Source organism: Rhinatrema bivittatum, chromosome 1 (genome assembly GCF_901001135.1).
Source record: "Rhinatrema bivittatum chromosome 1, aRhiBiv1.1, whole genome shotgun sequence".
NCBI classification, from domain to species: Eukaryota; Metazoa; Chordata; class Amphibia; order Gymnophiona; family Rhinatrematidae; genus Rhinatrema; species Rhinatrema bivittatum.
This window is the reverse complement of record NC_042615.1, coordinates 208,390,223-209,543,655: the sequence shown is the minus strand read 5'-3', so window position 1 is coordinate 209,543,655 and position 1,153,433 is coordinate 208,390,223. Positions and strand designations below refer to the sequence as shown.

Below are 1,153,433 nucleotides of genomic sequence, written 5' to 3'. Positions count from 1 at the left end.
GACGCCATTTTGTGGTATAGTAGCACAAATTAGCTGCTGTACATCAAAATAGCATCTTCTGCTGCCTCCCAAGAAGAAAAAGGAAAGCCCGAAGATCTCCAAGGCCTGGGCGCTGGGACTGGGCCTGACCCTGGGGTCAGGACCTGGCCTCTGGGCCAGGCACCTGCATCATGCCTGAGTTCAGTCTTCAGGCTAGGCCCAACATAGGCCAAGACCCAGGTGTTGGGACCCAGCCTCCGGGCCAGGCCCCGGCATCAGGCCTAGGTCTGGGCCAAAGTCAAGACCTGGTCCTGGTGTCAGGCATGGGCCCAGGCCCTAGCCTAGACCAAGGCCTAGGCATTGGGTCTAGGTCTTGAAGCCTGGGCCTTGCTTAGTGCCTAGGCCAAGGTCTTGGTGACTACTGTGACCTAGGCCTATGCAAGGCTGAGGCTTTTGCCTGAGCCTAGGCATCAGTACCAGGTCGAAGGCTCAATGTTGCATAGGTCTAGGCAATGGTAGGTCACTACTACCTTGGCCTAGACCCTAAGCAAGTCCCAGGCTTTGGCCCGGGCCTAGACCTTGACATCACATCCCCCCCCCCCCCCCCCCAGGCCAGATAAGTAGGGGCCCAGGGAGGATCCTGGCCCTGGTATTTTTTTGGGTGGTAAGGATGGATATGGGCAATGGAAGGCCTTGGGAAGCCCTGTTTCTTTTTTTGTTGTTGTTATTTTGGGGTTTTTTAATGTTTGTTTTGCTTTTTGATCGAAATAAACAAAATAAACATTACACAAAATGAAATTCCTAAAAAACAACCCCCCCAAAATGAAATTAATTTTTTTCTTCTTCCAGCCCCTACAAGTCACCAGCTGTAAGCTTTCTGGTAAAGAGTTCTACAGGAATAGTCCAAACACCAAGAAAGCCCTTATGGAGAAATGCTATAATGATTAGGGCTCTTTAGTTTGTAGAACAGACAACTGAGATTAGATATTATTGAGTTTAATAAAATCATGAGTAGGGTGGAATGGATAAAAATAAAATGGTTATTTACCCTTTCCAGCAATACTAGAACTAGTGGGCGCTGCATGAAACTAGCAACAGGCAGGTTTAAAACAAATTGTAGGAGGTATTTTTTCTCTCAGCACACAAACAAGCTATGGAATCTCTTGCCGAAGGACCTGGACAAGGCAACTACCTTAGGGCTGAAAAGAGAGTTGGACAAGTTCCTGAAAGAAAAGCCCATAAACAGTTATTAGCCAGATAGACTTGGGAAAACCAGTGCTTATCATGGGAGTGAGATCTATCGGATCTGCCGAATACTTGCAACCTGAACCGGCCACTGTCTTGAGACAGGATACTGGGCTTTGAAGGATCTTGGTTTGACCCAGAATAGTATTTCTTATGTTCTTGAGCTTTGTTTTAATCTTGAAACGTCTTACACTGGAAATTAGAAAAAACTGTTACTGGATCAAATGTCTAGTAGGATTGTAGAACTAAATTTGTAATTAATGTAGTTCCTCATATTTCTTTTTCCACTATCAAGCTGCTAAAATCCCTGGTAGTAGACTCTCTCCTTACATGGATATACCCTATCAGCATGAAAGCCCCTGGGATATTCTGGCCCCATCTGGTTGAGCCTCTTCCCCTGAGCCAGCTCTGGCCTCTCTGGCAGTCTCTGCTTCTCTGGTAGCCCCCTGAGAGATTTTCCTCTCTCAAAATAACCCCTTCAGTAGCTTCAACTGACAGCTTTCCTCTCCTGACCTTCAGTTGCTCCTTCCTGATGGGCTTTATTTATTTATTTCATTTAATATGTGCTCACCTAAATAACTCTTCTCTCTCCTTGACTACAATTCTCAACGGCCTATTGCTCTTTTCCCCTTGCTTTACCTATTTTCTCTCCTTTATTTTCTTCTTTCGTGGGTTCTTTGCAGCACCCTCTGCATTTCTGGCTGGCTTCTTCCTCCACATCTCTTCAAACTGGTTTGGGCTGTGTGGAGTCCAACTCTTTCATAGGGGACAAAGTCTGAACCTGGTGGAGTAAGCAGCATTGCTCCTTTCTGGGCCTGCATTCTGCTGCTGCTGCACACTACTCACCTGGCCAGCCTAATTCCAATCTCTAAAGATTAATGGGCAATTTGTTAGATGTTGTGGATCAACTTTGACTACGTAGGCAAACTTGGTATAGCTGCCAACATGAACTCTTATTATAGATGGAAATAACTATATATTTACAAAACTTGTACTTCTTTCAGGGAGATTCTAAATGTGTGGCTTCTGAAAAATCACAGCATGGCAGAGGTCAGTATGTTTTCAATAGAATTGCTTGCTGATTTGGAACATTTCTAATTATATGATCCCATTAAATACAATATCAGCTCTATAATTTTGCTTTCTTATCTCGAGGATATTAGGCACACAAGTCAGAGGCATTCTGGGGGCAGGTGGGAGGCATTTCAGGGCGGGCATCAGTTGGCCTCACAAGTTATGCGGCTAACTCTTGTTGATCCATAGGTCTGTCCTATAATTAGCCAGTTTGATATAACCAGCTCACTTTAAGATAACAGGGGATATTCAGCAGCACGGCCTCACTGCTAAATATCCCTGTTAAGTTAGCCAGATAGCTCTATGCAGCTAACTTGACTAACCGTGAAGCGGCTAAATATCAACCTCATATATAATTATACGCACACCTCTCATCTAGTACATAGTACATACTGTATATAATATGACATTGTAGATTCCCAAGCATTTAGGGAGTTCAGAAGATATAGATATTATTGTTATATAGCATTGGTATATTAACAAGCATGATTTACTTATACACACTACCTAATTTTAACATTACATTATACTACTATGTACAATCACATAAGCTCATGTATGCATGTATCACTCCTACCCCTCCTCTATACCATATTCTAGGGTGCTTGTCTGATTCCTAAATGGAAGTAATACCGTCCTCTCTAATCCACTACTATTTTTCACCTCATTAAAAAAAAAATGTTTGACAGGATTTTCCCTCTATGAAACCATAATATCTGGGAATCCTGTAATCAACCTGTTTCAAAGTGCTGCACTTTTTCCTTAGCATTATTTTCATAGGCGAGGAGTAGCCTAGTGAGAACTAGCAGGCTGTGAACCAGGGAAGCCAGAGTTCAAATCCCACTGTTGCTCTTTATGACCTTGGGCAAGTCCCTTCACCTCTCCATTGCCTCAGGTACAGACTTAGATTGTGAGTCCTTTGGGGACAGGAAAACTACTTACTGTACCTGAATGTAACTCGCCTTGAGCTACCAATGAAAAGGCATGAGCTAACTAAACAATAAATAAATAAATACCATGCACTTAACCCTTCAGGCATACTTTCTGCTCTACACAGCCCTTCAGAACAGATGGCATACATTAAAAATTCATGCAAGAAACATACCAATTATAAATTATTTATTAAACAGGAAAACAAATTAAGCAAAAGTTATTGGTCATTTAATTTCAGATTCTTTTTTAGGGATATGAATTGGGGATGTCTGAACCTCTTCCAGGTCCTATACCTACTGCTACCTGGTGGCCTTCAGGGTCTTTGCTTTCCCTCCTCTTGGAGTTGAAGAATAGCATTTTATGATGGGGATTTTAATATTTGTTTTTTTGTATGTATTATATAGTCTCCTTGACTTTGTTACTGCAATGTATTTCTTTGAATTTGTTTTATGCTTTTGTAAACTGTTGTGATGTAATTACAAACGACGGTATATAAAATATTTTAAATACATAAATAAAAAAATTAATTAATTAATTAAACAAAGAAGTGAGAATATAACCCTTTTCTACCAGTCATCACCTTACCACTTTTGCAGAGAAAGAGAGAAAGTATAAAGGTGAAGGGAATGCTTGGAAACATTAACGGAAAAAGGCACAAGAGAAACATAAACCATAAGACCACATCTTGCAATGTAGTAGGAATAGCATAATATGAAACAGTAGTGTTGATGAAAAATAATTTAAGATGGATAAAGCAGCCATTATTTAACACAAGAATGCACAACTAGCAAGAGGTACATGAAATCTTACTTACAGTCATACACCCATGCATAATCATTTAGCCATTCAGAAAAATCATGAAATTTATATGCCCTATCCTTGGAAAATGACCCTTTACAGGTTACCTTCCAGCCCTACACATCTGGGCCCTCCAAGTACCCTGATACTCATCCCCAATGGTTGTGAGACAACATGACCTGTGTAGGGATGTGAATCGGTCTTCAGACGATTGAAAATATCGTCGATATTTTCAAAATCGTCAGAAATCGGGGGCTCCCCCAAAGCGATAGGAAAACCCCACGATATTGATCGTGGGAGTTCCCTTATCGTTTTGGGGGAGGGCGGGAAAAACAGCACACAAAAATAACCCCTAAACCCACCCCGACCCTTTAAAATTAACCCCTTAGCTTCCCCCACCTTCCCGACGCCCCCAAAAACTTTTTACAGGTACCTGGTGGTCCAGTGGGCGTCTCGGGAGCAAGCTCCCGCTCCCAGGAGTGATCTCCCGCTCCGGGCTGTCCTCCCGCTCCCTGGCCGTTGGCTGCCACTAATCAAAATGGCGCTGATGGCCCTTTGCCCTTACCATGTGACAGGGTATCCGTGCCATTGGCCGGACCCTGTCACATGGTAGGAGCACTGGATGGCCAGCGCCATCTTGTGCTCCTACCATGTGACAGGGGCTGACCAATGGCACCGGTAGCCCCTGTGACATAGTAAGGGCAAAGGCTATCGGCGACATTTTGATTACTGGCAGCCAATGGCCCGAGTGCAGGAGATCACTCCTGGACCCCTGCTGGACTACCAGGGGCTTTTGGCAAGTCTTGGTGGACCCTCCTGACCCCCACAAGACTTGCCAAAAGTCCAGCGGGGGTCCGGGAGGAACCTCCTGCACTTGGACCGTCGGCTGCCAGTATTTAAAATGGCGCCGATAGCCTTTGCCCTTACTATGTCACAGGGGCTACCAGTGCCATTGGTCAGCCCCTGTCACATGGTAGGAGCACAAGATGACTAGGGCCATCTAGTGCTCCTACCATGTGACAGGGTCCGGCCAATGGCACGGATACCCTGTCACATGGTAAGGGCAAAGGGCCATCGGCGCCATTTTGATTAGTGGCAGCCGACGGCCCGGGAGCGGGAGGATGGCCCGGAGCGGGAAATCGCTCCCGGGATCCCCACTGGACCACCAGGTACCTGTAAAGTTTTTTTTTTTTTGGGGGGGGGGGTCAGGAGGGTGGGAGAAGCTAAGGGGTTAGTTTTAAAGGGTCGGGGTGGGTTTTTTGTTTATCGGCTCGGGCGCAGCCGATAAACAAAACCGCGATCTGGCCCGATGCAAAAAAACCCACATGTGAATTGGAACCAGAATCTGAACCGATTCCGGTTCCGATTCACATCTCTAGACCTGTGTACCACATGCAAAAGTAGCAGGATGGATACTCTTTCATTCTCCTGAAACGCACAAACACATTGTTACATTTGGCTGGTCATGGGGCAGACCTGCTACTGGCTGCACTAACCGACAAGACTGTGCACGCCGATACCTGGCCTCCAGACCCACCATACCCTCCTTTGGTGTACACGTGCACTTTAAAGGCCCCATGGCAGGAAAGCCCTCTGCCAGCGCGCACCAATGACATTAGCAGCTCTTCTACTTAAGTGCCTGGCCGGCGCTTCAACAAAGCCTTAGCAATGGGTCTCCTGCCTGGAACAGTGCATTTTGCTCCTGTGTTCCTGATTGTTCCTGCATTTCTGTTTGTTCCTGATTGTTTCTACATTACTGTGTTCCTGCCTTGCCTTGCCCAGCCTGCCTTCCTTTGCTCAGCTGTCTCGTCCAGTGCCTCTTGTGTGTCTTCGTCCATCCTTGGATTGATCTTTTGGTACTGACTGTTTGCTTTGGACTGACCATGATTGCCTGCCTCCTGGACCTGACCTCTTGCCTTACACCAGACTATACTTGCTTGTCGCCTGCCATGATCATTGGCCTGTTTCTGGTATCTCCAGTCTGCTGCCTATCCTGACCTCAGTATGCTCTTGGACTCTTGCTCTCTCCAACACCCTAGAGACCCACCTAAGTCATGTTGGCTGCCAGAACCCAGGGGTTCAACCAGTGGGGGAGGTGGGTATTGTAAGCAATGTTCCAGTCTGTCACATTCCAGGGTGCATTCACCAGCTGTTGGCATAGGCCTCGTAGGTTCACCTACGAGGCTGTGTCAACTATGCCACAGCAACAGGGGCTCACTTTCATGCCACTTATCAGAGTTTGCTGAGGCAATGAACTCAGCAGACTCATCCCAGGCCTCCGCTATTACCGAGTTATCTCATCAGCTACAACAGTAGCAAAAACAACTGAATAAGATGGTCAGTTATTTTCAGGGGATGGCCACACATCCAGTTCCTGTGACCATCTCCTTCAATATGGCCTGCTACCTCCATACTTCATTTGCCTCCTCCTCTGAGGTATGAGGGTGATCCCACTAGGTGTGGAGGCTTTTTGAATCTATGCCAGATGCATTTTAAATTGCAAGCACCTCTCTTTCCGTCTGATTGCATCAAGATTATATATATCTTGTCCTTGTTGGGCAGTTCTACCCTAGCCTGGGCTTTACATCTCTGGGAGAGAGACGAACCAGTCTTAGCAAATATGAACATCTTTCTGCGATAATTCTGCATGATTTTTGATGAGCCTGGCCGCACATCTTCCATGGCCACTGAGCTTCTTCAGGTCAGACAAGGATCTTGGTCTCTTGAATATGTGATTTGTTTTTGTACTCTGGCATCTGAACTCCAATGGAGCAATGAGAACTTAATAGCTATCTTCAGGCAAGGGCTATCAGAGCTTATCAAAGTTGAGCTGACTGGTTGGGATCTGCTTGATTCATTGGAGAGGCTAATTAGTTTGGCCATATGCCTTTACCTCAGATTTCAAAAACAGGCCTGAGAAAGGGGTCTGGTTCAGTGTCCATTTCACCTCACCCCTAGTTTCCAGCACCCAGTGGTTTCCAGGTCACCTCCTCAGTTGGCACCAGTACAAGAGGAATCCATGCAGATACATCACCTCAAGTTTCCACTGAGGAGAAACAGAGGCGCTGGCACTTCAATTTGTGTTTATATTGTGCCACATCTGGGCACTTTGCAAATCACTGCCCAACCAAGCCAGGAAATTCCAGGACCTAGGTCTGGTGGGAAAGACCACCCTAGGTCAATCATGTACCTTTCCAAAATTATAGTACCAGTATGTGACTCATTCAGGGACACCCATGTGGATACACAAGCCTTCCTTGATACCGTTGCTGGAGGTAGCTTCATTCACGAGTCCTTGGTGCATCACTATGGGATCCCAATCATTCCGTTGGATACCATGCTCACAATCTTTTCTTTTCATAGAGATCCCTTATTTGGATGTGCTACTAGGGCCACCATTCCACTCACTATGCAGACAGGCCTCCTGCATGGAGGGCACATCAGCTTATATATGCTGTCCAAAGTGGTCAACAGTCATTTTAGGCCTACCTTGGTTCATGCTGTGCCAACCCTACATCGATTGGGGTACTCTTCAGATCACCAGATGGAGCTCCCACTGCCATGAGCAGTATCTCACCAAGGTCTCGCCTGTCATGCACCTTACCCAGACAGTCATGCTGGAGCTATCTAGACTGCCACCGCAGTATGCAGAAACACAGATATCTTTAGCAAGCAGCAGGAGATCCTGCCACCACATTGCTCCTACGATTGTTCCGTTGACTTGATTCCAGGGAAGGTATCACCCAGGAGGTAGAGCCTACCTGCTATCCACTCCTGAAACAGAGGCCATGTCCACATATATCAAAGAAAATCTGGACAGAGGATTCATTCATCCTTCTTTGTCACCACTGGGACTGGCTTCTTTTTTGTGGCGAAAAAAGATGGTTTGCCATGCCCTTGCATCGAGTACTGTAGGCTCAGTTACCAAGAAGAATTGATACCCTCTCCCACTGATCACAGAAATCTTCGACTGCTTCAGAGGAGCACAGATATTTACCATACTTGACCTGTAGGGGGGATACAACCTGATTAGGATCTGAGAGGGAGACAAATGGAAGACCACTTTTAATAGCAGGGATGGACTTTATGAATACTTGGTGATAATCTTCAGGTTAAACAATGCCCCCATAATCTTTCAGTATATGATCAATGAAATTTTTCAGTATCTTCTCTGCTCCCATGTGGTGGTATATCTGGATGATATCCTAGTCTTTTCAAAACAAATTGTAAGAACATTGTGATCATGCGAAACAAGTTCTCCAGAGACTTTATGAGCACCACCTTTACTCATAATTAGAAACATGAACTTTCGAACAGGAGGAATTCCCACTCCTTTATATCATTTCTTACAAAGGCCTACGCATGAACCCGCAGAAACTGAAAGCCATCCTGGAATGGCCCCAACCCATGGGCCTCAAAGTAGCTGTAAATGAATTACAATTCATTCACAGCTACTCTATGTTGGCTGTAACCCTCACTGCTCTTACCAAAAGGGTTCAAATACCAAGAATTGGACTGATAGCACCATTCAGGCCTTTCAGAGCCACAAGGAAGAATTCACCCATGACCTGTGTCTGCACTATCCAGACCCTTCCAAACCATTTATATTGGAGGTAGATTCCTGTACGCTTGGAATGAGGGCTATCCTCTTACATCATAACAACCATGGAACCCTCATGACCTGCTCCTATTTCTCTAAGAAGTTTACTTCCACAGAGAGAAATTACACCAATGGTGATAACGAGTTGCTAGCAATAATGTAAGCCTTGGAGAAATGGACACATTGGAAGGGGCCACACACCCTGTGACTATCTACATGGACCACAAAAATCTGGAACATTTGGCACAAGCTGAAAGAATGAACCTGCTCACTCTCACGCCATTCATCACTCATACTACAATTACAAACTCATTTACAGAGTATAGCAGATTTGAAATACTTACACAAACAAGAGTGATATGTCCATGGAACCCAACAATGTACACCCCAGGATACTGAAAGAACTCAAGAATGTGCTGAATGCACCTCTTACAATTTTGTTTAACTTGTTCTTAAAGGTGGGAAAGATTCTGAGGGACTGATGAAGAACAGATGAACTCCCACTACTAAAATTAGAAACATAGAATAAGCAGGAACTACAGACCCATTAGTCCAACTTCAGTAGTGGGCAGAACTATGAAAGCAATGCCAAAAAAATGATAGTGCAGGAGCTTGAAAGAAATAGATTTCAGGACACCAGACAACATGATTTCACAAAGGGAAGATCCTATCAGACAACATTGAGTTCTTTAATGAAGTGACAAAAGTAATGGATAAGGGAGGTACCATTGATGTTGCCCATCTAGATTTCAGTAAGTCATTTGAGACTGTGCCTCAAAGAATATTGCTAAACAAGGTAGATGACATGGGGGTAGAACATAAAACTGTAAATTATGTGAGGAACTGGTTGAGCATCAGAACGTTGAGAGTGGTAGTCAATGGAGTCCATTCTAGTAACAAGACCATGGCTAGTAGGGTAACTTAATGCTCAGTACTAAAACCAGAGGAGCTTGAGGGAAATCTATTCTTTCTTGCATATGATGCAAATACATTCAAATTTTTGACATGCTTTAATAAAAAACAGGAAAGTGAAATTTTCCATAGAAAAGGAAATTCAAGAACAACAATATGATATGATGTTGGAAAGAGAAAAGTTCAGAGGAAACATAAGAAAATACTACTTTACTGATAGGATGGTAGCTATCTGGAATAACCTGTCAGCAGTGGTGTGACAGAATTTAAGTATTTTTGGGACAGCTATAGGGAATCATGGTAGGAACAGGGCTGGAATGTACTTACTTCACCCCTTTGAGAACAGATGCAAGAGGAGAGGTGATAAGAAAACAAAAGAAGAATGGCCTAGTGACACTGTAGGTCATTGGGTAGCTTGGTTTGAACCAGGAGGCTATAACTCCCCAGAAATCAATTAGATCATGCCAGCAGGCTGCTGTTTTTAGAGTATTTTCCAGCAAGACAATAAGATGAAAACAAGTGTAACCTTAGCCTGATGTACCTGTCTTGCATGGATGGGGATCATAAAAGAATTGATGGTCTCTTTGGGGCAGAGACCCTGGCTAGCTATAAACACTGTCTCTTCTCTCCCCAAGGCGGGGGGTCCTTTGTTGGATGGGGGAAAGTTGCCTTTCAGGGCCCTGAGTGCTAAGGGTGTTGTTTGTAGGTCTGTTTATCCCAGGGAGAGGAGAACACCATGTAAAAAGTTCACACTGTGGGCTAATGGTGGCAAAATCCACTCCAGATTCTGAAGTGGTGTCCAAAATTAAAATTTACTTTTCAGATAATAAAAGGTATAGTGGCACAATTCACTTTGTCCTCAGCTCCACAGGAGATAATGACTTGATTACATTTCCTTCTCTCAATCTGTGCAAAAGATTTCCTCACGGGGACCCAGGGTAGAAAAAGTGAAGGCTTTGGATAGAGTAAGTACATATTTTTAGGTAGCAGGGATCCCCTCTAAAACTGGATGAAACAGGTAAAACAGTCTTGGTTCAGAGAGTTGCAAATCTACTCTCTCTCTATTACGATGCTGCCCACGGCTAGGCCGCGAGCAGTCCTTCACCTTTGCTGCCAGCCTTCCGACGCCGTTCCTCACGGCCCTAAGGCCACCGACATCTCCTCCGCTGCCGCTGCCATCTGCAATGGGCTGCCACTGACTTCTGGGCCTTCTCTTCGCAGCCTGGGAGCTGCCACCATCTTCACGGCCTGGAGGCCACCGTCGATCGCAGCCCTCATCCCTCTCTGTGGCCAGAAGGCCGCCACCGAAGTTTCCATTCTTCGTGGCCTGGGAGCCGCCACCAACCGGGCCTTCTTCGTGGCCTGGAAGCCGCTGCTGACCCCACTGCTCTCCTGTGGTCTGGGCCCTGCCTTCTTCGTCTCTTCGTGGCCTAGAGGCCGCCACCAAAGCCGCTCCTCTTCTCGGCCTGGAGGCTGCTGATACCATCTCCTCCCCTGTGTGGGGAGTCTCTGCCTTCAAGTCTTCCTTCCTCGCAGTCTGGAGCCATCTTCAGTTCCTTTTCATGGCAGGAGCCGCCCCCGATGCCTCAGGCCTGCTCCTTCCTCTTCTCTGCATGGCTGCTGTCCGAGGTCCTGTCTTCTTCCTTAGGCACAGGGTCGTGCCTCTTCAGCCTATTTAAAGGGCCAGTCCTTCTGGCTCCTCCTTGTGATGTCATTCAGGCATTTCCTCTTCAGCCCTAGAAAAGGGCTCAGCCTTCAGTCAGTCTTCACCTTTGCAAGGAACTGGTCTTGGAGTCGGACCTCTTCTGGATCTTCAGTTCCAGCTCTTCCTTCTGTTGCATCCGTCGGTCTCAGATGGCTGCGACCGCTCTGCCTTACCTCTTTTTCTCCCCTTTCACTCTCCTTGGGCAAGATGACTGCCTCTGGTGCCGAGTGCCGAGGGCCTCGGTGCTTCCAGACCAGCATGGGCGTCCCCATCCACCATGCTCACTCCCGTGGCCTCCTAGGGCGTGAGCGCGCACATCTCCTATGTTCAAATACACATCATGGTGGGAACCTTGGGGGCGGCCCCACCGCATGACATCAGTACCTCCGGGTATATCTAGCCTCCGCCTCCACTAGCACTTTGAGTTAGCAAAGACTTCACTTCGCTACTCTGACTGCTCTAAGCTGCATGCTTAGACACCGCTTTGCTAAGGGCCTCGCTCCAGTAGAAGCTCTAGACACCCGCTCCTCGGAGGTCTCTCGCTTCCAACTTCCCTTCGGGGTTCCTCACTAAATAAGACAACTGCTCCTCGGGGGTCTTTTCTCTCTTTTCTACTTACAGGATATTGGACCATCGGGTACTCACTCTTCGAGGGCCTTTCTACTTTATATCCTGTACCACGGACCTTCGGTCCCACCATTCTACCACCAGGAAGATGCCTTCATTCTGTGAGTACCTCTATGATCCAGCACTCCAACTCCACCCACCAGCAGCAGTATTACCCACACTGCGGGCTCCCACCTATCATGAACATCTGGGTGAGACTATACTTCTGAGTCTGTTGAACGTACTGGCACTTCGTGGATCAGTGCTTTACCTTCCTGCTTTCACCATCTATCTACAGCAGTACAATAAAGACTCTATCCATTCTGTGTCTACTATCTGTGTTAGCCTATTGCAGTGGTTCCCCACGGGGCACCTCCCCGTGGGCGGAGTCATCTCCATTGCGACAAAGGGTCCACAATGCGTCAAACACAACACTTTCCAGGAGTCCACCGTGATCCCCCCTTCACTTCTTAAAGGCACTCTGTTCTTCATTGGTCCTCCTTGTCTTTGTCCATGGTTCCTGAACCTCTGTTGTCTTCTTCTTTCCATGTTCTGGTCTTTGACATATCTTCTTGTCTCCAGATGTCCTGATGTCTTCATGTCTTCAGATGTCCTGATGTCTCTGTGTCTCCATGTCCAGATGTCTCCCTATCTCTGGATGCCCCCTTGTCTTCGGATGTCCAGATGTCTCAGCCTTCTTATGTCTTCGTCCATCATGTTCCAGTCGTCCCTGTGGTCCTCCTCTCTTGAAGTCCCCTGATGTCCAATTGCTTTAGATATCCAGGTGTCCTTTCATATCCGATGTCCTACATTCCAGCCCTGAAATTCCAATACCTAATCCTGAAGTACCGTCAGTCGTCAAGTTCCGGGTTCATCTTGCCCCCCCCCCCTTCCTCATCTTCAGCTGACTTTCCTGGGAGTAAATCTGTTCCTAACCGGTGTCCATTTCCTGGTGGCTGGAGCCCTCTTCTGGTTGGATCTGTCTTCGAGCACTACCCAGATTCCTCCTTCATCCTAAATCTCAGTCCTGTGCTTGTTCTGCTCTCCGCATGGTCCGCGACCAGCGTCTTCAGGTTGTGTAGGGCGCGCCATGGGACAGGGTGGTCCGTGACCAGCCCACGCCGGCTGTGTAGGGCACCCTGAGGGGCAGCGCCTGTCTAAGTCTCCAAGTATCCTGAGTCCTTATCCTTGCCTGAGTCTTCCCAAATTCCTAGTCCTCATCGGAGTATCCGGATCCTTGTCTTCAATCTACGTGAGCGTCTTACATCTGAGTTTCAAGCCACCTCATGTCTTCGTCTCATCTGAGTTCCAAGCTACCTTTGTCCTTGTCTCATCCGAGTTCCAAGTTCTGAGTTCCACGTTCCTCATGTCCTCGTCTAGCCCGAGTTCCAAGTTTCCTCGTGTCCTCGTCTCATCTGAGTCTCCAAGTACCAAGTGTCCTTATCTTGCCTGAGTCTTCAAGTATCCTCATCTTGTCTGTGCTCCAAGTTACCTCTTGTCCTTGTCTCGACTGAGCTTCCAAATACCAAGCGTCTTTGTCTCATCTAAGCCTCCAAGTACCAAGCGTCCTCATCTCATCTGAATCTCCAAGTTTCCTCGTCTTGTTTGAGTCCCAAGCTCCACATGTCTTCGACTCATCTGAGTCTCTGTGCTTCCTCATCTTCTTCAAGTCTTCAGCCCGAGTTCCAAGTTTCCTCATGTCCTCGTCTCGTCTGAGTCTCCAAGTACCAAGCATCCTCATCTTGCCTGAGTCTTCAAGTATCCTCGTCTCATCTGTGTTCCAAGTTACCTCTTGTCCTTGTCTCATCTAAGCTTCCAAGTACCAAGCATCTTTGTCTCGTCTACTATAAATATAGCATCAAGATGAATCTAGGGATATGTTAGCTGGATAAGTAACTCTGCCCTGGAATACCCCCATCTCACCCCTCACTCACCACACCTGTAAGTTCCTCCTAGGTCTACTAAACCACAGTAACTCAGTCTTTTCTGGATTCAACTTAAGCTTCCTCCATTCCAGTCTTGAATATCCTCAGTTAAGGTTAAAGTCATCTGGCTAAAGATAGCCATATAATTTTGAGCTTATGTGGCTATATTCAAAGAATATAGATGTGTAAGAGCCAACAAATAATCTCCCCACCAAAAAAATTCATTTTGATGACCATGGTCCCTCTCCACCCTGAGTGGATTTCAAAATTGGGCTAGTAGGCCCCTGTCTCCTACTCCCTAAGCTCCTCATAATGTTTAAAAACAGCGTTGGGCCAAAAGAATCAAAGAAGGCCAGCACCACCCCATGTCATGATTCAAATGTCCTTAACTGGGTAGCGGCCAGTTAACAATTTCAGTTGTCAGAAACATTGTTTAAAACTGGAAGTTACAAAGAACTGCTGAAGGCAAAGCAAGATCTTGAAGACCAAGAAAAATTTCTGATAGAACTGCCCCAAAACTGGTCAGGTCTGCAAATCCACATATCACTGCAAACGACCTGCTGAAAAGTTTAGCTGACACTGTCATAGTTGTCCACAGTTCTATAGTACAGCATTCTTATTCAACAATAGTCTTTTTCTAGGACTTCATCACAAAAGTTATTATGTGAAATATGCAAAACAAAACCTTGATAAGCTTGAAAATGTGTAACTTTGGGGTTGATATCCTCACTGAGAAGCACAAGGAAACACCAGTTTCAAGGGTTTACTCTGTGCACACCTCCCATACTTTTATTAAGCTCTCTCTTTCCAGGATTCCCTGTCAGAGGGTGGGGGAAATATCTGTCCCAGGCCCTGAGCATTGTTATAATAGTCTTTAAAGCTTATAGTAAAAATCATGCTGGACAATGGATGTGGGTCCAACATTTTACTGATAGCTGATTTTAAACTGAAGTCAATAACAATTTCCAAGACCTTGTTCAATACAGTTGATTAGATAAATCCTCTTCCAATGAATCTGTAACTCTGTACAGCTGATATAATTTAATCTTTTATTCCATATCCCTTCCCAATTTCAGGGGTAGTTTTGGAGCTCCTCCCAAAAATGGTGCAAAGGATACTTGAATGTTTGGATTTCATAATTCAAAGTCTCATTATTCATACCTTGATTTAGATGGTCAAGAATAGGCTTCTTACTTCTTCAACCTACCCACAGAATATTCTGATGATTTGGTTGTTCTTCCTGTCCTTTCCTCCTTCCATGAATAAATAAGAATCATTCCTTACGTGACCTTTGGAAGGTTACTGGATCTCTCTGGGTGGGAAACTCTTCCGGAAAAACTCCTCTTCAGATGATAGCAACCACATTCCTGAGAACCAGCATAATTTAGTTGGCTGGCAAAAAAAAATGAAAACCAGCCTTCAAAATTCAAACAAAAGGGAAGGAAGGGTGAATAAAAACTTCCTTCAAAATTAAGGAATCACTATTCCTTAAAATTGGTAAAAGGACACCTCCTTTTAGTTTTTTCTATATCCAAACTTTAATCCCTAAGGACTAAAGGGTCCTCTCCCAAAAACAAGAAAAAATCAAAACAGGAGCTGGAAGAGTACCAACCTGACAGCTTGTCCTCCTAGAAAAGCTAACTAATCATCCACACCCTCTCTAGATGTTTCTCCTTTGTATAGCAATAAGAAGTAGAGATGTGCTTCGGGTAAAAATGTTGTGTCGGGCTTTGTTTCCAGGCCCCCTGCCCTTGGGAATTTCAGTTTTCCCGTGGTTTGGGAGTTTTTTTCGGGGCCCTGATTTTTAGGTTAATGCGCACTATCGGGAGTTAGCGTGCACTATCGGGAGTTAGCACGCACTATCTCCCGTTAGCGCACACTAACTCAAAAATGAATTTTTTCCGAAATTTCGGAAAAAATTCTATCGTTTTTTGGTTCTCCCGAACCATTCCGAATTAGGCAATTTCGTTGACATTGCCTAATTCAGGAAAAGCGATTGCACATCCTTAATAATAAGCAACCACATAGGAGAGCAGTAATCTGTTTGGATTGTTTTATTTCTACCTTCTTATAAGGGCTACCAAAATGATAAGGGGAATGGAACAGCTCCCCTATGAGGAAAGACTAAAGAGGTTAGGACTTTTCAGCTTGGAGAAGAGACGGCTGAGGGAGGATATGATAGAGGTGTTTAAAATCATGAGAGGTCTAGAACGGGTAGATGTGAATCAGTTATTTACTCTTTCGGATAATAGAAAGACTAGGGGGCACTCCATGAAGTTAGCATGTGGCACATTTAAAACTAATCGGAGAAAGTTCTTTTTTACTCAATGCACAATTAAACTCTGGAATTTGTTGTCAGAGGATGTGGTTAGTGCAGTTAGTATAACTGTGTTTAAAAAAGGATTGGATAAATTCTTGGAGGAGAAGTCCATTACCTGCTATTAATTAAGTTGACTTAGAAAATAGCCCTGCTATTAGCAATGGCAACATGGAATAGACTTAATTTTTGGGTACTTGCCAGGTTCTTATGGCCTGGATTGGCCACTGTTGGAAACAGGATGCTGGGCTTGATGGACACTTGGTCTGACCCAGTATGGTATGTTCTTAACAACTGGTAGAGAACCCCAGAAAGGTTCTCTACAATGTTTAGTAAAAAAAGTGCTGTGGACTGATGAAACAAAAATTGAACCATTTGGCCACAACCACACAAGATACATTTGGAGAAAAAAAAGGTAGAGCATTTGAAGAAAATAATACCTTGTCAACTGTTAAGCACAGGGATGGATCTATTATGCCTTGGGGTTGTGCAGCAACCATTGGCACAAGAAATATTGTGAAGGTGAAATTAGCATTGGATTTAACTAAATATCAATATAACATTTCATAGATGCTAGTGTCTCACAGTCAGGGAAGAAACTGAAGCTGAAAAGAGGTTGATATTTCAGCATGACAATGATCTGAAACATACCTCAAAATAAACCATGAAGTATTGCTATAAAAGAAAGATGGAGGTTTTGGAATAGCCTTCACGTACCCCATAGAAATATTATTGAAAATCTATAGGAAGATCTCAGATATGCAGTGCATGGAAGGAGACCTAAGAATATTTCTGAGCTAGAAGAGTTCTGCAAGGAAGAGTGGGAACAAATTCCAAAAGCAAGAATAGAAAGACTTTTAGCTGGCCACAGTAAACATTTGGAAGCAGTTACAGTATTTCTGTGAAAGGAGGTTGCAAATACTGACTGAAATTGTGCATGAACTTTTATACATGACATATTCACTGTTTTATTATTTTCAATCTGATAATATCAGCAAATAGCAATTTTGCATTGCAAATAGCAAAAAGACGTGTTTAACTTTGTACAGTGTAGACTGTGTCATCTTCTGTTCACGTAGCAATTTATTGAAACAGCTTGACCAAGGGTGCCTAAACTTCTGCACACAACTGTATTTAGCATTACTCATGTATAAGCATTACTCATGTATAAGCAAAGTTCTTCCCTAGTATGTCTTAAAGACATTGCAGCATTTACCTTAGAAATAGTGAGGTGAGCCCAGCCAAAGCCTTGAAACTCTGTCCTACCAGTCACTGCAGGCTCATTTCTTTGGGTTTGTTTTAGAAGATAAAGGAAACTTGAAGGAAACTCCATAAAGTTGTGTTGACTTTTTTTCTGGTTAGTTCTGCAGAATGCTCTTCCTGGCAGAAAAAGTCATCACTTGCATTTGGGTGAATTATTGAGCTGTGCTGTCATTGTGGACTTTCACCCCTCGTCTGAGGTGCCTCACACAGTGCTTCCTGTAGTGAGTAATTATCTATTAGTTCATTTTCTGTGTCACTTTCTATTCTTTGCTATTGCCCTGGCCTTCTATTTGTGTCTTAGGTAATACTGTTTTGTGCCTGGCAACTTTCTCCGCTTCCTGTTTTGTTTTCGATTTCAACTGGAACCTGCCCCAATTAGGGTTATGGTGCCATGAGCCATCATTCACAGCTACCTGGTGGAGGCGGGATGGGGGAGGAGGAAGATTTTCCTTAGTTCTTTCCTAGTCAATTAGAGCAGCAACAATCCTCTAGAGGTGTGCATCCGTTTTCCACGTATTTGTAATCCGCAACTTATTTTTTGCTATCTGTTAAATACGTGGGGAGGCGAAACGCATCGCGACTCCCCACGTATTAAACTAGTGGTTCTCAACCCTGTCCTGGGGACCCCCCCAGCCAGTCGGGTTTTCATGATATCCACAATGAATATGCATGAGAGAAAATTTGCATGTTATGGAGGCAGTATAGGCAAATTTTCTCTCATGCATATTCATTGTGGATATCATGAAAACCCGACTGGCTGGGGGGGGTCCCCAGGACAGGGTTGAGAACCACTGTAAAATTAAACAGATTTCTGTTTTATTCGGCCTAAATAAAAATTTAAACCCCCCACCCTCCTGACCCCCCCAAGACTTACCAAAACTCCCTGGTGGTCCAGCGGTGGGGTCCGGGAACTCACTCACACCCTCGGTGCTAGTTTCATCAACCTAAAAAGGCAGGTTGCTTATGGAAAATAGACATTCAAAGTACAATCTTCTGAAGAAAAATATCACTTACAACAACACATATATTATATTTGCATACACTGCATAAAAAGACACTTTGTACCTTTCTCATAGTAATCAAGGCGGTTTACTGGATCCCATATGGTCATACCTGGGAACTTTTGAATTCCAGCCACCCTGAGATTGTCATGGATTAGCGCGGGGGGGGGGGGGTGTTATACACTGACATTTTCCCTCTCACTCTCACACACATATACTCATTCTCCCATAGACACTCACTCTTATTCTCACACACATGCTAGCTCTCTTTCCCTCTTTCATGCACATGCCCGCTCACTCACATATAACCATTCTCTCTCTGATTCATGCTCACACCTGCTCACAGTCTCTCACACACATGCCCATACATACCATACATACTCTGTCTCTCACTCACTCTCATATGCAAGCTAAATCATCCTCTCTCTCCATCCTGAATCCGCCACGAGCAACAGCTTCTTCCTTCTCCTTTAGGCCTGTGGTGCAGCAGCAACTTCCTCCTTTTTCTGAGGCACCGTGGAGCTGATCTGGGGCTGTCATGGCCCATGTTAGAAGATTCCAGGGTCTTGGGATGTCCTGGCCTTGTTTTGTGGCTGCTGGGGCAGGCAGAGAGGCTGGAGGCCGAAATCGGCTATTCCTAGCAGCTGTGATCACCGCGGTTGAGAAAGAAGGCGGCAGCCAGCTGATCAGGACTGCAGCGAGGGTTCCCTGTCCCTCTGCCCCAAAGGGAAGTGGCCATCAGCCCACGGGCCACGGCAATGAAGAAAGTGACACAAGAGGAGGGGGCAGGACGTGAACCGCGATCATTGTGGCTGAAGTGAAATTACTGCGGTCACTGTCAGTGTTGCAGCAGCAGACTTGGGGCAGCTGCCACTGCTCTCACTGCTACTTCCTCCTTCCTGCCACGTGACTGTCAAATCCTCCTCATTCACATCCACGTGGCCAGGAAAAAGGTCACCTGGGCTGCGCGGGCTGTTTCTTGGTCCACCCGGAGTTTTCTCACATTGGCCCGGAGACCCGGTAATTAATTTAGACTTCCAGAGTCCGGAGAGTTCCCAGCTAAAGCTATGCGTATGGTATTAGACTACATCTACAGTACCATCAAAAGCTTGGCTTCAAGTTGTGAAAGCCACAGCAATAACAGCTGAGATCCTGGCTGCATCCACATCTAAGCCCTTGTCCAATGCTGTGCCCACAGTGTCCAAAACTCTGCCAAGGCTGCGCCCACAGTGTCCAAACCTTTGTTCCAGGCTGTGCACACAGCATCCAAGCTTTTGTTGTGGGCTGCGCCTATGGCATCCAAGCCTCTATTCCAGCCTGCACCCGCAGCATTCAAGCTTTCATTCCAGGCTGTATCCCAAGCATTCAAGCCTTCTATCTAGGCTGTGTCTGCAAGCCTTGTTCTAGTTGAAGTATCCTGTTTCTAAGATTCCTGCAATTGTATTTGTAACCCTTACTTGGGGTGTGTTAAGCCCCAAGGGAATACAATCTAATTTATATCATTGGGGCTGCTCCAGCTAACCATTCCATCCCATGTTGACTCTTAGTCCCTGAGGAAGACTCTTTTTGGAGGTGTGTTGGGGGGTGGGGGTGGGGAAGCTCTCGCTTATGGCCCAGACAATGACAAAAGGTCGCCAGTGTGTATGCTTCTCATGGTGCTACTCATGAGGTGCTTCTCATGAGGTTAGAGGCTGTTAGAATTAGATAAGACCAGGATGAGTGTAAAATAATAGTTTACTGATTCATAAAGTTAAAAAAGTCCATTTGTCCAAAAGGTGAGTGCACATCTGACTTTAGGTACAGGAATTTCTTTTGGGTAGGTAGGTACAGGGTCAGCACATCCTAATAGGAAAACTAGGCAGTCACCTAGGGCGCAAGCCATTAGGTGGTGGCAAAGAGTAGGCATGTGGGGTCACGAGCGGAGCCCATCCCACTCATGGCCGAGAGGTGTAGCGACTCGGCGGGCTGCGAGTGGAGGCTATCTCACTTGCAGCCAAGAGGAGTAGAGACACGATAGGACACGAGTGGCAGGGACCCGGCAGGCTGAAAGCAGCACCCATCGTGCTTGCAGCTGAGAAAAACAAACACTCGCTGGGCCGTGAGCAGCACCTATCCTGCTCGTGGCTGAGAGAAGTAGAGTCTCTGCAAGTCACGAGCAGAGACTCACACTGCTCTGCTCACACGAGCAGAGCAGTGTGTGTGAGTGAGAGAGATTGTGTGCGTACGAGAGAGCAATGGTGTAAGTAAGAGAGAAGGAGGGAGCCTGTGTAAGGGAGCTTGTGTGAATGAGACAAGGAACCTAAGTGAGTGTAAGAGAAGGAGCCTGTCTGAGTGATTGAAGTCAGGGCCGTAGCTGGGGCCTGGACCGTGGAAGGGGGGGAGGAGGAGGGGGGAGGCTCAAAGCAGAAAATTTGCCGAGGGCACCTAAGCCCTTGCACCAGCTCTGGGTAGGTATCCCTTGTTACAGACATCTAGGTAAAGCCCATGGTGATTTTAAATGTGCAAACTCTCCCAGAGGCTGTTCATTGAATCCTAATGAGAGGGTTCCCACTTAACTGCAAAAATCTTACCTTTAGATACTTTCTTCCCTTTGGATACTCAGCCGGTCCTGGTTCCTTGATGTGCAGAGGTCCAGATGGGGTCTCCTTCTCTTGTTCTTTCTTCCTTTGGTTCAGCTGTTCCTTTATCCTTCAATGTTACTTCAGGTGATTTCTAAGAACATAAGAACATAAGAACATGCCATACTGGGTCAGACCAAGGGTCCATCAAGCCCAGCATCCTGTTTCCAACAGTGGCCAATCCAGGCCATAAGAACCTGGCAAGTACCCAAAAACTAAGTCTATCCCATGTAACCATTGCTAATGGCAGTGGCTATTCTCTAAGTGAACTTAATAGCAGGTAATGGACTTCTCCTCCAAGAACTTATCCAATCCTTTTTTAAACACAGTTATACTAACTGCACTAACCACATCCTCTGGCAACAAATTCCAGAGCTTAATTGTGCGTTGAGTAAAAAAGAACTTTCTCCGATTAGTTTTAAATGTGCCACATGCTAACTTCATGGAGTGCCCCCTAGTCTTTTTACTATCCGAAAGAGTAAATAACCAATTCACATCTACCCATTCTAGACCTCTCATAATTTTAAACATCTCTATCATATCCCCCCTCAGCTGTCTCTTCTTCAAGCTGAAAAGTCCTAACCTCTTTAGTCTTTCCTCATAGGGGAGCTGTTCCATTCCCCTTATCATTTTGGTAACCCTTTTCTGTACCTTCTCCATCGCAATTATATCTTTTTTGAGATGCGGCAACCAGAATTGTACACAGTATTCAAGGTGTGGTCTCACCATGGAGCGATACAGAGGCATTATGACATTTTCCGTTTTATTCACCATTCCCTTTCTAATAATTCCCAACATTCTGTTTGCTTTTTTGACCTCTCTTGTGGAAAAATCAAGGGATCATGTTATTTCTCAGCACTGCAGTCCCATTGTTGAAGGGGGATCCAAAAACCCACCCTACTAACTCAAAGTCCAAAAATACTTTAAAGCTTAACTGGATGCATCTTTCTGAACAGGTATTCATGCTGTCAAAGGTGCTTGCCATATTCAGGGTGTGAATGGGCTCACTGATTTTCAGCCCTTGTTCTCTTGAATAGGGCCAGTGAGGATGGCTTTCCCCAAACAAGCAGGGTGAACTCAGTTCCTTCCAAAAATAGGACTCTTCTAGTTTTCACAATCTCTTGCAGCAGGATCCATCGTTGCTGCTTGCCTACCTAGGGTTTAGAGTAGGCTTACAGGTCTTTGGTCTTTGGTAAGAGCCCTTTTGCCCTTAAGATGTTGAGGATAAATCTTCGTTGGGGTCAACAGCCACATGGGTTCAGATTCTACTAACTTTGGAACCCACCTACGACACCCAATTACTAAGAGAATCATTGCTACATCTATTTTGTGTTGTCCCTTGACCTCCATCTGTTTGGCCCAGGAGAGTGTTACAGTATCTTTGCTAGGTGGGGGTCCTGCTGAGGGGTCCTCAATGATGGGTTCCTCCACCATGTCTGGGACATTACCACGTCCAGGAGTAGGCTCCCATCCCGAGTCGGCCTTCGCTGCAGAAGCCGTTTCAGATGCTGATGATGCCACCGGCGAAGGAGGCGTTTCGGATGATGAAGTCTTGGGTTTCACTGTACTACTTCCACTGGTCTTGAACTCTTCTGGAGATACAGGGCCTTCCCGCTGAGGCAATGCTAAACAGCTGAAAGCGCTTGATGCTGATGGACCAATCTGCCATCCGACGGTAATCCATGGGTCTTCTCCGATGTCCTGGAGTATGGACCCCTTACCGTAGTAAAAATGAGTGAATACGTGCTCTGGACATTAGACAGCACTGCAGTCAATGCACTCAATGGCAAGAATGGCCCTGGTGCTGGCAAATAACATGTTGAAGCCTGTACAGTACTGTGTGGGTCTCACAGCATGTGTTAGGCCAAAATACTGGCTGGGCCCACCTATAGGGATCATGGCTTTGCTTACCCATTGCCTACCAACAGTCTGCATTGCATAGGCCTCCACTGGTGGCTACTTAGGAGGGCTACTGTCGCTGGAGTCAGAGTGCTTATGAATCAGCTTGTGTGTCATATTGGTGAACAATGTTAACAACGACAATGCGCACAAAGTGTAAGTAAATCAAAAGTTTTAATTTGTTAAAAGTCAGAACATCTAAATTTCTTTTTTTTGTTTTTTAATTATTGTTTATTGAAATTTCAAAAAAAGCTTACACAAAGAATCCACTGTGTTTCGGAAAAATGATACATGCAATACACAGATAAAATTAAAGAAACATTCCAGTCATAATAATTCACTGTATCTATTAGACCACACCCACTGGGGGAGGTCAGCCAGATAAGGAGAAATAAAAGTAATCCTACAGAGGAAAGACTTAGCTTACTATGGCTCCCAAATTATTTATTAGACGTCACCTAACCTTCATTCTTTTCAAGTGATAACATTTTCTTAGAATCAACAAAGATCTTAAGTTGCTCGGGTAAGAAGAAAACAAAGTTATCTCTATTATATTTGACTAGAGATGTGCGAAGCCCGAACCTTTTGGTTCGGGCTTCGTTTTCGGCCCGCCATGGGAAATTTATGATTTCCCGCGGTTCGGGCCTTTTAAATTCGGGGGGACCTGAATTTCGGATTAGTGCACGCTTATGGGGTTAGTGTGTACTAACAGGGAATTAGTGTGCACTAACCCCATTAATGCGCACTAAACCTGAAAACAAATTTTTCCCGAAATTTCAGGAAAAACTCGTTTGGGTTTCGGGCTCCCTAGATGAATGCACATCCCTATATTTGACTATATACTTACACAGGTATCTTAGAAAGAAGGTAGCCCCTTTGGCTAAAGTATCTTGATGTAATGCCAGAAATCCTTTCCTTCTTACTTGCATGACCTTAGCTGAGTCAGGAAATATCCTTACAGAATGGCTCATAAAAGGCATGGTGAATTTCCTAAAATATTTCTACATTACTGAACTTAAGTCACTATCAGAGAAAAATGATACCAATAGTGTAGCTTATTCTATCACTTCATAACTCGATGATTCAAGATATTCCATCAAATTCGCCATGTCAACAACAGGTGATTGAATTTGAGAGCCTGGGCTAGATGGTAGAAAATAAACTTTATCCAAGGGGGAGCTGTATCAGAAGAGAACTCCAAAACTTCAAGAAAATACCTCTTAAGGGTTAACTGTGGTAACTCTCCCACAATCCTTGGAAAGTTCAACAGTCGAAGATTTAAATGCTTCTGTCTATTCTCTATAAATTCTATTTTATTATTCAATGAGCCGCTGTTTTGTATTCTGTACTCCTTTTATAGTGTGAATTTCTTTTTCTACTTGTAAAAATTTCTGATGGAGCTCTTGTTGTTGAGATATTTTGTTTCTCCACAAAGAATCAACTTGCTGGGATACAGCATTAATCTCAGGAGAACACTCTGAGATAGCTTTGCCCATCATGGAAACAATGTCCCACAACGATTTCAATGTGACCACCGGGGGTTTCTGAATCAAAAACAGAATCCCCTCCAACCTCCTTCTGCTTACCTCCAGTCCCCTCATGGGGATTCTCATCAAGCGAGGGGGGATCCAAGCCACCGGTGCAGATTGTATGACCTCTCAGCACGTGGGGGGGGGGGGGGGGGGGGTTTACATCAAGGCTTTTCCCTCGGTGTCTTGACTTGAGAAACCACTTCGGGGCTCAGTGCGATGAGCTGCTGCGAATCATCCCAAGCTGCCAGTGGTAAATGAACGTCTAAGGGGCTGAAAGATGCTTCCTTTGAGGCCGAGGTGAGTTCTCCTCTATGCACCTCGGCAGCTGGATCCAAAGTCCCTAAAACAGGAGCCGCCGCCAAGCATTGCAGAATTGTTTGCTGCCCGGTAAGAGGAAAGGGGTCCGAGGGAAAAGTTCTAACTTTCCTCTTCCTCTTAGATGGCATTGGTAAGGCATTTTAGCCTGAAAAAGAAACTAAAAAGAAAAGAGCCAAGCAGAGCAATGTCGGCGTTAAGTCACCATCTTGACTCCTTCCAGAACATCTAACTTTCAATAAATAGTTGAAGTTATTGGCATTTGGAATTTGATCGTGCACTTGGCTATCCTGTTTACTAGGAGTCACGGCCTGCACTCGCAATCATATAGCACCACACCTGCTCCACACAATCCCTCGTACTGAGGATAACATTGATGTGCATGCTACTGCTTTTATACTCTTTAATGGGTGTAAATTGCATACACTGAAGTGAAGTCAGACACACACTTCAGAAGTGCCTTCTCTTTGGCACACCCCTCTCCCTAGCAGTTCTCTAAGCTGAGCATGTGAGCAATTGCTCATACATTTCAGACCATCTCTCACAGGTTTTGCATGGTCGCTCACATACATTTTTCTTTGTGCTATATGTAGAAATGCAACACTATTACTGGCACTCAAAAATTGTTGGTTTAAAAAAACTGTTGCTCACATGAAAAAAAATTTGCACATACCTAATCACACCTTGGAGGGAACATTGATAGGCACAGACCAATCTCCTTATTCAGAAAGCCACTGACAGGGCCAAAAGGACAGCGGATGTCCTCAAAAGACCAGTCCTCCAATTTCAGGTTGAGAAGAAACTGTGGCTGAGTACATGGCATCTATGGCTGCAGGTTCCTTCCATGTGCCTGTCCCTGCACTACATTGGATCATTGCCGGTGCTCCAGCAGCTGGGGTCCATCATTTATCAACTAAAGCTGCCAGCTAAACTCAGAATACATGTATCACTACTCAAACCACTACCCATGGCCCTCTAGGGCACCACTTGAACCTCTGGTTGTAACTATCGATGGAGATGCAATATATGTGGGTGAGGAGGTCTTGAACTCATGTCATGGAGTAAAAAGAATTACAGTCATGGAAGAATTACCATCCAGAAAAGAACACCTGGGAACAAACCTCCAACATATTAGACCATAATCTACTGAAGGAGTTCCATTGATGTCACCCCAAGAAATCCTGAACCTCATTAAGGGGTGATTTAAGAGGGGGGTACTTTTGTGTTTGGCAGTCCGCGGGCTCTTCCTGTGAACTGCTGCACTTACCCCCTCAGGCCGTGAGACACTGCTGACAACTCCCTTGGCAGAATGCTGCTGACACTGCTGAGTCCCGCTTCTCCTAGGATGTGCGCCAGATATCATTAATTTAAAGGGTCCATGACGGGAATGTTTAAGAGGCGCCTCTTGATGACATCACTCTTCCTGGCCTATATAAGGCCCCTACAGACACTCCACCAGTGCTTCAGCAATAGGTAACCCTACGTCCTTGTAGTGTAAGTTGCCTCAGTGTTCCTTGCCTTCATTCTCTAGTTCCTCATTCTGTGTCTTCACTTCCAGTGGTCCTCGTCTTCATCTCCAGTTCCTGGGGTCATCCTCATCTCCTTATCTGCCCACTTGTTCTGCTCCTTGCCTCCCTGTCCTGCCTATCTGTCTCGCCTTTCCTTTTGAATGGATACCCGGTATTGACCTCAGTCTGTCTCCTGGATACTCTCTTGAACACTGCCTGCCACTGATCACTGCCTGACTCCTGGATACTCTCTGGAATACCACCTGCCACTGACCTCTTCCTGACTCCTGGATACCTTCTTGTATACCACCTGCCTCAGACCCCAGCTTGCTCCCAGATTCACCTGTGCAATCTTTACTCCAACAGTGGCCTCAACGGATCTCTATTCCATCAGCAGAGGCCCCCACCTAAGACCTGCCATCCCAGCACCCAAACGCTCAATCCAAGGGAATGTGGGCTGGTAAAGGCGAAGCTCTATTTTGGCCTCTGCTTCATCCGAATCTGCCTGCCGACAGTAAGGACCTGCAGGGCTCCTCCCTCTAGGTTGCATCAACTCCACCTTGGCCTAAAGGTCCACGAAATCAACAGTTTTCTCATATGCTTTTTATTAATCACAGAAAAATGACATATTCAATGCATCTCACAATACAGTATGAAAAGCCTCCAACTCCAACAAAGTACTGCAGCAAGAATGTTGATAGGTGCCAAAGCAACTGACCACATAAAACAAATTCTACATCAAGTGCACTGGCTCCCAGCAGAAAGCAGGATAAAATTCAAAACTCTATTTTTTTCTTCAAATGCATGAATAAACAGGCTGCTGAGTACCTCTCCCAACTTCTCTCCTCTTTCACATCCACAAGAGAACTTCAGTCCTCTCAAACGGCTCTTCTTTTCTCTTCTCCTTTGGCTTCTGCCAGATTGTCATGCTTAACTCTTTATGCTTTCAGCTGTTACACACCAAACATTTGGAACAAATTATGCCTTGAGCCCTATGCCTTGAGCCATGTTACCTTACTTTCAGAAAAAAGATATGTCATGGCTTTTCAGCCAGGCTTTCCTTTCAGAGACCCTCAAACTCCCGACCTAACTACCTGAACTTTCGAGTAGGGATTATAAATTATACATTACTGGTTCCCAGTGCCATTCTAATTGAAAATTCTGATTCTAAGTTGTTCAAATTCCTTGATATCAATTTGTTTTAATCTGTCCTGAAACCATCCTTGTAAAAATGTGGAATATCAAATGTCTATAAAAAATAATTTTCTAATGGATTGATGCAACTATGCTGGAAATTTTAATTAATTTGATTAAATTCTGTTTATAAATCTCCCCCTCAAAAAAATAAACAACAAAACCGAATGTAAAACAACTAAACACATATTGGAGGCTGTAAAATATGTAGCCTCATTTGCTGGCGACATTGTTCTTTGTTGCAGTTGCCTCTTTCTCCTGGATATACTGTATGGGTCATTGGATTGCCAGATAAAGACAGGGATGTACCATGCAGACGTGAATGGGGAGGTGGGATTGGTTCCAGCTAGTTTTCTGCAGGGAGCAGGTGGCATTCAATGCATTCCCGCCCCTCAACTGAATTGTACTATCTCTCCTTTAAAATTAATGAGCCCGAAGAGGATCATAGCATTCCATCAAGAGCGTAGGCAGCACCATCTCCGCAATCACCAGATCAATAAATCTCTTTCCTGGTTATTCATTTCCTGTCTCATGTTAGAGCTCACACTGATACTTCACAGTATCCTTTGTCAAAGTGAAGAGAAAATTCTTAGGGCAATTGGCGTGTTCACATGCCTGACGTACAGCATGTATACTCTAATAGGAATCCTTAAAATGGACAAGCTCTGATTTTATTGTATTGTACTATACTATATTGGTAATATCATTAATAACTACATTAAAGAAACAGTCAATCCTCTTCAAAACCAGTGCTATTTTATACAGATATTGGAACTAGATATTCTTTCTCCAAATTAAACCATAAGATCACAATCAAGCACAACATATTCCAAAAAATGCTTGCTATTCCTTATTATTTTATTTAATGATCTAGCTCTTCTTTGTTGAGAGTAAATTCATATAAGTAAAGCAATGTTGCTGAAGTCAGAACTGATCAATAGAGAAGGCAAAGCAATCTGCTACGGCAGAAAAGCTGCCAAAGCCCAGGAGATTTTTCTGACTTTCTGGGCAACTCAGCCACCTTTTTAATCTCTCAATATATGAAACTTGAAACCCCATAAAATGGTGCTTCAGGGAGAAATAGCTGAAGCAATTAACCGAGTGTGAACATGGAACATTAGTTTGCTCAGTCTTTGCAGTGACCTCCACTGCACAATGACATTGGTAATACATTCGAACACTGGGCTCTGACTTAAGTGTGTTTTCTCTCAGGCACAATACAAGAAAAACAAAATATGACCCTAAGTTTACTTTTAGCAAATTTTCTAAACGCCAAAGGGTTATTAGTTACTGAACAATAAAAAGAGTGTAGTGGGAGCCCTTGCTGTTTCTTCTACAGGGCAATCTGCAGCCACAGCTACTCTCTGATACCTGTGGTGATTACTAATATCACCACAGCCATAATGGCAGAGATTGGGTTCCATGGCTGTCCATCTCTTTCTCCAGTCCCTGTTGACAGGATCAGATAGGATTCACATAGAGGTGAATATAATGTACTTTTATGTAATTGAGAGTTACACAACTTCCATGCTTTTCAGTTGCTCTCTGCCACAGAATACATCAACAGTAAGTGTGGTCAGTCTATAGCAGTGGTTCTCAACCCTGTCCTGGGGACCCCCCAGCCAGTCGGGTTTTCAGGCTATCCACAATGAATATGCATGAGAGAAAATTTGCATGTTATAGAGGCAGTGTATGCAAATTTTCTCTTATGCATATTCATTGTGGATAGCCTGAAAACCCGACTGGCTGGTGGGGTCCCCAGGACAGGGTTGAGAACCACTGGTCTATAGGGTCATAAGAACATAAGAACATAAGAAAATGCCATACTGGGTCAGACCAAGGGTTCATCAAGCCCAGCATCCTGTTTCCAACAGTGGCCAATCCAGGCCATAAGAACCTGGCAAGTACCCAAAAACTAAGTCTATTACATGTAACCATTGCTAATGGCAGTGGCTATTCTCTAAGTGAACTTAATAGCAGGTAATGGACTTCTCCTCCAAGAACTTATCCAATCTTTTTTCAAACACAGCTAAACCAACTGCACCAACCACATTCTCTGGCAACAAATTCCAGAGTTTAATTGTGTGTTGAGTAAAAAAGAACTTTCTCTGATTAGTTTTAAATGTGCCTCATGCTAACTTCATGGAGTGCCCCCTAGTCTTTCTACTATCCGAAAGAGTAAATAACCGATTCACATCTACCCGTTCTAGACTTCTCACGATTTTAAACACCTCTATCATATCCCCCCTCAGTCGTCTCTTCTCCAAGCTGAAAAGTCCCAACCTCTTTAGTCTTTCCTCATAGGGGAGTTGTTCCATTCCCCTTATCATTTTGGTAGCCCTTCTCTGTACCTTCTCCATCGCAATTATATCTTTTTTGAGACGCGGCGACCAGAATTGTACACAGTATTCAAGGTGCGGTCTCATCGTGGAGCGATACAGAGGCATTATGACATTTTCCGTTTTACTCACCATTCCTTTTCTAAGGAATGGTGAGTAATGGTGAGTAAGGTCCTAGGTACAATGGATCTTTCCAGTTCTTGTGGGTGTAATTTTTGCAGTATACCAGATCTCCCGGAGAGCAGGTAGCACAATCTGGAGGTAGTGCCCATTCAGTCTGTACCCTTCGTGACCTCAGTTCCGAAAGAACTCTCTGCAAACCAGAAATATAGGTAGACAAAGTATCAGGATATTGGGCTGAAACAGGAGTTTCACAAACCACATAGTGTGACCAGTACAGAGCTGAAATAGAGTCAACCCTGTTTGCTTCATAGGAGAAATGCGGCAGGCAATACTTCCAACCAAGTACCAGGCAAGGTATGGAGAATTTTCCTTATTTGCATTTTCAGCAGACCGTTAAATCTTTCCACCAACCCGTTAGAAGTTGGTTGGTAGAGACAAAATGGCACTTGATGAGGAGGTCCTGAGTTAACAGGGAGAGTAAATCATTGTGGAAATGTGAACCATCATCTGTACAAATGCGGATAGCGAGCCCAAACCGAGGTATTATCTGTGTTAGCAGTGTTTACAAGGGTATGCCTCCACCCAGTGGGAGAATGGGCAAACTAATACTAACAAATATCAATACCCCAATTCAGTGACACATATATCAGTGAAATCCACATACTGTTTCCGTAATATTTACATTAGCTTATATATTTTGCAATATCCAAATATACATATATACTAGATTCATATGTGCATTTTACTTACAATAATGGGCAAATTTTAAATCAGCCACATGCGCAAATATCATCACGCATGTTATAAAATTGGCGCATCCATGTGTTTGAGTCGGGAACCACGCGCACATGTTATAAAGTCTACCCCTATGTGGACTCTCTGAACTTCCCTTCTGACAAGAACATGTCATCCTCTGCATCCCAGCCTTACGGTGGATACCACAAATTTGGGAGTCAGGTGGTTGGGTAACGATAGGATTGATTCTCTTTTACTCCACCGTTGTGGCTTAAAGCTCTGTCTCTCCTGCCAGATGCCTGATGTATATACGTTTTTTAAAAACACAATTCCTATAGTTTCACTTCAATGTGTAATTATTTGTCATGATAGTATGATATTTTAACATAATAATAATAAATATTTTTGTTCTATTTTTTATATTCCTGCCTCCTTAGTTATCATATTCCGCTCACTGGGGTTCAGATAGGAGGCACAATTGGAGCTTTCCCTTCTCTTGCCCATCTTGTTCAAATCACGATGGGGCTGTTCCTGTAGTCTTGCTGGATCCGTGTGACAAGGCAGAGTCCCTCTCAGACAGCAGTCAGCTGTGGGGGATGGAGCAAGAGCCTGAATTTGATGACACGTGCCAAGCTCAGACAGGAAATCAGCTTGCAGGTGCTCCTCCCCGGAGAAGGAGAGCCACAAGCGCTGTTATGAATGACACATGGCTCCCAGGGGGGAAAACAGATGGCTCAGCCTCAGCTACTTCTGCCAAAAGCCATTTGTCAAACTTCTTGTCAGCAAGCAGTAAATGGCACACTCCAATGAGGCCGAAATTAACTGCAGTGGAAACCATGAAAGCTACCAAAACAAAGCCAGGTATGTTTAAAGGCTTGTGCCTTATCATGTGCACAGATTAGCATTTTACTTTTTTTCTTTTTTTTTTAAATACAAAGTCCTCAAATGAATCATAATCTCTCCAGGTCTTTCTGCTCCTAAAGTGCATCTGTATTTTGTATACATGCAGAGTATTTGGGTATAAAGTACAGCATTTCACATTTTATTAAAGAGATGCATATTTTCATGTGTCAGTTTTTCAGATTCTCCATGGGTGAAATTATGTGCGTAATGACACTACATGTGTAATTTTTCCCTCACATATGTTGGGCAACTTTCAAAGATCACATTTCCATAGGTCAAACACTTTTTTTTCTTTGGAAATTGCTTTGAAATCCACCCTCATAATGTATTATTCCTCATATCTCCTTCCAGATCAGACCATAGCTAGCTATGGTTATATCCTAGTTATGTGACTCATTATGCCACATTTCTGTGATGGGAACAATATCCATATCTGCCTCTGCCAATAGGGCCTTGGATTTTATTACACAGGCTATGAAAGATTCATGTACATAATCTTCCATGTATTACTCATTCCCTTTTCATTCTTTTGTAAATCATTATACCTATCAACCTTACTCACTCTGGGGTGAATTTTAAAAGCCCTATGCACGCCAAAGCCGGGAGATACGTGCAGAGGTCGGGCCGTCGTGTGCTGCGAGGATTTTAAAAGGCGCCCGGGTATGCGCGTATCTCCCGGAACGCACTCAAATAAGAAGTTGAAAAAAGGGGCGGTGGACGGGCATGGACTGCATGGGGCATGGGCAGGACACGGGAGTTCCAGAACTTTAACATGAAATGTGCGTATAAGTATTTATGTTGCGTAAGTGCGCACCAGGATCCCCTGCCGCGAAACTTTAGTACTGCTATGGATGGCGTGTAAGTAATAACATTTAAAAAATAGGCTATTTAATGGGGTTTTAAGGGTTGGTGCTAGCATGTTAAGAGGGAGGTTATTTAACTAGGGAGGTTAGGATGGTAACTTTTTAACTTTTTAATGGGTTGGACTTCCTAATCCATCTAAATAGCCTCCTTTTTACCCTGTTAGCATCAACCCTTAAAACCCTGCTGACTGGCCTTTTTTTTTTTTTTCATTTTATTACTTACACGCCATCCATAGCAGTAGTAAAGTTACAGAGCAGGTGACCCCAGCGCACGCTTGTGCACGTGAATACTTACGCAATCATTTCATGGTAAGGTCCCAAAATGCCCATATCCTGCGCATGCCCCACCAGACCATGCCCACACCCCTCCCCTTTTTTTCAGCTTCTCATCTGTGCACTTAACTGGGAAAATATGCACGTATACGGGTGCCTTTTAAAATCCTTGCGACTCGCGCTGGCCTGACTTCTGTGCATATCTCCAGGCTTTGGTGCGCATAAGGCTTTTATAATTCACCTCTTACATGGTAGAGGCAGCATTTGTGTGCACATGTGCATGTCCATATAAAATTGTGTGCACATGTTCGAGCGTTCGGCCTATTTTATACCATGCGCTCATATATACGCGCATATTATTAAATGGCCATGCTCTTTGGCGCGAGCCAGCTTACGAACATACATGTGCACCTGCATAGCTCTTAAAAAGTTACCATCCCTGTTCTTCACAAGTGCCTTTTTGGTGTTCTTATCTCGTGTATTTCTCCACTTTGTTTGTTGGGGAAGGCAGCCTGATTCAACCCCTGTTCTATTTTATACTCTTGTCAAAGTATGATATGAAGTGTTCACCTGTGACCATGGTTCTTCTCTCAGACAAAAGTAGACCCTCACTATTACAACATCTTTTATCCTGCCATTTCTCCCAAACCTTCATTCTCCTTATACCATCTTTTTAGCTATCTTTTCACGTTTCTTATGCAATACAAACTGTCTTTCCCCTTGCCATACATTTACAGCATCTCAGAAAAGGACACTGTTACTGACCAAGTACCTTGGCCTCCTTTCATTTGGATTTAAGTATTCACCTTTCCAAACCTGAGCACAGGGAAGACTTAAAATCTAAAAGCCTAATTTATTTTCTCTTATTCAGCATCTATGGGAACATACAGCTTAGTAAAATGGGGCCTTACTGTGTACCTGATGCAATGGAAGATAGTGTGACCCTCCCCTGATTTTCTAAAATTCTCTTATATTTACAGACCTGGTTGCCCCAGGTATTTTCTTCCTAAGTGGATTATCACAATAATCCCACCTTCTGCTCTTTCTTTACCAGTAATCCTTTGTGTGTATGCTATGGATCCTGGTAGGTATTTAACCTTATTGGCCCTCTAATCATTTCCCAAAACCTATTCCTATGATCATAAAATTCCCAACCAGAAGATATTTCCTCCTCTCCTGGAATCATCTGCTGCTATTCTTGAGTTCTCCTTTACAGCCTCCACCTTCATCACAATCTCTACTACAGATGTCTGTGTGAAACTTGTATTTTATTGCCCTGAAGGAATTGCGATGAGCATTGTTTGAGGGATGTGTCTCTAACTGACTGACAGCCTTTATCCTTTTTCATCCCACCGTAATTCTTCTTCTCCCTATTTTTTGGGATCCTGTATGGGAGTTGTGGCAGACTTGGTGGACTTTGGATATAATTCTGAGTATTCTCCAGAGACTGCTTTCCATGCAGCCAGATGGAAGTTTTTGACAAGTATATATATATATATATATACATTGGTTTCCTCCTGTTATTTGACTTACTCAAATTCAGAGCTTCCCAAACTTGTCCTAGTTATCCCACAGCTAGTGAGATTTTCAGAATCTTCACAATTAATATTCCTGAGACATATTTGAATATATTGGAGACACAGTATATTCAGTTTGGTATCATTCATATTCATTGTGGATATGCTGAAAATCTGACCAGCTGCAGTGTCACCAGGACAGGTTTGGAAAGCTCTGCTTTAGCTAGCACAACAAAAGTTGTATTCTAATCTTCAAGCTTCGGTGCTAAGTCGCCTTAGGAAACAAACGACTATGACAGAATAAATTGTGTATATACACCAGACATTGTACCAGCTGTGACGTTTTGCAATTGGACAGATAATCTGGCACTATATGACCATTCTGGTGAGTGAATAGCAACAGTGAGAGTTTGTGCCATCATAGTAATTTGCAAAAACAGTGGTCAAAGAAAACTAACTGGTGCATTTTAAAAGTTCTGCGTGCACCAAATCTGGGAGACACGCGGATTTTCAGATGCGCTCGTGTACGCGCATATCTCCTGGTATGCGCACAAATCCAAAATTTCAAAAAAGGGGCAGGGCATGGCAGGGATCTAGGTGGGGCATGGGTGGGGGCGTGAGTGTGTCGGGGGAAGGCCAAGAGATGTGCGCAGAAATACTTACGTGCACAAGCGCGCGCTGGAGGCCCCCCAACACGTAACTTTACTTCTGCTATTGCTGGCGTGAAAGTCAAAAAATAGAAAAATCAGGGCTAGTCAGCGGGGTTTTAAGGGTAGGTCGTGCAGGGGAGAAGGGTGCCTTTAAAACTAGGGGGGGTTAGGAAGTCCTATCCCTACGCTGGGCGAACTAAAAATGAATTGAGAAAAGGGTAAGTAGCCTCAGCCCCCACCCCTTATAAAATTCCCCCCTCTTATGTGGTAGATGCAGCATTTGCATGGACATGCGCGCATCTGTATAAAATTGAGCGCACAAATGCGAGCGCATGTTATAAAATCGCCACATCCATGTGCGTGAGCTGATATATGCATGCACATGTGCACACACGTGCGGGTCTTAAAATTCACCTCTAAATCTTCAAGAAGACAAACCAAACAACTCTAAATGTAACTAAATTCCTTTTCTGAAAATATTTGGATGCACTTTCATAAAGACCAGGATTTTTAGACCAGATCATTCTTTTTTCTGGATAGTTATATACAATTCAGCATCCAAAAAGTGCACTTAAACCTGTCATTGCCCAGGATACTTGAAGTTCTTCTATCTACTGCCTATCAGAGTCTGCTATTGAGTGATGAATATTTAACATATTTGCATACTTTTGGTGAATTTGAATGCACTTTTTTAGGATACTGGTGTATACTATGTATAAAATCGTTTTGAAAAAATATTTTGGGCCCATTATTATACTTACAGATTGCAGCAGAACCTGCTGCCTTATCATTGCCTTGTAATCTGTGTTATAGAAGTTATTTTCTTTGTTTACCTTACAGCTGATGAATGAATATATGGATTTAATTATATTATAGAGTGCCCTAGCACTTTATCTCTCAGGTTGGGGAATCTCATAACAAACTGGAAGAGAAAGGAGGGTCTTGTGATAATTTTGTGGTTAGTGCAGTTAGGGGCAGATTTTATAAATCTACGCACACGTGTACTTTTGTTTGCGCACCAGGCACGAACAAGAGCACGCGAGATTTCAATAGATACGTGCGTAGCCGTGTGTATCCATTAAAATCCGGGGTTGGCGCACAACCTGCCTCCGTTCCCTCCAAGGTCGCTCCAAAATCAGAGTGGCCTCGGAGGGAACTTTCCTTCGCCCTCCCCCCATCTTCCCCTCCCTTCCCCTACCTAATCCACCCCCCCTACCTCTATCACGAAAGTTACGCCTGCTCAAAGCAGGCGTAACTTTGTGCGCACTGGGCCGGCTGCCGTGCTCCATGTTCCGGTCCTGGGGCTGGTCCAGAGGCCGCGGCCACGCCCCCGGAACGCCCCAGGCCGAAACCACGCCCGCGGCGCTGCCACCGAATGACGTGCTGAACACGTCACGCCCCCCGATGACGTGCGGATCGCGACACAGCCCCCCTCCCAGGAAAGCCCCGGGACTTACACGCGTCCCGGGGCTTTGCGCGCGCCGGAAGCCTATGCAACATAGGCTCGGCGCGCGCAGCGGGTGTTTGGGCCAGGTTTTCGGGGGAGTACGCGCGTATTTTGAAAATCTGGCCCTTAGTGTAGCTGGGTTCATAAAGGTTTGGATAAATTCTTGGAGAAGTCCATTAACGGCTATTAATCAAGTTTACTTAGGGCATAGCCACTGCTATTAATTGTATCAGTAGCATGGGATCTTCTTGGTGTTTGGGTAATTGCCAGGTTCTTGTGGCCTGGTTTGGCCTCTGTTGGAAACAGGATGCTGGGCTTGATGGACCCTTGGTCTGACCCAGCATGGCAATTTCTTATGTTCTTATGGTATATGTGCATGCAGGACTGAAGCAGCTTGCAGCCACTTTTTATAAGGAAACAGCAAGGCAGGCTGGCATACTAGCCCTGGAAATACACCTCCTGGCCAGGTTAGGTCCAGAGTGCATCTACCACTGTTGTTTTTCAGGTGCTGGATTCAGGGTAGGGCTAAAGTCAGGCTACCATTTTTTTAAGGTAGTACAACCAGGGACTGTTTCAGTCAAGGACTGAAAACATTATATTGGAGCTAAGCTCCTGTCAGCTCCTTTTGAATTTAAGCCTTGGACATGAATATGTTTTTTTTTTTTAGAAAAAGAGATTGATCTTGTCTATAAATATTCAAGTAAATTTTCAAAAGGCTACACGTGTAAAAACCGGGGTTTATGCGCATGGCCGGGCCTTGCGCGTGCAGCGTGCATTTTACAATGGGTCTGGCCATGCGCATAAACCCCGGTATGCACAGAAGCGCCAGCCGAGGGAAAAGGGTCTGCCTGGGAGGTGAGGTATAGGTGGGTGGGGGGGGGGGGGGCAGGTTGGGACAGTGCCATTAGCTGCTGTCCCGGGGAAGCATGCGCCCGCAGCTGGCCAGCACGTGCAGTAAGTAACAAAATAAAGGAGGAGCAGTAAGTAACAAAATAAAAATATTAGGGTTAGATAGGATTAGGTTAGGAGTTGAGAGGAGAGGGGAAGAGGTAAGAAGGGTAGGGTTAGGGATAGAAAAGTTCCCTCCTAGTCCACTCCTTAGTTGGAGTGGACTGGGAGGGAACTGGGGGAGACCTGATTGCCAGGAACCGCACGCACATGGATGCGCGCGTGGACTTTTTAAAATTGACCCCCATTGTGAATAATTTTAATAATTAGATCTGTTTGTGTAGAGGACTAGATTTGCTCTTTTCTGCCCTAAATGATGAATGCATGCATCCCATTACTGATTAGTATAATCTTCTAGCTTTCTTCCTCCCTAACCTACTGAAATAAAATATTAAGTCTGATACAAACATTTTCTTTCAACTTCTAAGGAAGGAAAGAAAGAAGGGGCTGCTGACTAATTGCAGTTCTCTTGTATGGTCCTTTGTTTTTTGCAACTCTCATGAAATTAACCATGCATGCATGTTATAAATTATGCTGCAGGAAAAAGTAATCTCTTATAGCTTGGGATAATTATATTTTGAGACCTGTATCCAGGGTTCTTCAGCAACCTTTTTTATTTCTAAATAGATCACTTCAATTATCCTCATGGGATTTCCCTTCTTGGTGTGTTAATTGAGTTTTGAATCCAGGCTGATGGTATCCACATTTTATGTGAGGCCTCTGCTATAACAAGGTTTTTTCATTTCCAGGTATCCTGAACCCTCTAAAATTGACAAGCAGGACTAACTTTCCATGAGCAAGTTTCCAAACCACTCATTGAATAAAATTTGGTGTAGTATTTATTCTTATTTATCACAAGACTTGATCTGTACTTTTCAGATAAAATACATTCTTCTTTTTCCTGGCATTAGTTTGCACATAAAACTGGAACTTGGTGCATGGTGCAATACTGTTAGAACATATGCTAGCTCTGCAAATTTGGAGGACAAATTTTCTTGGTTTTACTATCCTATAAAAATTAGATTTGCAAAATGTTCCTTTTATTTGTATTTTGGTGCACATTTCCAGTGTCACAAATCTTGCTTCTTGAAATAAGTGTGCCTGAAACTGTAGTCCACTCCAGGACCAAAAAAAAAAAAAAGTTTAAGGGTATTACATGAACAAGAAGTAGGATGGAAGTAGATATTGTCCCACTGACTTAAACTAGTACCCAGAACTAATCCATTACCATATTTTAGGCTGAAAATGCATTTGTCCTGTTACACGCGCCGGCCGCAGCAGACCCGCGGCTCGGCCCCCTCACCTCTCTCAAAGTGATCCAGCACCTGGTCCCTCGTCTCTGGCGGCTGTTGGTGGCTGTTGGCGGCCAGCTCTGTTCTCGGGCCGCCCCTGGGGCCTCCGGCTCTGCTATAGTTCCTGATGCTCCACGTCGGCCCTCTCCTGTGGCCTGCGGAGAGACACCGTCCCGACCAATGCCACGCTCCTCCCTAGGCGCACGAGCATAGCTGAACTTTTAATAGGGCCTGTGGCGGGAACCTGGCCGTGGCTCCGGATGATAACGTCGGCTAAGCTCCGGTATATAAGGCCAGGCTCCGCTCTCTCAAATTGCCTTTGCAATAGGTCCCTTCGCTAGTCGAGTGCTCGTTGCTTCTGTTCCTGGCTCCTGATACTGATTGCCTTCATTCCTGTTTCCTTGTTCCTGAGTTCCTGTTCCTTCGTTTCTCCTTCGGACTGCTAACCTGGTTTGACCTCTGCATTGCCTGATTACTCCATTGCCTCTCTCCAGCCCCGGACCTCTACATTACTTGACTATTCTGTTGCCTCTCTTCAGCCCCGGACCTCTGCATCGCCTGACCACGCCGTTGCTTCTCTCCAGCCCTGGACTTAAGAACATAAGAACATGCCATACTGGGTCAGACCAAGGGTCCATCAAGCACAGCATCCTGTTTCCAACAGTGGCCAATCCAGGCCATAAGAACCTGGCAAGTACCCAAAAACCAGACCCAGATCCTTACCCTCCTCCTGCCACAAAAGTAACTCTGAGTACCTCAGAGAAGGTGGTGATCATTTCGGTTCCCTTTCACTCTTGTACATTATTTATATTATATGTTAGCATTTTGTATTTAACATCCTGGGTCCCAGTTCGATGTAACCCCAGTTCTATGTAATGTTTTTCCAATTAATTTGTTTCGCTGTAAACCGATGTGATATGTATTGTTACATGAATGTCGGTATAAAAAAGTTCAAAATAAATAAATAGCACCTAATATGGAACCTAACATTGTGTAACTATAGCATGGGTTATTTTTCCCTATATGCATCACCTTGCACTTATCCACATTAAATTTCATCTGCCATTTTGATGACCAATTTTCCAGTCTCACAAGGTCTTCCTGCAATTTATCACAATCTGCTTGTGATTTAACTACTCTGAACAATTTTGTATCATCTGCAAATTTGATTATCTCACTTGTCATATTTCTTTCCAGATCATTTATAAATATATTGAAAAGTAAGGGTCCCAAAAGAGATCCCTGAGGCATTCCACTGCCCACTCCCTTCCACTGAGAAAATTGTCCATTTAATCCTACTCTGTTTCCTGTCTTTTAGCCAGTTTGCAATCCACAAAAGGACATCGCCACCTATCCCATGACTTTTTACTTTTCCTAGAAGCCTCTCATGAGGAACTTTGTCAAACGCCTTCTGAAAATCCAAGTATACTACATCTACTGGTTCACCTTTATCCACATGTTTATTAACTCCTTCAAAAAAGTGAAGCAGATTTGTGAGGCAAGACTTGCCTTGGGTAAAGCCAATCTGACTTTGTTCCATTAAACCATGCCTTTCTATATGTTCTGTGATTTTGAGGTTTAGAACACTTTCCACTATTTTTCCTGGCACTGACGTCAGGCTAACCGGTCTGTAGTTTCCTGGATCGCCCCTGGAGCCCTTTTTAAATATTGGGGTTACATTTGCTATCCTCCAGTCTTCAGGTACAATGGATGATTTTAATGATAGGTTACAAATTTTTACTAATAGGTCTGAAATTTCATTTTTTAGTTCCTGCAGAACTCTGGGGTGTATACCATCTGGTCCAGGTGATTTACTACTCTTCAGTTTGTCAATCAGATGTACCACATCTTCTAGGTTCACCGTGATTCAATTCAGTCCATCTGAATCATTACCCATGAAAACCTTCTCCAGTACGGGTACCTCCCCAACATCCTCTTCAGTAAACACTGAAGCAAAGAAATCATTTAATCTTTCTGCGATGGCCTTATCTTCTCTAAGTGCCCCTTTAACCCCTCAATCATCTAACGGTCCAACCGACTCCCTCACAGGCTTTCTGCTTTGGATATACTTAAAAAAAATTTTTACTGTGAGTTTTTGCCTCCATGGCTAACTTCTTTTCAAATTCTCTCTTAGCCTGTCTTATCAATGTCTTACATTTAACTTGCCAACGTTTATGCATTATCCTATTTTCTTCTGTTGGATCCTTCTACCAATTTTCAATGAAGATCTTTTGGCTAAAATAGCTTTTTTCACCTCCCCTTTTAACCATGCCAGTAATCGTTTTGCCTTCTTTCCACCTTTCTTAATGTGTGGAATACATCTGGACTATGCTTCTAGAATGGTATTTTTTAACAATGACCACGCCTCTTGCAAACTTTTACTTTTGTAGCTGCTCCTTTCAGTTTTTTTCTAACAATTTTTCTCATTTTATCAAAGTTTCCCTTTTGAAAGTTTAGCACGAGAGCCGTGGATTTGCATACTGTTCCTCTTCCAGTCATTAATTCAAATTTGATCATATTATGATCACTATTGGCAAGCAGCCCCTCCACCATTACCTTTCTCATCAAATCCTGTGCTCCACTGAAAATTAGATCTAAATTTTATCCCTCTCTCGTCGGTTCCTGAACCAATTGCTTTTAAAGCTATCATTTATTCCATCCGGGAATGTTATCTCTCTAGCGTGTCCCGATGATACATTTACCCAGTCAATATTGCGGTAATTGAAGTCTCCCATTATTACCGCACTACCAATTTGGTTAGCTTCCCTAATTTCTCTTAGCATTTCACTGTCCATCTCACCATCTTGACCAGGTAGACGGTAGTTTACTCCTATCACTATAGTCTTCCCTGATACACAAGGGATTTCTACCCATAAAGATTCAATTTTGCATTTAGTCTCATGCAGGATGTTTATCCTGTTGGACTCTATGCCATCCCGGACGTAAAGCGCCACACCGCCTCCCGGGTGCTCCTCTCTGTCATTGCGATATAATTTGTACTCCGGTATAGCACTGTCCCATTGGTTGTCCTCCTTCCACCATATCTCTGAGATGCCAATTAAGTCTATGTCATCATTCACTGCTATACATTCCAATTCTCCCATCTTTCTTCTTAGACTTCTGGCATTAGCATACAAACATTTCAAAGTTTGTTTTTTGTTTGTATTTTCATTCTGCTTTTTAATTGATAGGGATAAGTTAGAATCTTTTAGCTCAGGTGAGTTTTTAGTTACAGGCACTTGGACTACTTTTCTTATTATTGGAACCTCACTGTCGGGATGCCCTAATTCTAATGCATCATTAGTATCCTTTGAAGATACCTCTCTCCGAACCTTTTACTCTCTCCTCGTCCAGACCTCAGCCTTGCTTGCCACTGCTTCCAGCCTGCCGCCAGCCCTGAACCCAGCTTGCTTAAAGACGACTCTTCAGCCTTTGTCTTGGACGTGGTTCATTCAGGCTTCGACCTGCTCTTGCTCAGGTGCCTTCTGTCAGACTGTTCTTATTGGCACCCGAGTCTCCGGGACTCCGCCTCGTCCAGTACAGACTGTTACCTACACTGGTTGCTCATTCTGCGCTGACCTCAATCCACCCATCAATGACCACTGATGGAGGCTACCTAAGTCCAGCCCCGGCACCCAAAGGCTACCTAAGTCCAGCCCCGACACCCAAAGGCTCCACCCGCGGGGAACGAGGGCTGGTATTGGTGAAGCACCAGCCAGCCTCCTTCCGTCAGCCCTCTCTGCCTGCCGATGGTGGGGACCTGTAGGATCCCTCCTATGGGTAGCATCAACCCCACCTCGGACCAAGGATCCACATCTGGTGCAACAGATTGCAAAGTTCATGGACTCGGAGGAGCTGCGTGCCCTCCAGGCTCTTCCTGGCCCTAAAGGTACAAGAACAGCAACAGTTTCTCGAGGCTCAGGCCTCTTCCCTCGAGTGTCTGCATACACGGCTAGATGCCATGTCCAGCAACTCAGTTTCAGTGACGGCTTCCTCTCTGCCATAGCCGTCTACTTGCTCCTCAGAGCGCTACTGGCCCTGCCAGCCCTGCCTCATTTCAACGGTGACTCCAAGTTGTGTAGAGGGTTCATTAACCAGTGCTATATGCAGTTTGCTCTTCAACCCTCCATCTTTCAAGATGAATTAACCAAGGTCACCTTCATTTTGTCTCGCCTAGAAGGGAAGGTGCTGGCGTGGGCTTCTCCCTTGTGGGAGCAATCAGACTCACTCCCACGAGAACTGTCTCGGTTTGTGAGCATGTTTCGGTGAACCTTTGGTGATCCTGGACGGCATGCCATGGCAAGTACTAGTCTACTACACCTGCAACAAGGCCATAGAAACCTTTGCGACCTCACCATTTAATATCGGACTTTAGCATCTGAACTCGCTTGGCAGGAGGACTGCTAGCGAGCTATCTACCTGGATGGGCTCTCCCCACAACTAAATGACTAGTTGGAAGCTCGAGATCTCTCAAAGATCTTATCGATCTAACAGGCCGAATTGACCACCATCTCCAAGAGCGTCACTGGGAGAAACGGATGCCCAAGGAACCCTCTTGGGTCCGTTCCCACTCGCCACCTGCTACCAACCCTACTCTGGTAGGAATTCTGCTGTGGGTGAGACCAACGAACCCATGCAGTTTGGTCGTGGGTGCCTGTCCCCAGAAGAGTGCCTTCGGCGGAGACAAACAGGCCTGTGTCTGTATTGTGGAGCACCCGGCCATCATCTATAGACTTGCTCACTCCGTCCGGGAAACTTCCCGGCCTAAGTTCAGTTGGGGTCCTGAACTTAGGCGCGATGTCCCCAGCCCCTCAATTATCAGTGCCTGTTACTTTTGTCTGGGACACTCGATCGTTTCCTGTCCTTTCTCTGGTGGACTCTGGAGCAGGTGGTAATTTTATCCTTAGAGATCTGGTTCAACTCTTGGGTATCAAAACCCATCCTCTCGAGACTTCCTTGTGCATTGCTTCAATCTATGGAGAACCATTACTCGGTCGAATCTCCTTAGCCACAGAGCCAGTTCGACTTCTTACTGGCGCTCTCCACTCCAAAGAAATTGAACTATTGGTTCTAGAGAAGTCCATTCACCTGGTAGTTCTGGGACTACCCTGGCTCCAATGTCACTCTCCCCAATTTGATTGGGAGTCTCTTCAGCTGACAGAATGGGGCTCTGCCTGTCATCAGTCTTGTCTTCAGAAAGTGGCGCTCCCACCAGTGGTTTCTCTGGCAACAACTTCCTCTGGCATACCTGCTCCCTACGCAGACTTCGAAGACTTGTTCTCAAAGCAGAAGGCAGACCTCCTTTTCAGAAATTTGACTGTCCCATCGATCTTCTGCCTGGTACCACACCCCCCGAGGGTGTATCTATCTGCTGTCGCTTCCCGAAACCAAGGCCATGACTGAATACATCCGGGAGAATCTTGCAAAGGGGTTCATTCGTCCCTCTACCTCCCGTAATGGCGCAGAGTTTTTTTTCATTATGAAGAAGGATGGATCTTTAAGACCATGTATTGACTACCGCGGTCTGAATGCGATCACTCTCAAGGACAAGTACCCTCTGCCCTTGATATCTGAATTGTTTGATTGGTTACACAGAGCCTCTATCTTCACCAAGTTAGACTTATGCGGAGCCTATAACTTGGTGTGTATCTGCCCTGATGACATCTGGAAGATGGTTTTCAACACCAGAGATGGACATTACAAATATTTAGTGATACCCTTTGGCCTTTGTAACACATCTGCAGTTTTCCAGCGAATGATTAATGAAATCTTCAGGGATCTCTTGTACATCAAAGTTGTGGCCTACCTAGATGACATTCTTATCTTCTCCAAGGACCTGGCCACGTACCATATCGATGTTCGTACTGTACTTCAATGTCTTCGGGAGAACCATCTGTTCACGAAATTGGACAAGTGCCTGTTTGAAAAATCAAGCTTGCCCTTTCTGGGGATACACAATCTCCCAACAAGGATTCTTGATGGATCCTGTGAAACTAAAGGGAATCCAAGACTGGCCACAACCCATGGGCCTGAACGTACTTCAACATTTTCTAGGATTCACGAATTACTACCGCCACTTTATATCGCACTACTCTGTGTTGGCGGCTCCTCTTACAGCTCTAACCTGTAAGGGTCAGGACACTCGAAACTGGACCCCGGAGGCTATTTTTGCCTTTCATCGCCTCAAAGAGGCTTTCCTAACTGGATCCTGTCTCTATCATCCGGACCTGAATCGTCCTTTCCTGGTTGAGGTAGATGCCTCCGTGATTGGGGCGGGGCGGTCCTGAGCCAATGCTCTGCTTCCGGATCCATGGTCCCGTGTTCCTTCTACTTGCATAAATTCTCTGCTGCAGAACAAAATTACAGCATTGAAGACCACAAGTTACTCAACATCAAGCTGGCTTTGGAGGAATAGTGCCCTTGGCTAGAGGGCGCCCAACATAAATTTACAGTGTTCACAGATCATAAAAACCTGGAACACTTGAGCCAAGCCCAACATCTCAATGCCCGTCAAGCCCGATGGGCTCTGTTCTTTTCCAGATTTAATTTCGAGCTTCACTACCGCCCGACAGAGAAAAATCTCCGGGCAGATGCCTTGTCTTGCTCGTTTGAACCTGAAGACAAACCCGATGAACCCGGTCATATTATTGACCCAGCCTGCATTTGTCTTTTGGCTACTTATCCTGTTCCTACGGGGCAAACAGTGGTGCCCCATCGACTCCATGAAAGAGTCCTCCAGTGGGCACTTGACTCTAAGTTTGCTGGTCACCCAGGGTGAGCGCGAACCTTAGCACTGCTTCAGCAGTTCTTCTGGTGGCCCAATATGGTCTTTGATGCTAAAGTGTATGTTGATTCCTGCAGCATCTGCGCTCAACAGAAACCCCCGGTCGGGCGACCTTGGGGTTTATTCCAGCCACTTCCAGCTCCCTAAGAACTGTGGCCACATCTTTCCATGGATTTCATCGTGGACTTATCACCATTTAAAGGCCACACGGTCATATGGGTTACAATTGACAGATTCTCCAAAATGGCCCATTTTGTTCCACTGCCGGGCCTACCATCTGCACCCAAATTGCCACTCCTGTTCTTTCAACACATCTTCCGACTACACGGCTTACCCAAGGACATTGTTTCTGACATAAGCCCACAATTCATCGCCAGATATTGGCGCACCCTTTGTAAAAGGTTTGGCATTAACATCAGTTTAACAACGGCATACAATCCTTAAGCCAATGGACAAGCCGAGTGTACAAACCGCTCCTTGAAGTCCTTCCTCCTCGCATATATATAAAGGATCATCAGGACAATTTGTTGGATCTTCTTCCTTGGGCGGAGTTCTCCCACAACTCCCACATTGCCGCTGGTACATCGGCCTTTTCCATCGTTTATGGGAAACAACCGCGACCACCGCTACCCATACTGTTGTAAGTGCCTTCTCCTGCTGCACAAGCCACTGCTGATGCCCTCAAGGTACTCTGGAACTAGACTAATATGCCAGTCCACTTCCTGGGCCAAGAGATCTGCTGACAGCCATCGATGCTCGGCTCCTTCCTGGCCAGAAAGTCTGGTTAAGCACCCATTATATTCGACTCAAGATACCTTCTCAGAGGTTTGCACCAAGGTATACTGGACCTTTTCCAATCATTCATTGTGTCGGACCAGTAACCTAACAACTCTAGCTGCCGCTACATTGGGAATCCACAATTTCACGTATCACTCCTAAAACGGGTAGTCATATCCTGGCTTCACGGAAGGCTCCTTCACCTCCTCCGCTGGTCGCAGAGACCGACACCACTTACAAGGTCCACTAAGTCCTTGATGTCCGCTGTAGGGGCCGCCAGTGGGAATACCTCCTTTCCTGGGAGGGTTACGGCCCTGAAGAAAATTCGTGGGAGCCAGCCTGTAACACCCTGGATAAGAAACTCCTCCTCCAGTTTCATCGTGCCCATCTGGGCAAACCCAGACCTCCAAGGGGGGGGGGGCATGGGGGGTACTGTTATGCACGCCGGCCACGGCAGACCCACGGCTCGGCCCCCTCACCTCTCTCAAAGTGATCCAGCACCTGGTCCCTCGTCTCTGGCAGCTGTTGGCCTCCGGCTCCATCCTCATCCTCCCCTGGGGCCTCCAGCTCTGCTATAGTTCCTGATGCTCCATGTCTGGCCTCTCCACGGAGAGATGCTGTCCCGACCAGCTCTATGCCCCTCCCTAGGCGCGCATGCGCGATCAGCTGATACTTTAATATGGTCTGCGACAGGAACCTGGCCGCGGCACCGGATGATGGCGTCGGCTAAGCTCCAGTATATAAGGCCGGGCTTTGCTCTCTCAAATTGCCTTTGCAACAGGTCCATTCGCTAGTCGAGTGCTCGTTGCTTCTTCTGTTCCTGATTCCTGATCCTGATTGCCTTCGTCCCTCTTTCCTTGTTCCTGAGTTCCTGTTCCTTCGGACTGCTAACCTGATTTGACCTCTGCATTGCCTGACTACCCCGTTTCCTCTCTCCAACCGCGGACCTCTGCATTGCTTGACTACTCCATTGCCTCTCTCCAACCCCGGACCTGTATTGCCTGACTACTCTGTTGCCTCTTTCCAACACCAAACCTCTGCATCGCCTGACTATTCTGTTGCTTCTCTTCAGCCCTGGATTTCTGCTTCGTCTGACCATCCTTTGACTCTCTCCGTGTCCAGACCTCAGCCTTGCTTGCCACTGCTTCCAGCCTGCCACCAGCCCTGAACCCAGCTTGCTTAAAGACGCCTCTTCAGCCTTTATCCTGGACGTGGTTCATTCAAGCTTCGCCCTGCTCTTGCTCCGGCACCGTCTGTCAGACTGTGTTCGTATTGGCGCCTGGGTCTCTGGGATTCTGCCTCGTCCAGTACAGACTGTTAACTACACTGGTTGCTACCTCTGGGCTGACCTCAATCCACCCATCAATGACCACTGATGGAGGCCACCTAAGTCTAGCCGGCCCCGACACCCAAAGGCTCAACCCCCGGGGAAAGAGGGCTGGTATTGGTGAAGCACCAGCTGGCCTCTGTCCGTCAGCCCTCTCTGCCTGCCGACGGTGGGGACCCGTAGGATCCTACGCGTAGAGTCAACCCCACCTTGGCCCAAGGGTCCACCTCCGGCGCAACATGTCCATAATGTTGATCCATCTAGATACTCAGAGATCCATATTCAAAAGCATTTAACTGGCTAACTCACAAATTTTGGGCACTTCTCTGGCTAAATTCTAGCCAGCTAATCAAATCACCAGCTAAGTTAAGAGCATTCTGGAAGCGTATTGAGAGAGTCAGTTAACATAGCCTGCTAAGTCTCTTCAGGGCAAAGAAATGTCTTAAAGTTAACAGATTAAAGGTAGTTGGCTATATTTAAAGGTGGTTTGCATACATTTTTTTTTTCATTGTCTTTTTGTTTTTGGGTCCAGGTTGGGCCATTTCGGTCCACCGCCCCGGATTGGAAAAATTTTCAACCCAATTTCATGTAAAAAGAAAAATAAATCCACCCCAACCCTTCAAATCTAATTAAATACAACCCCCCACCCTCCTGACCCCCCCAAGACTTGCCGAAAATCCCTGTGGTCCAGCGGGGGTCCCGGGAGCGATCTCCCGCTCTCAGGCCATCGGCTGCCAATAATCAAAATGGCGCCAGTGGCCCTTTGCTCTTATCATGTGACAGGGGCTACCGGTATCATTGGTCGGCCTCTGTCACATGGTAGGAGCAATGGACGGCCCGTGCCATTTTTTAGATGGCAGCTGATGCCACGAGAGCGGGAGATTGCTCCTGGGGCCCCGCTGGACTACCAGGGACTTTCAGCAAGTCTTGGGGGGAGGGGGGGAGGTTTTATTTAATTAAACTTGAAGGGTTGGGGTGGGTTTGGGATTTCTTTTAGTAGATGTGCCCTTCCTCCCCCCAAAAAAACCCAATAGGAAAACCACACAAAATTTCATGGGTTTTCCTTTCAATTTTTTGGCTTCCCGAAATGCAACGAAATAGGAAATATCGTCTTTATTTCCTATTTCGTTGCAAACGACTGCACACCACTAATATTTAATAGTGTGGCTGCACTATTAAATATGCATCTAAAATTTGTCAGATAAGTTTATCCAGCTAACTTTGCTATCTGATTTCTGAATATGAACCTCTCAATGATTCTGCTATACCTATGACCAAGAACATTAAAAGTTAATGATGCATTCAATTTCTTTTTTAAAAGTTTTTTCATAGTTATCTCAGTGAAATTAGATGCATATTATTTTCTCCTTGCTGTAAAATAGCAAATGATAGTATTTAGCCTGTTCACAGATGGAACCAGTTTGCATATAAACAAATGTGGCTTTCTGGGCAGTGATTAACAGTTGAAGATGCCAAAAAAGTCACTTCTAACAATGTTTCAGCAAATATATTTATCCCAACAACTATTGCTTGTGTGAGAGAGAGCTCAATACTGTTTTCACCTAAGCTTAAATGAATATCCAGTTAAGTTTTCAGACAAATCTTTCACAACCCTAATGTGTAGTCAAGAGATGTATAGCACAGCAAGAGCTGTCATAAATAGTGAAGGCTTGCCAAAGAATGTATTTTCATTATTTCACTTACAGGAAACTAAAAAGCTTTTTGCAGAATTGAACTTAACACATTTCTGGCCATGTCCCCCCCCCCCCCCCCCACACACACACACTCATACATATTCATGCATGGGCTAAGACATTAATTCTCTAAAAGCTCATCAAGCAGCATCAAAATCCAACAAGCTTTTGTAGTGCAGAAGAATGCCCATGACCTAAGTGCATTTCTAATCTGCAAAGAAAATATGGCTGCTGAGAGGAATGAGGCATGGGGCAGGGAAATCTAAATGCCTGGTGCTCAGAACCATTATGGGCAGAGGATAGCAGACTATTGTACGAGGAGAAAGACTCATTTCTAATTTGTAGCACCTTCCACCTCAAAAAAGGATCTCAGTGGGCCTCACCATTACAGGAATTCAAAAAACACATAGGGCCTGATTTTAAAAAGCATTTACTCGAGTAAAAACCAGGTTTACTGGAGTAAATTGAAAATTCACTTTACTTGAGTAAGTGGGTTTTTGAAAATTGCTACAATATATGCCATTGACTTGTCTATAGGATTTACTCACATAAGTGCACTTTACTTGAGTAAATGGCTTTTGAAAATTGCTACAATAGTAGCTACATTTACGCATGTAACTCCTTTTGAAAATTACCCCCATAATGCGTTATGCTAATTTCTGGGTCAAATAGGTTATTTCAGGCCTCACATATTGAAAAAAAAGCTTCTGGAGTAAGGACACAGGAGAAATACCTTCACTATTCCTGTTGTGCTACCCAATTACCATTGTGGAAATGGAGACAGATGATAAGATTATGCAGAGGCAGAGCTAGAACCAGAGCCTACCACGTGAGTCCTGATTCTTGGTTCCATACTGGAATCTAACATGAAAGCTATGGGTTATCCAGAATATGTTCAAGCTTAGTTGTAAACAAGTGTGAAAATATTTAATTTAAACATTTATAGCCCGCTTATAGTAATGAAATTATGCTGAGCACATTACATGGCTGACATAAAAGCAATAGGAGAAAAACCATAGATATCATTAAAAAAATAAAATAACGCACATTATAAATTGTTCAAGAATGACAGTATACAAATATACCCAAATTTTAAAAGCCCTGTGAGTGTAAAATTTGAGGCTTATGCGCGTGGCCAGATCCTGCAGGCGTGGTCCCGGCCACGCGCGTAACACCCGATATGCGCAGAAGTACTGGGCATGAAGAAAGGGGTAGGCCGGGGGCGGGGTCTGGGCAGGGGAGGGTGGGGGCCGGGGCTGATTGGGACAGCGACCATTAGGCCTTGTCCTGGGGAAGTGCGCACTGGCAGCCGGCCGGCGCTCGTAACTTACATCAGCTCGGAGGAGCAAGTAAGTTAAAAAACAAAAATTCTAGGGTAGGTAGGAAAGGGTTAGGGGTTGTGGAAGAAAGGGGAAAAGGCAGGAAGGTTAGGTAGAGGTAATTGGAGTGGACTGGGAGGGCACTGGGCAAAGGACCAATCACGTTGCTGTGAATACCTTAAAAAATTCACTCCCCCCTGTGCGGGGAGGTGGCCATCCGCTCACACATGGTGCGTGCACATTAAAATCTGGCACGCATGTGCGTGCTAGGAATCGTATTTTATAAGATGTGTGCGCTGACACATGCATGTTATAAAATAGCCACGTCCGTATACACGCACGGGAACCACGCGCACCTGGATTTGCACACAGGCCTTTTAAAATCTACCCCATAGCACTCTACCTAACTTCCTTCTGCCAAAGGTTCAATTTAGTACAGTAGGAAATGCCTCCTGAAAAAGGGAGGCCTTTCAATAAATAGAAAAAAAGGCAAAATGTGGGCTGTAGGATTTGAGGCAGCATGGTTTTACTAGAGAGAGATTGTGTCAAACAAATCTGACCAACATCTTTGATTAGGTGACTATAGAATTAAATCATGGGTATACTTGGATTTCAGCAAAGCTTTTGATACTGTCCTGCATAGGAGGCTCATAAACAAATTGAACACTCTAGGGGTGGGCCTCAAGGTAATGGATCAGATTATAAAGTGATTGAGTGATATGCAACATAAGGTAGTGGCAGAGGAATTCACTCTGAAGGGAAAAAGTGGAGAGCCTCATGGATTTATCCTGGGGTCTATTCTGTTCAATATCTTTGCAAACAAAACTGAGGAAAGGTGAGGAGGAAATGTTTGCTTTTTTTGTGGATGACACTAAGATCTGCAACACAGTGGACACCCCCGAAGGAGGAGACAGAATGAGAAGCGATCTTAAGAAAGCGTGAGAAGTGCTTGAGAGGCAGTGAAGGATAGGGAGTTAAAATCAGGAATGGAAATCAAAAAAATCTTGGAATAATCTCAGAGGTTCCTTACTGGAAAATAAGTGAAGGAAAAGCCAGAGATCAACAGAGGTCTCTGGTGTTGCACCAGGAATGAAATTAGGCAGAATGCATGGGTCTAATGGTCTTTATCTGATGTCATATTCTGTGTCAGCGGTAGGAACAGCCACATACCTTTTGTGTAATTATTACATAGTTGATGGATTTTTTTTTGCATGATGTCTTCTTCATGTACATTTAAAAGTATATATAAAATAAAAATTAAATAGACATGGGAAGCAGGATTGCTGGGTATAAATTAATGGGTAGATTCTAAAAACATACATGCGTGCCTCCATGTGCGATTTTATAACATGTGTGCGCTGGCGCGCGCATGTTATACAATCCAGGCCAGCGCGCACAGGGGGGTAGATTTGGCCAATTTACACGTGGCGATGTGATCGGGCCTCCCCCAGTTCCCTCCCAGTCCGCTCGCCCTCCCTCTTCCCTCTTTCCCTCTCTTCCCTGACCCCTTTTCACAGCCTACCTTTTTTCTTCTTTATTTCAGAACTTACACCAGCTCCTGAGCTGGCATAAGTTGCGCGCACCGCAGCCTCCCCCGGCACAGCGACAAATGGCCGCTGCACCAACCACCTCCAGCTCCGCCCTTCCCCACCCCATGGACTGCCCCTTTTCTTGTTGTCCGGCACTTCTGCACATAACGGGAGTTACGCGCATGGCCGGGCCCCTTTGAAGATGCACGCGGTGCGCGCAAGGCCCAGCCATGTGCGTAAACCCCATTTTCCCCACGCGCAGGGAATTAAAAATTTAGCCGTAAGTGAGGTATCTTTTCTGCTCATCTGCCTAAGATGATAGTTTACAAATGAGAAAAATGATAAAAATTGTCATGGGTAGGTAAGGAGTATATCTTTAGTAGTGTGGACAGGAATAACTGGGTAGACTAGATGGTTCAGTTTGTCTTTTTCTGCTGTCATCTATTATGTTGCTGTCTTATTTTTATCTATGACTTCTAGAATTGCAATCAGAATGAACCTCACAGAGCACTGCTGATGTTTAATTCATTGATACTTTTCCTTCCTAAGCTGAAAAATTCGGAATTGCCATTTTTTCAGCATCACAGTAACAGTGAAAAATCATGACATCAGAGAGAAGAGATGAAAAATCATATGCTGTGTTTTGCTATATTAAGCTTGTACTTGTTTTTTCCCCAGAACTCCCTGCACCAGTCAATTCTGTCTACATTATTAAATCAGTTGGAAAGAGAAGCTTGATGATTGGTTGGGATAGACCCATTCTGGATGAATTAGGATGTAGCAATGGTGTTTTTATTAAAGGTTATAAGGTAAGTATAATACATTTATATATATTTGTTTAAATGTATTTATTTATTTATTTCCCGCACTCTACAAAATTTGAGGCAGGGTACATAAAAGAACATACATAATAAAATCAAAATGTATGCATGTAAATATGATACTCAGGAAATATTATTTAGACTAGAACAATTCCTTCTAAAAGGGTGTGGTTTTGTCAGCAGAAAGTTTGTTAATTGCAATATCATATAACTTGTAACACAATAAAAAGGCTGACATGAGTATTGTAAGGGAATTTACATGTGTTGCTTAGGAAACAGCCAAGAGAAATATGGAGGTAGATTCTGGTGCAGTTTATATACAGTGAGAAAGTCAAAATCAAACAAATAAGGCAGCTCACGTTACCTTCTGGTAACACACAGTCCTCAAACACGGTAGATCTTTTCGTAGGCTGGGTCTCTGCCTGCTACCTGGGGCCTCCTTAGGCTTCTGGGTCCTGTCTTCTTATACTAGCATGAAGGGATCCTCCCTGGACCCAGAATCCCTTGCTGGGTTGGAACTTAAGAAGGACTGGGCCAGATAATTGTGGCTGGTCCCTTATGGTGGTCTGAAGGAGTTATCCTAGAGACTCCCTCACCTACCTTTCCCCTCAGCTCAACCTTGCCGAGATGAGCAACTGCCTGTGCCAGGAATCCCTGTCTGGATAGGAAATCTACATAGGTATTCTCCCTTCCTGTCCTATGTCAGATCTTATAGTTGAATGGCTGTAAAGCCAGAATCCATCTCATGACATTGGACTCCTAATTTCTGTTTATCCATAAGAATGGTTGATGGTCCATTTGAGCATGAACTGCCATCCCAGCAGGTAGTAGCACGAGGCCTCTAAGGCACACTTGATTGCGAAGGCCTCCTTCTTGACTGTAGAGTCATGCCTCTCCCAAGGCATCAGCTTCCAGCTAATGCATGCCATCCTTCTCTTGGACTAAGACTGCTCCAGAGACTACTTCAGAGGCATTGGTCTGCACCATTAAGGTTTTGGTGAAGTCCAGACTCAATAGGACTAGTTTGGAGCATAATGCCTCTTTCAGAGCATGGAAGGCCTTCTCTTCTTCAGTTGACCATTGGACCTTCTCCAGCACTTTCTTCAACAACAGCCTTGTGAGAAGCTCCATCTTCTCAGAGTAATTGGGGATAAACCTTCTGTAGTATCTTGTAAAGCTTAGGAATGATCTCACTTTCACTTGAGGCACTGGCACCCTGGTAATTGCCTCAGTCTTCTGGGTCTGCAGATGGACCTTACCCTTTCCCAGGGTGTAGTTGAGATACTGGACTTCTTGCCCTTCCAACATGCACTTCTTAGGATTGTCCGTCAGTCCTGCTTTCCTCAGAGAGGTTAGCACCGCCTGGAGTTTACCTTCTAATCTGGGCTATACAGCACAATATCATCCAAGTAGGCGGGTGCATACCCTTGATGTGGGCGGAGCAGGCAGTCACCCAAGTGTTGAAACATTACAGGGGCACCATGGAGTCCAAATGGGAGGACGGTAACCTGGAGAAGTCTCCCTGGTGTCGAGAACGCAGTCTTCTGCTTTATTGTTGATGTGAGAGCAACCTGCCAATAGCATTTTGCAAGGTCCAGGGTAGAGATGAACTGGGATGATCCTAGATGCTCAATCAGTTCATCCACTCTTGGCACTGGGTATGCATCTAGTTTTGAGACCTCATTGAGCTTTTTAAAGTCAATGAAGAACCTTATGTTCCCATTTGGCTTCAGCACCAACACTATGGGTGAGGACAATCATTGTTAGGCTCCTCTAAAACCCCAACCTAGAGCATCTCCTTCACTTTGGTCTCAATGACGTGGCACCTGGCCTCAGGAATCCAATAGTGTCATTGCTGTACCATAACTCCAGGAGGCGTAATGATGTAATGCTCACCAGGTGGATATTACCTGATAGGTTTGAGAAGATCTTGTTTTGCTTGACCAGCTACTTTATGTTAGCTGTCTGTGTGGTGGATAGTAGGGATGTGCAGAGGGATGCCATACATTGTATTCGGGATTCGGATTCGTCGGGGGGCAGATACGTTGCATTCTGTCTTATGGCACCCCGATACGTTAATACGTCGATTTCTATTTGTTCCCCCACTAAAATTAAATTAACTACAACCCCCCACCCTCCTGACCCCCCCCCCAAGACTTACCAAAACTCCCTGGTGGTTCTGCAGGAGGTCCGGGAGCCATCCCCTGCACTCACACCCTCGGTGCTGGTTTCAAAATGGTGCCGATAGCCTTTAACCTACTATGTCCAGGGGCTACTGGCGCCATTGGTCAGCCCCTGTCACATGGCCATCGGCACCATCTTGTGTGTGAAAGGGGCTGACCAATGGCACCGGTAGCCCCTGTGATATAGTATGGGCAAAGGCTCTCGGCGCCATTTTGATTACTGGCAGCCGACAGTCCGAGTGCAGGAGGTCGCTCCCGGACTCCCGCTGGACCACCAGAGACTTTTGGCAAGCCTTGGTGGACCCTCCTGACCCCCACAAGACTTGCCAAAAGTCCAGCAGGGGTCTGGGAGCGACCTCCTGCACTCCAGCCGTCGGATGCCAGTACTCAAAATGGCGCTGATCGCCTTTGCCCTCACTATGTCACGGGGACCATTTTGAATACTGGCATTTTGAATTCTGGCAGCTAATCGCCTTTGCCCTCACTATGTCACAAGGGCCAACAGTCGGCCCCTGTGACATAGTGAGGGCAAAGGCGATCAGTGCCATTTTGAGTACTGGCATCTGACGGCCGGAGTGCAGGAGGTCGCTCCTGGACCCCTGCTGGAATTTTGGAAAGTCTTGTGGGGGTCAGGTGGGTCCCCCAAGACTTGCCAAAAGTCCCTGGTGGTCCAGCAGGGGTTCGGGAGCGACCTCCTGCACTCGGACCATCAGCTGCCAGTAATCAAAATGGCGCCGATAGCCTTTGCCCATACTATATCACAGGAGCTACCGGTGCCATTGGTCAGCCCCTGTTACATGGTAGGAGCACAAGATAGTACCGATGGCCATGTGACAGGGGCTGACCAATGCCCCTGTGACATAGAAGGTTAAAGGCTATCGGCGCCATTTTGATTACTGGCAGCCGACAGTCCGAGTGCAGGAGGTTTCTTCCAGACCCCTGCTGGACCACCAGGGACTTTTGGCAAGTCTTGGGGGACCCTCCTGACCCCCACAAGACTTGCCAAAAGTCTAGCGGGGGTCCGGGAGTGACGTCCTGCACTCCGGCCGTCGGATGCCAGTACTCAAAATGGCGCTGATCGCCTTTGCCTTCACTATGTCACAGGGGCTGACCGTCGGCCCCTGTGACATAGTGAGGGCAAAGGCGATCAGCTGCCAGTATTAAAAATGGCCCCTGTGACATAGTGAGGGCAAAGGTGATCGGTGCCATTTTGAGTACTGGCATCCGACGGCCGGAGTACAGAAGGTCGTTCCGGATCTCCGCTGGACTTTTTGCAAGTCTTGTGGGGGTCAGAAGGGTCCCTCAAGACTTGCCAAAAGTCCCTGGTGGTCCAGCAGGGGTCTTGGAGCGACCTCCTGCACTCGGATCATCGGCTGCCAGTAATCAAAATGGTGCCAATAGCCTTTGCCCATACTATGTCACAGGAGCTACTGGTGCTATTGGTCAGCCCCTGTCACATGGTAGGAGCACAAGATGGCACCGATGGCCATGTGACAGGGGCTGACCAATGGCACTGGTAGCCCCTGTGACAGAAGGTCAAAGGCTATCGGTGCCATTTTGTAACCGGCAGCCGAGAGTGTGAATGCAGGGGATGGCTCCTGGACCCCCTGCTGGACCACCAGGGAGTTTTGGTAAGTCTTGGGGGGCGGGTCAGGAGGGTCGGGGATTTGTTTAAATTGGTTTCTTTAGGCGGCCGAGTAATTCGGCGAAGATTCGTGTATTCGTGGGGAATCGCGATACGTTTCGCTTCCCCACAAATACAACGAATATGGCCACATCTGTTGCAGATTGCCAATACGTAGGGACCAAATGCACACCCCTAGTGGATAGCTACTCTCCAAAAGGATACTGGGTTCAGTCCACTTCATGTCCAATCTCTGGACCAAACTTTCCTTTTTGCCCCACTCTGTATTCCTGTGCAACCCATTTCTTCATAAGGTTTACATGGTAGATTTGAGTTTTCTTTTGTTTACCTGGCTGGGCTATTTTGTAATCCATGGGTCCTGTTTTCTCCAAAATGTTATAGGGTCCTTGCCAACAGGCTAACAACTTGCTTTCTGAAGATGGGAGGAAGACAAGGATGCGGTCCCCAAGCTAAATGCTCTTTGGACCATAGGATGATTATAACCTTGGGCTTGGGTAGCCTGAGCTTTCTTTAGGTATAAGTGAGCCACCTCCCCAGCTTTTTTTAGTGATCCTGCACTCAGAGAATGTAATCAGTGAGGTTCTGCCCAGGGATCCCTTTGTCTTCCCATGTCTCGTGACCTATGTCCAAGATTCTTCTCGGTCTCCTCCCATACAGCAACTCAAAAGGGGAAAACCCCTTCAAGCTCTGTGGCACTTCATGGATATCAAACAGCACATAAGGTAGCTGTTTCATTACCTTGGACACAAATGGGGTTCCCAGATCCATTAAGATCTCCTTCGGCAGCCCAAGTTGTGAAAATACCTCTATTAGAGCGATTGCCACAGTCAGGGTTTTCATATTCCATATCGGTACTGCTTCCAGATATCTTGTGGCATAGTCCAGAATGACAAGGATGTACTTATTTCCTCAAGTAGATCTCTTTATTTATTAACAACTTTTTTATACCGACATTCATGGGTACATCATGTCGGTTTACAAGGAACTAAGAGAAATACAGCGAACAGGGGGGGGGAGGGGAGCAGCAACAACAAGAGGGGGATTAACAAGGCAAAAGGCATAACGTGTAGATGGTTCAATGGATGCAAATAACATGAAATATAAAATTATCTAATGTAGTGTAGAATAATAATAAACATAATAATAACATAATAATAAACATAATAATAATATAATAGTAGTTAACATAATGATAACATAGAATAATTAACATAATAATAATAACTTGGTGGAGTGGCCCCCACAAGGTCCATGCTCACCCTTTAGAAATGGGTTTCAATTATTTGCATTGGTATGAGAGGTGCTGCCTGTACACTGGCAGGCTTTGTGAGTTGACAGGTAGGGCAAGACTGGCAATACAACTGGACCTGTTATGTAGTCCCAGCCAGTAGAACTGTGTCAATAATTTGTCTTGGGTCTTTTCCTCCCTCAGGTAACCACCTAGAAGGTGGCTATGTGCTAGTTGCATGACCTTATGGAGATATGGTTTGGGAACTAGAAGTTGTTCTATCAATTCCCCCTCCACATTTCCCTTTGTGACTCAGTGGTGGGACCAACCCTATGGAATAACTTGCTATTGGAACTCCATACTGTTGCAGATTATAACGTGTTTTGGAAAATGATGACGGCATATTATTTTCAAATAGCCTTTTCTTGATTTTATTTGTTTAGATTTTATTACACTGATATTTTCTACTAATTATGATTTGATTGTATAATTTTTTTATTATACTGTATATACAATGTACATCACTTAACATGGATGTTGTATTATAGACAGTGAAAAAGAAATTTTAATTAATTAAGGAAAACTACTGCAGTAATATTTAACTGTAAAAAGGGAGACTATGATAAAATGAGGAAATGAGAAAAAACTTAAAAGAAACAGTTACAAAATTTAAAAGTTTTCATTCAATGTAGCTGTATGGAAGCCCAGACTAAATGCATTCCATACATTAAACAAGGTAGAAAGAAGACCACATGAATTCCAGTTTGGTTAAATAGTGAGGTGAAGGAGGCTATTAAAGTCAAAATGTCATCTTTCAAAAACTAAAAGGTGGATCCAAATGAAGAAAATATGAAAGAGCATAAGCACTGGCAAGTTAGATGTAAAGCATTAATAAGGCAAGCCAAAAAAGAATTTTAAAAGCTTCTTTTCAAAGAGGCAAAAACTCAAAATAAAACCCTTTTCAAGTGTATCTGAAGCAAGAAGTCTGTCAGGGAGTAAGTTGACCACCAAGGAGTAAAAAGGGTGCTCAGGGAAGTTAAGGCCATAGCAGAAAAACTAAATACATTTTTGCTTCAGTCTTTACCGAGGTGGGTGTTGGGGAGATACAGTACCTATTCCACAAACATTCTTTTAGGATGATGATTCAGAGGAACTGAATTAAATCACAGTGAACTAGGAAGATGTAATAGAGCAATTGAACAAACTAAAGAGTAACAAATCACCAGGAATAGATAGTAAACACCCTAGAGTTCTGAAAGGACTAAAAAATGAAATTAAAGATTACTAGTAATTTTTCATTTCTCATTCAAACTAAAATAATTTACAGTTTGAAGCAAGGTTAACCATCCCCAAAATCATGAGCAAATATGCTGCAGTTTCAAGATGTTTTTAGCGCACCAAGTCAAGCAAAGGCTAGTCCCAGCAAAAAACATTTCAGGAGTGTTTTAAAAGTTTTTGCCCATTCCATCAGGCTCAAGACCTCAGGTATTGTGCTCTAAATAGAAGGTATTTGAATACTGCTATTTATCCTCCTAAGTTACCCAGATAATACCCTGGTTTAATGTAAGACATCCTCATGTCATGGTTATTGTTGGAATGTAAACCGACGTGATTGGTAACTATGTTACTTGAATATCGGTATTAGGGATGTGAATCGTTTTTTGACGATTTTAAAAAATCGTCCGATATTTTTTAAATCGTCAAAAATCAGTACAGTGCGCGATACAATAGAAATTTTCACGATTTATCGTGAAAAATCGTTACTCCTGTTAGTGTCCACTAACGGGAGTTATTTGGGGGGAGGACGGGAAAACCAGCACACCAAAACAACCCCTAAACCCACCCCGACCCTATAAAACTAATCCCTTACCTTCCCCCACCCCCCTGAACCCCCCCAAAACTTTTTACGAGTACCTGGTGGTCCAGTGGGGGCGCGGGGACCAATCTCCCGCTCTTGGGCCATCGGCGCCATTTTGGCGCGGATGGCCAATTTGGTCAATTTTAAAGGGTCGGGCCTCACTAAAAAAAAATTAACGATGTGAATCGGAACCGATTCCGATTCACATCTCCAGCGATCAGATTTTTTTCTCCCTCCAGCCGAACCCGATCGTTAAGACGATTGGGCACACGATTCACATCTCTAATCGTATATAAAAATGCTAAATAAATAATAAATAAATAAATAGCTCCTCCCAGTTACACCCATGGAATACCTATTTTTTATCCAGCTAAATTTTAGTCAGATAATGACTTATCCGGCTAAAGTCTATGAATTTACAAAAAATTATCATTTAGAAGGATATCCATCTAAACGGCTTCTGAATATCTACCTCACAATAAATAAAACTGAATAAAAATAATAAAAAAAAATACAACTTAGTAATAGCTATTGGGATATCTTGTCAGAAAAGGCTAGTCTTTGTGTAGTCCCACCAGAAATGTAACATATCACCTACAGAACCACAGTTCCTCCAGCAACATATTGAAATTTCTGAACATATCTCAAGCAGTCTCTGCAGGGTGAGATACTATCTATATAGCACTTTCTAATCATTCTTCAACACTACAGTAGAGATAGAGTAGAGATAGAGATATATAGTAGAGATAGTTTGATGTAATTTTCTGTTCCTTGTTCTGTGTAAACCGAAGTGGTATGCACTAGTGCATGAACTCCGGTATATAAAAGCCTTTAAATAAATAAATAAATAAATAAATAAATAGAGGACATCCCTATTGGTTTTTGAATGCCATTCCTCTTTTCTTAGTAGAACTGAACCCAAAGCCCTTTTCTCATGCACACATATAGGGGCAGATTTTAAAACCTGCGCGCACATGATATAAAATCCAGGGTCGGCGCGGACAAGGGGGTGCACAATTGTGCAACTTGCGCGCGCCGAGCCGCGCAGCCTGCCTCCATTCCCTCCGAGGCCGCTCCGAAATCGGAGCAGCCTCGGAGGGAACTTTTCTTCCACCCCCCCGCACCTTCCCCTCCCTTCCCCTACCTAACCTGCCCCCAGCCCTACCTAGAACCCCCCCTTACCTTTGTTGAAGAAGTTACGCGCGCTGGCCGACGGCCGGCCCGCGATCACGGGCACAGCGGCAAATGGCCGCTGTGCCTGGAGGCTCAGGCCACACCCCACCCCGCCCCCGCCCTGCCCTGGCCCACCCACTCCACGCCCCTTTTTGCAAGCCCCGGGACATACGCGCGTCCCAGGGCTTGCGCGCGCCGCTGAACCTATGCAAAATAGGCTTGGCGTGCACAGGGGCAGGCAGGGGCAGCTTTTCAGGGGTTACGCGCGTATCTTACGGGCGTAACCCTTTGAAGATCTGCCCCAAAATATGCTTCCTGTATGTCCCTGCTTTCAAAAGATTCAACATTTTTATACTAATCTTTTACAGCTACTGATATTAAAGCTCCATTTTTCTAACACAAACTGGTTTACCTATTATGTTTATCTGTAATTTTCTTTTTTTCTAGATATGTATCAATGGACAATTTCACAAGCGTGTCATGAGTTCTGCATGCACTAAGGTAACATATCAGTTTTAGATATTAATACCAAGGTGTTTCACTTTGCTTTACATATTACACAGCCTTGTAGCAGATCAACATTTGATTAATTTCTGAAATGGGCATTCTGCTAAGCAGAGCAAATTTTTTTGTGGGTTTAGTGAAAGGAATCAATGCTTAATCCTCTCCTTTACTCCCCTCCACCCCTCTACCCCACCCCTAGTACTCCTACCTAGTCAGTATCTTCAGAAACCCCTTTCTCCTGCTGGAATCATCGTATACACCTTCCGTAATCCTGGTGACGTCCAGCATTGGTGGAAATAGGCTGCCAAGCAAACTTGTCACTTTTTTTTTTTTAAAGTCTACCTGGAGGGATTTGGGGGAAGGTTCTCATCGTGGCAGAGCCCAGTCTGGGAACTGGACCACAGTACTATGTGTCCCATTATTTTCTCCCCTTAGTGTGCCACATACCAGGTATATTCTTTTGGACATAGCCAGTTAAATCAACATTTACCTGGCCACACAAGGCTGGATAACTTTAGGACTGCTCTGAGGTAGGCCTAAAGTTATCTAGCTAACTTAGGGCTGGATTTTCTAAACTACCGTGGCTTCCTGAATCCCGGCGCTAAAGGGGGGTGGGGAGGGGGTGAAGCAAGGGGCGGGCCTGCGAAAGCAGGCAGCGATCGCAGCACCGCGGTGTAATCTCTGCCGGCTTTCGCACCCAATAGCGCCATTGTAAAAGGTGGTGCTATTGGGTGCGCTACTGGCAGCGATAAGGGTTCCTACCTTTTCGCCACCAGCAATGTTTCCACCACGTCCGCCCCGGTGCCACCCCGACTCCTCCTCTTCCGGTACCGCCGCCGTCCAGAGTCCGCCCCTATGAAGCTATCAATAGAAAATGACCCCGTTAACTGGATACAGCTTAATATTGGGCAAGTTAACTGGATAACTTAACTCTGCCCAGGAACGCTTCTTTCATAGCCGGTTAATGACTTGCCTGGCTAACATTTAGACAGATTAGTGCCCAACATATTAAAAAGTAGGCATTTAGCCACATAATTCACAAGTTATCTGGCTGAATGCCTATGAATGTGGACCTCTAAAAGTGTTCTCCCATGTTGTGTCTATGGAAATAAAGCTTGGTAAATAGGGCCAAAAGACTTAGTATGCTGAAGAGATGAGGCTACTCCATAGTGACTAACTGCAAGCTGGAAGTTGCAGGCACAGATTGAATCTGGTGGCATGTGAGATTGGGACAGACAGTTCCAACTAGATCTGGCAGATAAAAGCCTTGAGAAGAATCCTGAAGGAAAAAAAATGAAAGGTGACAAAATATAATAAAGATGCATGCTCATACAATTGAAGTGATAGTTTGCAACTTTTTTCAAATCGTGAGTTTTAGAAATGTTTTCATGTGCTCATATCCTAAGGGAATAAAATCTTTATCAGATAAACTTTGTGCATGTGAGTGTGTCTCTATATATAGTATATATACATACATATATTGGATCTAGGCTTTAAATAAAAATATGTGGGTACCTAAATGGTATATCCGTCAGAGATCCCACTAATATTTTAAAAGATTTGAAAGATACTTAATGTAGCAAGCTTTGTTATACAATGGCAAAGAATATCAAAATTGGAACAATAACAAATATACATATATTTATCACCTGTCCTAGTTAATCATTCTTCATACACACCGGGAACATCACAGCATTTGGACTGAACGGGTAGATGTGAATCAGTTATTTACTCTTTCGGATAATAGAAAGACTAGCGGCACTCCATGAAGTTAGCGTGTGGCACATTTAAAACTAATCGGAGAAAGTTCTTTTTTACTCAACACACAATTAAACTCTGGAATTTGTTACCAGAGGATGTGGTTAGTGCAGTGAGTACAGCTGTGTTTAAAAAAGGATTGGATAAGTTCTTGGAGGAGAAGTCCATTACCTGCTATTAATTAAGTTGACTTAGAAAATAGCCACTGCTATTACTAGAAATGGTAACATAGAATAGACAGTTTTTTGGGTACTTGCCAGGTTCTTATGGCCTGGATTGGCCACTGTTGGAAACAGGATGCTGGGCTTGATGGACCCTTGGTCTGACCCAGTATCGAATGTTCTTATGCAAGAAGGCACTGAAGTCTGCTCCAGATACAGCAAAAAGACAAGTAAAGACTTCCAACACACTAACAAGACATTGAAAATCCACAAAGGATTATGCTGCATTTAGCAAACTGTTAATTAACAACAGTTGAAGACTTGAGACACTGAATTGGAAAAATCAACAAATAAAGTAGAATCAACAACAAGAGATCAATTTCTCTTCACTAAATACCGTCCATGGTATCATTGCAAGAATAGTTATGAACCATATTTTCTCCTGAAGAAGTTGTTTCCACGGTGAAACAGAGGCCTTTGAAGCGACAGAAAGAACACAGGATAAAGCAGAAGTATATCAGAGACTACATACAATATAGAATCATCATTGGCACAACAATTCTGTGAATCAATATCAAAATATCCTTTCTTGTAGACTGAGGTTCAGCTATATCCCCTTTTTAAAGAAGGTGTCATCCATGTGGCTCATTTACAATGTACTAACTGCAGCTCTATTGCAAGTGATTTATTGTTTCATTACTAGCACTCTGTTCTCATGTTGATAATGTTTTATGTAGATATCTATATACACTGGGGTAGATTTTAAAAAGGTTACACGGATAAGTTATGCGCGTAACCCTTTAAACCCCCCCCCCCCCCCCCTGTGCTCGCCGAGCTTATTTTGCATAGGCTCGGCAGCGCACGCAAGACCCAGGATACGCGTAAGTCCCGGGGCTTTGCTAGGGGGGCGTGTCAGGGGGCATGCCGGGGGGCGGTGCGACGTTTGGGGCATTCCGGGAGGAGTGGTTCCGACCCGGGGGTGTTTCGGGGGCATGGCCGAGGCCTCTGAAATCGCTCCCGGGCTGGGGAATCGCACGGCGGCAACCGACTGGCGCGCGCAAGTTATGCCTGCCTGGGGCAGGCAAAAATTTTGCGATAAAGGTAGGGGGGGTGTAGATAGGGCTGGGGAGGTGAGTTAAGTAGGGGAAGGGAGGGGAAGGTGGGGGGAGGCCGAAGGAAAGTTCCCTCTGAGGCCGCTTCGAAATCGGAGTGGCCTCAGAGGGGAGGGGAGGGGGATTTAGTTTGGGCTGGGGGGTGAGTTAGATAGGGGAAGGGAGGGAAAGGTGTGGGGGGGACAAAAAAAAAAGTTTCCTCCGAGGCCGCTCCGATTTTGGAGCGGCCTCGGAGGGAATGGAGCCAGGCTGTGTGGCTCGGCGCGTGTAGGCTGCCGATTTTGCGCAGCCTTGTGCGCTCTGACCCTGGATTTTAAAAGATACGCGCGGCTACGCGCGTATCTTTTAAAATCCGGCGTACTTTTGTTCACGCCGGTTGCACGAATAAAAGGACGCGCACGCGTACTTTTTAAAAATCTGCCCCACTATAACACTATAGAGATTTTAGAAGTGGTGTGAATGAGGAATGATTGAGTAGGACAAGTGATAAATATATGTTTATTTGTTATTGTGCCAACTTTATCTTTTGAATAGTTTTGATATTCTTTGCCATTGCATAGCAAAGCTTGCTACATTAAAATATTAGTGGTTTTACTTATCTTTGTTTAGGGTTCTCTGACAGATATATATATATATATATATATATACACACACATCTCTCTCTCTCTTTCTCTTTCTCTCTATCTCTACATATATTTATATATACTAGTAGTAAAAAATTCCATCAAAGTGCAGGGACATACTGTGAAGTGTAGGAAGTGCTTAAGAGAGTGGTAGAAAAGAGTAGGAATTTGTGGGAGACAAAAATTCATTTCATTTTTTAATTTCGTTATTTTGGTGTTTTCCTTTTGTTTAAATTATTATTTCATTTTCTTTGGTTTACAAAAACAAAATAAACATTAAAAAAAAAAAATCACAAAATCAAATTAAAAAAAGAAATGGGCCCTTCCAAGTCCTAATGGCACTTCCACCTATCCGTCCCACATGGCAAAATGTCAGGGCCAGGATCCTCCCCAGTCCTTACATACCCGTTCTGGGGGGGATTTGCTGACAAAGCCTAGGCCCAGATTGAAGCCTCGACCTTGCATAGGCATAGGCCATAATAGGTCACTGCAAACTTAGCCTAAGCTCTATGAAAGGCCAGGCTTAGAGGCCTTGTCCCAATGCCTTAGCTGAACGCTGAGGTCTTGGTCTTGGCCTAGGCCCAGGCCCACCGCCAGGGCCGGGCATGGAAACCAGGTCCGGATGCCTGAACTTTGGCCTAGGGTCCAGCATGGAGGCCAGGTCCTAATGCCTGGGCATCAGTTTAGGCCAAGGACTGGACCCAGGCACAATGCAGTCAACTGCTCTGAAACAGCAGGTTTTATTTTCCAGCCTGTTATGCCATTGACTATCAATCACACTATATAAGCCCAAAAAACTTTACTCCAGAACCTCCAAATTGTGAAACACACATCAAAACACAAAAAGGTAACTGGTATTCATTTTATCATAAATACAGAACCTTATGAGCAATTAATAGCCCATATTTCTTGTGTATATGTAGGACCTCTAAACTAAGTGGGTCTGTCAGGCATACAGACTCATTTTTGAGTGTATAGGTCCAAATTACTTTATTAATCAAAAGGTCAATTTTTTGTTATTTGTTTTTTTTTTTAATTTTTAGACCCAAACCAATAATTGTCAATAAATTGCACAAACTAGTGTCTCCATATATTAAGCAGAACTGAACGAAACCGGAAGTAATGAGCACGAAACACTTTGCAACAATTTTGTAGCTCAAAATACTCATCTGTTGTAAATGTCCCGAAGAAATAATCGTCTGTTGTAAATGTCCCGACACGATCGTGTTTCGGACCGACCTGGTCCTGCTTCAGGGACAACGGCACATCCAGAAAGATGGGCTCTCCAAACCAACATTTTTAAGGTTCCATTTAATTTCAATTCCTTTTGCCGGCGGTCAGCGTTCTCTGCCGCAATTCAATTCAAAACATGGCGAATCCTCCGGTTTAAGTATGCACGCCGGAAGTGAGGCTACGGAAAGTCCAGTCCTCAATTTGGTCGTCAACTGGTATACAGAGGCAGCAAACACAAGTCTACCATCAGGTCGTATATTGAGGCAGGAAAATATAAACCACAGTACTTGTTAGAATATTTATTTATTTAACATTTTTTATATACCGAAGTTCTAGTAACAATGTTACTAATCACTTCGGTTTACATATAACATTGGAGTGACTTAACATGTGTGTCTTACATAGAACAGGAAAATGAACTTGGAGAAAAATTGAATAAATAACAAATAACATTAAAACAACAACAATAATAACAGCAATCTTATAGACAGGCGATTAAAATGAATCAATTATGAATAAGGTGTCTGCAAAATTGACATGTGGGATTGGAAAATTAATTCTAGAGTTGTTGAACTAAGTGGTATGATATGAGATTGACCTGGAGGGGGGAGTTGTGAAGACAACTCAATCGTAGGCTTGAGAGAAAAGCCAGGTTTTAAGTCTTTTTTTAAAAGTGAGGGGGCATTGTTCAAGCCTGAGATCAGATGGTAGAGAGTTCCAGTGGATCGGACCTGCAGTGGAGAAGGCTCTTTTGTTTGACGAAATTTTGAGTGGGGGGGGTTTTTAGAGAGCCTTTTTTTGCGCTGATCTCAGCGGACGGGAGGAAGAATGTAGCTGGAATGGGATCCTGAGGTCTAGGTATGAGGCTTTGTAAATGGATTTATGAATGGATGAGAGGGTTTTGTAGGTGATTCTGTATTTTATAGGGAGCCAATGGAGATTTTTTAAAATTGGAGTTATGTGGTCCCTTTTTTTTTGCTTTGGTTAAAATCCTGGCAGTGGCATTTTGGAGCATTTGTAGAGGTTTTAGGGAGATAGCTGGGAGCCCAAGTAACAGAGAGTTGCAGTAATAAATTTTAGAAAATATGATTGCTTGCAAAACTGATCTGAAATCCTGGGGGTGCAGTAAGGGTCTGAGTCTTTTTAGAACCTGGAGTTTGAAGAAGCATTCTTCATGGTGTTACTGATAAAGCTTTTGAAATTCAGTTGTTATCCATAGTGACTCCTAGGTTTCTGACCCGGGTAGATAGAGGTGGTGGTGCCAAAGGATGTGTGGTGGAGAGTTGGTAGTTGCCTTCTTGGGTGATTAGGATGTATTCAGTTTTGTTGGTATTCAGAACTAGGCAGAGATCAGCAAGGAGATTGGATATGGAGAGGAAAGCATGAATTCCAAAGTGAAGAGTTTTCTTGCAAGGATTTGGTAATAGGAATAAGAATTTGGACATCGTCAGCATAAAGGTAGTGGGTTAGATTTAGCTTAGAAAGTAGGTTTACAGAGAGGGAGCAGGTAAATGTTGAATAAGGTCGGGGATAAAAGAGGATCCTTGAGGGACGCCAAGGTTAGAACTGATCGGTTGAGATTCATAGTTGTTGATCTTAACTTTATAGAACCTGTCTTGTAGGAAGGATTTGAACCAGTTGAGTGCTGTGTTTTTGATACCAATCTCTGCTAGTCGGTCTAAGAGGATCTTGTGGTTTACAGTGTCAAACGCCGCTGAGAGATCAAGGAGGATCAGAAGGCAAGGATGTTTTTTCTCTTGGTTTAAAAGAATATTGTCGGTTAGAGAAATGAGAAGGGATTCAGTGCTTTGGGATTTGCGGAAGCCAAATTGTGTTATGGCGAGAATGTTGTTATCGTCCAGGAATTCGCAGAGTTGATGGTTGACTAATCTTTCTAGGATTTTAGCTACAAACGAGAGATTGGCTATTGGCAGAAAGTTGGCTGGATTTTCCGGAGAGAGATTAGGCTTTTTTAGAAGGGGTTTTAGGATAGCGAGTTTGAGTGGGGTTGGCACTAAGCCCTGTGTAAGGGGAGGCATTAATGATTTGAGCAATGGGCTTTACAATAGCTTTGGCGCTAGCTATGAGCATGTTAGCAGGAATCGAATCAAGCGGGTGGGATGCAGGTTTAAGTTTTTTTAGAATATTTTCAATCTCTATAGAGGATGCTGGCTCGAAGGCTTCAAAGCTTGAAGTCTGAAGTGGAATTGAAGTTGAGAGAGGAGGTTGGGGGGAAGTATTTTTATGATCTAGGAGTGGTTTAAGTAGGTTGGATATTTTCTCCTTGAAGAAGATAGCAAGTTCTTCGGCTTTGCTAGCAGATTTTTCATCTGGAATGATGAATGTGGGTGGTTTAGTGAGGGATGAGACCAGGGAGAAAAGAGCTTTTGGATCATAGATGAAGTGGTGGATTTTTTGAGAGTAGAAATTTTTTTTTTTCTGTAGGATGGAGATCCTGTATTGGTGCATTCTGGTTTTGAAGGCTGAGTTGTTTTCTGAAGTCGGGTTATTTCTCCAGATGAGTTCTTTGTTTCTAAGTTCCCGCCTTTAAATGTCTAAGTTCGGGGGTACCATGGCTTTTTCTTTCTTTATTAGAGTTGATTGGTTGGAGATAAGAGGGCATGTCTGATCTGCAACCTTTTTGGTTATAGAGGACCAGGTAGAGGGGCTGGAGTCAGCGTCCGATATGTTAATGTGTTTTAGTTCTTCCAATAGATGAGGTGATAAGGGGTTTCTTGGTTGCATAGTTTTCTGAATTGAATCGAAGTTTTAGTGAGGTAGTAGTGCTTGGGAGGTGGATGCTAAAGAGGTGTGGATTAACTTGTGATCAGACCATGGGATTGGCAAGCAAACTGTTGGGAGCCGATAGGGAGAAACCTTGATTAATAAAGATAGGTTAGGGTATGACCAGCTTTATGAGTTGGTTGTGTAATTAGTTGATGAAAGCCCATGGAGTTGAGAGTGTTGATGAAAATTTCACAATTGGAGGAACGGGGGTTAGCATCTACGTGAAGATTGAAATCTCCAAGCAATATGGCTGGAGAGTCCGTGTTGATGTGACGAGCTATATACACTATTAAAGGAGAAGGGTCGGAGTCAAGACGGCCTGGAGGAGCGTAGATGAAGCCTAATTGTAGGTGAGAGGATTTGAAGACTGCGAATTCAAGATTAGGAGTGGCAATAGTTGTGAGAAGAGATAATCCAAGAAATTTTTTTGATGCTAATAACAAACCACCTCCTCTTTTCTTAGGTCTAGGGATGGAAAAAATGTCAAATGTTTGGAGAGGAAGTTGATTGATCAGGGCTGCATCCTCTGGTTTTAGCCATGATTCAGTGATGGCAAATAGATCTGGTTTCTCCTCCTCCAGATAGTCACATAGTAGGTGAGGTTTTTTTTAGAGAGATTGAGCGTTCAAAGGGTAACAGAGAAAAGAGTAAGACCTAGGAGTTGGTTTCCTTTTGGAATTGTTGAAATTGGTTCTTTTTAAGAATTTCTTTAAGTTTGATGAAATATTCTACCTTCAAATCCAAGGAGTAGCGATGGGGGCCACTGTAGCTCCTGAAATCGCAAACCTTTACGTGACTAATTTTGAGACCCAAAATTTATATACTTCGAGATGGTACTCCAAGATTTTGCTGTGGAGACGATATATAGATGACGTTCTGTGCATCTGGCAGGCGTCCAAAGAAGATCTGTTGGACTTTTCTACAGTGTTTAAACCAGCGTAATCCCCATTTACAGTTTGTTGCCCAATATCATCGTAACACTGTGTCTTTTTTAGTCATATTGATTCAACGAGATGGGCAGAAGTTGACCACCACACTATTCCGAACAACGATGGATTGTAACCATCTCCTTCAATATTCTAGTTATCATCCTAAGAAATTAAAAGATGGTCTTCCCACTTCTCAATTCTTACGACTGCATAGGATATGTTCAGATAAAGCTGAATTTATAAAACAGGCGGTGAGCTAACAGAACGTTTCATTCAAAAAGGATATCCTAAGGCGATAATCAAAAAATCATTTAAACGCGCTTTGTTTGCGAACCGCAATTTGTTACTCCAATACCAGCAAAGACCTTTCAATCAAGAGTTGACATGCGTTTTACGTTACTCCTCCCGCAGTCAAGAGGTTGTGAGAATTATACAATCCCATTGGCAAGTTCTTGCCCTGCATAGTGTCTTTGACTCTACTCCCAGATTTGCATTTTCCAGAGCATCCAACATTCGTGACCTTGTAGTACATTCTGCATTTCAATCCACACACGCGTCCCCCATCACAGGGGGGCATCAAGTATGTGGACATTGTGATATGTGCGGCTTGGCAATGACCGACACAATGGAGTTTGCCTAATTCTACAATTGTGGTAAGACAGTCCGTTTTGACCAATTGCGACTCAGAGTGTGGGATATATGTGATTCAATGCCCCTGTGATAAAGTATATGTTGGTCGCACAAAAAGGATGATTAGAACGCGACTTATTGAGCACAGGAGCTGCATTAAGACCGGCAAGCTCACCGCACCTTTAGTCCAACACTGTACCCAATTGGGTCACAAATTCACAGATCTGTGATGGTCGATTTTAGAAACAGGCACAGAAGAAGCACACCCATGGGGGTGATATTCAGATTCATCTTAATCGTCGTGATCATTTTTTGATTCACCGTTTAAGTTCTGTTGATCCGTCGGGCCTCAATGATAAAATAAATTGGTACTGGTTTATTTGAGTCCCATTTGGACTGCAGTTTCTTTCTATTTTTTGACATACATTATTTGTGCTATGTGATAAGCACAGATTTGGTGTATTCTAACAAGTACTGTAGTTTATATTTTCCCGCCTCAATATACGACCTGATGGTAGACTTGTGTTTGCTGCCTCTGTATACCAGTTGACGACCGAATTGAGGACTGGACTTGCCGTAGCCTCACTTCCGGCGTGCATATTTAAACCGGAGGATTCTCCATGTTTTGAATTGAATTGCGGCAGAGAACGCTGACCGCCGGCAAAAGGAATTGAAATTAAATGGAACTTTAAAAACGTTGGTTTGGAGACCCCCATCTTTCTGGATGTGCCGTTGCCCCTGAAGCAGGACCAGGTCGGTCCGAAACACGATCGTGTCAGGACATTTCCAACAGACGATTATTTCTTCGGGACATTTACAACAGATGAGTATTTTGAGCTACAAAATTGTTGCAAAGTGTTTCGTGCTCATTACTTCCGGTTTCGTTCAGTTCTGCTTAATATATGGAGACACTAGTTTGTGCAATTTATTGACAATTATTGGTTTGGGTCTAAAAGTTTTTTTAAAAAAAAACAAATAACAAAAAATTCAAAAAATTGACCTTTTGATTAATAAAGTAATTTGGACCTATTACACTCAAAATGAGTCTGATGCCTGACAGACCCACTTAGTTTAGAGGTCCTACATCAATACACAAGAAATATGGGCTATTAATTGCTCATAAGGTTCTGTATTTTATATTGGTGATAAAATGATACCAGTTACCCTTTTTGTGTTTTGATGTGTGTTTCATGCCATTGGCTATCACAGTTAAGTTTCCTATAGGAAAAGCAATGTCTTAAGCATACATTCTGTTGCATTGCAGACCTTCTGTTCACTATAACAAAGTTACAGAGAGATGAATCAAGTTTGCAGTAGGGCTCTCATGCATGTTAAACGCCATCTATATCACATTATATAGCCCTATCGTGGTGATATTGAGTGTTATAGACAATATATTGCATTAGCCCTGTCCAGATTCCCCTTCTCTATCACAATGAGCGCTTTTGCATGGGATTGCTTGCATGAATTTTGCAGATCCATGCAAAGCAGCTCAGAAAGTTTTGAGCTGCGTTAATTTATCAACATCTTCTGAAGAAACATTAATCTAACAAGGGAGACTCAGGACTTGTTTAGTCTATCTGAACTTTACCCTATTTGTACTAATTATAATTCTGGGATTAGGATTGTTTCAGTTCTCCTTTATAGGAGAGAAAAGAGCCAATTTTAGTCAGGCTAAACCTTCTCCCCCCAAATGTCTCCTTTTCTCTCTTACATTTATATATATATATATATATATATATATATATATATATATACATTTTAGGAAGAGAAAGACTTGTATTCAGAATTATTTATTATAATTCTTTATTAGTAACAATATGAAAATGATTACAAGTTAGTTATTAATCATTTCTTTTTTAAGCATATTTTGTATATAATCATAATCTTGTGGCTCAGCTATAAGTATTAGGGATGTACAATTCTTTTTCCTGAATTAGGCAATTTCAAAGAAATTGCCTAATTCGGAATGGTTCGGGAGAACCAAAAAAACGATTGAAATTTTTCCAAAATTTCAGAAAAAATTCATTTTGGGTTAGCGTGCATTATCGGGAGTTAGCGCGCACTAACCCGAAAATTGTGGCCCCCGAAGAAAACCCCCCGAAACGAAGCCCAACATAAAATTTAAACCTGAAACACTTCTCTAATAAGTATTATTAAAAAGCCAAAAGCAATATCCCAATTAGTTCTCTTATTTGTGTAGCCCGGGGAGAACGTAAGGAGTGCCTCGTAATAACGTAGTCACATGCCTCAGCAAATATGCTAGCCTTCTCCAAAATTCTAAGGGTTTTGTCCCTCCTTATATACTTGATTTTTACAATATCTTGTGTGTAATAAATCCTTGCTCAATGACACCAGGATATATATTTTTCCTATGTCTCATTACTCATTAACTCCCACCCTTACATCACTCTTGATTATATTTTTATCATATTTTTTCCAATTTCCTCTTTTTCCCCTTGTGTGGGGATACAAAAGTTCATAGTGAACTATAAATGCCATCAAGCGTTTCGTGAGCAAATATTTTATTTCCCCAATCCCTTACATCAATATGTCAGCATCTGCTTCCCTCCTGTGGTATTCCCACTTCTGTCTTGTCAAAAATAAATCATCTAGTCGGGGTCTGCGCTAAGGTCCTCCACATTTAGCAAAAGTTCCTGCTTTTTGCAATGCCACCCAAAGGAAACAATGAGATTGCTTATAAATATGTATTAGACTAATCATTTTTAAAGGAGTATGTATACTCTTTGTTTCAGACTGTTCTAGAGAACCTTGATCTCTCAATGCCATTTCACATCAGTGTTCAGACCATTGGTGTTGGTGGACCGGATTCAGAGAAGGTGCATGTTCAATTCCATGATCTTTTTCTCAAGAAAGAAGGCTTATTAGAATTGAGTGGTTGCCCTGAAGATCTACAGACCCCAGCTTGTATGAGGGGTAACAGAAACCATACATTTACCACCTTGTGGATTAAGAAATAAAATGGGATTAATTCCAAGTCTATTGGGAAAGCTTTTAGTTCCAGCAGGCACTGGGCACAGGAATAATTCCGAAATGAACGAGACACTTCATGAGTTTATTTGCATACTGATGCCCACATTAAGCTAAGTTTACTTATCTATTTTGTGATTATGTTTGGAGATAACTGAGAAAATTTGTATGCCTGAGATGTAACAAATGATCTTATTGGAATGTGATATATTTGTGCACGTAAAATATAAACACCTGAAATCCGGGGTATAATTAAGAAACCACAGTCACTGTGATCATTACAATTGTAAATTTTGAAATGAAATGTTGAATGAATTTATCTAGAGTGATTAATGACCCGAGAACAGGACATTATGAGGGGTAATTTCAAACTGCAAACATTGCTGCATAGTCTACAAGCAGTGAGGTACTTTTCTCCCATTGTCCTTGCATCAGTTTTCAAAGGAAAAATGCATGCATTCCTTTATTTTGAAAATTGGATAAAAAAAAACACCTGCAAATTTTGCACCTCCTTTTCCTGTGGATTGTTCTTAATGACCAAAACCAACTGCAGAGCTTTAATTCAAAGATTGCACTCCCCCCATCTAACCCCCAGAAATGCCTCTATTTTAAAGCAGGTAAAATTAGGCACCTTATGGAATCATACACATACCTTTACCCACATGTTGCTATCCTGGTCGCCAGGCTAGCGACCGGGCACTTACTACCCTCCGTGCCAAGGGCCCCGGGTTCGCCGCGCTCCGCCGGAGTTTCAGGCCTGGTCAGCCGCATGGCCAGCGGCGTCTCCCTCGTGGAGACGCCGTCGAGGCCGATTCTTGACTCCTCCCCCTGCCCGGGTACGCGCGCGCGCGGCGCGCGAGGGGACGGCTCTTGTAGGTCCAGCACCCGGAAGTGCTGAACCGCCCCTTTTCTGACGTCGGAACCTGGCTGGCTATATAAGCAGCTTCAGTCTCTCTTACCTTGCCTTGCAACGAGGTCACCTCCTGTGAGTACTTAGTTGCTTCCCTGGATCCAGCCTGCTCTCCGTTCCTGCTTGTTCCAGTCCTGTTCCTGTGGTTCATGCCGTGCCCTGTTCCTGCTTGTTCCAAGTCTTTGTTCCTGTGGTTCCTGCCGTGCTCTGTTCCTGCTTGTTTCAGTCTTTGTTCCTGTGGTTCCTGCCGTGCTCTGTTCCTGCTTGTTCCAGTCCTTGTTCCCATGGTTCCTGCCGTGCTCCATTCCTGCTTGCTCCACTCCGTGCTCCTGTGGTTCCGCTCTGCCTTTCCAGATTCTCGTCTTCAGCTAGCCTCGACCCTTGGACTCCTGCTCGACTCTTCTCGTCTTCAGCCAGCCTCGACCCTTGGACTCCTGCTCGACTCTTCTCGTCTTCAGCCAGCCTCGACCCTCGAACTCCAGCTTGACTCTTCTCGTCTTCAGCCAGCCCTGATCACTGGATCTCCTAAGTCCCAGCGACCCGGATCCCTACGGGCTCCTCCTGGGGGAGTCTCGGGTTTCCAGGGCGAACACTTCCCTCTTCACGCCAGATCCGCTCCACCTCCCGGCTCCTTTTTCATCGTCTGGACTCCTCTGTCCAGACAGCCGGGCCAAGGGTTCACTAAACAGACTTTCTCACAACAGTTTGCAAGGCCATGGACCCGGCGGACACTCCCGGCCTGCAGGCCATTCCGGGAATGGCCCAAAGAATCCAGCAACAGCAGCAATGCATTGAAGTGTTGGCTGCCACTGTAGATCGTCTGGCGAGTCAAAGTGGACGTCAGCCACTCGATGCAGTGGTACAGCCTTCCACTCCCGGCCCCGGTGCTTCAGCCCGTCCGTGCAGGACCCAGCTTCCGGCTCCTACGCGTTATTCTGGGGACGCCAAGACTTGTAGGGCCTTCTTGAATCAGTGCTTCATTCGCTTTACCTTGTTGCCGGGACAATTTCCTTCAGATGATGTCAAGGTAGCCTACATTTTGTCCTTGCTTGATGGGAAAGCCATGATATGGGCTTCGCCACTCTGGGAACATCAAGATGCCTTACTACAAGATTTGCAAAGGTTCCGTGGATCATTTCAAACAAACTTTTGATGAACCAGCTCGCCGGTCTATACGCCACTACTGAAATTCTACAATTAAAGCAGGGTCCCCGCACGTTAGCGGACTACGCTATTGAATTTCGCACCCTGGCCATGGAGTTAGGGTGGCAAGACGACTGCTTGCGAGGCATATTCTTGGAAGGTCTCGCAAGTCGTATAAAAGACGAACTGATGGCTCGGGAAATTCCCACTACTTTGAACGAGGTGATAGACTTGGCAGGGAGAATCGATCGACGCCTACAGCAGCGAGCCAAAGAGGGCCGAACGCTTCGGCGACCGGTTTCCCTGGCGCCCACCTTTTCAAGACCTCTCTCCTCGTCTCATAAGTCACAATCCACTCCTACTCACAACTCCTCTGAAGAGCCCATGCAAATTGGGCAAACACCGTTAACCGAGGAGGAGAAGAGGCGACGGCGCACTCTAGGATTGTGTCTGTACTGTGGCGCCAAGGGTCACTTACTGGCTCAGTGCCCCGCGAGGCCGGAAAACGCTTGAACCTAGGGAAGAAGGAGGAGATCTCTCTAGGTTGCCTTAATCCTGCTCCTCAATGTACGGTACCTGTTACCCTGGATTATCCAGGAGGTTCCTTCCAGACTCTAGCGTTTATCAATTCCGGAGCTGGAGGAAATTTTATTTTGAAAGAACTAGTATGTCAACTGGGGCTTCCCACACTACCTCGGAACCCTCCGCTTCGAGTCACCTCTATCCAAGGAACTCCGTTATCGGGAGACATCTCGGAGATCACAGGACCTGTCACTCTTCGGACTGGGACGCTCCATACTGAGACACTCTCGTTTATGCTGTTGGAGAAATCAGTGCATCCTATAGTCTTAGGTCTTCCGTGGCTGCAACAGCATGCTCCGATTATTCACTGGGATTCTCTTCAAATCGCCCAGTGGAGTGCCTATTGCTTTCAGAACTGTTTGCACTTGCCTCTGAAGTCGACTGTTCCACTCTGTCAGGCTGTCTTGGAGCTTCCAGGTCCTTACCAGAGCTTTGCGGATGTATTCTCAAAACAAAAAGCAGAACTTCTCCCTGCACATCGGCCGTTCGATTGTGCCATCGACTTGCTTCCAGACATTACTCCTCCGCGAGGCAGGGTCTACCCCTTGTCTATACCTGAGACTCGGGCAATGTCGGACTATGTCACGGAGAATCTGGCCAAGGGCTTTATTCGGCCATCTCACTCACCAGCTGGGGCAGGCTTCTTTTTCGTGGCCAAGAAGGATGGTACCCTCAGGCCATGTATTGATTATCGAGGATTGAATACTATCACCAAGAAAGATCGGTACCCCCGCTTCCTCTGATACCACTTTGGACAGACTTCAAGGAGCTAAAGTTTTCACGAAACTTGACCTGCGTGGGGCTTATAATCTAGTCCGTATCCGTCCCGGGTGAATGGAAAACTGCTTTCAACACCCGGGACGGCCATTACGAATACCTTGTAATGCCCTTCGGATTATGCAACGCACCAGCTGTCTTCCAAAATCTAATGAATGAGGTACTACAAGAGATTCTCCACTCATTTGTCATCGTATATCTTGACGATGTTTTGATCTACTCTCCAGACCTCGTCTCTCATCGCCGTCACGTCAAACGCGTGTTGCACGCATTAAGAGACAACCATTTATATGCCAAACTAGAGAAGTGTCAGTTCGAGTGTGAAACACTTCCTTTCCTGGGATACATCATTTCTTCTTCTGGCTTCCAAATGGACCCCGAAAAGGTCGCAGCAATCTCTAATTGGCCCCGTCCTGTGGGTTTAAAGGCTCTCCAACAATTTCTTGGTTTTGCCAACTTTTACAGACACTTTATACCACACTACTCCCAAAAGGTGGCTCCACTCACTGCACTCACCCGCAAGGGCGCCGACACTCATGATTGGTCTACGTCGGCTTGTCTCGCCTTTGAAGAATTAAGAAAGCCTTTTTGCAAGATTCCTGCTTGCGCCATCCAGATCCGCAGCGTCCCTTCATTGTTGAGGTAGCCGCTTCCAGTTTAGCGGTCGGGGCCGTCCTCAGTCAGCACGATGCTTCAGGCAAGTTAATGCCTTGCTCTTATTTTTCAAAGAAATTCTCACTGGCCGAGTGCAATTATGGTATCGGAGACAGAGAACTCCTTGCTATCAAGCTCGCCTTCGAGGAATGGAGACAGTGGCTTGAAGGAGCCAATCATCCAGTGACTGTATATACTGATCATAAGAATTTACAGTACTTGGCTCAAGCCCAACGGTTGAACCCTCGTCAAGCAAGGTGGTCGCTGTTCTTCAGCCGCTTCAATTTCATTCTTAAGTATCGCCCCGCGGAAAAGAATGTTCGGGCAGACGCTCTATCTCGTACCACTCAACCCGAAGAGGAGGAGGGTTTGCAGCATATCTTGAACCCCGCAAGTATACAATTAAATCTCACTCCGCTGGACACCACTCCTAAGATTCTTGTGCCTAAGAGACTTCGTAAGAAGGTCTTAACCTGGGGGCATGACTCCTTAACTGGAGGGCATGCAGGAGTACAAAGGACACTAGACCTTATAGGCCGCTTCTATTGGTGGCCTGGACTGCGGAAGGATGTTTCTCTTTACGTTAGTTCCTGTCCTACCTGCGCTCTTCAGAAACCCTTAAGTGGTCCTCAAAGGGGGTTGTTACAGCCATTACCAGTCCCTACGGAACCTTGGACACACATTGCGACCGACTTTATAGTAGAACTTCCACCTTCTCAAGGCAAGAATGTCGTTTGGGTCACAGTGGACCGATTTTCTAAAATGGCCCACTTTGTGCCATTACCTAAACTCCCCTCTGCTACAGAACTGGCTATGTTGTTCGTTCACCATATATTTCGCATTCATGGTTTGCCTCTCGATATAGTCTCCGACCGGGGGCCTCAGTTCACCGCCAGGTACTGGAGAGCGTTATGCAAAAAATTTTAAATACAGTTAAGTTTCTCCACTGCGTTCCATCCACAGAGCAATGGTCAAACAGAACGCATGAACCGCTCATTGAAGTTGTTTTTGAGAGCTTTTATCAACCACAAGCAAGACAATTGGGTAGATCTATTACCTTGGGCGGAATTCGCCTACAACAATCAACTGCACGCCGCAACCGGAAGATCTCCCTTCCAGATTGTATACGGTAAACAGCTTAAGCCACCCTTGCCACTTCCAGGGTCGGTCTCCTCACCTGCCGCCCAGTCAACCGCTAACCAACTGGGTAGACTTTGGGAATCCACGCAGCGCTGACTCCAAAGGGTAGCGCATTCTTCCAAACGATACGCCGACAGACATCGGAAAGCTGCACCACTGTTCCTCCCAGGGGACAGAGTTTGGCTTAGCACTAAAAACCTCCATCTCAGACAACCCTCTAAGAAGTTGGCACCCAAATACTGCGGCCCTTTCCGTGTTGCGGAAAGAGTGGGCATGGTATCTTACAGGTTACGACTACCCACTTCCCTGCGCATCCACGTTTTCCACGTTTCTCTACTAAAGCCAGTCATACTTTCTAAATTTCATCCTAGATCGCCTGACTCTTCCCCAACGCCCGCAGCAGAAGATCCCACTTTTCAAGTCCGTGAAGTTCTGGACACTCGCTTTGTTAACAGACGTTGGGAGTATCTGTTAGCATGGGAGGGTTGTGGAGACGAAGACAATATTGGGAGCCAGCTCGTAACATCTTAGACAAGTCTCTCTTGCGACAGTTCCACCTGGACCACCCTGACCCTGACAAGCCAGGTCCTTTGAAGAGGGGGCGTAAGAGGGGGGGTACTGTTGCTATCCCGGTCACCAGGCTAGCGACCGGGCACTTACCTCCGTGCCAAGGGCCCCGGGTTCGCCGCACTCCGCCGGAGTTTCAGGCCTGGTCAGCCGCATGGCAGCGGCGTCTCCCTCGTGGAGACGCCGTCGAGGCCGATTCTGACTCCTCCCCCTGCCCGGGTACGCGCGCGCGCGAGGGGACGGCTCTTGTAGGTCCAGCACCCGGAAGTGCTGAACCGCCCCTTTTCTGACGTCGGAACCTGGCTATATAAGCCAGCTTCAGTCTCTCTTACCTTGCCTTGCAACGAGGTCGCTCCTGTGAGTACTTAGTTGCTTCCCTGGATCCAGCCTGCTCCGTTCCTGCTTGTTCCAGTCCTTGTTCCTGTGGTTCCTGCCGTGCCCTGTTCCTGCTTGTTCCAGTCTTTGTTCCTGTGGTTCCTGCCGTGCTCTGTTCCTGCTTGTTTCAGTCTTTGTTCCTGTGGTTCCTGCCGTGCTCTGTTCCTGCTTGTTCCAGTCCTGTCCTGGGTTCCTGCCGTGCTCCATTCCTGCTTGCTCCACTCCGTGCTCCTGTGGTTCCGCTCCTGCCTTTCCAGATTCTCGTCTTCAGCTAGCCTCGACCCTTGGACTCCTGCTCGACTCTTCTCATCTTCAGCCAGCCTCGACCCTCGGACTCCAGCTTGACTCTTCTCATCTTCAGCCAGCCCTGATCACCAGATCTCCTAAGTCCCAGCGACCCGGATCCCTACGGGCTCCTCCTGGGGGGGTCTCGGGTTTCCAGGGCGAACACTTCCCTCTTCACGCCAGATCCGCTCCGCCTCCCGGCTCCTTTTTCATCGTCTGGACTCCTCTGTCCAGACAGCCGGACCAAGGGTTCACTAAACAGACTTTCTCACAACACCACATACAAGGTAGGCCATTTTCAGAAAGGCGATTTATGAATGTAAATATCACCCTCTATAATATTCTAACAAGTTGCAGCCTAAATTTAGGTGTATGCTTCAGATCACACAGGCCAGCCTTTCCTGATATTTTCTTCTGATCAGTTGATATTTATAGGAGAGATAGACTTGTATTTGCAACAGAATCAGGCATATATCTTAACAGGCATGTTATTTAATTTAATACTTATGCAGTATAATATGGATGTGTATTCATTTGAAATGAATATGGAATCCAAACTGGAAAAGCCAATTTTCAGTTCAGTTGTTTTAAATGAAACAAATTGCTGGTGCCTCCAAGAAATCCAAATTTTGGGGGTGTTTTATTTTGGCAAATATCATACATTATTTGCCAAAAAATGTAAAACAAAACCTTAAGACCCCACCCCCAAAGCCCCTTATGGTCCACTGCTGCCCCCTTACCCCTTCCATGGCTCTCTGAGGATGGAAAAGGTAGGCATGATCACCAGTTGCTCCTGCCCTGCTGCTTCTGATTTAAAAATTGTGCCATCCTTGAGTCTGCACCATTTTTAACTGCAGCTGATAACGGCATGAATGACTGGAGCGTGCTCCTGCCCCTTTCATCCTCAGAGAGCTGCAGATGGGGGGCAAAGTGGCTGTGAGGAGGGGGGGGGAGCAAGAGGTGGTTTCTTTCTTCTTTTTTTTTTTATTTATATTTGTTTTGGTTCAGCAGGTGAACAAAATTGAAATAAATATTTAACAAACTGAATCCTGACCCTCCTCCACCCAAAATGAAAAAAGAACCAAACTGATCCTTTTTCCTCTGCACATCCATACGGCATAATATAATTTGGTTTGGCACAATGAGTAGAAGCAACAGCAATCAAATCAGAAGGAACATATATTTTAGGAAAGAATATGAAGACAAAGAAATAAGCACAGCTGGATCTGGAGTATTCACTGTTGCTGGTATGGCAGAACATTATTTATTTATTTGTTTGTTTGTCTGTTTATTGATTTATTTACTTCAAAATTTGTTATAAACTGCCTTTCCAGTCCAATTATAGGACTAACCAAAGCAGTATACAGAAATAAAATACAATAAATTTTCCTGGAAAAGAAACAAATATAAAGCATCTTAATATTCCCTTCCTTTCACCATTAAAAACAGAACTAGCAGAAAACAACAAGAATCTCAGTCTGCCACAAATAGCAAATCTCCTGCCAAGAGAAAAATCCCTATGTCCAAGAGCAAGAAGAGGAGTAGCACTAACCCAGATAGTACTCACAATGAAGGACATGCCAAGGTCTTAGAAGCATAGAAACGTGATGGCAGGAAAAGACCATACGGCCTATCTAGTCTGCCCATCCACACCAACTGCTCTTGTTCTCTGGTCCCACAATAGAAAAAGCAAGTATGGAAAGAATTGCAGAGCAATTATTTTCTACAAACACTACAAAAAATATTGTCTAGATTCATAGCTTTATGGGAGAGATTGCTTCAGTTTCAAGCTTTTTTATACTGGTAAGTTAGCTTCTAATTAAAATTTAGTTGCTGTAGGCTGATTGGTTAGGGAAATATGTACACAAACAGATTCGTACACATAGGGGCGGATTTTCAGAGCCCTGCTCGCGTAAATCCGCCCAAAACCGGGCGGATTTACGCGAGCAGGGCCCTGCGCGCCGGGAAGCCTATTTTACATAGGCCTCCCGGCGCGCGCAGAGCCCCGGGACTCGCGTAAGTCCCGGGGTTCTCCGAGGGGGGGCGTGTCGGGGGCGTGTCGGGGGGCGGGCCCGGTCGTCGCGGCGTTCCGGGGGCGTGTCGGCAGCGTTTTGGGGGCGGGTATGGGGGCGTGGCTACGGCCCGGGGGCGTGGCCGCACCCTCCGTACCCGCCCCCAGATCGCGGCCAGGCGCGCAGCAGGCCCGCTGGCGCGCGGGGATTTACGTCTCCCTCCGGGAGGCGTAAATCCCCCGACAAAGGTAAGGGGGGGGTGTAGACAGGGCCGGGTGGGTGGGTTAGGTAGGGGAAGGGAGGGTAAGGTGAGGGGAGGGCAAAGGAAAGTTCCCTCCGAGGCCGCTCCGATTTCGGAGCGGCCTTGGAGGGAACGGGGGGAGGCAGCGCGGCTCGGCGCGCGCAGGCTATACAAAATCGATAGCCTTGCGCGCGCCGATCCAGGATTTTAGTGGATCCGCGCGTATCTACTAAAATCCAGCGTACTTTTGCTTGAGTCTGATGCGCAAGCAAAAGTAGGCTGATCGCGCTTCTTTTAAAATCTACCCCATAATGGGGTAGATTTTCAGACGAGCGCAATTAGCCTACTTTTGTTTGCGCTCCAGGCGCAAACAAAAGTACGCTGGATTTTAGTAGATACGCGCGTAGTCGCGCGTATCGGCTAAAATCCTGGATCGGCGCGCGCAAGGCTATCGATTTCGTATAGCCTGCGCGCACCGAGCCGCGCAGCCTACCCCCGTTCCCTCCTAGGCCGCTCCGAAATCGGAGCGGCCTAGGAGGGAACTTTCCTTTGCCCTCCCCTCACCTTCCCCTCCCTTCCCCTACCTAACCCACCCGCCCGGCCCTGTCTAAACCCCCATCCTACCTTTGTCGGGGGATTTACGCCTCCCGAAGGGAGGCGTAAATCCCCGCGCGCGAGCGGGACTCCTGCGCGCCGGGCCGCGACCTGGGGGCGGGTACGGAGGGCGCGGCCACGCCCCGGGCCGTAGCCACGCCCCCGGGCCGTAGCCACGCCCCCGTACCCACCCCCAAAACGCTGCCGACACGCCCCCGCAACGCCGCGTGCTCCGGCCCCGCCCCCGACACGCCTCCCGACACGCCCACTCCGAAAACCCCGGGACTTACGCGAGTCCCGGGGTTCTGCGCGCGCCGGTGAGCCTATGTAAAATAGGCTCACCGGCGCGCAGGGCCCTGCTCGCGTAAATCCGCCCGGTTTTGGGCGGATTTACGCGAGCAGGGCTCTGAAAATCCGCCCCAATGGGAGAAAGGTGTTTTTTTTTCCATTTTTGGCCAGATTCATAAGTTTTATGCAACATTATTTTATTTTCTAGCTTTTACAGAGATAACCAACCATATCCTGAAAATGTAGTTGCTGTAGGCAGACAGGCAGACAAAGTAAATACATAAGCGATTACAAAATTAAAGTCAAGTGTTAAAAACCAAAGCCCTCAGTAACATAATATAACGAGGGAGAAAATCCTCCTTCTCATATACAATCAGCCTTCTCAAAGGTCTGGTGGGCCATTAATAATATTTCAGTGAGAATAGAGTCACAATTGTTAGATCTTGTTGAAACAAAGCAGCAAGTGAAAGGGAATGTGACAAATCTGGCTCTTCTCCTGCCACTGTGCTTCTTTTTCACATTGAGATGACATTGATGATGATGATGATGCTTTTGCTGCTGGTGGTAATGATGAATTGAATCCAGTTGGCTAGCTAGTAATGAACTGGAAGAGAAAAAGATAAAAGCCCATCAGCTGTAACTCAGCAAAAAAGAAAGAAGGAAACCAGAAAATAGTTCCTGTGTTTGCCACAAGGGTTTTCCATCCTTACCCCAAACATTTTTGGTTAGCAGTATGCTGCTTTGTGTTCAAGTGTTTGCAGCAACAATTCAGGGCAGGAAGCAACAGCCCAACAAAGCTCTTGAATAGGATCCATACTCTGTGGAGGATGGTTTTGACCAAAAAAGAATACTAGAAAATTACACCAAGGTCACTCAATGGACAGATTATTTTGGAAAGCATACTGAGACTCTGCCATTGCTCATATGAACCTGCAGCTGATGTTAACGATGACAATTATTGCAGTAGCACTAGGGTAATGTTGATGAAGATAAAGGTGCTGATGGTGCTGCTATGAGCACTTGGCACCATTGCTGCTGATAAAGAAATGGATGCCTCTTGTCTTGATCCGTATGCCTTATCCACTTCTGCGTCTCTCCTCCTAAGTCATGTAGTTTTTTGCCTGAACATTTGTTCATTACACAGAATGGTACCTGCTTAGCTTAATTTCTTACTCTTCCATTTCTGTTTAGTGACAAATTTATTTGGGTAAGGTGGGGAAGGGACTGATTTCTCTAAGCTTTTACTGGTGATGATGTTTAATAATTTTTAATGCTTGAGAATCCAAATAGATTGCAAGGAATCTGATGGAAGGCAATGCCGGTAAGGCCCATCTGGCCTGTCCAATTTACCTCTGTTTGCATCGCCATAGTCTCCAGTTGATCTCTGATTTTTCTGTCACTTCTTCACAATTGAGGATTCTCTGTGCTTAGGCCATGCCTTCTTGAATTCTGTTACCATTTTTGCTTTCACTGAGAAGCCATTCTATGAATCCACCACCCTTTCTATGAAGAAATTAAATTTTGAGGGTATCTGCATTCTGGTGACTCGGCTAGCTTCTTTAGTGATTTAATCACTATTATCATATATTTTTAGCCTCTGAAGGATGGAACAATCCAATTTCTTTTTACTCCCTCGAAAGGCTTGAGGGAGGGAGAAGCAGCATCGGATTCCGATGCTGCTTCTTCTATTTTTATAGTGCTGTAGCAAGGTTTAACTTATCCCTGAATAAAATTATTTTGTTCTGATAGCAATCAAGCAACAGCAAACCAAGAACAGTATTTTAATCTTGCGCACAATTTTAATTTAAAGGCATTTCTTAACAAGCTTATTAAAAAAAATGACTTACTGGCTACTACTGAAGCATTATTCTCCCTCTAACATGGTTGAACAACAAAACAGGAGACCTTTGGATTCTAAGATAATGGGAGATGTGTACCATCTAGCCAGTCATACACAAAGGGCCTCATTTTCTAAAGTATCGCAGGCCTGCGGTACTTTACAAAAATGCGGTAATGGGGGGGGGGGGGGGCGGTCCTGCGCTATCCGGCAGCGATCGCTCCTCCGCGGTGCGATCACTGCCAGCGTCACGCCCAATAACTACACCATAAAAGGTGTAGTTATTGGGCGCGAAATAGGCAGCAAAAAGACTGTCTGTGCCTTCTTCGGTGACGCCCCAACTCCTCCTCTTCCAGGACCGACTCCGCCGTGATGTCGCTAGCGCACGTTTGCACTAGAGTTAGAAAATGAGGCCCAAAGTAGCTATATATGTCGCTTAACTTGTTCACACCAACCAGTGTCTACCCTGAAAGAATATTTAGCACTACTAGTATTACATTTTAGTAAATATCTATGGTACCAGTTTCCTCAAGATACAGAAAAATTTTGATGCATCTAATCAGTTTGGAAAGCTTATTCTTGCTTCCTTGGCTGAAAGGATTTTGCAGTTGATGTCATGATGCTAGTAATGACGGTGATAATCTTAGGTGTGATACTGCTGCTAGTGCTGTTGCACATATCCTGGCACTACTGCAGCTGAGGATCTATAATGCTCCTGGTTGCTAGCCTATATTTCATTTCATCTGCTGGTGATGATGATATTAATTATCATATCGTGGCAATATGTCTGAGAAGCAGTTCCAAAGGTAAGAGGTACACATATGGAACATTTGGCATGACATGTGCACTTAGCATCTCAAACAATGGGCCTCATTTTCACATTAAGGGGCGTTTCCCATGCAAATGAGGCATTTTTCGTGCAGCGGGGAAACTTTGCGTGCCGTGATGTTTTCGCGATTTGTGCAAATATCTTTGTGGTGCACGATAAACAACCAAAGAATTATTGCACTGCGTGAACAGCCTGTTTCATGTAAGGTTTATCGCGGTTCATGAGAGAGAGAGAGAGAGAGAGAGAGAGAGAGAACCTTGCTATAATGTCTACTCCCTAGACAGGTATTTGTATCCCTATGGGAGGCCCACCTAGTAGGGGTGTGCATTCGGATTGACCGCATTAGTAAAACGCAACTCATATTTTTTTTTTACTTAAAAAATTGATTCGACATAAACGATCGGATTTCCCACATATCGAACATAGATATGTTCGATATGTGGGATATCGCGATTGTTGAGCCAAAATAAAAATATAAACCCCCTCACCCTCCTTAATCCCCCCCCCCCGACTTACCACAACTCCCTGGTGATGGAGCGAGGAGTGAGGACGCCATTTCTGCAATCCTTGGCGAGAAGCATGTGACGTCGGCGGCACGTCGAGTGACGCCGGCGTCACGTGATTCCCGGCTCGTTCGCGCCGGACGGCTCGTTCGGCCCAAAAAGAACTTTTGGCCAGCTTGGGGGGGCCAGCTTGGGGGGGCCCCCCCAAGCTGGCCAAAAGTTCTTTTTGGGCCGAACGAGCCGTCCGGCGCGAACGAGCCGGGAATCACGTGACGCCGCGTCACTCGACGTGCCACCGACGTCACATGCTTCTCGCCAAGGATTGCAGAAATGACGTCCTCACTCCTCGCTCGATCACCAGGGAGTTGTGGTAAGTCTGGGGGGGGATTAAGGAGGGTGAGGGGGTTTAATTTTTTTTTTTTGCACATATGTACATATACCCAACTCATTGGATTTTTTTTATGTCCATATTGGCCGCAAGTGGGACCCCCTTTCGGACATAAAAAATATGAACATAAAATTTTGCTCTGCACATCCCTACCACCTAGTAACTCGAGGTGGGTATTAGGTATGAGTGTAGGGGGATGGGGCCACTTTCAGATTCAACATGAGACGTACGAACAGAACAGTGGTCTCTTGTGAAGATTTGATGGCCTTCGGAGTATGGAAACTGACTCCAAGATGAGATTTGGGCAATGTTCTCTCAAGCTAGCTTATTGTTGCCCAGGTAGAGTGTCCATCAAGCTAGGTTGAGAGAACATTGCCCAAATCTCATCTTGGAGTGAGTTTCCGTACTCCGAAGGCCATCAAATCTTCACAAGAGACCACTGTTCTGTTCGTTCGTCTCTCTCTCTCTCTCCTCTGCAGGATACTGACACAGGCTGTCTGGAAATGTTGTGAACCGTGATAAACCTTTACTGGCCTCTAGTGCACAACATATCGTGAATGAAAGGGTTGTAGCTATTGGCTGCGCTAACACTGCGGCTGTTTCGCCACACACGATAACTTTACATAAACTCCGCCCCTGAATACAAAATTAAAAACTTTGCAATCGCGTTAACGGCTGTTAGCGCGATTTGTGAACTTATCTCCTGCAGTAACTCCTTGGAAAATGACCCCCAATGTGAGCACGTTATGCTGAATGATGTGCACAACTTTAGCAGCCTTGCCATTAACAGTTGAGGTGAACTTACCGACTCTGGCTTGCATGGTGTCTAGCCATGCCCTCGAACACATCCGGTCCCAGACGCTGAATGAGGCGCTCCTCCATGGGATGAGAAGTTCTTGTTGCGGCTGCTGGCCTTCATCTTTAATTGTGCCTTTATGTACTAGTGCCCGTGGGTTACCCACTCAGTACTCTGCTGGACATCGCTCCGCCTGGATATTGCCAGTGCAATGGTGTGCCAGATCTGGCCCTTCAATGCCTTGGAGGTCCTGGATGCACGGTTTCAAAAAGAAAGGAGTAATGCTCGAGGACATCAGCAATAATCATTTCATTGTCCTCGATGCTAAACTTGAAAGCCTTCAGCTGAGGGGATCCTGCTGCCTGGCTGCCAGAATGGGTGCTAATTCCCCTTCTAGAGAAGTGTCCTTCCTTTTCTCCCTCTCCCTCTCAATCCCACTCCTATCTCCCCTCCCTTCCTCCTCCCCTCCTTTCCCTGCCCTGTAAACTCCCTTCCCCTCTGCCCTCTCTCTCTCTATCTCTAGCCTGCTGTCCCAATCCCTCCATTCTTGCCTGCCTAGCCCCTTCTCCCTCCTGCCTTTTCCTATCCCTTCCCTCCTGTTACTTCTACTCCTAGCCCTGTCCCTCCTCCTCCTCCTCCTCCTCCTTCCCATAGCATTCCTGCCTTCGTCCTCCCTCCTCCTCTCCTCCCTCCTCCCCCTCCTCCCCCTCCTCACTTCACGCCTCTCCTCTCTCCCCATCCTTTCACGATCCATCCACTCTACAATTACCACTCCTTCACACTCTTCCACACTCCTCACATGTCCTCACTCCTCCCCACACACCTCCTCTCTCCTCCTCCACATGCCTCCACACTCCTCCACACACCTCCTCACTCTTCCACACAACTCCTCACTCCTCCACATCACCACTCCTCCACAGAAAAAGACGAACGGATAAACTTGGCAAACAAACAAAAACTTTCACACACAGATAGACAAGAGGCAAAGATAAACAGAAGGAAAAACAGTAAACAACAGGACAACACACTCAGAAATCACTATAAGAACTCCTAATCTGCTAAACTGCAACTACCTCCTCTCCTTTAACCCACGCCTCGACACACCATCAAAGAGGCAGCTGCAGGAAGTGAGTATATATATATATATATATATATATATATAAAACAAAGGTAGTTCAGAATGTGCATAAAACAACGTGAGACGCAGCTAATAGCATGCAGCACTCCTGACTCACGATGCGCTGACGCATCGCAGAACACTCTGACATAGCGCGTGATGTGACAATGTTGCTCACGCCGCAAAAAATACCTATGCATGCGGGAGCTGGAAAATTATCCTAACCACGCTCCTTTTTATCGCGGGCACTATTTCTGCTATAAATAAATATAGTTAGATTGTGTCTGCATGCTCCATAAGGCTCTTTGTACCTTTAATGGAATTTGGCGATGAGTTCCATCGTATTTTCTTTTGTTTTTCTGTCCCCAATATTTGCTCTGATAAGCAGCCTTGCAGCAGTTTTTCCGTTGACAAGATTTTCTTGACGTTGTATATTCTGAATTCATATAAACAAAGAAATTTTTAAAAAAGAAATAGAAAATATATTTCCTGATATTACTTGAGTTTATTCCCTTTCAGCCTTATGTGATGACCTCTTGTATTAAAATTTCCTTTCCACTGAAAAATGCTTTCTTCTTGTGTATTGTTAATATCTTTAAGCTGGGCCATCGGAAGGAGCAAGCAAGACAAGCAACCACAAGGAGAGCTGGTCCAAAGAGGAACTAGCACCATCTTGTCATGTCTGTTTTGAAATATGTTATTGGTGTTTGGAAAATGTTTATAAGAGTTTTGAATTTTTGGATATTATTCTATTCATTAGCTGTTTTGAATTATACTTTTTACTGGTGTGGTTTTAATAGTATTGATAAAATGTATATTTCTTGATTTTATTGTTTTAAGAGGAATAGTAATGCTTCTTTTTTACCATTGTTGTACTGCATACGGAATTTGGCTTGTTGCAATTTCCAGGTCAATTTTTGTCTGCATAATTCTATTTCTATTTTATAGTCTCTTAATTCTGTTTTTGAAGATCTATCTATGTTCTGTCTGTGTGACAGAGGTAAGGTATTCAACTAGAATGCAGTTTCTGTGGAGGGAATTATAGCAGCTTAGTTTATTCTGTTTTCCTAATAGAAGATGTATTGTGTTTTAGGGCCTGATGTATTATTTGCAGTGTTGCCTTTTCATAGGTAGGCTTGTTCCTGTTTAAATGCTTGCAGTTAGTGCTATACTGATATAGAAAGTTTATTGTATGATAAGGGGCATGGAACGGCTCTCCTATGAGGTAAAGCTAAAGAGGTTAGGGCTGTTCAGTTTAGAGAAGAGATGGATGAGGTGGGATATGATAAAGGTCTACAAAATCATGAAAGGACTTGACCAGTTAAACGTAAATTGGTTATTTACTCTCCCAGATAATGGAAGGACTAGGGGGCACGTTCTCTGGGAGCTATAAGAGTAATCATACTGACCCCCCCCCCCCCAGCATAGATGTGAATCAAAACACGTCACCATGTCAGGGCCTTCATAGAAATACACAGCGGCCACATGAATAAAGCTAATGGACTATAACTATATGGATTTTACCTATTACACTTTTGGTTTGGACACATGAAAATATAAACACTAAGGACCAAATTTGAAAAGCGCGACTATCTGGGCTGCGCGCGAGTGATGCATACTTTAAAAGCTGGAAATTACATAGGTATATACGAGTGTGGGAGTACAATAAAGGGGAGGACAGAGAGTGGAGTTGAGGCGGGGCATGGGCGTTCCAGGGCAGGGCTAAACAGTTACATGCGCAACTCTGTATTTTAAAACCGGAGGCTGCAGCGCACGGAGGCTTGTTAGCCGCATATCTTCACTGCTGCTCCTAATGAGGAGCAAGTCTGCAGAAATCACGTTTTAGGGCTTACAGCACAGGTCGAGGGGTCCGGGTCAACTGGGAGGCGTGCAGGGTGAAGAACCAGAGGGGTCTGGAAGACCTCGAGATTGACTGGGGAAACTGGTGGACTAATTGGAAAAACTGGGTATGTCCTTCGCATGTTTTAAAATCCGCTTGCAAATGTGCATTAAAGCCAACAATTTCTTAAGGAAGCTATGCAAAGTACATTTGCTTGGGTAACAGCTTAAAATTGGGAGCACACATATGCATGCCAGGCTTATTTCAAATCTTACACGTAATCTTACATGCCTGTGAGCTTGTTTCAAAATTAGGCTGTAATTGAATAGTATAAAACTAAGCGAAAAAAGGGACCTAATACAATCATTAAACAGTCTCAGGTCTTTGTGATCCTGTGGTCTGGCTTTGATGGTCCTACAAACATTTTTTTTATAAACTGTACAGATTGTTCCATGGTGGGATATTGTTTGTGGTAGAAGTAATTTTCCTTAGTTGGATTAAGACACAGGGGCCTTTTTGCAACAAATATTTATTGTAGACATCCTGAAAAAGACAGGTCTATTTGAAGCCCTGGAGAAGTATATTTGAAGCTTCTGCTCTATGTGATCTCAGGAGGAGAACATAACCATTGCAGGACCCCAAGGACCACACCTCAGATAAAATTTAAGTTGATAAAGTCCTCTCCTGCTATTAATACAATCTGAGTGTCCAAGAATTCTGTCAAAGGGAAGATTTTTCTTCTAGATTGTGTGCACTGTTCAAGTCATAACCAAGCATCAAAGTCTATTGTAGGGGTGTGCATTCGTTTCTAACATATTGGTAATCTGCATGGTAGGAGCAATGGATGGCTGGCACCATCTTGTGCTCCTACCATGTGACAGGGTCTGACCAATGGCACCGGTAGCCCCTGTGACATAGTGGGCCATCCATTGCTCCTACCATGTGACAGGGTCTGACCAATGGCACCGGTAGCCCCTGTGACATAGTGGGCCATCCATTGCTCCTACCATGTGACAGGGGCCAACCAATGGCACCGGTAGCCCCTGTGACATAGTAAGGTCAAAGGCTATCGGCGCCATTTTGAATACCGGCAGCCGAGGGCGTGAGTGCAGGAGATGGCTCCCGGACACCCCGCTGGGCCACCAGGGAGTTTTGGTAAGTCAGGGGGGGGGGTCAGGAGGGTGGGTGGTTGTAGTTAATTCAATTTTAGCCGGGAAACGAATAAGAATGAACGTATCAGGGGGGCCCCCCTTGCTGAATGCAATGTATCTGCCCCCCGACGAATACGAATTCCGAATGCAATGTATGGCGTCCCTCTGCACATCCCTAGTCTATTGCAAATAACACTAATAATCATGCTGGAAGCTGATGTGTTTTCCAACACAAATTTTTACTGATTTAAAGATGAAAAAGTTAATGAACAAGACTATTACAGCTCTTGATATTTACAAAGACATTTTTACAGCTTCAGATATCCAATAAATGTGTAACTTTACTTCTTCCAGTCAACTTGTTCTGTGGTTAAAGCCAATTCCAATTATTTCTTTTATTCTTTGTAATTTCCAAACACTGGGATAGTTTTTAATCTTCCTCCCAATTGTTGGAGGATAGGATGGTAGCACAATTTACTTATATCTGTGTAATAGTCCCATTTCTCATAACTTTATTGTAGCTATTCAATATTCTCCTCCCTCTTTTGTTTTATATCTGGGTGGGTACCTTCATGCTTCTTTCTGGATCTCATTGAGATGGTCATGGATATATCTGATGGGTGCCACTGTTCTTCTAATTTCTTCCCCACCTTCTCCCTGGGAATGAATAGTAATTCGTTCCTCCTAAAGGACAATGTCAGTTCTTTGGTTCACTCTCTGTGAGAAACACCACATCCCCAAGATGGTAAAGATGAGTCATTAGGCCCTAGGGTACTCGGGCAACTAACAAAAATAAAGTCTTAAGAAAAGAGAAACCAAACAGTAGAGGATGGAAAAATGGAAAAAAAACTTCTTCTTTTAACAAAAGTTTTCCAAACAGATATGGTAACACAGAGAAAGGTACCTTGTCTTTTTTACTTCACCCAGGTCTCAAGCCTAGAGATCCCAGGGTCCTTCCCTAGAAAAATCAACCATACTGGAGCAACAAATGGTTACACTTCACCTAGGAGGGTCAACTGAAAGATCCACTCTCCAAGATGGTGGCTGGGGTTTATATAAGCTAGGAGTTCCCACACGGGCTCCCAAGTGGGGAAGCTGTTCTCCTATAAAGATAAAATATTACCTTTAGTAGGAATCCACAGGGTTCTCTACATATATTTTCTCTATACTTTTAATGCTTTGTATCGGGTCTAATAGTCTTGAATGCTCTACAAATCCGTCTCCCACCCTGCAACTCCCTGATTAACTCAGCATAGTATGAATGCTGCTGATGAAGCAATAGATAGTTTGTTCCATGTATGCCAAGTTCTGTATCATGAGGAAAGTAATTTTTTCAATAAAAAACTGCTTTGCTTTTCTGAGTGCCTATAATAATGCATTATAGTATTATATAGTTGAAGACAGCTTATCAACCTAGTTAACTTTCTGACAGCTAAACTGAGGCATTCCTTTCAGTTGTGACCCTGTGGGCATTAAATGTCCCATAGCACCTTTTCTCTTAAATAGGATTTTAAATTATATTAGTACTCATACAATTGAGTTTATAAGCTAAGGGGAGAATTTTCTAATGGGATTGCACGTGCGATAGCTAAATCGGGGCGGAGTCGGGGCGGCTTCAGCACCGGGAGGATTCGGGGCGGCACCGGGCGGACGCGGCAGAGACATCGCTGGCGGCGAAAAGGTAAGAACCCTTATCGCCGCCAGTAACACCTTTCACGGTGGTGCTATTGGTTTGCGAAAGCCGGCAGCGATAACACCGCGGTGGTACGATCGCTGCTGGCTTTCGCAGGCCCGCTCCCCGCTTCGCCCCCGGTACCACGCGATTCTCAAAGGCCTGTGATTTTAGAAAATCCAGGCCTAAGTCTATCAAAATTAAACTAATGTGAAATTGGAGAAATCTTTATTTTTGTTACATGAATGTTAAGAGCAGCACATCCCTGAAGATTAGATGCTCAGTAAATCGGTTCCGCTGACATATTTTTCTTTTTCTCCTACAGCTAATGGGAATAACTTAATGGCAACTGTGAATAGCAACCGTTAGTGGAAGATCTGGCAAAAGCCCCTGCAAACAAAACCAACCCATACTGGCTAAATTTGCCCTTGTAATGGGGAGTAAACAATTAAGATGTACGCTGCACACCCATTAAGAATATATGATAGAAGTAGTAAAAGAAAGACAAGAATGTACATGTTAAAAGTACAGAAGGACACTCTAGAAAAGACTTTGTTTTCTTAAATATGCTTACCTGGATGAGGGCTAGAGTGCAATGCCCAAGAATATGACTGAGCTGCAGTTTTAAATTGGATTTTACTCAGCATGCCATTTCAGCTCCAGTGCTAATGCTCACACAGACTTTGAAATCAACAATCAATAAGCCAAGAATGGGAAGTTAGCCACTGGTTCTTCAGACCCATAAGATGTTTTAAGTACATGAATATCTTGAATGATGGCCAATATTAAACATTCTGTTGGCAGATGCTCTTCATTACTTCTTTGGCTAGTGTTGCAAGTAAACCAGAATGAGGACATGTACAGAGCTGCCACATTCCCTCTTTTGAAAATAAGCTAAGTTTATTGGCAAAGACTGGCCCCATTTTTTTCTTTTTTTCCCTTCTAGAGATCCCTACTGAAGTTTGTTTCAATATGACATCAATATGTTTCCTTTTTATTATTACAATATCACCTGCTTAAGAACTTTCAAATGTTGGCTTATATCATACCTTACAAACTGTTTCCATGGTATCGCTACATCAAATTTTTGTTTCTATTAGCAACAGATGGGTAAGTTAATTAGTGACCAAGCCTACCTACTTTTTACGTATATATAGTCCAAGGTCAGATTTTGACCTTCTACCTCTCAATCACTTGAGGAATTTTAGTGTGGGTAAAGAGTTCCCTTCCAGCTCAATTGGAAACAGCATGTGTTGGGGTACTGCATCATGAGCCTTCATTCACAATCATCTGAAATGTTCCTTCTGTTCTATATCCCCCAGCTAAATCACTTAACCCAGTCGTCAAAGTGACAATCCTCATCTGGAGGCCACACACTAGAGCTGTCTCCGGATTCTTGTAGTCATGGACTTTAAGTCCAGCTATTAGGTGATGACAGGAACTCTAAAATTACCTTCTTCCTAATATGTCAGGAGATATATAAAATTATGAACCTCAAACAAGTTGAACTATGAAAGTTTATTCTAAATACAGAACTGTATTAGAAACTAGGGTCTGGTTCTTTCAAATACTTCTCTCATGCCATGCTTCAAAAGTGGCATGAAAGTGCAATAAAGTAGACGCCAAAAAATGTAATTACCTGGAACAGGGAGAAAGCTAAAATGTTTGGGAAAGGGGTGGGAGGTGGGGGCCTGGGCTTCAAATCAGGATTCCTACAATTGGGAAAGTATTTTTTATTGGGAATTCATGGAGGCCTAGCATTAGGACATGCTCATGCAACAATCAGGGGCACTCTCAGACCCAAACTCATTTATTTATTTCAGCAATTTATATTCCACACTTATCTAAAATTCATGGTGCACAAATACAAAGAAATGCATAAAACACACAAAGGCGCACACATAAGACACAAACACATAGACGGTAACTTTGATATCAGCGCGCATGCGCAGATGTACGCACGTAGGCTGGCTCACGCCAAAGGACACAGCCGTTTTATAACATGCTTGCGTACATGTGCATACAATTTTATATGTATGCGCACATGTGCACACAAATGCCACCTCTACCGTGTAAGTGTGGGAATTTTATAAGGAACAAGCACTGCCATTACCAGTTTTCCCAGTTCATTCCCAGTTTGCCCAGTTAAGGGATAGAACTTCCAAACCCCCCTAGGTTAGTAGCCTCCCTTTCCCCCTGTTAGCCCCAACCCTGCTGACTAGCCTAGTTTTTTATTGTTGTTTTACTAATATGCCATCTATAGCAGTAGTAAAGTTATGCAGCAGGGCACAACGGCACGCACTTGTGTGTGTAAATACTTACATACACATTTCATGTTAAAGTCCTGGAACGTCTATGTCCCACCCTTGCCCTGCCCAAACCCCTCCCTTTCCCCGCTCCTTTTTGATCTTTCTCATTTGTGTGTGTACCAGGACCTACACATGTACACAGGTTGTTATGGAGTCTCAATTTAGTGGACCCTTGGGCCGACCTGCAAGAGACTGGGAAAGGTATTCAATGTCTCTGGTGCACCGCAGGCCGGGAGGCAGATGTTCAGGCAGGACGTAGAGGTGCTCTTCACCCTGGAAGCTGGTGCTCCCCCGGGAGGAGCCCGTAGGAGCCCAGCCACTGGGACTTAGGTGAGGCTTCACCCTTGGAAGCCGAAGCCCACCCGGGAGGAGCCCGTAGGAGCCCGGCCGCTGGGACTTAGGCGAGTTGATGATCTTGAGACTGGAGCGGGCAGGCTGATGAGCAGGACTGAGAACTGGAACCAGACTAGAACAGTAGACAGGAACTGTAGCAAGACTCGAATACTGGAACCAGGCAGGAACTGTGGCAAGACTCGGGTACTGGAACCAGGCAGGAACTGTAGCAAGCAAGCAAGCAGGAACCAAGCAAGTACTGTAGCAGGCAAGCAGGAATGAAGAGAGTTCCAAAGGCAGCACACTCCGGGGCATGGAGCAACAGGGAACCGGTTGGTAGCCCGTTGCAAGGCGAAGACTGAGTGTCCGCGGCTGGCTTATCAAGGCCGCAGCGTCTGACGTCAGGAACTGGGCGGAGTCACCACTGGTGGGAAACGGCCTAGAAAAGCGCCCAAGTGGCACGCGCGCGCGTGCCTAGAGGCAGGGCGTCCATGGGAGGCGACGCGGCCCTCGCGGGGACGCCGCCGAACAGGCCACGAACTAGGCCAACAGAAGCGGGAACAGGTCCAGGAACACGGAGGGTAAGGGTCTGGTCGTGGCGCTCGCAGCCAGAACCGTAACACAGGTGGCTTTTAAAATCCTCTTGGTGCATGCCACCAGACAAACTCATGTATCTTCCAGTTTTGGTGCACCGGGCTTTTAAAATTCACCTCATAGTAGGGATGCACATTCGTTTTCCCCGAATTTGGCAATTTCAACAAAATTGCCTAATTCGGTATGGTTTGGGACAACCGAAAAACGAATGACTTTTTTCCGAAATTTCGGGTTAGCACGCACTAACTCTGCCACGTTAGTGCGTACTATTGGGAGTTAGCATGCACTAACGGGAGTTAGTGCATACTAACTCCTGTTAATGCGCACTAACCCGAAAATTGGAGCACCCGAAAAAAAAAACCCCGAACCGCGGGAAAAACAAAATTCCCACGGGAGGGGCTCTGAAATGAAACCCGACACAATAGCAAAACCTGAAGCACATCTCTACCTCATAGCATGCATCCACAAACACACATACACATATACATACACATACACACACACACACACACACACACACAAGAATGCCCAAAGACCAAGTAATTCTGCTAGATATTTGAATATAAAGAGAGAACTCTGGGCCACATATAACAGCTTCTTAAAAATAACATGCACAAATCCCTTGCAGAATTAATCTTTACTGTTATCTATCTGCAGACCTAAATACATTAACTGAGCTTAACCACTCTTCCCAGCTGTCACATATGTGCAAGTCACATAGAGGTTGCTATAGTAACCCAATTTCAGCAGCCTGAGACTAGGAAGAAGTCTTTTTTTTATATGAATGGATAGGAAGTATCTTGCAGCTTTTTTTTTTTTTTTTTTTACTGATTAATGCAAAAGTTGTGCAATTTAACAAGATACATATATAAGGTTCTTGCCTTGTTTCTTGGGAAGCTGAGAAAGTTCCAGACGAAAATGAGTTTTGTGAGGTAAGCCACTGTCGAAGAGGTCATGCATGAAAAAAATGAAATGCTTTTTTGCTTTGCACTTTGATGTCACCTGTAATGACCTTTAGACAACAGTGCCAGTATTCTAATAACTTGCTTTTAGAGAAGGAAATTTTGTCTGCGTGGTGGGCAAACTAAGGAGGGATGGATTTTGTGAGGCTGAGGTAAGTCCAATAATTCCTAGTCTATTAAACAGTGGAATTTGTTAAGTTGGGAGACAGCTAATGATTCAGAAAATTGGATTCACTTATCAGAAGTTTACAATTATTAACTGTTTTCCTACAGCTTCAGAAGAGTTTGACAAAGACATTCCATTGGATTAGCTGAATTGGTAGTCTACTGAAGAAAAACAGTTTATCACTTCTATTTGCTCTACAAACCTTTGGAATAGTTTGCATATTGTAGATAAAATGAGATCTACTGTTCAAATTTAATTATGAATTTTACACATTAAAAACTATTGTACAAGAAAATGATTGTGTTAGCTCACAGAATAAATTCAGACTTTGTCTATTTTCCAAGAAAAAACAAAATTATAACTTAGAATTAAACAGTAACCTTAAAATAGCTCTCAGAATGAATTCAAGCTCTGTCTATTTTACCCAGAAAAAACACAAGTATTGTTGCACACGACATGAGCATGAGCCCCTCCTGCCATGGTGCAATTGGCACCTCATGGGCTGGGCCCTAAGGTTTGCGCTGACAGTGGGTGAGCGAGTCTTGGCACGGGCCCGGCTATGACAGAGTCCAGAAAATTAATATGGAGGCAAGCTGGGAGCAAACTGAGGCTGAGGCTGAAGACTGCAGCAGAACAAGGGTGAGGCTGAAGTCTTGGAATGGACTGAAGCTGAAAACTCGGAACAAACTGAAGCTGAAGACTCTGGAATGGTCTGAAGCTTAAGACTTGGAAAAGCCAGAGGCTGAAGACCTGGTACAATGCTGAAGACTGCAGCAGAGCAAGGATAAAGCCGAAGACTGCAGTGGAGCAAGATTGAGGCTGAACACTGCAGTGGAGCAAGGCTGAGGCTGAAGACTTGGAACAGCCGGAGGCAGAAGACCTGGAACAAGGCAGAAGACTGGAACAAGACTGGAACACCTTTTTGCTGAAGTGTTCAATGAAAATCTGAGGCAAGCTTATATAGGAAGGAACAATTGCATCATCAGAGGGCGCCGTGGGGGACACACGCGTGCACTAAAGAAGTCTGCGCCGTCCCGCTGCATTGGAATTGGTGGCGGCGTTCCGCCACACAGAGAACACCTGCGCCTCCTGGGGGTGAGTGAAGCCGCTTGCGGGGCCGAACTGCAAGCAGTCAGCGTAACAAATATCTTAAAATTGAATGCTAAACTTAAGCTAGCACACAATATAAACAGACTGTAACGGTTTAACTGTCTAATAATAGTATTTTTGTACGATTTAAGCACTCTTTCCCAGAAAATCCAATTTACCATCAGCAGATGAAGGTTTTGCAGTCAGCACTCCTTGATTGGACAAATTTCTATGATAATGGAGGATATAATAAATCAGATTTACAAACTAATGAGTAGCAAATTTCAAGGTCTGGATGGCATCCATCCCAGAGTCCTAAAATAATTCTAACATGAAATTAAAAAACTGTTCTTAGTAATTTGTAACCTAGCATTTAAATCAGCCATAATACCTGAAGACTGGAGTGTGGCCAATGCGACACACATTTTTAAAAAGGGTTCCAGAGTTGATCTGGCAAATTATAAACCAGGGAGCCTGTTGTCGGTGCTGTGGAAAATGGTAAAAACTACAGAATTCTTAAAAACAAAATCACTGTCCATATAGACAGACATGGTTTAATGAAGAAGAGTCAATATGCTTTTAGCAAAGGGAATTTTGCCCTTATCAATCTTTTAGATTTTTTTGAAGATATAAACATATAGATAATATGTATTCAGATTAAATTTAATTATTTATTTTCAGAAGACATTTGACAAGTTTCCCGTCAGACACGCCTCAAAAAATTAAAAAGTCATGGGATAGAAGGCAGTGTCCTTCTGTGAATTGATAACTGGTTAAAAGACAGGAAAGAGAGGGTAGAACTAAATCAGAGGTGGCCTACTCCGGTCCTCAAGAGACACAAACAGTCCTGATTTTCAGGAGATCCATAATGAATATACATGAGGTAGATTTGCATACAATGGAGGCAGTGCATGCCGATCTATCTTATGCATGTTCATTGGGAATATCCTAAAAACCTGGCCTGTTGTGGCTCTTGAGGACCATATCTGACCACCCCTAAACTAAATGGTCAGTTTTCCCAGTGGTGAAAGGACATTAGTGGAGTACCAAAGGGATCAGTGCTGGGACCTGTGCTGTTTAACATAGTCATAAGTGATATGGAAAAGGGAATGACAATTGAGGAGATCAAATCTGCAGGTAATATGAAATTATTCAAAATTGTTAGAACATTAGCTGGTTGCAAGAGATGCAGAATGACCTTGTGAGACTATGAAATGGGACATCTGAATGGAAAATTAAATTTAATGTGGAAAAATGCAAAATGATGCACATAGGGAATAATAATCCAACATTAGGTACAACATGCTGGGTTCTGTATTGGGAGACACCACCCAGGAAAAGGAGTCCATGTGGACAATACATTGAAATCCTCAGTTCAGAGTGTGGTGACAGTTAAAAAAAAGCAAACAGAATATTAGGAATGATCCAAAATAGAATGGAAAATAAAATGGTAAATATCATATTGCCTCTATATAGAGCCAAGGTGCAACTGTACCTTGAGGATTATATACAGTTCTAGTCACCCAATCTCAGTAAAGACATAGTGGAACTAGAAAAGGTGCAGAGGAGGGCGGCAAAAGCAATAAAGGGGATAGAATGGCTTCCCTATGATGAGAGGCTACACCGTTTAGGGCTCTTCAGCTGAGAAGGGACTTAATAGAAGTTTGTAAAATCATGAATGGATGGAACAGATAGGTAAAAGACTGTTATTAACCTTTTAAAAAATATGAAAACAAGGGGACACTCCATGGAACTAACTACTGGCAGATTTAAAACAAATCATAGTACTTTTTTTTACTCGGAACACAATCAACTTGTGGAATCTATTGCCAGAAGGCGTCAAAGCGGCTAGCATAGCGGGATTTAGAAGCGGCCTGGACAAGGTCCTTGAAGGAAAATTCCATAAAACTTTATTAGCCAGGTAAACTGAGGATCACCATTACCACACTCCCTGTCACTCCCGGGGAGTGAGTATCAGGAAGCAGATTTACTTGGTGGGATCTGCCGGGTATGTGTGGGCCAGACTGGTCACTGTCAGGGACAGGATGCTGGGCTCGATGGACCCAGCCATGGCTATTTTCATAGGTTCTTCAGAGTAGCCAGCCTTACTAAAGGCTTAAATAACGTGCACCCTGTTCAGTGAAGCTTTCTGTCTACTCTGTACCACAAAGAGCCTGTTTCAGTTGTTAAGAAATGCTGTGGGTTTCTCTTGTATGTAATAGTGCTGAAAAACAAGAGTGTTCTGTCACCTGCTTTGTTTAGGCTGTCAAACATTTCCCTTTGAAAGAAAGAAAGGGAGAGTCCAGTACTGGAGTGACTTCATTTCACAACCATGCCTATCAGAGATTCAACTTGGATCCTTCTTTCTCCAGGGTACAAAGCTGGCTTTGTTTGTGCTAAGCCCCCTGTAAAGTTGTTGCCTGTGAAACCTGCTCTGTTTCTGCTAGAGGAAATGGGCTGGACACAAGGGTGCAGTCTCTTGAATACTAAGTCCTCCTCCCCCTCCGCCCCCCCATCCCCACACACCTCCACCCACTGTTAACTTGTTCATCCGTAGTATATTCTAAAGCAATTCTTATAAACGTAAAAGCAAGTTCTGATTTTAAAGAAATCCAAACATTGCTGCTCTGATAACATACAGTATTTACATGTAAAGATGCAGCAATTAAAATCTGCAGCTTTAAAAATTCCTGTCCTGGCCCTGTGGCTTAGCAGCTGTGTGCCACACAGGAGACACCTTTTGGGTATCTTCTCCAGGTGGACTAACAGGGTTTGGGCAACAAGGGAGAGAGAAGACTATCCAGTGCTGAAGTTGAAAAAAAAAAAAGATAGTGCATTGGGTTAATGGCTTGTGGGTGCAGCTGGCCAGCCCATGCAAACCAGGTGGCATAGATATAGGACGTGGGCAAGTTCCCATCCTTTAGGTAATTGAGGGAACAAATCCTAGCATTGGCACACAAACTGGGCCAGGCATGGACTGGGAAACACCCAGAAGTTGATAGTTCCACTCAAGTAGACCTAGGCCTGGAGCTTGGAGTCAGCAGATAACAAGAGCTGGAGCAGAACTGGATCCAGAGTTTTGCAGCAGGTCAGGAACTGGAATCAGCAGGCAGGTCACCAGACAAGAACAGGTACTAGAAGCTGGAATTGTAGATCAGAAACTAGTTCAGGAAACAAGTCACAAGCAGTAGAGAGCATGGAAAGTGTGGAACAACAGAAAGGAACTGAAAGTCTAGAGTTGCAAGATTGAGTGACAGACTAGAACCAAAGTCTGGCATAGTAGGTCTGGAGAGTCAGGGTTCAACATGTAATAAACCCAATAGCAAGAAGATGAGTCAGCTTTCAGGTTGCTGCAAACAACTTCCTGGTGCTCTGCAACCCTTTTTGACTAAACCCCAGCCAGACAGCTAGAGGTGTGGCCTTGAAGGCCACTTGAAGCAGTCTTCTCCTCTGTTGCTTCACATCCTCAGCAAGTCTGAGAGTTAGGACTCCTGTCCTGAACCTTGGGATTGACCTTTATTCAAATCAAAAGTAGAAGTAGGAATGTACTGAAAACGCACCAGTTTCTCTATCTCTCCTAAGTCCATTGTCAGGATTAATGGGATTTGAATCTTTGACCCTGGGGGTTGCAGGCTGTGAGGGTGCTGGTTTTCCAGAGAGTCGTAGCATTTTTGCCCTCTATACTAGGGAGAGATAGACACACCTCTACAGCAGTTTGATCACACTAACATATAAGGTACTGGTCCAAATCAACCTTCTTGGCATCTGCCTGTCAAAATCCTCGTCATCTGGCCTCTGATCCTGATCCTGACCCTGCTCCAGTGTTCTTGCTCTACACCAAACTCTCCTCTTCTTGCTCTACACCTCTCTCCATCTCCCCTACACTCCACCATCATGTCTTAGGCCTACATTCTCCAGATATGCACCTCTTGTCTGAGGCAGCCTGTAGGTAAGTTTAAGGGTTCAGGAACCTGTCCGCTGCAGGGCACTCCAGGGTTCATTCCTCTCAGGTGTGGTAGTGCTACTGACAGTTCTCCCTTTTTCCTCCTACCTCACCTCACAATTCTAAGTTCAGGAAAAGACAACATTTTTATCTACATAATTGGACTTTTATTTATCTGATTTTGCCCTCTATACTAGGGATCAGAGGTAACAAACAGCACATGTCCTTAACATCCTTGCTACTGAGCACCAGTTTACTCTAAATACAGCCATGCACTATTAGCAGTTTAAACATGCTATAGACTTTAGCCTGCCTGAAAGAGTAATACTTATGGCAAAGCTACTATCCATGGCCCCAACTTCGGGTGATTTTCCTCTGTTTACCTCTGGAGCAGGCTCTGGCCAGAGGTCTGGAGAACCATCTGAGGAGAAGGCTTGTTTCTTGGTCAGGTACTGGCTGAGCTGCAGGGCTTCTCTCTGCTCCTGGCTGTCTCAGACTTTGCGCCACTGTCAGATCCCAGGCAGGGAGTTTCCTTTCTCCGGTCTCTTGGCCACACCCAGGCTTCTCATTCCTTGATAGCTTCCCCAGTCTTCTTATTTGACCCTTCTTATACTTTCCAGCTAATAAATATGCAATAGTTTGTGCCTAATTAAATAATCATGTAGTGGGTGGAGGGTCTTTGATACATTGCAGGTCTCTTCTCCCCTCCCCTTTTCCTCGGGGGGTCTTGCCACATCTGGAGTAGTGCTGTCTGCCACGACAGCTATTTCTCCATTTCAGAGTGCTCCCCCTTTGTACATGAATTGGGGTACCTCTGCCCTATGGACTTCCCTTGGCCAGACAGTGACTTCTGCTTTTTGAGCTAAAGTTGCTGTATTGTCCCTCTGCCTTGGTTTATTTACACAGGAGCTTACAAACAAGCAGATCTTGATAATGATCCTTCAGTTCTGATTAAAGTTCTCATCTGGGCAAAGTTTCTTGTTTCAGCTGAGACAGTGTCTTTGGCCTGTCAGCATACTGGTCAGTATCCCTCTTTGGCTATTATGATTCATTTTGGGTGCTTTCAGTGGTTAAACATGGGATATCTCCCTATAAGCCCCTGCTAACCAAGCCCTGACAGCTAGGACCAGCCCAAGCCTCAGGTTAGGTTGGAGAAGCCCCTTGTTGGGATTTTTTGGGGAAATTTCCTCTTCCTAATTCCAGGCTGGCAAAGTCTGACACCATATCTATTCTTGACTGTGACTCTCTGGGACCCCAGAGACTTTTTGAGGGTGCCTGGAGCCCACCCATTTTATCAATGTTGACAAGGTTTGAAGGTGTGAACCAGCCTCCACGCTGCAGAGTCTGCTGGCTTTCCAGGTAGCCTAGCATTTTTACTGTCCATACTAGGGAGAGCTAGACATGCATCTACAGCAGTCTGAATGGACCAGCACTGGGTGTGCCCCAAATTGAGATCAACATATAAGGCACTCCCAGAAGGCCCCCAGTGCTGATCCAATCCAACCTTCCCAGCATCTGGCCTTTAGAAGCTCTAATCATCTTCTCACTGTTCCAGCATTCTGCCTTGTTATCTCACTTCTGGTACTCCTGCTAGACCACCATGAATAGTGGGTGAGTCCTAATGGGAAGGGTTGGGGTGGGTTTTGGGTTTGTTTGTAGTTTTTTAATGTGCTTTTTTGGTTCCCTCACCCAAAAAAATGATAGGAAAAACAACATGAGATGTTGCGGTTTTTCCTATCAGTTTTTGGGCATAAAATTGTATTTACGCACATAAATTTGATTTTATATGAATATTTGAACTCATTCATTTGTAAAAAATAAAAATAAAAAATGGCATTTTACATGTGTAAGTAACAAAACAAAAATATATTAAAAATGCAACTAAAAACCTGCTAAAAACAAAATTAATTAAAATGCTTCCCATGCACACCCCTATTTCAAATTACCCTCCTTTTAATTAGAAAATTAGGACTGCGATTCTTAGATTGCCTTTTGGAGCTGCCTAGAATTAGTGTTCATTTGGGGTTGGCAAATATGGAATAAAATTCAAATACTCCAGTTGGAAGAAGAAACTAGATCAATATATGCCATTTATTCCTGTCTAGTGTTCCATATTCTGGTCTATTTTCCATTTGGTATCTACTTGCCAAGTGCAAGGGTTCAGCCCAAATCACTTTTACGGTGATACATTGAGGTTATGAGACTATTGAAATACCATCTCCTATTTTTATTGATAACTGTATGTAATAACAAAGAAGGATGCAGGAGTAGGATATCCTAAGTTTTACTAAAACTAAAATTTAGATTGTAATTCGAGTAAACATTCTTACCCTCAGGAAAAATAATATTTTAAATTATTAGGCAAGATCATTTCTGCTGAAATAAACTAGACTGGTTCACTTTCCGATGACCTTCATATCACAGCGAGCGCATCACAACAGGATTTGTAGTTTGTAAATGATGATCTATAGACTTACCAAAAGCACTAAGAATGTAGATGGTCTGACTCTACAAATTCTATTAACCATGTATATTTTTATCTAAATAAAATTCTGTTTGTGGGAAATGAATGATAAATTAGGAGACTTATTAGGACAGAAAAATGATACCCTGCTTTTCTAATAGGTTCTATTAGTAAACACAACAATACCTTTAATTAAATTAATTTGACTCAATATCTGCTAAAATAATAAAATTAGCTTTTGTACTTTTGTACAGGCAGCGTCGTGTTCAAACCCATAAGGCAATCCATAGATTTACCAGAAGCACCAAGAATGCAGATGATCTGACTCTGCTCTGCTCCCTCGTTTCATACCTTAACCGTTTCTTCTGCAGAATCCTGTGTACTTCTTTCAGTGATCTTGTTTGTATTCCTGTGCTTATCATCTCCTTAATTCTCCCTTTTCAATACTTGACCCTTGATCTCTAGTGATTAATTTCTGGTGCTCATGTGTAACATAAGAAAATCCATAGGAATCTCATGCCCCTTGGCGTGTAGTGTCTGGATTGATTTATTACATTGATTTATTACAATACCAGTGATTGAATACAGGGCTTCTCAGACCTGCCCTGGTGGTTCTGCAGCCTGTCTGGTTTCCACCCTGATGCTGCATGAGAGAAATGTGCATAAATTGTTTCTCCGATGGAAGTGAGGTCACCAGGATAGGCTTGGGAGGCCCGAATTTGAAACATTTACCTTTCACATGCGTTTTCAGATTCTAACATTAGATTTACCCTCTGTTCCTGCTTCTCTTCTTATTCACCTATTTTCCATCCTCGCCCTTGCTGACTGAAGATTGTTGGCTGGGGGCGGGGGGAAGTAGTGAAAGAAGTCACTGGTACTGAGTTGGAGGGGGTTATCAGAGGCTGCTGAGCAACACCAGCACCATCAGCAACGGTAAGAGGGTTTGACAGGGCTGTTGTTGTTGCTTTCTCTTGATTTCACAGGAACCTGCAAATTCAGCAGCCACAGAATCATGGGCAACAGGGCCCTGGCTTTAAGCCTGTCAGACAGAAACCTCTGAATCAGAGGACAACCTTCGTGCCCCACAAAGGGCAACCCTAGCATTCAGACTGATTGTACGTAGATTCATGGCTGCAACGTGGTACAAAAAAGAAAGAGTTTGCCAATAAATCATCAACAACATGGATGTGCCCTAGTGGCAGAGGAGTGTAATTTTCATGCCAGCTATCCACAAACCGATATTCAGTCAGCAAGTCCCTCACATCTGACTGGATGCTAGCCCACTATGTCTGTGGAATATAGTAGCTGTCCTTTAATGGGGTAATTTTATAACTCTGTGTGTGTAGGGGGTAAAATCAGAATGTCACTTTTACGTGTAGACTTTATTTCACCTTGTCAAAGTGAACTTTTGTGCTTAGGTTCACTTTAAGAATTCCCGCTTGGAAAGTGCCCTGCTTCGAACACAAACTTGCCTGCACTGTTAGGCCTGCTCTATCAAAAGCAGAACTTTGTGTGGTTTTTAAAATAAAAAAGTATGAGTGTGTGTGTCCCCGAACTCTGCCCCAACTCCACCCTCTGCAATGCCGTTCCACGCTGCGCATAAAAGTGTCTGTGCATTTCTAGGTACACTGAGCCCTGGGCTATTTTTATAACAGCCACCTACACACACACAGAACTGTGTTTTATGTGTATGAACTGCTTTGAGAATTCACCTCAAAAGGGTAACTTCTCAAGAGACTTCTGTGGGTAAAATAGGGCTTCACTTACAGAAATGGCTCTTTAGAAAATATTGCAGCCGATATGCACATAAAATCACTCGCTTACATGCACACGCGCACTCACACACGTGCGTGTGCACACACGCACACATACATACACACACACACACACACACACACTTACACACTTTAATGTGCACAGGGAGAGAAGTTCCTGGGGCTGAATTCTGGATGGGCTAGCAAAATGCATATACTTTTTCTTTTAAAAATAAGGGCGTAAATTCTCTCAGCAAAACAATGCACATCAAATAGCAGCTAGTAATTGTGTGTACTTCGTTGTGCCAGGATAATTTTCAAAGTGAACTTATGCAAATAGGTTCACTTTGAAAATTGATGTAAATTGGGCATATAACAGCGCACAAATATATATGGACTGTTATAAAATTACTCCCTAAAACCTATTCAATAATATTATATGTTTGGGGCAGGACACCAGTTCCCACGCAATTCCCTTGTTAAAATAGTGTCTGTTTGCCCTAGGGCCGGCTAATGGAGTACCATCATTGACATCTCTCAACTTACTAAAAAGTAATGAGACGGAGATGCTCCAACCTGAGACAACCCCCCTAATCTGTAGTCACAAGTTTCATAGCAGCACCAAGTTCATTATGGTGGATCTCTTTGGATTCTGAAGAGCAAACATCTCTAGATATTCAGGTTTTACTGAATAGCAACTGTTGTTCAAGGGAGATATCCAGGACACTGGCATTTCCAGAGCTGAGGTCAAAGCTGTGAAGACAAAGAGGAGAACTGTGAGGCTATTTGTATCTGTATGGTGTAATAATGAATAACTGTGAAACCTGACCTGGAACAGACTGAACTATGAGTTTGCCTTTTGAATCAGCTTAAGCTGCTGTTGCTGTTCCTGAAGAGTAGGGACCTGTAACTGTTGGAGATGTGCAGCGTTTCTTCTTCATTTCATTTTTAATGCATGCTAATTTTGAGTAAGTGCACACTAATACAAGTTACTGCGCTCAAAACATAAAACAAAACTGGGAAAAAAGAACAAATCAAATGAAAAAAACGACACGAAAATTATTTTGGGCTGCAAACCCCTCAATAATTGCATACATAGTCCTTCAAGTGAAAGCCAGCATATACAGTACTTGCTTTCTGTTAAAGTTAACACTAAAATAAACTGGTTGTGGAATTCTGGATCGGTGTGGCATACTTGCAGGAAGACCCAATAACCTGACATTTTGACATGCATAAAAAAAAAAATGATTCAGGAGCCATAGATATTCCATTCTTGCCTTCCACTCTACCCATAGAGAGGCCAACAAGAGGTTATTCACCACACACATGCCATTTTATTCACCTCATGGAGTCCTCAACTCCAAATATATTTGGGCAGGAGTATCTCTGGAAGGTCCATTTCCACAGCTGCACAGCTCCCATTATAATTTTGTCACTTATTTTATTTTCCTCTTATGGATAGAAAAATCAGCAGTCTGAAACAAGCCATGCTAATATTATACAGTACTCAATCACATTCCATGAGAAGGAAAGGTGACAAAACCACCTGCTCTGAAGAGCTCAGTAGCCATACTTTCTTACGACTTTTTAAGAGACGGTTTTGCTTTTACCTCAGCAGATCATGGAGATCTCAATGTATAGATCCTGCAACCTGCATAATCAGCTTAAAACTTTTATTTATGACATATACCACTCCCTTTTAATATTGGCATTTTCAGTCCCCAAGAATACTTTAACACTACATACATAAAATAATTTTCAAAAAGATTTTATGCGTGTAAATGGGCTTTGACAATTGCCACTTTTACATGCTCAACTCTTTTGAAAAATTATTATGATACATGCCCTTTTTATACATGTAAGCCCTTTAAAAATTCACTCTTCTGTGTGCACAGGCATCTATATCCATCATTCATGCTGACATACAATTCAGATTATAAGAAATGCCACCATATGGTATATTTATAGAAAACAATTACGGTTTTACTGAAAATATAAATCAAATAAAGAAATAAATATAATCAAATGAATAAATAACTATTTAAAAACCCACAATGTAAGATATAAATATGTTTTGCTTCCATCCCATACCCATTTGAAGGGTGTAGCCATTCCGAGGGTGCTAGGAGGTCCCACAAGGTACCTTTTATGGGGCAGGAGCTTCGATAACTCCCCTTGGTGTTGGTATCTTCTCTGGTTGGTTCTGGCACCCTAGGATCAGCATGTCATTGTGTGGTTGAAAGAGAAATAAAGGCAATTAAGCAAGCATCCTCAAGAAATATCTAGAACAAAACAAGGCATTGCACTAATATTGGGAAACAAGAGTGAGGCAAAATATACAGCTCCACCTCCAAAAGGGCCATTTCTTGCATTTGAGGGTATATTCCTATATATGCATGCATCCTTTAGTGGAGAACCTGTATTGGAGGAGTCGGTTCATTAGAGAGGGTATCACATGACCTGACTATACTCACACAAAAGGCATTATAGAGCAAGAGCAAAGAAAGGATAATACACGGCAGAAACGGTTATATATGTAGCATTTCCCCCATTTTGGTGCATTGTCCTAGACTTGGGGTGCTATGAGTCCTAGTTCCGGTCCTGATGGGGAGGAATATTTCTCTTCCAGGCCCCCTGGCGTTGTCTATCACCACTTCTGTGACAACTTCTCAATTAAATTCAGAACTCTCCAGGAGGTGCCCAGGGAGGAACAACAGCAGGGAAGCAAACATCAGAACAATAGGAAGAAACCTGGAGGAACAAGGGGGGTCCCTCCATGCCCTAGTGAGTAAAAAGGGGGTAAACTGGTGGAATACAAACATGGTGAAGTTGGTAATAGGTGTTCAAATGAAACAGTCTTTACTGTAACTTAAAAAAGATGATCCAGGCTACAATACCAAAAATCTCTTCTCTTCTCGCTTCCCTTGCACCATTATCCATGGAGAAAAAGTTCTCATCCTGTAATGGTGAGTAACTGGAATGGGTTTCCAGCATAAAAGCAATCAAATGGTAGAAAAATGTCCCCAGACACAAAAACTGCAGGTAACAGTCCCCAAATACAAAAACATCCAAAACTCTGCTTTGGTCAAACTCTTAAACTTCTCAACTGGGAAAATTCTCAATAGAGGCTAACCCACTGAGTCATTATTTCACAAATATCTTAATTTCTTCTTACCCTTGTGTCTTCAGGTTGCTCATGAAAACAAGATCTGCCCCCCAATTATTTGGGATACCAAGGGTATGCCCTTCCCTTCAGACTGGTGAAGGTCAAAGTCCAAAATAACTTACTCAGAAGTCCATCAATATCCAGATATGAAAAGTGATGCTCAGAAGCCCACCCTACATGTATCAGGCAATCTCCTTTTGAGAGCCCATGTAGAATTTCAACTCCACTATTCTTCCTCAAGATCCTGGGGAGATCCAAATTGCTCAACAGTGACTGAAATCCTGAAGGGATTTCCTTCTCCTAAGCTGAAATCCTGGGGGAATCTCCTACTCCTCCAACAATGTGCTTGATAACCTTTGGAGCCTGCAACTGCTCTCCTCACCAACTCTTCAGCTTCTCCTTCCACTAAAGCACCAAGCATGCTCCAGGGGATTATATACCCTAGATGCCATACTCCCAAAAAGGTGGGAGGAATTCTGAAATGCAAAAACCCCTCCTGATAGAAAAATCACATAGGGATAAATGATATTGAATGACGTAGCCCGGTCACACATATATGACCATATACTGAAACAGGAAAGCTAGTTTCCACAGTAGAGAACTGAAAGACAGGGTAACAAAAGATGGAACAGATGGCAGCCACATAAAGAGCACTCTCTCCCAGCACACAAACAGTAGCATCATCCTGGCTTCGGAATCAACCCAAGTCTGACAGTGTGCAGCACTTCTGAGCTACTGGGCCAGTCCACCAGCAACATTTTTAACTTCTAAAATTGTATTATTTTCCCCAAATTTGGTAGCAGAGTTTTGCATTGCTGAATCTCAATTATGGGTATAACTTAAACAATCAAGTATCAGCTATGAAGAAATGCCTAAGCACAGGAATATGACATATATACTGAGATATTGCTACTTTCCTGCTTTCCTCTATCTAATGTACCATCTTCTTAAAGTTTTAACGGGTGAAAATAGCCATTTGTTCCCAAGGGCCTGATTCATCAAGGTATTTTCCCATTAACACTGACTGGGAGAAAGGTCTTAGTGCATCAGGCAGCAAATTTGTAATCTGGGCATTTTGATTGACTCTCCTCTTTCAGTGCTGCCTCATAAGAAGATTGTCGTTAAAAGTTTGTTTTTCAAACTGCACATGATTCATCAGCTGAAACCTTTTTTTAATCAATGTCTGACCTTAGACTGGTGATCCAAACCCTTGCCATGTCAATACTGGATTATTTTAATACCCTTTACCTGGGCCTACCAGCTTCACAATCTATACAAAATTCTGCTGCTAGGATTATGTTTTGCTCTCTCTACATGGTATTCCTCTTAAATGGAGAGTCAATTTTAAAATTGTAATGTATAAAGTACTGAACAGCCTACCTGAAGTCTTCATCTCAGAATTGCTAGATGTTCCCTCCCCTAAGCAAACTAAACTGGCTGAATATCTCTTTTTTTGTGTTGTGTTGATGGACCAATACTCTGGAACTCACGCCCTGTTGACCTAAAAGTCAAAAGGTAAATTTTCAAAGGCTTATGGGGCAGATTTTAAAAGCCCTGCACGTGTAAATCCAGCTGGATTTACGCGTGCAGGGGACTTGCGCGCCAGCGCATAGGCCGCCGGCACACGCAAAGCCCCAGGACACGCGTAAGTCCCGGGCTTTGCTTGGGGGGCGTGTCAGGGGCGGCGCGGCATTCGTGGGCATTCCGGCGGCGGGGCCGTATGCGTGGTGTCGGCCCGGGGGCGTTCCGGGGGCGTGGCCGAGGCCTCCGAACCAGCCCACGGGGTGGGGGAATGGCACTCCGGCAGCTGGCTGGCACGTGAAAGTTACGCCTGCCTCAGGCAACGGAGGCAGGCTGCATGGCTTGGCGCGCGCAGGTTGCACAATTGTGCACCCCCTGTGTGCGCCGACCCTGGATTTTATAACATGCGCATGGCAGCACGCGCATGTTATAAAATCGGGCGTAGATTTATTCGTGCCGGGTTGCGCGAACAAATCTATGCCCGCGCATAACTTTAAAAATCTACCCCAGAATGAATTATTTTATAGGGATGTGAATCGTTTTTTGACGATTTAAAATATCGTCCGATATATTTTAAATCGTCAAAAATCGTTAGGGCCAAGATACAATACCAATTCCCCCGATTTATCGTTAAAAAATCGTAAATCGGGGGAAGGGGGAGGGCAGGAAAACTGGCACACTAAACCCCCTAAAACCCACCCCCGACCCTTTAAATTAAATCCCCCACCCTCCCGAACCCCCCCCAAATGCTTTAAATTACCTGGGGATCCAGCGGTGGTCCAGAACGGCGGCGGTCCGGAACGGCCCCCTCAATTGAATCCTTTTGTCTTCAGCCGGCGCCATTTTGCAAAATGGCCGCCGCAAAATGGCGGCGGCCATAGACAAAAACGATTCGACGCAGGAGGTCGTTCCGGACCCCCGCTGGACTTTTGGCAAGTCTTGTGGGGGTCAGGAGGCCCCCCCAAGCTGGCCAAAAGTTTCTGGGAGTCCAGCGGGGTTCAGGAAGCGATTTCTTGCCGCGAATCGTTTTCCGTACGGAAAATGGCGCCGGCAGGAGATCGACTGTAGGAGGTCGTTCAGCGGGGGTTCCGGCCTGCCGCTGAACGACCTCCTGCAGTCGATCTCCTGCCGGCGCCATTTTCCGTACGGAAAACGATTCGCGGCAAGAAATCGCTTCCTGAACCCCGCTGGACTCCCAGAAACTTTTGGCCAGCTTGGGGGGGCCTCCTGACCCCCACAAGACTTGCCAAAAGTCCAGTGGGGGTCCGGAACGACCTCCTGCGTCGAATCGTTTTTGTCTATGGCCGCCGCCATTTTGCGGCGGCCATTTTGCAAAATGGCGCCGGCTGAAGACAAAAGGATTCAATTGAGGGGGCCGTTCCGGACCGCCGCCGTTCTGGACCACCGCTGGATCCCCAGGTAATTTAAAGCATTTGGGGGGGTTCGGGAGGGTGGGGGATTTAATTTAAAGGGTCGGGGTGGGTTTTAGGGGGTTGGCTCACGATTTTAACGATTTTTCATGATATTTTTAAAACCCAAACGGCAACAATACGATTCCCTCCCCCTCCAGCCGAAATCGATCGTTAAGACGATCGAGGACACGATTCACATCTCTATTATTTTAAAAGTGACATAGGCAGTTATGCACAAATGTCATCCAATGTACACATGTTCATTTACTGCTTCTCATTCACACACACAAGGACAAACTTTCATTCTCATTTTAATTTTGGGCTTGGCATTTGGTGGGTTTGTTTCTCCAGGTGAGTGGGCACAGGAGTAGGCTGGAGGTGGGAGGGAGTGCACAGGGACAGTCTGTAACCTATTGGGGCCAAGCTGGGACACACCAGTGTCATACAGGGGAGGCGGTGGGAGTGGGGGTATTTGAGATAGACAAGGTCAAACAAGAACATGGGAAGGGGGACTGAATTGCGAGCCCCCGGACTCTATTGGATCCTGAGGGGAGTTGGGGGTACATAGCTGAAGGGGCTTTATGTGTCATTTGTCAGAGAAGGAGGGGATCAGGCCACAGGCCCTTTTACATATTTTTGGGGTTTTTTAGCCAGTGCTAGTTAGTAGGATATCTTTTGAAGACATCTGCGTAAATAACTAGTTGTCTGGCCACATAAGGCCGGATAACTTAAAAACCTAAATACTATATTCAAACATAGCCTGTTAGGTTTTTAAGTTACCCAGCTCAATGTAGCCAGATGACTAAAGCAAGTATATTCAGCGGGACAAGTTATCTGGCTAACCAGCCTACTGTATATGACACCCGCCCCCCCTCCCCAAATGATGCTTTGAGAGCAATCAGTAAGAAGGAAAAACAAAATGCAATGACTAGTCATCGATTTTTTTAGCGCTATCTAGATTTCTAAAAGTAGTTATTGCATGTGCTCTTTTTATTAATAAACATTTGTGGCTTAACCTTGGCTCTAGGGCTATAATTGAAGACTTCTCTTGGGAGTTCAGGACTGGCTGAATCTCATTACATTCTTGTTTCTGTCTGCAAACAGAAGATAATAAACCTGCACATATCTCATAGTTGCAGGTGGTCTCTTAAAGCATACATGTCACAACAACTTACCACTAGTAAATACAGACATTAGTATTTGGTAGCTAAAGGGGCTATTGTATTCTCGGCTGTGCCTCAGTATTTGTGTTCCTCTTCTATACAATATAAAGCATGTTACATTTCTACATATCTGACAATGAATGAGAAAGTGTAATGGTGAATAAGTGTCAGATTTAAAAAAAACAAAAAACTCAGAAAGTAGGTAGATTACAAATGATGCTAAGAAATTGCTTGTTTTCTGCTAATAACACTATGTATTACAGTAACAGTTACAGTAGAAGCAATAGTATGCCTCTGTAGACTTTTTTTTGCTAATTATTTGCCTGCATTAATCTTATAGTTTTCCCCAAAGGGTCCAAAAAATATACCTCTGTTACAGAAAAAGTTGTGTTTGAATTTATATCTCCAGTTAAATAAAAACATCTGATTAGGTTAACGAATGCCATTTTTTAAAAAATCCCACATACAATTTAAATCAATTATATTATATGCTTTTCACCAGTTTTTAAAGGGACAGTACTGAAATCCCACCAAAACTACCCACACAAAATTACCCCTGCAAATCTGAGTGAAGATTGTTTACAGGAATATTTGTTTACATGCTTTTGAAAATGCAAAAATATGCAAGAACAAATCCCTCCCCAAACCTGCCCATGAGAATGCCTCCTGCTCACTGCAGGTAAACTTAGGTACATACAGGATACATGAATATAAGTTTACATGTACAAGTTGTGCTCATAAATTTACATTCCCCTGTCAGAATTTGTATGATGTGTAGAATTTTAAGAAAACATGAGCGATCAGACAAAACACGTCTGTTATTTATAATGTGTTTCAAATTAAACTATTTTATGCATCACAGAATAGCACAATCATTAAATAAACCATAACAATAAAGGAAATAATAAAATGGTCCTGTTCAAAAGTTTGCATACCCTTATTTCTTAATATCATGTATTAGGGATGTGAATCGTTTTTTGATGATTTAAAAAAATCGTCGATATTTTTTAAATCGTCAAAAATCGTTAGAGTGCGCGATACAATACAAATTCCCCCGATTTATCGTCAAAAATCGTTAAATCGGGCATGGGAATTATTTGGGGGGAGGGCGGGAAAACCGGCACACCAAAACAACACCTAAACCCACCTCGACCCTTTAAAACCAATCCCTTTCCCTCCCCCACCCTCCCGAACCCCCCCAAAATGTTAAATTACCTGGTGGTCCAGTGGGGGTGGGTCCCGGCGCGATCTCCCGCTCTCGGGCCATCGGCGCCATTTTGGCTGCCACTAATATAAATGGCGCCGATGGCCTGATAAAAAAAAGAACTCACCTGACCCTTTAAACCGGCCCCCTTAGCCTCCCCCACCCTCCCGACCCCCCCCCCAAAAACCTTTTAAAATTACCTGGTGGTCCGGGGGGGGGGGCACAGGGAGCGATCTCCCGCTCTCAGGCCATCGGCTGCCACTCATAAAGATGGCGCCGATGGCACTTTGCCCTTACCATGTGACAGGGTATCCGTGCCATTGGCCGGTCCCTGTCACATGGTAGGAGCACTGGATGGCCAGCGCCTCTAAGATGGCGCCGGCCATCCAGTGCTCCTGCCATTCAGTGCTTCCAATCCATTCACGATCCTTGCTGACTCAGGGCCTCATTTTCTAAAGTATCGCAGGCCTGCGATACTTTAGAAAATTGCGCTAATAGGAAGCGGGGGTCAAAACGGGGGGCAGTCCTGCGCTAGCCGGCAGCGATTGCACTACCGCGGTGCGATCGCTGCCAGTTTTGCACCCAATAGCGCCACCATAGAAGGTGTAGTTATTGGGCGCGAAATAGGCAGCAAAAAGGCCCTTAACCTTTCGCTGTCGGCGCCGTCTTCGCGGAGTCGACCCCGGTGATGCCCCGACTCCTCCTTTTCTGGGGATGACTCCGCCCCGATTTAGGTAGCGCAGGCGTGCGCTACCTTCTCTAGCTATCGCAGGCTTGCGCTGTTAGCACAAGCCTGCGATAGCCTTAGAAAATAAGGCCTTCAGTTTGTTAGCAAACAAAGGGAAGGCTAAATACCCGGATGGCATGACGTCACTCGGAGGGGACGCCCCCGAGGTTCCCACCATGACATGCACCCTAGGAGGCCCTCAGGAGAAACATGGCGAATACTATCGCCATTGCCGTTCCGGGGATGTGGGGAGAGCGGCATGAAGACGCGGCAGCAGCCATCTTCCCAAGGCATGAGGAGAGAGAAGGAAGAAAGGTGAGGCACAGAGGTCGAAGCCGTTTGAGACCGACGGATGCAACAGTTAAAAGTAGGGGGGGTTTAGGTAGGGCTGGGGGGCGGGTTAGATAGGGGAAGGTGGGGGGGTGGGGGGGTGGGGTGGAAGGAAAGTTCCCTCCGAGGCTGCTCCGATTTCAGAGCGGCCTTGGAGGGAATGGAGGAAGGCTGCGTGCTGACCCTGGATTTTATAACCTGCGCGCGCATTTTATAAAATCAGGAGTAGATTTGTGCGCGCTGGGTTGCGAGCACAAATCTACGGCGCGCACAAATCTACTCCCGCGCCTAAATCTTATAGTCCGGCCCACAGTGTTTATGGTTGTGACCATAAAGTTCAATTTTGGTATCATCACTCCAAATTATTTTGTTACATAACTTTTGAGGCATTTCTAGGTGCCATTTGGCGTATTGTAAACAGCCTGTTTTGTGGCATTGGTGCAGCAATTGCTTTTTTCTGGCAACTACAATGAAGGCCATTTTTGTTCAAGTATCTCATTATTGTTCATGTTGAAACATCCACACCACTTTGTTTTGAAGAAGCCTGTATTTCAGTGGAAGTAGCTTGTGGGATTTTTTTTGCATCTTAACCATTTTCCAGGCAGTTGTGTCTGAAATCTTTCTTGGTCTGGCTTGGTATTAACTGAATCCATAATTTTCCACTTCTTAATCAGAGTTTGAGTAGTACTGATTGGCATTTTCAAATATTTGGATATTTTTGTATATCCTTTTCCTGATTTATAAAGTTGAACTGCTTTTGCTCACGGATCCTTTGACAGTTCTTTTGCTTTCCCCAGTAATCACCAAAGTCAGTGCAGTCCTGGATGAAATGCACAAAAGTTTTTCAAGAGCCAAGAAACTCATTGACTCTTTATGCACATACACTAATTACAATCAAACAAGACACAGGTGTGACTATGTATGCTTCATTGCCATCTCAACCTATAAATGTCAACTTGAGAGCATATTATCAGCCTAAACATTCAAGGGTATATAAACTTTTGAACAGGACCATTTTATTATTTCCTTTATTGTTATGGTTTGTTTAATGATTGTGCCATTCTGTACAATGGAAGTATCAGAGGTTCCTCTTTGCTGTTATGGATTACTTAGTGCCAGGATAACACTGATACTTATAGGAGTAAAGACTGAATACTTTGGACATTGTAATATGTTGCACTGAAACAGCAAGCTTCCTTGAAATTTATCTAAAAGAATTTAGATTACATGAAATAATTGTTTACTTAAAATAACTACCCCCTAGTATTTGCAAACACAAATCATTTGATAGAATGTGTAAGGATGAAATGGCCATGTCTTTTCAGTTTAGTACATGACCTAAGACTGACCTAAGACAACCATTGGTCTCAATCAGACATCTGACGGCCAGCTGTATGATCCGGCATAGTGTAATCTGTGAGCTATGAGACCGAGTTAAAGTGGGGTGAGTTTAGAGCAAGCAGGGAGGATGTTGATGGTTTGATTTTAATTAATTCTGGGGCAGGAAAAAAGGATGAGGGAAAAATTGTGAAAAGTTTTGATTAAATGAGGAGATGGAAGCCCCTGGAATAGAATGCTACTTTACCTAAGTCTGGATTATTTTTCTTTTCAGCCCTAACTCATAAGTGATCTGTCATTTTCATTGAGTTTTTTTTCTTTTTTTTTCCTCTCTTGCTCTCCCTGTATATATATCTGTATGTATGTCCACGCTTTACTGAATGCAAAAGCAGTTGCATTAGGTGCTAATGTTATAGACATTATTTTGCAAAAATACTTAGTATGGTTAAGTTGTGTTTTAGACAGTACAGAATGTTTTATTAACGCTGGCATCCACCACTTACTCCTTGTGCTGGCGTCCTTTTCCTTGTTCCTCGCCCCCCATCCCCTTTTCCCTTTGTCGTTTATCAAGTGATCACACTGACACAGTTATTGGTGTCAACAGGCCGCAGCTTTATTTCCATTAACATATCAATTAACTTCCTTGGGGCCACCCGAGCCGGTATGCTGTCCGTGACTGCCCGCCGTAACCAAGCCAGGCGTCCTTTAACCCTGGGCCCCCGCCGAGTCCCCGCTCCCAGGCGGGGGTCCCACTATTTGGCACATTCGGCGCCCCGCCTTTGCGCCCCCCACTGCGCGGACCGGCTCCCACGCCGTCCGGTGATGCCGCCGGCACCACTTCCAATATATCCTCCGGCCCGGGTAACCGCCATAACACGAGGTAGGGGTACCCTTGCCTCGTGTCCCCCCACTCAACTAATTAGCTGCGGCCTGTACCCTGCTTGCGTATCCTGCTTCTATGGCATCCTGCAATGCATTATTAAATATATCGTATCCAATATCCGACAAATGCACCCCATCCTCCCTGAAAAGTCCAGGGCACCTGTCCTCCGCCCATTTGTGTCTAATCTGTTGTATTCCTCGTTTTTCTGTCCACAGCTCCATTTGTCTGTTAATTTTCTTTCTGCCCCTGCTCCATAATTTGGAGTCTTGCCACTTGGGCCTTGGTATTATTTCCGACCATACCACTGTTGTCTCTGGGTACAGATTTGCTATGATACTTAGATCGTCTTTTATCTTGTTGATCAATCCCTTGCATGTTATCGCACTCAAGTCATTGCCCCCCAGGTGTATGATCATTACATCTGGAGCCGCCCTATAATCTTTCAGGCGCTGTAGTAAATGCAATAACTGACCCCATCGCATGCCGGGCTTTCCTGTCCATACAACACCCCACCCTTGCGTTGCCAGTCCCAGATGTTGTCCGTAAGGTCACCCCATCGCTCGCTTCGCCGCCCAACGAATGTACGAGTGACCCACAATCCATGCTATTCGGTGCACTCGTTGCTGCTCTGTAAAATATAATCGGGAGATTAGTTATCATTTACAGTAGACACTCTGTCCAGCCTCACATATGCATTGACTGCATTGGACCTCCATCTTCCTATTTTCTTTATTGTGTCTTTTCCTAAGCCAGCCTGTGCTGCGCTTGTTGCCGCTCCGATTCTGAAGGAATGTGAGCTGAATTTCGTCGCGTCCCACTTTAACCTGTTTACTGCCGCTCTCAATACTGCTGTGAATTGAAATCTTGTCAAGGGAGAACCGTCGCTATGAATCAGGAAGTGTTTCCCACCCTCTGGTCGTACTGTTAAGTATTCTCTCGCATTTAAAATGGGGCATGTACTACAACCCACCACCTGTTTTAGCCACACCGTGGTGCCCCTTGCCTGCTGATCCGTCTTAGACCTATGTATTTTTATGCTTAAGGCCATCTCTGTGCACTCGACGTTCTTGCGCAGCAATCCGCCCTGCCCGTCATCCTTCTTGTTGGGGGCCACCAGTTCGCTGACTCGTAGGGCTCCGAAGAAAGCCAACGTGAATGCGACTCTGAATAGCTTGGTCTCGTATGCGGATGTGCAAACCTCTGCCAAGGTACCCCATAACATTTTCAGCTTGAGGTGTGTAATCGGGTGTCTTTCGTCTCTGGTCGCGCTGGTCTTCCTTGCCCATCCTGCCAGCATCTTTTTTATAATGAAGTATTTTGTGGGGTCTCCCCACCCGCGTGCCTTAAATAAAAAAGCTGCTCCTGCTAGCCGCTTGATAACAGCCTTTCTGGAAACTCCGTTCTCTATAGCCGTGTCTATGAATTTGATCATCAGCTCCTCTGCGGCTGGACCTTGTTTCCATCCGTTCTTCTGTAGAAAGTTGGTTACCTCCTCGAATCCTTTACAATACGACGCCCAGGTTGACGGTGCTACCGATCTGCTGAGTAGTTCCCTCGTTGTTGTCGACCAATTTCCCATAGTTGTGCCGGCATTGCAGTTGCTGTTGTATCCGCCGTGGGTACCTGCTTATGAAATAGATGCCATTTAGCACGAGACAACGCGTCCGCCGCGCCATTCAGAACCCCTGGGACGTGCCTAGCTCTCAGTGTTATATTGTGGCGCAAAGCCTCTAGCACTATCTCCCTCAGCAAGTTGACTACCATTGGGCATTTTGCCGACTGCGCGTTCAGAACATGAACAACCGCTTGGTTGTCGCACCAGAAAATAATGTGTCTATTTTGAAGTTTCTTGCTCCACAATACTAGCGTCACCCAGATGGGGAACAGCTCTAGGAAGGTTATGTTCTTTGTTATACCCTTCTCTCTCCAGTCCTCTGGCCACTGCTCCGCACACCACGCTCCTTGGCATAGTGCTCCAATCCCCCAACCGCCTGACGCATCCGTTTGTATGTTCAATTCTGTGCTTGACATTGGTGGGTCCTGTATGACTGCCACGCCATTGAAATTCTTTAGGAAGGAATTCCATATCTCGAAGTCTGCTCTTATTTCTTTCGATATTCGAAGATAATGATGTGGTCTCTTTATCCCTACTGTCGCTGTAGCTAACCTTCGCATGAAGGCTCTGCCCATGGGTATCACCCTACAAGCGAAGTTCAGAGTTCCCAAGATTGCTTGCGCGACCTGTAGTGTTATTTTCTTTGCTGCAAGCGTTTGCTGTAAAATGTCACGCAGCTTGCCTAGTTTGTCTTCGGGTAGTCTGGCTATCATCTTTTTGGAATCCAACTCTATTCCCAAAAATGATAAGATCGTTGTTGGACCTTCAGTTTTGTTGCTTGCCAAGGGCACTCCGAATTCCTCTGCCACCCTCTGGAAGTCGGCCAGCATGTCGCCGCATGCGCAAGAATTTCGTGGACCAATGAATAGAAAATCGTCCAAGTAATGGATGATGTTTTTGGATTCCGTCCTTGTCGCTACCACCCAGTGCAGGAATGAGCTGAATAGCTCGAAGTATGCGCATGATACTGAACACCCCATGGGCATGCATTTATCGAAGTAGTACTGATTACGGAACGTAAATCCCAACAACGGGAAGCTATCCGGGTGCACTGGAAGTAACCTGAATGCAGACTCTATGTCAGTTTTTGCCAGCATGGCCCCCCTTCCGCATGTCCGTAACATCGTCACTGCCGTATCAAATGACGCGTACTGCACGGAACACTCCTCCGGGGGGAGGTGATCGTTTACTGACTGGCCCGGTGGGAATGACAAATTCTGTATAAGTCGGAACTTTCCTTTTTCTTTCTTGGGGATTACTGCTAATGGTGATATGAACATGTGCTGGTAAGGTTGCTGCGTGAACGGTCCTGCCATCCTGCCGAGTGATAGTTCCGTCTCCAACTTTTCGTGGACTATGTCCTCGTATCTTGTTGTTGAGGGGGCATTGCCTGCGCTTTTTGTTATCAGGCGTCCTTGAAAAGGGATGATGAAGCCTTCCTTGAATCCTTGTCTAATTTTGTCTGCTTTTTGTTTATCCGGGTACAAGTCCAGCCATGGCTCCATAGCCTCCAGATTAACTGGTGATGGAGCTTTTCCGAACCGCCGATTCTCAGTTTGCTTTAGCCTTACTCCCTTCCGTTGCCCTTCTTGGGGATTTTATCATTGGGTGTGGGGCTGCGCAATTAGTGCAAACGTGTTTGAATTTGCAATCTTGGAATGAGCATACGGCCTTGTTGAACCGCCAACAAGTGTTATCGTGCGTCGTTGCCTGTCTAGTGGTCTGCCTATACGGAGATGTCCTTCTTGCGCTCCTTGCTCTCATTCCTTGGTCGGATGACTTGCGCGTCATGTGCTCGATCCAGAGGCTGACATCCTGCGTTCCCCAAGTCATGTGCTGGTTCTCCTCCATCTTGTCGCGGAACTTCTCGTCATAGTTCAACCATGACCAGCCTTCGTGTTGTTGGTATGTTCTCATGATGTGGACCGCATATGTCAGCATGGGTCCGTATTGCGACGGGTCCTTCCGCCCTACGACGCTAGTCATATATAAGAATGCCTTCGTCCAGTTGATTATGTTCTTGGGTATTCTGATTTCTTTATCTTTTGTTGTGGTTGAGTCTTTCGACTTCTTTCGTTCGCCAGATTTTCTTCTCCCTTGCAGGATGCTGAATATATCAATATACTTTCTCCTGCATATTTTCTTCCTCAGTTGTTTGGGCACTTCCTCCCAGAGTTCCGATAATGTAGTGAGTGCCGGTGGCCCCCTTTTCTCTTTATCTATTGTTTTAATCGCTGCGTGCTGTTCATCATCTGAACTCGATTCTGACGATGATGATCCTGTGGAGCTATCAGAGCTGGTGCTTGCCCTACGCCTGCGCTTCGCCTTGCGCTTTTTTTTGTTGACCTGGTTACCTTCCGTCCCCATGTGCCCTGACCCTGGGGGCGTCGTCTTATGCCCGTTGTCCCCCTCTTTGTGCCCGCACTCACCCGCACTGCCTTGTACAGCCCGTGCTTGCTGTGCCGCTTGACTAGTGGATGGCTGTTCCTCATCACGTCGCTGCTCTTGGGCTCCGCCCGGTACTGCCTGCCTCTCTGTCCGTATCGCATCCGAAGTCTGTATTAGCGTGTCCGCTCTTATTCCGTCGGCACCCGTGTTTCTGCCGGACCACGTCTCCTGCTCGCCTTCTTGATACCGTGATGCCCCAAGAGGTGGCCCCGGCCGGGGTCCCCATGGAGACCGGACTTGTTGTCTGGACCATTCCTCCTGTGGGCACTCCCATGGTCGTCTCGCCGGACCCCATCCGTGGTATTGACCTGTCTCACTCCATCCCGGTCTGTGGCTGTCGTACCATTCTGCACTGTCCAGATTCCGCCACCGGTGATCCATTTGATCGTCATATCCCCACTGCTCCCATGGCCGTGGCCCGCCGCCCTGGTAGTTCGGGTGACTCCTTCTGTATGCGCACCATTCTCCCTCCCAGCCGCTGGCGTGGCGCGGCGAAAGTCCTCGGGCGCCCCCTTGTCCTTCTGCCTGTGGCACGTGCGCACTCCTTCCGTTTTGAGTGTCATCTCCGGTCGTCTCCCCACGCGTTGGCTCCACCGCCTCCACAGCTTCTACTTCCTCGACTTCTGTCGCTTGCTGTTCCTTTCTTCTCTGGTCTGTTAACCTCACGGTGCCCCTTCTTCCTTTGTTGGTCACTCCTCTTGTTTTCTTCGCACCGCGTGAGCTCCCTGGTGCTGTTTTTGGGGTCGCTCCCCTCTTGTCATTGTCTTTCGCATGTGCTGAAGATCTAGTCACCATCCGTTTTCTGCCTGCTGTCTTGGCCGTCTGCGAAACTCTTGCTGTTCTGCGGGGGGACATGCTGCCTATGACTGCCTATGACTGCCGTAAAAAATCAGTGGGTTGTCATTTGCCGTCCGTACCATCAATCTGCTGCCATGCATAACATTTCATATTATTTACTAACATTTACAATCCCAGCGTCTCATCCCGCATTTCAGTTCCCCCCCTCCATATGCATCAATTAACCCCCTCCCTCCTTCTTTTAGCATTCCCCCCTTCCTCCTATCATCTTACATCTGCCTCCCTCTGCATTTATTTATTCATCTATAGACATATATATATGCACACCCCTACATGTCTATTTATTTTATCTATACATACACATACATTTTTTTTTTTTTTTTTAATATATAGCGGCCTCCAATACCATGCCGCATATGCCCCCACTGCCGAGGACCGTGCTGCTCGCACCCTTAACGGCTGACCAGCGCCCCTCTGCGGCCTTCGCAACCCGGGCCCCCGGGGCGCGCGGGCCCTTCCTCAAGTGCCCAGGGTTCAGCCCCCGCTCATTACCCCCCCCCTTCGCCGGCACTGACTGCTCTGGCCGCCGTGCTCATGCCGTGCTTCTACATTCCCCTGTAGCCTCTGTAACCTCCTGCCTCTCTACTTCCCTGTATCTCGTGGGGCGGCCCGCACTGTAATATTATACATATATACATGTATACTTTTTTTTTTTTTTTTTTTTTGCTTATTTTCTTTGCCCCTTTTTCCGCTCCTCTTACCCCTAGGGGATTGGTAGGTCCCCCCCCCCTTTTTTTTTTTTTTTAATTCCCTCACTCATTGGATTCAAGCCCATGACTTCCCCATCCACCTAGGCCGCCTCCTTGCTTGCCTGCTCATAGTCATGGTTGCTATTGTTTAATAACCAGTTTTTTTTTTTTTTAATACTTGCTGTTCCACGTGGCTCCCACTGCTCTCCAGATCGCTCCTGCTCCCTCCATCAGTCGGCCTGCTCCACGTGGCACCCGAGCCTCCTGGTCGCTGCTGGGCCCTCCGGCTGCCGCGCTGCACGCTTGAGTCCCTCCTGTCCTCCCCGGCCGAATCGCTGCCTCCGAATCGCCGCGGCCCGAATCGCTCTCCCCTGCTTTCCGCGACCAAATCGTCGCCGCCGAATCGCCGCGGCCCGAAACGCTGTCTTCTGCCTTCCCCGGCCGAATCGCCGCCGCCGAATCGCCTCGGCCCGAATTGCCGAATCGCCTCCTGCCGCTCGCTACCGCGCCTTCCTGCCGCTTGCCTTCCTGGTCCCGGCCAAGGGTGAAAAGGGCAGGGGCTCTCGCTCGCGGCCCCTTTAAAGGGGGCGCCGCGTCATAGGCCCGCGCCTCTGTCGCCTGCCGATGACGCGGCGCCCCCGTTTGTGGCGCGTCACCAGCGGCGCGCCTGTCGCCGCTGATGACCCGCCCCCTCCTCCCAATGCGTTCCTGTCCCCCCCCCGGCGGCCGCCGCACATCGCGGGTGTCACGCCGTTATGGGGGCGGCTCTGTCAGTCGCCACGAGCCTCCCAATTTTTACTGGAAACTTCTCATTTCCCATACCTGCCTTCTTTGAATCTTCCAAAGCAAATTAGTTTAAAATGCCATACAAATTCAGATAACATTCTGAAAAGTGAATATATTCATGTTATTAAAATCATCTAACTATTTATTTTTTTGCCTGGAAGTTTCCTCCTACACCTATGGGATATGGCACCATAAGCCTTCATTCACAACTAGCTAGGGATCTTCTTCTCTATTTTATAATCGTCTACCTAGCTTAATCACTACAGTGATTCTCCTTGGTCAGAGGTCACAGGCAATGGCTCCCTTTCAGAATGTGGTAACATGATCCCCAAGAATGGACACTAGGTGTCGCTATTGAGCAATGACTGGGACCTTCCAACCCTCTGGTGGTGGAGGCTGCATTTACCAGAGTCCTGGCTTGGGAAACAAACGCAGGATCTCCATTTAACAGCACATAGCACTTGCCAGAATTATTTTAGTACCAGTACCTCAAATTCTCTCCCTTGCCTTGAGACTTTTAATACATCCTCTTATTTGTCTTTATATCCTCTCTCTGCTTTCCTGCTTCTTCTTTGTCCTTCCTTTCTTTTCTCTCTCAGCTTCTTTTCTGTCTTTTTCTGTCTCTTTTTTCAGTGTAATATATATTCATTTTTTTTTCAATATAGATCAAAATGGAAGCTGCAGTGTAAAAAGAATGGGAAGGTACACTATGCCCCACCATGCTGCACTGGTGCCAGCTCCACTAAGGAAGGAGCTGAGATGCTGATTCCTTCATTATTTTGGAAACAGAAGACTACAAGACAACCACGTTCATAGATCCTTTCTGAAACACTAATACTGCAAGCCATTTTCATAAGATATAAAGGATTTTATTTGAGAGCACAAAGGGTATTTTTTATATTTCTTACTGGAACTGTACATGTCTGCAACTATTGGCAGTCAATACATGAACTCATGGGGCCTTTCAATACTGGTTTTCCTAATTTTGTAACAGGGTTGGAATCAATGAACTGAAAGATACTGTAGCTGTCTGATAAGATAGTGGCTGAGCAGCCATTTATAAACTATACACCAGAGTGATATCAAACTTAAAGCCAGGGGGTATTAAATATAAGGCCCACGAGCCATTTCTGGCTCACAAGGGACTTATCTCCATCTACCCTGTTCAACATTTATATCCTACCATTATGCCAACTACTATCAAACCTCGGCATCACCTATTACATGTACGCTGACGACATCCAACTGCTCATCCCAGTAACAAGCACTGTAGAGAATGCCCTTAAACTCTCAGCAACATACCTGAGCAACATAAAAAAATACCCTAAACAAAATGAAACTATGCCTGAATATTGACAAGACTGAATACATTCTACTCGAAAGAAAAAGATCAACAACCCCCCTCCCCCCAATAACACAAGTCCAACTGACCACACAAAAATCAAACTAAGGGAAAATGTGAAAGACCTGGGTACATGGCTCGACTCCAAACTGAGCTTCAAAAACCACATAGCCTTGAAAGCCAGAGGGCTTCTACAAACTTGCAGTACTTAAACGTCTAAAACCACTGCTAACCAACCAGAATTCAGAACAATACTTCAATCCCTTATTTTCACATGCTTTGACTACTGCAACTCACTTCTATTAGGACTCCCCAAAACAACCACACGACCTCTCCAAATATTACAAAACGCCACAGCTAGAATTCTCACTGGCCACAAAAGAGAAGAACACATCACCCCGGTACTAAAAGATCTGCACTGGCTTCCCATCGAAAAACGAATAGAATACAATATTCTCACCATCATTCACAAAACCATACATAACAACCAATCCAACTGCCTAAAGACATTATTCCATAAGCATCTTCCTCAATGAAACACAAGATCAGCCAACAAAGCCCTTCTAACAATTCCACCAATCTCTGATGCAAACCTCGCAACAGTCAGAGAAAGAGCGACCTCAATAGCCAGACCATATCTATGGAACTCGCTACCAGAAAAACTAAGGCTTCAAAATGACACAAAACTCTTCAAAAAGCTACTCAAAACATGGCTATTTCAACAAGCCTACAAAGATGGCATTGGTTAAGCTGCCATCACCATAAATCACTCATCAGGACATAATACACCCTACACTTACACCCTTTTACGCACTCTCCCCGCCACTCAAGATGTAAAATTGAACATTCTATCAACTTAATCAATGTCATCAATGCAATCAATGTTACTTAATACAAAATGTCCCTACTCCATTATACTTGTGTTTATTTGCTGCCAATGCAGATAAATATAATATATAATAATATAAGTATAATAATGTCTCCAACAACCTTGATGAGCATTATAATTACTGTTTGTTATAGTTACTGTTTTACGTTGTTCCCTATGTTCAATATGCCAGTTATAGTTTATGTATTACGTTATTACTGTAAACCGGAGTGAAGGACTTCTCCAAACTTCGGTATATAAAAAACCACAAACAAACAAATAAATAAATAAATACCAAACACATCAGAAGCTGGTGGTGATATCATTTTGCAGGCCTTGTTAAAGGTGAGCAGCCCCCCACCCCCGCTCCCTCTCCAGGCTCGCTCTCAGGGCAGCTTCTGCGTGCATCAAGTGAGCTGAGCAAGGACAGAAGAGGTGGATATGTACTGCAGGCTGTGCTCATCAGGCCCATTTGTGGTTGGCCTCAGGCTCAGCACCTCCCTGCTGCCTCTGCTCAGCTCCCACTCATAGTCCTTTGTCCTTGATCTGTGGATGGATGCAGACTTTGAGCCAGGGACTTTCCAGCATCAGGGCTGGAGGACATTAGCTGAAGGGATGAAGTTCTGAGGAGGGAAGCAGTGAAAGCCCTCTAAGGGTGCAAAGTTTTGCCAGGCAGCCCTACAAAGGTGCATCATCATTGTGCTACCCGCAAGGAAGAGTCTACAGTGAGCAAGGCTGAGCAGCTATCAGGGGCTCAGGGTGCATGCTGGAACACAAGCACAAGGGCTATGATAATGTGTGACTGTGATCTGCACTGGATCTCCATTCCTTAGCTCAGCTTCGGTCGGCCTCAGGACTATACTTAGCAGCTCAGTGCTGCCTCCACTCAAAGCCTGCCTTCTTTGGTCTGCACACTCATCAGGTAGCAGTACCTGGAACATGCCTGGGCTAAGCATGGCCAGGTGAAAAGCCATTTCTGTTCTGGTAGGCCCTGAGCCAGGAGGAGCTATCGCTGGTCTGGGTCCAGTAAGAAAAGCCACTACAGTTGTCACTATCAGCAGTCCAAGAGAAAAGAAGTGGAAGTTAGAGTGGTGAGATTTTAAGGAAGATTAGAAAAATGTTTAAAAAGTTAGAAAAAAATGGAAAAATAATAGGTGGGATAAAGTAGGGAGTTGATTTGGAGTATTTTCCCTGGCTTCTAAAAATTTTGGCTGGCACCCAAAGTCTCTTCCTTGACTCTCCTTCCTCAGCCTGCTTTAAGAGAATTAATATAAAATCTAGCCTGTCATTGAAAGGAGCTTGACACCTCTGCTATATATAGTACTTTGTGCTATAATATATAGGCATCAAATTTGAATATGCACCTGTTTTAGAGTAATGAAATTGTTGAAATAAAATACTGTCTCATAGGATCACTGCCATTCCCACTTAAACAAATGAACTGGCTGAATTTTTTATATAAATCCACTACTTGTTGCAGTTGCGATTTGCTTTATCTATATGATTGATTTTGCAGCTAGACTATTCAGGGTTATCACATACAAGACCAAAAACATTGAAGGGTGCAATCTGTGCCATCAGCTCAGTGGAAATTCTCAACCAAATGAATTCTGTGCGGAAGATCATTTGAAACAACATACTTTGGGGCAGATTTTTAAAAAGTACACGCGGGCGTACTTTTGTTCGCGCAACCGGCGCAAACAAAAGTACGCTGGATTTTAAAAGATATGTGCGTAGCCGCAAGTATCTTTTAAAATCCAGGATCGGCGCATGCAAGGCTGCGCAAAATCGGCAGCCTGCACGCGCTGAGCCGCGCAGCCTGCCTCCGTTCCCTCTGAGGCCGCTCCGAAATCATAGCGGCCTCAGAGGGAACTTTCTTTCCGGCGCTCCCCACCTTCCCTTTCCTTCCCCTAACTAACCCGCCCCCAGCCCTAACTAATTCCCCCCCCACTTTATTTCAAAAGTTACGCCTGCCCAAGGCAGGCGTAACTTGTGCGTGCCGGCGCGCCATGTTCTGGTCCGGGGGCTGATCCGGAGGCCGCATCCATGACCCCGGAACGCCTCTGGGCCGGAACCACACCTGCGGCCCCACCCTGGAATGCCCCCCGATGATGCACCACCATGACACGCCCCCAAAACGCCCCCCCCCCCCAGGAAAGCCCCGGGACATACGTGCGTCCCGGGGCTTACGCACACCGCCGAGTCTATGCAACATAGGCTCGGCGCGCGCAGGGAGTGAAAGGGGCAGCTTTTCGGGGGTTATGCGCCTATCTTAAGCATGTACCCCTTTGAAAATCTGCCCCTTTTCATGTTGATCTGTCTCAGAAAATTTTAGGGTCAATTTTTAAAACTACCAGCATTGGTGCATCCTCTGTGGCCTCATTTACCTGTGGACTTCGCACCAATTCTCAAAGAAAAAGCATGAGCACACATTCCCTTTGAAAACTGCCTGGAGTGCACAAAGCACTGCACCTTACTTGAATTTCAGTAAGGCCTTTGACGCGCTTCCATATAGGTGACTTGGAAATAAACTGAGCAGCCTTGGTATAGGCCCTAAAGGGACTGACAGGGTTATAAACTGCTTGATTAGGAGGCAACAACAGTAAATGGTGTTGTTACTAGCAGTATGCCACAGGAATCGGTCCTTCGACCGATTCTTTGCAGCAGTTTTCCAAATTATATTGCGGAAGGATTGTCAGGAAAGGTTCGTCTTTTTGAGGATAATACCAAAATCTGCAACAGGGTAGATACCCAGGAAGGATTAGAAAACATGAGGAAGGATTTAGTGAAGCTTGAGGAATGGCAGCTAAGATTTAAAGCTATAAAATACAGCGTTATGCTTTTGGGTGCAAAAACCCAAGGGAGCATTACAATCTAGGGGGTGAAATTATTCTATGCACAAAACAAAAGAAGGATCTGGGGGAGATAGTATCTTTGACCCTAAGATGGCCAAACAGGTGGCAAAATCCATGATGATGCTTGGGTGCATAGGGAAAGGAATGGTCAGCAGGAAAACTGAGATGATATTGACCCTGTGAGTCCCTGGTGAGACCTCATTTGGGATGTACACTTCTGGAGACCACAACTTCAAAAGGATATAAACCTGATATGGTGCAGAGTTAAAGATCTAGAGGATAACTTTCAAATAACTCTGTGTGTCTGCACATATGTGAGTATATAACCATGTGGAGATCTACAATAATATTTTATTACCAGAGCGTATCAGATATTGTGCATTATAAAATATACATATATCTACTTGCAACATGCACGTGTATGTATGCTTATGTGCAAATACATCCAATGCTTTGAAAGTGAGTATTTCAATTCATTGAATGCGTGGACATTTCCTACTGATTTAAAAAAATATATGCATGTATATTTTATTTGCAAAAATAAAGTAGAAATTGCTTGTGTAAAACCCAATTTAAGCATGAAGTCAGTATATTTTAAAACATGCGCAGATAATTAAAATCATCAGTTTCCCATTTTCACTACCAGTTCACCCAGTCCTTCTCTGTCACCAAGACCCTCCTGGTTCTTCACCCTCAATTCCCCCCAGTTAACCCAGACTTCCCATCCTGCCAGTAATACCCAATAAACAGGTTTGATATCAATTATGCATGATAATTCGTTGCTGTAAACTTACATGAGTAAGTCTCTTTTAAAATAGCAACTTACTCACATAATTTATGGGCCCACCCTGGAATGCTCCTAGACTGTGAATGTTTTCACGTGTATGTGCACACGAAACCTAAACTATGTGCATACTTTTTATGTTTTAAAAATAGCAATTACACAAGTACTTATGTGCATTTAATGATAATTTTTATATGCTCAATTCTTTGAATATTCACCCCTAAACATGTATACCTTAGAGGAAAAGTGCAATAGGGGAGATATGAGATAGACATTTAAATACATCTACAGTATCACTGCACAGGAAGCAAGCTTCTTTCAATGGAATAGAAGTTCTGGAATGAGGGGTCATGGGATGAGGGTGAAAGTGGATAGACTCAGGAGTAATCTAAGGAAATATTTCTTTACAGAAAGGGGTGGCGGATGCATGCAACAGCCTCGCAGTTGAGGCGGTGGAGACAAGGACAATATCTAAATTCAAGAAAGCATGGGACATGTACAGGCCATTTCTGAGGGAGTTGTAGGGATTATAGAGCTGAGAATTTGGTGCTGATGGGCAGACTAGATATGCCATTTGGTCTTTTTATCCTGTCACATATCTATGTTTCTACTTCAGTAAATAGCCATTTAACCATGTGAATGGTTTTTGAAAATTGCCATCATATTTCCTAGAGAATATATCACTATCCAGTTCTCTTAGGAAATTTTGGAGCAACAAGTTCAGTTCCCATGAGACTTGTATAAATAGGGGTCAATGAAATAGATGAGTTTTGAGATCATTAGACAATTGCAACATCCACTGGATATAGGTATGGTGGAGCAAGAGACCAGATTTTCCAAGGACAGTTGATCAGGTAGATTATTTTGATGCAGGTAAACCTAATTTAGCTCTGCAGGGATTTCATCCTATTGTAAGAGCTTCTCTGAGATCTACTAACAGCTTAGTAAATCAGCATTTTGCTGCTTTAGTGCTTGCCTGAATAATGAGACAGCTAATAATTGTCTAAACTTCCAAGGTTTGAGAACTGACTTCCAAAGAATAAAGTCAACTATAATGTGGGATTTTGCTGTATAATATAGAAAAATTGTATTCTACTTTCATGTGATTATAATAAAAAAGGATTTTGCTGACTAAACAGCTGTGGTGTAAGATTGAATTATTTTGTATTGTGTGAGAGTCTCATAGAAGTAGATATTCAAAGACCCAGCTAGGTTTTCAGTGGATTATTTGTCTAAATCTAGCCGATCAAAATTTGACTGACTAGATTAGTTCCATTAGCAAAACTGTAGATGATTGTTTTGTTTTACTTTTTATTTAATGCATTTTAAATTAAACACAAGTATAAACTTGCAAAATCAATATTGAATACAAAACATAAACAAGCAAAAAGTAAAATTATGCATTAACAGCTTACAGAAGACCAAAATAAATGAGAGGGGCCCAACAGAAATTTAGGGAGAAAGGAGTGAAAAACCCTAAAAAAGCAAAACTGTTCCAGTGCTTCCTTAACCCCTAAAAGAGCTAAACTAACTGCAAACACCCCAACGACATCACGAAGAAGGGGCCCTATCCTTCCGGGCTTCCTTAGAATCTATAAAGCTCAAAGAAAATATATTTCATATTAGATATCAGCAAACATTTACAAGGAAATCACTAAATAAAACTATAGCTTCTTGGCGCAGAGCTAAGGATTAGGAATGTGCATTCGTTTTTCACGAATTAGACAATGTCAACGATATTGTCTAATTCGTCATGGTTCGGTAGTGCCGATATACGAAGCGATTTTTGCCAGCAATCATGCCTCCCTGTTGCAGCATGTAAGAATTATTTTTTTTTTAAAAAAAAGAGCCCTGCATTCCAAACCCCTGCCCTTCCTGCATGTCTCTCTGCAAACAAAAGGAAAAAAGTGCTTGCCTGGGATTCCCTGTCACCTCCTATTGATAGAGGGTTAGCTCGAACATTCCCTTCCCCACCCTCCTGTCTAAAAAAGGATAGAGGGCCCACCCTCCTTCTCCCTCTCCAGGCCTGAATGCATCACATCTAGAATGTTCCCAGGCCCAGACCCAGGTTTTCCATGCTACTGCTTGCAGTACTTGTGTATGTCTTGAGCCATGGGACCAGCCCTGCTAGAACATGAGAACATGAGAAATGCTTACTGAGTCAGACCAATGGTCTACCGAGTCCTACATCCTAGCTCTGACAATGGCCAAGCTAGATCACAAGTACCAAGCAGATCCCAAAGAGTAGATCCATTCCCAAGGAAAAGTGGTGACTTTTCTAAATCTACTTGGCTAGAAATAGTCCATGGAATTTTCCTCCAAGAACTTGTCCAAACTCCTTTTAAACCAGATGCTCTGACCACATCCTCTGGCAACAAATTTCACAGCTTGATTGTGTGTCAAGTGATACCTGTTATTTTCTTTGAGAGTTCCCTAATCTTAGTACTTCTTTATTTATTTTTGATATTCACCTTTACTCCATTCAAAACTCAGTGGATCACACTATAAAAATACAAATTACAAAGACTACAAGTTCTGCAATTGACATAAATACATTGCCCCCACCGTCCCCATAAAACCCCAAATAATCTGCATAAATTAACCCAGATGCTACTCCCCCAATCCATCAGCCATCCATTCCTTCTTGAATTACATTCCAAAACTTACATTCCCACAGCTGGGTGCTTTGATGCCACTGTGTTTCGTTCCTTATTCTATATACCTTGGCATGTTGATAGTCTAGGGATGTGAATCGTGTCCTCGATCGTCTTAACGATCGATTTCGGCTGGGAGGGGGAGGGAATCGTATTGTTGCCGTTTGGGGGGGTAAAATATCGTGAAAAATCGTTAAAAATCGAAAAATCAAAAAACCGGCACATTAAAACCCCCTAAAACCCACCCCCGACCCTTTAAATTAAATCCCCCACCCTCCCGAACCCCCCCCCAAATAACTTAAATAACCTGCGGGTCCAGCGGCGGTCCGGAACGGCAGCGGTCCGGAACGGGCTCCTGCTCTGAATCTTGTCGTCTTCAGCCGGCGCCATTTTCCAAAATGGCGCCGAAAAATGGCGGCGGCCATAGACGAAAAAGATTGGACGGCAGGAGGTCCTTCCGGACCCCCGCTGGACTTTTGGCAAGTCTCGTGGGGGTCAGGAGGCCCCCCACAAGCTGGCCAAAAGTTCCTGGAGGTCCAGCGGGGGTCAGGGAGCGATTTCCCGCCGCGAATCGTTTTCGTACGGAAAATGGCGCCGGCAGGAGATCGACTGCAGGAGGTCGTTCAGCGAGGCGCCGGAACCCTCGCTGAACGACCTCCTGCAGTCGATCTCCTGCCGGCGCCATTTTCCGTACGAAAACGATTCGCGGCGGGAAATCGCTCCCTGACCCCCGCTGGACCTCCAGGAACTTTTGGCCAGCTTGTGGGGGGCCTCCTGACCCCCACGAGACTTGCCAAAAGTCCAGCGGGGGTCCGGAAGGACCTCCTGCCGTCCAATCTTTTTCGTCTATGGCCGCCGCCATTTTTCGGCGCCATTTTGGAAAATGGCGCCGGCTGAAGACGACAAGATTCAGAGCAGGAGCCCGTTCCGGACCGCTGCCGTTCCGGACCGCCGCTGGACCCGCAGGTTATTTAAGTTATTTGGGGGGGGTTCGGGAGGGTGGGGGATTTAATTTAAAGGGTCGGGGGTGGGTTTTAGGGGGTTTTAGTGTGCCGGCTCACGATTCTAACGATTTATAACGATAAATCGTTAGAATCTGTATTGTATTGTGTTCCATAACGGTTTAAGACGATATTAAAATTATCGGACGATAATTTTAATCGTCCTAAAACGATTCACATCCCTAGTTGATACCACTCTTCTTTCTGCCTCAGTCTGCACTCTGTGCTTGGTGGCGTTGATGCTACCCCTCTTGTTCTATTGCATTCTTGTTCCATCTGCAATTTATGGCTTGTGGTGTTGATGCCACTTCTTTAGTTACCTCACACTCCACTCTGTGCCTGGGGGATGCCTCTCCTCTTGATGACTTATCCTTGCTCACTGTATTTGTGAGTTACAATATTTAATTTTAAGAACATAAGAACAAGAAAATGCCATGCTGGGTCAGACCAAGGGTCCATAAAGCCCAGCATCCTGTTTCCAACAGAGGCCAAACCAGGCCACAAGAACCTAGCAAGTACCCAAACACCAAGAAGATCCCATGCTACTGATGCCAGTAATAGCAGAGGCCACTCCCTAAGTCAGCTTGATTAATAGCAGTTAATGGACTTCTCCTCCAAGAACTTATCCAAACCTTTTTTAAACCCAGCTATACTAACTACACTAACCTCATTCTCTGGCAACAAATTCCAGAGCTTAACTGTGTGTTAAGTGAAAAAGAATTTTCTCCAATTAGTCTTATATGTGCTAATTGCTAACTTCATGGAATGCCCCCTAGTCTTTCTATTATCCGAAAGTGTAAAAAACCTATTCTCATCTACTTGTTCATGACCTCTCATGATTTTAAACACCTCTATCATATCCCCCCTCAGCCATCTCTTCTGCAAGCTGAACAGCCCTAACCTCTTCAGCCTTTCCTAACAGGGGAGCTGTTCCATCCCCTTTATCATTTTGGTTGCTCTTCTCTGTATCTTCTCCATCACAACTATTGTAATGTATTACAATCCGCTTGTAATTTAACTACTCTGAATAATTTTGTAACATCCGCAAATCTGATAACCTCACTCGTCGTATTCCTTTCCAGATCATTTATAAATATATTGAATAGCACCGGTCCAAGTACAGATCCCTGAGGCACTCCACTGTTTACCCTTTTCCAAAGAGAAAATTGACCATTTATTCCTACTCGTCCATTAGACGTCACCAGAAAGAGAGCTTTCTCAGTAGCCGGTCCCATCCTTTGGAATTCACTCCCAAACCCACTCCGATCTATATCAAATCCGTCTCATTTCAAAAAATCACTCAAAACACATTTGTTTCAACTCGCATTTCAAACATCCACTCAAGAACAAGTTTAATGCTCATCCATCTATTTCCACATTTACCAGATTCATCTCATTCCTTTCCCTTTACCATTCCCATACTCTCCTCCTACTAGCTACATTCCATTTTTTCATAGCCCCCCTCCCCCCCCTCCTTTCCTTCCTTCCCCTGACATGAAATCCATGGCAACATATTTTTATTACTTTGTTTTTAAGTAATTAATTTGATTTATTTTTTAAGCTAATTTCTTAGCTATTGACTAATTTTTGTATATTTTAACTTATTATTAATTTGACTTTCTTTGATTAATTTTATTTCCATTATGTAAACCGTTTTGACAAAAATCTCTTTTATAAAACGGTATATAAAATTTTTTAAATAAATAAATAAATAAATAAAATACTCTCTGTTTCCTGTCTTTTAACCAGTTTGTAATCCACGAAAGGACATCGCCTCCTATCCCATGACTTTTTAGTTTTCTTTGAAGCCTCTCATGAGGGACTTTGTTAAATGCCTTCTGAAAATCCAAATACACTACATCTACCAGTTCACCTTTATCCACATGTTTGTTAACCCCTTCAAAAAAAGAAGCAGATTTGTTAACCAAGACTTCCTTTAGATAAATCCATGTTAACTGTGTTCCATTAAACCGTGTCTTTCCATTTGCTCTATGATTTTGATCTTGAGAATAGTTTCCACTATTTTTCCCGGCACTGAAGTCAGGCTCACTGGTCTATAGTTTCCTGGATCACCCCTGGAGCTCTTTTTAAATATTGGGGTTACATTGGCCACCCTCCAGTCTTCAGGTACAATGGATGATTTTAATGATATGTTACAAATTTTAACTAATAGATCAGAAATTTCATTTTTGAGTTCTTTCAATAACCTAGGATACATACCATCTGGTCCAGGTGATTTTACTCTTGCTATAATGATCTTCGCATGCCCCTGATGAAACAGTATTGGGAAACACCGGCTATATGGGGCTGTTTTATAGTGAATGGGCTGTTTTATAGTGAATGCTAAAGAGACTGCTGTTTGCATATACTCTGTGGATCCTTCGTGGATACAAGATTATCAAAGAGGGTTTTTTATATAAAAAATAAGAAAAGAACAAACAAAAAATAAACAAACAATCATAATTTTTTCTACAATATTTTTGAATAAATAAAAGTAATTTTTGTGAAGGTGGATGATTAGAAGACTGGTTGGTTTCTTTTGAAACATACAATGTCAGGCTTGCTGACACCATCACTTAGGCTTCTTTAATATTTAATGTGTGGTTCCCATTTTTTTGTTACAGTTTACTAATGTGGGTAACTATTGACTCTCCCTTGATTTGAAGGTAATTGAAATCTCTCATTATTACTGCACTGCCAAATTGGTTAGCTTCCTTGATTTCTCTTAGCATTTCATAATCTGTCTGATCATTTTGTCCAGGTGGATGGTAGTATACTCCTATCACTATACTCTTACCCAACACACATGGAATTTCAACCCATGTAGATTCTACTGAGCATTTAGTCTCTTGTATGATCTTTATCCTGTTGGACTCTATACCCTCCCGGACATAAAGTGTCACACCCCCACCAAGTTGATTCTCCCTATCATTGCAATATAATTTGTAGCCTGATATAGCACTGTCCCATTGGTTATCCTCCTTCCACCAGGTGTCTGTGATGCCAATTATGCCAATCTCATCATTTACTGCTATACACTCTAACTCTTTCATCTTACTTCTTAGAATTCTGGCATTGGCATACATACATTTCAAAGTATGTTTTTTGTTTGTATTAATAACCTGCTTTTCAGTTGATAGGGATAATTTGGAAATCTTTAGCTCAGGTGATTTTTTACATATAGGGACATGGACTACATTTGCTTTTATTGGAACCTCCCTGTTGGGCTGCCCTAACTCTCCTGTTTCATTAATATCCTTCAAGGATACATTCCTCCGAACCATGCACTGCTGAGTCACTGTCGGCTTTCCCCCTTGTTCCAGTTTAAAAGCTGCTCTATCTCCTAGTGATGTGCAGAAGGAAAATATTTGTTTTGTTTCGTATTTTTGTTTCGTGGGGACCCAAATTCATTTCATTAGTTTTGTAGGGAAAAAACCCAATTCGTTTATTAGTTTCATTAATTTCCGTTTGCCATTAAAGTCAATGGGGGAAGTATTTGCAGCCTATTTTGGCTGCAGAATTGGAGTTTTCTTATCAATTCAGATGAAACTTCTGTGGAGCAATCATCAGCATGAGAAAAGAGCTCCAAGGTACTTAGACTGTGACAAAGTGGCACCAAAGTGGCATGAATAGCCTAAGGCACTGTAAAGAGGCAAAGGGGTACCAGGAGTGGCAAGAGTGCTTTAACAGAGGTGCAAAGCAGCAGCGAGAGTGTAAAAAAACATACCACAGCTTCAAAAGAGAGCACCAAAAACAGATGCATGAACCCTCGAAGGCAGCACGAGAGGCAAAGTGGCAAGTCAAGTGGCATCAACATCCTACAGCACAATGAAGGGGGAACATAGCAAGCAGAAAGGTTGTCAGAAAAAAACACAAAGCGCCGATAAAGGGACAAGCAGCAAAGAAAGACTAGCATCAACACACTGAGGAACCATGATAGTGAAAGAACACCACAAGGAGTAGAGTCGCCTGGTGTATGGCAGCAAGGCAAAGTGGCACAAAGTTGATAGGGGCAAGACAGGCTGGCAGAGCTCAGGTAGTCAGGTTGCTGTGGGGTTGGTAGGGGCAATGGAAACCAAAAGAGCTGGGTGATCCCGCAAAAAATATACACTAGAAAAAGGGAAGACCAAATAATTACTTAGAAAAATTTGCTCACCATATATGTTTTGTGTTTTTTATTTTGCTTTTTATCTGTTTTTTTTAAGATATTTATTAGAAAATTTTTAGAGGAAAAAGTGAACCGCATCAGCAAGCCAGTTAGCGTATGTCCTGTAACCTGGAGATCACTCGGTCTTTTCAATCATTTACAGTCACTTATATGTGCGGTCCATATTTCAAAACATAATATACAAAACAAGGCTCATTGTCCAGATGTATATTTTAAATCTCCAACACAGGCTGATATCAGACCACAGTGCAGTATAGATGGCTTAAGCTGAGAGGTGAATAGGCTCCGTAAAAACAAAGATACAACAACAATATTAGTGGCAAGGTTGAATACTTAGCTTGTCTGAAGGAGCAAAGTGTCGAATCCTTACTTGGGACCCGAAGGTCTCCCGCTTGATTTCAAAATGGACAGAAACCATGAAAGGAAAACAAACGCTGTTTAAATCAAGCGGACCTTACTCTCATGTAGCCAATGGGGGACGGATGATGTCATCCTGCAATGATTCCTAAATCAGTCACAGAAACACCTGTAGATCCAAAGTGACATTCATCCCATTAGGTTGTACAGTATTACGCCAATGTATCCAGCGCTGCTCAGATTGAAGTAAGAGATGGTTATGATCACCTCCATGCCAAGACAGGTGAATGAGTTCCAAAATGCAAACTCGTAAATCGTCAAAGAGATCTTGACAGTGATTTACCAGTGGTGCATTGATCCGATTATGAGCCAAACAGGAACGATGCTCAATTAATCTAGTCTTTAAAGACCGCTTCATTTTTCCCACATATATTTTCTCACAGGAGCATTGAACCATGTAAATCACACCCGATGACAGACATGTCGTGGAGGCCCATAAGAAAATCGTGGAATTTATTGATGGAAAATAAAGTGATGACGTGTTCAACATAACATGGCAGACCTAGCAATGGCCACATGCATGATGAGAATCATGTTCACTAGGCAGAGTTCATGAAGTAGAGTCTGTAAAAACAAGTTGACCTTTCAGATTTGCACCGTGGGTGTAGGTGCACAAAGGCATTTGAGAGAATTCTTCATGAGATTGTAAATGTGCCAATTTTGTGCAATGATAGTTTTAACTTTAGAGGCCATTCAGGAAAACGGTATCACAAAAGTTAATACATATTGGTTCTCTGCTGTATCTAACCGGGGTAAAAAAAACCAAACACGGTGTGTGTGGACATGGGTATAAGCCCGTTTCACACAACGACTCGGATAACTACGATTAAGAAATCTCTCTGACAGATCTCAGGAGTGACGTTTGAATTCTTCAACAGTAGTGCATAATCTCCGCACTCTAAAAAATTGGCTAGTCGGTAAATTTTCTTTGAGATGTCTGGGATTTGCACTGGTTAAATGTAATAGAGTATTGCTACTTACAGACTTCCTATGTAAGGCGGTAGTGAAACTGTTAGTCACTTTTGTTATCAAAATATCCAAAAAAATGATCTGCTCTCTTTGAAAATTGGCTGTGAATTTCAAATGAGTGTTAAACGAATTTAACCACCCAAAACAATTATCAAAATCATGTTTGGTCCCCTGCAATAGAATGAATATGTCATCTATATACCGATGCCAGGACTTAATATGTGATGAAAAAGGATTTCTGCATTCGATCCAGGTCGTTTCAAAATGGCCCATATAAAGATTGGCTAAGTCTGGTGCCATGGTGGCACCCATGGCAGTGCCACATACTTGTTGGAAAAAATGTTGTTCAAAAGCAAAGTAATTCTTCTGTAATGCTATCATTAATAAAGAATGCAAGAAAGCCAATGGTATACGATGCGGTCGAGGACGTGATTCAAAATATTCAAAAGAAATGTCAATAACTTCATCTTGAGGAATGCATGTGTAAAGAGACTCCACGTCTAAAGCAATCAAAAAAATGTGGCAGTATCGAGATGAGAGGGATTACATGAAAGGTTTCATGTATCCGTGGATGTGTGAAGAAAAAATTAAAACATACAATCGCAAAGTCACCTTTGATTCTAACAGTGATGACTCTTCGGGTGATGAACTGATTAACAGACTGGCAGCCCCTTCTTCTGGAAGTGATTCTCCTGCGGAGAATCGTTTTTTAGAGACTTGAGGCCGGAGTGGCCGACGTCCGTACAGAACCAGAGCAGGGAACAAATCGTGGCCTGATCGCTCATACCACACGCGACAAACCCGCTCACAGAACAATCAAGATCTTTGATTTTGGATTTGTCCAATTTCTCGTTGACTTGATTTCATCTCCAGATCCTTGAAAAAGGTTTCTCCTTTATTCCAACTCCCAAAGCTAACCTTTTTGATTTAGAGGTAGCTGTATTTAAATTCATTTGAAAATTACATTTGAAACATTTTTTTAAGGATCTCCCTCCTACCATGGATATTTCTATTCTTAAAAATAAATCAACTTGGTTCCCTCCAGGTGCCCCAGATCCAATAATCAGTACTTTTCATCAGGTTGTGTTGCGCCAACTTCAGAACAATTTCACCACAGATCATAATTTTTCAAATATAACTAAGGAGGAACTTAAAGCGATTCAAGAATTACGCAATAATCATGATCTGATTATTAAATCAGTGGATAAGGGCGGTAAAATTGTGGTGATGGACCACTCACAATACATCACCGAAATTGAACAGCAACTACAAGACACTCGGTTTTATCATCCTTTGGCACAAGATCCCACAGCTGACATTTTGAAAGAAACTGAACAAACTGTGATCTTAGGCACCCAAGCCGGTTTTTTGACCAATAAAGAAGCTGCTTTTTTGGTATGACCGCATACCAAAGTAATTCTTTTCTATATTCTGCCCAAAATTCATAAAGACATGGTTAATCCACCGGGCAGACCTATAGTCTCTGGCAGGGATTCAGCCCTGGAACCACTTTCTCAATTTGTCGATATTTTCCTGGCACCTTTTGTACCCAAATTACCTTCCTATGTTAAGGATTCTCAACAAATGATCTCCCTACTTGAAAACAGGATCTAGACTTGATGGATCCACAGTGGAATAAACACTGTGGATCCATTAAGTCTAGAGGATGTGAATAAAGAGGGGGTGGCTCGCATACAGAATGCTGAACAAGCAGCAGCCCTCAAGATAGAAGGGCTCAGAATAGAAGAACAACAGAAAGCCGCTGCTGCCAACACTGCCTCCGAAGTGCGCAGAAAGGCTGAGCTAGAGATCGCCTCAGACCTGTTGCAGTAAAAGGGAGAAGCAGCAGCCCTTGAAGCCCTAATTAAAGGTCTTGTTGTGGGGGGGGGGGGGGAGTTGTCACAGCCACGAAAAGTAGCAGATGCAGGGATCAATAACCGGGGCCCGCAAGGCCAAGGGTGGAAGGAGGCGGCAGAACACTGCACGGAGCAGCAGTAGCCACAGAGGCATTCACGGAGCGGGATGCCAGTGGCCAGTGGTCAGAGTTCCACCTTCACGGAGCGGAAGGATGGAGGGCTGCCATTATATCACTATGCCCATGTTTGCTTATTGTTATTTGCTATATACTGCCATGGGCTGATATTCTTTCAAAAAGTCTGGTAATAAATTGTAATAAATACATTTTGTAATATCATTCCAAAAATGTAATAATTATACTTTTATTGTATGCTATCAATACTTACCATATGAAAAATATTGCACTCACTTATCCTCATCATAGCATGCCTGGGCAACATTAACCATCTGAAAGACCTTCCTTAAGGTTTATCATTTACTCAGTTGGTACAGGAAGTGTGACAGCTACAGAAGATGTAGGGCTCTCAATACCATTTTAATATGAAGACTTTCTTTATATTAAAGACTTTATATAAGACTTTATTAAAGTCTTTATATAAGACTTTTACTTCTATTATCAGTTCCTTAGGACCCTTTTTTAATATAAACTATTTATTTATCTATTTATTTATTTATCTATTTATTTATTTATTTGTTTGTTTGTTTATTTATTTATTTAAAATTCAGACAAAACACAGCAACAAAAATAATTTAAATCAAAAAAATTTCACAGTATCAATACAGTTCACATTACAAGTCTTGGAGACTCCGTGACCAGGTTATACAAAAATTCTCATGTAAGGATGCCTTCAGTTAGATGTTAACGGTGCTTGCTCTTTATTCTCTATGCGAGGTTAGGGGTGCCACCCTGGTCATACTTACTTTGGATATGTATAATTACGTGAATGTCATCTGTTGATGGGAAGCTGTTTCTCGATGATGCCGTGTGCAACATGCATTTTTTGTCTACATGTTGATCGCTGTTTCCATCTGGGGGGGGGGGGGGGAGGTGGGAGGAGTTGGAAAATTGTAAAAGAAGGTGTGTACTTTGTTGTTTCTGTTAATGTTTTTATACTTGATGCTTTGTCTTAGTACCTCCTTCAATAAAAACCTTTATTACAAAAAAAATACAGCATGCATTTCTATGCACATAAACCCTTTTACAAACACAATTATTTATAAAATAATTGAAATATTGTGGTTGCTGTTAAGCAATAAATTACTTGTTGTGTACATGTTAGTCCACTTGCAAATGTAGAAATGTAGTTGTGGATGACACCTTTTTATTAGTCTAAATTAACACATCTGGGACAAGCTTGTTATGAGAGGCAGGCCCTCTTCACCACAGCAATAATGAAACAGCACTATTACACTGGGTTTAATTAGTACAAAGTCAGCTAGGCATGCGTCTGCATGTGCCATTATAGTATCAGTAAAGACATAAAGGTGCAGTGGTGGGAGGGAGGGGATGGAGTTTGATGGAGGTGACTGACCATAAATTTTACATTTCAAAGGACCTCTATCTGACAGTGGGAAGGGCAGGATTTAAAATTAGGCACCCATAGCAGTGGATTCTGAGTGTCAGGGGGTGAGGGAAATTGACTTGGAAATAAGAGAGCAATAGGGGGAGTCCTAGATTTTGGATGCCTTGAAATTTGACACTCTAGGCAAGTGCCTATCCCTAAATCTGGCCCTGTTAGTGGATGGATCTGCAAACGTATAGTAATCCATACGTCTGACAGTGAGTAAGAAAGTCAATGTCTCTATTAAGTCCTTTTGAGTTTTTTTCCTAAGTGTTTGTTCATCTTAATTTTCATTTTTAATAATTGATTTTATCTGAATTTTCCACATTGAAAATCCAGGACAGTAACTTTCAAATGAGCACACGTGTGCTCCCATATTCTGGAATTTTAAATCGCCCGCACTAGTGCGCGTGTATAATATAAAATATACCTAGCACGTGTACATGCGCTCCTAATTTTAAATGGCTATGCGAGGAAACAATCTTTGCGCATTGCTCCTTAAGACTTATCGGCTTCTAGATGTGCAAGGGAGCACATTTTAAAACATGCACGCGTGAAGGAAGTTACCAGTTTGACCACTTAGTCCACCAGCTTGCCCAGTCTGTCTCCAGGACATCAAGACCCATCTGGTTCTTCAGTCTGCACTCCCCCCAGATTACCTGAATACCTCACCCAGTTAGTTCTTGGCTATAATGGGGTTTTTTTTTAAGACTTACACCTGAACAAGAGCAGATGTAAATATGAGCTGTTAGCCTGATGTGCGCTGTGTTTATTGGTTTTAAAATCAGGATTTACACATGGAAATGTTGGTCCTGCCCCAGAACACCCCTGACCCACCTCAAATCCGCCCCTTTTCGGTATGTATTATGTTGCTCACATATGCAGGTAATTTTCTGGTTTTAAAATATATGGGCCTTTTAACATGGGCAACTCTTTAAATTCACCCCATAATCTCCACAGGAAATACAATAAGAAGAAAGAAAAGGCGTTCAGCCTTAATATAAAGAAAAATGTCTAGAAAAAACAAAGGCCTGCTTATTGAAGAAAATCCAGGAAGAGATAATTCAAAAACCTAAAAGCAATTAGATGAAACAGCCTGTGCAGAGTGACAAGGTGAAAAGACAAATCAGAAGAGGAATGAGAAAAAAAAAAAAGGAAAAATCAACTTTCCAGCGAGGGCAAAGAATCCTGTGGTCCTTTCTTCGATACTTGCTGATGGCTCTCCAGAAAAGAATCCTGGAGAGCCTGGAGGGTCAAAGAAAAGATATATATGTTACCAAAATGTTAATTTACAACAACATGGGTAGTTCAGGAAAAATGCAGCTCCCAAAGCTTTTATTTTTGGTTTCAGAATTGAAATCTTTTTAACCATAGCTGTTTTTCTAGTCACATCAGGAAAAATAGAAATATTAAGGTCTATATTCAGACCCAATCCAGATAGTAAAGTTAGCTGGATAATTGTATCCAACTGACTTTGGAGACATATTCAATAGTGCAGCCAGACAAATGAATATAGCTGGCTGACTTTAGAATAGCTCTTTGACTTCACCAGATTGAGCTGGCTAAGTCATCTGGCTAGCTCTGATTCTGAATATCAGAGTTAGGCAGTTAACTTAGCTGCTAACTCAACTCCTCACAGTTACGCCCCTGGTCCTCCCCTAACTTATCCGGCTAAATTCTAGCTGTCCAAATTATTAGCGGCTAAAGGTTGAATATAGCTAGGTGGAGAGAACATTGCACAAATCTCATCTTTGGGTGAGTTTCCTCACTCCGAGGCTCATCAAATCTTCACAAGAAAGCACTGTTCTGTTCATACGTCTCAATTTGAATGTTAAAGTGGCCCCCAACCCCTACATTAATATCTAAACCTCACCTCGAGTGACTAGGTGGGCCTCATATAGAGGTATAAATACCTACATACTATTAGTTAGGTGTGCTTTCTCTTTCTCTCTCTCTCCAGCTTAAAATAGTGAAAATGCTGTTTGTGAAAACATTGCAAAGTGTGATAAAGCCATATAACACAAATGAAAAAGGTGTAGTTAAAACTGTGCAATGTGGCTTCACAAATTGCAAAGCCAGCCCACTTAGCCAGAAATCCCACCCCAATCTCCTCCCCTTTTTCTAAATTGCATCGCACCATGCGTTATGGCGTTTTAGCATGCGTTAAAGGCGTTTTTCGCATGCGAAAATGCCATAAAGCACTTTGATAAATGACCCCCTTAAACGGATAACTATTATGTTATCCGTTTAAATGGCTTTTCAATATGGACCTCATTCTGTCTGAGAAATTTTTTCCCCACATTTAGAAAAGAAAAATCTTAGGAGTGAATTTTCAAAGAAGTTACATATGTAGAGGTAGCATATATCATAACAATTTTCCAAAGTCCATTTACTGGCATAAAACCTTTTGAAAATTATCTCTCTGTAAGACTCTAGTACTATCACAAATAATGTAGCAATATCTATGGATAAAGGTAGTAGAAAGTCAACATAAAAATCTGCAAGCATGGCATCTGCCCCTCCTAACTGAAAATCAAGGGATTGCAGCTGATTATTTCCCAAATATCTCTCTGTTTATGAGGCAGATAATAAGCTTATCTAACATTTGTTGTGATTCTGCTCGCGGAACAGTCCTGCGAGCAGCTCATTCACCTCCTGTGCCGGGTGCTGCCGACCTCTTGGTTTGGCCTTGTGCTGCTGCTCACTGTGACAATGGTGCTGCCATTGCATACTTGTCTGTCGGCACGGCCATAGCACCACTTTAACCAACACTGCCTCTGCCATCTATGAGGTGGAGGAGCACTGCCGAGGCTGCTCTCCCCGATGATGCTTGGGCACGCATGCACCTCTGTGGGTGATTTAAAGGGACCGTGTCAGGAAAAGCGTCGCAACCTCTCTTGATAATACTCATCTATCCTGATGCACAAGTCGTATCCAAGCAGCAAGTCTGAAAGGGCTTTTGAGTGGCTGGAGGGCTACCCCAGAGACCAGCATTGCATGCTGAGTCTCACGTCTTGTGCGTGCAGGTTCAGCGAGGCATTCAAGCTATATTCTAAGTTCAAACTATGTTCTAAGTTCAAGCCATGTTCCCACACAAAAGTATTCCCGTGCAATAAGCCCGTGCCTGGATGCATTTGGCTGCCAGAAGCATGTACCACAGCTAGCCCCTCGAGTTGTGCAGGTCACGCTGCAGCTCTCGAGTGTCCATCCGCACTCACAACAATATCAGACTTTGATATCTTAGGAATATAAGGATTAAGGATTGATCTTATGGATATAAGGATTTAGAACTATTTTCTAGGGATGTGAGTCGGTACTGGACTCGTTTCCAGTATCGGGTTCAGGGAAATACCGCGGGAAATCTTCGTCCCCACGGTTCTTAGCGATTTTATTCGGTTGTCTCGTGCCGAAAAAAAACAAACCCACCCCGACCCTTTAAATTTAATTCGTTTGAATCCCCCACCCTCCCGACCCCCCCAAAATTTTTTTAAGGTACCTGGTGGTCCAGCGGGGGTCCCGGGAGCGATCTCCTGCTCTCGGGCCATCAGTTGCCAGTAAACAAAATGGCACCAATGGCCCTTTGCCCTTACCATGTGACAGGATCTATCTGTGCAATTGGCTGGTCCCTGTCACATGGTAGGAGCAATGGACGGCCGGCGCCATCTTTAAAAATGGCACATACCAGGAGATACATGCGTGGCCAGGGCCTTTTAAAAATACCCGCGGCACACGCGTAGCCCAGCCACACACGTATCTCTGGGTTTTTATGCACGCCGGCGTTTTAAAATTGACCTTAAAGTGTTCACATTCATACTTCTCTCTGAATGTAGTATACAATTTGCTTGTAAAATGATGGATTTAATTTGATTAAACAACTTAAAGGGTATCTTTAACTCTACTCATTTAAGTTTATTACACAGTTTTAGGAGTTAAAAGAGCACCTGCACCTGCAAATCTACTCCTGTGCATTTTCTGAAAATACATGTCCTTCAGATACACTCTCTCATACCCTTACTTTCCATAATCAGTACTCTCTCTGACCTCTTTCAGCACAACCCTAATAGTGGTTCTCTTATTTAAACTCCTCATGGGACAAAGACATTCATTCTTGGATTGTCTATCAAAGGCTAAGTAGAAGAGTATTGAATATCCTTTCTATTGCCAGGGTGCCAGCCACAGTCTCATGTACACAGGCAGTACAAAACAAGATCTCTTTTCATTAAAAGAATAATAAACACTTATGAAGACACTTTTCATTTCACTTAGGGCCTGATTCACTGGTGAATTTGAAAAGCCTGAGGCGCACATCGATTAGGGGATGTGCAAATACATTGGGCTCGCGCTCGCCGAGTGGATTTTAGAAGTTGCCTGAATAAAAGTGTGTATCTCCTGCTGCACGCACAAATGAAAAGTATTAAAAAGAGGTGGGGTATGGGAGTGGTCTGGGCAGGGCATGGGCATTCTGGAAGTTTAACCTGAAATTAGCGCGGCAATATTTACGTGCTCTGGTGCCCTGGGATTCCTTGCAGCACAACTTTACTTCTGAAATGGATGATGTGTAAGCGATAAAACAAAAAATCTAGGCAGATCCGCAGGGTTTTAAAAGTCGAGTCTAACAGGGAGAAAGAAAGACTTTTAAACTAGGGGGGTTTGGGAGACCTTAACTGGGTGAACTGGGAACAAACTGTTTTTAGTGGCAATAGAGGTGGCACGCATCCCTTTTGAAATCCCCCCACTTATGCGGTAGAAGTGAGATTTGCACGCACAGATGCGTGCCCACTTACAATTTTGGGGAAAAAAAAAATCTAGTAAATAATGTTCTTTGTTCTGGGGGAAAATAATTCTCTTCATCCAAGGTCTGATGGTCTTCCTCCTCCTCCTCCATTCCTTCCATCAGGATCTGATCTCACTGCTTTAATATCCCTAGGTCAGGGTTCACAGACAGGAAAGGGAGCTGGGGAAGACTGAGTCCTCCATGCCATGACAGCAGTAGGTCATCTCACAACAGTTGGTGGTGGGAGTCTGTTTAACTCTATCCCCTTCAAAACGTAAAGAAGGGGTTAGTGTTCATAAAAAGATGCAGTCTTTTTGCCTTATCATTCATACGTTGGGCCTCATTTACTACGCATTTTCCCCATAGACACAAAATGGAGGAAAAGGCTTAGTAAATCATGCCATTTGTGTTGTTGTTGATATAGGTATAGTGTATATATATTACTGTATGTAGTGTCTGTGATAAATATTTGATGATGTTGCAAAGTGTTCAATACAGGGCAGGAATAATTCACTACAATGTCTACAGAAATAGTCCAAATATCTATATAGAAGCATGTGGAAATATTATGCCATTTATGTTGTCCAAATTTGGCAGAAAAGAAGCCAATGTCCTTATACTGTTATGACTGGGCAGTGGGCAAGCAAGAGGTGGACCCTTGGGCCGACCTGCAGGTACACACAGAGCAGGCCGGGAGGTGGAGTCAGAGCTTGGCAGGAACACCCGGAGCCTGGAATCCCTCCGGGAGGGGCCCGTAGGGACCCGGGCTCTGGGGACTAGCACAGTTCAAGATAGTCCAGAGGGTTCAGAGAGTTCAGGAATGGCTGCCAGAGAAGAAACAGGGAACTGGGTAGCCGGCGGGTCATTGACGAAGGCGGGGTCTGAGCCGGCCGTGGGTAGGAGGCCAGGCTGCGGGCCTACCCGGGAGCAGGAGAGTAGAGTGACCAGCGCAGGAGTCCGGGGCGAACCGGGACCAAGGCAGTCAGCTGGCTAGCGAGAGGTCCGTGAGGCAACCCGGGATCAAGACAGGCGGCAGGCTGGCGAGAAGTCCGTGAGGCAAACCGGGATCAAGGCAGGTGGCAGGTTGGCGAGAAGTCCGTGAGACAAACCGGGGTCAAGGCAGGCGGCAGGCTGGCGAGAAGTCCGTGAGGCAAACTGGGTTCAAGGCAGGCGGCAGGCTGGCGAGAAGTCCGTGAGGCAAACCGGGGTCAAGGCAGGCGGCAGGCTGGCGAGAAGTCCGTGAGGCAAACCGGGGACAGGAACCAGGAGACAACGAGCGCAGCAAGTAAGAACAGGAACAGGAAGCAACTAGTCAACAGGAAACCTCATTGCAAGGCATCTAGTGAGGGACTGGATGCCGGTTAAATCTGGAGTAGAGCGTGATGTCAGTAAGCGAGGCGGAGGCGGGCTTCCGGGTGCTGTGCGCTTAAGAAGACTCTTCTCGCGCGTGCGCGGGGCCAGGCAGGGATAGGCCTGTAATGGCGTCTTCCTCGTGGGGAGTACTCGGCCGGCGGCCCTATCGAGCCTGGATTCAAGCAGTTTCCTAAAGGAGCTGAAGCGACGGTAAGCGGGCCTGAGCCCGAACATGAGAGGGGCGGTCGGAACCGCAACATATACAATGTACAAAAGATATGGCATCTCACATAAATCAGAATGAGAAACCAATGTACATAGATACTTTGTATACGTTATACAAGGAAATATGTACATACTATGCCAGGCACATGATTAAATATCTTTATTTAAACACATACTCATGGATATATACAAGGAAGATATTATAGCTAAAATATCTTTTGATAATGAATATGTTTTTGATACTATTTGCAGAGTTGAACTGCTGCATTGAAACAGATCTTGAAATGATATCCAAAACTTTATATACAATTAATTGATTCTGAAACAAGCTTTGGAAACAAATATCTGTTAGCCAGCGAAGCTGGAAAATGCTGAAGTTTGTCTCAATTATTGCATACCAATTATGTTAAAATTATAATTAAATTGGCTTGAAAACATTTAACTCATAATCAAATTGTATCTGGTAAATGTCTTATGCAGTCTTGACAAAGGTTGTTTTATGGCTGTCTGTTTTGTAACATGAGATCTGCTGTTGTTCACACTACAGAATTTAGATGCAGAGTTTATGCACTAGGATGGGGGCATAAATGTGTTGAAAATGAGTTTTGACTCTTAAGGAGGCAGAAGAGAGAGCAAACTCCAACTTTAATACTTTAGCAGATTCCCTCAAAGATACTGATCTTTAACAGGATCAATTTATCACTGTTGAGAAAAATTGCCTAGTGCTATAGTGCACTTGCCAGTTATTGTACTGGTTGAAATTTAACATCAGTGCGATCAGTCATTCCACAGTTACTAAGTTTACTGGTTGCTAATTCTCTTCATTATTATGCAGTGTATCTCCCAGCAGGACATAAGGCCCTTTTCTACCTGCTTCTGCAATATCCCACTAATACTCTTGAAGAGGAAGCAGGCTCCATAACATTCACTGTATGTATATTAGAGATGTGCTTTGTTTAAACATTTCGGTTCGGGCTTCGGATCAGGCGCTCCATGGGAAATTTCGGTTTCCCGCGGTTCGTTTTTTTTTTTTTGGGCAATTTTTTACAAAGTGCGTTAGTGCACACTAATGGGCCTTACTGCACACTAGCGACCAGTTAGTACGCATTAATTCCACATTAGTGCGCAGGACATTGAATGAGATAGTGCACGCTAGCTAGATGTTAATGCACATTAAGGCACGTTAGTGCGCAGTAACAGGTTAGTTAGTGAGCCCTAATAGAACTTACAGCTCACTAAGTAGGTAGTAGTGTGCTGTAACTAATGTTAGTGCGCACTAAAAAAAAATGCTACTTAAAAATTAAAAAGTATCAATTCCATGAGGAGTTCATTAGCCAGAGATATGGTTCTGCGTTCCCATTGGTTCTCTCCATCTTGAATACAGCTAATGGGAATATAGAGCCATATCTCTAGCTAACTCCTCATGGAATTGATACTTTTTAATTTTTATGTAGCATTTTTTTAACATTGCTCATTAGCGCGCACTAACCACAGCTTAGTGTGCGGTAACTTCATTTAGTGCACGCTATCCAACCGAGGGTAGCGCGTACTACTCCTTAATATATGCACACTAAGCAAGGTTTAGCGCGCGTTGAATTGAATTAGTGCGCGCTGCCCATCCGGAGGTAGCACGCACTGCTCCTTAATCAATGTGCACTAAGCAAGGTTTAGTGCGCGGTGATTTGAATTAGTGCGCGCTGCCCATCCGGAGGTAGTGCGCACTAATCCTTAGCCCATACGCACTAATAAAGATTTAGTACGCGGTGAATTCAATTAGTGTGCAATGCCCATCCAGAGGTAGTGCAAGCTAATCCTTAGTCAGTGCGCACCAATCAAGGTTTAGTGCACGGTGATTTGAATTAGTGTGCGCTGCCCATCTGGAAGCAGTGCACACTAATCCTTAGTCCGAGCGCACTAATCAAGGTTTAGTGCGCAGTGATTTGAATTAGTGCGCAATGCCCGTCCGGAGGTAGTGCGCACTAATCCTTAGTGCACACCAATCAAGGTTTAGTGCGCAGTGATTTGAATTAGTGCGCAATGCCCATCGGGAGGTAGTGTGCACTGTGTAAGCATTAGTGTGCACTAACGGCATGTTAGTGCGTACTAAACCGCGCATGCTCAACAGTGTCCCCAGGGGCCATTTTGCTTCTTTAATGTGCAGTAACTTTTCCAGACGTGCAGCCAGAGACACCATCAGCACTTCAGCAGGACAGCAGAAGAAAGCAGAGTATGCTCAAATTGTACCACTTGTGTCTGTCAAGTTGTACCACTGTACACCTATGCCCTGCCCAGACCACTCCCATACCCCACCCCTTTTTTCTATAGTTAGTTATATAGTTAATGCACTTTATTTTATGTAAAGTAAACCGAGTTTACTTTACATAATAGAAACAGAAAACTGTGACCACAGTTTAAATTTTTTTTCACTAAATTTATTTAGGGGGTTTTTTTTCGCTAAAGTAGCATAAAATATAAAAATAATATTAAATGAAGTACTTTATTTCATTTTAAGTTAAGTTACGTTAGGGGAAATGAAAAGTTTAACACACAAAGTACTTAATTTTATTTTATGCTACTTTAGTGAAAAAAAAATTTAACACAGAGACTGACAACATAAGAACTTAAGAACTAAAGAAATTTCCATGCTGGGTCAGACCAAGGGTCCTTCAAGCCCAGCATCCTGTTTCCAACAGAGGCCAAACCAGGCCACAAGAACCTGGCAATTATCCAAACATTAATTGGATGCTCCTGATGCAATTAATAGCAGTGGCTATTCCCTAAGTAAACTTGATTAATAGCAGTTAATGGACTTCTCCTCCAAGAACTTATCTTTTTTGAACCCTGCTACACTAACTGCACTGACCACATCCTCTGGCAACAAATTCCAGAGTTCTATTGTGCACTGAGTGAAAAAGAATTTTCTCCGATTAGTCTTAAATGTGCTACATGCTAACTTCCTGGAATGACCCCTAGTCCTTCTATTATCCAAAAGTGTAAATAACTGATTCAAATCTACTCGTTCAAGACCTCTCATGATCTTAAAGACCTCTATCATATCTCCCCTCAGCAGTCTCTTCTCCAAGCTGAACAGCCCTAACCTCTTCAGCCTTTCCTCATAGGGGAGCTGTTCCATCCCCTTTATCATTTTGGTTGCCCTTCTCTGTACCTTCTCCATCGCAACTACAACTTTTTTGAGATGCGGTGACCAGAATTGTACACAGTATTCAAGGTACAGTCTCACCATGGAGCGATACAGAGGCATTATGATATTTTCCATTTTATTAACCATTCCCTTCCTAATAATTCCTAACATTCTGTTTGCTTTTTTGACTGCTGCAGCACACTGAGCCAACGATTTTAAAGTATTATCCACTATGACGCCTAGATCTTTTTCCTGGGTGGTAGCTCCTAATATGGAACCTAACATCTTGTAACTACAGCAATGGTTATTTTTCCCTATATGCAACACCTTGCACTTGTCCACATTAAATTTCACCTGCCATTTGGATGCCCAATCTTCCAGCCTTGCAAGGTCCTCCTGCAATTTATCACAATTCGCTTGTGATTTAACTACTCTGAATAATTTTGCATCATCCGCAAATTTGATAACCTCACTCGTATTCCTTTCCAGATCATTTATATATATATTGAAAAGCACTGGTCCAAATACAGGTCCCTGAGGCACTCCACTTTTTACACTTTTCCACTGAGAAAATTGACCATTTAATCCTACTCTCTGTTTCCTGTCTTTTAACCAGTTTGTAATCCACGAAAGGACATCGCATCCTGTCCCATGACTTTTTAGTTTTCTTAGAAGCTTCTTATGAGGGACTTTGTCAAGCGCCTTCTGAAAATCCAAATACACTAAATCTCCCGGTTCACCTTTATCCACATATTTATTAACTCCTTCAAAAAAATGAAGCAGATTTGTTAGGCAAGACTTCCCTTGGGTAAATCCATGTTGATTGTGTTCCATTAAACCTGGCCACAGTTCTCACCAGTTTTGTCAGCTATCCTTCATAGACGGAGAACTGCCGACAGCTGTCTGTTCAGAAGCTCACACCTTAATGCAGGGAGCTGTCTCACCCATAATAATCCTCTACCCCCCATACCCACACAACTTGCATCTCGGGCCTGGACAGGAGGCAGGAGGCAGGCAGCAGCAGCGCTCACACCTGGCAGGCTGTAGTGCACCCCAACGGGCGGTGTTGGGGACAGAGCAGGAAAGAGCATTCATGTGTTGTGACTCCCGGACTGGCTTCTTTTGGATGCCACAAGAGGCAGCAGTGGCAGTGTGGTGGTAGTGGCACTGCTGGGTGCCCCAGCAGGCAGTGCGGGGAGCACAGCTCCATAGAGGAAAGCCTCTCTTCAGGCCCTTGACCTTGCATCTCGGGCCTGGACAGGAGGCAGGAGGGAGGCAGGAGCAGTGCTCACTCCTGGCAGCATGTAGTGCGCCCCAACGGGTGGTGTTGGGGATGCAGCAGGAAAGAGTATTAATGTGTTGTGACTCCTGGACTGGCTTCTGGGGGCCACAAGAGGCAGCAGCGGCAGTGTGGTACTGGATGCCCCAACGGGCAGTGCGGGATGTACAGCTGCTCAGAGCGAAGCCTCTCTTCCAGCCCCCGAACTTGCATCCTGGGCCTAGACAAGAGGCTCACTCCTCCTCCCAGTCACAGGGAACTTCCGTATACCCAAGCAGCAGAAAGTTCATGTTGATGAAAACCAATTGCTCTACTAAGTCTGGAGACAAACGTGCACGATGTGGACTCAGAATGTTCCCTGTTATTGAAAATACTCTTTCACTTTGCACACTGGTTGGCGGGCAAGAAAGAAAGTTCTGTGCTACTATGGCAAGATCAGACCACATTGAAGCTTTCTGTGCTCAATATCTCAAGGGATCTGTCTATGTTAAGAATTGGCTCAGACAGAAAACTCTTAACATGAATTTCTGAAAGCTTGTCTTGCATGTATTTCTGCTGGTCAGCATCACTCACAATTCTGCCAACAAGTGATGCTCTTGACTGTTACATGATACCCAATTGTTATGGATCTGATGCCGGATGGGCAGAGACATCAGATAGGAGTTAGCAATCTGTCAAGGATCTGCTAGGGAGTTAGCAATCTCTTATGCTACGACTACTGAGAGGGAAGAGTTAGCAATCTTGTTATGTGCGAGCTCCTCTGGAGGGAGGAGCTAGCACTCTGTTATGGTTAAACTCCTATGAAAGGGAGGAGTTAGCAATCTTGTTAGGAAAGCTCTGTGTAAGAGCTAGGAGTAGCAATCTGTTGTGTACTAGCTCCAGAAGGAGGTGGAGTTATCAAGCTGTATGAATCTGTTGCTAAAGACTCCTGGTAGGAAAGGAGTAGCCATCTGTTACCAGCGGAGTGCTTGGAGAGGACACTCAGCTGTAGAGGAATGTAGATAAGTGAATCCTTGGGCCGATGGCAGATGACTGCGCCCCCCCCCCCCCCCCCCCAGGAAGATATCCTGAGAGGGACCACTGGCTAGGCTTGAGTATGGAAACAGACACAGAATTCTTTTATTAGACAGGTAGTAGAACCACCAGAGGTGGCAGTAGTGAGCTGCTACGCCCGGCAGGGCTGAAGTCCCACAGGTACTGGAACCACAATCCCAGGGTAGCTGAGCTGTAGAGAAACTATAGATAGTGAGTAGACAGGTATACTGTGTTCATAGCCAGAACTGGATGACAGATCTCACATAAGGTCTTTAGAAAGCTCAGTAGCTGGAAAGGGTTAGGCCCTCGAGGAGTGAGTACCTGGTTCCAGGGAAAGCTCTGAGAGAGCGATGGCAACTCACAATTGTCTGTATCTGTGATAGCTTCCAGGCAGTAGAGAATCTTCAGAGTGTTCAGGAACATGGTCCCTCGAGGAGCGAGTATTGGTTCCTATCGGCAATCTGAAATAGAGAAAAGAGTGCAAGGCCCCCGAGGAGTGGGTACCCCTGGTAAGTCTGAGGAGGCAGAGTAGCTTAGGTAGTGAAACCCTTTGCTAACTCAATCCATTAGCAATTTCTGAGACCTTTTTAATTGGAAGCGGATGATGTCAGTTCAGGGGGACGCCCCCGAGGTTTGCGCTCTTGCTGATTCATCATTCGGAGCACGCACGTGTGACCTACGTCATCAGGAACATGGCGGATCCACAGCATCGTGCTGCTCCAGGGACGCCGGAGGAAGATGGCAAGAAGATGCCATCCATCAAGCCCGGAGGGAGTCGCCTCAGTGGTAAGGAGGGCAGAGTGAGGGCGTCGAGCAGCGACGGACACAACACCAATTCATGAAATTTGGGATGAGATTGGTCTGTCATGGGAGGGGAGCAGCTGGTGGAAACAGTTGAGCAGGATGGAGTTAGAGACTGAGAAGAAGATGATCCTAATTCCTCATCATCATCCTTAAAACTGACCCTCTTTGATATTATATTTTCAACCATTGCAATCAACTTATTTTTCCAGTGTGTAAGAGCATTGAACTTGAGAGCAAAACTGCCTTTCACACGTGGGTCACTCTTAGCGGCTGCAGATGCACACAATCTGTACTACTACTTTCCTTCTGTGGCTGCCCTGTTGTTTTACTTGAAGCCTGGGCAAGCACAATGGTGGAGCCATCTTCTTCTGCAAGCAACAGTGCTCTATGTTCTTTTTCCAGGTGATATTTCATGTTGCTGTTAGTAAGATGTCCAATAATTCTTCCATGGCTCACCATCTTTTTACAATGGATACATTTGGCAAATCTCTGATAAGCCACAACATGAAAATGATTCCAAATCTTAGACGTCCTTCTACTGTCCCTTTCTCTAGGCTGGACACTTGTTGTCATTTTCATACCAGTAGCACTAGAAATAGTAATAGTAATAGTAGTAGTAGTTTTATTCACGTGCTAATGTTCAAATGGTGTAGGGCAGTGGTCCCCCAACCTTTTTTGCACCAGGGACCGGCTTCAAGCAAGACCATTTTTCCATGGCCCAGCAGGGCGGGGCGGGGCTTTGGTCATATGGGGCGGGGTTATGGAGGGGGTTGGATTTTAGTGCACACATCATTTAATTATGACATTTATAATGTGAATGTGACTCAACTCACCATAGGTTCTCACATGCATGGCACACTGACCCATGATCGTCATGGGGCTAGATGTAAAAGTACAGTTTGTATCCACGGGAACCCCCCTGACCCACAATAATGGATGTAAAGCAGAATTATGACATTCCCCATACAACTCACCCTACAAAAAAGATATTCTGGTTCTGGTGACATCTCAGTAACAGCAACTCAAACTCCTTCTACTTCCAGGCTCAATAGCCCTACTTATGAAAAGACAGCAGTTTACCACCAATGCATGTCCTCTTGAGAAAACACAACAAATAAGACCGATACAAACGCTTACATGCTAGCAAAATATCTCATCTCGGTAACAGACACAGAACCGACCTAACATACTCCCAGGATCTGTAGTAATGCACATAAAATAATTCGCACACAGTTACACCTGTATTATGGAATACACTCAAACAGGAGCAACCCTATCTATGAAAAGGCAACACTACAAATATTAAATCAGGTCCTAAAAACAGAACTAGCAAGCAGCTATAGATCCCCACACAGAAATAATTGTAAAACTATACTAATAAGCAGAATAAATGTTTCAAAACAGCTATGAACAGAATAACATCCAACAATTAAAAAACTCATAAAAACTATTAAACATTCTCCAAACACCAATAAAATATTTCAAAAAAGCAGACATCACACAATTAAAATGGCAGTCAAGAAAAATAAACTTAAAAAGCCACCTTTACTTACCCCCTCCAGCAGCTCTCCTACTCCCCTTCCCTGCAGGCCGTGGCACACACCAGAAGCAGCAGTAGAAGCTAAGCTCTATACTTATGGTCCTCTTCCTTAGTGCCCATGTCTCTCACACACACACCATACCAGTCATGCCCCCATGACCGGTTTCTGTCTCTCACACACCAATCATCTCCCAAACAGTCTTTGGCACACACACACACACCAGTCACCTTCCTGAATAGTTTCTCTCATGCCATACACACACACACAGGCTTCCCACTCCCGTGTTCTACTTACATATATGGGCTTCTCACTCTCATAATCACTTTCTCTGTCTCTCTCTCTCTCACTCACACACACACACACACACACACACACACACACACTCACTCACCAGTCTCTCACTCCCATGCTTGTTCTCTCCACATGCACAGGCTTCTCATTCCCATAATCACATTCTTTCTCTCTCTCTCACACACATACACACTCACCAGTCTCTCACTCCCATGTTCTCTTTCAGATATACAGGCTTCTCCCTCCCATGCTGTGTCTCACACACACACCCAGGTTTCTCACTCCCATGCTCACTCTCTTCACATGCACAGGCTTCTCATTCCCACAATCACTTTCTCTCTGTTACACACACACCAGTCTCTCTCATTTCCATGCTCACTCTCCACATGCACAGGCTTCTCATTCCCTGAATCACATTCTCTCACATTCACACACACCAGTCTTTTTCTCTCACACACACCATCACCTTACCAAGCAGTCTCTCTCTCTCATGCATGCACACTCACCTAGGTTTCTCACTCCCATGCTTTCTTTCACACACATCCCCCCCCCCCCCCCAACACCAGGCTTCTTACTCCCATGCTTTCTCACATACCCAGATTTCTCACTTCCATGCCTTTTCTCTCTCTCACACACACACACCAGTCACCTCCCTGACTAATGTCTCACACTCTCACATACACATCAGTCATCTCCCTGAGCAATCACTTTCATTGTCTCTCACATACACACACACATCAGCTCTCTGACCAGTCAATCACACACAGGCTGGCTGGCTGCTTCTCTCTCTTTCTCTCACTCACTTCCTCTCCCCCCTGGAGCACAAATGGGAGCTGCAGCAGCCCACGCAGGCCAAGAAAGAAAAATCCCATCGGCCGCGGGACGCTCAGCTCAATTACCGGCTGCTTCAACTGCTCGGGGACCGATGCTGCAGCCGCCGCTGCTACTTTTCCACGCGGCTCGGCTCTTTCTCCTTCCCGCGTACCGCGTATCACTTCCTGTTCTGGGTCACGACAGGGCAGGCGCGGGAAGAAGAAAAGGCCAGCCACGGGTGTACAGCTTCTTTTAGCACCGCTGCCGTTCCCACTGGGCTTGATCGTGCTGACAGCCCGGCGGCAACGGCAGCGGGAGAGACCAGGAGCGCGCGACACACCTGCCGGTGGTTGGCGGTGCCGCGGACCGGCAAAAAACTCCCACGGCCCGGTCCTGGTCCGCGGACCGGTGGTTGGGGACCCCTGGTGTAGGGGTATCACTACTGGCACTGGCAGTGGTTGTTTTTGCAATCTGACTGACATTGTCATTGGTGGTGTTCTCCTCCTCCTCCTCCTCAGAATTTGTACTAGTCAAGAAACCCTGATCATCAACATCATCCTCCTCCTCATCATCATAATCATCAATATATGATTCATCTTCATCATGCAAGACTTTCTCTAGCACTGTTTTTTCATTCAGGAATTTGACCTTTTCCTCACATTGTTCAGATTTAGCTCCTTCCTTCCCCTGCAAGTAACCTTGCGCTTCTACATCCTTATTCTCTTTCTTCTCAAAAAAATCAGTTTTTTTTCTAAGGACTGTCAGACTGCTCTTTCTGGTAGCACTAGTACTAGCGCCAGTGCTCTTACCACCAAACATTTGCCAGCCAATACTAGTAGTACTACTAGTACCACATTTTTTTCCAGAGGGGAGTGGCACAATGATTGAACAAGTTATTAAATTAGTTTGGTATTTTTAAAACTTTACCGAGCTAATAGCTAATATCCCCAGACCACAGGACAAAGGATATAGTGAGTGAGTGACAGTGATGATTGATATAGTATATATTGCGGTATTGTGTGTGATCTGATTGATGAATGACTGCCAGCCAGGCACAATCAAAGCTGCAAATGCAAGTCCAGCACCAACAACTAAGCTGGCAGGCGCAGCAGTGAGACACTAGTTTGGTATTTTTAAAACTTTGATTGATATACTAGTGGCTCACTGGCTAGTGACACTAGGCTAGTAGCCTAACTAAGCTATAAATCTAGTAGATTGATATAATAAATCTACTACACTACTGCTGCACTGTTTAGTATTTTTAGATATATAGCCCCAGACCACAGGACATAGGATATATAGGATATAGTGACACTAGTGATCTGATTGATATACTAGTACTGGCTCACTGGCTAGTAGCCACTAGCCAGTGACACTAGGCTAATAGCCTAGCTAGCTATGATAAATCTCGTAGATTGATATAATAATTAATAAATCTAATAAAACACTACTGCGGCACTGCACAGAAAGCACCTACCTTACAAGCACTGCTGCTGGTGCCTAGGCTAGGATAATGCTGCTAAGTGCTAAATGCTAAGTAAGTAGCAGTAGCTCACTGGCTAGTAGCCACTAACTAGTGACACTAGGCTAGCAGCCTAGCTAGTTAGTAGTAGCAGCTAGCTAAGCAAGCTAAGCCAGCTACCTATGAGCTACCCCTTACAAGAAAGACTGTATCAATCAACAGCTGCAGCTAATTACTGATTGATTGATATAATCAATAATAAATCTAGTAGATTGATATAATAAATCAAGTATGTATTTATTTATTTTATTTTGAACTTTTATAAACCAACATTCTTGTAGAGAAATTACATATCATATTGGTTTACAGTGAAACAAAAACATTGCAAAAAGCATTACAATGAACAGGGGTTACAATGAACTGGGAGAACAGGGTAGAACTAAATTTACTATTAGAGGAACTGTCGAATGAATAAAATCTGACTTGAAGCAATAAATGCGAATACATATAAAATAGAGCTTATGACTGATAATACGCTATTAAAAGCAGTCCACTCTAGTCCAGATGGTGAGTACAACCAGAGCGGAGATGAGAGCATTCCTGGTTGGCGGGAGATTCCTCCGGTTAAGGAAACGCCTGACTGAATAGCCAAGTTTTGAGATTTTTTTTTGAACGTTAAATGGCATGGTTCTTGCCTGAGATCTGAGGGAAGAGCATTCCATTGCGAGGGAACAGCGGTGGATAGGACATGTTTTCTAAAGGTGGTCTTTACTGGGGGGGGGGGGGGTTGTAGAGAGTGCCTTTGTAGGCAGATCTGACTGGTCTGGAAGATTCATGGGGATGAAAAGGAAAATTAAGATCAAGCGGAGTTAGGTTGTAAGTGGCTTTATGAATCATCGTAAGGACTTTGTAGAGAATTCTGAATTTGATGGGTAGCCAGTGTAGGCTCTGAAGTATGGGCGTGATGTGCTGTCTTCTGTTAGTATTGGTCAGGATCCTGGCGGCAGAGTTCTGCACCATCTGAAGGGGTCTGATTGTGTTTGCTGGGAGACCTAGAAGGAGCGAATTGCAGTAGTCAATTTTTGAGAAAATTATGGATTGAAGCACCGTGCGGTAGTCCTGAAAGTGGAGGAAGGGTCTCAGCTTTTTCAAGACTTGTAATTTAAAGAAACAGTCTTTTGTGATTGTGTTGACAAATTTTTTAAGGTTGAATTGACTATCAAGCATTATGCCAAGGTCTCTCACATTTGGGAAGATATTTAATTGTGAAGTGATTGGTGTCGGTTAGTCCATTATTGTCGTCTTTGGAGATGATAAGGATCTCAGTCTTGTTGGTGTTCAGGACTAGGTTGATGCTTGTGAGGAGGTGGTTGATAGATTGTAGGCAATTGTTCCAAAAGCTGAGGGTTTTGTCAAGGGAGTCTTTGATAGGGATGAGGACCTGCACATCGTCCGCGTAGATGTAGTGGGTTAGCTTAAGATTTGTGAGAAGCTGGCAAAGCGGAAGGCGGTAAATGTTGAAGAGGGTGGGAGAGAGAGATGAGCCTTGGGGGACTCCCAGTGAGGAACTGACGGGGTGGGATTCTTTGTTGTTAATTTTGACCTTAAAGCATCTATTACTAAGGAAAGACTTGAACCATCTGAGAGCTGTGCCTGTAATACCAATGTCCATGAGACGATCTAATAGTATTGAGTGGTTCACTGTGTCGAAAGCCGTGGATAAGTCTAAAAGCACGAGAAGGTATGGTTGTTTTTTTTCTAGGCTGAGCATGATGGAGTCTGAGAGTGAAATTAACAGAGATTCCGTATTTAGAGCTTTGCGGAAACCGAACTGAGCTGGGGTTAGTATCTTGTGGATGTCCAGATATTCCAAGAGTTGCTTGTTGACGATTTTTTCCAGTAGTTTGGCAATGAATGGTAAGTTAGCTAACAGACGGAAGTTGGCGGGATCATCTGGTGACAGGTTCGGTTTTTTTAGCAGCGGTTTGAGAATCGCGAGCTTGAGGGCGTCTGGTACTAGTCCTTGTGCAAGGGAACAATTTACGATTTCCAAGATGGGCTTAGCAATGGTTTTTGGGATGGAGGTGAGAAGATTTGATGGTATTGGATCTGAAGAATGAGAGGAGGGCTTGAACCTCTTGAGCAAGATTTCTATCTCCAAAGAAAACGTGGGCTTGAAATTATTGAGTCTGGATTTTTGCTGAGTTGTGGGGTTGTAAGGGAGAAGCGATTGGTTTTTGTTGGAAATGAGAGGTCCTACTAAGTTATTGATTTTTTTATCAAAGTTGTAGCTAGTTCTGAGGCTTTGGCTAAGGCTTGGTCGTCGGGAATAGACGGAGGGGGATAGAATAAAGAGCTGATGTTTTCTCCTCAAACCCCACAAAACAAAAGCAACACACAAGCAGAGAATCTATTATATAGCTAGTGAGTAAAAGTAGGAGGGAAAATAAACCTATAATTGGCCAATTCAAAAATACACTTAAAATTATCATGTAACTTGCGCATGCTGGCCAAGTGCTGTGCCATGCCAGAGGCCTCGGTCCCGTCCCCGGACTGGCACCCCGCCCACGCCCCTGCCCCCTTCCCACCCCTTTTTCAAAGCCCTGGGACATACACACGTACCGGGGCTTGCACGCGTCGCTGAGCTCGGCGGGCGAAGGGACAGGTTTTCGGGGTTACGCACGTAAGTTATGCACATAACACTTTGAAAATCTGCCCCACTGTACGTTAAGACCCATTAGTGTGCGGTAATGGCTGAATCAGCATGCACTAAAGGACATTACTGCGCATAATGCACTTATGAAATACTGCGCACTAATCGGTGTTACTGCGCACTAAGAGATATGCAGTGCGCAGTAATTCCGTTAGTGCTCACTAAAATGAAATACAAATTTTGCTGCATATCGGCGCTACCGATCCATGACGAATTAGACAATATCATCGACATTAGGGATGTGCAGAGGGACCCCATAGGTTGCATTCATGATTCGGATTCGTCGGGGAGCAGATACATTGCATTCGGCCGTATGGAGCCCCGATGTGTTAAAACGGCGATTTCTATTCGTGTCCCAGCTAAAATTATAATTAACTACAACCCTCCACCCTCCTGACCCCCCGAAGACTTACCAAAACTCCCTGGTGGTCCAGCGGGGGGTCCAGGAGCCATCCCCTGCACTCACACCCTCAGTGCCAGTTTCATCATGGCGCCGATAGCCTTTGTCACAGGGGCTACCAGTGCCATTGGTCAGCCCCTGTCACATGGCCATCGGCGCCATCTTGTGCTCCTACCATGTGACAGGGGCTGACCAATGGCACCGGTAGCCCCTGTGACATAGTATGGGCAAAGGCTATCGGCGCCATTTTGAGTACTGGCATCGGATGGCCGGAGTGCAGGAGGTTGCTCTGGGACCCCCGTTGGACCCACAGGGACTTTTGGCCAGCTTGGGCGGGCCTCCTGACCCCCACAAGACTTGCCAAAAGTCCAGCGGGGGTCCGAGAGCGATCTCCTGCACGCTGGCCATCCAATGCCAGTACTCAAAATGGCGCCGATCGCCTTTGCCCTCACTATGTCACAGGTACCGACGGTCGGCCCCTGTGACATAGTGAGGGCAAAGGTGATCGGTGCCATTTTGAGTACTGGAAGCAGATCGCCTTTGCCCTCACTATGTCACAGGGGCCGACCGTTGGTACCTGTGACATAGTGAGGGCAAAGGCGATTGGCACCATTTTGAGTACTGGCATCGGCCGGCCGGCGTGCAGGAGGTCACTCCCGGACCCCCACTGGACTTTTGGCAAGTCTTGTGGGGGTCAAGAGGCCCCCCCAAGCTGGCCAAAAGTATCTGGGGGTCCAACGGGGGTCCCGGAGCGATCTCCTGCCTTCCGATGCCAGAACTCTGGCCATCCGATGCCAGTACTCAAAATGGCGCCAATAGCCTTTGCCCATACTATGTCACAGGGGCTACCGGTGCCATTGGTCAGCCCCTGTCACATGGTAGGAGCACAAGATGGCGCCGATGATCATGTGACGGGGCTGACCAATGGCACCGGTAGCCCCTGTGACAAAGGCTATCGGCGCCATGATGAAACTGGCACCGAGGGTGTGAGCGTGCAGGGGACGGCTCCCGGACTCCCCGCTGGACCACCAGGGAGTTTTGGTAAATCTTGGGGGGGGGGGTTGTTTACATTTTTATTTAGGTGGCTGTATAATTCGGCGAAGATTTGTGTATTCATGGGGAATCACGATATGTTTTGCTTCCCCACGAATACTACGAATAGTGCAATATACGTTGCGGATCGCCAATACGGCGAAAACGAATGCACACCCCTAATCGACATTGTCTAATTTGTTAAAAATGAATGCACATCCCTAACATATATATGTCAGCAGGAAATCATGTTAATAGTGCAAAATGTACCACTCACATGATTATTTTAATTAGGAAGTCAATTAATTATCTAACAGGTATACTTTTTGAGTTCATTGATTGTTCCTAGCTTGCCTCAAGGCTAGCATTAGAAATAATTGATAGAAAGAAAACCATTACAATGGCAATATGTATCATTATTTTTAAAATAAATGCAGTTGTACTATTATTTCCATAGATAAAATGTCCCCAGGATGTTGCTGGTATGCATTCTACTTTGCTATAAGTGAAAGCATTGGTTGATATGAACAGGCATGATAGCCAAGCCATCAATATGTAGTGATGCAAAATTACTGTTCTTGTAGCAGTAATCTGTACTATATTGATAACCACTCCACTCCAGCTCTGTTTGTGGAAGAAATCTGCTTCTTAAGGGGTAGATTTTAAAAAGCATTTACTCGAGCAAAACTGGTTTTTGCTCGAGTAAATACACTTTACTCAAGTAAGTGGGCTTTTCAAAATTGCTACAATATATGCCATTGAATTGTCCATAGGATTTACTCAAGTAAGTGCACTTTACTCGAGTAAATAGCTTTTGAAAATTGCTACGATAGTATGTCTCATTTACATGCGTAACTCCTTTGAAAATGACCCCCTAAGCATAAAAGGCGATGGCTTTTGTTCTTTTATAAAGTCTAACTTACAAAAGGCTGTGCTTATTTGAAAACAAGAGCCTGGGTAACATATGTCATTGAAATTGTATCAAATTTATACAAGGATTATACCATTTATAGTGAGATGTTAAAATATTCTAATTTCATGCCAAAGGATTGCTAGTTGAGACAGTGATTAATATAACTGCATGTTCACACATGCATAGTTAGACTCCACAGACTACAAAGTTCCTTTGCAGTCTCAGAGCCCAACTTTCAAATCTAAGAACATAAGAACATAAGAAAATGCCATACTGGGTCAGACCAAGGGTCCATCAAGCCCAGCATCCTGTTTCCAACAGTGGCCAATCCAGGCCATAAGAACCTGGCAGAACTATCTGCAGAACAGCATTTACGTCCATTAAGTGGATGCATAGAGATTAATGTTAGTATTATACAAACTATTAGGCGGGAGCTGCACAATTCAGAAAATACCTCATATTACTGCTCCAAAAATATGTGCATGTTTCAGTATGTGCAAATATTTCTAATGCAAAAAAACACATATTTTCTCTACCTATTTTATAAACATATGTATATTTTAGGTGTGTAAAAAAAAATAAAACAAGTATGCATAATAATCCCAATTTATATGTGGAGGATTATATTTTATAAAGTTTGCACGTATACCGTTTTGAAAATAAGTACGTGCTCACATACTTGGAATCATTGATTTGCCAGTACCTTCACCAATTCATCCAGTCCTGTGGCAATGAAGGAGACAGGAGCTGACAGTCAGATGAGAGGCTTTTCTACATCCCACAGCACTGTGGGAGCAGAGGGTGGAGCTGACAGATCACACTGCTGCTAATATTCCCTTTGTAGTGGAAGAGTGAGGAAAACCTCTGCCACTACCACTGCTCTGCTCCTAGACTTTGGGGAAGGCTGGAGGAAGTTCCTGCTGTTCCTGCTGTTCCTGCTGTTCAAGTGGTGACTGGGACCAGTGGTGGTGCAGCAATGATATCGTGACCCAGAAGTGCATCAGGTTGTAGTGCCACCACAGGAGACAAAAATAAACAAAATAAAAGTAAGGGGCACATATCTCCACAAGTGCTCACTGCATAAGTAAACCCCTGGAGCAAACCCGAAAGTAGGTTGCCAACACTGCCACAGAAGCATTATTTTAAATATAAAAAGGGAAAGTTTAATGATGGGCTTCCCCATTCAAGCCCCCATCACCTATATAAAATATGGTGAGTAGCATTTATTTGGCCACAGAAGCCCTTAATTAAATTGGGGAAACCAAAAAGTGCATCTGATAAAGCAGCCTCACTGGAAAATGTTATAGTAAGCACGGGAGTTCCTCTCCCACATTCAGTTCCCCCAAGCATAATTTAAATATTGCCATGGAAATGGAGGCCGTACTCTCTGCATGAGGGAGAGCCTCATGGCTGCAAAAAAGAAAAAACAACAATTGTTCATGTCCTGCAGTGACACCAGAGGAGCACAGAGACCAGCTTCCCTGGGAAGATTTTACAAATATTTAAATAAATTAGAAATGGCTGCCACTTAGAGAAAGATGCTGAAGAGGGTGAGTGAAAGCTGTGCTTGGAATGTGAGAACTTTTTAAAATACACAATTTTTTTAGTGACAGCACAAGGGCCTGGATTGTCTGCTCAGGATAAATAATTACATTTATTATAATTAGGGGAGATAGTTGGGATCTTTTGAAGGGACAAGATATGATTAAAAAAAATTGGCTATTTTTAGGAAAAGAATACTGTCTACAGCAATTACTAAAGAGTATTATTACACTTTTTTTTAATATATATATATATATATATATATATATATATGTGTGTGTGTGTGTGTTAGAGGGGGTTTTCTAGTGTGAATATGGTGTGACCAAGTTTTCCTAGTCATACCCTATCTTCTTAGAAAGATATTTCTAGTGTGAATATGGTGTGGCTAAGTTATTTTATTTAATCTAGATAAGGAGTAGAGTAGTTAAAGCAGTGGGGAAGCAGAAGACGGAAATTAAAATACTGCTTCCATTAAAAGGCTGTTTTCGAAGTAAGGAAGAGAATATTTAATAAATGTAAAACAAAAGTAATTAAAACAAAAGGCAGCCCTAGTTGGTATAAGCATTGTTTGCATTAAAAGACATTCAGCAGAGTGAGAAAATTCATTTGCTACAGTGATGCCCATCAATCCGCCTGCAGCTAAAAATACTGATGGAAGAAAACTGGTCCCAAGTTGCTTTAATTGTTGGCAGAACAACACAAGAAAACCATACCTTGGAGAAGGGAGGTGACTTTTGTTGAAAAAGTCATTCATAACATTGTCTTCAAGATGGAACGAATGAAACATGCATGGTCAGTCCACAGTAGCCAAGTTTCTGGGCTTTTGGAACAGTGCCAGTGAAGGCAGAGGCACATAAGAAAGGGAAAATGAAACCAGAAGCGGTGTCATATCACAAATAAAAGAAATAATACAAGTAAATAAAACAAAACAGACCTAAGGCTGGCTTAAGTACAGAAGATCCTTCAATAATGGTGTGGATGTGAGAAGAATATACATCATATGGGAAGTGAACATTGAGGACAGACACTGCTTTTAAGTTTATTTTTGCACTTAGCTATTTCGTCACAACTCAACAAGGTATCCAGAATAATTAAAAAGACACTGACAACAGAATTTTCTTGGAAGTTGGTCAGTACAGCTTAGACAGAATTTTCCCTTATTGAGTTGATTAAAAACAGGTTAGTAGGTTTTAGCAAGAAGAAAACCTAGAATCCCACAGCTACAACCAAGGAATCCAGAGGAAGGTACTCTGAGTTTGCACAGGACACCCATGCTAATAAGAACATAAGATATGCCATACTGGGTCAGACCAAGGGTCTATCGAGCCCAGTATCCTGTTTCCAAAAGTGGCCAATCCAAGTCACAAGTACTTGGCAAGAACCTAAACATTAATTAGATCTCAAGCTACTATTGCTTAATTATTAATTATAGCAGTTTATGGATTTTTCCTCTAGGAACTTATCCAAACCTTTTTAAAACCCAGTTACACTAACTGCTAAAACCACATCCTCTGGCAATGAGATATGTGTACGCAGCCTCATCCAACACAGTTCTGGCCAGAATAGAAGAACATAAAATAAGAGACAAAGTAAAAAATACACAGAAGAAGAGACAGAAAGACAACATACATTGCATAGACAAAAACAAAAGTACTACTCACCTAGAGGAACTATAAGAACCCATCTCCATCTATAAAAGGAAAGATAGAGAAAAGAATCAGTTCATAACACTAAATTGAGAATCAAAATAAACAGAGGTCAGAGAAAGAAATAAAAAAGGAATACTGCACACTTATCTGATATAAGTTCCAAGGTTGATTCCAGCTACAAAAGAAGGAACAAAGAAATTAAAGCTTTACAAATGTATTTAGGGAACACTGCTAAAATAGTAGCATTTTATTGACAAAGTTTTGAAAAAAAGGTTTTAAAAACAAAACATCAATGTTTGTCTTTTAACTCCAATGTCAGCTGTTGGTTTTTTAAATAATTGCTGCGTTCATGGACTCCTGGCCCGAGGTGGTGTTGGCACACCCCCACAGGTCCCCACTGTCGGGTGATGAGGCTGGATGGGAAGCAGAGGCCAGCTGGAGCTTCTCCACTACCAGCCCCATTCCCCGCAGGTTGAGCCCTTGGGTACCGGGGCTGGCTGGTCTTAGGTGGGCCTCTGTGTGGATGATCCCAGGGAGTAGGTGAGAGAGCACAGTGGCAGCCAGGAGAGAGAGAGTGGCCGGAGGCCTGATGCCAAAGACGGCGTTGATCCAGTCCAGTAGGCCAGGCTAGGCGGAGAGTCTGGCCAGGCTTGGCCCAGGAGATCAGAGGCAGGCAGCAGTAAGTGAGGTCAGGTCCAGTCCGTAGGTCAGAGGCAGGCAGTGGTAAGTGAGTTCAGGTCTGGTCTAAGGTCAGAAACAGGCAGCAGGAACAAGGAGAACTTGAGCAAGTGAGAGCGAGGAGACCCGTTGCCAAAGCAAGCTCTGAGAGTCAGGGCTTGCCTTATATACCCGGTTCATGCAATGTCATCGCTGGGGGCCACGGCCCCTTTAAATCTAGGTCCACAGCATGCACATGCGCCTAGGGGCAGGGACCGGACGAGGCGGTGTGGCGTCGCTCCCTTGCCGCGGCTGGGAGGCGGCCCACGCAGAGGTTGAGGTAGTAGAATCCCTCCACCACAGAGAAGCTGAGGGGCAGGCCGGAGCCGAGCTAGGGAGCCGGTTCACGGCAGGATCGCGATGGGATCCAGCGGGCGCCGGTGGGGCGAGAAGGGCCGCAGCCCAGACCTGGCGCCGAGAGATGAGAACAGACCTCTGTTAAGCAACCTACCTTGGAAATTATTATTGCAGAGGCTTTTCTTAATTATAATTTGCAAATAGGACATTTCCTATCTTTTATCCCTGCTTTCCCCTCCCTACCCTAGGAGACTGGTGGGTTATATCAGTTTATACCTGATCACACTAAACCCAGCAGGTGTAACTCCTCTGAGGATCTAAGGTCTCTACTTCAGATAGCCTTATTGGCCTGGGAAAAAATAGCAGGAGGGACCTCACTCAGAGCAGGAGATGACAAATGGCAAAGTATAAGTCCTTGTTCAGTGCAGCCTATTACAAATTCCATTCCCAAGAAATCTGTGATTTTGTAAAGTTGAAAACATCTGCTTTTTCCCTCACATATCAATTCCCAATTTCAGGGGCAGTTGGAAGCTTCCTCCCATAATGGTGGATATAATACTAGTAGGACTGAGCTAGATGATACAATTCAGTGTTCCATTTCACATATCTTAATCAAGATGTCTTGAGTAGAATTCTTACTTCTTCTACTATACTCTTAGTTCCCTTGTTGGCACCAGAATACCTTGATGATATTTCAAGTAGTTAACGCGGGATCAATGCCACTGTTCTCCTTCTCTTCTCTCTTCCTCTTCAGGGACATGGTTGGATGTCCCAGACTTCCTGCAATTGACAGTCTGAATACTTCTTGCAAGAGGAATTCAGATGACAAATAAAAACTAAGACCAGTCTCCAAATCTAAAACAAAAAAAAAAAGGAAGGATGAACAAAACTTCCTTCAAAGGAACTGTGAGGATAAAAATATGATTCCCAAACAAGAGGAAAGAATAGCAGCTTTTCCACTCTTTTCCGAGCCCAAACCTTAAGACATAAGGTCCAAGGATCTTCTTTCTTCAAAAAATGAAAGGAAAGAAAACAGGGGCAAAAGCAAAATACTCCTGCCTAGTCAAAAATGATGTTTCTGGTTTTATAGAAACAGAACATTAACACTACAGCAACCCACATGAGGGAGCTGTAAAACAAGGGTCGTGCCTGACCTCTACCTACATTGATGATTTATTCCTTTTATTAGAGACCCGATAGGGCACTATATAAACTGTTTATATGATTTTTTTTACGTTCTGTGAATTGTAACCATAAGCATTTTGAAACTTGTAAATATGTTTCAAGTACAATGTTACATTACATTTTTTTTAATAAAGCATTTGAGACCTTTAGGGAATGGAAATAAATAAATAAAACAGGAACTCTTTGGAAATTGTTTAAACTAGATGGATCTGCAAGAGGAGTCTTTATAGTTGGAAAAGAGGTAGGCCGAAGAAACACACCATTTATGTCACACAGCATGCCATGTGGTCTTTTGCATTACATTTCACCAGTTCATGTCTATTTCTTTACTTTCAGTATAATCATTAAGCACCAAGAGACTGATTTTCAAAAGGTTTAAGCTCCTAACTTGTGGAGTAAGGCTCCTATAAATCACCACATCCCTGGGCATGTGCCAATGTGCGCCCACACACTGCTTTGAAAGTTACCATCTTAGGTTTTGTCACCATCAGTTTAGCAATGGTTAAATGTTGGTTACCTCATAACAAGCTTGCAATAAATGTCAGCAAAACAGAGCTGATAATTCTGAGGAGATTTTTCATATCTGATTTTCCTACACAATTTACATTTGAAGGTTGTAATATTCCTGTCTTGACACAAGTACATAATCTAGGTGTAATTCTCGATACTGAATTATCAATGCAAGCCTATGTTTGAACTATAGTGAGGGCAGCATTTTTTTAAATGTTGGGTACTTTGCCAATCAAAATCACTCTTGCCACCCCATGATTTTTGAAATGTGCTGCAGGCTTTGATTCTTTGTGAGTTAGATTATTATAGCTCTGTTTATATTGGCCTTCCTGCAAACACTGTGCAGAACTTGGTGACTCGTATCTTGACTTGGACTAGTATCCAAGAGCACATTACTCCAGTTCTTCAACCCCATCCACTATTTCCATATCCACTGGAGGGTCAAATTTAAGATTGTTTTACTTAGTCATAAAACAATCAATTATACTTCCATATCATCATGAATTCTATTTTTATTTATTTATTTATTTATCACCCCTCATGTATGCTGTGTTCAACCCATCACAAACTTCTAGAGGTACGCTCATTGTGGTTTGCACATTTATGAGAAACTCACAAGTGTGCCTTTTCAGTTGCAGGTCCTCTCTGGAATTCTCTTCCTGAACAGTTTCATCTTTTAACTTGCACCAGTCAGTTAAAAAAAACTTCAGAAAGCTTTTTTTAATTAAAGCAAGTTTTCGAGCTTAAGAATTAATGTATTTGTCAGCTGAAACCTGCTGATTGGTGAAATCTTTATTTTGGCTGCATTTGTGACTGTTATTTTGAGGACTGGTTACTAGTTTCAGTAGTGCTGCTGATTTCTTGTTGATTGTCTGTTCTGTCTGAGACATGGCTCTAATCCTCATGACTTGATCTGGTAGGTTTTATCCATTTTCCATTTTGTGCATGTTTGACTTGTATCCTGCCATGAATAAAGGATGTGTGCGGGTTATACATTGCTCACCGATGTTTAAGTAATAAGGTCCATTTAACTGCTGTCCAGTTCCAATCCCACTGTGAATGGAGACTAAGGCAAAGTTTACTGAAATAGTGACATGTTGTTTAGACAGTGGTGGTCACATGCCTTTGGGAATTGAAGTCACCTCACTTACAAAATAATAGCCTTGACCTTTAGCCTTAGGCATTATATCACAATCTCGACAACATATGAATCCTCTCAGGAAATAGTTCATTGTTGTCCTCAAAAGCGGTTACAGTTTGTTGATTAGGTGATAAAGCAGTTCCTTTACCAATAAGCTATAATTGATGGTTCAGGATCGGTCGCCTAGGAGAGCCCCTAGCACCATGTTCAATGATAGTTACAAAGGCATTCAGCTAGTGCACTGAAACCAAAGCAGCCTGAGCAGTTAATTGATGTTTCTTTATGATGAAGCCTGACCCAAATATATACGACAATCTGGCAATATCTGAGCAAGGGACCTCAATAATCCCAAAAACTTGTATTTGACATCAATATTTAGCTTAATGAAATCTGCTAGTTTGTTGTTCTTAACAAATTGCAAGCTATCAATTAAATATTAGGTCTTAAAATACTAATTCCGTCATTGATCCGCAAGCAACAAATATATATAGTAATTGCTATGCCCTGTTATTCCCACCTTCTTTTACGATTCCTATCGAGTGCTCCACTCAGTTGAGGGAAGCTGGGCTGTGTCGGGTGCTGAAAGGACAGCTCCCAAGGGTTGCGCTTGCTCCTGCACACTATTGGGGCCACAGGGTGCACTCTCACGCCAGGGCCAAGGCTTATGATGATGCGCGGGTATTTCCAGCGCATCCTCTGTCCTCTTCGGCTTTCTCTTCCCTCCCCATCCCCTCGGTTTGGCAGAAGCCCTCCTCGCTGCCGGCTGCTTCCCCAGTCGCACAAGTTGCTTGCTGTTGGTCACGAGTGCCAATGGAATGAGCAGCCAGGCGCTTTTCACTTCCGTGTCAGCAGCTCGGCGTGTAAAAAAAATCCTTACCTCCTGCAGCCTCTGGACTCTCGCACGCGGCTTCTGTGCCCGGAAGGATCTCTCCCCTCCTTCCAGCCTCGCAGTTTATTCGTTCAGCCCGCTCCATCCTTTGTGTGCGCTGCAGACCCGGGGGAGGGAGGGGGACTCCAGCTGTTCTAACCGCTGGGATACTTTCCGGGGGGGGGAGACGTCTTCTAGGATTCTCCTGTGCACTTTACATTTCGGCTCCCTTGCAATTCACTTGTTTAGCAGGGGGAGGGGAAAAAAAGTTGCACTGCCAGATTTTGTTTCTGGCATTCGGTCTGCGGCAGGACTGAAGAGTGTCCGGACATCCGCAGAAGGACTCTTGCATATCTGCTTGACCCGCTCTAGTGGTTTTATCGTCCGGTCCGGAAAATCCTCCCAGACGCAGACCAGTGCTGCCCAGAGTCTCCCCTGCAGCGAGGCAGACGAAGGAGCTGCAGTATTAGAGAAAGAAGAGAACCGGGACAGATATATTTTTTTTTTTTTTGCGGGAGCAAAGACCCACCAGTGCCTTCCGGGAGTGACTTGTGCATTTTCTCTTTGGGATCGATGTTTTGTACTGGGGAGCTCATGCACCGTATTCCCATCCTAACCATCCAAACCATCGCCTGAATTGTGGCTCCCTTCCTACCTCTCAGTTTTTCCCGATTACTGCCATCTAGTTGATTTTATTGTGCGTTCTTTATTCCACGTTTTCGCAACAGCACGATTTTTATTATTATTATTATTTTTTTATTTGGATTGGGGGGGTTTCACCGAGCGAAAAGGCCACCGCTCTGCTGCATTTATTCAGGTTTTGTTTTTTTTTTGTTTTTAAATTTATTTTTATGGTTAGCAAATCGCGGTAGCGGGTGGAGAATGGCCGAGAGAAAGAGTTGCTGGAATAAAGAAGACGATCTGCCCGTCTACCTAGCCAGACCCGGAACCACAGCCCAGACCCCCCGAGTGAAGTACGGGGGGATGTTCGCCTCGGTGGAGGGGGCCTACGAGAACAAAACCATTGATTTCGACGCCTACAGCGTGGGGAAGAAAGGCTCCCGGACCCCCCGGAGCGGCAGCCGGCCCGACATGGACGGGGACACTTTCAGTGAGACGGCCAGTGATGTGAGTGAGATATCCGGCTCGGTCATCAGCTCCCCCGGGGAGAGGGAGGATAAGACCCCCGGAATCGAGATCAGATACCCGATGGGGAAGGAGCTGCTGCAGGGCCATAACAATGGGAAGGTAAAGAGGGAGGAGAGATGGGTGGAGGGGGAGGGGGGGGAATAAGGAGGAAATCATGCATCACTTTCCAGGGGAGATGCCGTTCGTGTCCCTTGGATGTGGTGCTTAGAGATGTTTTATGCTGAGTGCTAGTCGCCGACTGATTAATTCGTCTACGGCTGATCGCAGTTATACAATCCGGCTCATGACTGGTTTTGAAAGCATTATTCTGGTTTGCAAAAAAAAACAATAAAACGATGTTTCCCTTAGCATAGATTCAGTGGTTACCAGGTACCACCTGTATTAGGCCTTGAACCGATTTTTTTTTTTTTTTTTAAAGAGAGCTGGGAAGATGCTAATCCGGGTAGACGTTGCACGCAGTTGCTGGACTTCCCGGGGAGCATTTTCTAAGGCGCTCTTAATAACGCTCACCACACTGATGGGATAGCGCTGAAATGAAACCGAATGTTACATGTAGATAAATGTTGAGAGAAGCGCAGCATTCTCCTGATCTAACGAGGCAGTTGCTAGCGTTTCCTCCCGTTGCATAGGCAGATCAGGAAAGGTGGTGGTGGCGTTTGGTCTGGGAACTCCCCTGGCCTATGGCCCTCAATGCATTTCCTATGTCTGAAAATCCTGCAGTGGAAAAAATGCATTTCCTTGCTCTTAATCCATTTTATTCGCTTTGCGGTTTGATTGTCCTCACAAGACCCTAGCTAGATCGTGTGCAGATGCAGCACTACGGGAGCTGATGTCTGAGAAAGCTCCTCTGCTGCTTTTTGCACGTCCGCCAGATAATTTGCTGCTGAGCTAAGCGTTTGACAATGAGCTCCTTCTGCGGAATTTGTTCACCCCGCTTTCAATAGAGGCCAGCGATTTGCTGCCTTTTTTGGGGAGTCAGTGGAGCCAGGCAAAGCTAAATCAAGCTAAGTGCGCTTTTTTTTTGCAGGTCTACCTAATAAACTGAATTGGAAACCCAGCTGGGTTCAGTAATCGGCAAGCCCATAAGAAATCAATGGCAGCCGCATGCTGTCTCCCGAGCACGCAACTCAGACATAAATCAACCACTGCATTGCAACACTGTAGGTTTTTGTTCTGTTTTTTTTCCTACAGAATTCAAGCTATTGTAGGGTTTTTGTTCCTTTAGATGAGGCGCTCGCAGGACTTCACGATCTGTCCCTTACTGTATAAATTTACAGGATAAATACATTTACAGAGCCACGAAATATGCAGTGCAGTTTTAATTTTTTTTTAAACATTTCCACGTTTAAAACCGCATGTTTTGCTGCACGTTTAAAAACCGTTCATATGAATTATCGTTGGCATGAACACCACTATCACTTTGGGTTTACAATCAGTAGTTGGCAAAAGGTTTCGCTTTCAATGTAAAACCAGTACATTCTCAGCCTATGTCGTATTCAACATAACATGAGCAGATTAATTTGATCTTGGTATGTTGTATCCTTGCTCCCTTGCCGGCCTGGTGTATTGTGCTTTGCCAGTTATCGTAACTTTATTCCAGCTCTCTTGCGCCTGGAAAGTTACTTCTTAGAGGGACGAACACGAGGAAAGCCCATATTCTTCCCTTTTGCAGATGCTTAGATCTACCTCAAAAGATCATGTTCCTATGCAACAGAAAAAAAAAAGAGAGGTTTTAGTCAAGAAGCAGCAGGATGGAAGGGTGTTCCACTGGGAATAGATTTCAACCGGAGTGGAAACGCGGAAGGACCACGCCGATGCTTTAGTTTTCCATCTCTGTGAATGGTAGGGTGCCAACTAGTGCCAAGCGTCTGTAAAAGAGCATTGTCACAAGGCAGCGAAAGAGAGAAGAGCATCACATCAACCATCATACAGCAGGCAAAAGGGCAGGAATGCAACCTAAAAAACTTTAGTTGGAACTCAACATGCAAACTAACCCTGTACCTTGTGTAGTATTAAACCTAGAACCTAGAACCATTCCCTGATTCCTTTATCTCTGTTTTCCCTAAATAACCAGAATACAAATTTGAGTTTACAAAAGATGTGTGAAAATGATTCAATTGCCCTTGCCTTGCGCAGATAAAACATTGGAATATGTGTCCTCTTTCATGAATTCTCCCAAATTCAAGCCTTGCAGGTACCGTCTGAAGCGGACCTGACCTCTTTTTGTTTTAACCCATGCTCGGGTTGGGTAAGACAAAGCAGTGTGTCTCATAATATGCAGAACATGAACATTTGTAGTTAATAGATAATAATAATAATAATAAACAGATGCCAGGCTGTCAGGGGGTGGATGGGTGAAAGTGTAAAAACAACAAAAAAAAAAAGGACTTGTTCAAAATGATGAGGCGGAGCTGGTTGACAGGAGAGCAGCGCTGCGCTTCGATGACGTGGGCTGCGCCAGTGGAGATTCATTTGGTTTGAACGGGGAGGCCCCAGCCCGGGCTGCTGCCAGGAGCGGGGGAGGAAACGCTTCCTGGGGAAGAAGGCAAGGCAAAGGAGGAAGCTGCGCCCCAGACTGGCAGCAGCGCGCCGCCGCCGCCGCTAGGTGGCGCTCCGGCTAACCCTTCCCCCCCTCTCAGGGGAGGCACGTCCCTTGTTTTATTGCGGGCGATAAGGTGACAGCGTTTGGGGGTTTTTTTTACACCAGGATCCCATTGGAAAGGAAACTTATTCCCCTTCAGCATTTTATCACTTCATTGCCCTCAGCAGAACAGAACTATCCTATGTCAGTAGTGTTTTGTTTTGTTTCTTTTTGACCGTGCACTGCAGCAGCAGCAGCAACAAGAGCATGTCTTACCAGGGCAAGAAGAGCATCCCACACATCACGGTAAGCAAGATGTGTCTGGGCTGAGGGCAGGGAGGGAGGCTGCGTCCCAGCCCCGACTCTTTGTGGCAGTGATGGTGGGAAGGTTGAGCAAGGGAAGATTTACAGTGGACCGCGTCTAGGGGGCAGGAGAAAGCAGCGCCCCCCCCCCCCCCCACCAGCTCTGGTTGAAATGGGGGTGAGCAGGGGACACAGCGCGGTGTAAAAGCACAAATCGAAACCTGATCGATAGGGGCGTAGCTGGCATCCCAAAGCAAAGCTTGCATTCCCCCTTTGCCTGCACTTGAATTCCACATGGAAAACCATTTGCAGGCAGTGCACACTTGAGCGCGGTATAGCGGAATACTCGGAGAGGGTCTGCACGATGTATCACTTAGGCAATCCCCTCTCTCTTTGTATTGGTCCGATTGATGGGCGACGATTTTTCTTTCTTTCTTTTTTTTGTTTTCTAATCGACCTGTATGTTCTGCCGCGAATCTGTTTCTTTATGAAACCTTTTTACGTGTGAAGGATGGGGGACAGAGTTGCGGAAACCAAAAAAGGCTTCTGAAGAGCTTGAGGAGAACAAAAGAGGTGGTAGTATTTTTGTCTATTCCTGGTCGGTATTTTACAGGCAAAAATGATAAAGCCAGGCGATTTCTTCTGGAGGCGCCTGGCTGCAGAGAGAGAGAGAGGGAATGGGGTGCCAGATGGCTTAGAAACACGAATAATTCAACAATGAGACGAATTGTTAAAAAAAAAAAGAATCGGTAAGCGCCATGACAGAGGCAACACCTCTTTCCTACCCCGCCCCTCCCCTCCCCATTTTATAAATAGGGCAGCAGCAAAAATCCTTAATATACCAAATCAGAAGGTTAATGATAAATGAAGAATTCATGGTTGTCTGAATAGGGATCTTTTACAAAAGTAATCTTTCTTTTAACGTCCTGCCTGCCTGCCGTTTAAAACATTGCCTCCTAGGAAGGCATAAGGCACAGGCATACTGAAGGTTTAAAGGAGAAACCATAGATACTAAGGGCCTGATGATTTGTCCTGGTTTTTACACTAAAGCAGGGGAATTAAAAGGTCAATGAACACAAATAGGTATAAGGTGATACCTTTTTATTGACCTAACTGAATTTATTTCTTGACTACATTTTAGGAGTTACCACTTCCTTCCTCGAATCAAAACAAAATGAGCAGGATAAATTAGGCACCAGAGCCCACTAGCATTTTAGAGGTACTAGGCAGTTTTCTCATAGACACACAAAAAAAGGGAAAAATGGTATAGTACATCAGGCTCTTTCTTTAATGTGCTAAGCCTTTGTCATATTTCTTGGAGTCAGGAGGTTGAGAGCTACTCCATCTGCCACTAAAATAAGTCAAAATATTTATCAATGAATGCACAAAGTGGCTTTTCATGTCACATGAATAAGGCTGTGCCATCTGATGTACTGCAGCAGCAAACAGTGTCTAAGATCCGGGTTTGAAGGCGAAAAATCATATTAAATGCTCCTGTTTTTTAGTCTTGACTTTGTTGGTGATTTATAGAAGCTACTTTAATATGAAAGCACTGTCATGAACTAGGAATGGCAAGTTGGTTGTGTTTTGATGAACAACTCTAAACAAGAACAATATGTTGTGTTTTTTATTTACAGGGAAATATATTTTATTTAAAATACGGCATTCCTTGCACCAGCACAGGAACTTCAGAAAGGAGTGTGCTACATTTTATAGGCATCATCAATTTTTCATCCCCACCTGCTAGCTCCATGGAACAGAAAGCAGTTGGAAATATATCTTTTGTTGAACATAGGATGGATATTTATTAGGGGAAATCCATCACAGTTAACAGTACTATGGTGCAGATCACACCATACTTCAGTTCCTTCTTTTCTGAAGCTGGGGTGACTGCCTTGGCAGCATTTCTGACTCCTTAGAAAGTAGGGAGGCCCAAGCATCACTCTACACCAGCACCTACTGGCCAGCCTAAGGTCCTGGAGGGAACTGCCATCCATGTCCCTCTTCCAGTGGAGTGCTGCTGTGATGGCTGGCCAAAACAGGAGGGGAAGTGAAGATATAGAGAGAGGGCAACTTTCTTCTCCCCCATCCCTCTCCCCCCCTCCCCAAGGTGGCTGAAAATGAAGGCACCAGTTGCCTAAGAATTTCATTATTAGTAGAAGTGAGAGGGGTTGGGGTAGGATTCTGATATGGTGGAACCTCAAGGAGAAGGAGAAGTTTACTTGTTCACAGACATATGTTTGACCATCCAGATGGGTAAAGAAAGAAACAAAAAATACTTTTAAGTAATGTAAACAACACTTACAGCAATAGAGCAAGTCATGGAATACATGTTTAAAACTGAGAGGTGGTTTTTTTTTTTTTTTTTTTTTTTAGCATTGCATTGTATCCTGAGAGTTCAGTTGTGATGTGTGCTAACACAGATTATGCAAATATAAACATACTTAGAAAATGTCATCTGCTGAGGTCTTCACAAATGGAAATGCAGTATACTTGGCTTGTGTGAGAAATTAAAAAGGCAGTTTTGCTTCCAGCATGCATATTTGAACAGCCTGCCTAATAATGGCCACTGATACCATAAATTATATTGTTGTTGATCTCCTGCAGCCTTGTCTCCAAATGCCCAGAAGACCAGCACAAACCAGTGTTCAAAAAATATCAGCACATTTTATTGTTGACCCTGTTTCTCTCTTATTTTGTTTTTTATTCTTAAACCTTTATTTTTTTTCCTAATATTCTTTGGTTTGTTAATTTTTTTCTTAGAAAAGAGATTTGTATATTTTATGATCATTTTATTTTCTATTTAAAAATAGCTGTGTTGTGAGGCTGTTTGGCATAAGGCAAGAATTTGAATTTAGTAGGGTACTAAAATATTTGAGATGGAGTGGAGGAGAAGCTGAGATAAGATTAGGGTATTCTGTATATGAGGTGAGGCGGGGCACTAGAAAGAGGGGAAATGGAGTGACTGAGTGGTACAAAAACCCTGCAGGAAGGAATAAAGCTGGAATATATAGGAAGAGTCATAAATTGCCAGGAATTCTGCCACCATGCTCATCATCCCACTATCTTGTGCATTTCCAAAACTTGGCTACCTCTGTTTAGACTTTAGATTGCATAAAGTTAAGTATACAGTCCAGTTAGATGACTGCAACAGTAGAGTGATGGTCTTATTACAATTTATAACTTAACTATGGTGAACCTTCTCTGAAGCTGAGGTCATGAATCTTTCCCTATATACTTCTAATATCCAGAGCTGTGTAACTCTACCATTTCAGCAAAAAGTGAGCATTCCCTGTAACTGTCAGAAGTTCTACCCACACTGATATTCCATTTTATATATCCATTCACCAGAAAGACCTTATCAAGATATGGTTCACAATTATATATTCCACCATGAAATTTTAGAAGAAGTAGAGGCTGCAAAACGTGCTGCTTGTTTATTGGCATCTCTGACTGGGCAGTTGAAAATACATTAATGTTTGTTCAGCTTGAGGTTGAGATTCCACTGGCAATCACTCCCTAATGACTACCCATGATGCAGAAGCATGGAACATGACAGCAAGCAATGACTGTAAGGCCCATCTTGGGGATGTGCATTTGTTTTGAACGTATGCGCAATCCGCAACGGATAGGTCCCTATGCGTTTTGTGGGTTCACAAAACGCATGGCGAACCCCCATGAATGAAACATATCATTACCGAATTTACCCCCACTGTGTTAGGAATCTGCTCCTCCAGGGAGGAGGAGGAGTTAGCAATCTGTTAGGAACTGTGAAAAATCTGCTATGCTGTTGGGTGGAGCAAGCAGATGGTAGTAGCAATCTGTTATGAATTGCTCCTCCAGAGGGGAGGAGTTAGTAATCTGTTGAATATGTCTCCTGTGAAGGAGGAGTTAGCAATCTGATATGGAACTGGATCCTGTGGAAGGAGGAGTAAGCAAACTGTTATGCTACGTGGGCGGAGTAAGCAATCTGGAATGGATCTGCTAGGGAGTAGCCATCTGATATGCTCGGCTCCTGTAGAGGGAGTAAATAACAATCTGTTATCAGTGGCGTGCTTGGAGAGGGCACTCAGCTGTAGTAGAATGTAGAATGGTGGATACTTGGGCCGATGGCAGATGACAGCGCCCCCAGGAGAATATCCTGAGAGGGACCACCGGCTAGGCTTGGGTATGGAGACAGACACAGATAATTCTTTTATTAGACAGGTTAGTAGAACTACCAGAGGTGGCAGTAGTGAGCTGATATGCCCAGCAGGGCTGAAGTCCCTCAGATACTGGAACCACGATCCCAGGGTTGCTGAGCTGTAGAGAAACTATAGATAGTAAGTAGACAGGGTATGCTGTATACATAGCCAGTACTTAGATGATAACTCACATAAGGTCTTGAGGAAGCTCAGTAGCTGGAAAGGGTTAGGCCCTCAAGGAGAGAGAACCTGGTTCCAGGGAAAGTTCTGAGAGAGCGATGGTAACTCACAATTGTCTGTATCTGTGATAGCTTCTAGGCAGTAGAGAATCTTCAGTATATTCAGGAACATGAGCCCTCAAGGAGCGAGTATCGGTTCCTATATGTAATCTGAAATAGTAACTCACAAATGACTGTACCTGTGATATCTTCTAGACAGTAGAGAATCTTCAGAGTGTTTAGGAACATGGGTCTTCGAGGAGCGAGTACCGGTTCCTATCAGTAATCTGAAATAGTAACTCACAATGTCTGTATCTGCGATAGCTTCCAGGCAATAGAGAATCTTCAGAATGTTTAGGAACATGGGCCCTCGAGGAGCGAGTACCGGTTCCTGTCTGCAATCTGAAATAGAGAAAAGAGAGCGAGGCCCCCGAGGAGTGGGTACCCCTGGTAAGTCCAAGGAGGCAGAGCAGCTTAGAGAGAAGCGGGTCCAGATGAATCCCCACAATCAATCCTTGCTAACTCAGATCGTTAGCAAATACTGAGACCTTTTATATTGGAAGCGGATGACGTCATCTCTGGGGACACCCCTGAGGTTCTTGCCCTTGCTGGTACATCAATGGGAGCACGCGTGCACCCTTCGTCATCAGGAACATGGCGGATCCGCAGCATCGTGCCGGTCCGGGGATGCCGGAGGGAGACAGCATGGAGACGCCATGGCAGCAAACGTCCATCAGACCCGGAGGGAGTCGCCACAGAGGTAGAGAGGCAGAGGTGAGGGCGTCGAGCAGCAACGGACGCAACACACTGGCAGCCGATGGCCCAAGTGCAGGAGATCACTCCTGGACCCCTGCTGGACCACCAGGGGCTTTTGGAAAGTCTTGGGGGGGGGGGTCAGGAGGGGGGGGGGGTTGTAGTTAATTAAATTTAAAGGGTTGGGATGGGGGTTTTTTTTGTTTTTCCAACTTTAATGGAAAACAAATACCAAATGTAACTAATGGACGAATCGGGTTTCCCCCTATGAAAACGGATGCAATGGATTTGGGTCCCAGCGCAATGAATACCGAATAGCAACATATATTTTCCCTCTGCACATCCCTAGCCCATCTAGTCTGCCCAAGCTGTCTTCCTATTGCAATGTGGTAGTCCCTGTTTGATATTTGGCTATACCCTCAGCTGCCCACCAAGCTTTCTTAAATTTTCTTACTGGTTTTGCACCCACAGCTCTCATTGGGAGACTGTTTTATGTATCCACCACCCTTCTATGTTTTACCAGTAATCCTGAAACATTGTACCAGTACTGTAGCAATTTTGTTATATTAAGGTTAATATTCAGTTCCACTTATCTAGATAAGTAGCCACCAGTTAGCCAGATAACTACTTATCTGTCTAAGTTGCCTGGTGGGCAGGACAGGGGTGTAACAGGGAAGAGCTACTTAAACAGCTAACTTACAGGGTCATTCATCAAAATGTGTTATGGCATTATCACAAGCATTATGGCCCTAACGCCTGCAATAACGCCATAATGCATGTGATATTTATCGCAATGTGCAGCACGAATGCAAATTTTTTAAATTTATTCAAAGGGGCAGGATTGGGGAGGGGTTTGGGCAGGATCAATGAAAATGAGGAGCATTATTGCACTGTCATAATGCATGCTGTCACACTCTTTTAAAGCTGGAAATAATTACATCTTTTTTCCTGGTGTTAAACTGTGTGATATGCCTGAAGTGGGATTTGTGATAAATATTGCAAATTCTGTTTTGGGCTTTTTCAGGCAGGGAGAGAGGAGAGGGGAAGGGTGAGGGATAGGGTAGAATAGAGTAGAGTGAGAGAGAGAGAGCCTCTGGGGTGGCACACATACTAGTCAACTCTTTATACTACTATAGGAGGGCCAGCTAGTAACTTGAGGTGAGGTTTTGATGGTGGTCTAGTTGAACAGCACAGTACAAATTAGTGAAGATTTGACATGATTTGGAGTGAGGAATATCATTTCTACAATGTTCTATCACCCTAGCTTGATGGACTCTCTACCAGGGTACTATCACGCTAGGGCGAGAAATCATTATAGAAATCTAATTTTGTGTGACTTTCCTCACTTCAAATTTATTTATTTAATTTATTTATTTACTTATTTATTTAATGAGTTTTATATACCGTCATTCGGTAAAGCCATCACAATGGTTTACAAAAGCTCAAAATGCAGGATTTTTAACAATTGAGCAAAAAGGGATAACAGGAAGTATATTAAACAAAGGAGAGATATTCAATTGCAAAGATATTAACTGGCATTTGCACTACAGGTTGCACTAAGAGGTGCACAAAGGGGAGAGCCCCTTTGTCGCGCCCCTTCGGCGCCTGGTGGCAGGGCGCCTTTCAACGGTCGGAGCTGACCCTGGTGATGTCGGGGGGGGGGGGGGAGGGGCTTCCGATCGGGTCTCTCCCTCACATTGCAGTTCATGTCAAATCTTCACTGATGTGTACTGTGCTATCAATACATCTCACTGTGCATGTAAAACTGGCTACAAACCTAGACCACCACCAAAATCTCACCTCGAGTTACTAGCTGACCCTCCTATAGTGGTATAAAGAGTTGACTACTATGATAACCTTATAAAGAGTCTCTCTCTCTCTCTCTCCTTCCTTCCTTCCTTCCTTGTGAAGTACAAATATTGCAGGGTTCAATAACTTTAACACACAGCACAATAAAGTACCTATGCAAACCGCTAATGTGGCACACAGAGCGGTAATTCTTAAATTATCATAGCCATTTCCTTATTGCGGGCATTATTCATGCAAAAATTATAGAATTTAGGCCTTAGCCAGATAAGTGGTGATATTCAAACTTATCCAGTTAAGTTAGTTGGATAAGTTTATCTAGCTAACTTAAATAGCCGGCTAGCCTTTCAATATAATCCCATAAGAAATTCATTAATTGTGCTTCTGTGAATAGCATTCAAATTCATCTTCTGCTGTATAATGTGGAGTGATCCTTGTGGTTTGGTTAGTTTTTGAACAGTGAAGTACACCTAACTGGTGTGGTTGCCAGGGAGTTAACCTCCCCCCCCCCCCCCCCCAATTACAAGGGATCTTAAACTCAACCAAGAGGTCAAGAAAATACTGATCATATCCCTTAGCCAAAATACTTCATTTCATTAGTGGTGGTTGTAAGTTTATTGGGGGCCCTGAACATTTGGGGCCCCTTAGAGACTCAATTTTGACAAATTCAGGTTCAAAATTTTTTAAATATTTTGTTTTATAGCTTTACGTACAGTGGGGTCATAAGAACATAAGAATTGCCAAACATGGTCAGACCAAGGGTCCATCAAGCCCAGAATCTTGTTTCCAACAGTGGCCAATCCAGGTCACAAATACCTGGCAAGATCCCATACAGTAAATAGATCCCATGCTACTATCATTCAGGGATAAGAAGTGGCTATTAACTAAGTCTACTTGGTTAAATTTATTGACTCCTCCTCCAGGAACTTGTCTAAAGCTTTTTAAATCCAGTAATGCTAACTGCCTTAACCACATCCTCTGGCAATGAATTCCAGAGCTTAATTGTGCATTGAGTTAAAAAAAATTGTCTCTGATTTGTTTTGAATGTGCTACTGATTAACTTCATGGAGTGTTCCCTACTCTGGGGTTCCCAAACCTTTGGGGAATGTAGCCTCATTTTCAGCTTCCAGAATTTTGTGGACCCCCCACATTCATCTCTTTCATTTCTACATTCAGTTACATGCCAAATTAATTAACAAAATAACAAATAATAATATGTACTCCAGAATCCTTTGTAATGTATAAAAATGAATAATAAATAAGGACTGGTTTCTGATATAAACTGTGCTCGCCCTCCTGCAGGGGCAACTCAAGACAATCTGATGCCTGAGGTGAGGGATGAGATGGCACCCCCCACCAAGGTAGCCAGGGAATAGGTTCTCCTGAAGTCTGCCCATTTGGTGATTTGAAATTCTGGGATCAGGGGGGAAAGCAGGGGTCAGGATTCCCAGAGGAGTAGCAGATAAAGTGTCAGTGATAATATTTCTAGAGTTAGTGGTAAACCTACCACACTCTCGGGACCCCTACCAACTGCCATTCCCTCAGAAGAGGTGCAAGGATATTAGGTGCACCTTACAACCTTGTGACACCACCCCTCCTCCCAATACACAATTAAAAGTTATGCATGTATTTTAAAGTGACTTATTAACCACTTCCCCACTCCAAAAAGGGAGATTTCATATGAATAAAGGCATTCAGTCTTCTGAGATAAAAATATCATTTATAGAATGTATATAAAATGTACGTGCATTGCTGTGCCAACCAGAAAACTCTTCAAAAAATACAATTAGAATCCATATGGTATTAGGCCTACTGTAAAGCATGTTGGTATGCCCTCAGATAGCCATGAGAAAACTGAGTTATGATTACAATATAGTAAACCTTCCATACCAAAACAGCACTAAATGTCAGCACTGACACTGTAACAATCCTACCTCTGAAAAAGCAACACAGCAAATATTAAACAGGTCCAATAACACCAATACACCTATTAGGAAAACAGAACAAGCCAGGTTGCTATAGATCCCTACACAGAAACTACATGCTAGCAGAATACCTCACCCTGATCACACATTTATTACACAGATAGACTCTCTCCAAATAGAATAGACGATAAATATAAACAGAGTCAGGCAGACAAATACTGAACTGGAAACCACAGCAAGCAGGCTCTGTATGCAGTGCAACAATGGAAAAAAAGAAATATCACTATTCCTTTTTAAATATAAACTACGATCAAGAAATATAAATATCAAACATTAGGGATGTGCATTCGTTTGCGACAAAATAGGAAATAGAGACGATATTTCCTATTTCATCGCGTTTCGGGGGGGCAACGAAACGATGATAAAGCCCATGAAATTTTGTGTGGTTTTCTTATCATACTTTTGGGGGGGGGGGGGGGGAGAAAGGGCACATTAAAAAAAAACAAAAAAACCCCAAACCCTCCCTGATCTGTCAAATTTAATTAATTGTAACCCCCACCCTCCTGATCCCCCAAGACTTGCCCGACCCCCACCCCAAGATTTAAGGAAAGTCCCTAGTGATCCAGTGGGGGCTCGGGAACGATCTCCCCTTCTCGGGCCATCGGCTGCCACTAATCAAAATGGCGCCGATGGCCCTTTGCCCTTACCGTGTGACAGGGGCTATCGGTGCCATTGGTCGGCCCCGTCACATGGTAGGAGCAATGGATGGCCTGTGCCATTTTTTTAAGATGGCGTCGGCCGTCCATTGCTCCTACCATGTGACAGAGGCCGGCCAATGGCACCGATAGCTCCTGTCACACGGTAAGGGAAAGGGCCATCGGCGCCATTTTGATTACTGGCAGCCGATAGCCCGAGAGCAGAAGATTGCTCCCGGTACCCCCGCTGGACCACCAGGGACTTTCAGTAAGACTTGGGGGGTCAGTCGGGCAAGTCTTGGGGAGTCAGAGGGTGGGGGGGGGGGGGTGCGGGTTGCAATTAATTAAATTTGAAGGGTTGGGGTGGGTTTGGTTTTTTTTTTTTTACAGCCCTCCTGTCTGCCACCCCGGGTTTCGGGCTTCATTTCGGAGGGGCAGATGAAATAAAATCAGTCCAAACCGCAGGAAACAAAATTTCCCGTGGCGGGCCAATAACGAAGGCCGAACCAAAAGGTTCGGCCGAATCACAAACATACCAATAAAATAGAACAATATCCAATAACATCCAATTATTTAAAACTAATAGGGATAAAAAAAAAAATCCTTCAAAGTCCATACCTGGGAATTGTTGATTTCCTGCTACCCTGAGATTGTCCTGGATTAGTTGGGAAGGGGGAGGAGGAGGTGGCACATATTTTTTCCTTCCTTTTTTACACACTTTTACACATACATTCTCTCTCACACACACACTCTAATACACATGTTCATTCTCATGCAAACTCCCTCACACACACATGCTCATTCACTGACTCTCTTCCCCTTATACACACACACACAAGCTCTCACACACTCTTCCACACATACACACACTCACACACAGTCACAGGCACTTTCTCACACTCAGTCACTCTCTCTCCCCACACACACATGCACAGTGGCCCTCTCTTTCACATTCACACACATGCAGGCACTCTCTCACACTCAGTGGTCCTCTCTCATATAAACACACACACACACTCACACACAGTCACAAGCACTTTCTCATACTCAGTCACTGTCCCCACACACACATACACAGTGACTGTCTCTCCCACAGTCACACACACAGGCATTATCTCACACTTAGTGGTCCTCTCTCATACAAACACACACACACACACATAGTTGATAGATGAGGACATAGCAGTTCAAACAGACAATGTGAAGCAGCAGGCCGATACCATGGCTGAGGGAGTCACAGCATCAGAGGAACTGAAACAGAGGAGGAGAATCAAAACTGAACAGAAGCCCTGAGGACAGGTAAGGAGGTAGCAGCAAGTAGGCAGCAGCTGTCTAGCAAAGAATCAAGGCCTGACTTGAAAGGGAATGGGAAAAGCAAGCCAGGAGAAAATAAAGGATACTCAAACTTTGAGGCGGTGGCGGGTGAAAAGTGGCTGATGCTCCTTGCAGTCCAGGCTAAATGAACTCGCATCTCTTGCCTCATGCACCTGCACCAAAAAATAGTAGGCACGTGATTGGAGTGCAGCCACTACCACTGATAGGATGCTGTCCTTGCATAAGCAGTTTTATAGGATACTGAACAAGAGTTCGCAAAATCGAGTGGTTGACCAACCTGCAACCAGCCCGCTGATGATTCTTGCTTCTGCCCTCGGGGGGTTGGTACCCTGTAGGCAGCTCATTGAAGCTGCGCCACTGTTGTTGGCCCAAATACAGGGTGAAGTGGCGGCAGCAGGAGTATTTTAGGGACACCTTTTGCTGCCTCAAACCTTTGCCGCATGAGGCTGACGATTCATCCTGCCACATGATAGAGCTGCCCCTGCCCTTCTGCCCTCCCTTTATGGGCCTTTTATGAGGCTACTCCACACCTCCATCATGGCCCATTTCCAATTATCTTCCATTTCTGTTCTGCTTCCCTCCACCTACAGACTCTTCCTGAGTGCTTTCCCTCCTGCTCTTCCCTCCTGGTAGCCCCTTCTCCAGTTCTGTTCCTCCTGCCTTCCTCCTGTGACCCCTCACCAAGTACCCTCCCTCACCCATGGCTCTTTCCTTAATGCCTTCCCTTTTGACCTTCTCCTCCCATGTCCTCTTCCCTGGTCCTCCCCCTCTAGGCTCCTTCCTGAGTACTTTCCCGCCTTCCCTTCCTCCATGGTGCTTTTTTAGGTGCAGCACACTCTCCCTCATGATCCTTTCCCGAGTGCCTTCCCTCTTCCCTCCACTAAAGCCCCTTCCTGAGTGCTTTGCCTCCTGCCCTCTTCACATTGCCGCCCCTTCCCTGGTCCTTTCCCTTCTTCCCTCTCCCTGATGTCCCATCTCAAGTGCTTTTTTATTTATTTATTTGGATTTATTATCCATCTTTTTGAGTAAGAAATTCACCCATGTTGGGTGCAACATATTCAAAAGGTAGCGTATGGTCTGAAGGAGACTTCATTAAGGACTAAATGTGATATCTATCAATGACAGGACTAAACTAGGTAAAATGTAGAACAGGACTGAACTTGAAATAAGTCAGCAACAGGACTTACAGGGTCATTTATCAAATTGCTATAAGGCGTTTTCGCATGTGTTAAGCCCTTTAACCCCTGCGAAATCACCATAACGCATGGTGTGATGCAAAGGGTTCACAATTTTGTGAAGCCGTATCACGTGGCTTTAACTATACCGCTGTGATGTTTTTCAGCTCCTGGAGAGCCAGCCACTTATTGCAAAGAAATTGTGATAAACTGCCTATTACCATAAAACACACCCCTTTTCCTATTGCATGCAATATTTAGTGCATTTGATAAATCTAGGCCTAAGAAAGCAACACATCTCAGTAAAATCAACACAGGACTATTCAGATAAGAATACAAACATCTCAGCCCAATAATCAGTTGTTACAGCATTTTCAAGGCACTCCTATAAATGCAAACATCTCAGGGTCAACAATAGATTGCTGTAGCACATTTAAGGTGCCAAGCAGTTTATAGTATTCCCTCCCTGACCTCCTCCCTCTTAAGACCCTGTCCAAATGCTTTCACTTCTATGGTGTTTGACCTGCCCTCTGCTCCTCCATGTAACCCCTTTTCTGCCCCTCAGTGCAGCATTTTCTGCCCCTCAGTGCAGCATTTCTGCCCCTCAGTGCAGCATTTTCTGCCCCTCAGTGCAGCATTTTCCCCCTCACTGTCAGACCAGCAGGACAGCCAGAGCACATATAGCAGTAGCCACAATTGCTCCTTAGCGTCATCACCCTGCTTGGCTGTTGAAGGTGCTGGTGGCAGCATGCTTCTTCTTCTTCTCTTGTCACAGATTCAGACTCCTTGTGGTGGCAATCAGCCACACTCTTCCCTGCCTCCTCTTCGTGCCGGTTTGGATTTCTTAAGGCTGCAATCTTCCTCTCCTTGTCACAGGATCAAGTAATGGGGGTTAAGCATCAGGAGCCTTAGAGCAGAGCTCCTCAGAGGTGAGGTCAGCATGCTCTGTTCCTCAGTAGTTGGTTGCTTCCATTCTGCTGGATCCTCTGTGATGGTCTCGCAGACCCCAGGTTGAGAACCACTGCCCTAGTCTTTCTATTTTTTGAAAGAGTAAATAACTAATTTGCATTTACCAGTTCTATTAAACTCATGATTGTTTTGACCTCTATCATATCCCCCTCCAGCCGTCTTTTCTTCAAGCTGAACACCCTAACCTCTTTAGCCTTTCCTTATAGGGAAGTTGTTCCATCAACTTTATCATTTTGGTTGTTCTTCTCTATACCTTTTCCAGTTCAGCTATATCTTTTATGAGATGCAGTGACCAGAACTGCACAAAGTACTCTAAGGTTTGCCCTCACCATGGAGCATTTTGCAGGACTATCATACTCTCTGTTTTATTCTCCACTCCTTTCTTAATAATTCCTAACTTTCTGTTTGCCTTCTTGACCGCCGCCGCACACTGAAATGAGGATTTCAGAGTACTGTCCATTATGATGCCCATATCTTTTCCTGGGTGGTAACTCCTAATGTGGAACCTAACTGCATCACTTTGCAGTTGTCCACATTAAATTACATCTACTATTTGAATGCCCAGTCTTCCAGTCTCACAAGGTTGATCTTGAACATCTAGTTAGCTAGCTCAATTAGCTGGATAAACTTATATGGCTAATTTCGTTGGGATATTCAGGGGTGTAACAGCGCTGCTGAAGATACCCAGATAACTTTCAAGTTAGCTCGATAATTATTTCCAGCTAACGATAGATCTGCTCAATAGTAGGTCTAACTTATCTGGCTAGCTTAGCTGATAAATGTGAATATTGCTATTTATCCTGCTAACAGGGTCATTTATCAAATAGCGTTATGGCGTTTTCGCATGCGTTAAGCAACTTTTAACGCATACGAAAACCCCTTAACGCATGTGATAGCACCATAATGTATGGTGCGATATAAATCAGAAAAAGAGGAGGAGTAGGTTCACCATTTTGCAAAGCCCTAACACACAGATTTAACTACACCTTTTTCAGTAGTGTTATGTTGCATTAATGCACACATGTTGCAATGTGTTCTCAAATGCTGGGGAGAGAGAAAGAGAGAGAGGGAGAACCTAGACATAATGCCCTCACACTAGATAGGTATTTATATCTTTATGGGAGGCCCACCTAGTAACTCGAGGTGAGGTTTAGGTATTAGTGTAGGGGTTAGGGGCCACTGTTCTGTTCGTACGTCTCACTTTGACTGTCAAAGTGGCCCCTAACCCCTACACTAATACCTAAACCTCACCTCGAATTACTAGGTGGGCCTCCCATAGCGATATAAATACCAATCTAGTGTGAGGGCATTATGGATAGTCTCTCTCTCTCTCTCCTTATCTCAAAGTGCAAAAAAGATATCACAATTTGCAGTAACTTAACACTTCACATAGGTTTTTCGCACAAATTGCAATAAACTGCCTATTACCATAAAACATGTCCCTTTTTCTATCGCATGCAATATTTAGTGTATTTTGATAAATCCAGGCCTAAGTTAGCTGGATAAGTAGCTCCTCCCCATTATGCCTGTGTCCTGTCCACCACTTAGATGGTTAACTACTTGACCAGATAAGTAGTTATCTGGCTAAGTGGCGGCCACCGAACAGGGCTGGATATTCCCTACTTATCTGGTTACGTGGCACTGCATATCGACCTCAGTAACTTTCACATATAATCTTATATTTACTTTCAAATTCGTATACTTATATATTTTAATAAAGTGGAGACATTTTTATTTCCTTGCTAAAAACTAGCCCCCCCAAAAAATGTGTTGCAATTTTTGGGGCCCCTTAAACCATGCCTTTCACACATGATGGGCTAAGTCCTTTTACTCTTATGCCACACAACACAATGTGAGATATCCTTTACTTTGTTGAAATTCCATGGCATGATGTTTCATAAAGCATTAGGAAGAAAGAAAAAGTCTCATCATTAACATAGTGGGATTGTCAGATTCAAGACAGTAAATTGCAAACAGCATGCCACACAGTAGAAAGCACTGCTGTCTGTAAAGATTTAAGTTAAACTTCTGTTTCTCTTCCATCTAAACTAATAAACTTATGTTTGCGTGCTACCTTTCACCAGCCTCTGACTCCCTCAGCCTCTTCTCACCATGCTAGTCCTTTTAGAATACACATGCAGGGTGTTTTTATGCACTGTTTTATTGCACAGGTTCTTTGATCCTTCACTTTAGAAACCTAATAATACAAGATGGTTATTTCTTCCTCCTCCTTCTTCTCCAGTTTGTTAAGGACTGACTCACAGGCCGATGCAATAAGACCCGCACTGCAAACAGGTGCTGGTATTGAGCACCCATTTCCTAACTCATGTGCAGCTACATCCCTGGTGCACCCCAATGTAATATTTAAATGTGAGGCAGTGTAAAAAAAGGGTGTGCTACGGGAGAATGTGCATGTCTGGTACTCAAAAGAAGTTATTGCATCAAGTGCCCACAACTGCAACGGGCGTTCAGTACGAGTGTCCGTTTTGATTACACTTCTTTTGGTTATTTTGCTGAGGTGCCGATTTCAATGCTGCAGTTTATTATGTCAGGTGCCCATTGCTACAGGCGTCTAAATTGTGCAGTCATAAGAAACGTGTGCTTCTTTTTGAGCAAATCAATATACATTTATTTTTCACCACCTTAAGCAGTAAATTCAAGAGCCCGGATGATACTAAGAAGAACAAATTTATCGCAACACAGAGGACCACATTTTACAATGTTTTTCATGAGCACTTGACTGTGCTCATGTAACTTTACTCTGCCTCCAGAGCCAGAATTAAATTCCCTATGTTGAAAAATGTGCATTGGGTGCCCAGTGCTTTCCTGCATCAAACGCTAATAGTTATTGTCCTCATCTAAATAGAATTTGCATGCATTGGGTGCTAGCATGTTCACATTTATTAGAGCGCACATTTTGGATGCATCGGGCGCTAGTCTTGCGTGCCCAACCACTCGTAAACTCGTGCCCTAGGCTGGGCGCACTTTATTGCATCGGCCCTGATAGGGGAGTTCACATCTAATTATTCCAGCACAATAGACATTTGTCACTTTAAGACTGAAAACCGGCTAAACTAATACTAGCACTTCCTGCACTTAAAATAAGAAGTGAAGGGTGTACTGAAAGCATTTGGATCTTGGAGTTCTACAGTAACGCTTTATACAGCAGAGAATTAAACATGCTGGGGCTTATTAATCTGTGTCCCAGAAGTAAAATGATAGCCTGATATATTAAATGAATTAACCCGCTGAATGATAAAATTATGACCGCACTGTGCATGGCAAAATCCCTCTTAATGAATAAAATATAAGGCAATGAAATTGCTAAATAAAATGTACTTAAATGCAAACTGTAATGGCCTGAGGTTTCCATTGCAGTGGTATCAAAACCCTTTTTGCAAGAGCTATATATCAGGAATGACATGATTTCTGTATGAGGCAGTCATCTCATCATACTGATTCAACTTCTAGTTCAGCTAATATTACAGACTGACACTGGAATAATAAAAATAAACCTCAGGTTAAATTGCTGCTTCATAAAAGAGCTATAATTTAGTATGCAGGAGACTATATAATGCATGATACCAGAAAGTTGGTGGGGTTGGGGAGGGGGTTGTAGTCCATCTGCATACTTCTCCCAGCTTCCTCAGTGGTGGACTCCTAAGTCCACCACAACCCACCTGGTCTTGGGCTGCTAATACCTTGTGCTCCTTCCAGCTGCTTGCTAGAAGGCACATGCCATGCTATCATCTCAGTACAGTCGGCTTTTCTATTTTTGATTCCTATGGTTCCACTACACTTTATCTTCCTGATGCAAATTTGCTGCCCCTCCCTCATTTTATTCCCTAATGCAATCTGCTATGAACATCATGCACTGTTCTCATTCTTTACATTCTTCAACCTGACCAGCCATTTTGCCTTTTGTACTGTTCTCTACTCTTCAGCTAAGATTTTCTTACTCTCATCCATCCATCTCCATTCTCTTATTCTTGTCACCTCCCCTTCTCTTCTCCATTTTCTCGTGCTCCTCTCTCTGTTACGCTTGGGCTCCGGTCAGGAGTCGTGAACACCACTCAGCAGGGTGGCTCCAGGTGGAGAGAGACAGGAAAGGCTATAAACAGTGTCTGGGTCCAGGCTGGGTCAGGGCAGGCGGCAAGTAACAGTGTCTGGGTCCAGGCTGGGTCAGGGCAGGCGGCAAGTAGCAGTGTCTGGGTCCAGGCTGGGTCAGGGCAGGCGGCAAGTAGCAGTGTCTGGGTCCAGGCTGGGTCAGGGCAAGGCAGGTCAGAAGGCCCGTAGGCCACACACACACACAGAAGGCCCGTAGGCCACACACCGTAAGCAAGCCGCGCAGCCTGCCTCCATTCCCTCCGAGGCCACTCCGAAATCGGAGCGGCCTCGGAGGGAACTTTCCTTCCGCGTCCCCCCACCTTCCCCTCCCTTCCCCTATCTACCCCACCCCCCAAGCCCTACCTAAATCCCCCCCCTACCTTTGTTGGGCAAGTTATGCCTGCTTGAAGCAGGCGTAACTTGCGCGCGCCACCCCGGCATCCCCCGGCACAGGCCGCAGCGCCGGGGGACTCGGGACCGCCCTCCTGGCCCACCCCCGAACCGTTGCCACGCCCCCGAACAGTCACCACGCCCCCCGGACCTGCCCCGGACCGCCCCTGCCCACGGACACGCCCCTCAGGCACGCCCCCTCCCACCCCTTTTACGAAGCCCTGGGACTTACGCGCATCCCGGGGCTTTGCGCGCGCCGGCGGCCTATGCAAAATAGGTGCGCCGGCGCGCGAGTGCCCTGCATGCGTAAATCCGGGAGGATTTACGCGCGCAGGGGTTTTAAAATCTACCATAATAAAATCTACCATAATAAAATCTACCCATAATATAATAATGTGAAGAAAGAAAAGGGTGATACAGAAAGTAAGAGATAAGGAAATAAGTTATTCCAATATAATCTTATGAGATTAATATTATTACAATATTATACCACCCTTAAAATAAAGGTATGCATGGGGAGTACTAGCCATATAACATGGAGCGAAAAACAGGACATAAAGAAAAAGGTAAATACTAAGACAGCCTAAACATTAGCCATATGTACTGATCAGATCACATTTGGGTGAGCATCTAAAAAGAATTTTAACTGCAAAGGTTCAAAAAAGATATAGTCGTTTCCATGGTATTTTATGTAATATTTACATGGATATCGAACTGTAAACTTAGAACATATCACTAGGGCCTCAGATCTTAAATTTAAAAATGTCCTTCACCTTTCTTGTGTGGCCTTAGTGATATCGGGATACACCCACATTTTTCGACCATGAAACAATTCTTACTATTTCTAAAGTACATCCTGAATATATTATTCTTCTAGGCAATAAAAGCGAAAGTCAATAGCAATACGCCTCTCTTAGTGATTATTTCTTCTTGGGATAATTCCAGGAGATCAGTCACATTCAGCTGTCTCTGTTCTTCCGAATTTCCTTGGTCTCTTTCAGATTTCCTTTGCGGCAAATAGTAGGCTTTTGTAATTAATGGAACTGCCTCTTTTGGAATTTTTAACTTTTCAGTTAAATAATTTTTGAAAAGTTCCGTAGGTGATATCTGGGGTATGATGGGAAAAGTCACCACTCTTATATTTGTACTCCGCAAAGAATTTTCTATATTATCCAATTTCTTATTTTGAACATTTTCCACTTGAATTATATTTTGATGGTTTTTCTCAATTTGTTTCACTTTCTCTTCCACATCAAATAACTTTTTCTCTTGTTTATTAATTCTTTCTTCATTATTCCGACCATTTTTGTTTATTTCAGAGGCAGATTTAGATAAGCCTATTATTATTGCCTTTTCTGTCAAGGCTCAATCATCCCGTATAGTTTCCATACTTATTTTGACCGGTTTAACCAGGAAAGATGTTAATTCTTTTATCTGCTCACCTCCTCTCGTGGCCTCAGTATCATTGTCCCAAATCGATTCCAGTGCAGGTTCAATGGGGTTGATCGACTCCAGGAGTGGGGGTAAGTAGGCCCCCCTGCAGTGAGCCCAACAGTCCCATCATCGGTCTGCTTCTCCCTTCCCCTTCGCTTGTTTCTCCTTGACTGCTCTCCTTCTGGGCTTCCAGCTCAGCGAAGCTGTCTTGAAGGACTGACATTGCAGCCTCTCCCGCTGCTCTCATCTGGGATGGGGATGGCATCCTTGGCACCCCCAGGACTTAGCGAGATCTCCTTGGCCAATATTGGTGATGCTCGCTCCACGTCTCCAATGCCTGCGGCCCTCGCTCCTAGCTCCGTCGGCGTTGATATGAAGAACTTCTCTATAGTAGGTTGTTTATTTTCCAAACTTTCAGTAACTGCTAGGCTTTCACGGAGCCTAGACTTTCACTTAGTATGAGGCATGGAAATTGTCAAGAAAAGTCCAAAATTCAGGAAATAATGCAGAGCTGAATCTGCGAGAGCTTTTCGAACCTCTTAGTCTGTCGCCATCTTGGCTCCTCCCCTCCTCTGTTCTGTAAGGCGTACCATATGACAGCCTTGGTTAATCTACAGGATTCACTAGGACTGTGCATGGAAAAAAAAAAATGTGTGTTCATTTTCAAGAGGTTTTTACCTCAAAATTTTGGTTTGTTTGATTCATTTCATTTGTGTGAAAAAAAAAAAAAAAAGAATCAAACATGAAAAAAAAACCAGATCAAAAAATGAAAACAGGGCCTCCCACCTACCCGAAGAAATGTCAAGGCCAGGATCTCCCCAGCCCCCACTTTCCCAGTCTGGTTCGCCCCCCCCCCCCCCCCCCCCCCCCCCCCCCAATTGAAACTAAGCCTTATTTGTTGCATTTTGCCATTCTGTTTTAAATGAATGTACATCCCTAGAATTCATACCTTACATTCCTTTGCCTTTTTTGTTGAGTGTCTCTGGTTAAAATCCTGTGCCAATGCTGACTTCATACATTTCAAATTAATGCTAACCTTCCAGTTTACTGTTACACTCACCAAACAAGACTGCTTCTTTTTCTTCCTGCTAGACCAGTCCATTACTCTTAGGATTTTGCCATTCTTCAGCTACCAGAGACAGTGGCCACAGCCCCCTTTATAACTTCACATTTTTATTTAAAAGGGTAATTGGTCAGCAGCCCTTGCCTTACTGTGGACAAGGGTAATTTGTCACTCACTTCCAGAGTCAGGGAGTAGCCCTGGCCTGATGGAGTTTAGTATGAACCTGATACAGCAACCTCATGAGGTTGATTTGCACAGCAGCAGTAATATTGCGGCGTAAAAAAAAATAGCCACTGATATTACTGGCATTAGTAGCATGGGATCTATTTAATGTTTGGGTACTTGGAACCTGGATTGGCTACTGTTGGAAACAGGATTCTGGCCTTGATGGACCCTTGGCCTGACCCAATATGGCAACTTCTTATATTCTTATATTCTTACATGCTAGTGCTGGATTGGCCTTTCTGAGCAGCATTTATACAGAAGAGGTATAGGTTAAACCCTGCTCTAAGCATATAGACAAGCTAATTTAATTTGGCACAGAGTATCTTAAGTAAGGCCTGTAGGCCCCTCCACTCAAGGGCTGGTTGTACCTGGTTTACATAGAAGCCAAGAACTATAAACTTACTCAGGGATCTCAGGTGCAATTCCTGTAGTACCAGAAAGGTCCCCAGTTTGGTGGCTCCTTCTGTCCATCCTGTGATATTGGACTATGTGCGGATCCCAAGAAGGACCAGTAGTATCTTCTCTCATATGAAAGAAGGGCCATGCAAGGAGGGGAGCAGCAACAGCAAATGTTACCCCCGGTGATCTAGGAGAAGAAGAAGCCTTAATCTCGGGGGCAGCTAGCAACAGTAGCCTCTCTGGCAGAAGGAGACACTGAAAGATTCCAGGGGAACAGACAAATAGACCCAGAGTAGAGTCTTGATCCAGACCCTGCTAGAGACCTGGTAGGGGTTCACTCTAGAGGGTTTTCCCCTGATTTTGTTCTTGTATTGCACCAGGCTTGCTGCACTATGCAGAAGAGAGGGTCAATGCCAGGTGCAAAATCTCTAGACAATGGGTCCCTGGCTGTCAGACCTGCAGCCACCAACACCTGCAGGATATGCAGAAGCAGAGGGGTTCTTCTAGAGTGACCGCCACACTAGACTCAAGAGAACCTGTGCGAGTTGACCACTGAGCTCTCAAGAGAAGGGCAATGCTCCTTGGAGGAGGAAGGAGGAACTCACAGCCCTCATCACCAGTAGCCAAGTAACCTTGAAGATTTATTTATCTACTAGTATATTCCCTTATTCAGTATACGGCCAATGCCGAGGCTCCAGGTAGTGAACAATAAAAACATACAAAGCAAAGAAAGCAAAGAAAGCAAACATCAATGTAGAAGACTGACGGAAAGTTACCCCATCTTTAGGGCATTAGGAAATCATACATGAGGCCTTAAGGATGGACTCAAAGATGTCAGGGTGATGGGAAAATTGTACTCCCTCCCCGCGGATGAGAAGTATAAGCTGCTGTAGATCCCAAGGGTGGATGTGCTCATGTCAGCTGTGCCTGTAAAACAACCATTCCAGTAGAGGAAGGTTTATCCATGAAGGACTCTCAGAACAGTAAGATAGAAGTGGTTCTAAAGTAGGCCTTCTCCACAGGGGCCTCGGCAATTCAGACCTCGATTTGCAGGGGCTATGTAGCTCAAACTGCCCTATGCTGAGTGCAACAATTGCCAGAGAGTCTTTTTGGTGGCTACATTGTTTGACCTGGTCAGGTTATCATCAAGGTTGGTAGCCTCTGGGGTGGCAACCAGAAGACTACTGTGATTCTGTAGTTTGGCAGTGGACTCAGCATCTCAGGCATGCCTGTGTAAGCTCCCCTTTAAAGGAGGACTCCTGTTTGGTGAGGAGTTGGAGAAGCTGGTAAAAGACTTGGGTGAAACCAAGCCACAAAGGCTACCAGAGGATAGAGGGGGACTCAGAAGGCAGCAGTTCAAGTACCAGCATAAGGGCAAGAAGGCAGAAGTGGCAGCTTCACATGAACCTAGAGGAATATCCAGACCTTTTGCAGGGTCAAGAGACTGAGGACTGGTTTACCTGCAGTCACAGGTGTTAACTACTCTGCTCAATGATATATTGTGGGCCCCTCTGCTAGTAATGCCAGGCAGCAGTCACCTAGCTAGTCTTCTCTTGAAGAGGGCCCAGATTTCAGTGGATCAATGCATCCCAAATTTAAGTTTAAAGGGGTATGCACACAAGGTACCCTAGCTCTAAAAAGATTTCCACCATTCAGCATTAGTTCCTCAGTGGGATCTTAACGTAGTTCTAAGAGTCTTAGCCAAGCCCCCCCTTTGAACCAGTAAAACAGGCCTCCATAACGGACTTGTCCCTGAAGACCATTTTTTTAGTGGCGATCTGCTTGGCAAGGCACATCTTGAAATTGCAGGCCCTCTCATGTAGAGACTCTTACTTGGTCTTTTCCTCAGACACAATGACTTTTCGATTAGTGCCATTCTTTCTACCAAAGTTAGTCTCTGCCTTTCATATTAACCAAACTGTTTCCCCTCCTAGCCTTTTTCATAGTAGGGCTAGTAGAGAAAAAGATGAATGCCAAATGCCTTTCAAAAAACAGACAAACTGTGTTGTTTGGCAATCCCAAGAAGGGGGGAAACAGCATCTAAAGACACCTTAGACAGGTGGATTATGGAGACGATTGCTTCAGCATATATGCTCATGGACAGAGAGGTCCTGGCAGGTCTGCGGGCCCACACTACCACAGCACAAGCAGCATCATGGGCCAAAGCATCCTCAATATTTCTGGATGAAATCTACAGAGCCATCATGTGGTCTTCTCTGCACTGCTTCACAAAATTCTACAGTTTGGACGTGCAGGCCAATGCAGACTTGGGCTTTCATGCAAGAGTCCTGAGGACAACCCTATCTTCCTCCCGTCCCAGCAAGGGAAAGATTAGGTAACTCCCATATGTAATGACTGGTCTAGTAGGAAAATAAGGAAGGTTAAATTATACTTACCTGATCATTTTCTTGAGTTTGTTAGACCAGTCCAGATCCTGCCCAGTAGGAGAGGAGGAGCATAGGAGCTATTGGCAACCCACGAAATATAGTATCTTCCTCTTTCTGCCTCATTATACCTTTTCCTTGTTTTATCTTTTGTCTTAGAATGGTCTTCAGTTCCTAATAACACAGATTTCAAAAATAGGGCATTGGGGAGGATTTCAGGTGGTCACAGTGCTTTGGCAGTAGACTACTGAGATTGGACCGGGACCACACCTCCCTTTTAAACCCAGAGGTGTCCTCTGTCTCTGGCAGCTGTGGAGGTGGGAAATCCCATGTCATGACTGGTCTAGCAGGACACAAGGAAAGAAAATTATTAGGTAAGCATAATTTCACCTTGCACTGTATTTGGGCATACACAATTTCTAACCTTTGATATCTAGAGCCCTTTTTCAAAGCTATTTCACACACAGTTGGCCAAAAAGTATCCACATTAAGTGTGAGATGAGTGTGAAATAACCATGTCACAAGAGGAGCTAAGCAATTTGGTGTCAACCCCACACAATCCAAGATGGTTTGCACACTTATGAACTAAATGAAAACATCTAAGTTGGAAAATTTTCTGTCACGCTAGCAAAGCTGGGATCTTAGTGGGTTGTGATGCTTTTTACTGGACATGAGTTTTCAAGACCCCACAGATGGCACTGGAAAAATGGACCTGTGTGGTTTCTAAAGCAAATGTTTTCATAACCTACAGAACAAATACAGAACAATACCAGTGCCATGCAGGCAGGCTACTTTTCCATGGGCCACCCTGTACTAAAACTCTGCAAACAAATATGGAAAATGAACAAGTTGCCTATTTTCCATTTTCGGTCAAGAAGAACAATAAAAGTAATAAAAAACCCCCAAAAAAACATGTGGACATAACATCTGGAAAAGTAAAATAAGCTCCCCAAAGGAAGAAATTATTAGTACTATGAAGATTTTAAATGCAATAAAAAGCATTATACTTTAAATTTGTTGTAATTTGTCCTAGTATATTGTCAGGGTATTATGAAAATACATATGTAAGAATATAATGCAAAAATAGTAAAATTTATTGTAGCCCAATATACTCCATTATTAGAAATTCTTTCTGAGGACCAATGCACACTTAGAAAATAGCACAAAAGACCTGGTGGTAGGAGTACAACATGTCTGCTGGGTGAAGCTGGCTACATTTTAACATGATAATTATTACTGTGTATCTTCTACTACCTATCATTTCTACATCACTGCTAGACATATCTATTAATATGCATATTTTTCAAGAGCAAAGAGTACACATCTCCAGCTTTTGAAAATGGGGCCCCTACTAACAGCCTGCCTTGAACCTAAAATAGAACTGAAGAAGCGTTTCAGGTCGCAAAGCTTTCCCGTCTGTTATTTTTTAAGTAGAGGTTGGCCAGGGTACTGGGTGGGCAGTAGTGCAGAAAATACAGAGTCTGGTCCCTATTTGGTGTTAGCAAGGTTTCAGCAGATGGCAAAAGTGATGCATTTTAACCCTCGTGAAGAGGCTGCCCTCTGACTCTAATATAGCACCTGAAGGATTCAGCCGCTGAGCAGCTTCTCTGTCAGTCTTCCGCAAGCACAGGGAGCTGGGCCCGTCATCCTAGACAGATTGTCTAGAGACTTGGGGGGTAGAAATCTTAGGAGCTGTCTTCCTTTCCTTAGAAAATTGATTCTGAGTGCAGGAAAACTGAATAAAACCAGAAATATCTCATAATTCCCTGGGTTCCTTTGGCTGACTGGTACAGCAATATAAATTGTGCACGTATCCAAATAAATTATTAGCTTGCAGACAGCTGAATCTAAATAACTACAATTAAACCTGAAATGATGATCCTTAAAAAGCTCTGATGAGCAGCATACATACTGGAGTGCCAACTCCCACTCACCAACCCGCATTTATTCTTAGAACATGTCATGCCAGCTTACGGAGCCCACAGACTCAACATTACACAGCAGTAGTAAAACAAAATGGATTTACTCTTGAATTCCATTGAAGGAATGCTGAGATGAATTTTTAGCAGCTTAAATAGCTGAAGAAGAAATATTTTTTAAATAATACAAATTCTGAAACTTGTGAACAGTAACAGTGTCTTCAGGGCTGGAACCGAGCAACCCTTCATTCTCCTTCCATAAGGAGACAAGGAAAGCATTGTGACTGAATTTGCCAATAATTAAAATACTTACTATAGGGCCCCATGTACTAAGTGCATGCTAAAATCAGAGGGTCAGAACTCAATGAAGCATTTTTGGTGCACCCGTTATAACTGATTATTGCTCAATTTACCAACTGTGGCACTCAAGCGGTCAGTGGTTACAGCCAGAAGAAAACCACACTGGAACTCTGGCTGTGCTTAAAATGCTCTTTATTTGCAGTGATCTTAAAGACACACAAGTGGCAGCAGATAATAGAACAGATGCCTTGAACTCAGGCAGTCTCTAAGTTTTAAGTACAAACAGTTTACCAACCTTACAGATAAGTCCTCAGTCGATATGCTGGGACTCCATCAACTCCCCGGAGCACGCCTAACTTGTCTAGGCCCTCAGGTTTTATGCTCAGGGGTTGGACTCCTCCCTCCTCCCAGGATACCTTGGGGAGCCCAAGCTTAAGGGGGACCAGGCGGGATATCTGAGCCCGTTCCTTTAAGATAGATTGAGGGAGGCGCCTATACACTCCCTCATGCCAACTTAATTAATATATGCAAAGCATGCATGTAATCAAAGAGCCACATAAGGGAGCACAGTCCTTGGAGGATGCATGCTTTTCACGTATATTTATGTTTTCATGTTCCCCAACATTAATTGACCCAAAGTTAAAGGGTTGGTTAGCCTCCGGGGACCACGCCTCATAGCATGGTTCTCAAGTTCCTCATCTGATGCTCCCAGACTTCAGACTCCATGAAACCTATCCCATCTGGCATTCCAAATCAAGAAAATTCCCCTAGGCACCTGATTCAACCATTTGTTCCCTCCTCCTAGACCATTGATCTCAATCTCTGTCCCCCCTCAAGTCCCCATGTCCTTAGCTCTGTCACAGTTCCCCCCAGCTCCCCTATATTCTCCTTCTGCCAACAAAAGTGTTTCTTCGCTCCTGCTGGCTTCTATCACTGATAGAATGGCGCACGGTCCTGCTTCACTTCACTCTCTGACTTGCACATTGTGCAGTATTACCATTTCCTCAGTGACAGCGAATGAGCAAGAGGAAAGAAGAAGTACTCCTGCTGCTGACGGGAGCTCAGGAAACAGGTGGGTTGGAGATGGGAAGGGATGTTGAGCGGAGGAGGAAGATTAGAGGGCTGCATTGGGATGGGGTGGGGAGATGTATTTACCAGGGAAGCATGCACAATGTATTTCCACCTCCACCTCCCCAAAACCCTTAAATTATAAAGGGCCGGGTCAGAAGGCGGGAGCACAGGTACAGTGTTTTAGCAAGTCCTGGAGGACGTTTAGAACCTTTGGGTCAGTATGCACCTTTTCTGAAGTATTTCCCCTTAAACAAATTATCATTTAGTTTTAGTTATCAATTTGAAACCAGCAAGATGTTCAATCATTATAAAACAATTTCACAGGGTTTTTTTTGTTTGGGTCTTTTATTATTTTTTAAATACTGCAATTTTTCCCATAACCTAACCTCCCCTACGCCTTTTGCTCCCCCATTCCTGACATGCCAGTATATAAACGTAGCTCCCTTGCTGGCTGAGAGCTGGAAGAAAGGTTTCTCTGACAGTTGAATCTTTCAGCACGCTCTTCTGCCAGCAGTGGTCACGCCCTAGAGCATCCTTTCATGGCCACATCATCTGCTTCGCACTCGAATATCCCCTGTCTTAGCAGATGAAAAAAATGAAACTTGGGATGTTCCACACGATGTCACATACAGGAAGTTCTCAGACTTAAGATACATTTGGTTCCCGAAAACTGTGGTTTAAGTCGTAACATTGTTAAGTCGAAACTGATTGTCCCGTAAGAGCAATGTTATAAAATGGGGGATTGGTTATGGCAAGGTAAATAGCACAACAAAGGTCTAATTAACTCCTCTCAAATGTTCATATCAATGTAACATACATGATGAAAGCAGAATTTTACTCATGAATGCAATGTTATTGACAAATAAGTTTTATAGTAAGAATTTAATATAAATAATCCACAAATATAAAAAATAATACATTTCATATACCCAGCACCAGGGCCCAATACTCTATACTTTCACCAAAATAGCCTGCCGTTTAGTTATATGTATGGCTCTGTGAAAAACAGTGACACGTTTTAACGCATTACACTTTGTTTCTCTGGAGAGGAATGTGCCCAGGCATGCCCATAGGACATTGCACTGGTAATGTTCTGAGGAGAGGCAGTCCCTGGTACTCTTCTCACTGCCCTCACCTCGCCAGGCCTCACTGTTATCAGTGCACCAATGTGGGCTTGTTGGGAGACACTTCGGTGTCAGAGTCGAAACAAGTGTTGTAAATTGGATAAAGAGTGCCAATTTAGAAGCAAACTCAACGTGTCTTAAATCGAGGGCTTCCTGTACTGACACAGGCAAACCATTAGTCCATCTCTTAGTTTTCTCTTTAAAAAGTCCCTGGCAATTTGAAAAATGTGAAGAACCCCATAAAACAAACAAAAAATCATTTTCTTTCCATTTTGATCATTACCTAATCATCTTTATCAAGCATGTTACCCAAGGGCTGAGGACAGAGGCTGGGGATAAATTTAGTGCAGCCTCTTAACTATTCAACACTCCTGGTCCTGGGCTCTAATTAAATGCTAGCATTAAACTAATAGAGGGGGAGGCCACCCTCACTTCCAGCATCCTCCAGACCCCATCTCAACATCCTGATTAAAGATACCCCCAATGCCCTAATACAACTAACTCCCCATCTCAACACCCATTCAGACTCCTGTCAAAAGCAAATCCCCCCCCCCCCCCCCGCCCCCAAACCACTGATCTCAATCTTCAAACACTTTTCAGGATCCTCTAGCCCTACCTCTCCAACCCACCCAGGAGCAGGCTTCTGTCTCTTCCAGCCCTCTCTCCCTGTCCTATTCCCCCTCACTCTCTTCTCTCCTCTCTCTCCCCATCCCCTCATTCTCCTTTTCTTCCTCCTCTTCAATCTTTCTCATTTTTCCCTTTCACTCTCACTCATCTCCCCTTCAGCTTTCTCCTTCCCCTCATTATCTCTTTACTTCTCCCTCTCTCTTTTTCTTCTCCCTCTGTCTCACTTTTTCCTCCACTTTTTCCCCACTCACTCTCTCTTCTCTCTCCCCAGCTCCTGCAGCTCTCTCTTGCCTCCTCCCCCTCATGCAGTCTCACCCTGTTCTCTCCCCTCTCCACTTTCTCCTTCTCCTCTCACCCCTTCCCCCATCTATCCAATCTCTTTAGGGCCCTGATCAGGAAGGAAATCCTTCCTCCCCTTAACTATCTTCTCTCTCCTCCATCCTCTCACTCTCCTTCTCTCTCCTTCACTCACTCTCTCATCTCCCATTCACTCTCTCCATCTTTCTCAGTCTTCTCAGGGCAGAAGATTGTTTTTCCCCCTCACTGGGCATCTGATCAAGGTTGAAGATGCTTTTGTTGCCTCCCCTTGTACCCAGAGCCTGTATGGGGCCATGGATGCTTCTGCCGCCTCCCATAGCTGTTGGCTCCAGCATCTGGACCCCAAGCAGGGCCAATGATACTTCTGCCACCTGCACTCCTCCAACTCCCAGACCCACTGTCTTAGTGCATTTTTGAAACTTTATTCTGATTTATAAAGAAAACAAACAAAAAAGTAGAAAGTCTCCTGTAGAGGCAAGAAGGCTTTGCTTCTGAAGTTTAAATATTTTTTAACATATTTTCCAGACTGTGCAGTCAGATTACAATTGGGATGGTACTAATTCATCCACAGCACCATTCATATATTTATAATTAAAAATTCCAAAATTATGGATTACCAAATAGGGATAAATTAATTTTAATTTGTGCCTTACATGACTTGGTATGTCAGTGCTTTTCATTGCATGTATCAGCATATAGTTCTCCAGTTTCATAACAATTCGTACATCATATCACATTTTATAAAACTACTATAAATTAAAAACAATGAGAACGAAAATCAAATAAAATTGACAGTGCATGGTGGAACTGGCAGAAACAAATTGGTTTCTATAAAAAGCTGATGAAGCAGCATGCACTAATCTACAAATGAGCTGCATTTTTAGTAAGCTGGGTGGATGCTATATATCTCTTTCTATTTCCATGTCCCATGGCATCCCTCGCACTCCTGCGGTGCAGCCAGCTCTGTTCCGCTTCCTAGCAATTCTGCACTTTGCTCACTTATAGTACCATTTCTTCCAGGCTCACTCTCTCGCCCATCTGCCGATATTGTCTTCAGGTTTATTTCTCTATTTTATGATGGAAGTATTCCCCTTCCGCACTGTGCTCCTCTTGTACAGAAAGCATTTCTTCTCTGTGCTCTGACATGGTTCATACCCTTGTGCATGGTGATAATTGCAGAAGTATAATTAGTCATGTGCTGAAGTATTGTGCATATAGACAAGTCTCATAGGTAATGCATTATGCTTGTGACAGCATTGTATGACTGGTGTGGAGAGGAAGAGAACATCTGTATTGGCATTGGGAACCAGGAAGTATCTCCTTTTAATTTTATTAAAGAGCCGCTTACGATTAAACAGCTGCAGGTATTTATAAGAATCTGTGGTAGTCCATAGGCAAGTGATGAGATATCAACAGGTAGATCCATGTAAACCAAGGAAGATGGCTACTGCCAATTGCAGGCACTCTCAGACTGACTGTGGTACTCAGTAACATCTTAATAGCTTGCAGTGCCTTAGTGAATTCTCAGCTGCTGGGGAGTGAGGAAGAGAAAGAGAGAGGATGAGTGTAGGTGAGGCTTTATTGTGAACTAGAAATGGAATATCCCTGTGGAGAATTTAAGCTAAAAAGGCGCAGTCCATCCATTGCCCCTCCCATGTGATAAGGGCTGCTCAATAGTACTGGTAGCCCCTATCACATGGTAAGGGTAAAAGGGCAGGTGGTACCATTTTGACTAATGGCGGTCGCTGGCCTGGGAGCGGGAGGTTGTTCCTGGGCTCTGCGCTAGATCACTACAAATTTTGGGTGAGCCCTGGGTGGGTCAGGAGGGTGGGGTTCCATCTTTAAAGAAATGGGAAGGTTTGGGGGGGGGGGGTTGGGGTTATTTTTTTAAATGTGCTTTTCTATCTCTCCCCAAAAAATGACAATGAAATGCAATGAAATAGAAAATATTGTTGGCAATTCCTTTTTTGTTGGAAATGAATTCCCACCCCTACTGGATACCGACACTGCCTGATCTCCGCCTTCCCTGACCACTGTCTGTATACTGACGGTGTTTGCTTTCTGCCTGCCCCCACCTTGGCCTGCCTATTGACTCTGTCTGACTGCTCTAGGGACCATCTTCTAGGTCCAGCTGGCTCTAGAACCTAAGGGCTCAACTTGTGGAGAAAGGGTTTGGTATAGGTGAAACTTTTACCTAGTCCCAGCTTGAGCGTGTCTGCCTGCTGTCGGTGTGGGTCCAGTTGGTTCAGCTGCTGGACTGTGTCCTCCACACCACAGCGTAAGGACTCACATCCCATGACAATAGAGACCTGAGAACCTGAGATACCCTAGTACAACTAGTAATGTCACACTGCAGAGCTCATGAGCTATCACTACATGTAATTAAAGAACAAATGCACATCTTACACTAAAGTTCCAGGTTCCTCTGGCAGTTTAGGGATAGATTCTTCATTCTCCCATTTCGCCTTCCTTTCATCTAATCCACCTGCCTCACATCTACTCTCTTCCTCCTTTCTCCCATTCCCTTTGTTCCATCCCCTCCCTCCCTCCCATTCTCTTCCTCCTCACCCTCCCTTGGTTTCAGATATACTCTAAGAAAGGGTTAGGCAACTCTGGTCCTAGAGTGTCTCAAGCTGGTCAGATTTTCAAGATATTAACACTGAATATTCATGAGATATATTTGCATGCTCCATTGGATACAGTGGACATCCTGAAAACCTGACTGGCTTAGCACTCGAGGACTGGAGGGAATATAATATCTGGAACTGCTGTCTCTCTGAGTGGAAAAACTTTATCTACTGTTCCTAAATGTAATCAGCTTTGAAGTACCTGAAAAACAGAATATAAATCGATAAAATAAAAATAAATAAATACCTTTATTCCATTGTCCTTTTTTAGATTTATTATATAAAACCGCAGTTAGACATAAAAACTTGTATTACATTTTTCCTTTCTTAAGTTTCCTCTTATCTTTTCTTACTATTAAGTGACAAGCCCTATTCACTTCTGAGTCTTGGATCAAGCCTTCCCCAGGCGAAAACCCTAACTCACCTACTGCGTCTTACGCTACAAGGACTTCTCCCCTTTCTGTCTGTGTGGAAAAAGTCTTTCATTGAATAAGGCCCATAGTCTCAAGTTAACACTTGTGTTATAATTGCCACTGGTGCACTAGTACCTTTCCTCCCAAGTAATCTAAGCCCCTTTTGTACAGAGTGAAGGTTTCAGTTCAGTCCCAGAACACTCACTTGGGAACAATGTCCTATCACGGACTAAGTGCAGAGGAAGCCATTGAGTGTCAGAGTACTTGCTTATATCTGTTTGGTGGTGAATGTACCTCCAGATACCTTCAAGTTCCAACAGTCTTTCCTCAGACCAACAAAATGGTGGTATTGCAGTGAGAAATAGTAACATTTTCACATTGTAATTAATTATGGAGCCCCTGCTATCAGGATGGATGCCTCTTTTCTCCTGGGTGAGGAGCCCAGTGTAGACTATCAACTAAAGCAATCAATAGGAAAATATTTTGTAATGTTTGGCTGATCGCAGGATGGCCCTGCAGCTGGCCTCACTCACCCCAACATCCTCCACGCGTGACATGGGTGCCCCTGATGCTTGCTGCTGGATGCCCCCATTGACTCCACTGCCTGGGCCTGCCTTAGATGCATGCACATGCCTCAGGTTTCATCTTAAAGGCCCCACGATGGAAAAACAAGTGCTTCACCTGGAGATTTCATCAGTACTGGTTGGGATTTAAATCTGACTTGTGCTTCCAGCTAGCACCTCAGCAACAGGTTCACTGCCGTGCCTGCTCTGCGTGTTCCTTCTCCTACTCCTCTCCTCACCTGTTCCAGTCTTGCTCCTAGCCTGGTTTTCTCCATCTCTTCTCCTTGCCTCACCTTGTTCCTATTCCAGTCTTTGCCCTTGTCTCTGCCCACCTTTTCCCTCTCAAACTGATTTTGCTCTGACCATTGCCTGGATCTTGACTCTGTCTGATTGCCGCCTGGCCCGACCTTTGCCTATATCTTGTATCTACCTGACTGCCACCTGCCCTGACGTTTGCTTGGATCTTGATGCTGCCTCTCACCGCCTGCCTTAACGTCTGCCATGTCCAATGCTGCCTGACCATTCTCTTGTGGGATTTCTCACCTAAATCCTGCTGGCCTCAGAACCCAAGGGTTCAGCTTGCAGAGGAAGAGGCTGGTATAGGTGAAGCCTAGTCCTAGTCCCAGCCAGAGTGTGTCTGACTGCTGTTGATGTGGACCTAGCAAGTTGGCTTACTTGGTTGGCTGTTCTCTTCAGCCCAGTGGCATAGCCAGAACTGAATTTTTTTGGGGGGGCCCAAGGTTAACATGGGTGGGCAGTAGACATACAGATCTAGGCCCTACTAATTGTACTCTTATCGATAATTAATGTCTTAGCATGCACCCTACAATGGATTTCTGAAAGTTTGCAATAGCCATCATGCATGAGTGACATTTTAAAATACTTTAATTCTCTTACTTCAAGCACTTACCAACATTAAAGATGCCTTATTTATATTAACTTATATTTATTTATTGTTATTTATAAATATACAATATCATGTAAAAAATAAAGAACATTTCAGAAACATCTGATCCAATCCTGTAAGAAAATAACTATCAATATTTTCTTTTATGAATCCTCTTTCTAAAAATGCATAAAACTAAAATAAAACAGCAATAATCATAATGATCATCATAAAAAGATTTGCAACAGGTATAGAATAGAACTAGGACATGGGGAAAAAAATTCAAATTCCGGTGTCACCTCAATGATAGCAAAACACATTCCCTTCAATGCCAAACACTTTGTGAAGTAACACAAACCCCTGCAAAAAACAATACCTAGAACCTTAACATACCATGACAGCAGTAACTCTCAGGACTCAATTAGTAGCAACCTTATCTATGAAAAGGTAACAAGGCAAACTTTACACCAGGCCTTAGCACACTAATATACTACCTAATGGGCAAACGGAACAAACCAGGCTGCTACAAATCCCCACAGAGAAACGAGATGCTAGCCAAAATTTTGCATCTCTGTCAGACATGCACAACTCAGACATACCCTTACCTAATAGGAACATAGGAACATAAGAACATAAGAAGGGCAACGAAAATGATAAAGGGGATGGAACAGCTCCCCTATGAGGAAAGGCTAAAGAGGTTAGGGCTGTTCAGCTTGGAGAAGAGATGGCTGAGGGGGGATATGATAGAGGTCTTTAAGATCATGAGAGGTCTTGAACGAGTAGATGTGAATCGGTTATTTACACTTTCGAATAATAGAAGGACTAGGGGGGCATTCCATGAAGTTAGCAAGTAGCACATTTAAGTCTAATTGGAGAAAATTCTTTTTCACTCAACACACAATTAAGCTCTGGAATTTGTTGCCAGAGGATGTGGTTAGTACAGTTAGTGTAGCTGGGTTCAAAAAAGGTTTGGATAAGTTCTTGGAGGAGAAATCCATTAACTGCTATTAATCAAGTTTACTTAGGGGCAGATTTTCAAATCGGCGCGCACGGGTACGTTTGTGCATGCTACCCGATGCGCACAAATGTACACTCAATTTTATAACATGCGTGCGCTGCCGCGCGCATGTTATAAAATTTGGGGTCAGCGCACGGAAAGGGGTGCACACTTGTGCACCTTGCGCGCGCCGAGCACTAGGGTAGTCCCGATGGCTTTCCCCGTTCCCTCTGAGGCTGCTTCAAAATCAGAGTGGCCTCGGAGGGAACTTTCCTTACACTCCCCCACCACCTTCCCCTCACTTTTCCTATCTAACCCACCCCCCAGCCCTATCTAAATCACCCCCCACCTTGTTTTCTATAGTTATGCCTGCCTCTGGCAGGCGTAACTTGCACGCGCCGGCCAGCTGCTGGTGCGCCATCCCCCGGCATAGCCGCTGTGCCGGAGGCCTCGGTCCCACCCCCAGACCAGTGCCCCACACCCTTCCCGCACCCTTCCCACCCCTTTTTCAAAGCCCCGGGACATACGCGCATCCCGGGGTTTGTGCGCGCTGCCGAGCCTATGCAAAATAGGCTCGGTGCGCATAGGAGGGTTTTTAAAGGGTTATACGCGTATATTACACTCGTAACCCTTTGAAAATCTACCCCTTAGGGAATAGCCACTGCTATTAATTGCAGCAGTAGCATGGGGTCTTCTTAGTGTTTGGGTAATTGCCAGGTTCTTGTGGCCTGGTTTGGCCTCTGTTGGAAACAGGATGCTGGGCTTGATGGACCCTTGGTCTGACCCAGCATTGCAAGTTCATATGTTCTTATGTTCTTAATACTGAATAAGGGTCTACAAATTAGAAACAAACATGCAAATAAAACTGAAATGGAAAGCCTGAGAAACCAGATTTTGTGAGCACTGGAATACTGAAGAAAAAGCAAAAAACAAATATATATATATATATATATATATATATATATATATATAATGCACATTCCCAAAGCTGGCATATTCCAATCGCTGAAAAGCAAAATATTTTTTTTTTTACTTGTTGGTCCCAGTCTCTTTTCTCCCTTGTCTGTCTTTTCCTGTTCCAGGGTCTCTTTTAGTCTGTCTTCTTTCCTTCCTCCTTCATACACACACACAGACTCTTTCTCTCACACACTCAGGTTCCCACTCCTATACACACTTTCTCTCACACACACACTTTCTCTCACACAGGATCCCACTCTTCCATGCTCTTTCTCACATACACACAGGTTCCCACTCCTACACACATACACACACACACACACAGACAGACAGACATAGGCTCTCACTCTGACATGCTCGCTTTCACACAGGCTCCCCCTCCTACAAACACAACACACAGGCTCTCACTCTTACCTGCAAGCTCCTGCTCCTACTTTCACTTTTATATGCAGGCTACCTCTCACTCTTACCTGCAAGCTCCTGCTCCTACTTTCACTTTTATATGCAGGCTACCTCTCTCACACAAACACACAGGCTCCCATTCTCACATGGTTTCTCTCACATGCATGCTCCCACTCCTATATCATAAGTTCTCACTCCTACATGCTCTCTCTCTCTCTCACATACTCCCTCAGGTAGGCTCTCATTCATATCCCACCCCCCCCCCCATGCAGGCTCCCATTCACACACACACACCCGTCAGGTAATCTCTCATTCACATCTCACCCAGGCAGGCTCCCATTCACACTCCCCCAGCTCCCCAGGCAGGCTCCCATTCACACACCCCCACCCCCCTCCACAGACAGGCTACCATCCATATACACACTCGCACCCAGGCAGGCTATTATTCACATTCACATACACCCCTAACCCCACCCTGCCAGGCTCCCATTCACACATCCCCACCCCCACTTCCAGACAGGCTCCCATTCACACACACACACACCCCACCCCCACCCCCAGGCAGGCTCCCATTCACACACCCCCCTCCCCCATTCCCAGGCAGGCTCCCATTCACACATCCCCACCCCCAGGCAGGCTCTCATTCACACACCCCCTCCCCAACTCCCAGGCAGGCTCCCATTCACACATCCTCACCCCCACTTCTAGGCAGGCTCCCATTTACACACCCTCAACCTCACCCCCCTTCCAAGCAGGCCTCCATTCACACACACACCCTCCCCCACTTCCAGGCAGGCTCCCATTTACACACCCTCAACCTCACCCCCCTTCCAAGCAGGCCTCCATTCACACACACACCCCTTCCCCCACTTCCAGGCAGGTTCCCATTCAACCCCCCCCCCACCCCAGGCAGGCTCCCATTCACCCCCCCCCCCTGCACTCCCACCCCAGGAAGGCTCCCATTCACACACACCTCACCCCCAGGCAGACTGCCATTCACACACCCCCTCCCCCACTCCCAGGCAGGCTCCCATTCACACACCCCCTCCCCCACTCCCAGGCAGGCTCTCATTCACACATCCCCACCCCCACTTCTAGGCAGGCTCCCATTTACACACCCTCAACCTCACCCCCCTTCCAAGCAGGCCTTCATTCACACACACCCCCTCCCCCACTCCCAGGCAAGCTCCCATTCCCCCACCCCCGCACTCCCACCCCAGGAAGGCTCCCATTCACATACACATACAAACACAAAACACAGCTAGCAAAAGGGGGAGCCTGTTCTGCTGCTGCTGGTCCTCATGTGTCTGCCCACGATATACTCAAAACTCGCATGGCTAGCATTCCTCTATGCTGATTTCATGATGCATGAGATCACCATAGAGAACTTACTGACCACGCGGATTTTGAATGTGCAGGGCCGACACAAGTGGAAGAGCAGAAGAACGGGCACCTTCTGATGAGGATTTTATTTTCTTTGACTGCCAGCATCATGGGCTTCCTCTTCTCAGCAGCGCCGTAGACTTTTTCCTCCTCTTGCCCAATGTGTCCACTGTGGCCCTGTGACAGGGCCTCTCTTCTTGGGCCACCAGACAATGCTGATTGGATGGGCCTGATCCCAAACCGGCCGATACAGTAAAGCAGTAACGTGCGCCCAAATTATCACTCTGTTAACCAGCTCATTTTTCGCATCTTTAACCTGAATATTTACCACCTACCCTGTCCCTGGCGTTAGTATGGTGTTCAGTCAGCTTCGTACCGGACAGCGGCCATGGACAGGATGTATATACTGGCTCTGGCGATATTTTTCATTCGGTTGAGAAGCAGAATGAGAAATGCTCGATTGAGAAATGCTCGAAATGCTCGGCAAGGTCGCGGCTTGGACGTCCGGCCGGGCGCTCAAGGCAGCGGTGCCTACAGGCAGGAAGGTCCATGAACGGAAGCTGCGACCTCGGACGTCCAAACGGCTTGGACATCCGAGGTTGGGTGCTCAAGGCAGCGGTGCCTACAGCGGCTTGGACGTCCGCTGCCTTGAGCGCCCAGCCGGACGTCCAAGCCGTGTCGTCCGAGGTCGCGGCGTCCGTTCATGGACCTTCCTGCCTGTATCCGGGCGTCTATGATCGGAGGCACCGCTGCCCTGAGCGCCCGGCCGGACGTCTAAGGTTGTGGCTTGGACATCCGGCTGGGCGCTCAAGGCAGCAGGGTCTGTAGAAAAGAACCATCCACGTACCTGGTGGAATGACATTTCAAATGACATTTGTAATGACATTTCAAAGGACAGGTACTAGCGCACCCTGGTTACTATATAGGCGCTGCATACCGCTCTATACAGTAAAATGGATTGCGAGCGCCTACCGCTTCATTGACGCGCTTTGGATGCCGCTTGGATTTGTGTCTAATTTGAATACTGAATCGAGCGGTATGTGAACCAAAATATGAGCGCGGCAAACGAGCGGGCGCCCAGCACTGCTGCACTGTTTCTTACGAGTCCTTACTGTATCGGCCCGAAAGTGAGTGGGCCACGGCCCACCTGTGGCTACACCACTGCTTCAGCCGCTGCCGGCCTGAGCTCCACCGGCAGCCCCAGCCTCTTGCCGTTCTTCTTCAGCCGCCGCTGGATTGAGCTCCAGGGGTGGCCCCCAACCTCTCGCCGTTCTTCCCAGCTGCCACTGACCTGAGCTGAGGCAGCCACGGCAGGGTGAGGCGGACGCCACAGCAGCATTCTGAGAGGGGCATTTTTTGCTGCCTCAAAATTCTGCCGCCTGAAGCGGTCGCCTCACCCTGCCTCATTATAGAATCACCCCTGAGCAAGGTGTAAGTTATCCAATAAAGATGTTACTGTTCCTCATGGCAGAAAAATTTCAGCCACCCAGGCACTTACAATTTCACATCTTCTGCTTTTCACCACCCTAAGCCAGAGAGGAGCTACAGCAAGCTCAGGGCCAACAGAAGCCACTGCTAATGGAGGAGCCAAAATGGCAGTTGTTTGTGCCATTTTGAAACTGTGTTTAAATGAGCTGCTATTTTATCTTTTTTTTTTCTTCTTGTTCACTACTTAGCATGGATAGAAAGCATAAGTGGATTGTTTTGGGTCCTGCTTTCACTGCCCTAAACTTACCTACCATTCAGCAGACCTCTGTCACTTGGTTTCTTCAGCCTGCAACAGGAAGCAGATCCAATGAAGCATGTGAACCAGAGGAGATGGCTTCTAGCTCAGCACTGAATGTTATGCTAAAGCCTGGACCTGTGGAGGAATCCCTATCCACCAGCTGCCATAGATATCTCCTTGGGAATGGGGGCTGAGAGGAAGGCCACATTGCCTGGGAGTGCTGTGGAATCAGTCCATCAGGAGGTCATTGAACACGTTGGACCTGTTCAGTTAGTTGGATGAAGTTCTTGATGTTGCAGGAGCAGCAGAGTAATGGGGACTCTGTTGGAATTGAGCCTGCATTGGGAACAGCTGAACTGAGTGGTGCTGTGAGTTCTACACTGACTGGGATGAGTGATTTGGCCAGAGATATTTTCCCTCCCATGTCTGACACTCCTCTAATGGTCCCTTCCCTGGTTAAGCCACAAGGGGTGACCTTGGACAATATTTGGACAGCTCTAGTCTCCCTCCACTGGGTGGTTGCTATGAATGTTATATCTTCTATACAAGCTCAGGCCTAGTTACAACAAAAGAATGTAAAATGTTACAGCAGGCTCAGGAATTAGAATTTGTTTCTGCTCTTATTTATTTATTCATTTATTTATTTATTTGAAGTCTTTTATATACCGAGGTATAGCAAGCTGCCTTCACTCCGGTTTACATTATAACAACTTATTACAGATAAAGGACAATATAACCGAGTAACTTATTAACTGAGATCCTTATTACATTCTATGAACAAGCGACATAAACAGATTAAACATAGGTCATGCAGTGTGCGGGTAGTGCACAAACTGTACAAATAAGTATTGATACATATGTTACATAATAACATGAGTGATTTGGGATTCTCTTTCTAGGGTAAAGTTGGGAAGGAACGGGAGGATTATATTTCGGGGATCGATCAGAGTCCAACTAGGTTGAACAAAATTATCACTTTTTTCAGGGGTCTGTGGTTAGGTGTGAATTGTCGAGGGAGAGGTTATCGTAGTAAGATTTTAGTGCAATTATAATAGGGAGGGATAATGTTTCTGAGCGGTTGTATTTGCTTAGCCGACATATGGGTCAAATATCTGTGCTTCAGGCCACATTGATTCAGGATAAACTTATTAATTTACCTAATATTTAATCGATTTCACCTAGAGATGTATTTAGGAAATATTTACTGGAAGTTTTTAAAATCCCAGAGGAAGCTGTACCGCCTGTTAATAGAATATATTATTTGCCTGAAGGGGAAAATGGTGTCAAATGAAAAGACTGGTACAGCTGTTGGTAGTCTGTCTCCGGACAGCTTAGGACTGGCAGCAGTTTTGGAGAGGGCTGGAGAAGAAGATCCTCAAAGGGCATCTTGCAGGTGTCCTTTATTTTTGAATAGGACAAAGACTCTATTTTGTGTTGTTTCTTTTGAAATCAAGATATTTTTATTTTTTGGTAATAAAGTCTGGCCCAGCAGGAAGAAGTTGTTGGCTATGTACCAGGAGTATATCACCTTAGCTGCTTGTTTTGTTATCAGATATCCTTGTAAACGTTTTATTAGATGGCGAAATGCTTCCTCTGTTTTTTATGAACCAGTCCAGCTGTGCTCCTTTCTGGATTCACATCACTCTGCGGGTGAGGGTAGTAGTAGGGCTCTTTAGTAAGTTGTCTCCACTCCTTACGTAATAGTTGTCAGGATGGCATATGTTAATTTTCCTGTTCCTTTTTTTTGCTTCTTATAACTATCTCTCTGTGATATAATGGGTTTGGATCCCCCCAGTTGTGGTGGACTAATGTAACCCCCATCCCCAGCGGCGGGACGCAGTTTGATGGGGCCTTAAAAGAAATCATTGTTTGTACACGGCTGGCGCCTCAGGCTAGCTCAAATACAGTCTCTTACTCCCAAGGCCTGGATTATTTGCTGCATGGGGGAATGGCTTTCCTTTCAAAGCCCAGATTGCTAAAGATATCTTCTTAATCTTTTATCCCTGGGAGAGGGGTACTTCACTTTCACAGTGGGTGCTATACACTGCCAAAGAACAAAACTGGAGCTTTTGTATTACTGTCTAAAAAATAAGTTGTCATCGATGATAATTCAGATAGAAAAATGGCACAATAATGTAGTCCTCACACCACTATTAGGTTTTAGTTTGTCTTTTCCCTTAATCTGTGCATGGGTCTCGAATACGAGGGCCAAGGCAATATCCACTCTCCAGGGCTTGGTTAGATGGAGTTCCCAGGTGGGCAGGGTATCCTTTTGTCGGGCAGGAAACACCCCTTCTAAAACTGGTAAAAGGTAAAAATACAGTTTCTGTATAGTCACCAATCTCAATCTGCCTAGGGGTGAAGGCTCTTGATGGGGTCCTCTAAGGTCTCAAAGTTCTTACAGTTAATTGATTTTTCTTAGTCTCTTACAGGCCGATACAGTAAAGTCCGCGGGAGAGTGGGCGAACCCCGGCGCGCGCGATTCAGTATTTAAATTAGGCCCAGCGGTAAAAACAGGCAAAAGGAGCAGTGGCTGTCAGCGGGTTTGACAGCCGACGCTCAATTTTGCTGGCATCGGTTCTCGAGCCCGCTGACAGCCACGGGCTCGGAAACCAGACGCTAGCAAAATTGAGCGTCCGGTTTTCGGCCCGAGAGCCGCCGGCCGACTTCAAATTTTTTTTTTTAACTTTTTTTACTCTTCGGGACCTCCGACTTAATATCGCCATGATATTAAGTTGGAGGGTGCACAGAAAAGCAGTTTTTACTGCTTTTCTGTGCACTTTCCCGGTGCCGGAAGAAATTAGCGCCTTCCTTTGGGTAAGCGCTAATTTCTGAAAGTAAAATGTGTGGCTTGGCTGCACATTTTACTTTCTGAATCGCGCGCGAATACTTAATAGGGCCATCAACATGCATTTGCATGTTGAGGGCGCTATTAGGTTCGGCGGGTTGGACGTGCGTTTTCCGCCCCTTACTGAATAAGGGGTAAGGGAAAACGCGCATCCAACGACAGGCTAACAGTGCGCTCCGACGGAGCGCACTGTACTGTATCGGCCTGTTAATTTCTCAATGAATTCCTTATGGAAGGGATCCATTCTGGAGCAAGCAGCTCCAGATGTCCTTCTGTTGGGTAGGAAGAGGGACAGCCAAATCCTTCCTCCTAGGTCTTTTTAAAACAATTTCTTTTTCCCCTGAGCATGAGGTAAAACACCAGAATGTCCTGGTACCGGGTCACCACCTTTCTTGTTACCTCATAGAAGAGGGCAGGTCTTGCCTAGCCTGGGACTCTCCAATCAGTGTCCAGGGGTCTCACCAGGCTTATAACAAATACAAAGTCTCTTTAAGCCCAAAAATCAACCCAGGATGCAGACCCTACCCACCAGAGAGTGGATAAGCAGGAAAGATCTCCAATCCATCTCACAGACTCCTAGCAGGGTGTGTTGAGTTCCACCATAAGGCCCAAAATTTCAACCCTTGAAAAATCAACTCTCCAACCTCCTCCAATACTCCAGACTAATAGTGCCCCAGAGCTGTCAGGAGAGAGCTGCTTATAAACCCTAAGGAGGGAATGGCCATCCCAGCACCCTCAAAGGAGGGGCTGCATACAAATAACACCACTCCTAATTATTCCTCTCTAACTGCACTATCTCTGTCTGATAAGGAGATCATCCAGGGCACTACTTGTAATGCTCCCGGAGGGGCCACTACACTAATGTGAATACTGAAGTACTGTTTTCCTTTGTTGCTTTTAATTTTTTTTTTTAATATGCATTCTCAGTATTCCTATCCTTTTCAAGTATTGACTTGATTGATATATTTGAAATTTATAAAAATTAAGTTAAAAAAGGAAGCCACTGCTATAGGTGGTCCAGACCTGAGAATTTGCTGTTGCGGGGAGTGGGAAAGTGATAAATGAAATTGAAGAGGAGGGAAAGGGGCAAGAGAGGCTACAGGAAGCTGACTGAGAGGGAAAATGAGATGAAAGAAAGACAAGAAGAGCACAAATCATGCAAACTAAACAGACACCTTCCCTCCCTCCCCCCAATCTCCTCCCCACCGGAGAAACAAGCCAAAAATATTGTAAGGAATTGTTTTCCTCTGGCACCATAACCTTTTCCCTGGTGCCCAAGTTTTCCAAATATTTTCCACCCCTGCCTTTGTTATGCTTTGTTTTTTTATAATTAGATTTCTATTTCTCTTCAAGTCTGCAGGTTTAGGGAAGTTGATTGTGATCCCGATAGGTATAGGTGATTGAATGTGCTGTACTTTCACATTGAATCCCGTATATGATTTTTTTTTACCATATGAAAAGGAAACACTGTGGTGATTGAAGTTTATGCTGCCCGCACTGCAACCGTAGTAAAGTGGGATGGAGTAAGGCCAAAGGGTCAGAGGAATTTCCTTTATGCAGCCATCTTATTCATCCAACTTCTGTCACCACAATCAGTGTCGTCCCCCGTCCCCCCCCCCAGTGATCCTCATCTCGTCATCCTCCCTCCCCGTCTCCCACTATGGACCTCATCTTGTCCCCCTCCCCTCCCAACCCTGTTGCAGATGTCACCGCTTTGAAAACACCAAGCTTGGCAGCAGGGAGTGAAGCCAGTAAATGAGCCGTTGAGTGCTCACAGGCCCCATTCCCTCCAAGACTCTGTAAGCACATGCTGACCTTGTCCCCCATCCTCACTCCTTGCTGCCAACGCCAGACCAGCCCTAACAGCCTCCTCCCGTCTGGGAAGAGAGGAGGTCTGGGGGGATGGGAACCAGGGGAGAGGAGGTGCATGTTTCAATTCAATTTCTTTTCGTAAAATGTAGGGCGGCCTGGCCCTTCCACTTTTAAAGTGTATGAGGAGGATTTGCCCCCTCACACCTTCCCCCTCATTTCCGTGCTTATGGTGCCTTCAGAACATTTATGCTAGGAAATCATTTAAAATAACGGATTTTGTTTTGGGTTTTTTTGTGTTTAAATCTTTTTATTCATAAGAGAACAGGTACAAGTTGATCGGATAATGTACATTTTCCTTACATGAACTATAATACAAAAATTACAAACAACAGTGCCCCTTGAGGTCGATTGCGTAAAGAGAAAAGAAAGAGGAAACAAAGGAGAGCAAGGAGGGGTGGAAAAAAGAAAAGGGGGAGAGAAAGGAATACAGCGAGATAAGGCAAGAGGAGGAGAGGAAGTAAGGGTAGAAACTGGCTAAATAATAAAATCATCAGCAATCACCATCCATTCTACTACAATGAGTTTATGTAGTCATTGAGCGGCTTCCATACCCTACTCCAGGATATTGACTGTTCGTATTTGCTAAAGATACATACTGAATTCCACCAAAGGTGTTCCAAAAGCAGATCACTGTGTTTCCAGTTAGACATGATATTATTGTGTATAGCCACATTCAGTAAAAAATCTAGTAATTTATGAGAAGGAATGGGAAGGTTGATGGAAGCATCTGCACCTTTAAGTATTTCCAATGAATAGGTAATAGGTTGTGAGAGGCCTAGCACCGTTGAAATAGTTTGCCACACTTGCCTCCAAAAGGTGGTAAAATAACAGGTTTTAATTGTTTAGATTACATTTTGTGATAGTGCCTGTGGTAGTGGGCATTATCAATTACTCTTGTCGTCATTATATTTGCTTGCTTTCTGCTCATGATATCTAATTATAAATATGGCCTAATAGTGCCCACTGCCATGGGCATTTATAGCTTACATTATGACAGTATCCAAATGGGATTCTATTACCGTAATACTATCAGAGTTAATCTTCTACAAATAGTTTGAATATAGCATAATATATTTTACAAAGATGTTGTTTACGTCATAACTGTTTCCTTCTTTTTTTTTCCAGAGTGACCGATTACTTATTAAAGGTGGAAGGATTATTAATGATGACCAGTCTTTCTATGCAGATATCTACCTAGAAGATGGACTTATAAAGTAGGTTTTATAACAGTACTTATGCACCATATGCATTCCTCTTAAATGTTATACAGGACTATCCTTGTAATTGTCTACCAACTAATTATTTTGTTGGAGAGTCTTGGTTTACAGCCACGGCCCCTTTAACCATTTGCAGTGCCCTAGGAAAAGGTTTCTGGTTTGACTCCCTTTTATTTTTCCATATTTGCTTCAACCCTTACTCTTCTCTACCCCAGCATTCTCCTTCTTCCCTTATTTACTAAATGTATTTAATGCCTTCCCAGTTTCCCAAGAAATCACCCAAGGTGATTAATTCCCCTTTAATCTCATGCTGCCAGCCCACTCCTGGAGTTTTTCTCCTCTGCTCTGGCTGACAGGAGGGCTTCTGCCTGCCACTTTCTCCTTCTGACCAGTGTTGGCTGATACAAGCATAGTTAGCGTACATCTGTTGTCTTCTGGCCAATGCGGGCTGACTCCAGCACACATCTACCTTCTTGCAGCCCACATGGGCCCATGCAAGTGGAGACGTGTTTCTCCATCTAGCGTATGTGGGCTGGCATGAGCGTGGTGTTAAGCACCTTGTGCTATAGGGCAGGACCAGGGCAAAGGGATTTGGCACCCTTAGATGAACCTTTAGTTTCATGACCTCCCCCAATTCACTTTCAGATCCTCCCCTGAGATTTTTATAATTAGACTCAACATCATCATTATGACCCCACCACCACTCCTCCCAAAGCAACTAAAACAAAACACATAACTTGCCCAGTTTTTTGAAATTTTGGGTGGTTGTCCAGGAAAAGATTTTTGGACTAGTCACGCTCATGATTTTCAGCTGTTCAGTTCTGTTTAATCAGATTTCTCTGCTTTCATACAGTATGTGCAAGGATTAACTATTTTGTTTGTTGTTCCATCCAGAGGTGATTGTTACATTTTCCATGTTTAAGTGCACTTTTATGAACAAATGGTTACATTTTTTCAAATGGAATCTGATGAAGGTTTTGACGTAGACTTGAGCAATTTCCATGGGCCTTAATTCATGATCAACAAGGAATTTCCCCCATTGTGGTTCCACCATTTTCTCTCTGTAAATCATAACAATAGGACTTGATGGGGAGGTGGAGATTGGGAGACAACAAACCAACTGGATCATTTATCAATTTGTGTTAGCACCTGAACGCACGAGATAATACCCTAACGCGTGCAACAATGCCCTAATAGGCGCGATAAATAACGCAACGCAAAATGAGCATGCAAATTCAACATTGAGTATTCCAATGGGAGGTGTATGAGCAGAGTTTATGGAAATGAGGGTCTGCTAGTGTGGAATGTGACAGAGTAACTCACTGCAACGTGGGATTTAACACCAGAAATAACTACATCATTTTTTTGGTGCTATGATGAAAAAAACTTTTAATCGTGTTGCTTTGGCCATTATCACGGATCGCGGGTATTACCGTGACGATTATCATGCACAATAAAAAGCGGTATTCTATCAGACACACCTACCAGGCCCTCCTGGGCCAATAAAAACATCTGTTTTTACCTGGCCTAGTTTCCATAATGTTTGTGGCAAGTTTACTTGTTTGGGGGATACTGGATGCGTCGGGAGGCTCTCCATACACAACAAAAAGAGGAACCACAACAACAACAACCTCAAGAACAGGCAAGGGTAGTTTCAAACCCTCCTAGGGAAGTCCCTGCACCAGAGGCCATGCAGGGTCACGGCCCATGGCAGTGCCTTGCATGCAGGCGGCCATGGCGCAGGAGATACAGGGAGTGCATCTTTCCTCCCTGAGCATCATTGCTGGGCATGCCAGAGGATTATGTGGTTAGCAGATATCGCCTCAGCACTTGGACTATCCTGGAATTATATGAAGAAATCCTAGGGAATCTGAATCCGGTGATGGAAAGGTCCCATGCTGTGCCTGGCCTCACCAAACTATTGGCCACCATGCATTTCATGGCAACCAGCTCCTGCCAAATGACAGTAAGGGTTGTGGGGGTAATGTCCCAAACCACTTTTTCGCCGCTGTTTGGACCAGGTCATAACAGCTGTCTCTGATCGCATTAATCACTACTTAGCATTTTCTTGGGACAGGCAGGACTTGATGGACTTGAAGAGAAGCTTTTATGTCTTCACAAACTTTCCCAATGTTATGGGAGCTATCGGTTGCACTCACATCGCCATCATCCCATCCTGTGACAGGGAGGAGATGTACCGCAACAGAAAGCTCTTCCAGCTCCATCAACAGGCAAGTGGTCTGTGATGCTCAAATGCACCTTCTCGACGTGGTGGCCAGGTACCTGGGAGCCGCACATGATTCCTTTATACTTAGGCATTCGGGCCTGTGCAAAAATGTTGAGGATGGTCTCTATGGTGACGGCTGGCTCATAGGTAAGAGAGGTGCTTCTTTCTGTATTCCATCTCTGGCTCTGTGTTTGTGGCAAATGGCATGAACATGGGGGGGGGGGGGGGGCGGGAGGGGGCTGTGGGGGATGTACAGCATTGCTGACATGATAAGTGGCTTGTACACTTATGTCTGCAGGCTATTGCCCCAGGGTCTATTCCCCATGCTGCAGAGGCCTGCTAATCTTGTGAGGGCAAACAATGCACTTTCAGAAGTGGCCTTTTCCTATCCTTCCATTGGGAGCAGTTGAAATCTCACTGGTTAATCAAAAGCTTGAAGTGTCCACACTGCTGGTACTGCCACATGTGGCCTGTTGGTGATGCATCAGCCAGTTTGTCAGGCACAGTTTGTCTTGACCATCACATAGCTAAACCAGAAGCAGTGACCTGTGACTTTTGAGAGCCAGGCTTATTCCCTGTGTCAGGGCTCACAAATTGGTCTCTCTGGAGGATATGCTGCAGAACAGGCAGGGTCTTGCCCAGTCAATGAGGTAGCATTTTTTCTGCTAGGACAGGTGTGGCAGCTCTTATGTATTGCTTCAAGGTTGGCTGACTGCTGCAAACCAGTAGCCTTATCTTGGTCGTGAGGGCCTGGCACGCATTTGATGAAATCCCCAGACGCGATTTAGTAGTGTGGAAGAGATGAGCTAGATTTGACTACTCTATCCTGGACACATGCTATCCCAGAACAATATGACATGCACTTAGGTTAGGGAAATCAACTTTTAAGGCTCAGGCTAAGCGACAGGCTAGCTTCTACTGTCTTATAGCATGCTGTGGTTTGCCAGCCAGATCTGCAAGTGCCTGTGCTATGATTGATGCCTTAAATCTGTCTTTGCTGCAGGAGATTATGGGCATGGTTGCAGGACCTGGCTTCTCACCCCCATTGCCATTCCCAACACGCTGGTGGAGACGAGGTACCACAAGGCCTTATGTTCTACCCGCTGAGTCATCAAATGCACCTTCAGAGTTCTCAAAAGTAGATTTTGCTGTTTGGACAAAATGGGTGGAGCTTTAATGTATGCCCCATCCAAAGTTGGAGATATAGTGCTGCTCTGCTGTGTCTTCCATAATCTTGCTCTACGCAATGGACTACCAATGGAGATACTTCCGGATCTACCCCTGGTTTCCCCATGTGCACCTGCACAAGCTGAGGACACCGTGCTGAGTGTCAGCCAGCTTTGGCAAAAGCTTATACAGCACTACTTTGCCTGTTAGGCTTCACCTACCCCATCCCTTTCTAGGGAAGGAAGGCCAGTAGAGTGTTTACTACTGCTCTCCTCTCAATCATCTTTCTTTCTCTCACTGCTTCTCTTTCTAGGTCAGTGTGTAACAGAAAACATGTATGCCTACTTAGGATTCCTCTTGACAAAGGAGCAGTAGACTGTACTTGAAAAACAGTAGTGAAAGTAGCGTAACATCAAATACATGTGGCTGGCATTATGTGTTCTGCCTGTTAGTGAAACAAAAAGAGGCATGTGTCACACGAGAGTTTGTGTATGACTGCCAGCACAGTGTACGTAGCTTGGCCCAGCTAGCAGCATTTGGCTTGGCAGTCCTCCCCAGCGGACCCCATCCTAGCCCTCACATGTGTGTGAGATAGTGCCAAGGGTGTGATGGGACCCCAGCTGGGCCTCGAGCATAGAGAGCAACAGCTCTAGAAATGCTGGTAGAGACTTGCTGGCCTGCAAGCAGCAGCCATCCTGCTCATGGCCAAGAGAAGCAGTTGCTCGGCAGGCTGAGAGTACTGCCCATCCCACTCACGGCTGAGAGGATTAGAGACTCAAGCGGTAGAGGCTCGGTGGCCCACAAGCAGCGCTAATCCTGCTCGTGGTCGAGAGAAGCTGAGACTCAGTGGGCCGTGAGTAGCCTCCATCCTGCTTACAGCCAAGAGAAACTTCTGTTTGTGTATGTGTGTGAGTTAGAGGAATTTTATGTGAACGAGATAGCAATGGTGCTAGTGAGAGAAAGGGAGGGAGCCTGTGTGAGTGCATGTGTGAATGAGACAAGGAACCTAGGTGTGTATGAGGTTGGGGCCAGAGCTGGGGCCAGGACTGGTGGTGGTGGTGGGGGGGGGGGGGAGGCAGAGTGGGCACAATGCAGAAAGTTCGCTTAGGGCGCCTATTACCCTTGCACCGGCCCTACTCTTTCCTTCTTATCCTTGCTTGCTAGGGAATGTACAAGTAGGTTTACCCTTTGTGCAAACATTGTGGAAGGTACAATAAATCTATCATCAAACGTCAGCATGGGCAAGCTAGTAGCTCCCTATTGTTATAGATAGAGTGAGGATGATCCAAAATGGTTCAGGATCTGTACCAAACGTTTTACGAGATGAAACTGAAGGACCTAATATGAACAGTTACACTGTAGAGGAGAGGAAGGACAGAGGGGGGGATAGGATAGACTCATTAAAAAACCTCAGAGATATAAATAATTCGCAAGGAGCAAATCTTTTTCATTGGAAAGGAAATTCTATAACCAGAAGTCATAATATGAAAATCAAAAAGGGTAGAGTCTGGAATAACATTACAAAAACATTTCTTCACAGTAAGGGTGGTGAATGTATAGAATAGCCTCTCAGGGAAGTGGTAGAGACAAAAGCTGTGACAGAAATCAAGAATGCATAAGATAAACACAGAGGATTCTTAGTTATAAAGGAGTGGATGGGAAGGCAAAGATCAATTGGGAATAAGGCTATGCAAGAGGAATGAAATTGGGTGGACTAGTTGGGCCTAATGGTACTTATCTGCCATCATATTTTACATTTCAGTGATATTTCTTTAAAATCTCACTTTCAGTGCTAAAAATGCAATAATTGCAGTTTGCTATCCATTAGGATTCATTATTTTACTTTCAGACTTTTATATTTTGGGTCAAACTGATTCCTCAGAGGCAGAGCTGTGCAAGACCTGTGTTTGATTCACAGGTCTGACTCCTGCTGCTCAGATCTAGGAAATGAGAAGCCCAAAGGAGCATAAGGAAGCTCCTGGTACAACCCTTTACCCCTTTGCCCCCAACAACAAAACAATCACATTTTAATAGTTTGCTATTGAGGTTAATTCTGTGCAGATTCCACGTTGCATTTCAGTTTCCTCAAACAGAATACAAAACGATATATTTGCTCTCTTTAGACAAATAGGAGAGAACTTGATTGTTCCTGGTGGAGTAAAGACCATTGAGGCAAACGGACGCATGGTGATCCCTGGAGGAATTGATGTAAACACTTACTTGCAGAAGCCATACTTAGGGATGACAACACTGGATGATTTCTATCAAGGCACAAAGGCTGCTTTGGCAGGAGGTACCACAATGATCAGTAAGTACCAAGTCATCATGCTACCTCAAGTCCGTTTATAGCCATCACATGATTCAGATTCTTACACAAGGTGCCACTAATTCATTAAAATAGACAGAGTAACTTTCTCGTGCAGAAGAGAAACCATGGGGAATATCTTTGGATTTCTGGTGTGGAACTGACAGTTACAGCCTTTGAAGTGCTTTTGCTTCAGTTGATTGATATTTTTTGCTAGTAGAAAAAGTAATATTTTAAACATTTAAAGTTTGAATCATTATTACTCTTGGCTGCCTGTTTAAGAAACCAAATATATTTTAAGGTCTCTGATTATAGTTAAAGTGCAGTATGCAGTATTTAGAACCTAATTCAAGGGTTTACAATGAGAACTACAAACAGGTCTGGTTTTGAAGATATACACAATAGATATTCATCAAGTATATTAGCTGACATGGGGGGGGGGGAGGGGGGTCTAAGTACTTTTCATTTGCATACATTGATTATTCTGAAAACCAGACAGGACCAGAGTTGAAAAACCCTGACCTAATTCTATGTTATCATGAGAATACGGAACTATTGAAGCAGGATAATACATTTTGATAGCACTTAGAAATCCTGGACTAGACTCAGATCTCATTAAGATATAAAGTTAGCTTGATTGTTTAGGGGTACATACGTTGAGCTATCCTTGTTTTGAGGATATTTTTGTAGGATTTCTCCATCTACTGTTTTTCAGCCACTCTTTCTCAGTCATGTCACTAACAGGTAGTCCTACTTTACTCTTTGCTACATAATTATTGAGTTGCATGCATTTATTGGTAAGTCCCAGGAAGCACTGTTTCCAAAGGGTGTGCTTGATGTGATTCCAACTATCAGCTGGGAAGAACAACTATATGGAAACTGAGATTAGATTAATCTATAGTTATTTATAATGATGTAGCGGGACTGACTAGGATAGAGACTCTCCAAAATATAAAAGGAAGATACAAATTTCAGGAGAAAATAAAATGCAGAAAACTTGCTTTTCGGAAAAGGCTAAGACATTTTAACAACTCTTTTTTGTTCTGTTTATAAAAGGTACTGCTTCTTTAAGTAAAATGAAAGGTTACCTGAGATTTTAAGGGCATGACATTTGAGCATTTTTTGCATTTCAGTTGATCATGTGGTTTCTGATCCCGGATCCAATCTATTGACCTCATTTGAAAAGTGGCATGAGGTAGCTGACACCAAATCCTGTTGTGACTATTCTCTCCATGTGGACATCACTAACTGGTATGAAGGGATCCGAGAAGAGCTGGATATACTAGTGCAGGATAAAGGTTGGTAAGAAACATGCCCCCTCCCCCCATAAAGAAACAATAATTTAAAACAAAGCAGGAACAATTTACACCTTTGTGGAGGTATGTATGCTTCATGCAGGAATTTGTGTACTAGAGAGCACAAATTAGTAAGGGCGAGTAGCAATAAAACTTTCAGTTTATTTTGTGTTCTTTATTTTCCCCATTTTTATATTTTATTTCATTAGGTTTTCTTTTGTCTTTAAACTTTGTTTGTTTAATGTGCACTATTTTGATTTAGTGCACACTATTTATGATTTAGTGAGTACTACTTTCAATTTAGCATGTACTATTTGAGTTGTAATAGAGCACATTAAATTAGTCACACTAAATTGAAATAGTGTGCACTGAACAAAACATTTAAAAAAATTAAATATGAATTTTTTTTTACCATTTCAGTTTAAAAACAATGTGAAAAAAAGGCAATATCACTGACATTGCTTATGTAATTAAAACAGAGCAAATACACAACTGACTATCTTAAAGGCAATGCTCTTACAACCATGCCCAATAGAAATAGACAGTTGATGTAATTCTAATTCAACCTTATAGAAAATGATCACTCCATCACCTCATCATCTCTCTCGTCTGTTGAATAAAATAATAATTCTTTGGCCAGTTTAAATACAATAATGGTAAGTCTGTCCTTGATAACCAGGTTTGAGTCAAAAATAGTAAATCAATATTATCATCCAATAAATAAGAAGAAATTGTCACATTTTTTCCTCACTGATTGGGCATTTATGTACTCAACAGATAAAGTAGTAAAGTGCGATCCTAATTGATTATTATAGACAGAACATAGAAGATAAATCAGCGTCCTTGCTTTGGTAACCAATTTAGGTCTAGGATAGTAACCTAAATTATACCTGCCTTGACCTTGACAAATTTGAATCAAATTTGGCATCATATATCCTGCATAAGCAAAGCAGTCAATGGAGTAAATAAAAGCTGCAACTAACAGCAAAAATACCAGTGAAGATGCCAGGAAAGTGGCCAGCAAAGGGTCATGGCCCTTTGCCATTGCTCTTCACCAGCATCCTGCTGCTGGCGGAACCGCCTGCCACCTTCATTTTTATGGTTACTGTGGGCTTGGAATGATGATTTCAGTTGTGTTGGGCAGGGTTTCACCCTTCCTCCTCGGTCCGGTGTGTGGTGGCATCAAGGTGGCTCAGTTCATGGGCCACTCAGCAGGCATGATAGTGGATTCATTTACCAAGACAGCTCATTTAATAGCCACTACCAGTCTTCCCTCTTTTCCTGACACTGCATACCTACTATTCCAAGAAGTAGTGCATCTGCATGCATCTGCATGGTCTGTCATCTTATATTGTCTTGGATGGGGGCTCCCAGTTCATTGCATGCTTCTGGCAGGAGATTACTAACTTTTATATGTACAATTCCATTTATCTTCACCATACCATCCATAATCTGATGGGCAGACAGAATAGCTAAATCAGACTCTAGAATAGTACCTTTATTGTTTCTGTACTTTTCATCAAACAAACTGGGTAAAGTTACTCTCTGTGGTGGAGTTTGCTTATAATAACTCAAAGCATTCAGCAACTAAGGCCTCCCCATTATTCACAAGCTATGGTATCCATCCTTTTTTCCAATTGGGGGGAGGCTTGGCAGTCCAGAAACCCTACAGCAGTGCAGTGGCTAAATGCCTTAACAGAGGTACATGTGCAAGTCCAGCATGCCGTGAATTGGAACGGGTTGAAGAGTTGCAGAAAAGATTTGCTGATAGATGATGCCAGGAAGCCCCAAAATTCACAGTAGGGGACAAAGTCTGGGTCTCCATGGGGAACATAAGAGTTGAAGACCCTCAAATAAACTCGTTGAAGTTTCTGGGACCATTCCTGATTCAAGAACAAATAAATCTTGTGGCATTCAAACTTCAGCTTCCAGCAACTTTGCACATCCATCCTGTATTTTATGGGGCTCTTCTAAGCCCTACAAACCTAATCCCTTTCCAGGAAGTTGGCCTCCTCCTCCAGTACCAGTCATAGTGAAAGTGTTATGAACTGCGCTGCCCGCGGGTCCCCCCGCGAGCAGGCTCACTCACCCTCGTTGTTCTTCACCCGACGCAGCTGGTGCCGCCAGCGTCGGGCCTCCCGATGCGGCTGGAGCCTCGGGCTGAAGTTCCTTCTGTGACCCGGAGGCCGCCCTGCTTCGCCCTCTTCACCACGGCCGGAGCCGCGGACTTTCCTGGTCATCTTCGCGGCCAGGGACCGCCGCCGCCGTCAGCGTCTCCTTCACGGCACTAGGCCGCAAGCCCCGGTCCCATCTGGTGGCTGGAACCGCCCCCGGGGCTTCCTGCAGCGGATGGAGCCACTGCCGACGTCTGGGCCTGCTCCTCAGGCCCAGCCCTGAGTTTACATGATGATGCTGCGCAGGCCGCTGTCCACGGTCCTGCACAGCCCTGCTTCCTGCTTCCTTAGTCGCCGGCGCGTGCCTCTCTGCTAGATTTAAAGGGCCAGGCACAGGAAGTGTGCTGGCCCCACCTAGGGAGTGGACTTCCTGCTTCAGCCCTATAAAGAGCTGCTCCGTCAGTCTGTCTGTGCCTTGCACCGGAGTGACTTCTCTCTGGAGGCTCCTGCCTGCCAGAGCCTTGTAAGGTCTTCTGTTCTTCGTGGAGCTCCTCGTCTCGTCTGCCTTCATACCACATCTTCGTGTCTTGATGTTTTGCCTGAGGTCCCGGTCCATGTCCTGATGTCCCGACATGATCTTCCACGTCCTGATGTGCCTGCCTGTCTGGATGTTCTTCCCTGCGTCTTCGTCTGGTGCTCCTGAGCCTTCCGTTCCTGTAGAGCTGTGCTTCTCGGATGATGTCGTGCCCGAGAATGGAGTGGCCTGCAGGTGGGATTTGTCCCTGTGCTCATGAGCTTCTGTTCCCGCCAGCCATAGGTGGATCTTTGGATTACATCGGCTCCATGGAGTTCCTCCTTGCCTGGGTCTTCCCTGCGCTTGTACCGCTCTCCTCGTGGTCCGTGACCAGCCTCCTAGGGCTGTGTAGGGCGCTCAGTGGGACAGGGTGGTCCACGACTCAGTCCCGTGGGTGGGCTGAGTAGGGCGCCCTGAGAGACAGTGTCAATGTCCTTCCTCCCAGCTGTCACCAAGTTCCTAGTCTCACCTGTGATGCCGTTTCATCAACCCAAGTGTCTTCGTCCGTGATGCCGTTGTATCAACCCAAGTGTCTTCATCTGTGATGCCGTTGCATCAACCAAGTCTTGTCTGTGATGCCGTCACATCATTCATCGTCCTGTCTACGTGTCAAGGCCTCCGTCTGCCCTCAACCTCAGGCCAGGCCTGCTGCTCCATGCCGATCCTAGCGGCAGGTCCGAAAGGGCTCGGAATGGTCGGAGGACCATTCACATTCCAACATCAACATGTTGTTGGCCTTGGGAGCTTGCAGGCCTGGTGGAGGGTCAGTCTGTCAGCCATGCTGGAGCACGCCGTCAACCCTCGGTTCGGTCCTGGACGCGTCTGGGGTCGGGCTGAGAACCAAGGGCACACTAAACACCCCCTTCTCAACAGAAAGGGCACAAAAAGTTCATTTTTTATTAGATTCTGGATGCTGCATTATCTGGTGGACTGAAAAAGGATATGACCCTGATTAGCACAGATAGGAACTAGCCCAAAATGTACATGCAAAGAACTGATGATCAAATTTTACCGAGAATATTATACAAGAGGCAAATAATGAGAGAAATATTAATGACACATTAGAACAAAATTGATCACTCAATAGTTTCAAGCAGTCTAATTTCTTTTTTAAATAAGTAAATATAGACCATCAAAATAATGCTTCAGACAGCATGCATGAACTACCTATACTGTTACGTCTAGTTTATGGCAGATTTCAATCACTTGGTCTTATATATTTTTTAAGAATATTCTACTATTGCACATAAAAACTTAAAAGAATCCTCAGAGAACATTATTATTGAACCTAAAAAATATGTATGATTGCTTAACTTTTATCAAAGCTGACCATCTCCAACAATTGTCCAGCATTTCAAAATAACCTTTCTTCATCAGGGGTAGCATAGATTGTCTAGAATTTCTACTGGTTATTGGCTGTGCTTAAGACATAGTCCAAAAATATCTTCTAGAGGGACAAACTTTCACCTAAATATAAGAGTTCAATGTTCTCTAAAGTTCTTTGAAAAGACATCACAAGTCTTGTTTAGGCATATTGACGTCTGTGAAGCCAGGCTTGATTGCGCTGCTTACTCTCTGTATTGTTGTAATGAGGATTAGCGGGGCATCTCAAACTGATGGAGGAGGCTTAGAAATGCTGACCGCTCCTGACAGCCAGTCAGATGTCCTTTACTGTCCCTGTTTGCTTTGTTTCTCTGGATTGATATCTGGGTGAAGTAAACAAGACATGGTGTCTTTCTCTAGTTTGCCATGCTTGTCTAGAAACTTTTAATTTGTTCCAGCCTTCCTTCCTCTGTTAGTCCTGTGGGAATTCTATGCTACTGCAGAGTGCAGAATTTGTGTTGAATTCCCCTCCTGTGCAGCTGAGTAGAAATTCTGTTTTCTGCACAGAATTTGGCAGGCCCTAGAATGCCATGAATAGAGACCATCTCATTCACAGCGAAGATGGTGCAGGCTCCAGCATGCCTCGAACGGAGCATGTCCCGTTAGCGACGAAGATGAAGTTGGCCTAGATGTGCCAAGAGTGGAGGCTGACCCACTCGCAGTGAAGAGGGAACATGCAGAGGGAAACTACAGGCCGGTTAACCTCACCTCGGTGGTGAGAAAAGTATTGGAGTCACTGCTGAAGGAAAGAATAGTGAACTATCTACAAGCAGCAGAATTGCTGGACCAGAGGCAGCATGGTTTCGCCAAGGGAAGGTCCTGTCAGATGAATCTGACAGACTTTTTTGATTGGGTGACTAAGGAATTGGATTGTGGAAGAGTGCTCGATGTCATCTACTTGAATTTTAGCAAAGCTTTTGATATGGTCCTGCACAGGAGGCTAGTGAATAAAACTAGAAGCTTGGGAGTGAGTGCCAAGGTGGTGGTCTGGATAGAAAACTGGTTGAAGGACAGAAGACAATGTGTGATGATAAATGGAACTTACTCGGAAGAGAGAGTGGTGATGAGCAGAGTACCGTAAGGGTTGGTGTTGGGATCGGTCTTGTTCAATATCTTTGTGAGCGACATCGTGGATGAGATAGAAGGTAATCTTTGTCTGTTTGCAGATGATACTAAGATCTGCAACAGAATGGACACGCCAGAAGGAGAGGAGAGAATGAGACAGGATTTAAGGAAGCTGGAAGACAGGTCAAAGATATGGCAGCTGAGATTCAATGCCAAGAAGTGCAGAGACATGCATATGGGGTGTGGAAATCCGAAAGAAATGTATTCGATGGGGGGTGAAGGGCTGATGTGCATGGAGCAGGAGAGAGACCTTGGGGTGATAGTGTCTAACGATGTGAAGTCGGTGAAACAATGTGACAAGGCGATAGCTAAAGCCAGAAGAATGCTGGGCTGCATAGAGAGAGGAATATTGAGTAAGAAAAGGGTAGTGATTATCCCCTTGTACAGGTCCTTGGTGAGGCCTTACCTGGAGTACTGTGCTCAGTTCTGGAGACCGTATCTCCGAAGGGACAGAGACAGGATGGAGGCGGTCCAGAGAAGGGCGACCAAAAAGGTGTATGGACTTCATCAAATGCCTTATGAGGAGAGACTGAAGAATCTAAATATGTATACCCTGGAGGAAAGGAGGAGCAGGGGTGATATGATACAGACCTTCAGATACTTGAAAGGTTTTAATGATCCAAAGTCAACGACAAATCTTTTCCATTGCAAAAAAATCAGCAGAACCAGGGGTCACAATTTAAAACTCCAGGGAGGAAGACTCAGAACCAATGTCAGGAAGTATTTCTTCACGGAGAGGGTGGTGGATACCTGGAATGCCCTTCCGGAGGATGTGGTGAAGACTAAAACTGAGAAGGATTTCAAAGGGGTGTGGGATAAACACTGTGGATCCATAAAGTCTTGAGGATGTGAATGAAGAGAAGAGGCATGGGGGTGGCTTGTGGGAATGACGGCTACTACCTGGTGATTAATACCCTTATTCAATAAACAAACACACGGCTAATGTGATTCCAACATTGCTCTATGCTTCAATGGCAAGAGGAAATGTAGGACAAAGGATCTGCATTCATTCACAAATAAGCGTGGGAGTAGCTTGCTTGTTGCAGTGGTTACTACCTCAAACCAATTAAGCCTGATACTTCACTTTGAATATATATATATATCGCAGCTTACTGGTTCAATGGCAGGGAGGAATGAAGATAGGAGGATTTACATTCAGACAACTACCAACAAGGATTGAATTGCATAGTCTGGGTAAACAATTAAGCGTGGGAGTAGCTTGCTTGTTGAGGCAGTTACTACACTGAACCAATTAAGCCTGATATTTCACTTTGAATACATATACAGCGCAGCTCACTGCTTCAACGGCAGGGCGAATGAAGAAAATAGGATTTATAATAAGACAGCAACCAACAAGGACTAAATTGCACAGACTTCTGAGACAAATAAGTGTGGGAGTAGCTTGCTTATTGTGGTGGTTACTACCCCTAACCAATTAGGCTTGATACTTCACTTTTATACAGCTCCAGCACTGCTCTCTACATCAATGGCAGGGGTGGAAGGAAATTAGAACCAAAAAGTTACCAATAAGGACCTGACCTCAACGGTCAGAGTAACAGATAAGTATAAGAAAAATAACTGTGAAAGCTTGCTGGGCAGACTGGATGGGCCGTTTGGTCTTCTTCTGCCATCATTTCTATGCCCCGACATGTTACAAGTGTGTGTGTGTGTGTGTGTGTGTGTGTGTGTGTGTGTGTAAGGCTGCGAGCCTGGTGTGAGAGAGAGAGCATGTGTGAGAGTACATGGGTGTGGGTGCCAGAGAGAGGGAGCCTATGTGAGGAGATTGTGAAGGAGTCTGTATCTGTTTGAGAGATTGGGAACTGTGGGGGTAAAAAAGGGACTGTGTGTATGTGAAGATGCTTGTTTGTGAGAGAGGGAGCTATGTGAGGGTATATGTATGGGTAAGAAAAAGAGACTGTGTGAAGGGATGTGTATGTGTAAGAGAGAGAGAGAGCCTATGTGTAGGAATGTGTGTGTGAGAGAGAGGAATCCAGTGTGCAGGTGTGTGTGAGAGAGAGAGAGACATAGGGATCCTGAGTGAGGGTGTATACATGAGAGAGAAAGGGAGCCTAAATGGGTGTGTGCAAGAGAGAGAGGGAGCCTGTATGATGGTGTGTGTGTGTGTGTGAGTTTGTGTGTGAGAGAGAGAGAAGAGAGAGGGAGTTTGTATGAGAGTGTGTGTGTGTGTATGTGTATGTATGCGAGAGAGAGGGAGCCTGTATGAGGGGATGTGTGTGTGTGTGAGAGAGAGAGAGGGAGCCTATATGAGGGGGTATGTATGTGCACTAGAAAGAAGGAGCCTGTGTGTGTGTGAGAGAGAGGAGGAGGAGAGGGAACTTGTGTGTGGGGCAGTACTGAGAGAGGGGTCAAACTCTGGGAGTGGAGATAGAGTGGACAGGATTGAGCCTAGAGGGGGAGGTGAGAGATAGTGGCAGGTGGAGGAGTGGGGGCCTGAGAGGACAAAGTGAAAGGAGACTGGCCAGGGGAATAGGGAGAGAGAGTGGAAGAGACACAGTGAACTTCTAGGGAAATTCTGCTCAAAATATTTAAAACTGCATCTTTAAGTAATAACTTTTTTCTGTATTACATTTTAAATGAATTACTTAAAGAATGTGTTATTTTGACCAATATAAAGTTTGCAGAATTAAATTTTTTGTGTGCAGAATTTTACATTTTTTGTGCATAATTCCCCCAGGAGTACTCTGTGGTTTGGTTTCCCCAAATCATAATGCTTAATTATTAAAGGACTTTGATGCATATTTTGGGGGATCTAATTTCACCATCTAAGAAGTGAGATAAAATCCTTTACATAAGAACATAAGATATGCCATACTGGGTCAGACCAAGGGTCCGTTAAGCCCAGCATCCTGTTTCCAACAATGGCCAATCCAAGTCAGAAGTACCTGGTAGGGATGTGAATCGTTTTTTGACGATTTAAAATATCGTCCGATATATTTTAAATCGTCAAAAATCGTTAGGGCCACGATACAATACCAATTCCCCCGATTTATCGTTAAAAAATCGTAAATCGGGGGAAGGGGGAGGGCAGGAAAACCGGCACACTAAAACCCCCTAAAAACCACCCCTGACCCTTTAAATTAAATCCCCCACCCTCCCGAACCCCCCCAAATGCTTTAAATTACCTGGGGATCCAGCGGTGGTCCAGAACGGCGGCAGTCCGGAACGGCCCCCTCAATTGAATCCTTTTGTCTTCAGCCGGCGCCATTTTGCAAAATGGCCGCCGCAAAATGGCGGCGGCCATAGACAAAAACGATTCGACGCAGGAGGTCGTTCCGGACCCCCGCTGGACTTTTGGCAAGTCTTGTGGGGGTCAGGAGGCCCCCCCAAGCTGGCCAAATGTTTCTGGGAGTCCAGCGTGGTTCCGGAAGCGATTTCTTGCCGCAAATCGTTTTCCGTACGGAAAATGGCGCCGGCAGGAGATCGACTGCAGGAGGTCATTCAGCGGGGGTTCCGGACCGCCGCTGAACGACCTCCTGCAGTCGATCTCCTGCCGGCGCCATTTTCCGTACGGAAAACGATTTGCGGCAAGAAATCGCTTCCTGAACCCCGCTGGACTCCCAGAAACTTTTGGCCAGCTTGGGGGGGGCCTCCTGACCCCCACAAGACTTGCCGAAAGTCCAGCGGGGGTCCGGAACGACCTCCTGTGTCGAATCGTTTTTGTCTATGGCCGCCGCCATTTTGCGGCGGCCATTTTGCAAAATGGCGCCGGCTGAAGACAAAAGGATTCAATTGAGGGGGCCGTTCCGGACCGCCGCCGTTCTGGACCACCAGGTAATTTAAAGCATTTGGGGGGGGTTCGGGAGGGTGGGGGATTTAATTTAAAGGGTCGGGGTGGGTTTTAGGGGGTTGGCTCACGATTTTAACGATTTTTCACGATATTTTTAAAACCCAAACGGCAACAATACGATTCCCTCCCCCTCCCAGCCGAAATCGATCGTTAAGACAATCGAGGACACGATTCACATCTCTAGTACCTGGCAAGTACCCAAACATTAAATAAATCTCAAGCCACTATTGCTTATTAATTAAGGGGCGGATTTTCAGAGCCTTGCTCGCCTAAATCCGCCCAAAACCGGGCGGATTTAGGCGAGCAGGGCCCTGCGCGCCGGGAAGCCTATTTTACATAGGCCTCCCGGCGCGCGCAGAGCCCCGGGACTCGCGTACGTCCCGGGGTTCTCGGAGGGGGGCGTGTTGGGGGGCGTGTCGGGGGCGGGGCCGGAGCGCACGGCGTTGCGGGGGCGTGTCGGCAGCGTTTTGGGGGCGGGTACGGGGGCGTGGCTACGGCCCGGGGCGTGGCCGCGCCCTCCGTACCCGCCCCCAGGTCGCGGCCCGGCGCGCAGGAGTCCTGCTCGTGCGCGGGGATTTACGCCTCCCTCCGGGAGGCGTAAATCCCCCAACAAAGGTAAGGGGGGGGTTTAGACAGGGCCGGGCGGGTGGGTTAGGTAGGGGAAGGGAGGGGAAGGTGAGGGGAGGGCGTTAGAGGATTCCCTCCGAGGCCGCTCCGATTTCGGAGCGGCCTTGGAGGGAACGGGGGTAGGCAGCGCGGCTCGGCGCGCGCCGGCTATACAAAATCGATAGCCTTGCGCGCGCCGATCCAGGATTTTAGTGGATACGCGCGGCTCCGCGCGTATCTACTAAAATCCAGCGTACTTTTGCTTGAGTCTGATGCGCAAGCAAAAGTAGGCTGATCGCGCTTCTTTTAAAATCTACCCCTAATAGCAGGTTATGAATTTTTCCTCTAGGAACTTATCCAAACTTTTTTAAACCTTTTTTTTTTTATTGTACACCATGGATTGTATTTCTTCCCTTTCAGAATGTCTGTAAATGGAACAATTAGGTTGTAGAATAACACTTTTTCCAAAAAGAAAGAGAAAACATATTCTGAATACTGAGAAAAAGTAGAGACCAGCACAGTGACCCTCTTGCCACAGTATAATCAAGGGTGTCCTCTCTGAAGATCCAAAAAGGGTGTTCCCTCCAAAATTGCAGGGTCTCTATTTTCACCTTGATTAAAGAGTGCTTCATCCACCAGGGGATTCACGTGCCTGCTACTCATAATGGGAAATTTGGCCCTGATTGCCATTTAGTTTTAGAGATGGGTAAGGCAAAGTATGATGCCATTGGGATGGGGAAAGCATGATCTTTCTTCTTTAATTGTCAATTTGCACCCTAGCTAAGACAATTTTTAACACCAAACTTTTTATTTGAACTATTCACACAGCTTCTGTAAGAAGTAAGATGAGAGTTTGTGAGAGTTACAATACTGTGTATGTTTAATAGCACTTTATAAATGATAAATACTTGTAGTAGGAGGAGGAGGAGGAAGAGTAATTATAAATAATGCATGCAGTGCCTCTTGTTAAGCCTGTCCTATAAATATACTTTATATATCTCTATGATCATCATTTGAAACTAGTCCTGATAGAGCTGGGACAGCAAACTCTGGTCTCTGAGTGCCTTTCTGCTTTCCAGGATTTCCACAGCGAATATTCATGAAATATGTTCATCTACTTTTGATGCAAGAGCCAGGTTAATTTTCAGAGTTTGGCTATGGAGAGAAGGAGACCTCTCAGCAGCACTCAATAACTGAAAATCTTCTTCTCTGTGATAGAAGGGGCAACTTTCGATCTCCCCGTGGCGTTTCCCTTTAAAAATTCACCAGCCAACACACGCCACAAGGAAACCATCTCCCATGTACTTTGCAGGGACAAAATTCGTGGGGGGGGATGCAAGCGTAGGAATTTGTAAATTAAATCTCCATGCGTATTTCTGCTGGCCTGACTCAGCACTGCTTCATATTGCACCCCTCTTCCTTGCACGAAAGGGGGAGTGGGAATCAGTATTCCTAATAGTGATAGCCTAATGTGGAATAGGGAACAAGGTCAAAGGGTTAACAAAGTCTATGTTCTTCTGAGCAGTTTATCATGAAACTTGTAGTTTATAACAGTTTGTTTTCTCCCAATTTGCATCAGAACTGTCTGAGGTCCAGCTCCTATGTACTGTATACATTCAGGATATCAGTTAAGACTAGGAGACAACAGATGTGAGATGTAAGATTATATTGGCAAGTACATCTGCTGAGAGGTTCTTTCCTATCTCTAGAAAAGAGGCACTAATTTTAACGTAGAAGGTGAAAATCAGTGCTATCTTTCTGGATAAAATATTGCTGGTACTTGCAAGTTGCATGCCAGGTGGACTCATTACCGGCACATGCCCCCTAAAAAAAAAGCCCTGGTGAAAATAAAATATTATAAATCTTCTTTTGTCCAATGGAGAATCTTTTTGAAACTAGTGAATAGCCCTTTCTATTTGGTAGGTGAATAATGTACATACTTATGAGTGCTCTATAATTGTAGACTTCTGTAGGCATGTTTTTCAAGCATAAAACACAAAACTCTTTTGATCACTCCTGTGATGGCATAAAGATGCCACTTCTGTGCCTGTATGGATTCACAGACTATCAGAACAACATGTTTGACAGATCATCTTTTAGCTCAAGTTTTAACTTATTGGAAATTGCAAGGTTACAAATCAAAATGATTTGTCTGGTGTATCAAAAAGGAAGAATCAAGCGCAAGGAGTATTAATAAGTAACAATCAGAATATTAGAAAAGTAGTTTTGTATGTGCTCATAATGAAATTTCTTCTCGGTCATATATTCTCTTTTGATTTGTTTTTACAAATGGAAACTTAAAAGCTCATTAGTGTAATAATAATAATTATTGTTATCTAATATATTAAAAAATTGCATATTGCCCATGTTGATACAATCTAATCCACCATTTGTTCTATCATGCAACAGGTGTCAATTCTTTCCAGGTGTACATGGCATACAAAGATCTCTACCAAATGTCAGATACTGAGGTACAGTATTCTGCCTGCTCTCTTTTGTGAATGCATTTATGCACAAAAATAAAACAAAACAGGTTTTATGCATATAAATCCTTTTGAATATTTAGCCCTTCAATTGGATTCTCAAAATTTGTTATTAAAAGTTTCATTATACTGATCTGGAAAACCATGGGCATGAAATAGTTGGCTGAATTATTCATCCAGAGGAGTAAATGGTCACTTTAGAGATAATTTTCTGAAGGATTTAGAGCTATAAACCACATTCTATATGCGTAAATTGCCTTCTGAATATCAACCGGTGAGTTGTAAGGGAAAAACTATGTGGGAAACAATTGTATTTACTTATTTATTTGAAAGCATTTATTACCCGCCCTTCCTATGTTCAGAGCGGGGTACAATATAAAAAATATCAGACAAAAGAGAAGGAGGGAACGGGTAGTGCAGAATCTTGGGGGGAGAAAACAAAGAAGCATTGAGGGAGTGAGTTCAGTTGTACTAAGGGGTCGGGGGGGGGGGGGGGGGGGGCGGGGGTAGAAGACAAGGTAGCATCCTCTGAAATGGGACAGATTGAGGGTAGTCCGTTGTCATCTAGGTTGGGGAATGCTCTCTTGAAGAGGAACGCTTTTAGGGCTTTTTGGAAGAAAGTTCTCTCTCAGAGACATCTTGTTGCCTTTTGGAAGCTGTTCCATAGGAGTGGTCTGGCAGAGAAGAATGTGCGTTGTCTGGTTTCCTCGAGATGGCTGAGTTTTGCAGGTGGAGAATCCACCCGCAAAACTCCACTTACAGTAGGAGTTCTGGGGAGTGGAGCTAGGAACAAGAAAAGCATTTGCACAATACACGCACACTTTTGCCTTTTAAAAGAATCCATACGCAGAAAGTGAAAGATGCTGGGGAGCAGGTGGAACTTTCTGCATGTGTCCACTTGCATGCCAGCACAAACCAGGAGTTTTCAAAACAGACTTATTTGCAGAAGTCTACTTTGGAATTTCTGATACAATCTGTTGAAAATTAACCTCCCTGTGCCTTGCTCAGATTTGACCAGAATTGAGCCAATATGTGGTGGTGCTGCATTAAAAAGGGCAGGACAAAATGAAACAAATAATGCACATTAATGCTATCTTCATTCACGATCTCTCTCTCTGCTCTCAATTCTTCAGCTTTATGAAGCCTTTACCTTCCTAAAGGGGCTTGGGGCCGTGATCCTGGTCCATGCTGAAAATGGGGATTTGATAGCTCAGGTGAGTGACTGATTTATTTTGACGCCTTTCTCATAGCATTGATAGAGGTGAAATGCAAACCAAAGGGATCCATAGAAATAAAGGTCAGCAAACACGCTTTGGATAATACATTTCTTAATTGGACTAACCTAAAACGTTTGTGACTAATTTTCGAGAACTATGTTGCATTTATCAGGTCAATGTAGAATATGAAGGGAGCATTTGGGTCAACTTTCAAAGGGTTTACATGCTTAATTTTGGGAGTTAGGCACCTAATTAGCCCTTTCGAAAATCGACCAGGACCAAGCGCCTAAATAGAGGTGCCCAGCTGGTTGCAAACCCTGCTGGTAGAAAAGAGACCCACATAGTGGCACAGGAAAGGCCTCAGTTCTGGTGGAGCTCCCAACTTCATCCATGGGGTGGGAGGTTAGGGAAGGAATATGAAAAGAGATGGTAGAGAGGGGAGGAAGGGAAAGAAGGAAAGGGGAGGGGAGGAGGCTGAGATAAGATGGAAGGGAATGGTAGAGAGGGAAAAGAGAGCAGGGGAGTGAAGGGGAAGGGAAGGCTGACTTACACACTCCTATATACTCAAACACACCACACCCAGTTACTCGCTAATGACCAATCACACACACACCCTGCCCACTCAGTCACACTCACCCCAATCCATTCATTCATGCACACACACCACACACACATACACCTCCACACACAGACTACATCTATAAACTTGTTGACACGCACCCACACACAGCCCCCACCTTCAACCTACCTTCCACCCAGGCATCCCACCCACACCCACTCTCAAAATATCTAATTTGGATACTTGAATCTTATATAGATAAATGTGCCTTTGTGTCATGCTTTTAGCATGCATTTTCCAACCTGTTGAAAACTGACCAATAGTTTTCAAAAACCGGTCACAAATTAATTTAGGATAATAAAAATGTCATCTACAACTTGTTTTCTGTTGACATCAATTTCTATGTATCCAAGTAGATTAACACAGCAACCAAACTATTTTAAGCAAAAGGGAAAAATGGAAATATGTGTCTAACTGCTAGATATAGATCTAATGCATACTAATGATTGTGTTTATTCTACTGGACATTTGTCAATGAGAATTCAATGTGGTGATTCAGTCATGATCGAACTTCTCTTCCTGCATCATGTTCAAGTGGCCACAGTTAAGGAGAACTGTCTCTAATGTTCTGTGTTCACTGGAGGGTTAATGAGGTTAGTCTGTTTATACATTTATATACTATTAAACTACTCGGGTTTTCTGCACTTCTCCTGCAGGCATCCACCAGCCACATATGAAATAAGTTTCCTTTCTCTTTTGACTTTTTACTCTCCTTGCCCCATTCCTATGGAAAAGCCATCCTTTTGAAACATGGAATACCCCCACTCTCACTTTAAATGTAAATGTAAAAATAACTTCTTCCACTTGAATTTACCTAATCTATCCACCAACATTTGCTTTGTACCATAACACCTGGCATTTTATCTAACAAGGGTGACATTTAAACAATGAGGGCAATTTTCATATATCTGTGGGTAGTTGCAAAGTCTGTTGATATTTTGCCATGCGAACTCTGCACCAGTTCTCAGTGGGAAAGTACCATTTATGTACTTATTTGTTTATTTCTAGAATTGATGCAATGCCTCTCCTGTTCAGATCTAAGTGACCTAAAATAAAAGAATCATTCACAAATGAAATGCAATTACTATTAAAATCTTAACTAATCCTGATAAATTAATGTCTCCGACACAACAAATTAAATGACAAGGAAAACAGAAGCCATATTCAGAGATCATATTAAAAATTACACCTCTTTAAAAGCATCTGTAAAAAATAGGTTTTACAGTGTTTCCTCAAAAGTAGTCATTGCTGGTCCTTAACTGTTTAGACAAAGAATTCCACACCAGTGGCACAACAAAGATTTCTGTGCATTTTACTTCCTTTAATAGTTGAATATCAAAAGGTGGCATCTTGTGTATTGCAGTTGCTTATTTCTGACAGTTTAAGGCAACAAAGTAAAATCCTGTTCATATGCCAGATCAGTCTAGACAAGTGGGTTTTGCAGCCCTACCAGCAGAAGGAGGCAGAGAATAAAAACTTTTCAGGCACTGCTACTTAACTGAGAGTACCTCCTGCAGTCCCTCAGTATTTCTCTGTCTCCTGCAGATAGTAGATGTACAAACCTGCAGTTTGAACTTTAGTTTAAAAAAAAAAAGGAAGATAGATAGGAAAAGAGAAGATAAGAAAAAGTGAAGACTGGTGCTGCCAGAGATGTTAGGTTACTTTGTGGGCCATCCCTCTGCTTGAGAAGGGCAAGCATGGAGGTTGGTAATCCCTAGCCAAGCTCAACCCTTGATTTCCAGGGGGAGGGAAAGCCAGGGGTCCTGGTTCCTTTGCTTCTCCTGAGGCCTTCTCATCTGCCCTGTCAACTGGACCAGCTGAGAGCACCCAGAAACAGGAAAGTATATCTTCCCTTTTTCTATCTGGGTTGCTCGATGGTGGTTACTTAAAAAAAAAAAAAAAAAAAGTGTTTCTGCAGGCCTTCTTTCGGTGGTTGGTGGTCGGCTCGGTGGTGCGGTTAGCCTCAGGGATGATAATAGACATGCGTGCGACCTGACTGTAGCACCCGGGGCCAGGACAGCGTCGGCAGTAGAGTTGCAGTTTTTTCTCCACGATTGGGGCAATTTGGGTTGCAGGCCAGAATGCAATTCATGACGCCTCCCATGGAGTGTGGGAATGTTTGTTGGGCCTGTGGTGTGAGGTGATCACACTTCAGTAGGGCCTTGCTATGCATTGGTTGGGCCTCTGGAAGTGAAAGGGTCTCAGCAGATGGATGCTGCATATGGTCAGCAGGCCCCATTCAGGAGCCCCTGGGTGGGGGTTTGAAGGAAACGGTAGCCATTTTGCTTCCTTGTGGCAGGAAGCCTGCAATGGATAGGGTGTTCAGAGACTCCCCTCCACCACTCTCTCCAGTACAGCAAGGGTCTGGAGAGGATAGAGAAGAGACAGGGGAACAAGAGAGGACCTGGTGGATAAGGAAGCCAGTGGATCTGATGGATTTTCTGTAGATTTTGTGTTACTGCTACATGAAGCTTATCTCACTAAGAAAGAAGCAGTGGGTAAGCGATCAGCCACCCTGAAGTCCCAGAGCTTGTCTAAGAAGTTGAGCTGAATCACCCCCAAGGTCGGGGGACATTCTTCACCTGCTGGGCCTGGGATGCTCAGCGGGGTTGGAGGATGACTCTTCAGAAGGTTCAGAGCGAGACATTCCTCAGGAGGATTTGTGAGATGATCTGTGTGCTGATCCTGCTACTGCTCCAGTAGGCAGTGACTGATGCGGAGGAGTGGCCTCTCACAGAAGGGGACGACCCTAGGGTGGTGATATTGTTCCGTAAGGAGGAGTTGCAGCCTTTCATTCCTCAGGTGCTTGAAGAGCTGGGGATCAAGGTCATGCAAGAGGATTTGGACAACAAGAGTGTGAACCTGGTATTGGATGTGCTATGTGGGCCACCAAAAGCTTTCCCATTGCTGAAGAAGGTGAAGAAGCTGATTGATTGGGGATTTTCCTGAGGCAGGTCTGAAGGTGGCCAGGACTATGGCCAGGTTGTATCCCTTGCTGAGGGACACTTTGGAGGTTTGGAAGCTAGCAAAGGTACATGCAGGTGGTGTCTGCTGTGACTAAGAAGATGACCATTCCCATGGAAGGTATAGCGGTGCTAAAGGATGTCCAGAACCGGAAACTAGAGATCTTGTTAAAAAGGCTGTTTGAGGTCTTGGCTCTGAGGTCTGTGCTAAGTCTAATGCAGAGAGCTTATTTGTGCTGGGTGCAGAAGGCGCAGGAGAAGGCATCGGGGGGCCTCTGCTGATCCCAACCAGGAAGCTCAGTTGGAGGTGGGGATGACCTATGTGGCGGATACCCTGTATGATATGGTTCGGATGTCAGGCAGGAATATGGCGTACATGGTAGCCACCAGGAGACTCCTATGGTTACGTAATTGAACAGCGGATGTGTGGTCAAAAGTGTAGCTTTGTAATCTGCCCTTCAAAGATAAGCTATTATCCGGGGAGGATCTGGAGAAGATGATGAAGCATTTGGCAGAATCAAAAGGGAACAAATTGCCTGAAGATAAGAAAGTGAGCAGTGAGACCTTTCTGTCGCACCCTCGCTTATGGGAAATGAGGTTTTGCTCCAATGGGAGTTCTCTGGATCCATTCAAAAGCAGGGTTCAAGAAGAAGTCCTTTTGAAGGATATGTAGACTGGCCAGAGATAGCTACAAATAAGGTTCCAGATGTGCTAAGTCCGTCCAATGAAGGTGGACTGGTCCACTCCTCCCTGGAAGCTGTCAGAGGAAGGTTATCTTGCTTTTCTGAGAAGTGGGTTCTGGAAGTGATAAGGAATGACTATGCTTAGAATTTTCACGCCCCATCAAGGAAGCCTATATAATGTCCCGTTTCACTTCTCCCATCAAGCAGTTGGCAGTGCAGGACATGCTACTAAGGCTGCAGTGCTTGGAAGCCATCATTCCAATTTCTCTGGGAGAACAAGGTTGAGGAAGATATTCTGTTTACTTTGTAGTTCTGAAGAAGGAGAGTACCTTTTGGCCCATTCTAGATCTCCAGAAGGTCAATACATTTTTGTGGGTGCTGCGCTTTCATATGGAGACACTGTGGATGGTGATTGCAGCGTTGTGCAAGAGAGAGTTTCTCGCGTCCTTGGATCCAACGGAAGCATAGCTGCACATTCCCATCTGAGCAGACCATCAAATGTTTCTGCACTTCACGGTGCATTTTCAGTTTTGAGTGCTTCCCTTCGGGCCGGTGACCGCACCAAGAATGTTCATGAAAGTGATGGTGGTGGTGGCAGTGGAGGCAGCCCTCAGAAGGGAAAGGATGCTAGTGCATCTGTACCTGGATGAATGGCTCCTTCAGGTGAAGTCAAAGATGGAGTGTCGCTGTTCCATATGATGAGCAATGGAATGCCTAAGGTCCCATGGTTGATTATAACCCTGGTGAAGAGCCACTTGGAGCCATCTCAGTTGTTGGAATATCTGGGGACTCGGTTTGATACAGAGTTAGGCAAGGGTGGTCAAGTTGCAGGTGCAAGTTGTTTGGCTGCTGAATCTGTTGATTCCCAAAGTCTGGGATTATTTAGAAGTGCTAGGTTCCATTGTGCCTACACTGGAGTTGGTGCCATGGGTCTTTGCTTACATGAGACCTCTCCAGAAGGCACTCTTTTCCAGCTGGAATCAATTGTCGGAGGAGTTTCAGCTACCATTGCCACTCCAGGGGAATACAGATCCAGTCTCTTGTGGTGGCTGTCACATCCCAGTTTGGAGAAAGGAGTGGATCTAGAAGTTCTCGACTGGGTGGTTGTGACCAGAGATGCCAGCCTCTGTGGCTGGGGCATAGTATGTCAGGAATCAGAGGCCCAAGGGCAGTAGTCACCAGTGGAGATATCCTGGTTAGTCAACCATCTGGAAACGAGAACGGTTCACAAGACATTACTTGTCTTTCTTCCATGGAATCACGGGCACACGATGCCTGTATTCTCAGACAATGCGATGACGTGGTCTACATCAATCATCAGGGTAGAACAAAGAGTCATTTAGTGGCTCAGGAGGTTCAGGAGCTCTTTGCCTGGGCAGAAAGTCATCTAGCAGTACTAGCAGCTTCACACGTGGTAGGTGTGGACAATGTACAGGGGAATTATCTCAGCAGGCAACAGCTGGACCCAGGGGAATGAGAGCTATCAGCGGAGGCCTTTTCCCTCATTCAGCACAGGTGGGGCAAGCTCCAGTTCAATCTCATAGCAACTTGGGAGAATGCAAAGGCAATCAGATTTTTCAGCTGCAGGAAGTAATTCAGCTCCGAATCAATGCTCTGGTGCATCCAAGGCCAGTGAGACTTCTGCTGTATGCATTTATGCTGTGGCTGCTCGTATGTCAAGTACTACTTTGCATTGAACAGCATCCAGGAAGAGTGATTCTGATGGCACCAGAATGGCCACGCCATCCGTGGTTTATGGATCTGATTCAGCTGGCAGAAGATGATCCCTTCTGTTTAAGCCACCTGCAGGGATTGCTTTGCCAAAGGCCCATCTTTTTGGCATGGGCCATCCAGTGCTCCTACCAAGTGACAGGGCCAGTCAATGGCATGGATACCCTGTCACATGCTAAGGGCAAAGGGCCATTGGCGCCCTTTTGATTAGTGGCAGCCAACAGTCCGAGCATGGGAGATCAGTCCCGGGACCCCCGCTGGACCACCAGGTACTTAAAAAATTTGGGGAGGGGGGGGGTTTGAGAGGGTGGGGGATGCGAAAGGATTAAATTTAAAGGGTCGGGGTATTGAGTTTTTTTTCGACACGACACAGCCAATTAAAACAGCTAAGAATCGCGGGAACAAAGATTTCCCGCAGTTTTTACCCAAAATCAGTACCAGAAACGAGTCCGGTACCGATTCACATCTCTAGTATACAGTGCCTTCCTTTTTACCCAAAGTCATATCATCCTTTAATCTTAGCCAGATGGCAGAATTACCTGGCTTTCTGCATCTGATGTCTGATTCGCTCCATGCAAGGGAGCTTCACCTTTTGCATGTGCGTTGGGTTCTATTGCGGTATCTCAAGGTTACAAATGATTTTTGGAGTTTGGACCATCTCTTTGTTTTATCCAGTGGAGCAAAGAGGGGTTGCAAAGCGGCTAAGAGCATGATTACAAGATGGTTGACAGAAGCAATATTTTGGCCTATAACTGTAAGGGTTGGTTGGTCCCGATGAGGCTGCGGGTGCATTCTACTAGGGTGCAGGCAGCCTCCTGGGTGGAGTGCAGTTGGTTTCTGTGCAGGAGATTTGCCGAGCAGTGACTTAGTCTTCTTTGCACATTTTTACTAAACATTACCATTTGGATGTTTGGGCTCTGGAGGAGGCCACATTTGATGAAAGTGTGTTGCATGCCGGTCTTTCAGGTTCCCACTCAGTAGTATAGAGGGTCTTGGGTACATCCCACTTGTCTGGACTGTTCTGGGGTATGAACAGGAAAGGAAAATTGGTTCTTACCCATCCCCTTATTGTTGCAAAAGACCTTTCCCACTTCTGAATGCTGCTGGTGATACAGAATTTGAATTAGTGATGCAGAATTTGAACAAGATTGTACATAGTTGAAGCAGTTTTGGGATTGGAAGTTTTTTATTACCCTAAGTTGAGGGTTCAGTTTTGTTGGGGGTTACAACTTTAATCCTCAGCTTGCTCTAGAGGGAGAAATCCTTGGAGTTTGGGAAGAAGTCATCTTGGCTTAGATACAGGTCAATATTGAGGGACTGCAGGTGGAAGTTTTGGTTAAGTAGCAGTGCCTGAAAAGTTTGTATCCTCTGCCTCCATCTGCTGGTAGGGATGAAAAACCCACTTATCTGGGCTGATCTGTGATATTCCAGGAATGAAAATTAGCAGGTAGAAACCAATTTTCCTATTCTCTAAATACAAAATCTTGAAACATGAAATAGCCACTTTCAAATGAATGTGGAAAGAGACAGGTAACCAATGAAGGTTATCTACTGTGGAGTGATATGTTCATGTGACTTCAATCCCAATAAAATAAACACAACCATATTCTAAACATATTGTAAATGACCCAGGTATGCCATATATACTGAAAAGCATTACAGTAATCTAAATGGCTTTTAATAATTGCATGCATTATAATCACCAAATTGTCTCTAGATAAATATGGCCAAAAATTTCAGATCAGTCTAAAAAGAGGATGTCATAGCATTATTGATGTGAGAGTCAAGGATTATCCCAAAACCTTTACTTCAGCTTTTGTGGATAAAACATGGCCATGAAAATAAAAAGTTAAAGCAGAAAGATTTCAGTTGGCTTTCCTTATCCACAGAACATCAGATTTTGAAGGGTTAAGGACCAATTTACTCAATGAGATCCAATTTGAAGCCAGCTGCAAACAGTCAGATATCTTTCCCAAAGTTCTGTCCTTATCCTTCCCTAATTCTGCATAAATTTGTATATTGTCTGCAAATAATAAACAATTGAAGCCCATGTTATTAATTAAATGACTCAAAAGCTGCACGTATATATTAAACAAAAGGTGAAACAGAATTGAACCCTGTAGGACTCCAAATTTGAGTATCTGGGTCTCTAAACACTGTGTACCCACTTTTATTTTTTGGAATCAGTTTGTTAAGAAGGAGTTGATCCAGCTCCATATCATGCCACACCAAGAAACTCAAACCTGTCAAGCAAGATCTCATGGTTGATGGTGCTGAAAGTTTCTGAAAAATGCAGAAGGGCCAATACAGAATTCTTTTTTTTTTTTTAATTTAATTTTTATTGAATTTTTCAAATATAAACAAGAAGATTCTTGTTCAGAAAAGTTAGACCATATAACAAGTATAACATTAATTCCCAAATTAAATTATTTCCAAAAATAAGTAAACCATATCTCAATTATTGTTAGGTATACAATGGGGAGACCAAGTTACTTAGAGCGAACATAACAGGAAAATTAAACCCCTAGGGGTAGATTTTATAAATGTACGCACACGTGCACTTTTGTTCGCGCACCAGTATGTAATTGCTCTTGGGTTTGTAAAACTGACTTCACTTCTTTAGATGAAGGAAGATAATATATCCTGGTAATGGCTGGTATTGCTTCATCTGGAAATTTTAAGATCTTCATTAGATAGTTCTTAAATAAGTCTCTTGGTTGCACCAGTCTCAGAATAGGAAAATTCAGAACTCTTAAATTAGGCATTCTCAATGCGTTCTCTATACTCTCCATCTTATTCAGGTACATACTTTCTGATCAAACTAAGTTATTCTGAACAGATTCAACTTGGGAAATCCTTAAATCAAAGTCTTTAATTTGAGAGTCCATAGAAAGAACCTTGGATTTCAAATTCTGAGATCTGATGGTAGTCTCTTTCAGCACATGTGTTAAGGAATTAATAGCTTTTTCTATCGATACTAAAGTAATAATTTATGGTCTAACTAACGGAGGCTGGTGAGTCACACGTACCTCTGGTTCTTTTCCTCCTACTTCCATGGGGTTTCCATTGCTGGCGTGAGAAAGTTGTTTTTCCACCAAGGAGGCCATGGAGCCTTGAACACTAAGACTCACCGAAGGTAATGATGTCTCACCATTCCTTCCCGGGACAAAACATCTTGCTAAATCACTTAGCTCCTCCACTTGATTGGTGCTTTTATCATCCAGAACTTCAACAGTTTTAAATGGCGGCAGTGGGGCTAATGGCGCACCGGGGCTAAGAGATGTTTCTTCGGCCTGGAAGCTCGGCGTTCACTCTTTACTGGCATTTCCTGGGGCCCCTCCCTCCAGTGTAGAATGTAGGGGAGTCGCAAACAATATTTCTATCTGAGGCTGTCTTGAATCAAGCAACGGAGTCGAAGTCAAAGAATCTCTCACCTTTGCTTTTCTTTTTGTATGTGGCATTGCAATATATATACGTATACTAAAGGTGTAGAGATAGCTATAAGGAAATCTTCGGAGAGACAACATTTTAGCGTGTTAATTAGGCAGCGGCCATCTTGTCTCCGGGCCAATACAGAATTCTACCCTTATCCAAACTCAGGTGAAGAGCATCCACTAATATATTCAGGTCTGTTTCGGTGCTATGAAAAAAGCAAAACCCATTTGGCCAGAATTCAGAAAATCCTTTTCCAGCATCAATTCTTCCAAATGCTGGGCTACCATTCACTCTATTAATTTGTCTAAGAATAATAATGGTGAAATCAATCAATAGTTGAAAATTCCAAAATATTTCTATATAAAAAGCACTTAGGAGGAAGTGGTGTCTGATTGTCTGCAGCAGAGGACCTGAAGGCTAATTTGCATAATTCACCAGCAGCTCCAGCTGCTCTAGCAGATCCAGAGGACATCATGAGCTGTCTAGATTTCAGTTTTCACAGACCCACACTGTTTCTAGCTGCAGAAAATGAAGGCTCATTTGCATAATTTTCCCAGCAGCTCCAGCAAAGGACTCCAGAGGACACTGCAAGCCATCTAAGCTTCAGCTTTCACAGCCTCTGATCTCTTTCTAGCACCAGAGAACATGAAGGTTCATTTATACTCTTCCCAACAGAGGACTCCTAGGAGAAGAAGCTTGGTCCTAGGGGGTTAGCTCTGCTGGGGCTGTTGGAGTTCAGGCTGTTCTGAAGCTACCGAGGTGTGGGTGGGTTATGTTGGAGTGAGGCTGCAGAGGTAGGGGCAGCCTGCGATAGGGCTGCTGGTGCTCAAAGCAGGAAGATAGGCTCTGCTGAGCCTTGGAGGAGAAAGCAATTCATAGGGGCCTCCCAGGAATCTCCACGCATGTCAACTAGTCCATATTTTTTCTTCTTTTAAAAGGGGCGGCCAATAGTTTCTTTCAATGTCTGAGGAAAAATTCCAGTACTCAGAGATGCATTAATAATATATGCAAGCATAACAATTAGAACAGGGGTAAGTAACCCCAGTCCTGGAGTGTCACAAATAGGTCTGGTTTTTAGTGTATCTTTAATGAATATGCATGAGATATATTTACAAGCACTACCTCCATTGTATGCAAATATATTTCATGCTTTGCAGTAATTGCAGTTTATGAGTAAGCTTACCTCATAAACCCACCAACAAAACACTGCAATAAAAGCTGAGGTGACTAGAGCTGAGACAACAGATTTTAAAGCATGAGGGTCTAAAAGTGTTGGAGCTGACGCCCATTATTTGAGTTGTACATAGGCCCATTCTGCAACCTACCACACATAAGCCTCCATAGAAAAATTGGAGTCCAAAAGGACTCCTAAGCTTTTGACCTTAGATGAAGTAGAAATAGTATGATTATCCAGCACTGGCTGAACAATGAGTGTTAATAGTCTATCAAAGGAAATCCAACACAGTGAATCTCTGTTTTGTTTTATTCAAAACCCATTTACTGCTCTGAAACCAAACAGGAATTAAAAAAAAAAACAACAGCCTCATCTAAATCATCCTTAATAGGATTCAAGAACTGGATGTCATTGGCATCAATATTCAGTTTCTAAAAAACTCAAGCTAGTGGCCTCAGGAAGCTATTAACCAATAGTGGAGAGAGAGAGAGAGAGAAAATCCCTGTGGGATTCCAGTTCTGACCACTTTTGGTTGAGAACAAGAATTATCTACTTCTATTATGTGGGTTCAGTCCTCCAAAAAGAGGAGATCCAATCATAAACTCATTTTCCAATCTATAACTCTTGTCATCTTTGAATTAAAAGCTGATGATCCACTAAATCAAAGGCACTGAAAAGATCAAATAAAGCCAGCAGTACAGATAGACCTGCATCTAACATGCATAACGTCATTAATCAGAGACAACAAAATGGCCTCCATGTTGACCAGGTCCTATTTTAGAGGCCTCATCACAATATTTATAATAGCAATAATGATTTTGGGAGTCACACATTAATGTTTTATTAATCCCCTGATGAGTTAAACATCTGAGAAGAACTCATAGAATATTACTTTGGCAAATAAACTACTACATAAAAGAAAATCAAGATCCAAATCATATGTTCCCTGCCAGAATGTGGCCTTCTATGTTATTTTATTTATTTATATTTGATTACACACACACACATACATGCACACACACCTCATAGGCTCTGGGAGTGTTGCAAAGTCATAGCTAACCTTCTATGTGAATCATTGTTATTAAATCAACTTACATAATCCATTCCATCATATTTTCGTGAATGTACATGTTGGTAGAAATAAAAGGCAGTAAGTATGCCATTGTGATTTATGGTGACAGTGCAGGACTAATTGATGTCTCCATGAAATATGCTGCACTGTGTTATGTAGCATTCAGCATCACATAAAAGTAATTTGGAGAACAATGATATGGTGCCAGCTTTATCATTATAGTAAAGTAATCAGACTGAGAATACTGGACATTTCACAAGAATATATTCAAGCAATGTAATGAGAAGCAGGTATGGAAGTCCAAATATAATAGCTTCTTGTAAAGGGTTCCCCCCCACTATCGGTAACGTACATAAGATATTGTCTTTTACAGGAACAAAAACGGATACTGGACATGGGTATAACAGGACCAGAAGGGCACGCTTTGAGTAGACCAGAGGAGGTAACATTTCTACTACTTCTACCTAAATCTTTATTAAAGCTGTTAGTAATTTTTCTTTATGTTTCATGCAACCTCTCACTCCAGACCTGTCCAAGCCAAACCAAGTAACAGTACCTTCACAAGCTAGGGGCCCTGGCGGGAAGCATCTTTCAAAACTTATCCACAGGGTTGCTAATTTGATCAGAAGGGGTTGCTGCAGTGCATGCAGATCTATCTCATGCATATCCATTGTGGATATCCTGAAAGCCAGACAGGCTATGTGTGTCCTGAGGGCTGGGTTGAGAATCACTGTCTTAAAATAATTTGTCTTTACTGGAGAAGATCTCACGCCCAGAGCCACTAAACCACAATGTATTTGTGCAAGAGGGTCCCACTTTTGTGGGGGCTGTTCCTGCGATAGAGGGGCCCCTCTCTGAAAAAACAGCAGGGCTCTATAGTGTGCTCTTTTGTCTCGGGGACAGACACCTTGGGACAAAAGAACGTGGCTAGCGGCCCCAGCCTCAAGGGACTGCCATTGTCTTAAAAGGCTACTGCCAAAACCAAAAATGTACATTTTTGGTTTTTTTTCTGGGCCCTTTAAATGTAGTGCGGGAGCCTCAGGAGCCACATTAGTGTCCTGGGGCTCCCGCATCATATTTACTGCTTTCTCAGGAGGTGTTATTTTATCACAGCTGACCACTTTCTTGGATGCCCACAATAAATATTAACATGTAATTGCATGCATTTGCATTTTACATGCATGCAAATCACATTCAAAGCTGATCACTGTAATAGGGGAGGCAACCTGGACGGATCTATGCATAATATCACACAGTACCGCTGCGATAGTGCTATATCACGTGATTTAGGGTATATAATGCATGATGTACACATTTTAACACACATTAGAGTGCTACCATGGTTTGATGCATTACCCAGTCAGATTGGTATTTTGTGGTTCATCCTAAAAGCAAACTCAAGTATTTTCTTGGTGGCCTCTCTATAACAGACAAGCTCAGAAACAACCAATCTGTTACGTTTGGATGTGTTATTGTAGAATTTTCAACAAATGAGATAATATACAAGAATTATTTGAGGACAAGGGGGAGAAGACACAATTTAAGCTTTGAATAGCCTGATTTTTTATTTTTTTTTTAATAAAATGGTCTACTATTTATTTATTTATTTGTCGTTTTTTATATACCGTTGTTTGGTACTAGCCTTCACAACGGTTTACAGGTATAACAATAAAGTATAAGAAATTTACAGTGTGAACAAGCAAACATAATGGTTTATAGGGAAAACAAGACAACAAGGGGATTTTGCAAACTGGAGCGAAACAACAATAACCAATGCTCTAGAATATATTAAAATATCAGATATAAATAAAATATGTTAGGTGAGAAAAAAGTTAACTAAAAAAGAGTAAACTAGAGGATCAGCTATAAGAAAGGGCCACAATATTTATCAAAGAAATGATAAAGTACTACAAAAGTATCAGCCTGTCAGCTTTTTTCATGCCTTTGAACTGCACATTCTCTCTTTGCCAGCACGAGAGTGGCTCATTTTGGTCTGTCAATGTGATGTGATGTTAGTGTAGTTAGACATTTTCATTGTGGTAAACTCATGACCCAACCAGTTATGATTTAGGTATAGTGCAATGGTGCAGATTCAGAGAATGCAACATTCACTTCACTGCTGAAGTGCCTACATAGCCCTTGAATTCTCTTTGGCAGTCTGGTGACAAGCACCCTTTACAAGAATGTACTACTCGGACAAGTGAAATGCACCTGGCACTTTCTCTCATTATTCTCATCTCTGACATATTGAAATTTTCGTTTTTTCTTTTGCAGCTTGAAGCAGAGGCTGTTTTTCGAGTCATTACTATAGCCAGTCGAATCAATTGCCCAGTGTACATTACCAAGGTGATGAGTAAAAGTGCTTCTGATGTAATTGCACAGGCCAGAAAAAAAGGTACAAATGTGTGTCCATTTCCCCAGTTCCCACAAAGTTCTGCAATGGTAAGGTGTGAATTTTAAAAGAGTTGCTCACAGGAAAAGGCCCATATATGTACGTAAGTGTGAGAGCAACCAAACGTGTGGGGAAAAGGGGCAAAGTTAGGGCGTGACAGGGACATTCTGGAGCAAGGCCAACATTTATGCACATTAATATGGATTTTAAATCCGGCCACCACAGCATGTGTCAGGCTGTTAGCCGTGTATATTTATTTCTGCTCTTGATGACATGTATGTCTGAAGAAAACTCATTTCAGGCCAAAAAACACTGTGTGAGGGCTCTGGGTAAATAGCGGGGCATGCAGGCTGAAGAACCAGAGGGGTATGGATGATGTAGAGATAAACTGGGCAAACTAGTGGACAAATTGGTCAAACTGGCTATTTTCTTCATGCACGCATGTTTTAAAATCTGCTTACCTGCGCGCATTAAAGCTCATATATCTCTAAGAAAGATACGTGATTTATGTTTGCTTGTGTTGCCGCTTAAAATTAGGAGCACACATACGCACGCCTGGAGTATTTTAAAAAGTAAGCACGCAATTGTGCAGACAACTTAATATTCCTGTGTATGTGTGCTCACATGCACATATACGCATTTATGGATGACCGCGCACCCATTTTAAAGACACCGTCTCTATGTAACTCAAAACATGGTCCTTTAATTTGGATTCTGACCAGTGACCAGCTGGATGGTTTCTGTTATAGCACAATCCTGAAAGTGTTTCTATTCTTAAAAGTCACTATATTCAGCCAAAGTTTTTTATTATGTACCTTTTTTAATCAAAACCACATGCACATTTCTGTATTTTCTACCTCATAATTGTTGAGTATAAAATATTTAAAGTGAATTTTCAAAAGTTACATGAATAAAAATTAGCAGTTACGCATGTAAAATTGCACGTATGCAATTTTACATGCATGTAAAAAGGGGCAGGTTGAGGCATTTTCGGGATGGGCCAACATTTATGCAAGTTAAGTTGTTATTTTATAAGTAATTTACGCATGTAAATGTATCAGCTTACTCACGTATATTTGCTCCTGCTCAATATCTGGAGTAAGTGATTGTAAATATCTCAGAAGTAAAAAAATGGTTAGGTGGGGGGCCTGAGTGAAATTTGGGGGGGGGACTTCAGGCTGAAGGGCCAGAGGACATGGACTGGGCAAACTGGCAAACTAAATGATAAAACTGGTTATTTCATTGCCGAGTGTATGTTAGAAAATCCCCCGACTTACGCATGTAATTTACAGGGGGTTAATGTGTCTAAATCATACGAGTAAAATCTATTAGGGATGGGTATTCAGGAGAACTAAAATAGGAAATGAGATGAAATTTCCTATTTGATTTTGGATTGTTTCCAAAAAGGAATGAGTTAAATTTCGACAAAATGTATTCAGAATCTTGTTTTGTCTTGAAAACCTAATTAAAAAAAAGTTTCCAGTTGAGCCTAAGCCTATGCCTGAAGCTGGGGCCTCGCCTAGGATGTAGGCCGAAACCCAAAGCAGAGGTCCCAAACTCATCCCAAGTGCGACTCTGGCGCCTCAGCCTAGCCTAGGCCTGAATCCTTGGTCAAAGGCCATAACCCGACGAAGGTGCCGCAGCCTAAACCCCAGCACAACACTGGGGTCTCAGCCTAGGCCCTGGTCCGATGCCGGGCCCTAGGCCAGCAAAGGCCCAGATCTCGGAAATTTCCCAACACCCCCCTCCATATTTGCTAAATCCAACACTGCATCTGACCTCAGCCCGGACTCAGACTCAATGCCAGGGTCCAGCCCGGAGGCCAGGTCCTGATGCCTGGGCCTCTGCTCAAGATCAGGGGCAGGCCTCAGAGTGCCTCTTTGACCTCTTCTTTCTTTAGCTGTTTGCCAACTGATGCCATCTGCTGGGGTTGTTGCACCAGAGTTAATTGTGGCACAGGCTCCCCAGCAGAAGGCACCATTTTGATGTACAGTAGTTGAATTAGCTGAATTGTATATGTCTAGGGCATGGTAGGTTACCACTACCTTGGTCTAGGCCCCACACAAGGCCCCAGCTTGGGCCGGGGCCTAGGCCTAGGCCTCTTCTGTGGAACCCCCGGATTGGATAGTGGGTTCCAGGAGGATCCTGGCCCCAGTATTTTTCCAGGATGGAAGGATGGGAGGGAGGCCTTGTTTCTTTTTTTTTTTCCATTTTTTGGGGGGGTGTCAATGTTTATTTTGTTTTTTCTTTAAACTAAAGAAACAAAATAAACATTACACAAAATAAAATTTGTGGGGAAAAAGCCATCTCAAAAACAAAACTAAAAATGGAAAAAATTCCCTCCCTTCCACCCCTAAAATCTATTCACCTCTTTAAAATTGGAAGTAAAGATATGTGTGTATATTTTTTGTGCATTTATCCACCTAAATTCTGTCTTATTCAACAAAGTAGCACCTTTGCCACTACTTAGACTGACAAAGTCCGACTTATCCAGATAAGTAGCAGCATTGGACAAATTTCAATTTATCTAGCTAATTAGCAGGGATGTCCAGCCAGCAACCATGTATATATTACTTTGAGGATATACAGAACATACTGAATTATTGAGTGTTCATGGGTTATTCAGCCAAGTTAAACATTCAATAAACCAGGGCAATAATTTGCATCCCAAAATCTGGAATACATCCTTCCCTTTCAATAATCTCCTCTCCCTTCCATGCTACAGTCCATCAGAATGTAGATCTTACATCTTCCTCTCCCATAACCTTGTCAATACCCCAACTTGTAACACTTATCTCATCTCCAGAAGGGAATATGTAAAACACCCTTTCCCATTTCTCTTCGCCTGTACATAAACTCCTTTGTGGGACATGAGGCTCTCATCCCTAACTCCTGGGGTCCCGTAATCCATACCCCCACCTTCTCTACTCACCACCCCATGAGCACCAGACACCTCTTCTTCTTAGTTCTGGTTCTTCTAACTTCTTCTGCTTCTTCTGGCCATAGGCCTTCCCCCTTGAGGGGAAGAGCCCCCTGCAGAGCCCACTCCGTACTGGAAGGATTCCTATGCCCAGCACCCCACAGGCTGCCCACTCCAGGCTCCCTACATCCCAGAGGTCCCTCTCTTTCTCCCAACCTTAACCAAGAAAGGCCCTTCTCACCAGATTGACCCAGGTTTTTATTCTCCTAGGCCATTCCCCCACTAATCAGACCCCTTAACCTTCTTAAGGGGAAATCCACTCCAAAATCCTTAATATTCAAGTTAAAACATCTCTGTGGAACACAATACAAACAATGGCTCAGTACCATACCAAATGCCATCCAGTGGTCACTTAGCAATACAATATATATATATATATTTTTTTCATAGCACTCCCAAACAAGGAGAGTCTGGGGTCTTTCCCATCCAAAGCTCCTTGTACCCACAATTGAGAATGGGAACACAACTGGTGGCTCCCACTCTCCCACCCCCCATTGATTCATAAGAGCAGTATGGCCCTCCATGTGACTTTTTATTAGTTCAATAAAGACTTATGGGTGTTAAGTATCCAAGGTAAAGGGATTTGATGAATTTACTTTTTTATATGTACATCGATGATTTGAATGTTTTGAGATTAATCTTTTTAATTGATCAGGAGGCAGTAAGAGGACTGTGTGAAAAAGCAAGCATTTTATATAAAATCCATGAAAATGCTATGCATGTTATATTCTTATTTATTCTCCACTTAGCCAGCAATAATTTTCTTTGAACATCAAATCACTAAAACACCTTAGCATCGTGTCTCTATATATACCATTGTAATTGCAATACTCCCATCCCATCCCACCACTACCCCTTCCCCTCCAATCTAATCAACCAGCCCATAAAATCCCCCATATTACAGGCTCAAACAGCACTGGATCCTGTAGAATTCAGTAAAGATTACAGTCCAAGATTACAACTACCCTTTATACTGCAAGTCTAGTTTGATACTAAACTAAATCTCTAGACATAGATTGTTCTAATAAAACTTAATTATAATCCGAATTTCATGTTATGCATATGTATATGTGAGACTGAAATGTGTTTTGATTAGATTTGCACAGTACAATTTATTTTATATGGCATTGTTAAATTACCAGATAATGTAATCTGTCAATATCAGTGCCGTGTTATTTACCTCTTTACTGTGCTACATGTGGGACTGTTAAATAAAGCATTTAAAAAAAATAAATAAATATATGCAAACATTTAGGGACAGATTGAAGTTCTGGGCAAAATAAAGGTACAAGAAGCCTGCAGGTCACTTTGTCTACTAAGTTTTGAAATAGCAAATGTTTTTGCCCCAGGATTTAATTTCCCACAATTTCAGGAAAGAAATAAAAGCACAGAAAAAGCAGTATATAAAAACATCTGCAGACTACTGCCTGAAAATACTGGGGCCAGTTTTCAAAGGGTTTAGGCTCCTAACTTTTGGAGTTAGGCCCCTAAATTGGTCCTTCTGAAAATTTCCTAGGGCTGAGTGCATTTAGGGTCCTATTTTCACTAGGCATCACAATTTAGGAGCCTATAAGTGGGTGGATACAGGATCTGGAAAACAAAGTTAGGAGGTTAGCACTGATTTTCAGAACTAAGGACTTAATGTAGGAGACTGAATCTAGGCAAATGAAAAAGCAGGCCTAAATTTAGAACCCTAAGTTCATCTGAAAATCGACATCTAACTTAAGGGCCAGGTTCACTAAATTTAAGAATTGAACAATTGCTCCTTTCTGCACAAATTTTTGCTTGCATTCATTTTTTCATTGGATTTTTTTCTCCTTTCAGACAAGTTTCACGAAATGAAATTTTCTGGGGCAAAAGATGTGCTGTTTGAGAGCATTGCAAGCGAATCGATGTGTACATTTTTGTATCTTTTTTTGCCTGAGCCTTACATTAGGGTCCTTGTTAGTAGAATCATATTAGAGTGTTAGAACTCACTCTAATATGTCAGTGGACATTTGCAGTATTTATTAGTCACATAGAAATTTGGAACATGCAGACACTTTGTTTCTATCTGACTGTGGGGATGTAATTTGGTGACCTTTATCAGGATTGCTGTGGAAAGAAAAAGGATCGTTATTTTCAGGTAGTGCATGTTAAATTGGTACATTTTAATGCTTGCTGGTTTTAATTGATTTTGATGTTGCTTGTTAAAAGGTGCCTTGGTGTTTGGCGAGCCAATCACTGCAAGCTTGGGAACAGATGGAACACATTATTGGAGCAAAAACTGGGCAAAGGCAGCAGCTTTTGTGACATCACCACCACTGAGCCCTGATCCCACCACACCTGATCACCTGAACTCCCTCTTGGCATGGTATAGTGCTTAAGTATTGTAAACTTACAAGCTGAAAAACAAAACAGTGTGTTATATAATCTGTGCATTCCCTCAGTACAAGAATTCACAGGAGACAAAATGCTCTTATTATTTAATGCACTTTTAATGTTACCAGCTGACCAATAAATCTTCAAACAATGGGGAAGTCCAGTGAAGCCTTACTTGATCAGGAGTTTAGCGAGACTCATTATCACAGTGTTGACAGGAATTCTGATGAAAAACAATATGCAGGCGTATTATTCCCAGTGAGAGTGAACATGGCTAACCGATCACTTTGTAGTGACCTGAAAAACATACACATAAAAGAGGGCACAGTCTTCGATCTCATATTGAGGCTCTAAATACAGGGAATGGTGATTTGATGCCTTATGTTTAAGAAGGTATTTATTACGTTCTTTGGGGTATTTTATTTTTAACAAATACTTCCACAGAAGGGACACAGGCTCCATCTAGCACTCCCCATGCCCTCATCACTATTAAAAACAACAGTAGGTTTTGAAACCAAGAAGCTGTTAACCCGTTGTGAATAAAACAAGCTCCCCCCCAAAAATATACTATCATGCTTGCATTAACAGACTGCCACATGAATTGGCTGAAAAGAAATGATTTACTTCCTGTTTCCTACTGTTGCTTCACTTTCCTCCAGCTGGAATACAAACTATAAATTTCAATAACTTGTTAGATGAAGGTCAGCTAGGGCATATGCAAATTAGACTAACCAATTTAGTGCTCCACAACAGCTTGGTCTCCGTGCATCTATGGCATGCAAAAGGATACAAAACCACAGCAGACCTATGGAAAATAGATCCAAAACCCACGAGAAATCACTCTGTTTTCTGAAGAACTTGTAATCTCTGCTGGACTTTCACTTAAAATAAACTCAGTTTCCATTATTATATGAATTGGCAAGCCAGAATATTTAGTAGCTGGAACAGAACCAGAACCACGCTGAGGAGTCTGTTTCTAACCGGAGATGGGACAAATTAATTAGCAGAGAACATAACAAGAAGACAGTCCTCACCAAATTAAGTATCAACATTTTTCCCAACCATTTTAAGGACTTGGTTTCTTTTATTCTCTATCTCTGCTTGATTTATCTTTTCTTGGTCTTCTCCATGTCAGATCTATGTTTGTCTCCTCAATCTCTCTCTTTTCAAACTGTTCTCAGTTTGGCATCCCTTCCTCATTTGTCTCCTATTTCTTTTTCCTTCATCTGTCTCTCTCTCTCCACCCCACCACTTTTCTCCTTTTCCTCTTCTGCCTGCTCTTTTCCCCAGCACAAATTGTCTATTTTTTTTTTTTGGAAACCAACTTGCCCTGTGCCCTCACTTTTGCTGTCCCTGATTTACTTCCTCCACCAGTCCGGTTTCCTTCCCTCTCCCCTGATGGCTTGTAGCTCTCCTCTGCAGCTGCCACCTCCAGGCTGCTGTGTAGCTCTACTAAGTATGCAGTGCCAGCGCCCTTACCCATCTCACTTGCTGCTCTTGGAATGCCAACTAACTTCTTCCATTACTGGGAGGAGAGGGGGAGGGGATGCAAGCACTGCAGGACTCAGACTTGCTCATTGGAACTGCACGGCAGAGGGGAGTGAAACAGACAGAGGCAGGGAGCTGCTGTTGGGAGGGGTGGGGGAAGGTTATTTTTGAATGGAGACAGGGTGGCAACCAAGTCTGGGACCTACAGTGAGAGGGAAAGGATGGCAGCAGTCAGACAGATAGACCAGAGGCAGTGTGATCCTAGTTCGTCTGTGAGGGCTTCAAGCCAGGACATTTTGCATGCATGGCTTGAGCTCTCTCAGACTTGCCCCGCCACATCTGTTGTAATCTTATACAACTGGTTTTAGAATGTCTTAAAAGCCTAATTAGTGTGTGATTGTGAGAACAGGAAATATGCATCTTGGCTTTGTCTTTTATTTTGGCCCGGCAGTTTGCTCGTTTTCTTTGGTCTTCCAGCTCAGTCAGAATCAGTGTCTTTTGGGCTTCTCTGCCATGAGCCTTCATTCAGAATTATCCAGGGTTAGGGTTGCCTAATGACTCCAGATTTTCAGAACAGGTGGATCCACTCCTGGTTTTACTCCAGTTCTTACATAGCCTTGTAGTCTTGCTTTCCTTAAGATAATCACTAGGGAAACCAGAACTACAAGTCTGTGGTGGCACTGGGGTAAAACCAGGACTGGATCAGCTTGTCCTGAAAATCTGGAGTCAGTTTGCAACCCTTTTCAGGGTTTTGTCACCTATTTCTATATCGCCCTCCCAAATCAGCCCTGCTATGGGACTGACATTCCAGAGCCAGAGGCAATCTCAGAACTTGGCTAATGTGGACTCTAAGTCTGACCTCTAGGTGTCACTGTGAACACAGTCACTAGGGATCCCCAGCCAGCCTGGGAAGCAGAAACCCGGTCGAGGAATAAAATCCACCATTTTCTTTTGCGTCACTGGGACAGTCTGACTCTATTTCTTCATTTGTAAAGTGAACTTATCAGAAACATTGTACAATTAGTCAATAAGGAATACTTCAATCAGATGGGAGCAGAATGTTTTCTTGCAATTATTTGTTTTTATTGCTCTCCATTTCCCCCCGCCCCCTTTAATCCTCCTTCCCCAGACAGCAATCTGAAGCACCTCTAGTTCCTTCACTGGCTGAGGGATGGAGGAGAAGTCTTCTCTGAGATTAGACCCCCACTGCCACTCTTGTTCCAACAGTGGCTGCCACAGTAGTAATAATAGCTGCCTTCCCTCTTACCCCAGAGCTCAAGGGTACCACCTCCATGATAACACCTGAACCCTTCTGACCCCGTCCCACAGGACACACAAATGTGAGGCTCCTATGTTGCACGGCCAGTGGAATCAGATTCTTTTCATTATGGGATTGCAACAGGCCAGACCGTGCAACAAACATGGGAATTTAGCCATGAGACGTGCGCAGACATCCCTATTTTTGTGGCAAGTGCCTGGGGATCTTTAATGAGCAGGCAGGACAGGGTTCCCTATCTTCAAAAGGGTAGCCTTTTCAGTTGTACTCTTCTAACATCCTGCTAGAGCACACACTGCTTCAGCTCTGTGTCAGAGGCACACGTGCCCCGTCACTGTACCAATAGGGGCACTTCCTGTAGCCCCTGGTGCTCCTTATAAGATCTTCCAGACTAATTCTCCTTGACTTCTAAAACTTCAAAGGATCAGAGTCCAAGCTTATGTAGTTCATTCTCAATCTTTTATATTTTTTTATTGTACAGAAGTGGAAACGTTTTGTTTGCATTTTTATGTATGGGAAAACATTTTGTTGACCATTACTTTATTTTCTGTTTCTTGCAAACCGAAAAAAAAAAAAGAACTCTTTCAACTCGCTCCTTTTGGAAGGCGATGAAATCATTCCTTATGCTTGGAAAAGCCAAAGCTTTCAAGGAATGGTTTCAGATCTAATAGAGTTGTTGAATTACAACTATGTTTTATGGTAGCCTTCAAAAATAGCTAGAATCAATTGTCATCTGAACAAAGCAATCTTTAATGAAATAACTAATGAAGAAATCTGGGAGCAACATTGAAAAAAAAATAGAAAAATTCTCATCGTCTCATTCACGTAAAATTGACATTTTCTAATGCTTATACAGTAATGCCATTGACTTGGTGTCCATTTTTCCTGCAGTACGGTTCCTATCACAATGAAAGAAGTATAGTTACAAAGCCTTTTAAATATTATAAAATAAAATTAACAATAAATTAAGAAATTGAGTACTTTGTAGGCTATTTGCTTAGAATTAGCTAGCAAATGCCAATGGGATTGTACTAATGAAGAAGGAGGCAGCTATGGGCTAAAATGTTCTTGAGTAAGTGAGGGAAAGGCAGAGCTCTGTTATACTGAATCCAGAAAGGAAGAGTCAATTTCTGGCCCTGCTAAATCCTGGAAAAAGGGAGGCAGCTGTATCCACAGTGTAACTGATGAAATAAAGATTTTTACAGCTGAAGTAGTCACTTTGTGATGATACAAATACTTTTAAGTAAATGTGTAAATTCTCACAGTCTTGTTTAAAGCTTATGATGATAAAAGCCAATTGATATAGACTTTAAGTTGATGATTTCTTCCCTCCCATTGGATATAGGACAAGTTACTGTCCTCTGTCCAAATGTAGGTGAATTATTAAAGATGGAATTTATATTACATGGTCATTTTATCTCTTACCTCCTCCTTGTAGTTTCTCCTCAGAATTTCTTAGTTTTCTCAATGTACCTGAATGGCACCAGTCCTTTTCCTTAGTAACAGGATAAAACTCTTGTAGCTTCTTCTTTCTTTCCTTATTTCCAGTAGATGTACCTTGGGTCTTGGATGGGGACCAACTCCTCTCCTCTCTCACCTTTCTCCTTCTTCCTCTCTTTAGGATGGCTGGAAGTCATCCTTTTCTTGGATCTTGATGATCACAGGTCCAACTTGCATGGTGCACCTCTCCTAGTTGATAGTAGAGCAGAAATCAAATTAGCTCAACTGAGTCTCAAGTCACTGGGTACTTCAAATTAAATAAATTAATTCAAGTAGATAGAGTTGATTAGGAGAGTGGAAAGAAACTCCCATCCAAATAAAATGCTCCATGGAGGCAATAAGTTCATTAATAGAGAAATTCAAGAACAGCATAGGACTTGCTGCCTCTGCAAAAGCAAAAAGGGAATCCACAAGGCAAAACAGTAAAACTACTGTTTACTAGCATCTACATGGGGAAGTTGCAACTCACCAAGTTATCACTATGTCTCTCCCCACAACAAATGGTATATTTCTGACTTACCTTAGTGTTGCGCCGGTCGGTCGCAGACAGCTGCGATCTTTGCTGCTCACCTCTCTTTTCCCTGCACCAGCGATTCTCGGAGCCAGGACGGCCTCAGCCTGCAAACGCCACCTTCCTCGGCATCCCCTAGACGGAGTGGGCGATCCCGTCCGCCATCTTGAATCAGGGATCACCTAAGGCATGTGCGCACTCGCACCAGCCCCTCTCTTATTCACGTCATGGCGGGAACCTCAGGGGCATCCCCTCCACATGACGTCACCCGCCAGAAGTATTTAATCCAGCCAGCCTACGCTTCCTATGAGTTAGCAAGGACTTCCTTCCTACTTATTCCTCTCCATTCGGAGGCGCTTTGCTTCACTACTTGAACTGCTTCCTGAACTCCTGGACTTGGAATGCCTTAGATACCCGCTCCTCGGGGGCCTTGTTACATTATGGCTTATCCACTCTTCGGAGGGCCTTCCTGCTATCCTGATTTGGGATCCTACCAGTTCAGCTATCATCGCTTCTACCATCTTGCTGACGGAACTGCCGGTGTACCCCGTGCCTTGGGCCACTACCGTGCACATCCCAGGTACCTTTCTATACTACGGAGTAAGTACCATCATCTGTTTCGCTCAGCTGATCTCCTGCACCTCTCTGAACTACTACTCGCTGATCCTCGGCATACCCCGCGCTGCGGGCCACTACCGGATCTACCCTATGGGGTGTCACCAAGAGAGGAGTTCCCTGGCTTACCCCGCTCTGTGGGCCACTACCAGGGATATCATCATTGAAGCAGCCTTACTACTCTGGACTGTGTTTTCTCTTCACGCTGTGGGGTGCCACCCATGATTCCAGTATAATAAAGTCTCTCACATCTGTGTCCGGCTCTGCTGAGGCCACACCTATCGTGGTGAGTCCCCACATGGCTCCTCCCTGTGGGTGGAGTCAGTTCTCACTACGATCCAGGGTCCACAACCACACCAGATTATAATACTTAGTAGGGAGATGACAGGATCTCTACATGATTGCTTACATCTACACAGTCATTCTGGTAAGATAGTCCTTCTCCGGGCTCTCAATTGCCTCTCTTTCACCTTCCATGTTATCTCTCTGAGTTGCAGATCTTTCTCCCTTTGTCTCACATGCAGCTCTGGCCAAAATATTTTATCTGTGGAGCAGATAAGAGAGACCTTGACATGCCATGTGAGGTCAGGAAGGCTTTTCAGCATCAAGTATCGTGGAAAATGTAATTCAGAAGGGTACATTTTTTAATAGTATAGATGTCCCTGTAATCTACATTTTCCATGGTTCAAATCTCCTGCTAAAGGAACTCCTCACAACATCTATCAAAAGATTAGACAGGTGAAAGTTCACAAATACTGTCCTTTTTTGAAGAAGCAGCCAATAAAAGGATCTTCAGCCTCTTAGGAACTTATTTACTAAGACAGAGAACAGGCATCAGGCACCATGATAGCTTATGTAAAGATTTCAGTTACCACATAAGTAATGTACACAGCTGTGCCATGAAGTGTTTTTCAAGTTGAGTTACTGATCATTTGTTGTAGGAGATAATGTATATGGATCTCAATAAGGGTGAAACTTTTAGAAGAAAGATCTTTGGCATTTATAAGCCTATGTGCGTTTTAAGGCTAACAGTGGCCAATGTGACAAAAATATTAATGAGCTGTGTTACATGCAAATTCATGCAAAGTAGCTCATAATTATTTTAAATGGATTACTGAAAATCACGGTAAGCAATGTGGTTTGCATTAACCTACCTCCTGCATATGTCTAGTGGCACTTTAGAAATGGTAGTAGTAGGTGACAAATAATTTAGCTACTGTGGGGGTTAATGATGAGGGTCACTATGCCTCCCACAAAGACACCAAATTCAAGATCTTCCTTCCTTCCATTGCTCACACTCTGTCTCTCTCCATCTCTCATCTATTGCTGTCTCTGCTGTCGGATTTAAAATGTAGTGGCATGGTAGAACAACTGGAGAGGTAACTGCTTCTTTCATCTCCTGTGGCTTATTGATGTACTCTGCTCAGAAGATGAATGAGCTGCAGGAGAGGCAGCAGTGCTCTGAGAAGTGCTCCTCCCTGCTCCTGTGGCCACTCCATTTGCTTTGCTGGCACTGCACAGGTGCCATTTTTAAAGAGAATGCTGGAGACCGAGACGAGTGCCCCCTTCTACCCTGCCCTCGTTACCATTGCCATGCTGCACCAGAGGATAAAAGGAGGGCACTTAGCTCTTCAGCAGGCACCACCCCACTCTTGCCCTATCCGAGTTGAGATCTGTATATAGGATGGAGCTTTACTTGCCTCAGCAATAAACATTTTCAGACTTGAAAGCGAATGAACTGACACTGAACGTAGAGTACAGTCCATGCCAGTGTTAACATGTTGTCTTTGACCTCTTCTCAGTGGGGACCTGCAGGTTATAGGAAGTGGACATTGTTCTTACAGCACTGCACAAAAAGCCATTGGAAAAGATAACTTTACTCTGATTCCAGAGGGAGTAAATGGGATCGAGGAAAGAATGACCATCGTCTGGGACAAGGCTGTGGTACGTCATTACTCATTTGTCCATACTGAAACATTTTTGTTCCTTTTGGCAGTGAAAAAAAAGATGAACGGATTGAATATTTATTTTCATTTAGTTAGATTAACACTTTGCCCTTTGAAAAGAAAGTTAAAGAAATGTGTACATTGGATGTGCATAGCTCTTGTTGTTAAACTCTCCCCATGCCTTGCAAATGCAAGCTGTCACCTAGTTTATATCTACAATAATAACGTTTGTGCCTATCCCAAGTGGGAAATCATATTGCCCAATTGTGCAAGCTGTCTGGCTAATTTGCTGCTTTTGAATGCATAAATGAAAAAGCATAGCCCTAGATTTCTCATGAATTGGATTGGGAATAATATGTGTCTTGTCTCCCCTAGCAGGGAATATCAACACTGAGTTGGCCCAAAATGCACAGGGGGGTCGGTCTTATGCTGGGACAGAGCATTTGACCTGGGCAGATTGATTTTGGCTGCCTCGGTTTAGGCAAATTTTCAGCTGAATCTGTGACTAGGCAGTCAAAATTGTGCCACCTAGATTTAAGCCGCTGTTGCAGTGTCTTGATTTGGGCACCTAATTAGGCACCTAGCTCCTTTCATCCTCCAACCTAAGCCTTCTCTTGGGGCCAATCACGTTTAGAGCGGCTGAATTTAGTCACTCAGCCCTGCAAAACAATTTTTATAGGGCCAGTATAGCTACTTAATTCTCAAAGTTAGGCGTCTAGGTCATTTGAAAATCAAACAAATGTTTATAAGTTTTGTCAGACTTCGCAATTGTGGCTGCCAGACTAAAGCTATGTCACAGTACTGTTCTGAATATGATAACTATGGCTGGTCATAATTCTGTAAGAAAGTCAGATCACTCAGGAAGAAGTACAAAGAGAGATTCATGCAAGAGCTATTTAAAGAGAGACTTCTCAGAATAGTCTCCTATAGCAGTGAATGGGTTTTAACATTCAGCTGAACTCTTGACATCACAATCTAGTTAATGTTCACCTGGTTTTAGCTAGAGTCAAAGCACAATAACCCAGGGATATTGCGCTCTAAAACTATGAATACCACCATCCTCTCGGTGTCTAGCAGCTATGTGAATGTCACAGCTTTTGTCCTAGATAGGTGTTTTCAATTGAAAAAGTGGATGCCACGCCTGTGTCTGAATTTTGGGAGTAACTGTATCAAATGGCTTCAGGCAACAGGTAAAATGGACGAGAACCAGTTTGTCGCTGTCACCAGTTCCAATGCTGCCAAAATCTTTAACCTGTACCCGAGGAAAGGCCGGATTGCTGTAGGCTCAGATGCTGATGTGATCATTTGGGATCCTGACAAGATGAAAACCATTTCAGCCAAGACCCACAAATCGGTGAGAATGAAGTCAGGACTCTTTTGGCACTTACATTTCTGTTACATTGGGAAATATGTGTATTTTCTTCATGAACCTGGTACCACGCAAAACTGTATGATCCACTTTAATATAGATATTCTGTTAGTGCTGCATTTGTTTTTTATGGATTCTTCTTGCTCTTAAGATTGAGATGGCAATGAATTCTAGTAAAGCATTTTACAACACAGCTTCTACAGCCAGGGTCAAATTGGTTTCTATTGTAGGCTATCAAAGGAGGGCCCATGAAATCTTTCATGAAATATTAGAAGCAAGGCAGTTTTATTCAACTTTAGAGTAAACATGGTCAGGCCTGTCTCCCAGCCTCAATAGAACAAAACAAAACAAAACAAAATCTACCAGTGCCATTGGTCGGCCCCTGTGCACCTACCATGTGACAGGGGCTGACCAATGGCACCAGTAGCCCCTGTGACATAGTGAGGGCAAAGGCTATCGGCGCCATTTTGAATACTGGCAGCCGACGGCGAGAATGCAGGAGATGGCTCCCGGACCCCCCGCTGGACCACCAGGGAGTTTTGGTAAGTCTTGGGGGGGTCAGGAGGGTGGGGGGTTTATTTAAATTTTCTCCTTTAGACGGACGAATAATTTGGTGAAAATGAGTTGTATTCGTGGGGAATGCATTCCATTAAGGACTAGATCTAAAATAGCTATCTCCTCTTGTCAGTTCTATGACCAGCTGCTCCATGAAGCATCTAGAAATTTAATCTCTCTAGCATGTCCTGATGAGACACTGACCTAGTCAATAGTGGGGTAATTGAAACCTCACATTATAATTGTGATGCTAAATGTATTTTTTATTTAAATTTCAAATAGCATTTAGTCTATTTCTTCATCTTTACCAGGTGGCTGGTAGTGTACACTCACTGCTATAATGTTACCCATCACACATGGAATTTCTATCCATAAAGATTCCATAGTGAATTTTGTATCCTGCAGGATTAAACATAGAAACATAGAAATGACGGCAGAAAAAGACCAATTGGCCCATCCAGTCTGCCCAGAAAGCTCCCACACTTATTTTCCCATACTTAACTGTTTAAACGACCACCAAGTTCAGGGCCCTTGTTGGTAACTGTTTGATTCAAATTTCCTGCCACCACCTGCCATTGATGCAGAGAGTAATGTTGGAGTTGCATCAAAGGTGAGCATAAGGCTTAATGGTTACGGGTAGTAACTGCCTCATCAAGTTACCCCGATGCTTGTTTACCCAGTGCACAGATCCATGCCTTGTTGGATGTTGTCTGAATGTGAATCCTCTTTTCCACATTTCTGCCTGCCATTGAAGCAGAGAGCAACACTGTATATGCATTCAAAGTGAAGTATCAGGCTTAATTGGTTTAGGGTAGTAACCGCTGCAATAAGCAAGCTACCCCCACGCTTATTTGTTTACCCAGACTGTTTAGTTCAGTCCTTGTTGGTTGTTGTCTGAATTCAAATCCTCTTTTCCACATTTCCCGTTGCTGTTGAAGAAGAGAGCAATGTTGGAGTTGCATTAATCGTGTGAAGGCTTATTGAGTAAGGGTGGTAATCACCAGGTAGTAGCCTCCATTCCAGCAAGCCACCCCCATAGCTCTTCTCTTCATTCCCATCTTCTAGCCTTTAAGGATCCATAGTGTTTATCCCATGCCCCTTTGAAATCCTTCACAGTTTTAGTCTTCACCACTTCCTCCGGAAGGGCATTCCAGGCATCCACCACCCTCTCCGTGAAGAAATACTTCCTGAAATTGTTTCTGAGTCTTCCTCTCTGGAGTTTCAAATCGTGACCCCTAGTTCTACTAATTTTTTTCTAACAGAAAAGGTTTGCTGTTGACCATGGATCATTAAAACCTTTCAAGTATCTGAAAGTCTGTATCATATCACCCCTGCTCCTCATCTCCTCCAGGGTATACATATTTAGGTTCTTCAATATCTCCTCATAAGTCATTTTATGAAGATCACCCACCTTTTTGGTCACCCTTCTCTGGACCGCCTCCATTCTGTCTCTGTCCCTTTGGAGATAAGGTCTCCAGAACTGAACACAGTATTCTAGGTGAGGCCTCATCAAGGCCCTGTACAAAGGGATCATCACTTCCTTTCTCTTACTAGATCTGTATTGGGACCCTTACTATTCAATATATTTATAAACTATCTGGAAAGAAATACGACCAGTGAGATAATCAAATTTGCAGATGATACAAAATTGTTCAGAGTAGTTACATCACAAGCAGTTTGTGATAAATTGCAGGAAGACCTTGTGAGACTGGAAAATTGGGCATCCAAATGGCAGATGAAATTTAATGTGGATAAGTGCAAGGTAATGCATATAGAGAAAAATAACCCATGCTATAATTACACAATGTTAGGTTCCATATTAGGTGCTACAACCCAAGAAAGAGATCTAGGCATCATAGTGGATAACACATTGAAATCGTCAGTTCAGTGTGCTGCGGCAGTCAAAAAAGCAAACAGAATGTTGGGAATTATTAGAAAGGGAATGGTGAATAAAACGGAAAATGTCATAATGCCTCTGTAACGCTCCATGGTGAGATCGCACCTTGAATACTGTGTACAATTCTAGTCGCCAAATCTCAAAAAAGATATAATTGCGATGGAGAAGGTACAGAGAAGGGCTACCAAAATGATAAGGGGAATGGAACAGCTCCCGTATGAGGAAAGACTAGAGGTTAGGACTTTTCAGCTTGGAGAAGAGACGGCTGAGGGGGGATATGATAGAGATGTTTAAAATCATGAGAGGTCTAGAACGGGTAGATGTGAATCGGTTATTTATAGGGATGTGAATCGTTTTTTGACGATTTAAAACAATCGTCAGATATATTTTAAATCATCAAAAATTGTTAGAGCCGCGATACAATAGCAAGTCCCCCGATTTATCGTCAAAAAATCGTAAATCGGGGGAGGGTGGGAAAACCGGCACAACAAAACAACCCTAAAACCCACCCCAACCCTTTAAAACAAATCCCCCACCCTCCCGAACCCCCCCAAAATGTTTTAAATTACCTGGGGTCCAGTGGGGGGGTCCCGGCGCGATCTCCCGCTCTCTGGCCATGGCTGCGTTAATAGAAATGGCGCCGGTGGCCCTTTGCCCTTATCATATGACATGGCAAAGGTAGCGTCGGCGCCATTTTGCTTCCTGGCACCCGACGTCACGAGTACAGATCGCTCCTGGACCCCCGCTGGACCCCCAGGGACTTTTGGCCAGCTTGCGGGGGTCAGGAGGGTGGGGGGGTTTAAATTTTTATTTAGGAGGCTGAATAAAACAGAAATCTGTTTAATACGTGGGGAGTCGCGATGCGTTTCGCCTCCCCACGTATTTAACAGATAGCAAAAAATAAGTTGCGGATTACAAATCCGTGGAAAACGGATGCACATCCCTATTGAATACATAGCTCTTTCCATATAGCTTTGAAGCCCTCATGAATTGTGGCATCACACCATTACTGCCTCAGTATTACAGGGTGGTTATAGAGGGAGGATACTCAGATGACGCTACATTCATTGTGCACCTGTGTGGATTTTATCTGTGGTTATCTTATGCATCTTCTACATTGTCAGCATTGTAATAAAAAATAATAAAAAGACTACAGTTTTTATGTTGTCCTGTATCCTCATAGCATTTTCATCTTGACTGTGTATGCTGCTTATCCTTAGGCTGTTGAATACAACATCTTTGAAGGAATGGAGTGCCATGGTGCCCCATTAGTGGTTATAAGTCAAGGAAAGATTGTGTTTGAAGATGGAAATCTGCATGTAAATCAAGGCATGGGGCGTTTCATTCCTCGCAAACCATTCCCTGAGTATATTTACCAACGTGTCAAAACAAGGAACAAGGTAAGTACCAGAGCTGCCTGGTATTTAAAGCATCAATACCACCAGATTGCCTGAAAATTACCATTGCAGTGAGTAAGAGGCTGAGGGGAGGCAAGAAACTCATATGGAGAGCAATTTTCAAACCCATTTCCATAGGTAAATGGCCATTTACCCGAGGAAATGGGGTTTTGAGAATTTCACACTAGAGGTGTGCATATTTTATTTATTTATTTATTTAATTTCAGGTTTTTTTTAATTTCTGTTTGTTTAATGTTTATTCCAGTTTGGATTGTTTGCCGAACAGAAATAAACAACTAAAAAAAAAAAAGAAACAAAATAATAAAATGAAGCTTCCTCAAGCCCCTCTGAACCCCCCAACCCCAAATAAAGGTTGCTGGCGGTGGGGAGGATCACCCTGGCCTCCACTTACCCCTTCCAGGGAGCTCCTATTAGAGAAAGAGGCAGGAGGGATGCCCACTGACCTCCTGTCCCTTGGATGCCACTTCAAAATAGCACCAGCCAACCCTGAGACTAGTACCTTAATGACTTCAAAATGGTGCCAACCCTGAGAACAGCGCCATGTTTTAGGTGATTATGGTTGCAGAACCAGCTGGTGATGTTTTTAAAGGGACATCCGTGGGGCAGGAGCTGAGTGGGCATCTCTTCTGCATCTTTCAGTTATAGAGCCCCACATAGAAAGGATAAGTGGGGCCTGGGGCAGTCCCTGACTCCTTTTTCAGGAGGGGAGAGGAAGGGGGATCAGAGGGGCCCAGGGAGGTCCTGGGCTGTGACAGATTTTTTTGAGGAGCCTTGGGGGGAAGCCCTGGAGAGCCTCAGACCAGTGATGGAGGTTTATCTTTCATTCCATTTTGGAAATGTCAATAATAGTTCCTATCTTGTGTTTCAAACAAATGCATATCCCTATTGTCAACCTTATCTGTGGATAAAGTTATGCATATACAAGCTAATTTCCAAAGGAAAATGTACATGTAGATGTGACATACTATTGTAACAATTTTCCAAAGCCCATTTACTGGTGTTAAGAGCACACATTTACATTTTCCTTTTAAAATTACCTCTTTAGGGCCACTATGTGTGTAACTTTACCCACAGTGAGGGAGGCATTCCTGGAGGTCAGGGCTGGTGTTAGCTTTTTTGCTGCCCTGTGAGAACAATTACTGTGCTACACCCCCCCCCCCCCCCCTCTGCTGTTCATTCATTCTCTGTACCGGGCCCACCCAAGAAAAGCCCAGCTCCCTTCAGTGATACAAACTTTAAAAACTGACACCCCCCCCCTCCCCACTCCCAATACTAATGGCTGGTTCAAGGGTATTAGGTGCCCTAGGCGAACCTTATAGCCTTGCACAACGCCCCCGCCCCATTCCACACACACAGTTAAGAGTTATGCATTTATATTTTACATGAAAAATATTAAAGAACAGTATTCTGAGGTAAAAATATAATTTACATTATATTTGCATACACTACTGTGAAGCCAACCAGAAATCCCTACAAAAAAGACACTTGGAACCCATATGCTATTAGGCCTATTGTGATGTGTGTTGGGTGTGAACTTGACTCTTTGAAAGTCTTAAAACACTAATACACTTCCTATTAGGAGAATACCTCACTCAGTCACACTTGCAGAACATAAACCTACCCTCACCAAATACAGAATAGAGCAGCCATAAAGTAGAAATACAAATGTGCTGACAAAAACTGAACTGGAAACCACAAGAAGCCAGACACTCTATGCAGTGCAACAATGAAAAAACAGAACCATCACGTTCCTCAAATATCAAACAATAAAATCAAGAAATAAATTAAATACATAATCATAATACTAAAAACATACTAATAATATTTCCAAAAAATCTGATGAATAAAAGATCAAATAATTAAAAACTCATATACAAGTTTTTTTTAATGTCCCATACACCAATAAAATATTTCAAAACAGCAGACACAGCAAATAACACTTGAAAAATAAAACTAAAAAGGAAATTAAAAATTCATATTCTCTTTACCTGGGAACTTTGATTTCCAGTCACCCCAAGATTGTCATGGATTAGTGGAAGAGGTTTGCACAAACTTTCTCCTCTCTTTCTCTATACATAGACACATACAAGCTCATATGCACATATGCTCCCTCTCAGACAAACTCGCAAGCATCTCAGCTTTTCTTTGGTTGAGATCTACCAGCAGTGACAGACCCTCATCTTCATTTCAGCTGTTGGCAGGTTGGAATCCACCTGCAGCAACCCATTCTCACACACACACACACACACAGCTCCCATTCATACACATTCACACACTAAAGGCAGACCCCCTCTCTTTCTTTTGCCAGCAACCTTGGACCTCTCTCATTCCTCTCCTGCCACTGTCACTGCTGCCGCTTGGGTACTGGGAAGGTGCCGATTGCTGCTACTAGCACTGAAGCCTATTCTGCTACCTTCTCTATGCAGGCCCCATGGTATTAAAAATTTGTGGGGCTTCCTGTTCCTCCATGCTGATCTTGTACATTGCGAGATCAGCACAGAGAAAGTACTACTTTTGCACATTCCCAAAGATAACATATGCCAATCACTAAAAATTAAAAAATTATTTTTTTTTATCTTTGCTGTCTGATCTTAGTTTTCTAATTGGTCGGTCACAGGCTTTTTTTTCCACCTTTCCTTTCTTGGTCTACAAGATGGGAAAAATTCTCTTTTTGTGAAAGGGTCTTTCTTCAAAATGTATTAAGTAGGTTCAACAATGTTGATCATGTAGATGGTGAGAGACAGCAAGGCAAATTATGACTCTACTGACTTGACGAGGAGGACCACATCCTTCTCCTCTCTATGAACTCTGGCCTCAATCCAATTCCATTCTGCTGGCCTAAACAAAGCACAAGTAGAGGTACACAGTTTTCAACTAAAACTCTTAAACTTTATGTCTGGGTTTTCCAGCCACTATGTACAATGTGGTAGCGGATAAAACTGTCAATACTGATAATCAGAATCCATGAGATACAAAAGTCAGGATTAATATCTCCTCCTCAAAAATATAGGGTAGATTTTAAGACATGCGTGCGCTACCCAGCACACACATATGTACGCCTGATTTTATAACAACCGCGCATGTTATAAAATCGGGGGTTGGCGCACGCAAGGGGGTGCACAGTTGTGCACCTTGCACGCGCCGAGCCCGCGCCACTTTCCCCCATTCCCTCCCAGGCCGCTCTGAAATCAGAGCGGCCTCAGAGGGAACTTCCCTACCCCCCCCCACCCTACCTTCCCTTCCCCTACCTCCCCCGCCCTTTCCCCCTACCTTTTTCTGCTGTTTTCTTTTATTTCAAAACTTACTTCAGCTGAAGTAAGTTACGCGATCCCTGGCACAGCAGCCATTCTGGCCCCGCCCCACCCCTGGACTGCCCCACTGCGCCTCCTCCCCACCCCTTTTTGCAAGCCCTGGGACTTACACGCATCCCGAGGCTTTACGTGCGTCGCCAGGCTTTTTGAAAATAGGCCTGGCACGCGTAACCTTTTGAAAATCCGGCCCATACTGTATAGTATTCTTTATGACTTAAGTGTACCAGCCACTCAGCCTTCAAGTGAAATCAAGTAGGTCTCCCAATATCACCATTTTACCAGCAATATTTCCACTTATTTCCCATCACCACAGTAAATACTCTCTCTTCTTCCAAATTCCTACCCTCCTCACACCACACGGGACAGGCACAACATTCCCAGATTCCAAATCAAGTTTAATCCAAGTCTCAGCCCCCTATGAAGGAATGGAGTTCACTCCTTTAAACCTTATTTGAAACTCTTTATGTACTCGGTCTTCTCCCTTGGTCTACCATACCGACATTTACATCCAAAATGGACAAGCAATTTCATTTCCCAGAACTATTCATGACTCTTTGGACTCTGATTTTCCCCTTGGTTTCCACAGTTTGCCATTCTCACTGCATATAAGATTCCCCGGTTTCCTCCATGTAAGGAACCTTTTGGGTTCTCTTCGTGTCTGAATCACCCCTGGCTCCTGTTTCTCCTGACCATTTTCTTCAAAGGGAAACAGGAGCCAGGGGTGATTCATTTTCCTCTTCATCACCCCAGCTTCTGTTTTTTCCTCGGGAGGAAGAAAAACCCTCTTCATTCCATAGCGTGGGCCTCTACCCTTGAGGGGGAGAGCCCCCGCTGAGCCCGCTCCCACTGGCCACTCTAGGCCACTACATCCTGGAGGACCCTTTCTATATCAGCCCCACACAGAGAGAGCAGAATCAAAATGGACAAGCTTCTGCCAAATCCTCACCCTTTTCCACCGATCACACATCCTGGGTTCTTAAGGGGACACCTATCACCCGTTAGGACAAAGTACATTAACACCTGGATGGTCATTTGTTATTTCTACATGCACAGACATTCAAATATTTCCCAAAAGATCAGCCATGATAAATCCTGGGTCTCCCCTACCTAGAACACCTTGTGCAATAGAAACTACTACTGCTACTACTTAGCATTTCTATAACGCTACGCAACATACACAGCACTGTACAAACATACAAAATGACAGTCCCTGCTTAATAGAGCAACCAAAATGAGCATCAAATTTGGGGGTCTCCTCACATCTATGTAATGTTTTTGATGACAATCTGGGCTAGATTTGCCTGTTTGTTTTCTTTTTACTATGTAAAAATTTGCATGCCACTTCTGTATTGCCAATTCCTCTCTTCTGCTCCCCCTTTCCCATCCCTGGCTCATGTTTTCTAGGTAACAGGATTACATGCAGTTTCCAGAGGAATGTATGATGGCCCAGTACATGAAATTCCAGTTACTCCAAAATACTCGACTCCAGCACCTTCAGCCAAATCTTCCCCCGCCAAGAACCAGCCCCCACCGATCAGAAACCTCCACCAGTCCAATTTCAGTTTGTCAGGTAAAAATATACCAAAACAGCATTAATTGTAAAGTTTACTTGTTTTCTTCCATGGGGTATTAATTTAGTTGGTAACAATATGCTTTTGTTCCCCGTGAAGCTTTTTCTCTAGACAGGAATACTAGCAAGATTTAAAGCAAATCATTGCATCTTTCTTCTCCCAACCTGTACTAGTGAGAACTAGGTTTTCTTAATGAGATATCTCTTCTCCAGTAGAAGTACACAATACAGTTCTCCATTAACTTTTCCTCAAATGAGTTTGAAACGCACTTCAAACATATTGACTTCTGTGCGTTTTACATTCCTCTCAGAGAAAGTTAAGTAACAGAAGCACTAGAGTTAAATGTCTAAAATAAGTGCATGTTTCTTATTATAAAGTGCATTGAACTGAATGATACCTTCTAGAAGGAAAAAGTATTAATATAAAAGGAAACCGCACAACTCTGTTCATCCACACTTAAATATCTGGGGGTGGAGGTCCCCAAAATTCCCCACCCCTATTCCCAAACCTAAAATAATGGCTCAGTGGCTTACTCTTGGATAGTACATAATCACAGCTTATTTTTAAAATCATTTAGTCAAACTGTTCCCCGGGGATTTGTTCAAACCCTATGATGTAAATATTCTGCTTGCTGCCATTCCACTCTCGTAGGCACCCTGGAATGAGTCATCATGGTACCTCACCGCCCTTTGATGGTAACAGCAGCATTTTGTAGTTTTTCTCCGGGTATGGATGTCCTGTCTGGCCTTTGGAGCTGAGAATGGTCTGATAACCCATAGTTTTGAACTATCTGTTGCAATTAGACCATGGTACTTAAAATATATGCCCAGTTGAAATCTCTGGTTCTGCCAAGCTGTGATGAAGAGATCTCTTGCCTATCTTTGGTCCCCTAATCCTAGCTCCATGCACCAGCCCCATCCCTACTTTCTTACAACCCCCTACAGCTATGTAACATCACAGTAGGGTTGGTGGGGAATATTGGCAAGCAGGCAGCAAAGAGGTTGAATCCTACTTCCACTTGGCCCTTTATGTTTGCCACTGGCTCCACTTCAGCCACGTACTGCTAGGATGGGATAGGTCACCTCGCTCCCTTCTTCTTCTAACCATAGCTGGTCCATTTCCCCCCCCCCCCCCCCCCCCCCCCCCAAACACACACACCTCTGTCCACAAGCAAAATCTAATGCATCAGGGGAAGAGGTTAGGTCAACATGGCTACTGACTGCATAGTCCAGGGTGCCCATTGGGCACCCTGGACTATGCAGTCAGTAGCCATGTTGTGCCCTTGGCCAGAGGTAGGATGCAGCCTCAAGATCTAATCCCCATCTAGCTGCACTTGCATGGCCAGGTTGGGGGCTTCAAAAATTATCTCCCACCCTCATACAGCAATGCAATATGATAACAATTAACAGGCTTGCTGTTGGGTATTTTTATTACAAGTTAGTCAAACTGTTCCACAGGGGTTCATCTGAACCCTTTGATGTAATTTTCCTGCTCATTGCTGCCTCATAGTGGGAGACACCCAGGAGCAAGGTGTGGCATACCCCCCTTTGATTTATTGATAGCGGTTACGTTTTGCAGTTTCTCTCTGGGTAAGGAGGCCCCATCTGGCTGTTGGAGCTGAGAAAAGCCTAACCTCCTTTGGTCTTAAACTATCACTGGCACACATATATAAGGGGGTGAGCTGATCTGCTCCCACCTTCAGAGCAGGAAGTAACCAGACCCCTCAACCCAGCTAAACATAGCATTAGTCTCGTTCACTTGTGATCATTGCCAATCAGATGAATGATCACAGCATCAGGTGAAGCAAAGCATCTGCTCCTGTGCAGTATAGTAGGAAGAAGTTGGTCTCACAGCATCCCATGCCTTCTGATCCACTGAAGGCATATATATTAGGGATGTGAATCGTTTTTTGATGATTTAAAACAATCGTCAGATATATTTTAAATCGTCAAAAATCGTTAAGTCGCGATACAATAGAAATTCCCCCGATTTATCGTGAAAAATCATAAATTGGGGGAGGGGGGAGGGCAGGGAAAACCGGCACACCAAAAAAACCCCTAAACCCACCCCGACCCTATAAAATGAATCCCTTACCTTCCCCCACCCTCCCGAACCCCCCCAAAACTTTTTACGAGTACCTGGTGGTCCATTGGGGGCGCGGGGACCGATCTCCCGCTCTCGGTCCATCGGCGCCATTTTGGCTGCCACTCAAAAATGGCGCCGATGGCCCGAAAAAAAAAACAAACCACCGACCCTTTAAAAATGACCCCTTAGCTTCCCCCACCCTCCCGATCCCCCCAAAACATACCTGGTGGTCTAGTGCTGGTCCCAGGAACGATCTCCCGTTCTCAGGCCGTCGGCTGCCACGCATAAAGATGGCGCCGATGGCCCTTTGCCCTTACCATATGACAGGGTATCCGTGCCATTGGCCGGCCCCTGTCACATGGTAGGAGCACTGGCTGGCCGGCACCATCTTTAAAGATGGCCGCCACCTTCATAAAGATGGCCGCCGCTGTATTTAATGATGGCCACTGCCATCGTAAAGATGGCCGCCGCCATCTTTAAAGATGGCGCCAGCCATCCAGTGCTCCTACCATATGACAGGAGCCGGCCAATGGCATGGATACGCTGTCATATGGTAAGGGCAAAGGGCCATCAGCGCCATCTTTATGAGTGGCAGCCGACGGCCTGAGAACAGGAGATCGCTCCCGGGACCACCACTAGACCACCAGGTATGTTTTGGGGGCCTCGGGAGGGTGGGGGAAGCTAAGGGGTCGTTTTTAAAGGATCGGGTGGGTTTGTTTTTTTATCGGGCCATCGGCGCCATTTTTGAGTGGCAGCCAAAATAGCGCCAATGGCCCGAGAGCGGGAGATCGGTCCCCGTGCCCCCACTGGACCACCAGGTAATCGTAACATTTTTGGGGGGGTTCGGGAGAGTGGGGGAAGGTAAGGGGTTAATTTTAAAGGGTCGGGCCTCACAACAAAAAAAATAACGATGTGAATCGGAACCAATTCCGATTCACATCACCCACATCACCCACGATCAGATTTTTTCCCCCCTCTAGCTGAACCCAATTGTTAAGATGATTGGGCACACGATTCACATCTCTAATATATATCGAGGTTAGCCAGGCCAAGTTGCTTGCCCAGAGGTGTTGCACAAACCTTTTCGGAAGCCAGCTACTTAAAGGAGTGGCTGAAGATCCACATTGTCTGCATAGATCCTAGTCCTGCAGAGAAGAATAGACAAAAACGTACTGTATATATTCATGTATAAGGCAAGAAATGTAAGTCTCAAAATTCATTTTGAAAAACAGGGTCACCTTATCCATGGGTTAATGATCCGTTCACTCCTTCCCTCCCTCCCCACCCATGGCTAATCCCAGTCTGTTCAACCGCAGACCGAAAATACAGCTGAAGCAGCTAGAAAGAGGTTGATGGTAGTAGGACAGATTCTCCTCCGCACCCCCTCCCGATCACTTAACTCACCTGCTGCTAGCAGGACTGAATGAGTGATCTGGAGCACAGTTACACTGCTTATGGCTGTGTCGAATTACTCCTGCTTTCAGCTTCGCGTCAATGTTTTTAGCTAAAGTGTCTGAAAAGAAGTGTAGTAATTGCCAGAGCATTTCTGAGGTTTCAGTCAGAAGTTGACCAATTTTCCCTCCCGAAGAGGAGTCATCTGTTAGGCCTAGGTCAAATTTGTCTGAGGGAGGTAATTCACTCAGTTTACAACTCTTCATGATTTTGTCTACCCACATCTTTGGTATAGATCTCTTTATTGGTACTCTTAGATATTGTAGCCATGCTTTTGTTATGCTCAGGCTTGTGGACCCTTGGGCCGACGAGAGGATGGTATACCTTTCGGAGGATCCGGAGGTTCTCTCCTCGGGTGGCGAGGCAGAACAGAAGAGGAGAGCAGCTGACCCTTGGCACTGGAGATGGAGGCGACTGCAGGCAGATGAAGAGGCTAGAAAAGGAGATGTGTCTTCACCCCTGGAAGTCTGTGGTCCCCCCAGGAGGAGCCCGTAGGGACCCAGACCGCTGGGACTTAGGTGGACCCAGAGGGGTCACGGTATCGGTGCAAGGGCTTACTGGAGCTTCGCCCTGGAAGTCCGCGGTCCCCCCGGGAGGAGCCGGACCGCTGGGACTTAGGCGGGCCCTTGGAATCCAGGAGGAGTCCAGGAGGGGTCCAAGATCAAGTGCCAGAGAGTTGTTGCTTACCAGTCCAAGGTCACACACCGAGGGATCACCACTTGCCAGTCCGAAGTCACACCAGAGATTCACCGCTTGCCAATCTGAGTTGCACACCAGAGAATCACCGTAAGCCAATCCAAAGTCAGGAACCAGGAAGACCAAGACATAACAGGAACAAGGATCCGAAGCTCAAGGAACTCACCGAAGCAAGCAGACTAGACAGCGCTGGAAGATGAGCAGAGGAAGCTTCCCTTTATACTTCCCCTGCTCAGGCTGATCAAGGACAGGTGAAGCTTGTTAACGGGATCAGGTCCCTTTAAATCTGTGAAGGGGGCTCGGCCTCGTGCCTAAAGATGGCGGTGGCCATCTTGGATTTCCTCCGCGGAGGAACGACTGCAGGGACGGCGCGGGGGCAGAGCAGGGCGGCTCTCCACCCGACGGTCAGGCCGGGCCCCGCGCCGGGGCAACGAGCACCCGGTCAGGGGTTTCCCTTAAAGCTGCCGCAGCAGTTCTCCGCTGTGAACGAGGTAGGGGACCGCGATCGTGGCCTCCCACGGCCGCGGGACACAACAGCTTTAATTCCAGCAAAGGACAAGAAAAGTACAAAAAGTTAGAGTGGATGGTAGGAGCTCCTGCAACATGCTGCTGTCCTAATTGATGCATCACGTGATCCCCTTTATTAGCTGTTTTAACTTAAGGAATTAGAGATTATCTGGTTCAGCATAAGATCCCTTTGAAATAGGACAGATTCTTCCCTGCACCCCCTCCTAATCCTTTAACTCACCCCCTGCTAGCAGGATGATGACGGGAGTTGCAGTTGCTCAGGCATGTCCTACCTCCTCCCTTACTAGGGCCTGATTGGCGCACTTATAACCACGTGGTTCAAAGCACAACTCTGGGCTCCCCGTGGGGGAGGAGGGAGGATACACTCGAGCAATCTCAACTCCCGTTGTTGTCTTGCTAGCATTGGGTAGAGATGTGCATCATTTTTAGCTATCGGGTCGGGCTTCGGGTCAGGAGCTTCTTGGAAAACTTCATTTTCCAACGGTTCTTTTTTATTTTTTTTTGGCGAATCAAACCGGAAAAAAAACAAAAAACACCCCAACCCTTCAAATTTACTAAATGACACCCCCCACCATTTTCTAAGATGGCGCCGGCCGTCCATTGCTCCTACCATGTGACAGGGGCCGACCAATGGCACCGGTAGCCCCTGTCACATGGTAAGGGCAAAGGGCCACCGGCGCCATTTTGATTCCTGGCAGGCCTGATGGCCCGAGAGTGGGAGATCGCTCCCGGGACCCCCGCTGGACCACCAGGGCTGTCAGTAAGTCTTGGGGGGGGGGGATCAGGATGGTGGGGGGGGTTGACATTAAGTAAATTTGAAGGGTTGGGTTGGGTTTGGGGTTTTGTTTTTTTTTAAATAAATGTGTCCCTCCACCCCGTGCTAATCCAAAAAACAATTGTTCCCCCAAATTTTGGGGAAAACCCGATCATTTTTCGGGTCCTCCGATCCATGCTGAAATTTTCCAATTTCTTTCCAATTTCTAATTCCAATTTCCAATTTCTTTCCAATTTCTTTGAAATTTTCCAATTCGACAAAAACGAATGCACATCTCTAGCATTGGGTGAGTTAAGGGATTGGGAGGGGAGCAAGGGAGAAGCTGTCCTACTGCCACCAGCTTTTTTCTAACTGCTCTGGTTATGTCTTCAGCCTGTGGGTGAACAGACCGAGGATAGACATGTAGAGGGGGAGGGAAGGAGTGAATGGACCAGGGATAGCCATGGAGAAGGCAGGAAGGAGTGAATGATCGGGAATAGCCTTAGGGGAGAGAGGGAAGGAGTGAATGGCTAGGCATACCCTCGACTTATCCATGAATCATAGCAAATTTCTTAATTTCTGAGCCAAAAACTGCCCTCAACTTATCCACGAGATCGACTTATACATGAGTATATATGGTATGTACGCACATATGGTTTGAAGTGTGAGGAGCACCATCTACTGAGTGCCATGATTTTGTTTGGAGACAGGCCCATTACTGAGGCTGAGGTGGCAGTTCCTATGCAGAAGGAGTGCATCCAAATTGCTCTAAATCTAGGCCTGACTCTACTAAAGCCAATTTTAGTGCTCAACAAAACTGAAATGTGGTTAGTGAAGACCCATTTTCATGCACCAGAAATTGTTAAAGGAGGTTGGGTCTTAACTTCTGAAACCTAAACAGGTTCCTAATTGAATAGTGGAGCACGCCCTTAGTAGCATTTCGTTTCGTGGCCATTCATTTTCTCAGCTAGTTAGTCTCTGACCTGCACAGAGTAATGTGTGCCACTTCCACATGGAGGCCAGAGGTGGTTGGGGTGTGTTTACTGTTAGGGACTAACTCACTTATCTTGAAGGCCCTGAAAAAGGCAGGGAAGAAAGCACAAGTGAACAATTGACCTTACAGCTGTTAAAATGCACCAAGGATAAAATCCCTAGAATGCTGTCCAGGATGTCATGGATAATTTATTTTACTTATTTAAATGTTTTATATACTGTCATTCCATGTGAGAATCACTAGTTCATAGCGGTTTACAGGTAAAACATTCATAAATAAAATGAGTGTTGCAAGGAGGAAATACATTCATGGAAACGGAAGTAATACAAAGGTAGACTCCTAACATAGAAATAGAGCTGGAATAAAAAGTTAGCTTGGGGAGGATATTGTTAAAGAATAATAAATGTTATCTGAGTCATGGGGAACAGGGTGTGTCAGTCAAGTAGAAGGCATTAGAGATATGCATTCGTTTTTGCCGAATTGGAAAATTTCAAAGAAATTGTCCAATTTGGCATGGGTCAGAGGGCCTGAATCCAGAGACGGATTTTCCCTGAACTTCAGGGAAAATTTGTTGTTTGGGTTAGCGCGGGCAGGGGGAGGGGGCACATTTATTTAAAAAAAAAACCCAAACCCACCCCAACCCTTCAAATTTATTTAATGAGAACTCCCCCACCTTCCCGACCCCCCCAAAACTTGCCTAAAGTCCCTGGTGGTCCAGCGGGGGTTCCGGGACCAATCTCCTGCTCTCGGGCCATCGGCTGCCAGTAAACAAAATGGCGCTGGTGGCCCTTTGCCCTTACCATGTGACAGGGGCTACCGGTGCCATTGGTCGGCTTCTGTCACATGGTAGGAGCAATGGATGGCCGGCGCCATCTTAGAAAATGGCATGGGCCATCCATTGCTCCTTCCATGTGACAGGGGCCGACCAATGGCACCGGTAACCCCTGTCACATGGTAAGGGCAAAGGGCCACCGGCGCCATTTTGTTTACTGGCAGTCGACAGCCCAAGAGGGAGAGAGATCTGACCCGACAGATAAAACGAAGCACACTCTAGAAGGCATTATTGAATAGCCAAGTTTTTAAGTAGATTTGAATTTATTTTTAATCAGTTAGTGTTCAAAGTTCTTCTGGCATGGAATTCCATAGTTTTGGGCCGGCAATTGAGATCACTCTATCTCTAGTTAGTGTTAGATGAGAGCCTCTTAAGTTCGGAATTTCTAGGATGCCTTTGTTCTATGATCTGAGAGTTCATCGGGGGATATGAGGTTTAAATGTTATTCCTAGTAGATCGTTACTGTTCAGGTTAATGTTGTTGTGTATTATAGTTAGAACTTTATAATATATTCTTGACTGAACAGGAAGCCAATGTAGAGCCATCAGTATTGGGGTGAAATGGTCAAATTTTCTTGCTCCAGATAATAGTCTGTCTGTGGCATTTTGCAGAAGTTGCAGGGGTCTTATGTCGGAAGACTTAGAAGTAATGAATTACAGTAGTCGAGGTTTGAGAAAATGAGGAATTGTAAAACTGTTCTAAAATCTTTAGTGCTTAGTAGAGGTTTCAAGCGGCTCAATATCCACAGCTTGTGGAAACCAGATCTAATTAGTTTGCTTATGTGAGCTTTCAATGTAAAATTTTCATCAATTTGGACCCCTAGATCTCTCACTTGGGTTGCAGGGGTTACTTGGCAACATCCGAGATCTAGCCCTGGGGGTATAGTTTTTTGTGGGTTGTGGCTTAACCAAATTATTTCAGTTTTTTGGGGGTTCATTGAGAGTTTCCATTGAGCTAGTTTTTCTTTTCTTTTAATCATATATTCGAACATTTGAGATGTTGTTTTTTCAAATGATTTAGTTAAAGGGATATAGAATTGCAGCTCATCCGCATATAAGAAGAAGTTTAAACCCAGATCAGTTAGTAATTTGCATATGGGCAGAAATGTAAATATTAAATAATGTTGCTGATAGCGCTGATCCATGTGGAATGCCAGTTGTGCTTTGGAAGGTGTCGGACAAGTAATTGACAAGTTTTACTTGGAATGAACTACCTGCAAGGAAGGAGGTGAACCATTTTAGCATATTTCCATCTATCCCGATGTTTTTTACTGTTGGCATAGCAGGTTATGGTCAACAGTGTCAAAGGCAGCTGTTAGATTAAGTAGTACTAGGCAGTATGATCTGTTTGAGTCAAAACCTCATAAAATAGGATCAGTTAAAGATTGAAGAAGAGTAGTTTTTTTCCAGAATCCAAATTGGTTAGGATAAAGTGTCTTATTATCTTCAAGATGATTTTCCAGTTTGGTAAGGCTAGCTTTTTCAAGTATTTTCACAATGAAGGTTAAGTTGGAGATCAGATGGTAGTTATTCCAATCATCAGGTCTTCCAGATTTATTTTTTAAAATTGGTTTTATAACTGCCTGTTTTAGACCTTTGGGCATATAACCTTCCTCAAGGGCAAGACTGACTAGCGTTGTGATTGTGGGGGTTAAGTCTGGTTTACTTGTTTTAGTAGGGTGGCTGGTATCGGGTCAAGGAGATGTGTAGCAGTTTTTAGTTTGGCTATAATTTTGCTTATCTCCAGTTTCGATATTCTGTCAAATGATGACCATTTATCTTGTGCAAAGAGATCTTCTGTTGCAATTGGAGGGTAGGAATAAGTGATTTGTTGATTCAGCATCTTGATTTTTTCTGTTAGTGCTGTTGTATAATCATTACATGAAGTTTTTGAAAAATAGATGTTCATTGTATGAAGAGAAGGGTCTTTAATTAGAAGTTTTGAGTAAAAAATTATTCCATGTAACTGTTTTACGTAATATTATTTTTTTTATTTGTTTGTTAGTGTTCTGTAATGGGATAGATGAGATTTGTATCTTCTAAGTGATTCATCAGTAGAGGTTTTTCACTATCTTTTATATAGTTTTCTTAGTAGTTTTTTTGGAATCTTTCAGTTTTTCGGAATCTTTCAGCTTTTCATTATATCATAGGTTTAATTTTCTCTGATTTTCATTATTTTTGTTTATAGTTTTTGTTTGTATGGGGCTATGTTCATCTGCAATTTCTTTGATTATATTTTCCCATGAATTAAATGCATTGTAGCAGCTGTTTAGTTTTAAATCATTAATTTTTATCTCTATTGCTTTAGTTAGGAACACCTAACTCATGCTCAGAGCAGCCTTTGGACTACAGAGGCATGAGTTAGATCACAACAACCCAGGATCTTGTTGAAAGATAGCCCTATTAATCAAGATGTAAGGGTAGGGAGGAACATCCTGATATGTATCACAGGAGGCCGTATAGCAGTAAAGACCAGTGAAGCAGGGATCTCTGGGCCCTGAGGAAGACCTCCATGTCTGCTATCATCTGGCAGTAAGTCTTGCAAGTTCCTTCAGCAAGGATTTCATGATCAGATCCCTTGCCTCATGGGGGCAAGCCTCTAAGCAGTCTCTAGTGGTGGTGTTTCTTCCTTGTCTACGGCAGGTTTGAGTATCTTGAAAGTACAGCACTTGAATTAGAGGTGAAGTTTGTTGCTTACACCATATGGGATAGACAATCAAAACCATGTCTCAAAAGATCCTCCACCTGGTAGGTTCACCTTAGAGATCATTAATAACGTTTACCATGGCTTTGTTATCTGACCTGCTTATTGGCCAGGTCTGTCCCCATAAGTGCAAAACCACCACTGTGGGGAAAAACATAAGTAAGGTGATATTTCTTGCGACTCCGGTTGAATGCCATTGCTGGGCCCATGTCTTAGCACACTATATGTCCCTGAAATAAGCCATAAAGTCAATCCCTCCAGAAGTATCAGTGAGTGGCTCCAGATCACTGTTAAAGAAAGGGTTATCCTCTCACATAGCCCATTGAAGGACATAGGGATGATGTCCCACATATATGTCAGCTCAGATAGCCTGTGCTGACACTCACTGTGAGTGTGTACACTCACAGTTGCTACAGCAAGAAGACACAGGAAGAATCTTCCCATTGGGATAATCCTGCAAGCAAAATTTAGGTGACTCATCAGGGACTGCACTTACTGAACGGTGGCCTTTTTCAGAGCCAATATTAGTATTATCATAGCTCTGAGCCTGGAAATGTCGTCATCTGGGAGTCTGGACATTCTTTTTCATGCATCATTTTGATAACCCCCAAAAAATATTATTGGGGCAGGACCCTAGGTCTTTCACCCAGCAGGGAGATTCTGAAATCATTTAGGAGGTCCTCACATTTCCAGGGTTCACCCTGATAAACAAAAATTCTAAATAGTATATAATAATAGGGACTCTTCCCCGCTGCTCTGCTACCCAGTGCACAAATGTATTCAAAGTAGGCACAGGACATGGAGCAACCTGTGGGTATGCATTTATCAAAATACTAATTTGTGTCAAGGGCAACACTCAGTAATCAAAAATAGGAGGAACAAACAGAAAGCAGTCAGAACCAAAAACAAGAAGTAGTGTGAAGGCAGATTTTATGTCGGCCTTTGTGATAGTTGCATGTGGGCCAAAATGTTTTGCCATGTTGATAACCTGGTCAAAGAAGACATACTTGACGAAGCACAATTCATGGGGAAAAGAAGTTATGCTTGAGGCCCTCCTCTGGGTATGATAAATTATCGATGAGCCAGATCTCACCAGGCTCTTTTTTAGGTCTGATACCCAGAGGGAAAATGATCATGATGTCAGAGGGCTTCTGCAAAGTTGGAACCCTGACCCAGTCTAGCAAAATTTACTTCAGAATCTTTTGGTAGGCAACCTCCTTGTTTTTGGCTATGGATTTTGCATTGTGGCCCAATAGGGACATTCTAGGACCGTAATAAGGAATGATTAATTCCTTTGTGAAACCAGAATAAACATGTTCGGCATCAGAATGGCTATTAATTTTTCTGCAACTATGAAACATAGAAATGATGACAGAAATGACCAAATGGTCCATCCAGTCTGCCCAGCAGGTTTATGGTAATATCTGTTGCGCCATGTGGGTTACTCGCCATGTGGGTTACTCCCATGCTTATCAATTTCCCAAACCATAAAAGTCAAGGCCCCTCATTGGTTACTGTCTGAATCCAATTCCCTATTACCCCCTGTTGTTGAAGCAGAGATCAATACCTTAATGGGCAAGGGAGCCCAGTCCAGTGGTGGTACAATAGCAACTAGGGTCTTCTATCTGCTGACTGCTTGGTGTAGGATGCCAGGGGGTGTTGGGCATTGCAGTTGGAGCAGGCATGCTGGAAACAGCATTTTGTTCCCTGAGTGCAATTGCTGGCACTGTAGAGCCTTCAGACATGGGGAGTTGCTCTAGAAGCATCACTGTGACCCAGGCTGTCATAAGGTGAACTGTTGTGCCTCATCGGTGTCATCTTCTAGAGCCACAAGGCTATGTCGTTGTGTTTCTATGAAATTGTCCTATTGGGGGCCATATTTTTTTGTAATTTAACATTGTATTGCCTGTGTGCATTGATGTCCATGTCCTCATATTTGATGAGGTATATGGCCTGACCCGGGTAGTGTTCTGTCATTATACTGGCCAAGATTTTAAAGGCCGCTACACCCAGTTAAGTATATTCATATACTTCTGGGGGGTTTTTTAGCTTCATTCTCTTTGTCCTTGTCCTCAGATGTGATCAAAGCCTCATCTTATTCAGTGTCTAGGAGAGTGAAGATGCAGTATCTATGTACTCTGTATGCCAAATTATTTTTTTTTTTTCAGCTTTCTAGGAACATTGACTCCCAGGAAGCTGATGGAACACATGGGGTTATCTAATCATTTCTTAGGTTTTGGCGCCCCTTGTTTGTGAAACCCACCCTTTGATTCAGCCTACCAGTGTGTGTCTATGATCATATGATCCTTTGCACCCCTTTTTATTTGCCTTCTCATTTGTTTCTCTTTTTCCTTTTTGAGAGCAAAGACAGAATGCATTAGTTTTGTAAATGATCCTTTGCCTTTGGTCTCAAATGAGGACAAATTGGACAGGCAGGCAGACCATGCCGGTGATGAACCAGCTTCAGCTTAGTCAGAGGATGGGGAGCTGGTACATGATTAATCTTCTGTTGTCTGGACACTCCGCTGCTTGCCTCCGCTGTGCATGTCACCATTCACAGTTTAGTAGTAGCTGTAGAACCATTCAGTCCCCTTTTCCTCTGCTTGACTAGCAATCCAGGATTAGTACCTCAAGGTCATTAGGTTTGCTCTTCTTTCATGAGCAGTGCTGCCGAGGGCCTTTGTCAAGGGTAGCAGTCTATACATTTGTGTTTTTTTTGGCGGCCTATTGCTTGGACCATGAGGCTGCAACATTCCCGGACTTGGTTGAGGAAGTTGCATCCTGATGCCTGATCCACATTTTTTGTCACCACAGCAGGCTTGCGGGCCACATTAGTGGACATGCTTTGCTAGCAGGTGCACATCATAATTTGTTTTTTTTCAAAATAAGGAGGTCTTGTCCCTTTAAGAGGAGGCAGTCAAGGGTCTCTTTTTCATTTTTTTAGAAGAAGCAAAGGACATCCTGTCTCTTAAAGAAGCAAGCCTCTCTTTCAGCACTTTCTATTTATTTTTATTTTTTTAAGAATTCCCAAACCATTATGACCACCTCTCTTTCTCTTCTCCTTTTTTTGGAACCTCAAGGAAAGGGATGCTTTGCATTGCTGCAAGCTGGAATTTTTTTTCTTTTGCAGGTGGGCGGCTGAAGGAAACTGCAGAATCAGCCTTTATATTTTGGGAGAGAAGGTGTCATTTTAGACCGTGAATTGAGCTTCATGCCCCTTTCTCCCCATCATTACCTTTATTTAAATTATTTTTTATTTTAATTGGGGATGAATGAGCCACATGAGGCATAAAGTCTGGTCAGGGTTCTCACAGCGCTGCAGGGGATGCCAAGCTTTTGTGGGCCTGGACTGTCTTTCTTTTTCTAGGGCTGCTGTTTGGCAACATGAGAGAGCAGAGAAGCAGCTCTTTTGATTGTGGCAATGTCAAAGTGTAGCATGCTCCCTTTACTTTCATTTTATGTTTAAGCCGGGATGTTACTCACTGAGCTGGGGAAGGGAGCAGGGGAACGCAATGCCAGAGAGGCTGCCTGCAGCAGGATCCAGAGAATGTTCCTTCTCAGGTCACAAGGAACATGCATGTCTCTGGAGCTTGGGGAAGGCTTTAGGATACTCTCTTCTGTCAGAGGAAGGATGGCCGATGTCTGACTAATTTATTAATTCAATAACTGGTCTTCACATTTGAATATAAAAAGACCAAGTTCACATCCTACCTGTGGGCGAGAACACAACACAACTGCCAACCACGTTGCCTGAGATGCTCCATAGTCCAGGGCAAGAGGGTGGCTGGTCCTCTTCCCCCCCCCCCCCCTCCCCACACACACATGCACCAAGCTTTGCCTGTGGTCAGCTTAGGTTGAGAGAAGTAGGGAGCAGGGTCCAGTCCTAGAGGGACGGCGGCCTGAAGTGGAGCCAGCAGTGAATGTAAAGGGCCAAGTGGGCACAGGGCTTTACCTCTTTCTCTGCTTCTCACTTGCCAACATTGGTAAGACCATGTCCTATTTAAAAAAAAAAAAAAAAAGCTCCACCCTGCTGTCCAGTGAAGATTTGGCATGATTTGGAGTGAGGAAATTCACACAAAGATGAGATTTCTACAATGTTCTCTCGGCCTAGCTTGATGCTACCCTGGCAGAGAGTCCATCAAGCTAGGGCGAGAAAACATTGTAGAAATCTCATCATTGTGTGACTTTCCTCATTTTAAATCATGTCAAATCTTCACTGATATGTTTTGTGCTGTTTGTTCATCTCACTGTGCATGTAAACCTGGCCCCAAACCATAGACCACCACCAAAACCTCACCTTTAGTTACTAGCTGGCCCTCCTGTAGTGGTATAAAGAGTTGACTACTATGTGTGCTACCCCAGTGGTGTACATGCTCTCCCTCTCTCTTTCTCATGGAATTTGCAAATCCCAATTTCCCTGTATGTACCTGGATCAGTCCAGACCGTGGGTTGAGCCTCCTGTCCGGCAGATGGAGACAGACTAAAACTGAAAAGGGTATCCTATAGGGATGTGCAGAGCAAAATTTTATGTTCATATTTTTTATGTCCGAAAGGGGGTCCCACTTGCGGCCAATATGGACATAAAAAAAATCCAATGAGTTGGGTATATGTACATATGTGCAAAAAAAAATTTAAACCCCCTCACCCTCCTTAATCCCCCCCCAGACTTACCACAACTCCCTGGTGATGGAGCGAGGAGTGAGGACGTCATTTCTGCAATCCTTGGCGAGAAGCATGTGACGTCGGTGGCACGTCGAGTGACGCGGCGTCACGTGATTCCCGGCTCGTTCGCGCCGGACGGCTCGTTCGGCCCAAAAGAACTTTTGGCCAGCTTGGGGGGGCCCTCCTGACCCCCTCAAGCTGGCCAAAAGTTCTTTTTGGGCCGAACGAGCCGTCCGGCGCGAACTTGCCGGGAATCACGTGGCGCCGCGTCACTCAGACGCGGCGTCACGTGATTCCCGGCAAGTTCGCGCCGGACGGCTCGTTCGGCCCAAAAGAACTTTTGGCCAGCTTGGGGGGGCCTCCTGACCCCCTCAAGCTGGCCAAAGTTCTTTTTGGGCCGAACGAGCCGTCCGGCGCGAACGAGCCGGGAATCACGTGACGCCGACGTCACATGATTCCCGGCAAGTTCGCGCCGGACGGCTCGTTCGGCCCAAAAAGAACTTTTGGCCAGCTTGGGGGGGGGCCTCCTGACCCCCTCAAGCTGGCCAAAAGTTCTTTTTGGGCCCGAACGAGCCGTCCGGCGCGAACTTGCCGGGAATCACGTGACGTCGCGTCTGAGTGACGCGGCGCCACGTGATTCCCGGCTCGTTCGCGCCGGACGGCTCGTTCGGCCCAAAAGAACTTTTGGCCAGCTTGGGGGGGCCTCCTGACCCCCCCAAGCTGGCCAAAAGTTCTTTTTGGGCCGAACGAGCCGTCCGGCTGCGAACGAGCCGGGAATCACGTGACGCCGGCGTCACTCGACGTGCCGCCGACGTCACATGCTTCTCGCCAAGGATTGCAGAAATGGCGTCCTCACTCCTCGCTCCATCACCAGGGAGTTGTGGTAAGTCGGGGGGGGGGGGGATTAAGGAGGGTGAGGGGGTTTATATTTTATTTTGGCTCAACAATCGCGATTTCCCACATATCGAACATATCTATGTTCGATATGTGGGAAATCCGATCGTTTATGTCGAATCAATTTTTTAAGTAAAAAAAAAATATGAGTTGCGTTTTACTAATGCGGTCAATCCGAATGCACACCCCTAGTATCCTATATCAGGGCAGAGCCTACCTGCAGCCCTTCAGTATTTGTCTGTTTCCAGAAGATGGATCAGCTAACCCTGTGGTTCCCTGATCTTGGCTAGTTAGACCTTTCCCAGTTTTGGTAGTTTCTCTCAAAGGATCAAGCAAGTACTGTTCTTTTGTTCAGTTAAAAAAAAAAAAAAGAGGCAATTGACTCTGTTTTAGCTTGTCAGGAGACAGTGCTGGCTCCACGCTTTTGCCCGGCTTTGCCCTTTGTGTGGACTTAGCCTAAGCCCCTGTTCCCGGTGATTGGATTGGGGGTGAAACTGGTGGTACAGTCACTCCCCTCTCCCCTGGCTGCCCTTCTCATGGCAGTTCCCTTAGGGAATCTGTATTCCACAGCTTCCACATTTACGAAGTAAATAAATAAATGCATAGACGAACTTCACAAGCCTGTCTATTTTCATTGGGGGCCGGCAGCCAGGGTGGTATTGGAAGAGGAGCGTGTAGGGTTCAGTCGGCAGCAAAGTTCAGTTGTGCTGAAGTTCTTCTTCTTCGCTCACCTCTCTCTTTCTTACCACCTGCTTCCATCCTACACCTCTTTGCTGTGTGGTAGCCATGGACCCCATTACGAGCCATAGACAGCAACATTAGCAGCATTATCCCCTACCTCTCTCTTCCTACATGCAGAGTCTGAGAAACTGTTTATACATCACCAATAGATGGGTGCTTCATTTGAGAGAGAATAGCATGTTGATCTCAAAACTGAAGTGGCTAAATGTATCTAAAGAGTGAAAATCTGGTGAAAAATCTTAAGGATAGATTTCTAAAGGTGTGCACATGCATCCATGTGAGCGTGCTTCTCAGCGCACACATGGACGTGCCAATTTTATAACATGCGCATACCGGCGTGTGCATGTTATAAAATCTGGGGACATGCGCACATGCACGCCAGATTTTATAATCCGCGTGCGCATGTGCAGGCGGTGCACGCAAAGGGGGGGGGAGACTTCCGCAATTTTCACATGGCGACACATCCCGACCTTCCCCAGTTCCCTCCCAATCCACTCCAATTAAGGAGTAGATTGGGAGGGAACTTCCCTACCCCCTACCTAACCTCCCTTCCCCTTCCTCTCTCCTCCAGGCCCCCTATCCCTATCCTATATAACCCCCGTTTTTTTGTTTTACCTTTTGCTTCTCATCAGGTGCAGTAGCAAGTTGCGCATGTCGGCAGAGTGCTGGCGCGTGCTTCTCAGGCACAGCGGCAAATGACCGCTGTACCGGCCACCTCCATTCCTGCTCCTCCCTGCCTGGCACTTATTCACGTACTGGGGTTTACGTGCGCTGGGTTTTTTTAATCCACCCGTTTGAATTCAAGTCTTTTTATGATGGGACTTTGGAGTCTTGAGTTTTGGGTGTGCTATGGTAAGAAAGCAGCATATTGATCCAAGGGGGCTTTAATGTTTAGACCAATAGAAAGAAGATAGACAATTGGCTAATCAATGAAGAGAAATCATCATGATGATGTCATCATACTATGGAATCTTTAAGACGGTTGGTGTTTGGTTCTGTATTGTTCATGTACCAAAAAGAGATGAATGCTATACTTGAGAAAAAAAAATAGCACACTGATGTTATTTAGGCCATTAAATAATGAGAATAAGACTGCTTATGAAATTTGACTCTTGACAAGCCAAGCAGATTATTTGATTCAACAGGTTCTAATTTTATAAAGCTTGGAGTAGTTGCTGGTAAAGATGCCATTGGCCATAACAAAAATGTTTAGCATGTCCTTAAGAATTTCATATACTTACTGAGGACTATTTCTGGAGTGTCTAGATTCTTCAAATGAACTGTTTTTGCATGTTGAAAGACTGAACTTCTTTGATCTCGCTGCCAAATAATGTTCAACCTTTTTCAATGATCCTTGGACAATGTTTTGTGAAGCTAGCTGCTCTTCAACACAGAGTCCCATGAATCACTGGAAGTGAAATAAATTAAAATAAGTAAGCTTCTTTTCATCTTAAGACATTTAGAAACAAGATATATTTAATACTATGAATTTCTGACGTATGTGTCCTAGAATTTACTAAAGAATCATTTGTTTTCTGGTGAATAGCAGTAATATATTTTACTTTTCTTTTTTGATTTTATCATTTCTTAATTTTCCCCTTGACAAAGGCAAGCAGTTGCTGAAACATGGCCGTCATTTTTTTTATTTTTATTTTTTTATATTTATTGTCTGTTTTTTGAATGTTGGCTATTCTTCCTTTTTTGAATAAAGCTTTCCCTCTTTTTTGTCTCCTTTTATGGGGGGGCTGATGATTAAACATTTTGGCATTTTTGGAATCATAGATGCCCCGGATGTTATGAGAACCCTTTCAATGGATTATGGTATGTTTTTAAAATAGTAAAAGGTAGTTTGTACATATTTTCGTTGTTTCCTTTATTACCAGACACTTTTATTTTCTGCCATTGTTCCCTCTGTGGCCTGTGTGCCTCTTTTCACCTGCCAGTCTGTGTCCTGGAGGTTAACCGTTGATTCTCAGAGGCTGTGGCGTACCCACTCCTCCTGCCAGTTTTCCAGCAGGGCTAACTGGGTCTCCCTCCTCCCCCCCCCCCCCCCCGCTGCCTCCTTGTAAGGGGGGGTGAGCGATTAGGACTGATGACTGGAGCTTGTTAGGCCTTCCTCTGCCCCACCTTCTCCTTTAATAACAGGACTGGATCAGGGCCTGGCAACCTCCTACTCTCCTATAACCTTCCTTCCCTCTAGGAGGTGGGGGACCATAAGGGTCTGCCAGCCCCTTTCTCTTTGTCTGGCAGATCCTTAGGGTTTCCTTCTCTTTCAAGTAAGAGGGAGCTAGAAAACTGGCAGGCCCCCCACAATTCCCCCTGCCAGCAAGGAGGATCCAGAGGCTTGGTGGGGCCTCCCCTAGCAAGGAAGGTGAGTGAGGAGAGAACAAGGCTTGTCAGTTCCTACCCCCTCTCTTATAATAGGAGGAAAGGCAGCCCCCAACCACCCTCTTCTTAGAAAAATGAAAGTAAACTGGCTTGCCAAGAGACCATCAGGAGGATTGGGGGGCTGTGGGTCCCTTGATGAGCCTGCCAGGAGACTTAGGAGGATTAGTGGTGCTGCAGGATAAGGAGAGAAGGCAGTGAGGGTATTTACTGCGCCCCTCCTGCCACCTGTCCTTTCCTTAAAAGCAAAGTAAATTGCAATAGAGTTTACCACATTTTCTTTTCTTTTAGGTACGAATTAGCTATGCATAGTGATTTCATAGTAGATAGGGTAAAATCTCTCCAATTGAAGGAGCAATAGTTTAGTGCAACAAGAAATATTTGTGCAGTAAACTTTTGCCCTTGCTTACATCGGCCTCCTGATGTTTAAAGGGAAAAAATGGAAAAAGAAATAGTCAACCAATCTCTCTTGCGAATAAGTAGTAGTGTAAGGATTTATTGACACTGTGATTTAGGGACCTTCATTTTCAGTATTTTTCTTCTACTTGTCCTTGAAATTTCAATGTTATAACAAAAAAAAAAATCAGTGGATAAATGACTTTTCCACTCACTTTTCTCTTGTGCATTATAACAAAGTCATTTTTCTACTGATTATTTTTTTGTTATAGCATTGAAATTCTCAGGCAAATAAAAGAAAAACTGGAAATGAAGGTTCCTAAATATGATACATTATTATAAGACAAAACCACCAATCTATACAGCTGTTTCTCATCAGAGACCTCTTCAAAACTGGAGTACAACTGTAAAGATATGAAATGTTTGGTGAATTTGTTCATTTACAAATCAGAATCAGCAAAATTTGAGATCATACAGCCTGATTCATCATGAACAACTGTCTTTTCAAATTAGTAATAAATTGAGCAAGCTGATCTGGGTGATAGAAAATATAAGTGCTTTGCCTATTACATATTTCAGATACCCGCATACTTATTACAGGAATGCAGGTATCTGAAAATAAATTTAACACAATGTCCATTAAGACCTTCTGAAAGTACAGAAACTTTCTTTACTGTGCCTGAAGGGCTCCGGCCACATCAGGATCAACTGTGATTTTAGCTCTGAGAAATAAAACCCTGCACCTCTGCAGAAACATTCTGGGGTTCCCAGGTTTTATGGGTCTGTAAGACACATGAGACCAATGGCACCGATATCTCTGTTTGAACAAAATTTTTAGTTCCGCCTATGGCTTTAATATTGGTTGTAAGTGGTTCTGAATTCTCTGGCAACCATTCTCTAACCCATTGTTTGTTAGTCTGATCCCATTCTTATCCATATTAACAGCTCTCTATATAGGTGGGGAATTTTCACTTGGTATCTGTAGCACTTTAGTGAAATATATTTTAAGCGGCTCAGGTCTAGAAACATTCTGTGGCCAATATTCAAAACAGCTGAGCTCCTAAATTTAGGCTCCCAAGTTAGGTGACTAAGGGGGTCATTTTCTAAAGGGATTGCACGCGAAAAGGGACTTTTGCATGCGATAGCTAAATCGGGGCAGAGTTGGAGTGGAGTCTGCACCGGAAGGGGAGGAGTCGGGTCGGACTCCGCGATGACTTCGCTGACGGCAAAAAGGTAGGACACCTTATTACTGCCAGTAGCTCGCCCAAAAGCACCACCTTTCATGGTGGCGCTATTGGGTGCAAAAGCCGGCAGCGATAACACCGCGGTGGTGCGATCGCTGCCAGCTTTCGCAGGCCTGCTGCCCGCTTCGCCCCCCCCGCTGAATTCACAGAGCCATGATAGTTTAGAAAAATCTGGCCCTAAGTTGGGTGCCTATTTTCAGCCAAACATAGGGGTCTAATTTTTCAGTTAAAAATTCACATAAAATTATGAGTCTAAAAGTTAGGTCCCTAAATTTACTGTAGGCCTGCTATTCATTTCCCTAAATTTAGGCCCTAAAATAGTTCCCTAGTTCTAAAAATCACTGCTAAGCTCCTAACTTTGTTGCGCTGCCTTAATTCCTCTCCTTTAGCCACACACTTTTTAGGGACCTAAATTTAGGGACCCTTCCCTAGCAAATTTTCTAAAAGGCCAATTTAGGAGCCTAATTCCAAAAGTTAGGAGCCTAAACTCTTTGCATATTGGCCCCTCTATAGTCAAGGCAAGTTGATAAGTCTTAGGTTAGTGGAAAATATGTTTTGGCACATTGATTGAACAAACACAGAGGTATCATTATAATAAATGCCTTTTTACTTGTGTCTGGGATGTTGCATTCTTGGTCTCTCTTTCCCATAGAGTTACTTGCTGTAATTTTCATTTGCTACATCTGAAACCTTCTTTGATTGGATTGTTTTTTTCCAGGTGCTCAGGCAGACGATATCAACCCCCGCCGCACTGGACATCGCATTGTTGCGCCCCCTGGTGGTCGCTCTAACATCACCAGCCTTGGGTAACTGCACTGGACGAATAGAAGAACAAGTTGAAGGATCATGGCAACAATGGAAGTTCCCCTCTCATATCAGTGTTATTGAAACCCTCCCTCCCCCCCACACTCTTTATTTGGTCCTAACGGAAACAAATGAATTGCCAGTTTTGTTTTATTTTCTTTTTTTGGTCAAGGAAAAGGTGATAATAGTATGGTGTAATTTTTGGAACTACTTGCCTCACAACTGTGCTTTCACACCATAGTCACCTTAAAGCATGGTACTTCCATTGCCCTCTTAGTGACTATGGATGTTAGCTTTTCTCTTATTACTAAATGATGGTTCTTTTGCACATTCTAGTTGTGCTAGAGTAGTTCATGCATGGTACGGAGTTGTTTATGCAAGTTGTAGTTTGTAAGTGAGTTTGTTTAGAACAAATTGCCCACCAACCAGATACAAATACCACGATCAGTACCCAAATGTGTCAAATGCCAGCAAAATACTTCAAAAGTAAGAAAAGAAAACATGGACAGTTTTGTTTTACAAATACGCAGTAGAATAGCTGTGGGTAAGCAGCATGGGTTGCTGTATTTAATTTATTTTGAACTGACAAGCACTTCTTGGCTGAGCCAGAGACTCCTAAAACAGGTGAAACATCTACATTTATACTTCAGGAGCATCCAAGTCTGTTAGTCACAATTTTTCAGTTTTAGATAAAGCAAGACACGTTCATACTGTTGTGCCAGTTCAATACTCTGTTTCTTTTCTCTTCTCTTTCTCCCCTGTGTTTGGGTGACAGGGCTGTCAGTTTGCATGGGATTTTGGTACTTGCAAATAATTCTAACTGCTGTATGATTTTAAAGTTTTTGTACAAAGTTTTCCTTTCTAATCACCTACATTTTTACTTATTGTACTGTATTAAGGCAACTAGTTGTGAATCTGAATTCGAAGGCTGTGAAAATAAAGGAAATGACAGGATGAGTGACCACGCTTGTTTTGCTTTCCTGAGGCCCCCTCCTTAGGAGATAATGCATGGCTGCTACTGACTGCGTACAGGTCAGGAGGCGCGTAGCCACAGTGTCCAGGTTTGCCGGGCTGGTTTTGATCCTCCCGACTGTCGGAAAGGGTATCAGCGCACAGCTCCTTGTTTCATGTCATGCTGCTCACACGTGAAGATTTATTCAGAATTCCGTTTTCCAGCCTGGCAGCTTCCTCTCACTCCTTTGAGCTTCCAGCTCAGTTGGCGCCAAGCTCTGCAGTGCTAGCACCCTGAATCTTCGTTTGCAATTACCCAATTTCTTTCGCACCAACTCCCCCCCCCCCCCATAGCCTTACCCTCAGAATGACAATCCACAGCCAGGGGGCGCCATTTGGCCACTAGATATCACTATGAAGTGATGGGTGGGCCACTTCCCCCCTTAGGGGGCTTGTACGTAGAGATGGTATCTTTCATCCTGATGCACGGACGCGCATTACCATGTGTGTAATGGAGTGTGCCCAGGGACATGGCCATTGTATAACTTGCCCAAATAAGGAGAACCTTATATCATATAACATGTATCATTTAAAACACACATTTATTTAAGAAAGACACAACTTAATATAAACCCACATATACAGTCATACATTTAAAACATCACAAACGTGAAAGTCATATAGGCAGAAATTATTCATAAACAAGATGTAATCATAAACAATATAACATTCAAATGTATCATCCCATATATTGTATTAAAGTGCTTCTAAGTGCAAGTTCTCATAGCTTTCAGCTTCACAGCTCTCCTCCGTTAAATTCTCATGGCTTTGAGCTTCACAGTTCTCCTTCATTAATCACTGCCATAATGAAATTCACTCGAGTACCACCCGTCACTACTCCCGATACTACTCCCGACGAAGATCTCCGTTTCACCTGACAAGCAGGCTTCCTCAGGGGAAACGTCTAATATCCCTGCAACAATCAAACAAAACCATTTAACTCATCCCACATAAAACAAATAACACCATATCGCTTTAACTATAAATCCTTACCATGTGAGTCCAACCAAGGGACACACAAAAATTGTATATCCAAGTCACGAATTTTTTCAAAAATCTTTAATTCACTTGAACTTCATCAAAGCTTCATATCCATTCTTCAATTTGGTCACAACACTGCAAACCACAAGCATTATTTTAAATCGTGAAAATTTATCAAAATTTAAAGAAATGAGAGACAGCATACAACCTGAACAAACGCTACCACCACATACCTTCAAAAAGTGGAAGTGACATCATCACTTCCTTTCTGCAAGGATCTCCATTCTACACACCTAGTAATTTGCCTACTCTATATATAGTCCTCTGCCACCTCAACTACCAATTAAAGACCTCTAATTAATTCACTCATCAACCATAATCCGATACTACCAATACTAGAGGGAACCACACAATCAACCCGTCGCAACAAATCCACATCGGAGCCCTCCAAATGGGTCACCAATAAACTGCAAAGAAAACTTCCATCCCTACAATCATTTAATGAAAGCTCCCCACTCAATTGGGCCGTTGAGTCCATGTGGACTCACAGTATCCCAATTGAAAATATAACGTTGTTCAACCCGTCTTAAAATTGCTGATAAATCACCCCCAAACTGGAGTTTAATCTTTTTAATAATAAAGAATTTTAATTCTTCTATTGAGTGACTGTTATCACTCCAGTGTTTGACTAATGGAGCATTCTCAACACCTAACCTAATCCTGCTTCTATGTTCCCCAATACGTAATTTAATAGCTCTGGTAGTTTGCCCAATATAAATGAGCTGACATGGACAGATGATTGCATAAATCACGCCATTGGAAGTGCAAGTAAACCTTTCAGGGATCACATAAGGTTGACTCAAATTCGAATGATAAAACACTTTCAATGGTAACACATGCTCACAAACAGAACAAGATCCACACGCAAATTGACCCCATTCAGAATCTACTCCACTATCCAGACTCCCACCAAGCTTTAAATTGTCCCATAAGTTTTTCCGTTTTTTCAAAGAGAAAATCGGTTCATCAACAAAAATACTCAATGGAGATAATACATGCCAATATTTCTTAACAATGTCTTTAATTTGAGCAGCCTTAGTAGAATAAGGAATAGTACAAACTAATCGAGAAAGAGGCTCCTTCTGCGAATTAATCAACAAATTGTCCCTGTTAGAAAACAAGGCACGTTTGTATGCCCTTTTTAAAACAGAATTTGAATAACCACGGTTCTTATTGAAGAATGGATATGAAGAATGGATATGTATGCCCTTTTTAAAACAGAATTTGAATAACCACGGTTCTTATTGAAGAATGGATATGAAGCTTTGATGAAGTTCAAGTGAATTAAAGATTTTTGAAAAAATTTGTGACTTGGATATACAATTTTTGTGTGTCCCTTGGTTGGACTCACATGGTAAGGATTTATAGTTAAAGCGATATGGTGTTATTTGTTTTATGTGGGATGAGTTAAATGGTTTTGTTTGATTGTTGCAGGGATATTAGACGTTTCCCCTGAGGAAGCCTGCTTGTCAGGTGAAACGGAGATCTTCGTCGGGAGTAGTATCGGGAGTAGTGACGGGTGGTACTCGAGTGAATTTCATTATGGCAGTGATTAATGAAGGAGAACTGTGAAGCTCAAAGCCATGAGAATTTAACGGAGGAGAGCTGTGAAGCTGAAAGCTATGAGAACTTGCACTTAGAAGCACTTTAATACAATATATGGGATGATACATTTGAATGTTATATTGTTTATGATTACATCTTGTTTATGAATAATTTCTGCCTATATGACTTTCACGTTTGTGATGTTTTAAATGTATGACTGTATATGTGGGTTTATATTAAGTTGTGTCTTTCTTAAATAAATGTGTGTTTTAAATGATACATGTTATATGATATAAGGTTCTCCTTATTTGGGTAATTGTGTATATTGGGGAACCAATATTTGATTATTTTCCCTCAGTTATTGTATACATTGTATAACTTGGGCACATATGTAGACGCATGTTATAAAATAGCCCGGCTGCGTGCCCGTGTGCGCCCAATTTTAAGTGGGCGCGCGCCTGTCCGCTTCTACTGTGTAAGTCGGGGAATTTTAAAAGGGGCACGCATCCACACCATTGCCAGTTTCACCAGTATACCCAGTTAACAGCCAAATCTTCCAAACCCCCTTTGGTTTAATTGTCTACTCTCCTCCCCAGTTACCCCAGACCCTTTAAACCCCTGAGAAATGACTCTTTCTTTTTATTATTAAACTTACGCCTCCTCCATAGCAGAAGTAAAACATATGCGGCAGGAGATCTGGGCGTTTGCCCAGACATGTAAGCATTTACACACATATCTCTTGGGCATGCTCTGAGATGCCCAGACCATGCCCCTTTTTGAAACATTTTGAGATGTGCGCACATCTGGGCGGCTTTTAAAATGAGGTGGGTGCACATGAGCCCAACTTGTGTGCACATTCTCTAATTGCTGTGCAAGCCAGGCTTTTAAAATCTAACTCTTACAGGCCGATGCAGTATGGTGCGCTCAACCGAGTGCACCATTAGCCCGTGTTTGCCCGCGCATTTTTGAAACAAATACAGAAAAGATGCTAAATAGATACCATGAAGAAGAGACACTACATTTATTTAGAGAGGACCATAGAATATTTTTTTTCATTCTATGCTGTACATCGTTATTGACATTTCACAAAGAAATTTTAATTACCTTTTCAAAACTGAAAGCGACACCGGGACTAGCAGACACAGGAATGGTTCTCTGTCTTCCCCAGCATTTGTAACATCAAATGTTTCTTTTGCTGCCTTTCCCTTGGAAGGTATGAATGAACATAAGAACAAAAGTGCTATCAGGTCTTGCCAGCTCAAGGAACAGGAGCAGGCTCACATCTGTATCATGGATCTCCTGGTTAGCAACTCACTTCTATATCACTTTGCTGCTAAGTCAATTCTGTTCCTGAACATTTTTTTTTATTTTTTTACTTGCCTGTCATGCTCTCATGGAATTCACTCACCAGATGCTTCAATAACTTGTGCTTCTATTCAGCAGCAGTGGCACAAGCATGATATTCCTCACAAAGACTTTCTTCTGGTATGAATAAATATGCCTAGGGTCTCTGATAAAGAAACTACTTTAAAACATGTTACATACATATCTCTTCTTTCAGAAGTTCCACTTTCAACAGTGCAGCTACTGATATCATGATCTGGACCAGCAGAGGGAGCCCTCTTGGACAAGTAGCTGGGTCAGCTCCTCTACCTCAGGTTTTTTTTTTCTGTCTTCAGCCGAGGGGCTACCTTCTTAGCAGCAGGAACACATCCATTTTATTTTCTTTGTCTGTTTATAGGAAGATCCCTGTCAGAGGAGCAGCAGAAGTGCATCCCAGGGTAAAGGGCAAGCCTGCGTTAAGTACAACTGTTCTTGTCGTTAGCATGTCAGCTCCATAGGGAAGGCCCAGGCAGCGACCATGCTTCCTTTTCAACCATTGCTGAGTTTCTGCCAGGAATCTGATGGAAAGGGCGGAGACAGCAGCTGAGCTGACCGGATTGCCAGCGCTGCGTTTCGAAAAAAAAATAAAAAAATAAAAAAGCTGTCAGAGGCACGGATAATAGATGTCTGGAAAGAAGGAAATCGGCATGTGACAGAGCCAGAGGAAGGCGCGATAATGCTGGCTGTCAGAAAAAGAAAAATCTGTGTGTGAGCAGCAGCAGTATAAATGCACTTACAATGTCTTGCTCAGGGCAATTGGTTACTAGCAAAACAATTCTGCTGTGCAAGGCCTGCATGTCTTGTTTCCTATCCAGTGATGTTTGAGAAAGCGGCACAAGATTTGGACTTTGACAAAAGCAAAAGGTCCAAACTGCTCAGATGCACAAACTTTCGCAGGCAATGCTAAAGTAAAGAGCGCTTGAATCCAGGGCCGGTGCAAGAGTATTAGGCGCTGGAGGCGAACCTTCTGCCTTGTGCCCGCTCCCCTTCCCCCCCCCCCCCCCCCCGGTCCAGGCCCTGGCTCCGGCTCTGACCTCATTCACTCAGATAGGCCCCCTCACTTACACACACTTAGGCTCCTCGTCTCATTCACACACACACACAACCTTACACAGGCTCCTTCCCCCCTCTCTCACTAACACCATTGCTCTCTCTCACACATACACCACACACACAGACAAAGAGAGGTGCCACTCGTGGCCCAGCAAGACTCTGCCATAAGTGGGATGGACTCCACTCGCAGCCCCATATGGCTGCTCTTTGCTGCCCCTTAATGGCTGGCACCCTAGGCGACCGGCTAGTTCGCCTATTGGGATGCGCTGGCCCTGCTTGGAATCTCAGGGCCTGCTCTCCCCCTGCTCCTCAATATCATGATGGAAGGAAGGGAAACCAGTAGGGCTGAAGCATCCCGAGTCGCTCATGCCCTGCGGGTCAGCTCTGCCCCGAGACAAGGTCCCGGTCGGGAAGTAAAGAGATATAGATTATTTAAGAACTTTCATGAAGAAGACATTCTTCATGTCACTATACAGGAATTTCAGTTTTACAAATTAATTTATGAGACGAGAAATCACTGATGTTCTCCTGGAATCAAAGGCTGATGATTTTCTGTTTTAATTCTTTCTTTTTTCAATTTTCAGCTAGATCCATAGGGGTAGATTTAAAAAAAATATGGCTGCGCCCCCATACGAGCACGCTAGTTGGCGCGCGCACATGTATGCACAATTTTATAATATGCACGCGCTGGCGCACATATGTTATAAAATCCGAGCCGCACGGGGGGGGGGGGGGGGAGATTTGCCCAGTTTACACACGGCAACTAGATTGGGCCTCTCCCCAGTTCCCTCGCAGTCTGCTCAAATTAAGGAGCGGACATAAGAACATAAGAAAATGCCATACTGGGTCAGACCAAGGGTCCATCAAGCCCAGCATCCTGTTTCCAACAGTGGCCAATCCAGGCCATAAGAACCTGGCAAGTACCCAAAAACTAAGTCTATTCCATGTTACCATTGCTAATGGCAGTGGCTATTCTCTAAGTGAAGTTAATAGCAGGTAATGGACTTCTCCTCCAAGAACTTATCCAATCCTTTTTTAAACACAGCTACACTAACTGCACTAACCACATCCTCTGGCAACAAATTCCAGAGTTTAATTGTGTGTTGAGTAAAAAAGAACTTTCTCCGATTAGTTTTAAATGTGCCCCATGCTAACTTCATGGGAGGGAACTTTCCTACCGCCCCCCCCCTCCCCCCCACCTACCCTCTCCTCCCTCTTCCCCAACCCCTTTGAAGGCCCTACCTTTTTTTATTTTCTTTATTTCCAAGCTTACGCCAGCTCCTGATCTAGCATACGTTGCATGTGCCGGCAGGCTGCCGGTATGTGATCCCCCCAGGAACAGCGGCCTCCAGCTCCGCCCCCTCCACGCCCCTTCCCCGCCACTTTTTTTGGGCCCAGCACTTCTGCGCATAACAGGAGTTACGCATGTGGCTGGGTCCCTTTGAAGATGCGCGCAGAGTGCACAAGGCCCAGCCACACACATAACCCCCGTTTTCCCCGCGAGCAGGAGATTTAAAATTTAGCTGATAAGTTTTTGGGGAAAACCTTTTTTGGGTTTCTAGCTTTTGTGGTTGCTGTAAGTTTCTTAATTCTGGAGATTACATATACATAGGCAGACAACTAGACAGACAAAGCAAATACTTAAGCAATATGAGGTAGATTTTAAGAGATGCGAGCGTGTGTCCATGTACGTGCACTTCCCGGCGCTCACACATGGATGTGCCAATTTTACAACATGTGCGCGCCAGCATGTGCATGTTATAAAATCGGTGGGCTGCATGTTTGTGCATGCGGCATGCGCAGGGAGGCCTAATTTTAAAAAAATACGCGCGGTGACGAGATCAGCCCTCTCCCAGTTTCCTCCCAGTCCGCACCAATTAAGGAACAGACTGGGAGGAAACTTTCCAACCCAACTACCTAACCTCCCTTCCCCCCTCTTCCCAGCCCCCTATCCCTATCCTATATTATCCCCGATTTGCTATTTTACCTTTTGCTCATCTTCCGGAGCAGTAGTAACTTGCGCTCGCCGGCAGGCTGCCGGCGCTTGCTTCCCCGGCACAGCAGCAAATGGCCGCTGTACTGGCTGCCTCCAGCCCTGCCCCTCCCTGCCCCCCAGACCGCTCCTTTCTCTGGGCCTGGCACTTCGGCACATAACGGGGGATACGCGCGTGGTTGGGTCCATAGAAAATGTGCGCAGCATGCACAAGGCCCAGCCACAAACATAACCCCCATGACATGCCATAAGTAATTTAAGTGCCATAAGTATATCCTTTAAAAAAAAAATAAAAAAAAAAAAGCACTAAAAACAGAAGTGGAGAAAGTTTTTTTTTAAACTAAGGAGCTTCAGCACAGCAGGTTGAACTGCAGGGTTCTCAAAAACTGATTAAAGAAAAAGATGTGACAGATTCAGTCACCATAAGATATAATTGAGTGGAATAAGGAGACATCTCATGATAATGAGCACTTATCAGCAAATAGAACAGGAAAGATTAAGCACCTAGAACAGTGGTTCTTGTCAACCCTACCCAAACGCACATGTAACCACTATTTACAGCTCAATATACAGCTATGGGGCTCTTTCAGAATTAGGTGTGTAAGTTAGTTGTAAAAGTTGACCCCAAGTGGAGACTCGGTGTTAAGGATACATTTCCTCTCTGTGGCTATGAGGGAAAAACCTGTTAGGAGGCTCCAAATAACAGTGGTTGATCCAAGATGTCAGACTTAAGTGTCCATAAACTATTTATTTACACACAGGTTGCATCCCTCAGCTAACAATGGGTTTCCAATTTTCAACTTCTGTGCAAAGCAATTGAACAATATTACAAAATTTAAGTGCAAACTCTTCAGGCACTCTGCAAGCACCCACTCAGCCGAGTCAGCAAGACAGCTTGGTCTCACTCCCCATTTCCTTGTTGGCCCCTACTCCAACAATCTCTCACTCCTTTGCTCTAATCTCTCAGAACATACACAGAAAACGCCTGGGTTCTACCATAAGGAATCTCTGTTCATGCAGTTAATGGGCCATACGAAAGTAAACAGAGGTAACTCACACCTAACGGTTCCGATTTTCTGGATATCCGTCATACATATATGTATGAGATTTATTTGCATACATTGGTGACCCAGGGCATGCAAATTCCATGGAAACTCAATGTAGCTATCCTGAAAACCAGATATGCCACCAGGAGAGAATTGAGAACCACTAATCTAGGAGTGTGAGTCAGAACCAGAATATTATAGTTCAGCTGATTGGTATATTAATCAAGAAGGGTGTAGAAAAATAAATAAATTTTCAGATTCCCAATAAGGGTTTATTAGAGGTAATGAAATCCATTTCCCATCAAGAAAGAAAACAGAAAATATGCCCAGCCTTGTTAGGGATGTTAGATTATTATTTATGCAGGAGCCTGATGAGAAACAAGGGTATGTTAGTCTTTTTGTTTTCAACACTGTAGAAAACATTTGACATTTGCATGAGGAGATTAAAATTATAATTATATGGCTTGGATAGAAGATATTTTTCTTTATGCATTACTTTCCATACTATAAGAAGAAGAAGCAATAAAGTGGCTTCAAGCCCATAAGATGGATACATCAGTAACACATTTATAAAAACAAAAAAAAACAAACCACCAGCAATAGGGAGTGCAATATTAAAAGAATTCTGAAGGCAGGAAAGCAGTATTGTTTGTAAAAGAGTATTTGAAATGACTGGGCCCTCTGAAGATAGCAATTTCAGAAGCATACGAATATAAAGCCCTAGTTAAGTTGGTGTTGATGTTACAAACTGAGACTAGGCAGGACAAAAGTAGACCTATTGCGAATCATTTTCAGCAGTAAGAGCAGCAGAATATGTAGCAGCTGCTAGGGATGTGAATCGTTTTTCAACGATTAAAATTATCGTCCGATAATGTTTATATCGTCTTAAATCGTTATAGAACACGATACAATAGAAATTCTAACGATTTATCGTTAAAAATCGTTAAATCGTGTTAGTGCGCACTAACTCGAGTTAGTGCGCACTAACTCCCCGTTAGTGCGCACTAACTCGATTTAGTGCGCACTAACTGAAAATGATACAAATAAACACTTTCCAGGTCACTGAAGGTCAGTTAGGAATGAATATGTGTTCCTATTGGCTGGCTGCCCTCTTATCTATTGATGTTACCAAGGTTACCACTGAGGTGATGGTTGGGGGGATGGGAAATGGAACTGGAAACTAACGAACACCAACAGAAAATGAAACAAAGTGTTCACACTTCCCAGGTCAGTAAAGGTCACTTAGGAATGAATATGTATGTATGTATTCCTATTGGCTGGCTGTGCTCTTATCTATTGATGTTACCAATATGGTTGGGGGGATGTGAAATGGAAACAGTTGGAAGCTTGACAAAAAAAGTAATGTAATGATCAGCACTCACGTGACTAGAACTTGTTTGTTTATTATTTTTGTTAGCAGGCACCTGAAATGCTAGTGCATGTTGAATTTGCCAATCACTGTGCATTTTAGAAAGGTGGTCCTGGCTGGAACTGTACACAGTTCAAATATATGTAATTGATTGTTGGTAAGTGTATTTTTTAAGTAGCCACACTGGCACCAGTATGTTTACTTTTCCTCCTACTTAACTCACTAGCTCAGCTTTGTAAGAAGGGCTTCTCTGCTTGTGTGTTGTTTTTGTTTGGTGTGAGGAGAGCAGAAACATCAGATCTTTATTCAATCTACTACAGTCATCTCTTACAGTGCCCTATCCCTATTAATACCAGGAGTGTTGTGATCTTCCTGCACACAGTGCCCTAACCCTGATACCAGTCTGAGACAGCTCCCTCCCTGCATTACTAGTGAGAGGCTGGCTTCACAGACAGGGGGGAGCTGCCTGACCCTCACTCCTGACTTCCCCCATGTCCCAGCTAGTGAATGGTGTGTGGGTGAGGGGGGGGGGGGGAGGATGGTGAAGTCTGAGACAGCTCCCTCCCTGCATTACTAGTGAGAGGCTGGCTTCACAGACAGGGGGGAGCTGCCTGACCCTCACTCCTGACTTCCCCCATGTCCCAGCTAGTGAATGGTGTGTGGGTGAGGGGGGGGGGGGGAGGATGGTGAAGTCTGAGACAGCTCCCTCCCTGCATTACTAGTGAGAGGCTGGCTTCACAGACAGGGGGGAGCTGCCTGACCCTCACTCCTGACTTCCCCCATGTCCCAGCTAGTGAATGGTGTGTGGGTGAGGGGGGGGGAGGATGGTGAAGTCTGAGACAGCTCCCTCCCTGCATTACTAGTGAGAAGCTGGCTTCACAGACAGGGGGGGAGCTGCCTGACCCTCACTCCTGACTTCCCCCATGTCCCAGCTAGTGAATGGTGTGTGGGTGAGGGGGGGGGTGGATGGTGAAGTCTGAGACAGCTCCCTCCCTGCATTACTAGTGAGAGGCTGGCTTCACAGACAGGGGGGAGCTGCCTGACCCTCACTCCTGACTTCCCCCATGTCCCAGCTAGTGAATGGTGTGTGGGTAAGGGGGGGGGGGAGGATGGTGAAGTCTGAGACAGCTCCCTCCCTGCATTACTAGTGAGAGGCTGGCTTCACAGACAGGGGGGAGCTGCCTGACCCTCACTCCTGACTTCCCCCATGTCCCAGCTAGTGAATGGTGTGTGGGTAAGGGGGGGGGGGAGGATGGTGAAGTCTGAGACAGCTCCCTCCCTGCATTACTAGTGAGAGGCTGGCTTCACAGACAGGGGGGAGCTGCCTGACCCTCACTCCTCCGGGGTATTGTGATCTTCCTGCACACAGTGCCCTATCCCTGATACCAGGGGTGTTGTGATCTTCCTGCATGCAGTGCCCTATCCCTATTAATACCAGGAGTGTTGTGATCTTCCTGCATGCAGTGCCCTATCCCTATTAATACCAGGAGTGTTGTGATCTTCCTGCATGCAGTGCCCTATCCCTGATACCGGGATGTGTGCAAGAAGATCACAACACCCCCGGTATCAGGAATAGGGCACTGTGTGCAGGAAGATCACAACACCCCCAGTATCAGGAATAGGGCACTGTGTGCAGGAAGATCACAACACCCCTGGTATTAGGGATAGGGCACTGTGTGCAGGAAGATCACAACACTCCTGGTATTAATAGGGATAGGGCACTGTGTGCAGGAAGATCACAATACCCCTGGTATCAGGGTTAGGGCACAAGTTCTAGTCACATTGACTGATCACATTACTTGTTTTGTCAAGCTACCAACTGTTTCCATTTCCCATCCCCCATATACTGTCAGTAGGAAACTTGGTAACATGAATAAATAAGAGGGCAGCCAATAGGAATACATATTCATTCCTAAACTGACCTTAACTGACCTGAAAAGTGTCAAATTGTATCATTTTCAGTTAGTGCGCACTAACGGGAGTTAGTGCGCACTAATCGGAAAAAATGATTTTTAACGATTTTTTAACTAAAAAATCGTGCCTAAGACGATTTTCTTGCCCTGCCACACGATTTCTATCGTTAAGACGATATGGAAAACGATTCACATCCCTAGCAGCTGCACCAAGTGATTTGACTGCTCCAGCAGCAAGAGAGAATGCAGCAGCCACACAGCTTAAGCAGACTGATGCAATACCGTGCGCTGGCCACAGCGCACAGCTCAATGTGTGATTGGACGCACGTTTTGGATACGAGTCCATAACCCCCGATGCAAAACAGGGGTTAGCACGTCCAAAATGTGCATCCAGGCTCGCGTGTGGGTAATAGCGCTCATCACATGTAAATGCATGTTGATGAGGCTATTATCTATTCTCCCCGATGCAAAAAATAAATAAATAAATAAAATGTACATCCGATGTGCACATTTTTAGTTGCCAAAATTAAAGCCTGCCCTAAGCAGGCTTTAATTTTGGAGAAGCCCAAAAAAAGTGTACAGAAAAGCAGAAAATACTGCTTTTCTATACTTCTTCTGATTTGCTATCATCCCAATATTAAATCAGAAGAACTACAAAATTAGAAATGCTCCCCCCCCCCTCAAAAAAAAAAAAAAAAAAAAAGGTGCCAGTGGTCAGGTTAGAAAAAGGGACTCTTGTTAATTGAGTGTCCATTTTCTTAACCGGCTGACAGCCACCTCTCCCGGGCGTCCACTGCCGAGGAGGTGCTAGGGTTGTGCAATTTCCCCTGTGTGTGTATGTGACAGCATGTGTGCATGTGTCTGTCTGAGAGCACCTGTGTGTGCCTATGTGATAGCCTATGTATATGTTTGTGTCTGTGTGACAGCATGTGTGTCTATATGAGCACATATATGTGTGTGTGTGTCAGCCTCTGTGTCTATGTGAGCACAAATGTGTGTGTGAGAGCCTATGTGTGTGTTTATATGAGAGCCTATGTGTCTGTGTGTCTATGTGACAGCCTATGTGTCTGAGTGAGCATATATATGTGTAAGACAGCCTATGTGTGTGCGTGTCCGTGTGAGAGTCTGTGTGTCTATGAGAGCACATATGTGTCTGTGAGAGCCTGGATGTGGCTATTTTATAATATGCATGTCAGCATGTGCATGTTATAAAATATGATTCCTACGTGCACATGTATGTTGAATTTTAAAGTCTGCGCATGCATGTGTGGGAGAGTGGCCTCTCCTGCACACAACGGGGGGGGGGGGGAGGGATTTTAAAAACATATGCGCGGCGACGCAATTAAGGAGCAGACTGAGAGGGAACTTTCCTATCACCCTAACTATCCTTCCTCCCTTTCCCCTCTCTTCCCCAAACCCTAACCCTACCTAGCTAGGCTAATTTTTTATGTTTAATACTTACTGCTCCTTCATACCAGAAGCAACTTCCGCACGACGGCCGGCTGCCAGCACACGCTTCCCCGGGACAGGGCCTAATGGCCACTGTCCTGGTCGGCCCCAGCCACGCTCCCCCCCCCCACCCTCCAGCCTGCCCCTTTTGCATAGCCCGGAAGTTCTGCACATACCAGGAGATGAGCGTGTGGCCGGTCCCTTTTTAAAATGTGCTCGGTGCGTGCAGGGCCCAGTCATGCACATATCCTCTGAATTATATGCGCACTGGGCTTTTAAAATTCGGGCGATAATGCATCTGTGAGGGAGAAGGAGCCTGTGTATGTAAAAGAGAGAATGTATGAGAGAATGAATGTGTTATTGTGCGTGTATGTGAGAGAGAATATAACATTTGTACAGCCCTTTCTCCCCAATCCTCAATGATCTCAGGGTGACTGGTAATAAAAAGATACCAGGTATGGAGAGCAGGAGATTTTTAAATCCTTAATAGTCTTAATTATCGGTGTAATTTGTTTCTGCTCTTTTGAAATATTTAATTTTTGGGGGGAAGAGAACATTTTTTAATTATTGGATTTTTTATTCATCTCATGTTTTGAAATATTTTATTGGTGTTTGTTCTTTTTACGAATATGATTTTACTATTATGATTGATGTTTTATATTTTTTTATTTAATTTAATGTTTGATGAAGAATGTTAATGTTCCTGTTTTTCCATTGTTGCTCTTCATGTAGAGGATGGCTTTTTGTGGGTTCCAGCTCAGTTCTTCTTAGCACATTTCTGTTTAGATCTCTTCATTCTGAATTTTGTGAGGTTCTGTCTATGTTCTGCATATGTGACGGATGTGAGGGGGTGAGGGTTTATCAGTTTTAAAAATTATAGATTGCAGGAGGGAGCTGGGCCGGGACAGAGACTGAATGATTCATTTTGGGAGGGGGGGAGGACAGTATTTGTTCTCACAGAGCAGCAAAAAACCTTGCATCGGCCTTGCCCTCTTGTTCCAGAGTTTCTTTTCTGTTGAAAGAGGCCTACCTTCTGTACATGTATTCCATTGAGGTATTTAAATGCCTGTATCATATCTCTCCTTCCCCTCCTTTCCTCCACAGTAAGCATGTTTAGATCTTTTATTATGAAGACCATCAACTATTTACGTAGCTGCCTTCAGGACTGACTCTATTCGATTTATATCATTTTGTTGGTGACTTTAGAGCACTATACACAGAACTCCAAATAAGATCTCACCAAAGACTTATAAAGAGGCAATATTACCTCCCCTTTCTTACAGGCTATTTCTCTCCCTGTGTACCCAAGCATTCTTCTGCATTTTCTGTCCCCTTATCTACCTGCTTGATCGTCTTATGATCATTAGATGATATCCTGCTCTTCTTTTGTGCTTCTATACTGTACTACTCCCTAGGGCTTTTACAATCAAAATGCATGACTTTGCTTTTTTTTTTTTTTTTAGCATTAAATCTTAGCTGCTAGGCTCTAGGCCATTCCTCAAGTTTTACTAGAACTCTCCTCATGTTTTCCACACCTTCCAAGACATCTATTGCAGATTTTGATATCATCCACAAAAAGGCAAACTTTTCCTGAAGGCCCTTCCATAATATTGCTCATGAAAATTTTAAACAGAATTGTGGACTGATCCTTGTGGTATACCACTTGTAACCCCCCATTCCTCCAAATAAACTCCAATTTGCCACTACCCTTTGTTGCTTCCCACTCAACTAATTTCAAGCACAGTCAAGTCATCTTAGAGCCCACACCTAGGACACTCAGGCCTGGATTTATCAAAATGTACTAAATATCGCATGGGATAGGAAAAGGGGTGTGTTTTATGGTAATAGGCAGTTTATCACAATTTGCGCTAATACCTACCCCAGGTAGAGAGTCCATCAATCTAGGTTGAGAGAACATTGCACAAATCTCATCTTTGGGTCAGTTTCCTCACTCCAAAGGTCATCAAATCTTCACAAGAGAGCACTGTTCTGTTCGTACGTCTCACTTTGAATGTCAAAGTGGCCCCTAACTCCTACACTAATACCTATTAATCTCACCTCGAGTGACTAGGTGGGCCTCCCATAGAGATATAAATACCTATCTAGCATGAGGGCATTATGGCTAGAGAGTCTCTCTCTCTCTTTCTCTCTCTCACTCTCACACATTAAGGTGTATAGCACTTTGATAAATGACCCCCTCAGTTTGTTTATAAGTTGCCTATGCAGAACCTGTGTCACAGGCCTTGTTGAAATTCAAGTACAATGCATCAAATACTCTCAAATGATCCAACTCTAAATTGATTAGATTCATCTGATAAGGTCTACCTCTGGTAAAACCATGCTGCCTTGAATTTCTTGACTAGATTATGAACTCCATGGAGCAGCAAATGTCTCTCATGTGTATCTATACAGCTCTGAGTATGTCTAGTAGTGCTTTAGGAATGATGCAGAGTAGTAGTGGTAGTACTGTGGAAATCTAAAGGGTTCCTACCTAATAATATCAATGTACTGATAAAGTAGGCAGTAGATTCTTAAGCACTACCTCACAGAAAAAATAGACTTTAAGTGGATAAGATTGTTCATGCCTTCTGTTTTTGCAGGAGACCTCCTAATGTAAACAGGAGATCATTTTTACCTGCTCATTCCAAGAAGAACTCCCAATGCTGGTAAGAGGCTACACACCTAAAGCACCTCACAAATGTATGTAGAATGCCACTCCAATTCTTTACTAGAATTATAAAAATGTAATACTGTACAGCACTTAGAAATGCATGAATTCATGCAGAATCTTTAGCTCAGGTCTACAAGACTGCACTTCACTGACAATAGGAACAAAATTGCAAACCTAATTTGATGTTGAACGAGTTGTGTCTGAAAAACAGTAAATAACTAAATATACCTCCAAGCCTTTCTGGAAATGAAATCCTGCTTGGGAGCACAAAGCTGAAAGAGCAAATCCGTGCACAGCCACAAGAGGCCGCTGTTGACTTGGTAGTCAGCATGTGTTCTGAAATGCTGCGTGGTACAAAATCTGAGACAAGCCAATCCACTTGTAAAAGGCGTAAATTAAAATAACACTTCATAGCAGCTGTTTGCTGCAGGTATTTTTAGGACACCATGTATCCTTCCTCACTAATCTTGTTTCCTACTTTTAATAGTAATGGCAGTAGCAGACCTTGATACATTTTCTTTTGCTAAATATAGGATCTTATCCAAATACGTAGGAGCCTGCAGTTGAGAACTCTCTCGATCCTCCCTCACTTGGACTCAGAGGGGAGGAAAGCGTACTTTCCAATATATGTCACAGCTGATTTAATGCACCATGGTGCAGTGCCAGTAGGAGCATGTGGTCAGTGGCTACCAAATCGTCCAGCAAGTACACTATCAGCAGCATGCTGGTGCCTCCATATTAGTGGTACCTGAGGTGATAGTCTCTTGCTTCACTTATCACTGGGACCCCAGTCCCCAGCAATCTCCCTTATATGCCCCCAAGCAATATTCCCTCCTTTTTTTCTACCTCCTCCTCTGGCCCAATACTAACTCTTTTAGGCCCGTGCCTTTTTAGGCTCTTTTAGGCCCGTGCAGGAACTTGATTGCACCATCTCTATCACCCACACAGGCATTGAGTCTGACGTGGCCTCCTCCTCCTGCCTGCTGCCTACTCCTCTTTGGCCTGTCAAGGTCAGCTGATACAGGCAGTGACATCATCACCCCTTTCTTCTCACCCTGGCTGGCCTGCCTGTTCTTTCTCTTTGGTCCGTGTGAGCCGCTGACACTGCCTCCTCCTCTTTGGCTCATGTGGGCCACCAATTCTGCCTCCCTTTGGCCCTCCTGGGCTATAGTCACCACACCAAAATTTCAGGTGGCTATGGGGTTTGTCTAGGTCAGATGGTAGAATGTATTCATTGCACATGGCTGGTTTTTATGGATGCTATACATTATAAAATATAGTGTAATTCACAGGGTATCAAAATCCCTATCATAAATCATTTATTCCCTATGTTTACACACACGGATTTGTATGTGATCACACAGCGGTTTTGAACAGAGGAATAGAACCAAATTATCCTGGCCTCATAGCTGAGAGCTTAAACAGCATCCTACAATCATAGGGGCAGATTTTAAAACCTACGCGCGCGGCCTACATTTATGCGTGCTACCCGGCGCACACAAATGTATGCCCGATTTTATAACATGTGTGCGCATGTTATAAAATTGGGTCGGCACGCGCAAGTGGATACACACTAGTGCAACTTGCGCCCGCCGAGCCCTCGGGGAGACCAGCTGGCTTTCCCCGTTCCCTCCCCTCCACCTTCCCCTCCCTTCCCTTACCTGTCCCGCCCCCCAGCCCAAAAAAAACCCAAACCCTTACCTTTGTTGTGGAAGTTACGCCTGCCTCTGGCAGGCGTAACTTGCACGATCCCCCAGCCCAGCAGCCGTACTGAGGCCTCTGGCCATGCCCCGCCCACGCCCTGCACCTTTTTTCAAGCCCCGGACATACGCGTGTCCCGGGGCTTTACATGCACCGCCGGGCCTTTTGTAAATAGGCCCGGCGCACGTAGGGCTTTGAAAATCTGCTCCATAGTCTTCTTGATCTGAAAACTTGTAAAGACATTTTGTCTTTCTACCAAATCCTTAATTTTTAATGGCATCCGCAGGACTGGAATTTCCTGGAAAAACTCTAGCACTGTCCAGATGCAAATCTATCTATAACTATGTTGTTTTCTGTCAAAATCTATAGCAGAAATTCACAATTTTATATTTTTTCAATTGTAGGTTTTTGTTTTGAAGGTTTTTGCAATATTTTCTTTTTCGGTTGGCGTAGCAGAATTAGAGTACATTAAAAAGCATTTCTGGATATGTACTTTCAGTTAAACCAATGTTAATGTTTGTTGAATGTTTTATGTTCACCTGAGCCTTCAAATGGATAGGCAATTTTATAAACTGACGTTATAAATAAATAAATAGATGTGGCATCAATGAAAAATTCATTCTTATCTCTCCCTTCTCCCCCTTTAAGTAGCATAATAATCTTATCTTCAGGTTTAGCTTACCTGAAGGCTGCTCCTTATTATTTCTGAAATGTGAACAAAACATTACTCAATGATCTCTTCTGATTCACTAATGATCTGTTCTGTGAATAATATTAGCCAATGGATTTCTTCCACATCGATATAAGGTTGGCTTTTATTCTCAACTCTAATTTTTTTTTTTTTTTTAAAGGTCACTTTAAATTAATACCTTGCCAAAAACCTTTCATCATTTTTGTTTTGTTAATATTCCACACATCCCCTTTCTCTCTCTTTCTACTGTCAGCGGCTTTGAGCTTTGGCAGAGGCTGCGTTCCTCTTCCCTTTCTCAGCAGCAAGCTCTCACCTGTGTCTGGCTCCAGTGCAGACATCATTTCTGTGAATGCACGTAATGAACAGCTTACAGCACTGGTCTTCAACCTTTCTTGGGGAACCAGTGGAATAAAACACTTATTATCTTTTGTAGCTCTGAAATGGAGTTTCGTAAAAGCACAGGGATCTCTACATGCAGAAAGTGGAGAGCAGAAAGCACAACCAAGTGGCATGTGTTTAGATGTTTAAATACTTGACTGATTTAACAATGTTTTGGGGCTACCAAGACAAATGGCAAAATGGTTAATATGGTATGATTAGTCCTTGCAGAAATTCAGGCAACCACTTGGCCAGGTTTGTCTGGCAAGCTGAGATGGAAGAATCCATTAGTAGCTGGGTCTGTCTGGTAGTCTGCATGTACTGTAATAACAAGAAGTCCTAACAGAAGCTCAGGCACTCATATAGCCAGCTCTGTCTGGCAGGCTAAACAGGAAATCTAGGAGGCTCCCGAATAATGGTAGCTATTTAGATCAGGCGGTGATAACAGATTAAAACTAGTAGCTGAATCTCTCTGACAGGCTGCAAGTACAGAAAAAGCTAGGTCAAAATTCAGTTAGCTGGTGAGCAACAAATATATCAGGGAAAAGTTATGGGCATAATTTTCCTGAATATTCGATAGGACTTACACACAAGTTTTCTGTTGACTATACTGGGATAAAGCTGTGTGTCTAACTTTATCCGACTAATGTTAAGACTACTATTTTTACAACCAGACTTGTGCATGCAACTTTAGCTGACGAGTGCTCAATATGTGTGCTCTCTGGCTAAACATAAGAACATAAGAACATAAGAAAATGCCATACTGGGTCAGACCAAGGGTCCATCAAGCCCAGCATCCCGTTTCCAACAGTGGCCAATCCAGGCCACAAGAACCTGGCAAGCACCCAAAAAAAGTCCATTCCATGTTACCATTGCTAAAGGCAGTGGCTATTCTCTAAGTGAACTTAATAGCAGGTAATGGACTTCTCCTCCAAGAACTTATCCAATCCATTTTTAAACACAGCTATACTAAGTTTAGCCGTGATCCCAGAAGGTCTCCATGTTTGCTTAAATTCTGTGCACAGAAAAAGTTGTGCACACAAAATTTCTGCAGATGGCAGGGTAAGGGGTGGGGGAGAATATTGAAAGTTTTGTTTTTGTGTATGAGTGACAGGGCAATAAGGATAGGCCCTACATCATCGAAGAATTCCTTAGAAAGGATTCTGGGTGGGGAAGTCCACTTGACCTCTATTCAGGGTTTTGTCAATGGTTTAATAATGGTTTGAGTGTTATGTTTAGGAAATTTAATTCCTTTGAGCAGCCACAAAATGGCATAGAGAATGGTTAAATAGCATTAGGCATGTAACTCATAGCAAAATTATGAAGTATTCACTATAGTCTACTGTGTGCTTTTAAGGAGGTTGAACAAGAATAAGAGAGGAATCTTCTAGAAGAGTACTTTGAAACTATATAACCCTGATTTCACATTACACCAACTCCCCCTCAGCAACCCTTCCCAACAACCAACTTATCAACTCAGTAATCACCCACCAAACCCTCCCACCCCACCCCAAACCATCCCATACAGCATTGCTACAGTCAACCCACTGGAGATTTGACCAAACCTCCAAGTATCACCTATCATGCCATGGCTACCACATATCCATTTCATCCATTGCCATTCCATGAGAGATATAGTCCTCAGAGAAGAACACTATGCTCGAGGACCACACCTCGTACCTGGAGCTAAAAGAAAAAACAATAATAAGAAAAAATATAAAACCAACGCCAGAATGTGATAGGGTATAAACTAGGCCCAAGAAAGTAATAATAACAAAAAATACATAACTGATAAAACTATTGACAATCTTAGGTCCAGGATTTGAACACCAAGCCTTGCATTCTAGAGCCACTGAACAGACAGCTTATCCTCTCCTCTTTCAAAAAAACAACAGCAGAAATTGAATTTGCATCTCAGTGATACCGATTGTGTCAGCAAAATTGCTTTCTGCTCTTTCCAGAGATCCCAGTTTCTTTACTAGGTAATTGCTTAGTCCATATTCTCCTTCTCTATCAACTTCCTCCACACTCTAAACTTGCTGAGAATAAAGTGATTACCCTGCTTCCCAAGTCCAGCAGTCAATACGTGACAGACAAAAAGCCATAAAAAAATAGCAACAAACCCCCCCTAAAAAGTTAACAGCTAAAAACTTGAGGAAAACCCCTTCCTGGGGGTGGAGCAAGATGGTGGCACTGAGCTGGACACGGCTCCCAATGCTGGTATTTCCATTTTCCCCTTTCCATTTTTTCCTTGACTAAGATGGCATCTAAGAGTAAAGGAAAGGTTAGAATATTTCCTATCGTGGCTTCTACACCTTCCGATCAGTGCTTTATTGATGAGTTTGTGTCACCCAAGTCCCAGATCGATGTGGTGCAGAGCCTCATTGGCATAGTGAATAGAGGAGCTCTGCTTTCACCCAAGGAGGTCTCACTCAGCCCGCCGGACGTTCGAATGCTGCTGCCAGGACTGGAGCTGTGTACAGCCAATCAGCCTCGGGCACATGAAGATGATATCATCCAGAGTGCCCGCACGGAGGGGATTGCTGGCGATGGGGGAAGGGCTGATGTGCACGTAGCAGGAGAGAGACCTTGGGGTGATAGTGTCTAATTATCTGAAGTCAGCGAAACAATGTGACAAGGCGATAGCTAAAGCCAGAAGAATGCTGGGCTGCATAGAGAGAGGAATATCGAGTAAGAAAGGGGAAGTGATTATCCCCTTGTACAGGTGCCTTGGTGAGGTCTCACTTGGGGTACTGTGTTCAGTTCTGGATACCGTATTTCTGAAGAGACAGAGACAAGATGGAGGTGGTCCAGAGAAGGGTGACCAAAAAGGTGGAAGGTCTTCATCAAATGACTTATGAGGAGAGATTGAAGAATCTAAATATGTACACCCTGGAGGAAAGGCGGAGCAGAGGTGATATGATACAGACTTTCAGATACTTGAAAGGTTTTAATGATCCAAAGACAACGACAAACCTTTTCCATCGGAAAATCAGCAGAACCAGGGGTTACAATTTGAAGCTCCAGGGAGGAAGTCTCAGAACCAATGTCAGGAAGTATTTCTTCACGGAGAGGGTGGTGGATGCCTAGAATGCCCTTCCGGAGGAAGTGGTGAAGACCAGAAGTGTGAAAGACTTCAAAGGGGCGTGGGATAAACACTGTGGATCCATAAAGTCTAGAGGATGTGAATGAATGTGGAAAAAAAGATTTGCATTCACAAAAAAGCGGAGAGTAGCTTGCTTTTTAGGGCAGTTACTACCCCAAACCAAATAAGCCTCATACTTCACTTTCAATGCATATCCAGCTTAGCTCTCTGCCTCAACGACAGGGGAGAAAGACTGATACTTCACTTTCAATGCATATCCAGCATAACTCTCTGCTTCAACGGCAGGGGGAATGAAGAAAAGTGGATCTATATACAGACAACCAACAAGAACTGAATTACATAGTCTGGGTAAACAAATAAGCATGGGTGTAGCTTGCTTATTGCGGTGGTTACTACCCCTAACTAATTAAGCTAGATATTTCACTTAGATGCAGCTCCAACACTGGTCTCTACATTAATGGTGGGGGTGGAAGGGAAATAGAACCAAAAAGTTACTAAGAGCCAAGAGTAAGTATGAGAAAAAAAAGTGTGAAACTTGCTGGGCAGACTGGATGGGCCGTTTGGTCTTTTTCTGCCGTCATTTCTATGTTTCTAGCAGAGTGAGAATTTCCGCTTTGGGTGCAGAGTCTGGCTTTGTTGATGCACACACATGAAGAGGCCAGTGGAGGTCATTTGGATTTTGTCCTTATTCCACAGCCAGTTTCTTCTGTTGGTTTGGGTGAGTCAATGTTTCCTCCCTATACTTTTTCCCTCACTAAGCCAGCGGTGGTAACCTTCGAAGCCCAATGGGAATTAACAGCTACTTTGGCCCAGTCCCTTACGGCTTTTTCCCTGAACTTTCAGGCTGTATCTCAGAGGGTAGATCTTTTGACTTCAGACCAACAACGTATCTCCCAGGAACATTTACAGAAAATTCAAGAGATGGATGAAGACATTCAAGATTTAAAGGATGTAAATGCTAATGTTATTCAGGAGCAGGCCTTTCTCACCAGGAGAGTTGAAAATATGGAAAATCAGTTTCGTCATTTAAATTTGAGATTTACTAACTTTTCCTAGAGTTATGTGTGAACTCCCTAGATTTACATAATGTAAATATCTGACTGAGACTTTAGAGATTTCTACTGAACAAATACCTTCCTTTAATAAGGTTTATTTTCCACCTTTTAAATCTAATGTCTTTCTGTTGGATATTCCAGAGAATCTTACTGCTTTTTTGGAGTCTTCAGTTTGTGAAATTATTGCAAGATCTACATTGTTAGTTTCCTTTATATATGATCAAGAATTAAGTTTTGTTATGAAAAAAATATTTCCATCATTTTAATGAGAATTTCATAGAGGGGATTATACGAATTTACCCAGATTTAGCTAAGGCAATGCAGGAAAGAAGGAAGGGATTTTGGGGTATGCGCCAGGTGGTTTTGACTTTGGGTACTTCCTTCCTTCTAAGATACCCCTGCAGGTGCATTGTGAAGCTAAATTCAGATTCTTTTGTTTTTTTTCTTCCTAAGCAGCTTAGACTGTTTATTGATAGTAGAAATAGACAAAAGTCTGTACATCTTACAGCTAATTGAGTTATTACATCTGTTATATTAAATTTCAGACTGGGTAAATGCTCAGTGCGAATGCCTTTTCCTTATTGATCTTTTCTCCTCTTATTTTCCTCTCTTTCCCTCTTATTTTCTTTTTGAATGTTATAATGAGTGACAGCTTGTCTATCACAATAATGTTTTTATTTTACTTTATTTCCATATTTTTGTCTTCTGTGCAAAGATTGTTCTTTGTTAGTTATAATGGAAAACTGATAAATAAAATATTTTTTAAAAATCCTTCCTGAAATCATTCTCACTTGTAGCGATCTTCTGGTAATTGTCCTTCTCCCCCTCAACCCATCTCTGGATCCTCTCGTCTCAGCCGCTTGTACATTTCAAATATGGACTGATTAACCTCAGCTGGAGTTCTTTGACTGGCCCTTGTTTAGAAATTCGTCCACTGCTTCAACTGTGTCAAAAACAAGTCTTTTTCACCGCTATTACCCTGAGGAGAGTTGGATAAAGCATAGAGTAAAGGAGCTTCTTCTCTTGTAGCTCATGCTTCATTACCTGCTATTAATTAAGTTGACTTAGAAAATAGCCACTGCTATTACTAGCAATGGTAACATGAAATAGACTTAGGGGCGGATTTTCAGAGCCCTGCTCGCCTAAATCCACCCAAAACCGGGCGGATTTAGGCGAGCAGGGCCCTGCGCGCCGGTGAGCCTATTTTACATAGGCTCACCGGTGTGCGCAGAGCCCCGGGACTCGCGTAAGTCCCGGGGTTCTCCGAGGGGGGGCGTGTCGGGGGCGGGCCCGAACCGCGCGGCGTTTAGGGGGCGTGCCGGGAGCGTTTCGGGGGCGGACCCGGAGGCATGGTTACGGCCCGGGGTGGCCCGGGGGCGTGGCCGCGCCCTCCGGACCCGCCCCCAGGTCGCGTCCCAGCGCGCAGGAGGCCCGCTAACGCGCGGGGATTTATGCCTCCCTCTGGGAGGCGTAAATCCCCCGACAAAGGTAAGGGGGGTGCTTAGACAGGGCCGGGTGGGTGGGTTAGGTAGGGGAAGGGAGGGGAAGGTGAGGGGAGGGCAAAAGGAAGTTCCCTCCGAGGCCGCTCTGATTTCGGAGCGGCCTTGGAGGGAACGGGGGTAGGCTGCGCGGCTCGGCGCGCGCCGGCTATACAGAATTGATAGCCTTGCGCTCGCCGATCCAGGATTTTAGTGGATATGCGCGGCTCCGCGCGTATCTACTAAAATCCAGCGTACTTTTGCTTGCGCCTGATGCGCCAGCAAAAGTAGGCCTATTCGCATAGTTTGAAAATCTACCCCTTAGTTTTTGGGTACTTGCCAGGTCTTGTGGCCTGGATTGGCCACTGTTGGAAACAGGAAGCTGGGCTTGATGGACCCTTGGTCTGACCCAGTATGGCATGTTCTTATGTTCATCTCATGGAACGTTGTATACTACTGCTGCACAGTTTGAAAATAAATCTTGAAAAATGTAAATTCTTTTCTCCTTATATAGAATTATCTTTTGCAGCCTCACCTTGGCCATAATACACGCTTTATCTGCATACCGGTGCAGCTGTATAATAACTGCATGTGGCTGCCCTGCCCCCCCCCCCCCCCCCCCGGAGCAGGCAGGGCCACCAGGGCCCAATGGGCCCACTCAGTTTTTATGAGGCAATTTTCTACTCCAGGCCTAGCACTCCGAGCAGCCATTTTGAAAAGAACTGCACTAGATCCTTACCCTCCACCAACTCCGGTAAGCCGTCTACCCTGATGTTTTTTTCTTCGGCCATGATTTTTCAGGTCATCCAGTTTGTTGGCCAGGGCCACATATTTCCTTTCCAATGTGTCAATCTTTTCTTGTGCTTGTGAAATTGCCATTTCTACCTCCTCTTCTTGCTCCACCATCTCGGTAATGTGCTCAGTGTTTTCCTGTCCTGAAGAAACTAGAATTGCCACTTTCTCCACTACAACCACCAGTTTTGGGCTGGGCTTGATGGACCCTTGGTCTGACCCAGTATGGCATATTCTTATGTTCTTATGTAACCTTTATCTCTAGGGCTTGGCAGTACAGGCCATCCTCCTCTGAGTCAGTCTCTTCCAGCTGACTTTCTTTGTCTGTCCCAGTTTTGTTTTTTGCAGAATTCTCTGTTTGCATTTTTTTTTCAAACAAAGTACTAGTATTGATTTCTTGGACATTATTCACCCATTCAAGTATGTTTAGTATCGCAGGGATCACAACTATATTTTAAAAAATAAAAGAGGCCAAGGGAGCTATACTGCACCATGTCTTCTCGCTAGAAGAGCATCACGTGACCCTTCTTTGATTCATCTTGTTCAACCTAACCACCTATATAACCATACGCTTTGTGCCAACAGGCATTAGTGGGTATCAACTAAATCTATAACTAAATTATTCTGTCTTTACTTTTTATATGAAAGTGTAGAATAAAGAAAGCCACTGCTTATCCCTTGGTGTACGAAACATGGAATGTATCTACTATATGGGATCCTTCCAGGTACTTGTGAGCTGGATTAGCCACTGTTGGAAATAGGATACTGGGTTTGATTGACTCTTGGTCTGACCCAGTATGGCAGTTTTTATATTCTTATGATACACCTCATTTTTTTCAATCAAAACATTCTTTTTTTGTTTTGATGTCCTATGGATTTATAGTCTAGCCAAATACCATAGTTTTCATGCAGAGCCCTTTCAAGCACATTTGAGATTGATGGGCTAAGTAGACATCCATGCACCCTTGGTTCCTTCCTGAGAGGGGAGGTACATTAAAGTGTTTTCTTAAGTTTTAGGATGTTTTCTGAAACCTTCCAATAGGAATAACACCTTGTCATATAGTCTGCTGTTGTCCAAAAAATAAATCCTTTACTGGAGTAATGGAGGCAGATGAATAAAATGAATTAAATGCACAATAGTGGATCCACATGGCAACAGTGATCATATTGTACTAAAATTTGACATAATCATTGAAAGACAAATACTACTGCACTAGCATTTAACTATAAAAAGGGAAATTGTGATTAAATGAGGAAATTTGTTGAGGAAAAAATGGAAAGGTGCAATCAACAACTTACATGAGACATGGATGCTGTTTAAATTTGTATGAACAAAAGCAGAGACCTCTTCTAACAATGTCAAAAGCAATATAATAGAAAAAGAAAAAAATAACTCAAAACAATTTCATTACCCTTATTCTAGCATTAATATGAACACACCATCAGAAAATAATGATGTTTAATTTTGCAATAAGCCATCTCTTGCCTCGCAATGGACTACAGACTGTAACAGACAAAGGCACCTCAAATTCATTCATTTGCCGGTTCAAGAATTTTTTCCTTTGCTCTGGTTTGACCATTGAGATGAGTTTTAACATTAATTTGATATGATACATGTTTTTCATACAATGCCTATTGATATGCACATTAAAAATGTTTATTGAACTGGCAAATGAATGAATTTGAGGTGCCTTTGTCTGACAGTATAGAGAAAAATAATTCCAACTCCAAATTCACAATGCTGGGGTCTGTGTTGGGAGTCACCATCCAGGAAAAGGACCTTGGAGTCCTTGTGAACAATACCTTGATATTTTTGGCTCAGTGTGTGGCTACAGTCAAAAAGGCAAATAAAATTAATTGGAATTATTTGGAAAGGAATAGAGAATAAAACAGAATATCATAATGCCTTTATACAGCTCCATTGTACAACTGCACCTTGAGTACTGTGTGTAGTTTTGCTCATTCCATCCACCAAAAGACATAGTGGACATACAAAGTATAGAAAATGGTGATAAAATTGATAAAGAGCATGGATAAGCCCCCTTATGGAGAAAGGCTAAACAAATTTGGGCTCCTTAGCTTGGAAAAGAGATGACAGAGGATATGATTGAAATGTATAAAATCATAATTGGGGTGGAATGGGTAAATAGGGAATGGTTATTTACTCTTTCAAACACTAGGATTAGGGGCACTCCATTAGGGATGTGCATTCATTTTAAACGAATGTGCAAAATGTGACGATTAAGGACACTTTGTTTCATTCAGAGTCCCCATAATGAATTGAGGGCCCCCTGAATGAAATAAACCTTATTAGTTGTATTCAATTAAAAAGAATGCATTGGGCCTACGCTTGAGGCCGGGACCTTGCCTGGGGCATAGGCCTAGACCCAAAGTAGAGTCTGTGGCCTATGCCTGAGCGCTACACCGAGGTCTTGGCCTAGGCCTGAAGCCAGAGCTGCACCAAGGGCACAGGCAAAGGCCCAAAGTAGGGGCCACGACCTAGGCCTGAGCATGACACCTGAGCCTTGGCCAAGACCCGAGCCCCCTGAGCCTAGGCCTGAAGTCGGGTCCTGACTCCAGGTCCTTGGTTCGAACCCAGGCCCGAGGTCAGGTTCTGAAGCTTGGGCCTCGGCCTAGGCCAGAACCCAGGCCCAAGTCCGTATACCAGGACCTCAGCCTTGGGTCCGGCCCTGGACCGGATCTTAAGGCTTGCAGCTGTGATGACAGTGTCTTCTTCTTTTTTTTTTTCTTCATAAACTGATGCTGTCCACACAGGTCGAACTGGAATTAACTCTGACACATTCACCCCAGAAGATGGCATTATTTTGAAATACGACATTGCCATACAATGCTGTACATCAAAATGGTTCTGTCTGCTGGGGTGAATGTGCTGGAGTTAGTTAACACAGGCGCCACTGCAGCAGATAGCATCAGTTTAAAAATAAAGAAGAGGATGCCATCATTGGAGCTGCGAGGCCTGGGCCTTACCCTAGGCTAAGGTCCTGGGTCCACTACGATGCCCTGGCGTCGGGACCTGACTTCCAAGCTATGCACTGGTGTCAGGCCTGGGGTCAGAGTTGAGGATCTAGTGTCAGGCCTGGGCCCGACAGCAACCTGCCTTGGCCTACGCAAGGCCAAAGCTTTAGTCTGGACCTAGGCCTCGCTGGCGGATCCCCACTGGACCAGGTAAGTGGGGGCCTGGGGGATCCTGGCCCTGGCATTTTCCTGGATGGGAGGGATGGGAAGTCTCGTTTTCTTTTTTTAATGTTTGATACATTTTTTTCATTCGAATGAAATGAATCAAACATTCCAGAAACCGAAATTTATAGGAAAAAACCTCCCAACAATGAACCTAATAACGAAAATGAATTTTTTTATCCCACAAACCCCTACATGAAACTAGCAATCAGCAGATTTAAAACAAATTGTAGAATAAGTATTTTTCACTCAGCGCACAATCAGGGTATGGAATCTGTTGCCGGAAGATGAGATCAAGGCAACTAACATAGTGAGGTTCAAAGGAGGATAGGACAAGTTCCTGAAGGAGTAGTCCATAAACAGTTATTAGCCAGGTAGACTTCTATCAGGCACTTATCCATGAAATATATTGTTATGGTCTTAATGGTAAATAGCGCAATTATATATAGAAAAATTAAAGGCAATACACATTCAAAAATTTGTCATTGCAAATCTTCACAGGGTAGGGTTTTTCTTCCTCTGCTACCTTTCAGCTTCAAGATATTCTTTGGAGATGGGACCTCCCTGGGCTCTCTCCTTTTTGGTATCTGCTTTCTGGTGTGCAGTTCTATGTAGTCCAGTAACCTGAACTGGAACAGATGAGCTTCTGCTGACTCCTTCCAAGCAGCAACTCTGAAAGTAGATCTCCCAATCTGCCAGTCCTTACTCCACTTCTAACCAGAAATCCACTCTGCAAACCTTAAGGCAAATCTTTAGTGAAATGCAAAGAGTATAGGACTAAAACCCAAACAGTAGTCTTCACCTCTCTTGATTATGTCAATCTCTAGATCCTCCTTGGACCCCATGAAGTCTCTCTCCTCCAGGAATACATGAGGGCTCTCATTTTGAGCCTCAGCTACCTTCCCAAGATGAAAAACTCCCAATGGAGAGTGTCAGGGAACATTGTGTACTCCTATTCTCTCTAACAACATACATTCAACATCTATGAAGATTCTGATGTCTTCAGCAAGGGTCATTTTGGTGACACCCTTACACATGTTTTTGAGTTAATCTACTGTTTTATGTAATAACCAAGAAGGGAATTTCTTGGAAAGTTTTTATGATAGAGATTGAGAGCTTTGCAGAGAGTACAACCATTAGCTTGGTGTGCAAGCAAAGTTCCCATAAACCTGAGTCTGAGATGCTCTGGGTGAACAAACATTTGGCCAATTTTATCTTCCTGCAGTATGGTGAAGCAAAAGAAGGAGCTTCTCATCGTGGCTTGATGGAGCTGTTTGTGCTCCAGGCAGTGATGCAAAATTTACTGGTGTTGTCATTGGCAGGGTTGGTCAGTTGTGCAAGTCTCTGCTGGAGTTTAATTTATCTCTGAGCACTGGGGAGCAATTGACCTTTCTGCACCATTGGGTCTGAAGAATACCAACTTGCTTCTGGCATCAGCTTTTTCTAAGATTACATGAGCTACTACAGGTGAAGGAAGAAATGGCGTCAGGTTCATCAGTGGCTGAGGATAATGTTTTGAAGGAAGAGGAGTCCCCTGGAGGAATGAACCATTCTGTGGTGTTGTTGAGAGTGGATGGTGCTGAGCTGAGTATTTTTAAGCTGCTTGTACTAGCTCTGGAAAGGGAAAGCTTTCTTGTGAGGCTCAACTCTCACATTGTGGGTGTACATATTTCTCCCTGTCAGTCAACTCCAAATTAGTTAGAAGAGTCTTTTGGGAAAGTTGAAGGCAATTTGTTGTGAGCGTGGATGGACTCTCAAGAGAGTGAGCCCCTGTGCCACGGTGCAAGCTTCACAACCTGGGGCTGGCCACGGTCCATGCTTCTGGCGGGTGAAGCATCCAGGCGTGGGCTGACAGGAACAGGAATACTCTTGTTTTGGAACTGAAACACTTGTTTTTGGAACCAGGAACACTTGGATGACCAGCACGCACCAGAAACTGAGACCCAGAAATGCAATGCTGGTCTCTGGGGTAGCCCTCCGGCCACTTCTAAAACCCTTTCGGACTTGCTGCATGGGAATGGATTGAGCATCAGGAAAAACGAAAGCGAGGACAGAGATGACTCTGGAAACATGGACATGACAAAGACCCTTAAGACTTGGACAAGATGGCGGCTCTGAAGAGGTCCGGCACCACAACGTGCCCTACACAACCTGAGGACTGGTCATGGACCATGACAATAGTGGCGCAGGCACTGGACTCATATACCGGCATGATGTCTCCGACGAATGCCGGTATAGCAATGCCTTAAATAAATAAATAAGGAAAAGACAGAAGCTGGAACAGTACTCTGAAGACTGGGGACTGGACTCAGGAACTCGGACTCAGATGCAGGCTCAAACTTTAAAACAAGGAAGGACTTTCGAAGACTTGAACCAGCAACAAAGATTCTGGACAGGACACAGACCAGGAACAGGACTCAGAAGATTCAGGATCCAGGATCCAGGAACACGATGAGACCAAGAATGAAGACATGGATTCAGGATTGAAGACATGAACCAGAAACCGACGAGAGACCAGGAACATCTAACGAGGGACAATGAACATCTTGAAGGTGCTAGCAAACCATTGCAAAGGCTCGGAGCAAAGAGGGCTGCAGGAAAGACGTCATCAGAAGGGGCTGCGGGGCTTTTCCTGCCACGGGCCCTTTAAATTACAAGGAGAGGTGCACGCGAGCCTAAGGATGCTGAAGCAGGGAGTACGGTGGCGGCATTCAGATCGTGAGGATGGCAGAGGCGGCATCTCCCCAGCCGCAAAGTGGCAGTGTGGGTCTGTGGCAATGGCAGAGTTCCAAGGCTGCGCAGAGCTGCCATACAAGTCTGTGCCAGGAGGTCAGCGGTGCTCAAGGAGGTGAGAGAGCCGCTCGTGAGCCTGTCCGGCGAGCGAGGATCGCAACACAATCACTTTGGATTCTATATGATCTGCCTTCATATAACTAAGAATTTAGATGATTTTTGTAGTGTTATATTTGATCTTCAGTCTAAAATAAAGTCTCATGGGACTATATTATTGGACCACACTAATAAACTGGAATTATTGGAGAGATCTCTTTCAAAATCACAGGCTTCCAATAATATTGTGATAAAAGAAAATGTTGCTTTATGTTTTAAATGTGAAGAAAATTTTCCTCAATCACCAGTAATTTATCCTGGGAAATGTTTAAAAATGTTTGCTGGGCAACATGAAAATATCTATGAAGGTTATCTCACTGACATCTAAGGTTTATGAACTACCGGTACAGAAATGGAGAAAAGATGGAGAATTCCTCTGGGACTGCTTTCTGTGGATTGCTTAGATATAAGTTAAATGTTGTAAAAATGACAGGAGTCGAGTGGCATCTTATAGACTAACCAATTTATTAAAGCACGAGCTTTCAAGGAAAGAGTCCACTTCGTCAGAAGTGAAATGCTGGGTCAGGAGCTGGTCAAAGTCACTTTCCTTACTTTATATATTTTGGAAGAAGACCAAGACTGGACATTAAGAAAGTAATTTCAAAAAGTTCCCTGGGAGCTGCATGCATAAAGTTATCATATATATGCAGAAGCAGCATGTACGCACATATATGCTATTTTATAAACCTCGTGAGTATGTGCATATTATCGTATATATGCAGAAGTAGCATGTACTCACGTATATGCTATTTTATAAACCTCGTGAGCATGTGCATATTATCGTATATATGCAGAAGTAGCATATGCGCACGTATATGCTATTTTATAAACCTCGTGAGTAGGTGCATATTATCATATAAATGCAGAAGTAGCATGTGCGCACGTATATGCTATTTTATAAACCTCGTGAGTAGGTGCATATTATCATATATATGCAGAAGTAGCATGTACGCACGTATATGCTATTTTATAAACCTCGTGAGTATGTGCATGCATATTATCATATATATGCAGAAGTAGCATGTACTCACGTATATGCTATTTTATAAACCTCGTGAGTAGGTGCATATTTGCAGTGTCATCACAGGATAGCCCCTGCTACTAGTTTTACCCTGGTTTCCCCAGCATCTTAGTATTTGCATTTCAGGGGTCCTTCCCCTGCGTTAATGCCTTTTTTTTTTTTTTGTGGGATGTGTTTCAAGGATATTAATTTTACCCCTGAGCATGCACAAAGGGTCTTTTCCTCTTGGTGTCTACCCTAGAGGACTGATTAAGGTAGATAGACCCAGGAGTTTTGGAAAATTGGAATGTTTTAGAAGAGAGGAATTTTGTGAGGACTTTTGAGAAGTGAAACGTTTTTTGTTATTGCTATTTGATGTGGACCGGTTCCTAATAGGACTGAGCTCTTGGGATTCTTTCTTCTTTGTGCCCAGTTAATAGGAAAGGAGAAGACCTGGGGATCTGTAATTGTGGAAAGAACCTTTTCTTGGAAACAGCTGTACGTAAAACAACAAGTGTTTTTGAGGGTTACCTCCAGTTTTATGATTGTTATCCAGGACAATCATTCCACCCTCTTTGCAGAATGTATGGTTTTAGCCCCCATATACCAGATACAAGACTCAGAGATATTTTAGAAATTTAGTAAAATGTTTATTATGGGAAATGATAGCCAATTACAATAGAAGTGTCTAAGAAGGATAAGTATAGACTGCAACATTGTCAGAAATCTTTAAGCCTATGTCACAATCTTATAAGGCTTATATACATTTTTTCTAGTTACCTTTGCCAAGTATTGATGATTTCTAAATGCATCACTGTGGCCTGGCTTCCTTTCTCCTGTATCCCAACATCTGTTCTTCTTCCTTTCAGGTCCAATTTTCCATTCTATTTTCATCTCCCCACAATACTTTGGAGGAAGACATAGATCATCTCTTATCAGTCTCTGTATTCTCCTTTGTAGTTGGTTCTCATAAAGCCCACACACACATGTCCTGTGAGATGTCCTTCACATCTCGCTGACTTGGGCCCACAGCCTGTAGTTGTAATCATCTGCTTTCCTTACAGCAAACGGCACAGCACGTATTTGACATGTGCTGGCACAAACTTAGTAGGGCCTAGCTCAGCAGTCCAGCAGTCAGAATTATAAGGGAAGGTAGAGTGAAAACTGTTGAGAGGAAGGAGAATGGCTAGAAGATGCAACATGCTTTCTTGTGATGATTTTTATTTTGCTTTTTATGATTTTTGCAAAACTATTCTGGATCATTCTGTTTAAGTTACAGTAAAGTGTTTTCATTTACTGGTCTCCATCCTATAGTATACCATGTCAGGGGTACTGGATCCATCATTGGCTAATTTTATGTTTTATTTTATTGTAAATATGCTTTTATTATATCAAATTGTAATATTTTATCATACATTTTAACATATTTATGTATTCATTATTTTATGAACATTTTATTATCTATTTATCATTTTTTGTACCACTCTTGTTTTCATATTTATTTGTGTGGTTCACCTATCTCTATATCTGTTTTAATCCCAGTTTTAAACAAGATCCATGCCTGCTGCAAACTCAACCTTTGCATCTGCTTCTTTCAGTTTTTTTCTAACCATTTTCCTCATTTTATCATAGTCTCCCTTTGTAAAATTAAATGCTATCGTAATGGATTTCTATAGCGTCCTCCCCCCAGTTATTAATTCACATTTGATCGTGTTGGGATCACTATTGCCAAGAGGCCCTAAAATCATTACCTCTCCCACTAAATCCTGTGTTCCTCTAAAGCTGGGTCTAAAATAGCCCACTCTCTTGTTGATTCTTGCACCCGCTGTTTCATGAAGCGGTTCTTTATTTCATCTAGGAACCTCACCTCCTTAGCATGTCCTCGTGTGACATTTACCCAGTCAATACTGGGGTAATTGAAATCATCCATTAGTACCGTGCTGCAATTTTGTTAGCTTCCCTAATTTCTGTTCGCATTTCATTGTCTGTTCATTCTGACACTTCTAGTGCTATTTTATCCCCCTTCTCACATGGAATTTCTATCCACAAAGATTCTACAGTGCATTTTGTTTTTTGCAGAATTTATATCCCGTTTGACTCTACCCTCTTTAATATGCAGCATAGTGCCATCATCTACCAATTGGATCCATTCTCTGATTGTGATATAACATGTACTCTGGTATCACAGTGTCCCATTGGTTATCCTGCTTCTACCAGGTCTCTGAGATGCCAATTATATCTACCTCTTCATCCAGTGCTATACACTCCATCTGTCTCATCTAACATTTGTATACAGACATTTCAAAGTGGGTTTTCTGTTCGAATTAACAACCTGCTTCTCAGTGGAGAGGGGTAATTTAGAATCTTTCTGCTCTGTCTGCTCCTTACTTAATGGCACCTGGGCTACTTTTACATTTATTGCAACTTTTCTCTTGAGGAGCCCTAAGTTCCCTGTTTTGTTAGGATCCTTCAAAGATACATCATTCTGAACCATGTGCTTCTAAGCGACTGTCGCCTACCCCTCATCACCCAGCTTAAAAGCTCTCTCTCTCTCCTTTATAAAGATTAGTGCCAGCAGCCTGGTTCCATCTTGGCTAAAGTGCAGTCCATCCTTTCAGAAAAGGGCCTCCTTCCCCAAAATGTTGCCCAGTTTCTAACAAATGTCTTATTGAAAGAACATGGGCAGTTGTATTATTGTGTCTATTCCTGCTCGGAGATGTCCTCTTTTTGGGAGAGTATTCTTGCAGGTTAGTGCCACCAGTCACGCTCCCAGACACAATCCGGCTGGAATTCTCTGGTTACACAAGAAATTGAACCATTGTTTAAGCCTCTAGGGGGTGCTTTTCCATGGTCCTGCTGCACAACTCTTTGCAGCTTACCCAACTCCACTCTTGGAGGCTCCCCAGGAAAATTACTTCAGTCTGTATTGCCTATATTTTTACCCCATTCCTTCCATGGTGTCATAGCTACAGGTTCAAATCCTCTCACCCAATTGTTGAGCTTATCTTAAGCACACATAGTCCCAGGATATTCTGGTAGTTTAAAGTCTCTATAGCTTTACTTTATCAAACCACTTCAGTCAAACTCATATGATAAGAAAGCAACTCTTGCCTTAATCCTCCTGCATGCTGCTCAAAGTTGCTTCCTGCATAGCCTAATCTTGGCTATGCTCTATGGGCCTGGTTCTCAGGGGAAAAGACCCTACTGCCACCTCCCACCGAAGTCTGCAGCTGGGGTTTGTGTTTCCCCATTCACTATGGCTGCAATTACATCCACCCCATGACAGTGATACTTAACGCTCCTAACCTGCAGACTCCATGAGCATATCCTCTTCTGGAGGGGACTCCACCACTTGTCTACCAAGCCCATTGGCTCCGGCTCATCTTCAGGGCTGTTCAACACCTCAGCCTCCTCTGTCTCTTAATCTGGTTTTGAAGAGTTCCTTCCTGTTCCCGCCCCTTCCCTCCTTCAGACAAGCTCTTACACTTCTGCCACCATGCCCTGGCTCTCTCGTCCTCTTGATAGGGCAAAGCCTGGGAATTTCCTCCACATCTAGAACCCCTATGCCTTCTGGGAGTTGAAGTCCACCTCCTATTCTGATTTCTTTTACATACTAGATCTCCTTGCTAGGTTTCCCTTACAGCCCACGTTCTTGTATTCACCAGGGGAATATAATGCCCATCACAGTAGATTGTATACATAGGATTATGGGTATATGCATCTATAGAATGCCAAAGTTGTTTGACAGTGATATTGATGACTCCATAGTACACGGTCATGATAAGCTCTTCATATGCAAAGAACTAGGTATATGCCTTTGTTTGAAATGACACAGACAATGTCAAGACTGTCTATATGGTTTCATGTTTTGTTTTTTTAAAGAAATGATAGGAAAACACAATTTCATTTTTTATTTTCTTTCATTTTTAATGCACACTATTTCTGAATAGTTGAAGGCTTTTTTGTTGTTGATTTTTCCCAGCAAATAGTGCTTGCTCTTTAGAAATAGTGTGCAATATTTGCCAAACCCCCCACCTCTACCCCCAAAAATAGCCCTCAATAAAATGGGATTTACATGAGAACATCCCTTCTTGGAAAAAAAAATAAATATTTTTGGCCTGCATACTTCTAGAAAGGACTACTAAAAGTACTAATAGCCAGAAAATGTATAATGTTCATGGATACAATCTCAACCACCAGATTTGATGTTATAAAGGAAGTAGATTCACAGAATGATGATGACGATGTGGTTGACAACGCGAGAAATAGATGTGAGGTAGATGCAATCTCTTTAGATTCTGGCTTCTATACCTTGCTGAGTCAAGGCCAGATTTTACATAGATAATTGACTGAACTCAGTAGAATTTCAAAGAACTCCTATGTGAAATGTTTGTATTCTAACACAGAGATATTTGTTCTGTTACTTTAAGTGGGGTTTAATCTACCAGGTGGAATTCTATAGGAAAGCAAGGGAAGGGGGTAGGAAAAATGGTTGGGATGGGAGGGGGTAGTTGTTTATGACTAATGCTTGATGAGTTTATTTCTTTAGAACAGATTTAAGTTTTTCATGATTTTATCTTTCATTTAAAAACTGAATGGACATTATAACAGTGAGTAATGCTAAGTACTATGTAATTTATTTTAAAAATGTAATAAAATATAAATAAAAGGTAAAACATTATAAATGATTATTACAGAAATATCAAGACATATATATATTGCATGACGCATTACATTTGATATACTTTATTAATGATAAGAAAGATTTGAAAGAAAGTAAGCCTTGTCTTACTTTTTAAGTTGGAGCTTCTCTTCAGGGGATTAATATTATTATATATTATACCACATTATGTCATCTTGCTTCCATAAATAGTTTGTGCTGTCTGGGTACCTGAGCCAGCACTTTCCCCCACTCCCCACATTTTACCTTAGTTAAAACTTGGATCCATATTGAGAGTTAACCAGGGCATTAGCATAGTTGATTTCTCCTCTTATTGTGGGTATTTGATATGACTAGAATATAATGCAGGGTATTTTCCCTTTAGGATCTTTAGTATATGCTATTGTTTTTATTTCAGTTGATTTTTCTGAATTGTAATTAATAATTCTGTTTCAATAAGAAAATGTAAGCCAAACAATGCTACCATTAGCTGAGCATTACAGATTTCAAAATGTGTGTTATAGTGGCTGATTAACTAATGTGTGTTAAACGTTAGCATATGTTATAGTACGTTATTGGTGAAGAGGCCTCATTAGAAATAATGGGAGCCACGGTAAATAAATTGCAGTAACACTGTACTGAATCAACCTGTAAGTGATAAATGTATGTATGTTCATATATGCTATATGTAAAAAGGAAAAATGTGGTATGCACATGGGATAAAATGGAAACTAACACTGTGCCCAATAGGGGGAGTAATTGTGCCATGAGACACTCAATTCATAATTTAAAGGAAACATCTGTCGGAGCTACTGTAATGATGCTGCTACACAATTTTTATACTGAAAATAAATTACTTAAGGATGGTTCTTCTGATTAAAACAAGTGAAAAATTAACTGCAAAAGTATTTACCACTATGGCGTGAAGACATTTTAACTCAAAGCACAAGGAAAAATAAAGAACAGGAATGCAAGTGACACAATCAGCAAAGTAAGCAGTGAAAGAGTACATCACATGATCTTGATTAGCAGAATAATTAACTCAGCTCAGGACTCTATCTAGCTGACTTGAAGCATGTAATTTGATCTATTTGGCAAGAAAGTATGCAAGCTGCATCTGACAACATCAACCCCAAATTATTAAAGATTATGACTCTCTACAAAATACAAACCAAAGTAACACTTACCCATGTTTACTGTAATGAATATGGTAAGTTTCCAGAAATCTATTTGTCTTGCCTGTATGCCTTATCTATGCAAACTGCATGAAGCGTGGCCTGTATAGTACTGTGAATGTCTACTAGTGCTTTAGAAATTTGTAGCAATAGCAGTAGTAATGATTTAGGAAATTGTCAAAAATAGAAGGAAGAAAGCATAATTCTATCAGTAATTATGAATATGCCGTAGTGTACTCAGAAAATATCTATATCATATAGCTAAAATGGTTTATTTTATATAGCAATTCATATATTTGGAATGCTAAAAACAGTTATCTATAAAATGAAGAAAGCTGTGGCTGGAATAAGTCCGATTGGCTAAGGCAGGGGTAGGCAACCTTTATGAAGTGGTGTGCCAAGATTTAAATCTGGGCTCCTCGAATGCCACAAACCGGTCCATCTACCATATTCCTTTCACAAAACTCTTGAATATTAATTTTAATTGAAATTCATTTTCAGTTAAAGTGTTTAAGACATATAAAATATGATTGAAATTGATATGCTTTTCTTCTCGTAAAAACAAAATTATGTGTAGGAAGCTTCTTCTCGTAAAAACAAAATTCTGTGTAGGAAGCTACTATAGCTTCCTACACAGAAACTACACCCTAGCTAGCAGAATATCTCACCTCAATTACACATGCAGAACCTCACCAAATACAGAATAAAGCACCATAATAAAGTATAAATAGAAACAGACAGACAAAAATTGGACTGGAAACTGCAATAATCCATACTCTGTATGCACTATAACAATGGAAAAACAAAAACATTACCATGCCTCATAAAACATCAACCAACAAAATTAAGAAATATAAAACATCAATCATAATAGTAACACCATACCAATAAAAAGAATAAATATTTCAAAATAGTTGCAAATTGAATAATATCCAATAATTAAAAACTCATACCCATTTTATTTAATTTTCCAAAGAACAGACATCAAATAACACCCAATAATTAAAATTTATAAGGATTCAAAAAAAACCCTGTTCTCTATACCTGGGAACTTTTGATTTGCAGTCATGCTGAGATTGTCATAAATTAGTTGGGATGAGAAAGGGTGAACACAAACTTTCTTCTCTCTCTCACATACACACACACAGACATGCTCTCTCTTTCCCTCCTTCCCACATGCAGTTACACACAATCACATCTCTCTCTCCCTCCCACATGCAATTACACGCTCTCTCTCCTCCACATGCAATCACACACACACTTTCTCACTTGGAATCACACGCATTTTCTTCCAGATACAATCACATGCACATGCACACACTCTCACACATTCACACCAGCTCAAAATACACAGACACAAGCTCATATACTCACCGGCTCACACATACACTCTCACTGTATTGGCCTCTTCTTAGCTGCCAGTGGAGAAAGAGACCTACTTGCAGCCACCAGGTTATCTCTTTCACTCTCACTCTCTCTCTCTCTCCCACCACAGGTTTGGCTATGCAGCAGCCTCTCATATCATGGAGTGCACAGCAGCAGGAGTAATGCTTAACCGAGGTCTTGGAGGGAACGGAGGAAGGCTGCGTGGCTCGGCATGCGCAAGTTGCACAATTGTGCACCCCTTGCGCGCGCCAACCCTGGATTTTATAACATGCGCGCGGCAGCACATGCATGTTATAAAATCGGGCGTAGATTTGTTCATGCCGGGTTGCGCGAACAAATCTAAGCCCGCACGCATCTTTTAAAATTTGGCCCTATGTGCGCCCTAAGTCCTATTAGGGCGCACTAACTCTGAAATTAGAAAACTAGGTAGTGCGCACTAAAGGAGATGATGCACACTAACATCTAGTTAGTGCGCACCAAAGTCCAGTTAGTGCACACTAAGGGGTAGATTTTAATAGGTGCGTGCCAGATTTTGTTATCCATGTGCACATGTGTGCGCTGCACGAGCAAGAGGGGGGGTGTAAATTTTTGCTAGTTTCGTGCAGCGACACATCCCGGCCTTCCTCAGTTCCCTCCCAGTCCACTCTAATTAAGGAGTGGACTGGGAGGGAACTTCCCTACCCCCTACCCTAGCCTCCCTTCCCCTTCCCCTCTCCTCCCCAACTCCTAAGTCCTACCTTTTTGGGGTTTTTTTCTTTTTTTTCCCCAACTTACTTCAGGGACTCCCGAAACACAACGAAAGAGACAATTTTGTTGCCATTGTCTATTTCATTGAAAATGAATGCACGTCCCTAGTGTGCACACATTGGTGGAGTAGGTGGCAGCCACTCAGCTAATGTTTAGTGCCACTGTTGCCGTCCCAGTAAAAATGGCCTCATGTGCCATAGGTTGCCGACCCCTGTGCTAAGGTAATATAGTAAACCACATTTTCTCAAATTAAAATCCATGTCCAAAATTACTGAGATAATTGGAAGTGTGAATACCAACTTGTGTCCTATGAATCTCTGCTCAAAAATCAAGTCTTTGCACTCTGATCTTTGTGATTTTATTTCCAAACTAGTCAATATGTCACTATCAGAAGGCTATATTTACCTGGGCCACTTAAAATTGCTTCTATTCGCCCAACATTAAAATACTCTTCACTGAACCCTCAGATTCTCAGTAATTACTGACCAATTTTTTTTTCTCTCTTTATTGATAAAAGTCATTGAGAAAATGGCTTTGAAGCGGATCATTACTTTTATTGAAGATAATAGCTTTCTTGATAACTTTCAGTTTGGCTTAAGGCTTCCCATGTTACTGTGACCATTCATATCTCAAATTTTGAGATATTTTGCCATTGCTTTGATTCTGGAACCAAGTTCTTTTTGGTTCTCTGAGACATTTCCTCTGTGTTCAGTATATTAGAAAATACTATTTTGCTTGAACGCTTTTCTTCTATGGGTAACTTGTCAGTTATTTTCAATTGGTTCTCCTCTTATCTTCATGATCGCTATCATCATTTGAAAAACTGACCATTTAGTGCTACCCTCTATTCCCTGTCTTTGAACCCATTACCAATCCACAATAGAACACTGCATCCTATCCCATGACATTTTCATTTCCTGAGGAGTCTCAAAATGCATTCTGAAAATCAAAATACACTATGGGGTCAATTTTTAAAGCAGTGCACATCCCTCCATGTGCGTGAGGTTCCCGGTACTTCGCACGCACTGATTTTATAACATGTGTATGCCGGCATGAAAGGCAAGTATTTGAATACTGAGACACTTATCCAGCTAGATTTTAACCAGATAGGTCATTATCTGGCTAAAATCTAGCTGGATAAAAAAAGAGGCATTCTGAGGCAGGGTATAGTTATCTGGCTATATGAGTGATTCATCAAGCCGCATTAGGTCTCTATCGTGCATTATATCGCGCAATATACGTGATATTTTATATTGTTCCACCCAGATACCCTCCTCTATTACAATGACCTTCTTTGCATGCAATTAGCATGCATGAATAATGCAAATACATGCAAAGAAGATCATTACCAGTGAAATTTATGTAAATATTTTAATGCAGCTGACCGAGAAGGTGGTCAGCTGCAACAAAATATCTACATTTATTTGAAATGTGTTAGATATGCGGAAGGTCCGTCTCACCCCCCCCCCCCCTCCCGAAGTCAATACATCAACCTCCACTCCCCCAAAGTCAATACTTCCAACCCCACAAAAAAAGGTGCTGAACCCTCACCATTTCCTGCACTCTCCCCCCACCTTTCCCCCCAGAAACTTGAAAGGTATCCCGCAAACAAGCTGGTGCACCCTTGCACCTTGCTCAGTCAGTGCCATTTTCACCACACCTTTAAACCATGCTGGCAGTCATTTCGTCTTCCTTCAATCTTTTTTTTAATGTTTGAAATACATTTTGTATCTAGACTTACAAGATGGTATTTTTAAACAATGTCTACATCTCATGAAAACTTAGGAACTGCTCCTTCTAGTTTTTTCTAACTACGTTTCCTAATTCTATTATAGTCTCCCTTTTTAAAGTTATATGCTATTGCTTTAGTTTTACTTAATATCCTCCCTCCAATAATTATATCAAATTTGATTGCTTTATGATCGCTATTACTAAGTGGCCCCCATCACAGTAATCCCTTGCACCAGGTTTTGTGTTCCATTAAGAATTAGATTTAAAGTAGCTCCCTCTCTCATCAGTTGTAGAACCAGCTGCTCTATAAAGCAGTCATTTATGGCATCTAGAAACTTAACCTCTCTTGCATGTCTGGATGAGACTCTGACACAATCAATGCGAGAGTAATTGAACTCTCCCATTATTTGCCTTTCTAATTTCGGCAGGAATTTTAATCAACAGTACTTTTTTTATGTTGGCCAGATGGACCATAGTATACATCCACTACTGTACTCTTTTACCCGTCACACATAAAATATCTATCCACAAGGATTTCACAGCACATTTTGTTTCTTGCAGAACTTATATCCTGTTTGACGTTATGCCATTCCTTACATATAATGCCAGTGTTCCCCCTCCCCAATTTGATCTGCCCCAAGATACAATTTAAACTTTGGTATGGCAGTGTCCTATTGGTTTTCCTCCTTCCAGCACATCTCTCAGATATCTATAATGTCTATATCTTTGTATAATGCCATACAATCTAATTCTCCAATCTTATTTTTCAGATAACTGGCATTCACATACAGACATTTTAAAGTATGTTTTTATTTCAATTTCTAATTGTTTTATTATTCATAGCCTGCTTATTAGCAGGTGATACAGGCAGTTTTGAGTTATACATACCTGAATGCTCTTTATTTAAATCCATCTGAACTAATTCAGCCTTTACCGTAGCTTCTTTATTGAGATATTCTAACTTCCCTGTTTTCCTAGTGTCCTTGGAAGAGATCATCCTCCAAACCAAATATTTCTGAGCATCAGTTTTCCCCTATAATCTAGTTTAAATACTACTCTGTCTTCTTTTTAAAAGTTAGCCCTAGCAGCTGGGTTCTTCCCTGGTTAAGGAGGAGCCCATCCTCTCTAAATAATAGGGATGTGAATCGTTTTAGGACGATTAAAATTATCGTCCGATAATTTTAATATCGTCTTAAACCGTTATGGAACACAATACAATAGAGATTCTAACGATTTATCGTTATAAATCGTTAGAATCGTGAGCCGGCACACTAAAACCCCCTAAAACCCACCCCCGACCCTTTAAATTAAATCCCCCACCCTCCCGAACCCCCCCCCAAATGACTTAAATAACCTGCGGGTCCAGCGGCGGTCCGGAACGGCAGCGGTCCGGAATGGGCTCCTGCTACTGAATCTTGTTGTCTTCGGCCGGCGCCATTTTCCAAAATGGCGCCGAAAAATGGCGGCGGCCATAGACGAACACGATTGGACGGCAGGAGGTCCTTCCGGACCCCCGCTGGACTTTTGGCAAGTCTTGTGGGGGTCAGGAGGCCCCCCCCAAGCTGGCCAAAAGTTCCTGGAGGTCCAGCGGGGGTCAGGGAGCGATTTCCCGCCGCAAATCGTTTTCGTACGGAAAATGGCGCCGGCAGGAGATCGACTGCAGGAGGTCGTTCAGCGAGGGTTCCGGCGCCTCGCTGAACGACCTCCTGCAGTCGATCTCCTGCCGGCGCCATTTTCCGTACGAAAACGATTCGCGGCGGGAAATCGCTCCCTGACCCCCGCTGGACCTCCAGGAACTTTTGGCCAGCTTGGGGGGGGCCTCCTGACCCCCACAAGACTTGCCAAAAGTCCAGCGGGGGTCCGGAAGGACCTCCTGCTGTCCAATCGTGTTCGTCTATGGCCGCTGCCATTTTTCGGCGCCATTTTGGAAAATGGCGCCGGCCGAAGACAACAAGATTCAGTAGCAGGAGCCCGTTCCGGACCGCCGCTGGACCCGCAGGTTATTTAAGTCATTTGGGGGGGGGTTCGGGAGGGTGGGGGATTTAATTTAAAGGGTCGGGGTGGGTTTTAGGGGGTTTTAATGTGCCAGTTTTGCGATTTTACGTTTTTTCGATTTTTTACGATTTTTCACGATTTTTCACGATATTTTACCCCCCCAAACGGCAACAATACGATTCCCTCCCCCTCCCAGCCGAAATTGATCGTTAAGACGATTGAGGACACGATTCACATCTCTACTAAATAAGCTCCCCCTTCTTCACATGCTTATCCACCAAAGGATAACTTTCAAATATCTCCAAGTGGCCCCATATATGTGCATATATAGGCGCATGGAGATCTACTATAGTATTTTATAATCTGCATATATCTAGTCTGAGCAGATGCTAAAATATCTGCCCCCCAAATATGCATTTACATTTCAATATGCATGAATAATTTGCCTAATGTAGGTGCACAAAACTCTTTATAAAATAGCAACTTGCATGCATACCTTTTGATCCCATCCCAGAACACCCTTTTTGTGCAGGTATTTGAAATGGAGGAATAGCCTAGTGGTTAGAGCAGTGGGAAAAGAAACCAGGGTTGAAGTCCCTCAGAGCAGCGGAATAGCCTAATGGTTAGAGCAGTGGGCTATGAACCAGGGAAGCCAGGCTTGACCCTCCATTGCCTCAGGTACAAGCTTAAGATAGGGAGACCCCTGGGCATGGGGAAATACCTACAGTGCCTGAATATAATCTACTTTGAAGTGGCTGAACGGTGGAATATAAATAAAAAAATATTATAGGTAATGGGGTAGATTTTCAGACCTACGCACGGGCATACATGTGCGTGCACTGCCTGGTGCGCACCCGTTTATGCCTGATTTTATAACATGCACGCGTATATTAAAAAATCGGGGGTCAGTGTGTGCAAGGGGGGTGCACAGTTGTGCACCTTGCGTGCGTCGAGCCCGCGCCATGCCACGTGGCCTTTCCCCGTTTCCTCCCAGGCCGCTCCAAAATCAGAGCGGCCTCAGAGGGAACTTCCCTACCCCCCCACCCCACCTTCCCTTCCCCTACCTCCCTTGCCCTTTTCCCCCTACCGTTTTGCTGAATTTTCTTTTATTTCTAAACTTACTTCAGCCCTGGGGCTGAAGTAAGTTTAGAAATAAAATTTGTGCAGGTAAAACTAAAAATATACTTATATTTTTTATGTTTATAAACTAGCATATACACAAGTACAAGCTACTTACGTGCATATATGAAAATTTTTCTCAGAATTAAATATAAACCTTAAACTACACACAGAATTAATTTTAGTTCTCAAACTACTTACCAGCACACACACTTACATTCAAATGCAAAGCCTTAAACCAGGGGTTGGGAACCCATGGCTCGCGAGCCAGATATGGCTCTTTTGAGGGCTGCATCTGGCTCGCAGACAAGTGTCGCCATACTTCGCGGTTCCCCGCTGACCCAGCTGCTCCCCGGTCCTCCGCCGCCCGGGCTTAAAATGCTGTCAGCCCGGGCGGAACGCGGCAGGACAGCTGGAGTCAGCGGCACCGGCTTGCTCTCTTCTCCTCCCCCCCCCCCCCCGCGGCCCGGAAGAGGAAAGTGGAGAGCATCGGGTTGCCTGCGTGGGAAGAAGAGACCACACTAGTGTGGTCTCTTCTTCCGCGCAGGCACCCGATGCTCACCACTTCCTCTTCCGGGCCGCGGGGGGGAGGAGAAGAGAGCACGCCGACTGGAGTCATCCGGGTGCCTGCGCGGGAGTCATCGTGTGTCAGCTGGGTGCCATCGCTGGAGTCATCGGGTGCCTGCGCGGGTCTTCCCGCGCAGGCACCCGATGCTCTCCACTTCCTCTTCCGGGCCGCGGGAAGAAGAGAGCACGCCGGTGCTCTCTTCTTCCCGCGGCCCGGAAGAGGAAGTGGAGAGCATCGGGTGCCTGCGCGGGAAGACCCGCGCAGGCACGCTAGTGTCCGACGGGAAGAAGACTGCAGCGTGGCTCGGAGGAAAATGAAAATCTTCAACCGCGGCCGATGGGACTCCGCCTTCGCCTCCACGAGGGCTGAAAATGAAGGAGGTTAGCGTTGGGAGGTGGCTGCTGCTGCCGCGAGTTCCCGGGGGGGGGGGGAGGGGGAGAGAGAGTGAATGAGCGAGCAAGCATGTGTGTTTGAGATCCTGTGTGTGTGAGTGAGAGATTGCATGTATGTGAATGATTGAGAGCCTGTATATGTGAAAGAGAGTATGTCTGTGATTGAGATCCTGCCTGTGAGAGAGAGAGCATGAATGTAAGTTTACCATTGGGAACCTGTATGTGTAAGTTTGTAATTGAAAACCTGTTTGTTTGAAAGAGTATGTGTGTATGATTGAGATCCTTTGTGTGTGAGAGAGATCATGTGTATGTATGATTAAGAGCCTGTGTGTATAAGTAAGAGAGAGATCATGTGTGTCTGTGTCTGATTGACAGCTGGTTTAGGTGATGGAGCATGTGAGTATGTGATTGAGAGCCTGTGTTTAAATGAGAGAGAGAGACCATGTGTGTCTGTGTGATTGAGAGCTGATTTAGGTGAGGGAGCATGTGAGTATGTGATTGAGAGCCTGTGTTTAAATGAGAGAGAGAGACCATGTGTGTCTGTGTGTGATTGAGAGCTGATTTAGGTGAGGGAGCATGTGAGTATGTGATTGAGAGCCTGTGTGTAAATGAGAGAAAGAGAGGACATGTTTGTAAGCATGTGAATGAGAGTCTGTGTGTGAGAGAAAAAGACAGCATGTATTTATGTGATTGAAAGCCTGTGTGTGTGTAAGCGTGAAAAGATAGACAGCATGTGTGTAAATGTGTAATTAAGAGCCTATATAAGTGAGAGAGAAAAAACATTTGTATATGTGAGTGACTGAGAGCATGTGTGTATAGGTGTGTCATTGAGAGCCAGTGTGAGAGAGAGCGCTGGTATGTGACTGAGAGAGGAGAAAGTTCCAAGCAAACCACCCCACCTCCTGCTAATTCAGAACAATCTCAGGACACCTGGATATCAAACGTTCCCAGGTATGCAGAGCAAAAAAATTTTTGTATCCTTATTATTTTTCATTACTGGATCTTTGTGTCTGCTATTTTGAAATATTTTGTTGGTATCTGGAAATGTTTTATATGAGTTTTTAATTATTGGATATTCCACTCATCAGCTGTTTCGAAATATGTTCTTTTTGTTAGTACAGTTTTACTGCTGATGATTTTATATTTCTTGATTTGTTTTATAAGGATGTGTGATGTTTCTTTTTTCCTTTGTTACACTGCATACAGAGACTCTGGCTTGTTGCAGTTTCCAATTCAGTTTTTGTCTGCATGCTTCTTGTTATGCGTTTTGGTCTCTTTATTCTATGTTAGGTGAGGGACAGCACGTGATTCAGGTGAGGTTTTCTGCTGGCGTGTAGTTTCTGTGTAGGACTCTATAGCAGCCTGACTTGGTCTGTTTTCCTAATAGGAGATGTATTGGTGTCTTAAGGCCTGGTGTAATATTTTCAGAGACTTATTGTACTTTAAAAGTGTGATCTTACATAAAATGCACACATTTACTTGTATTTAGTTTTAAATAGGGATGTGAATCGTTTTCCATATCGTCTTAACGATAGAAATCGTGTGGCAGGGCAAGAAAATCGTCTTAGGCACGATTTTTTAGTTAAAAAATCGTTAAAAATCGTTTTTTTTCCGATTAGTGCGCACTAACTCGAGTTAGTGCGCACTAACTCGAGTTAGTGCGCACTAACGGGAGTTAGTGCGCACTAACTGGGAGTTAGTGCGCACTAACTGAAAATGATACAATTTGACACTTTTCAGGTCAGTTAAGGTCAGTTTAGGAATGAATATGTATTCCTATTGGCTGCCCTCTTATTTATTCATGTTACCAAGTTTCCTACTGACAGTATATGGGGGATGGGAAATGGAAACAGTTGGTAGCTTGACAAAACAAGTAATGTGATCAGTCAATGTGACTAGAACTTGTGCCCTAACCCTGATACCAGGGGTATTGTGATCTTCCTGCACACAGTGCCCTATCCCTATTAATACCAGGAGTGTTGTGATCTTCCTGCACACAGTGCCCTATCCCTAATACCAGGGGTGTTGTGATCTTCCTGCACACAGTGCCCTATTCCTGATACTGGGGGTGTTGTGATCTTCCTGCACACAGTGCCCTATTCCTGATACCGGGGGTGTTGTGATCTTCTTGCACACATCCCGATATCAGGGATAGGGCACTGCGTGCAGGAAGATCACAACACTCCTGGTATTAATAGGGATAGGGCACTGCATGCAGGAAGATCACAACACTCCTGGTATTAATAGGGATAGGGCACTGCATGCAGGAAGATCACAACACCCCTGGTATCAGGGATAGGGCACTGTGTGCAGGAAGATCACAATACCCCGGAGGAGTGAGGGTCAGGCAGCTCCCCCCTGTCTGTGAAGCCAGCCTCTCACTAGTAATGCAGGGAGGGAGCTGTCTCAGACTTCACCATCCTCCCCCCCCCCTTACCCACACACCATTCACTAGCTGGGACATGGGGGAAGTCAGGAGTGAGGGTCAGGCAGCTCCCCCCTGTCTGTGAAGCCAGCTTCTCACTAGTAATGCAGGGAGGGAGCTGTCTCAGACTTCACCATCCACCCCCCCCCCTCACCCACACACCATTCACTAGCTGGGACATGGGGGAAGTCAGGAGTGAGGGACAGGCAGCCCCCCCTGTCTGTGAAGCCAGCCTCCCACTAGTAATGCAGGGAGGGAGCTGTCTCAGACTTCACCATCCTCCCCCCCCCCCCTCACACACACACCATTCACTAACTGGGACATGGGGGAAGTCAGGAGTGAGGGTCAGGCAGCTCCCCCCTGTCTGTGAAGCCAGCCTCTCACTAGTAATGCAGGGAGGGAGCTGTCTCAAACTTCACCATCCTCCCCCCCCCTCACCCACACACCATTCACTAGCTGGGACATGGGGGAAGCCAGGAGTGAGGGTCAGGCAGCTCCCCCCTGTCTGTGAAGCCAGCCTCTCACTAGTAATGCAGGGAGGGAGCTGTCTCAGACTTCACCATCCTCCCCCCCCCCTCACCCACACACCATTCACTAGCTGGGACATGGGGGAAGTCAGGAGTGAGGGTCAGGCAGCTCCCCCCTGTCTGTGAAGCCAGCCTCTCACTAGTAATGCAGGGAGGGAGCTGTCTCAGACTGGTATCAGGGTTAGGGCACTGTGTGCAGGAAGATCACAACACTCCTGGTATTAATAGGGATAGGGCACTGTAAGAGATGACTGTAGTAGATTGAATAAAGATCTGATGTTTCTGCTCTCCTCACACCAAACAAAAACAACACACAAGCAGAGAAGCCCTTCTTACAAAGCTGAGCTAGTGAGTTAAGTAGGAGGAAAAGTAAACATACTGGTGCCAGTGTGGCTACTTAAAAATACACTTACCAACAATCAATTACATATATTTGAACTGTGTACAGTTCCAGCCAGGACCACCTTTCTAAAATGCACAGTGATTGGCAAATTCAACATGCACTAGCATTTCAGGTGCCTGCTAACAAAAATAATAAACAAACAAGTTCTAGTCACGTGAGTGCTGATCATTACATTACTTTTTTTGTCAAGCTTCCAACTGTTTCCATTTCACATCCCCCCAACCATATTGGTAACATCAATAGATAAGAGCACAGCCAGCCAATAGGAATACATACATACATATTCATTCCTAAGTGACCTTTACTGACCTGGGAAGTGTGAACACTTTGTTTCATTTTCTGTTGGTGTTCGTTAGTTTCCAGTTCCATTTCCCATCCCCCCAACCATCACCTCAGTGGTAACCTTGGTAACATCAATAGATAAGAGGGCAGCCAGCCAATAGGAACACATATTCATTCCTAACTGACCTTCAGTGACCTGGAAAGTGTTTATTTGTATCATTTTCAGTTAGTGCGCACTAAATCGAGTTAGTGCGCACTAACGGGGAGTTAGTGCGCACTAACTCGAGTTAGTGCGCACTAACACGATTTAACGATTTTTAACGATAAATCGTTAGAATTTCTATTGTATCGTGTTCTATAACGATTTAAGACGATATAAACATTATCGGACGATAATTTTAATCGTTGAAAAACGATTCACATCCCTAGTTTTAAACATATTGTATGGCTCTCATGGAATTACATTTTAAAATATGTGGCGTTTATGGCTCTCTCAGCCAAAAAGGTTCCTGACCCCTGCCTTAAACAAATTAATATACTTAAAGGTGAACTTTCAAAGCAACACCATTTTATAAACATGAAGAATACACATTTTCATTTTCACATGTACATTTTACTGGGGAATAAAAGGCAAGATGTAGATGCGTTCTGAATTGGAGTTCAGTAATATGCACTGTAGTTGCAATTCTGTAAGACAGAGTTCTCAACCCAGTCCTCTGGGCATACCTAGCCAAAAAGGTTTTCAGGATATCCACAATGAAAGTGCTTCAGTTAAATATGCATGCACCGCCTGCATTGTATGCAAATCTCTCTCACACGTATTAACTATAGGAAATCCTAAAACCTGACTGGCATGGATCATGTGAATTTTTAGAGGGAGTAGCAGCATTTCATTAAGGTTCCCGCCTTGATCCTGATATATTGCATCCTTTTGCTATTTATTGCTAACTTCACTGCCTTTCTAATATGCCTAAAGAACCTCAGAAGAGGTCTATTCTGAAGATGTGGGCAGACCGTGCACCTAAGACTAAAACTCTTGAACTTACTTTTGAATTGGCTGCTACTGTGGTAGGCCTTACTGATATCCTCGGAAGGGGAAGATTGGAATGAGCTAGAAGGTGCTGGCGTTTTGGCTGAAACTCTTAAGCAAGTTTTAAATCACTTCACTGAAAAGCGTTCAAAGAATATCGATATCAATTTGTGCATTGTGGGGTGAATTTTCAAACCTGCATGTGGGTGTACATGTGCATGCGCTACCCAGCATGTACACATGTATGCCCGATTTTATAACGTGCGCACGCAGGCGTGAGCATGTTATAAAATCAGAGTTCGGCGCACACAAGGAGGTGCACACTGGTGCACCTTGCGCGTGCCGACCCCCACAGGCTTCCCCCGTTCCCTTCCCGCCAACCTAAACTTCCCACACCTTCCCCTAACCTTTCTACCCCCTAGCCCTACTCTAACCACCCCCAAATTCTTATCATACCTTTTGCGCCTGCCTGGAGGCAGGCGCAGGTTGCGCGCACCGGCAGCCTGCCGGCACACGATCCTCCGACACAGCGGCAAATGGCCGCTGTGCCGGAGGCCTCTTGACCCGCCCCCACCCCTTTAGTAAAGCCCCGGGACTTAGACGCATCCCAGTGCTTTACACGCGTCGCTGGGCCTTTATAAAATAGGCCTGGTGCGCGTAAGCTGATTTACGTGCGTAGAGCCTTTAAAGTCCGGTCCTGTAGTTGATAAGGTTGCGCTGCTTACTTTGACAGTCAAAGAACAAGAAGAGTGGATAGAAGGAGTGGAACTAAGAGTCAGTGACCTGGAAGATTCCCTGACGGCTTATGGCAGTAAGATTGATAGGCTGGAGAGGCAATGTAAATTGATAGAACAAAACCAGGAAGATTTAGAGATGTAATAATTTATGCATTATAGGATTACTGGAGAAAACAGAAGGACAGAATATAAATCATTTCTTGGAAAAATGGCTACCAAACATTTTGTAATTGGAAGTGAAAGATAGCCATATTAAAATTGACAGAGTGCAATGTTCTCTGGTTCAAGTACCTGACCCTAATACACGATCTTGGGCGATAGTGCTTCGTTTACATAATTTCTTGGATAAATGGAGGATAATGGAAGCAGCACGGTGTCAAGACAAGTTAACTTTTAATTCACATCACATCTTTATTTTCCAAGATTTTTTCACAGCCCTTCAGAAGCAGTTACAGAACTTTGCTAATGTCAAATGGCAATTGCAAGCAAAAGGCATTCAATACATGTTGTTATATCCGGCTCGCTTGAAGATCCTGCATACCAAAAAACAATAATCCTGCTCAGGCCGGTAAATATGTGGCTGAGATTGTAAAAAGAGCAATATGCAATAACTAGCATGAAGACAATGCAGAGCCCAACCGGAGTGAGCTCTGCACAAAGAGGTTAGATATGCAAGATATTTTTTAGGATCTAGTGCAGTCCCTTACCAACGGATTCAACTTGCTGCTTTTACTTTATGTTTGTTTTTTTATTTGTTCTTATTATTTTTATTTCTGCTTTTGTTTATTGTGTTGGAATTTTTTATATTGCGCATTGATGCATCTGCACCATCTTGACATTTTAGCACTACTGATGAGCAAGCTGTGGTTTCTATCCCACAAATTTAAATTTCAAGGACTGAATCTATGCGCTGTCTTTGATGATGATACGGTGTTATTTTTGCATTTTTGTTTTTTTTTTCTCATTTGCAAGACTTTACATGCAGGTTATATTAGACAATGGAACATTTGTGTGGGACTCTTAAGTTACAAATCATTTTCTTTGTGCAGTCAACCTGGCTTCTTTTTGCACAAATTCACCTTTTTTTTTGTTAAGATCGTTTTTATTTGCTATTATTTTTAATTTTCTGATTGCATATCTCTGGTTTCAAATAGTGTATGTGCACTATGGGGGCATTTTTTCCCTTGTGGTATCACATTGGCTGGGGTAGGGAGGGGCATGGATCTGGTGGAGGAAGTGACTTCAGTGCCAGGAAAAATCATAGAAACTGTTATAAAGAATAAAATCACAAAACTTTTAAAAAGACATGGTTTAATGGGACACAGCCAGCAAGGGAAGAATTGCCTCATAAATCTACATTTTTTTGAAGGGGTGAGTAAATATGTGGACAAAGGTGAACCAGTAGAAGTGTGTATTTGGATTTTCAGAGGGTGTTTGACAGTCCCTCATGAGAGGCTTCTAAGAAAACTAAAAAGTCATGGGATAGGAGGTGATGTCCTTTTGTGGCTTGCAAACTGGTTAAACACAGGAAACAGAGAGTAGAATTAAATGGTCTGTTTTCACAGTGGAAAATGGTAAACAGTGGAGTGTCTCAGGGATCTGTACTTGGACTAGTGCTTTTTAATATATTTATAATATATTTATAAATGACATTGAACAGGGTATGACAAGTGAGGTAATCAAATTTGCAAATGACACAAAATTATGCAGAGTAGTTAAATCTCGATAGTTATAAATTGCAGGTGGACCTTGCAAGACTGGAAGATTGAGCTTCCAAATGGTAGATGAAATTTAATGTGGACAAGGGCAAGGTGATGCATATAGGGAAAAATAACCCTTGCTGTAGTTTCACAATGACCTCGATTCATCATTTTGCTATAAATTTCACATGAATAGTGTCCACAATAAAAAAGGCATGGTATTTTACTGCAACATGCGTTAAACATGCGTTAAATTTATCACACCCATGATATTTTTACATTGCAAGCTAAGAAAAAAAGAGTGAGGTTTTGGTGGTGGCCTAGGTTTTGGGGGTCAGTTTTACATGCATAATCAGAGGTACAAATATCACAGTACACATCAGTGAAGATTTGATGTGATTTGGAGTGAGGAAAGTTACACAAAGATGAAATTTGAACCTTTTACTTTCGACCTAGTTTGATGCGCGTTCTACCTAGCTGCTATCAAGCTAGGTCAAAAGTACATTGTACAAATCTCATCTTTATGTACCTTTTTTCACTCCAAATCACTTCAAATCTTCACTGATGAGTACTGAGCTGTTCTTACCTCTAACTATGCATGTAAAATTGCCCCCTAAGCCCTAGACCACTACCAAAAATCTCACTTCCAGTTACTAGTTGACCCTCCTACAGTGGTATAAAATAGTTGACTAATATGTGTGCCTCCCCAGAGTCTGTCTCCCTCTCTCTTTGGGATTTGTGATATTTATTTCAAATCCCATTTCGGGCATATCACACAGCATAATGCCAGCAAAAAAGGTGTAGCTATATCCAGTGTTAAAACTTGCGTTATGGTGAACACCACTCATTTTCATAAACTCTGCCCAAACTCCTCCCTTTTGACTAAATTTTTAAAATTTGGATATATTATTGCAGGCATTATGGCGTTTTTGCGAGTATTAGGGCCCTAATACCCATAATAATGCCCTAATAGTATTTGATGAATGACCCTGAATGTTAGGTTCTATCTTAGAGGACAGAGATCTAGGCATCATAGTGAAGAATACATTGAAATTGTTGGCTCAATGTGCTGTGGCAATCAAAAAAGGAAACAAAATATTAGGAAATATTAGGAAGGGAATGGCAAATAAAATGGAGAATGTCATAATGCCTCTATAATGCTCCATGGTGAGACTGCACCTTGATTACTGTGTACAATTCTGATCACCACATCTCAAAAAAGATATAGTTGCAGTGGAGAAAGTGCAGAGAAGGAAAACCAAAATGATAAGTGGCATGGAACAGCGCTCCTACAAGGAAAGGCTAAAGAAGTTAGGGCTATTCAGTTTGGAGAAGCGATTACTGAGGAGGGATATGATACAGGTCTACAAAATCATGAAAGGACTTGAACAGGTTAATGCAAATCAGTTATTTACATTCTCAGATAATAGAAGGACTAGGGAGCACTCCATGAAGTTAGCAAATAGCTCATTTAAAACTAATTGAAGAAAATTATTTTTCCCTCAGCACATAGTTAAGCTCGGGAATTCATTGCCAGAGGATGTGGTTATGGCAGTTAGCATAACTGGGTTTAGAAAAAGTTTGGATAAGTTCCTATTGAAAAATCTATAAACTGCTATTAATCAATAAGGGATAGTAGCTTGAGACGTATTTAATGTTTGGGTACTTGCCAGGTTTTTATGGCCTGGATTGGCCTCTGTTGGAAACAGGATGATGGGTTTGATGGACCCTTGATCTAACCCAGTATGGCAAGTCTTATGTTCTTTAGTTGTTAAGACACTGTGTGACAAGCCTAGAGACAGCGATACTTGAAAGTTTGTGAGAGGCTCAGAAAATCACAACTGCTGATTTTTTTCTTTTGCTTTACATACATACAATTCAAAAGTAGGGGAGAAATACATTTTGTTCATTTACCTCCCAAAAATAAGTGCTTTAAGTAGAGACGTTCTCTGTTATCACATCATATTTTAAAGTTAAAGAGCAAACTAACAAGTATGGTGCATTTTTTTCTTTATCTTTATTTTTGTTTTGTGAAATTTCTTAATATCATGCTGATTTCTGTTGCAAGCTATGCTTGAGTAATTTTTGGGAAATGTAATTATATCAAAGTTTTTTAAAAAGGCAAACTAACCAATTATATACTTATGGACAAATTTTAACCCCCCCCCCCCCCAGCTCCCTCCCCGGCGAGTAAAATCCGGGGGTTACGTGCGCAGCCGGGCCTTAGAAGGTGCCCTGAAGTCAATTTGAGGAAAAAAGACAAAAAAGGGGAAAAGGTAGGCATTAGGGTTTGGGGAGGAGAAAGGAAGGGGAAGGGAGATTAGATTAAGGGGTAGGGAAGTTCCCTTCCAGTCCGCTGCTTAATTGGAGCAGACAGGGAGGGAACTGGGAAAGCTGCGATGCGTCACCACACAAATTTTGCTAAACTGTCCCTCCATTTGCGTGCGCCGCTGATTTTATATCATGCGCGCGCATGTTATAAAATCAGCACATCCATGTGCATGCGCCAGGTAGCGTGCGCACATGGACGCGCGTGCAGCTATTAAAATCTACCACTTAGGAGGTAATTTTCAAAGGAGTACATAAATCTAACATACTATTGTAGCAATTTTCAAAAGCCATTTATGCAAGTAAAGTGCACTTATGTGAGTAAATCCTATGGACAATTCAATGGCATATATTGTAGCAATTTTCAAAAGCCTACTTGAGTAAATGCTTTTTAAAATCAGGCCTTTAGTATACATAAGAGAAAAAGCATAGGACTGCTTCTATGGCCAAGTCCATAAGCAAAGCACGTATTGTAGCACAGTCAGAATTTTCAAAAATGCTCATCAGCCAGTAAAAAATGTTGCTTGCTGAAATTTTAATGGGTTATCTTAAGGCTTGGAGATAACTACACAGACCGTCAATTACTACAATAAGACGCTTGCTGGGCAGACTGGATGGACCATTGGTCCTTTTCTGCCATCATTTTTAGGTTTCTATGTTTAGTAGAGTAAGACATATTACTGAAAATATTTTATTTCAAAAGAAGTAAAAAGAATAGTATTTCATATATGTATGGTACATTTTTTTTTTACATAAACTTGCATATTTTTAATAAGTACATTTTAAAATAGATATTGTAAATAATTTCTGATTCATCAGACCTTGCCTTTTTCCTTTACACACATTCAGTTTTAGAAAATACATTTTACAATTTGGAATGGTTTCTAAACACATTGGAGATAACTTTCAAATGGTTTTACATGTGTAAAAGGCTTTAATAATTGCTACTTTTATGCGCATAGCTACTTTGAAATTTTAATGAATTTTCAAAAGGTTTTTATTTGTATAAATGGGCTTTTGGAAATTGCTATGATATATGCAACTTTTATACGTGTAAATCCTTTTGAAAAATTACCTCTTTAGGAGTGAATTTTCAAAGGAATTATGAGTTAAAGGTAACATATATAATAATAATTTTCAAAAGCCAGTTACACATGTAGGGGCGGATTTTAAGAGCCCTGCTCGCCTAAATCCGCCTAAATCTGGGCGGATTTAGGCGAGCAGGGCCCAGCGCCGGTGCGCCTATTTTACATAGGCCTACCGGCGCGCGCAGAGCCCCGGGACTCACGTAAGTCCCGGGGTTTTCAGAGGGGGGCGTGTCGGGGGCGGGCCCGATCCGTGCGGCGTTTTCGGGGCGTGTCGGGAGCGTTTCAGGGGCAGGCCCGGGGGCGTGGTTACGCCCCGGGGCGGTCCGGGGGCGTGGCCGTGCCCTCCAGACTCGCCCCCAGGTCGCGTCCCGGCTCGCTAGCGGCCCGCTGGCGCGCGGGGATTTACGTCTCCCTCCGGGAGGTGTAAATCCCCCGACAAAGGTAAGGGTGGGGTTTAGACAGGGCCGGGTGGGTGGGTTAGGTAGGGGAAGGGAGGGGAAGGTGAGGGGAGGGCAAAAGAAAGTTCCTTCCGAGGCCGCTCCGATTTCGGAGCGGCCTCGGAGGGAACGGAGGTAGGCTGTGCGGCTCGGCGCGTGCCGGCTATACGGAATCGATAGCCTTGCGCGCGCCGATCCCGGATTTTAGCGGCTACGCGCGTATCTACTAAAATCCAGCGTACTTTTGTTTGCACCTGATGCGCCAACAAAAGTACGCGCTATTTGAAAATCTACCCCGTAATGTCCATTTACATGCCCAAAACCTTTTGAAAATACAGCCATACAGAGAGAATTTTCAAAGGAGTTATGTGATTAAGAGTAGTAATTTTCAAAAGTCCATTTATGTACATAAATCCATTTGAAGAATACCTCAATTGCATGAGTATACATTTTATGGTGCCACCAAGACTGAGAAAGTGGAGTTACTTACTTGTAATAGGGGGGTCTTAGAAGACAGCAGGATGTCATCAGATGGAGCCTAGCATGGAACTTTGATATCCAAGCTTCTAGAAGTTTTGAGCATGCCCCACTTGGCATGTGCAGTACTGGCCACTCCCCCCACATCCCAAATAGGGGTAATCCCCCCCAAAAATGGAAAAACCAAAACTCTAAATAGTGCCAATGGGCAAGACTGTTTCTGGTGGTGACAGGCAATCCAAATGTTTTCAGTGGGTTTTTTTTATGGCAGTCTAGAACCAAAATAAAGGGCCTTAGGAAAGACAAGAGTTGGATTCTACACCCAAGCTGGACAAAACTACTGTTGTGTTGGGAGCCCCTATTGAATACAGAAGCAATATATGTACAAGTGGAGAGAGCTCCATGCCGCAGCTTTGCATATTTCTTCCTACAGGCAGATATCAGGTGGGTTACTGATGCTGCCAAGATTCTAGCATCACAGATCTATGTAGTAGTAGCTGCCTTTCAAATCCTGGAGCCTGGATACAATAATCACATCTGCCTCCTTATTAAACAGGAACCACAGAAAGAAGAAACCTCACCTCCTAGATTCAGGATCTCATGGATGGGCACTATCACAATATCCCTGGAGGGAATTGCAGACGTGACCATTTGCAACTCTGATGGAATGGCATGTGTCATTCTCTTCAAAAAGTTACCAATGACAACAGCCTGTACTCTCTTTGGATATGCCAGAGATCCTGGAACTCACTGTGGGGTCAAGGCCCATCGTACCACATTATTAGTGACTTTTTCTTCTCAGCAAGATTGAGATTTAGTTTTCCGATTGTTTTTTCGCTCTACACATATTTCATTCTTGGGGTTTAAATTTTTGGCTATGTGTCAGGAAGTTGTTTTTTATTTTATTTTTTTTTTAATTTCCTTCTAAATGTTTGGTCATTATTTCTCCAGACAAAGGCCTGGATTTTCCATTCTCGCAGAGAATGGTGAATCCTGGCAGTAACAGGGGGTGGGGTGGGCCTGCGAAAGCTGGCAGCGATCGCACCACTGCGGTGTTATTGCTGCCGGCTTTCGCACCCAATAGCGCTATAGGGTGCGCTACTGGCGGCGATAACGAGGCTTACCTTATCACTGCCAGCAAAGATACTGCCGCATCCGCCTCCTTACTGCCCCGACTCCTCCCCTCCCCACCCTGATTTTGCCCCCCCGCTTGCTATCGCACGTGAAAAGGGACTTTTTGTGTGTGATATGGATAGAAAATAACTCCCAAAGTTTGTTTTCCTTGAATCTTCTCAGCTTAAACATTGTATTAATTCTAGGAACTCTATAGAGGACAGACTTTCCAAGTCCTGATGGGAGTATATTGTAGGAAGGGGAGTGGTTTATTCAGGCATATAATGGATGGTAATGTCTTCTTAAAATAATTTTCTTGTACTATCATACTATCTCGTTGGTTTTCCAGCTATTTTTCACGTTATAGTGGTCTCTGTAAGCAATTATACATGCTTGTGTTTCTTGTTAAAATAAAATTCCTTTATTATATTTGCCATATTGATAGTTTGTTTCTTTGCAAGTTTCAGCTTATATGATAAATTTGGAATCTATAAATAAAATGTTATTTTAAAACAAGTTACCAATGAGAAGTTCCCTGGAAAGATTTTCTTCTGCAAAGGAGATGGGTCAAAGAAGGCCTCAATCCATAATCCCACTCCCAGGATTACCCTTTCTGAACCCAGTGAGCATGATGGGGAAGTTCACTCACCAATACACTGGAAAGATGCATTTGTGTGATGGCACCCAATGTCCATTCCCATCGGTGCAGCAGCACCAGAAGGGACTGGGCATCAATCTGCATTGATTCCAATATTGATGCCCATGCATTGATGCTCTTCTGCTTTGCCCCAGGGCCTCCTGGAGTTCCTGTCCAGCTCCTTCTCAAAACTGCCAATTCCAGCTCAGACTGGGAGGCAGGAGGAGAGGCCATGTCTTCCTGGGTGTTACCGTTGCGAATCAGGCTTACCTTTCCTCATCGAAACCCCAAAGCAGCTCAAACCAAAGCGGCGTCACAGCCATGCGACACTGCCTGACCCATGCAGCACTTTGGCTTCACCCCTCTCGGCACGTTGGCTTGCCTCCCGACAGTCCCTGTGGTAGAGCGGGAAACTTTGCCTATATCTACCCGGAGTTCCAGCACAAGCCTTGCCTCGGCTACAGGCTTACTTCTTGTGCTGGTGCTGTTTCTTTGCTGATTCTGCCTTTGTCTTGACCCGGATTGCTTGGATTCTTCTTGTCTGCTGCCTGCCCATAACCTGGACTGGACTTTGGATTTCTCTTGTTTGTCTGTGACCCGAATTGTCTTGGACTCTTCTTGCCTGCTGCCTGCCCTTGACCCGGACTGGATTTGGTTCTGCTACCTCCTGCCTGTCTCTAACTCGGACTGGGATTTGGTGGAGACGGTGGCTCTGACTCCAACTCTGGCTGGATCTGCATCCTTCTGTTCCTCGGTGGCATCCACCCTTGGCTTGGGCTCAGGTAAGGTTGTCTTTCTATCATTGGGTCCACAAAATTTAACATCAGGCACGAGAGTAAATTGGTCACCTGGAACCTTGAGATTGATGCAATTCCTGGAAATGGGATACGGATGAACCATCCTCCCCATGGGAACACTTTGAGGGCATTCATGGCTGCTGCCAGAATGTCCCCTCTTCTGGCATTATTTACCAACCCAATGCTGATACATCTTGATCCTTCCTGGGGCTTGGAGTTGAGGGGGGGGGGGGATTGATGCCATCCTAATATCTATGCACCACTGACAGTTGATGCTGTCTTGGATCCCTTCTATGCCTCCTCTGCTGATGCCCATTGCTTGGGCTACATCTCCTGAAAACCTCTAAGAGTGCCAAGAACAATGTTCTATCAGGGTCATAGTCTCAAATGGAATAGTCCAAGACACCATAATCTAAACCAGGTAAAGTGCCCATATATCAAGGGGCATGGCAGAACTAACCCAGTTGCATAGTGGTCAGAATCTAAGCCATAGCTGAGGCATTGGATGAAAATGAGACAAATAAACAACTAAAAGGCAGGAGAAAAGCTGGATGGAGCCACTCTAGACCACCACAAACTTAAACTGAATGAAACACCTATCTAGAGGAATAGAAGGTGAAAAATGAGTTGCGGGGCCCTATGAGAACAGCTCCTGCAGCTCCATAAACTTTCGCTGAAGCAGCTATAAGAGAGAGAGAGAGAGAGAGAGAGAAATGAACTACGAAATGCAGACTTCACAGAAAATATGATACTGAGTGTATTGCAAGAGATGTGGGAGAGGACAGTGCTGCACATGCCCAGTAGCATGATTGTTTCTCGAAGCTTATATGTCAAAGTTCTATGCTGGGCTCAGGCTGGTGTTATTCATATGAGAGGACCACACCTGCTTGTCCTTTGAGAATAACCTTCTTGCTGGGAACTTTATTATGGGTATATCATAATGCAATAATCCTTTTCATCAGGTGTCACAGTGCAGAATTAGTGCAAGAAAAATCCTTGGCTCCTAAGTATCTTCTTTTAGATCAGTGGCTCTCAATCAGATCTTCAGGGGGCCATCTGCCCTAGGTTGATTTTCAGGGTGCACATAATGAATATGCATGAAATATATTTACACACACTGGAAGCAGTGCACGAGAACCACTGTTATAAATGGTATACAGTATTCATTTAGGTCAGGGATGGATTACATTTCTATAGTGCTCCATTAGATCATCTTGTTGCCAGTATGACTGGATAAGTAGGACATCCAGCCAAGTGAGAACCACTGAATATCTGGCTATGTTCAGCAGTCACCACTTAGCTGGACATGTCACTTATCCAGCTAAGTAGTTAGCTGGATAACTCAGGGACAGGGAAAAGGTGGATCTGAGCATAATACTTATCCGGCTAACTTAGACCTAGATTCATCAAAATGCTATATATTCTGCATGAATAAAATGCCTGCGATAAGGAAAAGGGTTGTGTGGCTATGTTAATTTTAGAGTTACCACTGTATATGAGAGAGAGAGAACCTCTTTATAAGAACTTCATAATATTCAACTATTTATATCACTTTAGGAGGGCCAGCTAATAACTCAAGGTGAGGTTTTGGTGGTGGTTTAGGGTTTTGGGGCCAGTTTGACATGCAGAGTGAGACATACGAACAGCACAATACACCTCGGTGAAGATTTGAAGTCATTTGGGGTGAGGAAAATCTCACAAAGATCAGATTACTACAATGCTCTCGTTAACACCATAATGCATTTTAATGAATGACCCTGACAGCCAGGTAAGTGCCAATATTCAAACATATCTAGTTGTTAACCAGCTAGGTTAGACCTTGTCTATTAGGGATGTGCATGCGTTGTGAACGAATGCGCAATCCACAACGTATAGGTCCCTATTTGTTGCATTCGTGGGTTTGCGAAACGTATGGCTAACCCCCACGAATGCAACAAATCCTGAATGAATAAACCCCCCACCCTCCTGAACCCCACCAAGACTTGCCTAAAGTCCCTGGTGGTCCAGCGGGGGTCCTGGATCATCTCCTGCACTCGCGCCATCGGCTGCCGGCATTCAAATGGTGCCGATAGCCTTTGATCTTACTATGTCACAGGGGCTACCGGTGCCATTGGTCGGCCCCTGTCACATGGTAGGAGCAATGGATGGCCGGTGCCATCTTGTGCTCCTACCATGTGACAGGAGCCGACCAATGACACCAGTAGCCCCTGTGACATAGTAAGGGCAAATGCTATCGGCGCCATTTTGAATACCGGCAGCCGATGGCCCGAGTGCAGGAGACGGCTCCAGGATCTCTGCTGGACCACCAGGGACTTTTGGCAAGTCTTGTTGGGGGTCAGGAGGGTGGGGGGTTGTAGTTAATTAAATTTAAAGGGAACGAATGCCGAATTCATAGAAACATAGAAACATAGAAATGATGGCAGAAGAAGACCAAATGGCCCATCTAGTCTGCCCAGCAAACTTTCACGCTTATTTTTCTCATCTGTTACTCTGACCGCTGAGGTCAGGGCCCTTATTGGTAAATTGTTGGTTCTAATTTCCTTCCACCCCCGCCATTGATGTAGAGAGCAGTGCTGGAGCTGCATCAAAGGGAAATATCAAGCCTAATTGGTTAGGGGTAGTATGCCGCAATAAGCAAGCTACTCCCATGCTTATTTGTTTACCCAGCCTGTGCAATTTAGTCCTTGTTGGTTGTTGTCTCAATATAAATCCTCTTTTCTTCATTCCCCCTGCCTTTGAAGCAGTGAGCTGTGCTGTATATGTATTCAAAGTGAAGTATCAGGCTTAATTGGTTCAGGGTAGTAACCACCGCAACAAGCAAGTTACTCCCATGCTTATTTGCTTACCCAGACTATGCAATTCAGTCCTTGTTTTTAGTTGTCTGACTGTAAATCATCTTATGGATCGGGCTTTCCCCCCCTTGACCGAATGCAACGTATCTGGCCCCCGACGAATACGTATCCCAAATCCAACGAATACTTTCCAGCTGCACATCCCTATTGTCTATAACAGGTCTAAACTTAGCCAGATATAACTTATCTGGCTAATTAGTGGCAAATACTGAGAGATTAAACAGCATAGTCAAGCTGTTGAATGTCCCATGTAAATTAGCCTTATAAATCTAATCTGGCAAATTTACATAAACTAAGTTGTTTGAAAATTGTATTTGGTTGTGTTTTTGTTTTTCTATTAGGGATGTGCATTCGTTGTGAACGAATGCGCAATTGTTTTGGTTTGCACTATATTATTTTTTAGTGTGACTAAAAAATTAGCATACACTACTCAAAACAAAAGAAAATAAATTCTCAACCCTAGTAGTTATTAGGCTTTCTGTTTGAATGGTAAGTCACCAATGTAATTATTAGCAAGGTTATTTGAATACATTGCTTCATTATGTCACCCTTTTGACTCGTGTTGTCTAGTTGTGAAGATGTACATTTATTTTATACTCTTTGAGGTAGAATGTTTAGTTGTACTGTTCAGTGGCCAAGGACTAAACTCGCTCCAATATAACTCTGTCACTGTTACAAATTGGAGAAAGTCAGGCCTGGTCACTGTCTGTTGGCACTGCTTGGCCCATAAAGATATAGGTCAGGCCCTGACAGGTAGTGCGAGACACAACCGCAGACAAGAGCCAAGGAACACGGTGTCTTCATCTGGACCAACTCCATTCTCCACAGGTTGAGCCCTTGAATTCTGTGGGCCAGCAGGACTTGAACGTAAGAAGTGCTAAGAAGTCTATGTCCAAGCGATGGTCAAGGCAGGTGGCAGTTAACAGCGTCAAGGTCCAGGCAATGTTTGGGACAGGCATCAGAGAGCAGAGTTGAGGTCCAGGCATGGTCAGAACAGGTGGCAGAGAGTAGAGTCAATGTCCAGGCAATTTTCAGGAAAGGCGGCAGGGTTGAGGTCAAGGCAATGGTCAGAGCAGGTCCAGGAAACAAGCCCAACAGAGGCGACCAGACAGACAAGGCCAAAGGACACCAGGAGGAGGAAGGGAAGAACAACCATGCAAAAGGGACTTCAACAAGGCAAACAGGAACACTGAAACAAAGCAGGCAGGGCAGGAACACTGTGAGGCAACCAGGGACATGAGAATAAGCAACTCAAACCAATATTAGAACGCCTCAAGTCCTGTTGCTGAGGCGAGGCTCAGGAGTAGCACTGGCACTTAAATATACCCAGGCGCTGACATCATTAAGGGGTGCTGTGAGGTCTTTTTCCACCACGGGGCCTTTAAGTGAGGCAGACACGGATGCACAGGCCTGCTGCATCGAGGGGAATACATGGCCAGGCACTGTGGCAGTGATGAGGTGCCGGCTGTGGCCAGTGGCGGGTTATAGTCACGCAAAAGTTTCAAAATGAATTCCTTTTTTCATTCTAGATTTGCCTTTGGCCCAACTGCCATCCAAGGTACATAATAATAACTTTTATCTTTCAGGTGCTTCAGAATGAATTTGATTCTGCCTTGCTTTGTTCAACACTTTTTCCGACTCCTTTTGTATTCCTCATGTCACTTTCATGAGAATGCTGCTGTTCATTCCTGAGAAAGAAAAACAAAATAAAAAACTCATTACATTTGCTGATTTCCTCCGGAAGACTGTTTCAAAGGGAAACTATTTTTGGTTATCCTATTTATAAGATTGGAATCAAACATGGCAATGCAGCGTGAGGACCAAATGATGCCAACACATCCTCTTTTGCCTTGTTTGAAGCGATTAATCAAGTTTTTTTCAAACTAGAAAAAAAAATGTCTGACTGATACTCTTGATAGAGAAAGCAAAGCTCTCAAAAGCCAGTTGCAAATGTAAATGGCTTAATGAAAAGGTATCACTACAACTTGTTTGTTGACCACTTCTTCTGCAGATCTAAGTGGACTAACTTGGCAATCAACTCTGCATAATACTCTTGAAAGTCTTTAGAAGCAGAGGAATGAAGGGGCACCGTCTTTTCGCTGAGGTGTAAACTGATAATTGGAGAAAGTGAAAGAACTGGAGTCTTGCCTAAAGCTATTTTTTTTTAATGTAATCCACTGCTATAACATAAAATATGTATGTGATACAGTCTTGGATAATTTAACACACTGTCTGAATGCTGTTAAATCTTGAGATTGTGAAGGTTTATAGGCCAGGGCCATAAAAATGGAGCGTTCTTCTTTTCCTTCTGGGCCCACTTGCTCTATTCGAAAGCATGTATGGATTTGGAAATTCTTTTCAAAAGGGTTTAATACTGACAACCCAAAATTGTTTATTATTTGGAGATCGTGGAGGCAAAAACAGTATCTGAATTCAAGAAAACATGAGATAAGTACAGGGGATCTCTGATGAAGTGATGGACAGATGGGCAGACTAGATGGGCCAATATGGTCTTTTTTTGTCATCATGTTTCTATGTTTCTAACCTCCTTTGCCTGCTTCCAATTGCATAGGAGGAATAGACCAATTTTTTAACTCTCATGACTTGATTATAATAATCCATGCCTTTATTATTACAAGGATAGATCAGAGCTCCTAAACTCTCATGATCCTGCAGCCACAGGAGAAACCGCCTAATTATGTTGCCGCATAAATGACAGCCTATCCGCACATTCAACAAACCTCTAAGATCCCCTGCTATGTGACTGAATTCCCTAAACAAAGCCCCATATTGCTTGCTAGGCTGCTTCAAGCCATTCTGTCTCAGCATGCCAGACAGAGCTATATGCTGATTGGCCTTTTCCAAAACCCAATCAGCATAGCCATCAAGCGGTTCACTGTCATTAGGGCATAAGCTATTTAAACAAATGGGTCTCAGTCCAGACCCAACATTCAAATTGATGCTGCCATCTTCTGAGGAAGTTATATAATTGCCTGCTCTCACTGCTATACTTACTACTGTTGCACTTGAATCCAACTGAGAGGTATGTATTATTACACTTTGAAAATTATTTTTGCTGCTTTCTATTTATATAAATAAATGTCATTTTATTTGGAGTATTTTAATCCCATGTCACTTTTATTTTTTTTTATCTCTATATAAATGCATGGCAATGGCAATTTTATTTTTATATACCATTTCTCATTTGCAATTCAAATGGTGTACAATATAAAACATAAGCAGCAATAAAAACAATACAAAATGATGTAGCATGACAAACTCTGCTGATGCTGAGCATAGCTTCATAGCTTCAGCACACATAAGCTTATGTTCAGAAGGAAGATGAGGACTTTCTCAGGAAAATATAAAAGGAATGGTTGCACTATATTTCAATTCAAAACAAAAGTGATAGTGCACAATTAAGTTTGGAGCTTATGTTTACTTTGATGAATAGATGATTTTTATACATATAAGTTTGTATTTGTATATAGATTAAATATTGTTTAAAAATGTAAATGCTTTCAATAAAATCTTGACATTTTTTACATAATCAGAGCTGCAAATCTTTATGCAAAATTCAGCAAATTTGCCACATAATTACTGCAGAAGTTTGAAAAACCTTGCATAGAATTTGCTAATCCTTGTCACTGAATCTTAAAAAGTTTATCATAGCAAACCAGAGGCTAGAGGCTAGACACTTGCAATGTTTTATTTATTGCCTTATTTAACCTAAAACAAAATTGATAAGATGTCTGCAGCTGGTGCAGAATGCTACAGCACGCATTGTAATTGGTTGTAGCTTTAGGATTAGGATGACCGGGTGCTGAAAATGTTACATTCACTCCCAGTCTAGTTTCACTTAGAATTTAAAATTGTCTGCTTAAGTTTTTTAAAGACACTCATTATTTGGGAGCTAAATATCTGCTGGTCTGACTGATTAATTACAACCCTTGATGCTCGTTGCACTCTGCGAGCAGCTCTACTGGTTGAACTGCCACTAAAGGCCATTATATTTAATTGTCAGTACTAGAAAATGTGTTTTCTCCTGCGTAGCTCCATATTTTTGGAATTGCCTACCTTGTGAGACCTGGATTATGACAGATTATTTAGATATTAGAATGTCTGTTAAAATATATTTATCTCAGGCTTTTGATTGCTTTTCTTATGTTAACTCCATAATTCCCTTTGTTCTTATGAATCTGCTATACTTTTTTATTTTATTTATTTATTTTATTTATTTATTTATTTATTTATTTAAAGTTTTTTATATACCGATAACCGTTTGCACATCGTATCGGTGTACATTTAACTCAAAAAATGGTAGGCAGAGCCTTTACATAGAAAAGTAACTATAACAATTAAAAGTTGCAAGGCATAACAAGAGCAAAGGTATTGCGAAAGAGAGAGTAAACAATAATTATAACAGTTGTGAACTAATGTACAGTATATTTACAAGAAAGAATATTTACAAGAGAGACAGGCATCTGGACAAATGGATTTCATACATTATATGGAGGGAGTAGAGGTAGGGTAGGCTTGTTGAAAGAGCAGAGTTTTTAGTTTCTTTTTGAATTTTGGTGTGGATGTTTCAGTGCGGAGATCTGGGGGGAGAGAGTTCCAAAGAGTGGGGGCGGCGAGGGAGAATGCTCTGTTCATTGTATAGATTAGCTTGTATGGTTTGATAGAGGGGGAATGGAGTGTTCTTTGGAGGGCAGGACGTGTGGATCTAGTGGAGGTGCGAGGAAGGAGTGGGGGGCAGAGCCAATTGAAATTTTCATTAGTGATACTTTTGTGAATGAGGGATAGAGTTTTGAAGAGGATACGTGATTGGATAGGTAGCCAGTGGAGATCAAAGAGGGTAGGAGTGATGTGATCTCTTTTTCTAGTGTTGGTGAGGATACATGCAGCAGCATTCTGTAGGAGTTGTAAAGGTTTGGTGTGGCTGGAGGGGAGGCCGAGGAGGAGAGCATTACAGTAATCGATTTTGGAAAGGATGATAGATTGAAGTACCGTGCGAAAGTCAGAGAAGTGCAGGAGGGGTCTGAGTTTTCTGATAGTTTGTAGTTTAAAGTAGCAGTCACTTAAAATAGCTTTGATGTGGGGTTTCAATGAGAGTCGATTATCAAGGAGAACACCAAGGTTACGGATATGTGGGTGGAAGGTAGTGGAGGAGTAGGATAGGGGAGGAGAAGGAAGGGGTAGTTTAGAGGAAATGATAAGGAGTTCAGTCTTTTGAGGGTTGAGAGCAAGATGCATGTCAGTGAGGAGTTTGTTGATGGCAGTCAGGCATGATTCCCAGTTTTGGAGAGCTGAGTTTAGAGAGTCAGAGAAGGGGAAGAGGATTTGCACATCATCTGCGTAGATGAAGTGTTTGATGCCAAGATTAGTGAGGAGGGTGGTGAGAGGAAGCATGTAGAGGTTAAATAAGGTAGAGGAAAGAGAAGAGCCCTGGGGAACGCCCTGATCCAGTTTGATGGCATCAGATTCGTTGTTATCAAGGAGAACTGTGAATTGGCGATTATGTAGATAGGATTTCAGCCAGGAGAGTGCAATTCCAGTGATACCAATACTGTTGAGGATGTTAAGGAGGATGGTGTGGTTGACGGTATCAAAAGCTGCAGAGATGTCTAACATAGCAAGGAGGTAAGAGGAACCAGTGTCAGTTCCCTTGATAATGGTGTCAGTAAGGGAGAGGAGTAAGGTTTTGGTGCTCAGGTGCTTTCGAAAGCCATGTTGCATGGGGGGTAGAATGTTATGCTGTTCAATGTAGTCAGAAAGGCGAGAGTTAACAAGCTTTTCTAGCATTTTAGCGAGGAGGGGAAGGTTGGAGATGGGTCTGAAGTTGGAGAGGGTGGTGGGGTCAAGATTAGGTTTTTTGAGGATAGGTTTAACTACTGCATGCTTATTTGTTTTTTTTACAGCTGTTTTCCCTAATTTTTTGCTTTGCTTAATTCCTTATATTTTCATATTGCTGTTTGTAGTGCATGCTGCTAATATATTTTTATACTCCTGAAAAGAGTTTTATTGATGGTATTCCTTTTTTGGATCCCTTGTTTTATTTGTCTTATTTGCATTGATTTTATTAGCTTAGGGGTAGATTTTCAAAACTTACGCATGCACGTCCATGTGCGCACGATTTTATAACATGTGTGCGCTGGCACGCGCATGTTATAAAATGCCGGGTTGACTCGCACAAGGGGGGGTCAACTTTAGCAAATACGCGCGGCGACCCATCGGGGCCTTCCCCAGTTCCCTCCCATTCCACTCCAATTAAGGAGCGGACTGGGAGGGAACTTCCCAAGCCCCTAAGCCTAACCTCCCTTCCCCTATCTTGCCCTCCCCCTATCCCTATCCTAACTACCTGCCGCTGTGCTGGGTGCCTCTAGCCGCGCCCCCGGACCGCCCCTTTTTTAAGCCCTGGGGCTTACATGCATCCCGGGGTTACACGTGGCCGGGCCGTTTGAAAATTGGGCCGGCACCCGTAATTCCCTGCCACCGCATAAACCCCAGGATTTACGTGCACCAGGGTTTGAAAATCTACCCCTTATTGTTTTTTTTTTTTGTATAATTATTGGTTATATTTTGCTAGGAGTACTTTTTGTATATTAGTGTGTAATAAGTTTTATAAAATGAAAATGAATGAAATTGGACCCATAAAATTAACTACTTTCTTATTTATACCATCCTCTAGTTAACCTGAAACATCCCTGAGTCTGTAATTAAAGTTCCTGTCTTAGGGTTTTCCTCCCCTCATCTCCTCCTCCCCCCGTTTTAAAACTCCAAACTAAATATGTTTTTTTTTCTGCTTGTATTTCTATGTAGCCTGTCTCTCCTTCTGTTGCGTTTGTGCCTATTCTCGCCCTCGCTCCACCCTCTCTACCTTGTGGCGACTCCCTTCAGGTCTGACGGACAGATGCTGCCGCGGCTTCTTCTCGCCATTTTCTTCCTGGAATCCCCGGGCTGGCCTGACGCCACTGATCCACCATGTTCCTGATGACGTGCGCGCTCCAGACTTTGTACCAGCAAGGGTGCGAACCTCAGGGGCACCCCCCCCCCCCCCCGTAGTGACGTCATCCGCTTCCAACATAAAAGGTCTTTGATTGCTACTTCGATTCGAGTTAGCAAGGACGAAGTTAGGAACTCCTTCTTCGCAACTCTCGGGGAATCCTTTCTCCGCTGCTCTGCCTCTACAAACTCACCTAGGGTTACCCGCTCCTCGGGGGCCCCGCTCTCCCTCTTCTTGATTTCAGATAGCTGAACGGGATCCGGTACTCGCTCCTCGAGGGCCTACATTCCCGAAGACTCAGAAGACTCCTATTGCCTGGAGGCGATCGCAGATGTGAACACAGTGAGTCCTATTACAGACAGGAACCGATTCTCGCTCCACAAGGGCCCATGTTCCTAATCTCTAAGACTCCCTTTAGTCTAAGACGTTATCGCAGGTACGGAGATCGTGAGTTACCATTGCAGATTGCAGATAGGAACTGGTACTCGCTCCACGAGGGCCTATGTTCCTAAATCTCTCCTAGCCTCTCTTCTATTCCAGAAGCCATCCCATACACAGTTATTGTGAGTTCTATTTCAGACTGCCTATAGGAATCAGTACTCGCCTGCGGCTCCTGTTCCTGAATACTGAAGACTCTCTGTTGCATAAGAAGACATTACAGATATCTACTATTGTGAGTGATTCATCTACCACTTGTTATGTTCAGCATACCCTGTCTACTCACTACCTATAGTCTCTCCTTACAGTTCAGCAACACAGAGATCGTAGTTCCAGTATCAGAGGGACTTCAGCCCTGCCGGGCACATCAGCTCACTACTGCAACCTCTGGTGATTCTACTTCCAGTCTAATAAAGAACTATCTGTGTTTGTCTCAATACTCCAGCCTAACCGATGGTCCCTCTCAGGATCTCCACTTGAGGGCGCTGTCATCTGCCATCGGCCCAGGGATTCACTATTTCTACTAAGTGTTACTCCTTACACTAATAGAGCGGTATTATCATCTGCCACTCTGTGGGAGCCAACCCACATCAGACCATTACTCCTCTCTTTGCGGAAGCTGATCCACAACAGATAGCTAACTCCCCATGGGGATCATACAGGTTGCTGGCTCATCCTTCTACATGAACAAAGCAAACAGTTGCTACTCCTTCCCTCTGGGGGAGCAGAGCACTAACAGATTGCTTACTCCCTAGCAAGATCTATAACAGATTGCTAAACTCCTCCTCCTGCAGGAGCCAAGCCTATCAGATTGCTATCTCCTCCCCTTGGGAGGAGCTGATCGATACCAGATCACTCACTCCGCCCTCCTGGCGGGGTGAGCGCTAACACCTTCCTTGCAGGAACATCCACTGCTGGATCCTTCCTTGCTAAGCAACTCTCCACGCCTGCTTTTTGAACCCAGGTGGCGTGGTACTTCATGCAGGTGTAACTAGCTCAGTGGTGCAACATGAGAGTTTAAATAAGCTTTGTTTGGTACACCCAGGGTGAAAGAAAAACAGTCAGCATGCTTTGCCAAGTTACAGGAAAATATTTACCCGTCAGGGTGACCACATGACTTCCAAGACAAGGTAGTGTCCCTAGTCTTTACTGGCCATGTTGTTAATCATTTGGAAAATAATCAGCCGCTGGAGCTCTTTAGTTCAGTGAACAGTTCTGTTTTCTCTCTATCCTATATAAATTCTGACAGATTACTACAGAGCATGAAGGAGAAAGTGACAAAGAAAGAAATTCTCATACATTTAAAGTCAGAAAAATAGTTGTATGACCACAGATGCAATACTTAAACAAAAGAAACATAACCAAAGTAGATGCTGGATTACTAAATTACTGGACTGTATATGAAGACATTTCAAAATAAGTTTTTCTATTTGCATTTCACATACATATTTTTTTATAAAAGTCTTTGGGACACAGGTTAATCATTATAACGGGGCTCTACTATGGTTTATGTGTTTAGTGGTGGCCATGTGCAAAACCTCTCTCCATATTACAATATTTATCTTCACAATATATGGGCAACTTAAACAAGTGATAATGATTATTGACAAAGGTCTTATTTTGTGTTGACTACAGACACAAATAGTAATAGAAAGTCATATTTTAGGTTCTACCTTCTGCAAAGAGTCAGATTGTGAGGTTCAGTTCAGGTCACTTGGAGCTTCTGTTTCCCATGGCTCAGAATTCTCCTTTCTTGTTTTCACATTTTGGTCTGCAGACACATGGAAATGATGCTTGAGCTTGTTCCATAGTAGCACAATATGTTCCTGTTATGCTTTCCCGGACTGCTTATGCTAAACTATTACCAAACCTGATAGATGATGGCACAAAGCCCGATTGTGGGCAGAATTAAACAAATCCATTTTACAGAAAGGAAGGAAACAGACTGCAACTATATTCAAATAGTATGTGCATTGCAATGGAAAGCAATTCATTCTATACATACACTGGGTAATTCTATAACTGTGTGAATAGGGCTAAAGTCTCCATGTACACTAATTTGTACACGCAGACTTTGGATAACATTTTCAAAGCAAACTTACACGCATAGGTTCACTCTGAAAATGCTGAAGTCATTGGCCCAGTATGCACACAGATGAACTCACATAAAGTTATGCCTGCTCTTCAGAGGGTGTAACTTCTATGGGTTAATTTATGCACACACTTCTGAAGATCAAAAAAGTCTGCACGTTTTTCCAGCTCTGCTCCAACTCCTGCCCCTTCTAGAATTTCTCTCTGCATTTTGCATAAAACTATGCATGAAACAGAATTTCACAAATATTTTTACACACAGAGGCCCGGGCTATTTCCTAATAGCCATGTATGCACATAAAACATGGGTTAATGTGTGTCAATGGCCTTGAAAATTCAGCATGTAAAGGGGCTTATTTATTTATAGTAAGCCACTGAGCTGACAATATAGTTCCCTGTACCTACCCAGATCAGTCCAGACTCCTGGTTTTGCCTCTCTTCCAGCAGATGGAGACAGAGAAAGTTTTACTGACACTACCATATAACCTAGTGTGCCACCTGCAGTCCCTCAGTATTTCTCTGTCTCCAGCAGATGGTAGAGAAGCAAAACTTATCTTGGCAAAGTTGTTAGTCTGAATTGCGCTGGGAGACGCCAGAAACACCGATTGATTGATTGTTTGATTGTGAAAGAAATCGTAAGTAAAAATATCTCTATAAATCGATAAGAATGAATTATATAACTATAGATTTTACACAACATGCTTTTTGTGCAAGATATACCTTGTCAAGACGCGATACTGCCCTGACACAGCACTTTCTGCGAAACATACGTCGGCGTTTCTGGCGTCTCCCAGCGCAATTCAGACTAACAACTTTGCCAAGATAAGTAAAATCTTGATTTACAAGCAACTTATACAGTGCAATTGAAAATATGCTTAGAATCTTTTCCGTGGAAACTTTTCAAGTGCCAATGAGACCGTGTATTCCTGCATTGTTTTTTCAGCAGCTTTAAGAGCCATGAGACTTTAACTTCAATTGTTTGGCAACTTATTCAGTGCCATTTAAAATGTGGTTTTCAACAGTTTCTTCAGCAGCCTTAGAGCAAGAGACTTTAATCATAATCGCATTAACGTTAATCGGGCAATGTACAAAAGACTGCAATTGTTTTTCATAGATAAAAAAAAAGTATTGGCTTGAATCTTGAATCAGTTTATTTTTTGCCAACAAAACATTTCTGCTCACTAAAAATCCACAACGAGATTACACAATTCTGTGAGCAAGGTTTGGTGCTTACCAACATGTTTAAAAATATAAAAAAAATAAAAAAATGTTTTTTCAATAAAAAGGGAATTATTAGAGGTTTTTTGACCTATGAATGCAATAACTGGTCTATATTCTGATAATTCATTCAGAAAAATACCAGTGCTGAGGTATTTTCCTCTTTTAAAAATATTAAAATTTTATAAAACCTTATACCAAACATTTTTCTCTACTGCGGTCATAGCAAACATTAATATACACCAGCTATTTCTCTTTCATATTACAAATCAGTCCAGAGTCCTGCCCAATTGGGGAAGGGAGATTTGGAGAGTCCGCTCAATCTGTTTTTTGTGATTAATTTGAAGAATGGCACAGGTTTTGTTTAATCCTTCATGTTTTTCAATGGGGACAACATTTATCTGTTCTAAGTTTCCACTTCCCACTGCTTGTTCAGGGGACAGTAATTTGTGGTTGGCATTAGTGCCTTCTACTACCTTCGCTTTGGTTTAGGTCAATGCTGAGGGACTGCAGGTGGCACAGTAGGTTATATGGCAGTGTCAGTAAAACTTTCTCTGTCCTCATCTGCTGAAAGGGAGGCAAAACCAGGAGCCCAATGGATCTAGCTGCCTAATGAAGGCATTAGCTGGCGAGATCTATTTGAAAATCAATTGCAACATGAATACAAAAATGTTGAATTTTCAAACAAATTATGCTACTGTAAAGCATTTTAAATTTTATTCAAAGATGGTAAAAAAACAATCATGATGATTTTAAATCCTGTGTCGTGTCACTGTCAGTATAATTAGGGCATTATTACTATTTTATTTTACCAATTAGTAAATATACACTGGAAGAAATTCTGGTAATACTTTTGGTTTATAGTGCCGATTTTGCAACGTATCCCTACCAAACACACCTATGTTTATGTTTTAAAGATGGCACTGGCCGACCATTGCTCCTACCATGTGACAGGGGCCGGCCAATGGCACCGATAGCCCCTGTCACATGTAAGGGCAAAGGGCCATCGGCGCCATTTTGTTTACTGGCAGCCGATGGCCCGAGAGCGGGAGTCACTCCCGGGACCCCCGCTGGACCACTAGATACTTTAGAAAAGTTTTGGGAGGATGGGGGATTCTAAATAATTTGATTTAAAGGGTCGGGGTGGGTTGGTTTTTTTTTTAGGCTCCGGACAGCCAAAAAAAAAAAGCATTCAGAACCACAAAAGAAGATTTCCCGTGGTTTACTATGAACCCGATACCGGAAATGAGCCCGGTACCGATTCACATCTCTATTATTTATTGTAACCTTATAACTATGTATTATATTATACCCGCTGCATTTTTCCAATCTATTATATCTCCCCCTCTGCAATTAACTGTTACGATTTACATATTATTTTTGCTGCAATTTCTGTTCCGTTGACAACCCCGCTTCAAGTTTCTCTTATCCCTGTTCCATGTAATTTTATTTTATTTTCATTATGTTCCATGTAAACCGATATGATGTATCCATGAATACCGGTATATAAAAGCTGTTAAATAAAATAAATAAAGAAATACATATACAGATATTGGACGCATGATAACAGGCACACAAACGGGCTTAATTAACACAGTTTTGAAAGATATACAGTAGCACCAATCATCAGAGTTTCAACTTTAGCGACCAAAAGATGTGCAAATGGTCAGCGGCTAAGGTTGAAGACTTGATGATTATTATTGCTCACAAGCTTCAAACGTTTGCCAATTCAACCCCTTTGTGTGACTGAGAAAACATGCAAACCTCTCGTTACTTGCCTGTTTGCACAGTCTTGGTCATAGATTGTTTACTTTCTGGGAGACGAACTCTTGCCAATGTAGCCAGCTCAGATATAAAGTTTTGTTCAGCTTCCTAAATTAAAATGGTATAAAAATGCTGGTTATAATTGTATTTAGAATAAAAGTCACACTCATAAGTACATACTGTTCATGATTACATCACAATCTTAGGGGTTTGGGAAGAGAAATGACTAAAATCTCAATTTTATTAATGCATCAATTAAGTGCCATTACTGACAATTTCAAAAGAGCTGGTTCATTCACTCTCCTACAATATGCCTGGAAAATGTAAGTACACTTACTGTTTTTAGAGCTGGAGGGAACTATCTTATAAGATTAACTCTCTGTACAAATGCATTCACCAGCAAGTGGGCTGCCATAGTATCAGCACTCACTTTCCCTTCCACTGCAGAGCTCATATTATGGCCTCCATGGTTGCCTACCTTCCATCAGGCCTGTTAGATAGGAGACAAACTCAAGTTTTCAGAGTTGTGGTGTAGGTTGTTGAAGCTGAGCCCTCAATGCCAGCCCAGAAGTTTGTATGTTTTAAAGCACAACAATGTAGGACACAAAAAGATTGTTTTCTTTCTAGTGAACAACATTGAAGCAAATATTTTGGAACCAATAATATATTTGATAGGGATGTGCAGAGGAGCTGCTTACGTTTCATACGGCATTTGTATTCGTCGTGGCCAGATACGTTGTATCCGTTCAAAGGGGCCCCCCGATCCGTTGATACATACCATTCTTATTCGTTTCCCTTTTAATTTAATTGACTACAACCCCCCACCCTCCTGACCACCCCCCAAGACTTGCCTAAAATCACTGGTGGTCCAGCAGGGGTCCCGGAGCATCTACTGCCCTCCCTCCGTCAGCTGCCAGCGCCATCTTGTGCTCCTACCATGTGACAGGGGCCGACCAATGGCAGCGGTAACCCCTGTGACATAGTAAGGGCAAAGGCTATCGGTGCCATTTTGATTACTGGCAGCCGACGGCCCAAGTGCAGGAGGTCGCTCCCGGACCCCCGCTGGACCACTAGGGACTTTTGGCAAGTCTTGTGGGGGTCAGGAGGGTCCCCCAAAACTTGCCAAACATCCCTGGAGGTCCAGCGGGGGTCCGGGAGCGACCTCCTGCACTCGGGCCGTCGGCTGCCAGTAATCAAAATGGCGCCGATAGTCTTTGCCCTTACTATGTCACAGAGGCTACTGCTGCCATGATCTGCCCCTGTCACATGGTAGGAGCACAAGATGGCGCAGGCAGCCGACAGAGGGAGGGCAGGAGACACTCCAGGACCCCCGCTGGACCACCAGGGAATTTAGGAAAGTCTTGGGGGGGGGGTCAGGAGAGTGGGGGGGGTTGTTTAAAATTGCCATTTCGATGGCCGAATGATTCAGCTGTGATTCGTTGTATTCATGGGAAATCGCAATACGTTTCACGACACAACGAATACAATGAATCCGGCCATATACGTTGCGGATTCGCGATACGTTGCAAACGAATGCACAACCCTAATATTTGACTTCAGATTATTTTCCCCTTTTGGCCAGGTGGTTCCAGTAATCTCTGCGGGGCTGGAAAAGTACATCTGAGATTCATGCTCAGCACCATTTGCTCATCAGCAAGGATCGCCATCACAGTAGCAGCTACTTTACCTCCCTCTCTGTTGCTAGGCGCACTACCCAAGTGATTATTTTACATTTTGAACTCTCTTCATACTGCATGTTATAAATGTTCACTATTCTAGTTGGATGGCCAACATCAATACCACATACAGAGAGCCTTTGATGAAAGTATCAGATCATTCTCTCTATTCAAACAAGGTTATTTTCAGGCTATTTTATGTCAACACTCTGATCAGAAGATCAAAGGTAACTATAAACTTGAAATAAAGAAAAGTTGAAATTAAATTTATGTTGCATCTTATTTATTTTAAAATTCTATAGTGAAACATCCTTTTAAGTGGATCACAATAGTACAACAAATCAACAATTTAAAACTGAATCACACATAAAAAAACATAAATGTAAATACATCAATAAAATCATGACATGAGTACAGGTGGCCACTGGTCGCTGTAAACACATGCACCATCCTGTTATTATCTGGGACACCTGTTTCTGAATCAGCTACAAATAAGAAAAAAAGTTGTCCTACATTAATGTTCATTTTTAACTTTCATTTAAATGGTAATACCTAGATCAACCAACAGTTTGCCTACAACAATATTTGGATATTCACAAGAACAGTAACTTTCAAATCGGCACTCGGGTGCATATATGCATGCACGTGTTGACCCATACCCATGAATGGGGCTATTTTATAACTTGTGCATGTATATGTGTGCACATTATAAAATAGCCTGGCTGCACCCATGTGCGCCAAATTTTAAGTGGATGCGCAAATCCCACTTCTACCGTGTAAATTGGGGGATTTTAAAAGTGATGCACACTGACACAATTCCCAGTTTTACCAGTTTGTCCCAAGTTCACCCAATTAAGAGACAGGTCATCCACCCACACACACCCCCGCCCAGATTTGATAGCCTTCACTCCCCCAGTTAGCCCCAACCCTTAAAACCCTGCAAATCTGCCTTTTTTTTTTTTAACTTACATGTCATCCATAGCAGAAGTAAAGTTACGCAGCAGGGGGCTTCAGCACGCGCTGGATCGTGTAAGTATTTATACATATATCTCAAGTTAATGCCCCGTCCAGACCACACCCACGGCCCACCCCTTTTTTATAACTTTCGAGATGTGCCCCCTCCGAGAGATAAGCACCTATCTCGGGGGCTTTTAAAATCTGCTCGGCATACTCAAGCCTGACATGTACGCACATCCCCTAATTAATGCCCATGTCGGGCTTTTAAAATTCACCTTTAAGGCAAATGACAATGGCAATGGTGGGATAATGTCTCTTTCAAAGGCACTGTTGCTATTAGAAAACAGAATTACTCCTGGATTTTTGAGCCAGATTTATGGCTTGAGATGCAGAGTTGTAAGAAGCCCAGGTCATAAGACACAGAAGTTTCAAGCACATCTCCTGCACAGTTGAGCTGGCTGGGGTCAGGTACACTGCACAGGTGATATACAGGACCCAGGGGTGTGAGGGAGAATGTTTGCTGCTGCTGTAAAGTCACTGTTCAGGTTAGAGGAGTGGCGGCACTTGGTAATCTTTCAGGAGATTTCCCTCCAGCCCTTCTGACCAGCGAAGGCATTTTTATTACCTCCTAAGTATGCCATTTAGGGTGGGAAGTGTACAGAAGTATTTGAAAAAATAGGGATAAAGGGCAATAATAATCTTAAAATGTCCCGATTGTTTTCAAAGATCTTTAAAACACGTCAGTAGTAAGATCCAGCAAGCTTCTCTGGTTAGTTAATGCTTGCTGAATCTCTCTGATTGACTGGTGCTAATATTAACCTTTTTTCATTTTCATTCATCCACATGGCAATACTATAGCTATATCTGCTCACATTCTTACTCTAATTAGGTTGACAGAAGCCTGTAGCTTCTTACGGTACCTTTACATGCACTTAGTCTTAGGATTATACTTTTCAAAGGCTTTTTTTTTTAATAAAGTCCCTTATGAGAGAGTCCTCAGGAAATTAAAATGTGACAGGATAGGAGGCGATGTCTTATTGTGGATTGTTAACTGGTTAAAGGATAGAAAACAGAAGAACCAAGTGGTCAGTTTAAGTGATGTATCAGGACAATTAAGCCTGATACATCACTTTGAATGCATATACAGCGTTGCTCTCTGCTTCAACGGCAGGGGGAAACGTGGAAAACAGGATTTACATTCAGACAACATCCAACAAGGCATTGATCTGTGCAGTCTGGGTAAACAAGCATCAGGGTAACTTGCTAGATGCGGCGGTTACTATCCTTAACCATTAAGCCTTATGCTCACCTTTGATGCAACTCCAACATTACTCTCTGCATCAATGACAGGGGATGGCAGGAAATTTGAATCAAACAGTTATCAACAAGGGCCCTGAACTTGGTGGTTGATGAAACAGATAAGTATGGGAAAATAAGTGTGGAAGCTTGCTGGGCAGACTAGATGAGATGATTGGTCTTTTTCTGCTGTCATTTCTATGTTTCTATGCTTTCCCAATGGAGAGAGGTAGAAATGCAGAGTGCACTAGGGACCTGTACTCTGACATTGTTTAACATATTCATTAATTATCTGGACAAGGTAGCAATGAGTGATATGGGCAGGTTGTAAGATAACATGAAATTATTTAAATCACGAGCAGACTGTGAGGAATTGCAGGAGGACTGGGGAACTGGGCTTCAAAATGAAAGGTGAAATTTAATGTGGATGATTGTAATGAGATGCACATAGGGAAAATAATCCTAACTATAGGTACACAAAGCTGGGTTCCATGTTAGGAGTTTGCCACTCAGGAACAGGACTCTTGAGTCACTGCAATCCTCAGCTCAGTGTGCAGCAGCAGAAAAAAAAAAAAAAAGCAATTAGAATGTTAGGAATTATTCTAAAAGGAACAGAAAACAAAACTGGGAATATAATAATGCCTTTGAATTAATCCATGGTGCAACTACACCAATCTCAAAAAAGATACAGGAGAACTAGAAAATGATAAAGGGGGTGGAACGTTTCCCTATGAACAGAGAATACACATGCTAAGGATCTTCTCCTGAGAGAAGAGATTACAGAGGGGATATGACGGAGGTTTGTAAAATCTGTTGCGCCTGGAGGTGGACCCTTGTTCTGGAGCAGTGCTGAAAGGCTGCCTGGTCGGATCCAGGGAGCACCTGCCACCAGGAGGCGGAACACAGAAGGAGACAGAGGCTAGCTGGAGCTTCACCACTGGAAGCCCGAGGTCCCCCCCGGGTGGAGCCCTTGGGGACCCAAGCCGCTTGGACTTAGGTGGGCCTCGCAGGGTCTCCCAGAAAGGAAGCTTAATGGTGTGCCCACCAGGATCAAGGGTGCGCGATTGACGTCAAGGCAGGAGGTCTGGAGGACCAGAGAAGGCCAGAACAGTGTCTGAGATGACAAGGCTAGGAGCAGGGCCAGAATCAAGGAGGCAAGGTCAGTAATAGCAGAGGTCAAATTCCAAAGGTCAGTCCGAGAGTAGTCAGCCAAAGCAGAGGTCAGGTTCCAGAGGTCAGACGTGGTTGAGTAGATAGGCAGAGGTCAGTATCTGGGCAGCGGTCAGCATAGTCACAAACAGGCAGAGGTCAGTATCCGGGCAGCGATCAGCGTAGTCAAGAACAGGCAGAGGTCAGTACCAGAGAGTCAGTCCAAGAGGTACTACCTGAGGGAACGTAGGAACAGAAGGAAGCTAGAACAGAAGGATGCTGGAACAAGGGGACATTGGAACAGAAGGACGCTGGAACAAGACTGGAATGAGACTGGAACAGGCAATGAAACAGGGAGGCAAATTAGTACACACACGGTGTCAACCCGATTGCAAGGAAGTGTAGGCAGGCACTTCCTTTAGTACTGCATTCAATCAGGGCGCGCCGCGGAGCTAAGACCCGCCCCGGCCCTATAAGGGACTGGGCGGCCTGCGCGCACCTAGGGGCAGGGCCAATGCCACGGAGGACGCCAAGCCCCGCCGTGAGGCCTGGTGCTCTGAGGAAGGCCCAGTGACTGCTGCCGCGGGATGCCAAGGCCTGGAGGAGCTTGTGGCTGCTGCTGGAGAGGCCGACCCGGGACCTGCAGAGGAGTTGGAGAGGTGAGCAGGCCTGTGCGTGGGCCGAGTGTGGACGGGGCGCTCAAAAGAATCATTGCGAGGGGGACATTTCATGAAATTAAATGGTTGCAGATTTACAACAAATTTCGAGAGCATTTTTTTTCAGTCAAATAACAATTAAAGGATAACTTTAAAACATGCTCGTGTGGGCCCATTTACACACAACGTAGCAACAGTATTTTATAACCTATGCGCATATGATATGCACAAATTATAAAATATGAATATATATGCATGCAAATATGCTTCTGCATGTAAAAACTGCATGCCAGATTCATTAAGGCTTTTCTCCCATTTTGTGCCTATGGGAAAAAACCTTAGACGATAACTTTTAAACAGGCATGTGGGCGCACATGTGCACGCATTTGTCAGCCCGAGCCCAGGGACTTAGACATTTTATAACACACACACGTATATGCATACGTGTTATAAAATAGCCTGACTGCATCTACGTTTGTGCAATTTTAAGTGGACACAAGCCTATGCACATAAATGCCACATCTACCGCATCAGTGGGGGGATTTTAAAAGACACGTGCGCCGATGCCAACACCAGTTCATTCCCAGTTTGCCCATGTAAGGAATAGGACTTTCAACTCCCCTAGTTTAACAGCCTCCCCTGTGAGCCCCGACCCTTAAAACCCCCACCAATCAATGAATCTTTATTTTATATCTTGCACATCATTCACAGCAGAAGTAAAGTGGCATGGGACCCCAGCCTGTGCCTGGGCGCATAAGTATTTATGTGCCAATTTCAAGTTAAAATCCAGGAACGCTCATGCCCCACCTAGACCATGCCCATACCCGCTCCTCTTTTTTGAACTTTTCATTTGTGTGCATAGCGGCAAGTACGTGCACATTCAGGTGGCTTTTAAAATCCACTTGGTGTGCACTAGCCCAACTTGTGCGTTTATCTCCCGGTTTTGGCACACGCTGGGCTTTTAAAATTTACATTTTAGTGAATCAAGTTCTTAGCCGGGTAAGTCTGAAAATTGCTACTTAGATTTATCCAGCTAAGTAGCGGCTTTGCTATTACGTAGCTGGATAACTCAGAATTTATCTAAGTACAGCAAAGCAGCTATTTAGCCACATACATCAGAATTTAGCAAGATAAGTGTGCACAACTTGTATACCAGTGTATTTTTATATCTAATCTTAAAGTGAATTGCAAGTAGATTTAACACATGTAAATTAGATGCATTTACACCCCCCCCCCCCCCCGGTAAGGCAGCTTTTACACATGAAAGTCAGGAGATTTTCTAAAATATGTAGAGCAATGAAACTACCACTTTTACGAATTAGTCTACCAGTTGGCCTAGTCCAACTGCAGGTCTTTGAGACCTTCCTGGCTCTTCAGCCTGAAGTTCCCCCCATTTCACTCAGATTCCCCCACCCAGTCACTATTTCACTTTTAAGAGGCTTACGATCTCTTACTGCAGATATTGAGCAGGAGTAAATATTTGTGAGTAAGCTGCTAAATTTACATGTGTACATTGCTTATTAAATAGTAACTTACCAGCGTAAATGTTGAATCCACCCTGGAATACCCCGTCCCATCCTTTTTTTTTTTTTTACACACACAAATTTACTCACAAACCCTGATTTATGCATGCATGCTGGGGTTTCTAAAATAGCAGACACTCACGTATACATTTTATATGCATAACTGCTAATTTTTATGTACACAACATTTCAAAATTCACCTTTTAAGTTGTAGAATTTGTTGCCAGTGAACATGGTCAAGCTTAGTAGTACAGTCAAATTTATAAAAAGGTTTGGCCAAGTTTCTGGGAGACAGGTCCATTAAAAATTATTAAGTAGGTAACTTAGGGTTAGTCACCTCTTACTTCTGGATATGAGCAGCAGGAAATGGATCTCCCCATTTGGATCTACTGAATACTTCCAAGAGACCAGGATTAGTCACTGTCAGAGACAGGATGCTGGGCTTAATAGACCATTAGTCTGACCCAGTATGGCACTGCTGATGTTCTTATGACCCATTGCTTATCATCTTGTGATAAGTCATTTTCACTTGAGTTACTGTGAGAAACAATAAAATGTTAAATCTTGTGAAACTACAAGAAAACTGATTGAATGTCAAAAAAGGGACACAGGCTTTCACTTTCTAGGGGGCCGATGCAATACAGTGCGCTCAGCCGAGCGCACTGTATAACCCGCAGTTGGACGTGGGATAAATATGCGTGAATCCACTTCCTAATGCAATAGGGGGATTAGCGCCTAACGCGCGTCTGACGTGGAGTGAATGAGATAGTGCTCATCACATGCAAATGTATGTGAATGAGCCTATTACTCATTAACTCCGCATGCAAAAAGATAAATGTGCATCTCAGACGCACATTTATCGCTCAGCTATTGCCTGCCTGGAGCAGGCGTTAATAGCTGAGCGCATTGAAAAGAAGTACAGAAAAGCAGAAAAAACTTCATAACAGGCAGGTTATGAAAACCGAGGCCAAGTTTACCGGTGTCGGTCTTTATAACCGGCAGCCGCAGCAGGTCGCATTAGCAAGGAGGCGCTAACGTCTAGGGCTGTGAATCGTGTGCCCGATCGTTTTAACGATCGGGTTCAGCTGGGGGGGGGGGGAAATCTGATCGATAGAGATGTGAATTGGGATCCAAATCACACCAATAATTTGTTTTAGTGAGGCCCGTGCCGATAAAAAAAAAACCCACCCCGACCCTTTTAAATTACCCCCTTAGCCTGCCCCACTCTCCCGACTCCCCCCCCAAAACTTTTTACACATACCTGGTGGTCCAGGGGGGCCGCGGGGAGCGATCTCCCGTTCTCAGGCCATCAGCTGCGCTAAAAAAAAATGGCGCCAATGGCCCTTTGCCCTTACCATGTGACAGGGTATCTGTGCCATTGGCCAGCCCCGTCACATGGTAGGAGCACTGGATGGCCGGCGCCATCTTTATGAGTGGCAGCCGATGGCCCGAGAGCGGGAGATCGCTCCCCGCACCCCCCCCCTCGACCACCAGGTAATTTTAAAAGGTTTTGGGGGGGGGTCGGGAGGGTGGGGGAGGCTAAGGGGGTCAGTTTAAAGGGTCGGGTGGGGTTTTTTTTTTTTTATCGGGCCATCGACTGCCATTTATAGTGGCAGCCAAAATGGCGCCGATGGCCAGAGAGCGGGAGATCGCGCCAGGACCCCCCCCCCCCCACTGGACCACCAGGTAATTTAACATTTTGGGGGGGTTCAGGAGGGTGGGGGAGGGTAAGGGATTGGTTTTAAAGGGTCGGGGTGGGTTTAGGGGTTGTTTTGGTGTACCGGTTTTCCCGCCCTCCCCCCACATAATTCCCGTACCCGATTTAACGATTTTTGACGATAAATCGGGGGAATTTGTATTGTATCGCGCACTCTAACGATTTTTGACGATTTAAAAAACATCGACGATTTTTTTTAAATCGTCAAAAACGATTCACATCCCTACTAACGTCACACAAGCAACCCTAGTGCCTCCTTCCTAGCGCGACCCCCTAATTTACATATTGTATGGCACCCCCCCTTGCGGGCGCCATGCGTACGTTAAGAAAGCGGGCGCTGAAAAGTCAGCGCCCGCTTTCCGCGAACATTATTGCATCGGCCCCTGGGTCAGTTACAGTAATGGTTGACCATAGTGGGCAAGGACCAGGGGCAGAATAAGTAAATGTAAGGTCTGGGACTTCTTTTTTTTTTTTTTACAAATACTGATTAAATTAGAGTCATACAAGTGCATTACAAAGTAACCTGAAAAAAATGATTAGGTTGCTTACAGAATTGTGCTTGTGACTAATATCCATACCAGCTCTTTAAAAACAGCTCATAACGTTGATGTACCACTTAATTTAAGCAGCAAGGTAGAACAAACCAGTTGCAACCAGATTTTTGGTGTGTCTGAGTAAAACATTAACTCAGTCCTATCTTTGAAACTGGTCAGCAAGTGGTGAGACTCTTATTAGAGAACAGAGGACATTAAAACCTCCACACATTACAAACTTGTGGTATGTGGTGAAAAACAAAATTATGCAGGAATGTGTAGCAATACCAGCCTGAGGTCCCTCATGTTATTGGCTACCACTTTCCACAGGCATAAAAGCAAGTAGTTTCATTTAAGACACCAATAGCACACATCTTTCACACTATAAAAACAAAGTTGAAACGATTTCATAAGTTCTATAGGGCAACATTTAAAGGGTAGTTTTCAAAGAGACCTCTCTGGGTGGAATAGTGCTTTACCTGCAGAAATGGCCCATTAGAAAATTGAAATAACTGATATGCATGTAAAATTATGCGCACACCTTGTATGTGCATGCTTTCATGCACACAGTGAAAGATGTCTGAGGGAGTAGAGGCTGGGCGGGGATGGGACTTGTGCATATGTTTTTAAATTTAAAATGTGTGGTGTGAATTTTAAAAAAGTTGCTCATGTTAAAAGTTCAATGTACGCAAATATCCGGGCCGAGCACGAGCAACTTGTATTTTAAAACGGCCCAATTACATGCATATATACGTGCATGAGCAACCAAACACATGGGGAAAATGGGTGGAGTCAGGGAATGTCACAGGCATTCTGGGGTAGGGCCAAGGTTTATGCGCATAAGTCCTTATTTTAAATGTGGCAGCTGTAGTGCGCCTCAAGGGGTTAGCTGCATATATTTTCTTCTGCTCTTGATGAGGTGTAAGTCTGCAGAGATCTCTTTTTAGGCCTAAAATGACTGGGTGAGGCATCTGGTTAACTAGGGGGGAGTGCAGGCTGAAGAACCAGAGGAGTCTAGGTGAACTCAAGATAGATTGGACAAACTGGTGGACTAACTGGTAAAATATGCTTATGAGCATGCATTAAAGCTGACAAAGTCCTAAGCAAGATATTTGAACTATATTTGCTCAAGTAACTGCTTAAAATTAGGAGCACACATACCCACGCTTGGTATATTTTAAATCATATGTGCGTAATTGACCGCATGATTTAAAATTCCTGCGTATGTATGGTTGTGCATGCATAAGCACCTACACAGGCACCCATGTGCTCATGTTAAAATTACTGTCCTTATGCGTACATTCTCTTGGCAAAACTATAATAGGTGGATTTCTGTTCGGGTAGTTTTACCAGGATTACTTTCAAAGCAAACTTTCGTATGTAAGTTCGTTTGGAAAATTGGTGGAACTCATGCACGCAACAGCTCACAAATTCATGTGAACTGTTATAAAATTACTCCCTTAATGTGTACTTAACAACTGTTATAATAACAATAATGATTTAAGAATGCAGGTCAAACCCCTCTCCCCCACTTTTGTGTGGGATGCGCAAAGAAATTCAAGAGTGTTAAAAGCTAATCCATGTTATGGCTAAGCTCTTATATGTATGTATAAATGTGAAATCAAAGCAGCTTCCACTTGATTCAGCCTTGGCCACACTGTTTATGTGCAATATCTTTCCCAACTTACTTGGGTGCCTTTCACCTCTAAACAAATAAACAAATTGTAGAGGTCCAAGGCACCAAGTAAGCTAGGATTCAGAGCTGCAGTCCCTTTAATGGCTCCCCCTGCCCCCAAACACCTGTTGATCTCACTTTGGGAATGGGCTACAGGAATTTGCCAGCTGAACACAGAAACCAGTCTTTCAAGGCACAGAAGGTCGTCCAACGGCATTCTTGTTTTTCCATTTGCAAAAGCTGTTATTGATTGATGAATCTGGCTAATATGCAAGACATTTACATGTGCTTTACCTTTAGCTGGCTCTCAAGCTGTGCTTCCAGATGATGCAACATTAATTTCTTTTCTTTTAGTGAGTCCAAGCGAATCTGCTCATGAACATCAAACTGCTCCAGCAGCCTTTTTTGTTGTAGAAACATCCTAGAGAAGAAAGTGGGCTCAGTTAACACCAGGAAAATGAGCATACGCTACGTTTAAATTATGGAGTCAGAGCAATGCTGTGGCTGTTGGCGTTTGCCATTCATTGAACCAAATTAGCTGGAAGTCGAGTATTAAAGAGCCACATTGCAACGATGCCTTCCTTTTAGCCTTGGTTCTATATGAAGACAGGCTTATTAAACGGTACTAAATGTCTGGGTGTGATTTGGTTTGTGTGTTTCTGTGTGTTGTAGGAATCCATGCAAGTTCGAAAGGGTTAACTACAATTATATATGTTAAAAATAACTGAAATTATAATGCATAAATGTAATCCATGCTAAATTATGCCAATGGGATAATAACCTTCAGCAAATTGTAAACAATGAATCTTACTTGTTGGATGGCAACGAGATGTTTCAGGTTACTATGACATATCCATCTTAGTCTCAGAGAATGTTCTAAGTTCAGGATTGTTTGCTCATGTATGTTTCATAAACATACTTGTTATGGTGGTGAGTTTACATCATATGAAACTCATCATTTTGCAGCAGATGGGTATATTATTCAGACAGAAGATGGAGGAATAAACTGTTATCTTGGCTCAAGGGAAGTTTGGTGAAAGCTAAGCAGTTGCACCGTTTATTAGGCTAGTAGTCATCATCTTAGCAGACCAGACAAGATGGACTTAGATGAGATGATGTGGGAATGGAGGAAGAGGATGCAAGAAGGAATCTCTGATGGTGAGAAGGGCAGTAATGGACACTAAAATGTATGCAATGAGGGGTGAAAGACTAAAGTGCACGGACTGGGACAGGGATCTTGGGGTGATAGTGTCTGAAGATCTGAAGGCGACATAGCAATGTGAGAAGCCAGTGGCTAAATCCAGAAGGATGCTGGGCTGCATAGAGAAAGGAATAACCAGCAAGAAAAAAAAAAGAGATGTTAATGCCCTTGTACAGGTCCTTGGTGAGGCCTCACCTGTTCAATTCTGGAGACCATAACTCAACAAGAAAAGAGGCAGGATGAATGCAGTCCAGAGAAAGGTGACCCTCTGCCGGACCAGTAGAAAAGGAGCCAGTTAGAAGGCATGGACTAGTAGTTTTATGTTTCTTAGGGAAATCAGAATTACAAGTCCATGAATGTAATAGGGTGAAGCCAGGACTGGCTCAGCCTCACTAGCAGAGATGGAGCCCATTGGGAACCCTAACTGGTCTTCTAGAATACTGAAGTCTTTGCAGTCTGATATCTTTGATGGAAAAAGGGATCTGGGTGGTTTTGAAAGCTAATACACATCATTCAGTCCAAGATCTGGAACCCAGTGCCATCAGTAACTGTTCCCTTTTCAACGCCCTTACCTAGTCATGAAGCCCCCACCACTGCACTGCTGAAACAGGGAGTACTATAGACACAGGTGGAATATATGTAGTAGGTGCAGAACCAGCAGCAGTGTTCATAAAGCCCTCATCTTATCAGTGTCATGCACTTCCAGGATCCCTACAAATCATATCAGAGCAAAGTTACCAAGTTGCTGCACCAGTTAGTAGCTCTGCTGCCTGTACAATGCATTAATGGAGCAACACCAAAAAGTAGAGAATGCTGGCATTCCCTATAATCAAGGGTCAGTATAGGGATTCTGGCACTCTCAGAGCCTAAAGAAAGGAGAGATTCTAGCAGGGGACTGGAAACTGTTAGAAGAATGAATGACAAGGAATGAGCGATATAAAGTAACTTAAAACAACTCACTGACTAATGTATGAAGACCATTGAAACAGAAGACAAGTTATGTAGCACAATTTACTATATAAACCCTTGAGTTAATATGCTTTAAATGACTTGTGGAACTATAATATGAATGTCAATTTTGTAAACTGTGGTGATCTTCTTTTGGAATGACAGTATATAAAATGCTTAAATAAATAAATAAATAAATAAATAAATAAATAGATAAATATATAAAAACTGCAGAATACAAGGGCAAGGGGTAAGTGTGTGTGTGTGTGTGGGGGGGGGGGGGGGGGGATTGTGGCATCCCCAGAATACAGGGGAATTAAATGGAAGCCAAGGGGGATTGGGAGGGGAGACATAGCAGCCAAAGGAGGAGGAAAAGAGGAGAGGAGAAAGATTGGGTGTGTGAAAATAGATACTGTACATGAGCATGTGATTGTAGAGGAAGACAGAGGCAGATGTAGCTTATATAAGTGGGTGGCGTTTCTTTGATTGTTTGGTGATAAGAGATTGTGTGGCACAAACATAATGGGACTAAAATGGTGTGTATGAGAAAGTACTGGTGTGCTACTCTGTAAAATGCGTGTGGGCATGAATGACATGGTGTGGATAGGTGTGTGTGTGAGAGAGAGAGAGAGGAGTGGTGTGTGTGTTTGTGGTTGACTGTCTTTCTGTATACAGAACTGACCCCTAGATTCAACTGTAAGAAAGCTGCAAGTCTGACTTATAAAACTATGACATCAAATAGTGACTCTTCTATTCTTAAATTACTTTTAGCGTTTCCCTGCTAATATCACCCCTACCAAGGGGAAAATCTCAAAAAAATATATATTTTTCTTTGTATTACTCTGCACCTTTATTTTTCATGTGCATATATGGTTGCTTAAGATACAATCCATGCGTTATCCTCATGGGTCTTTAATTACACTATGTTTCAGTTTCTTTAGTGAGGAAATGCAGAATGATTGTTTGGGATATAAACAGCTTTTATGTGGACTATATGCTTTAACTGGAAGCACTGTTTAGTGTACGCTCTTTTTTTTTTTCATTGCGCCTGTGGGATTTTGTGCATGCTGTGGAACAGTTGAGTTGAACTTAATTAATTTTTCCATATCTGACTCTTGGCAATCATAAATTTACACAGATTAATCTCTGTAGCTCGATCTTTGTATACAATTGATGCAAGTATAGCTTTCAATATCTCAGCTTTCCAGCCAGAAGATAAAGATTTCTTCCATTCATTAATTTCTTTTTATAAATACTTTATCCACAAAGAGGAGAGCAGGCCTTAGTTTTCACAATGCTTTTCTAAGTCTAAAATCCAGCAGGCAACCTGCTTTGAGCCTCAAACAATAAGAACATATATACATTCAAGTCCATGGGCTTTACACCTTCCAAAAACCATACCTGGTTGTTCTTCTAAGGAATGTTTTGATTTTTTTTTTAACCTAAATGATTATAATCACAGGAGAATTGCTTAGGAATCTGAAAAATGCATCGACTTGTAAATTAACTGTGCGAGTGCAGAAGTGCGAGAATAGTACTAGTATGCGAAGCTTCCTTTGCCAGTGGTCACCGATTTTCTCGTTGCTAAGGAAACTGACCTTTGGAAGCATGGTTTAGACTTTAGAAGAACGCGTGTCCAAACCTGCATTCTGATGTGCGTGTGTCAGACTACAGGAACTGCAGCAGAGTCAGAATCTCCAAGATTCCAAACAAAACACTTTAGGAGCTGAAACTCATATAGAAATATACATTTCCTTGTTTGTTTGTCTTTTAATTTATTTCTCTCTGGCCAACAAATTTTAGCATTTTCAAGTATGTTGCTACCACACTTTAATCTGCATTGTGAATGTTTGGAAACCTCACCAGCACCTTTCAGTGATTTCAGAGCCTACTGCTGCAGTGCCAGTCAGCACTTTTGAATATTCATGCAACTGTGAAGAAATGTCTAAATAATAAATACTGCTCTGTCAGGGGCAGCAGGGATCCAAGCTGTGGTCCTGGGTTTCAAGGCCAGGGGATCCTGCACTGGAGCCTCAGGGACTCTGAATCACAAGGTCCTGCAGAGATTACTAAGTGAAGCAAAATTAGGGTGCCTGCTTCTGTAGGCGCCCATTGAACCAGCATTAGGTGTGCCCAAATAAAGGACTGACACACCTTTCTGGTCCAACAGTCCACACCGAGTTCACCTCATGATATGCTGTTGCCTGGCCATGCTTCTGCATTTCCTGCTTCCTAATCTAGACCTGGTGCTCAGTTACACCCCTGGTTCCTACTCAGATCTTAGTCCTCGGCTACACTCCCACCTCCTGCTCTGGTCCTGGTTCTTGGACCTCCCTAGCTCCTTTTCCGCCTGGTAAGGCTGGGCAGCTACCTGCACCCAGGGACTCAATCTGTGGGGGAATGGCAGATGCTTCAGGAAAAAGAACACCTGCCCCAGGATGTCCAACCTCTCTGAGAGACACCGTTTTATTTCACTGTGGGAACGCAAGCTGGGCACTCTCACATCCAGGCATCACAATATATTTTAGTTTTGTTTATTGAAAAATTCTGTAGTGAAGTCAATCCTACAATTTCCCCTGCCTTACAATAATACAGGAGCAGCAGTCTAGTACACTAAAAGTGCCAGCCCAGCTTAAAATTACCACTGGCCGACTCCTGAAGATTTGGTGGCTGTGTTTCTGTCCAAATTTTCATTTGGTGGATTCTCATCCATGTCCTGCTTTCTTCTGAGTCTGAGTCTGCTTGTTTCTGCCTTTCCTGTGAGAACAGAAAATTTTCTTTAAACCCTTCTAAAAATCAAAATGTAAAAAATGTGCAACTCCTCTTATCAGATCTCCCATTTTACTTTTTGCACCACAAATGGTCACTATGGAAGTAAGTTTAAAAGGAGTTATACGCGTAAATATAATATACTAATGTAGCAATTTTAAAAAGCCATCTACATACATAAAGTATGCTTACCCATGTAAAACCTATGGACAATCCAATGCCATATATTGTAGCAATTTTCAAAAGTTCACTTACATGGGTAAAGTGCATTTACATATGTAAAACCCAATTTTAAGCTTGTAAATTTATTTTTTTTTAAATCAGGCCCAAAGTTTGTAAAATTAGAAAACAGCAGACGTTTGTGTACAGTGTTGGCGTACCATGAAGAGGTGCACATTGAAGAAATGAGATTGGCTTGTCCTGAAGATTCAGTTCCCATTTGGATGAGGCAGAGTCTGTTGCGGCAACATGAGTGTAAATGCAGTCAGCTCATAGGGGATGAGCTGACTGCAATAGGAACTATTTTAATGAAAATGTAAAATTTTGGAAGCCCTGGCATTGCATCCCCTATGAGCTGACTGCATTTACACTCATGTTGCAGCAACAGACTCTGCCTCATCCAAATGGGAGCTGAATCTTCAGGACAAGCCACTTGTGACAGGACAGAGTAATAAAGGGCCTGGAGGCTAGGGATGTGCATTCGTTCCCTACGAATTGGGAATCTGCAACGTATAGGGCCCTATTCGTTGTATTTGTGGGGAAGCGAAACGTATCGCAATTTCCCACGAATACAACAAATCTTCGCCGAATTATTCGGCCGCCTAAAGAAGTCAATTTAAACAAACTCCCCACCCTCCTGACCCCCCAAGACTTACCAAAACTCCCTGGTGGTTCAGCGGGGGGTCTGGGAGCCATCCCCTGCACTCACACCCTTGGCTGCCTGTTTCAAAATGGTACCGATAGCCTTTGACCTACTATGTCACAGGGGCTACCGGTGCCATTGGTCAGCCCCTGTCACATGGCCATCGGTGCCATCTTGTGCTCCTACCATGTGACAGGGGCCAACCAATGGCACTGGTAGCCCCTGTGACATAGTAACAGCAAAGGCTATCGGCGCCATTTTGATTACTGGCAGCCGATGTCCCGAGTGCAGGAGATCGCTCCTGGACCCCCGCTGTACCTCCAGGGACTTTTGACAAGTCTTAGGGGACCCTCCTGACCCCCACAAGACTTGCCAAAAGTCCAGCAAGGGTCCGGGAGTGACTACTGTGTACAATTCTGGTCACCACATCTCAAAAAAGACATAGTTTCACTGGAAAAGTTGAGAGAAGGGTGACTAAAATGATAAAGGAGATGGAATGGCTTCCCTATAAGGAGAGGCTAAAGAGGTTGGGCTGTTCAGCTTGGAGAAAAGATGGCTGAGGGGGATATAATAGAGGTCTATAAAATCCTGAGAGACTGGGTAAATGTGTATCAGTTATTTATTATTTCAGATAATACAAGGACTAAGGGGCATTCCATGAAATTGGCAAGTAGCACATTTAAAACAAATCAGAGAAAATTATTTTTCACTCAACACACAATTAAGCTCTGCAATTCATTGCCAGAAAATATGGTTAAGGAAGTTAATAGAGTTAGGTTTAAAAAAAGTTTGGACTAGTTTCTGGAGGAGATGTCCATAAACTGCTATTAATCAAATTGACTTAGGGAATAACCACTGTTTAGTACTGGCATTAGTAGCATGAGTTTTATTTACTGCTTGAGTATTTGCCAGGAACTGCTGGAAACAGGATACAAGGCTTGATGGACCCTTAGTCTAACCCAGTATGGCAACTTCTTATGTTCTTAAAACATTAAAATGTGTGTGTTTATTTATTTTTTTATTTAAACATATTTATTACCTTCCCCTCCTAATAGTTTGGGGCAGGGTAAAATAAAATAAAATAAACACAATAGTTAAAAATGCAAACTACACAAACAGGTACAGTAATATTTATGTTAATGACAGAAAACATAACTCCTAGCTACATATCTTGGCTATTAGAGGAGCAATATTAGAGAGGTATGCTAAATATCTTAGTTACTAGAGGAGCAATATTGAAGAGGTGCACTTCATAATAGGCATACATAGGAGAACTTAAGAAGGTAAATTATCAGAAAATGCTAGCTGAAAAAGATATGACTTTAATAATTATTTAAACAATTTGGACTCTCTAGTTAGTCATATATTCATCAGAAATGAATTCCAAGGAGTAGGGCCATGGATGGAAAAAGAACTATTTCTTCTTACTGTAAGACATGCAACTTTTGGTGAGGGAGTATCTGAAAGATATTGATTTGCAGAGCACGAAGCATGAATAGGAGTATGAATTCTTAATGTAGATTGTATCCAAGGTGAAGTAACATTATGAAGAATATTGTGAATGATTCCAGCAGTTTCATATTGTATGTGATAATAAATAGTAAGCTAATAAAATGATTTAAGAACTGGTATTATGTGATCCCGGATGTGTGTTCCAGTGAGTAAGCAAGCAGCAGAATTCTTATGATTTGAAGCAGACGTAAGATAGAATACGGTAGTCCTGAAAACAAAGAGTTATAATAATTGAGGCCTGATACTATAAGAGCTTGTAGTACAGTTCGAAAATTAACAGGTTCTAAAAGTGGTTTGAAATGACAAAGTAGTTTGAGATTACAAAAGAAGTTTGAATAACTGACAACATATGAGGTTTCATAGAAAGTTTGGGGTCAAGAAAACACCAAGAATGCATGCTTTTTGGGAGAAATGAAAATCAGATCCAATATGCATGAGTAATGGAAGATTTGAAAAGGAAACAGATTATCCTGTTGTCCTGAGAGAAAGCTTTTTCTGAGACAGTCAATTCTGCATCATAGAAAGACAATGAGAAAAGAACTGATTAGTGTCATGCCAAGTAGAGTTCAACAGAAAGGAGAACTGGATGTCATCAGCATAAAACATAAATGACACACCAAGCTGGTCAAGAATCCATGATAAAGGAGTAAGATAAAGGTTGCAAAGAACAGAAGAAAGAAGAGAACCCTATGGAACTCCAGACTGTATAAGATGCCACGATGAAATGGAAGAGTTAATCTTAATAAGATAAACCTGTTTAGCCAAATAAGAAGAGAACCAACTGAGAACAGAACCACCTATACCAAAATCTTTTGGACTTGATAACAAACTGCAATGATCTAAAGTATTGAACGTGACATTGATATCAAGTAACACAAAAATGTAACCTGTGCCCAAGTCAAAACCACAATGGAAGATGTCTACTAATGAGATGAATAAAGTCTTGGTGGTATGTGTTTTGTGGAAACCAAATTGATGATCTAATAATGAGTGATCCTTTAGGAATCGTGTAAGCTGGCTTAATACAATGGACTCGATTATCTTCACAAGAAAAGGAAGAGAAGAAATTGGCCGATAATTGCCTAATTCTAAAGTATCAAGCAAAGGTTACTTTAAGAGCAGCCTGACTGAAGCTCTTTTTAAACAGTCTGGAAGAATGGCAGAAGATAATGAAAGGTTGACAATATCAGAAATAGATCGACTGATACTTTCTCGACAGCACTTTAACAGCACAACAGAACATGTCAATAAAACAAGCTACACAATTCATGGAATGAATGATTTTAACAATTTCTAACTGTGAAACTTCTTTCAAGTGATCCCAAATAACCGAAGTAGTTTAAGTAGATGGTGTGAGAACATCAGTGTTAGAAAAAGATAAGGACAATTTCAAGATCTTATTGTTGAAATGATTAGCAAAGAATTCATAGAGTTGGAAACTATGGAAATTAGAAAATTATGAGAATGAGAAGAAATCCAAGTTAAAATCTTGACAGTGTTGAACAGTTGTTTTGCATTATTGCCAGATGTCAACATTCTATTTCATTTAGCTGCAGAAACAGCCTGTCTGTACAAGTCAAGAAATTGTAAGAATGAAGATTGTTCACTGTAGAAAATTTATGCTACTTAGCCTCTGCTCTATGAACTTGGCACTTGTAAATACTAACAAGTTGGTATACCAGGAAACAGATGTGGATCTGTGGATTTTATGTATTTGGGGGGGAACAAGATCATCAATCACTGAATTGATAGAGTTGTGTTATCTGTCAACAAGCAGCTCAAAAGAATGCAAAACATATCTACAAAAGATCATTCAATTTTTCCACAAACAAAGAAGGATCAACATGAGAGAGCTTATGTAATGCTGTGGATTTCTCAGAAAAAGTAAGGACATCAAATTGTAATCCAGAGTCACACTAATAAGATAATGATCTGTTCAAGGAACCTTGGAAATGCCTATGTTGGTATCATTTACTGTAAAGAATGTCTAATTGATAAAGATTAAATCTAATGTATGACCAGCCCTATGAATGATCTGGTCCCAACCATAAGTTCCCATAGTTTCTAATAATAATTTACCAGTAGGTGAAAGGGTACGATCAGCCACATGAACAATAAAGTCCCCCAGGATGATAGGCTTATCAGGATTGACATTCTATGATAACAAAAATTCAAACAGAGGAGAATGAAACATTTTGTGAAAGAAGATCTGGAGAGGAATAGACTATACATAAAGAAATTGAAAAATGGGCAACATCTGGAAATCTATGCTCACCAGTGCTCATGGTATGGAAAATAAAGCCCCAGATCTACGGGCAATCATGGAAGAAGATGACTTGGATGTAGTGGCTGTCATGGAGATGTGGTACATGGAAATACATGACTGGGATATAATTATTCCAGGCAACAATCTACTCAGGAAGGACCAGGTAAGAAGAAAGAAAGGAAGAGTAGTACTATATAAAAAAAAGCAACTATAAAGCAACAAAATTGCAGGCCTTCAAGGTATGGAGAAGGTACTGTGGATTAATCTGCAAAGAGGGAATGGAACAGACCTCCCTGTAGAGGTGGGATGGACAAGGACAGTATTTGAATTCAAGAAAGGATGGGATAAACCCAGAGGATCTCTGAGTGAGTGTGTAGGGATTGTAAAGGTGATTAGTTGGTTTGGATGGGTAGATTAGATGGGTCATAATGGTCTTTTTCTGCCATCAAGTTTCTATGTTTCCGAATATAGGTCTGACTGTAGCTTTTCTTAGGCTGTCAGGTTGGTGGCCCTCTGTGAGAGAGGTGTTGATTATTGCTTCAAGGAGGACTTATTAGGTCTGTTTTAGCTAGCTTGACTATTCAAGATAGACAGGGGTCATCACTGCATGTAGCTCTGAGATCAGTGAGGAAGGTATTGATGTTCTCTTCCTGAAGTAGATGGAAAGAAGACAGAAATTATGTGTGTGGGGGGAGAGGAGTATATGTGTCTGCTAGAAGGTTGGCCTTTGGGGCTGCCCCCAGTTCTTCTCTGATCTACATAATCGTATTTGTAAATAATCTGGCTATTTTACTGCATTGGATTTCTGGTGAAGGGAGGTTGGGAGTGGTTACTAGGAGTTTGTTGAGCATTAGGAAAAGTTCCCCCCTGGCTGAATGTTTGGCCTGGTTAATTACTCTGGTATAGTATGCCATCCGTTATGGCTGTGGTTCTGCAATAGGTTGCTTGGAGTTGCCTGCTGTTTAACTTGTTGGCCTGTAGGATTGATTTTTACAACTTTCACTTGAATCTTCTTTCAATTTGTTTTTTGTTTCTCTATTTCTGGTGTGAATCATGTGGTGGACTTTGGGTTTATGATACAGCAGAGTTTCAAGGGGTCAATTTAATCAATTATTACTTTTAGATCTGAACTGCAGTTGTGAACCAGAAATTGAGTGAGGTGGGAGGTCACAGTCTAGCTCCAGGAAGGTATTCAGGAAGGCTTCTGGGTTATGGTCTGACTTGTAATTTAGTTACTTTGTTATTGGGCTTGAGGGTTTCTGCTGGCTGTAGTGTGAGTTGTATTATAAGGTGGTCTGTCCAAGACTGCTGAGTGGTTCATAAGTCTTCAACAGATAAATGTTGCTGTAGTTGGTTTGATGCAAATAACAGGGCAAGTACATGAAACACATTACATGTGGTCTGTTTTACTAGTTGGAAAGGGCCTAGGCTTCTGCTGAGGCCATGAAATCCCAGGCAAGGTCCCGGTCTGGCCTATCTACTTGGATGCTGAAGTCACCAAGAATCAGAGTGCTCATGTGCTCAAGAATTATTTCTGAGATGACTGAAAGGAGGTCTTGGAGGTGTTCGGATTTCACTTGTTTCACAGCCTTATCCTACTTTCTTGACACCTCCTTACCAGCAGATGTCCTCACTAAGTCTCTCTACTAGCCTTTCCAAGCTCCTCCTCAAAGCCGTTGCCATGCCCAAGTCCCAGCGTTATGTAAACCTGTCTTGTCAGAAGATCCCTTCCTTTTCATGGTGTTGCTTCTGGCTCCATGACCTGACCCCTGTTCTGTCTTGCTTTGTCTCATGACCTACGGGCCTTCTGCCTTGCTCTAGCTTGTCTTGTGGCCAATGGGCCTTTTGTCTTGTGCTTTGCTTTGAGGCCTTTGAGCCTACTCTGTCTACAGCCTTGTTGCCTTCGGGCTTGTCTGTTCTTTGTTCAGTGTTTCCCTTGTCTGCCTTGTCTGATTCCTGCCCTTATCTGCCTTGTTGTTTTTGTCATATTTGTACCAGTGTCCTGCCCAGTCTTGTCTGTACAGTATATGTCTTTGCCTTGCTTTAACTGTATCTTGCCTAGTTCCAGGTCCTGTCTGTATCCAGCCTTTGCCTTATCCTGCTTGCCAGTCTGCCTGCTTTGTACCCTGCTTGCCAAGCCAGTCCTGTCTTGTATTTAGCCACAGTCTGTCTGTTTTGTCCTACTTATCTTCAGCCTGCCTCGTCTAAGCCTGTCTCCAGCTTGCCTTATCCTGCTTGTCTCCAGCCTGTCCGTCCAAGCCTTGCCAAGACTTACCCCTATGATGTACAGTCGATGCAGAGACCTACTGGCCCTCAGAACTCAAGGACTCAACCTGTGGGGGGAGGGGGCTAGCTAGGTGGAAGGGCAGCCCTTTTTTAATTCTAAGTTCTGCCTTGCCATCCCGTGCTGCTCCCAGGTGTTATAATTAGTAAGGTTTGGGTGGACCCTTGGACACTGTGGCAGCTGACCATGCCCATGGAGGGAAGTCCCGTGAGGGGCCAGAGGTCAGGCTCAGCTCTGGATACACAATCATAGATATTTCTTTATTTAGACAGTTTGAGAAGCCACCAGAGGTGGCTTCTCAAACTGTCCTCCGGTAGCTGTCCTCCGGTAGCAGTGCTGTAGTAGAGAGAACTGAGAAAATGAGTACAATAGAATATTCACAGAGTACAATAGAATATTTACAGAGCTGGCCCTCGAGGAGCGAGTACCAGATCCCTGGGAGCAGAGCGACTCGTTGGCAAAGTACTCACACAGCGGTTCCATGTAGGAGATGGCACTGGTGCTGGAACGGGGACAGGCCCTCGAGAAGCGAGTACCTGGCTCCAGGGAGACAGCTCTGAGGAGTGGATGATATTAGTACTCACTGATGGTGTCTGTAGCGAATTCTTCCAAGTAGAAGAGGAGATAGATGCAGGCAGCGAGTCAGGGAACATGGGCCCTCGAGGAGCTAGTGCCGGTTACCTGATAGCGATCTGAAAGAAGCAAAAGAGGTCCCCGAGGAGCGGGTACCCCATTAGCAGAAAGAGTCCAATGAAAGTTGGAAAGGCAGAGTATCTGAATACGGAGAGCGAATCCCATCCATAAGAATCCCCTTGTTAACTCAACGGCTAGCAATAAACTGTAGGCTTAAATATCCAGGCAGTGTGACGTCATCACAGGGGGACACCCCTGAGGAACATGCCACTGAGGAAATAAGAATAAGGGCCGCATGGTGCGTGCGCAATAAGGTACCTGTAGAACATGGCGGGAGGCAGTGCCCAAGCAGGTCCGGGGATGCCAGAGAGGATTACAGGCGAACACCGCGGCAGCCAAGCATCTGTGAAGAGCAGGAGGAGCCACAAAAAAGGAAAGGTAGGTGGAGTGAAGCCATCAGGAAGTGACGGTCACACCATGTTGGTGTCCCTGACTCAGGGAACCATTACAGGTGGGCTTAATCTGTGCCTGATGATGGACAATAAATCAGGAAGATTCCTCATTTGGGTTGGGTACTGGCCTACAAAAGCATGAAGTCAGTTTCCATGATCTCTTAGGTGGGGTTGGAGGTCAGGTTTTAGGCTGAAAATTTTGCTAACCCTCCTCCTCACTTGTTTATGTGTTGCTTGTGTTATGTCAGAGGTGGACCCTTGGGCTGAGGTGGGGTTGATGCAACCCGTAGGTGAGGACCTACAGGTCCCCACCATCAGCAGGTGGAGTGGGCTGAAGCTAGAGGCTGCTGGAGCTTCACCTATTCCAGCCTTCATTTCCCTCGGGTTGAGCCTTTGGGTGCCAGGGCAGGTAGAACTTAGATGGGCTTCGAGGTTAGCAAGAGGTGAATAGCTGTTCAGCCCAGAGACAGCAATTGGTAGATAGAACTATGCTATCTTGGACTGGATTCAGTATGAGGGCTCAGGTGCCAAAGGAACAATAGGGAACTAGAGGCACCCGAGCAAAGGAAGGCTTAAGTCTTGAAGGTCCACATCCAGAGGATAGGCAAGGAGAGTCGTCACTGACAGGCTGGATTCTGAGCTGGTGGTGAATGGAGGTTGTGGCAAGCAACGAAGAACTCTGAATGAAGGAGAGTCTTAGCGTAGTCATGCAAAGCGAGGGTCAGGGCATGGAGAAAGCAGGTATAGTCAATCCAGGCAATAGTCACGGTATGGAGCAGGTAGACGTGATCAGGCAAGGCAGTGGTCAGGGCGTGGAGAAGGCAGAGATGTTCAGACGTAGCAGAGGTCTGGGGCTGGAGAGTAGCTGAAGAGTAGTCAGGCGCAGCGAAGGTCTGGGGCTGGAGAGTAGCTGAAGAATAGTCACGCATAGTCAGGGTCTGGGGCTGGAGAGTAGCTGAAGAGTAGACAGGCGTAGCAAAGATCCGGGGCTGGAGAGTTAGTCAGGCGTAGTGGAGATCCAGGGCTGGAGAGTAGCTGAAGAGTAGTCAGGCGTAGCGAAGGTCAAGACAAGAGAGTCAATCCAACACATAGACGAACAGGAACTAGGAGAACAGGAACCGGGAACCACAGGAAGATAGGAACACATGATGAGGCGATTCAAGGAATAGCAACGAGTACTTGGAGTATGAGGAGACCTGTTGAAAAGGCAATGCTATGGAGCGAGGCCTGAGCTTTTATATGCTGATGGTTCTGACGTCAGCATCCGGGTCCGCGGCCAGGTTCCTGCCGCGGGCCCTTTAAAGGAATCACTGATTTGCATGTGCGCACGCACCTAGGAAGGGGCGCGGTGCTGGTCTCTCCGTGGGAGAGGCAGAGAGGCCCGACGAACAGGAACATCCTAGTTGGCAACACTGGGCAGTGCAGCAGGGCCGGAGGCAAAGGAGGGAACCCGAGGTCAGAGCTGGCGGCCCACTGCCACCAGGGAAGAGGAGCCAGCAGCTGGAGTCCATCTGAAAAGGTGAGAGGGCGCTGCCGCGGGTGGCACGCATAACAGTACCCCCCCCCCCCTTTACGCCCCCCTCCTGGAGGTTGGGGTTTGCCCAAATGGGCATGCTGGAAATTCAAGAGGAGGGTCTTATCCAGAATTTTTCGGGCTGGCTCCCACAAATTCTCTTCGGGTCCATATCCCTCCCAAGAAAGGAGGTACTCCTATCAGCGGCCCCTGCGACGGATGTCTAGAACCTCATGGACCTTGTACGTCATATCAGTTTCTGCCACCAGAGGAGGTGGCTCAGGAGCTTTCCGGGCAGGCCAAGATAGAATGACAGGCTTTAAAAGTGATACATGGAATGTATTATATATCCCCAGTGTAAGGGGCAGCCGAAACTGGTATGTAACAGGTCCAATGCATCGGGTAACAGGAAAAGGTCCAATAAACCTGGGAGCAAATCTCTGTGATGGAATTCGAAGTTGGATATATTTGGTACTTAACCAGACTTTCTGGCTAGGAAGGAATTCAGGAGCCGAGCGGTGTCGACTGTCAGTAGTTCTCTTGGCCCAGGAGGCAGCCTGAAGCAGGCAAAGATTTGTCTGTTCCCATAGTGTCTTAAGGGCATCTGAAGTAGCCTGTGCCGCAGTAGATGGCACGGATAGAGGTATGGGTAGTGGTGGTCAAGGTTGTTTCCCATTGATGATTGAGAATGGGGATGTACCAGTAGCTGTAGTGATGTGAGAGTTGTGAGAAAACTCTACCCAGGATAAGAGGTCCGACCAGTTATCTTGTTGGTCATTGATTTAAGCGTGCAGGAAAGCCTTCAAAGAGCAATTCATTTGTTCAGCTTGCCCGATGGCCTGCGGATGATAGGCGGTCATGAGGCTGATGTTAATACCGAATTTTCGGCAGAGTGAGCACCAATACCTGGCGACAAATTGAGGACCTCGATCTGAGACAATATCCATGGGTAATCCATGCAATCTGAAAATATGGTGGAAGAACAGTCGTGCTAGCTCTGGAGTGGATGGCAGGCCCGGTAGAGGTACAAAATGGGCCATTTTAGAAAAGCGGTCCATGGTGGCCCATATTATGGTGTGACCTTTAGAAGGTGGCAGATCCACGATGAAATCCGTAGACAGGTGAGTCCACGGTTCTTCGGGTGCTGGAAGCGGTTGAAGAAGACCCCAAGGTCTCCTGACTGGGGGTTTCTGCTGTGCACAAACATTACAGGATTTGACATATGTTTTTGTGTCAGAGGCCAAGGTAGGCCACCAGAAGAACCGCTGGAGCAGTGCCATGGTTCGTGCTCATCCTGGGTGACTGCCAAATTTGGAATCGTGTGCCCAGCGGAGAACTCTTTCTCAGAGTCATTGGGGCACTACTATTTTTCCAGTAGGAACTGGATGAATGGCAGACAGAGATACAAACTGGGTTAATGATGTGGGTTGGTTCTTCCAGAATGTCTTCAGGCTCGAAAGACCGTGATAAGGCGTCCGCCTGGAGGTTCTTGTCAGCTGGGCGATAGCGGAGTTCAAAATCAAATCTAGAGAAGAATAAAGCCCATCGGGCTTGACGGCATTGAGCCATTGTGCTTGACTCAAATGTTCCAGATTTTTATGATCAGTGAACACTGTAAATTTATGTTGTGCGCCCTCTAGCCTCAGGCGCCACTCTTCGACAGCCAACTTTATGGCGAGCAGTTCGCGGTCCCCGAAGCTGTAACTTTGCTCTGCCGGTGAGAATTTACAGGAGTAAAAGGAACAGGGAACTACAGCACTAGAGGCAGTGCGTTGACTTAGGATGGCCCCAGCCTCAATGGCGGAGGAGTCAACTTTGATTATAAAGGAATGAGTTGGATCTGGGTGATATAAACAGGACCCCTTCTGGAAGGCTTCTTTCAAACGATGGAAGGTGGCAAAGGCTTCAGGTGGTCAATCTCGTGTATTTTGGCCTTTAAGGGTCAAGGCTGTCTGTGGAGCAGCCAGTGTTGAATAGTGTGGGATGAAGTGACAATAATAGTTGAGAAATCCTAAGTAGCGCTGAAGTGCTTTGAGTTCCCCTGGCTGCGGCCAATCCCACTGGCGCCAGCAAAGAGGAGCCAGCAGCTAGAGTCCGTCTGAAGAGGTGAGAAGGCCGCGCTGCGGGGCTGCCACGGGCGGCATGCGTAACAGCTTGCGTGAAGATGTAGCCTTATGGGTAGATTTGAAGATGTTGGGGGGTATCCGTGTCATGAGTACTTGTCTTGGATACACACAAGTTGTCTGTAGATCCTTAGTTTGTACACCACTCAGGAGGTGCAGTTCATTGTGGATGGCTTTGGTGTTTGTGGGGATGGTTTATCCCATTTGTTTTGTCTGCTCTGTGCTGAGAATATCTCAGTATAACTGAATAGTGGGATCTTTTTGGTTATGAGGCCTGGGGGTGTAGTTGGTGAAGTTATCTGCCCTGATCTGTGATTATTTGGATGTCAGATGCAATGTGGGGGAGGGAGAGGGAACTGATTTGGTTTTGTGCGAATGACACAATTATTGAAATTATTCACAAAAGGGATTTCCAATAATGGATCCCATTACTTCATTAATTGCAAATTCTGATTCAATTGTAAACTGATCTACTGCCTCACTTCATTTAAATGTATTGCAATCCACCCTGAGACCAACTTTGGGAAAAGGCAGAATATCCTATCTCCATAAATAAATAAGTAAATGATCTAAGCACAGTAGCAAGCTGATCATTATCAGAACCCCACCCAGGTCGCTCATTGGCACATGGAAATTGGGAATATAGCATGAACAACCAGAAAGTGGATTTGGAGAGAGCAGGAGGCATTGTTATAATAAAATGCATACAAAGTTCTGTACCAAAAAATTGTAAAAACAAAAATACATTTGGATACAAATGAAAGAAAACCTAGAGGCAAAACCAAAAGAAAGGAAGTAATAATGCTAAGTGGCAAGCTGTTTTGAGTAATTTATTTTTTTTTGCTACTGCTGCTTTAAGTAGCATATCTGGATATGAACAATTACCTATGCATATGAGCTGCATTAATTATAAAGCACTGTATCTTTGTGCAGCTATGAAGCTACACAAAACTAACACTGATTCACTCAAGAAAAGAAATAGTGAACAGTCCTGAGCAATTACAGTTTTTGGTACCAATGAATGCAAAAAGGTTTATACAACTTGGTTCTGCAGTTAGAATTGTGGTTATAACAATCACATAGTTTTTGAACACAAATATTGACAATATTTGCAACACATAGGGAAAATCATTTTCTTTTTAATGTAAAAGAGTATTTATGAGGAATTGTCGTCTTACCTTGCAAACCTTTTAATCTTTTCAGCTTTTCTTGCTCATATGACTCCAAGATCTGTTCTAATTTCTGATAATAACTGTGCACCAGTCTGTTGACACTATTGCTGGTCACATACACGCTTTCCAAGGTGGCATCTATCAACCTCTCCTAGAGTACATTATTAATCAACTGTTACAAAACAATGAGACCGAGGTTCATTAGATTTATTAGCTACAGAAAGGAGGCAGAAAAAGAAAATTTCTGCTCAGCACATTGAATATTACATTTCATTCTCTCACCTTAACACCATTAATCTCTGTATTTCAGGAAAAAAACAATGCATGGAGTTATACTTGAAATAAGCAAATTGGGGTAATGCATATTTTTTTGGTTTCACTCTCTTACAGTGGTATCAGCTTTGTGTAACATGTCTATTAGCTGTTCTACATTGAGGGAACAAGATTTGCAATTCATTGATTCCAGTCCTTGTGCGCATGTTCTGTGCTTTGCTTGAATGTGGGACATAACTGAACTTGGTTTAACATACTATATGTGATACAATTTTGAGGCATGCTTGGATGCACTGACCAACAAGTTACAATAGGGCCTATGTCCTAAAGGTTTTCTCCCATTTTATGTCTATGGGAAAATATTCTTAGCTCACAGGACCCATTGCCTGATATGATCTGTGGCATTTTTTATCAGTATATAGTAAGAATGGAATCCATTGCATGGCCATCACAAGTTACACATAGGGGCAGATTTTCAAAGGGTTATGCAAGCCGGTACGCGCAAGTTACGTCTGCCTCGGGGGTGATTTAGTCAGGGCTGGGGGGTGGGTTAGATAGGGGAAGGGAGGGGAAGGTGGGGGGGGGGCAGAGAAAACGTTCCCTTGGGAGCGGCCTTGGAGAGAACAGGGAAAGCCATCGGGACTCCCCTCGGGCTCGGTGCGTGCAAGGTGCACATGTGTGCACCCCCTTGCATGCGCGGGCATAGATTTGCTCGCGCCGGGTTGAGCGAACAAATCTACGCCCATGCATACGTTTACAAATCTGGCCCATAGATTGCAAATTGGTGGCAATGGAAGCATGCAATTGGAATATGAAATCTTCCAGTCCTCTTGTAGATGGAGCTAGGTTCTCTGGATGGCCGGAGGCCATTATAGGAGAGATCATTACATTTTAAAAAAAAAAAAAAAGTACACACAGCATAAAGTTAACACCGTTCATGATGAGTTTTATTTTTTACTATAGGAATTTCTGAAATTGTCTAATTCGTCATGATTTGGGGGCACCGAAAAACGAACTGAAGTTTTCCGAAATTTCGGAAAAAATTTGAATTCGTGTTATTGCGCGCTAACGAAGCCCAAACTGATAAAACAAAACAAAGCACTTATCTACTATTCAGATATGTTGATACTGTGTAACTATAAAATATCCAATTGATGCATCCAGTTATATGTAGCTCTAGATCATGAAAATCCATGATTTTTAATCTGCTTGGAAGTAAATTTAGCTAGGACCAGGATGGCTGCAGTTATGATTATTTTATCTTCTGTAATATAAGATGTAAAAAGGGCTCTCTTTTTGAGAGGCAGCAGCCACTCTCCAAAGCCTAGTACCTTGAAGTCCTTGTTGTCTTGTTCGGTCATGCTTCTTGCTGCTTCCTGCTGTGCGTGCTGCACCAGTGCCTGGCCAATCCCACGCTCCACGTGTTGCTGAAGGAGCTGTAATGCTTCCTGGAGCTCTGCGAGTAGCTGCTGGTGGAATTCTGAGCGTTCCTGCTGTGTTTCCTCCTCCAGCCTTCTTTCTTCTTCTGAAATCCGAGACTCCTTTTATTCAATGAAAAGGAACAGAGAGGGAGTTCATTGCTATATACTGCATGGTAGAAAATAGGTCTGCTAACTAAATATAAGTGATGTGCTCTGGATTGCTCTTCTTGCTAAATTAATTCTAATATGAAGCTATGGTAAATTATATATGATAAAATATATTTTATACTAAACGTATCTATTTCTAACTGTAAGGGATAAGGGGAAAAAAGACATTTTTATTCACTCTGTGCAGTGTATATTCTATTTTCCATTTAATATTTTGAAGCGATTGTAAATATGAAGTCATTTAAGCATGGTTATATGATAAAGCGGGTATCTCTAAGGCATTGTAGATAATGACGGGTAGCTCTCACTTTCAGCCAGCAATAATGGGAACTGCTACTGGAAAATGAAAACAGCAGTAAGAACTTCACTTTCCAGTTAAGATTGCTGGCAAAATGTTTGGGTCTAACATTTAGCTAATAAGGAATGTTCTTAACCAGACAATTAGCCTTTTCTTAATTCAGACAGTATATCTGTTCACTGAACACTGTTAAAGTCAAAGCTTGACAAAATGAATCACAGAGCCAATGTAAATGTCAAAAACAAAAAACTGACAAAGCTGGAGAAAGAGATCAGCATTAATCAGGATGGGCAAGAATAACATATCTTTAAAAGTCTTTTTGGAACATGGCAGGGATGAACACAAATGAGAAGGGATTCCATCAATGAGATGTAATGCAGAGAGCAAAGGACCAGAATCCAGACAAAGAGATTGAAAGGAGAGGGGATGTGTGAGTACATTTATAGAAAAGTCTGAACCTGATATGATGATTTCTATAGCACTGCTAGACGCACATAGGTTCCTACTGAAGTCTTGAAGGGATGACAGGGGAATCAATTGGAGCACAATGGATGAAGCAAGCAGCAGCAAAGTCAAGCTTTAACTGAAGAGTCCAAAGACCAGAGTAAAACAATCCACTTACAACATGACTGTCATACTGTTATCCTCATGGCACAGAGTCGCACAAGTTTCTTCAATCTATATCGCTTGAATAAGCTAAGTAACATTATTACTATGAAAAACAAGGATTAAGAAAAAGTTTATGGATTTTATCAAGATGAATAAGCATATATAAAAAAAATTTAAAAAATGGTGTTGGATGACCTATGATTATATATTGAGTGGTAGTGCGAGATATACTACTTGCTAAGCAGCACACTCATTCAAAAGAAGGCTCCGAAAAAATGCCTATATGAGGTCATAATTAGTGGACAAGTGGAAAAGAATTTTTCTGATTTTTCAGTTGTAAAATTGATGAAGAAATAGAGGTGATTTTGGTCCTTTAATATATGAGATCACTTATTGACTGAACCCTCCAAAAGAAATAATTAGAGAATTTCTGTCATCTGTCATACTAAAGAACATTTTTGCAGAGGCAGCATTGAGAAAAGAATGGATTCCTGATACACTGAACCAAAGATGCAAATGATCTGCTGAGTCCTGTAAACTATGAAGATTTTAAGAGAGAAACAGACAGGAATCTAACAGGTTACAAGTGAAATAACAGACAGAAAACTAGATAGACAAGGAAGAAGTCAAGGGGAAAAAAAAGAGGACAAGAAAATATAAAATATCAGCGTTTTTAGGATTATTCATGCCAAAAACCTGTGATAAGCATAAAAAAATGAATGTGGTAGAATCATTGGTCAGAGTAGGAAAACAAAGCAGAGTTTATTGTCCATGGCTTCTGCTGCTATATTACGAACCCCTAGATTCATCCAAATGAGGTAATATTGCAGGCCTAATGCCTGCGGTAAGAAAAAGTGATATGTTTAGGGTAATTCTAGAGTTACAGCACCATGGATGGTACAGTAAACTTGAGAGAGAGAGAGAGAGAGAGAGAGAGAGAGAGAGAGAGAGAGAGAGAGAGACTATCTCTAAGACCCTTCTAGCAGTCAAGTATTTATATCTCTAGAGGAGGGGCAGCTAATAGCTCAAAGTGAGGTGTTGGTGATGGTTTAGGGTTTAAGGTTTAGGGGCCAGTTTTTCATGCATAGGGAGATGTACGAACAGCACAGTACACCTCTGTGAAGATCTGACGTCATTTGGAGTGAGGAAAGTCTCACAAAGATGAAATTTCTATTATGTTCTATTGCCCTAGCTTGATGGACTCTATAATAGCCATCAAGCTAGGGCGAGATAACATAGTACAAAATTTCATCTTTGTGAGACTTTTCTCACTCCAAATAATGTCAAATCTTCACAGAGGTGTACTGTGCTGTTCGTACATCTCCCTATGCATGAAAAACTGGCCTCTAAACCCTAAACCACCACCAAAACCTCACCTCGAGTTATTAGCTGGCCCTCCTATAGTGATATAAATAGTTGAATACTGTGAAGGTTCTCCCTCTCCCATCTCCCCCCTCCCCCTTCAGCCTAGAAATACCCAAAATGCAATTTGCAATCTTTATCGCAAATTGCATTATGACCATTTTGGGCATTTTGCACAGCTTAATGCCAGAAAAAAAGGTTTAGTTATTTCCAGTGTGCATTAGAGTGCCATACGCTATCGCACAGTGCAAAAATGCCCTTCATTTTCATTAATCCCACCCAAACCCCTCCCTGATCCCACCCCATTAGTATTGCATGCATTATCGTGGGTGTTAACACCATAATGCATTTTGGTGAATGACCCTATCAGTTAGCAATCATTCTTGGAACACATGCTTACAATAAGATTATAATAGCACTATAAATGGGAATCTGTAATTCATTTAGAAGCCCTTGAAGGCTATCTTTATTCTAGCTGTATTCAATCATGCTCAAAATAATAATAGTTTGGTAGATTTTGGTCAAAATGAAAAGCAATATATAATAAATTAGACTTCTAAATTAGGGCTAAGAACAAGCATTCTTCAACCATATGCTCACTCTATTCCTGAATTAATCCTAAAATGGATAGAATTTTTGCACAGTCTCAATTATTATATCTGAGAACAATTTTTTCTCATTCTCAAGAAACACTAAAGGCCAAATTTTAAACCGGCTATGTGCGAAACAATTGGGACTTATGTGCGTGGCCGGGCCCTGCATTTTCAAAAGGGCCCTGCCATGCGCATAAGTCCCGATAGGCACACAAGTGCTGGTCCTTGAAAAAGGGGCAGGCCAGAGGGCATGGTTGGGTAGGTCGGAGGCTGCCCGAGGCAGCGGCCATTAGCTGCTGTCCCGGGGAAGCATGCGCCAGCAGCCGGCCGGCAAGCGCAAACTACGTCTGCTCAGGAAAAGCAGTAAGTGGAAAAATTAAAAAATTTTCACGCAGGTAGGGGTTAGGGATTGAATTGGAGAAGGGAAAGGGAAGGAAGGTTAGGCAGGGGGTTAGGGAAGTTCCCACCCAGTCCACTCCTTAATTGGAGCCAACTGGGAGGGAACGAGGGAAGGCCCGATTCCGTCGCCGTGTGTAATTTACTAAAATTCACCCCCCTGTGCGAGCTGCCCACACATGAGCATGCGGAATTTAAAATCCGGTGTGCATGTGCGCACGGCCAACAGATTTTTTTAACATGCATGTGCCGGCACGCACATGTTATATAATCGGCGCGCACGTGGATGTGCACATGCTCCTTTTAAAATCTACCCCTGAATTTCTTAGAGGTCAATATTTATAATGATTTGTTCGGCTAAGTTTGCCTAGCCCGACAAACCCTGGGTTCTAAATATACTGCCCTGCTAAAAACTCAGCTGGATAAAAAAGAGTTAGGACTGGAGCGTTCTGGGGGCAGAGCCTACATTTACCCAGCTAAGACTGAATATCACTACTAGCTGGTTAACGTTATTCAGCTAACTTTTTTTGGATAAAAAAAGCAGTCCTAAAGTTAGCTGGATAACTGATTTAAAAAAAAATTAGCAAATTGAGTGGGCACCAATTCTCTGTCCCTTCCCGCCACAACCCAATTCCCTACCTTACAAAAAATGTGCTGACCAAATTCTAACTTCACTACTTCCCAAAAGTGGCCTCCTGGGATGACTACTAAGTGCAATAGAATTGATATTTCCTAGCACATTGGTATTCATTTATTCACCATTCCAAGTGTAAAGATCAATGATTGGTTACTTCACGAACAGCTGTTACTGAAGGGACCAATCCCTTTTGAGAACTAGGTAATTTTATCTGTCTGACTTTAGCCAGATAACTTTATATGTCTCAGGTTAGGCAGATAAAGTTACTCAGTTCTGAAAGAGGATTGGTCTTCACACCTGGAGAAACGTGAATAAAATACTACTAATTTGCAGGCAGCTGTCAGCTCTATTGCACTTAGGAGGTAATTTTCAAAAGGTTTTACGCACATAACTCCTTTGAAAATTCACTCCATAAGGCAAAATTTTGAAAGGTTTTAGGCATGTAAATGTGCTTCTGAAAATTGCTGTTATATGTAATATTTACTCATGTAAATCCTTTTCAAAATTAACTCCTTAGTATTCAGCCCAAAGCTAGCTGGTTAACCACTGAAAATTGAGCTCTGAGAGCACAGAGAAAAATCAGGGACACCCCTGCAGCCTGTTGAACTACCTCCCATTGTAAAAATGTTAATTTAATGTAAATATCTCTATCTAATGTTATCCTCTCCCTTTCTTCTCTACTCCCAGTTCTAGTACCTTGTTATTTGTAACTGCTTCCTCCTCACTAATAGGTTACTCATTTGTTCTTTGTACACCCCTGTTCTATGTAAACCAGCATGATGTGATTGTATCATGAATGCCGGTATATAAAAATTTTAAATAAAATAAAATAAATGGCAGAGAAATCAGTGTCAACAAAATATAATGCACATGTCTGAAGTATAGAGTCTAAGTAGTTTTGAAGGAAACATTTTAAAGCTAAAAGTAAAATAATACTTAAAAATAAAATGTTTTGGGGTTTATTATAGAATTTAAGGGGTGTGCGTTCATGTGCGCATGATTCCCAGCAGGCACAAATGGACATGGCTATTTCATAACATGCGCGCACGTTATAAAATATGATTCCCGTGCACGCATGTGTGGGCGAGTGGCCTTTTCTGTGCATAACAGGGGGATTTTACAAAGTAACGCACGGCGACGGGAGTAGGGTTTTCTCATTTCCCTCCCAGTCTGCTCCAATTAGGGAGCGGACTGAGAGGGAACTTCCCTATCCACCTAACCTCCCCTCCTGCCTTTTCCCCTCTCCTCTCCTCCTCGATACCTAAACCCTACCTATTAGATATTTTTTTGTTTTATATCTTACCTGCTCGTTTGGAGCAGAAGCCCATGGGACAGATCCTGGCCGACCCCAGCCCTGCCCAGACCACGTCCCCTGGCATACCCCTTTGAGATAGGCCAGCACTTCTGCCCATACCGGGGGATACGCACGTGGCTGGGCTGTTTTTAAAATGCACTCAGTACATACACTACCCGGCCACGTGCGTATCTCCTGGTTGTAGTGTGCGCAGAGCTTTGAAAATTTGGGTTAAGTGCATCACTTCTAAATCATAAAGGATACCACCTAAACTGAAGGTTAGCTGACCTGGCAGAGTTAAAGGATAAAGAAGGTAATAACCATGGAACACCAAAAAGATGCTACCAATATTTAAACCAAGGAGACTGACGTCTCTTTGATGGAGAGTATTCACATCAAAATAGCAGCAGTACAAAAACTGAAGCTTGGGATAGAAAACATTGTTTTTTTTAAATAAAGGAGGGAAGGAAAACCACCAATTGCTTGCCCCATTTGTTAAGCATGTTTGGAAGTCAAATAATTCCTTTAGATGACATATATTTAAAAAACAGAGTCTAATAGATTAATTGGGATGACTGAGTGGCAAAGAACTTCTTTACCATCTCCTGCTGCAGTTGCCACTGGTGGGTATCCTGACAGTGTGAGGCATTCTTCTCCAGGAGGTACTCTTCCCTCAGTTCCAGCAGGATACTCTTCTTCCTGGACATCTTCATTTGTGTCAGGGTAGCCATAGCAAAATTGCGCTGAGTCAGGGTTCTGAGAACCGAGTGCATCAAAAGCCTGTGTTTCTGCACCACGTACTTTGTTGATCTGTGGAAAATAAACAATTCGTTTCATTTCCACGGCTTCCTTGAATAGCTCAGTTGTTTGCATACTGATGCTCAAGGCTGAACCAGTGACAGGAGCAGATGCATGATTAATGACTTTGAAAGCCTCCAAGTATTGTCCTGGAAGCACAAGCCAAGAAAGCCAGGATTGTCTTAGAAGCACAGTATAGCTAAGATATTTTAAGCAGCATTTAATGCTTGTCAAAGACCTTTTACATTTGCATGAAGGAAGGTTACATAGATATGAAGACTATTGGAATAATACATAATACATTTTCTGGTATAATCAAATATTTATCTTTCACAAACAGTAAAGAAATAAATCAAGGCTTGAGTTTTGAATGTATTTTTAATTTGAGCTAAAAGAACAGCTTCCCCCAAGCTCCCTGAACTTCAGTTCTGTCAGATTGGACCCTATTTTTGTTTTATGTACTCTAGGATTGTGTTCATGCATTCCTATGATCTTACTAAAAATGGTACTAAATTCGTTCTAACTCAAACAAAGCATCTGCTGATGCAGCTATCGATTTCACTAACAAACAACACAATCTTCAGGAATAACAGAGCCAAAGAACATCCCTTCACTTCTGCACTCACTAGATGTTTATTGTAATGATCTTTTGTAATGTTCAAAAATGGGTTAGATATACTACAATAATCCAAATAATAAAATACAGAATACAAAATAAAATCACAACAAATATGGAACATTTAAAAAAAAAACCAAACAAACTGTTGAACTTTACTATTTAACTACCTTGAGAATGTTAACCGAGCCCTTCTTTCTAAAATTCCAATAGTTCACCTCCATTCTTTAGGCGAGCTATTCCACAATATGGGAACTGCCACCAAAAATATTCTATTTCAGAAAAGCATCCTTTGGAAGTCTTTAAAGGTTTGGATACATAATAATGTCTCCTAGCTTCACCTTAGTTGATATCAACAGAGCATCCTCGCCAAATAAGCTGGCATTTCATATCTATTAGCCTGAAAGAGTAGAACCAAGACCTTGAATTTCTAAGGATATGCATTAATTTCCAGCAAATGCCAAAAATAGAAATGAGGCCATTTTTTTGTTTATTCCATTAAACAGCCTCCTATATATATCTGGAAATTTTCATATTCATGACATTAAAAACAAAAAAACTGGTGGCCCTGGCTGGGTTTTCTCAGCCAAAAAACTGCCTGGGCCTGATGCTGAGGCTAGGCCTGAGCTGGGGGGCATGGCCCTCCCCCATGTAATACTGCTGGGGCTGAGGAACTCTCATCCTGCCCCCCCCAGCTACCCCGTTCCCAGATCCTGTTTTTAAAAAGGCAGGAGAAATGCTGAGTCACTCCTGCCCAGGTCCTAATACTTTGAAAATGGCACCATCCTACAGGCGGATGGCATTTTTAACATGCCAGGACCCTTGCAGAAGTGACTGGGCTTAATTCCTGTCCTTTTATAAGCAGGATCTGAGAAGCAAGTAAGTGGTGGTCAGGGTGAGAGTTCTCTAGTCCCAGCAGTTTTACAGAGAGGGAAGGCCCAAGCTTAGGCCTAGGCCTTGGTGCTGGGTCCTGGAAATCATTTGGCAGCCAGCACCAGCAGAAACCAGTTTTTTTCTTTTTATTGACATTTTTTGGTTTGAGTTTTCTTTCTTGTTTAATTTTTTTCTGTTTGGCAAACAAACTCAACCAAAAAAAATTATATATATTAAACAAACTGAATGAACACTACCACCCTCCCTCAAACCAAAATGAAAATTTTGGGGCTGCCCATCCCTAGAGTTTAATGAGTGCTGAAACTGGCAACTAATGCAAGCATTTGTGTTATTCTCCCTCTCTGTGTTTTCCCCAAAATAATTCTGGCTGCTGTATTTTGAAGTAATTTGCAATTTATCTAATAGACATTATGGTAAACCACCAATAATGCATTAAAATAGTCTAAGTGGGATAACACAAAACAGAAGGCCACAGACTGCATGGCCCTGCCATCCAAATACAGATGTAGTCCTCATACTAACTTTTAGTTTATAAAGGCTTTTTTGGCACCTGCCAGCAGTTATGTTTCTGAATCTAAAGCTTCTTCCATTATTACCCCTAGGTATTTTGTTGTTTTTTTTAAGTGTCAGTTCTCACTCCATGTCACCAATCTGTATAGGTGGCAACTTTTGCAGAGATCTCCTTCCCAATTCTCAATAACTCAGTTTTGGAACTATTCAATATTAGCTTACTTGCCAATAACCAAACTGAAATTTCATTTCAGTATTTGTGGGTTCTTTCCAAGGTGCCATCCTCATTAGTCTATAGGGGCACGATTAAATGGGTGTCATCTGCATAATAATCACACCTACTAATCCCATCATCATGACAACAGTGTGAACCTCTTCCTAATGGCAGGTACTAATGACAAGTGATTCCCGAAATTCCATTTCTGAAGTCACTGGTTACTCTGTGTAGCAGTGCTTCCACCCTTTCATCTGTGGTTATACTTTTAGTAACAGGAAGTATTTTCTAAGTTAGCCATACGTACTCCTCACTGAGGCCACTTAATCGGATTAAGACTCCTTGGATAATCTTCTCATATTTCTCGGATAGGTGGTTCTGCAGAACAGCAGACAGGACGTACTCCTTAGCCCAGAGCTATGAACAAGAAACAAAATGTATATGTACACAGCTACGTTTTATTTCTTTGGTTTTTATTCAGTGACTTCTCAGACATGGCATAATTCTCTTAAATATATATATATTTATTTATTACTACAGCTACAACTATCCATCTCTTTAAATCTAATATGCAAACTCCACACTATAACATTTATTTTGTATGCCAATTTATGCATTATTTTCAAGATTATTTGTACCTTCTTTTCCTCAACAACATGTTTCTCATTCTTATCTGGGATTCCAGTTCTCTTTTTCTTATCCCTCAGGGTAAGATGCAGGCCAGTGTTGTGGTGGAATTTGATAAGAGTGAGGATGATCACAACCTGAATGCAGTCATCTAGTCAGAGGGCCTTAAAGAATACTATTATAACCATATAGTACTGGGAAGAGTTGATCCACAATTGGTGGGGTGAGGAATTTCCTCTCTTACACTCTCTCCCCATCCCGAATCCCCACTTAAACACACACCTTGGGCATGGATCCTCCCTCTCTCTCACATTTCCCCTACAGTTCTACTACTACTACTGCTGCTACTACTACTACATAACATTTCTATGGTGCTACACAACATGCACAGTCCTCTGGCTCCAATCCCCTTTCTCTTATACACACATATGCATATACCTCAGAACAGATCCTTTCCCACCCTTTCCTCTGCCTTTGACACAGATCCTGCCCCCTCTGTGATAATTCTCCTCCCATTCCCCTTGGAGCGGATCCCACTCTCTCTCTTTCTCTTATACACACATACACACACACACAATTTTCCAGTGCAGATAACCTCTTAACACAACCTCCATGGGGCAGATCCCCAGTATCTCTCATACACATCCCGCACTCCACCTGGCTTTGACCCATCCCCCTTCTCTCTCTCACAGATACAACAAACCACACACACACACAAACACATACACAAAACCTCTATCTTTCTCTTTGCTGGTGCAGATCCTCTCTTTCAAAATGCACATACAAATCTCCCATTCCAGTGCAGTTCTCCTCTCACCCATTCATCCCTGGAACCCGTTCCCTCTTTCTTTCTCTAACACACATACACACACACACACACACACACACACACTCTCTCTCTCTTCTGGTGCAGATTCATATTCACTCTCTCTCTTGCATACACTGCTACCATAGAGAGAGAGAGCTCCCTCACACATATCCCTTCTTGTCTGGATCCTATCCTTTATCTCACCTGCCTCTTATTGTCAATCCCACTTCTCACTCCCCCCACTCCCGGTACTGATTCTCTTGAACCCTCAAACCTGGTGTTGATCCTCTTCTACTCTTCACTTCTCTTCCTTAGTTGATACCTTTTCTCTAGCCCCCCCCCCCCCCCCCCCCCCCCCCCATCATTTACTTCAGGTCCTGCTGATTGCCCTACCCACCAAGCTGGCCAACAATAGGAGATGAGCAGCAATGCCTCTGCTACCAAGATAGTCATGATTTGAACTGGTTGAGACACTGTAGTGCTGCCCAGATCAAATCGTAAGTCTGGCTCTGGATGGCAGAGGAGGAAAACATGGTCACTCATATCCTCCCTACTGCAAACTGGCTTAGTGGAGCTCAGGAGTGGATGGGAATTGGTCCAGGGGGTTGGAAGAAGAGAAAGGTTCTCTGCTTTCGCTTGGCTCAGTTTGGCTGTTCACTCCTGGCATGCTTTAGATCTTGGTTTCCTACAATTACCAAAAGTCAGGGAAAATGCAAGATCCACTGTTATATGTGATGCTCATTTCACTCTCCTTTTTACTATACGATAACAGATAACGTCTTCAAAGTCCCACTCATTTGCCCTTTCTCCTTTCCTATTGCAATACTACATCTTCAGCTTAGCATTTCCACCATTAAGGATCATCTATGCATATGCCATTCTTTCTTGAAATGTTACAATATCTCCTCTGGAAGGCTGCTCCATGCATCCATCACTCTTTCTAGGTAGTAATGTTTCATGGTTCTGTTGTAATGATACAATGAAGAAATACAAACATTTTTGTGTACTTCAAAAATCAACTGATAGACAAAAATACACTTTCCACAATGATGAACAGTTATTCTACAGGTATGTATAGGGTTTTTTTTAGTGGCAGAATCGCAGAAAGACATTCTGGTTGATAAGTGACATTCTTTAGGGGTGTCTGCAAGCACCAAAAAATGGTAGGAGTGTTTATGGGATAAACACTAAGGATCCTTACTTGCAAAATGTGAAGGGAAAATGGAAGTATAATCTAGGACACCAAAGGCCATGAGAGTAGCCAAAGGGTAATATACAATACATGGTGCAATGGTTATTAGGGATGTGAATCATATTTCTGACGATTGAAAATATCGTACGATATTTTCAAAGTCGTCAGAAATCGGGGGCTCCCCGAAACTGATAGGAAAACCACACAAAATTGTTCGTGGGGTTCTCTTATCGTTTTGGGGGAGGGTGGGAAAAACGGCACACAAAAAACAATCCCTAAACCTACCTCGACACTTTAAAACAGCTCCCTTAGCTTCCTCCACCCTCCCGACCCCCCCCCCAAAATGTTTTAAATCACCTGGTGGTCCCGGGAGCGATCTCCCGCTCTCGAGCCATTGGCTGCCACTAATAAAAATGGCGCCGATGGCCTTTTGCCTTTACCATGTGACAGGGTATCCGTGCCATTGGCTGGCCCCTGTCACATGGTAGGAGTAATGGACGGCCGGTGCCATCTTTAAAAATGGCGTGGGCCATCCAGTGCTCCTACCATGTGACAAGGGCCAGCCAATGGCATGGATACCCTGTCACATGGTAAGGGCAAAGGGCCATCGGCGCCATTTTTATTAGTGGCAGCCGAAAGCCTGAGAGCGGAAGATTGCTCCCGGGACCACCAATGGACCATCAGGTGATTTAAAATGTTTTTTTGGGGGGGGGGTCAGGAGGGTGGGGGAAGCTAAGGGATCTGTTTTGAAGTGTCGGGGTGGGTTTTTTTTTTATCGGCTCGGGCGCAGCCGATAAAAAAAAACTCGATGGGCCGCATGAAAAAAAATGCACGATGTGAATCGGAACCAATTCCGGTTCCGATTCACATCTCTAATGGTTATAACCCTAACAACAGTGATATGATTGCAATGGGTTTTCACGAAGGTATTGGAGTGGCCCTCAGAGAACAGCAGTAATGGCCCTAGCAGCAGTGGTATGGCTGCATTGGACTTCCAAGTAAGTATTGGGGTAACTTGTACGGAGTGACCATAGTTAAAATCCAAACTTCAATACGCATGGAGAGAAAATACGTTTTGGAGATTGGCTTTCCTAGTTTTGGTTGCTATGTGTATTATTAGAAAACTTGCAAATATGAGATTGAAGGGGGCTATGGGTATCTGATTTGTTTCATTTTGTAAGAATCATGGAGACCTACCAGTGGAGATGATGGAGACCAGTACTTTAACAGATTTTGGGTATCCTTGGGATTGACATGAAGGCAGTGGTAAGAAATAGGTTGAAAGTTCAAGTAAAGACATCTAGGGTGGGCAGTTGGTGTCAAATTGTTTATGGAGAACATAAGAACATAAGAACATGCCATACAGGGTCAGACCAAGGGTCCATCAAGCCCAGCATCCTGTTTCCAACAGTGGCGAATCCAGGCCATAAGAACCTGGCAAGTACCCAAAAACTAAGTCTATTCCATGTTACCATTGCTAGTAATAGCGGTGGTTATTATCTAAGCCAACTTAATTAATATCAGGTAATGGACTTCTCCTCCAAGAACTTATCCAATCCTTTTTTAAACACAGCTATACTAACTGTACTAACCACATCTTCTGGCAACAAATTCCAGAGTTTAATTGTGCGTTGAGTGAAAAAGAACTTTCTCCGATTAGTTTTAAATGTGCCATATGCTAACTTCATGGAGTGCCCCCTAGTCTTTCTATTATCCGAAAGAGTAAAAAAATGATTCACATCTACCCGTTCTAGACCTCTCATGATATTAAACACCTCTATCATATCCCCCCTCAGCCGTCTCTTCTCCAAGCTGAAAAGTCCCAACCTCTTTAGTCTTTCCTCATAGGGGAGCTGTTCCATTCCCCTTATCATTTTGGTAGCCCTTCTCTGTACCTTCTCCATCGCAATTATATCTTTTTTGAGATGCAGCGACCAGAATTGTACACAGTATTCAAGGTGCGGTCTCACCATAGAGCGATACAGAGGCATTATGACATTTTCCGTTTTATTCACCATTCCCTTTCTAATAATTCCCAACATTCTGTTTGCTTTTTTGACTGCCGCAGCACACTGAACCGACGATTTCAATGTGTTATTCACTATGACGCCTAGATCTCTTTCTTGGGTAGTAGCACCTAATATGGAACCTAACATTGTGTAACTATAGCATGGGTTATTTTTCCCTATATGCATCATCTTGCACTTATCCACATTAAATTTCATCTGCCATTTTGATGCCCAATTTTCCAGCCTCACAAGGTCTTCCTGCAATTTATCACAATCTGCTTGTGATTTAAATACTCTGAACAGTTTTGTATCATCTGCAAATTTGATTACCTCACTTGTAGTATTTCTTTCCAGATCATTTATAAATATATTGAAAAGTAAGGGTCCCAATACAGATCCCTGAGGCACTCCACTGCCCACTCCCTTCCATGTTTATCTACTGAAAGTGTAAAAATCGCTGAATGGGCCAATTTGGTCTTTTTCTGCCATCATTTACTATATTGCTGTGTTAGCTTTAGCAACTATAATACAAATCATGACAGCGAATGGAAATAGGTAAACTAAAGGAAGGATTACTTGGAGGCACAAAACAAACCCCTCGTCATTTCTAGAGATATGCATTCGTTTTTGCCGAATTGGAAAATTGCAACAAAATTGTCCAATTCGGCATGTTTCAGGGAGCCCGAAAAAAATAAGGATTTTCCTGTTTTTTCGCAAAAATTTGTTTTTCCGATTAGTGCACACTAATGGGAGGGAGTCAGTGTGCGCTATCTCCCCGTTAGTGCGCACTAACAAAAAGTAACAAAAAGTAACAAAATCTAATGGTTTTTGTTAGTACGCACTAACAGGAGTTAGCGCGCACTAAGGGGAAGTTAGCGCGCACTAACTAAAAATCGATTTTTCGTGAAAAAAAAGACCCGAACCGAAAAAAAATGACATTTTCCATGGCGGCCGAAAAACGAAGAACGACATGAACACAAAAAATGATGCACATCTCTAGTCATTTCCCTCCTGATTTCCAAACAGCACCCAAAATTCTTCCACTATAGAAAAAGAAAACGCTTTGGAGGGAAATCATTCAGTTATGAATAAAAAATATATATTTAAAATTTGATAAATAAGGGGAATTATAATCTCACTAAGTGAAAACCATGAACTGAACAACTATAAACTGTTTTAATTCTAACACAGAAACATGGCAGCAGAAATAGACCAAATGGCCCATCTAGTCTGCGCATCCCCCCAATTAATTTAGCATTATAATTCTCATCATTTCCTAAGAGATCCCCTCTATTTATCCACTGGGAGGCCATTCCTAAGATTACTTCTGAGTCTATCCCCTTTCACTCTTAACCCATGACCCCTTGCTCTAGAGCCTCCTTTCTGTTGAAAGAGGCTTGCCTTCTGAGTATGGAAACCTTTGAGATATTTAAATGTCTCTGTCATATCTGCCCTATCTCACCTTTCCTCTAGGGTTTACATGTTTAGATCTTTACATTTATCCCCATATGCTTTAGAACAAAGTCCACTGATCATTTTAGTAGCCACCCTCTATATTGACTCCATCATGTTTATACCCTTTTGAAGGTGTGGTCTCCAAAACTGTATTCCAAGTGAGGTCTCACCAGGGAGCTATACAGGGGCAATATTGCCTCTCTTTTTCTGCAGACTACTCCTCTGCCTATGCAGCAGGGGTGGTTCTATAATGAGGCAGGGAGAGGAGGCTGCTTCAAGCGGCAGAATTTTGAGGTGGCAAAAAATGCTCCCCTCAGAACGCCGCTGTGGCATCTGCCTCACACTGTGGCTAGGGTTTTCAACTGTACGGATTTTCTCCGGACAGTACAGAATTTTAAAGTACTGTCAGGAAAACAGAGGACTATAATGTCCGGAAATCGTCCTGATTTTAACCCTGCAGTCAAGCACAGCAATTATTCATTGCATCGCATCTGATCACCTAACTTGAAGGAGCTGTGATTTAACTCCACAGCCAAAGGTGGCGCTGAACCTCCTGAAAGTTGTCTGCCTATGCTTGACTCCCCTGTCTCTGCTGCAATCTTAGCCGATAGTATCTACCTTTCTGCCCACAGCCCAAATTAAATAATAATTTAAAAAAGGCTCAACGGGGCTGTCGGAACTTTCTCACACCCACAAATCAATAAAAGGCTTTGTGGGGCGGCTGACATATTGAGCCCCGCCCATGCCAAACAAAAGGGAGCCCTATGAGGTCACCAGTGAAGCACCCATGATGAAAAAAGAAAAGGTCCTGGCATCCCATGCCAATGTTTCACCTGCTGCTCGCGGCGAAACAAGAGACAGCCTGGTGAGGTCGCTGGGGCTTCATCTCCTGCCCACGATGAAAAAAAGAAAAAGGTCCCCTGCCAACATCTCACCTCCTGCCCACAGTGAAACAAGAGAAAGCCTGGTGACAATGTCACCTCTTGGCCTGCACCTACCTTCCCACCCATGGTACAAGTTAAAAAATTAAAAAGAAGCTCAATGGGACTGCTGGCACCTCGCCTCATACCTGCGGATCAATAACAAAATGCCCCATGGAGCCGCAGACACCTTCCTTCCTGTAGTGAATAAAGAAAAGGTACTTGGAGGCTACTAATTCTACAACTCTTACCCGCAGCACAACAAAGAAGTGGGGCCACCAATACTTCTTCTTTCTCTTGTAGTGCAACAAGTAAAAGGTAACCGGCACCTCTCCTCCCGCTGAGGCAAAACAAGAGACTCCGGCGGGCCGTGGGTGTGCTGAAGCAGAACTCCAAACCTTTGAGAGCACCTGTGTATGTGTGTGGGAGAGTCAGTGAGTGAGAGGATGAGTATGGGGGTTAAAAAGCCTATGTATGTGTGGAAGAGAGAATGCCAATGACTGAGATTCTGAGAGCCTGTGTGTGTGTGGGGAGAACTTGTGAATGTGAGAGCCTGTTTGTGTGGGAGAAGGAAAGAGCCTCTGAGTGTGAGAGGACTCCTGTATGTGTTTTATGGGGAGCAGAGAGTGCCAGTGAATGTGAGAGAGCAGAAGGGGAGGGGGGGAGAACCCATGAGTATTAGAGAGCTTATATATACATGATGGGGGAGAGAGCCAGAATGTGTTAGAATAGAAAAGCTATGTGTGGGAGCCAGAGAGCACCAGTGAGTATGTATGAGGGAGAGAAAGTCTGTTTGTGTGTGATGAGAGCTTATGGGGGATGGTGGAGGGAGAACTTGAGTATGTGAGCGAGAGAGTGCCAGCGAGTGTGTGAGAGCCTGTATGTGTATGAGCGAGAGAGTCAATGAATGTGTGGGACAGCCTTTTTCTGTGTGTGAGAGAGTGAGCATATAAGAGAGCCTGTATCTTTGTGTATGAATGTGTTTGTGTGAGAGAGAACAAACGTATGCATAAGAGAGAGAGAGGGAGGATAAAGTGTGCAGCCTGCTTCCCTCCCTAAATCCAGGACAATTTAAGGGTGACGGGAAATCAAAGGTTCCCAGGTATGGAGAGCGGGGGATATTTTTTATCTCTGAATTTTTTGACTTTATTTGAAGTGTCTGTTGTTTGAAATATTAGTGTTTGATAAATTTAAAAAAATTTTTATTTGAGTTATTAATCCTTGGATGCTATCCTATTCATCAACTCTTTGAAATGTTTATGAATCATATTAAAATATAGTTTTACTATTAAGATGTTTTAATTGGTTTTACTGTTTGTTTGTTTACATTTTTTATTTATGCAATTTCCAAATTATACAAGACAATCTTCAGAGAAATAGAAATTATGATGGAAAATTAGAAAAAAAGAAAGGCAGAAAACCACCAATCAATACATATACTTATTAACATGCTCAATTTTTAATCCAGTCTTCAATAAGGGGGAGAACACCAATCCACAACCCAAGGAAAAAAAGAAAAAAAAAATAGGCCATATATCAGGGGTCGGGAACCCATGGCTCGCGAGCCAGATATGGCTCTTTTGAGGGCTGCATCTGGCTCGCAGACAAGTGTCGCCACTCTTTCCAGTCCCCCGCTGACCCAGCTGCTCCCCGGTCCTCCTTCGCCTGGGCTTAAAATGCTGTCAGCCCGGGCGGAACGCGGCAGGACAGCTGGAGTCAGCAGCACCGGCGTGCTCTCTTCTTCCCGCCCCCCCCCCCCCCCCCCGCGGCCCGGAAGAGGAAGTGGTGAGCATCGGGTGCGTGCGCGGGAAGAAGAGACCACGCTAGTGTCATTGAGAGCCAGTGTGAGAGAGAGCGCTGGTATATGACTGAGAGAGGAGAAAGTTCCAAGCAAACCACCTCGCCTCCTGCTAATTCAGAACAATCTCAGGACACCTGGATATCAAACGTTCCCAGGTATGCAGAGCAAAAATTTTTGTATCCTTATTATTTTTCATTACTGGGTCTTTGTGTCTGCTATTTTGAAATATTTTGTTGGTATCTGGAAATGTTTTATATGAGTTTTTAAATATTGGATATTCCACTCATCAGCTGTTTCGAAATATGTTCTTTTTGTTAGTACAGTTTTACTGCTGATGATTTTATATTTCTTGATTTGTTTTATAAGGATGGGTGATGTTTCTTTTTTCCTTTGTTACACTGCATACAGAGACTCTGGCTTGTTGCAGTTTCCAATTCAGTTTTTTCTGCATGCTTCTTGTTATGCGTTTTGGTCTCTTTATTCTATGTTAGGTGAGGGGCAGCACGTGATTCAGGTGAGGTTTTCTGCTGGTGTGTAGTTTCTGTGTAGGACTCTATAGCAGCCTGACTTGGTCCGTTTTCCTAATAGGAGATGTATTGGTGTCTTAAGGCCTGGTGTAATATTTTCAGAGACTTATTGTACTTTAAAAGTATGATCTTACATAAAATGCACACATTTACTTGTATTTAGTTTTAAACATATTGTATGGCTCTCATGGAATTACATTTTAAAATATGTGGCGTTTATGGCTCTCTCAGCCAAAAATAGATCTCTCTGCCATAGATCATAGAAGCAGCCATTATGATATAGGGAACTATAGTGAGACTATTAAGACTGGAGGTCAACAGAAGGATCAGTAGAAGGGTCAACTGAGGAGGGTCATAAAAATAAAAGAATTATTCTGGTATTTAACCATACACTTGCGTGGGAATTTAAGGAAAAAAAGACCCCCCACTTGTTGGATCCTAGGACGTAATAAAAGAAATTGCTTTCGCCTCTTTTGGGTCTGCCTGGAGACATCCGGGAAAACTTTAATTTTAAATGGTAAAAAAGGTTCTAGTCATGCCGACAAAAAGAGTCTCAACAACCAGTCTTTATCCGGCTCAAGAACTAATGAAGTGTTGCAGGGACTGCCATCTCAGTATCTGATGTTTCAAGCATTTTAGTAATATCAATGCTAGACCCTTCAGCTGGAACAAAGGTCTCCGTTGTTCTCCTTGCAGATCATTCCCAGACCTCTTAAATTGTGGCAGATAATACATTCTGGAGAAAGATGGAATTGCATCCTCAGGAACTTGGCAAAATTTCTAATTGGTATCTCCTAAACATTTCTCTAGAAGATATTAAAGGTAACTTTGGAAAATTTATAAACCTGAGGTTTTTACTCTTCACAGAATTTTCCAAATTTTCAATCTTTAAAGCCATACTGATATTTTCTTTAATCAGTGCTGTTTGAGATTGCTGAATTGAATTCACTTGAATCTGAAGTGATGAACATTGTTGCTCTAATTCGGTAGATGTATTATATAAACCAATAACTTTACTGTCCAGGTTCTCATATTGCAAAGTCATGGGAGATAGTTGTTGCAAAACAGAACCACGTAATTCAGTTATAGTGACCCAAATAGTTTCCAGTGAGAACACAGAGGGTCTCTGAATTGGAGGTAATGAAGCAGGAGATAAGAAAAGTTCACTCATGGCACCCTTAAGCACCTTGAACAATTCCTGTGTCACCTCCCTGTCATCTATCCCGCAAACTTTCAGCGTCCGGTTGTCCAAGATCGCAAAATGGACGAGCAGCAGAGAAACTAGGTGCCCGGTCACTCCCCACTGAAACAACCGAACCCACCGCAAGGTTTAACAGCATTTCCTGTGATTCTTGAAGGCCTTTCTCCAATGCAGGATTACTAGGTGGCATTCCCTTGGTCAGGCTCAAGGGTGACAAAGAGCCTGGGAGAAAAGGGAGCTCAAATTCTCCTCCCATTCTCTCCAGCGGCTGAGTTCCCGACAAAGATCTGCTTCTTACAGTGTGGGTATCCATTGGGCTCATCAGAGATTGAGATGAAGGGGCCGTGGGGAATGGCCCTGCCCTCGGCTTTCTCTTCCTACCCATTAAGGCAACAGTTAGCAGGCAGAAAATTCAAAAAAGGAAAATAGCCCGAGAGAGATCCACATGCCATGCTCGATCAGTCGGCCATCTTGGATCCGCCCCGGGTTTTATTGTTTGTTTTGTGAGGAATGGCAATGTTTCTGTTTTTCCATTCTTGCATTATATACAGAATTTGGCTTGTAGCAGTTTCCAGTTGCATGATCACTTTTTTTTCTGTATTTGGTGAGCATCTGTCTGTGTTTTACATGCGTGACCAAGGTGAGGGTATTCTGCAAGCTTGTAGTTTCTGTGAAGGAATCTCTAACCGCCTTGCTTGTTCTGTTTTCCTAATAAGTGTATTGGTGTTTTAAGGCCTCGGGTAATATTTGTAGTGTTGCTTTTTCTTAGGTAGGGTTTTTACTGTTTGTGTGCTGGCAGTTAGTATTGTTTTGGTTTGGAGGTTTACTATATTGTAATTGTAATTCAGTTTACTCATGGCTTTCTGGTGCCAAGCCCACATGCAACACAAGTTGCAATAGAGCTGTGATATCAGGTGAAAAAGACAAGATAGTGGTGGGAAGTTGGTGTTGGGTTGCATGTGAGAATATGTGTTCTCTTCTACCCAAAGAAGAGGAATCTCAATTAGGCAGCGTGGATGGAGCAGTTTGAGCTTTAGCTGCCATAATCTGTATCTTTCTATGATACTGGTCACTGGCTCAAGGGATAAGCGAAAGTATTGGGGCAAAATAGATTTAAAGAGTTATTAGAAAGTTTGTGTAATCTGATAAATGACAAGTATTTGATTCTTCCTAATGTGAGGGTGGCAGTTATTGGTATTTTTATATTTGGAATCATTTGGTTGTACTTCACTTCGTGCACAGATTTCTAGTACTAAGGCAAATAATAAAGTTTTTTTAAAAAATAAATAGTCATTTGGAAGGACAAAGGTGAAAATTTTACTTCGCACGTCTCAGTGTTTGGAATTTTCAAAGTTGATAGTTGGCAACCCTCGCAGCGGCTGCCTCACACTCATACCTGGGAACTCTCTGGATTTGGCCTGGATACTCTGGAATTCTGAATGAATTACTGGGTCTCTGGGCCAACACCTGAAAACTCCGAGTGCCCAGTTGCAGAAGGCTGGAAGAGAGAGGGCCTGGAGCAGCGTGCGCTCGAAGGAGGAGGAGCATCAGCACCCGGGCCCCTGGAAGAAAATGTGAATCCCGTTGCTGAGTGGCAAGAAAGATGAGCAGGAGTGTCGCCCTCCTTCACAGGAAACAAGAAACTGAAGATGCAGGAGGAGGAGCAACAGGATCGAGTCGCAAGCCAAAAATAAAACAAGGGCAGAGTGGGCCGATGCTACTGGAGGAGGAGGAGGAGGAGGAGGAAGTGAAGTGCATATCCTGCTGGCCTGGGGCAAGAGGAGGCTCCTATGGCTAATGAGAATCGAGTTGAGAAGAAACAATGAGACCGCATGTGTGAATGGAAGACAGAGAGAAGTGAATGAGTGTATATGTGTGTATGCATGTATAGGTGTGTGTGGAAAAGTGGGGGCGGAGGGCACCATCTCATTCCATGCCTCAGGCAGCAGATTGCCTTGAGCCGCCCCTGCTAGACAGTCAAGCATCTTCCTGGCTTTGGCTTTTACTGTTGCTTTTCCCACCTGTTTGGCTACCTTAAGATCATCAGTTACAAACACCCCCAGATCCCAATCTTCCTTTGTGCTTAGAAGAATTTTGATTCCAATATTGTCTCTCTCCTTTGGGTTTTTGGATCCTAAATGCATTAGTCTGCATTTTTTAGCATTAAACCTTAGTTGCCAGTTTCTAGGCCATTCCTCGAGCTTTGCTAGATCCCTCCTCCTGTTTTCCACACCTTTTTGGCTGTCCACCCTGTTGCAGATTTTGGTATCACTGGCAAAAGACAAACCTTTCCTGACAATCCTTCCACTTTATCGCTTATGAAAATTTTGAAAAGAACCAGTCCCAGACATAATCCTTGAGGCAAACCACTAGTAATCTCTCCTTCTCAGAGTAAACTCCATTTACCATTAGCCTTTGTCGCCTCCCACTCAGAAACTTTCTAACCCAGTTAGTCACTCTAGGTTTCATACAAAGAGTGCTCAATTTATTTTTAAGTCTCCTGTGCAGAACCGTGTCAAAGGCCTTACTGAAATCCAAGTATACTATGCCTAATGCTCTCCCTTGATCCAACTCTCTGGTCACCTAATAAAAGAAATTGATCAGATTCATCTGGTAAGATTTACCTCTGATAAAACCATGCTGCCTCAGATCTTGCAATGCATTGGATTCCAGAATCTGCACAATCCTCTGTTTTAGCAGTGATTCCATTAATTTGCTTACCACAGAAGTCAGACTGACTGACCTATAGTTACCAGCCTCCTCCTTACTTCCACTTGTATCAATAGGAACCACTTCTGCCCCTTTCCAGTCCTCCGGAACTACTCCTGGCTTTAAAGAAGCATTGAAAAGGTCAGCCAGCAGAACTTCTGTAAGTTCCCTCAATACCCTCAGATGTATCCCATCCGGTCCCATCTCCTTCTCTACTTTAACTTCCTTCTATCACTATCATATAAAAAAAAAATCTTGTCCCCTTGTTTTACCATATTTGCTATTTTTTTCATCCATTTGAATTTTTACATTCCTGATTAAAAATTCAAATGGAAGAAAAAATAGCAAATATGGTAAAATGGGTGGGGAACAAGACCTTTTTTTTTTAGATATGTTAGTGATAGAAGGAAGTGCAGAAGTGGCATTGCGAGACTCAGAGGTGAAAGGGAAGATTATGTAGAGACTGATGAGGAAAAAGCAAAATTGCTTAACAAATATTTCTGTTCAGTGTTCATTGTCAAAGGACCTGGAGCAGGACTACATAAACCAAACACACATAAGATTAGAATAGTGCCTGCGATAAAAAAAAAAGGTGTAATTTTTGAGTTGCTGCAATACATGCTATTTTACTGAGAAAGAGAGAGAGACGTTTTATAAGGCTCTCATTAGTCTTCTATTTATTCCACTGTATGAGGGTCAACTAGTAACTCAAGGTGAGGATTTGGTGGTGAGCTAGGATGCTATCAAGCTAGGGTGAGAGTACACTGTAGAAATCTCATCTTTGTGTTGCTTTCCTCATTCCAAATCACATCAAATAGTCATTGATGTGTACTGTGCTGTTTATACCTCTGACTATGCATGTAAAACTGGCCTCCAATCCCTAGACCACCACCAAAATCTCACCTCGAGTTACTAGCTGACCTTCCTACAGTGGTATAAATAGATGTCTAATATGTGTGCCACCCTAGAGGCTCTCTCTCTCTCTACTCCACTGCACTGCACTCCCTCTCCCTCCCCCCTGTCTGAAATGGGATTTGTCATAAATATTGCAAATCCCATTTCGGGCATATTGCACAGCTTAACGCCAGGAAAAAAGGTAGAGTTATTTCTGGCAATAAAATGTGCATTACGCTATCACACACAGCATTAAACACTCCCCATTTTCATAAACCCCACCCAAACTCCTCTCCTTTTACTAGATTTTCAAAATGTGCATATTCATCTCACAATGCAAATAATAATGCATGCATTATGGCATTATCATGGACATTAGGGTCCTAACGCCCACGATAATGCCCTAATGCAATTTGAAAAATGACCCTGTAAATTAAAAGTAGATAAGACGAAGGGGCCAGATGGGATATATCCAAGGGTATTGAGGGAACTTAGGGAAGTCCTGGCAGCTCTGTGTCTGAGATCCTGAAGTCCAGGAAGAAGATAGAATAGCTCGGCTCTCACCTGCCTGAGCACAGCTCTATACACCACCAGAACACTCTGATCTTATAGCCAATGTCTCCTTAATGTTCCCTCCCTTCGGTCAGCACACCTTGCCTCAACACATGAAAGAACTCTCTCAAGAGCTGAACCGATCTCTGGAATTCACTTTCTTTACAAATATGCAGTTTAAAAGAACAGAAAGAGTTTAAAAAGGCAGTTAAAAAGACATCTATTTACTGCAACAATCTCCTCGTCACCTTAAACAGCTTCTTGGCCACCCTCATCAATGAGCAACAATGTCTGCCATCAGCATTTTCTCTGGCTGCTTAACCCACTTTATGACTCCCTTCAATAAACAACAATATCTGTCCACACCTTTGCCGGCACGCTAACCAGCATCATGATTTCCTTCAATAAACAACAATATCTGCCTACACCTTTGCCGGCACGCTAACCAGCATCATGATTTCCTTCAATAAACAACAATATCTGCCCACACCTTTGCCGGCACGCTAACCAGCATCATGATTTCCTTCAATAAACAACAATATCTGCCTACACCTTTGCCGGCACGCTAACCAGCATCATGATTTCCCAAGTTTCCCTTAATGCTTGATAAAACAGAGGTAACATTCCAAGCTGATCAAATGGCTGTTCCATTTGCCGAAATCATTTCTCCTGCATTGCTTGCACATGCGGCCTGATATCAGATGTACCATCCCATGCACGTGACATAAGGGTTGATAAATCTCTTTGTGTAGGGAAGTTTTGCCGTAAAGCTTCCCAGACATTATGACGAAAGTGATTAAAAGGATTACCATCATATTCTGAATTAGCTAAAATAATTTCCCTCATTCTAGCCTGTCTAAACAATGCATCTACATCAATTCCAGGCAGTCTAGCTAATAATGCTTTAATATCTCCTATAGCTAGATTCAATCCACTGGTTAGTTTTTCAAACTCCCGAATCCATGCACCTGAACCTTTCGTTAAAGATGGCAACTGCAGGATTAAATTAGTCAGATCAGTAAATTGCCATGGAGTATAACGAGGGAGAACCTGACCCCTCTCATTAGGTCTCCCTAGCAACAGGGGATACTGTGTAGCTTCAGCCCCTGCTTGTTTTTCATATTTTTCCCATACCATTAAGCCAGCATACCATTAAGCCAGCCAATCAGGATCCCCATAAGGACCTCTAATACACTGGCGGGCTACATTCATATCTCTGGAAGATAAAGAACCCTGTCTTGGATAGGGGGACATATCTCCTCTCATTCCCTCAGTCCATTTGGCTAACCTATCCACCCATAGATCCACATAATAACGACTATCTTCACTCTCAGCCACTGTTTCTTTTGGTGTCTGTTTATGCAAACTCTGGACTAACATAATCAGGTCTCCGTTTCCATCTCTACAAGCTCTTTCTTCATCTATTCCATCATGTATAATAACACATCCCTGAGTTTTGCATTGTCGGGTGGCTGTTTTCTACGACAGTCTTTTCCTAGCTTACTTTGTTTCATCTTTTCCTTTTTCCTTACGCTTTTGTCCTCTTCCTCCTCTGTGCTATCACTTTCTCCTTCCTCCTCTACGCTTTCAGCTACTGGAAGCATAAGAACCTCTCCAAACCTTCTTCTCAGCTCACAATGAGCAGCAATATTTGTCCATAACATTTTTTGTGTGTTTTCTCCAAGCTTGTTTTAATAAAGTGTTTTAATGTTTTTCTAATAGTATGTATGTTTTTATGTACCCTTCCCCAACTTTGGAGGGCATGGGTCATAAGCAATTTTAAATAAATAAGCACCTAAATGTAATTATGCAATCCTTAAATCATAACATTTTCCTCAGAATTTGTCTTGTTTCTTTGAACAGCATGGTTACCATCTACTGATAATTGTTGTGACTTATGATGTGGGATCAAGGCTCTAGTCCTGAGAGAGTGATCAGACTAATATTTCATAGAGTTTGGCACAATCTCTGACTTTTGGGGTCCTCAACTGCATAAGATATATCTGGATTCTTGGGGGGACGGGGACTGCCATGTGGTGTCAACATTGTTCTGCATTATCTGCATGTCTACACTACATCAAATGAAATATCAGGATTTTTATCAAAAGGTAAGATCTGAGTGTTGCTTTGTTTGATGTAATTTTCTTTGCAACTTACTCAGATGGTTGGAAACCTCTCATAAGGAACTCAAGGAGAGCTTCCTGAGCAGGTGTGATAAATACCTCAGTATTGCCAGTCTTATTCTCAAGTGTGTACCTTGGCTCGAGTTCCACCTTGTAGCTATGTCCTGGAAGCTCATGTGGACAGGTAACTGGAATAATATTTGAATATTCAAGCATGCTTTGCTAGAGTCTCTGATGTGACTACAAATTAATTTGTTAATGAAAACAAGGGCTTTAATATTCTTGCCTTTATCAAGAAAACTGTGAACAGATACATTGACCCAGTGAGCAAAACAACGGATATGAACAAAGTTATTTTGCTCAAAGCCTTTATGATGTTTGCCCCATTATCACAAACAACAAATACAGCTGAAAGTCCTTGTGTTGTTAGCTAGTGCTGTACTGGCCACAGCACATGAAGGATACCACAACATGGGTAGTCTGATGGAAATTGTGTATTAGGTTACATTGTCCTAAAAAGATGCCCAAAATGCTATGACAGACATAAAGGGCTCTGATTAATGGTTGGTCCAGATGTGCAACTCCTTTAACAATATGTTTACGTGTTAATGCTCAGCTTTTGACACACAATATTGTACATTTGTGGAATCTTTTGACAGACTGCTGAAATGTACAGCATTATCATAAAGAAGACCACATGCTCTGGTTTCAGGTTAAAAGAAATACACTTTTCCTTCAGGTAAACACAGACTAGTTTGGTCATGAACATCCCAAAAGATTCAATCAGAGACCAAGAAAATGTGGCTGAAAGATATAGAAATAGACCTAGTTGTATTGGGTACAACAAGCATGATTAAAAAGAACTTCTAGGAGCACTTTTATTTATACATTTATACATTGCCTCTGCATATTATATTCTATGAATCCCAGAAGGAATCTCTCTTTGGCACAATGCAAATAAATATTAAGAAAAGCATTAGCAGTAAATTTGAGACACTTGAGAATGTATCCAAATTGTTCTGTTTATGAGTGAGGCTCATTTCTATCATAGTATGCATAAAACTAACTGATTTGGAGGCTCTATCCCTATAGATATTTCACTCCTATCTTTGGGCCAGTAGGCTTTAGTATTCAGTAGTAGGGGTGTGCATTCGTTTTGAACGCATATGTAAAACGCAACGTAATTTTTTTTTAACTTAAAAAAGTGATGAGGCGAAAACGATCGGATTTCCAACTTATTCAACATAGCTATGTTGAATATGTTGGAAATCGCGATTGTTGATCCTAAATAAAAATTTAAACCCCTCACCCTCCTTAATCCCCCCCCAAGACTTACCAAAACTCCCTGGTGGTCGAGCGGGGAGTCAGGACGCCATTTCTGTATTCCTTTGCGAGGAGCACGTGACATCGGCGTCACGTCGGAGTGACGCGGACGTCACATGATTCCCCGTGCGTTCGCTCCGGGACCCTCGTTGGACACAACCGGAACTTTTGGCCAGCTTGGGGGGGTCAGGAGGCCCCCTCAAGCTGGCCTTATGTTGTCTTTGTGTTTAGGTGTAATGGGGTGTATGGAGTGTTAAGACTGTCTTGTCTTTTTTACAGTGTGCTGTATGGCTTTCCATAATAGATAGATAACATTCCTGGGGTTTAGTGAGTGGACATTTATAGTTTACTAGCTGAGAGACTTTTTGAGAAATAGATTATTGGTCATACACTCAAACTAGCATTTTGCATAAAACATAGAATTGAGCTTGTATTAGTGAGCATACATTCTGGACTGTCCTATTGATGTCTGTTGGATACATAATAACTCCATGGCTGCAGATGAGACATGGCTAGGTTTGTCAAAAATCAGGCGAAACTGTTGTACCAAATTGTCAAAGCTCTCCAGAAGGAAGGTCATCTCATTCCCACAATGGAGAAGCCCAGGCTAGGACAGGACCATCCAATAGAAAAATATGCAAAACTGGTTTGATGGGGTGGAAAATATTTTTGTTTTCAATAAATAAAATAAATAAATATGTATGTCACCCAGATGCGATCTGATGGGAAACAAGAAAGCTGAAGTTCAAAGTACATCTTGTATGAATTGAGGAACCTCCCTGCATCCTTTGGGGTCACCACCATACCTAGGTGGTGGTGAAAGATGCAGCGTGGGTGGAGGATCCAATGGAACTGGCACTGGAGTCAGTAGTTGGGCCTGCATGGCATCTAATTGCTCAACCAGACCCTAGAGTAATCCAATCACATGGTTAAACTGCTGCTGCACATGCTAGATTGAAGCTTGGAGAAGACAAGCCAGGCCATTTAACTGGTTTTGTTGTTGCACCTGGAGTGCTAATCCAGCAATGGCCTAAACTGGAGAAAAGTCTGCCAAGCTCATGACCTTCACAGACTGTCACATTTGGTGAACCCTGAGGCTAAGACATAGTTGGCAACATCTAGCAGGTGAACCCATTAGGTCCTCGTCATCAGTAGGTGAACACCTTCAAGGACTAGGCCTGGAGTTCATCTTACCCTTCAGTTTGATCCCTTGGGTTCAGGGGCCTATATCACTTAGACAAGATCTAAAAAGCAAGGAAGTTTGGGGATAAGCCAAAAGTCGGGGCTGGCAGTGAACAGGCAAAGTCAAATTGAAAGCAAGGATCAGAATTAGCAGGCAGGCCACAGAAGAACAAGACTAAGACAGACAGACAAGACACAAGCAGGAACAAGGCAGGCTAGAATAAGGCATGGCAAGAACAAGGCAAGGCAAAGAGCAGGGACAGGATGAGACCAGAAATGGGGTTAGGCAGAGCCCGGACAAGAACAAGCAAGACAAGGACAGACAAGGTACAAACAAAGCAGGCTGGATGAGACTTGCCATGGCAGGCTGTATAAGACTTAGAAGGGCATGCTGGATGGGACGTGATAGGGCAAGCTGGATGAGGCTTGAGAGGGCAGGCTGGATGAAGCTTGACTGAGCAGGCTGGACGAGGCTTACCAGGGCATGCTGGACAAGGCTGGAAAGGGCAGGCTGGACAAGGCTTGGCAGGGCAACCTGGATGAGGCTTGACTGGACAAGGCTTGGCAGGGCAGGCTGGATAAGGCTTAGCTGAGTAGGCTTGATGAGGCTTGGCAGGGCACGCTGGATGAAGGAACAACATGATTGTAGGCAGGCAGGGGACCTGTTGCGAAGGCTCCAACTGGAAGTATGGCCTGGGGTTTAAATCCCCAGTCAGGGTGGATGTCATCATGGGACCTACATCTTTGGTGCATACATTCCTAAAACAGCCAGTGGGGAAGAAGAAATGGTGGCATCCTAGCTGTGAAGGAGGATCAAGGCTCATCTGTGGTGGCTGGGAGTAAGCGCGGGGCCTTCCCATGACCAGCCAAATGTAATAACCATTTGTTCTGGCAGCCTCAACATTCATTACTGAATCAGGTAAGTACCATGCTAGAAACAAACACATTGCTCTGGGTCATGCTTTCTGCTCTCTCTTCACTTTCTGCAACTAAGGATCTCTAACTATGTTACTATTTTAGCCTCAATTACCCATTACAGGAGGGCGTTCTGCACATCTACCACCCTTTTTGTAAAAATAAATATATATATCCTGACGTAGCTCCTCGCTCTACCCCCCTCATGAGCCTCATATCATGATCCTTTGTTCTAGAATTTCCTTTTATTTAAGAAAGGTTTTCTTCTTGTGCATTATTAATACCTTTCAGGTATAAAATATGACTAAAAAAAGAGGGAAGAAAAAAAATCCTCCAACTTGCTAAATGCAGGAACAGTTGCTGAATGTGTATCTATGGGGATCACAGAGGTAACCCTCCATCAGAGCAGAGCTCAAGCATTTGTACCTAATAAAGAATCACTGAGAGCTTCACTTCATGGATTAGAGAACATAGAGGATGTGTATAGAGTGGACACACTACAGTGAATTGGGAATGAAATAATTGTAGTTAATCAGAGCCAGCTCATTACATGGCTGAACTCCTCATAAGAAGCCAGGATTTTTGGCATCAAAAGTCAGTAGCAATTGTAGGGGAAGCAGATGGAGAGCAGAAGCAGGCAGAGCTGTAGCTGATGGGTAATTGCATCACTGTATTGGAAAGAGCTACAGGAAAGCATGCGAAAGCCACAGATGATTGGCAACAACAAAACTGTGCTGGACATCGCAGGGCAACAGCCAGGAAAAATCTTTGGAGTCATCAGTAGAAAAGATGAACCACAGATGTGAGTTTTTCTTGCCTCTGCACCACAACATGCTTACTGGTTGGCTATCAGAGAGTTTCTTGCTACCTAAGCATCAGTACCCTAGAGAAAGAAGGTGAAACAAGGAGTAGACTGCACCAGAGGTAATGGAAGAGAGGGAGAAAACTGCTCCCAGCGTTATTAAAGTTTAGTGACCAGAGCTCATACTGCTATTGACCCCTCTTGGTTTGATAAGTTGTTGCAGGGAGAGATAGCTTTAGCTGGGGGTTAGTAATCCTAAATATGGATTCAATGACAAAGGAGCCCCACCGGAAATGACTGAAAGTTAAGTGACACCAGCAGTTGCTGGACATATACCAGCAAGGACAAGTCAGCCCTAGGACCTGCTGCAACAATTTCCCCTACCCAAAATCATCAGGATTTGTCTGGAACATAGGGAATAACCCTCAGCATTAAGGGGCACACTTTGAATTGCTACCAGGTTTATGGTTGGAGTGTCTTTCCTTAATAAGAGAGAACGATGGGTACAGACTATAGGTGTCCTTCCCTGCCTTTCTCCGTAGTTATTTCTTACTTATTCTGTTACCATTATTCAAAGACAAAATAACTGTTGCGTTATCCTGCAATTTTTATATTATGTTTTATGAGGTTTTGCCTTTATTTTCATTACGTGCCTTTCTAAGGTAAAGTTTATTTTTATTGGGGATTCACATTTGTTTCTGTTAGTGCACAATCAAATTAGTATGCATTAAAACAAAGAGGGGTGAAGTTTCAAAGGAGTTACATGCCTAGAAGTAGCATGTATCAGAGCAATTTTTTAAATCCCATTTATTTGCATAAAACCTTTTCAAAATTCAACCCTATATAGAGTGAATTTTAAAAGGAATAAGGACAGTAACTTTGATACTGGCGCGTGGGCGCACATGTACATATGAATGCCGGCTCGGGCCAAAGGACGCAGCCATATTATAACACGTACCCATTTATGCACGCATGGTATAAAATAGGCTGTACGTGTGTACATTTGCGCACAATTTTATATGGATGCGCGCATGTGTGCACGAATGCCGCTTCTACCGTGTAAGTGGGGGGATTTTAACAGACACTCGCGCTGATGCAATTACTACTTTTTCCAGTTCTCCCAGGTAAGGGATAGGAATTCCCAACCCCCTAGTTAAACAGCCTCCTTTTTACCCTGTTAGACCCAAAGCTTAAAACCCCACCGACTAGCCTAGTATTTCTTATTTTATTACTTACACTCCATCCATAGCAGAAGTAAAGTTACGTGGCAGGAGACCTCAGCATGAGGTTGTGCGTGTACAAGTCCCGGAATGCCCATGTCCCACCCATGCCCCACCCAGACCATGCCAACACCCTGCCCATTTTTTGCAACTTCTTATTTGAGCACTTACCGGGAGATACGCGTGTACTCAGGCGCCTTTTAAAATCTGCGTGGCAAGCGCCAGCTGGACATGCTTGCGTATCTCCCGGTTTGGGCACGCACTGGGCTTTTAAAATTCACCCCTATGTGCGAATAAGTAGCAATTTTAAAAAATTCCAGTTTTACATACACAAATCATTTTGAAAATTCAGCCCTTAGTGTGCACTAGAGATGTGAATCGTGTGATCGATTGTCTTAACGATTGATTTCGGCTGGGAGGGGGAGGGAATTGGATCGTCGCCGTTTGGGTTTTTTAAATATAGTGAAAATCGTGTAAATCGAAAACCGGCACACTAAAACATCCCTAAAACCCACCCCGACCCTTTAAAATAAATCCCCCACCCTCCCGAACCCCCCCCAAAATGCCTTAAATTACCTGGGGTCCAGAGGAAGGGTCCCGGTGTGATCTTTTACTCTCGGACCTCCGATGCTTGTAGAAATGGCGCCGGCGCTACCTTTGCCTTGTCATATGACAGGTCAAAGGTAGCTCCGGCGCCATTTTGTTTTTTGTCCCCCGAGGTCAGGAGCGTAGGAGATCGCTCCCGGACCCCCGCTGGACCCCCAGGGACTTTTGGCCAGCTTGGGGGGGCCTCCTGACCCCCACAAGACTTGCCAAAAGTCCAGCGGGGGTCCGGGAACGACTTCCTGCATGCAAATCGTTTTTCCGTACGGAAAAACGATTCGCGGCAGGAGATAATGTAGGACCTCATTTACTAAGTGTTTTACCTATAGATACAGAATGGGAGAAAAGCTTTTGTAAATCAGGCCCTTAGCCGGCTAAGGGCCTCATTTTCTAAAGTATCGCAGGCCTGCGATACTTTAGAAAATTGCACTACTGGGGGGTGGGGGATCGGGCAGGGGGGCAGTCCTGTGCTAGCCGGCAGCGATCGCACCGCCACGGTGCGATCGCTGCCGGCATCGCGCCCGATAACTACACCATAGAAGGTGTAGTTATTGGGCGTGAAATAGGCAGCGAAAAGGCACTTACCTTTTCGCTGTACGTGCCATCGCAGAGTCGGCCCTGGTGACGCCCCGACTCCTCCTCTTCCGGGGCCGACTCCGCCCCGATTTCAGTAGCGCAGGTCTGCGCTACTTTCGCTAGCTATCATGGGCTTGCGCTAGCAGCGCAAGCCTGCGATAGCTTTGGAAAATGAGGCCCTAAGTCTGATAGGGCCAAAGACCTGCCCTAAAGATAGCCAGCTATATTCAATAATGCGGCTGAACTATTGGATCTATTTCCAAAATTAGCTGGATAAGTTCATTTATTGTGGGGTGCAGTGGGGTTTGTGTGCCAGTCTCCTCCTCTCTTGGCACCAGTTATACTGTATTATCTGAAAGGAGTGCTACGAGGAAGGATTTCCATTTCTCAGTCACAACCACCTCCCCCCGATTGCTTGGTTTATCTAAACACTTCTCTTCCACATCACTTACAATTTAGTCCTCCTCCTACCCCTCCGCCCCCCAGTCAGCTTACATGCCTACTGTTTTTTGCAGCATATGTGTTGCTGTTAAGTGCTTTTGTGATGGATTTTCAAAGGAGAGAACCTTGATGGTGGATAAGAACTGATGAGGTCCTTCCAGTCTGCCCAGTTGACTTCCTGATGCAATGCCACAGACTCTAGTTAATCTTTGGCTTTTTTGTAAGCACAGGTACCCAAAAACACAATGATGCTTATGGGAAATAAGCAACTGAAGAAGCAACTGATTCTCCAGAGTTTGAATTTATCTAAGTATGGGCAAATCATCAGGAAGTGGGGCTGGGATGGATGTAGTGATAAAAATTAAGGACTTTAGTAAACGGCATCTGAGGTACTCACCAAATACTTTAAAATACCTGTTTCTCTTGTAGCAGCAGATCTTGGAAAATTTTCAAACTCTTTATCCTTTGATTGTCCGCTTTTTCTAACTCAAATGCCAAATTATTCTGCATCTCCTGTTTAAGTTCTTCACATTCATCAAAAGACAAACTGGTTATAGCAGGCAGAGTCTGAAGAAATAGCTCTTTAACCAACTTCTCAAAGACCTGTGAGGAGCCAGTATATAATTCCTAGAAAAAAAGAAAAGGATGAAGTAGATCATACTTTAAGATATTCAGTGACCATGTGTGTTTGTCATTAAATCAAGAGCTCTGTTTGTAACAGGACAGATGAATCCCCTTATGAACACAGCAAGACAGTCTTACAAGTAATCAAATCTTGGTAAAATAAAAAAACATTAATATTCTATTTCATCACTGTCGATATGTTACCTACATGGCCCCAGTTGTTCCCAATGCATTAAAGTTACACTAAGTTTTAATTCAAGGCACTGAGGGGGCATGGCCGAGCCCTCTGAAACTGCTCCCAGGCCGGGGAAACGCGCGCCGGCAGCTGGCCAGCGCAGGCGTAACTTTTATAATAAAGGTAGGGGGATTTAGATAGGGCTGGGGGGTGGGAGGATGTGGAAGGAACGGGCAGCGCGCGCAGGGCTCGGCGTGCGCAAGGTGCACAAATGTTCACCCCCTTGCGTGCGCCGACCCTGGATTTTAAAATATATGCACGGCTATGCGCGTATCTATTAAAATCCGGCATACTCTTTTTTGCGCCGGGTGCGCGAACAAAAGTACGCGCTCACGTATTTTTTAAAAATCTGCCCCTCTGTGTACTGTTCTCTTTCCTTCCACCAATAACTTGTAAACCAAAAACAAATTTTCCTTAGAATAAAGATGTCATTATTGGCTATTTTTGGTTCTTCTGTGTATTGATATTGGGGGCAGAGTACACACTAGACCTTCCATGATGCATGACACACTTGTGCAGTGGATAATATGGCCACAACTTTAATAAGTGACATAACAAAGGAATCTAATCTAACTGCTTGATCCATCTATTCCTATCTGCCCTCTTCTCCCATACTCTCCATCCTATTTGCTAACCTTTATTTCTCCCCTTTTCTAGGGGAAGGTGCCCTTGAGGTGTGCACAAAGCACTGAACTGCAGTATCAAAGGTCCACTTTGAAGCAACAAGGCTTTACTCTGCTGGTAGATGTCTTACAGGGCCATACCCCAGGCCATTCGAGCATCATCATCATAGAATATGACCCTAGTTGTAGTCCCTTCTCATATGAGCTATTCAGCCACTTTCCTCACTATACAACCCCCCCCCCACACACACACACACACACACACACACCCTTCTGGGCTTGAGCATCCCATCACAATGGAGTACGTCACAAAAATTAAATTAACACATTCAGGCAGTATACAATGTATTTTAGTTGCAAATCTTTAAACTCACAAATAACATGCAAAAAATGCAACGAAAGTACCTTCTTAGGGGAACATGACACAGGAAAGGTGTAACTCTGTCCCATCTGCCTTCAAAAAGAAACTTAAAACATGGCTATTCAGCCAAGCCTTCCCGGACACGTAATCTTCTTCACTTGCAACTTCTCTCTCTTAAGTATTCTTTCCATGCGCACACCTTGTCTAGCTTACTATCCCCAATGTTTTAGACAGTTTTCATCTCATCCTTTCTGAGTTGATTAGCATTGAATTATCTAATAAGGTTTATGTGATGTTATGACCCGTTTTACTGTTAATAACCACCTCTGTTCTCTGTATCGCCCTGAGCGAACGTTGTCGTTTCATTGTAAACCGTTGTAATATGTATATTTTACAGGAACATCGGTATAGAAAAGCTATAAAATAAATAAATAAAATAAATAAATGGGTTGGAAAAGAAGGCAGAAACCCAGGCAGCATGGGAGTATATGCTAAAGGGGAAGGGGCAGTGGAATCAGCCCCTTACAATGTCTCTTCTTCCTGGTTTCCATGACACATCCACAGCCAGCCATTACCAATAGGCATGAATGTCCCTAGACATTTTCCAGCTGCGGAACAACTGCTGGCAGGGTGTACACCATGCCAAGTCAGCAAAAGAAGCTGCATAGTCATGAGGTCGGCATTATTAGTATGTCAGAAACTGGAGTGACTGGAAAGGAGAGGGCTTTACGTTCTGATAATCACTTCTAGAACCACGGCTCAGAGGATAGGGCTGTCTTGTCTATCTTATCTCCCCACAAAAATGTTTGGCATTCTTGTTCCTTCTTCTCCATGGAAAATAGGTAACCATCTGTGTTTGCACTATATATATACTGCTACACAGTCAGGCAGTTTTTAGATACTTTTTTCAGCTTGAGAAAGGATCAGATTTAAAAGCCAATTTCCCCTAGGATTGTGGAGCTTTATGATAGATGCCAGCTTTACAACACTAACACACATATCCAGGGGATAATCATACTTTTACTGGTGACAGGCTGAGCTGAGTAAGTGCAATCATCAGCTAGAGTAGTATATACAGATTTTTCTTTCATGTGCTCTTCTGATTATTATATACAGCTCACTTTTTCAGCAGCAGCAAGGGGAGTTCCAGAAAGTACTGGGGTCAGCTTTTTCTGTGCCTGGGGCAAATATTCATAATATTGCAACCCCCCTACTTTACCTGTGGCTTCTCCAACATAGCACCCTCTCTTTTAGTGGCAAAAGCACGGCTGCCCCTCTGGTGGGAGCTGCTCCAATACAGCACTTTCCCCATCCCCCTGTCCTTCCCAGCATCCCCCCTTTTTGTCCCTTCACCCCTTGACCAGAATCTCTCCTCTCTTCACGCCATCCCCTACATCTTCCTCCACTTCATATCTAGTAGCATCCCCCCTCTTCCATCCCTTGCTTAGCATCCTGCTCTATCACCCACTCCTTGCCCAACAGCTTCCCACCTCTCTCCTCCTCACCCCATGCCCAGCAGCCCTTCTCTTTCTCCCTCCCTTCTCAGCAAAAGCATCCCCCTCCACTCCTCAACCCCTTGCCCAGTAGCTGTAGTTCCTCTATTCCTCCTCTCCCCAACCCTCTGGCCATCAGCAGTAGCTCTCTTCTCTTTTTTCTCCCCAACCTCCAGCCCAGCAATAGTTCCTTTTTTGGCTTCACCCCATGCCCATAGGCATCCACCTCAAATCACCTCTTTTCTCTCTCTCTTCTCCCTCCTATGGACTGAGATGCTAAAGATCTCTGTGTAGCAGCAATAGCTGCAATAACTTGAAACAAAATCTGCACAGGGATTGTAAACTAACCTATGCACACTGAAACCCCATCCCCTTTTCCCAGTCAGGCATCCTGTTACCTAAGAAACTCATGCAAGGGGCAGAGCTGCTGCAGGGTCTATGAGTGCAAGCCTGCTCATAGGCCTTGCATTAATTTTGTCTCTTGCTGCTATCACTGGTGCGGCAACCAGTAGGGGGACACTGATGGCGAGGGACACTTTACTCACTTAAGGGGCCCTGGACAAATATTTGTGAAGAGCCCCCTTTTATTTTTTGCATATTGAATGTGACCCACTTTATCGCAACCCCCACCATTGTCCTCCTTCCTTCTCTGCTTCTGCCTCTGTTAATCTGATGCTGCTGGCCCACTGCTCCACCTTTCTCCTTTGCACCGACTAATGGGAAGGCAGCCACATGCCACTGGCACAATGCAAGCACATTCTTTGAACTATGTGGGCTGTCTCAAGCATGCCACTACCTTCTCCTGGCCAAAATGTGGATTGAAGCATCTTCTTTCTTCCGGCCTGGGTGGTTTGGCATGAGTATGGTATTATGGACCTTACACTATCGGCAGGGCTGGTGCAAGGATATTAAGCAACCTACGTGATGGTTCCCCAACCTTTTCTGGGGGACCCCCAATTAATCAGTTTTTTAGGATACCCAGAATAAATATGAATGAGAAAAATGTACATGCAGTGGAGTCAGTTTATACAATCTATCTCATGCATATTCATTTTGGATATGCTGAAAACCTGACTGGCTGGGGGTCCCCCAGGACAACTTTGGGAACCACTACCCTAACATGACCCTTCAGTCTACACTCCCGTCTCCAATTAACTTTCAAGCCCATAGGCTCCCATCTAAGATTTTGATAAGCTTATCACCCCTTCCAAAACAAAACATTTGACAAAGTACCTCATGAGAGACTCTTGAGGAAATTAAAGTAAGAGGATAGTAGGCAATGTTCTATTGTGGACTGAGAAAGGATAGAAAACAGATAGAAGGGCTAAATGATTAATTTTCTCAAAGGAGAAAGGATAATTGCTGGGTCCACTGCTTAACATTTTTAAATGACCTAGTGAATGGAAACAACAAATGACGTGATCAAATCTGCAGATGATATAAAATTATTCAAAGTTGTTAAATTACAAGAGAATTGTGAGGAATTGCAGGAGGTCCTTGTGAGATTCGTCATCCAAATGACATGACATTTAATATGGACAAATGCAAAATGATGCACATAGAGAAAAGCACCCCATATTATAGCTACAGAATGCAAGGTTCCATACTGAGAGTCACTACCCAGGAAAGTATCTAAACGTCATCATAAATAAGACATTGAAATCTTCTGCTGAGTGCAATGGCGGCCACAAAAGTAAATAGAATGCTAGGAATTATTAGAAAAGGAATGGAGAATAAACAAGAGAATATCATGCCTCTGTATCACTCCATGATGCGACCGTATCTTGAGCACTATATGCAATTCTGGTCACCGCTTCCCAAAAAAGATATAGTGGAATTAGAAAAAGTACAGAAAAGGGCTACCAAAATAATAAAGGGGATGGAATGATTCCCCTGTGAGGAAAGACTAGAGAGGTTATGGTTCTTCAGCCTGGAGAAGTGATAGCTGAGGGGAGATAAAATAGAGGCCTATAAAAATAATGAGTGGAGTGGAGTAGAGCTGGTAAACGCAAATCTGCATTGTCCACTAGTGGTCAAGCAGTCTCTTCAGAGCCAAGACCCAAGAATAGGTCCAGGAGCACGAAGTCACCCCAATATTTCCATTCAATGAAGGAGAAGGATTCATTCATATTGAGCTCAGCCTCCATGGCACATGGCACCAAGCATCTTGCAGAGACTCTGGAGCAAAAGTACCATTCTCCCCAGTACTTGAGGGTGAGAGTGAAGATTGTGATGGCAAACCTACCTACTCCAAAGCAGCTTCATCAGGAGGTGGGTTCAAATAATAAAGGAAAGCATCATATTAGCGTTTTGGAGAATCCCACTAAATTGCCTTCTAAAGAGATCTTTTCTTTCCCCTTTCTTTTACCAGGACATGCTACTAAAGAAGCTTTTCTCTGTCTTGTAGACCAATGCAGTTGAACCTAATCTATCACAAGAAAGAGGGGAAGGATTGTACTCCAGGTACTTTCAGGTACCCATAAAAACTGGGGCATTACATCCCATCCTTAATCTAAGGGTTTTGAAAAGTTTTGGTCAAAGAAAAGTTTAAGATGATTTTTGCAGGGAACATGATTCCCTTATTGACAAAAGCCAATTGGACCCAGCATGCCTATACTTAAGTAGAGACGTATCCAGGTTACAGGATGTATCTCTGACTTCTTGTAGGAAGATATCATTTCCAGTTTTGACTGCTGCAATTTAGCCTGTTGGCATCCTCTCATGTCTTCATGAAATGTCTAGCAATTGTTGCAGCATATCAAGGGTCTTTGTGTTTCCCTACCTGGATGATTGATTGATCAAGAATATCTCTCAAGCAGGGACAGACAAAACTATGTACAACACCATTTAGGTGTTGGAGTTGCTATAATTCATTATAAATTATTCTAAATCTAATCTAATCATGTCACTTCAACATAGGGGTTCTTCTAAACACAACTCAGGCAAAAGCTTTTCTCTCTGCCCACAGGGTAACATTAAGATCAGAGGTGGTGGAAGTCATTAAGAATCAGCAGATATCAACTTAGGACTAGAGGACTACCTTACAAATTCCTCAGCTTCAAATTGTTCGGATAAAAGATGCCTCATTCTTGACCTGGGGAGCTCATATTCAGGATTCCTATGCTCAAAGGCCTTAGTATGTTCAGGAAAGAGACTACTAAATGAATTTCTATTACTTTGGGCCATTCTGAATGCTGTAAAGGCTTCCTAGATCAGGTATCCAACAAAATTGGCCTAGACCAGGCATTCAAGTAGTCATGTTTTAACTGAACAAGCAGGGACAAACAGGTTCATTCCTTCTATGTTGTGAAGCTGTCAAGGTCTGAAACTAGGCTGTTTATCATGGAATAACTCAAACACCACAAACCTGGCAGGGAAACACAATGTCCTGGTAGACAGACTGAATTGGATCTTAGATCTTCACAAGTCATCCCTGACTCAGAAAATGGCATATAGCATTTTTTCTGCATGGGGAAAGCCTGATGTGAAGTTTACAACTTTTTGAACAGAAAGATTCACAGATTCTGTTCCAGGAGAGGGTCAGAGAACAGATTAGCTTCAAATGCCTTCTCCCTTCACTGGGGGACAGGTCTTCTGTATGCATATCTACCAATACTGCTCATGTGAAAACCTTAATAAAATTCAGAAGGGACCAAGGAACTAATATCCTCACATCATCTTCATGGTCAAGGCAGTTATGATTTCCAATCCATCAGTTATTAACTATCATAAAAACAATCCAGTTGAGGAGGAATTCCCCAACTCTTACTACATAGACTCAAGGCAGACTACTTCACCCCCAACATCCAGACTCTAATTCCACAACTTAGAAGTCAAGTGTGAAATAGTGCATGCCCTTTGTTTCTCTAATAAAGTGTGTCAGGTTCTTCTTGCTTTTAGGAAGAAATCCACCAGGAAATTGTATGAAATGAAGTACAATAGGGTTAACGTGTAGTGTGAGAGCAAGGCCCCAGAACCTCTCTCATGCCTCATACAATAACTGCTTAATCACTTTCCATATCTCTCAGACTCTAGTTTAAAGATCAACCCTGTCAGGGTTTTCCTGAGTACAACTGGCACTTATTATCATTTTGTAGAGGGTAACTCCATCTCTGTACAGCCTTTGGTTGTCGGATTCATAAGGCGCTGGCTTCAATTTATTTTATTTATCAAATTTTCTATACCATCATTAAGACGAGCCATCACAATGGTTTACAAATTGTAAAATACATAGGATAAAACATACAACGTTAATAAACGGTTAAAACTTAAACCAGCAAAAATAATAAGAATAAAACAGTGACTATTGTAAAAAGATAAAAGAGATAAAATAAGTAAAAGGGTTAAAAGAAATTGACAGATAAGATATAGGTGCTATCTCATTTTCCAGCCATATACGCCTTGAAGACTCCCATCAATTCATCTGCTGTATCTTGGGACCTTGGAATGGTGCTTACTCTTCTGATGAAAGCCTCCTATGAGTCTCTGAACTGATGTGGGCTCAATTACCTGACGTGGAAGGTCATATTTTTTGTGGGAGATCACTTCAGTGTGCAGAGTCCTTAAGCTCTAGGCCCTAGTGACAGCCCCTATGGTGAAGTGACACATTTTTTCCACGCGAGAATGCTATTATGCACTAATTCTAAGTTCCTGGCTAAGTGGTATCAGATTAACTGGCCAATAATTCTGCTAACATTTTTTTCCCAGGCCCCATGCTTACAAGGTTCAAAAAGTATTATACAGTATGGATTGCAAGAGAGGCCTTGCCTGCTTTCTGAAATGGACTAAAGCCCTTAGATAGTCCCCCCAACAGCTTTTAGTTTATTTTTACCCAAACAAGCCTGGACTTGCTGTTGCCAAACAAACCCTTTTTAATTGGTTAGAAGATTGCATCTCAGTGTGTTATGCTCGGGTAGGTCTAGCATTAGATGGGCATGTGATGCTCATAATGTTAGAGCCATGACTATGCCGGTTACCCTCTAAGACTGGCTTCCACTGAGGAGATTTGCAAGGCTACAGCGTGAGCTTCTAGCCACAATTTATATCTCATACCTGTATGGACACCAATTCCTGACATGATAATAGGTTTTGTCAGTTTGTCTGTAGGGTCTCTTGGAAGGTTAGCATCCATCTCCATCCTAGTCCCCAAAGGCCCATTTTTGTTGTTTTGTTTTTTTTAAATATAAAGATGTAAAAAAAAGAAAAGAAAAGGGCTTTGCTCCACAACAATATGTACTTCTGACCATTAGCAATTATATTATTTTCCCTTCTTATGTTGAAAGATAACCCTTGGCTGCATGGCTGATCATATTGCTTGTTAGTAGAGAAATCTAAGCAGTCAATATTGAAAGCAGTTTGTCTGACTAAATCCCAAACCTAGCTGGACAAATCTGTAGCATTCAAAACCCTGAGTGTCTGATCACCCAGGACTTAACTTGCTAATTTTTTTATCCAGGTAAATGCTTAGCCAGATAAGTTAGTGGTGTTCTGGGGTACAGCCTACTTATCTGGCTAAGTTAACCAGATAACATCTATTTTCGGTATTAGCCAGATTTATTCAGCTATGTGCCTTCTGATTTTAGTGCTGAATTGAGGCACACTGAGAACCCAAAGGTGAATAAAAACACTCAGATTTCAATCTGAACCCATCCTTGTATTTAGGGAAAATCAGATTTAAAAAAGTTAAACATGAACTACATTTAACTAAATAAGTAGCCTTTGTCCACACCTATAGTTACTTATGTCTTAGTCTCTGTCATGATGATAATTAATACAAGGATTACCTTGCAGAGATCTGTAACAGCTTCTGTGGTTTTGCAGTCCTCTTCATCTTCCCAGTTACCCCACATCTCCCTCTGCTTCTCTAGCAGTTCATGGTATTCCTAACATTGATAGCAAAAAAGCAAAATAGGATGACTTAAGAAATAATGTACAGAGAAAAATAATTAAAGAAAGAAATCTTATCTGTAAAGAATTCATATCTACACAGTGCTATCTGCTGAAAGCTATGGCCGATAATTACTCATCCTGTTGGTTGTACCAGCAATCTAGTACCTACTATTTATTTATTTAACAATCTTATAATTTGTAATTTCAATATACATACATTACAATATACATTCATAAATAATCATAAACATAATAGTAAAAACATAATAAAACAATACATCAACATAAAACAACAATACACTTTATAGATCATCTACATATTACCCCCCCAAAAAAAAAGAATCTGAAAAAGCCCGAGAAAACAAGAGCACTTTAACTTTCTTTCAAAATTTTACATAGTCATATTCACTATGCAACTCTAAAGGTAACCCGTTCCACAGAGTAGGTCATACTATCGAAAAAGCCTTTGATCTAGTCATCTGCAAATGGAAATCACTAATAGGCAGTATCATAAGCAACTGCTGTGAAGCAGACTATAATGGACATGAAGGAACATATCAAGAAACCCTATCAGACAAACAATGATTTCAGAATAAATTGTTTTATGCAATAATGCAAACAGCTTAAATAATGAGCTCTAAAGTATGGGTAACCAATGTAACTACCTCAAACGGTCATGCCCCAATGGAAAGTGAACACAATATGAACCACCACATTTTGGATCAATTATAACACCTGAATCAAATATTTGGGTAAACTCAAATTTAAAGACTAACAATAATACAAATTGCTAATAATTACCAATGCCTGAACAACCAATCAGAAATCCTGTTAGGAAAGAAAATTCCTTAATGGCCGTATTAAACTCAGTTTATAAAATGCTGCTCTTACATTTTTAACACAAGTTTTTAAAGTAAGTTTAGAGTCAGTGGTCATACCTGCATTACGGATCTCTTCCCTTAAACATAGAGATTAGGCACTAGCACCAATTGACAGCTATGTCTAGTGGAAGCTCTTCTAACCCAACCAAAGAATAGAAGTCTTATCATAATTAAGAACTAAATAGTTCTTTAATTATACTGATGCAATGTTCAAATAACTGATTGGTAATTTCCCCATCATTCCTGCAAGATATATAAAACTGCACATCACCCAATGATGCCATAATTTATCCACGAGGCTGCAGATAAATGTTAAAAAGTGTAACAGATAATATGGAACATCAGAAGCATTCAAAAACCAGTCTGAATTGGCACCATCCAGACATACTTGCCACAAATAAGATACAAACCACTTTAACACCACCCTATCCAACATCTATTGCCTATAGCTTAGCTACCAGTGGAGAATGACATAATGTGTCAAAAGCTATCAACACGTCTAGTTTCACAAGTATCCTAGAGTTATTAAAATCCAAGCTAAAATCTATGGGGCAGATTTTAAAGGTACGAGCGGCATACATTTGTGTGCATACCCGGCACGCACAAATGTATGCTGGATTTTAGAACATGTGCGCGCAGCCGTGCACATGTTATAAAATCAGGGGTCGGCACACTCAAGGGGGTGCACATTAGTGCACCTTGCGCGCCGAGCCCTCGGGGAGACCAGTTGGCTTTCCCTGTTTCCTCCGAGGCCAATCTGAAAATCGGAGCGGCCTCGGAGGGAACTTTCCTTTCCCCTCCCAACTTCCCCTCCCTTCCTCTATCTGCCCGCCCCCCAGCCCAACCCCCCCCCCCCCCCCCGTACATTTATCTCACAAGACTTGCGCGCACCGGCCCAGCAGCCTTGCAGAGGCTTATGGCCAAATCCCAGCCCCCAGAACGCCCCGCCCCGCCAATTTTTTCAAGCCCCGGGACTTACACGTGTCCCGGGGCTTTATGCGCGCCGCCAGGCCTTTTGAAAATAGGCCCGGCATGCGTAACTCCTCCTGGACTTACACGTGTAAGCCTTTGAAAATCTGCCTCATATCATTTAAAAGTGATGACCACAAAGTTTTGGACGTCTAATAAAAAACTGTTTGAATATGATGTAATCTTAATATGAATTTCAAAATACCATCATATGGAAACCAAAATTTTTTGCCGTTGCCATTGTAGTCTTACAGTTAATGAGACCTTATATACTGTGGCGGGCTTTCAATGCAATAGCCCCGTAAAGTCACTATGGAAAATGTGGGGTGATTTAATGACTATTACACCGTCTTTATGTTATAATCATTGGTCTCTCGGAAGGTTTTGTTTTTGTAACGACAACTTGTGTCAGTTTACAGTTTAAAGGCAGTGAAAGTTTGCACTTATCGTAGCTGCAGCCTAGTAGCACAACCTGTTGGCAGTACCGGGAATCCATTGGCATAGCGCGGCCCCTGAAGAAGGTTCACAGAAACACGAGCCGTGTCGGGCCAACGCCAGCGTGATATCCCAGCTGCAAACCTCGCTACGATAAGTGCAAACTTTCACTGCCTTTAAACTGTAAACTGACACAAGTTGTCGTTACAAAAACAAAACCTTCCGAGAGACCAATGATTATAACATAAAGACGGTGTAATAGTCATTAAATCACCACACATTTTCCACAGTGGCTTTACGGGGCTATTGCATTGAAAGCCCGCCACAGTATATGAGGTCTCATTAACTGTAAGACTACAATGGCAACGGCAAAAAATTTTGGTTTCCATATGATGGTATTTTGAAATTCACACAAAGTTTTGGAGCCATCATTTTGCTAAAACCAAACTGACCTTATGATCTTTCAGAAACTCATCCAACTGAATCAACATCCACTTCTCCAACAGCTTACTTAATGAGTATAAGTTGGAGACAGAGAAGTAATTAGATAAAAGGTCAGCTGAATTTTTCTGCACTGTTCTAATCATAGCTTGCTCCAGTGAAACTGGCATCACACCTTCATTTATTGAAAAATTAATGATCCGAATAATTTGTTCCACTTTTAATTGTCTAAAAGGGACACAAATCAAGACAATTAGGTCTCTTGTTGCTAACACAGACAGGCAGATGCAGAAAGGTACGTTCAGCTGAATGCACCTTTCTGCCTGCACGTCAATGCGTGTTTTCTGTTTGCAAAACTTACTGCTGATGCATCAAGGAGTTTTGCACTCATAAAATGTGTGTTTCCAGATGTGAATTCGGCTTAGCACGCTCGCATTGAAATCCTATGATGTAGAGAGAATGCATCTGGCCAGCACACCTTTTTTAGTGCTGGAAACTTAACTCTGAGTCAGAGTTGTAGTTTGGTTTCCAGTGCTACTGCACTGACACTTAAACCCTTAAAATAGAGGAAAAAATAGTTTCAAAAAAGTTTAAAAATATCCGTAGATAAGTCCTGACTTATCCATCTATCTAGCAGAGTAACAGCTTATCTGGCTATGTAATGGTCACTCGTGCCAGATAGCGGGATACGTACTGACTTATCCAGCTATCTGGCAGCGTCTACCTGCTGCTAGATAGCCGGATAAATAAGTATTTATCTGGCTAAGTGATGGCAGCTGCCATCATGTATGGCCTGTCAGGGATGCTTCCCCCTTTTTCCAAGTTTAAATAAGCATTGGACTTCTGCCATATGCACATTTTACTCTTATACATGCCTTTTTTTTTTTAACTACCAATACATTTGCATTTCATTAAACCAGCGCACAGTTTCTTAACGCCCAGATTACTGCATCAGCTTGTAAAGGAGGTCCACTTAATAGGCACATCAGTACATGCCATCGTACTGTCACATAACTGCCTAGGAAATGAATTCTATAATAAACACATTTTCTCTTTGAAATATCTGGCAAAATCATCACAACTAGGAATATTTCCACAATATCTCTTGAGATGTTTAAGAAGAACTTTAACTACACGCACTAAATAGTTCTAATGGTTTATTAAGAGAATTAGTAATCATAGAGGAATAGTAGGCTTTTTTTATCTCATATAAAAATGCTCTCTATATAGAGATAAAACTGACATATAAATCTTTAAAAGAGTGAAAGTTAGCCTTATGCCATTTTGTCTTAACTCTACATCAAAGTTTACTCAGAATGATTAAGTTCTTATTAAACCAAAGGCATAATTAATTAGTGCGTGACTTTTCTACACAATTTCCTGTGGCACTACCTCATCATATACACTATGAAGAGTATGAATCCAATTCAACTGCTTGGTCTAGAAACCAAAATTTTTCTTAGCTTCTTCCCAAAAACATCCATATCAACACGCGATGTTTCACATTTCTACACAGATGTTAAATTCTCAACAGCTACTCTGAATTCCAGCTCAAGCAGTAACAAATGGTGATCAGTCCATGGATAAAAACCATCAATAACCTTTTCACAAGCAAGAATAATATTTAGAGTATGACCAAAATGATGAGTTGTACATTTTAATAATTTGAATAAACCCAAAGGCATAAAGTTTCTGGCAACAGCAGACATCATCATCCATATGCATCTAAAATAATCAAGCATTGGTGTTTAAGATACAATGACACAACAGTATCAACGACATAGTTAATAACATAGACTTTTTGAGCAAGAGGCAAATAAACCTGACAAAAGGGCCATAATTGGATTTCTATTAAAATATCATCAAAGGAATCATATTATTAAAAACAAATTTCAAAATGTTTATATCTTACTTAAAAACCACCAAAACACTTCCTCCTCTCATTTCTTAGCGAGACTTGTATAACTAGGAGGACAAAAATAATTTACCAGAACAATATTTGTCTCCGCAAACCAAGATTCAGTGACAAATAAAACATTCAAATCAAATTGTAACATCACCACCATGGTTTCCACATCTTTTTTTTCTTGCAGATCTAGCATTTAAATATGCCATTGACTTTTCACAAATGTTGCGTGTCCCGGTCGCGTGGGTGCCGCGACCGGGCCTGCTCACCTCGCGCTGCCCTCAACTAGCTCCGGTCTCACCGCTGCTGCCAGCTCCCACCATCCCCATCATTCACCACGGCCCTCTCCGGCTTCCTCCACACCGCAGGCTTCGCAGCAGAGTTCCCGTGGGGACTCCACGTCTTCAGCCGCTTTGGCCCCGCCCCTAGGTGCACCTGCACTGCCAACGTCTCGATCTTTAAAAGGCCAAGTGCGGGAAACCCGACTCGGACGCGAATTGATGACATCACATAGAAGCCCTATATAAAGCGAGGTCCTGCCCCCAGGACCTCGCCTTGGCAATCGGGTCGACACCTCAGTGTACTGGTTTGCCTGTTCCTTGTATCTGATCCTTGTTCCAGCATCTCCTTGTTTCAGTGTCTCTGGTGTTCCTGTGTCCTTACTCAGGTAGTACCTTCTCAGACTGATCTCTGGTACTGACCTCGGCCTGCCTGACTACTCTCTTCGTTTGCTTCCTGGAACTGATCACTCCCTGCCTGACCATTCTCTTCATCTGCTGCCTGGAACTGACCACTGTCTGCTGACCACTCTCTTCGTCTGCTGCCTGGAACGGACCACTGCCTGCCTGACCACTCTCTTCACCTGCTGCCTGGAACTGACCCTCGCTTGCCTTGACTACGCTCGGACTGACCTTGGTATTGACCCCTGCTTTGGCTGACCATTTCTGGATGGATACTCTGGCTTTGACACTTGCACTTCACTTGGATACTCTCTTCTGGCCTACTGTGACTACCAGATCAACCTGCTTGGATTCAACCTGTGGCCTTCACCAGACTAGACCCGCAGGCACTGCCTGGAGAACCTTCCTGAACTGTTACCTCCCTGAGGCCTTCACAGCTTCCAGTTCGGGTCTGGCTCATCCTTTCAGCATCAGCCACGCACCCTTGCTCATGGTGGGCACACCCCTCCACTACCTCTCCAGGAGACCATCTGAGGCCCACCTAAGTCCAGGCAGTCTTGGTACCCAAGAGCTCAACCTGTGGAAACCCTGGACTGTTTTTGGAGAAGCTCCAGCTAGCCTCTGTCTCCTCGTGTACTCCGCCTCCTGGTGGCAGGCGCTCTCTGGGTCCGACCAGAGGGCCATACCAATCCTGCACCAGGCCAAGGGTCCACTTCCAGCACAACGACAATGTTGAATGAAGGTTGATGGTGACAGATGCCAACTCAGATTCTGACTGAGCTGGAAGCCCAAAAGGAGCAGGAGGAAACTGCCAGATTCAAAATATAAAAAAGAGAAAATTAATTTGAGACCTGGCGAGGCCACAGAGACAAACAATGCCATGATGAAGATAAAAATAAATAAAAATTATGAATCCAGGAGAAACAGAGTAGGAAGTGGCAAAAAATAAAGTCAAGGAATTTCTAAATCTTACTCAAGAGAGTAATGATTTTTGCAAATAGTATTTCAGAAATATACCGTACAATAGAATTCTTTCCAGTTCTCTGACTGCTAGTGGTTAAGGTTTATTTTGCTTTTCCATGGAAATCTCCCTAGGATTCGGACAAGAGCCTCTTGTGATTTAGTACATCTTAGCCCACCCCTACATGGACTACGATCAGATTTGGAAACAGAATAATTGATTATACATTTTCAGAACACAGCCTACCTTAAGGAAATCATTGGGGTTCAAAGCCTGCTGAGCCTTGCTGAGAAAATGTACTTGCTCATCCTTCTGGGTCTGTCGAAGTCCTTCCATTTGTTTGCCACGCTGTGACAGAAGTTTTAATATTAGATCTTTCGTTTGCTGGAGACACTCTGGAATATAATTGAAAAGTTTATATTCAACATAAAACCTCAAAAGGCAAGGAAACTATATCTGTAGCACAAACTATTTTCAAACACTCCATCATGCTAAGGCAAAATTTCCCTCTATTTATAAGAATATAAGAACATAAGATATGCTATTCTGGGTCAGACCAAGGGTCCATCAAGCCCAGTATCCTGTGTCCAACAATGGCCAACCAAGTCACAAGTACCTGGCAAATAACCAAACATCAAAAACAGAAGCAACCTCCTCTCAATTTTAAAATTCAAGAAAGCACCAAATGAGAGGGAAATAGAATTAAATTCTATTACCACATTATACTAAAATCAAGAGACAATATCATAGGCATATGCTCAAAGAGTATAATTTACTGTCTCTCGCCCGCAATGGGCCTCAGGAAGTCGTCAGCCTTATGAGCAATTCTCTTACATCATGGCATCTCGGTGTCTCATCATCTCTTACATCATCTCTTACATCATGGTGTCTCGGCATTTCAGCTCAGACGCCAAGACACCATGATGCGGTATTGATTTTGAAGTGATGGTAGTTACTGTCCGGGATAAGAGAATATACATCTTATATTCTCTTACATCATGGTGTTATTTCCCCTGAAGAAGACTGTGAAAGTCGAAACATGGTCCATGTCGGGTGAAAATGAAGGAATTTTTTCCAGTCAGATTTTTTTGGCTGATGAGCGTCTGAATTGGCTACGTATTCCTTTTTTAATATAGAGGTATTAGGTTGAAACAGTGGAAGTCTAAATTATTAAATAGATGTGTTAATAAAATATTGTTTGAGCAATAAAAAATGTTTCTTAGTAACGGAAGTACAAGAGACAATGAATGATTGTAAGAGAACTGCTCATAAGGTTGACGACTGCCTGAGGCTCATTGCGGGCGAGAGACAGTAGATTATACTCTTTGAGCATATGCCTATGACATTGTCTCTTGACTTTAAAATAATGTGGTAATAGGATTTAATTCCAAATAACCAAACATTAAATAAATAAATGCCAAGCTACTAATCCTTATCGATTAATAGCAGTTTATGGACTTCTGCTCTAGGAATTTATCCAAACCTTTTTTAAACCAACTACACTAACTGCCATAACCACATCCTCTGGCAATGGATTCCAAAGCTTAATTATGCATTGAGTAAAACAAAACACATTTTTTCTGATTTGTTTTAAATGAGCTTCTTGATAACTTCATGGAGTGTCCCCTAGTTCTTGTAATATCTGAAAGAGTAAATAACCAATTCACATTTACCCGTTCAAGTCCTTTCATGATTTTGTAGACCTCTATCATAATCCCCCCTCAGCCGTCTCTTCTCCAGCCTGAACAGTCCTAACCTCTTTAGCCTTTCCTTATAGGGGAGCCGTTCCATCCCCTTTATCATTTTGGTTGTGCTTCTCTGTATTTTCTCCAGTGCGATTATATCTTTTTTGAGATGCGGTGACCAGAACTGCAAACAGTATTTTAGGTGTGTCTCACCATGGAGCGATGCAGAGGCATTATGACAGCCACCATTTTATTCACCATTCCCTTCCTAAAAATTCCTAACATTTTGTTTGCTTTTTTGACCGCCACAGCACACTGAGCTGACAATTTCAATGTGTTGTTCACTATGACACCTAGATCTCTTTCCTGGGTGGTAACTCCTAATGTGGAACCTAATATTGTGTAACTATAGCAAGGGTTATTTTTCCTCTATATGTATCACCTTTCACTTGTCCACATTAAATTTCATCTACCATTTGGATTCCTAATCTTCCAGTCTCACAAGGTCCTCCTGTAACTTATCACAATCTGCTTGAGATTTAACTACTCTGCATAATTTGTGTCATCTGCAAATTTAAGCACCTCGCTTGTTGTGGCCCTTTCCAGATCATTTATAAATATATTAAAAAGCACCAGTCCTAGTACAGATTCCTGAGGCACTATTTGAAGTACATGCATATCAGTATAGCTTGACTCAACTGAAAGCAATTTGAGTCTTTTTGATAACCTACTGACTTGCCAGTGTTTATCCACCATCCACAAAGCTGATTTAGGTTCATTTAAAGCTACCTGAACAAAAACAAGAGACAAAAGCAAAACTGCTCTGGTAAATGATAGGATTACAAAATTTATAACTGTGCTATAGAAGCAGTTTTCAGATTAAGAGTCACTTATCCAAAACTTTTTTTTTATTGCATTTGAAATTCAAAAACAGTAACATCCAACATAAACAGCCTGATGGAAAGGGGTTCTTCAAACCATCAGAGAAAATAACAGGATAAGAAATAAATATTTAATAAGCCATCAATACCTAGACCCTCCCCCCAATCTGATCCTGAACCATCTCAGCATGACAATAAGAACACTAATGCCAGTTCCACTGGCTAAGTAAAGTTTCATGAAATGGGACAATCATGTAGGTAGGTCATTAATAATGAAACTTTTCGCATAAGGGAACAAAGAATTCAAATATAATTCCCACCGCTTTACAAAATCCTGTTTTTTCCTAAACTTCTCAATTTTTTCAAAATATTTATTCAATATACACATTTGATGTATAACATTTCTCAATTGCATCAAGGTTGGTGAATCAGCAGACAACCATTTCTGCAGGATATATTTCTTAGCCAACAATATTGTCAGTTTGCACCACCATTGGTGGTGCAAACTGACTCTCTACTTGGGTAACATCAAGCTAGGTTGAGAGAACATTGCCCAAATCTCATCTTTGGGGGAGTGTCCGCACTCCGAGGGTCATCAAATGTTCACGAGAGACCACTGTTCTGTTCGTACGTCTGTCAAAGGGGCCCCTAACCCCCTAACCCCCTACACTAATATCTAAACCTCACCTCGAGTTATAGGTGGGCCTCCCATAGGGATACAAATACCTATCTAGGGAGCAGACACTATTGCTAGTCAGTCTCTCTCTCTCCCTCCCTCCCTCTCTCTCTCTCCCTCCCTCCCCCCCTCCCCCCCCTTCTCCTTTAAATCTACTCATACAGGCTTTTCAGAAGATATCACAAAATGCATAAAAACCTTACCGCCCAGTAAAGCAAGCTATCGCATGGCTTAACGCTATTCAAAAAGGTGTAGTTAAAATCGGCATTAGGTCTGTACAATAGCATTTCGCAGACTGGTAAACCCAGCCCGCCCCTAACCCCTCCTCTTTTTCAAATTTGCATCGCACCATCGCATGCGTTAAAGACGTTTTCGCATGCGGTAAGGGCCTATCACATGCATTAAAGGGGCTTTTCGCATGTGATAAGCCCTTAACGTATGCAAAAACACCTTAGCGCAGTTTGATAAATGACCCCTTAGATTGTAAACCCTCTGGGGATAGGGAAATACCTACAGTACCTGAATGTAATCCACTTTGAAGCACTGAAAAAGTGCAAAAAGCGGAATATAAATCTAAATTAATAAATAACAGTTGTAAGTAGGCAAAAAATTACTCTGGATCCAAATTAAAGTCATCTTGGTGGGCTTTAAAGGAGCACAGGTAATTCATTTCATCAACTACCTGGAATACAGTTTGGATACCTTTATCATGCCAGCATCTAACTACTTTATTTTGTATGCCTGGACTAAAATCTTTATTGCCCAAAAAAGCTAAATAATGAGTAACTTGAGGGCACAATCCCAATTTAGTACAAAACCACCACCAAGCCTGGAGAATAGGTTGGATGCGCACACTATTCTGAAGGCACATTGGCAAAACATGTCTTGTTTTATGTAAAACATATCATAATTCTAATGGTTTAACTTTAAGTTTTTCTATAGGCAGTGGCATGTAGTAAGTGGTATCCATAATCCAGTCACCAATATGCCACAAATTATAAGCAACATTGTACATTTTAATGTCAGCTAAACCCAATCCTCCTTGTGTCTCCTAGTTTATTTAGTGCTATACAGAATTTTAAACCTCTCCAGATAGACTGCTGCATGTTGCGCTTCCCGGCCGTGCTGGTGCCATGACTGGGCCTGCTCACCTGTCGCGATATCTACCAGCTCCTCTCTCAATCCTAGCTCTGCTCGACCGCAACGTCTACGAGCATTCCCAGGCCCATCAGGGCCTTCCACCTCACAGCGCTCCTCGTGCTGGAGCTCGGCGTCCTCCTCGATCTCGGCCCTGCCCCCTAGCACGTGCGTGTTGAACTCTAGCAAACTTAAAGGACCAAGTGTGGGAAACCCTTGGGCAGTGCCCGATTCTGACATCACCTGAGCCCTTTATAAATGCAGGGCTCAGACACTAGCTCATTGCCTTGGCAATCGGGTCGTACACTCCGGTGTTCTCTAGTTTGCCTGTTCCAGCATCTCCTGTTCCTTCATATCTCTATCCCTGGTAGTACCCTTCGGACTGATCTCATGGTACTGACTTTTGCTTGCTTTTGACCACGTCTGACCGCTGCCTGGAACCGACCTCTGCCTGTCCACTGACCTCATCTGACCGCTGCCTGGAACTGACCTCTGCCTGTACACTGACCACATCTGACCACTGCCTGGAACTTGACCACTGCCTGACCTGACTACTCCCAGATTGACTACAGGTACTGACCCCTGCTTTGGCTGACCATTCTGGACTGATACCCTGGTCTTGATCCTCGCTATACTCTCGAACACTCTCTTCTGGCCTCCTGCAACCTCTGGACATTCTTGCTTGGACATCGACCACGCACCCTTGTTCATGGTGGGCACTCCCCTGTGCTTCCTCTCTAGGAGACCCTGCGAGGCCCACCTAAGACCAGGCAGCCCGGGTAACCAAGGGCTCAACCTGAGGGAACCCCAGGTTGCTATTGGTGAAGCTCCAGCTAGCCTCTGTCTCCTCCTGTGCCAAGCCTCCTGGTGGCAGGTGCTCTCTGGGTCCGACGAGAGGGCCGTACCAATCCTGCACCAGGCCAAGGGTCTACCTCCAGCGCAACACCGCATTTGCTTGTCAATGCCAACAGTTCCTTCCATGTCCAGGAAATAGGACCAGCTGCATCAAATTACAACCATTGTAAAAGCATCATCATCTGGTATAATGCAATTCTGCCTGTCAAGGAGATCAGAATGCCCATCCATTTTTTTTAACTGATTACAAGTACATTTTCATGTTACATCGTAATTTAAGGCTTGCATCTTCTCAGGAACCCGATGAAGCACTACTCCCAGATATGGTAAAGAATCCTCTACCCTAGGGATAGGAAAGTCTTCTCCCAAACAAACCTGGTTTAATTAACATGAACCTAGATTTCCCTAAATTCAATTTTAATCCTGCTACGTCCCGAAAGATAGTAAATTCCTCTAACAACACTGCCCAAGATTTCTCCAGGTCACTGATATGAACCATTTTATAATCTGCAAAGGTGACCAGTTTAAATTGTGCTATCTCCTCTGGCCTTATTCAGATCCCTTTAGTGTTATCATTACCCCTAATTTTATTTAACAAAAGCTCCAAAGTAATAAGAAATAAAAGTGGAGATAGGGGACATCCCTGTTTCACACCTCTATGGAGCGCAATAGGCTCAGAGGGAATTCCACTAACTAGCACAGATGCCAAAGGATGATGATATAGAATCTCCACTACCTTGCAGAGGTATCCTCCAATACCCATTCCATCCAACGCCGCAAACATAAAAGACCAGTTAATGTGATCTAATACCTTTTTGACATCAAAACTGATCAGCATTGAAGGAATCCCCTGCCATTGGATAGACTCCAATGAGCAAACAGTAAAACAATAGACTTGTCACCTTAGGTTCAGGGATACTTTATTCATTGTAACAACTTCAAATTAGAATATGCCCAACTCTGGCCGAGTTTCTCCCCTGGTGTATAGTGTTGCATAAATCTTGGTACTGCAAGTTAATTGTTGGCTTACAAATTTTAAGAAAACCCTCACACCAGAGTAGCAGCTTTGTGGAAAAACGCTGACAAGAGTTGTGCTGGTAATGGCGTCAAACAATGTGTGTATAATACCGAACGGCATATTGGACAGGTAGCAGTGTATCCCTCTGCTACTCCAGAACTGCACACTATCACTTTTCATTCTTTCTACTCCTTCAGGCATGTCCACTCTGTTGCAGATCTTAGTATCATCTGCAAATATACAAACTTTACCTTCTATCCCTTCCACCAGATCGCTCACAAAGATATTGAACAGAACCAGTCCCAAAACTGTGGCACTCCACTTAACACAGTTCTTTCTTCAAAGTAGGTTCAATTTACCATTACATGCTGTCTTCTGTCAGTCAACCAGTTTGCAACCCACAATACTACCTTGGCACCCCCTCCCAAGATTCTCATTTTGTTCACAAGTCTCCTATGTGGGAACATATCGAAAGCTTTACTAAAATCCAAGTAAATCACATTGAGCGTTCTTCCCTGATCCAATACTCTAGTCATCCAATCAAAAAAAGTCAATCAGATTTGTCTGACAGTACCGTCCCCTAGTGAATCCATGCTGCCTCGGGTCGAGCAACTCACCGGTTTGTAGATAGTTCACTATCCTTTCCTTTAGCAGAATCTCCATTAATTTTTCCACCACCGAGGTAAGGCTAACAAGCCTGTATTTTCCAGCCTCCTCTGTGCAAGTTTTTTCAATGAAATTGACCCTAGTTCATGTTTATGGACTCAATGAAGGTATGATTCCTTTTTTGCAGACATAGAGGTGCGTGGAAGCATTTGAGGATATTCTGTTGCTTCTAAGTGGTGATATGAATGCATCTATTTGTGGATAGATTCAAGTAGAGGCTTGTGCCATATGATTGTAACAGAGATGTAAGGGGGTCTAAAACTTGCTCCTTATTAGAGTGGATTAGTAGCCTCAACAGACCCTACATGTAGAGTGTTATGTCAGAACAGAGTAGAAGTGTTTCGAAGAGGTTTGCAACTCCCTAATAGGGGATGTTATGAGTTTAACAAAACTCCTGTGCCCTCATGTTACAGGGCTCGTCAAAGGTGTTTCTCTCAACAGAGAGATGTTGGTATAGGGTGGTGCCAGTCCTGCTTCTTGTCCTAAGATTTGATGTCATTTGGAGTGAGGAAACTCTCACAAAGATGAAATTTTGAACTATGTTATGTCAACCTAGGTGCCATCAAGCTAGGGTGAGACAACATAGTACAAAATTTCATCTTTGTGAGACTTTCCTCACTCCAAATGATGTCAAATCTTCACCAAGGTTACTGTGCTGTTCATACATTTCACTCTACATAAGAAATTGGTCCCTAAACCCTAAACCACCACCAACACCTCACCTTGACCTATTAGATGGCCCCCCCTATAGAGACATAAATAGTTGCACACTGTGAGGTTCTCCCCCCAGAGGCTCTCTCTCTCTACTCCACTCCACTTCTCCCCTTCTCCCCTCTCAAGCCCAGATATAGCCAAAATGCAATTCTAAAAATTTATTGCAGATTGCATTATGGCCATTTTGGGCATATCACACAGCCTAATGCCAGGAAAAAAGGTGTAGTTATTTCCGGCATAACCATGCAACAGCATACGTTATGCTATTGCACGGTGCAATATTGCCCCTCATTTTCCTAAATCCCGCCCAAACTCCTCCCTGATCCTGCCTCTCCCAAAAATTTGCATTTGCACCATTTGTTACTGTTCTTATCGCATGCATTATGGCGTTAACGCATTTTGATGAATGACCCTGTGAATGCTGACTTTTGAATATTTTGGGCACTTGTCTGGCTAAACTTTATTCAAATATCTCATTATCCAGCTAAAGTTTAGCTGGATAATGTAGGGGCATTCTGGAGGCATTTCTGGGAGGAGTTAGGATAGCCAGACAAGTTATCCAGCTAACTCTAGTCATGCTGTAGAGCAGTCCTTAAGTTAACCAGATAAGCTTATTCAGCTTTGTTTATGATAGCTGGCTATATGCAATAGTGTTGCTGCACCACTCATTATCCCTCTAAAGTTAGCTGGAAAAGTTTATCCATCTAACTTAGTAATCCAACAATGATTGATATGTACCTCACAGTAAATATACTGGAATCATGATTCCTTACATAATGAAGAATCTCATGTTTATATTTAACAGATATCAGGAATTCCCCAATTACTTTCAATAAACAAAAGCAATTATTTTAATGAGCCATATGAACCTTAATTTACAATTTACCAATTTTGGCAAATCCACAAACTGATTTGAGTGTATATTAAACTTCCTAGAATATGTTGTATTAAGTGGTCTTATTTACATAAAACATGGTGACTGAATTAATTCCATATTCCTTAAGGAAGCCAGAAATAATAGGCAAAGTCTTGAGCAGCATTCCAATCATGTCTTCCACAAGTGCTTTTTCTGATGCATTGAATCAATTAAAAGTCAGCACTAGACACATCTCAGGGCTGGATATGAAGGCAGGATGAAGCTAGGACAGGGCAAGACACAGACAAATTCCAGTTATTAATAACTGACCTTTACAATTATCTTTATTGCAATCTTTATTTCCATTTCAATGTTTTAATTGCCTAAGAGGATTGGGAGAGAAGAATTGTGGTTACTATAGGGTCTCTCTAAATATTTCTATTTTGTGTAAATGGGATCAAATTAGTTTGGTTTAAAAATGACAGATTTTTATGAGGTCATTGGGGAATTATGGGTTTTTTTTCTGCTGTGGTCTTCTGGTTATTATATGCTGGGTTAGATATTATTTGAGGAATGTTGTTTTCTCTATACATATTTGTTCATGCTATATTGTACTTTTTATTTCGACTGTGTGCAAGGATGTACATTGATTATTTATTACCTGCCTTTTGCTTAACATGGAAATGTGGGAAATCAAATTTTAATAAATAATAATACAGGTACCAAGTACCATGAAGCGGCATTATGATTGCATTAGCATGCTGATTTTCTCAATGAGTTTGCTACAAGATAAAAACTTTTCAATGGTATCCAACCAGGTATATAAGGATTTTTGCAGCTAGATATGCAGAGCTGAAAACTATCCTGAGTGACTAAATACAGCAGCTATGATCACTCAAAAAATGGGTATCACAGGAGGCAGGATTAGGTCAGGGGAAACAACACTATCCATCCGTACGATATTCAAAATTGTATGATTATGGTTTACACACACATACATTTTCATCATCCTACGAGGCAATACAAATCTGTGTTTGTAGTTTTAGGAGTCTCCCTCCTTTCCAAAGCAACAAACTTCAAAGTTGGAATGCAAACCCCTGAACCTCTCTTGCTCCCCCTGCCTGAACCCCAAAAGAAGCTTGCAAGACCCCCACTTCCCCCAGCTCAAGAGGTCTCTCCCTCCTCTGTCTGCCAGAGCTATCTGCTCCTTGGCCCCAGCTAACCTGCAGTTGAAAATTAGCTTAAATTAGTTGGCTATTACCTAACCGAGTCAGTTGGGGAATGCCCACAGTACTGAAAGTTGTCTTCAATATGTGTTAAATATCCAGAAGTAGAAATGAACACTACATTGGCTCAATAAAACCTACTTGCAAGAAGACTGATTCCTTATTTATATACACTTTTGCCGCAGAAGATGAAAATCTGGTTCCAGTTACTCCTCATCACCCACATTTCCCCTTTCCAAAGTTTGAAATCCAAGAATGTCAGAAGCTACCTTACATTGAATAGCATCTGTTTTATGCCAGAAGCAACTAAACAATCAGTCATGTCGCCTGTCTATCACTCCCCACAGTGGGAAAGGGCATGCTGAAATCATTGTTCTGTTGTTGAAGCATGAAGTGAATGTTCTCATCAGCAGGTTTTCTTTTCAGTGTAAAACCATTTATCATCGTTTGGTCTAAAACATATTGCCTAGTCATAAGGGAGGGTAACTTTCAACCAGTCTGCCTATGGCTAAAGTCTGCAAGTACTTTGAACTCACAGACTCAAGCCTGCGTTGAAAAATGTGGCTAATGTGCATAAGTCTGCTCGTTGATTAAAAATACATAAAATTACACCTGCTCGTGAGGTGGCATTGGCATTTACATGCATACTTTTGAAAATTTGAAGCATGTGTGTAAATGCCTTTTCCATCCCAGCTCTGCCCCCTGAAATGTCTCCTGCACATACTTTTACTGGCACTGGCACCCAGTTGGATTTCAAAAGGCAATTTACCAGTTTTTATATGCGTAAATCCTTTTGAAAATCAACCCCAACGTATTTTGTTATGTCCAATGATAGATAAAATAAACAATATTTACAAGAATTTCATCTTGTAATTTCTGCTGAAGGTTTTGTACCCACTTTGGGCCATTAGTGCAGCGGAAATTGAACCTAATACTTAAACAGACATGCAGTTACTTTTGCCTGCCTGGAACTAGTTGCTTTGTATCTTAAGCACAAAAGTTTGCCATCCATTGCTTCCCTGAAAAAGCAATATGGTTTTGGAAATATATAGTTTAAAAATGTATGATCAGTTTGGTTCTGAAGTTTTTGAAATCTCCCCCATTTCATTTCAGGCGATTGCTACTTATCTACAGGATAAAATGCTGAAAAGTATAGCTGACTTTCCCCATGATTTTTCATATAATTTGCAGTGGAGTTTGTCACATATGAAGAAAATACCTCTGTATGTAGCAATAAAAGGTGTCACTCACAATGTACAAAGATGCCCATATCATTTATGTCAGGGAAGGGGGAGGGGGGCAGAACCATTCAGTTACTTTTTTTTTTTATATAGACTTTTTAGAATAGAATAACACAAAGAAATCTTTGCATAGAAACAAAAAGAATTACAATGAGTACATTCAAAATTACACATTCATTCAGGTATCAAAAAAAAATCCTCGTAATTCTCATAACTTACGTAGGAAAAAAGAGGAGAGAAAGGAAAACTAGGAGAACATTAGAAACAAATTATAAATAAATGACATAGGCAGCCTCATACACCAGTTATCACATTTCTGGATCCCGGCCTAGGTTGTGTGCTATTGTGGCAAGCTACCAAGAAGGCCCGTAGTTGTTCTGGGCTGAAAAATATATAAATGTTTCCAGATTGGAAATCAAAAGATCCCAGTTATGGAGAGCAGGAACTTTTAAAATCCTTATTAGTTTTACTTCTTGGGTGTAATTTGATGCTTCTGCTCTTTTGAGATATTTAATTTTTTGGGGGGAGGAATAGAACATTTTTTTAATTATTGAATTTTATATTCATCAGATGTTTTGAAATATTTTATTGGTGTTTGGGATTTTTGGATACTCTTATTCATTAACTGGTTTGAACTATTTATTCTTTTTACGAATATGATTTTACTATTATGATTGATGTTTTATATTTTTTTTATTTCATTTAATGTTTTATGAAGAATGTTAATATTTCTGGTTTTCCATTGTTGCTCTACATATAGAGAGAGGCTGGCTTTTTGTAGGTTCCAGTTCAGTTCTTCTCAGCACGTTTCTGTTTAGACTTTCTGATCTCTTCATTCTGTATTTGGTGAGGGTCTGTCTGCATTCTGCATATGTGACGGAGCTGAGGGGGTGGGGGCTTATCAGTTTTTTAAAATATAGATTGCAGGAGGGAGCTGGGCTTTATTTGATGGGCCGGGACAGAGACTGAATGAATCAGGTGGGGGGCAGCACAGTACTTGTTCGCACAGGGCATCTAAAAACCCTAGCACAGACTCTGCTTTCTACTGATGTCAAAGATAAGAGAAGGCAACAGGAGAAGCCTCTATATAGGCTTGCAGGTCACACTGAAGCAGAGTAGTAACTTGCCCATCTTGACCAAGTACTCGAGTCCTTCAGTGGTGACAGATCCTAAGTGACTTAGCAATGTTTTGACTATGGCTGCTTAAGTTTTTCATGGAGCATAACTGCTCTTGCACTGGGTAAGGTTTAATCATTTTAGCCATTATTTCTTCCCTTCCTATCATGTGCTCAAATATTTTCTTCTCCTCCCTTCCTTCTGCGTGACCCAGCCCCCTCACCTTCCCTCAAGTGATCATCTGACCAAGACTCCCCCTTCCTCCCCAGTAGAACATCAACAACTCTGAATGTATCAAGCAGCTTAGTTTCTTTGGTTTGATCATTCATGTGTTCAAATTGAAGAAACTAAGCCACATGGGTATAGAGGAGCCTTCATATTCAAGCAGCTCTGTCCTCCTCTTATTGGCTGACCTGGGGATTTGGGCCATAGGGTGAGGAAGAAAAGAGAGGTATAGGACTACGGAGGACAGAGGGATGACTGAGTCACAAAGGATCAGGCTGTCAAAGCCATAATCCATTATTTTTTTTGGCAGAAAAAGACCGTATGGCCCATCTATTCTGGCCATCTGTCCAATAAATTTAGCATTATAATTCTCATCACTTCCTTAGAGATCACCTATATTTATCCCATGCTTTCTTGAATTCAGATACTGCTTTTGTCTCCATCCCTTCCACTGGGAGGCTGTTCCACACATCCACCAGCCTCTCTGTAAACAAATATTTCCTAAGATTACTCCTGAGTCTACCCTCTTTTAACCCTATCACCCCTCATTCTATAGCCTCTTTTCCATTGGAAAAAGGCTCACTTCCTGTGCATGGAAACATTTAAGATATTTGAATGTCTCTATCAAATCTCCCCTATTTTGCCTTTCCTCTAGGCTGTACATATATATTTTATTTGTATTGCATTCTCCATTTTTACCACTTTCATTGGACCCTTCTTCCTCCAGCCCAGATGGCATATCCAGGCCCCACATATCCTAGATGTCTGGGAGACCTGGACAGAAGTATCCTCTGAGACTTACCCTTAGCATGGCCCATTCATATGGCAGGAGTTGTTGTAGCAGGAGAATTATATTCAAATCTTCAGAGTTGTAGTGTACAGGTCTGCAGCCTGTGTCATGAAACCAACCGTGGGGCATTTTTTAAACTTTAATTTGGACAGTGGGCAATATTTTGTGTGTGTTGAAATTTTATAGGCTAGAGACATGCAGCTAAAACTACACCATACAAATATAAACTGCAAAGTCATGAACATCTATTAGATTCTTTATGGCAGTAAAAAAAAATGTCAGACAGAATATATTACTAAAGACTATTCAGGCATAATTTTTTTTTTATTCCCTGTATGGTGTGCTAGTATTAACACATTGGAACAAAAACATCAGTGAAGCACAGCAGTTCTCAAAATTGTCCTTGGGACCACACAGAAAGTCAGATTGTCAGGCTGTCCACAGGAAATATGCTTAATATAAATTTGCATATGTTGGAGAGTGTTTATGTATATTTACCTCATGCATATTCATTGTTAATAGCCTGAAAATTCAACTGGCTGTGGGGTCCCAAGGACAGGTTTGGGAATGGCTGCTGTAGCGTTTACTCCTTTGAATCTTCCTTAAAGAAGCCCTTTGATCTCATCAGCTCAAGCATCAGTCAGGTTGACATGCTTCTGTGATTGCACAGTAATAATCTACAGCAATATAGATTATTCTTGGTAAGAAAAATTAAATTGTTATTCATTAAAAGGTCATTTTAAAAATAATTTGGAACAAGGCATATTCCCTCCCTGATGGTACTGTGTATTGTTACTTTTTGTTTTTATCTTTATGTATGTACTCTCTGTAAACCACTTAGATCTACCAGAATTGTACAGGCGGAATTCAAGATTTTTTTAAATAAATAAATAAAACAAATAAAACCCCTGATCCATATACCCCACCACCGCCCCGAACACTCATAAACATAACAGATTCCCTAGTCATCTAGTAAAACCCCCACCCCATTTCACACCACAGACTACCTGATATCCTAGTGGTCACTCCCCCCCCCCCCCCCCCAATCCCCGATCCCCCTTTACCTACAAGAAGACATCCTAGTGGTCTAGTGGCAGTCCTAAGTGCCCCCTACACTCTGGGCTTGTCAACTTCATATTTCAACATCATGGGGGCAATTGTGAGTAGCCCGCAGTTGGAAAGCACATGGCTGCTTTTACTGGACACATTGTAACTAAATTTGAAAGGGAAATTAATCAGGTAGTTTCCATTTGAAAAACAGCTAAAGTTATACACACTATAAGAACCATGGGCTGTGCTGCTGAGGAGGTATAAAACAGTATACATATTTTGAAAATGCTGAGTACCCAGGCTGTTTTATTCCTCGGACCCCCAAACACACCTAAAACAAGGCCCCTTTCAGTGCATTACAAAGCATGCACGTTGTGAACCTTGCATTTACCTTCCAAGGGTGGAAATTTTCAGGCAGATCAATTCCCCTGGGTAAATGGCTTCAAAAATCATCCTTCTTATTTCTAGAAAAATGACAGAAGCTGCATTTTGAAGGCATCATTGATCCTAAGACACTACAATTAAATCTACAGCAGCAGAAAACAGGCATGACTTCCTAGTGATCGCATTTACATTTTTATTCCTCTTTTTCAGCAAAGAGGGCTTTTGAAGCTTTGACAATGACAGCATGCCAATGGGTCAATTAAAGAAGAAAAGCATTGCCAAGAAGCTAACAGCCTACGCAATTACTATACAAAAAAAAAATCATTTGTGATGTGCAGCTTGAGAAAATCCTAGCTTTTGCATCATTTGTGCTGGGAATTTTTCAGCATTAAAATGTGAATCCCGATTCAAACCTCAAGGTTATTTTATAACATGCATATACACACATATGTTATAAAACGGATGCACTTCTGGGCATGGGTTGACGGATGTGCGCACATGTGCACCCGCGCTCCTGTTTAAAAGTTACTGTCCCTGAGTCCTGGAGATAAGCTTTTCAAAATGAATACATTTGGGGGTAGATTTTATAAATCTACGCGGATGCGTACTTTTGTTTGCACACCAAGCGCGAACAAAAGTACACGGGATTTTATAAGATACGCACGTAGCCGCGCGTATCTTATAAAGTCTGGGGTTGGCGCGCGCAAGGGGCCATTTGTGCACATTTGTGCACTTTGCGCGCCAAACCCTGCGTGCGCTGCCCGTTCCCTCTGAGGCCGCTCCGAAATTGGAGCGGCTTCAGAGGGAACTTTCCATTCATCCCCCCGCACCTTCCCCTCCCTTCCCCTACCTAGCCCACCCCCCCTCCCGGCCCTATCTAAACCCCCTCCCTACCTTTATCTTAAAAGTTAAGAGGCAGGCATGGCACGCGATTCCCCGGCCGGGAGCCGTTTCGGAGGCCTCGGCCATGCCCTCAAAATGCCCCCGGGCCGGAAACACGACCCCCGGACACGTCCCGAAATGCCGCGTCACCCCCGACATGCCGTCCCAGGGCTTGCATGCAGGGGGGTTTTAAAAGGGTTACGCGCGTACCTTATGCGCATAACCCTTTTAAAATCCGGCCCACACTGTGGAAGATGTATATGAAGAGGTTGGAACAACACTAGATATAAGCCAACCGGGGTTAATTTTTTAAATGCCTATTCAGACATGTTTCATAAACACCTATGATTGAGAACTCTCCTTAAAAAGTCTTATTCCCAGATTGATGCACTGTTGGCACAATCTCATTTTTTATCTAAATATTGTTTTCTTATTATTTACAACCCCCCAGATCCATCCCTGGTTTCTGTAACAGAAACTAGAGATGTGAATCGGAACCGGAATCGGTTCGGATTCCGGTTCCGATTCACATGTGTTTTTTTTTTTTCATCGGGCCCTATCGTGGTTTTGTTTATCGGCTGCGCCCGAGCCGATAAACAAAAAACCCACCCCAACCCTTTAAAACTAGTCCCTTAGCTTCCCCCACCCTCCCGACCCCCCAAAAAACATTTTACAGGTACCTGGTCGTCCAGTGGGGGTCCCGGGAGCGATCTCCCGTTCCGGGGCCGTCGGCTGCCACTAATCAAAATGGCGCAGATGGCCTTTGTCCTTACCATGTGACAGGGTATCCGTGCCATTGGCTGGCCCCTGTCACTTGGAGGGAGCACTAGTTTGTTAGATCCTTTTCCTTCTAAGCTACCAAAAAATCCAATTCTTTCTTTGTCAGAGCTTCTCTCTCAAACTGTTAATACATTATTGTTCACAAGTTGTTTTCCCAACCAAATGAAAATAGGAAAAGTTAGCCCGATACTTAAAGTAAGTGTCTTTGGATCCTAACACCATGTCCAATTATAGACCAATTTCCAACTTACCAATGATCTCTAAGATCATTGAGAAAGTAGTTATTAACCAACTTAATGATTTTGTCCATAAGACTGTCATGCATCTCAATCAATCTGGATTTCATACTGGTCATAGTACTGAGTCTGCTTTACTAGCACTAACAGAGTAGTTAAATTTCAAGCAGATTGTGATAAATTGCAGGAGGACCCTGCAAGGTTGGCTTCCAAATGGCAGATTAAATTTAACGTGGACAAGTGCAAAGTGATGCATATAGGAAAAACTAACCCTTGTTGTAGTTATACAATGTTAGGTTCTATCTTAGGAGTTACCACCCAGGAAAGAGATCTAGGCATCATAGTAGAAAATACATTGAAATTGTTGGCTCAGTGTGCTGTGGCAATCAAAATAGCACACAGAATGTTAGGAATTATTAAGAAGGGAATGACAAATAAAATGATGGATGTCATAATGTCTCTGATTTGCTCCATGATGAGACCATATCTTGAATACTGTGTGCAATTCTGGTTACCGCAAATCAACGAAGATATAGGTGCATTAGAGAAAGTGCAAAGATATGGGGCATGGAATGGCTGCTGTTACTTCACGACGAGCTGGGGCGGCTAGGGCGCCAGGTTCCGGATTCCTTTGGCGGTGTTCTCGGGCAGCAGCGCAGGCCGACGCAATTTGGCCACTAGCTCCGCCCCCCACGCCGCGTTGGACTTTAACCCAGAAGTCCCAGCGTTTATGCGGGAACTTCGGGTATTTAAAGCACTGAGCCCAGCACAGCATTGCCTCGGCTACAGGCTTGCTTGTGCTGGTGCTCCTGTGATTCTGTGATTCTGTCTGATTCTGACCTTTGGATTGCCTTTGGACCTGCCTTGTCTGTTGCCTGCCTTGACTACGGACTGCCTCTGGACTTGTCTTGCCTGCCGCCTGCCCTGACTATGGATTGCCCCCGGACCTACCTTGCTTGCTGCCTGCCTTAACTATGGATTGCCTCTGGACCTGCCTTGCCTTCTGCCTACCTTGACTATGGATTGCCCCTGGATCTGCTCGGCCTGCCACCTGCCCTGACTTCGGATTGTCTCTGGACTTACCTGGCGCACCCCGCCCTGAAGCACGGTGTGCAGTCTTCACTGGCTGAGAGTACCCTTGGATCTACCACTCCGGAAGGTAAGATCCTTGACTACCTTGGATTCACATATTTAACTCATAACAGATAGCCGAGACCATGGATCCGGTAGACCTCTCAGCCTTGCAGGCCATCCCAGGACTAGCGACACGAATTCAATAACAACAAGGAGCATCTTTAAAAATGGCACCGGCCATCCAGTGCTCCTACCATGTGACAGGGGCCGGCCAATGGCACGGATACCCTGTCACATGGTAAGGGCAAAGGGCCATCGGTGCTATTTTTATTAGTGGCAGCCGATGGCCCGAGAGCGGGAGATCGCTCCCGGGACCACCACTGGACCACCAGGTAATTTTAAAACGTTTTGGGGGGGGGATCGGGAGGGTGGGGGAAGCTAAGGGGGCGGTTTTAAAGGGTCGGGGTGGGTTTGTTGTTTATCGGCTCGGGAGCAGCCGATAAAAAAAAACCCGATGGGACCGAACGAAGAAAAATCCACGATGTGAATCGGAACCGGAATCAGAACCGATTCCGGTTCCGATTCACATCTCTAATGTTAAAGGGACACTCTTACAGTGAATTTCTAGGGAAATTCTGCTCAAAACAAGAACAGATGTGCCAATAAAAAGGTTCGCCGCCCGGGCATAGAACGGGTACAGTTGCTAGTAAATATATAACTTACTATGGTTCATCAAATTGTTATGGCTCCCAGTGGCGGCAAGCTGCTACCGGGGCCAGCCACTCAGCGGGGAGGCAGACCGCCCCGCTCGCGGTGACCGCTGGCGTCGGCATTGATGTCCCGCGGCGTTCCTGCTGCCCCTCCAACATGGCCGCGGCGTCAGCGGTCTTCCTGCTCGCGTCTGGCTCCTCCTCCTGCTGGTTCTCCTAGAGCCACGTGCGCGCGACAGAAGATTTTCTTAAAGGAGCCACTACAGGAAATTGAGTGGCTCCTTCCTGCAAGCTCCAGCTGGGTAAAAGTATTTAAGGCAAGGTCTGCACCTCAGACCTTGCCTTGGCTTCTTGGCTCCTAGTTGTTCCTGTGTTTGGTTCCTGCTCCTGATCTTCCGTGTTTGACTCCTGGATCAGCTGTGGTGTGTTCTCTGGCTCTCGACCCCTGGACCGGCTGAGGTGTATTCTCTGGCTCCCGACCCCTGGACCAGCTGAGGTGTATCTCTGGCTACCGACTTCTGGACTGGTTGTGGAGTTTCCGAGATTCTGTTCGTTTGGACTGCTCATATCCTTGTCCATCATGACCTGCTAGAGGCGCCAGCTCAGCTCTACTTCCCACATTCCGTTGGAGATGTCTTCTTCTAATCTCACGACCTGCTGGAGGCGCCAGCTCAGCTCTACTTCCCACGTTCCGTTGGAGACATCTTCTTCTAATCTCACGACCTGCTGGAGGCGCCAGCTATCTGGACTACACGACCTGCAGGAGGCACCTGCATCCAGATCTCCTGACTTCTTCTCTTGTATAAGACCTGGACTTGGCCTCGCCTCCCAGCGACTGGACACACATTCATCGCTGGATCAAGGGTTCGCATTCCGAAACAGAACACAAATCTCCTCTATAGTGCAAAAGGCTTTTTTTTTCTTTTTAATCTTAGGTATATTTGCTGTTTACATTCTTTTCTGGGGCCCCATAACTTGAAGACTCTAGTCTATGCTTTTATTACATAAAACATTGATTATTGCAATTCTTTATTACTAGGCACACCAAACCATCAATTGAAAAGATTACAATTGCTTCAGAATGGATCAGCTAGAATGATTTACAGCTTTAAGAAATGTGATCACATCACCCCTATACTGCAACAAATTCATTGGCTTCCAATTGACTACCGTATACGATTCAAAATACTTTGTCTTACTTTTCAAGCTTTACACAGTGGCTTTCCTTTGTACCTTGATAGACTCCTAACCCGTTATACAACTGTTCGTTCACTCTGTTCTTCTCAGAAAGGTTTGTTATCTCTTTCTCCACCATCAGTGAATTAACTGGAGTCAACTAGGATTCGTCCTGTAGTTACCAGCCCTTCCCTGGAATGCTTTACCATTTGACATTCATTCAGAAGTAAATTATGTCAAATTCAAAAAGGCAGTAAAAGCTGTTTTTTTTTTTACTCAGGCATTTGATAGTGCTTTGTAATAACTCCAGTTGCTTTTACTGTTTAAACTTTGTACTTTCATTTAAATTATTTAATAATTTTACTGTTTTATTATTAGCTGTGATTTATTAGCGGATTACGTTTTTTAATGTCAGTTTTGATCTTACTATTACTTTATTGTTTGTTTTTTTTTTATAGTACATCCACTTGGCTAAGATGATTTATAGGCGGTATATAAAATTGTAATAAATAAATACAACTATGTGGGTAAAATGGGTTTTATGAAGGTAAAATGATTGAATCCACCTATGTGGATTTTCAGCTAGGTATAAGAACATGTGCAGTTTTTGCTCACAACCGCATGACCTTCAAAGACTAGCTATGCAGATAGTTTGCATTTGAAGATCAAGTAGGTTTGTGCAGGCTGAAACAATATTTACTGCATAATATAAATCTAATGAAACACATGGCCACTCACTAGAGAGTGTTGCACTCTCTCGTAAAAGTCCTAATAGGAAGAGTAATTTTCAAAAGCATTTCTGAGAGTACAATGGTTCCTTTACCCACAGAAATGGCTTGTTATACAACTGCCTGCCCAATATGTGGATAAACATATATATGTGTGTATGTCCTGTATGCACATAAGTGTACCTAGACTGAGAAGAGACATTTTGAGTAGTGGAGGTGGGAAGGAGTTTGAACTTTCATGTACACTTTTGGATTTTCAAAAATATGTGCATACATTTTCTTGAACATTTCCTGAGTACTGTGATGAGAATATTATGTCCTCATCCCAAGTTTTCCCCATTTTACTCCGAAAGGGGGTTTAAATGCAGAGAGGTCACCTTAAGAGAAATACTAGCTTTGTAAAGAATCCTAGGGAAAGATGTCTGAGTCTTCAAACCGCAATCCCTGAGCATTAGGAAGGGAGAAGTTGATCACCTGACTGGAGGTAGGGGGAGGTTGGGAGCAGGGTGTTTAGAACTCCAGGTGTATCTGATGAGCCCAACGGTTTTACAAATCCACAGAGGAGCTTGCCATGGCAGAAACTGAGCAGAGAGCAGGAAAGGAGGAGGATAATGAAGAAATCTGGACACTGAACTGCCAGAGGTTTCATCCTTATCTGGAAAAGATGGCATGGAGTACATAAAGGGATTGGAATTTCTCAGGTACTAAAGAAGGGAACAGATTTTTGCAATTCAATGCTTTAAAAGGTAACTGTGAGCACCCTTGGGTGGTGATCACATTTATGTTTGTAGCAGCTACTGAGGGAGGCGCTGTTTCTCAGTAGAGTGCCTCATCTAAAACGCAGCTGAGACTGGGACTGGATTTGTATGCCAGTAGTAGTGAGAAACCCTGCATTTGATTCTACAGTTGCGAATGCTGAACAATGACTTTGTTTTCAGATAAGTGCTGCTAGGGAACATAGACAGTAATTTTAAAACAAGGGCACATGTGCCCATATATGTGTGTATTGGCTCGCAAACGAAGATTTTAAATCATGCGTGCATTTGTGCATGTAGATTTTAAAATACATCAACCATGCATAAGTATGCTCCTAATTTTAAGAGGCTACTTGAGCACAGCTAGAGCATGTGTCTTCCATAGACCTTTCTTACCTTTTAAGCACATATGTAAGTTGATTTTAAAACATAGTTGCATGAGAATCATTCCCAGTTTTCCAATTAGTCCACCAATTTGTTCAGGTAATATCAAGGGCTTTCAGACCACTCTAGTTCTTCATCCTGCATGCCGCCCAGTTGACCCAAACTTCTCACCCTGTCTTATAAGCACTAAAACTTGGGATCTACAGACTTGCTCCTCATAAGGAGGAGCAGTAAAGTTATGCGGATATCTAGTGTATGTGCATTGTGGTTTTCAGGTTTTAAAATATGGAGTTACATGCATAGGTATTGGCCCCGCCCTGGAACATACATGACCTGCCCTTTTTCTGTCCACTTAGTCTTCATGTGTGCACTGGTACATACGCACATAACTTGCAGCTTTTTAAAATCTGCTTTGCTCACGCACAGCCCATACACGCGTGCATGTGGACATTTTTGTGTGAACAACTCTTTAAAAATTGACCTCATAGTAAATATGTGAGTTTGGAAGGAAAAAGCCCTACACTTTCTTTTCTTAGATATAATTGAGCAAGAGATGTTAACAATACGATCCTAATAAACCATGCTATGCTAACTTCTAGACTTACTTTCTAGTTCTGTTGTCCATATCACTGATCCAAGAGATGTCAATGTGGCTGATGAACCAAGAGACACCAATGTGACTGGTGAAAAGATTCCTGCTGTATTCCAATTATGTCCATTACTCACTAGTCAGTCTTCATTGCTAGACAATCCCTGTCCCCTGCATGTTCTTTATTTCCTTTTAGTCTCTAACCTATTGAGGAAGGCCAAAGGGCATTGAATCCCAACATATTACCACTGTAGGAGGAGGAAAAACTGAAGCCTCCACAGGTGTCTAGGGAGTCCCTCTTGCTGCATTTCATGAGTCTGTTCAAAGACGAAGGTATAGGCTATAAGAAGGTCCTTTAAGAGAATCCATGCAACTATATGTTTCATCATTTTATGGCTTTTGAGAGGAGAAGTGAGGAATATTTCCAGGCTTACTAGAACCAACAAGCAGAATCATTATTTACTTTATCTGAATGCCCAATACAATTAGCAGTAGGCTGTTGTTGCATCCACATGTCACGTGTGCATGCAAATTTGACTAGTATAAGAGAAATGTGGCAGTAACACAGGACAAGCACAGAACATCATCATGCAACCTTCCTGCAGTGCATCAGCCAAGAATTTGCATACAACCAGAATCATTGGAAGTGCGTATTGACTGTGCTCTCTTGAGAAGAATGATGCCTCAGGGTCAAAAGGAAGAGGCACTAGTTCTGCTTCTCAGATCCTTCATCAGGATCATGCCAGAGGTACACAGATGATGACTGGAAATTAGCTTCTGTCTGCAATTCTCCTGTGGGTCCACATCTGATCTTTTGGTTTCATATTAATGTCCTACTATTTCTTAGCACATGGGGTTCATGCAGATGTTCAAATGTTGTGGCTGAAGGGAGAGAGAGATCCTTTACCCAGAGGTTTGCCACTTCTTGAAATCTTTCATTTGTTCATATTACCTCCTAAGTTCATAGTCCTTCTCTGTCCTTTGCTTTAGTTCTCAGCAGAGGTTTGTACCTCCTGACACTAAGTGGTCCTTCCTTATTAAAAGGTAGTCATGCATTATTGGAAAGGACCCATAAGTGAAATGGAGATATGCAGAGTGTTTGATGCCAAACTGTTTGCATGATGCATTAATTCCAGTGGGTGCTGTGGTTTTTGGCCCTCTTCATTTTAGTTTTCTGTTATGAAATCCGATGGCCGCGTGCATGGATTTTATAATCCAATTAAGGAGCGCACTGGGAAGGAACTTCCCTACCCCCTACCTAAACTCCCTCCCTCTTCCCCTCTCCTTCCCACCCCCTAAACCCTACCTTCCCTTTTTTTTGTTTGTTTTATAACTTACTTCAGGTCCTGAGCCACGCGCGTAAACCCTGGATTTTATGCGCGCAGGCCTTCTAAAATGTGTGCCCATGTGTAACAAGTCTAAAATAATAAGAATTTAGAAAAAAAACTCACCACTATTATACAGTGCTACCTCCTCCCAGAAGGCTTTGAGGAGTTCAGTTAAACGCTGTTCCTTTTGTTGGACAGTGAGTTTTTTCTTGGTTGTTAACTGCTGCAGTGTGTTTGAGACCGCATTCAGTCGACATTCACTTTCTTGCTGTATTTGTGCCTTCAAGGAATCAACAACTTTGGCCATATGCTCCCAAGAAATCAATTTTTCTTGAAAATCCTAAACACCGTCAAAACAGCACACACAAAAAAGCAGATGAATATGGTTTTAATCTCTTAAATACTAGTAACGTGAACAATTCTCCATTAGCTAGCCAGTTTACTATTCCTGGGGGAATTCTGTGCAACTGGCTAATGCAGAATTTGCGCAGAATTCCCTTCCACACAGAAATTTATCTTCGCCTCTCAGTAGTCGGGTTGGAGATAAGGAGCCAACAATCTGCCCATGCAGTAAGGAGGAGAAAGCAACAGTGTTGGCCACACAAACTGAATGACAGAGGAGCCTGCAGCAGCATCGATTCACGCAATCAAGAGGAGGAAGCAGCAGTGTTGGTCATGCAGGCTGAAAGAAAATGGAGGGGGCTGGCGAGCTAGTGGCAGTGCTGACCCGTGATTTAGGTGTCTGCAGTGGCAGCTTTGGATTCCACCCTGGTCCACAATGGAAGAGTCTACAGCAGCAGCCTTGGCCCGTGATAGAGAGAACAAGGTGGGGGAAAGGGAGGAAGAGAGCATGTGAGCTAGGGGGGTGTGCCTGAAAGAAGGGTGGGGAAGTTATTGGAAAGAGATGGAGGTCTTACTAGGAGAGTGAGAGAGAGGGTGGGGTCAGAGAGGGTGGGGTCAGAGAGAAAGAACTGGGGAGCAGAGAGAGGGACAGAATTGAGAGCCTTCCTAGGGCACTGGAAGGAGAGAGTGAGCTGGGGGTCTTGATGGGGGGCTGAGAGAACTGGGGGTTGGGGATAGAGAAAGAGAGTGAGACATGCAGAGAGGGAGCGAGAGTTAGGGGCAGAGACATTTGGCAGGTATGAGAGATCTGGGAGTCTTGCTGGGGGTGGGGAGAGAAAGAACTCGAGAGAGAGAGAGAGAGCTGAGGGGGTTTGCTGGGGGAAGGGGGGAGCCAGAAACTAGGAGGGAGAGAACAATCTTGGGGAAGGGTTCAAGTGCTGGAGAGGATCAAGTCAGAGGAATGAGAGAACTGGGGAAGGCTGAATGGATGGGGAAGAGAGAACAAGCTGGGGAACTGAGCCAGAAGAGGGAGAAAACAGATTGTTTTTTTGGGGGAGCCAGACTTTATTATAGGGGAATTCTGCAGTCAAATGTCTGCATTTTTGAGCAATAACTTATTTTCTCTATTACATTTTAAATTATTACTCTCAGACTGTGATGACATTGTGCTATTTGAATAAAGTATGCATTAATTTTCAGAATTCTAAATCTTTTTGTACATAATTCCCCATGGAGTACTGTACATACTCATTCTTTCATTCATTCTTGAAAGTTAAAACACTTTTACAGTCATTTGAACATTGGAGGAGACTGACAGGTTCAGTGTATTAACATAGGGATACAGAAAGCAATTTTTAAAGGTTTTAAATGCAGGTAAAAATGTATTTGTAAATTACCTCCTCCCCTCCCTCCATCGTGAGTAAAAGTATGTGAGCTGTTTCACAATACACACTCACTTCGACCAATGGTAGAAGGAAAAGGGGTCAGGGTTAGCTCAGAGAAGGGAAAGCACACATGGAGCCACAAGCCAGTCTGATTCATTAGTTTTATCCTAGAAACATGCATGAAATAGATTTGCATACAACTGAGACAGTGTGCATGCAGGTCTCCCTTATGCCTACTCATTAGGGACATCCAGAAAACTCGACCAATTTTCGGCCCACAAGGACCAGAATATCCCCCACTCCTGCTTTAGTGCATATGTGCTGCATGTCCTTCAAAGCAGATGCAAAGTATGTTAGCAAAGACATACCCACCGGCCCGTACTTTCAAAGGGAAACGCTGTGGGGGAATTTCCCTGTGGATCCATAAGCTGCCCAGGGAGACTGAAAATTGCTCCCACAACGTCTTCTCAGCTGGGTCAATGACTCAACAACAGCCTATTAGCATGAGATAGCTACTTCTTCCCTTATATAAAATTAATCAGTAGTTTCCATCAGGCAGTGGATCAATATTCAGTTCAGAGCCACCATCACAAGCAATCCAATTCACTGACATATTTAGCAGAAGGTACAGAGAAGGGCAACCAAAATGATAAAGGGGATGGAACAGCTTCCCTATGAGGATAGGCTGAAGAGATTAGGGCTGTTAAGCTTGGAGAAGAGACGGCTGAGGGGGGATATGATAGAGGTCTTTAAGATCATGAGAGGTCTTGAACGAGTAGATGTGACTCGGTTATTTTCACTTTCGAATAATAGAAGGACTAGGGGGCATTCCATGAAGTTAGCAAGTAGCACATTTAAGACTAATCGGAGAAAATTATTTTTCACTCAACGCACAATAAAGCTCTGGAATTTGTTGCCAGAGGATGTGGTTAGTGCAGTTAGTGTAGCTGGGTTCAAAAAAGGTTTGGATAAGTTCTTGGAGGAGAAGTCCATTAATGGCTATTAATCAATTTTACTTAGGGAATAGCCACTGCTATTAATTGCATCAGTAGCATGGGATCTTCTTAGTGTTTGGGTTATTGCCAGGTTCTTCTGGCCTGGTTTTGGCCTCTGTTGGAAACAGGATGCTGGGCTTGATGGACCCTTGGTCTGACCCAGCATGGCAATTTCTTATGTTCTTATGTTCTTATGAAAAGGGATGGATCCTAAGTCAACATGCAACTCTCATAGGTGGTATCTTTATAAAAGTCTGCATTATATTTTCTATTATTGTCAATAAAAGAAGCAAAATGAACATCTAAGATGGGCATCTCTTAGTTACTGTCTGACTGGTAGTTGAAAGGGAGAGGGGGTGTCAGAGAACCCAAGAGAACTTGACTATCAGATTTGTAAATATCTTATCAGTTCTGAAAATAGGAAATAAGCTGGGCTTTACCCTACAATATGTGAGTACATGCAAACTAATGTCAATCCCTTGTAGCCAAACCAATAGTTCAATCTTATTAAAGTTTCAACAGGTGCCACTACTGAAAAATGATAAATATCAGTGGCATCATGAGATATCCTGGTAACTGCTATGAGCATGGGGTTCTAATCAGTTTTCAAAACAATTTGCAAACACAGACATATAATGCTACCTAATGCAGCATTTACCCACTTTACTGGGGGAAAATTTTTTAGAAAATGATGATGTGGGTGGGAGGCAATGATTAGATTCCATAGTTCTGGAAGGAGGAGTCTCTGTCGGCCCAAAGAGTACAAGTGTGGTTCAGTGGGGAGGTAGACCACTGGTGTGCTGCATTAATGCAGGCTACTGACATGACACATCACTGCCCTTTCTGAGGTGTAGTTAAGTTTCTTGTGTTAAATGGACTGCATTAACACTGTTAGTTACAGTACCAGTGCTGGATGTACTACTCACTGTTAATACCTAGCAAGCCAATTAGCATGACATTTTTCTGCTATGCACCCAATCTGCATGTACGCTATGCTACTGCTTGGTACACACATGCAAAGAATGCACAGACATTGGCATTAAGTAATGCATATGAAACATATGAAACACCAGTTAGTACCTAGACCCCATGGAGTCAAATGTATCCTGCTATTGATAACAGTAGAGTGACCATCTAAGAGGGTGGAAGAATGGAAACAAAAGTCTAGAGATGTGAGAGCACTAGTTGCTGGTAAACTCTCGAAAATCAGGAGACATACCCAAGGCAATGATAGGGAGAGGTAGCATTGCTTATCCTCCTCTAACTCATACCCCTAGAGAAGCTCATCACTGAAAACATGATCAAAAATATATGTATCCAGGGGTTGAAAGGTGGTGTGCAATTACAGCCCGGTACATATAAAACTAGAGTGACCATTTCTACAACTGTATGCAATATCTATTTATTCTCCACCAAGGGGAGCCTATCCAGACAGATACTTCTTCCTAGATGGGACACAAAATTTCACAATGGAATGCTTATGGTGTATTTTTCTCCTGCAGCATACACTTACAAGATCACTACTCCCCGAAGCAAGAATTGCACCAATTGCAGTCTCCTCCACCTTTCACATAGGAGCTCTTACTATCCCCTGGGAGATACACAGGGATCTCTTACTATCCCTTGGGAGATGCACAGTCCTCCAACTTTGCTTTCATTACTTTGGAATTTGCAGATAATTAATTATCAATAAAAGATAACCATATGATTTATCTTTCAGAAAGACAAAATCAATTTGGCAGCTAGCAACACTCCTGTTGATGCTATAGACTATAACACAGAAATTATAACAAGCAGAGGGACTCCAGGCCGCATGATCGGCGCTCTCCCATCAGGGTAAGGCCTACCTCAAACCAGCCACCCAGGGCCGCACGCGCTGCCACTCCACCCCCTAAGCTAACTCCACCTCACGGGAGGCGGAGAGCAGGATAAGGCCTTAAAGCCTCCTGCTAGTCTCAGGCGCCACGTGCCGGGCGTCGCTCGCCGAAGAAGCGCGACTAAAGGGCCTGCCCCTTAGTGCGTCCCTTTGTGCTGCTCCTTGTGCCCCACCCTAGAAGCCCTCCAACCCAGACATACCCCCATCCTACCCCCCTTCACAAACTAACAAGGCACACACTCGCCCACCCCTATCACACGCAATGACCAACCCATGCTACATTCCCAAACTCCCCCACCACAACTACCACCACCCCACTCTCCCAATCAGATGCCTCACCAACATCCCGATCAACCCTAACATCTTCTGGTCCACACTCACCATTCTCACCCTTTTCCTCATCAAAGCCCAATCAATCATCAAGAAAATCCCCATCATACATGACCTGCTCCTTGACTCCCTACCTGACATCTTCTGCATCACAGAATCCTGGCTGAAAAGCACCGATACCGTACTACTGAACCAATTGCCCAGAAACACCTACAACATATTCTCCATACCCAGACCAAAAAGAAAAGGAGGCGGCCTACTATTCTTAGCACACAAAAAACACAAATTCTCATCCCACACATTGAACCTACCCCCCCCCCCCCCTCCCTTTTGAGACCAACCTATTCAAATCCAAAAACCTCCAAATACTCCTCCTCTATGCACCTCCGGACTCCTCCAGCACAACCTTTCCCCCTTTATCGAAACCATAACAACCCACATCAACCTGCAGGAGCCAGCTATTATACTGGGGGATTTCAATCTCCACATAGACTCCAACCCCCCTCTCTCCCACCAGTGAACTCCTCCTTTTACCATGTCCGCCATTGGATTCACCCAAATCATCAACACCCCCACCCAAAAATCTGGTCACACCCTTGACTTAATAATCTTCACCAACAACAAAATATCCACCTTAGGCCTACCCACAGCAACCCCAACCCCGTGGTCCAACCACAACCTCATTCAAGCCAAATTCCAGCTTCAACACCCCCCAATGAAACCAAACAAGCACATCATCGAATTCACCAAACCATGCTCCAGTGACGACCTCGCTGATCTACTTCCTGAAGCCTTAAAGACCCTCAACAAAAACAATGCCAACTCTGCTACGAACTCATGGATCTCCATTAACACTGAAATAGCCAAATCCCTCTGCCCCACAGTAAGAAAAGTAATCAAAACCTCAACAAAGCACAAATCCCCATGGTACACCCCAGAACTAAAAATTCAAAGCAAACCCTAAGACAATCGGAAAAAAAAATGGAGAAGAACCCCAATGCCAGAATTGAAAGACAAATACAGAACACTACTTCACAAATACACAATGGATCTCAACACAGCAAAGTGAAACTTCTATACAACAAAGATACATGAATACCAATTCAACTCCAGGACCCTCTTCTCCTACGTCAAAGACCAACCCAACCCAGAATGACTCAACCCTGGACTTCCCCACCATCTCCAGCGAAAAGCTAGCACACTTCTTCAAAGACAAGGTCAACAACATCATCGCCAAGATTCCCCCAGTCCACCATGACACCACAGAAATTCTCTCGCTCAACTCCACATGGTCACATTTCATCCCCGTTGCATCGACAGAAATAGAATCCATCATCAAAAAAACTAACCCTGCCTCCCACCCATTAGATCCCATCCCCATCAAAACCCTAAAACCCATCAATAAGATCATCACCAAACCCATAACCGACATCATCAACCTATCACTCGAGCAAGGAATATTCCCCGACGCACTCAAAAACGCTGTAGTCTAACCCATCCTCAAAAAACCTCAACTCGACAAATCCGACCCAGGTAACTGCAGACCAGTATCCAACCTCCCGTTCATAGTGAAAATCCTCGAAAAAATGGTCAACAACCAACTCACGAATCACCTAGAAACCCATAACATCCTACAACCGGCCCAGCATGGCTTCAGAAAACTTTTCAGCACAGAAACCCTCCTTCTTACACTCACCGATACCATCCTCAGATGGCTCGACCGAGGCCAAGCATACCTCCTAATACTCCTCGACATATCCGCCGCCTTCGACACCAACAACCACAAAACACTCCTCATCAGACTCAAAGAAATTGGACTACGAGACACTACAATCAAATGGTTTGAATTAAATCTCACAAACAGATCCTACAACTTAAAGATAAATACATCAGAATCATCCCAAATACCACTTACACATGGCGTCCCACAAGGATCTTCCCTATCATCCATCCTATTCAACATCTACCTCCTCCCTCTCTGCAAATTCCTCTCAGAATCAGACTTCACTTATTTTGTATTCGTCGACGACATACAAATATTACTCCCCATTCAGAAAACCATCGATTATACCCTAGACAGATGGAACCAACTCAGCATGAAAATAACCCAACTGCTATCACAATTATTACTCTGTCTCAACCAAAACAAGACTGAAATCCTACATATCTCCAATGATCACTCCTCAGCCCCCCTCAACAACAACACCTCCAAAAACGTGAAGGCACAACTTACACTATCTACAAAGAATCTGGGAGTTACTTGACAATGAACTCAACCTCAAGCACCACATCTCCAACATGATCAAAGATGGATTCTTTAAACTGCAAACACTAAAAAAGCTCAAACTCCTTCTTCACACTCAGGATTTTCGAACAGTCCTACAAACAATAATCTTTTCAAAACTCGAGTACTGTAATACAATACCCCTTGGCCTCCCCGAAACCTCCATCAGACCCCTTCAGGTACTACAAAATGCCGCTGCCAGATCCATCACAAACATAAAAAAATGCAACCATATCACACCCACACTTAAAGAACTTCACTGGCTGCCCATCAGCCAAAGAATACAATATAAAACCCTCACCCTCATCCACAAAAAAATAAACAACAAGGAAATGAACTGGTTAAACACTGCCATACTACCATACTCCCCACAAAGAAACCTCAGGTCCTCAGACTCTGGCCTCCTCACCATTCCCAACTTCAAAACTGCTCACCTCTACCCGAAAATGAGCCATCCCAGTGGCTGGCCCCACACTTTGGAACTCCCTTCCGCCCCGTCTCAGAAATGAACCTTCCACTCAAGTATTCAAAAAACAACTCAAAACCTGGCTCTTCAGAAAAGCCTTCCCACCAGATACATAGCCCCCTCCCTGGGCTCATCTCTGCCTCTAAAATGAAACCTCCCTAACCACCCTTACCTACCTGGTCTAACCCACCCAGCAGCACCCCCCCCCCTGTATTTAATCTTTTAATTGTATATATCACACCCCCCACCCCTAACTCCCTCCCTCCCCCTAGCCACATATTAAATTCCATCTCTCAAAGGCACTACCTCCAGAACCACTTCAAGACTCCATATAGATCATTATCTATAACTTATGTTCCCAAGTTACAATGTTGTAATGTTATAATATAAATGTATCTCTTTTACTTTTATGCAAGTTACCATGTTACAATGTAAAATAAGCAGACCTTGCCTCATTTGTTCAGTTATATGTAAACCGATGTGATATTTCGATCCAATGTCGGTATATAAAAGCAAATAAATAAATAAAATAAAATAAGTGAAAATGCTCAACTAACTGGTATTCTGGATTTTTAGTAGATCTATATAAATAATACATAAAAAAAGTTTGGTTCACTTAATACAAACAAAATTTACTGAGGGTAAGCTTTCTACCTTATTCACCAATAAGGCAATTTTAAATGTCCGGTGCATGCAAATACTGGGAGATATGCACGTGGCCGGAGCTGCATGAGCAATGAGCGCATCTTCAGAGCGGCCTGGCCACGCGCGTATCTCCTGGTATGCGTAGAAGTGCCGGATTTCTGAAAAGGGGCGGGGGCTGACTGGGACAGCGCCATTAGATGCTGTCCCGGTGAAGTGCACGCCTGCCAGCTGCTGGCACGCATAACTTACTTCAGCTCCTGAGAGCAAGTAAGTTTAAAAACAAAAAAAATTAGATTAGTTAGGTGGGGATTAGGAGTCAGGGCGGAGAGGGGAAAAGGGAGGATGAGTAGTTAGGGGGTTAGGGATGTTCCGTCCCAGATCACAACTTTATTGGAGCAGACTGGGAGGGAACTAGGAAAGGCCCAATTGCGTCTCCGCATGCTTTTAAAGAAAATCTCCTCCCCCTTGCGCGCACAAGTGGGAAAAATTGGCGCACATGCGCGTACCGATATAAAATCAAGCATGCATGTGTGCGTGGGTATTGGATTTTATAACATGCACGTGACGACACGAGCATGTTATAAAATCGGCCCATCCATGGGCACGCCAGGAACCATGCGCGCATGGACGACCACACGTACTTTTGAAAATTTACCCCAATTGTTTGGAAGCTTTGGCCAAAATGACCCATTCATTTCTCAATGTTTGAATCAAGATTTGTTTTTGTATGTGTACATTTTTTCTTAGTTTAATATTTGCTCTGTTTATTTACCAGTATTTGCATATCCTGGGACTCATGTAACAGTCCTTCAACTGCAATCATTTTCTCAGCCAAATTCATCATTAGATTTACAGCTTCAGCACTGGTACACGTGGATTGGTCCACAAGATGCTGGTGAGCCTTGTCTATCTGCTTCCAGAAAACTTCCATCTGCAGAAAAAATGATTTTGTGAATATTACTCATGTTACATATGTTCATATGACAGCAACTAATATTTTATTGGAAAAGAAGACATGAATTGTTTCACATCACTTACACTAAGATTTATATATGATTATGTTTTTGCCATGGGACGTATCACACCTTGGTCAGAAGCAGTTGGTAATGACAAATGTGAAGTACCACGTAACTTTAAGTAGTCATATTCCGGCCTTTAAAAAAAGCTATTTTCAGTGGATATTATAAGTTATTAATGTTAAGCATCTAGTTTTATTGCACAACTTATAAAAAAGTCTTCCAACTATTTAACAGCTCATTCATCATACTGTACAAGGCCTCACTCAACCCCAGTTTTAGACCTTGTAGATTATTCATTGATTTGATTGAATAAATATAATCATACATGTTTTAAGAAAAACTTACTCTGAGGCCCTATATATCTTGGTAAAGCCCAATATACTCTTATCACAGGGAACACTTGGCATATGTTCCAAAGACCACCCTCCTGACATGTCATTGCAATTAGTGATCATTTAACAAATTTTTAGATTGGCTGTCCTATTCTTCTAATGTACAATACTAGCGAACCTGGTCTGCCAGGTTTGAAAAAGCAGTATTGGCTTTAGAAAGGACAAGGAGTGCCAGAAAAGAGGGCTGTGTGTGTCTCCATGGTAAATACGGGCATCCAAAGATAAGATTTTGTCAGGGATAGGGGAGAGGGGGAAACACTCCTCTGACCCCCTGGAAACATTGGTCAGCACAACAACATCTGCCTAGGACATGTTGAGAGGTAATTTGGGCTTTTTATCAAAAAAATATCAACCCTTGCCTTATCCTCCACTGCATGAAAATTTAGGCTGAACCCACTCCAAATCATACATTTTCCACCCCATTTCACTATACATGAATCTGAGTATGCCTTTTAGATAGAGCTGTGTGAAAAAGATTAGGCATCCCTAATCAAATTGTATGGTTCAATGAATCTCTGAACAGAAACTGACACAAAATCTACAGGGTACAAAGTTAAGCATGACTGCTTCTGCATCTTTTAACGCAAGATTACTATTTGCTGATTTATCAGGTTGAAAATAAATTGAAAAATAGCATATGCAAAAGTTTGGACACTCTCACAATTGATTCCTTACCTTTTTTTTAAGTTATTAAGGATTTGTTAGACATTCAATTAGTCAGATGAAGGCAATTCCACAACTGAACAAATACTCTGACCCTTCTCACCCCTCAGGTTGTAAGAGTTGTTCTGTCTACTTTCAACAAACATGGGCTCCCAAAAGCAGCTGTCTGACAAGGGTAGAGCAAGATGGCAGAAATGAGCTCGCTGTGCTCTCGGTTTACTTCAGTTTTGCTGATTCCAGCTTCCATTTCAGCGATTGCAAAAGAACGGGCAAGACCCTAACATTTCCAGCTGCCCCATATGTGATTTTGGTGCCTAGGCCGATTGATCATTTCATGTCATGGGGAGCAGCAACTACATCTTTCTCTGTGGTGGAGCCATTGAGTACAAGAGTGCCATAAACCTCACCAGATATGGAAACCTCTCTTAGCCTGGAGATTAGGAGGACACGTAAAGATGCAGCTGCCCGAGGGGTGGTTTGCAAGATGCCAGAACAGCCGCATGGTGATTACATCAGTGGTGCTGGTAGCCTGGAAGGAGGAATGGAACAAATAGCGCTTGCTGGTTTCAGTAGTGCAGAATTCAGTCTCACTGATGTTTCTGGTGCAAGCACTGAATCTGGAGCCTTGTTGGATTAACCTTCATAGCTACCCCACTGAAACAGAATCATGGAGATTCACAATGCCTAAACTAGAGGTATTTTCTCTTGAAACCATAAGAACATAAGGTATACCATACTGGATCACGCCAAGGGTCCATCAAGCCCAGAATCCTGTTTCCACCAAAGGCCAATCCAAGTCACAAGTACCTGGCAAAAACCCAAACATTAAATAAATCTCAAGCTACTATTGCTTATTAATTAAAAGTTTATGGATTTTTTCCTCTAGGAACTTATCCAACCCTTTTTTTAAATCTAGTTACACTATCTGCTGTAACCACATCCTCTGGCAATGAATTCCAGAGCTTAACTATGCGCTGACTGAAAAATAATTTTCTTCAGTTTCTTTTAAATGAGTAACTTGCTAACTTCAAAGAGCGCCCCCTAGTCCTTCTATTATCTGAGAGAATAAACAACTGATTTACATTAACCTGTTCAAGTCCTTTCATGATTTTGTAGAACTCTATCATATCCCCCCTCAGTCGTCTCTTCTCCAAAATGAACAGCCTTAACTTCATTAGCCTTTCCTCGTAGGGCAGCCATTCCATGCCCCTTATGATTTTGATCACTTTTCTCTGTACTTTCTCCAGTTCAACTATTTTTTGAAATGCGACGACCAGAATTGCACACAGTATCAAGATGAGGTCTTAACATGGAGTGATACAGAGGCATTATGACATCCATCATTTATTTGCCATTCCCTTCCTAATAATCCTTACATTCTGTTTGCTTTTTTGATTGCCACAGTACACGGAGCCGATGATTTCAATGTATTATCCACAATGACGTCTAGATCTCTTTCCTGGGTGATAACTCCTAAGATAGACCCTAACATTATGTAACTACAGCAAGGGATATTTTTCCCTATATGCATCACTTTGCATATGCTCATGTTAAATTTCACCTGCCATTTGGAAGCCCAATCTTCCAGTTTCGCAAGGTCCTCCTGCAATTTATCACAATCCGCTTGAGATTTAATTATGCTACATAATTTTATGTCATTTGCAAATTTGATCACTTCATTCATTGTACCCCTTTCCAGATCATTTATAAATATATTAAAAAGCACCGATCCAAGAACAGATCCTTGAGGCACTCCACTGTTTACCTTTTTCCACTTTGAAAACAGGCCATTTAATCCTACTCTCTGTTTCCTGTCTTATAACCAGTTTGCAATCCTCAAAAGAACATTGCCTCCTATCCCATGACTTTCTAATTTTCTTAGAAGCCTCTCATGTGGGACTTTGTTGAATGCCTTCTGAAAGTCCAAATACACCACAGCTACTGGTTCACCTTTGTCCACATGTTTATTCACTCCTTCAAAAAAAGTAGGAGATTTGTAAGACAGCACTTCCCTTAGGTAAATCCATGCTGGCTGTGTCCAATTAAACCATGACTATCTAAATGTTTTGTGATTTTATTTTTTTATAACAGTTTCCATGATTTTTCCCAGCACTGAAGTCAGGAAAACCGGTCTATAATTTCTCAGATCACCTGGAACCCTCAGATCACCTGGAACCCTCTTAAATATTGGGGTTACATTGGCCATCTTTCAATCTTCAGGTAAAATGGATAATTTTAATGATAGGTTACAAATTAATTGAAATAGGTATGAAATTTCATTTTTTAGTTCTTTCAGAACCCTGGGGTGTATACCATCTGGTCCAGGTGTTTTACTACTCTTCAGTTTGTCATTCTTGTGTACTACATCTTCCAAGTTCACTGTGATTTAGTTCAGTTCATCTGAATCATCACCCTTGAAAACCTTCTCTGGAATGGGTACCTCCCCAACATCCTCTTCAGTAAACATCAAGCAAAGAATTTGTTTAATTTTTCCGTGATGGCCTTATCTTCCCTAAGTGCCCCTTTAAACCCTCGATCATCTAACAGTCCAACCGACTCCCTCGCAGGCTTTCTGCTTCAGATATATTTTTAAAAGTTTCATTATGAGTTTTTGTTTTTAAAGCTAGTTTCTTTTCAAATTCTTTCTTAGCCTGTCTTATCAATGTCTTACATTTAACTTGCCAATGCTTATACTTTATCCTATTTTCTTCTGATGGATCCTTTTTCCAATTTTTGAATGAAGATCTTTTAGCTAACATATCCTCTTTCACTTCACTTTTTAACTTTTTAGCCATGCTGGCAATCGTTTGACCTTACTTCCACCTTTCTTAATGCTTGGAATACATCTGGACTGCGCTTCTAAAATGGTGTTTTTTAACAATGTCCAAGCCTATTGAATACTCTTTATCTTTGTAGCTGCACCTTTCAGTTTTGTTTTTTTAAATAATTTTTCTCATTTTATCAAAGCTTCCCTTTTGAAGGTTTAGTGCTAGAGCCAGGGGGTTCCAGTCATTAATTCAAATTTGTGCATATTATTATCACTACTGTCAATCGGTCCCACCACCATTACTTCTCTTACGAAATACTGTGCTCCACTGAGGATTAGATTTAAAATTGCTCTCTCTCTCTGATTGATTCCTGAACCAATTGCTCCATAAAACTGTCATTTATTCCATCCAGAAACTGTATCTCTCTAGCATGTCCTGATGTTTCACTAACCCAGTCAGTATTGGGGTAATTGAAATCTCCCATTATTACTGCACTACCAATTTGGTTAGCTTCCCTAATTTCTCTTAACATTTCACTGTCTGTCTCACCATCTTGGCCAGGTAGCTATTGAATGTCTAGGTAAATCTTTATCTAGGCAGATTACTCAGCTACCCTCTCAGATTTCACTGCTTACTACCAAGGTAGCTACTCTAGAAGAAATGATGTCAGAATGCAGTAACGGGCCGATGCAATACAGTGTGCTCAGATGAACACACTGTTTAACCCATGGTTGGATGTGCATTTTGGACAAATGGTCCACAACCCCTTATTCTATAAAGGGATTAGCATGTCCAAAACATGCATCCAAACCCCCCCCCCCCCCCCCCGCAAAACTAATAGCACTCATTACATCAAATGTATGTTGATGGGGTTATTAGCTGTTCTCCCCAATTTAAAAAAAGAAAGTGCACCCAAGGCACTCATTTTTACTCTCAGAAATTAACGCCTGCTCAAAGCAGGCGTTAATTTCTGACCAGCCCAAAATATATACAGAAAAGCAGAAAATATTGCTTTTCTGTACTTCCTCCGACTTAGTATCGTGGGAAGCACGGAGTGCAGTCTCTTACGTGGAAGATAGGCGTTTGCCCGAGGAACGGGGAAGCATGGGGTGCTGACTCCCAGTCAGTTTAGGAAAAGGGACACGCAATTAACTAGTGGCCATTTTCCTAACCCATGCCTGTGCACGGGTTAGGAAAATGAATGCTTGTAAAGTTGAGCGTCCGTTTTCCTAACTCGCTGACAGCCACCTCTCCTGGGCACCCGCTGCACACATTTGTCCCTAGCGCCTCTTTGGCAGCTCGACCTCTCGTTTAAATATTCAATAGTGTGCCCAGGAGAGGTGGCTGGACGCACATTAGGAAAGCAAGTGCTCAACACTGAGCACTCATTTTCCATGCTGATTTAATGCATCGGCTTTAAGCGATCGATGAGTGTTGAGGCTAGTGTCAGACAGTCTTTTTTGATAAAGGATACTATATTTCTTCACAGCAAACTGGAGATCTTGAAAATTTTCTTAAATGGAAGTACCTATGTTTGATTAATTTTCCTAGAATTGAAAAAAAATCTCGTGAGAAAATGTTTAAAAAGGCTATTTTTATTTATGCATTCTTAGGCGACCAGATTGGAGCTTTGCTGTTTTTTATAATTTCCGTGCAGGTGCTTGGTTAAGTATGAAGATGTATAATATGGGCCAGATTTTAAAAACCTTATGCGCATAAATCCCGGGGATTTGCCGCTGTCCGGGGGATCGCATGCCAGCAGGGTGCCGGTGTGCGCAACCTGCACCTGCCCCAAGGCAGGCACAAAAGGTAAGATAAAAGTTTTTTATTGGGGGGGGGGGGAGGGCTACGTTAGGGCTGTTAGGATTCATAGATTTCATGAACCCTTGGCCCGAGGTGAGAGTTGACACCACCTGTGGGGGGGAGCTCCACAGGTCCTCACTGTCGGGAGGTGAGGCCAACTGTAGCAGGAGGTCAGTGAAAAGTAGCAGAGAGATAGGAAGTCTTACATCACAGCCACATGATCGCAGGAGCTAGAAGAGAGGATACTGTGGGGGTGCCTGAGCAGAAGGGTAGAGACACAGTCTGAAGGGAACCCACAGTAGGTGGAGTCCAGCAGACACTGTCCAAAGGGGCAGGACAGCATAGAGAGCGAGGCTCTGGTGTGATGACTTAGGCTGACCCGAGGAGCAGGGAAGCCTGAGTCGAATCTTCGAATTAGTGACATAAGCCGCCCCGAGGAGCAGGGCTGCACACAGAGGAATCTCTGATAGAGAATCAAGGGCTGCCCCGAGGAGCAGAAAGCCCGAAGTACAGTCTTTATGTAAAATGTAGGCACTGCCCCAAGGAGCAGGGAAGCATGGAGTGCTGACTCCCAGGCAGGAAGGTGGTCCAAGGGGCAACCCTGAGAAGCAGCGAATCCGGCAGGCAGGGTCTCTAGAGGTGCAGAGGCTAACCCGAGGACGGGGAAGCCAGGAGACAGAGTCCCCAAGTAGAGGGCAAGCAGGCCCCCGAGGAGCGGGTACCCAAGCTAGAGTCCAGAGCCAAAGTCAGGTCCGATTCAGGAATCACGATCTGAGGAGACAGGAGCAAGCACTAGGCGAAGGAACTCATTGCCAAGTCAGTTAGCAAGGGGCAAAGGCAGTCCTTAAGAATCCCAACCTTGTGATGTTATCAGTTGGGGATGCCCCCGAGGTTCTCAACATTGGGCCTTTAAAGAGAGGCCTGGTGGCACACATGCCTAGGAAGGCCCGGATTCGGCGTGGGTGAAGGCGGCATCCCGACTGCCACAAGGAATCTTGCAGAGCTGGAGATGTGCAGTGGTGGCATTCCTTGCGGCTTGGAGGCTGCCCTGGAGCTCCTCTTCGTGGCCTGGAGGCCCCACTGGTGTTTCTTCAGCCTGGAGCCGTCCTCAGCTTCCCTTTGCGGCAGGAGCCGCCTCCAACAGCCGCTTCAGGCCTACTTCCTCTCTTCTCAGCAGTGCTGCTGTTTCTGGTCCTGTCTCCTTAGACGTGAGGCCGTGCCTTCTCACTCCTCTTAAAGGGCCAGTAGTGGGCAGTCCTCTTGGGCTCCTCCTGCTGACATCCTCTAGGTGTTTCCTCTTCAGCCCTACAAAAGGGCTCAGCCTTCAGTTCCTCTTTGCCTTCACAAGGAGTTGGTCATGGAGTTGGACTACTCCTGGATCTTCAGTTTTAGCTCTTCGTTCCAGGAGTCCTCCGTGATGCTTCTTTACTTCTTCAAGGCACTCTGTTCCTCATTGGTACTCCTTGTCATCGTCCATGGTTTCTGAACCTCCATCTTCATCTTCGTTCCATGTTCTTGTCTCTCGTTGGATCCCATCCTCTCATCTCCAGATGTCCAGACATCTCATTGACTCCAGATGTCCCCTTGTCTTCGGATGTCCCAACGTCCCCTTGTCTCTGGTTATCCAGATGTCTCTGTCCTCTGATGTCTTCGTCCATCATGTTCTAGATGTCCCTATGGTCCTCTTCTCTAGAAGTCCCTGATGTCCAGATGCCATAGATGTCCAGATGTCTTGATGTCCCAATGTCCCGAGGTACTGGTGTCCTCTTGTATCTGATGCCTTATGTTCAAGTCCTTATGTTCCAAGTCTCCGAGTTCCAAGTCCTGATTCTGATGTCCCGAGTTCCAAGTTCCAAGTCTCGATCCTGATGTCCTTTGCCCAGTTCTGATTCTGAAGTACCATCAGTCCCTAGTTCCAGGTCCAGCTTTGCCTCTCCCCGGACCTCGTCTCCAGCTGACCTTTCCTGGGAGTAAATCCGTATCGATCCGGTGTCCGTGGCTGGTGGCTGGTGCCCTCTTCTGGTTGGATCTATCTTCGAGCACTGCCCGGATTCCTCCTTCATCCTGAGCCTTAGTCCTGCACATGTCCGCTTTCCGCGTGGTCTGCGACCAGCCTCTTCAGGTTGTGTAGGGTGTGCAGTGGGACAGGGTGGTCTGCGACCAGCCCATGTCGGTGGTGTAGGGTGGCCTGAGGGGCAGTGCCTAATAGAGATGTGCTTCGTTTTTTTCTGCCAGGTCGTTTTTTGACTCGGATACTTCGTGGTAAATTTCGGGTTTTCTCGTTGCGTTTTTTTGAAAAACGGAACGAGCCCCCTCCTGACCCCTCCAAGGCTTGCCAATAATCCCTGGGGGTCCAGTGGGGGTCCGAAAGCGATTTCGTTGTCGGCTGCCAGTAATCAAAATGGCGCCGATAGCCTTTGCCCATACTATGTCACAGAGGCTTTCGGCGCCATTGGTCAGCTCCAGTCACATGACAGGAGCACAAGATGGTGCCGATGGCCATGTGACAGGGGCTGACCAATGGCGCCGGTAGCCCCTGTGACATGGTAGTTCAGAGGCTATTCGGCACCATTTTAAAGAGCACGGCTTGCAGTAGCATGGGCACGGAGGGCAAATGGAACCCGGGACCCCGCTGGACCACCAGGGATGTACTTAGTAAGTCTTGGGGAGGGATCGGGATCAGGGGGGGGTATTGTATTATAGTTTATTTAAATGTTTGGGGTGGGTTTTAATTTTTTAAAAAAAAGTGTCCCTCTCCCCATGCAAACCCGAAAAATGAAATTTCCCCGAAATTCGGGGAAAATTCTTTTCAGGTTTCGGGGCCTCCGAAACCACAACGAGTTAGGAAATTTCGTTGAATTTCCTAATTCGGGCGAAAAACGAACCACATCTCTAGTGCCTAAGTCTCCGAGTATCCTGAGTCCTTGTCCTCATCCATTCCAAGTTCCAAGTGGTCATGTCCAAATTCCAAATTCCAAGAATCCATGTCTCATCTCATCAGAGTTCCTAGTTCAAGTCCTCGTCTGAGTCCTTCCAATTTCCAAGTCCCAAGTCCTTGTCTGAGCCCTTCCAAGTTCCAAGTCCTCATCTGAGTAACTGGTATCCTCTCCTCAGTCTACGTCTGATCTCCTTCCACGTCTGAGCATCTTGTATCTGAGTTCCAAGTTCCAAGAATTCTCGTCTCATCTGAGTTCCAAGTTCTAAGTTCCAAGCGTCCTCGTCTCATCTGAGTTCCAAGTTCCAAGTAACCTCACCTTGTTCAAGTCTTCGAGTCTAGTCCAAGTCCAAGGTCCCGTCTTGTTCCTAGTTCCAGTACCATCATCTGTCCTCGACCTCTGTCCATCCTGACGCATCTGCCACTCCCTAGTGGCAGGTCCAAAAGGGCTATCGAGTGGCTAGAGGGCTACCCCAGAGACCAGCATTGTGTTGAGTCTCTACCGGTGTGTGCAGGTTCAGCAGAGGTTAGGGCTCGGTGGCCAGCCTGCTCCTCCCATGCTTGGGCATGTCTTGCCTGCCACGGCGCTTCCATGGAGCTCTTCTTTGCAGTCACATTGTGGTCCAAGGGCACACATCTCCCCAGAATCAGGAGTGCTGCCTAGCACTCCCGTAACATCGGGTGAAGAACTGCTTTCTTGAATTAGGCAGGGAAACAACCTTCTGTTAGTGACAAATTAACCAATTTAGTGAACAACATTAAAAACCTATCTTGCAAAACTGTCGTAACCCAATGTGTACAGTCATCTAATGGACATCGAGACAACTTCAAAGAAGCCAATGCTGGTGATACTTCCATAGAGGCTATCAACTCATACTCTGTCCACTTACTCTGATCTGTCACCTCAAACTCTGGTCTAATAAGGAAACTAAAATCACAGTACAAAGAAACATTGAAATCCATAATTTTAGTATCACAATACTGGGCAAAAGCTTCCGCATGGAACTTCTCAACTCTTATAAGGTCAGCAAAGTCTGTCAATCAAGAGGTCAAGTGGAAGAGAACACAGGGGCAAATTAAGGACGTCTCCAGCTGAGTGGTATACTATTATTATAATTCAGTTTATTCATGGCTTTCTGAAGTTCAAGACAAAATCCAATGTGCATTACACTAGGCTTAATACCACATAGATTGCCAGTGGTTTTCTGGTTGGCACCTCAGCAGTGCATGTATATATAATATACATCAGTGTTTCCCAACCAATGTGCCTTCAGATCTTATCAAGTGTACCACCAAAAAGTTACCACTGTCTGATGCTCAGATCCAGGTTGGGGTCTGTTCTCAGCATCTTGCAGCAACAAGGGAGACACCAGCAGTGGCTTTTAAACTTGTAGGAATTCCTTTCTGAGAACATGTGTAATCATCTATGCCTCTTCTTCCTAGCTGCAGCATGAACCCTGGAATGTGGCAATTAACAGGCATTGGGCAGAATGCAGAACATGGATAGTTGGGACCTGCTTTCTGCAGCATACAGAGTGCTTCCTTGTTCTCCTCATCTTTGAGTTCTTCAAGCCTGTGTCTTATCTCCAGGTTGAGTGAGCCCGGGAGAGCTTGCACTAAACACTGGATTTGATGCACTTTGAGTGTTGTGAGCAGCAGTAGCAGTGAATAAGCTCTGGCAGTAACCGAGTCAGCTGTTTTCAGTGCTTCCCTAACTCTTCTTTTATCCATATAACTCCTTTCTCTGTCTGTACTGCCTGCTCCATGGATGCTAGTGTGCCACACAATATTTTTGTTAATGCAGGTGTGCCTTGGGCTTTAAAAGTTTGGGATACATTGATATATATGTTGTAAGTGATATCTTTACTTTAGAAGACTGTACTTTGAATGATATTTTTAATGTAAAATCTGTAATTATAAATTCATAATTCTTAATTGTGTGTATGGAGAAGGCCATACACACAATTAAGGGGAGGGGGGTGCCAAGGCTATAAGGTTCATCTGCTGCTGATAAAGAGGGAGAGAGACTCTGGATTGGACTGGTCTTTTCTGCTGGCTGGGAGCCAGGAGGAGGGGGAAATGTACTGGGCAGGAAGGCATGGAAATATAGGAGTTCAAGAGCCTGCTGAGCAGGAAGGCATAGGGAGATAGGGAGTCAGGAGTTTGCTAAATAGGAAGGAGTGGGGAAATGAGACTGGGGTTGCTGGGTAGGGAGAGGTGGAGGAGGGAGATATTGGAGGCTGCAGGGCAGGGAAGAGAGATGAAGTGGAGAGAGAGATGAAGTTGTGGGGCTGCTGGGTTGGGGGAAAGGGGAGCGAGGGATGCTGAGCAGGAAGTAGTAAGAAAAAGGTGGTCAGAGGTATTCTGGGTAGGGAAGGGGAAAGAGAAGGGGAGAGAGAAGGGCAGAAAGAGTTAAGCAGGGGAGAGAAAGAGCAGAGGGAAGAGGATGTGGGGTGGGGAGTGTCTGGGATGTTGGAGAGGGATATGAGAATGTGAAGGGATGATTGAGTAGTTGGAAGAAGTGAGGGGTGATGGGGGCATGGAGGGGAGTGACTGGGTACAAGAGCCATACTATGTCAGTTTTGAGAATATGCATTTCTTCTCTTTTTGAACTCTGCTTAGTGGAAGAGGAAATATATTTTTGTTTTTACTTTCCAATTTTGCACTGCATGCAGAAGATGGTCTTGGGGTTTCCAGTCCAGGTTTTGTTTGCACATTTGTAGTTTGTGGTCTTTCTATTCTACATTTGGTGAAGGCAGGGTCTGTCTGTGTTCTGAGTGTATGTGACTGAGATGAGGTACTTTACTAGAGGTTTGTATCAGCCTTATTTGTTGTATTTTCTCAATATTATATTGCACTGGTGGAGAACTACTGCCTTTTCATGGGTAGGGCTATTGCTGTTTCATTTCTTGGAGTTAGTACTGCTGAGATATGGCACATTTGATAGACATGCACAGAGTGGTGTTGCTTGTATTATTTTTACAGTGCCCCTGGTAGTAGAGGAGTTCGTGATGCTGTTATTGAGATGACACCAGAATCAGAATATCTTTTTTGCATGGTGAGTTGTACTGGGAAATGTCTTAGTTCTGCTCTGCACCCATTGTTAGGAAGCAGGGGACTCCTGTGGATGCAGAGCATATGCTTATATTATTTAGTCCCATGATGGTCAGTGTGTCACCCACGTGAGCATCATCTCTCAGGTATGTCCTGTTAGAAAACAAGTTGAGAACCACTGTCCTAGAAGCTAATGCTCCACAGCCAATGAAGAAATTGAAACTGATGAGAGGTTGGATATTTCAGCAAGACAACAATCTGTGGGGAGGATTATTGAAACTATGTGGGGATGTGCATACAAGAAGACCCAAGAATGTGCCTGAGTTAGAAGAGTTCTGAAAGGAAGAGTGGGAAAAAATATCAAGACTCATAGCTGGAAACTCTTACTGCTGTCAAGGCATCTAAGCTTTTGCATATTATTTTCCATATGTTAAAATCAGCAAATATATAGTAATGTTGCATTAAAAACTGTAGAAAGGTGTCATGTTTAAGTGAACAAAAGCTGACACAATCTCTACATGGTACAAAGTTAGAGCTTCACTGAAACAAACAATTTGGCCAGAGTGCCTAAACTTTTGCATATAACTGTATGCAGTATCTCTCTCTCTCCTGAAATCACCAACATCTAGGACTGGCTGGATGATGTTAATTACGAAAACTCATGCCATGTCATCAGCACATGGTATGACAGAGAAGCTAAAACTGCTTGGTCCCCAAATCAATCCTGCTTCTCCCACAGATACTTCTTGAGACTTTGGGAAGACACTTTATCCCCCACTGGCTCAGACTTAAGCTCTTTGGGGCATGACATAGCTGCTAAAAGTGTAGGAGGACGGCAAAAAACATGGTGGTCATGGTATTCCATGTCTTATTTATCTTTAAATCTCTGCAATGGTATTTTGTATAAAGGGTGGCTATCTCTTCGGCTTTTGCTTCACAGTCTAGTTTGCTGTTACAATTGCAACAGTCTGCATATGGCTAGTCTTTCAAGCCTGCATGAAATTACAAGGTAAATACAAGCTATTTCTTGTTCTGCCCTGATCTAATTGCACTAGAGGAGTTGCCATGGTAATTATCCATACTGTAGCCATCATAGGCTAATAATTCATGAAGGTTTCACATTCCCTTGTGGCAACTGTTAAAAACTGTAGACTAGATGTGAACGAAAAAAGTTACAAAGCGTCAATCAGATGAGCTAAAATCTTCTGAGTAGTTATAGCTGATGGTTAGTAAGACTTTATAACTGAATAACCCCCCCTTACATTACGCATTCTTTGTTCAGAAGATTCTTTATCTTTTCTTTCAATGTCTTCTAGAGTTTGGTATTCAGAGTTGTAAACATCTGACACCTCAAGAATAGGCATTCTTGAATGGAATTGTTTTTGCAGTTCTACCAGGTCCTAGAAAACAAAACATTTTTTTTTTATTTTACAGAGGGAATATAATTGAGAAAAATATTTATTATTTATAGTGCATTGATAGGATATGCATTGCTGTATAGTATACAGTAACAACAGGACTGACCCAACCCTGACCTAAACAAGATCCCCCATGCCGCATGCACGGAGGGTGATAGTAACATGGTGGCAGGACGCCCTATTTTCTTCTCTTCCCCTCCTGCTCTATTTTTGTCTCCCGGCCTGGCCATTCTCACAGAAGTGCAACAGTTTCCTCTCCACTGGGGGTAGGGGGTTTGGGCAACCAGCATAAAAGAAACACAAGTAGGTCCTGTATCCTCTCTCTCATCAAGCCTACATAAAGCTTGAAACCATGATAGAGACTGGTGGGAACTGGTCTAGCTGATTATGTGGTGTGCTTGGTGGCATCTGTCAGTTGCCTAGCTAGATTATGAAGGACAGCAGGAAATTAGAGTACGGCTTTGTTCAGGAGAGGGAAGGTTGGAATTGCCTATTTTATTCTTACACCCCACCTTAACAATGTTTAAAAATTGCCCTAACTGGCTTATAACAATACATTTTAGAAAACATTTCATAAAATACAATACAATACAAATATAAAATTCTATAAATACAGGCAAAATAAAATACAGTATTCAATAAAATCAACAATAATAAACAAAATTCTATCACACAGCTGTGACTCATTCCCTTTTCTCACTAGGATAAAAAGCCAGTGATATCAAAGCAAATCATACAAGCATGATTATATATAAGTATTAAAACATCCCCATAAAACCCTCTCAACACCCCATCAATTAATATATCAAAACTTAATACTCCACCCAAATCCCCACCTACACCCAAAAAGAAATTTCAAGTACATAGAAAGCTACAACAACAAAGTTGTGCCTCAAAGGAGAGGACTATAAAAAATACACCCAATCTTTGACTCCCAACAAATGTATCTCTTTCCTCATTCCCTCTTCCCACTGAGAGCAACACCATCATAACTAAGTCAAATCACTCCCAATTCACTTCCTAGGGAACTCCCCAAGGGGAAAAGCCCTTTGGATCACCTTTTTGAAGGCAATCCAACCCACAGCAGGCCACCTTTTGAGGTTGACCAGTGATGATGTTGGCAGGAGGAGGCACAAAAAGAAACTTCCCCAGCATCAGACCAGAAGCAGACAGCTTTTATCAGAGATGGAAGCAAGATGGCAAAGATCCTTTCCCTCAGCACTATAAGTCAGCTTCCACAAAGGGTGTTTGCGTTATACTGGAGACAAGGTGTACAGTAAAGCTTTGGATGATGAATGAGGTGGCAGCAAGTCTTGCAAAGCTCTTACTGCTCCCTTCACTTGAAGGATGAGCACAAGCATCATAGCCAATTACCATGCCTTCATCCTCAAGATCGCCAAATTTATTTTCAAGATCTCTACAAAACCCCTGAGTTGGCTGGATAATCGTCAAGCCATTCCTACAGGAAACACTCATGTTTATCAGGGCCGGTGCAAGGGGATTAGGCGCCCTAGGTGAGCCTTCTCCCTTTTGCCCCCCGTTGCGCCACCACCCCCGGTCTTGGCCCCGATTCCTACCTCATTCTCGATCACAGCCGCTGACTGTGTGGTTTTCTGGGTCGCGAGCAGGTTGGGCACTGCTTGCGGTCACCCTGATATTGTCGAGGATTAGGAGGTTATCCTCTCTCTCTCACACATACTCACATGTCCATTCTTTCTTTCACATACATACACATTCATGCTCTTATACCCATCATAACATCTCGCTCTCACAGACACTGACACACTCTCAGGTGTAAGACACTCTCTCCCCCAACACACACTCCCCCCCACACACTCTTACTCCCCTGTATTTTCTAATACACACTCATGCTCTCTCTCTCACTGGCTCCCTCACATACACACACAGGCAAGCTCCCAGTCATGCTCACACTGACTCCCAGGCAGGCTCCCATTCATTTTCACACCACTCCCTCCCCATTCCCCAGGCATGCACACATTCATTCTCACACACACAGACCCCAAGGCAGGCACCAATTCATTCACACACACACATGCACCACACAGAGGCAGGCACCTATTCTCACACATACAAACCCCAGGAAGACACCCATTCATTCTCATACACAGACACACCCTCAGGCAGGCACCCATGCATTCACACACATACACCCCCAGGCAGACTCCCATTCATACACATGCACACACTAAAGGCAGACCCCCTCTCTTTCTTTTGCCAGCAACCTCAGAGCCTCTCTCATTCCTCTGCTGTCACTGTCACTGCTGCCGCGTGGCTATTGGGGAGGCGCTGATTGCTGCTACTGGCACTGAAGCACACTCTGCTGCCTCCTCTCTGCAGGCACTGTGGGCTTCCACTTCCTCCATGCTGATCTCTACATTGTGAGTTCCGCATAGAGAAAGTGCTACTCTTGCACATTCCCAAAGATTACATGTGCCAATCAGTAAAAAGTAATTTATTTTTTTTACTTTGCTGTCTTATCTTAGTTTTCTAATCGGTTGGTCACAGGATTTTTTTCCCACCTTTCCTTTCTTATTTTTGTTGCCAATTCCTTTTATATTGTCTTTTTTTCTATTTTCTTTTCTCTCCATCTTCTTCCCTCAAACACACAGTCAGGTTCTCATTCTCACATGCTTTCTCTCTCTCTCTCACACACAGGCTCTCAACTCTCACATGCTTTCTCTCTCTCACACACACACACACACAGGCTCTCACTCTCACATGCTCTCTCATAGAATCATTCATACACAGTCTTTCACTGGTACATGCTGTCTGACTCACACACCCATAACTCTCTGTCACGCCCACATGGTATCTTGCTCAAGCACAGGCTCTCACTGTCACATGCTCTCTCTCATATAATCATTCCTACACACAGTCTCTCACTGGCACATGCTGTCTGACTCACACACAGAGGCTCTCACATGCTGTCTCTGCAAACATTCAGGTCTTCACTCCCACATGCAGTCTTTCAACTCATCTCATACACGCACGCATACACACTCTACAGATCCTCAGCCTCTCTCTCACCTCTGGGCCTCCTCTTCATGGGCCGCCGCAGGATGGGTTCTGCAGTGGCTCTGGTCTTCTTGGGCCGCCCGCAATGTGGGATTTGCAGCGGCCCTTAAGCGCTGCTCCTCTTCTGGCATGCAACTGATGCTCCTCCTCCTTCAGGCACATGGCTGATGCTCCTCCTCCTTCCTGCCCGTGCGGCTCCGGCAACATTTTTCTTCCAGGGCCGCGGGGGCAGGAAGGAGGTTTAGTACTTGCAGGCTTAGACGCGACCTTTTTCTTCGGGCCATGGTGACGTGAGGCCACCACGGCCCTGCCGATCTTCGGCGGCCGTATGAGCCTTCTTGACGGCCACCAGCGACTCGGCGCCCCCTAATGCTAGGTGCCCTAGGCGATCACCTAGTTCGCCTAGTGCTTCCATCGGCCCTGATGCTTATTGCTCTTCTTACCTACTGTCCTTCCATTCATGCACCAAAACATATTTGTAATTCTTCTGTGTTACCATCAGCAACTGTAGTTTTCTAACTGGTTAATAAAGCTGTGGCTTATTTAAATATCATTATTCTGGTTTGTGTCTAATTTATGGCTCAGTGGAGGGGAGAGAGTGTGTGTCCCCAACTGCCTTTCCTATTAAAAGTTCATCAGAAATTGGCTGTATTCTGACACTTGGCAAATTTATTTAAAAATTCTGCTGCTGAAAATTTTCTCGTTATGGCAGCTTTACAATTTGTTATACTGTAGTTGTTTTTCAGTTTTAATTATCTGACATAGGGAGGAGGAATAGCCTAGTGGTTAGAGCAGTGGGCTATGAACCAGACCAGGGTTCAAGTCCTGCTGTTGCTCTTTGCGATCTTGGGCAAGTCACTTTACCCTCCATTGCCTCAGGTACAAAACTTAGATTGTAAGCCCTCTGGGGATAGAGAAATACCTACAGTACCTGAATGCAAACCAGTGTGATATCTCAGATCAAATGTTGGTATATAAAAAAAATAAATAATGCTGCTTTATTTGTTTTCTCATACACATAGGTATGGATCCTAATAGAGCACAACAAATACAGAACCTGAAAACCATAAGTCTCAATATTCTAACCAAAACCCTCATAGAAGAAAGTCTTTCCTCTTTCCTTTCAGAACTTCACCTCTTTGACCTGCTTTACAGCAATAGCTTCAGGCCTGGTAGAGCAGGGGTGGACATTTCTGATCTCATGATCCATAAACAAGTCTGGATGTCAGGGTATCCACAAAGAATATGTATAAATACATTTGCATATTTATTATTATTATTTATTTCTTTTGTATACCGACATTCGATCGAGATATCACATCGGTTTCCAGATAACAGGTTGAATAGAGCCGGAACTGCCCTATTTTTACATTGTAACAAGATAACAGTTGATTAAACAATTAATATAAGGAACATTGTAACATATGGATAAAATTAAAATTAAATATTAAATGTGGGTATATAGAAGTGGCATATAGCCTATATACAATATGTACAATACATTGAAGGCAATGGATGCCAGTCTCTCTCATGCATACTCATTGTAGATTTTATTTATTTATTTATCCTGAACACCAGACTTGTGGCTTTAGAGGACTGGATCTGACCATCCCCATAGTAAAGTAACACAAGACTTCTCTCAGTCAATATGGGCTACTACCAGAGTGACCTTACAGAAAACATTTCACATTTTTATGATCTCAAATGTGTTTGCATTTTAACTCTAATGCTGTGCAAAGTTCTATGGAATCTTGTCCTTACAACATGGTCAATAACTTGTCCAGCAGCACGTATTTTCTGACAACCCGACTTTCTTCTGATTGTCTCAACCTTTGGCCCCCCCCCCCCCCCCCCCCCCCCCCCCCCCCCCCCCCCCCCCCCCCCCGGTACTCTGCAAGTAACACCAGAAGCATGTCTGAAAGCTCGGGAGGTCTCAGATGGACTGTTGTATGTCTGTACTGTGAAATCCTGCAAAACTGTATGTGAGTACTGGACTAGAAACTTCCACAATTTTGAGTTGTTGTGTGCCTTCTGTAAATAAAGCAAAACAGTTTTGAAACATCAATTGGCGTGGGAGTTCTGTTTTGGTGAGAGAACCGGCTGCCACATGGAGCGTTACTCCCCAAGTTTCAAGAATAACTGAAGATTAAATGTAATTTGTATACCTGTGAGTGACCCCTTGGATTCAACATCTAAAAGTTATCTGAGACCCAGGTGTTACATGAGCAGGTCAAAGAGGTGAAGTTCTGAAAGAAAAGAGGAAAGACTTTCTTCTTTGTCGGTTCCCCAAGGACTATAAAAGTCTCAACCAGGTGAGGGAGAGAGCGCTGTCGATGGCTGGTCCGGGAATTTGGAATTCACTTCCGGCTCCCCTGAGGCTGGAGTCAAATTTTAAAAACTTCAAACGTGAGCTTAAGACTTGGTTTTTTAGTAAAGCCTATTCGTGTCAGCCCTAAATACATTTCATGTCACTGCAATTATTTGATTCCAGAATCCCTTATAGAAGACTCTTGAGTATTTGTAATTTTTAGAATTTTACGCTAGGTTATCTATTTAATTACATTAGCATTTGTTTTAACTAATTTTAGATATGTTTTATACACTGGAGTAGAATTTGAAGTGTTTTAGGACGTGAGTGGAGTTATGTTTTGGGAAAATTTATATGTAAGGTTAGGAAATTTTTATGTTAATAGACTCATTTTAGGTTTTATAATGTATGCTAGTTTTAGGTTTTATAATGTATGCTAGTTTCTTGCAAATTGTTTTTTAACCTGTTGTGAACCGTTTCGATGGACTCTGAATGACGGTATACAAAAAATATCAAATAAATCAAATAAATAAATAAATATTTGTTAGTCGGTGCTGCTCTTGCCATCTTTCCCTTCCCAGAGAGTGAGCTCTTTCTATGGGGGGAAAGGAAATCCTTTGTGGCCCAGGTGATGGAGTGTCTCCCCTGATGTGTGTGTGTCTCTCTCTGATGATGTGGTTTCTTTGGGGACAAACAGGCTGGACTCAGACTGGGTGTTCAACTTAAGTTTACTGATTATTTCCAAAAGTTCAATCACTAGGGATGTGCAGAGGGATGCCATATGTTGCATTCGTGATTCGGATTCGTCGGGGAGCAGATATATTGCATTCGGCCGTACGGCACCCCGATTCATTAATACGGCGATTTCTATTCGTGTCCCAGCTAAAATTAAAATTAACTACAACCCCCCACTCTCCTGACCCCACAAAGACTTACCAAAACTCCCTGGTGGTCCAGCGGGGAGTCTGGGAGCCATCCCCTGCACTCTCACACTATCGGTGCAGGTTTCATCATGGCGCCGATAGCCTTTGTCACAGGGGCTACCGGTGCCATTGGTCAGCCCCTGTTACATGGTCATCGGCACCATTTTGTGCTCCTACCATGTGACAGGGGCTGACCAATGGCACCGGTAGCCCCTGTGACATAGTATGGGCAAAGGCTATCGGCGCCATTTTGAGTACTGGCATCGGCCGGCCAGAGTGCAGGAGGTCGCTCTGGGACCCCCGTTGGACTCCCAGGGACTTTTGGCCAGCTTGGAGGGGGGCCTCCTGACCCCCACAAGACTTGCCAAAAGTCCAGCGGGTATCCGGGAGCGACCTCCTGCATGCCGGCCGTCCGATGCCAGTACTCAAATGGCGCAGATCGCCTTTGCCCTCACTATGTCACAGGTACCGACGGTCGGCCCCTGTGGCATTGTGAGGGCAAAGACGATCTGCTGCCAGTATTCAAAATGGCGCCAGCTGCAAGTCTATACAGTGTTTAAGGAACAACCCTTAATAGCATTTAAACGGGGTACCAACATAAAGGATCAAGTTGTGCATTTCTTTCTTTAAAGAAAGAACAGAAAGATCTATAGAAGGAGTGGGTCATTTTCCATGTGAATCTTGTGTCATGTGCCCACAAGCACATTCTAACATTAATACCCCTTTAAGTAAATTGAAGAGATATAAGCTGATTGTAAAAACCTCCTGCATGTCAAAAAATGTTGTCTATGTAATATGGTGTCCCTGTGGACTCCTAAATATAGGGAAAACTACAAGGCAATTGAAGACGCGTTGATTGAACATAAGAGTGCACTTAAACGGAATAAGATAGAAGCGCCATTAGTTCAACATTGCATAGAACAAGTTCACTCCTTTGAGAACTTATTTTGCACAGTTTTAGAAGCTTTGAGCAGGATGAATGGGAGGCAATATAAACTTGAGGCTCCTGCAACATGAACAGAGATGGATTTTTAAATTGAATACGGTCTCTCCTGCGGGCTTTAACAAAGAAGTAGACTGGTCCATTTATATGTAGGCTTGTTTGGGTTGGCTGGTTCGATAGCCCTGAGAAATGTATAAGTACATGACTTCCGGTAAAGGCAAGTGATAACATCTAAGCACCATTTTTTTGAACCTGTGTGAGTTGCTGGGTTAAGCTGGGATCAGCTACAACATAAGTCCCTTGTAAGTAGCCAGTTTTAAAACTCAAATTTTCTTTAAGATTAATGAGGTAAGGTAAATAAAGTGCTTTCTATTGTAGGAACAATGATAAGTCCCCTGAAGCAGGCGTGAATTGCACGCCAAAACATTGTCAATGTTGGGCAGGCAACAACAAGAAACAGCAACATAGACGGCGACATCAGAAATAGTTACAAAAAGATAAGTTGTATCAAGAGTAATTCACTTAGGGCATTTTAAAGGGTAACATTTAGAGTAGATTTCACTTATGATATAAAAGTAAAAAAACACAACAAACGGGATGAAGTAAATGACGTTATACAAAGTGCATGTAGATGAGAGGGGTTGTAGCCCTTTGCGGGCAAGAGCCCAGGAGATTGAAGCACTGAATTTTCTGATACCGATTCCCGATATTTTAATAATGTATTAATAATTTAATACTGTATTTTACAGTTTCCCTCAAATGTAAAAAATATTTTTGGTAATTATAATTTGAGGGGTATTGCCATTGAATTTTTGTAGTCTTTTAAATTAATACAGAAAAAAGATATTACTTAAAGATACAGAATTTTAAATATTTTAAGCAGAATTTCCCTAGAAATTCACTGTAAGAGTATCCCTTCCACTCACTCTTCCTACTCCCCTATCCACTTTGTCCTCTCAGGTCCCAACTCCTCCACCTGCCAGTATCTCTCCCCTCCTCCTCAAGGCTCAACCCCTTCCACTCTATTGCCAGTCCCTGAGTTTGACTCCATTCTCAGTACTGCCTCTCACACAGGCTCCCTCTGTCCCTCCCTTTCTCACACACATGCTATGCTCCCTCTCTCCAATACACATACACACACCTCATATAGGCTCCCTTACCCTCTCGCACACACACATATCCCCTCATACAGGGCCCTCTTTCTTGCATACACACCCACACAAGCTCCCTTTCTCTCTCACTCATACATCCTCACACAGGCTACCTATGTCTCTCTCTCATGCACCCGTTCACACAGGCTCTGTCTGACAAATACACAATCCCTTCACACAGGCTAGCACCCTCACATACACACAATCCCTTTTACATACACACGAGCTCCCAATCTCTCACACATACAATCTCCTCATATAAGCTCCCCCTCTCTGAAACCCACACTCAAGCATCCCTCCCTCTTATCTCCTATGCTGTCTCTCACACCCTCCTGCTCTCTCTCACCCTCCCCTCCCCCACACCTCCTCTCCTCATATAGGCTCCCTCTCACTGAAACCTACACTCAAGCATCCCCCCACCGCTCTCTTACCTCCCATGCTCTCTCTCACACCCTCCTGCTCTCTTTCCCCCTCCCCCTCTCCTCTCTCACACACACACACACATTCTCTCTCACTGGGTCACTGGGGCCTTCCATCTTTGCCGCGAGCAGAGCACATTCCGTTTGCGGCACACAGGGGCCTTCCATCTTTGCCATGAACGGCATACCGGGACTTTCGTCTCACAGAAACATAGGAACATAGATATGATGGCAGAAAAGGACCAAATGATCCACCCAGTCTGCCCAGAAAGCTTATGCCAGTATCTGCTGCACTGTGCATGTTGCCCCCATGCTTATCAGTTTCCCAGACCATAAAAGTCAGGGCCCACGGTTGCTGTTTAATCCAATTTCCCTTGACTGTTGCCATGGAAGCAGTGAGCAATGTTGGAGTTGCATCAAAACTATCAGGTTTGGTGAGTAAGGGTAGTAAGCATTGCATCAGCAAGTTACCCCCATGTTTATTTGTTCCCCAAACTGTAGAAGTTTGAGCCCTCGGTTGTTGTCTGAATCCAATTCCCCTTTTCCCACTGCCATTGAAGCAGAGAGCAATGATGGCGTTACATTAACAGAATCAAGGCTTATTTGTTAAGGGTAGCAACTAAAGAGAAGGAGAAAAACAATTGATAATAAAGGACCCACCAAACCTGAAGTAGTTAATTTTAGCATACAAATACATATTAATGTTAAATACAATCCGTCTAATATGATCCTGATATACAAGGTTAAATTACACTTATAGATTATTATAATAAATTGTAACCGTATTGTGATGGCACATGATTAAGCTGTAATCTATACCACTCATTCTTTCATTATCGTGCCCTGCTGTAAACCGTTGTGATGGTTGACTAACTTAATGACGGTATAGAAGAGTTTTAAAATAAATAAATAAAATAAAAACTGCCACACCAGCAAGTTACCTCCAGTTACCCCCATGCAATCTTTTCAACCTTTAGCTCTTAGGTATCCACAGTGTTTATCTCATGACCCTTTGAATTCCTTCACTGTTTTTGTCTTCACCACCTCTCCCAGAAGGGTATTCCAGGCATTCACCACACTCTCTGTGAAGAAATATTTCCTAATGATGGTTCTGAGTCTTCTTCCCTGGAGTTTCATTTCATGACCCCTAGTTCTATTGATTTCTTTCAACGGAAAAGGTTTAATGATTGTATGTCTTTAAAACCTTTCAGGTCTCTGAAGGTCTGTATCATATCTCCCCTGCACCTCCTCTCTTCCAGGGTGTACATATTCAAATCCTTCAGTATCTCCTCATAAGTCTTCCAATACAGACCCACGCCATTTTGGTCACTCTTCTTTGGACTGCCTTAATCCTGTCTTTATCCTTTTTGAAATATGGACACCAGTACTGAATGCAGTACTCCAGGTGAGGCCTAACCAAGGACCTGTAGAAGTGCATTATCACCTCTTTTTTCTTACTGGGTTTTCCTCTCTTTATGTAACCCAGCATTCTTCCGGCTCTAACGCTTTTTCACATTGCTTTACCAGCTTCAGATCATCAGACACTATCACACCAAGGTCCCTCTCCCAGTCCATGCACATTAGTCTTTCACTGCCCATCATATAAAGCTCTTTTGGATTGCTGCACCCCAGATGCATGACTGCACTGCTCGGCATTCAATCCCAGCTGCCAATTTTTTGACCACTTTTCAAGCTTTCTTAAATCACTTTTCATTCTCTCTACATCTTCAGGCAGAGAGAGAAAATGCTTTTCCCACACCTTCTCACCCAGTCTCTTCCTCTTCCCACTTCAAGTGCGGGGATTCCCTAACACACTTTATTACAGTCAGGCTTTCCCCTCCTCCTGTGCGAGCCTGCAGCAGTAGCAGTATTTGAGCGACATCATGTCCTACAGTTGCGGAGTTGACTTCGTGGTAGGAGCTGTGAAATCTTGCTGCTTCTCTTGCAAGACTGACCCTGTAGCAGCAGGATATGATGTCATTCAAATGCTGCTGCTACTGCTCCTGCTGCTGGCTTGCACAGAGGATATGCTTTTTTTCCCTAAATTGAATCAGGCAGTGGTTTGGCATGCCTCCTATGTCTCGGATGGCCCATGGTCTTTTCTTTACTCTGGCTGCCCGCAAGTGGGGCTGGGGGTGGAGTCCTCCGGGTGACCCCTCAGCCTCAGCTCCATTTTGGCTGCTGGTGGCCCCAGGCCACTGCTTCCTCAAAGTCATCACCCTTTGCAAGTATATGGCTTGCACAGCGCATTGCACCAACCCTGAGCAAGGGTTACAAGAATGTTAGGAATTATTAGGAATGGGACGGAGAATAAAATAGTCATAATGCCCCTGTATCGCTCCATATAGAGGCTACTTATAATTACTATGTGCAGTTCTGGTTGCCACATTTCAAAAAAGATATAGTTGTGAAGAAAGGCTAAAGAGGTTAGGGATCTTCAGCTTGGAGTGGAATAGAATGTGTAAATGTAAATCAGTTATTTACTCTTTCAAAAAATACAAAGACTAGGGAACAGACAATGAAGTTAGTAAGTAGGCACATTCAAAAAAACTGAAGAAAGTTATTTTCATTCAAAGCACAATTAAGTTCTGGAATTCATTGCCAGAGGCTGTGGTTAAGGCACTTAGCATAGCTGAGTTTGTAAAGGGTTTGGATACATTCCTGGAGAAGAAGTCCACTACTTATTACACGGTAGCAGCAAGGGATCTATTTACTGTCTGGGATCTTGCCAGGTATTTTTGACCTGGATTGGCCACTGTTGGAAACTGGATACTGGGCAATCCCTATGTTCATATGTACAATTATTATATGCATAAAATAGATGCGCATATTTTTATAAAATGGGTAGATAATGTTCCTGTATTCCAAATGTATGCATGTACTGAAGCACATGCATGAACGTTCGGGGCAGAAATACACAGTATTTTATGAACTGTGTGAATCTCACCACAAAGTTTGTAAAATATTAGGATAAATCTCCGCAAGCCCAGTTATGCACAGAAATAGTAGACAGTGGACGGTACCAAAAGTTGGTCTCTTTATGTATTACTTTGGCAAGATATTGTCATGCCAATTATGTTATCTGAATCGCAAAGTGCCCTATTCCTGTAACATGGTAGCTTGAAATAACTTTTTAAATTCAGATGTGCTTAAACAGAAGATGATAGTGGTCTAACATACTGATCTACAATATACCAATAGTTGATGCTGCATTAAAATATACATACGTATGTCAACCAAACAGAAAAAAATCAAACAAATGAATCCCTTACTGCCTCTTGTGCTGAAAGGATACTGCAGTATGATTCTCCATCAATCTTCTTCTTCAGCAACAGGTCAGTAAGTTGCATTCTGAGAACCTGAACAAACATCTATACAATTATGAAGAAATAAACAGAAAAAGTCATTGTTACGGAATTTCCTTATATTTATAATGTTTTGTACAAATATTATTACTGCAATCAAATGTACCATGTCCAGAAAATGTGTACTGCAAACTGCATCTTTTTAAATGAAAATGATACTGTCATACTTTAGACAAAGCTTATTTGAAAATCTCTGGAAGATAAATCCTTTTATCCTAGCATTATTTGTTGCTTTTGCACTTCTTTTAGCCATTTAGCTGAAAAAAAAAATGTCCAAGTCATAGGATCATGATATCCTACTCCATAATAGCTGAGATGACTTTATGACTGTGATGAAGCAGTAAAACTATTCAAATTGAAGCAATACGGATAAAGCAGCTTAACAGCATGTAACTCAGGAGCATGGTCCCATCCTAACACTGAACTTTGCAGTAAGACAGATAAACAATTTTCAGATTCAAACATGCTTAAATGAAGGTGTATCACACAAAAGGAATGTGTTTCAAACTCATTTGTGGTAATGTTAAATGAGGATTATACTGTAGATGTTATCCAACTACATCCGTTTTCAAATTCCTATTTTATCAGCTCTGAGAGAGTACCCTTTTAAATTAATAATTGTCTGGCACCAACAACAACTTAGCTGGATGAAAAAGGGGTGGGTCCAGGACTGTGCTTATGACTTAGCCTGCTAGCACTGATTTTTAAAAAACAGACCTAAATCTGGCTGGAAATTTTGTATGGCTAGATTTAGGAAAATTTGCACTCGAAAACGTAGCTGATTTTTTTGGCTGAAATACTCCAAGGTGCTATTTTTCAACATGTTTAACCGGCAGACTTCATGAGGCAAGACATAAGGGCCTAAGTGCCTTCAAGCCCAGGATCCTGTCTCCGACATTTGCCACTCTGGGTCACAGGTTCCCAGCAGATACCCAATATTTGATCTATTTCTTGTATCTCACTCCCAGGGATAAGCACTGGCTTTCCCAAGTTTACCTGGCTAATAATTGTTTATGGATTTTTCCTTCAGGAACTTGTGCAAACCTCTTTTGAAGCCCACTATGTCAGTCGACTGGACCATGTCCTCTGGCAACAGATTCCATAGCATGATTTTGCGCTGAGTGAAAAATAATTCCAATAATCTGTTTTAAATCTGTTGGTTGCTAGTTTCAGGGAGTGTCTCCTAGTCCTAGTGTTATCTGTAAGAGTAAATAATCATTCCCTATTTACCCATTCCACCCCACTCATGATTTTATAAATCTCAAACATATCACCTATCAGTCATCACTTTTCCCAAGCTAAACAGCCCTAATCTGTTTAGCCATTCACCATAATGGAGCTTTTCCGTCCCCTTTATCATTTCTGTCACCCTTCTCTGACTTTTTCTATGTCTGCTAATCATTTTTTTGAGATGGGGGCGACCAGAATTGCACACAACACTCAACTGCATTCACACCAAGGATCTATACAAAGGCATTATGATAATCTCATGTTTTGTTCTCCATTCCTTTCCTAATAATTCCTGACATTCTATTTGCCTTTTTGACCGCCGCCACATACTGAACTAAAGATTTCAAAGTGTTGTCCACAAGGTCTCTGAGATCCTTTTCCTAGGTGGTGCTAGGTTCGGAACTATGGACCCCAACATTGTGCACCTGTAGCTGGGATTATTTTCCCCTATGTGCATTTCTTTGCAATCATCCACATTAAATTGCAGCTGCCATGTAGATGCCCAGACACTTAGTCTCACATTGCCCTTCTGCATTTCTTCACAATCCACTGCTGTTTTAACAACTTGAAACAATTTTGTGTCATCTGCAAATTTGGTTACTATCTCCAGATCATTTTTTAATATGCTAATCAGCACAGGTCTCAGTACAGACCCCTGGAGCACTCTAACAATCTTTTTCCATTTAGAAAATCAACCATTTAGTTGTATCCTCTATATTTCCTGTCTTTTAACCAGTTATCAATCCATATTAAGACACTGCTTCTTGTCCCATGACCTCCCAATTTCCTGAGGCGTCTCTCATGAGAGATTTTGCAAAATGCCTTCCGAAAGTCCAGGTACACTATATCAATTGGCTCACCTTTATCCACATGTATATCTGTGTGGTCAGTCATTACATTTTTAAGAATACTTTCTACCATTTTGCCAGGCGCCAACAACTTAGCTGGGCGAAAAAGGGATGGCTCCAGGACTGTGTTTGTGACTTAGCCTGTTAGCACTGACTTTTCAACCCCATCCATAGAAATAACAGACCTAAATCTGGCTGAACAAATTTTCTATGGCTAGATTTAGGGAAATTTTCAGTTCAAAACTTGGCTGGTTTGTTTGGCTAAAAATTCAGATAAAGATGAAAGCTAAAGTTAAAAAGTTTGCTCATCTGCTCAGAGGGGGGGGGGGGGGGTGTCTTAGAAAACTGACCCCACAGTGACAAGGAAATGAGTTATATGTCTGTAAAAATACCAGTCCCAATAACAATACATTAAAACATTAGAGGATAACTTTCAAACAACTCTGAGCAGCTCCATATACGCGTATATATGGCCAACATACGTGCAGATTATAAAATATGCATATGTCTACCCCCAACATATGCATGTATGTATGCTTAGTTACACATGAATACTTTCAATGCATTGAAAGCATGTACTTTTCTACCTATTTTTCAAACATATGCGTGTATATTTTACATGAGAAAAAATATTACTTGCTCATGTAAAACCCCAATTTACATGCATAAGTTAGAATATTTTAAAACATGCACATGTAATTGAATTGCCAGTTTGACGATACCAACACTAGTTCACCAAGTTCTTCTCCAGATCATCGAGGCCCTCCTAGTTCTTTGTCCTGAACTCCCCTCAGTTCACCCAGCCCTCCCACCCAACCAATAGCAGACAACAGATAAGCCTGTTATCAACTGTGCAAGATAATTAACAGTTGTATAATTGCATGAATAAGTTGCCTTATGGACTTGTGTTGTCTCTTAAAATAGCAATTTATATATGTAACTATTGGCCCCATCCTAGAATTCCCCTAGTTCCCTCCTTTTTTGCACATGTAAATGTAGGCACAAAACCAAAAATAAGTACATATTTTTTATGTTTATAAAATAGCACATATATGGTAATTTTATGTGCCTAACTCCTTTGAAAATTGAGCCTTAGGATTCATTAATCAAGGTTCTTCTACTCCACATAGACCTTCTGCATTCCACAATTGTGAAGCATTCTCTTGATCCAGATGCTGAAAGTTAGCTTCCACATGCTGTGCTCACTTTGATTAAATGCACATTATGCATGGTATGTGAAATTAAATCGGAAATGTTAGTCTCACTTTGTAGTCAGTTTTGGGAGATGTGAGCTCCTTATAACTTGTACTATGGAGAATGGACTATAAAAAGCAAAAAGACCCTCATGACTGTCTGTGGGATGAGGTTCTCTCTAAATTTCATGCCCTGCTGTTCAAGAATATTTTAATACATACATAGGTGAGACTGTTTTCAGCTGCTGTTTGCTTCAGCTAGTTAAACAAATAATTTTATCCAGCTAACTAGCAGGGTATGTTCAGTGGTGCGGTCTCACCGCTGAATATACCCAGCTATCTTAAAGACAGCCAGATAAGTTTATCTGGCTATCTTTAGGTCAGGTCAGTGGCCCGACAAAGTTAGCTAGATAATGCCCCCACTTATCTGGCTACATTTTAACCGGATAACTAGTTATACAGCTAGAATTTAGCCTGATAAGTGGCTGAATATGCTGATTTTGCCATTTAGATGGATAACATTTAAGCCTAAATGGCTTTTGAATATTGACCTCAAGACATTTCTGAAGATTCTTCATTATATGTTCACCATACTGTAATTAGATTGGGGGAACAAGCTGCACTAGACATTCAGTACAGTTTGCATTAAACATTTCACATGAATGAGCCATTTCAAAACTTCTACAAGGTCAATATGTGACTTTTCATTGGTTAGTGATTTACTAGAAAATGCTGGATGTTAGCCAGGCAAATGTTATTCTCTTATTTCACAACTAAAGAATTCATCTGATTAATCAAGAAATGTTTTGTCATGCTATGTGTTTGCGAAAAGACCTTGATAAAATCAGCCACATAACATCTTTGTCTGCCCAACAGTCAATCTGTTTTCGAACCATATTATTTTATTTGATTGACCTGTCATAGCAATTATTGAGGTAAATTTGAATGATCCACCTATTTGCAAGGTATGTGCAATGTGCTTGCTTTGCAGCAAATTTTTATCCATCAAATAATTAGCTAACACAAACTACATGTGGACAAAAGACATGGTGCTTTCTACATCCTATGGCTGTAATTTTCAGAATGAATTACGTGCATAAAATTGGTTTTTAGGTGCGTACATGGGCTTTTGAAAATTGATTTTATACATGTAACTCTGTATTAGTGAGTAAAGGGACAGCTTTGTGAAGCATTTCAGTGAGACACAAAGGGCTTATTTAGCTTCTTATGAGAGAAAAATTCAGTTATGATTTACTCATAATTATAGGATGCAACTTTGTGCTTAAGTTCTCAGTAAAACTTACTGTCACAGCCCCCTCCTTTCCCTAGTGCAGGGTTTCCCAAACCTGTCCTGGGGACCCCACAGCCAGTCGGGTTTTCAGGATATCCACAATGAATATGCATGAGATACATTTGCATACCACGGGGACTCAATATATGCAAATTTATCTCAAGCATATTCATTGTGGATATCCTGACAACCCGACTGGCTGTGGGGTCCCCAGGACAGGTTGGGAAGCCCTGTCCTAGTATAATCAGAATTTAGTACTGATAAAATGGTAAAATATGTTGAAAAATGGTGAATAAGGATGTTAGGGAGAAAAGAACAACCTATACTCCATTATTATATTAAAGGTCAGCACATAGCTTGCTGAAAACTACTCAATATTTATGCCAGGAAAGATAATGGACACACAGTAGTGCTCATATGCATGTACAATGCTCAATACAAAAAATAGAGATTCCACAAAAAACAGGAAGTCAGTAGTGAAAACTACAAAATATGAATCCTGAGACATATGAGTGGGTTATAAGACTCAAAGAGACCTCATATTTGAATGCCAAGAGGCTAAGCTAGTGAAAGCTTTTGATAGCATTGAGTTGTTTTTTAATCATTGGTCTCTATGAGCTATTTATAAAGGACGCTTTCCAATAAAAAGCTGCCCGGTATGCACTTTAAAGTCAATGAGTATTTTCAAAACGGATCGCTCAAATGTTGAAAGCTTAAATCCGAAAGATGTACTTATCTAGCAATGTAATGTCCGTGGACAAGCCTTGAGGTGATGTTGTCAAAATGGTAACCTCCGACTTTATCCTGACACTAAGTGTTTCGGAGAGAACCTCCTTCTTCAGGGGGTCGGGTGCCACTGTTATCGGCTGTGTCGTTGTCCGGAGATGCGGCCGCCGATAGATGTCTCACGGCTAAGCGATAGACTCCAGTTCAACAACGTGAAAAGCTACATTGAGATGCCATTGGCGCTGCCGTACAAATAATCACCCCTGCACTACATGTTAAGCACATCTTTCGGATTTAAGCTTTCAACATTTGAGCGATCCGTTTTGAAAATACTCATTGACTTTAAAGTGCATACCGGGCAGCTTTTTATTGGAAAGCGTCCTTTATAAATAGCTCATAGAGACCAATGATTAAAAAACAACTCAATGCTATCAAAAGCTTTCACTAGCTTAGCCTCTTGGCATTCAAATATGAGGTATCTTTGAGCCTTATAACCCACTCCTCATATGTCTCAGGATTCATATTTTGTAGTTTGTACAATGCTCAAAGCATACATAAGAAATTACAGGATTCTGGGCAGTTAGGTAGCATCCCTCCACAGTCCACGGCCCCTTTCCTCTTCCTTCACCTAGTCTAGTAAGATGGAAACTTCAAGATTACACACAGAGAGATACAGAGTGCAAGATGGAGACAAGACTTAATAAAAGGATAAGAACACCACTTAGAGCCAGTTGGTAGTTAGGGGATTAAAAAGATTGTGTTCAGTGAAATGCAGCATTAGCAGATAAGGGCAGCACAGTGAAAGCTGAAAGTTGGAAAATACCTGGCATCTGCCCAGATTTAGTTTATAGACACAGAATAAACTTTTACAGACCTTATGGATACAAGTGAAGTTTCAGCTTTTGCTGTACTCACATGTTGGTATTGGTTTGACAGTAGTGTTTCTATCTGAATTATTATAGGATTGCTTTTATTTATATGACACTGATGCAGATTTTATTATTATGATTCTTGTGTCCAACAGAATGTGTTTTATTTAGAAGTGCAGAGCTAATATTTCCATATATATGAGAGAGAGAATGTCTCTACATTATGGCGATTATAAGTAGTGAGAACAAAAGACAAGAACCCACCATTTCAGAGAAATCCCGAAACATGCAATAGTTTGGCAAGGAGGGCTAGTAGACAAAGAAACCTGTTCAGCACATGTACCATCCAAAATACATACAACTTTAACACACGGTGGGGGGGGGGGGCACACTTCTGCTGAGAACTGAACCAAGAGAGGTTAGGATGAAAAAACTCTGCAATGACTCGGAGTCCCGGTACTGTTTCAGTGCTCCCATGAGATAACGCTTGCAGCCATCCACTAGAGAGATGAAAAAGCACCCATCCAAGAAAGTGGCAACTTTCTTGCTAGGCCTTTGTATATTTAGAGAGCGAGTAAAAAAACTTCAAATAAATAAATAAATAAATAAATAAATAAATAAAATAAATTACGAAATTTAAAAAACTTTTATAAACAATTTTCACATAATATATTAAAAGAAATGTGCTTGTGTACAAAGCTGATCCTAAATCACATCAAGTATGGATATCAATGAGACAGACATCAATTCCTGACTAAGCTACTTAAAGAACTTAAATCAATAAGGACTGGATTACAAATGTATCTTTGTTCTAACAACAGTAAATTAGTTACAAAGTAGTGCTAACTAATAAGCAATGTAGCATAACAGAATGGTAAACATGTTAGCCTCCTTTCACATTCCAATTAAATTTAAATATAAACAGATAATACATGTTATAATTATTGGGCCAGATTTTCAAAAGGCCTGGCGATGTGTGTAAAGCCCCGAGATGCGTGTAAGTCCCAGGACTTTACAAAAGGGGTGATTCAAGGGTGGGGCGGGGCGGGGGTGTGGCCAGAGGCCTCTGCATGACCACTGGGCCGGGGATCGTGCACTGGCAGTCAGCCGGTACGAGCAACTTACTTCAGCACCAGGGCTGAAGTAAGTTTTGAAATAAAAGAAAGAAATCATCAAAGGTAGGGGGGAAAGGGCGGGGGAGGTAGGGGAAGGGAAGGGAAGATGGGGTGGGGAGTAAGGAAGTTCCTTCTGAAATCGGAGCGGCCTGGGAGGGAACAGGGGAAGGCAGCACAGCTCAGAGCAGGCTCAAGGCGCGCAAGGTGCACAATTGTGCACCCCCTTGCACGTGCTGACCCCGGATTTTATAACATAAGTGTGCCTGTGCGCGCATGTTATAAAATTGGGCGTATATGTGCACGCGCTGGGTAGCGAGCGCGCATATTATAAAATCTACCCCATTATGTATTCATGTGACAATGATGTAACTCCGTAAGCTGTACATTAAGCTCAAAGCTCAAGCGAGACTTGTGGTTAGAGAACCTGAAGTTGAACAGACTCCCTAAAACAGTGATCAAATTTCCCGGGTGTAGGTATTGCAATATAGCTACGCCTGTTAGCTCACTGTGCTATAATAAAACCTGTTTGGTTTGTCATTCTAAGATGCTCTTATAAGTGTCTGTTTGTGTATATATTATATGGAAAAATATAGCTTTTTATATTTTCATGGAAGACTTAGTCAGGTGTCATTATTTTCTTTGTGCGTTTGTGTGATCCAGACAACAAGGCAAAAGCTCTATCCTTCCACTCACTGCACCTTTTTGAAAAGTATTTCTGTAACAGTATGAATGCTATGGAATTCAGCAGGTGCTTTTACCTGGGCAAAGGAGTAGAGGAGTAGCCTAGTATTTGAAGCAAGCGAAAGGTCAAATCCTGCCGCTGCTCCTTGTGACCTTGAGCAAGTCACTTCACCCTCCACTGCTTCAAGTACAAACTTAGGGGCTCATTTACTGAAGCTGCTGTATTTTCCACACTAGTAAAATATTGCCAGAAAAAATAGCATGGCTTAGCTGACCTCCAAAACTAATGCCATGCTGCTGGCTTTTCTTAAGGGAAGGACTGATTAGACTTACATAACCCTTTATTATATAAAGTTAACTAAATGATAATGTAAACACTGAGTAAACAGAAAAGTCTGAAACACTTATAACTGGATAAAGGATGCATTAATCCTCAATAGTGAAAGAAAACCATATGCACATATGAATCTACATTTCTTCATTTATGTAACAGACTGTGGGGCAGATTTTAAAACCTGCGCACGGGCACAGATTTGTTCGTGCAACCCGGTGCGAACAAATCTACGCCCGATTTTATAACATGCGCGTGCAAGGGGGTGCACAGTTGTGCAACTTGCGCGCGCTGAGCCATGCAGCCTGCCTCCGTTCCCTCCGCCCCTTCCCCTCCCTGACCCACCCCCCAGCCCTATCTAGAACCCCCCCCCCCCTTACCTTTGTTGAAGAAGTTACGCCTACCGGCCGACGGCCAGCCCGCGATCCCCGGCACAGTGGCAAATGGCCGCTGTGCCTGGAGGCTCAGGCCATGCCCCCGCCCCGGGCCACCCATTCCCCGCCCCTTTTTGCAAGCCCCAGGACATACGCGCATCCCGGGGCTTGTGCGCACCGCCGAGCCTATGCAAGATAGGCTCGGTGCGCGCAGGGGCAGCTTTTCGGGGGTTACGCATGTAATCCTTTGAAAATCTGCCCCGTGATACTACATAGAAGAATTGAAATGTAATGGTGTTTAGCATTTTTTCTTCTGAGAATAAATCCTTTATTAAGATAGTGTCCCTTTATATGATAGAACCCAAGGACACCAGTGAGAGACAACATGTGACAAGCACAACAGAAAAAAAAATATCTGGATATAATTAGCTAAAAGCATGTCCAAGCTGACATCAGAGAAGGAGATACATTTTGGTGTGTGTGTGCGCACGTGTGCATGTACGTGCGCGTGCGTGTGTGTGCGTGCATGTTCCCACATTCATTTAAGGGGGAGGATAAACAGAATAAAAACAAAAGTGCTGCCAAAAATGTTATAATGGCAGCCCAAAATGAATGTTCTGAGGATTTCGCTTATACATATAATTCCCTTTCTGGCTGTAGAATTCCGTATTTCCGACTGATTGAACCATCCTCCAGGTTACATACTGTCTAAGGTACATTACAGGGTCATATGTGAGTGATGTGTGGGTAGTGACACCATACCAGAGAAAGAATAGGAAAAAGGCTTTAAGGGGACAAGTGGAAAATATTTGTACATACCTCATGTTTCTCTTGACTTAGTTCTCTGTCTAGGTGCAACAGACCATTCAAACAGAGGCTATAAAGGCAAAACTTAACATCAAAACTGCAAAACAAAAATGTACATCAATAAAAGGTCTTTAAGATTTGCTATTTTGAGAATTATACTACATTCATTGCAAGTAATATTTCACTTCTAAACTCAACATTTTTCATATGACAACTAAATACACTGTAAGACAATAACAGCAATAACAAAAATAATAATAATAATAATGTAACAGGTTCATTCAAGTCCATAACCCTCCCGAGCTCATACCAAAGATGTCCTAGAGGTCTGAAATAAACCTTTTGACAAGGTCTGAATGCCCTTTATAAGTATGTACAGTTCTGTCAGATGTGTTCCAATTATAACTTTCAATATCTGCTATGTGCAGATTTTCAAGAAAGCTAATGGAAAGCAGCTAAAAGCTCTGCAGGACCCAACTGGCTGTCAGTTATAGGTACATTGCCTCTGTAATGAAGCATCTCACTTCTTCTTCTTCTTTTCCTAACCTGTTGATAGGACAACACCACAGGGAAACAGGGAGTATCCTTAAAGATTTCAGACCTAACAGTTCTGTAATGGCAAACAACAAAATACACAGCCGATATCAGGCTGTCCGACAGTAGTAGCATGCTGGATCATTTTCAATATGATTGGAAAATGGCAATTGATCTAATACTACTGAGCCCTTCTACGGCCTTGAACTCTACCAAGAGTCAACATGCAATCAATTGCCGGTATACTCTATAACCTTCTGGAAAAGCACATAAAAAGAAGCTGTTATACCGTAGATACATTTTCTGTTAAAAAGGCAACACAGGCTCCGATTCCTATTAGAATTTACTAAAGTATAAATAAACATTCAACTTGTGCTTGACATCAGCTTGCAATGAGATTTTCTTAGTTTCAGAGATCAGCTTTGCGAGCAAGGCCAGCCATTCATTTTATTTTGATGTACAATACATAGTAAGACAAGCAAACCAGCCATGTCTTGGTCTGAATTTCAGCTTGGAGAGGTTGATTTTCAGACAGCTGTAACCCCATCCAAAATTAAATATGAATTTTTGCATCTGATTTGGATTTGCTGGGCATGATGTGATTTGAAGTTTTTATATGAATTGGCTCATAGTAAATCTGGTTTGTGAATTCCTTTCAGTGCAAGGTGGCTCAGACTCAACCCGGTTACTAGGTACGAAGTGAACAGAAAGACAGTGTGTGCAGAAGGTCGCTCTCTCACTTTTTAGGATGGGCAGCAATCTTATGCAGGACTGGTCTGGTTTGTTACTGACTTATTCAGTATTCTGTCCCTCTCAATGCAGCCTGTTCGCAAAACACGTATGTGCTAGGGGACTCAGCAGTATCACACTGTCTATAAAGTGCCGCTGAGCTAAGGATATTACAAATAAACCTTTCTTGATTTTTGAAACAGTATCTTCTGCCTTTTCTGCTGGATTCAGCTTTGGTGTTTGGATTGCCTTTGAATTTAACTGCTGTACCTTTCTTACCTCTGCATATATTTATGTGGGGCAGTTGGTTGTTAACTTGTTTGCTTTGGTCTGGTATCATCACATTTAGGCTACTGCAATACACTATGGGCTAGATTTTAAAAGCCCTGCTTTTTTGCATAGGCTGCCGGTGCGCGCAAAGCCCCGGGACGCACATAAGTCCCAGGGCTTCGTAAAAGGGGCGGGAGGGGGCGTGTCTGGGGTGTGTCCGGTATCAGGGGGCGGTCCGGGGTGGGTCTGGGGGCATGGTGACGGTTCGGGGGCGGGATGGGAGGGCGGTCCCAAGTCTCCCGGCACTGCGGCCTGTGCCGGGGGATGCCGAGGCGGCGCAGGCAAGTTATGCCTGCTTCAAGTACTAGATCCCCCCTCACCATGAATTCCAGGTCCAGCCTCATGGACTAACACAAGCCCCAGAAACTTTCCTCCACTTCTGACCAGAAGTTGAATTTCTTGTGTTATGAAAACATGAGATAAGCCTACATACTCCTCTCTGTATTACCTAATGCCTTTATTAATATGGGATTTCCATGCAGGATGGAAAATGTGTGTGCATAATTTTACTCACAATTGTGCATGCAATTTTTGTGTGCTAAACTCAAAATGTGTGCACAGTCATGCACTAATGTGTACATAGTCAAGGGTACCTTACTCCATCAGGCCACAGTTGGGAGTACTATATTAGCTGCATATTTGATTAGTATTTGCATTAATTTCAGTTTTATTGTTTTATGGATATTATGAAGTTTCATTTTGTGTTTGAGTTATATTTTGTATTCATTTTATTATTGCTATAGCTCCACTTTGTGTCCCCAGGATAAGCAGCATAGAAAGGTAATGAATAAAACAAATAACATTTATTTATTTATTTCACGTACAATCCGCTTTTACAGGTCCTTCAAAGCTTAAATGTGCATCAACTAGATTGCATGCATTAACACTGCTTTTAACGCACGTTAACATTTGTGAAAATAGTAGGGGGCATTTGTGAAAATAGTAGGGGGCATTCCATGAAGTTAGCAAGTAGGGGGCATTCCATGAAGTTAGCAAGTAGCACATTTAAGACTAATTGGAGAAAATTCTTTTTCACTCAACACACAATAAAGCTCTGGAATTTGTTGCCAGAGGATGTGGTTAGTGCAGTTAGTGTAGCTGGGTTCAAAAAAGGTTTGGATAAGTTCTTGGAGGAGAAGTCCATTAATGGCTATTAATCAAGTTTACTTAGGGAATAGCCACTGCTATTAATTGCATCAGTCGCTAACCAACCTCTTTCCCTCTTCAACAATTCACCAACTCAAGCTACAAGGGAATCCTTGTGTGGTGGTAATCTTGTACGGAGGTTATCGATGAGGATAACCGATTTTGCAGTTATCCTTTCTTTTACCTCCGTCTATTATTCTTTTATTAAGGTCAAAAGTATTTTTTAAGGGTGCTCTTTTGTGTGATTTTCTTAAATCCCTTCTCCCCTGCTGCTTTTCCGACCCACTGCTAGTCTTATGTCATACTTATCAAGGTCGTCGCCTTTATTGATGTCTCATGGGTACGGAGCTGCTTGTCCGACACGGGCCATGTTTCGGCACGGTGTGCCTGCTTCAGGGACTATGGGAGAGTGTGCTGTGTCCTGTATAGGGTTCACAGCATTCTAAAGTCCTTCAATATATAAAAATATTTAATTCAACATCAAAACTTTATATCACAGTCATTCATAACTCTCTAATTCTCACCCACCTTTTCTTGAAAAACTTACTTGTCAAAAACTTCTGCTGTCTTCTCGTGCGACGCCTTCTGTGTGTGTCTGGGCGTCTACTCTATTCTCACTGCTTTTATAAGCCTGCCTGGGAGGTGCACTGCCCTCTCTGGCCAGAACGAGGCTATCTCAGGTGAATACTATGAGACTCGTTGAGTCTATTCTAACTCACATATACGTTGTTAAACCCTTATTTTAGTCAAACTCGGTAAAAAAACATCTTTGCAACATGTCATATATAGTATCAACTTATAATCGTGTTTAACTAATTGAGACATAAAACTGAAGGTGCACCTTTAACTGACCACTGGCAGCAAATGGGACATCCACCGGAAGAGTTTAAAGTAGCAGTACTGTTTCAACTACAGGAACACCCAAGGGGTGGTGACCTCAATATAAAACTTTTACAGATGGAACAGAAGTTCATATACACATGGGATACAGTCACTCCCAAAGGACTCAATCGAGAAATAGATTGGACAGTATATTGACAACCATCTTCAATGGTGAAGAAAGAGGTGTTCACTATCATTAAGGAGAACATCATCAAGCAACCACCTACATTGTGTAAATGTAGAGGTGACCATAAATTTGACTGTTGTTCAATATCAATTTAGGAATACAATATTAGTGGTCATTAGTTTCCCATTAGGTTAGCAGTAACTCTAAGAGATTGAGGAGTTTATTACATCATCCAAAGCTCAAACGTTATGAAATGCCTATAGTCCCGTATTACATCAATAAAAGTCTCAGAGCACCGCACCAATGAGCAATCCGTAGAAACACAGCACTACTAGTAAATGTGGCGTTTTAGCGCCAGCCACATCCAAAAATGCCAATTTAAAGCTTGAAACTGGGAGAAGCATTTAATAAATATGACTAAGTCACATGTTGACAATAGATCGGACTCATCAGACTTTAAGTCCTTCACTAGGTCAAAAACCTTGAGTAGTGAACATCAGGATCAAAACGGGGCACTTTTGAGAGAGCATGAAACAGATAGCAGACGGGCACATCAATGTGGCCTCAATGATTCGCTTGAGAAATCCAGCACAGTACCCGATCAAAGGTAAAAGAGAAGAAGATTGCGGATAGCTAATCTACAAAGAGGCGCGGCATAAGCGCCCCGCCCGGGAAACGCCCACTGACATTGACACCTAATACGTCAGAAGCAGCATAAGCGGACGTGGTAAGCACAGGTTCACCACCAGGTCCGCCCGAGATAAGGAGAGAAGTGTTGCGGTTCAGATGAAGTTCTCCATCAGGTCCTCTAAACCCGCACATAAGAAACTATGTAAAACCACTGAAACTAATATTAGTTAAACACAATTATAAGTTGATACTATATATGACATGTTGCAAAGATGTTTTTTTACCGAGTTTGACTAAAATAAGGGTTTAACAACGTATATGTGAGTTAGAATAGACTCAACGAGTCTCATAGTATTCACCTGAGACAGCCTCGTTCTGGCCAGAGAGGGCAGTGCACCTCCCAGGCAGGCTTATAAAAGCAGTGAGAATAGAGTAGACGCCCAGACACACACAGAAGGTGTCGCACGAGAAGACAGCAGAAGTTTTTGACAAGTAAGTTTTTCAAGAAAAGGTGGGTGAGAATTAGAGAGTTATGAATGAATGTGATATAAAGTTTTGATGTTGAATTAAATATTTTTATATATTGAAGGACTTTAGAATGCTGTGAACCCTATACAGGACACAGCACACTCTCCCATAGTCCCTGAAGCAGGCACACCGTGCCGAAACATGGCCCGTGTCGGACAAGCAGCTCCGTACCCATGAGACATCAATAAAGGCGACGACCTTGATAAGTATGACATAAGACTAGCAGTGGGTCGGAAAAGCAGCAGGGGAGAAGGGATTTTAAGAAAAATCACACAAAAGAGCACCCTTAAAAAATACTTTTGACCTTAATAAAAGAATAATAGACGGAGGTAAAAGAAAGGATAACTGCAAAATCGGTTATCCTCATCGATAACCTCCGTACAAGATTACCACCACACAAGGATTCCCTTGTAGCTTGAGTTGGTGAATTAATTGCATCAGTAGCATGGGATCTTCTTAGTGTTTGGGTAATTGCCAGGTTCTTGTGGCCTGGTTTTTGCCTCTGTTGGAAACAGGATGCTGGGCTTGATGGACCCTTGGTCTGACCCAGCATGGCACTTTCTTATGTTCTTTAGCACATTAGGCCTCATGGTAGACAGCTGCTCTTAGACATTCAGTTCTACCAGTGATTGGAACCACAGATTTAGTTAACTGACTGTCAGCATAGGTGCTTCATCAGATACTCTAATATTTTCTTCTTTCCGCTTTGTGCTTTGTTATGGACTTAACTTTTCAGACTGTAAAATACTTACTGTGCACTATGGAATAAAGTATTTGTCTCATTTTCCCCCCATTTTGTTAATAATAGTTTATTTGCTGCTACCTCCTTTCTATTTCTGTATCATCTGCTATAACTATACCAATTGCTGCGTATATTACCTTGTTTATTATCATTAAGTAATGTAAGAGTTTGGTTATGATACCTTTGAGTGTTGGAACATTGCTTACATTTAATAGTGGGGAGCAGAAGGGAAAGGGTGGGACAGTGGCAGGAGTTGGAAATTCATTAGCCAGATGCAATAATTTGCTTTGCTGAAATAGAAGCCTTGGAGTGATAGATTTCCTCCCCTGTTTGGTAAAAATCAATTTTTAACATTGTACTCTGGGAAATGTTGTTTTTCTTGTGATCTACCTTCCTTTTAGGATAAAGTACTTGGGGGGGGGGGGGTGTCATTTATCAAAGTGCTATATGATGTTTTCGCATGCGTTGAGGCGTTTTCTCGTGCTTTAAGCACCTTTATAAATAACTACCTAGTATGAGGGAATGATGGCTAGGCTCTCTCTCTCTCTCGTATGAGGGCCCTGATAGCTAGGCTGGCTCTCCAGCAGCTTAAAATATGAAAAATGGTCCCCCCAGTGGTTGTATGTAGGAAATACAACAATTCTGGCACTTATCACAAAGTGCGAAAAGTTATTGCAGTTTGTGCTAATACCTATGCGAAGTACTAAGATAGCGCACTTTGCGATAAACTGCCTATTACCATAAAACACGCCCCTTTTCCTATCACATGCGATATTTAGTGCATTTTGATAAATCCAGGCCTTGGTTAGGGATTACACTTACGAAAGCTAAATATCAAGGCTGTTCTGCAAACTTCCCAAGTAATGTGAACAATCAAATTACATTTTGCATTTGAATGACAACATTTTTCTATACCATGCAAAAAATATTTTTTTTGGCAGCCTGAGTAATATCCTAGGAGTGGGCAACTCTGGTCCTCAAGAGCCACAAACAGGTCTGGTTTTCAGGACATCCACAATGAACAATCACAGTATATTTGTATACAATAAAGGCAGTGCATGCAAATCTATCTCATGCATATTCATGGTGAATACCCTCAAAACCAGATCTGTTTGTGGCACTCAGGGACCAGAGTTGCCTACCTCTGCTCTATCCTTTGGAGATTCACTTGTGCTGTATAGGTGGAAATGGAGAAAAAGCTACTGGGAACGTTTCTGCAGCATTCATACATTCACTCATGCTTCAGGAAGGTATAAATGCACTTAATTGCTGTCTGAAGTCAACTGAACTCCTTTTACAGCTCCTAATTTTTCTCCTCAGCTTTCTTCTTCTCGCCGTACCTTTTCCATCCCTCAGTTTACTTCCACCTATACATCTTCCCGTCCTCCTTTTCTCTGCTTCACTTTTTCTAATTACTCCTTGTCCTGTCTCAATGAGCAGTTGGGACAAAAGTTATGAACCATCTTGTAATTGTATCAAATTCTTTTGAGGCAAGTTAAAACAGTTTCAAATTCAATATGCGTGTCCGATCAGAAAAGGCTGGGGCTTGAATTATTTGGATTGAATGATGATCTGGAAAAGGGTTTTAACGAATCGGAATTTGTTTGCTCTTCAAAGACTGCAAAAACAGGCTCCAGTTAGGTAGGAAATCTGCTAGATAAATGAAGCTTGTCAGACGTGCCGCAAATGCACAGTAGAGAGCAACTCTACCGCGCATGCGTGGGCAGCATGTCGGTCAGAGCTTGCCTGTAACAAAAATGGCGCGGCGAGGAACAGTAGCAGTAGTGGCGGCGGCAGTGGCGAGGAGCAGTAGCGGCGGCGGCACGCGCGAGGGAGGGAGGGACCTCCCCCGGAGATTTTCCGTCTGCGCCATCCGAAGGGGTTGTGAATGAGCTGAGAGAGGGGGAGTGACTGAGGGGAATGGAGGAGGGAGTGACTGAGGGGAGGGGGGAGGGAGGAGAGAGTGAGGGGAGGGGGAGAGAGTGAGGGGGAGGGAGGAGAGAGTGAGGGGAGGTGGAGGAGAGAGTGAGGGGAGGTGGGAGGGAGACTAGAGGGTGAGGGAGAATGAGGGGAAGGGGAGAATGGGAGGGGGAGGGGGAGAATGAGGGGAGGGAGGGAAGAATGAGGGGTAAGAAAATGTACTGAAAAAAAAATGTTAATGTAGCCCATTGTTACGGGCTTAACGGCTAGTACTAATATAAAGTGCAATTGAACTATAGCAACGTATTGTTTACACAGCCCAAATTATTGGGTTTGTTTGCTTACCTATCACATGTCAGCACTTCTGGGAAACAGGTCACCTTGACAAACGTTCTCTCGTAGAATCTGTCATCACTGGTTGTGGAATGCACAGTTGTAGAAGAGCTGCAGTCCTCTTTGTCTGCCTGGCTAAGGGATTCGAGGCTGGAGGTGGATGCTTCCAATACCTGATTTGGTAGAGGAGTCTGTTTATGGTTCTCATTCAACGAAGGATTGGACGCTCCATCTGCCAGTGGCTGTGATCACAGGAAAGTCTTTGTTATGGCATATTAATAGCAGGTCATGAGCTAACTCGCTATTATTCCTAATGGCAAAGGAGTTCAGAAGTAAATTCTAAAAGCTTTTCCAGTGTTGTGCACTTTTGTTATTTTCTATTAAAAAAACCAACAACATTAAGTTTCGTTCTTCAAAAGGTTTTTTTCCCCACTCAGTGTCTACAGGAAAATCCTTTATTAAAATATTTACCAGAGGATGCAAGAAAGATTTTGATTTCTTACCCTAAATTTTTGATTGATTGGATAGATGACTTTGGCCGTCTTGGCAAAAGCTGCAATCCCACTGTTTGAGGAAGGCTCATCTTGCTGGCATAAAGAAGAACAAATACAAAATATTTAACAATACAATTGGATTCACTTTCATAGTACTAAATCTATTGTACATGTGCCTTTGGGGGAATATATTGATAAGCCTTAATTTTATTCATAAACCTGATGAGTTACAGTCTTCAGGTGTATTAGATATAGGCATGGGTAACAGTGTAAATGAAAGGACTGATTTATCTTTATCTGCCGTCATTACTACATTACTATGATTTGAGGCTCTGGAGCTCTGCTTGTCTCTGGGGTCCTGTGTGTGGATCGGGGGGTATTTCACACTGGGAGGTTCTGGATTTCAACTGTCTATCTAAAAGCCTAGATTTTGATTCTAGAACCTCTCTTCCAGCATGGTCTAAAATCCTGTCTAGGTGACACGCGAGGTCTGCCATCTTCACACGAGGTAGACAAGTGCATGCATACTGCCGTTTGCGCATTAGTATATCTGGACTGAATAGAAGCACTCCCACTGGCAGAGCTGGAGAAGGTTTTGGACTTACAGACATACTTTTGCATTTTCAAAAGTATGCACTTTCATTTTCCTGGCATAATTTTCTGCAGGTAAATGTTGGGAGATAATTTTCAAAACAGCTTATGCCTGGCTGCTTTGATAGCTGGTGTATCTTGTACAAGTGTTTACCACCTAATTTACAGGTCTATCCAGTACCGAGCGGTAGGAAGAGCTGCGTTAGTGCCTGGCGCACCCGCGGTTGCCGCACGCACAGTGCAGCTCACCTACCGCTCGATCCTGAACTATAATTTCATGCAAATGTAAACCGCGTCTAAGAAGGGTCCGTGAAGCGTTAGGCCCGCGCAACCCATTTTACTGGATAGAGCGCCTATACAGTATCCTGGGTGCGCGGGCCTAACGCTTCACGCCACGCGAAAAGCAGCCTTGCTCCGGGAGGAGGGAAGAAGGGGCTGGCAGTACGAAGCGACTTACTTTTTGCACCCCCCTCCGGACATCGGACGACCTCTCCTGCCTCCAGCTGCTCGCGAAGATGGACGCCTGCAAAAAGTAAGTCGCTTCGCCGCTTCACACTGTCAGTGTCTCTTCTTCCCTCCTCCCGGAGTAAGGCTGCTTTTTGCGCCCTGCTTCGGGAGGAGGGAAGAAGAGACACTGACAGTGTGAAGCGGCGAAGCGACTTACTTTTTGCAGCTCCCTCCGGACATCGGACCTCTCCTGCCTCCCGCTGCGCGACTTACTTTTTTTTCCAGCCGTCCGGCCATCAGCAGGAACGGATCGTGGCTCCCCTGCCTCCCGGCGAAGATGGACGCCTGCACGGGGGAAAGCGGCCCCTGTGCATGCAATTGGCCGCTCAAGACGTGACGTCACATGCCGTGATGCCAAACGTCGTGATGTCACGTCTTGAGCAGCCAATTGCATGCACAGGGGCCGCTTCCCCCGTGCAGGCGTCCATCTTCGCCGGGAGGCAGGGGAGCCACGATCCGTTCCTGCTGATGGCCGGACGGCTGCAAAAAAAAGTAAGTCGCGCAGCGGGAGGCAGGAGAGGTCCGATGTCCGGAGGGAGCTGCAAAAAGTAAGTTGCTTCGCCGCTTCACACTGTCAGTGTCTCTTCTTCCCTCCTCCCGAAGCAGGGCGCGAAAAGCAGCCTTACTCCGGGAGGAGGGAAGAAGAGACACTGACAGTGTGAAGCGGCGAATCGACCTACTTTTTGCTTTTACGTTTTTTTCGCTTTTTTTTTTTGCTTTGGGAGGAGAGGAGAGGACTGGGGCTGCCCCGGAGACCGGCACCCATGATCGCGGCCGGGGCAGGTGAGAGGGGGCTGGGGGAAAGCTTGCCGCCTACCCTTACCCCTGCCTCTACCGCAGGGGTAAGGGTAGGCGATAAGTTAGCAGGTTAAACGCGTGACAAAATGGCAGGGAAAGATAGCGATAGTCGGGGCGCGGGTTACGGGATGCTAGGGAATAGCTAATTTGCTCGTTTGCATGCAATATACATGCCGCGTGCGGAAGGGGTTGCCCGGGGATTTTAGGACGCGGTAGGAGTAGGTTAAAGGGGATTCGGGATCGCAGAAAGGGCTAACGCGGCCGGAAAGTGAGTAGAATGCGGGTTAGGAGCGGGGTAAACGCGGCCGCACTTTACTGGATAGACCCGTTAGTTGGGCTGTTATAAAGTTATCCCCTGAATGTTCAATAGTCTTCCAGGTGAATGCAGTCACACACTGGAGAGCCTTTACATTTTCCATCTGTACATTAAATATCTGCATTTTCCAGGGTTTGTGCAGATATAGTTTAGAGTTACCCATAAGTAATGGGGACAGTCAAATCCAGGGACCTCTTGCTTTGGGCATCAGGTGAGGCCCCGGCCTTGGGCCTAAACCTAGACTCAATGCATTCAATTAAAACAAAGCATTAGGAATAAGGTTCATTTCATTCGGGCCCCTCGATTTGTTTCGGAGCCCCCCGAAATGAAATGAATTGCTTTTATCCATCACATTTTACACATTCGTTTTAATTGACTGCACATCCTTAATATGAAAGAAGAAAAATTCATTGAAAATAGCCATAGGAGAAACTTAATTTTTGTTAAAGTACGTTGTGGCATATAATTTTCATTTAGATTATTCTATGTGTTCTTTTTATAATGTCTGAGAATTTTGGTTAAATTGAAGATAATGGATCTAAACCTACCAACTCTTGTTGGGTTAGAATTTTGGAATATGTATTATATCCATTTGGGCATAAAGATAAAGTAACTTACTTCCAGAAACATTTGTTCTTTTGATACACAAGTTTTTATTTCTTCATTCCTCATTTCTGAATTGCTGTCACAGAGATGTCTCTTCACTTCAGAATCAAGATTTTCCAGAAGTCTTTTGGAATCATCATCATCCTGAACAACAACAAGCAAATAATAAATTAGAAAAAAAATATTAAGGTACAGGATGTGCACTGGAAGGGGAAAGTGCTGAGAAATATTTTAATCCAGAATCTTTTAAATGGCCTGTATCCTGAATCTAAAGGTCAGTGCCCTGAGTCTCAGCTGTGGCTCTCACTCATTTTTTTTCAGCCCCAATTTATCCTGCCTGCAGGTAGCCACAGCATCCATTGTTCCTCACGGCTCTGCTCTGGATTAGGGATGGTCTGAGAAAATCAAGGCCTTGTGCTCTACTAGGTTCCTCCTCCCTGCAGACCGAAGAAAAAAGGTTTCCATGCCTGCGCAACGGAAGCAAGGCGGCTGCTGAATAGCCTGGACCTACGTGACTGAAAAGAGAAAGCTACTACTAGCCAGGCTATGTGCCTGAAAAGAGAAGAATATTGCTGTAGTTGGGGCCACATGGCTGAAAGAGGCTGTGCTCTTGGTAAGCTGTGAAGCAAGATGGCTGTTGAGTCAGTGGGGCCATGCAGCTAAAGAAGGAAGGCTGATGTAGCCTGCACCATGTATGTTTCATGGGGAGAAACAGAGCTAGTGTGTGTGAGTGAGCAAATAGTAGGTAGAAGAGCATATGTGCGAGTGTGTGTGAAAATAACATATGAGAGCAAGTGTGTACATGTGTGTGTGTGTATGAGAGAGCATATGTATGAGAGCATGTATGTGTGTGTGAGCAAATAGCATATAAGAGACCATGTGTGGAAGAGATGTTGCACAGGCCCAAGGAAGAGGCTGCTGCTGTTGATATATTTCAGGAATAGAGAAAGCATGCGTTTATGTGTGTATGAAGCATATGTGTATGTGAGAGAGAGCATTGTGGGTATGTATGTGTGTGTGTGAGAGAGCATATTGAAAAACAAAAACAACATCACCATTCCACACAAAAAAACAAAGTAGTACATTGTGGTTTAGTACGCCGTCAATAAGGAAAAATAAAGTCCAAAAAGAAATCAAAGATTCAGGCAACAGCAGTGTTGCCCACTCTGGCAGACACATCCTCCCTGGGCACTTCCCTTAGTAATTACTCCATTGGATGCAGATCTGTCTCTCTCTTCCAACAGAAAAAAATCAGAATCAGTTTCTGGCTGATGCGTTCCACAGAACATAACTCCTGGGACCTGTTTCTTGCTAGGCATTACTCTCTCTGACTTCTACAATCCTCTTTCAGCAAACTCTGAAAAAATACCTCTTAGACAGATTAAGGAATATGGAGCTTAACTCCCTGCTTCTTAGAGACCTCTTTCTTTGATTCTCAGAAAATCTCAGGAATCCTTCTAGGACCCCAAAACACGTTTCTAGTCCTGAAAGCCTGGGTGACCCAACCTTGGGCCCCAGCCAACTTCCCATGGAGATACCACCCTCCAACACCTCTCTTTTGAGAGATACCTCTCCAAGACCCCCTCCTTGGAGGGAAAGACCTGAAGAACTAGACAATTACATCTAGGGTGTGAGAAAGGCAACCAAAATGGTGCGGGTTCTTCACCAAAAGAGATATGAGATGAGGCTTGAAGACCTAAAGATGTATATCTTGGAAAAGAAGAGAGACAAAGGGGATATGATACAGACGTTTAACTATTTATTTTATATTCCACTTTTCAGACACTTCAAACCGGATTACATTCAGGTACTCTAGGTATGAAAATGCACAAGAGACAAAGCTTATCCAATGGAAAGGAAGCTGTAGAACTAAAGGTCATGATATGAAACTCCAGGGGGTAGACTCAGGAATGACATAAAAAAATGTTTTTTCATGGAAAGGGGGTAGAAAGCCTTCCTGAAGGAAATGGTGGAAAAAAAAATGTTGATGAAATTCAAAAGGGCATGAGATAAACACAGAGGATCCCTAAAAGGAAGAGGATTGAAATGAAACAGAGAGGTAAACTATGGTTACTTTAATTTATGAGGGTAACCTGCATGGAGCAGCAGTTAAAACCTGAACAAGAAGGAGAGGGGAAAACCTGCATGGAGTGACATCCTTTTGGGCAGAACACCTTGTTGGGTTTATTGGATGGACCATTTTGGTCTTTATCTAATGTAATTTACTATGTAACCTTTCTCTTGAAGTGAAGCTTGAAGAACTACCCTACACCACGAGGGCCCAGGACTTTTGTTAAATTGGGAAGTATAAAACCTTTTCTACCATTCTTCCTCTACTCTTATCTTTTGGGACTCTGATGCCTGCTAGTAAGGGACAGTTTTGGGCCCCCTTTACATCTATTACATGGATTCCCACCCCTAGGCCACTGCTTTCAAGCACTTTGATTTAGGACTAAGAGGCCCTTATAATTTAGAAAACCTGTTTATTTGAAAGCTGAATGCTGGTCTGGTAATTCGTGGTAGTTTTAGTTAGACACACATCAGCTTATATTCCATGAAAGAATAGGGATATGAATTGGGTGCCTGATCATTTGCGCTTCCAGATTCGTGTGGCCGTGGGAAAATCTTGTTTTTCCGCCGATTGGCATTTTTTTTTTTTTTGTGAAAAATCATTTTATATATAACAAAAATAACAAAAAGTAACAAAAAATAACAAAAGTAAATGGTTTTGTTTTTTTTTTTTTAGTGTGCACTAACCCGAAAAACGATTTTCAAGAAAATTTTGGGGAAAAAATGTTCATTTCACTTTTTTTACCGATATATAGGGGTAGATTTTCAAATACCGCGAATAGGCGTACTTTTGTTGGCGCTCCAGGCGCCAACAAAAGTACGCTGGATTTTAGTAGATAAGCGCGTAGCCGCGCGTATCCGCTAAAATCCGGGATCGGCGCGCGCAAGGCTATCGATTCTGTATAGCCGGTGCGCGCCGAGCCGCGCAGCCTACCTCCGTTCCCTCCGAGGCCGCTCCGAAATCGGAGCGGCCTCGAAGGGAACTTTCCTTTGCCCTCCCCTCACCTTCCCCTCCCTTCCCCTACCTAACCCACCCGCCCGGCCCTGTCTAAACCCCTCACTTACCTTTGTCGGGGGATTTACGCCTCCCGGAGGGAGAAGTAAATCCCTGCGCGCCAGCGGGCTGCTAGCGCGCCGGGACGCGACCTGGGGGCGGGTCCGGAGGGCGCGGCCACGCCCCCGGACCGCCCTGGGCCGTAGCCATGCCCCCGAGCCCGCCCCCGGAACGCTCCCGACATGCCCCGAAAACGCCGCTGCGCTCAGTCCCGCCCCCGACACGCCCCCAACACGCCCCCCTCCGAAAATCCTGGGACTTACGCAAGTCCCGGGGCTCTGCGCGCGCTGGTAGGCCTATGTAAAATAGGATCACCGGCGCGCAGGGCCCTGCTCGCCTAAATCCGCCCGGATTTGGGCGGATTTAGGCGAGCAGGGCTCTTAACATCCGCCCCATAATGAATTGAGAAATATCGTACGATATTTCAATTCATTATAAAAATGATTCACATCCCTATGAAAGAATGCTTTAGAAAAACTAACAAAATTAGGAATTTCACAGGAACATGCTTAAATTCATTAGTTGTAATCAAGATTCTCAGCAATTAGGTCCTGTGTAGAGTCCTTTTTTTCAGTTTAAACTGATTTTCACCCTAATTTCAAAAACATAGAGTTAGGCTTGTGGTGTTTTCCAGAATCCCCTACCCTAGAAGACCAACAGTGGGGAATGCACAGGAACTGGGCCTGGACTGTACATGCGGCAAAAAAAAGTGCGGGAGCAACAGGCAAGCTGCAGTCATGAACACATGCCCACGCCACAGAAGGAAGCTGCTGGTGGAGGAAGGAGACTGGATTCATCACCAAAGCTGGCGTCAACAGTGGAGTTGCACCAGAGGAGGGAGGCCAGAGCTGTTGCTGCCTCAGCTGCTAAGGAGCAAAGGCTGAGTAACCACTGGAGCTGCACTGGAAGGAGTCCCAGTGTAGCTGTTGGAAAGGAAGGTCAAAGCTGCCAATGGAGCTGCTGCTGAGTGGGGAAACACAAGAGAACGCTTACTCTTCAGAGAGAAGAGGACACTGGGAGGAGAGAGAGAGAAAAAAAAAGATTCTGGTGGGAGAAGGAAGGAAAAGGGAAGACAGAGGGAAGGAGAGGAGATGCTGAGAGGAGAGGGGGAAATGCTGGAGAGAGAATGGGAAGAAAAGGGCAGGGGAAATGTGGAAAGGAGAGAGTTTGGAAGAGGGAAAAGATGGAAAGTTGAAGTTGGAGAGATATGGGGAGAGAGAAAGGGAGATGATGAGAGGAGAGGTCGTTAACATTTTCATCCAGCTCTATCAAAGATTTTGAAAGTTATGTGGCCCTCGTCATAAAAGGTTTGATAAACTGTGCTCCAGGATCCTAATGTGTTTAATATATTTGTTTTTACTGCCCTGGCTGCTGTCCACCAAAGCAAACTCAGATATTTACCCAGAAAAATAAGTCTTTTTGTCCATTGATTTTCTGTTTTTGTTGTAATAAATGCTGATAAATTCCCTGTAGAAAAAAAAAAACAAAAACGGATAATGAAGGTCCCTGGTCTTGTGTTATGTTTGTGGTGGTGGACAGAAAGTCAGATGCGTTTGTCATTTGTATGCCCTGTCCATTTCAATCTGCCAATTGTGGGATATCAGTATGAATTGTGATCATGGACAACTGTTTACCGGGAGCTGAAATGAAATGATCAGCTACTTCTACAGATGCCACAGAATATCTGTTATATGCTAATAACTTACAGCTCCGATTGAGCGCACTGTTAGCCTGCTCTTGAACGCGCGTTTTCCCTTACCCCTTATTCAGTAAAGGGAGGAAAACGCGTGTCCAACCCTCGGCACATAATAGCGTCCTCAACATGCAAATGCATGTTGATGGCCCTATTAGGTATGCGCACGGGATACAGAAAGTAAAATGTGCAGCCAAGCCGCACATTTTACTTTCAGAAATTAGCGCCAACCCAAAGGTAGGCGCTAATTTCTTCCGGCACCAGGAAAGTGCACAGAAAAGCAGTTTTTATTGCTTTTCTGTACACCCTCCGACTTAATATCTTGGCGATATTAAGTCGGAGGTCCCGAAGAGTAAAAAAGTAAAAAAAAAAAAAAAAATTGAATTCGGCCCGCAGCTGTCGGGCCGAAAACCGGACACTCAATTTTGCCGGCGTCCAGTTTCCGAGCCCGTGGCTGTCAGCAGGCTCGAGAACAGACGCCAGCAAAATTGAGCATCAGCTGTCAAACCTGCTGACAGCCGCCGCTCTGGGCTAAAATGAGGCGCTATGGATGCGCTAGTGTCCCTAGCGCCACCTTTTGCCCGATTCTACTGCACCATCTCATTTGAATAGTATCATGCGCACTGGCAAGTGGCCGGTGTGCACGCCGGGAGAGCGGGCGTTCGTCCGCTCTCCTGCGTTTTTAATGAATCTGCCTGCTAGCTTGCCATTATAAAGCTGAGCAAGATTCACATCCAAAACCTCTACAGCACTATTCTAATTCAGTAATTCAATGTACTGTCCCTTTCTTTATCAAGAAGTCTGCACTATCCTGTCAGAGATAAAAATGCACCAAATGCAAGCATGCATAATGTATATTTCTTATTTAACAGTACATATTATTCTTTTTTTTTGGCCTGACAGGCTTGCCTTTATTTCTGGGCTCCTAGCCCAGTTAGAAACTACCCCAGCCTAAATAATAATATAATAATCATTATTTATATACCTGGAGTTGGGAAAAATGTTGGGCGCCAGGTCACCTAACTGCCTAAAATTCAGTGCCTCATCCAAGATACCGGGCCGGTGCAAGGGGATTTGGCGCCCTAGGCGAGCCTTCTCCCTTGCGCCCCCCCCTCCCCGGTCTCGGCCCCGACTCCTACCTCATTCTCGATCACGCCCGCTGACTGTGTGGTTTTCTGGGTCACGAGCAGGTTGGGCACTGCTCGTGTCCCGCCAAATCTCCACTCCTCCTTGCCACCGCTTGCGGCCCCATATGGCTCACACTCAGTGGTACACCAAGGGTCTCCGGTGCCCGGGGACCAATGCATTTGTGTGCCTCTCCAGCATCCCCCCCGTAATCAGTGGCATCTCTAAACAGAAGAATTGGGGGGTGGAAGCCAAAATGATATTTCTTCATCACATCCACCTCTATAGCATGGATCCTGCTTTAAAATTGGTTATTAAAAAAAGTGTTAATAAAAAAGTCCAAAGGGTCTTCTGCGTAATTTTAAAAAGCTGGTCAGTTTCACACTTCTAGTAAAACTACTATAAAATTATTTGATAGCCTCATTCAACTAATTCTATATAGCTATGAGAGTGAAGTATTTGACAAAGGTAACTTTTTTTCCTGCATCTCCTGTTTTAATGTAAACCGGTATGATTTGTATATTATACAAGAATGTCGGTATATAAAAATAAAAAATAAATAAATAAATAAATAAGTAAGTAAGTAAATAAATAAATAAATATACATGAAGGGACAGAATATCAATATAAATCCTGCACCTCCAGTTCTGTAACTCTGTGCATCCACTGAAATTCCCCCAAACAAAAGAGCTTGGATGTTTCCCTTTCAGCTCATCATACTAAAAGATATTTTCAAATTCTGGTGTCACCTTACAGTAACAGCAGCACAAACACCTTCCACTGCCAGACACATTGTGAACTAACACAAAACCCTGCAAAAAAGACACTCAAAATCTATACTGCAATCCCATCGTAACATAACAGTAATAACACCAAGGACTCAAACAACAATAACCCCACCTGTGAATAAGCAAGGGTAAATATTACACTGGGTCCTAGAATACCAATACATCACCTACTGAGGAAATAAAACAAACCTGATTGCTATAGATCCCTATACAGATACTACATGCTAGCAGAATCTCTCATCATGGTCACACACACACAGAGCAGAGACAGACCCTCATCAAATACAGAATACAAAATAAAGGAGCACAAATTAGAAAAAACTGAAATGGAAACCCCAAGAAGCCAGACTCTGTGTATTAACAATGGAAAAACAGAACCACCATTCCTCATAAAACAATAAAATCAAGAAACAAAGCCTCAGGTATAATAGTAAAACCATACTAATAAAAGAATATTTTAAAACTACTGATAAATAGAATTTCTATTAATTAAAATCATATATGTTTTTTACAATTTCCCAAACAATAAAATATTTCAAAACAGCACATATATCAAATAACACCCAATAATTAAAACTAATAAAGATTTTTAAAAGCCCCTGCTGTCCATACATGGGAGCTCTTGATTTCCAGTCACTCTGATATTGTCAAGATTAGGTTATCCTCTCTCTCTCACACATACTCACATGTCCCTTCTCACTCACACATACACTGTCACATACATACACATTCATGCTCTTATACCCACCATAACCTCTCGCTCTCGCTCTCACAGACACTGACACACTCTCAGGCTGTAAGACACTCTCTCCCCCTCCACACACACACCCACCCACACACACTCTTACTCCCCTGGATTTTCTCATAAACACTCATGCTCTCACTCTCACTGGCTCCCTCACATACACACAAACACACACACCCAGGCAAGCTCCCATTCATTCTCACACAAAAACACACACAGGCACAAATTGCTTTCACACACATACACCCCCAGGCAGACACCCATTAATACACATGCACACACTAAAGGCAGACCCCCTCTCTTTCTTTTGCCAGCAACCTCAGAGCCTCTCTCATTCCTCTGCTACCACTGTCACTTCTGCTGCGTGGCAATTGGGGTGGTGCTGATTGCTGCTACTGGCACTGAAGCCCATTCTGCTGCCTCCTCTATGCAGGCCCCGTGGGCTTCCACTTTCTCCATGCTGATCTCGAACATTGTGAGATCCGCATAGAGAAAGTGCTACTCTTGCACATTCCCAAAGATTACATGTACCAATCAGTAAAAAGTAATTTTTTTTTTTTACATTTGCTGTCTGATCTTAGTTTTCTAATCGGTTGGTCACAGGCTTTTTTGTTCTCCCTTCCCTTTCTTATTTTTTTGCCAATTCCTTTTATATTGTCTTTTTTTCTATTTCTTTTCACTCCATCTATCTTCTTCCCTCAAACACACCGTCAGGTTCTCATTCTTATATGCTTTCTCTCTCTCACACACATACACAGGCTCTCACTCTCAAATGCTCTCTCTCATATAATCATTCATACACACAGTCTCTCTTTTGCACATGCTGTCTGACTCTCACACACCCAGGATCTCTCTCACTCCCACATGCTGTCTTGCACAAGCACAGGCTCTCACTGTCAATGCTCTCTCTCATACAACAATCATTCATACACACAGTCTCTCACTGGTACATGCTGTCTGACTCTCACACACACAGGCTCTCTCTCACTCCCACATGCTGTCTTGCTCAAGCACAGGCTCTCACTGCATTGAGTAATATTGTTCTCACATGCTGTCTCTGCAAACATTCAGGTCCTCACTCCCACACACAGTCTCTCAACTCACTCTCACACACAACCTCTCAATTCATCTCATACACACACACATACACACTATACAGGCCCTCAGCCTTTCTCTCACCTCTGGGCTTCCTCTTCACGGGTCGCCGCAGGATGGGCTCTGCAGCAGCCCTGATCTTCTTGGGCTGCCCGCAATGTGGTATCCGCAGCAGCGGCCCTGCTACCGGGCCTCCTCCTCTTCTCAGGCCACTGCGACTTGGGATTTGCAGCAGCCCGTAAGCGCTGCTCCTCTTCTGCACGTGGCTGATGCGCCTCCTCCTTCCGGCCCGTGCAGCTCCGGCAACATTTTTCTTTCGGGGCCACGTGGGCAGGAAGGAGGAGGAGCACCTGCAGGTTTGTGCGCGACCTTTTTCTTTGGGCTGTGGTGACATGAGCTCCACCACAGCCCTACCGATCTTCTTGCTCTGTGTATCCAGCACACAGCACAGCAGTAGTTCACTGCTCAGCCGCCAGTGGGATGAGGTCCACCAGTGGCCACATGAGCCTTCATGTCGGCCATCAGCGGCTCGGCACCCCCTAATGCTCGGCGCCTTAGACCCAGGCCTAGTTCGCCTAGTGCCCTAGTGCACTGGCCCTGCCAAGATAGGGAAGAGATGCCACCACCACTGGTGGGGCCTGTGGAAAGAAGCAGCTCCTACCCACTGTTCCTTCTAAGCCATGCACATGCGTAGCAGTGCACAAGATTTTTCACAGCCGCATATAGCTTTTAGCCTGCCCCAATCAGGGATCTGATAGAGTAGGGATAAATCAAACCCAATCAGTTTGATTGCACCTCCCTACACCTCCTCCCGGGCAGCAGGAATTGTGTTTATCCTGATGTCATCTCCTGCTGCTGTGGGGGCCAGTCTCACAGCTCTTACTGCAAGATCAGTGGCAGCAAGAGATGATTTTCAGATAAACGTGATTCCTGCTGCTACCCACCCCAGAACTCGGCAGGCCATCGCAGAGACTGACCCACAGTGGCTGAAGAGAGAGCAAGAGAAGACACAGAGGCTGCCAGTGGACCCCATCCCCTAGTGGCTGAACACAAGGCCCAGGCCATTTCTGTATGTGTGTGGGTGGGTGAGAGCCTAGGTGGTGGGGTGGTGGCTGCCTGTGTGTGGGGGTGGCTGCTTGTGTGTGTGTGTGTGTGTATTAGAGATGTGAATCGTGTCCTCGATCGTCATAACGATCGATTTAGGCTGGGAGGGGGAGGGAATCGTATCGTCGCCGTTTGGGTGTTTAGAGTATCGTTACAATCGTTAAAAGGCACACTAAAACCCCCTTGGCAAGTCTTGTGGGGGTCAGGAGGCCCCCCCAAGCTGGCCAAAAGTTCCTGGGGGTCCAGCGGGGGCCCTGGAGCGATCTCCTGCCGCGAATCGTTTCCGTACGGAAAATGGCGCCGGCAGGAGATCGACTGCAGGAGGTCGTTCAGCGAGGGTTCCGCTGAACGACCTCCTGCAGTCGATCTCCTGCCGGTGCCATTTTCCGTACGGAAACGATTCGCGGCAGGAGATCGCTCCAGGGCCCCCGCTGGACCCCCAGGAACTTTTGGCCAGCTTGGGGGGGGCCTCCTGACCCCCACAAGACTTGCCAAAAGTCCAGCGGGGGTCCGGAACAACCTCCTGCGTCGAATCATATTGGTCTATGGCCGCCGCCATTTTGCGGCGGCCATTTTGCAAAATGGCGCCAGCTGAAGACACCACGATTTAGTGTGCCAGATTTCCTGCTCTCCCCCTTCCCCCGATTTAGCTACGGACCCAGGGGTAATTTAAGCTACGGACCGCCGCTACGGACCCCCAGGTAATTTAAGGCATTTGGGGTGGGGGATTTAATTTAAAGGGTCGGGGTGGGTTTTAGGGGGTTTTAGTGTGCCGGAGGTGGGTTTTAGGGGGTTTTAGTGTGCCGCTGGACCCCCCAGGTAATTTAAGGCATTTGGGGGGGGGGGTTCGGGAGGGTGGGGGATTTAATTTAAAGGGTCGGGGGTGGGTTTTAGGGGGTTTTAGTGTGCCGGTTTTCCTGCCCTCCCCCTTCCCCCGATTTACGATTTTTTGACGATAAATCGGGGGAATTGGTATTGTATCGTGGCCCTAACAATTTTTGACGATTTAAAATATATCGGACGATATTTTAAATCGTCAAAAAACGATTCACATCCCTAGTGTGTATGAATACCTAGGTGTGAGAGCCAGGCTGTCTGTGTGTGAAGAGGGTATGTATGTGTGTGGACGACTACCTGACTAGGTACGATGCCGTGGGTGTACGTGTGTGAGAGAGTCTGTATGTAAGTGGGGTTTAAGAACCTGTGTGTGTATGAGGGTGGGTGGGTGAGAGCCTATGGGTGGGGTATATGTGTGATTTCCTGTATGTGGGTGCCTACCTCTGTGTGTGTGGGTGAAGGTAAGAGCCTATGTGTGTGCATTTGTGGGTGGGTGAGAGGCTGTGTGTGTATGGCCAGGTGAGAGCCTGAGTGAGTGAGTGAGTGTGTGTGTGTGTGTATGTGAATGTATATGTGTGTGTGTGTGTGTGTGTGTGTGTGAGAGAGAGACTGCCAGTGTGTGGGTGTGGTTGGAGGGAGGAAAGGAAGAAGACAAATGGAGAAAGAAAAAAAACCAGAAAGAAAAAAAAGAAGAGACCGAGAAAGGGAATGTGGGAAATAAGATCCTGTGCCCAAGTGATCAGAAAAATATGATCAGACATCAAAGGTAAAAAAATATATATATTTTGATTTTTACTGATTGGCATATATTATCTTTGGGAATGTGCATTACATATTTGTATTTCTTTAACATTCCACTGTTCAGAGTCTGGTTTCTCAGGCTATTTTATTTTTGTCTGCATACTTCTGTTTCTAATTTATAGTTTCTTATTCTGTATTAGGTAAGGGTCGGTCTGTGTTCTGCATGTGTAACTGAGATGCCGTATTTTTGTTGGCATGCAATTTTTCTGTGGGGCTTTGCCCTGTTAACCCCACCCAGTATGTGATGTATTAGTGTTCTAGGACATGATATAATATTTGAATTGCTGCCATGTCATAGATAAGGCTGATGCTGTTTGAGTCCTGAGGGGTTTGTGTTACTTCTCAGTGTTTGGCAGTGAAGGATTTGCAGTTATTTATTTATTTATTTATTTATTTAAGAACTTTTTTTTATACCGGCATTAGTGGGTACATCATACCGGTTCACATTCAACAAAAGGATGGAAATTACATGAAACAAGGGCATGGGGAGGGGACAAACTGAAAGAAGATGCTAAAAGAGAAGTACAGAAGAAAGAACATTGAAAGATGCCAATAATAAAAGTAGCTATCAAGGGTTAACCATAGGTGTAACATCAAGCAGTCCTAAAAATAAAATTATATACAAAACAAAAAATTATATACAAGAGATCTATATTATGTACATGGCTGAAGAATTCAGTGGTGACGGGCAAGGGGATTAGTCAGGGTAGGCCTGTTTAAAGAGCCATGTTTTTAGTTTCTTTTTAAATTTGGAGGAGCAAGGTTCCAGGCCGAGATTTGTAGGCAGGGAGTTCCATCGTGAGAGACCTGCAATTGAGAAGGCACGATCCCTTGTAGAGGAAAGGTGTGCTTTTTTGAGGGAAGGTACCTGGAGGGATGCTTTATTGATTGTTCTAGTTGGTCGAATTGTGTTTGTGATCCTGAACGGAAACTCGAGCCAATTGGAATCATGATAGTATAGATGATGGTGAGTGTTTTATATAAGATAAGTGAAGAGATGGGGAGCCAATGTAGGTCTTTGAGGATAGGGGTGATGTGGTCTGATTTATGGGCATTTGTAATAATTTTTGCTACTGCATTTTGAAGCATTTGGAGAGGTTTTACGGTGGAATAGGGGAGCCAAAGGAAGAGTGAATTGCAATAATCCAGTTTCGAGGACAGGGTGGCTTGGATTACAGTGCGGAAGTCTTGGGAGTATAGTAATGGTTTTAGGTTTTTAAGTACATTGAGTTTGAAAAAGCCTTCTTTGAGAATAGAGCTGACATGGAAAATGTTCCGTGAGGTTTCCTCTAGTTGAAGAACCCCTTGTCAAAATCGCAGTCAGTAGGCTTCTGAGATGAGTCCTGTTCTCTCTAAAATGGCAGCCTTTACTTCCTATTATGTGGCCCTCCCTTCCAGATTAGCATTTTGGAAGGCCTCTTGACTACTGCTGGTGAGTAGATTCCACAGAAAGGGCATCCAACTATCTTCTAGCTAGTCTGTCAATCGAGTGGTTCATTCAAAGCTCTTTGGGAAACCAATCGGGTTCTTCACCTGGGGCCATCTTAAATACAAATGGTGTCAAGGAAGGTGGCCTGGTCATAGTGGTCTGTACAGCCTGTGCTACCTGAATAAGTACTGTGTTTTGCTGCACGAGCTGTTCTCGCAGTGCCTGCTGCTGATAAATTTGAGTTTGAAGGGCATTCTGCAAATGCTGCTGCCCTCTAGCAAAGTCCTGGATCATTTGCTCCATTTTCCCTGTTCTCTGAGCTGCCTCCAAATGGGACACTTCTCCAGAGAAAGGAGAGAGGAAAAAACAAAAAAAAAAAACCCTGCTGGCCTGTCCGGCCCTGACTCATTGCTTAAATCCTGACTGCACAGGAGCGCCACCCCCTTGGCCTGTTGTAGCTTCAGCTGGGTGAATGGAACTGGGAGGCCCCGGGAAAAGAGAAAACAACTCTGCAGTTTTGTTTTTTTCTGCTGCTGTGGCTGTGGGCTTCTGCATTTGCTTGCCAAGTAGGCAAGAAATCCCACTTTTAACACAATATGCAGTAACTTGGAAACAGCCAGAAAGAATAAAGAGGCAGATGTTGGCTGTTTACTTTTCTGCAATTTATTTACAGTGAAACAATTAAATGCAAAGCAAAACAAACAAATGATGCAGCTCACCTTAAAGTTCAGGTAGCACAGACACATCACACATAGCAGGTTTTTTCATAGAGTAGCTTCCTGCTTGCTCCCCAGGGCCTGTCTAGCTCTTCTGGGCCCTGCCTTCTTATGTTAGGCTGAAGGGATCCTCCCTGGGTCCAGAATCCCTTGATGGGTTGGAACTTAAGGAAGACTGGGCCAGATAGCTGTGGTCAGTCCCTTAATGTGGTTTGAGGGAGTTTCCTGTAGATTCCCTCACACTTATAAAAATCTCAAATATGTGTGCACTTGCATGCATTTAAGCTATATTTGAACATGCAACCCCCACATAACTTTGAAAATTCACCAGATGGTTTATAAGATACTAGCATAAATGTCTTCATGCCCACTTATGTTTGCAAATGGTGTACCACCAACAGTTTGGAAAAGATCTTGCGAGGCTGCAAGACTGGGCATTAAAATGGCAGCTGAAATTTAATGCACTTGGGGGAAATAAACCCACCTGGGTGGTGACTCTATATTAGGAGTCATCACCCAGGAAAAGGATCTGGGCGTCATCATGGATAATACTTTGAAATTCTCAGCTCAGTGTGTAGCACCTGTCAAAAAAGCAAACAAAATGTTAGGAATTATTAGGAAAGGAATGGAGAATGTCATAATACCTCTGTATCCCTCTATGGCGAGGCTGCAGTTGGAGTACTGTGTGCAGTTCTGTTTGCTGCATCTTAAAGATTGCATTGGAAAAGATACAGAGAAAGGCAACCAAAAATGATAAAGGAGATTAAATACCTCTCCTATAAGGAAAGGCTAAAGAGTTTAGGACTGTTCAGCTTAGAGAAAAGACAGCTGAGTGGATATGTTAGAGGTCTATAAAATCATGAGTGGAATCGAACGAGTAAATGTAAATTGGTTATTTACACTTTCAAAAAATATAAAAGACTAAGGGAGACTCCATGAAATTAGTATGTAGCATATTCAAAACAAACTGGAGAAATTATTTTTCACTCAATGCATAATTAAACTTTGGAATTCATTCCTGGAGGAAGTGGTTAAGGCAGTTAACATAGCTAGGTTTAAAAAAAGTTTGGACAAGTTCCTAGAGGAGAAGTCAATAAACTGTTATTAACCAAGTAGGGTTAGGGAATAGCCACTACTTATCATTGATCGATAGAATCTTGGGAATTATTTACTGTTTGGGAACTTGCCAGCTACTTGTGACCTGGTTTGGCCACTACTGGAAACAGGCCTCTGGACTTGATGGTTTTTTGGCTAATCCAGTATGGCAATCCTTAACGTACTTATGTTGAGCTGCATGTGTCAGGAAGGAGAGAGAACAGGGAAAAAGCTAGAAAAAGGAAATGAAAGGGATAAAACTATGAAAAAATGCAATAAAAATATTTCAAAACCGAATAAGGAAAAGAGAAAGAGAAGAAAATCCAGTGGGGATTGCGCTTGGCTGCATCCTGTAGTGAGAGTGATCCAGTCAAAGTCTCCGAAGAGTGAATACTCATTCTATTCTTTCTAATTGTATCCCAGTGGGGTGCTGCCTGCATTGTAAATATAATAGGCCTGAAAGACAGAGGTGAATTCTAAATTGAAAAGGGATCACATAAACACAGCTGGTTCTGCAGAACGGATGAAGCAGGAATAAGAAAAACAGAAAAATCAAAGTGAAAATCATCCATCAAAACAGATGTGTCAGAAATAAACTAAAATGATGGGTTTCTTTTTTTTTTAATTTTAACAAGGAGATATTGCATAAAATCATCAGCAGAAAAGTAGCCGATATGTGTCTTGCTAGAGTAGGATGCATAAAAGAATTAACAATTTAAAATAGTCTCCTAGTATTGTTTCTATTAGAAGAGATAACAGAATCATAATAGGACCTTTTTACTTGGAAAGTAATATAATGGAAGTTGGATCAGAAGTGACTGAAAGGGAGGTCCTATTGATGCAATTCTTCAATAAAAGTGTTTTGCTGTCCATAAGCACTTGAATTTGTCTATTAAGGCTGGAATAAGCCAGTGTCAAGGACAGAAGGAAATAAGGGGATTGGGTACAAAATGGGAAATATAATCTAGGATGGAGGAGACTATAGTAAACAAAACCTGAATTACTAAAACAAGTAAGGGTATATGGAAAGAAGGGTGGGGTAAAGATGTGAGGAAACACGGTGAAGACGAGTAAATAACATTAAAGAATATTTAATACTGGTTAGAGCACAGTTGCAAGGGAATACCACATTCAGACAATTGCTGTCAAGGTGGTTAAGAGCAGGATGGTAAAATGGTTAAATTAGCACAAGCTAGAAACTTGTTAGCAGTAGCAGCAATCTTGGCGACTGACTACTCGCACAACTTTCATATATATGTCCACAAGTCAATCACCACCTGCATTGGGAATTCCTAAGCCTGGATTGTTACTTCTCCCATCTCGGCTTCAGCCATCTCTTAGCTCTCAGCGCTTCGCCCTCCTGTCATCTCAGAGGCCCTAGGAGCAGACTTTTCCAGGAATTTGATGCTTTCACAACCTTTCACTTGTTCCTCTCCTTTAGTAGTCAATGGTGACTAAGCTTCCTGACCTTCTCTCTTCCTCTTCTTCCCTTAACAATTTAGTTTTTCTTTGTAAAGAGAGTGAGGAAAGCAAAGGGTTTTGGTAAAGTGTAACAATGTTTGCAGTACCATCTGGACAATCTCAGGTTTCAGTAAGTTCAAGCAGAGGAATGTCTCGGTGATAAATGCTACCTTCTTTGACAAAGAGCGGCAGTTCCAGAAAGAGCAATCTATGGAATCGAATCAGGTGAGAAAGTTTTCTGAGTGGGAGAAATGTAGAAAAAGGGACTTTGTGTCTATTGTAAAGATACTTAGTACATACGATCAAAGGTTTCAGGGACTAATGCCTCATCTGGTAGGCTGGTTGTATTTATTTTGTATTATTCATGTGCTAAATGGTCCTAGGGTAATTTTAGAGGGTACCAAATAAAAGAATGGAGAGTTGATATAGCAAAAAGAAGATATATCAGAGAGGAACAGAGCAGAAAGATGAAGGAAAAAAAAAAGATGATTATTTCATGATGTGAAAAGGGGTAGGCACCAAACCTTTTATAAAGGAGAGGGTTTGCATTGAATCAGCAAAACTGAAAGTAAAATGAGCTCAATGGATACATCCTAGGATAATAAAGGAGCTTTGGTTCTGGTAACCGACAGTCTTGTTCAGAAGTTCTTTGGAGACAGGAGTGGTTCCAAAGGACTGGAGCTGGGCAGACATTTCTCTTTATAAAAGTGAAAATGGGGAGGAGCTGGTAACTACAGACCAATCCATTTGACCTCTGTGATAGGTATAATAAAGAAGTCTCTACTAAAGGAAAGCAGAGCAGATTATCTTGAATCCAGCAGATTATAGGGCCCAGGGCTGCATGGTTTTTTATCAAAGGAAGGGCCATGTCAAAGAAATCCGATTTTCTTTGACTGTTAAAGGATTAGATCAGCAGTGAGCACTGGATATAATGGTATAGTTGGATTTTAGTATGGTCCTTGACATGGTTTCACAAGGAGGCTCACACATGAACTGAACAACCTGCAATGGCTCCTAAATTGGTTCAGAAACTGGTTGAGTGATAAGCAATAGAGGACAGTCGTAAATGGAGTTTGTGCCAAAAAAGTGGGGTACCTTAAATATCTGTCTTTATGGAGTTCATTTTTCTTTTATTGCATTCACAAGGGTTATTTTTATACAATTTCCATTTAAGGCAGTATGTACTAAGAATTTTTCCCATAGACACAAAAAAAGGGAAAATCTTCAATACATACATTCTTTCATGAACATAACATTAACTCATCTAGAAGGCTGCTACTACTACCACAGTGTTCATCCTATTTTAGCTACAGGTATCCAGATTTCTTAATATTTCCTACTATATTTTTTGGCTGCCACAGCATCATAGTTGTACGTCTAACATTTTCTATGTTATGCTTCCTCTCCCCCCCCCCCCCCCCCCGACCCCGCTCTCCCCCTGACAAATATACTGCAATTCACACGTTTCTTTGTCATTTGCTTTGTTCCTTCCTAGAAAAAAAGGTGGCATATCAAACGGAATTAAATAAATTAAATGAAGCCAAGGTCAGTAAAGAGAAGTTGCTTTTTTCGTAACAGGTATTATTGGAAGTCTTTGGATCACCAGTCACATGGTGATTTCCAGTAGCACGCAGTATGAGAGCATACCTCACTTCCATCACTACCCTATCAACTAGCTCAGCTCCAGAAGGGAATAAGAGAGAGTATTTATTACTGGCTATTCATTGTCCTCAGGGAACACCTGTTACAGGTAAGCAACTTTGCTTTCTTTGAAGACAAACGAGTCACACATGAGGGACTCCCTAGCAATAGGGTTATATACTCAAAAATAAAAGGGAAGGGGGGGAGGGAGAACCAGAATAAAAAAAACATTCCCAACAACACAGCGGTAACTTGTTTTTGGAGGAAAGACCTTCTTGTCTCTTTCTTAATAAAAATGTGACGGGGAGTTCTATGGCCATCATTAGATAATTCCCTTGCCTGTCTTTTGGAGATTTCTGAATTTTGGGGATCCACCCCCAGTGGTTTCCCTTCCCCTTTTTGGGATGGGCTTTGTGCTTATATCTCTCCTTTCAGAGCATGCTCCAGAGGGAAATCCTTGGTGATCTTCTGGGTGCAGAACTGAGAGGACAGTTGGGTGTTTTGAGGTGGATAGTTTTTGAGAGTTTTTTCATCTTTTTAGTTCAATGTCTGCAGGTGGGCTGTACCCCCTATCTGAAGGGATAAAGTTCCAGTGAATCAATCTGCATTAAATACACGGTATGGGTAGAGATACCTGGATTTTTTAATAAATTTGTGCAGATTTGGGAAACAGATTTGTTGGTTTTTCCCATCTACTACATGGTAGTGCAAGAAGAGAATTTCCTACCCTTCATGGGGAAGGAGTTTTGGACTCTGGTTCAGTGAGAGGAGAAAAGGTCAGAAGAGTATGCACAATGGGTAAAGATACATTGGCTTTGAGCATCAACATTTTTCTTTTGCTCTTCATGATTTTTGCAAATTTAAGCTGGATCATATTTTTTAAGTTAAAGTAAACTTTTGTGGAACACCAGGATTGCCTCTTCATTATTTTTTGTGGCCCACTGTGCCAAGAGAAGCCATCTACAATGAGTATTTTGAACAGAGATTGAGACGTGGATGAAACTGAATGACAGTTTAGATAATACCCACCACTGCAGTAAGGGCCCTGGAGGTATACACCTCCTCCCTGTTGGTGAACCCCAGTATCCCAGGAACTAGAGATGGAAAAAAGAATCTGAGGTTTGAGGCACTGATAGACTCCTGTGATCTGTGTGACAATCATAAAAATGAGCTGTAGGGGGACAGCAGTTGAACTCTAACCCTCAGAAAGGCCCTGGAGAATGGACAATCCAAACCTGCTTTCACATCAGGTACAAACTTAGGGCCTCATTTAATTTTCTCATAGACACAGAATGGGAGAAAAGCCTTAGTAAACTAGGCTCTTAAATTGTAAACACAGAATTAACTTGTCTTCAGCTACCAATGAAAAGTCATGACTTAAATCCAAATAAAGAAGAGAATCTGTGTCTAAACCAAAATAAGTGCAACCTGAATTCCATGTTGTAGCTTTGCAAATTTCTTCTATAGAGGATGACCAGAGACAGGCCACAAATGCAGCCAAGGCCATGACAACATGGAATCTACTCTTCTAATGTCAAATCTGCTTGGGCATAAGTGAAGAATATGCAGTCTGCTATCTAATTGGACAGTCATTTTTGATACTGCAGTCCCAGGCTTGTTGCAGCAAAAAAACCCAAAAAACATATGAATGGATTTTCTGAAATTTTTAGTCCACTCCAGACATATCACATCTTCCCAAACTTTTAGCCCATATGACCCTATGGAAGCACTTGAAAATTCACATAATCCCAGAGGACAGCAAACCAGTCAGGGACATGGTCCCCTCTCCAACAGTCATGCCTTCTCATCCTCCTAGCACTCCAGCTGATCCCCCCTCTCAAGCTCCACTCTCTCCAGTCGATCCTCTCGTTCAACGTCTGACACTCCAGCTTCTTACATCCCCCACCTCCACTCATTTCCACATCCATCCCCTCTCTCTCTGTCACTCCCTCCAGCCTTTTATGCTTTCCCCATCTGATCCTCTCTTGCACCCAAGTCCTTTTTATACACCCCAACTGATCCTGTCATGTCTTTCCCCTCACCCCAGCCTCCCTTCCTCCCTTCCAACTCTTTTCTCACATTTCCCAGCTGATCCCCCCAGCCCTCAGCATCTCTTACCGCCCCCAGTCAATCTACTGTCATTCTCTCCTCTCTCAGCCTCTATAGCCAATCTCTCAAACCCCTCCTGCATTTATTTAATTTTTTTTAAAGTTTTATATGTTGCTTTTCCATGAATGTTCATAGCGATTTACATCATTACATACAGAATTAAAAACAAACATTATAACAACATAAAATGTGATTCAAAGTTTGTACAGTTCTACAATTTGGATGTGTCCTAATACCATACATCAAGAAGTTATCTGGGGGCTGTATCAAGGTTAAAAAACCACAATGCTAAGAGAGATACTACAGGAGTCTGCCTGCTGCAGGAGGGAGAACAAGCAAGATATTAACCATGGAGGGAAGAGACTCTTATCGTCTGAGCTGGTTCTCTCCCATATACCAACTGGAGACATCTGCTCTGTTGCTCTGTGTTCCTACTGTGGTTAATGGCCCTGCCCCTTCCTGCTGTTGTCATTGAAGTCCGAATACAAGAACTGGCCCACTGAGGGGGTGGGTCAACCCCAAGCAGATCATTTCCGAAAGATTGACACTGAAGGGGGGGGGGAGTTGACAGAGAGGAATAAGGGGTATTATGATGAACTGGGGAGGGTAGGAAAATTATGGAGTGGGTGGGGGCAGCTACTGGGAGTCTGAATTGAAGATTATTGATTATTTAAATGTTATTATGTTATATTGTTGTTACCAATGTTTGTGGTTATTTGGAGGAAGTGTATGCTGCTGAAATTGATTATATTGTATTATATCCCTTCCTGTAAATAGCCCCTCTTCCAAACATCCCCTGGCCAAGTCCTAGGCCAAAGGTGGATAACAACTGGTAGGAAGAAAGGGCAGGCTGAGGACAGGGTAACACTTTTCTCTTGGGTATGTTCAGTGGTGGGTTAGAAGAAAAGAACAATTTCCACCAGCCCATACACACTAAGCCCTCCCCTCATCTCATAACTGATCCCAAGCCCGATAGTGATATGCAAGCAGCAGTAGCAGCATTAATAATGAAATCAGCAAGGGGGCCTGTGAACTAGTGCAAGCTCTTAAGTCCTGCAGAAGCTCTGATCCCTCCTCACTTAGGGCTTCCTGTTAACACAGAAACTCATTCAAGGGCAGTGCCACTTCAAGGCCTGAGAGTGCATGCTGGTTCACAGGCTCCATCCTGATCTCCACTACTAATGCTCCAGCTGTTGCTGCCTGAAGAGTGTTGCTGTTTGAGATATTTGTGATCCCCAACTGAAGGTTTTGTAACCCCATTTGGGAGTCCGACCCACAGTTTGGGAAGCCTTTATTGGCATGTGGCCTTGGAAAAAATGTCATAAGGATAATTGACTGATTAACTTGGAAATCTTTCACAGTCTTAAGCAGGAACATAGGATGCATTCATAGCCCCATCCTGTTGTAATAACATTTAATATAAGATGGAGAAGCTACTAGGTACTGGAACTTACTGACTTGGGCTGAAGTGTTCACCAATAAAAGTGTCCAGGTCAGGTACTTTAGATAGAGGAAAAAAGGATAGAGCAATGGTACTCACTTCCATTTCTCAAGGGCCACAAAGGGGTCAGGTTTTCAGGCTATCCCTAATGATTAAGTATAAAATACATTTGTATGTGCACTGCCTCAATGGTATGAAAATCTATCTCATTAGGGATATTCTGAAAACCTGACCTTTGTGGCCCTTGAAGACTGTAAGTGAATACCACAAGCTAGAAACTCAAAGAAAGGAATGGAGAATAGAGCAGAGAATCATAATGACCATGGTGAGGTCATGCTTGGAGTACTGTGTGCAGTTCTGGTTGCTGCATCTCAAAAAACAAAACTAGTTGCATTGGAAAAGGTACAGAGAAGGCCAACCAAAATGATAAAGAAGATGGAATGGACTCCCCTATGAGGAAACGCTAAATAGTTTAGGATCATCATTTTGGAGAAAAGACAGTTAAAGGGGAAGAGATATGATAGACCTCTATAAAATCAGAATTGGACTAGAATAAGTAAATGTAAATCAGTTATTTACTCTTTCAAAAATACAAAGACATGGGGACATTCCACGAAGTTAGTAAGTTATGCATTCGAGACAAATCAGAGAACATTCTTTTTCATTCATAAGAACATAAGAACATAAGAAATTGCCATGCTGGGTCAGACCAAGGGTCCATCAAGCCTAGCAGCCTGTTTACAACAGAGGCCAAACCAGGCCACAAGAACCTGGCAATTACCCAAACACCACAAAGATCCCATGCTACTGATTCAATTAATAGCAGTGGCTATTCCCTAAGTCAACTGGATTAATAGCAGTATATTTACTTCTCCTCCAAGAACTTATCCAAACCTTTTTTGAACCCAGCTACACTAACTGCACTAACCACATCCTCTGGCAACAAATTCCAGAGCTTAATTGGAATTCAATGCAAAACTGAGCTCTGGAAGTCACTGCCAGAGGTTGTGGTTAAGACAGTTAGCATAGCTGAATTTAACAAAAGTTTGGACAATTTCCTGAAGAAGAAGTCCACAAACTGCTATTAACCAAGCAGAGTTAAGGAATAGCCACTGCTTATCACTGTACAATAGCAGCATGGGATCTATTTACTGTTTGGGATCTTGCCAGGTACTTGTGACCTCAACTGGCCATTGTAGGAAACAGGTTACTGGGCTTGGTGGACCCTCATTATGCCATCCCCAGTATGGCAATTCTTATGTTCTTATCAGCTATGTTAAAAAAAAAACACATTTAAGTGTCAAGAAAGTGCAGATTGCTTAAATGGGAAGTTTTTTTTATAAAGCAAGTCCTGCATAAACATTACAACTAAGGGTTGTACTGAAATTGGTCATCCTATACATGATGGTGGTATGCGTCAGTTGCATTAAGATGTATCCTGAGATAGTTCTGAGTCCAGACTTTTAAACACTTGGCTTTTTCAAAAAGACTTTTCCTGGACAACTTTGTCAGGCCTTAAAAACATAGAAGCATGAGAACAAAAAAAGATCATTATGGCCTAGCTAGTCTGCCCATCCAGGTCTTAGTTATGTTTTAGGCCTTATTGTGTAATTCTCTTTGGCAATGACTATTACTTTTTAAGTACCGGGTTATGTCTTTTTGTTTAGTTTTTGCTCCGTTTATTCTTGCCATTTGTTTTTATTGAATTAATAGTTTGCATCTTTTGTGATTTTTTTTTTTTATCATCTGTTACCCACCAAGGGCATCTTTTAGACATGATTGTATGGGCTATAAAGCCAACAAAATAAATAAATATGCAGAAGTTGTATGGGATAGGAAAAGAAATCTGTGAAATTGCCATCACATTAAATGGCAAATTTCATCCACTTACAAACATATGATCATCAAATGAATTCCTTCTTAGAAACCAGAAGCATCTAAGACATTATATCAGAGAGTCCACAGGATAATATTACTTCTCTCTCAACATTCAAGCCATAACAGCAAAAGACGAGTTAAGGATTGTTCCCTGGTTCTGCATTATCAGAATTAGATAGATATTTTTCCAACTGGATTGGTTTCCTAATAGATAAATCCCAAAGGATTGGCTACCAAATCTGATTAGTCCAAGAGGGTTCTATGAGAATTATAGTACCCAGGTCAGAATTTTGCCAAGGCTTTTACCACCAAATGTATTGAAAGATATGTTTATAGGGGTCCTTTTCCCCAACGAAAGAAGGGAATCAGTACTACTCTGATTCCCTTTCTGATTCCTGTTCTGATTCCTGTTTTCTGATTGCCTGCTGGAATAGAATGTTGGCACTTTCCTGTTCTGAACATTTGTGAACAGATCTTGAGGGATCCCCTCCACAAGAACATGCTGTTTGCTACACTAATTCAGGTACTACTTATGAGGGTCTAATTGGTGACTCAGCTTGTCTGCCTTTGTTTTTCATACTTGGCAGGTAAGTGGCTCTCAATGGCGTCCCATTAGAGATAGCGCACTTCAACAATTTGGCAGCTTCCTGACACAAGAGATCCATTTCCTTCCTGCTTGCTGAGTTAGTACATGGTTACCTGAATCAAGGTTGGTCTGCATCAGGCCAATATGATTGGTTACCTGATTCTGAAGAAAGCATTACAGCATAGCCTATTGCACATAACTCCAGAAGGTTAATATATAGTCTTTTTTTCTGGAGAGAGCAGGAGTACAGAGTGTGGAACTCATTTAGGTAAGTGTGCCAGCCCAGTTCAGACACACCCGTGGCTAGGATAACTGAATAAGGCTGAATTTGGAACTGCATGCCTTCAGTCAGGAAAACCACCAAGACAGGGTGTTTCCGAGTTCCTCCAGTACACAGATGCATTCCTGGAGTTCTTGAAGGGCTTGGTTCCACTGGGACTTTAATGAATATTGGGCATTTCATATGGTGATGCACTATAGGTATAACATGTAATGTCCATGACATGAAACCCTACATCCTCAACATAGTCCAGGATGATGTCTGCCTCATTTCTTCCATTTCAGACACTGAGACTGATTTGATAGGGAGAAAACTTATAGGTTAAGTCATGTTTAGCAGAGCCCCTATGAATTTCAGTTGAGGTATTGGATTCAGATTGGGCTTGAGATAAGTTAATGATGAACCTTAAGAGCTCCAGCATCTCACATGGTGTTACTTATGGAGTCATCTGCCTTTGCTATAGAAATGCCATTGGTTAGCCAATCATCCAAGCAGGGAAACATGTGAACCCCCACAGTTTGATAGGAATATTGGGATGACAGCTAGGTATTTCATAAAGACCTGCAGAGCTGATACCTGGCCAAAAGGAAGTATGAGATACTGGACGTGATATTACCCTATGATAAATCTGAGATACTCTCACTGAGATATAATCTGTGATTTACCATCTCCATTGCTTAAAATGGGCATTAAGGTGCTTAAAGTAACCACCCTGAACTTTTCACTTAGAGATATTTGTTGAATACCATCAAGTCTAAGCTGAAACCTATCCATAGTTTTCTTGAGAACTAGAAAGTGCCTAGAGTACATTCCCTTTCCTTTTTCTTTTGGTGAAATAGGATCACCTCATTTGGCCTGCAAGAGAGAAGGGATTTCCAACTTAAGTAAGACAATGTTGAACCAGACAGGTTTAGCAGGAAGCTATGTGGGTCTGTAGCATAGCATTCCAAAAATGTTTCTTTCTGTAATGGTCCAAGGTTTGGCACTCATGCCCAGGATCATTGAAGAATGCATTTTAGACTTCTTTGTCCTTTTCTGCTAGATTTGACCACCACTGACTGATGTGGCAACTGAGACCAATTGAATTTCTTAGCTAACTGTACAGAATACTTGATCTCTGCTTTCTTGTGTACTGGGAGTACTGAGAGTTGGGTTCCTTACATCCATCATATGTCTTGGTAGAAAGAAAATAAAGTAAACACCAACTTTTTCAGGAGTATCCAGGTAATCAAGGAGACTGAATAAGGATGCCATGGGTTTTCCTTTGACATTCAACTCAGTTGCTATGGACTTGATCATAACCTTTGCAAAATCTGAAAAAGGAATGGTCATCAGAAAAAGGGTCCAAGGTGAATTCAGGTAAATATTCTTCTATGTAACCCAACTCCTCTGACTTGGAAGGGGACCACAATAACTACTCAGATTCACTCTCAATGAAAATATTAGTTAACATCCAAGTTTGTGCAAGCCTATGAGTTGATTGCCTATTGGCACTGACAGTCAATTCCTAGGACCAGAGGACCTATCAGCTTCAATGGGCTTGGGTAACATCTCTCTCTGCACCCATTTGACTCTAACTCAGTGCATTAGCTGCTGAACCAGATCCTCAGTGCTGAAAGTCCACTACTGGCACCAAGATGCCAAGTACTAAAGGAGAGGCAATAGGCAGGTTGCTCATGCTCAATGCTTCAAATGTGGTGGAGCTAATTAATGCATACTGTTCTGCACTCTTTATATACTAAGTAACACATCTGCTATTCTGCTCTGCAGTTTCTCCTTGTGAAGATTCAAAAAGTCAATTGATCTCTGAAGGTGGACTGGTTTTATTTATTTATTTTTATTTAATAATTTTTATAAACCGATTTTTCATGTGAGCATATCAAATCGTTTGACAGTAGCTATCAAATATTCATTTTAAAATATTTGCATTTCCAAAAGAAAAATGAAGTAAATACATAGTTTCATAATATAAATAAAATAAAATAGTTAACTAAATAATCCAAAATTTAAACAGTTAGGGGTGGATTTTAAAAGAGTTACGCGCGTAACCCTTAAAATCCCCCCTGCGCACGCTGAGCCTATTTTGCATAGGCTCGGCAGCACGTGCAAGCCCCGAGACGTGCGTATGTCCCGGGGCTTGCAAAAATGGGCGGGCGTGGTGGCGGTCCGGGGGCGTGGCCGAGTGCCCCAACACAGCGGCCTGTGTCGGGGCCTGCTGCGCCGGCAGACAGCCGGCGTGCGTAACTCAACAAAATAAGGTGGGGGGGGGAACAAAGAAAAGTTCCCTCCAAGGCCGCTTCAATTTCGGAGCGGCCTTGGAGGGAACGGGGAAAGCCTTCGGGCCTCCCCTAGGGCTCGGCTCGCGCAAGGTGCACGTGTGCACCCCCTTGCGCGCGCCAACCTTGGATTTTATAATATCGGGTGTACATTTGTGCGCGCCGGGTAGCACGCACAAATGTACCCCCCCACGCGTAATTTTAAAAATCTGCCCCTTAGAGAGGCAGTATAGAAAGAGTAGAGATATTAAAATAAAAAATATACATTATCTTGGTATATAATCAATATTCTGAAATCATATTAGGGGTCTCTCAAGGGGTGCTGAAAGCCCAAAGCTGGATCTCCAGAGACTGATGTGGTGAGCACCCTTCTAGAACAGGTCTCCAGGCACAGCTACTTTGGGGGTCTAATCCTTGTACTTTCAGAGCTGTATGTCAAAGGGAATTGGTGAACAGCAAACAACAAAGTGGAATCGGTAAAATTGGACTTTATTGGAACTTGCCCGACTCTGGCCGAGTTTCGCTCTACGAGCTGCCTCAGGGGCTTAAGAGCCACTAGATTTGCCTCAGATTAGCACAAACTTCACATGCACTGTGATCCCAGAATCATTAGTCGGCAAAATGACATTAGTAGGAACGGCACTCATGTATTCGCCTCGCAACCAAATGCTGTGCATGAGTGCCGTTCCTACTAATGTCATTTTGCCGACTAATGATTCTGGGATCACAGTGCATGTGAAGTTTGTGCTAATCTGAGCCAAATCTAGTGGCTCTTAAGCCCCTGAGGCAGCTCGTAGAGCGAAACTCAGCCAGAGTCGTGCAAGTTCCAATAAAGTCCAATTTTACTGATTCCACCTGACTCTTAACAGCCAAATACTGACATCGCCCGGCCAGTGTTTCGCTGGATCAGCTTCCTCAGGGGCATGTAAGAATTGATTTAACAAGAGTCATTTACCTAGAAAGATTAATAAAATTGTTCATTTAAATAGCAAATAACAAAATAGAGATGAAGCCAGTACTTATCTGAAAATAGCATCACTACCCATTCAGACGGGACCAGACGTCTCAACCATCTTGTCAGGAGATGGTTGAGACATCTGGTTGTTAATTTGGCTGTTAAGAGTCAGAGTTAGAATCATCTTTGCTACTATGGATGGAGGACTATTTTAAAGAATAAGAAAGAAAAAAACTTCAAAAAAATAATTTGATGTATTAAAATATGATGAAGGTGGATAATTGAAAAGACCGGTTAGTGTCTATTTTAAGAGACATATAACGTCAGGCTTGCTGACACCTTCTTAGGCTATAATTTAAAATACATTTTGGGTTCCACATTTTTTTTATTTGATTTGTTGTTGTGGTTGACCACTGACTCTTTTGTGTGAGTAGTGTATCACAGATTTCAATTACCCCAATATTGACTGGGTAAATGTATCATCGGGACATGCTAGAGAGATAAAGTTCCTGGACGGAATAAATGACAGTTTTATGGTGCAATTGGTTCAGGAACCGACAAGAGAGGGAACAATTTTAGATCTAATTCTCAGAGGAGCACAGGATTTGGTGAGAGAGGTAATGGTGGTAGGGCTGCTTGGCAATAGTGATCATAATATGATCAAATTTGAATGACTGGAAGGGGGGACAGTAAGCAAATCCACAGCTCTAGTGCTAAACTTTCAAAAGGGAAACTTTGATAAAATGAGAAAAATAGTTAGAAAAAACTGAAAGGAGCAGCTACAAAGGTAAAAAGTGTGCAAGAGGCATACATTATTAAAAAATATCATCCTAGAAGCACAGTCCAGATGTATTCCACATATTAAGAAAGGTGGAAGGAAGGCAAAACAATTACCGGTTTGGTTAAAAGGTGAGGTGAAAGAGGCTATTTTAGCCAAAAGATCTTCATTCAAAAATTGGATGAAGGATCCAACAGAAGAAAATAGGATAAAGTACGTTGGCAAGTTAAATGTAAGACATTGATAAGACAGGCTAAGAGAGAATTTGAAAAGAAGTTGGCTGTAGAGGCAAAAACTCACAGTAAAAACTTTTAAAAATATATCTGAAGCAGAAATCCTGTGAGGGAGTCAGTTGGACCGTTAGATGATTGAGGGGTTAAAGGGGCACTTAGAGAAGATAAGGCCATCGCAGAAAGATTTCTTTGCTTCGGTGTTTACTGAAGAGGATGTTGGGGAGGTACCCGTAATGGAGAAGGTTTTCATGGGTAATGATTCAGACGGACTGAACCAAATCACGGTGATCCTAGAAGATGTGGTAAGCCTGATTGAAGAGTAGTAAATCACCTGGACCAGATGGTATACATCCCAGGGTTCTGAAGGAACTCAAAAATGAAATTTCAGATCTATTAGTAAAAATGTGTAACCTATCATTAAAATCATCCATTGTATCTGAAGACTGGATAGTGGCTAATGTAACCTCAATATTTAAAAAGGGCTCCAGGGGCAATCCGGAAAACTACAGAATACTTAGCCTGACTTCAGTGCCAGGAAAAATAGTGGAAAGTGTTCTAAAAATCAAAATCAGAACATATGGAAAGACATGGTTTAATGGAATAAAATCAGCATGGCTTTACCCAAGGCAAGTCTTGCCTCATAAATCTGATTCACTTTTTTGAAGGAGTTAAAAAACATGTAGATAAAGGTGAACTAGTAGCTGTAATATATTTGGATTTTCAGAAGGCATTTGACAAAGTTCCTCATGAGAGGCTTCTAGGAAAAGTAAAAGGTTATGGGATAGGTTGCGATGTCCTTTCGTGGATTACAAACTGACTGAAAGACAGGAAACACAGAGTAGGATTAAATGGACAATATTCTCAGTGGAAGGGAGTGGGCAGTGGAGTGCCTCAGGGATCTGTATTGGGACCCGTACTTTTCAATATATTTATAAATGATCTGGAAAGGAATAGACAAGTGAGGTAATCAAATTTGCAGATGACACAAAATTATTCAGAGTAGTTAAATCACAAGTGGATTGTGATAAATTGCAGGAAGACATTGCGAGACTGGAAAATTTGGCATCAAAATGGCAGATGAAATTTAATGTGGATAAGTGCAAGGTGTTGCATATAGGGAACAATAACCCATGCTATAGTTACACAATGTTAGGTTCCATATTAGGATCTACCACCCAAAAAAGAGATCTAGACATCATGGTGGATAAAACATTGAAATCATGGGTTCAGTGTGCTGCGGCAGTCAAAAAAGCAAACAGAATGTTGGAAATTATTAGAAAGCGAATGGTGAATAAAACGGAAAATGTCATAATGCCTCTGTATCTCTCCATGGTGAGACCGCACTTTGAATTCTGTGTACAATTCTGGTCACGACATCTCAAAAAAGATATAGCTGCGATGGAGAAGATACAGAGAAGGGTGACCAAAATGATAAAGGGGATGGAACAGCTCCCTTATGAGGAAAGACTAAAGAGGTTAGGACTTTTCAGCTTGGAGAAGAGACAGCTGAGGGAGGATATGATAGAGGTGTTTAAAATCATGAGAGGTCTAGAATGGGTAAATGTGAATCAGTTATTTACTCTTTCGGATAACAGAAGGACTAGGGGGCACTCCATGAAGTTAGCATGTGGCACATTTAAAACTAATTGGAAAAAATTCTTTTTCACTCAAAACACAATTAAACTCTGGAATTTATTGCCAGGGGATGTGGTTAGTGCAGTTAGTATAGCTGGGTTTAAAAAAGGATTGGATAAGTTCTTGGAGGAGAAGTCCATTACCTGCTATTAATTAAGTTTATTTAGAAAATAGCCACTGCTATTACTAGCAACAGTAGCATGGGATAGACTTAGTTTTTGGGTACTTGCCAGGTTCTTATGGCCTGGATTGGCCACTGTTGGAAATAGATTGCTGGGCTTGATGGACCCTTGGTCTGACCCAGTATCGCAGGTTCTTATGTTATTTGGGTGAGGGTCTGCACATGTGATTTAGATGAGGTATTCTGCTGCATGTAGTTTCAGGATAGGGCTCTATAGCAGCCTGACTTGTTCCATTCTCTTAATAGAAGTACAGGAGTTTAAGGCCTGGTATTATATGTTCAGTGTTGCCTTTTCTTAGGTAAGGTGGTTACTGTTTGAGTACTGGAAGTTGGTGCTGTTCTGGTATGGGACTTTTACTATTTATATAATTTATGTTCAGAGAGAGTACTCTTATTTTTCTCTTGTGTCATTCTTGACAATAAAAGTAATATGGGGCCTTTTTTAAAATTTCTGCTGTAGATTGTAATGAGCAGTATGTCACTCATGCGAGAACCATCTGTCAGGTGTGTCCTGACTGAAAAAAGGTTGAGAACCACTGATCTAGAGCAACTTTTGTGGTTACATTTGCTTTGGAGGATGATAGAGATAAAGAAAGTCTGTTTTGTGGATACAGGGTTCGTGTTTTTCCTGATGGCTCCAGGGAGATGTAAACTAAAAGAACGCTTTTTCTTCAGCTAAAACAACATGTGTTGTCCCTGGGGGCTACCTTTTTTTTTTTAAGTTCCCCTGTACATGCTTTGTTGCATATCAAGGGAATAGATATACATTTGTCGATCCTGCACACTTGCAAACTTTCTTAGCGGATGAATCATTATGATTTCCTGTCTTGGTTGACAATACATTGCTGATGTTTGTAAAGTCTCTCCCTAAATGGGGGAACTTGCTATGAATTCTTGTTATGGGATGAGTTAAGTTGAACATTTTTCTTATTTTTTTTTTTTTGATTTGTATCATGTCAATGGTTTAAAATGTAATAGAGATTTAATTATAAAAAAAGAAGTGGCTGATCAGTCATGAAACGTAGTATATAAATCAAACATTACAATTTACACATCCTCTTCCTTCAACATAGCCAATAAGTCTTAACCTGGCTCTCAAGCTCAAGCATTCTTGTCTTAGTCACTCTTTATTCAAATCCCCATTCATATTTACATCTCGTCACAGAATTCTTCTCGACAGTAACTCTCTGTGAACCTACAGGATCTCCCCCAAGATAGTCGAGGGTCCATAGATCCCCCTAGGTGCCTTTGGGCACAGCCTAAGGCTATATCATCTGTATTCCAACTTTCATGGTGACCAGGGGCCCTGCTGGACAGGGAGAACATACATAGTAACATATATGGTAACATAGTAATGATTGCAGAAAAAGACCAAAATGGTCCATCTAGTCTGCCCACAAGCTTCCCAAGGTAGTAACTGCAGCTCTGTGCAGGTTACCCCCCATGTTTCTCTTAAGGGTAGTAACTGCCACTCTGTGCCGGTTTAGCTTTGTTATTTATTCCCATCCTCTAGCCTTTTAGGGATCCACAGTGTTTATCCCATGCCCCTTTGAAATCCTTCACAGTTTTAGTCTTCACCACTTCCTCCGGAAGGGCATTCCAGGCATCCACCACTCTCTCAGTGAAGAAATATTTCCTGACATTGGTTCTAAGTCTTCCTCCATGGAGTTTCAAATCGTGACCCCCTAGTTCTCCTAAATTGTTTCCAATGGAAAAGGTTTGTTGACAACCATGGATCATTAAAACCTTTCAAGTATCTGAAGGTCTGTATCATATTACCCCTGTCCCTCCTCTCCTCCAGGGTATACATATTCAGGTTCTTCAACCTCTCCTCATAAGTCATTCGATGGAGACCACCCACCATTTTGGTTGCCCTTCTCTGAACTGCCTCCATCCTGTCTCCGTCTCCTTTGAGATGCGGTCTCCAGAACTGAACACAGTAAGGACCTGTACAAGGGGATTATCACTTCCCTTTTCTTACTCGATATTCCTCTCTCTATGCAGCCCAGCATTCTTCTGGCTTTGGTTATCGCCGTGTCACACTGCTTCGTTGTCTTCAGGTCATTAGACACTATCACCCCAAGGTCTCTTTCCTGCTCCGTACACATCAGCCCTTTACCCCCCAACCAGTAGGCCCACAAGGACTCACTTCTGGATCACCAGAATTTCTCAAATCAAAAACTCCCACTCTAAGCACACCCCCCTAAAGATCCTCCATAAAGATTTTGAATTTTCTGTTTTTATAAATAGTTTTTTTTAATTTTTATATATTCTATATTAAAATTGTTGTACTTCACATAGTATGATGATGTCATTATAGACAAATATTTTTTAATAAATAAATAACATTTGTGACTTTTGCTATGGACTAATTTGTTTTATTGCAAACTGCTTTAATAATATTGTATTGAATACACTGAACACCTTATTTGAAGTGATAGCCATGAACCATGCCATACTCTTCTGTAATAGAACTAATCACAAATTAACCTAAAGTAGAGGTTAAGTGACAAAATTGTTAATCACTTTTCCCTCTAAGTCAAGGCTTCCCAAACCTGTCCTGGGGACCCCAAGGCTAGTCAGGTTTTCAGGATATCCACAATGAATATGCATATACTGACTCTCCATGGTATGCAAATGTATCTCATGCATATTCATTGTGGATATCCTGAAAACCCAACTGGCTGAGGGGTTCTCAGGACAGGTTTGGGAAGCCCTGATCTAAGCTGTGCACATGTACACAGGTCGTAAACCCCATGCATATAGCAAAACCTAGTGCACACAAGAAATCTCGATATGATTTGCATTACACTGGCACAATGTGTACAAATTTGAACTTGGTTTATAAAAAGCTATACAAAAAGAATATTTTTGTGCACACAGTCTTTCAAAATGTTGAGGGAGAACTGGTGAAAACGCCTCTGCAAAGCACACTGGCAAGACCTCATCTGGAATATTTTGTGCAATTCTAGAGGTTGTATAGCCAAAATGATACAGACGGAGGTGGTCCAGAGGAGGACTACCAAAGAAGGGCTGAGCCTTGCCAACAAGCTCTAATGAAATGTGACTTAATTAGGAATCTCCTAAATACATATACTCTAGCTCAGGGAAAGGCAACTCCAGTCCTCGAATGCCACAAACAGGCCTGGTTTTCAGGATATCCACAGTGAATAAACATGAAATAGATTTACATATATTTTCTATAAGTTATGCAAATATCTCATGCATATTCATTGTGGATATCCTGAAAACCAGACCAGTTTGTGGCACTCAAGGACCAGAGTTACCCACCCCTGCCCTCCATTAATTGGAGAGTGTGAGAGGGGGACATGGTAGAGACTTTAAAATACCTCAGATGTATAAATAAATACACAGGTAAGCATTTTCCAGTGGAATGAAAATTTTAGAACATGAAACTATGATATGAGGTTTAAATGGGGTAGGCTCAGGAGTTTCCTCACATAAAGGGAAGTGGATGCATGGAACAGCCTCCCAGTGGTACTGGTTACAGTGGAGACCAAAACAGTAATAGAATTCAAGAGGGTTTGGGATAAGCACAGAGGATCCTTAGATGTGAGGAAGTGAGGTTAAGCCTGTGATCAGGAAGGCTCTACATAGGGCCAGTGCAAGGGTGTTAGGCACCCTAGACAAACCTTCTGCCTTACACCCCCCCCCCCCCCCCCCACTTGACCTCATTCACTGAGATGTTGCTCGTGGCCCGCCGAGTGTCTGTGAGCAGGTTGGGTGTCACCTGCGGCCCGCCGAGTATCGAGCGCCCTAGGTGACTGCCTAATAGTCTGGTGGGACACACCGGCCCTGGTTCTACAGTACTGCATCAGGAACAGGCAGGCGCTTATCTGCCCAGAGAAGATGCAACTATTCTTACAAGACAAAGAAAAAATATGAAAGCCCACTTAAACTGGGCAAATACAAGAAAATAAAAGAAAAAAAAGGGAACTGATTCTTACTAATGTCCTGACAAAGGGAGGGACATGAATGATACAAAAATAAAAGAGAACTGCTGTTACGCTTGGGCTCCGGACAGGAGTCGTGCACACCACCCAGCAGGGTGGCTCCAGGTGGAGAGAGACAGGAAGCTCGAACAGAGTCAGGTACCAGGCTGGGTCAGGGCAGGCAGCAAGAATCAGAGTCTGGGTTCAGGCTGGGTCAGGGCAGGCGGCAAGTGGCAGTGTCTAGTACAGGCTGGGTCAGGGCAGGCGGCAGTCAGCAGTGTCTAGTACAGGCTGGGTCAGGGCAGGCGGCAGTCAGCAGTGTCTGGGTCCAGGCTGGGTCAGGGCACAGTAAGCAGGGCAGGGCAGGTCAGAAGGCCCGTAGGCCACACACACACACACACGGAAGGCCCGTAGGCCACACACCAATAGCGGGGCAAGGCAGGTCAGAAGGCCCGTAGGCCACACACACACACACGGAAGGCCCGTAGGCCACACACCAATAGCGGGGCAAGGCAGGTCAGAAGGCCCGTAGGCCACACACACACACACGGAAGGCCCGTAGGCCAGGTATGGAAATCGAGGAAGAAGGCCAAAAGGCCGCACTAGGCAAGGCAAGGAAAGGAAAGGCCCGAAGGCCACGCAAGGCAAGGCAAGGCAAGGATAGGCCCGAAGGCCACGCAAGGCAAGGCAAGGCAAGGATAGGCCCGAAGGCCGCGCAAGGCAAGGCAAGGCAAGGATAGGCCCGAAGGCCACGCAAGGCAAGGCAAGGCAAGGATAGGCCCGAAGGCCACGCAAGGCAAGGCAAGGCAAGGATAGGCCCGAAGGCCACGCAAGGCAAGGCAAGGCAAGGCAAGGATAGGCCCGAAGGCCACGCAAGGCAAGGCAAGGCAAGGATAGGCCCGAAGGCCGCGCAAGGCAAGGCAAGGCAAGGATAGGCCCGAAGGCCACGCAAGGCAAGGCAAGGCAAGGATAGGCCCGAAGGCCGCGCAAGGCAAGGATAGGCCCGAAGGCCACGCAAGGCAGGCTAGAGCAGGGAGCCCAGGTGAGCTCGATGCCGAAGCACCGAGGCAACTGTCAGGCAGGGTTAAGAGGGCACACCCAGAGCATAGAGTGGACATAGGAGATGGACTGGGCCTGTCAGGAAAGCCAGCCCTAGAGGGACCCCTGGTGGTGAGGCGGTAGCACAGCAGCCACCGCCGTAACAACTGCAATGTTAATGATATGCACCTCACACAGAAATTGACCTGTGAGCAGTGAAAAAATAGATTGGCACTAAAAAAAAAAAAAAAGAAAGTTGTGGGCTGGATGGGGACTGCTGTTATTGGAAGAATGATTTCACAGGAGCATTATCCTAGTACAAAGCAGGTTAGGACTTCTGCAATCTAACTGACTCAGTATAAAACCTTACTGTGACACAGCTACCGGAATCATATATCTATATATAATCTGCTCAAGAGTGGGTGGCTTTCATCCACTGAAGATGTAAAGTGAGTTACTGGGATTGGGTAAAGGTGTTCACAGTGCAACTCATACAGTAGTAAAATGTCATGTGAAACACTGGTAAATTAGATGAGCCAATGATAGAAATCTGATGTTGGGGCACCAATTTCTAAGACATGTTGAAAAATATGTGTCGCAGTATACAGTAAATAAATACTTTGTTTCAGATGGAATCACATTGAAGCCATATATTAAACATGCACATGGTTGCAGTTTGGAACTATTTCAGACAAGGTTTAGTGCAATCTAATTATTTCCAGTGGAATGGCAGTTATGGGAAGATCATATAAATTCAAGAAGCACATAAGAATCATTTTCCTGTTTGCGGCACTTGCTGCAACTCCAAGGGTATGGAATTATTATTATAATTATCTTTATTTATTTTTGTGTAATATTCTCTAATATTAGAAAACACAATTTTACGTTTCAGTAATAATATTATAAATAGAAACTGATAGTGCCAGCATGGCTGAAACCATGGAAGTTCTCAAGGTGGTAGGGGTGGGAATCAGTTTGGATATTTGATATGGGGGTGGGATTGACACACACACACATACACACATAACGTTTCTTTCTCTCTGGAAAGTAGGCTAAAAAAAAACCCCCTGTAAAATTAAAAAAAAATAAATTTGGAATTATACTGCCAATACGCAGAAGAAAACAGAAAATTATTATTAAACGTGCAAAAGACAATTGCTCAGAACAAATTTTTATAGGTGATGATGGGATAGATCCAAATTATTTGCACAAATAAACAATTATAGACAGACGAAAAGAGTTCAATCAGCCCTAAGGGAGATGTGGCATTAGTAAAGTTCAAAAAGTTGGCAGCATCATACATACAATTATTAAATCGAAAATTAAGCCAACAGCTAACTTCTCACCTTTTTCATGAGACTTTGCTGCGCCTCGGCAAGTACTGGTCTGCTCTAGGTTCACTACACAAAACATGAGAGCAGCAATTTCTGTTCACGGCATTGAGTCTGAGCGGTTCTGTTTTGTTAAGTTCCCACATTTGGGGAAAACGTTACCTTTTTCCGGAGGCGAGGCAGAAGGAAATAGACCCACAGCAGAACTCCAGAAGCGATTCCCAGTAGCAGCCCCAACGCCACGGCTGTGGCCAGTAAGCCCGCAAGCACTTGTAGAGATTCCACAGCAAAGTCCAAGCTAATGTCGTTTAGACATCGATCCGGAGCTGCAGTACCAGCCATAAGGTCTGACTCCCACTGGAAGCGATGGCTCCTCCTCCCCCCGTCCGCTGCACTCCACAGCTGGCCACAGCTGGCTCTAAGGTTACTTCTGTACAGCCTGGTCACCTGCCGCTGGATGCTCCATTCCTTCACTGGAAAACATTAAGTGAAATACATTTGTCCAAGGAAAACACTTAAGTGACTTTCGCAACTTTTCAGACCAGCGAGGGTCTGCTTCGTCGAGTCGGAAGAGTCGAGGAATCCAGTAGTAAACATGCCGGAAATTTGGCACAGTCAAATTCCACGCACGACTGTACTAAAACAAACCCTCCATCCGAAAAGGGTGGGGATATCATATGCCAGCTCGCAAAATAAAAAATATATATATATATATTCACAAGAAAGTTTCCGGTACTCCCGAAGCGCAGGCACTAAAAACTTAGAGCTGGAGGCGTATGGGTGCGGAATGCAAGACTGAGGCTTTGCCAAAAGTTTCCCTCAGCTCGCGGCTGCTCCTTCCCGTCCTCTTTGTGGGATGGGAAGCTCGCGGTGCCCTTCACTACAAACCCCAGGATGCAGAGAAGGGAGCAGGGAGGAAGGCACGTAAGAGACATCCGCAAGCAGCCAATCCGCTCCTCGGCTGTCATGGGGGCTTTCCTTTGTTTTACTTTTAAGAGTTTGCCTGAAGGTGGCTTTAAAAATTCCGATTTTTTTTTTTTTTTTTAATTTCCAGTGAGACCCGCGACGCAGGAGTTATTGGGACGGGTTTATTATTTTAAGTGGTTTGTGCTGGTTTCCTAAACCTTACGACTGCCAAGTGTGAACGGAATCCGGAGAAAGTTTTGAAATCCCCCCCTCCAGGGATTTCATTACTTCCATTTGCACATCGTTGGCGCGCGAGATCCTTAAAATAATAATAAAAAGAAGATCGGTTGTTAGTTTATCTTATTTTACGATGTCAAATTAAAGCAGCAAGTTCTCCGAAACGGAGCAAAAAAAAAGAGAAGGAACTTGCAGCGCCCAGTTCCGACAGAGCAGGCTGGCGGAGATGCCAGAAAGCTGGGTGAGGCGGGGAGAGGGATGCAGCCCCCGGGGCTCGGCTTTCGTCCTCCTTCCAGTCCGCAGGCGGTGATGCCCTCTGGGATCACGGTTGCTGCTTCTCTCACCCTCCTGAAACCAACCCGCCGGCCGCGTCCCCTGGAGAGGACAGAGAGAGAGCGCTGTTGTCGCTGCCAAAGGCTCTGGCCCGTCCCCAGTTCCGATGGGACGGGCACCGGCGCCTCGTCTGCTCTCACACCTGCTCAGGTGAGGCTCCAGGTTTTTTTTCGGGGGGGGGGGGGGGGGGGGGGGGGGGGGGGGGAGAGAGAGAGTTTGTAACTATTGATGTATATATTTGTGAAATATAAAAATGTAAAAGCTAATCCACTTGACACTGTGCCTTACAAACCAGCTATGGCAAAATAGGAAACAGACAGTAGGATTAAATGGCCAGTTTTCTCAGTGGAAAAGGGTGGACAGTGGAGTGCCTCAGGGATCTGAATTTGGATCCGTGCTTTTCAATATATATTTATAAATGATCTGGAAAGGAATATCACCAGGGAGGTAATCAAATTTGCAGATGATACAAAATTATTCAGAGTAGCTAAATCACTAGCGGATTGTGATACACTGCAGGAGGACCTTGCCAGACTGGAAGATTAGGTATCCAAATAGCAGATGAAATTTAATGTGGACAAGTGCAAGGTGATGCATATAGGGAACAGTAACCCATGCTGTAGTTTCACGATGTTAGGTTCTATCAGGCCGATACAGTAAAAGTCGCGGGAGAGCCGGCGAGCATCCCTAGCGCCTCTTTTTTGACAGGAGCGGCGGCTGTCAGAGAGTTTGACAGCCAAAGGTCAATTTTGCCAGCGTCTGTTCTCAAACCCGCTGACAGCCACGGGTTCGGAAACCAGACGCCGGCAAAATTGAGCGTCTGGTTTTCAACCCGTGAGCCGATTTTCAATTTTTTCAAAATTATTTTTAATTTTTGGGACCTCCGACTTAATATCGCCATGATATTAAGTCGGAGGTTGTACAGAAAACTTTTTACTGCTTTTCTGTGCACTTTCCTGGTGCTGGCAGAAATTAATGCCTACCTTTGGGTAGGCGCTAATTTCTGAAAGTAAAATGCGGCTTGGCTGCACATTTTACTTACTGAATCATGCAGGAAAAACTAATAGGGCCATCAACATGCATTTGCATGCTGCAGGCACTATTAGTTTCCAGGGGGGGGGGGGGGGGGGGGGGGGGGGGGTGGGGGGGGGTTTGGACGCGCATTTTTGACACGCTGTTACCCCTTACTGAATAAGGGGTAAAGCTAGTGTGTCGAAAACGCGCGTTAACAGTGCGTTCCGCCAGAGCTCACTGTACTGTATCGGCCTGTATGTTAGGAGTTACCACCCAGGAAAAGATCTAGGCTTCATAGTGGATAATACATAAAAATTGTTAATTCAATGTGTGCTGCGGCAGTCCATAAAGCAAACAGAATGATAGGGATTATTTATTTATTTATTTATTTGTTTGTTTGTTTACTTATTTAGGCATTTTTATATACCGACTTATTGTATACACTTCACGTTGGTTTACATCATATTTGGGGACAGTCTTTAATACTTTATCCCAAAAAAGAGCATTAAAATAAATAATTAACCCTATAAATAATAAAACTCGTAAAATTCATTGCTTAAACTTACTAAATAATAAAATACATAAAATCATAAAAATATTAACTATCGGGAAAATAGGGGTTAAAATGCTAATAAACCTTAATTAACATATCTAAATTTCCAGGCGAAGTCTCTAAAGTTGTCATTCTGCATCGTAAAAAGCCTGTGCAAACAGCATGTTTTTAGTTGTTTTTTTATGTTTGTATGTTAGCCTCTAAACGTAAATTAAGTGGAAGAGAGTTCCAGAGTTCGGACCGGCAAGGGGAGAGAGCCCTTTTCCTACTGAGTTCAGATGTGCTGATTTGGGAGATGGAACTAGAAGAATATCTAATACTAACTCGTGAGGTGATAAAATAATTAAATACGCACAACTTTTAATTATGTGCTGTGTGTTGATGTTTCGGCTGCCTGCTTTATTTGTTATCTATCCAGTTTCTTTGTTCTCTTTATAAAACGCTTGTTTGAAAAGCCATGTTTTTAAAACTTTTTTTAAAAAAGTTTGAAATTTCTCTGTAATCTGATTTTAAGGGGCATGGTGTTCCATAGTATCGGTCCTATTAACAGGCCTATATATTAAAGTCCGCGGGAGAGCAGGCCCGTGCGCTGGCCTAGCGTGGACGGGATGCGCAACAGTACCCCCCCCCCCCCCCTTTCTAGGCGTCCCCCTTACCGGTCTTGGCTTTTCAGGGTAATCTCAGTGGAAGTCGTGGAGTAGAGTCTTATCGAGGATGTGGTGGAGGGCTCCCAAGAGTTTTCCTCCTGGTCCAAAGAATGTTGCAATAGGTGGAGGAGGCTTTTCGTGAAGGCCAAGATAGAATCAAGGGCTTAAGTAATGACACGTGGAACGTATTGTGGATTCCCATGGAAGGTGGAAGTTGGAGTTGATAGGTGACTGCTCCTATGCGTCGAAGGATTGGGAATGGACCAATAATTTGGAGCTAGCCGTTGGACAAGCACTTGTAGCCGGATGTGCTTAGTACTAAGCCAGACTTTCTGTACAGGCTGGAACAGAGGTGCGGTCCGACGATGGGTGTCTGTGATGCACTTAGCTCAGTCAGCTGCTTGGCAGAGCCTTTCTTTTACCTGGTTCCAGAGCCGGCTTATGGTTTGTGCTGTAGATTGGGTTGCAAGTGGGGGTACATTGAGAGGAACTGGCAGAGGTAGGTATGGTTGGCGGCCAAAGAGTACCGCAAAGGGTGAAACGTCTGTGGCAGAGGCGATATGGGTGTTACAGGATAGCTCTGCCCATGGCAGAAGGTCAGACCAGTTATCTTTCTGGTCTTTGAAATATGATCGGAGAAAGGTCTTGAAAGAGTGATTAGTCCTTTCAGCCTGGCCATTTGCTTGCGGATGATAGGCTGATGTTAAGTTTAGCGTAATATTGAACTTTTTACAGAGAGACCTCCAATATTTAGCAGCAAATTGAAGGCCACGATCAGAGACAATTTCTTGAGGCAGCCCATGTAAACAAAATACGTAGGTTAAGAAGAGTCGCGCTAGCTCTGGAGCCGATGGGAGTACAGGTAAGGGACAAAGTGGGCCATTTTTGAGAAGCGGTCAGTGATGACCCATATTTCCTTTTGAAGGAGGCATATCCATGATGAAATCAGTGGAGAGACATGACCAGGGCTCAGTGGGCACAGGAAGTAGTTGGAGAACCCCCCATGGGTGGCCAGTCGGGAGTTTTTGCTGTGCGCATGCCAGACAGGAGTCCACATAATCACTGGAGTTCTTTATCATACTAGGCCACCAATAATGTCTTCTAAGCATCTCAAGAGTCCAGGCTCGACCAGGGTGACCGGCCAGCTTGGAGTCGTGAGTCCAACGGAGCACACGCTCACGGAGTTGGCGGGAGACCACCGTCTTCCCGGCTGGTACCACAATGGTGACTGTAATGGATATGCAAGCTGGATCAATAATGTGCCTGGGAGTCTCGGGTGTGTCTTCTGGTTCAAAGGAGTGAGGAGAGCGCATCCGCGCGGGAGATTTTTTAAACGCTAGGCGATAGCTGAGCTCGAAGTTGAAGCGCTCAAAGAACAGGGCCCAGTGGGCTTGTCTTGGATTAAGTAACTGGGCCTCCTTTAGGTGTTCCAGATTTTTATGGTCAGTAAATATTGTGAATTTGCGTTGTGCCCCTTCAAGCCAGGGATGCCATTCCTGGAGGGCGAGTTTCACTGCTAGGGTGAAACTCCAGGGTATTTGAGACTGGCCTCAACCAGTGGGTCTCCGAGCTCTACAAAGATTCCTTGGATTCACAAATTACTATCAAAACTTCATCACCAATTACTCCATGCTGGCCGCTCCACTCACCGCCATGACTAGAAAAGGATCTGACCTTCAAGGATTGAGTCCCAAGGCTCAATCAGTCTTTCATGCCTTAAAGGAGGCCTTCTATACCGGCCCGTGTCTATGTCACCCGGATCCCGCATATCCATTGCAGTCACCACTGCAATGGATATGCAAGTGAAACTAGCCCTAGTAGTCCCCTATGGTATAATTTTGTTCTGTGGAGGAGAATTTATGTGAATAGAAGGAACATGGTACTAGTGTTCCCTTGCTGGAGTATTGACTCAAGACTGCTCCTGCTCCAATGGCAGACGCATCGACTTTAAGGATGAAGGGGCGGTTAGGATCCGGGTGACGTAGACACGGGCCAGTATAGAAGGCCTCCTTTAAGGCGTGAAAGACTGAGCCTTGAGACTTCATATTCGAAGGTCAGATCCTTTCCTAGTCATGGCGGTGAGTGGAGCGGCCAGCGTGGAGTAATTGGTGATAAAGTTTCGATAGTAATTTATGAATCCAAGGAATCTTTGTAGAGCTCGGAGACCCACTTGTTGAGGCCAGTCTCAAATACCCTGGAGTTTGTCAGGATCCATGGTGAACTCACATTTGGAGATGATGTAGCCTAAGAATGGGAGACTGGGTTGTTAAAAAATGCAGTTCTCTAATTTAGCATAGAGATGATGGTCTCTGAGACATTGGTGGACTGAACATGGGAGCGATGAGACTTCAGGTCCTTGGAGAAGATTAATATGTTGTCTAGATATACTATGACAAATGAGTACAAAAGGTCCTGGAAAATCTTGTTCATTAGCTGCTGAAAGACTGCAGTGGTGTTGCAAAGTCCGAAGGGCATTACTACGTACTCATAGTGACTGTCTCTTGTGTTGAAGGCGGTTTTCTAGATGTCTTCTGGTTGAATCCATACTAAGTTGTATACTCCCCGGAGATCCAATTTAGTAAAAATTTGTGCGCCCTGTAGGCGGTTGAACAGTTCACTAATAAGTGGTAATGGATACCGGTCCTTTTGGGTTACTAAGTTCAAACTTCTGTAGTTTATGCATGGTCTTAAACTGCCATCCTTTTTCTTTACAAAGAAGAACCTGGCACCTGCCAGGGAATTAGAAGGTCTTATGAAGCCTTGGCCAAATTTTCCTTGATGTATGTTGACATCATTTGGGTTTCTGGGAGTGAAAGGGGATAGGTTCTGCCCTTGGGAGGCATGGTGCCAGGTAGGAGTTCTATGGGGCAGTTAAACTCTCTGAGTGGAGGCAGGATATCAGCATTTTGTTTGGAGAACACATCTTTGAATTCTGAGTATGGGGCAGGTAACCCAGAAAGGGTCGTGGAACTTAGAACTGTCACAGATGGAGACACTTGTTGTAAACAGTGGGATTAACATCGAGGGCCCCCCTGGGTGAGTTGCAGGGATTGCCAATCAAAGTGGGGTGCATGTAACTGGAGCCAAGGAAGTCCAAGGACTACGGGGTGTGTTGATCATTTCAAGATCAGGAGGGAGATCTCCTTGTCATGGAGGGTCCCGATGGTGAGGCGACTGGCCATGGTATGGTGAGTAATACAATTGGGGAGATATTCTCCTTGAATTGAGGCGATACGGAGTGGTATCTCCAGAGGCTGGACTGGTATCTGAAGGAGCTTGATGATCTCTTTCATAATGAAATTTCCATTCACCCCGCGGTGTCCACAAGGGTGGTGGCGGCGAATGAACGTGACTCCCTAAGGAGGGAGATAGGCAGCAACAGTTGAGGGCCAGAAACTGTAGTGCCCAAGCTCGGGACCCACTCCGGGCTCAGGCTTTGGAGTTTCCTGGACGCACAGGGCAAGTCTGCAGAAGGTGTCCGGGACCACCGCAATATAGGCAGAGGCTCGATTTTCTGCATCAGAGGCGTTCCTCTGGGGTCAAGCGTCCATGGTTAATTTGCATAGGCTCCTTGGGAGTTTGAGGAGCTACTGGTAAGGCCTTCAAGCGAGGACTTGTCGAACCGGGTGGTCGCAGGGCAGGAGGTCGAAGGGCCTTTACCTCCTGATGCGATTATCAAAGGTGGTAGTCAATTCTACCGACCAGGGAGATTAGGTCTTCCAGAGATACGGAAATCTCGCGGGCGGCCAGTTCATCCTTAAGGGCAGGAGACAGTCCCTTGAGGTAGAGTGCCTGCAGGCAGTCTTCTTGCCAACCTTTCTCAGTGACTAGAGTTCTAAACTCCATGGTATATTCAGCGAGCAAGTGCGAGCCTTGATGGAGGTGGAGTAGGTGGTGGCCAGCGACCGCCTGTTGGCCTGGGTCCTCAAAGGTGTGTCGGAAACAGAGATGAACTGAGGGAGCTGGCGAAGGATTAAGTCAGAATGCACCCAAAGTGGGGAAGCCCACGCCACTGCCTTTCCCTCAAGATGCGAGAGGATGAATGTGATTTTTGTTGCCTCATCGGGAAAAAGCAAGGGTTGCAATGAGAACTGCATATAACATTGATTTATGAAGCCTCGACAGAGGCGCAGATCCCCATTGAAACGGGGTGGAGCTGGGAGGAGCAGCAGTGCCTGAGAGGGCAAGGTATGGGCAAGAGCCCCTGGGTTGGACATGATGGATTCTTCTAATTGAGAACAAATCTTTCCACGGAAGAAGCCAACGCTTCTATAATCCGTTGTTGTTCTCGGACAGGATTGACCAGACCAGGGATGGCCTGCAAGGCAGGAGACTCCGCCGAGTCCATGGCCTTGGCAACATGTTGCGCTGGAGGTGGACCCTTGGCCTGGTGCAGGATTGGTTCGGCCCCTCTGGTCGGACCCAGAGAGTGCCTGCCACCAGGAGGCAGAGCACTCGAGGAGACAGAGGCTGACTGGAGCTTTGCCAATAACAGTCCGGGGTTTCCACAGGTTGAGCCCTTGGGTACCCGGACCGCCTGGACTTAGGTGGGCCTTGGATGATCTCCCAGAGAGATAGCGGAGGGGTGTGCCTACCACGAGCAAAGGTGCATGTCTGATGCAGAGAGGATGGACTAGACCTGAACTGGAAGCTCCGGATACCTCAGGGAGGTAACAGTTCAGGAAGGTCCTCCGGGTGAGACAGGCAATGTCTGCGGGTCTAGTCAGATGGAAGCCACGGGTGGATCCCACGCAAGTTGGTTTGGTAGTCACAGTAGGCCAGAAGAGAATGTCCGAGTGAAGCGCAAGGGTCGGAGCCAGAGTAACCGTCCAGAAGTGGTCAGCCAAAGCAGGGATCAATACGAAGGTCAGTCTGAGCATAGTCAAGGCAAGCGAGGGTCAGTTCCAGGTGGAAGATGAGAGAATGATCAGGCAGGTAGATGTCATTACCAAAGATCAGTCTGTAAAGGTACTGCCTGAGTAGGGGAGCAGGAACACACAGAGACACAGGAACAAGGAAATGCTGGAACAAGGATTAGGCAAACTCAAAACACCACGGTGTCAACCCGATTGCCAAGGCGATGTCCTAGGGAGCAGGGCCTTGCCTTTATACGGAGACTATGTAATATCATCGGCCTGTGTCATGGAGCTGGTTCCCGCCCTTGGCCCTAGGGGTGGGGCTGGAACTGGAGAGGACGTTGCTCCCCAGTGTGGAGCTAGGCCCGAGGTGGAGGGCCTGGGAGACACCGGCGTGGGTCACAGATGAAAGGCACTGGCAGCGGCAGCGCGAGAGGACGGCCCGGGGCCCATTAGCGCAGGAGCAAGGTGAGCAGGCCCGTGTGCGGGCCTAGCACGGATGGAACGGGCAACAAGGGTGGGAACTCCTATATCAAACGAGAGAGTCTACATCAAAAATATAAATGCGTTACACAAAAGAAAAATATATACTACACAAATGTATTTATTGTAATAATTACATCATAGGTGCTTCAGAAAACATGTACAATAGTCATTATCATTACAAAAATTAGATATTACATATTTATACATAATATCTTATATTAAATAGGTTTAAATTCACTCACATCAACTATCTTGGTACCACCCATCACCCATAAAATGCCCAAAAATCAGTCATACCATTCACAAACCCTACATTCAATCTTATACACACTTACCCTAAAAAAATACTCATTGTATCACAATAGTCTTAATGATATTGGCTTCACAAAAGAAGGCCTCTGGTCTTTCCTATTACAAAAAATGATGCTTTCATACTGAGAGTATTACTATACCTTCTCACGAACAAGACTACTCAACGTCACTAAAATTCACTAAAAAGACTTCACTCAACTTTGCAAATATATTCCAACTGAAGCAGTGCCTTCACACTGGAAGTACTGCTATTCCTTCAGTACTGCTATTCCTTCAGTGCTGCTATTCCTTCTTACTAACAAGACTCCAACAAGGGACCCTCATTTTGCCCTACTGTGCTTCGTCATGGAGAACTATTAACTATACAAAAAAAACAAATTAATGTTATTCCAATATTCTATGCCCCCCATTCAAACATGTTAAAAAATACCACATTACCTTCACATTTACAACTATATATAAGTGAAATCGCAGATAAATCTAAGCTTCCAATAATATATCATGAAAACTTCAAAAATAGATGCTGGGCGACTCAGACTTCAACACGCACCTAGAAAACAAAAATACAATATACCACAATCTACTCAAAAACTGCTAAACCCTACTTATAATAAATATATGGAGTAAACTCACCAGCACATCATCAGATGCTGGCCTGATGCAGGTCTTCTTGCTGGCCACGATGAGACGGCTGCTGCTGGGGTATTTTGGTGGGCTAGTTTATGACACATCCAAAATGTTGCTGCCCGAGGTTTCTGCCTCACCCTGCCTCATTATAGAATCACCCCTGGCATCTGGATGTAGTCTACATTTTGAAAGGATCAAAACATATTAGACCATCGATAAGACTACTAGTTCCATTGTGGGACCTGAACTTAGTCTTGAGGGAGTTAGCAAGGGGCCCCATTCAAACCTCTTAAAAGAATCTCTGTAAAGGATTTAACACTAAAATCAGTACTATTAGTTGCAATCTGTTTGGTCAGGAGGATCCCAGATTTACAGGCACTATTCTACAGAGACCCCCTGCCTCTCTTTTTTGAGAGAGAAGATTAGGATCAGAACTGTTCCATCTTTTTTGCTGAAAGTGGTATTGGAATTTCATGTTAACCAAGCAGTTGCCATGCCAGGCTTTAGAAAGGAGGAATGGAAGGGCCAAAAGAGGGATCTGTAGGAATAATGTTTGACTAGAGGTGATTAACTGATTTAGCAGATAACCTATGATATGAATTCAGTAGTTAAAGGAAACAGAAACATATTCCTTTTGTGAGATAATCAGTTTTATTTTAGCAGCATAAGTATTCAAGATTGAATATGGTAAATATTAGGGATGTGAATCGTTTTTTGACGATTTAAAATATCATCCGATATATTTTAAATCGTCAAAAATCGTTAGGGCCACGATACAATACCAATTCCCCCGATTTATCGTTAAAAAATCGTAAATCGGGGGAAGGGGGAGGGCAGGAAAACCGGCATACTAAAACCCCCTAAAACCCACCCCCGACCCTTTAAATTAAATCCCCCACCCTCCCGAACCCCCCCCCCAAATGCTTTAAATAACCTGGGGATCCAGCGGTGGTCCAGAACGGCGGCGGTCCGGAACGGCCCCCTCAATTGAATCCTGTTGTCTTCAGCCGGTGCCATTTTGCAAAATGGCCGCCGCAAAATGGCGGCGGCCATAGACAAAAACGATTCGACGCAGGAGGTCGTTCCGGACCCCCGCTGGACTTTTGGCAAGTCTTGTGGGGGTCAGGAGGCCCCCCCAAGCTGGCCAAAAGTTCCTGGGAGTCCAGCGGGGTTCAGGAAGCGATTTCTTGCCGCGAATCGTTTTTCGTACGGAAAATGGCGCCGGCAGGAGATCGACTGCAGGAGGTCGTTCAGCGGGGGTTCCGGACCGCCGCTGAACGACCTCCTGCAGTCGATCTCCTGCCGGCAAGAAATCGCTTCCTGAACCCCGCTGGACTCCCAGGAACTTTTGGCCAGCTTGGGGGGGCCTCCTGACCCCCACAAGACTTGCCAAAAGTCCAGCGGGGGTCCGGAACGACCTCCTGCGTCGAATCGTTTTTGTCTATGGCCGCCGCCATTTTGCGGCGGCCATTTTGCAAAATGGCACCGGCTGAAGACAACAGGATTCAATTGAGGGGGCCGTTCTGGACCGCCGCCGTTCTGGACCACCGCTGGATCCCCAGGTTATTTAAAGCATTTGGGGGGGGGGTTCGGGAGGGTGGGGGATTTAATTTAAAGGGTCGGGGGTGGGTTTTAGGGGGTTTTAGTGTGTCGGCTCACGATATTAACGATTTTAACGATAGTTTACACACCCAAATGGCAACAATACGATTCCCTCCCCCTCCCAGCCGAAATCGATCGTTAAGACGATCGAGGACACGATTCACATCTCTAGTAAATATAGTTTAATTTGTTTCAGTTTTTACAGAGCAAAACACTTTTATGAAAATAAACACTTTTATGAGAATAAACACAAATTCATGCATTATCTCAAAGTCAACCTGCACTTGACAGATATACAATGCTAAACTAATTAATCCAGCTGAAAGATTAATTAAGCCAGCTTTATCTCCCCCTTAGCCATTGGCAGACCACAGTCCTGCAGAGATCCAGAACCTGTCTCACAGCACAGCACAGAGGGAATCCAGAGACCTCTGGCAAGTAAATGACAGGGTACACCACAAAATCCGTGAGACAAAACCCAGAGGTTTCATAGATGTCTCTGTGAGGTATGTTGGCAGGAACTGGGCAAAGAAAGACTTGGCTTGCCAAGATTCCAGCAGTGATAAAGTTGGCAAGTATGACAAAGTTAATGGAGCAGGCAATGCTGAGTAAGGAACAGTCTTAAGCTTGCTAACTCACAGGTGTAGTGAACTGCAGCAATAGAAAATTCTGCAAGGTAGCAGTAATACAAGGCAGCTACAAATCTATAAAGTTCTGGGGAAGGATTCCATGGTCTGTGTAGACCTGAGTCTTTTTCTTTGCTCAAGACTTCATTGCATATTCATTCCACAGGATCCAACATTGATCTTTCATTGGATATCCCCACCATCTATAGACAGATATTTGGTGGGTTGATGATTATATCTTCTGAATCCAGATGCACCGTATGTGAATATTCTCACTGTCGGTAATGAGGTTCATCAGTGGACATTTATGAACAATTCCCACTTCATAACTTCATAACAAAGTTTCCACCAAGGTCATGCTTAGCAGTTTGTGTGTCCGGGGTGTTCTAGCAAATATTGAGATGTAGACAGATATCTGATAGAGAAGAACAATTGCAGTTTTTTGTTTTCTATGTGATTCACAGTCTTCTATTAAGTTGCTGAAATCATCACATGGCTGAACACTCCAGGTTTGTGTTGCTCAGTCTGTGTGCAGGACTGCAGACTTGGGTTAAGGTATGCACATCCTTCTAGGGTGACTGGCTTCTTCCCTACAGATCTTACATAACACATGAAGCAGGGCCCTTGTTTGGTCAATTAGAATGTAATCTGTTTGAAGTGTCGAAAAGCAGAATATAGAAATTAAAAATTAATTAATAGACAGGAGGCTACTGGCAGGACCTATGACCACTTTCCCTTTTATGACAGAGAATGAGGTCATCAAGGGAGTATCCCTCTGTCTCCAGCAGCTGAGGAACATGGACATCCCTAAGAATAATGGGCTGGTCTAACAGGACTCTGTTGCACTCGGGGGTGGACCCTTGTCCTGAAGCAGTGGAGTACAGCTCCCTGGAAGGGACCAGGAAGGACCCGCCCCCAGGGGGCGAAGCACTGGAGGAGACAGAGGCTAGGATGAGCTTCACCACTGGAAGCCCACATTCCCCCGGGTGGAGCCCGTAGGGACCCGGGCCGCTTGGACTTAGGTGGGCCTCGGGGAGACCAGCTGGCTTTCCCATTCCCCCCCTACCTTCCTCTCCCTTCCCCTACCTATCCCGCCCCCCAGCCCGAACTCCCCCCCCTACTTTTGTTTTAGAAGCGCACTGGCCGAGTGCTGTGCCGGTGTGCGATCCCCCCACCGCTGTGCCGGAGTCCTCGGCCACGCCTCCCGGACCACCACACCATGCCCCCTGGGCCACCCTGCCACACCCCCGGACCATCTGCCCCGCTCCCGTCCCGCCCATTCAGAAAAGCCCCGGGACATATGTGCGTCCCGGGGCTTTACGTGCGCCAGAGGGCCTTTTGAAAATAGGCCCGGCGCGCGTAACCCCCCTACGCGCGTAAATCCTCCTGGATTTACGCACATAGGGCTTTGAAAATGTGCCCCATTGTTAGCTGACTAAATGCATGCTTGTACGTATTTTTTAGCTACAGTAAAATGGGGTGTTTTGTGGAGGCATAACTTGTGTGGGAGAGAAAACAATGTGTGTATATTTAATTTAAAAAAAAGTACTTTGTGTACTTATTTGAGACAACCTATGATACATACATAATTTTTATTCATCTAGCAACCGGGTCTTCAGACACAATCTATGTGGGTGCAATGGGGGTGATTTTCAAAAGGATTTAAATGGATAAATACACTTTTGAAAATTGCTACAATATGTGCTATTGAATTGTCAAAAGCTTTTATATGCATAAGTCCCATAGACTCATTAATTGAACCTCCCATTGCCACTTATCCAGCAGCTGGAAAAACCTACAAGGTCCCAGAGTTACCACGCAGAAACTAGGTGAGGGTATATGGGGTGTTGGGGTGTCTTGTATGTAGGGGTGTATGGGTGTGTGTATCAGACTTTGGATGTGTGGAAGTGGTGGCTTTGAAAGGCCTTTTGTTTCCATCTGTCATCAGCTGTTCCAGTTATTTTTCTGTCTCTGTTTACATGTGTTTCTTTGTGCCAAAGTGCTGGAAGGGTGAATAGAGCAGTGGTCAGCAATGGGGATACTTTTTTGGAAGCTTGGATTTCTGTATATACTAAATCAATGTTTCTGGTTTTTAAATTTGTTTCAGGTACTCGTGTTCCTCCTGGATGCCAAATCTGTTTAATTTCCATCTCTTTTTTGGAGAGTTGCTTTGCTTGTAGTCACAGATGGTTGGACATTGATCCTTTTACATAATTCTTTCCAACATTCCATATGTTGGAAATCATAACAATTAAAAATTATATAACCAAAATTCTGCTGTGCTGTGGCTCTCAACATAACTACTACTGTCTACTGAATACTTTAAAGATCACCAAAATCTTTGTGTCTGTTTTATGTAAAGTTATTGTCCAGGGGTTAGTGGAAGGCACCTTGCCAACATTTGTGATCTTTGTTTAAATAAAATAAAGAATACTATTTCCGATTCATTAACACATTTTAATGATCATGCTCAATTACTAAAACCTGTTCTTTTTTTCTGAGGATTGGTTCCAATTTTGAAGAACACAAACTTTGTTCAGTAGAACAGGCCAATCTTTTCCTTTATTAACTTATCTTTTTTTCATTTTTTTCTTGAAAATTTAGATTAACTCTAAGCCTTGGATTCATGAACAAAGAAATGATTTCGGCAGAACAAGTAAGAAAATATTCTGATTTTATTAACTCTATTTTTTTTTTCAAAATGCTTTTTTTCCTGGTAGTTTCCTTCTGTTCCTTTGTACTTCCAGTTCATTTAAAACCAGGACTGGGATCTGATGCCATGTGCATTCAATTGCAGCTATCTGGGAATTTTCCATCAGCAAGCAGGGCTGAATTAGCCATGACATGTGGGGTGACATCATCTGACAGCACCGAATGGACCCATCTCTCTAGCTCAGTAAGTTTTTACTACTGAGCATACAAGGGAGATCCCATGCATGCATGTGCGATGAGCCCTTCAGTCTCTTTTTGTCTAAGCTTCCTCATGGGCGTATACCCTCTCACTGCTTTATTTTTTTCTTATCTTCTGCTAATTGCAGTTTTCATCAAACTTACTAATTTTTTGAGTTGCTTTGCTGCCTCAGCAGTACTGTCTCAAGGAGGAGTTGCTTCTTAGTGGGTGATAGAACCAGTCCCTCCCAAAGACCATGGCAAGAGGTTCTATTCCTGCTATTGCCTAATCCCCAAGAAGTCAAGGGGAATTGAGACCCATTCTAGATCTACGAATACTGAACAAGAGCCTGTTATGGTAGAAGTACAAAATGAATGCTCTCCATGCCCTTTATCTAAGCTGTTGCGATTCTGCCTCCTCGGGCAGCCTCTCACTTCTCTCCCGTCTTTCCTTCCACGGCCAGAGCCACGCTGCACTCTCCATGCGGCCCGGAGCCCACAGGTGTTTTCATCACGTGGCAGGAGCCGTGTTACTTTACTCCAAGTAGCCTGGAGGCCGCCGACACATTTATCATATAGTCGGAGCCGCGCTGTTCTCCTCAAGCGGCCCGGAGGCCGCCGACGTGCTTGCTTCGCGGCTGGAGCCGCGTTCCTGAATTCCCCGTGGCCCAGAGGCCACTGAAGCACCTCACACATGGCTGGAGCAGCGTTTTACATCTAAAACAGCACGGAGGCTGCCGACGTGCTTCCTACGAGGCTGTAGCCGCGCTATTGCCCTCCATGTGATCAGGAGGCTGCTGCCAGCATTCCTATGTGACAGGGGCCACCGAAGTACCTGGTGCTCTCCATGTGGAGAGGGCCATCATCCCTGGGCTGTCCTGCAGCATGGAGCCACCTGCAGTCTCTGCTTCAGCGGCCTGGAGGCCACCTCCTACCGTGGGGCCTGTGCTGAGGCCTAGTTTCTGCTTCAGCATCTTTCTTGCAGCAAGTCCGCTGTCCAAGGTCCTGCCCCTTCTCCTAAGGGGCAAAGCCGCGCCTCTTCTCCCTTCTTAAAGGGACAGCGTGGGAGTGGTGCTCTTCTGACATCATCTTGGGAGTCGCCTCTTCAGCAGTATAAAAAGCTTCAGTCTTCATTCCTTCCTTGCCTTCGCAAGGAGCCAGTCCTCCTTAGGACTCTCGTCTTCAGCTTCTCAATGCTTTCCGTTCCATGTGGGATCCTGTGTCTTTGTTCAGATGTTCTTTGTTCCTGGTATCTTGTCTCATCAAGCTTCTGTGTTCCAGATGTCCCTGATGTTCCCACCTTCATCTCCTGATGTCTTCACATCCTGAGCTTCATCGCCAAGATGCCTTCATGTAACTTGATCTTCATGTCCTCGGCAGAGCAACCTCCTGAAGCCCCTTGCTTTTAATCCTTCTTGCACTGAGTCCCGTCTCAGTGTTCCTTCATCGAGTCCCACCTCGGTGATCCTGGCTCTGAGTCCCGTCTCTGAGCTTCCTTCCTTCTCCTATATCCTGCCGGACCTTCAGAGTCTATTGCGCCTGCCTCCGATGTCATCAATGAACTCTGCTCTAAAACCTGTTCCATTGGCGTGGTCCGCACCTGGCCTTGATTGGGTTGGAGGGCGCCCCTCGGAGCAGACCTCGCCGGAGTCTTCATCCCAAATCTTCTAACAGTCTGTATTGGGAACCATCAGTGTGCTCTGTGACCAGTCAGGCTTGGCAGTGTAGGTTGCATGGTGTGGCAGTACCTACACAGTATTGTGGACACTGTGACTCTTTCGGAGTCCTCCTATTTTCAACCAATTCTGAGTCTTCTCAGACCTTCTATTCAGCTTTCTGGAGTCCTCCTTTTAACCATCTGAGTCCCAACTCAGATCACCTTCTCCTTTTTACCATCCGAGTCCCGTCTCAGACCATCTTCTTCAACCAACCTATCTGAGTCCTGTCTCAGATTATCTTCTTCAACCTATCTGAGTCCCACCTCAGACCACCACCTCCAACCAACCTGAGTCTCATCTCACCTCCAACCAACCTGAGTCTCGTCTCACCTCCAACCAACCTGAGCCCTGTCTCAGACCATCTTCTTCCACCAACCTGAGTGGGGAACCACAAGCGTGGTCTGCGACCAGCCTTGACTGGCTGAGTAGGGCGTGCCTACCGGCGTGGTCCATGACCAGCCTGCCTTGGCTGTGGAGGGCGCGAGATGTGGTAGTACCGATTCAGCCTCTTCAATCAACCCCAGTCTTCGTCTTCTTCGTGATGCCCTCACATCTTCAAACTTCAAGTCTTCGTCTCGTTTGATGTCTTCGTCCTTCAACCACTGTCTGTCCTGTCACAGTTGCTGGTCCCATGCGGCAGGTCCGAAAGGGCTATCGAGTGGTCAGAGGACTACTCCAAACACCACATTGTGTTGTGGGTCTCTCTGCTGCGTACAGGTTCGGCAGTGGCCAGGGCGCTATTTTCAATACTACTAGCATTCCAGCCCATGCTTGGACACTCTTCACCTGCCTCGGCACTTGCTGGAGCTCCTCTGTGGCTGCATCATGGCCCAAGGGTACACAAAACCACCAGTGATTGGATCGCTACCCGCGTTCCCACAACACAAGCAGAGACTGGATTTGTGCTCTGGATCTGAAAGACACATATGCTCACATACCTATTCTTTCATTGTATTGGAAATATTTCAGATTGCAGATTCTTCTTGCTACCAATACAAAATTCTATACTTCAGGCTGTCAGCAGCTCAGAGGGTCTTCATGAAATTCCTAGCAGTAACAGCAGCACACCTTCATATGTTAAGTGATTTGTGTTTTTCCTTACCTGGATGACTGACTGGTGATGGTACCTTCTCAGGCAGGGATGTTGTACTCTTTTCAGTAGATGATTTGGCTTCCTTGGTCACTAGGGTTCATAGTCAACTTTGCCAAGTCAAATCTGGTCCCTACTCAGAATCAAGTTCATTGGAGCATGGATAGACTCATTGGAGGATAATGCATTCCTTTCATCAGATCGGGCTGTTTGTCTTCAAGCTCTGATCCAGAACTTGCTAAATCAAGATCAAGTACCAGCCTGAGCAATAGAGATGTGATTCAGCCGAACCTTTTGGTTTGGCCTTCGTTATCAGCCCGCCATGGGAAATTTTGTTTTCCTGCTGTTCGGGCCGATTTTTTTTTTTTGGCTGCTCCGAAATGAAAATTCCAAACCCAACTCAACCCTTCAATTTTAATTAATTACAACATCTCCACCCTCCCGACCCCCCCCCCCAAAACTTGCCGAAAGTCCCTAGTGGTCCAGCGGGGGTCCCGAGAGTGATCTCCCGCTCTCGGACCATTGGCTGCCAGTAATCAAAATGGCGCCGATGACCCTTTGCCCTTACCATGTGACAGGGGCTATCGGTGTCATTGGCTGGCCTCTGTCACATGGTAGGAGCAATGGATGGCTGGCACCATTTTAGAAAATGGATTGGGCCATCCATTGCTCTTACCATGTGACAGGGGCCGACCAATGGCACAGGTAGCTCTTGTGACATGGTAAGGGCAGAGCCACTGGCACCATTTGGATTAGTGGCAGCTGACGGCCCGAGAGGGGGAGATCGCTCCCGGGACCCCCCTGGACCATCAGGGACTTTTGGAAAGTCTTGGGGGGTGGGGGGTGTCAGGCAAATCTTGGGGGGTCGGAAGGGTGGGGGGTTGCAATTAATTAAATTTGAAGGGTTGGCGTGGGTTTGGGTGTTACTATTTGTGATAATTGTGGGTGGATCCTTGGGCCAGTGGCAGATGACCAAGCCCCCGGGGGAAGATCCCGAGAGGGACTACCAGTCAGGCTCAGATTTGGGAGACAGACACACACTAGATTTTTTATTAGACTGTATAGAGAACCACCAGAGGTGGCAGTAGTGAGCTGGAAGAGCCCAGCTAGGCTTTAGTCCCTCAGGCACTGGAACAGCAATCCCAGGATGGCTGAGCTGTAGAGAAACTGAATATTGTGAGTAGGCAGAGTATGCAGAGTTCAGGGACAGAACCTAGATGGTAACACTCACACAATAGTCTCTTGAAGCAGCCCAGAGGCTGGAATGAAGCAGGCCCTCGAAGAGCGAGTACCTGGTTCCAGGGAAAGCTCTGAGAGAGATGGTAACTCACTGGTGTTGTGGGCAGCGGTTACTTCCTGGCAGAAGTAGTATTCGGTAGCAGGTCCAGGAACGTGGGCCCTCGAGGAGTGAGTACCGGTTCCGGACTGTGACCTGAAAAGTAAGAGAGAGAGCGAGGCCCCTGAGGAGCGGGTACCCCTGGCAAAGTCCGAGGAGGCAAAGTAACAAGGTATGCAGAGAGCGAATCCCATCTGCAGCAATACCTGGAGGAAAGCCCTTGCTAACTGGAATAGCTAGCAAAACAAAAGACCTTAAGTATCCGGTGAGGATGACGTCATCTCAGGGGGACATCACTGAGGTTCGTGCCACAGCTGGTACTTGAGTTGGGGCCGCGCCGCGCTCGCGCACCCTTAGGTCTCAGGAGAACATGGCGGAAGGCAACGTCTAGCCGGTCCGGGGACGCCAGAGGAGGTCGGCAAGATGACACCGTGGCAGCCAAACTTCCATCAACCAAAGAGGGAGTCGCCAAATAGGTAAGGAGGGCGGAGTGGAGACGTCGGGCATCAACGGTCGCAACATTGGTTTTTTGGGTTTTTTTTACATGCCCTATCTCCCCACCCAAAAAAACGATAAGAAAACCACACAAAATTTTGTGGGTTTTCTTATCGTATTGTCGACCCCCCCGAAACGCAACGAAATAGGAAATATCATCTCTATTTCCTATTTCGTTGCAAACGAATGCACATCCCTACTGAGCAATCCTGTAAGTGATTCACTACATAACTCTCAGCTTTAGACTCCCCACATGTCATAGCTAATTCAGCCCTGCTTGCCAACAGAGAAAGCAATTATGCTTACATAAATGGGTTTCTCTGCAGACAGTAAAATGAAATAGCCATGCTTAATACCCACCCACCTCCCTGGAGATTTGACTACCTAGGTAAAGCTAAATTCTACAATCAGCTGAGGGACTCATGAAGCAGCACACTCAGGAACATCCATGCATGTTCTGTAGTAAAACCTTACTGAGCTAGAGATATGGGTTGGTTTGGTGCCATTGGATGACATCATCCATGTTTCATGGCTAATTCATCCTGCTGTCTATGGAGAACCACATTTATAGTAAGCAAATTTGCTTTTTTGCCTAGTTTATATATCCCCTTCCCCCTACTCTGATATACCTAGTTTAGTCATCACAATGATGACTACACTAGAGGCCATGCTGCAGGGCTCCTCATCCGGCTGCTAGGAAAGCTCCCTTAAGCAATGATCATGACTCCTTTTCCCTGATAACTGTGAATGATTCCTCTGCAGCATCCCCAGTTGACCCATGGATATTCCACATGGGAGTGTGAAGTACTGCCACTGAATCACCCTTTTTGTAGTAACATGACATTTGAAAGCTAGTCAGAAAAGTATTACTTTCATTGTGTTTACTGACTTTTAATTCTTTCTGTAAAGACACTGTAATCCATATAACCAGCAATTTTCTTTGTTGAATAGAATAGACTATGGTGAGGCATATCTGCATGCTTACATTTGGATGATTTCATTGAAGTTTCTTCAATTGTCAATTCAAGACTTGTATTATCAACATTGTTCTCCAAAGATAAGCAGAATAGTATTGCTCAAATATGAGTGACATCATCAGCTGAAGCTTTTATTTCACCGCTTGTAGAACTTTCAGCATGCTCTACTCTGCATGAATGAGAATTCCTAGGCCTTCGTGGTGCGCTGAGTTCCTCTCAGTTTTGCTCTTTTCACAATTCAAACAGCTAGAGAAGATTTTCTTCATTGCAATTTTTTTGCCTTTTACTGCACTAAATGTATTGCATGGCCTTCCTCTATTTCAGCCTATTTTTTTGTCCTTTCAGTTCCTTTCTTGGCTTAAAAACTTAAATTTTAAGTTTTGTTACATTTTTCTGTGGCCATATTTCAGCACTGGTACCAGGTGCATCGAACAGCATTGGTTAGCTTTTTTTTTTTTCCACTACTGAGTCATTTGATTTAACTTTGGCTGTATTTTTGTTGATGCCTCAGAAGAAGAAGGCCAGTGGTTTCAAAAAGTGCATGCAGTGTAAGTGCATAATGTCAGTCTCTGATACTCATAATGGGCCGGATTTTCAAAGGGTTAAGCACACCGGGCCTAAAGCCCTGGGACGCGTTTAAGTCTCGGGGCTTTATTAAAGGGGCGGGGCATGGGCGTGGGCAGATGGTCCGGAGTGGGGGCAGGGCCGAAGGCCTCCGACATAGCGGCCATTGCCGCCGTGTTGGAGGATTTCATGCTGGCAAGCTGCCGGCGCGCGAAACTTGCGACTGCCCAGAGGCAGGCACAAAAGGTAAGACAAAGGCCAGGGGGGTTTAGAGTAGGGCTGGGGGGGGGAAGGTTAGGGGAAGGGGAGGGAAGGTCAGGCACGCCCTGACCCCCAATTTTATAACTTGCGCGCGCCTGCACACGCATGTTATAAAATCAGGCGTACATGTGCGTGCGCAGGTAGCGCGCACACATATATGCCCATGCGCACCTTTTAAAATCTTGTGTCTGGGCGCTGGCATAACATCTTGGATTGTGGCACCTGTCAGAAGATGTTCTCCAAAGGGTCTTTGGAACTGAAAGGAGCATATGGAGACAATCTTGTTCATCCAGCAAGTCTTATCTACCTGCCTGTACCTCAGAAAATCAGGGGATTCATTGGGAAGACATTGATTGTTTTTCAAATTTGCACCAATAGAGGCCATGGGATGAGGCTCATTTTCTCCTCCCATCTGATGAAATTGAAGGATTCCACCTCATCAGCATTGTGCAGTGCTGAGACCAGGGAGTTACTGGCAGGTGCCATATATCTCTGAAGCATCCTTACAGAGAGGGCTGCTCGCCCTCCAAGGAATCTGGGAGATTGCAAAGGTCTCTGAAGGCCCAGACCACTGTAACCAATACTCCCGAGGTGACCCAAGAGATGTCACTTCTCCTCTTGCCTCCCCTTATATTTTTGACATGATTTAAACAGGAATTAAACAGGAATTAAACAGGAAGATCCAGGAAGCAGTTGATTGTCATCTTGTTAGCATTAGTGCACCAGTATTGACAGCATCAGCAGTGATATAGACAGAAATGCAATCAATGCTGGAGACTCTCATTCATCAGGCAGTATCACATAGACATCTGCACCTCAAGGGACAATATTATCAAAGCAGACTGCACTGTTATCAATCGCCAGTGCATTGGAGGGGAGGGGAAGAGAAAGCTTCCATAATGGATCAAGGTGCATCAAGCTGAGGGCCTCTCTGGGGTCTTGGCTGATGGGCAGATGTACATTTGGGCTACTTCACCAAAGCTGTTTTCTGATTCAGTGTCTGAGGGTTCATGGGATTATATCTATAGATCTGAAGACTCTTCTGACCAAGAGGAGTCAACAGGTGTCTCTTCATACATCTTTTCTCTACAGGAACTAAGGAAGTCTCCACCTGAAGACCTCCATTTTGGATGGAAAAGGAAGCAGAGTCTAGGACAAATTTATTGGACATCCTCCAGTTCTTCTCCCTGCCCGAGGATGTCATGGCAGTGCCCTGATGATGTCCTGAGAGAAATACAAAAGAGAATGTGGGAGGTGCACTCCCTGTGAATAAGAAGGTGGACATTATGTATCATATTCAGAAGGCTTTTAGATTTGAAAAGCAAAAACTGCCTCACCAATCAGATGAAGTGAAATCCACTCAAAAAGACCAAAAGGTTAAGGATACATGTACCTTGAACATTGTTGGGAGAAATATATATCAGAATGCTATGCTCAGTTATCACATAGATTCTTAGCAGCTCTTTATGGTTCAGTATATACATGACAAGTTGGCAGATCTGTTACCTTTTGCAGAATATCTCCCTCAAGAGAAGAGTCATGATCATATTGCATTGGTGGATAAGGGAAAGGAATGCAGAAGCACTTGGTCAGATGGATCTATGATGCTTTTGAGATGGCACTGATAGAGCCTAAAATATAGCAGCATTCAGGGGCATAGCATCCATAGTACACAGTGGTGTACAGGCACCACCAACTTTAAAAAGGGGTGTGCCGTGCACCACCAGCCAGTGGCGTCCTTAGGTCTGGGTGCACGGCCCATGCCCCAAGTCTGATTCACCTCACTGTACCAGTGAAAAGATCCCCGCCTTCTCTTATCTCCTCGGCCATGCCTTTTGTCATTCCTTTTTTGGGGGGAGGGATGTCAGCTTGGCAGACAGTGATAAATGTGCTCCATGATGCCTGTTTTCCAGCTCTATCAGCAGCAGTGTATCGTTGCGGTGTAGGCCGCGGGGACTCTAAGCATGGGCAGTGCTGCTGGTACCCTCAGCCCCTTCTGCTATTCTACACTTCTGCTTTTGAAACAGCAGGAAGGGAGGGAGGGAGGGGCCATGGAAAGAAGCAGCACTGAGCATGCTCAAGGGCCTCATGGCCTGCTCTGCAGTGATTTCCCATGAAATCACTGCAGTGCAGGCCATGGTAGATAGACCTGCAAAGCAAGCACCACTACTACTGTTTGCCGAGCCGACCCTCCCCCAAGTCAGGTATTTGGGGTGGCTAAGCAGAAGGAAAGTAGTATAGAAATATAGACACATAGAAATGAGGCAGAAGAAGACCAATAGGCCCATCTAGTCTGCCCAGCAAGCTTTCACACTTATTTTCTCATACTTACTCCAACCGCTGAGTTCAGGGCCCTTATTGGTAACTTTTTTAATTCTAATTTCCTTTCATCCCCACCACTGATGCAGAGAGCAGTGTTGGAGCTGCATCAAAGTGAAGTATAAGGCTTAATGGTTGAGGGTAGTAACCATTGTATCGAGCAAGTTACCCAATGTTTGTATAATACTGCTCAGATCAATTCCTTGTTAGATGTTGTCTGGATGTAAATCCTATTTCTTCATCCCCCCTGCCATTGAAGCAGTGAGCTGCGCTGGATATGCATTCAAAGTGAAGTATCAGGCTTAATTTGTTAGGGGTAGTAACTGCCGCAATAAGCAAGCTACTCCCACGCTTATTTGTTTACCCTGACTGTGCAATTCAGTCCTTGTTGGTTGTTGTCTGAATATAAATCCTCTTTTCTTCATCCCCCCCCGCTGTTTAAGCAGTGAGCTACGCTGGATATGCTTTCCAAGTGAAGTATCAGGCTTAATTGGTTTGGGGTAGTAACCGCCGTAACAAGCAAGCTACTCCCTCGCTTATTTGTTTACTCAGACTGTGCTACCTTGTTGGTTGTTGCCTGAATGCAAATCCTCTTTTCCATATTTCTTCTTGCCGTTGAAGCATAGAGCAATGTTGGAGTCACATTAATCGTGTGAACGTTTATTGAATAAGGGTATTAATCACCATGTAGTAGCCGTCATTCCCGCAAGCCACCCCCATACCTCTTCTCTTCATTCCCATCCTCCAGGCTTTATGGATCCAAGGTGTTTATCCCACGCTCCTTTGAAATCCTTCACAGTTTGGTCTTCACCACTTCCTCCAGAAGGGCATTCCAGGCATCTACCACCCTCTCTGTGAAGAAATACTTCCTGACATTGGTTCTGAGTCTTCCTCCCTGGCATTTTAAATCATGACCCCTGGTTTTGCTGATTATTTTTTAGTAGAGTGAGAGATACAAAAATGGAGGTGATAAATATGAGAAAGAGGTAGATTTGGAAAGGGAAGAAGAGAAATGAGTAGTAGATGGAAGAGGGAAGAGAAATATGTGAAAGAGTGGGAGGTGAGGTTCATAGGTTATGGTGAATGAACTGATGCTCTATTAGTCACAAGTATCAGAGTGCAGATAGAAGTCAAAGCACCTCAAAAGACAAATCAGGAATGAATGGAAATTGAGAAAATTCATGAGCATGAAAAACCTGCCGCCAGCAGTTCTAGGGCGTAGATATGTGGAGCAAAAACTGAAGGGGGTTGGTTGGGGGGGGTACAATTTTCAGGAATCAAAGGTTATCATAAGTGATGAAAAGTCACAGAATTGTAAGCAGTTGCAATCAAGTACACTGTGCAAGCCTTTAAAATCTTCACCATTATGTTTTTATGCTGCTATCTTTTTGGCTCTGTCAGTGAAAGAAAACAATTATTTTTTTGTGAACAACTTGATGCTCAAGTGTGCACCTGAAAAGATGAATCAGGATGAGCGTAAACTGAGAAAATCATCTGGCGGCACGTTTTCATGCTGGCAGGTTCTAGGGTGTCCGATATGTGGAGCAAAAACTGAAGGGGGGGGGGGGGGTTTAAATTTTCAGGAATCAAAGGTCAGCATAAATGATGAGTAGTGAGAGAATTGCAACCCACTGTGATCATGTGCACAGATCATGTGAAAGCCTTAAAATATCTGTACCAGCAAAAAAAAAACCTGCCGGTGGTATTTCTAGTCTATTTCTCTTACCACACAGGTAACATTCTTTTTTTTTTTTTATTTAATTTTTATTCAGATTTTTAACAAATTTATAACATTTGCAAAAAAATCAAGAAAATAACTTCAGTACTTGAAATACAACAAGAAACACTACAATATATTCTGTATTTCAGAAATAAAGTCCCCAATATTGGGAGGATATACAGGAAAATCATAAACAAATTATATTATAGGAAATTGTATATAAATATACTAACCGAGACTATTACATTCTCTTACCTACAGTTTCTCAATCCTGTTCTTTATCCGCCAAGAATACCTCAAGGTGGGTACGGTAGGTTCTAGAAAGATAAATTTATTTTTTTGAAGAACAATTAGGCACTTACACGGGAATTTCAAATAAAAGGATGCTCCTAACGCTAAAACCCTAGGTTTTAATGACAAAAACTGTTTTCGCCGTAACTGCGTATTTCGTGTGACATCAGGAAAGACTTGGACTTTACATCCACAAAAAAAGAAAGTCTTTATTTCTAAAGAACTTTTGTAATATTAAACTATTATCCTGTTCTCTACACAAAGATACTACCAGTGTGGCTCTACAGGGGATATCGTCTATCGACGCCTCCAGGAATGAAGTTAAATTTGGAGATTCCCGTTGTATAGTGTCTAATTCTTCCACCCCCTCTTGAGGTTGAATTCTTGATTTAGGAATATAATACAACTTAGAAATACTTTTTTCATCAATATATGAAATCGACAAAATTCCAATCAAATATTTCTTCAATAATTCGAATGCAGATAACAATCTAGACATTGGAAAATTCAGAAACCTTAAATTTCTAGCACGATTTTCATTCTCTAACATTTCTAATTATCGATGGATAATCAAACTATCTTTAATGAATGCATTATTAGCTACTTGTAACGCTGTTATCTGGGTATTTATAACCCCAACCTTTTCATCATTCATATTCAATCTAGTTACCTGTTGATCTATCTTATTATTAATTTCTACAATATCTTCCTTAAATTGCATAGTAGAATTAGTTAGGGTTTTCTTTACTTCCATAAGAACCTTCCAAATATCACTCAAGGTAACATTTTGAGGATCTAATAACTCAGTATCAGTATTTCCCTCAGGTATCACTTCTTGAGGTATCGATGCACCCGGTCTATCTTGTACACCTGCATTCTCTATATTTCTAAGATTATCAAAATCTGGTGGCCCTCCAGTCCCTTGTACCATTCTCTGTTGGTTGGAACTCAGGTTTTCCATCGTCCTCAGGGATGACTGTAGTATGGCTGGGCTCTCTGGCGAACCTGATGAAAAAGAAATTTCAGGTATAGAATGTCTCTCAAACTGTCCTATTCGTCTTACCACATGAGAGTCCATCAGGCCTCTAGCTGGTGTAACTCCTGGAGATGAAGTAGCGAACTTTGTCTTTCTTTTCTTACCCATAAATGGGTATTAGGAAAGACTACAAAAACCTTCAGAAGGGGTGCGCCCCTTTGGCGTGTGGCTTCGGCAGCGCGCCGGCGTCTGCGCGCGCTACCCTTCTGGTTTTATCGGGAGTCCCGTCGCCGCTGGATGACGTCAGCGGAATTGGCGAGAGGTATAGTTGTTTTCTCCGCTCCCAAGGCCCCCTGGATTCAAACAGGGTTCCCTTCGCAGTCCTTCATGCCTCCTCTCTCTTGAGAGGCAAGTCTCTCCGAGTCCTCCGGATCAGTGCCGCTACCCTTCCGGTTTTATCGGGAGTCCCGTCGCCGCTGGATGACGTCAGCGGAATCGGCGAGAGGTATAGTTGTTTTCTCCGCTCCCAAGGCCCCCTGGATTCAAACAGGGTTCCCTTCGCAGTCCTTCACGCCTCCTCTCTCTTGAGAGGCAAGTCTCTCCGAGTCCTCCGCACACAGGTAACATTCTGTGCAGTTTCTCTGCTGGCAAAGTAATCCATGCTAGCCAGAAACACAGATGTTTCGTAGCTCAGGTGCAGGGATTTCAGAGTTGATGCCTGTAAGCTGGACAGTGGAGATCAGAATCTCAGCGGGGTTAATGCTGGCTTAAGGTGTTAATGTCTCTTAGTGATGGTGGGGCTCCCAGCTGCTTTGTCTACCTTGGTTTATCTAATAGTCAAATTGGAAGACTTTCTGAGATCTTTTCTTTCAGGCAAGGCCAAACATAAACAGTTTGGTGGCACTGCTAAATGAAGTTTATAACTTAATTTTCCTTTGCAATATCTGCATTTCTCAGTCTTCTCTTTTCTTTGAATATTCATAATGTTTTGCTGTCCTTTCTTCCTCTTATTTCATTTGGAGAGAACAGGCTCTTTCAACTATTGGGCAGAACTGTGGCCTGAATTGTGCCTAGAAGCCTATGTATATAGATCAAGAATTCCCTGGAAAAGTGGATAATTCTGGAGAATTTAAGCAAAGAATATATCTTGGAATGTGGTCATCCATACCAGTCAATCAATAATTCTTTGTTGATAACATGGAGAGAGCCCACATGGGAAAAATATAGACCAAGGTCAAGAAACCAGACTGTTGCTCAGTATTTGGAAATGAGGACAGTCTTCTGTGTTCTTTTGCAACTGCAACAATAGAAATTCTGGAAAAATCTGTCATCAAGTTGTCAGACAACATAAAGGCAGGACATATAGAAAAAACAATCAAAGAGAGGAAGAAGAAGTATGACAACATGGAAATAAGAAATGGTCGTTGTGCAGCGATCTTGATTATTTATTTGATTATTTATTTATTATTTTTATATACAGACATTTGATCTCAATCGAGATATCACATCGGTTTACATTCAGGTACTGTAGGTATTTCTCTATCCCCAGAGGGCTTAGTTTTTGTACCTGATTAACTTGAATACACGACATACAATAGGAAACTAAATCCAGATTGATAGTTGCTTGGGCAGAAAAATAATTTATCTGTAAGAAAGCTATTTTCTTGCAAAAGTTATTTAGTTTGCCAGAAATATATTTTTGCTTGGGGACTAAGTGGGATACACTTGGTCATTCAGTCTAGTGTCACTTAACAGTTACAGTTTTTAACTGGTCCAGCTGAACTTTCTATCTGAGTACTACTAGAAATAAAGACTAAAAGGTCCATTAATGATCACCTATCATTAGGACGGCATCACTCTAGTGACTGATATCTAATGCTCAGAATGGTTCTTCAACTTATGATAATGTGACTTATAAAGCCTGTTAATAAGAACTTTATGAGTCAGCTTTTGATCAGCACTTAAATTTGTCATTATTTTGTCATGTAAGTTTAGACGTGACATGATGAGACATGTTTCAGTAGCGCAGTGTACACTCAACCTTCAACAGCAGCTTTTCAGAGAATACAGGCATTTGTTATTTTTTCCTTTTAGATTATCTTCACAGCTTCTGTTGACTTTGGAATGTGAAAGCACCAGTAGTATAGCAACATGATAAAAAGAGAAGTGGGATATATTACTCCCTTATCAGGTTTTTTTTCATTGTGGTTGAAAAGACTGTAAATTACACCTTGTATGCTTGACTATTAAGACTAGGAGTAAGCTGGAGAATAAGGTAGATACCATTTTTCTTTTACGCCTCCCCTGGTAAAGCAGCAGTACTAGTTAGCCTTCTTAGAAAAACAATTTGCCGATTCCTTGGCTGTAGTGAATTCATTTTTTCATCTTATTCCTAGTTCTTATTTGCTGCTGTATTATAGTTTTACATTTTGTATATTTTATGTTTGTTAAATGAAAGGTTTGTACAGTTTATGGCCATGCCCAATGTACATAAATTTCTTCTTCTCTACTTTCATGTAACTGCTGTTTATTCATGTTTAAATATATTCTTATTATCTTTGCATGGGATTTTGATGATGGTCAGCACAGTAGCAGCCCGCAGTTGTACATCAATATTCTAAAGTGTGTGAACATCAGCTGTTAATGCACATTAATTAGTTTGCGTTAACAGCGCCTGTTAATGACCTGTAAATGAGTTTAGGATTAATTTACTAGCGTTTCAATTTAGTGCTTTAATGTGGGTGTTATCCCAGAAACAGTAATGGGTTTGTGTACACTTTTGCATTGTTTAAATGTGCATTATTTTTCCATGTGCTGATAGGGTAATGAGCTGTTATGCATAGTTTTGTTTCTCATTATCTCCGCCTTAGTTCACAGGTTTGAATGCAGAAACCAACATGCATTAAAAGTGTTGTTCATGTGCATAAAATAGATTGTGTGTACTAACAGTGAGTTTAACTTGCATTAATGCTTGCGAAAGTGTTAGCGCTCTTTAGTATATTGGCCTCCTGGTTCCCACAGAGTGCATGGGTGCTTTTAGGACGCATGCTTTACAGTAGCTAATTTTCACAAGGAAACTACCCACCTAGACAGCTCTTGTGGGTATGTATTGTGAGGTGATGAAATCCAAATCTATATTAGTTTGCTTTAGTTGCTTTCTAAGAAAGATGCATTTTAGGGTGGAACTGAGGCTGCAACATTAATATTCATTTTAAAATAGGTATCCTAAGCTGTTTTCAGTGCAATAATTTGACTATTAATAGGTTACATCTAAGGAAGTATTTTTATTCTTTTTAGAGTGAAAGTGGCACTTTTCAAAGAGCAAATTAGCCGGTCCCTCTGTGAAAATATCATGGCTACCTGTTAATGAGAAAGATCCCACAGATGCTGTGAGAATGGTATTTTTGAAATGCTTCACTACTGAGCCCGGGAGAGAAGCAAAGAATTTCTATTCACATTAGACAGTAGTAAACCATTTTTTAAAAACTTTATTTTAAATGATTTTAACAATATTAGAAAATTTAGCATGACAATGTAATTCAGAGTCTTATGGTGAGAATTACAAATATTGAGGAAATCCACATTAAAATAAAATAAAGAAAAATAACCCGTCAGATTCAAATACAAGGAAATGTGGAGATAACAAGGGATATTAGAGCAAAGAATCAGTGACAAAAATAAAAGGCAATATTTGAGGAGATAACAGAGTGTAAATTACTACTGCCTGAACAAGTTAGCAGTGGTATCAGGTGATAAATGCAAATCAAGGAAAAACCTGAGTTGAGAAGGCTCAAAAAATACATATCTATTGTTTTGAAATCTAACTACACATTTACAAGGGTAACAAATTATGATCTGAGCATCCATTTGATTAACTTCTTGACACATTGCCAAAAATCTCTTTCTATTCTGTTGGGTGGCCTTGGTAATGTCAGGAAATATCCATATATTATCTCGATTATCATGGTCAGAAAGAAAAATAAAGGCAACAAATAAAGTTCCAAGATATTCCACATGATCATCTCCAGAAGATTCCAAAATGGAAGAAATATTGGTAATAGGATTTACTGGGCTTGAATTATCCGGTGGAGTATTAGATTTCCTCTCCTGAGAAGTTAGTTGTATCAGCAGAAAATTGCAGGACTTCTTGCAAATATTTCTTAAACTGATCATGAGGAGTTATTAATTTAACACATGGAAAATTTAACATGCTCAGATTTAATATTCTGAGAACGTTTTCCATGTTGTCCATCTTTTTTGTAGTAATTACATCAGATTATACAAGACCATTCTGAACTGTTTGAAGTTTCTACACTCGTTGATCCAATACAGTTAACTTTGAATTATGAGAGGAAGTTAAAGAATCCAAAGCTTGCACAGATTGCTTTGTTTCAATCATCACCATTGTTAATAAGGAAATAGAACTTTGTAGGGAAACTAGAGCGTGCCAGACAGAGTCCAAGGTAATAATTTCAGGTTTCACCAAATTCAGCTTTGTGATAGCACTATACAAACTATTCCTGTGGGACTTACCCAAGCCTTCATGTAGCCTCAAAGGTTCCTCAGTCCCCTCCGGGATGGAGGCCCAGGGTGAGCCAAGATGTTCTGTTGGAATGGCCACAGTATGTAGCTGAAAAGGCAATTCCAAACTTCCAACTAGGCCTCCAACCCTGGCGTTCATAATTCTGCCTTGAAAATCTGCCTCAGGAGCTGCCAGCACCTCCGACGAATGACGTCTGGCTGGCACACCCAGACCTGGAGTTGGTTCATATGAGAGTGGAAAGGGAGTTGCAGGTGCTCCAGGGCTTAAGATGACTTGCATGCCCAGCGGAGGTGGTAAGCGCTTCTCACAAACGGCTGCAACGGACGCACCTGGAGAAAACCGCTCCGTTGGGGCGAAGAAGCCTTCAATGCGCTGCTGGTCGGCTTCAGGTAAGGGAGGTGCCAAGGGAGCCTCCCTGAGCCATCCCTTCCTCTTAGTATGTGACATTATGAATCACAGGAAAAGAAAAATTCAGCGCAGAAAAATGGAGCTTCAGACACCAGGTCCTTTCCTTAAGATGCCATCTTGGTCTCTCGTAAACCATTTTTAATTGTTCTCTTCCCATGGGGTAAACATATCTGGGAAGATTTTCAAAGCCCTACGCGTGCTGGGCTTATGTTCAAAAGGCCCGGTGGCACGCATAAAGCCCCAGGATGCATGTAAGTCCTGGGGCTTGAAAAAATGGGCGATCCGGGGGCATGGCCAGAGGCCTCCATATAGCCACTGGGCCAGGGAATCGCGCGCTGGCACTAGGACAGTGCGTGCAAGTTACACCTGCCTTTGGCAGGGGTAACTTACACAACAAAGGTAAGGTGGAGTTTTGGGCTGGGGGGTGGCACAAGGAGGGGAAGGTGGGGGGAAAGGAAAGTTCCCTCCGAGGCCGCTCCGATTTTGGAGCGGCCTCGGAGGGAGCGGGAAAAGCCAGCTGGTCTCCCAGAGGGCTCGGTGTGCGCATGTTGCACTAGTGTGCACCCCCTTGCGCGCGCCGACCCTTGATTTTATCACATGCGCGTGGCTGCGCGCATGTGATAAAATTGGGCGTACATTTGTGTGCGCAACTTTTAAAATCTGCCCTATCATGTGCTTTAGGTCCTATACTTTCCTTCAGTTACTTGATAAGATTGATGGACTACAACCCTTGTACCTTTCAATTGTACAGGCAGAAAGCTGAATACATGGAGGAAACACTGAGAAAGAGAGCTGCTTTTTGGGGGGTTGGGGGCCAGCAGTTTCCTCCTGCTCCTTTGGGCTTGCAGATCAATCAGAAGCAGCCTCTCTTGGGCTATGGCACCATGAGACCTCATTCACAACTACCCAGGGCGTTTTATATCCCATCCCCAATGCTGTCTGGTTGTTGCAGTGACAATCCTCAACCAGGGGCCACAAACTGGGCCTTCTTATGGAACTCAGCTAGCTTGAACCTGAAGTCAGGCCTGTTGGTGTTGCTGTAGAGCAATGGCTGAAATGTCCTCCTCACCCTCCACCTTTCAGGTGTCTTCAGCCTCAGCCAGCATGGGGAACAGAAGCCAGCGCTGGCCATATGAGCCACTAGGCCGATCTGGAGAATGACTTTATTAGGAAAGTTTTATGTTTTCCCAGTTGAAAAGTTAGTTTTGTTGTAGTCTTGAAATTTGTGACTAATGGGGAAAATAAACCCTTCATTCTAACTCCTTCAGAAGGCTGATTTCTGGACTATTCTATATCTTACTGAAAAAGAAGGTGTGTGTGTGCTGGAGTTCCTAGCAGCAAGGGAACATATGGGAGAAGGAAAAGCAGAAAGCATGTACAGAAGATCATTTTCCCTGTTTCCTGATATGTATTGCACTGAAGTACAGTTGATAACTTAATGAAATGGCTTATTAATAGATGCTAAAAATAATTAAATACTACTAATGCTAAAATATTGCTAAATAAATGTTAAATATTTACAAATCATATAGCCACAGCTATTTGTAATATATGGGTACAGTTACCGGTATATGGATAATTTTTTTTGTTTTTGTTTTGCTTTTTGAAGTGTGAACTTTCATTTCAGTATTCTGAAGTGTGATTGGCTGGGCATGCAGTTTCCTTCCTATGCTGTTTTGAGCAAGGTGATTGGCTCACACTTTGTGTTATGTCATGTATTTTTATCTTTTTTTACAGTATGAAGGTTTGCCAAGTATTTCAGTGTCCTCTGTGTACGGAATCTCTCTTCAGAAATGTGGCATGGTGAGTTGTTTGATTAATTCTTCATTTTGGGAAGCCATTGGAACATCTGTCATGTGTAATCACATTTTAGATTTGTCAAAATAATAAAAAATTACAATAGAACACAAGAATGAAATAAACTGGACCATTCTAGAAAATAAGATGTGTATTGAAATATAAAAATAAAAACCTTTTCCTGCAGTCTGCTTAGCTTTGTGGCCCTTAAAACAGCTGTACAACAAAAATAGGGTATTTTTAAAAATTGTTGTTTCAGAATATCAACAAATATGTATAGCATGACAGATCATTTAGCTTTCCTGACCCAATATTACAACGTAATGAAAAAAAAAGGTTGTCCCAAAAGTATCTCCTACTAGTGACTTCAATTTCCCTGGAGACACTGAGAAGAGGTCAGAGTAGGAGTCAGTCAGTGGTTAGCAGGCACTCCCCAACAGCGTTGTCTTCCAAGGAATGGGCTGCTGTAAAACCCATGAGCTCACTTTGGCTCATGTTCTTCTCTCCTGTCCTAGGAGTTTGCTGAGGCTCAAAGCAGGAGCCCTCGGGTACCCCGGAACAAGGAGCATCTTAAGGTTCAAGGGGATCTTAAGATTTAGAAGCCCCAAAGGTAAAGATTTGTGAATGAGGAATGAGTTCCACACTCCTTGCTCTCACTGAGCATCTAAAGATTGTATTTGCAAGTTGAACGAGGAAAGACTGGCAGATTTAACAATCTGTTACAGAGCTGCTGCTCAACAGTGTCAGCAGGGGCTCCTCTACATTCGTATTGCAGAAGTTATTCATTTGTAGCCACTATCCCAGTGAAACGATGTATTTTTGGAACTGCACCAGACTGTGTGCAGTGCGTTTTGTTTCTAGTGAAGCAGGTCTGAGACTCTCCCAAAAGCCTAGGGATCCTGAAAGACTTTTACTTTTCCCACTCTCAGGAAAGAACCCCAGGAACAAGGCTCACATCCTGGGCCCTGAATTCCCTCAAGAACATCTCTTCCTGAATCAGATGGTGGGGTAGAACCAAGAGAATAAGAATTGGATAAAAACTGGATTAGCACCTTCTGGAAATTGTACAACTGGTTTTCTTTTCACAAAAAAGGAGATGCTTTATACCAGTGGTCCCCAACCCTGTCATGGGGGCCCACTAGCCAGTCGGGTTTTTCTGGATATCCACAATGAATATGCATGAGAGAAAATTTGCATGCACTGCATCCATAACATGCAAATTTTCCCTCATGCATATTCATTGTGGATATCTTGAAAACCCGACTGGCTGGTGGGCCCCCAGGACAGGGTTGGGGACCACTGCTTTATACTAAGTCAGTGTGGGTGGTTATCCTGTCAGATAGTAACAGCTGCATATCATGTTAAGATTAACCTCCTGCAAGTTTTGTAAAAGTGTTACTTGCAGGACAGAGTTTTAATAAGGATGTCTCAGATCACAGAGGCTTTCAATCCCTTTGTCCTTGGAGCCAATATTTTCTTTGTTTCCAGATTATCATGCATTTTAGCCTCACAGCAACAGGTATGGGCATATTTTTAAAAGCAATTAAGAATGTAATCTAGAGAAACTTTTATATATTTTTATACTTTACCTGTTTATGGGATCTACCGAGATCATAGCGTAGGACTGAGCCTTGTACATTTGATCCTGTGTAAACTTTGACAGCTATAATTATATTTTTCCAGAAAGTGGGAATGTCTCCGCAGCCTCATAGACAGTGCTAAAATATCTTGGAATAGTTTACGCTTAGACGAAAGTAGAGGTTGTATAATGCCTTTTTGATACCTACAAACAGGATAGATATATAAAAAAATATGTATAACTTTAAATTGCATTTCCTTCTGATTAGTGTTTTGAGATATCTTTTAAAGGCAGTGCCTATGGTAGACACGCTCATATCTTGTGAAGCAGTGGCCCGTATCTTCTACTTCTGCTGTTTCCTTAGAATCATTTTACCGTCTGCTGGTCTGACTTCCTCCCTTCCCTCTCCTCCACTTCATCCAAAGTTGGCAAATGCATGATAGGGGCAAGAAAGAGGGCAACAACATCCTCTTGCTCCACTAGTGTCAAAACTCCTGCAGATGTGCAATGCAAAAACTGTCTAAAGTCCATGGCTCCATTTTGGATTTTGGCACCAGCCAGCAAAAAGGCTATTGTCCTTTCTCGTGCTCCTGTCGTGCATCATCAGATTTCAGATCTGCTAGGCCAAAGAGGGAGGGGGATCAGGCCAGCATGACCCATCATCTGAGAAAATCTGTATCCCTGAGGCATCATCCGTGAACCAATCAATATGTTCAGGTTTTGTCTACTTTACCAGTAAGGGTCACTGGGTTGCCTCAGTTTATCAGTGTTAATTGGGTGATCATCAAAAACACAGTTACCCGTCTATAGTATTAAAGCATGGTGAACAACATCTCTTATAAAAGGTAAACTCTTACTATGAAAGAAGCATATAATTAGTTGTGATAATAAGCACTTTCTTTTTCTTCCCTTTCTTTTGTCTAATTACTAAGAATTTAATTAAAATCTTGCATACTTTAAATATTTTTACCAGTGAATAGGGACAACTAAGGCACTGGAGTCCAAGCAGTACAGTAGGTCTGATATGTGTGTGTGTGTGTGTATATATATATATATATATACACACACACACACATATATATAAAATAAATAAATATATATATATATATATATATATATATTGCAAAAAGCACAATAATGGCCGGATTTTAAATCCCCCCTGCGCGTAAAATCTGGCCTTTACGCGCGTGGCCGGACCTTGCGCGTGCCGAGTCTATTTTCAAAAAGGCCCGGCCACGCACGTAAAGGCCGGTACACACACATAGGTGCCAGCCTTCCTGCAAGGGACGGGGCCTGGAGGGCGTGTCCTTAGTTGGAGCGGACTGGGAGGGAACTTGGGAAAACAGCGATGCATCGCCATGCGAAAGTAGCTAAAATGTAAACCCCCTTGCGTGCTTGGATTACAAAATCCGGCGTGCATGTTCGCTCGGCCCGCTGATTTTGTAACGTGTGTTCCAGTGCACGTATGTTATAAAATCGTGAGTCTGTGCACATGGACGCACACGCGTATTTTTTTTAAATCTACCCCTATGTGTGTATTGTGAAATAAGTAAAGAGCTACTGGGCCGGATTCTAAAAGGGTTACGCACATAAGGTACGCGTGTAACCCTTTTAAAACTCCCCTGCGCGCGCCGAGCCTATTTTGCATAGGCTTGGAGGCATGCGCAAGCCCCGGGACGCGCGTATGTCCCGGGGCTTACAAAAAGGGGTGGTCGGGGGCGTGGCCAGGGGGGCGTGGTTTCGGATCGGAGGCGTGTTCGGGGGCGTGTGGGTGGTCCGGGGGCGTGGCCGAGTGCCCCGACACAGCGGCCTGTGTTGGGGCCTGCCGCGCCGGTGCATGTAAGTTACTACTGCCCGGAGGCAGTAGCAACTTTTCAGATAAACAGGTCGATACAGTAAGGCCGCGGTAGAAACAGTGCGGCAGTGTCAGGCGCACCCTTCCTCCCCGCACGCACAGCTCTCTTCACTAACTCCCCGATACTCTCCTCTAATCGCATGCAAATGCATGCCGTGGCTGTGAAGCGATAGGGAAGGGTTATGCCCGCGCAACCCATTTTACTGTATAGGCGCTTAATACAGCACCTATACAGTAACCTGGGTGCACTGGTACCTGTCATTTCAAATGTCATTTCAAATGACATTTGGAATGACAGGCACCGGGAGGAGGGAAGCGGCGAAGCGACTTACTTCTTGCTGTGTCTCTCCTCCTCCCGGAGCAGGGCGCGAAAGCAGCCTTGCTCCGGGAGGAGGTGGGACACAGCGGCGAAGCAAAAAAAAAAAACCAAAGGCGATCGGGCGGGTGGGCGCGTGTTCGATCGGGCGGGTAGGCGGCAGCAGCGGCGGCAGAGAAGAAAAAAAAAACCAAAAGCAATTTTTTTTTTTTTCAAAAAGCGACAATTTTGTTTTTTTCCAAAAGCGACTTACTTTTGGGATCTGTCAAGATCCCAAAAGTAAGTCGCAAAAGTAACTTACTTTTCTGAAGCCATCAGGAACAAGATCGTAGCTCCTCCCGATGAAGACGAAGATGGCCGCCTGCACGGGAAAGCGTGCAATTGGCCGCTGAAGACGTGACGTCACGACGTTTGGCGTCACGGGATGTGACGTCACGTCTTCAGCGGCCAATTGCACGCTTTCCCCCCGTGCAGGCGGCCATCTTCATCTTCGTCAGGGGGAGCTACGATCCTGCTGATGGCTTCAGATCCCGGGGGGCGGGTGGGCGCGTGTCCGGCTCCCGCCTGGATGGGTGGGTGCGTGTCCGGCTGGATGAATGCCCGTGCGATTTTGGCGCTCATGGCTTGAGCGCCAAAATCGCACGGGCATCCATTCCGGCGGGGGCCGTGCACTCATCCAGGCAGAGGGAACCGTGGCCCGTTTTCGCCACCGGTTCCCTCTGCCTGGATGAATGGCCGTGCGATTTTGGCGCTCATGGCATGAGCGCCAAAATCGCACGGGCATCCATTCCGGCGGGGGCCGTGCATTCATCCAGGCAGAGGGAACCGTGGGCCGTTTTCGCCACCGGTTCCCTCTGCCTGGATGAATGGCCGTGCGATTTTGGCGCTCATGGCATGAGTGCCAAAATCGCACGGGCATCAATTCCGCTGCTGCCCCCGGATCCCGGATGCCGCTTTTTTTGCTTCTTTGCTGCCCCCCCCGCTGCCGCTGCTGCCCCCGGATCCCACTGCCCCCCCGCTGCCGCTGCCGCTGCTGCTGCCGCTGCCACTTACCCGCGAAATCGGGAGGAAGGGAGAAGGGACTACCGTAGCAGGCCCGAGCCTTGCTACTTTTTCGGTTTTTTTTTTTTTTTGCTTCGGGAGGAGGGGACCGGACGGGGCTGCAGGAGACCGGACTGGGGCTACACCGGACGGCTGGACCGGGGACCAGGGCAGGTAAGCAATTTTTTACACTACACTACACTACACTAACACCTACTAGGGGGAGGCGGTAAACTAGCACGTTAAGGCCGCGGCAGAACAGTGGGTTACTGAGGAGATAATATCAGCGCCCGTTACAGTATCGGAGGGGAATAGCTAATTCCTTCATTATACAGCTTTTTCGTTCATTTACATGCTGGGTGCGGAAAGTGTTATGTGTTTATTTTAGGAAGCGCTAAGGACGCGTGAAACTGGAGACTGTATTGCTGGACCGCCTTACTCGTCTGTATTGTGCGCTCCCAGCATGTTACAGACGGGGAATCTTTAACTGAACGTTACTGTATCGACCTGAAAGGTAGGGGGGGTCTAGATAGGGCCGGGTGGGTTAGGGAGGGGAAGGTGCGGGGGGTGGTGGTGGAGGGAACGGGCAGCGCGCGCTGGGCTCGGCGAGCGCAAGTTGCACAAATGTGCACCCCCTTGCGCGCGCCGACCCCGGATTTTATAAGATACACGCGGCTATGCGCGTATCTTATAAAATCCAGCGTTCTTTTGTTCGCGCCTGATGCACGAACAAAAGTACGCACGCGCACTCTCTTTTAAAATGTACCCCACTGTGTTGTGATGGACATCTTGATGGTGGAGTTAAACATTGGTATTTGACATGAACAGCAAGACTGTTGGAGAATATCTGAAAAGTAACTGGGTTGATAATCACGCTTCAATTTTTGAACTAACAGCATCATAATATATATACAATTACAGAGCCATAGAAGCTCACTAGATAAAAAAGATTTTACCATGAACAGATGAATGGTTCCCCTGAGGAAGCTCTAAGAGAGTGTGAAACAAGGGCCTTTGTTATGTCTGATTATGAGTTTGAGAACACACATAAAAGACAGATTATAAAAGCAGGTACTTCTGCTAAAGCTTTATATCAATGGAGGGTCTGTGAATAATGCATGTTTCACCTTTTTTGAAATGAAAATGATTGTCAGATGTAATTCCAAAGTTTATTTTAGAGTACGATGTATTTGTTTGGGAAGTATCAAAATGTTCGCAAGACATAGTGGCAGTTAATAATGAGTGTTTTTATGGTGTATGTATGATTGACATTGAGTATGAAAGGGACATGAATGTGGAGTGTCAGCGTTTTTGTATAGATATGTTTGATTATTTGTGTTTCAGTATTTGAAGAGGATGGTTTAATATTAGAGAAGAAATGTTTGAATACATGATATTCCATAAAATAATATATGGTGAGATTCAGTCATTATATATTGGGGATATATATACAGTTGTGATCATATATTTATATATCTCTGGCAGAATTTATAAGATGTGTAACATTTTAAAAACAGCCAACAGAAAATGTGCAGGAAAAGATTCAATGTCCACACAAAATTTTTAGTGGTATAATTTTTTCATTTTAGACGGCAACTCCACAGTGTATAAGTTACAGCATTCAAAGATGCAGAGCGGGTCCCCCGACACGGACCCATGTTTCGCCGCGAGGCTGCGTCGGGAGGGACAAACAGAATTTTAGTTGTTCTGGAAAGTAAAATAAATTATGTGAGGGAAAACGACCTTGAAAACATGGTGGACAACTAACAAGATGGAAACGGCAACATCAAATTAAACAATTTAACAATATCCAACATAACTAAAGGAAGTTCATGGTGTTGCAATATCAGCATATAAAGTGTGACCGAATGGTTTAAAAATATATGAAAATTCAGAAATTAACTAAAGAAGCTATAGACCGAACGTAGCCAGCAAATAGTATTATATTGAAGTAAACATCTATGGAACCAAACGGAGTATAACTCAAAGAAAGTGAAAATAAATAATAAACCAAGCCCTCTTTGCCAATCGCGATTTACTTTTTATACCTCAATCAAGATCTTCGGATGGGGTTATTAATTGCATTTTACCATACTCGGTCCATAGCAAGACAATTGTTTCCGTTATTCGTAGATACTGGCCCTTGTTATCCATACATGATGCTTTTAAATTTCCCATTCGATTCACTTACCATAGAGGCAGAAATCTACGTGATTTTTTGGTTCATTCCGAACTACGTCCTTTGAATTACTCCCCCTCGATTTACAATGGTCACCATCCCTGTGAAGCATGTTCAGTGTGCCGACTTTCATTATCTGCAAATTCTTTTACTTACCCTCAGTCAAAAAAACCTATGTGCTCAAATTTAATTCCAATTGTCTTACATCTGGTGTCATTTACATCATTATCTGCCCATGTCAACTCATTTACGTTGGAAAAACTACAAGACCAATCAAAACCAGAATTATTGAGCACAAATCCAGCATTTTGAATCTTCGTGACAATGCCCCTTTAGTCCTTCATTGGATTGAAAATTCACAAGGTATTTCTGACCTCTATTTCTGTGTGATTGATGTAATCACCCCTCCATTTCGTGGAGGGAACTTTCCTGAGCTTCTCATCCGTAGAGAGCAAAGATGGATTTTCACCCTGCACAGTTTAACACCTTTTGGGTTAAATAAAGAAATCGAATGGCGCTATTTCATATAATCTCTCCCTGAATCGTCTGAAAATATTGACTTATTTTGCTTAATTTATTTGTTGGTCCTTTTTGTTTTGTTTTCTCATACAGTTTGTTCTACCTTACACTATTTTTTGACCATTTTTGTTCATTTTCAATTTACATGTAAGTGATTTTGAACTCCGTACAGCCTTTTCCAGTCATTATTATTTTCATTTTTCTTTCACGTCTGGTTTTCTCCTTTGTAAATACTCTTAGCTCTCTGTCACATCCGGCTCATGATACTTCCCTCTGATTGGCTACTGAACTTTTCGCACCAAAATTACTAAAGTTAAATGGTCACTAATTCCAGGCTCAAGTTGCACTCCCAGTGATGCCACTCTCTAAACTGTACAAAGGTATGTTTGTATAATTTTCATAATCTTTGTTTATAATATTGACCTTTTGATTTTGTATGGGCCAATTTAAGAAAAAATTAATTTACCTGGTTCGGTCTCTCACTGTTTGTTTATCGTATACACTTCGATAAACATGTCATTTCTTTTTGTATTTTACCTCACTTGTATTATTTATTTTCACTTTCTTTGAGTTATACTCCGTTTGGTTCCATTGATGTTTACTTCAATATAATACTATTTGCTGGCTATGTTCGGTCTATAGCTTCTTTAGTTAATTTTTGAATTTTCATATATTTTTGAAACCATTCGGTCACACTTTATATGCTGATATTGCAACACCATGAACTTCCTTTAGTTATGTTGGATATTGTTAAATTGTTTAATTTGATGTTGCCATTTTCATCTTGTTAGTTGTCCACCATGTTTTCAAGGTCGTTTTCCCTCACATAATTTAATTTACTTTCCAGAACAACTAAAATTCTGTTTGTCCCTCCCAATGCAGCCTCACAGCGAAACACGGGTCCGTGTCGGGGGACCCGCTCTGCATCTTTGAATGCTGTAACTTATACACTGTGGATTTGCCATCTAAAATGAAAAAAATTATACCACTAAAAATTTTGTGTGGACATTGAATCTTTTCCTGCACATTTTCTGTTGTCTGCTGAGATTATCTGCATGCAGAAGTGCTCCTGTTTGTTGTTTGGATTAACATTTAAAAAAAAACATGAGCGATTAGACAAAACATGTCATATTTAATGTGTTTCAAATTACATTATTATGCATCACAGAATAGCATAATCATTAAACAAACCATAGCAATAAAGGAAATAATAAAATTGTCCTGTTCAAGTGTTTGCATACCCTTGAATGTTTGGGTTGATGATATACACTCAAGTTGACACAGGTTGAGATTGCAATGACGGGTAGGTATCTACACCTATGCCTTGTTTGATTGTAATTAGTATCTGTGTATAAATAGTCAATTAGTTTCTTAGTTCTTGAGAAACCCTTGTGCATTTCATCCAGGGCTGCACGCACTATCAGGCCGATACAGTAAAACCCGCGGGAGAGCCGGCGCTCCGAGGCAAGCACCCGCTCTCCTGATATGCGCACAGGCCACTCTCCTGTGTGTGCGATTTAGTATGCAAATGAGGGCCTGCGGTAAAAAGAGGCTCTAGGGTCACTAGCATGTCCCTAGCGCCTATTTTTTGACAGGAGCAGCGGCTGTCAGCTGGTTTGACAGCCGACGCTCAATTTTGCCAGCGTCGGTTCTCAAACCCGCTGACAGCCACGGGTTCGGAAAATGGACACCGGCATAATTGAGCGTCCGTCTTCCGGGCTGCGGGCCGATTTAAAATTTTCTTTTTTAAAATTTTTAATTTTTTTTTAAATTTTGTGGCCTCCGACTTAATGTCGCTATGATATTAAGTTGGAGGGTGTACAGAAAAGCAGTTTTTTCTGCTTTTCTGTATACTTCCCCGGTGCTGGCAGAAATTACCGCCAGCCTTTGGGCAGGCGTTCATTTTTTAAATTAAAATGTGCGGCTTTGCAGCACATTTTGCTTTTTTTTTTTTTTCATTCTTTAACAATTTTTTAATTTACAAAGCGAAAAAGTTTACATCAATAAAAAGAAAAAAGAACTAAGACATTTATATTCTAAATTAAATCAGTAAACTTATCTTTCCACTTATACAATTATAAGGAAACAGAAGGATCACAGGATACAAAGAAATGGAACAAAATCTATTAATTTCAATAACAATATTAGGAGAAATATTATAGCCTATATCACTATCAGGCCGACACAGTAAGGAGCGGTAGGAAGAGGTGAGTTAGTGCCGGGCGCACCCGCGTTTGCCTCACGCACAGTTGGGATCACTTACCGCTCGATACTGTATTTAAATAGCATGCAAATGCACGCTGCGGCCAAGAAGCGTCCATGAAGCGTTAGGCCCGCGCAATCCATTTTACTGTATAGAGCGCTATACAGCGCCTATACAGTATCCTGGGTGCGCTGGTACCTGTCATTTGAAATGTCATTTCAAATTAAACAATTTAACAATATCCAACATAACTAAAGGAAGTTCATGGTGTTGCAATATCAGCATATAAAGTGTGACCGAATGGTTTCAAAAATATATGAAAATTCAAAAATTAACTAAAGAAGCTATAGACCGAACGTAGCCAGCAAATAGTATTATATTGAAGTAAACATCAATGGAACCTAACGGAGTATAACTCAAAGAAAGTGAAATGACAGGTACCAGGGGGGATTGTGAGTCCTCTCTCCCCCCCTCCCGAAGCAAGGCGCAGGGCAAAAATTAAAACAAAGGTGAATAAAGTGAATAAAATGTAATAAAAGTAAACTTACTGCATGTGAATTTTCTTTGAACAGTCCTCTCTCTCTCTCCTCCTCCCGAGGCATGCACCGCGGCTCCCCTGCCTCCCGGGGGCAGCCGGCGGCGAAAGCGGCTTCCAGCAGCCCCCGCCGTCGAAGGTGAATGAATGTGCGCCTGTGCGTGCAATTTGGTCGCTCAAGGCGTGACGTCACGACGTTTGGCGTCACGGCGTGTGATGTCGGCGTTCGCTAATGCACTGCCTTGAGCGCCCAAATTGCATTCATTCACCTTCGCCAGCGGGGGCTGCTGGAAGCCGCTTTGGCTCCCCTGCCCCCGCCGGCGAACGTGAATGAATGCACGCCTGTGTATGCCTGTGCGTGCAATTTGGGCGCTCAAGGCAGTGCATTAGCAAACGCCGTGACGTCACGCCTTGAGCGCCCAAATTGCACGCACAGGCGTACACAGGCGTGCATTTATTCACCACTGGCAGGGGCTGCTGGAAGCCGCTTTCGCCACCGGCTCCCTCCGCCTGGATGAATGCACGTCCGCCCGCTCCCTCCGCCTGCCTGGATGAATGCACGCCCGCCGGCTCCTGCCTGGATGAATGCACGCCAGCCGGCACGTACAGGCGTGCATTCATTCACTCACCTTCGCCAGCGGGCGTGCATTCATCCAGGCGTACGGGCGTCCATTCATCCACCTTGCCGGCGGGGGCTGCTGGAAGCCGCTTTCGCCGCCGGCTGCCCCCGGGAGGCAGGGGAGCCGCAGTGCGCGCCTCGGGAGGAGGGAAGAGAGGAATGTTCAAAGAAAATTCACATGCAGTAAGTTTACTTTTATTACACTTTATTTACTTTTGTTTTAATGACATGTCGAGCCGATTTTCGCCCTGCGCCTTGCTTCGGGAGGGGGGGATTTTGACCGGAGCCTGCCTATTGCTGTCACACCACACTAACGCTAGGGTAAGGGTCCCGGGGGGTGAGGGGGTCGTTTGCCCATGAAATTTCGTCTCTCTGACCTGACGCTCCACACTAACGCAGGGGTAAGGGTAGGCGGTAAGTTAGCAGGTTAAACGTGCGGCAAAACTACAGGTTAAAAAGGAGATAATTGGGGCGCACATTACTGTATGGGAGGGAATAGCTAATCGGAGCATTTACATCTCACATACATGCTGCGGGCGGAAAGGGTTACTGGTTGATTTAAAGAAGCGGTAAGGATGAGTTAAAAGGGGTAGTGAATCGTGGGTTGGACTTACGCGGCCAAATTGTGAGTTAGAAGCGGGTTAGAAGCAGGGTAACCGTGGCCGCGCTTTACTGTATGTCACCTGATTGGTTAGGTACTGCTGACTTCTTCTTTACATTTATCCAAATAGCTTTTCATTTGATCAGCATCAAAATAAATATACCTTTTCCCTTTATGTTGCATTAAGCATTTACACTGGTACCTAATATTTACCTAGGCCCCCATCTTTCTGGCTTCCTGACTTAACCCTACAAATGCCTTCCTGCAAATCTGAGCATCCTTCACAATATCTGGATATATTTGGAACTTTTGACCAAGAAACAATTTATTACGATTTTTTAAAAATATCCTTAAAACAAATCCCTATCTGTCGGGTAATTAAATGTTCTTCTGAGGGAGTTTCTAAATAGGCCATGAGATCTATATCCAAATTTACATTAGGAGCACCTATTTTTACCTCACTTCCATTTTTTAACATTGGAGCAAAATATATTTTTGAGATCTTTGGTAAATTATCAGAGGGCAGTAATAAGATATCCTTTTCTGCTGCCCTCCGCCTTTTCTGCTGCCCTCTGCTGCCCTGCTGCCTTTTCTGCTGCCCTCCGCCTTTTCTGCTGCCCTCCGCCTTTTCTGCTGCCCTCTGCTGCCCTGCTGCCTTTTCTGCTGCCCTCCAGCCAGCCTAGTCGGCGCCGCCCCGTCCTGGGACCAAGCCCCGCCGACCTCCGATCGCAGCCCTGGGACCCTAAGCCAGCCTACTCCCCGCTGCCACCAATCAGCAGGCAGAAAACAGAAAGCAGCTCAAAGCAGGAACTGACGGAGAAAAAATAAAAAAAAAAAAGCAAGGTAAGAGCCCTTAAATTGCGGCTCTCCCTTCCGGCGATCCTTTTCTGCTGCGCCTCACCTGCCCTCCAGCCAGCCTAGTCGGCGCCGCCCCGTCCTGGGACCAAGCCCCGCCGACCTCCGATCGCAGCCCTGAGCCCCGAACCAGCCGACCACGTGGGACCCTGCGAAGCAGGGCGAAGTGAACGACGCAGCCTATCAGAAGGCAGCTAGAAGGCCTTTAAATCACTACGTCTCACGTCGGCCGGAAACGCACTCACACGTAGAGAGGAAGTGCCCTCAGACTTAAATAGACACGCCGTCCTCCGGCGTCTCGCGCCGGGCGTCGCGCGTCCGAAGGAGCGCGATCTAAGGGGCCTGCCCCTTAGAGCGCCCCTTGAAGCGGCCCAGAGCCAAGTGAAAATTCACACCAATACCTTCCAGAGCTCTGTCAAAATCCTTCTAGGTCAGGACGCCGCCCCCAGATACAATCGGACTCCCCACAGCCTTGTCATTAGAATGCCAAGTACATCTTTTACAAAGCCCAAGCAATCACCTTTACCCTAATTTTGCACTCTTCACTGCAATCTCCAGCACGCTTCTAATTCACCTTCCAGCAGACACTCTCCTACCGTCACCCAGCAATCCATTCATCCTATCCCCGCCCATCAGCCTCTGATCCTATCGTCATCCAGCAACCTCTCATCCAATCGTCATCCAGCAACCTCCCATCCAATCGTCATCCAGCAACCTCCCATCCAATCGTCATCCAGCAACCTCTCATCCAATCGTCATCCAGCAGCCACTCTTCCATTCTTCATCAAACAGACCAAAATGCACACGGGCCTCCCAATTCCAATCCTCCAACACAGAACCTTTCTCACAGCAAAACACTCCTTGATTTCACGCCCACCCACCTACAAATCTCTTATCCCCATCATGATTTCACCGTTTACCCAAACTTTAGGCCTAGCTCTTTTTTCTTTGATACTATTCAATGCACAATCTCTCTCCAAGAAAACCCTAATTCTCAATGACATTCTCTTGGACAAAAATCCTGACTTCTGCGCCATAACTGAAACGTGGCTTAAACACACGGACACCGCACTACTTAACCAACTTCCAACTCAAAGCTACGATATCTTCTCTATCCCTAGAAAGAAGAAAAGGGGTGGAGGTATCCTTCTAGCAGCCAAAAAAGAGCTAAAAATCACTCAATTCACAATTAACTCCCCGTCAAAAATAGAATCAGGCCTATTCAAATCTGACAGTCTGCAAATCCTTCTAATCTACGCTCCTCCAGGCCTTCTGGAATCCGATGCATCACCCATTCTAGAATTAACAACAACATACTTAAATCTGGAACACCCCGCTATAATATTGGGAGATTTTAACTTACATGTCGACGACCCCATTCTCTCAACCAATTGTGAATCCTTCTTAAGTGCCATGTCGGCCATAGGGTTCAAGCAGATTATAAACAAACCTACCCACAGAGCAGGTCACACCCTGGACCTAATATTTGTAAACTCTAGCATCTCTCACCCAACTCCACCCAAATGCCAACCCGTTCCCTGGTCTGACCATACTTTAATATCTTCCGCCTTTTTGCTGGAACAAATAAGCAAAAAACCTGTCCCACAACCTGAATTCATATACAGGAAATCTTGCACATCCGAGGAATTACACAATCATCTTGGCCCAGAACTCACACTCATAGACATCTCTTCACCCAATTCAGCCCTCCAATCTTGGTCTATGATAACAGAAACAGCAGCCAACAATCTCTGTCCTCTATCAACAAAAAAACTTGAACACAACTCCTCCAAAAGACAACCTTGGTTTAAAGAAGAACTTCAAAAACTGAAACACTCCCTCCGACAGAAGGAAAGCAAATGGCGGAAAACACCAACACAGACATCCCTCTCTGCTTACAAACTCGCACTCCACCAATACAAAAGCGCTACATTAAAAACAAAAAGGGACTTCTTTGCACAGAAGATCCACCATATTATCTTTGACTCCAAAGCCCTCTTTGCCTATGTATCTAATTTAACCCAAACTATGACTCCTGACATCCCTGCCAACCTAGCTCAAGAAAAAGCAGAGGAGTTGGCCCTCTTCTTTAGCAACAAAATCTCCAACCTAATAACTCAGCTGAGAACCAACACTTCAACGCCATCCAACACATACCTCCACTACAACGAAGACATTTCTCTACAATCATTTGAACCCATCACTACTTCTGAGATTCTCTCTTTATTGAAGAAAATGAAACCTTCATCTCACCCTTTAGACCACATCCCATCCAAACTTCTCCTGCTAATACCAGAAACAATCTCCAATGCTCTGACAGTCATTATTAACTGTTCCCTAGCACAAGGAATCTACCCGGACGACCTGAAAATTGCATCCATCAAACCGCTCCTAAAAAACCCCAACTTAAATCCTAATGATCCTAACAATTTCCGTCCTATATCCAATCTCCCTTTCATAGCTAAGGTAATGGAAAAATTAGTTAACTCCAGACTCTCAGACTACCTCGAAGAACACAACATTCTGTTCCCATCTCAATATGGCTTCAGAAAAGCTCTAAGCACTGAATCACTGCTAATTTCCTTGACCGACTACCTCATCATGGGCCTGGATAAAGGTCACACTTATTTACTGATCCTACTGGACCTATCAGCTGCCTTTGATACGGTTAACCACTCCACCCTACTAATTCAATTAGCAAACATCGGAATAACCGGAACAGCACTATCATGGTTCAAATCGTTTCTTAGGGAACAGAAAATACAAAGTCAAAATCCACAACAAAGAATCCCAACACTACTCTTCATCCACGGGAGTTCCACAGGGCTCCTCCCTTTCACCAACGCTATTTAATGTATACCTGCTCCCTCTTTGCCAACTGCTAACTAACTTAAACCTTAAACACTTTCTGTATGCAGACGACGTCCAGATAGTCATACCCGTTAAAGAATCCTACACCAAAACTCTAGAATTCTGGGAAACTTGTCTTCAAAAAATTGATGGTCTCCTCTCAAACCTCAATCTAATACTAAACTCTTCAAAAAGTGAACTCCTCCTAATCTCTTCTGAAAACAGTAACTTTGACACAAATCCTCCACCCAATTTACAAACGCCACAAGTAAGAAACTTAGGAGCCATCGTGGATAACAGGTTAAACCTAAAAGCATTCATAAATCAAACTACTAAGGACTGTTTCTATAAACTCCAAGTCCTAAAAAGAATAAGACCACTCTTCCATTTTCATGACTACAGAACTATTCTACAATCTATAATATTTTCTAAACTAGATTACTGCAACTCTTTGCTTTTAGGTCTTCCAGCATCTCACACTAAACCCCTTCAGATGGTCCAAAACACGGCTGCGAGAATATTAACAAACACATGGAGAAGAGACCACATATCACCAATCCTCAAAGACCTGCACTGGCTGCCAATTCACTACAGAATCATATATAAGTCCATAACCACTATTTTCAAAGCTATACATCAACAATCTCAGCTCAACCTTCAAATTCCTCTCAAAAAATTCACGTCCAAAAGACCAATCAGAGAGTCCTATAGAGAAACCCTACAAATACCACACTCCAAAACCATGAAGCACATAACCGCCAGAGACAGGGCATTCTCCACTGCAGGACCAACTCTGTGGAACTCTATCCCACCAGATTTGCGACAGGAACCATGCCTTCCTACTTTTAGGAAAAGACTTAAAACGTGGCTATTCATGAAAGCTTTTCCTGAACTAAACTGAACTTATTACATTATCAACCAGTCGCCCAGACTTTGCCTTAATCATGGTAATTAACATCCCTACCTCATAAGGGCAATTCATCAATGCTATAAGCACATTGACTGGCATATATATTCTGTTAATTTAAACCCCTGCACTCTTTTCTCAGATCCAAGTTATTTTATTCCCTTGTTTTATTGTAACTGCATTCCTTAGCCTTCTCTTGATCTATGTTTTTTACTACTATTATTATTATTATTATTTATTACTAAATGTTATTTTTTGATTTTGTTCCTATCCACTTGTTAATTGTGAACCGACATGATGCGATATTTATCGCGAATGCCGGTATAGAAAAACTTAAAATAAATAAATAAATAAAATAAATTGTTCCTTAGGGGATATCAATTTAACATTAGGAAAGTTGAGAACTCTCAAATTCAAGTATCACATTTTGTTCTCCATATTTTCTAATCTCCTTCTTAAAGCAGATTCTGACTGAATCAGTGTAGTCTGCACCTCTTGAACAGATGTTATCTTATCTGTAATATTCTTAATTTGTTCCTCATGTTTATTTACCTTTGGGCAGGCGTTAATTTTTGAAAGTAAAATGGGCGGCTTCGCTTTCTGGATTGTGCTTTCTGGATTGTGCGGGAATAACTAATAGGGCCATCAACATGCATTTGCATGTTGTGGGTGCTATTAGTTTTGGGGGGGTTGGCTGCGCGTTTTCGACGCGCTATAACCCCTTACTGTATAAGGGGTAAAGCTAGCATGTCGAAAATGTGCAGCCAAACCCGGGCTAACAGTATGCTCCACCGGAGCTAACAGTGCGCATTTGGCCCGTTTGGTGGTTACTGAAGCAAGGGGAAAGCAAAAGAACTGTCAAAGGATCTATGAGGAAAAGGATATAAAAAGATATCCAAAGATTTGAAAATGCCAATCATTAGTGTTCAAACTCTGATCAAGAAGTGGAGTGTTAATGGGTTCTGTTAATAACAAGCCACAGTCAGGTAGACCAAAAAAGATTTCAGACACAACTGCCAGGAAAATATGTTGGGTTGCAAAGGAAAATCCACAAGCAGCCTCTACTGAAATATAGGTTTCTCTGAAACAAAGTGGTGTGGGTATTTCAGCATGCACAATAAGGAGATGAACTTGACCAAAAATGGGCTACATGATAGCTTTGTCAGAGAAAAAGCCATTGCTGCACATTTGCCACAAAACAGCTCACTTTCAATATGCCAAACAGCACCTAAAGAAGCCTCAAAACTTCTAGAACAAAATGATTTGAAGTGATGAGACCAAAATTGAACTTTATGGTCACAACCATAAATGCTATGTTTGGAAGGAGTCAATAAGACCTATGAAGAGAAGCACACCATCCCTACCATGAAGCCTGGAGGCGGATCTTTGCTGTTTTGGGGTGTGAGCTACAGCGACACAGGGGATCTAGTCAAAATTGATGATAGGATGAATGCAGCATCTTATTAGAAAATATTGGAGGAGAATTTGCATTCATCAGCCAGGAAGTTGCACATGAAGTGCACATGGACTTTCCAACATGTCAATGATCCAAAGCATAAGACCAAGTCAGCAGAAGAAAGTGAAGGTTCTGGAGTGGCCATCACAGTCTCCTGACCTCAACATCATTGAGCCACTTTGGGGAGAACTCAAACATGCAGTTCATGCTAGACAGCCATAGAATTTACAGGATCTGGAGACTTTTTGCCAAGAGGAATGGGCAGCTTTACCACATGAGAAAGTAAAGGGCCTCATTTACAGCTATCACAAAAGACTGCAAGCCATCATTGATGCAAAAGAGGGCAATACAAGATATTAAGAACTAAGGGTATGCAAAATTTTGAACAGAATTGATTTTATTATTTCCCTTATTGCTATAGTTTGTTTAATGATTGTGCTATTCTGTGATGCATAATAGTTCAGTCTGAAACACATTAAAAATAAGATATTTTGCCTAATCAAATCACCCATATTTTCTTCATTTGGTGAAGAAAATTAAAAATAGCATAGCTATATATAAACTTGTGTAACAATAAATATACTGTCTTCAGTCATAAACAGTGGAATGAGGTGGGCCACCGGAGCATACCCTATCAATATACCTGGGAACTTTTGACTTACAGTCACCCTGAGATTACCATGGATTGGGGGGGGGGGGAGGGGGCATCTGCGCAGTGGGACCGGATGCTCACAAATTTGCTCTCATAAACACTCTTACATGTTCACACTTACTTTCACTGCTTATTCTCTCACATTCTCACATGTCCATTTACACCTTTACTTCTGCCATTCTCCCACCAACACACACACACTCACTCACGTCTCTCCCTCTTCCATACACACATGCCCACTCACTTTCACACCCATGCTCACTTGCACTCAGCTCTCTCCTACTCACCTACATACACTCTCAGATCTCTTCTTCCTACACAAATACACATTCACTCTCACAGACATGCTCATGCATTCTCTCTCCCTCCCCTTTCAAAACACACTAGCAACAGCAGACTCTAACTTGGACTCCTGGAGCAGCAGCGGCCTCTTCCTTCTCCTCCTGTGCTGCGGAGGTGGACACTGCATGTTTCTTACTCCTCATTTGATGCACGGCAGGAAATCACAATGTCGATTGGCCAAGGCAAACAGGATGGGGCGGGCAAGTGGCTGGATACAGGAAACAGGCTGTGTAGGAGCAGGTGGTGTCACGAGAAAGCAAAGTTAAGAGTTAAAAAGGTCCGGAGATGGTAGAAATCACTGTCAAGTTCCTCCTTTTTCAGCCGAGCAAGACCAATGATGTTCCTTTCTTCTTTCCAGGTCCAAGCAGATTGGTTTTGCTGCAGCACCCAGAGATTTCCGGTATTGGCCATGAGACCCGGTAATTCTTTTAGAATTCCAGAGTCTCCAGGCCAAATCCGGAGAGTTCCCAGGTATCAACTTTTTGCTCCATCTGGCATTAGCAATGAGGGTACTTAAGGGAGAATGGGGAGACATTGGTTTATTTAGCCCCCACCTCCCAATGAAAAAAGTGTTCTGCTGCCCCTGTCTTCAGTTAATATAGAACTTATTTAGAATTGGTCTGAAATGCATTTGTGGGGAAAGATATTCAGCACCGTCCTCGTTTATACGTGCATCAAATGTGTGTGTGCATAATAGATGTGCCCCTGTTGTGAAAATATAAACAGAACATTGTGTCCTGTACCTCTGTAATACAAGTTGTTAATAATATGTAACTTTTCCACAATATAATCTCATTATAAACAGCAGATCAGAGAATTGATAGGTTCAGACACATCATAAATCATTGAATTGAAATTATCTGCTTTGGAGCACAGCTTGCAAGGCTGCTTTTATGATTTATTTTTTTCATAATGTGGTCTCCAATAGAGTGTTTTTAAACACTTGTGTTTGGAGTTTAGCTATTCATAGCATTCTCAAACTGCTCTCAGAAAATGTTAAAATCGTGCAGCACAGGGATCAAAGTCAATCAGCATTAAACAGTGTGATTATCGTGAAGTGGTCTTGCTGTGCTACAAGTTGTAAATTAATGGAAATCCTGCAAGGATAGCAATTTTCTGTATTGTGCAGTAGGTAAGGAGGTAATAGACATCCAATTAAATTCTGTATACACAGGGGCTTGTAAAATCTGACTTGAGGAAGAAGTTCAGTACCAAGTTACCAATTTGAGACCAGCTGCTGTCCAGTTTTCCCTTAAAGGAAAGTATAGCACTTTTTTGTGTAAATATATTTATGACAGATTTTTAAAACAGCAACGCAGCACCACCAAATGGTATTCCTCAGACAAACCACAGTCTTTTGAATATCTAATGAGAGCAAAGATTTATTTTTGTTTGACATGACAGTTTCTTCCTGCGCCTTTGGGCGTCCAGCTCATTTGGATCAGCTTCCACTGGGCTACAGTGCCAAGAACCTTCATTCACCACTATATAGTTTTTTTTCCCCCTGTTGCTTCCATAATTTTCAAATATTGCACAGGTTTTGATGTACTATTGTACTTTGTACATGTAATTTTTATTGTAGTGTTTTATGCTGTAAATCACTTTGGGTTGAAAGCTGTTCAAGGAAAGTGGTCCATAAATGTAATGTAACAACCATTTTTTGATATTCCCCCTTCCAAATCAGTGATTACCCTCATGTATATAAAAGTCAAAATTAAGAATGCAGAAAACCAACAGCAATATAGCATTCAAAATATCATAACATTTCTTCTAGGCAATTATGGCAATATTCAAATGCACATCATTTTATTGGATGGAAAATGACTATCATAATGCTTAGTTCAGGCTAATGAGGTTTAAGATTTGAGCTGCAAGCTTCCAGCCTTATTTTGCTAGCAACAATAAAATCATAGGTCCACATTTATTTTGGGAAATATCAGTCACTTGCACATTAATTTATCATTTTTCATTTTCCAAATATACATAAAAACAATTGTTATTTTGCTTTTCAAGCACTTTGAAAAAAGGTCTGATCCCAGTTAATAGCCCAATCTGAGCACGTTTTGTGGTCTATCTGTAAACCGGTGCGATATGTATACTATACAGGAACATCGGTATATATAAATGATAAATAAATAAATAAATATATTCACACTACGTCAGGGGCAGAACTTCAGCATGCTATTACCAAACTCTTCATATCGCCTCATACTCAGGTTACCATTGTTTTGAACAAATCACTAAGAAACACAAACGAAGGGAGGTCCCTGCATGGATGTGTTTCCCAGTCTCTCTCTCTCTCTCTTGTTCTAATTTTAGCCTTGTTCTTTTTGTCCTTATACTTTTTGCCTCGGGTTTGCCTTTTTGCATATCTGGTTTTTTTTTTTTGGCTACTTCGGTAGCTACTTGGACCTTTTATGTTCTACAAAAAAAAAGAGAAATCCAAGGCTATAAAGCTTGCAGTCAGCATATTTAAGGCCTGCAGCTGTGGGCATCACATGTCCATCACAGCTACCCAGTCAGTCTGTTATTGCTGCCTGGGCCTGGAACAAGATTCTTCTAATTTTCTCCAGTTGTGTTGGATGTTCCTGTGTGCACAGCAATGCTACACCTGGAAAATGGAAGTCCTACAGAAAGTGCATTCTGGTAAGGCCCTAAAGCCTCAGCGCAAGGGTGAGCAATGCCACTCCACTTCCTGGAGCAAGGCCTCTTGGGACTCTACTCTTCATACTCCCGCAAGTCTGATGGGAAAGCTCCCCCACCTATAATGCTGACTCCCGGATCCTTCACAGGTCAGGGGTAGAGTGAGGCATGGAAGCAGAAGGTGTTGAATGAGATGTTGAGAAGAGCCCCCAAGTGGTGTGAGGGAATCCCTCTGGTTTAATCTACATTGGTGCCAAAGAAGCCAGCACCATTGGCGATGAGTTCTGCTGGGCTGGACCTGCCCTCAATATAGAGTGGAGAGGTTATCCTTTTGACACAGGTCTCCTCATCCTTCTTGGTGCAGAAGATCACCATGATGCCAAGTAAATTTGTTCTATCTACACTGAACTTTCAGTTTAGTGCAGTTGAGGGTGCCTTCTTATGTTCTTATGTTCAGTTTCATCAGTGCAGAATGTGTTGAAACATTACAGGATGTAGTATGTGTCCTTGGTGTTGAGCACCGCAGCACCTTCAGGTTCATCAGAATGGAGCGCTTTGCCGGGGGGGGGGGGGGGGGGGGGGTTCCAAGATGGTGGTGTGATCAGATGCAGTGAAAGTCGCTCTCCAAACGTTCACTTTACCTTTTGGAAATGCCTCCTAAACGGAAGGGTTAAATTTGTGTCTACCCACTGGACACGTCTTTACCTTCGGGACAGCGGGTGATTTCATCCTACATGTCTGGTTCGGCAGATGAGAGGGGTAGACGCTGTGATGGCCGGTGAGGGAGCACCAGAGTTGCCTGGGGAGATCACTCTGAGTCTCCTGGATTGTCGATTGCCACTGGCCCCAGTGCACGCCGTTCCTTCCCTTGGGCTGGCCGTGCAGACTGATGACATCACGTCTGCGATGGCAGGGGTGGCTGGAACGGAGGTTTGATGCCACTTTCTCAGCTTTCCTCCAGCTTTCTGGAGTCAGCATTACCGATGGAGGATGTAGTGCCTGCACTACCTTTGTCACCAGTGGAGTTGCAGGAGGAGCGGGAGAGAATTTCAGCAGTATCTGCAATAGACTTTCTGGAGCGGCTTGTCCTGGTGCCGGGGGTGAGTTTTGTCAACCTCCTCCCAAACCAGCGGTGGTAACACTTGAGACGTTATGGGATCTAGTGGCGAGTTTTGGAAGTTTGGTAAAAGAATGCCAAAAGAGGATTGAGACTTTAACAAAAATTGTGCATTCTCTCAATATTAATTTTGGAGGCCAAATTCAAGATCTTAGAGTGTGTGTGTGGAGTCTTCGGAGCAAACCATATCTCAATCTCAGGCCGGCAATTCTAAATCGGTCAAGAACTTTGGGAATTTTTCTCGCAGATTGGAAATATTAGAAAACTATGTTAGGCATTTAAATTTACGCTTTTTAAATTTTCCTAGAGTGCTGGGAGAGGATATATACAGCACTCTAAAAACATTTTTCCATGAAAATTTAAAATTTGAATTAGATAAGACTCCTTTAATAAATAAAGTGTTTTTTCTTTTAAATGCTAGTAAATATCCTACAGAGAATCATAGTGAAGCCTTAGCTAATTTGACTCGGTTTCTGGAAGATTCAACTGCTGAGATTATTGAAAGATCAACTCTTCTTGTGTCTCTTGTGGTGGAACAAGACCTAAATGAGGTAATGAGGAGATATTTTAAAAATATCTCTCTCATCTTTCATGGTCAGTTAATACGAATATTTCCTGATTTTGCTAGAGCAACTCAAATAAGAAGACAAGATTTCCTTATTATGAGACTTCAGGTTATATCATTGGGATGTACATTTGTTTTGAGATATCCATTTAGATGTGTTATTCATGGTAAAGATGAATGTTTTGTTTTCTTTTTAACGGAACAACTAAAATTGTTTATAAATGCCAGGAGTATAAGTTCATCTCATCCCATGTAATAATAGATCCCTAGATAATCCATTAAATTGTATCTGTAGAGACTGTTAAGCCTGTTTCTAATGATTATATTTCCTTTTCTCTCCCTAAAAATTTCGAGACCTCTCTAAGTTTACCTTTGAGAAAAATGATGTAATTTATATAGATATTTCTCATTGCTTATTATTTCATGTTCAGTTTTTACTTGTGACATCATTTTTATTTTCTGTAGTAAAAAATACATTAAAAAAAAAAAAGAATGGAGCGCTTTGTCACTGTGGAAGAAGCATTAGTCTACCTTGGAAGGTAGAGCCTTGATGCAGAAGATATTCCTGCCAGTGCCAAGAATGCAGTTTGGCACTGGTCAGCAAGATGTATTGATGAAACCAATGTGGAGTGCATCAGAACCCAATGTTTGAGAATGCATCCTCTGTGCCCCCATGTTCATATTTGGCACTAACTATGACTACAGCACCTAGTGAGCATGAACCCATATGGGTATCAGAAGAGGAAGTGTTACCTTCCATTTCAGCACAGACGGTTCCTCAGCCTGTAGGGAGCACAGTTATCAGAATTACTGAAGAAATGATTTGTTTCTTTGAGCCCAGGAAACAGAAGTTGGAGCCTCTCCTATCAGAATGGAGGAACTTTTCCCATATAGCAGGGCTCCAGAGAGACCTTAGGATATCTATACCTCTCCTCAAAGATTACCAGCAGTCAAAAAGAGTCCTGTTCCTAATTTGGCTGATTCTCCTTCTCTGAGGAAGTCTCCCCTGCAGTAGGAGTAGGAAGAGGTTGGATCAGTTTGCTTGGAGTTCCTAATGATTTTTTCTCCTTCAGACAATAGAGATCACCTCTTTGGTCTCTTTCATCTTCACTGGGGTCCTGGTTGAGTGTCACACCATGGTCAGGTGAGGAGAACTCTATATGGATTCTTTCTGACCCCCTACTAGACTTGCCATTGTATATTTCTCCTCTGGAAGATCCCAGTTGTTTGTGCTTTTTTCAAAAGCTGATGAAGACATTGTCTGTTATTCTGAGAAAGGAGAAGGATCTGGGAACAATTATTTTCAGCTTGTTGCAATTTCTACAGCATTCTATGGGATCTGTGTCTATTTTGATGCATGGACTGCAGAAAGAGCTTCAAATGGAGATGTGGCAGATTCCCATGTGATGGGAATTTAATAGCTTGAAATTTAATAGCTTGAAAAGTTGACTTAAAGTAGAGCAGGTGGTTCCAGGTTTTAGTGTAGCTACTGCATCCTTCAGTGGTGCTGGTGGAGTCAGCTTTGAAGTAGGCAATGTGCTCATGAGAGCACTCCAACATACCTTCTTAGAAAAATCCAAAGACATTGGATACCTTTGGAAAGAAGACCTAGGCTTAGTGTTAATGATGCAGTATTTGTATGAGTGCCTCCTGAAACTAAAATTCTGAATATGGAAGAGTTCCGGTCTGCCATGGAGGATGCAAAGGAATGTAGGAAGTGCCTCATATGTTCCATGTACAAGGCATTTGACACTGTGGTCAGAACTTCAGCAGTGTATATTAGAGCCAAGAGACTATCATGACTATGAGCAAGTGAGCTCCATGAAGATATTCAAAACTGCTTGGCAAATGTCCCCTGTATAAGTGAGTATTTATTTAGGGATACAGAGCAAGAAAGCCATTCTTCAGTTGTTGTCTGCATCAGTCAGAGACCAGCCTGGTCCAGCCAGATGTCAGTAATTGTCTTACAAGCACCCCTTTACCAGAGGCAGCCCTTTTGTCCTTTTCAATCACATCCAGACCCTCCCGCACTATTGCAGCAACATCTGGCTAGAGGCTAGCAGGGAGGAAGATGACTAGTATTTGATGTTCTTGAGATCTGCTTTCCCACTTCCTCTGGAAGGAAGACATTCCTGTTTGCCAGAATGGATCCATATCCCTAAGAACAAGTGGATCCTGAGAATTGTGAAATATGGCTACTGATTGCACTTCTTGTGCACTTTACAATTCCAATGGTGATCAGTCTTCAGCTCTGACCCCTCTGTCATGTCTGGTACATCTGCAAGTAGCCTCCCATTTTCAACAGCAGGCTCTGCAGCATGGCAGAAGATTCTACTTCCAATACTTCTTAATCCCCAAGAAGTCCAGGGAACTGTGACCCATCCTAGATTTGTGGAACCTGAACAGATTGCTGGTTCCAGATAAGTTCAAGATGATTCCCTCCAGATGCTTCTCCCCTTTCATTCAGCTAAAGAGTTCTGAATGTGTGCTCTGGATCTGAAAGATGCTTATACATGTATTTTCATTGACCCTGCCTATCCTCAGATTTGTTGTGGGGGGCGGGCACTACCAGTACAAAGTGCTCCTGTTTGGCCTCTGAGCAGCACCCAGAGTGTTCACAAAGTGTCTCACTATTGTGGCTGCAGATATGCAAAGGTAGGGAGTCTGCATGTTTCCATACTAAGGTGATTAGTTAATGACCTGCCTGTCTCAGTGGCAGGCATACTCAAGCCCTCTGCATGACTATCTAACTCTGTCTCTGGGATTCCTGGTCAGCTTTTCAAAACCCAACTTTATCTTGTCCCAAAGAATCCAATTCATAGGAGCCTAGATAGACTCACTTCATGAAAAGGCATTTCTATCTGCCAAAAGAGCTAGAGTTTTATGGGCCTCATGAAATCCATTCTACAACAGAAAAGGATAGCAGGAAGGTTAATCCATGTTCTTTTAGGTCACATGGTTGTGGTGGTTCATAAGATTACTTTTGTTCATCTGCATAAGTGTGGTTTCCAAAGGTCCCTGTCATGCCAATGGGATCAGTTACCATAGCCTTTATACACCAAGAACATGAGAACATGAAAACATGAGAAATTGCCATACTGGGTCAGACCAAGGGTCCATCAAGCCCAGTATCCTGTGTCCAACAGTGGCCAATCACAGCTACAAGTACCTGGCAAGTACCCAAACACTAAGTAGATCCCATGCTACTGATGCCAGTAATAGCAGTGGCTATTCTCTAAGTCAACTTGATTAATAGTAGTTAATGGACTTCAAGAACTTATCCAAACCTTTTTCAAACCTAGCTATACTAACTGCACTAACCATATCCTCTGGCAACAAATTCCAGAGCTTCTGTGTTGAGTGAAAAATAATTTTCTCCAATTAGTTTAAATGTGCTACTTGCTACCTTCAGGGAATGCCCCATTGCCCTTCTATTATCCGAAAGAGTAAATAACTGATTCACATTTACCCATTCTAGACCTCTGTTATATCCCCCCTCAGCTGTCTCTTCTCCAAGCTGAACAGCCCTGACTTCTTTAGTTTTTCGTTATAGGGGAGACATTCCATCCCCTTTATCATTTTGGTTGCCCTTCTCTGTACCTTCTCCATCGCAACTATATATTTTTTGAGATGTGGCGACCAGAATTGAACACAGTATTCAAAGTGCGGTCTCACCATGGAGCGATATAGAAGCATTATGACATCCTCCATTTTATTTGCCATCACCTTCCTAATAATTCCTAACATTCTGGTTGCTTTTTTGACTGCCACTGTTGCGGCTCCGGGTCGACCCCGGCCGCTCCACTTACCGCCGCGGGCTTCCGGGTCTTCCCGGCCCTCCTCGGGCCTCCGGGGGCTCTTGCCGCCACGCTTTTGGCGTCCCCACGCGGCGCCCGGGCCTGCTCCCGCTCCCACCGCGCGGCCCCTGCGCCGCCGGAGCAGCCGGCGTCTCGCTGCGGCTGGCTCTGCCCCCTAGGGGCACGCGCGCGTCTCGGCCCGAGATTTAAAGGGCCAGGCGCGGGAAACCTGTCTTCCTCCTCCAAGTGACGTCAGACGCTGCAGGGCTACTTAAGCCCTGCAGTCCCTCTCCTCAGGGCCTTGCAACGAGGTTCCCAGGCTTGCTCCTGTCTCCAGTTGCTGCGTTCGTGCTGTCTTGTCCTCCACTTGGCTTCTGACTCGGATTGGCATACGTTTCTTCTTGGCTCCTGACCCCGAACTGGTATTTGGTATTCTCTGGCTTCTGACCTCGGACCGGCTCATGTTGACCCCCTGGCTTCTGACCCCGGACCGGCTTACGTTGTTTCTCTGGCTCCTGACCTCGGACTGGCTGACGGCGATCCATTGGTTCCCGACTCTGGACTGGCGAGCAACGACCCTTCGGCACTCAACCTTGGACTTCAGCTGACCAGGCCCCCGTGGGCCCTCCTAAGTCCCAGCGGCCGGGTCCCTACGGGCTCCTCCTGGGGGGACTCCGGCTTCCAGGGTGAATCTCCTAAGTCCCAGCGGCCGAACTCCTACGAGCTCCTCTCGGGGGAGGATCGGCTTCCAGGGCGAAGGTTCTCTCGACGCAGTGCCAGCGCCTTCATCACCTCCTTCCTCGCCAGAGCTCTTGGTCGCATAGGGCTCCCAGAGTTCCACCTTCTGCCAGCCACTAGTCTGTCAGCTCCGCCTCCTGGTCGGGGTCGCTGCCGCAAACACCTACAGCAGCTCCTCTTCTGGCTCCGATCGGCCCAAGGGTCCACGAATCCAACAGCCACAGCACACTGAGCCGATCTCTTTCCTGGGTGGTAGCTCCTAATATGGAACCTAACATCATGTAACTACAGCATGGGTTATTTTTCCCTATATGCATCACTTTACATTTGTCCATATTAAATTTCATCTACCATTTGGCTGCCAAATCTTCCAGTCTCACAAGGTCCTCCTGCAATTTATCACACTCTGCTTGTGATTTAACTACTCTGAATAATTTTGTATCATCTGCAAATTTTGATTGCCTCACTCGTCATATTCCTTTCCAGATCATTTATAAATATATTGAAAAGCACTGATCCAAGTATAGATCCCTGAGGCACTCCACTGTTTACCTTTATCTACTGAGAAAATTGTCCATTTAATCCTACTCTCTGTTTCCTGTCTTTTAACCAGTTTGTAATCCATGAAAGGTCACCACCACCTATTCCATGACTTTTTACTTTTCTTAGAAGCTTCTCTTGAGGGACTTTGTCAAAAATCCAAAATACACTACATCTACCGGTTCACCTTTATCTACATGTTAATTAACCCCCTTAAAAAAATGAAGATTTGAGAGGCAAGACTTGCCTTAGTAAATCCATGCTGACTGTGTTCCATTAAACCATGTCTTTCTATATGCTCTGTGATTCTAATCTTTAGAATTGTTTCCACTATTTTTCCCGGCACTGAAGTCAGGCTCACCAGTCTATATTTTCCTGGATCACCCCTGGAGTCCTTGTTAAATATTGGGAGTATATTGGCCACCCTCCAGTCTTCAGGTATAATGGATAATTTTAATAATAGGTTACAAATTTTAACTAATAGATCTACTAACAAGTAGGGGCTTATGGTACAAGTATGATAAAGAGTGCTAGAGGAAAACATATATACAACTCAAGCAGGCTTCAATTCTCTCTCTCTCACACACAACCCAGGCAGGCTCCCATTCTTACACACACACACACACACACACACACACACACACACACACACACACACACCCCTCAAGCAGGCTTCCATTGCCACCCACATTCAAAACCCAGACAGGCTCCCTCTTTTTGCCAGCAGCCCCACTGGGGCCCGTTTTATTCCTCTGCTGCTGTTTGTGCCTTGTTGGGGAAAATGTAAGAACCCATTCTGCTTCTCCTCATGTGCAGACCCTGCGATATTCAAACCCCACCGGGCTGACACTTCCTCCACGCTGACCTCGCACATTGCGAGGTCAGCATAGAAGAAGTGCCAGCCCTGTGAACCTCGAACACCGCAGGACCAGCAGATGAGAAGAAGCAGAACAGGCTCCCTCCTCTGCTACCGTTCACCAAGTATCAGTAACATCTGAGATGCATCCTTCCAATGGTGGACAATGGTGGACAAATCCAGACATTCTGGTGCTAGGTCTCTCATAGTGTGTCCTAGCACATCATGTAATCCTGTCCACTGATGCATGCACCAGGGGTTGGGGTGCACACACCGATGATGCATGGACCCAAGGAATGAGGCCCTAAGTGGACAGTCTCCTGTAAATCTACATTCAGGAACTGCAAGTCATCCAAAATGCACTATGAGGTGAATTTTAAAAGCTAGGCGTGGGCCCAAATCGGGAGATGTGCATGCATGTAGGGCATGTATGCGTCCACCCAATTTTAAAAGCTACTCATATGCGCAAAATTCCTGGTGTGCGAATATCTCACATTGTACAAAAAATGGGTGGGATGTCGGTGTGATGTAGGTGGGGCATGGGCATTCCAGTGCAGGGCCAAGAGATGTATGCACAAGTACCTATGTGCCTGGGCGCACACCCAGATCTACTGCCAATTGGGCACAATAACATAACATTACTTCTGCTGGAGGAGGTATGTCTTAAAACTATTTCCAGGCATCTTTGAGGGGTTTAAGGGGTCTGGGATAACTGGGGTGTGTGTAGGCTAAAGAAACAGGAGTGTTTGGAGGATCTAGCTCTAGAATGGGCAAAGAGGTAGATGAACTGGTGAAACTGATCATGGCATGGATGGCACCTTTTATAAAAATCCTTCACATGGTTGAGACTTATACTGTTGGGTATTCACAAGCTTAAAATTAGGTGCACATATGCGCATGCCTAAGCTATTTTATAAAATCCTCTAGTTTTTCAAGTGGAAAAGGTTAACTACATGGTGTGGGACTGTATTTCTCCTAGGACAAGCAGGATGATAGTCCTCACATGGGTGACATCATCGGATGGAGCCAAGCATGGAAAACGTATGTCAAAGTTTCTAAAACTGACTAGGAACACTAAGCTTGCCAAGCATGCCCTATACTACGCATCCACATGGGGTCCCTCTTCAGTCTCTTTTTTTCTGTGGAGCTTTCATCTCATGGTTTTTCTGAGCTTGTGGTCTTTTGTTAAAATTGTCTTGGAAAACTTTTTCACCAATTTTTTATCAGTCGTTCTTCATGTCTTTTCTCAGCACGGGTCCCTCTCTGGTTTCCCTTAGTCTTCCAGCCAGGTTTTTCGATGGTTCAGTAAGTTTTATTTTGCTTCCATTCCCCCCATGGCGATGGTGGCTCAGTGCCCACCGGCGTTGGTCACCCACCAGTATCAGTCACTTGCCATCACCGCTCTTCGTTTTTGACCTTCAGTTCACTTCGTCATGGCCTTGTTGGATTTCCGACAATGCCCTCAGTGCTTGAGGACTATGTCCTCTACGGGACCCATACGATGTGTGTATCTTCTGCCTGGGGGCATCACATGACATCTGGGGTGCCACCTGTGCGACCAATTGACCCCAAAGGGGTGTCGCACTCATCTCGACAAGATGGAGAAACATTTTGGGGCAAGAAAGTCTGAGCCATCGATGTCTGCATCTGTGGCATTGACGCCGAAGGACCTAGGAACCACACCGATGGACACTGAGCCATTGACATCAGCAGGACGCCAGTGGATAGGGACACTGGGGACTGCCCCTGTCAGTCTCTTCCCAGTCAAGGACTTTGTGTTTGTCATCATCAAACTCAACTCCGGGGAAAGATCAGGCCAAGAACTGAGGAAAGCCGGGGAAGCATGGGCGCCAGTCACCTTCTATGCATGGTGCTGAGCTTGGGAAGGCACTGGTGCTTGCCATGATATCCTTGAAGTGACCCTGCAGTGAGGAGTGCCCATCCTGATGCTTGGGGTTTGCAATGGCAAACCGTACTGCCTCCCAGTTGTTTTGGCATCGGCAACGTTTGAGGAGGAGTTGGAGTGGAGAGTCCAGCTGGTGGTCGATCAGACCTTGTGGGGCATTGAGTCAGTGGCACTAACATAATCAGTGCCCTTGCTCTCCCTGCTGGAACTGCTGCTAGAATGGCTCAAAGTACTCATCAGTGTTTTACCGACCCAGCTGGCATTGGGTCCTGGGAAGCCATCGATGCCTGGCGGGGCACCGATGCTTCCCCTGACCGATGCGATGCTCATTGCCAGTTCCTCCTCCAAGGAAGTTCCATTGAGGCCAGCGGTGAAACCAAAGCCTGCAGGCCTCTGTCCAGCTTTGCCGGGACCAGCACTGGTGCCACTGGTGTCTAGGTCATTGGACAAAGGATGAGCACTTAGGTCCCCATCCCCTATAGATTACAGTGAGGATAAGGTCCCGTATGACCCTTTCGAGGATGACACTGCAGAATCCTCCTCAGAGGATTCAGAGGTTTCCCCTCAGAATCATCTCCTCCAGATGAACGAAGGAAGTTTCTGCCTGAGAACCTAACCTTCTCAAGTTTTGTATGGGTGATGGTGGAGGCCGTCCCATTTCAGTTGATGATGGAGGTGGACGCCAGGCATAAGATACTGGAAATCCTCCAGTTCATGGAGGCTCCTAAAGAGATCATGGCAGTCCCGGTACAGTAGATCTTTAAGGAGTTGCTGTTGAGGATTTGGGAGTACCCCCTCACAGTACCTCCTGTAAACAGGAAGGCGGACAAGGTTTACCTTCTCAAACAGGCTAATTAATTCGAAAAGTATCAGCTGGCATACTAATCGGTAGTGTCGAATCCGCTCTCAAGAGGGCCAAGCGCCCTCGAACCCATGTGTCAGCAACCTCTGGGAAGGATCACAGAGTGATGGATGCTCTTTGGAGGAAGGTATTTCAGGGTACAATGCACATTGCCTGCATCCCCTCCTACCAGCTCTACATGAGCCAATACTCTCACAACCACTGGAAGCAGGTAGAGGAGGTGGTCAAGCAGCTGCCTTAACAGCAGCAAGACACTTTCTTGTTGCTGGTGCATCAGGGCCTGGTGTGCAGGAAACACAAGGTGTGTTCCACCTATGATGTATTTGAGACGGCAGCGAGAGTCTCTGCAGCTGGAATTGGCGCCCGCAGAACTGCATGGCAGCTGATCTCCGACCAGAGATACAGGAAAGACTCTGTGCACAGGAGATAATCTCTTCAGGGATAAGGTGAGGGACATGGTGGCCAGTTTCAGAATTACCATGAGACCCTCCAGCATCTCTCTCACTGCACTTCGGACCTGCCCTCCTCAGCTAGGAGGTCTGCGAGGCAGGGTCAGAGGAGGTCTTTCTATCGTCAGAGGAAGTACTATCCTCTGGCCCCTCTCTCCCATTCACAGAGGGTGAACTCCTGAGGCCATCATAGGCAGTAGCGACTTCCCAAGCCCCATCCTGCACCCCAGCCAAATCCTGAGACAGGGTTTTGTCTGGATTGTAGGGAGCATAAGCCAGTCACCTGTACCAGAGACACTGGACACCCCAGTCGGGGAAAGGCTACAGTTCTTTGCGAATCGGTGGCCTGGTACTTCCTGATTACAAAGAAAACAGGGGAACTCTGTCCCATCCTAGATCTGAGGGCCTTGAACAAGTTTCTAAAAAAAGCAAAGTTCAAGATGGTTTCCCCGGGCACCCGGATTTCCCTCCTGCAAAATAGGGACTGGCTGTGCTCCCTTGATTTAAAGGACGCATACACTCACATCGAGATCTTTCCAAGTCAGAGGAAGTATCTCAGATTTGTAGTGGGAAAATAACACTTCCAGTACAGAGTGTTGCCGTTCGGGTTAGTGTCGGCACCATGTGTCTTTCAAAAGTGTCTGGCTGTGATGGGGGCGCACTTCAGAGTGCATTTTTCCCTTACTTGGACAATTGGCTGGTCAAGAGCACCTCTCAGGCAGGGGCAGATTGATCCTTGCACTTGACCATCCAGGTGTTGGAGTCACTAGGGTTCGTCATCAACTACCGAAAGACCTATCTCAGCCTGTCACCTCAATTGGACTTCATAGGAGCCCTGCTAGACATGGCTCAGGCAAATGCCTTCCTGCCGCACTCCAGGGCAGTCACCATAGTGGCAAGGATTCAACAGAGCCAGCAGGTGTCTGCTCTGCACATGTTGAGGCTTTTTGGCCACATGGCCGCAACCTTCCATGGTTCTCCCTTGGCACGTTTATGCATGTGCAGAGCCCAGTAGACCTTAAGGTCACAGTAGTGCCAGGATACCCAGGCTGGCATCTGAATCACTCCATCTCTCTGGGAATCCTTGTCCTGGTGGCAGATTCTCTCGAATTTGGAGCAGGGAATATCTTTTCAAACTCCAACTACCCAAATTGTCCTTACCATGGGTGCGTCCACCCTGGGGTGGGTTGCTCATATAGAGGTGCTTTACACACAGGGCCTGTGGTCCACCCAGGAAGCACAGAGTTCAAATCAACTTCCTGGAGCTCCAGGCAATCAGGTACGCTCTATGGGCTTTCAGAGATTGGCTGTCAAACAAAATTGTCCTGATCCAAACAGACAATCAAGTAGCAGTATGGTATGTCAACAAGCAGAGAAGCATAAGGTCATACTTCCTGTGTCAGGAAGCAATCCAAATCTGTTCCTGGGCTCTATCCCATGGGATGGTGCTCTGGGCCATATATCTGGCTGGAACAGAGAACATGATAGCGGACAGACTGAGTTGAGCCTTCAGACTCCATGAGTGGTCACTGGACCAGGGGGTAGAGAATTGCATCTTCTATCTCGGGGGAAACCCTGATGTGAACTTGTTTGCATCCCCCGGCAACAGGAAGGTGACTCAGCTCTCATTCCTGTACAGGTCAGATGGCGAACCAGCCTCAGATGCCTTTGCTCATCAGTGGGGCAAGGATTTTCTGTATGAGTATCCTCCAATTCCTCTGGTAACAAAGATTCTCCTGAATCTTCGAGAGGACTGAGGGACTATAATCGTCATAGCCCGCCATTAGCCGAGACAGGTGTTATATTTCTGTGAACCCAATGATAGAAAGACAGCCTTACCTGAGCCCCAGCCAAGGTCAGATGCTGAAGAGAAGGGTAAAGATGACGATCCAGCCCGGGTCATAGGCAACAGCAAGCAAGAAAAGTCCAAAGTCCAATCCGGGTCAAAGGCAGGCAGCAGGCAAGAGAAATCCAAGGCAATTCAGGTAGTAGGCAGGCAGCAAGCAAGAAAAATTCAAAATCCAATCTGGGTCAAAGGTAGGCAGCAGGCAAGAGGAATCCAAGGCAATCCAAGTTGTAGGCAAAGGTAACGCCAGCAGAGGGACAGCATCAGCACAAACAAGCCTATAGCCGAGGCAAAGTTGGTTTCTGGAAGCCAGGTTTAAATAGCCCGTTTCCCGCACTAGTGCAGGGACTGTCGGGAGGTGTATCGACGTGCCAAGGGGGATGGAGCCAAGGTGCCGCGCGGGTCGGCCAGCGCCGCATGATCGTGACGCTGCTGCTTCGTGCTGCTCCAGTGTTTTGCATGGTAAGCCCGATTCGCCGTGGTAACAGTACCTCCCCCGCAAGGTCTTCTCCCCTGTCTTTTTGGTCTGGATTTAAGAGGAAACGTAAATGAAAGTCACGGATTAGCTGGGGAGGGGCCTGAATAGTGCTGGCTGGTTCCAGGAGTTCTCTTCTGGCCCATAGTTTTTCCATGCAATTAAATATTGCAGCGACCGTCCCTTGCGTCTAGCATCCAGAATCTCCTGAACTTCATTTTGTGTGTCCTCCTCCGCTATCGTGGGTGACAGCTGCTTGGGTTTCCTAGACAGCCAAGACAAGACTGCTGGTTTGAGAAGAGATACGTGGAACACATCATGAATTTGCAGGGTTGGAGGTAATAGTAACTTATAGGTGACCTCCCCAATCTATGTCTTCACTGAGAATGGTCCCACAAACGAGGGGTGAATTTAAGGGAAGGCAAGCATAATCTGAGGTTGCCAGTGCTCAGCCAGACCAATTCTCCTGGGTGCAACTGAGAGGCTGATCTTTGTCTTTTTATCAGCTTGCCTTTTGGCTTTGACTGCTGTTTGTTGCAGTAGGATCCATGTGTCTTTCCATAGCTTCTTTAAGTTTTTAGTAGCCAGATCTACCGCAGGGCAAGATGATGATGCAGCAAGATTCAATGGCATCCGCGGATGCCGTCCAAAGACCAGATAGAAGGGGGACATGCCCATAGCCTGAGTGACATGGTTGTTGTGAGATATTTCTGCCCAAGGAAGTAGCGAGGACTAGTTATCTTGTCGTTGGTTGATGTAACAGCGCAGGAAGGTCTTGAGTGACTGGTTAGTGCGTTCCGTCAGTCCATTGGTCTGTGTGTGGTAAGTGGAAGAAAAGTCAAGCTGTATTCCAAATTTGCTATACAGATTCCTCCAGAAACAAGCAGTGAATTGGACTCCTCTATCCGATACAATATGCTGGGGGAGTCCATGAATCTGAAAGATGTGCTGGAGAAATAGATGAGTTAATTCAGGTGCTGTGGGTAAGCCAGGCAGTAGAATGAAATGGGCCATTTTAGAAAATCGGTCGACCACAACCCAGACAGTGTTATTTCCATCAGATAGGGGTAGTCTGTAATAAAATCAGTTGCAATGTGAGTCCATGGCTTGTCAGGTATGGGCAAGGGTTGTAACAAATGCCAGGGTTGAGTTCGGAGACTTATGTGTGCTGCGCATGTAGGATATTACGAATCTTTTGGATTCTTCTTTCCATTGAGGCCACCAATAGTGATGACTGATGAGTTCTCTGGTACATTGAAGTCCCGGGTGGCCTGCCACATGAGAATCGTGAGCCCAATGTAGAATTCTTCCCCTTAGGCATTTGGGAACGACAGTCTTGCCAATGGGGACAGTAAAGGTGGCAGCAATCATAATCCAGGCTGGATTGATAATATGACATGGTGGTTCTGGGGTGTCATTGGAGAGAAAGCTTCTTGACAGGGCATCCGCTCGTTGATTCTTTTCCGCTGGTCGAAAGAGTAGATTAAAGTTAAATCGACTAAAAGTTAAAGCCCATTGGGCTTGCCAAGGATTTAGGCTCTGAACATGTGAAAGATAAGCTAAATTCTTGTGATCTGTATAAATGGTGATCATATATTTCGCCCCATCTAATAAATGTTGCCACTCCTCGAGGGCTAACTTAATAGCCAAGAGCTCCCGGTCACTGATGGCATAATTCTTCTCTGTGGACAAAAATCTTTTGGAGAAATATGACAAGTGGCAAGGTCCAGTTGTTGTAGAAAGATAGCACCAATCCCAAGGGCAGAAGCATCTACCTCAAAAATAAAGGGTTTTGTTGGGTCTGGCCGTCGTAGACAGGGATCTTTAATACATTATTTTCTAGGTGTTAGAAGGCTTGGATGGCCTCTGGGCCCCAGTTACAAACATTGGCTCCTTTTTTGGTCATGGCACTGAGGGGTGCTACTAAGGTTGAGTAGCCAGAGATAAACTGTTGATGATAATTTGAAAACCCCAAGAATCGCTGTAAGGCCTTGAGACCTATTGGTTGAGGCCAGTCCAGGATTGCTTTGATCTTCTCTGGATCCATTTGTAATCTAGTCTGAGAAATCATGTAGCCCAGAAAGGGAAGTCCTTGCTTATGGAACATAGTTTGCTGAATAATGACTCACTACCATGGGCAAATTCCATGCAGAGTCTATATCAGCAGGACTGAGCTACTGCGATCCTCTCAAAGTAGTTTATTAACTTGCTGAAGTTCAGGAGAAGACTTTTTCAGTTGCATTATGGAACTTTTTGTCCATATCTTTGTGGCTGTCTGTTTGTACCAAATGTTTAAAGTTGTTGCTGAAAACATATTTGAGCTAGCTTTCAGCATTTAATTGTGAATCTATAAGGATTTCAGTGAAGTTTTGGCTGGCTATCCTGGTCAGTATCTTTGATGTGTTGTGCTGTTTCTGTCCATTAAGTTTATTCTTTATTTACATTTCTTATATTCCACAGTTCTCTAAGATTCAATGTAGATTACAATTCACATACATAATCATACATAAAACAAAATAAAATAGTATATATATATTTACATAAATAGTATAAAATACAATACAATGCATATTATTACAAAGCTATAAATAAACAGAATAAGATAAATAAAACATTTTTGTTCTGTAATCCACAGGACATTTATCAAGTCAAAAACTCAATCTATAAAAATGTGAAAATACGATTAAACAGAAAGACTTTGACCTTTTCCTAAACTTGAGGTAATCTAACTCACGCAGACTTCTAAAGGGATAAGGTTCCACAATTGTGGACCTATTATCCAGAAGGTCCACAGATCTAGTTTTCTGTAATCGACCACCTCACATAGCAGGGACCACAAGCAGTAGCTGAGATGATGATCGCAGAATATGTGATGGAATATATCTTTCCTGTTAAACAATTTTCTGTATAAAGAGCTTTATGTGTAAGTGCCAATACCTTCAGCTCAATTTTCTTTCCTATGGGAGGAAAGTGAAGTTGGTTCAACAAAGGCATAGTCCTAACCACTCATGGTAATTTAAAAATCAACCTTGCTAATGCATTGTGAATTAATTGTAACACATGCATAAGATATTTTGGCATTCCTACATATAAGAAATTACAGCAATTATTTATTTATTTAAAAATTGTTTGTATACCGCCTTTACAAAAATAATATTTGATCAAAATGGTTTCCAGCAAAACAAACATAATTATAAAAATAAATAATATATGAAATTTAAAATACAATTAAAATATAGAACCACAAAATAACATTAAGTATCATACACAAACAAGCTTAACATAAGTGCCATAATTCGACTGCAAGTACATAAAACGTATAGTAATGCAGGAGGGAGGAGGGGAAGGAAGAAGGGAGGGAGAAGGGCAGGGAAGAAAACTGTCAGTAATGAAGGAGACTGTAAATCCAATCAGCGCTGAACTTATTCTTTTATTAAGTGTTGAAATGCTTTTTGAAATAAATGGGTTGTTAATGCTTTCTTAAAGTCTCATGTATGTGTTATGAGACGAATAGAATCAGGTAAAGAATTCCAAAAGAAAGGAAGCTCCACAGAAAAGGCTCTTTTACAAGTGAACTCTAGCCTTGCAATTCGAGCAGACGGAAGATCTATAAATATTTTGTAAGGGATCTGATATGTCTTACTGGTTTGTATATCCTTAGTGTTGTGCATAGCCATGTAGATGCTGGATTATGAATTAGAGAATGAGTAATTGAGAGGATTTTATTAGGGATGTGAATCATGTGATCGATCGTCTTAACGATCGATTTTGGCTGGGGGGGGAGGGAAATCTGATCGTCATGGTTTTTTTTTTTTTAAATCATTAAAAATCGTAAATCGGGGGAGGGCGGGAAAACCGGCACACCAAAACAACCCTAAAACCCACCCCGACACTTTAAAACAAATCCCCCACCCTCCCGAACCCCCACAAAATGTTTTAAATTACCTGGGGTCCAGTGGGGGGGTCCCGGTGCGGGAGGAGGGAGGGCGGGAAAACCGGCACACCAAAACAACCCTAAAACCCACCCCGACCCTTTCAAACAAATCCCCCACCCTCCTGAACCCCCACAAAATGTTTTAAATTACCTGGGGTCCAGTGTGGGGGGGGGGGGGGGTCCCGGCGCGATCTCCCGCTCTCGGGAAATGGCTGCGTTAATAGAAATGGCACCGGTGGCCCTTTGCCCTTACCATATGACAGGGCAAAGGTAGCGCCGGTGCCATTTTGGTTCCTGACACCCGACGTCACGAGTGCAGGAGATCGCTCCCGGACCCCCGCTGGACCCCCAGGGACATTTGGCCAGCTTGGGGGGCCTCCTGACCCCCCCACAAGACTTGCCAAAAGTCCAGCGGGAGTCCGGGAGCGACCTCCTGCACACGGGCCGTATTTCCAATATTCAAAATGGTGCCATTTTGACTTTTGCCATTTTGCCATTTTGGTGCCATTTTGACTTTTGCCCTCACTATGTCGACATAGTGAGGGAAAAAGTAGCGCCGGCGCCATTTTGAATATTGGCAATCCGGCCCGCGTGCAGGAGGTCGCTCCCGGACCCCCGCTGGACTTTTGGCAAGTCTTGTGGGGGTCAGGAGGCCCCCCCAAGCTGGCCAAAAGTCCCTGGGGGTCCAGCGGGGGTCCGGGAGCAATCTCCTGCACTCGTGACGTCGGGTGTCAGGAACCAAAATGGCACCGGCACTACCTTTACCCTGTCATATGGTAAGGGCAAAGGGCCACCGGCGCCATTTCTATTAACGCAGCCGTGGCCCGAGAGCGGGAGATCGCGCCGGGACCCCCCCCCCCACTGGACCCCAGGTAATTTAAAACATTTGGGGGGGGGTGAGGGAGGGTGAGGGATTTGTTTGAAAGGGTCGGGGTGGGTTTTAGGGTTGTTTTGGTGTGCCGGTTTTCCCGCCCTTCCCCCCTCCCGCGCCGGAACCCCCCCACTGGACCCCAGGTAATTTAAAACATTTGGGGGGGGGGGTTCGGGAGGGTGGGGAATTTGTTTGAAAGGGTCAGGGTGGGTTTTAGGGTTGTTTTGGTGTGCCGGTTTTCCCACCCTCTCCCCTCCCCCGATTTACGATTTTTTGACGATAAATCGGGGGAATTGCTATTGTATCGCGGCTCCAATGATTTTTGACGATTTAAAATATATCTGACGATTGTTTTAAATCTTCAAAAAAGATTCACATCCCTAGATTTTATAGAGTATTCTAAATTTTACAGGGAGCCAATGAAATGAATAAAGAATATTATTATTACTCCTAGGCTGGATGCCTGGTTTCAAATTGGGATAGAAATACCATTAAAGGTAAAATGAGTAGAAGGGCCGATTGTAGATTCTGAAATTGAGGTAACGCAGACCAATTTGGTTTTGGTTGGATTTAATTTTAGCCTATTGTGCGAGAGCCAAGTACTAATAGTATTCAGATAAAGTGTGATCAATGACAAAGTGGATGACCAGGAATTATTGTAGGGAACCAGGAACTGAATATCATCTGCATAGATTTTGAATTGAATATTTAATGCTGAAAGGATACGGCAAAGAGGAAGTAGATAGATATTAAAAAGAATTGGAGATAATGCTGAGCCTTGTGGTACACCAGATGGAATTATGTATTGATCCGACGAGTGATTATTGATGTTAATTTGTTGCGACCTGTTAGCTAAAAAAGAAGTTTAGGACTCTAGCAGGAACACCAGTGGATTGTAGACCAGAAATCATGATCTGATGATTTATAGTATTGAAGGCTGCTGATATGTCTAAAAAACCCAAAGGGCCAGATTTTAAAAGGGTTACGTACGTAAGTTATGCACGTAATCCTTTTAAAAGCCCCCTGCGTGCGCCGAGCCTATTTTGCAAAGGCTCGGCGGCGCGCGCAAGCCCCGGGATGCGCGTAAGTCCCGGGGCTTCGCAAGGGGGGCGTGTCGGGGGCATGCCAGGTGGGCGTCGTGAATTTCGGAGCAGGGTGGGAGGCGTGTCGGGGGCGTGACGCCGGCCCAGGGGCATGGTCGAGGCCTCCGGACCAGCCCACGGGTCGGGTGATGGCGCGCCAGCAGCCCACTGGTGCGCGCAGAGTTACGCCTGCTTCGGGTGTAGGGGGGGTTTAGATAGGGCCGGGGGGTTTAGATAGGGTCGGGGGGGTGGGTTAGGTAGGGGAAGGGAGGAGAAGGTACGGGGGGGGGGGGGGGGGTGGAGAGAAAGTTCCCTCCGAGGCCGCTCCGATTTTGGAGCGGCCTCGGAGGGAATGGGCAGCGCGCGTAGGGCTCGGCGTGCACAAGGTGCAAGGTGCAAAAGTACACCAGATTTTATAAGATATGCACGGCTACGCGCGTATCTTATAAAATCTGGCGTACTTTTGTTCGCGCGCGCATAAGTTTATAAAATCTACCCCATTATGAAATCAGTATTTGAATCCATTCCACGATAAAGCATATCAAAGGAGGATAACAGTAAGGTTTCGGTGGAGTGACCCTTTCGAAAGCCATGTTGTGATGCATGCAAAATATCGTTATTTGTCAAGAACTCGGTAAGTTGGTACAAGATTACTGATTCAATCAATTTTGATAGAGATGGTACCAAAGGCAATGGTTCTGAGATTATCCAGGTCCATAGTATTTTTTTTACTTGTTTTTAACTATAGGGAGGACCGATGTTCTTTTTAGGCTATCAGGAAAGTGGCCTGATTCAAGGGATTGATTTACAAGGCAACATAAAAAGCTGCTAGTTAATGGAGCTATGGCTTTAAAGATGTGCCTGAACATGGATTTAAAGGTGAGTTGGAGGTTTTCTGTTTCTGAATGATAGAATAGTTGTTTCAGAGACAAAGAAAATTCTGACCAATTAGCACTAATAGAGGTATTGGTAGAAGTATGAAAAGATAAATGTTGGAATTCTTTAGATATGTTGTCTACTTTAGACTTGAAATGGTTTGCTATTTTGTTACAGATGTTATCATCGTAAATACTTATATTACTTGTGTTCAGCGTAATTAAGGATTTTACAATATTAAAAAGAGTATTAGGACTACCATTGGCACACGTAATTTTCTTAGCATAATAGGTTTTTTTGGCAAAGTTAATTTCCTTATTGTATTTCCTTAGAGTACAGTAATAGGCATTTTTAGACTCAGGAGATTTATTACATCTAGATGGGAATGGACTAAAGCTTGAACAACCATGCAAATTTCTTGCAAGGGAAGAAGTTCTCATAAAGACTTAACCATCCTTAATTTTAAAAAAATGCTGTATGAGTTGTTATTTTTTTAACTTGAGCTTGAAAGGAAAGCTCAGAATCCAGTATAATGCCAAAATTCATGGCTTTCATACAAGGGAAGAACAAATCACAAATCTTCACAGTCAGAGCACAACTTCTCCATTGGGAACCCACCTGCATTCTCACTCAGTATATAAAATTGTACATCATCTGCATATAGTTTATAATATAATCCAAGGGAAGACATAAGAGAACCTAACTACTGCATAAAAATATTGAACAACACCACAGATAAGGATGATCCCTATCGAATATCTGAGGAATTCTGGTACCAAGCAGAACTGTTACCCAACATGTAAACTTGCTGCATTCGACGATGCAAAAAAGAAGAAAACCATTGTAAAACTGTATACCCAATATCATTTTTTTGTTTGGCTAGTGCTTTATATATTGATTGCAAATGTTTTATTTTGCAAATCACTCAAGGCTGTGTATAGGCAGTATCTTTGTATCTTTGCATCTAGGCCTTCCGTACTCCACTATCAAACCTCTCCAAATGTTACAGAACGCCACCACTAGAACCATCATGAATGAACGCAAATCCAACCACATAACCCCCCTCCTCAAAGACCTCCACTGGCTCCCTATACCATCTCGCATCCTATTTAAGACCCTCTCCATAATGCACAAATCCATCTACAAAAACAATTCCACATGGCTAAATGAACCTTTCCGACCCACACACTCCTCACACCCAACCAGAGCAAACCTCAAAGGCACCCTTCATATCCCATCCCTCAAGAATGCTCGCCTCACCTCAACAAGGGATCGCGCCCTATCTATTGCTGGCCCCACTCGTTGGAATGCTCTACCTACATACCTCCGCCTCGAGCCCTGCCCCTTTAAATTCAAAAAAATGCTAAAGACCTGGCTTTTCCACCAGGCATATCCTGACTAGATCCATGTACCTCCATACCTCACCTTCCTCACCTTACCATTAACCTCATGCCTCTCTAAGTTAGTACATTTAATATGTTACCTCTCGTTCTCTTTATCAGGCTCACCAGTATAGCTGCCTCCTGCTGCAGCACCTTGCTGCAACATGTTTCGTTATTTTGTCCCCCTCCTCTCCCTGTTCATTGTATTTTCCATCTATTGTTTGATGTAATCCGATATGATGTGCCTACTAATGTTGGTATAGAAAAGCTGTTAAATAAATATATAAAACATTTTAAATAAATAAATACCCAAACTCCTTACACAGGAGGTGACATGCAGCACTGTGTCCTCAACACAGATAGATAATGGGATATTATCAACGATCCTGAGTTGAATAACCAGAACTTCTGTTATGGACAAATTAAACACTAGCTTATTGTGTGTAGGGGTGTTTGCGTGAGTGTGTGTGTGTGTGTGTGTGTGTGTGTACATGGCTGTTGGGAGGGAGAAGGCTGGAGTGTGTGTCTGTATTCCTGTGGTTGAGTGGAGTGCGTATGGCATGTGGTATATGTATGTACCTAAGTATATATGGGAGTCTGGGTGTATGAGGCTGGGGGGAGGGGGTGGATTTATAGGAGTATGGAAGAGCTATGTTTGGTGGGAGGGGCCAAAGCTTTCGGTGTGAATGCATGGAGCAGTATGAAGGTAGTGTGAGTGGCCAGGGAGCTGGTGGAAGGTGTAGATGGGAGAGCTGGGATGGTGAGTCATGCATACATAAGTGACTGGGAATGTGTAAATTGGAGGTAAAGTTAAGTTTTTTATAACATCCATGTAACTGACTTTAAACTGTGAAAATTAATGCAAATCTAATTTGCATGTTACTAATGCAAGCTAAGTAGTGTGCCTTGATGGCCAATGTTAATGCACTTTAGTACGCTGGCCCCTCAGATAGCAGAGACAGTTGAAAAGATGCTCCTTTGAAAAGGGGAGAAACAAGTTGTAGTGAAAGAGATTAGGTAAGAGATAAATGAGAGAAAGAGGATGTTAGTGAAAGGAGAGAATAAAAAATAAAAATAAAAAACCCTGAAAAAGTGAAAAACTGAAATGTAAAAGATTTACGTACAAAACTGGTTGGAGAAATATTTAAAAACAAAAGATTTTAAAGGAAATTTTTTTTTCAATATGCAAATGTATGCAGGCATGCTACAGAATTTCTAACCTCTGCCACAGATTCTACCCTGCAGGAAATCATGGGCTTGGTTATACCAATAAGGCCAACTAAAATGTGGAAATAGGTGTGGACATTATATTTTATAAATGACTTGGTTATGATGTATGACCATTTCAGACCTTATTTACATTGATATAAAGTACAATGCAAATATTACAATCATGAGTCTTTTTTTTTTATCCTCAGTGTTTCCTATGCAGCAGAGGCATATAAATGTTTGAGAAAGTATGCAATATATGGACCTGATTCTCTAAGGGGTCGATTTTAAAAGGCCTGTGCTCACGGTTCCTGGTGCGCGCTCATTGACGTTAGCTATTTTATAACTTGCGCGTACTGGCATGTGCATGTTATAAAATACAATCCCTGCGCGCACACGCGCGCCAGATGTTTGTTTGTACATGTATGTGCGGGCGGGTGGCCTCCTCTGCACGCAGGGGGTGGGATTTTTTCAATTACAGGCAGCGAACAAATCGGGCTTCTTCCCAGTCCCCTCCCAGTCCGCTCCAATTAAGTAGCGGACTGGGAGGGAACTTCCCTACACCCCTATCTAACCTTCCTCCATTTCCCCTCTCCACCCGACCCCTAAATTTATCCAGCTAGCCCTTTTTTTTGGTTTTGTAACTTACCTGCTCTGATGAGCAGTAGTTAGTTACGTGTGCCCGTGCTTCCCAGGGACAGCGTCTAATGGCGCTGTCCTGGCCTGCCCCCCTAACCCTTTCTTCTGGCCCGGCATTTCGGCATGTATCGGGGGTTATGGGCATGGCCGGACCCTTTAGAAAATGCGCGCAGTGCATGCAGGGCCCGACAACATGCGTAACACCCGAATTTTACATATGCGGGCCTTTTAAAATCTGGCCTTTAATTCTTTTCCCGTAGATACAAACTGGAGAAAAGCCTTAATGAATCTGGCCCTCTTTATATAAACTGGAGAAAAGCCTTAATGAATCTGGCCCTCTTTATATATATAAAGAAAAAATATATATATGAATGACATTGGCAATATTTGATTGTCCCTCTTATTATTGCAGTGGATGCTACTGACACTTGGTGGTCACTGCTGGTACTGCAGTCTCACCATAGTCTGATGGAGAGGAGAAAGGGCAGAGTGATGGAGTCACACTGGGGAGAAGGTGTTGGCATCAAACTGGGAAGGGAGGATGGGACTAGAGATTGCTTGGAGGGGGCAATATTGAATGGGATGTGGAAGGGGGGGGGGAATGTGCTGGGGTTGGGCTGAAGAGTAGGGAAAGAGTGGTAGAATGAAGGAGCAGGGGGGGAGAAGGTCGGGGTCATTCAGTGAAAGGAGGAAAAGGTGTGGTAGAGGGAGGATGAAGAAAGAGTGTGATTGATAAAGCTCACCTTCCTTTCTCGCTTACTCGCTCTGTTCACTGGGGTCATTCTAACGGTGTAAACTGGGGGCAAGGGACTAATCCTCATCCCCAAATTTACCCCTTGGTGGGGGGTAAATGCTGCAGAAGTGAGTTTAGGCACTTACCTGCCGTTTTTGCCTCTCATTTGTGAGCGGACTTTTCACTAGTTTTGACATAAGGCAGAGTGGTGATTGTAGTGCTGTCAAGGGTTTCAGCATCGTGCCCGTAATCTGAGTGGATATCAAGCTGCATGTCCTCCACCTTCTGCCAGATATTTCTGATGTCAGGAGATTGACCACATGTCCCAAACAGGATAATGAGACTTGTACCTGTTTCTGAGCAGGGGGGTCGGCCTTAAAATCCATGTAAATGGGATTTATTTAGCTTTTCTTAGATTGCAGGGCCTGTGGAAACCATAATATTTTATTTTTAAATATGGGATTTGGATATTTACCAAGTCCCAACACTGAGTGAATCGACTGATCCCCCCTCTGTTTAAAATATTACGATTATTGCAAAGCGAATCTTATGCCAGAAAGGAAGAGATGCAAGTAATACTGTTTCAGAGTTTGTCATTTGCATCCCCTGCAGTCCTATATCTTATCTTCAGAATTAGTCAGCTCTTCCTCCCTGGCATCCTGTGCACAAATTCAGAAGCCACTAGTGCTTTTACGAAATAATTCTGGTAGACTTGGTTCTTCGTTCAGACCGTGTCTTCATGTATAATGCACAGCAGTGTCACACTACATGGGGAAGGGGGGAGGAGAAGAAAGCCTTGTAGCGATTCGGAGCTGCATTTGCAAGGCGATGCCAGCAGCCATAATTCCGCTCCGTGCTTGGGCGAGATTTCCATGATTCACTTCCAATTTTGTACTGGGATGGCTAGCCAGCAAATTGCAATGTTCAGCCGATTTAAATGAAGGATCACGTTTAAATGATTGATCTGTTTTTCATCAAAGGGGCTAAAAAGGGTGATGGTGAGCCACACAGGGAAAAAGTAAAGGGTTTTCAGTCACAGGAAGAAAATGAACTCGGGATCCGACAGCAGAAGCAGGAGGCTGCTCGTGCGCTTGGCTGCGGGAGTGCTAGAAATATTTTCTTTATTGTCTCATTAGAGGTTGATTCTCTAATGCTCCTTTTCCAGGGTGGACTGTGATTTACATCCCGGGTGCACTGATGCCCTGGATTTCAAACTGCTATCCAGTTGTTGCCAAGCAGCTGCTGTACGTGTGGGAGGTTAAAATCTCTCCGGGAGTGTTAAATCAAGATGAGCATGACATGTTGACAGATCACTTGAAATAATCCTCATAGCCCCCTCCCAGTCAAAACCTTAACTTGCATATATATATATAAACCTCTTGCATATATATAAACCAGGCTTTGTCGTTATCAGCTGAAGGCAGCGCAGCATGGGGGTTAAGAAATATGAAGTGACTAGAGAAATAAAACACGTTCTCCTTTTTAGGTGAATTATCAGCTTCAGCCTCCTGCTGCTACCGTGAGGCTCCTGATTAACAACACCAACACATCACCACCGGCAGCTGTGTTTGATCTCCTCTTGTCAGACAATGTGACAGGGCTCCGTGTTCAGGATAGCAGCGGTGTTAGAACTGGAAATGGAACTCAGACCTTCAGTAGAGCATCTTTGCAAGGTGACCAACTGATGAGAGAGAGGGAGGTGTAAATGTATTTCCTTTGATGTTTTCCCTAACATAACTGCTTATCCAGGCTGAGTTGTTCAATTCACTAGCAATGAAACTTGGAGCTGATGTTCTCTCTACCCTCCCTTTTTTTTTTGTCTATAAGTTAAATGTGATTCTCATCATCCGGTTGTAATTCTTGCTATGAACTGTGCATTGCAAAGTGTGCTTGCTAAGTCTTCCTTCTGATGTTTTGGATTTTCATTTTATAAATATAATTTTATGCTAGTGGAAATGGCACATTTTTAAATAGGTATGTTCAGTCTTTTTATTTCTATAAATTGTTGTTCCCAACACACTGTTTAGCCTTAACTAAAGATAGTTTGTTTTTATTTTTCAAGATTTCTTTATATATTCTTATATTCGCTTGGAATTACTAAACAGCATATCAGTCTCCAGTGTTTATAATCTGTTGAAAGCAAACAAAATAGAGCAAACATTTAGTTCCATTTATCTTGGTGTGCTGTGAAGGGAGGAAAAAGGGCCTGGTTCTAGCTGAATGATTGATGGTAATGAATGAGAGGTTGAGCTGCTGGATCTCAGTACACCGAGCCAACATAACCATTCCTTCATAGAGTTTATACCCAGGGGAGAAGAAAAACCACAGTTTTAATAAATTAATTTGCAATTTAAAGGAGCATTGTGGTAATCTGGGAGCAGCCACGGACTCCAGCCGGTTCCTCACATATCTTTATTGTTCATACAAAAGCACAGAAGAAAAGGCTGCTGGGACAGACATAATAGACAGTTTTAGTATACTATGCCTTCTCCATCCAACCTGGGGCCTCTCTGCTTTCTAGGCCTCGTTTCTTATCCACAGGTTAAGGGCAGCACCCTGGGACCACAATCCCCTGCCATGCTGTTCCTTAAAGTGGACCGGTCTAGATATATTTTATTTATTTATTTATTTATTATTTTTTATATACCGACATTCATCCGGTCCCTTAACGTGTCCTGTGACTTTTCCTTATCCACTGTGTTACAAGCAGTTCTCAAATCTGGCAAAACTTCCGCTGCTACTTATATTTTATCTTCATTTAACGCCAGTGGATATGGCTTTTGGTATGCTTACACCGCTCAACAAAGATGGAGAGGCAGGCAGAGAAAAAGTTCTACATCTTATTTTGACTCCAGCCCCCCAATTATTATTAAGTCCAATTCCATTTAAATGAGAACCTTCAGTGAGCAGCGACCTGTAAATCAATAGGTTAAAAAACTGCATGCTAGCCACACTGCATGCAGAGTGCTCCCAATATGGGGCAGATTTTAAAATCTGTGCGTGTGGGGTACATTTGTACACGCTACCCGGTGCGCAAAAATGTACACCCAATTTTATAACATGCGCATGCGCTGCCATGCGCATGTTATAAAATCCGGGGTCGGCGCGCGCAAGGGGGTGCACACTTATGCACCTTGCGCGCTCCGAGCCCAAGGGAAGCCCCCATGGCTTTCCCCGTTCCCTCCAAGGCCGCTCCGAAAGGCCTTGGAGGGAACTTTTCTTCCACTCCCCCCCTTCCCCTCCCTTCCCCTATCTAACCCACACCCCAACCCTACCTAAATCCCCCCTACCTTGTTTTACTTATTTACGTCTGCCTCTGGCAGGCGTATCTTGCGCGGGCTGGCCAGCTGCCGGCACGCCATCCCCCGGCACAGCCGCTGTGCCGGAGGTCTCGGTCCCGCCCCCAGACCGCTCCCGGATCGGTGCCATGCCCACTATCCTGCTCTCTTCCCGCCCCTTTTTCAAAGCCCCGAGACATACGCGCATCTCGGGGCTTGCGCGCGCCACCAAGCCTATGCAAAATAGGCTTGGTGTGTGCAGGAGCAGGTTTTCGGGGTTACGCGCGTAACCCTTTGAAAATCTACCCATATGGGTGCAAGGGTGATGGACAGACACGGTGAAGCCAACAGGCACATTCACTTTGTTAAGAAATGTGCTCTATAAAACTGGGAATTCCTCCTGCTGTTTAGCGAACCTCTGCAAAATCTGTTTATGCAATGAGGATTCCTGACATGAAATGCCTACAAACCTATTGTGGGAGGGGCAGCTCAAGGAGGAATTCCATCTTTAAGGACTGATCTGTAAAAGTACTGAAGCTGCTATGAGTTATTGCCCCCACCCTCTTACACCAGCCATTTAGCCCAGTATTTTATTAGCTAAATGTTAAGGTGTGAGGCAAATGGTTTTAAAACTGATGCAAACAATGCAGGGAAGAAAAATATTGAGGGCATTTGAAATTTCTGCGGCTTTCACAGCCAATGACTTATTCAGCTAAGTTTTTCTTTTTTTTAAATTTTTTTCTTTATTAATTTTCAAATTTACAAATCAGCAATTACACCAATTCAATAACTTACATTGAAACTGTAACAATAAATTTCAGCTTTTTTTTACTTAAGAAAAAACCCCCCAAAGAACAATAAATACTATTTTACTAATTAAAGTAAATATAGCTGAAATATCTTTCTATCAGTTTGTAAATAAAGCAACTAACCAATAGGACAATAGGACATAAATGAGGCTCCAGACAATGTGGAGATTAAATTAGAATTTTTTTTTACATATACAGGTAATAAGCACATAAACCACTGCTGATTATATTCATGTCTTGTTAATTTTGCGATACTGGAGAAGAGGTTATTGGCTCTCTTGCCTCTATGAATTGACGCAATTGATCTATTTGAGTAAAACTAAACAACTCATTTTCTCTCTTCATAATGCATTGACAGGGATATTTAAGAAGAAAAGAAAATCCCATAGAAATAACTCTCTGCTTCAAAGCAAGAAACTCTCGTCTTTTGATACCAGTAAGGTGCAAGATCTGGAAAAATCTTAACATTTTGACCAAAATAGGATATTGGATATCTCTGAAAGTAATTTTTCATTAACTTACTAATATCTGTAGTTGTTATAAAAGATATTATTAAGGTATCTCTCTCCATAACCTCTAATGTGGAATTTTCTAAAAAACTAGTAAGATTAGCTGGGATTGAAACCGCTACTTGAGAGTCTCTTTTTCTTACAAAGAAACAAGAATTGATAGACAACAAATTATTTTCAGAAAATCCAAGTGCCTCTAATAGAAATCTCTTTACAGTAACATAAGGTAATTCTCCAGCAATTTTTGGAAAATTAAGAATTCTAACATTCAAATGTCTAGCATTATTTTCTAATAAACACAAGGAGTATTACACTTTTGAAAACATTGTGCAAAACTTTATTAATTCTATCTAGACAATAAAATTCTCACTACCACATTCAAACACATTCACACACACCTAAAATCACATTAAAAACATTTCCAGAACATAGTGATTGCAAAAATTGCTTATTAGTTTTAAACAGTCAATGTCTCCAAAATACAACACTTTATGTATCTTTAGATTATAATAGCTGCATCTCCATTATTTCATGGTTGTTATATCGTATTCGCCATGATCGTTGTCACATTCCAACTCAAATTTGTCCAACAAAAGATCTTTGTTTCTCCCCTCATGGGGCTTCCTCAGAGACTTATGTTTTAATACAGCAATCAATTCTTCCAATGCAATTTAACAAGGTTCATATATTCATCAATAGTGTCTATACAACTGATTTTCCGTTGATTTCATCATCACTCGAAATTCCCAAAGCTTCTTTTATACCATGATTTCTATACCGGGTATGTCAACACATACATCCGTAAGACAAAAGATCTTTGTTTCTCCCCTCATGGGGATTCCTCAGGGACTTATGTTTTAACCATGACGGTAATTGTTTTGCCTTTCTTCCACCTTTCTTAATGCGTGGAATATATCTGGACTGCACCTCTAGCATTGTATTTTTAACAATCCTTTCAGTTTTTTTCTATTTTCCTCATTTTATCAAAGTTTCCCTTTTGAAAGTTTAGTGTTAGAGCTGTAGATTTATTTATTGTCCCCCTTCCAGTTATTAGTTTAAATATGATCATGTTATGATCACTATTGCCAAGAGGCCCCACCACCATTACCTCTCTCACCAAATCCTGTGTTCCACTAAGAATTACATCTAAAATAGCTCCCTCTCTTGTTGGTTCCTGAACCAATTGCTCCATGAAGCAGTCATTTATTACATCCAGGAACTCTATGTCTGTAGCAATTCCTGATGGTTCATTTACCCAGTTAATATTGGGATAATTGAAATCTCCCATTATTATTATTGCACTGCCAAATTGGTTAGCTTCCCTGATTTCTCTTAGCATTTCATCATCTGTCTGGCCATTTTGTCCAGGTGGATGGTGGTATACTCCTATCACTATAATCTTACCCAACGCACATGGGATTTCTACCCATATAGATTCTACTGAGCATTTAGTCTCTTGTATGATCTTTATCCTGTTGGACTCTATACCCTCCCAGACATAAAGTGCCACACCCCCACCAAGTTGATCCTCCCTATGATTGCAATATAATTTGACCCTGATATAGCACTGTCCCATTGGCTATACTCCTTCCACCAAATCTCTGTGATGCCAATTATGTCAATCTCATTATTTACTGCTATACACTCTAACTCTCCCATCTTACTTCTTAGACTTCTGGCATTGGCATACAGACATTTCAAAGTGTGTATTTTGTTTGTATTAACAACCTGCATTTCAGTTGTTAGGGATAATTTGGAAATTATTAGCTTTGGTGATTTTTTACAAATAGGCACATGGACTATGTTTGCTTTTATTGGAACCTCTCTGTTGGGATGTCCTAACTCTCCTGTTTCATTAGTATCCTTCAAGGATACATTTTTCTAAACCATGTACTGCTGAGTGACTGTCGGCTTTCCCCCTTGTTCTAGTTTAAAAGCTGCTCTATCTCCTTTTTGAAAGTTAGTGCCAGCAGCTTGGTTACACTCTGGTTAAGGTGGAGCCCATCCTTTCAGAAAAGTCTCCCCCTTCCCCAAAATTTTCCCAGTTCCATATAAAACTGAATCTCTCATCCCTGTACCATTGTCTCATCCACACATTGAAACTCTGGAGCTCTGCCTGCCTCTGGGGACCTGCATGTGGAACAGGAAGCATTTCAGAGAATGCCACCCTGGAGGTTCTGGATTTCAGCTTTCTACCTAAAACCCTAAATTTAGCTTCTAGAACCTCTCTCCCACATTTTCCTATGTCGTTGGTGCCCACATGATGTTTTTTTCATTGATATCATTCAAGATGGCCACCCCAGGGCACCTGACCACCATCTTGAAAATCGTATTTCAATGAGTAAAAGGGGCATGGCATTGGAGATGCTAGGCTGAATGTCAAGAAAGGGGCAGGGCTAAGGTGAAGAAATAGGTGGGACTTGGACTAGGGTGAGCACTTGCTGGGCAGCTTGGACAGTAAGCAGAGTTTAGACCAGAAGTGATTGCTGATTGGCTGAAAGGAGGAAAAAGGGGTGGGAATTAACCCAAAAGTGGGCATGGCCCCCTGTCAAAACCAAGTTTGACAAATGATGTATCCCTTATGCTACTATCAATCTTCCCTATACTCAAATATACAAAAGTAGATTAGTACTCAGAACTCACCCAAAATGTATGCCATAGGTGCTTTCTCAACTCCATTTGAATCAATCTATAGTCCTTCCTACTTTCCTCCCAAATGCATATGCCAGTAAAGCAGAAGAAACACCACACACATTGGACTGTAGGAGAGCTATATAATTTTATTTAGAAATATTGAAGTCTCTCAGGAAGACTTCCCAATTGTTTCTCTCTTTTGATTTGAGCAGACAATGCATTCAGTAGAACAATCTCTTTCTTCTTGGCTGTCTGACTGCATATTATTTTGTTATAAAAATATTGGCGTTAACCTGCCTAGAAAGGTATAAGAGCAACTGCAGCTACAGTAGTTTTTTTAGCAGTTCGCTTCTATACAGGACATTAGCAAGGCAGCGACTTGTTCCGCTATTCACATCTTTATCAAACATTATTGTTTGGAACAACATTCACAGACCAACAGTGCTTTTCATTAAGCACTGTTCTCAAAAACATCCTCAGTTATTACCTTCAACTTTCCTATCTGCCTCTCTCTTCTCAGGTTGCATATTGCTTGGGAGTCCCCACTTGTGTGTCTGTTTTTATCCTGTATGTTCATGGAGAAAGCAAGGTTGCTTATCTTTAACAGGTATTCTCCGTGAACAGCAGGACAAATCAGCCACACAATCCTATCCACCTCCCTGCAGAATTGAAGCTTAGCTAGGAAAATGTCGGAGGAGACTTGTACGGGACTGGAGTGTGGGAACTGCTGTGTATGCTCAGAAAGACTGCTTTCTTATCTTTGAAAGAAAGAACATGTCTGGGCCGGTGCCATCAGATGACATCCACTTATGTGGTTGATTTGTCCTGCTGTTCACGAAGAGCACCTGTTACAGGTAAGTAACTCTGCTTTCCATCAAATAACATGGCTTGTAGAATCTACTGCAAGCTGTGTTGTTTTATTACCATACTAATGAGCTGATTTGAATGCATTTGCATATAAATCAGTTCATTTTAATACTGTATTGTGCTGTTTTTTTCAGGGCATGGATAATGTGTGGAATTCATAATTCCAGGTGTTATTCTTGTGGCAATGTATTTACCACACAATACAGTCTTACTGCAGCTTAGAAAACGAACCCCTAAGTTTGTACCGGAGGCAGTGGAGGATGAAGTGACTTGTCCAAGGTCAGTAGGAGCATCAGTGGGAGAAGCGGGATTTGAACCCTGGGTTCCGTGGTTCTCAATCTGCTGCTCTAACCAGTAGGCGGCTCCTCCACTCCAGTAATAGTAGTAATAGTTATTGTTTTGTATTTCTAAACAGTTATTTCAATTTTAAGACATGGCTTGTCAAAAACACATGTAATTAAAGACAGTAACTTTCAAATGGATGCACACATTTGCGCACATACGATAGCAGATGCCCATGTGGTCATTTTATAACATGCACATGCTTATGCACGCATGTTATAAAATAGCCTGGCTGCATATACGTGTGCCAAATTTTAAGTTAGCGCACATATGTGTGCACAAATTCTGCTTCTACCACATAAATTGGAGATTTTAAAAGGGGCGACACGTTGTCACCATTCCCAGTTTTACCATTTCGTCCCCAGTTTGCACATTTAAGAGAGAGGTCCTCCAACTTTCACTGATTTGATAGCCTTCACTCCCCTCAGTTAGCCATGACTATTAAAACCCTGCAGATCTGCATAATTTTCTTTAAATTTTAACTTATACGGCATCCACAGCAGAAATAAAATTATGCGGCAGGGGACCTTAGCATTCGTCAGATCGCATCAGTATTTACGTGCACGTTTTAGGTTAATGTCCCAAAATGTCCATCCTCTGCCCCTTTTAGAAAATTTTTTAGATGTGCGCGCTGTGGGAGATATGTGCGTATCTTGGCAGCTTTTAAAATCTGCTTGGTACGCGTGAGCCCGACTTCTTCGCAAATCCTTTAAATAGTGCACACGTTGGGCTTTTAAAATTCACCTTTAAGTGGGTACTTGAGGCAGCATTAGTGTTGACATTATCTACACTTCAACTTACCTGGACTATAGATACCATTGTTTGTTTGTTTAAAAATTCTTTCATTGCGCATGCTAAATAATATGAACTGATATATTTTTTAAATTAAGTATGCATAGCTAATATAAAAATGTATGAATGAAATTAAAAGTCAAGTAAGGAGCAATTTCATTGATTCCACATGGAGAGCATGCATGTGCTGGCAAATAAATATATCAAAAGAGGTATCACCAGTATATACTGTCTCATTAATCATGCAAAAAACCAAATATATGTAGGCCCCTTACTAACAGAGTCTGTATTGTGTAACAGATCCTATTTTCGTATAGGGTCACCTTACTTTAATTTAAATCAACGATAGTCCATTTTTTTGAAAATTTTTCATTATAATAAAACCTGAATGTCACACATTCTGAACGAGAGGACACAGATACTCATCTACTCCTTGGTAGTAGTGCACCCGACACAGCTGTGTTTCGGACGGAACCCGTCCTGCTTCAGGGGGTGTCCTTCGAAGTCTGTTTCTTTGAGAGCGTCATAGGGAAGCCTTGTCGATCCTTGGTAACATCTTTTCTTAATGATCCATGGCAGCCCCGTTGGACTGCGTCCAACGGGGCTGCCATGGATCATTAAGAAAAGATGTTACCAAGGATCGACAAGGCTTCCCTATGACGCTCTCAAAGAAACAGACTTCGAAGGACACCCCCTGAAGCAGGACGGGTTCCGTCCGAAACACAGCTGTGTCGGGTGCACTACTACCAAGGAGTAGATGAGTATCTGTGTCCTCTCGTTCAGAATGTGTGACATTCAGGTTTTATTATAATGAAAAATTTTCAAAAAAATGGACTATCGTTGATTTAAATTAAAGTAAGGTGACCCTATACGAAAATAGGATCTGTTACACAATACAGACTCTGTTAGTAAGGGGCCTACATATATTTGGTTTTTTGCATGATTAATGAGACAGTATATACTGGTGATACCTCTTTTGGTTTGGAGTTGTTGAGAAACGATTCGGTACACTGGAGTACAGTAAGTGTGGGTTTGTTGGTTGTAAATAAATATATCAAACAGCTGTAGGTGTTCTATATTGATTATTGACAGATAGTCTTTAATATAGGTTTCACAGTTTGCAGGTAGCATAGGAGATTCTTCTGTCTTAATTATATTAAATGTTTCTCTTATGATAGCTGGAGGTTCTTTCTTGGTAAGCTACACTGCATTTCTTGATGAGGAAGGACCCCAAACTGCCATGATCCTGTCACTACCTGCCTGGCTAACATTTAGGACATCATCACAGGTATTTATTAAAAACTTTTCTCATCGAGCTGTTTATGGTTATGCTTGATACATTACAAAAACAGAAAATTTGATTCTTATTAGGAACAAGCCAAGCAATCTAGTAGTAAGTGCTGGATTCTGATATAAAATCATCACAAATAAGTCCCAGAAAGTGAAAGATTATGGCAGAAAATATGTAGGCCATGCCCTGATGTGAAACTGTAAACTCTGAATTTTGCAGGCAAAACTTTTAGTTAAAAAAAATAATAATAAAGATATTCAACATGAGTGTATCAGTCTTACAGATTTCAAGCAAGTACATGAAGCCAGGACTTCTGACAGATGATTTGGTAAAAAGGTGACGTGCAGCAGGTTTTAGCTATGGCAGAAAACATGAAGGGAAATCATAAAGGTTACAGGCAGACTGCAAGCAATAGAGGGAAATGTCATGTGAAACATTCAAGGGAAGAACAATGAGGTGGCATATGGAAGAAAGGGAGCTTTGTGTTTACATGATTTAATTCAAGAAAGTGACGTGACATCCAGTGCGATAAGGAACAGAAGCATTTGAAAATGTAAAGGGAGATAGCAAGAATGATGACAACAAGTAGGAAAAGCATGCAGAGGCATGGTTTGGAAATGCTTTCCAATATAGATTTGTAGAAGAGGTGTGGAGGTTGGAGGCATTTCCGAGGGGGGGGGAGGATGTCGGGGGCAGTGTTTGGTGGGAATGGAGAGTGTGGGTGTATCTGAGGGGGATGGATATATGTGTGGGTGGGGGGATGTGCTTTGGGTGGGTAAGGGGGAGTAGTTTGTGGAGGGATTGCGTGTTGTTTTGAGGGTATGGCTGTGTGTTTATAGGAATCGGGGTGGCTGTGCATGTGGGGAGATTATGTGTATGTTGGATGTTTGTGAGTGTGGGTATCTTTGGGGGGTATGGGTGGCAGGGATTGATATGTGTTATTGGTAGGGTGTGTTGATGGGGATTCTATGGTGAGAGATAATGTGTAGCATGGTTGTATGTATAAGGAGAGTTGAGTGTTTTTAGGAGTATGGATGTATATGTGTGAGTAGGCGGGGGTGTAGTTGGGGCAGATATGTGTGTGTGTGTGTGTGTGGGGGGGGTGGAGCTGTGTTGTTTTCTCTTGGCTCTTTGGAGGGATATAAGAATGTGTGGGATGTGTATATACTGTACTTTGGAAGTGTGGGGGAGTTAGTTTTGATGGTGCCTTTTGGTTCCATCTTTCACCAGCTGCTTCAGTTATTTGTCCATGTCTCTGTCTGTATTGCTATGTGCCAAAGTGCTGAAAGAGTGGGAGAAGGGGCTTTTAGAATGAAATGCTGATCAGCTTTCTGATAGTTCTAACAGCTTTTAATAGTTTCTCATAGAAAGCAATGGGGATATTTTTTTTTTTAAGGCTCGAGTCTCTGAAAACATTGGTCTGAAGATTCTGGTTTATGAACTCTTCTGATTTAGTTACATTTTCTTCCTGTATACCAAATTTGGTGAATTTCTCTTTTTTTGGAGAGGTATTGTGCTTACGGACAGATAGACAGTAATCCCTATTATTATGCTTTCCAATGTTGCAACATACTGCCAATATTCTGACCCCAGGGACAGGAGCAGGGCTGGACACTAGTGAGTATGGCTGAAGCAGGTCAGGAATCAATTATCTTCTGCCTATTCTGGCCACCTTACGCTTTGGGCTGAGCTCTCAGATGATGGTGACTGGCAGGACTTGGATAGGGAGCAGGCACACACCCCAGGTACTGGAAGGCAACACGGGAAAAGGACAAACCCTCAACAGGAATGGAACAAAGGAACACCCACTGCAACAAAACAGATAAGGCAACAAGACAAAACAGGACAGGACAAGGAAGACATGGTAGAAAGCACATCCCAAAAATGGAACCAACATTAGGCCTCAGAGTAGGGCAAAACACAAATAGAACCAGAGTTTGGGGGTAGAAGGAACAAAAACCGAACAGAGTTGTGACTAGGGCCCAGAGTTCTAGCAAAACAAAACAGACAAAAAAAAAAAAAGAACAAAAAGTAAGATAAATATGAGGTGAAGACTAGAACCAAAAATAAGAGCAATGAGAAGCCAAGACCGGGACCCAAAGAAAGATCAAATCAAAAACCTGGATCTGGGCCCTAGCTGTGGCACTGAGCATGATGTGAAGTTGGCTTATATGTGAAGCAGCACAGAACATGCCCAACAGCAGAACCTCCAAGCCATAGAGCTAGGAGTACTAGACAGCTGTTACGCAAAGCCCACTGAGAACCCCTGCTGGTGGAAGATGAGAACTGCACACAGATCCTCACGTCCAACATAAGTAATGTTTGAAAGAATTATGTAAAAGGATGGGATTGATGTCATCTATCTGATCATCCATCAGGCCATCTGTAGGTAGAATCCCTCTCCACCACTCCAAACAAGGGAAGGAAATTGAAAAACATTTGGCATGCAGAAAGAAAATATGATTATCTCGGAAGAGATTGACAACCAGAAACACTGGGTTAGCATTTTCAGAAAACAGTCTTCAACCCCCCCCCCCCCCCGCCCCCCCCCAATCTTATTGCTTTCTATGGGAAACTATTAGAAGTTGTTAGAGACTGCAGAATGTTGATCGACACTCCACTCCAAAGAGGCCTCCCTAATCCCCATCGTTTATGTGCTTTGGCACAGAGCAACATAGGCAGACAAAGAAAGGGAAAAATAACTGAAGCAGCTGGCAATAGATGGCTCTAAAAAGAGATTTTCAAAGCTACTCCCCCCCCACATCCCTGAAGTCACACAATGCACAACTTGCACAAATACACACACATTCTGACAACCACCTCACCACCCCCTCCAAATCCATAACCTCCACCCCAAATTCCCATATACCACCACTCCCCATATACTGCCACTTACCTGACACCCCACACAACCTCACCCCCATATTTACACTACCATCCAAACTCTCAATATACCCCTACTCACCCGCTATCCCACCACAGCATATACGACCCCCCACACATGCCCTTACACTCATATTCACACCCAAACCCACAATCCATGAACTCCTACACTCACCCGCACTCACACATACTCACACATATGCCCTCATTTATCTCCACTTGCCTGCCAGACACACATACACATACATCCCTTCCCACACATACACCACACACATTCCTATACTCCCACACCCACCAAACATCCCTCATACAAACACACAGTTTATGCTTCTATACAAACCCACCCCACCCCAGACACACATTTCATACATTTTCACCCCTACAATTTGCCTCCCAATTACCACCACACACTCCCTCATCTACACACCTATCCCAGTTCCTCAAACACCCCCACTCACCTGCCATCAACACACATACACTCAATACATATCAAATAACCTCCTACATATCTTCACTCTCCTGTCCCCTACTCCTCACACACCTCACCCCCACACAAATTCACAACCCACATACTTCTACATTCACATACTCCTCCATTCACACTATCCCCACACACAAACCTACCACCTACACACTCCAACATCCAAACACCTACCACACACATAATCATGCATACCCTACCCATCCTTGTACATACACATTTTCAACAAAAATGTTGAGAAACTTTCCTGAAACATGCCCCTGCATGCTTTTCTTACTTGTGTAATTCTTTCCAGCATAAAACGAGATAAAACTACCAGATCATTATAAACAAAAAACTTACAACTGATCATTTTTCCCAGCAAAGACTAATCTAGTGATATCATTTCTTCTGTACTGTCTGCTCAGTGTATTCCATTATTATATTCATTTATGCTTCACTGCTTACCCCACTACAATGTTACACTTCTACCCATGGCCTGGTCAAACAGTACATTCATTCCTATGTGTATATGTGTGTCATATCCTCTGGTAAAAGTCATGCCCTCTTCTACTGCTGTCTACCCTGTCTCACTGCCTTCTAAGAGAATAGGAAACAGTCATCCTTTTTTGTGTCAGTATATACTATATTTTTATTGAATACATAGGAATTTTTTAAATATACAATTTGAACATATCATTAACTCACCTGGAAGGATACTAGTATCACAAGGGGCAATCTTAAAAAAAGAACTGAATTGCTGAAATAGCCAGCTAGATAATGCTGACTAAGTTAAGGTGAATTTTCAACAACAGCTTTGCTGGCTAGGTTATGGCTAAAACGTTTGAATTAATTTAGCTGGTTATATTATAGCCAGCTAATAGTTAAGCTACATAAGGCTAGAAGAAATTTACCCACCTAACTCCTTAAGTTAGATGGGTAGGATAGATCCTTGGAAAAAAGGACCCCCTCCATTCCAGCCTGTTACCTTGACGATGACAGATCTCCCATTCATTTGATCCAGTTGATCCCATTCAGTTCACCAGGCACCCAATGATGACTGAATCACTCTCTTGCCCCCAGCCCATTTTCAGATTTGAGACATAGAAAGGTTTGCCTACCTTGTCCCTGCTCCTGTGCTAATTTCAAACTAACACTGGTTGAATTTTTAAGCATAACATCAAGTATGAGTGAGTAAATAAATAAATACTTACTACTCCATAGCCTACCTATTGTTGGCATTTTGAAATGCATGCTGACAGAGGGAAGAGGCAGGCATTCCTCCTTCTTCCTCGAGATACAGGTTAAGAGATTGGGCTAGGAGAACTGATAGAGACAGTAAAGAGACAGGAGGGAGGAGAGTAGAGATGTGCATTCGTTTTAAATGAATTAGACAATTTCAACAAAATTGTCTAATTCGTCATGGTTTGAGAGAACCGATATTAGAAAGGAATTTTTACGATAATTTGGAAAAATTCATATTTTGTGTTAGTGCGCACTAACTAAACTTAGTGTGCACTATCAAAAAATGTTACCAATAAGTTACAAAATGTGTCAATTGGGGAGTAGTTCTTTAGCTAGAAGTATGATTCTGCATTTCCATTGGCTGTCTCTTTACTGTCTCTTTAGAAGGAAACAGCCAATGGAAATGCAGAATCATACTCTAGCTAATGAACTACCCCCCAATTGACACTTTAGTTAGTGCGCGCTAACAACCAGTTAGTGCTAACAAAGTCCTATTAGGGCACACCAACTCCAAAATAAGAAAACTGGTTAGCACGCACTAATGTGACTTAGTGCACACTAAAATGGAGTTAGGGCGCACTAAACCCTTTTAGTGCACACTAACACCAAAAAGAGAAAAACATGAAAAAAAAAACCCTGAACCACCGGAAAAATGAAATTTCCAACAGGGCCCAAAACGAAGCCTGAACCAATAAAACAAAACAAAGCAAATGCCTAGAGGAGAGAGGATTGTTGCCTGGTGAGGGAGGGGAGATCTGTTATCATTAGTATGATGGGTAGGAAGGAAAGGTGTTCTGCTATCCAAGGAGGGGACAACTGTCATCATCGGGGTGACAGATGTAAGAAGAGATGGGTCTAGAGGGCAGGGGGAAATCTCTAGATCAGCTTTTGAAAAGGGGCTTGTCACCAGACTCTCAGTACACAGGCATAGCCAGATAGATTTAAGCCTGTTATCCCTATGCACAAAGATTACTGCTTAGTGCTTAACTTGGTCAAATAGTGCTGAAACCCCCCATTTGGAACAACATTTTTTGAGTGGCTAAATATAACTACCTAGTGAAACTTAACAGTAGTAGATTTTCAAAGGGGCCAATTTATTCTCCTAATTGCAGAGAAAGAGCTGCAAACCAGTGTGACAGGTTTGCACCATTACATCTTACTTTCATATTTCTCAGTTGCTCTTGCATTGCAGCAACATCTTCCTGTTCTGTGCTGTGACTTTAATTTGTTCAGCAAGAATCTAAATTTTCTTTCCTTCCCACAGTTCAGGTAGGATTTCAAATAATTGAAGGTTATCTCCATACAAATCACCATTTGTCTCGGTGTGTTTTATTGCTGTTGTTATGGAAGGGCACCCTGTGCTCTTGCATTCTCAACGTCCTTCATAAACTACATTTTTATAAACTGAATTTTGAGTAGCTTTGGCAGAATTATTTCCATAAATTTTACTGGTTCAAGACATTCCATCATCTCTATATCACCAAACTTTGCATCTTATTTCATCTTATTTTATATACTTAAATGCAGATGTATTCTACCTTTCCTTATTGTATTTACAGTACTTGATAGGTAGATCCTAACTTGTAACACTTTGAGCCTTTTAGTTGGATAAGTGTGTGCACTACTTTGGGCTGCCTATCTGACTTGGGCCTGGATTCATCATTCCTCGCAGAATGATGAATCCTGCGAAAGCCCATGAAAGGTGGTGCTATTCGGCGCGCTACTGCCGATGATGTTAGTAACATTATCGCCTGCAGCAAAGACACCGCTGACTCCGCCCTGACTCCTCCCCTCCCCCAATTTGCATTCTATCGCAAGCGAAAATGCCCTTTTCTTATGTGATAGAAGCTTATCGCACGCGATATGCCTTTGATAAATGACCCCCTTGGGTATATTCCTTCAGTTACAGGACCCCTTGGGGGTCATTTATCAAATAAATAAAATAAATGAAATAAATAAATGATCTTTGAAGTCCCTTTTGATCTCAGTAATGATTTTGTGGCATAAACAGCTCCCTCTATCATGAAAATAAAATCTTTATTTCATGATGTTGGTTAATCTCCTTTATTGTTATGTTATATATTTGGTTTAGATGCATTTTCAATGTTGCTATGTTCTGAAATGAGTTTGACATGAATAAATTACACATTGTAAAATATCAAATATAAACATTTGTTTTACATTTATAGAACATAACACAACTTTATTCACTGCTGACGACATTCACTGTGAGAACAAAAGAAAAATCAAAGGTAAGTCGCAAACAAATCTAATTTAGTTAACCTACTTAAATGCAAGCTAAAACAATGGAAGGAGCTTAGATTCATATCTGTGAATCCTACCTGAAATGGAATATTGCATTTTTCTCTTTCAAACTCAAAAAAATGGACAAGGATTTGTATACTAATGGATCTAAATAATTAAAATAAGAAAAATACCCTAGTAAAATCTGCAATTTTAAACCAATTCATTGGCTTACAAACTAATCATTGTTTAGCCAAAATCCCACTTGTCTCTTAGGTATTCTATCTTACCCCTAGATTCATCAAAATGCTAGCATTTCCACATGGATAATGCCCATGATATGAGTGAGAGGGTGAGTGAGAGAGACAGAGAGAGACAGAGAGCCTTTTTATAAGGCATTCATAGTAGTCAACAATTTATATCACTATAGGAGGGCCAGCTAGTAACTTGAGGTGAATTTTTGGTGGTGGTCTAGTGTTTTGGGGCCAGTTTTACATGCAGAGTGAGACGTTCGAATAGCACAATACACCTCAGTGAAGATTTGACGTCATTTGGAGTGAGGAAAGAGACTAAGATGTGATTAGCTCAATGTTCTCTCGCTCTAGCTTGATAATACCCTGGTAGAGAGTCCATCAAGCTAGGGCACACATATGTTTGAAAATCTACCCCTAAATTTCTCTCATGTTTAAAAAATAATATAATTGCAATTAAATCTCTTTAGAAATACACTAAACCTACCCTTACAATCTCATAAAAATGAATTAATGACTGTCTCACTCATGCACTTGAATTTCCTACCAGTCAAACATGGACATTCATTTCACTTTTTCATCTCATGAAAATGGTTGTAGTCCAGGACTTCTCAGACTTTTCCTGTGGATTTTACAGCCAGTCATATTTTCAGATATCCACAGTGAATACATATAGCTGAAACTACAGTCACACTATCAGTAAGTCCTGGGTTCTCAGGTATCAGCTAGTTTAGTGCAGGATAGTTGATGGGGGAGGTTCCATTCAAGTTCAGCCCTTTAAGGGGCCTGGAATGGCCATCCCTCTGGTGAATCTACATAGCAGCTCCTTGGCTAGAGCTTAGGAGGCAGTCCCTTTTATTTGCACAAAGTTAAGAGGTAGTTAGGAGCAGTGTGCTTCCACAGGCACTGCTCTCACCAACCAGGTTGTTCTTTTGCATACCAGAAAGGTAGAGATAAGGAGAAAGTTATTTATTGCATAAATTGTGTTTAATGATAGAAGCTCAAAGCATGAATTCTACTTTATAAATATATATTGTCCCCATTCAGTAAGCATGTGTAAAGACTATTGTGCAAATCATGACTGAAGAATAAGACTAGGAGCAATACATCTGTTTGAAAACAAAATGACTGACCAGAATTTTCTGCCATTTCAATGAAAGGGGAGTGCTAATGAAATTAGAAAAATTACATGCATATGTGTAATCATATTATTTATCCCTTAATAAAATGGTTTACTTTTTAAATTGATTAACCTTATTCTTTTTATTTAGTTTTCACTGTTGATATTTCAAATGATACAATTGAATTAGAACAGTCCGGAAAGGATTTGATTATCCCTAGTAAAACAATAAGATGAGCTGTAGAATGCTGGTTAGATTTTCCTTTAGAAAAATATCAGACAGATGTGTTATCAATCGCATCCGTTTCAGCAGATTTTATATGGTTCTTTTGTTAGTGCCTATTCTGGTTAGATTTTCATGTCTTTGCTTTTCAGACAATGGGACTCGCTCATAAAGGACTTCCCTTATTCTGGGGCTGATGCAGTAAAACTCGCGTTAAAACAGGCACTGACGTTGAGCAGCCGTTGCCTAACGTGTGCATAGCCACATCTCCTGGGTGCCCAATGTTTTATTTTAATGAGCTGCTGCATTAAAATGGATGCACTAGGGAAGAATTATGTGAACCTAGTGCTCAAACGTATTGGGTGCCCAGGAGACGTGGCTGTGTGCCCACAATTGCAATGGGCACTCAATACAAGCATCCATTTTATCCCACTTCAAGTCAATTTCTGGACGCAATATATACACAGACAATAGTAGGGGGTGAAATCGGCCCGGAATGTGTCTATTGTGTGCGTATATTATGAGTTCAGAATTTTTTTTTATTTTTGTCAAGCCATTACATTATGGGCCAGATTTTAAGATGTAAGCGCGGGCATAGATCGGTGCGCACAAATCTACGCCCGATTTTATAACATGCGTGCGCAGCCGCGTGCATGTTATAAAATCTGGGGTCGGCGCGTGCAAGGGGGTGGACATTTGTGCACCTTGTGTGCGCCGAGCCCTAGGGGAGCCCCGATGGCTTTCTCCGTTCCCTCCGAGGCCGCTCCGAAAATGGAGCGGCCTCGGAGAGAACTTTCCTTCCGCCCCCCTACCTTCCCCTCCCTTCCCCTACCTAACCCACCCCCAACCCTATCTAAAACCCCCCCCGACCTTTGTTTCATACGTTGCGCCTGCCTCTGGGCGTGCCGGCCGAGTGCCGACGCACAATCCCCCGGTACAGCCGCTCTGCGGAGGCCTTGGTCCCGTCCCCGCCCTTTTTTCAAGCCCCGGGACATATGCGCGTCCCAGGGCTTGAAATCCGCCCCTATATCTTTATTCTTAAACACCACAAGCAGTAGGTGTTTAAGAATAAAGGTAGGAACCATACAGGACACTATTTTTTAAATTTCTCCTGAGCTCTTGACTCGCGAATTGCTTTAACACCAGCTCTGTGGCTGGAGTTAAATTTGCCGAATTAAAATGTGAGCGTTGGGCACCCAGCAATTTTCTGCATCAGAGGTAATAGCCAATAGCCTCATCTACATGGAATTTACATATGATGAACGCTGTTGGCTATGCGTTTGTTTATGTTTTTTGGATGCACTAATCTCCTTATTGCATCGGGTGCTAGACTAGTGCGTCTAAAACCCAAGTCCAACCGCACATAAAACTGTGCGCTAGGCTGAATGTACTGTATTGTATTGGCCAGTCTGTGTTTAATCCCTTTTTGGAGAATTATTGCTCCATATGGCACACAACTAATTTATTTCTTCAGGGGCTGCGCCGGCTAACCATTCACTTCCATGCTGACTCTTAATCCCTGGGGGGGGGGGGGGGAGCTCTTGCTTATGGCCCAGACGATGAGAAAAGGTCACCAGTATGTGTGTGGTCATTTGGTGAGAGGCTGTAATAACTCAGACAGGACCAGTTCTGGGTGTTAAAATAAAGTTTACTGATTGGTAATAATAAATTAAAGTCCATTATCCAGAAGTGCGAGTTTACATCTGACTGATGGTGCATTACTGTTTTTCCACTGTGGGCAGGTGTCCTTAATTTAGACCTCTGGGTAGAGCCCATAGTGATTTTTAAATGTGTCCCCAACTTTACTGAAAACCTCTACCTTTAGACATCGTCTTCTCGGACACCCAGCCTGTCCTGGTCCTTAGGGTGGAAATCCGGATGGGATCTTCTGATCTTGTTCTTCCTTCCTTTAGTTTCATTGTTCTTTCATCCTTTATTCTCTGATCTCTCTGGGGGACTTCTCTTAAGGAAAAGTCAGGGGGACCATGCTATTACTCCTACACTGAAATCCCAGTGGGGAGGAGGGATCAAAAAACCTTCCCACACTGTTTAACTTCAAAACATACTTCTAATGGCAAAACTGGACATCTCTTCTGCCTTCTCTGTCTCTCGCAGCAGGATCCATCACTGGTGCTTGACTCCCTAGGGTTTAGAGTAGGCTCACAGGTCTTTGGTCCCTGGTGAGAGCCTTTTTGCCCCTAAAGTCCTAAAGTTACCCCAACTCCTCTCAACCCTAGTCATTGTTCAGCTCTGAACTATCTCAACTCCCGCCCAGCCTTCATACCTTCTCCTTGACCTCCCTCTTACCATCCCAGTACCCCCCCTGCTCCCTCCCCCACTCCTTTCCCCTGCGCCCCACAGCCTCCCTTCCACCCCGCCCTTCACCCTTTAGCAAACTTTCCTTGAAAGTACCTTGCCATAATGTTTCCTTGTTCCCTCCACCCCCTCCTTTCCCCTCCTCGCTCCCTCCCTCTTCCCCCTGCATATAATTGTACATAAGTGCACATGCCTCCTTTATACTGTAAATAAGTTCATCGACTAAGTTTATAAGTGCACACACACGCTTCCTTAACATTGCTTATGCATATTTATTCTTAACATGGATAAGCAAATTCCATGTCGTTCAACAAAGTTGTATCCCTGCTCTTTGACTCTCTATCCTGTACTTTCATATGTTATCCAGTTTCATATTTTATCCAACTAATTCCCAGTTAGCCCTCCATCCTCGTTCATTGTAATTTCCTTTCTCAGTTACTTGTGAACCGACATGATGTGTCCTACGAATGCCGGTATATAAAAAGTGTTAAATAAATAAATAAAATAAATAAAGTGTATCAGGCTTAAAAGTCGATCTCTCTGTAAATTATAAGAAGGACCCTCAGCAGGGAGTGCACTGGAAGGTGTCACGTCTAAAATAAACTCCTTTGGGTGAAGCTGGGAGGCCCCACCAGAGTGTGGAAAAATATGGGCCAGATTTTAAAAACTACGCGCGGGCGTAGATTTGTGCGTGCAACCCGGCGCACACAAATCTACGCCCGCACGCATGTTATAAAATCCAGGGTCGGTGCGCGCAAGGGGGTGCACTATTTTACAGGCTGCGCGTGCTGAGCCGCGCAGCCTTCCTCCATTCCCTCCGAGGCCGCTCTGAAATCAGAATGGCCTTGGAGGGAACGTTCCTTCCGCTCCCCCCCTTACCTTTAATTTTTAAGTTGCGCCTGCCTCCGGGCAGATGTAGGTTGCACATGCCGACAACGGCTGGCTCGCGATCCCGGCCCCGCCCCCTCCCCGCCCATTTTTTCAAGCCCCAGGACATACGCGCGTCCTGGGGCTTGCGTGCATCGCCGAGCCTATGCAAAATACGCTCGGTGCACACAGGAGGCTTTTAAAAGGGTTACGCGCGTATATTAAAATCCGCCCCTATATCTTTACTCCTTGACTGCTTTCTCAAACTGAACCACATGTCTTAAAATGGCTGGGTTAAATAGTGTTCAGGCATCCAATCCAGAACCTCCAAGTGGGAGGGACTGGGTGGCTGTTTGAAAGTGTGTTCTAAGGACAGGGATAGTGACATCTGCTTCCTTGGAAGTTCACAGTAGGGCAAATCTTCCCTATCCTGTCCCCCCGCCCCAGTTCCCCGTGCCCTCATCCCAAGCAATACCCAGGAGTCTCACAGTCTTCTTACAAATCAGATTTTTCAAAATCCCCCCAAGTATCCAAGAACAACCCAATCAGCCAGTTAGAGGACTCAAAGGGATGCTCCCTCGACCTGGCCCAGGAACTGAAGGCAAATGGTACCTGAGTCCAAAGTTAGGCCCAAAAATCAACAAAGGAAAAATCTCCAGAGCTTCCTCCCAACTCAAGAACTGAACTGCACTGCTCCCAAAGCTCACTGCTATAAGCTGCTTTTGTTAACTCACTGGAGGCCAGCCATCCCAGTACACTCAAAAGGAGGTACCGAATGGTTCCTCACAATTTCTCTAACCTAGCCTAAACTGCTTTCTGAATATTTCTTTATTTTATTTTATGTATTTAGAGATTTTATGTACCACCATTCCATATCAAGATCACAATGGTTTACAAAAATAACATTCATAATTGTAAAAGGAAAATTAACATAAAACAAAAGAAATGAAATAATCCAATACAATTAAACCGCATACTGAAAAAGTAAAATACAAATTATACCACAAACTATAACATGATAGATGATACAGAAAGTAATATAACAACTAATATCTTATACTCAGTACATTGAAAGACATGCTTCATTACATTTGTTCTGCATGTTTCCAGAATACCCCAGACTTAATGGTAACATGACCGTAGTGTCTATTACATACACGGGCATTAAAAAGAGGTTGTCTAGGAGCATTTCATGGCAGGGCTAATGCTATTTTAAAAGATACATGCATGCATTTGCCAACTTACTTACATCATTTTACACCTGCTATTTAAGTGATATTAAATGTGTTTATTGTGTAGTGAGGACTGGGTAGACTGAGGGAAGTTCAAGTTGAAGAACCAGAAAGGTCTTGATGACCTGGGGAAGGACTGGCAAATTGGTGGAGTAATTAGTAAACTGGTTGATTTCCTTGGTGCACATGTTTTAAAATTGGTTGACTTACGTGCGTACATCAGGACTTACTCAAGTCCTAGTTCACTTTCATGCATAAAATATATGCAGGTATATTTTTAAAACAGGTAGGAAAAGTACACATAGTCAGTGCATTGATATATGTATAATTTCAATGTACTGCATGTATTCACATGTTAGCACACCTGGGCATGTATGTTGAGAGGTAAAAATACACGTATTTTATAATATGTGTGTATGTGATATGGCGGGATATAAAATTCTCTGTTAAAACTATTCATGACCATGTGTGCACATATATGCCACTGTACGTAATTGTTTGAAAGTTATCCTCCCTGCATTTACTTTTTCTCCTCTAATCTAAAAAGGCTCCCACAAATACCTGTGTGCGGCTAAAAAAATGTGTGTTGTAGGACAACATGTGGACCTTTATCTGCATTGAAGGAAGACAATTTTTAGGCAGCTGGTTAACATAAATGAAACACATTGAAAATTATCCCCTCTAAGTCTACATTTTGACTGAGGGTACTAGAACTCTTATCTTTAGCACACTTTACAAGCAAAGGTCATTCGTTTCGGGTAAAGGATTACACTAGCCATCAGACACCAGGCTGAAGTACACATTTTATAGAAGGACTGGGTTCATTTGTGGTATTTTCCAAAATTTCACCATGATACATTCAGTCCTTAGAGTAATTGCATTTGTGTAATATAATACTTTCAGTCTTTAATCTTGATTTTTTTTTGTCTAGATATAGTTTCCATAACAACGGTTTGTGATATTGAAAATGGAACTTTTAATATACTCACCTCACACTACAGTAATTCTCTGTGGAGTTTATTTAAGTATCCTTAAGAATTAACTCCGACATCTGGTAACATAGGAATTTGGTTTGCATGTTTTGAATATGCTTTTCAATCAAGTGTACCATATTACCCAGTAATTCCACTCTTTTCTTTAAAAATCAGAAATAATCTACCATCATATGACCTCTGAAAGTTTCCCAGGTGATGAAGTATCTGCAGCAAACAATAGATTTTCTCAATAACTTTACTTTTCATAAATATTGTAATTTTTATTTATTTACTTATTACTATTTTATATACCGTAAATTACAAAATGTATACTAAGAAGTGTACAACATTGTACATAAACAATTGGTTATCATCGTGAAGAACATTATTACTTTGTGTCTCATACTATTTCACATTCTTGTAATGTTTGAAATTTCTAATATTTACATATCTCAGTTACTGGTTATACTTCTTTTTTTTTTAACAATGGAAATAAATCTAAAATTAAAGCAGCTTTCCAAACACAATTATTTAGTCACTAGAAATGGTCCCAAATCTCAAATTAAAACAGCATTTCCAAATTCAGTTATACAAACACTGAAAATATGAATAAAAAGGGTCACAAAGAAGTCCCAAATTTTTCATCAAATACTAGACTTCCTCAGGGAAATATATTATGTCTGGATGTCAGGCGCTTGACCTTTTCTTCTGTTCACTGTAGCACTATGTAATTCGGAAAACTGAATGGCATAAAATAACAATAATGATAAGGATTCTGAAAACTGCTCCTACTATTAACTACTCCTTGAGTTCCATTTAATTATTTATCTATTTGACATATATGTATAATGGTTGATTGCATATATGAAGTTCATTTGTTCCTCAGTTTCCTTTCTTTTTCTCATTGTACACTGATTAACGGTCCTAATATTTTTGCACACATAATAACCCTGAACAATTTTCACTTAATTTATTTGCAAAACAAATGAAATAAAATGCATTTATGGACATGAATGCATAGGGACAGTAACTTTCAAAGGGGCACATGGACGCACATTGACGTGTGTGTATCGGAGAGTGGACACAGGGATGCAGCAAATTTATAACATACATACACATACACGTGCACATTTTAAAATAGCCTAGGGCTACTTTACAACTTGATGCACACAGCCGTGCACCTCTGGGTATAAGCGCGTAAGTGGGGGAATTTGATAACAGTTTTCCCAGTTTAGAGCTAGATCCTCCAAACTGGGTGTTTAGCCTGCACCTCCCCCCAAGTTACCCCAGACCCCTTATACTACTCTGGGATGCCTGATTTTTTTTTTTTAATTTACACCTCCTCCATAGCAGAAGTAAAGTTACACGGCACTGGACCTGGGCAGGGCCAGGCGCATAAGTACTTGCATGCACCTCTCTTGACCCTGTCCTGAAATGCCCATGCCCCACCCACACCCTGCCCCTTTTTTATTCAAAGTGAGATATCCGTGTACTGGGAGATGTGCATGTATGTAGGTGGCATTTAAAATCAGGTGGACATGCGCATGTCCTACAGGCGCGCACATTTCTCAATTTTGGCACGCACCTGGCTTTTAAAATTTGCCTTAATATATTTACATCTAGCTATATATTAATATTATTTTCCATTTTATGAACACTATGCTTCATTATACAAGTTCCTGTAGCTTTTTGGGAAGCAGACTGTGTGAGTAATGAAGTAGTTGATTATATCGTAGAACATGCTCTACAGAGAATGCTTAAGTAATGATTTGCTTATTAGCTTATGGCTCTTACCAGCCTCCGAACATAGTAAGCTGGTGGATAGCATTTATTCATTAACTTCTCCAGGCCTAGATGGTGCTGATGGATATAGATGTTCTATTACCCAGTCAGTGTCATTCAGACTGAATGAAATTCTTCCGGGATGTCAGTTTATTGTGGTTTTGCCGTCATCATTTTTTCATACCATGGACAATTGTGCAGACATCTTAAATCATTGTTTTCCAATCAGTGGGCCTTAAGACCTGATCAGGTGTGAGACGGGAAAGTAACCATTGTCAGATGCTTAGGTCCAGACAAGCACTTGGGCTCTGCCTATATCACACTGACTTCTCCCCTAGAAGATCTCTACCAATAAGGACCGGTCCAACTTGTGTTTTAGGGAGGTAGAGAACAATAGCCTGGGTAGTTGGCTTTCCCATGTGGGAGAGGGTAAATGGCAATCCCCTATGTTATATGAATCATTGCCGCCACTTTACTTTGTGGAAATTGTATGTTACCCCTCCAGGGGCAGCATGCCATGGCTGTCCCTTGTTTTATTTTGTTTGAGGAGTAAAGCCTCTGCAGACTCAGAGACTGGGTCCTGGTTCACATGTGGAGTCAGAGTTTTCCCTCAGAACCATTGTTATGGAATTTTTTTCTTTCACTGAGATGGCCATTTTTTACACCCTTCTTATTTCAGTTGGTCGAAGTTCCCCTTTTTTAGATACAGAATTGAGTTTTGTTGGGTTTCCCTGTTTTCAAGGGGCTCAAACATTTTGGTTTAACAGCCAGATGAGAGGGCTACTTCATTGGGAAGGAACCCAGCATCATCTGTATCCTTAAAGATGGATGACTTACTGCTGTTCATAGGGAGGAGAGAGAATGGGAAAGAAGAAGTATTGTGGATTTCTACAAGGGTTCACTTATATCTACAGAAGACAGCTGGAGGCAAAGGAGTGTAACCAGTATCATTCAGGTACTATAAAAAAAAAAAGGAGAAGATAAGAGAACTAATGCTGGAGAGGAAGGAGACATGTGACTGTTTATTTGGAGTCATTTACTTTGGAGTATGAACTCACATTTCCAGCCATATGGGAGGGAAGCTGCGACTGGCCCTAAACCATGAGGGAAGGGAGGAAGGCTAAATTAAATACTGGGAAAATTGGCAACTGAAATTGCTAAATATGATGACAGATGTCACAAATTTATTAAGAGCTAACGGCCGAATTTTAAATCGGCCACGCATGCAAATACCGGCACTTATGCGCACGGCCAGGGCCCTGCGCGCGCCATGCGCATTTTCAAAAGGGCCTGGCCATACACACATGTGCTGGGTCCTGAAAAAGGAGCGGAGGGTGGTCTGGGTGGGGAGGGGCGGGGCAGGATGGAGGCTTGCCAGGACAGCGGCTATTAGCCGCTGTCCCGGGGAGACGCATGCCGGCAGCTGCTGAGGAGCAGTAAGTAAAAAAATTAAAAAAATTGGAGTAGCTAGGTAGGCATTAGGGGTTAGGGTAGAGAGGGGAAAGGGAAGGAAGGTTAGGTAGGGGGGTAGGGAAGTTCCCTCCCACTCCGCTCCGATTAAGGAGCAGACTGGGAGGGAACTGGGGGAGGTCCAATTGTGTCACCGCGCATATTCATGCAAAATTTGGCCCCAGAGCACGCACCGCCCACACATGCACGCATGGATTTTAGGCCATCAAATTTTATAACATGTGCGTGCCGGCGTGTGCATGTTATAAAATCAGCACATCCACATGCGCATGCAAGCACCTTTTGAAACCTACCCCTAAATGTGTAACATCATACTTGGGAAATACAGCTGTAAAGAACATCTTAATAATTGCACTAACCTTCACTAAAGATTATGCTGGAAATTGTCATAGCTTCCAGCATACTTATTTCTTCAGTTTAAATTTCAGAGACATCATCAGTACTGTTTTCAAAAACTGTGTACTGGGATTTGAGGATAAAGCAATGCACATGATCTAGAAGATCTATCTTCCCCCCTCTCAGCGAATCCTGGATATTAAGATCATTGAACAACACGGGAAGTTATAATATTGAGGATGGTATATGAGGTGTTGGCCCTTGGGACCTTATCTGGGAGTTTCATGTTAAATAAATCTACTGCTTTAGCATTTAACTTACAAAAGGGAAACTTTGAATAAATTAGGAAACAGAAAAAAACTAAAAGTTGCAGTTACAAACTTTAAGGGTTTACATCAGGCACCAACACTGTTTAAAAATAGCATCTTGGAAGCCCAGACCAGATATATTCCATGCATTAAAAAAAAAAAAATGGAAGGAAGGCCAAATGACTCTTGGCATGGTTAAAAGGTGAGGTGAAAGGCTATTTTAGCCAAAAGAACTTCTTTCAAGAATTGGTAAAAAAAAATCCAGCTGAAGAAAAGAAGAAAAAGCATATGCACTGGCAAGTTAGATGTAAAGCACTGATAAGGAGGGCAAAAAGAGAATTTGAAAAGAAGCTCCATAGAGGCAAACATTCACAATAAAAACTTTTTAAATATATCCAAAGTAGGAAGCCTGTGAGGAAGTCGGTAGGATCATTAAATAATTGAGGGGTTAAAGGGGTACTTAGGAAAACCAGGCCATAGTGGAAAGATTCAATGAACTCTTTCTTCGGTGTTTACTGAAGAGGATGTTGTGGAGAGACCCATGCCAGAGATGGCAATTTAATGGTGATAATTTGGAAGAACCGAAAAAATCACAGTGAACCTGGAAGATATAATAGGGTAGATTGACAAATACTTTAAAATTAATATACCATGGGGTAGATTTTCAGACCTACGTGCGGGCATACATGTGCGCACGCTACCCAGCACGCACATGTGTACGCCTGATTTTATAACATGCGCACAAAGGGGTGCGCATGTTATAAAATCGGGGGTCGGCGCGCGCAAGGGGGTGCACATTAGTGTACTTTGCGTGTGCCGACGCCCGCAGGCTTCCTCTGTTCCCTCACAGGCCACTCCGAAATTGGTGCGGCCTGTGAGGGAACTTCCCTTTCCCCTTAACTAACCTTCCCACCCATTCAACTAAACGTCCCCCCCCCCTTAGCCCTACTCTAACCCCCCCTAATTTCTTATTTCACCTTGCGTGGGCGGCAGCCTGCCGGCACGCGATCCTCCAACACAGCAGCAAATGGCCGCTGTGTCGGAGGCCTCTGGCCATGCCCCTGCCCCCAGACCGCCCCGCACCACCCCTTTAGTAAAGCCCCGGGACTTAGATGCATCCCGGGGCTTTACGCACGTCACCGGGCCTTTATAAACTAGGCCCTGTGCACGTAAGGTGATTTATGCCCGTAGAGCTTTTAAAATCCGGCCCTATGTGTGCTGTTTTTATAGGGAAAAGGTACCCATAGAAAAAGCAGGTGCAAATCTCTCTGCTAGCTTTTCCTTGGGCAGCTTTTCAAAGGGAACACATGCTTGCACATTCTCTTTTGAAAACAGGAACAATATTTGTGGGTTAAATTATCCACAAACTTTTGAAAATTGCCCCATAAATAGTGAAAAATTACTTAGAATACTCAAAGTAGGTAGAGTGAATCAACTTTTGAAATAATCTATTAAAAAGCATGCCCTCTCTTAGGAATGATGATTTTATTGACCAAGTATATCAAGCAGCATCTGACAGCGCATTACAAAACCACGTCACTGTTGAAATACTAGTTAACAAGCTTTGGGATTAGTATTGCAGGTTGGAGGCACAGACACTGGCAATCTTTCCAATGTACAGGGTTTGCTAATTAATACAATTTTCGTGTTAAGAAAATTATTCTGTCTTTACAAATCCCTCTTACAAAGGCCATAGTGATTAAAAGTTATTTAATCAATTTTATTGTCCATCCTACCACAAATGCCCAGAACAGATCACAATAAGATATTCATAGTAACACATATATTACAACATACAAAACATGACCATAACCTGGACACAACTTACATCCCCCTCCACCAGGAAACAGATATGTTTTAAGACCCTGCTAAACCGTTTCAATATCCACTCTTGAAGTAGCCTTACAGCTAAAGTATCCCACAACCATGGAACCACACAGCAAAACTCATGGGCCCAAACCCTTGCCTGTTTTATAGCATGCACTAACAGAATTTGCAAATGTAACTGTTTCCCCCCCCCCGCCCCCATTTGGTGCTTTATCTGTCACTAAGGGGTGGTACGGGTCTGGGTTCAGACCAGACGGGGAGGAAGAATAATCTTCCGGGGCCACTGGTGTTTCTATCCACTTTTCACCCTCAATGCTCATATTGGAGGAGGAGGCCCTCCAACAGGGGCCAAACAATCCAGAGAAGGAGCAGTGAAGGCAATAACAGAAAGAGTATATAAATCGATTCACACCAATGTCCAGCCATACAGTTCAACTACTAAAAAGGGTAGGAAAATCAGGAAATAAAACTCTCTGAAGTCATAATGTGAATAAAACAGAAAATGTCATAATGCCTCTGTTTCGCTCCATGGTGAGACCACACCTTGAATACTGTGTACAATTCTGGTCGCCACATCTCAAAAAAGATATAATTGCAATGGAGAAGGTACAGAGAAGGGCTACCAAAATGATAAAGGGGATGGAACAGCTCCCCTATGAGGAAAGACTAAAGAGGTTAGGACTTTTCAGCTTGGAGAAGAGATGGCTGAGGGGGGATATGGTAGAGATGTTTAAAATTATGAGAGGTCTAGAACAGGTAGATGTGAATCGGTTATTTACTCTTTCGGATAGTAGAAAGACTAGGGGGCACTCCATGAAGTTTGCATGGGGCACATTTAAAACTAATCGGAGAAAGTTGATTTTTACTCAACGCACAATTAAACTCTGGAATTTGTTGCCAGAGGATGTGGTTAGTGCAGTTAGTATAGCTGTGTTTAAAAAGGGATTGGATAAGTTCTTGGAGGAGAAGTCCATTACCTGCTATTAAGTTCACTTAGAGAATAGCCACTGCCATTAGCAATGGTAACATGGAATAGACTTAGTTTTTGAGTACTTGCCAGGTTTTTATGGCCTGGATTGGCCACTGTTGGAAACAGGATGCTGGGCTTGATGGACCCTTGGTCTGACCCAGTATGGCATTTTCTTATGTTCTTATGTTCAAATAAAATAGTCTTTAATATATCTTAAAAGGTATAATCCAGGCCACAATACCAAAAATCAAGAATAGCTTAATAAATATAATAGCAATGGAGATTATTGTCAATTTGTCCATCTTAGATGTTACCTCCCTTCTCACTTCTCCTGCACCATTATTCATAGAGAAAAACTGTTCCCCTTGCAATGTAGGAAAAATGGAATGGGGTTCCAGCATGAAGTCAATCACCAAATAGAAGAAAAATCTCTAAGTACAAAAACTGCAGGACCAGGACAACTGACCCCATGTACAACAACATTCAATTCAATTGGTCCAAATTTTAAACTTCTTTAACTGGAAAACACTCTCAATGGGGATTAAGCCTTTGTAACAAAAAATATCAACATCTTCTTATTTTTGCTTCTTCAGGTCGTTCAGCCAACAAGATCATTGCTCCAATTCCCTGGGATACCAGAAGGTACATCCTTCCCTTTGGAGTGGTCAATTCCAAAAAATATCTTTTTTTCCAAAAGATCCTTGAATATAAAAAATACCAAAGTGATGAGCAGAAGGCTCATCCAAAAAGTACTCAACACTCTTCCTTTGAGACCCTGTGGAAAATCTAAACTCCACCCCCCTTCCTTAAGTGCCTGAGGGGATACAAAGCTATTCAAAATAGTTAAAATAAAAATAGTCAAAATAGTGAAAATAAAAAAATCCAACTCCTACTTGCCTGAGATCCTGAGGGGGTCTGAGCCTTCCTCCTACCCATTCTCAGCTCCTCCTTCTCACTGACATTCTGAACGTGTTCCTGGGAAATATATACCTCAGATTCCATACCCCAAAAAAGTGAGGTTATCACACTGAGAGGAATCAAAAATAGAAAAACCCTTCCTACCGCCCATAAGTAGAAAACACAGGGAAATGTTAGTGATGGCGTGTAACCCCATTACACAACAACCCTGCCATGGAGACTGAAGTGCACAAAATGGCTGGTGCAACAAAAGGTTACGTGTCATATAACCCAGGGCCATGCTATTTCAAGCCTTAAAAGCCGTAGTTAAAGCTTTAAATAAATAGTACCCTTTGGTGTGCACAGGCGGCCTATGCAATCTTCTTAAAGTAGGGTAAACATGTTCTTTCCTCCAAACCTTTACCAAAACCTTTCCTGCAGCATTTGGCACTTGCTGCAGTTCATATTCTGCTTGACATCCTTAGGTACAGGGAATTGCAGTATTCAAGATGTGACATGAGCAGTGCATATACCATCTTCACAAAATCCTCAGGCATAAAAAATCCCTGGATTGTTTGCAATTGACACAGAAAATAAAACCCCAATTTGGTCATGGCAACCACCTGGCCTTTCAAAAAGTTAATCTAAAACCGTGTTTCCCAAACTTTGCAAGCTAAAGGCACACCTACATTAACAAAAATGTTGTGTGGCACACCAGTCTCCACAAAGAAGGCAGTAGAGACGTGGAGAAGACTAATTTACCCAAAAGAAGAGCTAGGAAAGCACTGTGAGTAGTTTCTTCCAATTTTAAAACAAAGGAAGAGAGTGGGTGGGTAGACACATGAATCTGTGACAATGGACCAACTTCCTCTATGGAAATGCAGAATAGGTGCTTACACCAGTGCGACAGATTTGTGAAGAAAAGTTGCTGAGGCAAGAGGGAGGGTTTGCCAGCAGTTGGGGGGGAGGGGGTTTTGGAGGGTGTTATAACAATTTATTTGGTGCTGCCAGGAGGGAAGAAGGGTGATAAGCAGGAGTATGGGATGGGGGTGGGGGTTTTACTGGTTATATATTCGGTAAACTATTCAGTGATAATTGAGCCAGCTAAATTAACTTAAGGTGAGTTCTCAGCCCTAACCAGTCAGCTAATTTGTGGCTGAAAATTCCCTAAAGTTAGCTGCTATAATTTAGCCGTCAGTCTAGCCGCTGAGTAACTTAGTGAAAATTTAACTTATACATCTTAAATACACAAGACATAAGGAAGTTATTTTTATAAACATGAGTCATATTTTTTATACAAATGCTGTCTATTCGGTGCCTAACTGCAATCAGTTCTAATCCTGCTTAACATGTATGTATGTATGTATGTATGTATGTATGTATGTATTTATTTATTTATTTATTTAGAGCTTTTCTATACCAGCATTCATGATACAATCACATCATGCTGGTTTACAGTTAACAGGGGGTGTAAAAAGCCTTGAACATTTAATAAGTGAAGAGGAGCAAAAAAAAGTTAAAATAAAACAAGGGTGCTAGAACTAGGGGAAGAAGAAGACAAAGCTAGAGTAACTTAACAGTAGGATGAGCAATTATTTACATTGTGCTGAAAGTCACTCAATAGTTATTGCGGTGCTTCAGTTAGGTTCGGGAAAGGCTTGTTTAAACAGCCAAGTCTTAAGCCTTTTTCTGAATGTTAGTAAGCATGGTTCCTGTCTGAGATCAGGGGGAATGTCTTTGAAATGAAGAGGAAAATGGATGCAAGTTTAAATTACTGTGAGATTGCAGCCTTCAACAAAGTAAATCCCTAATCCAGAAATTATGCTACCATATTAAATTGCATCAGGAATACATTTTAAAACTGCAGTGCTCTTTGTATCCACATGGAGGCAGCATGGTAAAAGACAAAAGCACTTCTATGGTTTATTTTTGTAACCCTACAAGGTTCCAGGGAAAAGTCTAAAAGTTATATTCTGAAAAAAAAAACAGTAATTCTTATAGAACAGATGCAGATGAGAATAGTGATGTTTGAATAGAGGAAGAAAATATATGGGTTATTTAAAATAATTCAAGTAATGAACAAATCTGTTTCCAGTAGAGGAGATGAAAAAAGTAACTTGGAAGAAAAAATTTTTTTGTATGCGTTGCCTTAGAAGATTGAAAGCTGAATAAATTACAGAGCCCTGATGAATTACCATATCTGTTTTCTCTAAAGGCAAGTGAATCTCCCATCACCATGCACTCCTTCACACTGATCCCCTTCGATGCACTGCTCCAAGAGTTGAGGGATTCTGGAGGCTGCTATCTGACCCTCCATAGTGACTGTGCCTGGGGGTCAGCTCAGCCCATCATCACTCAGCACCAATGGACAGTCTCCTGGGCTTTCTAGGAATTGCCTAAAAAGATCTATCTAATCACGCGTGACAGTTCCAAGCTCCTGCTGCGTGCAGCATGTCAGTACTTTTTTTTTTTTTTTTTTTGACCAGAACGGGTGGATGTTAGTTTTGACTTTCCTTGCCATTTATGGTTTTTGTCTGAGATATTTTAGCATTAATTGAAGGGGTTTTGCCTTCTAATCAGTGTGCTTCTGGCCCTTTTTTGTTTTATCTTTGTTATATATTGCTCAGCAATTCAACTTTTATAGATTTTTTTGCCATCCTGTCAGTTGACCCATTTTGAGTTGTGGCCTCTTCAGGCCTCCTTGGCTTGCATATAATTTTCCAACTTCAGGTTGTTATCGTCATCTTGCTTACATTTTTCAGCCTTTGATTTTGCATTATCTGTTTTTCTCGTGGTTAGGGCCCTCCTATTCAGAAGTAGCAGAAAACTTTCTGCAGTGGGAGGTATTGCTTTTTTTTGAGTGGTAATGAGGGTCCATTCCCTAAAGGGTGGGTCAGAGTATAGAGGCTATAAAAGGATCGGTCCTTGAGGAGATGTATTCTAGGGAGGGCAGGAGAGGCAGACAAAGGGCTGTGTTCTTCAGGACTCCAAGGAGGGAAAGGGCAGCCACCTTTCTCGTCCATCGGAAGAGGAGTGCGCTCTCCTGGGTGAGAAGTGCAAATCTAGGAAGGTGCACTGCTGCAAGAGCTGAGGGATTCTGGACTTCTGCTGCTGTCCAACCCCCACAGTGACTGTGCCTAGAGCCCTGCTCAGTCTACCGTGCAGGGCGTTCACTGCAACCGTTTCTGGAGGTTCAACTTTGGACATTCACCACCCCTCGAGAGATACAGAAGAAGGTCAGTTCTCCTGCTGAATCCCATCATCTGCTTCAGTCTGCACTCTTCAAGGAAGAACTGCAAAGGAGAAAAGCAAAGTGATTAGTGATTGCCCAGTGTGCAGAGTTATGGAATAGTGCACGTCGACTTTCTCCACCTCACATGGCAATGAGCGACCCTCCTACTGCCACCTCACCAGTGCACTGAGCGACTGGGCTCTGATATCAAGCTTTTAATGTTAAGAATCTGGTTTGCATTAAGTGCACCAAGTCAGACACAAATAGGCTCAGAGAAGGAAGTTTATCCATCCCCTCAGAGTTGACCAGTCTCAAAGCCCTAAGATTTGGCATTAAGAAGCCGAGGATTTGAAGAAACTGTTGGCCCACTGTATTTTTGGGGACCTGGCAGTTTCCTCCTGCTGTTTTTGGACTTCCAGTTCAATCAGAAACAGGGCTGTAATGACACTATGAGCCTTTGTTTATGTAGCAAGCTACTATAAACCAGGTTCCTGATCCCATGAGCTTATGTGTTCAAGCCTTATAATGAGGTCTTAGCTGAGTCTGGATCTGAGTGATGTGTTTTGGACCTGCCAAAAAGGGTTTTTCAAACATGCAAAAATTGCAAGCCACCACAGCCAAGATAAAGGAATATAAAAATACATCAAAAACCCTGTGTGCTTTCCTTTGAATGACAAATGTTCTGCAAGAACCAGAGTCCAGCACTCACAATATTAACATATTTGGAAAAGGGCTGCACTGTTTAGCTTGCCCAGAGAACAGCACTACCATAGCCAGCAGAGGAAAAAGCCAAAGGAATGCTGGGAGACCATTTAAGGAAGAAAAAGCTCAATTTGGTTGCCTCTATCTGTGTGTGAGGTGTGGGAATGGTCAGGAATTGGAGCCAGGAAGAGAGGAGTGTATCTATCAGCTATGCAATCAGTTCTCCTGAAGAACAAATTATCAAGAGGGAGAGGCAGAAGTCTGCGTTCTGAGGAAATAGAGAGACAGACAACTGTTCTTGCTTCATAGCCGAGCTACATGTAAAATCCCAACAAGGGACAGAGGAGCCAGGTGCTGAGAGACTGAGAGACTTCATTCAAGAGATAGCCAGAGATATTAAGAACATAAGAACATATTGCAGCCTTTTTGTGTATCGGGGCCATTGCTAGGTCTGCTGCACTACCTCAGTCACTTGACTGTGGATGATGCTTTGTTTTTATGTTTTGCTTCTGTACCTCTTTGGTGACATTGGGTTCACTGATTGCAGCAGGTCTGAGTGATTCTATAGCCCCATCACCATCCTGATCGGCAGATAAGTAGCAAGAATACAAGTCAGGATGTGTGAAAGGTAGGTAGTCCCAGTAGTAATCAGCACAGCAAAAGCTCTCATTCCTTCCATTTCCTCTCCAAGAAGACATTGGGGTAGATTTTCCACTTTGCTCGCGTCCATCTGCGCCGATTTTCTACCAGGCATGTGGCGGCACGCGCTTGGTGGAAAATCCATGGGCCGCATGCACATGTGTGCTGGATTTTAGAATCCATGCACGTATGTGTGGGCAGACCATGCAAGGGGGGATTTTTGCAATTTCCATGCGGTGAAGCATTCCAGCCTTCCCCAGTTCCCTCCCAGTCTGCTCCAATTAAGAGGCAGACTGGGAAGGAACTTCCCTACCTCCCTACCAAACCTCCCTTCCCTTTCCCCTTCCCCTTCCCCTCCCCCTCTCCTCTCCTCTCCTCTCCAACCCCTAAACCCTACCTTTTTCTATTTTTTACCTTTGTTTCACAACTTACTTCAACTCCCGAGCTGAAGTAAGTTGTGCATGCTGGCAGCTGGGTCTTCGGGACAGCGAACAATTGGCGCTGTCCTGGCCTGCCCCCAACCCACCCTCCTCTCCCTGCCCAGAGCACACTCCCCCGGCCCGCACCTTTGAAGAAGCCCGGCTCTTGTATGCATACCGGGCTTTCCGCGCGCGGCCGGGCCCCTTCGAAAATTGGCTCAGTGTGCGCAAGGCCCGGATTTGTGGGCAGGGTCGGTTACCCTTATTTATACTCCCTCAGGATAGGGAAGAACTTTATAGTGTACAGACGCAGTGGATGGTGAGCCAGTGACTTTCCCTCCTTTGAAATAAGAGATTGAATTTTCATCTGATTTTTTTATGAGTCTCAGTAAATCCCACAGGCAAAAAATGCAGTGGACTTGTCCTGCAGATCTGATAAGTTAAAAAAAATCTGAGCAATCTAAAATGGGCTGAAATCCACTTGTTTCAAGTTCTGATTTTTGAATGTTAGCATGCATGGGTTGATAGATTAGCAACAGAATATTTCCGTGAGATAATTTTAGAAAAATCTATGTCAGTCACTTTAACATTTAGGAGCACACTGTTTTGTCCTTCAGTATATGGCTGAAATGTGTTGTATATGATCTTTTTATAGAGTTCTCCTCACCATGGCATACACTTTACTGGATTCATCATTGCTTTTGTTGGTTCACTTCTCCTGACATTTATTGGTTTCTATGTGACCCATCAAACCAGAAAAGTGAAAGGGGTCTTCCCTAGCAAGAATATGGTAAGTTCCAATTTGAAGCATCTCCAATTTAGTTTGCTCTATTTTATGGGGGGGGGAGTATTCCTGACTGTTCTAATATTAGGCTAATCATTTAAATTCATTTTTCAAGAATTCTGTTTGCTATGCTTATTCTATGAGATACAGGCAGCATGGAGTTTAGTGTCTTTGAAGGAGTTGGTGCTTGAAGCAAGGGAAATGCACATGTTTACTTTCTATTGTTTCATCACTTGCATGGTCTAAAAAAAAATATAACTTGCTACTGGTGGATTGAATAATAGGTTTCCTTATGGATGTTGACGCATTATAGCAACTTCACCCAGGACAGAACAAGTCCGATGAGCGTTCGGGTGTTGCTGAAAGAAACTCTTCTATTACCTCCTGAGGAATGGAAGAGATTCGTGCATTGCAGGAAGAGCAGTTCACACTTCAGAAGATCTTCGATTTGCTTTTACTTACTCCATTCCTGTGTGCAGAAGCTGTCATAAGTTGGAGCTGCATTAACAGAGCTGCCGTCAAGCTCATCGGTTCTCAAACTGCTGTCTTTTAGATGTCTCTTGAAAGAGTGCCTCATGTCTGACGGAACTTGTTTATCCTGGTGCCCAGGTTAGGCATCTTATAAAAAAAAAAATACCCTGCTACAGAAACAAGTATGAGAGAATACACTACATTCACTGGAATGAGGGAGCAAACCATTTCTGTTTTCCAGTTTATTGAAATTTCATTTCCTGCTGTTTTCTGAGGGCAACAGAGCAGGTTACAATGAAAAAACTTATTAACATATTCACATATAAATGAATATATAAAACTACAAACAAACCATTAATAATACAAGATTACAATAAATATAAGATCTAATTTGTACCCATGAATTTATCAATCTATCATAACCAAATATTTGGACAAATGATGAATGTGGACCAAGGTCAATAGGAAGTCTCTATCCTGAAAGTTGATCTTCTTAAACGAAATCCTTCCATCAAAATGTATCTCATAAAAGCCTTATGTGTCATTTGAGGCATAAAGAGGATTGAATGGATAAAGAAAATTCTTTCTGGGCCTGATTTTCAAAGCCTTTTACATGTATAAAGACGGATTTATGTGAATGAAGGGATGTTATAAAATTTCCTAGGGCTCAGGGCACGTAAAAGTACACATGTAACCTGAGTTTGTTTGTACTTTTCTGTGCACTGCCATTGGAAGTTTCAGAATTGTGAATTATACTCATACGTTTTATATTTTACAAAAAAAAGTTCACCCGCAGAAGTTACGTCATCGACAAAGCAGGTGGAAATTTGTGCAGGTGAGTTTGTAAGTTGGACTAGTTCGCTTACCTGGGAATTTTTGGATCAAATTATGTGCATAAGTTTACTTGGAAAATTCAAGGTAAAGTCTGCATATAACAGGGGTACACAGACTTTCCTCTCCCTACATCTACAGGAAATAGCCTTTCTTTTCAGTGAATAGGAACCTTGGGGTTGGTAATTGAAATACATTCCTTGGCCTTTTTATTTCCTTTAATTGTCAGTTATAGGTTGGTTGTTACATAATCAGACTCTTTCTAATAAACTTTTGTGCTTGCTGCTGGATATGACAGCTTGTTCCTGTGCAATGCATTTGTTTAACTTCAGAGTGTAGAGCTCCAAAAATGTAAGAAGGTTAAGGATAGGAGAGAGTGTTAAGCATAAAGCAGTCCTTTGCTTAATTTACCGTTTTCTAACTTGCAATTCTGCAGTTGATTTTCTACAGTTAATTTTGTTCAAGGGGCTGGTGCATTTTCCCCTTTTTTTGTCATTCTGTCAAACGAACCTTTTCTAAAGTCTACTTTAATGTTTCCTTAGGGAAATAGACATATATCTAATTATGATCAAAAGCTGGAATGCTCACAGGTGAATTCCACGGACACCATTAATGATGATTTCATCATGAATGACAGAATGATTGACTTACTGACCTCTGAAGAAACAGACATGCTTCAAGCTTTGGAAGAGTAAGAACTGAAATTGTCTCTATTATATATACAAATAATTGTTCTCTACATATTTTACAAAGACTATTTGAAAATTAGCACCTTCATTGTTATAGGGATTTGTGTGGCTTTACCTTTGCAAACATATACTATGAATAAGGTCCTTCATTTTCTAATTTTCCCTGGAAATTTCAATGTTATAACAGAAAAAAATCAGTGGAAAAATTAGGTTTTTTAAATAAGAAACAGGAGAAAAATCAGTGGAAATCTAATTTTTACACATAAGTTTTTGGTTATATTTTATATATATTGTGTTATATTTCATATATATTTTGTTAAAAGTTCCAGGAAAAATAAAATAAAAACTGAAAATGGTCTCTAACATGAAAGACCATTGATATCTCATTAGATAAACATTACAATATGTAAATTGCCTTGCTGTTAATGTCATAGATGGTAGTGGAAGTTGAGTGGTTGAGGTGTGCACTTCCAGTGATGTAGTGGGAATATCTCTGATATCTTATGCAGCACATGCTCTATCATTTTGATCCTATAGAGGTCGATATTTGAATACATGCCTACTTTTGAATGTCACAACATTTCTCCAGATAAAATTATCCAGTTAAATGGAAGTCGTTTTGGGGGCATTCTGGGAAGGAATTGAGATAATCGAACAATTTAATTGGCTAACTCTCGCGCTACTTTAATAGTACCCTGGTAGAGAGCCCATCGAGTGCTCTCTCTCTCTCTCTCTCCCTCCCTGAAACAGAATTTGCAATATTTATCGCAAATTGTGTTTCAGGCATATCACACAGCTTAAAAATAGGGAAAAAGGTGTAGTTCTTTCCAGCATTAAAAGCATGCAATAATGCCCCTCATTTTCATTAATCCCATCCCTTTGAATAAATTTGCCAACTTTACATTCATGCTGTGATAACTATCATGTGTATAATGGTGTTATCACGGGCATTAACCCCATAACGCATTTTGTACTTTATCTATCTCTAAATGTGTGAAGGAGCAGCTATATTCTTTGAATTGAGCCAGTTAAGTGGCTTTTAGTTGAATAAAAAAAAGAAGGAAACATCTGAATGATCCTCCGGGCCAATCCCGCATTCCAGTAAAGGCAATGCTGGCCGATTCCTACTGCCCCCTGACTCCTCCAAAAAATGTAGGATAATGTTGCAGCCTAAAGGCTCATGAAGCCTTTCTCTCCACCCTCTCAAAAATCAATAAATAGTCAAATTGCAGGTCCATGTCAGGAGGTCATCTTCCCCTCTCCTCCTTCCCCCTAGCTCCATCATCTTACCCTAACTAACCCTGATCATCCCACCCCGTCCAGAACCTCCTAACTTCATTCTGTCACTTGGATGTCAGACTAATGGTCTGGCTCCTGGTGCATCCAGTATTGTTCCGTGTTTTTTTTAAAACAAAGTGCTGCTTAATCGGCTATATTCTTTGAAAATGTTCCCAGATAACTTTGAACCCTAACCAGTGTTATTCAAAGATAGTCAGTTAGGTTTCAAAGTTTATTGATATTCAGTGAGATGTATTTCTCAGATAATGGATTTATTCATTTTAGTGTTTTTTTGAATCTTGGCTTCAGCATATATAGCACACTAGAGATTACAAAATGTTGAGGCCAGTTTGTAGTTCAGATTATTGTCATTCATGCAGTGGTACAGTAGACTCTGGTTTGCATCTGCTGTCCATCATAAGCAGATGGGATTGGCTGTGCCACAGAAAGGATACATTTTGATTCCAGGGAGGGATGGAAAGCAACTGCTTTTACTGAGGTAGCCCCTGTTGACCATAATGAGTGGTAGAAATGCCTATCCAGTGCTTGGGGCCAGCAAGCTGGGAAGTTTAAAGGGAGAGAGAGGGAAAAATACAAAATGTTAGCATAATAAATGATAAGTACAAGACTATAGTTTATTAGTATTTAATATTGGTGATGTTAACCTGAAAAAGCATTGTAGCCTTCATATCCTAGACTAGTAAATAATATGGCTACCACTACTCTGTGGTTAAAGATGTTGCATTATCTGCTGTGCCTCTGTTCTGCTCCCTGTAGAGCATGCAAGGTTGCTACATATTTACAGGCCGATACAGTACAGTGCGCTCCGATGGAGCGCACTGTTAGCCGGCATTTGGACGGTAATAGCGGTAATAGCGCGTCCAAAATGTGCGTCCAACCCCCCCGAACCTAATAGCACCCATAACATGCAAATGCATGTTGATGGCCCTATTAGGTATTCCCGCTCGATTCAAAAAGCAAAATGTGCAGCCAAGCCGCACAGTTTGCTTTCAGAAATTAGCGCCTACCCAAAGATAGGCGTTAATTTCTCCGAGCATCGGGAAAGTGCACAGAAAAGCAATAAAAACTGCTTTTCTGTGCACCCTCCGACTTAATATGATGGCGATATTAAGTCAGAGGTCCCAAAAGTTACCAAAAGTAAAAAAAAAAAAAAATGTAAAATGGGCCTGCGGCTGGCGGGTCGAAAACCGGATGCTCAATTTTGCCGGCGTCCGGTTTCCAAACCCGTGGCTGTCAGCGGGCTCGAGAACCGACACCGGCAAAATTGAGCATCGGCTGTCAAACCCGCTGACAGCTGCCGCTTCCATCAAAAAAGAGGCGCTATGGACGCAGTAGTGTCCCTAGCGCCTCTTTTTACCGCCGGGCCTAATTTTAATAAATTAAAATAATGAATCGTGCACACATGAGCGTGACCTGTGCTCGCGTTTTTGCTGTATCGGCCCGTATGTGATCAAGTGTGATGACTGCTTAAGTGAGTGACAAACAGGAAGAAGGTAAATGGAGCTGTTACAGCTAATCTGCATTCTGGTGTATGCAGTGTACCAACAAAGGATTGCAGATTCAGTGCTTAATACAGCCTTTCTTCTTAGAGTACATAGAAACTTGGCCTATAAAGGGCTATATGTGCATGCAGGATGTTTTGTGTTTTTATGTTAGGCATTTTCCTGATAGAGGTGTCATTCTTCCTCAGTGTCTGCATTATCGTTCAAGAAATGAAAATGTGGAAATGCAGTGTATCTAAGAAGGGAATTTTGTTTTAGGAAAGGAGAATGAACACCAGGCTAAAGGCTTAGAATATGGCATTCTTCTTTTTTGAAAGGCAGGTCAGTATTATAAGATAGCAGAGTTTACTAACTAAAGGTCATTTGTTCTCCATTGGAATTTGAAGAAAGATTCCCTGCCTGAAAGATTCGATTAGATTTGGTTGATCTTTATCTGATGTGAAACCTCCATGGAGCTAAGGTAGCAGTACTAGTAAATATTGTTAAGATAGTTCAGGTGATAACTGAAACAAGTAGCATCATGAAGATCTCCCATTTGCGATTCAGTTTGTACGTAATTTTCTAGGTGTTTTTGGTATTTTAATCTCCTTAGCCATTGCCACTGTTTTGACTGTTAAGGATGATGTTGTTGGTGCTGTCCTTTTCAAAGACTCAGGCAAGCATTGGACTAATGCATGCAAAGCAAGAAAACAAGATGATTTAGTGAAATTTGGGACTCCTACAAGGGGAATTTAAAAAACAGCATAGGTGATCATAAAAAAGGTGTTTGTTTTCTATTCCAAAAGTAGGATAAAATATGAAGAAAAAAAATGAAAGAGACCCAAGATGAAGACCACAAGCAGAAGCAGTAGAACCAGGAATCAGGCAAAATTGATGGTCTGAAGAATCTAACTAGTACTACTGTGCTTACCTTGCCCTGAAACATTCTATAAACTAGGGATGTGCAGAGGAAAAAAAAATTTGGTTCAGTTTGTTCATTCATTTTGTAGGGTACCTAGATTCATTTTGTTAGTTTCAAACCAAAAAATATTCAATTGTTTGTTTTATTCATTCATTTGTTTGCCTTTATATTTAATGGGGGAAGCAATGCAGCCTATTATGGACTCCCAAATTGGAATTTTCTAATCATTTCTAATGAAATTGATGGGATAGAAATCAGTACAAGGATAAAGGCATGCCAACAAATCAAGACTGTCAACGTGGCACCAAAAGCGGTATGAAGAGCCTAAGGCACCGTAAAAGGGCAAAGGGGAACCACAAGCGGCAAGAGTATTCCAAAGCACCGTCAAAAGAGCAAAGAAGCAGCTGGGATGGAAAGAACTCCCCAAAGCTTCAAAAGAGGGCACCAATAACAGTGGCAGTATGAGAGACAAAGTAACTCGAAGAATGAGATCAACATCCTTAGGCAGCAGGAAGGGAAAACTAAGCAAAAAAGTTGGCAGGAAAAATCCCAAGACACCAATAAAGGTACAAAGCAGCACAAAGAGTGAAATTAACATACCACACTACTTTGAACTGTAAAGCAGCCCACCAGAGTGGCAAGAACACTGCAAGGTATAAAATCTGTGGTGTGACAGCAAGACCCTCAAAGTGCAAAATACTGAATATGGCAGCAATGCTGAATAGAAGAAAGATTCCTAAAATAAAGGAAAAGGGATAGAGCAGCAAGACAGAGTGGCAAGGGAAATGTCTGTCTTCCTGTGGATGAACTTGCCACTTGTCAGATTTAGTATAAAAGAATAATCTGTCATCAATATTATTTTTGTGAGAGAAGTTTTATTTCATTCCCTACTTGAACTTGATCTTGTTTCTGGGTGGAAATTTGGGTTTCTTGTAAAACATTTTTTATGATTGAAACTTTAGTCACAATCTGAGCATGACAATTGTCCTTCCTTATTGTAGGTTACCTGTACTTTTTAAGGTTTGCTTTATTATATTCTGTAGCTGAACACCATCTCTTCCTTTTCTTGATTTTCTGGTGTTGCATTAGTTCTCTCTTCATTCTGAAATGTGTACAGTATACAGAACATGTAAAAGGTCTCTCCTCTGTTTGTTTTCTTTTCTGCTTTTACTTTTTTCTGGCTGAATTTTTTTTGTGGACAAAACACCCCAGTATAAGCAACAAACAGGGTGTAAAAAACAGTTTGTGATTTTAGAAGGGTAGAATAAAATGAAGAATCTGAAAAAAAAGTGGGGATGAAGAATCAGAAAAGAGTATATTATTTTTCTTTTTTCACTTTTTTTTTTTTTTTTGGAGACAAAACAAACTAACACGGAGTATAACCAACAAACTAACATGGAGGCACCAAAACTCCCATGCTGATACATATTAGACATGGCAGGTAGGCATATTAACAGCGTGACCTCCAAGGTGGTATATTAGGGGCAAGGAAAGTAGGCAGAGTGGTATCAGCAAGACCCCTAAGGTAGAATAAGGAAGTATGGCAGGTAGACAGAGCAGTAGCAGTAAGAATCCTAAGGTGATATAAGAGGGCATGGCAGGTAGGAATGTGGCAGCAAGACCCCTAAATTGGTATACAAGGGGCATGGCAGATAGGCAGACCAGTAGCACAAGACTCCTAAGGTGGCATACGATGGCAAGGCAGGTAGGCATGTGGGAGCAAAACCCCTAAGATTTTATATAAGGGGCATGGTAGGTAGATAGAGCAGTAGCGGCAACACCCCTAAGATGGTATAAGGGATCATGGCAGATAGGCAAAGCAGTAACCGTAAGAACCCTAAGATAGCATAAAGGCAATATGGAAGGTAGGCATATGGCAGCAAAATACCTAAGATGGTATATCTGGGGCATGTCAGGTAGGCAGAGCAGCAGCAAGGCCTTCAAGGTGCATCTTGCCACTTGCATGGAAGTTCTGGGAACTCCAGCAAAGGCAGATTTATTTTCAGAAAGACCATCTTTCCATCAACTCTGTCGCAAGCCTTGCGTGACAAAGGTTTACTTTATCCCCTGCTATTGAGAATACATGTTCACTGGGCATACTGTTTGGTGGGCAGAAAAAATATTATTGAGCCTCCATGGCTAGATTTTGGACATGTACCCAATATGTTGGTTATTTATTTATTTATTTATTTATTTATTTAAAGGCTTTTATATACCGATTGCCGTTTGCACATTGTATCGGTTTACAAAGAATACAGTGCATATGTCTCCATTCATCGATGGGCTCTGTGAGATAGCGTGTCTCAGACATTTGTCCTGGGACCTCCTTTGCTGAGGTGGCCAAGGATCTCTATTGCCAACTGCTTTAGCTATGATCTGTGCCAGTAGTGATGACTGTTTGTGGGCAACGCGGTTTTGGCTTATTGATATGGGGGTGGAAGTACTAATTGCCAGGGAGCTGCTCCTTCTTGCAGTACTCTCTGAAGTGGCCACTGTTTCCTAGAGATGTGAATCGGAACCGGAATCGGTTTGGATTCCGGTTCCGATTCACATGTGGGGTTTTTTTCATCGGGCCCGATCACGGTTTTGTTTATCGGCTGCGCCCGAGCCGATAAACAAAAAACTCACCCCGACCCTTTAAAACTAATCCCTTTGCTTCCCCCACCCTCCCAACCCTCCCCAAAACATTTTACAGGTACCTGGTGGTCCAGTGGGGCTCCCGGGAGCGATCTCCCGCTCTCGGGCCGTCGGCTGACACTAATAAAAATGGCGCCGATGGCCTTTGCACTTACCATGTGACAGGGTATCCGTGCTATTGGCCGGCTCCTGTCACATGGAGGGAACACTGGATGGTCGGCACCATCTTTAAAAATGGCGCGGGCCATCCAGTGTTCCTACCATGTGACGGGGCCGGCCAATGGCACGGATACCCTGTCACATGGTAAGGGCAAAGGGCCATCGGCGCCATTTTGATTAATGGCAGCCGACGGCCTGGGAGCGGGAGATCGCTCCCGGGACCCCCACTGGACCACCAGGTACCTGTAAAATGTTTTTTGGGGGGTCGGGAGGGTGGGGGAAGCAAAGGGATTAATTTTAAAGGGTTGGGGTGGGTTTAGAGGTTATTTTTGTGTGCTGTTTTTCCCGCCCTCCCCCAAAATGATAAGAGAACCCCCATGACCAATATCGTGGGGTTTTCCTATCGTTTCGGGGGAGCCCCCGATTTCTGACGATTTTGAAAATATCGACGATATTTTCAATCGTCCGAAGCCCGATTCACATCCCTACTGTTTCCTGTGCCACATCCCCACTGTGCCTCTGTCTCTGGTGCTCCTCTTGACACTCCCTAGCTACCAGTATCTCTGTCATGAATGTGAGATGTTTGGTCTTGAAGGTGAGACCCCTTTTCACCCATGGATCACAAAGTGCTTATGAATCATTTTCTGTGAGAGGTTTCAGTCTCTCTCATACCAGCTGCTGCAAGGAGTCAAACAACAACACCTCTGTTTCCATTCCCTCTTCCTCATGGAAGCCCTCTAACTTTTCCTCCAGAATATTTACTATAGGGGTGACCCTGCCTGGGGTGGTGCTTCTGGGAATCTGGTCCTCCTTGGCATCCGTGAAGGGTTTCAGGATTTATACCAGCTGCCTCATCACTACTCATTCATAATGCTCCAGGGGGGTAATTTTAAAATCGTCCAAAATCGTTAGAGTGCACAATACAATACAAATGCCCCCGATTTATCATCAGCGGCATTTGTATTGTATCGTTAAATAGGGCGCGGGAAAACCGGCACACCAAAAAAACCCTAAAACCCACCCCGAACGTTTAAAAAAATCCCCCACCCTCCCAAACCCCCCCAAAATGTTTTAAATTACCTGGGGTCCAGTGGGGGGGGGGGGGTCCCGACGCAATCGCCCTCTCTCTGGCCACGACTGCGTTGAGAGAAATGGCGCCGATGGCCCTTTGCCCTTATCATGTGACAGGGCAAAGGTAGCGCCGGCGCCATTTTGGTTCCTGGTTCCCGACGTCACGCATCCAGGAGATCGCCCCCGGACCCCCGCTAGACCCCCAGGGACTTTTGGCCAGCTTGGGGGGGGCCTCCTGACCCCCACAAGACTTGCCAAATGTCCAGCAGGGGTCCGGGAGCGACCTCCTGCACACGGGCCGTATTGCCAATCTTCAAAATGGCGCCGACGCTACCTTTGCCCTCACTATGTCATACGGGCAACCGCGTCCAGGAGATCGTCCCCGGACCCCCGCTGGACCCCCAGGGACTTTTGGCCAGCTTGGGGGGGGCTCCTGACCCCCACAAGACTTGCCAAAAGTCCAGCGGGGGTCCGGGAGCGACCTCCTGCACGCGGGCTGTATTGCCAATCTTCAAAATGGCGCCGGCGCTACCTTTGCCCTCACTATATCATACTGGCGAGATCTCCTGGACGCGTGACGTCAAGAACCAGGAACCAAAATGGCGCCGGCGCTACCTTTGCCCTGTCACATGATAAGGGCAAAGGGCCACCGGCGCCATTTCTCTCAACGCAGTCATGGCCAGAGAGAGGGAGATCGCGTCGGGACCCCCCCACTGGACCCCAGGTAATTTAAAACATTTTGGGGGGGTTCGGGAGGGTGGGGGATTTTTTTAAAGGTTCGGGGTGGGTTTTAGGGTTTTTTGGTGTGCCGGTTTTCCCGCCCTCCCCCGATTTACGATTTTTAACGATTTTTTTTAAAAAAAACAACACGATGATAAGATTTCCCTCCCCCCCCCAGCCAAGATCGTTAAGACGATCGATCACACGATTCACACCCCTATTGTTTAGTATCCACTATTTGATCAATTCTTTGAACCACTGGTAAGATATGTGCTACTTTTCCATCACTTTATCATTGCTGTTGGCCTATATTGACTTGTCTTATATAAAGTTATTTTACGTGTTTCAGATATTTTTAGTCTTCCCAATGCAGCTTGTGGTTCTAGCAGTTATACTAAAGACTTGAAGCATTTTTATCACCTTAATCTTTCATTTTGTGAATCTTTATATGGACAGACTGTATTTTCTTCTCCATACCTCAATTTTTTGGACTGTTCTCTTTGGTGTGGGTTTCTCCATCTCTACTACTGTTTTGTTAATTTTAACCCAAACACTCCTGTAATGGCTAGAATTTAAACTCTATAATGAAGGGACTTCTTGTGCATTTCTTTTTAGCACTACATAGATCTACTAGCACTATATAATATTTTAATAATAGTTTTTTTTGTTCTCATGTTAATTGTATAGGAATAATTAATTCTGCTTCTCAAATTGTCCATACTAAATCTGTTACAATATCTTCCTTTACAAAATGTTTTCTATATGCTAATTTATTAGGGATGTGAATCAGTACCAGACTCGTTTCCGGTATCGAGTTCGGGTAAAACTGCGGGAAATCTTCATTCCCGTGATTCTTACCCGTTTTAATCGGCTGTGTCGTGCCGAAAAAAAAACCCACCCCGACCCTTTAAATTTAATTCTTTCACATCCCCCACCCTTCTGGACCCCACCTCCCCCAAATTTTTTTAAAGTACCTGGTGGTCCAGTTGGGGTCCCGGGAGCGATCTCCTGCTCTCGGGCCGTCAGCTCCACTAATCAAAATGGCGCCAATGGCCCTTTGCCCTTAGCATGTGACAGGGTATCCGTGCCATTGGCCGGCCCCTGTCACATGGTAGGAGCACTGGATGGCCCACTGGTAAGAAGGTAAGCTATGTGAATAAAGATATCCAGATATTCAGCTAAACTTACCTGGATAAGTTTTCTACTAAATAGCATAAAGTTAACCAGGTAGAGTTTCCTGGATAACTTTAGACCTATTGGTGTGGACCAACTTATATGCACAAATTTATCAGGATAGCATCCAATATGGCACTAACCAGCTGAACAGCTTAGCCTGCCCTCGCCACACCTCTAGCTCTGACCCCTTTTTCTCTGGGTAACTGTGTCCACACAAATCTTTTGTGCAGTCCATGTTACCAATACAAAAGAGGATATTTTTAAATGGGAATAATTATGAAGGGTAAAAGCCTATTTTACCCACATACATTTTTTAAATATCATACTGAAAAATTTAAAATCTTGATCCAGAGACATTGTTCTATTACAGTTTCTGTCAATTTAAAAAAATGCAGTAAACTGGTAAAATCATGCACACAGATTCTAAGCAAACAGAAACTTTTCCTCTCATCAGTTTGTTAATAAATCAGCTATGTATACAGGTATTAAATCATACCGTGTGCCTCTGCTCCATTACCATATATAAAAAATGGAAAAAGTTTGCGAAGAAAACGCAGGATGAAAGTTAACCAACAAATGTTGTTGACCATACTCATTAACATTCAGCACAAACCTATCCGTGCCAGAATGCATTTCCCCAAAGATGCACATTAATCTTCAAACTGAGATCTGAAGGATTTTAAATTTGGAATCTTGGGCAATGAGGACTTTTTTTTTCAAGCAAGACAAACTAGCAAGTAAAAGCAAGCACAACAGATATTTGCTTGGTTTTGAAAATCATTGAATGAGTTTTGAAGCTGCAAAAAAAACAAAAAAACCACATCAACATGCTCTTTGTGCTTCAGGTGTTCATATCATATCCAAAGAAAATAATGGTTGGCATTATCTCATGTTAAACCTGTGAGTAGTATCACTATCGTCACAAGTGTAACATACTACTCTAGTAGAGATAATATCAGGTAAAGATCCAGCCTACACCACTGAGGTTATAACCCAGCTACAACAACTTGACTGCTTGTAGCATTTTGCTCCTGATCCATATCATTTGTTGTCATCTTCATCTTTGATATTCTATCATCCTGGGCAGATGGCACCTACAAGATCTTAAATCAACTCCCATACGCTCTCACCTCCCCGTGTCTACCAATATGCTTTGTAATAATGGAAACAGCCATCAAAAAAACTAGCTCTGTTAAACATCCAACCACCTATGTCCCCTGTGGCCTTGCTGTACAATACCTATCCACTAGGGATGTGCAGACCAAAAGTTTAAGTTCATAAGTCCATAAGTCGAAAGGGGGTCCCATTTGCAGTCAATATGGACATATGGAGAATTCCATAAGTTGAGTCTATGTCCATATGTGCAAATAAAAATTTAAACCCCTCACCCGCCTTAATCCCGCCCCCCCCCCCCAAGACTTACCAAAACTCCCTGGTGGTCCAGAGGGGTCAGGACGCCATTCCTGAACTCCTTTGCAAGGAGCACGTGACGTCGGCGTCACGTGATTCCCCTCGGGTTCGCTCCCGGACCCCTCGTTGGGCCCAAAAGGAACTTTTGGCCAGCTTGGAGGGGCCTCCTGACGCGTCCAGGAGATCTCGCCAGTATGATATAGTGAGGGCAAAGGTAGCGCCGGCGCCATTTTGAAGATTGGCAATACAGCCCGCGTGCAGGAGGTCGCTCCCGGACCCCCGCTGGACTTTTGGCAAGTCTTGTGGGGGTCAGGAGCCCCCCCCCAAGCTGGCCAAAAGTCCCTGGGGGTCCAGCAGGGGTCCGGGGACGATCTCCTGGACGCGGTTGCCCGTATGACATAGTGAGGGCAAAGGTAGCGTCGGCGCCATTTTGAAGATTGGCAATACGGCCCATGTGCAGGAGGTCGCTCCCGGACCCCTGCTGGACTTTTGGCAAGTCTTGTGGGGGTCAGGAGGCCCCCCCCAAGCTGGCCAAAAGTCCCTGGGGGTCCAGCGGGGGTCTGGGGGCGATCTCCTGGATGCGTGACGTCGGGAACCAGGAACCAAAATGGCGCCGGCGCTACCTTTGCCCTGTCACATGATAAGGGCAAAGGGCCATCGGCGCCATTTCTCTCAACGCAGTCGTGGCCAGAGAGAGGGCGATCGCGTCAGGACTCCCCCCCCCCACTGGACCCCAGGTAATTTAAAACATTTTGGGGGGGTTTGGGAGGGTGGGGGATTTTTTTAAACGTTCGGGGTGGGTTTTAGGGTTTTTTTGGTGTGCCGGTTTTCCCGCGCCCTATTTAACGATACAATACAAATGCCGCTGATGATAAATCGGGGGCATTTGTATTGTATCGTGCACTCTAACGATTTTGGACGATTTTAAAATTATCTGACGATAATTTTAATCATTCAAAAACGATTCACATCCCTACTAAACAATAAGCATCCCAATGACAAAGTTCAAATGCTTCAGATAGTCATCATAACACTGGTCTACATTTGAAAAAATGTTTTTTGCTGACCTAATTATTTTTGCTGATTTTACCCAAATGAAAGGTGCTATTCCAAATATGAAGTAAAAAAATATACAATACGTCAAATTTTTTCACAAATGAGAAATGTTTGATTAAAGATTATGAAGTCGAATATCAAGGGTAATAAGTTCTGAAGAAGTGATAGCATGTAATATATTTGTTTCAAGCAAAAAATGAGTCAATCGTCTAACCAAGAGAGCAATAGTTGTGTACATTTTAACTGTTAGGGAGAATTGTTAGAGTCTTCAAAATGGTTTTGGGGCTCTCGCCACACCATTGGAACTCTGAAGCTGAGACTTTTTCTCTGACCTTTAGTCCATTGTCTCAGGATTTCAACACATGTCCTGCACATTTTATGTGGTGCCCAAGGTTTGTCCTGGTCACCCAGTTTAACCCTGAAATATGCATGATAAGCTTTTCGTACAAAGTCAAATATATTTGTCCTTTGTTTGGGTGTTGTAAAATAACCACAAATGTAACAGAACATATCAGGATCATTCTGGCACCGTCCACGAACTATTCGAGTGTTGGATGACATATTCAACAAAAACATATTTAACAGAGTTAAATGTGCTGCGACTTCTAAGCCTCTTGAATGAATGCTGCCGTCGGTTTTCACTCTACTTATATAGCCATAAAATGCCGACGTCAGCAGTTTTAAACTGTTTAATAAGCAGTCTTCCTGTTGGTTATTCCGATTGCGTATTCAGCATGTCTTTCTGCACATTATTTATCTTTTTGCATATTCAGCATATCTAAATAATAATGTTACATTATTGCTATAAGAGTTTATGAGTAGACCATTTTGCGGAAAAAATGGATGTGACTGGAGGAAACAGATATGATTTTTGGATTCAGCACACTAAAATACATAAAGATCATATGTTATCTTGTAGTCAGCAAAATTGATGTAGACCAGTGAATAGGCGCTTCCAGCTAATTATCTACCTTCATTGCCTTATGTATAATCCATCTGCCAGAAATACACATATTTTTTTAAATTTTAAATTGTCTTATGCATATAAAACTTAACTCAATCCAAGTGAAATGCAAGCTCCCCGACACAGGTCCATGTTTCATAGAACTGCTTCAGGGGGATCTTTTCGTGACTTGATTGCTGCCACCAACTTGCAGACAGTCAAGTATCAAACTATTGCCTTCTCCACCATGGCGTTTCTCTTCAACGGAGACCAAACAAGCCGAAAGTCACCCTTGTTGTTTTGCTCAATACAACTAGCAGCATTATACCATAAAACACTTAGTCTGTAAGTAAAAAGGCATCTAAATACAGTGTTAAATAATCACGTGTTGAAATAAACCAAATTAAATATCAATAGAAAAACTCATAATGTAAATAAGTAGTAGCATACAATGCTTAACAGTAACAAAAAGTACACAAATATTTGAAACGTGAATACAGCATACATGTAGCAAACTAAGGCCTAGATTCATCAAGCTGCTGTCTTTTTCAGAGTGGGGTGCCACTGAAATAGTGGGGTCCATCCCCTGAAAACACATCATGGCTCGATGGTGTGTTCTTTTGTGTCGTGGCCAAACACTGTGACACAAAAGAAGGTGGTGAGTGGCCCTTTAATGCAATGATGGACCCCCCAGCAGTTCAAGACCACCTCCTCTTGCCCCTCTGGTCCCCCAAGGGAAGACCCCTCTTCTCCTGCCCACAGCCCCCCGAATCATCAAGAAACTTTGCCCCCGAACCCCATCAACAGTTCAATAACACCTTTCTTTGCTGGGGCAAGGTCTGCTCAGCACATTTTGGAAAATGGCGCCAACCGGGATGGGTGGGAGGATACAGCCATCCCTGATGCAGGATCTAGAATAAGGTAAGGGAGCTCTGGAAGGTGCTGGGAGTGGGGGATGGGGGTCTTGAGACATTGAGGGGGCTGGGGATGGTGAGTGGAGTCTTGAGTTGTTGGGTATCCAAAGGGGTGGTGGGAAGGGGAGGGGTCTTGATGCTTCAGGTGTTCAAGGAGGCAAGGAGAGGAGTTATTGCGCTGTCAGAAGGGCCAGGTTGTGGAGTGTTGAGATGTCGAGGGTTGAGAGAGGCAGGGGAGGGTCTTGATGCTTTGGGGGGCCAGGGGAGGGGCTCTTGAGTTGTCAGGGGGTTTGGGGGAGGTAGGTTTGGTCATCGGGGGACTGGGGGGAAGGAGGACATCAGGGGGGCTGTTGCTGCACATTATTAAAACAGTTTTTTTTTATTTTGAGGGAGTCGGGCCCACCTTGACTGGCAGCCCTCAGGTTGAAATGGGGACAGCATTGATCCCCGCTCAACCTCCCTGTTTGGTCACATTTATTCTTTCTTGGCCACTTTAAATGTGCGGTGGGAGTCCTGGGACCCTTTTTAGGGTCCCAGGCCTTCCGCCAAATATCTAATGCTTACTAAGGAGGTGTGGATTACCACCTTCTCATTTGGCCATGATAAAATATTTGCATCAAATTGTCTAGTAATGAACTTCTTTGCCTGCATTTCCATTAGTCATGCATGAAAATCACATGTAAAAATGATCATTGTAATAGGGGAGGGTATCTGGGTATGGACATGAAAAATATTGCATATATCATGCAATATAATGTGTATTAGAGCCAGTAAGCTCAGTAAAATAAATTCTCAAATAGTGCACAAGAATCACAAGGTCTAGAGGAATCGATCAAAATACGTACACGCAAAACCACTCACAGCAAAATAAATCAACAGTGATATATAATTAAAAATGAAAATAATGTCAAATAATGAAAATATATATACATATATATATATATAAAATAGATGGACCAGTCAATGTCCTTTTTAGGCCATGAATGGGGAGAGCCAGGGTTCAAGACCCAAACAATCGGTATGTAGGCAGTATATAATTCAAAATTTCTTCTGACATCTATCTAAGAAAAGCAGGAATTGGGGTTTTTGGTATGAGGTAGAACTGTTGTAGAAAATATTAAGCCAGCATTTAATAGCAATAAATAAAAGAAAATGTTAAAAGAAGGTGAATTTTAGCTTTAAATCACTGGCATCCCTAAATTGTGTTCCTGGAGAGATAGAGGTAATAACCATAGTTGTTTTCTTCTGGTTTAGGACACTTACCCCTATATTCATGAAATTGCTAAAAATATAGCGGAAATAGCGCCCACGATAAAAAAGAAAATGGGCATGGTTAGGCAAATTGTAGAGTTACTGCATCACATAGATAAATATTGCAACATAGATACGTTTTCACATTGCACATTATGGGCCAGATTTTCAAAGGGGTACGCGCGTAAGATACGTGCGTACCCCCCGAAAACCTGGCCGAAGTACCCCCTGCGTGCGCCGAGCCTATGTTGAGAAGGCTCGGTGGCGTGCGCAAGCCCCGGGACGCGCGTAAGTCCCCGGGGCTTTCGTGGAGGGGGGGGGGGTGTCGGGGGCGTGTCGTGGCAGCGCGTCATTTGGGGGCAGGGCTGCGGGTGTGGTTCCTGCCCGGAGTGTTTCGGGGGCATTGCCGAGGCCTCCGAAACTGCTCCCGGGCCTGGGAATCACGCGCCGGCGGCTGGCCTGACGCGCGCAAGTTACACCTGCTTTGGGCAGGTGTAACTTGTGCAACAAGAGGTAGGGGGGTTTAGATAGAGCTGGGAGGGTGGGTTAGATAGGGGAAGGGAGGGGAAGATGGGGGGAGGTGGAAGGAAAGATCCCTCAGAGGCCGCTTTGATTTCGGAGCAGCCTCGGAGGGAACGGAGGCAGGCTGCGCGGCTCGGCGAGCTCAGGCTGCCGACCGTGGATTTTAATGGATACGCGCAGCTACACGCCTGCTAAAATCCCACGTACTCTTGTTTGCATCTGGTGCTCGAACAAAAGTACGTGCGGGCTCAGATTTATAAAATCTACCCCTATTTGTTTTAAACGCACACAGTATATTATCGCAGGTCAATAACGCGCAACTGCAGCTGTTATTGAGAGAAAGCGAGAGAGACTGCTTTGCACAAATTAGCAGTTTATTCCTATGACTGTGTATGTAAAATCACCGAGTTGAAAGTGTCCCCTCTTATAGTGTGTGTGTGTATGTGTATATATGTATACATATATACAGCATGTCATATTGACTCTATACAGAGTCTGTCTCTCTCATATACTTTGTCAGTTGCAGGAGTTTGTAAGATATCATAGTACTGAGGCACTGTTATTAATGGCTATTTTGAATGATTTATGGAAATATTTAGATAAGGGGTGGGTTCTTTTTGTTTTGTTTTGTTTTAGATTTAAGCACTGTGCTTCATACAATTGATCATGACATTCTTTTGGAATGTTTGACATCAACGATGGCGGAAGATGTGTTGTATGGTTTGATTCTTTTTTAGCAGATACATCTCAATATGTGAGTTGGGAGACAGAAGTGTCAAAACCTTATTTATTACAACTAGGATCCCTTAGGAGGCTTTGCTCTACCTTCTGTTATTTAATATTTATTTGGAGCTACTTACTGTCATGATGTAAACGTTTGATGTTTCTCTATAGATATTTCTTGATGATATACAGTTGTTTATTCATTGGGAGCCAAATGGGATGAGCAGCCAAGTAAACTTGGAAGTGTTTGCAGGGAATGGATGGTTTTAAATAAAATGAATTTGAATACTCAGAAGATAAGAGATTTTGTGGTGGGTTGAGGGAGTAGATTGTGGGCTGTCTCGACTGTGACATGGGTAAGGAAATATTTTGGTTAGTGACCTTGTGAGAAGCTTGGGGGTTGCATTGGATTAGGGGTTGACATTTGATCGGTGTATTGCCTGTGTGTTTAATGTAGGCTTTTTGTTAATTGAAAAATTCACTGTTGCTTACTTAGGCAGATTTTGTGAGGTTGTTTAATGCTATTATTATGCCACATTTAGATTATTCTAATTCCTTAAAGTTGGAATTACCCATACAATATACAAATGGATTACAGTATGTTCAAATTGTAGTGGCAAGATTGTTAGTTGAGACAAAGTTTAGCATTCATACCTCACCTATTCTCCAAACTCTGCAATGGTTGTCTATGGCCAGTGGGTTTATTTTAAAGTTTTGACTTCAGCCTTTAAAGTCCAACATGGTATACATCCAGCCTATCTGGCTAGAAGATTGCCATTATCCTATCCAATCCATCCCTTATGTATCTATTTGGCTAGTTGTTTAGTCATTACATTTTTGTAATTGGTAAAACATTAGTAGTTAAAGCAGTGGGCTATTAACTAGGGAAGCTAGGGTTCAAATCCCACAACCGCTTCTTGTGACCACAGGCAAATCACTTCATCCTATTTTGCCTCAGGTACAAAACTTAGATTGTGAGTCATCTAGGGACAGAGAAATACTCTACAGTACCTGAATGTAATCCACTTTGAAGTGGCTGAAAGGCGGAATATATATCTAAATAAATAAAATCCTGCTTTATCCATTACTCAAAGCAGGGAGCAAGATAATCATATAGAGAGGGTGGTTGTATTCTGGGGTGGAGAGACGTCAGCAGTTGGGGTACAGTCATTGTTTTTATTTTGTATGTGTTTATTGTAAATGTTAATTTGTTGTGAGTCATCTAGGGACAGAGAAATACTCTACAGTACCTGAATGTAATCCACTTTGAAGTGGCTGAAAGGCGGAATATATATCTAAATAAATAAAATCCTGCTTTATCCATTACTCAAAGCAGGGAGCAAGATAATCATATAGAGAGGGTGGTTGTATTCTGGGGTGGAGAGACGTCAGCAGTTGGGGTACAGTCATTTTTTTTATTTTGTATGTGTTTATTGTAAATGTTAATTTGTAACCCACCCTGGGCTTGTTTTCAGTAGACAAACAAACAAGGAAAAAGAAAAAACAAATATCACTAAGCTGTGCTCTAAAGGTTATATTCAAAAAAGATTTTGTTCAAAGAAAAAAAATTTTTTAAATTTTTTGAAATAAGACTGACCGTATCGGCAAGCCTGGCGACAAGTCCCTGGAATTTTTCAACAGGGGTTGTCCGGACTTCTCATCATTTACAGTCAACCTTAAATATATTATATAACCTTTAGAGCACAGCTTAGTGATATTTGTTTTTTCTTTTTCCTTGTTTGTTTGGTGATTGAATTGAATGGAAAATAATTCAGCTCTTTTTGGAATACCTTGTTTTCAGTAGGACAGGTAAAAATATGGAATAAATAAATAATATGCAGAGAGATAGAAACATAGAAATGACAGCAGAAGAAGACCAAATGGCCCATCCAGTCTGCCCAGCAAGCTTTCACACGTATTTTTCTCATACTTATCTGTTACTCTGACTGCTGAGGTCAGGGCCCTTATTGGTAACTTTTTGGTTCTAATTTCCTTCCACCCCCGCCATTAATGTAGTGAGCAGTGCTGGAGCTACATCAAACTCTCTCTGTCCTCACATGCTTTGCTCTGTCGCTTTATTCAAATCTTCTCAGAATGTTATTTCACCCATTTTTGCCAAAATTCATCAGTCTTTCATTATCTGAAGGCCTTGTTTTACCTTCACTCAAGCATGCAGTTGTACGGCCTCTTCTAAAAAAAAATTCTCTTGATCCATCTGATCCCAATAATTATCTCCCAATTTCATCTCTCCCATTTTTCACCAAAATTTTAGAATCTGTGGTCCTCACACAATTGAATGATTTTGCTGAAAGAGCAGAACTCCTCGATCCGCATCAATTCGGTTTTCGCCATACGCTAAGTACAGAACTCCTTCTTCTCTCTCTTTTGGACATGCTTAGATGTGGCTTAGATTCTGAACAGCAGTTTCTTCTAGTTTCCCTCGATATATCTGCCATCTTCGATACGATCGATCATGGCATACTACTATCTAGACACCAGGAATTTGGCCTATCAAGTTTGGTGATAAAATGGTTTTGTTCTTACCTTTCCGATTGTACTCAAATCGTTAAGCTAAAAAACACCACCTCTTCAGTTTCTCATGTTACCACTGGTGTCCCACAGGGATCATCTCTTTCTTCTACTCTCAATCTCTATCTTGCTCCCATTTGTAAATTGTTTCCTGCATTGACTGATTCAATGTTATGCAGATGACATGCAATTTGTCTTATGCATTATTTCTTCTTGGGCTGATACTCTTGAGCACCTTAACATCTGATTTTCTGCCATTAACGAGTGGTTGAAACATAACAAACTGTCCTTAAACATGATGAAATCTGAGTTTCTCACTATGCACAGCCTCTATTTATCTATCAATTTCAATTCCAAATCTCTCTTTGGCCACAACAGGCCAAAAAAATCTTGGAGTCATTCTAGATCACACTCTATCTTTCCGGTTCCACATTACACACGTCATTGCTCAAGGGTTCTATCGTCTTCGTGTTTTATCGGATCTTAAAAAACTTCTCCATGCATGGGATTTTCGTAAAGTACTACAAGCCTCACTCTTCCCTATAGTCGACTATTGCAACTTGCTTTATTTTGGATTACCCAATATTGCCATTAAGCCTTCACAGCTATTACTCAATGCTACTGCCCACCTTCTCTCTGGCTTAAGACATTCTGATTATATCACCTCCACTCTGATCGAATTACACTGGCTTTTCATCACTGAGAGGATAAAGTACAAGGTTACAATGACAATTTTTGAATTGCTGAATGATGAGTTAACTGTTTGGGCTAATACCATGCTTCACTTTTGATGTGCGCAGGTCCACTTCACTTTTGATGTGCGCAGGTCCCTGCGCACATCACAATGTGGTCTTCTTGATGTACCATCCACAAGGCTTGCCAGACTCCATGTCACATGTGAATGCGCTTTCTCTATAGCAGGCCCTACTCTCTGGAATTCTTTTCCCTTTGAAATCAGGCAATCAGACTCCATCAAGAATTTCAGAAAGTTAATTAAAACCTATGGGGCAGATTTTCAGAGGATTTACGCATGTAGGGGTGTTACGCGCGCCGGTCCTATTTTCAAAAGGCCCGGCAGTGTGCGTGTAAGTCCCAGAGCTTGAAAAAATGGGCAGTCCGGGGGTGGGGTGGGGGCATGGTGTGGTGGTCCAGGGCAGGGTGTGGGCATGCCCAGAGGCCTCTGCAAGGCCGCTGTACTGGGGGATCTCGCACTGGCAGAGGCAGGTCTAACTTGTGAAATAAAGGTATGGGGGGTTTTGGGGCGGGACAGGGAGGGGAAAGTCGGGGGGGGGGGGGGAAAGGAAAGTTCCCTCTGAGGCCGCTCCAATTTTGGAGCAGCCTTGGAAGGAACGGGGAAAGCCAGCTGGTCTCCCCGAGGGCTTGGCGCGCGCAAGGTGCACTAGTGTGCACCCCTTGTGCGCTCCGACCCTTGATTTTATAACATGCGCACGGCTGTGTGCGCATGTTATAAAATCAGGCATACATTTGTGCGGGCCGGGTTGCATGCCCAAATGTACGCCATGCGTGTACCTTTTAAAATCTGCCCTATCTTTTTAAATTTCGGCTGGGCATTTGTTTCTAAAAATAAAATGGAAAACTTGGAAAATAATATACGACGTTGCAATCTTAGGATTTTAAATTTTCCAATGAAAAGGTTTACCACACCGGTTGAGATGTTATGGAGATATTTTGTGGAAGTTTTATCTGTTAAAGAAAATCTGCTTCCACCCATTTCAAAAGCCTACTATCTGCCAAATGTGAAAGCTTCCCATTCGAATAATACTCCTGCAGATGTTGCTCCTACTGATTTATCTCATCTATCCTCCTTCCTTGAGAATTCAATGGAAGACGTTATTACATCTTCTACTCTAATTGTCACCTTCGCTTTAGACTCGGACTGGGATTTTATATTGAAAATGTTCTTCCATAAGAGAGATATATTGTTCCTAGGATTAAAGATTTGTATGTTTCCAGACATACCCAAAGTAGCACAGTCTAAAAGGAAACATTTTTTGCTAATGCGCCCTGCTGCTGTTTGTTTGGGTGCTTCCTTTTGGTTGTATTTCCCTTGTAAATATGCTATTAAATATCGTGGGGTTAAGTATGTGTTTTTTGACCCCCTCCCAGCTTAATATTTTTCTTAATGATAAAATTAGGCAAGATACTGCTACCCTTATATCCAGCTCATAATTATTGTGGCTCAACTTAAATTTTCTAAACTCTAGACTCTAGTGTAGTTGGGCCTTTTTTTCTATGTATAATATATAATATTGTCAGGATGAAATAAAGAATAGATGCCTGTAGTCTAAAATCAATCCTTTATTGAAGTGGAGACACAAGGGTAGCCCGACTCTGGCCGAGTTTCGCCGTTTCAAACGGCTGCCTCAGGGGCTAAAAACACAAATAAAAACTTTAAGAATAAGAATGAAAATACTAAAAGTGACATCATCAATAAATATATAGTTAATTAAAATAAATCAACTACATTGGTGAATCAACAATTTGAAAACCAGATAAAAAAAGGGGGATAATAAACTCATGGTGACATAAAGAGGGTATGTACACTAAAAAAACTTATAACAAACCAAGTAAATTTATAATAAGCCTCACGGTTGAATGGACTACATAAAAACTAAATTCAAAATATTGGTAAAAATGTCAACATTACCTTACAACAATCTTCTTGAATTCATTAGTTATATATGAACTAAGAATGTAGGGTGATCATATAGAGAGCTGTGTGATCTCTTATACTGCTCCGTCTGTAATGATGCAGAAATAGATGGCAACATAACATGATGTAATATACACTATAATTAAAAATGGATCTAAATAATCAGAACAATAACTGTACATAGCAATATATCTCTATTAATATTTTTCAATATAACACTTTCTATTGTATGTCTTATGTGATTGATCTGTGTTATATTAAAAGAAATATAAAATGTAAAATATGTATATTACAGATGTTTATATGTAAAGTATGAAACGTTAAGACGTTAAAAAATAAATAAATAATAAAGGTGAATGAATAAGTAAAAATGTAAAAAGCAATGAAAAATTAAAATTAAAAAACTAAAAATGAAAAACTGTGTGTGTGTTGTTAGAATCTATATACTATATGGGAATATGTGATGTATGTATGTGTGAAACAATCCAACTTGAGAAAAAACTCCTCATAAACATGTGAATACAACAAAGTGCACCATGTGCACAAGATGTACCTATTGAAAAACCTGCTAAAAAATGCTACTTCACTATGACATAGAAACTAATAAAGTGTGAGTGCTACAATGATGAAATCCGATCAAAAAATAAATAAATGAAACCATTACATCCCTCTGTTGAAATACCTCCAAAGAACAAAAATTGTGATCCTGGCGAGCAATACTAAAACATATCAAATACAAAGACTAAAAAATTAACACCCAAGTCTTTAAAATTTTTAAGAATAATTAAATATGGGCATGTCAATCTAAAATGCTGACCAGTATACATGTGAAAGGATATATACGTCCAATATAATGAATTGATGTTGTAATATTTAAATGATCGTACCAAAAAATAAAAAATATATATCTATATAATGACTTATATAAATCTATGAAGTTGGAAATAAGTGCTCTATTAAGTGTGCAAAATCATCTTTTATCTATTTTTAAAGGTAACAGAAACCCAGTGAAGGTTTATCTGGTTTAATGCATGTTGTGACTAATTCAATACATAGCCTTCAAACCACCGCAGTGCTAAAGAAATGTTGACACTATAAAAAACCTCATAGCAAACATCTCTGATTCGATACATATTGTAACAAATATACTATGTAACCTTCAAAACAACCACACTGCAAGCATCTCTGGTTCGATACAAATTGTAACAAATATACTATGTAGCCTTCAAAAAAAAATCGCGGCACTGAGAATGTGTTTAAAGCCATGTTTAAAGCAAGCTGTCAAAATCAAGCTAAACCACTATAATTGATAAAGATGTATATCTTTACAAATATTTGTCAAAACGACTCTCCAATGAAAAGTATGTATGTATACACAAAGGTGAATTAATTAATAAAAAATAGGGCTAATTCTTTAAGACAGTCTAAAAAACAGTCAATATCATGTTGTGCTGAAAACAAACAGCAGGAGGGCTTCTGATGTGGCGATCAGAGCCCAAATGCTACGAATCTGAAAGGCTCACAAGAGAGTGTTTCATAAAGTGATTGAATTAAACATTGCTATTAAACATACTACAACAGGTTAAGTAAAACTAAGAAGATCTCACAGATATCAGTTTACCTTGAAGCGTTCGCAAAAACGGATCTCCACTTGTAAAGACAAACATAGAAGGCAGTGCTGTGTGGGGAGTGTTTGTAGTCAATTTTGGCGCCAAAATTCAGCTGTCAATCATTAACACCGATGTTTTTAAGTTTCCCAAAACAGAAAAGTATTTATATGACAATTTATATGACAATCTAAATCATAGTGTTATATTAAAAAACTATGTGTATAAATTGAACAACCAACAGGGGAAAGCTGTCAATCATGTAAGGGGGCGTGTCTAAAGAGGAAACCACTGTGAAAAACAGTTAATATGATAGATTTATTAAAGTGATAGATTTATTAAAGTGAAATGGTGTGTGTAATATGAAAAATATATAATATAAATAAGATACAATAAAAAATTTCAAGAATATGTAAGAAGTGTATATTAGTGCTACTCACAAAAACTGCTAATTGACTGAATAGACGTGTCTTTAAGCCAATGGTATCAATGCACGGTAATGCCTTAGTCAACTTTGAAAAGTGTATCTGATTGTGACAATAACCATAAAATTATTAATACATAAAGAGTGAGTTTCAACATGAAATCATATTGCTTATGTACAGAAATCTTGCCTAACACATCAAAAAAATAAATAAAAAAAGAGATTTTTTTAAAAAAATCTTTTACAAAAATTGTTTACAGAAAGTGTTATGTATGCAATGCCATCATGTTTCTGCAATCACCAGGAAGTACAATCTATAATTTGATAAAATTGATCAGCAACCTAAAAATAATAAAATGTCAATATATCGCTGGTATGAAAATTATATCTATTGAAAGATAAACTAAAACCAATAAAAACTATCAAACAATAAAATAACTGTATAAAATGTTACAGTAATAAATAAATATATTAGATAAATACATAAAAACCGTGAGGTGAAATATATCTGTCATGAAAGAATATGACCATGTAGTGAGACTGATATTGAGGTATCTTATAAATACACAGAATAATCTATTTCAGCATTAAGACCATTCGGAGAAAGAGTATCAAGTTCATATATAAATTTCTGTTCCTGTCGCAGTAATAACTGGTCTAAATTACCTCCTCTCCAATTAAGAACTGGTTTTTGAAGAACACAAAACTTGTAATCAGTGAATTTGTGTTTGTATTCAATAGAATGTGCCACTAAGGGTTTGGACAGAACATTACGTGTGATAGCACTTTTATGCTCTATAATCCTTTTGTTCAGTTCTCTAATAGTCTTCCCTATATAAAACTTATTACACGGACAAATGACTATATATACTACTCCTTTACTCTTACAATTGGTAAAGGACGTGAGCTTAATGGTTCTCTGTTGTTTGGGTATCAATAAATGGTCTGTTTTGAGATTCACTATGCAGACTGAACACGAGCCACATGGACGATGCCCCAGTGGTCTTTTATCTTGAAAGGGAGTGAATGGTAGGGCTGAAGGAGCCAACATATCTTTTAAGTTTTTATCTCGTTTATTGGCTATTAGTAACCCTTTGTCTTTAAACGTGGCTAATACCTGAACAATTGGCCAGAATTTCTTCAAAATGGAAATGATACTGTGTGAAAAATGTGTATAGGTGAGTGGACACACCATGCGGTCTATTGGAGCTCTATTCTTTTTGGTCAATAAATCTTTTCTTTTTTGTTTTGTAGCTTTAATGTAACCGTCTTCAATGTATCTGATAGGATATTCTTTTTCTAAAAATCTTGCTTTCATCTCTATTGATCTTTGATGGAAAATGGAGTCGTCTGCACATAATCTCTTTAAACGCAAAAATTGCGAATACGGTAGGTTCCTAAGTAATGACTTATTGTGGCAACTCTTGTAATGCAATATATAATATTTCCTCTCATATTTACCATTGGAATTCCCCTTGTGGTCTGACAGGATATTACTGAGATCTTATATTTCTTATATGTTATTTTCCTATATTATTTGGTCTCTATATATCATTTCTTGTCAAGTTGTTTGAAACTTGTTAACTGATTTAAAATGATAAATAAAGAGTTAAAAAAACCTATATTTTTAATTATGCTTATTTTTAATCCTGATTTTATTTCTTATTGTTTATATTGTTTTTTTGAAGTCATGTTTTTAGTATTGTTTTATTTAGTTTTTGGCCAACCTTATAATATTTTATGATTTTTTTGTTGTTGTTTTTATTCATTTAAGTTTTATTCAGTGTTTACATTTTATTATGTATGTTCCTTTGTACATTTACTAGTCCTCTTTGGGGTTAGGCGATTCATAAATTAATAAAATCTAAATCAAAATCCTGTTAATTGCTAACCTCAAAAAATCAGATGATACTGCTGCCCTCTGATACCATAAACTAGTAACTAGTACCTGCAACATTGAGACAAAAGTGTACTTCTGAAAGCAAACTTAATACTGTTTACATTTAAAGAACATAAGAAATTGCCATGCTGGGTCAGACCAAGGGTCCATCAAGCCCAGCATCCAGTTTCCAACAGAGGCCAAACCAGGTCACAAGAACCTGGCAAGTACCCAAACACCAAGAATATCCCTTGCTACTGGTGCAATTAATAGCAGTGGCTATTTCCTAAGTCAATTTGATTAATAGCAGTTAATGGACTTCTCTTCCAAGAACTTATCCAAACTGTTTTTTAACCCAGCTACACTAACTGCACTAACCACATCCTCTGGTAACAAATTCCAGAGCTTAATTGTGCATTGAGTGAAAAAGAATTTTCTCCGATTAGTCTTAAATGTGCTTGCTAACTTCATGGAGGACCCCCTCCATGACCAATTCACATCTACTAGTTCAAGATCTCTCATGATTTTAAAGACCTCTATCTTATCCCCCTCAGCTGTTTCTTCTCCAAGCTGAACAGCCCTAACCTCTTCAGCCTTTCCTCATAGGGAGCTTTTCCATTCCCTTTATCATTTTGATTTCCCTTCTCTGTACCTTCTCCATTGCAACTATATCTTTTTTTGAGATGTGGCGACCAGAATTGTACACAGTATTCAAGGTACGGTCTCACCACGGAGCAATACAGAGGCATTATGTCAATTATGCCATTTTATTAACCATTCCCTTCCTAATAATTCCTAACATTCTGTTTGCTTTTTTGACTGCTGCAGCACACTGAGCTGATGATTTCAAAGTATTATCCACTATGATGCCTAGATCTTTTTCCTGGGTGTAGCTCCTAATATGGAACCTAACATCGTGTAACTACAGCAAGGGTTATTTTTCCCTATATGCAACACTTTGCACTTGTCCCCATTAAATTTCATCTGCCATTTGGATGCCCAATCTTCCAGTCTTGCAAGGTCCTCCTGTAATGTATCACAATCTGCTTGTGATTTAACTACTCTGAATAATTTTGTATCATCCACAAATTTGATAACCTCACTCGTCATATTCCTTTCCAGATCATTTATAAATATAGAGGTAGATCTTTAAAAAGTACGCTGGATGTTATAAGATACGCGTAGCCACGCGTATCTTATAAAATCCGGGGTCGGTGCGCGCAAGGCTACGCAAAATCTGCAGCGTGCGCGCACCGAGCCGCGCAGCCTGCCTCCATTCCCTCCGCATCCCCCCACCTTCCCCTCCCTTCCCCTGCCTAACCCACCCTCCAGCCCTACCTAAATCCCCCCCCCCCACCTTTGTTGGGCAAGTTACGCCTGCTTGAAGCAGGCGTAACTTGCGCGCGCCACCTCGCATCCCCCGGCACAGGCCGCAGTGCCGGGGGACTCGGGACCGCCCTCCCGACCCACCCCCGAACCGTCACCACGCCCCCGGACCCGCCCCATACCTCCCCCTGACCCCGGACACGCCCCAGACATGCCCCCTCCCACCCTTTTACGAAGCCCTGGGACTTACGAACATCCCGGGGCTTTGCGCACGCCGGTGGCCTATGCAAAATAGGCGCGCCAGTGCGTGAGTGCCTTCCGTCTGGGAGGATTTACGCACGCATTGCTTTTAAAATCTAGCCCATATTGAAAAGCACCGGTCCAGGTACAGATCCACTGAAAAATTGACCATTTAATCCTATTCTCTGTTTCCTATCTTTTAACCAGTTTGTAATCCACGAAAGGACATCACCTTCTATCCCATGACATTGGAAGGCCCACTATGTAGGACTGACCATTTTACTGCAATAGGCTAAATATAAAAAATGTAAATTTATCTACTCAGTGGACTTTGAATTGACTTGGCAAAAGACAAAATATTTTTAAGGGCTCTTTCAATAACTGTATGATGCAAATGTGAAATTTGATCCAAGTGAATCACTTTTTCAGTTTGGGCCATCCAAAGCGATTGGGCATAGTGCCCCCAAAAATCTGAATTCTTTTAGGTTCATCTGGTTTGTTACAATTAAATTTCATGGTGAAAGCTAAGCGAGACTGAGTGGAGCTCATTGATGAGACAAAGAAGGAGAAGGAGCAATCTTATTTCAGTGTTTTTTCAACCAACCTCTCCCAAATGGCAGCTGAATAGATAGATGCCATTGTTTATTTTTTTGTAGGTGGAAGTGAAAACAAGAGCACTTTGAGTAGGCAGTGGCTATTATGTTCTTGATCATTCCACTGGTGGATCTCAGAAATAAAAGACAGACAGTTTGAAGCTCCTTGGTTCAAAGTTCCAGAGTTTAAGAAAAGATTTGGAAAAAAGCTTTAGTGCAGAATAGAAAGCAAAGTGCTCTTGAAGTCAGTATCGCTGTGACCTAGCTGTGCTTTGGCAATATGATAAAATAAAATCTCTCTGTCAGAGGGTAACAATGTAACTGTATATCAGCAGGATAAGACTGCCCTTCTTTTGTTCTTTAGGCAAGTAGCATGTATTAGTGTCTGTAAGAAATATTTATTTAGTGAGAGTGATTTTTTTTCTTGCAGCATGTGCAGAGTGGGCAGTGGACAGCTTGCCTTCTCTGTGTAAAAATGTTATGACATTGTGAGACTATAGTAATAGTTCTATGTGTGACCGACTCTTGCACTCAGTTCTTACAGGTCAATTTTAAAAGCATTGCTCACACAATAATGGCCACATACGCATGTATTCGGGCCTCACGGAAGCCATGCACATTTTAAGAAGACATGAAGTACACTTGTACACACTCGCATGTTCGTCAAGAAGAAGGGGTGGAACGGGGTGGGGCATGTGCATTCCAGGGTGGGGCCAAGACTTAGGCGTGTAAGTCCGCATTTTAAAAATAAACTTACCATGGTGTGTGTCGGCTTGTTACCCGCTTAACTTTACTTCTGGTCTTGATAAGGAGCAAGTTTGGAGATCTTGACTTTTAGTGTGTTTAGCAAAGTGTGAGGGTTCGTGATCAAGTGGGGGCTTGGGGGATTGAAGAACCAGAGGGGTCTTGAAGATCTCAATATGAACTGGGAAAACTGGTGGACAGCTTAGAAAAACTGCTTTTTTCCTCCCCTGAGCATGTTTTAAAATCCACCTGCATGCACACGTAAAAGTCGCTAAAGCTCTAGCCAAAATACTTGCGGGAAGGGTACTTTAAATGATAATTGCGTACGTGCGAGCACAATTTAAAATTGCAGCATCTCTCTGCTCACAGGCTGGTATGCACATTTATGGGTGCACATGCGTTCCTTTTAAAATTACTCTGTTAGTGTAAATAGCAAGAATCGGCACTTCACTGTGCTGTGTAACAAAAATGAGTATCTGTGTGCCCATACTAGGGTGTACATTGATTGTAACACTGAAAGCCCCTACCCTTGCTCTATGGTTTGAAGTCTTTGTTTCATTGTTTGAGCCATTCTGCCTCTCTTTTTGTTCTCATGGTGGCTTGGGATGTTCATGCCAATGTTTTTATTACCACATATATTATGCACAAACAGATATGCTAAACGGGTTCCATATAATACATATATAATAAAAGCAAATCAAAGCAACTAAAGAACTTGAAATCATACTATAAACACAGAAACTTTACCCATAATAGACACAATAAATCAGCCAATTAACTAATGGTCTCAAGAGATAAAATTGCCTTCAATTGACTTTGTTTCTCTGACTCCTCCAACTTACCCTTGGCTTTCAAACCAATATGAGAACAGAACCTTATGGGAAGGACTAGTAGCATGGGCTTGAGAGCCAAAAAATAGCTGCAGGTGTTAGCAGAGAATAATTCTTTTCAGTAGTTGAACAAATGGGTCTTCTGATATTGGACCTTGAAAACAGAAGCCTTGAAGTAAGTGTGGGGATGTAAGAAATTCTCATTTGCTTTCCGTCTTGCTTAAATCCGAGATGAGAGACAGACAGATAATTATCAGTTTATACTATTAGCTGGGGCAGAGAAGAGAGAGATTTTGCTGTAGGAAGGAGCGAAAAAGAAAAATGAAAGGAAAGCAAAAAGTGACAGTAGTGTGGGCAGGAGGTAGAGGGGCTGAGAACAAGACAGAGAGGGAAGAATGAAGAAAGAGAAAAAAAGAAAATGAGGGTGAAATATGAGGGAGTGAGATTCAGAAGGAATTTAGAATAGGTCTCAAAACATATTAAGGAAACATTTAAACTTGCAAAGCTTATGGAGACTGAAAGCCTCACACTTGCAGCACATGTTGTATCCAACCGATTCATGAATCTGCCTTTAGACTGTACATTTTTCTCAGCTATCACTGAGTGGCACCTGATCCACTTCTCCTTTTGACCAGGCTGAGATTTCAAACCTTGATTGTTCTGTGCATCCCCATGTAAGCCTTCTAGTTCTAGCATCATAGATCTTTCTTGGTTCCTTAACTTTTAACAAGTAAATTTACTAGAAAGAGAGAGAGACAGACGGACAGATAATCTGACACTCTATATATCTCCCATAGTAAGAGGGGCACTTTCAACTCAGGGTTGGTTTTTTTTGTGGGGGAGCAGTGTTACAAGGGTCTACAGACCCTTGTAACACTGCTCCCCCACAAAAAAAACCCATCCTGAGTTGAAAGTGCCCCTCTTACAGTGGGAGATATACAGTGTTTCAGATTGTCTGCCTGTCTGTCTCCTGTCTCTCTCTCTGTCTGTCTCTCTCTTCAGGATCCCTTTAGCCCAAAATCTCCAGACTTGCACCTCATCAGGCCCATAGTAAAGTTACGCAGGTAACATGGCGTGTGTTGCCATATTCAACCTTGCAAAATTCATGGGATATGCGCGTAAGTCTTGGCCCCACCCCAGAACGCCCATGCCCTGCCCCTATTTTTGACTCGCGTACGGTATGTACATGTGTACTTCCTGGCTTCTTAAAATTGGCGCTGCTCGCACATGGCCCATATACGCGTGTATGGGATCATTTTTGCGTGAGCAACACTTTTAAAATCTACCTCTCCAGCTTTCCTAATGTCATTACACTCCTGCCCAGGACACTCTTCTCTTTGCTGCCTTTGCTTCCCTTCTTATGAGTTGAGATTGAGTGGAACTCTGCACCAGGAACACCCCCTTTCTTTATCTTTTCTATTTTTCCCCTTGATTGCCACCCTTTTGGACTTCCCTGGGACATAGCTTCTCCCATTTCTTTCCCTTCCCTGGTATTCTGGCTGGTACTCCTCTCTGGGTACATAGGATATGTGTTTATTATCATGTCATTAGCCTAATCTCCTTTACAGGACAAAATCTATGTCTGTATGTTCCTTTCCTGGCTGATGGAGTACAGGGGCATTGTTAGCTCTGGGCACATGGGGGTCTGTGCTCCAAGTCTGCTCAATAGTACCCTGAGTCTCAGCTGTTCCTGTTTGTATTTTACCTACCTTAGGCTTTTAAGGGGTAAAAAAAAAGCCAAATCTGGCCTTTAACCAGAGTCTGCTTTGTTGAAAGATCTGTGCTCAGCCCTTGAGCCAAAGGATGAGTCTGTGATTTGCGGCCAAATAAGTTGAGAAGAGTTACCTACCTGTTTCCAGCCAGATAGACCTGTAACTATTACGCATGCTGCCCACAGCAGACCCGCGGCGCGGCCCTCTCACCTTCTTGCATGGACTCCAGCTCCTGGTTCCTGTTCACTGGTGGCAGTGGGCCGCCAGCTGCAACCTCAGGTCACCTCTGGTGCCTCCGGCTCTGCCATGGTCCCCAGTGTTGCCAGCCAAGATGTCCCTGGAACCTAACATCGTGTAACTACAGCAAGGGTTATTTTTCCCTATGTGCAACACCTTGCACTTGTCCATATTAAATTTCATCTGCCATTTGGATGCCCAATCTTCCAGTCTTGCAAGGTCCTCCTGTAATGTGTCAAAGTCTGCTTGTGATTTAACTACTCTGAATAATTTTGAATCATAAGTGATTACTGGGCATATCCTAGCTTTCTGGCAGCTTGAAGGCTGTAAGCTGTTCTGTGGACCCTGGGATGAAGAAGATAAGTAACCCTGAGCATCTGTTGGAAGTATTTATAATATATGTGAAAACTACTGGAATATTCTGACCCAGACTGGACAGACTGTAAGAATTGTAAACCTGCTGTTATATGGTACAAGTTAATGAAGGTAAAGAGAAGTTGTTACCTGTAGTGTTTCAAATAAACCCTACACTGAATGAGGAGATACCTGTGTTTCATACCCAATGAAGAGCTTTGAAAGTGAGGCAGCAGATTTTAAACCTCATGCAACTTGTTACGGGAAGCAAATGGAGTTCTTTATTTATAGGTATTTATATACCATCCTTTCAGAAAAGATTAGGGCATAGAGTGATCTGATCATACATGTGTTTTCCAGAAATTAACTTAGCTGCAGTGTTTTCAATAACCTGAAAACCTGACGTTTATGGATTAAGGATGATGAAAGACCATGAAAGAGAGAAGTGCAATAATCAGTATAATTTAAGATTAGGGAATAAGTGGGAGTTTGAAAATCTTTCCAATCTAAAAAAGGCCGTATCCTCTGATTCATTCTTAGAAAAAATACGATTTCTGAATCAAACACAAAATATGGGAAGAAAAACTAAAGGTGGGACCTAGAGTAATACCTAGGGTTAGTAATGGTATCTTTCAGTGGAATTGTTTTCCCTGCCATCTCAGGAGTTAAAGAAATATGATCATTGGGGTATCTGCAGAACCAAAGTGCTTCCGACTTTTCTGGGTTCACTTTGAGAGGAAATCCAGTTTGCAACTTTATCTAAATAGTTGTGGAATGCTGCTAACAGGGACGGCATATTGGGATCAATACTAGCTACAATTTGTAGACCTACATAGAAATAGGGAATAAAACCTAAACTCTGAATTAAGGTGGCCAATGGAGAGAGATACAAATTAAAAAGAGTAGGAAATAAAATGGAAACTGTGGGATTCCTCAAGAAAGTAAGTGAGATTTTGAGAAATTTGAAATTTTTGTTTTAGTTCTATATTTATTATTTTTTGTATTGTTACATACAATTGTGTTTGGGATTCACACAGACGTAGATTTTAAAAGTTTTGCGTGCGCAAAAATAGCCACCTATGCACGTGTGAGAGAGCGAGAGAGAGAGAGAACCTTTCTATGGAGTCAGTGTGATACTAATATATGGACCATTGAAAGGGTGCACTTTGATTTGGGGTGAGTTTTTGGCAGATGGGTTGGGGGGGTGGTGGTGTTACAGACACATTAAGAGGTATTCACTGTAAAAATGTCATAGCCCTTATAAGTGATGAAAAGGAGTTGATTTGTACAATGTAGATAGCAGGGTCTACAGTGTACAAATCACTCCTCTTGTTAGAATTTTCATCACTTGTAAAGTCTAAAATTCTTTACTGATGTCAATTTTACAATGAATACCTCTTAATGTGTCTAACGCCAACCTCTAACTCTAACCCACCTCCCGAAAACTCATCCCGAATCAAAGTGCCCCTTACAATGGTCCATACAGTGAGTGTCAGGCTGAGCCTTATAAAGAGTCTCTCTCTCTCGTAAAGCTGCAGACATACTTGTGTGAAGGTTATTTTATAATCTACACATATACTTTATAAAATAGTACGTATCTTTGCACACAGCGAGATGGGCGCATGCACGTCCCTTTTAAAATCTACCCATTAGAACAATTTTTGGGGGGGATTTTATGGAATATAAGAATGAAAAAAAAATATTCAAAATGTAGAGTTTAGATTCTGAGTTGTGTATTTTTCAATTGAACATGTGACACCAGCATTCTATACATGATTAGGAAGCCAGCAAAAAATGATAAAAGTGTTGTGCTGGATAAGACATTCATTCTTGTTGCACTAATGAAGATTTTCCTCAAAACTAATAGAGATTGGGTGATTTGAATTTCTAGCAATGGGTATTATTTGACAGAAGTGATTAAAATTACTCCCTACCATAGCTTGACTTTCTGCTAGATTTGTAGAAATAATTGAATTAAGGGACGCTTTTAATTGGTGATGGCAGTGACTTACATGGAATAAAATGATTACATCCATTGAAATAGTGTGTGTGTGGGTGGGGGGCAGAGCATTAAGATATTTTTAAAATTGAGGCATTTTTTGCATCTGTTGTGACCTGATGCTTAAGATTCATAAGTTACATTTGATTAAGATCCTTGCTCAAGTCTGGAACTGCCAGGCCATCCCTGCCTCTGAGGGCATGCAACAGTTTATTTGAGTCTTTATCTGCTTTAGTGTTCCAATGTGGAATCAATGGGAGATGTTAATTTGTTCTCTGTAAGTGCTTCTTCTTTAGACAAACAAGCTGATCTTGTATTTTACAAACTTTCATCTCAGTCACTGTCCTTGTTGTTACCTTTTCCTGCACTACCCATGCTCTGACCAATTTTAGAAATAGATGAAATCATATGACTATCTCTTGGGAATTTCTGTGACATTGATAAATATGTGTTCAAATCCACACAAGCTGGGAATGAAACTGTATTCTCCATTGAACACCAGTCAAAAGGTCTAGCGTTAAAATGCTGAAAATAAGTGCCATAACCAGCAAGCAGAGAGCACTATTATAATCTTTGTACTAAGTAGAAATAGCATGAGGCAAGGAGACAGTTTTCAAAGGAATCTGGGCAATTACTCACAGAGTTAAATATCTAGATCCCTGGGTTTTATATTTGCCCTGGACTAAGCTGCTAAATAGAACTGTTATTTTTTTTTCTCACAAAGTGACTATCCTGGGAATGCTCCGAAATGGGCATTCCCAGGAGCATAGTGTGGTCAGGGGATAAAGCTACACACCTACATTTGATTTTCAAAATGTATGCATATGGTTTACATGTATAGATCTGCACTATCCTTCTAGGAAACCCAGATCTATGCATGTCCTCTTTTAAGAGCCTGCCGGTTATTCTCCTATCCCCAAATCCCTGAGCAGGAAGTAAGACTGAACCCCCTTCATACCCCAAACTCCCAGGAAGAAAATGATACTTGACACCTGGCACCCAAGTAGGAAATGACACTGGTCTATCCCCCTCTCAAATCCATCTCTTACCCATCCTTTTCCCTTTTTTTTGTTGAAGTAGCGAACCTGACCACAGAGATGGAGAATGAATATCCCTGATGTAGATAAAAATCCAGACATAGGGCAGTGTTGGGAAATAAGTATTGGCTATTTATTAATTTAAGCTGACTTATGTGCAAAAATAAAATATTAAAAAGTTGAATTATTTGGGAACAATGTTTATAGATCGGGAAAAAGGCAGTGTGAGATATTTATCCCTTATATTATCATTATTTATTTCATATGCTTCCATCAAGAGAGCTCAAAGTATCCTACAGAACAGAAATATATAACACAATATGGAATGTTAGCATAAATATGGTTTCTACCAAGTAAGGCTTATAAACTAGAAATGTACACAGATATATGGATACAATTGTAATGCAATTAGGGCAGGTGTATATAGTGCAGTTATGGCAGGCATCACTCGGGGCATGTTATTGAAAATTGGCGATATATATCTAGTGAGGCATAGGTGTTAGCAGCATAAATCTATAAGAAACATTGTTCTATACCCACATTACAGGCATATTTGAGGATTCAGAGAGTAGCATTTGTCAGAGACATATTTTAAGTTGCATCTTTGAGCTGGAATTGCAGTTTCAAAAAGACACATTTTTAGTAGCTTTCTGAAGACTAGCAGATTCATTGCTACTCTGATTGTGATAGGCAGGGAATTTCACAGTTTTGGAACTGAATTTAAGAAGGTTCTACCCCTGGTACTGATGATGTGCTGATCCTTTGTTGTAATCGGCAGTCCACGGGCCGCTTCTGTAGACTTCCACTCTTACCTCCAGTTACAACCTGCACTTGGGTTCCTCTGATGCTGTGGCAGGCTCCCCAGTAAGCTATGCGGCTGCCCACCGCGTTCTTCCAGGCCCCTGCACACCATCTGAAGTCGCTGACTATTTGCGGCAGATGCTGCCGCTCCTGCATATTCTCCCTGGGCTCCTCTAGGCGCGTGCAGCATGCTATGTTTTAAAGGGCCCATCATGGGAAAGGCCCCGCAGCCACCAAGAATGATGTCAGAGTCCGGGCCTATAAAAGGCCCTTGCCTGCCTTCAGCCCTTGCCTCGGCAACAGGTCATCCTGATTCCTGTGATGTGAGTTGCCAGCATCTTTGTTCCTGAGTCCCCTGTTCCAGCATTTTTTGATTCCATTTCTGTGCTTATGTTCCAGAATTCTTTGTCTTCTATTCCAGCCCTGCAACCCTCATCTTTGTCTTCAGCCCTGTGGTTCTTGTCATCTTGTCTGTCTTCTTGGTTGCCTTTTCAGTTCTTTGTCAGGTCTTCATCTTGGTCAGTCTTTAGTTCCTTGGTGTCTTTTGTGTCTCTGGCCCATCTTGCTATTCTCGGCCTCCCTGCCTGCCTTCCTGGCCTGTCTCTCCTCGGACAAATCCCTGGCCTTGACCCTGGCTTGATTGTCTCGACTTCGCCTGTAATCCACCTGCCTCTGACCTCAGCTTGTCCTATGACCTCGCCTGAATGCCGCCTGTTCCTGACTACTGGCTGTTTCAGTCTACTTCTGTTCTCAGTCTGCCCCAGACCCTGGCCTGTGACTTGTCCTTCTCTATGGTTCTTCTCCTCAGCAGAGACCCATGCCTAAGTTCTGCCGACCCTGGCATTCGAGGATGCAACTTAAGGGAACAAGGGCTGCTACAGGTAAAGCTCTCATTGGGCTTTTGCTTCATCCAGCTCTGCCTGCCGATGGTGGGGACTTGCAAGGTTCCTCCCTGCAGGTAGTGCCAATCCCAGCGCTGCCCAAGGGGCAACATTCATAGCACCTTCAATTGTCTCCTGAGGCCATGAGAGGATTCGGTCTTTTTTCCCCCAACCACAATAATTCTGTCTTTTATGGGTTGTGTTACAATTTATTGTGGCATAGGCAGACATTGATTTGAGATTCCTATTGCTTCAGTGGAATCTGACATAAGAGGTACTAGAAGCCAAATATCATAAGTAGTAAATGTGTAACTCACCAGAAGCAAGTTTTTGGACTGGTGAGATAAAAATATGCATTCAATGAAATGAAAAATCTGATCTAAATGAGATTGCATAAGGGGGAGTGGGATATGCTACATAGTGTGGATAAAATAAAGCCCTGTGGTTCTCCAAAGTAAAGAGAGTGAGGATGAGATAAACAGCTCCCACTGTGATAGTCTGAGAGCAATTGTGGAGGCTGCCTGACCAACCAACTAGTAGACTTACTAGTACTGTCTTGGTACCAAAATGAGGTTTTAAACTTGCCTGGAATGAGTCAAGGGCATTTGTGATTGAGAGGAAGTTGTAAAACCATGTTGGCACTGCTTTTTAAAACAACTTTCCTGGACCTTTCCTGACAAGTTTGAGACTGGGTAATAGTAGCTCAGATTGGGTCATAATTGGGTTTTTGTAAGTTTGTTCTATCTTTTGCTTTTTGTAGTCTGGAAGTTGGGTCTTGGACAGCAAGGCATTTACTTCTCTTATTAGTTTGAAATGTATCTCCTAGTAACTTCATTGTGTGTTCCTTAGTCTTTGTACTCTTTGAAAGAGTAAACAACCATTAATGTTTACTCGCTCCACTCCACTCATTATTTTATAGACCTCTGTCATATGTCCCCTCAGCCATCTCTTCTCCAGGCTAAAGAGTCCTAGCCTTTTTTTTCTTTCCTTATAGGGGAATCGTTCCATCCCCTTTATCATTTTGGTTGCCCTTCTCTGTACTTATCTAATTCTGCAATATCTTTTTTGAGTTGTGGTAACCAGAAATGCACACAATACTAAAGACGAGGTTGCACCATGGAGTGATACAATGGCATTATGATATTCTCTGTTTGATTTACCATTCCTTTCCTAATAATTCTTAGCATTCTGTTTGCTTTCTTGGCTTCTGCTGTACACTGAGCAGAAAATTTCAATGTATTTTCAATGATGATGCCTACATCCTAGTCCTGAATGGTGATTCCTAATGTGGAACCGTGCACTGTGTAGCTATAATTTGAGTTTATCAACATGTTGGGCAAAAAGAAACCTATCGTGAGTGGATTCTAGAACTTCATGTGTGTTAATGTCTCTCATGGATGGGCACAATCTTTGCTATTATTGTCTTAGCCCATATCACGATCAGGTAAATTGCTATGCCTGTGGATGAATGTCTCCACATTCTCAATGTTCCAGAGCAGCCAAAATTGAAGAACTGTATAAATCTTTTCAGAGTCAGTAGATGCTCTTCCTACAGTGCAGTGTTGTCTGCTTTGCCAGGACAAGAGCAGGAGCTCTCAAAGACTCTCCCATTGGTCCAAGCTGAAGCTGTGGGGTCAAATAGTACCAGCCGCACTGCATCAAGGAAGAAATGGCATCATTCACTGGTGCCAGCAGACCCCGTGTTAAAGAAGCATAAATCATGGAAGAAAGATGTATTGGCACTGTTGTCACATAGTGCATGTGCCTTTGGCACAAGTTACCTCAAAAAGCTTGACACACAAAGCCTCAACACACTCAGCACACAACACATTGCCTCATTTGATGCACAGAGCACCGGTGTAGTCAACACTCCTCCATTCCAGTGAGATGCAGAATCCAGATCTTCTTAGATGCATGGCACCAGATTACTAAGGATCTCTGGGTCTTCAATATTGTAGTCTGGGTACCATTTGCATTTCTTCCAGCTGCCATCCCTTCCACATTGTTTGACTCTCAGTCCAGATGTGGCTCATTTGATGCAGCTTTGCCTAAACATGAAATCTCTCCTTCAGCCATGAGCAATAGAGCTGGTACCCCAATCCCAGCATGGACATGGATTCTACTCCCAGTATTCATCATCCCCCAAAAAATAAGGAGGTTTGAGGACCATTCTGGATTTGAGATTCCTGAACATACATCTTTTTGGAGAGAAAGTCAAAATGAATTCCATCAGCACGATTCTACCTTACATCCTGAAAGAAGAATGGATGTGCACTCCCGACCTTATATACACATTTATCCTTCCTATTCATGCTGCCTTTTGTTTCAAGGTGGATTATGCGCATTATTAATACAAAGTATTCCCATTTGGCCTGTCGGCTGCTGCGAGAGTCATTACCAAATTCCTTGCAGTGATAGTGGCACACAGTACAGGAAAACCTGAATCCTCTGTCGATGCAGGTGTGCCACTGTCATTGCAAGGTATTTGGTAATGACTCTCAGAGTTGTCCAGACAGATATGGTTTGCTTATCTTGTACAATTTTCTAGCAGTTCTCCCAAACATCCAGGGATTGATGCCATGTTGCCTACTCAAGACGAAGGAATACTGTTCCATCTGAACCTTTCATCCCTTAAGCTAATGACCTGGAGATTGAACACTTAGTGATCACTAATCTATCCTTACTCAGAGAAATTGGAAGATGACATGCTTTCAGCTTGGAAGCCTTAAACTAGAGGAAACCATGCCTTTAAATGGAAGCGATATTCCACATGATGCCAATGAATTGCGTTTGACGTGTTCTCTTGTGAACCAAACATATATATCAATAGAAGAAGGTTCTACTTGATTTATATAGTACACCTCTTGTGAACCAAAACATTTGTTAATGCATCTATTCTCTCTTATCAACTCTGGCCTCACCACATCATCTATAAGTATACAACTCAGTGCCATAGTGGCTTATCATATTACAGTAAACAATAAACCCATCTCTATTTTATTTATTTATTTAGGCCTTTTATATACCGCCATTCCAATAAAAGTTCACAATGGTTTACAAAATCAACATTCATATTCTAGGTCAACACATTTAAAATATGTTAATTAGGGGCTAAGATAGTAATTTGTGATACATACGTTCCATTTCAATAACCTTCATGTACTAGTCAATAAGTTTCTTACCTACTCTACTTACCTTCTGTGTTCAGTTTCATGAAAAGATTATAGCATGTGAAACCTCTGGTATAAAAATCTCTAGTTCCATGGAGTCTGAATGCTGTCTTCTCCCAATTGATGAAACCACCCAGTGAACCCTTAGAGTCAGCTTCCCTTAAAAGAGTCAGCGATCTCCAGATGCTCATTCATTATCCTGCAGGCATGCAATTCTTTCACAATAGGGTGATGCTCTGCACTCACCCGATGTTTCTTCCAAAAATGGTATCTGCTTTCCACATTAATGAATCTTATTACCTACCTTCTTCCTGAGACTGCATGTTATCGCTCTTTGTATAAATCCTCCGTAAATACTGTAATCCAAGCTCACGTTAATCACTTTAAGCTAAGTTTCTGTGTTCGTATTTATTCTTTTGCAAGTTACATGTTTATATGACTAGTTCCCTGTAAAGCGCTACTATGCCAAGTTCAACCGATGTGATACTCAGAGTGTATGTCGTTATATAAAAATCTTTAAATAAAATAAATAAATGTGCACAAAAATGAGAAGACCCTTCATATGTTGGACTGCAAATCAGCTCTGATTTACTAAGAACACAGCATTGCCAAGCTTTGCAACTCTTCATTACATATGATCTTTACAGACTTGGCACAGCAATCACCAAATGTACACTGTCCAACTGGATAGTGGCCTGCATTCAGAGCTGCTACATTTCAGCAGGCTTAGAAATCACAGACTTGGTCAAAGTTCATCAGCTGAGAGCTATGGCCTTTTCCATGGTGCTTCTAAGAGGGCTAGTTCTCAAAGAAATCTACAAAGTTGCAACTTGGTAGTCAGTTCACACTTTTATGTCCCATTACTGTCTGGACAATCTCTCAAGGTCTGACAGTAAATTTGGACAGGCAGATTTGTGGAACCTGTTTTCTCAGTAATCTATTCTCCATGGTGGGGTCCGGGTTGCTTATTTATTAAACACTCAGCTGCAATCCTCAGCTTCAAACGCTCCACATCATGACTAATTCAGCCCTCTTGTCAATGTAAAAAGCAAATTTGCTTATCATAAATATTTTTTTTGTAGATAGCATGAATTAGCCATGCATAATAACCACCTTCCTCCCTGGAAAGTTAGCTACCTAGCTAGAATGAGTTCTGATATCGACTGAGGAGGCTCACAAGGCAATGCCATGCGGGAACTCCCACACAAACTCAGTAGAGCTCAATGCTCTACTAGGTAGGAAAAACAAGTCCATTTGATGCTGCTGGATGATGCCACCCACATGTTATGGCTAATTCAGCCTGCTGTTTACAGAAAACACCATTTATGGTAAGCAAACTTGCTTTCTCCGGTGGTAAAAGCTGGACTTCTGGTGGTAGGTAGTCCAAACAATGTTCAAAATCCAAAGAGGTAGATCTTCAAAACATACACGCGTGTGTACTTTTGTTCGCGCCACTGGCGCGAACAAAAGTACACCACATTTTATATCTTATAAAATCCGGGGTCGGCGCGTGCAAGGCTGTGCAAAATAGGCAGCCTGTGCGCGCCGAGCCGCGCAGCCTGCCTCCGTTCCCTCCGAGGCCGCTCTGAAATCGGAGCGGCCTCGGAGGGAACTTTCCTTCCGCGTCCCCCCACCTTCCCCTCCCTTCCCCTATCTACCCCACCCCCCAGCCCTACCTAAATCCCCCCCCTACCTTTGTTGGGCAAGTTACGCCTGCTTGAAGCAGGCGTAACTTGCGCGCGCTGCCCCGGCTTCCCCCGGCACAGGCTGCAGTACCGGGGGACTCTGGACCGCCCTCCTGGCCCGCCCCCGAACTGTCACCACGCCCCCAGACCTGCCCCGGACTGCCCCCGGACACGCCCCGGACATGCCCCTCCCGCCCCTTTTACGAAGTCCCGGGACTTATGCGCGTCTCGGGGCTTTGCGTGCGCCGGCAGCCTATGCAAAATAGGTGCGCCGGCGTGCGAGTGCCCTGCGCGCGTAAATCCGGGAGGATTTATGCGTGCAGGGGTTTTAAAATCTACCCCAAAGCGCGCTCTCCTCCTCTGTGGGTAGCAACTGGTGGGAAAATTTCATCCCAAAATAACAAGAACAAAACTCTGCAAAAATACTACTTTCTTCTTCTCTAGTGTTCACTATCAGGTCACTGCCATCCTTTCTTAGCTGGGCATAGGGAGTCACAGCACCTTCCTGACCTCCCAAGGCAGGGGGTGACAATCCATCTTACTATGGAACAGGATTCGAAAAAGCAAAAATCTCACAAATATTGTAACCATTCTTTTCAAAACTTCTTTCAAACTCTTTTTCACTCCTCCAAGAAAATCCCTTCCAGACTGTGGGATGCTGGCAGTGGACAGAGCCGCTTCCCTTGGATCAGGCTGTGAAGCCTAAAATAAGGATCAGCCATCACACTACTACTCTAACTTAACATTCGAAAACTCCAAAAACAAAATCCATGTCTTCTGAATCAGGCTGGGGGCCAAACAGTGGGGATCACTAAGAAAAGTCTCCAGCTTCCTTGAACTCCAACTAAAAATGCCACACTGCTCCTCATATGCAGCCTACTTTTACAATGCACTGTTGACTAATCCAGACTTTGTGGAGGTGCCTGCAAGATTGGTCAACTACAAAATCGCAAACTACAAAATTCCTAGCCCAGGGATCTAATTAGGGACCAAATGGATAAGAAGACCTAAGAGTCTCTACACTCATTTGCAACTTTAGAGTCCAGATCTCATTGTGAATTAGCAATGGGAATAAGCCCTATACCCTGTTCCTAATAAACTGAAAACACCTATTCTTCTCTTTAATGTGACTTTAGTCATTGGCATAGATTTTGAGTGATTAACATTATGCCATTAATATAACCAGCTGACTGGACAAAAACAGTTATAAGCAAGTAATTATTTTCAACCTGATTTTCAAGAGCTTTCCTGCTCTTAAAACCCAGCTTTATGCACATAAATGGGCTTTTGTTAATTGTCTTAAAGTACACATGTCACTCACTTATTTTTACATGCCCAAGAAAAAGGCATTCTGGGGAGTGGAGCTGAGGTGGGAAAACCAACTGCACATGTACTTTTGAGTTTTGGAAGTACATGCATATATGTACACACACACATTAACACCTGTTCTGGAGGAGATATAAATATGTGCGAGTAAATCTGGCAGGGTTTCCGAGCACAGCCCTAAATTTCAAAGCAGACTTATACACATAATTCAGGCTCTAGTCTAGACTACGAGCACTTTCTATTTGCAGACTTTAGCCCTATGTGCCCTATTTAAAATTGGACTCTCTATGTATAGATAGATATGGCTTTTTGTTGTGTTTTCTTTTGACTCAGAATGCCACCAGAAGCCTAATTTCTGTGAGGATCTATTGTGAATTTTCCATTGAATAGCCACCAGTCTGAACATATCAGTCACATTCACAGCACACTCTGTGAGTTTCCAATGAATGATGACATGGAATCTTGTGAGGGATTTTATGAAGGCTTTCTGATAACTCTTGAGAAATATAATAACTCATGCTAAGCAAAGCTCAACCAGAGGTTGAAGAATTATGAAGCACAACAAAAAAATACCCCTTGTAGATGCTTTTTTTTTCTATGCCAGTTTCATATTGCTCAATAAATGTCTTGGAGCACAACTCAACTCTAGAATGCTTGCTTTTCATTATCAAATTACTTGTTCATTTAGGGGTAGATTTAAAAAAAAAAACGTTCATGCAACCACATTACAATTTTATTATGTGCGCGCGCTGGCGCATACATGTTATAAAATCCAAGGCCGGCGCGCACAAGAGGGGGTAGAATTAAGCAAATACACGTGGCGATGAGATCAGGACTCCCCCAGTTCCCTCCCAGTCCATTCCAATTTAGGAGTGGACTGGGAGGGAATTTTCCTACCTCCTATCCTAACCTCCCTTCCCCTCCCTTCCCCATCCTTTTTGTGAACGCTGATGTCAATAGCTGGAATCTTTCCTGTTATTTGGTGAGCTTGGACCCCTGATGAAGGATTTAATCCGAAACCTGGCCATGTTGGGGTAAAGGAATTGCTATCGAATCACCTTAAAAGCATTTCATGAATCTTCAGGACACATTCTTTGATGTGCAGCTAAGTACAAACAATTTTACTCCGTGCGAGTTAAGTATTCATTTGAACTTGGTTTTCATGGTTTCAATCTGCAGTTTACACATACAATTTTTTTGAGTTTCACTCATATATAAAAAAAATGGGGGATGGTGGTTAGTTAATGATTATAACATTGGTAGGTAACTGGGATGGTACCTGAATATATGATATGAAACTACCACTTCCTCTACAAAAATATTTTTGTTGAGATGTTTTGTCTGTTTGGAAATAGTAAAAAAAACACATGAATAATTATTTTTTCTAATTTAAATATCTATGTGAGTTCATTTTGTGCAATCAGGAAACCTTATTGTGCAGACATTGTTTTTGCAGAGAAGAGATGGACTGGATCTATGGCTGTTTCTCTATGGCCTAGAGCAGCGCATCTCAGCCGGTCTGTCGCGACACACCAGTGTGTCGCCAAGCACCGGCAGGTGTGTCGCGTGCTCCTAGTCTCTCCCGTTGCTCTTCCTTCCCTGCTGCCATTGCCGCCAGGCTATCAGCACATTCAAGCCCAATGGGAATGGCAGTGGTGCTAAAAGAAGCTGTGGCACCCGCGGCTGGCCTTTTCTTCTTCCCGCCCCCCCCCCCCCCCCCCGTTACCCAGAACAGAAAGTGATAAGCGATGTGCGGGAAGGAGAAAGAGCTGTGCTGCGTATAAAAGTAGCAGCGGCGGCAGCAGTATCGGCCCCCGAGCAATCGAAGCAGCCGGTAATCGGGAAAGGAGACAGCAGCTTGAGCCTCCCATGGCCGATGGGATTCTTCTTTCTTGGCCTGTGGGGACTGGAGGAGGAGGCTGCTGCAGCTACCATTTGTGCTCGGGGTGGGGTGGGGGGGGGAAGTGAGTGAGAGAAAGAGAGAGAGCCAGCCAGCCAGCCTGTGTAAGTGAATGTATTTGATTGAGAGCATGTGTGTGATTGAGAGAAACTGGTCAGAGAGCTGATGTGTGTGTATATGTGAGAGACAATGAAAGTGACTGCTCCAGGGAGATGACTGATATGTATGTGAGAGAGTGAGACATTAGTCAGGGAGGTGAATGATGTGTGTGTGAGAGAGAAAAAGCATGGAAGTGAGAAACCTGGGTATGGGAGAAAGCCTGGGAGTAAGAATCCTGGTGTTGTGGGGGTATGTGTGAAAGAAAGCATGGGAGTAAGAAGCCTGATTATGTGAGAGAGAGCATGGGAGTGGGAAGCCTGTGTGTGTGTGCATGCATGAGAGAGAGACTGGTTGGTAAGGTTACGGTGTGTGTGAGAGAAAGAGACTGGTGTGTGTGAATGTGAGAGAAAGAATGTGATTCAGGGAATGAGAAGCCTGTGCACGTGGAGAGCAAGCATGGAAATAGGGAGAGATTGTGTGTGTGTGTGTGTATGTGTGTGTGTGTGTGTGTGTGTGTGTAAAACAGAGAGAAAGTGATTATGGGAATGAGAAGCCTGTGCATGTGAAGAGAATGAGCATGGGAGTGAGAAACCTGGGTGTGTGTGAGACACAGCATGGGAAGGAGAAGCCTGTATATGTAAGACAGAACATGGAAGTGGGAAGCCTGTGAGTGTGTGTGTGTGTGCGTGTGTGTGTATGCATGAGAGAGATCAGGTGACTGGTGTGTGTTTGTGTGTATGTGTTTGTGCGTGGGAGAGAGAGAAAAAGAAAGTGATTATGGGAATGAGAAGCCTGTGCATGTGAAGAGTGAGCATGGGAGTGAGAAACCTGGGTGTGTGAGACAGCATGGGAGTGAGAAGTCTGTATATCTGAAAGAAAACATGGGAGTGGGAAGCCTGTATGTGTGTGTGTATGCATGAGAGAGATCAGGTGACTGGTGTGTGTATGTGTGTGAGAGAGAGAAAGAAAGTGATTATGGGAATGAGAAGCTTGTGCATGTGAAAAGTGAGCATGGGAGTGAGAAACCTGGGTGTGTGTGAGACACAGCATGGGAGTGAGAAGCCTGTAGGGATGTGAATCGTTTTTCAACGATTAAAATTATCGTCCGATAATGTTTATATCGTCTTAAATCGTTATAGAACACGATACAATAGAAATTCTAACGATTTATCGTTAAAAATCGTTAAATCGTGTTAGTGCGCACTAACTCGAGTTAGTGCGCACTAACGGGGAGTTAGTGCGCACTAACTCGAGTTAGTGCGCACTAACTGAAAATGATACAAATAAACACTTTCCAGGTCACTGAAGGTCAGTTAGGAATGAATATGTGTTCCTATTGGCTGGCTGCCCTCTTATCTATTGATGTTACCAAGGTTACCACTGAGGTGATGGTTGGGGGGATGGGAAATGGAACTGGAAACTAACGAACACCAACAGAAAATGAAACAAAGTGTTCACACTTCCCAGGTCAGTAAAGGTCACTTAGGAATGAATATGTATGTATGTATTCCTATTGGCTGGCTGTGCTCTTATCTATTGATGTTACCAATATGGTTGGGGGGATGTGAAATGGAAACAGTTGGAAGCTTGACAAAAAAAGTAATGTAATGATCAGCACTCACGTGACTAGAACTTGTTTGTTTATTATTTTTGTTAGCAGGCACCTGAAATGCTAGTGCATGTTGAATTTGCCAATCACTGTGCATTTTAGAAAGGTGGTCCTGGCTGGAACTGTACACAGTTCAAATATATGTAATTGATTGTTGGTAAGTGTATTTTTTAAGTAGCCACACTGGCACCAGTATGTTTACTTTTCCTCCTACTTAACTCACTAGCTCAGCTTTGTAAGAAGGGCTTCTCTGCTTGTGTGTTGTTTTTGTTTGGTGTGAGGAGAGCAGAAACATCAGATCTTTATTCAATCTACTACAGTCATCTCTTACAGTGCCCTATCCCTATTAATACCAGGAGTGTTGTGATCTTCCTGCACACAGTGCCCTAACCCTGATACCAGTCTGAGACAGCTCCCTCCCTGCATTACTAGTGAGAGGCTGGCTTCACAGACAGGGGGGAGCTGCCTGACCCTCACTCCTGACTTCCCCCATGTCCCAGCTAGTGAATGGTGTGTGGGTGAGGGGGGGGGGGAGGATGGTGAAGTCTGAGACAGCTCCCTCCCTGCATTACTAGTGAGAGGCTGGCTTCACAGACAGGGGGGAGCTGCCTGACCCTCACTCCTGACTTCCCCCATGTCCCAGCTAGTGAATGGTGTGTGGGTGAGGGGGGGGGGGGGAGGATGGTGAAGTCTGAGACAGCTCCCTCCCTGCATTACTAGTGAGAGGCTGGCTTCACAGACAGGGGGGAGCTGCCTGACCCTCACTCCTGACTTCCCCCATGTCCCAGCTAGTGAATGGTGTGTGGGTGAGGGGGGGGGGGAGGATGGTGAAGTCTGAGACAGCTCCCTCCCTGCATTACTAGTGAGAGGCTGGCTTCACAGACAGGGGGGTGCTGCCTGACCCTCACTCCTGACTTCCCCCATGTCCCAGCTAGTGAACGGTGTGTGGGTGAGGGGGGGGGGGGAGGATGGTGAAGTCTGAGACAGCTCCCTCCCTGCATTACTAGTGAGAGGCTATCTTCACAGACAGGGGGGAGCTGCCTGACCCTCACTCCTGACTTCCCCCATGTCCCAGCTAGTGAATGGTGTGTGGGTGAGGGGGGGGGGGGAGGATGGTGAAGTCTGAGACAGCTCCCTCCCTGCATTACTAGTGAGAGGCTGGCTTCGCAGACAGGGGGGAGCTGCCTGACCCTCACTCCTGACTTCCCCCATGTCCCAGCTAGTGAATGGTGTGTGGGTGGGGGGGGGGGGGGGGAGGATGGTGAAGTCTGAGACAGCTCCCTCCCTGCATTACTAGTAAGAGGCTGGCTTCACAGACAGGGGGGAGCTGCCTGACCCTCACTCCTGACTTCCCCCATGTCCCAGCTAGTGAATGGTGTGTGGGTGAGGGGGGGGGGGGGATGATGGTGAAGTCTGAGACAGCTCCCTCCCTGCATTACTAGTGAGAGGCTGGCTTCACAGACAGGGGGGAGCTGCCTGTCCCTCACTCCTCCGGGGTATTGTGATCTTCCTGCACACAGTGCCCTATCCCTGATACCAGGGGTGTTGTGATCTTCCTGCATGCAGTGCCCTATCCCTATTAATACCAGGAGTGTTGTGATCTTCCTGCATGCAGTGCCCTATCCCTATTAATACCAGGAGTGTTGTGATCTTCCTGCATGCAGTGCCCTATCCCTGATATCGGGATGTGTGCAAGAAGATCACAACACCGCCGGTATCAGGAATAGGGCACTGTGTGCAGGAAGATCACAACACCCCCAGTATCAGGAATAGGGCACTGTGTGCAGGAAGATCACAACACCCCTGGTATTAGGGATAGGGCACTGTGTGCAGGAAGATCACAACACTCCTGGTATTAATAGGGATAGGGCACTGTGTGCAGGAAGATCACAATACCCCTGGTATCAGGGTTAGGGCACAAGTTCTAGTCACATTGACTGATCACATTACTTGTTTTGTCAAGCTACCAACTGTTTCCATTTCCCATCCCCCATATACTGTCAGTAGGAAACTTGGTAACATGAATAAATAAGAGGGCAGCCAATAGGAATACATATTCATTCCTAAACTGACCTTAACTGACCAGAAAAGTGTCAAATTGTATCATTTTCAGTTAGTGCGCACTAACTCCCGTTAGTGCGCACTAATCGGAAAAAACGATTTTTAACGATTTTTTAACTAAAAAATCGTGCCTAAGACGATTTTCTTGCCCTGCCACACGATTTCTATCGTTAAGACGATATGGAAAACGATTCACATCCCTAGAAGCCTGTATATCTGAAAGAGAACATGGGAGTGGGAAGCCTGTGTGTGTGTGTGTGTGTATGCATGAGAGAGATCAGGTGACTGGTGTGTGTTTGTGTGTGTGAGAGAAAGAAAGTGATTATGGGAATGAGAAGCCTGTGCATGTGGAGAGAACAAGCATGGGAGCGAGAGAGTGGTGAGTGTGTGTGAGACATAGAAAGTGATTATGAGAGTGAGAAGCCCATATATGTAAGTAGAACACGGGAGTGGGAAGCCTGTGTGTGTGTATGGCATGAGAGAAACTGTTCAGGAAGGTGACTGATGTGTGTGTCAAAGACTGTTAGGGAGATGATTGGTGTGTGAGAGACAGAAACTGGTTATGGGGGCATGACTGGTATGGTATGTGTGTGAGAGACATGGGCCCTAAGGAAGAGGACCATGAGTATAGCGCTTAGCCTCTACTGCTGTTTCTGCTGTGTGCTTTGGCCTGCATGGAAGAGGAGTAGGAGAACTGCTGGAGGGGGTAAGTAAAGGTGGCTTTTTAATTACTGCCATTTTAATTATTTAATATTATGTGATGTGTCTGCTTTTTTGAAATATTTTATTGGTGTTTGGAGAATTTTTAATAGTTTTTATGAGTTTTTAATTGTTGGATGTTATTCTGTTCATAGCTGTTTTGAAACATTTATTCTGCTTATTAGTATAGTTTTACAACTATAAAAAGGGGCGGGGCGGGATGTGGGCAGGCGCAGGGTGCGCGCGCCAGCGCGCACCCTGTGCCTGCCCACATCCCGCCCCGCCCCTTTTTTTAAGCATAGGTGTTTTAAAATCTACCCCTTAGTTAGTGAGACCCTAGGTGTATTGAAAGGAAATTAGTCCCCCTGAGCCTTCCTTATCCCTTTTATCTGAGCATAACATACTCCCACCACTAGTTATTTTTTGCCAAAATTATGTATCCAGATATGTATGATGCAACTTTGAGGATAAAATTTTGTTGCCCATAAGTCTACCTTGCAATGAAACATTGCCATGAAATGTAAATTGGACACATCTTCCAACTCAGGAAGTATGGGAAAAATTACTGTTGTAAAATAATGACACAAATCGCTGTATAAAGACTAATTTAAGATATAAGTTATGGAAGGATTTTATTGGTCTATTACCATTTTCATAAGAAAAAGTAGGGGCGAGCAGCAGTTTATACTTCAAAAGCCTAGTGCCAGTTTCCAGTTTTCCATATGTGAAGAGTCAAATAACGGGGCATAGTTATTATTTTCTGAAATTAGACAAAATGTATTTAGGAATGTATTGCAGTATTTTTTTTCCACTTAATCAAAGTGGATAGAAACACCCTGACCTCTTTGAAATATGCATTTATCCTATCCCGACTAGACTATTGCAACACACTGTACGTAGGGCTCCCTGAAACACTGCTAAATATTTAGTTATTGCAGAACACTGCAGCAGGGTTATCGGATTACAAATGTCAAAATTCCACCTCCCTACCAGCAGAGGTCCTCAGCGAGCCGCACTCATAGCTGCCCTAGCCACCTCCTCGCTGATCACCTAACACATCAGCTCCAGCCCTGTTTAACCCAGCTTGTCTATTCCCTTGGTGCCTCTTCATCGAGTCACCTCCCTTGTCTTGCTATCCTGCCTTGTGGCCTCTTGACCTTCTGCTTTCCTTCTGGCCTACCACATTGTCTTGTGGCCTACCTTGGCCTCCTGCCTTGCTCTGGGCCCTTCCAGGCCTTCTGCCCTTGCTCTGCAGCCTTTCATTCCCACCTGCCATGTTCAGTGCCATCTTGAGCCTTCTTGGCCTATCTTTTGGTCTTCAAGCCTTCTGGGTTTGCCTAGCCAGCCTTGTGCCCTGTTTGAGCTTTCTTGTTTCCTGTTGCCTATCCTAGTCCTGTCTTTGGCCAGCCCTGCCCAGTATAGCCCCTTCTGTGCTATCCCAGACCTTGCCCATGATTCCAGCCTTGTCTCCTGCCTTGCCTATATCCAGTCTGTGCATTATTCCAGCTCCTAGCCTGTATTGTGTTCCAGCTCCCAACCTGTGACATGTTCCAGCACCAGCCATAGTTCCTGATAAGTCCTGCCGTCCACCAGAACCAAAGAGCTCTGCAGTGGAGGTGGCTGGTGTAGGCAGAAGATCCAGTCTGTCCCTGCCACCCCTATCCCCTCGTGTCTGGTCCTTCTCCTGCTGGGGGAAATCCCAGCACGGCCTGGCTGCCCTATGATAGAAACTACAGGAAAACAGGAAACACTGCCTAGTCCACTGGGACCTTCACTGGCTATCAATCCCCTACCAGGCCCAATTTAAAACCCTTTGCATTACCATCAAGTCACTAAACAACCAGAGCCTAACCTGCCTGAAGGATTGCTGGCCTTCCTACAAAACCTTCTTGCAGTTTCTGATCCAAAAAAGAGGCACTACTACAACTCCCTGCTCCCAAGGACTTTGGTCTGTCCTGAACCCATAAGCCTGCTTTCTCCTTTTTCATCCCTAGAATCTAGAACTCTCCCCCAACAAAAGCCAGACTGGCCACTGACATTCTACCATGAGGTAAACAACTGTCTCTTCTGCAGAGCCCATACTTTTTAGCCAGCAACACTGGATGCCTCATCTTTATGCCTACCTATCAGTCAATCCACATAGCCATCCTAGTATATCCCAGTCACCCTATTCTCTAATACAGTAGTTTTTAACTTTTTTTCCATTGTGACACACTACTCATTACAATTCATAGCGGAAATAAAAAATAAAGGCCCACTATTATTTTTATTGTTAGGAATGACACAAGGGAAAGATAAGTACTCTGTCTGAACAGAAATTACCAAAACAGCACCAATTTCCAGCGCTCAAACAGTAACCACCTTACCTAAGAAAAGGCGACATTGAAAATATTACACAAGGCCTTAAGACACCAATACACCTCCTATTAGGAAAATAGACTAAGCCAGACTGCTATAGAGCCCTACACAGAAACTACACGCCAGCAGAATACCTCACCTGTTTATATGTGCAGACCCTCACCTAACAAAGAATAAAGAGACCATAAAGCATAACTAGAAACATGCAGACAAAAGCTGAACTGGAAACCGCAGCAAGCCAGAGAGACTGTGTGCACTGTCACAAAGGAAAAAGAGAAACTTCACCAGTCCTCAAAACAAATTAAGAAATATAAAATCAATAGCAGTAAAACCATACAAACTAAAGAACATATTTCAAAATAGGTGATGAGTGGAATATCCAATAATTAAAAACTCATAACAAAAAATTCTAGATACCAATAAAATATTTCAAAATAGCAGACCCAAAGACCCAATAATGAAAAATAATAAAGATAAAAAAATGCTTTGCTCTGCATGCCTGGGAATGTTTGATATCCAGGTGCCCTGAAATTGTTTTGAATTTGCAGGAGGAGGGATGGTTTGCTTGCAACTTTCTCCTCTCTCTGTCACACCCATGTGCGCTCTCTCACACTGGCTGTCAGTCACACACATCTACACATGTTCTCTCTCTCACACATAGGCTCTCAATCATGCACATATACACATGCTTTTTCTCTCACACATATAGGCTCTTAATCACACATTTACACACATGTCTGTCTTTTCACACTTTCACTCACACACAGGCTTTCAATCACACACTTACATACATGCTGTCTCTTTCTCTCACTTACACACAGGCTCTCAATCACACACTCACATGCTCTCTCATTTACATCAGCCCTCTCTCTCTTACTTATCCACACAGGCTCTTAGTCTTAATCATACATGCACATGATCTCTCTCACTTACACATACAGGTTCTCAATCATACACTTACATTCATGCTATCTCTCACACACACAAAGGATTTCAATCACACACACACACACAAACTCTCTTTCACACAAACAGGTTTTCAATTACACGCTTACATATACAGTCTCTCAAACACTCACTTACATACATGCTGTCACACACACAGACAGGATCTCAAACACATATGCTTCCTCACTCACTCACTCTCTCCCCACCGAACTAGTGGCAGCAGCAGCCTCCTCCAATTCTAACCCTTGCAGCCTAGAGAAAGGACTCCCATCCTCTGCGGGGGCTGACGCTGCTCCTCTTTTGCTCCGCGCCACACTGCTCTTCTTTGGGCTGATGCTGCATCGACTAGCGGGAGTGCATGGCTGCTGCACTCCACTTCCTCTTCTGGGCTGCGGGGAGTGGGGGCGGGAAGAAGAGACCATGCTGGTGTTGCTACCTCCAGCTTTCCTGCTGCGTTCCGCCTGGGGTTATCAGCATTTTAAGCCTGGCGGAGGAAGAGTTCCTATTTCGCGGGAGCAGCTGGGTCAGTGGGGGACCAGGAAGTGTGGCAACACACTGGTGTGTTGCGACACATCGGTTGAGAACCGCTGCTCTAATATACTGGCAATCATAGTGAGTGTTTATGCTTGTTAAAAAAAATTATTTGTGCAAGGGAATCTCTGGATTTCTCTTTCAGTTGTGTCTTGCTGTGCTCATCCAGTCCAATATAATTCAATAATAACAGCATGTTCTGAATGAGGTTCAGATAGACTATTGTTGCAATGAAGCAATTATGAAAATTATATCCAGATACGGAGCAATTGGCTGATATTCAACATAGACAATTCTTCTGAACTAATCAGCATGAGTTTACATAATTATGTCTGATTTCCTTAGAATTTGATCTTACTGTGCAGTAATTCATAAAGTCTCATTTTCCATATCAGCCATTATAAATTCCATAATAATTCTGATTTTTAGAGCTGGTCCTCCCAATTTAGCAAACATCTACAAGTTTCAACAGAGTGGGCCAGATTTTAAAAGGGTTACGTGCATAAGGTACGCGTGTAACCCTTTTAAAACCCCTTGCGTGCGCCGAGCCTATTTTGCATAGGCTCAGCGGCACGTGCAAGCCCCGGGACACGCGTGTTGGGGGGCGTGTCAGGAGTGACGCGGCATTTTCAGGGCGTGTCCAGGGGCGTGTTTCCAGCTCGGGGGCGTTTCGGGGGCGTGGCCGAGTGCCCCGACACAGCGGCCTGTGTCGGGGCCTGCCGCACCGGGGCGCGTAAGTTACTACTGCCCAGAGGCAGTAGTAACTTTTAAGATAAAGGTAGGAAGGGGGTTTAGATAGGGCCGGGGGGGGGGGGTGGGTTAGGTAGGGGAAGGGAGGGGAAGGTGTGGGGGGGGGGGTGAATGGAAAGTTCCCTCCAAGGTCGCTCCGATTTCAGAGCGGCTTCGGAGGGAACGGACAACACGCGCAGGGCTCGGCGCGCGCAAGGTGCACAAATGTGCGTATTTTATAAAACCTCGTGTACTTTTGTTCGCGCCTGGTGCACAAATGTACGCGCGCGTAGATTTGTAAAATCTACCCCAATATTCCTAAGAAACTGGTGGAAGTGGAAGAATTAACAGCATCTTGATATGCGAACAAAATATCTGCAAAAATTGTTGGAGCTTGGCAAAACTTATACAGCTAGATCCCAATTTCTCTTCCACTGCTTTCACATCTTCTGCTAGCAGCTCACACATACCACCTAGTGACTCAACATAGGAACATCCTCTAATTACTCAGGTTCTATCAAATAGAAACCTGAGAGCAGAATGACCGCTCTCAGTAATCCCTAAATACTACCTTATTCCTCCTGACCTCCATTACCCTGGCACTTTGGCTCCAAACTCACAGTTTTTCTACTTTCTGTTTATGATAGCTATATATTTATGCGGTGTTTTGATATTAGTTATATTTGTTATTTTGTATTATATGTGTTTGCATTTACACTATGCTTCAGTAATATGTATGAATTTATCTGTTTTGTATTCTGTTTGCAATCCTATACCTTTCTCTTAAGACTGATAACTTGTGAGTTATCTGTCTAAATGGCATCTTTAACCACTTATGTGCCTAATTGCAGACAGATAAGTCATCATACGGCTATAATTTAGTCAGATAAAAAGAATTGCTCTGGAGAGGGATTTAGTTATCTGGCAAACTTAGCCGAATATAAGATATATCCAGCTAAGTTAGCCAGATAATTTTAGACCTGCTTCAGAGCAGGCTTAAATTTATCGGGCCTTGTGTGGTTGGATAACTAGCTGCATAACCAGATATCTTCAAAGATATATGAGTAAGTAGCACTCCTTTAAAAAAACAAATAACTGTGGCTCCGATTTCGGGGAAAGCCATCGGGCCTCCCCTAGGGCTCGGCGTGCGCAAGGTGCACAAGTGTGCACCCCCTTGCATGCGCCGACCCTGGATTTTATAACATGCCCGCGGCAGCGCGCATGTTATAAAATCGAATGTACATTTGTGCGCGCCGGGTGGCGCACACAAATGTACCCCATGCACGTAACTTTTAAAATCGGCCCCTAAGTCTGTTCTCCCATTCTGTGTCTATGTGTATGTGCTGGCGGTGGGGGGGGGGGAGAACTTAGTGAATCAGACCCATTGGGGTATAAACCCACACTGAGATGAGTTTTTAAATTAAGCAATTTCTCTAAAATCAATGTGCTTTCTTCTTAGTGTTACCTCATTCTGTTTCCTATTCCTTTGTTCTTCATTTAACTATTCTATACACCTACGTTCATATGTTTACAATACACTACTCATTACAGTGTTTTGACTTTGAGTAATTGAGTACTTTCTTACAGTAACAACCAGCATTAGCTGTTAAGTTAGAATAATCAACATATTCTCCAAGATAATTTGTTATAATTATTGTTCTTTTCTTTTCCAGTGTCTTATTGAACGTACACTTCTGTTTATTCTTATTTTATTTACTACCCTTTAAAACCTTTTTCTTTTCTGTGAATTCTGTAAAGTATGCCTGGCATTTTCACAAGATCATTGACTTTCACAGTCTAACATTCTTCAAATTACTTCACTAATTGAAATTCTGCATCTAACAGCTATTGGAATTCTGCTCTGGTTTCAGGCACTTGCTTTAGATTTTTCATGTGTTTTTTTTTGCAATAGCTGGTTCAGTCTCAAGTGAAGTGTTTATTCTATAAGAAGGAATAGAAGTAATTGACTGTGGCTGGACATATCTTTCAGAAGCATGTTCAATCTCCTGGCCACTTCTAACATAAGAAACAAGAAATTGCCATACTGGGTCAGACCAAGAGTCCATCAAGCCCAGGATCCTGTTTCGAACAGTGGCCAATCCAGGCTACAAGTACCTGGCAATTACCCAAACACTAAGAAGATCCCATGCTACTGATGCAATTAATAGCAGTGGCTATTCCCTAAGTAAACTTGATTAATAGCCGTTAATGGACTTCTCCAAGAACTTCTCCAAACCTTTTTTGAACCCAGCTACACTAACTGCACTAACCACATCCTCTGGCAACAAATTCCAGAGCTTTATTGTGCATTGAGTGAAAAAGAATTTTTTCTGATTAGTCTTAAATGTGCTACTTGCTAACTTCATGGAATGCTCCCTAGTCCTTATATTATTCGAAAATGTAAATAACCGAGTCACATCTACTCGTTCAAGACCTCTCATGATCTTAAAGACTTCTATCATATCCCCTAGACTTTGCACTATTTATTGAAGATTGAGATGGGAATGGGAGCTGATGAGTACATGACAGAGGGTAGATGGGAGTTGGTAGGGTGCTGGGGAAAGTAGTTTGAAAAGAGGTTAATTGGGGAGAAGGACTTGGAGACTGGGTGAAGGTGGGAGGCATGCATAGAAGTGCTGAAGAAAAGGTAGAAAGAGGAGGGTGAATCGGAAAGCTGGGGGATCATGGAGAAATCAGAGGAGTGGGCCTTTTGATGCATGAATGTCTGAATATATGTGTCAAAAGCTCTGAGTACATTGGCAGTTATGTGAGTAATGTCACACAATAATATGATGGTAGATGATGGAAGAAAAGAATAAGTGGTCCATCCAGTCTTCCCAGTTATGTCTGTCCACACAGCCAAAGATATTTACCAGCTGCCAGTCATAGAGCATGACTATATGTAGGATGTTATTGCTTTATTCACAATAGTTTTTGTTGTCTTCCTCCATTGTACTTCACCATTGGCAAATATTGCTCATCATCCCCACTTTTGAGAGCTAATCATTTTGTGTCCATCATACCAATTTTTATTAATGATGACCACTGTGAGCAAAGGCCCTCAAATATTTGGTAATAGTACTTAAAATTGTCAGCTATGTGCAGCTCCTCTAACAAATAATACTTGGACAGGTGAAGTATTTTTGCTGCAAATGCTGTTTGGGTTCTGGGTCTGGTCAAGATATAACCATTTCTGGAGGTTTGATCTGCCCAGTTTAAGTATTACCAGATTGCACATAGTTCTTTTGACCTTGGTGGAACATGCTGCTGCTTATACTCTCATCTTAACAGCTGCTCATGTTTCTTGCAGGTGTGCTTTCATATTTAGAGCTGCATGCTCTCTGATGAACTGAAGGATTCTATACTCATAGCAGGCATATGCTGATAAAGTAAATGCTTTGATCCGTAGTCTAGCTCAGTGTTTTTCAAGTCAGTCCTGGAATGAGTACCTCAACCAGTCTGGTTTTCAGGATAGCAACAGTGTATATGCATAAGCTAGATTAGCATACAATTGAAATAGTACATGCAAATCTATCTCATGTATATTCATTGTGGATATAAAGAAAACCAGTCTGGGTAGGAGATATTCCAGGACCAGTTTGAGAAATACTGGTCTAGCACAATCTTTCTGCATGGCAGGCAACTATACAACTGATGTCTGGGAGTGCAGTAGGAATAAGCTCACGTTAAACTTTTTCATTTCATTTTTAATGCATTTTGTGCCCAAATGTTTTTGGGGGTTCACCCTTTGTTTTTTGGGGGGTTATTCATTTTTGGCAATTTGCATGCACAAATTGCAATTTTTGTGTGTAAATTGCTGGAAATAAATAATCCAAAAAAATGCTCAGAATTTTCTGACTGAGTCATTTTATTTTGTTTTGATTGTTACAAACCAAAAATTGACTCATTCATTGCATTTTTGCTTAAGTATTTAAAAGGAATGCATATCGCTAGAGTTCAGTACCAGTCAGGATGTAGAGACTGTCTTGATTTAAAAGAGCAAGTAATTCTTTTGCTGCATTTATTTAACACAGGGTTGATGTATTTTTGTATATATGGTCCTCCCCCAGATAGGGCTCACACTTATCGCTGTTGAGTAACAGAGAGCCTATGTAGTCGATCTAAATATGGATGTATTTGTTCCCTATTTAGTGTTGGTCAGTTTCTTGATAATGTTACTTGAGCTCAGTTGTACCTGATTATGCCAATATTTGTTTTATAGAGATCTGTTAGAGATCTGTTTTATAGAGATCTGTTAGAGATCTGTTGAGTGTTATATCAAAGTAAACTGGATTTGTGCATTGGACCAATTTTAATCTATTCCAAGTGACAAGTTGTCAGTTTTATCCCTGTTCCTTTATATGGAAAGCACAGACACAGGTCCTGGTTGAGATGGCACATAGTTGATTTTACTTCTAGTAGGTACTTCAATACATTTGTTAAGGTTGCCATCAAGGTCATTTTCATACAATGGAAGTCCTTGCCTTGGGTTGTCATACCTAGTAATACAGTAGATAATAAATGATCAAGTATGGAGGTGTATGTTAAGGGACATGAAACAAAATATTGTTTGGATACCACTCAATACCTTTCATGATTTCAGCATCAGACAAATTATATATGATGGCAGAAAAAGACCAATTGGTCTATCCAGTCTGCCCGTTTAATGCAGACTACACTGCTAAGAATATATCCTAGTTGCCAGCAATAGAAACTTGACCTCATGTGGCTGCCAGAGATCCATTACTGTTGTAGGATATTACTTCTTATCTAGGACAGTTTTTTTGTTGTCTTCTTACTTGGTTTTCTACCATCTTGGGTAGATAAGTACACAAGATTTTATATTTACTCCAACATTCAGCCCTACTCCACCACCGCTTATCACCAAGCTTTATAATTATCTAAACAGCTACCAAAACTTGTGTGGATGTTGCCTGAATATCCATCTGCCTAGGTCTGGTGGCATTGCTGTAGAGTACCCAGCCACTACCAGCTTGTCAGCTGGTGAAATCTCTCTTGTTCTGGTATCAGCCTCTTATCAACATATAGTGCAATTAAGTTCAGTATGAGCCTTTTGAACAGGGCTATATATATATAGAGATCCTATCAGAACTGTACCAGAAGCCATACAGAATATTCCAGTTATGTGGGAAGGAAACATAGTTATCAGTCTGGGTAGGTAGTTGCTCACATAAAGGAGTATACATGATGTGTTCCTCTGATATAAATACTCAGACCACCATCTTAGAGTGTGGTTTTTCTGTTTCCCTTCCAAGGACAGCATTCCAGGGCTGGCCCCTGATTTTCCTATTGTTTAAGTTAATGTCTCCATGGAGCTTCTTATTTTGGATAAGGGAGTTTCTTTCCACCCTCTATATCCTATTTATATTTTTTATGCTAATTTATCTGAGTTCTAAGTATCCATTAACTAGGGATACAGTTATTTTCTTTGCTGCTCTAACATCAATTGGAGATATTGCTTCATTGAGAAGGAACCTGAGCATCGTCAGTAACTAGAGGAAGGATGAATTACAGCCATCCGGAGGAGAAGGGGAAAGGCGAGAAAGGAGATGGAATGGACCCTTAACAGAGACCATGAACATCTACTGGAAATTTTGGAGAAGAGGAATAACAAGAATATTGGTCTGATACTAAAAGGGAAAACAGGTGAATAACTGGTGCCTTTCAAGTACTGTGAGGAGTCTAAAGAGCATGAGAAAACAGCATGGAGAGGTAGGAAATAAATGACTGTGTAAAAATGGATTTCATCTTTAACATTGCACCTACATTGGGAGAGAAGAACTAAACTTGCCTATGCCAATATTGGATCCCTGCTTCCCTCAGTGGCTGTTGAAGGATTTGGGTTGTTTTGGAATGAGACCACTGACCATTTTAGTAGTCACCTTCTGGACTGATTCCATCCTGTTTGTCTTTTTGAAGGTTTGGTCTCCAGAACTTTATGAATATTCCAAATGAAGTCTCACCAGGGACCTATACAGGGGCAATATCACCTCTCTTTTTCTTCTGACCATTCCTCTTCCTATGCAGCCAAACATCTTTTTGGCTTTTACCATCACTTTATCCACCTGTTTGGCCACATTAAGATGATCAGATGCAATTACCCCTGGATTCCACTCTTGCTATATGCTTAGAAGAATATCACCTCCAGTATTTTCCCTTGGGGTTTTGATTCCTAAATGCATTACCCCACCTTTTTTAACATTATATCTTAGCTACCAGTTCTGTTCAGTATCTTTGGACCAGTTCTGCAGTATCTTTGTGAGTGACATTGTGGAAGGGATACAAGGTAAAGTTTGTCTATTTGTGGATGATACTAAGATCTGCAACAGAGTGGACATGCCTGAGGGAGCAGAGAGAATGAAAAGCGATTTAAGAAAGCTTGAAGAGTAGTCGAAGATTTATTTATTTTATTTATTTAAGATTTTTATATACCGGCATTCATGATACAATCACATCATGCTGGTTTACATTTAAACAGGGGTGCACAATAAACAGCAAACTAACCTGGTAGTGTAGAAGGAGGCAGTTACAAATAACAAGGATGATAGAACTAGGAGAAGAGAAATAAAGGAGAGGATAACATTAGATAGAGTTATTTACAATGGGAAGAGGCTGACCTGGCTGGGTAACGTATGTTGATGGTGTGAGGGATTAATTGGTGTCCGGGAATGCTTGTTTAAACAGCCAGGTCTTAAGTCTTTTCCTGAATGTTGGGAGGCTGGGTTCCTGTCTGAGATCGGGGGGGATGGAGTTCCATAAAGGAGGGCCGGCTGTAGAAAAGGCCCGATCCCTTAAGGTAATATGTCTGGTGGTTTTGGCAGGAGGTACCTGGAGAGATCCTCTAAGTACGTCTCTTGTTGGTCTTGAAGAGTTATATAAATGAAAAGGGACTTGTAGGTCAAGTGGGGTATGTTGATGGATGCAGCTGGGATTCAATGCCAAGAAGTGCAGAGTCATGCATATGGGCATGCTAATCCAAAAGAGCTATATGTGATGAGGGGTTAAAGACTGATGTATACTTATATTGGAGTAATAGTGTCTAGCAATTTGAAGATGGCGAAGCAATCTGACAAGGTGATAGCTTAAACCAGAAGAATGCTGAGCTGCATAGAGGAATAGCCAGCAACAAAAAGGAGGTGATAATGCCCTTATAAAGGTCCTTGGTGAAGCCTCACCTGGAGTATCTCAAAAAGGATAGAGACAGGATGGAGGCAGTCCAGAGTAGGGTGACCAAAATGGTGTGGGGTCAATATCGGAAGACTTATGAGAAGAAGCTGAAGGATCTAAATATGTATACCCTAGCAGAGAGGAGCTGCAGGGGAGATATGATACAGACCTTCAGAGACCCAAAAGATTCTAATGATGCACAAACTTTGAACCTGTTCTGTTGGAAAGGAAACAGTAGAACTAGGGGTCATAAAATGAATCTCCAGGGGGAATCACTCAGAACCAACATCAAGAAATATTTATTCATGGAGAGGATGGTGGATTCTTGGAATCTCCTTATGGAGGAGGTGGTGAAGAAGAAAACAGTCAACAAATTCAAAGGGGCATGGGATAAACACTGTGGATCCTAAAGACTAGAAATGAAAAAGATGGTACATGGGGATAATCTGAATGGTGCTGCAGTTACTAGCCTTAACAGAAAGCATGGGGATTATTACCCTCAACCAATAGCCTTGATGTTTTTGATGCAACTGCAACATTACTCCCTGCTTTGGTGGGGGGTGGGGGGCAATACAAATGGGAATTGGATATAGACAACAACCAACATAGGCCCTGATTTTTATAGTCAGGGGTACTGACACACAGACATAAAGGAAGAAGCATAGGATGGCTTCTACAGCCAAGTCCCAAAGCAAAGAACATCAAGCAGCATTGTCTGAATTATCAAGAAGCTTCCTCACTTAGTTAAAATGTTGCTAGCAATAATTTGTTATGGGTTTGACAGTTGCTTGGTTTTGATTGTAAATATTGCTACCCTTATCATAAGGCTTGGGGATAAATGTACGGAGGGCAGGTACTACCCTTAAGGGAAATATGGGGGGGGGGGGGGGGGGGGCAGGCGGAATTAAGATGGCCATGTGAGAGGACACTACTCTGCACTGCTCTGCTGCTCCTTCAAGATTTATTTTCATTAATTTCTTTCCTCTTTTCTCATGCTGCATAAGAGGAAGGGGAAAGTTAGAGTTTTTCCATCTGAACCCAACTTTCCTGTGGACCAGCGATTCATTCATGAGTATGCAGTCCCCACCTTGGAATTGAGGGCTTCTAGCCCTGCTGGTGAGGCACAGAGAGGAGCTCTGATCTCACCTGAAGAGATATCACTGAGCCCTCCTGATTCTTGGCCGCTGCCTGTTGGCTTCTCCCTCAAACATCACTGAAAGTGCTGGGGTGCCAGGAAGTGAGTCTTTGGAGATGCCTCAGTTGGATGGAGTTGTCCGTGGTTTGTCTGATCAGGTGCCGACTTCCTCTCCTGCCCAGCAGTTTGGAGTCTCCACGTTGGGAGGTGCGGTTGGCAAAGCTGCCTCCCCGGTATTATTGGAGGGGAGTGTCTGTCCTGCAGGAATTGGAGAGAGTGCTGTTCGGCTTCCCTTGGAGATTTTGAAACCAGCAGTGGTCACTTTACAGTCCCTTTGGGACCTAATAGCAGGTATGTCCTCTACCTTCAATGAACAAACACTGTGCAATTAGATCCAAAAATTAGGGAGCGTATGTCTTCCCTGAGAAGGCTGGAATTTATAGAAAACTTTCTGCAACATTTGAACTTACGTTTATTAAATTTCCGTAAGATTCTTGGTGAATTACCTTTGATTATCTTTAAAAGATATATGGCTAAAATCCTAAAGATTTCCTCTGATTTAATTCCTGCTGTAAAGAAGATTGTGTCTCTTCCACAGAGACAAAGCCCATCTCAGTCTAATAATGTGGGAAATCTATCTAATTTGACTGAATACCTAGAAACTCCAATGCCGAAATATCTGATAGAATTACTTTGCTAGTGTCCTTTTTCTCTGAGCAAGATTTAAGTATGGTTATGAGATGTTACTTCAATAATTTAAATGTTTCCTTTATGGGTGGAATAGTTTGGGCATATCCTGACCTTGCCAGGGTTACTCAGCAATGCCAAAAAGCTTTTTTGAATATGCATCCAGAAGTTTTTTCATTAGGCGCAAGTTTTCTCTTGCTCGATCTTTGTAAATGTATAATTAAGTTGCGGGATAATACTTATATTTTTTTCAGTCCAGAGCAGCTGCGGGAGTTTTTGAATCTAAGACCATTCCTTGAATTTCACTAGATCCCTCCTCATGTTTTCCACACCTTCCTGGCTGTCTACTCTGTTATAGATTTTGGTATCATTGGGAAAAAGTCAAACCTTCTGACAATCCTTCTGTTATGTTGCTTACAAAAATGTTGAAAAGTACCAGTCCAAGGACCGATCCCTGAGGCACATCCCCCTCCTCAGAGAAAACTCCATTTACCACTCAGCCAGTTTCTAACCCAGTCAGCCATTCTAGGTTGCATACCAAGGGTGCTCATTTTATTTATAAGACTTCTGTGCAAAATCCTGTGAAAGGCCTTGCTGAAATTCAAGTACACTACGTCTAGTGATCTCTCTTGATCTAACTCTCTTGTCACCCAATCAAAGAAATTGATTCATCTGACAAGATTTACCTCTGGTAAAACCATGCAATCCATTGTATTCCAAACATTTCATTATCCTCTGTTTTAGCAGTGATTGCATTAGTTTGCTCACCATAGAGGTCAGAGTAACCTGTCTGTAGTTCCCAGCCTCCTCCTTACTTATACTTTTATGAACAGGAACCACATCCACCCTTTTCCAATCCACTGGTGCTGTTCCAGATTCTAAAGAAGCATTGAAAAGGTCAACCAGTGGATCTGCCAGGAAATCTCTAAGTTCCCTTGAAGCCCTTGGATGTATCCCATCTGGCCCCATCACCTTGTCTATTTTAAGTTTAGTTAGCTCCTCATGAACATACTTTTCTGAAAATCGATTGAGGTTTACCTCACTGTCAATCTTATTTGTGTTTGTTTAATGTGGCCCTTTTCCAGACTCTTCCACATTGAACATTGAAAAGAAATATCTGTTAAGTAATTTTGCTTTTTTCTCATCAGCCTCTACACTTTCCTCCATTTCACCTTTGAGTCTCACAATACTACTTTTGTACTTCCTTCTAACACTAACATATCTTAAAAGTCTTTTCTCCCCATTTTACCATATTTGCTATTTTACTTCTATTTGAATTTGACTACTTTTCTAACTTCTCTTAATTTTTCCAGATATTTTATTTATTTTTATTTATTTTTAATTTTTATATACCGAAGTTCTTGTGAGAACCACAAATCACTCCGGTTTACATAAAACGATGAACTGCCCAGAAGAGAAAGGGGCTTTACATGGAACCATAGAACAGATGGAACAATATAACCGAATGTCAATTTAACATAGTAATAAATAAATATATGAGTATAATATATACAATTTAACTATTTAACGTAGAAATAATAACATGTTAAAGCTACAGTATAAATACAATAAAAATATGATGAACTTTTGTACTCAAAGATTGATTGAACAGTTGCAGAGTCCTGATAGTAGGACTTGGTGAAGTGTCCATAATTTGGGGATACCTAATATTTAGGAAGTCCTCCCGTCTAAGTAGCATTAAGAGTCTGGGAAGGCTTGTTGGAAAAGCCAGGTCTTTAGTCTTTTTTTAAACTCTTGGTGACTGGGTTCTAGTCTTAGATCTGGGGGGAGCATGTTCCACTGGAGGGGGCCTGCTGAAGATAGTGCTCGTTTGCTCAATGCTGATTTTACTTGTGGGACATGCAGTGTTCCTTTGTATGCGCTTCTAATTGGTCTGGAAGATGTATGCGGTTGAAGTTGAGAGCTAAGCATGATAGGAGCCAGTTTGTATGTTGCTTTGTGGACGATTGTGAGTGTCTTATAGAGTATCCTGTGTTTGATAGGAAGCCAATGTAAGTTACGCAGGATTGGGGTGATATGATCTTTTTTGTTAGAACTTGTGCGGATTCTAGCAGCGGAATTCTGTACCATCTGTAATGGTTTGATGGTGTTGATAGGTAGACCTAGCAGAAGGGAGTTGCAATAGTCGAGCTTAGATAATATATTGTCACCTGTGTTCCTCTGTCTGCGATCTCTTGTAGTTTATGAATGCTAACTTCTTCTCCATTACCTTTTCAGCTACTTCTTTAGAAAACTATAACTACCTATTTTTCCTCTTCCCTTTATTTACATTCCTAACAAAAAGATTAGTTGCCCTTATATCTCCATTTAGTTTTGCCCACTTCCCTTCTGCTTCCTTGAGATTTTACTATCCAGCTAATGAATCCCCACATTTTAAGAAATTCAGTTTTCCTGGAGTCTAGGACTCTTGCCTTTAGAATGAACCTTCAAATCTTGTATCCTAATATTGGCATTCAGTGAACACTGGATGGTGTACATCAGAAGTACTGTCCCCGTTGATGAGCACCAGGTCCAGTATTGCCCCTTCTGTTCAGGTTCTGTTACCAGCTGATAGAAAAGTTCTCCTTTGCAGAAAATCCAGGATCTCTTTGTTTCTAGAAAATACTGCAGCTGGTATGTTCCAATTAATATCTAGCAGACTGAAATCTCCTAGCAGTAGGGCATTTCAGTCTCACACTGCCAGCTCCACAGAAATCGGTATGTCACACAACATTTTGGTTAATGTAGATATGCTTTGGGCTTGAAAAGGTTGGAAAACACTGCAATAGACTGAGTTGCTTGTCTATCAGGGCTCCCACTAATTTGTCATCCATGTTGGTCTTATTGTATCCTCATAGTAAACTATGGCAGTTGAAGTTGTCATAGGAGATTTTAAGGGATCATAAAAGTGAAACATAGATTTTAAGAATAACTAACTGTAATTCTTCCTAAATCCACTGACAGAATCTTAACATTGTTATTTTTAGTGAGTGATGGTGTGTTAATGATCATACCAGACTTAACAAATAGGATGCTTCTATTCTAGTATGAGGGAATAATTGCTGTTAGGTCTGCTGGGGTAGATTTTATAATTTAGCGCGAACGCGTACTTTTGTTCATGCACCAGGCGCGAACAAGAGTACACGGGATTTCAATAGATACGCGCGTAGCCATTAAAATCCGGGATTGGCGCGTGCAAGGCTGCCGATTTTGGGCAGCCTGCGTGCGCCGAGCCGCGCAGCCTGCCTCCGTTCCCTCCGAGGCCGCTCCGAAATTGGAGCGGCCTCGGAGGGAACTTTCTTTCACCCTCCCCTCACCTTCCCCTCCCTTCCCCTACCTAACCCACCCCCCCGGCCCTATCTAAACCCCCCCCTACCTTTATCGCCGGATTTACGCCTGCCGGAGGCAGATGCAAATCTGCGCGCGCCAGCAGGCTGCTGGCGCGCCATCACCCAACCCGGAGGCTGTTCTGGAAGGTGTGGCCACGCCCCCAGAACGCCCCGGGCCGAAACCACGCCCGCGGTGCTGCCCCCGAAATGTCACAGCACCCGCGCCACGCCCCCGAAATGCCGCGTCACGACCGCCACGCCCCCGCCACACCCCCGGCACACCTCTCCATGCAAGCCCCAGGACTTACGCGCGTCCTGGGGCTTGCGTGCGCCGCTGAGCCTATGCAAAATAGGCTCGGCGCGCGCAGGGGGGTTTTGGGGTAGGTTTTCGGGGGGTACGCGCGTATCCTACGTGTGTACCCCTTTGAAAATCTACTCCTCAGTGTGTTTCCTTTAGACTTAGATCTTGTCATATTCCATGCAGAGTTTGGGAATGAGGTCCTACTCCTTCTTTGATGATCCTTCAATGCTGGTCCTCAAGAGGGCCCTTGTTTATAACATCAAACTTTTTAGTTTCCAATCATGTTTGTAGCAATGGTCTTGGAGGATTTTCAAATTATGAGTAATTTGGCAAAGACTCACAGTGAACACACTTCTTCCATTGGCCCCAGTCATAAGCATTGATATTAGATAGCCTGTTAACATAGGTCTTGCAATGCTATGCAATTTTTGGCTTTCTATTTTATTTTTTTTACTATCACTACTGTACACTGCGCATTATTTTTAGAGAAAGGTTAATCTTTTGAATTAATTTACACTTTTTTAAAAAAATGTTATCAGCATTTTGATAAACAGGAAATTTGACTGCTAAGTCTCAATATACTGTGTTTGCTAGTTCAACCATAATCTACCTAAAAGTGCATTACTCTGAAAACTGCTGTAATGTACATAAGAGAATTCAACTTAGATACATTTATAAAAAGTGCAAAGACCTGTTGTTTATTATTCAGACCTTTGTTATACAGCACATTTACAAGAAAAGATTTTTTGGCACATACTTACTACCTATTACAGTGATGTGTGTTAGAATTCTGCAGAAATACATGGATTTCATGTAAGAAAATAAACACAAAGTTTCTCACCAGCAGCTATAAATTCACTCTCTAAATGATAAATGTGTTTGTGGGTGTGTTAGAGTTTGTACGATAAGACTGCCAAATTTAATAAGCTCTCTGGAGAAATATTATTTGAATGATCTGATTCTTTTCTTATCACTTTGAGCTCAGCATTTTCATTTTGCCATTTTTTGCTTTCATTTTTTTACTTCAGTTTGATGCTCAAGATTATTGAAAACATCAAAAGTTCAGCAACTCTCCTTACCTAGAACTCTTGGGATTCATTTCTTCTTTAATGTTTTTCTGGTAGCATTCGGCATCGTCTCTGCCTGTTCATGTGACGTGAATTACAAACTCTCCAAACTTGTTATTTTTGCCTGCCTTCAGGCTGCGTTTTGTCTTTCATTCTTTTGGTTTTTCCCAAGTGCCATCTTTAGGCCTTGCCTGTGCCTTGCCAAGTTCAATCTTTAATCTTTTCTCTGCCAATATTAGACTTTTGTGCATCAGTTGACATAGTGTTAAAGATGATGAATAGATCTGGTCTACCAGATGTGGCTGAAACTGGTTCAGCTTATCACATAAACAGATGGTAATAAAGCGAGTGATAAGTTTTGTTGCGGGAGCTGAGATGCACGAAGTGTCAGTCCAAACTGATCGGTAAAATAGAATTGTTGCATATGTAGGGACTCCATTGGGTTCCATACTAACATTAATGTCCTAGTCCAGGGACTGTAATGGTTTCTTCCAGATCAAGAGCCATCCCTTTATTTAAGCCTGGAAATGGAGTGTTCCCAGTGGGGATATGGAGACCTCAAGTGAGTTCCTAGAGAGTTTAGGAGAAGAGAGCCTGAAAAGAGGATGTGAATGCTAGAGTTCTCCTCCCTGAGAGATATACATTATTAGTTCCAAGGGAGGAACAAAGAGAGAACTCTTCATTAGTTTTTGGTGGGTCCTAAGATTTTAGCCTTAGGCGAAAAGTTAGAGTGGGAGATTTGGCAAAAGAGATGTCAAGCACTGGGGTTCCCAAACCTGTCTTGGTGATCCCACCCATAGCCAGTCAAGGTTTCAGGAAATCCACTGTGAATATGTGTGCAATAAATTTCCCTATATTGAAGGTTTAGTATATTCAAATTTTTCTTATGCATATGTAAGGATTGATTGTATCCTTATCAGTGCAATGTGTCCCAGTGGACAGAACATATTGGGCAGTATAAGCTAGAATGGTTCACACCTACAAATAATATACTGACATCTAGAGAGTTTTCCAAAAGGGAGAGAATCAGAAGTAGTGAGAGCCTGATCAAGAGAAGTCGTGTTTTTCCCTCTAATCTGAAAAAGTTTAGGCAGGGATGATTTTCCTCCATTTTGGATCTGTGGAATGTTCTTTCAGGGACTGACTACTAGCCCAAAGGAAGGGACTAGGAATCTAATTTTCTTAGTTTTGTTTTTCTAGCCTACCAGTTTAGGAAGGAAAACTGTCAACTTTTCTATTCTTGAAATTGGAGTCACAGTCTAAGAATGAGGACCTATTTATTTATTTAAAAGGCTTATACTCTGCTTATTGCCAGAAACATTCAATGCGGAGAACAGGAGATACATGCAAAATAAAAAGCAAACAGACAAGATTCCATATAAAAATTAGAAAGTACAGTAACAACAAACATATAAAGACAGGAGGAAAATTGCACTTCAGAGGATGGATAGGGAGCCATTCAACAAATCTGCTCAAATGCCTATAGGAAAAATAAAGTTTTCACAGCTTTATTGTTTAAAGAAACTATACTATCCAGAGATCTTATATTATCTGGAAGTGAATTCCACAAGGAAGGGCCAGCTATGAGCAAAACTCATGCCTGGACCTCCTCACGGTGCACTATGTGAAAGAAGGAACTTTAAGCAGGCATGCATGTGCAGAATGTAGTGCATAACTGGGAAGTAAATGTGCAAAATAGAGTGAATCCAGGGAATACAGTTATCAGAAAGAAGCTGTAGAATAGTGACCTTGTATTTAGTATGCCACTCAATGAGCAGCCAGTGAAGTGATTTAAGAACTGGTTGGATGTGCTCTCGAATAGACATGCTGAAAAGAATCCTGGTGGCAGAGTTCTGAGCTATCTGCAATACTCTAAGATGGTAACTTTAAAATATGCATAATTGTATCCATGAGCACTCGTACATAAGCGTGCACATGCAAACGAGGACATTTTGTAATGAGTTCTCAAATGCACAAACAAATTGTAAAATGCACATATGCAGATGTGGCCAGTTGTGCATGCACAGGCGTATAAACGCCCACACATGCACACTTCTGTGAAGGTGAAATTTCCTGCCCTTCCAAAGTGTGCCAACAGGAACATGCCTCTAACAGCGCTGCAGCCAAATTTTACCACCATGGATGTCGCCTGTTTGGAATCCCTGGTGGTAGGTAATGAGAAAAGGCTCTTTCCCCATGCTGGTGTGAGGTGAAATCTCAATCCCAGCAGGCAGGGCTGGGAGGACATACAGAAATCATTTAATAGAGGAGTATCCCATTGACATGGAGTATGTAATGCATGGGGAGGCACTAGGGGCTGGGTGTAGGTAAGTAGTGCATGAAGGACACTAGGTGCTGGGGTGGATTATAGTACATTGGGGAGCATCTGGGGATGGGGTGGGAAAGTAATGCATGGGTGGTACTAGGGTCTGGGGGGTGGATATGTAGTGCATGGGGGAGGGGTAGTAGGGTGGCAGATTTGGCCAAAATATAGTACCATAATAAATGTTTGCCTGTAAAATGTCATATATATATGCCTGTAAAATGTTTATATATATATATATATATATATATATATATATATATATATATATATATATATATATATATATATATCTTTGCTTTTTAATAGTTATAACATTATACAGACAAACAAATTTACTCTGGTGCTATATTTGGGCCAGTTCTGGCCTTAATATTTATATATAATCATATGCATCTCATACATTGTTAGGGCTTGTTGCATGGTTCTTTTAAACCACAAAGTTGCCCGCTCTATGCTGCCTGCATTGCACAGCTACCTTAATAGTGACCTTCATGCAGGCTGCTTGTGCAGGTATACTTTTGGTGCAGGTGCCATCGCATCACTTCTATGTACAGTAATGGAGTGGAAAGAATCATGCTACCCACTTCAGACATCAGTAGGATACAACAAGACATACCGTAATGGAAGTCCCTGTTATAGTTATAGTTTATACTTTTCATCCTATTCCTTCCTATAGATTGAGGACGTAAAGAAGAAGGCCCGGTAGTTGCACCTGCAAAAGAGGTGGCTGGACCTGCTGCAGGCTCGGTAGGCTGGGACTGGAGATAAGTTCTTTCTCTAGTCTTCAAAGCCATATTCACAAGGCCTGTATAGGTCCTGTTTCTATCAGCACACACACATGAGCCTACTGCTCTGAATGACTCTGCCTCTGCTTTCAGCTTACAAAAATTCTCATTCACACATACTTACAGCGAGAATGCTCTCAGGGTTAAAGGCAGTGCTGTCATGAGGTGTTCTTTGAAAGGTACCCCTCTGGTCTAGCTGGGAAATGTTCATGTTCTTCACAACCACTCTAACTTTTCTCTGAATGCAAATTATATGGACCCTATCCAACACAACTGGTAGGTACAGCCTCATGGCCCTAGACCACTATCCATCACTTCAAACCCTGTCACAGAATCAAAAACACAGCCCATTGCATATGCAAGGCAGCATCAAATAACAGCCAGCTGAAATAGGTATTCTGAAAGTCAAATAATGTTTCTATCGGTTAAGCACCACCTATAGGATGCCATAGCCTCATACCTATGTCCTACACCTTCCCAACTAGAGCAATACCCTCTAACAGAATGGAAGATCAAGACACACTATTGCTGTTCTCTTCACAAATGTCTACTCATTGCCGGAAGAGGAATAGGAGCAGGAGGAGGCCAGAGATGACCCTTGCCAATGCTGCTGCTACCGCTGGGGAAGAGCAGGATGCTCCTCCCCCAACCCTGCCACCATCAGGAGGAGAAGAAGCAGTGATGGCAGTCTGAGTCCTCTCGCTTCCAAGAGGGGCACCTCAGGCCTCAGCACCCTCTCCCCATCCCAGTAGGGCCTCCTTCCCTTTTGGACCGGGGTAGTAGGGATACAGAGAAGCAGACTGGTCAGCCTTTGCTGAGTGAGGGAGGCCCATATCATCCTCAGCCTCTTCTACCATCTTCTGCAGGCCTGACTGGAGAACCAGGCTTATCATCTGGAGCAATCGCTCCAGGCAATGAGCCCATTTCTTTCAGAGATAGTTTGCCCAGGCCATGTAGATTATGGTGGAACATAAGATATGGGATAAACCCACAATGAAGTGTGGAAAGATAGGCAAACACACTAATATGAACACAATCCAAAAGGTGTGTAGCAAAATCAATTGCAAAGGTCCATGTAAAACAAATCAGAAAAAACAATTTAAACAGGAAAAGTTCAATAATTCCAAAATGCCAAATCTTTATTGAAATGTCAGTCCCCCGACATGGACAGCGTTTCACAAGGGCTGCATCGGGAGGGACCAATTACATGTGGTAAAATAAAGCAGCATTACATTCTTGAGAAATGTGTCTGTGAAAACAAAATCGATTGAACAAGTGTTAGGACCAAAGAAAGAGTGTCATGGTTACAGAGGCAACTGTAAAAACACAAGGAAATACATACCCCATTAGATACATCAAGGGGAATTTCCAGAGGATAATTTGGGGGGGTTGAACCAGTTACCTGAAATAACACATCGTTCAAGTTATAACAAATTTCAAAGGACCAATTACAGGTAAACGAAGGCTCAAATGGAAACCAGAAGAGAACTTACAATTGGAAGAGCACCGTTCTAATGTGTGTGAAGAAGGATGTAAAATTGTAGATTATGGCAGTAAGAAGCAGGTTGATCAAAACCACTGCATCTCCTATAAAGACAGGATCAAGGGGACATAGAGTAAAGAAAAGTGAGCATCAAGAAATACTTAAAACCCAGAAGTATTAATACAGGAATAAGAGGAGAAAAGGGGGGGGAGGGGGGAGAGGAGGGGAAAGGGGAAAAGCAAAAATAGGAGTCTACATACATGTATGTGAATGAAATGCCTTTAAATGTGCACTGGTGAGGTGTCAACATATGAAAAGTCTCTTGGGATTATTTAATCTAGGACATTCAGTCAAGATTCAGGAATGGGGAGAGGACAGGGAAAGAAAGAGGAAGTGGTAGTAGGCCAGCTGTGACCTGTGTAAGGGGAAGGGGCCAGGGCTGGGAATGAACAGTCTCCTAAATGCCCACACTCATACACACATAGATACAAAAACATTCTTCTGCTTACTTGTTCCAGTGATTCTTCACCTCCAGTGCTCAACCCTCAGCCATGCAAATTCAACCAGAGCTCAATAAGCACTGGAGGGCAAAGGCTAACTGCGATTTGTTGGAGGCTGTGGATGTAGGGTCACTGAGGTAAGAAGGAAGGTAGACAGAAGGGGGCTCCCTCTCTCTAGCCTCCCTCCTCCTTTTTGCTATGGTGATCTTTGTTCTCTATGTCAAGGCCCCCCAACCAGTGTTCCTGAAATCTCCTGGGATCCTTATCTTTTCCTAGTAGTGCTAGGGTCCAAACATTTCATCCTTTTCGGTCATTGAGTTCCCCTACCCCGAAGGACAATTTTTCCCCATGTCCATCTACTCTACTCCTCATGTTCCTTGGCCACTAAGTTTGCCACACAGCTCTCCTCTTCTGGCCCAAATCTGCATTCCATCCTTTTCCTTGGGGGTGGGGGTCAGACTGGTATGCACCACCAGCTGTGCATAGACAGCTATTCCAAAGTACAGCTAGGGGTGAATAAGTCAGGAAACAGCACTAAATGTTCTCCTGGATCACTCTTTCCTTCCTCCCCACCACACACCCTCCTTTTTTTTTTCATCGCTTTATTCACTCTCCCCCCCCCACCCACATTCTCTTGGTTTTCTCTTCACCTTAACTCTTCTTGCCTCTTAATCCCTTCATTCACTTTCCCCCTGGTCCAGATGTGGCCATAGGCAACTCAGGCAAATATCTGAAGGCACCTCTAAAATTTATTTATTTATTTATTTGTAGAGTTTTATATACCATTATTCGGTAGAGCCATCATAACGGTTTACAAAAAATGCAATTATCATACAAAATATGCAATGGGACAGGCCCACTGCTTTTTCATCTCCAGGAGTACAAATCCTCACCCCCCCCCCCCAGTATTCTACCTATGTCCACCAATTTCTTTAATTTAGCTCTGCTTCCCCTGACCATCCCCTCATTTATTCTTTTGTACCTTCCCCCTACCCTAGTATGGTCACCAGAAGTGGTGGTGGTGGTGGTTGGGGGGGGGGGTGGGGTGCGGAAAGCCAGTGTGCTAAGCAGCAACTTAGCCAGGAAGCTGACACATCTAGTAGTGCCAGAAGTAGTGGGACAAACAGGCAATCACTGTATGTGTCTTCAGTCTGGCCCATTAGAATTCATAATACACATTATATCCAAATCTGGGTCATGCAGAGATAAACCACTCACTCTTTGCTGATATACAGTGCTGGCTCCCTCAACCTCTTCCATGTGTTGAACATGGAATGTATTAGAATAGTGGCGTGATTGAAGGGAGGTTCAGGCGATGTGGGATTTTTCCCCAGCTAGTTCACATCAATACTGATTTGCCAACACTAAGGGATGGGAGGGAAGAAGAAAAGACATAGTTGAAATATAAAATCTGGCATGGATACTTTTAGAGATACAGGACACAGAAATAAGTAGGAGATACAGACTTCTTTTATTAATGCCCATGAGCAGATGGAGAGAATAGACAAGTTCCCTAGGCTTAATCTTCCAAACCTCTTATGTTATTGTACTGTATCCTCAGTTCCCTGAACTGGCCTAGGACAGTACCTTGTCCTAGGCCAGTAGCAGCTGCATGAACAAGTCCACTGCAGGTATTGCCCACATAGCAAGCCTTAGGGAGAACACTGGATCTGGATTGCAAAGTCACAGAGGATATCATCCCAAGCATGCACCTGTGATAATCAACCCACTCCACTCTTCAAGGCAGTGAGGTGTTCATGTTATCCACAATGATTATGCATAAGATGGAAGAGCCTCCCCCTTGATTGCTTATTGATCTTCAAGCATATCACTGTGGCCCTAGATGTGTCCTGACCTATTTTTCGTGGCCTCTATAAATGTAGGATTTCCATATAGGCTACAGACACTAAAGCAGTCTAGTCATATCCCTCATGCATTTTTATCTATGAGACACTAAATGCTTCTTACAACTAAAGGAGAGGAAGACATTTTTCTCTTTTCTGTCCCCTAATGGGGACACTGGAAATTAACATGGGGGTGTGAAAATAGGGGAGGGGAGGTCCTTGAAAAAGTAAAAGGCTGCAGGTTATCCTGCAGTCCGTTTGAGGTGTTCAGTTATTTTCCTGCCAATGGTAGCTTCATCCCATTGGCTTCTCAGCTAGGCACATACTCCAAGTGCCTGAACCTGCAGTTTCTCTCCCCATTTCCAGCCACTTAGATGTGTCCTGATGAGTGGGTGGAGAATCCCACATCGAAACCATCTGCCTAATTGATGTGTACATTTAAGTATTTTAAATATTATGCACACAAATCAATGAGCAAGCACATGTTGCTAATGGAATTTAATTAGATACGTGCACAACGCTTGTTCGCTATCAACACCATCTGTGCGTGTAATGTGCGTGAGTACTCTCGCAAATTAACCAGCCTACAAAAGGATAGTTTGCCCATTTCTTGTCCTACTTGCATCATGTCTCAGGAACATTGAACACTGAGCCAGAAGCCCAACTTCCTACCTGGTGAGGTGGATATGCTGGTAGAGCATATCATACCGGGTCAAGTATCTGCTGTACAATCCCCATTCCAAGAGACTGGGGGCCTACAGGAAGGAGCAGGTTTGGAAGAGGATCTGGCTTTTAATTAAAAGCATGTATCACCCCAACCACAGCTTTGGTGAGCTAATGCATAAGTAGCAGGCCCTAGAGCAGCTGGTGAAAAGGAAGCAGACTAGGATGGTTGCTGAGGGACTAGGAAGCCATATTACCTTGATCCCATCTGAGCGGCTGATGCTGAGCAATCTTTCCTAAACACAAATGCTGGTTTTAGAAAGTAGTGTTTCCGTGCGCCCAGCACACATGCGTGAGTATCCAACCATTTTTGCGCATGCAGGCCACTTAAAATTCACCTTTAAGAGTGCTAGCTGGTAATCTAAGGAAAAGGGATTTGCAGTAGTACAGCCCTGACAATACTAGCACTTGGAATACAATATGAACATTTTTTGCTGGGAGCAAGGGTTTCAGTCTTTCAAACATTTTTAGTTTGAAGAAGGATGTCCTGACCAAAGCTTTGACCTGAGGCTTCATAGACAAATTGGAATCAAGAATGATAGCAAGATTATGAACAGAAGAGGAAGCAGGGATGGTATGGTAACCAACTATGAAGTAGGATGGAGCATCATCTACAAGGAGCCTACTAAGAATAATGGCTTTAGTGTTTGCCAGATTAAGTGCATGAGTTAACCATGATTGAATGATTGAAAAACAGATTCCTAAGAACATTTTGGTAACAGACCAAATGTAACATTTTGGGATGGAAAAACTGGATATCATCTATATAGATTTTATAATGTACTCCTAGAGTGGATGGAAACCAAAAACGAGGAGTTAGGTAGATGTTGAAGAGTACAGTAGACAGTGAGAAACCCTGTAGTACACCTGTTGTGACACCTAGGCAATTAGAAGAAAAGAGAGCTGCTGTACATGATCAAAGAGATATGAAGTGAACCAATGCAAGTCAGTGCTAGAAATCACACTTTACCATAGACAGCATAGCAGAACAGAATGATTTCAGCCACAGACTTGTCAAGCAGGACCATTACATGAATAGTGCCCTGATCGAAAGCATGGTAGATGGTATCAAGGCTGGAAAGGAGTTTCTTTCTAAACATTTTCTGGAATCCAAATTGATATTGGATCCAGAATGCAATGTTCCAATAATACAGTATTTCCACAATTTGTGCAAGAAAAGATAGGGCTGAGATTGGGTGGTGGCTAGAAAGAACAGTAGGATCTAAAGGGTTTCTTCAAAAGAGGTCAGACTATTTTTATTTATTATATACTGACATTCAATCTGAGATATCACATTGGTTTATATTCAGGTACTTCCCTATCCCTAGCGGGCTTACAATCTAAGGGGGTCATTTATCAAAATGTGGTAAGGCATTTTCGCATGCGTTAAGGGCTTATTGCATGTGAAAAAGCCCCGTTTTCGCATGCGATAGGCCTTTAACGCATGCGAAACCATGTTTACCGCATGTGATTGCACCATATTGTATGGTGCGATGCAAATACTGGGCTGGGTTAGCCTGCCTGCGAAGAGGTATTGCAGAGCCATAATGCCAATGTTAACAACACCTCTTTCAGATGCGTTAGGCTGTGCGATAGCAGCTGGGACGTACCTTTGCCATTTGCGATGCGTTCCGTAAGGCTTATGTCAGACAATTGGAAGGCTCCAAAGCAGAGGCAGAGAGAGAGAGAGAGAGAGAGAGAGAGAGAGAGAGAGAGAGAGAGAGAGAGAGAGAGAGAGACTGACTGGCCATAATAGCATGTTCTGTAGATAGGTATTTGTATCCCTAGGATAGGCCCACCTAGTAACTCGAGGTGGGGATTAGATAAGAGTGTAGGGGGTTAGGGGCCGCTTTCACATTGTACATGAGACGTACGAACAGAACAGTGGTCTCTTGTGAAGATTAGCTGGCCTTCGGAGTGAGGAAACTCACTCCAAGATGAGATTTGGGCAAGGGTCTCTCAACCTAGCTTGATGTTACCCAGGTAGAGAGTCCATCAAGCTAGGTTGAGAGACCCTGAAGTCATGCTTCCCCCACCTCTTTGGAACAATCCTACAGGGATGTAGTGAGTGTCAGGTTTCAGCAAAACTCCAGTTAGGACACGGGAGAGAGGCTACAGATATTCACTGTAGATATCCTGAAAACCTGATACTGTGTGGGGTCACCAGGACGTCTGGGAACTGCTTATGTAGCTTTCTTGAAGAATGCATCCAAAATACATGTTTGACTGACAAAGCTGCAATTCGTATACATCTCTTTAGAAAAATATTTCTGAGAATCTCCAATTCTCAACTGCTGAATATGGCACATTACAGGAAACAGGTTCCTATGATACTTTTCATCAATATTGTTTGCTCATTGAAATGGACAGCACCAGCATACATTGTTTATCAGATGACGTTGATATTTGGCAAGTTGGCAGTTCTATGTGTTCAGAGTTTTATTTGTTGTTGTTTTTTTGGGGGAAAACAAAACATTGGAGAATAATAGATTTTGTTTTCAAGCTGTCATCAGTGCTGCCAAAAATAACCATTTTCAGAACTGGTCTGAGCACAGTGGCTATTAGTGAGAGCAGTGCTCTGTACTGCACAGCTCAGAGCACTAGGATTAATATGCTGTACTATGTATCTAGGACTCTTGAATTTATGGGGAGATGGACAGCATAAGCAAATGGTTAGAGAACTGGTAGACATGGTTGAATATAGACAAATATAGGGTAATGAATTCAGGGCACAAAAATAGGTGAGTGCAGTATACTGTGAAGAGATCAGTAATTTCTGCCATGCAGCAAGAACAATTTTGGCTTGGGCTAAATCATTTCGTAATGACTAATATCTAACAATTGGACGAAGGCTAGGCTGATTCTCCATTTATAATCATTAGAATTGCCTTGGCTTGCTTTTAAAAGACCTGATATAAATAACCTAATATGCTTTGGGCCTGAGTGCATTTTTTATTTTAGCAGGAGGAGCGATTTGTGCTCTGTAAGACACATAGTTAAGAACTTAATGGTGCGACGTTTGATAGAATATTTATCCTAGGTCTAACCGGCTCTCTTCAGGTGTCAGCCAGCTAGACCCAAACTTCTGAAAAATTTCCCTTCCCCCAGCGAAGCAGCTAAAAGTTACTTTTTAGTATTTCTCAAAAAGTAGGTGTTCCCCATGGATGGGGAATAAATAAACACATTTGTTGGAGGTTAGAGAGAAGGGGTAAATACACGCATATATTCAGTTTTCAAATATGCATACAGATCTTCTAGTGTGTGACTCTGGCTACAGAAATGGTGCAGAATATGTCAGTGGTACCTCCACAAGTGTTACCAGATTTTCAAAGAGAAACTATCCGGGTAAAATCTGCATATCCTGCCAGTAGGTGATAACGAAAGTTTCACTGAAAACTTCCCTTAAAAAAATAGGGGTAGATTTTTAAAAACTGCGCTGGATTTTATAAGATACGCGCATAGCCGCGCGTATCCTCTAAAATCCTGGATCGGCGCGCGCAAGGCTGCTGATTTTGGGCAGCCGGCGCGCATCTAGCCCCTGGCCCTATCTAACCCCCCCTACCTTTATCCATGGATTTATGCCTCCCGGAGGGAGACGTAAATCCACGCGCGCCAGCGGCCTGCTGGCGCGCCGAGACCCGACCCGGGGGCGGTTCTGGAGGGCACGGCCACGCCCCCGGAACGCCCCGGCCCGAAACCACGCCCCTGGGCCCGCCCCTGAAACACCGCGTCCCGCCCCCAAAATGCCGCGTTGTTCGGCCCCGCCCCCGACGCGCCCCCGTCCAAAAACCCCGGGACCTACACGTGTCCTGGGGTTCTGCGCGCGCCAGCGGCCTATGGAAAATAGGCGCACAAGGCCCTGCTCGCATAAATCCGGGTGGATTTACGCGAGCAGGGCTTTTAAAATCCGCCCGATAGTGTATATAGTCTTTTCTCTGGAGGTGGTTATTTGAAGTGTAGAAAAGTGTTTTTTTGGTCTTTTTTTTCTAGATTACTCTAAATAAAAACTCTAGGAGGCTAGACCAAGTTGAATTATTTTTTTAAACTACAGCAACAGATTTTCTCTCTATTGTTGTATTGCTTCATTGGTGTCTATCATTATTAATATTTGTTTTCTGTATATGTGGTGGTGTTTTATTATTTCTATTTCTAGTATTGCTTCTTATTTGTTTGTTTTATTTTTATTGAATCATAGTGAGTTGACTTTTGAAATCGGAAGTGTATTTGCTGCTTATTTCTTGTGAATATTTAATGGTTGTTCAGTCCAGCTAGAGCATGAGATGAGGTTTATGTTGAACTTGATAAAGTAAAATAAATTCTGTTGAGAGCCTCTATAGCAGAAGTAGCCAACTCTAATCCTCTAGAGCCCCTAAAGAGGCCAGGCTTTCAGGATATCCACAACAAATATGCATGAGAGAGATTTGCATATAGTGGAGGCAGTGCTTGGAAATCTCTCATGCATATTCATTGTGGATATCCTGTAAACCTGGCCTCTTTTGTGACTCTTGAGGATTGCAGTTGGCCACCCCGCTCTATAGTGTAGATCAGTGGTTCTCAATCTTTTTCCCATCATGACTCACCTGACAGACCATACTCACGTATGTGACACACTGCTCATTACAATTCACGGAGGAAATAAAAAAATAAAGGTCCAGTATTATTTTTAGTGTGAAGAATGACACAAGGGAAAGATAAGTACTCTGTCTGAACAAAAATTGCATAAATAGTAAACATCCCATAGCAAAACAGCTCCAATTTCCAGCACTCAAACAGTAACCACCTTACCTAAGAAAAGGCAACACTAAAAATATTACACCAGGTCTTAAGACACCAATACACCTCCTATTAGGAAAACAGACCAAGCCAGACTGCTATAGAGCCCTACACAGAAACTACACCCCAGCAGAATACCTCACCTATTTATATGTGCAGACCCTCACCTAACAAAGAATAAAGAGACCATAAAGCATAACTAGAAACATGCAGACAAAAGCTGAACTGGAAACCTCAGCAAGCCAGAGAGACAGTATGCAGTGTAACAAAGGAAAAAGAGAAACATCACCAGTCATCATAAAACAATCAAAAAATATAAAATCAATAGCAGTACACCCAAATTAACAAAAAGAACAGATTATTTCAAAACAGCTGATGAATGGAATATCCAATTAAAAACTCATATCAAAAATTTCCAGATACCAATAAAATATTTCAAAATAGCAGACACAAAGGTCCAATAATGAAAAATAAGGATAAAAAAATTCTTTGCTCTGCATTCCTGGGAATATTTGATATCCAGGTGCCCTGAGATTGTTTTGAATATGCAGGAGGAGGGATGGTGTGCTTGCAACTTTCTCCTCTCTCTGTCACACACAAGCGCTCTCTCTCACACTGGTTCTCAATCACATACATATACATGTGCTCTGTCTCGCACTTACACCTAGAGGTTCTCAATCATGCACATATACAAATGCTTTTTCTCTCTCACTTATATAGGCTCTTAATCACACATTTATACACATGCTGTCTGTCTTTTCTCACACATAGGCTCTCAATCACATACTCACATGCTCTCTCACCTACACCTGCTCTCAATCACACACAGACACACATGCTCTTTCTCTCTTACTTATACACACAGGCTCTTAATCATGCATACACATGATTTCTCTCACTTACAAATACTGGTTCTCAATTGTAAACTTACATACATGCTATCTCAATCACACACACATACTCTCTTTCACACAAAGATGTTTCCAATCACACACTTACACATACAGGCTCTTAATCACTCACTTACATATATGCTGTCTCATACACACACACACACCCACACACACAGGATCTCAAACAGGATGCTGGGCTTGATGGACCCTTGGCCTGACCCAGCATGGCAATTTCTTATGTTCAAACACATATGCTTGCTCACTCACAGTCTCTCTCTTCCTCCACTGAACTAGTGACAGCAGCAGCCTCTTCTACTTCCAGCCTGAGTGGCAGCAGCAGTCTCCTCCACTTCCAAATCTAGTGGCAGCCTCCTCCCAGCCCTCGTGACCTCGAGAAAGGACTCTCATCCACCGCGGGGGCTGACGTTGCTCCTCTTTTGCTCCGCTCCACGCTGCTCTTCTTCAGGCCGTGCCTCTCTTCTTTGGGCCGATGCTGCCCGCATTAACATGGACTCTTCTTCCCACGCACATGGCTGCTGCACACCACTTCCTCTTCTGGGCCGCAGGGGCGGGGGGAGGGAAGGAGAGACCATGCTGGTGCCGTTGACTCCAGCACTCCTGCTGCATTCCACCCGGGCTATCAGCATTTTAAGCCTGAGCGGAGGATGAATTTCTATTTCACTGGGACAGGAGGGTCTGGGAAGTGTGGCGACACACCTGCATGTGCTGGACGACACACTGGTGTGTCACGACACACCGGCTGAGAAGTGCTGAGATAAGAGATGCCATAGCAGACTGAAGCCTATTTACTAAATTGTGTTAATGTGTGTTAGCATATCTGTTACCTTTTTTTTTTCAAAATTTTCCATTAAAATGTCAAAGAACAGAATAGAATGCAAAATTATGCCAATTAGCTCATTTACATGTTGCGAGTTGTGTGCTAACACAAACATCCATATTAATGTAACTACTAATGCAAAACATTAGCGACTCATCTAGGTATAGTTATTGCAGTACTTTAACTTACTATTCACTAAAAAACCTAAAGCCTATAGGGAGGTAATTTTCAAAAACATATACATGCTTAAAACAGTTTTACATGCACAAATTGACCTGGGGTTGTTTTTGTTGAAGTATGCAGAGAAGCAAATTTGTGCCCTGAGAGAGGCATTCCCAGGGCGGAGTTGTGTACACATTTATACTTGTTCTTTAGGGGGTGTAAATGCCCATGCTACATTAAGGTACGCACATCCTTACTAATTTTCAAAGCAGACTTATGTTTGTAAGTCCGCTTTGAAAATTAGGGCTGAAGTTTGCATGCACTTTGTAATCGCCCACTTTGGCTTGCGTGAGCTGTCATAAAATTGCCCTCCCTGTGAATAGTGCATTTAAAGTGATACAGTAGCACACATTAGAGATGTGAATCGTGTCCTCGATCGTCTTAACGATCGATTTTGGCTGGGAGGGGGAGGGAATCGTATTGTTGCCGTTTGGGTGTGTAAAGTATCGTGAAAATCGTTAAAATCGTGAGCCGGCACACTAAAACCCCCTAAAACCCACCCCGACCCTTTAAATTAAATCCCGCACCCTCCCGAACCCCCCCCCCAAATGCCTTAAATTACCTGGGGGTCGAGCGGCACACTAAAACACGGCAACTAAAACCCCCTAAAACCCACCCCGACCCTTTAAATTAAATCCCCCACCCTCCCGAACCCCCCCCAAATGCCTTAAATTACCTGGGGGTCGAGCGGCACACTAAAACACGGCAACTAAAAACCCCTAAAACCCACCCCGACCCTTTAAATTAAATCCCCCCCCCAAATGCCTTAAATTACCTGGGGGTCCGTAGCGGCGGTCCATAGCTTAAATTACCTCCGTAGCGGCGGTCCGTAGCTAAATCGTGGGAAGGGGGAGAGCAGGAAAACCGGCACACTAAATCGTGTAGTCTTCAGCCGGCGCCATTTTGCAAAATGGCCGCCGCAAAATGGCGGCGGCCATAGACCAAAACGATTCGACGCAGGAGGTCATTCCGGACCCCCGCTGGACTTTTGGCAAGTCTTGTGGGGGTCAGGAGGCCCCCCCAAGCTGGCCAAAAGTTCCTGGGGGTCCAGCGGGGGTCAAGGAGCGATTTCCTGCCGCGAATCATTTTCCGTACGGAAAATGGCGCCGGTAGGAGATCGACTGCAGGAGGTCGTTCAGCGAGGGTTCCCCCTACTGATATTTGGTTAAGTATTTGAATCATTCTCTATGAAAATTATAGTCCTTTATTATCAGAAATTTGTCAAATGACTAATATTTTCAATAATGATCTGAAGTGAAGAGTATTTTCGGAGAGTAAATATTTTGGACAATTCATTTGCAAAATGAATGTGTGTTGAGACTCTGATGTGTGTTTGTGATCATTTCACTTTCCAAGTTTACCACAAATTTGATCTTGTTATCTGTTAATGTTGTTGTAGTTGGTAGCCACTGGGCAAAGCTGTCAGCACTATGTGGTACCCATGCAAGGGATTTTAGAACTTTTGATTCTGTTATGTTTGAAAGGCACCTTAGAGGTAATACATCTAGTAATAATCACAACCTTTAGTAAATGAGCCCCTAAAGCTGGTGTTAATGAGCATTGCCCTAGAGGGCTATTCATCTTTAATGGATAAGGTAATGAAACAATGGGTCATTCTGATCTGACTAGTCAAGGTAATGTTAAAAAAAAAAAAAACTCTTTAGAAAGATGGTGTTGACTGGTCTGGAGCTAGAGGGCACTCCAGGCTGCCACTGGACCACTAACCGCGTTATTTTACTTGTATAGGATTACCTATGCATTAGTTGCTTTGTATACATTTGCAAAATGGATGCATTGAAATCGCTTGCAAAGCAGCTCGTTGTAATAGGTGCATGTGTTTTGGCCCAAAGTAACAAGCTATATTGCTCTGATATGGCTATATCACACAATAAATAGGGGCAGATTTTATAAATCTGCGCACACGCGTATTTTTGTTCGCCCACCAGGCGCGAACAAGAGTACGTGGGATTTCAATAGATACACGCGTATCCATTAAGATCCGGGGTCGGCGCGCGCAAGGCTGCCCAAAATCGGCAGCCTGCGCGCGCCGAGCCACGCAGACTGCCTCCGTTCCCTCCTCGGAGGGAACTTTCCTTCGCCCTCCCCTCACCTTCCCCTCCCTTCCCCTCCCTTCCCCTACCTAACTCACCCCCCCGGCCCTGTCTAAACCTCCCCCCTACCTCTATCACGAAAGTTACGCCTGCTCGAAGCAGGCGTAACTTTGCGCGCGCCAGGCCGGTTGCCGTGCTCCATGTTCCGATCCGGGGGCTGGTCTTGGGGCTGCTGTCACGCCCCTGGAACGCCCCCGGGCCGGAACCACACCCCCGAAACACCGCATCACTCCTGGCACGCCCCCCCGACACGCCCCTCCATGCAAGCCCCGGGACTTACTCGCGTCCCAGGGCTTGCGCGCGCCCACCGAGCCTATGCAAAATAGGCTCGGCACACGCAGGGGGGGTTTGGGGTAGGTTTTCGGGGGGTACGCACGTATCTTACACGCGTACCCCTTTGAAAATCTACCCCATGGTGTTTATCACACAAGAAATGCTGTTATACCCATTTCATAGTTTAGTAAATGACCCCCTAAGTTAGATGCCTAATGCTGAAAATCAGTGTTATGTGCTTAAGTTTTTCTTTTTCTACCCTAAATATGACCCCGTACCTACCCACTTTTTAGGTCCCTCAATTTGGGATCCTAGTGAAACTAAGAGGCTAAATTTAAGAACTCAGAACTAGTAAATTTTCAAAAGGGCCTATTTAGGAGCCTAATGCTCAAAGTTAGGTGCCTAAACCCTTTGAAAATTGTCCTCTTTATTGCTGGAGGGAGAGGGACATGGTCTACAAGTACTGTACTTCTTGGAGAAACCTCTATGAATTGTTACAATAGTTGCTTTCTAACAGGCCGATACAGTACAGTGCGCTCCAACGGAGGGCACTGTTAGCCTGCTCTTGGACACGCATTTTCCCTTACCCCTTATTCAGTAAGGGGAGGAAAACGCACGTCCAACCCGTGGCACCTAATAGGGCCCTCAACATGCAAATGCATGTTGAGGCCCCTATTAAGTATGCGCGCGGGATACAGAAAGTAAAATGTACAGCCAAGCCACACATTTTACTTTCAGAAATTAGCGCTGACTCAAAGGTAGGCGCTAATTTCTTCCGGCACCAGGAAAGTGCACAGAAAAGCAGTAAAAACTGCTTTTCTGTACACCCTCTGACTTAATATCATGGCGATATTAAGTCGGAGGTCCTGAAGAGTAAAAAAAGTTTAAAAAAAAAAAATTTAATTTGGCCCGCGGCTGTTGGGCCAAAAACCGAACGCTCAATTTTGCCGGCGTCCGGTTTCCGAGCCCATGGCTGTCAGTGGGCTCGAGAACCGATGCCGGCAAAATTGAGCATCGGCTGTCAAACCCTCTGACAGCCGCCGCTCCGAGCTAAAAGGAGGCACTAGGGACGCGCTAGTATTTTATTTTGTATTTTCTGACCACAAAATGCTATATCCTTATTTCTAAAGAAAACTTTAAAAATTTTATCTTTGTCAGATTCAAGCACAAAGGATACAAAATGTCTGGATCTATTATGAATGATGTCAGTTGATTCCTCCAGAAATGTGGATACACCCAAACTGGAGGAATCAGCCATAACCTCATCTTGAGTCTTAGCCTTTCTCCCCATCCTACTAGGAAAATAGAAACTTTTTGATATCTCAGGTATATCAACATCCTTATATGATAATATTTCCCTTAATTATTTTTTAAACATTTCTAATGGTGATAGTAAACGTGTCTTGGGGAAATTAGTCAATCGTAGATTTTTAGACCAAATCGAGTTTTCTATATTTTCCATCTCATTATGTATAGCCAAGCTGTCCTTAATATGAATACTTTCTGTATTTTGTAATAATTGAACTTTGGCTGATAATACTCCCAAACTATTTTCTAAGCAAAACATTTTTTTCACCTGATCATCAATTAAAGATCTATTCAAGTTAACAATAGAAGTTAAGGATGCATTTACTTGAGAGACATCTGAGTCCAATTTGGATATCATCCTCCACAAGTCAATAAAGGTCATACTACTGGGTATGTTCACAGGCTGTTGATCTAGCCTGTACATTTTCCCATGTGTGCCATCATTATCTATAACAGATATCTGATTTGATGTTAATTGACCAGCTAAAGGATAACTGTTGGACTTTTCTAGAACAACAGTCTCACCATGCTTTATGTCCTGTACCTTATTGGCATCCTGTGGAGAAGTTATCGATCGTTGAGGAGGTAGAGACGGACTCACGCCAGGACTCAGGGAGACTGATAGTATAGCTCCCTCGCTGTCCTCACTTGGCGATTCAATCAGTCTCAAGACATGATTGTCCATTGGGCCTTTAACTGTAATTGGAGAAGATGAAACAACTTTGCTTTCCTTTTTTTCCCATTTAAAAGAAGGAAGAAAAGAGAAGGAAGGATCTTCAAGTACACAAAATCCAGCACAAACCAACAGTTTTATCCAGGAAAGAAAAAGCAGCAAAATTGGGCAAAGCCGCGCGTGGCTTGGGCAGCGTGCCGGCGCCACACTGCCACAGGTTTTAAAACGGCAGTCGCATGTCAATGACGTTACACGGCACACCCCTCGATAATATCCAACCAGCTCCAGCTGATTCAAGGCAATGAGAGAAGTCCTGCATAACCATACTCCCCATGTGGGGCAGATGGTATGGGTGCTGGGTAGCCGGACTCTCCTCACCTCCAGAGTCCCCAAAACTCCGCCACACTGCCGCGGGTTTTAAAGCGGCAGTCGCGCGCCGATGACGTCACGTGCCGCACCCCTTGATAATATCCAACCAGCTCCAGCTGATTCAAGGTAACGAGAGAGGTCCTGCGTATTAATACTCCCCACGTGGGGTAGATGGTATGGGTGCTGGGTGGCCCAGATTCTCCTCACCTCCAGAGTCCCTCAGCTTTTAGTTATTTGACAAATTTTTATTACCAGAAACTGTTCTAGGCTGCTGGTACCTCTTGCTAGTTATTTCCATAGGGGGAGTGGAGTACACTCTAATAAATATCTATGCACCAAATTCTAATCAAGGTTTATTCTTTGAAAAATTATCACAACTCATAAAAAATAACACAGAAGGCCACCTCTTCTAGGGGGTGATTTCAACCTTACTATTAATCCTTATCTACTAGGCAACTCCTCTGGCCATGCCCAGCCATCTGGAAGGGATCGTAAACTTCTCAAAACCTGCCTTTCTAGATTTGGTTTGCTTGATACTTGGAGAATCATATATCCAAAGTCCAAAAGCTACACTTTTTTCTTGAGAGCTCAACAGTCTCACTCACGATTAGCTTTCTTCCTTGTAGATAAGAGATGCATTAACTTAATATCGCACCCAACTATCGAACCTATCATGTGGTCTGACCATGCCCCTATTAGAATGATTCTTAATATATTTCATTATGATAAAGGTCAGCAGTACTGGAGGCTAACAATAGCTTGCTTGAAGTCTCAGATTTCTGTACACAACTTAGGAAAGATATGCAGGAATACTTACAATTTAATGATATGGATGCCATTTCTCCAATGGTATTATGGGATTGCTTGAAAGCAGTCATTCTGGGAAATTTAATAGCTAGAGGGGCCTATCTAAAAAAACAGAGGAATAGAGGTAAGCTAAACATATTAGCTCAGTTACGACGTTTAGGGGATATTCATCAAAAGACTGGATCTCGTAAGATCTTAGCCCAAATTGATCAATGCAAGATAAAACTAGGGGAGTTGGGCACAGCCCAAATAGCCCACAAACTGGAGCTTAGCAAGCAAGTCCATTACGAAGGAGGGAATAAGGCTGGAAAACAATTGGCATGCAAATTAAGAACTCAACAGGCCCAAAATAACATAGTTAAACTTAAGTATGAGTCTGGCCAGTTGTTAACATCCAACTCAGATATTCAACAACGGTTTTTAAGGTTTTATATGGAGCTTTATCAAGCTGAGTCCAACATCAACAGGGAAAAAAATAGATTTATATATTAAGGATATCCCATTACCTCATAATACAAACATTACATAGAGAAGCCCTAGATAAAGAAATAACGGGAGCAGAAGTGGTATGGGCCATCAAAAGTTTGAAATTAGGAAAGTCTCCTGGACTAGATGGATACACGGCAGCGTTCTATAAAACATTCACGGGCATTCTTACTCCTATTTTGGTTAAATTATTTAACTCACTGCAGGGACCGTTACCTCTATCTTCCACTGCTAATCTAGTGGGCATTACCCTAATAGCAAAGCCAGGGAGAGACCCCACAAGTTGCGGCTCCTACCGGCCGATATCCCTCATTAACATTGATTTCAAATTATTAGCGAAAATCCTGGCAAATAGGCTCAACACTATTTTACCCGATTTAATATACCAGATCAATCCGGAGTTATTCCTGGGAGAATGGCCTCAGATAATGTGCAGAAAACCATGGACTCCATCTGGTGGGCTCGGACGCAGAACATTCCTATTTTGCTCCTAGCAGTTGACGCTGAAAAGGATTTTGATTATCTACATTGCCCTTTTTTGTTCCAAACAATGTGGGCTTTCCAATTTGGTGAGGCTTTTATTGGCTGGATTCAAAAGCTGTATGAAGTCCCATTGGCTTGTTTGAAGGTAAATGGGGGATATTCTCAACCATTTTCAGTGGGAAGAGGCACTCATCAAGGGTGCCCTCTATCTCCCTTATTTTTCGCCTTATTCCTAGAACCCTTCACTCATAGGATCCACAATAATATTACCATCACAGGGGTTTGGGTAGGAGATTTTTCTTCCAAATTATCATTGTTTGCGGATGACATATTGTTTACTATAACTAATCCCAGCCAATCCCTACCAGTGATCAGTGATGAGATTTCAGAATTCAGTAAAGTCTCAGGTTTTAAAATAAACTGGGAAAAGTCTAAGTTACTCAACATTTCCATGCCTAGAGACCTTGCTGAGAATATAGGGCAGTCCCACCCCTTCAAATGGGCCCCAACCAAAATTAAATATTTAGGAATTCATATGGGAAATACATTAAACCTGTATCAACTTAACTATCCACCACTATTGGCTAAGATCCACAAAGATTTGGAGGAGTGGGATCGCTATCACATCTCCTGGTTAGGCCGTCTAACAGTAATAAAAATGAATATTCTTCCTCATATACTATATCTTTTGCAAACCTTACCAATTGAAGTTCCATTTAAAATTCTTGAAAAATGGCAGAAGAGATAATTCAAATTTCTCTGGAAAGGAAAAAGATCCCGGGTTGCTAAAAAGATACTCTGTTTACCTAAATCTCAGGGGGGAATGGGGATGCCTAATTTGCATTACTATCAGGCAGCGGCCCAATTGAAGGCCGTCATTGGTTGGCATAAACTTAAAGGGAAGAAGCCCTGGGTGCTATTGGAACAGGCTCTTCTGGGCACAATGCCATTAAGTGCTATATTATGGCAACCTCGGGCCTCATGGAAACAACCACTCCACACTGCCGATACAGTACAGCTCTCTTTGGAAGCGTTGGAAACCAATATTAGTCGGAGAGAGGGCTCACTACCGAAGCACACACTTATTCCATAATGTCTCCTTCAGACCATCCGAAAACATTCTGGCATTCCGGAGCTGGATAGCCAAGAGTATTACGCAGCTAGATCATATTTGGGAACCAGGAGGAATGATTCCATTCAGATCTTTATGTGACAGATACTACTTACAGGATATGGATGTGTTTATCTACTTATAGTTACAACATTACATAGCACAGAACGGAGTATCAGCAGACTTGGCTCTTGGGATCTCTGATTTTGAAAGCCTGTGTAGACACGCTGACAAATCATGCAAACTTATTTCTTCTAAATGATGCAATTAATAGCAGTGGCTATTCCCTAAGGGGTAGATTTTAAAAAAGAGCGCGATCGCGTACTTTTGTTCGCACAGCAGGCGCAAACAAAAGTACGCTGGATTTTATAAGATACGCGCATAGCCGCGTGTATCTTATAAAATTCTGGATCGGCGCACGCAAGGCTGCCGATTTTGGGCAGCCTGCGCGCGCCGAACCGCGCAGCCTGCCTCCGTTCCCTCCGAGGCCACTCTGAAATCGGAGCGGCCTCGGAGGGAACTTTGTTTCGCCCTCCCCTCACCTTCCCCTCCCTTCCCCTACCTAACCCACCCCCCGGCCCTATCTAAACCCCCCCCCCCCCCTTACCTTTGTCCCTCGATTTACGCCTGCTAGAAGCAGACGTAAATCTACGCGCGCCAGCGGACTGCTGGCGCACCGTCATCCGACCCGGGGGCTGGTCCGGAGGCCTCGACCACGCCCCCGGTCCCGCCCCTGAAATGCCGTGTCATTCAGCCCCGCCCCGACACGCCCCCTTAAAAAACCCCGGGACTTACGCGCGCCGGCGGCCTATGCAAATAGGCGCGCCGGCACGCGAGGGCCCTGCTTGTGTAAATCCGGGCGGATTTACGCGAGCATGGCATTTAAAATCCGCCCGTAAGTAAACTTGATTAATAACTGTTAATGGACTTCTCCTCCAAGAACTTATCCAAACCTTTTTTGAACCAAGCTACACTAACTGCACTAACCACATCCTCTGGCAACAAATTCCAGAGCTTTATTGTGCATTGAGTGAAAAAGAATTTTCTCCGATTAGTCTTAAATGTGCTACTTGCTAAATTCATGGAATGCCCCCTAGTCCTTCTATTATTCGAAAGTGTAAATAACCGATTCACATCTACTCATTTAAGACCTCTCATGATCCTAAAGACCTCTATCATATCCCCCCTCAGCCGTCTCTTCTCCAAGCTGAACAGCCCTAACCTCTTCAGCCTTTCCTCATAGGGGAGCTGTTCCATCCCCTTTATTGTTTTGGTTGCCCTTCTCTGTACCTTCTCCATCGCAACCTTATCTTTTTTGAGATGCGGTGACACAGTATTCAAGGTGCGGTCTCACCATGGAGCGATATAGAGGCATTATGACATTTTCCGTTTTATTAACCATTCCCTTCCTAATAATTCCTAACATTCTGTTTGCTTTTTTGAACCGACAATTTTAAAGTATTATCCACTATGATGCCTAGATCTTTTTCCTGGGTGGTAGCTCCTAATACGGAACCTAACATCGTGTAACTACAGCAAGGGTTATTTTTCCCTATATGCAACACCTTGCACTTGTCCACATTAAATTTCATCTGCCATTTGGATGCCCAATCTTCCAGTCTTGCAAGGTCCTCCTGTAATGTATCACAATCTGCTTGTGTTTTAACTACTCTGAATAATTTTGTATCATCCGCAAATCTGATAACCTTGCTCGTCGTATTCTTTTCCAGATCATTTATATATATATTGAAAAGCACCAGTCCAAGTACAGATCCCTGAGGCACTCCACTGTTTACCCTTTTCCACTGAGAAAATTGTCCATTTAATCCTACTCTCTGTTTCCGGTCATGTAACCAGTTTGTAATCCAGGAAAGGACATCACCTCCTATCCCATGACTTTTTAGTTTTCTTAGAAGCCTCTCATGAGGGAGAATAGTAATGAAACTCAGGGCAGTTTTCCCCAAAACAGCAATGGTATGAATGCCTTATGCTTCCAAGGCATTGGTGGCAACTTAAGTGGAACAGCAGTTACAATCCTAAACAGTGGTTGCTTTGGGTATCTAACTAAACACTTGTGTAACCTGCACAGCTGTGGTACAACAGCATTGGGCTTGCAAGAAGGCTGGGGTGGAGGGATAATGGCTGACACTAAAACTTCAATGAACATGAGAAGGTTGAATTTTTTTTCAACAGCGTCAATAACCTTGGTGACTGTGGGGAATGTTACAAAAGTTGGTAAAAAGACATAGGAGCGAGCCAGAGTGTTGGTGTATTAGTTTTGTAAGAAGCAAGATGGCAAGGCCTGAAATGGCTTTCTAGCACAGGTGGTGAAGGCCATCACTCTGGCAGGTTTTGGGCATACTGGGGTCAGATATAGAAAAAGAGAACATGACAGTAGATAAAGACCATGCAACCCATCCAGACTGCCCATAAACACTTCTTGCTTAGCTTTAAATCCCTTCTTCTTCCTTAGAGATCTTCTGTGCTTGTTCCATGCTTTCTTAAACTCCAGTTGTCCCTGTCTCCACTGGAAGGCCATTCCATAAATAAATATTTCCTTAGATTACACCTGATTTTCCTCTTTTCACTATCATCCCATAACCCTTCTTCTAGAACCACCTCCTTTCTATTGAAGAGACCTGCCTCTCTGCATTTAATTATTGTAGGTATTTAACTGTCTCTATCGTAAGTCCCTTTTTCCTCATTTCATTCACAGTATACATGTTTAGATCTTATTATGAGAACCAATGACTATCTTAGTAGCTACCCTCTGGACTGACTCCATCCAGTTTATATCTTTTGCAAAGTGTCGTCTCCACTCTCCAGAACTGAACACAGTATTCCAAATGTGGTCTTACCAGGGACTGATATAGAAGCAATATCATCTCTTTTATCCTGCTGGTTATTCCTCTCCCACTTGCAGCCAAGCATCATCTGGCTTTTGCTGTCACCTTATTTACCTGTGTATCCACTTTATGATCGTGATATCATCACCCCCTAGACCCTGCACTTGTTTTATGTACATCCCTTACTATATTTCTCCCTTGGGATTTTACTACCAAATGCATTACCCAGAATTTTTTTAGTATTAAATCTTAACTGCCAAATGTGGACTATTTCTCAAACTTCACTAGATCACTTCTCATGTTTTCAACCCTTTCAGGGAACCATCTGCAAAAGATCAATATTTTTACCTGTAGCACAGAGTAAATTCCTTTAACCACTATCCTTTATCATTTTCCACTCAACCATTTTCTAAATCAGTCAGTAATTTTAGGGTCCATACGTACAGTGCATAGTTTATTTATAAGTTACCTATGTAGAACCAAGTCAAAGGTCTTGTTGGACTAGAAGGAAAAGGGTTGAGAGATTAGGTAAGACACAGGGGAGGGAGAGTTGTTGAATTGCATATGGGAATTTGTATGAGCCATCTACCCAAAGTAGATGAATCTCAACTGAGTAGTCTGAATGGACCAGTTTGATCTTTATCTGCTGTCATTTACTGTGTTACTATGGCCTTAGACTGACAGATGATGACCTTATGTCTAAAAGGTCATTTCCTCTGCCAATTTTTGCACCAATTAACTGTCATTCAGATTTCTGCCAGAGAAAATAGGGCACCAATCCCCCTACTACTTAGAAATCTTTCTTCTTATTTCCTATTTGGAAACAGGCTATTTCAGCCCATTTGAAGTTGCAGGGAGATTGAAACATATTGGGGTAGATTTTCAAAGGGGTATGTGCGTAAGATACGCGTGTACCCCCAAAAACCTACCCCAAACCCCCCCTGCGTGCGCCGAGCCTAAGCCCCGGGATGTGCGTAAGTCCCGGGGCTTGCATGGAGGGGCGTGTTGGGGGGCGTGCCGGGAGTGACGTGGCGTTTCGGGGGCGTGTTGGGAGTAATGCGGCGTTTCAGGGGCGTGTCCGGGGTGTGGTTCTGGCCCAGGGGCCTGACAGCGGCCCCTGGACCAGCCTTCAGACCGGAACATGGAGCGCGGCAGCCGGCCTGGCACGCGCAAATTTATGCCTGCTTTGAGCAGGCGTAACTTTCGTGATAGAGGTAGGGGGGAGGTTTAGGTAGGGCCGGGGGGGTGGGTTAGGTAGGGGAAGGGAGGGGAAGGCGAAGGAAAGTTCCCTCTGAGGCCGCTCCGATTTCGGAGCGGCCTCGGAGGGAACGGAGGCAAGCTGCGCGGCTCTGCGCGCAGGCTGCCGATTTTGGGCAGACTTGCACGCGCCGACCCCGGATTTTAATGGATACGCACAGCTATGCACATATCTATTGAAATCCCGTGTACTCTTGTTCGTGCCTGGTGCGCAAACAAAAGTACGCATGTGCGCAGATTTATAAAATCTGCCCCATTGTGATGTCATTGATTATTTTGAAAGCTGCCCTACCATTGATTAATGGTCATAGCCATGTACAAATTTCTGTACCAAAGGAAACTAAGTCATGAAATGTTTATGTCTCCTTGTTTTTTTTGCTTGAACTTTGAATATGTTGTCACCCTTTATGTGCTGCTGTCCCTTGCACTTTTGTAGAATCTAATTATGCCAGTAGACTTGTTTGTTGCAGAAAAGCCATGGACTCTGTAGTTCTAAACCTTCCTAATTTTGTTTTTCAGCATGGAGACAGTAGATATGACTCAGGCCGATTCTTATCTAGAAGCATGCCGAATGTACATTTGCAAAGATGCAATTGCCATCCTGTTAAGAAGCCTGACTTTCTGTGACAATCTCCCAGTACCTAAGAAAGAGCTGAATGACACTATTAAGAAGCAATTTCATGATACAGTGAGCAGACTACAAGAAGAGCATGAGAGGAAGATGGTAGCTATTACAGCTGAATGTAATCTGGAGACTAGGAAAACCATGGATGACCAGTACCAAAGAGAGATGGCAGCAAAAGAGGAGGTCACAGAACTGATGAAGCACGCCAGTGAGATGGTAAATCCATGAACTATTAGATGAACATACCTTGTAATGTGGTTATGGTATCTTTGGTTTTATGGACGTGTGTGACTACTGTATTTCCACTGTTTTAGAGACTTCCAGGATCAGCTGCAAATTTTAGCAGGTTCTTTGAAAAGTTCTTAAAATCATGAAGACAGGTGAAATGAAAAAGTGTAGAAATCCGTGTTTGTAAAATTAAAACACATCACACTAGGAGGCCAATTTACAAAGCAACATTAACGAGTGTTAAATGCTGAATAGCACTTGTTAATGCATTGTAACATGCATTTCTGTGGTACTGCTAATGTGGCAAAAATAAAGTGCAACATGTGCCAGACATTAATAAGCTGCATTGGTCACATACTTCTCATATGCGGTGCAAAGGGAAGCATTAGATTAATTGGTGCCCTCTGAATTACAGTGCCAGAAAGGCAGGAGTGACTAGTAGGGATGTGCAGAGCAAAATTTTATGTTCATATTTCTTATGTCCGAAAGTGGGTCCCACTTGCGGCCAATATGGACATAAAAAAAATCTAATGAGTTGGGTATATGTACATATGTCGCCCATTAAAGTCAATGGGGGAAGGATTTCCAGCCTATTTTTGGCTGCAGAATTGTGGTTTTCTTATCAATTGGCCCAGGAGAGAGTTCCCTTTCCTTTGTGCAGGGAAGTACTCCCTGGAAAGGGTCCACCCCTAGAGTTGTGTGTACCCGGTGTTTACATTGGCGTCCAGTGAATATCGTTGGCGTCTAGTGAATTCCGTTGGCGTCTAGTGAATTCAGACGGTACTTACGCACTTCAGCAGATGACAAAGGAATTGGAGGATCTCTCAGAAATAAGAATACGTGTGGGAATACAAGGTCTGGATGAACAGGCAGGCACAGCAATGGAGTTAAAACAGCAGTAGGAACACAAGGCCTGGATGAACAGGCACTTCATTCGAGGACAGAGGTCAATCCCAGCTAGGGACACAAGGCCTGCATGAACAGGCACAGGAACTAGGTTAAAACACTGGTAGCTCGCCAGCATCTTTCTGATGCATGCTAGAATATTGGCAGCGGTATGGGCATGGTCCGTCAGGTGGGTGTGCAGTAAAGCCCACCTCCACCCTCATGCTTGTTCAGGGAAGGACTCCCTGGAACGGGTCCACCCCTAGAGTTGTGTGTACCCGGTGTTTACATTGGCGTCCAGTGAATATCGTTGGCGTCTAGTGAATTCCGTTGGCGTCTAGTGAATTCAGACTGTACTTACGCACTTCAGCTGATGACAAAGGAATTGGAGCCTAGGATCTCTCACAAATAAGAATACGTGTGGGAACACAAGGCCTGGATGAACAGGTACATCATTCGAGGACAGAGGTCAATTCCAGCTAGGGACACAAGGCCTGCATGAACAGGCACAGCAACCAGGTTAAAACACTTGTGGGAACACAAGGCCTGGATGAACAGGCACAGCCACTGAGTTAAAACACCTGTGGGAACACAAGGCCTGGATGAACAGGCACCGCCACTGAGTTAAAACACCTGTGGGAACACAAGGCCCGGAAGAATGGGTACAGCAACTGAGTTAAAAACACCTGTGGGAACACAAGGCCGGGATGAAGAGGCGCAGCAGTCGAGCACAGAGGTCGATCCCAGCTAGGGACACAAGGCCTGGATGAAGAGGCACATCATTCGAGGACAGAGTTCAATCACAGCTAGGGACACAAGCCGCGGAGGAAAAGACACTAACCAGGATCCTCCAAGCCCTCATTTTCTCCAAATTAGACTACTGCAACTCTACATTTCTTGGACTCCCTTCCTCATACACAAAACCACTCCAAATGGTTCAAAACGCAGCAGCCCGTCTACTAACAAACACTAGGAAAAGAGACCACATTTCCCCAGTCCTAAAAGACCTCCACTGGTTACCAATTCAGTTCAGAGTCATTTACAAATCCATCACCTTGATATACAAAATCTTTCACCAACACACCATAATCGACCTACAAATTCCTCTCCGTTTATACAAATGCACAAGACCGACCAGGGAAGCCTACAGAGGATGCCTCCTTGTTCCACCCTCCAAAACCACTTATCACAGCACCTTTAGAGATTGAGCCCTTTCCACAGCAGGTCCACCGTTATGGAACTCCATCCCCCCAGATCTCAGAAATGAACCTTGCCTCCTAACCTTTCGGAAAAGACTCAAGACATGGCTTTTCAGGCAAGCCTTCCCGAACTGCACCTAACACACACCATCAATAAATTCTCAGCTCAGAAGCTGTATATATTGGACGCCATATTTGTAATGTACTCTTGTATATTTTTATATTCTACACATGTATATAATTAACCTCCTCTATCCCTCTTTATTTCTTACACTCCCAGTTCATAGCCCCAGTTAATTGTAACTGCATCTCTTCACCACGTGTATTTATGTTATAGGTTGTTTTCTTTGCACCCCTGTTTTCTGTAAAGCGACATCATGTGAACGATTTCATGAATGCCGGTATAAAAAAACCTTAAATAAATAAAATAAATAAGTAAGTACCGCAAGGGAAAGTTGAAAACAACTTTGAAGAGGGAGTTCAAGAGGGCGTGAAATTGTAAAGAGGTAAATGGGTGGGGTCCGTGCAGTCCGCCCGCAGGATTCAACCCGGCGGGTTCGGTCGGACCGGGGTTTCGGCGGATCCCCCACCCCCACCCCTTTCGCGGGGGGTGGGGGAGGGGCGGGGAACGCCTCCCGGACGGCCCCGGCCCCCGCAGGGCGCATTTCCTCTGCGGCGGTGCGCCGCGACCGGCTACGGTTCGGCTGGGAAGGCCCAGGGGGGGCAGGTGGCCTGCTGCTCCAGCGGCGCGTGTTATAGCCCCCCCTCCCGGCGTTTCCTCCTTCCCCTTTGGCAACTGTTAACTTGTCTTAACCTCATTCACTACATCTATGCAGACGATGTTCAGATTCTTATTCCCATAACAGAATCTATTAACAAACTTGGCTATTCTTACAAGCCTTCCCTGATCCTTCAAACTTTCACTAGATAAGTAAAGCTACTCAGCTTTCAATATGGAACTTCGCCCCTCCAATATTCTCCTCATTTAGCTACCCTACTTATGCACTTCAGAAAATGACAAAGGAATTGGAAGATCTCTCAGAAATAATAATACGTGTGGGAACACAAGGTCTGGATGAACAGGCAGGCACAGCAATGGACTTAAAACACCAGTAGGAACACTAGGCCTGGATGAAGAGGCACATCATTCTAGGACAGAGGTCAATCCCACCTATGGACACAAGCCGCGGAGGAAAAGAAACTAACCAGGATTCCCTCCGTAACGGCGAGTGAAGAGGGAAGAGCCCAGCGCCGAATCCCCGCTCGTCCGGCGGGCGCGGGAAATGTGGCGTACGGAAGATCGCCTCTCTGGCGCCGCTCGGGGCCCCAAGTCCTTCTCATCAAGCCTCAGCCCGCGGACGGTGTTAGGCCGGTAGCGGCCCCCGGCGCTCCGGGACCGGGGTTTTCTAGTAGTCTGTTTGTTTGGGAATGCAGGCCAAAGTGGGTGGTAAACTCCATCTAAGGTTAAATACCATTTCCGGCGCGTGTTATTGCCCCCCCCCCCCCCCCCCGGCAGCAGCTTCGCCGTTTCCCCCGCCGTTTCCTCCTTCCCCTTTGCCAACTGTTAAGTAGTCAACCTCATTCACTACATCTATGCAGACGATGTTCAGATTCTTATTCCCATAACAGAATCTATTAACAAAGCCATCGCACTTTGGAACAACAGCTTACAAGCCATCACTAATCTCCTCAACAGTCAAAGCATGAGATCTTATTAAGAAACTGACATTATCCTCAACAAATTCTTACTCCTAGCAAAACCTATACCAAGTAAGTACACAGGGGTCTGTATTTTCATACCCCATTGCTTGCTGTTTGAATACCGCTCTTGCCGTACCGACCCGCAGGGTCCACCTAGGGACACAAGCTGTGGAGGAAAAGAAACTAACCAGGATTCCCTCAGTAACGGCGAGTGAAGAGGGAAGAGCCCAGCGCCGAATCCCCGCCTGTCCGGCGGGCGCGGGAAATGTGGCATACGGAAGACCGGCTCCCCAGCGCCGCTCGGGGGCCCAAGTCCTTCTGATGGAGGATCAGCCGGCGGACGGTGTTAGGCCGGTAGTGGCCCCCCAATAAAACCACCAAAGACTGCTTCTATAAACTGCAAGTTTAAAAAAGGATAAGACCACTCTTCCACGCCAAACACTTCAGAACCATCCTCCAAGCCCTCATTTTCTACTACTGCAACTCTACATTACTTGGACTCCCTTCCTCATACACGAAACCACTCCAAATGGTTGAAAACGCAGCAGCCCGTCTACTAACAAACACTAGGAAAGGAGGCCACATTTCCCCAGTCCTAAAAGACCTCCACTGGTTACCAATTCAGTTCAGAGTCATTTACAAATCCATCACCTTGATATAAAAAATCATTCACCAACACACCATTATCGACCTACAAATTCCTCTCCGTTTATTCAAATGCACAAGACCGACCAGGGAAGCCTACAGCGGATGCAATGCCGGTATAAATAAATAAAATAAATAAATAAAATCAATAAGTACGTAAGGGAAAGTTGAAAATAACTTTCAAGAGCGAGTTCAAAAGGGCGGGAAACCGTTAAGAGTTAAACGGGTGGGGTGCGTGCAGTCCGCCTGGAGGATTGAACCCGGCGGGTTCGGTGGGACCGGGGGTGGTTTAGGCGCATCCCCCACCCCTTTCGCGGGGGGGCGGGGAACGCCTCCCGGACGGCCCCGGCCCCGTCCAGGAATAAAAAAAATAAAGTAAAGCAGTAAAATCAATAAGTACGTAAGGGAAAGTTGAAAACAACTTTCAAGAGCGAGTTCAAAAGGGCGGGAAACCGTTAAGAGTTAAACAGGTGAGGTGCGTGCAGTCCGCGGCCCCGGCCCCGTCCAGGAATAAAAAAATAAAGTAAATATATAAAATCAATAAGTACGTAAGGGAAAGTTGAAAACAACTTTCAAGAGCGAGTTCAAAAGGGCGGGAAACCGTTAAGAGTTAAACAGGTGAGGTGCGTGCAGTCCGCGGCCCCGGCCCCGTCCAGGAATAAAAAAATAAAGTAAATATATAAAATCAATAAGTACGTAAGGGAAAGTTGAAAACAACTTTCAAGACCGAGTTCAAAAGGGCGGGAAACCGTTAAGAGTTAAACGGGTGGGGTGCGTGCAGTCCGCCTGGAGGATTGAACCCGGCGGCGGCTTCGGTGGGACCGGGGGTGGTTTCGGCGCATCCCCCACCCCTTTCGCGGGGGGGCGGGGAACGCCTCCCGGACGGCCCCGGCCCCGTCCAGGAATAAAAAAAATAAAGTAAATATATAAAATCAATAAGTACGTAAGGGAAAGTTGAAAACAACTTTCAAGACCGAGTTCAAAAGGGCGGGAAACCGTTAAGAGTTAAACGGGTGGGGTGCGTGCAGTCCGCCTGGAGGATTGAACCCGGCGGCGGCTTCGGTGGGACCGGGGGTGGTTTAGGCGCATCCCCCACCCCTTTCGCGGGGGGGCGGGGAACGCCTCCCGGACGGCCCCGGCCCCGTCCAGGAATAAAAAAAATAAAGTAAAGCAGTAAAATCAATAAGTACGTAAGGGAAAGTTGAAAACAACTTTCAAGAGCGAGTTCAAAAGGGCGGGAAACCGTTAAGAGTTAAACGGGTGAGGTGCGTGCAGTCCACCTGGAGGATTGAACCCGGCGGGTTCGGTGGGACTGGGGGTGGTTTAGGCGCATCCCCCACCCCTTTCGCGGGGGGGCGGGGAACGCCTCCCGGACGGCCCCGGCCCCGTCCAGGAATAAAAAAATAAAGTAAAGCAGTAAAATCAATAAGTACGTAAGGGAAAGTTGAAAACAACTTTCAAGAGCGAGTTCAAAAGGGCGGGAAACCGTTAAGAGTTAAACGGGTGAGGTGCGTGCAGTCCACCTGGAGGATTGAACCCGGCGGGTTCGGTGGGACTGGGGGTGGTTTAGGCGCATCCCCCACCCCTTTCGCGGGGGGGCGGGGAACGCCTCCCGGACGGCCCCGGCCCCGTCCAGGAATAAAAAAAATAAAGTAAATATATAAAATCAATAAGTACGTAAGGGAAAGTTGAAAACAACTTTCAAGAGCGAGTTCAAAAGGGCGGGAAACCGTTAAGAGTTAAACGGGTGAGGTGCGTGCAGTCCACCTGGAGGATTGAACCCGGCGGGTTCGGTGGGACTGGGGGTGGTTTAGGCGCATCCCCCACCCCTTTCGCGGGGGGGGCGGGGAACGCCTCCCGGACGGCCCCGGCCCCGTCCAGGAATAAAAAAAATAAAGTAAATATATAAAATCAATAAGTACGTAAGGGAAAGTTGAAAACAACTTTCAAGAGCGAGTTCAAAAGGGCGGGAAACCGTTAAGAGTTTAAACGGGTGAGGTGCATGCAGTCCGCCTGGAGGATTGAACCCGGCGGGTTCGGTGGGACCGGGGGTGGTTTAGGCGCATCCCCCACCCCTTTCGCGGGGGGGCGGGGAACGCCTCCCGGACGGCCCCGGCCCCGTCCAGGAATAAAAAAAATAAAGTAAATATATAAAATCAATAAGTACGTAAGGGAAAGTTGAAAACAACTTTCAAGAGCGAGTTCAAAAGGGCGGGAAACCGTTAAGAGGTAAACGGGTGGGGTGCGTGCAGTCCGCGGCCCCGGCCCCGTCCAGGAATAAAAAAATAAAGTAAATATATAAAATCAATAAGTACGTAAGGGAAAGTTGAAAACAACTTTCAAGAGCGAGTTCAAAAGGGCGGGAAACCGTTAAGAGTTAAACGGGTGGGGTGCGTGCAGTCCGCCTGGAGGATTGAACCCGGCGGCGGGTTCGGTGGGACCGGGGGGGCTTTCGGCGCATCCCCCACCCCTTTCGCGGGGGGGCGGGGAACGCCTCCCGGACGGCCGCAGGGCGCATTTCCTCCGCGGCGGAGCGCCGCAAACCGGCTCCGTGTCGGCTGGGAAGGCCCAGGGGGGGCAGGTGGCCCGCCGCTCCGGCGGCGCATGTTATAGCCCCCCCTGGCAGCAGCTTTGCCGTTACCCCCGCCGTTTCCTCCTTCCCCTTTGCCAACTGTTAAGTAGTCTTAACCTCATTCACTACATCTATGCAGACGATGTTCAGATTCTTATTCCCATAACAGAATCTATTAAGAAAGCCATCGCACTTTGGAACAACAGCTTACAAGCCGAAGCCACCACTAATCTCCTCAACAGTCTAAACCTGGTCCTCAATGCCTCTAAAACTAAACTCCTCTTCATTTCCTACAAGCAAGAAAACCTCCCATCTCAGATCCATCACAAACACCTTCTCACCCACAACCATGTGAGAGACCTGGGAGTAATTATAGACAACCGTCTTGACCTAAAGAATATGATCCAAACCACAACTGTAAGATATAATATTATATCTTAATGGGCCTCGACAAAGGAAACTCTTTCCTATTGATCTTGTTAGACCTTTCCGCAGCGTTCGACACGGTCAACCACGCCATCCTCCTAAACCAGCTTTCGTCCATAGGAATCAGCGGCACCGTCCGATCCTGGTTCAAAACGTTTTCTCGATAACAGAGGTTACAAAGTTAAACTCCAAAACAAGGAATCCTCAAGATTTGACTCTGTCATAGGAGTCCCTCAAGGTTCTTGATTATCTCCGACCCTATTTAATATCTATCTTCTTCCTCTCTGCCAACTTCTTACCGACCTCAATCTAAAGTACTTCCTTTACGCAGATGATATTGAAATCATCATCCATATCAAAGACACATACTCTAAAACTCTTGACTACTGGGAAACATGCCTCCAGAAAATCAAACAAGTAGTAAACAACCTACACCTCATCTTAAACTCATCCAAGACAGAAATCCTACTCATCTCTCCTGAAAACAATATCTCCAACACTACTCTTCCCACCAACCTACCTACCACACAAGTTACAGACTTAGGAGTGATAATAGACAACCGGCTAAACTTCAAGGCACATATCAACAAAACAACCAAAGACTGCTTCTATAAACTCCAGGTTCGGAAGAGGATAAGACCTCTTTTCCATGCTCAAGACTTCAGAACGATCATCCAAGCAGTCATTTTTGCGAAATTAGACTACTGCAGTTCCCTATTGCTAGGTCTGCCCTCATCCTATTCCAAACCACTACAGATGGTTCAAAATTCAGCAGCCCGATTACTAACAGGCGCAAGAAAGAGAGACCACATATCTCCCATTCTGAAAGAGTTACATTGGCTACCCGTCCACTTCCGTATCATCTATAAAGCCATATGTGTCATCTTCAAAACTATTCATCAACGCATCTTATGCACTTTAGCTGATGACAAAGGAATCGGAAAATCTCTCAGAAATAAGAATACGCGTGGGAACACAAGGTCTGGATGAACAGGCACATCATTTGAGGACAGATGTCAATCCCAGCTAGGGACACAAGCAGCGTAGGAAAAGAAACTAACCAGGATTCCCTCAGTAACGGCGAGTGAAGGAGGGAAGAGCCCAGCGCCGAATCTCCGCCACTCCGGGTTCGGGGATCTGAACCCGACTCCCTTTCGATCGGCCGAGGACGACGGAGGCCATCGCCCGTCCCTTCCGAACGGCGCTCGCCTATCTGTTAGGACCGGCTGACCCATGTTGAACTGCTGTTCACATGGAACCCTTCTCCACTTCGGCCTTGAAGAAGAATGCTCAGTCTGTTTAAAAGAACAAAATTAACGGACCCACTCAAGGAATATGCTCAGTCTGTTTAAAATAAGAAAATTAACGGACCCACTCTGAAGGTCAATGCTCAGTCTGTTTAAAAGAACAAAATTAACGGACCCACTCAAGGACTATGCTCAGTCTGTTTAAAAGAACACAATTAACGGACCCACTCTGAAGGTCAATGCTCAGTCTGTTTAAAATAGCAATATCAACAGACCCACTCTGAAGGACAATGCTCAGTCTGTTTAAAAGAACAAAATGGAACTGCCCAGCTAGGGACACAAGGCCTGGAGGAACAGGCACATCATTGGTGGACAGAGGTCAATCCCGGCTAGGGACACAAGGCCTGGAGGGACAGGCAGGCACAGCAATGGAGTTAAAACACCAGTAGAAACACAATGGCTGGAGGTACAGGCAGGAACAGCAACGGAGTTAAAACACTTGTGGGAACACAAGGCCTGGAGGAACAGGCACATCATTGGAGGACAGAGGTCAATCCCAGCTAGGGACACAAGTCGCATAGGAAAAGAAACTGACCAGGATTCCCTCAGTAACGGCGAGTGAAGAGGGAAGAGCCCAGCGCCGATTCTCCACCACTCCGGGTTCGTGGATCTGAACCCGACTCCCTTTCGATCGGCCGAGGATGACGGAGGCCATCGCCCGTCCCTTCCGAACGGCGCTCGCCTATCTGTTAGGACCGGCTGACCCATGTTGAACTGCTGTTCACATGGAACCCTTCTCCACTTCGGCCTTGAAGAAGAAAGCTCAGTCTGTTTAAAATAAGAAAATTAACGGACCCACTCTGAAGGTCAATGCTCAGTCTGTTTAAAATAGCAATATCAACAGACCCACTCTGAAGGACAATGCTCAGTCTGTTTAAAATAACAAAATGGAACTGCCCAGCTAGGGACACAAGGCCTGGAGGTACAGGCAGGAACAGCAACGGAGTTAAAACACTTGTGGGAACACTAGGGCTGCACAGTAGATGCCGGTCAGACACAGCGATTCATGTCAAGAACATGTGCTGCAGTGCTTACTGCTTACATTATCTTGAGCATAGGAGGCAATTGGAACTGCTGCAAGGCTCCTTTCAATAGCTTTTATTCATCTTGCCATTCACAAGGAAAATCGGGAAAGCCAAGCACTGGCAGGTTTACTTTCAAAAACACTAGCATTTCCATCAAGACCGGTGAAAGCCTTGAGCGGTGAGGGCTCATGATATCCCCTGTCATTGAAAAAGCACGTTCACTGGGCACACTTGTTGGTGGACATGACAGATATCCTTCAGCCACTTTGGCTAGGTGTGGCCAGACAGTGGACTTGTGTGCCCAATATGCCAGCGGATCTGTCTGCGTATTCTCTATCGGCTCTGAGAGATACCGTTTCACTGACAGCTCTGCTGCTGTCTCCTCCTGTGCTTGGGAGGGCTGAGAGTCACTCAATCCAGTTACTTTCTCTCTCGCCTGTTGCACTACTGATGTATCTTTATGGCCAACATGCCTTGGGCGTTCTGACGTTGAGGTGGAGGCACTAGTAATAGTATCTGTCACTGACACAGTCCTTCTCCTGCCAGGGATAGCAGCAGCACAACTCTGTGACGTGCCTGCTGTTTCCACCTGTGCTTCAAGCCTAATCTGTCTCCGCCTATGGTGCTCCTGTTCACGGACCTGTGCTAACAACAGCTCCTTCACAAATGACAGACAATTGGTCTGTAGGGCGATTTTACCTTTCACACGGGGATCACAGACAGAGGCGAGCATGTATGTGCTGTCCTCTGTTAAAGGCCTTAATCTGTCTTTCACCTGCTGCTGCAAAACGTCCACACACTGCAGCACCTCAGCAGTCATTCCCTCTTGCCGTTTAATGCCTTCCAAATGGTCATCCAGGAATTTCACTATAGGGATGATGTCAGCCAAGGTGGAACTTCTGGAACTCAGCTCCTCCGTGACGTCCTTGAAGGGCTGCAGGATTTTTACCAGCTGACTCATGACTAACCAATCGTGATGCCCTAGGGGATTCTGTACACCTATGTCTATTGTACCAGAAAGTTCATGAAGGGGTGTCTGCAGCTCCAATAACCTCTCCAGCATCATAAAGGTGGAATTCCACCGGGTGGGAACGTCTTGAATGAGACGCTTCTCGGGCATATCCAAAGCAGTCTGATTTTCTCGGAGAACCTGCCCCGCCCTGACACTTCTGTGGAAGTGTGCTGCTATGTTCCTGCACTTCTGTATTAACCTACGCAGGTATTCAGTCTCCTTGTCCTTGGACTCCAAGCCCAAACCTGACTTCACTACCAGATGCAGAGTGTGTGCAAAACATCGGATGTTCTTAAACCGCCCATCGCTTATTGCCTTAACCATGTTTGCACCGTTGTCTGTGACAAAAAAGCCTGCCCGCGTTTTACTGTCTCGCTGGTGTACTTTCCAGCTCGCCAGCATCTTTCTGATGCATGCTAGAATATTGGCAGCGGTATGGGCATGGTCCGTCAGGTGGGTGTTCAGTAAAGCCCACCTCCACCCTGATGCTTGTTCAGTAATAGAGCTGCTGGCTGCCCCTGCCTCTGCCATGTCCCACCAGTGTGCTGTCAGAGAGAGGTAAGAGTGTGCAGCATTCATGGCGGTCCAGATATCGCAGGTGAAATGCACTCTTCCGTCTGCCTTACCTAGCAGTGCTTGCACGCGACTGACACAGTGCTTGTACAGGCTGGGGATGACCTTTCTACTAAATGTGGTTCTGGAGGGGACTTTGTAATTTGGAAGTACGACCTTCAAGAAACGTTTGAAACCCACATTCTCAACTAACTGCAGGGGCTGGTCATCAAGGGCAATCATTTCCCCAATGCTCCTGGTTACTACTTTTGCGGCTGCCTGCCTCCTACCCCGGGATAGCGTTACCGCACTCCACCCCATTTCCTCCATGGTGCATTGTCGCTTCTCCCACATGTCAGTGGGTTTCTGGCCTGCCGCCTGACTGCTAGAAGGGTATGAGGGCGTGGGCTGACTCTGCTGCTTTCCTACCACTGCACCCTGGTTGGAAGGGGAAGGGGTCCCCTGACGGAAAATGCTACCATCCCCAGATGGCAGTAATCTTGTTGGGTGTTGCCTCTTAACATGATACTCCATGCCAAAATTTGACAGATGTCCCAGTTGCTTGCCTCTGCTAATATCCCTGGCACAGTAATTACACCGAGCATAACGCGGGTCTTCTGTCACTTTAAAATGTGCCCAGATCGCAGATTTCTTTTGTGATCCTCCTCTCTTTCCCGCCCTGGGGGTGGATGGTGGCACTGGAGTTGAGGTACTACTGGGTGTGGGTGGTGCACCCACTGCACCCGGCGAAGCAATGCCAGCGGGGGCAACAGTCACCCTCTGTCTCCCTTCTGACAGCTCTTCCTCCTCCTCGATATCAGTGGAATGTCTCCCCTGCCGCAGATTTCTGGAGGTGGAGGCTAAAACAGGACTAACTGACAATTCTACCGAAGATTGCTCAGGTATAACATCTTCCGTTTCTGATGAGAATCCCATCCAAGAAGATTCTTCTTCTGAATCAGAAGCTAACAGTGCCAGCGCTACCTTGTCACCGCAAAGTTTTGCAGGACACTTCTGTCCCCTGGCTGCTCTTGGGTGTGTAACTTTTGTCTGGCTAGACTCTGCCTCCTCTTCACTCTCCTCCAAAACTACAGTGCCAGAAACAGGTGCTGGCGATTGCAAAGTTTCATGGTCTGATTTCTTTTTTTTTGCCATGGAACTGCCATCCCCTACAAAGACGTTTGATTGCGACAGTTGCCTTTTTACCTGTACTGGTGGTGTTGCGCTGGTGTCTTTTGCGGTGCCTCCGCTGCCATTCCCACTAAGTCGCTTGCATCTCCCTTTCCCTGACATTATGGATTTAATGTCAATGAGTACTAGTGGTAACACTGCCCACTGTCCCACAATAATAATGTTCGGTCAGTTTAAAATAACTAAATTAACAGACCCACTCAAGAAGAATGCTCAGTCTGTTTAAAATAACAAAATGAACGGACCAAGTCAAGGACAATGCGGTTAAGTCTGTTTAAAAATAGCAGATTGAACAGACTCGCTGAAGGCCAATCTTCACTCTGTTTATGCCCACTGCCTGCCTGGCAATGCACGGAATGTGTCTGTCTGTGTGTGTGCAGTGAGTGCACAGAGAACAAGCTTCCTTTTCAGTAGATATGAGGCAGGGTACTCCCAGCCCTGGAACTGCTGCCCACCCAGCACTGAACCACTCAAGGACAATGCGGTTAAGTCTGTTTAAAAATAGCAAATGTAACAGACTCGCTGAAGGGCAATGTTCACTCTGTTTACAATGCCCACTGCCTCACTGCCTGCCTGGCAATGCACGGAATGTGTCTGTCTGTGTGCACTGCAGTGCACATAGAACTAAAGTAGATATGAGGCAGGGTACTCCCAGCACTGGAACTGCTGCCCACCCAGCACTGAACCACTGAAGGAGAATGTGTTCACTCTGTTTACAATGCCCACTGCCTCACTGCCTGCCTGGCAATGCACGGAATGTGTCTGTGTGTGTGCAGTGAGTGCACAGAGAACAAGCTTCCTTTTCAGTAGATATGAGGCAGGGTACTCCCAGCCCTGGAACTGCTGCCAGTGCCCACCCAGCACTGAACCACTCAAGGAGAATGCTTTTAAGTCTGTTTAAAAATAGCAAATGTAACAGACTCGCTGAAGGGCAATGTTCACTCTGTTTACAATGCCCACTGCCTCACTGTCTGCCTGGCAATGCACGGAATGTGTCTGTCTGTGTGCACTGCAGTGCACATAGAACTAAAGTAGATATGAGGCAGGGTACTCCCAGCCCTGGAACTGCTGCCCAGTGCCCACCCAGCACTGAACCACTCAAGGAGAATGCTTTTAAGTCTGTTTAAAAATAGCAAATGTAACAGACTCGCTGAAGGGCAATGTTCACTCTGTTTACAATGCCCACTGCCTCACTGCCTGCCTGGCAATGCACGGAATGTGTCTGTGTGTGTGCAGTGAGTGCACAGAGAACAAGCTTCCTTTTCAGTAGATATGAGGCAGGGTACTCCCAGCCCTGGAACTGCTGCCCACCCAGCACTGAACCACTCAAGGACAATGCGGTTAAGTCTGTTTAAAAATAGCAAATGTAACAGACTCGCTGAAGGGCAATGTTCACTCTGTTTACAATGCCCACTGCCTCACTGCCTGCCTGGCAATGCACGGAATGTGTCTGTCTGTGTGCACTGCAGTGCACATAGAACTAAAGTAGATATGAGGCAGGGTACTCCCAGCACTGGAACTGCTGCCCACCCAGCACTGAACCACTGAAGGAGAATGTGTTCACTCTGTTTACAATGCCCACTGCCTCACTGCCTGCCTGGCAATGCACGGAATGTGTCTGTGTGTGTGCAGTGAGTGCACAGAGAACAAGCTTCCTTTTCAGTAGATATGAGGCAGGGTACTCCCAGCCCTGGAACTGCTGCCCAGTGCCCACCCAGCACTGAACCACTCAAGGAGAATGCTTTTAAGTCTGTTTAAAAATAGCAAATGTAACAGACTCGCTGAAGGGCAATGTTCACTCTGTTTACAATGCCCACTGCCTCACTGTCTGCCTGGCAATGCACGGAATGTGTCTGTCTGTGTGCACTGCAGTGCACATAGAACTAAAGTAGATATGAGGCAGGGTACTCCCAGCCCTGGAACTGCTGCCCAGTGCCCACCCAGCACTGAACCACTCAAGGAGAATGCTTTTAAGTCTGTTTAAAAATAGCAAATGTAACATACTCGCTGAAGGGCAATGTTCACTCTGTTTACAATGCCCACTGCCTCACTGTCTGCCTGGCAATGCACGGAATGTGTCTGTCTGTGTGCACTGCAGTGCACATAGAACTAAAGTATATATGAGGCAGGGTATTCCCAGCCCTGGAACTGCTGCCCAGTGCCCACCCAGCACTGAACCACTCAAGGAGAATGCTTTTAAGTCTGTTTAAAAATAGCAAATGTAACAGACTCGCTGAAGGGCAATGTTCACTCTGTTTACAATGCCCACTGCCTCACTGTCTGCCTGGCAATGCACGGAATGTGTCTGTCTGTGTGCACTGCAGTGCACATAGAACTAAAGTAGATATGAGGCAGAGTACTCCCAGCCCTGGAAATGCTGCCCAGTGCCCACCCAGCACTGAACCACTCAAGGAGAATGCTTTTAAGTCTGTTTAAAAATAGCAAATGTAACAGACTCGCTGAAGGGCAATGTTCACTCTGTTTACAATGCCCACTGCCTCACTGTCTGCCTGGCAATGCACGGAATGTGTCTGTCTGTGTGCACTGCAGTGCACATAGAACTAAAGTAGATATGAGGCAGAGTACTCCCAGCCCTGGAACTGCTGCCCAGCCAGCACTGAACCACTCAAGGAGAATGCTTTTAAGTCTGTTTAAAAATAGCAAATATGAGGCAGAGTACTGCCAGCCCTGCCTGGCACTGCCCAGGATAAAATGTACAGACTCACTCAATAAGAATGTTCTTTTTTTTTTTTCCCTAACAAAGAATCTGTTCTGTGTTGTCTATCAAATCTGGTTCTGTTCTGTGTTGTCTATCAAATCGGGTTCTGCTATCTTCTCTGCCTCAGCCTGCCTAAGCCCACCCAGCACGATCCCAATCCCACCTCCCCACTGAATCGCTGAAAATGTCCGTCAGTCCTCGTGCTGCTGCTGCTTTTATAGTGCTGCTGGCTCGTCAGGAAATCCTCAGAGAAGCACGGAATGACAGCGCGATTCGCTGCATTCAGTGCTTCTCTGAAAAGGTGAACGCAGATTCGCTGCGTTCCGGTATCCATGCCGACCTGTCCCACCCTTTCCTGTGAGTCACTGAGACTCACAGGACAGGGTCAGACAGGTTGGCATGGTTACCGCAGGGGCGCCGCCATTTTCAGGTAATCCGGGGCTCCGAGCTCGAGTCGCAGGTAATGGCGGCGAGAAAGCGCGCGCATGGCGATTCGCCGTATCCGACATATCTATGTTCATTTATGTCGGAAATCTGCTCGTATACGCCCCATCTTTTTTTTAAGTTAAAAAAAAAATTTGAGTTGCGTTTTCCATATGCGGTCAATCCGAATGCACATCCCTAGTGACTAGGGATTTCTTGTACTCCATTATGAACCCAGATTCACAAACTAGAGTAAATAGGGAGTAGCAGGGGATTTGGCAGTTTTGGGAGGGGGCAAGGTTGAGAGCAAGGGGTGGGACCACCTATACAAGATAGGTTGGGGGAGGTATGGAATTGTATCCTACAGGGGCATCTTGTTCAGGAGGGGATTTGGTGTGAGGTAGGAGTTGTTTGAATGCCAGGGTAGGACCTGAGAGTTTTCAGCTCATTTAAGGATCATGGGGGGAGGGGGCCATGCAATGCACATTACCGTTGGCAGCACTCAGACATTACCACTGCTGCTAAAGTCTGAATGTTCCCAGGTAGCAACCCACTGCAGTATTCATTAAATTGAGATACTTGCCTCAGTTTAAAGAATACTGTAGTAATTAAAGTATGTTGAAATCATGCATTGAAGCTCACTTTAACCCCTTTTAGTAAACATAGTTGGTGAGGCCTGAGGGAAAAGAATTCAAAACAACTGAGTTATCATGGAGTAAACTGGTCTCTCAAACCACAGTTGGTTTTGTGAAGAACAATGAGTGTCTTAGTTTTTTTGTATTTAGGGTGATCTTTAAAAAATAACTGTAAGCGCCTATACAGTAAATATAATAAATAGCAATTGCTTTCCGATGCTATTTGTGAAAACTAATATTAATCTTTCATAATGAATCTGTCAAAACCTGTATGTTCAACATAATATTGTTCATGAACAACTTTGTTTGTTTAAATAATTTATAGACCATCTAGCACGATTTCTAGGTGGTTTACATTTTCACATTAATAAAAATATGAAACAAAACAATAAGACAAATTAAAACAAATCACATAAACAAAATTTAGAGCACTGATTCCCTAATCTAGTCCATGAAAAACCCAACAGGGCTAAATTTCTGTGTATCTCAAATGTACAAATTAGTGTGATTCCCAGAGCAAATGTGTGCGGATATAACTCATGAAAATTTATGGTGGATATGATGGGGTTTCAAGGGACATGGTCCAAGGTCAGGCTAAGGTCATAGGCAGGTGGCAGTCAGGCATTTTGAGTGTCCAGGCAAGGGTCAGAGGCAGGCAGTGATCAGGCGTATTGAGAGTCCAGGCAAGGGTCAGAATCATATAGCTGTCCAAGGGAGAGGAAGAGGATCGGATAGGGTTGGAGCAGGCTGGGCAGACAAAGGCAGGAACAAGGTGGGCAGAAAATGACTGGAGCAGGCTGAAAGCTACATCCTCTACAGAACATAGGAGTACCTGTTGCTGAGGCAGAGTGCATTGGGGGAGCTGCCCTTTTATAGGGTGAAGAGGATGGTGTCATCAGTAAGGGACATGGGCACTTTCCCGCCGAGCTTCCTTTAAGAAGCCCACCTAAGTGGCACAGGAAGAGACAGAAGTCTGTCTGCTTTGAGAGGGGGTGGTGGTGGCCGGCCAGTGCATGCCGACCTCAAAGGTAAGGGTGACAGCTCATGGGCTGTCCTAGCGAGCCATCAAACGCAACAGGTATCACTTTAGATTTCTTTTGTTTGATGATCTTTATTTCCATCAATTCAAGTGGAGTTAACACAGCTACCATAGTAATGGAATATTGACAGTATTTTTGTGGACTGCTAATTTAAATACATAACGTCTAATCTGTTTGATTATTTTTTCACCATATAGTCTGTTACAGAATATAGAGTTCTCCTGGATAAACTTCATGAATGTGAGCAAAATCAGATGAAGAGGTTGCTCCTGGTTAGAGAAGAGGAGGAATTTGCAAAGACTTATAGAGAGTTGGCTATTTCTCAAAGAGCCGAGCTCCACAACAGTTTCTTTAAGCAGATAAAAGAAGTTGTATTTACAGGAAGCATAAGCTTAGAAGCAGCCAGAGTTTTAATGCAAGACTACTCAAAAATTCAGGTAATGACATACAATAATTAATCCTTGCTAATGTAAAGAGTCCTTAACACTGTTTCTATGTAGCTAAATCTGTAAGAAATCCAGTGATACCTTATTTTAGTTAGTATCAGAACAGTTCTGTAAATCTGTTATTTTCACTTTAGAAATTTTGGTGTGTTTCTCAACTTTTTTAAACCACAAATTTAAAATTAAGTTTGTAATAAAATTAGAAATGGGAGTTATCTCACTGGTGGTGCTGTTCCCTTTTATGAGGAAGACCTGGGTTCAGTTCCTAGGCCAGGACAGTACTCACTGGGCTGGCTGCTGATCCTACAGAGGCTGGAAGTGCCAGCCATCGCTCAATGGTGATACCAGCAGCCAGACTCAGGGTCTCTGTTACTATAATCCAGAGGGAGCCTCACTCTTTGGCTCCTAGCCAAGGACTTTTGGTACAATGGCTGGGCTAAATACATTGGAAGGAGCAATAAAATAAGAGGGAAAAGTATTTGTGGCTATCTTTAAAAATATATATATATAAGAGTAAGCTCCTATGCAGTAAATATAATAAATAGCAATTGCTTTCCGATGCTATTTGTGAAAACTAATGCTAATCTTTCATAACGAATATGTCAAAACCTGAAGGTTCATGGCACAGTAGCCCAATAGAGGCTGTTCTCATTGAACTGGAAGTCCAAAGCAGCAGAAGGAAACTGCTGGACACCCCCCCCCCCCTTCCCTAAAATAAAAAAGAATGAGGATCAGAGAACAAAATGGGACGGATTTTAAGAGTTTTTTAAATTTTAACTTAATGGTTGTAATACGTTATTCTCTTGGGGCAATGTTTTTATTTATTTTATTGTATAATTAGGGGGTTTATTTTGTTTTTTGTGCTATCTCTATTTTTCATTTTGTTGTACATCGCTTTGGAAGATTTTACTGTAAAACCAGAAAGTGATCCATAAATTTTATAAGTAAATAAATAAATTGCACTGACAAAGATTCAGTAAAAACTTTCCAAAATACAGCAGGTTGCCCAGATCACTTGCCTGCTAAATCCAAGTTGTTACACAATTCCCAGGGTTTTCTCTTCCTTCCTGGATCACTCACTCTCTTAGACTTAGCCCTTGAGATGCTGGATTCATCTAGTGGAAAGCTGTTTCTTTGTTCTAAGGGCATCCATTTTGTCCCTGACAACAGTCTTCTTGGCTTGTCTTCCATTCAGCTTGAGTTTCCCTTCCTGATGCTGACCTGGACAAAATGGGTTTTCCTAATGTAATTCAAAAGTATTAAATAAAGAACTGGAAATGTAAAAACCCAGCCAGTTTTCGATTTAGACATGGTTTGGATAATAGAGTAAGTCTTGCACCTTTTATAAAAAGATCAAGGCAATTTATTTACGATAATTGCTGTTTGTAGGTCATCTCTGCATCCTCCTCTTTAATTAGTGAAAAAATAAAAGTGATTGTTTCTGAAGTTATCTGAAGATTTACATTGCATAAGTGGTCCAGACTTCTAATTGTTGTGCTTATTTTATTTGCTTTAGGAGGAAATTGAAGAACTAATGGATTCCTTGCAGGCCAATAAGAAATATCATCTAAGTAAAAGATTTGCCTACCGAAAATATTTGGTATATGGTGTACAGCTATGGGAAAACCATGCCCGTTGTCTCCTGAACACAGTGGCCACCCAGATAGTAAACCTCCTCAATATTGTGGAAAGGTAAAATAATTACAAAACAAAAACCACTGTTGTATATAAAATTCCCAAGAGACTGATTTCTTAGACATAAATTTACTTGGTGCACATCTGTTACTAAAATAAATTAACATAAACATTTTTAGTTTGTTTACACTATTCCTGTACAAGAAATCTGGTTCTGCAGTACAGGATGTACTTAAGGAATAGCAGTTTTAAAGCCCAAGGCTTGCGCTGAGCCATTTTCAGTTGGGAGCAGAAATTGTCTGTGTATAAACAGTGCTTCGGCAAGAGGTAGCAAAATGCCTTTTTAGTTGGAGTGGGGGCAAGTCAGCCAAATTTCACCCCCCAGCCCTTCCCTCTTGCCCCCCACTGGTCTCATTTCCAAGCCCTCCCTCCCCTCCATTCCCCTGTTCTCTCCTTCTCTCTCTCTCTCTCCTCTCCGTCCCTCCCCGCCAACTTCTTGTTTCTTTCCCTGTCCCACTCCCCCTCACTCTTTTCCTTTTTCTCCCTTCTCCATGATTTTCTTTCTTCCATTTTACGCTGATCGGTGGCAAGAGGAGCAGAGTTGATAAGTGCCGGTGCACTGGGCCGCCACCATCTCCTCCTCTGCTGCCCAGCTGGACTGCTGCTTTGAACTGTATGGCTATAGAGTACGCCCCTGCGACTCAAAGCAGCAAGACGGTACTAGAGATGAATTGCTGGAGGACACGGTCAACAGTCCGCTGCTTTCTCCTTCCTCCTGCCGCTGAACAGTTGCTGCCCACCCCGATATGGCCCTGGATCTCCCACAGTGATTCTGCGGGAAGGGCAGATTTTGGTTGGGCCATGACCCCTGAGGCCCACTGCATTCTGACGCAGATGGCTTCAATTCTGGCCTCTCAGATTTGTGAAAGGGACTTGCTCAATGTGTGCATGGGCTGCTGTGTGGTGGTGAAAAACTGGTATGCTCAGCTTATTAGACAGTTTCTTGCATTAACCCAAATACAATAATTATGGGCAGATTTTAAATGCCCGGCAAGCGTAAATTCCGGCCTTTACACACATGGCCAGGCCTTGCGCGCACCGGGCAAATCTTCCAAGAGGCTCGGCTACCCGCGTAAAGGCCACTACACGCTCAAGTGCTTGGGCCTCTTGGAAGGGGCGGGCCGGGGGGGCATGTTCGCTGTCCCGGAGCCTCGCACACCAGCTGGCACGCACAACTTACTTCAGCTCGGGAACTGAAGTAAGTTGCTCAAAGGTAACAAAAAAAAAATGGGTTTAGGGGTTGGGGAGGAAAGGGGAAGGGGAAGGGAGGTTAGGGTAGGGGGCAGGGGGTAGGGAAGTTCCCTCCGAGTCCGCTCCTTAATTGGTTGCGGACTGGGAGGGAACTAGGGAAGGCTGGGTTGCATCACAATGGGAAGTTAGCATTAGTGTTTCCCCCCCCCCCCTTGCGCGTGCGGATTACAAAATCCGGCATGCATGCACGCACCTTTCAAAATCTATCCCTTAGAATAGAATAATTTATAAGTCCATGGCATACCCTGCACTAACAGCATAATTTCCTTTCTGTCAATGCTTTGCTGCAATTTATCAAAGAAGGAAAGCATTTCAGTCCTGAAATCTTTCTTGACCCCATATTATTCTGAATCAAGTACTACTTGTTCCTCCAAAAAGGCATTTGGTTGAGTTAAGATATATTTCTCTCACTTTAGGGAGCATGGACAAATTTGATATAGGTCTATATTTTTTCTCAGTAGACTGAAGAGAATGTACCTTTTTGTAGGTCATATTACAGCCATTTTTAAGTGACTAGGTAACAATCCTCTTGCAATGAGGCATTCCCTGTAGACACTAATAATTTATACATGCCCTCCTTTAGTTTTTGAATAATCCCAAATGGACATGATTCTAGAAAACAAGGGTTAGACCCTAACTGTGAAATTAGATTTTTTAATTTTGTCAGTGTAAGCAATGAGAACTAGACCATTTTTCAGGCACCTTTAACACCTTTCTGTTGTCTTCTTGAGATATTTCTTTTTTAAATAACATGTGTAAGTCATCAACCTTAATAAAATAACTGAGGTAAAGTTTCACTTTTAGACATTTCATAGACTAATCTACAGGGCTTTTTAAAATTGTTTTCACTATGTTAAATAATTATTTGGAATTATTCAATGAAACCCCTATTTGCCTTGAATAATAAGCTTTCCTTGCTTCATATACATGCCATTTATAATTTGCCAATCAGCTTTGATACAGATCTTTCATATCCCCTTTCTATTTTTCCTCTACTTTCTCTCAAGAGCTCTCCTCCCTTGCTGTCTTAATTTAACTACATACATTCTAAACCATGGGAACTTTTTCTTTATCACAATAACTTCAATTTCCTTCAGAGGTACCACCTCATCATATATTGTATTTAAGGTATTATTCCAAAATTCAGTCAAATCCTATAATATTCATTTTGCTTTTTTTTAACCAACTAACCAACCAACATAAAACTGTCTAGATCAACTGCAGCCCTTATTGTTTTCTTTTGCTTATAGCAAATATCCTTCACTTTTGAATGTAATATAGAAAAATTTACCACAAAAAGGTCTGACTATAATACTTTAAGGTGAATTTTCAAAAGTTACATCTAAAAATGAGTAGTTACCTGAGTGAAATGGCATATATGTGAGTAGATGTTATTTTTGAAACCTCAAAGTAAAGAAGGAATGGTAAACAATTAAGTGTGAGAATTCCAGCAGGATAGAAGTAAAATGTTATTCAATCTCTAGAATGTTACCAAAATAGAAAAGTAATTAATAATATACACAGTAATTAATAATAAACACAGAGAAGAAAATTAAAGAAAATAGAAAACAAATTATAATCAGTAATAAATTAGAATGCAATTATAGAAAGACAGACCAATCAATAGTTGAACTGAGTCCGTGAAGAGAAACTGTGTTCACAGTATGAATTCGCCTCTGTTCATGCTGAAGAATGACCCACGCAAAATCACCACCATGAAAGGATGGAGAGCAGACCTCAATAACACAAAAACAGAGGTCTTTAAAGAATGTTGTGTATCCTGCCTGTTTCATTAGGGGAGCATTTTCACATTCAAGACAGATACACGAGCAATGTTCATAAATGTGGGCACTACTACAATTAGAGGTTTTACAAACATATAGGTGAGTGCATGGAGATCGGATGACATAGACCACCCCTTTAGTGGAACAAAAACTATTTCCTACTATTTGTTGTACTAGAATTAGACCTTTGTTACCTTTTTAAAAATGTAGCATTAGAATGTACGTGCTATGAAAAATTGCTAACCATGTTAACAAAATATTGAAATTGTAAACTGTTGTGATGGCAATACCGAACAACAGTATATAAAACTCTACAATAATAATAATAATAATAATAATAACAATTGGAGGAAAAATGTAGTGGAAAGGTTTCCCAATGTGAGATGAGTAAAAACTGAAAGTGTCAGGCATAATGCACACGCCTGGCATAAACAGCACGGTATATGGCCCAAATGGGTAGGAGAGGGTACAGCAGCTGTGTGAAAATCTGAAAAGACCAAAAGATCTCATAAACTGAGGCCACAACAAAAAGTGAAAAGCAGACATTTCTGAAAGATAAAGGGCTGGATTTTCAAAAGGTTACTTGTGTAAATGGCCTTGTGTGCGCCGGGCCTGTTTTAAAAGGGCCCGATGATATGCATAAAGCCCCGGGACATGTGTAAGTCCCAGGGCTTACAAAAAAGGGTGGGAAGGGGGCTGTTCGTGGATGGGGCGGGGTCAGGCTCCCGGCACAGCGGCTATATTTGCTGCTGTGCCAGGTATCGTGCGCCGGCAGTTGGCCGGCGCGCACAACTTACTTCAGCCCCAGGGCTGAAGTAAGTTTGGAGACAAAAAAAAGAAAAGGTAGGGAGAAAGGGCGGGGGAGGTAGGAAAGTTCCCTCCGAAGCCGCTCCGATTTCAGAGTGCACCCCCTTGCGTGCACTGACCCTGGTGTGCATGTGTGTGCTCCGGGTAGCGCGCGCACATGTACACCCGCACACAACCTTTTAAAATCTACCCCAAAGTGTGGGCCTAAGCAGGACCAGTGACGGTGAATTATTTAGCAAATATAATGACTGGCTGCAGAATAGGGTAAGACACAGGTGATTATATCATTATCATCTCCCGGTGAAGTTCTACAGAACAACAAATTGCGGTTTACATATAGAGGAGTAGATTTTAAAAGTTTGCGCATGGGCGTACATGTGCCCGCGCTACCCGGCACGTGCACATGTGCACCCAATTTTATAACTTGCGCGCAAGTTATAAAATCCAGGGTCAGCGCATGCAAGGGGGTGCACAATTTTTTACACCTTGCACGTGCCGAGCCGCACAGCCTTCCCCCATTCCCTACCCCCTCACCCCACCTTCCCATCCCCTACTTCCCCCGCCCTTTCCCCCTACCTTTTTTCTTTTTTTTATCTCCAAACTTACTTCAGCCCTGGGGTTGAAGTAAGTTGCGCACGCCGGCCGACTGCAGGAGCGCGATCCCCGGCACCATGGCAAATATGGCCGCGTTGCCGGGAGTCTGACCACGCCTTGCCCCACCCCCAGACTTCCCGGCCATTTTTGTAAGCCCCAGGACTTACACGTGTCCCGGGGCTTTACGCGCATCACCGGGCCCTTTTAAAATAGGCCTGGCGTACGTAACCTTTTGAAAATCCGGCCCAGAGTGCATTTGAAAGCCCTTTTGATGATCCTGATGGATTGAAGAAAGTTATTGAACATACCATGAGCTTGAATCAAAAATTCATTCCGAGAAGAGCAGAGTCAGCGCAAGTGAAAAAACTGGCCAACAAGTATGTTGTTGCCAAGAGGATGAGGGTGACAGCTCTTATATGACAAAAGTATGTTCTTATCTGTGGGCTTTCTAAAGATTGTGGTGGGGAAAATGCTATCTTTCAGAGATACCAGAATATCCAAAAAGGATATTTAACACGGATGAATGACTGCAGAAAAACGATGTCTATTACACAAGTTAAGGCAGTCTAGGAACATAAAAAAATGGATGACAGTGCCATTCCATACAAGAAATATATCATCAGTGTACCATAACCAAGTGGTGACAAAAGATGCAGAGTGAACTGAGCCTTTGTGTTCTGGGGTCGGCAGGTCTTGGGTGGCAGTGTCTGGGGCCTAGGCAGAAGAGTAGATCTGGGGTCAGTCGGAGGAGGGTGGCAGGCAAGGATATCAAGAGTCTGGGCTAAGGTCTGTGATAGGTGGTAGGCAGGGATATCAAGAGTCCGGGCAGGGTTCAGTGGCAAGCAGCAGGCAAGGATATCGAGAGTCCAGGCTAAGGTCAAATACCAGTAATCTCTCTGAGAGTAGAAATGTGTTTGCTAGGATGATGCTGGAGAGACAGAGGCAGGCTGGTAAGGCTGAAGAGATGAAGGCAGACTAGGCGGCTGAAGAGATGAAGGCAGACTGGATAGGCTGGCTGGGAAGGCTGAAGAGATGAAGGCAGACTAGGCGGCTGAAGAGATGAAGGCAGACTAGACGGCTGAAGAGATGAAGGCAGACTAGGCGGCTGAAGAGATGAAGGCAGACTAGGTGGCTGAAGAGATGAAGGCAGACTGGATAGGCTGAAGATAGAAAGGAAGGCTGGGAAGGCTGAAGAGATGAAGGTAGGCTGGAAAAGGCTGAAGAGATGAAAGCAGGCTGGGCAAGGTTGGAGAAATGAAGACAAGGCTAGAGAGAAGAAATCAAGGCTGGAGAGGCAAAGTACGCAACAGCTCACACTATCCGGTAGGTAGTCAACCCATTGTTGAGGCAAAGCAGTGGTGCTTGGCCATGATTTAAATAACCAGCCATGTAATGTCATCAATAGGTACCTGGGAACACTGTTCCCGCTGCGGGACCTTCATATGCTGGCACGCGCGTAGAGCAAGACCAAGACAGTGATGGTGGCAGTGCTTTGAATACATGGAAGAACTATGTTGGCAGGGAGGTGGCGCTGGGTGAGTGAGCTGGCTCATGGGGGCAGGCCCTGAGCTGGCAAATATAGCAAGTAGTGGCAGGGGCAGATTGTGGGAAAATAGTGGCTCGGGGGATTTTTCTCCATACTGGCCCATGGGTACCCAATTACATATACAATATAATTTACATATATTTTACATATATATGTACACACCCCTATATTTCGGCATGGTCCTCCCGTATGAACAGAGTACTATTTGCCAAAACTCAAAGAATAACAACCCCACCTATGAAAAAGTATACCGCAAATATTACACCAGAATCTAAAATATCAATACAACTCCTATTAGGAAAACAGAACAGGCCAAGCTACTACAGATCCCTACAGAGAAACCACATGCTAAAAGAATGCTTCATCTCAGTCTTTGCATGCAGAACACAAACTCTCACCAAATACAGAATAAAGCCACATAAAGTATAAATAGAAATGTGCAGACAAAAACTAAACTGTAAAACGTATCACGCCAGACTCTATACAGTGAAACAATGGAAAAACAAAAATGTCACCATTCCTCATGAAACAATCAATAAAATCAAGATATATAAATCATGAATCATAATTATAAAATCATACTAATAAAATTATTTCAAAACAGCTGATGAATAGAATATCCAATAATTAAAGACTCAAGTAAATTTTGAAACCTTTACCAAACACCAATAAAATGTTTCAAACAGCAGACACATCACATACTACCCAATAATTAAAATGGTAGTCAATCAAGAAAAATGAACTTAAAAAGCCACCTTTACTTTACCCTCTCCAGCAGTTCTCCTACTCCTTTCCCTTGCAGGCCACACTAGAAGCAGCAGTAGCTGCTGAAGATGTCCTCACAGTCCTCTTCCTTAGGGACCACAACCAGTCTCTTCTCTCTCTCTCTCTCTCTCTCTCTCTCTCTCTCTCTCTCTCTCTCTCTCTCTCTCACACACACACCAGTCATCCCCTCAAGACCAGTTTCTGTCTCTCACATACCAATCATCTCCCCAACCTGTCTATCTCTCTCTCACACACACACATACCAGTCATCTCCCTGATCAGTCTCACACATACACATGTCACCTCTCTGGCCAGTCTCTCTCAATCACACAATGCTCTCGCTCCCTCTTACACACAGGATTTCAATCACATACATGCTCTCTCTATTTCACTTACACACTAGCTCTCAATCACACATGTTCTATCTCACTTGCAAACAGGCTCAATCACACACATGCCCTCTCTCACAGCCACAAGCCAGCCAAAAACATGCTCCATCTCTCTTGCACACACACAAGCACCCTCCCTGACTCACATATACACCACACACATACAGAAGCACCCTCCCTTTCTCACATACACATTACACTCTCACAGAAGCACCTTGCTTTCAGACTTGCAGCATTTTTCACTTTTACTAAAAGTGAAAGTGATGATCCCAACCGTTAAATAAGAAAACCACATTCCTATCAGAAGGCGAAATGACACCCTTCCTTCAGGTTCTGTCCTCCCAAGGGACAGCCACCCACACCGTACAGCTTCTCTTGTTTTACACTTTCAGGCAATAAAGCAAGTGTCTTTCTTCAAACTATCAGTCATATGATTATTCATGTGGGAGATATGGAACCGAAAGACATCCTTAGTCACCTTCCCTTTTAAATGGGAAGATTCCAGTCTCAGTCATTTAAAAATATACATTTTCTAAAGGCTTAAAAAAAAATAGCAAAACCGTTTCAGATTGGAACTATTCTAGTCTTCATGCTTAAATTATGCTTCAAAAAAAAAAAAAACCCCACCTGGCATCAGTATCTTAAATTTGTGATTTTGCTGAGATGAACATTTTAAATATTTTAATTTTGTTTTGCTTTAGTATTTGTCTCTAGCCACTTTGCTAAATTGTATTTTCGAGAAGAGGGATGCTTAAAATTCAGTAATTTCATCTTTCATCCAACTTTTCAAAAGTTGCGCTACCAGCACAAAAGTTGAGGTATATGTATTATCACATTTCATTTTTTTTTTAAACTGGCAGATTCCTTTCTCACATACATAACACACACACACACACCATTCCTTTCTCACACATCACACATCCACACACAACACACACACACAGAAGCACCCTTCCAATCTAAGGCCCCCAGCTGAATAGCTGGTCTCTGGCGGCGGTTAGCAGCACCGGTGTTCACTTCTTCGGCCCCCACCGGCCTCGATTTTAAATTCTTCGACCCCCGCCGGCCTTTGGGGCCGGCTGTCTCTGGCGGGGGCCGAAAAAATTAAAATCAAGGCCGGCGGCGGCCGAAGAAAAGAAGATGGGCGCCTCCCAGCCAGCCCCCACTTGAGGCTGGCTGGGAGGCGCCCATCTTCTTTTCTTCGGCCTCCGCCGCCGCCGGCCTCGATTTTAATTCTCCGGCGGGGACTGGCTGGGAGCTTCCCATCTTCATTTCTTCGGCCCGCGCTGGCTGGTCTTCTTTTCTTTGGCCTCCGCCAGCCTCGATTTGTATTTCTTCGGCCCCTGCCGGCTTGGTCTCCAGCAGGGGCTGGCTGGGCAGCGCTGAGGCTGGGCTGAGGAAGAGCCACGCAGTCGAGACCATGTGACCAGCTAGACCGGCCCACCGGGGGAAGCCCGATCCCCCGATAGGCCAATCTGCCCCTAGTAGTGGCATTTTTACACTTATTTGGTTAAGTTCCGAGATATCCGGCTAAGTTCTGATTTATCCAGCTCAGTAGCAGCAAAGTCACTACTGAGCTAAGGAAGTCTTAAAACATTACTTATTCAGCTAAGTTAGATAGCCGGATAAGTCTAGAGTGCTACTTGTCCAACTATCCAACTTAGGCCTAGATTCATCAAATTGCTAGATTTATTGTGGGAATATGGCATATTAGTGGCCGTGCTAAATAAAAGGGGCATAGTTATGCAAATTTTTGACATTCTGTATGGTTTAGTAAAAAATAGTAACCCGCAATAATTTTTGCATTGCAGGTCGCAGTATCACGGTATCACGGTGTACAATGCATTAACATGTCACTTGTCCAAACCAGGAGATACATGCACAAATTGGGCTGGTATGCATAGAACTGGTTTTCAAAGCCGCCTGAGTATGCATGTATCTTGTGCTATGCACACAGGCATGTGGAGGGGATGCCAATAGATATGCGAGTATGTATTTAAGTGCACAGTCACACTCCAGGATCCCCTGAATTCTAACTTTACTACTGCTATGGATGGCGTGTAAGTCATAAAAGAAAACATCTAGGCTAGTCAGTGGACTATTTCAGGTTGGGGCTAACAGGGGGAAGAGAAGACAAATTAGTGGGATTTGGAAGTCCTATCCATAGCCTGGGCAAACTGGAAAGAAAGAATCAGGTGAAAATGGCAATAGCATCAGCATGTATCCCTTTTAATACACGAGCCTTCAAAGTGTAGTATCTCTTATGTACTCCAAAGACAAATCAGAACAATAAAAAATGTGCTTATTTTACCTTCTCCTTTCCTCTCAACCTTCCCGTGCATCCCAGAACAAATCCACATGAACCCCATGCCATCTTTAAGATTCCCCTTTTATGTGATGGATTTGCATGTCCTTGTGCGTGTATATGCCACATAGGGAATATTTGTAGGTGATTTCAGTCTATTTGTTACCATGTGCGCATATTCATGTATATGTAATACAATATCAGTAGCCATTATAGCATAGACACATATATGTGTGCATGGTATCAAATAGGCTGAAAGCGCCTACACATGCACGCTATAAGAACATAAGAACATAAGAAATTGCCATGCTGGGTCAGACCAAGGGTCCATCAAGCCCAGCATCCTATTTCCAACAGCCCAGCATCCTGTTTCCAACAGAGGCCAAACCAGGCCACAAGAACCTGGCAAGTACCCAAATACCAAGAAGGTCCCATGCTACTGATGCTATTAATAGCAGGGCTATTACCTAAGTAAACTTGATTAATAGCAGTTAATGGACTTCTCCAAGAACTTATCCAAACCTTTTTTGAACCCAGCTACACTAACTGCACTAACCACATCCTCTGGCAACAAATGCCAGAGCTTAATTGTGCATTGAGTGAAAAATAATTTTCTCCGACTAGTCTTAAATGTGATACTTGCTAACTTCATGGAATGTCCCCTGATCCTACTATTATCCGAAAGTGTAAATAGCTGATTCACATCTACTCATTCAAGACCTCTCATGATCTTAAAGACCTCTATCATATCCTACCTCAGCCGTCTCTTCTCCAAGCTGAAAAGCCCTAACCTCTTCAGCCTTTCCTCATAGAAGAGCTGATCCATTCCCTTTATCATTTTGGTTACCCTACTCTGTACCTTCTTCATCGGAACTATATTTTTTGAGATGCGGTGACCAGGATTGTACACAGTATTCACAGTGCGGTCTCACCATGGAGCGATACAGAGGCATTATGACATTTTCCATTTTATTAACCATTCCCTTCCTAATAATTCCCTTCCTTTTGTGCTCTTATTTCATTCCATGGCTTTCAGTACCATTTTTAATGCTGATGACTCTCAGACCTACCTCTCTATTTCAGAAATTTCATCAAAATTCCAGTTCCAAATATCAGCTTGCTTATCTGACTTCACTGCCTGGATGTTCTGCTGCTGCCTTCAACTTAACATGGTTAAGATAAAACTGCAGAACAGATAGTGGCTACAGGCAATTACCAGACTTAACTGATATTCTGATGATACAAATTCATTAGTTTTAAGGGAGGTTGCGCGCAGGCATACATGTGTGTGCACTACCCGGCTCACACACATGTACGCCTGGTTTTATAACATTGTGTGCAGATGTGCGCATGTTATAAAATCCGGGGTCAGCGCGCGCAAGGAGGTGCACAGTTGTGCACCTTGCCCGCGCCGAGATGCGATGCCTTCCTCCGTTCCCTTCCTCCTAACCTAACCTTCCTACCCTTCCCCTAACCTTTCCCCCCAGTCCTACTCTAACCTACCCAAAATGTTTATCCTACATTTTTCACCTGCCGGCAGCCTGCCAACCCACAATCCTTCAACACAGCGGCAATGGCCGCTTTGTCAAAGGCCTCTGGCCCCACCCCTTCCCCACCCCTGGACTACCCCTTTTGTAAAGCCCCGGGACTTACTCGTGTCCTGGGGCTTTACGTGTGTCGCCGGGCCTTTTTAAAATAGGTCCAGCGCGCGCAACCCTTTGAAAATTTGGCCCTTTGTTTTTAAGTTTCTAGGTTTTGAAATATGAGCATAAACTCATGCGCTATCTCAAAGTGAACTTGCACTTGACAAATAGACAATGCCAAACTAATTAACCCAGCTTAAAGTTAATTAAACCAGTTTTATCTCATCCTTAGCCACTGGCCGGTCACATTCCTGCAGAGAAGCGCAGTGGGGAATCCAGCGACGCCTGCAGGCAAATAACAGAAATATAGAACCCAGAAGTATGCCGGCAGGAACAGGGTAAAGAAAGACTTGGCTTTCCAAAGTTCTGTCAGGGAATAAAGCTGGCAAATATGACAAGGCAGCTACTCCAAGATTAATGGAGCAGATATGCTGAGCATGGAACTGTCTTGGGCTGCTAGTTCACAGGTAAATTGAACTGCAACAGTCAGAGTTCTGGGGAATAAAATCCCTTAGGACATGGTCCTTGGGAAATATCCACAGTCTGTATAGTTCAGAGTCCTTTTCTCTGCTCAAAACTTCATGAAATATTCAGTTCCAAAGGATCCAATGTTGATCTTGATTGAATGTCACCACCATCTATAGACTCAGGATTGGTGGGATGCTGATGATGTCTTCTGAGTCCAGATACATATGAATATTCTCACTGCTGATAATGAGGTTAATCAGCAGACTTTTGCTGATCAGTGCCTACTTCATAACTAGTTTCATGGCTAGATACAAAGTTTTCACCAAGGGCATGCTCATAGTTCATGTGTCCAAGGTATTCTAGTATATTGTGAGGTGCAGACAGATATCTGATAGGGAAGAACAATTACAGTTTCTTCTCCTCTGTGTGATTCACAGGCTCATACGATGTTGCTAAGATCATCACGTGGCTGAAGACTCCATCTTTGTATTGCTTAGGTCTGTACTTTGGTTCAGTCTGTGTGCATGATTGCAGGCTAGGGTTCAATTATGCAAATTTCTTGTTTAGGTCACTGGCTTTTACCCTATATCCCCTCTTGCATACCTCCCCTCTTTCCTCTTATTCTGTTTCTTTGGATGGCTCTCTTCATCCTCCTGTTTTCCTCAGCGTATAACCTTGGGATCATCTTTGATGCCTCTAGCTCCTCAACACACATCCAAAACATTGCGAAAGTGTGCCATTTCTTCCTGAACAACATTGCGAAAATCCACCCCTTCTCTTCTGGGCATGCTTTCAAAATGTTCATCCACACTCTAATCACTTCCCACTTAAACAACTGCAGCTAGACAATTCCCACAGAACCATTTTCTTTACTGCAGCCTATTCAAAATTTGGCTGCCTGACTTATCTTCTTTTAACATTGCTATGGCCATGTAACCCTCTCTTGTCAAGTCACTATATTGACTCCCCAGCTGCTTCCACATAGATTTATAGTTTTTCTTACTCCTGTACATATGCATTCATTCTGCAGTTTCTATCTTCTCTTCTCTCTCCCTATACCCTTCCTTGTGAACTCTGTTCATTAGGCAAGTTGCTCTTATCTGTGTCTTTTTCCTCTGCTGACAAATCTTGACTCCAAGCTTTCCAGTTTGCTATGCTGTATGCTTGGAATAGACTCCCTGAGTTGGAGCATCATGCTCTTTCTGGCCATATTCAAGACCATCTTTTTGAGGCTGTTTTAATTCTTAACCACTTCTCTGTAATAAATGCATTCCTGTAGAGTTTGTTTGTGTGTTTGTCTTATCTAGATGTAAGCTCCATGGAGAAGGGACTGACTCTTATAGATCTGTCTCTCCAGGCTGAAAACCAGTCAAGCCAGGGTTCAAATCTTGCTGAGAGAGACAGACAGACAAACAGACAGACACTCTCTTTATAAGGATCTCAGATTAGTCATTGATTTATACCATTATAAGAGGGTCATGTAGTAACTCGAGGTGAGGTTTTGGTGGTGGTCTAGGGTTTGGGGACCAGTTTTGCATGCACAGTCAGAGGTATGAACAGTAGAGATGTGAATCGTGTCCTCGATCGTCTTAACGATCGATTTCGGCTGGGAGGGGGAGGGAATCATATTGTTGCCGTTTGGGTGTTTAAAGTATCGTGAGTATCGTGAAAATCGTGAGCCGGCACACTAAAACCCCCTAAAACCCACCCCCGACCCTTTAAATTAAATCCCCCACCCTCCCGAACCCCCCCCCCCAAATGCCTTAAATTACCTGGAGGTCCGGCAGCGGTCCGGAACGGCCTCCTGCAATTGAATCGTGTTGTCTTCAGCCGGCGCCATTTTTCAAAATGGCGGCGCAAAATGGCGGCGGCCATAGACCAACACGATTCGACTGCAGGAGGTCGTTCCGGACCCCCGCTGGACTTTTGGCAAGTCTTGTGGGGGTCAGGAGGCCCCCCCAAGCTGGCCAAAAGTCCCTGGGGGTCAAGCGGGGGTCCGGAAAACGATCTCCTGCCGCGAATCGTTTTCCGTACGGAAAATGGCGCCGGCAGGAGATCGACTGCAGGAGGTCGTTCGCTGAACGACCTCCTGCAGTCGATCTCCTGCCGGCGCCATTTTCCGTACGGAAAACGATTCGCGGCAGGAGATCGTTTTCCGGACCCCCGCTGGACCCCCAGGGACTTTTGGCCAGCTTGGGGGGGCCTCCTGACCCCCACAAGACTTGCCAAAAGTCCAGCGGGGGTCCGGAACGACCTCCTGCAGTCGAATCGTGTTGGTCTATGGCCGCCGCCATTTTGCGCCGCCATTTTGAAAAATGGCGCCGGCTGAAGACAACACGATTCAATTGCAGGAGGCCGTTCCGGACCGCTGCCGTTCCGGACCGCTGCCGTTCCGGACCGCCGCTGGACCCCCAGGTAATTTAAGGCATTTGGGGGGGGTTCGGGAGGGTGGGGGATTTAATTTAAAGGGTCGGTGGTGGGTTTTAGGGGGTTTTAGTGTGCCGGTTTTCCTGCCCTCCCCCTTCCCCCGATTTACGATTTTTTGACGATAAATCGGGGGAATTGGTATTGTATCGTGGCCCTAACGATTTTTGACGATTTAAAATATATCGGACGATATTTTAAATCGTCAAAAAACGATTCACATCCCTAATGAACAGCACAGTACATATCAATGAACATTTGATGTGATTTGAAATGAGGAAAGGTACACAAAGATGAGATTTCTACAATGTACTCTTGCCCTATCTAGATGCACTCTCTACCTGGGTGCTAATGCCCTTGATAATGCCATAACGCATTTTGATGTATGACCCTGTTAGGTTGGGGACAGAAAAATATCTACTGTACCTGAATATAATCTGCTTTGAAGTTGCTGACTAGTTATGAATGGTGAAATATATATTAAAAAATATGAAAAAATGCATATTTGTATAGCACTGCATGTGTTTAATAGCACTTTAGCAATAAGTTATACTGGATTGTTGTATGATGGATCAACAAAATCATAAGAACATAAGATATCCTTAGTTTTGAGAGAAGTACTCCTTTATATTTATTTGTTCATTTTTCTCTCCAGTGAATTCTTCTCACATTTGAAATAAATATATTAAATTCATATACCCTGTGATCATAATGCTATAGAAGGGAATATTGTTAGTTTTAATATAAGTAGGTTATAAATGAAATATGATTATTGGCATGACTATAATAAATTGAGCTCTCACTCTGCATTATAAAGTCATGAATAACAAAAATCAAAGCTCAGAATCTAATCACAAAATGCAAAGCTGCTAACAAGTCATGAAATGTCACCCTCCCCCCCAGCTTCAATATGATTACGTTAAATTCCTTCCTCTACCATATCAGCTCTTCAGACTATGTAAATAATGCAACATGAGAATTTCTGAAAATAGATTAAGGAGTTAAATAAATAGAATTGACAATAATCATAGACATTTACATACTCTTTCAGGAAATGTAAAACAGAAAACATTTTTCACATAGAATATACATACTAGCAAAATGTTTGGTTTTATATGTGATAATTCTGTTAACAGCTAAAGAAAATTATTAAGATCTCACTTTTTTCTTTTTCACCTTGTGATTAAAATTTGTAAGAAGAATTGTTAGTTGTTTATTTTAAGTTTTAATAGTCCAACCTAGTGGCTAGGATGGTGATTTAACAAAGCCCATAATGATTTAAATCTTCAATAGAGTTATAGGTTATAAATTCATGATTGCCCTTCCCCAACATCTTTAAATACTGCTTGTGTAAAAGAACAGATGTAGGCATTAATTTAAGTCTCTCTATATTAAAAGCTGAATTATATCTATTAGAGTTTAGCTCAATGAGGTAATCATGATTAGCATGAGACATTTGAATTTAAACAAAACAAACACACAAGAAATCCTTTACAATTATTAATCCCTTTTTGTTTACACACATTCTGTAACCTTCCTTTCAGAGGATTTCTTATCTATGAAGTATTTAAAATAGCTTAATTCAGCCTGTTGGACCTGTGTGTAATGCCCTGAAGTACAATTTGACTTTTGTATGGAGCATCATAGTTTAAGCTAAGTTTTACATTTTAACAACTCTTAAAAAGTCACCCAGCTATTTACATTCTTAATAATCGAATAACCAACTACAATGGCTGACAAAACCCTTCCCTCCTGGACAATAACCATGGGTAACACATCCTTGGTGTGAGAGGACAGTGCATCAGCTGGAGAGCAGGTTCTTGCTAGAGGATCACTTCTTGCTTCACCAAGTTGATGCTCTCTGACCAGGAGATCTTCCTCCTCCAAGGCAGCATCAGGGCTACGATGTTGGAGTTGGGACTTGGCCACTATGTCCCTGAAGGTCTCATCTATATACCTCTCTGTCTGCCTCAGCTCCTCTAGGTCTGCCACTCTAGTCTCCAGAGATTTGACTCATTCTCTGAGAGCCAGCAGCTCTTTGCACATACAACCTCTCACTGGTCTGTAAAAAAATCATACATGTGGCATTCGATGCAAAAGACTGGATGCCCCCTCCCCCCCTTGCTGCTGCACTACTACCTTCCTCTTAATTTTGTTGAGCTCCTAATTAAGTTTAGGGTGCTACTCCAGTAAGAATATGTACAATTAGAGTCCTGTATATGTATTGGTTTATTCACTGTTAATCTGGTAGTGACATGCAATGGGATAATTAAACACCTGATAAGGGCTGAGACAATCCTGTGTTTTAGATAAAAGGCTGATTGATTTTTAATTTGAAAGTGTCTCTTGCCTAAAAGATGAGCTGGGGTGGGTGCTAGGGAAAGACAAACACACACAAACTCTTAGCTGTTTCCTAACTTTTGGCTTGCTTTTTATAACACACACACACTAAAGAATATATCCTGATAGTTTACCTCTCCCCAAAACATTTTTGCCAATACCTCTGCCAGTTAACCTACTCTGTCTCCAGTTCATCTGTACCCTCTAGTACCCTGAATTGCCCCAGTTCAGCCAGATATCCCATCCAAAAATTGCAGACAAATCACACTTCACTTGCACTAGTCAAATTGTATGAATATTCAATAATTTACCGTATTTTCTATTTACAAAATAGTAACTTCCACATGGACCTCTTGACCCTGCCCCATAATGACCCTGTTTTTTTATCAGTATATATTTGTGCAAAATTAAAAATAAATGCATGCTTTCGATGCATGCTTTGATAAAATAGCATGTACATGATTATATTCTTACATGCATCTATGCTGTTTTTCCATATGTAACCCCTTTGAAAATATACTTATGAGAGTGAAGGCTGTTAGGGTGAGTAGTTAGTTCTGTGGGGGAGTTTGAGCAGGTTGGGGTTGTTATTGTAATTTATACCCTGCTAATATTATAAGTATTAACTGGATAAATGTATGTATTAATTGATTTTAGTTGGTAGACTTTGTATTTTTTTGCTTGCTTAGATATATGTAGAGAGAGAGAGAAAGAGAGAGATTTATTCGTGTCTTATTTGCCACGCTCAAAGGACCTATGGCAAAACTTACAAACATACAATGCGAAAAAAATTATAAATGTAATTATTTATATAGATTTGATTACATACCATGACAGCACTAACCATCAAGGCAAGGAAAAGAATTTCATAAAACAAATCAAATTAAAATACATATAAATATCAGGGCCTTGAAGGGAGAGAGAAGGGAGCTCAGTTGGAGTCCTCCAAGCACTGGTGGTAAGCCCTGATTGAAATGCAGCTAGGGCTCCCGCAGAGAGACTATCAGCTGGACTGGGGCTTTAAAACCCCGTGTATGGCTTAGACTGGCTTTGACTGTCTTCGAATTGCCTTCTGATTGCTGTATTTTCTTTTGCAATTGTTTTGGGATATATGGGGCGCAAGAGGAAGGCCAAGATCATCACCTCCTCTCCAGCTACTTTAAGACTCGGTCCGATGGATGCTCATCTAAGTAGGCTCAACTTGCCAAGAGAGGACAGTGTTAGAGACATATTAGATGTCTCTTTAATTCCTGGCACTGGACCAACTCCTGTACAGCCCCCAGGATTTACAGAGGAGGGCAATTCCATTGAAAATGAAGCAGCAAGTGTGAGTTATATGTAGATTCAGTAGCTTCACAACCCTTGAATATTCATCAACAGGGAGTAAATGGAAGCCCCTCTGTAAACATTGGTGGCATACAGGCGACTGCTGTAGATGCCACCAGTGTTACTCTGGGTGACTTGTGGAGAATGCTGCAGAAACTAGATACTAATGTAACACAAATGAATTTATCCTTTTCAGCTATGGTAGGTGGAAATAGATCAATGATTAAAGATCAAGGGAAAAAATTAATTGAATTGAAATCTAAGGTATATAGTTTATCATTGAAAATTCAGAACGCTCAAAGTGTTGAATCTAACTGTATTTCAGATAATATAGTGTTATATAATGAGATAGGGAGAATTGTTTAAAAGTTAAAAACTTGCGGTTTGTAAATTTTCCTTATACAAGACTTTTGTCTCCTTATGAGATGTTTGTAAAATATCTTAAGGAAAATTTAGCATATAAAGATAATGAGATTCCAATCATTTCTAAGATCTATTATTTTCCTCTCCAATTAAGAGACACTCCTGGGAATCAGGGAGACCTACAATCCCCAGGAGTGTCTACTTTTTTGGAAGAATCTATTGACATCATAAATAAGAGAGCTACTCTTCTTGTATCTTTTTCCCTAGAAAAGGATAAAGAGTTTATTTTTGAAAAATCTCTAAAAAATAGGGAACTATTATTTTGTGGTCAAAAAATGTATGTTTTTCCAGACGTTTCAAGGGCCAGTCAGGTGCACAGGAAACAGTTTTTGGTTTTTAAAAGTAAGACTATTGAATTGGGTGCAACTTGGCCATGGTGGGATCGGACCTCCTTCACCTTTGTCAGGGCAGTCGGCACTTAATGGACTATGACATTTGGTTCTGGACCATGGCCTCCGAGCTGAATTAGGGAGATGACAGCCTCTGCAGCATTTTTAAGGAAGGACTCTTGTCCTGGGTTAAGGATGAACTAGCCACTCATAAGCTTCCTGAATCACTAGACGGCCTTATAGATTTGGCCAGGAGAATTGACTGCCACCTTCACCCACAACACAGATGGTTTGCGCTGGCTCCTTCATTTTCATGCTTTCTCTCTCCCACTTTGATGGCAGTCCCAGCCCAGGCACAACCAAAAGAAATATTGCACCTCAGACAGGGACACCTTACTCCTGAAGAAAGGCTCCGCTGACACCAGTTGAGGCTCTGCTTTTACTGTGCTGGGACCAGGCACCAGCTTGCATGCTGCCCACTGAATTCGTGAAACTACCAAGCCTAGGATCTAGTGGGAAGGTGACCCTAGGCTTCACGACTCCAGCTCTTAATTGACACTCCCAGTGACTATTTGTTTGAATAACCAAGAATTTTCCACCCAGGTGTTGGTTGATTCTGGTGCCAGGGGGAACCTCATAATGAAAGTCCTCATTGACCACTTAAAATTTTCCTTGGTTGCTAGAAACTCACCCCTTGTCATCTCCTCTGTCCACGGAAACCCTCTCCCCAGTCAGATCACCTTGGCTAAGGCACCCTTGCACCTACTCACCAACTTGCTACACGTGGAGAGAATAGTCTTCCATATCATTCACAAGGCCATGCCATACATCCTGTTGTGCTAGGCTTACCCTGGTTGCAACTCCACTCTGTACATTTTGACTGAGGTTCGCTACAGCTGACGAGCTGGGGTTCCTACTGTCTGTTCATGCCTGTAATGTGTTGATCCACCACATCACTTTCCCTTGGCGACAACCCTGATAGGGCTGTCTTCATAGTACACAGATTATACCGACGTGTTTTCCAACAAGGAGGCTGAGACTCTGCCTTCCCATAGGGTATATGACTGAGCCATTGATCTGCTTCCTAACACTGTGAACCACCTCATGGGAGAATATATCCCTTATCTTCCCTGGATACAAACACAATGTCAGAGTACATCAAAGAAAACCTTGACCGGGGTTCCTCCATGTCTTCCGCCAGGGCAGACATTTTTTCTTTATCTCCAAGAAGGATGGCTCATTATATCCATGTATTGATTATAGGGGGCTGAATGCTATAACGAGAGAGGACAAGTACCCTTTACTACTCATCTCCAAGTTATTTGTCCGTCTCCAGGGATCCAGAATACTTACAAAGCTGGACCTCCACGGGGGCCTACAATCTAACTAGGATCAAACATGGAGATGAATGGAAGATGGCTTTCAGTACGCAAGACTGGCACTACAAGTATCTAGTAATGCCCCCACCATATTTCAGAAAATGATGACCAAAATCTTCAGACACTTCCTCTTTGTCTGTGTTATCATATACCTTGATGATATTTTCATCTTCTCTAAGGATCTCAACCTCCACTGCCAGGATGTTCACCTTGTCCTCTAGAGGCTACAAGATAACCTATGCCCAAAGTTGGAGAAATGTTTTTTCGAGAATTTTCCTTTCCTAGAATACATTGTATCTATCAAGGGCTTCCATATGGATCCAGATAAGGTCAAGTACATCCAAGACTGGCTACAACCCTCCGGTCTTCATGCCCTGCAAAGATTTCTAGGCTTTACCAACTATTACTGGCATTTCATTCCCAACTACTTCCGGATTGTGGCCCCTCTCAAAAAGGAGCCAACATCAAAGCCTGACCTTCAGAAGTGGTTACTGCTTTCCAAGAATTAAAGGATGCATTCCTTCAAGAGCCATGCCTCCATCACCCCAAAACCACTAGTCCCTTCATCCTTGGAGTCGATGCTTCCTTGCTTGGGGTAAGAGCAGTACTGAGTCAACTCTCCAACTCAGGAGTCCTTTGCCCCTGTTCCTTCTTCTCATGAAAATTCTCTCCCATAGAATGCAACCATGGGATTGGGGACAGAGAACTGTTGACAGTCAAGCTTGCACTTGAAGAATGGCACCATTGGCATGAAGTGCTCAAAATTGCACTACTGTTTACACCAATCATAAAAACTTGGAACATCTTCATCACGCTTAACGGATAAATGCTCGCCAAGCCCATTGGTTGCTTGGCACCAGGCACATTATTAATCCAGCTCATATCCTTCTGGCCTCCACCATGACCATTCCACTACAGAAGATAGTTGTTTTATGCAAACTCCGAGAAAAAGTGTTAAAGTAGTCCCACAACTCCTGTGTCACAGGTCACCCTGTGCAGGCCCGAACTCTCGCACTGCACCAGCAGTACTGCTGATGGCCCCAGATGCAAAGAGATGTCCGGGCCTATGTGGACTTCTATCCCATTTGCATATAGCATAAACCTTTGGTGGGATGACTTTGGGGGTTATTACAGCCATTGCCAGCCCCCAGGGAACCCTGTAGTGTCCACAGACTTTGTGGTGCATCTCCCTCTCTCAAATGACTGCACAATTATTTGGATTGTAGTTGACCACTTCTCAAAGATGGCTCACTTTATCCCATTTTCTGGCCTTCCTATAGCCCCAGAGCTGGCCTGACTATTTACACACCATATCTTCTGGCTACACAGCCTACCCAAACATATTGTTTCAGACCGTGGGGCTCAGTTTACAGCCAAGTATTGGCACTCCCTCTGTGAAAAGTTTAACATCTCCTTGGATTATACGACAGCATACCACCCCCAAACTAATGGCCAGTCAGAGTGGACCAATCAGACACTGAAAAGCTTCCTCAGAGCCTACACGAATGATTACCAAGAGAACTGGATTGTTCTCCTTCTATGGATGGCGTTTTCCCACAACTCCCATATCAGCACTGCCATGGGGGTGACCCCTTTCAAATTGTTTAAGAAAGGCAGCCAACACCTTCATTGCCTATGCTCTTGACTGTCCCCTCATCAGTGGCTCAGTTGACAACTCAGGAGTTCCAAGAACTTTGGATCTGCACAAGGGAGATGCTTCAGAAAGTGGCAGAGAAGGCCAGGAAAGCTATAGTTGCATATCTTAGACCTGTGCCACAATTTAAGCCTGGGGACAAAGACTGGATCAGTACCCACCATATTCGGCTCCAGGTGCCCTCCATGCACTTGATCCCCAATACATCAGGCCATTCTCAATCCTTCGCCAAATAGGCCCAATAACCTACCAGTTACGCTTACAAACCTCTCTAGGAATTCACAATACCTTCCACATCTCACTCCTCAAACCATTTGTTCTCTCATGGCCCTCCAGGAGACCACTGGCTGATCAAGAAATCTCCTCAGAAGACATTACCTATTGGGTAAAAGAGGTCTTGGGTGTAAAACGATGGGGCAAGAAATGGGAGTATCTTATCTCCTGGGAGGGATACAATCCAGAAGAGAATATGTGGGAGTCCGCCTCTAACATTTTGGACAAGAATCTGATAAGAGAATTCCATGCCAAATACCCTAGCAAACCTAAACCCTCAGGAAGGGGGTTTAGGGAAGGGATTACTGTTGCAATCAGTGGTCTGTGGGATACTCTTACCTTTAGCCTGGACCCAGACATATTGCTCCCCGTCGTCATGGCCAGCCTACTCGGTGAGGACGCAGTCATCCCACGAAACGCGGCTAGACCAACGCCGCCACTGCAGATCACTGGAGGGAGCCCTTAGGTGCGTGTGTGCCCAACTTGCTGGCATTTAAAGGGCCCACAGTGGGCAAATCCCTGCGGCACCCTTTGATGACATCAGACTTATTCCTGTATTTAAGGTAACCTCTTCCTGCAGCCTTTGCCTTGGCAATAGGTCGACTCCTCCTGGAGATATGCTTTGCCTCCGTGTTCTTGGTTCTTGCTTCTTGTCATCCCCATGCCATCCACTATGTCATCCCCATGCTCCTGTGTCCTGTTCCTGGTTCCTTGGCAGTCAGATTGTTCTCCAAAGCTCTTGTCTTCATGGTCAATCTTCCCTTCATCTTTCTTCAGTGTTTCATCTTGCTCCTGTGGTCCCTCATCTTACTGTCTCCTCTTTGTGTCTTATCTCTTCGGACTGGACTTCTAGCTTTGACTTCAGACTGGACTTCTGGCATCGACTTGGATTGGACCTTGACACTGCTTGACCTCTGCCTGCCCCTGACCACTGCCTACTTCCGCTTCTGACTGAACTTTGCCTGCCCAGTCTTCTACCTGAACCATGACCCTGCGAGTACACTGCCTGCCTCCATCCACAGCCTGAATCTGACCCTGTTGACTGCTGCCAGTCCTGACTGCTGCTTGTCCTGCCTCTGCTTCCTGCTCTGTGCTGGCCTGTAATGACTTCATCACAACAGATCTTCACCTCTACAGAGGCTCACACCTAAGACAATTCGGCCCCGGCACCCAAGGGCTCAATCTAAGGGGAACTTGGACTGGTATTGGTGAGGCTCCAGTTGGGCCTCTGCTACTGCCAGCTCCTTCTACTGATGGTGGGGACCTAGGGGGCCCCTCCCTGTGGGTTGCACCAACTCAATCTCTGGGTCCACATCCGCAACATGTATCTTCTGCATATTCATTACAGGTAGCCTGACTAGCTAGAGAGGGGCTGAGGACTAGTTTGGCATAAACCACCTTTACACAAGTTTTTATCCCAGCCCCCACTCAGAATATTAAATATTTTAGAAACGTTATTACACTGTGTATGACCTTTGCTATCATTTTCCAAATATAATTTATAAATCATTGCTACTACCCTTAACTAATAAGTCTTGATACTTTTGATGGAACTCTAAAATTGCTCTCTGCTTCAACAGCAATGGGAAAAAGGGAATTTGTATTCAGACATCAATCAACAAGGGCCCTGTCTTTTACATTCTGGGGAACTGATGTGCACACATAAGGGAAAATATACAGGATTGCTGCTACGGCCAAGTCCATAAGCTATGCATGTTATGTAGCACTGTCTGAATTTTCAAAAGGCTCATCACCCAGTAAAAATGTTGCTAGCAGTAAATTTTTATGGGTTATCATAAGGCTTGGGGATAACTGCATAAAGCAGCAATTGTTTCTCTTAAGAGAAACATGGGGTAACCTGCATAGTACAGCAAATACTACCATAAGAAGCTTGCTGAGCAGATTGGATGGGTCATTTTGGTCCTTTTTTGCCATCATTTCTATGTTACTATGGGGGTCATTTTCGTAGGGTATCGCACGCGAAAAGGGAAAAGTCCCTTTTCGCGTGCGATAGCCAGGTCGGGGAAGAGTTGGGGCAGAGTCGGGACGCATGTGGCGGAAATGTCACTGGCGGCGAAAAGGTAAGAACCTTTTTCGCTGTCAGTAGTGCGCCCAATAGCACCACCTTTTACGATGGTGCTATTGGGTGCGAAAGCCGGCAGCGATCGCACCGCGGAGATCGCTTCCGGCTTTCGCAGGCCCACCCCCCCCGCTTCGCCCCCCCCCCCGCCCCCATTACCGCCAGCTTCTCTAAGGTCTGTGACCCTAGAAAATCCAGGTCTATATTACTAGAGGAAACATGTTCTGCCTTGATTTAATACTTTTTTTTTTCTGTTAAATAACTACTTAAGCATGTATTTTTATAATTATAACTTTTATAAATCTCTGAAATGTCCACTCTTGGAGGTAATATTTTTGGAATGCATCTTCTAGGCTTATCTAAAGGGATCCAAATTCTCTGAAAGTGCTCACAAATCCAGATTTATACATTCAGTTCCATGGACTAGATGACTGAAATGCAGTTTGACGCTAGAAAAATATCATTTCCCCCATTTTCTTGTAGAAGTAGATTGAATTTTCCTGAGGAAAGTTTTTAATAGACTTGTTATTTTGCATTTTTAAATGTTTGTTAAAGTTATTAATGCATCATCTCTTTGCAACTATTGATACTTTGGTTTTCATTTAATCTTTATAGGGTATATTTTATTTATAAAATATTTAAAAAATCCTTATAGCTTGCAATATCCAATAAATATTGTTCTGGGTGAATAACAAAGTCAACGCAAACTGGTAGTTTATTCTTTCAAAAAGTACAAAGGCTAGGGGACATTCAATGAAGTTACTAGGTGACACATTTAGAAGAAAATATTTTTTTACTCAATGCATCCATACTCAATGAAATTCATTGCCAGAGGATGTGATGAAAGATGTTAGTATAGCTGGGATTAAAAAAGGTTTAAACACGATCCTGGAAGAAAAGTCCATTAACCATTATTAAGGTAGACTTGGGGAAATTCGTTGCTTATCCCTGGAATCTATCTTCCTTTTGGGATCCTGCCAGATACTTTTGACATGGATTGGCTACTGTTGGAAATTAGATACTGGGCTTGATGGACCTTTGGTGTGACCCAGTATGGGAAATCTTATGTTCGTATGTTTTCTTACTTCTACAATAGCTCAGACACCACATATTTGTGGAAAAAAGTGGGCTTTTTATTTATTTAAAAGTATTTATATTCCACCTTTAGAAAAATGTATTCAATAGCAGCAAGGATTACCAAAATGAGCTAATACAAGAAACAATGCAATCCCAAGACTAGGCTGCTTTTTGCCTTCCAGCAGTTTTCTACTACTCTCTTCAGTTTTCAGTTCAATTAAAATCAGGTTCTACTGGGCTCTGTCTCTATTAGCCTTTATTTGCAAGTACCTGGGTACGGTACATCTTTTTATAATCCCTCTTCTTTCTAGTCTAGCCATCACTAGGGGCAATAGAATACAACTCCTTATGGAACCTTAGTCCAAGCTCTATGCAACACTGTTGTGTAACAATTGGGACTCCCTCCCTTACCAGGAACTGTGACAGTATTCCTAGCCTTGGATAGGCCAAATAGCAGAATCCAGGTCTCCAACATGTCAAATGCACAACACAGCACTGAGCTTCTAAGTTGGACCTGACCAGGCTATTTAAAGATTTTGTATAGCAGCTTCCTGTTAAGTATATTTATTCTGTGTAACTAAAAAAAAATATGAATGTCACTGTCCCATGAAACGAGAACTGTCATCATAAACTGATGTTTCTTGTCAACAAATTTCAGTCTTAAAAGTTATAGCTGTAACCTAGCCTGTATGTTTGAATTCAACATTGGTGTAGGACCGAAATGCATAGGACAAGTTGGATTAGAATGGTTCCATAAATGAATCATGCCCCAGAGAAAGTACTGGAATTCAGAGAAAAATAGTTTGTCATCTTTTACTGGTAGGGAGAAAAACTTTCAAACAACTATGCATGATGGCATATACACGTGCATATGGGTGCGCGCAGTTTTACTGTAGTGTTTTCTAATCCACATGTATCACATATGTGCATGTTATAAAATATGCATAGTTTTACCCTGCAGCATATGGCATATGTATGCTTATATGTGAATACATGCAATGCATTGAATGTGCTTACTTAACATACCTATTTTTTAAATATACACGTGTACATTTTACACACAAAAGAAAAGCAGAATTTACTTGCCTAAGTCCCTATATACGCACATAAGGTGGACAATTTTAAAATATTCACATATCAAGGAAATTAACCAGTTTAACGATTAGTTCACCAGTTCACACAGTCCTCCTACAGGTCATCTAAATCTTCCTAGTTCTCCAGTCTCAGCTCCCATCAGTTCACCCACTTCTCCCACCCAGTCAGCAGTACACAATAATCATATTTAATATCAAGCCAGATAATTAGCAGGTGTAAATTTATTGGAGTAGGTTGGCAAATGTATGGGTGTAAGTCTTATAAAATGCAACGTACATGCGTGTTGGCCTCACCATGAAATGCACCTATATTGCCCCCTTTCTTTTTTGCACATGGGGGTAGATTTTCAAAGGGTTATGTGCGTAACCCCGAAAACCTGCCCCTGCGTGCGCCGAGCCTATTTTGCATAGGCTCGGCGGCGCGCGCAAGCCCCGGGACGCACGTATGTCCCGGGGCTTTGAAAAAGGATCGGGAAGGGGGCGGGGTCATGGGCGTGGCACCGATCCGGAGGTGGTCCCGAGTCCTCTGGCACAGCAGCTGTGCCAGAGGTTCACTCGCCGGCAGCTGGCTGGCGCGCGCACGATATACCTGCAAGAGGCAGGCGTAAAAAATAAAAGAAGGTAGGTGGGGATTTATGTAGGGCTGGGGGGTGGGTTAGATAGGGGAAGGGAGGGGAAGGTAGGGGGGAGTGAAAGAAAAGTTCAGAGTGGTCTTGGAGGGAACGGGGAAAGCCATTGGAGCACCCCTAGGGCTCAGCACATCCCCGCGCGCCCGCCAACCCTGGATTTTATAACATGTGCGCCGGGTAGCACGCACAAATGTACCCCGCACACATAGGATTAAAAATCTGCCCCATAATGAGCAGTTTTGAAAGTTAGAAGTTTTCTCGTATGCTTCACATAAGCACATAAGCCTTTCGCATGCATTAATTAGAGAGATTTGCAAATAAGTTGGGCTTCCGCGTACTGAGGGCCGGATTTTAAAAGCCCTGCGCGCATAAATCTGGCCGGATTTACGCGCGCAGGGCACTCGCGCGCCGGCACGCCTATTTTGCATAGGCCGCCGGCGCGCACATAGCCCCGGGATGCACGTAAGTCCCAGGGCTTCGTAAAAGGGGCGGGAGGGGCGTGTCCGGGGCGTGTCCGGGGGTCAGGGGTCGGTTTGGGGCAGGACCGGGGGCATGGTGCTGGCCCGGGGGTGTGGTCGAGGCCTCCGGACCAGCCCCCGGGTCGGGTGATGGCGCGCCAGCAGCCCACTGGCACGCGCAGATTTACGCCTGCTTTTGGCAGGCGTAAATCTGCCAACAAAGGTAGGGGGGGGGGGGTTAGGTAGGGGAAGGGAGGGGAAGGTGAGGGGAGGCGGAAGGAAAGTTCCCTCCGAGTCCGCTCCAATTTCAGAGCGGCCTTGAAGGGAACAGGCAGCGCGCGCCGGTCTCGGCGCGCACAGGTTGCACAAATGTGCACCCCCTTGCGCGCACCGACCCCGGATTTTATAAGATACGCGCGGCTACGTGCGTATCTTATAAAATCCAGCGTACTTTTGTTCGTGCGCGCGTAAATTTATAAAATCTACCCCTGAGCGAATTTTGAAAGTCACTCAGATAAAGGAGTATCTCACTCAGCTCACACATCTCCAAAGATTTCAAAAAAGGGGCGGGGCATGGGTATTGTCTGGGCAGGGAATGGGCATTTCAGGACATGAACCAGAAATATGCACGTAAACTTTTACGCGCTTTGGTAGACACCGAGGTCCCCTGCCGTGTATCTTTACTTCTGCTATAGGTGACATATAAGTTAAAAATTATAGAAAACTAGGCAGATCTACGGGGTTTTAAGGGTCGGGGCTAACTGGGGGTAGTGAAGGCTATTAAATTAGAGGGTTTGGAGGACCTATCTCTTAACTGGGTGAACCAGGGACAAACTGATACAGCTGGGAATGGCATCAGTCTGCGCCCCTTTTAAAATCTCCTGATTTACGTGGCACAAGTGGGTTTTGTGCGCACATGCGCGTGCCACTTAAAATTCGGTGCGCATGTGCACGGGTCAAGACTGTTATATAATATGTGAACGAATGTTATAGAATGGGCGTGTCCCTGGGCACAGGCCAACGTATGCGTGCAAATTGTGTGCCTAGGCGCCGGTTTGAAAGCCACTGTCCCTGTTTTGAAATGTCATCCCTAAGTATAGTATAAAACCATTGTTGATGTTGAACCCCAGTGGATTTTCTGCTGTAGCTTCCAACATTGAAATTAAACTTTGTTTTTCTATTTCTTTGCTCTTTATGGCTTTTTTCCTCTCTGGCCTGTCTACTTCCTTTGTCCCCAATCACATTAGCACTTTAGCTTCTCTATATGATTTGGATTTATAGTGTTATTTATCCAGGCAGGATTCTCTCATACTACATTTTTGAGAAGCACACGCATATATCCATCTGCCTCCTTTGTGGATGTCCTGTCTGCGCACTTGTACTGTGCTCCCTACATGAACATTTCCAGTGGGGAGAAAGAAGAAGAAGAACAATGTCATTGCTATTACTCAAGTAAATTAAATGAACCAGAGCCCAGGGAGATCATGAGTTATCATCCAATATGCTGCTCAGCTATAGAACAGACCACTTTGTGTCATTTGCAATCATTTGGCTAATGACTTGCGCCCATTTATGCATAAGATCCTAACATTCTACCTAAAAAAAACAAAACAAAACACTGTGAGCTTTTTATTTAAAAGTGTTTGTATTCCGCATTTCCAAAAATGTGTTCAAAATGAAGAATATCAGCAAGGATTACCAAAATTAGTTAATATAAGAAACAAAATATATTCCTACAAAGGAACTGGTAGATGAAATCCAGAAGAAATTCCCATAAAAGAAGGTCGCACATAGGATTCCTAATGACATTCAATTATTCAGATAATTACAACTGGAAAAAAAATATATTTAAAATAAAAGTTTTAATAAGGGGTTTGAATTGAACTGTGTGCTCGATAAGGAATCCATTGATTAAATACTGTCTTATAAAAACAGTAGTCTTCCACTATAATAATAATAAATTGAAATTATATAGTGCCTCCAACTCATACAGGATTCCAGCTATTCCAGAGAGCCATTGAGGCCTCCCCTTTAAAATCATTGCTTTCGTTTGCAGCTACAGTCATTAAGAACCATTTCCCGAGTCTGGGTTTCAGGATATTCATAATAACTATTGATGAAATACATATGTATACATTTGGTTTGTGAATTAGGTTAATTTGCATCTTTTGGTTAAACTATTGATTTATGAGGATTGATTAGGTGATCACTGATAGACCCCTGCTACTTATGTGGCTTTTAAAAGAAAAATTAAAATAATTGCTTCAGATATGGTATGTATGCTGTTAGGCAATTTTGATAAGAATAAGGAAATGGGTCAATTTTCACAACTTTTTTCCAGTTATATTATGATAAGCACTTTAGGATGGATATAAACTTTAAAATTCCTGACATTTATAAAAAAAAAAAAGACACAAGAAGCAAACCTTTTCAAATGGAAAGGGAGCTGTAGAATTAGGGGTTATGATATGAAATTCCAGAGGGCAGACTCAGGAACCACATTAGGGTATTTTTTTCATGGAAAGGATGATGGATGCCTGGGATGCCCTCTCAGAGGAAGTGGTGAAGACAAGAACAGTGACAGAATTCCGAAGAGCCTGGGATAATTGCAGAGAATCCCTAACAGCATGAGAATGAAAATGAAGCAGGGGGTAATGTGGTAAACCCTCTGTATGGGGATAAACTGCATGAAACAGCAGTTACAACCCTGAACAAGAAGGCAAAGGGATAACTTGCATGGAGCATCTGGCTGAGAAGACTGGAAGGACCATTTTGGTCTTTATCTGCTATCATTTACTATTTAACTATGACTAACTTTTAAAGCGGTGCACGGGTGCAGATGTACATGTGTTTGTCAGCCCACGGCCAAGGACTCGGCTGTTGTATAACATACACGCCTATGTGCACACTTGTTATAAAATAGGCTGGCCGCATGCACATGTGCACTCAATTTTAAGTTGGGTGCGCCTGTTCGTGCAAATCCCACTTCTACCGCGTAAGTAGGATTTTAAAAGGGATGCACGCCGATGCCATTTCCACTGAAATCATTTCGTTCCTAGTTCTCCCTGTTAAGGAACAAGTCTTCCAAACCCCCCTAGTTTAATAGCCTTGCTTCCCCTATTAGCCTGACCTTTAAAATCCCACTGATCTACCTAAATATTTTTGTTTTATTTCTTACACATCATCCATAGCAGAAGTAAAGTTACATGGCAGGGACACCGGCATGCGCCAGTGCGTGTAAGTATTTAGGTGCAAATTTAGGGTTAAAATCCTGGAATGCCCATGCCCCACTCCATTTTGAAATGTTTTCATTTGTTCTCGCAGTGGGAAATACATGCGTATCTGGGTGGCTTTTAAAATCACCTGTATATGTTTTATCTGCTACTTATGATTCTATAATAGTTTATGACTTTTTCCTAGGATTTTATATGTTAATATTGTCATTTTTATTTGTAATAAAATTATTTTTCATTTGTATTGATTTTATTACTGTTTTTGCTTCATTTTGATATGTGACTGATTATTTTGATATATCTCACTTAGAGCATTTTTTTTGGTGAATGGGTGAGTAGCAAATTTAAAAAAAGCTTTAGCCATATTTTCAGCCAAACCTAACTAGCTAGGTTCACAGGAGAAAATTTGCTTAAATCTAACTGGTCAAATTTTTTTTTGGCCTGTGGCTTGTGTGACTGGAGTTGTATTGGTAAATATAACTGGTTCGGTTAGCACTCAAAATCTGTACTGATTGGGACACTTCTAATCTTGTCCCTTTGCTAAGTGACTAAATTTGTGTATCTTACAATATTATACAAAAAATTTAGCTGGTCAGAGGTAGGTAGGTGGTGAATTTTAACTGGTTAGATTTATCTAGCTAATTTCTGAAGTTAGCTAGATAAACATTTTGAAAATCCACCCCTTAACATCAAGACTATACAGCAAAATTTTAAACATAAATGCTTTTATTATAGAACTGGTCTTGTGACTGAAGATCATGTGGGAGCTTTGTTAGAGCGAGCACAAACAGACGTTCTCTCAGTAAAACAGAAGTTGGATAGTACACTAAGACAGGAAAAGAAAAAACTCCATCAAAAACTCATTACCAAGCGAAAACGACAAATGTCACAAAAGGTAATTTTATTTAACCTTTTTGAATAAGAGTTATTTGGGAGGAGTTGCAGTTTTAACAAGAGTGAAAAGTTGCACAAATGTTGTAATCTGGCAGTGTATAGGAAGGACTGAAATTGGGGATAATGTGATCCACTGTGCAAGTTCTGCACTTGCCGAAGGTGGCCATGGTGACCTGGCACAGCTGAGCTGGCCGGTGAAGTCAGCAGTAGAGCTGAACCCAGCTTTAACCCAGCTTATTCTATGCTTTACCCCTTTCCCCAAGCCAGCAGCTGGAGTAGGCGGTGCTTATCAACTTCCAGTGCAGTGGGCCACTTGTTGAATTGTCTTTGTTCTTGTTGCTGATGCTTCCACTGTTGGGTCTGGACCAGGCAAAAAGGTAAAAAGAGGCTGGAGAAGGAGGGGAAGCTGAGAAGAGGCCATTGAGTTGAGAGGAGAGAAATGCTGGAAAGCCACATGGTGAAAGAGAGCACCCTAGAAGGCAGGAGAAGAGCCATGGGGGGAATTGGAGGAAGAGGAGTAGGGGAAAGACCATGGGAGAAGGAATAGAAGGGAGAGGCACAATGATGGGGAGGAGGGATTGAATAAGAGAGAGCAGGGCCATAATGGGGGAAGAGGGAAGGAATGACTGAGGGGGAAAAGGAATAAGAGGAAGAGAGACTGGGGAGAGGAAGAATAAGAAAGGGGCGGGGCTATGATGGGGGGAGAAATAAAGAAAGAGGGGACCCAACATTGGAGGGAAGTGATGCAGAAAGAGAGGGAGAGAGGACTGGGCGCCAAACTTGCCTCTAGGGGCCTTGAAACTGAGGATAAGAATTTTACATTTTATTTGTTACATAATAGGGCAGGGTTGACCAACTCCGGTCCTCAAGAGCCACAAAGTGCCTCTTCAGCATATCCATAATGAATATGTATGAGGTATATTTACATGCTTTGTCTCCATTGTATGCAAATTTATCTTATGCATATTCATTGTGGATATCCTGAAAATTGGACTTGTTTGTGACTCTTGAGGTCCAGGGTTGGCCATCCTTGTAATAGGGAGCCAATGAAGATCCAGCATCATTGGAATAATGCAGGTTTTGAAAGAACATCCTGAAATTATATATGCAACATTATTTTGTATTACTAAAGTTTCCTTAAGGACTTACATAGCATAGAAAAGGTACAACCAAAGAAACTGATTGGAGCTTTAAAATTGTATTCCTAGTAACAGATGGTATATGGGTCTCTATGTTGTTTATGTTGTACTCCACCTTGAATAATATTAATAAGTAAACAGCACTATTTTGACTGTAGAGGGCAGAGCAACTAAAAATACCTACCAACCTAATTGTATCAAACACCCAATACCTAGGCAGACTGTTAGTCCCTGGGAGTGACTTTCAAAACTAAAATAAACTTTTAAAAAATATAGCTCACATTTAGAAGGCAACAAATCACTGTGCAAGGCACATCAGGTGAGACAAATATGATTCTATAAGGAGAAATAGCAAAAGCCAAAAGACTTGTGTAGCTCTTGCAGGTGCTAAATAGTTTAGCTTGAGCACCTCTGCCGTGGAAGATGTATGATTGTACAGTGATTAGTTTGCTAAGCAACCAAAATTGGTAGAGAGCTTGTCAGTTGAGAGATGAGATTCGTCTTGCAGGAAAATGTTTTAAACAAAAGATCTGTGTACTTGAAGTGTAGAAATAGTCACCCAAGGCATTCTCTGATCTACAAGATACCGCCAGAAAACCTCTTTTATTAAACTTGATATAGTGTATCTGGATTTCCAGAAAAAATATGACACAGTTCCTCATGAGAGACTATGTCGAGGGCAAAAGTAGCGCCGGCGCCATTTTGAATATTGGCAATACGGCCCGCGTGCAGGAGGTCGCTCCCGGACCCCCGCTGGACTTTTGGCAAGTCTTGTGGGGGTCAGGAGGCCCCCCAAGCTGGCCAAAAGTCCCTGGGGGTCCAGCGGGGGTCCGGGAGCGATCTCCACTCGTGACGTCGGGTGACAGGAACCAAAATGGCGCCGGCACTACCTTTGCCCTGTCATATGGTAAGGGCAAAGGGCCACCGGCGCCATTTCTATTAACGCAGCCGGGGCCTGAGAGCGGGACCCCCCCACCCGGGACCCCCCCACTGGATCCCAGGTAATTTAAAACATTTTGGGGGGGGGTTCGGGAGGGGGGTATTTGTTTGAAAGGGTCGGGGTGGGTTTTAGGGTTGTTTTAGTGTGCCGGTTTTCCCGCCCTCCCCCGATTTACGATTTTTAACGATTTAAAAAAAACCAAAAACAAACCATGACGATCAGATTTTTCTCCCCCCCCAGCCAAAATCGATCGTTAAGACGATCGATCACACGATTCACATCCCTAGAACATATCACCGATACCTTAATTGAACTACATTTGTTACCCATTGAGCAAAGAATACAATACAAGACTCTATGTACAATACATAAATTAATACATGACGAAAAAGCAGAATGGCTGAACACAGCCCTCCACGTACACATCCCCCACAGAAACCTGAGATCAGCAAACAAAGCACTGCTAACTATTCCCTCAGTTAAAATGGTTAGACTAACTCAAGTAAGGGATAGAGCCCTATCCCTCGCAGGACCTTTAATATGGAGCAATATGCCTTTAGAAATCAGATTGCAAAGAAACATCAAAACTTTCAGAAAAAGTTTAAAAACATGGCTATTTAAGCAAGCATACCACAAAGAGAATGGAGAGTAGAACCCAGGAAAATGTAGGATGCGGTCAGTAGAACTCCCCCACACCCACCTTTTTCCTTAATTTGTGCGTTTCTCATTTTTATTTTTTTCTTTCTTCCTTTTTTCTTTCAATAACAAAGGACTAGAGTAGTAGTATTTTATCTTATAACTGATACAGATAGAACTGGACACAACTTATAACACCCACCAATTAATATTTATTATGAAACTATGTTACAGTATTTTGATGGCACCTGTTTAGTTGATATAATTTAAGACATTTTATGCAACATGAATTTGTGCCCTATTGTGAACCGTTGTGACGGCATCTAGCTAACGACGGTATAGAAAAGATTTTAAATAAATAAATAAATAATTTAAATAAAATTGTCACTAAAAACAATAATCAAACAAAAATCTTAAATGCATCCTTTTTCTTAAGCAGACAAAACAAATAAAAAGACACCTCTGTAATGAAATATTGGTATGAATTAATGGGAAAAAGTTGTGATAATAATTATAATTGAGTGTATTGAATGATTATTTTGAAGAGGAAATACTAAAAGCTTTTTGGAACAAATATGTTTTTAAGGATTTCTTAAATTGTTGCAATGATGGTATAAGTCGCAAGGAGTCCAGTAGAGAGTTCCAAAGATAGGGGCCTGCAACAGGGAAAGATTTGCAGAAATTCACTGCTTATTCTTGGGATAAGCAGCTTAGAATCTATTTACCCCTTGGGATCCTGCCAGGTACTTGTGACCTGGCTTGGCCACTGTTGGAAACAAGTTATTGGGATTGATGGACCCTTGGTCTGACCCAGTATGGCAAGCCTTATGTTCTTATCTTCTAAGAGACATGAAGAGGAACTTAACTTTTGAGATGGAATAACAGCTTTAATTCCTTTTATCTCCAAGTTGTGATGCTTAAATATTGATAAATATATCTAGTTGAGAAGAATGTGGTCTCCTGTCCTGTTTCTCCTCCGATAAAACAAGTCAGGCAGTCACTGTCATCTTCAGAAATCCAACGTCTTCTTAATGGGGCAATCTTGAAAACAATGAGTTTTGATGCAATGTCCATGGGTATTTTTAGTGACATGGGTTGGCTACTGCCAAAGACAAATACTGGACTTGTTGTACCTTTGGTCTGACACAACATTGAACATCTTACATATGTAGTAAATGTGAATTGAAAATTAAAAGGTTAAAACTGTAGTTTTCCTGTTTGGATTCTCCTCAGAGAAAGGAACCTAGAAAGACATCAAATCTTTCAGAAAGATTAAAGTTTTCATAAATATCTCCTTAAAGATAAAAATTGAAGAGTATTGTAAGAAATAAGACAAATCACTTTTTCTTTTTTTTAATAAGATTTACAATAACATATAAGAATTCAGAAGTTAATCATTGTGAAGGCAATAAATATAATTCATCAATGACAGAAGAGAAAAAAATTAAAGGAGAAAAGAAAATTAAGGGGTAGATTTTATAATTTTGCGCGAGCGCGTACTTTTGTTCGCGCACCAGGTGCGAACAAAAGTACACTGGATTTTATAAGATACGCACGTAGCCGCACATATCTTATAAAATCCGGGGTCGGCGCGCGCAAGGGGGTGCACATTTGTGCAACCTGCGCGCGCCGAGCCCAGCGTGCGCTGCCTGTTCCCTCCGAGGCTGCTCCGATTTCGGGAGCGGCCTCGGAGGGAACTTTCCTTCACCCTCCCCCCCACCTTCCCCTCCCTTACCCTACCTAACCCACCCCCCCGGCACTATCTAACCCCCCCCTTACCTTTATTGGCAGATTTACGCCTGCTGAAAGCAGACGTAAATCTGCGCGCGCCAGTGGGCTGCTGGCGTGCCATCACCCGACCCGGGGGCTGGTCCGGAAGCCTCGACCATGCCCCCGGACCGGTGCCACGCCTCCGGGCCCGCCCCTGAAACGCCGTGTCACGCCCCTGAAATGCCGCGTCATTTATGGAACGCCCCAGACACGCCCCTTTTACGAAGCCCCGGGACTTACGCGTGCCCCGGGGCTCTGCGCGCGCCGGTGGCCTATGCAAAATAGGCGCACCGGCGCGCGAGGGCCCTGTGCACGTACATCCAGCCGGGCAAAGGCCCATGAACCCACCCAAACACCTGGCCTCTAAGGCCGAATACTAAGACTTGTAGGACAAGCCTGGCCAGGCCTCAGTACAGAGTTGCTTTGCCAGCTAGATAGAAGAAGCCTGCTGGGCCTGTTCTGACTTCAGAGTTCCTGTGCCAGCTAGATGATGGCGGTGGTCTAATGCATGCCACTGTAGTACTGCAGTCTACTTCTAATGCCCTCCTCAGTGCTCTGCCCATACTCCAGCCTCCTTGAGGCCATTTCCAGTCACAATTCCGCCGCTGCTGCTGCTGCTGCTGCCTTATCATGTCTCATATGCTGCTCCTGATGCTGTTGTTTCATCTCATCTCAGTCTGCCACTACCTTATCATGTCTCATGTGCTACTTCTGATGCGGGTGTCTCATCTCATCCTGCTGCCACCTCCATGCTGCTGTGTCTTTTCTTGGGTCTCATGCTTCCTTGCTGCTGTGTCTTCTTCTGGGGCTCCTGCCTCCAATTTCTGTGTCATCTCCTGGGGCTTCTGCCTCCATGGTGCTGTGCTGTGTCTTCTCCTGGGGCTCTTGACTCCATGCTGTGCTCTGCTGCCTTGGCCTTTAGGCTGTTCCCTTGAATGCACTCTTTCAACATGGACTATATGGGACTTTTGGGTTAACAACACATAGTTGTGCTGTTATTAGCTCTAACATTAGAGCTTTACTGTAGCTATTGGGGTTCTACTTCCGCTTTCTATTTTCTTTGCTGTAATCATGATTGTGCAAAAAGGATAAGATGAAAAGCTTGTATATGTAATGTATGTACAGATCTACATGCAATGTGCTGTTCAGTTAATTTACAATGTCGTTTGCTATTTACTATCTTATCCTTGCAGAATGTGATTACCAAAGACGTTGACTTGCTTTGAATCTGTTGACTAGATTTACTCAGTAATAAACTGATCACAGGTTAGAAATATACATTTTCTGGTTGTGTCTTGTAGTTGTGTGATTTTGTCTTAAAGGTTCAGGCAGTCAAAGGGGTGACCTCCACATGACATTGCATGCTAGAGTGCCCTTGCACATTACAAGTAGGCACTTATCTGGCAGGCACTATCATATGGCTTACACCTTACAACTCAAAGCTCAGTGTATGCTCCCAAGGAAGAGAGCAAGATCTAAACCTGAAGCACCTTACTGTGAAACTTCATCCTTGGCTCCTTTTGTCTTCTTCATTCTGCATACTGTTAGCTAAGCATGGGGTACATGAGCCTGTATGTGTGATGGCCGCTAGGTAGCTAGTGATCAGCTCTGTATGCTGTCGGGTACAATTGGTGCCAAAATGTTTGGCTACAGGTGCAGAAGCTATGTCTTCACTCTGTGGGGGCCCAATCGGTGGTGGAGCTATGCACCCATCATAGTGCAGGTACAGCAAATAATTGCCCTCTTCCATTGTCAAGATATATCAAGTATGACCTAGCAATGGGCCTTCTCTCTGGCTTTGGGCCCGAATGCTGTCATGACATCACTCTTTTTTCAGAGGCCTACTTGAACAGTTACTAAAGTCTGAGGTTTGGTTTTTCAATAGTGAGCTGAAAGGTGCAGGGGCCAGGGCCAGAGAGTACATTCTGAACATATCAAGCTTGAGTGTTGTAACTTTATCTTGGGCCTCCTTCCTTGTGTCCTTAGTACAGTAAAAATGCTATGTGTACCCAACCCTTTTTATGGGTCACACTACACCAAATAGGTCATCAACTTGCAGGCTGCAGGGACATTGTACCATCTCCCATGTGACAACTGTGAGGGAGTTGTGTCGTGTACAGAATGGGCACAGGTGACAAGCAGATGGTCTAGAGGGCTAGAGCTGCTGCTGTTTGGGACTAGGCAGACTGGCTCCACCCCTGTACTGACCTCACCTGTGGATCGGTCTAAGGCCTGTTAGCTAAGGATGAGATAACCAGGATTAGAAACTGCGGACTACTGTCAGTCCTATAGAGGAATGAATCTGCATTCATTCCTGGGGAGAAGGAGACTATGAAAAATATCTATGGCACCCATTATTATTATTATTATTTAACATTTTTATATACTGGGATTAATGTAAAAATTACATATCATCTCGGTTTACATTGTAACTCAGAAAACAGGCATGTAAGAATGCAATTACATAGAACAGGGCATAAAACTTGGATCACAATAAAAGGGGAAAACACATATTATATTATAGGGCGCATAAATTATATTATAAGGGTCATGAAAAGAGACATGAAAGAGTAACCATGTTTAGTCTTGCTGAAGGATCTATGTACATACTGGAATTAAGAAAAACTTTGAAGTGAGCTGCTGTAGCGAAGGGTTTGCTAAATTGTACAGGTGGCATGAATGGAACAGGCTGTAATTTGGCCTGTTGGATAGTGTGGTGTTGTCGAGGTATGTCATTGTCATAATTGGAAAGCTTGCTCAAATAGCCAGGTTTTTAGTCTCTTTTTAAAGTTGATTGGGCATTGTTCTGACCTGAGTTCTGGTGGTAGAGAGTTCCATTGTGCAGGGCCTGCTGCGGACATGGCTCATTTGCTTTGAGAGGTTTTGATGTATGGTATTAGGAGCGTGTTTTTGTACGCTGTTCTTGTCAGTCTGGTTGGTAGATGTGGTTGAAGTGGAATGTTGAGGTCCAGTGGAATGAGCTTGTGGATGGTTTTGTGTATGATCGTGAGTGTTTTGTATAAGATTCTGTACTTGATTGGGAGCCAATGTAGGTTCCTTAAGATGGGGGTAATATGGTCTCTCTTGTTGGTCATAGTCAGAATCCTGGCTGAGGCGTTTTGCAGCATTTGAAGGGGTTTAAAGGTGTTAGCTGGAAGGCCGATTAACAGAGAATTGCAATAATCGATTTTAGAGAAAATGATTGCTTGGAGTACTGATCGGTAATCTTGGAAGTGTAAGAGTGGTCTGAGTCGTTTAAGGACTTGCAATTTAAAGAAACCCTTCTTGGCAGTGTTATTTATGAATCTCTTTAGGTTTAATTGATCATCCATGATGACTCCGAGGTTTCTCACTTGGGAAGAAAAGGATGTTTGATTTATAGGGTTTGAGTTTGGTATGGCGTAGTTACCATCTTGAGAGATGAGGAGTAATTCAGTTTTATTGGAATTGAGGATTAGGTTAAGGCTTGAGAGCAAGTTGTTGATGGATATAAGGCAGTTGTTCCAGAATTCTAGTGTTTTTTGTAGGGATTCTTTAATCACCCATCCAGTATAAACCACATACACATCACCAGTGATGATATACCATCCAGGTATCAACTGTGGGAGTACAGAGGAGACAGAATACATTTTGAGACATCTGAACTAAAGGTATGAGACTTGGGACTGTAAACTAGAACCTCTAAATTTAGTTACTATCCTATCCCCCAAATTCTGTGAGGAAGCTCAAACAGTACTCCACTGATTGGATTGGATAACAGATAAGTAAACAACTTGACCAGTAATAGAATATATTAACTGAAAGTTTAAAGTCACAAATTTATTAGAAGCTCTAATGCTGGAAAATGAATTGTAAATAGCTAGAAATTGTAACAATATTTTCATCAATTTTCCATCATTAATCAGTAAAAGTTAAGTTAGAAACCATAAGTTGCTTCCAGCATGATTATTACTTCTGTATACAAGAGATCTTAATGTGAATTAAGCATTGAATAATGTTCAGGGCCTAGAACAGGGGTGGCCAACTCTGCTCCTCGAGAGCCACAAACAGGTCTTGTTTTCAGGATATCCACAATGAATATGCATGAGATAGATTTGTAACAATGGAGGTAGTGTATGCAGATCTATCTCATGCATATTCATTGTGGACATCCTGAAAATGAGGCCTATTTGTGGCTTTCGATGACTGGAGTTGGCCACCCCTGGCCTAGAAGATAATCTCATACATACATAAATATCCTCGACAGGGAATATTGGACAGGGAATATTGGAGAGGTTTAACATCAAACAAGGAAACTTAACCGCTTAAACCCATAATTGAGATGTGGTCTTAGGAGTCCTGTGATAGAAAGCTAGCCCAGGGGTTACATTGTCATGGATATCTACAGAGAACCTGATAGTTCTGCAGAGTAAACATTTCCTCTTTATGCTTAATCTTTTTACTGGCTAATTTTAAACAGAAAAGAAAAAATCTCCAGGTAAGATAACATCCAGGATATCAGTTCTATTATAGCAGCATTATCTTGGATTCCTCAGACCTCTGTTTTTTTTTAATAGTGGTACTGCATTTAACAATATATATTAATCTAGCTTGCAGAAAAAACATATATGAGACCACAGAAGGAATACAAGAAAAATAGCCAATAAAGAAATTAATCAAGCTCATATTACATTAGTCCAAAAGAGTTGGGTGAGACCAAAAGAATAAATTGGAGCTTAAAAAGAAGAAACAAACTGATGAGGCAAATAAATCTAACATGCAGTACTTAACCCTCCCAAAAAAATAACATTCTAGAAGCATTTCCCAGAGTGTTAATCCTGACTTCTCATGGCCTCGCCATCTCAGGAGGCTGGTTTACAATTGATAAAAGCCTTCAAATCTTTGGGGTCAAAGAATATATATCTGTTACCTTGAAATTTAATTAAACACTTACAAGGATATCCAAGAAACATTTGAGTGCCAAGGGCCATAGCCCCTTAGCGCAAAGCAATAAACTCTTTACGCCATTGCTGTTAAGCCCTAGACACATCAGGAAAAATATACATTCTAGCACTGTGAACAAGTTTTTGCTTATGGTGGTAAAATAAGCATAAAATGCAATTCTTATTTTGTAAAAAGACAAAAATCACAAAAATTATATCTGGTTTCATGGTCTGTAATTTCTCCAAGAGGCCTGTTAGATCCAATACGTCCATGGAAACCTGCAAGAACCTGATCCCCCTTCTACACCTGGAGGGATTCTTTTTCCCTGGGGAAGATACTATTATTATTCATTGGTGGTACCTTCCCAACAGGGATACCTAAAGTCTCACCTAAATATGTAAACATTTCCTCTGCAGGTAGTAATGGTGGGAGAGGAAAATTCAAATTGAAACCCCTGACCCGATTTTCAAATATGTCTAACCATATATTGCATTCATTTCAAATGAATTTAAAAAATGTGACTAATAAGGGCAATTTGTTTCATTCAGACTGCCCCAAAATGAATCAGGGTTCCCCCAAATGAAACAAACCTTATTTGTTGTATTCATTATATAAACTGCATCAGACCTAAGCCTAGGCTCGAAGCTGAGGTCGTGCCTAAGGAATAGGCCGAGGCCCAAAGCAGGGGCCATGACCTATGCCCTAGCGTGACACCAGTGCCTCCGTCTAAGCCTAGGCCCAAAGCTGGGGCTTCACCTAGGGCATAGGCCAAGGCCCAAAATAGGGACTATGGCCAAGGCCAGAGCATGATGCTGGGGTCTCAGCCTAGGCCCAGCCCAACACTGGGGCCTCAGCCAAGACCCAAAAAAGGTCTTACCTGATCCATTGGGTATCCAGTGTCAAGGCCGGGCTTCAGCTAGGACCCAGGCCTGGAGGCGGGGCCCTGACACATGAACCTCAGCCTAGGTCGGAGCCCAGACCCAGACCTGATGCCATGACCCAGCCCAGTGCCAGGTCCCAACAATGGGGCCTTGGCCTAGGCTGGAGCCCGAACCTAGTCCTGATGCTGTGACCTGGCCCGGAAGCTGGGACCCAATGCTAAGGCCTAGGCAGGAGCCTGGACCTAGGTCGGGTCCCAATGCCAGGTCCTCTGTCTGGTCCCAGGCCCAATGCCAGGGCCTGGCCTGGAGGCTGGATACCACCACCTGGACATGGAGCCCAGGCCTCGCAGCTGCTCCTGCATCATATTCTTCTTGTCTTTTGATGCTGTCCATTGCAGTTGCACCAGTTACCTCCAGTGCATTCACCCCAGCACACAGCGCCATTTTGATGTACGGCAGTGGGCCTGGATCTGGGCCGAGGCCCCGGTGTTGGGACCCGGCCTCTAAGCCAGCTTATGGCATCTGCTCTGTTTCCGAGTCGAGTCCCAGGCATCAGAACAGCCTCTGGGTTGTGTTGTGGCATTGGACCGGGCCGAGGCCCTGGCATCAGGACCTTGCCTCTGGGTTGAATCGTTGCATCGGGCCTGGGTCTGGGCTGAGGCCTAGCTCAAGGCCCAGGTATCAGGGCTTGATCTGGCCAAGGTGTCAGCCTTTTGGCTGAGATCACGGCAATTTACATCTCTCTGCCTACGCAAGGTCGAGGCTTCAGCCTGGGCTTAGGCCTCTCTGGCGGATACCCACCAGACCATGCAGGAGGCCAGGAGTCATTTTGCTGGGTGGGTGGGTGGGCAGAAGGCCTCGAGAGGCCTCATTTTTATTTTTTGGCCATTTTTCAATGGTTTGTTTTATTTTTGTTTGATTTATTTTTTTTCACTAATGTAACAAATTAAACAATCCACAAACTGTAATTCATGGGGAAAAAACCTCCCAAAAATGAACCGAAAATGAAAACGGATCTTTTTCCCCTGTTCATCCCTATTAACCACCTCCTTGTCATGTATCAGTGCAAAACTGACCTGTTGTAAAGCCTCCACCTTACACTCTGTACTGGATAAATGCTTTATATGAGCAACCATCTTCTCCTCCTGCTGCTCCAGTTTCTTTTGCAAATTGCTCATAAGGGCGGCAATATCCTGAGATAGATTAAATAAGGACTTTTCTAAAATAGTTAAAGCCATTGAAAGAAAGCCATGCGTGATCACAGATGGCTTTACTGGAGCACTCTTCCACCTGCTTCAGGGCTGTAACAAGGACTTTAATTCCTGGGATGCTGCCCGGACTCCTTTATGGGCATACTAGTTACTTCTGCAAGCCTAGCCACATTCCTGTTTTCTCCACTTAGACCATTGCCCAGAGAGAACACCACCACTGACTTCATAGCGGGAAACATGGATACAGATACATTATCTCTGGTGCACATTGATGTCTGGAAGATCTTGTGTGCCTGCGAGAAATCTAGTGTGTGTGCTGGCATTTCTCTCCCTGGAAACGGGGAAGCTTCTCTCCCATCAGGAATTAAAGTTGTATGAATATCCCATGTCTACATCAGCTGCAGATCCCTCCAATGGAACTTCAGAAGTTTGCTGGGACATGAAGTGATTGAGAGTTGCCTGCTGAGAAGACACAGTATTTACCTGGGGAGTATGTTGGAATCTTTCCTTTTGTTTTCTTACCCATGGAAGCAATTTAAAAAAAGGAAAATGTAGAAAAGGGAAAAAGGCCACCATTGTTGCACCTCTTCCCAGCCCTTTTCTATAATATATGAACCTGTAATATATTGAAGATTAAGAAAATACTGCAACCTCTGTGAAAAGAAAAGGTAAAGGTAAAAAATAAAAATTATATTATTTGAACCCACATGAAGAAGTAAACATCTTTATTTTAGATAAATAGTAAGTCTGTGTAGTTAGTATTTTATTTCAGCTTGACCAATCACAGTTTCATCTCTGAATTTTATTCAAGCAACATATGTCTTAGGTCCTGATTAATCAACAGGTCAGCATGGCCTAGGTTATAATTATAATTATTAGCACAGCACATTTTGTTACTGATAAGAAAGGATCATATGTCATTATATCTATTTTCTATCAAATATAATTATCCTTTATCTTGTTTATGGAGCCAAACATCTGACAGTATAGCCTTGAGCAAGTTTGTTCCATATCTTTTATTCTCATTATAATCTAAAATATTAGCTTCTACTGGTGAAATCAAATTCCTTTGAAAGTACAGGCAGTTTTCTTGTTCCTTGTAAACCGGTTTGATTTGTATTTAATGCAAGAAGATCGGTATATAAAAACCAAAAATAAATAAATAAATAAATACTCTGATCTCTAAACTTCATAAGCTAAATTGTACTATTTGGGACAGAGAGATACAATACAACTTTTAATTTCCTCAAGCCCAACTGGAGGAGAAAATTGGCTCAGTCAGTAAAAGTAGGTGATGACGCTTTCTTATTATAAAAGAGAGAGAGAAAAAAAATCAGAGGCAAAAAAGCCTAAAGGAGAAGAATCAGGATGAGCTTAAGGCAGAATTCTTAAACAAATTATTTTTCTCAGTATATACAGAAGGAAGAAGGTAGTATACCTAAAGCAGGATATAGGGAGAAAAATGTCTGTAAAAATGATCATTGTTAGATTCACCAGCCGCGGATGTCTATGGCTGGCTCCTCCTACCTCCTCTCCATGCTCCTGGACCACCATCAGCATCCCCGGCACAAGCCTCTGGCCTTCTCCTCCTTCTCCACCGGCAGCCGGTGTCGCAAAGAGGAGGACAGAGGGACAACCTCTGTCCTCCTCTTCATGGCACAAGGCCACAAACCAACACCTCCGACAGCCCTTGCCGGGGCCAGGCCCTCCCTAGGTGTGCGGCCGCGCCTCCTGCTCAAATTTAAAAGGCCAGCACCAATTAGAGCAGGCCAACCCCTGGGATGATGTCAGGAGCCTGGAACTATATATTGGAGCCTCCTCTTCATGTTCCTTGAAAATGGCCCATTTTGTGGCATTACCGGGATTACCTTCTGCACCTCAATTAGCCCAGCTATTCATCCATCACGTCTTCTGGCTGCATGGTCTACCCAAAGTCATCCTATCAGACCGTGGACCCCAGTTCACCACCAAATTTTGGAAATCCCTTTGTCAAAAATTTGATGTCACCCTGGAATTTACGTCACTTATCTTCCGCAAACCAACAGCCAAGCAGAAAGCACAAACCGGACTCTCAAACAATTTCTATGAGCATACGTTAATAAGAAACAGAATGATTGGGCGGACTTGGGCCGAATTTGCCCTCAATTCCTGCCCTTCAGCCACCACCAGCTTCTCGCCCTTCCAAGTGATATATGGTAAGCAACCTGTTCCACCTCTGCCCGTTCCCGTGACCGTCCCTTCACCGACTGCTCAGCTATCCGCTGAGGAGTTGCATCGCCTTTGGATGTTCACCCAGCAAACCTTGCTCAAGGCTAGCCAGGCAGCCAAAAAATTCTCAGACCTCCATCGAAGACCAAGCCCACTTTTTAGACCTGGCCAGAAAGTATGGAAATTAGTTGGGAGCCTCTCTCCAATGTCTTGAACAGGGAACTCCTCACCCAGTTCCATGTGAACCACCCTTCCAAAACAAAACCCCCAGGGAGGCGCCCTAAAAAGGGGGGTACTGTTATATTTTGCAGCCGTGGGTGGCTGCAGCCAGCTCCTCCTACCTCCTCTCCAGGCTCCCGGACCGCCGTCAGCATCAGCGCGGTGGTAGGGAGGCATCCCCGGTGCAAGCTTCTGGCCTTCTCCTCTGCGACACCAGCTGCTGACTCTGTGCCACACTCCGTGGCAGGAGGGATGACTTCCGTCCTCCTCTTTGTGGCACAAGGCCTCAAACCAACGCCTCCGACAGCCTTTGCCGGGCCAGGCCCTCCCTAGGTGCGCAGCCGCGCCACCTGCACAGATTTAAAGGGCCAGCACCAATTAGAGCAGGCTAGTCCCTGGGATGACATCAGGAGCCTGGAACTATATATTTGAGCCTCCTTTTCATGTTCCTCGACTTGACAATGAGTCTGCTTTGCTTTGGTGAGGTCTTCTGTGCTTCATTGGTACCATGGTTCCTATTCCTGCCTTCCGAGTCCTGTTCCTGCCTTCTAAGTCCTGTTCCTGCTCCTGTTCCCATCTTCTAGTTCCTTCGGATGGATCTTCTGGCTTCGGTGACTCTTCTGGCTTCTGACCACATTCCTTGGCTATCGGTGACTCTCTGGCTTCGGACTCTGGACTGGGTATCGGCAGCTCTCTGGCTTCTGACCCCGAACTGGCTATTGGTGACTCTCTGGCTTCCGACCTTGGGCTGACTATCATCATTACTTCCAGCTGCGATTCCACCGTCTTCACAGGGGTCCACCTAAGACCAGCCAGCCCCATGCACTCAAGGGCTCAACCCGCGGGGAACGGGGTTGGTATTGGCGAAGCTCCAGCCAGCCCCTGAATCAGTTCAGCCTCTCCTCCTGACAGTAGGGACCTGTGGGTGTTTACCCTCACAGGTAGCACCAACTTCTCCTCAGGCAAGGGGTCCACATTCTCCTCCATGAACACAACAATCATCAATCCATTTACAGAGAAAGAAAGCTTAATGTACTAGCAGAATTGATGGTATCTGAAACAATACATAAGAACATAAGAAATGCCATACTGGGTCAGACCAAGGGTCCATCAAGCCCAGTATCCGGTTTCCAACAGTGGCCAATCAAGTCACAAGTGCCTGGCAAGTACCCAAACATTAGATAAATCACAAGCTTCTATTGCTTATTAATTACATAATGCAGTTTATGGATTTAACCTCTAGGAACTTATCCAAACTTTTTTAAACCCAGTAACACTAACTGCTGAAACCACATCCCTTGGCAATGAATTCCAGAGTTTAACTATGCGTTGAATGAAAAATAATTTTCTTTGATTTGTTTTAAATGAGCTACTTGCTAACTTCATGGAGTTCCCCTGGTCCTTCTATTATCTGAGAGAGTAAATAACTGATTTACATTAACTTGTTCAAGTCCTTTCATAATTTTGTAGACTTCTATCATATCCCCCCTCAGTCGCCTCTTCTCCAAACTGAACAGCCCTATCTTCTTTAGCCTTTCCTCATAGGTTAGCCATTCCATGCCCATATCATTTTGGTCGCCTTCTCTGCACTTTCTCCAATGCAGCTATATCCTTTTTGAGATGTGGTGACCAGAATTGCACAATTTTCAAGGTGCGTTCTCACCATGGAGTGATACAGAGGCATTATGACATCCTCCGTTTTATTTTCCATTCCCTTCCTAATAATTCCTAACATTCTGTTTGCTTTTTTGATCGCCACAGCACACTGGGCTGAGAATTTCATTGTATTATCCACTATGACACCTAGATCTCTTTCTTGAGTGGTAACTCCTAAGATAGAACCTAACATTGTGTAACTACAGCAAGGGTTATTTTTCCCTATATGCATCACTTTGCACTAGTCCACATTAAACTTCATCTGCCATTTGAAAGCCCAATCTTCCAGTCTCACAATGTCCTCCTGCAATTCATCACAATCCGCTTGAGTTTTAACTACTCTGCATAATTTTGTGTCATTCGCAAATTTGATCATCTCACTCGCCATACCCCTTTCCAGATAATTTATAAATATATTAAAATGCACTGGTCCAAGTACAGATCCCTAAGGCACTCCACTGTTTACCTTTTTCCACTGTGAAAACTAACCATTTATTCCTCCTCTCTGTTTCCTGTCTTTTAACCAACTTGCAATCCACAAAAGGACATCACCTCCTATCCCATTACTTTTCAGTTTTCTTAGAAGCCTTTCATGTAGGACTTTGTTGAATGCCTTCTGGAAATCCAAATACACTACATCTACCTGTTCACCTTTGTCCACATGTTTATTCACCCCTTCAAAAAAATGGAGATTTTTGAGGCTAGGCTTCCCTTGGGTAAATCTTTGTTGGCTGTGTCCAATCAAACCATGTCTCTCTAAATGTTTTGTGATTTTAATTTTTATAACAGTTTCCATGATTTTTCATGGCACTGAAGTCAGGCTCTCCTGTCTTTAGTTTCTCAAAGCACCCCTGGATCTCTTTTTAAATATAGGGGTTACAGTAGAGCCGGATGGATAGCATAATTACAGCTCACCTTTAAAAAATAAATACTGGTAGAACCCACAGAGCTTACCTTAAATACCATGGCAGAAAGTTACTGATCAGAATGGAGAAGATTTTTTGTGGTGAGATTAAAAAGCATAGCAGAAACCAATACAGAAAAGCTGAAACTGGAAGAGAGAGCATCAACAAGCAAATTGCCAGACAGGCAGACAAAGCAGTAGAGACTTGGAATCTAGTAAGGGGAGATCAAAGAGAGAATCCATAGGATATATTCTAGACCTGAGAGGAAGGGAGCATGGCAAACTTTTCAAAACTGAAACTCTATATGCAAGTAACACAGGGATTTAAGGACAAATGTTAGGGATAGGCTTCAGAAAAGTGACTTTCCCTGCAGCCAAGTATGCTCATTGAAAACTTATTTATTATTTCATTGTTTGAAAGCCTGATATTCCATGATGTTGCATTTTGGAAAAATGAACCCTTCTTCTGCAGTCCCATGAATGATTATTTGGAGACAGCCACCCCAACTAAGGGGCGGATTTTAAATGCCCTGCCTGCGTAAATCCGGCCACCGCAAGCACATTCAATAATATCGGCACATGAATTTCAGTGCATTTGTGAGTGAATGAGAGGCAGGGGCACCACTGCCCGTACATGTTTTCTAAAGTCTGTTTAATAATCAGCTGTTGTAGAGTCTTATTTAAGACCTGGATATTTATTAATCAAAACACGACACAAGTTGAGCCCCTGATGTAGCCCCATTGAAAGAGGGCAAAACTCGGCCAGAGTCGGGCTTGTTTACATATTCGTGTTACTGCTCAATAAAGAAATCCAGTTTGGACATCTGGCTGCTAATCCTGTTCTGCTGCCCTAACCCAGAGAGGTACCACAACAATATGGAAAAAGCAAAATTTGCCTCTTTTCAGATAATACATAAAAATCGGTAAGGCACCTAGACTTTTGAATTTTAACATTTTATTGGGCTTAATGCCTAAGTTTAGGTACCTTAAATTACAAGACACCAAAATTTAGATACCTTTTAAGGGGACATGGTCAGGGTATTTGTTCAAATTTGGATGCTCAGTACTGATTTCTAGTGCTTGGTGCCTAAATAAGCAGGTGGATTTTAAATGCCCTGCCCGCGTAAATCCGGCCGGATTTACGCGAGCAGGGCCCTCGCGCGCCGGCGCGCCTAAGTCCCGGGGCTTTTAAAAAGGGGCATGTCGGGGGCATGTCGGGGGCGTCGCCAAATGACGTGGCGTTTCGGAAGCGTGATGCGGCATTTGGGGGGCGGGCCCGGGGGTGTGGTGCCGGCCCGGGGGTGTGGCCGTGCCCTCCGGAACAGCCCCCGGGTCGGATCTTGGCACGCCAGAAGCCCGCTGACGTGCGCGGATTTACGTCTGCCTCCGGTAGGCGTAAATCCATGGATAAAGGTAGGGGGGGGGTTTAGATAGGGCCGGGGGGGGTGGGTTAGGTAGGGGAAGGGAGAGGAAGGTGATGGGAGGGCGAAAGAAAGTTCCCTCCGAGGCTGCTCCGATTTTGGAGCGGCCTCGGAGGGAATGGAGGCAGGCTGTGCGGCTCGGCGCGCACAGGCTGCCCAAAATCGGCAGCCTTGCGCGCGCCGATCCTGGATTTTATAAGATACGCGCGGCTACGTGCGTATCTTATAAAATCCAGCGTACTTTTGTTTGCGCCTGGTGCGCGAACAAAAGTATGCGATCGCACTATTTTTTAAAATCTACTCCAAGATGTCTGATTGTAGGGAAGTCAATACCTTTCCTAAGTTTAGAAGCCTCTGTTTTAGGCACCTTAAGTCCGTTTAGGTGTCTGTATTCAGCTGTTTAATTAGAAGCCATATTTAGGCTTCCATATTCAGCTGTCTGAGGTGCCTTAAATCAGGCCTTTTGTGTCAGTGTAAAAAGTACTAAATTGCGTATATGAAGTACAAAAAATTAGGTTTGCCTCGTCAATTAGAATGCTAAGAACTTGCAATTACCAAACAGGAAAGGGATAGAAAAGTAATCTGTTTAATCTAAGAGTGGCTTCATAATAATAAGTCCTGTAGTGAATCTAGTCAGCTAAAGCTATACTTGTCTCATCTTTGATTTAGTAACTTTACTACTCAAGAATAAAACGATTGGGTGAAAATTTGGCACATCCTATAGCTGGCTTAAGTAGCCATGTAGTCATTGCATTAATAGGTATGTAGCATGCATTCACTGTAGTACTGTGGGCCCTATGTATTAAGTTTTTTTTCATAGACACAGCAGTGAATTTTCAAAGGAGTTACATGCATAAAAGTAGCTTATATTGTAGTAATTTTCAAAAACCCATTTACGCATATAAATCCTTTTGAAAATTCAGCCCTATGACCTGAATTTTCAAGGGAGTTATGCGCGTAAAAGTAGCAATGTTCAAAAACCCATTTATGCAATAAATCCTAGTTTTGTCCCCGTAAATCTTTTTTAAAATTAACTTCATGTAGTTGGAGCAAAGCTTTAGAGAATCAGGTCCTATGTGTCACTATAATCAACTGTGATCGGTATATTCTACTGCTGATTTAACGTTCTGGAAGATCAGCTAGCCTTCTATGCAGTTTCACCCGTTATATGCAGTTTCACCCGTTATAAATTGTGCTACAGTAAAGAACAAATCAGACTTTGATTTTAGAAATAATTTGTAATGCCATCTAAATTTAAACTTGAAACAGTATTTCAGAGATGCTCCCATTAAAATGCAGTATGGCTTGAACATTTATGGCCATGTTTATAATTCTGTTAAAGTATAGTGTTGAATTGAAATGAATTTTATTGTACTAATTGTCATTTTATTCTTATCTCACTCAAATTAATCAGCAAAAAGAACAGAGAAAGGAATTAATGTCAGTAGAAGACATTTTCAAGACCACTAAAGAAGTTGGCCATTACCTGAAGCACTGGAAAACACTGCTCACCAATCAAAGCCTAGAATTTGAAGAGCTTGTTGAAAAGCTTGATAATGATGCTGCTGAGGAACTAAAAGTGCTCAAGTTTGGTTTGATGAGGAAGGCTACTGAAGAGCTTAAGCGTATTCAGAATGCGACAATTATGCAGGAGCTTTTGAGACTCAATGCCCCAAGGCTGCACCTTCAACAGATTTTGGAAGAGCAGAACAAAGAGTTAGCACTTCAAGCTCAACAGCTTGAAAATGAAGAGAGCGTAAAACATGCAGAGGCGAAGGGCTCATTAGAAAGCACAGCGCGAAAAATAAATGAGGAACGTGAACGTAATTTGAAAGACCAAAAAAATTTAAGAAATTGGGAGCAATTGTTATTCGCGTAAGTATTTGTCTTCATTTTGGGCTGCTTTTGACATGAAAGAGTTAGCACTGTTTTTATTTTCTTAATCGTATTAATTTGCTTTTTTGTAAAGGTCTATTCACCCATTTTGAGGCCAGGAAGGAGGCTGTGGCAAATAAGCTATTCGGGAGGCTTGGGTAAATATTTTAAACATGATTCACTGTTTGGAAAAAAGATCCCTAGAGAACTTGAAAATAGTAAAAACCTCATTATCAGGCATTCAACCAACCGGAAAGCTCAACAAGCTGGCATCTAGCAGTGGGGTTTTTTTCACTGCTGCTGCCAAGAAGATTTAAACAGAATGCTAATATTAGGGAACACAGTAGCTTTTCCGTTTTTCCACTCCTGCATCAGCCCCTCCACCAGGGGCGGAATGGCCTATCGGGGGATCGGGCATCCCCCGGTGGGCCGGTCGCTCTGGTCATGTGGTCTGCTGAGCGCAGCCATGAGAGCCACGCTCGGCAGACCACAGGGTATCTCCTGGGCTGGCCTGGGTGGAAAATCCCCAGGCCAATCTTTACCTGGAATCCGCCCCTGCCCTCCACTCTCATTCCCTGAAAGGGGCAGGGAAATGACAGGAAGGAATGATTTAGAGTAGGAAACAGAGTAACTTTTCTGTGCTTTGTTCTGTGCTCTGACCACTCTACTATTACCCACTCCCCTCATTTCCCCTGCAGGTTGCTGTCTGAAGCAGGGAACTCTCAGATAACTAACAAATTTGATTAATAGGCATGGACAGTTCTCTATGCATGCTGGATAAAGGGGCTTACAGAAAATGCCAGAGCACAAGATCCAGCTGATGTCAAAGGGCAAGAAGTGAAATATGCTTGTTTACACTTCAAAGCCCACAACACTTATTCAACCCTGTGACTTGGGAAATGATGTGGAAAAAGCCGTCTTGTTTAAAAAATGCCTTATTAATATCTCAAAACACAACTGCCTTAGGAACTGTGGTGTTGGTTTTGTAAACATAGAAATGACAGCAGAAAAAGACCAAACGGCCCATCTAGTCTGCCCAGCAAGTGCTCACACTTATTTTCCCATACTTATCTGTTTCACTGACCTCCAAGTTCAGGGCCCTTGTTGGTAACTGATTCGAGTTTCCTGCCACCCCCTGCCGTTGATGCAGAGAGTAATGTTGGAGTTGCATCCAAGATGAAGCATAAGGCTTAATGGTTAAGGGTAGTAACCACCGCATCAAGCAAGGTACCCCGATGCTTGTTTACCCAGACTGCACAAATTAATGCCTTGTTGGATGTTGTCTGAATGTAAATCCTCTTTTCCACATTTCCCCCTGCCGTTGAAGCAGAGAGCAACACTGTTTGTGCATTCAAAGTGAAGTATCAGGCTTAATTGGTTTAAGCACCACAATAAGCAAGTTATCCCCACACTTATTTGTTTACCCAGACTGTATAGTTCAGTCCTTGTTCGTTGTTGTCTGAATGCATATCCTCTTGTCCACATTTCCCCTTGCCATTGAAGCAGAGAGCAATGTTGGAGTTGCATTAACCAGAGGCAGGCGTAACTTGTGCACGCTGGCCGACTGCCGGCGGGCGATCCCCGGCACAGCGGCCGTGTGGAGGCCTCTGGCCCCGCCCCTGGATCGCCCTGCCCCACCCACACCCCACCCCTTTTTTCAAGCCCCGGGACTTACACGCGTCCCAGGGCTTTACGCACGTCGCCGGGCCTGGATTTACGCATGTAGGGCTTTTAAAATCTGCCCCAATGTGTACAACTCCATGAAATAAAACTATTTCCATGTCTGCATTCTATCTTTGACTTAGTTGATCATCAACTTTTTTTGCTACTAAAAATGAATCACTAATTCTTCAAGTAGCAAAGTGCACTTTTCTCTTACTGTGAGGAAGCTGCACTTCATTTTCTCAATGTGGAGATGGTCTGATAGCTCAGAGAGGTGTAAACCAGGTCAAAGCAGCATTGACAATGTAGGAGTAGTGTGGAAAGGTATTCCATCTGCCCATACCTGCCATGGGACCCTTTTAACAGAACCTGTAAAAGAGTGTGTGTTGGGTTAGGACGTGGATAAAGTAACATGGGGATGCTATTGTCTAATATTCTCATCTTGACACTGCTTGCATACCAAGCATCTTTGCCACTATCAAATAGTTCTCAAGTGAAGGTTTGATACACTACACAAATTCTTTGTGATCCTGCTCTGGGGACAGATGCTTCACCATTCTCATCTTCCTCATCCCTCTCTTTCGGTTATACTGCTACTTTCTCCAACCAGGGAAGATGGTGCTTTATGCATACACTGTGCATCATGCAGCAAATATATACCTGGCTGACTTTGACTGCAGCAAGGGGTAGGAAGATTTCTTTGTGATCCAGTGAATGAAACTTGCCTTTCAGAAGCTCATAACTTTGCTCAGAAAGATCGCTGAAAGAGCGATAGGCACAGTTGACAGTTATACTATTCTTCTGATTCAGAGAATGGATAGAGAAACAGTTAACAACCAGGCCGATGTGGGTGATTCTCATCGACTTGCATGAACATAAACAAAATGGTACACCATGAGGTGCTACAGCTTATGAAGAATTTGGTAGCATAACAGAAGGGACAATTTTTAAATTGTCCACATTGGGACAAAGTCTGCCAGTTCTTCTTACAACAGACATTGCAAAGAGAAAGTACATGTGTTCAAACTTGCTGCAGGTACAACATATCTGCAAACATTTGCTTCTGTTTTTGTGTGGGTGTATTTTATTTAAAAAATAATGCACGTAGTTTTGAAAATACAATCTCTGCAGGTTTTATTCAGTCCCACTCAAAACATGCTCCTGAGAACCATCCCATAAACACAGCTAAGAGTAGACACATTGGGCCAGATCTTAAAATCTATGCCCGATTTTATAACATGCACGCGCAAGGGGGTACACACATGTGCACCTTGCACGCGCTGAGCCCAAGGGGAGCCCCGATGGCTTTCCCCGTTCCCTCCAAGGCCACTCCAAAATCAGAATGGCCTTGGAGGGAACTTGTTTTCCAGCCCCCCCCCCCCCCACCTTCCCCTCCCTTCCCCTATCTAACCCACCCCCCATCCCTAACTAAATCTCCCCCCTACCTTTGCTCCAAAAGTTACGCCTGCCCGAGGACTTTACTGGAGCACTCGACCACACCCCGGACCGCCACCACGCCCCCGGCCACGCCCTGGGCCTCCCCTTTTGCAAGCCCCGGGACATACGCGCGTCCCGGGCCTTGCGTGCACCGCCGAGCCTATGCAAAATAGGCTGGGCGCGCGCAGGGGCAGATTTTCTCGGGTTACGCGCATAGCCTTTGAAAATCTGCCCCATTGTGTAACACTGTTCATACATTTAGCCATATTGAAAGAGAGCAATTTTAGACAGTTAACGTGCATAACTCACTATTTAGCCACATACATGACTTTAAAAATTGTCCTCCCCATAAAATAGAAATAGCAGAAAAAGACCACTGGTTCCTCTATTCTGTCCAGATATTCTGTTCACGGTATTAAGGATACATTCCAACTAGCAGCTACAGTGTCTGACTGCCTGCAGGGTACCTCTTCTTATCCAGATAGTCTTTATTTTTCCTTCGTACTCCATCATCTTGACTAGAAAAGGATACATGATCCCCATTTAGTTCCCTCTGGCATCCATCTTTTACATATCTAATGAACATGGTAGCACCACTGAAGATTTCATTGGTTACAAAGCTTACCCAGCAGAGCTCCATTTCCAGGATTGCAAGCATTCATAGAGGGGAATCTGCTTTAATATATGAGCATGAAAGTGGAACCAGGAACCATGGCTACCATATATGTTATCAGCACACCTGAATATTCAGACTGAGAAAAATCTAGAAGAAATCAAGTCCACATGAATACTGTTGATATTATACTAGGGAGAAAAAGCTAAAGCTCTCTTTTAGAAGTTTATTTGCATTTCCTTCTGTAGGGATCAGCCAGACACCCTAAAAGGAGTGTTCAACCGAACCAAATTTTGCAGGCCTGAACAACACAAGATGGAAGTCAACCACTTGATGGTCCCTGAAATTTTTATGTGAATGCCTTTGATAACTACACTGAGGATTGGCCTATCAGGGCTTCGGGCATGCTCCAGTGGGCCGGTCTGCCCAATCATGTGGTTGGTGTTGATTGAAGTGGCCCCATGCCTGTGGAGCCACTTCGACCAATACCAGGTCCTTAGCACATCTCGCACACTAAGAAACACTCACTTACCATATATTTATATTTAGACTATCAAAACGGTCTTTCACCATCTTACAGAATGGGCACGACGTCTTGCTGAAACTCATCACGTAGTTTGTAATCATAGCCTGTTGTGCTACGTTGCCATTGACTGGACTTCCCGCCTCTGAGGAAGCGATGAGAGAAAGCCTGTCGGCCCTTGTTCCCTCACTTGCACATGCTGTTGATGCCTCACCTCTACCTCAGAAGGTGAAAGGAAGCAATTGGCCTAAGAGCTGCAGGTAGCCGGTGAGAAACCTGATGGCCAGGACGCATGGCCGCACAGCTAGGAAGGGCCCTGCCCAAAACAGGCTGCCAGCGGTGCCTGCGTGCGGCCTCAGGCTGCGAAGAAAGGATCAGAATTCATCCCTCCTGCCACAGAGTGCGGCATTGGGTTCGGTGGCAGGAGCTGTGAGAGTGGAGAGGCCAGGTGCATGTGGCGGGAGCATCTCCCCACCGCCGCGTGGATCCTGACGGTGGTCCCAGTGCCCAAGGAGGAGATGAGGGGGCTGGCTGCAGCCGCCCACAGCCGGAGCATCTAACATTACCCCCCCCCCCCCCCTTTTAGGGCTTCTCCCCAGATGGCTTGGTTTGGAAGGATAAGTCACATAGAACTGAGCGAGAAGGTCCTTGTCTAAAATATTGGATGCTGGCTCCCAGGAATTCTCTTCGGGCCCAAAACCCTCCCAGGAGAGTAGATATTCCCAGCATCACCCACGTCTCCTGACATCCAGGACCTCATGGACCTGATACATGAGGTCCTCGTCGGAAGTGAGGGGTTGAGGTTCTGGTGGTTTGCTAGCAGGCCAGGACAATACCAAGGGTTTGAGGAGGGAAACGTGGAGGGAGTTATGAATTTTGAGGGCTGGAGGCAAGCGGAGCTGATAGGAGACCAAGCCCAGGTGGTGTAGCACTACAAAGGGCCCAATGTAGTGGGGGCTAAGCGCATGGAAGGGAGCTTTCGTCTGGTTTGAATTGTGGGCTAGGCCTATGATGGGCATCTGAGAATTTCTTGGCAGTCTTCCCAGCCTTATCCAATAATTGTCGAGTGAGGGTCCAGAGTTGGTGAAGTTCCTTTGCTGTTAGCTGAGCCGCAGGTGAGGGAACCGCTATGGGCAATGGTAGAGGCGGGAGTGGCTGTTTGCCGTAGACCAACTGGAACGGGGACAATCCGGTAGCGGATGCCGGGTGGGAGTTGAGGGCGAACTCCGCCCAAGGAAGTAGTTCCGCCCAGTCATCTTGTTTGAGGTTGACTTATGATCTCAGGAATTGTTCTTTCAGCCAAGCCGTTGGCTGGGGGTGATAGGCAGTTGTGAATTTGAGGGTAATGTTGAACTTCCTGCATAGAGATCTCCAATACTTGGAAGTAAATTTCAATCCTCGATCTGAAAGGATGTATTTGAGGAGGCCATGTAGCCAGAAGTCATGGTGAGCGAACACAAACAGCCTGGCTAGCTGAGGGGCAGATGGAAGAGCAGGCAAGGCGACAAAATGTGCCATTGTAGAAAAGCGATCCACTATCACCCAGATCATGGTGTTACCATTAGATGGAGAGAAATCGATGATATAGTCCATTGAGACATGAGTCCAGGGTTCCCTGGGGACCAGCAGCGGGTGACCAGTTGGGTTCTTCTGTCGGGCGCAAGTGTGGCAGGATTCCACGTAAGTTCGGACGTCCTTTTTCATTGTGGACCACCAATAATATCTCTGGAGGAGTGCCAGGGTCCATGATTGACCAGGATGCCCAGTGATCCGTGAGTCGTGGGCATAGTGGAGGATTTTGTTCTGGAGTCTAAGAGGAACCAAAGTCTTCCCAGGTGGGACTGGTATTGTGGCAGCCAGGAGAATCCTAGTGGGTTTGATGATATGTCGATGGAGTTCAGGTTTATCTTCGATGTCGAACGAGCGTGAGAGGGCACCTGCTCGCAGGTTTTTACATGCCGGTCGATAGCGGAGCATGAAATCCAACCGCGTGAAAAAGAGGGCCCAATGTGCTTGCTGCGGATTAAGGCGTTGAGCTCGATGTAAATATTCCAGATTTTTATGGTCCGTGTAGATAGAAATTTGGTGTTGATCCCCCTCCAAGCATGGGCGCCACTCCTCGAAGGCCATTTTGATGGCTAACAATTCCTTATCGCCGATTGTGTAGTTCCGTTGTGCCGGGGAGAACTATCGAGAGAAGAAGGAGCAGGGATGAAGTGCATTGGTAGTGAAGTATTGACTTACGATGGCTCCTACCCCTTCAGAGGAGGCGTCAACTTTGACAATGAAGGGCTGCCTGGGGTCGGGATGGCAGAGGCATGGTTCGAGGAGGAAGGCAGCTTTTAGGTTGATAAAGGCCATAACCGCTTCAGGCGACCACTGTTTGGGGTTGGCCCCTTTGCGGGTAAGGGCGGTAAGCGGAGACACCAAGGTGGAGTAGTTCAGGATAAAGGACCTATAATAATTATTGAACCCTAAGAACCTTTGTAGTGGGCGAGGCCTGTGGGCTGCGGCCAATCGTGGATCACCTTGAGTTTTTCAGGGTTCATGCGGAACCCCCGACTGGACACTACATATCCCAGGAAGGGCACTGTTTTCTTTTCGAACAAGCATTTCTTGAGCTTAGTGTAGAATCGGTTCTAAAGCAGCCGCTGCAAGACCCAAATGACATCCTTGCGGTGTGTTTGCAGGTCCTTGGAGAAGAGCAGTATGTCATCTAAATATACTACAACACAGTCATAGAGCATGTCCCGAAATACCTCGTTCACCATATTTTGGAAGACGGCGGGGGCATTACAGAGTCTGAAGGGCATCACAAGATACTCGTAATGTTCGTCCCGGGTATTAAACACCGTCTTCCATTCAACATCCTCTTTAATACGAATTAGGTTGCATGCGCCCCTGAGGTCAAGTTTCAAGAATATCTTGACTCCCTGGAGCCAGTCAAAGAGCTCAGAAATTAGCGGTAGAGGATAGTGGTCCTTGAGGGTTATAGAGTTTAGGCCTCGGTAGTCGATGCATGGCCAGAGGCTACTGTCCTTCTTTCCGACAAAAAAGAATCCTGCCGCTGCTGACGATGTAGAGTGACGTATGAAGCCCTTGTTGAGTTTTCACGGATGGACTCCGACATGGCTCTCGTCTCAGCAGGGGCCAAGGGTCGCCGATAGCCAGTCTGAAGTCAGAAGCCAGAGATTCGCCGATAGCCAGTCCAGAGTCAGAAGCCAAAGAGTCGCCAATAGCCAGTCCAGAGTCAGAAGCCAGAGAGTCACCGATATCTAGTCCAGAATCAGAAGCCAGAGGATCACCAAAAGCCAGTCTGAGGTTGAAACCAGGAAATCCGTCCGAAGGAGACCAAGGATTGGAGCTGGAGCAGGAAGAGGGCGTGGAATGCAGGAACAGGACTCTTGAGGAAGGAAGGGACTCAGGAATCAGGAACAGGAACAGGACTCAGGATACAGGACACCACCGAAGCAGAAGGACTTCATCAAAGCAAAGCAGACTCATTGCCAAGTCAAGGAACTGGAAGAGGAGGCTCCCTGAAGTAGTCCCCAGCTCCTGACGTCATCCAGGGGGCTGAACAGATCTGATCAGTGCTGGCCCTTTAAAAGTACCCAGGAGGCGTGGCCGCACACTTAGGAAGGTCCCTGCCCGAAACAGGCTGCCAGTGGCGCCGGCCTGCAGCCCGAGGCTGTGAAGAGAACATAAGAACATAAGAAATTGCCATGCTGGGTCAGACCAAGGGTCCATCAAGCCCAGCATCCTGTTTCCAACAGAGGCCAAAAACCAGGCCACAAGAACCTGGCAATTACCCAAACACTAAGAAGATCCCATGCTACTGATGCAATTAATAGCAGTGGCTATTCCCTAAGTAAACTTGATTAATAGCCGTTAATGGACTTCTCCTCCAAGAACTTATCCAAACCTTTTTTGAACCCAGCTACACTAACTGCACTAACCACCTCCTCTGGCAACAAATTCCAGAGCTTTATTGTGCGTTGAGTGGACCGGAATTCGTCCCTCCTGCCACAGAGTGCGGCATGGGTTTGGTGGCAGGAGCCGCGAGAGTGAAGGAGGCCAGGTAAAGCATCTCCCGCTGCCATGCGGATCCTGATGGCGGTCCCAGCACTCAAGGAGGAGGTCAGGGGGCCGGCCACAGCCGAAGCATCTAACATATGGTCATGTCAGCTTTGCTCAGTCTCCATCTGCTGGTAGAGGTGCATAACCCTCTGGTTCTGGTTTTCTCTGTCTGTCTAAAGAAAAGGAAATGATCAGGTAAGTAGTACTTTCTCATTGCAACAGGAAGAAATGGGGCCAGTGCCACCACTACTATTGTTGCAACCCTCTTACAGTATATGCTGTGAAGAAAAAAGCATGAGATAAAGTGCTGAAATAGTCCTGCTTCATGAAGCCTGGACCTGGCAATATTTGTAAAATTTCTGGCCATTAGAGGTAATGCAGACTTCTCAGTTTCATTTTATGATTTTTAAAGACTGATTGGTGTCTTTCATTGATCTCAGTCCCTCAGGTGACTGCTTCATGTATTATTTTGAAGAGCTTAAGAAATAGCTTAACCTTACTAATGACAAGTTTTATGCATTTCTGGAAGTAAGGCATTACCTTGAATCTCTGTGAATGGCTAATATAAGTGTGGTAGGCTGGTACATTCTGGAAACATTGTTTTTTGGGACTTTAGAAGAAGGATTATCAATCTTTGATGCATGCAAATTTCTTAATGAACAGTAGTCATTGGACCCCTGCACAACTTTAATTGCAAGATGGTGCCAAGAAGTGCTATTGAATGGGCTATTTTCAACATATCTGGCAGCCTTTTTTGTTGCCATTGCTCACTATAGTTAGACCTATGTTTTACTATCAGATCTGGTATTCTTTTATTTTGGAATGTCCCTTAGTGAGGAAGTATCACCTCCAAGACTGATTTTGAAAACATAAGAAAAGAGTTGCCATTCTAGGTCAGACCAAGGTCCATCAAACCTAGCATCCTGTCTCCAGCATTGGTGAATCCAGGTCACAATTACCTGGCAGATCCCATAAAGTAGATCTAATTCCTGTTACTCCCAGGGTTAGCAATAACTTTCTTTAGTCTACCTGGCTAATATGTTATGGACTTTTGCTCCAGGAGCTTCTCCAAACCTTTTTTAAACCTCTCTATGATAGTCACCTCAATCACATCCTCTGGCAACAGATTTAACAGCTTGATAGTGTGCACTGAGTGGAAAAGCACTTTATTTATTTATTTATTTAAAAACTTTTCTATACCGTCGCTAAGTTATATACCATCGCAACGGTTTACAAATAGGCACATAGACTAAGGTAAGTAAATGTAGGATATCGTACATTCTAACAGCTGCCAATAAAGTTCGGTTACAATTTCATAAATAAAATCATTATTTGAGTAATGTTGGTCAAGTCCAGGTGTATTATTGAGTTACTATTGCTTTGAAATATTACTTCTTAATTATAGGATTGAGTAAATTCATTCTCATCTGCATTACCCTGTACTTTCATTTTCTACCCTCCACACTCTTTAGTGAAGGCTTTTTTAAAGAGCCATGTTTTTAGATTTTTCTTAAAAGTTTTGAGATTATTCTGTAATCTGAGTTCGGGGTGCGTTGTGTTCTATAGTATGGGCCCAGCCAATGATAAAGCCCTTTCTCTCACTTGGGTTAATTTTGCTGAATTTACTGAAGGGATTGTTAGTAGTGCTTTGTTTGCTGAGCGGAGGTTTCTTTGTGGAACGTGTACTCGTAAGGCTGTGTTTAGCCAGTCTCCTTCTTTATCATATATTAGTTTTTGTATGGTGCATAAGGCTTTGTATTTTATCCTGTATTCGATGGGTAACCAATGTAAGTCTGCTAGAGTTTCGGTTATATGGTCCCTCCTCTTTTTTCCCGTTAGTATTCTGGCTGCAGTATTTTGAAGTATCTGGAGTGGTCTTATCGATGTGCTTGGGAGTCCTAGTAAGAGTGTGATGCAGTAGTCAGTGCTAGAAAAGATAAGTGTTTGCAATACTGTTCTGAAGTGGGCAGGTGTGAGTAATGGTTTCAATCTTCTGAGGACCATAAGTTTTGCGTAGCCTTCTCTTACTTTCTATGATTTGTTTTGCATCTTCTGGTTGTTAGTTTCATGGAGTGTCCATTTGTTTCAGTATTATTTGAAAAGGTAAATAACTGTCTTTTATTCACCCATTCAAGTTCACTCATGATTTTATAAACTTCTATCATGTCCCTGAAAGCTGCCTCTTTTCCATGCTGAAGAGCCCTAGCCTGTGTAGCCTCTCATCGTAGGAGAGATGTTCCATCCCCTTGTTTCATTTTTGCCACCTTCCACCACACCTTTTCTAGTGAATTAAATGAATGGAAGCTAAACTGATGGGTTATAAACCCTGGGAGCATGCTCCAGTTGTCTCAAACAAGAAGCAGTGGGAGAAGTGAAATTTGAGGACCGAAGCTGGAGATCCCCTCAGGATCTCAAAACCAGTGATATTTGGAGTTTTTGGACTCTGAGAAGATTTTGATGTTTTTATTTATTTATTTTATTTTAATGCAATTTCATATTATAAACAAGAAGAATCTTGCATCAGAAAATGAGGTTTACATATTATCAAATAAGAACATAGCCAAGATCTAACAGATCATCTTGAAAAACAACCTTTCAACCCCATATAATACTAGGAAAAGTAGGAGGGGACAAAGAAAAAATTGAGCGGAACATTAGTAATAATATAAAGAAACACTGAGAAACCCCAGTTACAATTTTTGTACACTGGAGTTAAGATGGAGCATCCAAAAGTGCCTTCAGTTGGTCTAGTTCAAAAAAAACATAATAAGCATTGTTGTATCTAACCAGGCATTTACAGGAATATTGCAACATAAAATACTCCCCCCTTATATTGTACCTCTTGACGCAGTGCAAGACATTTTTTCCAATGGATCTGTGTAATCTTGGTAAGATCTGGGTAGACCCAGAATTTTTGCCCATAGAACAATAAGGAGCAAGATTGAAAAAAGAATTTCAGCACATTATCTCTATCCAATGAAAAAGCAAAAGTTACTAAGAGCATCCCTCTTTGTGTGATTTCCATCTCTTGGGAATTTTGAAGAAATTCAGACAAATTCAATGTTGTTCCCAAAGGGAGATTTTCATCATTTGGTTCTTCAGACTGAACTTGAGCTTTCACTTGGGGTAAAAAGTATGCCTTGGTGATCACTGGCATACAAGCCTCTGGACTTTTTAAGATCTGTAAAACATAATTCTTGAAAAGTTCAGTTGGAGCCAGCTGTTTAATTATGGGGAAATTAAGTACTCTTAAATTCAAAACACGTAATGAATATTCAGTGTTCTCATATTTTTTTGAATATACCCCCTCTGTCTGAATTAAATGCTGCTGAGTTTTTTCCACCAATTTTAATCGAGAATCTAAGCTTGATATTTTTCCCTCTTGATTAGCCAAAACTTGAGTGTTCATTTTGAGAGCATTGTTAGTCTCCACTGCTACTTTAGTTAATGTAGATATTGATGTCTCCAAACTAACTCGAGCATTCCACAACGCGTCTAAGGTAATAATAGCTGGTTTAGTAATCTTGATTTTACCAACTTGGGCCTTAAGGTTGTCTCCAAAACCACAAAAGCTAGCCATACCAGATCCAGGGAGGAGTGGTGTATTCAAGTCCACAGGAGTAGAGGAGAGTATTCTGGGGTCCCTTTAGACAGGCGCCTTCACCATTGCCTGTAATCCAGGCAATGTTACCTGTGAAGTTTCTAACTTCCCCTCCACCACTCGCTGCTCTCTCCACTCTGGCAGGCCCTCTCGGGATTCATCCGGGTTTACCCCTGGCTCTAACAGGCCAGTCCCCGAAGGAGAAGGTGTCACCGGCGCTCCCAGACTCAGGGAGATCTCTTCAACCTGTAGAGAGAGGCCCCGCTCTAGGTCCCTCTCTGCTGCTGTCATCTCAATGGGAACTATAGCCTAGGATGTTCCAAAGCACTCTTCTATGCTGTGCTGCGATGATGCAGGTAATGAAATTTGAGAAATAACTCCCTTCAGTTTTGCCTTACGTTTGGTGTGAGGCATAGCAACTGGCGTGACAGTAAATCTGAGAAAGAGGAAAAAACGTTTGTTCTGAGGAAATTGAGGAGCGAGGCTTTTTGGATGCTTCTCAGTGGGTGGCCATCTTGTCCTCTCCCCAGATTTTGATGTTTTAGAGTCTTGGGACCAGGTCTCAGAGATTTGAAGAATATTTTTGGAAAAGGTTGATCAGTCCAGAAGGAAGGGCAACCCCCTGTATCCAAAAGGTCTGGATCAGAAGTTTATTTTTGCCCAAGCAACCAGGAAAGCTGGAGTGAAGGGAAGTATGAACTTTTGGACGTTTTGCCGAGGCTGAAAGTAAAAGGCTGGGATGAAGATAAGCTAAAAGAAGCGAAGAGAAGGGTAAAAAGTTTTTAGATTACAAGTTGAGAGTTGACCCATGGTTTGGGATTTTTGCTAAGGATAAAAGTGCAAGGAACATGGACAAAGAAACCATTTTTCCATTGTATTCATTGTTTTGATGCTGAACTTTATTTTGTGATACTGGACTGGATGCTGTTTTTATAAGTTGCAGTAAAGATTTTACTTTTGAACACCACTTTTGGCATCTTTGCTCTTCTTTTGGTGACTGAGCCAGGGGCCCTGGAGATTAACTTCTCCCCCCATATGGACTCAAACCCAGACCTGTACCATCCAAAAATGAAGGATAAAGCACCCAACTTGGGGACCAGTTACAGTTGTATTGCTTTTTCTTTATGGATTTAGTATCTTTTTTTTTTTTTTTTTACATTGTTGTAATCCGCCTAGAACAGGTTCTGGCAATAGGCGGAATATAAATTACTGTAAGTAAATAAATAAATAAATAGCAGTGAGCAACACACTCAAGGACTTTATGATAACTGGAAATCATGAGATAGGGTGAAGTTTTAAGAGAACATAAGAGTAGTCAAGCAAGCTGTCCCTTCATGGGAGTGAAGGATAAAAACTACAAAATGTGTATATGGCTTTGTATGCCAGCAGTCCTGTATGCATTTCAGCTTCTTCAACCACTAGGGTGTTTTTTTTCTCATTGTATTAAGCATTTTTTTTTTATGTGTCTTTGAGGGCTGAGATATTCCCCATAGACTCCTATGGAACAGGGGCAAAGTGTTTAAGAGAGAATGCAGATGAGGTAGGTTTGTGACAGGAAGTGCAGACAGCTGTTTTTAGCTTCTTACCCGTAGTTTATGTTAACTTCATGGCCCATACATGTTCAGTACAGTTTTTCTTTTTCTGTAAGGGACCAATATCTATGCAAGGGATAATGAGAGCCATGGATATTGTTGGATTGAGAATGATAATGCCTTTCACTGCTGGAAAGCCTTGCTATATGTTCACTATTGCCTAAATACATAATTTGCTGCTGTTCAACCTCTTCTACATTCTCTGCTCAACTGGTGCATAGCATTTTGTTTCATTTGCCTGGCCTCCCCAAATATAACTGTTTGCCTCAACCTCATTTCCAGCCTCATTTTGGGTGAATTTCCCTATCATTACTACCAGTGGTTTATTTCAAAGTATGTCGGTGCACACAGTGGGGACACTTGTAAATTTTCAAAGTGCACTATTTGAAAATTATGCTCTTCAAGTCTTAATACTATTTTCTGCCCAAAAGATCCCCTGTTGTCTTTGGAGGCATGGTACTTCTTTAAACAAGCAATATAACTGGAATCTGTAGGCTTTAAAAGGGCAATACGAAAGATGTAGAATGTGAGCTCTTGAAATCTCACAGGTCTCTCCATATCCGAAGGCCCATGAGGGCCTTGAAAGGTCATGTACTACAACTTGTTTTTTTTGGTCCTATAAAAAGTATCACAGCATAGAAAGATTTCAGTTTTCTCCAGGATCAAAATTTCTACTAAACAACATAAACATGAAAATGGAATTATTGCAAACATTATGGCATTAAGAGGCTATAATATAGATTGCAGTTGATAAATGTACACTGGTTGTGACTTAATATAGCTAGATTTCATTTGTGATTTTGGATTCTAGAAAGATGTAACAATATAGTAATGGTACTGAAGAGTTAGCTGAATCTATCAGAAAAGAAGCAAATAAATTAAATGACACTCATTAAATGGAATGCATTCAGTTTCCATGTGAGATGGGATGGAATGCATTCGGTTTCTTTATCAGGAGTATGCCCATAAGGTTCAAACTGCTCCTTCAAATATATTAGTCATATTTCTTAATTGACTTTTAAATCTTTCATGGGTTCTATCAGTGAATCTAAGTTCAGGACATATTATCATATTCAGAGACAAGCAGACATCTTCTACTAAGGCTACTTGGGTATTAAAGAGATTAAATTAAAAGAAAATACAAACCTAGATAATTGTAGATTTCTGGATGTACTGAGGTTAAATACTCAGAGACATTTGGCTGGATAACTCACAAATTATCTGGCTAACTGCCAACTTTTTAATATTTTGGCACTTATCCAGCTAAATTATAGACAGATAACTCATTAGCCGTATAAAATTTAGATGAATAATATAGGGGCATTCTGGGGTGGAGTTAAGTTAGTCGGATAGGATACCCAGCTAATTCCAATATTCAGAGGTAGCTGAATAACTTTTATAGCTAACTCTGATCATGCAAAAGAGCATTCCTGAAGTTACAATAGTACAGCTACTCCAGTGAATGTCCCTCCAACCTTTATCCAGCTAACATTCAGTGACTGAATATTACCTTCATTGTGTCTAGAGTGTATATCCCATACACCTCCCATTCATTGTATTCTGTGTCCCAGTCTTCATCTCTTCTCTTTGATAAGTGTTCAATGCCCAGAAGCATTGTGGAGGAAAGAGGGTGTTTTCATTCCAAAACTGAACAATATTTTATAAGTGAAGAGAGCTATGAAATGTATAGTAAGTGTTAAAACCAAATACTGCATCTAAATGATGTTATAGATCTCCTCTCTGTCCCAATTGTCTTTATAATTCAGTGACATAAGCAACAATTTACAAGTATACCAGTGCTATATAATCATTAGAAGGACTTTGGATCATGCTATATAACATCATAGACAGAACAGACCACTTTGGTGATCCCGTATGTTTCCTATACATTTCCTCCAACATGCTGAGTGATCTTTCAGCCCTGATTATACAATTATATCCAGCTGCAGTCCAACGCATGCTTTTTGTTGCAGATTTAAGAAAACATTTAGTAATGAAATAGCATTATCTTTGTTTTATCAGTTTTCTGACATGTTTTATCATTCTTTCAAAAACAAAATAAATATTTTCCCAGTCTTTGTTGTATCTAACTTTTCTTTCATTTCTCTTTTTCCCACCCTTGTCTGTTTTGGGTTTTTCTCACTGCACCTTTCATTGCTTTTGCCTTCCTTTCTCCGTGTATTCTTTCTCCCTTCATCTCTATATTGTATTCTTCAAAAGGCTTGCATTTTGCTGAAATCTGACAAATTGAGCATTGTTAGCACTCCTTTTTCTGACTCCTGTCTCTCTCTTTCTTCATATATTTTGGGCAGCCCTGAGATTTAAGGCACACAACCTGAAGCCATGTAACATATATTTATCTTAGTTTTTTTTTTTAAAAACTGTGCTAAAGAGTACTTGTTAATGTAATGATCTCACTAAAATATACATGTCCCAAAAATATACCTTCATGTATACTTTCAAATTTCACGTGAATTTATACACTTATTTAGTGCAACACCTTTTAGATCAGCTGAGAATAGAAAGTGATTGAAACTGAAAATCACTGTAAGATTTTAGAAAGAGAAGACACCTCCACGGTCATGGTAACTCATGCGCTGCAGCACCCTTTTTGTTGATCCTATATATATATATATATATATATATATATATATATATATATATATATATATATATATATATATATATATATAAAGGAATTGTAACCTGCAAAGGTGCCACTTTTCTCCAGAATCAATATTGATTACTAGAACTCTGAACTAAAGAATAGGAAAGGCCATGTAGAAACTGTAAATTATTTTTATTTACTTATTTGTAACTTACATTTATTGTCCATCCATCTAAAAAAAAAGCTCAGAGTGGATTACAAAACTAAAAGACAAATCTGCAAATATAGAAAAGCAACAACCAAAACTACAGGTACACAAAACAAAAAGAAAACCATATACAAATACTAAAACAAACCCAAACAAATAAATGCATCAAACCATCAAAAGATATAGCAGGCAAGATACCCTCTGTGTACTATGCAGTATTTTAAAGTAAATATGACAATATCAATATTAATAATGCATCAATTGAAAATATCTTCATTTTTGAAAAACTGTGCTTTACTTCCCTAACTCACTTGAAGCAAAAGCGCTCAGAAGGTGATGACATATTACATCTGACCAATTCATGCACTTTGTGATGGCATTACCAAATATGGCTGCTGCCATTTCAATTTGTATGTACAGGATAATGGTTGTGACATTGCCAAGGCCAGGGAAAGAGGGATAGTAATTGGAGGAAGATTCCTATGTAAGCCCTTTAAGGAACATAGGGGTAGATTTTCAAATGTACGCCTATGTACGCGCATGTTATAAAACCTGGCATCGACGCACGCAAGGGGGTGCACACTAGTGCACGTTGCGCGCACCGATGCCCGCGGGCTTCCCCATTCCCTCCCCCCCAAACTAACTTTCCCACCCCTTCGCCTAACCTTCCCCCACAGCCCTGCTCTAACCCCCCCCCCCCAAATTTGTATTATACCTTTTGCGCCTGCCTGGAGGCAGCCTGCCGGCATGCTATCAACACAGCAGCAAATGGCCACTGAGCTGGAGGCCTCTGGCCCCGCCTCCAGACCACCCCGCCCTGCCCCCACCCCAGCCCCAGACCGCCCCCTTTAGGAAAGCCCCGGGAGTTAGACGCGTCCCGGGGCTTTACGCGCGTCGCCGGGCCTTTATAAAATAGGCCCGGCGACGCGCGTAACTCCCCTACATGCGGATGTCTTCTGAAAATCCGGCCCATAGAGCCTAAATTTATAACATAACGCTTAGGACTGAAGTCCACAATTACATAGTACACACGAATCCTTGTGTAGCATGCACACACATGCCTGCAAGGGAGCCGGGGTAAAAGTTAATGTGTACATATATGCACGTACTTTTGATTTTAGAAAGAATGAGTGTAAATGGTTTCCCTGCTTTAACTTTGCCCCAGGGAATGCCTCTTTCAGGTGCACACTAAAAGTATGTGTGAAATTGCTTCCGTGCATACTTTTATGCATACAACACCCGGAGTAAATTTCAAAAGACCTATATACAGGTATAAAATGGCATTTTGTGCACATATATGGTTTTGAAAATTCACCCCACAGGACATATGAAATCCACAGCTTCCTGATGCTCCTACTTACAATACATGCTGCAAAATATTCCTAGAGCACGACTTTGCTGCTTCTGGATTTTGGCATGTTTGTGCAATTTTTAGTTGCATATGTAAATTGTCTACCAAGTAGGTTTTCTCATAACATAAAACTTTTGTTTTAAACAGTAGGCTTCTGTGTTTGCCTCTTTCCTTGTCCGATGAAGAATTACTTCAAATAAAGCAGGAGTTTCAGTGCACCTTTTCTCAGATGGATAGCAACTTGGCTTTACCCAAGATACAGGGAAGACTGATGCTGCAGACCTATCGGTCAGAGTGGACAAAGGCAGAGCTGCTAAAAGTGGATCAGAATTTGTCAGCGGATGATGCGCTGGTATGAAAATGGATAATGAAACGCTGTCATTCTTTTTTTGTTCAGGCGTGTATTTCATTAAATTTATATATCAGATGAGTTCAGATCATCCAGCAAAGGTTATCTGACATTACCTTTTCAGATGCAAAGGCACCTTTTATTCATGGGACAAATTTACCAGCAGCAAATGCTAGATTATCTGTTTAGTGCGTTTCACTACCTTGAAGACTGTCAGTCTTCTGTACTTTTTGGATTTAATTGTTACTATACATAGGGGCAGATGTTACTATACATAGGGGCACGTAGGGGGGTTATGTGCGCTGGGCCTATTTTCAAAAGGCCCAGCGGCGCATGTAAAGCCCCGGGACGCGTGTAAGTCCTAGGGCTTGAAAAGATGGGTGGTCCGGGGTGGGGGCATGGCCAGAGGCCTCTGCACGGCCGGCGTGCGCAAGTTACGTCTGCCTCTGGCAGGCGTAACCTGTGAGATAAAGGTACGGGGTTTGTTTGTTTTTTGGGCTGGGGGCAGGGGAAGGGAGGAGAAGGTGGGGGGGGGGAAGGAAAGTTCCCTCAGAGGCCGCTCCAATTTCGGAGCGGCCTCGGAGGGAACGGGGAAAGACAGCTGGTCTCCCCGAGGGCTCGGCACGCGCAATGTGCACTAGTGTGCACCCCCTTGCACACGCCGACCCCGGATTTTATAACATGCGCGCGGCTGTGCGCGCATGTTATAAAATCTCCTACATTTCTGCACGCCAAGCACGTACCTTTTAAAATCTGCCCCATAATTTTTAAGGACTGTACAAAAAAATGGCACGTTGTCTGGAATTTAGATGAAGGTTAGTGATATAAGTGGACAAATACCTTTTTTTTTTTACCCACTTTTCATAAAGAAGTTAGAACAGGGATTTCACTGTTTCCAAGTGAACATAGACTTGCTGAGTCCCTTAAATTCTGAGGTCATGAATCACTGGAACTGAGTGATTCCAAGTGCAATCTACAATCTTCTCTAACTTGATCTGAGATAGGATTTCTCCTCTGAGCTTGCTTGTAGCATAGAAAAGTATTGGGCACTGGGCAATGATGCTCTTCCTAGTAGTGTTTATTGTTATGGGTGTCTTAAATTGCAGACACACCTGGCCTCATTACTTCATCATTATATCCCAATGTTAAAGCATGATAAATAATAATAAACAAATAATCTTTTAAGAGTTCTTATTTGGGAAGGAATATTACATTAAGAAGGTAAATTTTATAAGAGCTCGCATAAGAAAGTCAACAAATGCACACTTAAGTTACACCAATTTTCAAAGCGAATTTATGAGCGTATGTTTGCTTTGCAAATTATGTAAAACAATAATCCAAGAGAAGCCAGCAGTGAGAATACTCCAAAGGGAAAGTATAAACAAAACCTCAGAGCAACATTCTGTACTCAAGGAGAGAGTTTTGTTACTTGCTTTTACTGTGAACACGGTGAAGAAGGAGGCTTTTCTGACCAATGATTTCATTTAAGCTGTTTGGCAGTATTTAAGATTTTTTTCCTCTGTGAAACCAGTAACAGAACTCTCTCCTTGAGTACAGATGTTGCTATGAGATTTTGTTTATACTTTCTGCTAATTTATGCACAGGAATTTTTTAGGACCTTTACACACATGAGGTAATTTTCAAAAGGTTTTACGCTATAAAGGGCCATTTGAAAATTGCTACTTTTATGCATGGAACTCCTTTGAAATTTCACTGAATTTTCAAAAGTCTTTACGCGTGTAAATGGGCTTTTGAAAATTGCTATATTTGCTACTTTTACAAGTGTAACTCTTTTGAAAATTCACCGCTCAATTTTGAAAATGCAAAAGTGTGCACGTAAATGCAAATCCTTCCCCAACCACACCCCCGAGAAGGCCTCCACTCAGACCAGGTAAACTTACATGCATACAGGACATGGGTGCATAAGTTTACCTACATATTGGGCAGTTTAGCTATTTCCATGTGTAAAGCCGTAGACATAACTTTGAAAATTACACTCTCTGGCCTTAATAGATTATCAGATGCTGCCCTTATTTTCCTTGCACATCAGCCTGCTTAATTTATATTCTTATGAAGGAATGCAAAGATTAAGAGCAATTTGATTACATGGCAGTGTGCACCATAATGTGAGCATTTTAATTTGTGATTCATACACTTATATGTGTCAACATTGCCATTATAAACAGACGGCATATGTCGTGTCACTTTAGCTAATGACATTTAAATGTAGCTAGCATTTTGATGAGGGACCTTTTGTGCTAAAAGTCATCTCTGTATAGCATCCACAAAATATGAGGAGAAACAAAATCAATTTATAAAGAGAGCAGAATAAGATCTCGTTGAATTCTTCACTAAGCATTTTATACGGAAACTGCTTGAAGTTAAGTCTCAGGAGAACATATTTGCCAAGATTCTTGTATGGAATATTAATAGTAAAGCGGGTTACGGCATCATTTGTATTTGTTCTCTGAATGGTACAAACATTTTTCCAGAAACAGTCAAAGATGAAAACTCAGTGTCCCAAGGATAAAAAGATGGATGCTCAGAAAAAATCAATAGAAGATAAAATTCACATCTATGAGGAAAGTGTCACAGATGATGAAATTAAGAAGGTAAAAAAATGTCTTAGAAGTTCAAGCATTCTAAATATATCAGAAACACATTAATGGGTTGAACTGGCAGAAGTTTGAAAGCATAAGAAACATAAATATCAATAGAGGAGCAGGTCTGAGGTGGATTTGACTATCCAGGGAGTTGAGGATAGGGGGAGGAGAAGAAAGGGGGCTCAGAGAGAAGCACATATTTTATTTTTTTTTACCGTAGCTGAGATGTAGTATTCGGCATTTCCCACGGTAACTCCTTGAGAGTTTTAGCCTGCATGCTGCAGGCTAAAACATTTCCTATACAGGTCTGAGGTACATGAATTGGAGAGAAACTTTCTATTTTAGAAACATTTTTAAAAGATGATTAAATTATGAATGTATGTGGAAGATGTGTGAATGGGCAGTAACCAGGGTTAAAGTCTTGATGATTGGCACTACTGCTCATAAATTTCAAATCTATGCTAATTCAATCCCTTAGCGTGTTTTTTTTATCATGTGTTTAATATATGTTCTACTCATGTATTTTCCTAAATATATAAGGTAAGGGCGTTTCTAAAGTATTCAAATACAGAACATGTATTAAAGTGCATTCATTTTGCGCTTCTTTCATTAAGAAGGGGTTGCAAAAGTCATTGTTTACATCTTGATTGTCGTCTTTGTAAACCTCCATATGTTTCTAGAAGGTGCAAAGTCCTTGAAGAAGTTGTATTATTTCAGGCAGTAGGCATTTTTCATTTCTAATAGAGGATTTGAGCACCAAAATTATTATTTAAAAAAAAAAAGTCAAACTCATATAAGCAATCTAACGAGTAACTATAAAAGATTTTCATATGTTCCCATGGTAAAAATCAGTGGTTTCGTCAGTCACAGTGACATAAGAATTTAAGATTTGCCATACTGGATCAGACCAAGGGTCCAATCCAGGTCACAAGTACCTGGCAGGATCCCAGAAGGTCAATAGATTGTAAGCTGCTTATCCTTGGAATAACCGTGGAGTTTCCAAGTCCACCTTAATAATGGTTTATGGACTTTTCTTCTAGGAACTTGTCAAAATGTTTTTTAAACCCTGCTATACAAATAACTTTTACTACATCGTCTGGCAATGAATTAATTAAGCACTCAGTAAAAATATATTTTCTCCTATTTGTCTTAAATGTACTACCTAATAACTTCAGGAAGTGTGCTCTAGTTTTTTGTACTTTTTGAAAAAATAAGCAGCAATTTGCATTTACGTTTTCCAAGCCACTCATTATTTTATAGAACTCTATAGACCTCTATCATATCTCTCTTTAGCTGTCTGTTCTCCAAGCAGAAGAACTCTATCTCTTTAGCCTTTCCTCATAGGGGAATCATCCCCTTTATCATTTTGATCACCCTTCTCAGTGGCTTTTTGAATTCTGCTTCTATTTACTTTCTAGGCCACTGCCATGTACTGAACAAAGGATTTCAATATATTATCCACGATGGTGCCTAGATCCTGTTCCGGGATGATGACTCCCAATGTGGAGCTTTGCATTGTGCAGCTACAATTTGGGTGGCTCTTCCCTACGTGTATCACTTTGCATTTGTCCACATTAAATGTCATCTGCCATTTAGATGCCCGGTCTCCCATTCTCACAAGGTCCTTTTGTCATTTCTCACATTGAATACATTGAAATTACTGGCTCATTGTGCTGTGGCGATCAAAAAAGCAAACAGAATGTTAGGAATTCTTAAGAAGGGAATGGAAAATAAAATGATGGATGTCATAATGCCTCTGTATTGCTCCATGGTGAGACCACATCTTGAATACCGTGTGCACTTCTGGTCACTGCATCTCAAAAAAGATATAGTTGCACTGGAAAAAGCACAGATAAGGGTGACCAAATGATAAGTGGCATGGAATGGCTGCCCTATGAGGAAAGGCTAAGGAAGTTTGGGCTGTTCAGTTTGGAGAAGAGACGACTGAGGGGGATATGATAGAGGTCTACAAAATTATGAAAGGACTTGAACAAGTTAATGTAAATCAGTTATTTCCTCTCTCAGACAATAGAAGGACTAGGAGTACTCCATGAAGTTAGCAAGTAGCTCATTTAAACTTCTTTATCACTCAGAGCATAGTTAAGGTCTGGAATTCATTGTCAGCGCATGTGGTTACAGCAGTTAGTGTAACTGAGTTTATAAAAGGATTGGATACATTCCTAGAGGAAAAATCCATAAACTGCTATTAATTAATAAGCAATAGTGGCTTGAGATTTATTTAATGTTTGGGTACTTGCCAGATACCTGTGACTTGGATTGACCACTGTTGGAAACAGGATACAGGGCTTGATGGACCCTTGGTCTTACCCAGTATGGCATCTCTTATGTTCTTGTAATTTAACAACTTTGAATAATTTTGTATCAGTAAATTTGATCACCTCATTTCTTCCAATGTCTAGGTCATTTGTAATTATGTTAAAAAGTAGCAGTCACAGTGCAGATCACTAGGGCACTCAACTATCCACCTTTCTCCACTGAGAAAATTGACTATTTAGCCCAACTCCGTGTTTTCTATCTTTTAACCAGTTTTCAGTCCAAAATAGAACATTGCCACCTATCCCATGACTGTTTAATTTCCTCAAGAATCTCTCATGAGGTACTTTGTCAAACGCTTTCTGAAAATCCAGATACAACATACCCACTGGCTCACTTTTATCTACAGAAGCCCAAACTTGACCCTTCTGATCCAGCTAATTATCGCCCCATATCCAATCTTCCATTCATCTCTAAACTACTTGAAAAAACTGTCAACAAGCAACTCACAGAATACCTAGAAGAAAATCATATCCTGGCCTCTACACAATACGGTTTTCGAAAATCTCATAGCACTGAAACTCTTTTACTTTCCCTGACAGACCACATTATCAAAGGATTTGAGAAAGGGCAATCATACATTCTTGCCTTCCTTGACATCTCCTCCGCATTCGACACCGTTAGCCATCCCATTCTCCTACAGCGGCTAACTGAAATCGGTATTACAGGTGTTGCCCACAATTGGTTCAACTCCTACCTTAGTAATAGAGATTACAAAATCCAGCTAGGAAATCACGTATCCAAGGCCATCCCCCTCAACCGAGGTGTCCCTCAGGGATCCTCCCTATCCTCAACCCTATTCAATATTTACATTCTGCCCCTCTGTTACTTCCTCTCCAGTCTAAACCTCCCTCATTACATATATGCTGATGATGTTCAGCTGCTTATACCCATCACTGACTCCCTATCAAAAACCATGGACTTCTGGAATGAAACCCTCCATTCCATTAACAATCTCCTTTCCTCCATCCACCTTGCTCTTAATACCAATAAAACTGAAATTATGCTCATCTCACCCCAAAGCCAACCGTTCCTCCCCCCTCTTCCTCAGTTCCAATTTGCTCAACAAGTCCGTGATTTGGGTATCATTCTTGATGGTCACGTCACACTAAAGAAATTCATAAATAACATTCTAAAAGACGGCTTCTTTAAACTCCACACACTAAAAAAACTCAAACCCTTATTACATCCCCCCGATTTCCGTACAGTTCTGCAAACCACAATCTTCGCCAAAACCGACTACTGCAATTCCCTACTCCTCGGCCTACCTAACAATGCCATCCATCCCATTCAAATCTTACAAAACACCACAGCCCGGATCTTGACCAATTTACGTAGACATGACCATATTACACCTGTTCTAAAAGACCTACATTGGCTTCCAATAGCCTCCCGCATACAATATAAGGCTCTCTCTCTCATCCACAAAGCCCTATACAATCCCGAAATGAACTGGTTCAATGAATCCTTCCGTTTTCACCAGTCTAATAAGCCCACCAGACTAGCACATCTCGCAACCATGCCTATCCCCTCTCCTAAACTCTATAAACTCACTTCCACAAGAGCCCGTGCACTATCGATAGCCGGGCCGACCCTCTGGAACAAAATGCCTGTTGAACTACGGCAAGAAGAATGCCTCAAATCCTTCAAGCGGAAGCTCAAGACCTGGCTCTTTGCAAAAGCATACACTTAATTTTTCACTATACCTCACCTCTGTCCCCTCTCTTCCCATTCCTCCCCTGTTTCCCATTCTACCGCCCCTCTCTCCCCTCCCCTTTTCTCCGCCACCTTCTTTTCTTTCTCTCTGCCCCCCCTCTTTCCTCGCTCTCCTCCCTTCTCTTCCCCATCTTATCTCCTAGCCTGATTAAAATTAACCTCATAGTTTTCTTTCTTTTGTACATATGTATATAATTGCAAACTTTGTTTATAATTTTATTGCAAAACTTCCCATGTTATTGTTCCCCCTCTCGTTAATGCCTTGTTATCATGTTTTTACTGTTCAATGTAAAGCGCCATGCCGTGCGTTTGTTTTTGCGTTACAATGTGAACCGATATGATATCCTTGATGAATGTCGGTATATAAAAATTTTAAATAAATAAATAAATAAATAAATAAATAAATGTGTATTCATGCCTTAAAAAAATACAACAGATTGGTAAAGGCAAGACTTTTCTTGTCTAAATCTATTTGGCTTTGTTCCATTAAACTATAACTACATATACATTCAATAATTTTGTTCATTTTTCCTGGCACTATCAGGTTCACCAGTCTGTAATTTTCTGGATCACCCCTGGAACTTTTTATTGAAAACTGTCATCATGTTAGCCACCCTCCAGTCTTCAGATACTGTACCTGATTTTTTTGGTAGGCTGAATTAGCGATTTTGGGGTGGATTTTAAGAGCCCTGCTCATCTAAATCCGCCCAAATCCGGGCGGATTTAGGCGAACAGGGCGCTGCGCGCCGGTAAGCCTATTGGGGCGGATTTTCAGAGCCCTGCTCGCCTAAATCCGCCCAAATCCGGGCGGATTTAGGCGAGCAGGGCCCTGCGCGCCGGTAAGCCTATTTTACATAGGCCTACCGGCGCGCGCAGAGCCCCGGGACTCGCGTAAGTCCCGGGGTTTTTGGAGGGGGCGTGTCGGGGGGCGGGCCCGAACCGCGCAGCGTTTTCGGGTCGTGTCGGGAGCGTTCCGGGGGCGGTCCCGGGGGCGTGGCTACGGCCCGGGGCGGCCCGGGGGCGTGGCCATGCCCTCCGGACCCGCCCCCAGATCGCGTCCCGGCGCGCTAGCGGCCCGCTGGCGCGCGGGGATTTACGTCTCCTTCCGGGAGGCGTAAATCCCCCAACAAAGGTAAGGGGGGGGTTTAGACAAGGCCGGGCGGGTGGGTTAGGTAGGGGAAGGGAGGGGAAGGTGAGGGGAGGGCAAAAGAAAGTTCCCTCCAAGGCCGCTCCGATTTCGGAGCTGCCTCGGAGGGAACGGGGGTAGGCTGCGCGGCTCGGCGCGCGCCGGCTATACGAAATCGATAGCCTTGCACGCGCCGATCCCGGATTTCAGCGGATACGCGCGGCTACGCGCTTATCTACTGAAATCCAGCGTACTTTTGTTTGCGCCTGGAGCGCCAACAAAAGTACGCCTATTCGCGGTTTTTGAAAATCTACCCCATTTTACATAGGCCTACCGGCGCGCGCAGAGCCCCGGGACTCGCGTAAGTCCCGGGGTTTTCGGAGGGGGCATGTCGGGGGGCGGGCCCGAACCGTGCAGCGTTTTCGGGGCGTGTCAGGAGCGTTCCGGGGGCGGGCCCGGGGGCGTGGCTACGGCCCGGGGCGGCCCGGGGGCGTGGCCGCGCCCTCCAGACCCACCCCCAGATTGCGTCCCGGCGCGCTAGCGGCCCGCTGGCACGCGGGGATTTACTTCTCCCTCCGGGAGGCGTAAATCCCCCAACAAAGGTAAGGGGGGGTTTAGACAGGGCCGGGCGGGTGGGTTAAGTAGGGGAAGGGAGGGGAAGGTGAGGGGAGGGAACGGGGGTAGGCTGCACGGCTCGGCGCGCACCGGCTATACGAAATCGATAGCCTTGCGCGCGCCGATCCCGGATTTCAGCGGATATGCGCGGCTACGCACGTATCTACTGAAATCCAGCGTACTTTTGTTTGCGCCTGGAGCGCCAACAAAAGTACGCCTATTCGCGGTTTTTGAAAATCTACCCCTATATGTGGGTGACATCATCCAGTGGTACCAAATTGACTTGACTCTCCAAGTTAGTAGAGCTTTAAGCTCTACTGAGTATGTATGGGAGTTCCTGTGCAAGTATTGCCTCATGAACCTCCTCAGTCACTTTCTGTCCAAGCACAACACAGGTGTGAACTCAGTCTCTCCTGATTTTTTTTTATCTGAAAATCCTTAAAACTACTTAGATTTGATATTTTTTCTTCAGTTTCTTCTTATTTAGTTATCTCACTACCTTGGAAGCCCCTCAAGAACACTTTTCAGTGCTATACAAAAATAAAATCAAAACCTGGCCCTACCTTCTATCATGTCTGGCCAGAAGAAGAGGTGAACAATGGTGAGCTATTTCAAAAGTTGTATTTATGGCAAAATTATGTCACTCACAAATGCCTAATCTGGCACAATCACTATGGGACACTGCTAGATCCCCTCAATAATATACACTCCAACACATTTAGGGAATCCCAAGAAATATAACCATGAATTTTCAGTATCTGTCTCAATTCAAAAATCTTAATATCCTTTATTATACATCTCACATAAACATGTTATTAAATTACATTTTATAACAATTAATTACATGTTTTACATTGTAATACACACATTTCTAATGATAACACCATATTCAACAGTACATTTATATCAAACACTGTATTTTATTTATTTATTTATTTAAAGAATTTATATACCGGGGTTCCTGTATAGTATACATATCACCCCGGTTTACAAGGAACCATAACTATCGCTAAGGAAACGATCATTTAGCGGTTTACATTGAACATTTAGCGGTTTACATTGAACATAGTTAATTTGAGAAAACATAATGAAACATAAATAAACATAAATGAACATAAATAGTTAATTTGAGAGAAGTATATAAAATGGTTAACCAGTTAATAACTAATAACTAAAGTTCCCTCCAAGTATGTATGTTCCCTCCAAGTATGTATGTGTGGTATTCCTCACCACACATACATGGTATTAAATAAGACCGGTCCGGACCAGATCAATTATGCAACTCCAACCCTAACCCCCTAATATCACACATTCACATGCATACACCATTCATTCATCTTAAAACCATATACCCCATAAAAATATCCTAATACCCTTAATATCTACATCCATATTTACTCCTTGTTAAATGTAACTTTGCCGTATTCTCCTCCATTGGTTTTTACTTTATTTATTGCACTTGTTATTCCCTTGTTCTATGTAAACCGATCCGATATGGTTATTACTATGAAGGTCGGTATAAAAAAAGTGTTAAATAAATACATAAATAAATAAATCCAATGATATACTGTAATACTTCAAAATCACAATTGAACATTTAGTTAGTCAGTCTCTTGCCAAGATATATCAATCACCCTGGTTCTTTTCAATCATTATTTTAACATCAAACACCTCCACCTTAAGTTCTTTTCAATAATTATTTTAGCGCCAGTCACCCTAACAAGGCACCTCGTTTCACCCCTATTTGGGCTTCCTCAGGGGATTCTTGCTGTCTTTCATAATTTCACTCGTACATCGTTCTTAATGACATAGATATCTAAAAAAATATATACACTTTTAATGTAATCACGATCCTCTTAAGATTACTCCAACATTATTATGTGCTATTCACAACCCTTACCATATCCACCCTTTTTCTAATGTTGGGCACCCCTCGTCCGGACCAAAATAAATGCTGATACATCTACAAATGCAAAAAAACCATTCCTTAATATATCAAAAACTTGAACTAGACTCTGATTCAACCCTCACCATACCCATGGACACAGACATAAGCCTTATGTATATACATACCCAAACATTTCCGGTGCGTTAATGTGGCCATCCACTGTGTGTTCCAATAGCCAACCGAACCACCGACAAAAGTCTGAAACATTTTTGCAAATATATATACAATCTTTAAGGAAATCACGCTCAATACACTCATCTCTCTTAGCACATTGGCACTTTTGACCCAGCCATCAGCATTCCCGATACATGGAGTTAAAACATGCTCAACTCACAGAGTTTCAACATGCTTGACTCATGGAGTTGTGATACATTTGATGTATACACTCAATATACATTGCTCCGATGCAGATGATACGCCGATGCTACTGAAGAGAATGGCCTCAATGCACACCGACACCTCCACTCTTCAGTCCCATGGTGCACAGCACCCCTTGATGTGAAGTGAAAGGACACATGGCACAGGTTCAACACAACTGATGCAATATTGTAGACCCACACTAGATTCCTTAATGTGCGTCTCCATAGACCTGTTGAAACATGTCAAGATATTCCATATATCTAACCATTTAGCCCATCAATGTTGCGACACATCCACCTCATGCTTTGATCTATCAAGCTGCTTTGTCAACATAGCTTTATACAACCCATCCTAGAGATGCAGAAGGAGGAGTTGGGTTGCCCCTGCCCCTTCCAGTAACCAGGACATTTACCCTACTTAGTAGCGGAAGGACCGCCTGGAGACAGAAGAACCTGTATCTTCTATATTACCACTTACCTCTAACAGACTGCCTATTCTCATGCAGTTTCACTACCTACACCAGGCCAGAGGACACATTAGCCACTCAACCAAATTGCAGATTTGGTAAAGAGTTTCTTTACTTCTTTGACCAAGGAGACAGAATGTAATTTCCAGCCTCTCCTTTTAGCTATAGCTATGGCAATACCACAGATCAGAGTCACAGTCTTGCCTATAGGGGTGAACTCATCGGAACCCTTGACTGGGGCTCTTCATTGTCTATTACAGAAGATTCCAATAGGTCAGAAGTGATAGACCAGGCTGCTCTTCCTCGGAATGAACCAGAAATCCCTCCTGATTTGACCTCTTCATCATTGGATCCTGAATAAGTGAGCCAGTACCTTTAGGCTCAGAAGAAGATTCTAGAGGCATACCCACTGACCCACTTCTGAATTCTCCAGACCACACTTCACCACCAGCGGATCTCACATATTTAGTGAAAAAGATGGGTACAACTCTGGGCAACTCTATCCACAAGGACAAAGACCCCTACTCCTCAGCCTTAAAATACTGGATACCCCAGTTGAACCAGTGGCCCTTCCAGTTCACATCATCCTCAACATTCTATAGATGAGAATGTGGGAAATCCCCTTCTCGGGCACTCCTACAGCTAGAAAGCTAGACCTCAAATACAGAGTCTAGAAATCACCAGATTTTGATGTTGACCAACTGCCTCACCAACCTGCAGTGGTAAAGTCTGCTATGACAAAGGAAAGAAGACACTGATTCACTAGAATTCTTCCCTAGGAAACGACCACATACTTTTAGATACATTTGGAAAGAAAGTTTTTCACAATATAATACTATCTGCTCACATATTTATCCACCAATTCTATATGATGCAGTATATTCATGACCGCATTCAAAACCTAAAGCCTTTACTACCTGCTACTGAGCAAGGCAACAGCTATCCTCAACCACTCCAACATGCAGGAGAGAACATCCACCAGTTACATCAATCTGGCTACAAATCTTTTGATTCTATTTCATGTACCTTCTCAAGCCTCCATTGGAGATAAATGTTTAGCATGGCCTTGAGCAAGCCAGTTTCTTGTGGATATCCAAGATGATATCCACAAGAAACTGGGAGATAGTCTGCTTGGGGGACAATTTTTTTAATGAAAAGCTCCAGGAGAAAGTTGTACAAACAAAGGACCAGAATGTGGCAGTATAATCACTTTTGATGGCTGTTACCATGTTGAGATATCACTTCTACCCATACAAATGACCATACTTCCACAGACAGACCTACTGGTCTGTTTTTTTAGACATACTGTTTACTGCTTCTTCCAACTCAGTGTCAATAACTTCTGAACAGGCCTCGATAAAGAGAGCATCATCAATTGAAAACCACTTAACAGGCCCAGCACAAACCAGAGCCTAGTTTTTGATCCCTGTTCTCCCAGTAGAAGCAAGAATTCAACATTTTGTGGAGGAATGGCATTGGATCACCAAGGACCCCTGGGTTTTCCAAATCATGCAGTCTGGGTACCGGCTGCATTTATCCCAGCCACCAACCATTCCATATTGTTTGACACTCCATGGGAATCCATCTCATCTGCCACAGTTTCGTCTGAAAGTCCAATCGCTTCTACCACAACAAGTGATAAAGCCAATCCTACTGAATCAAAATTCACAAGGTTTCTATTCCAATATTTTCTTATCCTCAAAAAAAGGGGGGTGGGGGGATTATATCCTATTCTAGACTTGCGATGTCTAAAGAAATACATGCTCCAAGAGAAATTAAGAATGAACTCTCTCAGCACGATCCTTCCTTATATATAGAAGGGCAAATAGATGTGTAGTCCATGTAGATGGTAAACTTGTGCTGAGCTCCACTCCTGGAGAGCCAGCTTTAGGGCTAGGAGTTCGCAGTCCCCAATAGTATAGTTGCATTCTGTGGGTGAGAAATTGTGGGAGTAAAAACAGCACAGGACTAGGGCTCCCTTCGTGGAGTACTGGCTGAGGACCACCCTCGCGCCAATGCCGGACTCCTCAACCTCTATGATGAAGGGGCGGTTTGGGTCCGGAATGCAGAGACAGGGACCAGTACGAAAGGCCTCCTTAAGGGCCTGGAATGCAGACTGTGCTTTGGGACTCCGCTCCCGGAGGTTACATCCTTTCCTAGTCATGGCGGTGAGTGGAGAAGCTAGCATGGAGTTGTCTGCGATAAAATGATGGTAATAATTAATGAATCCCAAGAACCTTTGCAAGGCCCATAGACCAACAGGCTGGGGCCAGTCGCGAATACCTTGGAGTTTGTCTGGGTCCATGGTGAATCCCTGGCTGAAGATGATGTAGCCTGGGAATGGGAGACTGGACTGTTCAAAAAGGCATTTCTCAAGTTTGGCATGGGGATGGTGCCACTAGAGGATGGTCATGAGAGCAATGGAATTCCAAGTCTTTAGAAAAGAGCAAGATGTCATCCAAATAGACTACGACAAAGGAGTATAGGAGGTCTCGGAAGATCTCATTCATCATTCTCTGGAAGATGGCAGGAGCGTTGCATAGCCCAAAGGGCATCACTACGTACTCATATTGTCCATCTCGCATATTGAACACCATGTTCCAGATATCTTCGGGTTGAATTTGGATCAAATTATAGGCCCCCATGCAGGTCCAACTTGGTAAAAATAGGCCCCCTGGAGCCAATCGAATAGCTCACTGATGAGCGGAAGTGGATACCGGTCTTTGTGGGTGATGGCATTCAGGCCGTTGTAGTCAATACATGGCCTTAAGGTACCATCCTTCTTTTTGACAAAAAAGAATTCTGCGCCCTCAGGGGATGTAGAAGGCCTGATGAATCTTTTGGCCAGGTTCTATTTGACGTAAGCTGACATGGCCTGGGTCTCAGGAAGCGAGAGTGGGTATGTTCTCCCTTTGGGAGTTGAGGTACCGGGTAACAGCTCGATTGGGCAGTTATATTTCCGGAGAGGTAGTAAGATGTCGGCTTCTTGCTTTGAAAAGACATCTTGGTAGTCAGTGTAAGTGTAGGTAGCCCTGGAATAGTCGTGGACGTTAACACCCGCCATAAGCAATGTGTCTGGCACTGAGAACCCCACTCGATGAGCTGGAGCGACTCCGAGTCGAAGTGTGGGAATTGTAGTTGTAGCCAGGATAGGCCGAGGACGATGGTGTGTACTGACCATTTCAGGACCAAGAGAGGAATCTCTTCATGGTGGAGAGTCCCTGCGGTCAGCCGGATGGCTAGGATGCAATGGGTGATGCGGTTGGGTAGGGGTTCTCCATAGATGGAGGCTATTCGCAGCGGAACCTCAAGGGGTTGAGTAGGAATCTGGAGTAATGTGACTAACTCTTCAAGAATAAAATTCCCACCAGCTCCAGTATCCACGAGGGCGGTGATGGAAAATGAATGTGCATCCCTGAAGAGGGAGATGGGAAGCAGTAGTTGAGGGCCTGTAACTGTTGTGCCCAAGCTCGGGACCCCCACCGGGCTTAGGCTTTGGAGTTTCCCGGATGCACCAGACAGGTCTGGATATGGTGACCTGGACCCCCACAGTAGAGGCAGAGACCAGACTTCCACCTTCGGAGGTGTTCTTCGGGAGTAAGATGACCACGGTTGATCTGCATCGGTTATTTCTTTGACAGGGATACCACTGGTGGTGCCCTTGATCTGGGGCTAGCGGACCGAGGTTGTTCCAGATCCACTCGTCATATGGCCCTTAACTCCCGATGCCATTCCTGGAGGCGGTGGTCAATCTGCCCAACCAAGGACATGAGGTCCTCCAATGATACAGGAATCTCTCGGGCTGCCAGTTCGTCATTTAGAGCAGCAGACAGTTCTTCAAGATAGAGTGCCCGCAGGCAGTCCTCCTGCCATCCCAATTCCATTGCCAGGAATTTCATGGTGTATTCTGTGAGGGAATGGGTCCCCTGGCGAAGGTGGAGGAGATGGTGTCCAGCGACAGCCTGTCAGCCTGGGTCGTCAAAGGTGCGTCGGAACGTAGAAATGAAGTGAGGGAGCTGCTGTAGTAAAGAGTCAGAATGCTCCCAAAGCAGGGAGGCCCATGTCAGGGCCTTCCCCTCCAAATGCGAAAGGATAAAAGTGATCTTTGTCACTTCATCCAGAAACAGAGAAGGTTGTAGCACAAACTGTATGTAACACTGGTTAATGAAGCCTCGGCAGAGATGAGGGTCCCCATTGAATCAGGGAGGAGCTGGGAGGGCGATGAACCAGAGGAAGCTCTATGAGCAAGAGTCCCAGGGTTGGCCATGGTGGACTCTTTGAGTTGTGACCGTAGTTTCTCCACTGAGGTGGCCAATGCCTCAAGGTATTGCTGCTGTTCCTGGACACGTGTAGCTAGGCCCAGAATAGCCTGCAAGGTGGAGGACACCGCCGAGTCCATGGCCTTGGCAACCTGTTGCACTGGAGGTGGACCCTTGGCCTGGCACAGAAATGGAACAGCCCTCTAAGGGATCCCAGAGGTGCCTGCTGCCAGGAGGCAGAGCACACAAGGAGACAGAGGCAAGCTAGAGCTTCACCAATAACAGCCCGGGGGCTCCGCAGGTTGAGCCCTTGGATTTCCGGCCTGCCTGGGCTTTGGTGGGTTTCTGGGGGTCTCCCGGAGAGATGGTGGAGAGGAGTGCCCAAAAGGAGTAGAGGTGCACAGCTGATGGTGAATAGATGAGCTAGACTGGAACAGAGATTATCGGAGACCACGGGTACAAGGCAGCAACTGAAGATCCTCCAGGCAGGGTAGGCAGCGTCTAATGGTCTAGCTTGAGGAAGGCTGCAGACCGCGTCAAGGCAGGTGGGCCTGGTGGTCTCAAAGAAGCAAAGAGAGTGTCCGAATGGAGCACAAGGGTCAAAGCCAGGGTGTCCGTCCGAGGATGGTCAGCCAAAGCAAGGGTCAGTTCCAGGTATCAGTCTGAGCCTGGTCAGAGGCAAGCAGAGGTCAGTTCTAGGTATCGGTCCAAGCGTGGTCAGAGGCAAGCCGAGGTCAGTACTGAGTATCAGTCCGAGAAAGTACAACCTGGGTTGCAGAACGTGGAACAAACTCAGGAACGAAGGAACACAGGAACAGGCACTGCAACACAGGAAGAACCAGGGGAACACAGGAACAGATGCGGGAACACTGGAACGAGAACAGGAACACAGGAACAGGTGCGGGAACACTGGAACAAGCATAGGAATTCAGGAACTCTGGAACAAGCATAGGAACGCAGGAACGAGGACGGCAACTAGCTCACACATTGTGACGACCGGTTTGCCAAGGCGAGGAATGGAGGGCTGAGCCCTGCCTTATATGCAGGGCTCAGGTGACGTCATCGCTGGGCGCCACGGAGCGGTTTTCCGCCTCGGCGCCTTTAAAGGTCAGCCCTGTGCACGCGCGCGCCTAGGGGCCGACTGCAGGAAGGCGTGGCACTGGCCTTTCCGCGCCGCGAGGGACGCGGAGCACCAGAGCAGGAGGGAACCGGGTCCGGAGTTGAGGCTGAGGAGCTAGAAGCCCGAGGGCGCAGATGGCTAGCTACGACCACAGGAGAGACCGGGGGAGCAGTGTAGGCTGGGTCTGGAAGGTGAGCAGGGCGGGTCGCAGCCCTAGCGTGGCCCGGGCACGCAACACCTTTCATCTTTTCAGATCAAGTAAGTGACCTTTGCAAACTCACAATTCTAATACTTACAGACAAATACTAACTTATACAAGCTACAAATATAAACCAAAGCCTATTATCTCTATACTCATTCAATTCTTAATACTTGCAGACAAATGCTAACATCCATATCCTTGACATTCATATTCTCCTGGCCCTTTTTAAATAGTCTCCAGAAATTTACAGTGGTTTTGTAGGGGTGGGAGAACAAAGTTTTCTCCTGTTCCAATGGGCTTCTATCACCATAACCTTCATTCACAGCCACTCAGGGATTTACTGTGTTTCTCAGCTTTACATCTTCTTTTGCAGTGCTGTGGCTGGGGATCATATACCAGGGTGGCTTACAGAATACTGTATTCATTGACCCTAAATCTAGTCAGTAGGTGTCATTGCTGTGTAATGACTGAGGCTTTTCCATTCCCCGCTGGCTGAGAACACTGCCTCTGTAGCACCTCCAGCCAGTCTGAATACCTGATTTGGGAATCGAAGCAGGGCCCTCCTCATGACAGTGTACAGTACTGCCACTGAGCCACAGGCTGGCCTCTTTTAATGCCTGAAAACACAGTGTTTGATTTCATTAATCTCAGTCGAATCATATATTTTTGAACTTGATCTTGTATTCAGCTGTGTGCTTTTTTTGTGCTGTTGTCATTTATAATACAATAAACAGTAAGGCATTTTAGCTGCTATCGGGATTAGCTACTTTAGTTGTGGTTGGAATTAGATGTTAGTAAATTGAGAACTTCCCCCAGATGATGAAAAATAGCAGGCCGTATGGGAGTACTTTACAGTATATTTCTAGCCTATCATTATTTGTCTGTTATTTCTAAAGCAAACACCACTAGTATACAAAATTCTGCTGCTGAAAACCCATTGTGAATAGACAGCTACAGCATGGTATTAAAACAAATATTTATAGAGCACTGTCAGCACTCAAATACTGCACAAAATAAATCAATATAACTGAAAGGTCACCACCTCATGGATCATATGTTCTGTTTGAGCACTGGAAAAGTATGTGACCTGGCAAGGTCACACAGCGAATAGAAGAGGTTGGAGTCAGCCTGGGTCTCCAAGTTTTATGCTTTGGCTTATTGGACTACACTCCTAGTCCCAAACTTTTCATCCTGTTCTCCTGAGTCTATCATGTTTGACTGCTCCCCCACCCCCCAAAAAAAAAATTGAACTACATTACCAAAATACAGCAATATCCACTAAAAAGTATATACAACTTACATGAGAATTTCAATGCAGAGGACTTTATAATTATCACTGGGTTCCATATGAAATGCACAGTCCCTTCATCCTAAATACTTCTTCAGGTGACACTTTTTTGTATGCTGTTAATGATGGGACAGTAGAAGCCATACTTTTGTAACTGATCACAGTAGTAGAAGTATTTTATTATATTGTATATGGCATAGAGCCCTGTACAAGACTGGCATACTTATCACAAATCATGTAGGTACAACAAGTGAGCGAACCCTTCTCCTCAGTATACATAAGAAGAAATTGAGATATACAAAAGATGAAGAGGTCAATATTCGTCTCCACCTAGCCTGGATAAGTACGGACTTATCCAGCTAACTCTTGGCAACAGAATATCTGGCTGCATTTGCCATTTAGTGGTTGCCATTTATCAGGATAATTACTTATCTGGCTAAATGGTGGGCGGGATGGGAGCGTAATGGGGAGGAGATGCTTATCTGGCTTACACAACCAGATAAATAGAGATATTCAAATTATCTGGCTATGTTAAATAGATAAATAAGTCCTGCCTGAGAGCAGATCTAAAGTTGGATAAAACGTATCTGGCTAACTAGGAATTTATCAGGGTATATTCAGCAGCATTTTGATTTTGATAGTGGCAAAATGAATATCTGATAGATCACAGTAGAAGTATTGGGTTCAAGGAGACTAATGCAGTGTCCCTCAAGATGACAGACTGCATCTAGGGCAAAATAATGTATAAAGAAAGTCAGAACAAGTAGCGGAGCTTTCATAGTTTCTAAAAGGGAGTAAACCCAGGTGAAGCAAAGACCAGTCTGGGCCTTCACCTTTACCAGCCCACGTACCCCTCAGGTTGAGCCTTTGAATGCCAAGGCCAGCAGGACTTAGGCAAGAGTCTATGCTGATGACAAGGGACGTGGTCCAAGGCCCGGCTAAGATCGTAGGCAGGTGGTGGTCAAATGTTTCGAGTGTCCAAGCAAGGGTCGGAGGCAGGCAGCAATCAGGCTTATTGAGAGTCTAGGCAAGGGTCAGAACCATATATTCATCTGAGGGAGAGGAAGAAGAATGGATAGAGCTGGAGCAGGCTGGGTAGATGAAGACTGGAACAGGCTGGGCAGACCAAGTCACGAACAGACTGGAAGCAACATGCATTATAGAACGTAGTAGGACCTATTGCCGAGAAAGAGTGCATCAGGGGAGCTGCCCTTTTATAGGGTGAAGAGGATGTTGTCATCAGTAGGTGCCATGGGGACTTTCCCACCCCAGTTCCTTTAAGAAGCCAGAAGTTGGGTACGCACGTGCCTAAGGGGTGAAGGAAGAGACATGAGCCGGCGCCTTTTGGCAACCTCCTGCCACAAGAGGGGGTCGGTGGTGTCCAGCTGCACACTGGCGGCTGGCTGGAGCATGCCGGCGACAAAGGTGAGGATGACAGCTCATGGGCTGTATCTGTGAACCCTCAAATGCAACACATAGAAACAAAGAGAAGATGTGAGCAAGAGTTTGAGATTCCCATGCGGGAGAGCGGGAACCGCAAAAGCTGGAGTGCCCCATCAAATGTGGGAGACTTGGCAGGTCTGAGGTTTGGGCAGCCAAGCTAAGTGATTATGGAGAAAAATGAAAAGTTGGATCTTTGAGTTTATGATGTTCTCCACATGAATGTAAGCAAAGTGAACTTTGAATCACATATTTAGAGGTGTTGCTTTGATCTGTCACTGTCAGCTCACTTTCATTCCGCCTGTAATCTAAAAGGGATCAGTCTCCCCCCACCCTACTTCCTGATTTTCTTGATAGATTCTTTTCAGAGAAATGGACAGGATCTTTCTTTCACCAGCAAGCAAGTCTGGCACTTATCATACACTATGGGGTAGATTTTAAAAGGGTTGCGCGCGTCAGATACGCATGCAACCCATGAAAACCTACCCCTGCCTCCCCCTGCGCACGCTGAGCCTATCTTGCATAGGCTCGGCGGCGTGCACAAGTCCCGGGACGCGCGTAAGTCCCGGGGCTTGAAAAAATGGGCGTTCTGGGGGCGGGACCGAGGCCTCCAGAACAGCCACCGGGCCAGAAGATGGAGAGCCGGTGTGCGCAAGTTATGCCTGCCCGGAGGCAGGCGTAACTTCTTCAATAAAGGTCGGGGGGGGGGTTAGTTAGGGCTGGGGGGCGGGATAGATAGGGGAAGGCAGGGGAAGGTGCTGGGGGGCGGAAGGAAAGTTTCCTCCAAGGCCGCTCCGATTTCGAAGCGGCCTTGGAGGGAATGGAGGCAGGCTGCTCGGCTCGGCGCGCGCAAGTTGCACAATTGTGAACCCCCTGCGCGCGCCGACCCTGGATTTTATAACATAAAATCGGGCGTAGATTTGTTCGTGCCGGGTTGCGTGAACAAATCTACGCCCGCGTGCATGATATAAAATCTGGCCCTATATCCTAGTGATTAGAAGGGGCATGTAGCAAGAAGAGTTTGGAAAAGAGATTCATTATTCTGAAACAGAAATAAAAGTGGTGGATATGGTGGTGTGCATTAATTGTGAGACAGCAGTTTTTAAAGAAACCTTCTAGAGGCTGTGGTGGTGCCCTGTCTATGACCAGTTCTCTAGAAAAAACAAATACTGAAAAATTGTTCACTGTTTACTAAAAAAAATGGATTGAAAAAAGGGCCACAGATACTTATTAAGTGTACATATTAGGGATGTGAATCGTTTTAGGACGATTAAAATTATCGTCCGATAATTTTAATATCGTCTTAAACCGTTATGGAACACAATACAATACAGATTCTAACGATTTATCGTTATAAATCGTTAGAATCGTGAGCCGGCACACTAAAACCCCCTAAAACCCACCCCCGACCCTTTAAATTAAATCCCCCACCCTCCCGAACCCCCCCCAAATAACTTAAATAACCTGCGGGTCCAGCGGCGGTCCGGAACGGCAGCGGTCCGGAACGGGCTCCTGCTCTGAATCTTGTCGTCTTCAGCCGGCGCCATTTTCCAAAATGGCGCCGAAAAATGGCGGCGGCCATAGACGAAAAAGATTGGACGGCAGGAGGTCCTTCCGGACCCCCGCTGGACTTTTGGCAAGTCTCGTGGGGGTCAGGAGGCCCCCCACAAGCTGGCCAAAAGTTCCTGGAGGTCCAGCGGGGGTCAGGGAGCGATTTCCCGCCGCGAATCGTTTTCGACTGCAGGAGGTCGTTCAGCGAGGGTTCCGGCGCCTCGCTGAACGACCTCCTGCAGTCGATCTCCTGCCGGCGCCATTTTCCGTACGAAAACGATTCGCGGCGGGAAATCGCTCCCTGACCCCCGCTGGACCTCCAGGAACTTTTGGCCAGCTTGTGGGGGGCCTCCTGACCCCCACGAGACTTGCCAAAAGTCCAGCGGGGGTCCGGAAGGACCTCCTGCCGTCCAATCTTTTTCGTCTATGGCCGCCGCCATTTTTCGGCGCCATTTTGGAAAATGGCGCCGGCTGAAGACGACAAGATTCAGAGCAGGAGCCCGTTCCGGACCGCTGCCGTTCCGGACCGCCGCTGGACCCGCAGGTTATTTAAGTTATTTGGGGGGGGGGTTCGGGAGGGTGGGGGATTTAATTTAAAGGGTCGGGGGTGGGTTTTAGGGGGTTTTAATGTGCCGGTTTTTCGATTTTTCGATTTTTCGATTTTTCACGATTTTTAACGATTTTTCACGATATTTTACCCCCCCAAACGGCAACAATACGATTCCCTCCCCCTCCCAGCCGAAATCGATCGTTAAGACGATCGAGGACACGATTCACATCCCTAGTACATATAGTAGATACCACTTCATTTGCATGAAACTAACAAAACTAAAAAAAGACAAGGCAATGGGATTAGGTGAGATGCATCCTGTTATATCAAAGGAGCTAGAGAGATTCTGGATGTTCCACTGTTCTAGTCAACAGTTCTCTGGAGACCAGAGTTGTTCAGTAGGTAGGCAGATGATGTCCATTGTCATTGGCCGGTACATTTAATAGTCACTATTAAAAAGAAGGATAGTGACCAACCGGAAGCATGATTTTACAGATCTTGTCAAACCAATATTGATTTCTTTTACTTGATCAGCAAAGAATTAGATCAGGGCAAGTGCTGGGTGTGGTATACTTGGACCTCAGGAAGATTTGTATCACTGTCCACTTATAAAGCTCATAAATAAGCCCAGGGATGGGTCCTGAGAAGGTAAACTAAGTAAGAAATTGAGCAATAAGCAATAGAATGTATCATTTAATGGAGTTCACTCCAAGGAAAGAGTATCCCAAGGGTGAATCCTATTTCTTGTTCTGTCCAATAGGGATGTGAATCGTTTTTTGACGATTTAAAATATCATCTGATATTTTTTAAATTGTCAAAAATCGTTAAAGAGTGCGATACAATAGAAATTCCCCTGATTTATCGTGAAAAATCGTTAATCGGGTTTGTGTCCACTAACGGGAGTTATTTGGGGGGGAGGGCGGGAAAACCGTCACACCAAAACAACCCCTAAACCCACCCTGACCCTCTAAAACTAATCCCTCACCTTCCCTCACCCTCCCAAATTCCCCCAAAACGTTTTAAAATCACCTGGTGGTCCAGTGGAAGCCCCGGGACCAATCGCCCGCTCTCGGGCCATCGGCTGCCACTAATAAAAATGGCGCCGATGGTCCTATAAAAAAAACAACCCACCCTGACCCTTTAAAACTGACCCCTTAGCCTCCCCATCCTCCCGCCCCCCCCAAAAACGTTTTAAAATTACCTGGTGGTCCAGTGGGGGTGTGGGGAGCAATCTCCCACTCTCGGGCCATCGGCTGCGCTAATAAAAATGGCACCAATGGCCCTTTGCCCTTACCATGTGACAGGGTATCCGTGCCATTGGCCGGCCCCTGTCACATGGTAGGAGCACTGGATGGCCGGCGCCATCTTTAAATGGCGCCGGCCATCTTTAAAGATGGCCAGCGCCATTTAAAGATGGACGAATAGGGCGGGAGGCTGCCCACGGTCCAGTCAAAACATTACCTGCAAAGGCTGCATCCTCCCAGGCCTGCACAACCAGATGATAATACCAGGAAAAAGTGTGTAAGGAAGACCACATTGCAGCTCAGCAAATATGAACATGAGACAACAATCTAACTTCCGCCCATGATACTGCCTGAGCCCTAGTGGAATGAGCCCTAACTGGACTAGGTAAAGGCTTTTCAGCATCCGTATATGCGGCCGTGACTATCTCCTTAATCCAGCAAACTATTGTAGCCTGCGAAGCCTGTTCGCCCTGTCTACTTTCACCATGGAGGAAAAAAGGGCAATCCGTCTTCTGGAAAGGTTTACAAACCTTGAGATGCCTCACAATATGTCTCTTGATATCCAAGGATCGCAATAGGCAATATTCTTCCGTATCCCTTAACCTATCCAGAGATGGCAGAGAAATGGATTGATTCAAGTGAAAATCCGAGACCATTTTTGGCAAAAAGGAAGGAACAGTACGCAGCTGTATCACCCCCGGAGTCACCTGAAGGAATGGCTCCCGGCAAGACAAGGCCTGCAGCTTGGATATTCTATACGCAGAACAAATCACCACAAGTAACACTGTTTTTAATGTCAGCAACCTCAAGGAAAAGTTACGCATTGGTTGAAACTTAGGGCCTGCTAAGAAATCCAAAACCAGATTAAGACTGAACAAGGGTACTGGTAACTGCAAGGGAGGAAGAAGATGTTTCACTCCTTTCAAGAAACGGGCCATATCTAGATGAGCTGACAAGGGACTAGCATTCATCAACCCCTAAAACAGGCAAGAGCCGCTACCTGTACCTTTAAGAAATTAAGGGCCAAGTCTTTATTCAATCCATCCTGCAAAAATTCCAAAATGACCAGGTTCTTAATTGAATGAGGAAGCACCCCTCAATCTTCACACCAAGCTTCAAACACTCACCAAACCCGCACATAGGCTAAGAAGTGGAGAATTTTCTTGCTCATAGCAAGATGGCAATCACCACAGCAGAATATCCATGCTTCAGCAAGTGAGCCCTCTGAAGGGCTCCCCATAAGACAAAACTGAGTTGGAAGCTCGTGAAGAACAGGCCCCTGCCGCAACAGATCCCTGTGTGCTAGAAACCAGAGGGGAGAGTCTACCAGGAGCCTCCGCAGATCTGCACACTATGGACTCCTGTGCCAATCTGGTGCCACCAAAAGCACCATCCCTCTGTGACTCTGTACCCTCCGAACCATTCTGTCCAACATGGGTCACTGAGAAAGGCACACAGCAAATTGTCCTCCGGCTATTCCTGCATGAGAGCATCGATGCCCAATGACTGTAGATCTCTCCTGCGACTGAAGAATCAAGGAAACTTCACATTGCGAGAACTCGCCATTAGGTCCAGAAATGAAAGGCCCATGATCTACTATCAGCTAAAATGCCTTAAGAACATAAGAACATAAGAAATTGCCATGCTGGGTCAGACCAAGGGTCCATCAAGCCCAGCATCCTGTTTCCAACAGAGGCCAAACCAGGCCACAAGAACCTGGCAATTACCCAAACACTAAGAAGATCCCATGCTACTGATGCAATTAATAGCAGTGGCTATTCCCTAAGTAAACTTGATTAATAGCAGTTAATGGACTTCTCCTGGGTCCAGACTGCCCACTGAGAAAGTCTGCCCTTACATTGTTTTTTCCTGCAATGTGCGAGGCTAAGATCTGAAGATGTACTTCCAACCATTCCATTTCCTGCGACACTTGTTGAATCTTGGTTCCTCCTACCAATTGATGTAAGCCACTGTCGTTGCATTGTCCGACACTATCCAGAACACTTCACCCTGCAACCCATCGCCGAACTGCAAGCATGCCAATTGGACCACCCGGGCTTTCAGCCGATTGATGTTCCAGAGAAACTCTTCTGTACTCCAGCTCCTTTGCGCTGTCAGTTCCTGATTGTGATATCCCCAACTCTGGAGGCTCGCATCTGTCGTGGGTACTAGCCAGTCCAGTGATTTTAGGGAAACTCTCTTTCTTTGATGATTCGCTTGTAACTACCACTGCAGTTGAGAGCAGAACTCCATTGACGGGTGGAGCTGAATCAAATAGTCCTGAGACTGAGGGCTCCATCAAGACAGCAGGGAGCGCTGAAGAGGACGCATATGCGCCCTTGCCCATAGCACCATTTACAGGATCACCGCCATCAATCCAAGCACCTGTAGATAGGACCATACTGTCGGGTGTATTGTGTTCATCAGCAGATGCACCTGTGCCAACAACTTCTGAATAAGACCCTTCAGAAGGAAAACCCTGTTCTGCTTCATGTTGAACCAAACACCAAGATACTATAGTGACTGAGATGGTTGAAGATTGCTCTTGGCCAGGTTCACCACCCAACCGAGCTTCTGCAATAAGGAGATCAACTTGTGTGTTCCCCGGGAGCTCTCTTCCACAAACTTGGCCTGAATCAGCCAGTCATCCAAATACGGGTATACGAGGATCCCATCCTTTCTTAACTCTGCTGCCGCCACCATCACTATAACCTTAGAAAAAGTTCTGGGTGTGGTAGCCAGACCAAAAGGCAATGCTCAAAACTGATAATGTTGTCCCAAAATCATGAATAGCAGAAAACATTGGTGCTCTAGTCAGATGAGAATATGCAGGTACACCTCGGTCAGATCCAAGGAGATCAGAAATTCCCCCGACTGCACGGCCATTATCATTGAGCGCAATGATTCCTTGTGAAAATGAGTCTCCCACAAATGATGGTTGACTCCTTTGAGGTCCAGGATAGGATGAAAAGAGCCCTCCTTCTTGGGCACAATAAAATAAATAGAATATCAGCCCATATTTTCTTGAGATGTGGGCACTGGAACCATATCCCTTAGAATCCTTGACAATGTACACTCCACTGCCTGCCTCTTCTGCAGGGAGTGACAAGGAGACACCATGAATGCGTCCCAAGGAACACTGAGAAACTGAGGCATATCCATCTCATAACACCTCCAAGATCAACCGGTCTGACGTGATTTTGATCCACCTCTGATAAAAGAGAGAGGTGACCCCGGGGGGGTGGATTGGCACACCTTCATTGGGAGGTTCGGGAGATTCCACTACCTGAGCCTGCACCATGTCTGGGCAGTCTGGGACAAAAGGACTGACACCTAACAAAAGGTTGAGTCTTCTGAAAGGTCACTCCTCTGTAGGGTCGAAAACCCTTGAATGCCCTAGCACAACCTCTCATGCCAAATGAGTATGGCTTCTGCTTCTTATCCTTAACCAGAGACTCGCCCACATATTGGCCAATTTATTCAACTAGCTACCAAACAAGAACGAGCCTTTAAAGGGCAATTTCATAAGGTTAGCCTTGGAGGTTGCATCGGCTGACCAATTTCTCAGCCATAACTGACACTTGGCCTCTATTACCAAAGTCACCCCTCTGGCTGAGGTGCAGACCAAAATTGTAGCCCACATCTGCCAAAAAGGTGGCTGCTGGCTCCATAACTGCCCTGGAATTCACTCCAGATTCATCTACCTCAAAAGAGAGAAATAAACAGGAGCAAGCCACCAGGGAACCACAAAAAGCTATCTGCAAGGTCATTGCCACTGCTTCAAAAGCTTGCTTAAGGATGGCTTCAATCTTTCTATCATGCACATTCTTCTAGGCTGCTCCTCCCTCCATGGGGATGGTCACCCACTTGGATATGGCACACACATGCATGTCCAATTTCGGAAAATGCAACCACTCTCTTGCCACTGAATCCAGGGGGTACAAGCCTTTCAAGACTCGACCCCCTTTGAAATTAGCTTCTGGGGTGCCCCTCTCAAGCTCAGCCAATTCTTGAATGGCCTCCATAACAGGGAAAAAACAAGAGGCTTTTCGCAAAAAAAAACCCAAAATGTGATTTTTCTTTGGCTCAGGCATGGAATCAGCCCCAGCTACTCCCAGCATCTTTAATATCTGTGGAAATCAGCTGGTAACTCATCTTTATGAAAGAACCATAACATAATCCTATATGGTTCCAGTCCCAGAGGAATTTCCCCATCCTCCAGAGAGTAAGGATCAGCCTTATCATCTCTGCCATCTGGATCCTTATCGGGAAGACTGGCTGCCAATCTCAGTGTACTTCGGCACTTAACAGCAGTATTGGGCATGTGGCAGATTGGTCAGAGCTGAGGACTGCGCCTGAAGAAAGATTGCAATCCTTGAAAAAATTCCACCCAAGAAAAGGCAGAAGGATCCATGCCAAAAACCCCCATGTGCTGGGCCTATTGAGCTACCTTCCCCCACTTACGAGCCAGTTAAGTGAATTCCAAGGTCGGGCGCCCCTTCCGACATGTATTTACCCAGGCCCTAGTCAGACTGGGAAGGACTGAGCTTAGTAAAATCAGACGAAGGTAATTCTCCCTGATCCTCTCAGCAGCGCTGGCACAAGTTAGAGGGAAGGCCAGGCTGAGATGCCCAAATATGAAAGGCAGCACAGAGGGAAAGGTTTCTTAGCTATAGGCACCATTAGTCTTTCAGTATGCTTAACAGGCCACTGAAAGGTGTGCGTCAAGTTGAATTTGCACTGTAAAATATATGCGTCCAAAATTTAAGCATCCAAAACTTACGTGTCCAAAATTTAGGCATCCCCAACTTAGGCGTCCAAAATTTAAGCGCACAACCCTGTGCTTGATGAGCACCCAAAAAACTGAGCGCCCTCAATGCAGCCCAAATTGTGCATACAGGAAGTCCGTGCCTAACACATGCTATTACCAACTGGATGCTCAAACAGACGCCCAACTAAGCGTCCAAAAAGTGAACGCACAATCTGAATACACTGCTGGCTGCATTCGCACGAACCAATGGTCCTGAAGAGGGCAGCCTAATGCGCAAAAATGCCACAGAAACCTACCACACGGTGCACAGAGAAAAGCCTAAGAGCGAGGCCTAGCTCAAAAGGGCTGATCATCCCACCAGGATGCGCACAATCCTTAACCTTCCTCGGAGGTGGGAACGAACATCGGATCAGTGCACTGAGCACGGAGACCGCAGGAAGGAGGAAGCCCTCAAAAATCCCTCCTTCTCTGTTCTCTGTTTTTTGGTTGTTTTTTTTAAGCTTTACCTGAGCTCTGACCATCCCAGCTGAGTACAGAGAAGGTCTCTGGCTGCGGGGGGAGAGGGCATATATTGTCACTGCTGCACTCAGCTTCCTGCACCCGCTGCCTTTCAGCTGTTGAAACAGTTAAAACTATGCCAGCTGAAAAAAAAACAGGAACCGGAGCCAGGCACTCATCTGGGGGACCAAGGAAATCACCTCAGGAATTCTGAGCTGGGGTAGGACCATTTGGTATCACTGGAGGAGAGCGGGGCACATTAAATTACCTTCTTTCTTTCTGCTTCTCAATCTTGATGCAATCCCCAGTAGGGAGATGCACGTCTACCAGTCTGCTGAAGACAGAGAGTACTGGCAGGCTGATGTCCCTGCAGGAGTATTTATACTGTGATGTCAGCTTGCTCCGTCTCCATCTGCTGGTAGAGGTGCATAACCCACTGGCTCTGAATTCATCTGTCTGGACTCTAAGAAAGCAAGCATTTTTCAGTGAAAAGGAAATTCTAGAAATAGGGGTAATGATGTGCATCTCAGAGGAATTAGATTCAGGAGTAACACAAAGAAATAGTTCTCAACTGAAAGAGTAGTAAATATATGGAACAGTCTCTCAGTGGAGGTGGAAGTCAAAACAGTAACAGAATTCAAGAAGGCATAGGATGGAACATGAAGGATCCATAAATATAAGGATGTGAGGATAAAACACGAGATCAGGTAACCTCTGCAGTACTGCATCAAGCATGGCTAGGTTTTTGGGCATGCCCTGTTCTGACCCATGGAATGCATTGGTAGCTTCATTTCCCTCTAAATAAACCTCACTATACTTTTCCACACATGCAACCCAACCTCAAAATGACCCTATATATAGGTCAGAGTATAGAGTAATGCCCTCAGGTGCCATTTTGAGGTAAGTTGCTTATGGGTAAGGCAGGAAAGGCTCATGTTCCCAGAAAGAGGTGATTTGGTGGGGTTGAGGGGGATTAAATTGTTGAGAGTTCCCTGAGAAGGGTTGTTTTTGCATTACCAGGTGGGAGGGGGGGAATGTATCAGGAAAGGAGGTGAATTGTTTTTAAATTGAGGGATATGGAGGCTCTGGAGAGGGAGTTAGACAAGGGAAGGAAGGGAAAGGTACATATATGATGGGTTTGTATGTCTGCTTAGTGGCAGCTTTTCTCCCTCTATTCCTGGACTGAGGTCTTTTCTCATAGGCACAGAACGGGAGAAAAAGCTTTAATGAATCAAAACCAGGGATGGTAACTTTTAGACAGCTGCGTGAACGTGCATGTACATGTGTCTGCTGGCTCGCACCAGTGAATGCGGCCATTTTATACCATGCACTCGTATGTGTGCATATGTTATAAAATCAGCAGTATGCTCAATTTTATATGGACGCTCGCAAATGCTGCCTCTAACGCATAAGTGGGGGGATACTGCTAGTCACGAGCACTGACACAAATATCCATTTCCCAAGTTCATTCCAGTTCACCCTGGTAGATGGATTGGACTTCCTAACTCCCCTAGCTAGAAAGCCTCCCTTGTACCCTAATAGCCCCGTCGCTTCAAATCCCGCTGACTAGCCCTGATTTTTTTAAATTTAAAACTTACACGCTATCCGTAGCAGAAGTAAAGTTACGCGGTAGGGGATTCCAGCGCGCACGTGCATGTCAATAATTACATGCAGACTTCATGTTAAAGACCCGGGCCACCCATACCCTGCCCACTCCCTTCCCCTTTTCACCTTTGCACATACCGGGAGATACGTGCGTACTCAGGCGCTTCTTAAAATCCGTGCGGCATGCACAGTCCCGAGACACACGCGTATCGTCCTACTTTGGCTCGCACAGGGCTTTTAAAATCAATCTTTAAGTTTGTGCTTGAGACACTGAGGGGGAAAGTGATTTGCTCACTGTCACAAGGGGGATCCGAACTTTGGTTTCCCTGGTTTATTATTTATTTATTTATTTTTGGTTTTTATATACCGGAAGTTCCTGTATAAAATACATATCACTCCGGTTCACAGGTAACTGAAATAACTACCGCCGTGTGGCGGTTTACATGGAACATATCAAACGATTTACATAGAACATATCAAACGATTGCTATATAATAAGTAAAAATAAGTATTACCTGCTGCTCTAACCACTAGGCTATTTCTCTGCTCCACTCTCTTTAAGGAAGATGTAATTAAAATCAACAACAGAGAGACCCTACTATTAAGCAGATACGTTTCTTTTAAAGACAGTTGTACTACTACAGTACCTGTGGCATATACCTTACAACAGCAATTTACCTCCCTGCTTTCCCATCTCCTCTCCATCCTCAGACGATTCCATTACTTGGTTTTGTTTTGTTCACAGACACAGCATCTCATGTATTTTACCTATTTTATTTTTTTACGAAAAGGGGGGTCACACTTTTACAAAAGGATAGGTCCTAAAATTCGTTCAAGACCACTCTTTAGCTGTTCAATACATACTATGTTACATAAAGGGATGATGTTAATGCTGGTTTATAATGATTCACATAAAGCGAACCTTAATTTGCATGAACACAAATGAACAGCCAAGTAGGATCAGATTTCATTTATTTCTTTTCAGAAATGAAATGAAAATCAGAAATCAAGAGCGCTGCCTAAATAATCTTTTCTTCTGAATAATTAAATGATCTGCTAGTCTTGTCATTTTCATTTATATTACTTTCCTATGAATAATACAATATCGATATAATTACTTAAATCTATAAATTCATCTTAATAAGGAAAGTATCCTTTTTTTTTTTAATTTCATGTCTCAATTTCACAATGTACCTTTCCTATTATTATATAAAATACATCTCTCTCACTCAGATATGAGGGGTTTTTTTTTCACATTGGGCTTATTTATTGTTTGTGAAACGTTTTACATAAGAACATAAGAAATGCCATACTGGGTCAGACCAAAAGACCATCAAGCCAAGCATCATGTCTCTGTCAGTGACCAATCCAAGTCACAAGTACCCAGCAGAATCCCAAAGAATAGATCCAATCCTTCTTATTCATAACCTGGGGTAAGCAGTGGCTTTCCCAAATTTTCATAGTTAATGGTTGACATTTTCTTCATGAACTTGTCCAAACCCTTCTTTTGCCCAGCTATCTTGCTTTCAAATTTCATACTTTGTGCACTGAGTGAAAAAATACTTTCTATGATTTGTTTTAAATGTGCTACCTATTAGCTTCATAGAGCATCCTCCCTAGTCCTTGAACTATTTGAAAGGATAAATAACCATTCCCTGTTTACCCATTCCACCCAATTCATGTGCTAATAGGGGATTGCTTTTGCCTCCCCCAGAACACTCCTGTCATTATGTGGTAAGCTTTTGGGGGCAATGTGATTTTTAGGGTCAAGGAAGTGGGGAAGGAAGGCAGCAGATTTTCATGTGGAGGTATAACCTTTATACCTCCACATAAAAATCTCCACATACCTCCTTTATATTTTCAGCTTGCAAAGGGTCCTGGTCAGGGGCCCACCAGAGGCTTTCAGTGACACCTGGGGAAGGACAGGGGACAGGATCTCATATGAGTCACATGGCACCTTTAAATCCTTATTGCTGTTGTGGACCAGGTTCACAAGTTTGAAGCCATAGCAATGCTCAAAAATAATCTTTTGTAATTTTACTACAAATGCTAATTAACTTTGCATTCACCAGCATCTGTAGCAAAATTGCATGCAAAATAGCCACCAAAAAGTGGTGAATACTGTGGGTTATTATTTTAATCTCTTTCTATTTACATCTAGTGAACAAGAATCTAAGACCAAAAACCACAAACAATATTATGCAGAAGTCTCCATCCTTGCTGTACCTGCTTTTAACAATTCAACAATGGAGACAAAGCACAGGGCACTAAATATGACACTTTGTACTGTAGTTCCTAGTGCAGTACATTGTAGACATGCTACCTTGTTTATTTATTTATTTATTTAATTTATTTATTTATAGAGTTTTATATACCGTCGTTCGGTATTGCCATCACAGCAGTTTACAATTTTATCATTTGGCTAACATGATTAGCGATTTTTCATAGGCAGAGTGTTCAATTAGGTCTAAAATAGCTCCCCTCTTGTTAGTTCTTGTACCAGTTGCTCACGAAGCAGTCATTTATTTCATCTAGAAACTTTACCTCCTTAGTATGTCTTCTTGTGAAGAAGTTGGAACTTCTTGGCGAGGAACTGTAGCGTGAAGAATACTTGAGCAAAAGACAGGGCAGAAGTGGTCAAGGTCCATACAAGACGTACACAGAATGCTGAATATGCAGGTCACGCAGGATACGGGATTGTAGAACCACGAGATGGCAACTCGGTTCTAGAATTGAGGTGGCAGAGGCTAAGGCTCCCTCCAAACTTGGCTTTGAATGGAGGTCTTTAATACTTCTTTAAAGCTGAAACTGAAGCTGTAGTGGAAGGATGAAGTAGCAAGGCGTAGAATGAAGCTGAATTGAAGGTTCCCGAGAACTAGCACTCCAGTGATTCAAAGTAGACAGGATTGAAAACATGGAGTCTAGGTAATAGTTTAGGGTGCATTGAGCAGTAGTCTTGGTATCACTAGAAGATGGAAGACATCCTAAAGTTAGTTCAAGTTGGGCTTGCAGTATGGTGGAACACTCAGGGGCGGATTTTCAGAGCCCTGCTCGCGTAAATCCGCCCAAAACCGGGCGGATTTACGCGAGCAGGGCCCTGCGCGCCGGGAAGCCTATTTTACATAGGCCTCCCGGCGCGCGCAGAGCCCCGGGACTCGCGTATGTCCCGGGGTTCTCGGAGGGGGGCGTGTCGGGGGGCGGGGCCGGAGCGCGCGGCGTTGCGGGGGCGTGTCGGCAGCGTTTTGGGGGCGGGTACGGGGCGTGGCTACGGCCCGGGGGCATGGCCGCGCCCTCCGTACCCGCCCCCAGGTCGCAGCCCGGCGCGCAGCAGGCCCGCTGGCGCGCGGGGATTTACGTCTCCCTCCGGGAGGCGTAAATCCCCCGACAAAGGTAAGGGGGGGGTGTAGACAGGGCCGGGGGGGTGGGTTAGGTAGGGGAAGGGAGGGTAAGGTGAGGGGAGGGCAAAGGAAAGTTCCCTCCGAGGCCGCTCCGATTTCGGAGCGGCCTTGGAGGGAACGGGGGGAGGCAGCACGGCTCGGCGCGCGCAGGCTATACAAAATCGATAGCCTTGCGCGCGCCGATCCAGGATTTTAGTGGATACGCGCGGCTCCGCGCGTATCTACTAAAATCCAGCGTACTTTTGCTTGAGTCTGATGCGCAAGCAAAAGTAGGCTGATCGCGCTTCTTTTAAAATCTACCCCATAGTGTTGGACACAAACCAATAGTTCAAGGATTAGAGCTTAGGGATTCTGGTGACCTGGTGATTTGGCAGTCTCTAGAGGATAGGAAGTAGAGGCAAGCATGACTTCCTAGTATGCATTAGTTAAGGATGGCAGGTAGAATGCTTAGTCACTGCTGTCGGTCAACGGACTGGAATTATACTTGGCAAGGAATGTAGGGTGAAGCACTCAGAATTGAACACCAAGTGGTGACTAAATGACTAGGCAGTCTTTTAAAGCAAACGAGAGTTCATAGGGTGGAATTTACTTGCAAGGACTGTAGAAGGAAGCCCTCTTGTAGATAATTGATCTCAATATGGCAGAAGTGTAGATGTTGTTCAAGCTTAGTTGAACTGGCAGTGGAAGTGAATGGTGTTGAGAAGTATTGCAGGCACAGAAGTTCTGTAATTCCTATTTTAAGAGTGGGCCCTTAGGCAGCGTAGAATCTTAGCGATGCTTGATGAGTTGACACTCGAGCTAGAGCAGTCCTTGACTGATGATAGAAGATGGACATCCTCTGGACTACTTGAGAGCAAGCTGGAAGTTGATGTACTTTGAAAAGGCACACTTGGACAGGCACCTTACTTGGATGGTGAAGCTCACAGCGGATTGCAGAGAAGAGGTTGCTGGTCTTGAGCTCGGGGTGGTGAGTGAGGCAAACATGTGGTAACTGGGAGTACTGAAGAAACTGAGCAGGAAGAGCAATGAAATTTGCTGGTTCAACTTGAAGAAGAGATGACCGATGCTCCAGGCCCCATCAGATGGATGACAACAGATGGGGGGTGCAGGTGCCTCCTGAAGGTCGTCTGGAGAGAAGTGCCACAGGCTGGCGAGTCGAAGACATCGCTTGTAGAATGGTGATGAGCAAGATGCAAAGGATTTCCAGTGATCCACAGCTTCCAAAAATTTTTCTGAATGAAAAACATCAAAGATATAAAATCATATCAATTTTTAAAAAAAGATTAAATGCTTTCAAACTCACCATAGTTGCAATGTTCAAAACATTAGTATACACTCATCTGTGGTGTTCACCTAATAACTTAATATAACAAAAATGGCTGGCAGTTGCTTTTAAACCAAAAAAATCCAATCAGATTTCAACTCATTTATGTCCGATTGGTTAACTTCTTTGTCAGCATTTCTACCTCTTCCCAGATTGTGTGTTTTTAATGTTTCATCAAAATCTCTCCATTGGTTCTATACCATGTCACTTCTTTCCATCAATGGATTAAGATCCTCATGACACAACATCTACAATTTCTCTATTGGTTCAATGATATTTCTTTTAAAAAATAAACCAACGAGAATTCAATATTTGTTTTCTTTAATGCCCTTAAATGCCAACTTAGTTATCATTTCCTCAACCAACGATTTGTGTTTATTATTATAAAATATAAAAATGTGAATGTGTGAAAAACCATGTAGAATCCAATTGAGTAGTCCCCATTCAATATTCATATTTAAACCCAATGGTTCTGTACTAGCTAGCTCAAAGATCCAGCATTGCTCTTATTGAATAAGACGCTTGTTCTAACTCCCCCGTCGATGAATATCTATCTTTTGAATCGCATAGAATCTTAATTCATGACATTTATGATTCTCATTGATACAATGATTGAACATAGGTGCCTCCATCCTTTTTCTCTTAAGACAACTTCTATGTTCAGAAATTCTCGTTCTCAAACTTCTTGTTGTTTTGCCTACATAGATCTTCTTACAGTACAGGGACACAACACATAAATCACATAAGATGAGGCACAAGTCGTGAACTGTTTTAATATGTAGCTTTTATTAGGCATTGGATGACAAAATTGTGTGATATTTATAGTTTAACTGAACACACTTGACAGTGACCACATTTGCAATGTCCTTTTGCACCATCATATTTCTTTTGAAATTCTGGCTAATAATAACCTGGACAAATAATTTCTTTCATATTCTTGCCTTTAGTATAAGCAAATCTGATTTCCTTATCAGCAAATTGTTTATGTAAATTCAACAGATTCCAATGTTTCTTTATTATTCTTCATATCACTTCTGATCCTGAATTATATCTCAAAACAAGTCATTATACTTTCTTGTTGCGTACTTTTTTTCTTTGCCAATTCATCTGATAAACATTCCCTTGGATAATATAATACTCATTTTCCTAGCGTGTAGCAGATGGACTCAGGACCAGTGGGTATAGTGTACTCCTGATAGCAGTTGGAGACGGATCAGATTTCAATCTGACGTCAACCCTAGTACATATACCCCTGCAGGAAGTGCAGCTCTTCAGTATTTTCCGTCTCCATAGCAGTTAGGGACTCTATGCACGCTCACACAGCGTTAGAGTAATTTTACCAAAGAAATCCAAATTAAGAAGAAATCTTACCTCTACAGACGAGGCCCGCTCTCCTGCAGTAACACTCATTGGGTCCCTCCCCCAGTTAAGAATTCCCAAGGTGATTTCTGCGATCCCTCGGAGGTAAGCCTCGGTCCGGCGGCCAACTCTCGGCAGGGACCTAGCCCCCGACATCGGATGAGGCTGAGAGGCAGCGGGTGTAACCACGAGCGCGGCGGTAAAGGTATTTTCCCTCTCCCCCCGCAGCCGGAGACTGCCTGGAACGAGACTGGGAAGTGCCGAGACAAGGTAAGGTAGAAATCTATTTAAAAGTCTACGGTCTCCGAAGCTTGAGGAGATGCACAGGTCACCAGCCGGGACCAGTGCCACCGGGTTGATCTGCCCTAGCAGGGCTAGACCCCGGTCAGATCCAAGGGTCCTCCCACGTGGAGACCCTCCGAGGTGGTTGCCATATTATCCATGTGGTTGCCGTCAACATCTTGTTCTGTTTGCCGCCCTGCCCACCGTTCCAATACGTGTGCACAGACGAGCCATGCGCACAAGTACCGGGCGCACAAGCGACGCGCATAGCCACCCGCTTACGGTGTAGGGCGCATAACTTCGTCTTGTGTGCACAACAGCGCGCACATCTACTTGAGCACGCACCCAACACATGTGCACAGCTTCGACGCACACCAGAGCACACAACTGTATTTTACGCACACCACCCATGGCACCACCGGAAAAGAAACTCAAGACTCAGGGCCTTTGCCCAGCATGCCACATTAGAGCTGCACAGCATGAGGAGGCCACTGCCCTGTGCATACAGTGCGAAAAGGCCCTAGGGGATCCAACGCATGGCCCTCCCCAGCCGGTACTTGGCTCCAGCCTCTCGAGCAGTACGCCGGACCTAGCAGTGCACAGCGAGACCCCCTCTCAAACGGGGCTTCCCAGGGACACGGCGCCCCTTAGTCTAGACCCAGCATCTATCTCCTGGGTGGAATTCTTCAAAGGTCTGCATACCTTCGTCCACATGCAACTGGGGCCTCCTATTATATGGCCACAGGCTCCATCAGAGGACCTCAACATACCGGGACCCTCTATGCCCAGGGAAGTGATCCCACCATCCAGAAGCCCCACCTTTGGAGACACGAACAACTCAGATGAGGATTCAGAACCCCTGGAAGAAGGGGAACTTCCTTCGGGGACAGAGCCCCACCGAACCATGAGATGCTTCTTCACCAAGGACGAGCTTCCATACCTGGTCACATGCAGCTTAACAGAGCTTGCTATCCGGGGCACAAGTACCTCGGGGGAACCTAAGACGAATCCACTATTGGAGGGACTCCATCAGACCTCCCACCATTTCCCACTATTAGAAGCCATCCAGCAACTAATTGACCTGGAATGGGATGCCCCAGAAACTACATTGAAAGGGGGCCGGGCTCTGACAGCCATGTACCCTCTGGACCCAGCTGCCAAAGATCTCCTGGCATGTTCGAAAGTGGATGCCATGGTCTGCGCGGTCTCAAAGTGCACCAATATCCCGGTGGAGGGAGGAGCAGCACTCAAGGATGCTCAAGACAGATGTCTGGAATCTATCCTCAAACAGTCCTTTGAAGTCTCCGCTATGTCTTTACAGATTGCGGCCTGCTGCGCCGTGGTGACACGCGCCTGCTTAGCACAGACCAGGAACAACACTCCTGGGGAGGCATTGGAACCAGCTGTATCATTCCTCACGGATTCTGCTTCTGATCTGGTATGCACAGCAGCTAGAGGAGTGTCATCCGCTGTAGCAGCCAGAAGACAAATCTGGCTCCAAAACTGGTCGGCCGATGCATCCTCCAAAACGAGACTCACAAGGATGCCCTTCAAGGGAACACTCCTGTTTGGAAGCGAACTAGAGAAACTGGCCAACAAATGGGGCAAATCCCCACTGCCGCAGCTACCGGAGGACAGGAATAAGAGAAACCAGAGATCACTCCCTTGAACCTCCAGGGGCAGATGATCACAGCACTTCAACCCCTATAGAAGCACATATCAAGCGGCCCGCCCTGCAGGCCGGAGCCAGTCCTTTCGGAACAAGCACAACAAAAGGGGAGCCAAAGCAGGCTCAGGTCCCAGCCGCACCCCACAATGAAAATCAGCCAATCCATCCAAAGGAAGAAACCATAGGGGGCAGACTTGCCCTATTCTACCAAAGATGGGTCGAGATAACTTCGGACAAGTGGGTCCTATCCATCATTTGCGAGGGATTTTACCTGGATTTTCACCACTTCCCTCCGGACAAGTTTGTGGAATCTCCCTGCCACGACCCTTCCAAGAAGATGGCAGTGGAAGCTACACTGACCAGATTGCTAGCCTTAGAGGCTATAACACCGGTGCCTCCACAACAAATAAATACTGGACATTATTCCATCTATTTTATCATCCCCAAGAAAGAAGGAACGTTCAGCCTGGACCTCAAGGCGGTCAACCGTCACCTGAAGATTCCTCGCTTCCACATGGAAACTCTATGCTCAGTAATAAGGGCGATACAACCGGGAGAGTTCCTTACATCCCTGGATCTGTCGGAAGCCTACCTATACATTCCGATCCATCAAGAGCATCAGCGTTTTCTACGCTTCTCAATCCTGGACCATCACTTCCAGTTCCGGGCACTACCATTCAGGTTAGCCACTGCACCCCGGACGTTCACCAAGATCATAGTGGTGGTGGTAGCAACACTGAGGAAGGAAGGAATCCGCGTACACCCTTATCTAGACAATTGGCTGATCAGGGTGAAATCCCCAGAGGAAAGCCACCAGGCAACCAACAGTCAAAACTCTACTGTAGATCCTCGGGTGGGTGGTCAACACAAACAAGAGCTGTCTGCAGCCCTCCCAATCTAGAATACTTGGGAGTCCGGTTCGACATCAAACAAGACAAGGTCATCCTGGCACCGACAAGGAGATCAAACTGATGACCCAGTTATGAGCCCTGCTGACCAAACTTCGCCCCACAGCATGGGACTACCTACAAGTCCTCGGCCTCATGGCATCCACACTGGAAGTAGTGCCATGGGCAAGAGCTCACATGAGACCCCTACAACGCTCACTACTATCACGATGGAATTCACTGTCCCAGAACTACACCATACGTCTTCAGCTCCCGGACAGAGTTTGGGCCCATCTACAATGGTGGCTACAAGAAGCCCATCTGAGCCAGGGAACGAGACTATCCTTACCAACCTGGATCCTACTCACCACGGATGCCAGCCTACGAGGATGGGGAGCACACTGCCAGGAGCTAACCGCCCAAGGGCAATGGAACAAAGAAGAGTCGGGATGGAACATCAATCGCCTAGAAGTCTGGGCAGTCAGACTAGCCTGCCTAAGGTTCGTTCACAGACTCCGAGACAAAGCAGTCAGAGTAATGTCGGACAATGCCACAACAGTGGCCTACATCAACCATCATGGAGGAACCAGAAGCCAACAGGTGTCTCTGGAAATAGACCTCCTAATGTCATGGGCGGAAATGAATCTTCAAGAGATCTCGGCCGTCCTCATCGCTGGGAAAGACAATATCACTGTGGACTACCTCAACAGAGAAAGTCTAGATCCAGGAGAATGGAGGCTGTCGACCACAGCATTCCAATTGATAATAAACCATTGGGGAACACCAACCATGGATCTCCTGGCAAACCGGTCCAATGCCCAAGTACCCAGTTTCTTCAGCCGCAGGCGGGAACCCCAGTCCCAGGGAATCGATACCCTGGTACAGACCTGGCCACAGGAGACTCTGTTATACGCCTTCCCGCCGTGGCCCTTATTGGGCGCAATCATCCACAAGAGAGAACACCACAGGGGACCAGTTCTTCTAGTGGCCCCGGACTGGCCAAGAAGACCATGGTACGCAGACATGCGAAGAATGCTTACAGGGAGCCACCTGCCGCCACCTCCACACAAAGACCTGCTCCAACAGGGGCCGATCATCCACGAGTATCCAACTCTATTCTCTCTTATAACCTGGCCATTGAGAGGACTCGCCTAAAGAAGAGCGGATGCTCGGAGGCAGTAAATGACACCCTACTCCAAGCATGCAAGTTCTCCACATCCCTAACATTTATAAGGATTTGGAGAGTATTCGAAGCCTGGAGCAAGGACCACGCTCAGTCAAAATTCCTGTGATTTTGGAATTCCTGCAGAACGGCCTACAGAAGGGATTGGCTCTCAACTCCATCAAGGAACAGGTGGCCACATTGTCATGCTACGGAACCAAGAGCGAGAGCGGCAGCATAGCCTCTCACCCGGATGTCTCCCACTTTCTGAAAGGAGTCAAGCAGATCCAACCACCCCTGAAGTGGCCGGTGCCTCTTTGGAACCTCAACCTGGTCCTAGATTTCCTAGCAGGAACCTCCTTCAGACCTCTCCGTGGCCTGTCTCTCCGACTATTAACACTGAAGACAGCCTTCCTGCTGGCAGTCTGTTCGGCCCATCGTATATCCGAGCTACAAGCACTGTCCTGCCGAGAGCCGTTCTTCAGACTCACCCTGGGAACCATCCAGTTACTCACAGTTCCGTCGTTCCTCCCCAAAGTGGTGTCTCACTTCCATCTCAACCAAACCATCTCACTGCCATCGCCAGAGGAGCATAAGAATTCAGAAGAGGCTCAAAGTCTACGCCATCTCAATGTCGGCAGGCTCCTAGTCCGATACCTGGAAAGGTCGGAATCCGTACGAAAGACGGACCATCTATTCGTCCTTCACAGCAGGAAGAAGCAATTGGAAGCGGCCTCGCGAGCAACCATAGCCCGCTGGATCATAGAAGTCATCAAGGTGGCCTACATAGAGGCAGGCAAGCCGCCGCCTTTACAATTCAAGGCCCATTCTACTAGAGCCCAGGCAGTGTCCTAGGCGGAAACCAAGATGCTGTCACCCATCGAGATCTGCAGGGTGGCGACATGGTCCTCCATCCACACCTTCTCCAGGTTTTACCACTTGGATGTTCAGGCTTGGGAGGACACAGTATTTGCAAGGGCAGTACTAAGTGGGTCACGGGCAGCCTCCCACCCAGTTAAGGAGTAGCTTTTATACATCCCATTGGTCTTGAGTCCATCTGCTACATGCTAGGAAATGGAGAAATTACTTACCTGATAATTTCGTTTTCCTTAGTGTAGACAGATGGACTCAGCATCCCACCCACGGCTGCCGTTACTCATGGACTTCTCGGAGGATTCACGGGTAAGCCATGCTTTCCTTCAACTAGGACACCCATCCTACCGGGTGTCAACGTTTCTCGGTTGAGGGCACTTGCATCTCCAACTATAACCAACTCGACCGGTTCAAATTTATTAAGTTAACCAAGTTATAAAGTTAATCACGTTATCCAAGTTATAAAGTTAATCAAGTTATTCAAGTTATTCAGTCATACATATATCCACAATGCTTTTCGAGGAGAATACTGAAGGGCTGCACTTCCTGCAGGGGTATATGTACTAGGGCTGACGTCAGATTGAAATCTGATCCATCTCCAACTGCTATCTGGAGTACATTATACCCATTGGTCCTGAGTCCATCTGTCTACACTAAGGAAAACAAAATTATCAGGTAAGTAATTTCTCCATTATATGCTCGGTGTATAATGTTTGATGGATATCCTCATTTAAAAAAATCAATGCTCATAGATTTTGACTGTTTTTTAAAATCCTTTATGGTTATGCAAATGTGCTTTACCTGAAGAAATTGTGGAAAAGGCAAGTTATCTCTTAAAGCTCTCGGTGGAAAACTCTGGTATGGTAAATATGTATTATGATCAGTTGTCTTTTAAAACAAGTATCATGGTACATGGTACATTGAATATTATCATTACAACCATTAAGCCATTTACTAAAACTTAATAATTCTGTAACTGTTCCTCACCAAATCATAAATACATCATCAATGTACCTCATCTATAAATGGATATTTTAAAAAAAAAGGTGATGCATTAATCCAAGTTTTTTCAAAGACAGACATATATAAATTTGCAGTGGAAGGGGCCATGGAGCAGCCCATTGCAGTGCCTTTCTTCTGTAAATATATAGGGCTGGATTTTAAGAGGTACACGCGGGCGTACATTTGTGCGCACAACCCGGCACGCACAAATATATGCCCGATTTTATAACATGCGCATGTAGCCATGCACATGTTATAAAATCCGGGGTCGGCACACACAAGGGGGTGCACACTTGTGCACCTTGCGTGTGCCGAGCCCTAGGGTAGCCCTGATGGCTTTCCCCGTTCCCTCCAAGGCCGCTCCGAGGGAGGGAACGGGGAAAGCCTTCCGAGGCAGGGAACTTTCCTTCCGCCCCTCCCGACCTTTCCCTCCCTTCCCCTACCTAATCCGCCCCCCAGCCCTACCTAAACCCCTCCTCACCTTTGTTTTACAAGTTGCGCCCGTCTCCAGGCAAGCGTAGTTTGTGCACGCCGGCCAAGGGCTGGCGCAATCCCCCAGCCTAGCGGCCCTACAAAGGCCTGTGGCCATGCCCCCGCCCCGGACCTCCCATGCCCCACCCCTTTTTCCAAGCCCCGGAACATACGCGCAACCCGGGGCTTGCACGCATCACCGAACCTATGCAAAATAGGCTTGGCGCGCGTAACCCCCCTGCATGTGTAAATCCAGCTGGATTTACATGCATAGGGCTTTTAAAATTTGCCCCATATGTTTCTGAAAAATGAAGACATTCTCTTTCAAAGCAATACTGGCTAATTTCAAAATAAATGAAGTTGGTACTGTGTGTGGTCTGTGTGTGGTCTGCAACGGTCTCACAAAACAGAACATATTACTGTCAATGCCTCGTCTTGTGGAATGCTTGTATATACTGTGTTGACATCTAATGTAACCAAAATAATGTCACTGAAATCAATCTTGATGGTACTCAAAAAATTCAAAAATTGTACAGTATCCTTAATATAAGTAGACATTTGTCTTACAAAAGTTTTTTTAAAAAGTATCCACGTATACAGAAATAGTACAGGTCAGGTCACAGTACATTCCACTAAGGGCATTTCTCAAACTAACCAGTTATTGCTACCCTGTGTTTCTTATCGTTTAACCAGTTAGAAGCCACAATAATTTCCCAAGGAGTCTCTAATGGGAAACTTGTTAAAAGCTTTCTGAAAATCAAAATACAAAAGCTTAGCTGGTTGATGTAGTATAATTTTTGTTTTTCTAATGTTTAGATGGGTATTCACCTGAGCTCTCGTAATCAGCAGACTGTGTGATTTAATATGACAGCAAAGGCAGAGATGGCACATATCAAGGTCAAGGTCTTGGACGTCAAGAGTGCCAACTTTAAGATGGAGGAGTATTTTAAGGAGGCACTAGCAGGTTAGGATAATCTATGAGAAGTAGAATAGTGGGCTAAAGTAAAGGGAGCTTTAGTAAGAACATCTTTTCTTAGGAAAGTAAATAAAAATAAAAGGACAAAGAAACCAGATTTCAAAATAGAAGGCTGGAAAGTTAAGGGCAAAAAGATAAGTATTTAAAATCTACAAGTCTCAGAAAGAGGGGTAGGAACAGGAAAGAATATCTGGAAAAGCTGAGGGAAGCAAGGATGATAGAACAGTAAAGACGCTAGCAGAATTAAAATATCTATAGTAGAAATGCATTGTGGGAAGATTTTCAGACATCTACCTCCTCCCTCCCTCTCTTCCCTCGTTCTACTGGTTACTTGTTACATGTAAAGCCTGTTGCTTGTTGCGTTCTCTGTAAACCGACGAGATGTTCCCAATGTGCGTCGGTATATAAATGCCTTTAAATAAATACATAAAAATAAAATGTTAGTGAAAGGAGGAAGAGCAGAGGTGAAAAAGTGGAATCTGTGGAGGATGTCATGGAGAAAGCAGTAACACTGAATAAAAGCTTTTGTTTAGTGTTCAGAAGGGATTGGAGATGGACCACTTATAATTGATAAGAATATTTATGGAAGTGGAGTAGATGTTACTCCATTTACAGAAGAGAAGATCTGTATAGAACTAGCAAAACTGACTTCTAGTTATAGAAGCTGCTTGAGCAGACATGGGAGGGGTGTGTGCCGAAGATTTGAATACCACCTATATGCCTTATCTGTGTCTTCAATGCACTCCAATGTATTACTATCATAAGGTAGAGAATCTATTGGACTCTTTTGTTATAAGACAGCAACAAGATATGAGCGGGAAACCTGCTTCAAATCCATGGGAAAAGGGCCAGTAACCTAAAACCAAAATAGCAACGAGCTTCCCCTGAGCTGAAACTGAGAAAGTTGTTGCGGTGGTGTCTGAAGACATAGAAACATATATAGAAACATAGAAATGATGGCAGAAAAGGACAAATAGTCCATCCAGTCTGCCCAGCAAGCTTATGGTAGTCTTTGCTGCACCATACAAGTCACCCCCATAGTTTTCAGTTTCCCAAACCGTCAAAGTCAGGGTCCTTGTTTGCTGTTTGAGTCCAATTCCCATTTACTTCCTGCTGTTGAAGCAGAGAGCAATTTTGGAGTTGCATCAAGAGTTTCAGGTTTTTTGGTTAAGAGTAGTAACAGCCACATCAGCAAGTTATCCCTATGCTTAATTGTTTTCCCAGACCATAAAATTCACTGTCCTTGTTGTTTGCAGTCTGAATCTAATTCCCCTTTTCATCTTTTCCCCTGCCGTTGAAGCAGAGAGCAATGATGGAGTTGTATCAACAGCATGAAGCCTTATTGGTTAAGGGTAGTAACCTCCACCCAGCAAGTTACCCCCATGCACTCATTTCTTCACTTCCATCTATAGCTTTTAGGGATCCACAGTGTTTATCCCTTACCCCTTTGAAATCTTTCACCATTTTTGTTTTCACCACCTCCTCCAAAAGGGCATTCCAGGCATCCACCACCCTCTCCATTAAGAAATATTTCCTGATGTTTGTTCTGATTCATCCTTCCTGGAGTTTCATTACGTGGCCCCTAGTCTATGCTTCTAAAATGTACTCACAGGACTTGTTTTCATTGTTGTTAACTATTCTATTGACCTATTCTGAATATTCTTTAAACCTTAGAGGCAATTTCAACTCTGTTGCAGATAGTGTGGAGGATTTTCGAACAGCGAGAGTATCTACACCACAGGAAAGTTGGCGTGGAATTACTCTGCTAAATCATGAGTTAGGTTTATGGATATATGGAGAGTATTGCATCCTGGGGAGAAAGATTTCACATTTTTTCTAACCTCCATCAGTTACTCTAGGATAGACTATATTCTAATTTCAGAAGGATTATTTCCCGAGGTGCTCAGTGCCTCTATTGGGCTTATTATGGTATTTGATCTTGTTGTTGAGTTTTTAACTTTAAAACTGGGAAGGAGAACTCAAGTTAGGCTCATAAGAGTAATTGCCAGGTTCTTGTGGCCTGATTTGGCCTCTGTTAGAAACAGAATGCTGGGCTTGATGGACCCTTGGTCTGACCCAACATGGCAATTTCTTATGTTCTTATGTTCTTAAGGAGATTGGAAAGGACTTTTGCATGGTGAATGAGTCTGGGGCTGTTTAAGGATCCAGAATTCTGCAGGTTTTTGAGTAATAAATGGAGTGAGTATCGTTATTTTAATGAGATTACTGAGATCTTCCCTACGATATTGTAGGAGGCTGGGAAAGCTGTGATGCGAGGGGAGATAATGGCATTTTTTGTTAGAAAAAAGAAACAATGGGATGCATAAATCTTGCAACGTTCTAATTTGGTGTTTAAAAGAACTCATGTAGAATGTTTATCTGCGGGACATATAAAAATCCATGGATGAAACTAAGGCCTCACTGAATCACCTTCTCCACCTCAAAGCTATTTGTTCCATAAACCATTTTAAATTCCAGTTCTATAAATATGGAAATAAAGCTGGGAAGCTTATGGTACATTTCATTAAGGGGACTAGGCATAAAACATACATCACTGGTATACAAGAGGGTGGGGACCATCGTTAACTGACACTAAAAGGTCTGAATATCAGAGTTAGCCAGTTAACTTAATCGGCTAACTCAACTCCCTATTAAGTTATCCGTCTAAATGGGTTTTGAATATGGACCTTAAATCAAAGGCCAAAAGGCATAAATGCAATAACAACTCAAAACAGAAGAATAATACCCCATAGTAACAATCAGCACACCTCCAGCTATTGGCGGCAGGTTTTTCCCCACATCGCCTGGTGTGGGTGCTACATTTATTAGGGATGTGAATCATTTTTCTGACGATTGAAAATATCGTACGCTATTTTCAAAGTTGTCAGAAATCGGGGGTTCCCCGAAACTGATAGGAAACCCCACAAAATTGTTTGTGGGGTTCTCTTATTGTTTTGGGGGAGGTCGGGAAAAATGGCACACAAAAACAACCCCTAAACCCACCCCGACCCTTTAAAACAGCTCCCTTATCTTCCCCCACCCTCCCGACCCCCCCCAAAATGTTTTAAAATTACCTGGTGGTCTAGTGGTGGTCCCGGGAGCGATCTCCCGTTCTCGGGCCATCGGCTGCCACTCATAAAGATGGCACCGATGGCCTTTTGCCCTTAACATATGACAGGGTATCCGTGCCATTGGCCGGCCCCTGTTACATGGTAAGAGCACTGGCTGGCCGCCGCCATCATAAAGATGGCCGCTGCCGTATTTAAAGATCGCCGCCGCCGTATTTAAAGATGGCTGCCGCCGTCGTAAAGATGGCCGCCGCCATCTTTAAAGATGGCTTCGGCCATCCAGTGCTCCTACCATGTGACAGGAGCCGGCCAATGGCACGGATACCCTGTCACATGGTAAGGGCAAAGGGCCATCGGCACCATCTTTATGAGTGGCAGCCGACGGCCCGAGAACGGGAGATCGCTCCCGGGACCACCACTAGACCACCAGGTAATTTTAAAATGTTTTGGGGGGCTCGGGAGGGTGGGGGAAGCTAAGGAGTCGTTTTTAAAGGGTCGGGTGGGTTGTTTTTTTTATCGGGCCATCGGCGCCATTTTTGAGTGGCAGCCAAAATAGCGCTGATGGCCCGAGAGCGGGAGATCGGTCCCCGCGCCCCCATTGGACCACCAGGTAATCGTAAAATGTTTTGGGGGGGTTCGGGAGGGTGGGGGAAGGTAAGGGGTTAATTTTAAAGGGTCGGGCCTCACTACCAAAAAAATAACGATGTGAATCGGAACCAATTCCGATTCTCATCACCCACATCACCCACGATCAGATTTTTCCCCCCTCTAGCCGAACCCGATCGTTAAGACGATTGGGCACATGATTCACATCTCTAGATGTCATACAGATGTGCAGTTAGGAGCTCTTTTCAACAGAATCTGTCTGCATCAAGCTCTTATCACCCATCTCTGTATCCCAAAAGCTGATAATGTCATTGAAACTAAGAGGGAACAAATTCAGTCTTTCCCCATGGTGAATACAACTAATCTGGAGTTCAACAGGTGGTTGATGGAAATAGAGATCCTTTCCTTACCTTTTCTCTGCACACATTGGCACTCCTTCTAGATAGAAGCTGGCTATCCACCACAAAAGTCTCAGCAGCTTGCTAGAAATGCCCTCGTCGCTGTGCAAACTTCTGCGGGAGTGCCACATGCCAATGGAAATCAGCCTGTTAGTACAGCGGTTTCCCCAGGGCTCCTGTCTCCTTCATAACATAGTCAAAAGAAGTATTTGAAGGCTTTCTCTTAAAATCTCCCAGTTGTGAGCTATCAGGGATTCATTGATGATGCCATTATCTTGTCCCCTCATCTACTTACAACATCTATAATGGAGCAGACCCACACAAAATAAGCCTTCAGAGTATAAGGGAAATCATTTGAAGCAAGGTCTGAACTGTCAGTTCCTTCAACTGCATGCCATTAAGACATAAACTCAAAATGGAGTATGTAAGTTACATAGAGCAAAGGAGACCCTCTGGAAACAAACAACCAGAAGTTTTCTAATATACAGGGGCCATGCTGCAGTACAAATAAGTGTAGAGTTTTGAATGGAGGACCTCCAATATTTCAGATAAAATACCAACTATAGAGGTGAAGAGTCATTATCTGAAGCTTTTCCTATAATTTAATGACTCTAAGTTCATTATCCTCACTTGCCTTGGATTCCTTACACCTAATAATTAGTATGTATATCAACTCTCCATACACATATAAAAATATAATATGTCTTTGCTACTTAAAAAGAGGCACTGTATGCACATATATAATATAAATATTAGAGATGTGAATCGTGTGCCAGATCGTCTTAACGATCAGATTCGGCTGGGGGAGGGGAAAAATCTGATTGTTAAGATATGTGAATTGGAATCGTTTCCGATTCCAATCCACAACGCTATTCGCAATTCGGCGCCATTTTTTTTAGAACAGCTGATGCCTGGGAACGGGAAATCTTTCCCCGAGGCCCCCCTGGATCTCTCCTCTCCCCGAAGCCCCCCTGGATCTCTCCCCGAGGCCCCCCAAGGCCCCCCTGGACCACCAGGTAATTTTAAAAGGTTTTGGGGGGGTTGGGAGGGGGTGGTCGATTTAAAGGGTCGTGTGGGGTTTTTTTTTTTAGCGGCGTGGGCCTCCCTAAAAAAAAAGGGTCGGGAGGGTGGGGGAGGCTAAGGGGGGGTCGATTTAAAGGGTCGGGTGGGTTATTTTTTTATCGGGCCATCGGCGCCATTTTAATTAGTGGCAGCCAAAATGGCGCCGATGGCCCGAGAGCAGGAGATCGCGCCGGGACCCCCCCCCCCCCACTGGACCACCAGGTAACTTAACATTTTGGGGGGGTTCGGGAGGGTGGGGGAGGGTAAGGAATTGGTTTTAAGGGGTCGTGGTGGGTTTAGGGATTGTTTTGGTGTGCCGGTTTTCCCGCCCTCCCCCAAATAATTCCCGTGCCCTATTTAACGATACAATACAAATGCCCCTGACGATAAATCGGGGGCATTTGTTTTGTATCGTGCACTCTAACGATTTAGAACGATTTTAAAATTATCTGAAGATAATTTTAATCATTCAAAAACGATTCACATCCCTAATAAATATGTAGCCAGTACTTTTGAATGAGTGTATTTAAGAGCAGATTTCATAGCCTATCTTCCTAACTGCACTGTGTCTGCAGGAAAGGGGCCCCTGCTTAGGGAGCCTAACTTCCTGCCTTGGGAAGTGGATCTTCTTGTCAGGAAGGTTATGAAGGTCCAGAACATCCTGTATGGGAAAGAGTCCAGGAAAGTGGGATCATACAGAAAGAAGCAGACCTGGGAGAAAATCTGCCATAAACTTAATGCAGCCATCCACAATAAGAAAAATGCGTAAGACATTACATGCAAGGTCATGGAAAAACAGGCAAGAATGAGGGCAGAGGGGCCTGACAGCCAGATAATCTTCATCCAAGCAGAATGGAAGGTCCTGAGCACCATATCAGAGGCTGCAGTATGAGAGGTTGGTGAGCAGGACACCTCATGCTCAAGTTCCTCTGGATTGTCTTGCAGCACCTTTAGACACCACTGAGGCATTCCTAGACCAAGGGGCCCAGCCTCTCAGTCATGGTGTGTCTCAACACCTGCAAAATTTTAAAGTGCACAAACTTCTCAACTGACTCCTATCTGACATTCTCTCTAGGAAGTTCATGGTCCAAAAGGCATATAGTACCTGTAGACGTGGGCAGCACTTTACTACTAGCCCTTTTTCTGTTCATACCAATTGATTTTGTAAAAAATTGCATAATGGATACATAGACACCCTAGGGTGTGCTAGACTGGTCAGTGTGGCCTCTTATGCAGTTCTTCATGCCTGTAAGGGAGGTACAGTAGGTGAGAGGAGAGAAAGCCAGTGTAGTCTATTCGGGCCTGCTGTAGCCACAGGAATAGTTCAGGAATATAATAAGACTGGACCAACTTAGTTATGGTACAGATATTTATTTACAGTGCTTCAAAGATACAAGAATCAAGATAGTAGCTCTCCTTTCATCAGACTCAGATAATAGGTAAACGTCCACTGTCTGGGTATGTATTGTGAAGTTTTACCAGCTCCTTGGGACCTTCCCAAGCCTTTCCAGGCCTGGGTTCTTATAGTAAGGTGAAGGGAACCTCCTTCACTCAGAATCTATTGCGGCATTCTGCCTTAAGGAAGACTGGGTTTAAACTTGAACCTAGCTCCTTAAGGTAGATGTTGCATCCGTCAGTCTCATATGGCTTCGCCCGACATGCCTCACCTCTATTTCAGCGTTCTCCACCAGCCTCAGGAGAATGGCATCCATAGCGTCTCCTTGCCACACCCTCCGGCTTCCCCGGAGCGGCTTTGGTGCGGCGTCTCGCCATGTTGACCTGAGGCCACCTAGGGCGTGCACACGCCTCACGTCTTGTAGCAGTGTTGGTGTGAACCTTGGGGGTGTCCTCCTCGAGTGACGTCACTGCTTCCATATTCAAAAGGTTGCCCATTTGTTGACTCTCGCTGAGTTAGCAACAGATTGGATTTGCTCTGGTCTGAAGCTGCTCTGCCGCTTCTACTCTGCTGGAAGCCACCTTCACCCTCCGGGGTTCTACTAACCTGGGTACCTGCTCCTCGGGGGCCTTTTGCTTATTTCCAGGTGCCTATCCTATATACAGGTACTTACTCCTTGAGGGCCTGTGTGTCTATCCTGGTGCCTGCTACCAATTCTTCAACCTGCTGGAACACTACCTATCAGCTACAGAGAGTGAGTACAACTTCTCCCAGTCTGTCCATTCACAGCTCCTCGCTGCTCATCTACATCGGACCCTACACCACCATTGTGGAATGGGTCTCCTCTGCCAAGGATTACAGACTGTTAATACTTATCCTCTCTCTACTGCTCATTGGGAACTCTATCTACTCAGCTACCAGGGAGTGTGTTATAACATCTGCCAGTCTGTCTCTCCTACAGTGCCTTCCTGGACATCTGCATCGGGACCTTACACCACCATTGTGGGACGGGTCTCCAACGCCAAGGATCTACTCTCTACTGCCACATCTGGTGGACCACATTAGCTGTATAATAAAAGATATATTCTCTGTGTTTGTGTATCTGAGTCTTGCCTGGTGCTTCAGTTCCCTACGGGGCTCCTCCCTGTAGGAGATACCATCACTGTTGCCCCTGAGAATCCACCAAACACCTCGATATCATAACAGTAGAATGAGGAAGTTGTTGATACACTCCATTACATACCCTCCCCCTGAGTTCGACCAATTACAGTCCAGCATCCAGATGTGCCTGGGGCACACCTCGGCTCTTTCTCAAGTGCCTCCTCCCTACAGCTGTATTGTCCCCAACACCCATGAGTTGTCTCCATAAGGTTGCAAAATGGGGATAATCTCTACCCAGGACTACTGGATATGGAAGCTCAGAGAGAATAGTCGCTTCTAACATGGCTTATCCTGTGGCGGTCGTCAAGAGGACTTAAGCAGTCAAACATTTTTTTTTGTCTCCATGTATAATGTAACTGTCTCTATTTTCTTATTATTAATATGCCCTTGAAATAGTAAGTCCTGGCAAACAGTCCTACCCAGGCATTGGTAGGGAGCCTCTACCAATGCCTGGGTAGAGGCTCCCTCCAATTCCACCTGGATTATAAAGTCCTTAAATCATGCATGTGGGACACTGACAAAATTGCAGATTTAGAGCTTTGACAAATAAGACTAAAGGACCTAGCTGATCCTACAGGAGAAATTGGGGGGGGGGGGGGGCATGTAAGACATTCACTGGGTAGTTTTGTGACAGTATGATGGAATAGTCAACCAGAAGTACAACTCCAAAGCCAGAAGTGGCCTGTGCCAGACAAGGCAATACTGGCGGGTTCTAATTGGAACAGAGACAGGCATCTTCTGCCGGCTTTGGCCACCTTCTTCTTCATTTGAGCCCTCGTGTGCTAGCAGCCAGCAGAATTTGGACAGGAAAACAGGAAATACAAGGCACACATTAAGGCAATATAGAATGCAAACCTGGAGACATTGAGTTGCCCACAGATGCAGGGAAGGACTACTGCAGGAAAACCTGGAGACACAAAGGCACACACAGAAGCAGTGTAAGACCACTGCAGGAGGACTGGATACTTAAAGCAAGCTAGAACCAAACAGGAATTCTGACAAAGTACAGAGTGTTAGCTTAGAATATAACTGAGCCCAAACAGGAACAAGAAGGCAACCAGCAAGAAGTGGTCCCATAGAGCTGGAAGAACTGAACAGATAGTCCCACTGAGGCCTCTTGTTAGGTGGAAGGCAAGAGCTGCTCACTAGAGCCTTACAGACAAAATCTGTGGATACTTTTTTTTACCCATGGAATTTGCACCAGTTCTCAAAGCAAAAAAGTACACAAGCACTTTCCCTTTAAAACTTGCCAAGAGTAGAAAGTACTCAGACGTTTGCACCTGCTTTTTTCACTGAAAACAAATTAGGTTTGAAATGTAATCTGTGTACATTATGTTCTTCTATGATCTAAATGTCCCCAGGAGCACGTCCTCTAATGCATGTACTTTGAGCCGCATTCAGAGAAAGCAATTTTTACACAGGCGATTTACGCAGAAAAACACATTTTACCCATGTAGATGCTTTTAAAAATTGTCTTCCCTAATATCTGAAAGGTATAAATAATGCAAAGGAGAATGCATTTTTTTCAGCAAGCTAGAGGTTATGGTATAAGGCTTTGCTTTCCATGACTCCCCTACGACTGAAGATATGCCACACCCCATTTACAGAGCCGGCTGGATCTGTGGGGTTCCTCGCCAGCAGGAGGGAGCCAGCTGCAGTGCCAAATTTAAAATGGTGTGTTTTTTTTGTGTTGGGATCAGAGGATCCATGGCGCTATTTTGGATTTGGCAACATAACCAATGCTAGGGTAACCTAAATGTAGGTTAGGTTAAAATAAGCAGAATCATCAGCAATTGTTTTTGAAAGTACAGTACATATTTGATTCTTTTTTTTAATGTAATGATGAACACATTAGCTCTGATTAAACTAAATAATTTTCTAGATTCAGCAGATATTCTGGAATGTGACTAAATATATTAGAAAACATTAATGTGTTTTTGTACATTTTTCAGGTCCGTGGGGAGTTGCTTCTTGAAAGAGTGCATCAGTTGAAGGCTCGAGAGAATAAACTTGGGGAATATATTGCTTCTTTGCAATTTCACAAGACTGTAAAAAAATCAGATGCACTTGAGATTCACATGGCTGTCATAAATCTACAGGCATTGCTTTTAGAAGAACTATGCACATCAGGTGCAAAGTCGGAGTATGAACAACTGGCAGAGGCACACAGTCGGGTGAGAACTAAAATATTGATGAGTAAAGATTCCCATATTTACTTTTTAAAAGCAATAAATATTAAATGCAGCAGTTTATTGAAGCAAAGTGTTCACACAAACACATTAATTGGAAATATATTTTTGAAAGTTAACTAAATTGAAAATTTTTGCCAGTAATGTATGTATAGGAACGAATGACAAAAATGGGGACCAGCTAGTGTCCAATGTATTCTCACAGAAATAGCTAGCTGTGAACAGTGCCACAAATCATGTTGGATAAAGAAACTGTTAAAAAGCCAACCTTTATTAAACAATTGTTTATAAAATTCAATTTTTTTATTTTTTAAATTTTTGTTTTTAAGAGACAGAGACCTCAGAACTGGTAAAACAGGTTAGTTAACCAAGTTTTTTTTGGGAACCAGTAAGTACAATCATAAGTCTCTATTTGTCTCTCTTTTCTGAATTTTTATTAAAAATGTTCTCCCTGCTGCAGCCATACTTCTGGGCTTCCTAGTTTCGGCCTGCTATTATTAGTCACCTAGTGAATCTAAGAGGCTAAAATTTACCCATTTAAACCTAGTCACTTTTCAAAGGTTATGATTTAGCTGGTAAGAAGCCCGCACGTTTTGAATCACAGACAGTTCCAACTCGCCCTGAGGAAGCGTTAAGGAAACGTTAACGTTGGCGGAGACTTGCAGCACAGACTTGTTTCAGGCAGAAAAAGAAAACGGCCACAAGTCTTAAGATAAGTGCAATCGCTTTCGGGACAAAGATTTAATGGAATGGTCTTGTCCTCCATTTGATAAAACTTACTAGTGAAGGGCTTCGAACCAACAAATTATTTTTGGATAAAATCTTCATAAACAGTGTGATGGCCAGCGGCTAAAAATGTATTGCCGCCGAAGCAAACTATATGATGGCCAGCGGCTAAAAAATTCATTGCCGTCGAAGTAGTTGAAATCATATGAAAAGTTTATTTGCCATTGAAGCAATTTATTGCGGAAGCAATTCACGGCACACTGTATGAGGAATTGAATAAGATTCAATTATCTATCAAATTACTCTTTTTAAGAGTGAAAACATTTTTAATAAAAATTCAGAAAAGAGAGACAAATAGAGACTTATGATTGAACTTACTGGTTCCCAAAAAAAACTTGGTTAACTAACCTGTTTTACCAGTTCTGAGGTCTCTGTCTCTTAAAAACAAAAATTTAAAAAATTAAAAAATTGAATTTTATAAACAATTGTATAATAAAGGTTGGCTTTTTAACAGTTTCTTTATCCAACATGATTTGTGGCACTGTTCACAGCTAGCTATTTCTGTGAGAATGTATAGGAACGAATTACTTGCATTACTAATCAGGCTCATTTCTTAAAGGAAAATTAATATTGAGGGTCAATTTTCAAAAGTGAACCAAGTGCCCGGGTTTGACTGAAAATCATCCTAAATCAGGTCAGCTAAAACATAGGTAATAGCCAGCTAGATTCAGGACACTTACATTTGATTCTAGTTTGCTAAGTACAATGAGGTGGCAAAAGATAGCCAGTTAAGTAAAGATAAACTTAATCAACTAGATTTTAGGACTTACATTAGCATTATCAGAATTAGCCAGATATTCTTAACTAAGAGTAAAAATTAACACTAGTTGGATAACTTTTCTCCCTGCTGCAGCCATACTTCTGGGCTTCCTAGTTTCGGCCTGCTATTATTAGTCACCTAGTGAATCTAAGAGGCTAAAATTTACCCATTTAAACCTAGTCACTTTTCAAAGGTTATGATTTAGCTGGCTAGATCGCTTTTGAAAATTAACCCCTAGTGTGTAGTTTTTTCCCCACAGGGCATATAAATATAACAGTCTCGTGAAACTAGCTGCAGAAAAAGTGGGCAAACCATGGGGGTCAGCTACAGTATAGCAGATTGGATTTAGGGGAATTCTTAGCTTCAGTCCAGCCATCTAGGTTGTGACTAGAAATTTGCTTAAACTTACCTATGATACACCCAGTTAAGTCGCAGCTGAGCAGTTTACTGAAAGTCAGCCCCTAAATGACGAATACAATAATTATGCATTGATACATTGATCATATACTGATGTGCATAGAACAAAGTAACAACAATGTGTAAATAAAAGTTTTGCATCACTGTTTTTGCATATATGTGTAGCGGGTCCCTCGTTTTGGTGCTTTATCCTCAACTAAAGGTGCTATGGGTGCAGGCTCATGTCCAGATGGGGAGGAAGATTTCTCTTCCAGGGCCCCTTGCACTGCCAATCACAATCTCCGTGACCATTTCACACTCTAGATCAAATATTTCCAGAAGGTGCCAGATAGTGAAGAACAAGAGTAGGGAAGCCAAAATCAACACAACAGGGAGAAACCAGGAATCACAAAAGGGTTCATCCAACCCTGTAGAAGTCCACTCTAGGGTTCATTCAAAGAATACACTGGAGTCCACTGTTGGTATTCAAAGAAAATAAAGTCTTTACTGTAACTTAAAGAAGAAGATCCAGGTCAAGATCCAGGTCAAGATCCACCTCAAACTCTAAGTTCCTACTAAGTTAGCCATGTTATTTATACCCAATTGTTGGATGTAATTGTATATTTGTTTAATTGTTCAATCTGTTTGATGTAATTTTCTGTTCCTTGTTCTGTGTAAACCGAAGTGGTATGCACAAGTGCATGAACTCCGGTATATAAAAGCCTTTAAATAAATAAATAAATAAATAAATAAATAAATAAATAAGATGGCAAAAATAAGAATCAACATACATCCAGTGATCAATAAAAAGCAAATAGTTTCTCTGTCCATCCTTCTTCTGTTCACTTCCCTTCCTGCTCTTGCACCTTCATCCTGATTAAAAATGTCCTCACCAGTGAGTAGGATAACTAGAGGGTAGTTCCAGTTCTGGCATGAACTGGGCTTAAAGAAGAAAAATATCCCCAAGCAAAAATATTAAACTGTGTTCCAAAAAGTAAAACACTTCTACTGTAATCCAAACTCTCAAAAAATACAAGTCTTTTGAGTTATTGGCTCAAAAGGCAACATCCTTCTCTTTACCCCATCTGTTAAGTGATTGAATGGGCAAAGAAACCACTGATTCCAGTCCTTTAGGATTCTCGGGGGTACACCTTTTCCTCAGGCACTGATCAGTCAAAATCAAAAATCTTCACACAAACTTCTTCCTCAAAACCTCTTTGCCAAATGCTTGAATTGCCTTCTGTGAGATCCCAAGAGAATCTCCAGCTCTCCAACCACCTTGCTATGAAATCTTGTGGAAATCTCTACCTCTCCAATCCACTCTCTATTGTACCCAGGGAGGGTTTCAGCTCCTTACTCTTCCTCTTATCTCCTTTCTACTCTCCAGCTCACTGAAGTTCTGGGCATACTCCATTGATCTTTATACCTCAAAAAGCCTGTCCCCCAAAAAGGTGAGGTTACAGGAGTGGTAGGAATCAAAAATATCAAAACTCCTCCTACTTCCCCTAGATTGAAAATTATAAATGCATGTTAGGGGCTGGTATAATCCCATCACATAATGTTTTCATAACGTTGAACAGCTGCTTAAGACAACCCAAGATGGGTTCTGACCATGGCATGAGCTTACTACCATAGGACATTGATCAGATCTGGTTGACACAATTTCTTTGGGTGAATAGAGATCTAGGGGTATGCACTAGATATGGTGTACTTGGATTTCAGCAAAGAATGCTCATAAATTGAGCAGAAAGGGTGATCCAGTGGTGATCTGGATTTGAAAAAGTTTGAGTGATGGACAACAGAGGGTTGTAGAAAATGGAGTTCACACTGAGAAAAGAAGGCTGATTAGTGGAGTACCTTGGGAATCTGTCCTGTGGCTTGTTTCATTCAATATTATTGAGCAATATGTAGTGAAATTAGTTCGAAAAGTGTTTTCTTTTGGGTTTTTTTTTTTGTAAATGATACTAGGATCTGCAGCAGAGTAGATGACCCTGAGGGAGTAGACAGAATGAGGAGCAACCTAAGAAGTGGGCTAGTGATTGCCAGCTAAGTTTCAATTCAAAAAAATGTGGCATCTTGCAATTGTGGTGCAAAAATATAAGGTAGCAGTACATGATGGAAGGTGAGATTCTAATGTGTACCAATTAGGAGAGACACCTTGCAGTAATTGTATCTGATGACTATGACACCTCCCCCACCAGCAGAGGTCTCCTCGGAGCTCCATTCCATGCTATCCTCATCAGGAATTCACAGCTCATCAAACTCAGCCTGTGATGCAGCCTATTAGCCACCAGGGTTCCTCAGTGAATCATGTCTCCATCCTTACCAAGCACCTCCTCCTTGGCTGCACAACACCCAAGCCTCAGCCCAAAATAATCCAGCCTTGCCAAACCCTCCTAGCTTTCAGATTGAATCACCCTTGGCTCCTTGCCCTAGCTCAGTGGTTCTCAACCCTGTCCTGGGGACCCCACCAGCCAGTCGGGTTTTCAAGATATCCACAATGAATATGCATGAGAGAACATTTGCATGCACTGCCTCCATAACATGCAAATTTTCTCTCATGCATATTCATTGTGGGTATCCTGAAAACCCGACTGGCTGGTGGGGTCCCCAGGACAGGGTTGAGAACCACTGCCCTAGCTACTGTTACCTTGCAGCCTACCAGGCTATCCTTGTCTTGCCTTGTGGCATAAGGGCCTTCTTGCTTCTTGCCTTGCCTTGTGGTATAAGGGCATTCTAGCTCCTTGCTTTGCCTTATGGCATATGGGCCTTCTTGCTTCTTTTCATGCCTTGATGCCTATCTAGGCCTTCCTCTAACCACTGGCCTATCTAGGACTCTCAATGCCTTGCTTCTAGGGGGCCTTATCTTGTCTAGCCCCTACAGGTTTCCTGAATCACTGCCTTTGGGCCTTTATGTTCCATGCCCCATGCGTCTTTGTCTTGCCCTGCCTGTCATGTCTTTGTCTAGTCTTTGCCTGCACTCAAGATCCAGTTCCAGTCCTTGCCTACACTCAAACCTTAGTTCCAGTCCTTGCCTGTACTCTGTTCCTGTCTAAGCCTTGCTCCAGCTCACCAAGATGTACTGCCACCGCAGGGACTTGCTGGCCCTCAGAACCCAAGGGCTCAACTTGAGGGAAAGGAGAGCTGGTTAGGCAGCCCTAGCTTTACCCTGCAGTCCTGCGCCACTCCAAGGGTAGTGTTGTCTACCATATTTGGGAACTCTCAGGATTTCACCCTGAGACTCAGGGAATTTGCATCAGTTGCAGGGTCTCAGGGCCTCTCTATATACAGCTCAGTCACTCCCCATCCTCAGTAATCCTGCAGAGAACAGGAGAAGTAGGGTGAGTCTGGAGCAGATATTGCAAGAAGCATGTGGGGAGAAACTGGAGAAGGGCTGCAACACCCACAAAACTCAGTCTTCAGCTGTGATTCCAGGACTTGGGACTCACTCAGTGAAGGGTAGAGTGAGGATGCATAAGTCACGGAGATGTGAATTATAGGGGGTGGGAGCAAAGAGAATGTTAGTGTCAGGGAGAGAGGAAGGGACGTATGCTGGGTTCATCTCTGGAGATGGGACAGGTGATGGTGGTGGGTGGAAGAAAAAGAGAGAAACTGTGAGGGTGGGGGGTGGAAGAGAGAAAGCTGTGGTGAGGGGAGTGGAAGAGATAAAGCCGATACATATTATTACATTCCTTCCCCCTACCGCCATCTGCTAATCAACAGCAATCTCAGGCTGATCACACTCAAAAATTCTGAGATATGTTCCCTAAACCCAGCCAGGACCCAAGCCATAACACTGCTTTCCAGCTCTTCCCTCCCCAAGCCACTCATTGGAGAAGGAAACTTCTATCAAACTGTAGCACTTCTCTTTGAATAATCTTCTTTTACTTTTTTGCTTTGAGTCCCTAAATGCACTCACATGCTCCTTCTTCTGAAAGAACTTGTCAATACTGCTGCCCAGTTAGGATGCAACCTGGGAATAATCTTATCCTGCTGGTATAGGACCTGGGCAACACAGTAAGGAAACTGGGAGAGGTATATCTAATAGACAAATGGTATGTAGATCCTTTTGTGATCTCTGCAATGTATTTACAAAGAGTTGCAGTATTTTTGGGACTTCATTGTCACCTTATTCTAACTAGATTATGTGACATTAATTATTAGCTACTTTTACTTCCCCTTAACCTAGTTCCATACCTACATGCAAGCATTTTTGTTATCTATCTTCCATAGTTAGAAAACTACCCTGTCATGGAGGTATCAAATCAAATGCTGTATGAAAATCCAAATATAGGCTGGAAGAGACTCCCCAGTTGGATTTCCAAATCTTGACTTCCATACCCCTGGTTGGCTGGGGATCCTGCAGAGGAAGCATTCATTACCCCTTTGGGGGTGGGAATCATGGTCATCATTAATGGTGACACTTGGTGGCCAGACGTAGCACCCTTAATATGAGTTCTGGAAGGGGTCCTGGTGTTTGGCTCCCGGCCTCATGACCATTCCTGTATGACTAGGCTGGTAACAGTGGGAGGATCTTATAAAATAGGGAGAAAATCCCAGGATCATTACAAATGATGGCCCCAGAATCCCAGCAATGGTTCATATTGAACTGGAAGAAAAAGGGAGAGGTACCAGGCCAAAAAAAATTCCAATATACTTCATTAACCATATTTCCAGTAATAAGCTTGCTACTGATATTCTGGAAGAGCTTAATAAGGTTCATCTTTCAAGGCGTATTATACTTAAACTTCATGTTAGTTCTGATTACTCATTTACATCCCTTCTATGACATCCAGTAGTTTATCTGGAATGAATGTTGGTCTAGCTGGTCTGTGAGTGTTTGATTCTGATTTTTGAACATGAAAACTACTCTGTCTTTTGTTACTCCTGAGAAATCTGCCCCAATCTAACTGATTCATGAAATAGTCATGCACCAAGAAACAGTGAAGTCAAAATAATCACACAGCATAATCAGTTAAGGAGAAATGTGTGATAAATATGTCAAGCTGCTCAGTAAATGTCCAGAAAAATGTGTCCATACATTAAAGAAAAATGCTGTTGCATTGTATGAACAATCAGTTCCTAAGATTGATGTGTGAAACTGTACCTCTCGAAGGCGAAAACCTTCTTTAAAAAATTAATACAAATTCCTTGCTGGTTCCTCGCATGTTAAAAACCTCTTTAATATTGATGTAAGAACTCTTTGTTGGTTCCTCCCGATGCAGCCCCTTGGCAAAACACGGCCATGTCGAGGGTCTGTACAGTTTACTGCAACTATTTTTGAAAAGCTATGGGATAGATTTTAAAAGGAGCGCGTGCATGTCGATGTGCATGCGGTTCCCAGCGCGGGCACATAGATGCGCCGATTTTATAACATGCGCGCCCCAGTGCGACAGGGGGTGAATTTTAGTAAATTACTCATGGCGACGCAAACAGACGTTCCCAAATTCCCTCCCAGTCCGCTCCAATTAAGGAGCGGACTGGGAGGGAACTTTCCTATCCCTAACCCTACTCTTCCTACCTCTTCCCCTTGACACCTTGACCCCTGTTTTTTTACTTACTGCTCCGTTGTAGCAGAAGTGTCTTCCGTGCGCCAGCCAGCTGCCGGCGCATGCTTCCCTGGAACAGAGGCTAATGGCCGCTTTCCCGGTCGGCCCCCGGCCTGCCCCTTTTTCAGGGCCCGGCACTTGTGCACGTATCAGGACTTACGTGCGTGGCCGGGCCCTTTTGAAAATGTGCGCGGTGTGCACAGGGCCCAGCCATACGCATAAGTCCCAATTTCTAGGCACGCAGCCCTTTAAAAGTTTGCCTGTACATGAATAAATGGCTATTTTGAATGGACAAATTTCTTTAGACATTTAAAGCTAGATTTTAAAAAGTCCACGCATGCATCCATGCACGTGTGGCTCCCGGTGCGCGCTCATGGACGTGATTATTTTATAAGATGCTCCCGTCGGCGCGCACATGTTAGAAAATACTGTTCCCGCTCACATGTGTGCCGGATTTTAAAATTCACGTGTGTATGTGCAAGCAGATCGGCACTCATGCGTGCAGGGGGTGGAAATTTTCTAAACCAAAGTGCGTCGACGCGAGTAGGCCTTCCCCAGTTCCCTCCCGGTCCACTCCAATTAAGGAGTGGGTCGGAAGGGAACTTCCCTCCACCCCTACCTAACCTTCCTACCTTTTCCCCTCTCCTCCCCAACCCCTAATCCCCCTCTAGCTATTAGGTATTTTTTGTTTTAATACTTACTTCAGCTTCTGAGTTGAAGTAACCTCCTTGTGCTGGCTGGCTGCCGGCGATCATTGTCCCGGCCCGCCCCCTGCCTCATCCCACCCCTTCCCACCCAGACCACATCCCCAACCCGCCCCTTTTGAGGGGCCCGGCATTTCAGTGGGTAATGGGGGTAATACGCGTGCATTTTCAGAAGGGCCCGGCCACGTGCGTAACCCCCCGTTTTTATGCATGTGGCCCTTTTAAAATCGAGCCTTTATTGAGCAGCTTGATATATCTATCGGACTTCACCATGTCATCATTTCCAATAGGACGAACTTGATCAATGTCATATAATCCTGATGCATAATGTTTTTTATTACAAAGCATTCAGATTTTGTAGTATTATTTTGTGTTGGTGAACTACCCGGTTTACTAGTTTGTTTCCCAACCCTATGCTGGAGGTGCATCTAACCAGTCATATTCTGGGTAATCAAAATGAATGTGCATGAGCTGGATGTATATATATACTACTGGTTGGCAGTCTGGTAGGTGTGCTTCCAGGACAGGGTTTACAAATGCTGCACCAGCTAAAAGACTAAACTAGATGGATTTATGTTTGCCTTCAGTCCAGACATTACTTTTTATTTTATGCTTTTATTAAATGTTGCCTAGTTTCTTTATATGTTAGCTGTAGTTGGGCTACAAAAATGAGTAAAACCGTAAATAAAGGCTGACCCCATAGTCAAGGCTGCAGGACTGTGCCCTGTGGTGCAGGTGATCCAGGTTTGGATACTCTGTAGGGATGTGAATCGTTTTTTGACGATTTAAAATATCGTCCGATATATTTTAAATCGTCAAAAATCATTAGGGCCACGATACAATACCAATTCCCCCGATTTATCGTCAAAAAATCGTAAATTGGGGGAAGGGGGAGGGCAGGAAAACCGGCACACTAAAACCCACCCCCGACCCCTTAAATTAAATCCCCCACCCTCCCGAACCCCCCCCAAATGCCTTAAATTACCCTGGGGTCCAGCGGCGGTCCATAGCTAAATCGGGGGAAGGGGGAGGGCAGGAAAACCGGCACACTAAATCCCCCTAAAACCCACCCCCGACCCTTTAAATTAAACCCCCCCCCAAATGCCTTAAAGTACCCTAGGGTCCAGCGGCGGTCCGAAACGGGCCGAAAACCGGCACACTAAATCCCCCTAAAACCCACCCCTGACCCTTTAAATTAAATCCCCCCCCTCCCGAACCCCCCCAAATGCCTTAAAGTACCCTGGGGTCCAGCGGCGGTCCGAAACGGGCTCCTGCTGTTGATGCGTGTTGTCTTCAGCCAGCGCCATTTTGCAAAATGGTCGCCGCAAAATGGCGGCGGCCATAGACCAACACGATTCGACCGCAGGAGGTCGCTTCCGGACCCCCGCTGGACTTTTGGCAAGTCTTGTGGGGGTCAGGAGGCCCCCCCAAGCTGGCCAAAAGTCTCTGGGGGTCCAGCGGGCGTCCGGGAGTGATCTCCTGCCGTGAATCGTTTTCTGTACGGATAATGGCGCCGGCCATACGTGTATGGCCGGCGCCATTTTCCGTACGGAAAATGGCGCCGGCAGGAGATCGACTGCAGGAGGTCGTTCAGCGGAGGTCCGGAACCCTCGCTGAACGACCTCCGTACGGAAAATGGCGCCGGCAGGAGATCGACTGCAGGAGGTCGTTCAGCGGAGGTCCGGAACCCTCGCTGAACGACCTCCTGCAGTCGATCTCCTGCCGGCGCCATTTTCCGTACGGAAAACGATTCGCGGCAGGAGATCGCTCCCGGACGCCCGCTGGACCCCCAGAGACTTTTGGCCAGCTTGGGGGGGCCTCCTGACCCCCACAAGACTTGCCAAAAGTCCAGCGGGGGTCCGGAAGCGACCTCCTGTGGTCGAATCGTGTTGGTCTATGGCCACCGCCATTTTGCGGCGGCCATTTTGCAAAATGGCGCCGGCTGAAGACAACACGCTTCAACAGCAGGAGCCCGTTTCGGACCGCCGCTGGACCCCAGAGTACTTTAAGGCATTTGGGGGGGGATTTAATTTAAAGGGTCGGGGGTGGGTTTTAGGGGGATTTAGTGTGCCGGTTTTCCTGCCCTCCCCCTTCCCCCGATTTAGCTATGGACTGCCGCTGGATCCCAGGGTAATTTAAGGCATTTGGGGGTGGGGGATTTAATTTAAAGGGTCGGGGGTGGGTTTTTGGGGGTTTTAGTGTGCCGGTTCACGATTTTAACGATTTTCACGATATTCTAAACACCCAAACAGCAACGATACGATTCCCTCCCCCTCCCAGCCGAAATCGATCGTTAAGACGATCGAGGACACGATTCACATCTCTAATACTCTGTCCATTGGGGCCGCCTAGACCAGGGTGGTCCATGGCAGTGGTACTCTCAGACTTAGGAAGGGAGAGAAGACAGCTGCCACTGCAATGGCAACTGGTGCACGTCCAGCTTTCTGGCCAGTGAGGGTCCTGCAGCCAACCCAAGCATACTGTCTAGGGAGGGGGGACCAAAGGTGGAGGGCTATAAAGGAGAAAAGACCAAAATAAAGCCCTTCCAGATTAGAGAATATATTTTATCTTGTTTATATCACTCATTTACAGTAGCATGCATCATTTATAGTTATGCTTACAGTTTTTACTTGAGTGCATAGGGCACTATTTATATGCATCCAAATTGGACTCCAGGAAAGCAGTGGAGCAGAACAAATATAATGGATTAAATAATGAACCTCTTTGCTGGAAGGTATAGTTAGAGTATGCGTTAGATAAATATCACGCTAATGAAAACCATGGTTAAATTTTAATGGTCCAGAGACTTGGGTACTTTCCAAACCTAATAAACACTTACTGCAGTAAAATATTTAGAAGATACTGAAACTCTATGTAACTATTTGAGATGGAAAACAAATTGTGGAAATTGTACTCATTGCATAAGCTGGACTTGGACTCATAATAAAAATGCATTTAAACTGAAAACTATTAATAAATGATTGAAACAATGGAAGTATTGTGTTTTGTCAGGCCACATTCTCTGACCAGGCAATAAAATCCTTTGATACTCAGTTCATACAAGATGAGGTCTGGGATAGCAGCCTGAATAATATGCAGTGACATTGCAATGAACTTTAGTCATATTTAGATTTTAACTGAGCTGGTTGTACTATTTTAGAGGATAATTTTTAATAGTTTGTGTTGTAAGTCAGCAGATGCACACAGAAGAGGGCATGGGGCAATTAATGCCTGTATTATATAATCTGTGCAAGGACCACACAGTTTATAAAATGCTGCTTATCTCTGCCCAAATGTACCTGCATATGTTTCAATAAGCACACCATTTTTTTTAATACAGGGAGCCACATACCTGTTTGCTACTTACACACAAAGATTAGATTTGTACAATGTTCTCTCATCCTAGCTTAATGGACTCTCCACCTGGGTGCTATCAAACTAGGGCGAGAGAACATTGTAGAAATCTCATCTTTGTGTGACTTTCCTCACTGAAATTCATATCAAATCTTCACTGATGTGTCCTGTGCTGTTCGTACGTCTCACTGTGCATGTAAAACTGGCCCCAAAACCCTAGACCACAACCAAAACTTCACCTCGAGTTACTAACTTGCCCTCCTATAGTGGTATAAATAGTTGACTATTGTGCAAGCCTTATAAAGATTTGCTCTCTCTCTCTCACAAGTAAACATATTGCAGGGTGCATTAAATGTAAACACATTGCAATAAAATACCTATGCAAAATGCTAAATAGCACATAGTAACTAAAATCATCATAGCCATGCCCCTTTTCCTTATCACAGACATTATTCATGCAAACCTTATAGCATTTTGATGAATCTAGGCCATAATTTCCTATTTTTAAAGCAAAACAACCTTTATTCCCTATTCTTTTCAGACTATGGGTGTTCCTCCAGGATTAAATATGAAATAATTCCCCATTTATTGACAAACATGGTTCTAGCATTAACTACAAAACTCCATTCAGAAATGTTTGGCCTAATTTACAGAGACAGTAACTTTGAAATGAGCGTGCGCACATCCATATATGCTGGAATTTTAAATTGTCTGCACAAGTGCATGTGTATGATTTAAAATACACCTAACACGTGTATGAGTTCTCCTAATTTTAAGCAGTTAGGAAAGGAAATATTTTTTGCATATGTTTCATTAGGTCATGTCGGCCTTTACACATGCTAGTGAGCAAATTTTAAAACATGCACATGTGAAGGAAATAGCCAGTTTGACCACTTAGTCCACCAGTTTGACCAGTCTATCTCTAGGTCATCCAGACTCTTCTGGTTCTTCAGCCTGCACTCTCCCAGTTTACTCAGACTCTTCACCCAGTCAGTTTTTGGCTACAATGAGTTTTTTACAGACTTACACATGAACAAGAGCAGAAGTAAATGCGCACAGGTAACAGCCCAATACACTGTGCATTAGGGATGTGCATTATTTTTTTGATGGATGAAAATATCGTACGATATTTTCAAATCTGTCATGTATCGGGGGGTCCCAAAAATGATAGGAAAACCCCATGACATTTTCGTGTGGTTTTCTTATTGGGGGGGGGGGGGAAGGGCAGACAGAGAAAAAAAAAACCAAACCCACCCCGACCCTTTAGATCTAATTATTTACAATTCCCCACCCTTCCGACCCCCCAAAAAACTTTCCTAAAGTACCTGGTGGTCCAGTGGGGGTCCCGGGAGCGATCTCCCACTCTCAGGCCGTCGGCTGCCACTAATCAAAATGGTGCCGAAGGCCCTTTGCCCTTACCATGTGACAAGGGCTATCAGAGCCATTGGCCGGCCCCTATCACATGGTAGGAGCAATGGATGGCCCGTGCCATTTTTTAAGATGGCACATGGCGTCCATTGCTCCTACCATGTGACAGGGACTGGCCAAAGGCACCAATAGCCCCTGTCACATGGTAAGGGCAAAGGGCCATCAGCGCCATTTTGTTTACTGGCAGCTGACGGCCCGAGAGCGGGAGATCGCTCCCGGGACCCCCACTGGACCACCAGGTACTTTAGGAAAGTTTTTTGGGGGTCGGGAGGGTGGGGGATTGTAAATAATTAGATTTAAAGGGTCGGGGTGCGTTGGTTTTTTTTTCGGCTCGGGACAACTGAAAAACAAAATCGTCTAGACAGCGGGAAACAGAATTTCCCGTGGGTCCATGATACTGAAACCGGAACTGATTCCGGCACCCGATTCACATCCCTTCTGTGCATTCACTGGTTTTAAAATTGGGATTTATGCCCCAAAATGCCCCTGACCCGCACCTAATCTGCCCCTTTTTTATTGCACATTCTGTTGCATGTGCATATAGGACATAATTTTCCAGTTTTAAAATATGAGTTGCTCATTCTCAGCCAATAGATTTGTATATATGAGCATTTTAACATGAGCAACTCTTTTGAAATTTACCCCTAAAGCACTATTTTCATTGTGTGTCTATAGAAGAAAGTTTAGTAAATCAGACCCTTATTCCAGTACTCGAATAACCAATCTAGGAGTGAAACTAATTATGGAGAAGAATTAGCTAAAGTGATATTAATGTGTATTTGCTCAATATTCATTTTTTGGCAAGTAAATGCAAGCAGGGAGCAAGTCCAGCCCAAAGCTATATTCTCACATAATTTACTGCTTGGTGAGCCTGGTGTCGGTGCTGGACAAAAGTGGCCAAAATGATAGAAGCTATTCTTAAGCACAGAATCTGTGGCCATATATTTATACATGTCTTAATGGGGAAATGTCAACCTGGTTTTAGCAAATGAAAGTCTTACCTTACCAATCTATTTGGGACATGTAGATAAAGGTGAACCGGTTGATATTGTATATTTGCATTTTCAGAAGGCATTTGGCAAAGTCCCCCATGAGAGGCTTCTCAGGAAATTAAAAAGTCACGGGATTTTGTGAATTGGTAACATGTTAAAAGACAGGAAACAGAAGGTAGGACTAAATGGTTAGCTTTCAAAATGAAGAAAGATCATTAATAGAGTGCCACAGGAATCTGTATTGAGACCTGTTTTGTTTAACATATTCATAAATGATCTGAAAAAGGGATCAGATTTGTAGAGGACACAAAATTATTCAAAGCTGTTAAAACAGCAGCAGATTGTGAGGAACTGCAGAAGGACCTTGTGAGACTAGGAGACTGGGCATCTGAATGGCAGATGGAATTTAATATGGAAAAGTGCAAATTGATTTACATAGGGAAAATAATCCTAACTACAGGTATACAGTGCTGGGTTCTATACTGGGAGTCACCATCCAGACAAAGGACCTCGAAGTTCTTATAGACAATACATTAAATTCTCAGCTCAGTATGCAGCGACAGTCAAAATATCAAATAGAATCCCAAAAGCAATGGAGAATAAAATGGCAATATATTGCCTTTGTATTGATTCATGGTGCAACTGCATTTTGAGTATTGTATACAGTTCTTGTCGCCCCATCTCAAAGAAGACCTAGCAGAATTAGAAATGATGCAGAGGAAATGGAACAGCTCCCTTTTGATGAGAGGCTACGCAGGGTGTGGCTCTTCAGTTTGGAAAAGAGATGGCTGAGAGGAGACATGGTACAAGTTTATAAAATCATGAATGAGGTGGGACAGGTAAATAAATAATACTAAAACCAGGGGGTATGCCATGAAATTAACAACCAGCAGATTTTAAACAAATCATAGAAAGTATTTTTTTACAAGTTGTGAAATCTGTTGCCAGAGGACATGGTCAAGGCAACTTACATAGTGTGGCTTATAAGATGTTGGGACAAGTTCCTGGAGGAAAAGTTCATATAACAATAAAAGTCAGGAAGGCTAAAGATAGCTATTTCTATCCTTGGGAGTGAGTAACAGTGGGAGCACTGACAGGAGAGGATCATCTTGCTGATGGTTGAAAGCAATCAGTAAGTTTTGCTTGGGAAATGTTTTAAAAGTATTAGGGAGAAGTAAACTATTGGGGTATATTATTTAGTGTGTTTGTGCTTTTAATAGTCAGTAAGGCAGCTAATAAGCAGAAATTAGTACGTTAGTATTTCCCAACCCTCCCACCCCTCTCTCAACCACCCCTAGCTCATCCTTTAATTTATAGGCAGGTGCCACTTTCACACTAAAAAAAAAAAAAATCAGCCTTTTAACTTTACTTCGCGAATTCCCCACACCTAACCAGGGTGGAACCAGGCTGCTGGCGCAAACCTTTGAAAAGGAGATAGAGCAGATTTTAAACTAGCACAAAGGGGAAAGCTGACAGTCGCTTAGCGGCCCATGGTTCAGAGAGAGATATCTTCAAAGGATACTAATGACACATTAGAATTAGGGCATCCCAACAGTGAGGATCCAATAATAAGAAAAGTAGTCCAAGTGCCTGTAATTAAAAACTCACCTGAGCTAAAAGATTCCAATTTATCCCTATCAATTAAAAAGCAGAATTAAAATTCAAACAAAAAACATACTTTGAAATGTTTGTATGCTAATGCAAGAAGTCTAAGAAGTAAGATGGGAGAATTAGAATGTTTAGCAGTGAATGATGACATAGACTTAATTGGCATCTCAGAGACATGGTGGAAGGAGGATAACCAATGGGACAGTGCTATACCAGGTACAAATTGTATCGCAGTAACAGAGATGAACATCTGGGAGGTGGGGTGACGCTTTATGTCTGGGATGGCATAGAGTCCAACAGGATAAAGATCCTGCATGAGACTAAATGCACAATTGATTATGGGTAGAAATCCCTTGTGTGTTGGGGAGAGTATAGTGATAGGAGTATACTACCATCCAACTGCCCAAGATGGTGAGACAGACAGTGAAATGCTAAGAGAAATTAGGAAAGCTTACCAAATTGGTAGTGCAGTAATAATGGGAGATTTCAATTTCCCCAATATTGACTGGGTAAATGTTATATCGGGAAATGCTAGAGAGATAACGTTCTTGGATGGAATAAATGATAGCTTTATGGAGCAATTGGTTCAGGAACCAAAGAGAGAGGAAGCAATTTTAGATCTAAGTTTCAGTGGAGCACAGAATTTGGTGAGAGAGGTAACAGTGGTGAGGCCACTTGGCAATAGTGATCATAATATGATCACATTTGAATTAATGACTGGAAGAGAGACAGTAATCAAATCCATGGCTCTACTACTAAACTTTCAAAAGGGAAACTTTGATAAAATGAGAAAAATAGTTAGAAAAAACTGAAAGGAACAGCTACAAAGGTAAAAAGTGTGCAAGAGACGTGGACATTGTTAAAAAATACCATCCTAGAAACTCAGTCCAGATGTATTTCACACATTAAGAAAGGTGGAAGGAAGGCAAACAGATTACTGGCATGGTTAAAAGGTGAGGTGAAAAAGGCTATTTTAGCCAAAATATCTTCATTCAAAAATTGGAAGAAGGATCCAACAGAAGAAAATAGGATAAAGCATAAGCGTTGACCAGTTAAATGTAAGCATTGATAAGACAGCTAAGAGAGATTTTGAAAAGAAGATGGCCATAGAGGCAAAAACTCACAGTAAAAATGTTTAAAAATATATCCAAAGCAGAAAGCCTGCGAGGGAATCAGTTGGACCATTAGATGATCGAGGGGTTAAAGGGGCACTTAAAGAAGATAAGGCCATTGCGGAAAGATTAAATGGTTTTTTTTGCTTCAGTGTTTACTGAAGAGGATGTTGGGGAGATACCCGTAATGGAGAAGGTTTTCATGGGTAATGATTCACATGGACTGAACCAAATCATGGTAAACCTAGAAGATGTGGGAGGCCTGATTAACAAACTGAAGAGAAGGTAATCACCTGGACCATATGGTATATACCCCAGGGTTCTGAAGGAACTAAAAAATGAAATTTCAGATCTATTAGTATAAATTTGTAACCTATCATTAAAATCATCCATTGTACCTGAAGACTGGAGAGTGGCTAATGTAACCCCAATATTTTAAAAGGGCTCCAGGGGCGATCCGGGAAACTACAGACCAGTTAGCCTGACATCAGTCCCAGGAAAAATAGTGGAAAGTGTTCTAAAGATCAAAATCACAGAACATATAGAAAGATATGGTTTAATGGAACAAAGTCAGCGTGGCTTTACCCAAGGCAAGTCTTGCCTCACAAATCTGCTTTCCTTTTTTGAAGGGGTTAATAAACATGTGGATAAAGGTGAACCGGTAGATGTAGTGTATTTGGATTTTCAGAAGGCATTTGACAAAGTTCCTCATGAGAGGCTTCTAGGAAACGTAAAAAGTCATGGGATAGGTGGCGATGTCCTTTCATGGATTACAAACTGGTTAAAAGACAGGAAACAGAGAGTAGGATTAAATGGACAATTTTCTCAGTGGATGGAATGGGGAGTGGAGTGCCTCAGGGATCTGTACTGAGATCTAATCTTTTCAATATATTTATACATGATCTGGAAAGGAATATGACGAGTGAGGTAATCAAATTCAGAGTAGTTAAATCACAAGCGGATTGTGATAAATTGCAGGAGGACCTTGTGAGACTGGAAAATAGGGCATCCAAATGGCAGATGAAATTTAACATGGATAAGTGCAAGGTGATGCATTTAGGGAAAAAAAACCCATGCTATAGTTACATGGTTAGGTTCCATATTAGAGTTACTAGCCAGGAAAGAGAACTAGGCATCATAGTGGATAATACATTGAAATTGTTAGCTCAGTGTGCTGCAGCAGTCAAAAAAGCAAACGGAATGTTAGGACTTATTAGGAAGGGAATGATGAATAAAACGGAAAATATCATAATGCCTCTATATCGCTCTATGGTGAGACCGCACCTTGAATACTGTGTACAGTTCTGGTCGCCACATCTCAGAAAAGATATAGTTGCAATGGAGAAGGTGCAGTGAAGGGGAACCAAAATCATAAAGGGGATGGAACAGCTCCCCTATGAGGAAAAACTAAAGAAGTTAGGACCGTTCAGTTTGGAGAAGAGATGGCTGAGGGGGATATGATAGAGGTGTTTAAAATCATGAGTGGTCTAGACTGGGTAAATGTGAATTGGTTGTTTACTCTTTCGGATAATAGAAGGACTGGGGGCACTCCTTGAAGTTAGCATGTAGCACATTTAAAATTGATCAGAGAAAGTTCTTTTTCACACATTGCACAATTCAACTCTGGAATTTATTGCCAGGGGATGTGGTTAGTGCAGTTAGTGTAGCTGGGTTTAAAAAAGGTTTGGAAATGTTCTTGGAGGAGAAGCCCATTACCCACTATTAATCAAGTTGACTTAGAAAATAGCCACTGCTATTACTAGAAACAGTAGCCTGAGATAGATTTAGTTTTTTGGTACTTGCCAGGTACTTGTAGCCTGGATTGGCCACTGTTGGTTGCAGGATGCTGGGCTTGATGTAACCTTGGTCTGACCCAGTATGGCACCTTCTTATGTTCTTATGCATACAAATAGAATAGCTACAACAATACACTTATTGTGAGTGGTCTAACAGGGACGTGACAGGTACATGTTTCTCTGACTGAGTTCTGTCTGAAATACGATACTGGGCTTGATGGACCTTGATCTAGCCCAGCATAGCATTTCCTATGTTCTTATGCATACAAATAGAATAGCTACAACAATACACTTATTGTGAGTGGTGTCAGAACTTGACTCTTTGCCTCTTTCCTCAGCATTCATAATGAAGAACTTTCAGGGTTTTTTTCATCAAAATTACTGCGGATAGTAATAGAATTCATTGCATGTTTTCTGATTTTCATGATAATGCCAGGTATCGATATGAAGGTGCCAATACACATTTTATAGAAGTAAATGCCAGCAACAAGGAAATAGAAAGGGAACAGGAAGAGACTTTACTGTTGGCATTAACTTGCAGGAATGGTTCTCTGGTGCATGCATTTCCTGTACTCTTCTGTGCACTGGGAAATATTGCGTAATCCCATTTTTTTCCCTTCCTCTTTTTCTCCTTTTCTGTCATTCTTTTTCCCCTTCTGTTATGGGACTGGGCCGTGCCCCAGTCCCTCCTCCTACCTCCGGGCCGGCTCGGCCCGCACGGATGCCTCCTAGGCCACGCAGGCCTGATTCGCGGCGTGCCGCGGCTCTCCCTGTGCAAGGGAGATGCCGCCGGCCCGATGGCGCTTGGACCCGTGCACCCAGGGGCTGGATTCTTAAAGGGGCCAGCGCGGGAAAACCAGAGGGGACGCCCCGGATGACATCAGACGCTGCAGGGTATTTAAACCCTGCAGCTCCATCAGGACGGGGCCTTACAACGAGGTTCCTCAGTTTGCTGAGTATCTAGTTGCTGCTGTACTCCCTGGATTGCATCTGCTGTCTTCTGGATTCTGACTTGTCTTCAGCTTCCGCTCTTGGTTTTGGTAATTGACGACTGACTTCTGGCTTCCCACCCAGCTCCGTCCCACGACTTCGTCTTCAGCTTCCGTTCCTGGCTTGGTATTGTCTTCTGACCTCTAGCTTCTGATCCGGCTCTGTCCCACGATTCCATCTTCTGCTTTTGTCCCTGGCGTTGGTTTGGATCTCTGACTCCTGGCTTCTGACCCGGCTTTGCTCTTGGACTCCGATTTCGGCTTCTTCCATCACCTCAGGTATCCGGTACTTGCTGGCCCAGAGGATTCTCCTAAGTCCCAGCGGCTCAGGCTCTCACGGGCTCCTCCCGGAGGAGCTGTGGGCTTCCGAGGGTGAAGACTCTTCAGCTACCTGGGCCCAGCCGTCCTTCGTCCATCTCTAAAGACCAAGAGGTCCATCTCCCTACGGGCTCCTCCTGGGGGACCTCGGGCTTCCAGTGGTGAAGCCTCATCCGAGTCTCTTCCGTGCCACCTCCCGGCTGTGGCGCTCGCTGTGGGCCTCCACAGCATACCATCCACTGTCTCAGCTGGCCCAAGGGTCCATGACCATAATACCTTCTACAGCTTTTCTTACCTTTTGTATATCTGCTTTTGATCCTCTTTGGAGAGTCACGTTCCTGCAGTGATATTCCTCCTGCAAGACTTTTCCCCCATTTTCACTCATCTTCTTAGCTGTCTTATATCCTTTGCTCTCTTCTTTTGCCCTTTTTAGATTCTGCAGTTTCATCCTGCTTCTTTGTACTTACAGCTCAGCTGGAACCATGGCTTGGACTCCTGACTCCATGAACCTTCATTCACAGCTACCCAGATATTCATATCCCACCACTCCCTGTGTACCTAGTCTGGCCATTGCAGAGATATTCCTGGGCTGGAGGTCATGCACCAAGGCTCCTTCCTTCTATTAGGTGTCATCCTTGAGTGATAAAATGAGACCCTTTCCCATCCCCTGTGTGCTGTGAATGCTGCCTATGCAGCAGCCCCAGCCAACCCAGGAAGCAGAAGTCCCAATTTAAGGATTAGATTGGAGACATTCCATATGGCAGTACATAGGACTGCCACTGTTCCACAAGGCTTGTTCCTTTTGCGTCTTTTCTCCTGTTACTGTTTCCTCCTTTCCCCTTCCTTTCCTCCTTATTTCTCTCCTTTTTGTCTCCCCTTTGCTCTCCTCTTCCTCTTCTACTCTGTTCCCCTTTCCCATTGCTTTCATCTCCTCTTTCCCCCTTTCTTCTTGCTTTCTTTCTTGTTTCTCTTCTCCTCCTCCCTTTGCCCCTTCACTATCTTCCTTCACTTCTACATGTCTTTCTCCTCCTCTTCCCTTGTCCTCCACACCACTCCCCTCATCCCCCCTCACATACACTCTCATTCTTCTTTTCCACTTTTGCTGTTTTGGGCTTCTTCCTATCACTTTGCCTCTTAGACCATTTTCATGCTTCCTCTTCTGCCCTATTGATCACTCTACATTTTCCCACTTTGCTAACCCCAGAACATTTGTAAGTCATGCTAGTGATATGAAGATCATGGTCATAGGAGAGAGCAGGCAGAAAGTACATCTCATCTTCTTCTGCCACCTTTTGATATTGCACAAAGGTAGGAACACTGGAGAAACCTTTCCTGCCCACCTTCCCTCACGGCCATGACCTCATATTGGTAGTACCACTGTTGAAACAACTGGTGCAGGTGGTACAGAGCCAGTTCCCTGAATCTGGAAAACCTGGGAACTCTCCCAAAGGTACATAGCAAGGGACCCAAAGTCTCAGGTTTACACCTGGAGGGTTCCCAAATATGCTCACATCAATGGTGTATGCACAAATCTTTCAAGACTAACCCTGTCAAGTGTTAATGTGTACATATTGTGTTAATAAGTGTATCCCTTATACATATTATATATTATACATATACAAAAAGTTTTAGTTATCTGTAAACCGATACGATGTGCAAATGGCTATCGGTATATAAAAAAACCTATAAATAAATAAATAAATAAATATTGTAATAGTTTAACTCTAAAGCAATTTATCTATATTTACCTTAAATATCACTATATGTTATGAAATATGATTATAACATTAATTTACCAGATATTATTAAACTTGCATATGTTCAACTATAGTTTTGGTACCTGAGTAAATTACATTTTTTTGTATTTTTGTTTTGCTTTGATTATTAATAAGATACTTATCACTATATGAATGGATCAACAGCTGTCACTCTGTGATAAACTAATTGTGGCTCAGTAACAGAAATGGGTTTCTATATAATTAGTTTGATTGATTGATTTTTCTGTTTCATGATATATTCAGATTTTATAACGTGTTCACTGTCTAGGAGATCGAAGGACTTGACAGAAAGCTGAAACAAGAGGTGTTGCAAAAAGAATTGGCCCAGCAGCAGCACTTAAAGAAGATGCAGACATGGACGGCGGATGATCTGGGATCCTTTAGTGAAGTTGGGGAAGCCATCACTAGGTCAATGTCCATAGTTCTAAGACAAGCCTTATATTCTTGTAAAAGACTTATAGATCTTCAGAGAGATAGGTGAGATACTCTGACATTTTATTTCTATTGACCTTGTATGTGCTATCCACACTTCTTGCCAGAGTCCCATAATATGAATTGCATTAGTAGTAATGCAGGATCCAGATTGTTGCCATCTGTTCCTGATTTAATCACATTGGGCCATCTCTACAACTGCTACATGCCCTTGATTATCATAGTACAGAACTCAAGTAACACCATGTCCTACACTTTGATTCATTTATCCGTGCATGAATCTTTACTGTCTATAGATATCACATGCACTGGTAGTCATCAACCTTTCAAATGCCATACATTTTCCAAATTCATATAATTGCCATAAGCTCATATATCTTTCTCCCCAATGCCAAACACTGAGTTTTGTGGGAAGAAATAGCAATACAAAACACACATTCACATTCTGTCATTTATTCAGCTAAAAGGGAGAACATTGCAGTACAAGTGGCAAATCCATACAAAGCCATGCCAATAATTATGCACAAATAATACAGGAAATAAAGGCACATTTTAACCTGTATAGCCATCATCTATAATTCCTTCATAACACAGAGTAATGCTATTATTCAGGTGGGAAATTGAACAACACATTTGGCCATAGCTACACAAAGAAGGAATCAGCTCTGCAGATTGAATAAAAAAAAATCAAAACAGAGAAATTAATCAACATCAACAGATTGTAATACAGTTCCTGATACCAAATGCTCATGTGGTCCAGACTGTTGATCTCACTTGACAATCTCAGAGTTTATCATCTTGTCTCTGGTTTAGCTCCAGTCTAATTTTGGTAGTACAGTATCTTCCAGGCACCAAATGCATGCTTGCCCAGTGCATTTATAATATTTGCTTCCAGAATTTGAGACCTTTTGTATCTTTTGCTTTTGATACCATCATTCTTAATTATATTGTCATGCTACTGTTTTATTGGCTGATTATAAAATATTCCAACTTCTGACTTTTATTTGTCTCATTCAGTGGAATCCAAAGAGCTCTATAGTGAGACAGAGGACCATCATATCCCATTAGGTCTCCTTTATCCCTGCCAGTGTTTTGCATTCTAACAGAAGGCCAACTGGGCAGGAGTTGTATATAGATATCAAAATTGATGACACTTATATACAGTTGCATTGAAATAAAGCTAACGATGGGAGATAGTAGGGATGAATAATACAATGTTATTTATTAATGTTTTTTTACTTAGATTAAGAGAAGAGGAAGTGGATCTGGTATTGACTGGGCATCTGCAGGAAAACATAGAAATGGATATGCTTCTGACATTCCACAGCCAGGTAAATTTGTCCAATTTATGAAATGAGGTGATTTTCTTAAAATTGCAACAAAGTAATGTGTTTTTGTCCAATACATTTCTTCCCTTCTCTGCAGAGTAGATTTTTTTTTTATTATGCCTGTAAAGTGTGAGCTGTTAGCATATTTATATATAAAAAAGAACGGAGGTGAAAAAACTGCTGAATTTTCTTAGTCCAATGCACAGGCATCTATTTAGTCTAGCTATTTTGTACTTTTTACTTATCTGTTCTCCCATTACCTACACTGGGAAATCCGACATGGAACAGGTGCAGGAACAAGCAAGAAATGGAGCTTGCAGTCTATTCTATTATCTAAATTCTGTTCTTTTTCCTGGAAGACCAGCCGGACCCCGTGTCCGGCCGGGCGGCGTAATGTGGGCGCAGGCCCACTTCAGAGGCGAGGCGCGTGTGGTTGGAGAGGGGGGGGGGGGGGAAGGTGGAATAGACGGAGGTGAAAACAACGTGGGGACACAAGTAGGGCTGCAACGTGAAGTACGTGAAGGGGGGGGGGGGGGGGACTGAAGGAGAGTGTCATAGAGTCGTGGAATGCAGTGATTGGCTTTAGGTGCAAGGGGGGGGGGGGCAGATGGAGTAAGCGTGGAGAGCTGGGATAGGTGGGGAGAAAATTCAAACTGCTGGTTAAGCAGTTTTAGTAACGCGGGCTTCAGTCGGTAGCTGGTGAGCGAGAGAGGGTCAGAAGGTTCGCGCGATCTTAACATACCTTTTGTTGCTGGTTTCTGTGTGATTGTTCGTTGGGGACTGTTCGGAGATCGCAGGCATTTTTTGCAGCTGTAAACTACAAGTAGCTCATGTGCTGACTGCAGCATGGATGGCAGGAGGCCCGATTGGGAGGAGGAGGAGCTCGATGGTGGTGTGGCTGCGTTCCTGGAGTCAGAGGAAGCCGCATGGGTGCCGGGGGAGGAGGCAGCAGGCGACGGTGTGCTGATCCCAGAATGGGTGAGCGACTTTGGCGTTGCAGAGCGGGGAGGAGCACGATCGTTAGCTCGGGGGGCGGATAGAGGAGGTGTGGAGATTGAAAGGGAGGGACCGTTGCTGTTAATTGAGAGGTCTGCAGAGCTGGGTGTGGTGAGGGGGAGGGGCGGTAGAGCTGTGAGGCCCCGGGCTAAGGGGAAGTCTGGAAAGGCAGCTTCTAAGAGCTGTGAGCCCATTCTAGCTGCAGAAATGATTTCTGATGCTGCAGAGCGCTTTCCTGGTCCTGATGAAGGTTCATTTGGTGAGAGTGCTGTGTCTATGGGAGCTTTATACAAAACTAGGTTTCGTGGTCGGGGGAGTAAGGGAGCGATGGTAGGGCGGTTAAGTGGAGCGGAGGAGCGCAGGGCAAGGGGTGCCTGTAGCATGTTGGGGAGGGGCATGGCTGTGAGAGAGGAGAGGGTGAGTAATACGTTATTGGTTCCAGAACTGGCACGGGGGATGTTGGGGGGGATAAGCAGGCACTGCATGGGGCAAAGAGGTAATCGTAGATTGACTGGGGGTTCTCGCCGGCGTTTGAATGGAGGGGGGAGAATCGGGAGGGGAAGAGATGACCTTGGTAGAGGGAGGTCTGTGGACAGGGGATGTGCGAGCAGTTTTGGGGAGTTTGGGGGGTTGGAGGTGGAGAGAAATTGGGATATTGCGCCGGCTCCTGTTCCGTCTCCTGCTCCTGCTGTTTTTCCACAGGGGAATTTGGCAGAGGATGATGGTGAAATACCTGGCCCATCTCAATGGGAGGCTTGGCGCAATGACGCGCCAGTGACGGCAGGCAGGGGTCGGCGAGAGCAGTTATACATGGATGATGTGCTGCCTGTGGAGCCTGAACAGACTGGTGAGTTTATTATTTTCCCTAGACAGGACAGAGGTGGAGCTGCATGGGTGAGGGGGGCAGAAGAGAGGGAGGGGGGGAAGCAGGATGGCAAGGATGCAGGTGGCAGCGAAGTGTTACCAAGTGTTAAGGAAGGGGGGGTGGATAGGAAACGGGGGTCTTCAAAGTCTGGGAAGTCTAAGAAAAAGAGAAAGAGGGGGCGCTCTAGTTCATCGGATTCGTCCTCGTCGTCGTCGTCCTCTTCGTCATCTTCTGATACCTCTTCGGATTCGGGAGCAGCGGTTCAGGGGGGAGCAGTCGGAGGGGCCACAGTACGTGGTGCCCCGGCTTTGGTGGCTTTTACGGAGTTATGGGAGGAGGTTCCGCGTTCCATTCGTAGACGAATTAGGCGTAGGCAGTTCATTGATATTTTTCAGCTGCTGGAGGGCAGGCGTGGTAAGCGTAAGGATAAGAAGAAGAGGAATAAGAGAGATCAATTTGTAGGGGCCCCGATTAAGGTGGCACGAAATATTCATAATTGGACAAGGGCTTTTCTGCGGCTAGCAAGTGTAGTGGGGAAGAAAGATCCGTCACAGTATGGGGCGTTGTTATCTTATGCAGATGCAATACTAGCGGCCAGTAAGACTTACGAAGGTTGGTCCTGGCTTAATTATGATGAGCGATTCCGGGATCGTATGGAAGAAAATAAGTTTATCTCCTGGGGTACTCAGGATGTTGGACTCTGGCTAACGCAGATGGCTGCAAAACCGTCCTCAGGTAGTATGGGGCAGGGGTTAGTGGCTGGTACTGGGCCTGGGAGGTCCTTTCGGAGGGACGTGCCCGGCAGTAGTGTTGGAAAGGGGGGCGCGGGGCGCAGTGATGTGTGTTGGAGATTTAATCGCTCCACGTGTATTTTCCCGGACTGTAAGTTCCGGCACGCTTGTTCCGTGTGTGGAGCCGGTCACCCAGTGTCCAAGTATTCGAAGCGTCAAGGGGATGGACCGGCCACAGCACAACCTGCAAAAGGTGCCAGTAGACCGGGTCTTTGAGCGAGCACATACACCTATCTGTTTAACCGCGATGTTGCCATGGTTACGGCTGTACCCGCGTATAAAGGTGGCGGAGTTGTTAGATCAGGGTTTTCGTTATGGTTTTAAAATACCGTTTCAAGGACAGGGGGAAGTTGGGGGTGGGGTCAATTGCCCGTCGGTTCGGCGTATGATAGCGGTGGTAAGGGAAAAGTTGCTGGGGGAAATAGGACTGGGCCGTATTGCAGATCCCTTTAATGTGATTCCGTTCCGTGATTTGGTCCTATCGCCTTTAGCTGTGATTCCAAAAAAGGATCCGGGCAAGTTTAGATTAATTCATAATTTGTCTTTCCCCGAAGGGAGGTCTGTGAATGATGGTATCCCGAGGGAATTATGCACGGTGCGATACGCATCTTTTGACTCCGCAGTGCGAATAGTTCGGCAGTGTGGCCCAGGGGCTTTAATGGCGAAAGCGGACATAGAAGCGGCATTTCGTTTGTTGCCGGTTCATCCTGATAGTTTTCACCTGTTAGGGTTTCGCTTTCAGCAGCAGTTTTACTTTGATAAGTGTATGCCTATGGGTTGTTCTATAGCATGCTCTTATTTTGAAGCCTTCAGTACATTTGTGCACTGGGTGGTACAGAAGAGGTCGGGATCGAGACTCGTGGTACATTATTTGGATGATTTTCTATTTGTGGGAAGGGCTGGTTCGGGTGATTGTCTCAGTTTGATGAATTGTTTTCAAGAGGTGGCCAATGATTTCGGGATTCCTCTTTCGGTCAGTAAAACAGAAGGACCTAGTACTTCATTGGTATTTTTGGGAATTGAGCTGGATTCGGTGGCTATGGTATCACGGTTACCGGAGGATAAGGTTCAGCTGTTAAGGGACATGGTGCGTGGGGCTGTTGGTCGGCCTAAGTTGTCTTTACGAGAGTTACAGTCACTCGTTGGTAGTCTAAATTTCGCCTGTCGGGTGATTCCTATGGGCAGAGTGTTTTTGCGCAGGTTATCACATGCTATGTCCGGTTTAAGAAAACCGCATCATCGTGTGCGAAATTCTTGTTTTTTGCGGGAAGATCTGAGACTTTGGGATAGGTTTTTGGAGGATTTTAATGGGGAGGCGTTGTGGCAATCTAATCCGCGGTCAAATCATGATTTGGAGCTGTTCACCGACGCAGCGGGTTCGTTAGGTTTCGGGGCTTATTTTCGAGGGGCTTGGTGCGCAGCAGGTTGGCCGGAGGACTGGATTACGTCTGGAGTTACAAAAAATATAGCTTTCTTGGAATTATTTCCAATTGTAGTGGCAGTGTATATTTGGGGCGCTCAGTTGGCAGGAAAGAGAGTGGTATTTTGGAGCGATAATCAGGGGGTGGTTGAGGTCATAAATAAGAGATTGGCGCGTTGCATCAGAGTGTCAGAGTTATTGCGCGAGCTGATTTTGCGTTGTATGTCCTTAAATGTAACAGTATGGGCTCGACACGTGCCTGGAGTTTCTAACAGTGTGGCTGACTCTCTTTCTCGTTTCAAGTGGGACTTGTTTCGAGAACTCGCCCCAGAAGCGGAGTCGTGCGGAACCCCGGTGCCGTCTTTCCTTTGGAAATTTGGTTCCCAGAGTCCTGGAAAATGCTGCGAGATTCATTAGCGCCCTCCACGTGGACAGGTTATGTAGGGGGGGCCCGACGAGTCTCAGCGTTTTTGTGTTCCTTGGGTTGGGCGGGGGGTCCGATCTCGGATATGGCATTGGTACGTTTCATTGAGCGTGCTCGGGCGAGTGGGTGTTCGCAGGCTGCAGTAGGCCGCCAGCTGGCGGGGTTTTCCTTTTTTATGAAGGCACATGGTTGGGGCTTTCCTTCGGGTCGTTTTATAGTTCGGCGTCTGTTGAGGGGTTGGTCGCGGACAACGCAGAGCAGAATTGATCAGCGTTTGCCCATTACACATGATATCTTGATGCTGTTATGGGAGGCGTTGTCTGCAGTGTGCTTTTCCCCTTATGAGACACTATTGTTTCGAGTTGCTTTCGTATTCGCTTTTTTCGGGGCCTTTAGGATTAGCGAGTTGGTGGCTCGATCAGCCTCCAGTACTGATTACCCAGGGATTTTGGCGCGGAATGTGGTAGTCACGAACAGAGCAGTATTGATAGTAATTCCACGATCTAAGACGGATCAGAGGGGTCGTGGAGCCTCCGTGTTGTTATCCAGGGTTCCAGGTTTGACGTCCTGCCCGGTTAGAAATGCAGCTGGATATTGTAGGGTGCGGCCGGAGGTAGCAATGCAATTTCTAGTTCACGAGAACCGGAGGCCATTAACCAAGTATCAATTCGAGACGGTACTGCGCGCAGCATTGTATGCTGTCGGTTTGGAGGGGCGCAGGTTTGGAACACATTCGTTCCGCATTGGGGCCGCTACATCGGCGGCAACGGCGGGTGTGCCTGGAGGGGTCATACAGAGGATAGGCCGGTGGCGTTCCGGGGCCTATAAGAGTTATGTTCGCCCAGATTCTGGGCATGATTGATCTTTGCTAACTCTAGTTTCTTTGCAGGTGCTGCGTCTGAGCCCATGACAGTTTGGATCATTGGCCATTCGTTTACTTACTGGGGTCACAGACACGCCTGCGGCCGTCCTTACGGCCCTCACTTGGACTTACAACGAAGGGGGGTTCGGGTTATCTGGCTTGGCCGGAGGGGTATGCTGTGGGACGAACTTGTTCCTTATGTTAGGAAGGAGCGGGAGCGTCGAGCAGCTCCTCGGGTCTTGGTAGTCCATTTGGGGGGTAACGACTGGGGTAAGATGTCGGGCAAGCACTTCATTAGCAATGTCCGTAAGGACTTAATGACTATATCTATTTTGCTGCCGACGACGATCTTATACTGGTCTGATATTGTGGTGAGGCCTGCTGAATTGGATAACATCAGATGGAAACGGTGTAGGTCCAAGGCAAACCAACAAATCGGGACTTGGTTGGAGCGCTTGGGTGGTCGGCATATTAAGTATGCCTGGTCATGGGGTAAGGTAACAGGTTTGTTCCGAGATGATGGGGTTCACCTGTCTTTTCTAGGATTGGACTTGTTCCTGAACTCCATTCAGGAGGTCTTAGAGGAGTTATTTCCTCTGTAAAGCGAGGCCGCATCTTTTGGGGTCACAGGGCATTATATGCCTGTGCCTGTGGCGGTTGGTCCGAGCCATAACTGTTCAATTTTGTTGTTCAAGTTATTTGGATTTTGGTAAAGCCGACGGTGGTTGACAACTGAGGGCTGTTGTCAGGGTGTGGCTCCTTGCCGGATGAGGCGGGGGCCGCTTGGCCAGACTCCTTGCAAGTTGGAGGCGGGAGTACACCTGGGTTGGCTCCTTGCAAGAGAGTGTGGCGGGAGTTGGAACCTGGCGTGTTGGGGCCAAAGAGTGTAACAGAGAGGCTGGTTAGGCTATCCTGCCGGAAGGTGGCGGATAGTCTGGTGGGGGGTGGGCAATACCAAAGTCCTAATTGTTTGTGTTAATGTGTGGATATAAGCTCGGACCACTGAATGATTAAAGCTGCGGCCTTGTTTTACCCACAATGAAATGTGTCTGTGATTATTGGATTGTAAGGGGGTGGTTGCGAGCGAGTGAGGTCCTGCATGCCCACATTATGGAAGACCAGCCGGACCCCGTGTCCGGCCGGGCGGCGAATTGTGGGCGCAGGCCCACTTCAGAGGCGAGGCGCGTGTGGTTGGAGAGGGGGGGGGGGGAAGGTGGAATAGACGGAGGTGAAAACAACGTGGGGACACAAGTAGGGCTGCAACGTGAAGTACGTGAAGGGGGGGGGGGGGGGAGGGGGGGACTGAAGGAGAGTGTCATAGAGTCGTGGAATGCAGTGATTGGCTTTAGGTGCAAGGGGGGGGGGGCAGATGGAGTAAGCGTGGAGAGCTGGGATAGGTGGGGAGAAAATTAAAACTGCTGGTTAAGCAGTTTTAGTAACGCGGGCTTCAGTCGGTAGCTGGTGAGCGAGAGAGGGTCAGAAGGTTCGCGCGACCCTCCCACCCACCCTTAGTTCTAGGCGATTGTTGTTGGGGAATTGCAGTTTTGTTTGGGGGATTTGTCGCAGCGGGGGCGGTTGGTCCGAGCCATAACTGTTCAATTTTGTTGTTCAAGTTATTTGGATTTTGGTAAAGCCGACGGTGGTTGACAACTGAGGGCTGTTGTCAGGGTGTGGCTCCTTGCCGGATGAGGCGGGGGCCGCTTGGCCAGACTCCTTGCAAGTTGGAGTGGCTCCTTGCAAGAGAGTGTGGCGGGAGTCGGAACCTGGCGTGTTGGGGCCAAAGAGTGTAACAGAGAGGCTGGTTAGGCTATCCTGCCGGAAGGTGGCGGATAGTCTGGTGGGGGGTGGGCAATACCAAAGTCCTAATTGTTTGTGTTAATGTGTGGATATAAGCTCGGACCACTGAATGATTAAAGCTGCGGCCTTGTTTTACCCACAATGAAATGTGTCTGTGATTATTGGATTGTAAGGGGGTGGTTGCGAGCGAGTGAGGTCCTGCATGCCCACATTATTGTATTGTGCTTCACATCCTTGAAATAGTGTCCTTCCCTCAACCCAGTACTTTGGAGAATATAGATGAAAACATATCAGTCACGAAGAGGAGAGGTTTCTTACATTTCCAAGGGGACTCTAAGGCTTTATATTAATGGGCAATGTAGGAGAAAAACATAGGCTTTAAAGCAGCAGCTTATGTTGGAAATATTTTACAATCTGTTTTCATGTAATAGGGCTTTTTTTTTCAGTTTCGCAGAAAATTAATCTGTCATCTTGTTCCCATTATTGTTGCCTTCTAACTCATGGCAGAATCAGTATGAGATCTAATAAGAGAACATTCTGCAACCAAAGCTTCAGTTATACAATTCATAACAACAGAGAGCTAGGATCCAGAAAACTGAAAAAGTTTGACACAGAGCAACTGTGACTAATCTCAGCTCTTATCACAAGTCTTGGGGCCTTGAAACAGAGGAGTGTGAAACTGGATAATTTGAAAAGCATCTGATCTTTGGAAGGAAAAGGTTTTGGTTCTTGCTAAATGAGAGAGTTTAAATCTTTTTCTTTTGCTTCTGAGTCTTTTTCCTGGGATGGGGAATGTATGTGAAATTTTGTCTGCTTTTTCTGAATGTTGGAAACTCTGAATTGTTAAATTGTAAGCTTTGAGAGGTCAAAATTCAATAAACTGGCAAACAACAAAGTTATCCAGATATAGTTACCTGGATACTTTAGCAGAATACTCAGAGGAAATTTCCACTGAATATACTCAGCGAAAGAGATCTGGATAAAGTTATTCAAGTCACTTTGATGCTCATAGGCTCACTGATGTAACCCCTTGATGGAGCACATACAATAAAAGATGGTTTGATGCTGGGGTTTAGTGGCACCAGCCTTTGTGGGTTCAGAAATCACAATTTGTTCATGTGGATGGTGGTTTGGATCTGGCCCATAGGCTAAGGACTATATTTTCTCATGTTAGGGAAAAATACCAAATTCATCCCTTTTTTTTTCTTTGAGCATCTGACTACATCCTTATAGCAAAAATCTTCAATCTTCACTTCCTTAACCTGCAACCTGGGACTAAGTTATTAGTTTTAATCACTGGATTAGATTGCAAAATTATAACTTTTATTCTTCTGAGGTGACCAGAAGCCAAAGTAAATTAAATAAAAAAAAATCACCAAACTTATGAGTCACAGCAGAAACAGCAGAGCAAAATAAACTTTATTTTCCTTTAACATTCAGATCTTAACCTGGTTCTCAAGAATCCCTATTCTCTAAGGCATTCCAATTCTCAGTGGAGCATATAATATGGTATGGTAGGTTTCTTCTTGAGGCCACTAAGCAATAGCAAATGCAATAAAATTTGACATAATTAGTGGAGGGAATACATTAACTGAATCTATTATGTTATCATATAATTTTAAAAAGGGAGACTATGATAAAATGAGGAGCTTAGAAAAGTAAAAGGAGCAGTTGCAAGGGTTAAAACTTTGTATGAGGCATGGATATTGTTTAAAAAAACCATTTTGGAAGCCCAGATAAAGGGGCAGACTTTAAAAGCCCTGCGCGCCGGCGAGCCTATGTGGCATAGGCCGCTGGCACGCGCAAAGCCCCGGGGCATGCGTAAGTCCTGGGGTGTCGCTTGGGGGGCGTGTCGGGGGCGGTGCGGCATTCGGGGGCATTCCGGGGGTGGGGCAGTGGGTGTGGTGCCGGCCCTGGGGCGTTCTGGGGGCATGGTCGAGTCCTCCAAACCAGCCCCTGGGCTGGGGAATGGCGCGCCGGCAACCCGCTGGTGCACGCAAGTTACGCCTGTCTCAGGCAGGCGTAACTTTCTGAACAAAGGTAGGGGGGATTTAGTAAGGGCTGGGGGGTGGGTTAGGTAGGGGAAGGTGGGGAAGGTGGGGAGTTGGAGAAAAAGGTCCCTCCAAGGCCGCTCCGATTTCGGAGCGGCCTCGGAGGGAACGAAGGCAGGCTGCTCAGGCTCAGCGCGCGCAGGTTGCACAATTGTGCACCCCCCTGCACACACCAACCCTGGATTTTATAACATGTGCGCGGCAGCATGCGCATGTTATAAAATTGGGCGTAGATTTGTTCGCACCGGGTTGCGCGAACAAATCTACGCCCGCGCATAACTTTAAAAATCTACCCCAAAATGTATTCTTTGTATTATAAAAGATCAAAGGAAGACCAAACTACTGCCAGCGTAGTTTAAAGACAAGGTAAACGAGAAAGTTAAAGCTAAAAGGTCATCTGCCAGAAATGGAAAGTAGACCCAAATGATGGAAGTGGCCAAGAGCATAAGCACCAATAAATTATATATAAAACAGTAGCTAGGTAGGTCTGGAGAGACTTTGAGAAAAAGCTTGTAAATAATAAAAACTTTTTCAAGTACATTTGAAGCAAAAAGCCTGTGAGGGAGTCAGTTGGGCCTCTAAATGACTGAAGGGCAAAAAGGATACTCAGGGAGAACAAGTAAATAGAAAAACTGAATGAATTCCTTGCTTCAGTCTTTATGAAGGAGGAACATTCTTTAATGGTGGGTATTCTGAGCAACTAAAACAAATATCTGTGACAATGGAGGATGTAATAAATCAGAATAACAAAGAGTTACAAGTCTCTAGGACTAGATGGCATCTAGCCTAGAGTTCTAAAAGAAAAAAAAAAACATGAAATCTCTAAAATGGTACTAATAATCTATAGCCTATCATTTAAAAGATCCATGATTCCTGAAGACTAGAAGGTGGCCAATGTGGTGCTGATTTTTAAAAAGGGCTAAAGCAGTGATGTGGGAAACTGTAGACCAGTGATCCTGATGTCTGAGTCGGACAACATGACAGAAGTCATTGTTAAAATTAAAATCACTGGCCATATAGATAGACGTGGCTGAATAGAGAAAAGTCAACATGGTTCTATCAAGGGGAAGTCTTGTTTTGCCAGTCAGTTAGAATTTTATGAAAAGGTAAATAAACATGTAGATAAAGAAGAGCTGGTTGATAGAGTATATTTGAATTTTCAGAAGGTACTTGACAAAGGCCCCCATGAAATTAAATGGGATAGGAGGCAGGATTCTATTGTGTATTGGTAACAGGTTAAAGGCTGGAAACTCTGGGTAGGACTAAGTGGTCAGTTTTTTAAATGAAGGAATGGCCTAGTAACAGGGATTGTTACTAGGACCTTTGCTGTTTGACATTTCCATAAATGACCTAGAAAAGGGAATGATGAATGAGGTGATCAGATTTGGAAAAGACTCAAAATTATTCAAAGTTAAAAAAAAATAGCATCAGATTCCGAGGAATTGAAGAAGGATCTTGTGAGACTAGGAGACTGCGTGACTGAATGGCAGATGGAATTTATTGTGGAAAAGTGCAAAGCGATCCACGTAGGGAAAAATAGTTCAACTACAGATATACAATGCTGGGTTCTATATTGAGAGTTATTACCCAGGAAAAGGACCTTGGAGTCATTGTGGACAATATGTTGAAATTCTCTGCCCGCTGCACCGCAGCAGTCAAATAAGCAAATAGAATGTTAAGAATGATACAAACCGGAATGGAGAATAAAACAGAAAATATCATTTTGCCTCTGGATTGAGCCATGGTGTGAGCGCACCTTACACCTTGTGTGAAGTTCTGGTCACCCCATCTCAAGAAAGACATATCAGATCTAGAAAACGTGCAGAGAGTGACAAAAATGATGAAGCAGATGGAACATTTCTATTTTGAGATGCTATGCAAGCTAGGTCTCTTCAACTTGGAAAAGAGATGGCTGAGAGGGGACATGATAGAAGATATTATAAACTTGAATGAGGTGGAAACAGGTAAACCTGCTTGACATGGAGTACCAACAGGCCCATGAGATCTCAATGCTGAATCACCAAACTCTCTCACATCCTTCTTATCAGAAATCCAAAATCCCATACATTCTCTCTGAAATTGACCTTATAAACCACAGGGTACACTAGCCCAGAAGTCCTCCTTAATGCACTTACTTAAAGAGATAGCCAAGAACCATGCCATACCCTTTTATATCAGAACAAACTATAAAATTATTTATTTCACAACATTTATTTTTTGCTGATTCTAATATCTATCCTCAGCAGATTACAGCTAGCAACATATAAAACAGCAATTTCAATAAAGACAAACATGCACAGGATTTAATACTAAAATTAAAATTAGAATGCTGAGAACAAAAATAAATATAAAAAAATTAAGATTAGAATGATCAGTGTCAAACTTTTTTTTAAATTAATTAGCAGGAAAAGCTTGGAAAAAATAATGGGGTGAATTTTCAAACATGCGCACAATAAAGCTCTGGAATTTGTTGCCAGAGGATGTGGTTAGTGCAGTTAGTGTAGCTGGGTTCAAAAGAGGTTTGGATAAGTTCTTGGAGGAGAAGTCCATTAATGGCTATTAATCAATTTTACTTAGGGAATAGCCACTGCTAGTAATTGCATCAGTAGCATGGGATCTTCTTAGTGTTTGGGTAATTGCCAGGTTCTTGTGGCCTGGTTTTGGCCTCTGTTGGAAACAGGATGCTGGGCTTGATGGACCCTTGGAGTGACCCAGCATGGCAATTTCTTATGTTCTTATGTTCTTATTACGTACATTTGCACGCGCTACCTGGCGCTCACACATGTATGCCTGATTTTATAACATGCGCACGCAGGCGGGAAAAGCAATGGCACCATTGGATGATTATAACAGCTTCATGCTCTATAAAAGGGCTCCTACAACATTCCAGCGTTGCCTCAGCAAAAGATCATCCATCTTGATTTCAGCCTTGCTCCAGTCTTTAGTCATGCTCCACAGCTTTTCTTCATCTTCATTCTCAGGCTTGCTCCACATTTTGTCTTCAGCCTTGTCTGGTTTCTAGCTTTGTCCGGCTCTACAGATCTGTCCATAGTCACAGCCTTCTGGACTTGTCACAGCTTGGCTCATGCAAAGACTCATTCACCCACTTTTAGCGCAGACCTTAGGGTACTGCCCACAAGGTGCATCAATTGCGTCATTGCAAGAGGGGCTCATGCTCACGTCACTCGCAATACTTCCTCATTCAAAAGGGTGTCTAATTTAGGTAAGCATTTCAAAAACACAAACATACAGAAATGCCACTTCTTTCCCCAAGTATCTTCTGGAATTGTGTTATATGAAATCACATTCCAATGATAAGGTCATAGACTACTTCACATTTATTTATTTATTTATTTATTTATTTATTTATTTATCGAGTTTTATATACTGTCATTCGGTTTCGCCATCTCAACGGTTTACAAAGTATCGATTCTCAGTAATTAAATATTATCGACAATTAAACATTTGTTAAAAAGGCTTTTCTGTCAAACTAGTAAAAGGTGAAGACTTTCTTGGTGTTGTTTTAATATGGTCTGGTGTCTTCTAGTGAAGTCATTTTGGTGTAGTGTCAATAAGGGTTTTGGTAGGCTTTTGTAAACAGCCAAGTTTTTAGCTCTTTTTTGAAAGTTTTTAAATTTTGTTGCGTTCTCAGTTCTTTTGTGAGGGAGTTTCACAGTTCGGGGCTTCCTAGGGATATGGCTCTTTTCCTAGTTGTTATGAGTTTGTGACGGGTTGGAGGGAATTTTAGTAGACCTTTGTTCGTTGATCAGAGATTTCTGTTTGGAGAGTGGAGTTTTATGGATGTGCTGAGCCAATTACTCCTCATTACTGTATTTTGTCTGCCAAGTCCATACCCAGGCAAAATGACAAATTAACATTTTTATGCTCTCCTCCATTGTTGGAGACTCCTATAATACAAACATTTTGTCAAATAAATTCAAATGCTGGTGAATCTTGACATGTCTGGTAGCTGCAATGAATCACAACACAGTGTGTCATCATTCAAACTTTTCTGTGTCTCATCAGTGGCATAGGACCCGAATTTAGGGCCTGAGCCACACTGAATATAGGAAAGAAATATGTAGCAAACTATAATGACCTGATTTCCCTAAGCCCTAACACACATCGCATCCTGCTGGCAAGTTGTAAAAACAAATGTCCCAGGCTGTAGTGATCTGATCATCCTGCCATATTAGGAGCTGTACCACTGTATATTAGGGATGTGAATCAGGTGCCTGATAGTTCCTGCTTTCGGGTTCATCTGGCAACTGGAAAATCATGTTTTCCCGCGGATCAATGTTTTTTTTTCGTGAAAAATCGGTTTTCGACTTAGTGTGCGCTAACTCCTGTTAGCGCGCACTAACAAAGAATAGCAAAAAGTAACAAAAAATAACAAAAATAAACGTTTTTTTGTTAGTGCACGCTAACGGGAGACAGTGCGCGCTAATTCCCGTTAGCACGCACTAACCCAAAAAACGATTTTCATGAACATTCGGGGGAAAAAGTGTTTGTTTCTTGTTTTAACCGATATATAATGAATTAAGAAATATGGTATGATATTTCAATTCATTATAAAAACGATTCACATCCCTACTGTATATCCCTTCTAAATTATCCAGATTAAGTTGCTCCAGGATTGCCTGGATTGCCCATGCTTGAGTATCGACCTTATTGAGAATGAAACTTGTGCCTAATAGGCAATCAATACACCTTTTGTTTATGACATATATGATTGGCATTTTGTTCATAAAGATGTTAAGTTAATGCCTTTTATTTTGTTTTTAACTGTTTTTGCCTCTCTTGGTTTGACTGGACCTTTTCTAGGTTCCTTTGGGATAGCCTTTGCGACTAACCACTTTGAAAGCAGCTGACTGTGATAGAAATCACATCAGACCAGAGATGAACAGAACAATGCTTTGAGTTCTAAAGACAAATACAGAAATACATGTAAGAACCCTGGAAGAATATTCAGAGGGCAATTTTCAAAGATATTAATCACTGGAAAATGGCTGACTGAAATCTGACCCCCTCAAATGCGGCGTTTTCTATAGCATATGCATTTTGAACTGTGGGGAAAAGGAGGCATTCCAGTTGGCATTTAAGTTGGAGAAGGGAACCTATACACGCACATTTGATTTCCAAATGTATATATGCTAGTTTTCATTCTCTCCCCCCCCCCCTCACACACACACACACACACACACACACACCTCACTTGCACAAATAACAGATGCAAAGTACCTGGACACTTTGGGGTGAATTTTAAAAGAGAGCTCACTTTAAAAGTCCCATATACTTGATAATCTGGGCTGAGCACAAGCAACTTGTATTTTAAAACAGCCTAATTACGTGCATATATACATGTGCGCGAACAACCTAACACATAGAAAAAAAGGGGTGGGGAGTTAGGGCATGTCAGGAGCATTCCAGGGTGTGGCCAACATGTATGTGAGTAAAATCAGATTTTAACTCTCATGCCTGCAGCACGTGGCAGGCTGTTACCTGTGCTCATTTGCTTCTGCTCTCAATGAGGTATAAGTCTGAAGAAATCTTGGTTTTAGCCCTAAAATGCCTGGGGGAAGGGCCTGGGTAAACTGGGGGAAGTACAGACTGAAGAACCAGAGGGGTCTGGATGACCTAGAGATAGACTCAACAAACTGGTGGACTTAATAGTCAAACTGGCTATTTCCTTCATGTGTGTATGTTTTAAAATCTGCTTAGCTGCACGCATTAAAGCCAACAAAGTCCTAAGGAAGCTTCCCAGGGAATTCCCTTCCCAGGGAATGTGTCAGATTCCAGGGAATGTGTCAGGTAATAAAAGAATGTATTAACTGTGCCCCACATTCTTTTCCCAAGGAGTACGTCCTTTCAGTGGGGCTGATGAAAAACCCTCTTGGCCCAGGCAGGGTTGTGTAGTATCCCATAGGTTTTTGTTTCGCTTGCTCTTTGGGACAAGTACACTTACAAATAAGGCTGGACTCTCTGGATGGGTGTTCAAATTCATGTTTATTTGGATTGAGCTCAAAATAATCAAGAGGTGTAGCAAGTGAAATACCCAGCTACATCCAGGGTCCTTAGATTTACATGAGTCAGGATTTAATTGATCTCTGTCTCGTGGATGTTTCTCTCCAGGCAGGGGCCTGTAACTGGCTTATCCTCCATGGCGGTGAACAAGTGTCCCAAGTGGGCTGTGGGAAACCCTATCTAGTACCTGAGGTTCATGAAGAATCCCATTCTCCAACCAGGCAGTGTCTTGTGCCCCCAGAGTAGAAACTCCATTGGGGGGCATCTCAAGATGTCCTTCTCCTCTTTTCTCTCTTTAAAAGATATATGCAGCCTTCCAGGAGGAAGGGCCTACTACTGAAAGCAGTCCTTCCATCTCAGGGCAAGGAAGGATGGCAGAAAACAGTAGCCTTCTCTCTTTATGGTAAAAATTCAAGTCTTTTATCAAAATACTTCTTTCTGCATGATTGCTGCAACCTTCTCTTAGACTGGGTGAAGAGGTACACAGTTCCCTCATGACCAACTGAGCAGGGGATTCTGCCTGCCAGAACACGTAGGGCAAAACTGTTAAAAAAAAACTTCACAAAAAACTGCAAAACTCCTGCTTCTCTCTCTTCCCTCCAGTCCACTTCTGGGGACCTGACAGGGCAGTGTCTCTCCCTCTCTGTACTAAGCTGTAGGTCTGACTTGGGGGCTGATACAATACAGTGTGCTCAGCCTAGTGCACACTTTGAAATGCAGTTGGATACTGTGAGGCAGTGCCTCTAGTGTTACCCTATTTACCTGTGCAGGATCAGGCTAGATGCCTGATCCACCTTAAACTCCTTAAGGAAAGTATGCTCTATGGGTGAGATCCTGCGGGGCAGGTGGGGCTTAGAGGACATAACCAGAGACTGGAGAATAAGAGCTAGGATCCAGGTAGGGATAACCAGACCAGAATCAGGCCTCCAGGAGGAAGGCAGCTCCTGTAGAATATTGCTGTCCAAACACTGAGCTGAGACAAATCTGAACTGTGAGTAATTAAGAACACTGTTCTGAAGGGAAGACAGTCTACTCTTTTGTGATTGTGAAGCTATAATAAAGATAAGTGTATTAAGAAAGCCTGGAGTCAGACTAGTTTATGCCTCCAGGCTTATGGAAATCACCACTCGTTCCCACATATGGTGTAAATGCATGAGAGTTTTCTAAAGCTTTGCACAGAAAAAATAAACCCTGCTACAAGAAAATATCTGGAGTACAGAGAGCTGTGAAGAGGACCTGTGCTTCTAAACATAGTATAGAAGACAAGGGGCCTTTGGCTCTAAAACAAAGTACAGAGCTCAGAGGTACACAGAGCACCATGGCTTGTGAAAGTATGTAGCTCAGAAGCTGCACTGAAGAAAAAAAGAAACAAAGTTTAAAAATTTCAAGTAGATAGGAAACTGTGAGTGAGCCTGGTTGCAGAGCCAGGAAGTGATAGTTTATAGTGGCTAAGAGGAGAAGACTGGCCGGAGTTAGATAGGGATTAAAAGTGATTTAGTTGGAGAGCTTTCCAAGATGGTGACCTGATCGGTCATGGCGTGAGGAGCTCCCAATTCATTGCCTGCTTACCATTTCTGAATGCCCCATACTAAGCAAAGCCTGGGTGAGGGCTGGAAAGAGTACCTCCACCCCTCTGGAATCATCGCAACCCAGAATTGGAAGTTTTTTTGCTGCAGTACCTCCAGTTACACTGGGTGAGAAGTCGCAGGGGAACAAGCTCTGGAGCGAGAGCGTACATCCCCGACTGAAATGTCCTTAAGCCCCAGATCACCGGAGGGACCGGCACCTCCAGGACGTGATGAGGAGAGGAGCCTGCAGAGTGATGAAAGTCCAACGGAGATAATCCGGGGAGAGGCTGAAGCATTTGAACAGGCTCAAGTTTTGGAAGGACTTAACATGCAAGTGCACGAAGACAAGGTAGTACCCGGAGGTGTAGAGGGAGTTACGGGACTAGATCTTGCTGCGGGGATACGACGGATTAGCAGCGTGCGGGGGCAAAGAAGGGAATCAGGTTCCCTCACACCAAATAAAGATACTAACTGAACCTGAAATATCATTAAATGTAATTTGGAAAGCTCTCCAGTCCTTAGAAAAAGCGATTTTGGGATTAACTAAAGAAGTTATAGAAGTTAAACAACAAGTTAAGGACAATGCTATGGAATTAATGACACAGAAAAATAAAATTGAGAGAATGGAAGAAAGAGTAATAGAAATTGAGAAATCAAATACTTTAATCATTCAAAATGATATGGAAGTCAATAAAAGACTTGAAAAAATTGAAAATGCATTGAGAGCCCACAACCTAAGATTCTTAAATTTCCAGTTCTGAAGAACATTTCTCCAATAGAATTATTTAGGTTGTATGTCTCTCAAATACTAAAGATTCCAGAAGATCTAAAGCCGGTGATATCAAAGGTTTATTACCTATATCCTAGTGAAGAGAGACAAGAAAATGCTGAAGAACAAAACATACCTGACCTAACTACTCTTTTGAATTCATCACAGGATTTGGTTGTATCATATCGTAGACCCCTTCTGGTTACGTTTATATTCCTGATGGATAAAAATAATATCTTTAAGCATTATTTCAGAAATAGCCAGACGCTATTCTTTGGTCAAAAAGTATGGTGCTACCAAGATTTAGTGAAACAGACTCAATTAAGAAGAAAAACTTTCTTAGAGTTAAGAGGAGAGGCTATGCAGAAAGGAATAACTTTTAAACTGCAATTTCCCAGTAAATGGTGTTTAATGTATCAGGGACAACAATATGTTTTCTTTGATCCAATTCAGATGAGAGAGTTTCTAGATTCCCACCCTACCCCCCATATAGGCATGTTGTGTGGGTGAAATTGAATTATAGCAAATGGACTGTTTCAGGCCACCAGATTTTTTCTGATAATAGATTTTTCAGTTTATATATCTCTCTATTAAAAGGTCTCCAGTTTTTCTTCTATTTGACTACAATGTAGAAGTTTATTATGTTATATATAAATGTTGTGTATTTTGTTAACTATTACCAAATCTGTATTGTAGGATATTCTTTCACAAGTGGATGCTTGTAAATTTATATAAGGCATAAATAAAAAAAAATTTAAAAAGTGATTTAGTTATTGCTGGTTATGCAGGCGTTTTTTTTTAAACTTTATTTTCCTTGAAAAAAAGAAAAGAAGAGGGAACACTGGTGCAACAGAGCTGTGCTGAACAGGGTGTGGCCCTGGAAAAGTTGCCAGAGTGGGCTGTGAGTGCAGTGAATGGAAACAAGGTGGGGCAGTCTTCCAACAAGCAAGCTACTCTGCAGGGAAGGTGTGCAACCATGAAAAAACCTGGAGTGAAGCAGCCAGGGCACTGTAGAACCAGAATGCAGCAGTCTGAGAACATGACTGAAGGATGCTAGCAAGCACTGATTCAGAATCTGCAGGAAGAAGATAGAAAGTTACAAGAGAGCCTTGCAAGGAGTCAGTGTGTCTGGGCTGAGCAAAAATGGAACCAAGAAGCATACTGGACCATGGTCAACTTCTATTTAGAGTGGATCCTCATGGCCTTGTCAACAAATGGGGACACAGAATGCCCAGGAAGGGGCACTACAGAGTGGCCAGTTGGCTGCAACACCAATTTGCCAGAGGATGGTGGTGGTACAGGTGGCCTTGTGGAAGACCCTGTAGAGTGCCTAAACACTACTGGGAGTCCAGTGACTGCTCCCATGAGAAGCCCCAAGAAGGAGGTAGTGAAGAACCCTGAGAGAGGGGGGTCACAGAGAGCTCAGGAAAGGACAACACAGCCCGCCTAGGTAGAGGCAATATTGAGAAGCTGTAAGTCAGTACAACAATAGGTACGAGGAAGAACCTGTAGGGTGCCCAAACACTACTGAGAATCCAGAGACAATTCCCATGAGAAGCCAAGAGAGAGAGAGAGGGCACAGAAAGTCAATTGAGAGATGCCATGCAGAGCCCAGAGGGTGGCGCTGTGGAGACCACAGCAAATGAGACTGTGGAGGAGCCAATGACCAGCGTGGATGAGTGGCCAGAGAATACAGAGGTGGAAACTGCGGAGAACCTAGAGGGAGGTGCTGCAGAGTTTACAGACAAGGAAACTGCGGAGAGTCCAGGAGAGGAGCTGCAGAGTGTTAATAGGAGGAAACTGCAGAGAACCCAGTGGGAGGAACTGTGGAGAACCTGGAGGAAGAGTGCATGGAGAGCTAGAGGATGGTGCTGTGGAGAATTCAGCAACTGAAGATACAGAGGAGCCAAGGAGGCATTCTACATCAGAGATACCAGATGCCAGGAAGTGGACACAGCTGGTTACAGAGGATCCAGCACTGATGGTTTTCCAGTTGGTCCATAAAGCTCCATCTGGGTGGAATTTGTACCCAGAGGCAGCAAAGAACTCGGTTAAAGGACTGGAAATGCGCACTGCATGAATGGCACACAGGGTGGTGGTCATGATGCTGTTGAGGGTAACCCTAAGAGATGGGGATGAGCATGTCACTAGGTCCCCATTCCCAAGCATAGCTGGTGGGAAACCAGAGGAAGGAGAATAAAATGCCTTAGATGGGATCCAGGAGGAAGTAGGAATGCTTGGCCTGATGAGTCTAAGCTGAGAGGAGAGGTATGTGAAACAGTACTCCTAGTGTTCCCTATTTACCTGTGCAGGACCAGGCTAGATGCTTGGTCCACCTTAAATACCTTAAGGAGAGTATGCTGTATGGGAGGGATCCTGCGGAGCAGGTGGGGCTCAGAGTGCTTAACCAGAGACTGGCGAATAAGAGCTGGAATCCAGTAGAGTATAACAGACCAGGCCCAAGACTCCAGGAGGAAGGAAGCTCCTGTACAATTTTGCTGTCCAAACATTGAGCTGAGACGAAGCAGAACTGTGAGTAATTAAGTACACTGTTCTGAAGGGAAGTGTGATTATGAAGCTATAATAAAGAAAAGTGTATTAAGAAAGGCTGGAGTCAGACTAGTTTATGCCTCCAGGCCTGTGGGAATCACCACAGACGTGCATTTTGAACTCGCTAGAAAAACTCCCGATGCAATAATTGAATTACTGTGTCCAAAGCACATGTCCAAACCTGCATATAGCTAACAACACTCATCACATGTAAATGCCATGTTAATGAGGCTATTACCTAGTACCCTCAATGTAAAAGTCACCATGTGCCCAATGCACATGTTTTAAATCTCAAAAATTAATGCCAGCTCCAGAACTGGTGTTAAGTCTTCAAGCGCCCCAAGCCATCAACAGAAAAGCAGAAAACAGTGCTTTTCTCTGGTTCTTCTGACTTAATAAAAGTCTTGACAGTGGTCAGGTTAGGAAAATGGACGCTCAATTTACCAGCGTCCATTTTCCTAACCCATGGCTGTGCGCATAGCCACATTTCCTGGGCACCTGATGCCAAGGATGCACATCGGCCAGTTGGAGAGCACACTGAAAACACACCTCCTCCCTCAAATTCAAATCTACACTGCCATGCTCTAATTAGGGCTAACCTCCCCCTTGTGGACTGGGACATTATCACTGACAATCAGCCTCTGGGGGAGGGCCTATGCAGGAATGCTGTTGCTACCTAAGCTGATATAAATCCTAAGGGCTGGGAGCTAGGGCCAATTAGTGGCTGACTAGTGGGACTGCCACACGTGAATGTTTGCTCATGTAACTGCTTAAAATTAGGTTCACACATATGCACGTTAGTTGTATTTTAAATAGTATGCGCTCACTTGTGCATACAATTTAAAATCCCTGCATATGTAGGTGCACATGCACTTCTTTTATAGTTACTTTGAACTTGCTTAATTTGCACTTGCTGATTTTCAAAGAGAAGTCATGCAGTTTGTATTCTCTTTGAAAATTTCATAACTCACACATTAAAGTCACCTGCCTAGTTTGCAGCTATGAAGGGTATTTGAAAACTGCTCCCCTGGAAGGGGAGAGGGTATGATATTTTAACATCATGTTTAAAAATATGTCAGCAAATATGAGCATGAGTTGCACCAATCTTTATAGTGCACAAGTCTTCTTTGAAAATTATCCCACCAAAAAATGCCCACAGAAGTTATTCTTGTTAAAATAGCTGCACACATTTTCCATGAATATTACATACATACTTTTTAAAAACAAAAAGTATGTGCCTAAATCCAAGTCCTTCCCCAGCCCTGACTCCAGAAACTCCTCAGTTCAGTCTGGGTGCACTTATGCATCAACATGGCGTACACATATACGAATAACCACATATTGGGCAGCAATTTTGTAAAAGGACATTTCTCTACGTAAAATACTGTGTTGCTTGCAGAAGTCCCTTTGAAATTACCCTCCCTGTAGTTACTTAAATGTGCTAAGAATCATACCAACAAATGCATGTGATGATGATCAAGACAAAAAAATTGGTTTGGCCTGTGGTATTTAAGTATGAGCCAGTTTACTCTACCAGAATTTCAAATATTTGACTACCCTCACCCCACGGTCAAATAATGTTTTAGTTTAACTTATGAATAGGGTTTATTTCTTAGTTCCTCAAACCTATTGGAAGACACACAGGGAATTCTGATTTTTTTAGTGTAATAGAGATTTTATTAGGTTCCCGTGCCTTTTCAGTAAAGCACATTCTCTCCATTTGTCATAAAAGTATGCATTCCGATAAATATACAGTCTTCGGTAAGTTCAGTAGCAGCCATTTAATGCCAGACTGTCCTTTGCAGTTAGAGTTTGGAGCAATTATATTTATTACAGTTGAAAAACTAAGGAACAGTACATGATTTTGCAAATACAGCATGCGCTGGTCTGCTTTGTTCATGAGGTATTTGACTTTTTATAAATTTGTGCCTTCACAAAATTTCACGCAGAGCATTACTGGAAAAGCTGCAGTACACCTGAGATCAAATAAAGCATGCAAAAAGAAGGCAGAACATACACACTGCTTTCCTGTGTTTCATATCTGTGGCTTTCCAAAGCGTGCAAGTTTTTCTGATTGCTTTTATTTGCACTATTTCTTACTGAAAATAAAATTTAGAACTTTGTGACAGATGGTAGGCATGGTTTTGCCTTTATTTAATTTTATATTACAGGAAGGCAAAAACAGAAGTGTATGCCTACCAGGATAGAATTTATATAGTTGGGGCAAAATGTTCAGAATGTGGTGGTTATATCTCAGTTTCTCCCATGGATTTACATTGATTTTAACTTTCATTTGTATTTTGTTATATTTTTATTCTAACTGAAATCTAGTTTGTCTGCCATGTCCCAGGTTATTAACATTAGGAACTGACATGTTAAACCCTGTTATGCAGAGTGCCACAGGGATCGGTGTTGGGACCGGCAGCAGGGATAGAAGGTAAAGTATGTCTTATTTGTGTATGATACTAAGATCTGCAATGGAATGGACATGCCTGAAGGAGTAGCGAGAATGAAAAGAAATGGAAGAAAGATGGAAGAATGTTCGAAGATTTGGCAGCTGGGATTCAGCTAAGAAGTGCAGAGTCATGCATCTGGGATGAGGTAATCCAAAAGAGCTGTATGTGATAGGGAGTGACAGACTGATGTGCACGGACAAGAGAGGGATCTTGGGGTTATAGTGTCTAGGGATCTGAAGATGGCGAAGCAATGTGACAAGGCGATAGCTAAAGTCAGAAGAATGCTGGGCTGCATAGAGAAAGGAATAACCAGTAAGAAAAAGGAGGTGATGATGCCCTTGACAGATCCTTGGTGAAGTCACACCTGGAGTATTATGTTCAGCTCTGGAGCTCATATTTCAAAAGGATAGAGACAGGATGGAGGCGGTCCAGAGAAGGGCGATGGAAATGGTGTGGGGTCTGTATTGGAAGACCTATGAGGAGAGGCTGAAGGATCTGAATACATATACCCTAGAAGAGAGGAGATGCAGGGGTGATATGATACTGTTGTGTCCGTAGGTCTCAGATGGTTTCGACCCTTGTGCCTCACCTTTTTCTCTGCTCTCCCCGCTAGCCTTGGGAAGATGGCTACCGCCACGTCTCCAAGCCGCGTTCTCCGGTGTCCCTGGAATGGCTATGGCAAAGCGTCACGCCATGTTTCTCCTAAGGGCCTCCTAGGATGTGTGCGCACACGCCACCCACGTCTTTATCCACGTCATGGCAGGAACCTCGGGGGCGTTCCCCTCGAGTGACGTCACGCCATCCGGGTATTTAGCCTACACTTGTTTGCTAGCTCATTGAGTTAGCAAGGATTGGACTCATCCGGTCTATGCTACTCTGTTGCTTCCGTGCTGCTGCTGGAAGCTCTCTCTGCCCTTCGGGGTATTCTCTAACCTGGGAACCCACTCCTCGGGGGCCCTTTGCTTTCTTTCAGGTGCCTTAATGGGATCAGGTACTCTCTCCTCGAGGGCCTGCTCTCCCTGCCTTGGTTCCTGTTACCATCTGCTTCTGCCTGGTGGAATCGTCAGCCTTACAGCTACCATCTAGTGAGTAATCTAATTCTCAGTCTGTCTCATCTACAGCTCTGCCATGCTGGGAAACCTACACCTGGATATCCCTATACCATCTTGGTGAGATGGGTTCCCTCTGCCGAGGGTCCCTGGACCTCTACCTCTGGATCACCTCACTACTGCCACCTCTGGTGGTATACATCTGCTGTACAATAAAAGACAAAACTCTGTGTTTGTGCATCTTGAGTCTAGCCCAGTACTGTGGCTCCCCACGGGGCTCCTTCCCGTGGCCGTGGTTATCTTCCACAGTACCCAAGAATCCACACAAACACCTTGAAACCATAACAGATACAGACCTTCAGATACCTAAAAGGTTTCAATGATGTATGGACTTCGAAACATTTCCGTTGAAAGAAAACAATAGAACTAGGGATCACGAAATGAAACTTGAGGGAGGATGACTCAGAACCAACGTCAGGAAATATTTCTTCACAGAGAGGGTGGTGGAGGCCTGGAATGCCTGTCCGCAGGAGGTGGTGAAGAAGAAAAGAGTCAAAGAATTCAAAGGGGCATGGGATAAACACTGTGGATCACTAAAGGCTAGAAGACAGAAATGAAATAAGCATGCAGGAAGTTAATTCGGTAGTTACTATATTTAGCAGAAGGCATGGAGACTACTACCCTTAACGAATATACTTTGATGCTTTTAATGCAACTGCAACATTGTTCCCACTTAAACAGCAGGGGGAGAAGAAGAATTTGATTCAGATGACAACTGAAAGCCCCATCTTCCATGGTCTGGGTTATTGTTACACAGACATAAGGGAAAAAGCACAGAACTGCTTCTATGACCAAGTCCTAAAGGAAATGAAGAAAGCATGCATGGGGGTAACTTGCTGGTGCAGCAGTTGCTACCGTTAACCAAATAAATCTTGATACTTTTGATACAACTCCAACATTGCTCTCTGCTTCAACAGCAAGGGAAAAGGGGAATCGGATTTAGACAGCAGCCATCAAGGGCCCCGATTTTTACAGTCTGTGGAACCGATGAGCATGAGTGTAAACAGCACAGAGCAGCAGTTACTACCTTTAATAGAAGCATGGGATTACTACCCTTAACCAATAAGTCTTGATCCTTTTGATGCAAATTCAACATTGCTCTCTTCTTTGAAAAAGGAGGGCAGGGGTTGAAAGGAAAGAGAAATTTGGATTGAGGCACAGCCAGCATGAGCCATGACTTTTTACAGTCTGAGGTACTGATGCTTGGACATTAAGAAAAAAACACAGGGCTGCTTCTACGGCCAAGTCCATAAGCAGAGCATAAACTGAATGATACATGGGGGTAACTTGCGTGGCACAGCGGATGCTGCCATGGGAAGCTTGCTGGGCAGACTGGATGGACCATCGGTGCTTTTCTGCCATCACTTCTATGTTTCTATAACATCTTCCAGATACTCATCAGACCTGGAAATAGCATGTGATGTAAGGACCTCAGCCAAAAAACTTTATTTCAGTTTTTGTTTTGTTTTGTCTTGGATTCTGTTTCTTTAATGTTTTAGTTTGTTTAATGGCTAATTTACCAAACCAAAATCAAATATATATATATATATAATATAAAAAAAAACCCAAAATCCTCCTCAGAGCCCTCCAATCCCCCTCCCACCCCCCCACCCCCCCCAAAACTTGTGGGGCCTTTGCCTAATTGGCTAGGCCGAACCCAGCCCAGCTGAGGTCTTCCTGGGCCCCTGAGATCCCCTTCCCTTCTCCCCTCCCACTGAGAAATCGCTCATGCCCTGCTATAATCCTTTTAAAAATGGTGCCAGCTGGCCCTGAGACAGGCATCAAAGCAACATCAAAATGGTGCTGTCTCAGGGCCGGCCAATGTTGTTTTGTTGTACGGCTTTGTTGTATGTTTATATGGCCCTACAGCAAAATGGCAGGCTGACCTTGAGAGTGGTGCCATTTTGATGTCACTTTGGTGCCACTCTGCCCTTAAACCACCCCTTTTATTCCATGTCACATGTTCACGCAGTACCGAAAGTGTGTTCATATTTGCAAGGTTTATAAAATAGGATATATGTGTATATATGTGCATCGCCTGCATAAGGCTTTGAAAATTACCTCTTAATTTCACGCCATCTATGTACAGAATTTTATACCTTGTTTGCATTGTAGAAAGTTACACACATACAGTATATTTAGCCATGTAGACGGTAACCTTTGAAGCCATTTCCATGGGAAAAATAGTGCTTAATTGCTCTATAGTTAGAATGCTTTTGCCAGAGTTTAACTAACAATTCATTGCCACAGCTGGAGGGTTTTAGTGCAGTAACAAAACTCGTCAACTTTTTCTTTAAATTATCCTTAAGGAATTATATTAAAACCTTGCCACCTGGCCAACAAAATAAGGGAATAGACTAAGGAAAACATATTATTGTGGGTTCCACTGCTATAAGACAAAAGAGTATCTTTGCTATCCAAACACTGCATACATTATTTGCAGAGAAAGTTGGCAGGGGAGGTAATATGCATGGGAAAAGAAAATGTAAAATTACAAAATTGAAAGTGCTCAATTTTTGCATTAAATGTTGAAAAATGTGGTCAATGAAACATCTATACTATTTTACATCAGCCTAGAAATAATGAAAAAATAGTAACATATGAATCAGACTGCATTAGTAACGAAGCTGATTTATTTTCTCATGTAAAAGCTGATAAGATCTTTAATATTTGGTAAATCTCATGTGAAAGACTTAGGGCCCTATTGAATAAGGAATTTCTTTCAGTAGGACAAAATAGTTTTTGAATGAAGTCCTTTGAAGTAATCTTTCCTATGGTTTCCTTCTGCTGAAAAGCTTCAGACTGCTGAGATATCACTTGGTTGTTCACAGCTGGCACTGAGAATCTTGCAGTAATTTCGTTTAGACCACTGTAGTCACTGTCTGTGTCTAGACTTTTAAGTGGATGTCACAATAGTTTGCTATGCAGTAGCGATTTCAACAAAGGTTTACAAATGCACATATTAGTTGAGCTTTCTGTTAAGCACTCTGGTTTGAAGCATGGCATGTTTGTAGTCATATATTTGAATGTGTTTGTTAAAAGGTTTTGATGTATGCTGAAGACCAAAGCACTAGGGAAGTGCTTTGAAATCCTTCAATATACTGTATACATTTAAAAAGTGTTCCGAGACCAAAGAAACAGCCTGTTCTATTTTAATACAGTTAATTTTGTTTTATTTATTGATCAGCTCTTTTGAAAGTTTGGTGAGACTAGGGTATATCATAGTGACCTCAGGTACTATAATTTTCAAATAGTCTGTTTAGATATAAAATACACAGGTGCTTTTCTCAGTGGAAAAGGGTAAACAGTGGAGTGCCACAGGGATCTGTACTTGCACTGGTGCTTTTTAGTATATTTATAAATGATCTGGAAAGGAATATGATGAGTGAGGTAATTAGATTTGCAGATGATACAAAATTATTCAGTGGTTAAATCACAAGTGATTGTGATAAATTGCAGGAGATCCTTGTGAGACTAGAAGATTGGGCAGATTAAATTTAATGTGGACAAGTGCAAGGTGTTGCATATAGAGAAAAATAACACATGCACTAGTTACATGATGTTAGGTTCCATATTAGAAGTTACCACCAAGGAAAAAGATCTAGGCATCATAGTGGATAATACATTGAAATTGTCAGCTCAGTATGTTGTGGCAGTCAAAAAAGCAAACAGAATGTAGAAGCAACTACTTAGGTGGATAAGTTTGAAAAGTGCTACTTATCTGGATAACTGGGAGATGCATCAAGCCACAATATAGCTCTAATGTGTGTTAAACAGCGTATATCATGTGATATAACCCTATCACAGAGATATCACGCAATATATACATTATTTGGCACGGCCCTGCCTAGATTCCCTCCCCTATTACAATGAGCTGCTCTGCATGCAATTTGCATGCATGAATTTTGCAAATCCATGCAAAGCAGCTCGTTAACAGGAAATTTCATGTTGATCATTTATCACGGCTGACTTAGAAATTGGTCAGCCGTGAAAAATTAACTTCTTCTGGGGAATTGTTAAATCTAACATTGGAGCACTGAGATCCTGACTCAGGTCTGAAGGCTCCCAAATTAGATTTAAAGGGCCTATGCAAATTTTAAAAAAACACCGAACAAAGAAAAAGTGTAGTGGGGATAAACGCTGACCCCCAACTTACCTCAGGGCTGCCACTTGAAGTGGCTCGACTCGCAAAAGTAAAAAAAAAAAATAAATAAAGTAGCTTGCATGGTAAAGGCCCTCTACCCTCAAACCTGTTTCCAATACATAAAGTCCCCACACCCTCTTTCCTTTGAAATCATGGTAGCCATAATCCCACCTTTAATTCCCAAATAAATATTCAACACCAATTTTTGGGGGTATAATGCCTTCCCCATTACCTTCCTCTCCCTATCCCCCAAATGTAGGAAAATATAATTGGTTAACATTGGGACCCCCACCACCCGCTGTGCCCCCAAACCTTAAAAAATTGCCCAGGATCCTGCAATCAGGTCCAGGGCACACCATAATCCTGAGCCCAGTTGGAACAATTTTTCAAAATGACATCGACATGACCTTGCCCCAGTCAGATAACTGGGGCAAGGTCCAGGGATTGGTCCTCAGTCACTTGGCCAAGGTCCAGTCCCTCGAGTGGCAGCCCTGGGGAGAGGTGGGGTTCAGCCTTGATCCCCACCACAATTTTTCTTTTTTTGGCCACAGTTTTTTTTACAAGCAGTTGGCCCTTTAAGTCGATGGCAGTCCCGTGAGGTTGGGATTGCGATCATGCCTAAAGGGCCACCAGCCATGTTTTGTCCCATGGTGTTTTGCCACGAGATAAAACAATACACCATACAGGCACAATGTTTTTTCAGGAGAGGGGCCCATTATCGTAGCAACACCCTCCCGTGATGGTGAGCTTCTCCCCTGAAAAAACATTGCAGCTTAGTGCATCTAGGCCTAAGTAAGATAACCAGATAAGTCTGAAAAAGTGCTTCTTATTCGACTAAGTAAGAGAGATGATTTGTCTCAAATACAGCTACTTATCAGGATAATTAGCACTATTTAAGACTTATCTGGCTATCTGATGTAGCCAAATAAGTAATGCTTTAACGGCTTATCGAGCTAAGTAACAGATAATTGCCACTACACAGCGGATAAGTCGGAGCTCGTCCGGATTAGTGCAATATGTATTTGTGCAGTTTTTTTTACCTACATGCATATGTTGCAGGGTACATTTGCATGTATTTTATAACCTACGTATATCATATATGCACAAGTTTTAAAATAGAGGAGTAGATTTTCGCAAGCTGACATACACATATATAGGGGCATGTGCAGCTGTTTGAAAGTTATCTTCCCTGAGTTTTTCTTGATGCAAAAATTGCTTTATTTAATGCGAATACCACTGGTTAATGGTTATATACTTGCTGCTATTTTGTACAGTGTCTATCTCTGATTCTGAATTCTTCTAATTCTTGTTTCCTTTTTTTTGATGGTGTATTATCAGTTTCCTTGGTTTCTGGATTCCTCTTTTGTTGGGGATGTTCTGTACAAATGATGTTTTATTTTATTTTATTTATTTAAGTCTTTTATATACTGACTTTCTTGATACAAATCAAATCAACTCGGTTTACATTGAATTAAGCAGAAAATATAATTAACCAATCAACAAGAGATAAAGGAGCATAAAAGTTACATTATAACAAGGATGCCTTAACTTGGAGTAAGAAATAAAGAGGGGGTGAGCGAAATAAATAAATAAATACTATATACAAAAGAGGGGGGCAAGGAGCCAACCTCTTTAATAGTTACTATGCATGAAAATATGGATGTTTGTTTACATAAGTGAGTGATGGAACATATGTAATGTAATGGAACATATGAAATGGAGTGATGGAACATATGCTTTGTTAATATTTATAAAAATTCAATAAATATAAACTTTAAAAAAATTTTTAACTGACTGTGTTCTTTGCATTTGCTATTTTGTTGTAAGCAGCCAAGCAGTAAAACAGCTCACATTCTTTTGAAAATATGTACAATGCTATTTGCCTCCCCTGATGTGAACACACCTGCATGAACAACACTTCACAATCCAGCTGAAAGTCTACAAGTTATACAAGTCTGCATATACTGAAAGTCAATCAAAAGATGGCAATTTTCAGATGGGTAATCTAGGTATATAGAGGTCAATATTCAAATTTAAACATCTATGCAAGTTAGCATGGCTATGCTGCTGAATATCCCCATCAAAATCACCACTTAGCTAGATAAGCTGTATCCAGTTAAGGTTGCTGTACGGCAGGTCACTCTTATCCGGTTAACTTAACCAGATAAGTATGAATATCACTGCTTATCTGGCTAAGTTAACTGGATAAGAAGCTCTGCACCCACAACTTATCTGGCTATCTACTTAGCCAAATAAGCCACTTATCCCGCTAAGTAGCGGGAGCTGAATGTAACTGGATAATCAGCGACTGCCATTTAGCCAGATAAATCACTACTTATCCTTCTAAGTAGCTTTGAACAGAACCTAATGCCATGCTGGCTCAAACCAAAGTCCATTGAGCTCAGCATCCTGTCTCCAACAGTGGTCAATCCAATTCGCAAGCACTCAGCGGATCACAAAAATATATATCTCTTTCTTATTACTCTACTTACTCCTAGAGATAGCAATAGTTTCTTTAGTTTGCCCAACTAATAATGTTTGTATGGGCTTTTCCTATAGGAACTTGTCCAAACCTCTTTTAAACCCCACACTGCTACTCATCTTAATTATGTCCTCTTCCAACAGATTCAACAGCTTAATTGTGGATTGAGTGAAAAAGTTCTTTCTTCAGTTTGTTTTAAAGCTTTGGTGGTTAGTTTCATAGTATTATTTGAAAGGCTAAATAACTATCCTTTATTTACATGTTCTACCCCAGTCATGATTTTATAAACTATTATGCCCCCTCTCAGCCATCTCTTTTCCAAGCCATGGAGATCTAACCTGCATAGCCTCTCATCATAGGGGAGCCATTCCATCCTTTCTGTCATTTTTGTCTCCCTCCTCTACATCTTTTCTAGTTGACTGACTTTCTTTTTTGAGATGGGGCAACCAGAACTGCACATGGTTCTGAAGTTGTGGTCGCACCATGGTTCAATCCAGAGGCAATATAATATGTTCCGTTTCATTCTCCGTTCTATTTTAGATAATTGCTAACATTCTATTTGATTTTTTGATTACAGCTACATGCTAAGCTGAGGATTTCAATGTATTGTCCATAAGGACTCCAAGGTCCTTTTCCTGGGTGGTGATTCCTAGTACTGAACCCAGCATTGGATTTATTTTTCCCTATGTACATCACTTTGCACTTTTCCAAAATAAATGTTATTGTTGTGCCTGCTAGCCACGACGCTCCGCTGCCAGCCCTACTCACCCCCGCCACCCCCCCCCCCCCACCAAGGCCGTGTACCTCGCCCCGCGGATAAGGCCCGAGGAGGCCGCTGCCACCGCCCTCCTCCACAGAAATCCCACGCGCCTTCCCCCATGGGATCCTTTAGGTGCACGTGCGTGCGGCTCGCCCCAACCTTTAAAAATGGGCCACGGCAGGAAACTCATCCGAGGCCCTATCTGATGACGTATCTGATGATATATAAGAGCAGCTCAGCCCTCCCAGAATCGCCTCAGCAACAGCTCAGTTCCGCGTGGGTAGTGTCTTGCTCCTGCTTCAACTCCTGACCCAGCTCCACTTCAGTTCCTGCTTCTTCTCCGCTTTATTTCCTGATTCTGCTCCTGCTTCAGTTCCTGATTTCATTCCCATTTCAGTTCTTGATCCAGGTCCTGATCCAGCTCCCCTTCTGCTCATCGGACTGCTCACCTGCCCTGACTTCGGCTTGTCTCCTGGATTCTCTTGTTTGCTACCTGACCTTACTTCAGCTTGTTTCTTGGATTCCCCTGCTTGCTGCCAGCCCCAACCTTGGCTAGTCTCCTGGATTCCTCTGCCTACTGCCCTACCCTGACTCTGGCCCGTCTGACTCTGCTTTCATCCAACGTTCATTTGGAACCTTCGCACGGAGACCCGCGCCTAAGTCCAGCCAGCCCCGGCACCCAAGGGCTCAACCTGTGGGGAACGAGGGCTGGTAGTGGTGAAGGTCCAGTAGGGTCTCCGCATCATCCTGGGCAACCTGCCAATGACAGGGACCTACAGCGGGCTCCGCTCCCTGTAGGTAGCGTCGACCCCACCTTGTCCCAAGGGTCCACACCGTAACAACTATCTACCATTCAGATGCTCAGTTTTCTAATCTCACAAGGTCCTTCTGCATTTCCTCACAATTCACTATTTTGTTTTAATAATTTTGTGTAATTTGCAAATTTGATCACCTCACTTGTTCCCTGTTCCAGATCATTTATGAATACGTTAAACAACACAGTGTCATTCCACTAATGACCTTTCTCCATTGTCCATTTAGTTCTGCCTTTTAAACAGTTTCTAATTCAAGATTGAGCACTGCCTCTTATCCCATTAATGTTTTATTGTTTTTGATATTTTCTCTTTTTATACTCTGCAGTGTATATTTACTCATAGAAACATTCTGAAACATAGAAAGGATGGCAGAACAGGACCAATGTTCCATCCAGTCTACTCCCATTCTTATCAGTTTCCCAGGCCATCAAAGTCAGGGCTCTTGTTGGTTGCTGTTAAGAGTCCAATCCCCTGTTACCTTCTGCCGTAGAAGCAGAGAGTATTGTTGGAGTTGAGAGTAATGTTGGAGTAGCATCAAGAGTTTCAGACTTATTGGTTAAGGGTAGTAACAGCCGCATCAGCAAGTCACCCCTATGTTTATTTTTCCCAAACCACAAACTTCAATGTCCTAATTATTTGCTGTCTATAATTAATTCCCTTTTTCTCCTTTCTCCCTGCCATTGAATCAGAGAGCAATGATGGAGTTGTTTTTTATTGGTAAGGCTCTTAACCACCACACTAGCAAGTTAACCCCATGTACTCATGTCTTTGGTTCTATCCTCTAGCCTTTAGAGATCCACAATGTTTATCCTATGCCCATTTGAAATCTTTCACCATTTATGTCTTCACTACCTCTTCTGGAAGGGCATTCCAAGCATCCACCACCCTCTCCATGAAGAAATGTTTCCTGATATTGGTTCTGAGTCATCCTCCCTGGAGTTTCATTTCATGATCCCTAGTTCTACTGATTTCTTTCCAACAGAAAAGGTTTGTTGATTGTGCATCTTTAAAGTCTGTAAAATTTCTTCCCTGCATCTCCTCTCCTCCTGGGTTTACATATTTAGGTCCTTCAGCCTCTTCTTTTAAGTCATTTGATGGAGATCCTTCACCATTTTGGTTGCCCTTTTCTGGACTGCCTCCTTCCTGTCCCTGTCCCTTTTGAAATACTATCTCCAGAACTGAACACAGTACTCCAGGTGAGGCATCACCAAGGACCTGTACAAGGGGATTATCACCTCCTTTTTTTTTTTTTTTTACTAGTTATTCCTCTCTCTATGCAGCCCAGCATTCTTCTGGCTTTAGCTATCGCCTTGACACATTGCTTCACCAACTTCAGATTGCTAGACACTGTCACACCAAGGTCCCTCTCTTGCTCCATGCACAACAGCCCTTCACCCCCCATCACATACAGCTTTTTTGGATTACCGCACCCCAGATGCATGACTCTGCACTTCTTGACATTGAATCCCAGCTGCCATATTTTTGACCACTCTTCAAGCTTCCTTAAATCACTTCTCATTCTCTCTACTCTTTCTGGCATGTCCACTTTGTTGCAGATCTTAGTATCATCCACAAATAGACAAACCTTACCTTCTATCTCTTCCGCAATGTTGTCACAAAGATATTGAACAGCACTGGTCCCAACACCGATCCTTGTGGCCCTCCACTTAACACCGGTCTCTCCTCAGAGTAGGTTCCATTCACTATCTGTTGCGTTTGTGGCTGCTCTTCGCCCTCACTCCACCCTCTCTACCTCTGTGGCGACTCCCTCCGGGTCTGATGGACGGCTTGCTGCCGTGGCGTCTCCATGCTGCCTCTCTCCGGCGTACCCGGACTGGCTTGACACTGCAGATCCGCCATGTTCCTGATGACGTAGGATGCGTGCGCGCGCTCTGATGTGTGTACCAGCAAGGGCGCGAACCTCAGGGGTGTCCCCTGAGATGACATCATCCGCTTCCAATATAAAAGGTCTCATACTTTCGCTAACAGATTGAGTTAGCAAGGACTACGAATTGGATTGAATTCGGACTTCGATTCGGACTCACTACGGATTCGTCCAAGCTACTCTGCCTCCTCGGACTTACCAGGGGTACCCGCTCCTCGGAGGCCTCGCTCTCTTTTCTCTATTTCAGATTGCAGATAGGAACCGGTACTCGTTCCTCGAGGGCCCATGTTCCTGGACACTCTGAAGATTCTGTACTGCCTGGAAGCTATCGCAGATACAGCTCCTTAAGATCTTATGTGAGATTGTCATCTAGTTCTGGCTATGAATACAGCATACCCTATCTACTCACTATTTATAGTCTTTCTACAGCTCAGCAACCCTGGGAACGCTGTTCCAGTATCTGAGGGACTTCAGCCCTGCCGGGCACAACAGCTCACTACTGCCACCTCTGGTGGTTCTACTAACCTGTCTAATAAAAGAACTATCTGTGTCTGTCTCCATAACCAAGCCTAGCCGGTGGTCCCTCTCAGGATATCCTTCTGGGGGCACTGTCATCTGCCATCGGCCCAAGGATCCACCTATTTACATTCCTCTACAGCTAAGTGCTCTCTCTAACACTCCGCTGATAAAGATTGCTAACTCCTCCCTCCTTGAGGAGTAGACTATAATAGATTGCTACACTCTAGCAGATCCATAGCAAGATTGCTAACTCCTCCCTCTGCAGGAGCCAATTCCTAACAGATTGTTAACTCCTCCTTCAATGGGAGTATCCAGCAGCCAGTTCATAACAGATTGCTAACTCCCATCTGCTTGGTCCTCCCATCAGCATAGCAGATTATAACACTATCTCACACTGTCTTCTGTCCGATAACCAGTTTGTAATCCAGGTCATCATCTTGGCATTCATTCCCAAGCTTCTTATTTTATTCACAAGCCTCCTATGCGGACAGTAACAAAAGCTTTGCTGAAATCCAAGTAGATCACATCAAGCGCTCTTTCTTGATCCAGTACTTTCTTTAGTCACCCAATCAAAACAATCAGATTTGTCTGACAAATCCATGCTGCCTGGGTCCAGTAATCCTCCTGACTGTAGATAGCTCACTATCCTTTCCTTCAGCAGAGTCTCCATTAATTTTCCCACCTCCAAGGTGAGGCTAACCAGCCTGTAGTTTCCGGTCTCCTCTCTACTCCCACTCTTGTGGTCCCACTGCCACTCTTCTCCAATCACTTAGCACCTCTCCCATTTCCAGGGATCTATTGAACAGGTTGTGCAGTGGACCCACCAGCACATATCTGAGCCCCCTCAGTATCCTGGGATGTACCTCATCCAGCCCCATGGCCTTGTCCAATTTCAGTTTTCCTAACTCTTCCCATACATTCAGTCCTGTAAATTTTCATCCATCCCATCTCCACCAATGGTTTTGTCAACCAGCAAAGGTCCTCCTCCAGGGTCTTCTTTAGTGAATCCCAAACTGAAGTATTTGTTTAACATTTCTGCCTTTTCTTCATCTCTCTTCACACATTGATCATTGTCATCTTTCCGTTTCACTATACCACTTTGGACCTTTCTCCTTTCTCTGATATATCTGAAAAATGTTGCGTTCATGGCTGCTGTTCGCCCTCACTCCACTCTCCCTACCTCTGTGGCGACTCCCTCTGGGTCTGATGGACGGCTTGCTGCCACGGCGTCTCCATGCCACCTCTCTCCGGCATACCCAGACCAGCACGACACTCCGGATCCGCCATGTTCCTGATGACGTAGGACACGTGTGCGTGCTCCGATGTATGTACCAGCAAGGGCGCGAACCTCAGGGGCGTCCCCTGAGATGACGTCATCCGCTTCCATGATATAAGGTCTCATACTTTCGCTAACAGATTGAGTTAGCAAGGACTACGAATCGGATTGAATTCGGACTTCGATTCAGACTCACTACAGATTCGTCCAAGCTACTCTGCCTCCTTGGACTTACCACGGGTACCTGCCTCCTCAGACACCCTGATTTTAGATATATATAAAGGTGAATTTTAAAAGCCCTATGCATGCATCAATCAGGGGATGCGCACACAAGTCAGGTTGGCGCGTGCCAACCGAAAATTTAAGTCGCCCAGATACGCACATATCTGCCGCTGCATGCACATATCTAAAGTTTTCAAAAAGGGGCAGGGCATGGGCATGGCCAAGAGATATGCGCATAAATACTTATGTGTCTAGGAACATACCCAAGAACAGTGGCACATTAGTTTACTTCTGCTATGGAGATGTAAGTTAAAAAAAAAAAAAAAAGCTAGCCATAAATGACTTGATTTAAGGGTCTGGATAACTGGGGGAAGTGAAGGCTATTAAACTAGGGAGAGTTTGGACAACCTAGCTGTTAACTGGGTAAACTGGTGGATGAGCTGGTTAAACTGGCAATGGCATGGGTGTGCGCCCCTTTTAAAATCCCCCCCACACGTGGAAAAAGTGGGATTTAAATGGTCTGGAATAATTGGGGGTGAACAAGCTATCAGACCAGGAGCATTTAGAGGACCTAGCTGTTAACTGGATGAACTGGGCAAGGACCGGTAAAACTGGCAAGTACGTCAACGTGTGACCCTTTTAAAATCCCCCCACTTACGCTGTAGAAGCGGGATTTGAGCACACATGAGTGTGCCCCCTTAAAATTGGGTGCACGTGTGTATGGACAGTCTATTTTATAACATGGGCACAAATATGTATTTGGGCACACACCCGATGCACACACCAAAGAGCGCCTGCATGCCAGTTTGAAAGTTATCATCTCTCTCTATATATATATTCCAAAGAAACTACCTTACTGCCTCACTGTAGACCTGAACTTGTCATTTATTCATAGCCAATTGAGGCTTAATTTTCAGTAGGGCGCTGTCATACTGTGTGGAGTGGCCTAGGTCAGGAAGGTGGCCAGAGGACAGAGCAGTCTAGACTCCAGTCTTGCTTCACAGAAATCCTTTATTTACAACAGCAAAAAAGCAGAAAAAGATCTGTTTAATTCAGCAGTGCCTAAACCAGAAACAGTAGCAGTCAGATATAGGCAGTCTCTTCTACCTCTAGCTCCCCAGGACTTGACTGTTCCTCCTGGGCCAGCTCTCTTATTCCCCTACTTAGGGAAATGTCCTGTGATCAAGAGTCCCTTCTGGGTTGTGCCTTAAGGTAGACCAGACTAAATACTTGATCTTGGTCTTTTAAGAGCATCCAGATATTACTTCTTTACATGCCCTTAAATGCAAAGCTATACGTGTAATTTGCAATTTTCAACACAATTTTCAAACACAAAATATTGTTACAGAAATTACTACAGCAACATAGGACTGGAATAATGACTTATTTAGGATAATAAAACTTTATTGCAATAATCTCATGTACACAAGCAAATCCTACTGTCTAGCCAGATCACAAGTAAATATAAACACATCTGCCTATGGCTGACTAGTTCCCCCAAAAAAGAAAAGGAACATTCCCACTCACAGACAGCTGGTTCCTGACTTTGGACAGAAGCGAAGGAAACAGGAAGGCCATTCTACTCTCCTGTCAGTAGTTGGTTGCTGCTGTTGCATCTATTACTGATATTGCTGTCCTCTGTATTGCTTTTTTACATACACATTATTATAGCTTTTGGGTGAGCTGCACTATTCATGGCAGGCAAATGGTTTTCTTATCTTTCTAATTAGCAGCAGAGACCCTCGAACCATCCCTCAGATGAGCTGATGCTGGTTGTTTATGCAGGCATATGTAGCAAAACCATCTCTTGCTTGAGAACAGACTGTCCTTGAGTTAGTCATGTAGCTGCTTATTCCCATGAGAATAGGAAGGCTTTCTTCTACAGGTGGCTATTAGAACTCCTTGTTCTATGCCAAATGCCTTTGCAGTAACAATTTTGTTGCTGGCATAATGTCTGCTTCTAGCTACCTTCATATTGTCATCTGTAAGTGTTTCTGCATACTGGCACAAAGCAAGAAAGATATCAATCTGATTAGGCCCGACTATTAATGCTAAAATGTAATGTCCAACCCAGCACTATAGTAAGCTTAACAATATGCTCATAAATTGGGTTTGAAAATTGAGTTACTATGTAGCTAAATGCAAATGTATAACTTTATCCATTGCAAAATAAGACATAACGTTAGGATTATAAATTGCATGCATTTGTGCAAACAGCTTTTAAAATTTTTGTATATACATTATAATCTATTAATACTATATATGTATGTTATGTTATTAGGCCCATTGTAACACATATTGGGTTTGAACTTTGCCTACAGAAAGGCATGAGTAAACCAAAATTACATTATATTATTTATAGATAGATAAAAAGATATACACACAATAAAAAGATATACACACAATCACACATGTAGTTATAAATAGAAATGTATGGTAATTTTTTCTCCAAAAGATATTTCCAAATCTCTTTATAAACAAAGCCACTGAAAGCACAAATATGAAACTGGTGAACAAGTCTCAACTGTATTGGTTGGTTTCTGCTGATAGTATGTTCATGTAGAAATAGCAACATACCTATGGTATATGTTTATTCTCTTAGCATTCAGACAGGTTAATCCACATCAGTGGGTTATACACCTCTACCAGCAAATGGAGACAGAGCAAAGCTGACATCATGATATATATACCGCTGCACTGACATCAGCCAGCCAGTATTCTCCATCTCCAGCAGATGGTGGATGTGCATTTCCCTATTGGGGATTGCTTAAAAAAAATTAAAAGGAGAAAAGAAGAAAGAAATGAATTTGCCCAACTCTACTGTGGTGATCCCTTATGATCCCTCCCTTAGTCGTTTTCCTAAGGTGATATCTGTGGATCCCTCCCTCAGATGAGTGACTCAGTCCAGTACCTGCTTTTCCGGCATGGATGTAGCTGTAAAGAGAGAAAAAGCTGAGAGGCTAGTGAGTGCAGGAAGCCAAACTTGGTGGTGAAGGCCTTGCCCTCTACCCCCACAGCTGGAGACCGACTCTATACTCGGCTGGGACAGGCTGAGCCTAGGTAAAGAGCAAATATTAAAGAAAGAAAAAAGAAAAAAAGGAGTGAGGGATTTCCTTTCCCTTCTGGTCTCCAAGCCTTGGTGTGCCAACCTGATGTCCATTCCCACCTCTGAGGGAGCTTGGGGAGTCATGGCAGCTTGGCGAGTTCAAAAGCCTTTTGGCTAGGCCCCATTCTCAGGCTTTGCTCAGACACCGTTTGGTAGGCCATGGCAGCATTCACATGCTTTTCTATGCACAAGTCTGCCTGAAACAATGTCTGATGTTGGTTCATGCTTGCATGCCTGGGTGGGTGCTCAGGTGGTCACCTACCTGGACTGCGTATTGGGAGCCTAAATTTTGGGTGTCCATAGTGTGTGCTTATTGGACAGAGCTTATTTTTGCGCGCCCTACTAGGCTTGCTTGTGCGTCTGCTCTGTTAGGCGCACAATTGACAGACACATTTGGGAGCATGCTGTTAGTGGGTGTTTATTCATGGCACCAATAACAAAGAAGTCTAAACCCCTTACACTTTTTCCTGCTTTCCATATTTGGGCATCTCAGCCTGGTGTCCCCTCCAGCGCTGCTTGCAGGCTCAGGAAGAGTTATCTCTGGCTGATTTTGCTGAGACCGGCCCTTTCCAGCATGATGTGGGACCAGAGGGATGCCTGTCAGAGGCTTTGCCTGGTTTTGGGGCTTCCCTAACTGGTTTGTCAACAGGGGAAGGCAACTCCTTGGGCGCAGGACCAACACCCCCTGGTTTTGGTAGGGATCCTTCTACCCTTTCTTGGGTGGAATTTTTTCAACGACTGCAGTCCTTTCTTAAGGCACAGTCAGTGGAGCCGGCCAAACCTAAGAGTTCAGGATCACAGATTGTGGATCCCCACATGCCTGGTGCCATGGGTAAACATCAAAGTACATCTAGACCTGTTGCAAGTCATGCTGATAGGGACCCAGATGGCATGGATGATGAAGACAATCCTTACTCCCTGGAGGTTGGGGAAATTCTTCCAGGGTTGGATCCATATAAAACAATATTGCCGGCTCTGATCTCCCAGACACTGAAGATGCTAGGGGTGCTGGGTGCTGAGTGCTGATTCCATTTGGGTTTCTTTATGTAAAGCATTATGGATGCTATTCAAGAATTGATTGATCTTAAATGGGGTGCCCCAGAAGCTAATTTTATTTTTATTTTATTTTATTTATTTAAAAAATTTTCTATACAGTCGTTTAGTAATATACCATCACAACGGTTTACATTTCGGCATGAAATAGGTTGCTTAGGTTTCTAAGTTATCCATGGATCAAGCATTGGAAGCACTGTATCCCCTGGATCTGGCAGTGAGAGAGAGTAGTTGCGCTTTCTGAAATTGGATGCGCTAATGTGGGCCGTCACCAAGTGGATGACTATCCCTGTAGAAGGAGGAGCGGCATTGTAGGATGTGCAGGATAGGAAAATTGAGGCAAGTTTTGATGCGGTGGCAATGAATTTGCATATAGCATCTTGCCGCTCCCTGGTGGCTTACTCTTGCTTGATTCTCTCTCAGGAAGTCGATGAGTCTGGTTTGAATTCCATGGCAGTAATGTAACTGGCATCCAGTCTTTTGGTGGTTGTGGACTGCGACCTGGTCCATATTTCTGCCAGAGGGGTGGCTTTGGTGATAGCAGCAGGCGTCAGCCATGGCTGAGTAATTGATCGGCCGGTACAATTTTGAAGTCTAATCTTAAGAAATAACCTTTTAAAGGATTACTCTTGTTTGGGAATGAGTTAAAAAAAAATGGCCAGTAAATGGACAGTCCAGGTTCCTTGGTTACCAGAAAATTAGAAGCAGGCACCACACTTGTTCAGTGTGAGAGGTCATGCTAGGGGTTTCAAATGTTTTCGACCCAACAGAGGAGCGGCTTCTCACAGGGCTCGACCTTTGTGTAGGTCTCAGTCCTTTGTCCCAGGCAGCCAGTAGGATGCGGGCTTGAGCAGCGGAGCCCCTCGATCCATCAATGAAGGTGTGCCAACCAGCCCCCAGGAACAGGCGATAGGGGGTCACCTATCTCTTCTTTTTATCAGAGATGGATCAAAATCACATCAGACCAGTGGGTTGAGGAGGTGATAAGAAATGGCTATGCTCTGGAGTTTCTCAGCATTCCTTGGGACATTATCGTGGTGTCTCCCTGTAGCTCTCCACAGAAGAGACAGGCAATGGAGTGTATGTTGACAAGACTCATCAGCCTGCGGGCCATGATCCCAGTGCCCATGTCACAAGAAAATACAGGCCGACATTCCATTTATTTCATTGTACCCAAAAAGGAGGGTTCCTTTTGCCCCATTCTGGATCTCAAGGAAATCAACCAGTTTTTGTGAGTGACTCATTCCTGCATAGAAACCTTATGCTCTCTGATAATGGCATTACAGCTGGGGGAGTTTCTTATGTCTCGGGATTGTCAGAGGTGTACCTGCATATTCCCATCCAACTGGAACATCAATAGTTTTCTCCATTTCACTATTTTAGGGCAATATTATCAGTTTTAAGTGCTAAACTTTGATTTGGTCACTATGCCCAGAACCTTCTCCAAGGTCATGGTGGTGGTAGCGGCAGTGGAGAAAGGATGGCATTCTGGTCCACCCATACTTAGATGATTGGCTAATTTGGGCCAAGAGCATGAAAACTAGTTCAAGCCTCGTGCAAGGTAATCTCCGGATTATATGAACTACATCATGTGGTGAACTTGGCCAAGAGCAATCTGTAGCCATCAGCACAAAGTAAGGCAGGGTGTTCCTGCTGGAGATGTGCATTCTGAAATTGATGGTGCAGGTGCAAGTATTAATAGAAACAATATGCCCAATGGTGTGGTCTTATCTATAGGTGCTTGGGTAGATGGCAGCCACGCTAGAAGTTGTTCTGTGGACAAGAGCACATATGTGTCCTCTTCAGCACACACTGCTTGCACCTCTCAGAAAGACAGACTGGCTGTTTATACTCCACTGTGGAAGTAAACAAGGTGAGCTGGCATTGCAAGCTACGTTAACCCACTGGATAAAGGGAGTTATCATGGTCGTATATGTTGATGCTGAGCAGCCATTGCCTAGTCAGGTTAAGGCTCATTCCACTAGGGCTCAGGCAGTGTCATGAGCGGAGATTAGATTGTTATCTCCCTTTGAGATTTACTGAGCTGTGACGTGGTCCTCCTTACACACCTTTTCCAGGTATTACCACCTGGATGTACAGGCTCGGGAGGACTCAGCCTTCACGCTTGTGGTATTGATTGGACCGCAGGCAGCCTCCTACCCTGTTCGAGAATAGCTTTGGTACATCCCACTGGTGTGGATTAACTTGTCTGACTGCTAAGGAAGGAGAAATTACTACTTACCTGATAATTTCCTTTTCTTTAATGAAGACAGATTAATCCATCTTCCCACTCTTGGCTGCCGGTTAATGGTTCTATTGTCCTCCCAAGTGGCTGCATCTCCGGGGATTACTGGTAAGTGTCAGACCCAGTCCATAGATTATTGATATTAAACTCTTTGTCCGAACTCAATGTTTTCCTGTTAACTGAGGGTTTGAATGGTTGAATGTTAATAGTTCAGATCATGTACAGTTTAGTTGTCCACATATGGCTTTTTCAGAGAATACTGGCAGGTTAATGTCAGTGCAGGGATATATATATATATATATATATATATATATATATATATATATATATACTGTGACATCAGCTTTTCTCCATCTCCATCTGCTGGAGGTGCATAATCCACTGGTGTGGATTAACCTGTCTTCAATAAAGAAAAGGAAATTATCAGGTAAGTAGTAATTTTTCCTTTTTTTTTTTTTAAGCTTGTCAGGCAAGATACAGTATGCAATAGAAATGCATTTTTCTTTTATAACCTACCTGACCTATAGCACCGGTGTTCACATTTATGCCCACTGCATTAAACATATCTTCATTATAACCAGCTTTTTACAGTGATGCTTTTCTGAAAATGTTTTAAAAATTGCAGATCATAAATGTTGATGTGCAAAGAGGTTTGAATTTGTGCCTTTTAATTCTATAGGATCTCCGACTGGCAGCTTATTTAACCAGAAAAGCTTCGGTTCCAGCAATAACGCTACAAAGACTCTTAAACTTACTGCTGCCTTCAAGTCCAAAGCTTGAGCTTCTTTCTGTCCTGGATTCAATCAGCTATAAATATGCAGATGGGGTTATTGAAACTGACAACAATGGGGAAGAAGCTGACAGTTGTAAAAAGAAGTAAGTGCATATTCATTTGCAGCAGAAAAATCCAATTTCCGGGTATTGCTTTACATATCTATCTATCAATATGTATGCAGTGAGCAGGTATGAAAGCTGTCAATACTCATTCCGGTATAAAATCATGAATTAATTTTCCATCTGTTTGTTTTTACATTGAGAGGAGGAAACTGTGGCTGTTGTCTTCCTGATTGATTACATTTAGAATATGTTGAAATAGCTACACTGCAATTTAGTAAGCAAGACAATTAGTTTAGTTGTTTTTTTGGGAAGGTTGTAGACATTTCTTTGATTTTCAATGGCCTTTTCTTTATTTAAAAACTGTATTTCAAACCTTGCGTAGTAATAATTTCAACTAAATGTATCCTGTAATTTATGATCCTTTTTGTTTCTTTTGACTAGATACACATTTCCCTTTGGGATTCTGCATGAAAGTAATTTATGTATAGATACTGGTACAAATATACAGTGCTGAAAAAATGTTTGTGAATCCCACATGTGATAATGCAAATTACAAATTTTTACCATGATACTCTTTTTTTAAATTGAAGTCAGTCTTTATCTTATGCAGTAAAAAGGGTATAAATTAAACAATTACATGTTTCTTGAGATACAAACGTACAAAATAGGAGCAATAAGACTAATTCAGAATCAGTGTGTGTGAAATAGTAAGTGATCCCTTTCTTAGCAAAGTTAATTGACTAGTTACAGTCAGGTGCTTAAATAATTGGGTAACATGTATACCATCCTGCAGAGTAAGTCTGCATGACTGAGTTTTGGCATCCTGTCTTGAATAAAGGTCAAACAGATTCTGAGTTCGGTCTTCACCGTTAAAATTAGTTGGTATTCACCATGCCATGATCAATAGAAATTTTAGAGGACCTATTAAAAAGAGTAATTGATACATCTGGGCAGGATTACCAGACCATTTATAAACATTTGGGGCTCCATCCATCCACTATGAGACAGATAGACTACAGTGACTCTTCTCCAATGTAATCATCCTGCCGAGATCACCCCAAGAGGAAGCTATAAAATTAATCACAGTCACAAAGAACCCCAGATGAGCATCTAAAGATCAGCAGGCCTCTCTTGCTTTGGCTGATATGAGAGTTCATGTACCAACCATCAGGAAAAAATTGAATGGGAATGGTCTTTATGGGAAGATAGCTAGGGAGAAACCTCTGCTTTCTGAAATAACTATTGCTATCCACCTCAGGTTCACCAAAGAATATCTGGATGGCACACGAATTCTGGAATAATGTTTTCTCGACTGATGAGTCAAAAATTGAACTTTTCACTAACAATAACAAATGTTTTGCTTGGGAAAAAGAAACAAACATTGGGCCTCATTTTCTAAAGCCGACTTCCGGGGCCGACTCCGCCTCTTCCGGGATGGAGTTGGCCCCAGAAGAGGAGGAGTTGGGGTGTCACCAGGGCCGACTCTGCGAAGACGCCGCGGACAGCGAAAAGGTAGGTGCCTTTTCACGTCCTATTTCGCGCCCACAAGCTACACCTTCTATGGTGGCGCTATTGGGTGCGAAACCGGCAGCGATCGCACTGCGGTGGTGCGATCGCTGCCGGCTAGCACAGGACCGCCCCCCATGTCGACCCCCCCGCCCCCCATTAGCATGATTTTCTAAAATATCGCAGGCCTGCGATACTTTAGAAAATGAGGCCCACTGTCTTCCAATGTAAGAAAGTCATCCCGATTGTCAAGCATGGTGGTGGAGTTATTATGATGTGGGATTGCTTTGCTGTTTCCAGACCTGGATAGCTTGCCATCGTTGATGGAAGCATGATTTCTGCTTTAAAGCAGAAAATTCTAGAGGAGAATGTCAGGCCATCTGTCCATGAGCCGAAGCTGAGCCAAAAGCAAGATAGCAACTGTATTCAAGTAAGTCTACTACAGACTGGCTGAAGAAAAGATTTTGTATTTTTAATTGACCAAGTCATAGTCCCAACCTAAACCTTACTGAAATGTTATGGCAAGACTTGAAACAACCTGTTCATGCAAGGAAACTCAAATGTCACAGAGTTGAAATAGTTCTATATGGAACAATAAACCAAAATTCCTCATGGGCAATATGAGAGACTGATCAACAATTACAGGATACATTTAGTTGAAATTATTACTACACAAGGAGGTGCCATAAATTAGTGAATGAAGGGTTCACATACCTTTTCACACATAGCTACTATTTTTGAATCATTTTGTTGAATAAATAATCAAAATATATCACTTTTGACTGATTGATTTATTCAATGGGGTTATTTTTCTCTCATATCAGAACTTAGATTAGGATCTAATCATGTTTTGAGTATAAACTGAGCTAGAATACAGACCATTCTAGGGGGTTCACAAACTTTTTCTCAGCATTGTAGATATGTAGATATAGGTACTAAGCAGTACAGTAGTGTTCTCTTTTGAATATTTACTGTATATCTACATAACAATATTGTGGGGCATAACAAACTATCTAACAATAGAGTTAGTTGGCTAAATCCCTATGGGTGATTATTACCCTCTCTCACATGGCATGATGAAACCCCTCTCACTCCCATACCCAGAAGCCCCAGTTGTTGGGCCAAATTACTTTTGCATTATTGATAATGCTTACTTACCTCTGGACAGTGTCTATTCCCAAAGAGTGAGTTATGAGACTAATGATATAACTGGTGAATGGGGGGAGCAGAGTGAAAGTCGTGGACAGGTAGCTGGAGGGAGGCAGCAGGAGACTGCTTGCTTTCTGAGCACCAAAATAGAAGAGGACACAGAACCTTAAAATCATGAGAGGTCTAGAATAGGTAAATGTGACTTGGTTATTTACTCTTCTGGATAATAGAAGGACTAGGGGGCACTCCATGAAGTAGCATATAGCACATTTAAAACTAATAGGAGAAAATTCTTTTTCACTCAAAGCACAATTAAACTCTGGAATTTGTTGCCTTGGATGTGGTTAGTGCAGTTAATATAGCTGTGTTTAAAAAAGATTTGGATAAATTCTTGGAGGAGAAGTCCATTACCTGCTATTAATCAAGTTGACTTAGAAAATAGCCACTGCTATTACTAGCATCAGTAGCATGGATTGGACTTAGTTTGTGGGTACTTGCCAGGTACTTGTAGCGTGGATTGGCCACTGTTGGAAACAGGATGCTGGGCTTGATGGACCCTTGTCTGACCCAGTATGGCAATTTCTTATGTTCTTATGTTCCTGTCCATTTGGAGAGCATGCTGCAATCTCATGTGGTTGGGAGGGAATTCCAAAGGCAGTTCCAGCCAAAGAATTCCATGAGCTTTCCTTTCCTAAATTCCATTGGGAAGGGAGATTTGCATGAAGGACTGAGGAACCAAACCAGGTATTTGCCATTTGTTCAAGTGAGATGAGGAGACACTGCTAGAATTAAGGTAAGATCAGTTTCTTGTCAGTGTATTTCTCAAAGTGCATGAGGAATTTGTATTTAGTGCCTGGGAACTGGAAAAGGACCGTGTTTGCTACATTTTGTATTTCTGTTTTTTGAAGAATTATTGCCACTTCTGCTTTCATACTATTGGTTTATATCTTAAATGGGAAATGTCAAATTGTGTTTTGGAACATCTTTTGGTGTGGACTGCTTTTATACTGAGTGTGATCATCTGGCCCTTACAGGTGAAACATATCCCCTACAACATGAATCTCTCTCTCTCTCTCTCTCTGATAAATACTGTGAATTCTGTTTTGGGAATATCGCACAGTTTAATGCCAGGAAAAAAGGTGTAGTTATTTCTGGCGATAACATACGGTACGGTATGATACATACCGTATGATAACATACGGTATGATAACATACGATAACATATGATAACATACGATAACATACGATAACATATGATACATACGATAACATATGATAACATACGATACGGTACGATACGGTAATACCCATGGAGAGACCTTACTGCACAACTGAGAGACACTTCTGCACAATGTAAATAATTCCCATTAAGGGACATTACGGCACAATGTAAATAAGCTACCTCTGTAAAGATTATATAATTCTTGTCTTTCCCTGTCTCTTTCCTTCCCAGTTTCAACAACCTTGTTATATTGTAACTTTTTACTTCCTTGACACTGGTTAAAAGAAAGTTATTGCACCCCTTGTTATATGTAAACCGGCATGATATGATTGTATCATGAATGCCGGTATAGAAAAGCTTTAAATAAAATTAAATAATAAATAACATGTGTTATGCTATTGTATGCAGCATTAATGCCTCACATTTTCATAAACTCCTCCTGGTTGAGAACCTCCTGGTTGAGAACCACTGCTGTAAATTACTAGTTCAGGGGTTCCCAACCTTTATGAAGTGAGGACCTCTTTTCGTTCTCTAAAATTTTACATAAGATATGCCATACTGGGTCACACCAAAGGTCCATGAAGCCCAGCATCCTGTTTCCAACAGTGGCCAATCCAAGTCCCAGTACCTGGCAAGTACCCAAACATTAAATAGATCTCAAGCTACTATTCCTTATTGATTAATAGCAGTTTATGAATTTTTCCTGTAGGAACTTATCCAAACCTTTTTTAAACCCAGTTGCACTAACTGCCATTACCACATCCTCTGGCAATGAATTCCAGAGCTTAACTAAGCACTGAGTAAAAAAGAATTTTCTTCCATTTGTTTTAAATGAGCTACAAGCTAACTTCATGGAGTGCCCCCTAGTCCTTCTGTTATCTGTGAAAGTAAATAACCAATTTACATTAACCTGTTCAAGTCCTTTCATGATTTTGTAGCCCTCTATCATATCCCCCCTCAATCATCTCTTCTTCAAACTGAACAGCCCTAACTTCTTTAGCCTTTCCTTATAGGGGAGCTGTTCCATGCCCCTTATCATTTTGGTCGCCCTACTCTGTACTTTCTCCAGTGAAACTATATCTTTTTTGAGATGTGGTGACCAGAATAGCACACGGTATTCAAGGTGCAGTCTCACCGTGGAGCAATACAGAAGTATTTTTATGCTCCTATTTCATTTTTATATGTAGTTATATGCCGGTTATAGAAAAATTATTAATGTTATAAAGAAATAATTATATGCATATCAGACTCATTCATAATATATAAAACTTAGTAAATAATTCTTACTAATATAAACTAATTACATATAATTGCAGAGCATAGCTAACTAACATACATAGTGTAACTATGCAGCGACTGGTGAAGAGAGAGACAGAGAATGGCAAGGATGGGCTAGGGAGGGGGAGAAAGCATGACTGGCAGAGATGGACTGGTGAGGGAGAGAGAAAGATGGACTGATGGAAATGGACTGATGGAGAAGAGACTAGTGGGGATGGACTGGTAGAGGGAGAGAGTGACTGGTGAAGAGAGAGAAAGAGAGTGAGTAGTGGGGACAGACTGGTGTACAGAGATGGACACTGGTGGGGATGGCCTGGTGAAGGAAGAGGGAAAGAGAGCGCTACTATCATAGATAGACTTGTTTTAATTTTTATATTCCTGCATAGTTTGTACTTTATGTTTAAATTGATTTTTATGATTGTTTATGATTTGTTTATATTTTTTTGTCACATACTAGAAGTGTTTCAGCAATCCAGTGTGAAAAAACTATAGAAGATCCATAGAATAGTGTGATTATATACACATCTCAAATAGTACAGCATTGTTAAAAGGAGACTCTAAAAAGAACATTTCAGTTGTTAATATATGATAGAATAAATGCATCGACTAGAAAGGTGTCATGTGGAAGGACAGATATGACAGATTAAATAACATAAATTACTTGACTTGGTCATTAAAATGCAATCCTTTCATCATTTTTATTTTTTATTTGCAAATCTTAGGATGCAGCAGGATTCATGGTTGGCTTTAGAAAACAGACTAAAACAAGATCTAATAAGCCAATTTTCAGAAAAGACATCATCTGTGAGTTGGAGAAAAGGAAGGTAAAGACATATTTACTGTACTGAATAACTTTTCATGGCAAAATAAGTGTAGTACAATAATAATATCTTTTTTTAATTTAAAAAATCTATTAATACATTACTGAAAACCAACTTAATAAATGTATCACAAAGTTTAATATAAAAAATACAATGAAATGAAGCTGAATACATATATTGTCATATGGCACAAATACCTGCAAGTTGACTCTGTTCTAAAAATCATTCACACACATGCATTCACACTCACAAATACTGGTACACAATACATTTTAAGAGTTACATCAAGTATGTAAACATGTAACTCTTACACATACAAGAAAAAGGCTCAAAATAGAACTCCTGTTAAAGGAGACAACATAATTGTAACACTTCAAGAAATGTAACAATGTATCACTAAAGAATAATGGGGCAGATTTTAAAACATACGCACGCGGCGTACATTTGTGTGCGCAACTCAGTGCGCACAAATGTACTCCCGATTTTATAATATGCATGCGCAGCTGCGTGCATGTTATACAATCAGGGGTTGGCGCGCACAAGGGGGGTACACACTAGTGCAACTTGCGTGTGCCGAGCACTCGGGGAGACCAGCTGGCTTTCCCTGTTTCCTCCGAGGCCGCTCAGTGCCATCTTGTGCTCCTACCATGTGACAGGGGCTGACCAATGGCACCGGTAGCCCCTGTGACATAGTAAGGGCAAAGGCTATTGGCACCATTTTGAATACTGGCAGCCGATGGCCCAAATGCAGGAGATCACTCGAAGACCACCGATGGACCACCAGGGACTTTTGGCAAGTCTTGGGGGGGTCAGGAGGGTGGGGGGTTTATTCATTAGATAAGTTGTATTCGTGGGGGTTCGCCATACGTTTCGTGACCCCACGAATACAACGAATAGGGACATATGCGTTGCAGATTGCCAATATGTCGAAAACAAATGCACACCCCTAGATTCTTATACAAGTTGAGCAGAGATTTATTTTTCAATGGAATACTCTTTTTCCTTATGGGAGTCAGGAGTCCCCCCCAAGACTTGCCAAAAGTCCCTGGTGATCCAGCGGGGGTCCTGGAGCGATCTCATGCACTCGGGCAGTTGGCTGCCAGTATTCAAAATGGTGCCATCTTGTGCTCCTACCATGTGACAGGGGCTGACCAATGGCACTGATAGCCCCTGTGACATAGTAAGGGCAAAGGCTATCGTGCCATTTTGAATACTGGCAGCCAACGGCCTGAGTGCAGGAGATCGCTCCAGGACCCCCGCTAGACCACCAGGGACTTTTGGTAAGACTTGGGGGGGAGGGGTCAGGAGGGTGGGGGGTTGTAGTTAATTACATTTAAAGGGTTGGGATGGTTTGTTTGTTTTTTTAAAACGAATACATACGTAACTAATGAATGGATCGGGGTCCCCGAGAACGGATGCAATGGATTTGGCTCCCCACGAATATGAATACTGAATGAGACGAATCCATCCCTGCTGCACATTCCTATGAGAATCCATACTTGATGTAATTCTTAAAATGTATTGTGTACCAGTATTTGTGGATGGACCCTTGGTCTGACCCAGCATGGCAATTTCTTATGTTCTTTCTTATGAATGATTTTTAGAACAGAGTCAACTTGCAGGTATTTGTGCCATATGACAATATATGCATTCAGCTTCATTTCACTGTATTTTTTATATTAAACTTTGTGATACATTTTATTAAGTTGGTTTTCATTAATGTATTAATAAATTATTAAAAGTAAAAAAAAATAATATTATTGTATATATATGATTCCTTCAAGAAATAGGTGATACATTTGTTTGGGAATCAAATTTTCCTTTTTTGATTTAAAATAAGTGTTGTGCCAGCAGATGTTTAAAGTCATGTCTGAATTCTTGATCTTTCTCTCGGCAGTTAAATTTTTATCATGTTTCATATGGATTACATAGATTGGATATGTCCCCTTCACATACAATTTATTTCGCTCCTGTTTATATCAGTCCAAACCCCAGGTGGATTTCTCCTGTACTCAGAATTTCCATAGAGCATAGACACACATTTTATCATTGGGTAGTATAGCCTAGTGAAAAATCAGAAAACTCACAATTCATATTCAAGGATTGAGATTTTCAAAATAATAGTAACAGTTTCCTTTCAATATTAGTCTCATAATGTCTGCGTAGTAGGAAACGCCATAAAAATATAAAGTGGGATGTTTCCAGTGTTACGATCCCCCCTGTTGCTGCGCTACAGGAGGTATCTTACCTTTCCTCCGGAGGCCGCTCTGAAGCCAGGGCCTCGCCTGTGCACCGTCCAGGACTTGTTCCCGGGCCTGGGAGGCCTAGCTGTTCCTGAGGCCTGCCTGTGACTTGCTTGGCTGCGTTTGGACTTCCTGGTCGGCTACGCCCTTCTCCCTAGGGGCCGGCCCGCAGCTCTCCACCTCATTTAGAGGGCCAGCTAGGGACGGTCCTGGCAAACTCCTCCCAGGGAGTTGCCTACATCCTGCAGTATAAAAGGACTCTCATTTCACTTGCTACTTGCCTTTGGATTGGCTTGCACATCGCTGTGTCCTGTCTGCTGATCCAGGTCGTCCGTGGTCTGCCTTGCTTTGATGGCTTCGTGTTCAGTGTCTTCATGTTCTTTGTTTCCAGTCCTGATGTTGGCCTTCGGATTAGCTTTACACATTGCTGTGTCCTGTCTGCTGATCCAGGTCCTCCGTGGTCTGCTTTGCTTTGATGGCTCCTTATCCTGACCTTGCCTTGATGTCTGTTCCTGAAGTTGCCTGATGTCTATACCCGATTCAGTTCCGGTTGTTCTGCCCTATGTCTTCGTCTGGCTCCTGAGCCTTCTGGCCTGTTGGGCCCTGGAGTGGCCAACAGGTGGGATTCGTCCCTGTGCTCTGGAACTTCCCTTCCTGCCAGCCGATGGGGCTTCGGATGTCATTGCTCCCGGCATCAGAGTTCCTGCTCGCCTGGATCTTCCCTGCGCTCTTCCATTCTCAGCGTGGTCCGCGACCAGCCTTCCTGGGCTGTGTAGGACGCGTATGGGACAGGGTGGTCCGCGACTCAGTCCCGCGGGTGGGCTGAGTAGGGCGCCCTGAGGGACAGTGCCCATGTCTCCTTCCAGCCCTTGCCTCTGATGTCTCCGCATAAGCCCTTGCCTCTGATGTCTCCGCATCAGCCCTTGCCTCTGATGTCTCCGCATCAGCCCTTGCCTCTGATGTCTCCGCACCAGCCCTTGCCTCTGATGTCTCTGCACCAGCCTTGTCTACGATGTCTGCACTAGCCTTCGTCTAAGATGTCTTCCGTGTACTGAGGACTCTGTCTGCCCTCGTCCTCTGTCCGGCCTGCCGCCCTTTGCCCGTTACCCAGCGGCAGGTCCGAAATGGCTTAGAACAGTCGGAGGACCGTTCATCAACCAACATTGCGTTGCTGGTTGTCATGGGCGTGCAGGTCCGGCTGAGGGTCAGACTCCGCTCCTTAAACCCCTGCTTCAGTACCCGCCTGGCTTTCTATGCCAGCACCGGCTCACCTCCCACGGTGTGGCTGGGGCTCCTCCCTAGCTCTTGCCGTGGCCCAAGGGCTCACACCACCTGCTTTAGAGACGGCCGTGCTCCTCGCGCCTACAATATGTACCAGAGGGCGCCCAAACCCTCAGCCCATCAGCGGCGTGGCGGACGCGCCCGTAACATCCAGAGCAAACTATATGCATTTCTGAGTAAAACTGTATCTCTAATTCTTAATGTTAGTTGGAATTGTTTTTTCTCTGTCTCCCATGCAAGCTTGGAAACTGTACAGTAGACATTGGACTTGATTGCACGTGCTTGCTATCTCATTGTGGGATGTGTGCACACATTTTCTGCCTCAAAAGTTTCAAAATGTATGTTTCAGCATACCATGCTACTACTCTAGCGCTGCTCAATGTACGCAGGGCTGGAGACACCAGGGATCAAATTCAAAACACACTGAGTGAGTGAGGATAACCGGGTAAATGTACCCAGTTACCTTTAGCTGAATATCTGGCTATATTTTCTCACTTAAAATTTGCAAGCTAATTTTCAAAGAGATATTCCCCACTTAATTTCCCTTTGAGAATCTGGCAGGGGGCTGGGGTCATGGCGATTATTTACCCTATATACTTTGCACCTACAGAGTATGCAGGGTAAAGAATGCATATGGATTCAAAATTAAATGATTGTGCTCTAAACCCAGATAGATGGGGCAATTTTCAAAAGGGATTGTCTGAGGGTGAATGCCCTTTTACCTACGGAAATCCCTTTGAGGTGAATTTTAAAAGCCTGGCGGGCACCAAAATCGGGAGATACAAGCACAAGTCAGGCTCGTGCCCACTGAATTTTAAAAGTCTCCCAGATGCGCCCATATCTCCCGCTGCGCACACATCTCAAAAAGTTTTCAAAAAGAGGCTTGGGCGTAGTCTGAGCAGAGCTTGGGCATTTTGGGGCATGGCCAGGAAATGTGCAGGTAAAAAATTACATGACTGGGTGAGCACCCAGATTCCCTGCTGCATAAGTTTTCATCTGCTAAGGACGTTGCGTAAGTTAAAATATAAAAATAGAGAACCATTTCTCAGGTATTTAAAGGGTCTGGGAAACTGGGGTGAGTGTAAATTATCAAACCAGGGAGTTTGAAGGACCTAGATGTTAACTGGGCGAACTGGTGGACGAACTGGTGAAACTGGTAATGACATGGATGTGCGCCTGTTATAAAATTCCCCAACTTACACAGTAGAAGTGGGATTTATGTGCATAGGTGCACTGTCACTTAAAAATGGGTGCATATAATCATGCGGTCAGGCTATTTTTATAACATGTGTGCATATACACGTGTAAGTTATGAAATGGCCATGTATCTGGGCACATGCTGGTTTGAAAGATACCATCATAAAGATGAATTTTAAAACCAACATGAATGTGCACATATTATAGAGATGTGAATCGTTTTTTGTGTTCGTGTTGTTCTTTGTTTTTCGGCCGCCACTGAAAATGTCATTTTTTTGCGGTTCGGGGTTTGTTTGTTTTTTTTTGCAAAAAAATCGTTTTTTGAGTTAGCGTGCACTAACTCCCTTTAGTGCATGCTAACTCTCTGTTAGCGCGCACTAATAAAAATCATTAGATTTTGTTACATTTTGTTAGTTTTTGTTAGTGCAAACTTATCCAAAAAACGAATTTTCATGAAAAAATGGAAAATACGATCATTTTTCAGGGTCCCCGAAACATGCCGAATTGGACAAGTTCGTTGAAATTTTCCAATTCGGAAAAAACGAATGCACATCTCTAATGTGCACGTGTGTTGGCTCGCACCCAGGGAAGTGGCATTTTTATAACATTCACGTAAATATGAGCGTATGTTCTAAAAATACCTGGCCACGTGCATATGTGCGCTCAATTTTAAGTGGGTGCATGTCTGTGAGTGCAAATCCCACTTCTACTGTGTAAGTGAGGAGATTTTAAAAGGGACGGGCTACGACACCTTTGCCAGTTTTACCAGTTCGTTCCCAGTTTGCCCCATTAACAGATAGGTCCTGCAACCCACCCTGATTTGATAGCCTGTACACTCCCAGTTACCCCAGACCCTTTAAACCTCTCTGAAATGGCTTGTTGTTTTGTTTTTTTTTACTTACACACCATCTATGGCAGAAGTAAAGTTACATGGCAGGGGGGCATCAATGCACACCAGTTCGTGTAAGTATTTATGTGCAAACTTCAGGTTAAAGTGCTGAAATGCCCATGTACCGCTCATGACCCATCCAGACCATGCCCACATCTGCCCCTTTTTCCAAACTTCCGAGATGTGTGCGCAGTAGCATTTATGCACGTATCCGGGGCGGCTTTTAAAATATGCTCGCAAACTTGACATATTCATGCATCCCCTAGTTAATGCACATGTCAGGATTTTAAAATTCACCTTTTAGTAAATTGCCTCCTTTGGGCTGAGTTTTCAAAAAAATATTCACATATGTAAAATGGGGTTTTGCATACATATATTGGCTTTAGAAAATTGCTTGGTGGGAAGGGGGTTGTGCTGCTCATAAAATTACACATGTAACTCACTGAGGTGCATATTTTTATACATAGAGAAAAGGCATTCTAGTGAGCAGAGTGGGGGACAGAGAAATAATTAAGGTGTGTTATTTCTCAAAATCAACACTACACATGTAAATTTACACCTATTGTAGAGGTGTGCCCTGAAAATCAACATTATGAGGTAGGATTTGAAAAGCCTTGCTCGCAAAAAAATGGCCACTTATGCATGTAAGTTGGCCATGTGGGAGCTGCGCAAATTTTAAATAGCTGTACATGTGAGAGAGAGAAAGAGACTCTATATAAGGCTCAGCCTGACACTATATATGGACCATGGTAAGGGGGCACTTTGATTCGGGGTGAGTTTTCAGGAGGTGGGTTGGGGGAGTGTTGTTACAGACACATTGAGAGTTATTCATAGTAAAATTGACATCATTAAAGAATTTCAGCCCTTATAACTGATGAAAAGGAGTTGATTTGTACAATGCAGCTAGCAAAGAAGGCAGTGTACAAATCAGCTCCTCTTGTTAGAATTTTCATTGACTCTGGGAGCCGTGACACCTCTCCGGCTCTCTTGGTATCCTACCCTCTTTCCAAAACCCAAAGAATAGCACATTACACGTTCTTTTGGTGTAAATTGGCCGCAGCTTTTATTAACTTATAGTTAATACGAATTCAACATCATAACAATTCACCCCCCCACCCGGACCAATCCTTTGGTCTCACTGCTACGGGACCACACCCCCCTTTTGTCGCCCGACACTTTTTCGAGAAAGGCAACGTCACTCTGACACCCCCCCGCCCCGCCGCGTTTACAAGCAAGGGGGACCCGCAGCCTTTGCAAGCCCCGTGGCTGACCTATGTCTAGTAATTCTATATTGGCCCAGGTACCCGCCTTTCCAGCTGCGACATACCTACGAGCAATTATCCACTCGTCCCGATAATGATCCTCCCTACTTTATCTATATAACCTACGTGTACACTTTATACAATAGCGTGTATCTTTGCGCACGGTGAGATACGCACATTTATGGGCACTCACACGGCCCTTTTAAAATCTACCCATATCAAATAAGCCTGCTCTAATCTTCGCAGCTCCAAGTTTTAAAGCAGAATGGTGGCAAAAGCTTAAATTGAAAATTTGGGTTAAACTAAGCAAATACTTTTTATTCACTTTAGCCCTATGCGAAGAGTTATAAAATGATCCTTTTTAAATTTAATTCATTTTTATTGAATAATTATACCACTGTGAAATCAATTTTTTCACTTGAAAATATCATTTTGTCACTAAACACCAACGCAAAATAATGGAACCAGCTCAGCTCTCCCAGACCAAGAAATCATTCCTTCTTATCATTTTTTCAGATGGCTTGTTCCTATAGAAGTGTTTCCCAAACCTAGCCTGGGGTTTTCAGGATATCCACAATGAATATGCATGAGATACATTTGCATGCAGTGGGAGGCAGTGTATGCAAATTGAGTTCATACATATTCATTGTCTATATCCTAAAACTTGGACTGGATGGGGGTCCCCCAGGACAGGTTTGAGAACCTCTGTTCTATAGTAAGTAGTGCTCATTTAAATACATGAAGGGTTTTATGTAGCAACAATGCATATTATTGAACCTGAGTAGATTTTAGTTGTACAATAATACAGAACTGTCCTTTAAAATGTTAACTATGAAAGAAAATTTACATTGTGTATGAGCAAGTATTAGAAACATTACTTCTAAATGTTTCCACTCAGCATTTCTGCCACAAGCTTTTCCTTTGAGCTATGCCATATATAGCTTGTCCATAAATTCTAAGGAAATGTCTATTATAATTAAGGGTTCTCTCCTTAATAGCATGAACAAGTGTATTGAATTTAAAAATGTTTTGTTTTGCAAAAAGCAGATTTTGTCTGCTTCAACTGATATTCCATACTAAGCTTTTTTTTTTATATTAGTAAGAGTACAGGGTAGCTTTTAACCACTATGCTCAACTGTATTGATTTGCTAAGATTTTAATCACAGTACAAAGCAGTCTTCATTTGACCCACTGATTGACCTGGCTTATATGTCATAAGGTTCCATGGTGAATAATTGGGAAATTTTGAAATGCTGTGGTTCTGGCTGGACATATAATATGAGTATACAGTAGTATACTCATATTATATGTCCAGCCAGAACCACAGTATTGACTAAGAAAGCAGATTGTAGGTAATTTTCAAAATGTCTTACATGTGTACAAATGGACTTTTATTAGATGAATTTTCAAAGGAGTTATGCATTTAAATGTAATATACTATCATAACAATTTTCAAAAGCCATTTACCCATGTTAAATACACTTAGGGGTAGATTTTAAAAGGAGTGCGCGCATGTCCATGTGCACATGGTTCCCGATGCGCGCACATAGATGTGCTGATTTTATAACATGCGTGCGCATGAGCGGGCAGCGTACGCAGGGGGGGTGAATTTTAGTAAATTACATATGGCAACGCAATCAGGCCTTCCAATTAAGGAGCGGACTGAGAGGGAACTTTCCTATCTCTAACCCTACACTTCCTACCTCTTCCCTTTTCCACCCCTAACCTAACCCTAACTATCCCCATTTTTTTGTTTTTTTACTTACTGCTCCATTGGAACAGAAACAACCTCCGTGCGCCAGCTAGCTGCTGGCACGCGCTTCCCCGGAACAGTGGCTAATGGCCGCTGTCCCGACTGTCCTCCGTCCCGCCCCGTCCTGCCCAGATCATGCCCCCTCCTGCTCCTTTTTCAGGGGCCGGCACTTGTGCGCATATTGGGACTTATGCGCGTGGCTGGTCCCGATTTTTATGTGCGCAGCTCTTTGAAAATTTGCCCTTTAGTGTGGATAAAACCTATTGACAATTTAATGGTACGTACTGTATTGTAGCAATTTTCAAAAGCCCACTTACAAGGGTAAACTGCATTTACTCATGTAAACCTAGTTTTAAGCATGTAAATGCTTTTGAAAATCATGCTCTTTGTGCATGATTGAAAACTGTTATAATTTATTCTACCTTTATGCATGTAATTCCTTTGAAAATTGACTCCTATTTCTATAATTAAAAATAGTAATTTGGAATTATGAGTGACGCCCACCTTTGCTTTAACCTGCAGTCCATGAACAGACTTTTTGGTTAACCTAAACTTAGCTTGATGTTGCCTGTCAGAAAGTACGCCAAGCAACATGGCAAAAGATTAAAGGGCCTTTTGTCACAGGAGCAGAATCAGGAATAAGAGTAAAATAAAATATATTGGATATATTTTATAGACACAATTTTCTAAAACAATGTTTAGCTTGAATTGCAATCCACATACGATGGAGCAACTCCTGCCTAGGTTACTACCCTTTGGAGGTAATTTGTAATGGCTCGCATACATTTCTAATCAAATGCACGTGTATGTTACACCAGTTTACAAAAGGAAAGCACCAGCATACTCTCTTTTGCAAATTACCCCACTAAAGTTGCCCACATGGGTTTACTCCTCCTCATTACTGAAATTTTCTGAGAAAGTTTATGTGCGTATTTTTGAAAGTGCAAAAGTGTGTGTGTAAGTGCAAACCCCTTCCCCTGCTCCTCCGCCAGGAATGCAATTGCTCACTGCGGGCAAACATATGGGGGTCATTTTCAAAGGAGTTACGCATGTAAATGTGACATACTATCGTAGCAATTTTCAAAAGCTATTTACTCGAGTAAAGTGCACTTACTTGAGTAAATCCTATGGACAATTCAATGGCATATATTGTAGCAATTTTGAAAAGCCCACTTACTTGAGTAAAGTGTATTTACTCGAGCAAAAACCAGTTTTGCTCGAGTAAATGCTTTTTAAAATCTACCCCTAAATGTGTACAGACTCTAAGCATTTAAACTGATCTGCATATCCGACGGGCGATTTTGATACGGGCCATTTCCATGGGTTAGACACTGGTTTACTTGCAGAAATACCTTTTGAAAATTACCCTCTTTGAGGATGATTTTATAACTGTATGGGTAGGGGGAAAGTATGTGTGTAGCTTTTAAGTGAAGATGTCACCCAACATTTTCAAAGCAAATTTATGTGCATAAATTTACTTTAAAAATTCCCAGGTAGCTGGTTCTTATGCACAACCAAACAACCAGTTGTAACCCCTTCCCCCAGAACTCTTATCCCTAGTGCATGCTATCACATGTTTTAATGCCGGAAATAACTACATCTTTTTTCCTGGCGTTATGCTGTGCGATATGTCTGAACCGGGATTTGCGATAAATATCGCAAATCCCGTTTCAGGCAGGAAAGTGAAGAGGAGAGGAGTGGAGTGGAGTAGAGAGAGAGAGCATCTGGGGTGGCACACATGTTAGTCAAATTTTTATACCACTGTAGGAGGGTCAACTAATAACTCAAGGTGAGGTTCCGATAGCAGCTAGGTAGAGAGTGCATCAAACTAGGTCGAGAGTACAATGTACAAATTTCATCTTTGTGTACCTTTCCTAACTCCAAATCACACCAAATCTTACCAAATCTTCACTAATGTGTACTGTGCTATTCGTACCTCTGATTGTGCATGTAAAACTGCCCCCAAGTCCTAGACCACCACCAAAACCTCACCTCAAGTTACTAGTTGACCCTCTTACAGTGGTATGAATAGTTTACTTATATGAGAGACTTATAAAGTAGAGATGTGAATCGGAACCGGAATCGGTTCCGATTCCGGTTCCGATTCACATAGTTAATTTTTTTTTGTGCGGCCCGATCGCGGTCTTGTTTATCGGCTGTGCCCGAGCCGATAAACAAAAAAACCCACCCAACCCTTTAAAACTGTTCCCTTAGCTTTCCCCACCCTCCCAAGCCCCCCAAAACTTTTTACAAGTATCTGGTGGTCCAATGAATGTCCCGGGAGTGATCTCCCGCTCTTGGGGCCATCGGCTGCCACTAATAAAAATGGCGCCGATGGCCCTTTGCCCTTACCATGTGACAGGGTATCCGTGCCATTGGCCAGGCCCTGTCACATGGTAAGAGTAATGGATGGCCAGCGCCATCTTTAAAAATGGCGTGGGCCATCCAGTGCTCCTACCATGTGACAGGGGCCGGCCAATGGCATGGATACCCTGTCACATGGTAAGGGCAAAGGGCCATCGGCGCCATTTTGATTAGTGGCAGCCAACGGCCCGAGAGTGGGAGATGGCTCCCGGGACTTTCACTGGACCACCAGGTACTTGTAAAAAGTTTTGGGGAGGGGTTCGGGAGGGTGGGGGAAGCTAAGGGAACAGTTTTAAAGGTTCGGGGTGGGTTTAGGGATTGTTTTGGTGTGCCGTTTTTCCCGCCCTCCCCCAAAACGATAAGAGAACCCCAGGAACAAAATTGTGGGGGTTCTCTTATCGGGAGCCCTCGATTTCTGACTATTTTGAAAATATCGTCCGAAGCCCGATTCACATCCCTATTATAAAGAGTCTCAGTCTCTCTCTCTCTCTCTCTCCCCAATTCATAGTCCACTGTTCTAACCACTAGGCTACTCCTCCACTCCAGTTTGTCACAATTCTATTCAAGTTTGTCATTCAGGACATGCTGAAAACTGGGTTTTGTATGTGTAAATGCACTTTACCCATGTAAGTGGGCTTTTGAAAATTGCTGCTATATATGCCATTAAATTGTCCATAGGATTTACTGGCATTAAGTGCATTTAATGCAAGTAAATGGCTTTTGAAAATTACATTGATAGTATGTTAAATCTACATGCATAACTCCTCTGAAAATTCACCTGTTAGGGTGTAACTTAGTAACTGCCTGCATTGGTGCAAAGCTTGTGGATGACTTTACTTTCAGATTTTGCACCAACTTTGAAAGTGAAAGTATGCAGATACTTTCACTTTGAAAATTATTCTGGGAAAACTGCATATATTTACACCTGCTAATTCAAAAGTATGTATGCAAGTGCAAACCTCTCCACAATCCCTCCCCCAAAAATGACTTTTTCTTGCGAAACAAGTTACAAGGATAACTTTCAAAACTACTTACATTCACCCATTCATGCATGTATATGGGAACACACAAATTTGGTAATGTATTTTATATCCTGCAGGGAAATGACAGAATCAAGTCTTAAATATGAGTACATATGCGTGCATAAATGCTCACGTATGTAAAAAGCACGAGCTGCGCAAGTTTTCACTTATCCGGATTAATGACAATATATCTTGCTAAGTAGTGGCACTTATCCAGATACGTCCGAAAAGCACTAATGGGCAAGTAGCACTTTTCAGACATATCTGGTTAAGTAGTGCCTGCTGCTTTTTAGCTGGATAAACCGGAATGTAGCCAGATAAGATCAAATTTGTCTAAGTAGTGGCAAAGGCACTACTTAACTGGATACGTTGGAATTTAACCAGATAAGTGTGTGCAAATCATATACCCATGTATTTTTAGTTTACATTTTAAAAGGATTTGTGAGTAGATTTTACTTGCGTTAATTAGATGCTTTTACCCCTTGTAAGTTGTATTTTACATACGTGATTTGATAGCATGTGCGTGGCATTGATATAATCAGTTTTACCAATTAATCTACCAGTTCATCCAGTCCATCTGCAGCTTCTTAAGATCATAAGAACATAAGAAGTTGCCATACTGGATCAAACTGTCTTGAGTCTTCAGCCTGATATCCTCCCATTTCACCCAGACCCCTCTATCCACTCATTGTTTCACTTTTCAGATGTTTATGATCTCTTACACCAGATATTGAGGAGGAGTAAATATATGCAAGTAAAAGACTTACACACACATCCCTTTGGCAGGTTGTAAAATAGTAACTTACTTGCATAAATGTTGGCCCCCTCCCCTGTTTTACTTGTGCAGATTTACTCATGGACCCTGATGTATATGTGTATGCTGTGGTTTTTAAAATAGCATGCAACTCGTAAGTATGCTATTTTATGCATGCAGGTGCTAATGTTTACAGGCGCAAATTTGAAACTTCACCCTTAAGTGTGTAGTGGACCTACAGGCATAAGTTTGCTCACTAACAGAGAAAGGGAAATTCTCTAAAACCCCTTTCTGCAGGCAAAGCAGTGCTTAACACATGGAAATGGCTTTGAAAATTGCCTTTGTAAAATGAAACATGCTATGCAGCAGTAGTACCTAACAGTAGAATGCACTGTCTGCTGTAGCATGGACCAGTTTATAGATTTGAAGTGCTTAATTATTACACAGTATGCAATATGATATGTAATTATGAACTGCAGACGACATGTGGATTCACATAATAATGCATTTCCCCTGCAGCAGTTGGTAATGAAGCCAGCCGTTGATATGCAACTGGAAGAATCCATATTTACAGAAATCTCTGAAGAAAACAAGGCTTCTCTCAATTAGAAAAGATACAGTCTGCCTCTTAGAGTTTTGCTCATATGTATATGGATTTGTATTAACTTTAAAGAAGGTAATTGTAAAACTGTGCATGAAGGGGTAAAATCTGCATGTATCTTATCACATGCAGACTTTTCCCTGGATTTTCAAAGCAAGTTTATTGTCAGAGTGCACTTGGTTTCGGGGTGAGTTTTCAGGAGGTGGGTTGGGGATAGGGAGTGGTATTACAAATACATTTAGAGGTATTCATTGTAAAATTGACATCATTAAAGATTTTTAGTTCTTATAAGTGATGAAAAGGAGTTGAATTGTACAATGAAGCTAACAGAGACTTGCAACTCCTTTTGTTAGAATTTTCATCGCTTATAAGGTCTAAAATTCTTTACTGTTGTCAATTTTACAATGAATACCTCTGAATGTGCATGTAACAATACTCCCCAACCCCCTGGAACACCCATGCCCTCTTTTTCTGTGCGCATGATGTACAAGCGTCCTTCCCGGCTATTTAAAATTCATGTAGCTCCCACGTGGCCTGCTTACACACATATATGACCGTTTTTGTGCGTGCAAGGCTTTTAAAATCTACCTCTAAGTGGACACTTTGCGATTAATGCTAATATGTCACAAACTGTGTAGTGGAAGCTGTACATTTTATAAAATATTGCATATTTAGGCTCCAAAAGTATGGACATGTTTCAGTATGTGCGTATAGTTCCAATGCAAGGAAACAAATATTTTCTTTACCCAGTTTATAAATATATGTGCGTATATTTTATGTGCAAAATAATTGTAACATTGCACAAATAAACACCCAGAATTAAACGTGAAGGCAGGTATTTTATAAAGTATGTGCATATAATGTTTTGAAAATGTTTGTGCGACTCCTTGGAAACACCAGTTCTCTGACACTGCCACCAGTTTACACACTCCTTCACCAGTTCTCTCAGATCTCTCACCCAAAAACTGCAGACAGCCAACATTGCCAATTTCACTTATGTAAGTCAATTAGCAGGTGTAAAAGTTTGCTAATGAAAAATGTAAATGTCTTACAAAATAGCAACGACCATGCCTATTTCTCAATCCTGCCCCAGCATGCGCCTACACCACCCTCCCCCCCTCCAAGCAAAACCAAAAATCTGAGCATAAACTTGAGGGTTATAACATAACTTATATGGGCATACATGCTACATACATGCATATATGCTACTTTTACATGCACTCCAAACGGTTTATGAGGTCTCATTATTTATGAATGAGTTTAAAATCACAATTTATTTCTGATTGATAACCAAGGTCTTGTCTTGTGCAATTGGGTTTAGTGACTATCAACTAACTTTCTTCCCTTCACCTAATATTAAATAGTTGAACCATTTTTATTTGAAATCAAAAAATTCCTCTCCTTATCCTTTTGAAAGTATGGTGTGAATTGTTGTTCAGTACTTCGGCTTCTGTAAAATATGTAACTGCAATGATTTTTGTTTTCCAGCATTTTGAAGAAGAAACATCTTAAACCTGTGAAACGAGTCTCCTTTAGCCATATCGAGAGTTTGTCTAAACTTTCATCTTTCAGACCTTGTGGCTATTATGATACAATTAAACATGGAGCTGCAGAGGAAATACATTTAACAGATACAGGAGAGAAAGTATTTGTATTCATTCAAAAGGATCCCACAATTTCTTCTCTATCACCAAAGAAAAAGAAAAAACGCAATTTTCTAAACTTCAAGAAGTCTAGAGTTACACATTTAGATAAGGAAGGATAAACTACCTAAAATGAAATTCTGTGAGATAGGCTATGGACAGTTATAATACAAAGAATTTTGTGCTTGTTTTCAAAATATCAGTAGAACTTTATGTGTTTATATATAAATTAGATATTAATATTCAATATATATGTACATAAACAATAATTCTCAACGAGGCTTGATTTGTCATGGTTATTCTCCCAATGTTTGCCTATGGAAAAATATTTGATAAATAATAAATACATTGTCCATTTTTTTTTCAATTATATTAACGCAACATGGTACCTTGACCTCTGAGTAATTGCATAGCAAGACAGTCTGAAAGGTGCTTTTGTTTTTATGAAACAACTTAGTATTCATATTTTTAAATATATATTTTTAAGGCCAAAATATCAGAGAGCTATCAAATAGTATTACTCTGGAAGCAATATTCATCTTGTTTTCCCATTATTTGCAATCTATTTATATATAATACATTGTTAAAAGTGTTGATGTTTGCATATAAAATATATTGATTTAAAGGTGCAAACCATACATAAGGTGGTAATATACTGAGCAGGAATTAAAGGTGGTAATATACTGAGCAGGTGGTAATATACTGAGCAGGAATTAAAAGTTGATGCAAATTAAGTCTTCCTCTATTTTGTATTATAAAGCAAAACATTGTCAGCCAATCAATTCACTCCATATATTAAAATTTCATAGACTCTTTTTTTGGAAAGGTGGTGGCACATTGCACTCAACATTGGAATGTATGTTTACTGCAGTTACAGATATTTTAAATAAAACCATGGAAAATATGTAATTTGTGTATTTTATGATTCATTTTAATGAATTGCATTATATAAGCTTGCAATTATAAGAACCCAAGATATTGGGAAATGAATGGCAAAGAACTTGATTATGTCTGGGATCACAATAGAGTAAGCCCCACACAGATGAGCGCTGAGATTATAGACAGAGTTTGTGATTCTTTATTTTGTTGGGGCTCAAAAAATAAGGTAATCTCTTGCTGTTCCCCAGGTTTGCCTATCGAGACGTTTTTTAAAGGTAGGCAGTCCAGAGGTTCCATCTGCTGTTGCTAACACTAATCTATGCCTTTAGAGTATTTCAATGACTAAGACAGTAACTTTTAAACAAGTGCATGGGTGCACAAGCGTGCACGTTCATCGGCCCGCACCCAGGTACTAGCCCATTTTATGACATACCCACATATATGCGCGCATGTCATAAAACAGCCTGACGGCACCATTTTAAGAACAGGTGAGCCTATGCTTGCCAATGCCGCTTCTAACACATAAGTGGGGGGATTTAAAAAAAAAACATGCACACCAACAAAATTACCAGTTATCCCAGTTCATTCCTAGTTCACCCAGGTAAGGAATAGGATTTACAAGCCCTAATAGCCTCCCTTCTCCCTAGTTAGCTCCAACCCATAAAACCCTGCTGATGTGTTTATTTATTTTTTTCATTTTATGACGTTCACGCCATCCAAACCAGAAGTAAAGTTAAGTGGCAGGGGACCTCAGTGAGTGCCTGGGAGTGTAAGTATTAACACACAAATTTCAAGTTAAATCCAAGAATGCCCATGCACTGCCCAGGCCACGCCCACACTCCACTTTTTTGGGGGAATTTTTTATTTGTGTGTGTAGTGGCAAGTACGCGCGTACTCAGGTGGCTTTTAAAATCTGCTTGGTGCGCACCGGACCGACTTGTGTGCAGTTTTGGCATGCGCCAGGCTTTTAAGATTCACCTTTAAGTGTTCACTAGAGTGATACAAAGTGACAGGTTTCTGGTAGATGGTTGAACTCTTTATTTTGTTCAGATTTGTCTCATGATTTTGACAATTTATTGGTGAGTTCTGCTTTGTGGATGGTGTTTGGTTGTGTCTGTGGTTCAGAAATCCTATGGATAGTTCTGTACTCTGAATAAGGAGCAGGTACATGTGAACTGTAGGACACCTCTGGGGCTCTTCTGAATTGTGTATAATACAATGATAGTACTTGGTTCACTACATAGCCAGACTCCTCTCTTGACATCTGTAAAGTAAATAAAACTCTTAGGGCCCAATATTTAGTGGCTAATTTCTGACTTATACTCAATCACAAAATGAACACTCTGTTCAATCACTGTACAATTTAAATTTCTTCAGAAACTCCCTGTAATATATTTGCTATAAATGCTAAATGATATATCTTTTTCCAAAAGTATACCAATTTTTATAACCTACATGACTGTGGTATAACTTTTAATAGTGAAAATGTGATCATTCAATGTATTGTTTAAAAATATTTATAGGACTTAGTTGAAGGTTTCATATAATCGTGTAGGCGTCCCTGCACCATATGCATTTCGGATAGTAGAAAGACTAGGGGACACTCCATGAAGTTAGCATGGGGCACATTTAAAACTAATCGGAGAAAGTTCTTTTTTACTCAACGCACAATTAAACTCTGGAATTTGTTGCCAGAGGATGTGGTTCGTGCAGTTAGTATAGCTGTGTTTAAAAAAGGATTGGATAAGTTCTTGGAGGAGAAGTCCATTACCTGCTATTAAGTTCACTTAGAGAATAGCCACTGCCATTAGCAATGGTTACATGGAATAGACTTAGTTTTTGGGTACTTGCCAGGTTCTTATGGCCTGGATTGGCCACTGTTGGAAACAGGATGCTGGGCTTGATGGACCCTTGGTCTGACCCAGTATGGCATTTTCTTATGTTCTTCTTATGTTCTTATGCATGTTATAATCATTAACCTCCAACCTCCTCCTTAAGTGAGCTTTTTTAATGAAAATTTTTTGCTTATATATTTTAAAAATATTTTTGTGTGTGATATCCACTAAAGTTATTCTTGTTGTATATATGACATCTAATAAAGATTTTCTTAAAGAACTCCAAAACTTGTTGTACTTGAAGGACTCAAAAACTTTCAATAATATGTTCCCACGGTGATGTAACCTTCCAGGTCTCATCACTCACCAGACAGTGGCTGTTCGTCTTACCATGGGTACTCTCCACGAGGAAGAGATGTCCTTCTACTGTACTGAAGTGATTAACCCATCCGGTTATTCTGGGGTTGCCCTGGCTCCAGGCCCACGAACCCCAGTTCGATTGTCATTCCCTGCAGTTAGTACAGTGGGGCCCCAAATGCCAGAAAACTTGTTTGCACTCTGTATCTCCAGTAGTTCCTGTCTTGAAGTCTGTTACCCTACCTGGTTTGCTTCCACAGTATTCTGACTTCAATGATGTCTTCTCGAAGCAGAAAGTGGATACCCTGCTTCCATTACCCAAGTTCAACTGTCCTATTGAACTCCTGCTGTGCACTATGCCTCCCAAAGGCAGAACCTACCCGTTGTCTCAAACTGAGACTCAAGCCATGTCTGAGTATATTAAGGAGAATCTAGAAAAAGGATTCATCCATCCGTCTGACTCCCCTGCAGGTGCAGGGTTCTTCTTCGTTAAGAAAAAGGATGGCGGCTTACGCCCTTGTATTGATTACAGGGGGCTCAATGCCATAACCCGCAAGGACTGGTACCCGCTGCCCCTCATTAGTGAACTGTTCGATCGCCTTGAAGGGGCACGGATCTTCTCCAAGTTGGATCTGAGGGGTGCGTACAACTTGGTATGCATTCAACCTGATGATATTTGGAAAACTGCATTTAATACAAATACAGTGTGATGCCCTTTGGGCTATGCAATACCCCAGTGGTCTTCCAATGCCTTATGAATGAAATCTTCTGAGATCTCCTGTATTCTTTCATAGTCGTATACCTTGATGACATCATGATCTTCTCTAAAGATCTTGAATCTCATCAAGATCACATTCGGATCGTCCTTTAACGCCTGAGAGAGAACCATTTGTATGCCAAGCTGGAAAAATGCCTGTTCGAGCAAAATCGCTTACCCTTCCTAGGGTATATCATTTCTGACCAAGGATTTTCTATGGACCCTGAGAAAGTCCAGGAAATCTGCAACTGGCCCCAGCCAGTAAGCCTCCATGCCTTACAACGTTTTCTTGGTTTTACCAATTATTACCGGAGCTTCATTGCTAACTATTCTTCCCTGGTTGCCCCGCTCACTACGATTACTAGGAAAGGGGCCAACACTTGGGTGTGGACATCCAAAGCACTAGCTGCCTTTCAGACGATCAAGGAGGCTTTCCACTCTGGTCCTTGCCTACGGCTTCTGGACCCTCAACGTCCATTCGTCATAGAGGTTGACACCTCTGCAATCGGTGCAGGAGCCACGTTGAGCCAGTTGGTCCCCAAGGGTACTGATTCCCTGTTCTTTCTATTCACATAAGTTTTCTCCTACGGAACAACATTGTTCCATTGGTGACCGTGAAATCCTCGCAGTCAAGCTGGCGCTTAAAGAGTGGCATCCCTAGTTGGAAGGGGAGCAACACATGTTTACCATCTTCACTGACCATAAGATCCTTGAGCACCTTAAAGAGGCTCAACTCCTGAATCCGCACCAAATGCAATGGGTACTCTTCTTCGAACGATTTAACTTTGTCCTCTGTTTCCGCCCTGGTTCCAAGAATCTCTGCACTGATGCGCTATCCAGGTCTTTTGAACCTGAAGACATCCCTGAATTTCCTAGTTTCATCATTGATCCTGCCTGTATATCCCTTGCTGTGACCACTACAGTTCCGCTGACAGTTCCTTCTCCAGCGGCACAATCCATGGCTCACACCATTTGTCAAGTATGGAACCAAGTAAAAGAGCATCTTTCCCAAGCCACTGAATGCTCCAAGTGTAGCTCTGACATCCATAGACTTCCTGCTCCACTCTTCCGACCTGGTCAGAAAGTGTGGCTAAGCGCTTGACACATACGACTGAGACTTCCCTCTCATTGCTTGGCTCCGAAGTACATTGGACCATTCCCTGTGATCCGAAGAGTGGGAGCTGTATCTTATCAATTCCAGCTACCGCGTGCCATGGGTATCCATAACACGTTCCATGTGTCCTTGTTGACGCCGTTGGTCCTCTCCTGGCCCTCACGTAGAGTTCCCTCTCCTCCACGGATCTCTACAGAACCTGACTCTTCCCTCCAGCTAAGAGAGGTCCATGACGTTCGGCGGCGTAAAGGAAAATGGGAATACCTCTTAGCCTGAGAGAGATTTGGGGCCGAGGAGAATTCATGGGAACCTTCCCACACTATCTTTGATAAGGAGCTCTTGAAAACCTTTCATAGGACTCATCCTGATAAACCACGGCCACGTAGGGGGAGGCCTAGAAGGGGGGGGTACTGTTACGCATCCTGTTCGCGCCCGGCCTGCGCATGGGCCTGCTCATCTTCATGGTTCCAAGGCAGGTCCTGGGTCGGTCTCCCTAGCGACAGCTGCTAGTACTTCCAGGCCCCAGCGTCCCGCGGCAGCGGTTGCTGGGCCTTCCACCACGTGTCAGGCTTCACGCTGGAGCTCGGTGTCCTCAGCTGTGTCGGTCATGCCCCTACGCGTGTGCACGTGGACCGCTCGGCCTCTTGTAGGGCCAAGAGCGCTTCCTAGCTCTGCAGCGCGCCCTGATTGATTCCCTGTTATAAGGAAGTCAATTCCTGCACTTCCTTGCCTTGGCAATAGGGTTAGCTTTGTGCTAAGATTGTCACTGTGTTTGTTCTTGCTCCTGCCTTGTTCCAAGTCTTGTTCCAGGATCCTTCTGTTCCAGTTCTGTTCCTGCCTTGTTCCTGCTTCCTAGTTCTCCTGCGTCCTTCTGTTCCTGTTCGTCTGTTCGTCTACCCAGGTAGTACCTCCGGACTGTCTTACTGGTACTGACCTCGGCTTGTTCCTCGACCTGCCTGCCTGCCTGCTTCCTGCTTTCTGACTCCAGTCTGTTCCTCGACCTGCCTGCCTGCCGCCTGCCTTCTGACTCCAGTCTGTTCCTCGACCTGCCTGCCTGCCGCCTGCCTTCTGACTCCAGTCTGTTCCTCGACCTGCCTGCCTGCTGCCTGCCCTCGGACCTCTGCCTGTTCCTAGACTCATCTGCCTGCTGCCTGGCTTCTGACCTCGGCCTGCCTGTGACCTCATCTGATCTCCGGAACCTGACCTCTGCATTGCTGACTACTCCTTGGACCGACCCTCGGACTCTGACCTCTGCCTGCTTGACCACGTTCCTAGATGCTGGCTCTTTTCCTAGCCTTGTCATCACCTACACTCTTCTGGTCCTCCTTGTTATATCTGACGTCCAGTCTCGAATCTGACCACTCTCCCCTTCTGTCTGTGGGCATGCCGGACTGTCACTCTCCCAGGAGATCCTGTGAGGCCCACCTAAAACCAAGTGGCCCAGGTCCCTATGGGCTCCTCCCAGGGGGACCTTGGGCTTCCAGTGGTGAAGCTCTTCCTAGCCCTCTGTCTCCTCCAGTGCTCCTCCCCCCCTGGGGGCAGTTGCTTCCTGATCCCTACCAGGAGGCAGTTCTCCACTGCCTCAGGACAAGGTTACACCCCCGAGCGCAACACCAGGGGCTCTTCATCAGATGCTGAGGTGGCTGTTAGTATGTCACTATGAACAGAGACAGCTCAGAACCAGACAAAATGTATTCATGAAAGTTTGGTCTTCTGCATTCAGTATGCTTTAATTCTGTTTTCTCCTTCTTTCTAATTCAGTTATAATTTTGTAGCTACTCTTGTCCTTTCAGCCTTATGTGCATGGCTCCTACATTATTAACTCTGTCAAGTGATGCATTCTATGCATTTCACAATGGTTGCTTGAAAGTTTTACCCACTCTTGTCCAAGTGTTGAATATCTTGTTGATGGAAATGGAGCTCTCTGCAGAAGCCCACAAAGCTGCATAGACCACTTGGTCCAATTTCTCCTGGGCTAAGATGGCTGGGGGTTCTGTCAAATGGGGTGTGGTAATGTGGCTTGCTTGTTCACAATAGCAGAAGCAGATTGGGACCTTGGCTGTAGAGATCCACTGGAGTGATACTTGTCTCCATTATTTCAGCCTACTCTTGCTGCTTCAATGCTGTTTCGCCTTCTGGTATCACCTAAGGTACTTCAGCCTCAATGAATACTAGTTCTTCCAGTAATCTGGGTGTAGGCTGTGTCTATTGTGCTTCTGCTGAGAAAATGAGAGGTGGGGAAATAGAGAAATGGAGAAAGCAGACATTTGGGATTCATTGGGTGAAATATCTATGATGCCAGCATCCACCTAAATGCTACTCAAACCTGTACAAGCTAGAGAAGAAAAACATAAGTGTATCTGTATCACACCATGATACGACCTCACCTTGAATAATGTGTACAATTCTGGTTGCTGCATCTAAAAAAAGATACAGTTGCGATGGAGAAGGTACAGAGAAGGGCAACCAAAATGATAAAGGGGATGGAACAGCTCCACTATGAGGAAAGGCTGAAGAGGTTAGGGATGTTCAGCTTAGAGAAGAGATGGCTGAGGGGGGATATGATAGAGATCTTTAAGACTAATCAGAGAAAATTCTTTTTCACTCAACGCACAATTAAGCTCTGGAATTTGTTTCCAGAGGATGTGGTTAGTGCAGTTAGTATAGCTGGGTTCAAAAAAGGTTTGGATAATTTCTTGGAGGAGAAGTCCATTAACTGCTATTAATTAAGTTGACTTAGAAAATAGCCATTGCTATTACTAGCAACAGTAACATGAAACAGACAGTTTTTGGGTACTTGCCAGGTTCTTATGGCCTGGATTGGCCACTGTTGGAAACAGGATGCTGGGCTTGATGGACCCTTGGTCTGACCCAGTATGGCATGTTCTTATGTTCTTATTCCGCATGGAATGACAAATCGTGGCCTAAGATTGAAACACGTTGGTCTTCTGGGTTTAAATCGGAAAACCTACTTTTTTCACATTAATTTTATACCCTGTGCCTAAAAAGTCCAACAGAGGGGCAATGGATTTCAAAAAAATATTTAAAAAGCCCCAGTGACAAAGAGAAACCCCAAGGAATCCCCAAACAGATGGCTTTCCAGAAGGAACATTGAGTCCCACGTTACCCCCACTGGACACAATCTATAGGAAATAACTTAAACCATTGCACAAACAGGGATCCACCCACAGGACACTAAGACAATCCAACATGATGAAACACTGATGAAAAATCCCCCCATACCCACACCCAAAAAAATCACCAAAACAGCACAGCTTCCATCAAACTTTAACTGCTAGGAGTCCAGCAGAGAGGTCAAAAACCTCTCAATGCTGTGCACCTGCAAAATCCCAACTGAAACTTATTAAGGATCCCCCATTTTGCAAAATTTCCTGGAGCTGTGCATATAGCTTGTTCAATAATTTTCCCCTGAAAGAGTAGATTAGAAATTAGGGATGTGCAATCGTTTTTCGTGAATTAGGCAATGTCAATGAAATTTCCTAATTCGGAATGGTTCGGGAGAACCGAAAAATGATTGAATTTTTTTTGAAATTTCGGAAAAAAATTCATTTTTTAGTTAGTGCGCGCTAACTCTACCAGGTTAGTGTGCACTATCAGGAGTTAGCGCGCACTAACTCCGGATAGTGCCATTAACCTGAAAATCGGGGCCCCCGAAAAAAACCCCAAACCATGGGAAAAATGAAATTCCCACGGGGGGGAGGGGGGGGGGGAAATGAAGCCAGACATGAAATTTTTACCCGAAGCACATCTCTATTAGAAATAGGATGATAGTTTAATGGCACAGCAGGGTCTAAAGATGAGGGCTTCATAGCAATAAAACAAACAGCATTTTTAAGAGTCGAAGCCAAAAAATCTTGTTAAGCGACAGATTAATCATGGCCAGTGTTTGCAGTTGCCTTTAGCAGACTAGCAGGAAGGGGTCAAAAACTGCTTGAATCCTTCATAGCAGATAAAAGTTTAGATTCCTAAGAAACTGAAATTAGAAGAAAGTTTTCCCACCTCGCATCAATAGCTGAGAAACCGCTGAGTTCTTCAGCTACTGGACCAGGAACCAAGGCATCAAAAAATGGTTTAGCCTTTAAATAAAAAAAATCAGCTAAAGTTTCACAATTAATAAGTTAAAGGGGGTCATAGAAACAGATGCTTCCATCAGTCTTCTAACAAGAACAAACTGTTCCCATAGCTGAATTCTGAATCCTTTTTGAAATAAAGGAATTTTAAACCATGTCTAAAGTACTCCTATGCTTTCTACTTAGTATTCATGTGCACTAAATTTAATATCAAACATTTTTAGGAAAAGCTTGTAAAGCTTTCGGATTTCAAGATATCACAAATAAATTTTAGATGAATGAAAAGTCTGGATCCGATAAATATATATCAGCCATGGAATGTAAATGACAAAATAAAACTTGAAAGTAATAGAAGGAATGCATCATATCAGTATGTTTTGTTTTCCAGTCAACAAAATAGAAATATTACTTAAAGTAGTAGAGATTATTTTTGTACTGAAAATATTTCAAAGGGCTTCAAAATATATTCTTTAGGATACATTTTCAGAGGCTTAGCTTGGATTTCTGCAAGTAAAAAGAGGGTTATACTTAAGAGGATTTTCATCCACCTAAAAGTACTGCATGTGAGTACTTTCATAAACTTCTAACTTCTACAAAGGGGCTTGGGGGGGGAGGGCAGGGAGGGAGGTTTCAGGGACATGGTTGAAAATGGGGAGGCAATTGTGAAAGCAGTGACCCTGGAAATGGCTTTCTGTAAATTGTCCACCATCCTTGTGTGGAGGTGTTCCTGGAAACATGGTTAGGTCAAGGGAGGCAACAACACATATATGGCCAGATCTTAAAAGATACGCACAGTTGTAGATTTCTTCACGCAACCCAGTGTGAACAAATCTACGCCCGATTTTATAGCAGGGTCGTCGCGCGCAAGGGGGTGCACACTTGTGCGCCTTGCGCGCGCCGAGCCCTAAGGGAGCCCCGATGCCTTTCCCAGTTCCCTCCGAGGCCGCTCCGAAATTGGAGGGAACTTTCCTTCCGTCACCCCCCACCTTCCCCTCCCTTCCCCTACCTAACCCACCCCCCAGCCCTACCTAAACCCCCATCCTGACCTTTGTTGCAGACGTTACGCCTCCCTCTGGGCATAACTTGCACGCGCCGGCCGGCTGCCAGCGCACCATTCCCCGGCATGGCCACAACGAAGGAGGCCTTGGTCCCGCCCCTGGACCCCCACCACACCCCCGGACCCGCCCCCTTCCCGCCCCTTTTTTGAAGCCCTGGGACATACGCGCATCCCGGTGCTTGCGTGCGCCACCGAACCTATGCAAGATAGGCTCGGTGCATGCAGGGGCAGCTTGGGGCAGCTTTTCGGGGGTTACGGGCGTAACCCTTTGAAAATCTGCCCCATAGTTTTCAAAACCTGATGCATTGCTTTATATAGAAAAGTACCTGCAGAAAAAGCAGGCACAAATACTACACTTGATCCTAGCCAAAAGGCACAAAACTGTTGGGTACTATTTCCTGTGCATACTTTTGCTTTGATCAATGGTGCAAATCCACTAGATAAAAAAATATCTGCAGTGTTGGCACCAATGTAAGCAGTTTGATAATTCCCCCTTTAATTTTCAAAAATGTCTGCTAATGCTCATAATTTACACCTTCATTTAAGTCAACATAAACTATGCATATACGTTTTATCTAGACAGCAACTCCATTTTCAAATACAAACAATGTGGATGCTTTGTGTTTGAATGTCAGACTGTTTTGTGTAGGTTGAAAAGTGACAGGCACCTTATTAAGATTGGACCCCCTTTATAATGTACATGTAAGCCCTGCCCCATCCTCTCATTGGGTGCAAGGGGTTCCAGAGGGCATGCTGGGGCCAAATTGTAACCCATGCACCCAGGATTTTTTCTGACAGGGGAAACAAAATCTTTTAAAGCACTTTGACTGTTAGGCCTTCTGACCCCATCCACTAAAAATAACCCACTGTTACACAGTCTGGTGGAGTTCAAATATAAATAATCTACTAGGGAGAGCACTAGTGTACTTGGAATTCAGCATGGCCTTTGACGTTGTTTCACATGGCAACACTTATTAACAACCTGAGCACCCTAGTGTAGATCCTAAAGTGACTTGGAATGATTTAAAAACTGAGTAGAAGGTCACAAATGTTAGTGGTAAACAATGAGACTCCAAGGAAAGGGGAATGGTAACCAGTGGTGTGCCGCGGGGATGAGTCTGTTTCTAACATTTTCCTAAGAGATATTATGGAAGGGCTATCAGGATAGGAATGCCTTTTTGCAGATGATACCAAAATCTGCAATAGGTTAGAAAGACTGGAAGGTGTAGAAAAAAATGAGGAGGAATCTAGTGAAGCTGGCAGCTGAGATTTAATGCTTAAAAATGCAGGGTCATGCCTTTGGGTTGCATAAACCCAAGAAAGCAGTATGGTATAGGGGGTAAAGTTCTATACATAAAGCAAACATGGGATTTGGGATGATCATTAGAGATGTACATTCATTTGAAATTACATAAGAAATGTCAATGACATTTCCTTTTAAGTTTCATGACATTTTCAAAACAAAATTTTGTTGGTTTACATCCATTTTACTTTGAAAAAAGTAAGAAGCCTTCCGAGGCTCTCACTCATTCACACATAATACATACAAGGTCTCCTGTTATCATCAGGCCATGGTGGGAAGAGCTCCACCACAGCACTGCAAGCCTCCTGCTATCTTCAGGCTGTATGGCTCACCGATCTTCCTGCTTGGGGTTGGGAGGAGGGAGCAGAACTGTGCGTGGGCGTGCGCGCACACATGCCCATACCTGGAGGTCAGGCCTCTCCTTCTGTCACCAGTGCTCTTCTTCTTCTTCGGTCACTGGCTGGTTAGGCTCCATAGGTGGCCCACAGCCTCGCCTGCTGCCGCTGGCCTGCCACCTCCCTAGGTATACCATTCTGTGCAAATGCATGGTGTGCACACTTTGTCACACCAGGCCTGCCTCTGGCCCAGCACTGGAAACAAGTGTCCCTCATCAGCCACCACCAGAGACAGCAGATGGGTGATGTCCCTGGTGGTGAAACTGGGCTGCCTGACTCTTGCTGGCATTTTGGAAAGTCGACCCAGGATCAGGAATTCCCACCCTTGAGTTTGCGTGCACGTGCGTGCAGAACTACGCATGCCTATGTGGAATGTGTGTATATTTGCTCCAATATATGTGCAATATACTCATACCTTGCACCCCAAATGTACACATATTTTACATTATATGTGCAAATGTGTGCGAACAATAAAAAATACTTTTACTTTAGCGCGCATGCCCACATACACGCGTTTCTTCGCACACACGCACTTCTTTTAAAATTTACCTGTAAATAAAGTTTGTTTTTGATGGGCTACCACAATTGTTTTCATATATATCATTCTTAAAATGGAAAGTTCATTATCGATCCTTCAAAATCGACCACTGCAGGGAAGATTTCATGAATTTAAACTTCCTCTTGTATAATCCCAGCAGACCACATAATATCTGTGATTGTTGCATGTCACCTTTTGCATGCTATCTTGTTTTCATTTTGTAAAACAAAAACTGACAATTTTAGAAAGTCTATTTAGTGCAATTTTCTTCTATCTCCTAGCATGCCTAAGGTACTGTGTCATTTTCAGGATGTTTCGCTACCATCCTGGCCTCCCTGCTGCTATGCTCTACTCTTGAAATGATACTAGGAAAGTAAGTGTAATTTCAGTAATATAGTCTTTGTAAAAATAAATGTATTTTGTATGGCTCTTTTTAGATTGTTTACAGCCATATTGTGTAATATCAATTTTGTACAATTATAAAATGCTTTGACAAGTATACTAATGTGAGCAATTTGGACTGCCTGCTCGTACTTGTTGGTCTTCTCTGAATTAGACTGCTAGAATAATGGTGAAGGCAAACTATTCTGAAAGAAATTCTGATAGAAATGATAGCTTGTATGTAGGTGCTGCATCACTTGTTTTGAAGGCAGACACTACGGTATTTTACAAGTTAATTATTCTGACCAAAAAATAGGTATTAATGCCCCTGTACAGGTCCTTGATGAGTCCTCATCTAGAGTACTATATTTAGTTCTGGAGACCATATCTCGAAAGGGTATTAGAGACAGGATGGAAGTGGTCCCAAGAAAGGCAATCAAAATAGTGTGGGGTCTGCAGCAGAAGATTTATGAGATATCAGGCTTTCAAATAACTGAAGGGTATTAATGATATACAAGAACTAGGGGGTCATAATACGAAGAAGTGGAGGTAAACACAGGAACGACATCAGGAAATATTTCTTTACAGAAAGAGTGGATATTTGAATGCCCTTTTGAAAGAGATAGTGATGACAAGAACAGTAATGGAATTCAAAAAAGCACAAGGTCTGTAATGGCTTAAGGACAGGAATGGAGAAAAGGGGTAACCTATTAAGTAGGTTACTTGCACAGAGGAGCAGTTACTACCTTTAACAGAAGGCATGGGAGTAACCTGCACAGAGTAGCAGTTACTATCCTTAAGAGAAGACATGGGAGTAACCTGCATGCAGCGGGAGCTGCTACCCTTAACAAAAGACATAGTAGTAACCTGCATAGAGTGGCAGTTTCTGTCCTAAACTACTTGCTGGGCAGACTAGAAGACCCACTTAGGTATTTTTCTGCCATCATTTGCTATGTTACTATGTCTTATCTCATATGGAAGCAAGTACACCTACCTACTGTATGTTCTCCCTCCTTAGGTATACTCAATTGTATTTTTATTCAGAATAAGCAACTTGTATTTTTCCTGCTGGTTATGCCTCTCTATGCAGCCCAACATCTCTCTAGTCTTAGATACTGCCTTGTCACATTGCTTCACCATCTTCAGATCAAAAGACACTATCACCCTAAGGTCTTGGCAAGCTGCCAAACATTTTACCACACTTCGATCTTTCTCAGATCACTTTTCATTCTCTCTGCTCCTTCAGGTTTGTCTACTCTGTTGCAGATCTTAGTGTCGCCCACAAAAAGACAAACGTTTCCTTCTAATTCTTCTGCTATGTCATTTACAAAGATATTGAACATAACCAGTCCCAGAACAGATCCATTACTTAACTAATTTATATTATGTTCAGGGATAATAAAGATTTCTTGTGAAGTGTTGCAGACTTTCACTCACTATGTAAATCCTGAAGGTGAAAAAAAGTATGAGGGATGCTGAAATGTACATTGTACAGGTTTAGGAGCTTCCTTGTGCACACACAATTTTGTTAAGCAGGTGCAGAATCATTGCAACTTTGCAAACACAAATTGATATTGGACAAGGCAGTATATGGTAGGTGCACATAAAAGGAATCCTATTACTGGAAGTCTACCTCAGCCAAATAGGTTTTTAGACCATAAATGTGTGCATAGTGGATACAACCTCTTTAATGAGTTAGATACAAAATGCAATGTTAAGGAATCAGTGGCTGGGCCATAAGAGGAGTAGGGACATCTGGAGTATAAGGAGGACATAAAGGACCAGGAGCAGGAGGGAGGGACAGAAGAAGAAACAGCAGACCTTGAGAGCCTGAATGAGGATGGAGAGAGAATTGCTGGTGGAGGAGGATGAAGCAGAGAGTGCAATGGCGGGGGAGGTGGATGAATATTAGCCCTCCAGAGGAGTTCAGTCTCCAGCCAGAAACCAATCTTCCCTCTGCACACAACTTGTAAGGGTAAGGAGCTTGCTATAGTAAGCACTTAAACTCCAGCATCGGCACCAGATAACTTCTGTCCTGGTGAGAGAGATGCAGGACATGCACGCCAGGCGTTGAATCATTGGTAAGGAAATGCTGGCCTTCTAGGCACAGCTCTTTACAGTGGTTCATGGCCTGATATTTTCCTGCAAACCTGTCCAGGAGCGTCCCCAGTTGAAAATGTTGCCTTTCCTCAGGTCCTTCCACTTATGCTTATCCCATCTGGTGATGGACAGTGGCTCTTTGGGGAAGAAATGATTTCCTGTTGCACCTGTTCTGCTCGATCTGCTCTTCACAATGGCACTGGCTGACCTGAAGTTCTACTTTAAGCTATTTTAATATTAATGAGCTAATTTCCTTGTACTTGCTTGAGTGGGAGTGGGTGGCCAATACCAGCCGCAGTAACCACTTAATGAGGTATTTACTAAGGACATCTTAGCATCACTATTGAAATGACTGATGTTAATGCAGCTTAATAAATAGGGGCTTAGGGGCTTAAGTTTCTATAAGTATTGGTTGTATTTATTGCAAAACTTTTAAAACATAAAAAATATATATTTGAGGCATATAGAAGGCAGAACCAATATAGACAATACTCCATCAATGCCCACCACTTTGCTGATAAAGCAGCCCAAAAGGTGTTAATTCATCTGAACATTTACAGTTTCTTTTTGCCTACCAGATCCCTCAACCTTGAGTACATTTACTCCTGTCTATAACTAGAATATCTCTGGAAGGTCCCTTGCAACAGCTGCATAAGCATTCATTATAATCTTTGGGACTGACTTTGATGCTTAGGTGCAGGCCTAGATTTGTCAATAGGCACACAAGGCCTGTGCCTAGGGTTACAAAAATCTGGTGTGTGTGTGTGTAGGGGGGCAGCAGGCTGGCTGAAGAACTATTGCCTTCCAGCTGTGCTGAATCTCACTCAGCAGAGAATAGCTTTCTACTTCCTGATCCATCCCCTCCCCGGAACAAAATGGGAGGCAAGTGAGCCTCATGCACTGAGAGCAACGGGGGATCATTTTGATAAGATTGGGAAGGGCTGAATAGGGATCACTGGGGGTGAGAAGAGAGGCTGAGGAATGAGAGTGGATCAGCTGGGGGGAAGGAGCAGTGCTGTGTGTGTGAGAGAGAAGGGATTGATGCTGGAGTAAGTGTGCCAGATTGAGAGTTTAAACAGGAGTTGTAAGGGGAAGCAAGACCAGTGCACAGTAAGGATACCTACCTCACTTGCTTCCTCTCCCCCACCCACTGCAATTCAGGATCTCACTCCCTCAATCTCAGATTTTATCCCTCAAATCATGGAATCTCCATTATTTTCTTTCCCTTCTTTCCAGATCTTGGAATTTCCCCTCCCCCCCCAAAAAAAAATTGTCCTACTCCCTTTTCTCAACCCAGAACCTCCATCTCTCTCCCTCTTTTCCTCCCATCTCACATTCTTGATTTCTCCCTTTCCTCTACTGTCCCCATATCCCATCATCCCCAGTCCTTTCCAGCTTTCCTTCCTCATCCCCAGTCCTCTTTCCTTCTTACTCCTCCCTCCTATCCCCAGACCTCTTTCCTGCTCTTACCCCTCCCTCCTATCCCCAGACCTCTTTCCTTCTCATACTCCTCCCTCCTATCCCCAGACCTCTTTCCTTCTCATACTCCTCCTACCTCTCTCCTATCCCCAGACCTCTTTCCTTCTCTTACTCCTCCCTCCTATCCCCAAACCTCTTTTCTTCTCATACTCCTTCCTCCTATCCCCAGACCTCTTTCCCATATTCCTTCCTCCTATCCCCAGACCTCTTTCCTTCTCTTACTCCTCCCTCCTATCCCCAGACCTGGCTCTTTCCTTCTCATAGTCCTTCCTCCTATCCCCAGTCCTCTTTCATTCTCATACTCCTCCCACCTATCTCCAGACCTCTTTCATTCTCATACTCCTTCCTCCTATCCCCAGATCTCTTTCCTTCTCTTACTCCTCTCTCCTATCCCCAGACCTCTTTCCTTCTCTTACTCCTCCCTCCTATCCCCAGACCTCTTTCTTTCTCTTACTCCTCCCTCCTATCCCCAGACCTGGCTCTTTCCTTCTCATACTCCTTCCTCCTATCTCCAGACCTCTTTCCTTCTCATATTCCTCCCTCCTATCCCCAGACCTCTTTCCTTCTCATACTCTTTCCTCTTATCCAAGACCTCTTTTCTTCTCTTACTCCTCCCTCCTATCCCCAGTCTTTTCATCTTCTCCTTACCCCATTCCTAGTCGTCCTCCTTTCCTTTCCTCATCCCTGGTCCTGTCACCCTCTTCTCATTTGCCCATCCCTGTGATCTCATCCCTGTACTGATAATTAAGATCCCTTTTCCTCCCCCAATAAAAAAATGCATTAAACAGACACAAGCAAGGTTGGAAAATTAGTTAATTTTTATAATATAAAATATGGAAATGTTTGCCAATATGCTTCATATTTTTCCAATTTTTGCAACAGAATCTATGCCTGAGCTGCTATATATATATGTATATATATATATATATGACCTTTTACTTTATTAAAAGCCATGAAAGGAAAATCTGAAAAATCTGTCCTTTAAGAAATTACTGGCTGCACTCTCATAGTCAAAGCTATTGGGTTTGTTTTTTTTTAGCTCAGCAGTTTCCTCTGATTCCTTTATACTTCTGGATCATTTGGAACCAGGCTGGGATCTGGTCCCATGAGCATTCATTTGTATTTACTCAGACCATTTTTGCCCTGTTTTCATATCCCCCCACCCTTTCACGAAACAGCCCAGCCATCGCAGTAGCCGTCCTTGACCGGGGATCACAAATTCTGGCTCCCTCCAGGTAACCTGGACCCTAAGATGTAGATTTTAAAAGCGTTGCTCGTGCAAATATGCTCACATATGTGGGCTGCATGTGAGTAACATGGATTTGAAATAGCTGTGAAGTATGCGCATCTATACCGGTGCGCATGTCCAAAATTAGAAGGTGGAAAAGGTGCGGGACATGAACAGAGCATGGGTGTTACGGGGTGTGGCCAATAGTTATGCGCGTTACTCCAAACCAGAGACAGCGGCAAGCGTCGGCTTGTTATCCGCATAACTTTAGCGCAGATCTCGAGCTTTAGGGCTTACAGGACAGGGTGAGGGTTTGGGTCAACTGCATGCAGGATGAAGAACCAGAGGGGTCTGGAAGACCTCAATATTAACTGGGCAAACTGGTGGCCTGGTTGGACCAACCGGGTTGTCTCTTGCGCGAGCATGTCTTAAAATCCGCCTACATGCGCACCTAAAAGCTGACAAAGTCCTAAGGAAGACATGTGCACCAGTTGTGTTCAAGTAACCTCTTAAAATTAGGAGCATACTTACGCGAGGTTGGTGTATTTTAAAACATATGTGCAAAATTGCACGCACAATCTAAAATTCCAGTGTATAGGCGCATGAGATTCGCTTTTAATTTATTCCGTTAGTCTAATCACTAGATGTTGCTGCTGAATGATAGCTGAGACTCCCCCCTTCTGCAGGGGTGGTGAATGCTGTATCCACAGCATTGCCAGCTCAGGCCAGGCTGGGGAGTAGAAGACGATGTGACCTAGGAATCAAACACAGGTCCTCTGGCAGGCTTTGCACAGCACATACCATTGAGGCACTGGGCCAGGCTAGCAAAAATCATTTTTTAAAAGAGATCATTCTGGGTTTTTTTTCTGCGTATTGTGACACTCCATTTGAAAACTGTTATGACACCGTAACATGTTCATTCACACTTTTTACAAATAGTTCTCAATGTCAGTATTGTCAGCCTGAACATCAAACAATAGTCTCTCATGTTTAACAGCTCCTTAGGAATGTTAGAATTGTTCTGCATCATGTACTTATGTACTTAAGGCTAGCTGGGTCTTTTCTGATGTCTTCCTGCCAGGACAGCATCACATTAAAGAAATTCCCTCTTTCCCACAGGAGAAATACAAAGCATTCTCACAGCAGTACTCTGGAAATGCAGAATTCCCATTCAAAATCTTCCTTCACAATGTGCCTACACAGAATCCAGGTTTCTTTTTACACCACAATAACCATCTTTATTTACTTAGTGTACTCTGTAGAACAGTTTTGAAGTCAAACCTTCTCATGCAAAACATGCAGCCAGGAGGAAATTGCTTGCCTCCTGGCATCAGAAAAACTATTGTAGCACCCCCTAGCTGCAATCTGGTGGAAATGGCGACTCTCTCCTGCTATGGTGGCTCAAAGTTCCAAGTGGTACAGGGGTAAGGTAGATGGTACTGGAGTAGAGTTGAGATGAAAAAGGTTCCACACATTGCCCTCTTCACAAGTGAGTAATTTAAAATGAATGGGAAATTTCAATCGGCCAGTACTGCTCCCGGAGATTGGGAAGGGAAACAGAAAGTAGGAAGAGATTGTCTGTAAGATGAAATCAGTTCAAAATAACAAAATCTTTGAGCTATAACAAATATTAAATTAAAAAAAATTAGCCAACTGGCAATGATGTTAAAACTAGGTCCAACATTTATTGCTTTAACAAAAGTAAATGCAATTCACTTTAAGCCTTAGGCAATTAAGGTATCAGAAAAACTTTATAAACTTAGTTACTAAGTATAGTTACTATGATGTTCTCTCTTATAAAGAAGCAAGGTGCATTAGAGACAGTTATTTAAATAAGTAACGGTATTTTCCAAATTTGCTCTTTATTCTGTACTCAAACAAATTCTCTGAAATTGATGCTTTGTGTTGCTTTCTATTTTCCAGTGACTGCAAGAGTTTTTTTTACTTAGGTCAGTATAATTTCCTTTCTTTATCTCTTGTTTCTGTATTCTTGCACATTTTTATTATCTTGTGATGGGCCTCTCGGTTGCGTCACTGTTAAACCCTGGGTATTCCTATATTCAGAAGCAGTCAAGTGTATGTTGGAAATAGGGGCAGCTCCACTCAAATACAGACCTTCCCTTTGAGGATGCTGGGACGGTTTGCCTCCTAAGAATTAGCAAAAGCAGCTTGTAAGAGAGCTTTGGGGGCAGTGTAGAGTTGAGTTGGAGTTAGGAGGAAATGAGGATCCTTTTCATAAATTAAGGGCCAGATTTTCAAAGGGGTACGTGTGTAAGATACGGGGGCGTGGCTGCGGTCTCCGGACCAGCCCCCAGACCGGAACATGGCGTGCGGCAGCCGGCCCGGCACGCACAAAGTTACACCTGCCTCGAGCAGGCGTAACTTTCGCGACAGAGGTAGGGGGGGTGGGTTAGGTGGGGGGAGGGAACGGAGGCAGGCTGCGCGGCTCGGCGCACGCAGGCTGCCAATTTTGAGCAGCCTTGCGCGCGCCGACCCCGGATTTTAATGGATACGCACGGCTACGCGCGTATCTATTGAAATCCCACGTACTCTTGTTTGCGCCTGGTGCACGAAAAAAGTACGTGTTTGCACAAGTTTATGAAATCTACCCCTGTTTTTCAGGTCCAGTCAGAGGAGGCAGGCAAGTCCTGTTTGGTGGTCCTGGCCAGGATAGGGAGGAGTTTTCCTGATCCAGTCCACTCACTGGCTGGTTGGGATTTTCCCTGAGTTGTTTTTGGGTTTTTGCAATTTTCATGCTAGGAGTCTTGTGAGACATCTGGGCCTTTTTGGACTCAGGGAATGGGGGACCCTGTGTTTGGGACATCCAGGGATAGGGAAGACCTTCCCCTGAAGGGGTGGCGACCTGCTGCAAGGAACAACTCTGGTGTTAATAACGGTTTTGGGGATTACGAGACATTTTAGGGATATTTTTGCTGCCCCTACTTCCTACCCTGGTAAGGAACATCAAAGCTGTGTGTTCCAGAATTCCTTCCAAACTTGGAATCTGAGGAAAAAATACTAAATTTGAGTTACATCTGAGGACCCTCCTTTGGAGTCCTCGCCCAGGGAAGAGAGATAATTGAGAATCTGGTGCAGAGACTAGGTAACAGATTTTTGGCCAGCTGAAAGGCGATTTTTGGTCCCAACAAGGAGATCCCTAACCACCAAGGAACCTTCATTAATTCAAGCCCTGGATGGTGAGTGTTTCCCTTGCCCCTGGACCGAAGTAAAGACACCCTTGGACAGAGAGAACTGTAAGAGTCTCCTGTGGAGACTGAAGGGATTAAGTTGAACTTTACCATTTTTCATCCGATTACCCATCAGTAAAGATTGATTCTGGACAGTCAACGTGAGGCTCCTGCCTCTCATTTCTGGTACTCACAGGATCTGCAGTGTTGAAAACAGAGTATCCCTTCCTAAGGGGCGGATTTTCAGAGTCCTGCTCACCTAAATCCGCCTAAATCCGGGCAGATTTAGGCGAGCAGGGCCCTGCGCGCCGGTGCGCCTATGTTCAATAGGCCTACCGGCGCGCGCAGCCCCCGGGACTCGCGTAAGTCCCGGGGTTTGGTGAGGGGGGCGTGTCGGGGGCATATCGGGGTGGGCCCGGTCGGCGCAGCGTTTTGGGGGCGTGTCGGCAGCGTTTTGGGGGCAGGCCGGGGGGCGTGGTTACGGCCCGGGGCGGTCCGGGGGCGTGGCCACGCCCTCCGTACCTGCCCCCAGGTCACGTCCCGGCGCGCTAGCGGCCCGCTGGCGCGCGGGGATTTACGTCTCCCTCCGGGAGGCGTAAATCCCCCAACAAAGGTAAGGGGGGGGGGTTTAGACAGGGCCGGGCGGGTGGGTTAGGTAGGGGAAGGGAGGGGAAGGTGAGGGGAGGGCAAAAGAAAGTTCCCTCCGAGGCCGCTCCGATTTCGGAGCGGCCTCGGAGGGAACGGGGGTAGGCTGCGCGGCTCAGCGCGCGCCAGCTATACAGAATCGATAGCCTTGCGCGCGCCGATCCAGGATTTTAGCGGATACGCGCGCCTACGCGCGTATCTACTAAAATCCCGTGTACTTTTGCTTGCGCCTGATGCGCCAGCAAAAGTACGCCAATTCGCGCGGTTTGAAAATCTACCCCTAAGGGAACAGTAAAGGATAAACCAGAATGTGTAAAAGGCTCATCCTTCTCGCATTGGGTCCTGCAAGTGTATTTCCCTTGCCCCTCCTACAGAAGTGTCAGGCCCTGGGAGAAAGAGGGAATGTAGAAGAGGTAGTTGGTGAGAAATACAAGTCCCAAAGTGAAACTTTTATGGCCCCAACCGTGCAGGATAAGCACACCGGGGTAGGGCTACAAACTCTTGTATTGTTTCTATGCCTTTATAGTAAGTGTCACTAGTGTCTGGCCAGACCTAGGCTGTTGTGTAAGAGCAAACTTAGCTCTTTGATGCTGGGGTGCATTGTCTCCAATGCTCAAATGGGTTGCTGGTGGCAATATTTAGATGCACTGCTTAAGAGCAATGCACTCCTGTCTTTGGTCCTCTGACCCCCGTTCTTTACAGGCACTGTAGGATCAACCTACTGGCCTGACTTTAAGAAATCAAAAAGAGAAACTACCTCCCTTTCACCATATATCTTCTGAAAATCTAAAATGTAACCTTATTGTGTGTGTATCAGGAACCTACCATGTACTAATATTCTAGCTATGAAAATAAAGGGATAAGCAATTGTTCTTAACTACAATTATTTTTATTTTCTCTTTTTGTGAGAACAGAAAATATTATTTTTTTCAATTACTCTTTCAGACATTCAAAAATGTCCCACTCCTTCATACAGAAAGGAGTTCATCTGAATTTGGAAATATCCTTTAGAATTCTGGATGTCTGCAAGGCATGGTCAAAATACCACCTTTATGCTAGATGCAGCATAGTTTCTTCACCCTCTTACTGTGTGGGTTCTGTATGAAAATGCATTTTTTAAAAATATGTTTTCTAATTTTATATGTTTTTTTCTGTAAGAGCATTTTCTTACCCCCCCCCCCCCCGCCCCCCTCTGGTATTTGAGGTTTTCAGTGAGGGTTCTGCAATATAATCAATTTTGTTCGATATACTTATGTAGTTGCAATTGTATAACCTCAGTTTTTCTTTAAAAAAAAAAAATATATATATATTTTTTTTAACTTATTGTTAAATGTAAATTTAAAAAGGTTAAAAAAATAACACTTTAATTGTTCAGCTTAATGTCTTTCTCTTCATCAATCAGTAACACTTTTTAATACAATGTTGCTCTGGTTTTCTTTAATGGATTTACATCATAGATTCAAAAGATGAAACCTGGGTTATAGCCAATTTTCCAACTGATTCAGTTCAGCCTTCCCCCTTTGTCTCTCCCGGCAAGGAGTTTCACACTGTGCTGTAACAGGCTTCAGAGCTATGCCTCACTTATGAGACTTAACTCTCCACTTCTGCTTGAAATCTTTGTCATTAAAGTTTTCCAGGCACACTTTTAATTATAATAGCGCCAGCAGCCTTTTGCCCCTATCATGTGACAGGAACTATCCAATGGCACTGGAAGCCCCTGTCACAAGATAGGGGCAAAAGGTGGCTGGTGCCATTTTGACTAATGGCAGCTGCCAGCCCAGGAGAGGAAAGTCACTCCTGGGCCCCCCACTAGAACACCAGGAGATTTTGGTGAGACCTGGGGGGAGGGGGGGTCAATATTTATACTGCTGAAGGCCTGATGTATTGTCCATATTTGTTCCAAACCACAAGGGACAAGCACCATCCTCCCAGATTCCTCTTCAAGTTTAATGTGGTAAACATACTAACTGCATATCCTCTGAAAACTCAACAGAAACTGTGTGTAAAATCAGAGGGTCTAAAGCAATTATTCATGCCAAAGTATCTTTTATTTGCCAATTATACAAAAACATTCATTCGTATGCAGGGACTCTATCTCAAATATAATTGTCCATATTTGTTCCAAAAGTGAACAAATATGGACAATACATCAGGCCTTCAGCAGTATAAATGGTTGATCAAGTAGATGTAAAGTTCTAAATATAAAAATAGAACTAGAAGTGTTATAACAAGTGTGCACTTTGAATGTAACATGAAAACATCAGTGCATGTGGTGTAAATGTGTAAAAAATTGTTATACTGGTAATGCTACAAAGCAGATTTTCAAACTATACATTTTTATGTGAGGTGTGATTGAGGAATGAGGTATGAATGTGAATTGAGTATGTGTGGAGTGTAGCTAATGAGGGGTAAAGCATGTTTGGATTATTTTAAATGGATACTTTGACTATATTTGAGATAGAGTCCCTGCAAAAGAACTAATGTTTTTGTATAATTGGCAAATAAAAGATACACTGGCATGAATAATTGCTTTAGACCCTCTGATTTTATACTCCGTTTCTGTTGAGTTTTCAGAGGATATGCAGTCAGTATGTTTACCACATTAAACATGAAGAGGAATCTGGGAGGATGGTACTTGTCCCTTGTGGTTTGGGGTAGTTGAAATGTGGAAGAATGAAAAGTACCTATTGGGGTGATGCTGGGAGAACTTCCAGATGGGAATTTAAACCTTATATTCCTGTAAAAGGGTGAGATGAGGAGGACTAAATGATTTTCATGTGAAGTCCGAGAGACCGGTACTCCAATACTATGGATGTTTGGGGAAAAGATTGTAATCCTGATTGTTGTATCCCATGAATTCTGATTATTCAGTACCGATGATGTTACCCTTTGCAACTATGTACATAGTTGCTGTCTGAAAAATACAGAAATAAAGTTTAAGAGTTTGTTTATTTGCGAATTGGGTGTCTCGGCTTATGCTTTATTTGTGCCAGCACAATATAATGGTATTGGGGCCTGCTGTCTCCATTCAGATCCACTTCACCATCTGCATGACCAACATTTTGAACCTACTATATAAATATGGGAGAAACACCCTTGTACAGAAAAGAAAATCCCTCCCATCATTTTATATACCCCGTTACATGTGCTCCCGCGTTCTTCCTGCACAGGGGGAGGGAGGGAATTCAAATCTCTCAAAGCCCTTAAGGTTTGTCTGGAGGTCCTGTGCAACCCGTCCAGTAGGAAAAACCCACCAAGCTGTAAATGTTCAAAAATAAAATCTTTACTGGTAAAGCTCGATTGCAGGTGAAAATCACAAAGGTGCACTTTTGTTTAGCATACAGCAAATACAGAAAAGTAACGCTCCAAGAGATCTGCTTCAGTCAATAGCACATCCTGGCAGTGGGTACTCTGGGTTAGGAAAATGCTCTCTGTGCACTTCTGCCAGGGGGATGCAGCCCCTGAAATCTAGTTAATTGGAACTGGATGCTCCTCTTTAGACAAAAACAAGTGTCATGGATATTAGAATAATATGAGAAATATTTCTCCTAGTGACTGAATTCTGCTGGACTTGTCCCCTCTAATTGGGAGTGAGTTTTCGGGGGGTGCACTTTTGTTCTGGCTTTCAAGCTTGCATGGTCTGTAGGGCTGCTGGTCCCTTCCATTGTGTAATCTGCAGGGGAGTTAGGCTGTTGTGACTTTTCATTTCCAAGGAACAGCCAGAAGTCTTTCCTCCTTTTGTACAGTTCTGTTTCACAATACGAAGGCTGCAATAATAGAAGCGCCAAGTTATTTTGAGCAGGAGCAATTTGTTGGGGAACGTTTCCCTTCCCCCTATGCTTCCCTCCTCTTTCTCTCTCCTGCTTCATGCTGCCTGGGTCAGAAGTCATTAAGTATACATTCCTTTTGACTTCTGAGCAAGCAAGATGCAATAATTTTTTTTTTCAGATTTTCTTAAGCATAAATAATTCTAGAAATGGAGTCTATCTCCAACCTGTCTGCATTTAGTTTTGGCAGGATATAACTCAGGGAGATCAGGATGCAATATTTAAGCAGACTACAAGGCTGCATTTATGTAGATTGATTAGCAGGGAAAATGCATTGCAGTTTATTTCCCTATTGAGTACTTTATTACTTTATATATTTTTAAAAATCCATTATACGATCACTTGGGTTTTGCTATAAAACAAAGTTGATGCCAATTATTAAGAAGTTCCTTCTGACTCAATAACCATCTAATAAAATCCTGCTGCCTGTTACCGAAGGCTGGTCTAGTGTTTGTATGCAGGTGAAAAGTGCTCCTCGCTGAGCTGTATGAAGCAACCTGTTACACAAGGTGAGCTTCTGTTGGTGCTGAAAAGTGGCTTGATTCAGCTAACTCTACTCTTTGCTTACACAGTTTCTACAGCCAAAATGCTTCCAAAAGAAATGTAGTCAAGCCTTACTAAATCTGGGTCACTGAGAATGAAAACGATGCTTAAAAACTGTTGATTGCTTTAGGTTTCAAGATATGCTACTGGATCAGTACATAGGACCTTTGACTTGGGAATTGCAGAGGATAAGTGAGTTAAGAAGGGGAAAGGATCGCAAATTAAACCAGAAATAACTAATACACAACTTTGATTAAATCTATGAATAAATAAATCTATGACTGGGTTTGGACAATACTTGCATTTTGGGCACAATAGTGAATGATGCAATCTGACGCTCATATTGAATCATACATGATATGAATTGAATTATGTTATTCCTAGAAGTCATGGTAGAAAATGTTTTCCGCATACAGCACTTGTTGAATCAAGGAAGATTTTCTTACCACCCTTATGTCTGATGCAGAACTTTATCAAGGTCATGGAGAAAACTAAAGCAGCCTTCAAGGACCTCAGTGGTAATTTTCCAAGGTTAAGTGAAACTAAGATAAAGGAAGGTATCTTTGTTGACCCTCAGATTCATTAATCTTTTTTAGATGATGCATTTAACTATGCATTGTGTAGCAAGGAATAGACAGTATGGAAAGCTTTCCAGTTAGCGGTAACACATTTCTCTGAAAATGTTCCCTGTACGTACCCGGATCAGTCCAGACTCCTGGGTTTTGCTCCCCCCTCTAGCAGATGGAGACAGAAGTTTACAAACAAAACTCCGCCTTATCTAGGTTGGTGCCACCTACAGTCTGGCAGTATTCTTCTGTCTCCTAGCAGGTGGAGAGGGTGCAAAACCACTGAAGCCTAGTTAGTTTACAAAAAAAAAAAAGGATAACTTTGTATAGTTCAGCTGGTTAGGAGGCCGAGACCACAGTAGTTTGCCTGCAGGTCCAGTCACTTGCCTCCCAGGGGGTTGGGAGGTCCTGCGGGGGCCATCCCTCCTGGTGTTAGAGGCCGCTGAAGTGTGGGCTTAGTGCCCTTGCCAGCGTTTATCTACTTCCTGGGGGTGACACAGAGGAGCCCGGCTCACTCCCCCCAGGTGGAGATGGAGCCGGCAGCGAATGGTAATGGTACTTTAAAAAAAAAAAAAAAGAGTCTATTTTTTCCTTCTCTTGTGTTTTGTTTGCGCCGCAGTTTTTTCTCCTTCGTTGCGCTGGGAATCGGCGAGTGGTCGCGGTTTACTTTGCCTGCTCTCTCTCTCTCTTCTTTTCTCGGGGGTGAGAGGGCATGCCGTGATGATCGGTTTGCCGCGCTTGCGGCGCGGCCCGGCGCCTCTCCCAAGACAGCCTTTATTCCAGCTGTGTCTCGGGAGGCGAGGGGCGTCTTTGCTCCCGGATGGAGCACAGGGTAGGGCGCTGTTGCAAGCCGCAGCTCCGGGGTGCAAGCCCGGGGCTGGATTAGGCCCTTCCCCGCGGAGCGTGGGAACGGGCACCATTTTGGGCTCTGGGGTCCCGGCTGCGGTGGGAACATCCGCCATTTTGTTTGCATCAGGGCCCACGGTTCCTACACCCCCGTCGGATCGGGGGTGGGGGGGGGGAAGACTCCCCGCCGCATTTATCTCCTCAATGCAGGGTCCCTGAGGGGGACAAACCTGCGAGGCCACACTGTTAAAGTGATTCGGAGGTCCTTGAGGGGGACCCTGTGGGCGGCTCATCTGATTCCTTTTCCTCTGAGTTTGTGTTAGTTATGCACAAGTCTTTGAAGGTGCGTAGATTAGCTAGAAAGAGGTCTCAGAGATCTCAGGGCCCAGGCCCGGTGGCGGAGTCCGGGAAGCGGGCCAGGCCCGTTCAGGTGTCGGATCCTGCTGGGAAGTCCCAACCTTTCAGGCTGGGGGCCCCCCGGGGGGATCCTGATACCACCACGGACACCGGTGACCCAGATGAGCAACAAATGGACCAGGATCCACCGTCCCAGCCCCCGAGGGGAATTGAAGGGGATGGTGAGCAGCTAACAGGTGGCCGGAGCGGTTCCCAAGGGGCAGATGGGGATGACCCCAAAGTAGTACGGTTGTTTCGAACCGCACACACAGTCGGCTCGGGCCAGCATGGATTGGTGGCTATGTCCAGACAACTTGAGCCGCGGAGTGCCGTTGGCGGTTCCCTCCTGGACAGTGATCACCATGGATGCCAGCTTGTACGGTCGGGGAGCTTCCTGTGGGGACCAGGGAGTCTGGTCCCCACAGGAAGCGGCTTGGTCCATCAATCGTTTGGAGACCAGGGCAGTACGCCTGGCCCTTCAGGCCTTTCTTCCGCTGGTTCGAGGCAAGTCGGTCAGAATACTGTCAGACAATGCGACCACGGTAACCTACATCAATCATCAGGGGGGGAACCAAGAGCCAACCAGTTGCATGCAAAGCCCGACAGCTGATGGAGTGGGCGGAACTTCACCTTGGCAGTATTGCGGCGTCGCATATTGCCGGAGTAGAGAACATTCAGGCAGATTTTCTCAGTCGCAAACGCCTGGACCCTGGAGAGTGGGAACTCGCAGACGTCGCATTTCAACTCATCTGTGCATGGTGGGGGACGCTTGCTCTGGACCTTATGGCGACCTTCAAGAATTCCAAGGTTCCGTGCTTCTTCGCTCGTCGCAGGGAAACGGGAGCGGAGGGTGTGGATGCTCTGGTGTTGCCCTGGCCGACGGATGTGCTCCTTTATGTCTTCCCACCGTGGCCTCTCATCGGCCGGATGCTACAGCGCATAGAGTTGCATCCGACGGCTGTGGTACTCGTAGCGCTCGAATGGCCGCGTCGCCCTTGGCTTGCAGATCTCCGAAACCTCACACTAGAGGACCCCATTCGGTTTCCGTATGTACCGGATCTTCTTCATCAAGGACCTGTTTGTTTCGACCAGGTCGAATGCTTCTGTCTAGCGGCATGGCTTTTGAGAGGAGAAGGCTGAAGTCCAGAGGTTATTCGGATGTGGTAGTAACCACCCTTTTAAGGTCCCGCAAACCTTCTACATCTTTATCTTACGTGCAGGTCTGGAAGGTATTTGAGACGTGGTGTCTTGTTCGAGATGTGGTGCCTACTCGTGTATCCGTGCCCGAGGTCTTACACTTTCTCCAGGATGGTTTGGCAAAGGGGCTCTCATGTAGTTCCCTACGGGTTCAGGTGGCGGCCCTGGTGTCATTGCGTGGTCAGGTACAAGTTGTGTCTTTGTCTTCGCATCTAGATGTGGTTCGATTTCTTCGAGGTGCTAAGCATTTTCGTCCACCGTTACATAGCCCTTGTCCTTCCTGGAATCTGAATTTGGTATTGAAGGCGTTGTACGGCGCTCCCTTTGAGCCTCTTCGCAAGTCTACCTTAAAAGATTTGAAGCTGAAGGTGGTGTTCTTGGTGGCCATTGTCTCGGCAAGGCGGGTTTCCGAGCTCCAAGCTCTGTCTTGTTGGGAGCCCTTTTTACGAATATCAGAGATGGGGGTGTCACTTCGTACAGTTCCTTCTTTTCTACCTAAGGTGGTATCTGCTTTTCATCTCAATCAAATAGTAGAACTGCCTGTGTTTGCAGATTTGGATAGGGCGGATCCTTTGTCTAAGGATTTGCGCCGGTTGGATGTCCGTCAGACGCTGTTGCATTACCTAGAGGTTACCAACGCATTCCGGGTATCAGACCATCTGTTTGTGCTTTGGAGCAGACCTCGTCGGGGTAATGCGGCTTCCAAGACTACTATTGCTCGCTGGTTGAAAGAGGCTATCAGTTCTGCGTATCTGTTGCAGGGTAGGTCTTCACCAGTGGGTCTCAAGGCACATTCTACACGTTCCCAGGCTGCGTCCTGGGCGGAATGCCATCATATATCCCCAGAGGAGATTTGTAGGGCAGCGACATGGAAGTCCTTACATACGTTCACCCGGCATTATCGCCTGGATGTTAGGGCTCAGGCAGCGGGGATTTTGGTGCAGGGGTGCTCAGAGCAGGACTCTCCAGATCCCATCCCATTTGAGGCAGCTCTGGTACATCCCAGGAGTCTGGACTGATCCGGGTACATACAGGGAAAAGAAAATTAGGTCTTACCTTTGATAATTTTCGTTCCTGTAGTACCATGGATCAGTCCAGAGTCCCGCCCATTTATTCTGCTATGCCAAGGGAGAGTCCGTGCTGATTGTTTTTTTTTTTCTCATTCTCAGCTCAATCTTGTATGTCCTATTATCGGTGGCTCGGGTTCTGTTCCCATTTGGGGGTTGTTGAGCCAGTTACTGTTGTTAGGTTACTGTATATAGTTAATTTGGTGTTTTATTTGGGATTCATTCTGCTTTGACATTAAGTAATACTGCCAGACTGTAGGTGGCACCAGCCTAGATAAGGCAGAGTTTTGTTTGTAAACTTCTGTCTCCATCTGCTGGGGGGGCAAAAAACCCAGGAGTCTGGACTGATCCGTGGTACTACAGGACCTAATATTCTTTTCTCAGGTATGAGTGAGGTAATCAAATTTGCAGATGACACAAAATTATTCATAGTAGTTAAATCACAAGCAAATTGTGATAAATTGCAAGAGGACCTTGTGAGACTGGAAGATTAGGCATCCATATGTCAATGAAATATAATGTGGACAAGTGCAAGGTGATACATATAGAGAAAAATAACCCATGCTGTAGTTACATGATCTTAGGTTTCATATTAGGAGCTATCACTGGGGAAAAAGATCTAGGCCTCATAGTGGATAATACATTGAAATCATCAGCTCAGTGTGCCACAGCATTTAAAAAAGCAAAAAGAATGTTAGGAATTATTAGGAAGGACAATAAAACGGAGAATGTCATAATGCCCCTGTATCGCTCCATAGTGAGACTGCACCTTGAATACTGTGTGCAATTCTGGTCGCCCATCTCAAAAAGGATATAGTTGTACTGGAGAAGGTACAGAGAAGGGCGACCAAAATGATAAAAAGCATGGAACGTCTTCCCAATGAAGAAAGGCTAAATACGTTAGGGCTGTTCAACTTGGAGAAGAGACAGCATTATGGGTATATGATAGACATCTATAAAATCATGAAAGGACTTCAAACAGGTATATGTGAATCAGTTATTTACGCTTTCAGATAATACAATAACTAGGGGGCATTCCATGAAGTTAGCAGGTAGCATATTTAAAACAAATCAGAGAAATTATTTTTCACTCAATGCACAATTAAGCTTTAGAATTCATTGCCAGAGGATCTGGAAGGCAGTCATTGTAGCTAGGTTCAAAAAAGGTTTAGTTAAGTTCCTGAGTTAGAAGTCCATAAACTGCTATTAATCAAGTTGTCTTACTTGCCAGGTACTTGTAACCTGGATTGGACATTTTTGGAAACAGGATGCTGTTCTTGATGAACCCTCGGTCTGACCCAGTAAGGAAACTTCTTATGTTCTTAACAAGTCAGACAACTAGAAGGAGTTGGTGGAAAAGCTCCTTAAGACATACAAAAGCCATCGCTGCAACATGTCACTAAAGGTACATTTTTTGCACTCTCATCTAGATTTTTTTCTACTAAACTGCAGAGCAATAAGTGCTGAACACGGTGAGCAATTTCACAAGGACATTACAACAATGGAAAAATGGTAATAGCAAATGGAACCCATTATTGCTTGCAGAGTATTGCTGGACAGTGACAAGAGATGTTCCATTTAATGAGTACAAGAGGCAAGCCAAGAAGAGTCATGTAGCCACTAAATAAGGACTAAACTATGTACATACCTACACTGTGCATAGAGGGCCGGATTTTAAAAGGGTTACGCGCATAGGGGTAGATTTTCAAAGGGGTACGCGCATACCCCCCCGAAAACCTACCCCAAACCCCCCTGCGCGCGCTGAGCCTATTTTGCATAGGCTCGGCGGCGCGCGCAAGCCCCGGAACGCGCGTAAGTCCCGGGGCTTGCATGGAGGGGCGTGTCGGGGGGCTGCAGTGAGTGACCCGGCATTTCGGGGGCGTGCCGCAAGTGACGCGGCATTTCGGGGCGGGCCCGGGGGCGTGGTGCTGTTCCGGGGGCGTGGTCGAAGCCTCCGGACCAGCCCCCGGGTCGGGTGATGGCGTGCCAGCAGCCCGCTGGAGCGCGCAGATTTACGCCTGCTTTCCGCAGGCGTAAATCTGCCAGCAAAGGTGTGGGGGGGGGGGGTTAGATAGGGCCGGGGAGGGTGGGTTAGGGAGGGGAAGGTGAGGGGAGGCGGAAGGAAAGTTCCCTCCGAGGCCGCTCCGATTTCGGAGCGGCCTCGCAGGGAACAGGCAGCGCGTGCTGGGCTCGGCGCGCGCAGGTTGCACAAATGTGCACCCCCTTGCGCACACCGACCCCGTATTTTATAAGATATGCGTGGCTACGCACGTATCTTATAAAATCCAGCGTACTTTTGTTCGCGCCTGGTGCACGAACAAAAGTACGCCCGCGCATACATTTATAAAATCTACCCCATAAGGTATGCGAGTAACCCTTTTAAAACGCCCCTGCGCACGCTGAGCCTATTTTGCATAGGCTTCCGGCGTGCGCAAAGCCCCGGGACGCCCGTATGTCCCGGGGTTTTCCTGGGGGGGCGTGTCGGGGGGGCGTGTCACGATCTGTGCATCATCGGGGGCGTGTCGGGGCATGACGCGGCCGGCGCATCATCCGGGGGCGGTGCTGCGGGAGTGGTTCGGCCCGGGGGCATGGCCGCGGCCTCCGGACCAGCCCCCGGACCGGATCATGGCGCGCGGCAGCTGGCCCGGCATGCGCAAAGTTACGCCTGCCTCGAGCAGGCGTAACTTTCGCGACAGAGGTAGGGGGGGTTAGATAGGGCCGGGGGGGGGGGGGTGGGTTAGGTAGGGGAAGGGAGGGGAAGGTGGAGGGAGGTGGAAGGAAAGTTCCCTCCGAGGCCGGTCCGATTTTGGAGCGGCCTCGGAAGGAACGGGCAGCGCACGCAAATGTACACCCCCTTGTGCATGCCGACCCCGTATTTTATAAGATACTCGCGGCTACGCGCGTATCTTATAAAATCCAGAGTACCTTTGTTCACGCCTGGTGCATGAACAAAAGTACGCGCGCGCGTAGATTTATAAAATCTACCCCAAAAGTTTTTGGCCTTTGGTTTCATTGTAAATTTTAACTCTATAATCCTTTTGCTGATTTATTTTTTAAAGTGTTACATAAACAGAACAGCTGAAATATTATGCAACCATAAATAAATGAACAGACCTAAGTGTACAATTTATTATTAAAGCTCTACTATCTGTGCAGTAGACATAGACATAAAATGTACAACTTAAAATTTCATGGAGGCATTAGTCAATCAGCTGTCATATTTGACTTCAGCACATCAACATCAATAATAAATGGCACATTTTATCGCTAAAGCAGACGTCTAAAAATGTGTATATCAATGCTGCTGAGAACAAACTCTTTGGACAACTGAGAAGAAAGGAAGTACCTCTCTCTTCCTTGAGATCACCTTTGGCTCAGTAGTCACCTATTACTCCAAGACAGCAAGAGGTTCCCAAATCTGAAAGGCCTAGGCACCTCGACCTTGTGCCCCAACCACCTTCCTAGGACAGGAAGCAAACTGGGCAGTCCTCTTCCCTTGTAGAGACAACCCCCTAAGACCTCTGTCTTTGAATAAAAGGCCTAAGTACAGATCCAAAGCCAGGAGGGCACAATAGCTTTGTTAAACTACTGACTCCTCCCATTAGGGAGTGTCAACCACCTCTCTACCATTCCAAATCCAGGGTCTTTTGAGACTCAGAGGCCTACTGGTAAGGCAGGGTTTTGTTTGACTCCCTTACAATAATATAAAACTAATTCCAGATCCTTGGTTTATTCCACTGAAGGAATGCCAAACTGCTGAAATCCATTTCCTATTAAACAGTAAGTGACAGCCTGTTCAGTTCTTCGCATCATTGCCATGGTGAATGCATACTCTGTTTAGCATTTTGTTTTCACTGGTATTGGAAATGTTATTCTTTCTATAAAATGTTTTAATGCTTTATGCCTTTGGCATGAGAAGAGTCCTCCATTACTGTATATCTGTGACCCTGGAGAAAATATGCTTTCTGTGCTTTTTCTGGCAGTTTTTCTTATCACATCTATGTGCCAATTACACAGACTATCAAGTACATCCATCCACTGACATTATGTCTGCCGAAAAATCTCCCTCCTATCAGCAGGCATTGTGACCTTCAGTCACTATCAGGGCACTGCCTCTTAGGAGTTCATACTTTTCTCTCCTCAGTTTGTGCCATTTGAACTGCAATTTTAAAATAATGACGGTTTATTGTATGCCCTGCTCTTTTCAGAAACCTCTTTGATATCTCCGGCCACAATCGCTGCATAAACTGTAAAGACAGTATTGTGTTATTTCTGCCAGTCCTACAGTAAGAATTGGAGCAGATCTATACATTTGTAGGGCTTAAAGAATTATATTTATAGCAAGAATTATCTCAAAGGAATGAACTCCCAATTTCTATAAATATGGGAAAAAAAGAAATGGGAGAATATCCATATATTTTAAAATTGATGTTTCCAAGTGTTTACCACACATTTTTATTACAGCTTTCAAAAATATAAAAAGCATAATTATTACAGTAAATACCAGTCACCAAAAATATTAAAAACGCACATCATACTCATGTATATGCACCTTCATGAGTAAAACTACACACAAAAAAGCGGACATGTTGGGGCATGATTCACATATACTTTAGTAATGAATTATTTAAAAAGTGAAGATTGTACAGATGTCATCAAAACAATGTAAGTACATTTACTAGTGCTCAATTATGCACGCAAGATCAAACTTTCATGCTACTATGTGACTTGGTGTTTATCAGCCTGGCTTCTCCAGGTGAGTGTAGATACTAGACAGTACTCCTTTACCTAGTAAAGTCTCCTAAAAGATGTCTTTCTTTATTCCAGGATGAACCTCTGTTCGTTACACTTTGCAATACTCAAACACAATTTTTTTTTTCATTTTTCCATCCTAAGTGCACATTCTATCTTGCACTCTGAGAAGAACCTGTTGCGAAGGAAATCTCTAAAAAGAAAATGTTATTATGCCGCAAGAAAAAAAGGTGGCCTACTTTGTTAAGCTTTTTTTTCCTATTGACACAGAATGGGGAAAAAAGCCTTAGTAAGTTAGACCCTTGCTGACTGTTGTTTATTATGGGCTTAGGTAATAGAGGATTTAGAGTAATGCATGTAATTGGCTAACAATGCACATTAACAATGCACATTGAATTATTTGCATGTGCCTTAGTGTTATTGCACGGTAACATACTGGTTCATTCATACCATGAGGAAATTAGCTGAAAATGTTTTGGTGCTGCAAATGTGAAAACACATGCTTTGGGTCAGTGGGACTGTGATGCCATTTTGAATTTAGTGCTGTGTCTGACAGAAGGAAAACTGGTTTTCTCCAGCTGGTGAAGATTCTAGGTGGATTCTAGGAGGATCTTGCAATAAAGTATGTGTGTGTGTGTGTGTGTGTGTGTGTATGTGTGTGGGGAGGAGGACATGAAGTCATGCGTGAGTCTTGAGAGGGAGTGTGAGGGTTCTGAAGGGGGGGGGGATATCCATGACCCATATGTTGTGGGTGAGTCAGAGGGTGTAGAGGTGGGGTCACAGATAGCAGAATGATGAATCTAGGCCTTAGTCCTGGGGGAATTCTGCGCTAGTACAGAGCACAAAATTTGCACAGAATTCCCCCCTTAGCAGAATTGCCAGAGAAGACCCTGGCATGCCGCGATTGCGAATGGATTGCGCACCATTTGCAGCGAAGATGAAGGCCCCTGTATCTTAGGAGAGGGGAAGGATTAAGAGGTTCAGATGGGGGCTGCAAGACTTTCTGGGAGTGGAAGGTTGCTAGAATTTAGCTGCAGGGTGGGACAAAGGCAGAGAAAGTCTAATGGTCTTCAGTTGGGTGGAGGAGTCAGGGGCAAAGGCCAAACTCGGACCATGGCTGCAGCATTTTTATGTTTACATTTGTTTATTGATTTTAACTGTATAAAATGCAGAACATTGACTTGAAGCAATTGCTTTGAATATGGCCAAAACAGACTTTGTATTAATTCATCTCATGAAAATGCAATATTTACATTGGTTACCATTTACAATCTGTCTTTCCCAGTCCATTCATGTATTAGAAATTTAGATGTCTGGATTGACTCATCTCTTCCCTTCATCAACATACTAAAACTGTCATCAGGACTGGCTTAAGAACATAAGAAATTGCCATACTGGGTCAGACCAAGTGTCCATCAAGCCCAGCATCTGGTTTCCAATCCAGGCTACAAGTACCTGGCAAGTACCCCAACATTTAAGTATATCCCATGCTACTGATGCTAGTAATAGCATCAGTAGCACAGAATAGTGGCTATTCCTTAAGGGGCAGATTTTCAAAGGGGTACACGTGTAAGATACGCGCGTACCCCCCCGAAAACCTGCCCCAAGTTCCCCCTGCACGCACCGAGCCTATGTTGAATAGGCTTGGCGGCACGCGCAAGCCCCGGGATGTGCGTAAGTCCCGGGTCTTTCCTCGGGGGCGTGTCGGGGGCGTGCCGTAGTGGCGCGTCATCCGGGGGCCGGGCCGCGGGCGTGGTTCCGGCCCGGGGGCATTTCGGGAGCGTGGCCGAGGCCTACAAAATTGCTCCCGGGCCGGGGAATCACGCAGCCGGCAGGCGTAACTTTTCAAACAAAGGTGGGGAGGTTTAGATAGGGCTGGGGGGGTGGGTTAGGTAGGGGAAGGGAGAGTAAGGTGCGGGGGGGGGGGGTGGTAGAACAGAGGCAGGCTGTGTGGCTCGGCGTGCGCAGGCTGCCAATTTTGCACAGCCTTGCGTGCGCCGACCCCGGATTTTAAATGATACGCGCGGCTACGCACGTATCTATTAAAATCCGGCGTACTCTTATTTGCTCCTGATGCATGTACAAAAGTAACGCGCGGGCGTACTTTATTAAAATCTACCCCATGCCAAATTGATTAATAGCAGTTAATGAACTTCTTCTCCAAGAACTTATCCAAACCTTTTCTAAAACCCAGCTACACTAACTGCACTAACCACATCCTCTAGCAACAAATCCCAGAGCTAAAGTGTGCATTGAGTGAAAAAAAATTTTCTCCATTTAGTTGCTAACTACATAGAGTGCCCCCTAGTCCTTCTTTCGAAAGAGTAAATAACTGATTCACATCTACCCAATCTAGACCTCTCATGATTTTAAAGACATCTATCATTTCGCCCCTCAGCTGTCTCTTCTCCAAACTGAATAGCCCTAACTTCTTTAAACTTTCCTCATAGGGGAGCTGTTCCTTTATCATTTTGGTTGCCCTTCTCTGTACCTTCTATAGTGCACTTATAACTGTTCTGAGATGCAGTGACCTCAAGATGCAGTCTCATCATGGAGCAATCTAGAGGCATTATGACATTTTCCATTTTGCTAACCATTCCCTTCCTAATAATTCCTAACATTCTATTTGCTTTTTGACTGCCAAAGCACACTGAGCCGACATTTTCAATGTATTATCCACTATGATGCCTAGATCTTTTTCCTGGGTGGTAACTCCTATTATGGAACCTAACATCGTATAACTACAGGATGGGTTATTTTTCCCTATATGCATCACCTTGCACTTGTCCACATTAAATTTAATCTGCCCTTTGGACGCCCAAACTTCTAGTCTTGCAAGGACCTCCTGCAATTTATCACAATCCGCTTGTGATTTAACTACTCTGAATAATTTTGTACCATCTGTAAATTTGATTACCTCACTTGTCGTATTCCTTTCCAGATCATTTATAAATATATTGAAAAGCACAGGTCCAAGTACAGATCCCTGTGGCACTCCACTGTTTACCCTTTTCCACTAAGAAAACTGACCATTTAATCCTACTCTTTCTTTCCTGTCTAGTTTGTAATCCACAAATGGACATCACCTCCTATCCCATGACTTTTTAATTTTCTTAGAAGCCTCTCATGAGGGACTTTGTCAAATGTCTTCTAAAAATCCACATACACTACATCTACCGGTTCACCTTTATCCACATGCTTATTAACCCCTTCAAAAAAATGAAGCAGATATGTGAGGCAAGACTTGCCTTGGGTAAAGCCATGCTGACTGTGTTCCATTAAGCCATGTCTTTCTATATGCTCTGTGATTTTGATATTTAAAATAGTTTCCACTATTTTTCCTGGCACTGAAGTTAGGCTCACTGGTCTATAGTTTCCTGGATCGCCCCTGGTGCCCTTTTTATACATTGGGGTTATATTGACTACCCTCCAGTCTTCAGGTGCAATGGATGGTTTTAATGATAGGTTAAAATTTTTAACTAATAGATCTGAAATTTCATTCTTTAGTTTCTTCAGAACTCTGGGATGAATACCATCCAGTCCAGGTGATTTGCTACTCTTTAGTTTGTCAATCTGGCCTACTGCATCTTCCAAGTTCACAGTGATTTGATTCAGTTCATCTGACTCATCTCTGGAACCGATATCTCCCCAACATCCTCATTAGTAAACACTCTTTACGCTACAGGTACTTTATGCTCCAAAAAATTTACTGAGCAACACTAATTTTTGCAGTGTAGTTCAGGTCTCAATCTTGCCCTCACTTGACTTCAATAATGCAATTTATCTTGGCCTCCCCTGGGTTGCACTAAAGCCACTGCAGCTTCTAGTGTACGCAGCATCCAGAATAATCTCTGGGAAATGGCATAGTGATCTTACTTCAGTCTTAATTGATCTGTACTGGCTCCCATAGCTCAGTGTATACAATATAAAATCAGAGATATGGTACATAAACTGATTTTTTTTTAATTTTTAATTTTTGCAATTTTCAGATATATTACAATCATATATCAGAAGAATAAAGATCATTTATACCATTTCTCATAAGCAACAGTTATATATTAATTCTAAATTAAACCAGATCTCTAATAGTCAAGGAAATTTGAGACCAAGATGTACGTACAAGCATATTAAAGAGCTCATTATACATCATTACTTCAAAATAAAAGAATAAACCATCACAAAAGGCACATACCCCTTTCATTAGTATCACACTTCAACTCTTCCCATCTAAGAAACCCCTTAATTGCAGCGGATCGAAAAAGATATATTTTTCCTCTTGATATTTTAATAGACATTTGCATGGGTATCTTAATCTTATCTCCGTAATAGCTTTTGATCTAATTAAATTGCTCTGAATATTTTCCATTGTTATTATTTTTGCTTCTATTTTCTCCACTTTTACTTGTTGTAAATTCAAAGTCTTCTTATTTAACCCTCTCTTATTCATTTCCAAAAATGCTTGTGTTAGAGTCAAAATAGCAGATCCTATGGAAACTAAAGCCTTCCATAAAGAGTCTAGCATCACAATTGGGGGTTTTTGCAAAGAGAAAACAGTGTTTTGAGGTATAGTACTTTCCACAATGTTCCGTGCCAGCGCCACAGATGGGGGTCTAGGCATGGAGGAAGCCCCACCAATCTGGGCTCCACCACCACCTTCACTTGCCAGCTCTCCGCTTCCTCTACCAGGCTCAGGGGACAGCAGCTCTCTCCTCCTCCTCGACATCCGAGCTTGCAATGTTTCCTCCAATTCAAACCTCGTCTGACCTCGCGGTGGCATTGGCATCTTGGGGGACCCCGGGTTAAGCGAGATCCCTTCGGCCATGGAGAGAAAACCGAGCTCCAGTTCTCTCCCCCAGCAGCCCTTGCTTCCGGTGTCTTCGGGGTAAGTTCAAAGAAGCTCTCGATTTTGGGTTGCTGGATTCCTTCTTCTTTAGCAAGAAAATTATTCTTTAACTTAGCTTTACGCTTTGTATGTGGCATGATAAATGTAGACCAGTAATCGCAGGTAAAACTTCAAGGTAAACTTAAACGCCAGAGAAAGCTCCTTCCATGCATCTTATGTGGCGGCCATCTTGGTCCATTCTCGATCTAAATTGATTATTTCTAATGAATGCCCCTGGGCTAATACGCTGGTAAGAATGAATCATTTGCCTCAGGTGCTGAGATCTTAGCAGTATGGCCTGCTAGACATTCCTTCAGTCAAGCAAGCTAGGCTCGCTGAAACACAAGAGTGCTCTTTTTCCATGACAGCAACAGCATTTTGGAAGTCATTACCAGAAGCAAAGTGGCAGCTTGACTGTGCAAAATCCTTCAAAATAGCACTAAAGACTTTCCTTTTTAAACAAGCATGCAATCTAATTTAGCAGTCCCTAAAATCCAACATATTTTGTGCTGATTTTAATGGAAATTAATTGTTATCCATTGCTGTTTGTCATTTTATTTTATGTATGTTTTGATATGTACATCACCTAGTTATCTGTATGTAGGATACATACAAATTTTAATAAAGAAAAAGATATATTTAAGCATTGAGATGTATTTTCACTTTTTACTATGCGTGTTTACATGTAAACCGATGTGATGTGCAAACGAACATCAGTATAAAAAAAGCTTTAAATAAAATAAATAAATAAATATAAATAACACAGAGATAAAAAAAAAATAGCAGAGAAAGATATTCAATCAAGTAAGATCATTCAGAATCTGGCTTCTTGCCCATGGAGTCAAGGAGTCCAAATATGGAAACCAAATTTGAAGAAACTCTGCTTTATGTTTATGAAGGGGTCTGAACGCTTCAACCTGACAAAGGACTTCATGTACCAGAATTCCCTGCTTCATGACGGGTTTACTTACAGTCTGCAATACAGCTGTAATTAGGACATTGAGAAACTCTCTGTCAGCACATTGCACATTTTCATTTTTTGGCTTCGCTGTTCTTATTCTCTGATAAGCTTTCACTGCTGTAACCTAGATTAGAACAATGGATGTATTATGTGATGGGCTGTATTACTGCAGACTCGCGAATTCCTTTCCAGAACTGCAAGTCCCAGCAGCCTCTCCTGCAGAACATGGGAGAAGTTTCACGAAAGTTCCAGGGTGTCTAGGGAGGGGGTCAGTAGCCCCTTCAGCCGGAATATGCTTGCTCAGCAATGCTTAGAACGCATGTGTAAAAGATAAGAACTGTAAAGTGCATAAGAGTCTGCTCCTGGAGGGGAGGGGCATGCAGTTGTACTGAGCCTTTGTCTTAGCTGCATCTTGCTGGCAATAAAAGTCTATCTTTACGGATCAGTTGTCTGGACCTCCTTACTGACTAAAAAGAGACGGTTACATTTGGCGAGCCTCAGCCAGGAGGTACCGGGGACGCTATTTTAGCCCCCCAGTTGGTCCAGGGGATTTTGTGGCGGAGTGATCCCCCAGACTTGCCTGGTGAGTGGCCACCGCTGAGTTCAGTGATCAGGTATCTGAGGGGGTCATTCCACGGAGATCCTCTGAGACCTTTGGGCTGGTGATCCGGGAAGAAGGCTTTCATGACGTTCGGAAGAACCCTGCAGGCGAGTATTATGGGAATGATGGGAAAAGTGAAGAATAGCTAAAAGAGTAGCAAATAACCGGTCCATCCGTGAGGGGACCGAGGGGGCTTTGATCACACCCCAAGCGGTGGTTTGGTAGGAATTGCATTCCGAAAGCCACGCGCATAAAAAGAGGAAAAAGAAGTAACGCATACGATAGTGGGAATAGGTTTCTTGTTGTGTGAAAGTGACCCTTTTGTGTCTGACGGATACGGACCCCTTACCTATCCGTCTTCCCTTCCCTCCTTTGTCTGTGAATTCTATCCTGATGGGAGGGGGCGGTTCGACTCCATTAAAAGCCATGACGGAACACTATAGGGAAGTGTTCGATAGACATAAATGTACTAAACCCGGAATGATTCAACGATGCACCCATAGGTGGCCCAGTTTGTGTGTAAATTGGCCTCCGGTAGGAACTTTCGATTTCCAAACGGCCACGAGGGTCCAGAAAATAGTTAGTGAAGAAGGGAATCCGGGTTGCCCTGAGGATATACCGTACATAACTGCTTGGATTGCAGTTATTGAAAATCCTCCGTCGTGGGCAAAGAAGTTAGTGGAGGGAGCCGCCCTCGTAATGGTGGCTCAGGCGCACAAAATGGGGAACTGGAAGTCCCCATTATTAATTAAGGATTGTAATGTATGTAACTGCTATCTGTGAATTGCAAGCACATGTACCAGGGATTTTTTGTTTTTAATTGTTTTAAACCCTAATAAGAAGAGATTTTGGTTTACAGATGCTGCACAAGACTACTATACAACAAATTAATGTACAGTGTTAAGTTAAAATACTGATTTGATTGCTGGAGAATGCATTTACTGGTGTTGAAGTTTAGAACTTGATGGCAGTTAAGGGTTAACGGCAGAGATAATTACAGGAGAGAGGAGGGAATCGAGCCAGAGGAAAAAAAAAAAAAAAAAAAAGACGTTGAGCCAGTGCGTAGTGCATTCAACATGGCTGTGCGTTTCAATGCTTGTCTCATATATATTATCTGTTATTTAAAAGTTACATTGGAACGCATGATAAAGTATGAACTCTCTTTTGCTGACACAGTTTATTTTGAAGCTGTCTCTGGGAAATTTAGAGAAATGATTAAGAATGGGTTCTTTGTTAAAGTTTTTCTTGTTGCTTCTTTGGCTAGCAGTAGTTAAATATGCAGAGCTACTCCCTGTTTTAAGGAACTGGCAAGATAAGACAGCCAAGCATGTGCAGCGCTGACTGTGAGAATTACAGGATGCCGTTTGTAAAAAAAAAAACAAAAAAAAAAAAAAACGGAGAAAACAAAGACTTAATATTAAAAATTTTGATTCAGTGGCAGGCGCAAGATAAGGATTATTGGAAGTTGTGGGCAAGAGAAGGGGCCACTATGCAAGATTAGGAACAAGAGCAAATATGAGTCGGCCCAAATGATAAAGTAGTAGCCCCCACACACACACATATATATATATATATATATATATATATATTGCAATTATGTTCTTTGACCACTGGTGGGGGCTGGGCTCTGGCTATTACCATATGTTCTTAGTGTTTGCAATGTAATTGATACAAGGCTTCCAAGGGTTTGATCATCACTCCTGCACACCTAAAGCGCCCCCCCTGGATCCTTGCCTGCAGATCCAGGTTGACTTTATTGAATTAACCCAATGCCAAACTTACAAGTATGAAGGAAGCAATGTTTTGCAGCTTCTCAGCCTCGTCAGAACTGATTTGCCTCCAGGCGCAGGTCACCTATTCAATTTCCAGATGGACTGTGATCTTTTCATCGTATTTTGAGATGTATGGGAACAGGGATCAGGAAGAGAAGAAAAGGGCCCGTCCCTGCAACCAGGAACTTAATAATAGAGACCCGACATCCGAAAGAAGCTGCAGAAGGCCGAAGGCTTTGAGGGCATGAGCCTCAGCCAGTTAAAAGCTATAGCAGACCAAGTATGTGGAAATAGAGAAGTGGAAGAGAAAAGAGAGAAGCAAGTAGAGACATGAAGGAGAAAGTGACTGTTAGCCGCCGCTCTCGAGGACACGTGGACGGGAAGGAGCCAAGACAATGGCAGACCGCGAAGAGGAGGGGGAACAAGACCCCCCCTTTGGGAAAGAATCAGTGTGCGTACTGCAAAAATGAAGGCCATTGGAAGAGAGACTGTGAAGAATGGCAAAACAAATACGGGAGCCCTGCAGTGAATACTAACGACAAAAATGGACCTGCACCGACACAAAGGGGCTGAGGAGGAAGGAGATCGGACAACCCCCACTGGCAGATGGCGGGGGAGGCGACAAGGAGCATACAGCCTGAAGAGACCGGGAGGGAAGAATCCCCACTGACCCTCTGGTGGAGATCCACGAGGTAACACAACAAAAATCAGGGGCCTGTTGGACTCAGAGGCCAACGATCTGTCATGACTGCACCAATCGGCCCCCCCGACGAAAGAGACTGTTTCTATAGTGGGTGCCTCAGGTCAGGTACTCACTGCCCCTCTGCAGAAAGAATGAACTATACAAGTAGGCGGGACCATGGTATCCCTTATCGGATGGAACCTGCTGTGTAAGCCTCAGACCACATTGAGATTTCAACCAACAGGGGAAGTTAAAGCCTCCTTCGGGGACCATCCAGTGATACTCATCTGTCCCCTCCAAGAAGAATGGAGACTACATCTTCCCATAGTCGAACGAACCATCGAACATCGATATGAAAACAACACCCCCCTCAACAAAAACGAAGACAACTGATGGATAGTGTACCCCAAGTATGGTTCGAACAGAACCCGGGAGGAATAGCTATCGACGCTACCCCCATATGGATAGAGATGAAACAGAATGCACAGGTGATTAATCAACCTCAATACCCCATTCCATATATGGCCAGACAAGGAATCCAGATACACCTGCAAAGACTGTATGATTTGGGCATTCTTCGGCGAATCCGATCTGCTTGGAACACCCCTTTGTTGCCAGTAAAGAAGCCTGGATCTAATGACTATCGACCAGTACAAGACTTAAGAAAAGTGAATAGTCAAGTAGCAGATCTAGTAGCCCTCGTCCCAAATCCGTATTCAATCTTGGCTCAAGTCTCTCCTGCATCAAAGTGGTACAGTGTCATTGATCTCAAAGATGCCTTCTTCTCCGTCCCGGTGGCGGAGGAATGTCAGAAGATTTTTGCTTTCACATGGGAAGATGCAGATACTGGAGTAAAGCAGCAGTACACATGGACACGGTTGCCTCAAGGGTTTAGGCACTCACCTACGCTGTTCGGTGAGCAACTGGCAAAAGATTTAAAGATGTATCAAGTAAAGTATGGGCCAGTCATACAATACGTGGATGACCTTCTGTTGTTTCGAGAGACGTACCTCGAATGTGCGGTATCCACTCTTCAGCTGCTAAAGACGTTGTACTCAAAAGGGTATCGTGCAAGTAAAAAGAAAGCGCAAATCTGTGAATTGGAAGTAGAGTATTTAGGCTTCCAAATACGTGGAGGAACCCGATGTCTGGGGATTTCTCGCACCAGTTCTATAAGAGATCAACCTGTACCCACTTGCAAGAAAGAGCTCCGGGCGTTCCTTGGAGCTGCAGGATACTGTAGGCTGTGGATTGCTAACTATGCTGTTATGGCCCAACCCCTGTACGACAAGTTGCGGGGTAAAGAGGCAGAATCTCAACCCTTCCAATGGGAAGGAAACGAACTGGCAAGCTTACGTCAATTAAAAGAAGCCTTAATTGAACCACCTGCTTTAGGATTGCCAGATGTAATGAAACCATTCCATCTATTCGTCGATGAAAAGAAAGGAATGGCCATTGGGGTATTGACTCAAACTCTAGAATCATCGGAACGACCTGTTGCATATCTGTCAAAAGGAATGGACAATGTTGCAAAAGGATGGCCTGGTTGCCTTCAAAGCATTGCGGCTGCATGCTTACTAATTCCAGAAGCAGTCAAATTAACTTTTGGTCAAACTCTGAACGTAACAACTCCCCACACCATTCAAGGACTGCTAGAGACCCATGGACCAAAATGGATGACTAATTCACGTCTCGTCAAGTATTAAGCCTTACTGTGTGAAACACCTGAAATTCAAATACAAGACAGCAAAAACTTGAACCCGGCCACTCTTATGCCGGCACCTGAACCAGTTGCCCATGACTGTGAAGAAGTCATGACTACAATACATTCCAGTAGACCAGACCTGAGGGATCAACCCTGGCAAGGAGCTTGGACTTTATTCACTGATGGGAGCAGCCAAATCATTCATGAGATACGTTCTGCTGGATATGCTGTTGTATCCGAAGATGAAATCGTTGAGGCTCAACCTCTTCCCCCAGGAACGTCTGCACAAAAAGCTGAACTAATTGCCCTTACTCGAGCTCTGCAGTTGGCAGAAGGACAAACTGTAAATATCTATACAGACTCTAAATATGCCTTCCTTACAATTCAAGTGCATGGAGCATTATAGAGGGAAAACAATTGAACAATGCATCAGAAGTACGTGAATTACTAGATGCAGTTTGGCTTCCTCGCAAGGTGGCTGTAATGCATTGCAAAGCACACACCAGGAAATCAAACCCTATTGTCAAGGAAATCAGAGAGCAGATGAAGCAGCAAAAAGGGGCAACTCGGGAACCCTTCCAAGCAGTATTAATTGCATCGAATCATCAGGCTTCAGGCAGTCCTGGAGCTCATCACCAACGACTGCTTTCGCTCTTAAACTCTGGGCAAAACAAAATACCAAAATTATGACTGCAGTGTACCAGAATAGATTGGTTTTAGATTATCCTCTGGCCCAGGAAGGAGGGTTTGTGGAACATTTAACCTCTCCAATTGTTGTTTACAGGTAGATGACCAAAACAAGGTTATCCAAGACATCACTGATCGCATGGTCAAGATGGCACACGTCCCTGTCCAGCAATGGAATAGTGCTTGGGACTGGACCAATGGATTCCGTGGTTGGTTTTCCATGATCGGTGGATTTAAGAGCTTGTTTGTTATCCCAGCCAGTTTAATTCTGTTTTGTTTTTTAGGACCCTGAATTATTCCTTTCTTGCTCAAACCGCCTTCGTCAGGTGATGAAGGACATTGCTGAATGCAAAACCGCCACGCAGCTTCTGTCACTGTACATGTATTCCTCTGAGCCTATAGAACCTGTTTAACCATCCTCATGTTTTATCCTGGGCCATCTTCCCATACATGACAAGTTCGGGCTACAAAGGGGGGTGGAGCCAATAGGGCCCATCCGTCTCAAACCCGTGAAGAAACCATCGGACTGTTTGGGAAATTAGGGCCCCCTGAGAACTCAAATTGCTAATTTTCCTTGTTTCTGTTTCTTTCAGCTCCACAGTTGCGTTGTGATGGTGTGATACTTTTCATAAATAATGATAAGTATCAAAGGGGGGAATGAAGGGGTCTGAACGCTTCAACCTGACAAAGGACTTCATGTACCAGAATTCCCTGCTTCATGACGGGTTTACTTACAGTCTGCAATACAGCTGTAATTAGGACATTGAGAAACTCTCTGTCAGCACATTGCACATTTTCATTTTTTGGCTTCGCTGTTCTTATTCTCTGATAAGCTTTCACTGCTGTAACCTAGATTAGAACAATGGATGTATTATGTGATGGGCTGTATTACTGCAGACTCGCAAATTCCTTTCCAGAACTGCAAGTCCCAGCAGCCTCTCCTGCAGAACATGGGAGAAGTTTCACGAAAGTTCCAGGGTGTCTAGGGAGGGGGTCAGTAGCCCCTTCAGCCGGAATATGCTTGCTCAGCAATGCTTAGAACGCATGTGTAAAAGATAAGAACTGTAAAGTGCATAAGAGTCTGCTCCTGGAGGGGAGGGGCATGCAGTTGTACTGAGCCTTTGTCTTAGCTGCATCTTGCTGGCAATAAAAGTCTATCTTTACGGATCAGTTGTCTGGACCTCCTTACTGACTAAAAAGAGACGGTTACATTTAGACAAAGGCTCTTTAGCACAACATTTTTTCTTAGTAGCTAAAATAAACAAAGCATTTCTCCAGTGCGTGAAACTATAAGTATGGGACACCCTCTAATAAAAAGAATCACTTTTTTCCCCTAAGAGAAAAACCTTTTCTGAGCCATAATTTTTTATGTTTTCAGCAGAGGGAAAGAATAGAAAAATCTTCAAACATAATCAGAGCTAGAATACACGGAAGAGAAATGCCCACAATATTAGCCAGGTAAAGCAAAACTTTACACCAGAGTCTCTGGGTGACAGTACAGGACCAAAAAGAATGTCCCAAGGTTCCAGGAGTGCTGGAGCACTTTACACACACATATTACTTAAAGCAATGTTAACTAAAATGTTGTGAAGTATAGTATAAGAAATATACACTGAGTTTCATGTAGTAGTATATTAGTAGGCAGTGTATTAGTAGCAGAAAAACATAAGAAAATTGCTTTGCTGACAAAGTGGAACACAAATCTCTCTGCCATGAATTTAATAAAAGACTGATAATCAAAGAGTCTGATTGATGTATACAATTATCTCAGTTTTAGGAAAAAGGTGACGGCATGGCTTTTTCCATCATAGTATGGGTCTCTGATAAGTCTTTTTAAGGTGGTCTATGTTTGGGATGGGTACATATTTTTTGGGCTGTTAAAATGGTAATGTCTGTTTTTAAGGGGGGGTTATTTTATGGTGAAGTATGATTGTTACATTGATTGTAATTTTTATATTGTATTTTAATTGTGAACCGTTCTGACCAGATCTGGAATCTGTTGTGTGGTATATAATAAATATTAAATAAATAATTACATAAAATTGAACAAGAGGGATGGACCAGTTCAGGCACATTGGCTGCAGCATTTTTTATGGGTGGCTATGGTAATATAGCTATGGTAATATAGCCACCATAAAGCATAAAAACTGGAAGATTACTTGTATCACCATCCTGGTTTTAAAACTGTTTAGTTTATAGATTCCTATAGTACCTAACAGAAAAGCTGCAGTTACAGCATAAAAAATAGGAAATGAACATGCATGAACATCCAGTTTGTAGGAACACTAGGGCACTGAGCTTGCACTTTGTGGAATGTGTTTGAGAATATACTGGCAAAATTGACATGCAGTTCTCCTGAGGAAGCAGTCAGATGAATATGTCAGAGCACCAGTCAGGTCCCATGTGACTCCTGCTCTATGAACTGTGGCTCTGAATTTTTAAATGGATTTCTTGCTTGTGATAGGTTTTGGATTAACAGCTCTAAAAAAACTGAGATTCTTCTTTTATACATCAAATAAATATAGAACAGGCATTTCCCTGCATTTTCTTTGGATGAGCCTCAACTCTGTTCTAGAATATGTCTTGACTATCTTATTCAATAAAGATTCCTCATCCTTAGGGACAAAGTCCTTTTTAAATATTGCATTTAATCCTCTGAATGCAATTTAGTTTTTTCTATACCTGTTTGATTATTGGCATCTCTTTTGAGACTAGCAACAAGGATGTCAAATTGTGAGTGTGTTTGGGAGGGGTGTGTTAAATTTAGTAGGACCCTGACTGAGACCATCATATAATTTCACATAAAACATTGAACAGATTTCAGATGGTAATGATTTTTGGACAGTACAGGGGTAATACTCACTGGCTGGTTGCAAAACATAACAGATTAATTTATCTGAATAACTTTGGACTGACATTCAGTAGTGTAGCCATTCTATTGAATATGAATAGCTGTCTATTTTAAAGATAGCCAGAGAAGTTTCTCTGGCTATCTTTAGGATTACTTTACAGCACAGAGTAGCCAGATGACTTATCCACCTAAGTTAACTCTGCCCTGGAATGCCCCTGGAACACCCCTATGCAATCCGGCTACATTGTAGCGGAATAAGTGGGGGAAAAATTGAAAAGTCAACATTTAGCATCATAACTTCGACTTATCTGGCTAAATGCCACTGAATATTGACCCCTATGTGCTCAATTTTCTAAATTACTTGTATGCATAAAATCTGATTTTATGATCCTAAATGGCTCTACTAACATAGACCATGGCTCAGTTTACATAACAGTACAGACATAACCCAATTATGCATGTACTTTTAGGAGAACTGCAGAGAGGCGTTTTGGGAGCAATGTTTGGATTTACACTCATAGGGGTAAATTTTAAATACTTGCGCGAGCGCGTACTTTTGTTCACGCAGCAGGCGCGAACAAAAGTACGCTGGATTTTATAAGATACACGCGTAGCCGCGCGTATCTTATAAATTCCGGGGTCGGCGCGCGCAAGGGGGTGCACATTTGTGCAACCTGCGCGCGCCGAGCCCAGCGAGCGCTGCCTGTTCCCTCCGAGGCCGCTCCGATTTCAGAGCAGCCTTGGAGGAAACTTTACTTTGTCCTTCCCCCACCTTCCCCTCCCTTCCCCTACCTAACCCACCCCCCCCCCAGCCCTATCTAAACCCCCCCTTACCTTTGTTGGCAAAGTTACACCTCCCGGGGGCTGTTCCGGAGGCCGCGGCCACACCCCCAGAACGCCCCCGGGCCGAAACCACGCCCACGTCACCACCCCCAATACGGCCCGCCCCCAAAATGCTGCGTCATCCTGCCCCGCCCCCCAACATGCCCCCGACAGGAAGCCCCGGGACGCGTGTAAGTCCCGTGGCTCTGCGCGCTCCGGCGGCCTATGCAAAATAGGCACTCCGGCACGCAGGGGTTTTAAAATCCGCCCCATACTTTTCTATCTAAAGGAGTATGCATATAAATTAGGTTGCATAAGTTATACCTTCTGAAGTACAATGTAATTTGTGAACGTACTTGGCCAGTTACCCAAGTAGTTTCAAAGATAACTTATGGGCAAACATTAGCTTTCAAAATACTCCTTGTGCTGGATTTAGTGTTGACCTTGTTCAAATCAGAAAGGAAGAGAAGAAAGCATGAAATGCTTAATAATGGATAGTGGAGACCAGTGCTTTAATATATTCTGTGCACACTTCGGATTGAAATGGAAGGCAGGAGCAGGAAAGGGGTTGAAAAGTATGGGTAAAAGACTTGGGAGTGGGGAGCTGGTATTAGGTTGGGGAATTTTAATTTATGCGCTCATCTACCCAAAGTAAAAGAATTGTATCTGGGCATACTGGATGGGCCAATTTGGCCTTTTTCTGCTGTCATTTACTATGTTCCTATTTTACATTCTCCTTGCAAATACTGGAGATCTTTATCCTTAATTGACTCTGGTAGACCCACAACCTCGATATTATTTTTTCTGCTCCTGTTTTCCTGATGATTGATCTTTACTTCTGAGGTTGTATTTTTTCTTCTCGAGCACAACTATCTGCCTTCTCTGCATCTTAGTTAGCCTCCTTCTGCACTGATATTCTTTTATCAGCCTCTATCATTCTCCAGCGTGTGACTCGAGCTGTTCTTTCATTTTATCTAATGATGTCTGCAATGTAGAGAGTTTATCATCCAGTGCAGCCATGACACACTTAGAAAATTCACAGGTCATTTCTTCTGAAGAGGTCAGAATGGAGCACTTTTCTTCCCATAGCATCTTGCTTTGCTCATTTCACGTTTTCAGTGAAGTTTTAGAAAACGTTTCTTTGAATAGATCTATACGCTTTAGGAAAGTGCATTTGTTTGGAAATGATTTGAAAACCCCAACAAAACAGGCTGTTTTGTTTCATTTTGTTTCAAAAGGCAAAAAAAAAAAAAAAAGTACTGATGAAATCTATTTTGTTTCATTTCCCATGTTATGTGTACAACTTGCAAATTGAACATGCAAAATGTGAATAGTGGGCACAAAATAAATTGTGCATTTTATGTGCACAAAAACAGAAAATGAAATAAAATGAACTTCCTCTTCAGAAATCCTCTCCTGAAACAAAACAAACTGAAATGAAATAATCTGTGCACACCCCTAATACATTCTTTCCTGCTCTTTGAAACACTTTATGATCATGTAAAATCTGGAAGAATTGTCTTAAAGTAATCTTTCAGAGAATTTTACATTGGGGCTCCTGCTTCAGGCATTTACTACTTACTCAGTCACCACATCCTCCTCCCACCTCCAGGTTCTGGGGTTTCTATGTCCAGATTTTGATTGTAGAAGCTACAATAATAGTTCTGTAAAGACTGACTCAAGCAATTTAACTTTCATTTACCTTTGTTTTTTATGTTAGTTCAACACAGCAGTGTTCCTTCTGAGAGGACAAATTGTATCGGGAATGAGCCTACTCTGTGCCAAATAATAAAAATATGCTAATTAACGTAAAGGAAGTTTCATAGTAAGCAGTAGATGATGGCAGAAAAAGATCAGTTGGCCTATTCAGTTTACTCCAATTGCCAGCCCTAGCCCTTCTTGGGTAGATGGACATACTAAGATCTCCTATTTAGTTCACTTGAAAGCACCCCTCCCTTCCCTTCCCATGTGCATCAACAAAACCTTGTAATAAATTAAATGCCTCCCATTTCTGGCATGGCTGGTACCCAAACACCTGGCCTCCTGGGTCCTCCGCATAGCCTACAGTCAAATGCATTCTCTTTTTCATGCACAAGCCATGCTAACAGGATGCTTCTGTTCAATGTCTCACAACACAGAGAGGCAATTTTCAACTATCTTCAGGCAGTTGCAAAGACTGCGTATGCTTTTAGCCATGGGCTTTGCACCAGTTCTCAAAGGGAAAGCACAAACTTTGCCTTCCCTTTGAAAATGGCATTGGGAAAAAGTACTCCTAGAGATTTTCGCCTACGTTTCTGTAGTAGTTTTTTTCCATTCAAAACAAACATGTGTAGCTTTGTGCAGCTTTGACAATGCAAGACTCTGCACATTGTTGATTCCCCCGACCTAAGCCCACCTTTGGGAACACCACCACACGATGCTCTTTGGTTTACCCACATTGAGGATGGGCAATTTTTTAAAACAAACGTTTCCTGGATAAAACAAGTTCACCTGCTCAGATCAGCTTTGAGAACCGCCTTCAAACACACTGTTTTACATGAAAAAAGTCCCCACATAAAAGGGTAGGTGCAAACGTCTGCAAACACTTTCTACTTGGAGCAAGTTTCAAAGGGAAAGTACCTGTGTACTTTCTTGATGAATATTGGTGCAAAGTCCTCAGTTAAACAGCACTAGCAGTCTTTGTTCCAATTCAAGCAATTTGAAAATTACCTCCTGGTCAGGCAAGTGACTCAGTGGCAGTGCTGTGCACTGCATGAGGAAGGTCCCCAGATCAGTCCTGAAATCAGGTCTTCCACTCCTCTGGTCAAGCTGGGGCTGGGGATGCCGCAGAGGCAGCATTCACAGTCCCGGGTTGGAAGGGAGTCATAGCCCTTGCTTATGGTTGACACTTAGGGGAAAGATTTGAGGTTCACGATTGCAGGGTTTTGGGTCCAATAGAGGTGATATGTGACAGCTACCTTATACGCTGAGTTTGTTCAAAAACAAATTTAAAAATAGCTTCTATTAACTATAAAACATTACCTTAACTATCAGCAATTGCTCACTACTCAAACTCTTTTTTTTATTTCAGATTTCCCGCCATGTTCTGTGTCATTGTTTGCATAAAAAGTCAAGTAGGGGTGCAACCACATTGACATTTGTTCTTTCAATCAGACCAAGTAAGTGTGGTTTTGTTAATATGTGAGGTATTTAAAAAGATCTCTTCATAATGGTGTTTTGGTCCTTTTGAAGTTTTGATGCTCTGAAGCAGTGATCTTGTGAAATGTTGCAATGTTGACGTTTCTTTGCGTGCATGCTAACTACTATGGTATTTTTAACCAATTGCAAAGAGCAGCAACATAGCATATGATCATAAAGGATTATTCTATAGACCTTCGCGCTTACAACAAGATGATTATTTCTTGGTGCTTATTATATTCACAATTGGCTTGCTATTGAAAATATTAAAGGGAAGTAGAAGTATGTTATAAAGATTTTTCAAAAATTGGAGGTATTTTGACCAATGAATGATATATTCCACTCTACATGTGATTTAACTATGTCAGTCTGAGGTTCTTTTTTCCTCCTTTATTAAGGAAATTATTTCCATAAATTAAGTATTTAGTTCAATCTATTTCAAAGATAAGTGTACATTATGATGGTAACTTTCAAGCTCTCGCGCGGGCGCACATTGGCACGTTTACATCGGCCAGCGCCCAGGACGCATCCATTTTATGACACATCCATGCATATGAGTGCTTGTTATAAAATAATTGCCTGGCTGCATGCACATGTCCTCCAAATTTTAAGTGGGCAAGCACAAGTTCATGCAAATGCCGCTTCTACTGCATAAATCTGGGGATTTTAAAAGGGGTGTGCGCCAAAGCTATTCCCAGTTTTGCTAGTTCATCCCCAGTTCATCCAGTAAAAGAGTTCCTCCAAAGCTCCCTAGTTTAATAGTCTTCACTCCCCCCAGTTAGTCCCGAACCTTAAAACTCTGCAGATCTGCTTATTTTTCAGTATTTGTTTTAACTTACATGTCATCCTTGGCAGTTACACGTCAGGGGGCTTCGGCGCGCGCGCCGGAGTCTGTATTTACATATATACCTCAGGTTTACACCCCGAAATGCTCGTGTCCTGCCCATACCATACCCACTTATGCCTTTTTTTGAAAACTTCCGAGATGTGCATGCTGCAGGAGATGCACGTATTTCAGCAGCTTTTAAAATCCACTCGGCAAATGCAAGTCCAAAACAATCAAGTATCCCCTAATTAATGCACGTGTCAGCTTTCAAAATTCACTTTTATCTGTTAAGGTTTGTTTAATCACACTTGAGATCTAGGATTTAAGGAATATAGGGACTGATGTAATAAAACCCATGTAAAAACTGGAGTAAAACTTTAGCGACAATTTCTCTTACTGTGCATATTAAAAACATACGGTCCTGCTTAAGGCAGTAAACTAATGGCATGCCAATCAACAGTAAATCCAAAAAGCACGCCAAGCCAAAATGCAGAAAACTGTGTTGAATGTTGCAGTGTTCCCTATTGGTTGATAGAAGTGACCTAGACAGAGCTGAGGTATTCTTAGTGATGTATAGATGTCCATTAGATTTCTTGGACATGCCTCACTTTGTTAGTGCTGGGTGGTGTTAGGCAAGTTCTGGACTAGGGAGCTCATAGTCACTTTACCCTCTGTTGCCTCAAGTACATTCTTAGGCGAAGATTCATCAAAATGCTATAAATAAAGAAGAAATATTGTGTGTTAGTGTCTGCGATAAAAAAAATGAGTGTAGTTAGGGAAATTTCTGATCTACCACATCACATAAGTAAGTTGTGCAACTTGTGATACTTTCTCGTATCACATTGTTCAATTCATTATTGTGTCGCACATCATTTTACCCATTGTGAGTCAGTTTACATCTGGCACATTATTTTCTTTGTTTATATATACCGGCTTCCTGCAGCTGTGTCCTTGCAGGTGTGTCAGAGAGAGAAGAGAGATGAGTTTTTGGAGTTTAGTGGAGTTGTAATTGGAGTTTTGTGATTTCTGAGTGTGTTGTCATTTGTTTAGTGTTATCATCTGTTTGACCTTTGTCTCTTATATTTATCTGTGTGTGTAAGTTTTTCTTTGTCTGTCAGGTTTGTCTTTCTGTGGTGGAGGAGTGGTGGTGGTGTAGAGGAGTGAGGAGCTGGAGAGGATGGAGTGTGAGAGGCATGGGGAGAGAGGAGAGGTGTGAGGAGAAGAGGGGAGGAGGATGAGAGGAGGAGATGAAAGAATGTGAGGAGGGCTGGAGTGGTATGAGGAGGAGGAGTAGAAGTAGGGACAAGTGTAGAAGTAGAGATAGGGAGGAGGAAAGGGATGAAAGGAGGCAGGAGGGGAGAGGATAGTCAGGCAAGTGTGATGGGAGTAGAATGGAAGGGTAGGGATAGCCAGAGAGGGTGGGGGGAGAGTTAGAAGGGCAGGTGCAGGAGGGCAGTGGGAGGAAGGGGAGTGGGCAGTGGGAGTGAGAATGAGGAAAGTGACAGCTCTACGGAAGTGGAAGAGGCAACCCTGGCAACTGGCAGCCAGGTAGCAGGTTGAACTCGTCTTCGTGTGTTAAAGTTCAGCATTGAGGACAACGACATGATCATTGTCGGGGTCCCCGAGAACTACAATATTCTGTTTAGAAACCATGTGGCAAAGACAGCCAGGGCAGCCAAGGGCCAGATATTGCGCAACATCAGCCAGTTATTACAATTATACACAATATACCCATATTTCCTCATTAAACCGACTTAATTCTTTATTACAACTTTCATTAAAAACATACATAACATTACCTATATTATATCCATTCACACCACACATTCATCCCTCTAAACAATACATATTAAATATACGTTAAAACTTCCTATCAACACTGTGTACATTACATACATTAGATAATATCTCCATTATACCCTTTCTCATATATATAACATTCAAAACCACTGGCGGGGTTTGTGGCTCTGGGTCTGGCTCTGGTGCGGGTATTTCCCTAGGATGTGGTTGCCTGTTGTTGTAGTTGCTTTTGCTCTTATTTTGTTGTTGTTGTTGAGCAACCCAAAACAGCCAGTATCCTACTACTACTAGTACACTTCCCCCTAACATTGTAGCTTTAGGAAGACAGGTCAGGTAATAAAAACTGTTTTTATTGGCCCAGCAGGGCTGTGTAGGTGTGTCTGAAAGAAGGCCTCATTTTATCGCTCATGATACTAGCTGTGATAACAGCCATGTTCAGTGTTATTGGGCACTGTTGCATGTTAAAATCTTTTTTCCCACTACTGCAAAAAAAAAAAAAAGGTGGTGTTATTTCTCATGTTAAATCCTGATTATTGTGTGTTAATTAATTGCAAAATGCAGTGAATCCCTCATTTGCATAATTTTACAACTTTATATAATTATTATCATATTTGCATGCAAACTCATGACACGATAAACATAGTGCATTTATCACATGTTAGACCCCCTTTTATTGTGCCATAAGGCCCAAATGTGGGTTGATGAAGGACCCTATTAGATTGTAAGCCCTCTGGGGACAGGAAAATTCCTACAGTACCTGAATGTAATCTGCTTCAAAATGCCAAAAAGCAGAATATAAAACAAGCCGAAAAACGGCGGACTGTGTGTTTGTGGCTATGGAGGGAATGGAGGGAATGTGAATGGGAGAGCAGCTGAGCATGCCAGGTGGGTGAGTGGTGACAGGTTATACCAGTCATACCAGGCACCAGTGCGTCTGATGGTTCTCCAGATGCCAGAGAAGGCAGTGAGGCTCCAGATCATGACAGTGTTCTACCAAGAGAGGCTCCATCCACCACTATGGAATGCAAATGTAGACCAGTTTGCTGAGGAACCCATTGTGAGACAGGAATTTATTAAAACCAGTGTCATGGCGGGCTGAATGGCTATACACGCTGAAATGGAACACGTGAACAAAGAACTGTGCCAGTTCCATTGAGAGTCCAGACTGGGAGTGCATCTCTGCAGTCAATGTATTGTCGGATTGGGTTAGATCTTCATCCAATGATATTGACGATGTCCTTTGAGGCCTTGCTTCTTTTGTACAGGATCTGATCAGGGCTGTTAACTGTGCAACAGGACTCATGTTCTCCCAAGAAACAAGCTTATCCTCAAATTCAGAAACCACAGAATGCAGCAGCACCACACATGCTACAAGGAGGGAAACAAGCAGAGACGGGAGCAATGGATGGAGTATTTACACACCAAAATTCTTGTGTACTATTCTTGCTGGTTCAATAGTGGATGCTGGATGGTCAATCTTTAGGCTTCTGATTTGTGCTTCACACTTTTGATTTATTTATTTATTTGCAGGTGGGTGCATCATCAGAGCTCATCACTACAGTTTTCAGACATGGGGCTCCATTCCTGCTCTTCCTTCTGGCACAGATGTTTTTCTCACTCAGATGTCTCACTTCTGCCATCATTTGCCCTGCCACCAAATCTTGTCTCCTCACCTCCTCACCTCATCCTCACCTCCTCACCTCCTCACCTCATCTACAACTCTTCCTTCAGATAAGGGCATTTCATCCACTTTGCCAGGCTGTCAGCATGGTCTTCAAATGTTTTTCCAGTTTATGGACCTGTTGATTAAATTTATGGAATTTTAATAGCAAACAGCATATGCAATCTTGCATTTTATGCAACTACTTTGAAGTCAAGTATACACTCTTAAAATTATACTTGTATTGTATTTTTTTCTAGTTGGAAATGAGTGATGAGCCTTTCCATTTTTGGCCTGGGATTTACAGAACAGCCTGGAAACCCCACAAAAATGGCAGGCCCATGATAAGAGTCAGAGGCCCAGCTACTCAGAGATTTCCAGGTCGGTATTTCAAGGGTGTCACAGGTCCTACATCCATGAGCCAGAAATTTCCAAAACTGGTGTGGAAACTCTGGCCCAAGGAAGACAGGCCTGTGTTTCAAGAGTGTCACAGGTCCTGTAATAAAATGGATTCACACAGATGAAGAACAAGACCAGTTTGTCATTAAAAATGCCACTGAAATGTTATTAAAATCACATTTACTATCAGAACATATTAAAAGCATATTAAAAAAACAGGTACATGGGGGAAGCTGCTAAGCAGCGCTGATGGCGACATACACATCTCTGTGAAGCTCGGACCATCTTTCTGGCATTGACCCATATTTCCCCTATTTATGGACTTTTTCTGGCCTGAGTAATAAGTTTTTTCTTTTAAAGAAGTTGAGTTAGTGATGGGCTCTAGAAGGATGTGAACCCAAGTAAAAGACAAATTACTCACTTCTATAAGGCAGTGGGTGAGTCCAATCAGGGCCTGGGAAAAGCATGGATTGTTTAGCAAGGGGAGAAGCCTCTACAGTGCAAGCTTCCTCTGACCCGTTGCTCCTGCTTCTCATGGGCAGAGTTTGGCAAGGACTTCCTAGATGTCTGAACTTCAGTTACTGAACTTAGTGGGAAGTTTGATGCAATTAGTTTGCAGGTGGATGAATTGGAGTACAGGGTGTCAGATATAGAGGAATGAGAGACCTCAACAGCAAATTCCATTGTTTCAATGCATAAGAAAATTGTGGCCTTACAAGACAAAGTTACCGACCTAGAGGAGAGGTCTTGGTGATAGAATGTTCATATAGTTGGGACCATTGAGAAACTTGAGGGAAGCGATCTGGTTGGTTTTGTTGAGTCGGTGTTAAAAGAATTATTGAATCCTGGGGCAGAGGGTCCGCATCTTGAATTAGATTCAGGACATTGTGTTCCTGGATAGCTGCACAATGTTCTATTGCAATTTTTAACAAAGCATTTACCTACTGATTTACTTACACAAAGTGTTTTTCAGCGTCTAGCCTGATGATGTCAGGGTAGTTTAAAAGCACAGGTAACGCACTGCTGACATCATCAGGCTGGAAGCTGAAAAACGCTTTATGTAAGTAAATCAGTAGGTAAATTCTTTGTTAAAAATTACAATAGAACATGGGTTGTAAATGGGTTATGTTTTAATTTTTAGAAAACTGATACCTTTTCCCTGATGCAGGCAGTTATTCTTCTGAAATGCCTGTGTCAGGCTGTAGCGCCAACAGGTTTAATTCCCTTTGGAGTGTTAATTTTGAGTACAAGCAACATAACGGTGATGAGCAGATGCCACAGCGTTGACTGGATCAACTTTCAATGGAGTCTTTATGACTTGAGGATAACAGTTATTTATTTCAGTGGTTTGGAGTCAAGCAAGCACAGTGGATTTTAATACCAGCCAAGATAAGGACAAGCCAAAATTGAAACACTTGCCACAGTTTTCATCAGAACTAATCTCAATACAAGTGAGTAACTATAATTGAGTCCTCTGGTGGACAGATAGTATTAACAACATTACTGCTGATTGGCTTACATTGATTGGAGGGTCCCGATGGATTTCATAAAATATTCTTGCCATTGATGAAACTGGAGATATTGGGTACTTCTGCTTGAGACTTTCAGAATTGAACCTTTTTTACAATGGGACATTTTTATTAATATGATTGTTTTTTGATTTAATATTTATTTTTTGTAATGAATGGTACTGTGATATTGTGTACTTTTATGATTCTTTTGTCCTTTTTCTATTTTCTTTTCTTCCGTCTTTTATTATTTTTCAGATTTTATTGAAATGGGGCAGGGTGAGACCACATTAGGATAGAATTTGGATATTTAAAGAAATAGATGTTATGATATAGTGGTCCAGCAATTTGTTGTAAATGAGTTTAATAAACAAAGGTGTATAAACATTATTTAAATTTTGACTGTTCTATGATATGGTTAAGGTCAATATTGTAGTCTGTGATCAGTCTTTGGCAGTTTTTGTATAAAGCACGTTGAAGGGAAGACCGTAATGCAAAGTTCCAAAAATGGAAGATCCTCAGTCTGATTCTGGTACTGATAACTCTATCAATGAGGCTGAAAACCTCAATGCCAGCTTTACACCTCTTGGCATTTTTCCTTTAAGGATTCAGCAGGTTAGCAGGCAAAATTCTTTGAGTCGTGCAAAGTGCAAAATCAGTGACCCACAAGGAGCCATTGATAATCAAATTGCAGTCATTAATGGCTTAACACCTACAGATCTTAAACGAGAACCAGCAAGTAGGGATGTGCATTCATTTGCAACGAAATAGGAAATAAAGACTATATTTCCTATTTCATTGCATTTCGGGGGGCCTGACAAAATGAAAGGAAAACCCACTAAATTTTGTGTGGTTTTCCTATCGTTTTTTTGGGGGGGGAGAAAGGGCACACAAAAATAAACCCCCAAACCCACCCCAACCCTTCAAATTAAATTAATTACAAACCCTCACCTCCCAACCTCCCAAGACTTACCAAAAGTCCCTGGTGGTCCAGCGGGGGTCACAGGAGTGATCTTCCCCTCTCAGGCCGTCGGCTGCCACTAATCAAAATGGTGCCGGTGGCCCTTTGCCCTTATCATGTGACAGGGGCTACCGGTGCCATTGGTCGGCCCCTGTCACATGGTAGGAGCAATGGATGGCCCGCGCCATCTTAAAAAATGGCACGGGCCATCCATTTCTCCTACCATAGGAAATTAGTTTCAGGGCGTCCGAAAAAATATTGGCCTGAACCACAGGAAAATGAAATTTCCTACAGCGGGCTGATAACGAAGGCCAAACCGAAAGGTTCGGCCAAATCACATCTCTATCAGCAAGTGATCAGTGTCAAAAATGTACTGACTTGGAAACCTGTGGCTGGTATCTTTTCTGGCTGGAGTGGCCCATAGGCAATTGGGTTGTCAATTTTGCTGAACTGGCAGTGGCTCAGCCACCACTGACCATTCCAAAGTAACTAACCAGCATACAAAGTTTTGCACTGACTTTGATGACTAATTTATGAAAATATGTCTAAACAAATATGTGTCAAAAGCTAAAAGTGTGGTAAGCACAGTAAACTGAGCTGCATTGTAAAATTTCCCATCTCTAGCTAATTTGTATGTTTCATAGTTGGGTGCCAAAAATGGCTCTTTTTAACATAGTGCATTCATGCATGCAAATGATGCTTGTCTTTGGGATTGTAATTCTAACCAATTCAAGACTGGGTCCAAGACAAAACAGGGTGATTCTGTAGCAAAACCAGTGCTCTTTCAAATGACATTATAATGAAAAAATAAAAATAAAAACTACACAGTAGATATATTTGCATCTAAAAAATGATGAAAATTTGCTTAAAAAGGTGACTTCATGTCTTTATGTAACTATTTTTATTTCCAGTTGGCTGTAACTTGTCCTAGTGAAAATCCTAGATGTACATCATGGGCCATGACTACTGATCCAGTTATGGTCTGAACTGAAGTAAACATCAGGAGCAATGGGGAGTCAAAGTAGGCCTTAAATTTCTTTTCTAAAATTTTTCACATACTTTGCTGGCCCATAAAAAGGGTGGCAAGCTCATGTTAGGTTCCAAACTTCGCATAGGAACTTAGCAACAGAGGTTTTAATAATCCACAAAATTTCAGGCCCCTAATAGGGTTTGTTTGGCTGCAGTGCCCGGACAAAGTGGCCATTTTGTGTTGCGCAGAGCACAGTACTTTAAGAGTAACCTTCATTCAGCTGCCTCTAGCTCTTGAACAATAGAGATCCAACCAAAACATTTTGCTGTTTTGTTTGAGGCCCTAGCAAACATCTACATAAAATTTTGTTCAATTTGAAGGAGGCTAAGCATGGATGATTTTCCAAATTGGTCCACTTGACATAGAATGTCCCATATGATAGCACAATTTCACAGGCTATTTTTTGAAGATGGGGCAGATTTTCAAAGGGTTACGCGCGTAACATACATGAGTAACCCCCGAAAAGCTGCCCCAAGCTGCCCCTGCGCGCGCCGAGCCTATCTTGCATAGGCTCAGCTGTGCATGCAAGCCCCGGGAAGCGCGTATGTCCCGGGGCTTGAAAAAGGGGCGGGGCAGGGTGGGGTGGTCCGGTGGTGGGGTGTGAAGAGTGGTCTATTAAGTGACTGCAGTCCTATTTTCTTAAGGACTATGAATACATTCCTCTCCACTGTTCAAGACAGACTAGGGACTGGGATCCATAGCTTGGTCTGTGATTTTCCTCCTTCTCTAGTGAGGACATGGGAGGAGGGTTGATCTCTTAAAATTGTGATCTATGTTACACAGGGAATCTGATTTGTTAGTTAACTGGCTTAGAATAATTCTTCACAAAGTTTGATCTCTTGACACATGAATTCTATTACTCCGAGAGGGAATAGAATGCTGCCTATACCATGAACCATGAACTCCTACTTTTGTGCCTTCAGGAAATCAGCCTTACTGACTTAATTTTGTCCTGGTTCCACTCTTACCTGCAGGACTGCTCTGTTCAAGTCGAGTTAAATCATCATGACTCAGAGCCCAATTTCCTTCCTTTCAGTGTTCTTCAGCAGTTTTGAATCAAAGTAGCTAAGGGGAAGAAAACTTTGATTCAAAACTGCAGGTTTAGACCTTCCCTAATCACAGATGATATTCAGATTGCTGCATTTTTCAAGACCAAGTCATCATTCTCATTTTCAGCATTCAATACTTGTCTTGATATCGTGGCAGGCTGGCTCCATGACTATAAATTAAAAGGTAACCCCACGAAGTCAGAAGCCATCCAGATTACCTACCATGACACTTTCCAGTTTATTCCCCCAACTATGATGGGTATGCCTATTACTTTAAAGAATGTGGTTACCTCTCCTCGGGTCCAGTTGGACTCAACATTATCTATGGTTCCCTATATTTCTAGTATTATCTAAAAATCATTCTATTATCTTTGGTATGTTCATTGCCTTTGCTCACATCTCGATTCTCATGATTTGAAACTGTTAACTCACACTTTTATTTATTTAATTTATTTTAAGTTTTTTTATATACCAACATTCAGGACGATAGTCCCATCATGCTGGTTCACAAGAAACAGGGGTGCAATAATAATAAATAAACTTTACAATTTGAACAATAGTGCAGAAAAGCAGTTACATATAACAAGGAAATCAATAACTTGGAGTGAGAAGGAAAATGAAGATCAGATAATTATATATATGTATAAATAGCATTGAATAAATAACATTTATTAACGTTATTACTAGCGAAGCGTGTTGATTGATGGGAGTTAAATAATGTTGGAGTTAGGAAATGCCTGCGTGAACAGCCACGTCTTGAGTTTTTTCTTGAATGTTGAGATGCTGGGTTCCATTCTAAGATCCGGGGGAATGGAGTTCCATAAAGTTGGACTGGCTGTGGAGAATGCCCGATCTCTAAGCGTGATGTGTCTGGTAGTTTTGGCTGGAGGTACTTGAAGTGATCCTTTGTAAGCATCTCTTGTCGGTCTTGTTGAATGGTGTAATCGGAGGGGGATATGGAGATCGATTGGAGCTAATTGATGGATGTTTTTGAAAATGGTGAGAATGGCCTTGTAGATTATTCTGAAGTGTATGGGCAGCCAATGAAGGTCCATCAGGATAGGGGTTATGTGTTCTCTTCTCCTGGTGTTAGTGAGTATACGGGCGGAGGCATTTTGGACCATTTGCAATGGTTTGGTGTGTGATGAGGGGAGACCAAGCATGATGGTGTTACAATAGTCCAGCTTTGCGAAAATGATTGATTGTAGAATCGTTCTAAAGTCATGTGTGTGGAAGAGAGGTTGTATTCTTTTCAGCACTTGGAGCTTATAAAAGCAGTCTCTGGTGGTTTTGTTGATGTTGGCTTTCAGGTTTAGGTGATTGTCAATTAGAACTCCTAGGTCTCTTACTTGTGTAGTATTTGGTACGGTAGGATGGGTGAGTGTGAGGGAGCTGTTTTCTGGTGTGATGAGTAGAAGTTCCGTTTTTGATGAATTTAGTATCAGGTTGAGACTTGTGAGAAGCTGTTTGATATTTTGGAGGCAGGATTCCCAGTGAGACAGTGTTTTTGCGAGTGACTCTTCGATGGGGATCAAGACCTGGATATCGTCTGCATAGAGGAAGTGTTTGAGATTGAGGTCGGTGAGAAGTTTACATAAGGGTAACAGATAAATGTTGAACAAGGTAGGAGACAGGGATGAGCCCTGAGGGACTCCTACTGACGCGGGGTGAAGAGAGGATTCTTTATTATGAATCTTAACCTTATATCCTCTGTTGCTGAGGAAGGTTCTGAACCATGATAGGGCAGTGCCTGAGATACCTATGGCTGTTAGTTGGTTACACAAGCATCAACTACTGCAATTCCTTGCTCAGGTCTTCCAATTTTTCCACTTCAAAAGGATGGTTCGGGTCTGGGTGATGTAGACAAGACCCTGCCTGGAATGCCTCCTTGAGGCAGTGGAAGGCAGCGATGGCTTCCGGAGTCCAATCTCGAGTGTCTTGGCCCTTATGAGTTAATGCTGTCAGAGGAGCAGCCAAAGTGGAATAGTGTAGGATGAAATGGCGATAATAATTTAGAAATCCCAGGAAGCGCTGGAGGGCTTTAAGACCCATGGGTTGTGGCCAATCCCAGATTCCTTTCAACTTGGCAGGGTCCATGGAAAATCCTCATTGGAAGATAATGTATCTGAGGAAAGGCAGACTGGATTTCTCGAATAAGCATTTATCCAATTTTGCAAATAAGTGATTCTCGTGAAGGCACTGGAGGATGGTATGGACATCGGTGCGGTGTGTGGCCAAATCCTTAGAAAAGGGCCCAAAAAACAACAAGATAGGCGATCTAAAAAACCCGTGAGCAAATGTAAGAAGGTAGGTGCCAAGAAGTGTCTTTTTGAAAATCTTTAATGGCTGGAGACGTATCAAAATAGTAAAACCGCCCGACTCAGGCCAAGTTTCGCCACTTCCCAGTGGCTGCCTCAGGGGCTTATGGAAGAATAATCAAGATTCAAATAAATTTAACAATTATTCTTGTATAATTTGAGTAATCACATGTGATCCGCGGCACGAACATATCTTATAATGAAAACAGTGGCTTATAAATGCTTGATGGCTCCATACGCTTAATGGTGCCTTATACGTGTGCGCTGCAGGTTGGCATGCACCGTCTCCACTCATAGTGACTTATCACTACGCATGTGATTACTCAAATTATACAAGAATAATTGTTAAATTCATTTGAATCTTGATTATTCTTCCATAAGCCCCTGAGGCAGCCACTGGGAAGTGGCGAAACTCGGCCTGAGTCGGGCGGGTTTACTCTTTTGATACATCTCCAGCCATTAAAGATTTTGAAGACGACATCTCTTGGCAAATCCTTAGAAAAGACAAGGATATCGTCCAAGTATGCCACAACCTTGATATACAGCAAATCTCTGAAAATTTCGTTCATCATTCGTTGGAAAACTGCCGGCACATTACAGAGACCGAAAGGCTTCACCAGGTATACGTAAAGCCTGTCCCGGGTGTTAAAGGCAGTCTTCCAAATGTCGTTGGGACGGATCCGTACCAAGTTATACGCTCCGCGTAAGTCCAACTTCGTGAATATAGATGCTCCATGCAGGTGATTGAATAATTCTGAGATCAGCGGCAGAGGATACTTGTCTTTGCATGTGATGGAGTTTAGGCTGCGATAGTCAATACACGGCCTGAGTGACCCATCCTTCTTGGTCACAAAAAAGAATCCTACCCCAGTAGGAGAAGTTGAGGGGCGGATGAATCCCTTCGCAAGGTTTTCTTGGATGTACTCCATCATAGCCTTTGTCTCTGGCAGAGACAGAGGATAGGTGCATCCTCGCGGAGGCGTGGTCCCGGGAAGGAGGTCAATGGGACAGTCGAACCTCCGAAGAGGTGGAAGAAGGTTTGCTTTTTGCTTGGAAAACACATCTTCGAAATCCACTTAAGGAACGGGTATACCTGAAGAGGTGGCAGCCAGAAGAACCACAGATGGCAGTACCACTATTTGAAGATAGGACTGGTGGCAGGCAGGGCCCCACTCCACCAGTTGCTATGAACCCCAATTAAATTGAGGAGAGTACCTTTGAAGCCAGAGGAGTCCTAGGACTACCAGATGGATGGGTTTCTCCGATACTAACAGTTCAAGTTCTTCTGTATGCAGGGTGCCATTGCACAGTTGGACTGGTTCCGTGGTAAGGAAGATTTGACTATTTAACGGTTATCCATAAATAGATGCTATACACAAGGAGGTCTCTAGAGGGCGAGTCTTTATACCCAGGAGCTGGACTAGATCCTTGAGAATGAAATTACTTCCTGCTCTGGAATTCACCAGAGCAAGAACTGGGAAGGACCGGGAGTCCCAGATCAAGGTGACCGGTACAGACAATTGAGGAGCTGGAGAAGTTGCGCCCAACTTCAGGACCCCTATTTAACTTAGGCCGGGAAGTTTCCCGGATGGACAGGACAAGTCTGTAGATGGTGACCAGTGCTCCACAATACAGACATAGATCGGTTTGTCTCCGCTGGAGGCGCTCTTTCATTGTCAGCCGCCCATGGCCCAACTGCATGGGCTCTTCTGTCTTGGCCACAGTAGTGACCCTTCTCAGGGCAGGGTTGGTGGTCGGTGGCGAACGAGATCAAACCCTAGAGGGTTTCTTGTGCATCCGACTCTCCCAGTGACGCCCTTGGAGACGGTGGTAGATTCAGTCTGTCAAGTCTCTCAGGTTCTCGAGAGAGGAAGGGAGCTCCCTTGCAGCCAAATCATCCTTCAGCTGTGAGGAAAGTCATCCAGGTAAATAGCTTGTAGGCACTCTTCCTGCCAGGCGAGCTTGGAAGCCAAAGTCCGGAACTCAATGGTATAGTCAAAGAGACTTCTTTGACATTGACGAAGATGTAACAAGCTGGTGCTTGCCATGGCATGCCACCCAGGATCATCAAAAGTCCTTCAAAACACAGCCACAAACTGAGATAACTCCCTTAGGAGAGAGTCTGACCATTCCCATAGGGGCAAAGCCCAAGCTAGTGCCTTCCCTTCAAGACAAGATAGGATGAAGGTGACTTTAGTCAGTTCGTCCTGGAAGACGGACTGCTGCAGAGCGAATTGCATATAGCATTGGTTGATAAACCCTCTGCAGAGTCTGGAGTCACCGTAGAAGCATTGGGCCGCTGATAGGGCCAACAGAGCTCGAGGCATCATTGATGATGGCTGTGGATGAGGAGGAGCCGGCGTAGAAACCGGATTACTGGTAAGGGCATCAAGCCGGGCATGGAGGTGGACAATGGAGGAGGCCAATGCCTCAAGAAACTGCTGCTGTTCTTGTACCTTGGATGCCAGGCCTAGAATGGTCTGGAGGACACACGGCTCCACCGAGTCCTTGGCCTTTGCAACCTGTTGCATTGGAGGTGGACCCTTGGGCCGAGGTGGGGTTGATGCAACCCATAGGTAAGGACCTACGGGTCCCCACCATCAGCAGGCAGAGTGGGCTGATAGACAGAGGCCGCTGTAACTTCACCTATACCAACCCTTGTTCCCTGCAGGTTGAGCCTTTGGGTGCTGGGGCCAGCAGGACTTAGGTGGGCCTCTGTGTGCAGTCGAAGTAAGGGTTCAGCCCTGAGACAGCAGGTGAGAGATGGTACAGTCTTACTCTGGACTGGGTAATGTCCTGGAAACTCGGGCGCCAATGGAACAGAGGCAGACAGAGGGCACTCGAGCAAAAGCAGGCTGAAGCCTGAAGAAACCATGTCCAGGGAGTAAGCTGGAGAGGTGTCCAAGGGCAGGCTTGAGTCAGGGCTGGCGGCAATCCGAAGGCAATGGCAAGCAAGGCAGATGTCTGATCAAGGAGATAGTCAAGAGCGTAGTCAGGCAAGCCAGAGGTCACTGAGATGGTCAAAAGTGTAGTCAGGCAAAGTTGAGATCTGGGTCTGGAGACAGGCAGTAGCATAGTCAGCCGAAGCAGAGGTCTGGGTCTGGAGAAAGGCAGTAGCGTAGTCAGGCAAAGCAGAGGTCTGGGTCTGGAGCTAAGGAGTAGCGTAGTCAGGTGAAGCAGAGGTCTGGGTCTGGAGATAGGCAGTAGAGTAGTCAGGCGAAGCAGAGGTTTTGATCTGGAGATAGGCTGTAGCATAGTCAGGTGAAGCAAAGGTCTGGGCTTGGAAAGAATCAATGGCAAAGTCAGGCAAAGCAAAGTCAAAGTCCATGTAGTCAATCCGAGGTATGAAGCAAGGTAGGAACAAGGAGCCAGGAGCCAGGAATAACGAGGAACAGGAATGCAGGGATGAGACGAATCTCTAGGATGCAACGAGTACTCGACCAGCGAGGAGACCTGTTGCAAAGGCAACACTAGGGAGCGGAGCCTGAGCTTAAATACTGTAGCTAAGTTGACATCATCATCCGGGGCCACGGCTAGGTTCCCGCCGCGGTCCCTAATTAAGGATCAATGGTGCGCATGCGTGCCTAGGTAGGGGTGCGGTGTGAGTAGCAGCGCCTCTCCACAGGCCATGCGGAGAGACCTGACGAGAAGTGATAGCAGGACCGGGAACGCCGGGGACTGTGGCCGAGCTGGAGCCACCTGGGGAGACCCGAGGACAGAGCTGATGGCCCAGAAGCTGGAGTCACTGTAGAAAGGTGAGGGGGCTGTGCCGTGGGTTTGCATTGAACGGCACGCGTAACAATATGTGAGCATATGCTATCTTAAAAAATGTAACAATACTAAATTATGTGAACCTCCATATGTAAGAAAAAATAAATCACAGAAAAATAAAAATATTTCTTACTTCCAATATTTTGAGTGGACTATTTAACTGTATAGACAAGCGACCATCACATAGCACAGGGTACAGTATGTCTTATCTGATAACCCATACGCATAAGCTTTGGTGTGCTAGGAGATATAATCATCAGTCACTTGACTATTTGTGTTTTTTTCACTCTTTTGTGCTGTGAACTTCCTCCCTTTTTTTCTTTTTTTACTTTTTGTTGCTGGAAAATGTTTTAAAATATGTACCAAATATGTACTTATCTATTAAATAACTTCATGCTGATCCAGAAGTTCTGAGCTTCACGGTGATTCAGAGTATGCTTGCTTATGCTGATGATGACTTCATATTTCATTGAATCCTCTTAACGCTGTCTAAAACACCCGACACCGCAGCGTTTTGGAGAACACTGCTTCTTCAGGGGAAACAGTGAAACTTCTTTCCTCACAATGTTCAATGTGAGCATTTATTTCTTCAGCTCAGCTCCTATATAAAGATCAAATTTTACTTCTTACTTATTATACTTCCATTTTATCATCGACAAGTATTTAGCATGGATATGTATTTCCTCAGCTAATTCCTGATTGAAAAATATTTTACTTCTTTCTTTTTCTTCCTTATATTAAAAATGAATAGTCCAACTCACTTAGGCTCCTAAAACAAATTTATGGAAACACATAAAAGAGAAAATGGCTCTCACCTTGACTTTTTCGCGATGACTTGCTGCTCTGCTCCATCACAGCATCTGACACTGATAGTTGCAGCCCTGCCATTTTATCCCCAGAAAGCCCAGGAAAAACTCAGGTGTCAATCATGGGTTAAACCATGTGTTCAGGTAAAGCAAATATGCGCTGGTAACAATAGAATGTATCTATATGAATAACAATATTTCTGGATTCTATGAATTTATTGTGTGCCATTCTATTTTGTCATTGAGACCATAAGACTCTACAGTATTTAATCTCTATATCCAGAAAATTTCCCTTAAATTTAACTTAGCAATGCGATTCCCCCCCCTCCCCCCTCTGTTATGTGGTGGAACATGTTCTAATATTGTCCATTGAAAATCAGTAAAACAGTATCCTTCAGATATACAATATGGGACCATAGGAGATTTAAAGCCCTTAGCTGAAATTCTGCTCCAATGTTCTATCAATCTGGTCCGTATCTTTCGTGATGTATGTCCTATGTACAATTTTGGGCATGGACATAAGAGCCCATGGATTACGTGGTCAGAATTACAATCTGTCTTATACCTCTGCTTCACCATGTAGCCAATATTAGGATCCTTCCATGTGGGTCCAAACATGGTGGAATGGCAGAAGTCACATTGCATGCACGGTGTACGTCCTGATCTTACTCCGGGCAAATCTGGTTCCTCTGTAATGTCACCCTCACTATATGTTGCTTAATATTTTGCCCTCTTGTATATGAGAACATAGGTATAATTCTAAAAATCTCATGCGTTGTAAGAACGTGCCAATTACGTTGTATGATCTCTTTGATATCCTTAGTGAAATTGGTATGTTTTAACACGCTCACCTTTGTGCCGCAATCTGATCTAGCTTTATATCTCAACAATTGATCCCGGTCCGAGAAACATACTCTTGTAAATGCTTTTTTAATTACTTTCTACCTCTTTGTTGTAAGCATGTAGACAATTAAAGGGACTGATCTATGAAATCTTGATACTGAGAACAAATCCTGTGAATACGGAAAAACTGCTCTACAGGAAGTCCATTCTTGAAATGTCTCGGGTGATGGCTCTCAAACTTCAACAGATTATTCCTGTCTGTGGGTTTCCGAAAAAGTGTGGTCTGAAAACCTCATTCTGAGTGCTTTATCAAAATGTCTAAATGTTATGGTTTTGAGGTGTTTGAGTGGATTCTTGGGTACTGTGGCAGATGACCATGCCCAAGGGGAGGAGCCCCACGGGGAGCCACAGTACTGGGCTAGACTCAGGATGCACAAACACTGAGTTATGTCTTTTATTGTACAGCAGATGTATACCACCAGAGGTGGCAGTAGTGAGGTGATCCAGAGGAAGCAGTCCAGGGACCCTCGGCAGAGGGGACCCGTCTCACCAAGATGGTAAAGGGATATCCAGGTGTAGGTTTCCCAGCAGGGCAAGCTGTAGATGAGACAGACTGAGAATTAGATTACTCACTAGATGGTAGCTGTAAGGTTGACGATTCCACCAGGCAGAAGTAGATGGTAACAGGCACCAATGCAGGGAGAGCAGGCCCTCGAGGAGAGAGTACCTGATCCCATTAAGGCACCTGAAATAAAGCAGAGGGCCCCCGAGGAGCAGGTACCCAGGGTAGAGTATACCCCGAAGGGTAGAGAGGGCTTCCAGCGGCAGCATGGAAGCGGCAGAGTAGTTTAGATCAGACGAGTCCTATCCACACGATCCATATCATGATCCAATCCTGATCCTTGCTAACTCAATGAGCTGTCAAACAAGCATAGGCTAAATACCCAGATGGCATGACGTCACTTGAGGGGGATGCCCCTGAGGTTCCCGCCATGATGTGGATAAAGACGTGGGTGGCGTGCGCGCACCCTAGGAGGCCCTTAGGAGAAACATGGCATGAGGCTTTGCCATAGCCGTTCCGGGGACGCCGGACAATGCGGCTTGCAGACGCGGTGGTGGCCATCTTCCCAAGGCTGGCGGGGAGAGCAGAGAAAAAGGTGACGCACAAGGGTCGAAGCCGTCTGAGAATGACGGATGCAACACTAAAAAAGCCAATTCTTTCCAATTATATGTGATAGAAAATTTTAAATTCATATCTGCTTGATGAAGCCAATGATGAAAAACCAAAAGATGTTGTTCTGTGTCTGTCCAAATGAAGAATATATTGTCGATATATCTTGATCACATTTGTACATGTTGAAAAAATTGTGATGTGTATACTGTTGACTCCTCAAAGGCTGTGACAAACAAATTTGCCACATCCGGGCCTAAGGGGGACCCCATGGCTACTCCATGCGTCTGCAAAAACATGTCCTGGACAAAACAAATAAAGTTTGTATTCAACACAAGCTTTGTTAGCTGGATTAAAATATCAGATGGTATATGTTGCGGCCTTTCCCTTTTTAAAAGGAGATTCTCTACTATCTTTAATGCTGCCTGTGGAAGTAAGAAATATTTTTATTTTTCTGTGATCCTAAAAATGTAAAAAAGGGGCAGGCCAGGTGCGTACCAGCTAGGGGCCAACATTTACACGAGTACATTTCTATTTTACAACCTGCCAAAGTGATGCATGTCTGTCTTTTACTTGCATATATTTATACCTGGTCATTATCTGGCATAAGTGGTAGTAAACTTCTTAAAAGTGAAAAAATGACTGGGTGGAGGGCTCTGAGTGAAATGGGAGGACTTCAGGCTGAAGAACCAGGAGGGTTTTCATGAGTTGCTGATGAACTGGGTGAAGTGGTAAACTAATTGGTAAAACAGTTTATTTCATTGCTGTGTGCATGTTAGAAAATCCCCTGACTTACACATTTAAAAGCCAACCTAAAGGGGGGGGTGGGGAGTAGATGTATCTAAATAAAACAAATAAAATCTACTCACATATCCCTTTGCAATTTGAAGGACAAATGTGCAGTTCTATGATTTGTGCACACTTATCTGGCTAAATTCCAATTTATCTGGCAAAGTAGCTCCATTGCTGCTACTTACAGACAAAAGTGAACTTATTCGGATAAGTAGTGTTTGGTTTTATTTTTTAACTTATCTGGCTATCTTATGTACCTATATAAGTCCGAAAAGTGCTACTTAGATGGACAAGTAGAGGTTTTCAGACTTATCCGTCTAGGTTCTGTTACTTTTCCGGATAAGTCCGAACTTCATGATTTGTGATTTTTATATAAGTGAGCATTTTTGCACACATATGTACTCGTATTTTAAAACTTGTGTATATCATATCCATGCAAGTTATAAAATACAGTAGCAACTTTGCGTGCAACCATATACACGCGTAAATGAGTGCACACAAGAAGTTTTGAAAGTTATTATTCCTGTGCTTAAATCAGCTTATGAAAATTGCTATGAAGGTGTGTTATATTTATGCATTTTACCTCCTCTGGGGTAATTTTCAAAAGAATTTACATGCTTAAAACTGGGTTTTACACATGTAAATTTACTTTAGGGGTGTAAGTGGGCATTTGAACATTGCTGCAATATATACCATTGAATTGTCTAAAGGTTTTGCATGGTTAAGTGCATTTTAAATGCATAAATGGGCTTTTGAAAATTACTAATATGTATGTCACATTTACACCTGTAACACCTTTGACACCTCCTAAGGGTCTGATTTTCAAAAGCATTTACCTGCTTAAAACTGAGTTTTTATATGTGTAAATGCATTGCACCTGCAATAAGTGGCTTTTGAGAATTGCTACACTATATGCCATTGAATTGTCCATAGGATTTACCTGCACTAAGTGCACTTAATGTGGGTAAATGGCTTCTGAAAGTTGCTACAATAGTTTGTTAAATTTACATGTGTACCTCCTTTAAAAATTCACCTGTAAGTGCTATAGCTTTGACAGTTCCCAGCACTTAGTATTCATTTATTCAGTGCACACACTAGATAGACCAATGCCATTTCAAAAGTGAGATTTATAGTCATTTGTTTTGCCAAGATCTTCTTAGCTGCCTAGAAGAGAAATGCACAGTATTTCCTAAATATTTGTACTTCTGTTGTGTATTTCATAATATTATTTCTTTGGCAATATCTCTGATGGCACAGTTGCTTGATTATATTATCAATTAAAGGATGTGTCATCAAAACAAACACAATCTGGCTTCATTATATCTTAAGATTGTTGGATCACAGTCTTTAAATTGTCATAGAACTGTTAGTTCAGCCAACTTAAAATAATGTATGATGACTTTCCAGACTCAGAAATTGCTTTCCACTCACTGGCATGATTGTTCTGTCACATCCTAGCTACAGTGCATATGATGTGACAGAACATTCCAATCTATGCAGGACTCATCTTTCCACAGACATTTTGTTGTTAAATCCTAGGGAGGATATATTGATGCTGGTTTTGTCCTATCACATCAGATAAGGTCTAAGGTGTTAAGTAACAAAGTGCCTTTAATAAGAAGTGCACAGAAAGGGAAAGGGTCCAAACAACATCCCACTCCACACGCACGCACGCATGTACACACACATACATAAGAATATAAGAAATTGCCCTGCTGGGTCAGACCAAGGGTCCATCAAGCCCAGCATCCTGTTTCCAACAGTGGCCAATCCAGGCCACAAGAACCTGGCAATTACCCAAACACCAAGAAGATCCCATGCTACTGATGCAATTAATAGCAGTGGCTATTCCCTAAGTAAAATTGATTAATAGCCATTAATGGACTTCTCCTCCAAGAACTTATCCAAACCTTTTTTGAACCCAGCTACACTAACTGCACTAACCACATCCTCTGGCAACAAATTCCAGAGCCTAATTGTAGGCATCGAGTGAAAAATAATTTTCTCCGATTAGTCTTAAATGTGCTACACACATATACAACCCTCACTTCTTGGCTGTGTAATTAATAAAGGGGTTATCCCACAATCCAGGGTGACTGGTTGTAAAGAGGGGGGAAGCTAGGTGGAAAGAATGTTTTTCAAAATATAGGCAGGTTATGTTTGGTTTAGTGTATAATTTTCAAATAACGCATAGATCTAGAACAGTGGTTCTCAACCTTTTTCCCATTGTGACACACCTGACAGACCACGCTCACATGTGTGACACACTGCTCATTACAATTCACGGTGGAAATAAAAAATAAAGGCCCAGTATTATTTTTATTGTTAAGAATGACACAAGGGAAAGATACAGAAATTGCATAAATAGACAACATCCCACACCAAAACAGCACAAATTTCCAGTGCTCAAACAGTAAACACCTTACTTAAGAAAAGGCAACACTGAAAATATTACACCAGGCCTTAAGACATCAATGCACCTCCTATTAGGAAAACAGAACAAGCCAGGCTTCTATAGAGCCCTACACAGAAACTACACATCAGCAGAAAACCTCACCTGAATCACATGTGCTGACCCTCACCTAACAAAGAATAAAGAGACCAAAACGCATAACTAGAAGCACACAGACAAAAACTGAATTGGAAACTGCAACAAGCCAGTGTCTCTGTTTGCAGTGTAACAAAGGAAAAAGAGAAACATCACCAGTCTTTATAAAACAAATCAAGAAATATAAAATCAATAGCAGCAAAACCGTACTAACAAAAAGAACAGATTATTTTGAAACAGCTGATGAATGGAATATCCAATAATTAAAAACTCATATCAAAAATTTCTAGATACCAATAAAATATTTCAAAATAGCAGACCCAATGGCCCAAAAATGAAAAATAATAAGGATACAAAAATGTTTTGTTCTGCATACCTGGAAACGTTTGATATCCAGGTGCCCTGAGATTGTTTTGAATTAGCAGGAGGAGGAATGGTTTACTTGCAACTTTCTCCTCTCTCTCTCTCTCTCTCTCACACTGGCTCTGAATCACTCACATATAGACATGCCTTTTCTCTCTCACTTATATAGGCTCTTAATTACACATTTGCACACATGCTATCTGTCTTTTCACGCTTTCAATCACACATATATGCTGTCTTTTTCTCTCACACACAGACTCTCATTCACCTGCTTATACACATGCACTCTCTCTTACTCTCATTAACACACAAGCTCTCAATCACATACTCACGTGCTCCCTCACCTAAACCAGCTCGCAATCACACACAGACACATATGCTCTCTCTTACTTTTACACACAGGGGTAGATTTTCAGAAGGTTGCGCGCGTACCCCCTAAAAGCCTACCCCAACCCCCCCCCCCCCCCCCCCCCCGCGCGCCGAGCCTATCTTGCATATCAGGCTTGCATAGGCTTGCATATCAGGCTTGCATAGGCTTCCGGCGTGCGCAAAGCCCCGGGCTGCTCGTAGGTCCTGGGGTTTTCCTGGGGGGCGTGTCGGGGGGCGTGACACGGCTAGCGCGTCATCTGGGGGCGGGGCCGCGGGCGTGGTTCTGGCCCAGGGGCATGGCTGCAGCCTCCGGGACAGCCCCCAGACCGGAACATGGCACACTGGCAGCCGGCTCGGCCCACGTTTTCTTTGGTGATTTAAAGGGCCAGCATAGGAGTGGCCCACTGATGACCACACTTCCTGGAAACTCCCTCTTCTGCCTATATAAAGGTCTTGGATTCATTCATGGCTTGCCTTCGCAATGAGCCTGTCTTCTGATGAGCTTCTTCTCCTCCTAGACTCCATGTTCCTGCTCTTGCTGGGTGTTCCAGGTTTTCAAGGGATCCCTCTTCGTTTTGTCTCTGCTGTTCTTGATCTCCGTCTCTGATGTTCTGATGTTTCTGAGTTCTCCATCTTTGATGCCCTGATGTTCACGATGTCCTCCGTCTCTGCCATCCTGATGTTCCGGAAACCCTGATGTCCTCGATGGCTAGAGGTCCTTATGTTCCTGATCTTCCTGATATCTGTTCCTGTGATGATCCAGCTTCTCGAGTCCTCCAGATGTCCATCCCGAGGGTAAATCCATTTCGTCCGGTTCTTGTTCTCGGACATTGGAGCCTCAGTCAGTTGGATTCATTTCCTGAGCCTGCCCCACTCCCGCGTTGTCCGTGACCAGCCTCCAGGTTGTGTAGGGCATGCAGTGAAACAGGGTGGTCCGTGACCAGCCCATTGGATTTGCCCGTGTCGGTGGGCTGTGTAGGGTGCCCTGAGGAACAGTGCCCATCTGTCTTCATCCAAGTCATCCCAGTTCCTCTTATCTCATCTGGATTTCCCAAGGTCCATAAGAGATATCCTTGCCTTGGACATTTCTGATGCCCTGAGCTCCATCTACTCTAGTTCCAGATGCCTCCTATGGGTGAGCTTCTATCTGCTCGCCTTTCTGGATGTCTTGACGTCTTTCGTTCCTGTTGTCGATGCCTTGTGTTCTACTCCTGAGTCCTGAAGTCTTCATCTCCTGACCGGCCTGCCACCTCTGTCACTACCCAGCAGCAAGTCCGAAAGGGCATGGAGTAGTCAGAGGACCACTCAGAGACCAACCATCTTTGGTTGGTCTCACTAGGCAGGCAGGTCGGCAGGGACCTGGTCATCTCCAACCCTAGACGAGGTCCGTCTTACCACAAAGGGGCACACATATCACCCCACTAGCGCTCCCAGCCAGTGGAGCATAACAGAAGTATATCAAATTCTGCAGCTGCACTATTGAATATAGCTAGCTATCTTAAAGTTAGCCAGCTAAACTTACCTGGCTAACTTTAGGACAGCTCTTTGGCCTGACCAGACTTAGCTGGCTAAGCTGGAAAATCTGGCAGTAATGGGGGGCGGGGTGGTGAAGTGGGGGGCAGGCCTGCGAAAGCCGGCAGTGATCGCCCCTCCACGGTGCTATCGCTGCCGGCTTTCGCACCCAATAGTGCCATCTTAAAAGGTGGTGCTATTGGGCACGAAACTGTCAGCGAAAAGGGCCCTTACCTTTTCATTGTCAGTGACATCTTCGCAGCATCCGCCCCGGTGCCACCCCGACTTCTGCTGTTCCAGTGTGGACGCCGCCCAGAACCCGCCCCGATCTAGGTATCTCGTGCAAATCCTTTTGAAAATGACCCCTTAAGTTAGTCAGCTAACTTTGAATATTAGAGTTAGCTGGATAATCCAGTCAGCAAACTCAATTCCTCCCAGTTACGCCATGGGACACCCCTAATTTGTATGGCAAAATTCTAGCTGGTTAATAAGTTAGCCAGCTAGAATCTAGCCAGATTCTTTACTAAGGGGATCATTTATCAAAGTGCTATATGGTGTTTTTGCATGTGAAAACACCATAACATTTGGTGTGCTGCAAATGCTCCTGGAGAGCCAGCCAAGCTATCAGGGCCATCCAGAGCGAGAGAGAGAGAGGAAGAGGGAGAGAGAGAGAGAGAGAGAGAGAGAGCAAGCATCTAGCCACAATGCCCTCACACTAGATTGGTATTTATATCTCTATGGGAGGCCCACCTATTCACTCGAGGTGAGATTTAGGTATTAGGGATGTGAATCGTTTTTTGACGATTTAAAATATCGTCCGATATATTTTAAATCGTCAAAAATCGTTAGGGCCACGATACAATACCAATTCCCCCGATTTATCGTCAAAAAATCGTAAATCGGGGGAAGGGGGAGGGCAGGAAAACCGGCACACTAAAACCCCCTAAAACCCACCCCCGACCCTTTAAATTAAATCCCCCACCCTCCCGAACCCCCGCCAAATGCTTTAAATTACCTGGGGATCCAGCAGTGGTCCAGAACGGCGGCGGTCCGGAACGGCCCCCTCAATTGAATCCTTTTGTCTTCAGCCGGCGCCATTTTGCAAAATGGCCGCCGCAAAATGGCGGCGGCCATAGACAAAAATGATTCGACGCAGGAGGTCGTTCCGGACCCCCGCTGGACTTTTGGCAAGTCTTGTGGGGGTCAGGAGGCCCCCCCAAGCTGGCCAAAAGTTTCTGGGAGTCCAGCGGGGTTCAGGAAGCGATTTCTTGCCGCGAATCCTTTTCCGTACGGAAAATGGCGCCGGCAGGAGATCGACTGCAGGAGGTCGTTCAGCGGCGGTCCGGAACCCCCGCTGAACGACCTCCTGCAGTCGATCTCCTGCCGGCGCCATTTTCCGTACGGAAAATGATTCGCGGCAAGAAATCGCTTCCTGAACCCCGCTGGACTCCCAGAAACGTTTGGCCAGCTTGGGGGGGCCTCCTGACCCCCACAAGACTTGCCAAAAGTCCAGCGGGGGTCCGGAACGACCTCCTGCGTCGAATCGTTTTTGTCTATGGACGCCGCCATTTTGCAAAATGGCGCCGGCTGAAGACAAAAGGATTCAATTGAGGGGGCCGTTCCGGACCGCCGCCGTTCTGGACCACAGCTGGATCCCCAGGTAATTTAAAGCATTTGGGGGGGGGGGGTTCGGGAGGGTGGGGGATTTAATTTAAAGGGTCGGGGGTGGATTTTAGGGGGTTGGCTCACGATTTTAACGATTTTTCACGATATTTTTAAAACCCAAACGGCAACAATACGATTCCTTCCCCCTCCCAGCCGAAATCGATCGTTAAGACGATCGAGGACACGATTCACATCTCTATTAGGTATTAGTGTAGGGGTTAGGGGCCACTTTGACATTCAAAGTGAGATGTACGAACAGAACAGTGCTCTCTTGTGAAGATTTGATGACCTTTGGAGTGAGGAAACTCACCCAAAGATGTGATTTGTGCAATGTTCTCTCAACCTAACTTGATGGACTCTCTACCTGCTATTAATTGCATCAGTAGCATGGGATCTTCTTAGTATTTGGGTAATTGCCAGGTTCTTGTGGCCTGGTTTGGCCTCTGTTGGAAACAGGATGCTGGGCTTGATGGACCCTTGGTCTGACCCAGCATGGCAATTTTTTATGTTCTTATCTAAAGATGGGTGAATAAATCCTAAGATCAAGCAAGCTCTGAGGGAGTGCATCAGGAATGGTTTGACTGGATGGGCCTTGTGACCATATTTTCCATCATTTTCTATATTCCCATGTTTCTATGTAAAACAAAAATGGCAAGCATTATTTTATATAACTTATTTATTTAACTTGTATTTATAGTCTGATTTTCCTGGAAATTTCAAGGTGGTAGATTTCTAATTTCTTGTATGGTAATGCAAGTATAATGTGAAGATTTCAGTGTGATGTTGTAGTTTGGTCCTCAAGCAAACTGGATCCTGTGTATGTTGTTATAGCTTTCATTGAATCAAGGTAAGAATTATCCAAAGATGGTGATGCATATGAGCTTTTGTGACCACATAGTTACATAGAAACATAGAAGTGACGGCAGAAGAAGACCAAATGGCCCATCCAGTCTGCCCAGCAAGTTTTCAGACCTAATTGTTTTCATACTTATCTGTTACTCTGACCGCTGAAGTCAGGGCCCTTAATGGTAACTTTTTGGTTCCAATTCCCTTCCACCCCCACCACTGATGTAGAGAGCAGTGCTGGAGCTGCATCTAAGTGAAGTATCTAGCTAATTGGTTTGGGGTAGTAACCGCCATAATAAGCAAGCTACTCCCACGCTTGTTTACCCTGCCTGTGCAATTCAGTCCTTGTTGGTTGTCTGAATATAAACCCTCTTTATTTCATTCCCCCCTGCCGTTGAAACATAGAACTGTGCTGGATATGTATTCCAAGTGAAGTATCAGGCTTAATTGATTCGGGGTAGTAACCGCCCTAATAAGCAAGCTACACCCATGCTTGTTTGTTTACCCAGACTATGGATGTATTTCATTCCTTGTTGGTTGTTGTCTGAATATAAATTGTCTTTCCTTCATTCTCTATTCTCCCTGCCATTGAAGCAGAGAGCTCTGCTGGATATGCATTGAAAGTGAAATATCAGGCTTATTTGGTTTGGGGTAGTAACCGCCGTAACAAGCAAGCTACTCCCCTGCTTTTTTGAGGATGCAAATCCTTTTTTCACATTTCCTCTTGCCGTTGAAGCATAGAGCAATGTTGGAGTCACATTAACTGTGTTGATGTTTATTGAATAAGGATATTAATCTCCAGGTAGTAGCCGTCATTCCCGCAAGCAAGCCACCCCCGAGCCTCTTCTCTTCATGTGCATAACTCAGCATATACATGCATAAATAGAGGTACCTAAAGTTAAGCCTGCATTTCATAAATCATGAAGCAGGAGTGACGCAGTTTATAAAATACTGTGGATCTCTGCATCGAAAGTACAAGTGTATGTTTCAGTACATGTACATTTTTTAATGTAGGGATTCATGTAGTTTGAATACCAATTTTATAAAAGTATGATATTTTATGTGCAAAATAATTGTAACGTGTGTAGAATTACCCTTAGTTTATGCATGGAGGCAGGTATTATATAAAGTTGACTGATGTATGTGCATATTTTATTGTTGAAAATACTGCTTTCTAGCACCAATGCACTAACACCTTTACCAGTTTACCCAGACCTCCATTACCCTAACCAGGCCCTCTACCTGTTCAGCTACACCTACCATCACTTGCCCCAGACTGCCCATCCAAAAACTGTAGACCAAAGAGAATAAATATTTAATTTTTCTGATTTGATTAGTAGATGTGCATACATGCATGCATGTTTTGATAACATATGCACTCTCTACTTACAAAATACATGAATATGCATATACTGACCAATCCCATTCCGGAACACCCTTGCAACTAGGGATTTCCTTTAATTTTATTCTTTCAATTCAATTAGTGTGCACTAAATTGAAATAGTGCACACCAAATGGAATTTGAGTACACCAAATGGAAATTAGTGTGAACTTAAAAATTTATGGCCAGATTTTAAAAGGCCCACACGCGTAAAAAATGGGGCTAGCATGCGCTGCTTGCATTATACAAAGGGCCAGCAATGTACATAATCCCTGTTATGTGCCGAAGTGCTGGGTCCAAAGAAAGGTGCAGGCCAGGGGCGTGGTCTGGGCGGGACAGGGTGGGGGTGGGCCGGGATAGCGCCATTAGCCACTGTCCCAGGGAAGAGCGCACCGGCATCTGGCCAGCATGGGATTCTACTGCTGTTCCAAAGGAGCAGTAAGGTACAAAATTAAAAAAAAATTCTAATAGGTAGGGGCTAGGGGTCGGGGAGGAGAGGGGAAAAGGTAGGAAGGTTAGGTAGGGGTATAGGAAAGTTCCTTCCTAGTCTGCTCCTTAATTGGAGTGGCTGGGAGGGGACTGGGGAAGCCCTATTCATGTCACCGCTCATTGCTTTTTAAAACCCCCCTGTACGTGCGAGTTGTGGACCGCCCGCACATATGTGCACTGAATGATGTTAAAATCCGGCGCACGTTTGCACAGATATAGTATTTTATAACATGCACGTGGCAACGGGTGCATGTCATAAAGTCAGTGAGTCCATGCGCACGCCGGGAACCGTACCTACATGGATGCGCGCGGGTCTTAAAATTAACCCCATAGTGCACACTAGAAAAAAATAAAAGGAAAAAAAACTAACAAAATAGAAAAAAAAATTAAACAAAAAAAATTTTTTTGACTGAACATCCCTACTTGTAACACCCTGGAAACACCCTCTTTCTTTCTCTGTGCATAATTTTATACGTGGTAGCATAAGTACATGTGTACTTGCAACATTCTGAAAATGTTTGGCCCACACAAGTATAAATGCTAATATTATGTATGCAATCCCCATTCAAGTCTTTGAATATTCACATCAATACTATACTATACTATGTATAATAAACATCTAAACTTTAAAGATAACAAATGCTTTCTATCATAAAACATAAATGTTTACATGCAGAGTATAGTAATGAATACGGTCCTGCTGCGTCTGCACTCAATTGTATATCTGAAGTGGTCAGCCAGATAAAAATAGGAGCAGGTGCATATATAGTCAATAGTCAATGATTGACAAAAAGAATGCAATCACATTCCTAACATTAAATCAAAAAACAAGAAAATAGATGAATGCAAGAATAAAGCAGAAGCAGCAAATCTTGCCATCCCACTGTTGTCTTTGGGTGGTATCTTCCTCAAGTAAAGTAATACAATACTGAATATATGGGTGTGCATTCATTTGCAAGGTATTGGTAATCCGCAATGTATAGGGCCATATTCGTTGTATTCATGGGGAAGCGAAACGTATCGCGATTCCCCATGAATACAACAAATCTTCACCGAATTATTTGACCGTCTAAAGGAGCGAATTTAAACAAACCCCCCATCCTCCTGACCCCCCCCCCCCCAAGACTTACCAAAACTCCCTGGTGGTCCAGCGGGGGGTCCTGGAGCCATCTACTGCAATCACACCGTCGGCTGCCGGTATTCAAAATGGCGCCGATAGCCTTTGAACTTACTATGTCACAGGGGCTACCGGTGCCATTGATTGGCCCCTGTCACATGGTAGGAGCAATGGATGGCCAGCGCCATCTTGTGGGGGTCAGGAGGGTCCCCCAAGACTTGCCAAAAGTCCCTGGTGGTCCAGCGGGGGGTCCGGGAGCGACCTCCTGCCCTCGGGCTGTCGGCTGCCAGTATTCAAAATGGCGCCAATAGCCTTTGCCCTTACCATGTCACAGGGGCTACCGGTGCCATTGGTCGGCCCCTGTCACATGGTAGGAGCACAAGATGGCGCTGGCCATCCATTGCTCCTACCATGTGACAGGGGCTGACCAATGGCACCGGTAGCCCCTGTGACATAGTAGATCAAAGGTTATCAGAGCCATTTTGAATACCAGCAGCCGATGGCGTGAGTGCAGTAGATGGCCCCCGGACCCCCCGCTGGACCATCAGGGAGTTTTGGTAAGTCTTGGGGGAGTCAGGAGGGTGGGCGGTTATAGTTAATTCAATTTTAGCTGGGAAACGAATAAGAATGAACACATGAACGTATCTGCCCCCCGACGAATACGAATATTGAATGCAACATATGCAATCCCTCTGCACATCCCTAACTGAATACATTGGATTTATTGCATTAAAGTCAAAATGTTTTTAATGAAACTGCAAATAAATCACTACATCAAAGAGCTTTTCTAGGTGAGTAATTTCTCCAATACCAGCTCATGTCTCACAAACAGTACAGTATATTGTCTTCTGTTACCAAATGTTCCTCAGAATTATTCAAGTTATTGATGAATATAATGTTTTGGCTAGGACTCCTTTGCTTTGGTTCTTCAGGATTAGATCAAATATTTTTGGCACGTAAAAAACTCCACCCCCCCCCAGTCTTCTTTACCTAGGGAATTCAAATACAGTTTTATTCATCTAGAAGGAACAATACAGCAGCTTCCTTCGATTTCTGCTTGGATGTCCTCAGTAGTATCATTTTCATGCATGATAGCTCCTGTATAATGTGTTAAAAATCTCTTCTCTAGCTCAGAACAATAAAATGATATTGTTTGTTGAAAACGGCAAAGAAAAGAGTATATGCTTCATTTACTCCAAAGGTCTGAGCCTCCATTAGAGAATAATAGGCACATGGTGAAATTATACTCACCTGATAATGTATTTCCTTGAATACTTCTAGACCAGTCATTACTTTGGGATTTCCCTCCTCCGCAGTTGATGGAAATAGAGGACACATCTTTTTACATGACCTCACTTGGAGCTATAAAGGAGAATTGTGCTTCCCTAGCACTGGAAAGTATAGGGCGCCAACAATTGCAACGGTCGCTCAATATGAATGTCAATTTTATCCCGCTTCAGGTCAATTTCACCCAATACACATGCACCATAGCAAGGGGTGAAATCAGCTTGGAGTGTGTCTATCGAGTGTACAGAATTATTTTTTTTCATCAAGTCATTACATTATACCTTTATTCTTAAACACCACAAGCAGTAGATTTCAATATTGCAACAATACTATTAGGAGGAACCACAGAAGACAGCATTTTTTAAATTTCTCTTGAGCCCTTAACTCAAGGATAGACTTAGCAACAGCTCCAGAGCTGGAGTTAAATTTGCCGAGTTAAAAAGTGTGCGTTGGATGCCCTGCTATTTTCTGCATCGGGGGTAATAGCTAATAGCCTCATCTACATGGAATTTACATGTGATGAGAACTATCAGGCCTTTGGGTGCACATTTTGGACATGCTAATTTCCTTTCTGCATTGGGTGCTAGTCTAGCGCATCCAAAATGCACATCCTACTGCACGTGAACCTGTGCGCCAGGCTAGGTGCACTGTATTGCATCAGCCCCCTCTGAGTGTGCAACTCTTGATTTGTCTGTGTAGCTGAATCTCACCCCTGTCTTGTAACACCTGTCAATTAGGGTGATTGTGCCGAGTCATCATGACTGAGCTCTTTCTGCTCATGCTGTCTGCGAAATAACGCAATACAAGGGATTTGTGAACCTGTCTACAGTGGTGCACCTCTTGTCCCCCTCCCCCACACCTTTCAGGGTGGCAGTGCTTGACAATTCTCTCTATTAATTACTATATCTACACAATCTGAATATTTCAGGAAAGACCACGTGTTTTATCCACAGAAGTAGACTTTTATTTGTCAGACTTTACCGATTTACCACTTAGAACAAAATAACGTCTTATGCTAGACAAGAAACATAATATAAATCCTTAGGGGCGGATTTTAAAACAATACGTGTGCCGGTACTTTTGTTCGCGCCACCGGTGCGAACAAAAGTACACCATATATGTTTTTTCTTTTCTTGTTTGGTTTTTATTTATATCATTTGTTTTTAGGTATTTTTTCTTAATGAATGACTTTCTGTATATATTATATGATACTTCAGGGATGAAAAAGTGCAACAAGCATAAAACTTTTAACATCCACACATCTCTAAACTCTATATTTTCTAGGTATGAGATTTTAAGTTATTAATCCATGATCAATATTTAGCCAAAAAAAAAAATGCATAGAATTTACTAATAAGAATGCAAATCACACACATAGGATTGAAGACATGTTCTTTTTTTTCTATTGTCAAGGTGAAGGACAATTTATCCAAAGAGAAGAGAAGATTGCATGCTAAGTGACTGAATATATTCATGCATTTCAATGCACTTACAATTTGTATAATTTTATTCTTTGCAATGATACTATAAGGCTTATTCACTAAACTGGCACTTTGCAGTGATGCACTGCATTTTTTGCAAGCCACTAAAAAGTAGAATCAATAGTGTGCACATACTGTTAGTATGCAGGCTAACAGGATTAATATTGACCGCCTTTTCCACAGGTAAAATAGCATTTTACCCATATAAATCAAGGCTTTGATGACTGGCCATCCTCAATGCAGGCAAAATTACCTGCATTGTTCATAGCACAGACAATTTTAACTGTATTGCAAGCAGGCATTCCTTGGGCCAGGGAGAGAGTGCACATTGTTTTACTCATAAAAATTTACTTACAGAGTGAGCAGGTTCATATGTCTGTGGGTAATTTAAGAGGAGCAATAATCAAAGCAAAAATATGTGTCCTTTGATTATTTGTGCAAACATCACAGGTATTAAAAAGTAGGCCCTCGAGGAGCGAGTACCTGATCCCTGAGAGCTGAGAGGCTTGTAGGAGATGTACTCACACAGCGGTTCCACGTAGGAGATGGCACCAGGGCTGGAACGGAGGCAGGCCCTCGAGGAGCGAGTACCTGGTTCCAGGGAAAGCTCTGAGGTGGAGATGGTAGTACTCACTGGTGTTGAAGATAGTGAATCCTTCCAGGCAGAAGAGAAGGTAGGAGCAGGCAGTGAGTCAGGGAACATGGGCCCTCGAGGAGCGAGTACCGGTTTCCTGATAGCGACCTGAAAAGCAAGTGAGGCCCCCGAGGAGAGGGTACCCCATTAGCGTTAAGAGTCCAATGAAGATTGGAGGCAGAGTAGCTGGGTACGGAGAGCAAATCCCATCCGTAGAATTCCCCTTGCTAACTCAAAGGCTAGCAAACAGTGTAGACTTTAAATATCCGGGCAGCATGATGTCATCACAGGGGGTCGCCCCTGAGGTTCGCGCCAAGTAGGAAATAAGAGCGAGGGCCGTGTGGCGCTTGCGCCCTAAGGTACAGACGGAGCATGGCGGGAGGCAGCATCTAAGCCACTCTGGGGACGCCGGAGACGATGGCAGACAGACGCCGCGGCAGCCAGGTGTCCATTAACAGCAAGAGGAGGAGCAAAAGGAGAGAGGTAGGATGAGTGCAGCCGTCGGGAAGGGACAGTTGCAACATCATCCCAGGAGTGGTACAGGACTGCAAGGCTGGATGCTGGGCAGGACTAGGGTTGGTCTTCCGTCTAGCTTGCACCCTCCTACACAGGTTGAGCCCTTGGGTTCTGGGGCCAGTAAGTCTTTGCTGTTTCAGTATAATTTGGTGAATCTGTACTATTAGAGCAAGGATATACAGACTGGAACAAGGCTGGACAGGCTGGGTAGTCTGGAGCAAGTCTTGAACAGGCTGGATAGTCTGAAGCAAGGCTGAACCTGAGTAATGGGTACAAGGACAAGGCACAGAGCTGGAACTTGGACTGAACAAGATATAGACAAACTGGAACTGGGCAAGAACTAGAATTGGGTATAGGCTGGACAAGACAATATATAGGCAAGACAGGTAAAGGATACTAAGAATAAGAATGGACAGGACAGGACTAGACAAGGACAGGACTGGACAAAGACTAGATAAGGACTAGACAAGACAACACAGAACAAAGAACACAAATGCTAAAGGCAGCAATATAGAACACCCATAGGCCACTAAGCATAAGACCTGGAGGTCAGTAAGCTAGGAGAGAATTGGAGAGGCCAAAGAGCAAGAAGCAAGGTCAGACCCAAAGGCCACAGAGCAAGGCAAGGCCTAGAGTAGGCCACAGAGCATGTGAAGTGAGAGCAGGCCCGGAGGCTACAGTGCAGGGTGCAAGATAGCATAAGGTCTGAGGTCCATAAGGGAAGGAGCAAGGTGCAAGAAGGCCCAAAAGCCACAAGGTAGGCAAGGCCTGAATAGGCCACAAGACAAGGAGCAAGATGGAATAAGGCCCGGAGATCACAAGGTAAGGCAAGGCCTGGATAGGCTGCAAAGTAAGGATCAAGAAGGCCCGAAGTTCACAAAGCATAGAACAAGGAACAGAAGCCAGGTTAAAAAGCCAAGGGTAACTCAAAGAACAGGAAAAGGTAAAGTGGCATGGCTGGGTTACATAGAGCTGGTGTTTGGGTGTGGTGAGGGGGAGCTTGGCAAGGCTGGAGGCTAAGCTCACTGAGGACTCCTGTTGAGGCACTGGCTGCATGACAGACTGAGTTAGTAGGCCATTGAGGAGATTGCTAGGATAGTTCTGAACAGAGGTCATTGGATGCCTCTGCAAGTGGGGAGGCATCATAGTAGTCAGAATCAGGGTATGATGAGGCGCACAGCAGACGAAATCATAACACTTGCATAGGAGGTAATGTTCAAAGGAGTTACACATAAATGTAACGTACTATTGTAACAATTTTCAAAAGCCATTTACTCAAGTAAAGTGTACTATGGACAATTCAATGGCATATATTGTAGCAATTTTCAAAAACCCACTTACTCAAGTAAAGTGAATTTACATGCTGAAACCCCAGTTTTACTCAAGTAAATGTTTTTTAAAATCAAGCCTGTGGTATACACATGCTATTTAAAGCTACCCAAATTTTTACATACACATGTTCATTTTTCCCTTAAGGATCTGCCTCTTTGCTTCAAAGTTGTATAAAAATAAGTCCAGCAAATGCCATCTTGTGCTCCTACCATGTGACAGGGGCCGACCAATGGCACTGATAGCCCCTGTGACATAGTAAGGGCAAAGGCTATCAGCGCCATTTTGAATACTGGCAGCCGATGGCCCAAGTGCAGGAGATCACTCCAGGACCCCCGCTGGACCACCAGGGACTTTTGGCAAGTCTTGCGGGGGACTCCTGACCTCCCCAAGACTTGCCAAAAGTCCCTGGTGGTCCAGCGGGAGTCCTGGAGTGATCTCCTTCACTCGAGCCATCTGCTGCCTGTATTCAAAATAGCGCCGATAACCTTTGCCCTTACTATGTCACAGGGGTGATCGGCGCCATTTTGAATACCGGCAGTTGACAGCCCGAGTGCAGGAGATCACTCCAGGACCCCCGCTGGACCACCAGGGACATTTGGCAAGTCTTGGGGGGGGGTCAGGAGGGTGGGGGTTTATTTGTTAGTGATACGTTGTATTCGTGGGGTTTCGCCATACGTTTTGTGACCCCCATGAATACAACGAATATGGCATATACGTTGCGGATTGCCAATATGTTGCAAACGAATGCACACCCCTACTTAATATTACCATAAGCTTATTGGGCAGACTGGATGGACCATTTGGTACTTTTCTGCCATCATTTCTATGCTTCTATGTTTGAAAATATATTTTCATTGTCAAAGTAAATGTGGAAGATTTTTGGGAAACTTTAAAGTGTATATTGGGTTTTTTTCCCATTCAGATAGAAAGTAGAGCAAATGGCGTTACAACAGAGAGAAAAGTCTGAAAGCACATTTATTTATTTATTTATTTGTTTGTTTGTTTGTTTGTTTGTTTTTATATACCGGTGTTCGATTTACATATCACATCAGTTTACAAAATAATTTGAAGGTGCAGGAAGGACGTCCTTTCCTTTTGACAGGTACAGAAAATGATTAGAGAAATGTAATATGTTATAGCAGCAACATGGGTAAAAAAGTGCCAATAATGGAAACCATCGGCATCAGTGGAGGAATAGATAGCATAAATAATAATAGTGTGACAATAAAGGAATAGACAGCACAAATAATAATATAATGACAATAATTAGCATTAGAGTAACAGAGTAACAATAAATAGCATTAGGTATATATTGTATCAAAGACAGTAATAGGGGGGCTTATCTTGAACGGAGCTTGATGGGGAGGAGAAATGTATTAAGAGGAGCAGGTGTCTACAGAATGGAGGGATGAATTTATTGGTGTGGTGGTGGGGGGCAGTGATTGCTCTGAGTGCAGGGTTAGGGTCTGGTTTAGGGTTGGTTCGTGTGTGATATTGGGAAGGCTTTGTGGAATAACCATGTTTTAAGATTTTTCTTGAATGATTGGGTGGATGGATCTGTTCTTAGTTCTGTGGGGAGTTTATTCCATAGGATGGGCCTGGCAAAAGAAAATGTTCGTTCCCTTGTTGATATCCATTGAGTGGATTTAGGGGGCGGCGTTTGTAGGAGGCCAGAGTTTGAGCAGCAAAGATTCCATGTGGTAGTATGGAGGAGAAGGGGGGTGGGCAGCCAGTTGGTTTTGTTGTTGTGGAGGATTTTGTGAATGATGGTTAAAGTTTTGTATTGTATTCTCTGAGGGATTGGAAGCCAGTGTAGGTCTTTGAGGATGGGTGTGATTGGTCTGATCTCTTGTTGTTTGTGAGGGCTCTGGCTGCAGCGTTTTGGAGTAGTTGAATGGGTTTGAGGGTGGAGGCTGGGAGACCTAGTAGTAGGGCATTGCAGTAGTCAAGTTTAGAGAAGAGAAGAGCCTGTAGAACTGTTCGGAAGTCTTGAGTGTATAGCAGTGGCTTGAGCTTTCTTAGAATTTGGAGTTGGTTCCCCTGAATATCAGCACCCTGGCAAGCTATGTATCAGACAATGTATTTTCTATAGAAACTTGTAGTGTTATAGCAAAGGCCTATGCTAAACATTTCCAGTGATCCTTGTGTAATGGACCCTCCAGGCACATTACCTGAGTGATCTTATGAGCTAGGGATAGTATAGTTAGAGTGGAATAATTAGGGGTGGTGTTATTCATTTGCAGCCCCTCTCTTTGAGTGTGTTGGAATGGGGGCAGTGTGGTTTAGTTTTGGAGGTATAGGGAGGTATGAGAAGTCTTTGCCTATTGTGGACTTTTGCAGCCTGCTTTTAAGACTCCAGCAAACCCTGTGTGGAGTCTGTAAGTTAGGTTGGGAATCTACTCTGCTTATCCACACCCTGGTAGGTAGGGTCTGCAATTTTTTGACTGGGTAACCAAGGAATTGGATCAAGGAAGAGCACTCGATGTCATCTACTTGGACTTCAGCAAAGCTTTTGATACTTTTCCGCACAAGAGACTGGTGAATAAAATAAGAAGCCTAGGCGTGAGTGCCAAGGTGGTGGCCTGGATTGCAAACTGGTTGATGGACAGAAGACAATGTGTGATGGTAAATGGAACTTACTCTGAAGAGAGAGAGGTGTTGAGCGGAGTGCCACAAGGGTCGGTGTTGGGACCGGTCCTGTTCAATATCTTTGTGATCGACATTGCAGACGGGATAGAAGGTAAGGTTTGTCTTTTTGCGGCTGACACTAAGATCTGCAACAGAATGGACACGCCGGAAGGAGTGGAGAGAATGAGACGGGATTTAAGGAAACTGGAAGAGTGGTCGAAGATATGGCAGCTGAGGTTCAATGCCAAGAAGTGCAGAGTCATGCATATGGGGTGTGGAAATCCGGAAGAACTGTATTCGATGGGGGGAGAAGGGCTGATGTGCACGGGGCAGGAGAGAGACCTTGGGATGATAGTGTCTTATGATCTGAAGTCGGCAAAACAATGTGACAAGGTGATAGCTAAAGCCAGAAGAATGCTGGGCTGCATAGAGAGAGGAATATCGAGTAAGAAAAGGGAAGTGAATATCCCCTTGTACAGGTCCTTGGTGAGGCCTCACCTAGAGTACTGTGTTCAGTTCTGGAGACCGTATCTCTGAAGGGACAGAGACAGGATGGAGGCAGTCCAGAGAAGGGTGACCAAAAAGCTGGAGGGTCTTCATCAAATGACTTATGAGGAGAGATTGAAGAATCTAAATATGTACACCCTGGAGGAAAGGAGGAGTAGGGGTGATATGATACAGACTTTCAGATACTTGAAAGGTTTTAATGATCCAAAGACAACGACAAACCTTTTCCATTGCAAAAAAAATCAGCAGAACCAGTGGTCTCGATTTAAAACTCCAGGGAGGAAGACTCAGAACCAATGTCAGGAAGTATTTCTTCACGGAGAGGGTCATGGATACCTGGAAGGCAATTCTGGAAGAAGTGGTGAAGACCAAAACTATGAATGATTTCAAAGGGGCGTGGGATAAATACTGTGGATCCATAAAGTCTAGAGGATGTGAATGAAGACAAGAGGCAAGGGGGTGGCTTGCGGGAATGATGGCTACTACCTGGAGATGAATATCCTTATTCAATAATGCGACTCCAACATTGCTCTATGTTTCAACGGCAAGAGGAAATGTGGAAAAAAGGATTTGCATCCACATAAAAGCAAGGGAGTAGCTTGCTTGTTACAGCGGTTACTACCCCAAACCAAAAATACCTAATACTTCACTTTCAACGCAAATCCAGGATAACTCTTTGCTTCAGCGGCAGGGGAGGATGTTTGACACTTCACACATATCCATCATAGATCTCTGCTTCAATGGCAGGGGAGGAAGTTTGACACTTCACACATATCCAGCAAAGCCCTCTGCTTCAACCGCAGGGGAGCAAGTCTAATATTTAACTTTCAATGCAAAGCCAGCATAGCTCTCTGCTTCAACGGCAGGGGAGGAAGTTTGACACTTCACACATATCCAGCATAAGCCTCTGCTTCAACGGCAGGGGAGCAAGACTGATACTTCACTTTCAATGCATAGCCAGCATGGCTCTCTGCTTCAACGGTAGGGAGGAATGAAGAAAGGTGGATCTATATTCAGGCAACAATCAACAAGGACTGAATTACATAGTCTGAGTAAACAGATAAGCATGGGTGTAGCTGCTTATTGTGGTGGTTAATATCCCTAACTAATTAAGCAGTTCCAACACTACTCTCTACATTAATGGCAGGGGTGGAAGGGAAATAGAATAAAAAAAGGTTACTAAGAGCCAAGAGAAACAGATAAGTATGTGAGAGAAAAAAAAGTGTGAAAGCTTGCTGGGCAGACTGGATGGGTCATTTGGTCTTCTTCTGCCATCATTTCTATGTTTCTATATTTTTGGACTTAAAGAAACTTTTTATTTGTAAGAAGCCTAGTGAGATCCTCACTGCTTGGAGAGAGGGCATGGGGAACCCTCTCTCTCTGGGAGTCCCTATAAGGACTGAGAAAGGTGGTGACTTGGTGTCAGGATATTCTGGAGTTTACCTCAATCACTTTAAGAAGATCTGGGAGGAAGGTTTGGCTGTCCCTCTTTCTGCCTATAAGAAGGACATCTAGAACTGCTTGTTCCAGAGGGAACTCTCCTGTCAGGGATTCACCTGCGACATAAAGAGACTCAGGGAGATCAACTAATGCGAGTAAAAACTTTGATGGCACCCATCAGAAAGAGCGAGTTGGAACTTTCTGTGCAGAGACAGTATTTTTACCTTTTATCAGTTTGGAAGGGGTCTTCTTGACAAACTAAGGATACCCTGCCCTCCTGGGATCTCCACTTAGCCAAACCCATGAGGATGGCTGTTTCCTTTGTTCCGATACTGAAACTTATGCACAGATAGAGGAATAGGATGCAAGACAGAAAAGACCATCTGTGATGCTGAGTGGAGGAAACATAACCTCTCTCTCTCCCCCCCCCCCCAACAAAGAATTTAGCCTGAGGTTCCAGCCCTGAAAATACAGTAACAATTCTTTTATTGCCCCATTGGCGTGCAGTCCACCCCCAGGGATGATGTTATACTTGGTTTCACTCATAAAGCATATATTTTATCTGGCTAAAAATGGAGATTTTCAATTATCTTTTGTGAATGTTTCTAAAAGAATCAGCAGAAGAAAATCTGTGGGGACAGCCACACTCTGAACAAGTAAATACAGAAAGGAAAGCAGTTAACTATGGTGGAGTAAGAGGGTCCAAAAAAAACAGAATGTTCTTGCCCACATCGGTGCCATGTATAGGACACATAAGCCAAAATGGCTTCCTTTTTGGACTGACTCCCTCTTACAGGGCTATCCCTAGGTCTGGTAGGGAGGCAGTGGAAAAGATGTGGATGATATGGGATACAGAAGACAGCTAAAAGAAAGCTGTGGCAGTTGCTGCAGGGGAAAGTCTTATCTCTCAAGTGCTCCCATGCTACTGAAAGTTGTGCCTGCTCTGGTGCTGTTTCTGGATCCACCCTCACCTGCTGATAATTCAGGCCAATGCAATATAGACGTGCTAAAAATGTGCTTCCAATCTGGATGCACTTTTTCTAACACGCACACAATCACTTCTCCTGGATGATCAATGCAATAGGAAGATGAGCTGCCACACTAAAAAGGACACTTTAGGGATAAATTGTGCTTCCCTACTGCGTCCATGGTATCGAGCGACCAGGAGAAATGGCTGTGCACAGGTTAGGAAAACAGATGCTCAATTTTATGAGCGCCCGTTTTCCTAACCAATGCACAGCCACAGGTTAGGGAAATGGATGCTTGTAAATTGAGCATCTCTTGTCCTAACCTTAAGGCTTTAATGACCTTTATTTTTTTTATTTTTTTTTTTGCTGCTTCTGTGGTTCCTCCTGCAGTATCTTCTGCTTTTCTGTGCATGGCTTGGGGCACCTCAAAACGTAACACCAACTCTGCAGCTGGTGTTACGTTTTGAGCGTAAAAACGTGCGTGTCCAGTGTGTAGTTACATTTTACATTGGGCGTACTAGCTAATAGCCTCATCAACATACATTTAAATGTGATGACCACTATTACCTATGAGCTGGTTTGGACGCATGTTTTGGACATGCTAATCCCAGTATTGCATCTGGCGTAAGTCTTGCATGTCCAAAACACTGACCTTAGTGCCTGAATTTAGCAGTAAATGCACCTCCTCTCTCACCAGGGGGACCAGCACTCGACCGCTACCTTGACTCTGGCCTTGTTCCTTGCCTTATACTCAGAGACTCTTTTCTGGCCTTCTTTAGCAGCCCGGACTTCTAGCCTGAATATCGACCGTGCACCCTTGATCGTGTGGGCACACCTTTGAACTTTCTCTCAGGGAGATCCTGCGAGGCCCACCTAAGACCAGGTGGCCTGGGTAACCAATAGGGATGTGAATCGTTTTATGACGATTTAAAATATCGTCCGATATATTTTAAATCGTCAAAAATCGTTAGAGCCGCGATACAATAACAATTCCCCCGATTTATCGTCAAAAAATCATAAATCGGGGGAAGGGGGAGGGGAAGGGGGAGGGCGGGAAAACCGGCACACTAAAACAACCCTAAAACCCACCCCGACCCTTTAAAATAAATCCCCCACCCTCACGAACCCCCCCCAAAATGCCTTAAATTACCTGGGGTCCAGAGGAAGGGTCCTGGTGTGATCTTTTACTCTCGGACCTCCGGTGCTTGTAGAAATGGCGCCGGCGCTACCTTTGGTTTTTCCATACGGAAAAACGATTCACGGCAGGAGATCACTCCCGGACCCCCGCTGGACCCCCAGCGGGGGTCCGGCGCCATTTTGCGCAAAATGGCGCCGGCCGTAGACAACACGATTCGACTGCAGGAGGTCGTTCCGGACCCCCGCTGGACTTTTGGCAAGTCTTGTGGGGGTCAGGAGGCCCCCCCAAGCTGGCCAAAAGTCCCTGGGGGTCCAGCGGGGGTCCGGGAGCGATCTCCTGCCGCGAATCGTTTTTCCGTACGGAAAATGGTGCCGGCCATACACTGTATGGCCGGCGATTCGCATGCAGGAAGTCGTTCCCGGACCCCCGCTGGACTTTTGGCAAGTCTTGTGGGGGTCAGGAGGCCCCCCAAGCTGGCCAAAAGTTCCTGGGGGTCCAGCGGGGGTCCGGGAGCGATCTCCTACGCTCCTGACCTCGGGGGACAAAAAACAAAATGGCGCCGGCGCTACCTTTGACCTGTCATATGACAAGGCAAAGGTAGCGCCGGCGCCATTTCTACAAGCACCGGAGGTCCGAGAGTAAACGATCACACCGGGACCCTTCCTCTGGACCCCAGGTAATTTAAGGCATTTTGGGGGGGGTTCGGGAGGGTGGGGGATTTATTTTAAAGGGTCGGGGTGGGTTTTAGGGATGTTTTAGTGTGCCGGTTTTCGATTTTCATGATTTTCACAATATTTAAAAAACCCAAACGGCGACAATCCGATTCCCTCCCCCTCCCAGCCGAAATCGATCGTTAAGACGATCGATCACACGATTCACATCTCTAGTAACCAAAGGCTCAACCTGAGGGAACCCCGGGTTGCTAGTGGTGAAGCTCCAGCTAGTCTCTTTCTCCTCTTGTGCTCTGCCTCCTGGTGGCAGCTGCTCTCTGGGTCCAACCAGGGAGCCTACCAATCCTGCACTAGGCCAAGGGTCCACATCCCGGCGCAACAGGTTGCCAAGACCATGGACTCGGCGGAGTCTCCCACTTCACGAACCTTTCGGGGTCTGGCAGCAACCATCCAAGAGCAACGACGAGTCATAGAGACTCTAGCATCTTCAGTAGAAGAACTCCGCTCTCAAATGCAGGATGCAGTAATGGCTAATCATGTGGGCCTAAATTCTACTCTGCTACTGAGAGCATCACTGGCACTGCCAGCTCCTCCTCATTGCAATGGGGATCCTCGCCTCTGCAGAGGCTTCCTCAACCAGTGCTTCATGCAATTTGCCCTTCAGCCGTCCTTGTTTCTGAAGGAATCAACAAAAATTACTTTCATCCTCTCACGCCTAGAGGGGAAGGCCCTGGCATGGGCTTCTCCACTTTGGGAGCATTCTGATCCTATCCTCATGCAACTGTCCCAGTTCATCACCGCCTTCAAGCGGACCTTTGAAGATCCTGGTTGTCAGGCGGTTGTGGGTCATCACCTTCTCCACCTCCGTCAAGGCTCAATATCCCTCTATGAGTTTACAGTGGAGTTCCATGGCACTCTACCTAGAAGGTCTATCTCCCCACTCTCAAAGATGAGCTCGCTGTCCTTGAGATTCCTATGTCTCTAGAGGACCTGATTTCCCTCGCTGGGAAAATTGACCATCGCCTCCGATAACGGCACCATGAAGTGAAGGCATCCCAGCCTGCTACTCAGCGCCCAGCACGAGCCCCAAGCCCTCAGTTGAAGGCTCTACCTGCACCACCTCATTCTACCAAAGAACCTATGCAAGTCAACCATAGGTGGTTGTCTACCGAAGAGCGTCTTTGGCGCAAAAAGCAGGGCCTCTGTCTTTACTGCGGTGCTTCTGGACACCTGAGGCAGTCCTGTCTAGTCCATCCAGAAAACTTCTACGCTTAAGCCTGGCAGGGGTCCCAGGCTTGGGTGCTACTGTCACTGGCCCCCAACTGCTACTTCCAGTTTTCCTTACCATTGAATCCCGTTCCTTCGCCACCACTGCTCTTATCGACACTGGAGCAAGTGGTAGCTTCATTATGGACGACATCGTCAACCTCTTGAAAATCCATGTACAACTCCTCATCGTATCTATCCAAGGGGAACATCTCCTCGGATGCATCATGCATCACATGGTGGTCTTCCGCTTCACCGTGGTAACCCTCCATGAGGAAGAAATAACTTTGTACGTCTTGAAACACTCCACACACCCAGTCATACTGGATCTTCCTTGGCTTCAAACACATGGACCCCAATTTGACTGGCAGCCCTCCAGCTGGTTCAGTGAGGTCCGCAATTCCAGAAACACTGCTTAAAGCAAGTATCCCCAGCAGTGACCGTCCTGAAGATTACTACTCTTTCTGGCCTTCTGGCTCAGTACTCTGACTTTGAAGACGTCTTTTCAAAACAAAAGGCAGACACACTACCTCCACTCCGAAAGTATAATTGTCCTATCGAACTTCTACCTGGCATTACACCTCCCAAAGGTAGGACCTATCCACTCTCACTTCCGGAGACCCAAGTGATGTCCGAGTATATCAAAGAGAATCTTGAGAAAGGGTTCACTAGGCCCTCTGACGTTCTGGCAGGAGCAGGCTTCTTCTTTCTCAAGAAGAAGGATGGAGGACTTCACCCTTATATCGACTACCGTGGGCTGAGCACCATCACCCGCAAGGATCGCTACCCATTACCTCTCATCAGCGAATTGTTTGACCGCCTGCAAGGGGCCCAGATCTTCATGAAACTTGATCTACGAGGAGCGTACAACCTCATAAGCATCCAGCCCGAGGACTTATGGAAGACCATGTTCAACACCAGGGATGGCCACTACGAGTACATAGTGATGTCTTTCAGCCTTTGCAATGCCCCTGTGGTGTTCCAACGCCTGATGAATGAAATCCTTCGAGATCTACTTTATCCATTCATAGTGGTGTACCTAGATGACATCTTGATATTCTCAAAAGACATGAAGTCCTGTTGCTCCCATGTCAGAACTGTTCTTCAATGCCTCCGAGAGAATCACCTTTACGTGAAACTAGAGAAATGCATCTTTGAGCAAAATCGTCTACCCTTCCTGGGATATATCATTTCTAATCAAGGATTACAATGGATCCTGAAAAGCTTCAAGGGATTTGTGACTGACCCCAGCCAGTAGGCCTCCATGCCTTACAGAGAGTCCTTGGATTCAGAAATTACTATAGGAGCTTTATCGCCAACCATTCTACATTAGCTGCTCCACTCACCGCGATGACCAAGAAAGGAACCAATCTCCAGGTTTGGAGATCCAAGGCTCAAGCGGCATTCCACTCATTAAAAAAAAGTGTTCTGTTCTGGTCCCTGTTTATGACACCCCAACCCAAACTGCCCATTTGTCATTGAGGTTGACGCGTCTGCCATCGGAGCCAGGGTGGTGTTGAGTCCGTACTCCTCCAAAGGTAAATTGGTACCGTGTTCTTTCTATTCCCACAAATTTTCACCTGTGGAGCAAAATTACACCATTGGAGACCGTGAGCTCCTAGCTGTCAAACTAGCACTCCAGGAGTGGCGCCCTTGGCTGGAAGGTACCCAACATAAATTTACTATATTCACAGATCACAAGAATCTGGAGCACCTAAAAGAGGCACAACTATTAAATCCTAGACAAGCCAGATGGGCATTATTCTTCGACGTCCTCCATGGTGTCAACCCCGCCCCTAGGTGCTCGGGCACGGACTGCCCGGTCCCTTAAAGGGCCAGGGGTGGATCTGAGCTCCACAGCGCACCCTGATTGAATGCTGTAGAAAAGGAAGTGCTTGCCTACACTGCCTTGCCTTGGCAATTGGGTCGATCACACTGATTTTTAGTTTGCCTCTGCATTTCCAATCTTTGTTTCAGTCTCATTCCAGTCCTGTTCCAGTGTCCTCCTGTTCCAGCATCCTCCTGTTCCAGCATCCTTCTGTTCCAGCATCCTCCTGTTCCTTCATCTCCCCAGGTAGTACCTTTCGGACTGTCTTCTTGGTACTGACCTCTGCCAGTACTTGACTATATTGATCGCTGCCTGGATTTGGCCTTTGCCTATTTCCTTGACCATGGCTGAATGCTGACTGGAACTGACCTCTGCCTGACCTCTGACCATGTCTGACTGCTGCCTGGAGCCTGACCCCTGCTTTGGCTGACTATCCATGGACTGACCACTGGTACTGATCCCTGCTTTGGCTGACTACGCTACCTTTACTCTGGCCTTGTTCATTGCCTTATACTCAGAGACTCTTTTCTGGCCTTCTTTGGCACCCCAGACATCTAGCTTGAACATCGACTGTGCACCCTTGATCGTGGTGGGCACTAGAGATGTGCTTCATTTTTTTCTACCGGGTCATTTTTTGACTCGGATACTTCGTGGTAAAACCCTCCTGACCCCCCCAAGGCTTGCCAATAATCCCTGGGGGTCCAGCGGGGGTCCGGGAGCGATTTCGTTGTCGGCTGCCAGTAATCAAAATGGCGCTGATAGCCTTTGCCCATACTATGTCACAGAGGCTTTCAGCGCCATTGGTCAGCTCCTGTCACATGATAGGAGCACAAGATGGCACCGATGGCCATGTGACAGGGGCTGACCAATGGCGCCGGTAGCCCCTGTGACATGGTAGTTCAGAGGCTATTCGGCACCATTTTGAGCAAGCCTGGCAATGGCACACATGGGCACGGAGGATCAAATGGCACCCAGGACCCCGCTGGACCACCAGGGATGTTCGTAAGTCTTGGGGAGGGATCGGGATGGGGGGGGGGGTGGTTGTATTATACTTAATTTAAATGTTTGGGGTGGTTTGGGGTGGTTTTTAATTAAAAAAAAAAATGTGCCCCTCTCCCCATGCAAACCCGAAAAACGAAACTTCTCCGAAGTTCGGGGAAAATCCTTTTCGGGTTTCGGGGCCCCCGAACCACTACGAATTAGGCAATTTCGTTGTAATTGCCTAATTCGTGATAAACGACTGCACATCTCTAGTGGGCACACCTCTGAACTTTCTCTCAAGGAGATCCTGCGAGGCCCACCTAAGACCAGGCGGCCCGGGTAACCAAGGGCTCAACCTGAGGGAACCCCAGGTTGCTAGTGGTGAAGCTCCAGCTAGCCTCTGTCTCCTCTTGTGCTTCACCTCCTGATGGCAGGCACTCTCTGGGTCCGACCAGGGAGCCTACCAACGCTGCACTAGGCCAAGGGTCCACCTCCCGGCACAACACATTGTCTATAAGAGAACCAAATTTGTTACTCAAGGAAATGAAAAGAAAAATATAAGGATCTGTTGTACCTCATTTTCTATTGTTTTGTTTTTCGATAAAGGTTAATTTCTATCTGAAATCTTCCAATTGCCTCCACAGTAAGGGTGACAGTCAGCCCTGCAGCAGCATACAGAGATTTTTCATAGGATTTTAAGGAGAATAGGAGTCTCATGAAACACACACTAACATTCGTAGTATTACAAACTGTATCTTCTTTGTCATATTGTTCCATCAGTAGTGTAAACACACTTTTTATTAAAATAAATTACTAAGGTGATAAGATATCACTTTCTCTGGGACCTTCTTTCTTTATGAGGCTGTCAGGAGTAGGCAGCTCTAGTCCTGAAGCACCTCAAACAGGTCTGGTTTATAGGATATCCACAATGAATGTGCTTGAGAGATATTTGCATTTGATGAAACAGTGCATGCAAATAGTACCTTAGGTACATTCATTGTGGATATTCTGAAAACCATATCTGTTTATTGTGCTCCAGGACCAGCATTGCCTACTGCTGGGATAAGGATTATCTCTGGGTGCCAGCCACACACATCCATCTAATTTATCACTGTCAATGAGTGCTACATTGTTAAGATGGTGCTTTTTTTTTTTTTTTTTTTAAAGCGATTCACAGGGGACTTCCTAACTCTCGAGAGCAGCATGTTGCCTTGTTCCACACACCCGACAGAAGCATTTTCCTTCTGTCATCAAGGCTGACTTCTAGATGTGGTAATATTAGCAGCTGGCCTGCTGTGTGCCGCTGCTGACACGCCAAAGCAACACATCTAAGGGGCAGGTCCCTTCTAGCAAGTTTTCTTTCATTGCTGCAAAGAGGAAAAAAAGTAAGGGGAGAAATGACTATGGTGATCCCTACCTCCACACCCACTACAGGACCGCTGGATCAACACCTCTTATGACTCAATATACAAGCTGAAGAGTCAGCTGTGGCTGAAGCAGGTGAGGTTTCCCTTAGTGTGGGTGTGCATACTCCTCCACCATTGCCTTTCCAGTGGATATTAGTATTGAAGCAAATGCCACCGCTGCTTCTGTTGATGGTCCTGTTTCCCTTGATGCATTGAATGGAGTCTCAGCTAAGGGAAGCTCTTTGCAATCTTTAAGGTGAATTTTAAAAGCCCGATGTGCACATTAATTAGGGGATGCGCAAATATGTTGGGCTCACGTGCTTTCAGTGGATTTTAAAAGCTGCCCAAATATGTGCATAAATGCTGCAGCATGCATATCTCGGAAGTTTTCAAAAAGGGGCAGGGCATGGGAATGGTTTGGGTGGGGAATGGGCATTTTGGGGTGTGAAGCTAAGATATGCACATAAATACTTATGTGATCCGGGGTGCACTGTGGCTCCCTGCCACGTAACTTTACTTCTGCTATGGATGCCGTGTAAATTAGAAAATATAGATAAATAGGCAGATCTGTGGGGTTTTAAGGGTCGAGGATAACTAGAGGGGAGTGAAGTCTATTAAACCAGGGGGGGTTTGGAACATCTGTCTCTTAAATGGATGAACTGAGGATGACCTGGTAAAACTGGAAATGGTGTTGGCACATGCCGATATTAAACTCCGCCAAATTACGTGATAGAAGCAGCATTTGTGCACACTTGCAGGCACCCACTTAAAATTGGTCACTCGTGCGCATGGCCAGACTATCTTATAACATGCACAAGTTTTAAAATCGCCGCATCCCTGGCTTACATGGGCAGACAAACACGCGCACATATGGACCAGTGTACCTGTTTGAGATTTATCATCCCACTGTTCCCCTATTATCTCTGGGTTTGAGGGGCGTGCCCCTAGTGGTGTACATAGTGCTCCCACAGATGAAGAGAGACCCAGGGCATAGATTCCTATTCCAACTGCAGTAGGGTTTTCCTCTGATCGGAGATGCTTTGAAGCTGGGGAATCATATCAGCCAGCAAATATAACTCTTAGAGATATCTGGAAAGCGGTTTCAAGGATGGAGACCTCCCTGTCTGAATCAGTTTCTCAACTATGTGCTTTTTCAATGGGAGCTTTTGCCAAATTTACAGATGTGAAACATAGACTGGGCTCTGTAGAAGTGCAAATTTCTTCTTCAAGTAATTTGATAAACAACCTACAGACATCGGTTTCTTCTAATGTAAAGGACAGTTTATATTTGCATAACAAGATTGAAGTTTTAGATAATTCTATGAGGTCAGAAAATTTGAGAATACTGAATTTTCCTAGGACTTGATGGCTATGACCCGTGGAATTATTTAATAAGTATGTATGTGATGTTTGTCGGATAGTTCAGGAAAAAGAAATGAAGCTTTCTTAGTGTCACTGTCTTCCCAAACTTAGAAGGGAGACTAGACCTGAGGGAAATATGGATATTTTTGTCCCTATTGATAGTTCTAATCTTCCTGAATTTCATCGGGGCTCTAAGCTTATTATTATAATAATTAGATCAACCTTGTTAGTATTCTTTATCTCAGACATGGATAAAGAATTGGGATTTAAACAATACTTTAAATATAAAGGAGTTAGCTTTTGTGGACAAAAAATACAGAACTTTTTAGATGTGTCATGAGAAACACAATTACGCAGGAAGTAATTTTCAGCTCTTAAAGAGCATACTATTTCATAATCATCTTGGGGCTGCTTTTTTCTTAAAAGTTTCCCTGTAAGAGAATATTGGCTTACCAAGGGAACCCTCATGTATTTCAAAATCCATCCAACTTGGAAACATTTCTTATAGATAAAACACCCATGATGTAAGGGCCCTTAAAAGAGTTATAAAATGGAATTGGAGTACAAAATCAAATTATAGGGTAATTTGCTTTAAATGGACTGTCTTATTTTTTTTTCCTTTAGTAGTTTACTTTTTGTCTGCTTTGATGTGGACTTGAACTTAGTTATATAAATTATGATGCATATTATTTCCTTGTAATTAATATATACCCTAGTATTTCATTATTATATTCATTTGATTGTAAATGGTATAATTAACATATAATTAAAAAAAGAGATTCACGGTGAAACAGGTTTTTTTTAGCTTGCATACCATACCATTTGACCTGCGCCCATCAGTCCTATTGAATTTTCCATTGATCTTAAGGGAAACTAAGCCACTATACCATCACAAGCTATATTTTCATTTTCAGTAATGCTGCTGTTACTTGGGGTAGAGTGGAGTGAACAGTCATTTATGAGACTATTGTATAGAACAGCCTTCTTTTATACAAAAGGAATAATTGCTACAGTGCGTATAAAACAGATGAACTCTGCATTGAAATGTAAATGTCAAAAGTCAATTCAGGATTTACTGCAACATTGCTGGATTTGTTAAATATACTGAGAATTCATTTTAATATCAGTTGGCAAAATATTTATCAACAGTATGACAGAAAGCAGTATGTGTCTCTCCTATTTCCTCTGGCATTTTGCAAGAAATAGCAATTATATGTATATTATTTTATTTTTTATGTTGATGTCACAAAACAAAAGCTAAAAATCACAAAAAGTATCGCCAAATCTATTTTGAAAACAGTACTTCACTTTTCACCACACTAGTATTATAGAAACATTTTTATTGGAAAAAATTTTGTAGAAAGACGGGACCGCATCAGCAAGCCTTTGACGACGTACTCAGTACCTTACCGAGCCGTCCGGTCTTTTCAATGTCCCCAGTTCACCCAGTTAGAAGCTAAGTCTGCCAAACCCTCCTAGTTTAATAGCTTTCACTCTCCCCCAATTAACCCCAGCTCTTAAAACCCCGCAGATCTGCCTAGTTTTCTTTATTTTATAACTCATATCTCCACCATAGCAAAGCAGATGTAATGAGCAAACTGGTAAACTAATTGGTAAAACTGATAATTTTATTGCAGAGTGCATGATACAAAATCTCCTGATTTATACATGTAAAAGCCAACTTATGTGGGATAAATGTGTCTAATTTACACATTTTAAATTTACTTGCAAATCACTTTAAAATTAAAAGTAAAAAATATATGGGTATACCAGTTATGTACATTTATCTGGGTAAATTCTTATTATTCCAGCTAAGTAGCAGTTTTGTTGTACTTATCCAGTTAAATAGCGGCAACGCTGCTATTTATTTATAACACTTATATTCCACCTGTATGATGAGTCATTCCAAGCAGATCATGCTAAAAACATAAAACAGAATGAAAACATTTAAGACAAACAATTACAATACAGATATACATAATTAAATTATAAATACTAATCAAGATCATCTGATACAGCTCACGTTTGAGTTTGCAGATGAATTAGCTTAAAATTGGTGACCTCCAAAAGTTGTTGACTAGAGGATCTTAAAGCTCATGTAGGAATATATTTTCTAAAAAGAACAAACAGATATTGTGGTGCCTTATCATGAATGGATTTATAAACAAGCATGATAATCTTAAATCTGATTTGTTTCATGGCTGGAAGCCAATGCAATTGCCTCAACATTGGGAAAACATGCTCATATCATCATGCTCTAGAAACCAGGCAAGCAGCAGAATTTTGCAAAAGCTGCAAAGCTTGTGTTTGGAAGACCAATAAACAAAGAACTACAATAGTCAATGGATGTCAAGATGAAAGCCTATACAAGATTTTGGAAATCAGCAATATCTAAAAAAGGCCTTAGGTATGTTACGCAGGAGGTGGACCCTTGGGCCGAGGTGGGGTTGACGCTACCTGTAGGAGGGAGGAGTGAGCTGACTGACGGAGGCCGGCTGGAGCTTCGCCAATACCAGCCCTCGTTCCCCGTGGGTTGAGCCTATGGGTACCGGGGCCGGCTGGAGTTAGGTGGGCCTCCATATGTCGTTGAAGAGGAGATGAAGAGGTCAGCCCAGAGGCAGCAACTATAGGATGAAGAGTCTGTACTGGACAAGAAGGAGTCCTGGAGACCTGGGTGTCAATAGGAACCAAAATCTGACAGGGGGCGCCCAAGCAAGAACAGGCTGAAGCCTGAAATTACCAGTTCAGGACAAAGACAAAGGGTGCATCATAGAACAAGCTGAAGTCAGGGCAGGCAGCAATCAAGGAGCAGTGGCAAGCCAAGGCTGAAGTCAAGTCCAGGAGAAAGGCAATAGCGTGGTCGGACAAAGCAGAGGTCTGGACTAGGAGAGGATCAGTAGAGTGGTCGAACAAAGCAGAGGTCTGGACTAGGAGAGGATCAGTAGCATGGTCAGACGAAGCAGAGGTCTGGACTAGGAGATGACCAGTAGTGTAGTCAGGCAAGGCAATGGTTGGGTCCAGGAGAAGATAAATGGCGTAGTCAAGCAAGGCAGTGGTCGGGTCCAGGAGAAGATCAATGGCAAAGTCAAGCAAAGCAGTGGTCGAGTCCAGGAGATCAGTTTGAAAGGAAAACCAGGTAACAGGAACTCAGGAATGAAGGTGACAAACCAGGAACTCGCAGGGATCAGGAACCAGGAATACGAAGGAAACACCAAGAGGCAACAAAGTACACGACCAGCGTGGAGACCTGTTGCAAATGCGACTAACAGGAGCCGAGCCCGGCCTTATATACCGGAGCTTCAGCAATGTCATCATCCGGGGCCATAGCCGAGTTCCCGCCGCGGGCCCTTTAAAAGAAGCAGAGGTGCGCGCACGCCTAGGGAGGGGTGTGGCGCTGGATGGCAGCATCTCTCCGCAGACCATGCGGAGAGGCCCGCCGTGGAGACCAGGAGTCAGTAGCAGAATCAGGAGCTCCGAGGTCGGCCCGGGGACGGAACCGGCGGCCTGCAGCCATGAGGGAAGTGGAGCCAGACACTGGATTAGCAGTAGAGTGTAAGAAGGCCTGGCTGTGGGCCTGCCACGGCCAGCACACACAAGAAGCTGTCTTAATAACTTTAGCATAAAGTACCCTGTTAGAATCTGATGCAATTGCTAGGAGCAAGTTAATTCAGAATCAAACAGAAAATCAAGGTTACAAACATATTTTGAAAACTGAATGTGTTCGCCATTAAGAATTAATTGAGTTAAATCGTTAGATCTCTTTTTTTTCTTGATATCCAAAGGGCTTTAGATTTGGTTATATTCAAGTGCAAACCATTGGCAGCCATCCATTTGACTATTGTGTCTAAGCATGATTTGATTTGAGAAATAATTGTTGCTACACCAGATGAAACAGAGAAATACAATTGAATATCATCTGCATAACATTGAAAATTAATGTGCAATGAATCTAACAAATCACATAGAAGCAAAAGATAAATATTAAAAAGGGCAAAGGACAGCATTGAACCCTGGGCCACTCCAGCCTACAGGGAAAACTATGCAGAATGAGAGAGACCAATTTTGACTTGTTGTTGACACAAACATAAATAGGATTTAGCTGGATAAGCCTTAAATGTTATTATCCGGCTAAGTCATATAGCTGGTGAAGTCTAAAAAGCGCTACTTATCCTGCTATCTTATCTGTTTAAAACACTTCTTACCTACCCTTCCATAGTAAAGGGCGAGGTATAATTAAAACATTCCCAATAAGTTAAAATGATAAGTAGCACTTTTCAAGAAGTATGCGGCTATCTGACTTAGCAGGATAAGTAACATTTTAAGACTTATCCAGATAAATGCCGCTATGTAGCCTGATAGCTTGGAATTTATCCAGATAAGTGCAGAAATGTATTTCTGCATTTCTTTTTTTTTTACATGTGTGCTATCCTGGGGTAGTCACCTGTGGTAGAGCCAAACCTTCGCTGTGTGCATCCAAGATGTCTGTAAGCAGTTCCACTCTGCAGTACTCTCCAACAAGGGTATCATATGCAGCGTTGCTTGGGTCCAGGTGTAGGGGGGACCAGCCTGATTAGCAATTAGTCCATTCAGGGAATGTTCCCTTCCTAGCAGTCTTCCAGAGGATCAGCTCTCAGGGGCAAAAGGATAACAAAAAGGCTTGAAGAGCATTTTTTCCCCCTTTCAAGCATTCACTGGGGAACACCGTTTCTCTCTAAGAACATAAGAACATGCCATACTGGGTCAGACAAAGGGTCCATCAAGCCCAGCATCCTGTTTCCAACAGTGGCCAATCCAGGCCATAAGAACCTGGCAAGTACCCAAAAACTAAGTCTATCTCATGTTCCTTGCTCTGGTTGCAAATGCCACTGCATCACTACTAATGCTCCCTTGTCTGCAGGCCAGCAGCTGGGCTTGCAGTCTTGAGCCTATTCCCACTCCAATTTACCAATATGCAAGGAAATGAGAAGAGAAAAGCCTCACAAACAAAAACTAGAGCTTAAGTTCACAGGAGTCGTAGGTAAACACATTCTCTGTGACCAAGCACCTTAGGAGGCCTCTTGGGCTGTAGCACAACTCATCCCTACGACCCACCGTTGTGCCCCCAGCAGCCTTCCCCATCATTTAAAAGGAAAAAGAAAACCAAAAGAAAAGCAGGTTGTCTTCATCTATCTCTAGGTAGCCAACAAACTCTGGGGCAGCAGCACTGCAAGATACTTGTAATTGAAGTCAAAGTACTATATCCTTAGTCCATTTCCATATCCGTCTGGGTCTCTGTCTTGGGTAAGCCACTTCAGTGTTCTTTTCTTCTCCTTCCATGAGGCTGGTTGGCAATTTAATCTCTCCATCATTCCAGGGTACTCCCTCTTGCTCTTTTAGGTATGTGTGTCCAATCCCCCAGGGTCCCACAAGCCCTCTCTCCCCATTCCCTTTGCTGCCTGACTTCTGCATGTATCTCCCGACTTTTGCGCACATAGGGGCGGATTTTCAGAGCCCTGCTCGCGTAAATCCGCCCAAAACCGGGCGGATTTACGCGAGCAGGGCCCTGCGCGCCGGTGAGCCTATTTTACATAGGCTCACCGGTGCGCGCAGAACCCCGGGACTCGCGTAAGTCCCTGGGTTTTCGGAGTGGGCGTGTCGGGAGGCGTGTCGGGGGCGGGGCCGGAGCGCGCGGCATTGCGGGGGCGTGTCGGCAGCGTTTTGGGGGCGGGTACGGGGGCGTGGCTACGGCCCGGGGGCGTGGCCGCGCCCTCCGTACCCGCCCCCAGGTTGCGGCCCGGCGCGCAGGAGTCCCCGCTCGCGCGCGGGGATTTACGCCTCCCTTTGGGAGGCGTAAATCCCCCGACAAAGGTAGGATGGGGGTTTAGACAGGGCCGGGCGGGTGGGTTAGGTAGGGGAAGGGAGGGGAAGGTGAGGGGAGGGCAAAGGAAAGTTCCCTTCTAGGCCGCTCCGATTTCGGAGCGGCCTAGGAGGGAACGGGGGTAGGCTGCGCGGCTCGGCGCGCGCAGGCTATACGAAATCGATAGCCTTGCACGCGCCGATCCAGGATTTTAGCCGATACGCGCGACTACGCGCGTATCTACTAAAATCCAGCGTACTTTTGTTTGCGCCTGAAGCGCAAACAAAAGTAGGCTATTCGTGCTCGTCTGAAAATCTACCCCATAGGGCTTTTAAGTCACCTTTATGTTTATAAGCCAAGAGATAAATCCAACTAAATAATAAATAAATGAAAATTTCTTCATGAACTACATATTTATTATGCTGTTCAATCAAATATGGTGCATGTTTCATTTTCTACTTTCTTATTTACTATTACCATACTGCCGTTGAGCAGAAGTACAAAAGCGTGTCAAGGCAATACGCCAAATCAGTCCAGTTGCTGTATATAAAGATCCAGAAAAAACATATCTCTGCGTCAATAATAATAGTTCCATGGAGGATTGTGTACTACAGCTTGTCTTTGACCATCTGTGTTCATACGCATATTGATGAAATTCCCAATCCCTTAGGTATACCTCAGCATCAAATCAAAGCTTCCTTTGCTTGTAAGCTAAAAATAGATATTTACTAGTTCTCATTTCAGTTTAGTGATCTTTAGAATGCAATTTGAAAAGAAAGTTGCACTCTTTCTATGCTGTGAAAGTTTCAAAAGTATATAAAAAAGTACTGGTATCAAACATATTGCTACTAAGATATTTTTAAAATTTAAGCTCTCCACATACTATGCCAGGAAGCAGATATGTTGAGATCAAATTTTTCAAAATGAAGGTCATATTCACACAGAATCTTGTTTTTAGTGAACACAAATGTATTTCTTTAGTGATGTCTGCCAGTATAACTGTATAAAATGTTTAAAAACCTTACAAAGTCTGCATATGAAGTGACACTATAGATGATCTAGAAGGTTAAGTGTGCCTTTTTGCAGGTGATATGAAAATCTGCAGGAGAGGAGATATACTGGGAGGGAGGAAGGTTAGTGAAGGTGAAAAACTGCTTTTTAAAAAATTGAAGAATAATGAAGGGTTTAGTGACTAAGCTTTACGAGGGGATGAACTAGTAAATCAAGAGAGAGACTTGTGGGTTATCATTTCTGATGACCTGAATGAGGCCAGGCATGAAACATGCTAAATTTACCAAGTAGCACATTAAGACCATTGCAGATGCTTCAAAATGCAGCATACGAGTACTAACTGGAAATAGGAAATATGACCACATTACCAGTGCTGAACTGCTGATAGCATTACATTGTTTACCAATAAAATTCTGAATTCACTACAATGTTCTATGTGTCATTCACAAAACAATTCATACCACAGAGTCAGACTGGCTAAGAGCTACACTACACTTCCACATTCCTCAAGAAAATTGTTGGTCAGCTAATGGGCTTATTAAGCATACCATCTATCCAAAGCCCCTACTTAAGTGAAGTCAGGGACAGAGCTTTTTCAATCGCAGGTCTTAAACTATGGAACACAATGCCAAAGGAGCTAAGAATGCAAAATGATTTTAAAACCTTTAAAAGAACATTGAAAACCTGGCTTTTTAAAATGGCATTTGAGAGTAGCTGCCCCACCTCCAATCTTGAGCTATACTGTAAATTGGAGTAAGTTGGAAGTAATGCCTCTTAATCTAGCTGCTTCAGTGCTTTCTTCTAGCTACTCATCATTTCTGTGGATCGCGAATGGATTGAAATATCTTATGTTCTTTTTTAGTACATTGTCTCTTACTATATCTAAAACAGAAGACCGAATCCTGGCCCTTGTGTCAACTACAGTGGCTGGCTGGAGTCCCCTGCATTTATCATGTGAGGACATTTAGATACAATTAAAATGATGCTAACGTCTCACATTAGCTTTCAGCTGAGCATGCCACCAATTTTCTCTCTGATCAAATCTATAAAATGTTAGATTCCCAACTGTCATGCTTTCTCTGGAATAATAAACCCCCTCGTATTGCTCTCCAGAAGTTGAAGCTCCCTAGAGAGCTCAGCGGAGTTAATTTTCCTGATTTCTACTGTTATCATGCTTACCTTTCACTCTCCAATAATGCTTGGCATGGATCTCTGACAACATTTTACTTGATTATTCTCCATTGTGGTTAAATGTAGAACAGGAGTTAGCATGGCCCATTCCCTTAGGGTCCATTTCTGGCCTGACATCTGTGCAACACTTTTGCACTAATTCTATTTTTCTAGCCACTAATTCTGCATTCAAATTACTGGTGCGCACTATCCCACAACTTCCTGGCAGACATCTGTGCTGACCACCATATGGCATAACTCTTCCTTTCTAATTGGCAATTCCCCAGTATGTAGATGTCCCTGGATTCGAACGGGTATATGGTCTCTTGCTCAGCTGCTAGATGAGAACCATGTCTTATCCTTTTCCCGATTTAGAAGAAGATTCTTGTTACCCCGGGCTCCATTTTTTCAATGGATGCAGCTACAAGCCTGAGTTAAGGCATCCTTGAAAGGTCTGACCTTATATATGAAACAACCATAGGTGATAAGCTTACTTCACTCTTTAATGATGGGTGGTCACATAGCTTCTCGTATTTAGAAGTATCTTAAAAAGACTAGATTTAGCCACGGTATTGGGATGGAGAAACTGTGGGCGCAAGAATTTGCCTTATCTGACAACTTCCCTTAGTCTCATTATTGGACTAAGTCGCTTCGTGCTTCACTCTCTTCTCAATTAACTCAATCTATGTATTTCTAGCCCATCGTATGCTTTGGACCCCCTGGACCTTGTTCCATGCTGGCCTCTCTCTGACTCTGACTGTTGTTGGTTGTGTGAGTCTCCCAAGGCCACGATATGTCATAGTTAATTTCATTGCTCAACAAATGCCTTTTGGAAGGAAGTATGGGACAATATTTCTTCCATGCTGACTATTTCTTTGCCTCTAATTTATAATATTGTTGTTTTTAAATCCTTAAGCTGTATAACCCGGACTGTCTTGAGTCAAGGCTAAATTATTGGACTTTTTTCCTTCAATCGCTCTTAAAATGGTTTTAATGAATCTGAAAAACTCTTCTCAATGTACATATTTGGTGGAATGCTGTTTGCCTGTTCTATTAAGTATGAGAAGGTTGCGGCTATATAATATAATCATGTGATTAGTTTCTTTCAGATGTGGCATTTAATTGACAAATTTGTTCAATCTCAATGCTCTTACTGATCCTTATTGGAGATGTGTGATATACCAGTATTTATCCGTGCTATATTTCTATGTTATTCTATATTTGAAGATTGTTGTGCTCACCTTGTACATTTCTGTTTCAATAAAACAGATTTGAACTGAAAAAAAGGAACATAGGGGTATGGGAGGGTTGGCGGATGTAAGAGAAGAGAAATGGATTGGAAAGGGGTGAGAGAAAGAGACAGAATGCTGACAGGTGCACAAAGGAAAGAGTAATGAAGCAAGGGAAAGAGTGAGTGGAAGTGAGGGGTGAGGGGTGAGTGATGGAAGGTAAGGGGATTGAATGGGAGAGTGAGTGACAGAGAGAAGGGAAGAAGGTGAGTGTGAATGACTGAAGAGAAGTGAGAGGGAAGGGAAAAAGGAGGGAGGAAGTAGAAGAGGGGAGTGAGAAGAAGAGAGAGTCGAAGGGTACATGAATGTGTGTGTATGTATGTGTGTGTGTATATATGAGAGAGAAAGGAGGAAGTTTGTGTGTTCCCTCCTCACCTTCCCCCTACTAATCCAAGTCTACAATCTCAGAATTTGAAAATGAAATTTCCAGGTGTGGAGAAGGGGGAACCTTTTATTATCCTTATTAGTTTTAATTATTGGGTGTTTGATATGTCTGCTATTTTGAAATATTTGATTGATTTTGGGGAAATGTTTAAAAGGTGGGGTTTTTTTTTTTTGTTTTTTAAAAAGTGTTTATTCTTAATTATTAGGCATTCTATTTAAGAACATAAGAAATTGCCATGCTGGGTCAGACCAAGGGTCCATCAAGCCCAGTATCCTGTTTCCAACAGAGGCTAAACCAGGCCACATGAACCTGGCAATTATCCAAACACTAAGAAGATCCCATGCTACTGATGCAATTAATAGCAGTGGCTATTCCCTAAGTAGACTTGATTAATAGCCGTTAATGGACTTCTTCTCCAAGAACTTATCCAAACCTTTTTTGAACCCAACTACACTAACTGCACTAACCACATCCTCTGGCAACAAATTCCAGAGTTCTATTGTGCGTTGAATGAAAAATAATTTTCTCCGATTAGTCTTAAATGTGCTACTTGCTAACTTCATGGAATGCCCCCTAGTCCTTCTATTATTCGAAAGTGTAAATAACCGAGTCACATCTACTTGTTCAAGACCTCTCATGATCTTAAAGACCTCTATCATATCCCCCCTCAGCTGTCTCTTCTCCAAGCTGAACAGCCCTAACCTCTTCAGCCTTTCTTCATATCAGAGCTGTCATCTATTTTGAAATATGCTTCTTATTAGTATGGTTTCCTCACTGTTATGATTGATTTTATATTTCTTGACTGTGTTTTATGAGGAATGGTGATATTTCTGTTTTTGTGTTATTACACTGCATATGAGTCTGGCTTTCAGGGTTTCCAGTCCACTTTATTGTCTGCACCTTACTGTTTATATTTTATGGCTACATATGTGACTGAAGTGAGGTAGTCTGCTAGCTGGGAAAACACCTTGTACCTATTGGGTTAAAGGTTTTTCTGATTTTGGAGGAGGCTGGGATCCATGATTGAAGGGGCACCTTGGATGCTAAAAATCATGGCACTTAAGCCTGCTGAATACTAAAATGCCTGCAGCAAGTGGTGGAGATTTGATTGATGTGTCGAAGACCTGCCCCACCCTGTTCTACTGTGCCCCGCCCTACCATGTCCACCCCACCCTCCGGCTCTCATTGCACTCAATAACTTATAAAGTGGCCCCCGCACAAAAAAGTTTGCCCACACATGTTTTGGAGTCTTTTACTATGCAATGCTGCCTTATCACAGTGAGGGTTGTTGCTGCATGATTCTTGGGTTTTATTCAGGGTCTCCTGTGATTGTGTGGCTCTGGGATGGACCACAAAGTATGTCCCTTGCTATAGAATTAGCCAATCCAGGCCAAATTACCATGGGAGACTTTCAAATTGCCAGGGATGCTTTCAAAAACGAAAGCTTTGGTGGCAATGGACAGCCCATTTCCCCCTCCCCCTTCCTACTCTAGAAGAGAAATATTGGTGGCAGTTGACGGCCCCACCAGTATCCACTCGCTCATCGCCTCCTATGAATTCAAAACAGGAGGAGGAAGATAGCAGCTTTGATGCTCCTCCCATGCATCCTCCATCTTCTTCTGCCTGAAGACTGGAGGATAGCAAATGTAACCCCAATATTTAAAAAGGGCTCCAGGGGCGATCCAGGAAACTACAGACCGGTTAGCCTGACCTCAGTGCCAGGAAAAATAGTGGAAAGTGTTCTAAACATCAAAATCACAGAACATATAGAAAGACATGGTTTAATGGAACAAAGTCAGCATGGCTTTACCCAGGGCAAGTCTTGCCTCACAAATCTGCTTCACTTTTTTGAAGGAGTTAATAAACATGTGGATAAAGGTGAACCGGTAGATGTAGTATACTTGGATTTTCAGAAGGCATTTGACAAACTTCCTCATGAGAGGCTTCTAGGAAAAGTAAAAAGTCATGGGATAGGTGGCGATGTCCTTTCATGGATTGCAAACTGGCTAAAAGACAGGAAACAGAGAGTAGGATTAAATGGACAATTTTCTCAGTGGAAGGGAGTGGACAGTGAAGTGCCTCAGGGATCTGTTTTGGGACCCTTACTTTTCAATATATTTATAAATGATCTGGAAAGAAATACGACGAGTGAGATAATCAAATTTGCAGATGACACAAAATTGTTCAGAGTAGTTAAATCACAAGCAGATTGTTATAAATTGCAGGAAGATCTTGTGAGACTGGAAAATTGGGCATCCAAATGGTAGATGAAATTTAATGTGGATAAGTGCAAGGTGATGCATATAGGGAAAAATAACCCATGCCGTAATTACACAATGTTGGGTTCCATATTAGGTGCTACAACCCAAGAAAGAGATCTAGGCGTCATAGTGGATAACACATTGAAATCGTCGGTTCAGTGTGCTGCAGCAGTCAAAAAAGCAAACAGAATGTTGGGAATTATTAGAAAGGGAATGGTGAATAAAACGGAAAATGTCATAATGCCTCTGTATCGCTCCATGGTGAGACCGCACCTTGAATACTGTGTACAATTCTGGTCGCCGCATCTCAAAAAAGATATAATTGCGATGGAGAAGGTACAGAGAAGGGCTACCAAAATGATAAGGGGAATGGAACAGCTCCCCTATGAGGGAAGACTAAAGAGGTTAGGACTTTTCAGCTTGGAGAAGAGACGGCTGAGGTGGGATATGATAGAGATGTTTAAAATTATGAGAGGTCTAGAACGGGTAGATGTGAATCAGTTATTTACTCTTTTGGATAGTAGAAAGACTAGGGGGCACTCCATGAAGTTAGCATGGGGCACATTTAAAACTAATCGGAGAAAGTTCTTTTTTACTCAACGCACAATTAAACTCTGGAATTTGTTGCCAGAGGATGTGGATAGTGCAGTTAGTATAGCAGTGTTTAAAAAAGGATTGGATAAGTTATTGGAGGAGAAGTCCATTACCTGCTATTAAGTTCACTTAGAGAATAGCCACTGCCATTAGCAATGGTAACATGGAATAGACTTAGTTTTTGGGTACTTGCCAGGTTCTTATGGCCTGGATTGGCCACTGTTGGAAACAGGATGCTGGGCTTGATGGACCCTTGGTCTGACCCAGTATGGCATTTTCTTATGTTCTTATGTTCTTATCCAGAGGGGAAAGGGAATGAGTGGACTGGGAATCACTGAGGTGGGGGAGTAAAAAAAAAGAATGGTGATCATGGCAGGAGGGCAGTGAGTGAACTATGGGGAAAAAAGAATGAGTGAACTGGGGAAAGTAAGATGTTTATAGGTGAGGGAAGGGCTTGAACTGGAGGAGTGATGAGTTTGTGGTAGACAAGATAAGTGAGAGGTTTATGGAGGAGAAGTGGAACCAGGGTGAGTGAGGGATTTGAGCGAGAAGTGAACCAAGGTAAGTGAGGGGCTCATGAGATTGGGAGAAAGTGAACCGATGTGTAGAGTTTGTGGGGGAGACTGAACTAGAGTAAGCTGGGGATTTGTAGGGGAGGATGGAGATAAGGAATCAGGGTGCATGGGGATTGTCAGGGGAGGAAGTGAACTAGGATGAGTGGGAGGAATGGATGGAGTGAGGAGACTGGATAGGGTGAGGAAGTAGAAGAGGGAGAGTGAGGGGAACAAAACAGCTTTGGAAGAGGGAAGGGAAAGAGAATGGAGTGTGAATGAGGGGATTCTGTGGCTTTCCTCCTTCTCCACCCTATCCCTATTCCTCCCTTTCTTCTTCATCCTAGTCTTCCTCTTTTTCTTCTACCCGATCCCCAATACTCCCTTTCTTGCCACCTACTCCTCCCCACTCCAGATCCCTCTTCCCTCCCCCTTCCTCCTTTTTTCTCCTCTCAATCCTTATCTCACTGAATCTGTCTTCCCTTTCCCTCTGTTCTCCCTTATTCCTCTAGCCATCTAGCCCTTTAACCCTCCTGCTTAAGATTCCTTCTTCATTTCACTCTTTTTATAATATCCTCTCTTCCCATTCTCAGATCCTTACCCTTCATTCCTCCCCAGCACCAATCATTAAGATTCCGTTTCCTCTAATAAAGAACTAAATAAACTAACTGGACACAGAAATATGAGAAGATGACTATTTGTATAAAATAAAAAAAACTATTTAAATTGCAAATATATGCAAAAATATACAAATTTGCCACATAATTGCTGCAGAATTTTGAAACATCTGCCAACATTTGCCACAGAATCTTGAAAACTCTGCTGCAGGAAATGAGTAGATTTGGTTTTAGTGCTGTTATGGCATGGCAAATTTGCCCTGGGAGTGTGTTTTACATTTTTGTGGTGCATCACAATGAGCCTGGTAGTGGAGGGTGTTTGCCTTGCTCTTAATAAGATCTACAACCTAGTTAGTGTAATATAGTCAAAAATCACACACTCCTTTTTAAACCCCAAATGCAAATGCAATGCAATGAAAGAACATTGCACAAATCTCATCTTTGAGTGAGTTTCCTCACTCCGAGGGTCATCACATCTTCACAAGAGAGCACTGTTCTGTTCGTACATCTCACTTTGAATGCCAAAGTTGCCCCCCAACCCCTACAGTAATACCTAAACCTCACCTCGAGTTTCTAGGTAAGCCTCCCATAGAGATATAAATACCTATCTAGAGTGACAGCATTACAGTTAGTCTCTCTTTCTCTTTCTCTCTCTCACACACACACACATAGTAGGAAATTTTAGCAACATTTTTGTTTCATTCTGTTTTTAAAATGAAACAAGAGAAATGTGTTAAAAAAATAAGCCAAGCCCCCTTTACTGCAAAAAAAAAAAAAAGAAAAATCTTTCCTGGGCCTTCCCAGATTCTTTCTCCTCAGCAAGGTTGGGTGAGAAGCTAGAACAGCAACTTTCTGCTCCTATTTCCATTATTGGTATGATGCAAGGGCAGAAGAAGGCAGACTCAGTGAATGGTGGCAGAAGCAATAGAGGAACACTAAGTGGGCATCAACCAAAGCTAGCACAGTATTCCCCGTTTAATTCTGACTAGTGCCTGCAGCAGATCTTTGAAGAAAGTATTGATTCAGATGAATAACATGATGGGTTTGAAGAATTAGAGGAAGCAACTACTGAAAGTCTAAAAGCTGAGGAGAGTTTAGAAAATGTAGTTACTATTACTAGTGTGATATCTTGTGAGCAGCCAAAGGTAGATAGCATGGCCATAGAGACAGAAAGTTCCTGGGGGGGCTAAGAGCACCCCCCAGGAACAGCAAGTGATCAAGAGTGTGAGAGATGCTCCTGGCCTTTTTATCTCCATCAACCATAACCTCAATAGCATCACCAAAGGGTCCAGAGATAATATCCTACAAAACATCACAGGTGTGAAGGCACTTTCGGATTATAGCATATTACCATTTTTCAGAATGCATTGACAGTTAGAAGGCAATCTGTAGAGGAAAGATAAGAAGCCAGCTTTCAAACAGTGTTATCCAGTACCGATTGCCAAACACCCATTAGTATTGGTTTAAGGAGAGATCAGTATTAGTGTGAGGACCCCTCCCTCCTCCCCCCCCCCCCCCCCAATCTTCCACTCAAAGAAGCAGAAACAGCAGGAAAGCTACAGGGAAGGGAAGTCTTGTCTTCTAAACTGACCCCTGAACCCTTCCCCTAATGAGGTTGCAGGTCAGCAGCCCCAACCCCCGTGTCATTGCCAAGGCACCACAGAGTAGCAGATAGGGTGGTGTTCCACATCACTGTCCCAGGGCAAGAGACAAGCAGCATCAAAGATGGTGACACAGTGCATTGAGGAAATGATTTCCCTGGATGACCAAACCCTGCAACTAGTTGAGAATGTGAGATCTATATTATTACAACATACCTTCTAGAACATCATTTAGTAGGCAGGTGACCCCCAACCTGTATATTCACTTGTGTAGCAGGAACAGCTTGTCAATGTGAAAGGACGTAGCATCCAGGTCACCAGTGACATCTGGACCAGCCAGAATGCTACACATGCCTAATTCTCCCTGTTGGCACACTGGGGGTAGGTGTGGGAAATTGCAGGATCAAATAACAGCTCTGGCAGGGGCACATCAGCAGAGAACAAGTGGGTTGTGCTGCACAGCCAGGTGATGGACCTGAGCCATACCTCAGCCCATATCTTAGAGGTGATGAGGGAATGATGGAGAGTTGGTGGCTAAGCCAGATACCCAAGACTGTATCTAAATTGTTTTTGTTACAGACACTTGGAAGTACATGATCAAGGAGGTGGACAATTGGGGGCTATAAAGGAATCTATATACCAAGAAAGTTTGATAGGTTATTATATAATTTTTTTTAATTTAATTTTTATTAGGAGGTTATTATATACATTTTTATAAATAAATAAATCTGATGCTTTGCATACTTGCTGCACCAAGCAGGAAGGGACATCCTGGGTCTGGAGGGCATGGAAGGCGGCAGCTTTTTACTGAAGGATCTGGTAGAGAAGTGCAAGAAAATAGTGGGACACTTTAACCATAGTATGATAGGTGGGCAGCAGCTCCATGATTCAGCATCTGCAATGGCACAGCAAAGGGGAAAGTCTCCACAACTAATCCTTCACCTCTTCCTCATTTGATGCCATAGGAGAATTATGTCAGGACTGCTACGGGCCTCTTCTAGAATTTCCTTTGGCCTCAGGTTCTTATTTATGGGTGCTTTGCCCATCTCTCAGTGACTTTGGATGTTTCTGCCAGAGTTGATGGTGCCTTTCTCCCCCTCTTTTGGTACCTTGAGGTGTTCCTGCCAATATTGGTGCTCCTTTGACCCTCTCATGTTACCTTAGGGTATTTATGCCACAGTTTGCAATATTTTACCTCTCTCTCTGTGCCCTCTACTCTTGGTGTCTTGGAGTGCTCTTCCCATTGCTGCTGATGCCTGCCTGCAAGTTTCATTAATCTTATGTATTTATTTATTTATTTGAAAGTTTTTTTATATACCGCACACTTGGGCAATTATATGTCCGTCTAGGCGGTTTACAAACCTACATACATAAAAACAAAACAAGCTTATTAATATTAACATATTATCAAATCAAAGTATTAGGTTAAATAGCAGAGTAAATTGGTATCAGTTATTGTATTCTTGAAAAGAAACCCCCAATGTTACAGCCCAAAATAGGATGCATTGCTTCTCCATTTACTTTAATGGAAACAAGTTAAATGGCATAAAATAAATGAATTAACTTGGAAATTAAATAAATAAAAATGACAAATTAACTGAAATAACAAACCAACCAAAAATTTGTTTCCCTGCACATTCATTCTAGAGAGGTCTCTCTCTCCCTTTTTAGATACAATTGGAATATATCGTTCCTCTAGATGTAACATATTGGGCTGAATAGAGACTTACTATTCAGTTATTATATGTTACTAATACATCAAATCCTTTCAAGGGATTCTATCCCCTACACAAGTATACTCTATCCATGACATAATTATTGCTTATATCAGTAATTATATCAGATTACTAGGGTACATATTGGTGCTTTGCTTTTAATTAGCTTATGTCATTTTTTAATCTAATATCACTAGGAGAACTCACATAGTAGCTAAAAATTAATGTTCAACACTGTGGTAAATGCAAAAGAAGAATTTAAGTAAATAATAATTAACTTCATAATTTTCTGTATTTTCTGTTAGATTGCTAGCAACAATTAAAGATATAACACCATAGGAGCATCCAAAGTCTCCATAAGTGCAGTGGTAGGAATATAATGTGTGTGATATTATCGTGGTACTAGATGTATACCAAAATGGAAACTTTACTACACAATCAAGTAAAAAGGAACAAAGAGCCTTTATCTGTTGGAAGATCTGAACTACTACTCAGTACAGCAACAGGTGGTGGATGTTAAAAATACTTTTGGTGAATGTAAACTGCAAAATAAATAGGGGACACTCTAAGTCATTTTACCTTTAAGTGTGTATTTAGCTGTCCATTACACAGAGCTCCTATTGTGTAAGCAATTAATAAATCCAAGATAGATAAAGCTAAAGATAAGTTATAAGCAGTCATGGTGCAAGCAGAGGCAGCACCACCATAATGGGGTGAAGACAGCAGATGGTCACATTTTCCCTCCTGAAAGCCATATATATATATGCTTTAGGGATGTGAATCATTTTTGAACGATTAAAATTATCGTCAGATAATTTTAAAATCGTCCAAAATCGTTAGAGTGCACGATACAATACAAATGCCCCCGATTTATCGTCAGGGGCATTTGTATTGTATCGTTAAATAGGGCGCGGGAAAACCGGCACACCAAAAAACCCCCTAAAACCCACCCGAACCTTTAAAACAAATCCCCCACCCTCCCGAACTCCCCCAAAATGTTTTAAATTACCTGGGGTCCAGTGGGGGGGTCCAGACGCAATCTCCATCTCTCTGGCCACGGCTGCGTTGAGAAATGGCGCCGGTGGCCCTTTGCCCTTATCATGTGACAGGGCAAAGGTAGTGCCGGCGCCATTTTGGTTCCTGGCTCCCGACGTCACGCGTGCAGGAGATCGCCCCCGGACCCCCGCTGGACCCCCAGGGACTTTTGGCCAGCTTTGGGGGGCCTCATGACCCCCACAAGACTTGCCAAAAGTCCAGCGGGGGTCCGGGAGCAACCTCCTGCACGCGGGCCGTATTGCCAATCTTCAAAATGGCGCAGGCGATATCTTTGCCCTCACTATGTCATACGGGCGACCACTACTGGACTGTCTCATCTGAGGTACCTTTCTGGGTTCGCCCCTCAGCTAAGAACTGTACTTTGATTACAGTACCCGCTCCACGGGTTCTGCTCTAAACTACACCTTTGCTCCATTCCCCGCTCCATGGGTTATGCTCTCTCTTTCTTCCTTAATAAAATCTATACTACAGCTGTTTCTTAGCTACTGAGACCATGCCTACCGGCAGTGAGGCCCACGGGGCTCCTCCCTGTGGGTGGTGACACTTCTCACTCCGGCCCAGGGTTCACATCCATACCAAAACATAACAGGGGGTAACTGACATGGAACGGCAATACTATCCTTAACATAAGGCTTGTGGGTAACCTTCAAGCAGCAGCAGTTACTACCATAAGAGACTTGCTAGGTAGACTGGATGGACTATTTGGTCTTTTTCTGCTATTATTACTATGTTATTATAATTATCTTTCAACTGTATATTAGCAGTCAGACATATCTAGTTTCCTTAAATATCAGAATCTCTTTCTCTTTTAAACTTTCAAGCTCTTTAATATTGCTTCAAAGATTTGTAAATTGTATCAGACCTTCTTATGAATAGCAGGACTTATTCAGGGAGAATCTGAGACTTTCCTGTCCCCTTAATGAATGTTGTTATATTCCTGTTCCTTTAAGAAATCATAGATTCCTTTTGTCCTAACTCTGATCCAGTATTGGGTCTGACAAAATGATTGAGTCCTCTCAGCACTTAATATAGTTGTATACTGTGGGTTCCTTTATTCTGAAACTAATATCCAATCTAACTCAACTCCACTTTAGTGAAGGAGTATCAAGTTGGTATTTAAGTAATAACTCACAATCCATGTGTCACAACAATTTTCTCTCATAACTTGAGTTTTTTATTAAGCTGATAAAACCCTACATTTTCAACTGTCATTAATGTTAACTGCCGTTACTGTATTTTATCTTTGGCAGTTTTCACTTTAAGAACAATAACACTTTAAAAAGCTTTCACACACAATCATCCACTCATATTGTGTTTATGTATTTCCTCTGTTTTTTACTTTAGGATTTGAAATGTAATCAGTCTCTGTGAAAGAGCTATCACAGAGCACCACTGTAACTTTTCTTGTGTTCTATAACTGTAAAACTTTTCTTCTTAAATTAATATCCTTGCTCTTTTGATGTCACTGTAAAAATTAGTTCCAAGAAAGTTCTGCACAGATGAAATTATGATGGTTTAAACTCACCAAAAACTCCTCTGTCACAGATAGAATTGAAGGATATGAATTTTTGATAACATTAATTTTTGACAAAATGGCCCCCCCAAATCCCAGAGGAGACAGTCACAGTACAGCTTTGGTGTCCCTATAACAGCTACCTCATCCTGTTGTTTCTGCAGCCAGGTCACCATGGTGACAGTCTGTAAAACATTTGCAACAGCTCAAAATCTTTCCAAGCCAGGCTCTAATGTACTAAAAACCTAGATCGGGCTACCAATTTCTGTTTGGATCAGAATTATTTTTGTGCAGAAACTTGTAACTTATAAATTCCTTTCCCTCTAAAAATGTTAGGCATATTTAAGATATTGATTTTAACCTTTATTTTGCCCCAATTTACGTGAAAAAATTAAACCATATTACTTGTCAAATCTATTTATTCCTTTAATATCAGTGCCGAAATCACCAACGTTTTCACACTTTATATGCCTTTAAAATGCCATCCAGTGTCTGTTCAGGTCATGCTGTCATCTATTGAAGTGACAATTGTTTTAATTTTAATTTATATGTGGCATTTTTTTATCATTCAATATTTTTGTATAATCCCCCTTTTAAGGAAGTGGTAACCCCTTCAGGGCACATAACTAATGTATTTATTTGGGGCTGCTCCGGCTAGCATTTCACATCCCACATTGACTCTCAGTCCCTGGAGGGAAGCCTTTTTATGGGGGAAGCTCTCACTTAAGGCACAGACAAAGAAAAAATGTTGCCAATGTATATCTTTTGAGTATTAATCCTTCCCATGAGGTGAGATGCAGTAATAATTCGACAGGACCAGGTCTGGGTGTAACATAATAGTTTACTGATTCATAAAGTTAAATTAAGTCCATTGTCCAAAAATAAGTTTGCATCTTACTGTTGGTACAGGATTTTCTTATAGGTAGGGAGGTGTCCTTTGTTACAGACATCTGGGTAGAGTCCATGGTGATTTTAAATGTGCATACTCTCCAAGTGGCTGTTCCCTGTTTTGCATTGCAAAAATCCTAACTTTAGTCAACTTCCTTCCTTGGACACTTAGCCTGCCCTGGCCCCTTGATGGGTGGAAATCCGGATGGGATCTCCTGATTCAATTTCTTCCTTCCTTTAGTTCAGTTCTTCCCTTTGGCTTTGATTGTTTCTTTTTACTGGGAAAAATCTGTGGGACCAGGGTTTACCATAGTACTGCAATCCCAGTGGGAATGGTGGATCCAAAACCTCTCCACTTAACTCAAAGACCAAAAAAATACTTTAAAACTTAAACTGGACACATCTTCTTAACTAGTATTTGTGCTGTCACAGGTGCTTGCCACATTCAGGATGTGAATGGGCTCACTGGTCTTCAGCCCCTGTACTTTGAGTATAGCCAATGAGGATGACATTCCCCAAGGAGAGTGAGCACAATTCCTTCCAAAAATAGGACTCTTCTAGCTTTCACAGGTTCTTACAGCAGGGTCCATCACTGGTGCTTGCCTACCTAGGGTTTAGAGCAGGCTCACAGGACTTTGGTCCCCTGGTGAGAGCTCTTTTGCCCCTAAAGGGTATCAGGCTTAACAATCTATCTCTTTATAACTTATAATGAGAAGGACCCTCTGGCAGGGATTGGACTATGAATTATCTCTCCTAAAACTTCTTTTGGCATGGCTGGGAAGCCCTACCAGAGTGTGGAAAAATACATCTTTACTGTCTGACTGCTCTCTCAAACTGAATTGCCTGAGTGTTAACATGGCTGAGCTAAATAGCACTGAGACATACAATCCAGAGCCTTCAGGTGGGAAGGACTGAAGGGATGAATGGCTCCTATGTAAAATGTGTTAAGGACAGGGATAGTGGCATCTAGTGGCCAGTAGGGATGTGTATTCATTTTCAACGGATGTGCAATCCGGTACGAATAGGTCCCTGTTAGTTTGATTCATGGGTGTGCGAAATGCATGGCGATCCCCCGTGAATGAAACATATCATATTAGTTTCATTCTTTTGGTTTGCAGTGCTTTCTTAGCAGCCATTTGAAATAGGAGAAGGCCATGTGGAAGTATCCATAGCAACAACCAGCCCTTTCCTGTGAGTCATAAGTGACCTCAAAGCCCTGTCATAGAGTGGGTCAGACAGGTTGGCAAGGAGACCAGAATGCCAATGTATCAGAGCGAAGCATTTTTCTAATTCAGCCAATCGCTGCTCTCAGTGCTTTGTGATGCTGTTCCTGTTGTATTTCTACCACGCCATGCAGTGCATTTTCTTCTTGGCTTTTATCCGAGAAGGTTGCTGCTCTTTGAGCTACTCTCCGAGTGTCTCAAATATGTTTTCAATTGCTATTGCTTGCTACTTTGATAGAATTTTCCATTGCTGAAAAAGATATTTGTTCATTTTTGCTGCTGTACCAGCCAGGCTTTTTTTACTGCACTTTTTTTTTCTTTTTTATTGAACTCAGACTGTCTCTCTGTCTCTCTCACTAAGGCAAGCTGCCAGCAGTGGCATTTTGCTACTGATCTTACCCCCCTGGGGTAGGTTGCAGGCAGGGTTTGGGTGATGTGGGTGGGAGATAGTGTGAGAGTTGCAGTGAGTGCTTGGGAGTTGATATTTTCAAAGAATAAGTAGCATCACTGTAGGAATTGGGCTTGCTCAGGCTTCCAATCTTTTCTCTGGAGTTTCATTTTTTGTGCACACAGAGCAGTCTCAGTTGTAGTGTACAGCAAGACATTGCACTGTGTGTGTGTGTGTGTAATTTTCCATACTCAATTATATTGGTACAGTGGTGTTCTTTTAATCCAAATCCCCAGTAGGCATTTGGAGTTTTAATTTTTTTTTGTGTGCATATACAGCAGTCTCAGTTGTAGTGTACAGCAAGGCACTGTTCTGTGTGTATCTGTGTGTGTGTAGTTTCCACACTCACATCTATCGGTACAGAGGTGTTCAGTCACCAATAAAGAAATAATTCTTTTAATTGAAATCCTTAGTAGGCAGTGACATTAAATCCATGATGTCAGGGACTGGCAGAAGAGGCACTGGCAGAGGAGGCACTTCAAAAGGCAGTGCCAGTCCCCCATTAAAGTTAAAAAGGGAGCTGTTCCAATCTAAAATCTCTGGAGGGGCAGGCAGTTCCATCCGGAAAAAAAAATGAAATTTAAACATGAAGCATCACCACCACCTGTTTCTGACCCTGTTGTTTTGGAGGTGAGGGAAGGGGAGGCTGAGTTATGCAAGACAAAAGGGTGAGACCCAAAAGCAGCAGTGCCACAGCAGAATCTAGTTAGCGCTGACAATGTAGCGCAGACACTGTTTGCTTCTGATTCCGATAAAGAATCATCTTGTGTGGGATTCTCATCATTGGAAATAGAAGAATTAATAGCTGAAGAAGGTTTAGGAGGATTAGTTAGTTCTGTCTTAGCCTCCACCATTGCTGCAGGGAAGAGATGAAACTGATGATGATCAGGAGGAAGAGCAGTCAGCGCAGGCACAGAGTGTGTCTGATGCCCCTGGCATTGCTTCTCAGGGTGCACCCACTACTTCAGCTCCAGAACCACATTTAGTAGAAAGGTCATCCCCAGCCTGTACAACTAGTGTCGCAGTCGCATCCAAGCACTGCTAGATAAGACAGAGGGGAGTGTGCATTTCAACTGCAATATCTGGCTGTCATGAATGCTGCACACTCTTACCTCTCCCTGACTGCACACTGGTGTGACCTGGTTGAGGTAGGGGCAGGCAGCAGCACTATTAGTGAACAAGTATCAGGGTGGAGGTGGGCTTTACTGCATACCCACCTGATGAACAATGCCCATACCTCAGCCAATATTCTAGCATGCATCAGACAGATGCTGGCGGGCTGGCAGCTATACCAGAGAGACAGGAATCTTCAGGCAGGGTTCTTTGTCACAAACAATGGTGCAAACATGGTAAAGGCAATCTCTGATGGGGGCTTTCAGAATATCCAATGTTTTGCACACACTGTGCTCTTGGTAGTGAAGTCAGCTCTGGGGTTCGAGTCCAATCACCAAGAAAATTAATATCTGTATATGTTAATACACAAGTGCAGGAACATAGCAGCGCACTTCCACAGAAGTGTGTGTTGCGTCCGTCGGTCTTCGACAGCTTCGCCCCCATCTACCTCTCTCTACTCTCGGCTCCTCCCGCTCACCTTGGACTGATGGCCGCCGCGGCATCTACTTGCCATTCTCTCCGGCGTCCCCAGACCAGCTTTGGTGCTGCCTCCCGCCATTCTCCTTCAAGGTAACTCTAGGGCGTGTGCGCGCACGCTGCCCTCATCTTTAACTCCATGTTGGCACGAACCTCAGAGGTGTCCCCCTGTTCTGACATCACGACTTCCGTGTATATCTGCCTACAGTATTTGCTAGCTCATTGAGTTAGCAACAGGATTCGTATGGATGGGATTCGCTCTCCATTCCTAAGCTACTCTGCCACTCCAGCGCTATCTGGAACTCTTACTACCCTTCGGGGTCTCTAACGGGGTACCCGCTCCTCGGGGGCCTCTCTGCTTCTTTCAAGTGCTATCAGGAAACCGGTATTCACTCCTCGAGGGCCCATGTTCCCTGTGTCGCTGCCTGCAACCTCTACCCTTCTACTTGGAAGAACTAACTTACAGTTACCATCAGTGAGTACAGAAACCATCTCTCTCCACAGTACTGCTTCCCTGGAATCAGGTACTCGCTCCTCGGGGGCCTGCTCTCTGCTCCGGTGCCAGACTCCTCATCTAGTGGAATATCTGTTACTGCTAAGTGAGTACAATGCTACCGAGTCTCTCTGCTCTAAAGGAATCAGGTACTCGCTCCTCGAGGGCCTGCTCTCCCTGTCTCGGAGCTTCACCTATTTCTACATTGGGACTCTGTATGTTTATCTTATTGTGTGCTCATAACTCTGAGTCTCTTTCCACTGCAGCACTGCCTTACAGAGGACCCGCTGTTCCAGTGTTCTGTGTGAGATGAGCCCAGCCGAGCTCTACAACCACTACTCACTACTGCCACCTCTTGTGGTCACTTAAACTTTCTAATAAAAGATTGAAATCTGTGTTTGTCTTTCTGGAGTCTAGCCTGACACCGTGGTCCCTCACGGGACTGCCCCCAGTGGGCATGGTCAGCTGCCACAGTGTCCAAGGATCCACCCAAACACCATTAACCATAACAGTGTGAAGGCGGGCAGGTTCTCCGTGAAAAGCAGACTGATTTGAGGATACCTCAGAAGCATCTCATTCAAGACATTGGCACCCGGTGGAATTCCTAGCTTAATGTTACCCAGGTAGAGAGTCCATCAAGCTAGGTTGAGAGAACATTGCACAAATCTCATCTTTGGGTGAGTTTTCTCACTCTGAGGGTCATCAAATCTTCACAAGAGAGCACTGTTCTGTTCGTACGTCTCACTTTGAATGTCAAAGTGGCCCCTAACCCCTACACTAATACCTAAACCTCACCTCGAGTGGCTAGGTAGGCCTCCTATAGAGGTATAAATACCTACCTAGTATGAGGGCATTATGGCTAGGTGCTCTCTCTCTCTCTCTCTCTCTCTCTCTCTCTCTCTCTCTCTCTCTCTCTCTCTCTCTCTCTCTCTCTCTCTCTCTCCAGCCCTGATAGCTAAGCTGGATCTCCAGGAGCTTAAAATGGTCCCCCCCCCCCCCAGTGGTTATATGTAGGAAATACAACAATTCTGGCACTTATCACAAAGTTTGTCCTAATACCTATGCATAGCACATTTTGCAATAAACTGCCTACTACCATAAAACACACCCCTTTTCGTATCACATGTGATATTTAGTGCATTTTGATAAATCCAGGCCAAAGTTTTTACTTCACTTTGTTTAACATTTTTAAAGGATACATGGTGGTTCAGTTTAGTTCTCAAATACCCCCTTGCAAGTCTGCTTTTATGATATTCGTAATGCATAGGCAGGATATTGATTTATGTGCATGGACTCTATCATATACAAACTTATTTGAAGTGTATTCATTGCAGATATCTTAAAAACAGATTGGCTAAGGGGTACCCATGTGCTGGGTTTAAAATCCCTGGATTAAAGTTTAAAAACACAAACCCAAACTGTTTTATTTATTATATCGTAACAAGTATTCACATATTTGTGTTCCTTAGTTTATATTAGAAGTGTGCAAGGAAAATGTTTTTGTTTTATTTTTTCAGTTTCTTTTTTTAAAAATTTTTTCAGTTCAATTAAAGGTGAATTTTAAAAGAGTTGCAAGCACCAAAAATGCAGATGCGCATGCATCTAGCACATGCGCGTCTCCAATTGATTTTATAAACCTGCCACATAAGCGCACAAGAACTGATGAGCCAATATCTCGCAGTGAGTAAAAAAAGGGCATGGGCGTTCCGGGTCGGGGCCAAGAGAAATGCGCATTTGTAGCAAAGTGAAGGGGCTCACATTCAGATCCATTTCAATGCAAATTTAAGTCTGTTATAGACTAGGTGTAAAGCTGAATAAAACTATTTTTAGCCACATATGAAGGGGTCTGGGTAAATTGTGGGGAATGCAGGCTAAAGAACCAGGGGGGGTCTTGATGTCCTAGATATAGACTGGGCAAACTGGTGGGTGAATTGGTCATTTCCTTCACGCGCATGAATACTGACTGTTTCCAGCTAATCACATCCAGGTTTAAAATTAGGGAAACACACATACACGCACAAGGCCTATATTATAACATGTATGTGAACTTGTGTGCAGGATATAAGATTTCAGCGTATGTTGCGCCCATATACAAGTATATATGGGTGCTTGCATTCTCATTTTAAAGTCATTTTCTTTGGCTGGATTTTAAAAGGTGCGTGCCAATTTTATAACATGCGCACATATCCGCGCACATGTTATAAAATACAATATCCGTGTGTACAGGCGCACCCAATTTTATAACTGCCGCTTGCACGTGCAGGCAGGTGTCTGACACGTGCAATGGGGGGGATTTTTAAAAAATACGCGCAGCGACGTAGGTAGGCCTTTCCCAGTTCCCTCCGAGTCCACACCAATTAAGGAGCGGACTGGGATGGAACTTCCCTAACCCTATCCTTCCTCCCTCTTCCCCTCTCCTCCCCGACCCCTAACCTAACCCTACCTAGCCCCTAATGTTTTATTTTAATACTTACTGCTCCTCCAGAGCAGAAGAGGTGCCAGCTGGTGCACGCTTTCCCGGGACAGCGTCTAAAGGCGCTGTCCAGGCCCGCCCCTCCCCTCTTTCCCCACCCAGACTACACCGCCGGCCCGCCTCTTTTACTTGGCCCGGTACTTCTGCACGTAACAAGCGTTATGCTCGTGGCCGGGCCCTTTGTAAAATGCATGCAGCACGCGCTAGGCCCGGCCACGCATGTAACCCCCAGATTTTACACGTGCGCGAGTTTTAAAATTGGGCCATTCATGTTTGTTTTGGTTTATCTACTAAAGAGAAATAACCATTTAAATAAATAAGAGAAACTGCCCCCCAAAAGGTCTTTTACTCCCTTCTCAGAGTCTGCAAAGTAGAAAGGGGCAGAAGAGACATCTAGTTGTTCCTGTCCTGCTGGATCCCAGTTCAAAGCTGGTGCTGGCTGACCCTGAGTCCAGTATCATTGTCTTTTACAGCTGTTTGTTCATTTATATATTGTGTAGCTGTATAGCATCTGGCCATAAAACAAAATGGCGCCAGCCTCGGGGCCTGATGGTACCATTTTTCAAATCAAGGCCCAATGAGGCAGAAGTGGCTGGGATTGCTCCTGCCTCTTTTTTACATCATAAACACAGGAAGGAGGCCAAGAGACCTCATGGGGAGAGGCGGGGGAGGCTTATGGTGAAAATCTGGGGGGGGGGGGGGGGGTAAGGGTAACTGTGCTGTTTTGGTGGATTCCAAATCTTGTTTTTATTGGTTGGAAAAAGCTCCCAAATTTCAGAGGTTTCCCCCCCCCCCCCCCATTTTGTTTTTAAGTGAAGCAAAATGTGGTTGTTTCATCACATTTTTCATTTCATTTAAAAAAACAAATGTAGATCCCTAGTTCATATATTATTCACATTTATCATTCAGGTACTGTATTGGATAGAATGCAAATTATAGGCTGAGACCTGGCCTTCAGCGTCCAACTGATTATTGCACCAGTGAAAACAGTGTCTGCTCAGTAGGGAATTCTGTCAGAAGCTATATCTCCTGAAATGAGAAAATGAGACTATAGGCCTGATGTACTAAGTATTTTTTCCAGGCACAGAGCTTTTCATTTACTAACATTTTTCCCATTCTGCATCAATATGAACAATGCTTAGTAAATCAGGTAAAAACCCTTTAGTACATCTAGTCCTAAATTGTTTCAGAGTTAAATAACGATCAGTTCTATTGCTATATTTTTCCTCATAAACACTGTTCAGCCTGCGCATTATTACTAGGTTAGTTCTGGGAATGTGCTTTTTCCACATTTCTCCAGACCCCTTCATCCCACTTCCCCAGCCCTGTCATCTTTCCCTGCAGAGCCTGCTTCCCCCTCCATGTTTAAATTCCCTGGTGTGGACCTTATATCAACAGAAAAAGCATTCTCTGCTCTCTTTCAGAATCCCAAGCCCCTGCTTGAAGGATGAGGTGAAGTAATAAATGATGTTTCTCTTTCTTTTTTTTCATAAAGTGATTGAATTATGAATGTTTATGAAAGATGCATAAAGGATTGGCAGCAAAACAGAGCACTAGGCAAACAAGTGCATTAGGCTCCCCAATAGGGCTGAACTGAGACATGTTGGTACCCAGGGCAGACTAGTAATTCAGCTCCTCATTAGTAATTAGGCAACCCCCCCCCAAAAAAAAAAAAAAAAAGAACACATCCAAACTTGCTGGCAAAAAAAACTGGAAAACACATCATGCCTGATTGTATTTTGCAGGGCAACAATGGAAAACCAGAAACATCATCAGGCCTCACAAAAATCAAGCAATAAAATAGAGATATAAAATATAATTCATAATGGGACGGATTTTAAAAGGGTTACGCGCATAAGGTACGCACGTAACCCTTTTAAAACCCCCCTGTGCGCGCGCAAGCCCCAGGACGCACGTCGGGAGTGACGCTGCATTTTCGGGGCGTGTCCGGGGGGCGTGTTTCCGGCTCGGGGGTGTTTCGGGGGCGTGGCCGAGTGCCCCGACACAGCGGCCTGTGTCGGGGCCTGCCGCGCCAGCATGCGTAAGTTACTACTGCCCGGAGGCAGTAGTAACTTTTAAGATAAAGGTAGGGAGGGGGTTTAGATAGGGCCAGGGGGGTGGGTTAGGTAGGGGAAGGGAGGGGAAGGTGCTTCGATTTCGGAGCGGCCTCGGAGGGAACGGGCAGCGCGCGCAGGGCTCGGCGCGCACAAGGTGCATAAATGTGCACCCCCTTGCGAGCGCCGACCCCGGATTTTATAAGATACGCGTGGCTGCGCGCGTATCTTATAAAATCCCATGTACTTTTGTTTGCGCGCGTATAGATTTGTAAAATCTACCCCAATATGAAAACCATACTAATAAAAATAATAAATATGTCAAAACAGTCTATGAATAGAATATCCAATAATTAAAATTCACATAAATGTATTCTAATATTTTCTAATCACAATAAAATATTGCAAAACAGCACCCAAAAATTAAAACTAAGAAGGATTTTAAAAACTCTTCCACTCACCCTGAAATAGATGTGGATTGAGGGAATGAAGGGCCACACAAAGTTTATTCTCTGTCACACATGCACTTATACTTATTCATTCTTTCATGCACTCCCTCACATGCTCACGAACACACTCTCTCTCTCCCAGGGGTGGATTGGACTGTAAGGGGATTGAGCATACCCCGGTAGACCAACTCAGGTTGGTAATGTGCCATTTCCTGCCAGACCCCTCTGCTTTCCTTGTGGCTCAACTGCACTAGCGGTTAGCTCCCTATCTCTGTGGTTGGCTTAGCTTGCCTTTCCCATCTCTGCCTTGCTGCCTTCGTGTTCAGATGTGCTGGGCTTGGATTTCAGAGGGAGCAAAGGCAGGCTGGTATTTACTTCAGGTAAGCCAGCGCCTCGATGACTTCTGCCTGTTGCATATATTAAAAAAAATAATAATTAAATGCTGCTCTGTTGCTGGTTCTGTGGCAGTGCTCTGTTTTTCAGTCAGAGCTCTGCTTCTCTTTGGTGTTGCAGTTTGAGCTGCAGAATGCTGGCCCCTGCCTGCCTTCCTGTCTCTCCCACCTGCTTTCATTTTTTTAAGTAACTGGATGAGCTGTCAGCTCCAAGGCCTTTCCTAGGCAGAAGAAAATGCAGTCTGTTGCCAGTCCCACGGTAACGAAGCTCTCTTTCCATCCAGTTGGAACTGCCTGCCTACAGCCTCTGAGGTGGAAGAAGAGAAAGTGAGGTTGTGCAGGTACTGGTAGGCAGCACTGTGACTAAAAACAGCACTGCTCTGGGACCAGCAACTGAGGTGTTTTGTTTTTTTTTTTTTTGTCTTAATTGATTCAGTAAAGTTAAAAAGACAAAAAAAACCTACAGAGAAGAGAGGGACTGGCTGGGGCCATCACATTGCGGCTCTCCCACTATCAACAGGACAATAAAATGCTGAAGAACCCTGCAGCTGAATGCCTGTAGGAACTGCAGCCTGGTCATAAGCTGAGGTTACCTGCAAGAACTAAAAAAAACGGGGAGGGTTGGGGCATTAAAGCAGGAATGTGAGGATTGGGTGAAGGTATGTGGGAAATTGGGGAAGGGGAGAGCAGCCCTGGGTGGGGAGTTGGGAAAAGTGGAACTCAGACTAGTTGGGGGGGGGGGGGGGGGGAGTGAGGACTGAGGATATGTAGAAACTGTGGAACAAAGGGGAAGTTCAAGAGGGAGATAGGGAGAGAAAAATGGGGACTGGCAGGTGAAAGAGAGGCTTGGGGAAGGGGAGGAGTACAGGTCGGCAGGGAAACTGCCTGGGAGATGGGATGGGGGAGGGTAAGTGGAGACTGATGGGTGAAGTGGGAGAGTGAAGATTTGGGGATTGAGGGGGTGAGCTGAGACTCTGATTGGGTGATGGGAGGTGCATGAGGTGGGGCTGGGTGGACTGAGGGGGAAGATCAGGTGGAAGAGAGACAGGGTGAGATGTCTGGGGTGAGGACGGGGGAACTAAGTGGGGAGGGCAAAGCTGGCACTTGGGCTGTTGAGGGACACCCTGGTGGTGGAGAGGAAAGGAAGGAGGTGGTGAGCGGGAACTCAGATTGGGTGGAAATTCAGAATGGCAGGGATTTGGGGGTTTGTTGGATGGAGAGGAGGCCGAAGAGGAAAATTGTAAAAAGAAAGTGGGACTAAGTGATGCACCCAGTGAAAAGTAATCCCAACTCCAGGCACAAAAAGCTGGGCTCTGTACTGAGAGTGACCACCTAGAAAAAGGACCTTGGAGCCCTTCTGGACTATATGTTGAAATCCAATTCAGTGTGCGGCCTGAGGACAAAAAAGCAAATAGATTGTTAGGAATGATTTAAAAAGGGAATGGTGAGGTCAAATGGAAAATATCATATTGCCTCTGAATCAAGACATGGTGCGACTGCATCTTGAGTAGTGTGTGCTGTTCAGGTTATCTTCTCTTAAAAAAGAAATAGAGGAAGTAGAAAAAGGGCAGAGGAGAGCACCACAAATGATAAAGGGGGTAGAACATCTTTCCTAGGATGAGAGTCTACGCAGGCTAGGGCTCTTAGCTTGTGAGAGAGATCACTGAGAGGGAACACCATAGAAGTTTATAAAATCATGAGTGGAGCTGAATGGGTAAATAAAGGATGGTTATTTACCTTTTCATATACTAAAACATGGGCACACTCCATGAAACTAACAACCAGCAGATTTAAAACAAATAAAAGAAATTACTTTTTCACTTTGCACTCTTATCAAGCTGTCAAATCTGTTGCAAGAGGATGTGGTCAGGGTGACTAGCATAGCGGGATTTAAAAGAGGTTTGGACAAATTCCTGGAGGAAAAATCCATAACACATTATTAGCCAGGTAGATTTAGAAAGCTCTTGCCGTGAGTAAGAGGAATTAAATCTACTTTATCTGGATTCAATTAAATCTACTTGAAATCTGGATTGGCCACTGTTGGAGAAGGGATGCTGGGCTTCATGGACCTTGGTAGGACCCAACATGGCAATTCTTATGTTCTTATGTTTTTATGACCAATGTTACTGGAAAAATAAAATGTCTAGACCACAAAAGTAGGAAAAAAATCATTGTATTTTCATTTTACATAGTAACATAGTAATGACAGCAGAAAAAGACAAAGCTTCCCAAGGCAGTAAATGTCACTCTGTGCAGGTTGCCCCCATGATTCTGTTAAGGGTAGCAACTGCCACTCTGTGCAGGTTACCCCAAGGCGTACTACCCCCATGCCTTTTTTCATTCTTTCCCATCCTCTAGCCTTTAGGGATCCACAGTGTTTATCCCATGCCCCTTTGAAATCCTTCACAGTTTTAATCTTCACCAGTTCCTTGTGTTGTACTTTGCTCATCAGTGTGTGTTGCTTTCTCCTGCATTCTTGTCTTGCTCCATGTTTCTGTGTCCATGCCTTGCCCCTTCCTTTCCTTTGCTCCTTCTTGTCTGTCTTGTTTGTCCTCCCTCAGCCTGCCCTCCTCAACCCTGATCTTGGCTTTGGAACCTGAACATTCTCATTTGCTGTCTGGATTTGACCCCTGCTTTGGATCTGACCTGCCTTGTCTGTTGCCTGCCCTGACCTCTGGCCCATTCCCTGGATCATGTTGCCTGTTGCCCAAGGCTTTATCCAAGGCAAGTCTTGCCTCACAAATCTGCTTCACTTTTTTGAAGGAGTTAATAAACATATGGATAAAAGTGAACCGGTAGATGTAGTTTACTTGGATTTTCAGAAGGCGTTTGACAAAGTTCCTCATGAGAGGCTTCTAGGAAAAGTAAAAATTCACGGGATAGGTGGCGATGTCCTTTCGTGAAGACTGGAAACAGAGAGTGGGATTAAATGGACAATTTTCTCAGTGGAAGGGAGTGGGCAGTGAGTGCCTCAGGGATCTGTATTGGGACCCATACTTTTCAATATATTTATAAATGATCTGGAAAGAAATACGAGTGAGGTAATCAAATTTGCAGATGATTCAAAATTGTTCAGAGTAGTTAAATCACAAGCCGATTGTGATAAATTGCAGGAAGACCTTGTGAGACTGGAAAACTGGGCATCAAAATGGCAGATGAAATTGAATGTGGATAAGTGCAAGGTGATGCATATAGGGAAAAATAACCCATGCTATAGTTACACAATGTTGGGTTCCATATTAGGTGCTACTACTCAAGAAAGAGATTCAGGTATCATAGTGGATAACACATTGAAATTGTCAGTTCAGTGTGCTGCGGCAGTCAAAAAAGCAAACAGAATGTTGGGAATTATTAGAAAGGGAATGGTGAATAAAACGGAAAATGTCATAATGCCTCTGTATCGCTCCATGGTGAGACCGTACCTTGAATACTGTGTACAATTCTGGTCGCCGCATCTCAAAAAAGATATAATTGCAATGGAGAAGATACAGAGAAGGGCTACCAAAATGATAAGGGGAATGGAACAGCTCCCCTATGAGGAAAGACTAAAGAGGTTAGGACTTTTCAGCTTGGAGAAGAGACGGCTGAGGGGGGATATGATAGAGGTGTTTAAAATCATGAGAGGTCTAGAATGGGTAGATGTGAATTGGTTATTTACGCTTTCGGATAATAGAAAGACTAGGGGCACTCCATGAAGTTAGCATGCGGCACATTTAAAACTAATCTGAGAAAGTTCTTTTTCATTCAACGCACAATTAAACTCTGGAATTTGTTGCCAGAGGATGTGGTTAGTGCAGTTAGTATAGCTGTGTTTAAAAAAGGATTGGATAAGTTCTTGGAGGAGAAGTCCATTACCTGTTATTAATTAAGTTGACTTAGAAATTAGCCATTGCTATTAGTAGCAACGGTAACATGGAATAGACTTAGTTGTTGGGTAGTTGCCAGGTTCTTATGGCCTGGATTGGCAACTAGGGATGTGAATCATTTTTTGATGATTTAAAAAAATCGTCCGATATTTTTTAAATCGTCAAAAATCGTTAGAGTGCACGATACAATAGAAATTCCCCTGATTTATCGTGAAAAATCGTTAATGGGTTAGTGTCCACTAACGGGAGTTATCTGGGGGGAGGGCGGGAAAACCGGCACACCAAAACAACCCCTAAACCCACCCCAACCCTTTAAAACTAAACCCTTACCTTCCCCCACCCTCCCAAACCCTCCCAAAACTTTTTACGAGTACCTGGTGGTCTAGTGGAAGCCCCGGGACCGATCTCCTGCTCTCGGGCCATCTGCGCCATTTTGGCTGCCACTAATAAAAATGGCGCCGATGGCCCGATAAAAAAAACCCCACCGACCCTTTAAAAATGACCCCTTTGCTTCCCCCACCCTCCCGAACCCCCCCAAAACCATTTTAAAATTACCTGGTGGTCCAGTGGGGGCACGGGGAGCAATCTCCCGCTCTCGGGTCGTCGGCTGCCACTAATAAAAATGGTGCCGATGGTCCTTTGCCCTTACCATGTGACAGGGTATCTGTGCCATTGGCCGGCCCCTGTCACAGGGGCCGGCCAATGGCAGCCGATAAACAAAAAACCAATCGTGCCGGACTATAAAAATTGTAAGATTTGAATCGGAACCGGAACCGAACCGATTCCGGTTCCGATTCACATCTGTATTGGCAACTGTTGGAAACAGGATGCTGGGCTTGATGGACCCTTGGTCTGACCCAGTATGGCATGTTCTTATGTCCTGACTTCTGCCTGGCCTTAGACATTTGTTCTTGCCACTGCCCTAAGGACCCACCTAAGACCTGCTAGCCACCAGAACCCAAGGGCTCAACCTGTGGGGAAGGCAGCTGAAATAGGTGAAGCTCGTCCATCCCATCACAGTGCGTTGCTGCCTGCAGATGGAGTGGATCTAGTGGGTTTCCCGTTAGGTTGTATCAGCCACACTTCAGCCTCAAGAGTCCACTATCCTGATCAGTTACAAATGTACTCTACTTGATTGTTTAGGGAAAATTTGAAATTTGTGTTGGAGATATTTTGGCTCAAGCCTGACAGTAGAGGCGTATGTGTTCCAGGTCACATCATGTATTTCTCTAGGGTCAGCTTGGTGTGCGTTTGTCAGTCACATGGGCCTTTTTTTTAAAAATCTTCCAGACAGATATTTTCCTACAATCTGCCCCTGCTCTCTCCCTTACACACACATGTTCACACACACACACACATATTTCCTCTCTCTTCCTCACATACATACACACATGCTTTCACACACTGTTCCTCTCTTTTCTTCTCACACAAACACACACAAGCTTGCTCTCTCTTTCTCTCTCATTTACATGCAGGCTTTTACACACACACATACAGGCTCACTCACTCTTTCTTTCCTACACACTGGGTCTCTCTTACACACAGGCACTCATATACACACACACAGGTTCTCTCTCTCTCTTTTTCATACAAATGCAGACTTTCACACATACATGCAAACTCTTTCTGTCCTTCATACCAGTAGCAATGCCAGAACTGATTTTTTGTGTGGACTCAAGATTAACATGGGTAGGCAGGCATACAGTCTGAACCCTAAGAGCTGAACACTTATCGATAAATAATGCCTTACAGGTAATTTGTCAAATGTTGCGTGTATAAAAATTAGCACTTGCGTGCATAAAATAGCACATATGTGAATACATACAATCACAGCAATAACTCTTAGGACTCAAACAGCAACCTTATCTATGAAAAGGCAGCAACACAAATATTACACCAGGCCTTGGAACACCACCTATTGACCAAACAAAACAACCTGGTTGGCTACAAGTCTCTACAGAGAAACTATACTTCAGTCACACACAGAATACAGACTGACCCTTACCTAAAACAGAAATAAGGGACTACAAATTGAAACAGAAACATGAAGACAATGCCAAAATAGAAAGCCAAGCCAGACTCTGACCTGTGGAAATCTAAAGAAAGAGCAAAATACAAAAATACAAGAAATTCACATTCCCAAAAATGGCATATTAGAATCACTTAAAACTCTCTCTCTCTCTCTCTCTCTTTCTATATATATATATATATATATATATATATATATATATATATATATATATAACATTTTTTAAACTTTTGCTGTCTAAACTTATTTTTCTAATCTGTTGGTCCTGGTCTCTTTTTTTGCACTTTTCCCCTTGATGACCTTTTCCTAATTATTTTCAGGGTAATTCTTCTTTTTCGTTTCTTTTCCTATCTTCTTCCCTTCCCTTCTTTTCTTGGTTTTGTTAGACCTGTCGTCAGCTTGTGACATACTCAACCATAAGATTTTACTTGGTCGAGTGGAAGCTTTTGTTATTTATGCTACTGTACCATTTTGTTTTTCCTCTTTCCTCTCAGATCGATCCTTTAGGGTCATGGTTGGTAATGCTCCTTCTGTCTTATACCCTTTAGCTACAGGTGTCCCACAGGGATCCTCACTATCTCCAACCTTGTTCAATATTCATCTGGCACCTTTAAGCTCTGTTCTTTCTTGTTTGGATGTCTTATGCAAGTTGTTTGCAGATGACATCCAGTTCTTTTTCCAGTTTCCCCCGCATTGGAATCTGCATTACAGAAATTAGCAACCTGCTTATTCAGGTTTAAATAGTGGCTGTCCTGTAACATGCTTGCCCTGAATATCAAGAAAACTGGAATAGTCCTGTTATCCAGGACTGAAAAGGTTAATGGCCCTGGAGAGTTTCTGTTTGATGGGCATGTTATACCTATTCGATCAAAGACTTGTGACCTGGGGATGTTAATAGACTTCTCTCTTTCCATGCACTCCCATATTGATTCTTTAGTCCATTCATCTTACTACAAGCTGCAACTACTGTGTTCTCTAAAGCCCTCCTTTCACTCAGATTTCTCTACTGTAATTCAATCATTTATTCTGTCTTCACTGGACTACTGTAATGTTCTATTCTTGGGGCTCCCTGATGCGATATTTATGGGTACTCCAATTTATACAGAATTCGGCAGCGCATCTCATTTTAGGAACCAGAATGTGTGACCATATTTCTCTGACTCTAGCTAGCCTTCACTGGCTTTTGATAGCCTAGCGGGTGAAGTTTAAAGTCCTTTTTTTGATGTTTAAAGCTCTCCATGGTCTGGCCCCTTCAGCCATTGTGTCTTCAATAAGACGACACTGCCTCCACCTATCATCACAGCATTTGGTTGAAATTTCATCACTTTCTCATGCCTGATTAGCAACCTCTAGAAAGTGGATCTTTTGTATTGCAGGCCTTGCTCTCTGGAACAGCCTTGCTGCAGCTATTAGAACAGAGAGTGATCTTTCTCAGTTTAGGAAGAACTTAAAGACATATCTCTTTTCTCTAGTCTTTGCAAAACTGAGTATTGCTCGATCTTGTTAAGCTGTTTTTTTTCCAAGCAATGGAGTTAAAGACCTGGTGCTTTCGGCAAGCCTACACGAATAATCCACGAAATGCAGCCTGAATCCAAGACGGAGAGTTATAAATCTGATTTTTATTTTGTTTTTTTCTTTTTACTTGTTTTTACGGTTTTTCTTTTAAGAAATTGCTTTTTATTTACTTTTATCCATATTTTTTATTGAGTGTTTTAATATAATTTTTATTCTAAACTGTCATATTTTATCTATTATTGTTTTTTTACTGTTATTCTGTAAACCATAGAGATAGAGACATAGTTCTCTCAACAACAGTATAGAAAAACTGTACAAATAAATAAAATAAATAATTGCTTATGTTTTGTGTTGTGTATGGTTTGGTCATGCTTTACTGAGTATGTTAACTGTAATCTGCTGAGCTTGGTGGATCAGCAGAATAGAAATAGTGGAAATAAATAACACTCACACACAGGTTCATGCTTTCTCTTACATGCTTCTTCACATACACTATCTCTCACTCTCACATGCTGTCCCACATACGCTCACTCCCACACAGACACAAACACACACACGCACACACACACACAAACTCTCATTTCACATGTTCTCTTTCACACACACAAGCTCTCACTTTCACATGCTCTATCTCACACACAAAGCACTGACTTTCATATTCTCTCACACACACACACTCTCACATACTCTCTCACACACAATCTGTCACTCTTGCATGCTCTCCCACATGCATACACAAGATTTCATGCTCATATGCTCTCCCAAATACACACACAAGTTCTCACTCACATGCCTTCACACAAATATGCACACAAGCTCTCACTCACATGCTCTCCATACATATAAGCTCTTGCTCTCACATGCTCCCCCACAAATTCATATATAAACTCACGCTCTCACATGCTCTCCCAAACACATACACACAAGTTCTCACATGCTCTCCTATACTCACACATGCACACAAGCTCTCTCTCTCTCTCTCTCTCTCTCTCACACACACACACACACACACCACCATCCCTAGATCTTCATTGGTTGGGATCCACTGACGCCCCTGGGACATCTTCTTCACTGCATCCACATGGCAGGTTTGGAACTGTCAAACAGCCTGCAGACTCTTCATTAATTTAGCTGCCAGTGGGTTGGAGTCTGCCTGACGGTTCTGGGGCCTCCTCTGAACTTTGACTGCCAATGAGTTGGGGGTTTTCCAGGTAGTCCCACAGCCTCCTCTGAACTTTGGCAGCCGGTGGGTTGGGGTCCATCCCACAGCCTCCGCTGGTCTTTAGTCGCTCCACTGGGTAGCCCATAGCTTTCTTCGATATTTGGCTGCAAGATATTCCACAGTGGAGAAGTTGGAGGGAGGCAACCAGCATAGCAGAGAGATGACAAGGTTTCAGCACCCTATTGGTTTGTGTCCCAGGTGATTGCCCAGTTGGCAGGCACCTTAATCGGGCCCTGGTAATATACATCTATTTTTAAACTCCCATAAATGTGAACACCAGTACAGAAACCTCTACAGCTAATTATTTCACACAACTCCACTGCCCCTAGCATATTCATATCACCTCCTCTCTTCTCCCACTCTCCTGGCATAATAACATCACATTTCCCCTGCCCCACCTCCATGGCATAATTACATCCCATACCCACCCTGGCATAATTACATCACCTCCTTCTTCAATCCAGGCATAATCCCAGCATCAACCACCCTAGCATCAGTAGCATAATAATCTTCATCATCTGGCTCGCCCTGGCATAATCATGCCATCCTCCTTCACTGTCCTGCCCCACTCTCTTGGTACAATCACATGGATCATACCCTAGCTGCTCCCTTCCAGCAGACAGAAATCAGCAAGCAATGCCTCTTACCACCTGCTAACTCATCTTCTTCTGGGTCAGTGGATACAGTCTTGTGAGACCATGCCCCCCCCCCTCCCCTGCAGTTCTGACTACAGAGGAAAGCTGGCAAAGGAAGAGGCAACAGATAAGTAGCACTGATTGCCAACTCCTCCTGTCAGCTGGAGGACAGGGAGAATAGACAAGACAGACTGCCATAGGCAGTGGGGGTTCTGGCCCACCTCTGCTCTTCTCTCTGCTGGGTGAGGTGGCTGACTTACTGGAGCTAAATCTGCTGGCACACCCGAGCTTACTGGTTGCAACACTAGAGAAATAGAAACAGAAATGCATATTTTTCTATAATGTGCAGAATATAAAAGGTTCACATTTCCCAAGTTGTCGCAGAAATTAAAAAATTTCCCACAAAGAATGAGCAGGAAAAACTTTGTGTAACTCGTAGGGAAAACAGTAGAAACAGCAGCTGCAGCAGCAAAATATATTATATGTTGCCACCAGAAATGTAATGTGACTTAAAGTAATACTGAACATTATTAGAATCCTCTAATTGCTTTTATTTCTCTTCTGTACTTTGTAATTTGTTCATTTTACCATTTAATGTATTCTTACCATCATCATCATCTTTTTTTATGACACACTTTTCCACCAAAGAGTTCAAATCAAGTACATTTGTTAACTAATAATCAGGTGCAATGGAGAGAGGTCATAGTTAATGTAGTCTACAATATCTGAAGAACTCCGGAGAAGGGCATAATGTATACCGGAGTTAAAGAATGATCAGGAGCAAGGCAATAGAGCAGAAGATAAGGAGAGTGACCATTAAATCAGAATCATCAAGTACAGATCACAGTCAGATATGAGCATAAGTTTAAGGGTCAGGTAATGAAACTGCCAGTGATTAATGGTTAGAACTAAATGCTTCCATGAGCAAGCAGGATTTTAATAGTTTATTTAAGATAAGAGGACAGGGACTAACCATTTGCAAGGGGCATAGAATTCCAGAGGATTGGGGCAGAGCTTGCAAAGGTTCTGTTCCTAATACTGGTGAGTTGCATAGTTCACAGGGATGGCACCACAATTGGGCTTGAGAGAGAGGTCATAAAGGATGGGAAAGCTGATAGTGGGCAATAGTGTTGATGAGGTAGGTCAGAGTCAAGTCTTTGAAGGACTTTAAAGGGTCAGGATATTGAATTTGGTATGATGGAGCATCGGTAACATTAACACATGTTACTTTGTCATGACAATAGAGCTTCTTGCATATGAATCAGCATGTGTACTTTTCTGTATTCCTTGACAATTAGCAGCCTTTGAAGCTGATTAGGGATGTGCGTTCATTTCAAACGAAACAGGAAATGTAAATGACATTTGCTATTTCTTTTCATGGCATGTTTTAAATGAAACAGAAGAAAAACCAATGAAATTTTGTTTGTTATTTCCATTTCCTTTTAAAAATATATATAAAAAAGGAAAAACCCTCTGGGGAAGATAAATGCCTCCCCAAGGCCTCCCAGGGCTGAATTGAGGCCCTCTAACTGGACCTATAATTTTCTCCCCCACCAAAAAGCTTAAAGTACTAGAGACTGGGAACCACTCTGTCCCCACTTACCCCATCCACGGGGCTCCAGATGAGCATGATGGATGCCCACTCACCTCCTGCCCCATGAATTTTTTTTTTATATCTTTTTTATTGTTATTTCCATTAAACACATACATCAAAAGGTACCACATATCAAACTACACATTTTTCAATATATCAAAATATCAAAGTATGGTACTGTAATAGTAAAGAGATCTATGAACACGGAGAGACTACACATATACATTATAATCACTGTAAGTTGATAACTTGGAGTCAACGCTTACTTTAACGTTTTAATGCTCAATTGAAACAGACTTCTCCAATATGTAGATTGGTATAGGTTGGGAGGGATAGATGAGATAAGGTTCTTGTAAATATTTTCATACTGTTTGCATTGTACCAATATTTGTACTTCTGAAATTTGGTTTTATACTGCATAATTGAGACCAAAATACATATTGGAGGATTCTGTTTCAATTGAGCGTTAAAATGTCAAAGTAAGCGCTACCCCATGAAATTTAATGGCAATGGTGAAGCTAACTGGCACCATAGTGTGATATTTAAAATAGTGATGGCTGGCTTTGCACTATAGTGTGATGTCAAAACGTCACCTTTTCAGGGCCGGCGCCATTTTGTGGTATGGTTATCTGCACCATTTCCATTGGACTTAATTGAGGCAAGAGGTGAGTGAGTATTAGGGGTGTGCATTCATTTAAAAAATTTCAAAACACAATGAATAAGGCAAATTTGTTTCATTTAGGGGCCCAAAAATGAATTTGAGGCCCCTCCGAATGAAACAAACCTTATTCATTGAATTTGTTTGAAAACAAAATGCATTAGGTTTAAGCCTAGGCTTGAGGTCTGGGTCTTACCTAAGACATACGCAGAGGCCCAAAGAAGGGCCCAAAGCTTAGACCTGAAGCCAGGACCTCTCCTAGGGCATAGACTGAGGCTCAAAGAAGGGATCATAGCCTAGGCCCAAGACTGATGCTGGAGCTTCGCCGAGACCTGAAAAAGGTTTTACCTGATCCGTCAGGTATCTAATGGCAAGGCTGGGCCTCAGCACGGACCTAGGACCAACACTGCAACCTGCATCCTAGAGGTCTGGGTCCTGATGCCAGTACCTTGGCCCAAATCCAGACCTGACCCAGAGGCTGGGTCCCAATGGCTGAGCCTCAGTTTAGGCCAGAACCCGAACTCAGGCTCGATGCTGCAACACAACCCGGAGGCCAAGTTCTGACACCTGGGCCTCAGGCCAGTACCGAGGCCCATCACCGTGACCTGGTCTACTGGCCAGGTCTTGACACCAGGGCCTGGCCTGAAGGTTGGGTCCCAAAGCTGGGGTCTTGCCTGTATCCAGGCCTGATATCAGATATATTAAAATAAAGGTTTCCCATGTTTTTTTTTAGTTTGGGGAAGTAAACAACATTTTGCAATTGTGATTTTCAATGTACACACATTGTTTTACCTCAGTTTCACTATCCATAGAAATAACAGGTTCTAAGCAGTTATTTAACAAATTAGCAACAAGGTCTGTAGGAACAAAAGTACCCATATATTTTATAGCAACATGGTTACTGAAAATTGTCACCATTATGGCAATGCAATGTATCAAATGAATGTCCGAAAGAATGATCTTCCACTAATCTCACAGAATCACAAAATAATCAGTATCTATATTTAATTGCATGGATGATTACATGTATGGGACAAAAGAGAGCTGGAACCATTATGAGACAGCAGGGTAGGAGCGAGTGGAGATTTCTCCTGCCCTGAAGGCCATTTACAACACAT

General features: G+C 43.5%; 4 protein-coding genes across 11 annotated transcripts; 3 read left to right on the top strand and 1 right to left on the bottom strand.

Moving 5' to 3' along the window:
- Positions 1–173,646: 173,646 nt before the first annotated feature.
- On the top strand, positions 173,647–300,374 carry CRMP1 (collapsin response mediator protein 1). Of its 2 annotated transcripts, XM_029591229.1 has the most exons (15): positions 173,647–174,446; positions 221,452–221,540; positions 227,061–227,245; positions 228,376–228,540; positions 240,557–240,618; positions 241,764–241,844; positions 253,898–253,966; positions 255,799–255,919; positions 261,093–261,249; positions 268,450–268,591; positions 269,777–269,947; positions 273,635–273,814; positions 278,548–278,713; positions 296,838–296,876; positions 299,799–300,374. In XM_029591229.1, exons 1-15 carry the CDS (start codon positions 174,081–174,083, stop codon positions 299,888–299,890), a joined length of 2,085 nt encoding a protein of 694 aa, XP_029447089.1. In that variant the 5' UTR covers positions 173,647–174,080; the 3' UTR covers positions 299,891–300,374. The 2 variants fall into 2 exon arrangements, with proteins under 2 accessions (XP_029447089.1, XP_029447099.1); XM_029591239.1 differs by lacking the exon at positions 296,838–296,876.
- Positions 300,375–363,149: 62,775 nt separating this feature from the next.
- On the bottom strand, positions 363,150–569,681 carry EVC (EvC ciliary complex subunit 1). 4 transcript variants are annotated; one of them, XM_029591185.1, is made up of 22 exons: positions 569,555–569,681; positions 568,998–569,308; positions 532,520–532,651; positions 529,699–529,782; positions 529,208–529,437; positions 521,307–521,391; positions 511,737–511,835; positions 499,529–499,666; positions 486,405–486,563; positions 477,433–477,649; positions 454,394–454,542; positions 447,769–447,867; positions 439,064–439,276; positions 415,077–415,186; positions 412,337–412,547; positions 406,291–406,500; positions 404,693–404,837; positions 391,743–391,857; positions 387,246–387,372; positions 375,784–375,877; positions 372,370–372,467; positions 363,150–364,940 (listed from the first exon to the last, which is right to left on the bottom strand). In XM_029591185.1, exons 2-21 carry the CDS (start codon positions 569,175–569,177, stop codon positions 372,397–372,399), a joined length of 2,868 nt encoding a protein of 955 aa, XP_029447045.1. In that variant the 5' UTR covers positions 569,178–569,308; positions 569,555–569,681; the 3' UTR covers positions 363,150–364,940; positions 372,370–372,396. The 4 variants fall into 4 exon arrangements, 3 of the variants coding, with proteins under 3 accessions (XP_029447045.1, XP_029447035.1, XP_029447054.1); XM_029591175.1 differs by having other exon boundaries at positions 568,998–569,669; XM_029591194.1 differs by lacking the exons at positions 568,998–569,308; positions 569,555–569,681 and adding an exon at positions 568,851–568,940.
- A 194-nt stretch (positions 569,682–569,875) lies between these two features.
- EVC2 (EvC ciliary complex subunit 2) lies at positions 569,876–1,010,741 on the top strand. Of its 3 annotated transcripts, none has more exons than XM_029591151.1 (21): positions 569,884–570,461; positions 583,639–583,690; positions 602,359–602,424; positions 648,934–649,120; positions 657,857–657,966; positions 664,747–664,809; positions 685,022–685,156; positions 686,995–687,143; positions 780,745–781,066; positions 798,608–798,847; positions 800,370–800,545; positions 831,555–831,714; positions 851,036–851,496; positions 869,316–869,520; positions 872,010–872,129; positions 922,260–922,481; positions 944,335–944,543; positions 945,742–945,829; positions 988,695–988,891; positions 994,730–994,831; positions 1,009,683–1,010,741. In XM_029591151.1, the coding sequence occupies exons 1-21, from the start codon at positions 570,418–570,420 to the stop codon at positions 1,009,957–1,009,959; spliced, it is 3,585 nt and encodes a 1,194-aa protein (XP_029447011.1). In that variant the 5' UTR covers positions 569,884–570,417; the 3' UTR covers positions 1,009,960–1,010,741. The 3 variants fall into 3 exon arrangements, with proteins under 3 accessions (XP_029447029.1, XP_029447011.1, XP_029447019.1); XM_029591159.1 differs by lacking the exon at positions 569,884–570,461 and adding an exon at positions 643,357–643,487 and having other exon boundaries at positions 583,669–583,690; XM_029591169.1 differs by lacking the exons at positions 988,695–988,891; positions 994,730–994,831; positions 1,009,683–1,010,741 and adding an exon at positions 946,672–947,053 and having other exon boundaries at positions 569,876–570,461.
- Positions 946,996–959,980, top strand: LOC115085330. 2 transcript variants are annotated; one of them, XM_029591210.1, is made up of 2 exons: positions 946,996–947,669; positions 951,212–952,320. In XM_029591210.1, the coding sequence occupies exons 1-2, from the start codon at positions 947,030–947,032 to the stop codon at positions 951,784–951,786; spliced, it is 1,215 nt and encodes a 404-aa protein (XP_029447070.1). In that variant the 5' UTR covers positions 946,996–947,029; the 3' UTR covers positions 951,787–952,320. The 2 variants fall into 2 exon arrangements, 1 of the variants encoding a protein (XP_029447070.1); XR_003854808.1 differs by lacking the exon at positions 951,212–952,320 and adding an exon at positions 959,857–959,980 and having other exon boundaries at positions 947,302–947,669.
- Positions 1,010,742–1,153,433: the final 142,692 nt, after the last annotated feature.

Excerpts from the sequence above, each read along its gene's own strand:
- EVC (XM_029591185.1), bottom strand. The coding sequence starts at position 569,177 with ATGGCTGGTACTGCAGCTCCGGATCGATGTCTAAACGACATTAGCTTG. Across the intron at positions 529,438-529,698 it reads CAATCAATCAAAAATTTAGG|CCACTGGCAGATGGAGCGTC; the intron begins GTAAGAAATCAA and ends CTGTGATCACAG. Across the intron at positions 387,373-391,742 it reads TCTTCAGGAGTCGGCCAGTG|GATGTTTCTACAACAAAAAA; the intron begins GTAATTTTAAGC and ends TTTCTTCTCTAG.
- CRMP1 (XM_029591229.1), top strand. The coding sequence starts at position 174,081 with ATGGCCGAGAGAAAGAGTTGCTGGAATAAAGAAGACGATCTGCCCGTC. Across the intron at positions 174,447-221,451 it reads AGGGCCATAACAATGGGAAG|AGTGACCGATTACTTATTAA; the intron begins GTAAAGAGGGAG and ends TTTTTTTTCCAG. Across the intron at positions 227,246-228,375 it reads AGGAGGTACCACAATGATCA|TTGATCATGTGGTTTCTGAT; the intron begins GTAAGTACCAAG and ends TTTGCATTTCAG.
- EVC2 (XM_029591151.1), top strand. The coding sequence starts at position 570,418 with ATGGGACGGGCACCGGCGCCTCGTCTGCTCTCACACCTGCTCAG. Across the intron at positions 657,967-664,746 it reads CATTTAGGACATCATCACAG|AACATAACACAACTTTATTC; the intron begins GTATTTATTAAA and ends TTACATTTATAG. Across the intron at positions 994,832-1,009,682 it reads GTGAGTTGGAGAAAAGGAAG|CATTTTGAAGAAGAAACATC; the intron begins GTAAAGACATAT and ends TTTGTTTTCCAG.
- LOC115085330 (XM_029591210.1), top strand. The coding sequence starts at position 947,030 with ATGATTTCTGATGCTGCAGAGCGCTTTCCTGGTCCTGATGAAGGTTCA. Across the intron at positions 947,670-951,211 it reads TGTGGAGCCTGAACAGACTG|GTGCTGCGTCTGAGCCCATG; the intron begins GTGAGTTTATTA and ends GTTTCTTTGCAG.